Source organism: Lutjanus erythropterus, chromosome 5 (assembly GCF_056507025.1).
Source record: "Lutjanus erythropterus isolate fLutEry1 chromosome 5, fLutEry1.hap2, whole genome shotgun sequence".
Taxonomy (NCBI): domain Eukaryota; kingdom Metazoa; phylum Chordata; class Actinopteri; order Lutjaniformes; family Lutjanidae; genus Lutjanus; species Lutjanus erythropterus.
The window spans coordinates 28,826,324-29,904,457 of NC_139321.1; the positions used below are offsets into that span (position 1 = coordinate 28,826,324).

The window sequence follows — 1,078,134 nt, forward strand, 5'->3', positions numbered from 1 at the left end:
ATAAGTCGCACTTTTTTTCATAGTTTGGCTGGTCTTGCGACTTATAGTCAGGTGCGACTTGTATGAATTAAAATATATAATTTCACATGTTCTTAAATGTTATTTCACACTGACTGACATGACCAAGGAGTAAACATTACCTACAGCAGCGAGAGGGCACTCTAGGCTTGTGAAAACTACTGATATCTGCTACTCCTGTACCACTGAAAATTAATTTAAACATTAACTTAAAGACAACTGAGAAAGACTTAACACAAATGCCCCCCAAAAGAAAATCATATTCTGCAGATTACAAGCTGCAAGTAGTGAAATATGCAGCCGAAAACGGTAATTGAGCAGCAGAAAGAAAGTTTGGACTGAGCGAGAAACCTGTGAGGGACTGGCGAAAGGCGGAGGTTACTCATACTGCAATGAAGAAAACAAAGAAAGCTAATCGTGGGCTAAAAGCAAGATGGCCACAGCTGGAGGAACGAGTTCACAGATGGGTGCTTGAACAACGTGCTGCCGGGAGAGGCTTGTCAACGGTGCAGGTACGTCTCCATGCCCTGGTAGTTGCCAAGGCAACGAATATGAATGACTTTGTGGGAGGACCTTCTTGGTGTTACCGCTTCATGCAACGCAACCGCTTCTCTATCAGAGCACGGACAACGGTTAAAATAAATTTCCGCAAAAAATGCGACTTTGGTCCAGTGCGACTTATATATGTTTTTTTCTTCTTCATGATGCATTTTTTGACTGGTGCGACTTATACTCCGGAGTGACTTATAGTCCGAAAAATATGGTACTTATTCATAGTCATTGTATTAGCTAGAGTAGATTGTGGTCGGCACCCCCTCTACTTTGGAAAGACAGAGGAGCCCCAGCAAGAAAGATAAGCAGTGTACTGCTATGGACAGGGTGAGCAACAAAAGTATTTTAGCCACTTAAAAAAACTATCTACCTAAAAAGAAGGAACATCGGTTTAAGTATACATTATATTTAGAATATTTTCACAGCTTTACTTTGCTGTCAGACAGCTTTTCTTTTTTGATGGGAAACCAACCAGACTCTGTGGGTGAAATGAGTACTTTAACTTGAAAGTTCCTGGCTTACCGCTGCCTACCGCTACCTCAATCTCTAAGTTTGATTGTGTTATCGTTAGGGCTGGGCCGATTCGTCAATGTAACCTATGACATCGATTATGAAAATACGTTGATTGACACCAGGTAAGGATTTACCTGGAGAACGAGGTGCAGAGAGTGAGTTTTGCCATGATCGTCTAAAGTGTAGGAGTATTTTAGACAGAGATGCAACAGTTTGGCTCTCTCCACAAACTGGACATGACTTATCACAGCGGGACAACAGCTCTGCACGAGTGCTGGAAGTGAATCACTGACTGCTCTGTCCTCCCACTGCAGCAGCAAGACAGCAGCATTGTCCTGTTTACTTTCTGTCAGCACCCAAGCACGATACATGAGGATTATCAACACGTGGAACATGTTTTTGTTTGTAGAAGTCACTTAAAGTGATAGTTCACCCAAAAATAAAAATTCACTCAATATCTACTCACCCCTGTGCTGATGTAAGGATGGGTGCACGTGGCTCTGGTCTGAGAGGCTACAGTTGACATTTAGGCTAAAATCATGGTGTAAATGGCGTCTTTTTGGGTCAAATTTTAATGTTGCGGCTTACGGACACTCGGATTACACCACACGAGCAGTATGGAGACATTTTGTGTTTTTTTTGTATTCTGTTTTTACATTTTAAAACTTTTGTGAAGGGTGCATTGTTGTACTGGATTTGGCTGCAACACTGTTTTCCGCCGAAACTCTGGGAGCGTTTTGTGAGCTGGAGATCTTTAAACATCCTTAAATCAGCACAGGGGTGAGTAGACATTGAGTGAATGTTCACTTTTGGGTGACCTATTGCTTCAAGATAGATTTTCTAGATGTTTCTTCATCACTCCTGTGTTAAAGGTGATGTCTGCACCGCTGCTATTAACTTTACATCATGTGTTATCTAACAGTGTTATTCAGCCATTTTTTACTTTCTGTCACAGACTGTCAGGCAATGTATTTTTTCCTCGTTGTGGGGCAAATAAAATAATTGAAACAAATTCTAGTGATTGACTTACCTGCATATGACTCCAGTGATTAAATTAATCCATGTCATTACCAGTTTAAGTTTTAAGTCAAAATACTGATTGTCCAGTGCAGTGAAGGGTTGACAGTGATTAGTTATTAAATTAACATACATCACAGCTCCTTTTGAATTCGAAGTCCAGTATTTTTCTGACATGGCATCTGACATAAAGTCTATTAAATATGGTGGAAATTAGACTAACATTAAAATATTCCCCTGTTATCATTATTCTAATGTTCTTTATGTGTCTATTTTACAGGATTATTAGTGTTTATTTACTTTAGGTAAATTATTTTCTTAATTAATTGAATAATAAAAAAATAATAGTTATAATAGGTGCAGCCCTTGTTATTGTGTAACTGGTGAATCCAAACTATCCCTTTCAAACACAGAAATCACACAATAACACAAGCAATAGAAGAGATTGCGACAGTGGTTGACCACCAACTCCTGTTTTCTGCAAGGTAAAATTGCTGATTTCCCCCATGGAGTTTGGTTGGTTTGGAGAGATAGTGTTGGAAAATGCTGTTAAACTGTAAGGCAAAGCATGTTCTAAATATAGTGTAAGCTGATTTTTCTAGGTGGACCCTTTGTTTGGATAAAATATGTTTTGCTGCTGACCCTGTCCACAGCAGTGCTTAGCTTCCATACTGGTGCCCCTCTCTGCTTCTCCAAACTTGTGACGTGCTGACCGTCATCTGCTGTAGGTAATATGCTGACTATGGATAAGTCCCTATACAACCCCACATCAAAAAAAATCCAAACTATATGATCACAGTTACTGTAAGATACTTTAAATTTCCACCAATAAAAATGATCTGTTTTTTTATATTGACATTCCTGTACTCACCTATCTGCACCGAGCTATATGGAATTTTAAGAAAGAATAGAAATGAGCATGTTTTGAAATTTTTTTTTTTTTTTTTTTTAAATACTCACTTGGCTGCAGGCAGTCGTACCTGGTGAAGACCACAGAAAATCACTTGAACATGAACCCTCACATTCTACAATGTGCTGTGGGACTTGAGCCCAGTAGCCTATCATTCAGTGTGTTAAAACAGTGCAGGTACTGATGATGTGGTTGCTAGGCAACACTAACTACTTGATTATTTATTGAATAAAATGAGGTATGCTTGTGTGTGTATGGGGCATAGTCTATTATTCATGGGAATGACTGTTATTTTTCATATTTTGGCAATTTCTTTCTCTCTGGAGGAGAGAGGCCATGTGATAGCAGCGTTCCTCTGCTTATCAATGTGATGCGCTGCAGAGCTGACAGAGCTCAAGGCCAGATTGAGAACTGGTGAATGAGTTTGTGAGTGTATGTATCTGCATGGATGTGTGTGTGTGTGGTTGTGTACCAATGTATGTACAATTGTCTTTTGGGCAAAGAAGTGGGAATAGTTCAATAAAAAAAAGATAAACATCACTGAAATGGTAAGAAAGTCAATCACTGTAGCTTTACAGTTGTTGCTGCTGTTGACCCAGACAAATTGAAAACAGACTTTAACTGTTTCTCCTCCTGTAGCCCTGGTAAATTAGTGCTGACTGAATCCTCCTCCTGCGCCAGTTCCATTTCTGGAGGGAGCAACATTATTAGACATGTCCTAAGTCCCTGCATTGCAACCGGTTTAGGAGAAATGTAGGTCATCATAGAAAACCCACCTCCAAACCCCCCTCCAGCTCAAATCCAACTGACATCTTTGAGGTAAGAGAAGTCTCGGGCTGCACACTAATCCTTCCGGTCATACTGAGTTTCAAATTCAATCTCAGTTTTCTCATTATAGGTTTTGGAGATACTGAGACCCCATATTGGTCAAGAGATAGTTCAGCTAATCTGATAGGGTTCTGTAGTAAGGCCTGTACAAACCAATGATCCTGGATCCGCGGGTTAGGGATATTAACAACACGGAGCAGGTGGTGGAAACTCAAGAGGGAAGACAGAGGGCTAAGGCCAAGCATGAGTGAACATAACCTAACTCATTGTTATTTGTTTGGATAGCCAAGAAACGTGCCCCAAATATCTGAAAGTTCTGTGTTTTGTTTTTGGAGAAGTTGAACTTAGTAGCTGAAGAACTGTATAGTACAGTATGTAAGGAGGCGGCAAGCAAAAATCACTGATGTACCCCTAAAGCAAAAGTTTACTGATTGTGAAATGAGAAATAATTTTGCTGAAGCTGGCACAGAGATTCACACAGCGAATGTAACCTGTGGCTTGTGCCCCGAGGAAAGAAAAACTGTTTTTAAATGACTAAAAATATACTCTCTACCTACTCTCACACATACAGCTTTTATTATTGCACTGATGTATATACTATTGTCTGCATTTCATGTCACCCTAATGAAATCCTGTTCTTTCTTTGTGCCTTTTCCTGATAATACAAAAAAGCATAGATTTTTTTATTCTATCAGGATAGCCTTGAGTGTTTAGGGAAAGTCACAGTAATTGTATGTCTGTGTGACAAGAATCTAATTCCATCTCATAACAGACTAAAATCCTTCTCATTGGGGTGAGCAGGAAGATCAATACTGTTGACATAGTAGAAAATAGGTCAGAATGTGTCTGAGTCAAAGCAGCACAGGGAATCAACATATCCAGTACACTGCTGTGTTATGAGACTCTACAGCCTTGCAACAAAATGCCTGAAAGTGGTGTGTTTGGACAAAACCCAAGCATAAAACAGTGACTAATAAAATGTTGACAGGCACAAACCTCTAGCTACACAACCCTGGATAATGCAATATGTCTGGCTAGTGTTAGCAATGTTTGGTAACCCACATCGCCTGTATCCGGTTAATATTTTCTCAGGCGTCACCAAAGGCAATTCACCACACAAAAGCGCATGCACTTACAAGTGTCTACACACATGCAGCCACATGTGGATGTCCACACATACACACACAGTGGTGGGAAAATGACCTTGGAAGGCTCGTCTGAAGCTGTTGCACAACAGTACACCATGGAGCAGTTGCTCAATTTCATTTGTTTTTGGACACATTAAAAGTCTCCAAAGTGTTGTCTTTGTATCCTCATCTGTTTTTATACTCTCTGAGACTATCAGGTTGTTAGTTCTATGAATGATTTCTCTTTTCCTTGCCTGGTTCAAGCTGTTCAAAGCTCATCTCCAGCAGGGTTCTGACCCATTTAGGCTGTTTTTATGCAAGGCGGATTCAAGGGGAGGCATGATGCACATCAGTAGGATGTTGAGCCGAGGCTGACGGGCCGAATTTCTCCCAAAATAGGATGACAAGTAAAACATCTAGGATTTCAGCTGGAGCTGATTTAAGTTATGTCCCAGGCTGTAAGAAGCAGAAAGTTGTGTATCACAGTTGGCAATTTGGCACTGTGCTACTGGGTACTAGACCTTGCCGTGGACCTGTGTGGGCAGATGTGCTGCTCTGATTTGGCTGTAGGCTCACAGTGGCAATGCAGTCTGCAGGGTGGAGATTGAACATGGAAACAGATCAGAGCTCTCTCCGCGTAGATCATGCAGATACTTGGGAGGAACATATAAAATATGAGAGCGCAGGGGAATGATAACAGATTCTAAAAAAACTGCTGAGATTAAACTTGCTTTCGAAAATAGAAGTTGTTGATTTCTCACATTGTTCAGCATGTTTATTTAAGCATTTTAATATTCACAACATTTTACTGCTCATAGAAAATGGTTTATAATAATGCTCAACATTTAATTGTTAATAAAATGTATAATTGATGATAGATTAGGAATAATGTGATCATTCAAAATATGTTTCAGTCCTTAACCCTTTTTTAATAACTAGCAAAATATTAAGTATTAGTATTCTATAAGGTTACGTAACTTACTTGAAGGAATTAGGAAATTGCAATTGATTGTAGTTTTGACAAGCGTGTTCCAAATTATTGCTGTGCTTCTATTATTCTTCCTGTATTTATTCTACATTCTTTGGACAGTGAGTGGATCATAGGTTGGGGTTACATGACATGGTGAAAAAAATCATGCGTTTGTGATACGATTCAAGATGAATAGGAATAAACATTTTTGCATGACAATTCTCATTTTAATTGGAAAAAAAAAATAAAAACCTTGAGATTTGTAGGCGAGGGCATGTCTGCAGCACTACAGTGCTTCATTATAATACAGTTCTGTCCCATATTTTTTCATATTTTTCATCAAAAAGTTGCATTTGCATTTATAACAATATTTCAATTATTTTTGCAGCCCTATTATAGGTATCACTTACACAAGAGACAGTGGGGACATGTCCCCCCCAGTTTATGAAATTATTGACTGTTGCGATCAATTTTTAAAGCCTAATTTCTTAAAAATGTTTCGTAAAAAATAGCTTGCCTCAACAAATGTTAACAAACAAATGAGAACAGTTTGAGAACAGTTTTTGTTCAATAAGGTATAATTTGTTGATGTTGACTCATGAACTGAATGAGTTGATTCATTATCTTTAGGTAACATTGTTATCATTATTTTCCTTCTGTTGTTTATATTACATCATATTTTAGGGCAGTGATATTGGATATTTTAATTGCTGGGCTGACTGACTGTGGATGTGATATCGCATTGTTTAAATAATTGACTCTGGATGTGATGGATTACTGTTGTTGACGTTTTGCACTTACTGAGTGTTTTTGTATTGTTGAATCTAGAGATTAAACAGTATGAAAATTTTATATTAGTTTTTGGTGACCAAAATTATCATGGTTATAATTATTATCGCATTATTGTTAAAATGTGCTGAAAATATTCAAAAAGTACTAACGGTAAAAGGTATTGAAATCAATGCACTCATTTTTATATTGAAAATCTCAGTAATTTGAAAGGGCATTATGTCCTTAATGATGTCAGTGTTTTCACTGACGCAAAACAAACCCATGTTACTGCTGTGCCTGCATCTGGGACACAGATGCTAGCTTTGGTTGATGCATGACAGTATTTACTGTGAGGTTTTCCAAGCACAAAGGTAATCAAACACAATTATCAGGACAGTAATACTGGTGAAGTCAATAGGATGTTGGACTGTAATAAGTTGAATCATACACCTCTGGAGTCATATTTCCAAAAACATGGCACAACACATCAGTCAGTCAGTTTTATTTCTGCAAAATCATTTCTGTACTGCATTTAAAGTAGTAATTGAAATACTTGAATTAAGCGGTTTCTTATATATACACCCTTCTAATGTGAAATTTAATTTTGACACCATGAATTTTGAGTTTGGCTTTTGACCCTTTGAGGTTGCTGTAACTGGTCAGAATGCAGTATTGAGGCCGGAGTAACCCCATGTTCCTGAAATTCTGACCACGTTTTGTTTTGTATTAAGCATCTGAAGTAAAATGGATCTGCTTTTAAGGTAATATTGCCACGATCACAATGCTCATTTCTGTTAGCACGTTGATGGGAATTCCTATTACATGTAGCATCAAGCTAACAGACTAAGGGCAAGTTATTTAAGTCATATAAAAATCCATTCAGCAATCCTCCCAAAAAAATCAATTCAGGAATCGTAAAATAAGAATCACAATATCCCAAACACACACACACACACACACACACACACACACACACACACACACACACACACACACTATATTGCCTAAAATTGCTTATGCCTGATAACTTTTAAAAATTGTTTTTTCATCTGAGCCCATATGTTCACACATGTTCAACAATTATTTAATTTTTTTTAACACTTTTTTACTAAGGACTTTCTATTTAACATACAAGACATTGACATAAGTTGTCATTTCAAGTTGCAATTATGAGCAAAGAATAAAGGATACAGGAGACTGACAGCAACCAAAGCAAAGCGCTTGTGCATCATAGCACATTTAAGCCTATATCAGGCAGTCTAGTGTTCATTGTTCCAAGCCAGGTAAACTGTTCACATAGTCTAATAACAGGTCCCAGGTTTTATAGAACCTTTTTAGTTGAGCCTTTAAGGGTGCATCTCATTTTCTCCAGCTTGATGTACTGCATTTCATCTTTAATCCACTGATTGTGTGATGGTCGGGTAACATCCTTCCATTTAAACAAGATTAAACGTCTAGCTAATAGAGAAGAAAAAGCAGTAACCTTATGTAGGTGCACAGGGAGACTAAAATCACATGGAGGTGGGAGTACACCAGAAATACCAATAATAGAGGAAGGCATAATATTACATCTGTGTGCCTTTTGAAATAGCATCAAAAAAGGATGACCAGAAAGAGGCAAGTTTTGGGCCAAGACCAAGACCAAAGCATGTGATAGACTGTTGCTGGGGTCTGTTTGCACCTATCACTTATGTTTGAAAATGTTCTAGCAAGTTTAGCTTTTGAGAAGTGCAGCCAATGTAGCACTTCAAACTGTATTAAGGCATGTCTTGAACATAATGAGGAGGGCTTCCCCTGGAATTTAAGTCATAAATGTCCAAGCCTTCATAGAAAAGGCTTGACCTGTTTGTGATGTGCTGAGCAAAGTTAATATCATTTAAGCCGACTTATCTCCAAGAAGATGGGTTGCTGATTAAAGGTGGCTTTTAAGACAATCCTATGCTGACATTCACCTGTATTGGAGGCTAATACTTTGCTTATAAGCTACTTGACTGACAGCTGGTCTTTCTAGATGGAGGATCATGCTCAAACACATACACTCCCACACACACACACACACTCAGATACACACCCACCCACGCACACAGTGTTAAGACCTAGAGGTCCATGGTTTAGACCCAGACCATGGGCACACATTGAACTGCACTCCATGGCTACAAGCCTGGCACGCTTAAGTGCACAGCTATGGATTAGCGGTTAGCCCAGCAGTACCCCTTGATTATGCACTTTGTGGTGACAACCTAAGCACGACTCCATTATAATTGACCTCCTGTTAAACCAAGCAAGCTCACACTTTCTCATAATGGTGCCTGTGAATAAACCTTTAGGTTCTTTACCTGATGTGTGCCCAAGTCACATGGCATTTCACTCTTCAATTACCCGACAGAGGCAAATCTCTGGCTCCCCAGACTTTATTAACACCACATGCTCTTTGGGTCTCCCAAATGGCAATTATCTCACCATGTTCACAGGTGATTCAGCATGAGTTCCATTAGTCTCTCTGTAGAATGCTGTTGCATTACGTCTTGTCCTCTGGTCTCTTGTTTCCAGGCTGCAGTGATGACAAATTCCTGAATGAAAATTCAGATAAAGAAGAAACAACATATCATTTTAAAGAGATGTTTTATTCAGGGTGGAGTGCTTTATTAGAGGACAAAATTTCTTTATCAGCAAGACCGGTAGCCTGAGTTCCAAATCCCATAAAGTGTACTTTGTGACATAGATGTGTGATGTCATTGTTCAGCCTGACAGACTGTGAAGTCTGCAAATCACAGCACAGGTATAGAAATAAAACTCAAAATTAAATACGAAAGTAAGACATGTTTCTTTAAATGAGACATTAGACTTATTTATGCATTAAACCAATTGTTTATCTCAACTCATATTATTTTTATCTACTTGTTGAATACTGTGGTGGTATCATTAGTAGGGTTTTTGACCATGCAATCATGGACGTTTACAGATGTCATGCATGTACTTCAGGGTTTAACCTGGCTTTCAGACTTAAAGGTGGGCCTACTTTTTATTACCGATTGCCGCCTTTGTTGAAAAGCCTAACAAAAATTCAAAGGCTTTTTTTCTTTTACACCAATACCTTTGTGCCTACTTTCACATATTACTCAAAATTATGACTAAGAAATTGTACCAAATGATGTTTGCTCATGTGCAATTAATTTATTTTACTTAACGATTTGAATAGAAAATAATCACTGTTTTTTCAATAGCTTGTGACCCAGCGAGTCCAAATCACCTCTTTTTTATTGGATTTTATATATTTTAATGAAACTTAAGCGTTTTTGACCCGACTGTTGGTACTTGTTCACTGGTCACGTTGGAGACTTTTCCTTCATTGTTCTTCTCTTTTATCAAAGAAATAGAGCCATACAAGCGAGAAAAGTGTTTTTATATTGATTTCTATGCAAAAATTAACAATCCTCTCCCATAATTTTTGTGTCTATGGACATTTTGTGTCTGTCAAAACATGACTTTGTCACTTGGACTGTGTACACCACGTATACCATGCATGTTCTCCAGCCTCTCCCACTTTTGTCTCAAAAACATCAAAGATAAGCCCTGACTTGTTGAGACAAATCTCATCTGTATTGTTGTTTGTATGTGGTGGATATTTTTGTCATTGACACCACTCAAAAATGATAGTTAGGGTTCTACATCACCTATTACAGTAATGAGGCCTGAAACAACAGTCGGCTGCTTCATAACACCATTGTTATTGCAGGGAGCTGTCTGTCAATTTTACGTGATCCCTTTAATGATGTCCATGTCGTGTCTTCTGTGTTTGACTTCCTGACAGTGTAGCCCATGAATGCAAGGCTGTACAGCAGGCAACTTTAATGTGAGTCAGAGGTGTTATGGATCGGTCTGAGGCTGGGTCCAAGTAGTGTCTTTGTCTTAGCAGGCTTTTAAAATCAGGCTGCAATTACAGCTAAGGTAACTTATCCTGTCATGCATAATAAGGTTGGGCCGATTTGCTCACCAGCTCACATCGCTGCTTCCAACTGTCTTTCTGACGTCTCACTCAGCCATGGAAACTGGCTCTCATCACTAGTGGAGCGAGTGGGCAGATCAACTCTCAGATCTCTGCTGGAGGGGTGGTATGGAAATTTCACATCACAATTATAGTGACCAAAATTATCACAGCTATCATTATTATCATGGTGTTGTTGAGATGTGTTGAAAATGTTCAAAAAGTAGTGGTACTCTCACTGAAGTAATTTCATTTCACTTTTATATTTACAACCTCTCAATGATTAGAATCAACGTCATGTCCTTAGTGATGTCATTAAAACTTTCTTACATACATCACCATCCTGTGTTTAAAAGGGTCTTCATCTCTGCACCACATGTCCATAACGTAGTTCTGTTCAGCCTCTAAAGATTGAAATAAAGTTACTCGGCTAGCAATACTGAGGAAACTAAGCTAAGAAAACAATAGCACAAATAAAAACAGCATGACTAACAGCGGCCCACAGAAAAGAAACATCACTGCCACAAATGTAACCGAACATCTTAGGTTTGCCTGACTAGGTAAGTTTACTAGGAAAATGATAAACAGAACACAGAGACATAATAAACAAGAACTTCTTTTTATTCTCACTCCCAAATGTCAAAAATGGAACAAGTCCTGTGACTCTGAGTAGACGCACTGCCTCAAATACAGACTGCTTTAAATCACAATGTTACAGTGGTAGAGGGCTCAGGGAGCTAATGGATAACCTAACTCAGGGGTCTGCAACCATGCCAAAAAAAAAAAAAAGAAAAGTTGTCTGAAACCACAGCTGTTAAATCTTTTTTGGATTTTGCATCGATAGCTAGCCTAGTGAGACTCAAGATTAGCCACCGGCAAAATTTAGATGAGCAGGCAACGAGCTGTAGATGTAGGCTGTAATGCACATTTTAGTTGAGAATTTAGTTGAAGAATCAGTTCAGGCCCACATCTATGATAAATAAAAATTATGAGCTTCAACAAAAAAATAACTGTTATTCATTTCTATATGATTTTTGTCAAAGCCACAGGTCACTGACCCCTGACCTAACTCAACCTGGGAAGTAAAACCATATATATTCAACACAACATTGTTGTTTTCTTTTTTACGTGTTCATGAATAATAAGTGTGAGTAAGAATAAGTGATTTCTAAAGCTAAAAATACAAACAAAAAATGGTTTGGACTTGCTTGAAGAAAAAGAAGAAAACTGAAGTTTCTTGGACTATGGCTATGTTTTTTTCACTGGCTTCTAAAAAGAATAATGGTGAACAAAAATAGTATTTGGAAACATCCCTTGTTCCCATAAATCAGCACAATAAATCCCATAAGTGGGTGTGACTGCCATTCATGGGAAGTGAATCAGGATACAAGACTGGCAACTGCAATATTATCTCCAGTCATCACACAGGATGATTTTTATGAATTTCATGGCATGGCAGATTACACATGCATGTAGATTTATTATTGTCACTTCAGGTTCTAAATGTATGGGTGAGTATGTTACAAGAAAAGTTTTATCAAAAGCCTTCTCTCAATACAGCAGTCGCCAAAGAGCAATCAAATTGCCTATTTGTGCAGTGATTACAATCACCTCACTATTCCCTGCATAAAAATCCATGTCAAAAGAATTTAGATCTCTGGCCGTCATTGGAGAGAGGTTCCTGTGGTGCGTGTTGCTCATCTGTGTGATTGATGATAGGGCCTTGCTCTCTGTGGTCTATGACAGGGTCTCAGTGGACTAGTCCCACAGCAACTACTCAAATGTGACAAGCAGACCAAGCTGGCAGACACTGGCCAAGGTGAGAGCAGGACAGATGGGATGCCTCTCTCCAGAGTATCTGCCACAAAGCCGAACCAAACAAACTGCTTAAGGATTCACTTTAGATTTCCCCTCCCTCTCCATCTCGCAGGCATGGCCCTCTTCTGGCTCCTCCAACAGGTCTTTTTCATTTACGTTTTGACACTGGTGTTCTTCACGCTCCCTTGCTGCACCGAGCCCCAGGTCTTCAAGGTTAATCAGTCTGGTTGGTTGTATATGCCAGGATGCATCTGTAATCTCATGGAATTGTCCATATATCACACGGAGAATGTTCGGAGCGCAGCCTCTCTCAATAACCCAGACAGTGGACTTATAATGCGATTGGACAGACAACACTCCCCCGTGATTTCCTGTCAGATTTTACAACAATGGAGAGAGGTGCGGGTGAAACTCATGTGAGTCACCTGAGGGGACGGCAGTGCTCACACCGCCAGTCAACCGGCCCAGCTCCTCCTCTTCACGCCTGAACGGCATCCTAAACATGGCTGTGCTGACCTTGCGAGCAGCCATTAAACACCTGGAGGAATTCTCCCCATCTAATTACATTTGCCACTGCCAGCCCTTCAGTGAAAACAGGGACTGTTCCCCACAGTGGTGTTTGAGAAAAAGTGAATGGTGTCAAGTTAAGTTCATTTTTAATTATTCCGTGATAAATTGTAGTCCAAAGCAGCGTTTGGATAATTCATTATTTTTGAGAATGCAGAACAAGCAGTTAGAATCTTTGAGAGACATGATCTGTACAAAATGACATGTCTGTCTGTGAACAACAGCTCCTTTAGTAAATATGTTATAAAATGTAAAGGGGTTTTACTGCTGATTCTACAGAAAGAAAGAAGTAGTACATGAAGATGCTCACAAAGTTTGTGAATTATTTTGAGCAGCCGTGTCATGATTTCTGTAAAGAGATATTGTTGTTGAGTTTTTCAAATGTATTTTTTTTTTATGCTTTGAGCACCACAAGCTGAGTGCCATCCAGTTCCATTATGTTCAAGAGAAGGCAGACATCTCTCCAGTCGATCTCCAAATCAACAACACACAACAAAACGATCTAGAAAAATCTGCGTATGTGATTTAGGGGTGAACTGTTCCCTTGAATATTTAGGGCTGTTAGGGTTAAACTCATAATTATTTCCATTGATAACTAATCATACTCTATAAATGTCAAAAAATCATAAAAGAAAATCAAACCCATCACAGCTAGGGGTGTCACGCTTTCTAAATTCTAAATCGGTAATCAGTCAAGATGAGCTGAATCAAAAATTGTTAAATATCAATAGTGGGATCGCGATTCTTCCAGTATTTTTTTTTTCTCTTCATCCCCAACGTTTTGCACATTTCTAGCACATCTGAACACTTAAAAAAAGAAAACATTATAGCTTACCGGCAGCCTGCAGCTACATTTCTCGCTGTCAGAGTCAGAGATGTATCCAGTTCTTTGACCTTTGCGCTCTACCATCGCTATGGTTTTCTGTTTCTGCTGGTAACATTCATCTGTGGAAATGCAACGATTAATTGATAAATTAATCTTTAATTGACATTAAATTAATTGCCAGCTATTCTGATCATCAATTAGTCATTTTGAGTCTTTTTTGAAATTTAAAAATATCTAAATTCTCTGATTTCTGCCTCTGAATCATGAATATTTTCTTTCTTTACGCCGTATTGACAGTAAATTGAATATCTTTTGGTTGTGGACAAAAGAAGACATTTGAGGATGTCATCTTGGGCTTTGAGAAACACTGATCTGGGAGAAACACTGATGGACCAAACAATTAATCGATTAATTGAGAAAATATTTATATTACTGAATTACTGCTGACTAAAGTAACTTAACTACTTAAAAAAGGCCCGCAAAATCTGTTAAAATGTATTGACTCTATTTAGATTATTTTTTACTGCTTTACCTTGCCATCAGACATCCTTTTCCAATGGGGAAATGACGTTATATAAGCCAAATATTGCTCTCTCCAAACTAACCGCACTTTCACTACAAAAACGTGGAACACAGGAGGTGCTCGTCTTCTGCTTCCTCAGTTGGTTAGTTATTTTGTGATACTGTGTGACTTTGGTCTTTTAAAAGGTTAGTTCAGTTTTACTGAAGACATAGGACACAAAACGGAAACAAATCGTCAAAATTGGGAGTGGAACTAAGGAGATATTATTTATGACTGAACAAAATATTAATTGATTAACAAAATAGCTGCAGATTAATTCTCCTTTAAGTCCCTCGACAATCAATTAATCTAATCCTTAAGCTGTACTTTGTATACATGAATTGACAGGCATGTTTCCTCTACACACATAGTAAGTGAAGGAAGAATATGTGAGATATTTACATTTCTTAGTGAAGCGGCTAATGTATTCATTTACCAGCTATCAATTTTAGATGTGAAAAAGCTGAAATTATCCTAGCTTTTGCAGATGGGGCATGGTATTTATATGCACCAAATCAAACATGAAATAATGTTATTTGGAAATTGATGTGCATCTAACCACACTCAATATGTGCCTGTTTGATTACACAAAACAGAAGACCTTGTTCATCTGGAGCCATGCTGAAAAAACCTGCGGTGGGTCTGACAGTGGTGGAGCAATTTCAAATAGGTCTCATGGTTGAGTGAACGAAAGGCGTCGGTAATAGCACTTCAATGTAGATAGACAGGATGCTGAGTAGAGTGAGGTGGGTGGGGAGGGTGCTGGTATTTTGATATCATTCAAAAGCTCAGCCATGACTTCTCAAAGCAATTACTATACTGTCATTGTTGAAAATGGGGTGTCAAATTCAGATCACTAAAAAGAATGCAATTACACCCAGACCTGACAGAAATGACAATACCGTCTATTGTTAACATATAGTTTGACCCATGCGTTTTGCATCTCTCAACGCAGTCGCATACAATTTGTCCACATGAGCAAAAAACACGAAAAATGCAAAAGTTACGTTTCCTTCACCATCCAAGTCCTGGGTTTAGTAATAAGGAATGTCTTAAACTGTTAAATTATTTTCATAATTTTTCATCTAAAATGCGCACGGATACAGAATCAGAAAATGCTGTTCTCTGCCTCTAAAATATGGAGATTTCTGAAGTGAAAATCTGTGGGTGCTGGACTGATAAAACACGATGTTTAAAGATATCACCATGGACTTGAAAGAACTGGGATGCACATTTTTTGCAATTTTCTGATATTTTGGTGACATTCAGCCCTAGATTAAATGTGGCAGTCAGTTTTAGTCTTTGCTGTTATTTAATAACCGCTAATAAAACAATGTGTACACGGGCCAAGAAAAACTGAATTTAGGCAAGTAGATTTCTGACCCACTTGTGAATCAGAATATATATATGTTCATTAGTATGTCTTTATAACTGTATAATCACCTCAAAATAAGAATTGTTGCAGTTTTGTGAACTGAGAATGAGCTGTTCATATCTACAGAGGATCCTGGTCCTCCTTCATGGAGTCTAATGACTAGACGAGGATTGTTAAATCCCTCTGGTTATGATCTGGTTGAGGCAACTAAAACACTGCTTACAGAGTAACTTAACATTAAATCTACCTCTTTAAGATAATGTAAATTATGCGTACAGCCACTTTATTACACTATCAGTTGACCCTGGCTTCCTTCTGTAATAGTCATTACAACAGAAGTTGTAGTTTTTTGGATTTTAAATACCGTTTTTGATTTTGTACAATAAGGTGTAATTTTGCTCTTTAATGGAACAGTGCATGTAGCAGTGGGCTTGCAGATTGTGAAAACCTCATCTAACCCTCCCTTTCCAAGCATGTAGTAGAACCTACAGTGTAGAACCTGTCAGTGTTTGCTTTTTTGGTTCTGGACTACTGTAGAAACATGGGGGTTCAACATGAAGGCCTCCATTGAAGAAGACCCTCTGTAGGTATAAATGCTTCACTCTAAGGTAAGAAAAACACAACAGATCTTTTTCCCCAGGTGATTATACAGTCATAAAGACATACTTGTGAAGATATTCCATTTCTACTATATTCTACCATTAAATCCTCACATATCTTACACATTTGAACTTTAACAGTTAATAGTCTTTGCATGTGGTGGGAATGAACCTCTCACCAGTTCCGCAGAACACTGGGGGCAGACAAATAAAAGCACACTCAGTGTATTGTGATGTTATCTAATGCCCTGAAATAAGAGCTACGTTTTGGAAAGCTTATAATGTTCAATGTGTGTTAAAACTGAGTCATAGAGATGTTGATTCAACCCCCAATTTTTTTTTCATAGTATTTTTAAGTTGGTGTGGTATTAGATTTCATTACATTGTAATATTTCTCCCTCACCTACATTCACCACCCGTCCACTGCTCTTATCACCATTACTTTTAGCGGCGTTATGTCAAACTGCTGTTTGTGGTTGTCTGCTCATTTTTCATGCATATATTTGCATTTAAGATAGCATGCTGTTAGACTTCACATAATCTGGGAAGACCAGGCTCAAATCACTCAGGGAGGCACTGGTAGGCTTAGATACTGTGTTTCACAACAAGTGATGAGCGAGATTTTATTTCAGAAATCTGTTATTTATAATCACATCAGCTGTTTAAAGCTGAAAGAAAAAGTGGGCAGGGATGTGGACTTTCTCCTCCCAGAGGGACTGAAAGTAAGAACTAGTCAAATCTTAACCTGTTATTTTTGCATTAAACATAGTGTTGTCTATAGTGCACAACTGCTGCCTCATTACTCAATATTTAACTTTAAGTTTCCTCTCACTGCCACTTCAGCCACTGGTGTTCAAAAGTATCTGGTTTCTAATAAATAAAAATTAGACACATATTTTGTGATACATATTTTGGTGTGATTAAAAGCATATAACGTATTTTACTGGGCAAACAAACCTCAAGAAGGGGATTAATCAGCGATTGGTCAAGTAACACACATGAACAAGTCACACTCATAGACCCTCTTAATATAGTTTCCTTCAATACATTTGGCCACAGAACTACTTACTCATCACTTTGCAGTATATGTGCTGTATGTCCTCTGCTACTGATGCTGGTTTTGTTTTTCAACTACAACAAAAAAAACCCACACAGCAAGGTCAAACAAAAGCAATGCAAAAATAAGATAAAATTAAAACACAAAGCAAAACACACAAAAACATAAGGAAGAAGACAGTTAAAAAATAAAATGTCAATAAATAGAGAATAAAATAGAATACAAAGAATAAAAACAAGCGAACATCAACTGTCGAATGTTCAAAGGTCAGAAGTGAATGAATTAAAAAGTCTGTTGTACAGTCTCACTTTCATTATCAATATCAATGGTGCTGTGAACATGAATTCCCTCCACTGTTATTTTTGCATTGTGCACGAACAGTGTCTCTTATCAGATATGCTAACACCCTTCAGCTTCAACCTATAAGACTGGAGACATACTTGCTTTTAACTATGCCTATGAATATTCATCCCTATGCGACCATACGAATCATAGTTGCCTCATGTATCCTGCATCCATTTGAATCAAGGGTTGCATGTGTAGTTCAGGGTAGTTTGTAGTTCAGGGATCACAGAACTGAACCAGGGTAGCATTGGTTCTGCAAAATGTTTGACAGTGTCATGGCTGCACACTGACTAATACAAAAAATAAGAAATTATTCTAGTAATTCTAAAAGCTGTTCAGGCAACCTAATGACTCAAGCAAGCTGAGCTTATCAAGCAACCTGTAGACAGAAAACAATGGCCACAAATAACTTTTACCGGTAAGATACCACCATACACAATGAAAAGTAGACAAACCACAGCAGTACAAAGCAACAATGCAATAATATGACGATGTTAGAAGCACAAAGGGCAAAATTTGAGAAACATGTGATATGTGGCTCATGACAATGAATTTGTCCTATAGTCAGAGTGACTCATGTGAGTTGGAGTTCTTCACCCTCTAAGGAGACTACCAAAGGGGATATGACCAATTCACTTGCAATTTGGAGTTACTGATGCATTGATGTAAAACAGCATTTTCCCTGAAGATAGGCCTTCATCATACCTCCATCTCTACAGAAAAAGAGTATGAGTAATGAGGATGGATGAGGAGCCGTGCCCTGACTTGGTCTTTTCTTGTGACTATTGCTTCTCTTAGTGAATATATAATATTGTACCACAGAATAAATGTCATGTTGTGTCTTTATAGGATTTAAATACAACCCATATTCTAAAAAGCTGGGATGTTGTGTCAAACATAAATAAAAACTGAATGCAATGATCTACAAATCCCTTTTGACCTATATTTAGTTCAGTATAGTACAAAGACAACATATTAAATGTTCAAGCTGATAAACTTGATTGTTTTTTTGTAAATATACGCTCACTCTGAATTTGATGCCTGCAACATGTTTCAAAAAACAGTTTAAGAACGTTTCTTAAGACAAAACTGCAAGAAATTTAGGGATTTCAGCATTTACAGTCCATAATATCATTTAAAGATTCAGAGAAAGCTCTGCACATAAGGAGCAAGGTCAAAAACCAACATTGAGTGCCTATGACCTTCGATCCTTTAGGCAGCACTGCATTAAAAACCGTCATGTTTCCTGAAAAGTTATTTCTATAAGGGCTTTGAAACACTTTGGAAAACCTTTGTCGGTCAACACAGTTCGCCCCTGCATCTACAAATGCAGGGGAAAAGACAAAGCCATACATCAACATTATTCAGAAACGCCACAGACTTCTCTGGGCCCAAGCCCATCAGAGATGGACTGATAAAAGATGGAAAAGTGTGCTGTGGTCTGACGAATTCACATTTCAGCCATCCTCTATCATTGTATGGTTGTGTGCTAGTGGCCATGGCATAGGTAACATTCTTGAAGCCCCGTTAATGTTAAAGGTATATGCAGATTTTGGAGCAACATATGCTGCCATCCAGACAATGTCTTTATCAGAGATGTCCCTGCTTATCTCAGGGAGACAAGAAAGACATTTTGTACGTCTTACAGGAGTCCAGGTATTAGACTGACCTGCCTGCTGTTCTTATCTCATCTTGTCTTACCTTATCTTAACCTAACTTTGTACTGTATTCCATTGAATATAGGTCAAAAAGAATTTGCATTCTGTTTTTATTTACATCCCAACTTTTTTCCAACTGGGGTTGTACAATTATTTTAACAGCAGAACACATCCCTTTACTCTGAGTGGACTAGATGTTAGTGAACACTGCACATTGTTTCCATTGTGTTGGTCGGACTGTTCATGCTTCTGATTACTGTCAAATTGTGGTTTGTTGTGCTATGTCCCTGATAGAGCTAGGAAGACGATACAAGCTTCTCAAGTTTTGTGGATGTAAACAGTTCACTGGTTGACATGAGCCAAGCCCTGTGGGATGTAAGTTCAGCTTACACAGGCTGCTGTTTTGTGCCAGTTCCACCACTTTATAGCAATTTCAGCTGGACAAGCACTCTGATCCTTTAGGTGGTTCCTACAGTAACTTCTACTGTGTTGTCAAGAAAACAGGATTGTTTTGTAATTGTTTTCTAGGTCTTAATCAGTGTGCAGACACTGACAGCTTGTTGCTTCAAATAAAATGTGCTTGGAATTAATTACATGTACAATAAAGGTTAATTCACCTCTGCGGAGGCTCTTAAAGCAGGAATAAATGCTGCACATTTATTGATATCTCGCAAACTGTGTTCAGATTGAAAAATAAAAACCTCCAGGATGCAGAGTTAACTTCCACGCAGCTTGCAGGAGGGAGATAATAGAGGCACTAATTCATTCATTCATTCAAAATCTTGACCTTTATTCGAATTGGCACATTACCATGTGCTGATAGCAACCATCCCAAACATGACCTTATGTTGATAAATATTTGCCATGAAAGCTGAAATTGTTTTGAAAATATCAGGTTTAAGATGAGGGAATATTACAGTTATAATTAAAAATCAAACAACTTGAGGTTGCTCGACTAGCTCGCAGAAAGTCCACAGAAATGATCAGTTCTTTTATGGAGGCTTTTTTCTTGAGTACAGCTTGTGTTTGTGAGTGAAGGCTGATCGCCCTTCCAGGTATCATAAAGGCTGAATGGACCAGTGGCTTTGTGCAATGACATGGTAGCCATTTCATGGCACTCCCCAATGGTCAATGACTCTGCTTCATCATTGTTCCATGCCATTGTGCAGCTCTTAATGGGCCCAGCTGCCACCTGTCCTCCATACAGTGTTATCCAGCATGGGAATGGCATTTTTACACCGTTAGAACTACAAAAGACAAGCTTTTGACAAGCTATTTGAAATACAACACCCACAACACACAAACAACTTTTAAAGTAGACTCAACTTGTGCTGTCGCAGGCAGGTGCTATTATATTTAACTACATAGGAAATCTGAGATTGCAGCAGATTGACTCAGTTTCATACATCTTGAGTGATACCCCTTCAGCCCAGCCATTAGCATGCTGTTAATTTCATGCAGAACAAGCCACAGTCCTCAGCACCCTCCCTGTGTGCGAGCACATAGTGCCTGCATATTAACTGCTGAGTCAAATCAGACATTTACAGAAAAGGGCAAGACATTTGTATTAATGGCTAATTGACATCACATTAGTTTTATGCAGAATACAACACCCACCCAGTCAATAATCACTTATCTATGCTGAAGCTCAGCACTAAAGTATGAAGAGCTTGAATTTTTATTCTTCTCTGAAATGTAGAATCAGTAATGTAGTTAGCCCGAGGGATACTGTCTTTATGAATATGTGTTACTGATTTCTGGATTATTTGCAGTATTAGCACTGGAATAATGATGGGAGAACTACAGTAACTCTACTATGTTACTGAACATGTATAAGGATTTTTTTTCTGTCCTGGTGCCAATGGTGGGGGCTAGATGGCTATATGGGGTGTGAGGAAAATAGTTGATTTTCATGACTCAAAAGTTAACTGCAGAAGGAGGTTCTGATTTTTTCAATGACAGCAGATATGTCACATCACACTTTTAAAAAGTCTTTAACCCTCTGGCATGTCTGTGTCCAATAAAATGAAGGTCTGAAGTGGGTATGGCCATTTGTTTGGATTACGATCGAGCAATCCTTTCTTGAAGCAAAGCCACGTGTGCCATAGCGCCACCAATTGGTAATATAAGTATATTCTTTTAAACATGTTTTAATTTGAATAACTGTATAAAAATATGTGCATGTGCATAATTGTGTAAAGAGCTATATTTGAGCGTTTAAAGACTTATTTTTTGTGTGTTTATATACTAAAAACTGTGTTTTGTTGTTTGTTGCCTCAGGGTAACATTGTGCAGTTAGACCACTTTTGTACAGGTTATATCATGTTGTGCGGAGATGCTCGGATGCATAATTATGACCACAGTTCATATTTTTACTTTATTATCTACTAATACTTGGGAGACAAAGACATGAGAACAAACATTAACCAAAAATGGTTCCAAGCAGTCACAATTAGAATATTTGAAGTCAAAACAGTTTGTGCGTGTCAGTGGATGAACCGCCGTAAATTCGACATCCACTTTCACTTCCAGTTCCTCATTTTGCACGCTCTTTCTGTTGTCTCACATGATGATGGGGAAACCAAACAACACACCTGTTAAATGACTGGCTGTTTGTGTATCACTTGCAGCCCTGAGGGAGCGCACATTAAATCCTCCGTTATCAAGGAGTTTATTAAGCAGGGTGCATTTGTTATGTGCTTTCATGCTGGTTTGCATTAAATGCTTTTAAGTGATCAAGTTTAAGATTAAGTTATCACTAGTATATAGCTATCGTTTTATCACCCAGGCCTGTGCATTATTAGACAACTGTGCATTGGTAACAATATTTCAGATTAGGTGGCTATTACATAGAGCTTAAACGATTAATCGATCATTAAATTAATCACCAACTTATTTGAGAATCAATTAATAGTTTTGAGTTTTTTGTCCAGATTCTCTGATTTCTGTCTCTAAAATGTCAAGATTTTCTGTTTTCTTTACTCTTCTTATGACAGTAAACTGCATATCTTTGGGCTTTGGATATAAGAAGACATTTCAGGATGTCAGCTTGTGTTTTTGAAAAGTTTATCAACCCTTTTCACCGTTTCCTGACATTTTATGAACCAAACAACTAATCAATTAAGAAGACCACTAATCAATTGAGAAAATAATTGACAGATTAATTGATGATGAAAATAATCGTTAGTTCCAGGTCTGAAATTAACACTTTTCAAAGTGTAGCCAGAATGAGAATTGCAATGCTTTTAGCCCATACCTGTTAACTGTACACACAAACTTGTTATCATTAAAATTGTAGCGATTACTTCTTTAGCAAACAAAAAGTACTTGTTTGCCAATGCTGTAAATGTGTCCTGCTATGCGCTGGTTATAATGTTACAGATTAAGTGTCTCTCACAATGTCAGAATTGAAAAGAATACTGTCCTCAGTGGAGTCACAACAAGTGCATTTACCCTGTGCCTGTCAACTGTGTATATATGGTGTAAAGAGCAGGTAAGAGCTGGTTATGGGCACAGTACAAACTAATCATACCTCATGTGAAAACACCATTAATGATTATGTTTCTACCTTCACGCTTCTTTTGATCAGAAAATGGTCCATCACTTTTTTCTGCCTCATGCCTAAACGTGCTAAAAGCAATGCAGAGGCATAGAAATACATTGAAATAGTCCTCAAACTTCCTCAAACTAACTTAATGCAAGACATATATTATATTTGAATGTTTCTGTACTTTATTTCACAATTAGAAACACTATTGAGTAGTTTTTTTCATTGGGAGTCACAGTGAGATTTCACCTTGTTGAGATATTGCTAATTATGTAAGCATATAACACGATAAAACTCATCCGGCGCCAGAAACCATGCTGCTTCAATGGTTCTCCAGCAGTGCAAAATGCCTACCTCTTCATATGCTTCCGATCCTATGAGATTGGAGTTTTTAATACAACCCAACTGCATTTTCACCACTCTTTGCTTATGTCAGCAGGTGATTATATTGCACTCATTATAGAGTTTTTTTCCATTCAGCAGTCAATTAAAACAGCCTCACCTGCTGCCGTGTTTGTCTGAAGTGGAAGCTCCACACCAGCATTTACCTTTACCTTCTCTCTTCGTGTCTTTTGCATTGTTAGCATGTTTAACTGTCTTTGTCCAGTATTTAAAGGTGCAATCAGTATTTTAGTGGCCAAAATACCCATAATATTTTGAAAGGGCTTTTCCTGTAGTGTTGATCAGTGGCATTAACTCCTCTGTTTTTGTGTATTTGTTGTTAATACTTAATAATAAAATTCATTTTGACTGCTGTCTGTAAACCAAATCGTCCTTTAGGGACAATAAAGATCTATCCATCCATTCCATCAATACATTATCTATATCCGCGTATCCTTTCCAAGGTCACAGGGTGCTGGAGCCTGTCTCAGCTAACATTGGACGAGAGGTGGTGTACAACCTGGACAGGACACCGGTTCATCACAGAGCTGCCACATAGAGACAAACAATGATTCATTCTAACATTCACACCTACGGGCAAGAGAGTCACAAACAGTTGACCTAACCTGCACCCATGCAGACATGGGGAGAACATGTAAATCCAGTCCATTAGCATTTGTGGATTAAAACCCAGAACCTTCCTGCTGTGAGGCAAGATCTATTCAACACAAACCCTTAGACCCATTTAACTACCAACTGCACACTGTGTGCTTTGTTTTGCTCATCAGAAGCCTGAATGAACATTTTGTATGTGCAGCATTTCAAAGGTGAAGGGAGCTTTACAATGTGGAAAACTTACTGATGGAGTAGTTACGTTTGTCGGCATTATATTTGTTGAATGGATAAGCAGTTTGTGAAGGAGCATAGCCACATAGCCTAGCTACCATATGTTTGGTGTAGCTAGGACTGGGCAGTAATTCACTCTTATCACTTATTGAATGAAAGGTTCAACTTTAATTATGGCCTTATGCCACGTGGTCACAAAAGTTGCTGGATGGCTATCAAATAGTCCATATAGATGGCCCACCTTGGCCACCAAGCTTTGTCCCAGTACTGGGAGTCTTTGCCAACACAAAGTTACAGTTCCACAAACACCACAATTCTTTCATGCCTATTAGTTCAACATTGTATGAAAACCGTGAACAAAACTTGTCGCCGGCAATGGCTACTAATTGTTGGGGCTATATAAGTTCGGGTTTACTAATTCTACTCCAACAGAAACATACAAGGTGGCTTAATTTAATAATCCAATGGTGATTTATTCATTGTTGGAGCTCTATTGCAACTAACCAAGAAGTCTAGCTCATTTTTCATCAGAAAAGATTGCCCATAACAATTTATGGGAAAAGTGGACAATATAAGTGTCACAGTTAAGGAAGGTTGTGTGAAGTTGTGTTGAATGGTCTTTTGTTTGTTGTTGTATTGTTTTTATGCAGCTTAACATTTGGCCCATGAAAAATGGTCGCAAAATGTAGAGACCTGGTGGCCTGTGGAGCAGTGCTCAAAAATCTTATTTTTCTTATTATACATTATTATACCTGTTAGTGGAGTCACGAAGTAATGATATAATCCTGATGTAATATCGTTTTGCAATTGCTTTAATGAGTAATGATTTACACTTTTACAATGTCTTTCTAGTGTCACATTTGACAGTGGAACACATTGAACTGTGATTGAATAATTTTATGTGAATTTGCTGTCATCACATAAATTTGGTAGATTACCATGTTAATATCCAAAAAAAACATTCATATCGATATCAATATTGCCTGTTTCTACATGTAGTTGAAATCAGCCGCATAAGCTATTTAGCTGATGTTTGTGGTTGATGCAACACATCAATATCCAGCTTGTACTCAGACAGTTTTCCATCAGTATGTGCCAGTGCTGTATTTTCCTGTGGCTGCTGCTACATGATACCAAATCATGCCATGTTTTATTAATTGCGGCTTTGATGCAAATGTTATGATTTGTATTAGTTTTAGAAACTCATTTCCCAACATACCCACACTTCTACATACAAGCTCAGTGTGCAATCAGAAACAAACAGAAGCTGTAACAATAGTGAAGATTGTGAATGAAGAATAGATGGGCCTTTGATATTCAGTGAGAGGAAGGTTTTTACACCATGTGCAACAGTGAAGCTGTTCTGTCCAGACCTCAGTGGGCCTGTTAGCTTGTTTAGATGACTGGTCCAGTGAAATGACCCAAATTAGGTTGTTAGAAGAATAGCTTTTATGTGCCAAAGTGGCCCCGATAGGGATGCATGAACGAATGCATGCACAGCTTTCAATCTGGATAGGAGAAAGTTTTCCAATATTTTATCTGGTGTGTTAGATGTGCCAAGGGTTCTATGAGGGCTTCATTTCACTGCTCTGCAACAACGAAATGTGTGCAGACAAATATCGCATAATGCTATAAACAGCTTTAGCCAAACCACAAAACGTCCTGCATCTGATATTTATTTTGGAAATATCAAAGGATTAACAGTTACTATGACACAAAACAGTTACAGTCTCAAAGTTTTGTTTATTGAAAATATCAACAAAACGTGAATTAATTATTCAGAAGCAAATGTGCTCAATACTGGGCCTAAGTTGTCCCATGAAAACATGACAGAAAAGTCAAACCACAAAAAACATTTTAATCTCTATTGTTTTTTTCTTCTTCTCATAATTACAGTTTTGAAAGTTAATTCCCAGCTGATGTTTTATCTATTCTGACTCAAAATTATTTTTTCTCTAAATTAATTGCTCTACTCAAAGCACAGTTATGGGAATACTCTTAAGCCCTGCCTTTGGAGAGACACTGTCAAGACATGCACAATAAATGATGAAATCCATATACGGACGGACTGAGAAGCCGTCAAAGTGCATAACTATTCCCATTAAATAAGTAGCTCGCCATAACATGTCTAGGTGGCTGTAATTGCATATGTTCTGTGATTGTTTTAATACAGAGTGTAATGAATGTGGCAATTACATTTTCACTATGAAATTATGACTCTGTAATTTGAAGTAACTGGGAGAGTGTACTGTATGGTTTACATGGGTTGGCACAGTAATAAGCCTCAAATGCTGACAGTGCATCATCAGCAAAGCAGCATGGCCCTCAGAGAGCCATCAAGCAGAAAATGATAATTAATTAATCATGGTGTGTGAGGCAAACTCTGTTCTATTAGCCCTTTGGTAATTCTTCCCCCTCGGCCTCCGCACTAACCATAGAGATCATGCCTCTCCAATAAGGCCTGTTTACTCTGCAGCTCTTTGGCCGCTGCAATCAGAGCAGCTGGTTGGAAAATGTCCATGACCTCTAACATTTACATTATTTAGCCACAGAAATAAACAATCTGAGGATTTGCCTGTTGCTTGTGTACATCGCAACTGTTTTTGTTTTACAAGACAACACAGATGAATTGCTTCCTCTATCCCTCCATTTCAAAATAAAGAAAACAATAGGGAGTTTGCTTTAGCAGTGATCCAGAAGTCTTAAAGGGATAGTTCAAATTATTTGAATGGGGCTGTGTGAAGTACTTATTGATAATCATTGTATTACCTATGGTAAATAGCGGTCAGCACACCTCCAGTTTGGAGAAGCAGAGAGGAGTCCCATCATAGGAAGCTTAGCAATGTACAGGCAGCTTTTTCAGATAGAAAATCACTGTTAAATAAGCCAAGTATTGCCCTCTCCAAACCAACCAGGCTCCATTGGTGAAATCAGAATTTTTACCTGGCAGGGCACAAAGTTTCTGGTCTACTGCTGCCTCTAACGGATACTTAGTTCATGTTATTGTGTGACGTCTGTGTTTTAAAGGGATAGTTCAGATTCCCATTAATCACACATAATGCAAACAAAACTAGCTGATCGAGGCAACAGTAGACCAGTAAGACCTGTGTTGATTTCACAGTTAGAACAGTCTGGTAATTTCAGAATATTATGTCACTTTACTGTAATGCGGCCTTTAAAACCGGAAAACCATACGTATGTCATATCATGATATAACAATATCCAAAATCTGCAATGATATCTGGTCTTATATCATAGTATCAATATTATTTCAATATACTGCCCAGCCCTAGTATGATGGTAATGTAAAGTGGTGCATATATTCTAAATATAGTACACACTTTTATAGGCTTTATTTTAGAAATATGAAATATGTTTTGCTGCTAACCCTGTCCACAGAAACTCATTTCCTCTCTTGACACCAGTACTCCTCTCTGCTTATCCAAAGACACACAACCCCACTTAAAATAATCCAAACTGTCCCTTTATAATGTTTTACATTCCATCCTATATCCTGTCTAATGTGCTCACACCACATTACCCATATGTTTCCATATGACGCCTAGTGATATATTGCTCTAGATATTGTTCTGCTTCATGACTTGGTTCAAATGTGGTTCACATACTGCGAGCTGCTGTCATGCTTTTGGTCGACGTCCAACCACTTTCCCAATCGTCAAAACCAGATTCTGCTGAATCATGTATTCTGCGTCTCTGAAGACTCTGCTAATTTCATAAGTGTGAAATTGAGATTCAGCAGATCTTGATTCATGGGCCAACTGGTTGCTCTTTCTCTCCAGAGTTTGAGCTAAGTGTAAAGGAAATATTCAATTTTAGCACAGGCACTGCATACTGTTCTATTAATTATTGTATACAAAATTGCTATTTGCTGTTTTATTATTGCTATTTATTATTTTAGGATTATATAATCACTGAATATAGATGGATTCATGTTAAATACCAGATAAGATCAAAGGTCAGACTGTGTTTGAATCATACAAGTTAAATTTATAAAACAGCCTCTAGCCTATAATCATTGCTCTAACGCACAACACATTAGTGTCTGTCTGACGAGAGATAAGTATTGACTCTCATTTTGTGATGATTAATGCTCACAATTAATGATTAATGATTCCAATTAATCAGTGTAATTAACAACTTCATATAAAGGGTAGCTGTACAGCCCAGCCAGTTAAAATTAAATCTTGCTTTTTAAAAATACATAAATACCAGAATTTGTATTTTGTTCTCATTAGAAAAAGTTGATATACTGAGATTAAAATGATCCTCTAGGCACTGGAGTCATCGCCATACACACAGTCAAGGTAAAGATCCATAAATTGATTTCTAACTATGTAAAATTGACTGTCTGGCACTAGCAGCATGGCAGCGCACACAGGCTATTACTCATTGGTGGATTTCGTATGCGCAAGTGTGCCTGTGCAATTACAAAGCAAGCCCATAAATTAGTCGCTGAATCTGTCTTAAATCATGAGGGAATGCATCAAATACTATCTCTCCCCATCCAGACGGGTGTCTACATTGTAATAGGAACTGGAATACTGTAGTTGTGAGTGTGACAACAGATAATCGGCAGCCCCCTGAGGAGAAAGGAAGATGATTTTTTGGGAGTGGGAGGGAACTGAACTTCAGTGTTTCAGTAAGTGATTTTTCTCTCTGTAGCAGCCTGGAGATATCAGAATTTAAAGCTGTGTTTTGACACCTTAGACCCATAATAATTTAACTGATAGATTTTAGTCATTATTTCCAAGAGCTGCTTAGATTATGTTGTAACAATTTGAAGAGAGTTAGAGTGTTAGGGTCCAGAGTATCATTGAAAAAAATTTTGATCAATCGACTTTGATACTGGTACCTGAATGTTACATTTTGATACTAATTTTATAAATCCATTTTATCAAAAAGAAAATTACATCATATATTATGGTACAGTTTCTCTCTTCAAAGGCAGAAACTGTTCCAAGACCTGGAAGCAGCTGGAGAAAGTGTTTTTACTCTGCACGCTTTACTCAACCTGGATAACAAACCAAACACAAAATGATGAAAATGACAAGACTGGATCAATTAGAAAAAATATAAGCAACTATTGAAAGACATGTGGATAACAAAAAGTAGTCCAATACCAAAGTCCAAAGAAGAAGAAGAGGCAGGAGGGCATGTGACTGTGGGTGACATTTGTGGTACTGGGGAAAAGTGGCAGAGCGAGACCTCTTACTTTCTTTGTATTGAAGAGCAGGTAGCCACTGAGTCAACTCTCATTTCACCTGTCTGAAAACACCATGCTAGCTGTCAGAAATGTTCTCCACCATGGCTCCAGGTTATCAGTCCCTGCGGTGGTGATGAGAGGATGCGCTGGGTATGATGTGGTGACCAGATTCACAGATGAGCTAACAGGTTTTTATCAAAGTTTACTTAACATTAGTTATCTGTGCAGATAAGTAGCTGGTGGTAAAAAAAAAAAAAAAAAAAAAAGATTACATCTCTGGGCATGACGTTAACGTAGCGTTTTCTTGTGTGTTCCTGTGATGTTTGCTGTTAGACAGTGAATCACCGATCACCATTATAAGACCTTGGTACAAACATGCTGCATGTTAATGTTTCACTAACAAGTGACTGCCACATGTCACTCATGGGTATTGAAATCTGGTACAGAAAAACAACTCATTTTTCAATACTGTATAGTAGGTATATGCGCGATTGTCAACTCATTTATTAAACGTTGCCATCCTTGCTAGTCAGAACTAGAAATACTGTTCTGTTAATCCACTTAGCAAGTTTTAGTTAATGTACACTGTCAGTTAATCGTTGCCTCGACTGTGTAAATTAAACTGCGTATAACCACCTGCAAAGAGAGCACGCTGTTGATGCTAACATGCTAACACATTTACAGATGCAGTTATCCTGCTTGGTCTGAAAAGTTTACCAATTTATTGAGTTGTTGTCATGTTTCTTAGAATAATGTCTGATGTTCATAATGCGTGGTGTATTTACATTTCAGCATTTCAGATTTGATTTAGTGATTATAGAATGTGATTAACAGCTTCAAATGGCTTTTAAATATACACAGTATTGTTTTGGACAATGTTTAACAGTAACAATTAATCATTTCTGATTCAATTTCTGATTGTTTTATTACTTTTAGACTAGTCAAATAGTCTAAATTAAAACTGACATTTGATCGACAGAGAAATTAGTCACCAGGGACATCTGTTGAGGCAATTTAGTCAGTGCCGTAAAAGTATTGCAGTTCGGTACCCAGCCCTACTCGAGAGGCCAGGTTGTTATTCATTTTAAGTCTTGTGGAAGCACAGGACGTGCCAAAATCAAGACAGAATCTAAAACAACCCTATAAAAGTGTTAACATTCAGATTAAAATCTTAACTTGGACACAACAGCCCATGGACGCTGCTTTAAACTGCTCTGATCACTCACATGCATATGCTTTATCACATAACTTCTTACATAAATAAATGCCCCCATCAAACTGGAAGTGTTTAGGGCAGGCATGCTATAAGATTTCTGTTCTGGCCTGCCTAAAGTTATTATCACTGTTATAAAGAATAAAAGGTATCTGGAGGTTATGCAACTTCTCTTGCATGTAAATGTGAAACCATTTGTACGTGACACTCATGGAAGTCTTTCAACATCTGAAAGACATTATCTCAATTACTGTGAAAGAAGACAGCAGCATGTGCTTTTATTCTGGCTCGATGTCCCATGAGGGCTATGAACATTTCCATTTTGCTACAAACCATCTCATCCATGCAGGTCTGTATATATGGGTATTTTATAGGCCTGCGGTCTGGCAAGGACAGAGGAATTAGCCTGATCCACATTCATTAACCTCATTCTCATTCTCCAGAGCAACAGTGCTGTAGAACTATCTGTCACCACAGCACAAAAATGATGAATTGGTAATCAGTTGAGAGCTGTCAAGAAAGCCCCAGGAATGCAAAATTTACACACTTGTTTGCCCTTGCATTAACCGTTTGTAATCAAATCACTATTTATTGTTGGTTCAGTCAGACATGTTTTATGACCCGGCGTTGTCACATATAGGCAAGAAGACAACAGTGGCAATCCTTGTTGGAGGCAACATTGAATTCTGGGGAGAGGTGGGAGGTGGCAGTGTCTATTTCACATAACTAGACCTCCCCCTAAAGCTTATGATGTGTGCTGGCTGTGATTCATTTTTAATCATCCTCTTAAATTATTAATAATTTCCTTAATGAAAATGGAGTGTGTGCACAACAAATCAATACGTCTGGCTACTTTGAAAAAAAAAAAAAAAAAATGAAACGAACCTGCAGGTAACAACAGAGATATTTAAAATTCCTATTTCAAAAACCGCCGTAATTTACCGTGCAAGAATCAGCAAACATTTAAGTGAAAAAGTGCTCATGTGCATCCTCAACACCAATTAAAAGGTTGTCAGAGATATCACCGCCGGGCTTTAGTGGCCAACCTGACCACTCCATGAGTAAGAGAATCCCAAGGAGGAATCAATGCGGTGACAGCTGGGCTCCAGAAAATCCAGACTGTATCCTAATTAGAGGGTCAGTGTGTACCAAGAATTTCTCTCACTCACCTAATTGTGCTTTAAAGTTCAGACACAGTGAGTGGTTGGATAGCTGAGTGCTTGGGAGGCCAGCCGATGGGTAGTCTACCAACCTGTTAATGGCTCATGTTTTAAAAGTTAATGAGAGCTGGAGTTAAAAGCAGCATTAGCTAAAGGCTAGGTGGAGTTGAGCTATGTGGATTAACTTTTCATTACCTCCTCATTAGGTGGGCCTGGGGATTAGAGAGACCCCTCTATGAAATGTAGCATGAAAATATCCAAATGGGCCTGCATAAAGCCAGTTTGGAAATGAGAAAAATGAAGGAGTTAAAGTAAATGATTGAGCTTTTAGCCTCTCCCTCTTCCTCACCGCGGAGAATCCCTCCGCAGTTAACTTGACATCGTTTGCTCCCTATTAGCCAATAAGAAGGCTTGTCGGAGCAGGCAAGCCCACCCCGTTCCAGAGGAGGTGACTTTGAAAACTAGATTGGGTCATTAAAAGTAGAATAAGAAGGCCATTATAATTCTAACACTGAAGTTGCCATTTATTTGCATTGTGAAGTCCCTGGTGTTGTAGTTAAATGTCACTTGCCAACTTTAATGAGAGTAAAGTTAGGGAGGGTGGCCAGAGCTTATTGGAGTGTTTTCTACAGCAACTCCTTGCTCCATTGCTGCGTCCAAAAGAGTCATCAACACTTCACATTGAGAGACTGCTGGACGATCCAGGTCCAGACCTCCTCCACTCCAACCACAGCTATCAGTACAACTTAATTACCCTCAATGAGCAAATAGGAGGCCACTGATCTTCAAACTCACTGTAAGTGATTTGTAATGTGGTGGGCCAATGGGATGTGCCATTAAAAGCGGTGCGTGAGCATCTGTCGGTCAGTGTATGTGTGTATGTGGTGTGCATGAGTTTTCCTCCTGAACTTTCATTAAAATGATTTTGCAGAGTTTACATCAACATCTTACTAACCTGCATTCGAGGAAAATGTTACAGGTTGGCCGTAGGTTCTTAAAAAGTCATAAAATGGCTTTAAATTCATGCACATTTACTAATAAAAGACCTTAAAAGTATTAGCTAGAATTGAATTCTTTTTAGTGCATTAAAAGAGTTGAATTTAGATGCCTCTGTTATCCTGTTACAGTCTTCTAGGTTTTTGTTATTTGTGTTTGCAAACTTTGTCCCCTAATGAACACAATATCTGTCTAAATGATATTGAGGCTAACCTGAAAGCACTCCATAATTTTAACCTTTTCCACATTGCTTTCATTAGCCATTAATTCCAATTGGCTTGTTCCAGTGCAGGGTTAGGATTTTCATCTCACTGTCCCTCACACTCTCTCTATTCAGTATTTAAGTACAAGGAACTAAATTAGCTTAAAAATGCGTAACAAACATTGCCAGGTAATACCTGATCAGCCCCACTAATATTTGGGCAAAAGACTGTAAAAAGTGGGCCAGCTGTCAGTCCAATCTACACAAGAATGAAATTTAATTAAACGGCTTATTGTTAGGGAAGTATTATATGGTAGAAATCATTTTATGTCCACATGGTTCCCTTTTTGTTAAAGCCACATGTTTCAGCAGTGTAAACATGTAGAAATATTGTAAAAATATTATGCTTTTAAATCATTACTTTTTAAGTTTGAAGCACATATATTAAAAAGTACAAAAAAAAATTACCCAGTTACAGCTAGTGCAGAAGGTGACAATAGTATTTTTAATTATTTCTATAAACTGTCTCCACAACATGAACACATGTGTTCTGTGGACATCATTATTATTTTGCTGACTTTTTCCATTGTGGCTGTTTGTTGATAACACATCATGCTGCTACCGGTGTTGATGCTCTCTCACTGTCAGCATCTGTTCAGGCTGATCACAGTTTGGGAAGGGGTCTCATTATCCTCAGATCTGCTTGGATAGGGTCTGGCTGAGCACGAGTCTCCTTCAGATAGGGTCTGTGTCTGGAACAGGTAGTTTTTTCCCCATTTCAGATTAGATCAACATTTGGTACCCATGAAGACTTTACCATATAGTCAAAAGTATCACGTTCTGTTTTTAGGAAATGCACAACATGAACATGTTTGATGTTTCATGGTGGTATGAATTTCTCTGTTTCCTCCATAAAAAGCCAGTGAGATTTTTACATCGTCTTTTGGATTAGTGCAGAAAATAGTCTTTTTCAGCTAAATAATCTTCACAAACACCATTTTTATGATTTGAAGCGTATATGCAATCACCAGAAGTAAAAAGTTAAAGTTACCATGGTCACATGACGTCAGCGTCACCACCTCAAAGTGACTAGTGTTTGACATGTTGACATTTAATGTCCCCAGCAGCCTATGTAGTCTTATTTAGCCTGTTATGAGCAACCTTGTTTTGTAAGACACATAAAAGCTTCAAAATTCATGAGTTAGGTATTTACTGACATATTTTATGTCACAGAACACAATGTGAAAATCTCTTAAGCTTGTGTAAGCCACATTCCTGACTTTAGGCAACTAACCAAAAGCCCATTCAAAAAATCCATTGATTTTGAGATGAGAAAACTGGAAGTGCTAATATGCTAATTCATTTCTGTAGTTTCCTACAGCACTCAGTTATATGCTAAGTTAAACCAAATGTGAAGTACATTTGTATTAAAGATGCAGAAGTGTGTTGATATTCATCTAATAATGAGGCTGAATGAAGGTTGAATGAAGTGATGCTGGAATATTTCTTAAAGCCAAAAGCACCAGACAATTATAGCTTTTAATTGGTATCTAAGGTGGCAGTCAGTCATCATATTGATACACATTGACATGTTCAATCACCAGTGTGTAACAAAGATGATCAATTAAAGATACAGGGATTGTGTCTCATGGAAATTACATGGCAATACAGACTCATGAATAATTTGCAAAGAAAAAAAATCTGTTTTCTTCAGAAACAGATGAAACCAGCGAAGAACAATCAACACCTCAAGCAATATATTAAAAGGAACGATGTTTAACGCCTGCACAATTCCACAATCAATCCCTTGGAATTTTCTCCTCCATTTGTGTGACCTGACAGGAAAAAAAAAAGAAAAAAGAAAAATAAAATGTGTGAAAACAACCCTGAGAGGTGTGAATATAATCTGAATTAATGAGGCCATATCATATGAGAGGAACAGTCTGGAGTGACTGCGGGTGAATTCACATCATCTGGATAATTAAAGCAACTTACTTTGACATTTACCACACGTTTGTGAGATTCACATTAATGATAACTGACACCACGGCTGGCCTCTCTGATTGTGTTTATGATCAAATGATTGTCCCAGTTTATTTCTGCTCTGATATTGTATTTATGGTATTGACTGAAAAGTGAAAGAATGCAGTGACTGGAAGAAAATGTGCACCGCCCATCACACCATTACGTTCATTATAGCATTATCCTTGATATTTATCCTGCAATAATTAGATGTTAGTCATAGGAAAGTGTGGGATTCGTTCACCTTCTCTCTCGTTGCCATCCATCTAAGTGCATAGACTTTCCTGTAGCAAATCAGGAGTAGCTTTTTAAAGATGCTGCTGATACTGGCCACTGATAAGTTTCCTTTACCACTCGCTCATTGGGATAGCACACATTCACTGTGACACCATTTCAATGGCTGATTTCCCTTGCTGGCCAATTAAGGAGCAGCACAAAGGAAGTTAGTAACTCCTGTTTTGTTTCCTGTAGTGGAATGAAATGATCACTCACAAGCCCGTGAAGCTAAATTACTGCACAAAACTGTCCATTTCTGTGACATTGTGAACACACCGACAATGAAATTGTATTCTGTACCAAGGCATTTCAGAGTCACAGTAGAGATAATAGAGATACGCAGGTGAGAAAGTCAGATTGATTCATAATGGAAGACTTCCAGAAGAAGAACCAAAGGCATGAATTCTGTGTGCTAGAGAGGGTGACTCATGCAAAAGCTCACAAGGAGGTCTGATAGTTAATATTCCAAACTGTGAATGTCAATTATCGATCTTTATGCATGTGGGTATTTATCATGCATTGTAAACCCCAGGGTAATTAAATGCAAGTGCTATGCTTATGATAGCTATCATCAGTTTCTTTGCCAGAGCGGTCAATCATTCTATTAGAGGCCTTGCAGGAACTCTGTATGCTACGAGGCCAGTGGCAATGCAGCGCCTCAGGCTAGCAGAACTAATTAGAAGGTTGCCCAGTGGAATTCTATCACCACCATGTCCAATCCACCCCAGCCCATTTCTGCCTTTTCGTCCCAATTTTCATCTTAATTTCAACATGCTGTATGTCTCTGTTTCTCTTAATTCCCCCACCTCCCTCTCCAGGGCCATCCATCACATTTACTTGATATGACTGAAAAAATGTGACGCCACCGTACAATTCAACAGGGAGCATTACAAGTGAAGTCTGTGAATTCACGCTATTCTCACATGGCTTGCTGGATATGACAAAAATGTTTCTTATCCACCATTGCAAGAATCCTTCTCACTTTAAAATTCCCCCACTGCCATTACAAATACCTTCTAGGCTGTTTTTCCTGCTTGCAAAAATCACAAGTCAGGTGGAAAATATCTTTGCTTCTGTAAATGCGACCTCGCCTCTCTAGAGGGCACCTCTTGAAAAGGCTAAATTCTGTGCATGTTTTAGCTAGAAATAATTTTATTACAGTTATTCTCACAATAAGTTAATGTGTTAATTAGATTTTTATTGATCAGTGGCTAAAGCAGTCTCTTTAAACACCACGTCTCAGAGCCCAAAGTGGCTCTTCAAATAGCCTGTTATGTTTAACCAACAATCAACCCCTCCAAAATTCAATTTACAGTGATACAAAACAGAGAAAGAACAGAACAGAATTCTCACACTGAAGAAGCTGAGAACAAAGAATGATGAACTCTTTTACTTGATAAATTACTTGTTTTTGACAATTACTTGATTATCAACATATGTGGTGGTTTATTTTACATGGACCGACAAACTGAATCTTTCAGTTCTAGTTTTACTTTTTCATGCCCACACATACCGCACCACATCTCTATTCCACTATCAGGAGGTCTGAACCAACAGGGGCTGTAAGAAATATAATCAAATGCAAATCTTAAGACCAAAGGTTTTGAAAAAAAACCTCATTCTCTAAGTCAATGAAATTCAATAAATGATAAAATTAAGGGCTGGGAGATATGTTAATATATTACCTCAGTCTACACTGCAGTAGAACCTTTAGTCACACTTTCTATGAGGATGATATTATTAATTAGAATATTTATTAAGATTTTTGTCCTGGGGTGAACATATTCTGAGACTGTGGAGACTGTCCATTATTTGAGCAATTAACCATGAGAAGAAATGCTATCAATATTAATATTAGCACTATTATGTCAGTTATATACACCAGGGCTTCTGTAGCTAGTTATCTATTTAAGTGGCAATTAAATTAGGCTACATGGACAGAGTCAGTTGAGAAACTATAATCCTAATACATCATATATCAGTGTTTTTTTATTATTCATTGCACAATACTGTAGTTGAATAGATTTATTGTTGTATGATGTATTAAAGTGAGGCTTGGCAACGTATCATTGAGAAATAATTTCAAAATAACCTTTCAGCATATTGTAAATCAAGTGTTCAGAGACAGAACTAGATGTCTGCACCTCCTCTGTGGCTCTGTTTTCAGCATTTAGAGAATCTCGCCCGTGACGATAGACTGAAACCAATAACAGGTCTTCTCAGACCAGGGGGACTCCTTATTTTTTCTTCTGCCTCTTAGGCCCTTTACAGCAAGATTCACAAAACAATTATAGATGTGCTGACCAGCCAGATGAGAGCTCAGAGTTTGTTTTTTAAATTTTTTGGGATTAAAACGTGGATTTTCTTGTAAACGTGGGTGCAGCAGCACCATGGAGGAGCTGACTGTGCTGTTTACAGTAAGATTGTCTGTCCATGTTGACTGTTAAGGACAAATGTATTTGAAAGTCATGTCATGAAAGTAAAGAGAGGAGGCATGTAAAGGAAGGAATCAACTTCTCCCAGTTAGTAATCACACACAATTACAGACACTGTGCTTTTGTACTGGCATTTTTGTCCGTGCCGAGTCATCCCGTGTTGCCGCAGAGTTGCATTTCCATTAGCACTAATATCGTGGCAAGCTGCACCTGATATAGACCGACTCTGGAGCAGGGACAGACAGAGCCCGACTCACTTCCAAGTGGGCTGCGATCACATTGTGCTGACCACGGCCCAACAGTGGCAAGCCTCCTCTTTGTCCCCCTCCAACAACTGAGTGTTCTGTTGCTGAGCTTGTGTGTGCAGGAGAGCAGAGATAAAAACATTTTTAAAAGTCTCTTTATGTTCAGCTTTCAGTACTTCTATATCTTCACACTGAATCTTTATGTTTTTAAATGTAGTTTATCTCCTGAGTCTGTGTTTTTTAATGTCAGGTGTCTGTTTTATTACACACAGCTGATGTCTGTCAGTCCGTGCTCGCTCATGATTGCCTCAGTGAACTGTTGCTTGCATGCGTGAATCGCATGCTGCTCGTCTGGTAGGAGGGGCTGAGAATGCAGGAAACAAAACCTGACTCAGATGAGACTCAAAAATCAACTGGCATGGGTTACATTTGGATGGATGTACTGGATGGATTGGATTACACTGGCATGGATGTTAAAGAATACATCAGAGTCAAAAGTTGCCCCAAAGATGTGGAAGAATAGTCAAAAGTTTTGGACAAAAAACAGACACTGTGACCCTGGAGGAGGCTGTAATAATTTTACCTGTGGAGAAGGAGGCAATAGCAGAGGCAATGTTGTAGACGGCAGTCTGTGTGGCCATCACAGCATGTGGACAGAGAATTTTTACAAACTAAATGTCAATGAACATCATTTCTAGACAGGTTTCTCATATACAAATATTACAGGGTGTGCACGCATTCAGGGGGCAAAAAGGCTTTGGTAGCTGGTCAAAAGATTATAGTCAACAGATGTAATCAAGGTTCATTTCACATAATTTTTAAATTCTTGTTAACTGAATAATAAAATGCCAGGTGTCTTTGTTTGTCTTTCAGATTACATTAATATATTATGTAAAATGTGTCAGCCATAGACTATAAGTATAGTCATCAGGCTCTGACCGTAACCATAGAAACGCAAGACAACTGAACTCCATTTCCTGCAGCATCCTCCTGGGATTGGACGCTTGATTTGCAAAACTCTTGTTCATCATTTAGGTTAAAATGATCACTCTCACGAGATTTGTCGCTGTTCCCTTCTAGACACGACTGTCCTGACTGACCTGACAGCACAGCACACGGGAAGGAGAGGAAGAGAGAGACCCACGTTTTGCAGAATAAGTTGCTAAATTTGTTGATACTCGCTCTATACTTTTAGAGGCAAAGTTGCTAAGACGGTCTGAAAAGTCACTAAATCTGTTGGCAACATTGGCTGTGCCGCGTAGACGAGTGCTGCTTTCGGCCCCCTTGCTGCATCTCTGTGATGACACTGCACTGAAACTCATCTATACAAGGATTTCTGAGGATTTTTAAAGTGTCTTTGTTGTGTCGTCTGGCTGTGTCTTACTTGAACTATTGGCTACACTGCTACACTGTCCCCCACAAATTGTGATGGTGCTACTCTGTTTTGTCCATATCAGTAAGCTTTCTGCAAATGTGCACAAATATGGATGAAATGAATGCAGAGTACAAACAGAAGGCTCCGTTCATATCCATATATGTATCTAACATTAGCATAACTGAGCCTCAACAAGTTTTCTTATCACCCAACCTTAGCTGGAGTGTTTTGCTAAACTTGAACTACAAAACAAGCTAAAAGAAACTATCGCTGTCCTGCTCCGATCATTGAAGTGACTGATCCAGAGATACTATTCTTAGAATCTTGGATGTTAAATCAAAAGTGTGACATGTTAGAGTTAATAAGTGTAAAGTTTCACTGTTCTCAAATTGAAACATATATGTGACAAAAATAAATAAATAGTTGCCTCTCTAGAGGACATGTCTTCAGGAACAAAAGGCTCATTTCTTTGTATATGTTATAACTAGGAGGATGTTAATTAAAGTTATTTCCACAATCAATGGATCACTGTTTTTAAACACCATTTCGCAGAGCCCAAAGTAACATTTTCAAGTGGCTTGTTTTGTTCAACCAAGAGTCAAAAACCACTGAAATTTAATTTACAGTGATACAAAACAGAAAAGCTGAAGGTTCTCCATTTGAGAAGCTGGAAACAGAGAATGTTTGACCTTTTGCTTGATAATTTTATTTTATTATTTGATTATCAAAATAAGTGGTAGCTAATTTCACATTGACTGACAACTTGAATGACTTTCAGCTCTAGTCTACACAATCTGAAGCAACAGGGGCTGTATGAAATTTAATCAAATGCAAAAAGTCCAGACTAAAACAAATAATTCAGATGACTAAAATCTGAATAAAATTAAATGTTAGTTTATTCAAAAGGCTTTGACTAAAACTAGATCAAAGTTAGCTGCCAATATTAACACTGCTTTATACTAGCCAACACATTGTGAGGAGATGCCTTCCCATTCTTTCTGACACACTTTCTCAGAAACTGGCACACTAACATCCGTACACCTGCATGTGTGTATCTGATCAATGTTTGATCCACCCCCATGCTTAGGGCCCAGCCATCCTTCAACTGTACATGATGAATTACTATCTAAGCTAGTCGCATGTAAAATTAAAAACATTAAACAGAGCGCTAGTAGTGCAATAATTACACCCAAGGGTTCATTCAAGCGCAACTTTTTCTTTCATCTGAATCACTGTATTCCACACCTCAGAAGGTGTATCATGTTATTGTTGTATGGTACTGTGTAACTATTTTTTGATTGTGTTTAGGTTCCAAGTCTCCCACCTACTGTATTAGAGCCAATGCTTGTACACTACTTGTTTGGCTTTGATTTGACAGACGCGCAGATATAAAAACAGACTGACGGATGTAGAAGTAGACAGACATAAAGACACATAGACCAAATCAGACAGAACACCAAAAGTGAGAAGAAAAAGGGAAGGATGAAAAAAAGCTAGATTTAGACTGTGTGACATGAGCTGTTTTATGTCAGTGTCAGGACCACAGGCATCCTCTGGGGCTTGGGGATGGTTCTATATACTGCCAAAGATGGATAATTGGTTATTTTGAGTAATGTTTTTGAACAAAGCTCAGCTGCTGCTGCTCAACCTCAAGTAAACAACACACCTTGGGAATAGCCTCTGCTCAGCCGTCTCGTGTCTGTAGATTTCCTGTCTGGATGCATGTTTTTGTCTGCCAGATGTAAAGAATAGGCCTAACCCTTTTAGCTCAGATGTAGCTATTTTGATTCCCTCTGATGTGCACATCCACACCAGTATCAATGCAGATTAAAACAATTTGCATTTTATTAACAAGCATTTTTTTGTATTAATGCATGCAATTCAGCAACTTAAGATATTAAAAAATGATACTGTAGACATGATTGAAAGTCATTCTTAGTGAATGAAAATGTGCATCAGACATTAAATTCAACATTTGCTTAAAAAGTACTTGACATTTTGCATGTTAAAATAATGCAGGAACAAGTACAGTGCCCCATTTTGGAAGTTATTGCAGTCTGTTGAGAAAGCCGTGTTTCCAAATGTCAGCTTTCCAGATATTTTGTTTTAAAAAAAACAAGCCTACTGTTTGACATGTTCAGCTTATTTTTAGCTTTTTTCCTGCCCAGTTTATTCTCTGGGGTTTGAAAGGCTTTCATATTTACAAGGCTTAAAATTGCCCAAGTCACAGAAAACCACAAAAACATTCAAGAATCTTGTATATACAATATGCCCTTTGTATAAAAAAACACACCTATACAATTAACAGAGCTGATTATTATTAATAATTAATTCATTAATAATTAAGTGGATGGAATTGATTAAAGTGTTAAAGACAACTCTAGAGGAGCAGGCCAGGAGGATACAGCAATTATCCTCCCATACAAACAGACTCCCTCTGGTATCCACATATTGTACCCCCCTTCATGAGAAGCAGGATTCCACATGAACATCTGTTAGCACAGCTGGTTTCATCATCTAGATCTTTGTATGATATTATCCACAGTGGATGCAGGTTTGAAGGGTTGCATTGTTCTCTGGTATTGGCTTTGGCAAAATTTTCTTCCTGTGAAGCTATTATCTCCAGTAATAACTAACTAGCTATGACTGTAGACTTAACAGTGATCTCTTTATTACCTCGATGATTAACTGTGGGCAGTGGTTAAGACACAAATCATTTGTTAATAAAACAGCTCAGCTAACAAAAGACATATGTTTGACCTGGGCCTTACTAAAGATTTTGAAGTTGCATGTGAACTCTTTCATAATTTACTAGATCGGCGTGATGCATTACATTACGCATTTTAGGCACGTTTAGATCCATTAAAGTTCCCATGATGTCAAAATCAATGTTTAGTGTTTTTATCACATATATTTTGCGCTACATGTCATCTGTACACCAGTATCTGGTCAAACAATGAGAAAAAAGTCATTTTGTGGGTATTCATTTTTAATGTTTCCTGGAAACTGATTTAAAAATATGTTGATTATTTCTTCTTCACTCAAAGATGTACATTATTTTCACTTTCTCACTTTTGTTTTTATGTCACTGCTGGAGCGGAGTGTTTCTGGGGACAGAGCTGACTGTACAAAACACCAAAGTTAATTCACCGATTTGAATGAAACTGGATCATATTTTATGGAAAGAAATCTGAAGTCTAGTGAAAAGAGGTGCCGTTGCTGAAATGACAGATTTTTACTGAAATCCCGATGAGGATATCACAGGCCATTGGGAAGCTCAAGCCTCCGTAACTGCGGGGCACTATCCCGAGTGAGCCAAATTGGTTAAACTTCTTTATGGCATGAAGTCGCACACCAACAGTTTCCTGATGGACAAATAGCTGTACTTTTTGCTGAGGTAGTTAACCGCTAAGTGTAACTGTTAGCTGACGTTAGTGGGCAAAAGAACTGGACTCTGCAGCCTCACAGTGATCCCGGTGGGTCTGGGACAGAAGACAGCCTCCAAAACCAAAAGCCTCCATACTTGTTGCTAAAGTAACAACTGCAAACTTTCACCAGTTCGGTTAGCTGTGCAGCTTGCTGACTCAGCCACAAGGCCAAACCTAAAGCCAAACCTAGCAATAAAGCCACATTGGTACTGTATTTCCTGTTGTCAAGCCTCCATTGGTCTTGGAGGCTGTGTTGGATCCCAGTCAAGCTGTGTTTCTTGAGAACTACCAATTTGGGAAGATTTAGCTAAAGGGACCTTTCTGCGTAATACATCCATAGACTGTTGTAGCTGTATGGTGGTTGCTGCACGTAATGCACATTCAATGCTAAACACCAATAAATATCCGCGACAAATACCTCCCCAGCTGCCTGTCTTTACAGGAAGCATGTAAATATGGTTAAGTAATGAGCTCTCTGCTTGCTGTTCCATGGGGACTTGAACTGATAGTATTTTGTTCTACTACATCAATCACGAGTACCTCGAGCTTGGTAAATACATTACGATTTTAGTGGTTTAAAGCTGATAGCATCATCTCTTTAGTTTGTAATGTATTGTATTGTGTGGAATTTAATGAGAATTTCTGTTTTTGATCTTTGTCAGCATTTATTTCTAAAAGGCAGAGGGGAAAATGTAGCATTTCATCAATTCCAGACATTTTAGTCCTGATGTATTTATTTTGATTTTGCTTGCTCTTCTAAAATTAAAACAAATGGCACTTTCTTACCCACTAGCTCTACTGGGTTTATTGCAGTATAAAATTCATCCCGTTGTTACACGGAGTTCAACATAATTCATTGGATAAATGTGACGGGCAAAAGACCAAAATGTCCTCAAAGGGAGTATAACTTGTTAAATGGGAAAACAATCACAGTAGAGATGACAAGTTTGCTGCTGTTCATTCAAAGAAAGTAAGCAATTTTAAAGTCCAGTTGAGACATGCTTTAATTGCATCAGAACATTTACTTCTTGCGTTCAGAGAACTAGAAAAGCAAATAGTTTATTTAAATCAAGTCATGTCTAATATTCCCACATCCTTCCATTCAAATTGTAACTGCTTTTTCTGTGTCTGGGTCACAGTGGCAGAAGTGTGAGCAGAGCAGCCAGACATCCTTTTTCACTGCAAATTCCTCTAACTCTTACTATGAGAACCCCAAGTGTGCTGCGCCTGGAGCGCCTCCAAAGGGAGGCATTCAGGGGAATCTGACCAGGTGCCTGAACCACTTCTCATTCTGGCTCCGGTTTCTGTGGAGGACTAACAGTTCAATACCGAGGCCCTCCTGACTTGTTAAAGTCCTCACCTTATTATGCAGACTCAGGCCAGGCGCCCTGTGGAGGAACATCATGTCCTCAATTTGTAGCCACGGTCTGATTATTTAGGTCTCAAACCAAAAGTCTTGATGGGAAGTGAGGTTCAGAGTTCACAGAAAGACTGACCAGACAATCAAGAGCATTACTGAGCCAAGTGTATCACAGCATCACTGTATCTGGAAGCAAAACTAGTTGTAATCGTAGGTGGAGTAAAACCTTTGAACTGCAGGTTATTGTCTGTGGCTGAGTGGGTTTGGTCTTCTTTCGTTCTAAAATAGCACATGAGCATTGTCAGAAACAAGCAAGGGTTAAGAAGGAGAGCAAGAAATTAATTGTGCAAGCTCTTAGCAGCACTGGAGGAAGCAGGTCAAACACAAAGCCAACAAATGATGCACTGCCTCATCTCACATAAATGTACCATATTTGGAACTAAAGACAAAAAAGAAAGTGGATTCAATTGCACATATTGGACTATACAGTTGTAGCCAGTTAGCAGCTGCATGTGAGGGAAAAAGCACAATATCCGTGCCAGATTCACAGTGTATACACACCCTGATTTACTGCCGCTGACAATGCCAACTGGCAGTCAGCCTCATTTTCTTGTAGAATTATTATATGATAACAAAGGAGACATTTGTTCTAAGAGAGTCCTATGTGATACTGTCAATTATGTTAATTAGATCACTCCAGATGTACTTAGTGTTCTTCAGTATTTGTAGAGAAAAGCTACACAGTGTCTCAGATGAATTCTGTTCGATAGACCTTTGTCAGCTCAGCTATATTGTTGGGTAAACACAGGTGTTACCAATAATACTAATTAAGGTCCTATTCCATTTTGTGTAGCAGAGCCTTTCCAGTGAGTCAAAATAGCAGAACCTGACCCTGAATTGAACCTTAATTTAGTGCCGTTGGTAACAGCTATGTTGCCGCTTTTATTTCATGTCAAAATGGCTGCTGTGAGAAGGGTCTATAATGATCACATATTCATGATAGTATTAGACGTATTAGGGATTCCTCAATCATGTTCCCAATTGCTGATTGTCTATGAGCCATACTGGCAGATACACAGCCAATACCGATCATTTTTTGTTTTATTATAGCAGCTGGTGTAACAGTATAATAGATTAGTTTCCATCACATGTTGCTGCACGTTTCACAATAAGTCTTGTCCAAGATATCTGCAATTACATTTTGATATATCTCTAATCAGAATTAATTTCAAGATATCTACAATTTGATGATAGATATCTGCAATTAAATTAGGACTATCCCTAATTCTAGTTTGAGATGTCTACAACATAATTTTGACTAGTCCTAATTCCACTTCAAGATGTCTACAATGTTATTCTGACTAGGTAAAATTCTATTTAAGGTATCTAAAAAATACAATGTAGATATTTTGAATTAATTCAGAAATTCAGATGTAGATATCCACAATGTGAGTTGTGGATATTTGGAACTTAATTATGACTATCTGTAATGACAAACCCCATACACATGAATGGGGAAAAGTGACGTCATTTGTCCTAGTAAGAATGACGTCGTGGATATCTGAAATGTTATTTTTGAATAGGAAGAATTGAATTCCGGATATTTGCAGTCCATATCCAGCCTAACTATTAAATGTTAAAATGGCTTGCCATATGAAGTGCTCCTTTTGGTCCGTTAGCATGTAACATGACTTCAGCTCATCTGATAATCTGCTCAAGTGTCCTGCATCATTGATCAGTGTTCATGATCTCCTGATTGCATATTTTTACTGATTATTGAATAACAATTGGTGGCTGATCAATCTGTGCATCCAGACTACATATTATTGATTGACTCAGCCTATACCCCATCATGTCAGACAGACATTTGTCTCCACTTTTTAAATTACTGCTCACTAAGTAGAGTTTAACATGTATACTGTAAATTGTGTGTTATGACCTTACATATATTTTAAACACCATGAAAACTTGGTAAAACTGGTGTTAATAAATAGGCTGTAATGTAAAGCTAGAGAAGTCTAGCGTTGACCAACACCTCTCTGACATAACAACAACCAAAATTGAACATGACAAGTTTTACGGCAGTATTTATTACCAGTCCATTACAGAAATGTCAACCCCCAGATTTTATGGCTCTGCGCCGGCAGCTGCATTATGTTTTCCAGTTGGCCATCCTCCCATCCTCTTATGAATACTTTGACAGAATTCCTTCAAACTTGATACAAATGTCCACTTAGACTCAAGGATGAACTGATTAAATTTTGGTGGTCAAAGTTCATCCGTCCCCTTGTCATGAACATATCTCAGGTATGCCTGGAGGGAATTTCATTGCATCTGACACAAATGTCCACTTGGACTCACAAATAAACTGATTAGAAGTAGGGGGTTAAAGGTCACTGAGACCCATTATTTAAAAAAAGTCATACACTAATTTTGGCAAAATTTCAAACTAATGCCTAGAAGGACAAAATGATGAAGTGATGACGCTTATATCCAAAAGGTCACTGTGACATCATAATGTTCAGCTCTCTATCAGTCCTCTGTACTCCTCTGTAAAAATTGTTTCTAAGTGAAGACAGCACATTTCTCACTGGAAATTATTCACTTGAATCACAAATGTCAATATAGTGATTAAAAACTACACTTGATAATTTTCATGACATATATTACATGGATGGATGTAAACTGGGACTTGGCTGGTTGGCGGAGGCATACAGCAAGAGACTTAATTACAACTTATTTTGTGTGAAGTACACTATTATTCAGTACTGTACAATAGTTGTAGCCAGCTCAGAAATATATACAAACTGAATACTCTGACCAGTGAAGCTGAAATTTGGAGTTGGAGAAAGTTATGTTGCTTTGGCATGGGAAGTTGATGTCCTCATTTGTGCAGTGACACAAGTCTTGATATTAAAAAACCTTCAGCTATTTCATATAAGCTGTCACTACTACCTCTTACACCTACCCTATTTCTACTCTGTCAATTTTCGTTAACCAATATATGTGATTTAATATTCCAGTGGGGTTATATCAATCATTCAATAACATTTCCATTTAGACATGTCCTTGCCATATCTATATTCAGTGAATGAAGAAGTATTTTTTTCCAAATTAGGATGACTATATATTCATATGAACATAACAAGGATGTGATTGAATCGACTCCTGCCGACAAGCAAGTGAAGAGTAATTGCACAGTGTACAATTACCTACAGTTCCTTCCATGTGTCACTGGCCAAAATGAGTATGCCGATATGCTACAACACACATTGAGTGGACATCTCAAAAGGATTGTCATCTGATTCGAATGCAACAATGAGGATGTGTCATTTTAATGTTGCTGATATTCTCATATTCACTTCTTTTCACTACTTCATGAGAGGTTGCATAGTGTATACACAAAAACACCATTTATTATATCATCATTCATTATATGAATGATTGAAAAATATACATTTAGTTTGTAGATTTTGTTGGCTTTTTTGGTGTACAGTTTGAGCCATTGCTAAGTTAAATATCCATCACTTCCTCTGCTTTCTTCTCTTACATTAAAGTTAACTTGCACTTTAAATCATTACACATTAAAGATTTAAACTGTACCATTAAAAAATAAAATTCATGCTTAACCAGGCAATCTTCAAGAAGTTCTTCCTCTTGCAAAAGTACAGTATGAGGTGGTAGATAACAGCTACACGTCTCTTCTCAATGCTTTGGTTTTGTACACAGATTAATATTGTGTCAAATTATTGTTCATACACAATGAGCTGTCCATAAGAAGACAAGAGTGCACAGGGGCACAGAAACTACATAGTGTGATGACTTGTGCTGTATACCAGTATGCTGCATGGGACAGTGTGTATGTGAGGGAGACAGTAGAGTCCATCTCCCTGCAAATAATGTGAACAAGCAAATATTTTGAACACACACCTGACTTACTTTGTCCAGGAGTGGCCTCGGTGTGGTACCCACAACACCTCAAGTTACATGAAAGTCTGCTCCAGACCTGTGTAAAAAACGAGTGCATTCTCTTAATAAATAATAAATACCTCGTTGAACCAGAGGCAGACACAGCAAAGCAACGCTGTGAGTGTATTTTCACTGGAAATTCATCAAATCAATGTCTGTATCCATGATCTATGACAGCATTACATTACAGTGATACCTGCTTGAAGGTGTGTCTGTGAACTTAAGATGACCTCCATGAAGCTTGAGTTGAGCGGCTGTAAAGCAGTAGATAAATCGTTCATATATGTCTCTGGGATAAACATGCTGTTTCCTTAAATTCTTCAAAATAAAAGTGCCCCATTGCTTTGTTATTTAAAAGCTTTTATTATGAAGCACAATCAGGATTTTTTTTTTTTTTATTAGTTGGGGTTTCATCAGCAGCAACTTAACATGACTCCAACACAGCTGAAAGTGAATATCTGAAAGTACAAACAGCGACATAGGAGAGAAACTACATTTCAAAGCACACAGGTTCAGTCAGAGGCTGCAGAAACACTGAGAGCTGAACATGAAGAGACTTTTAAAAATGTTTTTCTCTCTGCTCTCCTCCACACATGAGCTCAGTATCACAACACTTGCTTGTTGGTGGGGGAAAAAGGGAGGCTCATCATGGGCTGACCATGGACAGCGAGTCATCACTGCAGCCTGCTTGCAGGTCCTGCTCCAGAGTGGATCCATGGCGGGCGCAACTCGGTGTAGCTCGGTGCAATAAAAGCGGTGAATACAAAAATGTTTGACTCAGTGCAGCCAAACACCAAAGCAAACCTCACAGCTGTTGGATGGTAGGTATGATTAGAGTATAACATATCAGTCATCACTGATGCTGTTTTTTTTTTTCTCACCCACACTCTGGGAGCTCCTGCCTCTGATTGGCTAGTAGTTTGTTGGGTTGGCTATGGAGGCTATTTTTCTTAGATATGAATACAGGTGTGCCTTGACATTATATATACTGTTTGATTTTCCTTGCAAATAGAACATTTGAAAACCACTAGTAGCTGAGACTCAATTAGCAAAACATTGCTGTTGCCAACAGCAGGTCAAGTTACAACATGCAGTATAGTTCATTACATGAATGAGCCAGGATTGAAGGATGGGTCTCACAGACACAAAATAAGATTTGGCAACTGTCATTTTAAGTAGAATTTTATGGAGCAGGTGAGTTATGAGGATTTTTACTACACCTGCTAATGTTTATTGGTCATATTTTCACTGAGAATAACAGGAATACAAAGCGTTTTGAACACCTTTTAAAGAAGTCCAATATATGTAATTTGTAAGTCAAGGTCAGGCTATGTATTTTACTGCTTTTGAATGATACACTAAATGAACTCCTATTCCACTAATCTGTCATGGTATTGACCTTCAAATTCATGACTTTAAATTCACACTGTGCCCTCCCTGTCAATAACATTCCAGATATTAAGAAATATTGTGTTTTTCCATCATATTATGAGTCTTGAGTGCCAATATAGTGCCTCACTAAACAGTATTAACTCATGCCAACCATGTATTGCACTGTTCAGCTCCGATTCAAACGTACATACTAATGGTAATATTAAGCATTGTGAAAAAATGGAGCATCATTTCAAATCAAATTGAAGGTTGATAACAGGGATCATGTTCTCCACAGTCAAAAGCCTCTGCAGTGTGCAGTGATCACAAACACAACTTATAGTATTTACTTTACAGCTGAATGCTAATTGGCAACACAGTGAAAACTGCTTCCATGTCAATCAAAAGCCTAGTTAGCTATTTGCCATTTGCCCAATTAACAATTGCTATAACAAGAAAACTTTTCCCCTAGCTCAGGCGCTAATGAGTAATAAACCTAACATTAGAAGTTTAACTTCAGTTTGAAGTTTGGAAGCTTAATGCTAAAAGCCAATGGTTTCATTACAAAGGAACATCACTGTGCAGCAGTAGCTGTTCTGTTAAGTGTTATGCCTTCTGTCTTAGCAAAATTCTCATCTGCTACAGGTGGGCAATAGCTACTGTATTAAAGATATCTGATGTTCAGGCTGCTAAATCTAGCAGGAAAGGAGTTTCTTGCATAGCGAGAGTGTATACCTGAGTGTGAATGGCTAAAAGGAGCCAAATGCACGGAAAAGAGAGCTTCAGGATTGAATGCACAGAAGTACCCGAATCCACTGGCACATGAAGTACTAGACATCTCATTAGCAACAATTACTGATGAAACAGAAAATTATGCACAGGCTCTCAACACAGAAATATTTTTACACACAGAGACACACACAACACACAAACTATACAAATATCTCAAAAAGTAGAGGAACAGATATTCCTGCTCTGTGCAATAAGAAGGTTAGCCCTGTTACTAATTATGACACTAATTCATTATGAGAGAGAATTAGAGCCTGGCCTCTGCTGCGCCCAAACTCCAATCAGGCTGTAAATGAGGCAGAAAAAAATGGGCTGAACCCGGTAATGGAGAGACTCTTCAGACATGTGAATTTCAACACCTGCACATCAGGAGCTCACAGTCACATCTCTCGGTACAAAAAACAGCTGAGATACAGGGAACATTCCCACATAATTAAAACAAGTATTAAAGTTTGTGATTTAGAGGCTGTTCCAACTTTTAACCAGATGATCTAACACTTAAGATCCTGGTAGAATTCTAGAAAGTTTCTGCAATTCATTGACAATTCCTCACTTTTTGGTTTGGGTTATTGATGACATCTTAAAGTATCTACAACACAAAGCCCAGAACTTCTTTACATATTCTGATACACTGGGAATGAAACAAAAAATGACCTGCGGTCATTGGGCAAAAGTTCCACAATAACCTTTAAGCATAATGTAATCTAAGAGGTCTGAGGGGGAAAAAAAAGACCTCTGCTCTGCCTCTTGGCTCTGTTTCCAGGCTCTAAAAATCTAGATTTGACTAGACTTTGGCCAGTCATAGGTCAGTAAGTTGATTGTTGAGTCTCTTTTGCAAAACTAAGAATTTGACAACCTGATCATCTCTGAAGGCCTTATTGATGCTGAAAAGTACATACAGGTTTTGGAGCACCGAGGTCTGAGCAATATGGCTGAAAAACCTATCATGATAGTGAAGTTTCCTTTTGGTTGATATTGATAATTATTGATCAGGCATGTTGTGGCATGTTGTGTACTGCAGGGGTGGAAGTGGCTGAGGTGATAACATGAGTAAATATCACAATATTTTTGAGTAATGTGGATATAATGACTAAGTGGGTAGAGAAAAATAATAGAACAGCTAGAGCAATCTGGTGAGTTCAGACAATCACTTAATTTTACTGTAATGCAGCCTTTAAAACCAGTAAAACATAACACTAATGCCATAATATGATACAAAGATATCTTAAAATCTCTCATGATATCTAGTCCCTAGGAGCAACATGTGCTGCCATCCAGGCAAGTACATAATACGAAAACAGAGACCCTGTACTGTTGAGCACCCAAAGTCGCATATCAAACAAGAATGAGAAAGAACTGAACTTTGAAAAACTCTGACAGTTTGTGTCCTCAGTTCCCAAACACTTGAGTGTTGTTAAAAGAAAAGGTGATGTAACACAGCAGGCGCGAGGCCAGGATTTCAATTTTGGGCGGGGCACAGTAACTTTGAATGGGCCTTGTTTCCAACTGGTAATCTCACTTTAACAAAAATGACCAGTATCATGCTGTGGATGGTGACTAGCATTTCCAGTTGATTATGACACTTTTAAAATCTTTTTAACAGTTTCAGGGTTGAGAAAAATGCATTTGCAGGTATAACATAAGACAATGATATGCTTTCCTCAGTACACTGGTCATCATTTTTTGCTGAATAACCGCCATAGTATGACATACGTGCATAAGCGTAACATATCTAGGGAGATGAATTATGGCCTATGATTGGTCCAGACCTCACATGTGACATGTGATTTTGTCAAATGGAAACTTTTTTGTCTTAAGAGTGTATTAAAATGCTGATTTTAATCATTCAAAGTTTAGAAAATAAATGTTATAAGGTGGGCCAGTTGTAGAAGTGGGCCCGTTTGGCCCACCCATAATGCCGCGCCTGTAACACAGTGGTAAACATGCCCCTGTCCCAACTTTTTTTGAACAAGTTGCAGGCATCAAATTCACACAATACAATACACAATAAAGTTAATCAGTGTGACGATTAAATATCTTGTCTTTGTACTGTGTTCAACTGAATATAGGCTGAAAAGGTTTAAACTGTTTTGGAATTGTGGTTGTACATTAGGAAAGAAAAACATGGGAGGAAAGAGACATACAACTGACGAAAATGCAAGTTATATCCCATTACAGTAGAGTACAGTATAGTGAACTGAATGTTTTATTAGACACACTTTTTAAACTGTTCAGACCATTTGTCTTCCCATGTAATACCTTGTTGTGTCTTCATCAAAACTGAAATTGTCAACATCAAAAGTCTTACAAATACTGACTGAAGACTAAAATCAGTACCTTTTGTAGCACATAAAATTACTCAAATCATAATATTCGGAACACAGATATTAAGGTCTTGTCCGCTTGACTGCAGGGAGAAGTAATAACTGAAAAAGAGACTGTTGGCATTGGGACATGACCAGACATCTGTGACAAGAAGAATGAATTTTGTGTCCTCACCTTTTCGCCTCTTCCTTTTTTCAGTAAGGATTGATACAGCTAGCACCCAAGAGGACCGTGGCCTTAAAAGAGACTATAAAGGAAAAGCACTGGTGAAATATCCTAGAAACCACCCTTCCCCGTGTTCTCTATTGTTCCGCGTCAAGGGAAGCATCTTTTCTGGAACTCCTCTTGGCCATACTTTGACAGCTAATTAAGAGGATGATGAGTGCTACATTGCTCTGATGTGACGGTGAAAAATTAAAGATGAAAGAGGAGCTTATGTTTCTATTAATATAGTTTTAGTTTGCTCTTTCCACACCTCAGTCTTGTGGAGTTTACTGAAAGGAACAAAGAGGACATTACAAACGTTTGTCACAAACATTTGTCACACAATACATAAAGACATAATTTTACTCAAACCTAGTCTGTATCTCCAACATAATGACACATAATATTATCATATACATAATGGCAAGGGTGACATTGAAATATTAAAACAATATTTACCAAGCCCTCCATTCTGTACAAATGTAAGGTGTGAACATTAGAAGAAAATCATCTGAAAAGCAAATCAAGATATAAATGAAACACCGCTGGTGTTTCTTTTTATGCCAGTTTCAAGCTCTGCTGTGAAATGAAAATATATTCGGCTGTAATTTTATGTAGATGTTTGTGTTTACATGGCATTTTGATGAATTGACTTTCAAAATATATCTGTGAAACTCTCTGTAATTGTGGACATTTTTATTTCAGTTACATAGCATTCAGGGCTGTTGTACTGTTTTGTATTGAGCAAATAGTGCTTCTGTTTTACATTCATTGTTTTGTTCATAACATTAACAACAAGACATGTTTACATAGGTTCATATAATTTATATCCCAAGTTGATTTTAAACAGAGAGTGGAGGCAATAAAAGATTTGAGTTCCTTCTCCTCTTTTAGATCATTCTTGTACTGCTCATTTGACTAACGCTGTCGCACAAATATCAGGCTTATCGACCTCCAAAAGCTCTCAGACTGAAGGAAATGATGAAATTCAATCAAACCTCCAACGAATTGAGGTTGATTGATGACTTGGCTGTGGTTTTCTGGCCATTGCAATTCCAAGTGAAATCAGATAGACTCTCCACACATTCTCTGGGTGAGGCCACAGGGAGAGAAATAAAGACGTCACAAAAGCAGCAATCTGCACATTTGATGAACTGTAGAGGTGGTGTGGGACATCCAGACAGGCATATTGTAGATGGAGAAAGCAATATCACATGCAAATTTGATTTAATACACCATAAAACACCATGCTCATTATAATTCATTCATTTATTCTTGTTTATTTGTTTCTTCTTAGACACGATGGATTCTATTGACTTTGATGATGAGGTTGAGATATGTGTTAATTAGTTAAATATTTAGTATTAGTAGTATTAGATGTATAGCCATGGAATTCTATCGAGATTATTCATAATACCAAGACAATTAATCCTAATTACTTTGGTATTGTATTTTAGCCTCCTAAACAAAAGACCACCTTAACGATATTAGTTTGTGTACTCTATATTTGGAACACGGTGGCCGCTTTACTTTGTTGTCAGGTAGCATTTTCCAATGGAAATAATGATATAATAATAATAAACTTTATTTATATAGCACTTTTCTTAACAAGGTTACAAAGTGCTGTACAGAAAAAAATAAAAAACATGGGCAGCCAAAACAAAGAAACAAGAAAGAGACAGCAAATAAAACAACACACCATTAAAGCAAAAGGAGATAAAAATGCATAGGGTAAAAGTCACCAAATAGAGACATCATAAGTACAGAGATAAAAAATTGGTACAAAAAAAAATGTTAACCAAGCCAGAGCAGTGTGGAAAAACCATGTGACTTCAATTAGCAGGTTGCAAAAGCCTTCCTATAAAGGAAGGTTTTCAGCGAAGATTTAAAAGAAGCTAATGAAGTAGCCTGTCTAATTTCGATAGGGATGCTGTTCCAAAGCCTGGGGGCTCTGACAGCAAATGCCCGGTCACCTCTGGACATGAGCTGGGATCTGGGGACAACCAGGAGAGCTGCATCCATAGACCTCAGTGACCGCTGAGGCACATAAGGGATCAAAAGGTCCTTCAAATAATTCGGAGCAAGGCCGTTTAATGCTTTAAAAGTTAACAGAATAATTTTGTAAAATCAATACGAAATAAAACTGGGAGCCAGTGTAGGTTGGCTAGCACCGGAGTAATGCGTCCAAATTTTTTTGTGCCTGTTAAAATTTGAGCAGCAGCGTTTTGAACTAGCTGGAGACGATGGATGGAGCTCAGGTTGATGCCAGCATAAAGTGCATTGCAGTAATCTAATCGAGCAAAAATAAAAGTGAATAATTTTGTGCAAATCAGCAGAGGACAAGAAAGATCTTATTTTTGAGATTTTTTTTGAGCTGATAAAAGCAAAACTGGACCGCACTTTTAACATTTGCCTCAAAACCAAGGTCAGCATCAAAAATTACACCAAGATTTTTTGCAGTCTGCTAACATTTTGATTAAGAGAGCCAAGTTTACTGAGCGGTAGGCTTGTGGGGTGTATTTGACCTACTATTAAGACTGATTTATCATCATCAAGTTTGTGACATCCAACATTTTATATCATTGAGACAAGCATGAAGATTATCTAAAGCACTGGAGTTAGCGGATTGTAGGGGGACATATAACTGTGTGTCATCTGCATAACAGTGATGGGAGATACCATGGTTTTCAGTGATCTGGCTCAGAGGGAGCATATAGATTGAAAACAGCAGAGGGCCGAGGATGGACCCTTGCGGAACACCACAGTTAATTTTAGTGACAAAGGAACATACATTTGATACCATGACTGAACTGGTTCTATTAGACAGATAAGAGTACAGCAGTTGAAGGGCAGTTCCCTTAATACCAACCCAAGCTTCTGAACGGTGCAAAAGTCTGCCATGATCAATTGTATCAAATGTGGCACTCAAATCTAAAAGCACAAGGACAGAGCAGTCACCTCTGTCTGCTGTTAAAAGTAGATCATTACAGACCTTCACCAAGGCTGTCTCAGTGCTGTGGCGAGCTCTAAAGCCAGACTGAAAACTGCTAAAAATATTGTTGTTATGCATAAATGAGATTAATTGGATTGAGATATCTTTTCCCAGTACTTTCAATAGGAAAGGTAATTTAGAAATGGGTCGATAATTGTCCAGTACTAGCGGGTCCAAGCTTGTTTTTTCAGTAGTGGTTGAATTATTGCATGTTTAAGGCTGTTAGGAAAGTTTCCAGTGGTCAGAGAGCACTTAATAATTTGTACAATAAGAGGAGCAATGGTGGGGATTATAACCACCAGACTTCATGGACAGAAACCGTAGGACACAGGAGTTGTGGGAGTTTGTGTTCATTCAGGGTCCAACGTTAAGATTTTTTCCTACTTGCCGTGTAGGGCAAGTACTTCTCAAATCTACTTGCCCCATCTAAATTCCTACTTGCCCTGCCTAGGAGGTTCTTTTTCTGGCTTTTGCTCACAACTTAATTCTAACTAAAATCCATTGCCTGTTGACTGTATAAAACACACCACAACACTTCTTTCTTCAGAGAGCAGTATTTATTAGCTATATTATAGCCAACAAAGAAGGGATAAAAGAGATAAATAAATTGTAAAGAACAGAGGGGGTAGGACCAGAAATGTTTTTTTTAATCTTCCTCTTATGCCTATTGAACATGAACAATATTATTTATGTTCCTTATTTGTCATTAATGTGCTGTTGATGATCCTGTTTGTCTTTTTTTCTTTTTTATAGCTTAGTACACACCCACTTAGCCGACCATGAGTGCACTGAGCTGGGTGGCGAGTGAGAGTAAAACAGCCTGCAGTCAGACTCTTTACACTGATTTCACGTGGTGAATTGAGGATTTATTTTAACTAGACCAGAGTTGGTGATTGTTGGAAGAGTGGACAGACTAACAAGGACAGTTTTGGTGAGTTCTACATGTTTTTCCATTGACTTTGAAATTAAGGTCATCTTAGTTTGGTAAAAAGAGAGAAACTTGAATTCAGAAGGTGTACAGTTGTATTTCTCAGTTTAAAATGGAAAATAAGAGTGAGAACACGTACTTTCTAGACAGTTTGTGAGTTTATTTTGTCTATTGGACATAGTAAATGCACGTAGCATGCGTAACATACTGAATTCGCCACTTGCGCACATCACCCAGCTGAGACCCAAGAGGATGGGAGGTGGGGGGAGGGGGACAAAGGTATCGCTGAACACCAATGGATGGGCTGACGATGATCATTTGGAAAATTTTAACATATTGCCCAACTCTACTGGTTACACCCTACATGCCCTCTCTGAACAGGTGAGCCACCTGTTTAACGCTTTCGTTGCCGTGGAAAAATGATCCATTTTTGTCGGCTTTTGCTGGGAACTCGGTGCTTGCCCAATTGGGCACGTCTGGGCAGGTTTTGCTTGCACGACGGTTATTTTTAGTTGTCCGTGTCCTGTGGTGGAAAATTTTTCTGTTCTTTTCTTTTGTTTTTTTTTTTTCAGTTGAGTTTTGTGGCTGTAAGGAGACCACAGACAGACTGATTTCAGCCATGTTAAATCACTGTTTGTGTTAAAGGAGTGATATAATGACTTCAGCTCCACCTTGTTGAGTTGACTGAGGCTCAGAGAGCTGCTGCAGCAGCAGGAGCAGAGAAGTTTTGTTGTGTCCACACAAGAACGGACATGGATTTTTTATGATTGGTTTGTGATATTAATTGTGTAATTTTCATAATAAATCTCCAAGTAAAATGTCAGATTGGTGTATTTGTTAAGTATTATTTGAAATTTCTGCTGACGTTTATTTTGACATTTATGTTGCTACTGGTCTGGTTTCTGGTCTGTTTTTCTTGATAACAGTGTCTTGTAAGCCTGTTTGGGTTGGGCACATAGTTTGAGCATGGCACAATAATAAAAATGAAATCAAATCACATCAAACCATTACTAAACATAATTTTCTCTATATTTGTTCATGATGTCATGCTTTAAATGGAGATTGCTTTTAGATGATGTAATGTTTATTCTCTGTACTAAGTTTGGCCAATGAGTCAGTGCCAGTATGTAGGGTTGGGTGCCAAAACACAGCGCCATATGGCACCAGTGCCGACAGGTACCTACCAGACTGAACCACAACGTAGATTATGGTGCCTCATTTCGGTGCCACATGCTTGAGCTGTCAATTGAAATAGTTGCCCTCTGGTGCGTACATTACAGACCCATCACCAAACTGCTAGTTAACAGTATGAAAACACTCACTCTACATGACCCTGGCAGCAGGTACCCATCCATTAGCTAGTAGCTACCATAAACATGGCTAAAATGCTGAGCTAAATGGCTTAAAATGTAGCTGTATTTCACTCAAAAGTACGCCTGCAAAATAATTGAGGCAGAAGTTTGAAGCTTGAGTTTGTACAATAACAAGAATACCAAATCAAAATTTACTTTGCTATTATTGGTACTGTAACAGCTATTTTAGTGTTAAGGTGTAGTTGGGTTTTGATGTATTTAATCATACTTTAAATTGCTGATAGTTAATGTATTGTTAGGTTTAGGCACTGTTTAGGAAAATAAACAGTACCAACCCTACCAATAGAACAGTTTACAAATCAGTAATATTGATTTGTATTGATTTGGTAAAAATCAATTTTTTGCAAATAGAACAGTGTTTCCCATCCCTGGTCCTCAGGACACATTGCCCTGCATGTTTTAGATGTTTCCCTGCTCCAACACACCTGATTCAAATGATCAGTTCATCATCAAGCCTCTGCAGAAGCCTGGGGTGCTTTTCATTCGGTAAATTGGTCTCCTCGTCTCCTCCACTTGCGTCCTTTCCTCACATCTTAGCTCCACCCAGTGAGGAAATGAAAGAGGGATGCAAGGAAAAGTGGAGGAGACGAAAACTCCGAAATGAAAAATCCTCATTCCACAGCGTCAGTCCAAAGCGACATCAGTTACTGATGTTGTACAGCTGTATTAGCTGTCAAAGGGACTGCAGCTAAATGCCCATAGAAGCCTTTACTTATGAACAATTTCTAAAAACTCACAGTAGTCTTTAATTTTGTAATTTGTTGACAAGTTTGTGTGAATTCATGCTGAGTTAAACAAACCTTTGTTTTATAGACATGTCTAATAATTATTCTGTAACTTCGCCTGAACCAGAGCATTCAGGATATTTTAGTAACTTAAGGTTAATCAGTAAGTCATCATGCTCCCTCAGTCCTCTTCCCTTCAAGTGGATCAATGAGCCAACACAGTGGACAGACGCTGATAGTTTTGAAATACCAAGTATCATTAGACTCAATGTTGCCTGTAAATAACTTGTCAATAGACAACTGTTGATCTAAGCTAGGCTGAGCTTTAGTCAGAGACAACAGTCTGACGCTGAACTCCAGCAGCCTCCCACTCAAGCTAATGTTAGCTCTCCATCAGTGGGGACTCTTACTGTTCTCTGGAGGCTCAGACATTCTTACTGCTCTCCTTTGAACGTCCTGTCCTCTCCAGAAGGGATGGAGAACCAGAGATAATGATGGATTTGTGTGTTTATTTGTTTTCTAATCTTATACACAGCAGCTTTTCAGCGTTTTCCTGTCTCTCCCATTACATGAAATCGTTGGTTTTCACCCAGAGGGGGGTGTGGCCTTGCTGACTTGGGCTGGATGACGCCAGTCTGATGTTTAGTGACAGATGGCTATATTTTTATCCGTCATTATTATATGTCAAAACAAATGAAATAAAATAAAAATAATCATATTGAATTCTCCAGTACTTTGATTTATAACCCATGAGGCTATCTGCAAAACCAGTGACAGCCAATCACAACCCATTACCCTCTGGTTGGTGTACTTTGTCTTTAGTGCTTTTTAGCAGGTGTTAACATGCTAACATGCCAAACAAAGATGGTGAACATTGTAAACATTATAATTTAGCTGATAACTATATTGCTTAAAGCACCAGTGTGCTTAAGTACAGCCTCACTGACCTGCAGTGTGACTACAGACTCGTGTTCATTTTTTATACACTCCCATGTTTGAGATGCATGATCTGCTAAATTTCTGCACATTAATACTAATATAAAACATTTCTTAGAATATTCAGCTAGATTTTACAATTCTTTTAGTTGAACGTTGGCTCCATTTCACTTTGGAATCTACACTTGAATAAGATTGAACAGATAAAAGAAGAAACAGCCTAAGAAAAACCTTGAAGTGCTTTTTGTGTACAGTTCATCTGGATCTGGGTTTTTGCAATACTAAGATAAACTTTGAAAGTCACTTTCAGTCAAGGCTACCTCCAAATGTTATTTGAGGCTTGGCAGCAGAGTTCCCTGACAGGTTGTGCCCCCGCTGCCCTAGTTGCCGCTTGGCCCTCCTTTGCTCTGTATGGTGAAAGCACAGCTCTGTACTGGCATGCCTGTGGAGAGGCTGTGTGTGGGGGGTGTGGAGCGGTGGTGCTGGTGCTTATGTGTGTTATGTGTGTGGGCTGGGAGGGCTTGGCCGAAAAAACCTTGTGTCTTGCATTGGCTCAAGCAATTTCCTTTAAATAAATCATAAAGTCTCGGTGGTTAGAAGTCTTGATTGACTGATGACAGGCAAGGAGGGACAGAAATCTTCACACTGCTTCGACTCCATCTGTGGTTCAAAGTCAAATATTGTCATGTTTTTTAAGTGAGTAATTTCTGCCAGATTCATTCGCTCATCTCTATAAAATATAACACTCAAGTGACATTTCAGGTAAAGTATGCCCTTCACTACATAACAAAATAACCATCATTTTTCAGGGGTTGATCAGATTGTTGATCCAAATCAGTGACTAAAAAATATTTTTAAAAGATTTCTGGATTCAAAACATTTGTTTTTTTTTTTTGTTTTTTTTGTTTGACTGTGAAGAACAGTCAACTAAATTTTAAATTGCTCTCAATACGCCCCACCCACTCATATTTTTAGTTTAACAGTGGAGGCAGTGGAGGGACAAAAATGATAACACTGCTTTCACTCCATCTGTATTTTAAGTTAAATAATTTGATGTTTTTAATGTCTTAATTTTCACCAGATTAATTTGCTCATCACTTTAAAGTATATCATGACATTCAAGTGACATTTCAGAGCAAAAATAAGCAAAATATATTCTTCACTACCTGACAAAATACCCATCATTTATCAGGGACTGATGAGGTTGTTGATCCATACTGGTGACTAAAAGATATTTTCAAAAGATTTGTGGATTGAAAAGATATATGCATGTAATATGTCGACTGTTAAGAACAGTAAACTAAATTTTCAGAGGCTCTCAATTTGCCACATCCACTCATGTTTTTGACTCAGCAGTGGAGGGACAGAAATATTTGCACTGCTTTGACAGTATCTGTATTTCAAAGTCAAATATTTTGACGTCCTTAATGTTTTAATTTCCACCAGATTCATTCGCTCATCACTATAAAATAGGTCATGACACTGAAGTGACATGCTGATGACATTTAAAAGGAGAAGTAATTGAAATATGTCCTATACTTCATGACAAAATAACCATCATTTATCATTTATTAGGGGTTGAGGAGGTTGTTGATTCATATCTGCAACTAAAAGATTTCTGGATTCAAAGCATTCTGTTGTGTTTGACTGTTTTGAACAGCCAGCTGAATTTTAAAATGCTCTCAATATGCCACACCCACTCACATTTTTGACTCAACAGTGGAGGACGGCATAATGAGCGCTGCGAGTATTGCTAGACATTTCAGCTATGGGGGCTCTTAAGCCTTGTTCTCAAACTGAAATAGGACGTGACACTGCAGCATTGTTACTGTATGTTACATTGTGATATCTTACCTCTTCACCAGTTGTTTCAAAAACTCTGCTCCAACTCTGTTGTAAAATTGGAACTTTATTGTGTGCTTGAATCATAGGGACACCGTCACTCAAGGGGACGGATCGAGAGTGGGGAAATGGGTGGGGGTGTAGCTTGATATTCTTCTTCTGACACTCTCAACGCGCCCACACAAGATGGTGTGCTTGTCATGTGTGGGCGCTTGTTGACATGTCATCATGGATGTGCGCACTGGTAGCGGGAAGGCGGAGGATATATAAATGTTAGACGATGTCAAATCTTACCCGAGTCTTTTTAGCCACCAGACACACATTGTGTTACATTTGCAGTGTGTTTGAGCTTCATTCAGAAGACAGCCTTGGTGATTGTTTGGCTTGGCAGCTGCTTCAATTAAAGCCAGTAGCCTACACAAGATTATTGTGCAACATTACTTTGTAATCATTGTTCAAATAGTGAGGTTATTTTCAAATAAAAAGACAAGAAAATATAACTATTTCTGAGGCTTGTACAATGAAAATAATGGCTCCGTCAGAGCAAAGCTTTTGCTGGAGAAAAGCCTCAAGTTTTCATTAGAAAAATCTGAGTTTATGGGTTAAAATATTGATTATATCTTGTCTTGAACATAATAAACTGGACGATTTTTAGTCATCAAAGCAACTTCCACCAGGAAAATTAAGGGAGGTTAAAGGGAAATTTTGGATTATTCAGTGTGAGGTTGTGTGAGGTAGTTATCCATAATCGGTGTATTAGCTACACTAGATGTCAGTCGGCAGGCCCCCGGTTTGGAGAAGCAGAGAGGAGTACCTCAAAGGAGTACAAACTCAAAAATACCAGGATAGCAGTATGAGTTTTTTCAACAGTTTATATAGTGTAAACTGGTGAGTGATTGGGTCTTTTTTTTTTAAGTGGCGATAACATGTTTTGCTGCTGCCCCTGTCCACAGCTGTACATTATTCATCTTTTTGGGCTGGTGCTCCTCTCTGCTTCTCCAAACTGGAGGCATGCTAACCTGCATCTACTGCAGGTAACACACTGACTGTTGATAAGTACCTCATACCACAACAAATAATCCAAAGTATCCCTTCATGTTAAGAGCAGAGTGAACTGAAATACGCTGACTGTGAAATGTAATACTGAAGACTAACCGTGGTTAACACATTCATACATATTTAAAGACAGACAAACTGTTCATGCACTCACTCATACACTGCACACACAGTTGCATACAGGCACAGAAGTGAGCACCTGCTGGGAGTGTCTGTGGGTCTGGACATGACCCTGTCAAGAGTCTTCAGGAGATTAATTTCCCAGGCCTGTTTTCTTAGATAAAAACAGAGACGGAATTACAAATGCGAGACGTGGGGAACAAATCTGAAAATGATATACATTTCAAAGGGATTAAATAAATCAGCACATTTCTCAGTCCCTTCGTTTGTCCTTTGTTTTAAGCCAATATTTCTTTAAAGAAAATTAGACTGTTAGCCTTGTCAGAATGAAGTTGCTATAAGAATTTGCAGTGGTAGACGTTGTCAATGCAAAATGAGGCTGGGGACTCCATGCAATGGTAATCAGTCCAAAAAAAAAATGCCCTCCTGAGTAATTTATCCTCCAAAGTAATTTCAGTATTTATGGGATTCACCTTCAAAATGTAATGTGGCATGCAGGTAGAAAAAACATAGGAAATGAGAAATCCAGTGAGAATGAGAGTGAGGGAGAGACAGGGAGGCACAGAAATCCAAAGTGGGAGTCATAAAGTAAGCAATCTCTCCAGTCTGCTGCCATCCAGACAGGTCTCCTGTGACCTCCACCACCGCTGACCTACGTCCTTCACATCTGACAAAGTTGGGAGGACACGCTGGAAATATGAGGCTGTCTCAGGCACCTCCATATTTGAATGTGCTCATTATGTCTCTGTCTGGATAAGAGCATCTGTTAAATGACTGAATAGTAAATTGTGTGCTGAGGACAGCAGACTAGCAGGGCAGATAAAGGAGCTTTGTCTTAGTTACATTTCAGCAGGTAGCAGCATGGCTTAGACTGCCAACAGGTTTTGCTACTGTGCAAGCCTAATGGTGGATGACTGAGGGGAGGAGAGGGAGTCGCTGGAAGGAGATATGCGATTTTCCACTTGTCCAAGCAGTTTTCTGTAAAATCACACGAGTAGCCTGTACTTTGTACAAGGAATGTATTTTTAAATGTGCATTATGTGCGATACATATGCATTATATCTAACTGTGCCGAATATTAATCATATAATGGAGATTGTGTGACGGCTTTTTACAACAATGCCTCTTTTACCCTCTGTGAGATTAAAAATTAACTCTTTTAGGGTTTCTTGTTTGTGTGGACGTTACTTGTAGGCAACATCGTACCATTGTAGAACAGACAAGATAAAACAGTGCTATTAGTTTCTTTGGGGTCCTGGTACTATTGCACCATAATTGAGGATGTACTGTGACAGTGTAAAGGGCAGATAATGGGTGTGTTAGGCAGAGGCAATGTTGTATCATAGAGGGTTAAAATTACTACATGGAATTCTTAAATTGTCGACAAAAGTCACAGCATTTCCACCCTAATAACTGCAAAATATGATGGCAAAATTAAAATTATCTAAAGGAAAAATACCTCCTTTCTTCATTGTAACTGGCTAATTCACTACATATAATGACTTTGCCTGGGAAAATGTAAACACAGGCGCCTTGCATCTGATTTCTAGGGGACCCGGTGGCAGGGATAACTTTTTAGAATAATTAATCTTCTAACAGATGGGTTTGTTTGCTTGTGTAGGTCATATCGAGGCATCAGTGTTAAACTGAGATAGTTTCATAACCTGTTAAAACTTGTTGTAGCTTTCAATGGTTGTGTTTTTCTGCTATCAACTTACAGGTAATGGGTAGGTTGATTTGTTTGTTGTGTCAGTAGAAAGGCAGAAACTGAACATCTGTTAAATCTTTGTTTTGAAAACAAAATGATGCTGCCTGTCATTTGAATAAATGTGTCACCATTCACTTGGAAAAGTAATATTTTCCTCCAAAAATGTGGAAGAGATTTATGATAGTAAGGGTGTTGGGAATGGAGACCATCTGATATTGCCCTGGGGAGTTTTCTTGTAAGCAAATAAAAGTTTTGCATTACATGTTTTATTAACCAAAACAAAGCAAAACATTTGGTGATGCTGGTTTCAGCCAATGTTGATTTTTGTTAAACATAAACTAAAGAACCATTTATTTAGTCTGGCTTTCATTTAGTGTTTTATTTTCTACTGGTTTTATTAATTATACTTGGCCTTGGCAACATGATGATGTTATATCGATTTTGCAATAGGAGATTAGATATTGTAATATTGTAGGTTTTGGAAATTGTTATATTATGATAAGACAGAAGTGTTGTCTTTTTTCCTGGTTGTAAAAGCTGCACTGAAGTGCAGTAAAGTGTACTCACTTAGTCATTACATCCACATGGCTATTTGTCAAAAATCTCATTGTGTCAGTATTTTTTGAAAGCAACGATTGTCAGCCCTACAATATTGTTGCAGTTTCAAGGTTTTTAAACAGGTTAAAAATATCATAATATTTGGTTTTGTCCATACTACCCAGCATCATTTTTTATAAGATCACCATATGTTTGCACTATTTGAGATGTTATTTTAGTGAAAATGCATATATTGAGATATATATCATATATCGCAACATAGACTAAAAATATTGCCCCTAAACCCTAATAGCTTATATATTGTCATCATTATTATTATTATTTATTTTATTTTATCATGTTTAATCAACATTTTATAGCTGATCATTGTTGTTTTTGTTGTTAAATCTATTTTTAACCTAACTGTCTTTATCCCACATTTTGTCAGATATAATTGATTGATTGACTGATCAGTTAATCAAAATTACACTGTGTGCATCCTGGAAGTTTATCAAATGTGCTGAATACATTTCCTTCATTAAATATTGCATGCAGTGCATGATCAGTGCACCTACAGCTTGTCTGTAACGGATTTCAAATAATACCGGAGTAGTCAGCCTAATATTTTTTGTGCAAATTCATGACTCTATGCTGAAGGACCTCTGTGAATCAGAAATTATGAAAAACCTGTTTTATGGCTCCATGCTGGCGACAGCTGTGGTCACAGACATTATGTTTTCAGGTCATCCCCTTCTTGTGAATGCGATATCTCAAGAACACCTTTAAAGATTTTTTTTCAAACTTGACAACTTGGACTTACATAAACATAAACTCTTCCGTCTCTTCAACACAGTATCTCAGGAACACATGTAGTGAATCTTCACATTTAACACGAATATTCACTTTGACTCAAAGATGAATTACTTGAATTTTGGTGGTGAAAGGCAAGGTCGTGGTAACCTTACTAAACATCTTTTTGGCCATAATTCAAAATTTTTTACATACTATGACAAAATTATATGCAAGTATCTAATAGACATTTTATATCCAAAAGGTCAAAAGTCAACTTCACTGTGAGAGCATAATGTTCAGCTTTCTATCAGTCCTCTGTCCCTGAAGACAGCATGTTTCTCATTAAAAATTATTCACTGGAATCATACATGAGTACCGAGAGCATACATTTTGCCAAAAAATCCATTTTAACTACATGCAGTCTGGACAGACATGGATGTTAATTACAACTTGTTCACTGGTTGGTGGAGACATACAACTGTGAGGCAGTGATTCTATTTTTTGACTGCTCTGTTTTATAGGACCGTTGACAGCTGACTTGTCATTCTTAACCAGCTGCAGAACGCTGCAAGTGATCAACAGCTGCTTCACTTCAAAATCTTGTTTCAGCTAGGGAACATATGTAGTATCGGTGAAACTTTGCATATCTCTGCTGGTTGCATCTGGCAGTAGTGGTGGCATTGCAGTAGGTGCTTCACAATCTGTTGCCTCATCAGAATCTGCACTCTACTGTGACCTGTACTGACTGTACTGAGTGACCTGTTTTTCTCAACTGTTTTTTTTTCCACTTAAAAGCAGCCTTCTTCTCTACTTCCTTTAACATATTACTTAATTTTGTTGATGTGTTGCTGTGTTATACCAGCATATGACTCATGCAGCCTATACGTTGTCACATCTTGTGCATCCACAAACAAAAGGTAAAAACATTGTTCCATAGCTACTGCTCAAAAACTTCAGAGTACCTTTAAATCTTACATAATATCACCAACCTTACGAATTAATGTATATACAATGATGTACCTACGTGAAACTTTAAAATGCACAGTAAACACGACCTTCCATTGTTACTAACTTTCATACTCAGCACCAAACTTGTGATTTCTCCCCTGACTGCTTGATCCTGTAGATTTTGCAGAGAAAGAAAATATGCCTGTTTCTTAAAGAAATCTTTTGCTCTCTCTTTTGAATTTTTGACAAAACAGTGTCGGAGAGCTGCCAAATCCAAATACTGTTTGTACATGTCTGCTTTTTTAGGAAACTGGGCCTTTGTAGTTATTATTGTTTTGTAAATGAGCTCTTCTGACATAAACTTGCTTTTTTTTTTTTTATTATTTTTAGTAAAAATAATTTCCCTTTACAACATTTCCTTCTTTTAGTTGTAAAATTATTAATACATATTGATTAGAGTATTGATAAATATCATTAAAAAGTAATGATTCATAAGTGTCTCTAAAGTCCCACCTGTACCCAGACAGAAACTCTGGCCATATAGACATTATTAGGTAAGATACAAGCTTATGTGCAGAAGACGAAGAAGGAAAAAAACAAGTTCTTTTTTTTTTTTTTTTGACTTGTGAGGATTGTGTGTTAGTACTTGAACGCCATCCAGAACAGTTTTCTTGCAGCTGATCAGAATTCTTGGCTTGCCTTGCTCTTCCTTCAAACCTTCTATTTAAGGATCGCACCCCCTCCGAGCTATTGTACCAGTGCCACTGTGCTAATCAATCACAGACCACGCTGTGTGCTGTAGTATACACGTGTGTGTGTGTGTGTGTGTGTGTGTGTGTGTGTGTGTGTGTGTGTGTGTGTGTGTGTGTGTGTGTGTGTGCATGCTTGCACATTCATGAAGGGGTGTTTAGCTGATGCTATTTGAATGATTATGAGTCCTTAAACATCAAGCCTATTGCCAAATTGCCCTTGACAAGGAAATATGTTGTTAGCTAAGATAATGTGCTGCCCATTATTTTAGGCTATAGTGCTTTGCCAGAATGCAGGATTATTTGGAGCTTGCAGGGCGGCGGCAGCTGCACGCTTAGAGATACACAGAGCTGAAACAGGGAGCATCTCTACCATTATGTTGCCAGTTATGGAGACAAGAAAGAAAATTGTAGGTTATACCTACAGGCAAAAAGAAACACCATTTGGCACCTTAGCACATATGGTATTTAGAAATGCAACAGCTTTATAAAAAGCAACAGCATTTGTGTAAATTTCTCATTAAAATATTGCTGCGAAATTAGCCATAATGGCACACTCTAGGGCTTAAAAAAAACAACTTTTACACAAGGTACAGTAGCTACAAAGATTTGCTTTGTGCTTTCATGTGGTCCAATTTGGGAGTTCTCCAGCCCAATTTTCCAGTAAATCTAAGAAAACTCTCACTTTTTCTTCCGTCTTCAGCCTGGTGAATTACATATCAAAAGCCGTGGAAGGAAAATGTATTAAATATATATGCCAATAAAAATCAGATATCATTATTACATTTCATTTGACAGTGATTCAGAGGAATGTCTTCATGACTTAACAGTACTTTTATCTTACTCAGCTAATTATGTGTTTGCGCTCATTGGTGGCTTTCCACATAATCTATCTCATGATATCTGACTGCTAATATATTGAGGAATGGAGTAATATCAAAAAAATCAGTTGTCTCCTCCTGTCTGTGAAGGCTATACATAATTTTCAGCAAGGCTTTTAGATAAAGCAGATCATATGATATAATATCTACTGTCCTCTATATTTTCAACAGGCATCAACATTGCAGTATATGGAAATGTTTGCCTGAGGAGTAGACTGTAGCATAAATCATTCACACATTCCTCCCTGCAACATCTCCATAAACACGCATGCATGTGATAGGCTATCAGGCAATGTCTCAATCTCATGTAGCAAGACATGACAGTAAAAAAACACAACATGATGAATAAAAACACCTGCTGACATACATGCACCTAGACCATAAAAGCAACCTGAGAGGATGCATGTTCCACGGTAAATCAAAAGCCTTCAAACAAAACTGTCAGGGCAGCGTCAGTCTGGGAGAGTTCAAGTGAATCATTAGTGTATGGTAAGACTGGGAAGATGGTACAGGTGAAAATACTGAAGTCAGCCGAGATTTAAGTACTGAAATTAAATTTCATTTTAAACAAGATGGTGAATGTTAAAAAGATGTCATAGCTGCTAATTAAAATTGATATTGTTTGCTATGCTGTTCAGAAGAAATGGTGCAAAGTAAAAATGTCTTTTGAAGAGGCTCAGGAGACACTGATTCTAAATATAAAATCAATACAAGTGAGCTTTCAATTTTTTCACCGGGAGACGTCACTTATTAGGTTTCAAGTTAACCTCTCTAAAGGCGGGCTGGTGGCTTTTTACAGGTGAGAGGATGCTGAAAAATAATTTAAATCAAATTGAATCATGACCTGAAACTCAAAAGTCAACTCAAAATGTTAAATATTTGTTGAGAACAAATGAGTTGTCTAGTGCACTGGTTCCCAGCCTGGGATCCAGGGGCTCAGCTTTCCTTAGATTCATGTATAGGGAGGCTCAAAGGAAAAAAAAAAGTTTGGAAACAACCGGTCTACTGTACGGCAAAGCACTCATTTGTTTGACCATTTAAAGAATCACTGTGAATCCCCAGAAAATAATTAATTAATGAGAAAACTTGAACATTTCTGACTTTGTAAATATAATTTAATAATCTTAATAAGTATAGACAATTATAGATTGGACAATCAGTTCTTCTTAATTTAAATCTTTTTTCAAGTTATCTTTTTGCAGTCATGAATACGTGTAAATTAAAAGTATTTTTGCTTAAAAAATGATTGAAAGAATTAATCGATTGTGAAAGCAGTAACTGATTATTTTTCTTCCAGTTGCCTAAGAGGTTAATCAGCTACTTGTTGCAGCTTTATATTATTGGATAAACATTCCTGACCACTTTTACTGTCATCTCCACATCACACTGTACTATCTTGATACTTTATTAAAAAACATTCGTACATGTTAAAACTTAAGAAATGAAAAAGAAATTAATTTAGGCTAAATTAACAGGTCATCTCATTTTTTTAAATTACCTTTTATCAGGACACAACATAGGGCATTTTAGCCTACTTCATAAATGAGACAAAATAAGTGAATTTAGATGGAATAAACAGGCTCTTGTTTTTTCCTCTCACCTGTAAAACAGGTGTTCTGCAGATATACATCTTCATATATCTGTGACTCATACTTCATATTTGTTGAATTTCCTCCATAGTCTTATTTATTTAGGGACCCAAATAAAATTTCTCGTGACCCACCTGCTGTCCTGAGCCAGTCTTTGGGAATGACTGATCTAGAACAATACATTTTCTTTATAAACTGCTATTACATTTTGTATGAAAAATCTTAATCAAAGCAACTAATATCTATAACTGTCACATCTAGAGGAGTAAAAGTACAACATAACCCTCCAAAAGCATGTACCTAAAAACTGTACTGAGCTGTAGGTGCAGTAGTAAACTGTATATAGCCTACGTTTGGGTGCCACTAATTATAACAAGACCATTTGGTTTTGATTATTGGTTTAGAGGTGCAAAATTACTGCCTTAAAGCAGCTGCAAATATATTTTTTTGACTTTCATGTCTTCATAATAAATGGAAGGTAGCCAATATTAGAAATTAATTAACTCCTGCCCTAGTATGTATGCTGTAGTGTAAAGTCTTTCTTTATAACCAGAGCTGTACAGCAGGATATTACCATGGGTGGGTGTCAAAGAGGGGAGTCTGGGAAGCTGGTGGAGGTTGTAGCAATTAAACCAGTTTATGTTTTGTGGAAAACTGAACAAATAGGTGTCCAATAGATGACAATAAATAAATGGGAACACAGCAGCTGAGGCCACTCCTGCAGCGGAGGCTTGCCATGGGTACGACCGTGTCTGCAAGACTAACACAACAGATCTGCTGTACACCACCTGGCTGCAGCATCCCACAGAATACATCATTTAATCACTGACCCTTTGGCTCTGTGAGAGAAAGACAGAGGGAGGAGGATAGAAAGAGGCAGAGACTGAAATAAATGCCTCAAAATGAATTCTAAATCCATGAGATGTCATATGAAGCTTTAATTTTAGAATCCTCATGAAGCAAAATGACCAAATGTATTACCAGCCAAGACTAATCCTTTTTATATAAATCCTCTACGTTTTCCCACTTTGTCTTGTTAGGAGAGGCCCTGTGTGTCTGCTGGATGCTACGTATTCTCTTTCTTCTTCCCTTAAAGGCATCAGATACGACGGGTGGAGTGGCACACAATCTCATCCATCATGATCAATCTCTTCATGTGACTATCATATCATGGGAAGGCAAAAACCTGCTCACCCTACACTTGTGGTTCCCAGTGAAACAGAAAATAGGGGCAAAACAGTCTGAACATTATTGAATGTAAAAGTGAATTGGAAAGCCAAGTAAAACAATAAACATCAACAAAGTAGACAGCACATGCGATGGATTGTGCACAACAATCTTTTTGGATTATGTCATTCACCCCCTCAGGCAGACAGCATGCTCCATGCGGCATTTCTGGTAAAATCTTATTGGGTGCATTTGTAAATCTCATTATATTTCCTCGTACTACCCCAAGATCGATTATTGAATACAGTATGATTTGAGAGGGGGCTTGACAGATGAGACAAAAGGAAGATAAAGGAAAAGTGCCAAAAAAATTAAGTCAAACAGCCCCATAACTAAATCCTCTAATAGCACTGAGAGTAAAATGCTTTGGCAGGGAGTTTTGGTTGGCTGAGGTCTGGAGAAGATTATTTCTGCTGAGTGGAGTGACAGTTAGCTTGGGAGCAAGTTTAGCTGGTTAAGCTACTTCCAGGAAGAATGATATGTGGCTGTGTGTCAAAGTGGCAAGAGTGACCCCGCCGCACAAACCCTGCCATTCTCAGATCCCAAATTTTAGTAGGCACGAGTCCTTTTTTAGATAATTTTATTTTCTGATTTTCATCTCCTCTAACTCTGCCATTTTCCATAAAACTTATAAATAGAAACAGTCTAAAGGCCTTTGAGATCATTTAATAATATTTTTTGTTGTGTTGAATTGTATTATCTTCTTGGCAGACAGTGCTCTGTCCAGTTAAAATGGAAATTTAACAAGAAGTTGAAACTTGTTGTTGGAAGGAGATAAATAAGAGATTCTTCATTAGTATAATGTGTAAAACTCTTAACCCTAAAAATCTATTTTTTAATCATAAAAAGTGTGACAGAAATATCTATATACTCAGGGGGCCCGGACCCCAGGTTGGGAACCAATGGACTAATTGATTGATCGGGTAATCAGACAGACTTGCATGGGTGCATGTCTGTTTAGAAGTAGCATTGACTGCTAATGCTAGTTTTCACTTGCCTTGTGTCTGCTAATCTTTGTCCACAAAAAACATAAACTACAGGATATTAAGTAAACATAGAAAAGGGCAAAGCTGCTGTAGGATGAAGCTGAATAGAGAACTGAACAGGAAAATGTACATCACATGGATGGGGCATTATTAGAGGCTGCTTGAGCATATCATCACATCTCTAACAAATTACACCACCAACACTGGATACATGTGTGAGGATACATATGAACATAAATGTAAATAAGTGGAAAAATGTATTTTAACACAATGTGCTGATTAGACAAAAAGTTAGCAATAAAATACAATAAATCTCTTTGTTTAGCTGTCAGAGATAGAAACATCTGCTTTGGTAGACACAATATAATCTGTAATAATGATGAATTCATCATATTTGCAACTTGAGATGTCGTCACTGTAGCTGCGTGTACTGAAATGTCAGCACAGCACAAATACTGTATATAATCCACTGCAGGATTAGGACCCTATGGAAAAGTTACTGTACAATCCAGTAAAAGCCCATATGGCTGTGGGAGGCCAAGTCAATTTAATCACACATTTTGGCTCATAATCTCATCATCAACTGGGCATGGTGTCTGAATGTGTGTGTGTGTTTTTTTTTTTTTTCAATGTAGCCGTTAGTCAAATGAGGCCAGTGCAATCAGCTCTGACAGATTTAGAGCATGTTACAAGCCCTGTTTGTCACAAGCTGTACCTGCCACTCAACTAGCAACAGAGACAAAGAGAATAGGAGAAAGAAAAAAGACCATTTTGTCATTTGCCTTTTGAATATCTTTAGGTAACCTGAAAAGAAGTAATTTTAGGCCCCCCTGGGGCTTAAATGGCGTGCCTTGATTTTGTTGAAAAGTACTGCAACCCACACAAAAAGACTGTGCTAATTCGATAGTTTCTGCTAATTGCTTATAATTGCCAGCCCATCTTTATATAGTTCAAGACTGAAATCTTAATGATAGGTTTGTTCTGTTTGAAGGAGCTGCAAAGTCACATTGTCACATAATCAAGATGTATCTGCTCTGTATGATGAGTTTTGTACAGAAGTTTGAAGAAGATGTCATTATTTGTGACATCTTTTCCTTCATGCAGGTGTGAATTTTGGAGAATCGGTACCGGCACCTGCATTTCCCCGTCGTGATGGGTTACTATACCATGCTCTCTCTGGGGTCTGCATTACTGTTTGCTTTGTATAATTGAAGACGAGGCAGAAGCCAGGCTGGAAAATGGAGAGCTTAAATTTATCCATGCATCTGCACACCTGCATTCTACCGTCAAAATAAATCTAAATTAAACACTTTAAAGTGCTCACATTACAATTTTAAGTCCCTTTGACCCAAAGTAGGTCAGTCGTTGCTGACAAAACGGCAAAAATGTGACTCTTTCAGTCCTCTCCTGATTACCTAATTTGAACAGACATGGATTGACACAGCAGGTGATGATTTCAGCGCGTGGGTGCTTAAAAAAATAGCAGGTTTGAAAATGTGTGCGTCTAATGCTCCCAGTCCTATTCAGTTTCAAGGTGAGACATTGGTAAGTTGGTAGTTGTTGCATTAAATTTTTCTTTTGTACAGCATGGGCTGTACAAAAGAAAAATAACATTTGTGTTTGTGCTTTGACACTGACCAGGAAAATCAACTGTATTCATTTAAAAATCATTATTTAAGAATTATAAAAGAATTTTGTACAAAATCTGACAAAATGAAGACCATGACATCATGCAATATAATGATAAAAAAATGCTATGTTGTTTGTGCTCATCTATAACTTTTTAGATATTCATTCAGACAAATGGATTAATTAACCACTTCAGATTTTGTTTGTTTTAACATACATGGTCATGTAAAATGCCTCCACAGCAGTATGCAGAGAGTATAGGGGAAGGGAACAGGGGTGTAGTCCTCCTATTTCTCAAATTCTCTCCACATAATCACCTGCAACAGGATTAGTTCGGGGGCTCAGGGTCTGCCACTAGGTCCTAAATATGTTTGCCAAAAGCCCCAGCTGGCCTTCCTCGTTATTTGGACCAGGTACTGCAAAGTCTCCCCACCCCCCAGGAGCATGCCATGCCTCCATCTTTTTCTGCATCCTCTCATCCATCCACCTGCCCATGCCCATCTACAACACGGACTTCTCACTGTGCCTTTCTTAATGTTGGTCCAAGCCACAGGCACCACACGTATGTTTATCAGTGTTTAATATCACTGCTGTAAAAATGTCATTTTCATTTAGGTAGATACGACAGACAGACGGATACTCTGTTCCACTAGGCGATGTGGCTTCACTCTTTGTGCTCATGTCATGTAACACGGGTGACGAGGTCACAAGTGTCATGCATTTTGCTTCTTGCAGCATCATCATTTGCTGATTGGAGCCTTTAAAAAACTGCATGTTTGTATTTTATAAGTGACTGCGCTTAGTGAGCAAAGCAGTAAGCAAGCTAGCTAATAGTTGCTAACACAGCTAGAGGGTCCATGCAAGCTGCAAATGAAGCACATTTGAGAAAAGCATGCACATAAACAGAGCATTTATGAAAGGATTATACTGTATATTTTATACTGAAATACATGAATTTTAAGGAAGAAATTTACTAACTGTTTTGGGGATTTTTTTTCTTGTGTGTTATTTCTGCTTTTTTATTCTGTGGGAACAATTGCTATGGACACTATTCAGAGACATTTCCTGGCAGGCACCAGACAAGAATCAATTACAAAGAGAACTGCACACTGAAAATATTAAATCTTCAATGTATTAAGCTCATTTATTTATCATTATACAACACAGTGTTGCCCAGCAAAATGAAAATTGCAGTCCCTTTGTATTACAGACATATAATAGATTTACAGAAAATTAAATTCACACTAGAATAGGGTAAAATAAAACAACAGTTGATATACACATTCACATATTCACCCAGCAGTAATTCTACTTTTTTAAAATTTGCATCTGGGAAATGTGAACAGCAACAACAAGGTAGTCATGATAATGAGGTCAGCGTCTTCACATAAAAAGTCCAACATCTGGGAAATATTGTTCATCGGCTTTGATTGCATTTTTGCACGGAGCATCATCCATGTAAACACAGACTCCTCCTCCTCCCCCTCAACTTGTGAGTCACATATTGTCAGCTCAGACAATAGTTCACAGCTGCAATAGTTTAATGCAGGACGTTGTGGTGGAGCAGGTCTCTGTAAGATGTGGGCGCAACAGTCTCCAATTTCCCGTTGCTGGCCAGCCTTGCAGAAAGTTTAGCACAAATGTCAACTTAAACCATGTTCGCTGCTACCATTTCAAGGCGTGCCCAATTAAATTATGGCCACCTAGGAACCTTGAATAAGAGAAATGGTTTCCAATGGTGTGCTGTCAGTCAAGACATACCTGCAAGCTAGTTGCTTTCAAAATTCATCTTTCTGAATAAAAATATGTCACTGTGCCACTGAACAAGTGCCACGTAGGTCTGAAGAGGTTTTTTTTTTTTTTTTTTGTTGGGAGGGGTTGCATAGACAGGAGTGAGACCAGAGACCATTTCAGAAAGCTGTAAAGATCATCTTCACTGTAAATCGTCTTTGGTGTGATGTCACAAGATTTTTGGCCAAATACTATTAAGACAACTGTATTGTTTTCTTTTCCCTCTTAAATACGGATGTGTACAATTGACAAGTAAAAGTCCTACATTTAAAGTCCTCCATTAAGTACTGAAGTAAGTAAATTTTGCTGTAGTACCCTACCTAGTACTTTTGACTTTACTTTTACTTTAGTATCTTGCTTAGTAATTCTCCTTTTCTTTTACTTTAACACCTTACTTAGTCATTTTTACCTAAGTACTAAGGTAAAAGTGAAACAAGTGAAAGAAACAGAAGATGTAGGTCACTCTTTAAACTGAAACAGTGCACCAGAATGTTTGTTTACATGTTAAAATTATATTTTTTTTCTTCTGACAGAGGATGTTCACAGACTCCCTCCAGGGGATTGGTTTACCAACATGTCACCTTTTTCATCTCTAATGAGTTTGCAGGTCTGCTTTAGAAAATATTTAACTGTTTTTGTCTATAACTTACATGATGACATACAGTGTAGGTGTTGAACTGAGCTCCCGACACCCAGCCCACGTGGCGAGTGCAGCTCAGACCGCTTATCATGTGCAGACAGCCTGAGGGGTGGGAGAGTCTGAGGCTGCGTCTGTGTCTGGGGCTTATAGGAGGGAGGAGGAGATGATACAAGTCACTATGACAGGTTAGCCTGTCTTAGTGACAGCTAACTACTGTATGGAGGAAATGCACTGTTCTTTTCATATCAGTAATTTTAAACAGTTAATGCATATTCAGCTCACACTGTGTCGGCTCATTCTGTTGTGTGTGACTGAAAGCTTTGTGTGAGGCGTCGCAACTCCTGTCTTTATAATGTGTGTATGTCCAAATGTGTGAATACTTAGCCACTGCAAAAATTGTTTAAGGAAACATGGCATATGAACCATGTCATTTTTTTGCTGTGGAAATCTAACAGACAGTCAGTGGTTTTGCTTGTTTGAAACATCCAGTCTGTGACACACATGATACCCAAACTTTGACCAGTATTTAGCCATGGAATAAATGGGCAAGATGGATTTTCATGTATTAAAAGTAATAAGGACTGACAAATTATATCTGACATTGTTTTCTGACATTAATTAATGTGGAGAATATGTAGGTTAGGGGTTTTGGGGGCGAAATGACAGGGGGCCAGGGGTCAGTTAGCCAAATAAACAAAATTAATTATGATGTTATTTAACAGAAAAAAACTGAAAAAAAACTACGAGGCCCACAAATCAGCTTCTTTAGAAGTTCTTTCTTGCTCATATTAATACAGTCACTTTTTTCAATTTTAAACCACCACCATTGCTGATGAATGATGAATGATCTGACATGACTTGGGTGGAAATTACATTCACAAGGGTAATATCAAAATTTTATTCACATTACATTAAGCCACATCCGTTCCTCACACACTGACGTATTTGTAGTTTTCCCAGAAGTTGTAGGAATTTGCAAGTAGACAGAAACGACTAGCAGGAAATGCACCATCACCTTGAATAAATCACAGGTTTCTCTATGCTTGAACATAGTTGGAAACATATACACATATATACATGCTAAAGTTTTAACTGGTTAACTAAATTTTCTTGGCACAAAAATTGACAGCATTTAATAGTTGCAACTCCATTTTAGTTGTGAATGATTTGGTTACATTTGAAAGACTTTCTATAACATTAAACATGGCTGGAAACTCTTACATCAATGCAGTAGAAGAGCTGATGTCCACGCATAAACATAAACCTATATTTAAGCTCTTTCAGTGTGTGTAGGTTGATTTACAGCTTCTCAAGCAACAGCCAAGGGACATTGTTGACCATATTTTAATTGGTATAAATCAAAAAATAAACAAATTCCCAGTGTGAATCAATTTATTTTCATTGTGAATTAGAAAATGGTCAGCGGGTCACTAAGCACCCCATTGCCAGTCAGATTTGTCTCTAGGGCGTTGAGTATCACTGACCTAGAATAATTAAAATAATGTATTACTACTCCTTCTTCTATTGACTGGGCTGAGTTCATTTGATTTTTTTTTTTTTAAGAGAAAAACTTAATACAACGTCGCTCACCATTTGATGTTATTGCACTGAGAATGCTAATAATGCATCACACTTTAGACGGGGACTAATATGAATATCTTTTTTGATATACCTCTATTTTCCTAGACAATTTTCTTTAAGTATTAGTAGTATTAGTAGTATTAGAAATAATGCAAAAACAAAGGTTTGACGATGCACAGCCATAGGGGAAATACTAGAGTCAAACAGACATATGTACATCGATCTTAGGTCAAGCATAAAAGATTGAGATTCTAACACCTTACAATCCTGATAATCTCTCATGCTTATCAGTGCGGAAAGACTAGGGAAAGATGAGAGCGTCCTGCTGTTGCTTATCCCTTCCCAGCATGGCCACCGCACTGATCAGAGGAGGAGGACACAGGTGGAGACCTGGAACAGTGTCATCATCAATGCTCAAACAGAAACGAAACAGTCTGGCCCAGGCACCGGGAGCTGGATTTAGCCAAGGTGGGAAATGCCAGCCAAATGCCTTTTTGCTCTTCTTGATTCCATGCTCCCCTCTCATAACAATATCAGGGGCCGTTCTGCGGATGGAGAGAAGGCTAATATTGAACAGGCAGGCCAGACAAATAAGAGCAAAGTGTACTTAGCCACCTGTGGACCAGCTGGAGAGGAGATGGCCATAAGATGGCATGGAGTCCTCAGAGATTCAGTCTGATGAACAAAATAAATGAAAACAACAGAAGCACTGGACCTGCTGCTACACAGAAAATTATACAGACCCTTCATCAGAATCACTAATGAATGGTACTGCAACAGAACTTCAAGGCATCTGCGACATGTTGAATAATTTCTGGTGACTTCCTTCTATTGCATTGGTCAAAATGAAGCAAACCATTATTCTTTGTCACTTGCAGATTGAACCATAACATTGTATCTTAAGAATCTAATGTGCTAAGATGGTTGTTTGAATATTAAGTTATTTGTTGAAACTCATTTATTTATATTTCCCCTCATCTTATGGATGTCTCCATGCAATTTGCAGTGAAAGCATCTATGTATTCCTAACAAATCAATAATAAATCTGGGGCTGAAACGATTACTTAAAGAACTTGAGTAATAAAAATAATCAAATTCAAAATCCTTGCCTTGAGGCTTTGTATTATTATGAAACTATAATAAAACAGAAAAGTGCAGGGTAATAATCGCTGCTGCACCAAGTGAAAGTGACTGGAAGAGAAGGGGTTGCAGTATGACTAGATACTGTTTAAACTGGGGATTATTTTAGTTTTGAAAGTAGTTCTTTTGCTGGAATAGCTGTTCAGCAGTGCTAGTTTCAGAAGAACTGCATCCAGCTAAAGCTAGTCCACCAATTACTGTTTAAAGCCCGATTGGCAACTTGAGATGCAGAAATGGATTTGGGAGGTTACGTCTAACAGATATCTACAGAAGAATGCAGACATGTACAAGAAAAGCTAAGAAAAAGCTAAATCATCGTTGAATGATAGTTGATGGATCCCCAGAATGCATTTCGACCAATGCATTTCACTTCTTTTGCTCTCCACATGGACTGTTTATCTGTATACAGCCAAAGCCTGATGAAACGTGATTGCTCAGTACTACTTGGACTGCAAACAGAAATCAGAATGCTTCAAATTAGTGCTGCAGCTTAATCTGACAATTATAGTCATTAAGTGTAGAAATAGCCAAAAACTTGTTGACAAAATGCTCAGCAAAATTTTACTGAGCCCAAAGTGACATCTTCAGATTGCGTCTTTGTCCAACCAAAAGTCCAAAATCTAAAGACTCTCAATTTAGTATCATAAATGACTGACAAAAATAGCAAAGCCCAACATTAAAGAAGCTGGAATCAGCAAGTATTTATCATTTTCATTTGAAAATGATCAAACTAGAAATTGAAAATATCTGTTGATTGATTAATCAAGTAATTGGTGCGGCTCTACTTCAAGTACTTAAATTGATTATCAGATTAGTAGCATAGTGGGACTGCATAGCTCACAATATCATGACATGATGTTGTTTATTTTGTGATAAAAGCATCAGATTTGGTAGATGTCTTAAAAGGTACATTTGCAGCAAATCTGGATATTGGGCGATCAAAAACTCACCAGGCAATTTATAAAATGTCCACCAGTAGCTGGTCAGACCTTTCTATTTGATTGGACCCCCATTTAATTATGGACATAATTATAAATATTTAACAAAAATATTTTTTTAATTTATTTACATGCAGAAGCTTGTACGTAACAAACCCATAATTATGTTAGTGGAGCAGCATAGCAGCATAAACTATATTGTTCATTTTTGTAATAAAGCACCAAATTTAGCACATATATAGCTTAATATTTATCTATATATGTGCCCAGTTGGATGTTTTATCACAAAATGAATAATACGTTAGCTATGCTGCCTCACTTACATACTAGCTTAGTTGCTACATACATTGGCAATATCACAATATTATATGTAAATCACACTTTGAGGACTCTGTCCATGGCATGTGCTTGTGGCCTCCCTTGCAGACATTTTGAGCTGCTTGTGCACATTGCTGACATAGGGAAATTAAATCTCAAATACTGTTCTTAGAACTATTGGAAGGGAGGATAAGATACCACTGTGTGTGAAAGCATGAAGGTGGCCCTTTCTGATTGTCGAACCAAGCTGATAATCTGGAAGCCACCATCAGCAGTAGTGCTTCCCACACACAGGGCGTCATGTTGCCAGTGAAGAGTGAGCCCATAGAACAAGGGGTGGTTTGCTACCCTGCCCAAAGCTATAGTCTGCCAGGGAAGAAGAACCAGCAGGAGACCTACAAGCTTCAGCCATCTCAGTCCTTCCACTCCAAGTAGAAGAGCTGATGTCCACAGTGCTGCGAGAGATAAAGTCCAAATTCAATGACAATATTAGCTAAAGATGGACAATCATCTCATTTCACTAGACTCAGCTCTTCCTGCCATAGGTGCTAATCACACTCTACTCCTAAATCTGAGAGGAGGAGGCATGAAATTGAACTGTTGCCATACACCTTCTTGCTGTCATTACAGCAAAGCTCACTCTTGAGAGGTTGGTGAAATAACACCCACCAACAAGCATACTTGGGCCAGTGCAAGTCGACTGTGGTAATTAGGCCAGACAAGAAGAAGAGTTTTGACAGTATTCGGTTAAAGCTATACTTGGCTATGTTGTCACTGCTTTAGCTGACAGAAAGCGAACAGGCTCAGTCGCAGTAAGATTGACAAGGTCAAACTTAACAAGGTGAACATGTATGCAAAGTCTGTCAATAAGTCACTCAGTGCACGGAAAGGTAGCAGGTGAAGAGTATAGTGTGATCAGGAACACACTTACGTAATTCATAAATCACATATCTTGGTCTGTCAACAGCATCACCGTGGTTGGCTGTCCAAAAGGTTTTCTCTGTAAGACAACTATGTGGTTCAATGGCACTAACATGCAGTCTCAGGCAATGTTGGTTTTAAAATTAGGGCTGGGTGATATGGCTTATAAATAATATATTTTTTATTTTATTTTATTTTTAGGCTGTGTTGAGATGTATGATTTATATATTGATATATATCACACATTTATTCTAAAATAACATACCATGAATTCTCAAATAGTGCAAACATATACTTAAGGCTGTCATGATGTCCGAATTCCACTATATGATCATGATGGCCAAAACAATACACAATAATACAAAATTAAAAAAACAAACAAAAATAATGTTGTCACACAGATTCATCTTAAACTTTGTTTATTGTGAATTTTGTCTTGTTTTTGGCAAATGAATTATAGTTAGAATACCATTTTAGGGAGGGGTGGAGAAAGTCTGCATACAGTATGTTTTAGAGGCACTGGATTATTTCATACATGTGTTATTATATACTATATTACAGTATCAGTATATCACAACACCCCTGATGACGACCTTATTAAATTACTATTACTGTTCAATTACTTTTTTTTTAGAGAGGCCAAAGTTTAAAAATGTAAAGTACCAAGAAGCCAAACATTTACATTTCCTATATCTGACCTGTAAAGTTTTCACAATTTGAAAAGAAAAGTTATGTACAGAAGTACAAGAAAAAACAATGCAGCTTTGTAATCCTAGATTAGAAGCAGCTTGTTGTTTTACTAAACCCAAAATTTCATTTAACATCTTTTCTTATCCAGTTTGACTCTCCTAATGAAGTTATGATCATTTAAAAAACTATTTAAACACCCATAAACATAGATTGTTAGCAGCTTTAAATTAGTCACAGTGATATACCCATGAATAGGCCTATTATACTATATGTTGTTACATATTAAACTATTAATTATTACACTACTCAATAGTAGGGTTAGATAAAAGGGACAAAATTAAATATCATGATATTTCTGACCAAATACCTTGATGTAAATAATGATCAGTAATGAAGATATAATGACAAAGTAGGTTAAGGCAAATAATAGAACAGCTGGAACAGTCTGGAAAGTTCAGAAAATGGCATCGCTTTACTGCAATGCAACCCTTAAAACCAGGAAAAGACAACAGTCATACCATATCACAATACAATGACATCCAAAATCAAAGACTATATCTAGTCTCATGTTACATTATTTATATACCATAGGCATATTGGCCAGTCCTGCCTTAAATTTAATATTTTTGGGAAATACACATAATTTCTAGTCAGTGTTAAGGTCTGATAAGCAGTATTTTTGTTCAGGTTGTAAACAGAGTGAAATCACAAGTAATAGGCATTATTAAGATGGCATCGTGTGCTTGTTATTTATCTGACAAGGTATTCTTATAATGAGAATAGTGTATATATAATTATCCATCACAATTCCAAAAAATCAAATCAGTGGTTGTTTCCTTCAAAAAATTAGAATGTGAGACTGTTCAATTACTTTAATAACGGTTTTCAAACCATTTAATCACTGATAATGCATTCACGCTAGCTCACTATATCCAATTATCTGCTCTACACTGACATCAGTCCACCCTGTGCTCCATGTTAGCACTGATCAGTATTAATCTAATCAATTATAGAATCATTTGACAAGCCAAAGGCTACGCAAATCTTATACTAACTGAGCTCTGTAAAACATGTCATGCATTGTAATGAGAGCACTTGATAATATCCCCCAGCCAAAGCCATTTGTGTGGCAACAAGGGCAGATGATTTGAAATATTGAGCATTCAATAGGAGAAAACTACCATGGCATTGTTGCCAATTATACATTTCTGAATCTACAGGGGTATGTTCCCCCGAGAGACGACTTTCCTCAGCCCCGATGCACATGCTCCGAAACATCATATCCTTGGTAATACTGGCTGAGCTGTGATTGCATTCTGCCTGATATTCTGCAGTTCATTAACCTATAGCTAAAAAACTCCCCAGACAGTTGATCTAATAGAGAGGACACAGTGCTCTATCCCCTCTGCTCCAATAACTAAAGAGTAAAGATAATTAGGGCCCAGTTAACAAGATGAGATGCAAATTTTCTTTTCCATGGTATAGTTCAATTATAATTTGCTCCCAGTGGGCTTAACTTTCTTGGGAATACTCACCGTGTAAACCCAAGGGTCATCCAAATACATTCCTTCCGCTTATATTGGATGACATTTCCGCAGAAAGACAGGTGTAATCCTTTGGTTATTGCATGTCAATAACCACAACTCAAATGGAATCCTTCATTTAGCTCACACTTAGAGCAGCACCAGGGAAAGTTGGTCCTTCTAATAAGGGGAGAAAGTAAAAAGGAGTATAACAATGCCAATGCATAATGCATTAGCCCAGGTTTTTGCAGGCAGAATATCAAGCAGGTTCTCCAGTACACACAGGCCACCTGAGCTCTGTTACAACAGAGTTGTTAAGGTGGGAATAAGCCACTAGGTAAACGCCCACCCTGACACTCACTTTGACACACATGATATAGATAAATGAAGCATGCTAATGAGCTTTCTAGAGGCTTCCCACCAACAGGAAGGGATAATCTGTGAGGACTTGTCCCTGCTTGGATTAATTTTATAATAAAAAGAGAGTAGGCAGAGAATACCACAGCAGTAAATATGGCTGACGAATGAATAAGAGTATGGTGACAGGTTGAACTGAAATAATCTTTGACAATTCTTAATACAACCCCAATTCCAAAGAAAGTTGGGAAATTCTCTAAGACAAATAAAAAAAAATGCAATGATGTGCAAAACCTTTCCAATCCATATTCAAATGATTATAGTGCAAAGCCAAGATATTTAATGTTCAAACTGATCAACATTATTGAAGTTGAGAAAGGGGCATCAAAAGACTGTCACCACATTGTTAAAAACTGAATGGACTAATGGTCCACCAGTTTATGAACAATGTTTCTCAACACACGACTGTACAGAGTTTAGGGATTTCACCATCTACAACCCAAAATATGATTAAAATATTCAGCGAAACCTCTGCCTATAAGAGGCAAGACCAAAAACATTGAATGTCTGTGACCTTTGACCCCTCAGGCAGCACTGCATTAAAAACTGCATTAAAAACCTGTTTAATTCAGGTCAAGAGGAAAAGGACCATCCAGATTGTTACTATTGCTAACTTCAAAAGCTTTGTGATGGTATGGACATGTGTTAGCACCCATAGCATGATGGACTTTCAAATCTGTGAAGGCCCCATTGATGCTGAAAGGTACATATAAATTTTAAAGAAACATATGCTGCCATCCAGACAATGCCTTTTTCAAGGACGCCCCATCTTATTTCAGCAAGACAATGCCAAGACACATTCTGTGCGTGTTACAACAGCGTGGCGTCTTAGTAAAATAATTCAGGTACTAAACTGAGCTTCCTGCTGTTCAGACTTGCCTCACATTGAAAATAGGTGGTGCATTATGAAGCGCAATATATAACAACAAAGGCCTCGAAATTTGAGCATCTGAAGTCGTATATCAAGCAAGAATTAACAAGAATTTCACTTTGAAAAAGGCAACAATTAGTATTCTCAGTTCCCAAACACTTAACTGAGTGTTGTTAAAAGAAAAGGCAGTGCATCATGGTGGTAAACATGCCCCCATCCCAACTTTTTTGGAACATTTTTCCAGCATCAAATTTAGAATAACTGTATATATGTATAAAAAAAAAACAAGTTGTTCCATTTGATCCCTAAATATTATGTCTATTATATTGAGTTGAATATAGGCTGCAAATTATTGCATTCTGTTTTTATTTACCTTTTATACAATGTTCCCACTTTTATGGAAATTGGGTTGTATTTAATTTCCAGCTCTACTTTTTAAAAGCTCAAGTAATTTGTGAAATGATTTGTATCAGAGATCAGAGAAAACCTGTGCTACAGTGTCGTGGTTAAACTGGAAAAACTGATTAGGTGGTGTCACAACGTTGGTATTCTCAATGACCGCAGCCAAGATGTTCACATAAATACGCAGATGTTGAATGGGTGGAGGATGTCAGAGTGAAAAGTTGCTGCAGCTGGTGCCAAGATACACAGCATTTGGAAATAGACACAGGTACACATACCCGGCACTGCCACGAGGTACTGGCACATGTTGAAGTGGACTTGGCACTCAAGCTTGCGAACAGATGTTAATCCAGGACAGATAATTACATCAGTGAGTGAGCAGACATTTTTCCACTTAATTTCCGTCTCTTAAAAGTGTGACTACTCCCCGGAGGCACTTTGCTAGAGAGATGCCCCTGGATCCGGTACCTGGGAAGAAGCCCAAAGCACCCTGGTGAGAGCCCTGATCACCGGGCTTCATTGTGACCTCGTCCTCAGTGGGAGGCCTGTCAGTGTGTCTGTGTCACTTCAACAGATGTGTTTTGTGGTGTGTGTGTCTGAGAGAGGAGTTAAGTTGTCAGCCCATTGCATTTCTTTTCTGTTATTTATAAACATCTTCAGAATGCTCGAGCTAATTATGTGATACAAAGCCATTTAAATTGTTTTGCAAAAACAAATCTGCTTTTTATTGTCAATTTTATCATTCGGAAAGTATCAATTTCACAAAGTCTAATTTTTAAGAAGTGGTAGACTCAAAAAGCAATCAATTTTAAACTTGATTGCTTTTTACCTCCTTCCTTAAAGGAGAAGTGTGTGATTTCCAGTGGCATCTAACGTTCAAACCTTTGCAACTAAGAGGATTTACCGCGACACCGCCCCTCTCTCACCAAGAATACGGTGGCCATCAGTGGACAAAAAGGCGAGCGAAAGCTATCTCACAACAAACTACAATTATGTGTGTAGGATGAATTACCTGTCCAGCAGAAAACAGGCAAACTCGGCGTCACTGTGAAAACGTTTGTCCTCCATCAGCGATTTCCATCGTGTAAACGCTATGCCGATGTTGATTCGTGTTTTTGCCGTTTCCTGTCATGCTTGCGTTTACTTTCTTCGCGTCTCCGCTTCTTGGATGACGGGGATTCACTGTCCGCTGCTTTTTGTTCTGGTACAGTGTATGTATGATCCTCCATTTGTCAAAACTGTGCCAGTCAAGGTTCACAACGCTAAATGGTCTGCCAGCAATCACCGGCGTCTATCCTCCCTGTCTACCGTATTTACACTGCGGCGTCTACGTAAGGTCGCCATGGGCTTCCCAAGACTCACTGTTAGTGCAGTTTGTCTGCTCTGCGCTGCCGTAGACTGTGCAGGATGATGATCTCCGTAAGTCGCCCTGACAGTATGTAACTATAAATGGCTATTTCTAAAGTAACGGGAACATATAGATTATGAGTTTACGTTGATTGATAATAATAAATAACATACTTATATAAAATATATCTCATTTATGTACAGAAATTCCTGTAATTATTACACACTGGTCCTTTAATGTCCTGTAAAATGTTTCTAGAGCATCCACACCTCTACATGCTACCAATTGACTTCAACTTATAACTTAGCCACTGTGTTTTAACAGTCAGGCGTGATAGCAAATAACTTTAGTGTGCTCCACTTCAGTGTCAAATGATTCTTTATTATTGTCTATCTGGAAACCGGTAAGTAGGTTAGATGAGGACAGGACAATTTATCAGCAGCTCTTAGTTGTAATTTAGCAACCTAGATCCACAATGGCATAGAGTTGAGCTCTGGGACAATGGTTCTCTCCTGCCCAGGCCACAATAAATCTCACTTTAAATTAAGTTAGCATGTTCTGCTACATTGCTTAATGAGCTGAGCTAGTAAACAATATTGTGGTACTCTCCCTGATTGATTGGTGACAGGGGCTTTACTGCTTTCACAAGGGCCTCGAAAGGACACGAGGGGTTTCTTACGGCAGATGCTTTCATCACTTACCCCTTGCAAGCAAATGTGGGCACTTTGATGCCTCAATACTCAATAAAGCTGAGGGAGTAGTCCTACAAAGGGTGACTTCAGGGGTATTATGATTGTGTACGGGTGTGGTTGATTGTGGTGTGTGCTTGTGTGCGCATACGTGTGTATGTTTGTAGGTAAGCGTAGAGGAAGGGCGCAGAACTGCATTAGGGAAATTTACAGTCCATAAGACATTAGATAATTCATGGTGTGGAACCGTGCGATAAATAAAAGCACAAGCGTGGGTAAATAGTCTGCAGCAATGAGTGTCACACTTGAAAAAGACCTTCCAAAGACCTTTTTGCCTTTGACAAAGCAAGTGGGCACCAATAACTTCTCCCCACCTGCCACCTGTCTGAAATATAAGTGCCCATTTCTCACATTCTCCACTTAAGCTAGTCTTTTTCTAATGAAATACGTAACCTATAGAGAAATGTATCTTTGAGTCATTTACCTTTATACAGCCTGGATTATGTTACTTCAGTTCCTGATTTGATTTGTCCACATTTGGGAAATAGACATTTCTTCTTTACAGTCATGTCTTCTTCTCATTGGCACCTGCTTTACGTAACTGTACAAAGTTGGAATTAAAACCATTTTCTGAGGTATAATTAAACGTAGGGGCCTCTATGGTGTGGGAAATGAAGTGTGCAGTATTGAGCGTTGATATCCAAAAAGCCCTTTCCCATCGATCCTGGGGAGAACTTAGTTTAATGTCCTTGGAAAGTGCGGCAGGTAATCTATTGAGTTATTAAACTGTGAAGGGCCAGGGAATGCTGAGGCAAATTGTGATTCCTTTGGGAATTCTCGTTGCACCAAAGCTTTCGTCACCACCGAACTCTCCTCCATCCAAACTCCTGTGCAGGGTTTCAGTACTAATAGACAAGCCATTTCTCTTCTGACCTTAGATATTACAGTGCTTGAACTTTACTGAAGGGGAAAAAGTGAGTGTAAGGGAGAACTGGCATAGGTTCCCGAGGGAATTAATTTGCTATAGCGGTCCGTTGACAGGAGGACATGACAAAGGGACATGTCATACACAGGAAACATGGTTAACACTTCCAATCATCTCTGGTGTGAAAGAGAAATCACCAGGATAACACTTGCGAAGTAATAATAATAAAAAAAAACGTATCATTGCTCGAGGGCTTGTCCTCCTGTCACAAAAAAACAAGCAATTGCACATGGTGAGGCAGTTCACATGCAATTCAAATTGTGCCATTTTTGACACGTCCCTTCTGATAGTGTTCAAACCATTGAGCTCAAATGGAGGTGGCACTCAGCCGCGCAGTTCCCTGGCCTGGGATATGTGACAAATTAATTTTAAAAAAGGTGCAGGTGGCAGGTGAACCACAGCGATTGACAGTGAGCGCATATCCCAGGGCTGGCTGGTGAGGTCTCATTGAGAATGCCAATAATGTTCCGTATGTGTTTAATCACTCATCAGGGAGTGTGGATGATAACAGCCCAGACCTGACTCCTGTAAGGGGTTAATAATGTCTATGGCTGGGTTGCACCAAAAAGGATTAATTTTTAAACCTGATTAAATTATGCCTTAACTTAAAATTATGTTGCACTAAACTTTAAAATTAACCTCAAATTAAGAGAGTACATTTAAACTTAAATCATCTGTTTAGTTTTTACTCTAAATCTAGCTTGAATTCTGTTGCACCAAAACTTTCAGCTCCAATTAAACTGTGATCCAGTGTTAACTTTAAAGGAAAGCTAACTTTCAAAGAAAGCTAAGGGACAGACTCAACCCAGTTGAGTTTTATGATCCATCTCTTCTTTTTTCACTCCAGTCGGTCTGCCAGTTGCTGCCAGGCAGTCTCTTTTTTCCCTCACTGTCCTGTTATCTCGTCTGTAGTCTTCTATTATTTCAACATATTGCTCCATTAATTAGGCCAACATTTTTTTTCCTCAAAGGAGGATAAATTAGAGCTTCTAAGCTGAGCCATCATGAGTAGGCTAACTAGTCTAACATTTTAGCTCACTAACAAACAATGTTATATTGTTTTTAAATTTCCATTTAGCTAACAATGTCATGTTTTTTTTTAAATCTAGCTGGTGAGCAAAGTAATGTATTGCTACATTTTTAACTTTTAACTTAACTTTTTATCTAGCTGCAAAGAATGTATTTTTTGTTAAATTTGTATCTAGCAAACAAACAATAAAATACTTTGTTAAATCTTTAGACAGTGTACGTTTTGCTACGTTTTTATCTAGTTAGCAAACTATGTAAATTATAAATTATAGCAAACTATAAATTGATCTTTATTGTTGCACCTCAGTCTATGAGTATCCCAAAATTAGACTGAGAAAGAAGACAAGTATAGGAAACTGAGAGAATAGAGGGTATGAGTCTGAGGGTATGTACAGCAGATTGTGCCTGTCTGTCTCCAGGGTCAGACTTGTGTTTTCCTCTATCGTCTGCCCATCTCCCACGAGGATCCTAAGCTCAGCAACAATATGGCTCAATTATGGGCAGCCATTGGTCCTGCTATTCTCCAGCGGCATGTAAGGAGGAATTAAAAATGTGTAATATCTCAGGAATCACACACCCAGACGCACTGACCTGATACGTGACATTCGTGATTCTCCTGTCTGGAACTTTTGTTCTGGAAGACTAGTCAGAGGAAAAACCGTGTTCAATAAAATTGCTTACACTGCGAGGAGGGGCTGCGCTGGAGGACAAGAAGTGGGTTTGAACAATATTGTGTTCACAGTACAGGATTTTTCTTTTACAAATATTGGAAGGAGGTGAGTAGTGTGTGAAGGAGTGGGTGTGAAAACAGATACTTGAAGATGTCATTACATGAATGACACCGAACATGCAGACTGCTCTAGGTGGAAAAAAAAAAGAAAATGAGGAAATGGGTCTGACATTTGGAACACAATTTCATCTTTTCAAGGGAAGAGGAAGTACCTCTTCACTTTTATAGTTCATTGTACTCAGATGTAAACATACACTCATAAAAGAAAAACATCTGACTTCATTCAAACTAGGTGTACACAGGTGCACCGTTACTACAATATCCCAACACATCAACAGCCTGTTTTATTGTCACAAGACACGTGTACACTGGCTAGCCATATCACCACCATATCACACAGATAAATGTCACACTCTCCCAGTGTTTGTCCCTTAACAAAGCATTATGGCACCTGAAAAGGACACAATGTAAATTAGGCCTGTGGCTCTACTGTACTATAAGGCACCCTGTCATATCCCAGAATTAAATGCAAATCATGCATTATCGCGGCGCACACTCCCTATCCAGGAGAGTGATGCCTTTGTGTTCTCGTGCAGCGGCAAAAAGTGCACGGCCTTCTGGGAGGAAAAAAAAAAAAGACAGAAAAACAGGCCTTTGACAGAAAACTGAACTCGTGACTGAAAGGGACTTGTCAATCGCGTGAACAATACCCGTCTCTCACCCTGTAATTATGGGTTTCATTACACAACCATGCTCCTCTCTCATGCTGTCACTACACCTCTCTCTATCTCTGTGTATGTACGCAGCCACAGGCAGCCACACACTCACACACCGCCACACACGCACGGAGTGAGACACACGCGGTGAGAGAAAGGGAGACTGGCTGCAAACAGGATATATGACAACACTTGCTTTTTTTGTAATCTTCTTAAGGAAATGTACGCATCAAAACAAAATGTAGTAAATCCTTAGGCTTGGCTTTTTGGGCTGTGGGAGAAAAACAAAACCATATTGAGTCGGAGCAATGCAAAGACACAGCAACAAAGAAATGTCAAAGGAGATTTTAATCACAGATTGTTGGGTGTCTATAGAGAGTTACTTACATCTACACACAGCGACAAGACTCACGTTTTATTCATTTAAAAGCTTCTTGCATATGCAGTCTGCATGAACAGTGTTTGAATTTTCAGTATTCAAGTGATTAAGGAATATCTACTTTTGTGGTTGGGGTAAAAATACAACTTGTTTTCATGGGTTATAATTAGGGGGACAAAATCAATTCTTTCAAAGGAGAAATCTGCAATTTTTATACTGTAATAAATCACAAAATGACTATGATGTCAAAGAAATCAAAGAAACACGTCAAGTTGAAATTCTCGCTTCTCTGACCACAACACTACAGCCACGGTGTCCTGCTTTGACATTTCTATTCTGGGCCAAAATAACTCTTTTCACATTAATTAGACTTCAAATTAATGCAGAATGTTCACCGAATGAGTTAGTGTCTGTTTATGAGTTGCAAGAAATCATTGACAATCTTTTAGAAGGTGTAGCTATTTATTTTGATTAAAATGGACCATATGTTAATGGAGTGTAGCAGGCAGGGAGACAGGGAGTCTTTCAGTGTTCCTGCAGCCTGCTTGAGCTTCCTAGAGTTTGGAGAGGAGGGGGCTGGAAGAAACAACTCGCTTCAACCATAGACTTTATATTAAATAGGATTTCAACCTATTTAATATACAATCTATGGCTCCAACTGGCTAATTTGACTGCTGTACTCATTTTTTAACTACATATTGCTCCTTTAAGTATTGTAATTCTTTTTATTAGGGTTCCTGAATGGATGTTTTGATTGCAGAATCTAATTTAATATATTTTAACAACTAGCACTTAGGCTCTTAGCTCAATGCTAACAAATAATGAGAATTCCCATTAACATGCCAGTGAAAATTACCATTCATTTTCTATTTTATTTGTTGTTCAATGCTTGACTGACTGACATACGATGTTTTTTGCTTTTGGAAATATGAATCATGATATACAGTCTCTAGAACTGTATGATTCTACTTTTCCCCATGGTCTTCTGTCAAATTAGCGAAAACAAATCACAACAAATCCTAATTTTGAATCCCTATACTTGTAGAATTGCAGTTCCTATCTAATTAACATCGTAGTACCAAAATGGGAGATAATCGCTCCAGCCTTGCTTATAATTAGACAAGGACATTTATGACTAAGTCTGTGATGGAGACTTTGCTTACATGTGCCCATGATTACTATGGTATGAAAGGCTGCATTGAATGTGTTGCTTAGCGAAGCCACTCATTGGATGATCCAGTGAGTCATGGAAAAGACACTGGCGGCTTGGTTGTGCACCTTCAAAAGCTCATATTGATTAATGTCTGTGAGGGCACAATGGCTGTGCGGATGTGACGCTTGAGGTTTTAAATAGAAACTTATTATGACTTGACATCCCACACAAATCCGTATTGTTTTGGATGTTGGCCATGTCACATTCATCCCTTTGACATTTGACGAAGGACCCAACATTTTTCATAAACTCCCCCCCGTCTAATAATGGGACCCAGTGGCATTAGGGTAGTCTACTCAATCTTTCATTCACTCCTTTATTCTCGTATGCATGTGCTATAATGCTTTGGTGGAGGCCATTCAGGGCTAATGAATGGATGTAATTGAGAGGCTGGAGTAATACACAATTGAAGTCTTTCACGGGTTTTATGGATCTGAGGCTAATTAATGAAAAATAGAAGCTGCATTGTCTCCCATCAAATCCAATCCTTAATTCACCAGGGTCCCAATCACCCCTTCACTGAAGCCTAACATTTTAATCATCCTACCTCTAGAGCACAAGGCTAGTCCCCTAGTCGATTATTGCAATTCAATTTAGCATATTAATTATAGCCGCAGCCGAAGGGTATGTTCTTTCTCTCCATACACGAGGTGAACCTGTTCCATGTTTTCATCCCTCAACATGTTTGCTTATCTCTGCCCTCATTTAGGGCATGTATGTATTGCATTGTTACTATGGGATACAGTATGGTAATTTACCTCCCAGCGCCCTAAATTGTCGGTGTAAATGAGTGGACAGCTCCACAGAGGAGCTCCCACTGTTAATCCCTCTATAAAGACTAATAAGATCAATGATGCCCCCCGTGGGAGGTCAGGAGCTTCAAGGGTTTCTTGGTGGTGCTGCTCATGACCTTGAACTTTCTAAAAGACCCTTGTGTGATTAATTTAGGGAACTGCACATAGGCCATCTGCGGTCAGCTTTCTTTTTGGCCTGTTATAAACCAAAGTACTCTGGTCAAGAGCCACTGGTTGAATGAAAGGAACTTCTGTGCTTGTGTTCAGGACAGAGAGGTGAAACAGACACTGTGTAACTAAATGCTCACTGTAGCACAGATGCTTACTGTAGTACTTTAAGTACTCTTATAATGATCATCGTGTCTGTCCTCATCAAACCGATCTGTCTAATCTTTGTTTCTCGTGCAGATTACCATCTCATGGATATTTGTATGTTTTTTACATGAATATTAAGTAATGAAACTGACAGCTTTGTTAGTTACTGAATTATATTCATTGTTTCAAAATACAGTAGGGTAGACTTGGAACAGTTACAACTGGGGATGGTTGTGAGAAGTCTTACTCCTTCAATCAGAACATGATACACATGATGTTCTATCATGATTGTCAGGCTGAAGATGGTTGCAGCACATCCCCAAGCTCAGCAGCCATATCGGAGCAGACCGCACACTAATATTTTCAAACAAACACAAGTATCATATCATAGTGTTCCACATAAAAGGATAACATCTGTACACTGACTCAAGGTAGGACTATGTTCCATGCATAAACAAACAATAACTGTTATTTGATAAATATTACTAAATACATAAATAATATGCTTAAAATATTGTAAAACAATTCCTATGGTCAGAATATTATTCTTATTGAGACAAAAAATAAAAGTTAATTACTGAAATTTAATGTTTTTTTAATATGTTACAACTGTCCTGTGATTGTATTGCATCTGTCCCAAGGGCTTCTTTTCAAATACATTTTGCTAACAATATGTCATATGTGATCATCTTTAAATGGAATGGGTATAGTGGAGAAATGTAAGTTCAATATATAAAAAGTTGGTTGGTCTAATTCAAATAATCTATGGGTAACTAAGACAAATGCAAGAAGTGTTGCAACAGTCCCCTGTCTCCCCTACAGCTGTTACAAATGCTCTGCAAACTGTTGTACAAATTAAGTTACTGTACTGTGTATAATTCAGATGCATCTCTGTATAATACAGTACAGTACTGTATATAAAATATAGCTCACTGTAGTTTCACTGCTGGATCTCGTTGCAATTTGCACTAAGCTTCGAGGCTTCAAAGTTTTTTACCAAGAGAAAATGACTGTCCTTTGTCTATTTTCCATCATGATTTTCATCTGCACTTGGCTCCAGTTTGCCAGCCACAAACAGATGAGTTACAGTGAGGCAAAGCTTCATGGGATTAAAGTAAAAAAAAACAAAAACAAAACAAAACAGAGTTTTGAAGGAGAAATCTGTTATATGTTTACTGTAATAAATCATAAAATGACCTTGATATGTCATTAAAGATCAACAAAACATGTTTAGTTGAAATACTTACTCCTCTGAAAAGTGCTACGGCAGCGGCCTCCTTTTGACATTTCTATTCCGGGCCAGAATAACTGTTTTTGTTTCCCGTTAAATAGGGTTCGAATTAATGCCGAATGTTTGCTGAATGAGTAAGTGTCATTGTATGAGTCATAAGAAATCATGAGTAATCTTGTAGAAGGAGTTAACTCTTAAATTGAGCAATATATTAATGGAGTCTGGCGGGCGGCAAGCCAAACATTCACTAAACTCAAACTCAAAGACCAGAGTGTGTATTTTCAGAACAGTGGGCTTTTGTTTTCAGGATAATGGGCTTAGGTTTACGTTGACAGACAATTGATGGTTATAAACAGTGTGTTTCATGAACTCCTGCAGTGTTCCTGCAGCCTGCCTGAGTCTGGGGAGGAGAGGACGGGAGGAAACAACTTGTTTTGCGTTATATTGTCTGGTTTGATCCAGAATTTATTTTTGACTGAATGAAAAGAAAAGGGGGACCAATTTTCAGTCTCTTGCTCCAGTTTTCCAAAAAACGCAAAATGAAACATAATGGCAATTTAATGGTCTGCAGCCTTTTTATTTTTAAAAAGATAACTAATAATGTGTTAATTAATTAATTCATCAATTTTAAAGAATCCCATGGTCCCCTACCTGTATGACAATAAAAGAAATGAGGGGAAAGCGGGGAGTGTTTCAACGTGTGTGGTGTTATTCATGTTATGTCTCCAGCAGTGGACAGCAGCCTCTCTGCTGCTCCGTCAGCTGTGAGGAAAGACCTCGGTGTCCAACATGCAGAGCAGGTACAGAGTTTTCGTGGTGATACAGATAAAGCAGAGAGTTATTTCTTCATCATAGAGTTGGTCGAAGTCGTTAAATGCCGCGGTGTGTCACTCAGCCGCTCTCGTTTGTAGCTGATCGCTGCTCCACTCTGTTAACTACTTAACACCTCTGGGAAATGGTAAAAAGTATTCACAATACATTTCACGTTCGTCTCGCAAATTCAATTATTCAGACACTAAATCAAAACATGATTGCAGCCGCTGCCTTTTGAGAAGATGAAGTATATCTCCCTGTTAACTGCTGATAACTCTAGTGTGTGTGGGTCAGGTGCTGTGCTGGCCTCACAGCTGTGTTCGGCCCTTTTTGCGCTGTCAACTTCATGTTAATTGACATTTAGAAAATCGCTTTTTGACATTTAAGCAATTTAAGAGTCAGACTCTTCCATGTTCCCATCATGATGCATCTAAGAATAAAGTATTTCCCCCACCCCTGGTACATGAAATAGATAATTATATGCAGTACAGTATAATACACTGCATACACTGCACTGAAGTTAAGACAGCAGATATCTCCAAAGTTTCAGTACATATCACAATCTTATGATCTGTTTCTTTGATGACAGCATAGACACACCAGTGAAAATACCCAAAGTCATGGTTGGGACTTGAGGCAGTGTGATGGCTTTTAAATCAGTCGCTCCTCACAGAGATGCACTGCACAGTAAAACACAGTGTGCATCTGTCCTGCCTTTTCACTGCAACTCTGCATTGAGATTTCGGGTATAACAACTTGTATAAACATTAAAAGTGCTGAATCACGGTGGGTGATCCATACTGCGATCCGTTGCACCCCTACAGTCTATGACACCAAGTCACTATTTGGACTGTTGTACTCATTTTTACAAACACGATTACTACATACTGCTCCTTTAATTTTTTTCTCCATATGCTGCCATGTATGAAAAAACCCTAAATGAATACTGTATGCAGATTATTGTGAATTATTTAAACAGAACTTGTATAGGGATGATCCTGTCCCAAACTTTTTGATTCATATAAGCGATTGATCTCTGTAATTGTGATCACTGTAAGTAGTTTCCACCATATAACAATGGAATAGGAGAAAAATATTTTAAATCCGTCCTTGAAGAATGGAAATATTATACATCTGTGTTAAAATATTAATGAGTAGCTTATAAAAGAGATGTATTCCTGTGCATCGATAGCCTCAAACAATTCCCATTACTTTGAAGTTTTATGAGTTAATACAAAACAGTTAGTGCTGTTCTTGCCATTTAATGGTTGATAGCCTGATTTGTATACACTGCACTAAGACTAACACGCCTGAAGGCAAGTTCAAGCTTTGCACATTACAATGCTGCAGAGTCTGCGTGATGTGAGGTGATGATAAAGTGAGTCCCCCTGCTGTGGGCCTCTCCTTGCTTGGCACAGAGGACTCCTGCACCCCCTACCCCCCTCCGAAGCCCAGGCCTCGTCTCTGCTCCGTTGTCCCTCGGCTCCTGGCATTCCTGCCCAGACCCCTGTCAAATCCCAGAGAAGAGGCAGATGGGCCTGGCTTTTTATGTACTAATCAAGGAGGAATTTGCTCCCTCACAGACACGTCACCTCTGACCCATGTGTCTAGTCAAATTCATTATTCATCCTCAGCGAGGTGAGCCGCTGTAAAGGGTCGAGAGCAGAGCGGAGGATGAGCAGGCAAAGGAGGTGAGGATGCGGGGTGGGGTGATGAGTGCTTGTCGTGCTCTGCTCCAGCTGCCAGCTCATGCTAGTAGTCAAGAGTCCCTCAGTCCTTCAGACCAAGACGGAGGCCCTCATATAACATTTAGGTCAAACCCATTGTGATCCATGTTGTGCCTTTTATTGTCTTTAGTCACACACTCCCTGCCGTCTTCTTTTCCTTTCCTTTCCGATGACAACAAGGGACAAACCTTCTGGACAGTATCATCAGCAGAATGGCTGAGTTAGGAGCAAAGCATACAGGTTTTAAGGTCAGATGGAGGATATTTGCGAAATGAAAATTTGTTGTCGTCCTACAGTTATTTTTAACTTAAAGGACCAGTGTGTCAGATTTAGTGCAATCTGGCAGCAGAGGTGTTGACTCAAGTGACATGAATTGGACCAGAGTCACAAATTTGCTAACTTTAGACCTAACAAAATCAAAAAAAGAAATGCAACTCAGCTTGGACTTAAACACCAATGACTTGAGACGTCACTTGGACATGAGCCTTTTGACTTGAAAATCCTTAATACCTTCCCTCCAAGCCCAAAGATTAAAATGCATATTATTCAAAAGTGTGCCACAAATCAATTAATTTCCCTTCGTTTCTTGAACGTTAACACCATTAATTCTCAAGAGGTCGAGACTTAATTCCCCAAATCCATTTTGTTTGAACCATTCTGACAGCATCCAATCAAGATGCAGGAGAGAGAGGAGGGGTGTAAATATAGACAGTACAAGCATTGTGGTTTGGCAATTACAACTGATTCAGATGCCACCTTGGAAAAACACATGCCTGTGTTCAAATAAGAACTTATGTTAGATTTAAAGTGGTGCAATTTACTTTATTATTTATGATTTTGTTTAGATTGCCATTGAAAAAGCAATCTCTCTTATATTCTAAACTGCAAATAAACTCTAAGGAAATATTAAATTAAATGAATCTTTTTTTTTATGATAGGCTATTTTTGTCAAAAACTAGTGTTCCTTCACTGAGCTCCAGTTGGAAAAAATGACACCAAAGGTTATTTTGTTTGCATGCAAAAACTGTGGGGTGCTCAACAAAAATGAATTGCAGTATGCAAAACATGCAGGTCAAAAATTACAGACAGAGCTGCAATAACTTCCAGCTTGATTCAACATTTAAAGATGCACAAAAAACAGCCAAGGCTCTGTTGTTAAAATGGCATCACATTTGCTGAAAAACGCTTTATGCCTTGTTTAGGACTCAAAAGTCAAAGTTTAGGTCCTGAGACTTATTTGTGACTTGGTCTCACCACTGTCTAGTGGTGAGGTTTCTATACTGTGGAAACATGACGGTGCAACTCATGCAACCTCTGTGCGGAGGGTGGGAGAATACTGAATACTAAATGAAGGGAAGGTGTAGAGCTACATGTAAACAGCTTTAACAAGGTATTTGAACATACTTTGCAAAAAAACATATCAGACAATTTATTACTTCTTTCAGAGCCTTTACTACTGTTTAAAACACAACTGGAAGTGGACTTTAAATTATCCTAATGTTTCCTAATTTTGCCATGAAGAGGTCTTGAAAGAGTTCTCTAGTGTTTGTGACATTGCCCTCAGTTTCCATATTGGCTCCTTCCTTGTACAAAATAACAATTGTCATTTATATAACACATTTTATTTACAAATCAAAAATAGTTCCTGTCTGAAAAATGTTCCACTTTTCCATGTGGACACAGTTTACTGAAATTACTTTCTTTTCTCAAAACTTTTATCTTTTCACATGGCAAGTTTGATGGGTTTGAAATGGAAAATCCTGGCATACATAACGCTTCTCTTCAGCTGATTAGAAAAGACAAGTTCTAGAATATGTTCTTCTTCTGTCATTCAAGGTGCCAATTTGTTTTTACCACTACTTCTTCTTCTTCATAGATTTGCTTAAATTACTATGAGAGGGTAGATCATGGAGTTTTGAAGCGTTGCATACCTTCTTCAAAGGTAAATAAGGACCTTGTGGATTAAAGTCTTTGCAGGCCAGGTGGAGGCACATTTATTGCACTGTAAAAGAATGACCACTTTCTGAAATCACAACAGTTTTATGTATTCACACGACTGCCAACATTACTGTCAAACCGTTTTGAGAGTGTCCATGAATGCACCGACATGGGGAGCTGTCAGAAGGGTCTCTACCAACCACAGAGTGATGATGGAATAAAACGCTCACTGTACTAGATTAGCTTAACTAAGAATCATGTCTCTGCAAGTTGATTTTAATTCCATGCTTAGTTGAACTGAGGCCCAATGGCTGCTTGAAAAAAAAACTGTTTTGGTCCTCTGCAGGCCACAAGCTGTCATACTGCACAGATTCTTTTGAGTTCCTCCTAAATTTGCATTGTCCTCATTTTGTTTTCCTGTTTTGACAGGTGGAGTGTTTAAATGTAATGCAGTGTCTGTCACCATAATTTTTAGCACAATAAATATGTGATCTTGAAGCAAATACAATTATTATACCTGGTCATGCCGCTAGCAAAAGTTGGAATAACATCACAGCTTTAACCTAATTTTAGTGGTTTAACTTGTCACAGATACTTGCAGTATTTTTGATGGAGCATATCACATTCAGTCAGGAGAGTGCTGGAAAAAAATGTTTTGATAGCTTGGTACGATTTCTTAACATAAATAAATAACTTAATAAAGAATAAAAAAAATAATGGAAGTAGACTTTCAGTAATAATCACCAATTGTCTGTGCTTATTCAGTGGCTTTATATATTGAGCATCAAATATTGAAGATATTTGAGCCAACAATTGTCCAAATCTTCCCTTATTGGGCAAAATCTTGGAACTGTAGTGAGAAGTATCATGGAAATCACTTTCAGATATTCTAATACAAAGTAAACAAGCCTGTGGCTGCAACTATTATTTACATTATTGCTAGGTCCACAACGTGGAAATGGTGAAATATGTTGATCACTATTTTCTAAAGCCCAAGTTGTTGCCTCAGATGTCTTGTTTGTCCACAATGCGAAGATGTTCAATTTACTGTCAGTCTACATCTATTCAGCATCAGCTTCTTTTTCTACGTCCTCTTTTCTGTTTATTTTCTTGAATGAAGTATCTTGATAAACATTTTGTAAAGTTTCATATTGAATATGCACCATATGTGCCATAAAAGCTGTTTCTATGGTTACTTTCAAATCTTGGAAGTCTGCGCAGCTAGAAAATGATTTACTGGGCTGCATTAGCCACACAAACACTCATGTGCCGTCTAATGTCCTATTCGTAACACTTACAGGTCATTAAGGCCATGACAACATGTATTTATGACGGCATCAATACATTTTCTAATCAGCAGAACGAGAGGGAGAGAAAAAAAGGGCTGGAGTGCATACAGTAGCTATTAGTGAGATGCTAAAATGCAAGAATGTAATAAGGTCAGCAAGTACCAGAAAAAATATGATCACACTTCTCAAAGGCTAATTCCATATTACATTCATGTTAGCACACTAATCAATTTAGATTCACCCATCAAGCTTAGTCAGATCATTAGGAAGCAATTTTCATTTTGCCTGAGAGTCCATTAGTTGCTTGAGTAACATTGGACTCCAAATTGATGCGCTCAAATTGCATCTGGACTGATTTCAGAACAATAACAAGCACAGAGAATTACATGCAAATGCATCATTAGATCTAAAAACACATTGTCAGTTGCAGCCACTGATGGTGCAAACACATCAAGCAGTAACATCTTCACATTACCACCAACTTCGCCAATCGTTCAGATTGCTTCTATTATTGATGTGTTCATGGTGGCTTTGGGCACTCTCGCTCCTTCACATCTTAATAGATGGAAATAGCAGTGTGTACGCTCCACTGAGCAACGTAGGAAGTGACTTTCAGCTACCTTACACAAGGTGGGCAAATCAGTGGGGAGCAAGCCATTATGGCAGTGCTGTGGTTCATTTGAGTGCCATGCACTGTGCAAGAAAACATGATCTTTCCAAGTGGCCAGGGGATTCTGCACAGCGGGGTCGCTGGGGAGGAGTTGCCCCGTAAATTACAACTAATTACAGCTTCTATTGAGCTGAAATCCAGTCTGCTCAGGCCCACAATTCCACTTAGACACAGGAGGGATTTCACTCTTCCCCACTTAAAGCTCACTATCCATAGGCAGCACAGAGAGACTTAACAGCATTTAAATATGCACACTAATTTACACTAAAGTGTAGATGAATGTGGAAAGAGTAGAGTGTGTTCATGTGCAATATTACACATAGGATGTGAAAATATGAAATATTTCCATTAAAGTCAATTTAATCTAATTTTGTTATAAATTGACAATTGCCATAGCATTTACATAATCTATCTCTCTATCTCAAATTGCTAATAAGATAATTAATGTTGGATAGACCATGACATGAAAATTACTGCCTCACACTAATTTTGTTTTCCTACAATACTGCAATTAATAAAAATAAATTATACAACACTGGACACTCTGTTCATAGCTTGAAGTGATGTAAGTGTGATGCAATTCCCTCGGTCCACGACTTCAGGAAAAGGAGAGCTGTTTTCGACTCTGTATCAGTGTGAGCTCTGACAGAAAAAGAGGATAATTTTGAAATAAAAAGAAAAACCTGTGTCTTCGGTTGCTGTGTCATTCCAAAAAAAAAAAAGCAAGCCTTTTATCATCTGCTGCTTCTACACTAGACCACGGCCTTTCACTTTCTGTCAGAATCACACATTATGCACACAAGACGAGCTACAGCCCAGAGGATGCTAACATTGCAAATTGTGTTTACAAGCATCTTCTCACAATGAAGAAAAAGCCCACAAGCAATTTACACTTTGGTAGTGCGAGAGAGCGATAGAAAGGAGATGATGGTGGTACCTGAAAAAGAACCAGTCAAAAGAACCAGTCAAAGCTGCGCAGTTGTTCGAATAATTAATTTCAGAGACCAATAGAAGAGGAATACTAATAATCACAGGCTGTCTCAGGGTTTGTGTGGAGGAGATGTGTTCCATGACCAAAGGAAAGTGAAGATTGTAGTCCACGGTGTTTGGATTCCTTTCAAATCCGCAGTCAGAAAATTCCACAGAACCCAGAGTGACCATAAATCCTCCCAGCCCTTCTCTGCTTTTTTAAAAGATGATCTCCAAGGAATTGTTCATTGTACTGTTACCATGGGCACAAGCACAAATCTCTCCTCTCCTTTCCTCTTCTCTCCTCTCGTCTCCTCACTCGACCTTGTGAAAAAGTTGAATCATACACCTGTAGAGACTGTATATCATGACTGATATTCCCAAAAAACAATGCACATCACATGTCAGCCAGTCTTTCTGAGTTTTATCCCAGCAGCATCATTTCTCTACTGCATGTAAAAATATTGAATAGAATACTATTTGAAGTAAACTTTAGCTGTTTCTTCTCATCAAGACAGTCCTATAAGAAAATAATGAATAAAGTAAGATCTTAGGACAAAATTAATGGAGCCCTACACACAGCACAAAGAGCCTTAAAATTAAAATTTCTTCCCATATGAGACTGAACTTTGAAACTGAATTTTGAGTGTGAGTTTTGCTGCAGCTGGTCAATGGAGGGTTGAAACTACAGAGTAACAGAATGAGTTAGCAATCTGAAGTCAGCAGCTATTTGTTTCCACAGAGCAGAGGGGTAATCCTTTATAACAGCCATTATTAATAAAAAGTAAATGTATAGTTAATTAGACTGTAATCAAGACTGACTTTACTGTTAAAACATTGATTCAGGAACCATCAAACAAACAAATAAGCAAGTTAAAAAAAAAAAAAAAAAAAAAGTATGAATTACTTGCTCACTCATAGCACCAGACTAACTCGTCAGACTCGCTCAGTGTGGCACGAGGATGATTGCCATCGGCCTCTCCTGCCATGTCTGTCATTGAGATGGTTACATCTCTCACATCACCCTAAAAAGGAAAAAAAAAAATGGCCGGATGGGCTGGAGGTGGTAACTTTTGTGCCAGACACTGGGCTGTTGAAAGTGAGTGCGGTGCCCAATCTTCTCAGTGAGGGTGGCAGACAGAGTGCACATTAACACCTGTGAGACTGGTAAGCCACAGCTTTGGCAAAGCCTCTTAGCCCAGGCGTGTATCATCCATTTTATGTGGCACTGGCACAGGGGCATTTGTACACTGTTGCCTTACTGCTGCATTATAGCAGGGGTATATATGCTTGATGACACATCCTCTGGGGAAATTTGCCCCTTATCTTGGCAACAGAGTGGCCTTTACATAAGTGTGACTTTCACAAACAGAGAGGGAAACTTTCTGCAACTGGGAGAAAGGCCAGTGTGCATGTGTGTGCACACATTCCTGTACACAACCACATTAACAATTCATGATAGCATACAGTCAATGATATACATTGATTTGCTAACAGATGTACTGACATTTTAAATCCAAGCTGACACAAAACAAACGTGTTCTTCGATACTTTTTCTTTTTACAAAGAGTCTATCAGGAAGAGGAAGACTTGTGTTGCTAGTTTGTTGATGGTAACCTGGTGCAGTTAGCTGACAAAGCTGCTGTGCTGTGTTTTTACTCAGGCAGTGACAGAATCTGCTGTTATTGCTGCATGTCACTGCTCTGTTGGATGTGGCATTCCTGATGTGGGTGTGTAATATTCAACTGAGAGTGTTTGAGATTGATTAGAGCTTTACCAACTGTGAAAGCCAACTGGCAAGCACAACTCATCCTCACACTTTCAGGACACACACACACACACACACACAACTAGCAAAATAAACACCAGGAGCATACCCTATATGTTGGTAATTGTAATTTTTTTGCCGATTAGGGTTGGACCAAGGGAAGATGCAGCCTACTGCAGCCTTTTTTTTAAATTTTCTTAGGCAGATGCTGTTTGCACCAGTAAATGCCTCTAACGCTGTCTAAAATGCTTGTATCAATAACTGTGAGTACAAGAGTCTATGCACTGATCCGACATTATGTAATTTATTAATGACAAAAAAGGACACTGCTGCGAAGTAGCAGGGTCCCATACAAATTTTTTTTACTCAGAATGGTGATGTCATGCCATGTTCTGTGGCTTTCAGTCTCTGTATGAATTTGTTGATGTTTTGTAAAGGGTTTAACCTGAGCCAGATTATACAATAATGATAGCAATCATACCACACCCATACAGGGTCCTTCATGAGGGTTATCATTTTTCAACTCAAACTGTTTTTGAAAGGTTTTCATGTAATATGAATGTAATAGAATTACAAATAATCAGAACCACAAAATATGGCCTCCAAAATGACCATGAAATTGTATCAGCACCTCTCTAAAATAGTTGGAACAACTTTCAAGAACATTACGTGTTTCACAAGGGCAGGATTTACTTCACGACTGTATCAGACTGAATTTTATCTGTAACTAATAAACTGGCAAATGAGTGTATAAACACAGAAAAACACATGATTTATTCAGTGTGATGCAGCTACAAATGGATGTGTTGTGATATAAACTAAGAAAGTATAAGACTGAGTCACAGCAATATCATTAGTTGCTTATAGGAATATTTTTTGAAAAAAATCTCTGCGCATCAGAATGTGCGACAGGTGCATCACAGGAATATTCAACTCAAAGACAATCAGAGAAACTCTCACACACTGCCTCGCTCTCTGCTGATTTATTAAATATCGATGTTTGGATCTATAAGACCTTCATCAGGTATCCTACCTGATGCAATAAATAGTAGTCAGGTATCCTACTTGATGAAGGTTGACGATTTTTTAAAATATATCAACAGAAAGCGAGACAGTGTGTGGGAGTTTAAATATGTTAGGGTTACTTTAAAGTCACCTTAAAATAATATGTTTTAAGTCCTTTAAAGTGTTTGGAATATTAAATTCATTTAACATAGTACTTTGGGGGAAAAAAGTTGGAAAAGTGTGGAAAAATAAAAGTCACACTTTATGAACTTCTTGTCTTCAAGAGGCTAATGCTGTTACCCACATTTTTTTCATACTGTACATTGTTTTCATACTTTGAACTTCTACATATATTCAGCAGGCAGACATTGTTATTGTTTAGTATTTTTATCGAACCTCTACTTACTCCAGTCTTGTCTGAATTACTTTTTTTTTTTGCTGTGTCGCATCACTATCCGGCAATGCATGAGAACAATATACCCAGTGAGACCATTAAAGTTTCATCTTATTAGCCCAGTAGGGAAAAGTACAGAATGCAGGGAAATGGACATCATTACAGAGTACTACTTCCAGGGAAACATAATACTTCTTTTTTCTTCTGGCTGACATTAATGATTGGCTTCTTTCTCATACCATGGCAGGCTTGTCAGATGCAGCTGCTATGGAGATGAGATCCACCTCAGGCTAAATAATGTTAATGGGATTCCCACACAAACACCTATCAGATATATCTTTAAGATGCTACACACCCACCTTGTTTTTTTCCCGTGCTCCAGCAGCAACTCAGTACAAATTCTTCTAGCATTTTTTTTTCTTGAGAATTTACTTCAACAAAATATACTTGACAAAATATAAACAGAACACTTTTGATTTTCCACTTTTCCCTTTGATGGTCCAGTTTTTCATGAGTTGAAGTAAAAGATCTCATTTTTTTTCTGAGCACACAAAAGGCTTATTTCGTTCTAGTTTTTTTTTCACAGATTTGTTTTTCTTCTTTGCCAAGATAATCCATCCACCTGACAGGTGTGGCATATAGAGATGCTGATTAAACAGCATGATTATTGCACAGGTGTGACTTGGACTGGTCACAATGTGGAGTCTGATCTTGAAAAAAGATGTTCATTGATTATTATTTGTTGCATTCATTGGTTGAGTTGGGTAGGTTTAGGCTTAAGGAGTAATTTAGGTTAGGGTTAGGATAGGAATAAGCTTGTTCAAGATGAGCCAGGCCTGTGCAGAACTGGTCACAGGGGATTGCTGTACAATGTATGCCAGTTAGATTTGTGTCCCACTTGATCCTGACTTGCTGTGATGTCACACATGGACAGGGATAATCTCACAAGATCAGGGCGGTTGCAGTTTTTAGAGCCAGGTGCTGCGGTTGCTCTCCGACCAACTGCAAACACCTGGCTGTAACCTGATTGATTAGCGGACAGGGTCTGATTTGCTCTTAGTTTTGACACCATGTGTTTGTGAAAAGTTTCTGTGTAATTGTAACATTTAACGCTGGGTATATTAGTCTTATGTTGTGCAATGAAGGTTTAATCTGTTAACAAGAATATATTGTGTGGTTGATAATAATAGTTATCAAGATCATTCATATATCAATTATCCAAACAAGCAGTTTCAAAGTGTTTTACAAGGCAGACATTAAATGAACAAAGGACCCTGAAACTTCATCAGGGATCAAAAACATATCTTGGTCATGACTTTGCCCTCCTGGGGCAAAGTCCCATGGTATCTGTAGCCACTCCTGCTGATATTCTTTCCTTTACTCTAACCAGTCACTCCTCATGTATAGACCTAACCAACCCAACCAATGAAGACACCGAGTATAAGCCAATCAGAAGCAAAGGAGGGTGCATCATCACTTCATCCTCCTGGGAAATAAAAAAAAAACTGGTATATGTAGCACTATGTAAAATAGCCAAAGTTTAATGCCTAATAAATGCCCTATTTGATATCAAACTGCACATTTTAGAGTGTTGTTTTATTTTGACCGATGCAAGGCACACCAGCGCAACAATCATGCTGTTTAAATATCTGTATATGCCACATCTGTCAGGTGGACAGAGTATCTTGGTAAAGTGCTCACTAACATGGATTTTAACAAATTTGTAAGCACAATTTGAGAGAAATAAACGTTTAAGGTGCATAGAAGAAGTGTTGGATCTTTAGCTTCAGCTCTAATCAAAAATGGGACCAAAACAAAAGTGTTGCTTTTATATTTTTGTTGAGTATGATAAAAGTACAGAAATAAATGTAAAAGTTCCACATCTGTAAACCTGTGGATTTCAGCGTGGCCTTTCTGTTCCGTGTCATATTTACACACTGTTGCTATCAGTTCTGCAGCGTGACTCAGGGCTAAGTGATGTCACTGCTGTGCTGACAGCTCTCCAAATGTATGGGGTGTGGGAAACAACAGTTGAGAGGAAGTGGGGAGATACTGAGGGGAACAAATAAGGATGATGGGGGAATTTGGTGGACGCATCTGTGTGGAGGACACTGCAGCATGGAGGCACAAATAGTCTGCACTGAGAGACTCCTAGGGGAGGTGAAGTGGGCTGCAGCTTATGCCACATCCCTGTTGCGTGGCTGCAGAAAAGAGTGGAGGCTAAAAATGATCATTAAGATCATTAAATCGAATTGACAGGTGGCTGCAGTCAGGTAAATGCTGAATTCCGTCCAGTATCTGTGGGATTAAGGACTGACGTGAATTCCTTGTCGGTAATTCTTCAAGACAAATAGCAGGGTTCCCTAGACACCGCCCCCTTCAAGGCAGCAGGCAGCCTGCACTAATTAGCAAGGGAGGTGTGAAGGAGAAATCATTACTTTATCCACACACTGTGCCCTACATACCTCTCCCTCTCCCCCACAGACACCATCACTCCACCTTCCATCCATTCTCTCCCCGCAATCTGCAACATGGTGTGGTGCATATGCATGTTCATTTGTCTGTGAGTGTGCGCATGTATTTGTGTGCAAAATCTGCACCCGGCTACGGAGCATACTGCCAGAGAGATCAAAATGGAGGGCAAATGGAGGACCACGGATAATGGCAAGAACCGGAGACAGAGGGGGGGAAAGAAGACAGGAGAGGAGGGAAGATGATGATGGAGGTGCTGGAGGGAATTGAGAAGAGCGCGTCAGACTAACCACTTTACAGAAGGAGGGAGGGATGGAGGGAAGGGGCATGTGCTGCAAGGTGTGGACAGCATAGCGCCACGACTCCCTGGGTGTAATTATGACAGAATGGTCTCTGATTGATTGTTTGAGCCTGCAGGACCTCCAAAGCACCTCTGTGCTGGGGATGAGGCCTTTGTGGAAATGCTTAGCCCCCCTCATGTGGAGCTCGGCTGGGCTTCTATTCCCAGCAGCATGATTCATGAGCGCTGGAGCTCTCTGCTGACCCGGGCAGGCCTGCAGCCCAAACCATCAGGTAGGACTCAAAACAGTTGCCCTCTCCACAATTAATGAGCTAAAGAAGCAAGAGGGCAACTACCACCGCCGACACCTTCCTCTTCCATTCTCTCATTTTAAAGCCTACACTATAAAAAATCATCCAGCAAGTTGAATCAGCTAATATAATACATCATGTCATGGTGATTTGTTCACAATTATGAAAAGATTGGGAACCTTGATGAAGGTAACACTGTATAAAGTGTATTTCAGTCATAGTTGAAGTAATGTAATGTTTTGAATGAGTCCCATTCAGCTTCTTACTTTAGTGAAATACATTTCCTGACACTAAACTATTAGGTTGTCAAAGAGCAGTATTTTACTTTTGGGTAAAGCAAATAATCGAGTTGTAAAATTGGAAAGTTTTTAGTTGACCTGCCTTCAATTTAGGTATCATTAATGCAAACAGTTGATTTGAAAGCAATCGTATAATTACAAGTACAGCTTACTTAAAACCAACCCAAAAAACATCCTAATTAATGTGTGTGTTACCAGTTGTATTATTTTCAAGTGGGTCCTACAATTCTTGTTTTTCAGTGTAGTATTGAGTTCAGTCCATACCCCCTTTAGGGATTTCACAAATTCACTGAGTGCAGTTTTACATTTTGTCTTTTTGCCAGTGCTTGAACAAACAGGAGCAGCTGCAGCTGTAAGTTCTTTGTGTAAAAAGAGGAACTGACTCTTCAAATTTATTTGGTATGTTTTCGTCATTGTGACTGAAAAAACTTGTTGGTTCTTAAGCTTCTCTCACATGTTCTCTCAAGTACAACTGGATTAATATCAATTTTATATGACTAGAAAAAAAAATTACATCATCTTGAGTTTTCACGTTCAGTCAACTTAAAATTTTAGGGTAGCCAAGACAATAGCTTTTTTGTTAAAATAAATACTTTATTTTTACAGTGTGCATTCACAAGTGTTAAGGATAAGATCTTGTTACTGTAGAGCACAGCTCAACTACAAGGAGAAAAACCCTGTGGTAGGTTGATCTCGCTAAAAGCGCCGGTGTTTATATACAGACACAAACCGCCACAGGCTTACCAGTAGGAGTACATAGTCAGACCAATCAGATTTAGGGCTAGATGCCACAAGTAAAGTGGTGCACTTAGTACATCCTGGCCACTATCTCTCCAAGAGCTGAAGAGCATCTTGAATATTTAACAATGGCTCAATTTTACGTACAAGCTTTTAAAATATGTGATATTTATTTCATGGGGACAGAATGCATAAAAGCTGTGAAAACTGAGCCCTGTTGCATCTCCCCCCTTTCAAAAATGCACTTATATTGAGCAGCACTTACCAACACAATGCACTCTCTCTGTTTGTGCCCCGAGTTATACTTACTACCATCTCTAGATAAAAAAAAGTAGGTAGTAAAAGTAGATAAGAAAGGAAGTTATTGCGAAAAAGTATGAGAAGAAAAAACCATTACCTGTGAAGGACAGCAATTTTTAACCAATGCTGCTTCACTTGTACAGAAAGAAAAACATCCACAGAGGCACTACACTTAAACACAAGTGTCACTCAGCACCACCAGCACCTCGAAAAAGGAACAAGAGTGGCACCAAAATAAAATGGTGCTTCTAAAAAGACAAACAGGAATCCAACATTCATAGGTGGTTCACGAGAGCATCTAAGGCAAATGATAACATTGTACATAAATCCCCCCTCAACCACCCACCCACACAGTCCCCACCCCGGAAAAAAAAAAGCGCCCTTTCAGCACATATTCATAAAGGTTCTCTAATGGCTTCCAGAGGGACGAGGGGGCCTACTCCTCAGACAGAGACATTTCACAGGCCCACAGGCAGAGCAGAGAATAGCCAAGAGAAAAATATCAAGTCTGCGAGAGAGAGACAGAGAGAGACGAAAAAAAGAAAAGTGAAAGAAAGAGAGAGAGACACATACACACACAGGGAGGAGGAAAGAAACAGAGAGAGAGAGAGAGAGAATGTCTTCATCATGAGTGGAATAGGAATGACGCCCCACTGGGGTCTATTAGTGAGCCTTTACATACAATGGCAGCTTCACCAACTTCCAAGTGTGGCAACAATACAAAGCCCCCAGCTTACTATGGCACGGAGATTAAGGTTGTTGAGGAAAACATACCTCTTGTAATATCAAGTATAGATGCTCACAGATTGGGCCAGGCCATGTGGCCTTAAAATAATATAATATTGCAAGGTGTTTTTGCAATATCGATACCTGTGGCAATGTGGCACCTCTCAGTATAACGCAATACAGTTCAACAGCAGCACGAATTACAGCCTCCAGAATGACCACACAGTGTAGTTGAATCAGCTCTCTAAAAGAAGAAACACAATACTATAACTTCCATGAAGGTAGCATTTATTGCAGGGCTGTTGATTACATTGCATTACGTTTACACTCCCATCCAATTTTTGAATCATCTTGTTATGTTGACGTTTTTCTATTTTCTTTCAGTAATAGCTATTTTACATTAACAGCAGAATGGTTCAGACACCAAAGAAGAACAATTAAATGATTAAAACTTTTTTTTTAGGTTTGAAGTGTATAAATTATTCATGGCCAGTGTTCAATTGATCAAACTAGCATCATTATAAATTACAGACAATCAAAACGGCCAACACTTAACAAACAAGGAAAGAGTCCCTGTTTGCTTGTCTTCAAAAACAAAAACGAAGTGGTAAAAGTTAAAATATTCCATTCCTCCTTTTTGTTGGGGACCCCCTGCAACCCACTCAAGGACCCTTGCACCTCAGTTTGAAAACCACAGTTGCAGGGCACTGATGTTGGATATTGTTATTGGCTGGGCAGACAGTGGGTGCTATATCAGCACTGTTCAACTGATTGACATGAGGATGTTTTGAATGACTGTTTTTTTACATTTTGTGCTGAGTGTTTTCATACTGTCAGCTCTGTAGGAGCTTAGGTTCTGCACTTTGGATGTGCTTGTTGTGCATAAAACCGCACATTTAAAAATCTTCATTTCATCTGAGCCCTTAAGTCCCCACCCCCTTTTCAACACAAAGTGACGCCCTTGGTCCACACATACATAACTGTAGTTTGTTCTGACATGCTGTGATTTAATTCCAGTAGTGTTAACCTCAGGCCTCTATTTCTGTTTTGAAGCTTTGCTAAAGCAAGACACCTGTTAATTCCAGCTTATTCTAGGCATTATTGTGCACTTGCTGCTGGAACATACCCCTGTTATATTAAATCTGTATATCTGATGGTAAGCTTCCAGTTTCTTCTACCAAGACCTTAGTTTATTTTTTTATTCTCATTTAACTGTTGCTCAGAGGTATCTTTGTCTCTTTCTGCCCTTACAGTTGTCTGCCTGGTTGAACCTCTGTACAGTGTTAAATGCTGTGAATAACTTCTTATTACTGACAGTAAGGCTTTTTTTGCCTTTTACCATGTTTTGCTACTGCTCTGTGTAGTCTTATAAATGTTAACACAATTGTTGTGTTGATAAAATATGAGATGGCACACCTGTATCACACATCTGCAGTGCTTGGACACTCGGATTGCATTCAGTGACAGCGATCAGACAAGGATCCAAAGCATTTGTACTTAAGCGAAGGTTAAATTGGCGACAGACCTGTAAAGGTGTGTAAACCTTACAAATTCACCTCAAAACTTTGACTGACATTGAAGGACCACAAATTACGCTTGGTTCAACCATGGACCAATTATGGCGAGCCTTTAGTTCAAGTGCATTTACCATTTCTCAGTGGTGGGATTCAGAAGCAGCCCATTAACGATTCCTCGTGAACAGAATCCTCTACTCAACATGGTGCTCATTAAAATTGCATTGGGAAGGTGCCATTTTCACTTATTAGCTTAATTGTCAGGTCATGTAGATTGGACAGATGACGGTGAGGGTGTCTATGCCAAAGGACATGTTAGTCTCAGTCAGCCACCGCTGCTAGACAGTATAAGCCATCAATTGCGGAACACGTTCATACGTCATATATATATGGGCCAAATTAAGCCACAGACAAATTAAACGAGCTTGCTCATAAATTATAAGACGGGGACAGGGGCAACCTATACATCACTGCTGTGTAAGTCATCAATCACAGTGAGGTTGGAGCTCTTAACTTCCCATCTCATGGATAACTGTGAGGGTTATTCTCTTCTCTACTCTTTCATTGTCCCTTCACCCTGAGATGAAAATGAGGCGTCACAGTCGAGCTGACTGCTGAGGTAACTGCTAACCTCGCAGTCTTTCTAACCTCAGTCTTGCTTCATTACACTGCTTAATTTCTGATTGAGTATTTGAACACATGGCTCCATCCTAATAAGCTCGTCAGAGTAAGTAATAGGAAACCTTAAAGGGCACACACAAAATACTTTGATCTTACATGCCTGGAAAAGAGCAGAAAAATCCTGTATGTACAAAATATGTATTTATACAGGTATGGTAGTTATTATGTCGTGTTACATTGCAGAGGTCCGTATTCTCCTCTTTCAAGGTTTGTTTGTTCCTCCAGTAGACCTGTGTATCTGTCAACTCAGTCAGTGTCACTTTTCTGTTTCCCTTTGCAAACATACAACAACACGTGTAAATAATATAAGAACTCTGAATCTACAGTATATTCTTTGAGGTTTGAATGTGCCCTTTGTCGCCCAGTTGTTTGCAGTAGATCCATGATGTGCAGTACTGCGCAGCCTATGCAGTTAGTCAATCTAGAAGCATGTCGCCCGTTTTGCCCATTGGGTCCATAATTGCTCTGCTGTAGACATGTATCTGGCATGTGCATTTGCTTTTTCCTCACTTCTTCTGCGCTTTACTTCACAGACAGAGCCAGCAGCACCTTGTTATAACAAAATTTTTACCATGTCCCACAGTCCTGACTCCGTTCATGACTGACATATTAGTGCTTATTGCCCTATAGGCATTTTTGAAGGCACTTGACACAGGCTCTTCAAATATCTTCAAATTCTCCAGCTCTATGTTAAGTGTTTCTCTCCTGTACAGTATATTCATTTTGGAAATACTCTGCTACTTGATAGTATTCAGAATGCAAACTGTTCAGTCCTTAAAACCAGGAACTATTCTTAGGTAAATGTATTAATTAGACTGACCACAATGCTTATCCATTATGTGTGTCATATATTTAAAGCTATTATATGTAACATTTCCACAATAAAATGTCTAATAACTCAAGACATATGTTACATATTTTGTCAGTTTGTGTATTTACATTACCCCAGAGGTAGTGGTGCATTTCTGGCTACTTGTTTCTAGGTAGTTACTATAACTGGGTAGCTAGCTAGTTGTGACAGTGAGTGCTCACTTTTATAAATGTTGTTTATCTTGAACTGCATGCATCCATGGGGCAAAAGTGACAGAGAGGGGAAACAATTAACCCCCCACCCACCCCCCTGCTTTTTAATTATTAATTTATTTTATTATTTGATTTGATTTGATTTGATTTGATTTCCCCCTCTGGTCAGAGTTTTCCTCATTCATTTTTCTCTGGGTGTTATAATCCATCTCTTCCACTCAGTGTTGCAGACATCATTCAGTGTTATAATATAGCTCTTTTTATAAGGGTTAACCTGATGTCAATTCCATCATCTTTGTGGCTTTTCTATTTTATGTTGCTTACTGTAAATATGTAGGTTGTATATATGTAGGTTTATATAAGTATGTATGTATGCATGAGTATATTGTGTTACCCCTTGAAGGGTAGGTTGTGGTAAGCTTTGTGTAGGTGTTTGTATGCACATTAGTCAGTATGTCTACTTGTATGTCTTGACATCTATATTCATTTTCATTTTGACAGTGACTTGCATGCTTTTTATGGACCAGTCATTTTATGTTACGCATCAGTGATAAGTCCTTGTAAGTGTAGAGTTTAATTTTGATATTTTTAATTATTGCTATATTATTGCTTGTGTGTCTGCAACTCTTGAAATGATAATACATATTTGATCACAAAAAACCTTTTGGCAGAACATAAGATATGTTAGAGACGTCAGAGAGGTGGGAAGGAAGTCGGCAAATGTGAACATGATTTCTGCCTGGGTCGTGTCATATAGATTTTACTCAGCAATAGTGGTTGTTTAAAAGTGAAGATAACAACTTCTGTGCCACTTCACAATGCTGTCAAACTTCTTGTTTTTGTTTTAATGTGATTAAACCCCTGAAACACTATTCTCAGCTGACATCCACTGTATACAGGTATGTAATAGTGTTATTGATGGATTCAGGTCCAACTCTTGACACAAGTATTTGAATTCTACATACTTGTATTGAATTATACATATGATTAGTGACTACCCTTTACTGGTTTAAACCCGGTTAAACTGAATGTTGGTGGCTGGTGGTAGATGATACAAATGGTGGAGTTTGGCTGACCTTGACCAGAGTTTGTAAAACTGCTGATTTTCAAATATGTGGTTGTTGAGACACATTCTTCGCAGGAGTTTACACTATTCTTTGCTCTACTTAGTGTTTTTCAATTGTGGCGCAATGGCTTAGACCACAGGACTGCATTGTTTCCCTCAATCAGTGATCCCATGATAAACAACAAGGTTTTTGGCTACATATTGACACTCCCATGAAGACTGACCACAGAGCCTCTCAGCCTCTCTGAGCTGCTAACTGTTAGCCCAGCTACAACACAGGTAACCTACCACACAGAAACTTTTACAAAGGCCCACAACTGTGCTCCCAGTGATTGTCAAACCTCTAGCAGACTCTCTTTGGTTTTCCAGTGCGGTTATAGCTGTTTCTGCTGCACTGTCAGTCTGTCATTCTGGTCAGATTGCATAGCCACAAGGCCGTGGTCCTTTCAGTATTTGTCCTGTGTGCTCCTTCTGCCCCTCTTTTTAACATTTTTTAACATTATGTAGTGGATGGAGGCTCAGATCTGGGGGTGCAGTTGCATTTTAAAGGTGGATATTACACTGCTAAATTCAGCTGTTGTTTTGTTACCTCCTTCACTTACAAGCCAGGCCCTTACTATTATTTTGAATTAAAACCACCCTAACCCGAAAAAAAACCCACATCAATAAACAGCTGTCAATCAACGGTCCATTTAAAATATTTTTCAACTGCTAATATGTCTTATTCATCACATCGATTCACATTATGGGAATTACTGGCATAATTTAAAGCCTTGATGGATTGCTCACGAGACACAGACACATGTCCGCAAATGACCATATCATGCAAATCCCCCGTGGCTGAAAAATAAAAGTCAATCACGAAAACAAGCTCTATCCATTGAATTCAGACACCAACACAAATGTGACTGAAAGACACATTCAGACAATTTCTACAATAACAAGAAGACCTTCAGTAAATGACACTCCTGGAATTCTTGAGTTTTGCTCCAAGTACATAATTTAATGCAGCTCTGAAGTACATCAAAGGTGTAACCTTGCATGCTCTAAAACTGTTGTTAAGTGAACTCACTGACTCTCTCAAAACTCACACAAGCTCATCCATCTGATTAAGAATATAGGAAGCCTTTTAAAAGGTAATGCATTTGTATTTGAATCTCAAAGGAAGTGACATTTAAAAGAGGAACAGATAAAGAGCAGTAAAAAGTGTCCTGAAGACAGTGACAGTGTTTAAACATTCAAATACTAAACTGAGGTCACGCACTACTAAAACAGTAAGAACCCATGAGAAATAAGAAAACATCTACATCTTGCACACTGTATAAAATGTTTTGTCTCAAGTTATGACAAGTTAAGAATTAGCTTTTCCTCTACAAAAAAAGGTCAGTTTCATATACCACTTAAATATAATTAAAATTTAAAGTGCCTCACCAATTATAAATAAACAAATTGGCTAAAGGAGTTGTATTAAGTTACTACAACTTACATTTTGTTTGAAAGTGATTAACATAGAAATTTGGGTTTAAATTACACACAATATTAAGTTGATGTTTTTTACCAACATTATTATGTCTATACAACTCATCAAATTAATGTCTACAAGGTTTATCTAAACCTTTGAATTGAAGTAGGAGTGAATTCAAAGCAATATATTTCTGAAAAACTTAAAATGTGCTGCTTTAAACACAAAGTGAGAGGCCAACTTTGTTTCTTTGGCAGTAACAACAAAGGTATCACAGGTGCTATACTCCATGCTCTCTTAAACCTGCACAATGCCTCTCCAAAAATATAAAAGGAAGGAAGTGAGAGGTCTGTGCTCCATGCTTCTCAGGTGAACAGCTGGACTGTGGAATATTTGGCGGGCATAAAGTATGAGGCACAGCTGGCTTTTAAGAGGAAGAGCTCCCATGGAGCCTCTGGGAGGTCACAGCCTGCTAGGCCGTGAAGCGTTGCTCGGCAGGAGCCGTGTGTAAAGGCAGAAGGCCTGTGCCACTGTGTGCAGATGTTCCCCCCCGCTCTGCTGGCTGCTTCAAAATACACAACGCACACACACACACACACACATAATGCACAGACCTTGGCGCAGAGATGATTTAACACACAGAGCAAACACTTAATGCCGACACCTTTCACGAAACATATACATGAACACACAGACGCCACACACTGACTGCACACATACTCTCGCTGCATATCCTGTCTGCACAAGCACGTCACTTTCTTGTGTCCTCCATAGCAACAAGCACCACTCAGGAGCACTGAGGTGGTGCTGCTGGAAACAATAAAGTAGGGTTTAAATGAGCTCTCCAAGGTCTGAAACACACAACCAAATGTAGGAAGGTGCCCCTCAAATGCAGCAGCAAACTGCTCCTCCTCACTTCATAACAAAGCAGCTTCTATTCATTACCCACAGGTAAAGCTGAGTTATACGACAAAGTAAAGAGGAAAGAAGCCCAAGGCTCCAACCTTCACCCCTCTCAGTGCTATATCTTATTATGTATGTCTCACACACTGCACCACATTTGAATAGCATTCTGCAACAAACACAATCAATAGCACAAAAAACGTCCTTCCTTTAATTCCTGAGTTATATGCGTTTATCGACCTGAGTGCTCCTCTGGGATATATACATATGGGACGAACCGTGCTCTCCGTGGCAAACAGAGCCAATGTTTGCGGTATCATTACAAAATAACTCATTGAAGAATGTCAGTCAAAGGCGCGTGCTTTAGGAGATTCAGGTGGAACATGTGGCATGAGAGATGCCACCATAGGAAAGGTATATTCATCAGACACCGGCATCAGCAGTCTACTGACAGTGATGAATAGAGAAAAAGACAGCGTGAGTGGCAGGCCCTAGTGAGGGGACAGCACGCTGCTCGGCAACCTCCTCCACACCGTCTGTCCAGCCCGACAAAGTCTCGCAAACCCAAGAGACAAATCCTGCTGCTGACACCGATGGACAAGCACATCTGGCGAGCAGGGTCCACTGGGGTCCACTGTGACAGCCCCAATCAGCCACTTGATATTCACTGTGTCGGCTTCCCATCCTCTCACTCTGCAGAAGGGAAAGAGAGCAAAAAAAAAAGAGAGGGGGGGGCAACCTTTCAACAGGAAATCAAATATTAATCAGCCCAATCACAAGCATATCTCCATAATGGTAGTCTGACATTGATATCCAATCAATCAAAAAGCCCAAATATGGAGAGATTACCATGAGATCAACAATAGAACAATAGAAGGTTTAGAGTGAATGATGACAACAAGGCCATGAATATTAATGCCTCAGAGGAGCTCTAATAAATATTTCCAGAATTCTGTCATCTCAAAAGTGTATGTTTTTTTGTTTCTTTTTTTTTAATCTCAACTCATCAGCATGTGTCATACATAAATGCTTGAGTACAGAGTCAGAGTAGCAATGGTTGTTTGCAGTGTTAAAACCTGGACTGATATGACAGCAGCGGTTGGTTTATATGTATTGTTAGTTCTATTGCCCTTTCATTAATTATGTACCAGAAACTGGCCAAAGGCTATATTGTTGTCTACAGTGAAGATTAAATATTGATAAAGCTCCAGCTTTCACCCCAGATTTCATTGTGTTAACAAATATGTTTTGTTTGCAAAACAATTTGAATTTAATAATTCATCAAAACGGAGGAGAGGCCATTATCATTCAGTATGAGCCCTGTGCGGGCTCCAGATGTCAGGGATCATGTCCTTGCACTGACAATACATGCAGAGTCTGTGCCCTCTTTTATACATTATTGAAAGCAAATTCTGCAAGGTGGGTTTAGACATGGGCACAGGGACTGATACATAACATGTATAGAGGTGACCTGAGACCGTCTGTCAGGAAAAAATCGTGACACAACTACAAAGACATATTTACACCTATATTCTGTGTGATCAGTATATCACACTGCCTTTGTCCAAGCAGTTGCTTTTACTGAAGATGGATGGATTTTGCTGAACATGTGTTAAACTAGAAACAGAGCTTTTAAATTAGCACTGACTAAGACTGGACAACATGGCTGATAAATAATATTTTAAGGTTATGCTTTGATATACAATATATTTCTGCATATGTACATTTTCTCTAAAGTAACAGACCATAAATTTGCAAGTATGATGAGTTTATGGAATATGATGCATTGCTGTAGATCAGGGGGTTTCAACATCTGAGACCCTGGATTAAGATAGATAAAGATTGGGAAAATGGTTACATCAGGTTACCTTTTGTAGTTGACTCAAACAACAAGAAATAGTCTGCTGTGATGGAGACAGAAAAGTGATGTAATGCCCACTTTGGAGGGTCCTTGCTGAGGGAAAAATAATGAAGGTGTCTCTACAGTTACTTTATATTTGTGCTATTCTGCATTGAAAATAAAGAAAAAACAAACAAATCCGTTAATGTGACCATATGCTTATAGTGATCAATTAGACCAGGACAGACATGGTCCCTATCACAATCATAGATAGATAGATAGATAGATAGATAGATAGATAGATAGATAGATAGATAGATAGATAGGTAAAAGTTATAGTGTAATGTAAGATATTAATCAAGCCTCAGAAGTGGTTTAATGCACAATAGAGACAAACAGAGAAGTCTTCAGCCTTGATTTAAATCTCATCGCCTTATTTGGCCGTTTTACAGAACTTCGCTTCACACAAAATAGCTAACAAAGATCTGGCCCAGGGCATTTATTAGTTTCTGACTAAAGACTGTATTTCTGAACTATCTCTTTAACCAAATCACACACTTTTAGGCTAATCTATATAGATTCTGTAGATATTTTTTCGACCTGAAAAAGTATTAACAACATGAGATTTTTTATATAAAATCACCAATAATGTGGATATAATGACTAAGTGGGTGAAGGCATATAATAAAACAGGTAGAACTATCTAGTAAGTACAGAAAATTACATGACTTCATTGAGACGCAGGCTTTAAAACCAGGAAAAGACAACACTTTTGTCATATCACAATATAACAAGATCCAGAATCTAAGGTGATATCAACAATAAGCATTCCCCACTTGCCCTGGGCAAGTAAAATGCCATGTTGGGCCAGTAGATCTAGAAGCCCACTTGTCCAACCCAGCAAGCAGTAAAAGAGAATTAAAGTGTTTTGATAATCGATCAATTGTTGAAGTAATTTGTCACGCAAACATGGCAGAAAATGCTGTTTTCAGCCTTTCAGATATGGATAATTCCTGCTTCTCTCCATTTATTATCCATTAACCTGAATATCTCGGTTTCTGCACAGACAAAACAAGACATTTTCTGACATTAAACAATCTAGTCTAGTTTTTCACTTTCATCTTTGTTGTTATTTGATAACTGTTAATGAATAAAACAATTTGTATAGGGACCAGTAAAAATAGACTTCAGGAAAGTAGATTTCTGACCCACTTGCCTGACTGGGCGAGTAAAAAAAATAAAAATATAACTTTGAACACTGTATGACATTAATATATTGCAGAGCTCCAGCCCTAACCAATTTAGTATACATTAAATAATTAAGTATAATCTTTTATTTTATTTTCTTCAGCCTTCAGATTCCAGTTAAACTTACAATGAACACTGGCTGTTTAAAGGTTAAAAACTCACAGGGCCAAAACTCCAAGGTACAGCGAGATTATAGCATCCCAGCGGGCTGAGACATTAGTCACCAGATTCATGTTGGTCATAAATCTACTGCAGCAGCATCTTGACTCCGCCTGGGAACATGAATGCAATCCTTAAAACTAAAATTATTCATTATTTGTCATTACAGGGCTGAAAGGAGGGTGAAAACAGTGGCAATTACAACCTAAACCTGGAACATCCAAACCCTATTGACCGCTCTGTCAGCCCTCGGTAACAAAGCTTGACTTGACATTCTGTTAGCGGCAGCGCGGGGGCTGCAGAATAGAGGGGAAGTGGTGGCTGATAGGCGTGACGGAGAAGAGAAAGAGAGAGAGACAGGAGACGCCTGTTTGGGATTTACAGCAGCGGCATGCTCACCTAGCAGCTGACCGTACTGCTTCACAGGTCAGCCGCTCTAACCGGACTCCATTAATACGCCAGTCCACCTTGTGGCACACTTAATGCTCCAGCGCGTCCACCGCCTTGGGGACAACTTCACTGGCACTTTACTCTAGAACAGAGTAAGAAAGGGAGGAGGCTCGGGGTCCAGGAACAAAGAAACCCTCTGAAAATAGAAGAGGGGTAAGAGAAAAGTCACAGAAAGTTTGAGACCAGTATTTCTTACTGTAGAATTATAGACTTTGCTGCAAAGAACTGTACATGGAGTGAACTTTCACAGCTTCAGCTCGCACAGAGAAAGAACTCTCTCTGGTACAAAGGTCAATCTTTGTTGTCTTTTTGTTTCTTTGGAGTTGATTCAAGTTCATTGGATATACCAGGTTCTACTTTTTCTCCCCCGTAACCTGAAGCACACTTCAGGGACATGCACAGACATCATGGTAGAAGTGTGAACCTCCACAGCTTCAGCTTATACAGGCAAAGATACATGTTTGTCGTTTTGTCTTCTTTTAGAGTTGACTTGAATTTATCCATATTTCTTTTGGCATGTAGCTTGGGCTGGAACAATCCATTTATCTACTAATTTGATACTACCACAATACTTGGGTGCTGATTTAATATGTATTGCAATTCGTAAGTATTGCATTTCGATATCACAATTTGTTACAATTTTTGCTTGCTTTTTTTTTAACTGTAGACCAAAAGTTTAACCATACACTTTGAGAGACTGTATGACTTCCAAAAACAATGTACATCACGTTAGTCAGTCTTTGAGTTTTATTTCAGCAGCGTTATTGCCATACCGCCTGTAAAAGTGTTAAATTAAATACTTTTTGAAGTAAACTTCAAAAAGCTTATCGAGCTGGTGCCATGAGAAAATCATAATGAAATAAGATGCAAGACCAAAATGAAAAAAGCACCTGAAAACTGCACACAGCACAATGTAAACATTTAAATTAACACTCTTCACAAACTCTACACAAAATGTCCTTTCAAAACTCGTGTTACGCGTGCTACATTTATTTCAGTTGATGCTTGTTAGGTTGTGAACTATAAGTAAAATATATGTTTCCCTGTCCTGGCAATGCAATGTTTCTTCTAAGCAGTCGCTGTATTTTGAGTTTGATCAGTGTGGAGTGTTGAAGTCAACACACAGAGTAACAGATGAGTTAGCAAAGTGAAATCAGAAGCTGTTAGTTTGTTTCCACAGACCAGGGGGAAATTATGTTGTTTTATGTTAAACATGAAGTAAAATGGATATGTTTGTTAAAATAATATTAAAGCAATCCCAATGCTAATTTCTGTTAGCACATCAATGAGAATTCCCATTATGTGTTAGCTTCAAGCTAATGGACTAAACAGGTCATTATTGCAAAATAAATCCTGACAAAAATGGTGCAGTAACCCTGAAGAGACTTGTTTTGCAGTAATGACCTGCTTAGTGCACTTTATCACAGCTATTACATGGTTACTTACCAAAAAAAAAAATCAGCAACACTAATTTGATACAAAATATGAATTCAAAAAATCATTTGCTCACCCCCTTACCTGTAGCCTGAATAACACTTTAGGGACATGCGTGAACATCGTGTTATAAATGTGACTTCTTAAAACTTCGGCTCAAACCTCCTGTTACAAAAGTCCAAGTTTGTTGTTTTTCTTCTTTTGGAGTCGACTCGAGTTCATTTGATATACCAGGCTCCACTTCCTTGGCCCCCTAGCCCAAAGCACACTTTACAGACGTCCATGGACATCACGGTATAAATGTGAACTTTCACAGCTTCAGCTCATGCAGGCAAAGAACTTCCCGTTACAAAGGTAAAAGTTTGTTGTTTTTTCTTCTTTAGAGTTGACTCAAGTTCATCTGATGTACCAGGTTCCACTTTTTTGGCCCTGCAGCCCGAAGCACACTTTAGGGACGTGCACGGACATCATGGTATAAATGTGTTTTACGGCCAGGCAGCTGCTGGGGGCAGGCTGTTTTTTATGCTTTCTGGCCGAGTACAACATGGCCACCTGCTTGGCGTAAAACCCTCACTGCTATGCTGGGCTTTATGGGCACGTTCGGCAACTAAACAAAGATATACAAGGACGTGTGCGTGGAGAGCTGCCTGCTGCATATGGTGTGCACTTAAGCAATTCATCGGTGCCATAAGCATCGGCGGGAGCAAATCCTCCGCTCCTTGTGGCTTCCGCAGCAACAATGGGACCTCAGGGATACTGCTTGGTTCATGAACCCACTGATGAATTACTTTTCTCCGCAAGTCCACGTTTCCCCTAGGCGTGACTGTATGTGTCACTCCTCTGACAACTCTGTTTGCCTAAGCTCCAGAAAGCCCGCTGATTATCCCGAGACCCTGGATGGAAGCACTGCAACTGGGAGGAGATTCACAGATGATCACCCCTAGGATTCACAGAGGTGAACGTGTGTTTGGGCTGCGCAGGGAGGTGAGTGGCACTCAACCACCTGCTCTTCTGATAAACACGTTCATGTATGAGGAAGGGAGAAGATGATTATTAGAGGGATTTCAGAGTGTCATCCCTCCCTCTCTCCCGCTATCTCACTTTCACAACTGCGAGCGGCAGAACAAAATTACTCCCCGCCAGTGAATAATAAGGAAGTTTATGAAACGTGACGAATGCGACGGCGCTCTACATGAAATACCAATGAGGGAGGCGCCCCAGCGTAGCAAATGCTACATCCTAATATCAACAGTCACCTTGTGCTACTCCCTCCACTCCCCAGAAGGACACATCATAGAGGCAGTATGAACACACAGCATAATGCAGGGACACTGACAATCCCAGCGTTGGGATGTGGCCACGGGCAGGTGAATGGGCACGTGCAGGTGGCGTGCCCCCACAGCGCGCTGGCACCAGGACGGGCACAGAGCGAGAGGGGGAGAAGTGTTGTCATACACCGTCTCAGTATGTGTGTTAGGAGGGTGTTGGCAGTGTCACCTGTGTGCTGACATGCTGCGTGCATATTTGGTCGCAGTGGGGGTCAGAGGAAGTGTGTTCATGACTCAGATACAGTTGTCACTCAGCGAAAGACCGAGTGAGTCAACTTAGGAACGAATCAGAGCAACTGACTTGGCGTGATACACTCAGAGGAACGTGTGAACATGAAACTGCTGCTGAAACACGTCTGTCTTAGCTGATGAGCAGGAAGTGTATCTGTGTGTATCTGTATTTGATTGATTGCTGTCATTTATCATAGGGTTGTTCTGATACTGGTCAGAAAATGCCTCTGATGGTGTCTAAAATGCTGCTACGCTTTTAGATGCTTTTAGATGCTATGCACTGATCTGACATCATGTAATTTATTAACCCCTAAATTAGGGCTCGGATGATGTAGCTCCCAATTCAACATTATTATGGTTACTATCATGGTGATTCTCCATGGACTGTGATTAAATCTGATATATTGCACATTTTGAATGCTGCTTTTTAACACAAGACCATGTGAAAAGGTTGAATTATACACTTCTAGAGACTGGATATCATGAGTCATATTTCCAAAAACATTGCACATCACATGTCAGTCAGTCTGTCTGAGTTCTGAGTTTGATTTCGGTAGCAACATTACTATACTGCATATAAAAGAAGTAAACAAAATACAAGTAAAGTGTTATATTTAGCTGTTCCTGTTCAGCAGGCTAGTACCATAAGAATAATAAATAAGATGCATGATAAGATAGAACCCCTGAAAACTGCACACAGCATTAATGTGAGTTTTGACCCTTTGAGGTTGCTGTAGCTGGTCAGCATAGAGTGTTGAAGCCAGAGTAGCAGAATCAGCTAGCAGTGTCAGCAGATATTAGCTTGTTTCCACATATTAAAGGAAGTATACCTAAAGGTTTGAGCACATATGTTGTTTTATAAACAGCATGTAAAGGAAAATGAATTTGTTTTTTAAGGTAATATTACTGTGATCACATGTGGCATGAGTTGTTGTGAAGTCTGAATCCATTTATAACAACATTTATAGAAAAATATTTATTAAATAAATAATCTTTCCCTCCAAACCTACAAGAGCAAGTAAAAGAATACATTTCTCGACCTCTGTCTGTCAGCTTGTTTAGATAGCTCAACGCTGACATTGCAGTTTTAATGTTCTACATCATGCTGCAGGTTTGTCTCCTGGTTACAGCAGCTCCTGTTCATCCACTCCCTCCCCTCACACTCCTCCACAGCTGAGTGACAAAAGTCTCTCCTGTGTGAAATCATGCGTTTCCCTCTCGCCTTTATCTCTGATGGCCATTCCAGTAGCTCGCTGGTCATTATTCGCTGCCGGGCGTGACAAAGATGAAAAGTCCACTTTGTTGCTTGCTTGCACACTTTAAACCTTTCAGCGCAAAATGAGTTGTTATGTTTCAACTAGAGCATTATTAATAATCTTGGTTTTTTTACGCAGAGCTGAAAGAAAAAAAAATGTTAGGAGGCCTGAATGGAATGCCCTCTATTTTTTATGAGTGTTTCTGTTAGTGTGTTGTGTGTGTGTGTGTGTATTTGTGTGCTTGCATGTAAGTTTGTATTCGTGGGGTCAACCCTTTTATCCTCGTCTTTCAGGAGAAAGTGCGTGAGTGTTTGTGTGTTTCTGCATTCTCCGCAGGGACTATTTCAGTTGAGGGCAAAGAACACAGAGAAACTTTGAAAGAGCTTTTATGTACTTTTGAGTGAAATGATCCTAAGAGGGCTTTTTATGAAAAAATACTTTTTATTCAGGCTTCCACATCCAGAAGGGCACTTACCCAATTACCAAGCTCCCTTCCTCCTTTTCTACATCCATCAATCTCTCCTCTATTCTTAGGCCTGCATCTGTGTTGTGTGCGGAGGCACTGCCATGGGCTAAGAGCATGAGCTTAGTACTAAAGCAATGTAGGGCATGTCAGTGAGTATACAGTGAGTCAGCCATTTGTAACCACTTTTTGGCCATATTGTAAGCCTTCAAAAGATCAAGATGAAAAAAGCCAACATATTTGATTACTAATCTTGCTAATGTTGACTATTTTTGAGACAAAGGTTTATCAGGCTCATTCTTTTCCTGGATGATTAATTTTTGACTTTTGAAATTGTTCAAAAAAGACCAAAAAAAAAGCTTCCTTTGATATCACAGAATGGCTAAGGTAAAATAGGGCACATACAGATAAGGCTGATACTGTATGACAAGCGAAGTGAATGAGAGGTAAACTCATTCTGTCGCCCTCACTTTCGCATCTCAGCTCACTTTTAACTGCAGCCTTGTCACTCAGTAGCCTGAAAGGCAAGACCTCACGCAGGTTTGACAGATAAAAGTCTCCTCACTTCATTGCTGTTTGACATTTTACCTCCCAGAAAAGTTTCAGCCTCTCTCCTCCTCCTCCTTCCTTTTCTTTCTCTCCTTCCATCTCACAAACACACACACACACATACACACACACACACACACACACACACTACACTCCCCTCTCAATGTGTGAGTCCATCTCCTCCTGTCCATCTGCCAGGCAAAATGGAGCCTCAGACAAAGGAGACGGAGGCTAACTCAGTCATCTGAATCAAATGGCAAGAGGAGGAGGGTAGCCGAGGAAAAGAGGAGTGATGGGTGCCAGGGAGGGAGCACGGGAGACGTGGGAGACAGAGGGATTGGATGGTGAAAGGAGGCATGAGGGGTTAGACGTGAATTTTTTCTGACAGGTTGAAGTCTCCTCTGAGCTGACCCTCTCCCTGCTGGGAGCCATGTCTCCTGGATGTGTGTGTGGGGTGAGGCAGGGTGGAGAAAAGCAGATATAAGAAGGAGCAATGAACTGTGATCATGGAAATGCCACGCTGGATGCAGTAGCACCAGCAGTGATCAATAGCAGGCATGCAGTATTTTAATTTGGCCAGAGCAAAAAATGTTTGCAGGAATCTGTCAGTGTTCAATTTCCCAGGTTAGGTTAACACCAGCATCAATCAGTGTCAAGCAGCGTTATTGGACAAAGTGTGACGAGCCATCACTTTAAGTATCGTGACACAGAAGACACATCTGCTGTCTGGGTCATTTTAAAATTTCATGTAGTGAAAAAAGCGTATTGATTGGTAAGAAGTAACGCTCGGGCAGGGCAGACTGGACAAACATGGTGACAAGTGACTTCCAGGGACTCCAGGGTAGAGAGAAAAAACATGATGAAGAGGGCAGATCATTGGCTTGAATGTCTGGGGACGACGCCTGAGTAAGTAAGCGCACAAGACAGAGGTGAAATAAATGTGTCAGATAGTTGGAGACATTCATAAAGCTGATACTGAAGAGGAGGACAGCATAGATATTGATGAATGGGTGCCAATTCATTTTAGTGCTGAAACAACCAATTAGTTAATCAACAGAAACATAATTCAGGGTTAAACATTAACCTTTTTTTACTTGGCCAGAGTCAGTTTTAACTTCCCCCTGCACAAACTGTTTTATTAATTAGTGGTTATCAAATAACAACAAAGACTAAAGTTGACTGTCATGTTTAATGTAGGGCTGCAACATCCGTAAAATTTCAGAAAATAGTGAAAAATGTCCATCCCATTTTGTCATAGTCAAAGATGATTTTTTTAAATGTCAGTCCAAAACCCCAAAGATAATTAGTTTAATGATATTAATGGAGAAATCTCTGTATTTGAGAGGCTGAAAACAGCCTTTTCTGCTATTTTTGCTTGAATATTACTAATGATTAATTAATTGTGATAATAGGTACTAGTCATTTGCTAATTATTTTTTACCATTTGTGCAGCAGAGTGAGTGAGTTGCCAGATTTACTTGCCTTGTGGCATTTTACTTGCCCCAGGCAAGCAGGCAGTCCTTATTGTTGAGCCCTGTCATTAACATTTTCATTCAAAAGTGACAAACATCTGCCAGTTTTCTCCTTCCTGTCAAATGTGAGGGTTTTTGTGTTTTAACCTTTATATATACTCGAGAGATCATCGAGGTCCGACCCTCATTTACAATGAAATTGAGCCAATTACAAAAACAACAGGAAATAAAACAACAATGAGATACAGTGGCAGTGAAAAGGCAACACCACAGTTGGCAATAAAATGGATTTAAGATCAAATTTTGAAAATATCCAATAAACCATTGTACTGAAACTTCATTAGGATTCATCCTCAACTCATCCTCATCCTCCACTGTCTGTTTGAAACTCATACCAATCCATCTTTTGCTAGTTGCTGATACATTTTACCCAAACCCAATAATCTCATCCTTATGATGGCACTAGAGACAAGATTAGGGGATCTTTAGAGCCAGTCATTTTCATCCTCTGGTGACCGTGAGTATCTGTACAAAATTTCAATAGCCCTTCCATCCTGTAATTGTTAGGAAATTTCAGTCGGGACCAAAGTGCACTAATTTAGTCTGTATTTCAGTGCAAGGACGTAAAAAAATACAGATGAAACTCTCAGTTAGTGACCTCACATTTTTATGTTCTGCTGAATGCTGAAAGCAGGTGATGAAAGTCTGGGGGACACACGGACAGAATATTGTTGTGAAGGGTGCGGCAGGAAGTGTACAGCAGAGATGAAGGCTAGCACAGACAGACAGCAGCAAGTTAAAGTAAACTGCCACAAAAATATATTATAATAGCCTCTACAGTTGTGTAATTATTTTATATTGCATCAGATTTTTTTCTTGCTGGCCCTGTACCATTCTACATCCAACTGGTTGAGGACTACTGGTACTTTTTTTTTTTTTTTTTTTTTTTTGTAGTACCACATTTGGGCACTGGGGAGAAAATGGCAGCACAGCTATTGCTGTGACATTATACGTATCTATCTCTGGTATTTCCTTTACAATATGTATTGTTTTTGTGAAATGACTTTGAAAAGATATACTAAAAGACAGCACTGGAATAAATACCATTGTCTTATCTTGAACACATATAAGCTTTGTTTCCATTGCCCTGTTTGCAATGCACATTTTGAAGAATTCAAAAAAGTTTCCTCAGTTTCACAAAAAAAGTCTTCATACTCACTGGAAGTGGTTTTTGCCTCTTAGAAAAAGAGTTAATGCTCTGAATGGAAGACGGAAACACTTTCTGAATAAGTTCTGATGTATAGAACATTTACCTCGTGTGACTGATCAGCTGTTTCCACTCTGACAGTCTCCTCGTGGCTCCCATGGCTGCACACAGATCTGCTGTAACCTTCCTCACATTCATACGTGAAACTAACACAAATGTCATAGTTTCATTGAGTTCTCTACCTTGTTTTTCACCGTTTGAGGTCCCACTGATGCTCTTTTTATTATATACTCCTCTCTTGCACATTCATCTTGTGCAAGGTATAATGGTTTTCTGACTGGAGCCCCCTACTGCTTATTTCAATAATCCAACTCCTAAGCATTCATTCACATTTTCTTATGCTGATTTACTTGACATTTGGTTAAAAAATTGCAATACATGTGGATGGAAGCCTGCAGTGACTAGGACTGGCCATCATTTTCTGGGACCTCACCTGACTGGCTGAACATAAATCTATACAGTTTTGATATTTTTGTCTAGATCTGGGTACAAATTAAAAAGCAGGCATCATTTGACTGGAAAAGTTTTGATTCTACTTGATACTGGGTTATTTCGGTGGATTTAAAAGGTATCAAGTACGCAGCAATACTAGTGAGTGGTGCAGTGTTGCAGTGGACTGTCAAATTATTAACATCACTGAGTTGTCAATGCCACACACACCTGCTGAACTTAAAACAAGAAAATTCTTTCACACATTTATATATCAAGACACATTTACCTGAACATGCACGTATGTTTATACATACATTTATCACACTCACACGATTAAGTGCAAAGTGCTGCTTGAATAAGATTCCTCCTCAGACAGAATTAGTTCAGGTAAGGAGGGAACCGTTACTGTCTGCTTTGTCTCATCTCCATAATGTTTGCGTACTCTCAAGTAGGTGGAAATGCAAAATGAAACATAATTATGTTGTACTCCCGCTGACAACTGCTCTGTCACCGGGCGCATTAGAAACACCGCTGTGTATAGCGTGAAGAAAGAGGGTGCGGAGAGAAAAGGAGAACTTGTGTGGGCCTGGCTCATCTCTCACACTGTGACAAGGCTACTTACCTGGAGGTTGTGCAAATAAAAAAAATAACTAATACCTGCCACATACACACAACTGCATCCCTAAGCTCATTAGACACTGTCCGTATTTCTACCATCCCAACCAAGACGGATCTCTCACCCTTGCTACAAAGCACAATTAAACCAGACCAGACAAATATAGCGTGGTGGTATAATCTTTCTGAATCACCTGGAAAGTCAAGAAGATTAAAAAAAAAAAGCTGCCTTTCTTTATAACTGCAACGCTGGTGCCTTGTAAGGAACTAGGTTGGCCTCTTTTAGCATGTTTACTGGCAGCCAAGTACAAATTAACCTCCCAAGATCAACAATAAACCTAATTAGAGTTGTGTTCTGCAGCACACATCTCTAAACACAGATCACAGCTTGTTGAGAGATGAATCTCCATCTGTCTGGCTGCACACTGGGAGGAGGAGAGACTCAGAGAAGATCAGTCCCAAGATTCAAGCAGGAGAGCTTTGTGTGTTTCTGTGTGTGTGTTAGTGCGCACACAGGGAGAGAGTGTGTGAGGCCCTTGTGGCCACGGGGTTACTTCCCCATGTCAACCTTTATTTTATGATGTCATGCTGCAGCAGAGAAGTGGGACATGGCACATGCAGGGAGAACACGCGGTTGGATTTGAGCTTGTTTGCGAGGGGGTGGGGTGAGGAGCGTAACGCTAAGGGGCTAGGACAGGAACAGCTCTGCCCTGCCATTTGACACTCACTCCTGGGACGCAGACAGCCAGACGGGGAGGAACACAGGGGTGTGGAAACAGGAGAGTCGATACAGCTCGCAGAGTCAAGTGCACACGCATGCACAGGGTTTAATTTTCCCACATTTGCTACCGTAAAATGAAATATGGTCACATTCATTATTCATTTTAAACTCAGATTGCCTATAACAGAATCAGGCACAGTGTTTGTGTTTTTGACTGTCTACACGAGATGAAACCCACAGAAAATGTTTCCCCGGTTATCGTATTAAATCCTTCAGTATCAAATAATAAACAAATTATTGAATTTTTCCACCGTCTTTCCTTGTCCTCCAACTTCGGCAGGAAAATTTGTAGTCACGGGAGACATTTTAAGGTCTGAAAAATGATTAAAAAGGGCAATTTTTCTGGATATGTATTTTCTGGCTCTGTAGTAATTTCCCTAAGCTGCCGTTGGACATGACAGCATTATCACTTTGCCTTTGACACTGTGGAAGATAAAGCAGTGGGGACACCAAGGTCCAAATATGTTGCTTTTATAGGTAGGAGCTGTCCCATTCATCATGTGCTTAACACCGAGAGCTCTCTGTAATCCCTGTCCATAAGTCAGTGTGGGGCAGGTATCTTCTGCCCTGCCACAAAGTAAACTGAGGATGTAATTTTAGACCTGAGTACTGGGAAAAACAAAGAGTGAAACAGACTTAAAGGGATATTTAAAGTTGGTGTGTATGAGGTATTTACTGATGGTCAGTGTCTTATCTATGGGTAGATGGTGTTCAGCTTGGAAAAGCAGAGAGGAGCACCAGCAGAGTCTAAGCACTGTATGCGTGTGTGCTGGTGACCCCATCCAATATGTATTTTAGCCACCTGAAAAAATCAATATCAGTTTAAGTGTATGCTATATTTAGAATGTTTTCACTTTACCTTGGTGTCAGCCAGCGTTTCCCTCAGGAAACTGTAGTTATATGAGCTAAATATCACTCTTGTCTGCTCAGCTTGGTAAAATCAGAACATGGGAGTTGCTGGTCTACTGCTGCCTTGATTTCTTAGTTTGTTAATGTTATTGTGTGACTTTGGTGAATCCAAACTAACCAAAGTCACACAATAAGAAACAGACTAACAGATCAACAGAACAGCAACTCCTGTGTTCTGTCAGGTAAAATGACTGATTTTGCCAGTGGGGTCTGGTTAACAAATGAAAACAATATTTCTGACACTTTGACACACATTTTTTAAAATTCTCCTTTCACAACAAAAATATTTCCAAATATATTTTCCTTTACAGGGGATTACAATATTCATTAAGTCTTATATGTCCAAAAAATTCACTGAGAAAATGTACATAAACATAAATCGAAACTATCTGGAATAACAACATTGAAAATAACCCATGTATAATACAAATACACCACAATAAAGCTAAACATTGGGTTACATATAAATTCATTTTTCATAGACATAACACAATCCCAGTGTTCCCTGATTACCTCATTTGTGGTCTCCATCTTCCTATCCATCTTCAAAAAGTTGTCTTTGTAATCGTACCATTTATGTAATTTTTTTCCCCAAAATATTTCTCAAAATTGTTAACCAACTCAGCATATGTGGGGGTCTCCCTTTAAGGCAAACTTATTGAAATTGCTTTCTTTGCCACTGTTACTAATATTTGTAATAAATGCCTCTTTTTCTTACCCTGAATTACAACCAGATTCATCCCAAGAATTTCTATGAGAGGGTCTTTTACCAGTTCAACTAGTTCATCATCTAACACTTTATTCACCATAGTGGAGTTATATTTGTCTTATTCAGTGGTAGTTTCCTGTTGTAAAAAGCTGTCTGACAAGAAGCTAAAGTGATAAAAATATTTTAAATATAGTGTACACTTAAACTGATATGGACTGTCTTTTTAGGTGGGTCTTATTTTTAAGTGGCTGAAATATGTTTTGCTGCTGATCCTGTCCAAAACAGTACATTGTATAGCTTTTGTGCTGGTTATCTTCACTACTTCTGCAAACTGGGGACGTGTTGACCACCATCTAATGCAGGCAATACACTGACTACCAAGAAGTACCTCAAACAAGCCAAATAATCCAAACTATCCGTTTTTAAAAAGTAGGTTTGATAAAGAAATATCTGAATACATCTGATGTGTGAAGTAAATGTGTAAAGACACAAATGCAAGACAAAAAAGACGAAGTATCTTTCAGAAATCAGTTTATATAACAAAGTGGTTATTATTTAGTATCATATTCCATTACATATTCTATGGAAGGACAGTGTGCATAACCATTTTGTTTTTTCATGTTCTTAAGGATACAAATAAACTTAAAATGTTACAAATATAAATGTTTCTTAAGACAATAAAACATACTCAATGACAACAAGGAAGGTAGGCAGGGATATGGCAGCTTACACATCATGGTCGGACAGGGTTTGTCAACAGTTGTGAGCGTCGTTTGTTGATTCAGCCGCAATTGGTCTTCCACAAATCAATAGTAAGCACTAACAAAGCAGGAAAGAACTGGATATGTGGCAGCTGGAACTATTTACTGAAAGAAATACTTTGCAAATAGTTCACTCTGTTAGTGGCAAAGTCGTATTCAAACATCTCAAACAACTCTTCCTCTGCCTGAGCAGAATATCTTGTGAGGTAAAGTGCACAGTCAGTGAGTGTAAGTTACAAACTTGTCTTTTAATTAAAGCGCTTGCCACCAGTCACCACCAAAATGGCACCTTTACAGTTTTTGATAAATCTTTCATACCCCTGCCTCCTCATTCTTACAATTACCATGAGCACAAGTCATATCATAGGTTCAGGTTTGTTAGTCACAAGCTAAAAGACGATGGGATGATCGGCCCAAACACGTAGAGGGCTTGTTTTTCACACTAAAATGATGGAATAGTTCAGGCTCTTTGACCTGAGACTCTCCTGCTATTTTCTATAAAAACACGTCATTCTGATTATTCTAAAAGATGGAATGAAGGAGAATTACAACAATCACTTTACAGGGATGATGAGGAATGTTGTCATTGTAGAAGTTTCTCTTATAATTCAAAGTTAGCTCATGATGTAGCTGCTTTTATTAAGAAGAAATATTTTAACTTCATGTTTTCAGCCACTGTTTTCCAGCCATTTGATCTATCGAATGGCAACAAACTTAAACTTTTGTGATGCATTTTTTACTCTTCAGTTTTGTGTTGCATCATTCAGAAAAACAGTAAGTGTTCATAGTGATCAGTGTTGGATGATCTGGAACTTCTACAATGGCTAACACTGCGGCTTTTAGCTTATTACAAACTCTACAATGGCATCATGACATTTTTTCTTCAAAACTCCAAATAAATGGCATCTTACAAAAGATGTTTGACTGTTCTAGATAAGAAATACCACATGACTATCATTTTGTAATCACATCAAAATCTCCTACACTGTAAAAAGGAAGTTGAAAAGTATCGTAATTTCAAGGCAACCATCTCTGCTAAATTTTAGAGTTTTGAATTAAACTCAAACTTTTTTTTATTTCAAAAATTGGTGAGTAAATTCATTAAAGTGAAAGTGAATAATTATTCATAATTTAACATGTTCAATTTCAACCATATAATTTTAAACACCTAGATAATGACAAATCAGGTTTACAGCTCAATGTGAACATTTTTAGGAAATACAGATTTTTGGGGGTTTCTCAAAGATTCAAGTTTAAGTATAAAAAAGAAAAGTGAATTATCTCAACTCAAGGTTATATTTTGCAAAACTTCTTCAAGTTCATTTCAAAACAAGAAACAAGAGTTTGAGTTTGACTTCAAACTCAGAATTTGGTGAAGCCAGTTGCCTTGAAATAATGAGTTTTTCTTTTTTTTTTTTTTTTTTTACAGTGTACTTTAAATGACAGCTCCTAATTGGATCGGTGTTTATTTAAAAAAATCCAGTTTCTATAGCTGTACAATCTTTTTTATATTTTGACAAAAAGAAACCTGTACTCCCTTTGATATACAAAACAAAAATAAAAAACAGGAATTTTCTACCATAGTCTAGTGAGAACTGTTTCCCACCAAAAAAAACGTTGGCACATGTGAAAAAAGAAAAAAAAAAAAAAACACATTTTCAGTCCAATTATTCATAAAGAAATATTATAATTAATTATCAACCACGAACCACTGGTTGTTTGGCATGTACAGCATCCAATCAGAGGGTGAAAAAACACCAAACATCACAGCAGACATTGGTGTTTATGGAAAGCTGATATTAAAACAAAAAAAATAAAAATAAAAACTGTACAGGCGTGGTGGTGTTGAGGACTAAGGGTGAATTACGATTAGAAAAAAGGAAATCACTGCCTCTGATGGCACATCTCTATCTCCACCGTATACAACAACACGTCCTTAAAACTCCTATCTGTGCAGAATCCCTTATGTGGAAACCTCATTCTCTATGCTTTCTCTGTGCGACTGCTCGAACCTTATATTCAGAGTAGAATTATTGTCTTCTTAAATATTCAGACTTCTTGGAGCGTTGTGGATGCACCTTGAGCCGAGATGATGTGTAAAATTGCATTTTTAGAAGCATGCAAGCTGGGAGAGGAGGCATCATGAAACAGACACATCAAAAGCTGCACTGGCAGATTGTTTAAATGAAAAATCTCCATCTATTCAGCCCAGGAGTCAAGCACACTGAATCCTATTTTGCCTGGGTTCCTGTTCCGATTACTGAGCTGGCATGGCACACACACACACACACACACACACACACACACACACACACACACACACACACACATAGCCTAAAGGAGAGTTCTGGTATTACTAAAGTAATCCATGTTTGGGTAAAAGGGTCAGTTATGCTATTAGTGCTGGAATATTGGAGGGCGTTTGGAGACTCACTTGCTAAGACAAGCATCATCTTGTCTTTACTGCCCCGTAGTCGATTACTCTGGCTGTGCCCACTCTCCATGCGGACTTGATGGTTGTTCTTTAGTAGCATCTGCTTGCAGTTTAGGGCAGTGAGGGGACAGGGCTGCCCCAGGCATGAATATATGAATAAATAGTTCACGTGAAGGGACTGTGTGACAAGTGGGTGCTTACAGAGCATCAGAGCTTACTGCAAAGTTTCAACTATTTTGGACACGAGCGCCAAGCGATCAGGTGTTTGTTTCGATGCTGAAGCTTCATCAGGTGGGAGGTGTTACTGAAAACAGATGTGAAGTGTTAAGTTATGACTGCACACAAAACCACCAGGAAATGGGGTCTTTTTAATAGAGTGTTACAGTTTGTAGTCTCAAAACTGTTCAGTGTTTGAGCCATGGATTCCCTCAGCAGATTGCTTTTTTCCCAAAGGGTTTTTTAAATGAGTGAATAAAATGTGTCCTGTGGTTTATATTAGCCCAAAACCATTATACGTTTTGTTCCACAATATAAATTTATCCATTTAAATCTCAGCTGGGATTTTTTTTAAGCTACTTAGCCCTGTTTATATTAATTACACGTCAGTTCAAAATGATGAAATGTTATCTTGTTGAACAAATTATGCTTATCTGACACTGTATGTCTTGATCTTCCTACAAGCCCTGTTTTCTATTTATTTTGGTTGCGTCTAAAAGGGAACCCTTGATTTCTGAAACTCTTGCAACTCTCATAATGAATTGAACAAATTAAGGATTTATTTCAACCTAAGCAGGGCTGACAAATGTTGGAACAGTGGAAAGACTGACCGAGGCAGTTTCAGTGAGTTTTATTTAGTTTTTCTCTCGAGTCTGAAATAAGTATGTTTTAAGATGAGTTAACAAGCAATTAAGCTTGTCCCAATTCGATATAAGAGAGAAACCTGGATTCAGAAGGTGTGTGGTTGTGTTTTTCTGTTTAATAGGAAAATTGGGTGTGAGACTGTTTACCTACTTGACTCTCCGTAAGTCTTATTTTGTTTATTAGAGATGATGAAGTACCACCACACAGATGCACAAATATATCAGCAATCACAGGTTGATAAGCTGATGCTAGCCAGCTGGGAAGTTTTGCTGACCATACCTTGTACGAACTATGTTTTATAATATGACAACAGTGTGGTTAAAATCTGTATAGATTTAGAGACAGGAAACGCTTGTTAGGGTTAGGAAAAGGTCATAGTTTGGGCTAAAATTTCTGACTCTTAAAAGATCTTTTGCCGGTCCGGGGTTTCCTTTTAGACACAACTATTTATTTTTGAAAATGGGGGGAAAAAAATCAATTGAAAATATGCTGTGGGAATTCAAAGTAGACCTGAACGATGTTCTATCTACTTGTGATTATTTTGACTGATATTGCAATATGACTTTCAATATGAGACTGAATGATAATTTTTAAGAATATTATTTGCGAGCATATTGTTATATAATAATATAATATATTATAATACAATATTATTCTGTGATTTTTGCAGGGTTCTGTAGAATATGATGTGTAGGCCAGGACATCTCTGTAGCACATTATTTAATTAAAAATGGTATTTTGACACATTTTGCACCTTCGACAAATATTGCGCCTCCTGTGATTTGAAAAATGCAGTTGGTCATATGTTAAAATTTTAATTGACTAGTCAGCCCTAACTTCAAGTGGAGTAAACTTTTCACCATAGGTCTCCAAACAGATGTGATTTCTGGACTTCTTTTTCTAGCGTTTATGAAGAAAAAAACCCACACAGCCTGATAGAGATTGATATTAAAAACATTCTAATATAATACATTTGTATAACCAAGCTTCCCTCACTGAGAACCTGTGACCGCAGGAGAGGTCAGGGGTCATTAGCTCCTCTGGGCAGTTATGTGCATTTAGAAATGTGTCAGTCTCTCACGTTAACAGCAAAAGCGACCTTGGGACAGAGATCAGCACCCCCAAGGCATTGGTTAGATATTACACAACTAAAAATAAAAATGCATCTTGTCAAAATGGAGATTACAGTTTCGAGATCCATGAGTCACATGCTATGAAATACATCGGTGCAGACAGGGGCCAGCTCTTGCGGCTTTGTGGGATATGGAATGAAATTAAAATGATTCATGCGGACTCCTGATGTTGGTTGAAGGAGGGATTGATGGGGAAGAAAAAAAATTAAGCAACCGCTCCCTGTTTTGTTAAGAGTTCGCTGACTTGTTCAAGCAAACGTCAGCAGGTTGTGGGCTCGCCAACACGGGTGTTGAATCCCTGTCTTCCATGCGAAGGACAGCTGGCCCGCTGCCCCTCTGCTGTATGTAATGTGTGCGGTATGTTTGTCAGGATGACAGCGTACACCATGGTATAGTCCTTGGCAGAATGTCTCTTCTCAACACACTGCATGCTATTTCATGTGGAAATAAAAACTGTATGTGAACTAGTATTTTGATTAGTAGACGGCTTAGAATCAAATCAAGAAAACCTCTCATTTCAAACAGTAGCAGCCTTAAAATGCTTTTTTTTCTTTTTTCAAACCATCTAGAGAGGACATGAACTTTCTGAGTGATGAGGAAGTTTTGAATAAATATGTAAGGCGTCAGATGAACAGCATGAAAATTAAATGTTTGTGTAGCTTCTGCAGTTCTGTGTGGCTTCTTTAGGCGTTTTTGTTCCATACGTGGTGCTGTGTGTGTGTGTGTGTGTGTGTGTGTGTGTGTGTGTGTGTGTGTGTGTGTGTGTGAATACTTGTGTGTGTGTGTGTGTATTAGTGTGTTAGGGGCGGTTTGTCCCTCCTTTAGATGTCATCCAGGTCTCCACCTCGCAAGCCTCTTTGGCACTTATCTAGCGTCTTGTGGTAGGCGCGGGTGATCATCGAGCTTGGTGATTTGCGTTGTGGCGCGAACGGGACCTTTCCAGGACTGCACGGCGGTTGTCTGTTCAGAAAAAAAAAAAAAAAGAAACGACAAAGAATCAAAGAGTGAGACTGAAAAAGAACAACAAAGTGTTGTTACATTGATCCATACTGGCACGCAAGAGCTTGACTAAATGAAAGACTGTATAGAGAAACGAAGTGAGGCGGAGAAAAGAGTCAGAGTGAGGGGGGAAAGAAACAACATGAAGCAAATCCAGGCTGATTGAGAGCAGAGCAGCAGGGGAGGATGGAGAAACAGAAGAAGCTGCTGGAGTTGAGGTGCTTGTGTCTGGTGTCATAGTAACTCCATTCAGTTCCTGAGTCGGGCTTCCACTCAAGAGCCCCTCAACTATTCTCACATCAGATGGAGCATATGCACAGAGGACAAAGTAAACGCACACATGCAGACACACACACACAAGCAAGAAAAACAGGCTGAAGTCAACAAAGACTGCATATACAGTATATATAGAACACATAAAGGCAGTAAACACTTGTTATACACTGTTATACAGACCTTCAGAGAGACTGTGTGAGATAAAAAGGTCAAAGAACCAAAAAATCTAATATGAACCCAAAAAATGCTGATAACATTAAAGATTAAACTTCTGTATTTTTCTACCTGGAACCAATGTTTTTGTGTTTGAATGACTAATGGGGACAACAAATTTTGAAATTGATCCAGTATAAAGGGAGAACACTGCAGCCAGCAGAAGCAAAACTAAATTACAACGTAGTCCCTTCGGGCAACTGCGCACCGTCAAAGTATGACCACTAAAAGTGCTTGTTTTTGCCACTGAGAGGCTCAGACTAATATTGTAAGTGTCTGACAACAAGCAAAATGTTATTCTGTAGCGATCATTTCCATAATGTTATCAGACAATAACAATCTGAGCCTGTAAGTGGAAAAAACAAACACTTTTAGTGGACTTGCTTTGACAGTGCGCAGTTGCCCATAAGGATTAAGTTGTAGCTTAGTTTTGCTTCTGCCAGCTGCAGCGGTCTCCCTTAATGCTGAACCAGTTTCAAAACTTGTTGTCCACATTAGTTACTTAGACACATAAACATGGGAATATAGGGTCGAGGTTGTAAAAAAAAACCCAAATAATCCTTGAAATCAGAAGTAATAAGTAAAACTTTAAAGCGGCTTCTATACACCCAGTGATTGGTGGCACTGACTGTTTCACTGCAGAGTTTGTGGTCAGAAAGCGCGGCCAGTATCACTTTAGGCTTTCTCAGTTGCCAGTTCAACGACGCAGTCATACAAACACTACCTCCCTTGCTATCCAACCATGTCTGCCCAGAAATGCCCATGGCATCCGCCGGGCAGCCAGGTGGCAGGTGGGGCTGGACAGAACCAGGAAGCATAGCCATGGAGATGACTACAGGCACACCCACGCAGGACTCCCCGGTGTTTCCAAGCGTGCCGCCGCCACTATGCCCATTACTCAGTGCCAGCTGTAGGGTGCCAGGCATCCCGGGCTGGGCGTTGTTTAATGGCACTCTCTCCATCCATCATGTCAGGTAATGAGCTGAGAGTGACTGTGATGGCTAGGAACACATACACAAACATGTGCACACATACACACTCAGACACCCGCCATCACAGTGGAGAACAGAGAGCACTCCTTCAGATTGGATACAAAGCACCATGCAGATGGTGCACAGAAGGAGAGAGGGAGAAGGAGGGAGAGAAGGAACAGAAAAGAAGACAGATCGAGATGTTTTTTTAAAGGGGGGATGAAAGGTTCTGTATTCTCTGCTTCTTTCGGTTTAGCGTACCTTCATGTACAGTAGGTGATCATTAAAGTTAACACGTTCAGGCAGCATATCCAAAAACATCATCACTACTTATCCACGCACTCATTTTACATCCACAGGTGTTTCAGTCTGTAAACAGGATTTATATAACCTTCCTCCTTTCAGAACTAACATCCATAGTGCACAAAAAAGAAAGAATGGGGACAGAATAGAAAAAAAAAAAGTAGATTATACACAATCTATCCTTGCCAATCATTTGCAAGCCCAATTGCTGTAACCTCATTTCTGGGCAAGCAGTCCCCTTCACCCCTCAGCCCATCAGAGGAGCATAGAAAACAGAGCTGGGAGAAAACAGATCATTTGTCTCTAATGTGGGGTCATCTTGGGCTATATCTATTATTGTAAATAGGATGGGAAAAAAGGATCAAAGAGAAGACTATACAAAAAAAGAAAAAATACATGAATTGGGAGACAAGTTAAATCATAAAAGACAAACTGGAACAATTGACAAACAGCTCTATAAACATCACGACTGCTGGGGGTTTGTTCTGTGGGTTTCAATAAGGGCTGCAATAACACATTTTCTTTCCAGTCAAGTGTAACAACATACAATCACAGTCACATTATACACTTTATATACAGAATACCCACCATCAAACTAACCTTTAAAACAGGTTTTCATCTTTATCAAAATAAAACTATGTTTGGGGTTTGTATCTAGTGAGTAGATTACAGTAATTGATCAACATTCGCTGTTTGCACTTGACCCTTCGCTAAGCACTGCCCTCCTTAGTTACTGTTGCTAAGCCTGCCAAACTTTCCATTCTTGCACTGCATTTATGCAGTTCACAGTGATAATGTTGGCAGATTTAACATTGAAATTGGGAGTAATTGTTGAAACACAAGGTCTTTGAATGCTTAGAGAAGTAAACAAAAGCAGCTTCTCATTTCTAGCTGATGACGGTGGATTTTTCCAACTAAAATAATGACTCACAAGCAGGTTTCATAAGTGTAGCTGGCTGATGTAAACTACTGCTAACTCCTTGAGTTGGCCGAGAAGTCTGTCTCCAGCTGACATTTTAATGTTTCCATCTGACATGTTTTAAAACAAGAACCCTGTGAAAGTGTAAATGTAAAGTTGCCAGACAGCTGTGTTCATGATGTAACGTTAATGCTAAAAGACAGAGGCTAAAGCTACCTTACATCTCAGCAAACATTGGTTGGATGGTGAAATACAGCAAGCGTATCTACATGATAGATGACAGAAATACACTCATTAATGTGAGACAAGGAAGCACAGGGAATCGATTAGTTTAGCAGACTTTGAGGCGGGTCATCCAGCCAGGCCAGCGGGACCGCGAGTGCATAAGACATCCGGGATAAGAGCTAAGCTAACTTGGCTTAGACTTGAGACATTGAGCCAGAGAGAGATGCATCATCACGACCCACTTTCATTCTGCACCAGCTCACATCCTCCTTCTCAAACCCCAACATAATTAATACAGATGCGGTGGTATCTAACAAGTTTGGCTGGAGGTAAAGTTACTGCAGCTAGTAAGATAGTGTTAGTTAGCCAGACATGCTAACATTTGCAGCTTATGTTAGAGCAGATGAAGACAGAGTTTAATCTATTCACCGCACGTGTGGTCTTGTGTTTCATGTTTTTGAAAGACTAAAAGAGGACGTCAAGGTCCAGACTCATGAAACGCAGAGTATCTCCTCTCCTCTCATACTCAGAGCCTCCTGCACAACTTCAACATGGACAGAAATGCAAAGTTTGACAGTTGTAGTTATGGGTTGCTAAGTTATGATTGGACAGTTGCTGTTTAGGTGGGGCTTAGCGAAAGGGTCACTTACCGTACAATTTTGTTATGATCAAATGGCTAAAACAAAATCACCCATGGCTCCAGACCATACACTAAATCTTGGTTCAGACTACAGGAGCCAAGTGCACCAGCTGGGCATAAAAGAGAAAGTCTTAACTCTTATGCTGGACTTAACTATGTCTAACATTGTGACTGGAATTTACACCAAGTGCACCAAGCCTGACTGACAACGGCTGTAGCTGCGCCTGGTCTGACAATGCGCGTCCACATGAGTACACGCAAATTATTGATTGTTGCTTAGCAACACACTTCTACGCGAAGCATTATCATGCATTTATCATGTCTCCCGTAGTATTTTGAAAAGCTCTGTTGGCATAAAACTGAGTGCCATCAGCACCTGCAGGTGAGGGACAGCGCCACGTTTCTGTCTGACAGATGCTGCAGCTAAGGAAAGGAGTGAAACCTCTCCATTACTTTCTGAACATGTATCGAGCAGATTTGTCACGGTTGACAAATCCGTCATCATTTCTCTTCCGAATGCCCTCTTGTTAATCATCCTGTAAACAAGATGCACTGCTATCCTTGTTTCTCTTCTCTGTCTGTGTGATTCCATTAAAATTACCGTGGATACGGGTCTGAGTTTCCAACTTACGCCTGCTCCACACTAGGCGTAAAAGTTACACCCAGGTGGAACACACACTGGGCTTAAGTCTAACTGGTGCACTCATCTTAACCTTAAACTGGTCGTAACTTTCTATTCTAAGTCGGACGTATCGTTACACCCAGGTGTACGCCCAGGTGGTGCACTCAGGTCAAGGAGTTTTGGGCCATTTTACCTCAGATTCACCTCTATAGACAATTGGAGGAAAAATCTGGTCCGTGACAATGGTTGAATGTATGAGTTGAATGAGGAGTTTACAGATCCAGTAATATTCAAACATTTTTGACAGCTAAAATTTGGATGATTATGTCAGTACTGTCTAAATGGTGTATTGATACTAACTTGAGCACTGTGTATATAACAAGGGCTTAACACGCTTGTTGGCTTTTTTATGTGAGGAGGCAGCCATTTTGTATGTTGTGTGAACTAAAAACAATGCAGGCAATTAGTCTGACCACTTGTTGAATAACGGGATATAGTAGGCTGCTTTTTACGGAATAACAAATAAAAAAGTGCCCTTTTGGGTGTAATTGCATCTTGTCTAGCTGTCTGTTTACATGGGAAAGCTTTCGTCAAAGACTTCGCAAAAAAAAAAAAAAAAAAAGAAAAACTTCCAGCAAAATGTATCTCCCATCAGAGGATCCTTGAGCGGAGAGCTATTGGCTTCTCATAAAGACTTTTCTGTTCCTATCTTCAGGTGCATAAAAGCCCATCCTTTCCCACCCCACATCAATCTATCACAACAATTGAACAAACAGCAGCCATTTCTACTGGGAGAGAAACATTACTACTAGCCTCTACTGAATTGAATTCTTCAGGCACACATACACACACACAGAGATGGAGGGAAACAAAGTGAGACTGGGGCGATAGGAGGACAGATCCACACAAAAGACAAACTCTATGGGGTTTTTTTTGGAGCACTGATTGCAGCTCTTTCTACTTGCATTGGTTTTGATGGCTTCTTTACCTGCTTCTCCCAGAGGCAGCATCTTTCCAAGTTACAGTAGGCGCGACACAGAGGAGCACAAGAACAGGAGAAGAAATTGACAAAAGAAGAGCAGGTATTCCATGTTACAGCAGGGAGATGTTGGCATACCAGAACTTAATTAAACGCTGGCTGGCAACGTTTCTCAAAATGTTACTAAATGCACCGAGGATTTCAATAAGGGTGGGCAGATGGAGGGGGAAGTCACTGACACACACGCACAGACACACAAATGCACACACTATCTCTTTCTCTCTCACACACACACACACACAGAAGGAAATACATTGTTGCTTAAGTGTTCAAGCGGGGTACAGAGAAACGGCACAGTGCATTGCTTTGAGGAAATCACACGCACACACTCACATACTCCCCCTCTGTCTCTAACACACACAAGCGTATCCTTGCGTGTATATCATGATGATCCCTGCCACAAGGGAGAGGCTCTGAATAAGACAAGGGTAATAGGAGGAGGAGAGGACGCCAAGATTACTAAACAGCTAAAGCAGAGGCCTTAAGCCGGCACAGTCGACTCCAACCTTCTCCTGACTGTTTGGAGGGCCTCCAGTGAGATGTCATTTCATGTTATGATAGACGATGGAGCTGCGCTTTCCCCAGTGGATTCCCCAAAAGAGATTAAATATCATAATGACTTTTGTGTTACTGTCATCTTTGGCTAATTACGTGGAATTACATCATGATAAGGCTCTATGATCCGCAAAAAGAAGGAAAAAGCTGCCAGTCATCTATCAAACGCTTTCAGCATGGGATACTTTGAGGAATTACCTCTCAGTGGCCAGTATAAACAGGAAGCCTTTTGGAGGGATTATCGTTTGTTAGTTAAATATCGTCTGGGTAGAATCAGAGTTGGGCGGGGCCAACATCTAAACGTGGTACACACATTCATCAAGACCACCGTAACAAGGTCAGATTCACATAATCACCAATCATATGCATAAATAGCTGCAGAAGGCAAACAGGATACATCATAAGGCAGGACTGGAGATGCATCTAATGTACAACCCCATTCTAAAAAAAAGTTGGGACATATAAAAAGTAAGCAGGCACATTTATGAAAAAGTTGTTGTCTGAATGGCAGTATATGTTGCTCCAAAACCTCCTTTATACCTGTGGAAGTCAAAAGTGATTTGCAAATCATTCCATCCTGTTTTTAGTCATGTTTTGCGCAACATCCCAACTTTTTTTGTTATTAGGGATTGTACAGTATCTTTGCAAATCATGCATTCACTGTCATTTCTGCCAAACAAGTGAGCAAAGGCATGATTTCTCTGACGTGTCACTGCCTTTGTCTAATTCTCTCTGCGAGTTGCTCTGCACTTCATATTTTGATGAGAAAAAACATAATAATGGCGATTAGATCTCTGCTTGCTCCACATCAACATGTTGTGTTTGCTTCTGTGTTGAAGGGGGAAACCGTCTGCAGCACCAGCAACAGCAGCAGCCGCAACCTTCTATCACCCCTTTTCATCTCCTCCACCCCCCTTCCCCCTTCTCCTCTGCCAGCCTCCAAGCTACAGAGTAATGGAACTCCCTACACAGAAACAAGATACGGTGTATAAATGGGATGCAGAGGGAGAGAAGCTATTTCTTCCTACTGAAAGTTATGGGCCGGGTATCGCAAAACTACAGTCGTGGCAAACACAGCCCCTCGTTCACTGGTAAGAGTAATCACCCCAAACAAGGAGCAGGGGAGGGAAAAATAGTGCAGCTGAAGAAAAGATGAGTTCAGTTGAGGAGAGCTGGAGAAAAGAAGGAGGGAAGGACGATGGGGATGGTGGGTCAGAGAAGAAAGCGTGTCAGCGACCCTATTTTATCTGATGGTACAAGTCAGTCATTGATTTATAACAAGCAGCTGAAATGTATACAAAGCAATGCACAGCAGAAGATTAAAGGATTACAAGACTAACATTCTCTCTGTCAGCTACTGCACTATATATATCCTAGGCTCTTTTTTCTTTTGTTTCTCTTTTCCTTTTGCCACAAAAATATCAGATTGATTTGAATCAGTTTCCACTCTAATTTTATTACAACATGCATCCCAAAGTTGTTGTTTTTCCTGCTGCAATAAGACATCGTTCACACAGTAAACAAAGGTCACATTGCTTCTGGTTTCTGCAGAAACTGAAGAGAAAATTTGTGTTGCTTTCTTTCACAAAGAAAGCAAAAAACAAGACAAACAAGAAATTGAGGAGCTATGTAATGGTTGCTTTGCAAATAGTATTTCGTATAAATCATAGAATCAATATTTCAATGAAATTCTATCATCTCTTCCTCAGTAACAGGGAAATCAAGGTTCCTACACATTTTCTACTTCAAAATTCCATACCATTACAGATTAAAAACTTAAGACCATATAAACATTAAAATGTATATACATATTTAACATAAAACCTATATTCCTATTATTTCCAGTTAACATTATTGAATAAATAACAAATTTAAAAAATTATATTCAAGTATGTTATTCAAAACTACCTCTTATGTCCACAGGGGACTATGACAGTTCATTATAGCAGCTTTAAAAAGAAAAGATAGTGTTTTTACTTTTCTGATAGTTACATCACTGCATACCTCATACATTTCAGACAGGCTTAATATTTAGTTTTTTGTCATAACATGAAAAGATATTATGGCACATCACCATGTGCATTCAGTCAGACCATACTGCTAGTCTTGCTTTTAGTGGCATCAAGCTCGCTCTGGCCAGCAATCTCTCACAGAGTGGTAAACATTTTGGCTGTGCTGGCTGTCTGCTCTTAACACCATTAAAACCACTCTTCTAGTATGCTGAATTCATTTTTAGAAATAAAAAAATGTATTTTAAGAGTACTTACTTACGTACTTACATGAAAATTATTCAAAACAAATTCTTTACTTTTCCATACTGCTTAGAATCCCTGGAAAATATTCTTGAATATTGCTGCTTGCAAAAATGTAGTACTGCCATCACTATGATTTCTTAATGTCATGCAATTTCACTCGCAAGAGAAAATAAGGTGTTAAAATTGTGCTTGTATACACTACAATTTTACTTTGTCTCACAAATGTCCATTACACAGTACACAGAGCTTTTCATTGTTTCTGCTGATGTGTTAAAGTTTGGGCAAATTAGTTGACTCTATCATTGAACACCATTTTCTCTCCTTTTAATCATGTTTTATCTAATTTGCTGTATCAATATATCTATATTCTGTCTTTCTGCCTCGCAAACATTTTCATTTATTGATGTCCACTATGTCCCAGAATGACTTTCATAGATCCCCTGGGTAGTAAACATTTTACTTTGAATCAAATTCGACTGTATGTGACTTACAGATAAACTGTCAGTGAACACAATGATGCGTCTGTGATCCTCACTGTCAGAACACAACACACCACATACCTCTATTGTATTACAATCTCACAACAGTAATCCCTGACTTCTCTCTCAAGTGTTACCTGTAACCAGTGTTGTTTTTCAAAAGAAGTATCACCTAAATGAGGGGAGGGTACAAATGTCAGGGGACCTGAGAGCGAGGGGGCTGCAATCCAGTGCTTGATGTGTTTTGGTGTGTTTTCTCAGCATGCCATATAGCAGACGGAGGCGATCAGAATGGCATAAGAGACGGAAATGCCCAAGACAGGCCAGGATAAACATGCTGAGGCAAGATACTGAAATTCTCCCACTCCCTGGATATCTCACTCCTGTATACAGTCGTTCTTTGTCTGGTTTTTTTTTTCTCTTTTTCAATTTCCTTCCCTTGCCCTCTCCTACTTTTCTCATTTTAATCCCCCTTATTACCACCATTACCTCCAATGTTTACTACACCAAGCCGGCCACTTGTGATTTTCTAAACACCCAGGAAGCACAGAAAGCAATCTAAACACTAACAACACATTTTAACTTGAAATGAACACTAAATCTCATAGTGTTCGGATTAGGCCTGCGTGTATACAAGTTCACGTTCCTGCTTGACAGTTTGTATACAGAATTTGGAGGCAAAGTGAGTTTAACTGACAGTTTGTTGAGATAAACGGTAACGAGGAGAGGTTCGCAGAGAGCAGCCTGGTCATAACACATGCAATTGGTTTTGACAGTGCAGGGATGTGGTTAATCTTTCCATGCTTCTATCACCACTCTATCTCAGTGGGTACTGATGTGCATGCCTGGCAATACTGGTGACTGACCCAGATAGTGAATGCAGCCATTCTTCCTCCCAACAGCCTCTCACGACTCCCCGGATTGCATTTATGCTCCAGACTCCCTTTGACAAAAACTAGGGCTGTGCACTGTCACTCAAACAACGGCATTAGGGGCCGATATTCTTTCTCCCGCCATGCTTCCCACTTTTTCTCCCTTATTGCAACTATATATAATCTCTCCTCGTAGTTCTGTAATTGTCAGACGTACTGTGCATAAATGCAGCCTATTTCTCCGACGTTCTTCCACGTGCACATGGCATATAAAGTGCACACATTCACTACCCCTTAACAACTCCACTGAAAGGAGCATGGTCTGAGAGTAATGCCTCCTGACTGCTCGGCACAAAATGTGTTTCAGGAGAGAAGGAAATCACTGCACATGTTCATATACAAATGCTTCTTTTAGCAGGGAAGAGAAGCACTAGTTTATCTCCTCGGTAGGTAAGCACTGACAGGTCTCTACCAGGGACAAAACAGCAGGAGAGAAGAAAACGAGGTTTTGAGTGTGTTTGTGCATGTAAAATCTGTGTGTACCATATGCACTTTAAGCCCTATGTGAATCTGTGTGTGGTAATCTAAAAAAAATCCGTGGTTGCTTTTGAAGCTTGGCTAACATTTCTTAAATTTTTGATTGAAGACAACGAGCCTGACAGACGACTGCTTGGACAGATTCCTCATTGAGCCCCTCAGGGTTAGAAATCTCCTTAAAATATCTCAGCTGGACTTGATTCCTCAGTCACGGAACAATGCCTCTTGGCATTCTGGGATGCAGTGGAGGCACACACAGCCCAAATGAACAGTTATATGAAAACACTTTTGCGATCGATCAGCGCCTGAGGCAAAACTCCCATTCATGATTGTCCTCACAGCAGTCAAGTTTCAGGAGGCAGGCTTCAACCTAAGTATAACCATGAAAGAAAACAAATATCCTCAAGAGTAAATTTCTGAAACTACTAAGCATTGCCCACCTGTTTGCCTGCAGTTTGAGTTTACTTTTGCTTTGACATTATCTCCTCACTTTGGCACAGCACTGAAGTGTACAGTGGAGCTTAGAAGTCTATAGTGATTTGAGGGTGTGCAGTACTTAATGTGCAGTGCAGGGAACAGGAGCATTTCCAATACGTTTAAACACTTAGCCGTGGGTAGCATCTAACATTTACTTTCATAATCAATGAATCTCTCATTTACTTTCTTTATCAATAGATTGAAGGGATAGTTCATATTTTTTTTAAGTTTGGTTAGATGAGGTTTTCATCCATAGTCAGTGTATTACCTACAGTAGATGGCAGTCAAGGAAATGTACTGCTGTGGTCAGGGTCAGCAGCAAAACATTTTTGCCACCTAAAAAAGTGTGCATTATATTCAGAATATTTTCACTAGTTTACCTTGCTGTCAGACAGCCTTTTCCAATGAGGAACCGCTGTTATATACAAGCCAAATATCACTTTCTCCAAAGCAACTGAACTCCATGACAAAATCAGTAATTTTTCTTTGCAGAACATGAGGCTGCTGGTATACCACTGCCTCAATCAGTTAGGTTGTTTATGTTATTGTGTGATTCGATGAATCAAACTAAACTTTTAAAGCCCCAGAGTCACAAAATAACACAAACAAACTAACCAACGAAGAACAGCATCTCTTGTGTTCTGTGGGGTACAATTACTGATTTTGCCAAAGGAGTTTGGTTGGTTTGGAGCGACCAATATTTGACTTATTTACCCTAACCCTGACTATGTCTAAAGCAGTACATTGCTCAGCTTCCTACACCGGTGCTCCTGCTGCTTCTCCAAAATGGGGATATGCCAACCGGCATCTACAGATGGTAACACACTGACTGTGAATAAGTACCTTTTACAACCCCACTTGAAAAAAATCTTAACTATCCCTGTAAGAGTACAAGGCAAAATCATTAAGTGTCTTGTTTTGCACAACTGTAAAAAAAAAAAAAAAACCAAAATATTCAATTTACAGCATTGTGAGACCAAGAAAAAAATTAGCACCTTTGCTGGCTTGCTTGAGCAATGACTTAAACCAGAAATTGGTTATGAAGTTGCAGATAATTTTTCTTTCAATTAACTAATCACTGCTCCAATTAACTCCCTTATTTGTTCAAGTGGTGTGTGCTGAGGGCATCAAGAGGAGGAGTCAGAGTATGTGTACTAGACTGAAGCTTTTGATTTGGGGCTTCACCAGCAGCCTGAGACTATATGACCACAAGGCATACAGGAGCCATGGAGAGCACAGATGGGGCCTTCAGCAGAGGCCCGAGTTTCACAGGCCTGAGCCAGGAGAGAGAGTCATCCATCAGGCCAAGGCGCTCTGCTGCCTAGGGGGGCCAGTCACTGACCCTATAAGACTGATTGGGCCTCTGTGGGAGGCCAGACCCCCTGACTACATGGACATCAGTGCCTGGTTTGCTCCACTGAGGCTGGATCTGAACTGGACCAAGCCAAAGCAGTGACCTGCTTCTGTTTGGATTCTGTGGAAGGAGCTATCTAGATCACAGATAACACGTGTGGAAAATGCAGTCAAAACTTTAATGATTTAGCAAACAAGACTTCATATATCAAAATAGGCCACCCCTCTTCCATAAATAATTCATAACACCTGTCAATATAGCCTCATGTCAACCCTTAAACTGACATAACTGTATTACTATAATTACACTGTGCTGTAGTTAATAAAATCTAAAACTTTAGATGAAGTGATATGAATCTAATTACTTTATCCAACGGTTCTCTGAGCCAACGGGGTCAGAGACAGTATCAGCCAGACAAGCGCTGGTACCTGTGGCAGCCAAGACAAGCCACATGATTGACAGGTGAACGAGTAAACAGAGAGATAGCTAGACAAATGGAAGCTAAGATATAGTTTGACAGACAGATGGGAGCGTAAATGGATGGTTTGGCAGCATGATAAGGTAAATAGGCTGATGGATCACCAAACAAATGTGGGAGGAGGAAGGAAGAAAATAAAAGAGAAGAAAAGAAAAGAACGGCTGCCTGCAGACAACAAAAGATAGGAAGCCAGATAGCCTGATAAACACAGATGGATTGTGTTGATACACGGGGAGGTGGGGCAAGATCGATAGATTGTTTTATTCTATTTGCTTGGCAAACTGGAGATTTGATGTGGCTGGTATCAAGGCGATCTGTTTCTGACGACGCCAGGCGTGACTGTTACAGATGGCGAGATAGCGACACATCTCAATCTTTGGCTAGCTTCAGTGCAGTTTATCTTCGCTGCAGTACTAGCACCACCTTCAGTTCCTGCACTTCTGAGTGGTATCAATAAAGCCTCCGTGTGCAATCTGTCATTTCCTATAAATCTATAAACCCCACCACACACAGGATATCAGACTGGCTTAGGGTCTAAATTAGCGAGATGAACACCATGAGGTGTTAACCCCTGACACTGGCAGGAGCTGCAGCTTGGAGAAAATAGGGACTCAAAATGGAGAAGGAACAGGATTCTTAGCTTCTTCTCAGATTTCAGAAAAACAAAATGGATGCCCTGACAACCCGACGCCTCATTACTGCTGCTTGCGTTTATCATGTCAAAATGGAAGACAAGGGTATGTGAAGTTTAGAGGCAAGGGCTCTCCTAGTTAGAAAGGTGGCTTCTTTCCGTGGCTGCTTGAGGGACATGGGGGTGCACTGCAACAGCCTTGATGAGTGTTGCAGGGCTTATAATAGACAGGAAAGACCCAGAAAGCATGCCCTTTAGAGGTGCAGCATCTCTCACTGTCTGACAGCTTACAGGGCCTAGGCTCCACAATGACACCTTCACAGTGCGCTCAAGATGACACACAAACACACGCTCACAGGTGCATAATGCTCAGACACACACTTGGAAACACAAATAAGTTTGGCACCACGCACGCACAATAACACATGCATAAACACATGCACACTCATGGTCATGCACACACATATATACGCTAATCCATTCACGATGTGGAGATAATATCTGACAAGCTGAATCTCAGCATCATGCTGACAGTATTAATACTTATAAAACAAGCCGGGTTATAAAAACATCCGGCATTCACTCCAGGAAGGGGCTTCTGGAAACAAACATCTGTTTGTGCCATGTTAAGGAAGCAGTACAACTCCCTCACTGTAAACAAAAATATAGCTAAAGCCCCATGTCTAGGAATAGTGTTGGATTTATGTCAAAACCACATAGTAGGAGAAGTAACCAGGGGTGGTTCTTTTTGTCAGGGAGTTTGTGTGTCCATCACCCATTTTTTTGAATTGTTCATACTGATACAATTAGTCTGTGAGACAGTCGTGTTGATCTTAAAGTTAGAAAATATATGATAGCACTGCAGTGGTGGTAGCTTTCTGTAAGCTGTCGTGCATTTTCCAACACTAGTACCCTAAAATGGTCACTTCTGATTAACACCAATTCAACCAATTCTGTACAACCTTTCAATTTTGTCCCATCACAACAACTTCTGACCAATCAGTGTAGGTTCCCGCAAGTTCCACCAATCATAACAGTCTCACACAAACGTCATACATGTACATCTCAATGAAATAACAATTTTTAATATTTACTATGTTATCATTGTTAATGACCATTTATCTATGCTCTGTGCACTTTTATATTATTATTATTATTATTATTATTATATTATGTATTTCAGAATTTTTCTTTCCAGACCAAGTTGACTTTGATTTGTAATAAACTGTACACAACTTTTTTCACTTGTCATTTCAGAGCAAAAAGTGCCTAAAAACATTGCAGCATGCCTCACATTTTTTTAAGAAAGGCACCTGTGTTTACCAAACTATTTCATGTTAAAATGTCTGGTGTGAAAAAGGTCTATTAGGTTGATGAGCTGATCCAAGGAAAATTGTCAACAACTTTCTACAATCAAATCATGTGAGTAACTTGCTACATTTGATGGTTCCACAGCTTCTCGAATGAGCAGATTTATCGATAGATATAAATTTATTAGTCTGTTCAGAAATTCAGCATGTGCCATACAGCAATCAGAACATAAATAAACAGACATCTATAACAGCATCGACAACAACAATAAACATCAGCAACAAAACACTTCAACATTGTTATAGATCTATTTACCATCTATCATCAAAGTGCTCTACATATTTTAGTTCGGATATATAATTAGATTTTAGATAATTAGATTTGCTGCTGCTCTCAGCTTTATGTAATTGAAAACTGTGTTTCTCTGACAAAATGAGCAATTACAAGATGTCGGTTATAAAACAAACATCTCATCAGGTTTTAAATAAAAACAACAAAAACAAATGAATTATTGATAAAATTCAATAATGAAAATGGTTACAGTCGTCTTGTATTATATACTAAAATAATCACCTGACATTGTGCACATTTATTGTGGGTATTGATGAAGTTTTAAAATTACTCAGTTAATTATGTTAATTATGACTGGGGCTCTACAGTTAATCGAAATATTATCAAAATCGCTGAAACACTCAAAAACAGGACAGTGCCTGGAAAATGACATTTTTATTACAGAGAAGTTGACATACGACTAGATACTCACAGAGAATACATCAAAAGAGAAGTGGAAAAAATATGTATATGATTTATGAAATTGGAATTTATATGAGACATGACTTCAGCTACATGAATACTAAACCATACTTGTATGAATTACGTTTCTAGACAACTATACATTGTTTTGTTTTGTTTATGTACCATTATTATATTTGTGTGTGTGTGCGCGCGCACGTGTGTGTTGATGCTGATGTGTTGTTTTCTTTGTATCACAAAGAAAATTCAAAGAAAATAGTTAGAAAAAAATTATTGATATTGCAACATGGCCAGGTGCAATATCCAACTTACAGAAGGTGCAATTTTTTTTGATAAAGTAAATATCTGTGACAAAACAGCCTTATAAAGAATTACTGTAATGCTGTAGAGATGCCCTGGCCTACAAATCTTCTTCTCCAGATGTAAAAACAACTTGTTAGTAAAATCATCATGATTTTAATCGTTTATTTCAGTGAAAATGAAAATAGCGATGCAAAAATGGTCATTACCACTTATGGAGAATCATACTGCCAACACAATATCTGTCAAAATAATTGCAAATATGTTTTTTTTTTTCAACATAATCTTCCAGCCCTAACTGAAATCTTGGCTATATGCATGTAGTAAGAAAGAAAAATATCACAGATACAATAGTACAGCTGGGAGTTAATGTAGTACACAATCCATAAATAAATAACTCTTCTGCATCTGCTTCTCACTAACATGCTGTACTGTGATATACACAGTGATCATTACATAATCTGTTTACAGTAACTGTAATCTGATTTAAAATGAAGAAGTCAGAAATACAGTTTAGATGTTAGCTTATTTTTGTCAGTGATGGCCAAGTTCAATAAAAATGAAAAAAGTAAAAATCTGCAACTGGTTAGAGAGCTGCTACAAGTTTTCCAGCAACAATCTGAGCTGCCATCCAATCTCAGGATTCTCTAGGACCCCTCACCACTGATGCCTTACCCGAGTTAATAAAACATGGTGTTGTGTGTTATTTATTTATTAATTCCCTTTTTGATGTGTCCCAGCGCACAGTGAGAGTGGTGGTGGAGATCATAGACGGCTTCGCGAGCGAGCAGCCGTGCTCTTTCCTCCATGCCATCACCATCAGACCCATTTCGCCATGTGAAGATGCTCCCCTCTGTTCACATGGGGAGGGGTGCGTGGTGGGTGTGCTTCCAGAAAGACTTTTCACTTTCTCTTTTAATATAAATCATTCATAGTGAGAGATGCTCCCTCATGTACACAAAACACCACAACCCTTCCCGCGATGGGCTACACTTTGCTACCTTCATGTTTGTGCTTGTGCATCGCCCGTGTGACTGTCAACGTGAATTTTATTGTACAAGAGTTAAAGTTGAGGTGGTAGGTGCAGAACATATAGAACAGAACATATAGACAGTCTGAAGCAGTGGTTCTCAACCTGGGGGTTGGTACCTTCAAGGGGGTCATGAGATAATTTTAGGGGTCGCCAGATGTTCATGGAAAATAGAATAAAAAATTCTGGCAAGCAGCACAGAATGAGAGCCAGGAAACAGCTCTAAGTTTAGTCAGCCCCTTAATGACATTCAACATAAAAAGACGAGCACTTAAAAATTTGTAAAATACAGCTGGGGTTAAGACATGTAACAACCACATCACTTTTACTTTTAGTAACGTACTTTCAGTACACTTTGCAGCTGCCCTTACAAAGGATGCAGTAGGTAATCCTGGTATTTTTGGTATTTTCATGCTGCATTCAAGAGAGTATGGGACATACTCTACTTTCTGGCATACCAAATAGTATAGTAGTATGGGTATTCGCACACACAGTGTGGTTGAAGGTGGGTCACCTGAAAGTCAGACAGCAGCACTATCAACTAAGAAACATAAGGCACCAGTATTTCCTAGAGAACCCTGAGCTCCCATCAAGCTTTGGAAAGATCACTGCGACTTTCTGGAATATTCTGGGGGGTCTCAAATCAAAAAGGTTGAGAAGCAGCAGAAATGTAACTTAATGTAACTTTTAAATCAGTTACTGGAAAGTACTTTTGGAATTCACCATTATTTACAGAAACAATCCTTGGTTTTTGTTTATTGTTCTTCTCACAGAAAATTAATTTTAGCCTGTAAAAGATGAAACAAGACAGCAATTCATTCACCTTTCTAAACAGTTTATAGATGAGTCTGTGCTTTGACTGATAACCTCACTTGCAGTCATGTGGCAGAGTAAACACTAATTAATCCATCTTTCTTAACAACATCTGACAGTCACTGTCATTCAGAACTCCATGGTGTCCACAACTTCAGCGGAGCATGTGGATTGTGTTCCTGCATGCATGTGTGATTTTGTGAATATACGTTCTGTGTTTGTGCATGTGCGCTAGTGTCTAAGAGAGGCTGTGTTCTTTTTTTTAACTGCCTGCAGGTTGACTACACATACCCACCGACCAGACATCTCAAGTGACAATGGATTCTGTGTGAATGAAAAATGTATCTGTCCCCTTCACTTATTCATCAAGGAGGAAGATTTTTCTGCAGGGATGCCCTCTAGAGATGAGGCGCTCACATGCCAGGCGGCCCGCCGCCACTTTACCCACAAGGTTTTCAATAAAACAAGCAAACAACACAATTCCAACACCTATAAATAAGTGATCGTTCCTGAATAAAGTGCTGTACACAGAACCCCTCACTGAGGCCACTCATCACAATTTAATGGGGCCCTGTACCGGCCAAAGTTATTTCTCTCCTTCTCTCCTTCCTCATATCTTTCTTTATCTTTGAGCGGAGTGAGGGAGCAGTGGAGGGAGCTGAAACAGGAGAAGCAGAGACGCATTCAGATCATCATCATGCCATCACCTGGCTCAACACTGGTTAAGATACAGCACTATCTGTTTCATGATTTATGAGGCTATCAACATGCACTGTCCTCCCCTCCTCTTTCTTTCTTTCATCTCTTTCATGCACACACACACACACAAAAACACAAACACTTACACGCACACACAAACTCCTTAAGTTTCCTTCCCTGTTATTTTCTCTCTTTCTGGAGACAGGTTGTTCACAGCAGTCTGAACATTCAGAGCGGTGGCTCGCCAGATGCTTGGGCGTCTGTCAACGTGGTGCTATTGTTAGCTAGTTTTTGATAAGATTTACATGGCAGAAAAGCCATCAAATAAGATATACTACTGAGAATATGAGAAGGGATCACACCTAATCCACACACCTGCGTCTTGGCAGTGCTTAGTCTCTTTTCCATCCAGACCAATGCACACACTCACAGACACATGCAACCGCCCACCCACACCCACACAATCAAGACTGCAAACTTAGAGCAAAAATCTGGGAGTTACACAGCAGCTTGAGTCTGATTTAGATGTGGGTTTTCCCGTGGCTCAAAGGCTCATGATTACCATACTTGTTGAAAAACTAACACACATATAGTACATGGATCCGACTCGTGCACACACACACAGGCACATTAAATTGTCAGTGCCTCATATCTTGTCTTTTGCCTAAAATTTTCCAGGAACTTGGGAATTTAACTTGCATTTCAGCTGGAGGAACCATCCTGTTATGGTTCCTGTTGTTGTCTCGACATTTTCAAAGTAATGTGTCGGACAAAGTGGTTTGCTTTCGATTCTACTGGTCTAATATCCCATTCTTTAGTGTTCTTAGGATAAAATTTAAATGTGGACATGAACGCAATGAATTGAGGAATTTTCCCATTGGAGAAACTTGTTTCCACTGCAGGGACCAGGGTCTAAATTAAGATCTGGGGACATTATTTTACCTTCCAAGTCTTCCAAGTCCCTGCATGGTGGGTATTACTTTCCAAAAATGTAGGAACTTTCAGGGTGGGGCTTGCAGCACTTAATATTTAAGATGTAGCATTTTATTTCAGCCACCATTTTTAAACCAGTTTATTTTCTGTTCACTGTGCTTTTATCAAATCAACATGTAGCTACATAAAAAAAATACAACAGATGAAGCAATGGCGAAGTTAAGGCCTTTATGCATTATGCACAATGATGCTTTTATGATGCTTTATATGGTGTCCTTGTTGTTATGTGGTTGTGCACAAGACTCGTGTGTAAAAACAGCGCAGCCTTTTTCCTGGTACTGAATATTCCAGGAGGACTTTGCTATAACATTGTTATGTATATGTACAATATGATTTGTAGGTCAAGGCATCTATTTAACACCATGCTGCCTCATTTATAATGGTATGTTTCAACACATTTTATATTCTGTGATTAATTCTAGCTCCTGTGGTTTGGATATTGCACTTGACCATATTGCGGTTTCGATAATATTTCGATTAATTGTGTAGCCCTAAGTTCCAGGCACTATGGTTAGAAATGCAGCTCTTTTAGTTTTAGTTCCGAGGGCCCTTTACTTTCTGGTACTATTTGGCTGAAAAGGCCATTATACACTTGCCTCTGACTGATGTGTGCGTGCACACACACGCATACAGCACACACACACTGTCCACATCAAACCTGTGCTGATTAGAAAAGAACTGGGTCACTTGTGCCCCGGTTAGTGGCACTTTCTGCTCTGGCCCTATAAGCCCCTCGGTTACCCAGAATCCCTTGGCATCCATGTCAGAGCCAGGGCCTGCGGCAACACACCTGTGTCCACACTTCTTCACTGGGATCAATTAGCATTAAAGTTTCAGAGCTGCTCTCCCGCAGTGTGGACATAGTGTACACTGGAGGGGTACAGCCTGAGAACAGCCACAGACAGACACTGACGGAGACGTGGAGAGAGAGATAGATTTGTAGACACGCACCACAGCAGGCAGAAAGACACACACACACACACACACACAAAATCATTCCTCTACCTTTAACCCTTAACTAGCTGCATTTCTGGGTCCAGGTGTAACACCAGCACATCTACAAGGACACAAGCATGAATTGTATATTCTGCTGTGGCTGCTTTTGCTGATCACTCTTCCTCATCCGTTCCACTGAATTGATCTCTTCATGACTCTGCTAATGCTTTCTTCTCACACACTTTAACAAGCTGGTTGAACTCTGACTGTATAATTTACTGCAGGAGATATTCATGACACAGAATTACTTTGTTTTTTGTTTTTTTTAATTAAGGATATGTGGCCAGATCAAACTGAGTAAATGAACTCCGTGCACTGATATGAGAAAACTGTGACTTCATTTTGTGTATCTGTACTTTTCAGTGTTTGGATTCCAATACTATCTACAAACTCTAACATACTTGCCAACCATCCAGATTTTCCTGGGACAACACTCCCAGTTAGGTTCTGGGGGTCACAATTCTTATTTATGTAGAAAAAAAAAAAAGCACTTTTTTTCATTTTCCTTATCACAGCCTGTTTCTGGCACTGCACAGCATGTATAAACCCTCTGACTGTACTTGGTGTAGCTGTACTGTTGTCACCCAGATAACAATATAGCTATACGAAATGTCTTTTATTGTCATGCACGTGACACGGAAGGGAACTGCTTGTGCCCGCTGTATCCAGTTCTCATTAATAGACCCATGCTCCTGTCTTATCAACCTCAGAGATGGAGAAAAAATGGAGAGTAGTAAAAGAAAGAAATATGCAAATTTCAGACATCTTGGGTAGAAGAATTCCCATTTCTTACAGAAAGTTCTACAGGAAAGTTGCATGCATTTTGTAAACGATTTCAATCGGGTCAATTTTGAGTGAATGGCCGCATGGCCGCTGCTGGTCATTTGGATCCCCTAAATGTAACTGCTTTGTATGTAAGTCATTACTTTGGGAAGGTTTCTCATTATTTTGAGATACTAAATTGTTATTTTGTACTACTAACACATTATTTTCAGAAAGTTTATTATTATAATATCTTAGGGTTCATCCCACTGGCAGAAATGGGCTTACAGATGTTTCATTGAGGAGATAAATGTGTAACATGGATCTATCAGTCTGTTTCTCACTTTTAACAAACTCCAGTCTACACTGTAGCTCATACACTCTATTGACAAACAGCAGAATTGCAAAGAATCATTAGGCTTCATGATTAAATAAGTTATGTCACATTGACACCATTTTCAAGTCTTCAGTTGATGTTTTTATAAAACTTCCCATGTCCATAATTAGGCTGTCTGGTGCCTCCTGCAACACTTGGTGCCTTTTGCATTGTGAGCCTGTATGTAGCGGCGGCACTGAGAGAATAATTCACTGAACTGATGAATATTAGTTTATGCCAGAGAGATTATTCTGTATTCTTTCCTGAGAAGTAAAAGTAAAATAAAACACGTTTGACATAAAAAGCTGTTGCACTGTATGAAGGCAGGAAACAAAGTGTCTATAACTCAAAATTTTAGCAGGAAGGACCCCCAGACCCCCTGCTTTGGTTTTAAAATCCTCCCTATTTCTCAAGGTCGGCAAAAAGAAACACAATTGTCATTCAACCAGTAACATTCATCGCCCTTTAATCTATGTGTGAGAAATTCTTATAGACCTTATATTTTGTTATTCCACTCACATACAGGCTGAAGAACTACTTTTATTTTCCGCCTTTTTTCCATACATATACAGCATCTTTTTTTGGCAGCTTTTCAAGTCTTACAAACACAACTGGATTCTTAAGAGGTCATCTGTTCGAACTTGCAGTATACATTCAGTGGATCTTTGCAGTTATATTTCATCCACCCACAGGTTGTTGTTTTTTTTAACCTTTACTCTTAAAAAGTTCTGTATATGGATCTAAATATGATCTGTATGAGCTGCTATCCTTCAAGTTAAGCCACAAAAATGTCAGAGCTCCCATCTTCCCCATTACATGAAGTGTCACATAGACACTCACCACACAACAGACAGTCAACAAGTAGGCGGTAGAGTTTGTTTTGAAGAGACTGCACAATCCTGGGGCTTTCACCCTGGGGGGCTTTCCCACCACCGTGTGTCAGTTTACAGGAAGCATGGGTGTGTTTATCTGTGTGTCCCTGCCTGTGTGTGTGTGTGTGTGTGTGTGTGTGTGTGTGTGTGTGTGTGTGTGTGTGCATGTGTGTGTGTGTGTGGGTGCATGTGTGCCACAGAGGAAAAAGAGCACTGAGGGCAGCTGTACCTGTGCTGCCTCGTGGTTGTCTCTTGACAGTGCCCTTCACATCACAGCATGGGCCTGGATGTTGGATCTGACAGAAGTGACCTCCATGCCACATCACCCTCACAAGACACACAAACACATACCTACGCACAAACAGACGTGCCCCAAACCCAGACAGACAGATCCTCACACACACACACACACACCTGGTAACTCGCTGGCATATGAAGACACAACGCTGATTCAGACAAAACGTGGTGCTGCACACAAGACAAAAAAACTCCCATTAAGATATAAATAAAATGCCATACGTTGTAACGTGTTTATGCTGTGTGCAACCACAAACTGCACACCGCACTACCCCCTCTGAGCTACTTAGCCCCCCTGTCAGACAGATATCAATAGGGATTCCAGAAGAGCGGCAGCTAGACAGCATGGGTAAACAAAGAGGGGTTGAAAAAAGCGCCTGAATCAAAGGCAGAGTGGGGACCCTGTTATTCTCCCTGAGCAGGAAATCATTTGCTGGCAATTTGTGACTCATTTTGAAGCGTTTTGTGTGGGGTGCTTTTGACACATATGTAGTGATGAGGGATGTGGGCTGAAGGGAGTTGGGTTTGGTGGTAAAGTTTGACTTAAATATTTAAAATGTCAAGCTGTTTGTTCTTTACAATGCCGCTATTTCCAGGGAAATTGTTGGCTAATCAGAATTGGCGTTGCATGTGTCAAACAGAAAGCAGTAATTGATGGGATTCAGTGCTGGCACAATTCAGTGTGATTGATAGGGAGTGGAGGAAGCACTGAGTCTTGCATTTTTCTCCCACCGTAAATAATAAACAATATGCGTCACTTATGCTGCTGTGTGGAATTCAGTACAATGATTATTTTATTTGGCATCACTTTCCCAAACTCTTCAATCAATACTGTGCTAACACATCCACCTTCTTCAACTGATTAGCCTTATCTTAATCCCCATAAACACAATGTCATTACAAGTAAATCCATTTCCGCAGCACTCTTTGCACCAGCGACATATTTTCCTGGCCATCCCTAGGCCTAATTGAAATTAAGTTAGGTGACCTTTGGGGTGCCTATAGGGGCCTGCTTGTTCCACTAGACCCTTACTATATTTCATTTGCCAGAGTCTCATAAATCAGCCTGTTGAACTGAGCCGCAATGATGGTCTCGACCTTTCTCATGACATTTCCAAATGGCCACATCCTCTACCTAGGATCATGGCACCATGAAAGGCATCCAACCATAGTATATGAAGATGAGAATGAGTCCACCACACCAAACACATGGGAGCAAACAAACCTGTGGCACTGGGAAATGACACCTAGACTGGCTTCGTAAGAGGAAGTTTCTCACTGAGAACACACTGCATTCCTCAAATATTGTGAGCATATGAAAAATGCTTTTGACTTTGAGAATTCTCAATCAAACAAATTTACAATACGTACTTGAGCGCTGTGAAGAAATGCTTTAGTTTTGCTAAGGACCCCATCTAAAACACTGCTGGCAAAAAGAAAAAAAGGCTTATCATTCAGGCCAGGTGGGTTTACATGTTCTTCACTGTAGCACCCTTTGAACAAGACCCTCATTGTATGCAAATCTACAGTGGCAACAGCAAAGTGGCTTTCCCCTCTGTGTTGTTGGGCATGTACTATGTATAGTCTGCTGAAGAAATCCTGTGTGTGTGTGTGTGTGTGTGTGTGTGTGTGTGTGTGTGTGTGTGTGTGTGTGTACTGCAGGGAGAGAAGTAAAGGTCCACTTGTGACAAGCCTAGTGGGAATAGGAACATCTGGTGGACCGGCTGCTCCTCTGGTTAACATGCTCCTCCTCAGTGGCCCCCGACGACACACACACACCCAGGAACCACATGCACGCATACACAGATGCTCACACACACGTATGGACACCAACAAAGTCAGGTGCATGATCATGTATACATGTGTGCAAAAATACACACTCAAAGTCTCCTTCCCTGGAAATTCTCATCATGTACATTTGAAGGAAGTCCACACATTGTTAATGTAATGTAAATAACAGTCCATCGTGTCAACACACTCGACACCATTACCACAATGGAGAGAGGTATAAATAGAGGGCCTATCAGTCATACAACGATGCTAAAGAGCAACTATGTCCAATTTGCACCAGATGCTCCTCTGAGCCGAATTAAGCCTGAATTATTGCTGGTGGAAAATGTCATGTTATTGGCAAGGTGAACCCTCTCCACTCCAGCGCCTGCTCTTGATGTAGCTTTGCTTGGATTCATGCTGGCTCACTCCCATATCCCCCCTTTAACTGAGTAAATACAGAGCAATGCCTTATTCCATCTTTCTTCTTGTTTCTTGTCTACACAAATGCATGTGCTTAAAGGGATAGTTTGTTTGAGGTACTTATCAGCAGTCAGTGTTACCTACAGTAGATGGTGGTTATAGTGCAGAAGCTAAGCAATGTACTGCTATGGACAGGGTCAATGACAAAGGGTCAAAGTTAAAGACACAAAAAAGGTCCACCTAAAAAAAAAAAACAGTATCACTATATGCTATAGTTAGACTATTTTCATAACTTCACTTTGCTGCCAGAAAGCCTTTTCTGATAGGAAACTGTCATTGTATAAGCAAAATAATGTATTTTCCAAACCAACCAAACAAACAAGGCAAAATCAGTCATTTTACCTTGCAGAACAAAGGAGTTTCTAGCCTAAAACTGCCTAGTTTGGTCGTGTTAATGAGTGACTTTGGTGTTTTAAAAGGACAGTTCGAATTCCCCTAAGTCATACAATAACACAAACAAACTAACCAATCAAGGCAGGTGTAGACTAGCAGCTCCCGTGTTCTGCGAGGTAAAATGACTGATTTTGCCTGTGGAGTTTTGTTGGTTTGGAGAGAGCAATATTTGGTTTATATAAGGCCACTTCCCACCAGAAGAGTCTGTCTGGCAGCAAGGTAAAGTGGTGAAAATTTTATACATATAGCGTACACTTATTTTTGACATTATAGTTTGTGGTTATTACAATGAAAACACTACTGCTTTGGCCCTCCAAAATCAATAAAATAGGAATGTTCCTTGTAGTAGCTTAAACTGATATTGATTTTTTAGGTGGACATTTTATGTCTAAAATCCCTTTTGTTTCTAACCCTGTCCATAGTAATACATTGCTTAGCTTCCATGCTGGTACTCCTCTCAGCTTCCCCAAACTGGGTAAGTGCCGACTGGCATCTACTGCAGCTTCTGTAACACATTGACTATGGATAAGTACCTCAAACAACTTCATTTCACATAATCCAAACTATCCCTTTAATCATCAAGTCATCACTCATGCTCTGCCAAGCTTCAGTGAAATGTCATCCCTGCTACACTGGATGGAACACGGCCTCAATTAACACTTCCTTTACCTCCGTTAACTAAGTAATGTTATAGGCAGAGTTCACATTACCGCTGAGTGTATGGTCGTGTAACAGGAGACGACAGGAAGAGTGGGTCACTGTTCCTCTATGAAATGTTGAGTTACTTGATAGAAGTGGCAGCAGTCTCACTAGAATGATTGCTCACTGCCTCCAGGCCTGGCATTTGGCGCCCTAGGCGAGATTTTGGACTAATAACTCCGACCTCCCTTCACTGCCTTCCCCCTCCCTCTCTCCCCCGCACAAGCCCGTATTTGTTCTATGTCTGTGAGGACCAAAATTGTATTTCGAACTCAAAGCTTCAGTTTCCAGTCCAACAACCTAAAATTCTCATAGCTCTAAACCTAGCCCCTTCCCCAGAAATAACCAAAAGTAACTTGGTAAAAGTTATGGCGAAAAACATGTCCTCATGTTTTCCTCCTCCTACGATCATCAGGAGGGAATTTGGTCCTCACAATGATAGTAAGAGTGCACAGACACAAACACACACCTAATCTCCAGCTTTTCTGCAGGCTGCAGCCAGGTCTCACCGGAGAAATAGTGGGAGGAGTGTGTGTATGTGTGTGTGTGAGTTGCGGAAGCAGACTACACTTCCTGAATGACCCTGCCAGCCTGAGGAACACTCAGCTGGTCTCCTGCCAGAGCCTCAGCACCCTTCCTTCACCAATCTATGTAATGGCCGTGCTAATGATGGTAAAGCAGCCAGTACCTCAGAGAGCAGTAATTTAGACACTGCTAACACTATCGCCAGTGCAGTCATTCCATGGCGATGATATGCTTCTGATATCAGCCACTCCAGCACCCAGTGGTTTCTTTGTGGTGACATGACAAAACTAGATAATTAGAAAAAGAGCACATGCATACACATACACACACATACACACACACACACACACACACACACACATACTTTCACTAACGCAGATGGGGAAAAAAAGAAAACTTGGAATCTGAACAGAAAATACCACTCTACTTATTGTAAGTGTTTACTTTCTCAGCTGTTTCTCACGGCTGAGAAAGGGAGTGAATTGATTTTTCTTTTCAGAAAAATAATACTGAAGAAGAAAGGAGCATAAATAAAAGCAAGAAAACTAGAGAATGTTATGGAGAAGAGGAGGGAGGGAGGAGGGCATCAAGGAAGAGAAGAAATTGCCATACATGAAAAGGCTTTTTAATGTTATTGGGAAACAGTAGTGAATAGAAGTCTGAACAAGGGACTATTTTTACAACCGGCATACATATGAGTGGGTACGTGTGGGGCGATGGGTTGGATATGCATCGATTTCCCCAATATTGAACAACACAAGTAGCATCTTGAGCGCTGGCCTCCTGTAGCTGTCCATCACACACACCCTCAACCCATATTGATGAATCTCACCAGGCTTCCCTGTGCTTATCCATCTGCCATCAATCATTTCCGTCTGGGAATAAAAGTTTGTTTGTGTGCATATGTGCAATTTTGTGTGTAAAGCTGCACTTGAGCAAAATAAAAGACTTTTTTTCTCATTTATTTTTGCTTATGAGTGCCTTAATTTTTACAGTAAGATTTATTGACAATGAGCCACCGTTAAATGTTTACTTTAAAAAAAAAGACCCAAAAAAATTTATGTGTTTTTTTCCCTGCCATATCGAAAATGTAGAGAACTGTGACCCTAAAGCCAGGGTACACACTGAACCATAACCCCCGAACTGAGATATATACCAAACTGTAACGCTAAAACAGAGGTACATACCAATCCATGACTCTAAAACAGAGGTCCATAGCAAACCATGAGCTTAAAACCAAGGTACAAACCGAACTGTCAATCTTTTGTACTGTTACACCTCTCACTCCCTCCGTACCTGTTGTTAAGTCAGCAAATCAAATCAGATCAAAGCAGCATACTACTATGTGGCACTTTCCACATGTTTTGTCGTAAGAAACATCTGCATTACATGTTATTGGTGATGTGGTAACACATTCCAGATGTTAAGTCATCAAAAAGAAAACATGACGATGAAAATATCAAAGTCATGGAACTCGATGTTTAGCAAGAGGTGGCTTCTGACAGATCCAGGAGCCCTGAGATCTTTGCTAAAACATGACACTCAACACACACCATCGTATGTACTGCAGTGTTTGCCACCACACTAAACTATCATTAGTGGTTTTTATTGAAGAAGTTGTAAATCTGATGTTATCCATTCACAACTGTCTCTTTAAAGCTATGCTTAAGATGAGTTTGCAGACTAAAAACTAGAAGAAATAATTTTTAATGAAATAATGCATCATGTTTTATGGTCAGTAAAAATATTTTGGCTGGTAACCTTTTTCAGTTTCATTAGCAGATGAGCCAAAAAGTGATTTTGGATCCTGTATTCAGTGATGATAATGAAAAGAAACGAGGCAAAGGGTCTATATCACATCCCAACCTTTTAAACTTGTCTACAAATTAAAGGTCTGGTGTTGCCCTCGTCAATGGCCTGTTCGGCGGAGTCTTTGTTGTGCTGATGACGTTAACAAGCTGTCTTTGAAGCAGACTGGAATGTTCTTTAATAAATATCGCTTTCTGAAATTTTTATTTGTATTCAGTTAATTAAACACAACCTCCTCTTTTATGGCCCTTGATGAGTGGCAGTGGTGTAACGTAAGTCACAGTAACGACCTCGGAGGTGTCCTGAACCCGAAAATAATGGAGTTGGTGGAGGAAACATTCTGTGCTGTGAAAATCATCACCTCAAACCTCAATCTCATCTTTTACTTTTTTAAATCAAGACATCTCTTAGTGCTTTATCGCTCATTCAACCAGATAATGTTTACTTAAATCAAACTAACTCTTTTCAAGCAAATACACGAACATCTGCACTGATTAAAAATATAACCATGGATGCATCAGAGTGAGCAAGTTAGACACATGCCGAGGTAAACCAAAGTTGCCCAAGTAGCTGCAGCTAATTTGATTGGGATACATTTTGACAGAAAATAAACTTTTAATGAAGAGCCGTGTGGTGGGAGAAATTAGCCATTACCCTACAGAGCTGGCATAAAATGTTTATAAATGACAATGATGTTGGCACTGACTGTGAAGGAAGTGCAGAGCTTGGGGAACGTACTGACGGTTAGGCTGTCAGAGAACAGGGCACAGAGTTTACCTCATTTAGGGAGGTAGAGAGGAAGGAATGAAAGGGAAGGAGAGTGCAACAGAGGAATAAAAAAAGAAAGAACACGAGGGGGGCATGCGAGAGATTGCAGTTATGATGTGCATGAGAGCGGGAGACAGTGAACGACGGCGAAAGAGTTTAAAAGGCATGGCGTCTGTTGGCTGGCAGGATGGACAGAGGGAGAGAGGGAAGTATGCGACAGCAGAGCGTGACAAGTGCGGCAGAACAAACCGGTGGTGACTCATGGGCTCCTTCATTCACTACTGTGATCAGATCCAGCAGGACAGCCCACCATATGGGATGGCACAACTTATTCATCCAATCACTTGGACTGCATACAGGACCAGAAGAGGAGCGGGAATGGTGTGTGTCTGTGTGTGTGTGTGTGTGTGTGTGTGTGTGTGTGTGTGTGTGTGTGTGTGCTGAGGAGAAGGTGCCTGAAGGTTTCTCGAATATGACAGTGAATGAAAGAGGAAGTGAGGAGAACAAGGCAACTTCAAGGAATGTAATTAATCTACTAAAAGCTCAACATTCTTGAACAAATAAAGAAAAGGTGTAAGTGTCACAGAGAACAAGAAACTGCATTACAACACATGCACTGCTGCATGATCTGCTTGTTTGGAATTATAAAAAGTGATCAGTTAATTGAACCCCTTTGTGGCTCCCTTATGATGATCCTGTTAACAGCTTTTCTTAACACAATTATATGCCATTTGCATCAAGCTGTTGTCCTTGAAAACCAACCAATTCTGCCTGGAACTTGACAATAAAAACTAAGAATACAATGCAACTAAAGGAGCAACATGTAACAATTGCATGTCCAGAAATGTGTGCTGCAATCAAAATAGTGAGTTGGACCAATAGACGGTATATTAGGTTGAACCCCTATTAATACATGATCATTGTATAATGATGATGGTGATCACACCCCTCACCCCAGACACAGAGACGCTCAGGCAGGCTACATAAGAGCAGAGCAAGATGAGCACAACATGTTAATTTGACAATAACAAGCTACGAGTCCGCCACTATAAGTGGATCAGCTGTTTATAACTGTCGGTTGTCTGTCGATGTATATTTTCACGTCGTTGTGACAACAAAAGCCCACTGCTCTGAAAATACACACCCTGGAGTTTGAGTTTAGCAGCTGTCCGTCTTACTGCCTGCAAGACTCCATTAGCATATCGCTCAATTTACTCTACTCTTTCAAAAAAGATTATTAAGGAATTCTTATGACTCATAAACAGACAAACACTTACTCATACTGCAATATTGTGCATTAATTTGAACCCTAATTACCATAAAATGGGTAAACTAAAACAGTTATTCTGGCCTGGAATAGAAATTTCAAAAGAGACACTACAGCTGTAGCATTGTTGTCACAGAAGCAAGTATTTCAAGTTAACATGTTTCCTTAATCTTTTATGATTTATTACAGTAAATGGATTTCTCCTTCAACAGTTTCTCCTTTAACAGCTTTTTACTGAATTATATCCCATTTACATCAAGCTGTTGTCCTAGAAAACCAACCAATTCTGCCTGCAACTTGACTATAAAAAACCATGAATGCAACAATTAAATGGGGAATTCTCAGATACTAAAATTAGCTCTTGTCTCCCCATACTCTCAGATTATTTGTTTATCCTCTTAAGAAAAAAAAAAACTAACCTCTGACTCTGTCATGCACATGACATGTTGAAAAGAGTCAAAGACATTAAAGCAAATTATTAAATAAATGCTTGTGAGCCCATAACGTTGTGATAATCACTCCTGTCTTTTCCGGGCCTCCGTTAAATGCAGATTAAGGCTAAGCTCTGAGAGGTGAAGGGCCTGGCGAATTGAGCCCCAACACACCAAGCGCAGGAATAGAAACAGACATAATCTAACCAAAGCCAGATATTTTTGTGAAGAAAAGAATGTTTCTACCCGGCTGGCAAGAGGCATCGTAAACCCTTTTATAAGGTACCGAAACTACACTGTGCTTCAGTGAAAGCAGAACCAATTTGCTTAACTTCACAACATGCAGGGGCCCTCCGATAAAAGTGTCTGTCCTATGCCGCGGCTGGCAAAGATATTGTTATCCACTTTGTTCCTCTGCCACCTTGCCAGCTTACTCAATTTTTGCAAGACAGATAGCAATCGTCGCAGGGTAATTTAGGGATTAGACTGGAGGTGTATTGTAATCATATGCTTATGGAGTAGTCACTCAGGATATGGGAAGGCAAGACTGCCCGAGATCTACCTTTTGTTATTTAAAACAAAGCTTCTTAGAAATCCTCAGACCAAGCCCCAAATTAAGAGTTTGGTTTTTCATAGTAGCAGCATACATTAGTGCCTTCACTGAACCAGCAAAAAATATGTGAAAGGGCAGATAGAGAGCATATTCAGAAAGAGTATGATGCAGAGTGTGAATTTTGAGAGCCTCCCTATTAAACTAGGTTTTTACTTCTGCACTGAATCTATGCTGTAGGTATAATGTAGCTGTGTACCCTGTGCTGTAGCCTGACGCACACCTCCCCATGAATGTAACTACTCATTGTGGTGACACAGATTGCAACAACTGTGATTGGTCCATTTTCTTGCCCATTTCAGTGTATTTCCTTATTTTTTCTCGTTATTTTGCTGTGCGTCGGACGATGTATCAACCCAAAACGTCGGTATTTGTCAAAGATCTTTCTGGTGCATTTATGACAGTGCAGACAAATCCTACTGATTCTGCTACTGATGACAACTTGAGTTTACCCAAAACTTGCAGTTAAGTTGTATTCAGATCAAATCAGGTTTTGTGGCGATTCACACATGGTTGAACAGCACAACATAACCACCGAAACAATCAGAAAATAACAGTTTCTTTCTCTGATTCACCAGCTTTTCACTGCCACTGCTTCTTCTTAACATTCAGTCTCTACCTTGTTTGACCACCACTGTGCATGCTCTCTCTCTCTCTCTCTCTCTCTCTCTCTCTCTCTCTCTCTCAAACAAAGGGACACAAATCAAACTGAGTTCTATTTAGCAGCATAGACTACAAGCCAGACTCAGACGTCTGAGCTGGCTGTATGAAATAAAACAAGCAAGGACACAGGTGGGTAAATATCATAGTTTGGTTCATGACCTCCATCTGAATAGTTGCAGATTTCAGAGATATTTTAGGCTGAGTCTGACTGGCTGTGAGATATCACTTTTGGGTGATTTATCAAAGACACTTGCAAAGCAACACAGTAGACTGCATACAATAAGCACAGCAGGAATGTCAGATATGTCAGACCACTTTAACTCAACTGCATATCTTTAAATATTACAGTTACGGCTGAAAATCACAGCAAAACTAAACATGTTTACCAACTTTATATAACTCTTCAATTCAAATCAACATGACAATGATTCGGTCTATATTCCTAATTACAACATTCCTAAAAACCGGAAAGAAGAAACCAGTTCACCTACATTTTATGATTGTAAAATAGTCTCAAAGTAAAGAATAACAGTACGGGATGAATCTTGTCTCAGTACTATAAAGCTATGTGAAACACAGCTTAAAGTATACCTGAAACACTATAATACACACTTTAACATTCAGTAAACAGCCACACCTAATTTGTTATTATTCACTGTCAAATTATCCAGAAAGAGGACATGATGAAAATATTTGAGAACTCAGTGGGAATGTCAGAGGGCAGCATTAGCTAAGGTAAAGAAACACATTACATATCCCGAGAGGTTAGTTACAGTGTTATCACATTGACAGTGAGTCTTATTCACAGCCAATCCTTCTGCCTTCTTGTTCCCTCTGCCCTCTGCCACAGGCTCTCTTCTATTCTTAGATCCTCCACTCCAAATGATCTACTTTTCACTTTTTTTCATCCCCATATTACAGGCAATTCAGGAGCAATTCAGTTTGGCAGGTACAGCTCGGCACTTAAGAGAGGATATATTTATTGAACAATGCATTTAATGTCATGTTCTATCTTGTCATTGTTGTTCAGCTGTCTAAAAGAATGAAATGTCCTTTGCTGACAAGGAAGCTGAAAAACATTTATTTACTCTGTAGGTATTGTGTACCGGAAAAAGTGTGACCCAACAAAGGGGCTGTGACCATCTGGCTTTTTTTTTTTTTTTATCATAGTGGAAAAGCAACATATTCTTGCAGGTTCGCAGTTTACGGTGCACGCCCCCCCACCCCTTCCCTTCTGCCTTAAAAATAACATCAGTCTTTTACATCGGACTTTCTTCAGGGATACTTTTATAAGCGTAAGTAAATGTAGCTCTGCTCCTCGAGTAAGCAGGGGGAAATTATAGCGGTTAACTGTCAATCTGGCAGTAAATGTACAGGATAGGTTACAGTGTGTCAGTTAATAAATGGGGCAGCTCGAAGAAAAGTTTTGTTTGTTATTTCCCAACTGCTTGAAAGGTGAAGGGGGTTAGCCCTGAAATAAGCGGAGCAGAAAAGCCTAACCATAGCGGTACCTTTGTGCCCACAATGTTGCCTCAGGTGTGGGCTTTGTGATCCAGCCCTAAACTGCAGTGTCTTTTCAGAGACTTCTATAAAATAAATCCATAATAATAAATGAAACACCAAATGTCCTGTGGTTGAAAACAGTGACTGCCAAGTCTGTCAAATACACCGCACTCAACTTCACCACCACCACTACTACAGTATTTATAGCTGTGAGCTGTAGCTGTGGTATTGGGCCAATCACACACTTAAATCGAAAAACACTTGCAACGATTGGCTATGTGTGAAACTATAAAAATTCAGTCAATACTTTAAAGCTATTGAGTACTAATATCCAGCCCTATAACCAACACACTACTAAACACTTGTGCAGCAGTTTTAGTATATTAATGTCCTTCGTATCGCTGCTGCACAATAAGAAGATGCTGAATAGATTTTTTTTTTTTTTTTTTTTTTTAAAGTGCATGTAGTAGTCCTGGCCTTGTTAAAGAATAACACAAACTGAAATTTGAAATAACAAAAAAAAAAAGTTGGAAGCATGAGTTCCAGTCATCGGGGCAGGGCTCCATCTCAAGGCTGAAGAGACATTAACAGTTCCTATATCTGACCACTGCCTGAAGGCTCCCACTCTGCACATTATGCCTGTTGCCCTATCTGGGGCAGCAATATTTGATGAGGTTTGACAGTAGTAAAAGACTGTCTGCATCAAAAAAAAAAAAAAAAGTGGTCACATTCTGACTCTAGATAATAGATGTTGCCATTCTAAGCCAATAATAGTGTCTATAATGAAATCAGTGGGGCAGAAAAGAGGCGCTCTTTCATTTCCTTATGCAGGGCCGTGCGTTTTGTACATCCCATTATTCATCAGGTCCTGGCTGCTGATAACTGTCCCATTTGCATCTGAATCAAGAATGCCTTATAACCTTCCCCCCAGAAGCACCACCCCCCATGCAAATGAAGTGACCTAAAAAGAGCAGGTACTGTATTTAGTTATTTGTGAGCAACTGTGACCTACTCTGGAAGTTGTGTTAAATTGGTAGCAGGATGGAACCAACTTGGCAACACTGCATAGAAAATATCAGTATACTTACATGTATGACACATCTGGATGATGTGGTTTAAGAATATTAAAATATTGTTTGATAAAAGTTATTTAATAGTTCTTTATTCCCAAAGCAGGAAGTTTTTCCGCAGGATGTCTCTATCCGTCCTGTATCCTGTGCTGCCCTTTTTTTCTCCTGACATACCCTACTTCAATGAACAAAAGACAGGCCAAGAGTGCATCGTTGAAAACAGTGAATAATCTTGGCCTTGCTTTTCAGAGGATGCTTGAGTCACTCCAGTACACTCTGTAGTTCAAAAGGCGCAAGGCTTCCCTATTTAAAATCTCTGCTGCAAGTCAGGAACATACTGTGTGATATTTGTGATCAATCATCGCTGCAGAAAAAGATTGCACTGGCTCAAAATAATAAAAAAGATGCTATCCATAAAGTGGCGATCTGTTGAGGAATGAACTCCTCAGAGGCAAGTCTAGCTGTGCCAGACAGACTGTTCAAACCCCCAGTAGACGGACAGATTAATGGAGTGTGCCTTTATATAAGGCCGGCATCTTAAAGCCGAGATGAACTTGGGTGCAATCCTCAGTTGTCTCAACAGCACAGCGTGGCAGCATCTGGTGAGATATGTGTAATGTGTTGAGTCACAGGTGGGTTGCTTCAATGTGTGAAGTGACATATACTTGACTGTCTATAATTCAACAATACTGTGAAAACCTTTTCTATAAACCCCACATACAAAAGTCGTCTGTTTCACGCGCACGTAACCAACACAAACACACTTCCAAATGCCAGAGGGCAAATGGGTAGAGAAAGGAAGTGGGGGTCTTTTGTGCACTCTGAGTTTAGGTCTTGGCCATTAAATAAGCTGGCACTGCAGAGGTGAGCTGCGCTGACAATGATATATGGGAGAAACACAATCCATTGCTGTTATGAATTGGTTGGCTCTGGTGCACAATGCTTGCACACACACATACACACACACACACACACACACACACAATCAAGAGGCAGTCGTAGAGCCAATAGTATCTTCCTCTCTTCCAGACAAATTCAATTTTCATCCAGGACATATGTAAGCTGATTAAAACAGCCAACAAAGACTGGAGAAATATGTCACATCCTTCAGGACTGGACACAATATTGAGTGCTGCTTTGGCAATGGGACGCCTACTCCCCCTTCTTCTTCCCTCTCTTTCTGTCTAAGTCTCTGCTCTTCTCTCTCGTGACATTTCTGTGTCCTTCCTGATGCCATCATGCATCGCCTTTCTTCCTTTTTTTGATCACAACCTTTTACTTTCTTCACTCTGCGGCTCTCTGTCCTACTCTCCTGTCCTTGAAAAGGCAAATACATTTCTTATAATACACCATGAAAAGCACGTTATGAGTTCTCTCTTTACATAAATCCATATCGATTTTCTTTAGCCTTACATGCTGAACCATTTAAACCATGTATTTAGAAGCTACACATGATAATTATCATTGAGCACTGATTTAGTATAGTATGTGCAGTAACTGTTTAAAGGGACAGTTAACCCCAAAATTAAAACTACATGTTTTTCATCTGGCATGTAAAACTGTTTATGTTTGAGCTGTCTGCATTTTCTCTAATATAAAGGGACTAAATGGCACAAATACATTTGAACAATTCAACACCGGTGTCTCGTTCTGGAAATCATAATCCTGTTACTTGAAATAATGCACACACCTTAAAAATCACAAAACAAAACTTTCTTTTAAAACAATTAAAATGCCTTTATTGTCAGAGCATCATCATGTTAGACCTTAAAACAAGAAAATTTTGATGCGTTCAGCATCAAGTCCTTGGAACTGTTTTGATTCCCAGCTGAAGGCTTGATGTTGAATGATTTTGCTTGTTTTATGGTCTAAGATGACCATGGCATGACAATAAAGGCAACTAAAAGAGAGAGCCTTCGAGTTTTTATAGGTTATTTTCAAGAGAAGGCAGACATCTTAACAGCTGATATCTCCAAAACTCAGCAACTCACACAAAAACAACATAGATGGATAAATAGCATCGCAGGCTAGAGGAAAAATAGGTGTTTTTGATTTGGAGATGAACTGTCTCTTTAAGCTCTATAGAAGCGCTTGTCATGTCACACACATACAAAAGAAGAACGAAAAAGTATAAATCTTCTTACTAAAAGGATATGCTGATCTACCTATCCTGCAGGTGTACAGTAACAAAGAAAAAAGTTGCAGCTTTGTTTCTTCCACCTTGCACTTGTGGCTGGGGTGGAGCTTTGACAGTCGAAAGTGTGTCAGGCAGACACACACATATACCCATGCACCAGGGGCATCACAATGTCTGTTTAGCCACTGCAAAATAATGTCATATCACCAGAAGATGTGTGAAGAACACATCTGAATTATGAATGGAGGGAGGTTAATTATGGATGGAGGGAGGGCAGAAGTAATGCCTTAGACATTTCCCTGAAACACATGGTTGGATACATGGCTGCAGACCCACTGCACACTCCTTGGCAAGTAACAAGTCAGAGAGACTCCTTAATTAGCTAGTCGGCACTGATAATGGTTGGTCTTTGTTGCGTGTGGATGTATTCAACCTAATTTCTGTTAAGAACGCTCTTCAAATGAGTGCATAAGATGAATGTGCTTAACTCAAGTTGACAAGGAAAACTGTACTCTTGTCGACAATAAAGCAGCAAAATGATTATATGAAAAGCAATTATAACCACCGCTCTTCCTTATAGGGTGATGTGGAAAGTGATAGTCGAGACAGACATAAAAGGAATCCATGAAAGGAGAGAATAAGGCATTGAAGTCGACTTCTGTCAAAACTTTCTTTTTGGGGAAAATATACCACTTTCATTATTTTTGTTTTTATATGTACCTTTTGGCAGATGACATGCAAATATTTGACAGGTTTAATTATTTGTCCTTCTCATAGATCCGAAGTTAGAAGCGTTATCTGTTTGATGCAATCAACCGTCTGCGTTTCTGTGGACAAATGGTTCCTTTGCGAGTGAGCCGCACCTGGAGCTCTGATGGATCGAATGGGCTGTCAACCACAAACAAAAGCTGTGCGCTCCGAAAAGAGGGTCAAAGATTTGGTTCGATAGTGAAGAACTGGAGGATACAGGCCGGGTTGGTGGGGTGACTTTAAGAGAAGTGAATGGATCAGGGTGGAACTAACAAGGGGCGTGCCTTCGGCTGCATGGGAAAAAAGACGAGCCCCTTGGGGAAGAATGATGTTCCAGACACCCATGGAGCCTCGTCTTGGGAGCTTGTGACCCCTGAAGGTTTTGTGGAGTTGTAGAAGGATTAGTCAAATGGCCCTACTGCTTTTGTGTCATAGTCATGACAACTCAACCTGCACAGCGTGTAGTCATTAATTGAACTTTTACCTCAGTCACCCACCAGCTGAAGGCACAATATATCCAGCAACCCCTTGTCACTGCTACTTCAAAATGGTTGACTGAAAATATCTGAATTGTCACTTACAGGAAAATGAAAGTTTTGTCTTACATCTGCCACACTTCTGTTTGGCAGTGAAACCCAATTTCAAAATAATGTTACACGGCTTTTTGAGATATGAACGGTGCTGTTACACTAAGCTTACTCAATATCTGTCTTTCCAGCCATATCAGGCATATCTTCAACTCTCTCTCACCTCTGCTGTTCTACAGATCAAACCATGAGTCTGGATATATGAGACTGCAGTTTCTTTATACCGAGAGATTTCTACAGACGAGTAGTGGTGACATCAGATCCTAAGTTCATGCTGCTGCATTCAGATGACTCTGATTGTCAGCCTCACTATGAATACAATTCCAGCAGTACAAGTGACTAATCAGAGTGAAGAAGTAAAGCCTTTATGTTTGGTTCAAGGTTGAAGATAAAGGAGAGGAAAGAAAGAGACCTGGCTCTGACATCGTCAGGTCCAAAATGAAGCTGAGTGGTGCTGCACAAGGCACAGGCTGACGTCTGCCTGTTGCAGCCCTCAGCACCGAGGGCCTTGGGACATTCACATGGCCCATTCACCCAGCTCTACTGAAACATTCAAAGCTTTGCTTCCAAAGGGCCAAACTTTTGTTCCTTCACAAAAGGCCTGACCAGAGGTTCTCCCATAGATGGGAGCCCCGTTCAAAATCAGATTATTTCCAGTGAAATCCTCCTTTCTCCACCTGCCAGTTAACTATGTCAGTGCCATTGTGCCTCCCCTGAAAAAGCTCTCCATTTTGGCATAATGGAGGCTGGATGTGTATTATTGCTTTTACTGCCATTTATTCTTGGAGGAAAAAGGCACACCCCACCCCCACACTCCTTCCCTCTCCTTATTTTATTTTTTTATTTTTTGAAGAAAAATCTGGGCCACATGCCCCAGAGGAACGCAAAGTGCTTTAATTCATTCGCACCTTTTCTCTCTGGCTGCCATCTCCAAGGCTTCTCTTTATGCCCAGAAGTGATTTGTTCAGGCTGGACCATCAAAGCAATTATGGTAGCGGCCTGCTTCCCTATTATGAGGAGAGATGACTGACAACAGAGGGATGGTGCGGGGGTGGAAGGGCACTTGGCTTCAATTTATTTGATCTGAAAACATTTTTTCTTTCATTGGCATCCTCTCATGTAACAAAACACAAACAAACTGGTAAGATTATCTCCTTGAGATTTTTTGACTAAGAACATCTTATCCAATTCTCTGTATAACATTTTTCAATTACCTTTCTCGCCTTCATGGGCAAAGCGACTGTGGGCCACAGTTGGTTGATGCAGGGCAGAGGATGCCAGCAATGTAAGAGAATACTGAGGGGCATGGCAGGCAGTGATGTGTAGCAATTAATGTAATGGACATGAGAGAGCGCACGATCCTTAGACTAATGAGAATGTCTTATATTACAGTGCAAATGCACAGGGTCGCCAAGACTCCTATCATTACTGGACTATAGGAAGATGGCTCACCACAAAAGGGGATACTCCATAAATGGATAATGTGGAGAGAGCACAGTACGGCGCCACTGAGCCGATGTTCCATCCAAGAGTAATAATTCTGCCCGGAGTGACACAGGGTCATTGGGATGGATGGAGACAGGAGGATATGAGCAAAAATAAAGCATTTAAAGAAAACAGGGCATTAGGTTGAATGGGGCGATAGTGAGGAATGGGGCAAAGTAAGGTTGATGAGGAAGAAACAGGAGTAATACAAGAGTAAAGAGGCAGAGAGTGAAACAGAGGGAAGAAAATGAAGAGAAGGAGCAAGTGAGGAGAGTAATAGACGAAGAAAGCGGGTGAGTGAGAGGAAGAGGGCAAAAAAGAGATGAGAGAGCATAGTGTACCGACAGCGATGAAGCAATATGACACATTGGCTAATCAGTCTGCTGTCTTTTTCTTTCACAAGCTGTCATCTCAGCCATCAAGCCATCAAGACCTTGTGCCTCTCCCCCTCTCATTGACTGATTTCCCTGTTCAATTATTCAAGGTTTATAAGCAGGAACCATCTATTCAGCTCGCAGCAGATCCAGTAAAATAATGGAGGGGCTGCTTCTTCAGCCATATTGACTGTCATAAAACTTTTACAATTGGCAAAAGAAAAATCAATTTCTCAGACAGACTGTTGCCACCGCCATAAACATATTAATGCTGGTATCAGGGGTGAAGACAGTGCCCTACATGTAAGAGATTCAGTAATGCAGACCATAAATGATTTTACATGCTCTCTCACTAATCATAATGTATTGTGGCTGAATATTTACAATGCTTGAATGCTATATTTAGCCAGCATTAAATATTTGCACACATGCATATTGTACATGAGTGTCTACTGGGGCTGGGTATCGTTTAAAAAAATAATATGATACCTGTACCAATACCATACTCTTAAAAGTGATACAGATGCCAATAGAGTACTTCATTTGTTCACTTTTTTTTTAAGTCATGTGATCGCTTGCATGTGTGTGTGGGTGATCAGCGACCATTTACATATTGCATTATATCGAAGAATGCTTACAATTGGCTGTGAGTATAACCATATAAATAGTCATACCATAAAAAAAAAAACAAAATCAGGGTACAAAAAGGATTGAAAACAGGTATCATTTGACTGGAGAAGTTTCCGTGCTCCTTGGTAGTTGATTATTTTGGTCAAAGGTATTGAGTATTGATATCTAGCCCTAGTGTGCGTGCATTTTCAACTGTGCTGCTGCTTAAGTCTGTATGGAAAAAGATTTAGGCGACATATCTGTGGCTTTAGTCTTCACGCTGACCTCACTGTCTCCTTAAAAAGCTAACCTGTGTGAGTCACGCTGTGACACAGAAATCAGGTCAACCGCTGGCATGCCAAGGAACGCTAAGCTTCAGTAAACATTTTCCAAAAAATAAACAGCACAAAAAACAACATACACACACACACACACACACAGAAAGATCAAACGTATGGACACACAACCAGACACACACTTCCATCCTCACTTGTCGGAAATCTTAAGGAACATCACAGCTTCCATCTGCCATAATCCGCCCCGGGGCAACAGTGACCTGAGCTACTGGAAGAAACTCATCTAGAGTAGAAGGGAAAAAAAAAATAATAGTTGAGGTAATGCAGTGTGCAGCCTCATCCTTTACTTAGCTGGCAATGCCTTCAGGGTGGAGATGTTACAAACTCAGCAACCTCCACTAGCTTCCACTAATGCATGACCCCCATACTGTTCGGCTACTTCTCAGGCCCTCATCCCGCTGCCTTTAACTTCAGGTTACGGACTCTGCAGGGAAACCCAGGTCGGTTTACATACAGCACAACTGCACACAAACACAGAGAACCACACGCACACAGACAAATATATCTGTGAGTCAGACATAATTATGGATGCACGCTCCACACGCACATCACCAAATCACAAATCTCTACCCTTTACCATCTATCTGCTTAATCCTCACTCACTGGAGGCAGAGGGTCTGAACTGTGGCAAACCATCTATTTTTAAACTTGACATATTAGTCATCTGTTAGGGGAGTAACATTGTCGTTTATGGAATTCATGAATACCAAGCTGTTGTGCTCCTTTCGTGTTTATTTCCCCCCATCCGTCTCAGCACAATTTAACAGTTTAAGATGAAGTCAAATAAACTCACAGATGCAGTTGGGTAGGATGCCTGTCTGTATAAGAGCACAGATGCCAATCAGCACCTGCTGGAGAATGGCACCATTTTGGGCATGTGGTAAAAATTTGAAGACATGTGACTGATTTTTTTTTTCTTCAGCCCAGAGTGAGAAATACAATTGCTGTCGGATACAGAGGTGCACTGGCAAAAACTCTGTCTTTTGGAGTCTCTGTCTTTTTCATCCTCTCCCATTAATCCTTCCCAAAGTTAGACTGTTCTCTTAGTCTCAAATCAGACAACTGATCCCCTCTTTAAAGAAGATCCGGCTCTGTTTAGTTCCCCTCAACCCGCTCTTATTAGTCATTATCACTTTTAGATAAGCTGATAAGTCTCTGTTAATATTTTGCCGCAGCTGACCTGAGATTTACCCTTGAAAAAGTTAATCAAAATCCTAGATTACGGCAACTGATTTCTAGAAATTTAATGATGAGGATTACGTGGACAGGAAACTTAAGTTTAGGGTGTTAAAACAGTAATCCTTCAGCAGTTTTCACCTTGGCATTCTTTCTACCACACTACAGTACATGAGTGGACCAAAGGTCCTCTGGCAGACCTCTGGCCAGAGATATTGGCTTCCAAAGCTAATGATCTCAAATTGTACACTTGTGGGTAATTAAGCATTGCTGTTCCCTCAGTAGCTTACAACAGCAAATATGTCATTGTGAAAATAAACAACAATTACACTTACACTCATTACGCTCTAATTGCATCATCCTATGCAACAATCATAAGCAAAGGGACATCTTATTAAAAGCTACAACAAATAAATCTGTAAGGCCCTAACAAAATGGAAGACCACATCCCAAAAACTTTAAAAAATTGATTTACACACAAATAGCAAGCTATGTGAACACTGGGCATTAAATAGAGCATGCATTTAAAACCCTCATGGGTATTTGGTGGTCAACTACAACAGCAACGCGCTGCATGCACTTAATGTGGCTGAGAGTGCTGCTGAAGCTTGGGAAAACTCGTACAGGCAAGGGAGTAATTTGACCCCACTCAAATCCTTCCATCAGACACTAACCAAATAGAAGTCAAAAGAACGAATGAAGAAAGACAAAGAGATAAAAGGGAAGAAAAAATAGAGAAGCGGCTAAACCATTGGGATTAGTGCTAAGTAACTAAATGGGCCATATCACTTTTCCATTACCAGAGAGGAATAGCTATTTCAACTGCAGGAATCTAAATAAAAAAAGGTGAACTCTGTCCTCCCTTCGTCTCTTGTTCATTCACGTGTAAATGTTGTACACCCTTATAGCCTTCTGTTTCTTACCTCCCTATATGAGCAAATGGAGAGCTGCCATCATATCCTCGAGGCCCATCAATAAATAAACTTGACGCAAATAAACAGATAAATAAATAAATGTGAAGAGCCTAGCAAATGGGCATCAGTCAGCATTAGTGATGGAACCATGTCAGGCACAATCATGCTTGACTGGAGGGGGACTGCCTGAGTGGAGGGAGCATTCTTGCTGATTGCACGCCCAGTGTGTGTGTGTGTGTGTGTGTGTGTGTGTGTGTGTGTATGTGTGCCTATGAAAAGAAAGGTATTCTGCTTTTTGCCATCATTTAACCCTCAGTCTTTCCTGCCTACTGTAACTTTTTATCACTATCACTATGGATAAATCCGTCCACCACTGCACAATACAGGCACTCGCTCCATTTCACCGAATGCCATGCCTCTTTCTTCTACCGTCTCCCTGTCACATCTATGAGATGAAAACCAGTGTCGAGGAGTAACTAGTTATATGTAATACAATTTCAAAATAAATCTAATTGCAATCTGATTCAGTTATTGAAAAGATGCATTTAATTACACGTACTGATCAAAATAGTAGTGATTACAAAGGTATTATATCTGAATATATTCTTAGGTTAAAAAGCTTAAATGTATAATATAACATTTATTTGGCTTTGAATCTTTTTGTCGTGCAGGATCTTTTGGGACAGCAGGGGTGAGCAAAGCTGTTGGGACAAATTGCAGCACCAATGTGCATCACCATCAAGGGTAGGAAGGCTTACAAGGAGCTGTGTCTCTGCGTCTAGACAGACAGTATGTGCTTACATTTTGAGTATTGTTTTTGATTGATTCTCTTGTTTGAATTTGCACACAATTGCTCTGGTCTGCCAATCAAATCAGTGTCCATTGCTCTAAGGAAGTCTGCCAAATGGGGGTAGATATTATATTTGTTGAGTAAAATTCTGTTACTGAAAGTGCAATAAAAGCTTTCAGAGTAAAAAGAGAAAAAATACAACTGATAAATAAGGTGTGTGAGTCACAGGGCACAAAGATAATTATTATAACTCCTTGCACCTTATATTTTAAACAGGGTAACTAGTAATCTGTAACCTATTACATTCCAAAAGTAATCTTCCCAACACTGAAACTTCTACTTCTTTCAATCCTTCATTGTATCAACTAGGTTGAAAGTCTCAACCAGCCTCTTTCTTTTACTTTATAAACTGCTTTACCATCTGTCTCTCCTCAATATTATACATTGTTTTCTCTGGTACAGGTCAAATGACTAATCCGATGACTGTATGTGTCCTCAAGCATATATGCTTATGCTTATGCTGTCTTGACTATACAGATTAACTACATGTCTTACGTCTTACAGATGCAACAGTGACCATCAGGAAGAAAGATACTAACTAACTTTTAGGCCTGTTACATTTGTATGTCAGTGCCTGAAACCAGTACATGCTTGTTTATTAAGTGCTTGCTTTTAGTTGTTCAGATACTCAAATATATGGTTTACAGCATAAATTAATGTTAATTAATATAAACCACCTTGGTTGTTAAGGTGTACACATCCTACTAAGGGCATGGAATGTTTTTATCAAAACTGCAAACTAGTGCAGTCAAAGTGTTGTAGCATAGTGTAATAATAATAATTCACCCTTTATCTTGATTCTGTTGCTTACACTCTACAAACAAGACAGAAAAAATCTGTCACACTTTACTTTATAGTACACTAATAAGATGTAACAAGAAATAAAATGTTCTTTATTAGACAGTAGTTATATCCTAATTAGATACCACCTCTATAACTCTGGCTTTTACTTGGTAGAGCTGGTATACATAATTCTGTTGTAATGTGTCCCTAATTACTCGATAGGTGTACTGTAAAATACAGTGCGCCCAAAAAAGCCAATCAGGGTTCAAGGCAAATGAAACCTGAAGACTGAAAGAAACTGTTATTTTTTTACATTATATATATATATATTTTTGGTGATTACCCAAATTAGACGCCATTACAGCTCATGAAACTTCAAAAGTAAGTTGTAATCAATGTTGTTGTTTTCTGCAGTTTTCTGCTTTGACAAATATGTAATTCAGAATTCTTTATATGTTGCTTTTGTGTTTTTCTTTAAGTTTTTCTTTTTCTGAGTTTAATATATGTAGATCCTACACAGCGTCTTATATCACAGGAAATCATGTTAAATGTTAACATCAGTGTTACTTTCATGTGCTGCCAGATCTGTGTCAGAGGCACTTCTAACTAATTATGAATTATTCATTTTAATCTGGAAATCTTTTTTTGTTTTTACTTAATCTTCAGATACTCTCAAAATCAGCATACACAAATTACTATAAAAATGAATCCTCGAATTTCTTGCACTTCAGAACAGAAAGGTATGACTTAATTAACACCTCTGAGAAACATGTGAATATCATGTTTTTTTTTCACCATGTTACACCAATAAGTGTGAACAAAGTCAGGAAAGTAATGTAAGCAATGTCACAAGATCCAGCCAGTCAGGTCAAGCTGAGAGCATCACATGCTGTGCAGTTCCTTTAATATCCTTTTTCCCAGCATCACCTTTACTAACATTTCCTATTGAATGGAACATTTAACATTCCTTGACACATTCTCTCATTATCTGTATTACTGGGTATTACCATTATCACTCATCGCCCAGTGTGTCTTTTCCCTTCTATACCTCCCTATTACAGACATTGAGCCCGCCTAATGGGAAAGTAAAATATTAATTCCACCTCATTGTGGCTGACAGATTGTAGATAGTGCCTGACACTTCAAATGCAAACATCACCCTGGACATAATACCTTATATTTTAATAATAGCCACATCATATTAAGGAGGTTGGAAAAAACACAACGGGTGTGACAGCAGAGGAAGAAGCATTTGATTCTGGCGCTGCCTCTTATTGTCAGTGGAACACATAACCATACAGGATGGCACTCTATTCCACGGCACATTATTTGTTCTCTTGCTGATCATCAGTTGGCCCCGCTGTATGCCTAATGAGCGATAAATAAGGTTTAATTCAACCGACGCAAGTTGCCCATCCTTCAACACTAAGCATGATGGCTTGGGCGAGATTCCATTGGAATTATATGAGGGCAATTTTTCAGCTAGTGGGATGGTCCGACTGCCTCCCCTATATTTGGCTTTCGCAGGCATTCCTTTGGCTTTAAGCTCTGCAAGTTTATAGCTCTATTAGGAATTCATCAAACAATGAGCGATATCAATCTTATTGTGTGAATGTGCCCTGGGTAAAAATAAGATGAAAACTTCCATTATGGGGCCTCCAAAGCATATTTGCCCTCCAAAATTGATCCAGTATTGACAATTTACACTTAGGGTGACCTTTCATAACTGCCCACATACTTGAAAGCCAATATTGTTTGGAGAGTGAGCAAGAAAAAAAATGCATCCCACTGCACACGCTCTAGGATATTATTGAATATGATAAGTTAGTAGTCATTTTTGCTCTGCAGTTGTTCGTTGATGGTCCACTAGGCAGGAGGGCTGAGTACTTTTTACATCAATGAGGCTCTGTGCCAATAAAGTAAGACAATATTGGACATAGGTGTTGAGAGCTCCAAGTCCATTATAGCACCAGGTCATTGACTTTATTTCAAAAAAGGAAAGGAGAGAAAAAGTAAGCATTACCAAAGGGACTAGTGTCCACATGATAAGTTTTATCAGACAGAGGGTTGTAAAAGGGCGTAATGGCAACCAAAGGGAACACAGGCAACCCCCTGTTGATTCCCTGTACTCACGTAGATAACTTCTGTATAATTTAAACAGCAATGGGTTTAGGGGGTACTTAACAGCAGGGGCAGGGGCGAGAGACCCCTGGTGTCCACTCAGAGAGACTGCCTTTTATTAAGATTTGATTTATCCTCTCAAAATGGCTCCATGTCACACTTCACTTACTTTACGTCCTCTCTTGGCACAGTCAAGCAATGGATCAGTTATGCGCCAAGGGTACTCAAATGGTACATAAAATCTTCATCTATATTTCCATGATGGGTTTTCTGCTGAGGATGAAAAATGATCAGGTCCAGAGAAAGGCTCTGTGGGTCAATGGGAGGGACAAAGGCTTTGTCTATGCCCTAAGATGTCACATCTTAAATGGAGTGGCTGTCCATGCCTCAGTTCCTCCCCATCTGCCTTTCCTTTTGGCTGTTGATAAATATCCTTATCTATGAGAAGCAGGTGATAGATTTCAAGCAGCACGTCTCTACAGAGCTCTGCTCTCATCTACTCTATTGATATCTCACATCTACTAAGCCATCCGAGCTATAGCAAGAGGCACCGACACCCTCTGGGTCTCTTCGCCCCAAATCATGTTAGCTCCACTTCCTGTAGGATCGCCTCTAGGGCCGCCCCAATGAATAACATCTATCAAGTGAAGTGGAAGCCAGGAGCTTGTGGAGGCAAAGGGCTTTAGCCCTCAACTCAGAGACACCCTACAGCAACAGTCCCTATCTGATAAGTGACACAAGCTTGCATGTGTGTGTGTGTGTGTGTGTGAAACAGTACAGGAGAACAACTGCCAGAGAGGTTGAGAGACAACAAGGGAGAGATAAAGCGACGGGTACAACATATGTGTGAGCAAATTAATTGCTAAGGGAATTACGATCACTATCGCTTCCTGTGATGTAATTTAAGAAACAAATGGGTGATTTTCCCTCAGATCAGGGGAAAGATGAGAAACTATCTGCCTGGGTGAACGTATTGTGGTTGTCTTCATGAGGGTGACGTGGATAACAAACATAGAAATAATAAGTAATAAAAGATCACAAATGAGGTTGAGGGGCATTAAAGAACAAGTGGAGATTCTTTATCTTTGCCAGCATCTCCTTCTTAAAGACACTCTCCTTTGGTCTTTTCATTTGCCTCTTTGCAGATTCATCCCCTTTCTTCCTTTAAAATTTCATGAGTGAAAATAGGTAATTTAATCTTCATTAAACATACAGGGGGCCCACTCTCTGGCCTGACCACCTGAATTAACTGCTAGGCTTCAGGGGATTAGATAGTTGGGCTGAAATTCCGTAACCCTGACAAGCATTATATCACTGCATCTCTATTTTTTAATGGGCATGAGATGATCCCTCCCTGTTCAATGTCAAATAAGTCCTTAAGAGGCTTTACTATATAGAACACAGGATGGAACTTTTGATGGACTGACCTGTGAAGGTGAAGCGGGGAGAGCGGGGCAGAGAGAGGAAAGGAGAGAGGCTCTGGTTTGGGATTGTAATGACGGTGAAAAGGCAGTAAATAAATAAGATTGGCTTGGTTCTCTTTGAAATCTGATTGATGTGTCTTTTGGGATGCCCCCCAGTCTGAAAGACCTACTGAGTCTGTGGCTTTCATCCCTGACCGAAAATCGATGAGGCAGGATGTATGAGAGGCTCCTGCTCTCTACCCACCAATCTCCTGCCAGATATCCAGGTAACTGTCTCACCAGAAAGGCAATAGGAGTTGGAAAAATGAGTAGGGCTAACACACACACACCTTTTAATAGAATTAAATGTAATTTTTAAAGTGTCATTTTACCCCCCAAATCAAAAATGCATATTTCTGCTCTGGACTGTAGTACTATACATCCAACTAGATTCTTTTGGTGTGTGTTACTGAGTTTTGGAAATAGCAGTTGTACAGATGTGTGCCTTCTCTCCAGTATAATGGAACTAAATAACACAACACATTTGAAAAATTCAGTATCATTCACATAGGAACTACTTTCTTTCTAGTAGAAAGAAAATAATTCTGATGGATTCTACCATAGAAAAAAGTAGTTTGAGGTCATGATTTGTGGAAAGAGACATTGCTATTGAGTTTTTCAATTTTTTTTCTCTTTTTTTGAGCTTTGTGCACCACAAGTCCAGTGCCGTTTAGTCCCATTACTTTGGAGAGAAAGCAGACGTCTCCATTGCCGATATCTTGAAAACTTGCCAGCTCATGCTAAAACAACCTAGATGGATAAATACCATTACAGGCCACAGCAGAAATATCTATTTTGGATTTTGGAGTGAACTGTCCCTTTAAGTACACTGTCTGTGAAAAACAAAACAAACAAACAAACAAAAAAAGTGTGTAATCTAAGGTGTTGCCATACTTTGTAAATTATCATCCTGAAATGCCACAACAGAAATGTGGCTTTTCTGCTCTCCATCAATCCATCCAGTCTCTGTGTGTTGAATTAGGACTGGCTGGTCTAATTGCATAACACATGAGTATGGCCTCCCGGGTTAGGTTTTCCATCTTACACAAAGTGGAGACAAGGAAATAGGAAATGCTTCTGGAATTGGGTGTAATTGTGACTGGCGGCGCCTAGAATTGTGTTCAGCCTGACACTCGAGGTAGTCTGCGGGAGTATAGTTTAGCCTGAAGGACGACAAAAAAACTACATGCTGGGTTTAAATGAACTCCTTTGACGTAAGCGAAGATTCTTGTGCGACTCTGAGAGTCTCTCTCTGGTGCACGCTGCTCGTTTGAGGATGACAGGAGGTTAATCAAGCTTTAAAGCATGAGATTACAACAGACATGACAAGCAGGAGTGAATAGATTTGGCGCACTGTCTGATAAAACTGCTCAGAGAACGCTCTCTTCCAGTAAATTCTGAGACTGAAATGCTGTCAGTCCTTGAGTCAGAGAGAAAACAAATATGTACACAACAAAAGTACACAAACGTTAATGCTGCTCTTCTGACCCAAAAACCATGCCATCATTCTTTTAATACTGACTGAAAATATTGACAGTTCCCACCGTGCACAGATAAGTAACAACCAAAAGACAGCTTTTAGTGACTGAGATGCCTTTTGTCACCAAATCATCCGTCACTGGGGAACTTAATTGTTTTTCTATACAGAGAGAACCTATTTAATTGTTTTTTTTCCCCTCAAACTGTGCGTTCGGATTTCTGTTTGGCCCCTTATATGAGATGAGACAAATTCCCCCTATGCTCTATAGCAGCTGAACTCATTTCCAGAACCCATTTAGAAAAAAATCCATGGAGCCAGCATGTCAAAAGAATTTTCCCCTCTCATCACCTCAGAGTAGAGAATCCATGCAGCTGTTTAACAAACCACAGTCTGAGTTCTATATCAATAAATACAGAGTCGTCAGTGCACAATGTCTTCTGTATAGCAGTGGTATGCACTAGAAAAAAGAAAAAGTGCATACACAACAACAGAGAGCCATCATAAAGGCCACAGTATTGTTGATTATCTCACAAGAATAGGAAAATAGGTCACAGACAGACACAGGATATTACATAAAATATCAAGCATATTCATGAGCAAAAAGAGACATTATTTAGTATTATGAGGTCCCATGAGACATTATAGTAGCAAATCATTCACTGATACGATTCAGGGTCCAGGTTGTATTGAACAGCAGATGCAGTGGTTGAGGTAGCAAGTATAGCAACACAGACATCCATCTAATCAGCCACATCCTCCAGGCAAGGTATAACCCACCAGCACGTTCCTTGTCTGGGTTCTTCTCCAATATTAACACATCAACAGATCAGGAGGCTTACCATGATTTGATGTCCAGACCACCTCAACTGACTTTGCAAATGTCTGCATTACTTCCTCTGCCAGATGCTGCCAGCCTTTGTTTTGGGACTCTGGCGTTGTTTTTCGCCAGAGTTGACTAGCATTTGAAAAAACCCATTTTATCCGCCTTGCTCTCAAACCTGTTACAAACTGTGCAATACATAGTTGGTTTCACTCACATTCTCTACCTCAAACCAATTTCACTCCCATTTCCAGGATAACTGAAGTGCTCACTTGTTAGAGCTCATGAGCTTCATCTTCATCTTCATCTTCATCATCTGTCATTTTCTCATGAGTGCCTCATTGATACTACACATGTGCAACTTTCAACACAGATGAGAGGAAAGTAAGATGGCTCACTCCGTAGCTACTTCTATAATCAGTTTGGGAGAAGTTTTGGATGCTAGATTTACTCGTCTGACGTGGCGTTTTACTTGCCCGGGGAAATCCACACAGTTGAGCCCTGCCATGACCCTATTTTTTCAATCACTACCCAGAGTTCCCGACTATAGTTGAAGATTGGAACTTCACTGGATACATTGGATGCTTTACCTTCAGGTGTAGCCCTGTCTTTAACAACACAGCACAATACAATGCTTGCAACACTGCTAAAGCTAAAACAATAGGTCTGTCAATCTCATGCTCCATCTTACCCTCCATCATAAACAAGACCCTGACAGAAGTCTTTCACTTGGGACAACCACGTGCTCCCAGCCCAAAGGGTCACTATATCATTTTCTGAGTATTATGGCCTCAGGCATCGAGGTGCTGACTCTCATCCCACCAACTGCACGTCAGAGCTGTGGTGTTCTAGGTGGTGCACCTTGACTACCACCTGACACTCCAAACTGCTGCCTGCCACAAAGGCACAACCAGTCAGAGCCTTTCCTGACCCTCATATTAATTGAAATATTGAACTAAGCAATAGTAATCTAGAGATTCACGAGTATCCCCACATCCACCCAGTGACTGTCTTGTGTGTGCGTAGGGGTGAGCCAAACTATATTTAATTGCTACTTTCACACCTCACGTACAAGCAACAGCTTCTTCCCACCAAAGAAGTAAGATTCTACGTCTTTAAAGACAGTTTTCAGAGCCTGTCAAGACCCTCTCCTTGGATTACCCACACATTAAAAAAATTACTAGTGAAGTTTCTTATTTCTTATTTAACTGTACTAAGTGCTTTTTTTGAGGTACAGCAAAATAACTGACCAGTAAAAGACTTTTTGTGAACAAAAAAAAAAGTCTACTCATTGCTTCATAGCATCATCCATGAACATACCAGCATGATGTCAGGTACATGGACATGCAACCAAAACAGATTAAACATATAATAGCAAGACAGACACTGTTGCAACACACAGATAACCAATCTGTCACAGGCAATTCATTTTAAGCCAGAATTGCCTCAAAGGCAGCCTGCACATAGCAAAAAAGGTAAGAATCCTTCAAAAAGAGACACATCTGCAGTGCTGTTGCAAATCAAGTTGACATTTACCACATATATAAGGAAAAAAGAAGGTAATACACAAAACCATTGTGAGTGGCCAAAGCATGGAAGTCTACAGACGTCCACCTTGCCACAAGACAGGAAGTGATGTCATGCTGCAACAGCATAGGCTAACAGGGAGTGTGAAACAGTTAAATGATAACTGGAGCTGCTCTACAAGACAGAGATTATGCTGAGTGAATGAAAAACTGTTTCCTTAAAGTAGCATGATTGTTTTAGTGTTGCATGATTAACAATATAGAATCAAAGGACCAACACAAGGGAAACTTTAGTGCTGGTCTACTTTATTGTATTGGATTTTAAAGGTATTCAAGGTAAGATTTACATCATGTTAATCAGTAATACTGGGTCTCCCCAGTTCAGAGTTTTCTTCTCTACTGCAGCACTTTTGAACATTACAACACAGTACCAGTCAAAGGTTTGGACACATCTTCTCATTCATTGGTTTCTTTATCTCTACTGTTTTTCTACAACGTAGAATAATACTGGAGATATCAAAACTATGAGATATAGAATTATATGAAATTATGTAGTAAGCAAAAACTGTGAAAGCAAAGTAAAATATGCTTTATATTTCAGATTCTTAAACAGCACACCGTATTCTGTAGTTTCAGGAGTCAGTGTACAAGAGTCTCTTTGCTTTCTGTTGTTGACCCATGGTCTTCTCTGACACACCTGTCTACCTACAAGTGTGCAAACATTTTTTGCTCTTTGATATTTTAGATTCTTCAAAGTAGCCACCTTTTGCTTTGATAACATCTTTGTACACTGTCTGTATAATTTGAACCATCTTTGAACCATTGAACTATCATGAAAAAACAGTGAATAAGAGAAGTGTGTCCAAACTTTTGATTGGTACTGTATAGAGTAGAGTTTTTATGGTTCTGTATTTTTAATTTGTATCTTTATTTCATTTTTAATTTTCTTTCTAATTGAGTTAATTGAGTTTTTTTGTCATAGTGTGTTTGTTTTTTTTTTTGTTTTTTTTTTTTTTTATTAGGGCAAAGTTTTAATAAGTTTAGAATAAGTATAAGGTAGGTAGTTTACTCACAGTAGAAATCCTGTTCTCAATAAATCAACACCTCCTCATGCTTATTGTGTTGGCAAATTTCACCAAATTGGCAAACCATGACTAAATAGTTCATGTATAGTTTTATTTTAGTTTAGTTAGGTGTGTAATTACACAACAAAGTTTCAGTTAGTTTTTATTTTTTATGACGTTTTTATTTGATTAATGTTAACTAAAATGTTTTCTTACACTTTTAGTTTTAAGCTAGGTTTATAGTTTAAAACTAAAACTAAACTAAAGCTTTATAGTCTTGTTCCAGATACCTTCAACTGACATAAATTGGTTGTGACCTCCTCTGGTGCTTGACATCTTCTCAGCCTTCCACAATTCTTCACTTGCTCATATTCTAAGAAATGCAGCACATCATTTTGTCGTCACCATTGTCATAATCGTATGCTGCACCCCTGTAATTGCATGTTGTTTTTTATTTGTATTGTGAGCTGTAAATACACACAAGGGAGAAAACACTTACATTAATTGCAAGCTATACTTCTGTACTCATGTACTGAACTTCAAACCTGGTGTTTGCTAAAGCCTTGCTAATGCACCACAGTAATTAGTCAGTTCTTTTGAATCGGCTGTGCAAAAACTAAGCTCAAGTGAAACCGAAATTAGTGTTGATTCATCTTGAAACTGCAGTTGCTTTTCTCAGATGAGCTGTGTATGTTAATAAGAGGTTTTGTCTTTGTTTTAATTTAAATCTGTTGTCTAAAGCTCGAATGATAGCTTTTTTTAAGCTCACAGTAAATCTTACATATTATACCTTTAAACATGTCATTCTTTAGTAAGTCAAATGCAATAACTCAGCGCAGGACTCTGCATGGTGTAGGCCAGCTCAGTTTGAGTGCTCTGACAAGGACGTGTGAGTTATGCAGCCAGCAGAAGTGCAGCAGGAGGCAGGGTGGTGCTGGGTCTGGGTTAAAAAGGTAGTTAAAAACACACACCTAGGGTTCTGTTACCATAGTTAGCACCCGGCCACCGAGAGCCTGGACTGGAAGGACTTTGATCACCTGTAACAATGTTGGTGATAAAACAATAAAGAAAGAAAAAAAAAAGAAAAGAAGGGAAGGGAAGGGTGGAGAGAAAGGAAAGGAGAAAAATGCATCAGAGGTCTCAGATATTTGGCAGGAATGAACCACTCCCAGAGTTTGGAAAAACCCTTCAGATTTCCTAAAACACACATCCATTTGGACACAGACTCACATTAAACCCAAACACAGAAATATGGAATGAACAAGGTGCAGATGAAGAGTAGAGTTGGTTATGTCTATTGATGAGAAGCATTATAGGAACTGAAAGAAGAGTAAAGGATGTGTGCATGTGTGTTTGTTGTTATACACTGTCAGTACTACTACAGAAATTGGTGGGAATCATTTTAATATTTATCATCATATATATTTTGAAAGTAGTTATCTTTGATTGACCAAGAAAATTAAAATACAATTGTTTATAATGATTTTTTAATGTAAAAAAAAGGGAGGGACATATGACATCATGATTTGTACTAACAGTATATAAATTGTGAGTACTGTGAAAGGAAAAAAGTGTGGTAGACCATTAGAATGTATGCGAGGCAGAGTTGGAAAGGAACCGACAAATATGTTCTGGCCGTATCACCAAGCCACACAGGACATGCCTTACTTATCTTCTACTACCAATATTTTCTGTATCAATTAAAATGTACCATATTTTACACACTAACAGCAAATATCTGCTGCTAATAATAATTCTGCTACTAATAACAATAGCTAATACATCTGATGTAACTTAAAACATATAAGTAACTTAAACACTTAAATTTAACCCTAATTATTATAACTCTACAAGATGTCTTAAGTATTGCTAAGCAACAATGTAAAAAGTATGATGGTTTACACATAAATTAACCTCTGTCTTAAAAATGTATGCTTATTTTTACTGCTTGCTTCACAATGTGCAGCCTGTCTATAGCAGAATCATCCAATCCAGCCACTGGTCTGATTTTTTCCCCCTCTTTTTTTTTTCTGTCGTGATTGCCAGTGTGGAGATGGCAGCACCTGTGGCTCTTCTGCAGAACTCTGACTTGCATATCAATTGACCCTGGCACCCCTACTAGGTGGTACTCCCCTGGGCGCAGGCCATTCATCATGGTAGAACAGAATGTGTTAACACCAGGATTACACTAAATCAGCCTCGGCCCAACTGCAGCCAGCATGGTTACATTATAATAAGTGCTTCATGAATGGCTAAAGGACAATAAATCGCTAATGACCTGCACTAAGCCATGCATGTGCTGGTTTCTAAGACACCTGTCTGTACCTGCATGTGTTCCTATGCTTGGGCACAGATCCTAGGGAGGACGGAGGGGAAGAGTTCATCCCTAATTTTTGAAAAACATGAAATTGTCTCCCCCATTTAATTAATATTGGATGAATTATTTAAGTTAAATAGGCGATGTCAACTCTATTTTGAAATATTTCACTTTCCTGTTGTGGGGTGAATACTAGCCGCTGTAAAAGTACCAGGCCAGTCAAACACTTCATCACAGGTAAGTTAATGTTGCTACTGAGTAAATGTATGCTGATTGTGCCTGTGGAGTGAAGCGAATCAGAAAAGAGTCTTAGTTATGGTGTAACTTCAGTTTTTAATGTGAAAAAATATGGCCCTACCATAAAATACCTGCTTTTCAAATGGAGTTTGGTTTAAAATCCTGTCCACAAAAAAGACTGTTGGGAACAGAGGCTATTTTAACGTTAATAATTCACATTCATTGAGCTGACCTACCTTTTAATAATGAACCTTGTAAACAGCATAAAGTAACGTAGGAATTGGAGCTAAAACCAGCCTATTTTCTTCTTCTATCAGCTTGCTTGTTTTGAAATTGCTTTAAAATAGTGCCAACTGTGTGTGTCGAGGACTAAATTTCTTCACTGTCCACTGTCTCCCCCACTGTCATTGAGACCTGTGCCCTTCCTATGTGCTCCTGTGTGTGTAGCATGTGGGACACAAGCACAGGAATACATACAAAATTAAATACAAACTGGAGAGCAAAGCTCCTTTTTATATGATAGACAGGAAAAAGTTGCATGTAAACTACAACCCCAATTCCAAAAAAGTTGGGACGTTGTGTAAAACAAATAAAAACAGAATGCAGTGATTTGTAAATCATTTTAGACCTATATTTAATTGAATACAAAATATTTAATAGTCAAACAGATTTTTTTTTTTTGGTAAATATATGCTCATTCTGAATTTAATGACTGCAACATCTTCTGAAAAAGTTGTGACAGAACGTGTTTACCACTGTGTTACATAACTTTTTCTATTAACAACACGACACACGAAGTGACATTCTTTCCCATTCTTACTTGATACATGACTTCAGGTGCTCAACAGTCCAGAGTTTAAATTGCTGTATTTTGCGCTTCATAATGCACCACACATTGACCAGGCCTGTCCAGTACCCTAGTAGCAAAGTAACTTTTTTATTACAAAGCCTCACGGTTGTCCACACTGTGGACTCTTTAGACCACAACACCCTTTTCCATTTTGCATCAGTCCGTCTCAGATGAGCTCCAGCCCCAGAGAAGTCACACATCAGTGCATTCAGTTTTTATTTACATTTTACACAATGTCCCAACCTTTTTGGAATCTGAGTTGTACTAAACTCAGCCCTAAACTAAAAAGGGCTTGTAGTATTTTTTTTTCTGTGGACAGGTGAGACTGACAGAAATAACAAAAAATATGAATTAGAACATAAAGACCGTGTGTTTTGGTACGTTACCATTGCGCGGTGTCCGTTTTCGTCGATCTCTGAAGGCTGCTCCAGACTGAAGAGCTTCCATTAGGCTATCCATTACACCAGTTTCATCTCCCTCTGTAAGAGACCAGATAATAGATGCAAAGATGATTACAGGACAATATGTGCATTAACACAACAGCGTGAAGTACACACAAACACATGCACACATGTATAATATGTACAAGTAGACATAAAGATATACATACTTGTACATAATGCTTCAAGGTCTAAGTCTAGATATCTGCCATGGAAACAATGCAGGTGCATGAAATCAGCTTACATCACAGCAAGAGAGAGCCATGATTCTGAGTGAGATATAAACAAGTCTTTTATACGTGCGTTAAGACAGAGGCCTGTCACTCATGCCTGTCCTTTTTTTCAGTAAACAGCTGGGGAGGAGGAAAAATACACTTAGAGCTTAGAAACTAATACAGGCAGAGGAGCCTCAGGATGAAAGCATCCACTGATGGTCATTGACAGATATTCTTTCTGTGGCTAACGCAGGGGAGCTAAGTGCTCTTTACAAAGATTTAGTGTGGAGCCGCTCAATACCCGGGCGCTCTATCATTGTTCAGTCAATGACACCGGGACCGGCCTTCGAAAAACATTCCCCCTGCCCACCGTTCCAGCTGTCGCGTGGATCCATGAAACTAGAGAACTGCAGGCAGTCGGCATGGCTGAGGAGACAGGTAGGAGACACTTAAAGTGCTATGAGGCCAACAGCATGACAAGTTGTGCCCACACTGTGCACATGCTACGTACAGCTCAATGGAAGCGGGGGTTCAAAAATAAGCTTAGGTTCTATATCTGGGTCATCTATCTTTACGCCCCAATACTAATGAGTCAGAGGGGCACCCTTTTTATCATTCTGGTCCAGAACAGACATTATTTTAAACTAGGATCATTAGGGTGACTTATTGTAGAGCTGGAGACTTGGCCATCAATTCTTTAGCGTACATGAGTGAACTAGCTTTTCCCCAGTGTTTACCATCAGAGTCCAGGCATCTTGTTTTTCTACTGTGCTTACAGCTTGAGCTGAAGGGAAACATTCAGAAATAAGTGGAGACAACTGCTACTTTCAGCACGCAGCACTTTTCCACACACCAGGGTGATCAATCTTTTGTTACTTGCGCGTGCTCAAAGAGACACGATACGACGAGTCGGGCAAATTGAATTTATGAACGAAACACGTTGACACCGAATGCTACACGATTAATTTAAGGAAATGGCACATCTTTTGCCATTACCAGAGAACGTCAGGCCTGCACATGTTTTTCCCTTCTCCTCCTGCAACAAACTGCCCGACCTGCAATCATTCATGCAAGTAAAAGAAGACAGTACAACCAAGAATAGAAACATGTCTTATGCAAATTTTAAAAAAAGCAACTCTTCACTCGTACTCACACTAATTTCGCTCTCTATCTCATTCCTTCTCTTTCTTCCTCAAGTCCTTCCCAAGGGCTACTTTGAAATCAAAGTATCTGTTCTGGCTGTGTGCTGTGCTTAAAAGCAATCCCGATTAAATCAAGCTTAATTAGACCAGCTTTATCAGAACAAAACCAAAGCCGAGCCAAGTAGTGCTTATCTCAAATTGCAGCACTACACCTCAGATAGCGAGCTCATTGGTTTAAAAGGGGGGAGCATAGGGTTTTGTGTGCCGTGGACCTCAAGAACAATATGGCGAACAACTTGCAGCTGCTGCAACTGTATCAACTCCCAAGATCTTTAGCTACTCCTTCTTCGTATGTAGGCTAGCAAGGACACATTGTGAGTCTGACAGAAGGTAGAAAGTGTTAAGTGGCAGGTAAACATTTATCTACAACCACCTTGGCACAAGAAACTTTTTGACAGCTCCTTCTTCACTGCCTTCTTCATGGAGACCTAGACATCACAGGGGGCACCTGACACTTTGATCAATTTGTCCTACTTCTAGCTTAACTGTAGCACAATTCATCATTTGTAATGGCCAGGACTTGGGAGCCGTAGTAGACTGGGGTTCAGGGGGAGGACTGCAGACACAAAGAACCAAAATGACTAAAATGGGAAACACAATCCCCAGTCACCCCACAGTGCTCAATTAACTATGTCCTATTGGGCCACGGCTTAAACTTGAGCAGGCCTTACTCTCTGCAAGGAATTATCACAAATGAGCCTTCAGACTCTGAATTTATTAACATATATATGTATTTATGTGTATATATCCAACAAAACTGCAAAGACAAGGTAAGCTTTTAACAGAAAAAAGGATATTATTTGACTACACTTGCAGTAATCCTCAGAGCAAACTTTCTTCATTACTTATTATAACATTGCCCACTTTAGCAGACATTTCTGCCTCATTCCTGCAATTCACTCTTGTCTTATTTTGAGCTGTTAAACCTAGGGCAAATATTCATCCGCTTCTCATTAGCAGCAGTGGTAGATTGCATGCTGGGGAATTACAGAAAAGCTAACCTTTTATGCCCAAAGATCTTTCTCAAGAGGAAAGATCCCCTCTGCTCACAGGAAATTGCTTTCTAAATGGGTTAAGATGGGCTAAGACCCAAGACATTGACAAACCCTTCCAGTGATGAAACACCTTGGTGGGCACCTCAACAGACAGCCCCGGGGTCCTTTAATGATCTTATTAAAGCTTGTGGAAGTGTGGAACATGGTTGTGGCTTTTGCACTTTTCGGTACTTTCTTAAACAGTTAAACCTTTAAGAGCAGAAATAAAACTCTACCTCCCAGAGAGAGATGGTGTACTTGTTCCATATCTTTCCCTTTGATCCCTACCTACCTCTCCCCCCTCCTTTACCTGAATATCAGGTGGTAACCGGAGCCAGAGGCTGTGCCAAATGTAACAGTGAGCCCTGGGGATTGGCTCAGTCTGCAATATATTTACAAGCAGCACTATCACATTTTCTAATTAGGAGGGATAACAAGAATAATGTGCTCTCAGCAGGACATGCATAAAAGACTTCACACACCAGATTAGTTTTTTTTCCTCTAAGAAATGTAAAATAAGAAAAAAAAACTACAGTAAGAGTGGGAGACCGTGGCTGTAGAGTACCATTCACCAGTACAAGGAGCAGAATACACACACTTGAGTGTCAGCTGTTGCAGTGGAGGAAAGGAAGGGATAGGAAGAGAATATGCACAGACACTGTAAGTATCACTGTTGGCCAGTGATGGAAGAAGTACTCAAATCCTTTAACTATAAGTGCTGATACCACACTGTGAAAATGCCCTTAGGAACAGTCGTGCATTCTAAACCTTACTTTAGTAAAAGTTTGCAAGTAAAAGCGTAAACTTACATAAAATGGAAATACTCAAGTAAAGCACAAGTACCTCAAATTTGTACTTGTAAATTTGTACAGTACTTTAGTTATATTCCACCACTGCTAGTAGGGGAGGAAGACATAAAGGAAAAAAAAGGGAAGAGGCAGAACACAGGGAGAAAGAGAGGAAAAGGCAGAGCACAGAAGGCAGCTGAGGAGAAAAGTGAAGAGGGTTTGTGTGGTGGAGTGGGTTATTGAGAGGGACCAGTGGAGCGAGGCAAGACACAAGGTCGTAAAACACCTTCCTGGCTACTTGACGGCCTGAGCCCTGTGACATTTAATTATTTCTAAAACATACACTGCAGTATGCAAGCACAGGCTCGCAGACCCTGTCATACACCGAAAAACCTGCCTACACAGTTTTAGTGATATAAATGCATATTGTATGTTGCAAGAGCATCGGCTCCACTTAACTAATCCAAATTTACGGGGAAGATTTCTCAGCTGACAAGTGAGTGTTTGACAGACTAAGACAGCGAGGAGGCAGATAGAGAGCGTACTCCAACTAATGTCAGCGGGATGACCTGTACTCATGGCTGCTCATGGCTACATCAGTTAGAGGAATACAGGAATCCAGCCAAGTGTTTTAAAAAACCAATGCATCATTGAAGCATCCATACAAACTCTTAATGGGGTAGTTCAGATAATTTTGATGAGGTACTTATTGATAGTCAGTGTATTACCTACAGCAGATGGTTGTTGGCATGCCCCCAGTTCAGAGAAGCAGAGCGCGGCAACAGCACAGAAGTTGCGCAATGTTTCACTGTGGACAGGGTCAGCGACAAAACGTATTTCAGCCACTTGAAAAAGGTCCACCTAAAATATCTAAATCTGTGTGTGTACACTATAATTAGAATATTTTTACCACTTTACCTTGCCGCTAAGACAGCCTGTTTGGATGGGAAACCACTGTGATATAAATCAAACATCGCTCTCTCCAAACTTAACAAAATTCCCATGGGTGAAATCGGTAATTTTACCTTGCAGAAGACAGGAGTTGCTGGTCTATCACTGCCTCAATCATGTTTGTTTTACTTTGTGACCTTGGTGTTTTAAAGGGTTAGTCCAAGTCTAAATGAAATCACAGATGGAGGCAGCATCTCCTGTGTTTTGTGAGGTAAAATTACTGATTTCACTTATGCAGTTTGGCTGGTTCAGAGAAAGTGATATTTGGCTTACATAACACTGGCTTCCTTTCAGATAAGGTTTGTGATGAAATGAAATAAAGTCTGCACTTGATTTGTTTCAGGTGGACCTCTTTTAATGGTTAAATGCATTTTGTTGGTGACCCTGTACACAAGATAAAATATGGCATCTCATTTGTTATTTTTGCCAATTAAAATCAGTCACCTACAACATTCAAAATATGTACAGAACTGCAAAGTAAAAGCGCAGCTGTTGCCTCCAAAGCATGACAAAGCTTTTGACTCAATCATCCAAGCAGAAAACCTTATATGTGTTTGAATGAAATGCCTGCCTCTCTTTTTTTAAACACCAAAGGCATGGCATTCCTATAATTATGCGGCAGTTCCAACAAAGCCTGTTCATAAATTCAATTTGCTATCTGTCATCTCCTGCATGTTGTGCTGGGGAGAAAAAACACAGCAGATCGATTGAGAACTCAATTTCTGATGGCTCACATGCAGCCTTCATGATTCATGGGGGAAAAGAGAGACAAATAATTTGAAGAATTTGAAAAAAGCCTCTGTCTGCTACGTGCGGGTTTCTAAAATAACGACAAATTATGACATCCTATATGCCACGAGTGAAACTGCTGGCAACAGTGGCATGTTAATTGAAAAGATAAATAACAGTGTAAGCATACAAAGTAATGACATTTATCATAGTCATATATTTAATAAATCACAGCTACGTATCCTCTGAATTTATATAAGCATAGTGCTCTCCTCCCTAACCAAATTAAAGTGTTCGACATGAGGAACATCAGGCATAGAGAGATGTCTATTACCCACTAGTATCCACTATCCTTCCAGTAGCCAATCCCTGAGCCTAATTTGCACCGTAATGAGATCTAATGAGAGCTTACAGGCCTTGTGCTTGATGAATTGAAATCACTGTGAGAGAGGAACACAGAGCGAGTTTAACCTCACCCGAGTAACCCTCCCTGACTCCAGGAGGGAAGATGAGAAAGAACATGAAGAATGAAAAGGAGAGGAACAAGTCGTTCCTGTTTTTTTTTTGCTTGCTGTGGATTGTTTTTGAACACATTTGAGCCCATCTGTTCCCCCACAGAGAGTCACCTGTGCAATTAACCTGGACCATTAGCCGTGAAACAAAGGCCTCGGTGGAAGGAGGGGGGGTGCTGCTTTATGGCCAGGTGGAGGGGCAACAACCACACGTTCTTTTAATCTCGTCTCCTCTCCACTCTCCCTTGCATGCACCTGGTTTTGTGTTACTTTCGCATCTGAATTCAGGCGCAGCCACCTAGACATACACAACCACCTGCATTACTCAACACCCCCCTTCCTCTTACCACTCTGCTGTTGACTCTCTTACTGTCTGGCTTTGAGTGGAGTCTCCCCCACCCCCACTCCCCCGCCCCTACACCACCTTCCTTTGCAGTCCCAGCAGCTCCTAAGACCCGGTCAGACAGAGACCATTACTGCCATGGAGAGCACAGAGAACACAAGTGCCCGAAGGACAGCAGTCATGCACCTGTTAGATGTCTTTCCTTTGTTTTTCGCTCTCTCCACTCTTTCTGCGTTTCCCTGCAGTCCAACCACCCAACCCTGACAAAAGCTTTGACACAATGACCCAAGAAACTTTTCAGACAGGCTCCGCTCTTTAATTTGTAGGTGTGTGTGTGTGTGTTTACTAGTCTGCTTCAGTGGAAAAAGAGAGAAGGAAAAAGGGGAGTGTAAGGGTAAGATGGCTAATAAAAAAGACAGATTTGCCTGCTGATTAATCTGGATTGTTTTACTGTAACAACTTGATGAGCAAACCCACTCATGTCCTCCGTAACTCAATTAGGAATGCACCCACAACCCTCCATTCCAGCAGGAATGGCAGCACAGCTACTACTTTCCTCTTGCTGTGAGCCCCAGTGTGGCGCCAGGGTCAGGAAGGGAAAATGAGGAGAGAGGGCAGGATGTCTCGGAGATCGGAAAGGCAGGTGGGGAGTTAAAAGGGGTATTTGATATGCATGAAGTACATTCTCAGAAATCAGGGTTCCAAAAGGGTTGTTCCTGAAGGGTTGAGGTTCTAGCCAGAACCATTTACTTCTGAAGAAACATTTTTTGAAGAAAGGGTTTGTCAAGGGTTCTTTGTATGAAAAAAGGTGGATTAAGAACCATTTTCATCCCCCAATACCTTTTTGGAAATATCTGAAGAACTCTTTTATCAAGGGTTCTCTGTACCATAAAAAGGCTCTGGCTATAACCTCTTGGCTGGGTAATAGATAAAACCCTTGGAATATAAAAAGCTTCTAAGTAGAACCCCCCTGGGTGGGTTCTAGAAAAGGGGATATAAAAGGGTTTCCAGCAGAAGTATGTTCCAGATAAAACCTTTGCAATATAAAAGGCTCTAAGCAGAACCCCCTGGGTGGGTTCTAGATAAAACGGTTGGAATATAAAACGGTTCTCAGCAGAACCCCCTGAGTGGGTTCTAGATAAAACCTTTTGGTATATATAACAACCTCTCATAGGGAGTTCTGGGTGAGCCTGTTACAGATGATTCTAGGTATAATCCTAGATTCTAGGCATGACTTATTGAAAGGGTTCCAAGTTGAACCTTGATAAAAGTTCGTACCAGGAACCAAAAATGGTTCTCCTACGATCCCTATCTATCTCTCTGAGTGTAGAGACAAGTGTTGGAACACGGCTGGCCTGGTCACTGCAGGACGGATCCCATACCCTGAAAGAAGGCGAGATGTCCTGACTACGAGAGACCGGGGCGGGGGAGGGAGGCGTGGAGAGAAGTTGGATGTCGACAAGGGAGAGATGAAAGTGGATTAGCCGCCGTGGCGATTTGCATTCTGTGGTGGAACGAAAGCCCCTGCGATGCCCCGAATAGCTGGATGCATGAATAAGTAAACAAACAAAAACAAAAATAAACCCTCCATCTGGATGGATGCTGCCAGGCCCCAAGTGAGAAACAGTAGGGAGGGGAGGTTGGGAGATGGGAAGGGGTGGAAAGAGAGATGCTTGTAACGTAGCAGTCACCACACTCTGCTTCCTCTGCTATAATTTACTTTTACTGCCTGCGGGCCCCCCCGGTTACCATATTGCTATCACCATCTATCCACTGCTCTTGGCTAGTTTGCCCAGTAACACCACCAGCACACAAGGGAGGGCTCAAACCCGGCACTGACAGATGTTAAGTTGACACACTTTCTCTGAGCCACATGGGGTCAACATGTCAGGGTGCCAGCAGGGCCACATGAGCCTGTCCTCGCAGCAAAGCAGTAGAGACCGCGACTGCTGCTTTTCCATAGACTAGGTATGGTTAAATTTAGCTGCAATATGGCAGATGCTGAACCATGTGCATTTTCACTGTGACCTCAGCAGATGATGGTGTCTGCTCTTGATGGAGCTGTCACTGTAAACAGATCAAATGTGTGGTCTTGCAGCGGCTTTTAAAAGGCTCACTACGCTCATCTTTATATAGTGTTGTATCACCTGTGTAATGTACGAGTTGCTCTGGTTTGGAGTTTCAGTCATACATTTCTCTTTTTTTCTCTGATCTAATAAATTCCACAGTCAGTGTTTTCTGATCTGCACTTTGCCATGATATCAGAGCAGTGATTCAGAGATCTGCTACTGTAAAAAGCCCCAATGTGCAATTCTTGTAGCTTTTATACCATCTTTCAAACACCTGTGTTGGCATACAATATGTTTGTGTTTGTAGAAAAAATAAGAACAGAAAAATAATCCCAGAGAAAATTGGTGTAGTCTTTGTTGATGATTTTACTTTCATTCTAGTTTTTTCAGGTTGGATCCTTAGAAAGAAGTGGTGCTTCACTGTGCATTGCTGCCTTTCTGCTATTTTGCAATATATGATACACATATTTTCTCTACAATAACATACCATCGATTCCCAAATAGCTCAAACATATGATGGTCTTAAAAAAATATGAAGCATTGCTGGATGTTAAACTACCGAATAGTATATAAAGTAGTTAAAATTAGACCCTTAAACACATACAGCTGTAAAATACTACATACAAACTAATGCAGCTGGTAATATTAATCCAAAAATATTAGAAAATCATATGGCATTAGTATTAGGCCCTGCTGTGAAAGTACTGGACTTGAATACCTAATACTGAGAACCTTCCCCTTTAACGAAGAGTTTGTAGTAAAATTGTACTTTTGTGTGTGTGTGTGTGTGTGCGCATAGGTACACTATTCAGTCGTAAGCCAAACTAAGTTCAAATGAATACGGAAGTCAATATAAACTTCCTATTCTGGGTGCAAAGTGCATGTCGAAATAATAGAAAACAAAAAATGCTCAGCAGCTACGAGTCAGGATAAAGACAATTAGAGCCGCCAAAAATGAGAGGTCTTCCATGTACGTTTCAGAGCTGGAAGCTGTTCTAGAGTAACAAACTGTGACTGCTCTTTAGCTGAGTTCGCATTTCATGGACCAACTCTGCTGCGAAGTATACAAGAAGACGCCATTGTAATGTTACATAAACAGTGACTTTTTATTCCTTTGGTGTTGCAGCCAACACCTATTGGCGGCAACTATTACTGCCACCTGAGCTTATATCCACACTTTATGACAAACATAATATTAAGTACTCCTCCCTCAACCGAGTGAAAAACTGGAAATCTCAAACACAACAACATGGTCTTCTATTAAATCCCACAGTAATTCATACTTATTTATATAGGATATGTTCAGTATATCAACCAGGCCTACTGTCTACCACAGTGTCATTTTAATACTTTCACTAGGAGTTGCTAAAGTAAAAAAGAAGTACAAATCCTACATAGGTGCTTTAATGCAATCTCAACACTTTTTGCTGCTAATTCGTATTAAAATATTTCTACATGCTCAGCACTGGAAGGCTTCTATTATGGAGAAGCAACATGAGGTGCAGCCTTGAAGATGGTGATGGACTGCTTGTGACCAGTCTTCTTCAAGGACAATTTCTTGGATTGGCTTTAAATATCACAGGGGAGGCGTTCTCAAAGAGGGCGCCGTCACAGTGAGCTGGCTAGATGAAGAGGTGCAGGCGGCAGCCATTTTTATTGCAGCTTGGGTAAACCTCAAACCTCCAGCACATTAACAAGCTAACAACATCTTTTACTGTGCTGCTCTGGCGTACGGACAAAACAGCCCTGATCTATTAGTGCCATGCCAACATCACAGCCTATGATCACGCTTGCTTTTGTATGCAACAAATATAAGACTGTTCATACCAGGGCTGCTTCAATGAATCAGGTTATTAGAATGAAAAGGATGTCAAGGAGGCTTTGGCACATGGGAGAACATTGAGATGCTATAAACATGTTGGGTTTCATCCATCCAGGGCAGTGTAGATTACCCATTTTACACGAGTGGCACATTTGGATAGCGGACGCAGAGTTTTGGAATCCAGATCAAGATAACATCTGAACCAAACCACACATGGGCTGTTTGCATCAGTGAAAGGCGGCGCTGTCTGGGGAAGCTAAATGGATTTGACAATGGGATTTGATGGTCTTTGTAGTGAGGGTAATTAGGTTTGATTGACTGTAAAGTGACTGGTGAGGTCCAGATCTGGGAGGGGAAATGATCAGACACTTGAACCACCCACAAATTAATGAGATTCAACTGTGCCTGAGCTGATTTCACCAAGGAGAAGAAGAACATTTACTAAAGCAATGGGAGAGAGAAAAGAACATGGAGGGATGAGTAGAGTGATTGTGTGTGTGAGAGTGTGTGTGTGTGTGTGAGACAGACTCAGTGGGAATAAGAGAGAGAAAACAGGAAAGACAGAGATATCTGATGCATGTCTCACTTCCTTGATTGTGGCCTTAACTAAATTAAGTTAAAAGATAAAAGTGATTAAAAGCTTTAAGGTGCAATCTAATTAGCGTTCTTTGTCTTTCTCTTGATACAAAAGAGGGTGCCACAAAATAAAGAAATAACAATACATATTCAGCTTGACAATTTAATGCATAAGGCAGACAGACAAAAATGTGGGACAGACTATTCCCCAGTGTTGCCTTTAATTGCTAATGAACTATGGTATTTATCACAGAATATTAAGAGGCCTCCTATGAAGCCAGGCTCATTTTCTTCCTGCTGACATTTATTTATGGAAATGCATTGGAAATGTTATAATCTGTTCGGGTGAGGATTGGAGGAGTATTTTGTTACATCACCTCCACTTACAAAATGTCATTTTGCAGTCAATCAGATGTGTTTAATCCCCACATGTCATTTGTTTATGAATAATTCCCCTTTTCTACAGGTTTCTATTCATGCCGCCTTCTCTTATAGGCCTTAGCTGAGATGCAGTCAGCCATATTCTGTGTGCCATCATCGCCTTGAGGCAGATTCCGATTTCGACGGAAGATATAGCACAATCTAATATGCTGTTATTTATTAGAATGGGGTGTATGACAGCAGATAATCCTGGTGCCCTTGTTCCCGTCTTTCAAGGTAATGATGGAATTCACCAATCCATACTCAGGAGTTTCAGAGCATGCCTCACACTTCCTGCAATCTGGATCGACACAGCTCAAAGGCAAGGACGAAGAAAAAAAAGCAATTTGCTCGGAGTTTGGCATCATGCTGCTGTGACATCCATATGCAGATGTAATGACAGATCCTTCATTTTTATACCTCATCAGAAACTACAAATATATAACCAGACATGGCAGCCATCAGTGGCATGACAAAGAAATGACACTTGAGGGAATAAACAGGCTGCAGATTCAGAAGCATTGTGCCATATATCATCATTACATTCTGGAAAGGTCTGTCCTTGTCCGTTAGATTCTATAGCTCCCTAATACTGGCTTCATTTCCCAAGCCATGCTGAGGAATAGTGAGAATCTCTCTCAGAAACATTTCTTTTATCTACTCAGGTTTCTGACCTTCACGTCTCTACAAGCTATCTCCCCTGGTAATATTGTTTGCCATGTCGGCTGTGCTGCAGAGACACTATGCAAACTTAGAAAGCTAACCTGTCCACCCCGCCGCCGCCTGTCAGCGCTTGTCTATGATCACCTAGCTGGCATGGCTGCGACGCAGGTATGCACTGGCCTACTGGCAGCTGTCAGTGTCACACAAAGCCATCAATCCACATCTCTGACTCTGTCATTCCTGACAGGGCTCTGCCAGCCACAACCAGTCAGCCAGCTGCACAGATATATGTGTCAATTTAGTTTAGCATGCCACACTAATAGACACCTGAATTTGGAAAATGTGCTTTGGTAAACAAAAGAAATACTTTCACGACTTTGTCTTTCAGGAAATAGAAAACAGAGAAATAAGGAAAACAGACACTAAATGGAAATGTTAGCTTTATATAATCAATATAAGTGATTTTAATAAACTCCATCACTTTTAAAGAAAAGCTGAATCTTAATTTAAGTGTATGTGGATAGTTCAGATTATTTGAAGCCTTGTGAGTTGTATACGTCCTCATTTTGGAGAAGCAGAGAGGAGTAGCAGCATGGAAGCTAAGCAATGACCAGCTGTGGATGAAGTCAGCAAGAGAAGGTCGTGTAGTGTAATGTGTCCATTTAAGTACACACCATATTTAGAATGTTTTCACTCCTTAACTTTAATGTAAGACAGCATTTTCTCATGGGAAACTGCTGTTATATAAATGAAATACTTTCCACAGGCGAAATCAGTAATTTTACCTTGCAGAGCGGAGGAGTTGCTGATCTACAGCTGCCTTAATGTATTCATTTGTATGTATAATTTTGTACGTATAATTGTGTGACTAATCCAAACTATCCTTTTAAAACACTGAAGTCACTGAAGTCAAACTGGTAGACATGCAACTCTGGCTGTTATAATGCCCATTTGCCATTGGAAAAGGCTGTCTGATGGCAAAGTAAAGTGGAGAAAATATTCTAAATATAGCGCACACAAATTTATATTTATTTTGTAGGTGGACCTTTATTTAAGTCACTACAATAGCCTTTGCTGCTGACTTCGTCTACAACAGTATATGTTGCTTGATCCATGCCAATACTGTCTTCTGCTTTTTTTAACTGGGGGCATGCAAGCGACATCTACCATAGCTAATACACTCACTATTGATAAATAGTGAGTGTAAATAAATCAGAACTACCCCTTTTAAATGTGTACTCAATTTTCCATGTGGATTACCTTAAATCCACATTTGATAGTTTGTAGAATGAGGAAAAGGCATATAGATAATGCGGTTGTGTACCAAAAATCTGAATGCAGTCAAAACCTACACACACCTACAAACTTCTTTTTGCTTGTATTTAGCAAATTGAATGCTTTTTTTGAGAGGAGCCCACTTTTATTTATGTAAACATACACTAGTTCATCCTCAAAGTGTGAAAGGTTGACAAGGAGGATGCATAAATAGAAGCTGCAGGCCCATCATTGTCAACATGCCAACTGCTCTCTGCAGAGAATCATAGAGACACGAAGACCTCATTCTAGCAGGCCTTGCTGAAAGGGAAAAAATGCCTAGACGACTTTCACCAGCACAAAAAAAATACATGTGGAAAGAAAAGGAGGACACAATATAAAACGTACTGAGGTGGATATAGAAATATCACGTAAGCATGGACTTAAAATGAACAATACACCATATGCTGCAAGCAGATTTTTGTATTATTGCACATTTTATTTAATTGATCTCCCTTTTTCCTTTTAACAAAGACCTATTTTTCTACTAATGGGCTCAGTAATTTTTAAACAGTGAGTATGAGGTAGATGCAACTTGCAGCTGTTGAGTGAACAAAGATAACTACATTTAAGGTGATAATAATGTGTGTTCAATAGTTTTATTAATACAAACACGTTGACAAAACCTATTTTTCTACTATAATATTCCCATGGAGTAACCACGTGTACTGGTCTGGATTCTGCTGGTGTCTGCAAGCTGTTGTGAGAATGAATTGAAGCGGCTGAGTGGGCTCTAATTCATATAGTAAAAAATGATCACTTTGCAGGTAAAACCTAATCATAAAAACAGCATCTGTGGAGCCTCAGCGTGTGTGTTTAGGGTTTTAATAATACATTCTTGGACAATTTTCATAACTGAATTTACAAAAAAAGTTTGTTTTCTAATCAAATAATTTTATTTTGAGACCTAAGATTGGCTAAGATTTTTTTTTCATCTAATAATAAACGAGTCCAGTTGGATTACATTTAATGTGTGCAGTCAAGTAAGATGGCAGACAGTTGGTACACCCATAAAATGTGCTGTAAAACCCACAGGCTACAACCAATATGCTTCTAAACTTGATATTCCTCAGGTTGGCAATAAACATGTTTTTCAGGGGTTCATATGGTGAAGGGGGCTGTTACACAAGCTACTACAACTATTCACACACTACAAACCACGCTGTATAAAGTAGGTCTGAGAAAAGTTGATGGGAAACATGTTAAACACAAAGTTCTTCACCATTTCTCTGTGGTACCTGGGAGAGACGCCTGGACTAAATAAAATGTTCAAATAACTTTTTTTTCGTTTTCCTTGTTGTTTGTTTATTCCTGTGTGCCTCATGCCAAGCTGCATTGTGCTCAAAGCGGCATGTGCGCTTTCCGGCTCCGTTCAAAGCTTAGTGAATTTGACTGGGGTATGTGGTTGACATGTGGGTGCAGACACTTGCCCCAGACGGGGGCACTGACCCCGGTGATGCCAGCCGAGCAGGCGGCCAGAGGGGCCTGCTACTCTTCACAGATGCCTTAGAGAAACAAAGTCCAGATGCTCTACCATGTTCCAGCTCTTGGCGCACTCAGCATGCTGCTTGTGACATTGTTTCATATGAGGCAATAAAAAATATCCCGCTGTGATGAACCATCTTATTCTGATTTAGACAGAGGCATTAGTTTGGGTTTATTCTGCAGTGTTCAACAGTTATTTCCAGGGAAGTAAAGCGATTTAGTAAATGTTGAACATCTGGTCAGTTCAAGAGAATATGGAAATCCACTTAGAGCAAATTAAAACAAATGGGGTGACCGGGTAATGATTTCATAAGCAATTTCCTACATTAGGATTTCTAATACTTCACAAGGAAAACACGTTTAGCTCTGCACTTGTCTCATCTATCAATCACGCTTGTTGAGGAAGTGTACATGTCAGTGCACTTGCAGAGGGTCTAATCTCAAGTTTTATCAACTGGGATATGGGACAAAAAAAAATGATAAAAAAAAAAAATCAGTTTCCTAAAAGCATTTGTCTGTTTCCCCTCCCCCCACCCACTCACCCTGGTGCCATCCTGGCAAAAGCTAAATGAATTAAACACTCATTAAATATGCATTTCATTGTTAATCATTTGCAAGCGGAGAGGATTAGGTCGCAATTTGTGGAATGACATAAAATCTATCCCTTCTCCAAAATAGCATCTTAAAATTGCATTAAACACAATAGTATGATCCATCAAACAGTCTTTAAAGCAATAAAATGAGTAAATAAGTAAATCCATAAAACAGATAAAATATTGACCTGTATAATTCTCATAATACAATAACCATATGTTTATGCCATCTGTTCATGCTAATGGATTTGTAAGCATAAAAATGTGTTATATATTTAGGTCAACAACTCTATCTATCTATCTATCTATCTATCTATCTATCTATCTATCTATCTATCTATCTATCTATCTATCTAGGTCTGACTGATACTTGATTTTTCCAACTCATACTAGGGAGTACTAAAACCTACTTCTAATATCAATATATCAGCTGGTATTCTTTATACAGAATATAGAATATACTGTACTTTTTTTTTTTACTACAATCCCTTTACCTTATACAGAACAGACTATATAGAATATGTATATGAACATATAGTTTTACAATAATCCCTCAAAAGTGGTTAACACTTCTGAAGAAATTAAATGTCTGCAGGATATTCTACAGTTTGACAATAATAACAATTAAACTTTATTGTCCAAAATTATATCAGGGCACAGAAAGTTTCTCTGACATTTTTTAATAATTATAAATACCTATATATAAAAATAAACACAAATATGCTGCCTATAAAGCCGACAAATAGAAACAACTTGTATTCTGTTCTTTTCATAGGGACACCTATCAACCAACGCTGATATAGACGAGTATAACTATGATGAAATCGACATCTATCCATCTATCTATTTAGGCCTGACAAATCTATGGATTGTTGAGACCTATTTTAGGGACTATAAAAAATCTGATATTGATATATTGGCCTATATTTATTATGCAGGATATAATATAGAGAATGTAGACTATGTACATAAATACACTCATCTATATCTATCTATCTATCAATCATCTTTCCATCCCTCCATCCATGATTATGATTAAAATAATAGAGACAAGAACAGGTATATTAAACTGGAGTTCTATTGCAATGTTTCAATTAGCCTCTAACCTTTAAAATGCTACATGACTGTGGACATGATTAATAAATAGTACGAGGAATTAAAAACGTCTCTTTGTGCAGCACACTGCCTTATTTTCATCAACCTTCACAGAAAACACGGCTGATACTCGGCATGAAATATTGATGCGAAAAGTCTCCTCAAATAACTAACTCCTCAAAATATCTGAAGCACACATAGAATTTTAGAACAGAATGGGAGAGAAGAGCCAAGACTCTCAAGCCAAGGCTGTCAACTGGAGGAGAGTGGAGGCAGAGAAAAGAAAGATGTGCAACAAGAAAACACTGAATATCCTGCTATGTGCGTTCCAAGCAAACAGCTTAAAGAGAAACTGAGAGAGAGAGCGAACACAAGGGCGGAACACCAAGCTGCTGTAACCTCCAACCTGCTTCTGGCTCAAATTCATTTCCATTCACAGGATCCATTTAAAGTGCTCGCATTCTGCATGATTGTCCTTTCTCTGATTACATTTCACACAGAGAAAAGTTAGTACACAAAAAGGAACTATTCAAGGTTTAATGAAAATATGTAGTCAATGCAGGTAGGAACCTTGACAGGAGAAAAAGCAGCCTGGGTTTATATTTAAGAGTGTGTATTTCATAACTGCCAAGGTCATTGTGATCGCGACAGTCCAACGAGCTAGGTGTTGGTGTGGAGGACAATCCCCACTATCTCCAAGGCTGCAGGCAATGTTGCCCATGTCATCCTCATGTTTTATTCATGCAAGTCATATTATGGCATTCAGAAACCGAGATCAAAATCTGCTCTGGCAGAAATATTTAATATCATACCTACTTCTCTACCCTTCTCCATCTGGTTAGCCAGAATGAGAGAGAGGGGTAGACAGCCTCCTTCAGCTCAGCCATGTTGGATTATTAAAAGTGAAGCTTTCAAAGAGGTCACTGCTCAGGGAAAAAAAAAAAGGAGAGGGGGGAAAAAATGTAGCATGCATCAATTATCTTGGAGAGTTTGTGGCATACTGAAGACTGTCTTGTCACATTTCCCAATGTGGCTGAGCTACAGAGAGGTCCTTGGCTGGCGCTGACATTTAGAAGCTGGTGAATTGTGGAAATCCCAGTCTGTTTGTCAAAAAAATGGACAAAAGACCACACTGACTGCTTGCAAAGCCCCTTCAGGCTTGAAATTCCTTCACAATGTCATTGGCATAACTAGACACAGGCATCCAGCTCTGTCGCTCTAATTTTTCATGTCTGAACAACTGCAACTTACACTAATCAATACATGGTTTACTGGCATTGCTGCAGGAGAATAGAGAGATTCCAGTGATTCACAACAATAAATATAGCACGCTGCCCGCAAACAGCCTCAGACTGGAGGAATATTTTCTGTCATATTGCTTTCACATGACCATGAGTGATAAACGAATAACAACAGCAGGATCATGTTGGAACAGAACTGCTTCAGAGCAACTTTCAGACGCTGTTACAAGTTGACCTCAGCTTTCTACTGAACGCAGACTATTTTGCTAGTTCTATTAACGGGATAGTTTGGATTATTTATTATTAGTAACTACTGTAGATCGGCACAGCCCAGCTAGGAGAAGCAGAGAGGGGCACCAGCATGGAAGCTAAGCAAACAGCTGCTGTGGGCGGGCTAGCAACAACAAGAGTCACTTAAAAAAAAAGTTGACAAAAGAATCAACATCAGCTTAAAGCTACTACAAGGACTTTTTAACTGCTTATAAAACAATCTCAGTTTAATAATGAGATTTAATACTGATGTACTGATATGAGCTACAAAAGAAAACAAGACCATCAGTGAAAGGACTGGATATTCATTTATCCTTATTCTAAATGTCTGACACTGAGATGGATTCTGTGTTAAATCAGATGAAACAAGCTTGTGTTTACATTTTCACAGGCAAAGTTAAAGTGGGTTGTACGTTTGCCAGTTAAAAACAAGATGAGACTTATTTATGTTATTTAATAATAAAGTTCCTTGTAGTAGCTTTAAGTGTATGCTATATTTAGAATATTTTTATTGCCTTACTTTGACATTGGGTAGCCTGATTCTGATGGGAAATCAGTGTTATACAAGCCAAATATTGGCTCTCCAAACCAACCACTCCACAGGCGAAAATAGTCATTTTACCTCACAGAACATGGGAGTTGCAGGTCTAGTGTTGCCTTGATCTGTTAGTTTGTTTGTGTTATTGTGTGACTTTGGTGAATCAGAGCTATCCATTTAAAAGACAGACGTCACACAAGAACACAATTAACAAATAGAAGCACTGGTAGCCTAGAAAAAAATTACTAATTTTGCTTATGGAGTTTGGTTGGTTTAGTCAAAGCAATATTTGACTTATATAAAGTGGTATAAGGCTGTCTGACAGTAAAAAATATTCTAAATATAAAGTACACCTAAAGTAATACTGAGTTTTTATTTCAGTGGACCTTTTAAGTGGCTAAAATACCTTTCATTAGTTCACTGCTTAGCTTCCATGCTGGTGCTCCTCTCTGCTTCTCTAAACTGTCGACGTGCCAACCAACATCTACCATAGATAATACACTGACTATCAATAAGTACCTCATATGACCCTACATGAAATAATCTGAACTATCCCTTTAAAGCTCAAACAATGTTTTAGTGTTCATTTGTCACTACATTTCAAGGGTATACTGATTAGTGGTCAATACTGGTTCCACTACAGAATTATAACATTACTTCATATGTGCTAAATGTTTATAAATATATGTGCCTGTTACCACAGAAGAAGATGTTTCTGTCTATGTGAGCAAAGTGTATCACAGTAAAAAAAAGCTAAAAGTAGCATAATCTGTCTGTTGTTTGGTAGCAGAGCATCGGCTATGGGAGTAAGTATAAGACTCCTACACATTATCCTCTTCCTTCAGAGTTCAAATCTGTGTGAAGCACAATTCCATGAAACCCCCTTTCCACCCTTCTGTTCTCCTCCTCCTCCTCCTCCTCCTCCTCCTCCTCCTAACTCCCCACCTGCCTCCCCGTCTCTGTCTCTGTGGTGGCGCGGGGAGAAGTGGCATACCTTTGTTCATGTCAATCAGCTGCTTCTTCTTCTGCTGGCGCTCCTGCTTCTCGCGCTCTGCTTTCTCCTTCGCCAGCTTGGCTCTCTTGATCTTCTCCTCCATCTCCCTCTTCTTGTGGTTCTCCTTCACTGCTTCCTGATGAGGCACGCACACACGCGCACACACACACACACACACACACACACACGCACACACACACACACACACAGACATACACACAGATAAAATCAGAATCTGGCTCCTGCCACCACTACTCTTTTAGTGTCTTCACTACTGCATAGTGTTCAGAAGCAGCAGCATGCCATCAGCAAATTCTTATTCAGAGAGGGGTTTGATAGTTAGAGATAAGCTGCTGGAATAAACAATACATCATGCCTGGTGTATGGGCTTTTTAATACAAGCACATTTGTCTGTAAGGCTTCTGCACTGCTTTACATATTTTCAATAACGAACAGAGCTGATTCCTTGTCAATAATACATCAATGTGCCACTTTGTACATACATGAAAAAAAGCTAGATTATCATCACACATATGTACTACAATACACTCTTACACATAAGGGTTCCAAAAAGGTTCCTCCTTTTTTTTTTTGAAGTTCATCAAAGGTTCTTTGTAAGACTAAAGGTTCCATTAACCTTTTCTCCCCAAAAAAACTTTTTGATAGGAAGAGTTCTTCAAGGATTTTTTGGAGGGTTCATCAAGGGTTCTTTGTACCACAAAATAACGGGTTCTCAGAAGAACCCACTGAGTGTGTTCCAGATAAAACCTTTAAAATATACAAGTGTTCTTGGTAAAAAAAAAAAAAAAAAACCCTGGGTGGGTCCTACATAAAATACAAGAAATCTATAGGGTTCTAGGTAGAACTCCCTGGCTGGGTTCCACATAAACTATTGGAATATAAACACCTTTGAGATATTAAAGAGTTCTTGGTAGAACCCCCTGGGTGGGTTCTAAATAATACCTTTAGATTTTAAAAGCTTTCTTAGTATATTTGTTTGGGGGGTTTCTTATTAGTGCACAGAAGGTAGAAAGTTCTTTACAGAACCAAAAGAGGGCTGTGTCATTACATCATAGAAATGTTCTCTGTAGAACCTCTCATAGGGAGTTTTGTGGGAAACCTTTCAGAAATGGTTCTACATATAACCCTTTTATGTAGAGTGGATCATTTATAAAAAACAAAAACAAAACATGGTTCTCCTATGGGAATAATCCGAAGAACCCTTTATGGTTCTAGTTGGCACCTTTATTTCCAGGAGTGCAGTATATTTCTGTAGGCACACTGCTGTGACACTTTTCTCGTGCAATGGCTCCCCCGTATTGTCAGTCTCAGAGGAAGGAGAAAGAGATATCATCCTCATCCTCCTTCGTGACCGGTTGAAATGTCAGGAAGGAGTCAGAGAAAGAGAGATAATCAACAGTACGGATTCAGCCTTTACAAATGTGTCAGTTTGTTCTTGCGCCAGCAGAAAGGAAGATGCAACTGTGTGACCTTTGGAGACAACAAAATGTTCTCTCATCCCAGGCCTGTGGCGCAGCCCTTGACAGGACCCATCATAGGTGTTAGTGTATGTGTGCGAGAGGTCACACTGTATGTGTATACATGCATATGAGCCCATGCAGGAGTCCACGGGCATTCTTCACGCTTCTGCTCAGCTGTGGTGTTCCCCCCTTTATGTATGCATATGTGTGTGTGTTAGCAAGTGAAGGCATGGCCCTCTATGTGCACTGATATAATAAGTGGCGACAGTAATGCCCCTGTGGTCCTGATGTGTGTGTCGTGTTGGCAGCTAAGACAGAGGGATTACAGGGATTGTGGGGAAGGAACAAGGAAAGAGCAGCTCATCATGCCAGTCAATAGTAGAGCTTTGCTCCATGTCCAAGGACACAGGCCCTTATTGTCAGAGTCTCCTTGTTGGATGACAAGGGCAATGAGAGGGACAGAGACAGAGGGGAGGGAGGCAGAGAAGGAAGTAATGGAGGAGTCAAGTTGGGATGCTTTTTCTATTATGTGCACTATGAAACTTAGGAAGAGATGTTTCACTTTGTCAGCTGCTACAAGTCAAACTCTCAAAAATCAACCTACATTTTATCACCACATCAAGGTTGTGTAAACGATACAGCCACACTCTATAAGGGCTATCGACTGTGTGCACTCTGCTGCTGTTCTGAATTACAGTGGATGAGAGTTGTGCTGCACAGAGCCCAACCAATATTGGCTCATCACAGCTATATTGGTGTATATCATTATTGGCATATACGCTGTCCAATGTGCACGGATATGAAAAGTTTGTTTTAACACAACATAATTTGTCAGCTTTATAGGCAGCATTTTATGTAGATTTGATCATTTTTTGATCATTCAGGTTGAAAACAGCCAGATATTTTGCTCTAGCTCAGATTTTTTCGTTTATAGGTATTAGGGGTGTGAGAAAAAAATAAATTCTTTTAAGTATCATGATTCTTTTTTTAATGATTCAATTTTTGGATTACCAAATCAATTTTTTGTACACATATGAGTGACTAACACTTAGTAAAGTAGCTTAACACTTAATGGGAATTCCCATTAACATGCTAATGGAAAAATTAGCATCACATTTGCTGTAATATTATCTTAATAAATCGATCCAATTTACTAAACATACTTAACATAAAAGGATGTGTCCTCATAGTTTCAGGTACATTTCCTATGCTCTCTAAAACTCCACACAGACCAGCTACAGCAACCTCAAAGGGTCAAAACTAAAACTCAGGCATTCATTTAACTACTTTTATATGCAGTGTAGCAATGATGTTCCTGAAATAAAACAATAGACTTACTGACGTGATGTGTGCTGTGCTATGACTCATGATATACAGTCTCTAGAAGTGTATGATTCAACTTTTTCACTTGGCCTAGTGTTAAAAAAAGAAGAAAAAAAAACACAATAAATCATAATATTGAATCACAATAGTTGTAATTATTCATAATTATTAAAAAATACCAGTGAACGTTTACTCTTTTAGTGACATGATGACATTTTGAACAATAAACTTAATTGTTAAATTGTAAAATATCCAGTATCCTCCATTACATATTTTGTAATGGAGTGGTTGATAACCACTTTCAAAGAATCACTGCAAAAAATGTGTGTTTATGTATACATTGTATATTCTGTGTAAAGTATATTAGTCTATAGTTTTTTTTTTACTCTCTAATATCAGCATATGTCCCAAAAATCCAGTGCTGGTCTGGCCATAGTGCTGTGCATTCAGTAATGAAACAGTTAATTTGTCCATTTTGTATAAGTGATGGGCAGCTCTGGCAGCATGAATCAAATTGATTTCTGTCCTCATCCACTGACAGGACTCAATTCATTCTGGAAGCAATATTCCTGCATTGCTCAACATCTACAGCATAAGTTTGGAAGATAAATTATGCAGATTACAAATAAAATCCTGCCGGCAAAACTTATTTTAAACAAACAACTAATTCTGACTGTAAACATGATTATGCAACGTAATTATGTTGCTCTAATCACACAGCACCACTAATTACCATAGCAACAAATATGTTTTCACTGATCTCTTATTTTTCCCTTTACCATTCTCTTTGACGGCCCCTATTTTGCCGATGGCAACAACCGATTGTATCAGGTCTCATTTTCTTGCCAACTCTGTGTATTGTAGGAGGACATACAAGAGATAAACAATCCTCATGAGATGTGTTTTCAAAAATAATCTTCACTGCAGAGAACCAGATTTAAATCTCATCGCAACACTAGACAAAAGATCTGGTTCCTCTCAAATGTTCCGAGTGGAATCTAACAGTGTTGAAAAATATTTTTAGAAAAAAAATCCATGCATCTCTTTTTGTCTCTTGAGTACTCACATCTACTCAAGATCAAACTATAGTATTTACAATATGATTTGAGGTCACCATGGAAACCAGTTATTTTTGGCCTTCACTCTCAACTGCATCCAGTTATCTGTCCCTCAGTGAAGAGCATCACTACAATTATAGTGCCATCACATGAGAGCATAATTATTTATTCACCATAAACATATAGAACCTTTGATCTTCTAATTGAGATAAACAAAGTGTAAATTTATAATATACATTTAATAACACTTAATAATTAATAACAACTAATATTTTTTAGTTACTGAGACTTTTATATGTTTTGTATTTTTTGTATAAGAAACCTTAAGAAGAAGAAAGAAAAAAAGATTTTTACTAATGCCGACTGATTACTTTAATGCAGTAAGGCACAACAGGGAGGATTTTGTCTACAAGCAAAATAATCCAATTAAAACTAGTAGAGTGCACTCAATAGAGTGTAGATCTCTGCCAGGCAACAGATGATGAAGCATCTATAGCAATGCCACCACAACTGCCAGATGCAGTACCATACCAATACCAGCACGGATTTCCAAAGTTTGAACAAAGTTTTTTGTAGTTTAGTGTGAGTTTTCTTATTTAGATGTATGCAGTGTTTTTTAATAAAGTTAGTATAACGTAGTCTCAGTTTTATTTAAGATGCATAGAATAGTGTAACGGTGCTGTGTTCACCAAACTGTATAAACTTAATAAAACAGTAAATGAGTCAAGGGTCAGTAAGTCCAGGCTTCTCAGTTTGTTGTTATTTATTTAGAATATTTTGTTATTTTTGCAAAGCCTGTGACTGGAGTCATGATTATGTTATTTGATCTCATAGACACTCAACAACTGAGAGAAAGATAGGTGTTACACATAACTTCAAACAGCACAGAGGCATTTATTAGTTTCTGACTCTAGGAAAGTGGGAATAACAGTAACATTCCCCAATACCAAACTATCTCTTCAACCAACCTGAGAAGGTCCACCTCCCACTTTGAAAAACTCTGATTTAGAACATTACAAGTAACCAGGTGGCTATAATATAATATATACAGAAATTTCTTGCTTTTATTCCAACACGTCAGTTTGTCAGGTTTATAACAGAATTTAATGAAAATCAGTTCATAATTAAGCAAGTTATAGTGAAGTCTGTATCTCTCATGTGTTTAGTAGAGGACCTTGAATTCTCCAATATGGCAACCACTCAGTGCATCCTACTTTATTGCCTAGTGGAGATTAAAAAAATAAGTTCCTCACCAAAATAAACAAACATAAAAGCACTTCAAACTACCCCGAAAGGTCAAAAGATTTTTCCCCTGTATGATCTCTCATGTTAGACCATCCTTTGTGGCCTTGATTCCACCTAAAAATCCTTAAATAAAACACTGAAACCCTGCAGTCCAGAGGCCATGTTTATGACTGGCTCTGTGCCCTGAACCCCTCTGGTGTAAAGTGGGAACATGTGTTGCAGGTACTGTCTACATATTGCTCAGGGAGGTATGTAAATTTAGAGTTTAGAGTCTCCTCAAAAAGACAACACAGAATGTGTGGTTTTGCATTGCAGCACCTTTATGCCAGGTGGGCTTGTCAACAACACTATCAGTGTGGCACATTGTTGCTTTCAGGTTCTTGGAGGCCGTGAGACGTAGTGAGTGTATGTCACACTCGTGGTCTCCAGTGTGTCTATAAGATGGAGATTATAAATACTCCTCTATCTATACCTGGCTGGTAAAGTGAAGGCTGTGCAACCCACAGGTCCAATCTACCAACAAGGGCCAGGCAGCATTTTCCCTTTCCAGGTCTGTTCTTTCAATAATTCATGAAATGTGTTTGCTGTTCTTCCTTGACCCTGCACAACACAATACATCTCCCACAGCATGGCTCCCCTCCCATGCATACAAGTTTGCCAGTCCGATGAGGGAGCAATGAGTATTTCCAACTGCTCGGTTGCACCAGTGATCTCACACAGAGAGTGTCACTGCTATATCTCATTTGAATTTTACAAACACTACAGCGCCTGGGCTTTAAGCAGCAAATGTGTTTATTAGCCATCTGTTACACTGTGTGCCAGGGTGCGGGGGGAAATGGCTTCAAGAAGTTATAGGTTACAGATTGTGAGACTTCTGCTCTGTGGTATAGATGTATTCCCATATTGATAGGTGACCTCCAAAATCTGCCGCAATGATTTTTATGACTGTGTCATGCTAGTGTGAGTGAAAATACTGAGGAAGCATGACAGTGATTCTTGCAGGAAGGTGGGGAGCTGTTGGAGCATCATCTTCAGCATTATCAGCATGATTATGATAATTATTGTCATATTGTGAAGGAATTAGCAAGCTTTAGAAATATCAAATGGGCTCAAAAGTGGACGGATGCACCCACACAAGCAGAAACACGCGCAAATCGTCGTTCTAATCTCATAGATGCTCTATCTTGCTACTTTGTGAACCCGGTCTGGGTCTTTTGGTCTTATTAGAAAGTCACTCAATTAACAAGGAAGACTGTTAGCTCATCCCAGCCCATCTGCTGCGCTTTGATAACTCATTAATGGAAAAATCCTCATCCCCCCATGCTCCTGGTCAGGATTACACATACAGACCCTGCGATTGCATTTCACTCATACTCTATTTCAGAATATGGCAGCAGCATTAAATTAACAAATTGTTGGACTCTTTGAATACTGACTCCATGTGCTGAAATCAAATAATATTTCATTGGCCGCAGAAGAAAAAAAAGAGAATGGGATGGGACTGAGGGAGAGAAAGAGAATGAAACAGAAGGAAAATAGAGTTAATGGATTCTCTTATCAGTTACATTCAGTTCTGTGAGGACTGTCTGTCAATGCGTTTACTCAAATGCCTCATGTCGGTCGGGTGCATTAAGCCCTTGCTTTTTAGTAAAAGCAATTTAGGGTGACTGTATTGCAATGGAATTCTTTAATACTGCAGATGCTTTGTGCTGTGAATGCATTACACAGGGCGATGCAACAGAAGGAAGTCAGCGAAGATGTTTTTGTCTGAGTCAAACAACTCAATGTCTCAATATTGAAATAAAAAGTCTGAGGCACACGAGGCATATCAAGAAGTTAAATTCAGGGCTCTTCTTTTAAATTATTAGCTGCCAAGACATCATAGCGTTAAACAGATTTGCCATTTGGAACAAATCAGTAATGGTTAATGTGGGTCGACTCTGTCAAAGATAAATAACTAGCAGACATCCCCCCCCCCCCCCCCCCCAAAAAAAAACATCCTTCGCTGACAAGAAAAGCTGAGGCGGAAGCTGCTGCAAAAGGAGCTAACTCAGTTGTTTTCACAGGGTAAGAAAATAAAAACAACATTCAAGTCGAAACAAGCATTGATTCCTTGTGCTCTGCAAGCAGATGGGATTAGCCTTTCTGTCAGCAAACTGCAGAGCCAAAAACTATAAATAATATCTGAAGAATATGGTGATTAAAGGATTGTTTTTATATGAATACATTAACTTATAACCAGCCCCCCCCCCCCCGCCGCCTATTTCAACCACACCACAACACTTTATCCCACTCACTTCCCTCCCCCTTATCCATAGCAGGGAAGTTTAAATCAGTAATAAAATATTCATATGCAGCTATTTGCTTGAGAGAATAATTTATTTTCTTGGGTGGATGCCTCTTTTAGAGATATGCAACTCTGGGATCCTTGAGGGAGCGTTGTGTTGTGTGCTGGTGCACTTTGATCAGCAGGAATGAAAAGTTGGTTTCAGATGGGGATCAGAGGAAAGAGGGGCGAAGGATTCAGACAAGGAGACTTTGTCATTCATGTTAATGGATTGTGAAGACTGAGAGCATGCCTCCTGGACACCATGTCATCATCCTGACACTGGGAATTTTTTGGGGGGCGGTGCCAGGAGGGATGGATAGACTGTAGATGGTGCAAAAGCAAAGACACGTGAGTGAATGAAAAAAAGAAAAAAAGAAAAAAGAACTCTGCTTTGTTCTGAGATGATGTGGTGTTCACCTGCCATTAATATGAACTCTTGTACAACTCATCCGCTTTATTCACTGCTCTCAATATTTCCGTCAACACAAGTAAGAAGCAGAAGGAGCTCCTAGAATTATTTCTAAGGGTTCCACCAACATGGAACCATTTCTCCTCCGGTTGAAGCATCTCATTTTAAACTGCTTTGATCATTTCCACCAAAGATAAACTTGTTCCGAAACTGAAACATTGGTTCCCAGCTGGAGCAAAACAAAAACAGCAGGTTTTCCTTGGGAACCGAAGTGGGCATTTCATATTTTAGAGGTTGCTGTGCATTGTGCAAGACCATTTATTGATGAGATCCTTGACAGAACAATAGTACCGCACAAAACTGGTGGAAATGTGGGCAGGTTCACTAGACAAGATTCAAAAAAACTTGAACAGAATTGGTTCAAAAACCAAAGCTAATTTAGTGGAAAAGGGTCCAGAGAGTTCTGCCAAGACCCCAACATAAAGGGTTACAGGTAGAACCATCTGCATCTGTGAAAAGTTTCACCCAGAACCCCTTATGAGAGGTTCTACAGAGAACCCTTCTATGGTGTATTGTTTCAACCCATCACCCTCCTAGACCCTTTTCAACCAAAATAGCTGAGGTTCTTGAACTGATTCGTGGAACCCTGGTGCTCTCTACTGAACCACCCTTCATTTCAATCAGTTCTGAGTGGAACCAGTGTAATCAAAGATACCATCAACAGAGTGTGTAGACAGTGCACAGCGACCTGAAGAATATGACACGCCCACTTTGGTGGAAAACCTCCTTTTTTTTGGTTTCAGCTGGGAACCAACTTTTTGGGTTCTGAACCAATTTATTTTTGGTGGAAATCCTCAGATGATTCAAAATTACGTGCTTGAACTGAACTGGGCTGGTTCCCAGGGTGTTCTACACAGAAACATCTTATATTCCGAGGGTATTTATCTAGAAGTCATCCAAGCGGTTCTCCTGAAAACCCTTCTATGTTATAATACAAAGAACCCTTGACAAACCCTTGACTTCTTCAATAATTTCAACAATACTTGAGGAACTCTTTCTTCTGAAAGTCTTCTTTGGATGAAAAGGGCCCTTGATGGAACCCTCAGTCTCACACACCCTTAATGGACCCCTACTTCAAAAAAGGGTTCTTCATAAGCCAACGGTTCTAGGCAGAACTTCCGTCCTTCTAAAAGAACCCTTTTAGAACCCTTATTTCTAAGCTTTAGTCCTTTCACTGGTGTATGCTCTTTCTACTTTAATGGTAGAAATTTAGACAAACATTTTGAAGTATTATATAACCGACACAGTAAATTGTGTTAATGTCAATATATATGGAATGAAGTCTTCTGTTTTTGTGGAGTAAACAAATCCCATATAACTAATTTTAGCAGAAGGAGACATTAAACATTTTACAGAAACTCTTTGCCCGGCCATACACAAAATAAACTTAAACTATCAGGTGGAAAGTGAAATGCAATTTCATCTACTTTGAGGACTTAAAAATCTTAAACTCCCCTCCAGACTCATTACCCCCAACAAAATCCAGCAATCTCTGCAATGCCCTGTAGTGACATCACATGCACACACATACACACAGGCAGCAGCAAGCTAATGAAACTACGTTTAACAGGTTAAGAAGCTTGCCCAAGCCTCTTTTATCAGTAAGACACTGACATTATATATTCTCCTATTCTCAGCATTTCTACTTTCAAATAATATATTCTAATCTGTTTTATAACTTTGTCTTTTTCTTACAGCTCCCGAGTCAGTACTTAATCAGTGCTGGTAGGAAGAAAAAGTTCACAAGTATCTACTCTTTTAAAAAAAAAAAAAAAAAGACAAGTTATGTTCAGCAGGTTTAAGCATCGGACAGTCGGTATCATGAGATAAATAACATTAAGCATTTTTGTTTCCTATTTTGATGTACAGCACATTACATGTAGGTGGAAAAGATGTGTCTATACATACTGTCTGTATTATAATGAAGTCTGTCTTTACTACTGTATTTACACTGTATGCTTTAAAAACAAAGTGTGAAATGTTAGTCCCCCTATTTAGCATATATAAGCAGTGTATAAGCATTCAATAAATGTAATAATGTACAGTAACAGGTCATTTTTGCAAAATACTAGACTAGACAGGGGTCTTGAATCATTCTGAAGGGATTAGTTTCATAATAATGACTTACTCACTGTTCATTATCCTGTGTATTACATTACTGCAGTCAAAAAAATATGGAAAATAAATAAATAAATAAATAAAAATGACACAAAATATTAATTTAATGAATGAGTTTAGTTATTTAATAATAAGTCCAACAGATTATATGATCAGAACTGTGTCCATGGAAATGGTCGTTCTTCAAAGCAACAGTATTTTATTCAGAAAGAACAGACCTTAGAGTGCCATAATTGACCAATCAGAATAGAGTGTTTAACAAAACTGTGTAATAAATGGTTTATAACAGACTATAATGTAGTTGTAAGCAGATATGAGGACATCTATTTGTTTATTACATGGCACATGAACATAAATCGCAAAAATAATGTTTAAGTTAATATTTTGGGTCCAATTACTGATTCTTGTAAGTAACCATGCAATAAGCAATAAGGACCCTCCGCTTCACGTCAGGATCCTGCATCACCCTGTCAGGGTTTATTTCACAATAATGACCTGCTCATTGTACATCGTCCCTTATGTATTTGTAATCAGCAATTAGTGCATCTCCTATGAATAGATATTTTTATAACCTTTATTGTGTTTTACAATAAATATTTTTTATGTTTATACATAATAAGTAAGTACTTATACCTGCTTTCAACAGCATTATATTCTGTCATAAACTGTTTATTGCATGTTTATGTACTGGTTATAAATTAGAATTGCCTTAAAGTGTTACCAAGAAGAGACCTATATTCTAAGCTATCCAGACTAACATGGCATTGAAGAAAGTAAAAACTTCAGAGATAGAAAAGGTTATGTCAGTGAAGCTGGGGGAAAAAAAATGTTTGCCAGACACAGTGGCATTATGACCTACTAAAAGATGACATATGGAAGGAAATCACACAGCAGGTGAGAGTGGTTTCTTTCTTGTAGACAACGGTACAGGAACTTAAAAGAAAGATTGAAAAGCATGTCAGGGCCAGACAAGGGAATAATAGAAAGACCAAAATAAGTGGCCAGCAAACATGGTGCACTCTCCTAAACCAAAAACTTTCTGGCTTTTATGTGACGAGGAAAGTGAAGTCAGAACCAGAACTGAAACTAGAAGCTGATTGGCTCAAAAGCACAAATCTCGACCTCGCCAGGTCGTGACTGTGACTATGCTTCTTATCTTGTTGCTCACTTCCAGATCACAGTTGTTTGGCGTCCTCTGTGACTCTGGAGAAGATCAATCAAGTCTGAGAAAATAACCCTGATGATGTCGTAGTGATGTCATTGGATTTTATCAGCTTGAAAGCAAAGTTGAATACAGCCTTTTTGTTGTTTTTTGTATATAGTTTCGTGTTCATTCACTGTTTACAGGCCAGGGATTGGGGTAGTAGCTTAATGACCTTTGTTATGATTAATTATTTTCTGAATGGATTTGTCATAGAAACGGGTAAATAAATTAGGGTTTAAGTTAACATGTCTCTCTCAGTCTCTTTTTTTCAGTTTGTTGTTCAGCCCAACTCTTGATTGTATGATGACTGAACACAAAAACAACAAAAAAAAAGGCACATGAAAGCAAAACACAAATGGAAGATATTAGAGATATTCTGGTGGTATAAAATGCTATAAATGTAGCCCAGCAACTGTTAACAGTAACCAGTTAATAAACAAATATTAACAATAATGTTATTTATTAACTATATAATACATCAAATTTTCTTGTGGTGCTACCAAGTGGCAACAAGGCACTGAAGCTAGCATGTTTTGAATCATGATAGTCCCTGATACTGGTTTTCATTTTCAATCTTTTCACATTTGCTGTTCTCACTCATTTTTCCCAAGCAGCAAATCTGACTGCATCAGCTGTATGCAGAATTCAAGTGTCAACACAGGCAGAAGTAATGGGTGAACGGGAGTGTGGACCCTCCTTGTTGGTAAAATCAATGTGAATCCATTTATATTCATTGGTACAGTGGGCTACAACTTTTTTTCTTATCGGGTTAGGAGAATTCTGTAAAAACATGTTCATCAATCCAAGTATAACAGTGTAATGTTTGCATGTTTTCACCATCAGGCAGCACATACTGAAGGTTTCACACACATACACATTGGCTGGTCCACGCCACCGAATGTGTGTGTGTGAAAAAGAATGTGCATATGTGGGTGGTGGCTTCTGTTAGTCTGTTTGTGTGTGTGTGTGTATCTGTCTACTTTGAAGGATCAGTAAACCTGAGATGTTTCATGTACATGTACACAAAGCAAAAACTCTATACTTACCATGAACAGGATGCGGAAGTTGGCCAGTTCTCCGAAGAAATCCTCCACGCTGACCACATGGGGGTCAAAGGCAAAATAGCTGCCTATGCTCTCGTAGAGCTTTTGCATGTTCTTGTGCATCGTGGACAGTTTTTCATACTGCTCCCGGGCATGCTTGCAGAAGCCGTGAGAAGGACAGAGTCAAGGAAAAAAAGGAGAAGAATATATCTCGCACACAGACAACACATATTTAACAGCTACTGTAGTCAGCACTATAATGACAACACACAAATATGTTCATCAGTGAAAAAACAAGCCATTGTGTGAAATGATCACTTCAGAGGCTTTATAGCATTCAAAAAGCCCACCTATGTCAAGGTCAGCAAAACAAAACACTGGATAAAGAAGGGTCAGAGACAATCTAATGTGCCATTACAATAACCTCTCCAACTCACTCTGGAGTCAATGGCATGGTGAGCTAATAGCTGCAGCCCTGGAGTAATGGAAAGGTGTTTTGTAGTCAGCAGCATGACACAGATGGTTGCTGGAAAAGCTGATTGCAGTCATTGTTCTATTGTTTCTCCCAACAACACTGGGGTCAGGTTGTTTTGAACCTCACAGCTCACGTCGCACTCTGTAATTTACTGAACAGGCGGAGCACTTTTCTCCTGGTGAATGGCTATTGACAGCCGGCATCAGTTAAGCATTATCACAGCAGCCACTGACCTCATGGAGACTGTGCTTGGACACTCCAAGACTCACACACCCTGAGTGGGAAGAGGACGACACAACTTCACACCTCACACACACACACCCTCACACATATTACACAACCTGTATACACATACATGTACAAGCTTGCAAACATGGACAAGAACAGAAAGAAAAAAAAAAAAAACTCCACCAGCACTTGTTTCAATGCATCAGCCATGGTGGTGGTCCAACCCCTGCTGTGTCTTCAATCATTTTCATCTTCTTTTTTAAGAGGCTATAGTTATTATAGCTATAATATCTGCAATAGCTCAAAGCTTATCACTATCATGTGGAATTATATTACAAATTTGGTTTTATTTCTACAGCTCTGGCCATCCGTTCTATTGGTTAGGATAACACTGTACTTACAAGTAATTGCTGAGATCTCGGGACATGGCAACAGTTCTAAAAATAGGTCTAACGGAGCATTAGCTGCTGTTAAAAGCGATGGGGGGGTTATAGTTCCTTTTTTTCTTTTCCTTGCCCCTAAACCTTTTGGACGAGTTACACTGAGAAATAATAAGGAGAGGTAAGGCAAGGTAAGTTATGTGTTAATGAAATAACGTCACTGTGAGGTGTGCATGCATCCACTGGAAGCGTTAATTGGGCTATATGATGAAGCCCAGGTAAGGTGAGTGTGCGGCGGCTGAATAAGTCTTAAAGAGACACCAGCTTTTGGAAGCTCCACTGAGGACAAACCATAGCTTTGTCACCTTCCAGCTCAGGACTTTTTTTTTTAATGAAAACAAACTGTTTTATTTCTGGGACTCATCCAACACCAGCCTAAAATGAACTGAAGATATAAGATGGACCTTGCTACTCACAAGAGCAGGGAGCAACGCTGGTGAGGCCTGGACCAAGGGACCTGCTAACTGCTTTCTCTGTTCTTGAAAATGTGCAATTTCCTTTTCTACATGCTCCAAGTTTGGGCGAGTATCAGATACTTGTAAGTTAGTAACCTAGACTTGACTAGAGTGTAACACTACCACTTTAATTTAGGTAAAACAAAATCCTGTAATGTTGCTAATGATTCTAAATTGTATAGGAAAACTGTGAGTGTGCAGTAGTGATGTGTGGATCCCAGATTTGCTCCAGTTATTTTAGTGCCAACATGAAAACATTTAAAATTACTGCCTCTCTAATCATTAAAGGAAATCATTAAAGAAAACACACATACATCAAGACAACACACAATAAAAACATCACCTGGCAAGCTCGCATTGCTCAACATAATTTAGAAGGCATAGCCTACAGGGACCGGTAGAGGTGTAGTGAAACGGCTCTGAAGGTGCAGGTGTGTAGATCAGAGTAAATAATTGGTTCAGGTGGGTGGCGGGTAGATGATTTATGTGTACATGCAGATTCAAATTAACTCAGAGCTAATGCATGCAACACAAGTGTGCACTACTATGTTATGTTTTCTCTTACAGGGAAGTTTGGCTAACCTTTGGGGCTGATTACACAAACATGTCTGTTCAGCTGACCACCCATGTTTCTTGCCCTGTTAATAAAGCTGCCATGTTTACAGATATCACTAATTACTTTGATTAGTAACACAATCATAACAGGTAGAACCAATCATGAGAACAATAAAATAGAAAGCAAATTGTACTAAAACATATTTTTTCCTTCAGGAATTTAACAGTGTTTTTTGTCAATATAAGATGTGAGGGATATAACAATTTATCATACTATATATACTATACTGAACTGTGATGACATCTACCGTGATATTACATGGTGAATTATTTTATTTTAAGACTTTTTTTTAATTTGTGTTATAAAAAAAAGGGCTGCTACTGACCGCTGTATTGTTTTTGTTTTGCAATTGAACATACATAATTCAAATATTCTATGCCAAAGATAATTAGTGGCAGTTTTTTTTGCTGGTCTGGCTGGTAAAAACAGTAAAACAACTCAATTTATTACTGATGCCTCTGTATGACCTACATCAGCAAACAAGACCATCTACAAGAAGACTGGTTATTTCTATATAGTTGTTCTCAATGCCTTAATGAAATCAGATGAAATGTCTGTGTTTACATTTTTCCAGACAGATAAAAAAGAACCCAGACATTTTATTTAGATAATTATATTTTTGGAGTTATATTTTCTGGCTGTTATGATGGAAACACTACTGCCTCCAAAATCAATAAAATATGAAAGTTGTTTGCTGTAGCTCAAAGTTAAAAGGAAAAACAGATTATATGAACAGAAAATGCTGCACACATCAAATGTATTAATTACTGATGAACATAATACATTTCTTTGAGTTGAAAAAAATCTTTTGTTTTTTTAATATAGCAATAAATATCATCATATCATGGACTTTTTTTTTATCATATCATTATCATACCTTTTTTTATATATATTATTACATCTGTAATGTCCATGTTTCAGACACTTTCACTATTGGGTGCCTTTTCACTTTCAAGTAAATGTCTTTAAATCTTGAATATTTGAATTCTGTGTACATACAACTTAGATTTCAGTAAATTAAGCACATGAACTAGTCAGTGGTTCCATGTGTGTAATTGTAAATATCTGTTGATCAAAGGGCTTTGTACAGTCAGACATGGCAGAATGCTTGAACTGTGGGTTAAAGGTATAAACATAAAATTATATCAGAATGAAGACATGCCCATTTGTTACAGTAAATATGTGTAAATATATCTGTGCAACTAATTCTGATGTATTCTCTGATTTAACTAATAACAAATAAATCAGCACGGCTGTTGTTGAGTGATGAAGAGAAGCATGATCTGGACTGTATTTTGCTTCTGACTTACTGAGGCAGCAGCTTCTTCTTCTCTGCATCATGGGTACAGTTATAAGCAATTAGTGCTCATATGCAGTCGCCTTGGCAACATACAAAGGCTGGCGGTCCAGCATGTGGCCTGTGACTGTCAGGGCTAAAGAGTTATCCAGATATTGTTCTTTGCAAGCAATCTGCCATTATTATGTGAAAGCCACTGTTTTTCTACAATGCTATTTATGTTTTGTTTGTTTGTTTGTTCTGTCATCTTGGTCGACATCCATGTTAAGGTCCAGGGATTGCTCAGTGTCCCTAGGCAGGTTATTAACTCACTTTTTTTTTCATGCGTATATAAATAAAACACTCATGTGCCCATATGTGTGTGATGTATCAGTGCTCTTACTGCACATATGCTCACATGTAAGCTTGTATGTGTGTGGAAGGCCTTTGTGTAGCTGAGAGGAAATGGAAGCACTGACAGGGGTAGGCTGGTTGGATTACCTCCCTGCTGCAAGCTAGTGTTTACCAAAACACAGCAGCAATGGCACAATCCAGGTTAGCAGCAAGCCCACACACGGGCCTGTTGGATGGACTCATCTTTTTGTCTTCCCTCCTCCCCGTCTCTATCTCCTTGTGTGCCTGGACCTGATTTATCCCCCTTGCTTCTGTCAGACTGCCTTTATCTCTTCTTTTGTCCACCTCCCCCTCACTCCACTTGTGTGTGAAAACTCGGGGGCCCGACGGATAGATGTAAAAGTAAAACTTTGCTGAAGAAAGATATGTTTTCAACACCAAAACTCCTGACAGAGTTGTACTGTATTGGAGTTGTATTTGTTGGGTAAAGTCTTAAAACGATCCCTGTTAAGAAAAATCCCTCTCTAGGGACCACAAGCAACGCAAAGGGTAGTGGGGGAAAATTGATTCTTAGATGCATCACAAGGCTCTGTTGAAAGATTATGAAAAGATGCTGTTAAAATCCAATTCTCTAGATTATGATCAGCTGTATCAATTTTGTAAGACCATGTGAATGGCGAAATGTAACAGATGGAGGCAATCCAACCAGCACCCTCATGTATGTAGGCAATTTGGCTTCTGTGAAAGTGGAATGGAAACGGGGGCCTGGAAAAGAGCCACACTGTATGCAAGTTGTTCCTAACTAAACTAATTGTGGATCATTACAAATATACAAAAGCAGGTAGTCGCACAGCAGAGGTGGCAAAAGTATCCACATTCTTTACTCAGATAGAAGTACAGATAGTTGTGTGAAATACTGATTCAACTTAACTCAAGTAAAAATGAAAAAGTACGGGCTCTGACATGTTCTCGAAGTATAAAAGTAAAGCGTAGCCATCTGATGAACATTTCCACCAGCTGTTTCTGTGCACCTCACCTGTTCTCTGCCGACAAGTTTCTTTGTCTTGTTACATCTTTTATCTCATTTGTTTGTCTTTTTACATTGTTTTAATTTTGTCGCATTGTTTGTTATCGCATTTTTTTTTTAGGTTGATTTCCATCCTGTTGCGGCTTTTTCATCCTGTTATGTCTTTCTTATTTTGTTACGTCTTTCTTGTGTGATTGTTGGATACACCAAGGAACTGTCTTTTCTATGTTTTATTGTCCCATTCTTTTAGATTGAAATCCATCTTGACATTGGGAAGGTGCCGCACAATAATGCAAAAAAAAGAAGATAATACTCACCCTCCTCCCACCTCTGTCATACAGTGAGAAAAAATAAATCATGTGAAGAAATCAAAAATTTTGATGCATCAAGGCAGCACAATATGTTAAAAACACTGATATCGCAATCAATTTGACAGATATTGATCTTTGTGTAATGATCATTTTTGCATCATTTTCACTGAAAAAAAAATCTGTATCAAACAAACTGGAGAACAATATTTGTAGGGGAGGGTATCTCGGCAGCGCTACAGTACTTCATTATGATGCTGTTTATTACTGTTTATTCCACTTTTTTTTCTTTATTAAAAAAGTGGAAGCTTCTGCAATTTGGACTTGGCTATACTGCGATTTTGATAATATTTTGATTAACAGTCTAGCCCCAATCAAGTTGCATCAAAAAATGTTTTATATGTGCATCATAGCCCTTTGAATGGGAATCGAATCATGAGGTGCAAAGAAATTCCCAACCCTAAGCAAAACTATACAGTGCAGTGTGATTTACTAATGAAAGTGAAACACAGAGTGCATCCTAAAACACTGCTGCAGTCAGTTTTGAGTGCTAGAATGAGCTCCATCTAAAATGCGCCCTCGCAACAATGCCTAATTGGTCAGAATGGCAAAATGACTCCAAAGAATAAAATGATAATAGTTAAATCATGAAAGGCATACATATTTATGACACTGAAAACAAGGATCAGCAACAGGTTCATGCCAAAAACAGCAAGCCAAATATTTAATGTGTCAATTTAGCAGCCAAAGACATGCTAATATTATTCTGCTTATTAACAGCATTTAGATATAATATTGATTCCACTGTTCAGCACAGTCCACAGTGCCTTCAGCTCAGGAAATGTTCAGGCCACAACTGTTCCCTCCCTTGTTGAATGGTAGTTAAAAAACATTGCAGTGGTTACTTTTGGTGCTTGTTGTGGCTTGTGGCTCTGTGTGTTTCTTTTTCTCCCCCTTCTCTTCTCTCTCAGTCCCTCTTTCTCTCTGTCTCTCAGTCTCTCACACACACTCAAATACACATGTATGCACATGCACAGTGGTAGATGCGTCCCGCTGGGGACTGGACTGAGGCTGGCTGGGCTTTTGCTCCTTGTATTTCCACATCAAAGACATGTCATATTGATGGAGCCTGACACACATTATCCTGCAGCAACACAACCGGTATGGTAGAGCCTTCATCAAACACACATACACACACGGAACGAACAGGAAAACACACACACACATATATATAGTCACACACCCATTTTTTGTCTCCCTGTCAGGTTGTCCATTACTCTTTCCCTTAGTTTCTCACAGCCATTGCAGCCTTTATTGTCTCTCCTTCACCAAAGATAAATCTTTTTCTATTTCTTTCTCCTTTTCTTCCTGTCCACCACTGTCTCTTTCAAACGCAAAACCCTTTATAATTCTCTTTCTACGTTTCCCCTTGATATTCTCTCCATTATATTCTCTAACTCAAACAAGAACTCCCTCCTTTCTCTCCTACTCAGAGTGAACTTTCAGAAGTATGCTGTCTGTGCCGTGTCTGGTATTCACGTCACTTGGGCTTGAAGCGGAGCAGGGAGCAGAGGCGATGGGTCTCAAGGTAAAGCAGCATCATGCAGCCTTTGGTCGCCCCGACTCTGTTTGTCAGTCTCTGCTCTCCTCCTCTAGCTCTCCTCAGAGATGTGCTACCGCCTGCACTTCCTGTGCACTGAACCTCACCAACGCAGAGCAAGACAATTGCTCCGAGGCTGGAGGGCTCAATGTTGCAAATGTGGATGCTACCGAAGATATCTGCGGAGTGCTTACTGGATTTTATGCTAATGATGATATTAGAACAGTTAATTTTGCAAATACTGGCATTTTATAGCTGTGTGCCTTGTGTTTATTCAATTTTAGTAAACTTTTTAAATAGCAGGGCTGGGTGGTATGGCCTAAAATTTATATTATGGTATAACTTGAAGGAAGGACGGTGACAGCCTATATATCAGTATATTCCTTTTTCTTAAAATTTTAATATAAATGCTTCTGAAGGGGCAATGCACTGGTATATCAGCTATTACTATAGTCTAAAATGTATACTAAGACATATTTCAAGACCATTAATATCAACCCAATATTAGTCTATCACAGATATACTGGTCTCTATATGTATATGCATATAGGCTGTCCAATATGCACCCATGTGAAAACTTTTGTAACTGAACACAATTTAGATTGTTTATATTATTGTTTTAGTTTTACACATACATATTCCCCTTCACTGAGCAAAACCAAAGTTGTCGGTATGCAGCAAGGTTCAACATTAATCACTAAGCTATGGCTTGTGGCCACAAAAAAGTTACACTGTGGTCACCTGTTGGGCCACCATGTTTTATCCTCATACTGAGAGCCTTTGTCAACACAACGTTACAGCGCTGCAAACATCCTGATACCTCTGCACCTTTTCCTTCAACATTCTCAATCAAGCAAATGCTACTCTTCTCTAGCCATGGCTACTGATATGTTGGAGCACCTGAGGTATGGGTTTACCAAGCCTACTCAAACTGCTAACACGATCCATACAGCAGAACCAGAAAAACAAAGGGTGGACAATGATAAAATGAAATGGCAACAAAAATTTAGGAGTGAATGGAAGCAGGAGTGTAAGTGGCTAGCATCTGACACATCTAAGGACATAATGTACTGCAGTGTGTGCCACCAGTTCCCTTGACTAGATGAGAAGTCTAGCTCATTTTTCATCAGAAACAAGGCTCTCAGGAAACACCACATCATAGTCGATGGGAAAAGAGGGCAACACAAGTGTCACAGTTAAAGAAGGCTGTGTTAAGTTGAGTTAATATGTTATATTTCTGTATTGTTTTACATAAATTTACATTTGGAGCACAAAAAATGTACTTTGGCCACTAAGTTTGTGACCAGTGCTTCAAGATATTAGCGTCTATCCCTTTGGAGTCTAACTATCTAGCTTAGTTTGAGGTCACGGTGGAGACAAGGGCGTGAACCAAGTGAAGGTAACTGAAAGAAGAAACAAAGCAATATTTTAATCTGCTCTGTCTGCTGTCTGTCATAACCACCACTACGTTTTACACAAGCACAACATGGTAGCTAGACCATGCAGCACTTTCAGCCATTTCTTTGTTAAACAATAAAATAGCATGGGTTCTCACATTGTCTAGAACACTAGCACTTGGTCAAATAAAGGGAGGGCATGCTATAGTTCAAATTCATACAGTGGGGCAAATTCATAGTGTTGTACTTTCCATTTATATCGTCCATTCCTAGTCTTTGAATACTGAAAGCTGGCACAACATTTATAGTTCACTATGTCACTAAACATGTTACACTAAGTCCTGGCTTACACAACTCCAGTTTCTGACAGTCTAATCTCTGACAGTGTTGATTTACAAAAATGATGTCAGATGTGAAATGTGATGTCAGTGGCAATGCTCTGCTAGTTCATGTTTTTCTAATTCTCTCTCTCTCAAATCTCCTGCTGTTGCCAAAACCCACCCTGTCCTTGTAAAAATCTAGAATTAGTTCTTTGTCCTGCCACAGTGTCCTCATTACTGTGTTTAATCAGTCACTTTTTATCTGTGTGTTTGACGTGCCAGAAAGGGTACATTTAACATCAGTAAGCTGCGATTAAGGGCGCTCATTTTTAACACCACAAAGTCACATCAAAATCATATCCAAGTCAGACTTACCCTGGATGTGAAAAAAAAAAACAAGAAGCTCTTTTGGAGCCAGACATCCAATTTCACGATAAAAACCCAGAGAAAGAGGAGAGAAATTCATTTATGAGCCAAAATAAAGTTAAAACAGTCTTCACAATGGCCACCTATGAGGATGGCAATAAATTACCTGGTTTGTTTACCTGTGCGCATGAGAGAGTTATTAAAGTGCTGCATAAAACCCTACAGTGGGGGCCCAAAAAGCCTCCTTAATAAATCTCCTGTAACCTAGTTGCATTAATGTTTATTTAATGCTTTTTCCTGTGCTTGCTGGCCCCTCCATCCAAGGCCCCACACTAAGCCTGCTTTTCTCCAAACCCCGCCATCCCCGCTCCCTTTATCCCCACACCTACAGCCAACAGCCCCTGTGGGCCAAATTACACCAAAGCTGCCCACTGACTGGACACAACCCATCATGTTGAGAGCGAGAGCGGGATGAGAGGGGGATGAAGGAATGGAGTGCAGTGGCAGGGCACAGAGTAAGAGTGAGAGAACACAGAATACTAGATGTAAAAAGTAATTCTAGCTACTCAAATCTATGTATGAATGCAACAGCTTTTATTTTTTAATAATGAATCTAAAATTCTTTGTGTTGGCTGCCAGATTCCTTTATTTAAAAAGTTCACATTTTTGCAAGCATCGCTTTTCTCAACTTTGAGAACGAAAAGGGAGAATAAGTGAGCTTCACTGAGCTTCATTAATGCTGTTGTAGGTTCACAATGATCTTTTTCCCCCAGCAGCCAAGAACTGACATTATAGTATTCCTCTCCACACTGTGAGTCAGGTTTCTAAGTGAAGAGGACAGGACCGTTCTGTTGTGTGTGGTGATACAAGCAGGGGAAGGTCCGCAGGGCGAGAACGAAAGAGGCTGACAGCGTCCTGAGTTTGGGCCACGGCACAGACACCAGGGCTCTCAGAGGGAATTAGCAGAGCAGCCAGTTCTAGGAAATTGGGATGTGACCTGGTGCTGAGGTGGATGAAGGGAGGAGGGAAGTGTGTGAGAGGACAGAGGAGGAGGGAGGGCAGGGAGGAGATGCCAAAATATAAAGGAGGCTGTATGCTGTATGTTTAAAGGTATAAATCAGTCACATTTCTGAATGGAATCTCTGCACTTTGACTCCATAAATACCCTTTAATCACACAGTATGTCCAGATGTGCTGATCTTTTATTTAAAACACTACACCCTCTCAGTCCAAAATGATTGAAGTTATGAGTGAAACAACAAGTTTATAACCATGCTAGCAGTTATAACAAGCAGAGTAGTTAGCAAGAGTGGTGCTTTGAGCTAAATGCTAATGTTGGAAAGCTAATTGGTGATGGTGATGTTTAGCAGCTACCATCTTATTTTGCATGGTAATTTTTACTGATTTGCATGTCAAAAGTATCAAAGTGATCCATCCAGTTGACGTCTCAGTAATCCCCTTCATCCTTTGTTACTGCTGCAGCGTCTGTCAAGCTTTCTATTGTCGCACTGCACATACACAGTTTACAGTGATAACAGTGGAAGTTTTAACATTGAAAGTGGCAGTAATTGTAGAAACACTTGGTCTTTGACTCAAAGAGAAGTAAGCAAAAACTACTTCTCTTTTTTAGCTGACAACTGTGGAGTTTGACGGCTAAAACGATGATTCCCACTAGAAGATTTCATATGAGTAGCAAGCTAATGTAAGCTAGTGCTAATGCTTGAACTTCTTGAGTGAGCTGAGAAGTCTGTCTCCAGCTGACAGTTTGAAATGAGAACTTCTTAAATATGCAAAGTTGCTCGACAGCTGCATATGTAAAGGCTGAAAGACTGAGACTAAAGCTACATCCCAACAAACACTGGTCGGACGATGAAACACGAGATGTACAGAAACATTAACATCGGAAAAGGACGAACAGGGGTTAGATTAAATGCAGTGAAACATGAGTTTGGCAAAGCCAGTAGTATCTACTATCTAACACAAGTTTGGCTGGAGGTAACATTACTACAGGTATTAAGCTAGTTAGCCAGATATGCTAATATTTCCAGCTTACATTAAAGCAGAAGGAGACAAAGTTAAAAATCCACTCGTCACACATTCGCTCTTCTGTTAAAGTTTTGGTTTTTGTGTTTGAGTTTTTGAAAGACTATAACAAAACACCACCTTCCAAACTATGACTGGACAGTTGCTGTTTGGAGGAGGGGCTTAGCAAAGGGTCATGGTCAACCTCATTGTGGCGCTAGATAAAAAGAGAAAGCCATCACTAAATATTATTTTGGGAACCATGAAACATATTCCATTGCCATTCATCCAGTATTTGTTGAGATATTTCACTTTGGATCAAAGTGGTGGACAGACTGACCCAACAGACTGGCCAACATTGTCATTCCAAAAGTTCTGGCACAACAGCGGCTAATAAAACAACAGAATTAGCCTTGACAGCAGAGATAGTTGTCTATCATCTCTGAACAAGACAGCCAACCTGAACAAGACAGCCAACCTGCATTTACTAACTGATTATACACCAATTTGAATAAAAAATGACTTAATACTTAAATATAACAAAAGAACAAAAGAGGAAGTGTTTTAGGCCTCTACAATCTCAGCTCATTTGAAATGGGAGCCTGTTTGTTGTGCACAAGAATAAAGAATTCAAGTCAGGTTCATTTCACATGGTGAAAATAATTAAATCTGTACCAAACTGAATGCCTTAGTGAAACAATACTCTCTGAAAATTGCTGGACTTTGTCCAAAGTAATCAAAACAACACCTTGGATGAAAATCAACGGTGTGCCATCGTGAATCTCTATCCTGTTGATCCATCTTTGTCACTGCACACATGCAGTCACACACACACACACACACACACACACACACACACACACACACACACACACACACACAAACACACACACACGGTATCTCCTTTCCCCCGCCTCTTGCTCTGTCTCTCTGTTGGATTACAGAAGGTGCCAACAGGGTGGTGATTATTCGATGCCATCTCCCTCCCCTTCACAAAATGTAATTAATGTAATACTTCAGTGTGCTGCTACAGTGATCAGACTCTGCCTTCACCTCTTAACCTTCAATCTTAAAAACCTCAGTTGCTTTCTTAAGCCAATTTTCATTCAGAATGTTTGAGAATTTTCGCTTATGTACCTTCTTAATCTACCTTGTTGTGTGTATATTTATATTTACTACAAAAAGTCTGTACAGCAGCATATATGAAATGCACAGACAGCATAAAGATATATGTTTAATAACTGTGAGGGATGTATTTTTCACACATCAGAGGTTTGGTGAATTATATTACCACTTTGACACAGGGTCACAACCTTTCCTCCCTCTGCACTCCTCTCCATCATCTCCCCTACAGCTCCTACATCATTTTTCTCTTGAAATTAAAAGCCAGATTTGATGTCAATTTTACTGTCAATTTATTCTGCCCGTCTGTCCCTGAAATATTCATACGTGTAGAGAGGAAGGTTGCCTCTGCTTAAGCATTCAAAGCTCTTCACTACAGCACCCAGCTGGTGTTGGAACAACCTAAATGGGGGGGGGCGGCTGGTGGGTGTAATGACTACATCTGATAAAGGAAAAGAGACCATATAAATTAGATATGAGGGGATTAGGTCCATGGGAATGACCTGTTGAATCATGGATAGGCTATTAAAAAAGGGGAGAGAGTGCAGGAAAAAAATAATTTGGTGTCCACTATAATGGTGCCGGTGAGTGAGTGTATGTGAACACAACACAGCCCCATTAAGTTTACTGACAAACACACACATTGCACACACACGCTATTTTTTTTTTTATTTTTTTTTTTTTATCTTTGATGACCTTTTATGGTTGCTGTCATCCTTTCATCCTCATCCAAAGCAATCTCATGTCACATCGATGCCTGAGGCCTGTGCTTCTCCTGTGTAATTTTCACAGAGTGGAAACATGACAATGCAAATCCACTGTGTTTACAATGTTCATACTTGTCAAACTGTGAAAGGTCAAGTCGCTCGCTTCCCCTGACGCTGATCTAATCGGTAAAAACATCAATCCCTACCTCTACGTTACAATGGCTCAGGAGATGCCCCTTGAAGAGACGAGTACGTGCAAGAACACAGGCGTCACGCGTGTCATTTAATAGACACAAGTAAGCTTGTAAACAATGGCACACAGCTTAACATCCACTGGAAATCCAATTGGACAGTTTTTATAAAATGTAGAATGTAGAGAAGTGCGTGTTTCAATATTTATTACCAATATAGTATCAATTTTCAATAAGACTACCCTTATAAATGAATGAGAATTAGGTTAGTAATTAGGTTGTAAACACTGTATAAATCATTAATAAGTTGTTAGAACACATTAGATAAAAAGCCAGCAGTGACCTGTTGCTTGTCAAATATTGAGCCAACATTTATCTGTACTGTGATGCCTCATTATTCTCCATCAGCAGCATTTATACCTGTCAGCTAGAGCTGCAACAATTAATCCACAATTTTGGAAAGACTGATCCACATTTTTCACCAGTATATTAATCAAGACAGTAATCAAAACACTGATCGACAATGAAAAAAAAAAATACTGGTTGCAGCCCTATTGTCAGCTTCATCAGATATTTGTTAATAGGTTACTAACATTTAACCACCATATGCATATCTTAGGACTCAAAAAGTTTAATTTGGCATATCGAAATAACACATCAAATTACCAGATTCATACACTTAGGCTACAGTAAGGTTCTTTTTTGCCAGTTATAAATGGTAGTAAGTCATTAATAAATGGCGCTTGCTTTTATACTTTATAGAGATAAATATATTTCCTGAAAATTAGACATTTTCAATCCCAGGAACAAAAGCACACTATCCCAGAAATATCCGGAAATACACTTGTTTTTACGGTATAACTTCAGCTGTAGTGCAAATTCATTGGTCATATCTCAAGTAATGCCAAATGCAAAAATATAGGTTCCCAACCTGACCGCTTTAGTGTGTTATTTGTGAATATTAATAATTATTGAGGCAGAATGACATTTATGTCAACATTAGTTATTGTACTAACTGCATTAATGTTCTGAGCTGTTTGATTTCAAGCCGCTTTGTACTTGTTAATGAATTAATTAAAGCGTTCAGTGTGCTCTCCTGGTGCACACACACACACACACACACACACACACACACACACAGCAGCTGAATATGATTTGGTTGTTGTTTTTTCCTATTTCTCATTATTATAGTTTCCTGAAAACAGGAAATGATCTGGAATGACATTCCCAACAATTCAGTTTCCCAGAATTAAACCCTTATACTTTACAATAAGGCACTCTTTTGCCAGTTATAATATTAGTGACTAATTAGTAAAATCCATCAGTAGTAATCACTAACTCTATCTTGACAACTAGTGGACCTACACTGATGCATAAATTGTTTATTAACAATTTACAAGGAGGTCCCGACCTAATTAATAACCTATTTATAGACCATTTATAAACCATTATTGTAAAGTGGTATGAAATATTGCATCTTGTTTAGATGCATGAACTGCACACCTTTAACAAATGATATAACACAATTTTGCTTTACCAACAAAGGCAGCCATAGTGCCAGACACAATCGCTGCCGTTGAAGCTGCATTGTGTCTCATTTACATTGCCCCACTTTCTGACCTGGCTTGCCTTGTTCCTGGATAATATATTATAATATTAACACACCATGTTCCTCGCCTCCTATAGTGGAGGAAAGTTAGATGTTTCCTTGCAGTATGATCAATTTAAAAGAATTGCCTGGCTTTGCTGCTGGGGGAGTACAAAGAGTGTGTGGGACGCACAGTATAGACTTGTTTCCTCGCACATGCCATGTCTATGTAGTTCTATGGAATGATGACAGTGATGAATCACAATTGCTGGTCTGTACTTTCTGTTTCGTGCTGTGTCTCTGTCTCTCTGCCTCTTTGTTTTAACTCGTCTTTATGTGCTTCTAACAAGCCTTTTGCAAACTCACTCTCACACAGACATGCACACTCATTGTCCAGCCTGTTTTCCACCAGATCATAACCACTGTAGGCGTATGATAGTCATACTTATCTGTGTTATATAAATGCCAGTCAAATAAATGTATTTTATGGACTGTAATTGTAAGATGTCTACTTCTGTTGAGAGGTTAATGTGGATGCTGTTGAACATTATGCACAGTTTTTGTGTTAATGACCAGTCAGGACATTAGTTATCCAGTGTTGCTATATCTATTTGAGATTTTATCAATTATGAGATCAGGCTGCATAGTCTGAGTTGATGGTGTACAGGGTTTGATAAGCATTAAAGGCTCTTCAAAATATAATACATGTATACACACAAGAGCATGGCACCAACCTGCTGCTGTGTTTTTGAATGCATATATCTTTGCCCGTCTCCAGTCACTCACTGATACGTAGCTACTCTTGCTTATTTTCACTTGTCATTAAAATGCAGTAAAGCAGAAACATTACACATGAAATCTTAAAATAATGCTTGCATCTACATTTTTCCCTTTGTCTCTTGGATTGGTTTCAAGAAAAGCAAAGCAATGGAAATGAATGCTTAAAAAAACAGCAAATTGCCGCAGTCAATTCAAAATATGTCTTTGTGAATGACAAATGGCAACTGCCTGAATTATCGTGATGTGGTAAACTCCGTCGATACAGTCTGCTACTCCTGGCAGCTTTAAACAAATGATGGGATGTACGCTGCCTGGCCAAAAAAAAAAAACAGTCATCACCACCTGGATTTAACTAAGCAAATAGATAAGAACCTTCCATTGGATAATTACTGCAGTGATTAATATGTTTCAGCTGATGCAGTGAGTAGCTTCTCATTTCTAAAACATCCATGTCAGAAGACATGGTGGAAAAGATTTTTCAGAAGGGTCAAATAATTGACCTTCATCAAGCAAAGAAAACAACTAAAGATTGATGAAAACACTAAAATTGGGCTAAGAACTGTCTAACGCGTTATTAAAACCTGGAAGGATAGCAGTGAACCATCATCTTTGAGGAAGAAATGTGATCAGAAAAAAAAAAATCTTGAATGATTGTGATCGGAGATCACTTAAACCTTAACCCCAGTGAGAATCTTTGGGATGTGCTGGAGAAGGTTTTATGCAGCGGTCCAAGTCTCCCATCATTGATATGAGATCTTGCTGAAAAATTAATGCAACTCTTTTTTAGCCAGGCAGCATATTTCACAAGTGCTATTTGACCCAGGTTTGCTCGCAGCATGTCAAGATTACATCTTCTTTGTGTGATCACCATGCATAAAGCTGGAAATGGGACCTCTTAGGTGGCCACTTAATGCATACCTTCTGAACAGACCAGTAATCAAGACAGGCAGCATGGTTTGCAAATGGACATCATGTTGGGCTGCCTTTGATATGTGCCTCCAGACTGCTGGGGTATGTTTTAAATGTCAGTGGATTTTCCTGTCTTCATGCTGAACTGTTTCAGTCCTCTGTGCTTCACAATGAACAGAACATGAACTACCGCTGCATTTCTTGATATTATGTAAATTACAATTGACATACTTAAAATAACTAAACGATAAAATCAAGCATTTTTCTAATATGGGTATGTGAGCAAGGGTTAGCTGCTGGATATGAAGAATATGATTTCCACAATCCACAGCAAAGACTGATTTATTCAAATCAATTGGATATGTGAGTGTGAGAAAGAGAGAAGCCAGGTCCACCAGCGTGGTTTTGCACACAAATCATTAAAATGCTCAAATGAAATGAAAATCAATGTGTCAGTTATTTCATTTATTTATTGAAAACATGATAATCAACCTTTTCATCAAGGCAAGACTCTTTAGGGCAACTTACTGATAGTGTTTAATTGCCTACACAGTAAAACAGCAGTAATGAATATGGTTGGGTGTTTAGTGATTTAAAGGAGCGACGTGCAGCAACTGTGTGTTCAAAAATGAGTACTGCAGCTCTGAAAATACACACTTTTGGAGTTGGAGTTCAGTGACTCCCTGCCTTCTCACTGCAAAACTATTAACATATTGCTCAGTTTAACTGTTATAAACATCTACTCTGTCTAAAAGATTATTAATGGATGCTTATGACTCAGACACTTACTAATTAATCTGGGGAACATTCAGCATTAATTTGAACTCTAATAAATGTGAAAAGGACAAAGAAAAACAGTCGATGAATAGAAGTTCCAAAGTAGGACATGCAAGTATTTCTACTTATGTTTTCTTAATTTACGATGACAAATCATGGTCATTTTCTGATTTATTACAGTCAATATATCATAGATTTCCCCTTAAAGTAATAATTTTTCATTGCCAAATGGTTGAGCTGAAGAAAGAATGGTAGCAGGAGGAAAAAAAGACGGATTGGAAAGACAGACAGAGAGAAAGACAGGGAGAGAGACTGTATATTGATCAGATTCCTTCAGTAAGACCAGTGGCCCAGCAGCTAGCGTGACAGAGTACAGCTCCATTCAATAGCCTTATCATTACCACAGCACAAACCCATTCAGCAGGTCAGCCTATTTGGCCCCTGGTCCAGTGTGTGTGTGTGTGTGTTTGTGTGTGTGTATGTGTCTGTGAGTGCATGCAGAGGAAAGGAGGGAAAAAAGAGGGGGGTAAATTTCGATTCTTTAAGCCAATGAATCCCATTATAAGACCACTTACAGCACATTTCTTTGTTCAGAACACTTTCAGCCTAATGAAGTGTCCAAAGAGTGGAGTTAGAAGTGAAAAGAAGATGCTATCCACTAAAGAGTGTTGTAAAGCACAGGTAAAGTTATTGGTGGACAAAATCACTTGCAGAGTCACAAGATAGTGGATGTTACTAAACAAAGTTTGCCTTGTAAATCTAAACTCGTGGCATCTCAAGTTAAAGAGACAGTTCACTCCAAAATCAAAAATACATAACTTTCCTCTTATCTAATAAAATTATTTACTAGTTATGCACCAGTTGCAGTTTTCTTGGACAATTCTGCTTTCCAATTTTGTGTAGGTCTGACCTGCCAATTTTCTCTTTTTCTTTCCAATTTTTATACTTCTTCATGTTTATACTGTTACTTTTTTTAATATTTCATCTTGTTTATTTATGCTGTTTTTTTTTATTTTTTTTTATTTCCTTTATTTGGTAGCGCAAATCTTTTGTCATGGGACTAAGAAAGAACAATCTAATCTGATCATATCTTATCTTACATTTTAGTAGCTTCTTTCTTAGAAAATTAAATTATATGTATGTAATAAGATTGGTTACAAGATTTGAAAATAATAGCACATCACACACTACAGGATATTATTAAGATTATCGTGCCATAGGGGGCACAATCTCATGAGATCTCAGGAAGAACATGATCTTACATGATCTCATGGGGAAGCAGATGTAAACAAACCAAACCATTAAAGCAGACACTGTTGTAGTAATGCTTTGCAGTGAGAAAAAAACAAAACAAAGGCAGAAGTCTCGATGAAAAAATGTTTTGGGGTCAACATGGGTTGCCAATTCTTCAGTGAGAACAGGAGGTCAGATTTTAACTGTCAGTTTTAATATCTGTAAACAGCAGAATGCTAGCGAAAGTTAACCTCAAGGGCTAGAAAGTTAACAATCGTCTGACAATACTGTCAGCTGCTCCATGCTTCATCTCATTATAGACTTATCTCTCTTCCTGTTCTTGGGGTCCATCACTCCTACAACATGCTTGTGTGTGTGAGCCGAGGAGGACACCTTTAATGTTGACATTCAACGCTGTCATGAGTGTGAGTGTGACTGTGAAACCTAGCATTGTTAGTTAAAAGAAGTGATTAACGGAAGTAAATATAACATCCTGGCTGAGATTGCAACTTCTTCTGTTCATTTAACTTGTTATGCAGCACTACAAGCTGTGATCATTATAGTTAAGACACGCTTGAGGTTCATTTATCGCCCCTTAAATACAAAAGGAAATAAGTCAGTTTCAAACAACATAAACATCGCTCCCCACATACGTCCTTTAAGTTTGCATGGATGCCAAGCAATACATCCACAAGAGGATGCTGCTCAGACTTAAACCACAAAGACATGAAGAGTCAAAAGTTTCTGACAGCAACAAACATGACAATGCTTGAGGATGATGTAATAATATACGGCAGCGGCGATCTGTGCGACCGTTAAATTATTTTCACTAGCTAACTGACGACAAACATCATTTCCAATACAATCAGATTTTTAAAACTTTGTGTAAAAAACATCATGTGGTGGTAACTTGCTTGAGCTATTGGCTACACTGCTACACTGCCCCCTGCACCTATCGGTGGTACTGCTCTGTTTTGTTCGTATCCCTAATAGATACATGTATAGACAGACGGCTCCATCCATATCCTTATCTAACATTAAACATAATGAGCCTTTATAATGACCAGGATTATTATATTTGAGAAGAGGCAGCTGATATCTCCAAAATGTAGAGACTCACACCAAAACAATCTACATAGATAAATACCACAGCAGATAAGAGGAAAAATGTGTATTTTTGAATTTGGGGTGAACTGTCACTTTAAACTTTAAGAGAGACTTAACTGTAATCAGAAGTACAGTTTCTCATAGCTATACCATAGCGCTGTGATTGACACACTGTAAATTGCACCCAGCTTTCTCGACTGGCAGAGAAAGGCACGAGAAACACAACGTGTAGCAATTCAAACAATCAGTTCTGAAGCATTAAGCGTAAATTGGGTTGCTTTAACTACAAAAGGACAACCTCTTCCTTTATTAGATTACAGTCAGACATGAGTGGCAGAAGTAGCTGTCAAAGACGGGGAGCTAGAGAAGGAGAGATGCAGACTGCGGAGGAAAGAATAATGGAGCCGTCTCCACTGGCAACACACAGGCACAGAGACTATTTTTAGCAAATTAATTTAAGGCTCTAAATAATTAACTGATAATTATCTGGCAATCAAGAGTAAGATAAAATGATCTCCCCAAGAGTTTTTTTGTCATGTGGCTCAGCAGGCGGACAGAGGAGCTTTGTGTGACTCGCCAGTCAAAAAAACTGCTAGGTGTCATGGTGCAGAAAAAGGGAGAAAAAAGAAATCGACATGGGGAATACCATAAGATATGCTCGCTAGAAGGCAAGTGGATTTGCCAATGATTAGTGCCTAATAAGTGACAGAGAACTGGCACTTATAATCCATTTGTTTGTCCAATAAAAGATGTGCGTAGCAGCCGTCTTCCATGTGTTTGTCATGCATGTTTATGCACACACGTAAATATAAACAGCTTCACAGGGCACAAATGACGATTTTTTGAGACATTACCTTGCAAAAAGCACCATAAACTGCAATGATACCGCAGAGTATTTCTCCTCAGTCTTTTTACAAATGTGTATCCAGTGTGGAAGATTCCCACTGACAGTGTAAGTAAGCTAAAATGGAGAGCACCGACTGAAAGTTCTGCAGTTTTGGTGGTTAGTTCAGTGGAGTGATAGTGGATGTTTTGTGTCCAAGTGAGGTTATCTCCACACCTGACTTTGACAAGATTCCCTCTAAAGAGGGAAGAAGATGGGGTAGAGAGCACTGACAAGCAGTTGATGAACTGCCTCTGGCTATGTGTGTGTGTGTCCTCCAATCTGTAAAAATAAAACTACATTCATTGCCACTTCATCTCCTTCTCACCAAGACTTTCCTCTCCCATCTCGTCTTCATCTCTCTGACCCTCTCATATTTTATTTCTTTTATCTCCATCCCATGACTTCCTCAGTCCTCCCTGTATTGACCAGCGGAGAACTACACAGAACTAGCTCTCAAGCAAAGTTTGTAAATCTGTCAATCAGTCATTCTCAAGGATAGTTCGGATTACTGGATGAAGGGTTGTATGAGTAACTTATCAATAGTCAGTGTATTAGCTACACTGAAGGCCAGTCGACACAGCCCCAGTTTGGAAGCACAGAAGCTAAGCAATGAACAGCTGTGGGCAGGGTCAGCGGTAAAAGGTGTTTTAGCCCTTAAAAAAGCCATGTTCAAAAAATCAAAAAAGTGTAAGCTATATATAGAATATTTTCACCAGTTTACCTTGCCATCAGACATCCTTTTCTGATGGGAAACTGCCATTAAACAAAGAAATATCACTCCTGACAAACCAACCAAACTCCATATGCAAAATCTGTCATTTTACCTCGTGGTTGGTGGTTACCTGGTGTTTTAAACTGAAAGTTCAGATTCACCAAAGTTACACAATAACACAACAAACTATCAGACCCCTGCACTGGTAGATCAGCAACTTCCTTATTCTGCAAGGTAAAATGATTTCATTTATGAAATTTGGTTGGTTTGGAGAGTAAAATATTTGGCTTAGATAACAATGGTTTCTTGTCAGAGGAGGCTGTTGACAGTAAAGTGAAGAAAATCTTCTAAACATAGCATACACTTACTTAAGTGGCTGAAATACCTTTAACTGCTCCCTCATCTACAGCAGTTGATTGCTTAGCTTCTGTGCTGATGTCCATCTCTGCTTCTCCAAATTGGGGGTGTGCAAACCAGCATTTACTGTAGGTAGTACACTGATTATCACTATAAATACCTCATACAACCCCATTTAAAAAAAAAAAAAATCCATATTATCCCTTTAACTCCTCACTCTCCATGGCCTGTATCTACTTGCAAAACACTACACCTTTTGAGTGGTGCATGTATTGCCGACCTGACAGCTGATTTTAATATCAAAAACAAACAAAAAACAAAAAAATCCACAAACAGGAGCAGAATGTTTATGTGCTAATAACAACTGGTTAAAAGAAAATGGTCTCTTTCATGCGAAAAGATAATAGTCATGCATTTAAAAGGGAGGATATGTGGACATATGTTTCCATAATATGTCTTTTTGGGGGGGATTCAGAAGTACAGAGGGGGCACAATTAGCTTGACGGTGTGACGTGCTTTGGTGAGAGCTAAGGTTGACAGGTCTACCTAGCCTCCCCACTGCGCAACCTTTTATAAAATCAATGCCACCACTAAACACAACCCTCCCCTGTGGAGCAGGGCCCTGTTACAGCCTCCTTCCCCTTCTAGTGTGGGGAGGAAAACACAGACAAACAGATAAATTAGAGCCTCTAGCCTGTCTACTATTGTGAAGTGACAACAGTACTGTCAGTAATATAAAAAAAAGCTATTCTTTTTATTGAAACAAGGACCCCTGCATTTAAACTTCACTTTCTTCAGCCAATTATATTTTCTTTTCTCTACAGAAACATAGTGCTATCTGTGAAAATCATTGTTATTGGCTAGATTGGTTGTCGATGGGTGACATAGTAAAAAGGTTTTGGAGGCTTTGTATACTTCCAAGAAAAGGATCTTAACAGTGGACAGCCAAAGAAAACAACTGCTCACATTATATCTGCTCTGGTACATGAATTGTTCTCTTACAAATATACTGTAGCAAATAAATATTACCACAACATGAACAAAAAAAAAGTGTCAGAAAGCAAGGTAGAAAGGGGAAGAAAAAATGTTACTGTATAGTAAATAGACAATAAACTTATTGTTTTGTCTTTTTGTTTTGCACCTCAAGGAAGGAGCTTTCATAGACTGTTCTCTATGTGAACATTTAGAGAGGAACTGGCTTTGGGCACTTGCAAACAGCTGACTGTCTTGACATTTACATGCACACAATATTCTGTGTTTTGCCCTCATTTTTTTAAAAACTGAAATGTTTGTTTTTTCAGTTAGTGGTGGACTTGGTCTGCGTTGCAATATAGGCATACATCCAAAAACCTGTTGATACACGATATCTTTCATATTTAAAAGTAAATATGTGTGATTTTCTTTTGTGCATGTATCTCTAGCCTTGCAATGGTTGGCTAGTTGGTTTGTTTACAAGGCACAGAGCTGGCTGTGAACAGGTAAGAGGCTGTGTGTCATAAACTGAGATAAAATCCCCACATGACCCTTCCTGAGTCCCGCCCTTTTTTGCTCTGTGCTCCAATAACAGTTGAGCAAGCTTGGTACCCAGCAGAACTTTCTCCTTTCCTGTTTCCAGTACTTAGATGTGGTACGTGCTACATACCAGCTTTTCTTAAAAAATAAAACTAAATTTGGGGCGGCTGTTCAGCTCAGTTGGTAGAGTGTCTGCCCTATGTATGGAGGCTGCTGTATTTTTTACTGAACTGGGAAGTCCTGCTTTTTGCTTCTGTGTCCCTACTACCTGACACTCTTTGCAAAACACCCTAAAAATCATTATCCTGGTATCCCTTGGTGATTCAAATCCATGATCAATAAAACCCCGTTGTTTCTGTTTGTTTTCATTTGAATTGTTTTAGTATTTTATATTTTTCTGAACTGTATTTGTTTGTTTTGTCTTCTTTTACCTTGTATCTTTTATTATTCTTATCTTTGTTTTTTAAATTGTATTTTTTAAATTATTATGTACTTAAAATCATTGTAAATGAGTGCCAGCTGTCAATGATTTTTTGAGTTTAAATAAAGGTTATATACTGTATACTGGAGCACAGATCAAAAAGGGGCGGTCAGTTGAGACGCTTATTCTAAATACGTTGCATACATTTCCAAAGAATGCTCCTAAAACCTGAATAACAACAGCATTTCCCACATCTTAAAAGAGAAATACTACATTTGGGATAAGACCGAATTTGAAACATCCAAATGGAAGATTATCATATTCAGAATAATGGCAGAAATTAATGTGCTTGAAAACATAGTCAGTGATTTGTGTTGTGTTGGTGAAAAAGTCAAACACACCAAGACCTGAGCACCTCCTTTGCAAACACAACATCCATTCATTGCTTCAGTTTACAATACTTCTTGGCAAGCAGCATTCACCACCAAGATCAATGTGGGGACTCATCAGTTGTAAGACAAGTATCTGCATATCACACCATCACCAGTACAACAGGTATGTAGCTTGGCTGTGTTACCTGCTACAACCTGCTACCATAACACCAACACTGCACTCGTTTGGCAGTCTGCTGCTCTAATTTGCATCAGATTACATTCCCACCGAGGCAAACTCTCTTAATGGGTAGCATCATCCTCTGCAGGTGGCACAGAAAGAAAACGTGAGTTGGGGACACAAAAATTATCTGCCTGCTCAAATACTCACTTGTCATTGGCTGATTGCTGCCATGATGACATCCATTTGTGACCTGAGATATCATTTTCAACCACTCAATCTCTCTTCATTAACATTAACTGCACCATTCTACAATGTGGACACATTAACCCAGTTATTTTGCTAATTACCATATTTGCACTTTTTTCATTCTTGGCCTGCTGTCACCTGACAGCTTACAGAGTTGATCAGCCACTATGCTGCCTCTTCAAAATAAAGCAGACTTGTATAATCAAACATACTACATCTGCATTTTAATTGTCACTTACATCACTGTGTGTGAGTTATAATGAGTGTTTGGTGGGTGTGTTTAACTAAATGCAGCACACCTTCTGTCTATGCGCGCAGGGGTAGGTTGTGGGTTGATGGTGGTATTGAGCAGGAGAACAATCTATATCAGTCATTAAAATGCAAATGTGTTTACCAAGTCTAGCTTTGATGCTGCACTAATAACAAGCAGTGGGGAACAATCATGAATCAAACTTGTGTAGCGACCTATTGAACGCACACTGACGCCATGTAATGAAACAAGAGCTGAAATAAGAGCAGTTTCGACAGTCAATACAAAATCCTGTCATTATCTGAGAACGTGTAACAGGGAATTAAGCAGCACGAGATGACGCTGGCACAGGTCCAAAGCTGCATTTCAAAGGAAACCTAGATTCCATGTCCTAAATTAAAGACTATTGCAAGTGAGACAGATCGGAAATGCTAGCGTGCTCTGTAAATAAACATGGCTGAAAGCACAGCACCTGTTCATGCATTGTAATCCAATGCAGCTGGATAGACTTTGCAGGTAGCGCCATGAAGGCTCCCCCTCTGACTGTGTCTGCTAAGGCATAGAGTTAGTAACACACCAGGTTTCTAACACGAACACTCATGTTATTCAAGGCCTCCTCCCTAACCCAGTGGGTTCCCAAACATTTTTGGCTTGTGGCCCCTAAAAATGAAATGAAACTCATCACACATTGCATATATATGTATATGAGATGAGAGCAATGATACAATATTGTCACATTACAAAATTATTGGGATTTTAAACAGTTTGCTACTTGCTACGTGGTGTGATAACATCCAGTATATCACAATTTATTACATTTTTCAACGTGTAATAAAATCCTACCAATGCTGCTGACCGTGTTTAATTGTTGAATTGTTGAATGTGTTGAATGCTATAATACAGTACACATACAGCTTTTAAATGAAAATGTATTATGGCTTTTGTCAGTGTTTGGTTTGTCTGACCACTATAGAAACAAGACAGTTCAACATGGTGTCCTCCACAGAGGAGGACCTACAACCTCTGTAGATATAAAGGGCTTATTCTATTCAAAGTATCAAAACACACACTTTTCAGGTGATTATACACATGAATATTATATTCCATTCCTGCAATAATCTCTTCTAAATCTTACACATTGTACCTTTAAAAAAGAGAATGTATTGTATAGTACTTGGTATGCACCTCATCTCTTAGTACTACTGCAAAGCTCTGAAGGATATCTTGTGTCTCTACTGTAATATGCCATTATGACGGACAGAAAAAAAAAAGCCAATCTTAGAGGAAATACCCTAATTCATCTGTGATCTCTCATTAAGCACCTAATTGACCGTGATGTCTCCCTTCCCCTATTGGCTAGTGATCTGTGAACATGTGGATAACTATCGAGCAACACGCCCAGACCTAAATAAATAAACTCCAGATGAGCACAGAACAGCAAAGGAAGGTTTGGTCCCTCCCTCTACACGAGGCCAATTAGAGAAACCGGTGTTTAGATGAGACAGCAGCCACATCGAGAGAACAAAAGGGATTAAAGCCATAACAGATATCATACAGGAGAGAAGGAAACCTTTGGATGGAGCTTTCAGATTGGATAAATGCTTGCAAGAGAGCGTGTAAAACACATTATGATCATTGCATGACTATGAAAGTGTGAACATGTGCCTTAGTATCCTGGTTTTCATTATATTTGGGATATAGCATTTACATGGAACACAAAAAACTTGTTATTCATATCCCTGAATACACGATGATTAACATTGTTCAGGTTTGTGCTCTTCTGCCTGCAGGTTAGAGCTGAAACAATTAAGTAGTTAATCCATTAGCTGTCAAAATGCCAACTATTTTGATAATCAATTAATTGTTCAGAGTGTTTTTTTTAAGAAAAAGATGTTCTGCTTATTTCAACTTCTCAAATGTGATTTTTTTTTCTATACTCCAATAAAAATAAGTTGGGATGTTGGGTAAAATGTAAATTTAAAAAAAATCTGATCTATATTCAATTTCAACCAGTAAGATATTAAATGTTCAAATTTATCAACTTAACTGTTTTTTTTCTAAATACTCATATTGAATTTGATACCTGCAACATGTTCCAAAAACATTGCAACACGGGCATATTTACGATTGTGTTACATCACCTTTTTCACTCAGTAAGTGTTTGGGAACCGAGGATTTGTTGAAGTTCTGAAAGCAAAATTCTCTCTCATTCTTGCTTGATGTACGACTTCAATTGTTCTGGGGTCTTTGTTATCGTACTTTGACAGGTCTGGACTGCAGGCAGGTCAGTCTAGTACCCAAATTCTTTTACAACAAAGCCACACTGTTGTGCATGCAGAATGTCTCTTGGCATTGTCTTCCTGAAATGAGCAAGGATGTCTCTGAAAAAGACATTGTCTGGATGGCAGCATATGTTGCTCCAAAACCTGTACCTCACAGATATGTGAGGTTAACAATCAATCTGTTGAACTTTCCCAGTATTGCAGGCTTAAAATTCAGTATATTTACAAAAAAACTACTAAGTTTGAACATAAAATACCTTGTCTTTATAGCATATTCAATTTAGCATATTCTCTTTAATATAGGTTGAAAAGGATTTGAAGACCATTACATTCTGTTTTTGTTAATGTTTTACAAAATCCCCCAACTTTTTTTGAATCTGGGTTTTAGTCTCTTTATCCTCTGTGACAATAAACTGAATGTCCTCATTTTGAGAAAGTTGGATATTACCTGGAGTAGTCAAAGTAGCTTAGATGGTGAGAAATTAAGACATACCTGCAGTAGGGTTGCAGCTAACAATTATTTTCACTATTGATTAATCTGTGAATCATTTTCTTCCTCAGGCTTAGCAAGGATTACTTTCTTGCAGTATAGAATTTTGTTTAATTTTGGCCTGAAACTAATATTTATTTTATTTTTCTCATGTTTTTTGTCAACAAGCAGGACTGTTAATCAAATCTGTGGTCTCAAGTATGTGAAGAAAAATGAAGTACTCCAAAAATCTAATGGCTGCCCTGGGAATCTGTGTGGCAACGCGAAAACCATTTGGGGCTCTGCTCAGAATATCTTCTCACTCATAAAATCTCTTCTTCTTGGAATCCTGAAAAGAGTTAGCAACCCACTTTGGAGCTTAGTCAATCTGAGAGAAAGGGATTAAGAGAAGAAAGGAGATGGGTGACATGAGAGAGTGAGGATGAGGAAGTAATAGATGGGTGAGGGAGACAGAGGGAGTTACGGAGGAGGGGGGTCCTCATCTTTTGCAAATCGTATCATCTCTGTGAAAGCGGACAGAAAGATAGAGATGAGCATTACTACTAATCTCCAATCCGCACCTTGAAAAGAAGTCTAACTTTCATTTGCCTCCGACAAGCTTCCTCGTGTGATCTCGGTGGATGACAAAAGCACTCAATGAACAGATTACATAGTGTATTTACTGTCCCGCAGTATGTAGTGAACCTCCAGTATGGAATCTACTTCATTAACTATAATGAACCCAATTTTAGTCTTTTCATGAATGTTTTTAAATACTCCAGCTTTGGGGAAAAACATACATTATTTTATATAAAGTCACAGCAATCGGTAGAGTGTGAAATTAAAACTAATCTCAGACAGGATTATTATCTCTGATCAGCCTTGCATCAGGGAAAATACTTGATACTGCTCTGTTTCAGATCAAATCTAATAAGCTTAAAGGTAAGTATAGGGCTTAGTATTCATTTGTGGATAGAAAAGCCCATTCTGTACATAGTTCACTTGTAATATGATAAGGAGATATTGTTGGGGGATTAGGTTATCTCCCAGGAGATCTATTAGTGGATAAGTCCTACTGGCTGTCTTATGAATCATTACCTTACTGGTTACAATCTGATCTGCACATGCTCTCCCTCCAACTACCAACACAATGGCCATACACACATGCATACACACACATGTATACACAGTGTTATTTAAACCCCTCTGCCTGACAGCAGGTAGATTCGTTTTCAAGGCATAACTTAATGAAAAAAACCCAGCATACAGTGCACAAAGTGATGCAGTGAAAGATCACTTAGGGCGTCATTCAGCTTCAGTGAAAAGCACAGAGAGATGGGAATCAGTGGATTGCCAACCTGTGTCCACAGCACAGCAGGGCACATCCACAGCCCTGTGTGGGATGATGACCAGAAAGGTAGGGGAACAGAGACGGCGTCGGCTGTAAATCCTGCAATAATGGCTAAAGTGACATTAAATAACACAGGGACTAATCTTCTTCATGGGGAATACAGTTTCAGTCAAACTGGCTCCAGCAGAGTGCTTTTTGGCTATTAGCACAATAACCAAAATGGAGGGCTTTAACAGGATGGAAATGGAGAAGCAATCGGTGGAATGATTCTGTGAAGAATGCTACAAAGTCTAATGCCATTATTAACACATTGGAGCTATGTATCACCAGCCTGGCCCTATCATTACACATTCAGCTCAGAGAGCATCCCCCACCACAGTCACGACTGTGGTATTTAGCAAGGAAAAAAAAAAAAAAAAGACAACAAACTGAACAGTATTCCTGCACAGCGCCTACGGGTTGGACGGGTGGAATTCAATCCACTTTTTTCAACCCGTTAGAAATCTATTAGAGGCCAATAAGGATGCTGAAGGGAGAGGGTCTGAGATATTTCAGGTCAACCTCGGAGGTTAATTGTCGAGTCGTCTGTCTGGTCAGTGAGGGGATCACTGTGTGAAACCAATCCTAAAGGCAGGGGATGAACGGTGAGTGTGGATGGCATTCAGGAGATTAGAGCGGTTGATGGGAGAGGCAGGGGTGGAGTGAACGAGAGACAGAGAGAGAAAGAGGAGGGAAACATGAACCCATAGACCTCAAATCAACACTTTCACAAGACTGCCAATGCTAAGTGGGTTTAGACATACACTTAATGTGCTTGAGAGTGGTTATGTGTAGCCAACAAGGCCACTGATGCGAGCTCTACTTACATTTGAAGTACAGGGTGTGGTTTAACCTTTGTGTCAAGTAGAGGTAGAACTGAAATGCTAATACTATCAAAAATAGCTACTCCACCTACTAACCATCACCTGCTGCAAGAGGGAAAAAAACACACACGCCACACACAAGACAACCTGCACCACCCACTCTCTCCCCTTGCTGAGGTAATTAAAGAGAATCTGCTGAACAGAGGAGACAAACTGATTAAAGTCCAGTTTAATCACATCCACGGAAACCTCAAGGAACTCCTGCTCGACTATTGCTTCTCCTGTCTTTTGTGTTTCCATTTTAGAATACAGGGTTGGGAGGGATACTCTAAAAATATATTCTGATACAGTTAACTACCTGTTAAAAATGTAATCAATAACCTGATCCAAAGATGACAATATTAAAGCACTGTAATGATTACTTCCCATTACTTTTGGATTACCTCAATACCAAATACAGTCTTTTTTTTGCCTAATATCTTTTATATTTGCTGTTAGGTTTCTGATTGTTTGTCCAGCTATTCCTTCCTTTGTTATGGGTGAATGAACATTTACATTTATTATACACATTTACACATTTTTTACTTAATAATATGATAATTCTCATTTTTTCCAGTCATATTTAGTAGAATTCCTAAAACACTTTCCTTATGAAAAATGTCTGCTTAACCCAGGTGAAGGCACGCCACACATGCACATGCACAAGCACATTATCATGATGGTACCACCTCAGCCTCATTTAGAGCTGGGAAAAACTCTGGATCAGTCGGTGAACCTGACATCAGCGGTTGCTCTGTGTGGCTAATAATAGCAGTACATGTTACCTGTAAATATTTCTTTAAATTAGATGTCAAGTCCTAAGACAATGACATTATTTTCACAGCTGGAATACACAGTCTACCCCTATTATGAACTGTGATGTTGCTCCTCTTTTCTGATTTAAAGGCAAAATTGTGCTGACATTTACACTCAATGAAGCATTTATTCACTAGAGGTCTTGATCTTGAATCGACTGTAAGATTAGCTGGTTTCACTGAGACTCTGAAGTGTTGCAATGTGTGCACACTGTTAACGGCAGTACACTCCTCTTTACAGTGTATTTTAAAATCTTGCTGATAACCCCAATTTTTACTAAACATATCTGTAATCTGATTACATCTTTTTCCTGTAACAGTAACAGAATAGTTACCTTTGTGTATACTAACTACGTACTCTTGTTACATGTAATCTGTTACTCCCCAAGCCTGTTAGAATAAACAAAAACAGATGTTAAAAATAAAACAACAAAACAACAGACGCTGAGGTTGGCAATGAGGATTTTTTTTTTTCTTACTTTGTTCTGATGAAGGTCAAATTAAAATGTAGAATGCAGACTGCGGTGGGTGGTGATAAATATTTGGCTGTCTGCTCAGATGTACAGTGAAAAGACACGGCCCTCCTGTGGGCATCGCTCCACATCTCTCTGGCCGTCCCCACGCCAGTCCCATTTCACAACTTGTTCTACATCTGTGACACATAAGCACACACACACACACACATACAGGCTCTCACATATACGTGAATGCATCGAGGCACTTTTCTCTCAGACACTCACACATACAGAATGTCCCTCATCACCTTGCTCAGAGATGAATGAGTTCACCACTGTCCTCAATCATTTTAATCACTTCAATGGAAAATGCCTCATTCACAGCTATCATTCTGTACTGCCTTGCAGCTACCTCATGTATACACAATCTGACTCTCCCCAAAACAGCACCACACACACACACACACACACACACAGACACACACAAACACAACGACTGTCACTCTCTGATAGTACAAACTTCTCAGCTTAACCCCCACTACTATGTTTTCTGGCTAACATCTAGACCTGATGACAATTATTACTTTACAACTATTATAAACATATAAATTAATAAATTATGCAAACACTTGCGGAATATAGAGTAACCTATTTCAGTGGCTAACTTCAAGATCTGCAGTTTGACTTTGAATTAAAAGAAGCATTTTATTGTATTCAAATCATCATGCTCTCAGTCCCTTAAATATTTTTTTTCTCATAAACAATAAAAAAGAAAAAAGTGTGAAAAAATATATCAGTTTAAGTCTATGGTATATTTAGAATATTTCCAATTTACATGCAATTTACATTGCCTTTGCTAACTGGAAACCAAACATATTATCACTCTGTCCAAACTAACCAAACTCCATGGGCAAAATCTAAATTTTTTACCTTGCAGAACACAGGAGTAGACCAGCATCCCCGATGTTCTGTGAGGTAAAATTACTGACCTCGCCTATGGACTTTGGTTGGTTCGGACAGAGCGATATTTGGCCTGTATAACAACAGTTTCCCATCAGAAAAGCCTGCCTGCCCGCAAAGTAAAGACATGTAGGTACTGTAGGTAATACACTGACTATAGATGAGTACCTCATACAACCCCACTTTCCCTTTATTAACTGAATTTCAATCTACATTATTCCTCTTTAAGATACCTTAGCTGAGTACAGGATGCTCAAATGAAAAAGCAAGACTCTTCTCCGCACTGTCAAAGGTTACACAATAATGATATCCATAAATTAAGTACATAACCCTAAACATGGAGGCACTGGCAACTCCTGTTAACATTTTGTATGTCAGAAAATGTAGTGTAACAAAAAGCAACACTCAATCCTGTAATTAATATTAATGATGTTAATATTGCTGTGAGGCTTAAACTGGAGTTGACCCGAATGTTCCAAAGCACAGAAGCTTCATTTGTAACCATGGCAATCCAACCCATAGGAATGCTAAAATTAGTCTTATAAGTCATTTTTTTTCAACTGTACTATCTCAGTGACATGCAAAAGAGGGAGAATGGTAAAATCCATAATGGACATAAAAAGGTATGGGCTTAAATTTTAATGGCATTTTTAAGTTTTACTCTAAGTACTGCCTTCTGAGAAGGATGCTGAATACACACTCACTTATTTTTTATGTATCATTAAACTGAAATGCCCGGTTTTAGATTTATTTAAGCAACAGACACATAAAATAACAGTAGGTAGTCTAGATGAAATGAAGACTCAACAGCTAAAGAATGTGTTAATTATAATGAAAGTACTGAGTCTCAAACATGCCGATTCTGTGTAGGCTAGAAAAAAAAAAGAAAAAACAAAACATAATTATACTAAAGGCTACAGAGCGATGATGAAGGTTGATCAGGTAGTTCAAAGGTTCAAGTGGGCGATTACGGGCTTTTTTTTTTTCCCCAAGCAGACAGCAGCATCATGATTTTTGTGCATTATGTAGTCAATAATTACATACAACTGTAGGCAGTCTCCCTGAACATATGCAATAATGAGAAGTCTTTGAATAATGAAAATATATAGCCTAGTTGGTAATAACAGGACAAACTGGTCGCTACAGTCTTGTTTATAATTAATAATAATTAATAATAATCTCCAGGTCCATCTCTTTTTGCAAAGGAATAAAAGTTGTGAGCCATGTATAGAAAAAAAGTGTCACACTTTAAAAACTACCATTATTGGCATAAAAGTGATACACAGTGTAATAGAGTCAGACAGTCGCATCATACTGGAAATTTCATTTTAGTCAGTCTTTAAAAATCTGATTTGTACATACAAACTGTAGGAGTAGGGCAATGGAGCACATGCAAATAGAATTATATTTCAGATGGAGCATCATGACCTTGCTCACAGAGGTTTAAGAATACGACCACTGGATCAAACAAGCCTGAGGCATCCTAACCTCTGCTGTGCTATCCATCAAAAACACGCCCCACAAGCGCTTTCAGCCCACAGAGCGCATAACAACTGCAGTCAGTCATTCAAATTGCTCCAGATAGTCTTTATTTTGCAACACCACCTCTAGAAACAATGTGGTTTTCAGTCCCAGTGATTGGGGCCATGATCTGCTCCTCTGTGGTGGAGATCTTATTTGACTACATTTTTACAGACAACATGCACATCTCCAATAGGTCAGTGTTTTGATGATAGCAAACGTAGAGTGTTGCTGTGCAACAACACCTCATCACCACTGAGCTGTGGCAGCACCAAACCGATGTGTCCCTCCAGTTAACGCCTGTTCCTACCTACACCTCTGGATGTGTGTTTTCACACCTGTGCCCGCTCTGTGACTTGTAACAGCGGGACACGGTTGGACAGAAATGTGCTTGAATCTGCATTACAGTTGGCACAGTTGTTAGTGTGTTAAAACATCTCTGCACTGTAGGCTTGTAAGGATGGAGGTGTGCATGTGGTTTAAAAAATCAAAAATAGAAAACAACATATTTTGACAAACAATCTCATTATCACGCAACAGTTCGGGTGTAATGTTGTGAAGTAGGAGGAGCTGCTCGTTCAAAAAGCATTTTTCACCCATTTCTTTGCCCAAAAAGCTCAAAGTTTCTCAATCTAACGTGGTATAGAGAGATGGGAGCCTCCTTTACAATAATATAGTTTTATGTTATGGGCATTTTTCTAACATATTCCAGATTTATTTCAGAAAAGTCACGTTTTCTCCATCAGTTTGGCGAGCTGGTGAGCACCCATCAGCCTCAGTGGCTGTTGCCATGGAGAAGATTCTAGCCAGAGGTGCAAATCAGAGCTGTAGCTTATTCAGATCATTTCTTCATTGTTGCCATTGGGAACAAAACACCACACCATAGTTGCTGAAGTCATCTAATATTGATGTGTGTGAATTGATTTTAACTGCGGGAGAATTGATTCCAAATGAATTATCAGGTTTCTCTAAAGCATTAGCATCATCAGCCTCATTTCTGTGCAACAGAATACAGTATAGACCCTTTTCACAGCAGCCATATTGATATGAAATAGTAAGCGCAGTATTTACCAATAGTGCTAATTAACACTGTATTTTATTCAATGTAGCAGAAGCTTTCCAGTGAGCCAACATGCACAATAGCAGCACCCTGACTCTGTTTGACCTGAACAGAATGAAACCTTAATTAGTATCATTTAACACCTGTGTTTATATTACTATCTCACGTCAAAAGTTGCAGTTAAAAAAGGGTTAGGGTTAGATCAGAATGTTTCTTGGGAGTTGTAGACTTCTTTATGTATGTAAGAGGCTTGAAACATTTTAAAGAAGTATATCATCTAATGGTATCGCTGATCTCAGGTACTCGTGAGTCAACCTGCCAGGCCTCAGATACGCTCCAGAAGAATCCATGAATCAAATTAAAGCTGCTACAAAGAGTTTTTGACTGGTTATGAAACAGTCTCAGTTTCATACTGATCCCTCTATATGACCTACATACGCAAACAAGACCATCCGTGAGAAGACTGGCTATTTCTATATAGTTATGCTTGATGCCTGCCACCGAGTCAGCTTTTCCTTGAAATCAGATCAAACAAGCCTGTTTGTATTTTGCCAGCAAAAGTTACAATGAGTCATATGTTAGCCACTTAAATGAGAAGCAGGAAGAGATGTTCTTTTAGATCATTGTATTCCTGATGTATTTTATTGTTATTACTGTGAAAACACTACCGCTTTTGTCTACAGGGCCTCCAATATGAAGCTCCTTTTAGTAGCTTCAATGCATTTCTATGCAATCAATTAAGCTTCCATAGCCTTGATGACACATGATAAATATTAAAGTATTTTCTATGCAAACTGTGGGGTATTTTCGTTTTGCGCTTATATTATGTTGCAATTTTAGTTATGTGATGGTCTAGAAAAGAGCAAAATACACACTAAAAGACACTTTATTCCACTTCAGAGACTCTGGGTATGTTTCTCAAACAGAAATAAAATAAAATCATTAAATTGCAATTATAACCATTAGTTTTTCCTCAAAACTTCCACTATGAAGAGAGAAATTTAAGCATGAATTTAAGGGTGTGTTCTCCTTGAGAATGCTGTTTACATCCTGTCAATGCACACCGGTGAGAAGGAGTACTGAAAAGCGCACTTTTATTTATAGAAAAGAGAGAATTTATACTTTTTTCTTGCCAGATGGAATAACAAGCCAATGACAAGACAGCCCATGTGAGTAGAGAAGAGTCAATATTTTTGCAAAATGAATTTCAGTTTTTCAAAATGTATGCTTTCATACAGACAGCCTGTATGAAAGCATAAAAGTCACTTTGATTTTCAAGAGTACTCCTGTCTGCCAAGATTTTAGATAAAAAGAAAATACCACTTATGTACTTATATATTATTAAAGTAATTTTTGTGAGCACAAGAGAATGTGCAGAGACTCAAGGGGTTTTCATACATGTTGAGAACAACTGCATAACCATCTGCACGGGCACCCTTGAAAGTCGTGGCACAGGAAAATAAGAAAGCAAGGAGAGCAACAGAGAGATGTGTGGTCTCTATGGTTCTTACCCATGTTCTTAAGTCAGGATGGAAAGCTGCAAGGCATCAAGGCAAAAAGCCCAGGGATCAACCATAAGTCTTCATCACGGAAAGTCAATTCAAGGTCAGCTGCTGGTTCAGGTAGCAGATGTGTCTCACACATCCCTGTTGCTGTTAAATGACAGGGCTTAGACCCACCAGCAACAACAGTCTGTGCATGTGTGTCTGTCTGTGTGTGTGTGTGTGTGTGTGTGTGTGTGTGTGTGTGTGTGACAGTGAGAAAAAGAGAGAAAATAGAGTGAGGAAAAACTGGATTTGAAACACAAATGTTTCTCATCCACCTTCACTTTTATGTCTATGATACTGCAGCTAAAATCAATGTATTAAATGTTTCATCTGTCACCAGCCAGAGGTCTCTTCACAGCAAACTGGCTTATATCATGTAATCATGTTCATGGAGAAGCCATCATCAACACAACCACTAGCACTTCTGGAGGTCACCCTATCTATCCTCGCTTCTAATTGGGGGTTAATTGTCAATAAAAACCCACACAGGCATGACTGCTGTTTTGACTCGTGGTCTATTAGCCCTGCCGGTGACAGCTAGTTGTGAATACTCCATTTGCCACAACACGCCTGACATATTATCAGTTCAATGCATTTGGAAAGAGGTAATGATCAACATACAACAACCACAATGTATGTGTGAATGTGGGAGTGTTTACACATGTCAGTTAACATTACAGTCTTTTTGCCAAGTCCGTTGGTCTGTGCTATTTAGGTACAACAGAACAAAATTAGAAGATGAAACAGAGAAGCAATATAAACCAATGACTATTTCAAGCCTCGCTTTTCTTGTGATTGCTCTAAACACAGGAAGTTACATACACACTAGGCACAATCATTGATTCACTCCATTGACAAAACAGTCAATTATTGCCTGGCTATATTTATTGACCTGTAGGCAGAGGGGGTATGTATGTTACGTGTCCTGGCATTTGTTATCAGAATACTAGTACTAGAATTACCGCCTTGTGGTGTTATGCCTCCACCAACCAGACCAGTGTAGACAAGTATGTATAATGTCAAAAAAATTGAAAATACTTCCCTTTAAATATTTGTTTTCTTTATTTTTATGAAGGAAGAAAAAGTAAAAATTTTGCTTTGTTTCATTTTTTTGCTTACTACATATTCCATATAATTCAACATTTCAAAGTTTGATGTCTCCAGTATTAATCTATAATGTAGAGGGACAAAGGAAGACATTGAAATAATTTCGTAAAAATATTTAGTGTAGTTTTTTTTAGCCCTATAATTACATTTGTGATTCCAGTGAATACTTTCTAGAGAGAAACATACTGTCTTAATTTAGAGACTATTTTTAGAACATCATGATGTTACAGTGAAGTTGACGTTATATAAAACATCATTATCTCATCATTTTATCCTGTTCAACATTTGTGTGGATTCTGTCATGATTAGCTGCTGAATTCTTGAAAAAAACAAAAAAACAAAAATGAGCATGGACACTATAACCTCACAAAAAGAAGTTCTGTGAGGTCACAGTGCCCCTTGACCCCAAAATTGCATCAGTTAATCCTTAAGTTTAAGTGGACGTTTGCATCGCATGTAATGAATTTCCTTCCAGATACCCTCCTGAGATATTGCACTGACGAGAATGGGAAGGATGTGAGGTCACAGTGAACTTGAGCTTTGACCTCTGTCCACCAGAATTGAATCAATTTATCTTTGAGTCCAAGTGGACATGTGTACCAAGCTTAATAAATTCTGTCAACACGTTCATGAGACTGGGATGGATGGACTTCAGATAACAGTGACCTTAAAGTTTGACCTTTAATGATCAAAATCTAATCACTTAATCGTTGAGTCCATGTGGATGTTTGTGCCAGATGTAATGAAATTCCCCCAAGGTATTTCTAAGATATCACTTTCATGAAAATGGAACAGAAGTGGGGTCACAGTGACCTTGAACTTTTAATCAGTTCAAGTGGACATGGTTGCCGAGTTTAAAGAAATTCCATCAAAGTGTTTTTAACCCAAAAACACAACGCCCACAGCCACAGATGTTTCAAGTGCGGAACCATAAGAACAGGCACATCACTATTCTTGTTAGGTTCATACAAAGTTCATACACTGCTGCTATACCGTGCCAGCTTTTGACTGTTCATAGCAGAGAAACAGTCAAACATTCCTGCCAATTAAGACTTCAGAGATGGTTCTCAGTATTGGGAGGAAAAAACACATTTTTTAAAAAGTCCAATAAAAATATCAAGGTCCTGAATAGAGGATCAGCAGCATCACCAGTATTTTCATTGAGTGCTTGAATGAGGAGCGGGAGTGTGGAGTTACAAGCCTCTCAGCACATGTCATCAGCAAAGAATATCCTCTAAAAGCTGAAATTCAACAGTGTGTTTTGACAATTCTGTCTCGGCCTTGACTGGCAGAGAATGCCAGCCAATCCCCATTTGAAATGCGACAAGGAAAAACAAAGCCTGTCAGAATGAGTTGGAGAGATGTCTACTGAGAGCCACATGTGGTGAGAAACAGAGTCGGGGGAGAGGGAGAGAGAGCCTGTTCCTTCTCTACATGACTCTGTCCCTGAGACACACGTCATGCTGCTCCCCCCACAGTGGGTGACTCTGACAGGATACTGTCGGTGCAGCATTCTCCCTCTGTGTGATTGATGAGCCTCATTTTGCCAATTAATGGAGAATCCCCTGTTGACTACCATCAGATTGCCGTTTGTAACTGTTAGTGTTTCTGACTGTCACGGATTCATTTTAATTAGAGATCTCTTTCTCCTCCGACTTTTCTATTGTGCCTCAAATTTGCAGAACCGCGTGCATAGTGACACACCGGGTAAATGGCGCACTGTGTTATTTGCCATCATTAATTTATCTGCAAAGTGCATGGCTTAAACTGTTGAAGGCCAAATCTTTTTTGAAGGAGTCAACCCTAATGTCGACCATATACCGTATCTTATAATCAATTAGCAAACGTGAGGCAATTAGTGCACTTTATTTGCATAATGAAGCACCTAATTGCTCCAAAGCGTGCAATTGCAGTCAATAAGTTCGGCTAATCGCTTGTGGGGCCATGAATATGAGCAGGCTGCAGGAGAGATGGCCTGCAGTCAGGCAGACACAGTGATCTCTGGGACCTGTCAGGGGAGAGGAGGGATAGCCACAGCAGAGCAAAGTTAGAAATCAACAGAGAGTCCGGCAGCAAACAGCAGAACAACACCGTATTCCCTCGACAGCATCAGCAAGAAAGGAATAACATTACAGTGGGGAGGGGAGAGGAAGTGTTTGGGCATTAGTTTGATTTACATTTTAGAGAGGCTTTCAACTGGCACACACAGCAACTTCAGCTAATGATACTCGGGCCTTTTCATCAAGGGCCTTTCCTCAGCCTTTTTGGGCGATGCCCCGTAGCACGTCTTTGCAATAAGGCACAACAAAAAGGGTGCTATGGTCTGCACAGAAATAAATGTCAGCCGCTGTATAAATGTCTGCTCTGTACACTATCTACTAGCTTTAAGTACATTTCACCCAACTCATCTTACAATTAATTTCTGCTTTAGCAGCTGTAGTATTATTATTTGCTATTTACAGAAATTACATGAATGGATAATGCAAGAGGAGGCAGTTGAGAGCATATGAAAAGCATTCTGTGTGCTATTTTGTCTACATGTATTTTCCTGTGAGTCAACCTGCGTCATTTAACTCATCTTCCATTGTGGATTCACACGCTGAAAAACACGGTAAACCCTCGGTGGCTCATATTTACTAGACAAATAACTCCAGTCACGTTCCCCTTCCACTTGCATTTGATAGAATAATTTGCCAACAATGGGCCTGCCATTCAACTGAGTCTCAGGGATTTCATTAAAACATCAAATGAAAGTGAAATCATGAGCCATGACGGTGGAGAGTGGGGATGGCTAAGCAGAGAAGCGTGGCTGGTGTCTACTGCAGGATTAGAGCTCAGCAACAAGTGCTCAAGGGGGGCTTTGCATCAAACCCAGGAGCCCATGACAAATGAGGGCGGCTGGGCCTCTGTCTATTACCCTGCACTAAGCTCAGGCCTTTTGGGGAAGTAATGAGGTGCAGATTGGTGCTGCTGCCACTGGGTCCTTAGCCTGACTTTCTGTAGAGCAGAAATAATCAGCGGAGACCTTGGCCAGTAGGGGCAAAGCTATAGCAGCAGAGCAACACATGGAGACATGAAGATAAAACAGATTAACCAAACAAATAACTCCACTCAGAACACCATAGCCTGTTTCATGGAGGCTTTCCACCTTATTCATATACGTTGCACTGAATATACTGCATATTAGCAGTTGACTCTGTGTCCTGTGTATCAACTTTACACATCAAGCATAAGCATGAACACAGGAGGTGTGTAAGGAGGCATTTTAGATCGCAGAAGAGCAACCCAGAATCCCAACAAGACACAACCTGATCCCAAAGGACCGCCCTCAAGACTGGCAGGGCATGGAGGCTTCATCAGTGGAATATGACAGTTGTTCACTCAGGAGCAAAGGAGGAGATCCAGTTTACATCATGGGTGCACCCCCAGTACTCCAGCGCCACACCCCCACATGCCCCTGGGAGCTGCAGTCCACGCAGCCTGTCAGCAAGCTTACTCTACTGGTTAATGGAGCTGCCACATCAGGCCGTGTGTCACAGCCTAACAAGATACTGATTGGCCAACTTCTGGGGATTTCACTCATATGACTAGAGGGTGCCGAAATGGTCCTCTGTCAGGCAGTGAACGCGATGTCCCAAAGATGAGGCAATTGCGACATATTTTTTTGTTTGAGAGGAAAGCAGTGCATGTGTATTCAGTGAAATCTATCACTTGACTTTTTTGGCTTCATCAGAGTTTGATATATGGCTGATGTGTGTCTCATTTGGTTCAAATTTTGCTCAGAGAGGCAGAGGTGTCTGAGCCAAATTCAAACATCTGTCGTCAAATGGAGAGACATTACGTGCTGAAACTGCAGTATATTTCTTCATGTCCTTGCCTTCAAGTGTCATAAGGTTCAGATCTCTACATAATGTCTGTACTGAGAATCTGTTTACTTTGTCCTAACTTGATTGTTATTTCTAAGGTCACATTTTACACAATGACTTGAACTGATCTAAAAACTATTGCCATGAATTGTCTAGGTCCCAAGTTTTTAATGCATCAATAATTATATGCCAGTAATATAATATTATTCCGAAAAAGGGCCATTCTGCATAGTTTTACTTTTCATACTTTGAGTAAATTTTGATGCTAATACTTTTGTACTAAAATGCAAAAGTCTGTATCTGTTTCTTTGTTTTGTCTGTTCTGAGCTACTATAGAAATATAACGAAAACACAATTGTTCTTAATTCCAGGTGATTATATGCTAATGAAAACATAGTTATGAATATTATCCAAATAGATCTTACACACTGGACCTTTTAAGTAACATATTCAATGCAGGACTTGTACTGTGGTGCTTACAAATGTGCAAGTGAAACGCTTGTGCAGACAATGAAACTTATGAAACTTATTTGTTTCAATAATTGTTGTTTTCTGGTCTCAAAATGCTCCAAAAGGCTTCATTTCCATATTAAAGTCACTCAATTAATTGACTGGTCACCAGTATTGACAAGAACCGTATTAAAGATGGTTATTACTGTGATATTGTAACAATGACATTTATATCATGTCAATAATACAAATATGATCATATCATGTAAATAATCAGCACCTCTCAAAAATACTGTATGCTCTTAAATATTTTCCATTTCTCTGTGTTCTTGCTTTGTCTCCCTCCCCCAATGTCCAACACAAACACCTTTCTAATGTCTATTAGTGTAACTGAACTTTTTGTACGCTTTTGTACCGTTATTAGCATCCTTATTACAGTTAAACCAAACGGGTAGCTGAAGTCTTATATTATAGATAACTCAATATGTGTTTTGGACTGTTGGTCAGATGCAGAAAGCTTCAAGTTTTCAGATGGTTTATAAACCAGATAGTTAATGGATTATTTAAGAAAAAAATCAACAGTTTAATCAAAAATTACAATAATCATCAGTGAAGCCCTAGTGAATTGGTTAACTGATATTACTACAACATTAATTAAAGGAAATAGGAGGTTCTGGACTGTAATGAAACGGAGAGGTTGTTGTACAGTATGAAGCTTGGCAGAGGACAGCACTGTATAACAGCATGACAAGATATACTGTAGGTACAGTGGGTTATGCAAAGGAGTTCTAAAGCTGTAAATACAAATGTTAGTCATAGCGTACTTTTGAAAGTCAATTTAATTGACTCGCTCTGCAACAATGCCAGTTCACGCCTTACTTAAGGTAATTAAAAACAAAAATAAATGTGGTACTGCATTTTATATTTGTCATCGGAGGTAATGAGACAGCACTGAGTAAATAAAAACGAAAATCCTTGGTAAGACAGCAACATAATCACTGCAACCTTCTTTCATTTACATTTTCTGTCTTTTTTCTTTGCAATAATCATAATTAGAATTACAATTTTAATTTTAGCAAGTGGTTTTTAAGACACACACCTATTAGAATGTGTTAATTAAAATCTTAGTATCTCTTCTGACACGCAGGATGCAACATGAAAGATAACTGTTCGAGTGATTGCAATTTTCTGTCGCTCTATCCGAGTCTGGACAGTCACACCGAGGTGAGAGAGACAGACGCAGAACTCACTGGCAGGGAAAGAGTCTGGTTTAAGCACCTCTACTTATTTACACTGGTTTCCACTGAATTTTGGATAATTAAAAGGCTCCACGGTTTATCTGTGCTTCAGTTAATTGGCCACACAGTTTACAGTGAATTTCATTAGCGTAGGAAAACATTCGGGTTGGGGTTGGAAGGGGTAGGAGGGGGTGGGGGGGGGGACTCGAAGCAAGGTAGTGATTAAGAGAGGGAGCTTATGTGTGCATGAGAATGTGTGTCTGGTGGGGGGAGAGGGGTTGGGGGGCTGCATTTCTTTATTGCTTTAAAAATTATAAAGAGCTGCTGAAAGTGCCACCAGCATCTTTTAACCCAGTTTTCTTGTATCCAAACATACAGAAATAAACATGATGATTCTGTGAATAATCTGACTTACTTCTCATTCAAACATATAAAGGTGTGCTAAAGTGGGATAACTCCTTCAAACAACACACTGTGCTTCTGCAGACAAAACAAGCCTTTAACAGGGGGTGTTTCTGCAGTCGAAACTCGGCAGCCTGCTAAATAGAACAGTTGTTTCACTAACAACCATTTATTTAACCTTAAGTGCCTGGTGCCGATACGAGAGAATGCTGTGTCTGGGCCTGTACACACACCTAGCCTAAAGCCAACAGAGGCTCCAGTTTGACAAAAGCCATCCATATACACATTGTAGTGAACCTCTGCCTTTGAAGTGTGAACTAAATCAGTCTGAAGTCTGAGAACAACAAAAAGGTGGTACCTGTATAAATGTATCTGTCGATTTTTAAGCCACAAAGGTGGTATTACAGGCTAGCCCCAGGGCCGTGAAAAAGTGTGTCTGGGCTGACCCTGTGTGGGCAGACTGAGTTGGTGTGAGAAGCTGGCACTATTAGCTGTGTGGGCTTTGTAGGATCCCACGACTCGAAGCTTCCTATTCACCACCAGGTATCAATAACTACTGTGGATCTGTATTGAACACCTGCTTGTGTTGGCAGGTGATGATAGACACGATAGAAATTATCCAAAGGAATTAAGTACATTTGGGTCAGAGGCCGGTTTAACAGATAGATATCAGTTGGATAATACTGCCTAGTCCTTGAGTATCTTAAGAAGGACATGTTTGCCAGGAATGTTTGGGTTCATTAAGACTATTTTCAAACTAAAAACACGGTCAGGAGTGATGGCTTCTAGGCACTTGGCCTTTAATTCAGCCTTGTGGAAGAATTCAAAAGCTATACAAGGACATTTTACAAAACTCAATGATTGTCTAACAAAAAGTAAAATAGTTTGAAAAGAAAAAAAATGGAAAACAGGAGGATTATGTAAATTTAGAAAGAATTTTAGAAGATGGTAACAGGTAAAGGCTGGGCTAGCTAATATTTCAATATATTCCAATATAGATAAATACGTAACAAAACATTAATAAACTTTTAGAAGGAGTAGATGCTTGTAACAATTAAATTGAGCAATCTGTCAATGAAGTCTGGTAGACAGGAGGAACTGAATCACTTAACTTTGACTTCAGAGTGTGTACTTTCAGAGCAGTGGGCTTTTGTTTTCAGGATATGGGGCTTCGCTTTCTGTTGACAGACAACCGACAGTTATAAACAGCTGATCAAGTGACAGTGGAGGACTCGTCGCTGTTTGTTACTATCAAATGACAGTGTTGCCCTCGTCTTGTTCTCCTGCAGTGTTCCTGCAGCCTGCCTGAGCTTTCCTCATGTCTGGGGAGGAGAAGGCAGGGGAAACTTCGCTTCAATCTTTGGTCATACAGTAAATAGGATTTCAGCTGATTTAATATACAATCTATGGCTGCAACTCCCTATTTGGACAGCAGGACTCATTTTTGGATGTGCAGTTGTTATATAGCTTATATAATGTCCCCTCTGTCCCTCTGAGGATCTTTGCCCAAGCCGGCAGACTGGTCCTTTAAGTACTGATATCAACCTCACTATAATAACACTAATTATGAACATTATATTTCTAATCAAGCTTATTTACATAAAGTAGTCATCGTGCAGTAAAATGGTCCCTATCAGTGTTTTACTATTATCTATAGTGTAATTTGGACAAATATTACAGCTCCATTAATGTATATGTTACATTTTACTGCCATACATCATTAAGGTTGTTTTAACTACTTTATATACACTGCTGATTAGTTTAAGCTACTGTGCCTCACATAAGATCATTGTATGTTATGTTACACAGGGCTTCTCATTTACTTTATTACTCTATTTTATTACACTACTATTATCTAATGGTTACTTTATCTATTTTTTTTTATTGTTTTCTCTTTATCTCACCTGATAAATGTACACCTGTCTCTTGTATTTTTGATATTCTTATATGTGTACTCTTATAGTTGATATTTTTCTTCACTTTTTATTTGGGCAAGGGAAACTTATTTTAACCATGCACAGGACAATAAACTTTTTGACTTGACTTTGACTTGATATGTTGGCACTAACTGGTACATTATTTCAGAGAAATGTGTATATTGAGTTTTGTGTTGCATGTTGCAGAGTAGCCTAAACATATTGGCATATTAATTTTAAGTCATGTTGCCCAGCCCTGTAAGAGGTGTAAAGAAACTGTAAAAAGCTAAGCATTCATTTGTGTCAAACAGTCCAACTCACATTAGAGTAGTCTGAGAGAAAAATTAAGACTAGCTAAATTTGTTAGCCCAGTCTACATAGATCTTAATGAAACTGGTCCCAGAGGACAGCTGCTTGTCACTCAATGTGTGAAGATGGAGGAGAATGATGTGCTCTGACTCTGGCCTTCTGGGAAATAAAAGGTTAAGCTAAATATCAGTGGGTGGGGTTAAGGCATTAAGTACAGCGAGGGGAGATGTATTGGACATGTCCAGGCACCCATCAAGGTTCAGTCCGGTCTCTCATCATCCCCATCGAGCCACCTCACGACCATTAATATTCCAGTATGCAGAGTGCCGCGCTAAGCCTCCAGCTCTACTCTATCATATCCAGCAGAAACTGGAAATGTGTGTGTGAGTGTAAGTGTGAGTGTGAGTGTGTGTGTATGACAGTGTGTGTGTGATAGCCATAGCCTCTCTGGTGAAATAAGGCTCTCTGGGGGCTTGTGCCTCAACTCTACAGCCTTTGTGGGCTCCCATTACTTCTGACAGATAGAGATCACTAAACTGCTGAACAAACACCCCATTCAGTCATTTGCATACATTACAGTAATGGAAAGAGAAAAATGTATCAATAAAGCCAAATGAAGTGCTTCCACTAAGCTCTTCTTCTCTTTTCTTTTTTTCTTTCTTTCTTTCCTACTTTCTTTCCTTCTTTCTTTCTTGAGCTTGGAAATCACTTTTACAGATGTGTTGCTTTAATTTTTTTGTTTTTGGTTTCATATGGTATTTTGTCACTGTTTGTTGCAATCTATTGTGAATGTAGAACAATAATAATTTCTTCCTTCCTTCCTTCCTTCCTTCCTCCCTTCCTTCCGTCTTTATTTCATAATTGTTGTTGACCTGTTGGTAGAAATTTCTCCTCATAATATTTCATGGAATGATTTCTTCTAAAAGGTTAGCACATCAGATGGTGTGCGGCAGAATTTATCAGACTTCTTAATGGGTAAAAACCTGAATTTCTGAAGCCTACACAAATTAGAAACACTAATCATGCACGGCGAAAAAAAACAAAACAAAACATAATTCATTGTTGAATGTTTAATTAAAACTATGCTACTTTGGGGCACACATTACATTTAAAACACCTTGCAGTGACCATGGTCCCCTGAAATTAATCTTAGGAAAAAAGCTGACAAGAGTCAGAGTGAAACAGGGGCACAGGTATTCAGCTACACATGCACTGGAAATGACTCTCTCTTTCTTTGTAATACACACACACACACACACAAGCAGACTGACTCATTCATCACAGTGCCCAACAGTCAAGACAACAGAGCTTCACTTAACTTTTTCAGGGTTGCTCGAGCATCAAATGCATGACTTTTAGCTGTTGTTGTTCTTCCATCTGTCACGCTTCAAGGAACCAACATCCTTTTTTTTAATCCCAGGGAAAAGTTTAAAAAGGTATGTTTGCCTTGACTCTGCTATCTTATGTGTACCAAAGGAAATGTCAACCCAGAATATAGCACTGTATTTCACACTGCCATTGTTCCAACACTTAGCTGTGCAACACAGTGTTACCTAAGCCACTAAAGCTACTAAAAACCTCAGCAAATCAAGCACAGTCTGCGCGCACAGAAACAGCCCAACATCTAATATCTTAGGGAGGTTTAAAGTGGTAGAAAATATTGTCCTGGGTGACAGACTTCAGAGAAGTGGGTTAAATGGAGACACACACATACAGAAATGTCCCAATGAAATACACAGATCCACAGCTGATCCAAAGGCACCGACTAAAATGTGGTCCTATTGTTACGTACTATGAGCATCAAGACAAAAACAACTTTGAAGGAGATAACAACTGTTTTCTGCTACACAGGATAAAAGACAGTGAATAAAAAATTCACTACTACACGGGAGAATTCAAATTTCACGAACAACTTGTTATTGTGACTGTTTTCCATTATTATTGATTACGTAACTTTATTATACACAGGAGATGAAATTCAGATCAAACACTCGAGGGAGCTGACTGAGAGAACAAATGAAAACATACTTTTCATTGTTTGACTCTTTCCTGTGCCTCCATGTGTCTTCATCATAGACGTGTATATGTAGACGCCACATTGGCCGTTGGATTGTATGTCAAGGCTGGCCTGTAAACAGACAAAAATAAACAGAGGAGCAACAGTTTTTTCTGGATAAAATGTGCTGTAACTTTTAAATGCCTCAAACGATCTCAATGAGTTGTTTCTTGTGAGTTCATGAGGAGTCAAAATAACTAATTACAAGTCTTCTTTTAGGGTAATTCTATTTTTATGATTATTTTTACGATTCTGTAGTATAATCATACTTAAGTATTCTTTAAACTATGTAATCTACTTAGTTACTTCTCCATAATAAAGTAATGTTTAAGCCTTCAATTTGAATTATTATGTGTAGTTGTTCCTTTAACTCTGTTCAATTTCTCGTTGTTTTACCACATACTACGAGTGTATCTGTAGTGTGTCAGACTTGCAGCTTTCTTTCTATTAATATATCCAAACAATGTTCTGGTACTTAGAACTTATTGCTAAAAAGTAAACAAAATGTGAAAAACAAGATGCAGTTTCTTAGAGAACTTTGGATGTATGTAGATCATAAATCCTTGAATATAACATAATTCACTGAATTTGATTACAGTGCTTTTTATCCAGAAAAACTGCAGCTCCCCTGTCTATATGTATTTGTTTACAGGCCAGCCTCTCCTGGTCGAATATGACAGCTATGTCAAAATATTCATGACCCCCCCTCATGTACTGTATCTTGAACTATTATGAACACACCCCAAAATGGAACGCAACACAGATGGAAAATGAAATATACATGCCTGTCAGGACCCGCCTACTTAAAATAAGTCAACAACAAAAATAGATCTCATTAAATCTCACTAAACCTCCTTCCTGGTACCAAACTGGATCAGGTAGGACTGCGAGAAGGGTGTTAGAGGGGGAAGTTAGGTGTTTCAGGTCATGGCCAGCCAGCGTCTCTGCCACACTCAGGGGAAGAACTCCAGACAGTGAGGGAGAGCCATGCTGCAGTATATCTACACTTCTCCATTTCCTCTCACTCAAGCCTGTAGCTCCCGAAGGGGCGCAGGAATCAATACTGACATCGGGGGGCAGAGTAGCTTTCTTGCCTGCCTGCTCCGCCTGCGAGCCGCTGCCGCCAGGGAGGTCTCTGCTTCAGTTTTTTTAATTACACAAATTTAAGTGCCCTTCTTTGACTGGGAGCAGATTGTTAATGTGTTAGGAGGCTATTACTCTTATACCACCCAATGTGCAAAGTCAGCCTTAATAAATCTCAAACAAAAGGATGCAAAAATCAGGTTAAATGCTGTCTTGCGTGCGAGCATATGGAAACACCTACTCACTCGTTCAGTTACTCTTGAGCAATCCTTTCTTTTCTTAATAATACTGCAGACAAACAAAGAAGACACCGCTGACTGCTTTACTGTTTTTTTTCCCAAGAAAGGCACCCCAGCCTGAAGGTATTGAGTGATTTCCACCATTGATCAAACCTATACAGTGAGGACCTTTCCTCTCAGAAAGGGCATTCAAGAAAGTGCAGAGACATGGCTAATTCAATTTGGGAGCAGAGATGCTTGGCTTTAAGTGAAACACTCTGTTATCGAAACAGGAGAGGTGCCATGAGAGAAGATAGTGCGCGGATGGTTGTGTGGAGAGGCTCGTGGCCGGTCAGGAGATGAAATCAGGGATAGGCGATAAGTTGGTGTGAGGGGCTAGAGCCCCTATTAGAGTCCCCCAGGGGACAGGCAGCGGTGGCAGGGTGCAGTAAAAATAGCCACAGGCATGATTTCACTCTCGGGACCCAGGGAGGAGTGAAGAGGGAGATCTGATCAACATCTCACAGCAAGGCAGCCAGATCCATTCCCCAAGTTCCCCTGGGTGCCACCTATCACACCAAGTGACTTAAACTGCTTACCGCTGCCAGGCGGAACACAAACAGCACACACTGCTCTTAGCGAAATGGAACATACAACGTCCAAATATGCCAGAATTCATATGTTTTTGAGGAGCAACTTGAAGTATAAAAATGCCCACAATGAAAAAAGGATATCGACATCTTTTCCACAAACTTATCTTGTTGGTCGTCCGTTTTGGGGAAGTTCTCGATGTCGTTCTCCAGCCTCTGAATGTGACGTTCCATGGTGGTCAGACTGCTTTTTAAGATCTCAGCAGACACTATTGACAAAGAAGAAACACAAAGATATAAAGAGAACTGATTAGCAACCACAATTAAGCTTTATGTAGCAATATTCTCTGAAATATACCTTATATTTTACTTTATATTATATTTATATTTTGACTTTATATCTTAATTTTCTTTTAAGGGAAAAAAATAAGAGGTGCACCAAACCAACAAACAAATCTGCTTCTACACAGCTGTGCTAAATGATGAATCCCACTTTATCAAGTGGAGGGACGTTGTCATTTGTTTGTTATTAGCATAGGTAACACACCGTAAACACTATATAAAGACATAATATGTCCTGTGTGCAAACGCTCTGGCACATACACAAGAATACTGTGTCAGCAGAGAGACAGAGTGATGAGTGAAGGAGTTAAATGTAAGATTTAAAGCTTTCAGTTTACTTTTTTTATCAAATGGTTCTTAGGAAAGGAAAAGACACTAGAGGCTTTTGTGCTGCTTTTCACTTCTTGATCAGAACGTAAAGAAAAAGCTTCATATTAATTTTTACGATTTAATTTTAAATATTTAACTGACAGAATTATTTATGATGTATTTAGTTATAGTTTTGACTTTTTTGATAGCCTCTTATTACATTATGTCAGTTTATGAGCACGATAGACAACTTCAAATAACTTGTTTTGTCCGGCAACCAACAGTCTAAAACCCCTAAACTATTTAATTTAAGATGATATGAAATAAGTAAAAGCAGAAAATTTGTGTAGCAGGACACATAAAACATTGGCAAATCCCAGAAATCAATGGCTACTAACAAAAAACAAATCATGGATACAACCAAAAATAAGAGAAAATTAGGTCAAGACAGAAAAAAAAGACCCCTATAGACTTTAAGTTTAAATATAAAAAAAAACACCTACAGCTGAGTTAGACTGTATGTTGTGACATACTGACTCCTGCATAATCCATTTGTGTGTGGCCTAGAAAGCAAGCATGTGTAAATGTGTGTGTACAGCGTGCATGTAGCTCATTAATCAGTCTGTAATCACTGTTTGCAGAGTTGCTGTGGAATCCACAGAATTCAGATCAGGCCTTTCAAGTGGAGACTTCAAACAGAAAGCGGCGTCTTAGGGGATCAGACAGGACAGGAGCATGGATGCAGTACTATGTTTAGGCTGATGTTAAGGGTTTAGTCTTATTGACACAGACACACACACACACACACACACACACATATATATGTAGGTTTTTTGAAAACAACTGGTCCCAGAGAAGGAAGAAAAAAACATTAAATTAAAAAGAAAGTCACAGTCAAGAAAGTCAGTCACTAAATGTTCCTTGACCTCTTTCAACATCAGCCTTCATATTATGAATGTCTTAATTGCAGCTACACTCAGCATTTCATTTCATTTCACAGTTTCAGTTAATTGCCATGTTCATTGACTGCACCTGGTAAAAACATTCTATAACATGTTATTTATTTTCACATTAAATGACTTTTTATATTCTTTTCCAACTAAAGTCCTTGGCCTTTAAGACACAAAGCTAGAGACAGAAACATGCTGGAAAAATAGAGGCGTAGTCAATGCCAAACCCAGTTGAGTCTTGTTAAGTCTTATGTTCAACACCAGCATGGTATTGTATTGGGAAGATGACTAGTAATGTAATCCAAAGATCTTATTTACTCTCACATATACAGTTATGCACGATGCACAGTGAGATTCTGCATTTAACCCATCTGTATTAGTAGCAGTAGGCAGCCGCTGTGCAGTGCTGCACCGCATCTGTGCCAGTACCTTGGTCAACTGTGCTGACAGAAGTATTTACCCTTCCCAAGTGCCACGCCTTTTTGATCTGTGCTCCAATTACAGTTGAGAAAACTTGGTACCTCAACTTACTCCTATCCTGTTGAAAAGAAAACTACATTTTGAAGATGGTCAAAAGAAGTTGCTGGGGGGAACTGTACAAGTGACATGTTGTTACATCTTAAGTTAGCTACTGTTAAAATGCTGGCTAACTAGCTAACTAATGTGCATCAGTCATCAGTTAGCTGGAGCTAGAGCTAGTATTTTCTAACATTAGTTAGCTTGTTAGCTTGCATGTGCTAATATTAGCCCAATTCTAATATGGCTTGAGTGTCATTCCAAACCAGTCAGCCTTGAGGGGGACCAGGCTATAAAACCCTTCAACAGCAAGTCTGCGTCGATGCAGGCTCACAAACCTCACTAGTCTGAGGTGTAGCATCTCTTTTGTGTCCGGGATGGAGGAAATGCTAGACATTTTTCACGCACATACGATGGAATCAAATGACAAACTAAAAGGTCAATAAAACAGAGATGTGGCAAAGACATGTGAGAGCGAGTTTGTTTATTCGATTAATCATTTTTCCTTTCACAAGCTTACTATGCCATGGGTGTAAATGAGTATGCCTGTCATTGCCACTTACATCATTGCCAAAGCTGTTTATAAGATTGTCTTTCAATATTTATTTAATTACAATATCCATCATGATGAATGTTCTTGTTTCCCTCAGAGAAAGGCAAGGGCGTCCCAAAGCTTGCCTATGTATTCATACCCTCCCCCTTATTTAAGTGACCCTCCATATTTGCCACAGAGTGGGAGAGCGCGGGGGCCAGATCAAAATCAGGCCATTACATGTTGCTTTTACAGGAAAAGAAGAAAGTTGACTTGTTGCTTGACTGTTATTGGAGCACAGAGAAAAAAAAAAAACTGACCCAAGATACATGGTGGGAAACCGGAGCACCTGCAGGAAACCATGCAAGATCATGCAAGCTCCACATACAACCTTGCCCACCTGCTTGCTGAGAGGTAGCAGTGTTAAACACTGAACCAACCTGCTAGACAAGAATAACCAGAGTTCAGCCTGATGATGATACTAGGTGAAATATCATATACATGAAAAACGCCTGCACTGTCAACAAACCACAAATATACTTACATAAACAACATTTTGAAACTCAGCTGGATGTCTGGAAATGGAAATGAGTAGCTTTATTGTCCTCTGTGAGACAATGTTAGTCACAAGCTATATTCATTTGAAACATGAAGGCTGGGCCTATGCAAAGGTAAAGTTGCAGGGTCGTGTGCACAGCAAATTTCTTTTGAGTTCAGCCTTGGGTTTCAACAAGCTGGTAAACCGCAAACAAGCACAAGCAAACGGATGGGTGGAGGCAATCCCACTTGCAACATCCTTTGTAGTGTTAAAAAAAAACAAAAAACCAACAAACAAAACAAATATACATCCCCTGCTGTGTGAATGATGTAGTCCATTGATCAGTGATAGTTATGACTGATCTTGTACTTGCAATCATCTGTCTACGTAACTGTGAGTGATATATGAGTCAAGTGAAAAAATGATGAATGTCCGACCTTTAGCCAATCATCACCGGACAGAAGTTTGTATAATGCATGCCCAGTTTTTGCACTTTGATTTTTTTCACACACTGATTGATAACCAAGACAGGCAACGATAAGGACAGCCTTCTTCTAGACCTTATATTATTTAACCTACACTCCCTTCACATCTGCAAGGTTAGTCCGTTCACTAGACCGTAATTGAAGTACTGAGGGAGTGAGGAGTGAAGTAATGGACAAGCTGTCAAGAGATATGGCCTCAGAGACACAGGGGTCAACCTTGTCTTGCTTTACATCAATTCCATATCTTGGATTTGCTCTTTTTCTCATTCTCTGACGATAAGATTGGATGGCAGGACTGTGGCTCACATGCAGTCCCAGCACACTGAAACAACCTTCAATTCAAATACAAAAGGTATCTGACGTACACTCCTGCTGGAAAACACACACAAACAGACACACTCATAGATACGCAAAGATTGCCTGCTGTTGCCGAGTTGTCTTGAAGCAATACAATAAGAGTGAAAGGGTTGAGGTCGGTGTAATTATTAGACTTTGCAGTGAGCTGACTGGCTGGACGGATCCAGTCACTGGGAGTTTCACAATCCCTCCTCTTCTATTCTTACAGAGCTGACTCCTGGGGATGGCAGCGAGAAAACCACACTATCACATAGCCTGTTTCTCCACTGATGGGGCCTCTGAGATACACATGCTCCTGTCACTATGATCTCAGCCGCACTAATGGTGAAGAAGGAAAATGAACAGCGTGGTAGGTGGACAGATGGATGCAAGAAAGGAAACAATTACATTCGCATGCATGTATTGAGCCATGGGAAGGTCTTCGTCATTCATTGAGGCTTTTGATAGCTGCTTGTGGCATGAGTGATAGGACTGAGTAATAAATTGGCTGTAACACTGATCATAGTAGCCGTCACAGCCAAGAAACAGTGGCTCAAGCTAACTGAGAGGGTGTTTCAAGGGAGCCATTTACAGGATCAGAGTGAAGCCATGGGACTACGATCTAGACTATTGTTTACATGAGGATCATTGAGTCAAACTGGCTCACATAAATGTGACAGCTGAAGGGTTTACAATACAAAACAAACTTACCATATGTATTTATGCTTTTTAGAAATACATATAGACATAGCATGTTCTTTGGCATGTCCCCATAGGAGAACCCTTTGTGGTTCCTGGTAGAACTTTTTATAATGGTTCCTCTTGGAACCCTTTCAGAGCGTCAATACCCCATACAAAGGGTTATACCTAAAACCATCTGGTAAAGAGCTCACCAGGAAGACTGTGTGAGAGGTTCTCTTGAAAAACCGTTCTATAGCGTAATGGCTCCACCCAGAACTCTTTCTGAATCCTTTTCTTTTCCGAGAGTTTTATGTAGAACCCACCAAGAAGGTTCTACCGAGAAACCTTACATATCCTGAGGGTTTTATCTATGACCCACCCAGAGGCTTGTATTGAGGGTTTCATCTAGAACACTGCCTGGGGATCTACTGAGAATCCTTTACAAAAGCGTTCTTCAACAATTTCAACTAATTTCAAATAATTCTTTCTTCCAAAATTAGTTCTTTGGCTGAAAAGGGTTCTTAATGGACAACCCTTGATAAACCCCTTCTTTAAAAAAAGGGGGGTTCTACAGAAGCAAATGGTTCTGAACCTCAGCCTTTCAGAAAGAGCCCTTTTGGAACCCTTATTTCAAAGAGTTCACTTTAATATCAATATCCCTTCTTCACTCTAATAATCTAGTGTCTACAGGATCTGGCACAGATTCTTTTGGGATATCATTAGTAAAATTACCACAAAAATAATGCTGCTATTTTCAGGGTACAAGACACGGCAACAGTGGTATCTTCTGAATACACATTTCCAGTGGATGGTAGGAAAAACAGAGGGGATAGAGGGGGTTGTATATTCCATCTTTCCAGACAGTGAGGATTTCTGAAACATGTAAAATTATTCTAATGACTGCTGTCAGCAAGGCCTTCCAGTGTCTTTTCAGTGGCACAGAAAAAAAATCTCTCTCTCTCTCTCCAGGTTTTCTGAGCCAGCACATGCACACAGTTTCTTCTCTGGTAACTACTTACACCAGAAAAGAAATTACATGTCATTTCTTTAAGTTGCCTGCTGTATGCTTTATGTTCTCGTCAAGTCAAAGAAATAACCGCAGTTGAGTGATGCATGGGGGACACGAAAGAGCACAAGAAAGACAAGACTCATTTGAAAGACAAGAAGTTAACTCGTGTGAATAACAGACAGCATTCAAAAATCCTCTGTGGTCACCATCCTTCAGTTATTGATATGAGCTCTGTAACACTGGCCCTTGATGCATTACTCATCCCCATGAACAAAAGACAGACAAAAAAGTATTTCATTAAGCGTTGCCCCGTTTCCCTCAAATAAACTGCCAGGGAAAAATACTGTGTGGCTCACGACACCAAATCAACTGCTATAATGTGAAGATGTCAACTTTATATGCAGTCATTTGTAGAAGGGGGCAATTTTCATTTTGATTTATAGACAAATAATACCAATCTTTCATCCAGTGCTCTTGCAACGCCGCCAAAGGTTACAAAGGAAATTGAGATTTATTTTGAACATTGCTGCCAACGTAGAATAAAAGATCAAGTTTTAAATAATCTAAACACTTGTGAAAACAAAGACAAATGCAACATAAAACCAAAGGAGAAGGTCGTTCATAAAGGCATTCATCACCTCAACCAACTAAGTGTATGTTTGCGGGTGTGCAGAAAGGGAGATGAGGAGGAGAGGAAGACAAATAGACACACAGAAGAGATGAATAACAGAGATGGTAGAAATATGCCTACTAGACTATATATGGTTAAATATTTAGGCATCATGTTTCTGGATGGTCTGTTAAATAACAATGCAAAATGTGATAATAGTAATGAATTTAACATACTGTAACTAAACAGGGTTGTGGACCACCTAAAAAGGCTGTGTCCAAAATAGTAATGAATATTGATAGCCAGTGCTAAATAGGTACCGGTTCCTGATTGGTCAGTACTGGAATATTGATTTTCATACCAAAAAACCTGAGTTTCAGAGTCATTCTTTCCTGTATGCTGGTGACTTTTAAAGAATAAAAATAACAAAATAATAAGTACACTGCAACAGCATTTTTATGTTGAATCATTTTAACCTTACTTTTACTTTTAAGAACACAGAATAAGCCGAACCCTTTGGTGTAAACTAGTTTAAATCTTTGGCATAAACTAATATTTATCAGTTTTCTTTCATTCACTTTGTCTCCTGTGCCTAAAAGAAAACTAATGGTGCGTTTTTAAAAAATCTTGCCCCTTTCCTTTCAAACTTTCCTTACGTAACAGGAAATTTTCTTAGGATGTCTGGTTATGTGTAGCCGTATTGTTGTGCGAGTGGAAACAGTAGACTTTTAGAACCATATAGGGCTTATACACATTGTACCGCATCAGAAACAAGTTGTGATAATGAAAAGGAAGAAATGTGTGAAAAGTTGTCCGAAATCTGGAGAAATACAACTAAGAAATGCAGCTGTCTCAACCTCATCACGTCAAGGTAAGACTGGTTTTCATTACAAAAATAATTCTTTAGTCACTAAGTCAAGGCACAGTTACCATTGTTTAAAGCAAGTCTAATTAACGTTTTTCTAAATAATCCCGAAGACAACATCAGTCAAGCAGCAGCGACACCTTTGTCAGCAGACAGTAGAGGTCAGACATCAACCCATTCTCCATTGCTAGACAAGGTAACATGACGGGAAAAAGCAGAATGTCACAGGGCTGTTGCCAAAATTATCGTGGAAGATTGTAGACCCTTCACCACAGTGGAGTCCTTTTGGTTTGTTGGTTTGTTTACTTTTTGTTTTTACTGTTAATATATACTGCAGCTGCCTGCTACAGAACTGCAGCTACCTACTACTTCCTCATACCTGTGCCTTGAACTTTGACCATTTTGCTACACCCAAGATTTATGTGTCAGAGTAGCCAGGAAAACATGCTGTCTTGCATACTGCAAAATACGACTGGATGCAGTAGGACATACTGGTATTTTGTTATACTGCATTTTACAAGTCTGAATTTGGTGTGAGCTGACCTGACAACCAGAGATGACTGATTTTGCATTGATTATGGTTGTTCATACTTTCAACTGTATGACCCCAGTCATCCAAGTTAAAAGACAGAATCTTTTCACATCTCCTAATTTTGCCTCAAATTATGTGAAGTAGTATCAATAACAGTATTGATAAACAGTTATCATGTTGACATATTCCCAACAATACCCATCCTTAGTCCAACATAAATGTTAAATTAGGACATGGAGAAGTGGTAAGCAGAACGTTGGTTAGTTGAAGTATTACGACCAAAATTATTGCTGGAAATTGATGCCATGATGACTGCATAATCAAGACATATACACAGGATTCAAAGAAAATGCTTTTTTAGAAGTTAAGGGAGGAAAGAAAAACAGACTAAGAGAGTATAAAAGTCTGCAAAATTCATCAGGAGATATTTCAGCCTGGACCAAAGTGGACCACCTGACCTACCAACAAACTGCAATTCCCATCCCTAGAAGCACTACAATTCCATAAACAGTAAATTGACTTACCGTTATTATCTGAGTAAGTCTGTGTTTGTTTGTTTGTTTTTCTATTCACTGTTTGTCTGCAGATAAATTAAGTCTGTTTGTCTGCGCCGTGTGTGGCCTTGATAATATCAGTACTTCAATCATATATAAAAGCTCGTTCAAGCTTTAGAGATTATAGATGTTAAAAGCTTTAAGAGCCTCGAAGAAGTAATCTCACCCCGGCTTGTTATCTTCTCCTCAGACCTCCTCTCACAGCCTCTTTGCATATACAACACGGGGTGTAAAGAAAGGATGACCTTGAGGGGTCTCTACACATGACCAGATACACATAATGTCTGCCGGAGGGCATATTCATCACATCAGGGTAAAACTGGTTATTGATCAGCAGGGATGATACCATGACAATGATGAATCGTATGTTTAGGAACATTTACATGTACAAATTAGAGTTATTTCAAAGACTCCACCCCCTTTTAAAAGGAATTATATATTTTTTCCCAATAAAAATGGTGCTTTGTCTTTTTTCATTAAGCTGTTGGTGGCACCTGAAAGTGAATAGGAGATGAAGTGGGAGGCAGGCTAGACTACAGCACAGGGAAGAGACAAAAGGATAAACACAACTCTATGTGTTCCCCTTTCAGTAGGAATCAAAGCAGCTCCAGTTGCAGGAGTGAAAGTAATATTGTTGCTGTGACAAAGCAATCGCATTGTTCTTTCTGATTACCTCCTATCATGTGATGTTAAAAACAGCAGGCAGGAGAAAGTGGCAAATGAGGAAATTTAATGGACAGCATAAACAAAGGCAGAGGAGGAAACCTTATGGCACTGTATTAACTGTAAACATGGTGCGGTTTATCAGCGTATTTTGGTTTTCAGTGCTGGGCTTTGTTGGGAAAAAAAATCACTTATCTATTTGTAAATAATTAAATGCACTACTTATTTTCCCTTATAAATAATTACACACATATGGAAGAATTATATTGTTACATCATACCAGAAAATAGACAAAGTCATTGGCAGACAATGTAATTAATTTCACTCAGAGGACAGAAAATCCACACTGCACACACAAACAATAACAACTCCAATTCCCCATCAATGTTGCACTAATTGTGTGCACATTAAAGGATAAATCCATTTTACTTTTGCTCTATTTCCTCTTTTAATTTGCATTTTCCTTAAACCCTCTCTGTAAAACAACTGTTATCATAATGAAGGATTTGGTTTCTGATTAGAGCTGATGGACCCCCACACCCCCCAAGAGCAGAACCATAAGGTTAAAATACATAATGGTTAATCTGTGAAAGCTTACTGCAGCAGTGATCACACAATCCCAGTCTTTTCAATAAATCAAGATGCAATTAATATCAGGGAGGGAATTAGTATATATAATTTAATGTTGCGCTGATTGAAAATTTGATTGACAGCCAATGAAGTCCCTTATGTTACATTATTTTATACCACAACATCACTTACAGCACATTAGCAGTTCTGTTATATTAATTAATGTTATATCCATTATTACCGCTACAGCACACTGCATTAAAGCATATCCATAATGCAGTATCACCTTCTCAGCCAACAGTGGTATCTATAAGAACTATGCTCAGAAAAAAACAAACTCTATTATATTTACTATCAGGTCATCCAGTATTCTAAAACTGCAACATCTATAATGGAATGGAGAGGAGCACATGGGCATTAACCCAAGAAGAATAAAACATGACATGGGAACTAATAATAACATAATTTTGAAATTACAACATTCGAAAGGAAGTATGGGCTGCAGCCAAAGAGCGAAAGTAAAGCCAGACGCAGAAAAACCACACTGTACCTCACAGCCTGGAAAGAGGCCTTGTTTACAATGGGGGTCATGTCTGTGAGACTTTATTGCTTTCGGCAGCCATCAGAGCTACAGCCCAGTGCCAGATCTCTGGAGGAATTACAAATGGAGTCAATTACAATATATTTTGATGCATGGGAAAGTTTAGACATTGACCTGGGGTGATGACAATTCCCCAGGAAGGGCTGAGGAAATCAGTCAGGGCGGTGTACTGGTGCTATGTGTGAGTCTCTGCCCTCTGCAATATAAAAAGAACGAGGAACTCACAGGGGCGCAATGGTTTACCTCCTCTCTCCCGACAATCAAATGCTTGTCATGCACTTACTTGAAGACGGTCATTTCTCTTTGCCAAGACATATTTTTCTTTGATATCGTTATGATACGTTTCTGGTGTCACACTAACAACAGAAAGGTATGAGTTAGGAGTGGACTAGTGGGTGGCTGGAATATCTATCTTTTTTTTATTTTAAAAGACAAGGCATTCTGTGCACGAAAGATAGCGGTGGGAGATGAGTGACCATAGCCTAAGGTGCCAAGTGTGTGTTGTCTGTTCTCATGCATGTTTGCACTTACTATTGTCGGTGCTGGCTGGGTTGTTGGAATGAGTGAGCTGTCGAGTGAAGTAGAATGAGCAGGAGGATGTGTTGATATGTTAAGTAAAAAAACTCAGCTCTGTCCTCATCAAGGTAATTTAACAGATGCAGAGTCTCTGGTATCTTTGTGAAAGCCACACTTGGTAGTACAACAACTAATTAATTTATGATGTTTAATTAGTCTAAAAGCCACACATATAAAAACCAAGTGCATGCATGTGATACAAGCACACAGAGCAGTATCAGTGAGCAGGAAAGCATCCTCGGGATGGCGCCAGGGCTGAGCGATGTATTGCGATAATATCGATCTAAGATCAAAGATATCATCTTAGATTTTGTATATTGTTATAGAGTGATATGGCAGTATTGTTTTCCTCTGTTTTAAAGGCTATATTACAGCAAATAAACACAATTTTATTAACTTAACAGACTGTTTTAGCTGTTCTGTTATTTGTCTTTACCCCACAGTCATTATATTAACACTGCCGATGATTATCAAAAATATCAACAGTCCGACAGTATTGCCACAATACGAACATCAAGGTATTTGGTCAAAAATATTGTGATATTTGATTTTGACTCTATTGCTAAGCAGTAACTCTACTACAGATAAAAGTTTCATTCTGAAGCTTAATAAAATTCTTAATTATAGCAGAATTGAATTAAAGTAGTCATTCTGCAGTAAAAAGATCCCTGTCAGTGTTTCATATAATATGTGATGTGTTGGACTATTCATGTTTTGGATATTACTACTACATTAATTTGTACTGTATGTTGCATTTTACTGCTGTAGTTGTTTGGCTGAGCTAAATTAAACCTCTTTATATACTGTAAGGTAGTTTAATCAACAGCAATGCTTCATATCCTGTAAGATCACCATATGTATGCACTATTTCAGAATTTAAAATATGTTATTTCAGTAAATGTGTACACCGAGATATATATCATATATTATGGAATAGACTAAATTAATGTCCACAGTCTTGCAGACATCAACTTCAACTGAGCAAATAAATACAAGCAGATATAATTTCAACAAAACGATACAGATAAGTAGACTTCAAACCAGCGCATTCAGAGGAACAGTAGATTCTGGAGGCAGAGAGAGGACGACGTGTTTGAGTGTAGTAGACAGGAGAGATGCTCAGCGATGGGGGTGTGGCGGTCATAATAGCCTGCAGAGGTTGACTCATGCCTCTAACCTCATTCACAACTTCAAAGTTGCACCTTATCACATAGCTGAGGCTATTTCACCTGACACCTCTAAGGGACACACTTCACTTGACATTTCTAGATTCAACAGACCCAAAACCTCACTCGACTTATTGACTTGCCTGCATGGGATCTGCAAAACGCAGAGCCGAGAAATGGAATGATCAACAAGTACGAAATATGTTGATTTCTAACAGTATTTGTGCTGAAGAACATTTGAAACAACTGCCATATAATTTACCATTATGAACACACCTACTGAATAAAACAAAAACAAAATTTCAGCTTTTAAATATTTAAAATTCAGTATAACAACATCAATTAATATGCAGTAGCTGCAAGCAGCCATTACCAGGGTGTAGGGAAGCCCAAGGGCGCGCATGCATGCACACACACACACACACACACACACACACACACACACACACACACACACACACACACACACACACACACACAGACACCTGAGCACTCACACAGATCAGGTCTGCCTCACAAAATTAAATGACCAGTTTAATCTGACACACTTTGGAATCTCAGTCACTGCTCTGAAATTAAAGGTTTAGATCTAAACATCTTGGTCATGCCATCTTCTTTATTTATGTGTCAAAGACTTTTTAAATTCTGTGATAATAGCCGATTGCAAGAGGAGTAAATATGCTGTGTAGTATATATCTTGAGGATCAGCTTTATCAGGCAATGGACACGACAAAGGAAAAAAAATTGTGTAAAACTAAACAAAACAATAATCATGTGGTTAATTCTCACAAATGCCATGACACACGTAGCTACAATATGGTTTGTGTAAAGTGTCACTTTTCCTTGTGCGCGATTATAATTCAGTCCTTGTTTGTAACTTTGATATTTATACATTTCAGAATCAGAAATACTTTATTGAACCCCAAGGGGAAACTGATTGTGTTACAGTTGTACAGATAAGCATACAGAAGTATAAAAATTAGACAAAGTAAAAATATGTGCATTATACAACAATACATAGAAATAAAAGAAAACTTTGTGCCTTAATTCACCTAAGATCCACAATATCTAAATGTGGTGCATTTAAAATTTCATATGAGACTAGATTAACCACAGTTTTTCTTTGTTGGTTTTGCTTAAAACTGCGTTAACTGGTTTGTTTTGCCACTCGAGGACAGCAGAAGAAGCTGTAATCACAGCATCTGACATATTATTGTTTTATACAGATGCTGAGGCTGACGCAGTAGCAAACAATTATCAATTTTGGCCTCTAGCACACACGGAGCAACATTAGCATTCATTTGAAGTTGTGTTTCTGGCCACCTGATGAATGGAAGTCAAATATTCTCCCTTTAGCTCTGTTTTGGCCTTTTAGCTTGTTAGATGCTCGACTACGTTTACCAGCTTGAGGCTAATTCTGTCTGTCTGATGTTGCCACAGCTGCCTGCTGGAAAACAAGGTTGATGAGGCAGTTTGTGGGCCAGAAAACCAAAAAATTGGCTAAAAAGGGGTAAAAAGTTCCATGAAGAGAACTGCAGGGTTGGGTGATTATTCTCTGTGGGTTGACTGACCCCTTTTTGATGCCTTTTTTCACCATGAAAACTTGTCCATCTCAATCCATCACAACTGACCCGAAGTTGACCACAGTGTTTATACAAAGGAAACCAGAAACTAAAGCCACCACTCAAGCATGTTTCTGATTTTTAAGTAAGCAGTAACTGAAAATGGCAGAAACTACATTTATTAATTTACAGATTATAGTTTATTATTATTATTTATCTTCCAGCTAATTTATAAATTGCTATGTGCCTTAGCAGTGGAGGAGATTTAAAACTCATGTCCATGTACATTCACAGTTCTAAATATAATTCATCTAGCATTTGAGACTCTCTAAGTAAATCTGAAAAGTAGGATTTATTTAGTGACAAACTGTAAGGTTTTTTGAGCAGTGCTATGACCTCCAATAATAATAATAATACAGTAATTTATAGTGACCCTGAATCCTTTCAGTTACATGTCTCTACAAAATAAGAACACAAAATAAGACATACTTCAACTCAGTGAGAAAACCTTTAAAGGAGAAATACGTGATATATTTACTGTAATAAATCATGAAAATAACCGTGATATGTCATCAGAGATCAAGTACACATGTTAAGTTGAAATATCCACTTCTCTGACAACAATCCCCCAGCTGCTCTATTCTGGCCTGGAGTAGATCACATATTAAATAGGATTTCAACCTATTCTATGGCTCTTACTCACTATTTGGACTGCATTACTCATTTTTGCATGCACAGTTGCTACATAAAGCTCCTTTAAGACTTGGTTTACAGATGCACTTCTTTGTATAATACAGCCCCCCAATACTGCTATTTTAACATTTAGTATCTTGTTTTAAAGTAAACATTATTTTTCATGAAATTCAGTTCTGAGAGACAAAGCACGTTTTAAGAGAAATCTCAGTGGGACACTGATGGTGGGTTTTCATAACAGCATCAAGGTCAACTGGCTGGGACTAAGTGAGGAACAGTAGATGCTTTGATTGTAAGTATTCATCCTTTTTTTTTCTTTGCTCTGTTACACATTCCCTTCCAAAACATTTTGATTAGTTTTTCCTGTCTCTCCGTCATCCTGTATCTTAGTAACTCTTTGTTCTCTTCTTTCCTCAGACCTCAGTCTCTTTCCCCTCCCGTCATTTGGGTTTCTGTTATGTTCCCATTCGTAGCTCAAGAGCTCCCTCTGTGAGAGATACTGTTGCCAGACAGAGGGAACTCTTTACAAGGGCATATTCACACAGATCTCACTAAAGTTTATGCATTAAAAAAAAGAGAGAGACAAATGAGTTGACTCTTTCTGTATAGTTCATACATAATAGTGCTTACTAAGAACTTGACAGAAAAAAAAATACTTCAATTATACCTGCTAAACAATGGAATGGTTTATTTGGCAATATATGTGCTTGTGGTGATGGAAATTTGCTTACATAAATTATGAATGCAATATGGCAACACGATGTAAAGAAATTAACAAAAATATCTTATTTGAATTAATTCACTTGCTGGTACAACCATTTTATATTACAGTGTTGTCAGTGTGTAATGAGGCAAACTTCTGACCTCGCTTTTAGCAAGGAAAACCGATGCATATATTGGGACTACCTAAAACTGAGAGAGGTAAATTTCACTGACACATTTCTGAATTTATAATTTTTCTTCAGCAAGTTCACTTGCAGAAATGTGAGTCTGTTCAAATTATCACTTGGACGGGTGAGCGTATTTCAGAAATTAGATTTTTAATGCTTAACTGTCTGCACATGTGTGGTGGTGCATGACTCATGAGAGAAGTGTGAGGGTGGGTGATGACTCAAAGACTGTTTGCCTCCCTCTCTTCTTTCTGTTGATGAAGCAATGTAGATGCATTTGTTTCCCCAATCATCACATACGATTATCATAAAGTCCATAAATACATACATGCAGTGTTCTTGCATTTGCCCAGAAAAAAAGCATCACACAGAATACTACTCAGCACGGATGTATCTGTGAAGATTTCCTTTTTCTCCCCCCTTTTTTTAGGATCTATCCACATTTGATAAATACGGCTGTGTTGTGGTGGTCTACATTTGCTTTTTTGTTCTGATGTCAATTTTGAACTGCAGTATGATTTTATTTTGAATCACAGAGAAAAGACATTCTGAGAAATGTGTTTACACACTTCGGGATTTAGATGAGAAGATCGATACCTTATAAACTATCTGTTCATTAAAAACCTGGAGCCAGAAGACCATTAGCTTATCTTAGCATAACAACTAGAAAATGCTATCCCGGCTCTGAATATTTCCACACATAACCTCCCTTAAAAGGTGGCTTTTTGCAACAAATAAAATACAATGTGTTAATGGGTGAGCTTTAGAGGTGCTGCTACTTTTATTTTGTCTTCCTTTACATAGAGCCAGGCTAGCTGTTTTCCGCCACTTTCAGTCTTTAAGCTAACTGTCTCCTGGCTCCAGCTTCATATTGAACGGACAGATATGAAAGTGGTATTGATCTTCTCCTTTAACTCTCTGTAAAAAGTGAATAAATATGTCTCCCTAAATATCAAACTATTGCTTTAAATGTTGTTTTCAGTCACACACAATGAGGCTCTGACAGCAAACTCCCTGCACTGCCAAAACAACATAAGAAGACTTTAAAGAGCTTTTTTGGTTGCTATTTTCCCTGTTATGCTCTCTGTCATATTGGCCTTTAAAATGTAACAATGTCATATGTTCACATTAAATGTGCCCAAAAAATGAGGTAGCCTAATTTTATTTAAAAGTCATTCCTGTAAACAAAAAGCTGAGGCTTCAGACTGCCCTGATTAGTTGGGTTCTGACATTGTATTAATTATTTTTGTGATGAGTTGACATCAACTCATTGCTGATTTCTTTATTGCTCATCTGGTCCAGGCAAAGAACACAGTCTATATATTTGTACCAAGGTGTTTGACAAACAGCTCCAACCAGAACTCTGATGTATTTTATAAAGGAAATATTTTCTGGTTTTCCCTCTGATGTCCTCTGGCTGCTGTTATTGAACTCTCTGTGATTTGCTGAGTTTCTTAATAAAAATATATCTTTATTTTTTACAAAAATAACTGCTAACTGATGCTAACTGTAACTTAGCTGCTGTTAGCTAAGTTAGTTATTATGACATGGTCCTATCAGCTGACTCCCACACGTATACTCCCATAGTGCTCCAACCTCCAAGTCTGAGCAAAGTCAACTGATAAGACCAGTAGCTACACAGCTAACTGAGCTAAATAGCTAACAGTAGCTACAGATAGCAACACGGGTTACTTTAGCAACAAGTAAAATTATTTGTCCTTTGGGAACTTCTTAAATTAGTTACTTTCTATATACATCAATGAATAGATTTACAAAATTGCATTTTTGCACAGTAATCAGTGAGGCTGTTATACTCCATCGAGCAGCATATATATGTAGATATACACTGGCCTGGTTGCAGCAACAAGCTGTACATCTACAAATTTAATGTCTATGATTGACCACAGCAGAAAAAGGATGAGGCAGTGCTCAAAAGCACTGTGCTGCCCCTCAGCAGACTTCTGGAAGCTGGCCAATGAGAAGAAAGTAGACTTTTAGGGAGGAGGACCTTAAAGAGACAGGAGTGGCTAGTTTCAGACAGACGATAAACTGAAGGGATGCAAGTGCAAGATAAATAAGGATTTTCTTGGACAATAAAGCATGCACAACTACTCTGGTAGAGTCTCAGAAAATAAAGCCATATAAAGCTCTATAAAAATATATAGCTGGAAATGAGCATATATGGCCCCCTTTAATCAGATAGTGTTTGATTTACACCACCCATCCATCCATGGAGACAACAATCCTTTACATTTTTCAAGTATTGCTCTGTGAACTCTGGCAATCATGCCAATTGCTGCCATCGCCATCCCTGATTATTGATGAGATTTAGATGGAAATTATGTATTCACTGGGGGAGAAAAGACAGCCAGGCTCTTCTTGATTGGCTTTAAGCTAAGCAGTCATACTGAAGAGGCATCTGTCAGATGGTAGGTCACATCCCCTCAGCATATTGGTTTTATCTCCCAGCGCAGATGACTGGTTATGGTGGTTCCCTAACAACAGAAGCAGAGCAGGGGCTGGGAAGGTAACTGAATGCATTAAATAGGTTCTCTGACTAGAAGATGTAGAACTGGGTAAAACGTATTTGGCAGTAGCAGGAGGAAAACATTTTCAATCATTTTGTTAAGAAGCCCTCAATGTAAATGCAGCAAATGTATTTAGAACCATCATCCTAACCTAACCTAAAAATGTGCATTCAAGATAGCAAACTGAGGCAAGAATGCAATGAAAATGTTTTCAGTTTCAAATATCAAATGTTGAACAACTTCTTTAACACTTAAAGGTCCAAGATTTGTGGAGATTTACTGGCAGAATATGGCAGAAATGGAATCTAAAGGCCTTTTCATCCTGGGGAAGAAATGAAATAGCGCAACGAAAATGCAGACTATTCATCAGCTTTCATTGACTGCATACAGGTTTGAAAAATATTAATATGCAAATCAATACTACTAAGTATGATTTAATATGTGTATTATCCCCTGAAACTAGAAATCAGTGTGTTTTCATTAACTTATATGTGACTTTAATTATAAATAACTTTAAATTGCAGGTCCTCATCCACCCTGTTGCACCACCATGTCTCTACAGTAGCTCACAACTGACAAACCAAACACTGACTCTAGATACGGTCTTTCACATTCTGGATGAGATTTGCAGACACCGTAGGTTCTCAGACATGCTTGGAAAAGGGGGGTGAGACGACGTGTTTGCAATCTGCAAGCTGAATCCTACACACTGGACCTTGAAGAATGAAGTAAATTATTTACAGTTACTATACAAACATGATCCATAAAACTCCAAGCCAATCAACACAAATCAACCTGTGAACCTGTGATGCATGGACAAAAACTTGACAAGATCTGTATACTTGGAGTGTACAATTTCGGTATTAAGTCCTTTAAGTCATCTTTAACAAAACTCTAAAAATCGTCTCTTGTGATTGTTATGTTACTAGCTGTACAAATACTTTAAAGCCCCCTTAAAATTCACTTTACATCTTTCGGGGAGCAGAATATGTATAGTATACAGTATGATTTAACAACTTGCTAACATAGATGCCTAGATAGTTTCTAAAAATACGATAGAGCAGGCACATAGGTTACAGAAACTTGTTCCACTTCTGCTTGTGGCTGGGCTGTGACCTAAATGTATCTGCCTAATTTAGGATTTCCTGTGTCCCTATATAACACTAATATATTAGATGTGAAGAGATTCATAACCCTTACACAGCGAGAAAGGTCAGATCAATTCTCCCACCAGCCATATCTGTCTTCATTTAGCAACCACCATATAAAGGCTCCATATGACATGACATCTCTTTAGAAACATATGTTTAAATAAGTGTACAATCATGGAGTATTTAAGCAGGGATGTGTTCAGTATTAATTTGGCTGAAGTGTCGGCATCTCTTTTGTTTTCCATCCACATGAGACAAGGAGACTCGGTACGCACGATTGCCGAGCCATAAACACAGCCTCTTTCCACCTCGGGCAATCCTTAAACTCATCAGCAGTGTAATGAGACTTTCGAGCTGGGAGATGAATTAACTGCCTGATTTTCTTGTTTTTACCCCCCTCCCCATACAGAGTAGCTGAATATAGCGTTGGGAGCAATCCAGGACTGTGATGTATGTGGCATGACCAACACATAGAAACATAGATGGGCGAAAAACTGAGAAATTGATTGGCTTTTACTGGAGGAGTATAAGACAATCAGGCTCTCGCGTTAATCAATGCATGAAAAAAAATCATGCTGAAAGGCAGTGAGAGCTGTGATGTAAAAGGACGCACACACACACACACACACACATAGAAACAAGCAAATATGAATAAGAGCAAGCATATTTAATTGTAATTTCACATCTTTGTCCTTAAAAGCAGTTATTGTTGGTGCCCAGGTGGCAGCAGAAATATCCCTGCCACACAGGTTGCCACAAGGGAAATATCAAATAATACAAACAATATCAAAACTCAATAAAAACCATCTGTGAGTAGTGCTTCTAGACTGCCAGAATGTGCAAAATGCAACTGGCGGGGTTGTGGATGGGAAGCTGGTGCGGGATCATGTTAATGATCCTGTGCTAGCCAATTCTAGTTGGTCTGAGTGTCTCTGCGGAGACGGGTGGGATCATTGCTCCCTCAAACCTTAGAGCCAGACTAACCTGAGCATGGCAGATCTCATCCGATATCAGACACTAAGCAGGGTTTGATCTCCAGCTCCCCCTGTCCACATGTCAGTGTCCTTGAGCAAGACCCTGAACCCCAAACATGCTACTCCACCGTCATCGGTGTGTGAATGGGAGGAGGAGAGACAAATTGCACTTTGTCTGTTAGGGTAGAATAGTGTAGTCCGTTTCCCACATCTCACTGACAAGTGAAAAGAAGCAGCTGGTGACTCCATGTGAACTGGAAGGGACACATGGCAGTCTACACATTCCTCAGGCCAACAGCAGGGGTTAGTAATGACAAGTGCTGACACACGGGGTGGCCATATGACATTAGAAATTATAAGTTGAACTGCTGGGATCTCATTCAGCTTAAAGGGTTCCCAAACTCACAAAACAGGTTTAGATCAATCCAAAGTAAGTTGAAAGACATACACTGAAATAACAAAGAAAAGTAAATGACACTAAAAACTCTGTGACAATTAGTTATTCATCAAATATTTCACAATTGGTGCATTGTGTATAATTAATGTAAACCAGTTGAAAGAGGCTGGACAGACAGTACAGTATGCGCTTGTATACGATAATTCACATATAGGGGGCCAACTGACAAAATTAGGCTCAAACTGGTTAAAGCTCATCTATAACTAGAATTAAACACATAGTGATGATGTAGTGCCACAAATGAGCCTCCAAGAAGCATGAAAGCAAATACCATCAGTACACAAATTACACAAATCAAGTCAATTTTATCTATATAGTGGCAGGGCACTTTTCATATAGGGCAGGTCTACAACATACACTTAATAGCATTACTTACAGAGAGCCAGTTAGTTTCCACTAAGAGCAAGTACAGAGGGGTAAATGGTGAGGAAAAACATCCTTTTAACAGTCGGAAACCTCGAGTGGAACCAGACTGCAGCATAAACAGGAAAAATCTTTCTGATCAAACAGGCAAGGACAAAAAGGAACAAAAAACTGAAAACTGAATATATTCCAGCCTTTATGTTTTTGCTTTGATTCAAAACTGATCATGTAAGGGGAAACTGCATAGTTGTTTCATATTTGATCTCACCCACAACAGCCATTCAGCTTAAACTGGATGGAAACAATTAGAAAGTAAAAAAAAAGAAAGAAAGAAAAATAATAAAACAACCAATCCAAAGTCTTAAGGACAGTCCTAGGCATGACACAAAAAATGTAAGGGTCTTGTTCTCACTATCGCTAAAGCAACTACTATTGCATTAATAAATGCCCAGATGATCAGTAGCTAGCAAGATGTCAGATTGTCTGGTATCGGAAAACTAGCTTGTGCTTGGCTCAGGTGGAGTTTTTAGAGTCATTAAGTGTAATTTAGGTGAATCTACAAGGCGAGTCAAAAGTACGAAGTAAAAATCGTTCAAGCAGTGAAGGAGGATTATACCCGTGTTCACAAAAAATAAAACACTGGTCCAACTTTACCTCAATCTGCTTCACACTCCAAAGTTGGACTTGAAAGGTTTTAAAAAACATGTTTTTGGGATGTTTTTTGTTTTCTTTATAATCCCAGAAGTTGAAATTACCAGGACTGCTGTTTTTCCACTAAAATAAAAAAACAAAACAAAACGATAAAATGTCAACAAACACAGCACACTGAGGACACAGAGAGAAGGCCTCTGATGCCTTTGGCCAGTTAAGAGTCGGCTGTTTCAGGTGCTAAGTGCCATAGGGCTGCCAAAAACATTAGGGAAGTGGAACTGCAAAAGACATACAGCACTGGGGTGTTTGTGCTGTTATCTTGTAGCCCAAGGCAGCTTCATTGTGTGCTCCCATTTAGCCATTACTTAGGGGGGTTTGTAGCTTGCAGCCAATCAGCCTATTGTAATAACCAACAGCTTTAGGCTTTGCTGAAAGCTGCCATTGCCCTGAATGTACTGTACTACTCCGTGAATATAGGTCACCAAGAAAATGAAATGTTAACCTTCAAAGTACTAGGAATATGTTTGCAAAAACATATCCTGGAGGAGAATCATCATTACAAAATGAATTCAGTCACTGAAGAGACATTTTTTTTCCTGGGGGGTAATTTAAGGGCTTTCCTCTTTTTTACACATCATTTAGACAATGAATCTCAATATTATCTGATTTGAACTGTGCAAAATAGATACAGTATGGTCTGAGTTGAAATAAAACTAAAGATTGAGGCTCTCTGAGAGGATGAATTAAACACATGTAAGAAAGGGCTCCTGGTTAAGATATATTTGTGAAAAGATCCTCTTTCTTCGTGGCGATAAGGCAGCCATTAGATCACCAGGTCATTCAACATAGGCCTGTCTGTGTTCCTCTCTTCACAAAAGGGGCCTGGTGGATTAGGCTCTCTTTTTGCCATACTGTACAAGCTTATTCAATTCAATTTTATTTGTTATCTCAGGGCACTTTTCAGATAAAGCATGTCTACAATGTACTCTTTATATATCCAAGTGTTCGTACCACAAGCAAGAACTGAGGGGATTGTGGCAAAGGAAAACTTCCTTTTAACAGGCAGAAACCTCGAGCCAATCCAGGCTCTTTACTATTAGTGGATGGCCATCCGCCTTATTTTGATTACTACCTGTGGGTTCCTTCCAGGCTGATGATTTTAAGAGTCTCAGGTAAGGACAGTGTGTTGTGTGCCAAAACTGTAACCTAAAATGTTGTTTATTAACTTAATCTTCACCTCAATCCTAAGATTAAACATGCAAGAGACCTCAAGCCTAAGTCTAACTTTAAAAAGAGATGTATTTTAGACTTTCAGTCTTTTTACTGCTGACATATTCTGACTCACCGGATGCACACTGCACATATAAGTCTGCCACTGGTCACTTGTTTCAAGTAGCATCAGTGTCCGCTATCTATGTTTTCAAAGCTTAGATTTTCCTGCAGATATTTCATATGACTTTTACATGACTGTTGATAAATTCTAAAAACTGCAGATCATAACATTATACTGGAAAGATGCCCAACTAAAATATATTGTTATTTAGATGCACTAAAGCATGACCAACAACAAAAATCTACTCAGATGGGGGTCTGTGCTCTGATATAAATGGGAGGGGTGTCACAATTTCAGTAGGATTCCCATTAGCACCAGCATAAGCATTGGCTATTCCACATACAATCATGCTCACTTATACACACTACAACCACACAAACACAACAAACATCTCATCTTGTTAAACAGACAATTACGTAAATAAGATAGAGAAACAAATTTTCATCCTATACAACAGACATTAAATCATAAACAGAATAAAAATTCAATCACAGTTCATCCAGAATTCACAGGAACCTGATCCTTTTATATGGACATACATGCTTAGTCCCTCATAAAAGTAAATCAAAGTGAGCTTTCACTTTCAATAATTGAAATCAAAGGCAGAATTGGTTCTTTGTCCAGTATTATTTTGTTCTCTTCATCCCACCTTGTGCCATGTGTGTACTCGTGCCGTCCGGCACATATCTGAGGAAAAAGAACGCTTCAAAGACCACAACTTAACCAGCTATCATACCACATTTGATAACATCTTTTTAAAGAATGATTTTAAAATGTAAGTTGTGTAGTTGTGAAGGCATAAAACCAATGAACTACTGATCTTTACAATCAAGACTAGATATTCTTAAGTTTAAATGGAAAAATCAAACTGTTATTTTAAAATTCAAACTGAATTGGTGATTTGGAGGATGATGACACCCCTATGAGTTAGTGTCTTGCATTAGTAGTTGCCAAGCTCAAATGAGCTTAAAAGACAGACTGTTGATTTTTACCAAACACATGTACACAAATTATAGGAAAACATGTAGCATATTGGCCCAATGCATGATGTCTTACAGTCATCGGCTACTGAGTCCTCTACCATCATAACATTGTGAAGCCTTCTGTATTTGAGATAGTGTGTCCCCTCAGAGTTGCCACAGAGTTGTTGCCTAAGTGACATGAGGGAGAGAAAATTAAAATTTTATTTTTTATTTTAATTTCTTATTATTAACACAACTAAGTTATGGACATGTGGTCTCTTTTAGACCCATGGCAAACAGTAGTGGTTCCATCTTTTTTAAAAAAAAAAGTATGGAAGAGAAACAGAAGACAAGGTTGTGAAATCACTGGGAACAAACTGATCGGCATAGTCATGAAAAAATAGAATGACAGACCAAAGCACTTGTGAGATATGACAAAAGGTATACTTCTGGGGTCTGAGGGTACCACATTCAGATTAACATTCAAAAGGGTGTGGTGACGTAGGTATACCTGAAGCAGCAGCTTCTGACTGTGACATTATCGTTGAAAGCATTTCATAAAGAAAAATATGGACAGAGGGGAAAATTACAGTGTCATTACGCCTTAAGGGCTCTCTTAGTTGTGGCCCCTCATACCTGTATGTGGCTTTTTCCTGTCATTGTTAACTGCAGGTGGTCAGCACTTAAGGGTAAAGTGGGACAAGAGGAAGCTATAAAACCTGACAGACAACCAGGGGCCTGAGTGGGGACTCGTGGTTAACCTCCATCTAGCTTCATATCCATACAGTTTTATTCAGACTGTCTCTAGATACAGCTTGTAGTTGCAAGTAGCGACTCACAGAAGTGAATAGTCTCCTCTAAGCATTTTGGAAATAACAGAAGGAGGTTTAGGTTGTGAGTCGAGGGACAGTGAGCATCTAAACACATCCCAGAGATCTATGCTTCGTGCTTGAGAAGCACTGGTATGATTCTTTTCTGCACTTGATTAAGTCAGCTTGGAAACATAGCCCAAGGGCGGAAAGAGGGGATTATCATTGTCTTCCTCAAAGAAGAAAGCTTTAAATGTGCTCATAAAATTACTGGACTCATTGTCATTTCCTGCTAATGGCCTGCTTGATTAGCTACAGGGCTATTGCCCACCTTCTCTGGGAACAGGTGGGCAGTATTTAGCTGGTCATCCTAGATAACGAGTTGTGTAACAGAGATAGCACACTCCACTGAGTACATGGTGACTCGCAACATGAGGTCTTGCTAAGACAGGCTATCCTGGAACAGAGATTCTTAAGACCAAACCACAAGCAAGGGTCACGCAAGCTGGGGGAGACTGTGCTGTCAGGGCATATTCAAGTCCAAGGCAGACCAAACAGACTGGATGAGCATCCTCTGCCAAGGTTTTATACTCGCAGGAGCACACTCGCAGTGGCAAATTATCACTGTTGGTGGAGGGAGAAGGCTTGGCAGAGGACATAGTCAGTAGCAATAAAACTAGTTCGCTGCTGTGTCTTCAATACTGCCAGATGACTAAGGCATATCTATGCCTTGCATGTGAAAAAAACTGGTGTATCTATATATGTGTGAAACAAGTCTTTCTATCAGAGTGAACAGCTGCTGGCTCAGTTCATGCTGAAGTCATAAAAATATTATTTGGGTACATGTTAAAGGATAATTTGGACTGTTTGAAGTAGAGATGCACCGATTTCAATTTTCTTGGCTGATTCCGATTTCCGATTTTTTAAAGGGTCTTTCCTGCCATTTTGGCCGATTCTGATTTTCAGTCTTTCTAAGAACTAGATGCAGAAGTTAAACAAGTCTGGATGAGAAAATGTTTTAGGAGACACATCAATACAGGTTGTTTATTCTTCAGCCAGAACAGGAGGTGAGATTTTAACTGTCCCTCTGTGAACAGCAGTCTGCTGCTGGCTAACATTAGCATGAAGAGCTACAAAGTTTACAGCTGTTCTGTGACATTGTCAGTTGCTCTGTCTTGTTGTAGACTGTCTGTCTTCTCTTCATCCTGTTCTTGGAATCTGTCGCTAACACCATCTTCATGCAAGCATGTGTCTGAGTGTGTGTAGCTGTGATCAGAGCTGTGGTGGGTGTGATATCATGGTCAGTTTGTCTGCTGTGTGCTTTAACAGATTTGTGACGCTCGGTCAGGGCCGGTCACGCTGAAAACCGTCCAGTTCCCGTCTCTGGCCGGCTGATCGGTGCATCCCTAGTTTGACAGGGCATGTATGGGGTGTTTCTCCATAGTTTGTGTACTACCTGCACTAGATGGCAGCCGACACGTCCCCACTATGGAGAAGCAAAGGTAGTACCAGCAAAGGAAACAACACAACGTTTTGCTGTGGACAGGGTCAACAGCAAATGTGTTTTAGCCACCTCAAAAACGCCCACCTAATATAATCAAGACCAGTTTCATGTATGCACAAGGATTATGCAAGTGCTTGCACATGCGAGTATGTGAGTGTGTGCACGTGCGTGTGATCACTGGACCTTGAGCTTGTCCGCAACTATACTTGAACACTACTGGACCAATAAGCCTAATTTTTTGTGTGCACATTCATGACTGTAGTCTGAAGAACCTCTGTGATTCACAACTTATGAAAAGCCTTGGAAACGTTTTTTTGGTGCATTTTAAATATCTAGCTAATATAACACTTAAAAACTTTAAAAAATCGTAAGTTTAAATGTAATTCCAGTTTGAGCTGATTAGTTGTATGGTGGTAGTTAAATCTAACCTCAAGTGTTCTCTGAAACACACAGTCACTTTGGTGAAAACAGAAGTTTCATCATACAGCTTGGCATGCAGGGTCCAATGAGGGAATGGATGATTCTGTTTGCAAATAACTCAACCAAGCTCTTTCTCATGTACAGGGAAATGATGTCTCATCTCTTGACCCAGGCATCAAAAGCCGAGGCCAACAGTGAATTAAAATCCAAACCATTTAAAGGTTGTAGCATTGAAAACTTTGCCTCTTGAATCTGAACAAAAAATGGACCAAGGCAAAGCAGGATAGAAAGCAGCAAAATCGAGACAGAGGCCTCTCCAGGTGAAAAAAAAAAGTGTACTGGAAACAATAATGGGCTGACATGAAACATAATCCCCTCTGTCTGCGATTTTATTGGCAGCCCCTCCAAAGAATGGTGGCTCCCCTATTATGACTTAACACATCAAAATCGCAGCATAGCACACACCGAAAAGGCCACCTGATGATAAACACAGCAGACAGCGTCAGAGGCTTTATCTCGTGGCTGCCTGCAGCTCGACACAGGTTCAATTTGGCCCGCAACAATCGATTCTGTCCCTCCTTACCTCTGCTTCAGTTGGTGGAATAAAAACAGACCTTTCTGTAAGGAGCAGGTCTCAGCTGGTATGCCAAGTCAAGGTAAAGAAGAGGAAAACTAGAGACACCAAGACACCTGAATTGCAGCTGACCATCAAACTGGCACATATATTTTTGTTGCCACGACATTTTCACCATGGTCACAGTAGGAGAACAGAACCATTACCAACACTGAAATTTAAAAAATATTTGAAATGTCAATTAATGTAAATGAAAATTAGCATGTTAAGCTGGCTTTACAATGGTCAAACTCAAATTCAGCCAACTTTGATGAATGTTGAAGTTAGTTTATGAAATTAAGACAAAAACATATAAAACAGATCTAGCAAAACTGCAATAAGTCAACTGAGTAAGGAAAAGGGGTCAGTCAGTCCTCAGTTGCACCCATATATTTTAATATGGAAACAACTGGATTTTGAGGCAGCAGTTCATTATTAAAGACATAAGTGACTCTAAGTCCCAAGTCAACTTTTTCCTTCCTGTTTTTTTTTTCTTCTTTGACTTAGATATGCTATTTTCTCAGCTTGTCTATTTGTTGAAATAAAAACCAAATTTTGAAGATGGAGAAGACATTTCTGGGATACCAACCACATATTCACATACATTCCAACACCGGGGCAAACTAATTTCTTCACCGATGCCACCAAAGTGCATGGAGGGGGAAAAAAGCCTATAGAAGTCCACTAAAACTTAGAATATATAAAATATAAATAGCAAATTTATTGTTGAAGATAAACTGGAATGTAAAAAATGTGTTTGCTCAGTTATTTTAGTGCCTATAATCATCACGAACACTTATTTCTAAGAAGGCCATATGGTATTCACTTGTTGATTACACAAGTACAAGTTTTACTTTTGTATTTGTAAAAACAATATGAGCTGCTTCACAGAAAACAGGCTGTATGAAAATAAACATCATTCTGTTGTGCCAATTATTAAAATAGTATAATTAGCTTGGATTTTTCATGAAGAAAAGACTAGCGGTGGTGTAATTAACATTTAACTGTTGTTATTTTAGTAACATTTCTGTCTGAGTGTATCTATCATTTTACTTGTAGAGCACAATTAAGTCATAACCTTCTGTAAAATAGCATTATTAAAATAGTTTTTTTTTGTATTTTTTCCAGGCCACAAATGTAAAGGTGTTTTTGGTGTGTGATTGGACCACCATCTTGTGGGTAATTTTGTCCTAAAAAAGTGACACCATGGCTGAGTCTCTTTATTAGTAGAGAGTATAATCATTTCCTGAGCTGAAAGCAAAAGGGGTCAAGGATATAAGATTCATTACATGAGAGGAAAAACACCTTTATGGCTGTGCGCGATATAGAACACTCCTTTCATGACAATTATTAATACCCTGTCCCATTTATTTGCAATATCAACCCTCACTCCAATGAAGGTTGTCCCTCTGATCAGTATGCAGGCGACCTGGCTTCAAATCCTCAATTTCACATGCAAATGCGGTGCAACTGATTTAAATAATATTTGAATATGGATCACACAGTGTGACTCCATATCACAGAGTGGGGGGAAAAAAAGAAGGCGGAAAATGCAAATCATCAACATGTAAGAGAAAGGTCATAGTCAGGACCTGTTAGATTTATTTTGGAAATAAAGGGCTGGCTGCTAAATTAAACTCATTCCACAGAGCCTGAGGACAAAATTAGCGGAGATCAGCATGATTTACATCATACAGGCAAACAAACACAATATGGTGTGGACTACACAAAGGAAGCAGTTTCTGATGTGAAGTTGGGTTTGGCGGGTGTATACTAAACAGACGTAGCCGTTTTCATCTTACATTCCAAGACACAATGAGATGAGAAAAACAGTCTGACCAACCTCCTCCAGAACACCGAGCTTTTCACTGAAAACACTCGAGGGAGAGACAGCATGACACCACTGTAGAGGCAATGGTTTAGACACTAGTTCACAACGATAGGTGTGATGAATTAGAAATTCACCAGTGCGTAATTTCAGGGATGGCAGGAAAAAGAAACAGCAAGTGTGGCAGGTTAAGACAAATACGTGGAAGATGGTTTCCATGATGGTTACAGATGAGCCTGGTCTTGGCAGCACCTGCAAAAACCTACAAGTGCCATATAAATGTTGCAATACGGGCAGTGAATGCCTATGTACTGCTATGTCTGTGCTCCTCTGGGGGGTATAAATCACAAGCAATAGTGGAATCTTCACACATAGTGGCATGCATTAACCGAAAGGGGCGCAGGGGAGCCTAGTCCCCTGGGCCTAGTAAAACTCCAATGAGCAGCCCTGAAATGCTCGCTTCAGGCCGTGCTTTTAAATTATATATTGATGACAGCCCATGATAAAAATGACCCAATTTGGTATCCAAAATCAATTCCCACCCCCACTGATGCGCAGAGGTTGGCGAAAGCTGCCCAGATGACAGCATTTGAGCCACAGACACGTTTTCTTAAACACTGGTCAATAGAAGCAAAGACTGTGGGAAGGAAAGGAGAGAAAAGCGGAGGCACTTTACCGCAATGACCACCTAGTCAGTAAATGATCTTTTGCCTTTCTGGGTAAACAGTGTGATGTTTATTTTTCTCCATGGCATGGGGTGATTTGTGTGCATGAAATAACATGAATGAACTGAACTAAAGGTCATTAATCTAAATTTTTGCAACCCAATTCCAAAAAGGTTGGAATGCTATGTAAAACATAAAAATACTTCAATAATGTGCAAGAACTTTTCAACCTATATTCAACTGAATACAGTACAAAGACAAGATATTTAGTGTTCAAACTGATTGACCTTTTTTTTGTAAATATACAGTCATTCTAAAATTGATGCCTGCAAAATGTTCCCAAAAAGTTGTTTACCACTGTGATGCATCATCTTTTCTTTGAACAAACACCCAGTAAGCATTTGGTAACTGAGCAATAATTGTTAAGGTTTTGAAAGTAACATTCATTCCAATAATTGGTTTATATCTGAATTCAAGTGCTTACAGTAACTGTCTGGGATCTGTGTTGTTTTCACTGGGAGACAGGTCTTGACTGCAGGAAGCTCAGTCCACACTTTTACACTGTCCCGCTGTTGTAACATGTGCAGAAGGTTTTAGTGAAAAAGACGTCATCTGGATGGCAGCATATGTTGCTCCAAAACCTGTATGTAGATTTCAGCATCACAGATGTCTCAGTTACCCATGTATGGGGCACTAACACAGACACTGGCTTCTGAAGTTAGTGCCTCTAACAATCTGGATGGTCCTTCTCTCCAGCTCAGAGGACATGACGTCCATGATTTCTAAAAGCAATTTGAAATGTGGACTCATCAGACCACATGACACTCTTCCACTCTGCGTCAGTCCATCTCACATGAGTTTGGGCCCAGAGAAGTCAGTGGTAGTGCCGCCTGATGGGTCAAAGGTCACAGGCATTCAAAGTTGGTTTTAATTCATGCCATGTGCGTTCAGAGATTTCTAGTTCTACTATTTGCCAACTGTCTTTCATTAAGCGGCAAACTTCACCCCATCCATGCTTGTGGAGGACTGAGCCTTTGGAGGATGCCCTTTTTATACCCAATCATGATACTATCACCTGTTACACTGAACCTGTTTACCTTTTGAATGTTCCAAACAGGTTTTTCTGAGCACTCCACAACTTTTCCAGTCTTTTGTTGCCCTTGTATCAACTTTTTTGAAACATGTTGCAGGTATCACGTTCAGAATTTGTACATATTTGCGAAAAACAATAATGTCTATCAGTTTGAAAATTAAAAAATCTTGTCTTAGTACTGCAATCAATTGAATTCAACTGCTAAAATGTTGCTCTGTGTCTAAACATAGCAAAGATGTCTATTTCTGCAGCTAGCAATTAGTTGTGCAGGAGGCCTCGCTCTTAAGAGAATAATAACATAAGAGGATAACACCCAACTGTACACCAACACCAACACATAGACACACCATGCCTAATCTTTGAGAGACACTTAAAACACATATCTTCCTACACGATGCTGAGACAAGAGCATTATGTCTTCACTTTCAAGGCAGTGAAAAGGCTCACACAATTTCAGGAGTGATTTAAATATTTTACTTATCTCCTACATAGTCAATACTTGGGCACCAGCCTAGATTTTGGAGTTTTTACCACTCCATGTCAGTATGTCTTAAAAGGAAAACAGCTGCCATTTATAAATTCAGTCATGTTGCGGTGAACTTAGTGGCTCTTTTCCCCTTATAGACACATACTTTGATTTTAGTCAATTAATATTACAGCTCTTATGTCCTTTATGTAATTTTATTAACACATCTAAGTTTGACAGTGCAAAATAATTTGTAATTCTTGTTTTATTTATAACTTATAACCATTAAGTTATGAGATAACATTTGGATCATGGCTGGGATGTGATTTTTAAAAAAGGGTACATCTCATTTTTTTTTTCAGTCTTCCATGAATTTTAATTAAGTCAGACAAAACCAAATCAGTCACCCCTGGATTATAAAATAAAATTTCACATTCCTATAATTGCTGGATTTGAAAAGAAATAATACAAGTGGCCTATGGAGGAGAACTTGGAAGAGCACTTCGAGTTAATGCTAAAATGAATGATTTAACAATAGTATGATACCTATTTGGAAAGCTTAGCCTTTTTAATATAGATCTCACCACTGAGCCATCATACGCGCACACAACATAAATCCTGAACAGGGTGGGCATATTGTACTGCAGATTATGCTCTTTCAGTCAGTCAATATTAAAAATCCCTGCGCTTGTTATTGTAACGCCTCAACAGGGCCTTATCTGGAGGGTGCAGGGATCACCTCAGAGAAAACTCAATTTCCTGCTCATTTGTACAACAATCCTCATCATTATCTTACTTATCAGAATCGCCTGACAGACTTGCTATCGCAGGTTTCTCCATGAAAAACAACTTTAAAGCTCCCTAATGTTTGTAAAATGTCCCGCCAATGACTGCTGCATTTCAAGAATAGAGCATTTTTGTTACTCAACAATTGTTATGACAGGTCAAAAGCATTTTATCTGACCTCATGTTACAAGCTATCAATGCACAATGTACACTGTAAATCAAAGCTTTGTGATAATGTCCAAAGTGAATGCAGATGTCAAGCTTTGTGATAATGTGCTCATAGAGGAGTACAGTACCATGGTACCTTTCTGTCAGACTCCATGCAAGCAGCCACAAGGTTACATTGGGAGCAGGTATCACTCACGCCGTACAAGGTGGTGGTGTAGTACAGGAATATTCTGAATGACAGCATTGCTCAACAACATCATTAACATTTCTGGGTAAAAAATAGATGACTGTATTTTAGTACCACCTGCCTTCTATGAACACAGCATGAGGCAGGTGGTTCACAGAGAAGCACTCATAGTTTCTCCTCAATATAGCCTCTTACACTATTTCTGTGCCATGCTATTGCCTCCTCATAGCTCTGCAGCTCTGCTGGAAGTAGTGCATTTACCAATTTATACTACAAATACGGATCAAAGGCAGAGAAATGGATTATGCTGCATGAGTGGTTTGAGAAGTTTCTGTGAAAGTTTTGATATGTTTTTTTTTTTTTTTTCAGGGGCTCTGGGTTGCCTTTGGAATCCATTGTGAGTGTTGTGAATCCAAGCTGAGTAGCTGTCCTCCTTCATGAATGAGTGAGCTCCAAACTTTTCAGAACCACCAGTCAAACCTACAGGGGGCGGCTTTTTAATACCAAATAGATTTTAAGTTGGGTAATCCGTTTAGTTCCAAAATTATTTTCTAAAAAGTGTCATTAAATTTAAGATTTAAATGAACAACTTGGGAAATATTCCAGGTTACAATAGGCATATATTTTAGAGGAGGTAAGAAAATTAAGATATAATGTTCAACTAGCCTCCGAAAATGGGCAGCGGTTGGTGCACTTGACTAAAATATGATCTTCCTGTTGCTAGAGAACTGTGTCCTTTGTTAAAGCTTTCATACAACAGTGAAACAAAAACTTAACTTCTTCCACTGCTCTGACTAAAAACTTGTTATCAATACTTGCAGGCCAAAATGCCTCGACACGCAACTGATTAGACCAACAATCAATGATGACACGTGACCTACAACCAATCAGAGCAACAAAATGTGTGACATAGCTGTTTGGTCCATGTCATAGCGAGGCACATAATCGCGGCCATCTGATTACAACCTTTCTGATACCACAGTGCTACAATAAAAAATGTTCCTGAAGGCGCCCCTGTAGCTCAGTTGGTGAGACGTGCGCACCATGTGTTGGGGATGTCAGTCCTCTGTAGTGGCTGCCGGTTCGATTCCCGCCTGCAGCACATGTGCATCATCCTCTCTCTCTCTTTCCCCCTTTCCTGTCATATCTTCAGCTGTCCTGTCCTAATAAAAAAAAAATCTTAAAAAAAAGTGTTTCTAAAAACATTTTAGGCAAGGAATAGGCAATGTAGTAACAGAATCTCAATTTAGATTTGATCAGCACTAGTTTGACAGTTTGATCTAACTTCGTGAGAATGAGACTTTATGGACAATGGACCTGCTGACTAGATGCAATTGGTAAGACCTACAACGAATCAGCGCAGCCAAACATGTAACATGACTTTTCAAATCTGGACTGGTGAAATGGTGTAGAAGAGGGCATTCAGTAGGACAATTGCAATTATTATTACATGTAACTGGTCACTTCCCAACTGCTGGTAGGTGATCCTTGTTTTAGCCCAGCAGTTGTTGATGATTTGTGGCCCCTGCCAGCTGGTTAGGGGGAGTGAGAGGTCAGCAGTTGGTATAAGTTACATATAAGTTTTATAAAGGATTTTCGAACAACTATGACAATAAAAACATGAATTGGGAAAACAAAGAATCTTCATTTTCAGAGAGTTCACAAAGCACCAGTTGGTTACATAAAGCTCCTGACAAGAGTTTGATTTTCAGTGCAGTTTTCATTTCAAACATCGTCTGGAGACACACTGGTGAACAACTTTTAAAATACAGTTATTCTGATCAGCCAGATTGTTACAGTTAATTGGCTGGCTCTGTATTATGAGACAATTTGGGCTTTTTTCTCAATAACTGTAACTAATTACAAACACATTTAACTTGTTACATGTCAATGGTTACTCTCCAACACTGGTAATATGTAAGCCTTGTTTAAGCCCAGCAGGTGTTGATGACTTGCTGCACCAACGAGCCTGTTAAGAGGAGAGAGGAATCAGCAGTCGATATAGGTTATATATAGGTTTTATAATATTGGTTTCTAAAGGTTTTACATCATGAATCACCACAACCATAAGAGGTCCTTTAGCATACAGTCATAAATATGCAAAAAAAATAAATAAATAAATGGGCCTATAGGTCTTGTAGTATGTGAAATTAGCTGCAGACAAGCTCCAGGTTACATATGCACACACACACACACACACACACACAGACACACATGCATGCACGGATGCACACAAGGCCAAATGCATGATCTCCCCAAGGTTTATTCCTGGTGGACCGGCCCGAGCAGATCCAAGGCTAGCAGAATTCTGTTTTGAAAACATGAGGTCTGCAGATTCGTCTGGCTTCCAGGATAACTAAACCTCTGAAAAGCAGGGAGTCTCTAAGCAATTCTTCAAGTGACCAAACAACCTGCGCTTTGAAAATGATCAAACCCTGAATGTCTTAATAATAACACGGTTATGTGTATTTCAAAGGAAACAGGACCAGTGATTGGTCGTGACTTTAGAAGAAAACATTTCTGCTCCCCTCTGTGCCTCTGGTGCACCAGGTGACATTGCCTGTAGTGCTGACGCACATTGGCCAGCTTCTCTTGCTCCTGTGGGATTTGCTTCTCCTGGGTCCCGGGCTCAATCACCGCATGTCATTAAACAGATCTGAGTACATTTGTTCAATAATTGTTTGAATTCATGTTACCCATGTGAGCTGTTATAGAAGCCGGCTTATCGATCGGTTATTGATAAATTCTAAAAATGCTGTGATTATTTTAATCTACAGCGGTGGATAGGTTCTAGTTATGAGTTAGTGCAGAAAAACTGAGTTGCATTTGAAATGGAGCTTCCTTGTTCACCTCAGCTCATGGAACACTCCCAGCATGAGAAATGGTCTACTGTGACAGGCTGAATTTCTGGGCTGGCAAACAGCATTATTCTCATTCCTGGTCCCATTGTCAGCTCTCATTGAAATCTGCTGTCACGGACTGGAGCCTGATGCTAAGCAGGGCTGCTGGCCTCCCTGCATGTGTCTATCTCTGTCTACATTCATACTGGCTGGCCAAAGTGGTGATGTAAGAAATCAGAGGTGGAGGGAGAGATGGACAGAGAGAGGAGGAAAAAAAAAAGAAAGGAGAGAGAATAGTTGTTTTGGTCTCACAATGAACTACTCATCCACCATGAAGTGAGTAAAGAAAAAAAAGGAGAAAAAAGAAAAAGAAAACTCTCTAGAGCTCATCACTCATCCTGAGCTGGTGGAGCTAGACAGGTCTGTTTCCTGTTCCTAATATTCTTCATGACAGACTGTCCATTTAAACTGCTGGCCTCGCTGATCCTGCTCTATCACTTTCAGGGTCCAGGGATGAGTATACCTTAAACAACCTGTGAGGAAATTGTTTCCATTTCTAGGCACGGTGACAGCATTAAGTTGACTAATGGTTCTGTGTACTTGATGTTATACCGGTGGGCGGATAAAACATTTTTTATATAAAGATGTGAATTTGGTACTCGTGATGCAGCCAGCTTTGAGAACTTTAAATTCTGCCAGTGTGTCAGCCATCAGCAAGCTTTTTTTTTTCTCTTTTTGCCTTCCACTAAATTATGTGTTGGTGTGATGCTGATTGTTAAAACCGTCAAATAATGAAATTATTCCTGGCTTTGGTTTGTTGTGTTGTAAAAGCCCCCTCATCATGTAAATCTGTATGTGCAGCAGTGCACAAAATGTCCAGTCAAATCAACTGGAAATCTGGGTCTCAGGACTCCAAAGACTGTCATTATTTGTGTATTACTGAAGCCTTCAATAATACAAGTACCCTTTGCCAAATTCCTTTGATGTATAAATGATGAGCTCTCAAACACGAAAAGCTTCCGAGGAGTTTGCTTGGTGCTTAGGCACTGAAACACACCAAATGATAGATGGGAAGATGCCGACCCAGCAGAGGCAGGGCACTCAAATGTCAACAAACCTACAATTGTTAGAGGCATTTCAAACTTTTGTGACTTGACCAACAGTGTGATAGCCAGAAAGCCCAAACATCTATCTGCACTTCAGCAGACTGTACATCTAACATGCCAACTCAATGGTAAAGCAGTGTTCTGATGTCGTCATCCTAAATAAACCATATCCCATCCAGTGGAACTTCTTCTTTTCTGATATCAATCAAAATTTTAGACCTAAGAGCATTGTCTCTGTGAATCCTATCTACTGAAAACATGAAAGAAGGTCCAAACACTGTAGATGTAGCTGAGCATTAGCTCAAAACAATACTTGTGGATGTGCCAATAAATGACACTTAAAGCAGCTACAATGAATGGACCTTCTTTCTTGTGTTCACTGCTGTCTTCTATTGGTCCAGCACCTGCTTTAAAAGGTACAATGCATACCTACTATGCATTGTTTGTTGAATCTTATCTATTCCCACTGATTTAGCATAAGTATGCCACTTTCTTATTGCTGTACTACCTGATGGTGACAGGAAGACTTTGAAGGAATTTAATAAAGGGTACTTAGTGTATTTTTCAGCAAAGTGGAAGTAATATGTGAATCCAGTGGAAGGAAAACTTGAAAACTGACATGTATGATTCCAGTGAATCATTTCCAATGAGAAACGTGCTGCCTCCACTTAGAGACTATTCTTACAGGAGTTCAGAGGAGTGATAGAGAGCTGAACTTATGATGTTGCTGTTAAGGTGACCTCTGACGTTTCGGATATAAAATGTCATCACTTAATTTTATCCTATTAAATATTTGTGTAAAATTTGGTCATAGCTATCATATGATTTATTGAGTTGTGGCCAAAAATGTTTTTTATGAGGTCCCACTGACCTTTGACCACCAAAATCTAATCAGTTCAAACTGTGGTCCAAGTTCACATTTGTGCCAAATTTGAGGAAATTGCCTCCAGGTGTTCCTGAGATATTGTCTTCGCAAGAATGGGACGGACTTGAGGTCACAGTGTAGTCTGACATTTGACCACCACAATCTAATCAGTTCCCCCCAAGTTCAAATAGATGTTTTTACAAGTTTGAAGAAATTAGCTCAAAGAGTTCTGGAGCAGATGTACAGATAGACGGATGGACAACCAGAAAGCATAATCCCTCCGCAGAGGCATGAAAATGTTAGTCAGGGCATCAGGATGTCAAGATGGCGGTGGGCATGTCAGGCCTGTAGGAACCAGACATTCCAGCTGTGGTTTAAATGTATGGATTTATTCTGAAACTCATCTCTTATTCGCATTCTACTGTGGATGGTTGATGTGATGGATCCTGTTTGTTTGTAGCTCCACAATATTTTGGCCACTGAAAACAAGCTCTACTACAAACATTCCTTCACCCTGACTGGAGCAATACAAGGAAGAAGAAAAACAAACAGAAAATTACTGATAAGTTTATGCATTTAACTCTGTAACAGTCACCAATACCCAGGACCACCTACAACTGTTAACTAGTCCCAGCAAGCAATACTCAGGTATAATTCTGGTACAACTTTCAAAGTAATGCTCCATTTCTACATCATTTCTACATCTTCTTAATGATGCTCCCTTCGGAAGTAAGGATTCCCATGATTCCTGTGTTACATTCAACAACAGCCCTTTGGAGAGAGGAAAACACCAATCTGCTTGTTGCTAAAGGAACCTGTTTGGCGATGGCCGAATTCCATCACACTAAGGGTGGCTACCGAAGGCTCGGGCTGGCGAGGTGTGGATCTCACCGAGGAGGCTATGAGGAGAGGGTGCTGGAGGAGAGCAGATTCTGTAGGGAATGAGGAAACCCTGCACAGTAACCGCTGTCACATAAGAGCTCTCTGGACATCATACACACAAACTCTCCCACAGATGCCACCGGGCTGCTTCAAACCCAAACAGAACAATTAAAATGAACGCCATCGCTGAGTGTTGTCCAACAGGTCTCAATGAACGCTCATAAAAATAACCAAACATTGACAGCGATGTCCAGTGACTCACCCCTCAACAAGCCAAGCTGGACAACCAATATTAAAGCCATTTTTTTAACTGGTGATGAAACCATCTCAATTTAATACAGATGCCTCTACATGATTTACATAAACAGAGGGGATTTTTATTTACATAATTTTATTTTTGATGTAACATTTTGCGATTATGGCGGTGGAAATGCTACCATTTTTTTTTCAGAGGGACCTCAAAAGTTAAAAGAATTAAGAAAGTTCCTTGTAGTAGCTTTAAACCCAGCAATTAAAAAGTTACAGAAACACTTAAAAGTGATATTGTACATTAGTGCAACCATCTGACTGATTTGGCTAATCTGTGTTGCTTCTAAGGAAGATTAATACTGTGTTGATTTTGGAAGCCCCTGTGGACAAAAGTAATAGTACTTCTACAACTAGAAAGTCGAAAGAAAAATCTCCGCCTGCTTCTTTTTAACTGGCTAACATACTATTTACTGTAATTTTTCCTGAGAACTAATGTACAGAGAAATAGCCAACCTTCTCACTGATGGTCGTTTGTTTATACAAGTCATATAGAAGCATCCGTATTAAAATTAAGACTGTTTCATAAACCAGTTAAAACCTCCTTGAAGTATGTTTAATGATGCTTTATGTTTCTTCAGTGTTGTGGGCGATTTGAAACTAGTGACTGTAGTTTCAAGTCATCTTGGATTTGTGCTTTTTGTCTCTGTCTTCCTCGCAGACGTTCTTAATCTCAGTCAGGCTGGATGGGAAGCATCAGTGAGCTGCAATCTTCAGGTCTCTCTACAGATTTTCAAAGGGGTTTAAACCCAGGCTTTGACTGGGCCTCTCAAGTACATACGGAGACAAAGCCACTCCACTGTTGTCTTAGATGTGCGATCTGGGTCAATGTACCGCTGGTAAGTGAATCTCCACTAAGTTTTGAAGTTATGTGAACCCTGGAGAAGGTTTTCGTCTTGTTCATAATTCCCACAGACGTGACCAGCTCCTCTGCTGCTGGAAGCATCACAATGGCACGATCCCGTGGACACTTTACACACGCAACAACAGACGAAAACTGCACACCATTAAAACTATCCCAGTTTAAGTTTACCTACATGCTATTCTCTACTTTATAAACTGCAATAAACTTGAAATACTGCACATTCATTGCCTCATACCACACCCTATTAATTCCCACGATTATATGGCAAATGGAATTCCCATTGAGAATATTAATATACACCTAAATCAGATTGTCATTCAATTACATCTACGGGAGAAAGGAAAAGTTTGACTACAAATCTAAGAAGGGAAACTTCACTGACTGTGAAATAGTTTTCTTTTTTTTTTTCCAGAAGGTTGAAATGGTCTGTTGTTGGTGTTATTGGTAGTCATCGTTGTGACACTCCCAATTTTTCATGTGGCTGCAGATCACAGCAGTAATGAAAGCTGCTAATTCAGATTGCCAAACCAAAGAGCCAAATCATTACTGGAATTAAAAAGAAGTGGCTGGATATCAAAATCGATGACAAGAAGCCTGTTGCTGGGAACTGGCAAACCGAAGGCAACGCTGGTGGTGTTCAGGGGGACATGGGTGATACTACGGCTCATTTTCTCAGGAGTGTCACCTCGTATAGTTGGTGTTGTTATCCGCAAGTGAGGAGGAGGTACCGTAAATCATAACCATAACAACCAAACAGGTCACTTCGTACATAGCATGTGATTTCAATAAAAAATAATGTGTATGCCTTGATGCTCAGTATAAGGAGGAACAATTTGTAATTTGATAGGGAGTGAAAACTCACTCCACTTACATCACTATCACAAATACACAGGTACAAACAAACAAATAAAACAATTATTTTTAATAGCACATACATTGAAACTGAATCAAATTAGTCTCTCCTAATTACAGAATCAAATGATGGACGTCATACCGTTGCAATCAGCGCAATTATATTAACACAAAACTTTATGGCTACATCTGTCTGTAGAGAGTAAAACTTTCAGCTGGTCTGCTCTCTGTCTCCTTTATATGGCTTAACGTTGCCATACAGACTACATTTTTAATGTGCACATTAGAAACCCACTGAAAAATAGCACTGACGGTACAGCCTAAATTAGTGTGTGTAGAACTAAAATAGAAACTGAATATGAACATTTTAGAATGTGGTCAACATTTGGGGGAAAATGGGGAAATATGGTGCCATGAAGGAAAGAGTCATGAAAATCAGAAGGTTACCGAGCAAACAGATCATATTCTGTCTGAGAATTTAAGTCAAAGAGGCAGCGCCGCATTTAACTAAACCCTCTGCACAGCCTCTTAAACATTTATGTGCATATCTTTATTTACTGTAGAAAATTTAGGACCGTTTCTTGAATTCAAGAGCAGTTTAATAATTGTAGCTTTTATAGCATTATGACCATAACAAATACAATGAATAATTTGTGTTTCTGCCATTACATTTAGACACAGGCATCTTATAAAGCTACTAAAGCAATAAGAAACAATTTCCATTAAAAGAACATATTCCATACAATACAATCGATAGACAATGGTTCTGAAAAGCACCACCAAAAGAGTATGAAAAATAAAATCCTCCAGCAAACTGGAGTAATAATCTGTTGATTTTAGATGCATGTCATTAAGCAGGCCTTGTCCTCTTACTTTGAGATGATCTACTCTTCTTATCAATGAAACTGTCACTGTTCATACATGTATATGTGATCTGTTCACAGTTATTTTTTGTTGTTGTTTTGTTTTAGCCTGTCTGCTCACTGCCATTTTGAACTGTATTTCTTTTTCTTTTTTCCAGTCCTCTGTTATGTGGTGATTGTGATATATGTTGGAACCCCCAAAAAATATGACACATCTTAAGGCCATTATACTAATAAATACTTGAAAAGTAGGGCAGGTCTTTTTTTAAAATGAACAATTACCTTCTCCTTTAACATAAACAGCATGTAATATTATTTTATCTATTAATATTGCTTTAGAGCTTTTTAGCAGTCCAGCTGATAGCAAGGAAAATTCAAAAAGTTCCCCAAACTTCAATACAACTGTTGATTGGCGAGAAATAAACACATGTGCATCCATTACAGTAGTTTTTTTAAGCGTTTGGCTTGACTTGTGTCGATTCTTCCTTCAGCTTCTGCAGCTGACTTTAGTCAGATACCCTCCCTGAACTGGCATGAGAGAATAAGTTCTCAACCCCATGATTCCCTGCAACTCCATTGAAAACAAAAGACAAATGATCCCTTCTGTGTTACACCCCATCCAGAAAGGCATTTTGTCTACGTAATACAGAGCCAAGTACTGCTAGGAGTTTAAATGGGAAATGGGCACTGCTTTATTATGCTGCAGTGCCTTGAAATGAATGTGGATAATAGATATATTCACAGCGGTATTAATATCCTCAGAGTTCATCTTTTTTTCTCCCCTCATTCTCCATTTTCTCTCTCACAGGCTCCAAAGTACTTTGCCCTTGGCTATGCCTTATACTAAATAGATTTATGAGAACATTTGTGTCATATTTCCTCTTTTCCCGGATTGTCAAGACAGATTGTCAGTGCACCACTGATTGAGTGGAATCACCACACCGACTTAGTTCCCATTGTCAGGCCCCACATATTCATCTCTGGGGGGGATTTAACAAGGAAAATTGGCCAATGACACTTCTCTCAAGGCTTTGCCACTGCTATTAAGATGAGGTCAGGGGTATGAAAATACTGGATTCTATGACTACATTTCAAATGATTATAGTCTCAATCTACAATAGTACATTTATGAAAGAATGCATATTCAGTCTTTAGTCTAGATAATCAATCTTGACTACATGCTTATTCAGTGATGCATCATCCTAGAGGAATAAACTATGATACTGAAATATGAAACTCCTGCATCACGTTCACGTGTCTCAGGAAGGCCAAGGTACAGGAATGTAAAGGTTGTGGAATGGGAACTAAAGACAGGAGACTTTCACTTGTTATGAAAGAAGTTAAGTCTTTAAACTATTTAAATTTAAGCATTTTAAAGGTCCAGTGTGTAAGATTAACTGGGGGTTCTTGGCAGAATATGGCAGAAATAGAATACAATATTCATAAATATGTTTTAGTTTTTTCGTTACCTTAGAATGAGCAGTTTATATCTACAGAGATTTTCATTCATTAAAGTGTAGGTTCAATAAAAAAAACTGACTTATGAAACATACAGTTTTTAAAAATCTACTGTGCATTAATATTAAGAAATGAGAAGCAAGCAGTAAATGGTACATACAATATACTTCATCAGTCAAACACAGCTATAAAAGTGCAGAGAAATTAGCTCTGCATCTAATTTCAAATGTCAGTCTGACATCTCACTGCAGTTCATGCAGCATTGTTAAACATGAGGTTGTTTAAGGATAAATTGAAATAGAAAATTAATAAAGAATACAATATATCAGGGTTGTATGGCACACTGTAATAAGGCAGTGATCCTACACTGCTTATAAAGTCAAATTCAAGAACTTTTCGAGCATTTTCAAGCTGCATTTTCAAGCTCTTCAGCACCTGACAGCTGTGATACATGACATATTTATATGTGCTTTACATATATACTTTAAATGATTAGGTTCAGTATTACCTCTTTATTAAATTAAATCAGATGTAATTGTGCTAAAACCAAGATCATGTTCCGCTACGGAATTCTACAGAGCGGTGACAAATTAAAGGAAAACACAACAAAGTTTAATGTTTCAAATTCACCTGCCAAATTAGGCTGTCTATGACTAATTTTATTTCTTTATCTAATATTCAGTCAGACAGTGATTTATTATTAAACTAATGCAATCAAAATTTCAAGCAGTTTCATGCACTTTTTATTCAAAATGCAAGCACTTTTCAAACCTTGAAAACATTACACTTCAAGTGTTTTCAAGGATTGCCAGCACCCATAAGAAGCCTGATTAGGGCTGCACAATTAATTGAAATATAATTGAAATCGCAATACGGCCAATATCCTGACTGCAGAAGTTGCAATTTTTTTGATAAGGGAAAAATGTGACAAAACAGCTTTATCATTTATTACTTCAGTGCTACAGAGATCCCCTGGTGTCTCAACAAGTAAGAAAACATATTTGTTTGGTACAGACCTCAACAAATGTCACATCATGATTTTAACTGGGCTTTTTCTGTGAAAATTGTGCGGCAAAAATGATCATTTCCACTAGTCATGAATCATATCCCAATCGCAGTATCTTTCAAAATAATCGTGATATCAGTTACTCTTCTGTATACTGTAATGCAGCTTTTTGGAGCCACTGAAATAATTACTGAAGGCAAAGTAAACGATGTACCATATATCTAACTCCAGAAGGCAGAGGTGACGGTGTGCTGCTGGGTGTGACCAGTCATTTTGGATGGGGGAGAAGATGAGGGGGAAAAAAAGAGCATTTTCAAAGAGGCCTGAGCCCCTTTGAGCTATCCAGACCTCCTTCAAATCCTTCATCCCTCAGAGTGATTTATCAGTGGAGATCCAAGATGACATGGTGGCTGGAGAGGCTACCAATCCTGTGCTCAGACAGAGACGGAGCTCACAGTGAAATATGGTGGTTTGGCTACAACGGCAATAATAAAAGCAGAATTGGTCTCTTGGTAGTGGGAGGCAACAGGTTAAATTTGGCAACGGGCAACACTGTGTTTCATAAAGGCCAATCTGTATCATACTTGATGAATTAGTAATGCTAAGAAATAAATGTTTGCACGTATAAGGGTGACAACGTCAAGCCTTTTGCTCCTATGCAACCTGGAGATAACTAATATATTTAGCACTATATTATATATCATTATTAACCAACTGTTTTCATAATTTTGTTAAACTATGTAGTGTCCGTAAAGAGATGAATTTTGATCTGAAAAGTTTTAACAGTAAGATGAACTTGATACTGATACCCTGATCAGTATCAAGGTCAAAGCTTTTATTGTGACAACACAAAAATTCAATAAACTGCGATGATATATTGCTCCAGAAGCTCTATGACTTTAAAAAAAAAAGACTTCCTAAATGACAGTGGTGTCTCTTCAGCAGCTTTTCACTGTCTGAAGAAAAGTGTACATGGTGGTGAAAAACACTGTCAAAATCTTGTCCTTGCCTGTTCTTCAAGTTGTAATGATTTTACCACAATCTTCAATCAATGCTCTTAAAAGAAAAAAATAGAACAACATCTCCTACACTTTCACTGACCTTAGAGAAACTCAATGCACTTTTTTTTTGTGGTGAATAAAACTCGTTGAAGAGAGCACCATTAATTCTGAAGTATGTTCAGTTTCATTTTACATTGTGATTCCATAGCAGTGCTCTATGACCAAGGGTAAATTCTGAAATTCACTTATGAATTAGATGTATGCTAGTATGCTAGATACAGAATATGGACAACACTTTCTGTGGGTTTTAAGGAAATGTATGCTAATGAGTTTTGTAGTTTTTAAATGCATGTGTCTTGAAGGTTAAAAATACTGAAACTGTATGAGAAAGAGCTCAGAAACATTTGATTTGCGTCAAAATATACAAAAAGGTAATTACGTAGCAATATTTTTCCATTGAACCCATGATCAAGTAAAGTGGCAGAGTAAAGTGATCTGTCAGTGGCAACAACAACGGTAGTATGCACACTAAAAATAAGCCTGTACCCAAACTTCTCACCACATTTCATTAAAAAAAATTCTTTTATGATTTTTAGTTTTTGCTGCTATATAACAAGACAACAATTATAACCTATTTGATGGAAGCGATTAGAGTGGCATGGCATCATCATTAACAAAAACACCAGACTGTGACAGTGAAGGCAAAGTGCTATGTGTCATATTCAGCAGGACCACAATACATACATATAAACTCTCAGACACCATCCATAGCAACTTACAATACAGGAGTATTACAGTACAATATATCCAGGATAATTACTAATATGTTTGCCTACATTTATTTTTAGCAGAAAACCTAAAATGCCTCCAATAGCACTTCAACAGTGACTGGTTGATTGCAGGCAAATTATTTCAGTGAAGTAAAGTTCACATCAACTAAACAAATAGTCATTCTCATTTTGTGATTTCCTGACTTCACTGATGCTGGCAGGGTGGTTTTCAAACTTTCTTTCAAGCATTTTCTAGTTCTACCTCAGTGTGGTATGAAAACAAGGTGCTGAAAAGGCTCCTGTCTCTCAAAAAACCCGGTTTTAATTCTAAAATATTTGAGTCCATAATCAAATAGACTAAAATAACCCTGATCAGACATTAATTAGCACCTGAATATTAATTTATGCTCATAACATGTTGCAGTTTGTATGCTATGTAACAGTGTGAGTAAAAAGGCTAGAATTAACACATTCGATAACATGTTTAATTGCTAAACGTGAAGTGAAAGAAAATTATGAGCTGCTAAAAGTTTAATAGAGAAACACTTCTTTTACTAATATTTTTGTTAAAATCATGTCCCTTCCCTTTGTCCAGGTCCTACTGGGAACATATGCGGCTCACTGCCCCTGCCTCCTTACATAATCAAGTGGATTTTAATCAAAATCGACCTTGTTACAGGTGGGCTTTGATAATGTCTGAATCCTCGGAGAGAGGAGGATTCTCCTGAGGGAACATCTCTATGTGCTGGTCTTAGTTAAAGTTAACCTCTAACTTCCTCCCTCACTCTCCTCTGCACTCAGGCCAGTCTATAAGCATACTAATTCCTCATGTATTAGGATGTATTAAGACATGTTTTTGGGTAGTTTCACATAGCCAGACCTCTATCCACAGCACTCAGCACTGGAGAAAGGACTGGCTCCACACAAGCACATTCTGCTATAGGGGAATAAACGTCCTGCCTTGTTTGCATTTCTTTAAACCAATCACAAACGGCTTGGGCGGCACTAAGCCCAGGATGCAGTGAGGGTACTGCTGCAAAACAGTGTTGAGGGGAAACTTGTTTTGATGAAACTCGAGTTCTGGCATTGAAATGACTACATCAGTGTTTCCCGGGGACTTTGAAAACGCAGATAGTGGATGCTGGGATTCTGCAGCCAATGTTGGGACGTATACCTGCAGTGTGCCTTCAGCATGTTAGACTAAAGCTAGAAAAAAAAGATCTCCCTAATGCTTGTACATGTGTATTTATCATCAAAGCAATAAATGAAGAGGTAGCAAGGTAAATACAGAGTAAATAAAATTAAATAGTAATGACACAATGTCTTGATTGCAATGAATTACAGTCCGTCATGCTGTAGAGTTAAGATATGACAATTATCATGGTAAAAATAATATAATCACACCATTTTGGTCAAGTATGAGCTATTCTTAGAACATAGATATCTGTCTCACTTCAGCCTGAAAATACTAAAACAGGTCTCTGTTGACAAAACAATTAAATAATCAATGATGAAATATAATAAACAATAATTAGCAATCACCCTTTCTTTAAATATTTATATGCCTGGTGTAATATTCATCAAAATGTTTAATTACTGTAGTATGAAATATTTGGAAGGTGGTGAAAGCTGTGAAATAGAAACCAGACAATAGCAAGGTGGCAATCTTGTTTCTTAGAGAACATGTTCACTGGAGGAGTTAAAGTCTGCAGAAGCCAATCAAGGCAGGGAAAATTATGATTTCATCGGCAAATTATCCAGGCCTGATTGCACTTATTGATGGCATTAATTGTTGGACTTCCAGGCATTGCAGATGGCCATTTGATTGCATTTGAATCCCCCACATCACTGTCAGTGCCCCTTTAAGTCAACCCCTCCCCGACAAGCCTCTGACAATCAACAATCAGAAATCACACGCTCTGCCTGGGCGACAGGCTTTACACAGGGTTGTTCACTTGAGATTTGTTACTCATGAAAGCACAACAGCATGAGGATTTTTTTATTCATTCACCAACGAGAAGATGACAGTTTTATGTCTTGTATATGATATGTTTGGTTTTAATTGAATTTGATTGTGTTGGTACATCTTTTTCTTTATGTAGCTCAAGTATAAACACTAATTATGATCTATATGTTTAATAGGAAGCCAAGGTTGTTGCCATGGCAACAAGTGGTATGTTTCAAAATAAACAAGGATTTTTTTTAAAAGGTTGCTGGTTATATGAATTAAATTGTTCCATCAGAAACAAACAAACTATTAGCACACTGAAACAGAAATTCAAATACAGATATCGGAGGAGGCCATCATGTCTAGATATTTTTAACCCCCATGTTAGTGTACAGTGTGTTAAAGTGAAACTGCAGTTTTATTTAATTTTCTTTAGCCAGTTAATCTGAAGGGAGACCAGAAGCTCTAGAGAAGGATCTAGAGATAGTTGTAAATAATTCAGTGATGTTCTACAGGCAATAAAAGCTTGGCAAAGACCAGCGCACGGCCTTTGATCACTGTGTTCTATTGTGCCTCAAAGTAAATCTAATAAAATTGATTTTTAGAGGCTCATCAGCAGAGATTTCAACTTTTCTCATCTACCTAGCTCCAACATGCTACAAACACAGTAAAATATATTGAATAAAAGATGAGTGCGGTGAGAATGGTAGGAAAAAGATCACCAGATTATTTAAAATGGTAACCCTTCCTAATTTAGCTCAGCAGTCTCAATTAATGTGTCAAAATGTGACCAGGAAGTTGCCTTTATTGTTATAGTGTCCCAATAAAAACCCTGTTTAATTGTATGTGATGATCAGTGGAAAAAAAGAGAAGCAGTGTTGTGCCCAGAATAAACTGTGTTTTGCATCCCTACCCCTTAAATAGTTCCTGAGGGTTTTGTGGGAGAGACATTTATTTGCTGGTCTCAGTCAATTAACTGGCATCTCCTTCACTTCCATGAAATGACAAAGTTGATGTATTTCAGAATTTTCTGCATATAGACATCTAAATATATACAGCGCATGGAGACTATTCAGTCCACTTACACAATGGCTGGCAGCCTCAGTCAAGTGCATAATTAGTTGAATTAGATTAAATAACCAATTACGAGACTAACAAAGTAAATAAGCCTGCAGGGATTCCACCAAATGCTTGAGAATAGAATTAGAGTGGAATTAGTTTATTGACAGGCTGAATGACAGTGTGGTCAGACAAGCAACTCTATTCCTGTCACAAACAGAGAGCGCTGGCTGTCGTCAAGGGATGAAAAAGATAAGTAAAGGTTGAAAATGTGCTGAAAATGAATTAAAATAAATTTATGAATATAGAGTGGGCTAGAAATTACAATGCATTTGTGGATAAATATTTTGGAAGTTCGCCTTCAACAAAGACCTTAGCCGTCTCCAAGTCATCTTCACTACTTCTCTCAAGACATAAAGAAATGAAGACCTACCTTTGCTGGCACTATCCACGTGCTCCAGCTCATCTGGGAACCTCGAAATCGCTTCATAGTTGTCTTCACACCTTTCAGCCAGGAAATGAAGAAGTGTTGTATTCTGACCAATGGATTTTGTGTCCCGGAGCTAAAAACAAACAGCAAAAAGAAGAATTAATTGATTAACCTTGATTTTTCATCAATTATTTAATTTGCAAATTTACAAATGACTCTAAAATGGGGATCTTTGCTGTATGTTATACCCCTCTCTTTCTTGTCTTTCCTGTCTATTTCCGTAAAAATAAAGGCAAAAACGCCCCCCCCTCCCAAAAAAAAAAAAAAAACAACAGCAACAACAACAATAACAACAAAAAAAAAAAAAAAAAAAAAAAATCTTATAAGGTGCTGTTTTTAGTGTTTTTAGTTAGTATGAAGGATCTGTAACCCTTCATAATAACCATCATTAATTAATGCTAAATTGATAGTTTATTAAACTCTTGTTTTTTACAGTTAACAAACATTCAAATAATGTTTATATATTTTTTATAAACCATTTATTAAGCAACTACAAAATTACATAAAAATCATTTACAACTTTCTAATTGCATCCCAATAATGTTTACAAATGCACTACACGCTGCTTAATTATTAACTGTTTAAAAAAGTATTATAGTCATCAGCTGCAACTTTACAGTAACCATGCAGATAATCTTTATAGTTAATATGTTCTCACTTCCAACGTGTTAAATACAGCAGCTTGGTCAGTGGCTCTATGTTTCAGACTGTAGTACTCCTCCAGCATCAGTTATGCATTTGCAGGACTCTGCTGTCAAATAAACCATGATGTATATGCAAGGTTCAGGTAGACTTTCAAAATAAAGGCACAGAAATTACTTGGAACGTAAAGGAACATTACATATGTAAGGTATTATAATCACCAGTTACAACTTTTTCCAAATAATGTTTATACTGTAGATGGTTTACAAACTAACTACTAACCACTGACAAAATGTTACAAACATCTGGTCCATCTCTCTATGTAATGAGTTTTTTGAAGGTTTATACATCATTAGCAAGTTCAGAATATTGTTTGTTCAGATTAAAATACCTAAATTGAATTAACAATCAATTTAGCATTTCTTACTGATTGTTATAAAGTGTTTAGCTGACTTAACCCATCTGTGTTCACATTATGGAAACAACCACGGTTGCAAACAAATTCAAAAAGCAAGTTCAAAGTCTATTTTTATGGCCTCTTAGGGGTAAGGTACATGACCATCAAGATAATAATAAAGAAAAGCATGTAATACACACTAGTTAAGCTCCATCAAAGGAGGGACTGTGTAGAGGCACCGTACATGAGGAGGACTTGAAATAAAAATGCATTATGATGAGACCTAATATACTTTCCCATCCAATTACAGGCTATAAAGAAACACACACACAAATACAGTATATACAGTGCGTAAACACATTAAATGACACCACACCCATGAGAATAAAACAGTGAAGCAACAAAATTTGAATGAGCGCACTGTACTGTGTATGCCAAATATGTGTGGGTGTGTGTGTCTGTGTGTGTGGAGCTGAAGTCTCCACATCAGTGCATAGGGAACTTGTTCCATATTCATTCCCCACCGTGATTGCCATGCTGTTCGAATGGCATGCTGGGAAAACTAATTAGCACAACCCACCTCTGTGTACTCATACCGATAATATCCGCGCTGTAAACAGCCTGCAGTTGGACATGCCCACACATGTGCGCATGCAAACACATGTGTGTACATGCTCACACACGCACACACATGCATGCACGCACATTTAGGCAAAAGTGAATTGAAACAATTACAGGCAGTCACACACCAACCCCAAAAACACACACATACTTTCATTAGATGAGGATCAATCATTTGCTCACGTTGGGTAATCACAATTTAATTTCATGGATTTTAAATTTTAATTTGTTTATTGTTATACCCCAAACTGTCATTACCGCACAAAAAAGTGCATCTGTGGTATGCTGATTCCACCTGCTAACTAATATTAGTAATATGTAATAAAGAGAGAGTGAACTGGGAGAGGTAAAAAAATCATTTTGGGATTTGTGAATGTTAAACAGTACACTTAGTGAAACAACAGTGGTGCAGTGTATATCTCTAAATTGCACTATTTTGTCCACAGTTTAGTTTTAGTTTATTTGTATGGAAAAACACTGACAAATGCATAAGCACCATCCAGTGTTCATGTGTTTATATCCGGGGCCAATTTCCAACACCACAGTTTCACTTCAATAAGACGTGTTAATGATTTAGAGTGGTATATTTAACCTGAACTAATCTAGTGTCCATACAGGAGAGGAGAATGGGCAGCACGCTGAGTGCAGTGGGTGTAAGTGGAGAAACCATGTGGGTTCAGGTAATAAGGCAGCCATTAAAATTATCTGATGAAATTGGAAGCATATTAGCATTGTGAGGTGAATATCATTGACATAATAAGACTGGACCGCAGAGTCCGCAAAGCATGCATATTCACTAATTCATAAACAGACCACTCTAACTGCTCTGCTCAAACCTCTGCTTTTAATATATTATGTACAACTCTAATGAAATAATTTGTACAGTGTAATTTGTGTCTCATTTTTAATTTTAATTTTAATTTTAAAGAGAGTCAGGGCATTATTGGTCTATTCTGAATTTAAAAAAAAAACGTTGAAAATTAAAAAAGCATTAAAGTACCATGAGAAGCACAAAAACACTGTATAGTTTAATAATTTCTTTGTTTCTTTCTTTTTTTTTACATATGTTTTTGTGGTACTCAGGTGCCTGGTGACTCACTGCATGTTCTCTCCTTTTTACACTGCACCTTGTATTACTGTAATACTTAAAAATTTTAATTAAACTCACTATAAATACTGTCCAGCATCAACCACCGTTAGCAACAGTCTCCCAGATTTAAGTGGAGCGTGCAATTTGGGTTTGTTTTAGATCAAACTGTGTCATCCTGCTGTAGAAAACACAAAACCTTTGGATGTGTCAGGATGAAAAACCTCTGTCAAAACTATTTTAAACTCATCTACTCCTTTTAAAAATGTGGATAATTTAAATTAAAACATTTTTTAAAAAGTGTAACAATTTAATCAGTTGGCAGAAGAATTTCACAGATGACTTCCATGGGCTAAACAAGAGGAGTTTTAATGTTTTGATATGGTTTTAAACACAATCAAAAACAACTGGGCCACTGTCTTAAACTGTGAGACTTGAATTAAGACTAGTGCATTTACCATGAAGATGACAATGGTCTGACTGACAAAGAATGGAAATGTGTAACAAACACATGATAAGCCATGATATGGAATATTTAACACACTGTGAAAACAAAAAAGTTAAGAAAACTAACCAACCAAAGTGTATAAGGTTCTCAGCGCACAGTGAATATTTTTTGCGATACAATTATTTTTCTAAAACTCAAAGATTCAAGTTTATCTAAAGAAGAAAAGTAAATTAAATCAACTAAAGATCAAAGTTTGAGCAAGGCATTTTTTTGTTTAGGCTTAAAACTCAAAAAGCTATTACAGTCAGCTGCCTTGAAATTTTGAATCGTCTCAACAGTATTTTTTTCCAGTGTGTACATATTTGTAACTGAGACATTTATTTATGTAACACATCAGACATTTAGAAGGAGACTAGTTTATATGGCAGAAGTAAATTTCCTGTACTTTGAAACCGAGTGTGTTGAGATAAAAAGAGCTGTTGTTGGTGGTAACACATTCTGCTGAGGGCCTCTTGGTAAGGGCAGGGGGAATCCTACATGAAGCCCAAGGCACTGATGTTATTTTCACACTATTTTACATCAGGAATTTCAGTCAATGCAACTTAAAAGTGTCATGAGAACTGTGCCGGCGGCTGTGTAGTATGTGTGCGCAGGTTGTAGTGAGCTGGTCTATGTCAAGGTCTGGGGCCATTTTTAATCATACCCATCTCTTGTCCTGACCATTACAAATAACTGGAGTTTCACCTTAAAGCTTTTCTTCAACACTACCTATAGAAAATACCTTTTTATAGCAGCCATTTTTTTTTACTCCAGCTGCTTACGATGTGTCTCATCCCATTATGTTTTAATGGTGCAACTGGATGGCGTATGTATAAATGTTTCTCCTTCAAACAAATCTAGTCATTTGAAGCAGATGGAAAAAACACTGCTTCATTACTGTGCTGCTGAAAGCAGATTTTGAAGCATGATACCATTCAATCTTTCATAACATAAATTGCCTTGAGGTACTATTATTTCAAACCCCTCACTAGTTAGTACCATATATTCCAATGCATTTAGCACTTATGTTCAGTGGCAGGGTATATTACAAGCAAACACGCTTTCACTTATATTTCTAGATGGAAAAATAAATAACACAATAATTAAGTAATAACAGAAGAAATGGCGATGGGAATATAGCTTTATACTAACAGAGGAATTGTCTGTTCTTGATTAATTAATTTAACTTCTGCAGATTGCACCGTGCATACAAGTGCATTGCTTAAAAGAAGACGGAAACATGCATAGTAATTAATTAGAAAACCACACAAGGCCACTGCTGAGAATGACTCCTGTGAATACAAGGACCATGGTGAGTGAATTGTAAAATAACTGCTGAAAATTAAAAAAAAAAAAATTGAAAGCTGGGCACAAGGTCACACTGATGTTACATAGATGACTCCCTGTTACTAAGCCAAGTGCCTAATAGATAGCCTGTCCTGTTCAACCTAAATTAGACACAAATCATTGCATCGTGGTCTTTAATTATTACGCAGAGCCTGTGAAACTGTTTTTCCCTGAGTAAGACGGGGATAAGACCCAAGAGAAACAACATTTCTTTGTTTTTGAGTCATACAGCAGATGGTTTTTATCCATTTACCCAATGTGTTTCATTATGGAAAGTGTCTCTTCTACATTCTTAATTATCATGCCTATTTTTTATGCGTTTTAAGCGTTTTCTTACAATGCAGGTATTCTTTGAAAAATAGAGTTAAAAATTTCCCAATCATGCCATTTTTGCCACGTTTTTCCACACTGAACTAAAATGACATGAAATCCACATGTCACCGTTGTCCTTGTTAAGACAGAGCTGATGGTCAGATGTTGAATATTTGTGTCGAGGCTGGCTCCCAGGAGATTTGTGTGTCCTTGGCAGGACAAGGGGCTGTGGTAGAGGGCTGAAGGTGGGTCAGCCGGCGCCCTTCCTCTTGCTGCTCATTCCCATCATCAACCTCCTCCTCCCTGATGAGCCCATTAGGTACCCTAGGCCTGCCACCCAGGGGGCCATTTACTTGATTGACTAAAGTGAGAAAGCAGACTTTTTTTCTTGTCCATCTATAATGGCCCAATCAGCCCCCTGAGGCATTACCAGGCATTACCAGTGACACTCCACTCTGATTCAGCTAGCAGGAACACGAAAGGCACACTGGATTCACCATACTAAAGCCCTTTTCACACCTGCAAGATTGCTGGCTTCGAATATGTGTGTAAGGTGGTGGCTTTTGGCATTCACACTTAGGTCTCCCACATGGAAAAATCCCATGTTGAGTGTTTTCACATGACATGACTGATCAATTTGACATGATTGTTTAGGATAGAGCCGTTTCTTTTTCTTCTCAGAACAGTTGTAGCACTGCTACAGAACAGCAGAGAGTTTCAGAATAATGACACCGAAGAGAAAAGTGTTATAAAAGATAGATTTTGCAACTTATTTGGATTGTTTATCCCCGTAGCTTGACTTCCAACCTTGCCCTGCAGCAACACCTCTCAAAGCACTCTGTAGGCTGCCCACTAAATATTCTCATCAGTTTTACCATCAATTAGATGAGACATTAAATACTGGTGCCTATGCTACACAGCACCATAGTGCCAAGACTACTTTAAAGGGACAAGACAACAAAGTGAATTTTTGGCTCTTACTAAAATCCTAATTCGTTCACATGCTGCTGATTTAGGGGATATTAATGGTTTTCTGGCTGTTTATCTTGGGAGCAGTTGGCGTGAAAGAAAGATTAATATTTAGGGCAATTTTTTTCTTTTTTTTTTTAAAGTTGTGCCAGGTTTTCACAGAGGGTTTTTCCATTTTTGTCCCATAAGATTTAGTAAAAAACAAGCAAACTACAAACACAAAGTTGCTTATTCACTACAGCATTCTTTGTGATTTGGTGGGCTGGACATCATCGATCACTCACAGACAACAGCACTGGTATATTTTTTATCTATAAAGTGACACTGGGTAAACTTCTAGCCTTCCTCTGTGCCATCTTGGGTTGTTACCAGCTACGCTTCCAAGTGGTTGCTTTATAATGTACCCTTTGTTTTGATAAATCTGGGGACTGCATTTTCCTACTAGGCAGGGCATCATAAAAATGTGGTGATACAGACATTAGCTTATTTTTCTTGTTTTTTTGTGTGTGTTTTTGTATAACATGTTGCATGTGTTGCATGTGAATATGTTGAGATTTTGTACGCCAGCTACCTTGCCCAGGTCTCTCTTGTAAAAGAAATGTTCAATCTCAATGGGACTTCTAGTTAAATAAAGGTTAAATAAATAAAAAAAAACATGTGGAAATATTAAATAAGAATAACTTTCCTAATAAATCTTCCTACCATTACAGCCACCTTGCTGTTGTGGTTTCATTTTAAAATCCAAGCTTAAAAACCTGCTTACATTCAGACAAGACCAACCCCAGCTTTGTCTATATGGGAGCTGACAGTCTTCTCTCTTACTTTAGCATCAGGATTGTTCCACTCAGAACAAAATATAGGAAAGCCTCTTGCATCACTGCCTGTCTGTCTAAGTTTGCGTTTGTGTGTATAGCCGAACAGGTCTGCTTCAAGAACCTGTCTGTGCTTAGTATAGTTGTGTGTGCTTGGCTGCTAGTCATCTCTTTCACATCTTTGCATGCTGTGATTTTACCTGGCAGTGGACACAGATGCTTCCTTTTTGCTGGCTCAAGTTCCACTGTGCTCAGCGCCTCATCATAGTTCTGTTATTTGTTGTACAGATACATGTTTCATTTGATTGATGATTAGGCTCTGCAGATCTTAGAGAAGACGTAGTCTCTGCAAAGGCCTTTGAGGTGTGCTTGTGAGAAGCCAAAATAAATGACTTGCCATGACATCTGTTCAACCCCCATGTCTCATACAGCAGAAGAATCTTGTGAGCATGTCTTTATTATCTAAGAGCAACATTTAATGAAAGCAGAGAAGGTATGACTCAGAGTGATATGTCTGAATATCAGGCTATCTAACTATAAAGGAAAGAATCTCTGTATAGTATATGTATGCTATATGAGTCCTTTGATTATTTTTGACAACCCTTTATCCAGTCTACTTCACACTTACAAAACAATACAAGAGAGTGCAGTGGTGCTAGAACAACAAACTTTATGTTTTGGCTGGTATGTCACAAAAACAAAATTATTTCTTTTCCATGGATTCTGTGGGTCCAAACAAATCAATCCATGTGGGCTACGACCATTTGTGTCAAGATCAATTTTCCAGTATTTTGAAATTTGTACAAATCTTTTTTTTTTTTTTTTTTTTTCCCCACTCCTTCAAATTCTGAGCAATCATCACCACATTTGGTACAGAATATCCCAGGACTAGGCTCGAAAAAGTTATTTTTTCAGATTTTTGATATTTCATGCAGTTTTGCTATAGCTGGCTCTCAAAGTTTGCACAAATGCTGTTGCAAGGACTTATATTAAGATACTAAAAATGTGACATCTAGTTTTGTGCTATTGCAAGAGTGACCATGAAAAATTCGGTGCCATTTGGTCAATGTAGCTGTCAGCTCTGTAGCACACTGTGTGTATATACAGTATGTATGACTGTCTTTTGCGAATCTCAAGAAACACTCTTCTGATCAGCCTAATACTTGGTGAAGTCAACTGGATGAGTGGTTATGTAGAAAGCTGCAAGCAGCCATAGTGTAGTTCCCAACAATATTGTAAGGAACACTTCAAGGAGCCACGCAATTGGCCTGTCTGGTGTCTGTCTGGACTAGTACTTTCAAAGCATGATACAATACAGCTGTATGACTGTCAAATAAAACTGTGATGCAAAAATAGCAGAGAAAATTGTAAATAAACTATTAACATATCTCTATCAGGCAGAGGATCTCAATCCAGACTCTTCTGTGTCACCTGTCAACCTATGTCCTCCAGGAGTATCTGCTTACTTATGTGTTGCCTCATGTACCTGTAACCCTGTGTCCGATAGAATATTTAACGTGGAATTTTTTGCTTGAAGTGTACCTTTGGAGGAAAGTGTCTTCATTGTTTCAGACATTTTCACAGCATGGCGTTCATCTGTGTCGTGTGTTACCTTGCAGAGGAAGCTGATGTTGAATCCAAACGTCTGGGCGTTCCTTGAGCCAGCGTTCATGTAATTGCCAACCAGCAACACCAACTCCAGGAGTTTGCTGAAGCCTTCGCTCTTCTTCACCTCCTCACAGGCAAATGTCACATTCATGATGTCCGGCCGGATGTTGTTCACCTGCTCCTCAAACGTAAGCTTGAACAAAATGCCGTTGAGACGTGATCGTAGGAGTTTTACTGAACTCATCTGAGGATTAAAAAAAACACATAAAAAAAAAAACAATTATGTAGTTATTACTGCATATAAACACATAATCAAGGCCTAGTAGCAATTAGTTACACACTATGAATATGCTTAAAGGAAATGAAAGTCCAATATTCTGCCTTCCAATATTCTTGATATTTGTTTTTTAAATATTAAGCTCCCTTGCATTTTCTTGGTGTAATTACTTTATTGATCTCCTGGAAATTTCTATATTAAGAGACATCCAACATGGCTGACTGAAACCATCAGTAGCAATTTTCAAAATAAACACCCAAGTCCCAAGACATTGTCTTCTGTCTAAAGGCATGTCCACTTTTTGTTGTTGTTTTTTGGGGGTTTATATGATATTGTAGCTTCCCTGTGGTTTGCTTTGAGTATACAAATCCTGATTTTGGTCTAAGTATGTATATTTTAGTGCCAAAACGCCATTTTTGCGAGCCCTTTTAAAACATATTCTCATGTGAACTGACATGGTTTTCTTTGTGGTGACACTACTACAATCATCTGGGTTGAGGAAGGGGAGGGGATCAGCGCTCTAACCCGTGTCACTGATTTTTGCAAACGACTGAGTGGGAGTTTCCATTTGTAAAACCCGGAGAAGAACGCAGATCTTCTTTCTGAGAGGCGCCCAGTGTCTCCATGCAAAACATTATGGGGCTTTTCGATTGGCGCTTTTGGCAGCGCAAAGTCTAACCATGCTGCACTGATTTGCATTTCCTTTACTACTTTTAACACGATGATTTGTGCCAAGTCTTACCCATGATGGACCTTCTTTGGGGTCAAAAGCTGCCAAAGCGTGCCTGACCCACCCGTTATCTGCTTTACTTTACTGTTTCATGTTTACGTTCTTCTGCACAGGAGTCGTGTTAAGTTACTGGTGGTGAAAGCACGACATTTCATGATGTGGATAAGGCACAGAAAACTTTGTAAATGTGGGTGTTACAAACATGAATTCGGCTCCTCACAATCTCAGAGATATTGGAATATTATGTTTGTGCATTATTTGAGATCCTACAATAGCTTTTAATAACATGATAAAACAAAGACAGAGAAGAAATCCTATTAAGTTTCAGCACCTTGCCATCACTGTCATGTTGAATCTTCAGTGTAATTACTGCTGCGAATAGTTTTAATGAACTGAAAATCAACTACTCTCTTTAGCAAATGGGACTAACCTCTTTCCTGCCTCCCTGCTGACTCTCATACGGACAAAGGAATCCCCCCCATTAAACAGATTTGTCATAAATAATATAACAGCCTCAATCAATACTTGTGGGCTTGGGAGTGGAATAACTGGAGCCAGACAAAAATGAGAGAAAAAATAGCTATGAAAATGGGAGGGAATTAAAACAAATAGGGTTTTGGCTGTAAGATATGTGGCAAAGCAGCAACCACAGACAATTTCTACAGATTGCTGCATAATCCGGTGCTTGAAGGCAACCTTCAGATCTAGTCCATAATGTTTCATTACTGCTCAAATTTATTCATGTGCATGGGCAAGTTGTCTGTCAACACCCCCCCCCCACCCCCCCACCCACCCCACACACACACCAGTATTCCCACCCACCTCAATTCCTTGCACACACACACAAATAAGCACAAACACTCCTCCCCTTTCCCTCACTTGAATTGATTTGTATAGGAGAAATCACAATGAAGGCGAGCACGTCAGTGACAGCTCTGGCAGAGAAAAGCTTGAACATGGCTTATTTCCCAGGGGGACTAAATAGTTCTGCGTTGAGGAGCTACTTCATCAGTGGGGAGGTATATGATCACAAAATTGGTGAGATCATGAGGGAAAATGTCACCCCCTGCTTCATTACATCTCCTAAAAGACATAAGGCAAAAAAAAAAGCCTCTAACGAATGACGAGAATAGCTAGGGAGTTGGAGCACATTTGCAACCCTTGGGTCTAATTGAACATTTTTTCTGTAAAATTGTGTAATGTAACTCTATGATCTTGTTGTAAAGTTAGGTTAAAATATAACACTTCCTTTTACAGTTGCCTAAAGTGCTGGGTATTCACTTGGTAAATGGATGGCAAGAGCAGTTAATTAAAAAGTAATTACAGCTGTAACTAAGTGGAAAGGTCAGAACAATGTGATGATGTACTGCCTTTCTTCAGCAACTGATTTACAGTAGGACTCTGCCTTTTCAGGCACCCTCAATAGGCTACTACAGGTGGAGGAATGAAAAGATGATAGGTCATGTTGTCAGTGCATAACTGACATACGTCAGGATCAGAATCTCATCCATTAACTTAAAATTTTATGTCAACAGATAGTGAAAAACAGCAGAGTGGGCCTTAAAGGAGCAATATGTAACAACTGAGTGTTTAAAAATAAGTATTCTGGTCCAAATAGCAAGTTGGAGCCATAGACTATATATTAAATAGGTGGAAATCTGATTTAATACAGTCTATAGTTAAAGCAAGAAGTCCCCCCGCCACCCCCCCCCCCCCCCCCCGTGCCCTGAGTCTGGGGAAGAATTACTTGCTAATCTTTACCTAGTGAATACCCAGTTCTTCTTTCTGAAAGCGCTTCACAAAGTTAACAATATATTACTCAGAGTATTACTTACCCTAGTGCTGGAAAAGACAGAACTTTATAATCATTGTGAATCGATTAGGGGATTGGGATACATCACCAAGCTGGCCGACTACAGCGGCGTGCTTTTCAAAGAACTTTATTACAGACAGGATTCATAGCCTGAGGGTATGATTTTATCATGAGACAACATTGACAGTTGATGTCAAAAATATGGCATTCACTGAATTCTTGATGCTGAGTCCTCATCAAAAATGATTGAACTGTTCTTTGCTAGAGTCAAAAAGTTCCTTTTTTCAAAATCATAGCTTCTGTCATTTGGAAGTTGGGTTACTAAATTGTGACTTTTTTATTAAATATGCCCTTTATATTGTTAGATGTTTTAATTAAACATTACTGCAACTCCGTCTAAATTATACATTTCTTAATTTCCTGGTCTCTTGATAAACTGCTGTCCAAACACAGCAGTCCCTTCTGAAAACAAAAATGTATGAAACAATGCTGGAGGAAGACAGACAAAAGGGCAAAAGTGCAGTGTATGTGTGAGTCTGTGCGAGGTATAGAGAGAGACAGCCAGAGTGAGTAATGAATAAAAAATAGAATTTCTCAACTGTGTATGCTTGCAAGTGTTCGACTACAGCAGACTAGGAGTATGATTGTGCGTACTGTGTGTTCTCTTGGGCCGATCCAGTAGTCACCAGGAAATTATACTCACCACAATGCCAAACTGCTCCGACTCCACTAGCTCTTCATATTCACCCTTTAGTTCCGCTAGCGCACTCAGCTCTTTCTGCTCTGGCAGGTTCTTTATCAGGTTCTACAAATGGGAGAGCACACACAAACACACAAACACACACACACACACAAACACACACACACAGAGCTACTGTTAATGCAAATCTCATTTTCTGTCCATGTCAGGATAAAAATCACCTCGCAGACAAGGATGACAGGGTGCCATACACAGTAGGAGGAGAAAAGGGTCCATACAAGCAAAGCTGCTGAGTGTGTTCCTATTCAACTTACCTCGTTAGCTAACAGTTTGAAAACTTTTTATAGGCACACAGTTTATTCATATCAGACAGTCAAGCATTAAACTTATAGGCACCCTTGGATGCACTTTTCTGGAGCCATGGAAGTTAATGTCCTCACATGTCTGGCTTGGCATATATTTGTCAATGAATAAAGATTACATGAAAACCTTCCTTTAAATTCTAATGCTGTCAAAGGAAACATTTTTTATTTATCTTTATTAGATCTTATTGTTGTCATGATGCAAGGGTTGCTCTGATATGGAAACCAGTATCGGAAAAATGTTTAGAAAACTGCTTAAAAATGCTGGTATCGGTATGGCAAGCACTATGAGTCTGTGCACATATCCGATTCCAGTTTATTAGGATGAAAATATTCAACTAAAGGACAGAGCTGCCACTTGCCAAAGTTCAGCAGCTGAGAGCTGGGAAACAGAGCCAGACCTTCTGTAGAAATACATTACACATCCAGAGTCACATCAGACTCTGCTCTGATCCGATGTACCTTAGTTCTTGAACGTGCAGAGAGGAAAAGAAAAGAGAATTGGAGGGAAAGCACCAGAGTGTCTTGAGTGGGCAGTTCAGTCAGACGTTGAACTGAACACAAATACACGTCCTTGGTGCCTTCATTAGGAAAAAATTCACTTTACTTTATATATGAACAGACCAATATTGACCTGCAACAAATACTTAATGTTGTGAAATTCTAAAACCATGTTTAACAAAAAAGTATCAAAAAGTACCGAAATTTTAGTGTAGTGTGCAACAGTGTTAGACTAAGATTTCAGAGAGAATGCATAGAGATTTACTGGTGGTCTGGTAGGAGGATAAGTAGATAAGGTCACGTAATCACTGCTCGTGGTTGGCTTTTTACTGTGACACTGGTGGCCCGTAGCCAATTACCTTCACCAAGGACCTTCAGATAACTGACCTTCTACTGCATAATCCACATCACCTTGCAATTGTCTTAAAAATACATGCAACGGGTTTGCCATTAATTTGCTACTCGTCTGTTGAATCCACCTCGCAGAAGCAGGAAAAAAAAAAACGAGAATGCTGCTGGTGGTGAGGTTGAAGATTAAGATGGAGATGAGGAAGATAATGGGAGGGGCTATGTTTTCTGTAAATGTTAATTGTTTGTGTGAAGGTCAGCCAAGTTAATAAAATTGACCACGGCGACTTTTCCCTTCTTTTTCTCAGAGGAGAAGAAGTGGAAGCAGTGCCCTTTTCCAGGTCTTTGCAAAGCTTCGTTCCTCATTAGCTCCCCAAATTTATTCAGCGGGAGAAGCCTGGCGCAGGGTCACGTGGCCAGATGGGAACCTCGACAGGAAAAACAGAGAGTAGACACTGCTGCTGGGCCACGGGCACGGCTGACCACTCTATAGACCTCAGCAGCCATCGCAGGCAAAGCGGCCAGAGTCGACTGCCCACTAATGATGACATCTCTGTCCTTCCCTTGGGGAATTCAGCAATAGAAATAGTAAGCCATAATGCAGGCCTGGCATTCCTGTTTGGGAGGGAGCCATTATATCAAATGTTGCTTGCTTTTGCTGAAGCTCCAATTAGGGTCGCCGGCAAGCAATGGTGCCATGATAATGAAGGCTTTTGATCATATCAGCAGAGGCAGAAAGGATTGTTGATGATACAAAAAATAAAAAACATATTTGTGTAATTGGATTTGTAAGGATGGATTTATCTTTGAGTTAAATGATGACTGCGCACATGGTTTTCTTTTTTTGTCCCCATTTAGTTCAGAGCCATGGATATCCTGCATTATATTATATACAAAGCTAATGGTGTTAATTATTAACTCACTGGCCTTTCATAAGGAAACTCTGATGCTGTTTAATATACCTGATGACTTTTTCATAATGAAGAGGCAAAAGAAAAATAACATCATTCTGAAACTGAGCAGCACTTTATTATTTTTATTCCTAAATGCAAGTTTTAGTTTAACTATTGACTGAAATGCAAATAAAGCTGTTATAGCAATTAACTATTTGTAGCATTAACAAAAAAATGTTTCCATCAAATATGAAAAAAACATATGCATGATATAATATATATGTAAATACAATGATAAAACTGCAAGTGAACAAAAAAATGAGCTGCCAGTCTACAAGAAAGAACACATTGTGCATAAAATTCTTCTCTTGAACTCTAAAAAACATTAGTGGCTGGATTAGTAATTAAATTCTCCTTCACAATGTATCAGTGTTCTGAATGGAACAGCATTAACACAGCAGCAAACCATTCATCCACAGTGGCAAATCCGATTATTAGGCTGCTCCTCTCTGGCATTTGGGGTTATGTTTGCATCCTTGCCATCCCTACTTTAAGTCTTTTCAAAGTATAGAAATCAAGTGTCCTTGTCATACTCTTTGTTGGTAAAAGCAGTACATTTCTATACTTCCTTCTTCAGTGAAGCTGTAGTTTTAATTCTTGTCAGTGACATACAATAAACATACAGAAATCCATGGCGATATATACAGTAAATACACAAAATGTTTTTCAACTGCACAGAACGGCTCAACTCGACTCGATTTGGTTTTTGCTATTGCTATTGCTATTTGCTATTTGCACTGCAGATAGCAAACTGTTACCTAAACTGGATATTTACTGCCAGACTGACAAATTCACTTTCATCGTTTCCTCTGCTCAGCTTGTGTCTACTGTCACTTTCTATGCTTTTACTTTGACCAATCCAATCCATCGTCTGCAGTTTTTTTTTATGGTACCTTTTAGTACAACGAGTTATATAAGTATTCACTCGTATACAGTTGTTATGGAGGGGAAATTAGCTATAGAGACCAAAATCACTTTTTGTACAAGGTAACATGTTTAATTCTAATGCAAAGTTAGCAGTTTAAATACTGGAGTCTTCAGGGATGGATGCACTTTTAGAGACAGCCTCAAGTGGCCATTCGAGGAATTGCATTTTGTGCCACTTCCGCATTTGCTTCACTTTTCAGCCCCAGATGTTGCTGCTTGGGCTATACATGTAGACAGAACTAGGACCATTTTATTTGCCATTTCCAAAATAGAAGCTTTGCAATTACCTGCAGAGTGGACATAATGTGTTGAAAGTGGTCAAATAATCCTACAACTTTTCTACAGTTGAGCACATCTGACAAACACAGCAGACTAGGTAATTGACAAGGAAAACTGAATCCACCTTGTGCTTGTCATTGCATATGTCTGTCATCTTGTTAATTATTAGAAACCCCATAGAGCACAATTGACACAAAGGCAGCACCATATGTATGGCAATGTGGGAGACTGGGTGATGACGCTGGGCCAGACTCCTCACCGCAGGCCACCAGACACACACAGCAGTCTAGGAGAGATTACTGGAAGTCTGCTAGCAAAACTACACATTCATTTACCGCCTTGGGCGAAGATGAAGGCACTACATATCAGCACACTTGCCAAGTTCCACCAACAAAACAGCAACAGCAAAATTTGGTTGTTCAGGTTGAAACCTCATAATCCTTCTTAGTATCTCCTTGTCAAATATAAAAACAGGTTGTAGACTGAATGTGTGCACAAAAAATGAATATATTCAAAAACTTAAATTTATAAAGGCAATTTAGCAGAAAACAGAAATACACAGGTAAATTTAGTGTAAGCAGGCATTGAACTGTTACTGATACTCAGTATTGGTGGAAAATAGGTCTGTCTCACTGTCCTGCCACTATTTCATGGATCACATTTTGTGATTAATTTACTTTTCTAAACCGATCCGACTGATTGTGTAAGCAACAAAGCAACTACAACACTATGTTTAGTACATACATTATGTTAATCAACACAAATTTTCCCAAAAGATGACTCAATGTCTTCACAGAAACTGTCTGATTCCTCAGAAATGCTATCAGGGTCCATCAATTTAGTTGCCCCAACATTCAAATAACACTTATGGCACTCTTTAAATTTATTATTCCTCTGTTGACTGTCACAAGTTTCAACAGCGTATAGTTTTGTGAATATCTTAATCTGGCTCCCCCAAACTGATGGTGTGATCGTTAAAATATGTCTTTCAGCTGTCAATCAACCATGTGCCTAGTTTGACAAATCGGAATCAATTAATCACTGTCAGGGACAGCCTGTCCAATAACACATGCACTAGCACAATTTACGTGAATGCATGCCTGTCAAAATGTGTTAAATTGCACACAATATCAATGCACACAATAGTCAATCAAATTCTTATAGATTTACAGGTACAACTTAATGCTGGGAGAGGCTCACAACACTGTTACTGGTGTTTGTGTGAGCTTGGAACTGTACATTTGTGGTACATACAACATACAAACATACAATGAATTAATTAATCACAGTAAGTATTGGTAAAATAATTCTACTTCTGCTGTTCAGAGTGTGAAAGGTCTACACTTGAGGACTGGAAGCGGTTGCTGGGGTAAAAGAGAGTGTAAAAGTAATGAGATACAAGTTACGGTTCACTAAACATTTGTAGAGGATGACAGTATCTGTAGGGCTTTCACTTCCATACTTTGATCTCTGCTGCTGTCAACTAGCTCCCAGTGAATCAAGTTCACAGTTTTGCAGCACCAGCCAACCCATGCCAAGTTAATACAGTTTAAAAGGGGGGTATTAGGCACGTATTAGATGTGAACTTAACCACACTGTATGCTGTTAAAACCAGCACGTACTGCTGTGGTGCAAGATAACAATGCTAAAAGTGTTTAAATTCAGAATACAATGAATGACAGCAAAAGTGTGTGCTACGTACAGTAGATACTCTCTGTATTATACTGTGGTAAAAGTGTATGTTAAACCAAGTTAAAGGACCAGTGTGTAGGATCTTGTGGCATCTGACGATGATCAGTTAGGTGATATTTTGGCCTGATCTTGGCCTTATACGGGCTGTTCACAGATACATTGGTATTAGCTTATATGTTTACCAATATGCACCCATATGAAAATGTTTTTTACAGAACATTCAATGCAGAAAAAGATGTTTTGAGGTGAGCATTGTGTAGCCCTATGTGGATCATTTATGAGGGCAAGAGGGGTTCCCTGGCAGGATAAATGCTGAGAAGCCATACATCCTACATCCATCCTCCCTTTTTAATCAATAAATGTGAATGTAAATACATTTAAATATTCTTCAATAAAGATATTTGTTAAAGAAAGTAGCCTCCTAAGTATCTTTACATAGTAATATCTGCAGAAAATCAGTGCAAAATCTGCAAAATTGATAATCGCTTAATTTTTCCCCTCTAAAATATGTCTTGGTCTCACAAATCCTACATCGGTCAGGTTCTAGAAACATGGCAGTGCAACATGAAAGAGGACTCGCAGCCTCCGTAGATAGAAAGGGCTCATTCTACTGTACTAAAAACGTAACAATTCATATTATTAAGTGATTATGCACTAATGAAAAAAATCCTTTGAATGTTATATTGCATTTCTGACACATTCTGGCAATAGATCCCCACAAATCTTACACACAGCACCTTTAAACCAAGTTAAATTTATCTGATCCTTTTTTGAGAGGCCCTTTTCTTTCCTTTACTGAGTTGTAACACCCGCCACACCTACTTTACGACCCCTACCTTGAGAAATATACTTAGAACACAGAGAAGCATATTCCCAGCAGTAATGTCAAAATGATAAAGAAAACCAAGAAACCTAAGATGTAGTCTGAGACACGTCAATCGATAAAGCGTTCCTCAGAGCAATAAAGTCTTTATTAAGCTGGGTTAAATAAAGGAGAAAAGAGGCAGGATCACCTGATGTCTAATAGATGATCTGAGTAAACTGTGTTCCTCTCTACAAGGTCTATGGGAGGTCTACAACAAAGATGGAAGAGGAGCTGTGTCTGCCACGTGCTTGACAGATGTGATTTTCTCCTTTTAATTGATTTTCTCCTCAATTCTGAGAGACAGAGAGACACACGGTATTTTGCCCATGCTTTGTGATGAAGAGCAACATGGGACTGTCGTCTCCCTGCCGTGACACCTCAGCAGGCTCCCTACCTGGCTCATGGCAAATCAGTGAAGACTTCAGTTTGAATCAATAGCAAAATAACAGACAGACAAGAAGACATTCTTCAAGCCTTACTTCTCAAACCAAACGCTTGAGAGTTCCAAAAAAGACATTATGTGGAAAGTTGTTTTCGTCCCCAAGAAAAAAGTAACTTTGCACAATAGTTTGTGGGTGTAGACAGCATCCGTCTCAAACAAAAGGTTACTACCACAGAGCTGGAAACTGAATATGTGGAACAAAGACTATCAAGTTGTGTTTTTGTTTATGAGAATGGGGACAGTTTTGACAGATAATGCTCAGTAGAATAGAGTGCAGTACCTTCCAAATGTAAGATTTCTTGTTTGAATATTTAAAAATCTTCAAAAACAAAAATTAAAAAACACATCTGTTTCATTTGAAATAATACTTTACTACTACAATACAGGTTTCATCTTACAAAATGCCCACTAAAATAAGCACATTTCCCACATATAACCTCGACAATTAGACAAGAGAAAACAAACAACAACAAACTGCAAATCTTGTCTCACAGGTAAATATGTTAAACAATGAAAATCAGTCATACAGGCTGTTGTATTCTTGCACAATCTACACCCTGCCAAACCGCACAAACACCTCAAATCTCCCTGTGAGCAAAGCTACAGTGACAGGCTGACAGGCAACAAACTGAGTGTGACAGATTCTAAAATCGCATTAAACTAAATGAGAAATGCAGTCTGAGAGAAAGACACAAACCCAGTGAGAGGGAGGAAGAAAGGTTGAGAGAGAGATAGAGGGGGAGGGATTAATTTGAGGGCTGGGGCAGGGAAACCTGACAGACTTACTGTGACATTAAATTTGTCTTTTTCAAGGAAATATGGAGGAATTTCTTAAATGTGCACACCTGAGCACTTACATTTACCATGAAAGCGGGATTAAGAGGGAAATTAACAAGGCAAATGGAGGGTTCACATAGAGAAAGAAATTAGATAAACAGAGAGATTTGAAGAGAATCTGGAAAAGACACACAAGAAACAAAAACTAAGAAACAGCCAGAGCTAAATAAAATGTTTCTGAAAGCTTATTCCACCCCCACCTGAGTCTGCTGTGAGCCCTCGGGACTTACAGACAGATCTAATTTTTATATATTAAGTGAAAGAGGAATATGCTTTAAAAAGGTGAATGCACATGATGATTTAATGATATCAACTTTGGTAAAACTCCTTTACCTCATGCATGAGGACAAGCTATATGCAGAACATTTGCTATAAAAAACAAACTTGTCATTGTGGAGAAAAAGGGATGAACTTTTCTGCACTCTATTGAAATGATCTCTCATTTGTGAATATTCTTCTTTAACAATGCCCCACACAGTCACCCTAATACAGTGCTGGTATATGATGAGACTGTCAATCAAATAAGAAGAGAGCGAGCATGCAAAACAGTAATAGAAATTAATTTGTTTGTGGAGTCTGCTGTCTGACAGCGTTCTCTGAGTGATGTGCCATCTGTCACAGAAACAAAGACACTGAATTGGAGAGTGAAAACAGAAAACTAATTTTTACTCGGTTAAAATAATACAGCACCCAGTGTGCCTGAGGAGAAGCTGCATGGACTCTACCTAATCAAAATTTAACTGTTGTGCTGTATTGTGCATGAATTGCCTGTGTGTACGTGTGTGTGTGTGAGAATGTGTGTGCTTTTAATCAATATTCAACCTGAGGACAGAGTACCTGGCCTGGACCCTGTGGCTAGAGATCAGCAGCACGGTGATGATCAGTGAAAAGTACATGTAGTACCTTGGGTCCTGGCCATCAATTTCTGAAGCGCATTTGATATTGCACCAAGCCAAACCTCGCCTCTCTTCCCTCTGCCTTTACTTTGTTTATTCAATAGTTCTCCTTTTCTGTCTTATTTTTCCAGCCCCACCAAATCAGCATAATGTATTTCACATTTCATTGTGAAATTAGCATTTTGATGCAGAAGAGAGTTATGTGCTGTGTGCCAAAATACACCACAATTAAGCCCAAGGGGGACCCCGTTTCTCCTGCTTAAGCTCTAATCCAACAGGCCCAATGCACAGCCATACTTATCGCCTTGCCCCACATGTGCACTTTTACACCATGCAAATGATGCCCAACAATGTGCCAGGCTGCTACAATCACCTGTTGTTACAGCAGAGAACAAAGGCTGGCATGGGCACTGCCAGACCCTGCAGCCAATGGGCTACCACGTGTAATGATGAGGCCATGCATATGGATGAGCATCGCGGTGATCTGGGTGATTGACAAGAGAGATAAACAATAATAACAAGCAAGGCTAGTGCGAAAGACTCCTGTGAGACCTGGCGGAAAGGTTGTTGCCATGGCGAGGTGAAGAGAAGAAGTGCAAAGCCGAAAGCTGACAACGCTGGTGTTAACTGGGAGACAACCTAGTCAGTGTGTATTAAGATTTTATGCGCCACATTATGTAAATTAGCACAATTTAAAAGCAAGGGAACATTACAATTTTTAAATACACATATATAAAAATAATTGGAGAGACAATCCATGTATGCATTACCTGAAGGGCAAACTGTACACAGCTTCTTTAACACACTATTGACAAGCGTGAACATATAAAGTTTATGTTTCTGTGTTCTAGACTTAAAGGTCCAGTATGTAAGATTTACAGGGATTTATAGTTAGAATGTAACAGAAACAGAATATAATATCCGTAAGTGTGTTTTCATCAGTGAAATTAGTGTAATATCAATTCTGAATATTTGTATTGATTGTGATACTCATTATATAGTATAGCTATATCACACTTAAACCATACTAGCTGTCTGTGTGTTCCAGTAATAGCATGTCAGATGCATGCTGGTTAGTCTGACCCACAATCTTTTGTTATGGTTGTATGAGCAAGGGGGTCAGAGTTCAAGGTTCAAGGAGAAAGTAATACAGTATGTCCCTGTTGTGTGCATACTGCATGCAACAGTACATGTATTTGGGGCAGCTTCAGTATGTACTAGAAAAAAAAAAAGTATGAAATTTGGAATGCAGGGAGCATGTTCACAGAAACACAGGGTAAGCTAGCCATTTAGCGTAATTCTAATGAGACTAATGAAATAAGTTTTTACTGACAGTACGGCGGTACAATGAACACACTTAACATCGACTAGACAGTACAACATCATGAGCATCTGAGAAAGAGTGTCACATGAACTGTACAGCTGTAATACAATACAATACATGAGCGACCTCTTGTAGTGAATGCAACAGCTCATAGCTTGTTAATGAGCAGAAACAGAGGGACACTGAAATAAACTCATAATTTCAAAATAATTATGACTGGACGTGAAGAAATCACAACATAATACACATATATAACATACATATAATACATAATATTTTGTGTCTCATAGTTGGGGAAATACTTAATATTTCTCTGAATAAAATATAATCTTTAAATGAATTTTAAGGTTAGGGCATGTCAGAAAATGAGAAAATGGTATTGCTTACCCATATTTTTGAAAGTATTAAAGTTAAAAATTCCGATACTGTGACAAGACTAGTAGGTTTTTCTGCTGGCTTGAAACAGGAAAGGAAGACAATGTGTAAATCCTTCACACCGCCCCTTTAATAGAAAATAATGAAAAGTAGTTATTGCAGAATTTCTTTTTTTCCTGTATTTTCCTGTTTGAGCTCCTTAGTGTTGTCAGTTCATAGTATGAATTGATATTAAATAAAATCCACATGACTATCAAGGGATTCAAATATTATTTGTTAATCTAAATAAAAGAAATGCAATTTATATTAGTGTAAATATTACAACAGCACATTTCAATACCAAGGTAGCAGGGGTACATACAAACCACAACAAGCCAGCAATAACTTATTTATAACTTATTTTGTAAGGAAAGGGAAAAAAACACATTTTTGAGTTATGATATTGTGTTTCTAGGCAATAAAAACTCAGGTAGCTATTGCTAAAATAAATGACGGTATACAGATAAAAACTTACAGATGTAGGTAAGGCTGTTTCTGTTTACATGTACATCACTTATATTGAAATCAGAATCTCAATGGTCAGGAAGATGAAATATATGTTAAAACAGGTGTTGATCTGACAAATCAATATACCCTTACACATGGTATAGTAGGACTACAAAATGTGCGACATGCTGTAGTTTTAATTCCTGTTCAGCTATATTACTTTGTACCTTTTGACACAGATTCATATGAGGAATATGGATGTAGAAAAAATGGTTTGATTTTTGTAACACTGTACTGATCATCCTAAATCATAAAATGGATACAAATGTTTCCAACTGTGTACTTAAAAGCCGTGATATGTCAACCAATGAGTGCTCGCAATTATGTGCACACATTTACTCATTAAGACATGCTGAGTTTAAATACAAGAGATGCTGGACACTTCTTTGATATTCTTACTGGTGCATTTGCACACAACATAGGGCAATACTAATTACAAATGAATAGCGGCGGTGCAGTGTTAGTCATTAGCATTTCCTTTTGAAAAGGAGATGGGGTAATATAAAATACATTGGCAGACATTAAACATTAAGAAGCCACTCTGATATTCCGCAAAACAAGCCCCCAGGGCCATATCATCCGCTGACGAGAGTTAGCTTACCACACACACCAAAAACTGGGCGTGCTTAAACATTTAGTGATGACTCTCTCATTTCAAGCAGCTAGATCACATGGCGTGCTCTGGGTAAGGGTGGGAAAGAGGAGAAGCTCTGCTGCAGCCTACAAAACTGTTCTTACTGGTTGTGTGAAATAAATCCTCAGTCTATGTGTGTGTGTCAATATCTGTCTATGTCAATTCACTACCCTCGTCTCGCTCTCTCTCTCGACATGAAAATGGTTCAGGCTGCTGTGGGCTTGAACTTGTGCAAAACCCTGATCTCAGTGCTGCACTGTGCAACTTTTTCATGTCAGCTGGTTAGCATCATTTACATTTTACATAAAACACACAGATCACTTGTTTTATATCTAAAACATATTATTTTATATCCAGAGTAGGTCAGATTACTTTGAGATGTAGTCAGTTACTAAATACAAATTACATGGAAATCTTTGTAATTAGCAACATACTCTATTGGATTACAAAACAGTGTCATCTAATCTCATAACTTTTTGATTACATTTGGATTATTTCAAATCAAACATTGAAAATATTACACCTTCTACTAAAAAACTGGCCACAGCTACAAAATTTCCACTAATCTTTTCTCCTTTGCAAACATCTCAAAACTTTTTCACTGCAAATTAAATGCATGTTTGCCTAGTGTTCATTTTATATGGATATATATAATTTTTAAATGTAATGATAGATGTTATTAAAATGTAACCAAGTAATCACTGACAATGTAACTAGAATCTAATTACACATTTTTCAGATGTAATCTGAACTGATTATAGTTATTTATTTTGTAATCAAATTAGATAATATGGATTATATGTAATGCATTACCAGCCAACCCTGTTTATATCCACTGAAACACACTGATAAAAAGTGCGAGCTTCAGTTACAATAACTGCCCCTCAAAGTTACAATAAAATATACAGTATGTGATGAGTTAAATATTCCTGCACCACCGCCAACTTACATGACAGTTTTCCTGTCACACTATCTCTTGGGGATCAAGACAAATACTTTTTAAAAATAGATATAGTAGGTTATGTGCACCGGAAAACCTTGTTCCCAAAAAGCTCAACACGAAAAAATCTTGACAAGCCCGAAGGCATGGACTGGATGTGGTAATTCTATCAAGGTATGTACCTGTGCAGCAGATGTCTGGATCTCAATAACTATACTGCGTATATTTTGATCTAAGTTTTGAACTTCAGTGCACAAGTTAAGTTTCCAACACTAAATACAGTCCTCTGTGATTATGCATTAGCTCTGATTCACTGAGGTCAGTGTAGTGATGAGCTTTGATGTGACATGGTTAAATTAAAAATGGGCCATAATTGGAGATCTCAGGGACTCTGCAATGGCTAGTCTAAATATACTGCATGAGGAACCGTGGCCTGCACGATGGAGGTAGAAAAGATGATTAGACCTTAAAAAGCTTATATTTGCCTCAGGGGGACATTAGAAGAGGATATGCACGTATTGTAGGAAATTTAAGAATTTGTAAACTGTAATCACAAAGAATAATTCCCTAAGATGTGCAAATTAAGCAACAAGGGAAACAAGGTAGTCCAGCAGAAGTACTGTACAAGAAGAATATGGGGGAAAAAAGTGTTAAAACAAAAGAAGAGGCTTGGAAGCTTGGAGAGTATACTTGGCAAAGCGTTAATCTAGATTCCTGGAAACCAATACCACTTAATCCCTCCTACTGTAAGTAAAAAATCTTCCTAACGACGCCTTTGGACACAGTCCCTCCCAGAGATTGCAAAGCATGTGTAATACAACAATAACAACATTGTCAGCCACTTGAACTTATCTAACAATTTTCCAGGGACTATTACCACAACAGAAAAGGCTTCCCAGTGCAGTGCTTTATTGTTGCAATAGGCTGGCTTAATACCAGTTTTTGGACATGTTGAAAAGAACATCCCACGAAAATGTGATTTGGTTTAAACTGTCACTACAGCTTCAGAACATACAGTAGTTTACTGTGGCAATTCCCCAACCACAGAGAGAAAATGATTCTGTCATAATTCACATAAATATTTCACTCTTAGTCAACACAATTAAGTAAGCACAGATAGCTCTAATGGTTCTCTCACCCTTTCAGTTGAAACAATATAATGATGACTGACATATCCATATATGATAATACAATAACAATATATTTCATTTTATTTTCCACTTTTACTGTAAAAAAGCCTGGCATCGCCATCTCTCAGTTCATTTCTGATTTCCAATGGGCATTACTGATGCATGTAGATCAAGATGCCTCTGCCAATTGGACAGACCTGCAACCAATCAAATCAACAAATTGTGACCTACAACCAAAAAGTGTTCCGACAGAGTTGTTGAATATTTAAACGTAAATTGAGAGGAAAAAAATAAAACCTAGAAAGAAATAATTGATTTGTATCTTATTAATAATTAATGATTAATCAATTAATTGTTTGTGTTAAAGTTACTACAAGACATTTTTAATTAGTTAACTAGTCTCAATTAAATGCTATGACCTATAAAAGCAAACAAGACCACTGAGAGACCACAAGGAGATCATGTTTCTGTATAGTTGTTCTCAGTGGCTGCAAACAAGTCAGATGCTCTGTGAAATCAGATGAAACGAGTCTGTGTTTAATTTTGACAGTTGAAGTTATAGTGAGTTGTATGTTAGCCAGTTAAAAAGAAGCAGGAGAATATTTTTATTTATATCATTTTATTTTGGATGTTATATTTTGTGGTTATTATAGTTGAAAAGCCTCACAGGGACCTCCAAAATCAACAAAATATGAATGGTCCTTGTTGTAGCTTTAAGGAAAATGCACAAAATGTGCCACCCTAGTGCACAGTGCTCAAAACATCTAACATGTGCGAAATCTGGATCGGTGACACTTCTTTGTCAGTGATTGTATCAAACTCGCCCTCATTAAATAAATGGTTGTGATGAGCCTGCAGAGATTCAGGAAGGGTAGAAATCTGTTTGAACGGGAGGATGGCCAAACGTATCTGCCAGAGGAAATGAGACATGAGCTCACAGATTCATTTGGTTCCTAGGCAAACTGTACATTACTGTCTTAATGAAGTAAAGGCACTGCAATAACAAAATAATTTAAGTAATACGGTAATGAACAAATTTCATTACAGTTATGCTCTCAGCCTGTTACATCATCTTAATCTTGCCACTGAACTACTATGAGCAACACCCAGCATGTGTATCAGTTGATTACACCATAAACTATTCAAGTTTACAAGTGCTTATTAATAATCTGGCCATTGTTTGGTCTCCTTGTGTTCCATTGGCAGGAACTGTAAGGGCATGGGACCAACTACCATCATTATGCCAGTTAAGCCTCCCCCCAGGGGTAAAGAGGCTACAAGGGACTTGGAGAAATTAAAGCTCCAAAGGAGAGCCAACTGAAGTCAATGACAGCAAGGTCATGAGCACAACCGCGTCATGACTCAAACAATGCGAGTGAGGTTGAATATGCACTTAGCAAGGGTGCAGCTAAAAAGACCTGGGGGTGCTAGACGTCCCGCAGTGCCAAACTAAACACAAACACAATGCAACCAGGACCCTGAAGCCCTGATTGCACGTGCCTGACTCTTTTCCACACAAACAAGGTCTACAGACCTTCCCTTGCTGCTTCTGTTGCCAACGATGGCGATGAATAGCTTTGTCAGGCTGTCAGCCCTTTAAAAGCAGACCTTTGCCAAGCTGTCTGAGGCTCAATCTGTTTTCACCGAGCCAACGTTCATGATTGTCTTTCATTGTCCTCTTCATCTCATTGTTAAACAGGGTATGGTAGTGGGGTGGCTCTGATGTCTTTTTGAATTTGATGAAGCTGACCTTGTGTACAAACGTGCCCTCTGTCCACCAGCACCATGAATATTGTAGGCAAATGAGACCGTGAGAGAAAGCATCAGAGAGAGGTTGCATGCAAACATGTATGTGCACAGACCTTACACACATTTATTGGTTGGAAGATAAATGACAAAACTGTGTAGAGGCTAGAAGAAAGAGGGGGTAACTGACACCGCCTATCCATTTGCATGTACTGTACGTATGTTTGTATGCTGGATGCACAGAGATGAAAACAAGTGGGGAATTGCAAAGATTCATATGAAGTCTGGGTGAATAGTGAGAGCCCAGACTGTCTGCCAGCATTCAGGGATGTGTACATCATCTCTGAGGCGTTGATGGGCCCTAATGCAGAATAAGGATAGCCAATCAACTCCTATCTATCCACTCTGCCAGGGTGACACATTGTAGGGGTACTTCAAGGCCAGCGCACTGCCACATTCTGCTGACAAATCATTACATTAGACATGTCGACGGAGGAGGAAGATAATAAGATTGAGTTACAGAGGTTTAGATGCATTATGAACACCTCTTGCTTCCTTGATTCCTTCTATTTTCACTATTCCCTCCATTTATCAATTCCCCGCTTGCTTGTCACTCGTCTTTACAAAATAATGTCAAGGCACAATTTTACAGTGAGCTAAGTTTTATTGTTTTTTATCTTTTTCTTGTATAAGTGCTACCAGTTAAAACTGAGTCATTGTTTATCAGTGCTTTTCATCAGTGTGCATGAATACAAAACAGCTTTGTGGAACTGCCAGGTACAGTTCAGGTGCAGAATATCACTTAGGTTGGAGAATCCACTAATGACAAACAATTTGTTAAAATTGTTGCACACTTGAATAAAGAGTCAGTGTGTTTTTTTTATATTTTCTTTCTTTACTGTCATTCCAGCTCTGTCGGACTCAGCACGAAGTGCCCTTATTTACATTTTGTTATATAAACAAAATTAGTTTCTCACAAATGCAACACAACAAAATACACAAGTAAACAAAATGTCACTGCGGCTCCCTGCTTCAACATTACTGTTTTTTCAAACGGGTACAAGCGATAAAAGCACACACTTGTTTTAATACATGCTGGGGTTGCTACACGTTACAGTCAAAGTTAGCATAGCCGCTACATCTAAACCGAAAAATAGCTTAGCTGCTAACTTAACATACAAACGCTCCAGTTACATTTCAAATACACAGCGGGAATGAACGGCCAACTTTCCCAACTCTCTATAACCCCCTGTGCACCTCTGTCCACTTATTACCCAGTTGCTTACCTGCAAATACACAGATGAAACAATAGATTACATTCTGACACACCTCTGTCGGACTCAGCACGAAGTGCCCTTATTTACATTTAGCAGAGGTGCTCACTTTAGGGGATGCTCCCTCTTGTGTTGAAAAGGAGCAACAACACCTATTCTCAGATGCACTGTTTGTTATGCAGGATTTTGGCAGGCAGGACATTTTATCTTTTTAACATTGTGTTTTATATTGTTATAATGAAATAAAATTACAATTAAATGAAATTAAATGGCAATTACCTTTAATAAAATATGGGGGTGGCTTTTTACAATAAAACTTTGTATTTATGAACTTCTTTTTTTATGAACCATCTTCACACTCTCCCCCCAAAAATAAAATGGCGTCCCGACATTCTGACATTATCAGTTCCCATGTCGTATTTATGCATTGCATGTAGGAAAGTTATGTTAAGTAGGAGTCAGAGTTTTACAAAGTCCATAAAGATGCATTACTAGTTCCAGTACATCATATGACATGTATCTCCCGTTAATGCCATATGTTTGCAGCAGGTGTCATTGTGCACGATAACAGTCCACTGCCACTTCCATCACTCGCATGGGTATCTGCATCTTTTCTGAGTAAGGTATCTTAACATAACAATAACCTCCTATTTGAATAACATTTTATGCAGCAATTATGACGGGTTCACCTATTGTGAATTTCTTCAACATTAAGACAAGAATAAGGTAAGAACTTTTATCATATTAACCCTGTAGAACTGTGGTATAACATTACAAACATCACTCAAGTGACTGAGTTCTTATGAAGAACAGTAACAGAAATCTCAGTCTTAGTGACCTTATGATAACTTTGCTCAAGTATTCAGCTTCTAAATCTTTTAGAACTACCCTATTCATGTGACATGGTGGGCTGACCCAACTGATGGTATGTAAACATTAACTTTGGTTTTCTCAGTCTCAAAGGATATTTTTTCTCTTGGATGGTTGACTGGTCGGCATCCTCTTGGTCACTGCCTGCAGACTCAGGAGACTGATGATCCCTCTCAGCACTTTGTATGTCAACGTCCTCTTGTGTCTTCATGTCCCCTTCCTGTCGGTCCACTTGATGAGCTGTATTGTCCTCACCGTTAAGGTTCTCCACTCCTGTTGCTCCATTTTCTGGGTAGACCTCTGGCACCTCTGCCTGCAGATGTTGTTCCACCTGTCCCCCATCCTCTGCTTGCAATCCAGTGATCCCTCTCCATTCCTCCTCATCCTCTGAACTGTACTGTTGTTCCTGTTGCTTATGAACCAGTTTCTCATTTTTCTTTTTTTTTCTGGGTTCTGCGGGTGAATCCAATTTCTCCAATGGCAGGAAGTCACATGGTAGCAGGAGGTTCCTATGTATGACTCGAACCCGACCCTTCCCATTTTCTGGCTTGAGCTCATATACTGGACTGTCTGGATGTTTTCTTTGTGTAACAACGTACACTTGATCTTCCCAGAACGATCTCAGTTTCCCTGGTCCTCCTTTTTCACTGAGATTTCGGATCAGCACTCTGCATCCAGGGTGCAACTCTGCACCATAGGCTTTCCTGTCATAGAGAGTTTTTCCTCGTCTGCCCTCCTTATAGGCTGTCTCTGAGGCCAGCTTGTAAGCATCTTCCATGCGAGCTTTCCATTTCTCTGCATAGTCTCTGTGGGAGGAGCTTTGGTCTTTTACTGTTAGGCCAAACATCAGGTCAACAGGGAGCCTGGGGTTCCGTCCAAACAAGAGAAAATAAGGTGCATATCCAGTAGCCTCGCTGCGTGTACAGTTATATGCATGGACCACCTTTGCCAGGGAAGCTTTCCAGTCTGCCTTTGCTGTCTCTGGGAGGTTCCTGAGCATTGCCAGCAGTGTTCTATTGAACCTTTCCACCTGGCCATTCCCCTGTGGGTGATATGGCGTTGTCCTGGACCCCTTCACTCCACTGTATTCTTGGAGTTTAGCGAACAATTTGTTTTCAAACTCCCTCCCCTGGTCATGATGGAGTCTTGTGGGGAACCCAAATCTCAATACAAACTCTCCAAATATCTTCTCTGCAGCTGTTTTGGCCGTTTTATCTCTGCACGGGTATGCCTGGGCGAACCGCGTGAAGTGGTCCATCACTACGAGGATATATTCATATCCTCCCTTACATTTCTCCAAATGTAAGTAATCAATGGCCACCAGCTCAAATGGATACGTGGTGGTAATATTGGTGAGGGGAGCTCTGGTCGGCCTGTTGGGACGCTTGTTTTTTAGACAGCTGCACACCCGTGTTATGTAATGTTCAACTTCCTTCTGCATGCGGGGCCAGTAAAAGCGGTCTCGGATAAGGGTCAAAACTCTCTCTACTCCAAGATGACCCATGTCTTCATGCAGTTCCTTATAGACAAGCTCATGGAACTTCTTAGGGAGGAGTAGCTGTGACCGGCCGGCAGTTTTTCTGTATAGTAAACCCTCATCATCAATGTGCAGTTTCTGTTTTTGTCTTACCAGCGCAGCTACTTCCTTGTTGTGAGCTTGTTTTCCACCTGTTGGCCAGTGTTTTGAGGTGACGTACTTCAGCACTTCCCCGATTACAGGATCCTCTTTTTGTGCCTCTCTCAGGGCCGTTTTTGGGATCTCCAGCCCTGACATCCTCACTTTGTTGTTTTCCTCAGCTAACACTGTTGAAATGGTGAATGGACACAGCCAGGGCTCACTTCCTTGCAGCTGAACAGCCAAAGCTTGAGTCACACTGTTCATGACCTCAGGTGCTACTGCTTGTGTGCAGGTTTGCATGTACTGTTCCATATCCAAGGGCATACGTGAGAGACCATCAGCATCTCGGTTAGTCCTGCCTGGTCGGTACTTAATGGAGAACTGAAAGTCAGCGAGTTCAGCTACCCACCTGTGGGTGGTCGCATTCAGCTTCGCTGTGGTGAGCACATATGTGAGTGGGTTGTTGTCAGTGTAGACTACAAATGGTGGAGAATAATACAGGTAGTCCCTGAACCTCTCACATATGGCCCACTTCAGGGCAAGAAACTCCAACTTTCCTGAGTGAAGGTGGTAGTTTTTTTCAGGGGCAGTTAGAGTTCTGGACCCATATGCAATCACCACCAGCTTTCCATGTTGTCTTTGGTACAACACGGCTCCGAGCCCCTCCTGCGATGCATCACAGTGTAAGATGAATGACTGCTCAAAGTCAGGATACCCTAAAACTGGTGGTTGAGAGAGAAAATCAATTAGCTGACAGAGTACCTGTTGGTGTTCAGCTGACCACACGATGGGGTGGGATGATGGCAACTGACCCCCTTTGTTTGGTGTTTTCTTGTCATATTTTCTTGGTTTGTGCTTTCCTTTCACAGTCTTCTCTGTAGAGAGGAGGTCATAAAGAGGTTTGGCTATGCGTGAGAAGTTTGGGATGTAGTTTCGATAATAGGAGATGAATCCCAGCAACTTTCTCACTTCCCCAATTGTGGTGGGGTTTGTTTGCTTTAGAGCCTGGACTGGGGCAATGTCTGCGGGATCCATTGTGTGACCATCCTTGGTAACAAGCCTCCCCAGGAATCTCACCTGGTTCTTGAAGACCTCACATTTTCTTGGCGTCAGTTTCACTCCGTGGCTCCTGTAACGGTGCAGGACCTTCCTCAGATCGTTCAGGTGGTCCTCAAATGTCTGAGAGTGAACCAGGTTGTCGTCCAAGTAGGGCAAGCATATTTCATCTCGTAGCCCCACCAAGCATTCCTCCATTGACCTCTGGAACTCTGCAGGAGCAGATGATAATCCGAAGGGGATTCTCACCCACTCATACAATCCCCATGGTGTAATAAATGCAGTGAGAGAGCGACTTGACTCTTCCAGGAAACCCTGGTGGTAGGCCTTCCCCTGGTCGAGAACCGAAAACCAGGAGCTTCCCTTCAGGGTGTTGAGCATGTCTTGTATGCGTGGTATTGGGTGGCGGTCAGGGATTGACTTCCCATTCAGCTCCCTGTAGTCACAGCAAAGGCGGAGCGTCCCATCCTTTTTCCGCACACAAACAATGGGACTGGAGTAGGGAGATTTGGACTTTGTTATCCATCCTCTGTTTAACAAGTCTTCAAGGTACTCTTTTACCTCTTTATGAAGTGGTTTTGGCACTGATATATATGTTCGTTTTACCGGTGTGGGGTCACTGAGGCGGATCTTGAGCTGGAGTGATGGAATGGTTCCCACATCATGTTCATCCCGAGCAAAGACATTGCTCTCCTCCCTCAGCAGCTGCCTCACCCTCTGCTGCTGTGCTGGGGGAAGATGATCAAGGGGGACTGGGGGGTCCCAAACGCCTTCACTGCCCTTGCTTGTTCTGTGTTCTAGTTCTATTATCTGATTTTCTGTCACTGGGGTGGGTGCTTGTATAGTGGTTGGCATTGTTGTCTCTGTCTGGTTTATTTCCACTGGTCTTGTGTTGGCTGGGTATATAGTTTTGACCCTCTGAGTTTGCCCAAGCACAGTCTTTGGGGACAATAAGATCTCATGAGCTGTGTTGTTTGTGACTGGGAGGGTGATGCGGGACCAGGTACCTCGCTGTAGGCGCACTACACTTTCCTGGACCTCTAATCCATCTGGTAACTGTGGATGTGGGTTTGGTTCAAACAGGACATCCTGTTGCTCAGGGAGTGGGCCTGCCCTCACACTACACCTCACAGCCCTTGTCTGACCAGCTGGAATAGTCATGAGCTCTCTCCCTGTCTTCACGGTGCCCTCACCTAGCCCATCCTCCCCACTCATCATTACTTTCAAAAAAACTTCAGCTTTCTTACAGTCAAAGGAGAATGCTGTGCTGACGGCGTCTGTTACAACACGTGGTGGATCTATGCCCCTCTCTAGCAGAAATTCAATCACATTGAAACCAATGATTGGTTCCTCTGCCACTCCATCTTCATGGGCTACTAAAACTGGCACTAGAAGTTCTAACTGTGTGGCTTTCTCTGTGGGCAACCCAAATGTGATTTCAACCCACCCAGAAAAGGGGATAGGTGTCTGATTCACTGCCCTCCCATCTAGTGTACCAGGTCCTAGGAGCTCAGATATACATCTAACTGTGGTATGTGGAATGTTCTGTTGTCTCCATTTCTCGTTTATGAGGCATACCTGTGATCCACTGTCCCACAAAGCTTTTGTTTTCACTCCATCCAATAGGCAGGTAATCACATATTTCCTCCCAATAAGATTCAAGAGCTGAGCTTTTCGTCTTGGTGAGAGGAGGCTGACACTGATTGCTTCATTTCTCTTATCTTGTGTGCTAGTTGACACTTTTGTTTCCAAATGTTGAATGCTGTCAGTGATGAGCTTATAAACATCGTTTTGTTGCTGACTTTGGTTAGGTGCTGTAGTTGAAGGAGATGGGAGGGATGATACAGTGCTTGCTGACATATCTACCTGCCCTGTCCTGTCTGTGGGTTTCCTCTGGGCACGACAACCCCTGGACAGGTGACCCCTTTGTCCACATTTGAAGCAATGGTCACACTGCTCCCCTCTGTTGCTGTCCTGACAGTCCTTGCAGCCTGGTTTCCTACTTGGACGGCGTTGAGGAGCAGGCCTCTGTGACTCCTGAATAACTCCCTTTATTTCAGCTATTTCATCTTTTAATTGATTGATGATATCAAGGAGCTCAGAGTCTTTACGTGTCACTGTTGGTTGTGCTTTAACAGTCTTAACTTTTGTCGAGGTGGGGGATGACTGTTCTCGGCCACCAACTGTGCCAATTGTTGCCTCCTGGGCCAGTTGTGCCTCTGCTCGTATTTCTCTCACTTTAGGTTCTCTGCTGCTTTTTTTAAATTTTTGTTGTCTCTCCCACTCAAGGCTTGCAGCTTCATTTGTTTTAGCAATCAGAACATCATCAGTGACTGCTGGATCGTCCAAGTAGCTCTTGATCTGATATTTCACATGGTCACTGATCAATCCTGTACCCACAGCTCTTAAGAACTTTCTCTGTATTAATTCAGCGCTGTACTGATCATCTGCGCCTGGCTCTCTAGATGATGCTAGAAGTCTCTCTTTAAGCTCTATCGCCCTGAACAGGAAGTTTTGAGGAGACTCGTTGCTTTCCTGTGTGATATTTATCAGCCGATGATAGAGATCGGTGGAACTATCCTCTTTGTAATGCCCCTTTAAGATGGTACGAAGCTGAGGGAGGGTGAGGTCAGTTTTGATCTCTAGCATGTCACGAAGGCTTAAACCTGGGCTTATCGCTCTGACGACGGCTTCAATAATCTCTGCCTCAGTGTGGTTTCTTTTCAGCCCCATTTCAATTTGATGGACCAGGTTAGAGTATGACAATTTGTCCCTCTGCCCCCTTTCCCCAATTTGGCCATTAATTTTAAATTCTCTGCGTATGGTCACCTCAGGTGGCTGGGTTGCTGGCAAAGTGGTTAGCCTGGGGCACAAACCATGACTGGGTCCCTGATTAGTTCTTTTATTTGTCAATTTGGCCATTTCTTCCTCCAATATTTTTGTAGAGGTCTGAAAGCTTAGCTGTAGTGCCGCATATTGTTCTTGCAGGTCGGCCAATGCTGCAGCATCTTTACTGGCACTATCCTCCACAGTCTGTATTTCATCTCTCTTTTTCAGTTCCTCAGCTTTAGCTATTAAGCGGACCAGGAACTCATGTGTCACTTCCTCTTCTTCATTTTCAATAGCTTTATCAACTGTTTCACTTATTGTTCTGATCAGCGCATGCTTCTTTGTACATCTTTCTGTTGAGATTTTAGCTTGAGAACACACCTCTTGTAGCTGCTCAAACCTTAACTGCACCAAGAGCCCACTCAGCCGGTCTTGCAGTTCCTCCAGCTCCATGTTCTCCATGTTGGGTCTGCAATCTCACACTGTTCCTTAGCAGCACCGCTGATCCCACCGCTGCCACCAAATTTTGTTGCACACTTGAATAAAGAGTCAGTGTGTTTTTTTTATATTTTCTTTCTTTACTGTCATTCCAGCTCTGTCGGACTCAGCACGAAGTGCCCTTATTTACATTTTGTTATATAAACAAAATTAGTTTCTCACAAATGCAACACAACAAAATACACAAGTAAACAAAATGTCACTGCGGCTCCCTGCTTCAACATTACTGTTTTTTCAAACGGGTACAAGCGATAAAAGCACACACTTGTTTTAATACATGCTGGGGTTGCTACACGTTACAGTCAAAGTTAGCATAGCCGCTACATCTAAACCGAAAAATAGCTTAGCTGCTAACTTAACATACAAACGCTCCAGTTACATTTCAAATACACAGCGGGAATGAACGGCCAACTTTCCCAACTCTCTATAACCCCCTGTGCACCTCTGTCCACTTATTACCCAGTTGCTTACCTGCAAATACACAGATGAAACAATAGATTACATTCTGACACACCTCTGTCGGACTCAGCACGAAGTGCCCTTATTTACATTTAGCAGAGGTGCTCACTTTAGGGGATGCTCCCTCTTGTGTTGAAAAGGAGCAACAACACCTATTCTCAGATGCACTGTTTGTTATGCAGGATTTTGGCAGGCAGGACATTTTATCTTTTTAACATTGTGTTTTATATTGTTATAATGAAATAAAATTACAATTAAATGAAATTAAATGGCAATTACCTTTAATAAAATATGGGGGTGGCTTTTTACAATAAAACTTTGTATTTATGAACTTCTTTTTTTATGAACCATCTTCACAAAATGATAAAAAAAAATGCTTAATAAGAGAAAAGCATGGACATCGAATCAACCATATGTTTGCCACCTTTGTTATAAAATATGATTAATATTTAACTAGTGTCAATAAATGTTTTTAATCAGAAGCTACTTAGCATTTTAACATTACCCATCAAATTAGTCATGTTCCAGTAATAAGCCATTTTTGTTTAGCAAAGCCAATTTTATGTTTTAATTGCTTGGTGCAAAAGAAACAGGTGGCCAAGCTATTAAAACTGAAAAGTACAACCCCGAGTCCAAAAAAGCTGGGATGCTGTGTAAAAGATAAATAGACATGTACCATATTCAATATAATACAAGTTCAAAAGATCATTGCATTATGTGTTTGAGATGGAGAGACAGAATGAGGGAAAGTGTGCTGTGGTCTGATGAGTCCACAGTTCAAATTGATGTATGGTACGGTACGGTATGGTATTCGCTGCCATCCAGACAACATCTTTTTTCTGAGATCTCCCTGCTTATTTCAGCAGGACAACGCCAATACACATTCTACATGTGTTACAACAGCGCAGTTTTGTAGTAAGAGTTCAGGTACAAGACAGGAAACAACAACAGAGACCCCGGACTGCTGAGCCATTGAAGCATCCCAACTTTTCTGGAATTGGGGTTGTAACTTACAGTATAACTAAAAGACCACACTGGGGTTATGTCAGTTGGGTAAGTCAGTCAGAAAATTTGCCTGGAGTCTTTTTTTTTACTTACTCCTATGAAAAGAGTTTTAGTTTTTTAGTGACTATCAAATAACAAACTAACTTCTGGAACTGGTAACCAGCGTTTTTTGCAACATGATATGCTATGGTCACTTTGTGATTACCTGACTTGTCTCTGCATTGATATTTAGCAAAAGCGCTGCCAAGGCCATGGACTTGCAAGCGAGATGCTATCGGCTCTTCTTATGGTACTTTACAATACATAGTCGGAGTTTCTGAAATGCCCACTTGCTCTTCTTTTTCTTTACCTGACATCATTTCCAGGCGAGTCCTCTACTGGTACTGTTAATGTGCAACTCTCACTAGAGATGAGAAGGAGGTGATACGGCCCACTCCTTAGGTTCTTATATCATCAGCTGCAGGAAAAAATTATGTCTTTAATTATTTTTTACCACTTGCCTGATCAGGCAAGTGAGTTGCAAGATTTACTAGCCCGACATGGCATTTTATTTGCCCCTGGCAATCGGGCAGTCCTCACTGTTGAGCCCTTACTTCTAGTTAAACAATGACTGATCAAGACAATATAATTTTAAGCTTGCATATAACCTTCATTCAAACTATTTTTGTTCATTCTTTCACAATTTCAACCCCATAACTTTTTTAAATTTTTATTTTAGCTGCACGCAATCACCCACTCCTTCTAACATTAGCAAGATGCTAAATGCATTCCCTCGTAGTATTGCCCGAGCCAAGCAGGCACATCTTCCTACTCTGTATGTGTGTGCAGTTGTCCGTGTGGATAAATGGTGATTGGCGTTTGGCTGAAAGTGGGTGGTGTAGAGTGATTAATCAGCATAATGAGTGTAGATGAGCACTGTGCAGATGGAGCCCACACTCAGGACTGTGTCACCCAGCAGGGAGTCTCTTTGCTCCCCTCCAGTGCCTCTGTATAGCTCTAACTGTGTTTCTAAGGCATGTGTCACTCGCTTCCTTGTTTAATTTGTGAGCTCATTTCTGCATGATTTTGTCCTATAATCATCTGACTCTAATTTCACCAGGAAGGTTGGCTTAGTGTACAATCAATGATGTTCACACAAATAAAAATGAGTTCCATGTTAGTTTTGCTTTTCTTGCCAAATGGTACCTCATAATATTGTGGATAGAGCCAAAGACCAAAAAAAATCGCCCCATTGTAAAAACAAAAGAGCAATCTGTGTTGTCTGTCAAACACAAGAACTGAGTTTTCTGTTTTACTTCGTGCAAATCAAACACCACAATAGAATCTCTGTGGCATAAAAAGTTTGATTAAAAATCCTTTGAAATATTTCATAGGAAGACAGAATAAGGTAAAGTAAGAGCAGAGCTTTGAGTTGCTGGGAAAAGGGCAAACGTGCTTTAAAAAAAGAAGAAGCACCTCCATGATAAAAATGAGAGCAAATTCAGTCAAATTGGACCAGCCGACACATTCTTAAGTACAGATAAACACCACCACACCTCCTTACGAGGCTGGAGTTTGTATGTACGTGTTTTCAGTCTGTGTGTGTGTGTGTGTGTGTGTGTGTGTGTGTGTGTGTGTGTGTGTGTGTGTGTGTGTGTGTATCTCTGCAGCTCTCACAGACAGAGAGCTGAGGAGAGACAGTAATGTAACTTGGTCACCACACATTCATACAGTCCTGACCTCACACCCTGCATGCTGCTATTAGCTGGGGGCAACCCGCCATTTCCCAAAGACTGAAGCACAGAAACATCCCAAACACAGATAAATAATAAGAAAATTTGAAAATACAAGCAGAGGGTTTCTGGAGATCCAGACACCACTATACACTTTTAGTGGTTCATGAGTGATGATGAGAGGACTTATTTTTATATGAGTCTATACATTTTTAGGAAAATCCTGCATAGTATGCTTTTAAGGTCCTCAGATTGAATGACTATTTATTTATTTATTTAAAGGACAAAATAATGTATTCTACCCCAATTGCAAGTATTTAAAAAACATATATGAATGCTAACATGTAAACAATATGACATAAAATAAAATACAGTGTATATTTAAAGATGCAAAATCAGTATGTTATTACTGCGTTGTAAGCAATTCAAAAGAAGAATGCTACAGCCTACTTTGCCACTCAAAAGTTTCTGAGAAGCCTTCATATTAAACTGGCCATGTTTTAAACAACTGTGACTTTTAGAGTTCCATTAGGCTGTACTAATGGGTATTACTGCTGCATATAAAATGCAAACAATGCAGGTTAATTGAAGATAATGACCACAAAAAACAAAGGTGTTAAAAACACTGACATGATAAACTGAAATAAATAAACATATTTCTCAGAGCATTGTCTTAACTGTCCAGTCCGAGCTTTACTTTGTCTTAAGCATTGTTACGTAACCAGCAGTGACACACTTGCCAGATGTGCACTCCTTCTGCACCGATAAGTTAACTCAGTTGGTCCTCCTGCCTCCCCCTGGATTTCGTGACATTAGCTCGGCTCCCAGATGCTTATGCTGACTCACACTTGCTCTCATGAGCCTCGTTGAGCCCTCCTCTTTTTCAGCAGCCACATTGTCTGGCTTCACATTTATCAAACAGGGAAAGGGAACAGGTAAAAGGGGTAACAGAGACACCGAAGAAAAGGTGCTTGCATGTGGAAACAAAAACACTCATATCCTTAACATCAGTATTTCACTCGGATTTTTTGGAAACAATGAACAAAAGGAACCTGAAGGATATGGCTCATACCTGTATTGTAGTACCTGCATTGCTGGGAAAGTCTGAGGATGGATGGTGTTGCTTTTTTCTTTTTCTTTTCCAGGTTTGCTTGTTGGGTTTGACCATTATGTGTTCTTTATCATTATATGGGTTCAGTGCTGTGTCAACGGCCTTGAGATTATCCTGAACAGCCTTGAGAAACCGGACAAAGAGTTTCAACTATTCAAGTGCTGGCTGATGACTACAAGCTTTCCAGCTACCAACACCAACTCAAGGTCAGTTTAATGGTAGCTTTTGGGTGGTAGGTGGAGTGGGCATTTTCCCTGTAACCCAACCAGACTATTACAACCAGTCTGACCATTTGTCTGGTGCTGTGTGTGACCAGGCCCTGTTGGGGACGTGTCGTGGACACAGCTGACCTGCTTCTGGCAGCTACAGAGAGGCTGAAGGTTGGAAAAGGTTAACACCTTAACTTCCTTTCTCCATAACAAAGCAGAAGGGGGTCTGCCATCTCATGACGGACAGTCTGTACTTTCTGCCAGATTGCCTGCCAATTAAAGGTTATCAGAGCTCAAAATAATAGTCCTGCAGGGCAGCTCCCTAGATAGGCCTCATCTAAATATATACTGCCTCACCACCTTTTTATTAGTGTCTGGGATCCAAGTGGTGGGGAGGAAGCTGACTAGCTCCTGTGCAAGTGTTTGTTGATAAGCCATGTGGGGAAGGACATATATATCAGTACAAAGGTAATGTGATTTATTTTTTTTTTGAAGGTAAGCTTGAAAGATGCACTTGAACGATGCCCAGTTCTGGTTGGAAAAAGTAAATAACATTCTTGCATACACTCATGCACACAACACTGTATCACTGCCAAGATTATACTGAAATCAAATCTTCCTGTGCTGTTCACTCCTGATGTCTACACCTCCTACTTGTGAAAAAAAAACCGAGACAAAAGACAACAGCACTGTTTTAGTGCTTAATACAAGGACAGCGCAAGAAATATTAGTGCAATTGAGGCTCATGCTTCCCGGTGATGCATCTTCACCTCAGTTGCACCCGCCCTGCTTTCAATTAATGCTGTTCTGAGACAAGAAAAGCAGAAATAAAAATGGGAGCAAAAACAAGTAGCCTTTAGGAAGCTCATCAATTATGGTTTAAGACAAAGGCAAGAGGAAAGGAGGGTGGAGTTGGGGAGATTTTGCCAAGCCTTGTCCTTCATCATCCATTATAAGAAGATGAATGGGGGGTCTCTATGGTCCACATGAGAAAGAGGAGACAGGCTTGTGCCAAAAACCAGACTGTACCAGGTTTAAAATGGGGTCGTCAAGCTCTCCGCCAGACACTGAAATTTAAAAATTATCTTTTCATGTGAAGAGAAAGTCTCACTAGTCTCACTACCCCCCCCCCCCCCCACCCCCACCCCCCCCCCACACACACAAGTGCACACATTTTTCACAGGGTAAAAATAAGTGTGTGTTTGTGTGTGTGCGTGCGCGTCAGTGAAAGAACTAACACACCACACTGAACATCAGTCTTACCTGGATGAGTGATTCGCTCAGTCTTTCCTCGTCTACCTCCAGCACAATGTCCCGGATCTCTTCATAAGGCAGGCGGAACGAGCCCAAGAAAATTGCTGTTGAGATGGAGAGAGAAGAGAGTCATTTCCTCCCCCTTTTTTTATTAGACTGCGGGGTTCAAAGAGACATTTCAGCACTCATCGCTCCTCAGATAAAATGACCACAGACCTAACTTGACACTTGGAAAAACTAATACACTTGCTGCCCCTCAACAGGATAGTTTGTGTCACGCTGACAAAAATTGGGTGGGAAAACATCAAGATTTACCAGTAACAGTGAAAGCTGCCACAGTAACACCATTGTTCTGCTCAACTGTTAATAAAAAGTAAACCATAATAACAATAATAAAATTGAACATCAGTAAGCAGCAGAAATGGTGTCATCTGGGGAGGCTACATGGTTTTGTTTGGGTGGATACAAAGAAGTACAGTGAATTTGCCTCAGGGGACAGCCTAGTGGGTGTTTCACTCTCCAGGTGGGGTGCCTACAGTGGAAATTGGAGCTGATGGTGTATCCAGGTGGAAGTCACAGGTGGAGGTTTGGTAATGAGTTGGAGGAGAGTCACTCAACAGCTGCTATACTGCTGCAGCAGTGGGACCTGATGTCTGTATTTGACGTGCAACAAACGGAAAGTTGGAGCATCCCTTTTTATCTTCTTTTCACAGTCTATTACTATTTATTACACAGATTATTTACTGCATTTACTTACTACTTAGTCATGACATATCACAACTACAGCTTTATTTACTTAACATTAATCTTTCTGGCTTCACTGTGTCAGGTTTCTGGTGACTCAGAACTGCAGAACTGAGGAGAAAGATGTTCTATTTAGACTAATTTGTTTCCATTTTCTGTTGGCGATCAATATTTATGTCATTTTTCCCGCATTAGTATGACACTTTGCTTATTGGGATGCATTTTTATCAACATGTCATCCTCCTTTGTTGTCGAAATGCTATACTGTCTTTTCAGTATGTCCTATATATATCCTCTTCAATGAAACTAACAGCTGGATACAGTGTTCTCTTGGGGGTGGGTTGTCAAGTAATCCTGGGGTATATTGTTACAAACTTAAGTAGATATAGAGGAGGTTAAAAAAAAAGGCAAGTAAAGAGTGACAGGCTGAAATCCAGCTTTTCTTAAACGTTGCTCAGATGCACAGAGCTATATTTGTGGCTTTCGCTGCTGAAGGTATACAGTAGGGCTACAATCAACAGTCAGTGGAAACAAATTCAAATGGCCTTTATAATGTATTAATGGTTTTCACCTTTAAAGTTTGTCGTACTTTACTCTCATGTATAATTTGTTGCACAAAAAATGTACTGTGCTGTATTTCTTCAATTGTTTCTTCATTTGGTGACGGTGGAGAAAAATACAGTTCACTTTTTAAAACAGCCGATACTCTGCACACACGCTGTGCAACGCAGTGGTTTTCCACAGCTACAGCTCAGAGAGCTGAGGATGAGTGTGATACCTGCTACTTCACTTATGGAAGCTGCTTAAAATAACACAATTAATTAGAGTTAACATTAGTTATAGAAGGCTGCCTTAGGAAGTCACATTGCATTTGATTAGTGAGCGTGTGAGTGTGAGCTTTTACAAAGCACTCTGAAGAAAACTCAATAACTAATAAACAGCATTTTACTCAAAGAGTACACTTATAAGGCTTAACAAGATGTACTTAAAAAAATAGACAAAAAATAGCAATATGTTCTTTATTAGACACAAAACAAACACAACCACACCATAAGTACACGCCATACACTCAACTGTACACTAAGATATAAGAAACTGTACTTTGTATCTGTATCTGTAAAAGTGCATTATTTCTCACTCTTACACCTCTATTAGATTAGATAGATAAAGGTAATCAGGGACACATTACAACAGAACTGTACTGTAAACTAAAAAATCTAATAAGGGTCTAACAATGGGAAACAATACACTTTAGTTTACTGTACAGTTCTGTTGTAATGTGTCCATAATCACCATTTTAATAAAGTAATAAAGCCTGATAAGGGTCTGATAGAAGGTCTGATGCTGTCTAATGAAGAACATATTATTTCTAATTTTTGTCTAATTTGATTCAAAGTACAGCTTGTTGTGTCTTATTGGTGGACTGTAAAATAAAATGCAACCTAAACACCAAGCCTTAGATCAAACATAAACAACAGACCTGCCAAAAGTCGCATAAGTCAGTTTTAAGTTTGGCTTTATATAAATTATTAAATTTAAATTCTTCAGCAATAACATTTTAACAGAAATGAATAGACACCAGAAAATAAAAAAAGTATTTTTTACAGTTCCTATAAACTCAAGGTAACGTATTTGAAGCAAATCTTTGTCAAACTTGAAAGAAAGAAAGAAAACTTTTCTGTATGGTTGATACTGGCTCATTTATCTTTCCGTTTTAAACACTGTGCAACTTCTGGTGAAGTTTGCTTTCACAGAGCAAGCTTTTGGCCTAACTTCTTATGAAATATCCTTGAACTTTTAAACATTTTAAGCCTACAATGCATCAAAGTGGTTTTCTTTTATTAAAGGTTGCAGAAAAGAAATGCTTGTTCCCCATATGATGCAGTAGAAAACTCTGGTCTGGCTTCTGCTTCTGTTGTAGCACCAACATTTCTCAATGCTACAAATGATTTACTGATTGCTGATGACTTAAAAGCATTTTTCTCAATTACAGTTGGCCACTCTGATTTAAGTGTACAATTAAAAAATGGGTTGTTATTAAGAACTGAACTCTGATTGCTGTGCCCAGCTCTATGCTTCTCTATACTTTGAAACAAGTAATTTAACCTGAAACATGTCCCCTCTCAGAGGTTTAAAATACTGCAGAACATTCACATACTTAAAAAGTCCAAATTGCTCGGTGTTATTCAGTCTACTTTCACTCGCAATTTGATGGTTTGTCCACTTATATAAAGAAAACTGCAAAGAAGGATCACAGTCCAGATGGTTTTCTTTTATTCACTGCAAAAAGTAATCTGTGCTCATATCTCATCTCATTTCGAAAACTGTAATTCTCCCCTTTCAAAGCTTAGCCACAAGTCAAGTGCTCACCTGCAGCTTATTGTAAAAGCTGCAAGTTGCTTTTTAGACGGACAGACAGAGAGGGTAGACACAATTTATCAGACAGTGGTATGCATAATCATTATAGTAGAATACATAAAGTGGCACTGACATCACAATCATTCATTTTGCCACGCTACCCATCCCAGTCACTGAACCTTCAATACTAACACACATCAAAATTGAAAAGGGAGCTTAGAGGGTTCTGCAGCAGGCAGTGAATATGATCTATGATGCTGTAGTATGTGTCAAGGCAACTCAGGGGAGCTGTGGAGCTGTGTAGGACCGCGTGCCTCCCACCTATCGCCGTTCTGGAGGTGAGATTTTATACACTTATTTTTGCTTCCTGCCAAATTCAAAGCCCATCTGCCAGTGCTGTAATCAAAGATGGAAGTGACGCCTATCAACATTGTCACAGCCCATAAACAAGTGCAATGACATGCGCATACTGGCACATACTCACATGCGCACAAATGTTCACATGCACACACATACAAACACACACGCAGATGCTTCTATGTGTCATCCTTATGCTCTTGCCACATGCCCCTTCATGACATCAGACCCCAATATTTTGCCTGATGAGCTCATTCATCCGGCCTCCGTTCGCGAGAGATGTAAGAATGTGAGGCCTCACTGCACCGTGGCAAGATATCACCGGAAATTCCAGGAGGGGAATTGGATGGGAGGCACATATAATTGTTAATATTTTTGATGTACACGGATCCCTCAGCTAATTTTGACACTCTAGTTTAAGTGTGCTGCTCACTCGGCTTGGAATCAGTTGCAGAATCTTCAAAGTGTTCAGGAGCTGCTCTCATTGGACACTTTTAAAGTGATTCTAAATTAGTTGGATTTCTTCTTTATTTTCATTTTACATTGTTTTATGTGTGCTTTATGTTTGCAGCCATATCTGGGCTGCTGTCAACCTTCATCAGGATGCCAAGAGATCTTTAATTTCAATGAGCCTTTAAGCCCTGGTTAAAGGAGGAATCTGTAATATATTTACAATAATAAATCATAAAACAACCATGATATCTCATCATAAATTAAGGAAGCACGCTAAGTTTAAATACTTGCTTCTCTGAGAACAGCACTTCAGCCGTGGTGTCCTCTGTTTTTGTTTGCCCATTTCACATTAATTAGAGTTCAAATTAATGCTGAATGTTTGCTGAATAAGTGTCTGTTTATGAGTCATTAGAAATCATTAATAACCTTTTAGAAGGAGTAGATTTTTATAATGGTTAAACTGAGCAATATGTCAGTGGAGTCTGGCAGACAGTGAGACAGACAGTCACTGAACTCAACGTTCAGAGTGTGTATTTTTGGATCAGTGGGCTTTTGTTTTCAGGATAATGGGCTTAGCTTTGCATTGACAAACAATTTAGTTATAAATAGCTGATCACCTTACAGTGTAGGACTCATCACTTGTTATTGTCAAATTATGAAATTGCATTCATCTTGTGCTCCTGCGCAGCTCATGCAGCCTGCCTCAGCCTCCCTGAGTCTGGGGAGGCAGTGGAAACAACTCGCGTCAGCCATATTCATCCTATTTAATAGACCATCTAAGACTCCAACTCACTATTTGGACTGCCATACTCATTTCTGCATGCACAATTGCTACATATTGCTCCTGTAAATAAAGGTTAATGAAACAAAATAAATAAAAAATACTCTGCCTGTGGACCTTATCTGGATGGTACAGGAATTTATCCAACTAAAACATGACCATCTGAGTCCGCAGGATGCCATTTGAATACCTCTGTAGTCATCCTTCAGAGAAAAAAGGTAAGAAAAACACTGATAAAGAAAGAGGGTGGAGTAAAGGTTGCAGTGAGGGTGACATGTAATCTCAGCATGTGACGTACATTTCATGAGGTGTTATCATCTAAACTGTATGTCTGAGGTGGGATATTAAGGCTGCAGAAAAAATCCCAAAGATCTGGGGAAACGCTCGACCAAACAATCAACACAAGACTGCCAACTGTTATGCATTTGGGATCAAGGAGGTCAAGAAGGGGTTGAGCTGTTACTGAAATTGTAAGGCAAAATGTTTTTGTGGATCATTTGCATCTAACCTCAAATGATCCAACAACAAACAAACACCAAAGTAAGTGAAAGTGGGGGTATACACAGTGCTCCAGTATGAACTAAATATTACCTATAGGCTCCTGGGAATTAAAAACACCTCCATATAGCTTCAGTGCTCACTTCTGATAGAAATTTACATCATACATGATGACAGACAGGAAGCTTGGACACATTTTATATGCACTTGTGGTGACCGCTAAACAACCGCCAAGAAACATTTCCCCAACGGGCTCAGTAAAACACTATCACTGTTGAGGGCTTTCTACTGTTTGTGGGAAACAAACAGCTTTGTTGAGCTCAGAGAGAGATGAGCCACTAGGTCCCCTGTCACTCAACCTTCCCTTTTAGTTGTGTAGAGGGACAGCTGTTACTCATTTCTCATAGTTTATTTTTCTATATAATTTTTAGCATCTACTATTCAGTCAGTTGTGTAATGGATAATGATGTTATTTTAAATTGCAGTATAATTCTTTTAACTCCATCCTAACTTTGCTATTTTATTTATTTATTTATTTAATTTGGTCTAAGATCACTGTCATGCTTTTTGATAATATTCAATGTTGAAATACTGGAGAAAATGAAGTGAAACGACAATGTGATAATCATGTGATGTATATGCATGTATCACACCTGTGGGTGCTCAGGTAATTTGCTGAGTGAATGTGAGGAAGCCATGGGCAAAAGGCATTGTTAGCTCAGTCACAGTAAAATCAGCTCAGTGTGTGATGGTTTATTTTTATATTCCAGCTCTGACGACCTGTTCATGGGGTATGAAAATGCCTCAGGTGTTATGGAAAATAACACATTTCTGACACCAAAGGTCATGATTAAACAAATACAGCACTTCCTAAACTAATGGTGTTAATGATGTGATTATTGCCTGTAAAAAAAAAAAAAAAAAAAATACACACACATATATATATATATATATATATATATATATATATATATGTATATATATATATATATATATATATATATATATATATATATATATATATATATATATATATACATATGTATATATAAAATTATATGTACTTACAAAGATTCTGCGCTGTCTTGGCGTCCAAGATGCGAAGCTCTTTTGCCTTTTTCTTGAATTGAGGCATTCTGTCATCAGTCTCGTCTTTCAAGTCTTTTTTCACTGCGGGAACAACAAAAACAACATTTTCAGAACTCTGGAAACTATATGCAATGAATTAAATGATATTCAAAAATATATCTTCAACATTTCCCTCAACAAAGTGAAATAAACAATTTACATACATTAGAATGCAAATACATGTATGCATATTAAAACGTAAGCTGACAGGCCAAGATGGGTAAGACGGCAACAGATGGTATAAATCAATTAAAAACCATAGTTTCCATACCAGAAAACTTCAGCATTTTTTGGTTCCATATCACTATCCATTTATTAAAGGGCAAATCAAACGAGATGCAATGAGAGTTCCTGCACTGCAAAAATATTTAATAGACTATTTAACCAATTATTTTTGTGATGCATCCTACATTGAGGACAATAAACTGAAATAATAAGCTGTATCACAATGTAAAAGGCACAGCCAACCTCAAGGTGTTAATAAACCACAGTTGTTCTCACATCCCACATTACTAAAATAAGCTACACGGCAACACCGCAGCTCAGCCGGTTGAAATGCAATCTTTTATTTGTGGCCAGCCTTGCATGTGCCATACATGTGGTATAACACGGGTCTGTTGAAAAGGCGGATGTGATTGATGACAGCCTTCTTAATCATTACACACTGGAACTACATAATGTACGACATGATCAGCTGTAGCATCAGAGGCAGTCCTGCGGATGACTTCCTGCTCTTCATTTGTTTGAGTGTGCCAACATTTCTGTCATTGTGACAGTGGGTAGATGGTTGATAAGCACAGCTTCTTCCCTTAGGCCCTGTCTGTCAACTTGCTAGAGCCAAGGAGATAATTGTGTTACCCCCCACAACCCCAGAAAATGGCATTAAGTCTCTGTTACATGACTGAGCACAGTAGACAAATTGGTCCAAGAATGAGGCGACCTTTGTTTTCATAATGGAGACATTACGGATTCTCTCTGGGGAAACACCACATGTCAGCCTGTATTACTCTTCACTTACACTTCAATAACATTAAGCTCTAAAAACATAGGTGTCCATGTACAGAACAAAAGGTCAATGTTTTAAGCTGGAATTACAGCACTGAGGAGGGGTGAATGAGAGTTTTTCACAATAAGGAAGCAGCAGGATTCCTCAGACCCTTCCCTCTCCTCCCAATGGCTTGTGGGAGCAGCGGCACACTTTGTTGCTAATCATCACAACTGCTCTGTTTAAGCCCAAGGTGGGAGTCTCCCAGGAAATCTAGAACAAACAATCTGCTCCCCCAGCGCTGGCTTGCATATTTGAAGAAACAATCAAAGAGGCAACATCTCTTGGGCAGCTAGAAGAAGGAATGCTGAAGGCACCTGCCTAACTCCAGTGCTTGCTGTCAACACATGACATCAGGGATGCAGTTGTTTACTGTATTAAGTAGTGCTAAAAAGGGTCTAACTATGTACCAATGCTACATACAGTATTGTAGTTTGATTTTCTGTCAACATCTGAGGATGTTCCTCAGAGGCTGACAAGACTCTGCACTTAAAATCTACTTGGACCACGATACAGAATGAGCTGTATCACCTTCATACTCAGTGGAGCTCAGAGATGCACTTCAGCCCATGGCTTGAACTTTTCTTTTTGTTAACAGAAGCAACATGGTGAGAGGAGGGACTTAAGAATTTATAAATTCATTAGGACGGGGCTGCTAGCCAATTTTTATGAAGTGAAGGCGTTTTAACAGTGTGTCCGATAATGTCCACATGACGAGAGCAAAATCCTGCAAACGTTTTCACGCTGTGACAGCATTTTGCTTCAATCTTTGTCAGGATTAGGACTTCATTACCAGTTACAAGCATTAACGACTCTTCCAAAAATTAATTATCACACTTGCCAACCTTGAGACCTCAAAAATAGGGAGGACTGCCAAACCACAACAGGGGTCTATGGGTCCTCCCCGTTTTAGAGGCTTTTGTTTCCTGCATTCATAAGTAACAGTAACAGATGCCTGTACTTTATTAGCTGGAAAACACAATGGGACCAAAGAACTTAGCCTTACCTAGTCCAATTTCAAATTTGGTTACACAGAAAATTAATAATGTACAAATGTTTTTTTCTGGGAGTATATTAATTAGGGTGCTCTTGGAAAAACAGTGCCCCTTTCCTTTAAAACTTTCCATAAGGCAAAAAAAGGAATGGAAATTTTTTATAAAGCGGGATAAATACGGGAGAATTGTGACCCCTTGAGGAAACTGGGAGACAGCCATGAAAAATAGGAGTCTCCTGGGAAAATAGGAGAATCAGCAAGTATGTTAACTATCAATATTACGTATTAATATGACGCTGTAGGTATCTCTGTAGATTTGGCAACTCAGGTGGGGTGAAGGGGGGTGAAACTAGTGAAAAACCGGCATCAACACAGGTCATCAACTGTAATGACAATGCTTTTATGTGTTTTCAAATAAAAACAGTAAAACCAATTTCCAGGGTTAGGCTTTTTTGATGCCTTAGAGCTGACAAGAGTGGCAAATATGTATTTGTCAGCAATTTTCTATCAGAATTCCTCCAAACCCACCAAATAAGACAGACACAAAATAAATATTAATCACTTCATAAATAAATCCAATGAGCACAACATTACAGCCACAATACCCTCACTCACATACACTGAGTCATCAGTGACCAGTGAGGCCCAAGAAATCATACTGGATTTCTTATGTGGCAGGAGCGTTGGACAAAGAAACTGGAGAGCCAGCAAAAATAAAACATGAGGAAACAATGATCTCCCTTAGAGAATGGCCTGCAGACAGAGGGCAAATTAAACTGAGAGGGGAAATTTGGCTGCTTTTCGCACTAAATTGTTCTGTTAAACCTCCATTCTTTTCTCTGCTGCCACTTGAATCTCTCACCTAGGTACCTTACACTCTCAGCAGGGTGCTCTCGGCCCATTCTTCAGTGCCTCAGCTGTCTTCGCCCTTACCCCCAGGGCCCCATGCTATCTCAAATTAAAGAGAAAAACAGTGCCTTTAATAATGTGAAACAGGTACATTCCTCTCTGATGCTATCCTATACAGCTCAGAGCTCCCCCGCTGGGCACTGAGTAGTGGCATCAGTTGGCTGATTTCTGCTACAGTATTCGCTGGCTGACTCAATTATGCCACATGTCACATGTTTCCTCTGAGCACTGCATGCGAACTGATGGGCCCTGGAGGGCTTGTGCACCTCAGAGCTGCCACACTAGTTGGAGTCCCAGGTGTGTGGGGAGGATGACTATAGGTAGCATATTTCAGCCAGATGGTTGGTCACAATAATAAGTTTTATAAATGTTTCCAAAACACAAATGTTGTCAGGTAGTTACTCAGAATCACACCCTCCACTCTGCATCCTACTTAGGCGGAGTTAAACTGTGAAAAAGTTTTTCTTGTTATTACAGTTTGACTTTGGGAGTGAATGTCCATCTAACTGTTCTTCTGCCAAGACAGCTTAACCTTTCCAACAGTGTTGGTCCATAACAGCTGATTAAAGTCCTCGCCAACATTTAAACGTGTTTTACTCGTTGCCCAGTGGCTAAAATGTAATACTCTGACAACAATGCCATCCTTCTTGCACAGATTTATATTTATTAATGGAATCTCCTAAGCAATCACCCAATAAAGAGCCATTTGTGATGGGTACAATGTGGGAGGAGTTTTTGGCAGCATGCTGCTTTTCTTGAGCCAGTGTATACAACAGTGACACATAGTATCACACATAGGCCTTTTCAACAAACATGGAACCAGCCCTGTTCCGGTTCAAGCACTTAATTTTGAACTGTTCTGAGCACTTCCACCAAAAATAAACTGGTTCGGACTGTGAGAAAAAAACAGCAGATTTTCCTTGGGAACCAAAGTGGTGTTCCATATTTTGCAGGTCACTGTAGGACTGGGCATCTTTCCAAAAAAAATTTAACACTGGTACTAGTAACAATACCTTGGTTCCTGAACAATACTATAATATATACTATATATACTAAATCAGTTTTAACAAAAAAACTACATTACCCAGTATAGTACAATTGTTCATGTTAACGGAAGAAGCTGTTCAAGGACATAGTTGTAAGAAAAACAAAAAAACAATCCCCGTGCAGCGCCTCGTGTTGACGAGAATCCTTGAATTCAATCATTCTGCTCAAAACTGTTGGAAACATGTGCTGGTTCATTCGACAGTGACAAGGTTCCAAGAATTTTGAACACAACCAGCTCAAGAACCAGAACTAATTTGGTAGAAAAGGACCCATAGAGATGTGTTATCTCTGTGTCGGGCTCTCAGATCAATAATACCAGCAGGACAAGGATTTATTAATTAATGTTGTGTGGTACGATGTGATAGGAAAGTGTTTTTATACGGACAAACTGAGTCAAAAGACGAAAGAAAATCTGTTGAAATATGAAGAGTGCTTTGAACCCACTGTATTATGTACGGCTCAACTTCGACATAGATGATTCCTGGGCCAAATGGCCCTCTCAGGGAAATATAAGGGTCAAATGCTTTTGACTTGATATTGGTCATGCAAGCTTGAGATGAAAAATGTACCAATGAATTATAAATACTTAGTACTTCACATTGATTTGTTGCAATATATTAACTTACAAGGGTGAAGAGCTTTGAGAAGCATGTCAAAGAGGAAGTGTTTCAAACTCATGTTTTAACAAAACACATGAAAGATTCACTGGAGCCAACATAAGCACATGAAGAGAAGTCTCTAGTGAGCAAAACTGTTACACATTCCATTAACTGAGGGGGAGTTGAAGCTCGCTCCGTGCCAAAAGGAGTCACCAAATTGATAGAGGTTTCATTGAAAAAATACATGAATGTTTGAGCAAAAACAGATTTGGCTTATTAAAGATGACTTGGCAGCCATGTTAAGCCTACTCTGTGGGCTTTGGACTGAGGTATACCCTTGGGAAGCTCTGTGATAACAAGAGTTCTCCAACACTTGGACATCCAGTCTGTTTTCTGGCCCAGAATCACCATCCTGGTTGCCGTCCATGCGATATCTCCCTCAAGACATCCATAAAACCCAGGGCATTACAAAGCTAAACACTACCACATGTTCACTTCCGGACATAGACCATCCGGCTGAGCCCCACCGCCGCACACCGTAAAATGAGCAGGCCTTGAAAAGGAATAAAAGAAACTGCGAATGACAGGTCTTCAACAAACATATTTACAGTAAAGGCAAAGGAACACAGAGTGGAACAGACAATGTGCAGTCTGGTTCTCTACGAGGCAATTTATTCCCTCAAATGTGCAATCTGCCTGCAAACATGTGCCCTGTCCTCCATCTCAGGGACTCACACTGAGGATTGAGCTGCTGGACAGCTGCCAGCCTGTCTAAAGGAGATGGATTCTGAGGAAGAGTCACTGGTCTCAGCCGCCGTACTACAGATCCACAGGAATACCAAAACCAAGCTATAACGCAACAGATGCGATGGGGGAAGCATGAGTGAATAAATAAAAAAGAATTATGGTATTAGGGGTGGTAATGCATTGAACGTCTACTGGCAAGATAGAGACTTGTAAGAGGGCAAAAAAGTGCCTGGCCCAGTCATAGCTGGAATAATGAGTGAGACCTTTAAAAATAGAGAGCACACTCAAGATCTGAACGTACCAATTGACCAGTGAAATCCAGCTGTGACCAATTTCTCCCATTGACGAAGGCTAAACAGAGGTCTCTTTCTCAACCCCCAAAGCCAATTTGCTGTGTGGATACACACCTCTCTATCCACTCCTCCCGCTATCTTGGATCTCAAAAGCATGCTCCCACTCGCAAAAAGGCAATCCCTCTCCCTTTGACTCAGAGGCTTGAAATAATTTCTTTTACTTTCAGCCTGGCAGACCTGCATTGATTATATATACTAAACCAGAATATAAAAAGTCATCACATTCAGTGTGAATGAGCCATAACGTGGCATTTGGTGACAACAAGATAAGTGCCTGATAATAATGCTTGGAATTTGAGTGGATATACATTTTGTGAGCATTTTTTTCTATAAAATAAATGCTTGTCTGTGAAATGATTACACATCTCTCCTAGCACCAACAACTTTAAATTATTTGCTGAGATGTTTTCATTCTCTTCCCCAGGTTTTAACCTTGACATAGCAAGAATGTTGAAGCATTTTTTTCAGAAATACTCCTCAGCTCAAGGTGAACCATTACAGTAAAGCTGCCATTGGGGTTGGCAGGAGGGTGGAGCTATCAACCATGCAATCATCATCATGCCTAATGATAACAGGGAGTGGGGGAAGTGGCTGATGATGATAATGATGATGGAAACTGTGGATAGTGTGTGTGAGTTTCATGCACACTCATGTGTGTCAGAGCACACTACCAAAATATATGTGTGTGCCCGTCCAAACAGGCGTGACTGTGTGAGTTTTTAAGCTAACTAGTCTTCTGGAGTTATCTGTCCTCCCGTCTCAAACCATCTGGTTCTGGTTATTCAGGATATCTAAATAAAAGGTGTGCATACAGGGAGCAGGAGTCCCACAGAGTGACACTCTGACCTGTGGCCAGTAATGTTTTCAGTATGCAGGGAGAGGCTCAGCCCACGGTGGAAGGTACACAGCTGGGCCTGGAGCAGGGCCCAGTGAGAAAAACGCCTCCTCTTCTAATTGAGACAACACAGATCTCCCTCAGTGACCCTGTTACTTGTTTCTATTCCAAGAAGAGAGGAGAGGACTCCTGCAAACGATTAATGTTTCCTATCCTATTCTAAGTTTCTATCAAAAGTGGAGGATCAAAGCAGTAATGTCAGGGATATCATGACTATACATGATTTGCTTAACTTTTAGTTTATGCTTGTGGTTAGGCATGTCTTTGTAAGTTTAAAATTAAATAAAAGTCTTGAGAAATGAAGTTTTAGTGAGATTTACTTAAAGGGATAGTTCGGATTATTTGAAGTGGGGTTGTATGAGGTTCGTACCAAGAGTCAGTGTATTAATAACAAATGGTCTTCAGCATTGCCCCGGTTTAGAGAAGCAGTGGAGGCTAAGCATTGATCTTATTTTGTTGACCCTGTTGACAACAGGGTCAACAAAATAAGATATTTTAGCCACTTGAAAAAAAGTCCACCAAAAAAAATATTTCACTTGTACAGTGTACATTATATTTAGAATATTTTCGCTGCTTTACTTCGCTGTCAGAAAGCCTTTTCTGAAAGAGAAATCAAGGTTATATAAACCAAATATTTTGTCTCGCAGAACACAGGAGTTGCTGCTCTACTGATGCCTCAATCGGAAAAATTTCTTTGTCTTATTGTGTGTCTTTGCCGTTTCAAAAGGTTATTTACCAAAGTCATACAAAAACACAAACCAGCTTAACAGATCGAGGCAGCAGTAAGCCAGCAACTCTCTTGTTACATGAGGTAAAATTACTGATGTCACCTATGGAGTTTGGTTGATTTTGAAGAGAGCAATATTAAACTTGTGTATTTCCAACAGAAAAGGCTGTCTGAAGGCAAAGTAAAGTTGTGAAAATATTCTAAATATAGCATACACTCAAAAAGATATAGATTTCTTTTAGATGGGCGTTTTTCAAGCAGTTGAAAGATCATTGCTTAACTTCCAGACTGGTACAACTCTTTTCATCTCCACACTGGGGTTGTGCCAACCGCCATGTACTGATGTCACAGAATCCAAGCTATCTCTTTAATGTCTAATTCAAGCTAGAAGTATGAACGGACTTTCGCAAAGCCAATAGATTATCTAATATATTGAGGATTTCTATTTATGAAGGGTGTAGCGATATTGCTGCATTATCTTTCAGATCATAAATTTGCTTTTTCACCAACACAGAACATATTTCTTCAAAAGAGACTGTGAAAATTAACTTAAAAGAGAAAACATAACAATGCTGAGAAAGAAAAAAAAAATCCCACAAATCAATAACTCTGAGCATTGTGAATGACCTGGGGCTTTGTACAGCCTTTTAACAAGTATATATTTAATCTGCCCACATCTACACATGACTGTTGTTCTCTGTCAGAGGCAGGGAGTGTGGGAAGGCTCTGACTCTGCCTCTTAAATTGGTCATGGAGACATGCTCCTGGGGGCAGCGAATGGATTGAGCCTGACAGCCAATCAGTTCTAGGAAACCATTCTCTGGTGGTGCCAAGGCTGCTCGTTGTGACCCAATGCGCTTGAGCGCTGGTGGGAAGGCACTGGGCTGATGGTGCAAACGGCTGCCCCTGGCGTCTGTTAAGACCCCACCATGCCATCCAACCTTAAGCATTCAGTAGACAACACTGTGAAGCCTGGTTCGTGTCACTATGAGGGGATGAAGAACAGAGATTTGAGGCTAAGGCTGTTCCTTGGACAGCTGACAGGATTATTGATGCCCCTGCGGTCTCTATTACCTCTCCCACCACCGTGCTACATAGGACCAAGTCCAGAGAGAGACTCCAGAGTGCACTGAAAGAGGCTGAAACAGTGGAGGTTTTAAGATGTGCACCTGTACTGCTGCTCACTTTTAAAGGAGATATTAGGAAATATGTTTGTGTTCTGCCCTACCGGGAGCTACATGAGAACACTGATGTCAGTTTCTCCCCTGTGATATCTGAGATGGACAGTGCAGGACAAGTTTAGCCAAGTTTCGTGCTGGAATACTGGAAGCAAAATGAAACAGTAGCCAGGCTCTGTCAAAAATATCTTCTAACCACTTGCAAATGGACATATTTTCATGTTGCACTTAGACAGGGTTGCACACCAAATATTAATTTAATCTAAGATTAGTTCTAATTAAAGTTTAGAAAAATTAATAAATCAAGGTGTAAAATAAAGCAAAAATCAATAAATGAATAAAAAGTTACATTATCTGCTAGCTAGCTAAATTGATTGGCCTCGTCTTTACATGATGGCTCATCACAGAATTATTTGGCTTAATCTATCTCAAAAAGGCAGCCATTTCAAAGTCTAACTTAAAAGTAATGCTTGATCACACTTTAACGTAGAATTTAAAGTTTTGGTGCAGCTGAATTAAATTTGATCTCTGATTAGAGCGAAAAGGAAACGGAGGTTTAAATTTAATCTTTCTTAATTTCAAGGTTTTTTTTTTTTAAGTTTAGTGCAACATAATTTAAAGTGACATTTAAACAGGGTTTAAAATAAATCCTTGTTGGTGCAACCCAACCTTAGTGTATTTTACATGTAGATTCAAAAAATTAGATGGTTTAACAAGTTGTGTAACAATCCTTTAAACCATAGTTGTGGCTTTAGTGTGTATCTTAACTGAGGCTAGCTGCTTTCCCCTTCTTAAAAACATAAAAAAAACATAATCTCCCCACTGCAGAAGTGAAATCAGATATTGTTTTTCTTATCCAACCTCTAGTAAAAAAGCAAACAAGCCACATGACAATGACTAACTGTGCTTTTCTTAAATTTCAAGCCTTTTTTTCTTTCAACACGTAGTTAAAATGGGAATGAACATGTTCTGGGTGTCATTTATACTGTCTGCTACAGAGGAACTGCCTGGGTTTTGTCTGTGCAGTTACTGTCCCACTTTGTTGTGTACTCGACAGGGTTGCATTTTGTACATTTGTCAGCTGACAGAACATAATCTGCCCTCTCTCTGTCTTTTCTAAAGCAGTTTTATTCCTTTACCCTTTCTCTCCCTTTCATGATTAGCCCACTTATCCTATTTTTTTTATTGCTTTTCTGATTATTTCCGGATGAAAATAGGGTGCTAAACAAGCAGGGAAAAATTAGTTTTCATTTGTATTCTGTCTCAGGACATTTAGTATCATTATTGTTTGTTCACTTTAATTTTTCACTGTATTTGGCAGCGGTTTTGTTTAGACATTGACATTATGAATGTAATGTAAACATTTATAATACATGAAGGGTTTTTGTTTCAGTGCAGCCTCCTTGGAAGAATCAAACATGCAGGTGTGTCTAAGCCAACAGCTAAGAAGAGTGACGCATGAAAGGTTGTCAAACAAGGAAAAGACGGCCATGCTTATGTTTTATTTTTAAGAAATGTGCTCAAGTATTATCTCTTCTTTTTGTGAAGGTTAACCGATAGGTTGATCCAATTTGTCAACTGAGGCATGAAAGGACTTAAGAAATACTTCACATTTCTGTGCAGGAAAATGTCAAGGTTTGCTGAAAGATGAGGACAAGGGGAGGAGGAAATGACTTTTTCTCATTCTGGCAGCTTGACTCCACGCTTGTTAGCAGCAATAGGTTTATCCTTGGCAATCAACACAGGGATGGATATATACAGTAAAGTCGGAAGTCCCCAATCACGTAAAAGACAGCTGGTGCTATGTCTGTCGCTAAAATGCATGCAAGCCCCCTGCGCGCACGCACACACACATACATAAAATAAAAAGCAGGGATTGGTCCCACAACGTGATTGAGGCTGTAACAGCTTCCATCATGTCACCTCCTGATGACTATTCTTCACACAGCTGCAGAGAAGCATGTTCTGGTGACACGGAGGTGTCAAGGCAGACATGCCCTGATTAAAGATGCACCGTGCGGCACCTGGGGATAGAGTTAAAAGCGAGGCAGGGAGAATATGAGCGTAAAGAGAGGCACTCAGTCGTGAACTGCATTTAAATCCCAAAATCACGGTAGTTGTTGAGCCGCTCACCTGCCTCGATGTTTACAGGGAGTATCTATCCATCTTTCCTTTTTTCTCTCAGTCTATGTTCTTATACTCTATACAGAGTAATAGCAGCCCAACAATTATTATACTGACGTCAACATTAAAAATTGTGCTTTTCTCTGACAGAAACGGAATACTGTTTGACAGATGTTGGGTACAGATTCACAATATCCTATTGAAACACGAAAGCATGTTGATTTTTTTTTTCAGACAGAATAATGGCAGGTATTGAGTACTGATGTGCTCTACAGAATAAAAAAGATACTATGGAGAACTGAAGAGAGGGAGCGAGAAAGAGGGTGTGGGGGAAGAAAGAGCCTGAAAAATAGAAAATAGAATAACAGGAGACTGAGAAAGAAAGAAAAAAAAAACAGCCATTTGGATTAAAAAGTGCTGCTCGTTACCCAGAATACCTGCATCAGAACCTACCCATTCACAGACACTGTGGGATTCTGGTGCCTAGTAACCACTTCCTGTGAAATGACTATTTCAAGTGAAATCACTGTACCCCACTGACCATCATTAGAGACATAATAAGAGTAGTAAAAAACAGAATTGTGGGGAGAAAAACTAAAAATGCTAGAAAATCCTTTGAAACAGTAAATTCAGTACACCCATAAGAATTATTAAACTGGACACCCCTCATATGCCTGTCTTTCACTGTAATTTAGTGACATGAAAAGCAGCTAATTTGCCTTTTTTTTTTCAAGTCTGCATGGGACTGAAAGCTATTTGCTTCTGCATACTGAGATGTTTCCTGTAAAAACAGGCAGATAGGGAGGGACTTGTTGCAGTAGACAATAGCGCTCCTAGACATACAGCTACAGTAGAGTGGTCTGTTAACCTCGCTTACTCTGCTAAAACTGGGAGCTTCCAGTGAACACGGTGAGACTGGGACCAAACACCGCCTCCGAGACGGATGGAGGCCAGTTTAACAACACAGAATACAGAACAACAGCGATTTACTTGTTAAGTTTGGCTCCTGGCACCCTGAGGATGCGTCAGCTAACTTAGCTACATAAGCTAACCAATCTAATGGCAGTTAGTGGTTAGCTACTTTAGCAACAAGTAAAGCTATCAGCTATCAGCTTCAATCTCGGAGACTGTGTTCAGCCCCAGTCTGGTCATATTCTCTGGGAGGCTGCTGAGCCTACCTCTGTCCCTGCTAACGGCAGCGAAGTTAGCACAAACTCTGATCCAGATTCTCTATAAAATATGACGCAGTTACATCCAAAACAGTGAATAGAGTAATTTAGTTGTGTTTTATGTGCAGTAACATCAATCAGTGACGGCCCCCAGAAGCAGCTAACATTCGCTTGCTGCTGAAGCGGTCAAGTCACACATAATCTATATCCAAAGTTTGAGGTGGCGACCATCTTGGAAAACACACGACGTGTCATACTGTTGTTAACCAGCTCACACACAGGTGGATCTCATGATGTTATTGGTTGACATTGGCTCTAAGTGGTTCTATTTTGCCTCACAGGGAAAAATTGATGGATTTAAAATGATTTTGATATATATATAAAAAAATAGAAATAGATTTTCATGGTTTATTTTGCATGATTGTTAAGGAGGTGCACAGTATGACGGCGAATGTGATCTACAAGGGTTGAAAATTCATTTTGTCTTTTCATCTTAACTGAGTTTATTAGAGTCGTCCATGACACTACAAGCTGTACAGTACTGAGTCCAGATCTTGATTACAATTATCCGTTGTTTAGTCAGCAAGAATAAAAACAGGTTAGTGAGGATTAATGAGCGTTAATGATAGACTTGCTTTTGTGCTGTAGGAGATGGTAGGAGGTCAGAACCCTGCATGTAAAGCAGGCTTTTGTCTCTGACACTGATGACTCCAGTGGCAGTACTGTAATTGGATTCTTGACTCGTGCTACAGTGAAATTAGGGGTATCCATGGTGTTTGTGGCACAAACCATTTAAGCGAAAGCCACCTCTTAGTGGGCTGATTATGATGTGTTTATGAGTTCTGCTGCTACCCTGCTGCCTGGATGGCTTGGATGGGATTCTGTATTAACCTGTTGGCAGTAAAAGGGATGCTGAGGCACTGAGTCAGTCACTTAGTGAAGTTTCCCTTGTAAAGTGAGGCCTGGGAGTGAGTGGATGGCTCCAATAAAAGACCATACTGCTGACCTAGACTTTTAGCTTTTACTACCCAAAAACCTACAATACACTATTGCCTGAAATACTGGGAATACAGCTGGCTACCCAAATGACATAAAAAAAAACTGTATTTAACTGCATACAATTGTGACAAAAGGCAATGTATATTAGCATTCTGTAAGGGTTAAAGGGAAAATCCTCTACGTTTTATGTGGATGTCCAGTCAGTGGAAATAAAGCAATACATTTCTCAGTGTGCGCTATATGAACAGAGAACGATGAGTTCCCAAACTGTAAAATCAGTACTTCCGGCACACGCACTGAAACAGTAATGTAATAGGTGTTCAGGAAGAACTGCAGGCTATTTCATCTCGGATTTCTAGTCTCCGCCTCCGGCCTGTTCTCATTCCCAACTCGTCAGATACAGATGTTTCGTCACTGCCCTTTGGTCCTGTGTTTATCAACTCATACAGATAAACACAGGACCTCTCAGCTGCTGAAAAACACGTTGGGCTTTCAACTAACTTGATTAACTTTATTATTCTATATGCAAAAGCTTTCATTCACAAACAGAAGTTATGCACATCACTTCCTACAACTGTACCTTGTGTATGTATTTATCATTTAAAACTGATCGAAAGTTTTATTGAAAGAATCTTTAAAGCTACCATGTAACACAGCAACCATTCTGACACTGTGGGGGGGAAAGAAGGTGCTGTAACACGATGACACACAAGGAAGCAGTGTGAACTCAGTAAGTCATGAACCCCTCCTTTATTATCTCCAGTGAAAGAACATGTCTATCAAATCTAGGGCGACTTTCTGCTGAATTTACTTAAGTTGAAACAAAGGACACTTCGGAAACATTTCTACAGTACAATGATTGTCAAAAATGGCAATCGTATCGATGATCATGCTGAAATGTAGGATGAGACTTGTGCCCAATGGTGTCCAGAAAGTCAGTACAGCACTGAGACTTCAAAATAATTGCATAAAGGCACAAGGGTGAAACATGTACAGTACTGGAGTTGCTGTGGTGTGCTGATCAAAAGCAAGAACACAAGCTCGTACTGCTCCAAGCCTTTTAGAAGGTACTGCTACATGAAGGGAAACTGCATGTGGGCAAATACATGTCCAGTGGCATAAGATGATCTCTGGAATGTGTGTTCTGTCTGTTCTGGTTTATTTGGCCCAGTCAGCCTCTACTTTACTACAGTCTCTCTCTGACACACACACACACACACAAACACACACAGACCTTGATCTTGACACAAGCCTTTAGAATTTCTAACTCTTTGGTACAATTCCTTCTCTAAACAATATCTATAAACAAGAAACCTACACATATACAGTATGTAAGAAAAGCACACACATAAATAGCCACAAATGGAGCACAAAAGAAAAAAGATAAATGCGAAATACCAAGCGTATCCTGAAGTGTTCCCAACTGTCATTTCATGCTGAATAGCCATTAACAACAGATGAAGACGGGCTGTGCTAGCACCAGATGTTTATCTCCAGCCAAGTGTCAGTTTGTCAGGTGAATTTTATGGATGTTCTGATTTGCCTCTGACATATAACGTGTAAGTGCACATGTGTTAAAGAAAAAAAATGCTGAATCCTGCCAAGATGCATTGTAAAGGGGAAAAAACAAATTCATGGCATTTCTCCAGCTGCAAGAAAATACATGGACAGAGACAATACACTGCAATATGCACAATCGGTTTATTCCAGGGTGCGTCTTTTAAATGTTTGATATACTGTACATGGCATAGCAAATGCAGCATTCAGTGTGCTGCTGCAAAGAAACATTTGTTGGTAGCACGTGTGAGCCCAATACCAGACTTTCCCACACAAGCACATCACTGTCTAACAAGGGAAAGCTGCCAGGCAATTCCTACATCTTGCACTGCACTGTACAGTTCTCTACTGTATCCTGCAGTCTGCTAGCTCTAAACAAATGATATTTCTACATTTGATATGCTTTTAAGACACCACTCTTGTGACACCACAATAGCTAAAATACTGCCATTATGGCTTTAAAAGGAAGACTTTGTGGTGCTTTGACATGTAAGTACATCACTTAAGCAATTTGGTGCTCTGAATGGTTATTGCTGCCATTCTCTTAAGCACCAGCCTCTGAACTGATGGGCTCAACCTGAGAAATGTGTCGATGTGAATCAACACGTACTGTAGCAAAATATACACTAACAAGTGCTTCACAGTGCCGGCTGGGATGAATGGCTGATATTCATTCTGTGCGCTCTCTCAGCCATAAAACATTCATTTAAAAGCCAATGTGGAAAAACATGACAGAATTCAGAGACATTTCTGAAGTCAAACAGACAAAAGGATAAATGCTTTCAGAAGTGGAAAATGCCACTGATCCACCATCATGTGAAAAGAAAGTGTACCACGATTACATTTCTGTTCCTTCCTCCCTTTGCTCCTTCCAACCATATCTTCACCTGAGTTACACTGATCCATGCAGCGGTGCTGGGACTGAAGAAGAAGGGAGGTTCACAGATCCTACAGTGCAGGATAAGCCTTCCACTGGAGGGGGTGGGGTGAAAGGGGAAAGGATCATCTTGAAAGAGATATATAGCACTCCCAAGTCGGCCATTTGTAACTAATATAATGCGGAATTGTCTCTCTGTGTGTATATTAGTAGGTTTGTTCACATGCATGTGTACAAAACTAGGTGTGTGTACTGGACACCGGGGGGATTTTTCCTCATTCTGACAGACAGCTTCCCTGTTGCCTCATCTCTCTCAACCCAGGAGCTGTTATCTGGAATAGCAGTTGAGTCTGGTGGGGTCGGGTCACCTGCGAGATGCACAAAGAAACAGTGGGGGCCGCTTCTCCTCTGTGTGTTGTCAAAGGCAATAAACAACGAAAAAAAGGGGCCAAAACCAATCTTGACGTCCACGAGGGAAAATCTGCTACAACTGAATTAAAAAAAAAAAAAAAAAAACGAATCAAAAATTTGAGAGGAGAGGCTGAATCTATGATGATACACATTTTCTTATATCTGACTTCTCATGGACTTTGAATAAACTCCTTTCATTTCAAGAAAAACTATTAGAATATTAACTAACATAAAATGTATCAAGTGTGATATAATGGCCAGTAAGCTACACTGTCTTGTCTTGATGTCCTGCTTTTTTCTTCGGACACATGCTGGATGCTGCAAGTTGGCGGGGGTGGAGAGAAAAACAATGCTTTTTGTATTGATTATTGAAACTAAAAGCTCATTTCGGCTGATTTTTGACTTAATATTAAAGCTGTGACATCCCTAGTGAATAATTCAGTGTCTCTTAACCATACTGTAAGCTCTTAAATCAGTTAAGAATTTGGGTTACAGACTCCCATCTCCCCCCCTACACTTGTATTTTGAGCACCATTCATGTGCTAAAAAAAAGAGACAAACACACAATAAACCAGGGCGCAAACTACAGGGGAGCCATGGGGAGCTTTTCTCCTCTTAATAAGACGTGTTCCCTGAAAACATAATTTGAGAAATTTTGTGGGGTCTCTAAAATACTGACACTATCCTAATTTTGCTGTTTGCATTTCTATTTTTTGTATCTTCTTCATCATGGATCAGGCTATTTTTGATGCATCATTCACACACAAGGGTGATTCATCACTCACTGACTTTAATAAAGATACCACCATGCAGTGTATTCTAATAATATTCAATTCTGAATCACCACTCAGCCTATTTATTTCTCTCTCAGTATGACAATATCATATTTCATATCAGCTACACTATGATTTTTGGTTTTGATACCCATGTTGAGATTTGATGTAGTTAATAACAGATTATTATACTATTAAATTCCTGAAATTCTTTAATCTTGGCTCCACCATGTAAAGGACTTTGTAACTTTGTTTGGAAAACTGCAGTAAAAATTAAGTTAATTATTATCATCATTATTATTTAATATTTCAATATCAACTCTGACATATGCAGGATGGAGTGCCTCCGAAATTGCAAAAATACTTTCACCAAGTTGTGACTAAAATAAGAAATGGATATAAAATATATGTACTGTATAAATATATGACAACCTTCATTTTAAGATGGGTGCAGCAAAAAGTACCAACTTCACCATGAGTTCAGTAAGAAATGTATAAGTCTATCCTCTCTGTCAAGATCTTCAAACAAGAACAGTTAACAAGAAACGCACACTCAGAAAATAAAGCTGCAATGCCTCCACGTTGCAGATGCACTTCAGGACCCAGATAATTGCACGGCAGCCTGTTTCAGACAACCAGGTGGCAGCATGTGTTTTTGAGGCTTATGACTTCCCATACCACCCACAATCAGCAGCGTCCTCCAGGACTTCAAACACTCCCTCTGTTCTCCAAACCCTCCGGTCCCCACTCTCTCGGGGAACCAAGCACCTGGCCCCAAGTTTCATATTCCTCTCAGGTGTGCCTCCGCAGCGTTGCACTAGCCTGATATGCACGCATATTAAGTACTGTATTGGCATTCTATTTTTCCAATAGTTGCTATTTTACTTTCAAAGTAGGCCACCACTGAAGGACAGAGCACCTTTTCTGCATACCAATTTCATCAGATGGAGGATGAGTGGTCTCCATATCCCCCCAGGTTTTAAGTGTTTGTGTGCGTATGAGAGTGTGAACTCGTGGATCATATTAAAAAAAGAAAGCCTGGTTTATGTTCATGTTTATAGCACATGATATCCTTATTTCAAAAAGCTACTCAACCATTCAAAACAAAGCATGCATGTATTCCTAGTCCCTCTCCATCCTGAAATAATCCCCTACATGGCAGTACTTTACACTTTCTTTCCTCCACGCTGTCTCCACACCCAATCTTCTCTGTCCATTCCCACCCTCTGTTGTAGGTAGCTGTCTTCTTATCAGAGCTGGAAGCTCACAGAGTATTCCCAGTGGCCATTCAGGGGTTTCTGCCTTATGGGACTCCACAGATTTAAAAGCAGCACAGGAAGCCCACACTGACTTCATTTCCCGGGAGAACAAAGCACATAGTGGAAGGTACATTACATGTATCCCCCTCCCATCCCTGTCACTTACAAAAGTCAGCCTAGAGTCATGATGTAGCATCTGCACAGCACTCGGCTCAATATTTGTCATTCTTTCTGTCATTTTAGCTCTTCAACAACACCAACTTTTTGTTTCAGCGTATCACTATGGTTGTGCAATATTATGTCTTTCACAATTCTCACAATCTCTACAATATGATAATAATATCATATCAATATCATGATAAGAAAATAGAAATTAGATTTAATGACATTATAACGTTACACACAGCAAGAACAAGCATGATAACGGTGCAACACACAGTCAGTTAAACTGATCCCCTGGATGCTATCTGAGGACTGCAGCTATTAAAGATCCACCAGTCTGTCAGTTGAGGCAGCTGATGATCAGCCTGCCAGACGTTTTTCTTATGTGTGTTTGGTTAATGTTCATCACTGTGTTACTCACTAACACTAGTATTAATGAGGAACTCCTGTCTCTACCTGGGACTGGGCCAGGCGCTACATTTAAACACTGATGAAGTCTTTGTTCATGTAGGAATTATTTGCGTCTAGATATCCTTGGTACAGGGGTGCTACTCCCCTTGTTTTTCGGTTTTAAATGAAGTTAAGTTAAATAGTGATGATTTCATTTCCGTGTTTGATTTAATTTAGAAAATAAATTATTAGCTCTAATTTTTGTGAGTCCTCTTTTGGTTACATTTATTTCTTTGTTTTGAACAGCACCCACCAGCCCCTTTCCTTTGCAGTTTTGCCTCACAATTTCTGTTTATAAAATTTTCCAAACTAGTTCCAAAAAGGGCTGCGTCTTCAGTACTGAGGAAGTGGTTTGGTTACAAAAGATCAGATGTACAATAAACTACGGTAATATGTAAGAAGTGCAAGAAGATGTGGTCAATACTTTTGAACATTTTCTGAGATATTGCAACTTTGTTTTGAAAACTGCAGTAATAATTAATTGTATTATTAGTAACAAATTTATGTGTTATTTTCTGCAACAATTCAGATATGCTGAATATAGTACTTCTTAAATCACAAATATTTTCAGCAAGTTTCTACCAGCCCTTCCTCTTTGTAGTTTTGCCTCACAGTTTTCTGTTTGTAAAATTTTCCAAAGTAGTTCCACAAAGGGCTGCAACTTCAGTGGTGTGGAAGTGGTTTGGTTACCGAAGATCAGATGTACAATAAACCACAGAAATATGTAAGAAGTGCAAGCAGACTGCAACAACAAAAGGGGCAATACAATAAACTAGTTTTCCCATCTCAGGCAGAAGCACCTGGTTGAGTACAATGAGGAGAGCCCAAGATCCCACGAGGAAAGAGGAGGTGTAACAAATTTTATTGATACACTTGAGTGATTGGGAGATCTTTTCCCCTGTTTATTCATATTAATTAATTTGTTTGTTCTTATGTATAAATAATCAAGTTTAACCATTTGAATGGATTTTTAATAAACAAGCTTAGTCATTTTGTAATTGCCTTAGTTGCATCCAGAATATAATGCGTGATAATGCATGAGAGGAATGCATATGTACCCAAATCCAATGAATCAAAATGTATAAATATATACATATATATATGTGTATATATATATATGTGTATATATATATATATATATATATATATATATATATATATAATAATTATATTAATAATTGTATACATAATATAATGTATACAAGTGTAACTGAGACAGTCAGTTGCTCCATGAACCACCTCGGTTTGCAGGTGACTTTTTGAGATTGCAGTAAACATATTGAATATTGATCTCTCTTCGACTTGTTTAGATAATTCGAGTGCAGCATCTGAATTAAAAGTGAAGTAGTTGAGCAGTGTGGTGAAGAACCTGAAGACACCTGGCCCAACTGAAGGTTTTTCAGTCACACTATCCTCACTGTTCTGACAGCATAAAAAAAGCTGACCTTTCTGTCTCACATTATGCGTATGGTGCTGTGCTCTTTATACCTTGACAGCTTTCCTAAAATTAGATTAAAATATAACAATATATCACCTTGCTTACATCATCGCAACATATTGAATTGTAACCCCTGTATCTTGATGTCATATCATATCTCTAAATTTTTGCCAGTACACAGAACTAGAGGAGAGCTCAACAGCTATTGTGGGTTTTAAACCAAAGTGTTTTTCACTATTTTGTCATATTGTCAATACATCATTTTCACAGAGTACCCTGAAATACTGTGATTTTTTTTTTTTTTTTTTTTTACATTATGTTGTTATTTTACACTTTAATTAATGTACAGTGTGTGTAGTTAGTAAGCCAAAACTTATAGGTAGAGTCTGCAACATTTCCCTATACACACAATGTACATATTAATATCACAAAATCCCTTTCAATCATGACGTATGACCCAGTAGAAGGTTGTGGCGGTGCGTGTACCTGCAGAGACGCTGCCCTCTGTCTGTATTTCCTTATTCTTCTCTCATTGTTTTGCTGTGCTTGGGACACTTTACCAACCCGAAACGTTGGTATTTGACGTCCTGATGCCTTTACGAACAGCTCCGACAAATCATACTTTGATAACAATTTATGAATATGAATGGTGGTCCTTCGGAGGGAAGGCCAAAGTGAAAGCAATTTGTAAGGATATCATCTTAAACTGACTTGCGGACTACAACTTTTATTGTCTAAAACTGCATTTTCCTCAACAGAAAAACAAAGACAGCAAATGGCATTTTTAACTCAGAAATTCCGTTTTCTCAGAACAACAGATTAGACAGAAATGTTCTGCATATCTTACTGGCAAGTCAGGCCAGTGGAACTACTGATCTTCAAGAAAAAAAAAACACATTTCCATCATTATTCCACCAAATAAAAAAAGTAATATTGCTTACTCAGAAAAACACAATCACTCACATACCTCATTATGTTTAATGTTGATGAATCCTCTCTCTCTCTCTCTCTCTCTCTCTCTCTCTCTCTCTCTCTCTTTTCCCCCCTGTCTCTCTTGAGAATCTTCATCCAAAACAAACACCCTGATCCCGCTGTGTGCTTTCGGTTGCTTAAAGGGCGGGACAATCATAACATGACAATCAAAAAGGCTCTGTACTTAGAAGCCTGGGCAGGAATTCAACAGGAGTATGTGCTGGCTGTGTTTCTCTGATGCTGGATGAAATAATTGTCAGCAGTCGACTCTATGTTTACTATCCATCTGTTGCTGTACACCGGACTGAAACAGACATGAAAGGAAGGTGTGGGTTTTTTTTTTTTTTTGTTTTGTTTTTTTTGTTTCAGAAACCATCAAAGCAAAACTTTAGGTAGGCTGCTCTCTGGTGCATGTATGTGATGAAGATATAGAACCATGTGATACTGGATTGAAGCAAGTAGAACATGTAAGTCTCTAGTATAAAGTGACAACATGCTCAACCGATGACAAAAATCAGCTGTTTAAAGCTACTACAAGGAGTTTTTACCTGCTTATGAAACTGTCTTAATTTAATACTGACACCTCTGTGTGACCTCCATAAGCAAACAAGACCATCAGCGATATATAATTGTTTTTGCCTGATTGCCACAGGGTCAAATTCTACATGCAATCAGACAAAACAAGCATGTCTTTACATTTTCCCAGGCAAAGTTGCAGTAAGAGGCACATCAGCCAGTTAAAATGAAGTAGGAGGAGATTTTTATTTACATCATTTTATTTTTGACATTATATTTTGTGCTTATTGAGGTGGAAACACTACTGCGTTTGTCCACAGGGGCCTCCAAAATCAACAAAACATGGAAGGTTCTTGTAGCAGCTTCAATGAGAGTTGTAATCCCTCTACGGAGACAAAGGCATGATCCGCAGACAAACTTATAACATCCATTAAGAGCAGTTTTGAGCCAGACTGATTCCACAGAAGAGAGGTTAAGTGAGCTTGCAGGCATGAACAATCACACAGGACTCCTGGCATTAACAGAAGCGCACTAAAATAGCTTGCACCCGTTGTAAACAGTAGGGGGTCCTTCCCTGAGACTATGTTCGGAAATTACTTAACATTTTCCACCTGAGTGTGAAAACTGATTTCGTACACTTAAACCTCGAATGGTCTGTATTTCTCAAGATGAAGTTTGGCCTCATTGACTGGCAGGGCTATGAACATGAAGAGCCCATTCAACTCATGTCTGTAACGCCAAAAGCACTGAACGGATGCAGCGGGGTCTGTATTATATATCTGCTCTGTAGCAGCGCAAAATCCTGCAGGGAGGATGATTGAACTTTTCCATCTAATGCAATGCTATCGCCCTGTCTCCTGAACGCAACTGCTTCCTCAGTCTCCACTTCTTCTGTCCATCACTTAAAACATCTGGATTCATTTTAGAAGGTCAGGGCTGGTGAAGCAGAAACTGTCAGTGGAAGTTGTCTTGATGTGTGTCATGAAATGGCACAAAGAAATGCCACCCTCACATAGACCAGGAAATATGATTTCTGTTGATAATATAATGTCTGAGAAACCTTCTGCTGAGATAAAGGTGTAAATGGGTGCTATAGGCACTCAACGGCATTAAGTAGGTTGCTCTTTATTTTACATTACACTAATAAGACATAAGCCACACTTTGTACCACATTAGACAACATAATATGTTCTTTATTAGATAGTGTTTGACCCATTATTAGATACTTATTATTATGACCCAGTGGGTCATTTGTAATTTTGCATGTTTTTTGCTGCAGTGTCTCCTCTCTTCTCGATGTGTGTGTTCTCTCTCTCTCCTGAATGAGTGAGTGAATTGAAAACAGGTGGTGCCTGATTGCCGCAGCGTGATTGGTCAGGGGGTCCCCGGGCCTATTTGAACCATGAGTAGACTGCTCTCTGTCTCCCCTCCAGCCTTTCCACCAAAGAGGAAGTGCCAGCATGTTGTTATGGTTTGTTCGTCATAGTAAGCTGTGTAAAAGAGTTGTCACAAGATAGATTGTACTCTGTAGAGTTTTGGAAGATCATTGACAATAAAACTTAAACCTTGTAATACCTGTAAATAAAATGGCAGTTTGACAGAAGGGAGAAGCCTTTCTTTTTTTAAAAAAACTTTTAAAACCCTTTTTCTCCTGTTTCTTTATTTTTATGAGGTAGAATAGAAATTTGTTCTTTATTTACATCTTATTTTGTTTAGAGAAGTTGGGATTAATTTAGAGTGTTTTGTTAGTTATGTTGGCCTTTCCTCCCTCTGAATCAAAATAAAAACTGCTCAGTTTGAACTTGGCTTACTTGGTGTTGTTGGCCTTTCTTGGAGTGAGAAGACTCGGGGAGCACCTAGTCATGTTATGTCAAAGGTTCCCCTCGACCGTGGATCTAATTTAATAAGCACTGTTTGTAATGTCCTATTAGTGTGCCATTTAGTATATGGTGTTTAATTATGGTATACTGTATAATGTGTACCGACTAAATGAAGAACATACTTCACGTTTTTGTCTAAATACATAGGAAGCCTACAGCTTGTTACATCTTATTATTGTTAAGTGTGACCAATAAATATATAGGAAATTCACAGTGTTCCATGAGGCCCATGGAAGTTTAAGAAAAACAACTAAAACTTTATTAAGCTCCATAATTTAACCCAAAAATCATGTGACTGATTTACATTATGAAGCTGAATCTGCATCCATCCATCTACATGTTAAAAAATGTAACCCTGCGAGTGTTTTTTTTTTCTTTCTTCTTTTAAACAAAGAGGTCCTGTAGGTGAAGGAGGCTGTGCTTCCAAAGCCCCTTACAAAAATAACCATATTTTTATTACGAGTATCTTTATTAGGTGTGTGCTTTTGGGTCCTTGCTCATTTCTTCAGGGGCAAACAAAAGTAAGCTAAGCGCTGGATCCACAGTCCCTCCCACCCATCTCACCATGCCAATACTTCCCTCTTAAGTCTCTCCCCCTCCCCGCTTCCCTTCCTACCATCCCTCCTCCTGGATTAAAAGCTCTTAATTTTCACTAATTACACAAACTCATTTCTTTTTCTTCATGTCTCGGCATTTCTCCCTGTTTTCTCTCCATGGGGCTCATAAACACGTTTTGAAACTGGGTTTAATAAACCTGCCTTGTGAGGGTTTAGGGCCTTTAATGGACACAGGGCTTGTTTGATAAGTCTCCACTTCATCACACACTTTATTAATTAAAGTTTATATTACATTAGAAACAAAGTTAAAGCTATTTGCTCCCCCATTAATGGTTTCATGTAGCTGCATATCTATGGCCAATTAATTGGAGTCTTGCCTCCTCCGTTTGCATTTTTTCCTTGTTTGACAAAAGTGTGTTGGGGTTAGCTTCAGGCAATATGTTGCAAGCAGCAGCAATACTGCAGCTGTAATCCAGAATTACCAGAACAATGACTGCCCTAGTGATTTAAAGGTGTTGTTTAGGCGCCTGAATATGGCAAAATATCTGCAAACTACAGTTGCCATTGTTACCGCAAGAAAAGTCAAAAGTGTCGATCAAGGTACAAAAACAAAGGGAGGAAATGTAGGGCTAAATAAAAGCCCTCCAAACATTCACACTGTCTACTTACATACTGGGCTTGTGTATATCACGGTTTGGAAAGATGAGATGTGGAGAGATACATGTTTAACAGGATGATTATTCTTTCACAAATGCTGATTGGACACAAACATCAGTCATTAAGCATCATTCTGTATGCTGCACTGAGGATAACCTTTTAACCTGCCATTTATACTCTCGTTTCCTTGTCATCTAACTAAAAAAATGCTAGAGTCCATTAGGACAAGCAACACGAGCCGGGAGACGATCACACATGTTGTAAACAAACCCCTCTTTAAATACAATTCTCCAAACCTTTGTTAGCCATAAAAATATACTGCAGATGCACATGAACATGAACATGGACAAAACATCCACTGCAAAAGCAGTAAGAGATGTAGATCAGCTGGGATTTACAGTAGTGCTGTTTATTGTGATGGATATTGCGAGCTGACACTCTGACTCTATATTTAACTTAGCAATAAACTGTTTAGATAAAATGGTTACATCAAGGACTTACTCACAACTTCTCCTGTATAAAGAACATTAAAATTAAAACCCATGGTGCTATTTATATTCAAATTATATTTGAATTTACCTTCAAAATATAAAAGAAAATGCAGCCCGCCTGACTAAATGTTAACTGTAAAGGGCAGCAATGATGTCTGATCTGCAGTTAATGAATAGTTTATATAAGTAACACTGAAAACAAAAGCTACATGTTCTGCATGAAATACACTGAGATTCTAAAAAGGTTTTAGCATAGTAAGTATGAGGAGCAAAAAGGCAAACTGACACCCTGTGAAGTTTTCTGAGGCCCTGCATGAGTGGACACCCAGACCCCACACAGTGTGTGTATGTGTGTGGGTTGGGATGGGGGGGTGATGTAGGAGGCAATGCACAGGAGACAGCAGGAGAGCAGAAGTGGTGTGGCCTGTCAGACGTAATGAGTAAGCAACGATACACACTGTAATTGTGGCCAACTCCAGGGACCCCCCTCTGTGTGTTGTTGTGAGGATCTGGGTGTTTGTATGTGTGCAAGCGTGGCACAAACGCGCGCATAGACACACACACACACACACACACACACACACACACACAGGCAGAAAGCAATAAGTTAAAAAAGCAGAGGGCACACTGGAGGCCGCCACACAGAGTGAGACTGAAGGGAACAAAGGGGGCTATAAACACATTGTGTTGCATGTTGATTGCATAAAACATTTTAAGGCACATTTGGCAACACAAAGTTACAACATCAGTAATATCTACATTTGGGAACACATTTAAAGACACTGAGAAGCCAAACACATACTTGGAAAAACACCTCCATCTTTATGATGCAGTGATTTACAACAGATAAAGACCTACAAAGAAGAACGTAGCAACATCGCTCGGCTGATTCAAAATTACATGTGCCATTTGACCATCAATGTCATTAGTGCTCCAATTCCCCCAAAGCACTATTTAAAGGTCCAGTGTGTAAAATTTATGAGGATTTATTGTCAGAATATAAAAAATAGAATATCATAATTATAAGTTTGTTATTAGTATCAAGTGAAAGTAAAAATTCTTGTGTTTCTTTACCTTAGAATTAGCCTTTTACATTTACAGAGGGTGCGGGTCCTCTTCCAAAAAATCACTGCTGCATGTTTCTACAGTAGCCCAGCATGGACAAACCAAACAGTGGCTCTAGATATGACCTTTCACATTTTTTTACAGGCATCGTAGATTCACCTACACCCTTGAAAGAGGAGGGTAAGGCGAAGTGTTTGCAAGTTTACCACTAGATTCTGCAAAAGCCCACACGCTCGTCCTTTTAGGTCTAAAATGAAGGGGTGAAATCTGATAGAAAACATACTTTTCAAAGAACAGGAGTTATCAAGGACTACAACATTACGCCAGCTTTAAACTACCCGTCCTTTTGCTTCTTCGTCTTTGAATAATTGACAGTTTTTACAAGTACACCTGTGACTGCCATGTGTGCTGTGAACATTTTCCGAAGTCCAAATTGCTTAGAGAGACTGGGCTGACAAAAAGACCGCACACAGTCTAATCCCTTTAATATCTTAATCAACAGCTTAGTAATATATGTATTTTTGTTCAAAGCATTCATTGTTTTTGAAGTTTAGTTTATATTCTTGTTTTATTTATTGGTGGATTTGGTGCTAGTTTAACATCCACTGACATGCATAACATTACTATAATTAAACAATAGGTTCTCAATCGGTTTCAAGCCACAAAAAATATCAGCTTACATTTAAAAAGAATCAATTTAACTAAAATAAATCAATTGTGTGTTGATTCTCCAAGGCCAAGCAAAATGTTAAAACAAATGAGTTAAATTAATAATATTTCTACAATTCACAAAGGAAAGATAATGAACCATTATGCACTAATAACTACACTGACAACCAAACAAAGGGTGTATGTCTCAATTTACGCTGTTGTGTGGAACATTTTTAAAGCTAGAATAATCATTTATTTCGATATTAATTTGCTTGCAAGTGATTTAGTCCATATCAAAACTAAATTAGCCTATCATCGAAAAAAATGTTTGAAAGTAGTGGGAGTAGTCTAGCAGTGGAGAGCGCGAGGCAAGCATAATTTATGCAGCAGGGAACAATAAATATGGATGAGAAAAGGAATTAAAAGGATTTAAAGTTGATTGAGGGTGAACACAAAACTCTTTGGATAAGGGGACAATGAGATTAGTCCTTCAATCAACATAAACACATACTGCCACCTACCGCACCCCGGACTGTGACACTGGTGTCTTTCATGAACTATAAATACATATGCAGATGAGGGTGGCAGGGTTGGCCAGCAGTGGTCAGCTCCTTGTGAACACCGTGGCCTGTGACTGACCAATCCTTCGGTATGACGCCCGCTACTGCAGATTAAAAGAGAGCAGCACCCTCCCCGGGGGATAGGAGGTCGTATCGCTGTTTACCCCGTGTCAGGACACCAACGCGCGGCCAAGGCAATGCTAAAATGTTCCTCTATTGTATGTCTGTCTCCCTTTGTGTGTTTGACAAATGAAGTGTACGGCAACACAGGGTGGGAAACAGAGGAGGAGGGGGGGAGAATCCCACAGTGGCAGCAGGTGCACCGGGACAGCTAATATTTGCACAGCAGCTTCTGTGGCAAACAAGCAACTCCCCTGAAGAAAAGGGGCAACCGTCTCCTCATAAATGGCTCTGTTACAGACACATAAATCCAGGGCTGACTCCACCAACCTATCTGTATCCCCCCACTCCCATCCCTCTTCTTCTCCCCACAAATCCCTTCAGTGCAGGACAATTGCCAAGATGCATCTTGGCAACATGTGACATTGTAGAGGTCAGGCTGAAACCCCCTTGAGTGAATGCCGTGTGTGTCTGTGCGTATGCTACCCCCCACCTGCAGCGTGCCAGACACACTTCAGTCTCAGTCACACTTTTACTGTGATGAATGTAAAAGAGTACTTTTTGTTGAGTCTGTGGTCCAATCGATTGTCTTAACATACAATGGACAACTCAATGCACAGGTTATGGTCAGGTCACAAAATCCCAAGATGCAATTCCTACAAGAAATCATACTGAACATATAAATAAGATCACTTTATTGGCAAGAACATGCTTGGAAGACTAATATATTAGCATTTTAGAACTCCATCAACTATATCCAATATATGAAAAAAAGCACAAGTTTCTGAAGGGAATCTGGGGAGAATAATGCTGACCATACTCTTTTTTTTTGTACAAACATACAAACCTATTGGTCAAATATGTTACACACGATAAGAAAGCAATGTACCTAAGAAAAACACAATATACTCTTGAGAAGCTGTATCAAAAGCCAAGAAAATATATATATATATATATATACACAGATTTGAGGTGTATGAATGCACTGTTTATGTCAATATATATGAACATACACACTACATTTAGCAACATCTTTGTTGGGCATAACATTGTATTTATTTATTTATTTTTGCATTATGTATTATTTATCTAAGGTCAGTATTTTGTGTATGGGTGAAGGAAAAAGTACAAATCTGAAAAATATTTTGTCAAAATGTATTACTGAATATGTCAATTGAGCCAATTAAGTATAAAAAATAGCATATAAACCTGTGCAATAGAAAAATAGTGATATGGCAATAGACAATAAGAAAATAGTTCAATACAATATTCAATAGCTTCACTTTAATGCAACCTGCTACGAAAGCACATAAAACCAGGAACAGTCTATCATATCCCCTAATAGTGGAGTGTGTTACACACAAACAGACAATCATTTAACAGGTGTGTTGTTCAGCACGTTCAACACGTAACACAACAACAGAAGCAACGTGGAGTGAGAAAATTAGTGCAGAGTGACTGATAAAAAATGATACATCAGCTCACTAGTAGGACTGTTTTGTTTTTATCTTTTGATAAAGTGATTAAATTCAAATACAGTGGTTAAATTCAACCCTTTTTTCCCAAGTCATTAAATGTTACCAATAATCATAAATATCAACTGAAATGAAACATATTATCATGATAAATGTTTCAGCTATATTGCCCAGTTAATATAAAGTTTGTGTTTTCAAAATTATTGCTGCTTTCACAAAGTGACACATGCCTATCAGTGCTGCCTTTGTCAAAAATAAATTATATCTCTAAGCTCAGGCATCAGTTTTAGGCTTTTCCAGCCCAATATAAAAAAGTTCCAGCTGTGTTTCGTCGCTTGTATCAGTAACCATAAAAATGAAATTTATATGACGTATGAGAGATACAAAGACACTAAGCCCTCATATATATGCATGGCCTTGCTCAAAATAAGCTGATCTGTTTATGTTAGGAGCCCCAAAAAAGGTGGGGGTCAATCTGAAGGGGGCTGAGAAGTAACTGAGTAGTAATTGTGTGCAGGCAAAGCCCTTTATCTCATGTTTTCTTCGCTCCTAACCTCTCTTTTTGGTGGTTAGGCATAAGAAATGAAAGCTTAATCCATTTAGATGGAAAATCCATGCCAGCCGCCCTGGCCATGTGGGGTATTAATAAGATGACAATGCAGATTCATCAACAGGACCAGACTGTTGTTCCATCACTGCCTGTCCAGAGGTAATAAATAAACCCCATACCAGCAGTGATGCTGGACCGTCTCAAGACTTTCATGAAAATCTAGTGTGGACAGGTATGAAATATTATATATCATTAGATGAGCTGAAACAGCTCACATTCCAGTGCAGCAAAAAACAAAGAACACAAAGGCAAAATCCACAAATAGAAGAGACAAAAGGCCGCAGTCAATTAAAAAACAAAGCTAAACAAAACATCATCATCAACAAATGTGTTGTTAAATATTGACACTGTCCACAGTATCAAAATTAATATATCAAACAGTGTACAACTATACATATTAGATGTTAATGTTGGCACAACAAACTATTGAAAATTCCAAGAATTTGCACAACATGCCAAAATCTTATTGGGTGCTGAGAAATAATCTGAGCAGGTGTAAAGATCATGACTAAAACTATTATCAGTAACTGTTATTGCTGTAATGACGTCATGTGTGGTGCTGTAGAATTAGCAATCTGCCAGCCTTCTTTTAAAACATGCTGAGGGTTTTGAGAGAGGCCAATATTCATATATTCAGATGTATATAAAAAAAGCAACTCTTTGATTTAGTAAAGCTGGTTGTGGTGTAATATTACTTTTATTCCTCTGACATAATTTATTTATTCTGGTGTAATAATTGCAAAGATCAATGGTCTGAGTCCAACTGGACTGACTGGGGCCTTTCTTTGTGGATTTTATCATAACCTTATTGCAACAGCCACAAGACCAGCGAGCTCAGTGTGAACGTGTGTGAATGTGCCTGCTAATCAGCTCTTGCGCTCTGGTAGACTGGAAACATGTATGCTGTAGTCTAACACTCCTTCTATGAATGGATGAATGCATGGATGAATGCAAGGTTGGGTGCATGGCTGAATGCATGATGGATTGGATGATGGATAAGCATTTAAGCACACTTGATATGTCAATCCCCCTCTTGTGATCTAAGTAATAATGTGTATTGATGACTGGAAGTGTTAGTGGAGTTTACATCCAAACACCAGCATAGAATGTGCTGGAAGTTAAAGTACTTGATGATTTCACACAAAAGCAGTCCATTATGACATCCCCAGATGGCCTGTGAGAGTTGTTGACATATCTGCAGTTAGAAGCTCAATTGGGGGTGACCTTTCCTCCTGGATGGACATGGGATTGATGTGGATTCAGTAGGACTAATTACAGAATGAGGATCCTTGGGACTGGAGGGCCCTCTGGCTTAGGATAAGAAAAGAGATACTAGAAACTGGCAGCTTCAGCTTCAAGAAAGCTTAAACCCACAGCTGAACTCACCACGGTAAATTTGAAAAACAGAATACAGTTGCACGTTGGCTACAAGGGTGAACATTTAAATCAATAACACATGGACATCTCTTAAGACTTGGCTGGGCCCAAGGAAAATCCATGCGAAGCAGGCAGTGATTGGGCAGGTGAGGGGTACCAGCTTGGTCAATAAACTGGGCCCCTGCCCCAAGGCAACAAGCTGACTCCTGCTGTGAGACAAGACCGTAGGCCAGTGTTTAACTTTCATCCTGTCAGCCAATGGCTCTCCCACTGCTCCCCTACCACTTGCCACTCAGCGCGACATTCACCTCTTCCTCACTGCACACCCCCGCCCCCTTGATGAAAAGGCAATCAATGAGCTGGACCGGCCTGCTTGGTAGCCTCAGGCGAGACTAAAAATTCTGCAGTCAAGAGTTTTCTATGTGAGATGGCACTGTGGGTAAGAAATTGCAGAGTTGGCCAAAAAAAAAGGTGTTGCTACTACTACTACAAATACTACTACTACTATTACTATAACACCTGAGAACTGACATGCTGGAATTAACACTGAAAATATCCAAACACCTACAAAAAAAACAACTTACAAATGTGCAATTAACATGTGCAAGCTGACACATACTCTGCACATCACAAACAGTGGGCACTCTAACATTTGCTGTATTATATATGCAACCACAACTTGGAAAAGCCAAATGTTTGTGTAAATAAGCAGGTGTACTTACTGATAAATTTGAAATGTCAAAAAAAATGAGGTCTCATTTCAAATGAAGCAGAAACACATACACAAGCCTAATGACAAAAATGGCCATCTGTTTATCAAAACAACTTCCATCCCTCATCTACATACCAATGTTATAAAATTCAAACAACTGACAGGTAGAAGCTATAAAAGACAATTGGAAGAAAAATGCTGCAAGTTTAAGGCTTATCTTGCACTTACTTACTTAAGGTTTAGGTATCTTACTTAAGCAGGATAAACTAGTAACTACTCATGCAGCTGCTGCAGGGTCACTTTAATCTTAGGAAAATACCACAAAACATAGTCTTAAAATATTTGTTGGATTCATGTCACACATATAAAAACAGAAAACTAAGCATAGTTGTAAGAACTAAATGCAGCGCATGCTATAGTGCAAGTGTAATCATCAGTGGTATATGAAATATAAGGACAAAGAAATAGAGCAAAAAATACTAACTACAACCCTAATTCCCTAATTAAAAAGTTAGGACGCCACATGAAAGGTGAATAAAAACAGAATGCAATGATTTGCAAATCCTTTTTGACCTGTATTCAATTTAACACAGACAAGGTATTTAATGTTAGTTTTCTGCTTATGAGTAACACTGCTTGCAATGTGTGAAAAAGATGTTGAACACCTCAAGTAAAATCACGTGATGAACACGGAGTACCACGCTATCTTCACACAAAACAAGCTGCAGGTGAGAACCCAAAAGCAATGAGATAAAGCTAAACAGTACACAAAGATGTCAACCTAACAGGAACTCGCATGTGAACACTTTCACGAGAGTTTGATTAAAAAAAAAAAAAAAGAAAAGAAACACACATAATGAAAGATTCCTGCTGTTGACTGCAAGAGGATGAGGAGCGAGAGTAATTTCTTAGCCATCCTTTCTTAGCCTCAAAGTGACAAAAGACAAATCTACAGTTGCAAATTAACCCCGGAATAATGAATGAGGAATGGAGCCCTGAGGTCTTAATTGAATATTTGCTGGACTCATTTTGTTGACAATGATGGATGTCTGCAAAAAAAGAAGGCCTCAGCAAACTCATAATTCATATTTCATCATCCCTACATCTGACTTCAGCTGTGCAGATTTATTGATTGGTAAATGATGAGTTTTCATTGTGCAGCTAAACTGAATGAAGTTTGACATGTTCCGGTGAGGTTTGATAAATTGGGGCTATCTGGACTTTGGAGAGACGAACATGAGTGCTTCACAGAAATGACTGTAGCTCAGGATCAAAGAAGTTTGAAACTTCTAGCACACACGTCCCTGCAGCTGAATGCATTTGCTCGGCAGTGTTAAGACTGTGTGACCCCTGCTTGGTCTATCATTGAGCGGCGAATATACTCGGAGTGCACAACCCACGATTCCTACAAGAAGATGCGGTTACAGATGTTGATCAGGTTTTGTGTGAAGTATTTTCTATGCTCACTGTAAGAGAAGCGGTTATACTGTGCTTACTTGTGTATGACCTTCAGCAGAACCAACGTGTGCCATCTCCATCCATCCTACCACTGACACACATAAATAGCTTGACACATGAAAGATGTAAGGTTTCTGTAAGATGAGTGTCAAGATTGTTTATGAGCACAACCATGAAGAGCTTAACCAAACTGTCTTTAAATCTATAAATTATGTTTATGGTACTGGTATTCTGCTTTCTTTGTGACAAATCTGCTACATGACAGTGAATTGACTTTGAAAATGAGAATGTCATTTCAAGCCTCTAAAAAGACTTAAGCATTTGGCAGCGACCTTGTTTCGGATGCTATTTCTGTGGGCAAGCAACACTAAGCATGTTACTAGAGTAAGACGATTTTGATGGGAGAGAAGTCACTCAAGAAAATAAGTCAGATCACAATGCCTGAAGCACTTTAAGGACATGTCGGATATGCACAATGCAGTGCTGATCACAGAGCGCACTGGGGCAGATCTATTTAAAATGCTGCTCTATGAATGTGACAGTGCTGCTCTAGGCATACTTATTCATGGGATTAAAAACAGCACAAGGCAGTGGATTCCACAACTTTTGTCCCAGTTGTAAGAACTGTGCTTCTTTAGAGGGGAAAAAAACCATTCAATACTACAAAGATGATTCAGAGAAAAAGAGGTTGGAGTCGCGGGTCTTGATGATGTTTGCTTTAAGTATCAACCCAGGGACTGATTTACACCTGGGCTGCAAGGTGAAGGCAATTAACTGCCTGACTGCATAGAAAACCAGCAGCAGAGTAGAAAACCACGGAGCAAGAAGATAAAATGAATTCTAAAATACATTTTACAGTTACAGTTTTGATAACACAGTCAGCTAAAGCTAGCTATATTTGATGAATACTGGAACACAACTTGAATTTAGCAAACCTTTTTTGTTTTAGATATGAATTTGAAGTCACGATCAATAAAACTGGCATCGCAGGCTCTTAAGTCATCATCACGAGTCAGTCTTTCTTTTTCCATTATTGTTTCAGCAGTCAGGCTACACAGGCAGGGACACAAAAATAAACACGGTCCATGTTGCAAACACTTGTACAGTAAAATATGAATTTAAAAAAAAATGAAGACATCTGCAAATAATGGACAGAGCTTCCAGGTCTGAAAAATGAAGCAAAGAGCCTTAAACTTACAAAAACTCCAAAGCACTCTCTCTTAAAACCATTTAAAAATCCATTACTGTCATGGCACGATCATGTTTTGACACAGTCTGACTCCATGACAAATGCTTTATTCTGGAATGCATCAAAGTTTGTTTTAAAGCCGGGCCATGCCACGACAATAAAGCCATCTGAAATGCTTTTAAACGAGAGTGCCTTGGAGGTTTTTTTGTTTTTTGTGAACACATGCATCCTTATCCAGAGAGCACCTCAAACACACTCAGAGTCTCATAAGCATACCCAAAACCTTCTTGCATTAAACCTGCATTCTCTCTAACAGCCAGCAGGGGGAAACTCCACTGGTTGCAAAAGGAAGTCTGTTTGCATGAATGCTTATCAGAAAATGACCCTTCTTCTCATTTGATTTATTACCTCAGTAAACATTTTTCTAATGTGTTTATAGTTTCAATGGCTGGATTAAATCTTATTCAATACAACATGGTGTTCATTTTGTAAATCATGGCTCCATTTAGAGTAAGAGAGATGATACAGCAGGTTATGTTTTAGAGAGTGGCTGCAAAGGCCAGAATGCCTAACTTATGCCTTTAAAATATTTAAACCACTGGGTGATGTCACAGTGTTTTTACACTAGCATCTGCAGAGGCTTAGCATGACATGTTCAGACTTTGACTTTGCGGCAGCAGTAGCTCTGTCTTGAAGGACTTCGCTGAGGAACCAAAGGGTCACCAGTGCAAGACCAAAGTATGCAGCGTGGACTGGTAGCCCTGGTGCCCTTGAGTGACTATGAAGTTTATGTGCTGACGTTTACCTTTAATTTGAAGGCATTTGCTTTACATTCACACATGATGAACTGTGTATCAATTGTATTTGTGTAGCACTTTATACATCAGGCCTGAGGGTTAAGCAAGAGCACGAGGCCTGCGCCATTTACCCACTACAGATGTGAACAACCCAAAACACCCTAAAGCTGCAAGTCAGCACTTGAATCTCATAGTCTTGGTTTCATCTGCAATAGAGTATGCTGGAGTAGAGCCAAGACAATGAAAAAACCCTTCATGATCCCAGTACTTATAGGAACGGCGCTGTATGCATTTTGGTTTATAAACTCCAGCTCTAGCAGGAATCTCTCCTTCAGACCGTATGGTTCACCTTGAAGGCAGAGGCCTTAAACTATCAGTGCAGATAAAAAGACAACTTCTCCACACACATCGAAGGGAAGGAATGATGATAGACCATGAATAAATATTTTCCCACATGATTAAGCCGGGAGGACATCATGAAAAAAAGGTGGGAGAAGGTGGCTGTGGGCCCAGGCTGTGAGTGCATGCAGGAAGGTTTGATAGGGAGTGGGGACAGGAATGCAGCTATCTGGGGCATATAATGTAGTGGGAGGCTCTGAGTCAGCAGTGCCCCACCTTCTCACCCCCAACCAGCAGTTGAAGGAAAGGAATGTCTCCCTTGAGTTCAGAGGCCGCCAGAAGCCCCCCTTTATGTCACAAGGCTCAGCTAAGACAACATTCCCTGCCAAATAAACAGCTAAAAGGGAAGAGATAATGCCACAGAACTATTCAAAGAGGGAAGGCAACTAAGAACTAGGTTCTGTCTGTTACAGAGGAACACTACTCATCAAAGCATGCTGAATATATGCAAATGTCTATTTCAAATATAGGGTTTGATCAACAACTTCCTTTTGATGTCAAATGAAAATTGTGGGGATGGGCCGTGGTGGTCTATTTGCATGTGTGCCTGTGTTTGTACTGTATGTACATGAACGCTCATGTGATGGCATGCCTGCAGGTCTATACAAACTACAGTACATCTGGGGAAGTTGCCTTTGATTGATCAAGCAACCATGAAGTAGGGGTGCGGTAATTGAGTTCCACATCAGCTCGAGCAATCTTGCAAATTGGACACTTTTCTTTCATGTGTGAATTGCAAACAAATGAGTTCCCAGGAATTTTTTTTAACTAGCTGGCCCAAATATAAACGCATATTTACAGTAGCTCTGTAAACACAGCACATCTGTGCTTACAGAGCTAAATATGGAGCGCTATTTTTTGATATGTGATATGACTTAACAGCCTTTCAGAGTTTATGAAAGGATGATATTCTTCCCTCCCTCCAAATAATGAATTTCATGGAGTTCTATTGACAACTCACAGCAAGCAAAGATTTTCACATATGTTGCTTCACTGTACGGGAACATACTTAATTGCATGTCTTAGAAATTATGAATATGTACAAGGAGAAGAAATCTGACCATCAATAAAGTCAGTCCCAGATGCTAAAAATTAAGTTCTTCATATAGATTTTCCTCTCCCATTCAATCAGACAAATTAAACCAGCAAATGTTTTGCAAATATTTGTAGCTATAACTATCACATTTATATAGCAATGATATGATATATTTCAATACTATATGATTATCCAAAGTACTTAAAAAAAAATCTTGAAATCCCTTGGAAATTTCCTTAAATTCTTACAAGGACAATAAAGGCAAAAGTTTATTCCAAACAAAATTAACTTTGGTGTTTTCTCAGACTGCTGTTGACTGCAGCTCTGTGAGCAAACACCAATATACTCACTGCGACACTAAGTCTGTTCATTTAATGGCATCCACACCAGATGGAGCTTGCAAGTGACAGTGGGAGCAGACACGACTTTCAAGTTCCTCAAAACAAGAAGTAAACATACTGTAGAAATGAACCAGAATATGCAACCCACAACCAATTACATGACATTGTTGAACAGAAACAGGCAATAGGGGGCAGTGAACGGCATGTCCAAAACATAAATGCTCAGATGGTCATCCTGAGCACACTGCGGGTTATTTAAGTCAAAAGCAAATAGAAAGTCAATGCTCGGCTTACACACTGCATACAGTTATACACAACTTTAATTAGTCAACACAAGGTAATGTTTACATCTATTTGGAGGTAAGACAACACAATTCTTCAGGGGTGATCAAGCAAGAGACTCAAACTGTGTGACCATGACAGATGTTAAATCAGAAGAAACAGCTTCATGCTACTGTTTCCTGCAACAAAGGTGGCACATTTTTGGTCACAATGGGTGAATCAGGTGAAAGTGTATGTATACTAAAGTTGCTTTTGCCCTTCAGACTACCTCATTATAGACTGACTCAAGACAATCCCCGAGGCTGGGATCAGGTTCAATCCAGGCATGATTTGATGAATCACTTTATGCTAAAGCTCAATCCAAAATGGATATTTCTTTGTTTGCTTTGCATACGTAAGCTATCAAAAATGCCAAAATGAAACACAGGAACCATGTAGTTTTATGAGCATGAGAAACACGGAAAACCAGCACAAACAGTGACCAACACTTTACATTAGAGCCAGGATAGGCCATTTATTTTTGGCATCTTTGGGCAAAGATTCCATAATAACCTTTGAGCATTATATAGATTAAGTGGTCGGAAAGAAAACTATTCTTGCTCCTCCTCTTCGCTCTTTTTTAAAGCTTTAGAAAATCTGGCCCTTGACGGGAGACTTTGGCCAATCACAGGTTGGTAATATAGTTTAATGTTGAATCTCATTTCTAAATCATAAGTATTTGGTGACAAAGGACAGAGACCCAACAATCAACATCTTTGAGCCACCAATCCAAAGCGCTGGTAATACAACAACATGGGAATGAGACTCAACAATCAGCTATTTTGGTAACGTGTAGTCTTACCTAGCAAAAAACTTTGTCTGGAAGACACAGTTACTTTACAACCCGCCGCTAAAGTATCATGATCTTTTCATTAGACTCAAGGGGTAAAATGAAAAGTGATTAAATATTAAATTAAAAATGACACAACTGTGCCCACCATGCACACAGTCCCTGTGCTTTAACACAACCAGGCAAAACCTCTCAACTGCTGAACAATCTATAGAAACTTCAAGCTGGATGTCAGTATGTGGACCAGAAGACTCTGGCAGGATGAGGGGAAGGTGGACTGTGTTTACATCAACAATCCTTGGTGTTCAAACACAGTCAAAGTGAATATTTCCCAGATTTCAAACTTTTTATTCAAAGATTTTTATCATATTATCATTAGTATGTTGTTGCTGATCTTTATGTTACATTAGACACAAATTTAAAAAATTCACAAGAGAAATATTTCTTGGGTGAATACCTGTATATGTATATAATTATCTGCAGGGATGTAATGATACATTCAGCTCACGATTTGATAAGATTTCAGAATTAAATTAAAGTAAATTAAAGAGAATCCCTTTTAAGAGCGAACTCTTAACTGTTCAAAACAGCCCTCTTCTTAAAAGTGCAACTGAAATTATATTTTATCTTAAATAACAAAAAATAAATAAAAATTGGATTTTTAAAACAAATTCCACATCAATATAATTAAATGAATAATACAAATAAATGAAATCTCTTCAAATAAACAAACTGAAAATCTGCTTCTCAGTGTGGATTGTCCTTTTAACAGTTTCTTTGCTCCTCCAGTGTTGACTTGAGCTTCTCACTATGTTGCCAGGTGACACGCTGCATCATGTTGGTTGTGCTACTTGTGTAGGTCATCGCCCTCTCACAGTATTTGCATGCAGCCTTAATCTTGTCTGTGATCTTCTCGCCCTCTTCATTTTTGAACACAGGGGGCCCTATCTTACTCTGATCTAAAGCACAAGTAGAAAGCGCAAGGCGCAATGGAATTAATTCATTCAAGGTGTCTCCAAATCTACTTTTACCATCTTGCACCAGGGGTGCAAGAGTATCCTGTCCTGTCCTGCCCCTTGCGCCATGAGCGCACAGTGGGATACACCTATCAGATGTGCCCAAGTGCCCTCATTAATTCACCACCGAGTTTAGGCCGAACATGGAGACATAAGTTGTCCAGAAAGTCGGCTCTGGTCACCTCGCGGATTTACCAGGTGGAAACAAAGAGAAAAGATTTTCAAAGCAAGGAGACAGATCTCCTGGTTCGAGGAGTGAAAGTGTGAGAGCGTGCAATATATCATCTTCATCTCCTCCTCCTGTCTTCACTCCTCCGTCCCGCTAAACACTAGTGTGGGTGAAAGATGTAGGAGGAAACAGAATTTGAAAGTGTTTCTGAAGTTCGAAGTGCGCAAAATTACGCAAGGTATATCCAACCAGCTCTGTCAAAAGCACACATACTCTTTTGTCTCCGGGTCAGGCAGGTCTCGCACAGTCTTGCACTCTGCTCTTTAAAAATGGCATCGCAATTCATTTTTCATCTCAACCGATTCCAGTCATCACACATTTGTATCTCTAATTATCTGTATATATTGTTTTATCTGAATTTATTTTTTTATCCTATTTTAGTATGAATTTAATCACCGTTATATATGTTCTATTTGTGTAGCACAAAGCTTTCTTTTTGTTGTGTAAGTGTAAGCTGTGTATATGATAAATAAATTACCTTGATCTCTTTGATACATCACATAAATATATAGAACTGTCAATCTGGATTGGCTAGACAAATATATTTAACCTTTTTGTCATGTGTATCATTGCTGTGTTTATTTATTTATTTGTATGGAGAAGCGGTTTCCCTGCCGACAGTCATATAATCTATCAAACATACTGTATATCTGGGCACACAGCGTCACCCAAACAGATGGCCTCAGCTGGGGCCTGGCAGGGAGTCGAGAGGAGAGGAGCATACTGTAACTGTCAGGCCAGGTCCCTTGAATCCCACAGCTTTCTGCTACACTGATTCCAATCACCGTACACCTGCTCTCCATCTTCCCCACTTTCAAACTTCGCTTGTAAGACAGACTGAGAGATTTTGAGGAAGATGTGAAAAAGGGAAATTACTGTCCTTGACATTTAAGCCACAACTTTAGACTTGAAGTGAAGACTGATCCAACGCCACTACGTCCAAGAAACTTTGTCAGGCTTCTCCACCGAACACAGAGGCAGTTGATGCATAGCAGATTTGGTGAGGTCACAGACTAACTGCAGGCCATCTGCCTTCTCATGCTGTACTGTGATTATGAGCCTTAGGACTCCCTAAGGTGAGAGGAGAGAACACAAGCGGTTCACTCTAAAGCCTGCTGTCTCCTACAGTGAATTTCACACGTATTTCTGGCCCGTTTGTCCTTTTATTTCTGTCTGCTATATTGCCCTACTTCATGAGCTCTAAACACACTGCATTGTCATCAACTTCACCCGCAATAAAAATCTCAAATTTGCAAAGAACCTGCTTTAACACAAATTAATAAAAGATGGTAGTCGGCAGATAAAAAGCTGTGTTCACACATGTTGTAATACATATGTAATAGTTAGGTTTGGGTCCTGCACTAGGCTGCAAGGATATTATCTTATGTAACACCAGGACAGAACTTTCTTAACTGACTCCTTATGGAAAACAGCTATTTTTTTCTTATCATTAAAAGGACCATGGTACTGATATTTTTTTTTTTTACTTTTTATAATGAATTATTTCTGGATTCATTAATAAAATTCTTTGTGATTCAAATCAACTTTGAAGAGTCCATTACAAATGATCAACACACAGTTTAAAGTAAAACGAATCAAAGCATTTTATTTAAAGTGGCCTCTGTACATGTGTAAATTTACTTACATATATTACATATACAGTATTTACACACTTCCACTCCAACTAACATCCTGCTTACTACCATCCACTTCCTGTTAACCCTAGCCATATTGAAAACAGCCCTTAAGCACCTTATTTACCTCTATCCAATTAAGAAAGACCACGATGTCTTATAGACCAAATGTTTGCATTCAACAAGATAACCACTACACAAGTGTATAAATTACTATATATTTCTCCAAGTTTTACCAAGTTAAAGTTTTTTGGCACGAGAAGTGCCATGAGCCGATGTTCTTTTTTTATGTGCAGGTCCCTGATTTGTTTGGTCTTTTGTATACGAGCACATGTACTTGCATGTGGACAGCGCGATACACATTCCTGCCAATGGTTTTGCACAATTTTACTTGCACAGTCAACAAATTTGGCAGATCTCAAGGAAGCACACAAAACATTTTAGTCAGTGACCCAGAACGTAAACGGAAGCCTAATTTGCACAAAAACTCAAGGCACCTTCAAAGAATGAAACAGCGCATGTAAGGGCTGTGGCTCTACTGTATATCTCCTAATGTATTATAAAGAAAATATTTGAATAAAAACCTACTAAATGTCTTGCAACAGCAAACCCACATTTCAATTTTATTCTTAACCAAGGACACCTTACAAGATAGAAAATATACTGGGGACACTTCATCTATGTCCCTTGGAGTATTTTGATACAGACTTTTTTAATAATATAAGTCATCTCTTAAGACTCATTTTTGTTGTCTGGATTTTTCTTAATTTCTATTTCCCTTTTATTAGTACATCTATTATTTTATCTTTACTTGTTTTGTTATTTTTTGTGGTTTTGTATTTGATTACTCCCCTGGTTGATTTTATTTGTCCTTATTTGTGATACACTTTGGAATTTGGAATACTTTGGTTTTGAAAGGTGCTACATAAATACAGCTATTACTATATTCATCTTCTTTTTCTTCGTCTCCTCATTCTTCTTCTTATCATTATTATTAGTATTGTTATTATTATTATTAGTAGTAGCAATAGATATGTATTGTAAAATATTTTCACCATGTCAATACAGAATAGCCGTAGAATAAACAAAACCAGATTAAAAGAGTGTGTTTCACTCTTAGTGCATACATGAATAAAATACAGATTCTGACTATTTTTAATAATACATAAATGAATAAATCTGAAAACTTTTTATGGACCCCCTGCAGAGTGCCATTTGAGAACCACTGGTGTAGACATGCCTGAACAAACAAAGCAGAAATATTATTAAATGTTGTTAAATTCTTCACCCTTCCATATCTTAAATATTTTGTGACTGAAATATTCTTTCAATTAGGAAAAAAAAAAAAAACACTAAATAGCAAAAATGCATACGAGGATGCATGTTCAAAAACTGCACTATTGTGTGCCTGCAGCCTGGAATAAGTTTCAAGAAGCCCTCATCTCTCTGGGCACATTCAAAGATTTGTTACATGAAGAGTGTATGAAGAGTATATGAAATGTAATGACTGACGTTGAGGTCTTTGAATGTTTTATACAGTTATAACATAACGTCTCTTGATTGGAATTTTTGACTTTGATTGATACGCTTCAATTGACTACTGATGCCTAGTGTTTTTGTATTGTTTCATGATTTAAACACATCATGTACAATAAGCCTAGTGATGGTTGACTTTTTTTTTTTTTTTTTTTTTTTTGGCGTTCTATTCTTTCATTTATTTAAATTCATGGAGACCTCAGTCTCTGGGTTTTCCCTGGCTAAATGAAGGTTAAATAAATAAACAGAATTTAATTATTGAAAGCATCCCTAAAAAGGCCAATAATGAATGAATGTCATTTAACATCACCCTGTAGGACTATTGTTTTCTTGTGTTCTTAACATGTAAGATATTTCTCTTCATTGTGGATGCAGACTGTGTTGTTTATCCCTAAGGTATCCCGACCCTTGTTGCTCACTTCACTGCCTTACAGTCTTGTTTTTATGATAAGTAGCAAAGATCTAAGACCTTTAGTGGCTGCTGTGCAATGTCTGTGTTTGAATTTTACTTTCTTTAATGAACTTATGCTGGCAGTACTGTTTTGCCAACTACAGCAACACTGTTTAATTAATGTGTTTTCTTAATTAACTCATCATTAATAACACATTATACATCAGTCTTAAAGAAGGAGCAGTCCACCACTTTAGTTGAAGGCAACTAACTTGATGAAGTCATGAAAATCTAATTCTTTGTTAATGATGATTACAATATTTGCAGTTCAACTGCTTGCATGTGCTCTGTGCCGTGAAGGGACAGTTATTAGTTAGTCCGTTTAATTGCAGACAACTATAAAGAAAACATGAACACGCTTAATAACTCAGGAACCGTGATGATGGAAATCCGTCAGTTCTTGAACTAATTTATGTATTGTACTTTAGGTATGCATGAGATATTGTTAATTCTTGTACAATCCCGATAATTCGAGAGGCATTACATGCATGAAATCATGCTGTTTCATGCGTGAATTCACAGCAATTAATGTACCTTAACAATGGGTTGCCAAGGATGATATGGGGACCAAGGGGCTTGCAGCAATGGTTCCCACATCCTACATTCTCGCAACATTTACAGGAATCCACAGGGAACATGGTTAAGAATTTTCAAAGTTTACAAGTCTTGATTAAATGTGAGAGGGTAAACAGGTATCAAACTGAATTGTGAGCAGAGAGGAGGAAAGACAAAAAAGAAAAGAGAAAAGGCTATTTTTAATGTAAGCCAGCAATATCACTGTCATTATTAAAAGATATCTACTCAATGCTACGTTCATTGTTTGTTTTTTCCTTCTCAGTCGAGGTCTGTAGGTATACATTTTCCTCCCACACAGGCCCTCATGAAATGATTGGCAGTGCCTCACAGAATTCCCTTGGTTGCAAGGACTAAGGCTATGGCAAAAAACAAAGCTCACTCTGGGTGCAGCATCCCCTGTTGCTGCCATACCTGGAGGCAGCCATAGAATCTGCCCTGTCCACACTAATAAGGAGGGCAGAGGAGGGCTGAGACACTTTTAGCTTGCCTGCTAGCATGACTGATCCATCCTACTGTTGCTAGTATGAGAAAATAAACGCTATCACAGAAACAGTTTTGAAAAAACTAGTGGAGAAGGATCTTTTCTATAGTTCATCCTGTCTAAAAAATTAGCTTCTGACTATCAGTCTGGATCATCAATGGCTCTAAATCATTCAGACCTCTTGCTTCCTGGCCTGTCAACCTGATTGTTGGATTGGCATCTCCCTTTGCCCCTATCTCTCTTCCACTTTATTTCTCCCACTCACAAGTCCAATGCTTAGGGATCAATTTAGAGGCAGTGTAATTGCCTTGAAACTATTGTAGCATCATTAGACCAGAGTTCTAAGATGGCATTTGCAGGGAAAGAAAGGGCATGACTAACAGCTTCTCCATAGCTCTAAAGGTTACTTTTAATCACCCAATGAGGAATCCTCTTCTACCACCCCATTCCTGGTTTAATTTTACTCCCAGTTCCAGTCAGAGGTCCGCATCCGCTATGCAGTGGCGTATCTGGCAGGCAACTCCACTAATTAAGTGGTGGGTTTGTTTGTTACAGGAGGATTCTGACCTTTGACACGCTATGTGATGATAAAAAGAGGTGGCTTTCACTTTGACTCAAAATCAGGGTACACATTTGGTTATCTACAAGGCAGAGGTACTCTTCAAGAAAGTGCGAGGACTGAGTTGAATCCTATATTGAATCCTATAGAAGGTACTAAAGGCAGGAATCATTTAATTAATTTATATATTTCTTTTCATCTTATAGAACAATCTAAATCTGTCATATTCAGGTAAGAGCTGAAGTGTGTTATCAAGAAGCCTCAATTGGTGCTCAAATAGCCTCAATCTTAGGTTTCCAAATCATACTGAGAAAAGGCATGATGGCAGACTTTTTTATGTCATTGGAAGATGATTACACTAGAGTGGGCCATTCATTCTTTCATTCCCGGAAGAGGCTTCACTTTGCTTAAGAGGTGTCTTTGCTCTACTAGCAACAAAACAAAGTGGCTGGGGCAGAACACCAAGCTGCCAAATTGAAACGAAGAAAGCTATAATTCAGTTTTTACCCTGTCAGTGCATACACTAAGCCATGACATGATTGTCAGTGATGAGTCCTCCATTTTTCTGCTTCTGTCTGTCTGACTTTTCAGCCCTTTGCTTCTTCAGACAAAGCAGCTTTTGCAGTAGACCCCAAACCCCACGGGTGATTCTTTCATAAATGCATAAATGAGGAGCAAATTATTATACACAGCACAGCGCTGAAATTTGAAAGTGCAGCCACATGCACGTTCATCAGCAGGGTTTTTTTTTTTTTTTTCTCTGACTTCATTTCCTTTAGGAGTGAATACAGTCTCATGCAGACAAGAAATTCATGTGTCAGAAATTCTTGCTAGCACTACATTTCTGCTCAGCTTCCCCTTCCCCCATCAATGCGTTTCTTCAGCTGGCAGTGGTAAGACTGACATACATCAGACACACGCACACACACACACACACGCATATCAAATCTAGGTCAAAGATACATTAAAATTTCAACAAAGTCGTATGCTCTGCCATGGAGGTGCAATGAAAACAATTCAGATGGATGTGGAATGCCCATAGGGCTGAGCTATACCTTCCATGGTGGCCACTACTACAAAGCCTGTGTAGCCTGTGGATCAGCACACACAGAAGAGACACAAATCTACACACACACACAGATCTCAATGTACTTCTATCCTCATGAGGGGATTTCCAATGACAACATAAATTCTCTGTCCCACAACATCAACGTTACATCATCCTGAATTTAATCCCCAGCCCTAAACCAGAGTTGTGAAGGGCTGCAACTAACAGTTATTTTCATTATCATTCACTAGCCCAACGGGCCACCAAGCCTCTAAAGTTTGTGGCCAAGGTACATTTTAGTGGCCCCAATGTAAACCTATGTAAAAACAATACAGACAAAACAACTAAGTGAGGGATAATAAACAGTGAGTGAGTCATTACAGCAAAATAAACCCCAGCAGGGCGATGGAAGAGCTCAACAGGAAGTGGACAGGTCTTGAATAACCCTGCAGGGGTTTATTTTGCCATAGCAACACACTCACTGTACATTATCCCACTTATTAAACAGCTAGAAAAAGAAAAAAAGAATAATTTGATGCAAAATATTAATTAAAAAAATATGTTATTGTTCCTTCAGAGTCTATGACCAGAACTGTGTCCAAGGCAGCGGCCTGTCCTCCATAGCAACGGTCGGCTATACATAAATAACAGACCTTAGAATGCTGTAATTGTCCATTTAGAATTGAGTATTTAACAATGTTATGTAAAAACACAACTTAACACAGCTTTCCTCAACTGTGACACTTGAATGAATTGTAATGTGTTGTTTCTGAATTAAAAACAAGCTAGACTGACTAGGTTAGTTGAGGAAACACACAACATTAAATACTGAACTAAAGGAATTGTGATATTTGTGGAACTAATGTTGTATTGGTGGCACATATCTGGAATAGTTGGTAGCCACAAAGTCACTGCGCATGGCTACGAGCTATATGAACCCTGCTGTAGAGTACTTTCACAAAAAATGATTCTTAAAAATCAGTGAAAAATGCTCATTACAATTTCCCAAAGCCCAAAGCGATGTCTTCATATAGCTTCTTTTGTCCAATCAACACTTCAAAACCCAAAAACTCCTCATTCACTATGATAAACTACAGAGAAAACCAACAAATCCTTCATTTAAAAAGCTGAAACCAAACATGTTTGACATTGTTGCTTGAAAAATAACCGAAACTACCACTGCAACTATTTCCAAATAATTTTCATTTGATCAATGAATTCATTAATTTACTAGACATTGCAGCTCTAAAGCCCACAATAAAAACTCCAAACATGAGGACAGACCTCAATTTTCACAAATGGCCTTGCTATTAAAGTCTAAAAACTGTTTTTTTTACAAAAGAACCCAGCAAATATACAACCAGGTACATCTTACTGTCTGCCTGAATGTGACACTAGCAACCCACTGTACAAACACCAATGCCAAAAAAATGTCTCAATCCCTGCCCACCCACAGTAACACCACAACACACCAACCTCTGGCTGCGTATAGGTCATGACAGTGTCGCAGAGCTAAGGCTGAGGCTGAGGCCAAGTCACAAGGACAGAAAATTGGATGCCTCACCAGCAGCTACAAGCCAAGTCGGACAAACCTTTGCCATTTTCCACTTCAAATTACAACAAAGAGAGTAAATAACTGAATAGCTAAAGCCCAGTTAAATTTAAAGAGTCAAATATTTGTTGTTGATAACATTGTTCTTCTTCAATTTATGTTAATTAATATTGCATTAAAAGGAGTTTATTACAGGGGCAAAAAAGTAATGTTTCACTGAAAAGAAACTTGGGATTATTATTTTATCAACACAGCAGTCGACTGCCAAAACAAATAAAAATAGAAAGATACTGTAGTTTGTAACTGATGAGTCTGAAAGATAAATAAAAGGCAACACCAGAAAATAAAACAACAGAGATTTCTTTATTATTGTTATTTTCTTTTTTAAAATGAACAAAGCTGACAACAGATCAGATCTTGTAAACAGAGCTGCTGTTGACACGCCTTTTAGTTCCAAGTAATGATAAAAATTTCTTTGTGGAAAGGAGAAAAAATGTCTAACATGGCTATAAAATTATTCTGAAGTATGGGGTTACTTTAATTTAGAAAAATTAATGTCTTGAGTGCATCTTAGAAAAGATATCCTACTTGCAGGAGAAATATGTCATATTTTTACTGTACTGAATATTTCATTGGAAATTAAGGAAACAGGCCAAGTTGAAATACTGCCTTCTCCAACAACAGTGCCACAGCCAGCATATTCTCTTCTGAAATTTCCGTTCCAGGATGGAACAACTCTTTCAATTTGCTCATTTCACATTTATTAGAGTTGGAATTAATGCAGAATGTTTGCCAAATGACTAAGTGTCTGTTTATGAGTGGTACGAAATCATTAATAATCTTTTAGAAGAAGTAGATGTTTATGATGGTTAAATTGAGCAATATGCCAATAGAGTCTGGCAGGCGTTATGGCAGGCAGTCACTGAACTCTAACTCCAGAGTGTGTGTTTTCAAAGCAGTGGGCTTTTGTTTTCAGAGTAACAGGTTTAGCTTTACATTGATAGACAACAGGCAAGCTGATCAACTGACAGTGTAGGACTTGTCATCGCTTGTCAGTATTAAGATATCATGTTGTCCCTGTCTTGCACTCATGTAGGTTCAGTGTCCCTGCAGCCAGCAGCTCTGGGGAGGAGGGGGCGAGGCAAAAAACTCACTTTGACCATAACTTGTACATTAAAAAGGGATCCAACCTACTTAATATACCATTTAGGACTCTAATTAACTATTTTGACAGCAGTTCTCATTTTTGAATGGTAGTGACTTGCATATTTCTCCTTTAATGATTATGCAAAAAGACAGTGCTTTCCAAAAAAGCGCATAGTTTTCTTTCAAGCAAATAACTTTTATAAAGAAAGATTTTGAAAAAAACATTTGACTTGTGAGGGCTAAAAAGAGTCTACATCAGAGGTACACATGATATCACTACTGTATAGGAGTTTTATACACAGGATGCTTCCTTTTGATCCCTCAGTGGGAGGCTCCCCCTAGTAAAGTCCAACCATTTGCAGCACTGCCAGAGGATTATATCTGGTAGAGAGCACCATAAAAGTTGATAAATTATCCTCGGTGGACTCTGCTGATCACAGTGGAGACTTCTGTGTTCAGAGATGAGGGTTGAAGGCACAGACAGATCGCTGCCCAACTGATGTGAGCGTCCAGAATCACAGGACATCAGGGAATTCAAACAGAGACTGAATTGAAGACGTAGGAAGAGCATGAAAACACACAAGCGCACAGGGAGAGAGTAACAGGCTTTGGTGGAATACGTAGTGCCAATATGAAAAAAAAAAAAAAAAAACAGGCTGGTGTCATTTAGCTTGGAGACAGTCAAAGAGCCCATTCAAAGCAGAAGGGGTTAACTACAACCGTGTGCCTTCATGTTGGTACCTAAAAACAATGGTCTCCTGCAGTGTTGTGTGTTAACTATAATGAATAATATGATTTAAACCAACCACCCTTTGAGGATGTTTGACTACCATTTTGAAAAGTAGAGCTACAGCAATTAGTGGATTATGAATTCATTATTAAATTAATTGCAAACTATTTTGATAGGCAGTAGAGTCTATCAATTTCCTTGATTCCAGCTTCTTGATGTAAATATTTCCTGGTTTCTTTACTCCTATATGACATGAAACAGAATATGTTTTACACCAAACAACTAATCGATTAATCAAGAAAAATAATCGTATGTATGGAAATAATCGGTTGCGGTCGTTTTGAATACTTCTTCATTATTTAAAGAAATGATAATATGTGCAGGGAAACAATTCCCCAGTTAGGTACCATTTGAGCTTGGTTAATAGGGCTTTTGTCTTTTTTTTTAATGGCACGCATGAAATGAATATTTATGTGTTTAATAGGTCCAAGGCCAGTGGGACCTGTATTGATATATTTGGTGAAATGTGTTGTGAAGAAAATAGCAAAACACACATAACCACTGATAAGTTGATGGGACTGAATATGTTTTGCTTTAAGAAATAAACTATTTCTTCAATGTATCTTGATGAGTTCTGATAACAATATGACTCTTTTGCACTTGTATCAGAATATTTTCTTGTAAGACTGCACAGCTGCTATTAAAAATGCCAACAGATTGGCAGCTGTATGATACATACACAAAAATAAATCATTCTAGGTATCATTTTGGTTGTCTATCAGTGGCTATCAGCCATGTTGGTTTCATTTATTCACATTTGCTGACTGTGTATCTATAAACTGTTTGGCTGACAGGTCATTCTGAAGAGTTTTGAACATAACATCATGCCGTAGCCATCATGTGGCACATGGTTATTAAATTATCATTAATTACAACGCTATTCCAAGGAAACCAAAGAAGAAAAAATAAAACAGCATGAACATGACACAATCTGAATAATGACTCGCATTTCATTCCAAGTAAAGCACTTTCTGGTGACATTTGAAAAACAGTGTCAAATTCAGGAGCAATTCTCAGTGGGCGCTGGCAGAGCCTAATTAAACTACAGCATCTACTTCAGCCCCTCTCTGCTGCGAAACAAAAAAATCTGGATCCAGACTCCTGCCTGTCTTAGTGTGTGTCTGCATGCATGTGTGCGCACACAGTCACATGCGTGTGGACCCTAATGAGCGTCTTTGTGCATGTTGGATCTGTATCAGAAGGAGAGACAGAAGACATAGTATGGAAGAGACATATTTTCCACCCGGCGCCATTTGCCCCGAGGAGAGGCTTGCCCGTGGTGCTTAATCTCTGTGGGGATGTGTGTATGTGGGCCTATCAACCTTCAACGGAGCCAGAAATTCTCATATGTCCCCCTGCCGAGCCAGCAAGTTCCCCTGGTGAAGGAGAAATCCACACACGCACGCACGAGAACACACACAGGCAAACACAACTGCACATACAGAGGGCAACAACTCAATAAAAACCGCACCTGAATAATAGGGTTAATACATCGCTATAATATAGAAACCATGATGTGGGATTTAGATTTTGAATACCATTAAATGGCTTAATGTTGCCTTTTCCTGCATTTAAAGGCTGAATTACAGTAAAGAGATGCTACTTTCAAAACTAATCAGACTGTTCTATTATTCGCCTTTACACATTTAGACATTATAGCCACATTACTGATGAAAAGTAATTCTGACAACCGAGAGTCATTCCTACATATCACTCACTCTTGCTCAAATAGAAAACCAGTCATTTTACCTCACAGAAGACCTGGCTTAGTGGGTTAGTTTGTGTTCATATTAGTTCAGATCCACAGAAGTCACACAAATAAACGAACAGATTTCACCAGTGGAGTCTGGTTGAGCAAGAGAGACATAATTGGTCGGCAGAAGGTAAAACGGTTTAAATATTCTATAAATAACTTACACTTAAAGTGATATTTTTGTTTGAGATGGCCTTTTTTAAGTGGTCAAACTAGTTTTTACTGCTGGTCCACAGCGGTGCCTTGCTTAGGTCTACTGTGACCCCGACTATGGATAAATACCTCATATAACCCTACTTCAAATAATCCAAACTTTGAACTTGTACAAACAGTGATGCTTTATTTGATACACTAACTGTAAAGATCATGACCTGTCTTCATAAAGTACAATCAAATACAACAACAATTTTCAGACTCAGAAAATATAATAGGGTTGATCAACACCTCTCTGACATAGCCCCCACAAAAATTAAACATTGTAAGTTTCAAAAAGATAATATTTATTGCTAGGCAACTGGACTGCTTCTGCTCACCCACACACACACATACACACACACGCACAACAAATCAAAGCGGCGGCAAAAGTAACACTTAGTTCCAAATACGTGTTTGAAGGTTTTGGTCACATTCAGTCACAAGGCCCGAAAATGCTAAAAAGAAATTTTAAGTGAAAAACAGGAAAGTCCTTGTCCTCCTCTCTTTGCAACTTATTTTCATCTTTGTTTCACTTCTTTTCATGTAGTAATTGGCTTTATTATGAAATGAAGGTTATCAATGCTGTGCTTTCACTGGCAGTCTCTGCATCTGATTGTGCACAGCAGAGTCCTAATTATCACAGAAGAACACATCGGCGCTGACCCACAATACCCTCTCATAGCATGCAGTTGTGTTTGTGCACGCATGTATGAAGGCACACACACATTGATTTCAGATAAAAAAGAAGCCCGCAAACAACATGAAATGCTCTCAGCCCACACAGTTAGCTGGCGTCTACCCATTATATGTCACAATGACAGTAGCCCTAATACATTCCTTATTAACAGGAGAACAACCTGCCTGGGGTTTTAATTGGGAAAGTGAGCAGGTATTGGCAGTGCATCAGATAGGAGGGCTTGATGGTTATTTCAAGTGGTCTGATATGAATTCCAGGGGGTCCCCTCCATGGCTTTGTTGTGCTTATTAGTCGTCTGAACAGATAACAGATTGCATCTTAATTGGAAATCCCACCAGAAGCCTTGGTAACCATATTGTAAAATGATCCACACCTTTGGAGTTTGTCTTTTCCTGGATACTGAACCCTAGTAACAGGTTATGAGAGACAAGGTTTTGGGAAAATGACACAAAAATCACTGTGCCTTTTAGTTTAGAGCTCCAATTTGAGAGACTGTACTGTAATTACACACACTGACTATAACATCAGGGATATACCGTGTCTTGAAGTGGCTCCGTGTAAAGTTCTTACAAGATTGAAAGGTTAATAAGTAGAGATTATAGATTTTTCTCATGAACACTCTCCAGATCACATTTACATCCATTAAAACTTTTACTTGTTACTTTACTTTTAAAAGGAGACACACCATGAAGCTTATTAACCCATCCATTAAACATATTCTATTCAGGGTTGCAGGAGGTGGAGCAGACCATAGCCAGGCCTGGGTATGAAAACCTCTACATTTCTGCTGATTTCTTCCGATTTCCATTGCTAATCTGGTGAGAGGCAAAGTACTCCATAAATAGGTCAGTACACTGGGCACACTGATGTTTGGAGGTGAGGACTATGGGCATTTTTTTGCCTTGAGGGTAACTTCTTTGGTTCAGATTCAGGGGCTATTTTGATGCAATTGTTGCATCTTCCCCTTGGTTTGTTTGTGTTCACAAGCCAGCATTAAAAAAAGGTTGTTAACAATTGTTGTATGCAAGCAAACTGTTCTCTCATTGGTTAGAAATATTATTAGGAAGATTCGCCTCGTTCTTGTTTTTTCCTTATTATGAAGCACAAGTGGCGTGTATTGTTAATTGTTTTAATTGTGTTCATGTGGTTAAAGGTCCAGTGTGTAAGACTTACAGGGATTTATTAGCAGGACATATATGAAATTGAATACAATATTCATAAGTATGTTTTCATTAGTGTATAATCACCTGAAAAAAACAAACAAAAAAAGAATCTCTGTCTTTGTTTCCACTACCTTAGAATGAGCTTTTTGTATCTACAGAGGGTGTGGGTCCTCTTCCACGGAGGCCATCGTGTTGCACCCCCATGTTTCTGCAGTCCAGAACTGACAAACCAAACACTGGCTCTAGGGCCTTTCGTGTTTTTCACAAGTTTCAGGGCCACCGTAGGCTCTCTGTCACATTTGGAAGGGTCAGTGTGTTGCCCAAACAAAATGCCCCAGGTTTCAAAACAACTTGTCCAAATGAGCTAGGTAGACTTTTTAGGTGAGGCCTGAAATTTAGCACCAGACCCCAGCCAAACTCCTTTAAAACATGCAAGTGGCTAGTAGATTTGCTTCATTCACCAACCAAGAAAACAATGGTAATCTACTGAGTGGCCGGTAAAATTTGACATTCACTACACATTTGGCTGGTGGCCAAAAGCTTAATTTTGCACCCTGTTTTAAAGTCATCGGCCAAGAGTCAAAATGCTAAAGAGCTGAAGAGATCGTGAAATACAAACTGTAACTGCAATTCATAAGCATCTGGAAGAAAAAATACATAAGCATCAATTACCAATATGAAATAATAGCACAATTTTAATTAAGAGACTGATGGCAGAGCAGGATGCAGATAAAGATCGCACTGATATCCAAAGGTAACAGCAGTCAATGCCTCTGCTTTCCAAAGACCACACAGTCCAGTAACAACTTAATGAAAATCAAAATTCAAGTCCACATTAAAGTTCAATGTCCGTATGGCCATGATTTTTTTTAATTTTTTTGGCTACTACAAGGAACTTAAATATTTAGTTGATTTTTGAGGCTTCTGTGGACAAAAGCTGTTGCGTTTCCACCGTAATAACCACAAAATATAATGTGAAAAATAAGAATTATATAACTAAAAATGTTTATCCTCTATATAATATACTACTCACTGTAACTTCGACTGAGAAAATGTAAGCACAGGCTCGTTTTATCTGATTTCATGGATGGATTTCATTAGGAATAACTGTATAGAAATAGTCAATCTTCTTGTGGATGGTCTCATTTGCTTATGTAGGTCATACAGAGACATCAGTATTAAACTAAGACTGTTTCATAACCAGCTAAAAACTCTATGTGGTTGCTTTAACCTACAAATACTGGTATTGTCCTCAAAAATCCAGCATCAGCTAGGCTGTAGATTTCACTCATAACCTGCTCTCAATGCTTACTAAATAATACAAGTTTCTATTCCTCATTATAGCTGTCCTTTAATGTACCTGCGCAAATTTTTAAAACTGATTTTTAGATTCCAACAACCTTCCACCTAAAATTATTTGTGGGAACTTCAGCAAATCCAGTGAAACGCACCCACACTCGTCACATCTCCACCTATCATCTGTCTGTTCCTCTCAAATGGATATGCAAAAAGAGGAAAGGTGCACTCCACTGTTTACAAGAAAGGTGTGCCTCAGATAACAGGCACCCTGCGCTTTCTGACTGGTTCGCCTGTTTGATAAATAATAAGCATGTGTCTAGACAAAGAATGCATCAGAAATAGCGTGAAAAGAGCACTGTAAATCTGGCCTTCAGGAATTTGAGGAAGAGATGAAGAAAGAGACAATAGATGAGGAAGAAATACAGTTTTGTGTAGTGTGTACTTCTCTGGAAAGGCAAAGGAAAGACGGAGCAGCGGAAGCACTGAGAATAGATCATGAGGGGAAGTAAAAGTTTCACACATTCAACCAAGGAGCCTCATCAACCAGACACACCCCTTAATTCTGAAATCCCACATTGCCATAAATGACAGTTATCCACTCTTTCCATGGATGTTCAGTTGACCAGTGTCTATGAGAAGACACACTGATGTTCATCCAATTATCCCTCTGAGAAATAAATGCACATGTATATAATCATATAAGAGGTAAATAACATGAAACTGTTCAAACAGCAATGTATCCATGTATGAATTTCACCACACCAGCTGCTCTATCATGCCACACCAGCAACCGTTTCTTTGATACTGATATAGAACGCACCATAATTTATTCAGGCATGAGAATTCTTGGTCTAATAAATGGAAGGCTTGGCACGACAAAATATTGATCAAGATTATCGGGTTTCCCCAAGCACCAAGCACTGATTTATAAGAAGCATGTCTTTGAGATTTTAAGTAGGCTATTTAAAATGCTAGCTGGATCGGTGAACACACATTGCAAAATAGGCTTATAATTTTTCATTTCAAACCCCACACAACAACATTACAGTATGGTTTATCATCACAGACTATGGCAACATCATTAATTGTGGAATTTCACTGGCTTTCCATCTACATACTAGCTATTTAAAGTGAGCATCCATGCTTTCTAATCAGAGTGTACATCATCATTATTATAGCTATTATTATTACTAATTATTACTGAGTGAAAGCCCAACAACATTCAACATGTTGACATGTGCAAATATTGTCTCCATATGTCTCAACCTCATGAGACATTGGTTTTAATTGATTGTGCTAAAACAAGAACTGAAAGTAATAAATAACAACACTGTGCATTACACAATTATTCTATGATCCTATGCATGTTTGATAAATGAGGGCAATTACATGTGTAGATGTGTGCGGACAGTTACATGCCTGCCTAGCTGCAAAGATCATGTCTAAGGACAGACTAAATGAGTGCTAGCCATCAGGTGGGGCGAGAGCATGTGGGAGCAGAGTGAAGAAAAATAGAAAATATGATGCATTTTATGCATAAAATAACAATCAGAGCCAAAACACAGACATTAATTATTATTAGAAGGGCATAGGATGAATTATGGAAAAATATAGAACTAATGCTCTGTCAGCTCAATTTCCAATAGACTTAAAAAATAAGCTGATTGAATATTATTGAAATGACACATTGATATTAACAGGGCATGACCCTGTTGAATTGTTTTGGGTGGTATCAATTGTTAATGCACCTCATGCTATGAATATATTTTCACTTGGCTTGTTATGAAATATTAAAGGACTATATTTCCATGGGGTTCCCTTGCACATGTGCTGTATAGCCAAATATAGTTTAAAATAGCCCATCAATACACAGTTCAGTGCCCAGCGTGTGTATGATAGCTATCTATATGCAATATTAGGCATCAGTAAGACATATCTCCAACAAAAGTCACTCTTGTGGAAATCAATCACGTCTGCTGCATATTACACCAAAAGCTGTTCAAAACTAAGAGCTGTGCAAAAGAAAAGTTCTTTTCCACAAAAATAAATCTTGAGAAGTCTTAAAAGAGCTCTCCTGTGTTCCTGATAACATAGTTTTCTTAACCCCCCTCTATGTATCACATAACCTTTCAACACTTCAAGATACAAACACTACATTTTGAAAGAACAGCTTGGCCTTTCCTTCAGCTAACTGTTTCTCCGAGCTGTCTCCACACATAAAGCAAAGCAGTGAACATTCCTTTGCCAAACACATTTAATCTTCTCAATGACACCCAACACTAAACTCGCGGTCTTGAGGACACGAGCTCCTGAGAGAAAAGGTTCAACTGGTTTTGACACAAACCATTACGGGATAAAAAAAAAACAGATTGACCGTGGCATTGAAATACACTTACTCCTCTGGGAAATGAAACATGTGAAAGTTAATACTTTCATTCATTCCTTCAGAAAATGAGTTCACATCGATTCTGGGTCAGCACAGTTCAAACATCCAGATCGGTCCCTGTCACAACATACAGAAACCCCTCACTGTGTGATCTGATGAAATTTTGATGGTGGCTATGTTGTGTTGGCTTTTATTAGGTATGTCTGTGATTTCCAAAACACCAATGAGGCTGTGATAGGATGTGTTCTTCCCTCCACTACCCACAAATTCAGACCTCAGAGAGGCTGCAGTTGTTGGCCTGTATCACAGTGCCCCCTAATGGCAGCAACACTCTCTGATAACAGTCAGTCTATGATATCATGTGGAATGATGACAGGCAACATATGTGAATAAATTATTCTTACATGCAAAAGCATGAAGATGACTAACATGCTTCACTTAAAGTGGACAGGAGAAAAATGTATGTAATGAGATATATCATTACCAGAGTCAACGATACGCGTTTTCATATTTCTGTTTCACACAATTAGTCAACAACAATGCAGACTTAAGTAACTTGAACTACTGTTAGATATATAAAAAGGTTTGTTGCCGAAGAGGGGAAAATAGTTCAGTTTTATTTGACATTTACTTCATGTTTATGGCTGTCTGAATGTTCACAAAAATAGGTTTTAGGGCATAATACGGAACATTTTCCTAAAAAATGTATAGACTCAATTAAACATAGTGCCTTTGAATCATTACTTACAGCCCTCTAGGCATGTGGTGGTGGCTGTATCTGCAGAGACGCTACCCTCTGTTTGAATTTTCTCATTATTTTGCTGTGTGCTCCTTGACCAACCCAAAATATCAGTATTTGACGTCCTGGGATGTTCTGGTGCATTTCAACTAAGTGACTGCACTGGCAATAATAGGTTCATGGCAGTATACTGAAGTCACATCTCAACAATGACAGTGCATATATTCAGCGAGCAAAACCTGTCAAGTACTTTCATATAAATAAATAGTGCACTGTTAGAGTTATATCACAAACTCAATGTATCCCTATAAATTAGTGTTTGAAAAATTGGTCATTCAATTAATTTGTAGTTGACAGAAAATCGATCAATTCCAATTTTGAAAAGTATAAATAATAGAGAGAGTAGAAATTAATAACTGATTAAATAATATCTACCAAACACTGGCTTGGCTTAATTTGGTCTCTGACACCTGTGAAATTATTTTTTATAATTTAGATTAGAACCCGGCTGATTTGTCAGTACCTTTGCATGGTCATACTGATGCAAAATCGGTGCACGAGTCTATTTTTATTTCAGCTGAAAAACTCACTATATTGGACACTACGCTGGTAAGGTACTGGTCTCCTGAATCCCATATTGTTCGGGCTCTAATTTCGGTGACGACTGCTAACAACATAGCACTTATTCCACTGGGCTAAATAAACATCAACACCTCTCCTTGCATGTTTGTGGTGCTCTTTTCCCAAAGAGCGGTGAAATGACAGGTTCACATGTTGCAGGTGACAGATTGTTTGTGCTGCCTTGGTGTAGCACCAGAGAGCAGGAATATCTTTCCTCCGGTTTTGGCAGCTTGTTCAGTGATGATTGTTGGAAGGCAGCGATATACCCTTGACCTGCCATCTCTGATCAGCGATTAACTGCTTTGGGGACCTTGAATTGTGGGTACTGCTAGCAAAGAGCTATTCATATTTTTTCTGGTGATACTGTGTCACATTAATTGAGGCTTATTTTCTCTGCGCTGGAGGACACTGACATGAAGCCACATTCGGTGGGGAAAAATTCAGACACCACTGAACCAATGTTGATTGTTGGTCTGACACCATGTTTTTCTTAATTACAACGGACAGAACAATAATACTAGTGCACGCAGCATGTCAAGGCCACTGTGTGTAGCTCCAAGTGTGTATTTTTGGCCCTACGTGTGACACAAAATTGTTCATACACTTACTTTTGAACCCATAGGTGTCACCACTGTCAATTAACCATCTAGCCGATGGTTAATTGACACCTTAAACACCTGACGGCTTCCCAAGACACATCTCAATGAAATTAACAAAACAGCAAACTAATAAGAGAGTAATGTCTTGTTGTCAGTGAAGGAAGATAATTTAGAGATCTCACAGCTTACTCCTGATCCAATAAAGTCGACAGAAGTGTGGTGCTGTATGCACAAATCCTCTGCTGAGAAATGTTATCATTTTCCTTAGCAGCAATAACAGCCTCCACCGGTGTACTTATCACATCCTTCTCCCTCTCTATCACTCCCTTCATCTCAAATAATACTACTTCTTAAAACATCTCTTTCGTGTGTGCGCCGTCTACTGTCTGTCTTCTCACCCCCATATCATTTTTTTTTCTTTCCTTGTGCTCACTCTTTCACACAGCCTCCTGTGCTTTCACATATTCTCTCTCAACTCTATTCAGCTAAGCTCTACAAGCATGATGTTTGAATCAACAACATGTACATGCAGAGAGAGAGAAAAAAAAAATACAGTAGTAATTTAATAACTTGAAAAAAATAACTTGAATTTTTGGTGGAAAATGCTCAGCAAAAGAAATAAATTTTTGTGACTGTGCATAATTTAAAAAGAGGAAAGATGCTTTGCTGCTTTATGATAAGCAGTTATGTTTCCTTTTTTAAGTAAATCCTTCGTCCGTCTCAGAATCAGTGTGTCACTCAGGAACAACAGTAACGCTGTAGCATCAGTGTCACACAACAGGGTGTAAACTTTATAAGGTTATCTCTAAACACCACCTCAACGGTTTCCTAGAAACCAAAGCAGACTTGCAGCACCTACTAGAGCTGTGTATAAGTAAGAATCTAGCAATATGATATGTACCACAATACCACAGTTATGATTCAATATAATGTGATATACTGCTATACTGTAGGCAACAATATATTGCTATTTTTTAATCCAATTTTAGGAAAACTGTCATGGTATAAAGAACACATCGCCATATGTATAAAATATCTACAAAAAAGTTTATTGCTTTAAAAAATAAGAGCAGGAAAGATTGATAACAACACTATTATCAAGTGGTTGGGGGTTTAACCACAGTGCAAAATTAACTACTGCTGTGAATCTCTGCAAGTATCATGATATCAGGAGAGTATGACAAAACATAATATAGTGATATTTAAGTGTATCAATGCACAGTCAAGCAGCAAGCATGCATCAAAATATGAGATATTCTTCTGGTAATAAATTGTTATTATGGCAACAGACCAACAGGCAAATGTAAAAGTGTATTTGTGTCTTTTGAGCACTTTGGTTGAAACTTTCTGGAGAAGCTCTTCTAATCGAAATCACAACAAGTCAAATACAATATCCAAATCACAGAAGCTGCAATTTTTTGCTGAAAGACAAATGTGTGACAGAAAAGCATTATAATTAAGTACTGTAAGAAAATAACAATAAAATATTGTCTTATTTTTAATGAAAATGAACATTGTATGTAAGAATGATCATTCCCACTAATCATTAGATCACAACCGCAACATCTGTCAGAAGAGTCAAAATTTGTATTTATTTATGTATTTATTTTTACCATATTGTGCAGCCTTAAATCTAGAGCCAGTGTTTGGTTTTGTCCATTCTGGGCTACTGTAGCAACATCGCAGACACCATGGAAGAGGACCCATGCTCTGTGTAGATTGTAGGGATGATACTGATTAATCAATGTTTAAATAATCAGTCGTTTGGTTAATCAAGTAAAATCTAATCGATCTATTATCAACTAAAGATCTGAAATATATTTCTATTATAAATTCAACTATATATAATTTTCAACATGACATTGGATTTTCAAGTATATATGTTTAGTATGTAAGCCTTTAGGGCTATATAATGCTTTTATATATATTTGTCTTTTGCATTTGGTATCATTTGGTACAATTTTTGTTTTTTTTAATGACAATTAATTGACTAATTCATTGTTAATGTTACCAATAACCAACTCAGTAAAGTGCTGACAATTTGCATAACTATTCTTTTTTCCAGGTGACTATACATGAATAAAAATATATTTATGAATATTAAAATTCAATTTCTGCCAATAAATCAAAGTTAATCTTAGACAATAGACCTTAAAATATTCTCTTGGTAATTAATTGTTACTTTGGCAACAGACTTACAGGTATATGCATAGAAGTGCATTTGTATCTTTTTGGCACTGTGACACTCTTTTTGGCTGAGACTTTCTGTAGAAGGTGTTTGATCCAACAGGGTCAGTGGGGCGTGTAAGATTTCACAAAAGGTGGAGCTTAGTCATCAGTGAAGGTCATTCACACGCTCATAAATACTTCTTCCACTTAGTATATTGTGTACTTGAGGTCTAAAATATGGAACTAAAACTAGTTTACTGATCACCAGAGATATCTCTGAATGTCAGCAGTCCACGGTGTGTTTTGTCGGCAGTAGCCTAAGATAAAAAAAAAAAATGTGTGTATTGTGCATCTTATCCTTATAATACATCTGTAAACTGTCAATTTTCCATTCCTACCTTCGAAGCTGCTCGAGCATCTCAACCAGCAGCAATGCCATTAGTGCAAACAATCCTTTGACAATGAAATGTCATTGGAGTCTGTTGTAGCTCTCATGCTGGTATCAGCGCCCACCTGTGTCTAAGTATGTATCAGAACACCCTGGGAGTGACTGCATCGGATTCTACAAGGTACCACCACGTTCGGAGCACAATGGAGCACTGGCTGCTCTGCTGCAGGGCCCTTGGTACTTCTCTAATAATCTACCCAGCATGTGTTTATCTTTGTTGGACCAGGTTGTGTGGAGGAGGCGGTCGGGAAAGGAAGGCAGACAGAATCCTGCCAGCCTGCATGTGAGGAGCCCGCAAATCCAGAGGGACTGCTGGCTTTGTGCGAGTGTGTGTTCATATGTGTAAGCGCGTGTGTGTGCGTGCATCTGAGAGACAGAAGTGGCAGCAATACAGTTATGCCAACATGAGTTATGGTCTGACTTACACAGACGCAGACACACACACAAAACATTTAATTGCCAAAAAAAAAGTCTCTCCCGGGCTCCATTGTGTCTAATGTGTTCAACGTTAATCTTACCCTTTGGGGACATTTGCTGTTGTGTTAATTACACACCACCAGGAGCCCTCATTAACACACATACAAATACGTGCACGCACCAGCACATACACAAACACAAACAAACTATGTACACAACTTAGGTGGAGTGAGTGGAAGCATAGATTAACTGAGGCAGTCCAGTAAGGGAAAAGCAGAGCTAATGAAGCATTTACAGAGAGTGGGGTCATCTGAGACTCGCCTGAGGTCAAACCGTCTCCCACACCTTTAATGAACAAACCCAGCCTCAGATGTGGAGAGGGATTCACAGGCTCGAGTGGCCCATGTGCCCTGCTTAGTCATCCACTACACCGCTAGCTCATCATATCCTGGCACGGGCCTTTGCTTCCACCACTGTGCTAGCTTTGGCTAATGCCAGTTGAGTAAGGCAAACTGCAGCCGTGACAACGCAAGCAATTAACCCCGGAGTATTTGCACTGGCCCTCTTGTCCGCCTGTTATCGGCGCTCATTACAGTCTGCTGCTTACTGCATCCATTGAAACAAGGGAAAGCTTAGGACACATTAACAAAAACTCAACAACAAACGCTGCCATTGGTTTTCTCACTCATTTCAAAACTACTTTGGGGAGCACAACAGCAGAATGCCGTGAGGCCGCTTGTTTGCTGCCCTCCTGCAGAGTGGACCGCTAAAGTCAGGGGCAGAGTAATGGGCTACAAGGTGACCCTTATGCACCTGTCTTTCACTAGCTTTCACTTCACTGCGGGACCTCTAATTGCATTGCAGGGGGGTTTCACACTACCGATTATAGATAGTCAATTATAGATACAGCTGCAGCAGATTTGTAAAAGATGTATAGCATTTCCTTGGTAGAAACTGCCTAAGGTCAAATAGGACAGGTAACTGGTGAGCGAAGGCATTATCTCCTAAATAAAACACCTGGCCCAATGGACCAATCAGTATGGAAATGAGGGTGAATGCACATAGTAGTAGTAGTCATTTGTTTTCTGTGCCGTGCTTTGTAATATGTAGTGTTTTCTTTAAACACATATGTGAAATGGCAACTTCAAGGCAGGCAACAACTGTATGATTGACCACCACCTTCACTGAAAATTCCAACAAAAATACAAAGTTTTTTTTTTGTTTTTGTTTTTTTCCATTGACACCTTTGTGCTGACATTTCCATATAAGTGAAACTTATTAATTATTAATAAATTATTATTTAAAATTATACTAAACTGGTCTCGTGTACTTATTTTGATTCATAAAGTGCAATTAATTTATTTTACACTAACATTTGAATCGAAAACTACTACAAAGGATAAAAACACACACCTCTTTTTTTTTTTTTTTTTTTTAATTGTATTTTGCTTCAAAAATAGAGCCAGGAAAATAGGAAAGTAAAATCTCCAACTGAGTATTTTTATGTTCCGTCCTGTGCTGAGATAAACAGTGTCATTTGTCACAATCTTGGTATCAAATTTAAATCGTTATGGACAAATTGCGATTTTGTCACTTAAGTCACACAATGTAAATTGTGCCACACCTGTTCTCCAGCCTTTGCAACTTTCGTTTTTAAAAAACATCCAGGGACAACCCTGGTATATCTGCACTCATTAGTGGATTAACTGATTAGGTGCCGACTATTGATAACTGAGTTGAGGCATTTTTTTTTAAACAATGTCAAAATTCTCTGATTTCAGCCTCTCAAATGTGAATATTTTTGTGTTTCTTTAGTTCTCGGTTTCAGCAACATGGATATATTTGGGTTTCAGAAAAAAACCTGACTTTTGAGGACGTCACCTTGGGCTTTGGGAAAAAGTGACGAACATTCATCACCATTTTCTGGCATTTTATGGACCAAACAACTAACTGATTAACAGAGGAAACGATCAATAGGTTATTTGATCATGAAAATAACTGCATCCCTAGTGTAACAACAAATACTGATAACAAGAGAGATAAAAAAGACACCTAAAACAGTCCAATTAAAACAGTCCATTTAAATCAGTTAAATATGAATAAGAAAACAGTAAGAATGCAAGTCAATGCAAGAAGTAATCCCTACAGAAGCATGGATCGACATCATATCCACGAGATAGGAAACATTCACTTTGCTTTTATTCCAGCTGAAGTCTCCATTTCAAGACGGCTGAACTGTAATAAAAAGTGGAATATGTTCTTCACATCCGCATCAGACATAAAATATCCAATGCGTTTCGCTGCTTAGTGTGATTAAAATTAAAATCAAGGCATATCAATCCTTTAAGGTTAATTTGTCTTACACAGTACGTCTGTGGTGTCTTTCCATCCTGGGGATGCCTGTGGCCTCAGAAAGGTTAATAAGCTGCTTTACCTCAGCCAGAGATGGATTGGAAGTGAGTGGAAAAGGTGAAAAGAAAGGCCAAGAGAGCAGAAACACCTTAATGCAAATCCACACAGTCAAAGTAATCTGTCTACTCTTTAAAACCCATCGTCTCCCCTATTTAACAGTCTCCATCCACAGCTGGACCCGTACTTTCCATGCAGCGAAGCATTTATACATAGACTTGACATCCGTCAGCCCTCATCTAGCAATGAGCAACTGGGATCAAAGGTCAGGAGAGAACGTGGAGATGATACCTGGTGGAATACTTCAGTGGTCTGTCTGCCAACTGTTTTTAATGTCAACTGAGTCAATGATTCTGGGAAATGTGCTCAATTCGGTGTAGCATTACAGCTGGCGTCAGTGTAGCTTATGTATACAGTGAAAGCAAATGCAAAATTTGCATGACCCTGCCTCTAACCTGAAGTGTTACTGATCTAGTTTCCATTTACTTGCATGTGTGGGTGGAGCAAAAGTGCAATCACAGTGCAACACCACTGAAAGACCCGGAGCTTAACATGGCTGAGTCTGAGTGTAGCTTCACAGCAGGCCCCAGCTCCTTCAGAGTTTGTGAATTCTCTGTTTGTTTACATGGTAAAAGATTGGACCAAAGGCAAACAACAAGCCAAAAACAACATTAAATTAATGGCTCACACTTACAGCAGACTTTTTCAGTCCTCTGCACATTTATCACAGTAGAGCCTGAGATTTCTTCTGCAGTGTTTCAACAGGATACAGTGTGTTTAATAAAACATGGTGAAAAGGAGAGGACAACAAAGGAAACAATCTGCAAATGCTCTAATTCAGAGAAAGTCTTTGCCCTCAAGGCGTCTGCATCGCAACAATTACAAAGACAAGTAATTTATCTATAATTTCACCAGAATGCCTTGTTCTCTCAATTTAACATGTCAAATTTTAAATGATCATCATTCATTTTGTTTGGAGCCTTAAAGAAGACAGACAAACAGACGTATCACATATGGAAAATAAAAATAGCTGTTCAAAAATAACCATACATGATTGTCAGATTAACATATTCATTACTACAGGAAAAAAAACTGAAATTTCTTTTGCTTTCCAGAGAGAAAGAGATGATACTAAGATGGAAAACAGAAAAAGAGACAAACATTCATAGAGACAGATGTAAAATATGTATGCTGTGGCTACTGTAGCAAGACAATGGTAAAAGAAAAAAAGATTCTGACTTTAAGTTCAAGTGAGATGACAAGGAGGTAAAGTTGGTGAAGAGTGCAGACAGGGATAGGGTGGGAGGATGGGGAAGCAAGCTCAAGAAAGGGGAAATAAATAAAAGGTAAAAAAGCAAAGGCAAACTGTAGCAATATGTGTATCCTGGAGGGGAAGTGTAATGGACAGTTTATGTGCCTGCCATGGAGAGGTGGTGCTCAGTCTTTAAAAAGCTTTCTGTTGCACTGGATATTCAGAAGTTACACATTTTAACTCAACATTAATTTTCTTATACATCTCTGGACTGCATCCTCTCTTTCTCTAGTTCACCTTCATACTAAGTTCACAATCCCAAAAATACTAGCTCACTTTTATTTATTTTTTTTTTCAGTTACAAAAGAAAAAAATCAAACCACCTGCTATCAAAAGATTAATTAAAGCATACAGGCTTCAAAATACAGATGTGGCTGATGTTTTATTTCCAATCCTATTATGAAAAAAAAGCAACTAATCAAAAATCAACATTTACAAAAGCAGACAGGATTTAGTGGCATCTAATCGTAAACTTGCAAATTGCAAATATCTCATCTCACCCTCCCCTTCCAAGCATGTAGGCAAACTGATGGTGGCTGTGAGACTCAGGAAAAATGTGAAAGGCCGTAAGTAAAGCTAAAGTGTTTGGTTGGTCCATTCATGGCGGTGCAATATGAAAGAGGACCTGCACCCACTATAGATATAAACAGTTCATTCTAAAATATAACATCTAAAAAACAACTACTCTTATTTTCAGTTGAAAATTCACTAATGAAAACATACTTAAGAATATTAGATTCCATTTCTGCAATATTCTGCCAATAAATCACTGTAAATCACATTAGGCCTTTAAGTTTGAAATTCTACTGGTCCCAGCTTTAACAATTTCCCTTGTGTCACTCAATTTTTGTTTCATTTTATTTTATTTTTTTTTCCTTTTTAGGTTGACCAAGGATCACAATCTGTAATCAGGCTGCTCTGTCTACCTTACTCTTCCATTCCCTCATCTCAACCTTTTCTGTCTGTGCAGTAATTTACCTGCTGTGGCGTTAGAAGTCATGATTGTTTATATTCAAGGAGGCACCATCTCGAACACGCAGGACTCTGATTGTTTACCCATCCTGCATGTGACATCACGGTTGCTCTCGTCCCCCCAGCGCTCCTCTGTCTCCTCTCTGTCCCTTTCCAGCCAGATTGGCTCTGGAGTGTCACCCCCTGGCCCACTAGTAGTCACAAACCAATTCCAGCAAAGAGGCTCAAAGACAAATTAAACTTAATGCCATGTAACAAACTCAGCGGGCAACTGCGCACTGGCAGGCGTTGTGTTGAGCCAGTGGAGAAACGGGACTTGTGTGCACTTTTTGATCTGTATGGAAATCATGAGTCAACATGGAGCCGGATCCAAAAAGCACATTTGGAAGAGGTCGGAGTTAGACAACAAGTGCGAAATTGAGATACTAGTAAAACATTTGCAATTACAACTGATGAATTCTGTTAACTGCGCGGCCCGACAGAGTTTGTGTTCGATCTCATTTAAGAGGAGATTATGAAATACAGCGGGTGGTTGAGTTGTAACAGCTTGAAAAACAAACGGTGTCTACAGGCCTATCAGAGAAAAAAAAAATACCAACCAGTGCTTAAGTAGAACAAAAGCTATCCGCCCCTGAAATTAATACCTGGCAAGAAGAGAGAAAACAAAGCTGTACAAGTTGTTAAAAGAAAGTTGAGTGTCAATGAATCACTCTGAATAGATTTGTGCAAACACTGCCACTATAGAAAACTAGGGCTGCATCTAATGATTATTCTGGCAAACAGAAATATCTACTAGAAATCCTTTGTCTCAAGTACTGTCAAGGTAATAACTGAAATTAGGATGTGGTAGACTAAGATAAAGGGTGGTGCTCCTGACTTGTATGTGATATGGTGTAAAGGGTGGACTCAAGAATTGTAAGTTGTATTTTTTTTTTTTTATCAGTGTGTATGCTCAGACAATGTACTGTCATATGTATTATGTATTGTATTTTTATGACATGCTTTATGGTAAAACTGAAGGCAAACTGAGTGTACAGGCACACCGAACTGATATGGTGATAACCCTTTATTTAATTTACCTAATTTAGATTTCTTTTTCAGACCATACTCAAAATGCACATACAAACATAATAACTGGACACAGATTTTGGTTTCATATAACATTTTTTGAGTTACTTACATGCAGTGCACACATTTAGTTACCTTTCTTTGTCAATTTTGCGATGTTAGTTTCATAATCTTGAGTCATTCGGTTTTTAAAGAACTGATTTATTTGTCTTTGATTCACCAGCTCCTGGGGGTTGCTGTTACAGTTTGGCTGGCTGGCCAACAAAAGGATTTCCAGCTACTGCAGACCAGCTTAAATAGTGATTATTGCCAATTGGACTGCACCACGTTCCTCCTGTATCATGAGGAGGGGCAGTGTTTTTAGAAAGATTTTTTGCTATTATTTCTTAAAAGACTGTTCTGGCATTTTTGTTTCCCTGAGCCTGTTTTATTTTTTCAGAGCAATAAAAAGAGCAATAGAAAATATATTTCCATTTCCTTGTGAATTTGACAAATCAGCACATTTTGACCATTTTCTATGAGTTACTCTTTGAAAATGACTAAAAACTAATAAAAAAAAAAAAAGGCAACATTCACAGAAACTTTCCATGCATTACTCAAAAAGGGCAAACCCAGTGCAGCAGTACATCCACACAGTGAACAGTGAACCATCACACATCAAGTATTCTCAATAAAATCCAGCGCTCTTGTACTCATACTTCTGAGCTGGATTAGATATGCACTCCATATTCTGCTGTCTGGGATCATGGGGGTGAGTTAATGAAGCTCCACTGGGGCTTTTCCATGTGAAAAGCTCCAGTGACAGTGCTGACATTGTCCTCTTTTTAAACGCAAGTCCCATTGTTAATAAGCATCCTATCACTCAATTAGACAGGAACGCAGACACTGAAGTCTTACTACTAGAGGACACACACACACACACAAATACACACAGCTCACAAACAGAACACATCCTGTTTCAAAACTTAAGATCACTTTTGAATACATTAGACTGGCGTTACGCTGTTACAAGTTAATATTTCCTAGAGTGGTGGGGGGAGGACGCTTGTTATTATGCATGATTTAACAAACACAGTCATATCGGTAAATGCCATGCAATGGAAATGGGCTGTGGAACGCGGACAAGATACTCCAAGGCTCCAAAATAAATGGAAGTTCAACATCTAACTATCAAGAGGAATTGTTTTTGACTGACAAATTCAGGATGAAGCTCAGAAACATCAAACTTTCCTTGGGCACACACTGTGCTTTTGTTTGAGTGTAGTCACTTCAGACTTTTTTGTCTTAGTTTCCTTGTTCCAGACTTATCTGTATTCAGTTTGTGTGCACACTTGGACCTTGGACTATGGGTTGTCTAAGTAATGTTGACAGAACAGTTCTACACGGAACAAACTCACTTTACCATGGAGTTGCACAAAATGCCTATACAACAGTAACAAAATAACAAAGACATGGGATTACCTGCATATGTTGATTAGAGCTGCGATTGATTGATCAAAAGAAAATTAGTTGGCAGCTATTGTGATAATTGATTGTTTCAGTCATTTTTGTGCAGAAATGTTTTGTGTTCCAGCCTCTGAATTGTTAGGACTTCCTGATTTTCTTTGTCATTTATGACAGCAAATGAAGAATCTTTGGGTTTGAAGCAATTTGAAGACATCACTTTGGGTAAGGGCTGCACTAATGATTACTTCTAACCACCAGTTAGTCTGTGGACTATTTTCTAAATTAATTCACTAGTTTCTTGTTCTAACAAATATCAGAAAATCATGAAAAATGTCGGTCAGTGTTTCTCAATGACGTTCTCCAATGTCTTGTTTTGTCCACTACCCGAAAATATTCAATTTCTCTCATAAAGACATAAAGACATTTTAATCAGAGAATGTGAAATTATTATTATTATTTTACATATTTTTTTTTTTTACAAAAAAAAGGTTTGGCTACCAAGGTTTGGTAGTTGGCGATTACAACTAATCAGTTAAGCTATTAATCATTGCAGCTCTAATTTCGGTTCTGCCAAATTGTTTTGAGCATTTTTCACATGCTTTTGATATATTATAGACTAAACAATGAATCAATAATTTGTGGAAATGTGCCAAATTAATTGATAATTAGTTGCAGCCCTCACATTGATTAATCACAAAACAAAGGTGGAGTAAAATCCATTCTTTTAGGGGCCAGTGGAGAGATTGAAATATTGACATGTATTACAACATGCATTATCTAAGATTATCCAAGGCAGTGAGCAAATGAAAGAAAAGAAATAAAATATTTAGATGCATGGGGGATATTTATTTTTGAATAGACAGATTTACAAGTACATTACAGTGTACCTGAAGGCACATAAAAGTTAGCAGGGTGTAGACTTGGGAGGCTGTAAGCGGCAGGTATCAAAGAAAGCTAATATTCACAGGGCTAAAGTTAAAGTGCACTGTGATACTCAGAATGGCTCTCATCTGAGAAGAGAAGATTAAAATCAGTGGGACATCACAGCGAGGCAATATGAAGTAGGAATGAGAGGAAATCTCTCCCGCACGCTCTCCCTCTCCCTCTCACAGACACAGATGCACACGCTCATAATATAGTCTCCTACAATAAACCAATTACTTGTCATTAATATTTAAGGGCCTAATTTCCATTCATATGCGATATATTAAAAATGTGCAGGGATGAGCAAGGAAAAGGGCTGACCCTGAGATATTCACAGTGGGCTGGCCGCCCCAAACAGAGAGAAATGAACATCAGGGTGTTTTGTGTTTTATTGAGACAAATGTCTCCTGCCTTTGCCAGCAATTAATGGCCTTCCATCTAAAATGAGGGAAAATGGTACCATTTGAGGCCTTTCTTTTCCAAAATGGGATAATATCCTCTTTGGTTAGCTTCAAGTAATAATGGACATTTAATCTAGAATGCATGATTTAGTGGTGTGAGGGAAGGTCTCAGGTCATCAAAACAATTCACCAGAGGGAAGCGTCTCTTCACTCGCAGACACTGATGACAGTTTACAAAATGAGTATGTGGTGAAATGCCAATTGTGATCTTGTTTGTGGGAGACTGCAGCTGTTAAACAATGAGCCTGAGAGAGTGAGTGGGTGTATTTTTTTTTTTTTTTACGAGGCAGGCCCCGACGCCAGATGGACACCGTCATGTCCAAAGAGATGATTTCAGAAGCGAGAATAGAAAGGCGAGATAAGAGAGGAGAGAAGGGAGCGATGTCGGGAAAGAAGAAAGATGCAGAGGAAGCTGCCTTGGCTGATGCTCCCTCCTCTCAATTAACAGAATCGGTAATAAACAGCCTCGTTCTCCCGGGAAACACAGCAAACCATCGAGGCTGACTTCCCAACACTTTGACATAGAACATATCAAAAGCTTATCATTGTACACATGCTATTAAGACTATTCCACAGTGGGCTGCAGTGTCTTGAGCTGAGCTTAAACTCATTAGACAAAAGCCTTTATTACATTGTGACTATCGGAGGAGGCAGAGCTCCAACAGCAGTCTTGGGATAGTTTTTTCAAGGACAACAAGCTTTTCAAAGGTTTCTATCAACAGCACATATTGTTAGTGAATGAATACAGCTTAACAGGATTAAAACATTTTGAGTGGCATTTATTGTTTCTACTGTGTTCTGTGGGCCAAAATGTGCTTCCATATATCGGCATAGTAGGGCCCCGAGCTCACAGTGAGCTGGTCAGCAACAGTTTTCTAGTCTGACCGAGAGGTTGCCGAGTGTCATGTGAGGTGGCCGACCATGCGTGAGTGCGTTTGATCTGGTGGCCGGGTCAGCCCCGATGTTAACAGAGTTATTAGGGGACTTATTAGGGAGAGTCAGAGAGCCAGCTAAACCCCCCACTGATTCCATCATTACTGCCGTTGTGGCAGGGTCATTACCGCCCTGCTGCTGGGGCTTTGTAGCAGGGATTGAGAATCTGCTGGTGTGCACACCACACTGGCTCAGTGGGGAGAATGTGTGTGTGGGGTAGAGTTGCATGGACGGTAAAAGGTAAAGGGAAAAAAAAAACGGGTGTCGAAGTGAGGAGCACTCTTGAGGGATTTGATCAAATCCCATGTGATGAGGGAGAGGATGACTGCAGCCATCAGTTGTAGTAAGGTTTTAACCAAGTTAACTTTCCAGGGCTGACCTTTACTGGCACAACACTAGTTTGAGGGTTTTTTTTTTTTTTTGGTTTTTTTCATTTCATTGTTAACAGAGCATGATGGTGGAGCAACAGAATAAAATCAAAAGTGGAAAAGATAAAGAAAAAAACATTAGGGATGTAACATGATAGTAAACAGTTAATTCTTTTATTTTTATTTATTTTATCAAAGGGCTGCTACTGACTACTACATTTCTTTTATTCTATAATTGACATAGAGTATTCATTAACACAGACAATTCATGCCAATTTTTTGCAGATGCTTAGGCCATGTGCTAATTTTATTTTATTTTATTCAAGGTCCAGTGTGTCAGATTCACAGGTTTTTATTGTCAGAATATGGCAGAAATAGAATGTAATATTCACGAATATGTTTTAATTAGTGAAAATAAGAAATGTTGTGTTTTATTTTCCTTAGAATGAGCCCTTTCTATCAACAGAGAGCGTGGGTCCTCTTCAACAGAGGCCGCCATGTTCTACAATAGCTCAAAACGAACAAACCAAAGAATAGACCCTCGATGTGGCCATTCACGTTTTACACGAGAATGGAATAAATCATAACACTAAATCCTAAACACTGGTCATTTAAAGAAGAAATGCAGGACCACTTCAAATTAAAAGGAAAAAAATAATTGTACACAAAAAATTGCTGTAAATATTGCATTTATTATTAATAAAAACATCTTTTCCAGTCCTCATTTTTCATTGTTTTTTTTAACATTGCAATACAAATCAAATCATAGACTTTGTAGCGAGGAAGCTGATTTATTTCCAAAGGTGCTTTTTGTGGGAGAGTAACACTTCTGCCTGTCCCCTTCAGCCTTATTCACCACAAGCACTTCGGCTAAGCATGTTCATCAGCTGCCACAGCATCATTAACAGAGCTGCATGCTGGGAAATAAAGTCCCAATGACCCTGCTCAGAGGGGTGGACTACAGCCACTGATTCCTCCTTTAGGATGTACATACATCTTCATTAGACCTCGCTCTCTGCAGAAGCATGATTGCCATTGACTTTTAAAACCATAAAATGTATTAATTTACTGAGCTTCTCAACACAACAATAGCAAAAAAGGGATATATTGAATAGTCATGTTTACAACATAACTATGACCTGTAAATATACAGTATATATTGACCCTACTCAGCAAAACCATCAGCAGTGGTTTAATACTTACAAAATACTGCCAAAGGTTTTGTTTAGTGTACATATACAGTATATCCAGGGATTTCAGTTGTTGTAGAGTAACCCCACTTCTTTTGCTGTGTTGTTTCTGCTGAGAAGAGCAGACATCACCATTACAAAGTGGCATATGCCCTTTGTCCGTCAGCAATTGGTGTGTGCAATGGAGGAAACATTTTAGAAGAAAGGGGGTGTGAAGTTTGCCAACATCAATCTTGTTTCAAATTGAACTGCAAAGTTCCAGCTGAATGAATTGCCTTTCAAATGCAGCAGGCCATGGCTACACACATTCAATCCCGAAGTGAATCTGATTTGATCCCAAAGAGCCGTACAAAGGCACAACCCACTGATTGATAAAGCGAACTGAGGGGAGATGAGGGTAAAAGAACAAAAAAAGAGAGGCAAGTCAATGGAGAGGAGGCTAAAGAAAGAGGGAAAAGCCGATACAGCCAAGCGGAGGCAGAAAAAGGGGGGAAAGGACAAGAGAAAGAAAGTGAAAGGGGAAAACTGTTTTAATGGGAAATAAAATAACTCTGTGACATGGGTTGTTCTACAGGGCCTATTTAATGTCTCGTACAAAAGTTGAAAAGATGTGAAAAACCGGGGTGGTTAGTGAGAGCAAATAGAGATGTGTGTCGCTGATAAAAGATTGCTCAGCTCTGTGCGTGGGTGGTAACAATTTTTCACAAAGCACTTGATGGTGCCAAAGGTGAAATACCTGCCTTGACATCAGTGACTACGGTGTAGCTTTAAGTGTAACACATTTTCATCTCATAGAAGAAGGTGCTACATTTTCTCACAACAGAGCAGGATACAGCATGTAATATAAAAAATACTAAAAGTGTAAAGTGGATTAATCCTCACTGAATAGATGCTATACAATCAAGGTACCACCATGCTCAAAATCAAGGTTTAACACTAAATTGCTCTTTACATTAACCTACAGTCAAAGTATTCTTCTGACACTGGAAGGATGAATCACTATACCTTTATTTATATATCAGCAAAACTCTTAATGGGAAAATAGTTTATTCTGAATCAAAAATCAAATTACCAGTTTATAAAGGTCATATGTTACCGAAAACAGAAATATTTTCTGACAAAAAAGCAAAACTGCACTTCAGATTTTGAGCAAAATACCAAATGTCAAACAATTTGTGTATATTTGCTCATATAATTTAATTTGATAGACTGATAAATAAAAGCATAAATCAGTTTGAAATCCTTGATTTTCTTCACAACTTTGGAAACCTTTATTTTCACCGTAGCAATCATTCTTGTCTGTTAATGTCTAATTGATGTTTTTATTTATAGTAATTATTATATTGTACATTGTTTTAAATTATAAAACAACATTTAATAAACCCATAATATATTTATATATTTTTTAGTTTGTATTTTAATTAAGATTTTAATTCCTGAGTTATGTGGTTACAAACATATCAAGTGAGAGCACTTAATTATAAATCCATGCTTACTTTTTTACATCCAGTACCAGTAAAACATTTGGACACATATTCTCATCATCTCAATGGGTTTTTCTTAATTTTTACTACTTTTGTAAATTGTAGATTAATATCTGAGAAATCAAACCTTAAATATGAAATGAGGTAGAATATTGTAGTAAGCAAGAAATGTTAAAACAAGGCGAAAGTGTTTTTGCTTTTTAAGAATGTAAAATATGGGTGCCTCTGTAGCTCAGCTGGTAGAGTGTATGCACCATGTACTGAGGTTATCAGTCCTCTGCAGTGGCCAAATGCTCGAATCCTGCCTCTGGCCCTTTGCTGCATGTCATCCCCTCTCTCTCTCTACCACATTTCCTGTCTTCACTTCAACTGCCTCTATCAAAATGAAGAAACCCAAAAGTATTTTTTAAAAATAAAAAAGAATCTAAAATATAAAACCTCTTGCACACTGTCTTCTGCATTTGCAATCAAAGATTCGATAACATTTTTTTTAAATTTTTGATTTCAAGCAGAGAGGGTAGTGTGCAAGAGTCTATCTGCTTTTTAATATCGGCCCTTGTTGTTCTCCTACACACCTGGTGACCTTCAAGTGCACAAACAATTTTTGCTCTTTGATATTTTAGATTCTTCAAAGTGGCCACCTTTTGCTTTGGTGACAGCTTTGCACGCTGTCGGTATTATCTGAACCATTTTTAAGAAAGAGAAAACACTGAATGAGAAGTGTGTCCAAACTTTTGACCGCTAATGTACATGAAAACAAGTAGGTGATAATATTCATGTTAGCAAGTCACGACTGAGAAATAAACCCTCGACTGGGTGGTGCAAGTCTTCAGTCATGCTAAAGTGTGTATCCTTCTTATTACTAGGCTACTTACTTAAAGATTCAATACAAAATAATAATTCAAAAATAAGTTATTGCCTTAAAAATGATTTTATTGCTCTTCCAGAGTCTAAGATCAGAAGCAATGGCCTATCATTCATTGCAACAGTCTGCTATTCAGAAATAACAGATCTTAGAAATGACATAATTGACCAATCAGACTCAACTATTTAACTACTGTGTAACAAAGGTAAAATACTGACTTTGGACCCTGAATCACCAGGTATTTTGCGGAGCCATTTGAACTTTGTTCAGTGCAATCAACACCGTTGGATCCATACAGTGGTTATAATGGACCTTTTCCCATGTCTTTGATTTCTGATTTAGACAGAATGATGGTTAAATTCTTACTTTAACAGTTATTACATGTGGTTGCCTGTGCCGCCCTGAAGTAAGATAGTATGACTTAATCAGTGCAATGTCTTTGGCCTTTTGAGTACCTAATAACTGACATATGTGTTGAATTTTCAATCAGGCCAAAGAACCATCTTATAATAAATGACAGAAGAAAAAAAAACTAAAAAGCCACTTTTAGAAGATTGAAGCCGAGCTTGAAATCCCTCTTGATTATCATTTCCTTTTCTTGGAGAAACTCATTAAACAGTGAGACTCATAAAAGCAGCGGGGGAGATGACAGTCCTGCATTCTCAGTTGTTTTAGAGGCCTCTGAGCGCAATAAGCATCTGAAAATTGGGGGCTGTTAAAGTGATTCTTTTTTTTTTCTTTTACTGCCTAAGTGTTGTTCTTCAACAATGCAAGTAACAAGCAAGAATCCCAAGGAACGTGGAGTTAACAGAAGCCTTTTTGCACCATTTTCTGAGGGCAGCTCTGCAGGGAAGGCATTTACACCTGCTTGCCTCATCTTTCACGATACACTAGTCCCCCGAAGTGTGCTCTACTTATAAATATCCACGTCTAAGATGTGGCAAAGATGGAGGTGCCACAAAGAAGCAAAGCAAAAACCAACAAGTGTATATGTGTGTGTGCGCTACAAAAAAACGGTGGCAATATCCCAGACAAATGAAGTCAGTTTTCACCAGTGACTTGTTTGTCAAATCAGCAGAAAGGATTTATGGTCTGCGGTTACTCTGAGAGGTTACAATGAGAGTACAAGACCTCAGGAATTAATCTTGCAAAGCCACTGTGTGTCCACCTGAACCTGCTTTAAACTGCACCAACACCAGTTAACCAACATGATTTGAGATGGAGGATGACACGCGACTCAAACAGGTCAGATTCAAAGCGGGAATAAGGCGGGAATCTTTTTGACAAAATGTTTAATGTTCAAGCGCACTTATTGTTACACATATCCTCAGATGGCATGTGTTTGAAAGACGATACTGCATGAATCATGAAACAGAGGAAAAGAGAAAAACAAATGAACAACTATCTCATTTTAGTAAGATCCCATCTAGCACCTTTTTTTTTGCAATACCATCTACATCAAAGCTCTTCTCATTGACTTTCAACTTCAGTGACGAGGGGGGGCGGGTAGATATCAAACATTAAACAGCATTTTTCATTCATGAGCAAATCATGTTCTGTTTCAACAATAGAGGGAAAAGAGCTGATTCAGTGAAGTCGCTGCAGGGGTAATTGATAGGGATCCAGCAAAGGTAACTCCCAGGGGAAATGCTGGATCATGAATTCCTACCCTGCCAGCGGGAACGTGGACTATCTATAGAGCTTTTTTTTTTTTTTTTTTAAAACCCCAGTGGGTGAGAAAGTGAATTTAATAAAGAATTTAAAAGGACATTTAAAGCTGAATTAAAACCATGTGTCTGTGGAACACCATATTTCACTAGCTGAAAAAACATTTTATAGTAGCAGCACTCTGCAAACATATACTGCAGATTTACTAACACTAAATGTTAAAGGAGAAATCTGTAATATATTTATTGTAATGAATCATATAAATGAGCATGATATGTCATCAGAGATCAAGTTGAAATACTCCCTTTGCAGACACCAATGCTGCAGCCACGGTGTGCTCTTTTGGAATTTCTATTCTGAGCCTGAGTAACTGTTATTGTCATTTCACATTATTTTGAGTTCAAATTTATGCTGAATGTTCGCCGAATGACTGTCTGTTTATGAGTTGAAAGAAATCACCACTAATCTAATAGAAGGAGTAGATGTTTACAACGGTTAAACTGAGCAATATGATAATGGAGTGAGACACGCAGCCACCAAACTCAAAGTCCAGAGTGTGTTTTCACCGAGCTGCAAGTTTTGTTTTCAGGATAACAAGCTTAGCTTTACATGAGCAGACAAATGACAGTAACTGTACAACTTGTAGGAGTGTAGGACTCTTCCTTGCTTGTTATTGACAATTTTGCAATGTTGAACACGTCTTGTGCTCCTGCAACCTGCCTGAGCTTCCTCATGTCTGAGAAGGAGGGAGCAGAGGAAACAATTGAATAGGATTTCAGCATATTTATTGTACAATCTAAGGCTCCAACTGCAAATTTGGACCGCAGTACTCATTTTTGCAAGCACAGTTGCTAAATATCGCTCCTTTAAATGTATCTCTCTCAATAACAATGAATAAAACAAAAGAACACAAATCAAAATTAAATTACTTCAACAGGTATTGCAAGGTGTCAAATAGCTCTGATTGCCAATTACTTCAGAAATGTCACAAAGCACGTGGCAAAAATGTAGTGCCTGGCAGATATCCTCTGGTGAAAGACAAAAGCCTATCACTGCCACTTCATTAATCCTTGCAACAACTGCTCTTTCCTGCCTGCATTTGCCCTCCATCTATATTATGCCGGCAAATCACCTTGCAGCAGCTGAGGCAAAACTGCTATTTATTTCACAGAACAAAAAAGAGATGAGTCTAGTTTGTTGACCCGGAGGCTGTGAGAGAGATGTAGCAAGAAAAGCTGCTGGCGGGCTAACTGATGTCCAAACAGACGGTGGGTGTACAGTAAAAGTTGGGAGGACTCTGTATAGTTATGTCCACACACCCTGACAGAGCTCAGATTTGACTGTTCTGCACTTGACAGGCCTCTGACTTCTCCCCTCCCACTGCTGCTGGAATAAGAGGGATGTACACACATACACACACTGTCAAAGAACTGGAAAAACACTCAAATTGTCATGGGAGGAATACATCAAGTGCCTTCACACTCCTTTTTCTATAAAAAAAAGCAAACTTGCACTGTACTGCTTGTGTTATTCATCAGCAAGTTAGGTAGCCTGCTTGTGTATCTGAGAAACAAACTGGCCAGGACAAGAAAACTCCCAGAGCTTCCTTCACAAAAGCCTCCACTCTGCCCTGATGGAGGATTGGCCTACTGGACTGGAAAAGGCAAGAAGCAAACCAAGCATAACTGCTCTCACTTCACACACATATGTACAAGTTCAAGTTTGTGCGCACAGAAAAACACTCATCTGAAACTACTCAATGCGTACAAACAACAAATACAATGAGCAGCCACAAAGACACCAACACAAACACTGCAGCAAGGCTTGGTATCCTTAATTGGCACAGAGATTTGACTAGAGAGCATACATAGATGGTGTTCAAATGCAGTGGGGAAAAAAAAGTGCTCGGATTTAAGATAATTAACATTTTAGTGAGAAAAAAAATGGTTTCTTTAAGTGTCACAAGATGAAAGTGGCTTGGCATCTTATTGCCGGAGAGGCTAAATGAAGCATGTGTGTGTAGATTAATTAAAGAGGGGGTGAAGAGAGATGACGCCTCCTTACCTTTGCTCTGCGACGAGAAGCAGAGGGAGAGCTGAGCAAATAGGTCAGGATTCTCAAACTTCTCTTCTTTGACTTTGATCCAGAAGCAATTCTCTGCCATTTCCTGAGGCACTATCTGCAATGACACAAGGATTCCATTATCACCACAATCAGAGACCGCCATTCCAGCAACCTGCCACTCAAAAAGTTCTTCTCACTGGAGATGGGGGTTTGTGTGTGTGTGTGTGTGTGTGACTGTTGTGTTCTCTGCATGGACACACACGTGCCCTTGTGTGTGCATCCTCACCATTCAAGCAGCGAACAAAAAATACACGTGATGACAAATCACATAAATATGAGCGTGATGATGTGTTGACAGACACTGACTAAAGCAGACGCACCAAAGCTCTCGTTGACCTCTCCAGAGATGAATGAAATATGTGAATTCAGTTCACTCAGCAACTGTGTTTATACACCCCTCCTACCTAGACTCGCCTGAAACAGCAAAGCCTCTAAGAAGCAACTGAGCACCTACACACACCGAGGTGATAGCAGGCCACGGGGACGCTTTCTCACCCCTCCTCCTTCATTCGCTCCACAGTGCTCAGTAGACAAGAGAGAGAGTAGGAGTGTTCAGAGAGATTCAGGCATAAACAAACCTAAGTGCTATGGTGAGAGCTCTTGGTGTGACACCGTTGTGGCTTTTTATCGAGGGCCTGGACTAGCTTTTGGCCTATTGCACTGCTGCCGTTAACCTCCTCAAAACCACAGTAATTACATACAGAAAGAGGTTTAAGTGCAACACTTATGCAATACAGACAGAGAGTTCCAGCTGATGCTGGGCAATCATTTCCAAGGCCATATAGAAATGTTGATAACAGTGTTGCAGAGTCCTATAATAGCAACAATAGGTGCTTTAATGGGAGGCTTATGAAACTTTCAACATGAGCTGATGTTGGCGTTGAGTGTTGATAACAAAGTGCCGCTGTACTCTTTATTTGCTCTCATACAATCCACTCAAAGTCCTAGAAAGCAGTCTATGTCATGACTGTATAATAGTCTAATTCATAGAAAGTGGTGAAACAGCAAATTGTGAACAAAACATCAATGATGCAATGATTCATGTGTAACTATCAAAACTACTACTGGATCTACAACGACAACACTACAATTATAACAAAGTGACCACTATTATTCTTGAGTTATGTGACTCCATAACTCAAGAATTCATATAATTACGACAAACTTAACACTAATGTTTCATTGGATACTAGCAGTGCTGCAGAGGGACTACTTACTACATCCAAATATTCTTTTCTGGTTGCTTGATGGAGATTTTCTCTTTACTCAGTGCACTCTTATTTTCATCACAATGCATCTCTATCATTCTCATGTACTATGAGCCCATCATATCTAAACTGGCTATCAAAGGTAGATATAGACTGCTGACGTGAAATACAACACTAGAGAATTTTAAGTTAGGCTGTGTGCTGTTAATTTAGATATGCTTGTTATCTGAATTACAAAATTATGTGCTACAAAATATTTCTGATTCTGGGTCTCTTCTGAATTTGCTTTACTTCCATTTAGGGCTGCAACTAAAGATTACTTTCATTGTTCATTAATCTTCTGATTATTTTCATGTATAATGGATTAATTGTGTAGCCTACAGAATGTCAAAACTGTGAAAAGTACTCATCACTCATCATTGTTACAGTTCTTTTTTTTTTTTTTAATATAATCCTACCTTCTTCTACGTATGAACTATCCCACATATAAAATGTGTTAAGAAAAAAACAATGTTTAAAGGTAATCTCCACATTTAAAATATGTAATAAACATTGTAATATTGTAAAATGAGCTAAAGACAAGTCAGGGAAACCTGTTAGTTGCAGCTTGATCCAGACATACATATTTCTATCTGTGCATCAGCTCTACCCCAGCTGCATGTACTGTCCATACGTTTATTCATTCAGATATGAATCCATCATCTGTGGTTAGACCAGTCATTATCTCTGATTTTCCATCACGATAAACCAATTTACATATTGTAATTTCAATTAAACCTATTACTTTCTCACACCTCTGTTTCACAGGCCTTGAAAATGGCCCTTCACAACATACATGTTCTCTGAGTAATAAGACATTTATGGTCACTAATTTCATAGATGATAACACATCGGAGGTCCTTTTCATCGCTGAGGCATGGTTGGATACAACTAGTTCATTTAGCCTTGTGCTTCACCACCTAATTATTTTTCTTTCATACCGTATTGCAGCTATGTTTTCAAATCTGCTTAATTGTTACTAAGTTCCTTTTAATGATGCACAAAGCTTTGAATACCTTGCGTTAAGAAATGAGGTGATCTCCCAGTTATATTTCTGAAATTGTTCTGACCTCCCAGGCATAACAGTGAATTTGTGAATGAGTTTACACTCAGATCTGCTCTAATTACAATCAGGTAAGTGGTGACTCCAATATCCAAACTGACAGTTTTTCCTTGCATACGGTCCATTTTATCAACCTATTTTACTCTTTTGACCTGATTCAACATGTTACGGAGCTCACACATCACTGTTTCCTTGATCTTTTAATCTCCCTGGTGATGACTGTTGTGTTGACTGTGAAGAAACATTAGCCACAAAATGCACTGATTCAAGTAAAATTGCGTGAATGACAATGACAAAGACTAAAGCATTCCGCTAAAACATCCATCAATCATTCTTCTTCTACGCCACCAGCTTCATCATCATCCTCTGACTAACTGTGATGATCTTGTTGCTACTTTTAACTACAATCTGCTGGAAAGTGTAGACATTGCTGCACCACTGAGAATAAAAACAATTATTGGTCAATTTACGCGACACGAAGAAATGATGGCGATTAAAGCTGAACGGTTATAAAGCTGAGAGGAGATGAAGAACTATACTCAAAGTTGACAGCTATACTACAGTGAAACTATCCACAAAATCCTACCTCTCATATGTTATTAATAGCATAAGTAGTGATGCAAAATTCTTTGTTAAGAAACTGATTAATCCTCCTAAGTTGAATTCTGCTATGATACAATTTCAGGTAAAAAAGAAACAATCCTAAAAACAGTCCAATATGCACTCTGACTTTGATGCTAGTCCACCTCTGCATGCAGTCACATTTAAACATTTCTCCACAGTGAGCTTCAGTGAGCTCGCTGATGTTATGAGCCAAATTAGATCCTCCACATCTCCCCTTGATCTACTCCCTGCAACCTTTTTCAAATTTGTTTTCAGTCATTTAGCAGATGTTTACTCACCACAGTAAACAGCTTTCTCCAGTCTGGCATTTTTCCCCATTCATTAAAGGCAGCTGTTATTAGGTCCCTTTTAAAAAAAGAACAATATTGACCCCACAGAACTAAGTAGTTACCTCAAACCTTATCACTGTCAGTAAAAAAAAACAAGTAAGAAAGTTGTATCTCATCAGTTGCACAGCTATCTTGTAACTACTAACACATAAACACATACCAGCCCAGTTTCAGTCTCATCTTAGTAACACATTCCCTCGTCTTTACATGCTTCCACTAGGTTCAGTCACATGCTCAGCTGTGACAGCTACACAGATGACATAGAACTCTACTTTTCACCATCTCATGATAGCACCAGCACTTTAGATTCACTGCTCAGCTGCCTGAAGGATATAAATCTCTAGATGTTACAAAATAACTTGCAGGTAAACAAAGAAAAAAACTCTGATTCTAGTGCTGGGTGCAGAGGCTCAAAGGCTGCGGGTAGCATTCATATTTGGAGTGTCGATCTGTTGCCACGTCAAGAACTTTGGAGTTATTTCTGATAAAACGCATCAGCAGCATTGCCAAAACCAGGTGACTGAGCTTTCAGTGTTTACGAACCTAAAGTATGAAAGCATGTCTTACCGGCTGGATTGAGGTTTTAAAGAGCACTGTCATGTTTTGCAAATAATAAAAACAATATTTAATTTAGCTTTCACTGAATTTTGTGCTTGAATTTTGTGTCTGGATAAATTATTCATTACTGTTCAATCACACTGTAAAGCGCCTGAATTTAGTTTTGTATGTCATTGTACTATACGAGTTAACCTTGAAAATAAAAGTTGAACTTGAAATAAACTTGAGCTTTAAGTGATTTTCCAAGTCTAAACAAAAATATCTGCCTTCTGTCTGTTCTCAAACGTGTCAAAAGTACAAGCTGATAATTGTGTCTTTTTTTATGCACAGCCAAACACGAGTCTCACAAAAAATCATTAGACATCCACGGCACCTTAAGAACCCCCGACATAACAGTGAATTTAATTAAGAATAGCAGTTTGCTGAAACAAAACAGATGCTGAACAACTTAAAACTTAGGGTTAGTGCACATTTATACAACAAAACAACCCTAGTCAAGGACGTTTTTTAGAAACTGCAACTTTTTTCAACTCCAACTTTATTTGAACAATGTAATATCAAGAATTCTGTCACAAAACAATCTAATCTGCCTATTAGTCACAGTCCATCTTTCTCTTAAAGGAAAATTCACCAATTTTCATGTGGATGTCCAGTCAAATGTTGATAGCAAATTTAATCAGTTTAAGGCATAGCTCCTTTAGTGTGTGCGTTCGTTCTCCTGCTCACAGAGCTGCACCAGGGTGCAATGCACACAACCTGCTGATGCCCACGCCCATGTTGCAGTGTATCATCACTCTAACATGGATCTGTTACTTTGCTGGTGAAAAGATAGCTTTAAGTGACATAAATACTCATCTAGCACACCCCCTGGCTAACCAGAGGTGGAAACCTGAAATCCAAGCTGAAATAGCCTGTAGCTCCTCCCTAACACCAACATCACTGTGACGTCACAGCATGCAGGAAGAACAACAGATTTATATACTATATATACTGGGTACTTTCTGGGTCGATATTGCACACACTGAGAATATAATATAATTATAATAGAATAATATAAGTTACACAAGATAATTTTTCACAGAAATGAGGATGTTTCCAGTCAGCTGTTCTTTTCAGGTAAAATTTTAATTTCCTTCAGAGTTTGTGAGTTAACATTCAGCCTGGTGTATGACTTGTGAGGTTTCTTGCGGGGTCTGACCAGAATAAAGATGTCATTTCTTTGTTTGAGTACAAGCATTTGTTCCAACTTGAGCTCATGTTGAGCTTAAATATGAGCTTGTCTCATGGTGCACTGTACGACAGAAGTTATTTCTTTCATCCCATTGCATCCATGCTGCCTTTTGTTCTACCATTCCCATATGTTTACAGATACCCTTAATTAGCAACCTAACATTATATGAATTAAGAATTTTTTTTCATTCAAAAAGAACAAGTGTGTGTGTGTGTGTGTGTGTGTGTGTGTGTGTGTGTGTTGTTTATTTTTTTTTTCACTAATAATTTTCTGTGGGAATAACTGACACACAACTATGGAAAAACATGCAGCGAAAAAATAACTCAGCCTGATTTAAAATGCATTTAGCACTTAAACAAAGCTGACATTTCCCAGTGTGTGCCTGAGCTGATCTACTCCCATATGAATGCCTTGTACTACTGCCTCCGAGAATACACTGCCACCATATCCCTTACATGACTGAAGGACTTGAAAATGAAAAATTGAAAATGTGGAAAATGTCTATCTTTTCCCACATAAACGTTGTCCATACTGTGACTGTGAATGTGTCATTTTAGGTATAGTATGCAATAGGGATGTTAATGATTAATTCAAAAAACAACTCAAATTTGTAAAGCACTTTGGGCTGCATTCTATGTATAAAAGGGGCTATATAAATAAAATTGATTATTATTATCATTATTATTATCATTATTATTATTATTATTATTATTATTATTATTATTATTATTATTATTATCAAAATTAGTAGTAGTAATAGTAGTAGTAGTAATAATAGTAATATTATTGTTATTGTTACTAATTAATCACCATTAAGAATATAACCAATTAAAATGTATTATTAATAATTAATCAAAAGTCTAGAAATGGCAGTAATTGTGCCTTATTTGACATTGTTTTGTCTTGAAAATTAAAAAAAGAGAGAAAACTATGTGCATTTTGTATCGTATAAACTATTAATGATTCATCATTAATCTATTGTGAGCCTTTAATTTGCAACCTTAGTATGCAAGCGTGTACAGCATACAGTCTGTTAGATGTTTTACTTTATACAGATGATGCAAGAAGTCAGGAACTTTAAGCTGCCCTTCATATGAAACTTCACTGTCTAGTAATAATAATAATCACATATAACCTGTTCCTGTACACTTCACAGACGTTTACTCACTGACTGCATGCACACAAATAATATATGCTAAACTACATAGATACCGCGCAAGAAAACGACTGATATTTTTTTTAAATATCAAGGCATAAACAGCCTCACCTAGGATTAAGAAAAAAAGACTAATTGTTGTTTTTCTCACTGTTTGCACACAGGTTGGATATTTCTTACTGCTCTATGACACTATTAATAACATCCTTACTGCTCTTTGCTGAATCAATCTATTGTGAAAAACAAAATATTCCACGTTTATTCAGAAAACAAAAATGACGAAAATGTGAAGAGATTACAATGGCTCTCGTCACATTGAAAAATCCCATTCAAAATTCCTTTTTTCAGTACATTGCTTGATTTCACTAAAACCATAAAATATAATGTGCAACACTAACACGACGTCAAAAGAAGTCGTCTGATGTTTTGGTTGCTGTCAGTAATTGAGGACTAAAACGCAAGGTCATACAAGCATCGGGAAAGAACCATTAAATTAATGCTAAGAACTCCTGAGGCGATGGATAAATTAGCTATGGTAAAATAGAGCCCACACGCAAGAAAATGTCCTATTGAAACTGTATTCAAATGTGATGGAGTATTACACAACCTGGTCTTCATTCAATTATGCTAAGGACGTGCAAATCCAAGGACATTTGAGCAATGAAAATTGTTTACTGTTGCATCCTTTGAAACGGGTGCTGAGTGTGGAATAGTGTGGCCTGTAGCTGCACGGTTGTTTCACCAGATAAAGAATGCGTTTGAATAGAGCTCCTTTTGATTTGGATCTTTAACTTCTAAGCATCCTCTTATTGTGTAGCGTTACTTCCAAAATCCTCCGAAGCCAGAGCTAAATGTTTACATGACTGTAAAGAGAATGCATAATATTTCATGTAAACAGCACAATAATAGTGCCCTTTCAGTCCCAGATCACCAACATAATCAGTGAAGATGGAATATATGTTACAGTGAGTCAAAGCTCAGGCAGAGATGGGTAGTATTTCAATTAACTTTAAAATAAGTACTTAATTACTTTTAAATATTTTATAATCTGTATTTTGCTGGGCAGAAAAAATAGATATATTTTGTAACAAAATACTTTAAGAATGTTTTTGTTATTTGTATTTGAAACACTTAAAATATGTTACTTAATATGCTATTTTAGTCCAAAATAAGACAGATTTATTACAAGGTGTGAACCATGGAAAAAAACTAAATGTAAAATGCAAGTGAATGAAGTGACATGTCCTGTCAGATCCAGGAACACACTCACTGAGAACTACTGTATTTCATTTGTGTTCCTGTGAAAAGAAGGGGCTTTGGTGTTCAGTGAAAATGTCCCCACAGATAAAGGTCTGTAATAAAAGTATGATCTTAAATTGCATGCTTAGGCAAGCTTTCTGAGTGACACTAAAATACAACAAAAGAAAAAAAAAAAAACAATTAACAAACGCATGTCCTCTAGAACTGCCAAATACCCAGCCTCCCACCTCTGAGATATGTGGATTTGTTTAATGTGTGAAATTAGCAGAGCTCATCTTAGCCAATTTGACATAATGGTCAAACTGTGTAATTATATCTCACATGATGCACACTGGCTCATAAATACTTTTTTTCTTAATTGTTTATTTTGTGAATGAAGCGCCTGTAGAGCAGTAAATATTTTTTTTTAGCGTCATAACCCAAATGGCTTGTTTCACTATGAGAATTTGACCCATTCCTTCCAGCGACATTTGGAAAGTCTAGAAGAGCTGCACAATTTAATCATTTTATTTTATTTTTTTTATTTTAAACCAGAAGTCAGAAGGCTGGGCCAGCAGAAGTCTCCCGTTGCAGCCCATTAAGTATTACTGATGATAGATGCATTCATCCTGGTAATTTCTTTACAGCGGGAAGTGAGCTATGTGTCACTGAGCAACAATCGTAGAATTAAACGAAGCACTGTCTACAGCGCTGCATGCACTTCTCCTTGTACTACCATGATGTTAAGGTAAGACCCATATTCAGGCCAACATAGAAGCAAAAAAGTTGAAAACCAACTGACTTCAATAGATTTTTGAGTTTTGAGCCCAACTCAAGCTCTTAAGTTCTGAAAAACTTTTACCAACTAATTATGTTTTGTCAGGATAATTTACTTTTCTTCTTCGGATAAACTTTGAATCTTTGAGATTGAGGAACCCCAAAAAATTGTATTTTAAAAATATTTTAGTAAACACATTGAAGTGAAAATGAACACGAGTTACTAATGTATTATTTTCTATTAGGGCTGCACAACTAATTGCAATATTACCAATTTGCAATATGGCCAAGTGCAATATCCAAATCACAGTTTTTTGAAAAAGGAAAATGTGTAAGAAAACAGCATTATATTGACGCACTGTAGCGTAGATGCCCTTGCTTAAAAATCTCACTTTCCAGGTGAAAGAAAACATGTTTGTTTGGTAGAGATCCCAAAAGTATATCATCATCAATTTTAATAGTTTATTTTTTCAGTAAAAATGAAAACTGTGAAGCAAAAATGATCATTCCCACTGATCGTATCACATATCGCAATTTAACTCAAAATAATCGCAGTGTGACTTTTTTGCCATATCGTGCAGCAATTTTTTTTCATAACAAGCATTTCAATTTCAAACACCCAATAAAGACAAATCAGCTTCACAGCTCACTGCGAACAATTTTTGAAATACATTTTTTGGGGGTTTCTAAAACTCAACGATGTAAGTTTATCTAAAGAAGAAAAGTAAAATATCTCAACAAAATATTATGGGTCTGCTTTTTTTTCAGTTTATTTCCAAACTTAAGTGTTTGAGTTTGATTAAAAACTGAGTTTTCTCAGTGAATTATTTACAGTATACTAAATGCCAAAAATATATTAGTTTGTACAGAATGCATTGTTGTAATTTTCAAATGACAAATTACTTGGGTTTCAATTAAATATGTTTTTCATAGCAGTATTGTGTATTTTAATTTGATACATTTGATGAGCATGTATGAAAAACTTTCTGATGTATTTGTTTGTGTGTGAGCGAAGGTAAACGTACCTTGGTCCAGTTGACCCTTTTCATCACAATTTCTGGCTTGTAGATCTTCTTGGGCTCCAGTCCATAAGGCAGCTTGACAACAGGCAACGCAGGAGGTGGCGGAGGCCCACCCGGGCCCCCGAAGAAAGGCGGAGGTGGTGGGGGTCCACAACCAGGGGGTGGTGGGGGAGGTGGAGGTCCTCCACCCGGGGGCGGAGGTGGTGGAGGCGGTGGCGGAATGCCAGCATGGCCAGGGGGGGGAGGAGGAGGAGGAGGAGGGGGAGGACAGCCACCAGGTGGGGGTGGCGGAGGAGGTGGTGGAGGCGGCGGTGGGGCTGCTGCGCCCCCTGGTAGGGGCGGCGGAGGTGGTGCTCCAGGTGCAGCTGGACCCGCTGCAATCTGCAAATGCAGGGTAGAAATGTTAATGATGGCCTTAACCAAGCCTCGATCTGATGTCAGGAAAGGCAAAAGCCATGAGGCAGATTTTTGTTTTGTGCCAGTGAGGAAGCATTTTCGCACTGTGGAAAACAATGTTTTACTGCCTGCATGAATGCAGTATCCTAGTGACTCGCCATGAGCTTTGACTGTAGGCAGAGAGCAGGGTGTGTGCGTGTGTCAATAACAGTCAACCAGCTCGCTGCATTGTTTTATGTCAAGGATTACCAGGTTCTGTTTGAGTGATGCTTCTACAAGTTCAGACTGCATGAGGAGGTCACGTCTTCTGCCGTTTTCATGACTTTATGATCCAAACGGATCATAAGTTTGCCAGCATTTTTGTTATTTTTTGCTATGAGTTCTTTAAGTAAGTTTTCATTTTTTTTTCTTTCAACACAGATCTGTAAAACAACTTCTGGCAGCAGAATCTTTGAGATATTTAACCAAACATGGGTGACATATTGTCTCATTTAAAGGTGCAGTAAGGGATCTGAAGAGAGAAAGCTGATTGTTGAATCTCCTAAGTAGTTGATTAAAATAAACAGCTGGCACAGAGCTCTTATTCATTTAGGGGATAGCCAACAGTGTTACTGAATGAGTTGTGTGTCAGTTTTACGCATGGTTGGTATTAGAGGTGCGCAGAGATGTCATTATTTGTATCTGTATTTGTTCAAACAACAAAATTATCTGTATCTGTATCCGGATGGAAATCTAGAAGTACTCATAGTTTCTACCAGAAGTCACATTAAAACAGGCAAATATATCTTCTAACCTAATATTCATAGGTAATGCAATTGTGGTGCCTTCAAAGCATCAAGCTGATTTAACATTGGCATATCATTAATTCAGGAAAATACTTCCACATCTTCTTCTATGTGGAAAAAAGTAAAAATATCCCCAAATAAAAACATGCAAATTCGGATAGATAGAAACATCTATTTCCATTAAATTATTTGTTTGTTTCCAAAATAACACATTCGTATTCAGGTACATCTCTAGATGGATTAAGAAGTACGTATGGTGAAAAAAGGGACGACAAGTTAAGGTTCATTTTCTAGTTTAGTCCTTACAGTAGGTAGCTCACTACATCCACATCTAAGAATATGTGTGTGCCAACATGCCTTGCATGATACTTGAAACAGCCTCTCCCTGAAGCACTTCATGCTACAGGGAGAAAGGCTGGTCTGTTCTGCCGGCTCTCTGTATACACACTTATCTCGTGCACATGGATTAACCAAAACGTGGGAATAAATAGTATCTTGTACCCATGAATTAATCATAAAATGGGCCACCCCGGGGCTTTGTAGATACAGTATGTATTGGGAAAAATATGTTGAACTTAAACTCAGTAACTACTACACTTTAATTATTTGACACTGACTCATGCAATTCAACAGGGGGATGTGCTGTAAATTGTCTGCATTCTTGGGTTTCGTCTTTCTCCGTGTATACTGTACATATTTACAAGGGATCTCCTTTTCACTGGAGAGAGCGACAATTTGTATTTTAGACCAACTGAGACAAAAATAAAGTACACTTGCATAAAACAGTTACCTCTTGATTTTTAAAAAATGCAGTGTGAGGATACTTTCTGGTAATGGGATTTGACATCATTGTAATTGAAACTTGGATTGATGTCTTTTTTTTTCATTTTAACTTTGTTGTCATATCTCATAGTTGGCATCACAGAATGTGCAATTTAGTCAAACAGTTTGCAAAAACTGTCCTGAAATCGTGAATTCGTAACTATCAATCATTTCACATCACAACAAGATCTGTGGCATTTTACAATTTCCCACTAGAATTACAATTCATATTTAGACCACTGATGTTAAACACAACCACTCAATCTGATTTTAGAAGGAGAAGCCAGTTAAAAAGAAGTAGGAAGAGATTTTTATTTGGAAAATTTTATTTTTTCACATCATATTTTGTGGTTATTAGGATGGAAACACAACTGCTTTTGTCCACAGGGGCCTCCAACATTGACAAAATATTAAAGTTTCTCGTAGCGGCTTTAATAATAAAAAGGTTGATTTGTAAAAAACAGATGAGAAGTGGCACAAAGATTGGCTCATTGTGTTCAGGAGTATGAACCCCTGTGGATATGGCTATAAATACTAATGTCAGAGAAAAACCTGTGATCGACTACTGTTTTAATTTACGAAAGATAAGAATGTTGCTTTCCCATCAATTCTTCATCACAAGTCCTCACAATGGCAGGCTATTACACAGTAGACAGGGATGTAATTAGACCTGAGACTGATAAGACCAAGTCTTCTAGTCCTTTGACACATGTGCACTATCACACATACCACATACACAGGTAGTTTGTGATAGTCAGTGATAATGCCAAATGAAAAGGAGAACAAAGTTATGCAAATATAACAATTACAGACACCCGCGCTTCAGCAGGGTTTGATCTTTGAAGCTGATTAGATGCCGCCTCTTACCAAAAAGCATTTCCACTTGCACTTCTCATTTCCAAAACCAATTCTCCACTATGTGCTTTTCCCCCAGTCACTTGATTGTGTGCGTAAATGTGATTGGCTTCATATTTAAAGACATTACGTTGTGTTTCATTACATAATGGCATTGGCGGATTGTTTATTAGGGCCAAAATTAAAAAGGTGTTCTGCAAGGAGCTTCTTACACAGATCGCCCAGAGCCGTTCAGTGAAAATCCACATCCAGTGATTACTTGTCTGTCAATCTCGAGCCCTCTGTGGCCCGTTTTCTCTTTTAAGATTAATATGAGAGAATGGAAGCAAATTAGCTGCTAAATTAGAGCGCAGTTGTTTCCATATTGAAGGTCCCTCCGAGTCTTTCTCAATCTCTCTGCCTCTCTCTCTCTGATCTACCCAATAATAACATGCCCAGTGTTTCACAGAACCCCTGGGATCCAATTCCACTGCCACTAGCTTTGTCTTCCTCTGATACCAAAACAAAGATCTAGAAAAGAAGACATCCATAAGTTGTAGATTGTGCATTTTGACTTAAATGATTATTACTACTGTATTTGCACTGAATTCATAGGGGAAATCAAAATCAGACTTTATGTTTTGCGATGTAATTAAGTAGACTATACATGTTTTGTGTAAGTGGCTGTGTATGTATATGAAACATATGTATACAGATAGAGAAAAACAACAGATTTTTAATTTAATTATGATTTTTAAAATCCCGCAAAGTTCTCCTTGCCAATTATTCTCCTATGTTATGTGCTGATTTCTAATATATATATATTATCCATCAGGTCAACTCTAGAAATCAAAAATTAACTTCTCAGTTATTTCTTTTTTTTTTTCTAATAGCCGTTATCAGCAGGTACAGACCAAAAAGTCTCTGCCAATTAGATAAACCTGCAACCAACCACTGAGTAACACATTCAAGTTGCAGCGGTACTTCACCATTTTTGAGTTGGACAAAAAATGGCAGCCCAGTCACAAGTTTTGGAGGCATTCCACTATTTAGTAGTAAGATCTGGTTGCATTTTGCAGTATGGAAGCTAGCACACTTTTCTGGCTATTTTGACCCACAATTTTCAGCCCAACAGAAGATCACATCGACTGAGGCATCAAGAGAGCACAGACAGATGACAGCTTATTAGCTGCATTCCAAATAGTGTACTTTTTTTCTTTTTTACTTCAAATTTCATGCTACAGATTAAAGACAAAATGTTATGACAAAATTGTATGCATGCTGCATTCAACAGTGAGTAATTTGTCTATATTGACTTTTTGGAAACTCAATTTTGAAGCAGTTTGTAAATCATGCACTGTTGAGATTATATTTTATCGTTATTATTTCTTTTATCTGTAATTCTTATGTTGTTTATTTGTGCCAGGGCTGAGGATAATATATTCATTTTCTTTGTTAAAATGTCAATATTTACATTTATTGTGTTAAATTCAATAAAAAAAAAAGAACAGTAATATTTGATGAGCACTGCCTAGTTTGACAGTTTTATCGTGAGCCTGGAGCACTGAGCTCAAAGCATGTGACGTGACTTTTCAAATCTGAACCGGTGACGCTCCTTTGTCAGTCATAGTATCAAACATGCTTCATAATACATAAATGATTTTGATTGGCCTGAAGAGATCCAGTCTGTTTGAAAAGGAGAGTGGTAAGACTAATACAGCATGTTTTTATATAGTGTTTCTCACCAACTTGTGACGGTGTCTTTGATGCTTTTTGGCTGGTGTTTGTTTAGCAGAGCCCATCTGCAGCTCTGTCTTAAGTAAAAGGCAGGGCTAATATGAAATCTAACCCATCCAATTTGGATTCATAGTCTTCTGGACTCAATGGGGAGGTCAGCATGGCAGGTAATTAACTCTGAATGCTATGTGATTAGATCTATGCCCCAATCTCATCTCTGATAGAGGAATTCAATCACAAAGTGTTTACTTATGAAAATTACATTAAACAAGCAGGAAATGTGTGTTAAAAAAGACTACAGAGTTTACCATAGCTTTCAACTGTTATATTATTTGGCCTGATGGAATTCAAGTCTTAAATATGTAGGATTCTGTTTTTGTCGATCAGTGATTCCGTGAGACAAAACATTCAATCATGTATGGTATTAAATTCTACAAAGTACATACAGCATTTCAATTTGAGATATTTTTCTTGCAAACGAAGATCAGAGACATTACATGTCAGAGGTGCAACAATTAGTCGATTAGTTGTCAACTCTTTTGATAATCAGTTGATCCTTTTCAGGCATTTTTTAAGAAGAAAATATCCAGATGCTCTGCTTTCTTTACTACCATATGACAGTAATCTGAATGTCTCTGGGTTGTGCACAAAATGAGACATTTGAGGACGATATTTTGGGCTTTGGGAAACAGTGATCAACATTTTTCACCATTTTGTGACATTTTATGGACAACTAATCGATTAATTGAAAAAAATGAACAGACAAGTTCAGTTAGTTGCAGCCCCAACATCAGTTCAAATTAAACAAACACTGAATTTATAGGTAATTAAAAACACTGCTTTAAAACTGTATTCATATGAGGGCACACATGCAGAGGGCATAAAAGAGAAGCAAAAGATCACTTCCTTAATTACTTTGAGAATTTTCCCCAACAAGAGATTTGAAGCACCGTAATCCAGTTCATTTCATACATAACTTGGATTTGCAGGTAATTAAATGTGAGATTAATTCAAGGGCTGCACATGCAATGAGGACACCCACCTTGGCTTCAGATTCCCTGATGAGTCTCTGAGCCTCTTTGAGCTTGTCTGTTTCAATAGTTAACTGTGCAGATACAACACACACACACACACACACACACACACACACACACATACAACACAGACACACACCATGGAAATACACAACAGACACAGAGGGCAACAGAGAGGCACAAATGGGTGTGGGTTAGATAGACAGAGAGGAACACTAGTACACAAGAACAGGTACAGTACTCACACCAAACACAAAAGAGCTGAAAAAGAGGCGAGCAGGGGGAAAGAGGACGTCCCTTACACAGTTAATGACAATGGAAGCACAACGTTATATTCCCATTTTGTCTGAATGAGCTATTTGATGTGCAAAAGGCAGAGTGTACTGTACTTTTACACCTAAAACAAGATGTAATCTATCTTCAAAAGAACATCAGTGTTGAGCACTGACTGCAGCATGAAAGGAACAAGGCACAGCATCACTGACAGTTGGTACACCTTCAAAACCCTTCTTCCATTTCCTTTTTTTTTTCTATTTTGGCATTGCAAAATACATTTCAACTTAACACTCTTAGATGTGTGTGATGGGCATTGATTTCACTGTGCAGTCTTTGTTTTAGAAATGTACCCATTTTGCTTTGATATTTCACTCTGTGCGACCTTGCCAAAAGAAAAAGGATGGGAGCGTATTCCAGCAACGGAAATGTAATATTTTTATGGAGTCATTCCTACAGAACACATCTTACTATGGACTGTGGAGAGCTAAATATTTAATGTGTATAATGGAAAAGTAGATGGAAACTTTTAGCGGGGCGGCTTTAAAAGAACTTTCATTTTTGCAAGAATCTGAGAAAATGGTAGCAAAGTGCAATATTTAAAGTAAAGAGAGGTTTTATTTTATCTTTCATCCTTAGAGATTAAAAGTTTGAAGCTTTGAGATATTTTAGTTTGAAGAACAAGCTCGAGTGATTTTTAACAGGTACTCTATGATATCCTTTGCTTTGTAAGAAGTCCAGCTCTTTTGACCACCATTTTCTGTTGAACTATTAAAGGGATAGTTTGGATTATTTGAAGTGGAGTTACTTATCAATCGTTAGTGGATCACCTGCAGTAATTGTCAGTTGACACACCTCAGAGAAGAGCATCAGCACAGAAGTGACGTGCACTGCTGTGGACAGGGAGACCAGCAAAAAATATTCTAGCCACTTAAAAAATAATAATAATATTTTGTCCATATTTTACATTAATGGATTTAAAACGTGAATTTGTTTTGAAGCCATTCATAAGAATTATAGCATCCCTTAAGTTTTATGGATATATTTTCAGTTAAATTCAGATCATCCCTCCTATAAAACCAGACAGTCTAATCATCATCACATTTCACTGTTAAAACACGTCCCAGCCAATTTTCTGTAAAATATATGGGACCCATATTGCGAGTGATGTTAAGCATCTCCCACATCAGGCTCTATCAGTGTTTAAAAACATCTGAAAAACACTGTTTTTTAGATAATACCTGAACTTGCATTAGTTGAGGTTTGTGTTTTTTGAGTTAGTTTATTTTGGTGTGATTATTTGGGTGGATATATTTTTCTTATATGTGTGGGAGTTTTTTTTTTTTTTAGAACACAAGGGTTGGTCATCTACTGCTGCCTCAGTTGTTAGTTTGTTCGAGTTGTTGTGTTCAGTGAATCTGAACCAACCTTTTAAAACATACATTTTACTGCTCACCATGTTTACAGCAGGCTATTACTTAGCTTCCTACACCAGTGCTCCTGCTGCTTCTCCAAACTAGGGGCGTGTCGACCACCATGAATTGTAGCTAATGGATATGATGCTTCTTACAACCCCACTTGAAATAATTCAAACTATCGCTTTAACGTAAGGAAGCAACAACATAAAAGACATTTGACTGAGTGAATTTAACATGGCTTAACAATTGAATTGGATCAAAATCACAACAGCAAAACACACACTATAACAGTGACTACATTGTGAGTCTTGCTGTCATTATCAGTTGAGTCAAATTCAGCCGGGGCGGAGGGCAGCCTGGCAGAAAAAGAGAGAGAAAGAGGTCCACTACACCTCCAGCTCCTCTTGGGGCCAAGCTGGGTCAGCTACAAGACCGCCAGGTTGTTAAAACCTATTAATGGGATGGTGCAGAGTGCTCCAATGTACCACTGCAGTGCTACATTATTCATCACATCCAGAGCCAATTCAATGAATAGCTTCCTTTTTTTTTTTTTACCTTGAATGGTTGCAAGCAAAGGTTTAGGGAAGGGTGGATGTTTTCCACTTGTTGTGATTTCTGTGTCCTTTGTTGATGTTTACAGGCAGAACCTCCATTCAACTCAATTGGGGGATAATCAAACAGACACATCAAACAGGCTGCTTGTTACAATGCCAAAGATCCCGGAGAAAGACTCTCATTAAATGTGTTGGTTCACAAACAAGGTGAAGAGAAGCAACTCAGGCGTGCATGTGTTTTAATATCTGACAGGAACTCTGTTTGGCAGATGAAAGGTTAGGGTTAGCTTCACTCCACTTCATTCATATTCAGCAAAACGGTGGCGATAGCACAGCGGCTTTGATGGACAAACTGAACGTCCTCACAACGATTTAAAGGTTCCGTGCTCTCACAGTTAATGGCTTTCTACAGCACGGTGTCAAACGTGGATTAGGTTGCAAAACACACTCTTTGAGCCCGGTCTTCCTCGAGAAATGGAATCAAAACTGTCTGAGAGGATGACTCTGTTGTTTCGTTCATTGCTTGAGGTACAAATTGAAGGGTCTATGCGAACACCTGCCTCAAATAAAAAGCAGGAGATAAGTCCGAATTGTTATTACAGAACTTGCATATTTTAAGATTTTTCTTTAAAAAATAAATAATAACTTAAGCCCTGACAGCCAGGAATTCAACTCTAATTAAAAGAAACTAATATGTGAGGCCAAAATTAAAACACTTTTCTTCCACCTGAACAGATTAAAGCAAAGTTTATATATGCTCAGTAGTACCTGTAGCCCTATTGTGCACATACTTAATATACTGTATTTATGTTATGTTTAGATGCATAGGGGGATATATACTAAAGTCCTTATGGCCACATTCAGGTTTGTGCCAAACAAATTACATGTTTCCCTGCTGAGGTTAATGTCTGCTGATGTGCAGCTCTCCAGCAGTAACTGGTCTTTGAAGGAGCATTCAGACAAACAGAGGAAGAGAGGGCTCGACTCTCTAGGGCTTCTCTGCTCTACACTACCTGTTAATGCACCACAGTCTTCAAAAGACAGAGGCCTGCTAGGGGAGGGTGAGGGGGGTGGGGGTGTGTTATAGGGAAGAAAACAGTTGGAAACACAACATAAAAAGCTCCAACAAGGGAAAGAGGGCAGGCAAAGGTAACACAGCCTGATGCATTCATTTTTGACAGAGGGTGGAAGAAGGAGAGAGCAGGAGAGGAGAAGGGTGAGCAGGTGGAGAGGAGCTTCAGATTCTGATGGTCTCATTAAAATGGGCGGGCAGTATTCAGGAGAGGAGTGAGGGATGATCCAGTTTGGGTACAAATGCAGGTAACAAGTGGTGACGCAGCAGTCAGAAGAAGTGAAGGAGTGAGACCCACAGAAATACATGTTTTAAAGGGGGAGTCTGGATTATCTGAAGTGGGATTACACAGTATGTGGTACTTATATATACACCCAAACCAAATGTCCACCCTGAAAAACTCATATGCATTGCGGTGTGCTCCTGGTAAGGCGGCGAGTGCTTTGAGCTGTCACACTGTCAAATCAAGTGCACAAGGGCTCTCTCGCAGACTTTTTGAGCCCTTTTTGCACACCTGCCATAAGTCCGAATTTCTACAAACTGCCTGAGGGAATTACCTGCAATTCATGGAGCTCTGAAGTTAAACACTGGGTTACCAAGGGAACCCCAGAAGTATTCAAAAAAAAAAAAGATGAGTAGATCTTGAAAACAGACGTGTTTTTTTTTTTATTTAACAACACTGATGGAACATTTTTGCATGAAACCTCTGACTGAATATATTTAGCAGCAAAACGTGTTACTTCCCGAAAAAAAGAAAGGCCCACTATGCTATATACATGCTATATTTAGAATGTTTTCACCACTTTATCTTGCCATAAGACAGTCTTTTCCCATGGGGAACCCCTGTTATATAAGCCAAATATCGCTCTCACTTGCTCAACAAGAGTCTTGCAAAAACAGCAGGGTTCCTACCCCTTTTCCAAAATCAAATGATTATTTCACTATTTCACTTTAATGTGTCACCTTCTACAGAGGGTGACAAATTAAGGGAAAACACAAAAGTGTTTCATTTATCAAGATGAGTCATCTGTCTTTAAGTAGACTCAGCATCCCATATAATCTGGATGAACCATCATAAACAATCACTCAAACAATTACTAGACAAATAACTCCAATTTCAATAAGATCCTCTTCGAGTCTTTTAACATTTTTGGTTGTCAAGCCAACTCTTAGCAGCAACAGTAGCCTCCTGGCATGTTTTCATCTGTTAACCTCCCACTCACTGTTCCATCAGAGGCCACACATCAAAAAAGACTGACCTATCACACTTATGTGGCAACATGTGCAGTGGCAAGTGAAGCTTGTGTGGAGTCACTTTCATTTTGAGTGAAAGCCAAAAGGAAATTATTCAGTCAGACAGCCATTTAGTTAGTAAGCAATGTTATCGAGTTCCAATTTTCAGCGTTTTCAAGCACTTTATCAAAAATCCTGTGTCCACAGTAGTATATTACTTAGCTTCCAGGCTGGTGCCTTTGTTTCTCCAAAGAGCGTGCTGGCCGGCAACTACTCTAGGTAATACTCTAATTACTGATAAGTACCTTAAACCCACATCAAATAATACAAACTCTTGCTTTAAGGAGAAAAATACTGTGCAACTTTAACCAAGAATACAGCCAAAGCTTTTGTTGTGGACCTAAGAATGAAAACTCCCAGTGATGCTAGGATCACATATACAGGTGCAGTTTATCAGACGGGAAGTGCCTCTGTTCTGTAAGCAACCAGAGATGAATGTTTGAAAGAAAAAGCAATCTTTGATATAAACGTAGCCATACCATCTTTCAATGCTGGTTTATATTAAATTCCCTAAGCAGGAAGGCAAACTGCCCTTTTGTCCCAAGGCAGTACTAAAGTGTTTGAAATTGGGTTAAGGGGGAAATAGCAGTCATATTCTGTGCTCAGAATGGACGGTTTTGCCAGGGAAGAAACGATGTAGAGGCCAGGAGAAGAAATGCAATCCATCTCTGTGATGATAGAATTACATAGGAAAAGCTTCAATAGAGCAATACTCCCATAAAAAGAGTTACAACTTAAAGAGGAGATTGACCCTTTATTAAATCAAATGTTCTTGCATGGACGATAACTCCCACTTACAGCAGCAGCACATCTGTAAGTGGAGTGGAAAGATATCCTTCTGACCAAATCAGCCCTTTTTCTACTGGGCGCCATAACTCCTCGTTGCTAACATTTTTATTCTGTATGAGATTGTATGACACATTTTTCACTTTAAAAACTGATTAAAAGGACTTTTGGACATGGTTTTCACTATCTTCTTTTCATACTTTTTTGGAAGACATACAATATAAAAGATCTCTTGGGGGATGTAACAATATTTTGCAGAGAAGTGGGATTTCTCTTTATAGGTTTACCTGGGACTCTAGGGCCTGGATCTTCCCCTCCAGCTCTTTGATTCTCTCTTCCTTCTTTTGAGACTCGGCCTGGGCCTCCTGCCGTGCACTGAACTCCTCATCAAACTGCAAGAAAAGAGACAGGAGTATGTCTATCTGCACAAAACAAACACTTGTGTAAACACACACACACACACACACACACGCACACAGGTTGGTGAGCGGCACGGTGTCTCCAGAGAACGGCCACGGGGCACATCAACAGACACCAAAACACGCTGTCTTACACTCTGGCCGATTTCTATTCATAGCTCTCATGGCCCTAGAGCCCTGTTGTCCTTTGTCTTTGTTTCAGGCCTGGCTTTCATGTAAGTTGATGGATCTAACCTTTGCAGAAACCAAGCCATGTCGCTACAATGATTTCACTGGCCCAGCAGGGTGCACAGTGGACTGGTGGGACCGGACTCTTAAGAGGAAAACATATCCAGGACCCCCTTAGTGTTGCCAGACAGTGGTAGTGATGCTGCTTAAGATACATTTAAATATCATACATAATAAGTTGGGGGTAAGGTTTTATTACTTTATTTCTCACAAATGAATAAAAAATAAAAATAAAATAGCAGGCAAATATTTAATCAATTTAATTACATTACAGGGAAATGTAAGATATAGAGGGAGACCCTTAAAGGGCCAGCTTAAAATGCACAACTGTATTAAAACAGCCTCCACATAACTTAATTCTGCAGCGGCACTGTTCGCAAATAAGTATACATCAGAACATCGGCATTGATTCTTGTAATGCTGATACGGATCATGTAGCGTCACAGCCAGGTATTGATTAGGGCATGGAAAATCAATAGCTTGTCTGGGAGCTCTGAGGAAGAAAAAACTTTCCTGATGGGAGCCGGCCAACTGGGGGCTGTAGGGTGGGGGTGGGGGGGTTGGAGTGATTAATGTCTCACCTTTTTGGAGTACTCTGCCGCCTTCTGTTCACTCTCTTCAACTTTGGCTTTATCCACACACTGATCTGCAAAACAAGACAGCCACAGTCACAAGATACTTCAAAGGCATCTCCGGGTGCTTCGCTATCAGACCTGGCTCTTGTTTCTTCAAGGATGTTAGAGAAATCTGTCTTGAAAAGTCTGTTAGGTCCATGAAACGTTTACAAATTGAGATGGTCTTAAAAACACTGGTGCATTTCACCGTGCCTAAAAATTCCAAGTGTGTTCTAAAGGAGGAAAACCAGCCCTTCACTGTCTCCCAAGTGAGTTTTTTTAACTTTCATTTCCAGAGTTGTTTGTCTATGATTGCAAACTATTAAAGTATCTTTGTGTAAACCCTAATTTCCAAAAAAGTTGAACTGCGTTCAACTAAAAACAGTATAAAGACAAAGTATTTGATGTTCAAAGTGATAAAATGTGTTTATCGCAACTATAATTATTGCAAATATACACTCATTCTGAATTTGATGCCTGCAACACATTCTAAAAAACGTGGAACAGAAGCATGTTTACTACTGTGACACATCACCTTTTCTTTTAACAACACTCAGTAAGTGTTTGGGAACTGAGGACACTAATTGTTGAAGTTTTGATAGTGAAATTCTTTCCCATAACTTTCCCATCCCATATGATGGCTTTTGAAGTTAGTGCTGGACACTTTGACTGGACTTGCTCCTCTTTAGCCTAGAGGACACGACGTCCATGATTCCTGAAAACAATTTGAAATGTGGACTTGTCAGACCACAGCACATTTTTCCACTTTCTGTCAGTCCATCTGAGACGAGCTCGGGCCCAAAGGAGGCTGCAGTGTTTTGGTTGATGGTGATATATGGCTTTCTCTGTGCATGGTAGAGTCTTAATTTGCATTTGTAGATGCAGTGACAAACTTAACCAAACTTAACAGTTTTCCAAAGTGTTCCTGAGCCCATGTAGTATCCTTTATACAATTATGAGGATTTTAATGCAGTGCAGATGTTTGAGCATTCCACAACTTTCCTTGTCTTCTGTTGGCCTTGTCCCATTTTTTTTTTAAATATGTTGCAGGCATCAAATTCAGAATGAGTGTATATTTACAAAAAAGAAGTTGATAAGTTTGAACATTAAATATCTTGTCTTTGTACTGTATTAAATTGAACATTGAAAAGGATTTGCACTGTGTTTATTTACCTTTTACACAGTATCCCAACATTTTCAGAATTGGGACTTGTATATATTTACAGATGCGGCGTTTAATTTCGCTGTATAAAATAGATGCTTGTGATCTTGTGACAAAATGAAAAATTCATTGAATAATAAACAAGATGAAAATTAAAATAGAATAAAATGTTTGCGGAAAAGGGGACAAAAAGGCCAGCTTTGGATGAAGGGACAAGAAGAGAAAAATGCTTTCGTGATATATAAAATAGCTGCCTCACATATAGTGAAATCCATCATACTGTGCAACTGTTGGCTCATGCAGATGTGCTAATCATTTGACCTCTTGAACCCTCTTGGTCAGGTCAGCTCTTGAAAAAGAGATTTTTAATCTCAATTAGGCTTCTTAAAAAAAAATAAAAAATTTCATTTTCTGTTTCCAAATGGTTTACGTGTTTCAGATTTTTGGTTTTATTCGAGTGTATTTAAACATACCATGTACACTGTAGATGAATGTAGATTAATCATTTGAAGGACAAGATATGAGAGAGTGTAAATTATTGTTGGAAAACACATCACGCAACACTTTTTTTTCCTGAAAAATAATTGTTATTATAGTAGAAAATTACACCCTAAAGTGAAAGTGAAAGAAAAACAAAACCAAGAAAAAACAAAAAAGGTGGAAAAGCACCTTTCAAAAACCAATGTGAGTGTGGCACCAAATTCCCTGTCTTTTGTGTGAATTTAACAAAACACATCCTTGAAAGTTTTTTATCAACTGATTAAATTTCAGTAAAGTGAGTGAGAAAACTTATTTAATATGGCATCAGTCATCTGTGGATAGGTTTAGAAACTTTTAATGACCCTTTGTTGGCAAGTCACAGAACTGTTAGTGACACAACAGAGAGAGACAAAGTGGTGTTATTTATTTATTTTCTCTGTTGGAAAAAGATTCCCTATTAGTAATTCAGTGCAAATAGATGTTTTCTCTACGATGTCAGGAAGATAAATGCAGAAAAAAAAGCCATTTAAAATTATTCAGAATTAAGTGAATTCATTTTGTCATTTTATAATGTGTTATTCATGAATAATTAGATGACCCCATCTTATATGTCAAGCCACTGCATGTGTTCAGGGGGATCTGGGAGGATAATGAGAATGACTGCGAGGTATCAAAACATTTTTCACAACATCAGTGACATACCTCCTGCAGCACACAGTTAAAAAAACAAAACAAAAAACAACTTGAGAATGATTTCAGAACTATGTAATCTTAAAAACTTTTAGGACACATTTTAAACTGTTGCCAACACATGTTGAATTAATGCGTGAGTAGATTCCAACAGTACCAATCAGATGGGTGAAGTCCACATCCAATCGTTTGCTGTAGCCAAAGTCAGGGTCCATCCCATTACGATGCAGGACCACCTGAGACACGCATTCTTCTATCACCTTGTAATACTGCGGCCTGAGGGGTCACAAAACATAAAGCAGAACAATTAGACAAGCCACAGAAAGATATGAGTGACACAAACTCTACAAGGCTAATTAACCACAAATTATTCCCTTATCCAAGCTAGAGGTCACAAAATGCCATGTCAAAAAGGGTGCTGCTGGAGAAAATAGGCACCCTATTAAATTTGATCACTTGCTTCACCCCGATCATGAAATTAGCAGATTAATGGGCACGCAGGAACCAAGTCAGTGGTAGTCTGTCCATTTCAAGGTGACAGACGGTAGCCAAGGCTACGCTCGCCCTCTTGCCTAATTTGCAATCATCTTTGCCAATTAGAGCAACCATAAAAACTGAAATGTAAATCTAATCAGTGTAATGTGTGTAATTGAAAGCACAATGACCGGGAAAACATGTCAGCCAGTTAGGAGTGTGACTGAGTGCTCGGTGTTGTCGAGCAGGGTGTCTGAATCAGCCCAAGAGTCCCATTCTGCCACACAGGTTGGTGCGTGACCTTTTCTCAGTAACATTATCAACTTTAATTGCGAGTGACATTTAGCAAATACAATGCCAGCTTAAGCTGAGCTGCAAACTGAGAAATAATTATTTTCTAAGGATGACATTGACCAGAAAGTTGATGTTTAAATTTGCAACAGAAAGAAAACCTTGTTTTTTATTCCTCTAAAGACTCAAGGTCCATTTGTTGTAAATTGGAAGTTAAGAATTGAATTCAAGTGGCCCTTATAGGGATAGTTGGGTTTTTTAAGTGTGGTTTATGTGGGGTACTTATCAATAGTTAGTGTATAACAGTATTTACAGTATTATGATCTACAGTAGATGGGGGTTGGGTTGGTACAGAAGCAGCAGGATTTCTGGAGGTCAACCTTTGTGAGTGATGAGTAATGAGTAATTTTACCTTGCAGAATATGGGAGTTTCTAGTCTACTGCTGCCTTGATTTGTTTGTTTGTTGTTGTTTGTTTGTTTGTGTTATTGTGAATCTGAACTAAGCCTTTACCACAAAGGTACACAATAACACAAACAAATTAAAAGACTGAGGAGTCGGGGAAAAAGGAGTAAGGTAGCAGTATTTGTCTTGTATACCGGTTGCCTCCCTTTGGAAAGGGCTATCTGACTGCTACGTAAAATGGTAAAACTATTGTCAAAATAGCATACACTGCAGCAGAACAGTACTTAGCTTCCTACACCAGTACTCCTGCTGCTTCTCCAAATTGGGAGTGTGCCAACTGTCATCTACTAATGCACTGACTACCCATAAGTAGCTCAACCTCATGCAACCCGACCTCAAAAAGTCAGAACTATCCCTTTAATGACACAACAACACTCAGAAATAAATATATAAAAAAAAAAAATCTGTAAACCAGGAAACCACAAGTGAAAACTCTATGCACAAGCGAATGTAGGTATGAAGACTCAATTGTTGATGAGCATTGTTGATGTCGATGTTGCTGAATTGTTGTTGTGTGAACAGCTGGAAAAATCTGGTACAGTGCTAAGAAATCTGGACTTGGGGTAAAGCACGATGAATGCATTACTATAAGAAGGAATACAGTATTAGCAGCTGAGACAGGGATAGCCTGCTGATTCAAAAATCACATCAACTCCTTTGATCTTATTTTAAAATGACAAACAATTTTCTAGCAGACACAGAGTAGGGGCTATGTTTTTCAATGAGACCAAAAGCATCAATAGACAGAAACAAAAACACTCCAAATATGCTTCCAATGGCAAGTGATGTTCATTTTGTTTGCACAAATTCTGTTTTTATTTTAGAAAACAATGGTATCTTTCTGTTCAGGAATGTAATCTTACTCCACGAAGATGACACAGTTATTATTGGAAGTTCCACAAATCCCCATATGGCAAATATGCTGTAGTTTAATGCCCTTTTAAGTTCTTGACACTGTCCACTAGATTTATATGATTATAAATGAAATTCAGACAACTTTAATGGGAATAAAGAACTCATATTCTGATCAAAGCCTGCCTGTCTGAAGGCTCTGCATGAGAGCATGAAGGGGAAGGAGCACTAGTGTAATTAAGACGTAATAATGTAATGTGTAATGATGTGATCAGGCAGAGCAGTCTGTTGCCAGGTGGGTTGAGTTTGTTCAATAATATTTTGTATAATAGTATGTGTAGCATGTGTTAAAATAAATATGACTGTGATGAACCTGTTTTTTAGGAAAAAAAAAATATTGTTATTATTAAAAACATTAAATGTTATGAAGTTTATTTCCCAGACTTTAACTGTTGCTCATAAATTCAGAGGCTATGTTCTGTTGGTACTTTGTGGGTGGACAGGCCATATCCTGTTATGAACAGAAATATGAAAGAACACAAAATTCTGAGCCAAAGCAAATAAGAATAAATCAGCATTTAGGTGCACTGTTTTGAAAGCATGAAATGCCATACATTAAGCTTGAGCTGGCGGATTCGCCCACTCATGATTGGAACAAGCTAGTGAAAGCTCACACATCGCCCTGCATGGCTTAAGCACTGTGGCACTCGGCTTACAACTGTCACCAATGTACACCACATTATTATCTCAATAAGCCGCCCTATTTTCCCTTCGTCCTCCATCCTCCGCCACCACCAAGCAGATAGGGGCTGGGTGGAGATAACTAGAGACGGAGAGAGTGACCCAGAACTGTCAGGCCCCTCCACAGTGGGCAGGGCTGGGCTCCAGAAGCTAGCATATGTCCCCTGCATCATTCCCCCACCTCTTCTTTTACTTTGGCACCTTCATTTCTTCCAATGATAGCTTGCAGTTGAGCGCAGCCCCAGCCACTTGATCCAGCTCTGCTCCACATAACCAGTGTAATCCCCATATCACGAGGCTCCAAAAGAGCAGATCTGCTCTATATTTACTGGGTGGGTTTGATGTGCTCCCATTCATTAGGCTTGCAGTGAGAGATTAATTATCAAAAATAAACCAAGCCCCGGAGGGGAGAGCAACAACTAATGTTGTGTTAGGAAGAATGACAGTAGACGGAGTGCTTCAACAGTTTGCCCACTGCAGACCCTCTTAGACTATACTAATACTAATTATATTATTTAATTAATTAGCTATCATTTGATGTAGATTATTATTTGACACACAAATCAAGGTACCAAGTGTGCTTTTAATTCCAGAACAGAAAAAAGATAAAAACAACTTAATCCTTTACTTTAGATAGAACATTATGAGCACACATGCATTCCTTTGATCACAAAGCCAAAGTCTGACACATATTGATACAACAAACCTAACCCGAGACCGCCACCATTAAATGGTGTTAACTAGAGCCACGCAGTGCTGCCACACATTCTCTGACCTGCCTATTTTTGTTTTTGTTCCAAGTTGACAAAGTATTTCATACATGCTATACTATTTCACATTCACCCAGTTTTTGGATGACAACATGATGAAGCCGCGTTAGCTTAGCTCTCATCTGGCCTTCTTCCTGAGGTGATCACAGACTGGCTGGTCGGTTGACCATCTCAAGGTCCACTGTACTTCTAGTCTAATCCATGCACTTCCTGTTCCAACAGTAATGAGTATATTTCTGTCCTCTACCTTATACATATACATATATATGTTGTATTTTAACATCTGACCAGTGTCATGTCATGTGCGCAGCTGTTAAGTCACTTACCATATTTCATACACACTCATAGGGTTTTTGTTTAAAAACGTGTCAGATGAAAACTTTAAAAAGGCAGCTGGAGACAGACTTCTCAGCTGATTCAAGGAGATCAAGTATTAGCCTTAGCTTACATTAGCTAGCTACAGTACTGAAATCTCTTAGCAAGAGTCATCATTCTGGCTCACAAAATCCATGTTGTCCACTAGAAATGAGAAGCTGCTTTTCTTTACTTTTCTGTTGAATCAAAGACCTGGTTTTTGTGTATGTGCAGTGCCACAATGGAAAGCTTGACAGGCCAAGCAACAGTAAGTAAAGGTCGATTAGGGTTGTCATGTTATTTACCTCTCAGTGTTTTTTAATTAGTTTCAGAAAAAAACAACACCTCAAACTCCAGTTTTACAACCAGGAATACAGTCCTGAGGTGATTTACAATGAAGCCAACCAGGACTCTAACTGCTAGGGCAACAAAGACACAGGAGGTTCAGGTGGAGACACGAAGCACAAAGTGGTTGAGGAGCGAGTTTGTAGCGAGTTAATTTGTAAGTACACCCCATCCATCATGTTCATAAGTGGAGTTAAAATTCTCATGTTTTGAACAACAACACTTGTGAGAGATTATTTTGTGTTGAAATACATTAACAAAATGTTCAGTCTCCTTGCTGGTTATTTGACACATTAAGAATCATTACCACTTTTTTGGTTAGCACGTAACAGGCAGCAGGGTTTGTGTGCTGAAAATATAGATTTAAAAAAATATTCAATATCATAAATGTGCAAAAGCTAGTCAACTATAAGCCTGAACTAATCAATACTAGTCACCTAGGAAAATCTTTATCTATTCTAACAATAGCCATGTTCGTTGTTTACGTTCATTATTATAATGTTGTGTGTTTTCTTCCATGTGAATGAAACATGGCATAGTTGGGTACAGTTAGAGACTTCTCCTCCTGCAGTCATCAGGCAGTGTGCGCTCAGATTTTGGGGAGTGGCTTTGGAGGGAGTCCTACAGGAAGGGGGTGGGATTTTTTTCATTTGGACACTTTCAAAATGTGTTTCACTCTTGCTGGTTTCTCCAACATTACAAACATTAGCTGTACAGGCAAAAAAGATAGATAGTATCTATTGGAAATAGCCACATGTACTAAAGTACTGCATCTTCCATCATCCTAGTTCACACAGCTCTGATGTATGGGGAATAAAATGCCTCAGCCAGAATGAATTTCTGGTGGTAATGTTTGTTTGTGCACATGTGTGGGTTTGTCCTTGCATTTGTGAGGGAGGCTGGAGGAAAGAAAATATTTCAAAAACATATCTTTAAAAAGACCATCAGTTTTTTTGAGAGCATTGGTACTGATCCCGTCTTATTAGCTTACAGAGAGGTACATGGACACTGGAGCCGAGGTGGACAGGGCCGTACTAGCTGGTTAATGTGAATTCTATTTCTCACTTCCTACGAATAGATGAGGAATACATTATTCATAACTCCAAGGGAACAGCAACTTGTCTATGTTAAATTCATCTTCCTCCTTCCATCCTCCCTTCGTCTTCCAACTTTCCTTTTTTTTAAAGTCTTATTTCTGCAAAAATGTCTGACACAGCAGTGAATTCATCAGTGTCACTTCATTCAGAGGAGTGGCGGCCTTCCTACAGACATATTTGCTCCTCAAAGGCAAAGCAGAAAGCTAAGGCAACAGTTTAAAATCATCCAATAATTCCAAAATACAGAATATTATCCCTTCTCTAATCATTTGTCACTTCCAGCAGGGTTATAAAAAGAGTAAGTGCAGCAAGGCTAATGCTCCTTTTAGGTGACGACTGCACGCTCTTTTTTCAGCCTGTGCAGTGCAGTACCTCGCTCTGCACCACAACGCTAACATGGGCGTGGTCACAAGTACAACAGACAACAACTGACGAATGTTGGGCGTGGCCAGAGGTTCAACAGGCTTTTAGCTTACGACCCACAGTGGTAGTGAAGCTTTTCCCCCAGCTTTTACAAGATAGACTCTAACACTTTGTAATCATGTTCAGCTCTCACCAAGCTACACATGAAACTCCAGAACAGAGCTCTATCAATTGTTTCACCCTCCATTACCATTACCATTACCATTAATCATCTTCAAACAACCTGATCTTGTTTCTAAATGTATTTTAATCTTTTTCTCTCTCTCTCTATTGCGTAGGTACTTGTACACTTATATTCTGGGTATGTGAACATTTTGTGTATGTATTTTTGAAATGTTTCGGGGGCCCAGAGAGTTTATGTCTGTGTATGTGTGAGTGTATCTGTGCTGTTTTTCTGTAAGTACTGTTTTTTTGTATATTTATGCTCAGGACCCCATTGAAAACAAGATGGTTCACCTCAAGGGCTTTATCTTTCTAATAAAGTTATACAGTTGCATATCAGAGATGACCAAATAATCTCAGTTCAGTGTGTCTCCATAAATCGCATTACCTCCTGCTGGTGACTAATGATGCTGATAGGATAATTTTTATTAGTGAATGGTTTTAGTGAATACAGTTGGTGGGCACGATGGCAATGTTGTCTTAATTATTGATGACTGGGTCAGAGGTACTCTAGGTTTTATATTATGCCGCAGTCTGATCTGGTTTATATGGGTTGCATGCTGGGTTTTACCATTCGTTTTTGCATATTTATATCATGTTTTATGTATTTTATTATATTCTGTGTCGTGTCCATGTGTTTTATGTTTAAGTGTGTGTGTTCTGTGTTTCACCTGACTGCTCAGACACGGGGCCTCATTTAAGGGCCACTTGTACAGACAGATTTGTCATTCAGTAGAACTTGTTGCATTCACCAATTTTCTTGTATTTTGAATTTTCATATTTGACATATTCATGTTGAATCATTTATCGTTCAGTGACGGTGCCAGGTTTAGGTGACATGACATTAACAGCACTCATCAGTAATGAAATTACAATTTCAAGCAGTGTCAAGCACTTTATCCCAAAGTACTTTTAAACCTTGAAACACTACATTGAAATTCATTTCCAGCAAACGTAAAATTATAGACCTTCCTTTTAAATCTCCAAACTTTTCTTCTTACTCTTTGGTGCTACTTTCATGAATGAACCCCTCCTGACATACGAGGCAGAACATGTAGCCTTATAATGAATTATTGGGGCACGAATTATGCTAATTTACAATTCTCAAAAAACAAAGCACAGTTTATCTAAAGTTAGGAGCATTTGCTGAAGAAAAGTAAGAGTAAGTTAAAGCTACAACATAGTTTTAACTGGTTATGAAACAGAATTTATTATTGATGCCTCTACATGACATACATAAGTGAACAAGACCATCCACAAGAAGATGGTCTATTTCTGTATAGTTGTTTATTCCTGCCACCGGGTCAGTCAGACTCTCCTTGAAATCAGATGAAATGAGTCTGTGTTTACATTTTCCCAGGTGAAGTTACACCGACAAGTATGTTTTTTGAAAATGTTCTTGCATGAGGCCAGATCTCAAAAACAGAAGTTGTATTAATAAATAAGAGACAAGTTGATAGATGTTAAAGGTAAATGACAAAAAAGTTACAATAATATGAATGTAGCTCAAGTTTGGCTTTCAAAAATCAATAGGGCTCTTATCCCTCTCTTTTGGGAGATAAATGTACATAACACGTTTCAACCTGACTTCTACTTTTCAAGATCTATTGGTCAAAGACAAACAAACAGATCCACGGAGGCAAAACGTACCTCTTCCTGTAAGTAATGAACAAAGTTCAGAATGATGAACAATGTTCGAGGTGTTTCATATCTACTGTTAAAAACAATCCCAAAGCCAAGATGATCCACGCATTTCGACATGCACTTAAGCATCAAGTGCTCATCAGACAATAAAAATCACATGAAACTTACCTGATGTAGTAGTCATTCCTGATGAGCAGAAGATGCTGAAGGACTGACAGGAAGTAGGTCTCTGAGCTGGTGTCTTTCACCATGTTGGACAGGAGATGGTACACCTCACTCATGTCAGTAAAGCAGCAAAGTTAAGGAAAGCAACTTTATGACTGTCATTTTTTTTTAGGTTTCTAAGTAAATTCAGTTAACAGTTAGATTTAAATTTCACTTGATTATTCAGCTGCACTCAACTTTGTGTAAACATTTAAATTGTATTAGTTCTTTTTTTTTTTTTTTTTTTTTTTTATAAATACGTATTTATTTTCCCCACTTTCTCACCTCAGGTTTTCTGACAGGCGTCATTGTGCAAAAGCAAACAGAGACGTGATTCTTCTTATCCAGTCTCCCTCTCTCGGGGGAGCAAAAACACTGTAAACAGCTAACGTGAGGAGGGGGATCGCCAATAAAAGAATACTCCCTCTGGTTTACCTGTCACTCCAAACCTTTCAGAACAGAGGAAATTAATTACATGAAAAAAAATCACTGGTTTGAATGTTTAAGGAAAGAGGGATAGAGTCGATCATTCGCGGAGTGAAAAAACATGGCTGAGATTCAGTTCTCAGATTGAAACTGACGTGTACTCAGGAGTGAAAATTCATGTTATTAAATTTGCACAAGGTATTGATTATGTGTCTTATGTTTGCTTTCCCCAAGAGAAAGTAGTGATGTCTTTGACATCATAAGCAGATGTTAAATCAGACTGTCTCTCTTTATTTTTCTGTCTAAATGCCATATACTACATATATGTCTTGATTATTTTCTGAATATTTGTCTTTAAAAAGTATTTGTTAACGATGCAGATTATTCCAAGAAGCACAAAAATGAGATAATTGAATTAAAACAATGCAAGACTGATATATCACACACTACAGGAGAGGATAAGCACATTAAAATATATTTCAAATTTTAATTTCTATGTTACTGGTTGATTTGTAGCACGAGTTTAATTTAGAAATAATTAAATTTGTGTCTTCTCAAACTTCTAATAGCTTCCTAAAAGTGCAGCTCTGAGAAGTAAAGAACCCAGGAAAATGAATGATTTGGAGCCTATTTAATTTGTTTGCTTGAGAAAGGAGGATTTCCCCATGGAGGCTCATCTTGTTTGAAAAAGTGAAATAAGCCTCTCAGATATGTGCACACATGCAGAAAAAAAAAGAAGACTAAGGAGACAGTGCCCCGTTAAGCTTTCAGAGATGAAAACCTGATTGCCATCATAACATGAAGTGTGGATCTTGACATGTGCTAAAATATTTACTTAGCACTACATACTAACTGCAAAGCGATGAAGTGACATTTTCAACAGTGTGGCAGCATATGTTCTGATTCTCCTCCCTTCTGCTCTTGGAACAGATAGTATCAGTCAAATTCAAATGCAAAAAGTGCTTTTTAAAGCCAAATTAAGACTAAACAGAGCCACAGTAATATTTCTACTAGAACAAACATGCAATAGTACCTCAAGCTAATGTTATACATCCAAAACAGATGAGACCACACTGTAAAAACTCATATGGGAATTTAGTGGAATCAACTTAAGTTTTCTCATTAACTTACTGTAAATATACAAGTTTTATTCATTCAAATTAATTAAACTTTAAATCTGTAGTATTTATTTTCAGAACACAAAAGAACACTTGAGTTCTTCTAACTTTAAGTCTTGTGACTTGAAATGATGAGTTGAATAAATGTACTGTGCAGAATTCAATCAACACATCCAACATTTTAAAGAAACAAAATATTAACCAGCATGCACTGGAAGTTAAGTCTGAGACTCTTAGTTTTTATTGTTTGAAAAAAAACATATGATGAGAACTTGCTTAAGAATAGGTGCTTGTGTGCTTGTTTTCACAGTAATGAAAACAGTCAGTCAGTTCCTACCTCCTCACACTCAAATTTTAATAAAGTCACAGGGAGAAATTTCACATGTTGTCTTTGTGCCAGTTTTGGAACAAAGTAGTTCCAACAGGAGGAGCTGCAGCTGGAAGTTCTTTGTGTGAAATGGAGAGCTGACTTTTCAAGCTGATAAAATATAAAGGGAAATTATGTTTGTTTGCAATGTTCAGTGTGACTAAAACAGTTGTTCGTTCCAGTTCAACCCAAAATCGAAAATAGATATTTTCCTCTTAGCTGTGGTGCTACTTCTCTATCTAGTTTGTTTTGGTGTTTGGTGATAAAGAAAATAGTTCCTACATGAAACTGCTTCTAACAAGGTCTGTGGATTATCTTTCAGAACCGGAATTGGTATCGAATTTTTCACTTTTTTTTTTTTTTTTTTTTTTTTTTTTTTTTTGCGCTTTGAACACCACAAGCTGAGCACCATCTAGTTCCATTCTATTGGAAAGAGGGCAGCCATCTCTATGGCACTACTACAGCACTACAAATAAGAGGAAAAATACTTATTTTTGATTTAGGGGTTAACTGTTTATTTATTATCTTAAGCTAATTGAACATGTTTTCTCAGGCTGATTTAACTAGAAAAGTTTATTTGTTCTGAATCAATACAAAATTACCTCAACTTCTCTTTACAAAACAGTCAAGTTGAGATTTTAAGGCATGAGTGAAGTAAAAACAAGTAGTCCATTTTACAGTGTAGAGAAGGTCCAACTACTACATTTAATCTGAATATTATGTCAGTGCCTTATTTGTTTCCTAATAAAATTTGTCAGGTTTCATCAACAGCTAATGAATGATGTCTCTGTAAGAGTCTATCAATAATTCAGATCATTTATTTCCTCAATATAAAAACCAGCACTTGACTGCATTCTCCATTTCCCATACTATCATCCACACCAAACAATCTGCAGCCGCTGCAATTGGAGAAGATCAATTCTTTTAAATACTGTTTGACACTTTTCCTATTAATTTCAACAATGTCTGTAATTAAACTCCTATCCCATATCAAATTTTTAGAGAGAGACGGATGGGAATACAGGCTCCTCTACAGTATCATTTCCCTCCCTTGTATTAGCCGAGTATGAAGCCTGGGAGAATTACCAATCCTGTGAGATTCAATTATAGCCTCACCACAGCAGCATTTGAGAGGACATGAGAAGGAGCTCAGACTGGGAAAGTATCCAACTAGCTTCATCTATCACTAAGCTGCAGACATAAACCTAATGTAGAATGCCAATCCATTCGATGACACCCCCCTCTACGCTCTCTTTCTCGCTCTCCCGTCTCCCTCTTTCTTTACACTCCCTCTCCAAATAATGAATAAACATGAGTGGTAGTCAAGTGTGACGTAGCCCAGTCAGTGGTGGGGTCAATCAATCACTATTCCACAGCTCATTAATATTTATTAGCGGCCTGGAGTCACCTCCTCGGCACCTGGACCTGGGCCGGACACAGAGGAGACGAGCCTCTTCAGGTTAATATTCATGAAACTGCTGGGAGAAACAAGACACATATGCACTGCTCAGGTAGTAAGAGTACTACTACCTGCGTGATATCATGCATATATGTCTGTGAGTGTGTGTGAGTGTGTGTGTGTGTGTGTGCTATGCAAGCAAAGGGACAAAGGGTAGCCTAGGCATTCGAAGCATGCTCAGAGCTCATAGATCGATACCACATTGTCCTTGGAAACAAACATTGGGCCTTCTCATTTGTGAACCTGCTCAAGCACATCATTAATCCAGGTGCACTTTTTTTTTTTCTCTCCATCTTCTCTCGTCACACACACACTCACACTCACACATACACAACCTCCTCCACTCACCTACATGTGTCAACAGAAACTGTCACTCACAGCTGCACTTTGTGCCAGCGCTAAAACTGTGGGATTTGGTGGAAGAAAAAGGTGGTGGGAATGAACATCTGCATAACAATGTCAGCGTCTGGTTCGTCTGCTCACAATGTCAGCCATTCAAACATAGCCTGAGAGAAGATATGTGAATTATTAAAAGGTTCTTCTGCAGGATGCTTGACGATGTTCCTAACTCTGGACTAAATTATTTCTCACCTTATCAACTTCCAGGTGTTTGCATGTTTGGAGTTAAATGGACATTGATGAGAGGTGGAGGAGAGTAGGAACTAGGGTGGGGTCGATTTTTGGTTTCAGTGGTCTGGTTCGGTGTTAGGAGATTAAACCGACGGAACATTAGTTGGCATTAGTTGTTATATGTGCTAAAGAGATTAGGTTCACAAATCTGTCTTTCAAGCAGGTTGGCACCAACAAGGATTTCTAAACCTGATTAAATTCTTTCAATTTTAGCATAAACTTCCTTTCCTTTCCTACTTTAAATTATGTTGCAAAAAACTTTTAAACTATCTTAAAATGAAGAAACATTACATTTGACCTCTCTATAAACTTAAGTTTTTACTCTAAATCGAGATTAAATTGAATTATGTGTCATCAAAACTTTAAACTCCAATTCAAAATATGATCCAGTAATAACTTTAAACTTACACTTAAGGAGGAATAACTTTTTAAAATAGCCGCCTTTTTGTCATGGATTGAGAAAAAAAGGTTCCTCAGTTCAGAAATGGACAAACTGATTAGCAAGCAAGCTACAGTATATGACATTTTGTTACCTTTTAGGTAGCCAGCAAAGAATGTAATATATATATTTAAGTTTAATGCTTTGTAATTTTTTTAGCTAGCTAGCAAACAATATAACCTTTTTTTAAAAAAAAGTTTTTAGCTTCCTAGCAAACAATTTAACGCTTTGTTAACTTTTTTGCTGGCTAGCAAACATACAAATGTTTTTTAAGTATTAGCTAGCTAACGAAAAACTTAACATTTTGTTAACTTGGAAGCTAGCTATCAAACAGTGTGATGTTACAGAAAAGCTGAAAGTTAACGTTTTTGTGGGCTGCATGTTCCACTTGGGAGTGGCCGAGTCATGTGCGACACCTAGTGGTTACATTAGATGTTCGGAATTTGGCCTTATATCATTGGCCCAACCCGAAAATTCCCATTTGTTAATAGGAACAGTACAACACGGAGTAACAGAAACCTGGACTATATAATATATGACTCCATATAAAACTGTCTACTGGACATAGTGAACAGGAACAGGAAAGCACGTGTCTGTATAATATCTTCCTCGTCAGTCTTACAACAGTCCTACTTAACCCAGTACTAACAGACAAAGGACAGAAAGTGAAGAGGAGAGGAGAGAGGAGAGAGGAGAGAGGAGAGGAGGAGAAGAGTAAATAAAAAGAAGAATGAGAAGGCGGGAGGTTAAGATGACAGGGTTATTTACCTACTACACCTGGTCAGAGATGGAGCTGGATATTGTGCTCTGGCTCCTCAAATCCTTCTCTAATGAACCAAGCCATGACAGGCTTTAGCCTGCAAAGCTTGACCAAACCCACAATGCACACTCATCTCCAGCTGCTCGCCCTGCAGGCCTATTCATCTGTATATTCACACAGAGGGAGGACAAAAGGATATTCCATCTCGGCACGGATGTCATCCAGGCGATGGGAGAGCTCGATAGAGTCCTCCTCCTTGTTCTCATTGAACACCTTCAGCTGGATGTCGAGCTCCTCTGTCTCTTTTAGCTCCTAGAATGAGTCAGACACAGAGTAATGGCTGAAAATATGAAGTCATACAAAAGGTCATATAGCAATATATAGATAATGATAAACAGTCAGAGGACCTCCAAGAAATTATTCAGGTATAGCTCGCAGCAATTTATTACACTGGTATTTGTATAGTTGAATCTCGTCAAACTCTCATATGTCAGTGTTAAACCCATAATATGTAAGTTCTGCTGTCTCTCTTACATTATAACAATAAAAAAAGATGTAGTTTTATGACATTCTGAAGTTGCATGGGATCATGGGAGTTTCCACCTTAACACAAGACTGTTAGCAATTCCTGTATAGGTGTTCTTAATGTCTGCCACTGGTTCAGATTCCCCTTGAAATCCAATTAAATGAGTTTGCATTTATATTTCCATTTTTTTTATTTTATTTTTGATGTTATATTTTATGGTTATTATGGTGGAAATGCTACCACTATTGTCCACAACAAGACATGACATGACAACATGACATACCATGTCCCTGGGTGAGGTAATATTAAAGATTTATTCACACTACGTTTAATAATGTTTGTTGACTTCCTTCCTCTCTCTCTGACATATCAAACACATCTTGTGTTTTCCCAGAGGTTATAGCAACTTTTAACAAATTAAGGATTTCTTGGGTTTGTTCATTTTTGGAAACATTTGAGATAATAAGTCAACACAACTCACAAACTATGTCTAGACATATGACTAGTGTTTTTAGACATTTCTATATGGAAATGTTAATATTATAGCTTTAATCAAGCTTATTGTAAAACCTGTAATAGTAAGAATGTTAGTTTCTCTGTTCCAGATGTACAGAGAACTGGGACCCGAGACGCCCTGAACCCTCTCACTAGGTATTCCAGACAGAACCTATTCCTGCACACCTGTTCCAGCCACAAGGGGCTACGGCACTGCTCTTTACCACTTCTCTATGAATCACCGGCAGCGGAGTTTACAGACGGAGACAGGGCCAAATGTAACCCAATTTCTGCAGGTATCAATCACCCTGCACTGTTTTTTGGGTGCACCATCTGTCTTAAGCAACACTGGTTCGGAGGGAGGTGCACAATGCCACAAAAAAGAAGGAGGGGGGTAGAAGGAGTAGAGGAGGAGGGACAAATACATGTGTCAAGGACTAAAAGAACAAAACAAATTGTGCTTTCTTTTTCAGCAGAGTTCACTTTTTCTTTGCCAACAGCGGCGCTGACTCCTGAGCATAACTCATAATTAGATGAAAGAGTGTCAGTTTGAATGTCGGCATTAAAAAGCGGTGAACGTGGCATTCATAAATGACTGTACACTGAGACTCTTTCATATCAGGGGGCAGAATTGAAGATAATTAAAGTAATGACAGTAATAATCAACAGGAGCAGCTGGGATGACTTATTAACAACTGGCTCTGTGACACGTTCACCCCACTCGCTACAAATGAGAGCTTGAGTGATGAGTTGGAGCTCATTTGCCTTTGCCTCATGTGAAGACGTGTAGGCTTGCTGATAATGATGCCAGGACGACCCGGGTGATGAGGTGCTAACACTGCAACACACTTGACACAAGATACTGTTATTTATACCACTACTACTACCACTCTAAGTTTTTTACTGGTAATGAAGGCGTCTCAGTTTAATACTATGAGACCTACGTAAGCAAACAAGACCATCTGCAAGAAGTTTTTAAAAGTTATTAACGCCTGCCAGCTGGTTGATTCTCTGTAAAATGAAAAAAAAAAAAAAATGCCTTTTACATTTTCAGAGGCAAAGTCACACCAAATCATGTGCCAGACAGTTAAAATGAAGCAGGAGGAATTACCATGCTACACCTGTCACCCATATTACTGTGCAGAAAGCTACAGCTCAGCTGATGGGGAGCGCATTCATTTATACACCCCAGCTGTCACGAGCACAAGCCTCTCATCCATGAGTGGATGCGCGCTTCCTTCTGCGCAGTGATATGGTTGGCAGTTATAGTTTGATAGAAAAAAAAAAGTTGAACATGAACTGCATGAAACTACTCACAACAAGGTCTATGAATTATCCTGAGTAACCAGGTCATAATTTCTACAAAGAGACGTTACTACTGTATTTTTCCATTATACTGGAGAGAAGTTTAATATCACCAAAACTTGGCGACTCACAGCAAAACAATCTAGATCGATACATAGAACTACAGGTAAAATATATATTTTGATTTGGGGATGAACTGTACCTTTAAACTATTCAAATTTAGCGACTAACACAGAAAAAAGTATATGTTTGGGTCACCGCATCCTTCACAAAATCACAAGCACAACTTGAACATTATTTTTCATGCATGTGAATACTCTAACTGTGTGCCCTTTGAGTTGTTTGGTAACTCACAGGCAGGATCTTCTTGAGGCCACATCTTAAGAACTCATTGCGTAGATGTATCCGGAAGTCCAGGTCATCGGGGGAGGTCACAAGGGCGTTGATCAGCTGCATGCAGGCAACCTGTGGAGGGGACAGACAAAATGACAGAGAGATAAAAACAAATGGGACAGATATTCCTTGCAAAACATATCAAGCAGGAAGATTATGGAATTTAACTGTAATTCATTGTGTTTGGTTTCTGTCATAAAAATATGTGTTTTGGAGAAATGAAGTGCTCGTAATGTCCTTTTTCCAAAACCGAAACAACGGAAAAAAGATTCCAAGGATGAGGAGAAAAGGTATAGCAATAGAGAGGCCAGCAGAGAGATGGTAGAAAGTACAGGTCTGGTGTGTCTATTGACTAGATGTGCATTATTAATGGATTTATTGGTAAAGAAAAAAGCCTCAAAGTGTGTGTACGTGTGGCTCTGTGTGTGTGTCGGGTGGAGGAGGGGGTTAGGAGGAAATCGCTGATGAATTATAATGAGCAGTAAGGTGTTTCAGGGGAGTGAGCAATGGATAAGACAGTTTTCCTTGGACAGACAATCGATAGCAGGCAGAAGGATTCCCATGGACGATGTGAAACATTGTCTTCTGAAACCTTGACCCTGCGCTGTTGGCTCGTATGTGTTATTAATAAGAGCCACAACAATGCTGATTCTGGGTGGTTTCCTAAGTCTGTTCTATTATTTCTCTGGGTTTACAATTTTATTCTTACTCGACAAATGCACATCCTTCCATGTAATGTCATCAGCCTATAGGACATAGTGTCTTTTCACTCAGTGTCTTGCTTTGTCCCTAACCTTTGCTTTGTAATGTCAAATTTAATTAGTTGAATATTTGTGTTGGGATGCATGAAAAAAAATAGGGCCAATATATTTGTGACTGACAATGAGTAATTTATATTATATATTATTTCAATAATAAAATTAGTCAATAAATATCTACTACAATAATATCAGATTTGACAGATTAAATCAAAGAATTTGAATTTTAGACAAAAATTAAGAGCCAAAACATATTTCTGAAGTTTTTTTTTTTTAAATTAAATTCACTCGAAAAATAAATGAACATTTAAAGAGTCAGAAGTGTTTGGTTAGATTTTGCTAGGTGAGAGCTAGAGAATATCAAATCAGCCACCTTTGCTCATTTTCCTATCAAATTAATTACCCAACTATTTTGATAATCGATTAGTCAGTTTCAATCATTTTTTGAGGAAAAAAGTCAAAATTTTCTGATTCCATCTTTTTAAATGTCAATATTTTCTGGTTTCTTTAGCCCTTTATGACAGTAAACTGAATATCTTTGGGTTGTGGGCGAAACAAGACATGTAAGGACGACATTTGGACATTTTATGGACCAAACAACTAATTGATTAATCCAGAAAATAATTGGAAGATTAACTGAATGAAAATTTATTGTTAGTTGCAGTGCTAGTCTTAGCCTGTCATACCCTCAGGTGTGAATGAAGTACAGGTTATATAAACTTTATAAAATAATAAAATGTGAAATGATCAGTTATCTGTATTATCTGTAAGCATCCCTATTTTTGTGTGATGAAGTGCAGAACAAAAGTTATCTGAAATGACCAGTGCTGGCTTGTTTTTCAGTTACCTTAAAGCTTTAGTTGTGGGGAGAGGGTGGGCTGTGTGTTAGCTTACGATACAGATACAAGATACTGTACATCCCTTTGGGAAAAATACAAGCTTGTTGCAGTAAAAGATGTATCGCCATCGAGTATGTGGCACTAGTGCCAGGCACGAGAAACACGGTAGACTTCTGCATGTTGCAGAAGAGCTTGAGGGCCTCTGAGCAAGATCTGTGCATTGAAACCTGACATTTTACTGTATCCACCAGAGGCCAGATACATAAAAGAACCTCCACCAAAATCTTCACAGAATTTATGTGAGTGAAGAAAGCCATGGAGCTCATGAAAAATTCTTTCTCTTCTCCTGCATACAGATTGATACTTACATCAAGCACCTCAAACATACCTCAGCCGTGTTTTGTGGAGTGGGAAGCGACCGTGCTGGGGGACGGGGGCATTATCTGTGTTGGGTTTAGAGAGCTGCAGTGGTGCCATAGGCTGGTTCCGAACATCGTAATTAAAAGTGGCACTGCTGGGACGGTTTTAAAGTTGAAATGCTGAGTTTCTCTTGTGCTCAGCAGACGAGCATAGCCTCAACTACGGCAAAACACATTTTAATCACATTAGCAAAGTCTACTTCTACAGCCCATCACAGGTTTTGGATAAAAAGTCTATTAATTTCCTTGAACCCCCTGCATCAGCAAAGCATTTTAATTTACTTCACAATTAGCAGAGCTTCATTTCATTAATGGCAAAATTTAAAGGAAAAACAACAGCCTCCTAATAAAAGAATATCTACTTTCGCTTCCACCACCCGCCTCATCAGTTTCCTTCATGACTTTTCCTTCATCACTTCACAATCCCTGCAGTTAAAAAGGGTAATTCCTTAAGTAATTCCCTGCTTTTGGTTCCACAAAAACATGTTTTTAAGTGGTGTTTTTATTGCTGTTGTATAGTTTTTTTTCCTGCTGTGGAAGAATAGTAGTGAAAATTAAGAGAGGTATGGTGCTTCGGTTGCCCTTTCACGAGTCCTCTGAGAGGCAACTTGACAGCAGCATGGAAACAAGCGAGGGGAAGTATTTGTAAGATGTGAGAAAAAAATGAGCAAGGCAGCGAGAGGAGGAGAAAATGTGAGAAAGAGAGAGGGAAGACAAAAAGCTAAAAGGAACTCAACATCTCTGCTTTTTGTATTATGGTGTTCCTGTTGTTGGCAAAAAGAACGGGGTAGTTCAGTAGGGGCAGGTGTTTTTGATTAAAGCAGTGGAGATGGAGCTCCGGGTGCATTTCAAGAGCCCAGCCATCACATCCCATCATGCGCAAGAGATGCAGTGAGCTTGACAAGTGAACCCAAGAAAGAAAGAGAAGCAGAAAAAAAACACATGTATGACGACGGCTGAGGCTGAAGCACAATAGGCTCCGCACTCACACAACTGTCAATTTCAGTCCTACCTGACATCAACCATGGTCATGACAGAGTGTGTGTGTGTGTGTGTGAGGGACGCGGGACTGTTTCAGGTTTTTGTCCACTATACATACCAAAACTCAAGTTTCATATGCTTCTTTCTAAAAGGTGCGCAACATTCAGCCTTACCAGATGGCACCAAACAACAATTTGCCATGTAGAGATATAATAGAGTAATGGTCAGAAACTTTCTCATTTTACACCAAAACAGTACACTAAAATATGTTTGTGAAAACATTTTAACCAGAAAATAGGCAATGAAGTAACGTAATACAGATCAGCCCTGCCTAATTTGACAGTTTGATCTGAGTTTTGTGAGCAGTGTTTGTTCAGATGAAGGTTGTATCCAAGAACTGATACTTTTTCAATACCATACATTAAAAAAATTTATGCAATGTTAAAATGTAATGATATTGAAAGTACCAAACCTATTATAAAACTTATCTAAGTGCTTATTTAAAACCTCAGTTCAGTTCAGTTTTTAATGATTTGCCTAAAATTTGTCATTCAGAATAGCAAAACCAGATAAAAACCAGTGTTAATGGACAAAAGACAAAATGTATCATATGCGGTGGTGGTATTGTGGTTTCAAGAGATACTGAGAATTTTTTATTAAAAAACCAGTTTATTGAATCAAAGTTTGGTCTAAAATACAGGTGGTCCACTGGCAGTGAATGTCATATACAGCACCTTTCAGTTTGGGCAGTATGAATCAGTGTGTATGACTATTCAAGGCACCCTTTGCACACTGTATTACAGAATAATACAGTATTCAGAGCAGTGCAATAGCAGTTCTTACATACTGGCCATGATCCATAAAGGTCACTTTTATCCTTCAAAAGATATAATCTAGTAAAAGACGAATATTAGATGGTGATGTTAACTGTTTCTTGGTGTGTGCTTCCTAACCTGCAGCTGCTGGGCTTCATGGTTCTCCAGTCCTTCCACAATTGAAGCAAATCTCTCTTTATTGTTCCTCTCTGCAGCTATTGTCATGGCAGCTAAAATCTTATCCAGGCTGGAAGAAAACAGAGAACAGGGAGCAGGCACAACACAAAAGTCAACAAACAGTTTTATCACCTCACTGACAGGACATTTACTCACAATTTTCAGCTCAAACACCATGTATCTTATCTCCCCTTGTGTGTTGGTGTGGACATTTGCTCGGCCAGTCTTTGGTCACCCTGACAAATGCTACTGCTTTCAATCTCTTTGTATGCAATCTGGCCTATTATTGCTGTGGTATCCAATTTTGACTTGATCGCGCTTGTTACTAAGGTGAGGCGAGACAAAAAACAGGTTTTTACTGCAAATGTGTTCAGTTGTCAAAGCAATTGTGGTGAAGTGTATTTGGCTGGATGAGAAAGGGTGCAAATTATTGCAGGGACTGCCAGACTAATGTGCAAATACACCTATTGAGAAGGTAAGCAAATTAGAGTACTTGCAAGGGCTCAAGGCAGCTCAGCTAAATAGAGCATTGGACATTTTCAGCCTCTAAATTGTGAATGAAAGAGAAATTCTGTGCTGAGCACACAAACACACACATACAGAGGACTACAATAAAAGCAAATCGATGTCTTATGAGCACCTGCGTAAACAGTGATTTACAATATGCATACATAATAATTGGTAACAGGTGGTCTCTCTAGGCCACATTTGCTATTTTGCCTTCATCTATTGAGAAACTGAACAGCTGAACTCCCTCATCCTCAACCTTCTTTCTCCTGTGGGTATAAAAAAGCTCTTAGCCTGATACACAAGTTCACCTCGCTATTCAAATAATTTTTATAAAAGTTAAGAAATAAGTTCTCGCACTTGGCCAAATGTTAAAATGTCAGCCAGTTTATGCATATGTGAATATCTGCACTCACGCGTGCCACATAGGCTTGCTCTTGCCATTTTTATTACCTGATATCAACCCAGAAAATAACACTTTCAGGATGAAAGAATGCAAGCACAGTTGCTCCGTGAGCGAGGGAGATCATGTGTCCGACCAATAGGACTGTATGTGTCAAATAAGCCTGACACAGAGATAAATGGAACGGCCATGCTCTGTGATAGGGGTTACAAAGTCACAGACGAGCATGGGGAGCTGCATACTGAGCAGCTTTAAAGCCAGTTCAGACGACGCTTCAAAACAGGCGAGATAGATCTGCTTAACTTGTCGTGTTTCCTTTTGATGCTGTCAGCTGAAGTGGGTGTTGAACATGAGCCAGCGTCACAACATTGGTTGGCAGAGAAGTTTCTGAGCGAGAAAATGACGCCTCAGCTCCTTTGGCTGTCATTTCTACAGGATGCGTACATTTTAATGCAGGGCTATGATCATGGGAGAGATTTCCGTGTTTACCTCAACCTATTCTTGAATACTTTGAAAATGGAAAAAGAGACATAGCGTGAGAGTAAGAGAAAGGAGGAGAATTTCATAATCTATACACTCAGTATCTGGTTAAATATAGTTGTGTGTGTTTGCATGCAAGCAGCAGAAGTCTGTGTCGGAGTGTTAGAGAGGTGACTCTAACAGACAACATTCATATGGGTCTAATTACTCATTCATCACATCGATACATTGATCATGTACAGAATCAGCTACGTCTATCTGCAAAAGTAATGATTTAATTGAACTGGGCTGCACAATTAACACACTGACATATTATCGAAACTGCAATATGGCCCATTGCAGAAGCTGCAATTTTTTGATAAAGGAAAAGTGTGTGACAAAACAGCATTATTAAAAATCTTGTTCTTGAGATATATGAAAACATGCTTGTTTGGTCCAGACCCCAACAAATGTCTCATCATCATGATTTTTTTTTACAATATTGTGAACCCCTAGAGCTGGTTGAGCAATAATTATTTCGAAAAATGCTTTGAATAAAACTAATCATGGTTGGTTGTCTGAATTGTGACCTCCCAAAGAAGAAGTGACAGTTTGGTAAAAACGTGTCCATTATGTAAACTTGTGCTTCTAGAACACCACTAAAATAATGACCTGTCAAGACAAGACAGCATTTCCATCTGTGCCAACTTCAGAGGCTGCAGAAGGATCTGCTACACATTCTAGTGTCGGCACTATTAACTTGTTTGACCCAAAATAAAAGGACAACACCTCATGCAATTTCACACAACATCGAAAAACGTGTTTGCAAAAATGTATGTTCTTAAATCTACTACAAGGAGTTTTTAAATGATAATGAAACAGTCTCAATTAAATAATAATGCCTCTTTATGACTTACATAAGCAAACAAGACAATCATAGAGAAGATTGTTTAGTACTACATTATTGCTGTATTGTAGTTCTTAATGTCTGCTACTGGGTCAGATTCTCCTTGAAAGCAGATCAAACAAGCTTGTGTTTCCATTTTCCCAGAAAAACTCACAGTGAGTAGTATATTAGCCAGTCGAAATTATTTTTTATTCACATAAGTTTATTTCTGATGTTCTATTTTGCAGTTATGGCATAGGAAACACTACCACTTTTGTCCTCTAAAATCAACAAATTATGAAAGTTCCTTGTAGTAGCTTTAACTAAAAATATTTGACCCCCATATATGTTAAAAGGCCCTGTACTACACTAGGTATTGCCAGTCATACTGCGATATTTAGTAAGATAACTGACAAAAAGTTTGTTTGTTGCTCATACTGTGGATGAAATATTACTTGTACATTTGTATTTGCACTCCTCATTTCTATTTGTACTATAATTATTCATTGTAGTTCGTATTATCTTCATAGTTGTTGCTGTTTCTGTTATCTTTACACTTTTTGTTCTGTTTCTTCTTTATTGCTTAATTTGTAAATATTTAAATTATTAGTACTTTTCTATTATTTTTACTTTTTTATACTTCGTTAGCATTTTGTCTCAGTGTTTTTTGACTACTGTTGTTGTTTTGAGTACTGCATGTTGAGAGAAATGGCAAACACAGGTGTTTCCAATGATACTAATTAAGGTCCTGTTACATTTAGTGTAGCAGAGCCTTTCCAGTGAGCCAACATGCACAATAGCAGCACCCTCACTCTGTTTCACCTGAATGGAATGGAGCCTTTATTAGTATCATTGGTAATACCTGTGTTTACTCTATTATTTCATGTAAAAATGTTTGCTGTGAAAAGGCTTTACTGTGATAAATTAAACAAACTGAAGTAAACCAATTAAAAATGAATGCTCTTGACAGTAATAGAAATGAATACATTGGATTAAATTAATGCTAAGTTTATAAATTCACAATCCTGAACATTGTGCAACTTTATCATAAGAGTCAAAACTATCATTTTGGAAACCCTGCAGAGTCACAGAACTTGAAGCGTAAAGGCCTGTTTGGATGGTCAGAGATGTGAGACACAGTGCTGAACTCAGCTTCTCCAACAGAATTTGTGGGTTTGTTTATTTCCACCACTGCATACAGACTGACTTTGAAGTGCAATTGTTATTCTAGTCTGGCCCTGTGGGAAACAATAAAAAACACTCCCCTAAATCCAATTTATAAGCTGTCAGCCAGGTTGTGTGTCCATGGCAAACTACACTGAGTAGTTCAACACATTAAAGAGACTGAACTGCATCATCTGACCATGTGACCCCATAAGATTTTCTTATACTGTCTGAGGTCATCTGTAAATGCAGTATATGCTCACAGTGGGTAAGCATGCATGCATGTGGTCCAATCACTGTCTGACTACATGCCACCCAGTGGGAGAAGATTGAAGAAATAGTGATATTCCAGTGTTTACAAGAAGCAGCCATCTCCTTCTCTCTCGCTGTTTCAGAAACATTACAGAGCACGTAAACATGGCAGAGATGGACCGTATCTCTTTCATCACTGTTTTTCATCAGTCAGGAATTTCAAAGGGCGTTGTGCTGTTTCTATATCAGCTGTGATTTACTGAGAAAGATATAGGAATGTGTCCCTCACTCAACTTTGACTGCAGAAAACTTTGACTCGAGGTTAGGGAAAAGTACTTAAAGGGCAAGTTCATCCATATTACAACATATTTCTCCATGTATTCTTACATGTGTGGGAAAGGAGAAATGGATACAGCTTTAGCTTTAGTTGCAAAGATTGTGAGATATCTGTCACTGAAGGGTGCGCCAACTGATCAGCCGCTCATCGTTATCAGCTGATATTTAGTCTGAATAGTTAGACTGGTGGGGAATCAGAGGAACGGATCAGATGATGAACTGACAGGGTCAGAAATGAACAACTGCCAAGCATTAAATGTGAGTACACTCTCAGTTTGGCGGGTAAATCTTGGAAGGCTATCGGGCACACTGGCAGGTAAATGTTTGCATCAAAATTGTATTAATTGTATTAAAATACTACACTGAGTCTCTTTTGGCGTCACTAACTTGTGTGCTGTGGCTGTTCTCTGCTGTCTGTGTCGGTGTTCGACACACAGATGCAGCTGATCTTTAGTTGAGATAATTTACTTTTTATTCTGAAGATAAATTTACATCTTTGAGTCTTTCACCTATAAAAAATGTATTTACAGTGAGCAGTGAACCTTATTTGTCATTATTTGTGTGTCAAAAAATTTAATGGCTTTAAATAAAAATCTTAAAAAATAAATCACTTCTACAACTCAAAGTTTCAAGTTTTGTTTTTGAAAAAAAAAGTAAATTACCAAACAAACGATTAGTAGTTGGTAAAACAATTTTTTCGAGTTTTAGTTGGGCTTAAAACCCAAAAATCTGTTATAGTAAGTCGCCTTGAAATTAATTTTTTATTTTTTATTTATTTATTTATTTTTCATTTTTGCAGTGTGGTGCATTCATGTGCACTTCATAAACTCTGAAATCTATGCTCGAACAGCAACAAAGTTTGTTTTCAAAGGGAAAGTTCCTAGTTTTTTGTTATTTTCCTCATCTGTCTTTACTTTCTTGTATTTTTAAAGAACAGCACTGCAGTGAATTCACCAAATTCAATTCTATTCCATCTCTGTGTTAAGTTCATTTATACTTATACTCAATAAATAATTAAGAATAGTTAAATAAGTAATTCTACATGATAAATAAGAGGCTTCAAATAGACCCTGTAATATGTGATCAGTATCAGCCAATACTGCTTCCAGCAATCACTGATCAGGCCCTAAACTCCTGATGGCAGCAGCCTTACTATCACTAAAACCAGAAATAGTTTTAAATCCCAGCAAATAGGACTGAAGCTCTAAAATCATGGACTGGCCATTTAACTGTGACAAAATCTTTATCTGGCTTAGATATAACTGACTTCCAAGTTGAGTGGGTGGGCATGTGACAGGCAATCAACAGTGGAGATGTCTCTTTAATGGCATGCAGGACTTTTCAAGGTCTGCAAGAGCAAGACATGTGAGAACAAATGTGACAAGTACAAATGTGACAAATTATCAGGTAATTAGAAGTCCACTTACATGTTTTCCTCTCCAATAATACAGAAAGCAGAGAGAATTTTAACAATCTCTGTCATCATGTTGGTCTGTTTGGGGTCAATCGCTCGTGCCAACAGCAACAGGCTCCGCTCATCTCCCAGAATCCTTTGCAGTCCATACTGTGAGAGAGAGAAGAAAGTTTGGTACGATGGAGATAAGGTCTATTGGGTATAAATAATGAGAGCATTTGCATTCATGGAGAACTTTCACTTCAAGTAAAAAAATTAATCACACAAAGAAGCGCTAATGTACGTAAATTATAGTTAGCCTTAATTCTCTTTTAAAGGAGGGACAACGAGGCCATGGGAAAAAAAATGGAGAGGATGATGAATTAATTCAATTCAGGACAGGACTATAGGGACAAATACTTATAGTCTTCTGTACCTTTTAGTCTCCCCACAACTGCAGGAATGGGCCGAGATGACCACGTGAGGGGATTAACTCCAAGAGAAGCAATATCAATAGTTCATCTATCCTTGAAATGTGTGCCACTTTTGAGAAATGAGCCAGACCTTCCCAAAAAGGATAATTAAAAGATCTGAGACTGTGGGCTTGAAATGGTAAAATTAGCTTCACTTTACAGTCTCATTATCCCGGGCCTGTCAAAGTCCACATTCAAATCAGGTTTGGAATCATGGCCACCTGAGCTATTAATAGTTTGTCTAAAATTTTTAATTTAAGTAGACAATCAGTGACCTTGTTTGTGCTTTTTCAGTTATTTGTACACAAAACTGGACATGAACTGAACTATGGCCACCTGTCGAGGGTAACTCCAAACAAAGAAGGGGTCACGTATTACCGGAGTAACTGCTAACTGCTGCTCACTATACTTTTGCTGTGACTATCTTTGGCTGTAGCTTGCTTAGTAGTTGCTCAGTTAGCTGTGTAGCTGTGACGCCCTACTATCCACTCAGCCAGACCAAATGCAATCAGGCTCAGCAGCCTCTCAGAGAACACAGCCTTCTAGACTGACGGACACAGACAACAGAGGTGGAAACAGAGCAGCATGAGAGGGAGGTCAGACCTCAGAGAAGCAACTCGCATATTTTCACATCTTGCGTGGTAGATTATCAACCAAGCCTGAGCTAATGATTGTTGAGCAGTAAAAGACAAGTTTTGGTGAGATTTATTTTGTTTCTGTCGAGTTTGATAAACAAATTAATCTCATTTCCATAAAAGAGGTAAGCATGAATTCAAAGGGTGTATTGTTCATTACAGTGTAAGCATATTTTCCTGTCTTGACATTTTGCTTATTTCGTTTATTTACTTGCAAGTCCACGTAGAATCTGTGCTGCAGAATTCTAATGACATTTCCACAGATTTTCTGCAGATTTTCCACAGATTAAACAAATAGCAATGTTGCTTGCAAAACTCAGAATGTTATCCAGCGCATTACCCATTATTTATTTATGCATTTGTTTGTATTTATGTTGGAGTGTTAATTGTTGGGAGATGAATGATTACTGGTTCATGGTTTCAGAAATAAATTTTTGCTCTCTGCTCCACACTGAACCTTGTATTTTAGTGGCCATGTGTCCTGCATTTTATGACTTCGATAGCAGCTGTCTTGGCAACACAATACATGGACATCTTTGACATAACTGTTACTTCCTCAAATTCTGTTGATAATGTCAGTTAAAATTCTGGCCATTTCTAACACATCGCACCTTTGTCTTTTCAAAAGTTCAGGGTAATTTCAGCCATCTCAGATTGTTCAGGTCCAAGTAATATCATTTCATCATGCAGGTGCATCAACGTAGAGTTCATTATCAAATCATCTGAGTGGATTATGACTCATACAAACCTTATTGTTCATGAAAGCTTTCAAGCACTGGATAAGCTTATGTTGGTTCCGTTTATCAATATTCTCTTGCCTGAAAAAAAAAAGGAAAGGGACATTATAATTACATTTAAAGAATCTGGTGTCATAAAAATTACACTGAGGTGGGATGTATTGGGAGGTCACTCACTGTTTCTTGTCCAGCAGCTTCTCCAGAGCATCCAAAAGAAGGCCGAGACCCTCATGACCGAAGTTATTAACCCAACTATAAAGGAAACACAGACAAACAAACAAACAAAAAAAATCAGTTACCCAATATTCAGGCAATATTGCTATTGCCCTGCTGGTTTATTGTGAGCAATTTTGATTCACAGAAGGCAGAAAACACAAACAATATTGTATTAACCTCGGAGGAAATCAGTCATTCAGACTAATATCAAAGCTTTAGCACTCACTTGGATAAATTGACTGTTGTAGTTTTTAATTCCTAACAGGCAGAGCTGCAAAATCAAAAAACACCCTGCCCTCCATGATACTGAAATGAGTCTGAATGAGTTTGAATTTAAACTGTACCCATCTACAAGCAAATGAACACCCATCCATCTTAACTAGTGTTCCCATCGCTAAGCAGTTTGTATCCAGGCCCCCCAGTGAGCCGCTATGTTCCTGTGCCAAAAGATTAAGCAATGCAAGAAAGATAACACTGTAATCGATAATGGATCGCGAGAGATAATTGGCTATAAACCACAGCGTATCAGGAGACGGCAAATGATCCAGTACAGATGAGCCCGTTTGTCTAAGCCAGAGGAAGAGAGAGGCAGAAGGAGGAAGGTGGGAGGGAGGGACAGTGTGGTCGCAGCCAGATTATGTCAGTAGCATTACTTGTTTTCAGTGCCCTAACTGTCAATAACGCAAAATGCATGAAGCAATTTTCTGACATTAACGGGGCACAAGTCAATGATTGATCACGCCTTATTGACAATGATTTGAAATAATAATGGTTTGAGTATTAAAGTCATTCGTATTGACTCGGCGAGTCAGAGGAGACCCTCAATTAGGGATGAGATGCATTAGCCTGAGGCAACTGGCAAAGTTGAGGCGAGGTATTTCTTTGATCTGTGACGAAATTAGCACACGCGGCACCCCCACCACCACCACCATCACTCAAATTTCATTAGCAGACAAGCAAAACCGATTTATAAGTTATTGATATTTAGTGCACTGTATAATAATGATCCGTTTTTTAATAAAAACAAAACACCGTGATGTTATAAATTTATAAATGTCTGTTTACAATGAGGCTTTCTGTTTGAATGTTTCATTCCAGTGTGCGCTTTGCACATATTTAAGGCTATAAAAGAAGAAAAGACCACAGTGGCTCAGTTTACTGCAGAATAACAATGCAGTTATATGTATTTGTGATACAGAGGTGGTAGGAGTAAATGAGAGACTGGGACAACAAAGAGGAGGCGACATGGCTGAGGGAGCACAATTCAGCAAATCCACAGTCTTTGTTTATGCTCCTCAGTAATGATGGTAATGTCAGTCTTCAGAGAGCTGGAAATGGAACCAATATTTGTGAAGACAAATTTTGCTTATTACACAGCATAACTGCAATATGAGATTTTGTGAAGAGATTGGAGTTATCGTGTCATGCTTTGCACCTTAGTCAGTTATCATAGCAAAGAAGGTGCAAAGGTATGTGTACATAACATGTTTCTCCCCATTTTAAAAAGTGTGTATTTATATTTTAATTAAACTTCTCATCATTTTATTGACTAAAGTTATTGCTTTTACACAAATATCTCATTAGCTTTTAATGGTCTAATCATGACTACTTGCTGACATTCTTAAAGGAGAATTTTTTTTGTCTATTTACCTTCACTATTTGCTCTCTTGTGGGGGTTTTACAATTCTGCAACTCCACAATTCAATTCGATTTTCAAGTTAAACTGTTTTTTTTCAGCACTGATGCTGATGGCATTGTTAGACTATTACATCCTGATTTGTGAAGATCAACAGATCATTGGTTTTATGCCTTGACCACTGTCATTTATATTTCCATGTTCTGGGTTTTTCATGGTACCAAGGGTGATATAACTGCCATATTTTTTAAAGGTACCTGAGGCCCTATTATAGTCAAATTAGCATAATTAGGAAAATAATAATCTATTCACCAGTCAATTAGGAACAAAATGTTAAACACAAAAATGAAATGAAGAGTCTCTAGATGTCTTTACTTACAACAACGGCTTGATTTTTCACACCTATAAAAAGCCAGCAGCCTGCCTCTGCTTTGATTATTGAAATTAAAATCTCATTTGCATCCATTTTCAATTTAATATCAAAATTGTGAAACCCCTAATACAGATAGCTTACAATGCAGTCCAATTTAGAATACTGGGCTCCCCATTTCATACCCTGACAGTGCTGTTGGGGTGTATCCTTTCTGTTCTTGGTGTAAAATGTTAATAATAGACTCTTAAATAATAAATAAACCAGGTTTGTTTTACAGGTATATCTTTATCTGCATTAAACTCAATACTTAAAGCTACTACTAGACGTTTTTAACTGGTTATAAAACACTCATAACTGAATTTGCCTCTGTATGACCTACATAAGAAAACAAGATCATTAGCAAGAAGATTCCACGGATTTGTTCTTAACACCTGCCACTGGGTGGGATTCTCCTTGAAATCAGATGAAACAAGCCTGTGTTTACATTTTCCTGATGAAGTTACAACGAGTAGTACATAAGCCAGCTGAAAAGAAGCATAAATAATATACAATTTTATTTTTGTCGTTTTATTTTGTGGTCATGGTGGTGGAATCCCTAGCACTTTTGTTCACAAGACCCTCCGAAATCAACACAAAATGAAAGTTCTTTGAAGCAACTTTAAGAATGAAAAAATAATAATAAAGATAGGAATGTCTTCATGATGATTCTCGTGATGACCCAGACAGAACAGAAAGAGGCTCTGGAGGAAAACAAGAGAAACCGAACATCTGGTACGTTTGGAAATGAGCTTTCACACATACAAACACAGATGCTGTCACACAACAACCAGTCAGGGAAGCCATCCATTGACTGACTTTGGCCAATAAACTGAGAGACTGAAAAAATACTCCAGTGGTTGGAGCAACACATAATTTCACTTTATTATGTATGTGCACTAAATTCCACCTTTGGGGAGAAAAAACAGCCAGAAAACTTCCATTCAACACTTCTCACGCAGCCAACTGGAGTTTTTGTTGATTTTACGATCAATTTTTCAGTTCTACAATGAGTACTGTCACGTTTCTATGTAGTTAACAACATATTGTTCCCCCCTTGGTGCTTTTTGAGTATCTGCAGGACAGAACTGGCATATTTTGACATTCAAATGTTTTATTGAACATCATTACATGAACCGAGAGCTAAAAACTTGGATGGAGATGAATGCAGAACAAACACTCCTACGGGAAGACATCACAAGCACCACCTATTCACAAAACAAGTCAGAAAGCTTTACTAATAAATTCCTTCAACAGAGAAGGTGCACTAATTAAAACAGAATGTAGTGTGGAAATTTTGCAACAGATGTCGGTGGAAAATGTCTGCTGTCGGCTCTGTGTTTACCTTCCGTCTATTATTGTTGGACTGAAACTGAATAGACAGATTGGGATTGCCTGTGCAGAATATCTTTCATCAAAAATGTATGTCTTGCTGCAGGTTGCAACATAATGCGGTCGTCCTCAAGGTTTTTAAGGCACTAAATGTTTTGACTCCTCCCCGCATCCCAGACTGTCGATCATTTTCTGTCCCCTCACGTATACCCTCAGGTCCTCTGCAGCTTTGCCTTCTAAATGTCCCCAAAGTTACCACAAAGAAAACGAGAGATGGTACCTCTACAGCGTTTGTCCTGAGGCTGTGAAATCCCTTATCTCTGTTCATCAGAGAATCTGGCTCTGTGGACAACATACTATTAGCACATATAGCAAAACTAATACTAACAACACAGCTACGGCTCCTACTTGGAGCAATAAAATGTTACAACCCACTGTGACAGGCTGCAGGCCTACCAGTATTAGCATTAATAAAGGTTACAAGCTTACAGTATCACCAGTGGGTATTCTGATCAGATAACCCTCGTTGCTCAGGAAATAGAGCAGCAAAACTTGCACTGAAGAGGTGGCTACAGCTCACGTTTGGTCAAACATAACGTACTTGTTCCCCTGAGCCAATGTGGCAATTCAACATTAAAGAAACAAGAGAACGAATCCGTTCCTTATCAGTCTCTTCTCCTAATGTGGGCATACATCCAAGAATTTCATTAACTTGGGGGAGAACTTGTTCATCTAATATTGATGGCTATAATCCTCTAGTTAAGTGCCACCAAATTGTGTTACTTTCTGCAATCATGTAAATCCCGCAGGCAAAATGAAAAATTCATGGTCGGTCTTAGGGAAGCAATTTCTTATTTTATATTTTCTGTTATTCTTACTGGCTTGACGCAATTATCTTGTAGTTATGCTACAGTAACTGCAGTAAAATGTAGGCAATGAAAATCTCAAATTTAAGATATAAACAAAATGTTAACTAGCAAGATGTTTGTTCACTAAAGGACATTTCAGCCTCATTAAAAGGCCATTATGTTGTAGACTTGCTATTAAATTAATATAACAAAGTCAAAATATCTTGCAGTGAGATGCCAATGTGTCTTTCTGTCAAATGACATTTGTTCCCCAAAAGACGGACAGATGTTATTGACTTTCTGACATGTGCTGACATAACAAATGTAGTTATACATGAGCAAATATCCAGCCATCTATCGCATCTCATTTCTCTGTAGGTTAACGTTTATTCTGTTCAGGGTCACCAGGGACTCAAGCCTATCCCATCATGCAATTTTATGCGAGGCGGGGTATGCTCTGGACTATCTATCACTAGGCAAACATATATCCATACATACAGATAGATGCTGAGGGATGCACACTTCACAGAGAAATGACCACCTCACAGTTAGTACGACATGACCTCACACCAACTGCAACAGAAACCGCTCTAACCTCAAGAATATGTCATTCATTTCATACCAAAAAGTTACAAAAAATCCAAGTGGGGAAAAGTATTCAGTGATTCCACAATTTCCCATAGCTGCCCATGTTAAAAAAAAAAAGATTTATGAATTTCTACTTGTCTGATGTAAACATTAAGTGTCCAGTTTTGTCAACAATCAACAACAACAAGATTACACAGTGGGTTCGTTTTCTTGCTATGTTTGTAATGAAAAGTTTTACTTACAAGTTAAAACATTTAAGTTTATGTTCGTCTGTGCCAATTTATGTTGATTAGTGCTGACTTGGCAGTCACAAATGTCTTATTTTAAGTAATATAAAAGTTCTATTTTAGTGACATTTAAATAATTTCGTTTTAAATTTATATTAATCTATGTTAACATTTACAGTATCAGTCAAGAATCTGGACAACTTTGGACAAAAGTTAATGTTTTCTTGATTTTTATAATTTTTCTACATTGTACATTAATACTGGAGACATCAAAACAATGAAATATAGAATTATATGGAATTATATAGTAAGAAAAAATGTGAAAACGAGTATGGTTTTTGCTCTTTAAGAGCCTAAAATACAAAAGACTCCAGCGTCCTTTTGATTTTTATGGTTGACCCATGTTCTTGTCCACGATCAGGTGTGCAAAAGTTTTTTGCTGCTTGATATTTTAGATTTCTTCAAAGCAGCCACTTTTTGTTTTGTTGGTATAATCTAAACAATTTATTGTACAAAAACAAAGACCTTGAATGTGAAGTGTGTCCAAACTTTAGACTGGTAATATATATAGATTAGCTCTGATTTATGTAGCCTTACAAGTCGACTAATATATTGCTGTTGATTGAAATTATTACTGAAGGAAGTATTAAAATACCTGCACACAAAAAGTTATTTTTGGTAGGACTAGGCTATATGCAGGTGATTTTCAAAGCTTTCCCTTTATACAGTCTCTTAAGACTTTTCTCTCATTTTGTTGTAATTTCTCACATTCAAGACACAAAATCTGTTGAGTTTGTTTATGTTGCAGTTTGTATGAGGCTGACCCACATTTTTCTGTAAAATGCTTTGACCATGTGAGCACTGAGCCATCATAAGAAACACGTGCATGTATGTGCATGTGTACACTATATCTCTGTTTGTATATTATCTTCAAGGGAAACAGCAGTGAGCATTTACTGCTGCTTTAAATAAAAACTACAACGTATAATCAGTCACCCCCTCGCCCCGTCATTCAGACAGCCTTGACACAGCTCATTTCAAGCCGCACTTTAAGATTCTTCACATGAACAAAATAAGCTGTAATAGCTCGTCAGTTGCTATACATATACCCTCATACATCCTCTGCCACACACATAAAGTGCACGTACATTCTGCCGGAGTGGACAGAGCAGCGCTGCTCACGCCACTCCCAGGCTGTGTTCAGTGTCATGATCAAGGGAATACAAGTAGCTACTGTGTATGTAGTACTGAATATTGCTCAAAGTGAGGGCAGAATCTCGTAGCAAAGAGGGTGGAAAACAATGTGTAAAGTGTGTGTAGAGTTCTGCAAATACTTGGCGAGAGAAATGTTAGTACATGATGAAAAGATTACTGCGCATCAGCAGCCACAGTAAGTGACTCAACAGCGACAGAGACAGTGAGAGGCAGACTAACACTCTCTCGCCCTCTCTGTTTGACTGATCACTGGTCTCATGTTTAGATGGCTTGCACGCGCATTGATTTCAGTCTATAGACCAGTTTTATTATTCTATCATGGCTAGGTGGGGAGCTTTGTTATTGAAAGCTTCTGTGCAAGTGCAATATCTTTCATATTGTATTACAGGCAAAGCCATACAACTGTCCCTCTGTGGGACGACTGACCTATTCAGTGCTACAGTACTCCGACTGAGGCCCAAAGCTCTTGTGCAACAAATAGCTCTGAACATTATAGCTTGAAACCAAGCACCAGCAGTGTCTGCTTAGTGATTTACCATGCCAAACATGGAGCTACATTATACTCTGATCAATTTAATAGCCTGCTGAAATAACTATAATGCACAAGGCCGATCAGATGACAGATATTAGATATAAAATATTAACTGTAGTTTTCTGTTCATCGCATCTCAAAAATATGAAATCTACAAAAATAGCATTATTCATTATTTTGATCAATTTGGAAAAATGTCCACTGACAATCTCAGTATTCAAAGTTGTAACTTTTTAAATGTTGTCCGCTACAACTAAAAAACAAAAAAGAAAAAAAAAAAAATCAAAGGACATCACACTTTCTAAAATTTCTAAAGGCTTTTAAAGTACAACATATTGTAAATATATCATTTCTTCACTAAGAGGTCACTGACAAACAACAAAAATATTGATGGTAGTGTCACCAGGGCACAAAAACAGCAATAATATGAGAGTATTCAATTCTAGTTTCACAATAAGATAATTCTTACATGTATGTATGTACTTAATGTCAAAATATCATGAAATTACAGATGATGTGATTTACAGTAAAACTGATAAAATGTGGTACATAATACCCTGATTTATTTTTTCTGCCTAAATTTTAAGAAATGTAGCGTAAAATGAACCAAAACAAGACTAAAGAGTTTGGTCACACTTCATTTTACAGTACAACAATGAGATGCAACAAGCCAGACAAATCAGACAAAAACTAGAAATAATATGGTCTTTATTTGACCATTATTAGACTTTATTAGAGTGCAGCTGGGGACACATTACAACAGTCTAATAAGAGTCTATAAAGGCTCTTACACTGTCTAATAAAGAACATATTATTTCTAGTTTTTGTCTAATTTAAAGTACAGCTTGTTACATCTTATTAGTGCAACCAAGATTTTCCGCCATGTCAGGCTATAATTTCCTGTACACAGTAAACAGCAAAATATTTAGATCAATTTAAAAAATGAATAAAGACCTTTCCCACTGTACTAATAGACTGTACTGTTTGTAATTCTTTGGCTCAGACGTACTTGGGGCTACCCTTAACATGCTGCATGATGAAACAATAAACTTTTAACAATACCACAATAATAGTGATAACAGTGATAATTTTGGTGAATATAATCATGATATGAAATCTTCCTACCATTTCACCTTGAGCATAAATTATTAACAAACACAGGGCATTAGTGAACTTAAGTGTTGGATCCGTGCCGGACGAACAGACCATCAGATAAACGTACGGACTGACAGTACTTCCCCCAGTGCTACACTGCTTTGCCAGTTCAAAAAGTTTTAAAATAGTTTGGAGGACTTGTTCACATTTTCAAAAGCTATAAAGGCTGTTTTAATCAAATTTTTGGTGAATTTAATATGAAACTACATAAACTAACTCCAGGCTGCAAAACAAGATGCACACAAGAAAGTAAAATGATGAGTATAAATGAAAAAACTAAATTTTCAGACAAAATCCTTCACAGAATTCTACCAATCTCAATTCTCAATGCTCTGTTGTTTTTTTGACCTTTATTCGCAGAAACATTCACCCCAGACAAAAGTGAGTTAAATATTTAAGGGGTCATCAATGAGTTTGGTAAAACCAAGGTAAAATGAGGTTGCCAAGAAACTCTGAAAAGGCACTGAGTGTAACGGACGCCTCCAGCATTTACACAAACACAGATCAAAAACCATTGACCTGTGCTGTCCTCAGAAGAGAACAACAAGCAGCTGATATCCTTTGCGTGTAACTTCAGGTAACATGCGCTGTCTTTATCCAAGTGACAGGCGATATGTCACTGCACTTAGCTGTCCTGATAATATCCCAGGTCTCCGTCTGGCACAGTTTAAATATAATGCAGCAGCGACCATGTTATGTTGGCCAACATAAAAACACTCAGAACTAATTTGTCTTTTATTCTTTTGAGTAAATGGGTTCTCTTCAACTGATATTTCATAATATTACTATAAAAAAAAAAAAAAAAACTTCCACACTGTGGCTCTAACAAAAACAGAAGATCAGGTCTACGACATGAATACTTCAATTTTCCAACTGCAGCTGAAGGTATTTGTGTGTCAGAATTATTATAATTTTGTATTCAATTCACTTTATCTTCAGTTATTCTCCAGAGTGGGTTTGCTCATTTCAGTTTAGTTTTCATTGTTACATTTTAGTTTAGTTTCTACTAGTTTCAGTATCAATTTTAGTTTTTTAAAATTATAAAATGGGGGGTATTTGTCAGGGTCAACATTTAAGAAGTTCAGAGTAGTAGTACTATACTACAAATACTTTGAGAAGGCAGCTGACTCACAGTCATGTACACATCCCAGTCTCACTAAACATATGCACCAGTGCCTCCTCGTGCTTGTTGACAAATTTGATCCAACTGAAAAAAAGACTTGTTTTTTCTTTCCTGAAGTCTATTTTAAGTTTTAACTAACTAAAATGTTTTTTCAACACCTAGTTTTAGGTTTAGTTAAGTTTTAGTTAAGCCTAATTATTATTATTATAACCTTAGTGTGTGTGTGTCTGTATATGCAAGGATAAAAAACAAAAATTAACTAGAATGGCAGAGAAGGCAGACCTCTGCCAAGGCCAATAGTCCAGTCGTCTCTGACAGCGGTTCTCAACCGTTTCGAGTCAAGAACCCTCCAGAACATGACAGTTTATGTTTGTAAGTGTCATTTGTGCTGGTTTATAGTTTAAACCATTACCGAAGTGGCTGTATTGTTGTTGCTATTGTATTTTTGAGTACTTGAATATCATTAAAGGGTAACAGCACTGAGAGCTGCCTCACGCCTCTCATTTTATACTGCTCGCCACAATATGGAATTTGAATTTATTCACCGTGACCATCTGGCAACCCCTGGAAATGATCTCACGACCCTTGGGAATCCTGACACCCAGGTTAAGAACCACTCGTCTATAATATGCAAATCAGCAAGCACAACCCATGTACTGTATGTGTCTGATGTGTTTCCAAAACTTTGAGAATAACTGTATTTTGGAATATAGCAGTGCCAATCTAAGGCCTCATCAACTCAGCTGCCCTATCACGCCATTTTAACGAAAGCGAAAAATAATTTGTGTATCCGCCTGTGATTCAGATCTGCTCCAAAATTGAATGTGTTCTTTCTTGGCCCACTATTCGCCTTTCCAGCAAGTTTCATGAAAATCAGGCCAGTAGTTTTTTTTTCCCATAATCCTGCTGACAAACAGGACAAACAAACAAACAAACCAAACGGAAAACATAACCTCCTTGGAGGAGGTAATGAAGGCAGCAATAGCGTGCGCTTGTATGTGCATAAAAGACATTTGAGAGACTGGGGAGTGCCGGTCTCTATCAGAATTGAATCAACTAGTAAGTGCAGACGGCTGACAGCACACCATGCTCCCCAGTCACTTTGAAATGACCCCCCGCAGAGTGCAAAACACTCTTGAAATTTCTAATTATCCCCTGAACACCACCGAGGATTCCTGCACAGCAATCTTCACTGCTCGCTGAAGGTAGACAGAAACCAGCAGCACTACTGGCAGATTGCAGGTTGATTAGACCAATTAATTTAATTGTTCAGTATACTGTAAATCTGTACGTGTTGTGGAAGATCGGCGTAAGGATCGTCAGGTTTGATGTGATGCATCTACACATTCCTTTGGCTTCTGCAGAGATGAGTTTCATCTTTCAGGGAAGGGAAGGAAATGCAGTGGCAAGCATTTCTTTGAAGGAACGGGTTCTATTTTCAAAGCCGTAAAGTTGCCGTTTTGTTCAAGCTTTTGTTGCTGTCACCTTATACAGTAGACGTATAAAACCCTTTGCAAGGTGTCAGTGTACACCTCCCAGAATGGGTGTGTGTGTTTTTGTGCTATTATTTGATATCTGCTGGGAACTACTAAAACATTAGGACAGCTCTGCAGCTCTCACAGATCCTCGAGCGGACAAGATGACTTTCGTAGGTTGAGAAGGTTGATAAATGCTTTTATTCCTAAGTTTAAAAAAGCAGGAACAAATATGCCTCACTCCATCGATTTGGACCAGATTGGACAGCTTGTTTGGCATGGTTGTTAAAGGCACAGTTCACCCTAAAATCAAAAATACATATTTTTCCTGTGGTCTGCAGTACTATTTATCCATCTAGATTGATATCAGCCGTAGAGGTATCTGCCTTCTCTTGAATATGATGGATTTATTTGCTCAAGATCATAGTAGTTTCTCTTCAAACTGCTCACAACATCACAAGCTGAGTGCCATCTAGTTCCATTATATTCAAGCAAAGGCAGACATCTCTACAACCGATGTTAGAGCCAGTTTAGTATATTAACTATTTTGTGTTACATGCTGCTTGGTAAATGCCCACAGGATACTGAACCCATACTAAATGTAACTGAGGCCTTAAAGTAGATAGCATTTAAGATCGGAAGCCTAAGCGAGGACGCCAGCAAATGTTTTTTGATCATGATTTATCTATAAGAGAAATATTAACAACATTATCATATCATATTATAATATCTCCCAAACTTACAACATAACAATCTAGATTAGAGCTTGACTGATATATCAGTTGACACAGTTTTATCTGTCTGTATTGGTATTGGCGTATATGCTGCCTGATATGTACCTATACGAATACTTTGATTTTTAACAGAACATAATGCAGGTTGTTTTTATTTGTGAGCTTGATAGGCATTATTTTATGTATATTTGATCATATTTTGTAAATCAGGTTTAATAAGAACATATACAGTATTTTTTGTCTATTTGTGTGTTTTTTTTGTTGTTGTTGTTTTTTTAAAGTGAAAAGTTTACTATTTCAGTGCCCTTATATCATTTTAGGAAATATCCTTGCTCTAGCGCTGCAAATAATGATTATTTTGATTATCGATTAAAGTGTTGATTATTTTGTCAATTAATTGATTAGTCATGCGGTCCATAAAATGTCAGAAAATGGTGAAAAATGTAGGTCGCTATTTCCTACAGCCTAAAATAACACCCTAAAATATCTTGTTTTGCCCACAACCCAAAGATGTTCAGTTTACTGTCATAGCACAATATAGAAACCAGAAAAAAAATACTTCTGAAAACCTGAAATAAGATAATTTGGATATTTTTACTTAAAATGGCTTATATATCTTTGTCACGAGTGTTAAACACTTTTCATGGCAAAAAAATATGTTTACTCTCTATGTTGTGCATTATATTCTGTATAAAGAATGTAAATCGATATCAGAATACTTTTTACCTCCCTTATATCGGTAACAGCTCCAAAAATCTAGTATTGATCGGGCCCAAATCTAGATGGATATATATAGAGGGAAAATATTAGTTTTGATTTTGTGGTGAACTCTCCTCTGGGCTCAGGTCACATGAGATTCTGTGTTATGTCCTATATAACAGAAAATACACAGTATTTCTTGAAGTTTGCATATATTTATGAGGATATAATAATACGTATACCAGTGATGTTGTTGAGATGTACTGCTCACACATGTTAACACTGAAAAATGCCCTATATTACATATTGTACCGTGTCCAAAGACATCATATCCTTCAAATTTAGAAACAGATATTTCTGAATTATGTATGTATCACTTTGGGGCCGTAACAGATATGGGTATCTCGGAGGTTAACAGATGGTGTCATAAAATGAAATAGGCATCACTCTTAAAATATACCCAGACGCTGAGGACATTTATGTCTCCAAAATCGTTTTCACTGCCTCTGAGGAAGAAGGGCGAACGTCAATTGTGAAGGCGGCCGCAAGGGTAAAAACTAGTTAACTTGCTCATTTCTGACTGCTTGTCACGTCTGGTGAAGACAGTGTCATAACATTCGTGCCAAATTTAACAAGTCAAATAAAACTCTCTGTAGGCTATAAAACAAGACTGATTGTAGCATTGTGACAAAAAAAAGTATGGATTCACTAATTAGTGAATTACTCGTGTAACTTTTTAAAAAAACACAAGAAAACTTTTACTTTCAGACCTCTGCTAAATGATTATGTAATATCCAAATCTTCCCTGTCTTGTTTCTCCTTGAAAAGTGACAAATCAAACTAGTCTGAGGCCTGAAGGGTGACAATGGTTCGTAATAACACTAGGAGTCAAGAGAGTACACTACCACAGCGTAGTGCAAAGAAAATTACCCCACTGAAAAGCTTCCACTCCCACTTTACTTCTCCGGGGTCGTATTTTATGGCCCTGACAGGTTAGGTTCTTGGATATCTTGTGCCTCTCCTCCTTCCGTCCTCATCCCTTCCTGGAGGATGTTAAATCTTGATCGTCATGGTAGAAAAAAAAAAATCAAATTGCTATTTTTCCATTACTCTACAAAGTGATGGGATGGGAAGAGATGGCGCTTGATCCAGAAATTTCAAAGGCATCAGACTGTCATGTGTCCTGAGGTAGCCTGTCCCCCCTGAACTTCGCTAAGGACATCTGGTTTTTTAATGCTATATTTAAAATTTTCAAAATTGACATGGAGTTTGATTGAGCTTACCAAAGCACTGTCCCGGATAACAAAGTGAATACAGAGGATCAATTATGGATGATTCACTGAGATAGGGAGCTATTTCCACATCAAAAATGACAGAGTTGAAACAGTTATTCATCTCTGTGAAGAATCCATGTCAGACAGAGACGGCCCATTGATGTCTACTGTACCTAAGTCCTCACATGAGTATCATTCTTCAGTGCACTGTTAAGTCATTGCAGCTGCACTGAGAGCTACTACTCATACTTTGTGCCAGTGCCAGACAAGATTTCTGGCCTGAGCTGTCGGGGTGGGTATACAGCCTGTGAGATGTTGCTCATATTTGTTCAGACAGTAACGGTACCAGTTGGACAGATGGATATGCTCCTTTGTGCTGCTGTTGTGCACACAGTGGACAGAGGAGGCCAAGGGAGGAAGAATCAAGATATATGAGTAACAGTCAGTACTAATAAAAAACATTTGTGCCAAGGGAGTGGCTTTTGTTGACACCTTTTAATTGTCTGAGTGAGTGCCATACACATTAAATGTAATGATGATAATGGATTTTACAGTACCATCATTACCTCACTAAATGTTTTAGCATATTAAAACTAATGTGCTTTACTGTGGCTGCGATAACATGCAGGTAGAGGGCTGCACGTGTACTCAGAGAACTGAAGTTACGGCCAGTGACTACCTTTTTTTCTTGCTCATGCCGAGTCTGGTACAATGCACAGACTGTGATACAGGAAGAAAGGTAAGGTTACAAGCAAAGCATGCTAATGTCTCTGTTGTTGGCAGCAGTGACCAACACAAAGGATTTCATCTAGTTCCACCATCAGAGGAAGTGAAGACGCAGTGGATGAACTTTATTTATGATGGCGATGTCCCCAAAACATCTGGAAAACTCACATGTGAGCATGTAGTTTAGTTTTTTACTTTGGACAGTTTTCCAGCTGGGCCAGTACAAAGTAAGCTTCAAAAGCGAAGCTCTAGGATTGATTGATCAAATTAATTGATCACACTAGGAAGCTGTGAGTTTCAATATTTTTGTGCTGCTTTACTGTTGCATTAGCATGTTGGGGGGCTATGGCTAGCATCTGTTGTACTCCACAGTCTGGAACGATGCTGAACTAATGTTGCGGGACAGTCAAAAAAACTTGTGTGGATGCCTCATTTTAAGTCTGTTAAATAACAAGATAAGGGTTGGAAATTTATGCAACTATCTTAACTGATAGATAACAATGGATTAATCATAAATGATTAAACAGCTTTTAACTGGCTATGAAGCAGTCTGAATTTATTACTACTGCTTCTATATGACCTACATAAGTTAACGAAAGAATGCAAGAAGATCGTCTATTTCTGTATAATTATTCTTAATGTCTGCTACCGGGTCAGATTCTACTTGAGATCTGATGAAACAACCTCATTTTTTACATTTTCACAGTCAAATTATTAATCATTAATAATTAGTAAGAAACAAATACACATCATTTTCTTAGTTGAGTTTTTTTTAAGCAATTCTAGCAGCACATTAGTTATGTGAAACATCCATTCATGAAGGACGAACAGTTCAAATGAACACACCGCTCTCATCTGCCTGTCTTTATTCAACACATGGCTTTGCCAAACAATGTCAACTGGATCACTTGGTTTTAATGCTGATTAATCATTAATCATTAACATCCCGAAACCAGATTAGTAGTTTGAATGTGGGACGTGACACTGCTTTTTGTAGGACTTCATACTGCAACACATGCTTAAGCTTTGTTGTTACACAAAAGCCCCCTCTGCTGTGTGATTCTGGCTGGTTTGTGTGTGTTGCTGTTCTGATAGATTTGCCCTGTGGTACACTGACTATTGTACTTAGGCTATATTTATATACTTTAAGTTTTCTGCCAAGAGTATATCTGTTGAGATTTCTAATCCTAGCCCTTATCTTACACTGAGAATGAATCACAATGCGTTTACTAATTAACCTACATTATGGGGCAGAGCACTCCTCCCAAAACACATGGAGGCCTATGCCTCATTTTCATTTCTATTTGGAGCCAATAAAGACATCTGTAATCTGATGTTTTTTATCTTTTATAGGTTATGTTCCCTTACATTGCCAGAGAAAGTAGATAGAATCATGCTTTGAGTGGAGTATTCCTAATTATTTTTGTAATACTGAGGTGTAATACTGTCACCATAAAAAACAAATAAAAAAGTGATATTAATTTTTATATCATATTGCCACCCTGTCTTTTCACCTTCTAGAGGGCATTTTACTATTTAAATCAAGAAGTATGACTACAGTGTAGTTTGATGGTGTAGAAATAATATTTCTGGTCATATAAGAGTTTATTTGACTGTTACAATCATAGATTATGAGACGAGGGAATGAGGGAATTTGAGTTCTTTGAAGGTTTTTGCTCATTAAACGGGGAGAAGCACCACTGTACTTGGCAGAAACGTTGGCGTTTCTCAGTGTGTTGTTCAATGCTTTATCAAGCTGGGCATTAGGATAGACAGTCAATAGGACGAGCGGCGTTATGTTAGCAGGCGTAGTAACTTCAAAGCTCGTAAAAAGCCCATTACTAGTGTTCCATGCAGCCCTCAGTACTCAGCTACAAGCATTCAGCTGAGAAAAGCTGGTGAGACTGATTCAGACTCAGAGACACCCTGTGTGGCAGAGCAGCAAGATCATCACAACAACCCACACCTTGAGTACCCAGACACAGAGAGAAACTCTGGTGTCAGCAAATGCTTGCCGCCTCCACAAAAAAAGACCCCACAAGAAAATGCCCCCGAGAAAATGTCTGACTTGTACCGTGAAGATTTCACATAATGAAAAGTTAGGAGCCCAGTTCAATTTTGCTTAAATATGTCTTAGGGATCTGAGCGCTAGCAGATCTAATATGGAAGTCACTGTCGGGATTTGACAGAGTCATAGTGTAATGCTGAGGGCTAAACATAGGGAACTCAAAAGCTGAGGCCATGGATGTGTGCTCTGCTGCCCAAAACCACTAAAACCACTCTCCCAGTTTTATATTAGAAAGTCTGTTGATGGAGCAGCAGCTGAGTTAGATCAGAGGAAGTGAGCTTTAACCTCGCTGCTTCAGAGCTGAAATAAATCTGACTGAAATGATCAAATAAAGTGTTAAAGTGGGTAATGCCCAGTGCCCCCAAAGGAAAAATCTAAACGTACATAACCCAAAATAGACAAGCTTTGCTGTATTGGCTGTAAAGAAAACAAAAGTATGTTTTGCCTCTTGAGATATTTTTACATGGATCTTATGGTGGTGTTCACATGTGTGAGGCAGAGAGGAAATAAATTGTGAAATGAGTGTGAAAAAGAAAGCCGGACTGAAACACAGCAGGATTTCTCTCACACTAAATGAAAAAATAAGAGGGCTGTAATTTTCTGTAAGTTGGCATCTCACTCACGTCAGTGGATTAAGAAATTAATGAAAAGTGGCTAGTCAATCTGACACTTCTAAATTAAGAAGAGAGTATCCAAATGACAAAATTAAAAGGGGGAGAGAATGAAGTAGAGGATAAATAATTGGCTGGGGAAATTTTTGACAGAAAGAGAAGTGGAAAACATGGCAGCTGAGGAGAAGAGAGTGGAAACAGAGTAAGCAGCCGATGCTCCAGGCAATGCCATCTGTGGGTGGATCTGCAAAGGCTGCATGCCACACACCTGTGTGGAACTGCCTGGGAGATAAGGCCCTCAGCACAATGGCCCCGTGGCCACCTGTGCTGCCAAACAGGTGCACAGCCTAGCCAATTAAACTATTAGACAAACACAGGCCTCTGGGAGCAAATTAGTAGGCTGCCCAAACATCACAGGAAAAACAAAAAGCAATGGTAAGCAGTCACTGTGAAGAACAACACTTTGATGGTGAGACTTTCATTTCAGTGTATAGAATTAAGTTTAATGTTTAATGAAACAGAGTGCTGGTTTTGATTTAAGTCAGGACATAAATGTTGGAAAAGTGTTTAAACACACAGACCAAAATTAATTCTTTGATGTAAACAGAATGAAAGAATTAAAAAAAAAGCATGTGTCAAGGATTGGGGATAATTTCATTATTAGAGGTCGGTATTGAATTTCAATACTTTAATGTCACTGACAGAATTGTTTCAATACTATTGAGCACTGAAAAATGTCTTGTCATTAGATACCAAAATTTTGATACAGAAGGAAGTAAACCTCATCAGGATCAGTGAGCCATTAAGCACACAGTCTAATAATGCTTGTGACTGGTTTTCTTATATTCCTCATTGTAGAGGCATGCAAGAAAAACACACTAATAATTGAAAAATTGTTCAAATGCCCCACCCTAGCTATTATAAAACGAATGATACCAATATTTCTTTAGTGATGACATGATACATGTGGACGTGTCTGTAGACAAAGAAGTTTGGCGACACTGGATAAAACTTACAAAGTCCGAGATCCTAGATTTTCAAACTGTTGTACATGTACCACTGGTGGTACGTGAGCTCCCTCTAGTGGTAATAAAATCAATTAATTTAAAAACATATAATACTATCAAAATACTATCATATTTCAAATGAAAATACATAAAATATGAGAGAATTGCAATGTAATTTAAAATGTGTTTTGTCCTGTATTTTTATTTAAATATCAGTGCGCTACATAGTCGCGATCATGCATGTACCGTAACCGATAGCTACGAGTGGAAAGATAGTAAGCTGTTCAGGTAAAATATGGACTACAACAGCATGGTTCACTGCAATCATCTCCAAACTGAAACTATTATGAAGAGAGGTGCAGAGCTGGAGGAGAATATTTCGAGCAGCCTTGTTGAAAACCAAGTGGACGACAGTGAACTGAGCGCAAGTCCTTGTGGGTACTTGAGACACACCAGTGAAGTCTTCACAACACCTGCCAGCAGCAAATGCTGTAAAACAGGAAGGAGATTCGTCTCGAGTTACCTCAAATTAGGATTCAGTTGGAGGTGGACTGAAACGAAGTGGTACATGGTGTAAAAAGTTTGATAAACACTGTTCTAGATCACCTGCCAAACTCAAGGCCCACGCACCGAATCTGGCCCGGCAACTCATTTTATGTGGCCCACTAAAAATTCACAGGCAATTATTTAATATGATAACAAGTAAACACATTTATACAGTCTTACATTAATAATCAGCCCTCTGAACACACTGAAACTTTTGATAAATAATAAAGTGACAATGCACATTGTTAGACAAGGATCAACTTAAAAATATTTAAACATTTCCTGCATAGCAACAGTAACAATGCATGGATCTGTTCTTATCTGTCATATGGAAAAGTCAATCTCTTTAAATGATTTTTTTTCATTGTCTGCCCATTAATGTGGTATATTTTTGGTGACATTATAACTAGTTTTATTAGGGGTATGATAAGAGAATTAATCTTTTCTCAGTGTTCTTTCATTTGAACATGAACAATCATGAACATTTCATTGTTGATATTGTGTATGATAATTCATATGAGTATATATATATATGAAATGTTTAAACTTATATAATAATATAAAGAATAATAGCATTTATGTTCTATTTTTCCTCTACTAACCTCTTTGGCTCTCCGACTTAACTCATATATTAAATTTTTGTAAGTCAAGAATGTAGATTTAACTGACAAAATTGTATTTACTTTTAAACCAAACAGGACCAGATATGCAGTCCTCTCAGAATTTTAGGCCATTTAGGACAGATTCTTCCTACACTAAAAGGGGTGATTAATACAGAACCCAACATTGAAATTCTGCTCTTTACCACCAAATCGTTTGAACACAGGCAAGAAAGTCTTAGACAAAGTTTGTTTAGCCTTTTCAGCTGCAGGAAGCTAGAAAGTAATCAGCTCTCAGCCACATGCGGGCATTTCCATTGGAATGAGAGTTTGTCTCTATAATGAGAAATACTGTTCAATGCTGAGATAGAACAAGGAAAGTTTAAAAAAATGGCATATTATGGACACACTATAAGTATATCTCGATATGTATAGCGGTAAAATACAAATATTAAAAGCAGGACAGCTGGTTAGCATTCTAAGGTGTAATTTAAAACAAGCATGAATGTGATGCCCTTCAATCTAGTTCATGGTTATTTTCAGCATGATAACATACCATACAAAGGTCACATTAACATAGTGAAGTCAGAACAGTAGCAAACTAAAGGTGGGTTTCCTGTGTGTTGTGATCCATGACAATTAAGTGCATTCATATTAATTAGGAGTAACCTTATCCATGCTTCAAGAGAACAATCAGCCCCTTTCCCCAGGTGAGGAACAACGAGAGGCGTAGAAACGACCAAGGGGACGAGTGTTAGCTGACACTCAAACAGTCCTCCTCAGCACACACACCCAAAGGTGGTTTTCTCCCTGGATGGACCTGGTCGTCAGTGGGAGGCGACTCCTACATATAGCACTGGTTCCTTATATGCTGGTCAAAGGGTTAGCCTTTTGAAAACACCCACAGGGCAAGTTTGGCATCACTTACATTCCCTCGGCAACCAGCTGGCCTTTCTCAGCGGATAAGCTGAGGTGACTCCCCACAGCTCGCTACTTCACAAGTCTGCAGTCACTCGAGGGATAATTAGTTAGTTACTATGCTATGCATTATACAGTACTATATAGCATACTTATATACAATTACGTTACGGTTGTATGTGTTTCTGTGCTGTTGTCCTCTTGCTGTTCTATTATAAGGCATGTTTTACAGTCATTTCTGGTGCTTCCTCTCACTGTCTGTTTTCCACCCATTTTATTTGTTTTGGTTGTGTTTTATTGGGTTAATTCCTCTCTGAAAGGGTGCAATTGCATTATTGTACCATTATATTATCAATTATAAATATTTATTTTATAATCAATACAAATCAATAATATGGTATGATTGACATAAAATGGAAATGACAATAATATTGTTTATCACAATTATTTCTAGGGCAAGATATCGTCCAGGCCTAGTTACTATGCATTAAAATGTCCACTGTGTGCATTTCCTTATGTGAACTGGTGTGTTGACCATTTGTTGCTGGACTGACTGAGCAGGATTTTAGTGAGAGCACACAACTCTTTGTCCTTTTTTTCTACAATTGGTTGGAGCAGGGATGCAGTGGTAATGCTGGTAGTAGCACACAAATTAAATAAAAGCACCTCAGGGCCCATGCTGGAGGGGCCTCTCTGTAGCCATGGTGAACATAAAAAAGTATCCCACTTCTCCGATGACCATTTAATATGCACCATCCATTGATTCACATTAAGAAACATCTCCTCAACAGTGGGCTGGTAAATAATTGAAAGGATCCGCTGTCACTAAGGGTTCCGTTGTACTAGTGGGACCAAATTAAAATTGAAGATCCCATTTATAGTAGAGGAGGTAGAGAATTTGGGTAACAAGTACAGACAAGGCTTACAAAATCAGTGAGGTCTCATAATGAATGACTCAGGAACCAATCAAGGCTCAACAGCACAGTGCTGAGAACCACAAAAAATTAAATTATACCTGACTACAGTTTTATATACATGTAGGTTTTAACATATTTAAGAGAGGAGGTGCAGGCACTGGCCATTTTTAGTTTGGTAGATTGGAGGCAGGTTGTACACATGACACAGAGCCATGTGTTTGTTAAAGTCTCAGAATGGCCGGCCTTCTGATGTAGAAAACTAGACTTCCTATATATTAGAGCGTAATGAACAGAGTGGTCTGGAATGACTCCCAGTGACTGTAAGCTTGTGCTGGTTTGGTCAGCTACACCATTCTCTATGCTTGTTTAAAAGTTGATGCTGAGCATCTTTCTTGTCTAACCTAGCTGGTGAATCCACATGGAACAGGCCAATGTGGTTCCTTTACAGACATCCAATTAAAAAACAGATGTTTTCCAGAAGACACCCCCTTGTTCTGATTGATGTGAATAACATCTTATTTCTTCACAATCTAACTATGAAGGAAGGAATCTCTCACTGTCATTTGCATATCTCGATAACTGAAAGGGAACCCAAGGGAGTGCAATGTCAGATTTTGTCTTTGTAGATTTGTCTAGATGGTGGTGTTACAACAACTAACTTTGTTCTTTGGCCAGTAGCTTTTTAAGTCCTAGAAGCAGACAAATCCAGACAAATCTGTCCATATAAACCACACCCACTTGAATATATATACGTGGCCATTATTTAATTTACTCCTACTACAAATTTTGACCAATCATCAGAAAATCTGGTACAAAACATCTCAGGACCAAGCTGGAAAAAGTTACTTAATCTTACTTTTGATATTCCATACAGTTTTGCTATAGGTAGCTTTTAAAGTTTGTTCAAATGCTGTGGGCATTGCTTATATTACAAAAATGTTATATCCATCCCCTGCATGTTTTGTGCTATTGTAACTGTACTGTATTTGGTGGATATAATGGCTAAGTGACTTTGAAGTTGATAACATGAGCAGTTCCTCTTCTTTCTTGTGGATGATTAAGAATGACAGGCTATTTCAGCTTGGATTTCTAGTTTCCACCTTTGGGTAGTCAGAGGACGTGCTACATGAGTATTTTTGTCATCTCACACTATGTTATGGCCAACAAAGTAAATGGCTGGCTACGGTGGTGATAACACGGCAGTATGGGTGTGGGAGTCACAAGCTCACCGATAGTGCACCCTGGTACATGAAGGCACCGCTGCACAGCTCTATGAGCAGGAAAACTTCTTGGTCAATATAGCACGCACTGAGGAATTTATTGGTTCAACTGATGACATGTACCATCAACACTGACTGTATATCCACATGAAATTTTCCCTTTAAGTAAACCTACACAGCCCTGTAGTGAACTGTCCCTTCATGAAGGTTATAATTTTATGTTGAGATGTGGTTTTTCAACTGTTTGATCATTTTAAAAGATGTAGTTTGTGGTGCTGTTGAGTTGTATTGCATTACACAGAGAAGTGTTTCTGTCATTTAGCCTACCCTCACTGATTAAACTGGTTGGACAAAATAATAGAAACACCCATCAACATTACAATTCAACTGCACCGCAATCTGCAGCATCCTAAACAACCCTACAGGTTACATCAACACTTCTCCACAACAGTTTGAGAGATAGAATCAACTTTACACCCTTCATTAATGTAGGATTTATTGAAGGACTGTTGTATCAGACTGAATTAGTGTTAGCTAGGTGTCTAGGGATTTTTTTTTTAATTTAATAACTTCCATATTCTTCCTATTCAGATATCCCCAAATTGTTTTTAGATCCCACTGAGACTTGCAGTACATTTATCTAATACACAAATGCTGCTAAACAGAAATAATTTTTTCATTTGCATTCAAACACACAGCTTGACTGCATGAGTAAAAGCTTGTATGTACACCTTGTGCTCATTCTTGGATTTTTATCACTCAGTCTCAGCTTTGAGTAAATCCACTGTGCTGTGCTGTACCAGAGACACAGCTAAGTGATTCCCAAGTCCAGTCAGGATGATATTTGTGTTCACAACATGCCACTGCATCCTTAAAAGAGTTCCTGGTCCATTCACACACACAGTACATGTGCCTTTACAGAGGCCTATTTCAGTGTGTTTTTGGAAAGTGTAACCAGAACCACAGAAAAAGATGTGGTTTTGCAAAATCACTCATGAGTCCACTTTGAACAATCACTAACAACAGTGCTCATTTTCTGAGGAAACATGAGCATCAAACATCATTCACTTTCATTCTGGTCCTTCCCACTCCCTTTCTGCTTGACAGAATGAGTTGATCCCCTCATTTCTTGCAAAAATTCACAACACTTACAAAACTGCATTAAGCACAACTGGCAAATACCACTGTTTGTGATCACTGGTGAGATTATAGCACAGTATTTCCAGCTGTGCAAATCTGTTGTGTGCTCTAGTAGTTTGTTCAAAAGGATACTTTCACACACCAATGTCCAGAGGAAAACTTTGCTGATAGCCATTCAAACACAGTGATACTGTGATGTGTACTCTAATCATCGCGGGGCTGTGAAATCTAAAACTATGGAAACAGTTGATCTTTCGCAGCAAGCGGCATCAGGACACTTCGTAGTGTTTTTACAGTTGTGAGCGAAAACAGAAGCCATTGCTTTGAGCGGTGGTATTTGTGAATAACATTAAAAACTCCCAGGTACAAGGCACAGTTTGTAGTATGTGTAAAAAGAGTTACTAACCTGACGGGGTTACTGGTGAGAGACACTCTGAGGGACTCCAGGCAATTGAGCAGCTTTTCTTCTGTGATGCCAGAACGCAGCTCATGGACATATTCCTGGGATGAAAGCGTGCACTCGTGCTTGCTGTTTCTTAGTCCACCCTGAAAACAAAATATCAACAGGACAGTTGTTAGATTACCATCATACACCATGACCTGAACATGTACAGTAATGTAATATCAAAAACAAAACAAAAAAACAATGGTTATCAATAAAAAAGGAATTTGTGAACACTGTTGAAGGACATCCATGTATTATTTGCATTATACATTTTCCTAATACATACTGGAGACAGGTTAATGGACAACATAAAAGGAATATATTCCAACAAAAAAAAGAAAAAAAATCTAAAGAAACCTACATTTTCTGTCACATTAAATCAGACCATTAAGAACAGACTTAGCAATCCTATGAAAAGGACTTAATAATGCAGAGTGAGTATCTGACTTGTTTTGACTTAAACTTTGGATTCTCAGATGTTAGCAGAGTTTTCCATAAGCGCAGACTGCTAGCCAACAGCCAACTACGTTTTTTAAGACTGACCAGCTATTCTATTGATTCTAATAAAACAGTTTTGATTAATAACTTGTGATTTGGTATGCATATACATCCCCACATCCTTTATGTGTATGTGCATGTATGCAAACTCAGCTGAGCGGCTGTATACTGCCGAGTACAGAGCAGAGAGTCGTCTGCAGTGTTTAGCAAATATTAGCAAAATAATTGATGACAAAACACATTATTGCATTGATTGCACAGACAGGAGACATTCTCATTAGTCCTCCACTATTTTGGAAAACAAAGGAAAACACTGGCGGCACTTTGAGTGATTACAGAAAAAGCATTGAAAACTCTGAAAGCACTGCATTTTCCATATACGCCACACAGACATTTATGGGCTTAATGAATGATTTATCTTTGTTTACATTGTGCTTTCCATAGCAGAACCATCTAAAACACACTGCAAACACTAAAACAGGTAATGTTGTCAAAGTAACAGGCTTATGTCATGTGGAAAATGTAGGTTGAGCCTCAGCCTCCCACTACAATTTTACAGTTTAAAATGTCCTTGGACATGTTTGTGTTTTTTGCCACCAATTATGCAAACTGATATAAAATGCCCCAAATCATGTCCTTAAAATTTGAATTTGTTGTAATGGAACTTCCTACAGTAATACATATATGATCAAGTATATGTGTTTTTTATGCATGGTTTACATTTTTGGTTGTCGTGTCTGGAGTAATATTGTGTAACAAAGTGAATGTTGATTCTTAAACAATGCCTGCTTACTACCCGTAGGCAAAGTCCTTACAATGTGCACTATTTACAATCAGTGCACAGGGGCCCAGGGCCCCAATGGGGGAGGGCCCTCAAAAGACATAGAATAAAATATTTGTTTTTGTTTGTAATAAGTAATTAGTGTCATAACTATATTAAAACTGGCTGAATAAATCGAGTGAAAGACTTAACATTGTCTAAAAAAGGTCTGAGGCCCTTCTCATACATTGCAAAAGGTGCAAAATGGTTTAGTCCGCCCTGCACTAGGATTTGTCTCTGAAAGCAGCTAATCGAGCTGAGAGACAGCTAATGCCGGAGCACTAATGTGCACTGCGAGTCAAAGAAAAAAGCAAACTAAGGGGAAACAAGCAATTTCTTTCAAAACAAAGTTGACAGCGCGACTAAAAGTTTTAGGGTTTTAGCAAATATCAGCAGTTGTTTTGTTCAGACTGAATGCAGTGAGTCATGAATATAGCTTGGAGCATATTTGCATTATATAACATAAAAAAAAAAAAAAACTTATCAAGAAATAAGTGAGAGACATGAATCAAGAGAGGACAGACCATGCTTATGTGTAGGGCCATGTGCTATATCCCTGACAGTATATATGGTGAAATAGTGGCATCACAATGTCCCACAAGCCACCAAACCTGGGCTCTTCATTGCCGGCTACTTTTGCTCACTGGCTGGCGGCATTATATCCTTGTGGAAAGCCCTGATCTCGTGATGAAAGCTGACAAAAAAACAAACAAAAAAAAACTTCTGTGTTTTAGAAAAAATGATGAGTGAGTGTCTAGGGATGCGTTGGCCAATTTCTCTTTTTCTCAATCAGCCAATACTCTAATGACGGACTCCACTCACAGAGAGCCAAACAAACACAGGCTCCACATGCTATCTGCGGCAGCTCCTCCTTGAAGTAAATGGATTCTTGTGTATAATCTCCACAGAGGGCTCAGGGGACATGTTGCTACACTGATGCTTACACAATGAGACTACCTATTGGCAGCCATACACACACTTACACCACAGCAGGAAAACACACATTTACCCACTCACTCTCCCTGCACAGTTACATCAACACTATGAATTACATTGAGTTACAGCTAAACTGCGATGTGACATACTGATTTAATCTATTGTAGGTCTGAATCATGCCCATGCAGTCCAGTAAACAACTTAAATTTTGAATTTGTATGCTTCTATTTGTATGCAATATGATAAATTTTACTACATTTTCTCTATTCCCAGTGCAGACATGAAGAACAAATCTGAGCTAAATTAGTCATTTTCACGTTCTGTTGCCAGAATGAGCTAGATTGTAGGTGGGTGAGTCAAGGTACTATACAAAACAAAATTAGAAAACAAGCTGCAGAAACAGCATCACATACTGTACGCCTGAACCAGACTGCTAGACGTAATCATCTTCACTGTGTTCATCCCTGGACTGCTGGTTCCCCACAAGTGAGCTGTGCTAATAGGCAGTTTGGGAAGTAATAAGCTAGCTCATTTATCTGGAGAAAAGAGAGGCCTGCTGCTATCCTACAAGGCACAGTCAACATCAAAGAGCCTTTTTTTTATTTTTTTTGTTGGAAAAAGCAGCGGCAGTCTAAAAACAGCAAGCTACCAATAAGCCTGAACTTTAGGTGTAAACTGAGTTCATAGTTTGATGGGCTCAATAATGAAAAGAAGGATTTATTTGATAAGGTCTGGCGTAAAACCACGTTCCTAAACCTGCAGAGGTGATTCCTGCCAAAGCCAAGAACAAGAGGTGTCTCTTCCACAACCTGTCAAAACTGTATTGAAAGATACTGTGAGGAACTTTCATATTTTGTTAAAAAGCAGTAGCATTTCCACTGTAATAACCACAACATATCACATCAAAAATAAAATAATCTCCTGCTTTTTAACTGGCTGTGGTACTACTCACTGTAACTTTGCCCAGGAAAATGTCAACATGGGCTTGTTTCATCTGATTCCAATCCAACCAGTTGGCAGACATTGAGAATAACTATATAGAAATAGCCAATCTTCTTGGTGATGGTCTAATTTGCTTATGTAGGTCATATAGAGGCATCAGCATTAAATTGAGACTGTTTCATAAAATCAGTAATAAATATTAAAATGGCAATGATGTGTCATCAGAGGTCGAAGAAACATCTGAAGCCACGGTGTCGTCCACTGAAATTTCTGTTCCTGGCTGGAATAACTGTTTTTTATGCCTGTTTCACATTAAATAGAGTTCAGTTTAATGCAGAATGTTCACCGAATGAGTGAGTGCTTTGTATCTGTTACAGTGTTGTGCATGTCCTGCAGCCTGAAGAGCTTCCCTGAGTGTGGGGAGGAGAGAGCAAGGAGGAAACAAGTCCCTTCAACCATAGTCTGTACATTAAATAGGATTTCAACCTATATGATATACAGTCTGTCTCCAACTCCCTATTTGGACTGCAGTTCTCATTTCTCCATGTGTAATTTCTACATATTGCTCCTTTAATAACATGTAGTAGCTTTAATTATTCAATTTTTTTCTGACAGGGCTTTAAAGCTACGGCAACTAAGTTTGATGTTTTGTTGATTTTAAAGGCCCCTGCAGACAAAAGCAGTGTTTCCAATGCCATACCTATAAAACATGTAAAAATAAAATTATTTATTAATGTACTATTTACTGTAACTCTGCCTGGGAAAATGTAAATGCAGGCTCATTTCACCTGATTTCAAGAAGAATCCGACCCAATGGCAGACATTAGGAATAACATAGAAACATACGATCTTCTCGCTGATGGTCTCATTTGCTTATCTAGGTCATATAATTGAGACAGTTTCATAACCATTTAAAACTCCTTGTAACAGCTTCAAATATTTCCCTCCAGTTCTGTTTTTGTGGTATCGGCACTTGTAAACTAAAGTAAAATCACAAAGCAAGTTAAACCTGAGAATGATCTTTTATGTAATAGTCTAGATTTCCAAATAGCTTGATTTTGTAATAAATCTATTTTCTAATGCTTCAGTCTTTTCAGTCGTCCTCAGTTTGATCTATACAAACACTTATGTCATTCATCTTTCTCTCAAGCACTGTTGGGTGAATGTGGAGGAGTTGACTGGCTTAGCTTTTATCTGACTGAAAATAGTTATTAGGCCATGGGGAGAGGCAGGAATCCTTCTCGTTACCATCAAGTTTTTTCAACTATTACCTACCACGGGAGTCTTTGTTGCACACTCCTGCCAAGCACAATTTTACATGCGTTTTTGTTACTGACTGTGAATTGTGGCATAAAAATAATAATGAAAATGATAAAACCAGACATCCTATATGTGAAAGCTCAATTAGGCAGGAGTCAAACAGGTACTCCAGACACTTAACAAAACCCCAAGGTGAAATACTGGGTCTTTGAGTTTGCAAGGTTCAACTTAGACATTCAAGTAGAGCTGTCTTTATAGACACTACAACCATAAATATTACATTTCTCTACTTGTTTAAGTACTTTAAAAAAATCAATGAGCTTTTAACTATGAGTAGCACAGCTTATTTTTTCAAACAGACTCTTGAGATCAGCACTTGCAAAAAGTTCATGTCATTTGTATTTGACTCGCCTTTGAAAAATGTACTCAGGAATGTCAGCTAAATAGTAATTGAACTGTGAGTGTTTGTGTGCATTTCCAAATCTGACAGAACACACAGTTTCTTTCTTTAGGCTTTTCTTTACACCCTGAATTCACCACAATCTACTTCTTTAGTCCTAACATGTGCATGTGCACAGCTTAAGTAACTGCCTCTTTTAATCTTTCATTGACTCACTAAAAAGGGCCCTCTGAGGGTTACTCACAAAGATGTATGGAAACATTCTGAATTAATGTTGATACAATATGATAATCAGCCACTGCAATAAGATGAAATTATTGTTCTGTTTTAAGGTTGCCATTTTAACATCTGGCCAAAGACAACAGATTAGCCTTTTGGGCTAACTTTGGCTAATGGTAAAAATAATTTCCTGTTGATCAGTAAACAGTCAGTTACAGAAACTAATCAGAAAAATAAAAGTTATGCTAACTTGGTAAATATAGTTCTTGTCCATAGATTGATTTTGTGGGTGTTTGTGTTGTGGTCATGGTTTCCCTCCCAGCTCCCAACTTTGCTTTTTGGAACACCTGCCTGCAAACAGGTCTTCATCGCTCCTGGTCTGCTTGCCTGCACCCCATCAGTTTGTCAGCCCTGCAGTATCTCAACCTCTGGTCCTCACACATCGGGTGCCAGTTAGTTCAGTCAACTACCATTGTAGTGTAAGAGCTCCAGCCTTCCTTATGTTTTTTTTTAATTCTAACTTTCTTAGTGATTTATTATTCCTCATGTGTTTTTTCGTGTTTTATCTTGTGTTCCAGGACTGTATTCATCTGCCTTTTAGCCCATCTGCTTGGCTGCATTCAACCTGCTATTCCTCAGCCACCTCTATCTAGGCACACTACCTCTGCTCACTCGTCCAACCTGCTCTAGTAGACTCACCCACAAACCTCTGCTTCATTCAGTTGCCTCCCCACTCTTTAGCCTCTGCAATAAATTCCAGGGGTGTCACATCTGTAATTCTCTCAGTATTTTTTTTCTCTGCATCTCCGTCTACTTATGACCAATGGCGTGTGTCTGAAGAGAAAACAAAACAACACGCTAAAGACAACAGCGTAACCTGCAGCTGCACTTCTGTATCTTTTTATAGAAGAATTTGAAAATGTAAATGACCATTGTCATTTGTCATTAAACCAGTTCTCTGTCAATCTTTGCAAATTCCAATACTCAACAGTCCCACATTGGCATAACCTTAAGTGCTGAAAAAAAACGTTTAAATCCAATTTTGACCTTAAAATTGAAAATCAGATTAAATTGTGGATTTGGAGAATTGTGGCTGCCCCTAAATACCCTTTCACATTCACTACTCCTGTGTCTTGCATTTGGGTCAAGACAACAAGCTGATGTTATTCAAAAATGCTTACGATACTATGGCCAACCACTGCATGTGATTGATCCTACCAACAGTATGCTATGCAATAAACACTTACTCAACATACTGTGTCTAAACCAGTGGTTCCCAACCACCATACTGGAGACCGGTCGACAAAAAACTAACCCCTAAAAGTTTCTCTGAAGGAAAAGGTGAAGATTAAAGGCTTACCATGTGTTAATAATTTCCAAATGTTATACAAACCTTGATCCTGACCTTTATTTCAGCTGTGATAATCAATATACAAGTGGTATGCAGGACATATTTTAGAGATGTCTGGTCTAGACTTTGAACTTGTACCTGAACTGGACCATTAGGCAGCTGCACAGATGTCTCTTTCTGCAGACTGCATAAAGGTGCTCATTAAAACACCTTTAGTAGACTGGGCCTATAGATCCTCAAGAGGGGATCCTTCCCTATTGAAAAGCTGAAACTACAGTCTTCATTATCAAATAGCACAAATACTCTGTGGACAGGAAACAACCAAAGACCTGAGACCTGAACATGTGTCTAATGCAATCATACCAGGGATGCAGCATTTTGTCATCCAAAAGACAGGAAGAAAAAAAAATTAACAACAATTGGTATTTATATTCACAGGCTGAGCATTGTTGGGTAACACTGTAATATGCTGCTTGTCCCCTGAAAATATCATTCTTGATTGTTGCACCCACCACAGCAGTCAAATCACTGTTTTGCTGTGGAGAAGGCTCAGGTTTTCAAAACACACTGCTGTCTGCAGCGGATCGGTTTAGATGAATAACGAATGCTAAAACAAGCAAGTTGGGTAGACAGTGGAGAGGCAATCTGTCAGCACTGTGCTGAATAAAGCTGGAAAGATAATGGCAGGTGAGATGTATTAAAGCCACTGTGGTGGTTTCATGAAAGTCTGAAGACCAATCACCTGTCATTTGGCCAAAGCTCAACTTCGGTGGTGTTGGAACTTAATGAAATGTACTCTGTGGCTTTGTCAGGGCCAGCTTGCGAGCATGAGTGAGAACTCAAGTTCAAAATCAGCTAAAACTTTGATAGCACTAATAAAACTTCAACATTTAAGAGTAAAAAATGCAAACAATGTTTGGGAAAGAGAACTTCATAGACTCAAATTGAGTTTGTTTGAAGTTTTGGTTTTGGATAGAGGTGTACTAAAATCACAAAGGCCCTCTTTATTTGCTTTAAACAAATAAATTGTCATGGCCTTAAAATAAACTCCAGCTCATTTCAGCGTCAAGCCTTCATCAGGTAGTCAAGTTCTAAGGTCCAACATGAAGATGCTGAGACAATAAAGGCATTTTAGTTGTTTCAGAGAGGGTGCCTTAGAGTTTATTTGTGATTTTTGAGTAAACAATGCAAAACTTGTTTGGGTAGGAACACTTCCTGGACAGCTGAGTTTGTTTGAGGTGCTCTTTGGATACTCATACATGTGTACACAAAAATCACAAAAACTCCCAAGAAATCTCTTTAAAACAATTAAAATGTCTTTATCATCATGTTGTACCTTAACAACCTTAGACGCATTTTGGCAATAGGCCTTCGTCAGGAAGTCAAATTTTAGTCCAACATGACCATGACGTGATAATAAAGTCATTTTAGTTGTTTGCATGTCTTGGAGGGTTTTTTTTAGCGATTTTTGAGTAAATATATGCACTTTTGGCAAAGAAATCACACCCTAATAAAAGAGAGAATATACTTTGGGAAAAAAGCACTCTGTTTCAAATCTAAATACGTGTCTTACATCAACGTGATTTCAATTTTGGATATGGCTGCATTTTCAGAACATTACTTCCTCAATAATACACAGGGCAGTGAGAGGGGAAGACATCACCCACTTTTTATTTATCTTCTTACCTCGCAGTAGTTCCCAGCAGGCATAGCACTATGTCCAGAAAAGCTAGAGCTCTAGTTTCACCGCATGCCCTGACCTCTGGAAACCAAAGACACTGACCATAAACTGCTTTTTCATGACCCTAGCCTAAATCAATGGAATCCTTTGGGATAATATCAACATTACACCACCGCACTGGCAGCAGAGAAACAATCTGAGGATTAGAGAGAGGGGGGCATTACCTGCTGGCTACTGGGTAATAGAGTTTTCCCCTTCAGGCTCACAAAAAATGGTCAACAGAAGAAAACAGTCAAAAAAGGACCCCAGAGAAAGGGAGCAAGGGAAGATGGAGGGAGATGGTGTGTGGGTTGTGTGTGTGACGAGGTAGTAAGATGTAAAACGTGAAAGATGCAGAGGGAGATGAAAAAGTAAGGGGTTAGATACAAAAAAAAGGGAAAGAAAATGGGGGAGGAAAGGCAGGGCAGAGAGATAGAGCATCAGGAGACACTGCAACCTCGACAGTAGAGGACAGACACAGCCTTTTGACCACAGGCTAGAGCCTCATCTCCTGCCGCTTATTGAATCCCCTATTTGTCGATAACAGTATTTCCTGCCAAAGAAAATAGTGCTGGGAGCAATTACTTCAGCGAGCCTGTCAATTTCATTTTGGGGGGTTAGGGGAGCATTGAGGCTCATTCCCTCCTCCTCTATCACCTCTGACTCCCTTTTTCCATGCCATGGGGAGTGACAGAGTGCTGCACCTTCTATCGAGGGCAGGGCAGGGAGACAATGCCAAGGCGGCTGCACCTCCACATGTCATCTTCACCTGTAATGAGCCTATAACAAGCTGGCAGCTTACTCAGTGCCCAGTGCTCAGCACATTCAGGCAGACTGATAGATACATTATTCAGCTTCTTTGTCAGCTTACTGGAAAACCACATGGCGGCAACGTGTCTGGCCTGGAAGCTAGAGCTGGGAGATAGCTGATTGCCACTGCTTCTTCCATTCAGTCTCCCTCTGTCAGACGCATGCACATAGAACATAATCTTCCAAACAATGCTTTCTCTACTCCCTTATCTCTTATGGTGTTGTGTGATGATGAGGTGGAATTTCTGTGAAAATGAGTCCTGGACCTCGCTGCCTAATCACCTGACATTTGCCGCAAACTTCACTGCTTTTAAGAGTGCTAGGAGGTTAATTAAGCAACATGTACTTAGGTGTATTTTTTAAATGTAATGACTTTAAATGTGTGACTGTATTTTGCTGTACTCAGTGTTTAATTAGCTTTATGATATCTTAATGTATTCACCACCTTTTTATCTCTGTTTTAATTTTTTTTTCATTCCTTCTAGGGGTGATGCATATTAGCATCTATGATACTTGCACTGGATACCCATTTTCAGTTTGTCAGTTACCATTTTTACACCAAAATTTGTGTGTATATGCAGGGTTTTTTTGTTGTTGTTTTTTTTAGGATGGCTAAAACTGCTAAAATAGGCAATTGACCTTTTCCTCTTGCAAGTAGCTCTGTTTGCCTGTTTACCTTTAGTTTCTTTTTTTGTTTTGTTTTGTTTTCGAATGTGCACCGAAACACAGCTCATGTCCATGTAGGAGCGAAGAGAGAACAGTGTTTTTAAAGGTGTGTCTGTTCAGTTCTCTAGATTCTAATTGAATCTTTGTGTTATGAAGTTTCATTTTTCTACTTTTGGTGGTTGTATACTGTATCAGATCATCTGCTTGCTGACAGACGAGGCTGCGCCCAACACAGCATGGATTCAGATATTTGATTTGGCGTAGCCTTTTTACGCAGCTGGGCATAGCCCTCCTCATTCATGTGGGTTTGGGTCCAACAAATTTGGGAATGCACTGATTTGTGCATCTCCGACAGCTGAGGAGTGAACTGGGTTTGAGCGTCTTGCCCAGAGGACACATCGACATGTGAGGCTCACACTGCAGACTGTGTGATCAGTAGATAACCTGTTCTACCACCTGAGCCACAGCCATCCATGTATATTCTTTCTGTCCCTATCAAATAAATTAAAAATATATGAATAAGCATACTTCGTTCATAGTAAATCATGGCACCAATCACGGCACAGAAGTTATATTACCTTATTCTGAAGCTGTGTTTCAAAAAAAGGCAAAAATGTAACAACCAAGGCTGTAACAGAAATGTAAAGAGAGAGAACCCCCTACAACTCCATTTAACCAAGGATTGGTATCATTAGGATTTTATCAGTCCCATATACTGATACTGCTTATCAATTCGATACTTATTGATACTATTATTGATATTTATTGATACTATTACAATTGGTACAACGCTCGCCATTATTTGGTGCAAAAAATTAAGATATGCCAGGAAGAGAAGTGAAAAGTTTTTGAAGAAATAAGTTATTTGAAGAAAGAGTTATTGTATGTAGCTGCATTTTCATCAGATTTATTGAGTCCACACTTTTGAACCTTTTGCCCTGTCAGCTGTTACATTAATACAGATTGCAGTATTGTTTGTCCAAGAGCTTATCAGTATTTCAGTACTGAGCAGCCAGGAATCAGTACCAGGTTCCTGATACCCATCATTATGTCTAACTACTGATTTGATTATTTGAATACAACAGTTTTCTTGTCACAGGGTGATGATATTAAAACACTGCTTGTTTTACTCCTCTGAATGAACTGGTTTTGAACAAGCTCCTTCATCGTTTTCTGATAATTCAAGTTGACTCAGAACACACAACAAAAATGACAATGGCTTGTGGGGGAGGAGTGATATGAAAGAAAACATTCTCAGCACCTGATGGTGTAATTGTGACAGAACAGAGGGCTTGAAGGGCTATTCTTGATGGAAAACTAAATTCAACATTTTCATTTAATGTCTACAACATTGTTCTTGGAGGTAACGAAACAAAACATATTAAGACACACACGCCAGCCACCACACCACACTCCCAAAAAAGTCATAGAAAAAAACTTATGGAGTAATGAAAAATATAATTACTCCTTCTTTGTGTGTAATTAATGAAAATGACTAGAGCACCCTACTGCTCTTCGTAAAAATAATACAGATACAATCTGAGCAATTAGCGCATATCATGCTGTACGATAGCCATGTTATAACTTAATTTCCTGCTCATTAGAGGCTGGTAGATTAGTTGAGAGAATAGATACCACAAGAATGGGTAGAAGATGGTCTAGAGACAGGTAGAACCAAATGTCACACGTCTCACCCTTTCCCTTACGATGCACACATGACCTATGAACAACAGACTGTGCAAGGAAATAAGGTTTCCATGCAACAAACACAAACACACACAGACTTGGGAGATGTTGTATAAATGAGCAATCTCACATTTAACACAATCTTAAGTTTGGCATGTGTCAGTGGCAGCAGTGGTAAAGGTCAAAGGGAATACGGATCAGTTGAGATGCCGGTTGGCTGGACAATGAGTTTTCCCTAGCCCTACTTAAAGGACAGAGTCCTGCCGCCGGCAGATAAGACATTTCATCTAGCCACCAGGGCGCAGGGCTCCCAGCTCAGTGGGGGATTTCCCACCAGACCATGTGGCCAAGCATTTCACCCCTTATTCTCTTTACTCCTCCTTTTTTTCCTCCATTCTTTTTCCTATCTGTCTGTCGCTGTCTCTCACTCTGTCCATAGCGATGTGTTTTTAAACCCTGGGTGACAGCTATGAAAAAAATGTGTGTATCTGTACGCTCCGGGGGCTTTTTCTTCTTTTCGTATTTATTTTCTTCCTCTATCTTCTGCCTGTTGTGGTCAGAAAACAAAATCTGGAGACAGATCCATTATTTCATGTCTGCACACAACTACAACTTGCTGATAACACATACACAATTAGGCCTACATTCTCTCAATGATCAGGCTAGTGGCATTACATCTTGTGTCCAGACCAGACAAGCTCACCACAACAGAGAGGCGGACTGAGAAGAAAACACAAAAAAGAAACAATGAGGTATTAGGCTGGAAACAGCTTGAAAATAACACCACAGGGCTCACTTTGTAAGAAAGAAACACTGGGCAGTGGCCAAGGCATCATGGGGTGTGTGTGTGTTTGTGTGTTGATCCCCAAGGTCTGGAGGAAGAACACCCAGTGACAACAGCAACCACAAAACCAAAGGATATTTAACAATTCAATTCCTTTCTTATTTCGACACAAAAATGCCCACAACAGTTTGTAAATATAATTGTATTACAAGCAGGAGTTGCTGCTTGCTTCTGTAGTTATGTGTGGTGAGAGTGTGTATTGTGTGTATACATAAATACAGTGAAAGGTCAGATATAAAAAATATGGGGCAGCTCAACCATGGGGATTGAATATATATGAGATTTATTTATTCAGAACTAGAATTTATACAGGGATATGTTTTTATTAAAGAAAGGCCATGTTCTTATAAATGTATTTTAAACTTTCGAACAAAACAGAAAGGAACAACACTCCCTGCCTTTGTCATCTAGACTTTATTTGTCACGCAGTAATGAATAAAGGATGCTGCTTCTGTGCTTACAGAGAAAGCCTTACATGACTCTAGACATCAACACATTCAATGACAATAATGAACAAAGAACTACAATGCATTCCATCAGCCCAATCAGCAATAACTACATCTGGACAGCTGAAGAAAAGGCATTTGATTTGATTGCATCACAAATAATAAAAACGTCTTTATGAATTGTGTGATTTTCATGGGGCAAGAGACAATCTTCCAATGTGACGTTCAACAAAGAAATCCCAAACTGCATTGTATTATATGGCAACTCCTTGTTGTGGGAACAAAAAGGATTTAAAAAATATTTCTCTTCATCCTGTAGTGCGTTTGTTGCTACCTTTTGCCACTTTAATCCTGCCAAAGTCAAAGTAGAAGTCAGTTTAAGGTTAACCTGTTTGTGATAATTCCACCTTGACCCTCACTATACGAACAACAAGGGTGACTGTTTTCACCTCTCTGAAATGGCCCACCCCCTCTTTTCTCTTTCACACTTTCAACTTTAGCCTGACCCACGCTGGACAGGTCAGGCTTTGAGGAAAACACACACACAAACATGTCCGTCCTATACTGGCTGTGCCCCAAATGTGGACAAGGGGAGGGCAGGCCAACAGGCATCGTCAGCAACTCCCTTGGCTTTAATCCCACTAGAAGTTGACCTGCAATATACTGTCATCAGTGTTTCAAATTGTAGCTGAAAGATGTCCACAACGATAGAAAATTCAGTCAAGGAGAGCTGGAATTTCTTACAGTATCATCACCCGCATGACCCAACCAGTCACTATCAGTATCTATCAGCAAGGGTAAAATCAAAGCTAAAGTCTGCTCCCAGGTAAAGTGAAACTGAAACTACAAAAGTCTGAACGCAAATAAAGCCAAGAAACTGAACTATTGTAACCCTTTTAAACTGAGGAGGATGTAGGATGGATTTGAATACTTGTGTGTCTAAAGAAAAAAATATCAATAGAACATTCTTGAATATTCAAGGACACCAGAAGCATAGAAGATGAAGAAAAGTCCACCTGTACTACTGTCTGATAATCTCATAAAAAGGAGAGGGATGTGGGGAGTCACAATAAGCATGGCAAATGACTATATGAATAAAATATTGGCACATCAAAGAGTTCCATTTAGAAAGTCATATTTGAGCAGGTCACAATGAGTAGAATAAAGAGGACTTCTTGATAGAGATAAATTATTGCTACGGCAACCCATCACTCATTTTTTATTAAAGAAGTTTTATAAAAATATCATGCTAATAGTTACATGCTTTCTTACATATATTAACAAATATCCCTCAGACATTCACCTATTCATTTTGATGGTCAGTAAGGGCATTGTCCATCAAGATTAAATTAAATTTATTATAATCAAAACACAAGGTGTTCCATGATATTTTCTGTTTGTAGGTCTGTGCCCTGAAGGTCAGGGAGACCCCACAGTCAACTGAGATTCTTCAAATTAAGAGCAGTCATTTGGGGGTGGGCTGTTTTTTTTGTCTGGAGTAATGATTACAGAACATTAATACCACTTCGTCTCTTTTTTTGATACAGTGTTGGTAAAACATTTCGGATCCACTGTAAAGTAGTTAACACTTGAGCTTGGAGGTCTAACTTGGCTTGTTCACAACATTATGTGAACATTGTTGTCACCATTAAGTCGGGTTGGCTCTGCTCCGTTAATGTTCGTCTCTGGGTTATGGTGCATAAAATATTCACAAAGGTAATTATTAAGACATTAAGCAAAACTATAGTGAGTGTGCACTGTAGACTGTCCGGTGCTACGCTGCCCTTGCAGAGTTAAGTCATGCTATGAAGTAACATTTTTAAAATTGATTTTTGATATTTGTGAACCAGTGCAGAATCTTCTACATCCACTTCGTGACGCATCTAAGAATTGATTTTTTCCCTACCCCTAGTTAAAATGGATTAGTTGCTTGAATGTGTTTGTGTGAAACATGGTTTTTGGAGTTTTGGAGCATTCCAACGTGGGCATATATGTCATCAGCAGCATATTATTAAAATATGAGTGAGTTCGGAACAAAATCAAATAGATAGTTTTGCTTTGTTGAAATCGGGTGGGGTAGATGAGGTCTAACACTAAATTGTTGACACTCGGGAAACACTGGGCAGCAAACTACACTTTGTGGAACTAACTTCTACGACAATCTTGTTCATAGTTATAGTTACTAATGGATAGGTTTTAGAGCTTCTACATTATCTGCTGCTTTAAGAGGGAGGAATTTAGGCCGTGGAACCTTAATGCCAGTACCCACTTGGGTCAGAGCTTTGGCCTTGCCCTATTGATTCTTACAGAGCTGCAGCAACTTGGACAGAGCACAAAACACTTTTTTGAATCCCAATGCAAGCAACACACACTCAGAAGAGCACACATACAGTACACAAACAGCCACACGCACTGTGGGTGTCTCGCATTGTTAAAAAAAATGTACCCAGATCTTGCTCAATTAACTTCAATACTTCTTTTTTTTAAGAATGCATTGCATTTTGCTGTCTACATTTAACTAAAGGCCATTAATGCCACAGCTAATTAATGCCTGACAAGAAGGAATGCTGTAAACCTTAAAACACTTTGTGTTGTGTATGTGCACCTTCAACGTATTAATATGGATTTGTTCATGCATCTGTGTGTGCACTCTTGTGTGCCTGTGTTCGTACATGTGCGTTTTTTTGGGTTATGTTTGTGAGTGGTGCAGAATATTCCTCTGAGCAGTTCTCCCTGTGCTTTGCAGGACTCATGTCTGCACTGAATTTCAATGACACCTCTATAAAGATAGGAGCAGATGTCAGCCAGCTTGCTGAAAGTCAGGTAGAAGAGAGTGAGAAAAGTAGAGTGAGTAAAATTGAGTGCACACTAGCTGCAGAAAGAAATCTTAAGTTATGTATCTATCTGCAGCAGCATAGTACAAGAAGTGACTATGATTCACTGTAAAGATATGACATGCAAGAAAATATGTCTTAAGATGAAAAACAAGACAGACTGACAGCCAGCTGATGGACAGGGTTTTACCACAATAAGATCATTATGGAGACTTTTCCTCCACTAACTCAACCTAAAATAAGCCCTTGCATTGACTCACCCACAGCTTTCAAGATAATGCACTACACTCCAACCACTCACCAATCAATTCAAGGTCAGCAGGTGGCTCGATATTGTCCAAAAAGTTCCCAGAAAGCACAAAGACATGAGGTATTTTATATGTAGATGAGGTGACAAAGGACTCAGATTTCCGCTGTTATATGAAGGGGACAAATAATGACAGAAGAAAACTTGAAAAGCATGTCGAGACATCTTGGCACTTATTTCCCCTCATCACACGCTCCCGGTATTGCGGCAGGGGGGGTTATCAAGTGAGCTGTTAAGGAGGTAAAGTCACACAGGATCTAATTTAGGTTTTCACTGAGGTCTCTACTGCATTGATTGCAATGTGAAGGCCTAATGAACTCTGTACTCTGTGCTCTTGTTTCTAGCCCTGGGAGCTCGGGTATGAAGCCAGGAGCTGCAACTGGCTGAAAGTTACAAAGAAGGTTTGAAGACAACACCGAAGCAATGAATAAATGAGCACGAGTACTGATGCTGGTTTCTAATGTGTGTCCTGCTTTATGCTCTTTTGTCCTTCTTCGTCGACCCTCTCCGTAAGGGACTAACCTTGATAAATCATACATAAGGCGAACACGCTATAGGGGGCAAAAGGTCCAGGTAAGTCTGATATTCTTCTTTTCTGCCTGTTCCCCCCGTGATTCAGCTGAATAACAACCCTAGTACCTAGAATAAACAACACCTCAATTACTTTTTGTTGACTTAAAAAGTTGTGAGGGATTATGCGTGTAGACACAACGGGAGGCAACAGATCATGAGTAGAACCCTCAACCGGTGAGAGATGTGGGTTTAAGTTTGTATAGCCACTTTGAGGATGCACGACTAAGCCTGAAAGCTAATAGACCACTATAAAGGGATTGAGAGTGATAAGAACAAGAGATATTACATCGGGGTTTGTAACCTCGCACGCTTCAGATATTTCTGAGTAGTTTATGCACACACACAGCCAAAAAGCTGTGAAACACACAGTCAGTTTTAGGGTTTCTCTGTGGTCCAGTTAGTGGTTTTGTTTCAGGTGTTGGGTGGTGCAGTGTTATTTCTCACAGGCACAGTCCTCTGTTAGGCTCTTTAGCCTTGCCAGCTTACCTCTGTGGAACACCACACTAAACTTCACCCGTCAAATCAGAGCAGACTCAGCAACTCTTGACTACGGCTTTATAAGCAGCTGTGTTTATCCATGTAACTAAATGAGAAGCAGTATGGGGGGGTTAAGGATTAGCTTTGTCTTTCAGTCTCTGTCTGATGCGATGCTGAACCTGTACCACCATGGCGGCAGGTCACACTCTGTCTTCGATATCTATATAGACCACACTGTTGTCACGATTCAGGATGACAAAGCCAAGCTTCTGCTTCCGTCTCTGCCATTCTCACCAAAGTTTACAGCTCTGTCTGGCCCTCATCTGACAACATCAAGCTGGATGTGTCGACTGCTCTGCTGCACCTGCTCAGCAACAACAGTCACTCTCGTCTGAGATTCTTTCAGGCACTCAACAAGATCACCCCCTTATAGAAGTACTGTATATATTCATATACGCCCATCAGCCACCATTTTAAAACCTGCTAAGTATTGTAATATTCTGGCACCACGACATTAGGAGCAGATCCCGTAAGTCCTGTAAGTTGCAAGATAGGACCTCCATGGATCAGACTCGTTGTTCAAGCACATCCCACAGATGCTCGACTGGAGTGTGATCCAGAGAATTTGGAGGCCAAGTCAACAACTCGTTAACAGTTTATAGAATATGATGCATTAATCATCAATCGTAAGAACTGTATATGGGTAAAGGCAATTAACAGAAAAGTGAGAACAGAAAAGACAACATTTATACTATGTCAAAAATCTAAGATGATATCTAGTCTCACATAACAATATTGAGAAATATTATAGTACCTAGCTGTAGGTACTAACCACTGCATAATGGCCACAAAATCTGCCATTTTAAAGATGCTCTGAGCCAACTGTCTCTAGCCATTACATTTTGGCCCACATCAAAGTCTCTCCTTATATTTACATTTGCCCTATTTTTCTGTGTCCAACACATCACTTGCTGGCTAATATATCCCACCCCTTGACAGGTGCCAGCGTAATGAGATGATCAATGCCATTTACTTCACCAGTCTGTGGTTTTAATGTGATGGCTGATCAGTTTATTCAACAGTTGAATTATTATCCACTATATCATTGCAGCAAAAAAGTATGTCCTAGGTCAGTCAGACAGCTGTGACTCATGTGGTTAGCTGATGTGTGTTGCGAGTGGTTCCAGCTTCGTTTCTCTCCTGTCTCTTCTACTGAGTTCAGTTCAGCCTCCTGTTTACCTCTTGCTGTTGGCCTTTTGTTGGGCTGCTTATGGCACTGTGTGAGGTCAAACAGGTTCTGTTGGCTTAGCCTTGGCGCTATGCCCCTACTATGGAAGGGTGCTCAAGTGGTGACCCAAACCCTTGCATGACCAAAGGTCAGAGTCTTGTTGTTTTATTGGTGCCACAGGGGGGAGCATCCAGCTTCACCTATACAGCCTGTTAAAGGAGGAAAGCTGTGTGAAATATAACAAAGGTTATGCACCATAACCCTAATTCTATAAGCGCAGGAAGAAGCCTCTGACCTTCTCTGTCACTTCTTGACTCACTGACCTTGTGGATGCAGAATTAGAGTATACTGGCCATTTGTACAGCGTGTGCCAAGGAAAGGCTGGTGGATCCCTCCTGATTCACTTAACACATGCATGCAAATTTCAATGCACTGCCCCACAGCCAGACAGCCTGTGCTCAAAGATGAAACGGTACAATTTGTAACCTTCCTTACTTAACCTCTGCTCCTGAAATAGTCTGTGTTATCAGTACAAAACACAAAACCCACTACCCATCATTCCTTGGTCATCCTCTCTAACCTGAGAACAAACTGCCAAGAATGTGCAATAAATAACAAAGAGGGAAAAAATAGGCAGGACAAAAACTGGGCTCAGGTAAACATGATTTGGCAGGGACATTAATGATGTCCAGTCCCTACACAGGGTCTGTGGGCAGATTCTGATGGAGGGGACAAGCATGATTTACGACAATGGTAGTGCTGGGAGAATAGTGATGGGCCTTGCCAGGAGCCGAATGGCTGGTATGTGAGTGTGTTTGTATCTGTGTTCATGTTTGTGTTTACAGTGCTGACCCTCAACTTGGACAGGATTGTAAATGGGAGTAGACTGAGCTCAGACCAGGCAAACACACAGAAATGTGCACACAAATACCCACAGATACACACACACAGGCACATGTACAAAACTCAGAAGAAAAGGCTCTGCATTTCCTGAACCTCAAAGCAGTGGGCTGGGTACATTGGATTTAGTTATTATTTCCAGGGCGGTCAGCTTTGATCTCCTTCTCATGTCTGTATTGGGGTCGTCTCATCTCTAATAACCACAGATACATTTCCTCTCCTCTTCCCTGTTAGCTAGATAAATAGGATTTCAAATTGTCTGGTGCTACCCCATCAGAAGAAAAACATGATCTATGAAATATCTTCCCATGAAAACCCCATACTGAGAGATTATCTTCTCATCACAGAGACAGCACAGCTAACAGATAAGGGTGAAAGAGGTGATCTGTAGTGAAAGAGAAAAACATTGCGTATGTGTGAAAGTATGTGTATGTATGTGCACTGTTGTGTCTTTTTATGTGTTTGTGTGCATATACATAGAAGAAAAGCAAAATAGATTTAGAGGGAAAGACAGAGCACCGTGGTACCGATGTGATTTCAGCCGTTTATGTGTTTGTCTCAAACCTAAAGGGGCTCCCCTTCTAATCAAGCATTATTGGATGCATTCACATTGAGGTCTCAGGAAACCAAAAACAGTTTCTTCTAATATCCACACTATTACTTTGTCTCCATCGAGAGGCTGCGGCCCATTCAATAGCAGTAGAAATACCTATTCATCAAGGCGTCTGTGTCCGGGCCCTGCCTAATAACAGATGGAGAGATCTTTAACTGCCTGTAAATGAAGGCTCCAAACTTGAGAGAAAGCACTTGCATCAGCAGAGCAACAGCTAAACGAACTCCCTCCCAGGTTGGGCTTGACTACTCCAACAAAGCAAGATTAATTTGCCTGTTGAATTGAGGCCGATGCCCCAGCCGTGGCATGCTGCCTAGCTGATGTTGAGGTGCAGCGGTGCCTCCCATGCACCAGGAACATTGGTATAATGTCAACAGTGCAGCATTACAGGGAAAAGCAGAAACTGGCCTTCACGGCCTTAATGAGAAGAAGAGAACATACAGTTCCTTATCTGGCTGAGTAGATATTAAGTTCCCACCACAGAGCAGACATACAATTACGTGGAAGATAAATGGATAGTCAATGAGACGGATGGCAATAGAGATATGCAGCTGGAGACACAGATAGCAACACATCAGTGTTTTGGGAAGCGGTATGCAAACAGTATCAAACCAACACAAATATTAAGATTAATAAGAACAAGAACAATTACAGCTCTGTTCAGGTGCTGTGGCACAAGGGACAATTTAGACTGCACTGAGTAAACGAACATTATTATTATTAAGCAGACTATGGTCCATTAGCAAAAGATTAATTAAAAAGATACTGCAAATACAATATCCCTGAACGATATCAATATTAACATTAACAATAACATGGTTGTACCATTCAACATAAAAAAATCAGGAATACAGGGAATACAATATGTGACTTTCCATGAAGTAAATACCTCAAACTGTACAAAATGTGAGATGAGGAAGTAGGGAATTAGAGCTTCACCTATAGAGGATGTTCAGGGCCAATACAGACATTAGGGATAAACTTAAAACTTTACTTTTATTATAACTATATAACTTTGTCCAAAAATATATCAAACCTCTGAAACATTAAGAAAAATAAGTAGTAAATATACACAAAATGCTGCTTATTAATCTACAAACTAAAAGCAATCTAAATTATGTTCTGTAAAATAAAATAAAAAGGTATATCTGGGCTTTTCTCATTAATGAATTTAAATTAAATATCTTTGGGGTTTGAACTGAAAAAACAAGTCATTTTTGAACATCTTCTTGGACTTTGAGAAACTGGGATGGACATTTTTCACTATTTTCTGACATGTTATAGGCCTGGACATTGTAGCCCTACATTACACATGACAAATAACATTAGTCTTTGCTGTTATTTGAGAACCACTGGTAAATAAAACAGTATTTACAGGGGCCAGTAAAAACTGATTAGGGCAATTAGGTTTCTGAAAAAAACATTAACATTGAACCTTGTTTATATCACCACATATCGGTCTACATATATGCAGATACCAATATAGATGTGATGGGCAAATATTGGGCTGCTAATATCGGTTGGTCAATGCATTGGTCAGTCTCTAAAGAGAAGTGGACAGCAAGGATGAAATATGAGCAGAAATGTAAATATTTCATCACTCATCATCCCCCATGCACACACAAACAAACATGGCGTGTTGTTGTGTGTCAATGTGTTTGTCTTCACATGTCTGTGAGCTAAACTATTTGAGACACAATAAAGCTGTACCTTATCAAGCAGAGGCCACTACAGCGCCAGCTTCCTTTCCTGGCCTCTTTTTTCTCCCCACCTCTGACAGGTGTGACCTTTCGGCTGTGCTGGTAGCGGCCACTCGCGCCCCCAGACAGTAGGCCTGGATTAGTCACCATCTCTGAGGATTGTGGCGCCTTGCACGAATGCGCATGTGAGGCCCAAGCTCTCTCCAGCATGGCCGAAGGGCCTGCTATGAAAAATAGAACACCTAATGCCTGGAGATAGAGACATTCATCAAAGACCGGGGCCCCTGCCTGCCTGCTTTGTGTGCTGCCTTCCCTCCTTATTCTCTATTCAGTACTGAGATGCAGAAACAACTCACTTATTGGAGAGTCATAAAAGAGAGATGGAGAGTTTTATTATTATTGCTGTAAGAATGTAATATTATTTCTAGACCTTTTCCCCCAAAAGAGTCCCTGTTTTTCTACACGACCATTCACATGCATCAAAATGATCTTTCATATTTAGAGGGAAATATGGAAATCATAGCCTCGTGAGGGCAGATATCAACAGATGGACATGTCTGGAGCTTCTTCACCGCTCGATTCAGCATGGCAGGGTGCTTCCATTGGCCACCTTTTGAATGACGATTGTAAGAAGACCAGTGAGAGAACCATTAGGGGGCCAAAAATTACCTTGGGAAATGGTAGCCATGCCAACTGGCGCCGAGCAGCCAGACCAGTTAACTTCTGCAGTGAACTGCTAAACCCTGGGGTATGACTTGGTAATGACATTTCTTCCTCTACGTCTTTGCTCCTCCTCTGCATTCCTTATTGTTGATCCTGGCAGGTCACACAGGAATACTACGATGGAAGACACCGCTCAATGTGTGTTCATGCCAAAATATACCAGGACACGACGAGAGACTGCGTTCTCTTGGTTTATTCAAATTCCACTCTATCCAACAAGGGGTTAGCACGATACTGGGAGGAGGAGAGCGGCTATTGAAAATATCTAAAAGCCTAAAGGTTCTGTGCTGTGGGATTTCAACATCGCCTGGAAGACATGGTAATGAGAGCGAACTTGTGGAGCAAGAAATGTAGACAGCTCAGAAACATAGTTCATACATCAGGAAAGAGATCAGGAAAGATAATCTGCATGCAGAAACTCATGCAGCATGCATATCACCCTTCAAAATATCTACCACTCAAAAGTTCCAATTGCCATCGTCAACTTCAATTTGCACTCTTCTTATGGAAAGGAAGTAATGGGTTCAAACAGCTGTGTTGACAAGCATTGGCCCAAAAGATTGGGCTTCTTTCAGCAAGTGAAGGTGATTTTTCACACAGGGCCTGTACACAGCAAACACAGCAGACTATGCCAAAGGCTAGCCGGCAGGATTTCAGATGCGCACACACCATATTTCTCAGTAACACCACAGCTCCAGGTGCCTCATGGGGCCAGTGCCTTCCTTCATCCCTCTATCTATCCACCCATACCCCTGTCTGTCTGATCCGCATCTTTTCTCTCTGAAAACCTCAGGTTTAGATGGGCCTTCAGTGTGAGAGCTCCTGCTGTCATACACAGGTCTTCGAACAGCAACAGGAAAGGGAAAAAAAAATTCAAAATGAGGCAATACTCAAACAATAGTTCAGCAGTGCAACAATCCAAAAGTAAAACCTTCCCCCCTATTGTTGTATATAGTAAACAACCCATGAAGAGGAACTGCAGAAGTGTAAAAGTACTGTTTCACTAATAAGAGTCGACACACTGCACTGCTGTTTCATGTACCCAAATGTGTCTGTTTGCTCAAGTGACTGAACATTGCATCAGGCATGTAGATTGTGTTTGTGTATGCGCCTTTGTGTGTGCGTTCTCTGCCAATGCCAAGGGCCTCTCAGACGTGGGGGGTAAAACGCTCTTTGAGAATGGGATTTAGTAACACACAGGCAGCTCTGGCATGGCTGCTTCAAAGCGGAGGCAGGCAGAGATTCCTTCCGTACATGTTTGCGTTCAATGTGATTGTGTGCACATGTGCGTGTGTGATGAGCGTTTTCTCATGGATAAACCCACTGCCGCTCCAAAGGAAGTTCATTTGAAGAGCTTCCCATGGCAGCACCACCACACGGCATCGTGAGGGTAAAAAAAAAAAAAAAAAAAAAAAAAAAAAACAAGCTTGGATGATTTCTAATAATTCCAAATGTGTGTCAGACAGGGAAACCAGACAACACAGCATGAGAGGGGGGCAAAGAGGGTGAGGTTGGGGGGAGGGGGTGACGAGTTGAGGCATCACCAGAGTGAGAAATGCAGGACTGTATCGAGAACTCTGAAGCATTGAAGCTTCATTTGTGACGTTGAGGTTCAAATTCTAAATCAACATTCAATGCTGCACAGCTATTTTCTGCGTGTATTAAATTTGTTTAAACTTGGTATTTCTACACAGTTACAGATAAAGATTAGGTTTCAGGTATTAGGTATTATACTATTTGTGAGGGGGGTCATGATTCTTAAAATGTATGATTCATTTTGAATTTCGATTTTAAGGTCAAGATTTAATTTTTTGATAGTTTTTTAGCACTGTTGCCTGTCGTTGCAAAACTAGTCTTGATTTGTAAAGATCAACAGATCATTGGTTTTATGATCTGACAATTGTCATTTACATTTTTAAATTCTTTTCTTTGGACACATGCAAGATGCCAAAAGTATGTGAGAGTAGAGAGAAGGGGAAAAATACTGTGAGAATTGCAATTCTGATTTTGATTTGAATTTCACTCATTTTGATTGATTTTCAGTTTATTATTGAAATTGTGGCACCTCTACTCTTTGTGGAAATAGGCTGATGGCCGTGCCAATTTGTCTTCAACTCATGGGATCCAAACCATTACAATAACTCCAGACCAGGGATGTGGTAAGTGTGCACCATTTGACATTATTTTGTTTGGCAAAACCCTGATCAAGAGCATTGATTGCAAGAGTCAAAATTTACTGAAAAAAAAAAAAAAAAATGATGTATTTAATCATTTCCAAAATTCACAACATGTTTTTATCTAAAGAAATATTCTGTTTCAGTCCATATTTGCTGGCATTCATGCTTTCAAAAACAACATTTTCACTGCGGTGAAAAATGTTTGCTCTCCCACTTGTGGCACACAAAGAGAAGTATGCACGTAATTATGCATGTTGACAGGACAGTCTAGCAGCAGTTTTAACAGAACCATAAATGCTAGTAATTTTTAAAAAGCTAACATGTAAGGAAAGTTAAATTAATTAGAAAACACAACTCACTTAATCTAATTAATCACTTTATTTAAATTGAGGATTTTGTTTGAGAACTTTTGTAGGAGTGATGGTAACATAAAATATTATGACAAACATCCAAAGCTTCATTTGAAAACCTCAATAGAAGCCTTGAATGTGAATAAAAAAGACATTCTGTAAAGTCACGTAGCATCTCCAGTTTTAGTGACCTCTACAATGTAGATTCTGTCCCGAGACGACTGCATCAGGAGGAGCTCTCTGAGAAAATGCAACAGCTTTCCCTTAATGCAATAAATATACAACAGATGCAGGAGGATTTCACCAGGTGAGTGCTTTACCCACACAGATACACATGCATATCTATGTGCACTCACACACACAATCATGATGTGTTTAAAGTTCAATGCCATTCATTATTTTGTATGTGGCATAGGCCTGTACTTTATTTTACAAGCTGCTGGTATCTGACTTAGAATCACGCCAGTGTGTAATAGAACATGAACATATTACTTGCCCCAGAATCACTCAGCGTTTCATCTCATTCCATTTGGTTTAGCTGACCGTAACTCTGTCTGGTTCCACTGGTCTTCGCGCCTGCCGCCACCAGACTGATATGCCTCCTCCAAGAGACTGATGAGTAGGCAAAGATTGCTCAAACTTCTGCTCAGTAGGCTCCTCTCTGCCAGACAGCCAGCCACCCAGCCGGCCAAGTTAAAAGATTTATAATTTGATCTGAAAATTAGTTATCTAAATTTGCCTGGTGACAGGGACAGGATTTTATGATTTTTCCATACAGACAGTTTTCTGGGCTGCCTGAAGACTGACAAGGAAAAAAGTGAAATGAAGGAGCCTGCCAAGATGCCAACCATAAAATTCCATCAGCCAGAGGACTTTACTGCTGCGGGCCCTTGCCCAATGGGCAACGGGAGACAGGGAGAGAGGGAGAGCTATGAAGAGGAAACAGATGGGAAAAGGAAGAGGATTTACGATGGGTGACGGTCTCCTTTTAACCCCAATATTTGCTAAGAGGAAAAAGGATGGTGAAATTACATTACGGGGGCCGCGATCAATAACCACAAATATTAAATAGCCCCTGAGTCCTCCTGCCTATACACATGGCTTTATGTGGAGCAACACCACTTAGAGCTAGCATTAGCTGGGTGTAGTGATGACAGACGTGTTCCTGACGCAATCAAGTGCTCCTGAGCATCATGGCCCCTACCTTAACTTCATCTTTCACGGGTCACTAGCGAGATACTATAAAACCAAAGCACAGAGTCAATACTAATGAGAGGAGACATATTCCAAGTGGAGCTGGTGACAGCGAGTGTATCAGCAGCCTTTCCCACCACTATCTGACTATCAGTGGGTGAGCAAGGCCATGCTGGAGATTAGGTTTCAAGAGAAACGCGGTGAGTGAGTATGACTTGCCTGTCACTGCATCTACAAACACCTCAGAGAGTTGTCACAATAATGGAATTTTTGTTTGGAGGGATGGTGGTAGCGGTGGGAACAGAGTACAGAGATAAACAAGAATATAGGCTCAGCTGTCAGGGCAGATGTGAATCGAGACACTAGATTATCAAATCTAATTCTACATCAGTAGGAAAACAGCAGTACTACAATTTGTTCTGGATATCATGATCAGTAGACGATTATGCAGCTTTAATATTCCAGGTCTTTCTTTTAGCTAAATCTCACAGAATACATTTTTGTTTGACCCTGCTCTAAACACGTCTGCCATAAAACCAATACCAGAATCAATTTGTCACCACTCAACATGCACAGGCAGAAACAAGGGCTCCCAGCAGCTGTTCTAACCTCTGGACACTGTGTCTCTTTTCACTGCCTTATCCATACTTAATTTCAACTTATGCAACACTCTATATTGATTGTGTTTGATCACTTCACAAAACAATCCATTGAAATATAGACTGGCTAATTTTTTTGTACCTTGTGCCTCGCTAAAACACTCCAGCTTTGCTTTTAATTTCCAAGTTCCCCACTGAAGTATTTTCTCCTTGTAACGAGTGCAAGCCTTGGATGATTAACATGCAAAAAGGTGCATTCAACTTGCTATGCACCAGTGACAGCAATAATGTCCCGCCGTGGACGCGAAATCCCTGGGGTTTAATCACCTCAATACAAAGACTCTAAAGGAAGAGTGCATCCTCATTCTGAGCAGGAGTAACATTAGCTCAGTCAGGCTAAGACAAGCATCACATTCATGGACTAACAATGGAACCAAGCGCTGTGGTAAATTGGCCTGTATAAGCCCCATAAACCATTTCAGATAATGCGCAACTGGTTAGTGGGCAGACATAATGAGGTTTATCGCATTGTAAATGCACACAATTGGCCCTGTTTGGTAAAATACGACAAATGCACACGAGCAGTGGGGTATGAACTTCTTTAAGCGTCTGTAAGAATTATGGGAGCGGTGATGTCGACGTGTGCTTTCGCTGAGAAGCTATCATCATCCAGCATGCAAGATGATTTGAAAAGCTTAAGTAATTTATCATTGAGTGCACACCTCAATCAAATGTCAAGGACCCTACCATCCTCACGCTGCTCTTTGTGCTTGGTATCGACAACATTTGGCATTTTTAATGAAGACTTCCTTGAATCCCCAGGATCTGAGAGAGCTTTACTCTGTTTCCCCTGGTGAGGGCTCAGTGCCGGCATGAGTGAAGTGAATGCTGCTTCCCAAGTGGCACAGAGAGAACGCACCTGGACTCCTTAATGGAGACGCCCACACTGGAACAAAGAAATAATTGACAACTATCCTATGAAGATTTTCAGCTTTGGCTCTATTTGAATGTGATGACAATAACAACCACAGACAGAAATAAAAAACAACAACAACACAATACAAAGCCAGATGAACAAGTGTGTGAATATTAATGTTGCACTTAGCAAGATCCCTGCCCTGGACAACACTATCAGAAACATCCAGGCCAATTAATTAGAGAAAGGGATTTGACCTTCAAGGTGCATCCACTGCAGTTGTTTGTTGATAGGAAACAAGGACAGATTTGCTCATTTGAGATTAGAGGGGTGGGGGGTAGAATTAATGGCTGTTTAATATTGGATGGCATTAGGATACATTTGTTTAACGCTGGGCAAGAATAACAGAATAAGCCAGGAGACTGGAACAGGGGGACCAGACTAATATTTTAAAAACAGGAAAGCCAAAGTAACATTTTATTGAAGTGACAGTATTTAGAAAACACACCATTAATACACACAAAAACATAGGCCTGATGCCATACGAGTGGTTTGAAAAGGCCATGCGGGTGTCGTGTATAAAGTATACAAAGGCTACTATTCTTAAAAAGCAAATATCAAACCTAAAGAGCTTTCATTTCCCTCCATGACTACAGATACAGTATAATTATGTTCATAATCATGTCTCATATTAACTTGGGGTGGATATTGTTTAAAAAAATAATAATAATAGTGATGCCAATACCAACAGAGTACTTCATTAGATACCTTGAATGTAAGAATTACTGAAATAATTATTCCGTGTTTTATGCATTTGTTTTCGGTAAACAGCACAGGCCTGGAGTATAGCAATACTTTTGAATGATTTGGTGGCATCTCAGCATCTCAGATACACTGTGTTTGACTTCACATCACTGGTTGTAGACATGAGCCAATCAAACATCACAGTGATTGGCTGAGAGAAAAACCATACAAATGGTCTTTCTCTCTAGATATGGACACAAACAGGATCAAAGGTAGGTACCGCCTATGGCTGGGCGAGATGGCTTAGAAATAATATCTAGATATTTTTTTGCCTATTCCACAATATATGATTTATACCTCAATATACACCTTTTAAAAAAATAACATACCAACGATTCAATAATATTGGACAGATGACTATGCATGCTTTCACAAAATATTAATTCAATGAGATATTTGATAAGTAATCACCAGTAAAGTGGATATAAAGTCGAAGTTGATAGAGGCAAATTATAGAGCAGCTTTCACAGTCTGGCAAGTTTGGAAAATTATATCACTTTACTGTAATGCAGCCTTTAAAAACAGGTAAAGATAACATTTCTGCCATATCACAATATAACAAAATCCAAAATCTAGGACAATATCTAGTCTTCAGACTTGAGCAAAGCAACTCTATGAAAAGCATTTCTTAGTACTCCTAAACTACACTTAAGAATGATACTATAAGAGTAAATGAAACATAACACTGAACTATTGGAGAAAACTGGCAAGCAACCTGGTAATTGGGAGACACTTAAGTCATCAACAGACACTTCACTTCAGTTTCAGCAGCAAATGCTTCACACCCAAACAGAAATATCACATGTAAATCCAGATCATGAACACAATATGACATGTGAATAAAAAGCAGGTTCTAGCTCTCTCCTCTGTTTTAAAGAAATGTGTCATGAAAACATTTTCTCTATTATTACAGTAATTCAACAACTGCTGCGAGAGAAGAATCTCAGTTTCATTTTAAATTGTGACACTGGGGGTGAAAAAAATGTTAAAAAATTAATCTTTTCATGCATCTCCATTCACCTTGACAACTCATTTTCGGAAGGCATTGATTTTTATGCCAGTGTAGAGTTAAAATTAAACTTTCAAATGACTGCACATTAATAGGAAGGATCAATCTGTTGCATTGCTCATGTTCAGCTATATATGTTTGAACAAATTCATGGACACTGAGAAGTAAATCAATACTTCCCGACACGTGAAAGGATGTAGAGGATTCAAGCTTTTACTCACTACTGTTTACTATATAGGAACACCATACTGTTCACACACTACGTCATGAAGAAAAAACACTTGTGCCAACATACAACAGCCAGTCTAGAGGCTGTTTTATTCTCCTGCACTCCTACTTGTTTCCATATGTGTGTATTTGTACTTGTGCACATGCAGATTTCTGTTCATGAGCGTGGTTGCGTGTACTGTATGAGTTTGAAAAAGATGACAGGTGGTGGGAGGGTAGTAGATCTTTTGAGACTTGTCACAGTGTTCCGGTTTATGAGCCAATGACAGGAGACACACACCCATCCACATCAAAGTTTATTACAGTTCATCACCTCCCCACCTGCAGTGTAATGACATTTAGCCAATCCTATAAAAATCCCAGGAAACCTGTGGGTATAAATCAATGCCTTTCCACCTTTCCAGCTGCTGCTCACATCCATTATTAAAGCCTCCACATCATATTCGATTGAGTACGGGAGTTCTCCTATGACAAGCATGTGTACAGGTATGTATGCATGCCTGTCTTCCCACAAATCTGGCTCAGGAGACCAAATAAATACACATTAATACACAGACACAGAACACATACACACACACACAAACAGCACACCGTACTGTAGCAACTCCCAAAACCCCCCCAGCCCCGTGGAAAAAAGGATCAGTGTGTATCTCAGCTGACAAGCAGTTTACATAAAATCCCATTCGTTTCATCCAGGCAGCCCTGGTAAGTGTATGGTTTGTTGCAACCTGGCACAAGTCTGCACCAGCTCCACCTGTCTGGGACTGGGGTTTATCTGGCTTTAAAAAAAAAAGTTGTCCACATCTGGCAATTTCCATTCCTCTCTCGCTTACCTTATGCCTAATCAGATACAGATGTAACGCTTAGATTGAGTCCAGAATATGGTGTAATGACAGTGGCAGCTTCATTTCTGTGTTACGGTGCGTGTGCAAGCTCGCTCGTGCACCCGCATGCATGCGCAAATATGTGAGCTTGTGCGTGGCTATTATGTGAAATGAGGGTTCTGGTGTATGGTTCTTAATGCAGTCAGTGAGTACCCTCTGCAGGCGGGCTGAGAGAACATCAGGCAGAGGCAGCGAGACGGGAATATGAAACAAACAGAGTACAGTAGGGATTTTAATGTTGATGTACAATCATTTTCCAAATAATAAAAAAAAAAAACAACTTGGCATATGATTGCTTTCAGTTTATTTTTGATTATTAACAGTCATTTATCAAAAGCATTTACTGCAATGCCTGATGGCTGCTTGTATTATTTTCCAAAGGACACATTTTTAGAGCCATTTACCCAATTGATGATCTTCGTGCTGCTTTTTGACTACTTACTGAAAGTCATTATTTAAAATGAGCCATCAGTGCAGACAAGCACATTATCAAAGGGAAAATATGTTTTCATTGTAGTTGTATTGTACACATTTATGCTGTTAAAAAGGGAAAGATGTTTTCTTGTGGCAATCTGTGTCTCAAGTGCAGCTCATTAAGGGCATTTTTCACATTCAGCACATTCTGATGTAAATGTTAGTGCCTTCCAAACACAATGTAAATCTCTGAAAAATGATCATCATAATCAATTCTGAGCCACTGAATAAAAATTGACATAGGTTCAATTGGGGCTGTGATGGTTTTGATAATAACATAATCAAAATGTCAAGGATCAAATCAAGTGCGATAAAAAAAAAAAGAATGTCTTCAGTCGTCTGGCAACTTGAATCAGGGCTGTCTTGATATCTGATTGCTCAATATGACTATTTCAGAACATGCTGCATGTCTCTCAGCTCACACTATTGAAGGAATAGCTCAATTTCCGACAGAACTATATGAAAAACATGAGCAACACCAAAACTATAAACAAACAAGAAAGCTCACCCATCAATACCATAGATAGGTATGTGCACTAGGTATGTGCACATCCACACCGATTCCATTTCCATCTGTGTGAAGATGGGAGGTACATCAAGCTCTATTCCCCATAGGTTAAACAATAGCAGCTGAAGTACCTCATTGCTGCACATCAAAAACAATGCACCACATGAGTCTTTGAATGAGCTGTTGAAAGAAAACAGCCAGTTTCCTGTCAAGGTGAACATCCTGAAATTATTAGCATTATTTACCACACTGACATGCTGCAGAGAGGAGTGAGGCAAGGAACAATAAGTACTTGAAGATTGCATTTAAAAGGTGAAATATATTGCCTGGCACGGCATGGAGCTGCATCTTGTTTTTTTTTTTCAGTTGGTGCAAACTGTACAAGGAAAATTGTTTTTTTTAGGTGGAGGGGTGAGAAACATCATCATTTCAGGGGGTGTAGTATATCCTACGAGGGCATCTTTTAATTTCTTCTCCCTCCTGCACACACACACACACACACACACACACACACACACACACACACAGACACACACTCACACATGCTGTCTCTCTTTCCCTCCCTTCTCTCAGAGTCTGGCTTTCTACTCCGCTGCCCTGGCTTTTAACACATGTTAAGTACGGAGGTCAGCTAGATGCTAGGGGTCTCTCTGTTCTGTTAAAAAGAAGAATCAGCTTATTAAAAAGTGAGCTCTAGAGGAAGCATCCATGTTCCACCTCCCAGTGCACACAACCACTTTACTAAGCTAATTAGCTACTTGGGCCAGTAGCTGATGTCAATGGGGGAAACAACATATTTCACCCTGTCAGCTTCTACCGGTGACCTCAGCTGAACTTCTGATACGCTATTAAAGGAGATGCCCAGAGATGTCAAGGCTGCCCAGAGAAATCAGCTCATCTTTATAAATAACTACAAGTCGGTGTCATCAATTAGCTTATAGGTCTCAGATCCTCTGAAAGGTGAACTGTTTATCTACTATAGTTATAACAGGGAACAAAGTTGTTTCCTCTGGTCTTTAAAGTGCTTCGCAGCACCATAAATGTGCTACGAATACCTTGATCTAGTCATTTCAGGATCCCACGTTAACACCCATGAATATGATTTAACATGCAAATAGTAATTACTGTAGATTCACTTCAATTGACACTAAACAGCTTTGGCTTTTCATCCACCTAGCTTGCTGTAATCACAGTTGAGGACCGTGCCTTTGCTAGAACCAAAGAAAGACTTCGAAGGTGGCTGGATATTTTCAGAGTGTCTCCTTTAACGATCACTTACTGATTGCTTCCCCACGCTGCCTTCTGGCACGGCAGCCTGGATCTTTGATTAGAAGAGACTCCCCCATAATCACAAGTGTATGATTATGGCATTAGGCCGGATTCTTCGCATCAGAATTTGCAATCAAGAAATTGGCGTCAGGGATCGATACAGTGCAGCACCTCATCTGATGGCAGTGAGAGCAGTGGAGATGTATGTGTGTGTGTGTGTGTGTGTGTGTGTGGGTGTGTGTGTGGGAGGAGGAGGCTTAGGATCAATTAGGAAGCGACTGCCACATCCAGACATTACTTTTAATCTTCTAATGCATCGGCATAAAGGCATGGGGCCCCAGCGTTTGTCGGCTTCTAAGGAGGAGGAATCGATCCTTTCTGCACATCTTGACGCCAGTCCGTCCTGGGCCGTTTCAACAGCATTCAAGACAAATTGAAAGGAGAGAGAGCCTAAATCCGCTTACCCTCCTTTAGTGAAGAAACTGTATTTGATGTCACACTTTAGGCGAGGCTGAAACATTTTAATCCTTTGAAATAGTTTCTAATACATCTGAATACCTGGTTAATCTCTCAGATGTACTACAGTCTACTGTAGTGCTGGAGGCATGCCTACTGTGTTGACATCCTGTTTCATCATACTGATATGTCAAGCATATAAAGCGAGGTAAGAGGTTTTGATTGACCTGCAGAGTAACACAACCGACAATCTCTGAAAAACACAACCACATGTGGGAGTTTCTCTACTATTCTTTTACTATGAACTCAGAATTAATAACCCTATGACAGTGTTTCTCAAATGGCGGCATCACTACCCCTGGGGGTACTTTGGAGTACTGCAGGGGAGATTTCTTTTAAATATCAGTCATGTATAATTCAATGTGTTTAAAGAAGCAACAATTAACAGATTAGCTGTCAACTATTAATCACCAACTATTTTGATAATTGATTAATCAGTATAAGTCATTTTTAAGAAAAGATTCTCTCATTTCAGCTTAAATGTGAACATCTTCTGTTTTGTTTTAACTCCTCTAAGAAAGTAAACTGAACATCTTTGGGTTGAGGACAAATTAAGACATTTAGCACGTCATCTTAGGCTTTGGGAAACAGTGATCAACATTTTTCACATTTTTTTCATATTGTATGCAATTAATCAAGAAAGTAACTGTCAATTTAAAAAAGTAATCATTAGTTGGAGCTCTAAATGTGTTTTATTTTGTAATTTTGTGTTTAAGGTACCTTTGAAAATGAGATGCTATGACTCAAGGACCAATGAAAAAATGTAAATATAATTTTAATTAAACAAGAGCTGCATTAATTATAAATCAATTATTAAATGAATTGCCAACTATTTCAATAATCAATTAATCAGATTGAGCAATTTTTTTTGAGTAAATACTCAAAATTCCAGCTTCATAAGTATGAATATGAATATCTCTGACCATAAACTGAATATCTCTGGATTGTGAGCAAAATCAAGACATTTGAGAACGTCGTCTCGGGCTGTGGGAAACACTGATCAACATTTTTCAACATTTTATGGACCAAACAATTAATCACTTAATCAAGAATACAATCGACATATTAATCAACATTAAAAATAATCATTAGTTGGAGCCCTAAATGTGTTTTAATTTGTATTTGTGTCTATAGGACGCCCTTGTGAATGAGATGCTACAACTCAAGGAGCTATCCTTTCAATAATTTAAATAATTCCTAAAATAATGATACTGTAATGTAAGTTTGATTAAACCACATTTTATATTGAATATTCCTATTTCCAATGCAACTTGCTAAAACTGTCCACTGCTGTGAAACCTCACCGACAACTAAAGCAACAAACGCAATCACGTTCACTGTGAGTGGAAGCCACTTTCTGCACTGAACGACAGAAGAAAATCAAGAAAATTGATTTGTTGTTGAAACATATGAGTACAACAGCCGAAAACATTAAGGAAGTGAAAAAGAAAGTGAAAACAGAGCCAACAAAAATACTGTCAGTATCAAGAAGTATCTGTAATGAGCTGACACTGATAGCGGTGATATATTGTACACCTTTTTTTTCCTACTAAAAATGTTTTAGACAGCTCAGAGGATACTTGGCTGAAAACATTTTTCAAAGAGGGTACATTATTGCAAAAAGTTTGACCTACAATACGCTGACAAACTATTGCACTGTGGGTAATATTGTTCCATTGGATAATCTAACTGTCTTGAACAGATTCATGCTGCAATTGTGAAAATGATACAGGGGACTCATTGTGTTGTATGGAGTCCTTATCAGTGCAGTCAATGCGGAGTGTGTGGCTCATTCAATTAATCAGGCATCATTTAAACCAGCAGGCTTTGTGACAGGGGACCCAATCACTGGTGAAAAAAGCCATTCCCAACATTCCCACTCCATGTCCCCTGCACTAATGCACTGTGGCAACCTTCTAACTATCCAATTCCAGACCCAGACCCCCGCGGTTTACACAGTCCCTCAGCTTCTTCCCAGTCCCCATCGTTTCACTTTCATTAGACCCCACACCTCTATCAAAGGGAGAACGGAGGGAAGCCGCAGCTCCATTTCATGTCAGAAGCTTGCCTCTGAGGTATAGGGAAATGGGGAAGAGAGAGCACAGACTGATGGGGAGAGAGAGAGAGAGTGAGTACGAGTGACGAGGGAGAAGGAAGAACCCGGAGCATCCCCGAGCATTACGATTCTGAGGGAGTTTAGCCAGAGCGGAAAAGCTGAAAATGAGCATTTTGTGAGAGTGCATGTGCCGAAGCGTACATGTGCTGTATGTGCACATCTATGTACATGGGTGTGTGTGTTTACTGTGGAGGGACAAAATAACCACAGCATCAAGAGGAATATTAACACATAGGAAAGAAAAGCACAACTACACTGGCAAACGATAATAATCGTAATGAATGAATGTCTATTACTATCAGAGCCCAGCTGATATCGGTTGGCCGATATATCTGCCTGATAGGAGCATAATGGGCCGATCACAGATATATCAGTATCAGCATATACTGTTGTACCAATATAAAAACTTTATTTTAGCAAACATATTAAGGGCTGCATCAAATATTTCCATTATTGATTAATCTGTCAATTATTTTCAAATTTTTCATTTACTTAAATCCATAAAATGTCAGAAAATGGTAAAAACTGCAAACAAACAAAACTGTTTCCCAAACCCCAAGATGACAGCCTCAAATGTCTTGTTTCGAACACAATCCAAACATATTCAGTTTACTGTCATATAGGACTTAAGGAACCAAAAAATATTCACATTTTATTGATTGATTTGATTAAGCAAAAAAAACAATCAGAAAATGATGCCTGTGGTGATTCAGATTACACACGATGGGGAACATTTATGAGGACAAAAGAAGCTCCCTGGCAGGTGTAAATGCTGAGAATTCACACTTTTTGTTTTACAAATTGACTGGCAGTTAAGATAGTCAGCATTCGACTGACACAGAACCATAGTTATGTTTATATAGCTATTTATTTTATTCTTATTTATTCTTCATTTTCTCAGTATCCATTATTAGAATTGGTTGGCAATTATTCAACACGTTAAAGAATATCTGACTTAAATAATTTGTTTACGTACGTAAATTCAAAATCAGAATCCATGTAGAACATGTCTATTTTCATTCCAGCTCAAAATGTAACCACATCAACCACTATGTTGGTGATGGGTGAATTTTTCCCCTCTAAAATAAGTTTTGGGCTCAAAAATCTCTCAGGCTCTAATTACCATTATATGTCTACAGCTTCAAAAGTTCTGACAATCACAACTTTAATATGTTCTTTTTTGAAGCAACATGAGGCAAAAAAGTCATTACCTGAACCACAGGCTCACACACATCAGTCATACATGCTCACAAAATAAAACCTAAAATGTGACACACACACACACAAAAAATCTGTCTTGAAAGCCATGACAATGTACTGTATTTAGAAAGCTGTCAGCCGCAGTGACATGAAACAGCTCACACAACAACAAAACAACAGCTTCAGAGTTAACCACGCAATAAATTAACACCTTTGTAACAACTTTATCTTTAGGCCTCGCAAACCTAGATGTCTGGGGATTGGAATAAAGTACATACAATCTCATAAATCATCTTTAACCGTTTTTCTACTTGTTGATAGGTTTGCATTTAGAGAAGGCAACTTATGCATTAACATCAGTCGCACATGATGTGTAAACATGCTCTACAGTGAAGGGAAACTCAAGATTATTTTGGGTATCACTTAATCTGTTGATTATTTTTTATATGTCAAGAAATAATGAAAAATGATAATAATAAGCTCCCAGAGCCTGAACAATTTCATCCAGCCAACAGGTCAAAACACAGAGATACACAAATTTTAATAATGTTGAATGATGATGAAGCACGGTATCTTTACTTGATAAATTAAAGATTAAATATTAATCAAAACTGCTGTCAATTAATCCTTCAATCAACTACTCAATTAAGGTTTCTACCTGTTAAAGGAAGTTTTTCGTCGCTACCGTCGCCTTCATGCTTTCTCTTGGTAGGAACCATTGGGTCTCTGTAAATACCATGATAAAGAGTACAGACCTGCTTTATATGAAAAGTGCTCTGAAATAATCTGTTGACTTTACTTTAATGGCCACTGATTGTTCTTTATGTTTGCATCAGAACAGCTTAGAGCTACAACAATTAGTCTAATAATCGATTAGTCTGTCGAAAGAATAGTAGTTGCGAAGTGTTTTGATAATTGATTTATTGCTTTAATCAATTTTCAAGCAAAAATGTCAAACAGTTGCTGGTTCCAGCTTCTTAAATGCGAGGATTCGCTGTTTTTCTTTGTCACTTATGATATTAAATGTCAACAGTTTGGACAAAAGAAGCAATTTGAAGACGTCACTTTGGGTTCTGGGAAATTAGTATTAACATTTTTTTGACATTCTAAAGACTAAGTGATTGCAAAAATAATCTGCAGATGAATCCGTAATTAAAATAATCATTAGTTGCAACCCTAGAATTGTAAAGCCACTTTTAGATGAAAACTGTTTCCTCATAATGCACTTTCCTAGATAATGGTGCGCCCAAAATTCAAGGGTACGTTCCATGAATACCAACGTGAAATCCAGCTACATAGCAGCTCTACACAGTCTACCTAATGAACAGTAAAATCAATAAATGGAAGGTTTTGGTTTGCAGATTTGTAAGTGTTCAATCAACACTAAAAAAAAGTAAGTCTTGTGTATTCCAAAGTTGTCCTGATTTCCATCTACAAACAGTTCAGGAAGTGAATGACAGCACTACAAGAAAAACTTCTCTAAAGGAATAATGTGCCCCTTTGCTTTAATAGCTATAGATATTCTTATACTGTCGGGTGTTTGTTATATTCTCCACAGTCTGTGTATGTGTGTGTGTGTGTGTGTGTGTGTGTGTGTGTGTGTGTGTGCACCCAACAGTGAAAGGAAAACTAGTCCTGCTGACAGATTCTAAACCTGACCTGAACGGTGACCCCAAGCAGCAGCAGCCCATGTAGAGAAAGATGGACAAGCTGGCAGGATGCCTGAGCTTGCCAACATCTTCTCTTTTCTGAGCGCTCTCGGGGACCGACAAAGCTTTAAAGGTGCTGCTGAGATGCTGAGACCAGTAGCACAGAACCACCGCCCCCACACACATCTGAGAAGAAATGATATTCTGTCCTGCAGAGAGAGAAAGTTATAACTCTGCGATCCTCAACGGTGTGAAGATTAAAAAGGTGGAGTGAAACAGAAAATGAGAAAAGGAAAAAGAAATTGGCAAATGTTCAATGAGACTGTGTAATTGTCATTCTGTGTGTGTCCCTGTGTGTGTGTGTGTGTGTGTGTGTGTGTGTGTGTGTGTGTGTGTGTTTAAGTAACAGAGAGACGGTACAAAAGACAAAATTATTGCTACAAAAGCAGGACAGAGCAACTTGAGTGGGCATAAAAGTGAGAAAGGGGCACAATGACAGATGACTCAAGCCTTGTTTTATATCTTATTAGAAAGCAGATGGCAAAATTCAGTCATAAATATATACTCAACAAAATATAAACATAATAATATTGTTTTTGCTCCCATTTTTTCTAAGTTGAAGCAAAAAACCTCTGACTTCTGTGCACACAAAAGGAGTATTTCTCAACAAATTGTTCACAGTTTCCATGTTAGTAAGCAGTTCATCTTTGCCAAGATAATCCATTCACCTGACAGGTGTGGCATATAGAGTTGCCGATTAAACAGCACTGTTACAACCAGAATACTTTATTGATCCCCAGAAACTGTTTATGTTACAGTTGCTACAATTCAAGAGAATTAAAATAATGCATTTGTAAAAAAAAAAAAAAAATGGCATAAAATATGTGCAATATGCTACTATATACAACAATATACACAAAAAATAGAAAATAAGAAATGTATATGTGTAAAAATGTGTATACATACAATATACATACATATATAATATATACAGTGATACAGTTTATATAATATCACTGAGGATGGGAGATATAATTAGCATGTTACGATGCAAGAACATTATAAATAAGAGTAAAGGTTGTCTGAAACACGCAGAATAAACAAATAAATAAATAATTAAATGCTGTAATGATACCAGTGTAATATTGCACTATTGAATTATTATTTATTTTCATTTTAATTCTTTTTATTATAATAATTATTATTATCATTACTGCACAGGTTAACTTTGACTGGCCACAATAAAACACAATTTTAAAATGTACAGCATTATCTTGGAAAATTGTATTTATTAGGTACTGAACTATGGTTATAGATACCTATTTTGTCCCCCAGGAGGGCAAAGTCATGACCTGCCCTACCCTGCCTGTAACTAGCTTGCCCCGATGGTCTTAACCTTATCCAACCACCCCTCATGTCTAAACCTAACAAACCCAAACAACGAAGACAACGAGTACAAGCCAGTCAGAGGCAGCGTCGGACGGGTCATGACTTTGCCCTCCTGAGAATAAAAAAAAGTATTTGTGTCTCTATGTCAGTTACCAATAAATGTGTTTTTTCAGAATAAAAATGCACATATTAGAGTGGCCTTTTATGATTCTTTTTTAAATGACTCCTGAATCCAATTTTTATATATATATATATATATATATATATATATATATATATATATATATATATATATATATATATATAAATAACTAGCACTTAGTCCAGACACTTAACACTAACATGGAAATTCCTATTAATGTGCTAACAGAAATTAACACCACTGTAATATTTTAAACTGATCCAATTTACTTCACATGGTTAAGATAAAACAATGTATTTCACACATTCAGATAGTTGGTGCTCTGTGGAAACAAATTCATAGCTGCTGACGTCACATTTTTGACACCCCTTCAATGATCAACTACAGAAACCTCAAAGGGTCAAAAGTCAAACTCTAAATTCACAGTTTTAAAGTTCATATAATATGTAAAGGAATGTTATTTTATTCATTTTCTCATGTCACTGGCTTGAGGACCAGAGACAGCTAAAGTTTGCTTCAAAAAGTATTTTATGTAACACTTTTATATGCAGTATAGAAATTGTGCTGCTAATGTAAAACTGAGAAAGACTGTCCTACACATGAAAGCACAAAAAGCAAACAAAATCACAGTAAACACAGTAAATCGTAATATCATATCACAGGACTTGCGGCACCCAAGTATCGAGATCATCTCATATCTAGATAAGTGTATCGTCCCAACCTTGGTCATAATCATACTATCTAATCAGCATCTCTATAGTACACACCTATGGTGGATGGATTATCTTGACACAAGAGAAATGCTTACTAACATGGATTTAAAATAAAATTAACCCTGTGTGCGCATAGAAGAAGTCTTAGATCTTTCACTTCAACCCATGAAAAGTATACATTTAAACTAAATTTGTATCTGGAAATACAGTAGTGCCAAAAGAAATGAAAATAAAATAGAAAAGTATTTGTTAGACTTTTTTATACAAACGGAATATGCAATATGCAACCTCCAGGTTTCCTCTAATTTTTAATTTTGAACCTCCCAGAAAACTCAATTTACCTTTCTGAAAGCATAGCCCACTTTCAGAAAGTGAGAGCAGCAGCAGGATATTATTCAGGGGTTCAAAAATGCGCAATAGCACATTGACACACCATGGCAGCACAAATACCATTTAATATGAGCACCAAACCCCAAACCTGCTGTACTCGGGATTTCAATATACAGTCTATATCCACATTTAAAAATGCTGCTAGGTAGGCTATGCAGGTTATTTTAAGGAAAATAGAGGTGAAGGTGTTAAACGAGAGATATGTGGTGCTTGAGTCATGCTGTGCGTCTAAACATAACGGTCTGGCATGTTCGTTAACTTGAAAGTTGAAAGTGTACAGGGTAAGATAGAAATAGGAGTCCCTGTGGGTCTCAGCCACTCCAATTTCAACCGTAGCGTCCCAATTAAAAGAGTCGCAGGGCAGAAGAGGTTTCTCTGCGAGGCTGGAAGAAAGTGGTTCACAGACCCCCATCAGAGAGGGATGACGAGGTAGCAGATTGCACAGATTTAAATGATAATTTCCAGAGTACAGATAAAACCTCATTGCCAATTTACGTCACGGCGTTGCCCAAACTTAACTTTCTGCTGTCAGTATGACTGCACAACGTGTTGACCAATATTTGATTCTAAGTAATGATGTTATTTTCAGTAAATCACGAAAATGTGCTCTTTATTTTAACAGAACAAACACAGCAGAACATGACGTGTTAAGTGTGAATCGTTTCTTCAAATCTTAACATAATAAAGGTTTTTGATGGTGGCAGTAAGACTGTCACAATGAGCATACTTCAAAGTAATAAAAATGTGTTTTACTTTAACTGAGATCACATTTTTTCATTCTTGTGTGTGTTGCCACAAAGCACGCTCACCTCTTTTTCACAAAGAACATGACAAAAAAAAAAAAAAAAAGAACAATCTCTAGAACAGCATCTACTTAGTTTTGCCTCAGTTGCCCTCCATTAGTTCCTCTAAACCTGCCTGGCCAATTACAGTTTTCTTTCATAGCAATTACATTATTTTGGATTTTCTTTCTTATTTGTAGTCATCTGCAAAAGGAGCACTCATTATTTTGTTACTGGCTTTCCGTCCTTAAAACCTAATGAAACAGACAGTCACAAATAGGCTGTATAACCAGTGGGCCTAGGAAATAAGTTGCTTTAAAAAGCCTGTTGTTTTCATTTCTTTTTCATTGATGAACATAAATGAAGACATTAAAAAACTGTAGCCCAGAGTGGTGTTCACTCTTACCGCAGACTTCATGAAACAAAGAACTGCACAAGATTCTGCTGACAAAAGGTCAAATCAAGGAAACATAAATCCCATTCTTTCCACTGTTACAGATATCTGTTTTATGGGAGGAATTTCTGTGATTAAAACTGTGTCATTTTTCATGTTGACTTGTCAACAGACATCAAATAGTTTAGGTTTAAATTGAACGCTGTAACAAAAAACAAGAGAGTAGTAAATATATCATCTTCCATAAATTATTTAACTCCCTCTCTGCACCATTCATGCTATGTCACCATATTATAGTAGCCAAAACAGCAAGAAAACAGGTAGCTGATATCACACTATTAATATTACATAGACATATTATCTCCCACATCTGCATTTTCTTAAGAAAAGGGAAGGGGGGGGGGCACCAATTTACAATAAGGCTACCCTTTTAAACAGAGCTGCTGCTGGTCATTTGGGTGTCCTAAGCCTAATTGTTTTGTGGTACAACTTTAATGCATTTTGAATATTGTTTTGGGACCCCAGTGTGCAAAAATATTCAAACAGAATAGGCAAAAAAACACATTTAGACTGCATGCAAAAAAGTACATGGGATTAGCATAAAGTTAAGAGTCTTCAGTACGCATAGAACTCATTTTCATTCACAAATATTGCGTTGAGAGGTCAAGAGACCCCAGAATGGCCATTGCGCTTTTTTATATCACCAAAATTCAGTTTAAGTTTGGAGCCTTATTTAGCCTCCTTACTGACAAGCTTGCCTGACAAAGTTGGTACAAAGGGGTTCCTAAGGTTCTCTAATTGTGTATGATACCCAGTATCCTCACCCCCTTTAAAACTGAGCCTGTTACAGCCTTCTGTCCCTGCAGAGTTTATTAATGCAGTAGAGCTGTAAGAGGCTGTGTGTAGCGGCAGTGCTGCTTATAAATGATTTATAAATGTTTATAATTAGGTTGTAAACCCTTTAAAAATAATCAGAAACAATATCGGAAACAATAATTAAAAAGTTAAAACAGTTTTCATACACCAATGTGGGCTCAGTATCAAGCAAGATCCATTAAAACCAGGAAAAGACCACATTTCTGCCAGATCATTATATAACCAAATTCTAAAATGATATCCAACATTGATAATAATATCAATACAGTGCCCAGCACTACAAGTAACCTATTAACAAATATCTTATGAAACTGACATGTATAAATGTTGCTGATAGAAAAGACAAAGCAGGCTAAGCAGGCAATGAAGTCTGAGGCTTAACGGTACAGATACATGTGGGTTCACTATTTTGCAAGCAACAGGTCAATTTGGCCCTTTTTATTCAATGTATTGTGACAATTTCATCAAGTTTTACAATGTGTTTACAGCCTAATAACAGAATTATAAACTAATTATAAATCATTTATGAGAGTAGTCTAGTTGAAAAGTGGTACCAAAAAAAAAACAAAACAAAAAACTTTAGGCTGTTATAAAGGTTTTCAAATATGTCCTTTCTATTATCAGACGACTGGGCTTTTCATCAGAGTAAGCCACCAACATTTAGAAGATATGAAGATGTACACTTGATGGACAGGAAATGACTGGGAAGCACAAAGACCATTTTCATTCTGCTGCTATATTAAACTCGTATCAACATAGAGGTGGTAAATGCACACTATTAATCTATTGCCTTCCAACTGATGCAACATAGGGCCAATCAGCCGGCTTTATCTGTAACTTCACCATCTCCTGAGGAAGTCCTGCCTCTGCAATCTGCAGGCAAACCGTGCCAGCACACACATGTGCAGCGAGGATACTTAACTGTCTGTCAACTTATATTAGGGCAAAAGAAAAAGCAGTCTGTCGAGGAAAAAATGGGGCCAAGCAGGAGATATGTGTGCCTGCCTGACTTGATTTTCACCTACTGCCAACAACAGGGGGTGAAGTTAATGAGGTTGTTCCATGGTCCTATCACCACCAACCCCGGTGTCCTCTAACACTCAATATATTCTCATTTCCTACGCCACCGTCATGAAGTCTACTGCTCCTCGCTACATTTTTCTCTGGAAAGACAATGCCTCCTTCTCGTATCTGGGAAACCGAAAGCTGGGACATCCTTTCTTCGTAAACACGGGCACCGAAGACAGAACGGACTGAAGCATGGCCACGTGAAGTCACGGTGACATGACACACATACACAGGCAATGTGTCATAAAGTCACATATCCAGTCGGGCTCAGGGGGAAGGAAATTAGGGGAAAAGATGGAGACGAATGTGGAAATAATACGAACAAGAAGCAGATATGAGATAATGATAATGTGGGTCTGTGAAACACGCCTGTGCAGATTCAACTGCCAGCGAGTGAGGTGACACTGATGAAGCCGAGTAGGTTGAATCATTGAGCCTGACGCTGACAATGAGTGACCCGATGCCCGTTCTCTTCACAAGGTCGAAATGAGGACACGGCAGAGTACATAATGCGTCACTCCACTTTCTGCAGGAAATCGCTCCAAAACAGAGCAGTTGAACAAAACGTAAAATCATCTGCTGAACCGAAGCAACCCCAAAACATTGTGGCTTTCACATAAAATCATGTCATTCTTAAAAAAAAAAAAAACTCTACAGATCTGCCGCTTTACAGCAGACAGAGAAGATGAAACAGACAGTTTTGTCAAGATTTGTCTTTGTGTGACTTTTCAACATACGATAACACACACAGCTCTACCTCTGTCATATATGTGGGAGGACTGGGAGAAAATGCTTACCTTCCCCATGCAATTATTACTGTAGTAATACAATCTGTAAATTATTAAGTTGGTGTTACAATGGCCTAACCTCATCCAATCATGCTGGTGTGATCTATAATTCAACAAGGGCTGCCGAGGTTCCCTTATTATTACCAACACACTGGAATTCTAAATGAGCTCACTGCTCACCCTCGCTCTGTGTCACTCTATCAGTCTGTCGCTCTCACTCTTTCTCTCTGTCTGTCTTGTCTGTCTCTGCGACTCCGTCTCTGTCTGAAGTTGACAACAGACAACACTCCTAAATTCATCACATGCTTATTACTGCTGTGCATGAAAATCGTCATTAGCAGCAAGAAAAAATTTTAACTCCGACTGGAAATCCGGTGACGGTATCAGTGCTGCTCCAAACGGCATGAGGAGAGGGTGAGGGAGCGGACGTCGCAAAAAAGCCTGTTTGATCATCTTCCTAATTACGCCTGTAACAATACCCAAGTTGTTTTGCACAGAATCAGCTAGAGAATATGCAAATAGGCACCGCTGTACCGCACTTGTATGCTGAGCCTGGGCAGGAGAAAAAAGTGCATTGTGGTGCTTTCTTGTTTTGAATTTCAAAAGGAAAGTGGAAAAAAAAACGTTTCCAAGAATTCTCTTTATAACCCTAGGCATTAATTCTGCATATTACAATCAATTATAGAGATCTGAATAGCAGATTTATCTATGGAGAGAACATCTGGAGAGGAGGACTTCAATGAGACTATTGTATCAAAAAGGACTCCTCTGTGGAAATGAAATGCTACGCTGCAACCAAAGGCTGTGAGAGAAGAGAGACGGGGTTAGGGGTGCAATTAGGACAGAGGAGACAGCAGACAACTCCCTGATTGATGGTGTTGCATATTCAGTAACACACTGCTAACACAGGAGGACAGGCAGCCATCGAGGGCCACGCATGCCTCCACATAAACACATAGAAATACCAGAATATACACTCACACACACAACTCATAAGCACACAGAACATCAACAAAGAAAAGTACTAGAGAAACTCAATCTCATTCACTTCCCCATCTTTACTGAACCAATTTCGTCCAAACACTAAACCACAAGCACTTAACACACAGCAAAGAGAAATACACCGGGAGATTAAATAAGGTGGATTCTGGAGAGCATCTCTCGTCTCATACCCCGCAATCCTCAAGGTTACATGTAATATAAATCTCGCAACACAAGCGTTAAGACAAACACTTCTCCCAGTACTTGGCTTCTTCAATAACACATGGAGGGGTATATGATATGATTAGATTCCTGTTCTCTGTTCTTTTTTATCAGTTATCTTGAGTACTTCTGCCCTTTCAATCTTATTTGCATATACCTATACATCAGCACCTCTCTGGGAAATGTAATAGTGTGTGTGATATGTATCTGCCTGAGTGTGTTTGTGTGTATGTTTTGAGTTTACGACAAAGAAGTCACTGACAAAGATGGTTTTGTGCAGTTGTAGGCCCTTGTGCACTTGTGTTCTTCTGTTCAATAATTAAACTGACAGAGTTCGGGCGGTGACCAGGTGGGGCCTGTCTCTTATCTATCCATGAAAGTCCGCTGAGACAAAGACATATGCATTAAGCAAAGCTTTTAACAGGCCCGAGCCCAAGTGAGAGCTGAACCTTTGCCCAAAACAGAATACGAGAGGCCTGAGCAGGCCCCTCTAGAGTTTTCACAGACCTGGCAGGACTGCAGCTACCGCCAGGGGAAAGTGACTCTTTTCCCTTCACATGTCAGCTCCTTGGGGGTGCTGAGGCTAGATAGTACACCAAGTTCACAGAGACGTGATGGACTGCTAGTGAAATCCAGGGAAGCTGGCAAGGGACAGACAGGGACGCTTCAAAAATGCTTCATCTGATGCACAGTGGCATTTCAGAGAGTGTGCACACGACACGCAAACATGTGCCACTGTATCTGCGGCATATGTCAAAGAGCTGCACATCTCTATTGCAAGAGCACAAAAGTGAACAAAATTTAAGTGAGCAATTTTACATGGGCTTATTCTAGATGTCCAGGGAAACATAACGGTGAGGTTTACACAACCATATTACAATGTGGCTGTTGCTACATCCTATGTCTACTAGACAACCAATGGGAATATAGTGTGTGTTGCTGGACCAAGATCATATCAGAAGACACTACAACGCACGAACATACATTTATTTATGCTAATTTAACATACAAAGCATACTATAAAAACCCTTTACCTCAAAACCGTTAGAAAAAAGTCATGAGTCAGAGATGTCTACAGACTTAAAAAAACATCTTTATTTGGCACACATTCCAGCAAAAAATTACACCAGTCATTTTAATCAAAATAAGAATAATGATGTTAAAATTATCAGAACCTCTAATATCAGAAATCATATCACAATTACAATATTAATCAAAATGACCAAAATTACATGTTTTTTCAAAATTGCTCAGCCCTATTGTTTACTCACTAAAGCGGTGCAGATGATGACACCCACTGATGACATCTCCTTGTGTGTTGACTTGTGTCGTAGCCTGCAATTCAGTGGGTTTGAACATTGTGCAGTTGACATACAAACTTGATGTCCTACCCAAGTTAATTAGATCCGCATTGCACAGTGTAGCTTTTGACAAACTTAGAAGATTGCTTAAACCTCATTAACTCTTCAGTTTCAATTATTGTAAAGTTTCCAGAAAGAACATCTTTAGATTTCTCTACAGATGTTACCAACACCTCTGACAGAACTGTCTCTCCAATTTTTGTATGTTTTAATGTACAGTGTGCTTCAGTATGTTTCAATGATAAAAAAAAAAACAACGGTTACAAAGTTCTTTAGCTCAGCAAGATGAGAAAAACAGTGTTGTTTGTTAGGTAACAGACATTAATGTTGACAAGTGATGTTGGATTGGGTCTTAAGGATTTCCTAACCAGAGAAAAGATATGATTCCTGAAGTAAGATCAAATTTGCTTCTATAATATCAAACTGAGAAAAATCCTGTTCTAGACTAGTGATGGACAATTCATTCCCACATACAAATAAATCATTCTAAAAAATGTATTCTACCAGTACCTGAGGGAAACATTGCCTTTTCAATCAGGTGAAAAGAGCAAACTTTCTTGGTGATTTCTGTATTGTGTGTTGTATTGATGTATGAGTGTTTTCTTCTAGAGACACTGCTCTCGCTTTCCTTTCCATGTGCGCAGCAATGTCACTGCAGCCAATATCATGGGACATATAAGTAGTAAGACTAAAAACTGTAGGGATGCCCTGGCCCTCTTCTGTATGTCATTCCTCCACTTTCTCTACCAATTCCCTGTCCTCACTTCAGCTGTTCTACCAGGTTAAAGGCATATGAGCTCCGAAAATACATATTAAAAAAATTATAAACTCGACAGGACAGAGGAGACTGTAGAGGAAACAGAATTAAAGTTGCGCTGCTGTGCCTCGTGCATAAAGGCACACAGAGCGTCTGTCTCACTCTAAAGGGAGATGTACCCTATTTCCCACCCACAGTATCTGCAGGTATCACTATCAAAGACTCTGCCCATCTTAACTTAAGACAGGAAGTTTCTGTAATATCGCCTCGGATTCAACTCACCTTTCAGACTTGGTACATTTTTAGACACTAAGACATTTCTGTTTAACCAATACCTCAAAGGTTGAGTCAAGATTCCACTGGGATCCAACAAAACAGACTGAACTCATAAAAAGTAGAGCCAATTTCAGAGATAGTATATCACGTCGCCTTTCACATGACCTCAATAATGCTTGAAAACTTTTACAGCCACAAAAATATGACAGGCTACTCAAACAGAACATGACATTAGTGACACTGGCTCAATTACCAAGTTGGACGGCACTTTGGCTGGTTTACTGTCCAGCTAGTTGCTAAACACATGGTCTTAGACACGGCTTTTGCTACTTCTACATCAAAAACATAATAGAAGCAAAACCACACACTTTGCGGGTTAAGCGATTTGGGTTTGAACACAAGGAAACACAATCACAAGTGAGACCCAGAGAATAACCAACAAGTATGCACACACATACTCTCACATAGGCATGGAGGCACAAACGAATACACAAATGCCACAGCCAGCTTGCCATCTCTCTGCGGACAGGAGGAACACTCCCGCCACATCATCTCAGAGTGCTTTTCATCACAGTGTGACAACATGTCAGCTCCAGTCCCCGTCACTACGCCACACTGCATTGATATTCACCAACTGTGCAGCAGCCTGGGACACAACACAACCATGCCAAAAATATGACACTGGAAGAATAACTCTCCTGCATTTACTTGCCTACACACACACACCCACATGCACGTACTGTCACATACATGCACGTTTATGTGCGCACATGCCAAGTTTCCTCAACTTGACACAAAGGCATTGATGTAATTAATTGTGTCACCCATATGCTACTGGTCACATGTACATCAACTCATTTACGTCCCCATCGGTTTTAGTTTTGTGCTCGCCCCTTAAAGACACGCTCTGTATGTCTCTGTACATGATATCTGGGATCCTCCCTCGACCACCTGTCAGCTAGAATGACAGACTGATTTATTGACTGACTGACAGTGCCAGTTCTGCATATATTCACTCTAAACCCATCCCAAAAGCTACACTCTAAAATTACTATTCAGCACCCACTCACATTTACACCCCTGAGGCAAAGAAAAGGAGACCTGGGTTGAGGGAAGGTGCAACGGGAGAATGGGGTGCCATGTATATACATACATACATATACATATATATATATATATATATATATATATATATATATATATATATATATATGTGTGTGTGTGTGTGTGTGTGTGTGTGTGTGTGTGTGTGTGTGTGTGCGTCTGTGTTCAGTATGGGTGTTTTGGGGGTTGTGCCGGAGCACCATGTTGCGATTTAATTACTATAATTTTTATCTGTCATTTGCTAAAGAAAAAAGAAAAAGCCGCAATAAAACAATCATGTGAGGTTCCAGACAAAAACACAACAGTGACTGATAAACAGTTTTATTACTTTGCCATAACATGAGGATATTAGGATTTTTATGAATGCATTTACATTGCAGGGAGCTGCAGTATAAAGTATGAATCATTGATGATCTCCCTTGACGTGGAGGGGATATGAAATTGATGAGGAATCAAATAGGCAGCCAAGTCAATCTGCTCAACAAATATTGCCTGCACTGGAACACCAGGTAAGCATGTAATGAAATTTCTAGTGTAGTCTGAAAATCCTGCACAAGAGTGTGATTATGCATCCTCTCTTTTGACTGCTCTGTATCTCTCGCACAAACACAGCCCTGAGTGTGAATACAAACACATTGGCTGGGGAGATGCATTCAGTGGAGCAATTAAACGTCCCTGTGCGTCTGCATACAAACTATCAGCCAAATCAGACTCTACAGGTATCCTCTGTGGAGAGGAGCTAGTGTGGATTAATCCACCCCTGCGTGTCGGAGCTGCATGGCTGCTCCACCAGCCAGGACTACTGGGCTTGTTAAAGTTGATTTATTAGGCCTCTGTTTACACTGGCTTTCCCAGGCAAGGCAAGGTCAACAATAATGGTCCTCTGAATGGGAATAAATCTCGACCTGGCTACATGGCCCACACTGCTTTTCCCCAGCAACCTTTCATGGCATACAAGATCAAATCACATCCCCTTCATCTCACTCTCATGCACACGCCCACACAGTCTCCATCCCTTAGTAACCTCAAGTATCACTTGGGAACACTCCAAATTGGTGCCCCTTCTGCCACCACCTTTTTTTTTTTGTTACTGTATCATCCACACACCCACCCCTCTTCCAGGACTGCTTGATGCTGCATCTGTTCATGCATGTGGGAGTGAACAACCGTTAAATCAATTAAGGCCTTCATTTTTACGTAGCCTGAGGTAGGAGGGGGAACAGGGAGACATAAGAGTCAACATGGCTTCGACAAACCCAGCCTGATAACAAGGTGCATCTGTGCACTTGCTTGCTGATAAAAAAAAACAGTGCATCACTTACACATGAAAGTTGCCAAAACTTCTGCTTCCCTCCTTCTCTTCATCTGATACAAGGCTGACAACACAATGTATTTGTGCAACTCATGAATTGCCTGAACAATTGAAGAAAAGGAAAACAACTTTCTTTCTTCATCTATTATTTATTCCTACCATATCCCTCAATCTGTGTCAGGCAGGACACATAAAGCCATAACTCCTACAAGTGAAGAATTCTGGCGAGGGTCTGTACAGAAATGGAGCACTTTAACTCTCACAATTTGTCCTGCGAAATGAAACGCACACGCTGCTGGACAAAAGAAACAGGCAGTGTCTTGAATGCATGCATGTCAACTTTTGCGTCATCAGAATGTTCCACTCTTATCAACAGACACTTTATGTCTTTCTGTGCATCTGCCTCAGTTCACTTTGCATGAGACAGTCGGAGAAAGGTGGAATGAGACGAGGCGGATGTGCTATTTCCAGGCCTTTTAACGTTAAAAAAGCAAAAGATCTGTGAAGGAAAGATGATGAATATTTCAATGCTCAGTAGACTACTCTGCATGGTCAGTAAAGAAAGAAATAAGGATGTTTTCCCAAAGAGGCTCTATTTACAGATGTAGCCATTATAGAAACCATTTTGGGTCTTTTGGTTGTTGTTTTTTGTTCATTCTTCACTGCTGCAAACTGCTGCCATGGTGCATCACTGTGGGCGACTAAGACCGTCAAAAATCATAATACAGTTGAATGAACCAGCAGTGGGGCCGTAAAGGTTCGTGTATTCATGCCGAACTGTTACAGTACAGAGATCAGGATCCACAGACATGGTATGCACACTGATGCACATAGCGAGGAACTTAAGGTCACAAGCGCAAGTTCCACCCTGAAACTTCAAGCCATACGGCGTTAGCATCATGGGCGACATTAGCAACAGAGCCTGCGTCCTTTAAATCTGCTGTGTGGGAACGGTTCAGCTTACCAGTCAGCTGTAAGAGCAACAGAGACTTGTGGATAAGACAACAACAGTGTGTCAGTGTTGCTTCACCATTGTGCAATACATAAATGTTTGAGAGCTTTGAATGTTTTAAAATATACAAAGATTTTTCATTCCCAGGTCACAGCCTTGTTATGTTTATCTTTAGAAGTGTATTTTTTAATTGAAACTTTTATACCCTGTGGTATTGAAAGTGATATCAAATATCACCATTTTTCAACTTATTGAAAGTCAGTTAGAAATAGAAGTTAGAAGTTCCAGTATTGTGACATTACTAATGAGGACCTAAAAAACCATACAGACAGAGAACAAGTATGGGTGTGACTCTGATTTGCTCATAAAAAGTATCTCACCTTTTAAAAGGTATCTCACCTTGTGCTAAGCCACCTTTCATTCACTGCTGCCAGGGGAGAAATTATAATGGAGGAATAAAGGTCGTCATTTGAGCTCTGCCATTAATTCTCATCTTCAGCTGCCCCTGCACAAAGACTTGGGCCGTGTCATTAGGCCACGCGCCATGTGCCGCTTTCCAAGGTACCGCATCAGGCAAAGACTGTCTCACTTTTAAAGACTTCATAGTTACAAGTGGACTTTTTAAGTTAAAGAATGGCCATTTCACATAGTTCAAACTTAATATGGAGACTTTATGTGCTGTATAAGCACATCAGAAGAATACTGAGCCTTTGAAACGCTGGTGGCTATAAAACAGCACACCACCTCAAGTCCCCACTTCAGTGTCTATTGATAATATATTACAGCAAGAATTGATCTGAGAAAATCTGCTGCATCCAAAAGGTTCTGTGAATTAGGGTGTGAATTACACGTGCACCGTTGTGGGTGTGACAGTAGTTCACAACCTTTATCAAATGTCATCCTCTTTTCCCCTCCCACATTTGTCACTTTTTGTACTGTATCTAATGAAGCAGGAGCACCACAAAGTAGAAAAAAAAAAACTAAAAATGTATCCTAGGTGATTTGTCAAGATTCTGACATGTTGGTGCAGAGCTCAGCTCAAAGCTCTTTGATATAGTCATTACCCTCTCTGTGAGGTTGATAGCAAAAACTTTTAACGTTAGCAGAGCTCCCCCCCAAACCCCTCCAAATCCACCCACTGTTCCTCCATCATACAGCAAAGTAATCCAGTTAATAACAAACAACCAGCTATTTAATATTCCCCCACAAGCGCTGAAAAATTTCTGTAATGCCTCAGAGACATGCTGGTCAGATTACCATAAACCTCTGTACCAATATGCTTAGTTTAATTTTAAGAAATTAACTCTTGCCTGCAGCATTCCTCCAAGCTCAAATGAACTGCATGTCAATGCGTAGCCATCGGTGCTACTTCAGTCAACATCAACACGGTGTGCTGCTATCTAACAGCTTACTTTGTATTTAAATGCTCCTCAGAGGAGATGGCAACAAATGTAGTAATACAATTTTTCCAATTATTTCATTTTCCCTGGCGAAACATTTAGATGTAAAACAGGTAAAGTTTTGAGTGCATATTAATTATCTTAAAAGACAATCAATAACAGGAAGGAAGGAGGCAAATATCAGAGACTGCTGGGATTTCAATACACTAGTGCAGGACCGGTTTAAAACATGCCTGTTCTGGTGTTGCTGCTTGCAGCTTTCTCGAGAACCACTCATTCAAACACTTCACTCTCAACACTGACTGTGTTGAATTATCAAAATGTTTGCTGTTGAGAGAGTGGGACAAGCCGAACCCTCTCTCTACATGGCTCTGGGTATAAAGTCTAGGGCTGCACCTAACTTTTTCAATTAATCTAACAACTCTTTTTGAGTAATCTGCTAGCTAATTTACTGATTATTCTAGGGATTACTTTTATTACTTGGTTAATATAGGCTAACAATTAATAAACCCAAAGTAAAGTAAAGTAAACCCAAGTAAAAAAATTATTCAGTCATCTAATCATTATCACTCCCACATCACTGCTGTGTTATGATGTTGAGCATTTTTGTCAGATCAGAAAAAAAAACTGGATATCAGATTCAAGAGTTGCTGTGATTTTTTACATTATTATATTTTCAGACTTTCTGTGCCTTTATTTGATAGTGCAGCCGAAGATAGGCCAGATGGTGGCTGGCATTATAATGTCCACTCTCTTTATAATGGGTGGCAATTTAAAACCTTAGGCCAATCTCTATTAATACAATCACAGAATTTGACTTGAGTTGTATTCCTCGCACCCGTAACCACATAAAAGAGCAGAGAGTTGAAAAGGGGGTATTTTACTGTGATGCGATTAATAACTAAGTCCTCACAGTGAAGAGGCCATTAACGAGAGTTGCAAGGCTGCTTCCTTTGCTTGTCAGAGTTACGGGCACATCAGCAGCAGCTCTCAAGAGTTTTATTCACAACTCCTGCACAACTATTAAACTTTCACCCTCATGTTTACCTTGCCCAGTAAAATCAAGTACCTCACATATGTGCACTACACATGCACTCCACTCTACCTCATTTAAAGCAGTCTTCCGCATGAATCAACCATTTTTATTCCAGCAACTAATGTGAAGTGTTTTCTCTTTCTTGAGAGGCTATGATGACTTTGAGTGAGCATCATTCCAGTCATTAGATCATGCTAAACCACAGCTCTTGAAGCGCTTGAACACCCCATAAATGCACCACTCAGTCTACGGCTTTGATGAGGCTTTTGATATGCCTTCACTCCATTAGGCAGTCAAAGGGAATATACTAGCATATAAAGAAGAAATAGAGTCGGCTTAATTTCATCCATACAATTTCCTCAAATCAAAGAGAGCCTTTAACAGTGCTTCTAGACATGGTACCTAGCAGTATGTATGCAGTCATTTCACTCTCTCAGGTAGTAAGATGTCTGAAAAATATAAAGGTGAAATTGACTAGACTTGACTGGAATGTTTTGCCACTTACTCGAGAGGCTTTCTCAGTTCAAATGAGCTTGCATGGAAATTGTGAGGCAGTCCCATGAATGGAGGTGTGTAGTGGTGTGAAACTGTTGCCGTAAAATGTTGCGAAATTGGCGTTGTCCTCATGTTGATGCCTTTCGTTCAGACCGCGAAGAGCAAATGACATGTCTGAGTATAGACGGCTCAGGTTACTCAGCCCGCTCAAAACAGATCAGACTACTCTTATCTTGTGTCTGAATGGATGATATGAAGTAAAAAGGAGTTGGGGGGCTTTACTGGGGGAAAGAACAGAACAATATTAGGCCCTGTTTTCATGTAAGGTCACGGTATGTACCACCCCATCCGCTAATTAAATCTATAGGCTGTGTTTTTACCCAAAGTACCCAGATGTTTCAGGGGGCTTTCACACCTGGGACCCAGGCCCAGATCCGAGTACACTTGACCCCAAAGTCCAGTCCATTAGTGTGAACACTGTACTGTACTACATATATTTCAAAGCATGTAATTAGCGACAACACAAGGGCTGCAACTAGAGATTACTTTCATTGTTGATTAATCTGTCAGTTATTTTCTAGATTAAATGAATAGTTGTTTGGTCCAAAAAAAGAAAAAAAAGAAGTGGGAATCAGAGAATTTTGACTTTTCTAAAAAATTACCCAGACTGAAAAATCGATTATAAAAATAGTTGCTGATTAATATAATAATTGATTAATTATTGCAGCTCTAAACAACACTTTATAAACAACATGTAGGCCAATTCAAAGCTTTCTTTCCTTGAATAGAAACTGATTCTGCACATGGTTCACTGATGGCCTGCCACCGATGACACTCCCCTTGGGATTATCTCACAATGAAAAAGTGAGATAAATGTTGATGAACAGGGCCTTTGGTGTTCTACACCACACTGATGGAAGCAAGAAGGACAAAAGCAATAGACAGGAAATGAGGGGAGTGACACAAGACCAGGAGTGGGCTGAGATGAGATAAAGGAAGCAAAAAAGAAAGATTTGAGGGGGAGAAAATTGAGATGAAACAGATTAGGTTTGTGTGAAAGGGCAGGGAAAAATACACAGAAAGAGAATTGTTGTACAGAGAAAGAAAATGACAGGAGTAAAGAGACCCACAGAGATACATTTCAGCGGCAGCAACCAGCATAATGGTGTAATTGAGCCAGACACAACAGCACTGTATCTGTTAATCAGCTTTCCTCAATGGAGTGTTCAGCGCCTCTCGTGGAACATCTCAGTACAGTTCAGCACTAAAGAGAGAGCGCGGTAATTTTCTACCAAGCCTTAATAACTTAGTAATGGGTTTATCTCCAACAACTGCTTGTGATTGATACATGGCTTTTTAAGTCCGCTTAGGTCTGTGTGAGAGAATCTTATAAATACAGGTCAAGCATTTTTCCTATCCCCCCACCTGACCCCAAACTAATTCTCTGACACTTGTCTAATAGGATTGGCTGTGGCTGCTGTTAATTGTATTGCTGCACACATGAGGCACTTTAATTCCTCTGCTTATCGTGCACACCACTCCAACCATGACCCCCTCCTTCTACCCAAAGTCTTTTTCTCATTCTCTCATTCCGTCTCTGTTTGTCAAACCTTTCAGTCAAATTGGACAAGCCTCTGTAGTGAGGCTTCCTGCGATGACGTGGGTGGCAGATGTGCACATGTGCATGACAACTACCCAGCGGGATCTATGTGGTATCAGTGTAGCATGGTGAAAAAAAAAAAGACTGCTGTACATGTGTGTTGCTGTGTCCAAAATAATTCAATTTAAAGCCACTGGAAACCCATATTCTCAATAGTCTTCTAACTATGTATTTTAGGGTCTTACGCACATAACAGTAAGCATCTAAAAAGTACTAGAAATTAGTTTTAATCCAAAGGCATGATTTTGTCATTTAAGTTTGTACACTTTCCTAATGTGGGGTTTGAATTGACTGTGTAGTCGAAAATTTATTGTGAAAATTATGCAGTCAGTTCCGTGAAGCAATCATAAACAAAAATACCACTCCAGTTGTCCCAAAACCTCTCTGCTCCCACTTTATCTGTCTCTTTGAGGCTGAGCCACCTCAAGAAGGTGGAACCAAAGCCATTATATGACTCCAGACTCCTCTAAAAAATTTTCATGTTCTGCAAAGTAAAATGACTGTTTTTCAGTCTGGTTGCTTAGGGAGACAATGGCAACTTCAGTTCACCATCAAAACAGATTGTCTCTTGGTCTACAGTAGTACATTGCTTATCTTTTATACCCGTGTCCTTAAGAGAAATGTCAATCAAAACGTGATCTGTTGTGCCTACAAAGTCTTGGAAAATGGTCTAAAAAGCAAAATAAGCTAATTTATTTGCTAGATTTTCAACTACTAAAGTTTACTTTGAAGCTGATTTTTGTGGATGCTTAAATACTCATTTTAGATATCATATATTCATTTTTACCAAATTTTTAAACCAAATTTTCAGAGGCCTTTTATTATTTTATTGAATTAAGCATAAATAGGTCAGGATTTTCTTATATTATTCATTATATTATATTATATTCTTCAAGAAAATAGTTTTCAAGGTGCAGCATCATATACCACTAGTGAGCTTCAAATGTGCAGGTCATGGTGGAAACAATCTGGTAGCTGAGGTTCCCGACCGTCTGCAGGTAAACAGGTTTTATAGTAACCAGGACATTGCAGTGTGTGTGTGCATATTCTGTAATATAATTAACCAGGTGATTGTGCTGATCAATATCCTAGATTGAGGGCACAACCTCCTTTAGAATGAAAAACCACGTTCAAATATGATTACAACATAAATAAAGCTAGACTTGGCAAATACCAAGGAATCCTTATTAAAAAAGGTTTAATAAATATTCACTTAAAATATGTCACCTATCAGATCACAAATATCAGTGTTGTATCAACCTAAAAAAATAATAATAATCAAAGTTGGGTATAAATCACATGAAGGATAAACATGTTAATTAAACAAAAAGCAAAATGTGAAACCTCTATCTATCTATAACTGAGGAGCTGCTGTACTCCGTGTTTTTATCAAGCTGATTTTGTAATCCTGCTTTATGAGACAAGCAGAAGTTATTGGCTACCAGGAGATCTGACCCTCTGACTGCCAGTGCCAATAACTTTATCAGGCCTTTCTGCAGGAATTGGATAACATCCCAACACTACACACCGTGAGGTTCATTGGTGATAATATGCCCCAAAGAAGTCAAGTCATGGTAGCTGCAAGAGGCAATCACACAAGATACTGAAGAACTGTGGGGGAGCTTTAATTGTTGTAAGTTTTTTTAGACAGTCAAGGTTGAAATTTCAGTGATAAAACTGCATTTCTTTACACTTTCAGCATATATTAAGCTTGTTTGCGGTTCTATAAAATATTACAGAGCCCACAAATTTATGAAACTCATATCTGTATAATTTATGTTAAATATCTCGACCAGATGAAACGGTTCATAAGCTACGTCTCTCTGACATTCAGTAGCTAATTTAAGAATACGACCAGGTGGCCACTACCCAATAGTTTCACACACACAAAAAAAAAACCTAAGCTCTCCTGGTTCTCGGTAAATAATTAGTAGATTTTCTGCCACACTGATTCCCACTCTGATCCGCAGTTAAAACAAAGGCCCATTTCATCCCTGGAACCATCAAGACATAATCTATTTTAAAAAAGATGAAAAGAGATGTGATTCTTATTATCTAATTAATCCTGCCCATGCCCTGAGGTTATTTAATTTGTTGAAAGACCATTAAAAACCCTGCATCCAGCAAATAAAATAATGAGGATCTTAATTTGTTCTAATTCGGGAGAGCAGTGCCATAAACAAGAGCTGGCAATATCAGACCCTACAGACAGGCCAAGCTACTCACAAAATTAGGCAAATGCTACTAACAGAGAACTTTTGGAAATTTAATACCTCTGACAGCAGTGACAATAATTTACTCATTGTGCCCACATGACGCCCCATAAACAGGAAAACAAAGCATTAACTTGTCAGAGGGAAATGATGTCTATTTAACTGACTCAATTGTGGAGCAGGGAAAACTGTTTTTTGTTCGAGAACTTGATGTGTCTATTACGGCGCAGGGAAAAGACAAACTAATTCATCAAAGAGAGATTAAGGGTGTTCAAAAGCGAGGTTTGTCAGTTATAGCACATGAAAGGACCAACGAAAACCCATCAATGACAGATTAAGAGGGAAAAAGAAATGTTTCAAGAAGAGTATAGTTTAATAACAAGTTTAACTGCAGGGGTGAGAATCAAGGGAATGACAATGAGCGACAGAAGCACTCTCTCCTGTCTGATATACAAAATGATGGCTCACAATATGGCTTCATTTTAGGGGGAACCATTATTCAAAGTACTCTGAATCTAATTTGTGAAAGGACCCATTGAATTCATTTCCATGATACAATAGAGTTTAGCCAAGTGACAAGCTAAAGAAAAAAAAGAAAGCGTAAATGGCTCCAGCCAACTTTAAAGAACAAAACTTTTGTCCTAACTTAGCCATCCAAGGCCCAGAATATCCTTAGAACCATCCTTTTAACATCCATCATATCCAAGTAGATGTGGCAGCAGAGAGGCAGCACAAAATGTGTTATCTTAAAAATCGATCTGTAGCTTTAATTAATTCTTTCGTTTTCTGAAACCAGCACCCGATCGATAAGGACTAGGCGCTACTTGAAGAATGTCATAGATACCACTATGATAATTTTGAATATTAAGCTGCACTTTATCTGCAAATGCCATCCAAACTGCAACTACCATCAATATTCCTTAGGCATCCCAGTGACAAGATTCATGTTTTCTAATAAAAGCGTGATTCCCCAGCCCTGGTCTGGCTTGATGCCTAAGAATAATGTCATTCAAGGAAGTGTTTATTGAACCCAGAGAAAGATGGCAATGGGCCATTGGTCACAGAACAAAACAAAAAGCAACAGACAATAATCATAAAATAGAAAAATACCAAACAACACTCTGTCTTCTTCTGAGGATATAACCAGATTCAGAGGGGCAGAAAATCCCAAGCCAAATTTTGAGCTGCTTTGCTTACTCCTCTGTGTCTATTTCCTCCAAAGCTCAAATGGCCAGAAGCAGTGTGTCTGACCAGCATATTAAAAAAGCCTCATTTAATGTTAGCATTACTCCAGGGAATAATAAATTCACTTGATAATGAAGTAAAGCTTTCCAGAATGGAATGTTTTTCAAGTCCCAGCATTACTTTTTTCCCCTCTTTTCCCCGTCTCTATCCTTGCTCTCTTACTCGACCAGCTGAAATCCTATTTTGTCAGTGTGCACTGCGCACATACTGATCTCAGCGTGCCATGAACTGCATTCCTAGGGCTTTCTTTAGCTTTGTGAGAAAAAACTAATAAATCTAAAATGCCTGCCCTTCTCTCCCCATGCTGGGGATTAGGCCTCGATAGGAGCCATGGTTTTACATGGGGAGAGGATAATACCATGGAAATGGAACCCTGTGTCTGATACATCGAGACTGACTACGAAGGAAACGGTGCTGAAAGGCCACTAGAGCCGCTGATGTCTCTTTAGGTGAGGGCTAGACACAAAAACTCAGAGGAAAAGGGTTACGAGGGACTTTTGTTCCTGAAATCATCTGTTATTACAATGAGATGATAACGCAGCGTATCATGGACTTTTCAAGGATTCTGAACATTTTTTTTCTTTCCCTACCTCTGCCACAAGCCCAAGGAGAAGCATTTATTTTTTAAAGGACTGCTGAAACATGCACTTCACACACGTGTTAAGTGTACATGGTTGGAGATTCTTCTATTGCAGTTTTATTAAATAGGAGGCACAGCAGAAAATGGAGAGCACCATTCAGAGAGAGAGGTAAATATATGTGCTCCAATCAATAAATGCTACAGCTTGAAACAGCAAAAAGGACAAAACTAATTAACTAACCATGAACGCCAAATGTCATAAAGCAACAAGTTCAAGAACAGCTATACAAAATGTTAACCTGAGGATATATGGTGCTCACAACCTACTCCAGTTTCTTAAAATCCTACTAATGCTCACACCACATGCAGCTATACATGCACACCAGAGTACATGCATACATAAAATACTTGGAGGTGGGAATCTCTTGGCACCTCATGATTCAATTTCAATTCAGAAGGATAAAATGCAGTTATAAAAGGATTGTTGATGCATCTTGATGCATTAAAACTCTAATGTCCAAGTTTGATTCATTTTTTTCTCAATGCGTGGTATAAGAAAATGCTGATATACGTGAGTACTGCAATAGTATTTTTTATGTAAGTGTATTAAATCTGTGGCGCTGTCATGATATGGTGACTAGATAGCAATGTTTTTATCCATCTCAATTGTTCTGATTGCATAGAAAATTAAATTATTTTAACTCAGAATTTTCTCAGCCGATATCATAATGTGAAGAATTGGATTTTAAATTTCCAATTATTGATTTTGTCTGAATTGAGATATAATCTTTTCAAAGAGAATAGCAATGCATCTCAGAATCGATTTTTCCCTCACCCCAACCAAACACATTCACCACCACTTGTTCCATATGACCACATCACACACACTAATGTCTGTTAAATAAGAAAAGCCCACACACATGCAAGAACATCACATGCATCACACAGCAGCAATATATCAACAAACTAAATACATTTTTCAGTGCCAGAGACCACCTCCAGCCATAACGTAGGTAACATGCTCCCTCTGAGCCACAGCCAAGCTGCTCCAAAGCCGGCATGTGGGAGTCGACACAGCTCAGCCCACACGGCAGCGTGTTTACATAGTGGTACGCTCTGTCTCAGCGGGGAAAACATTATGGTTCAAGCACAGAAATGTGCATTATTAATCAATGTATTTAAGTAAAGCTAACGCAGCACGCTTGGCACAGATCTCCTGATGAGATTTCTTTACTCTGGCTATCATTTGCTCACAATCTGTAAAAGGACAGTTTCAAATGGTTGCATATCTGAAAAAAAAAACATTTGGTGGTGGCTTCATACATAAATGGATAAAGGTGGCTGTAAAAGGAATACATTGAGGCTGCAAGCACAGTAAAAGTGTTTTTTTACACAAAGGAGAAACAGAAGTCCCTAACCTTCCACCTTCTTCACAGGCTGTTATCCAAAGTTGTAAGGAAGTGCAGGCACAGAGGTGAAACAGTTACTTCCCTCCTCCCTCCTCTAGTGTGATGTTTGCCTGCTCGCCATGCCACACTAACACAGAATGTTTCAGAGCTCTTCTCTCTTTAAACACTAAAGATCGGTCTCTCCGCTCAGTACCACTTACCAACTTCAAGGTGATGCAAACGCCAAAGCGTTAACTCTACAAAGTACATAAGTTTCAGACAGAGACGCATGCTCTCGATAGAGAGCTGGGAAGAAAGAGTTGGTGGAGGAGGGGAGAGGTGACAGGCATGTGAGGAACACCTTCTGAAGTGTCAAAAGATGGGCTCAGCTGATGAAAGAGGATAGGAAAGAGGAAGGGAGTAGGGGGAAGGAGGGGGGAGAGCAAGAGACAGAACGAGCTGATGTCACATCTGAGGCAGTGGAGAGGCTTTCAAGTTGCATTGGCTCTGTATTCCACACAGGAGCCTCTCTGGGTGAATTTTAAGGTTTGTGCATGTAGGAGCATTTGTGTGTGTCGCAGTGTGTGTGTGTTTCATAAAGTACATGATGAGTATATGCATGAATGTGTAACAGTTGTTATGCTTGTGTATGCTAAACAGGAAAAAAATGCACAGGGAGGAGGATGGAGAAGTAGTTGCACGTCTGTGCGTGTGAGAAGCAATATAAAACTGGTGACGTGGATACGGCATGGTGGTATTCAAAACATGAAAAGATTTCAACTATCTGCTAGTTTGCATCCAGGTATTAATTGCAAGCAATGCTCCTACTCATCAGAGCCTCAGATAGAACGCCAGGGGAGTAATGATTAACAGTAATATAAACATAAGACCACCACTCCTGAAACCTGCAAAATCGATTCGCTGGCCTAGGCTTGCATAGAAAATTGCTGCAGAACAATCAATCCCTCTTAAGTTTTGTGAATCCAGTCGGGTAGCTTAGCCAGGAGGAGACTAGACAGGGGCATCAATGTGGGCACAGGGGAGACCAGGGGAAGACAAAGCCTTGTCAATAGTGCTTCGTTTTCCATCAACTCTGTTCCTTAATCACCCCGGTCTTAATGCGCCTTTCTGTCCGACGGGCCCACTCCCATTCCAATATATCCACCACGAGCTAGCCCTAAACAAACATCTACCTGCCTCTTGCTCACTCGCTCTCACCGAGCTGCCCTCATCCATCTAAGCCAATAGCAAAGGTCTTCATTACAGAGTGTGTGGCGAGAGGATGGGGGAAAGTTTGTCCTTATTGATGGCGTCTCCATTGTCTTTGCTTCACTGAAAAAAAAGCACTCCTCTCAGTAATTACCTCCTCTGCCTCCCTCCGTCATGGTCAAGTCACAGCTACTTTAAGTCCTTACAAATGCAATTAGCTCAACAGAAAAAAATCTCACTACAAGTTCCCCTAGAGTGAATAATAAGCAGCAATACGGAAAGTAATATATTATCATACAAATGCCTGAAACAAAGTTGTGAGTGGTATTAAGGCAGCTGTGGCTAAATACAAGAAAGATCATTAGCCAACCCTCTGCTTCAGCAGTCAGGAGTTTTCTAATGTCATATAGTTTAAATAGTTATTTCAGCGAACTAAGAATTAATAACAAAGCAAAAGCATAATGCAACACTAAGAATGTAACTATTATTTTCTGTCCATTAATCTGTGGATTAACTGATTAGTTGTTTGGTCCACAAAATGTCTAAAATGATGAAAATGCTTATGTTCCCAAAGTCCAAGGTGAAGTTCTCCAATGTTTTGTTTTGTCCACAACCCAAAGATATTCAGTTCACTGTCATAAAAGAGTAAAGAAACCAGGAAATATTTACATTTAAGAGGCCAGAAGCAGATCATTGCCTTTTTTGTTAAAAAAATTACTCAATAATCGATTAATCGTTGCAGCTCCTCAGCAAACAGCATTCCAAGGAGTAAGACACCATAAAAGACAGAACAATGGGGGAATAGAAAAAAGCTGCACTGGCATTGAGCCAGAGAAGAGTGCAGGCACACCTGAGCACTGTTTAAGACAACTGTGGCAGAAACCTCATCTTCATTGAGTTAATTAGCAATACCCCACAGTCAGCATCTCCGGGTGTGGGTAGGAGGACCTGAGGGAGAGCAGACTGTCTTTGTGTCGATTGGAGTAAATGACTGGCCTCCCTGATGAGCTCCCATCAGCCCTTGGAGCCTCCTGCCGTCACGTCCCACTTGATGGTAATTATTTGGAAGGCAAGCACTTGGCAAATGTCATTATTTAGATTTGGTGGTTGATTTACTGAGCCTACCGCAAATTACCATCAAGGCCACAAAATTCTGCGTCACCGCATGTTTTCAATTTAGCGGGGTATTTAATACTGATGTTGCAAATGAGCATAGCCATAGTGTAGTTAATTTGAATGCACTGTCGCTAATTAAGACCTGATGCTGGGCTGTTTAAGACATTTCTTGCACAAACTGGTAAACATATTTCAGAAATGCAATCACATTCTTGTCTTCAAACAAGACGGAAGAGTACATGTGAGGAAATTCCAATCCATATTTTTTTTTTTTTCAAATACGCAAGTCTCTTTAAGAATTCTTTTCAGGTTTATGTTTAATACAGTTCACCTTGGTACATAAAAGAAAACTAATTTTTCCACTTTTTTTCAAGACCAACATTATAGCAGCACAGAAGAATGTACAACTGTAAAGATGCACATAAATGGGCGAGGTAGAATTATTTATTTATTAACTTAGTTTTTTAAATCTCCATTTAACCAAGTCTCATTGATACACACATGGCCAAGGTAGCCAACATGCAAAATTGCACCATATTAAAGTACAACACGTACAACATCTTACACAAAAATCTACAATAGAACGAGAATAGCCATTCAAACAATGTGGCCTCTAAATTAAAAAAAGCACGTCTCCATCAATACATATTCTTATGATGTCCTTAAATCCATCAGTGGATATCAGCATATCTAGTAATCTGTAAATTAACATAGTCGGAAAATGCGTTTCCCTTGATCTGTTCAAACCCAGGGTACATTAAAAAGCAGCCACTTGGATGGGTGTAGCTGCCGGCCACCCGAGCTGACATAGAGAGGGGTACAGAGGTAGGCTGGAAGTTTACTCAGTACGGCCTTATAGAAAAAAAAGTATCATCATGTCAATAATGTCCAGCCCACCAAATAATAAAGAATGCCATGGTGAATGAGGGACTTTGCATTTGTAATGAAACATGAAGATGCATGGTACACTGAGTCAAGGCTACTTAAAAATGGAGGAGGCTGCATGCATATTCAATATGTCACTGTAATCAACCACTGACAGAAAAGAGCTTCTCCAAGTTTTTTTCTTATCACTGAAAGTAAAAGATTTAGTGAAAGATTTATCTCTAAAATAAAAACCAATCTTCATTTTGAGCTTCCTAACTAGATTAGCGATACATTAAATGGAAACTTGTCATCTATCCATATACCCACGTAACTGTACAATTTAGTGGATTTACCGTCTGATGTGAAAGTGCTAAAATCATCAAGAAACTGTGACAACGACCATGAACTTAATTTTTCTGAGCATTTAAAACCAATTTTAAACTCAGCAGAGCAGTTTGTAATTACTGTAATGACGTCTGAAGCTAAAGATTTTTTCACAAGATTGATGCTCCATATAAATCTAAACACTCTCATATGTAGTAAGCATATGAATGGTTGTTTCAGTTATAATATAATGGACGGCATTCTGCAAGCTGTTAAATGAAAATAAAGTCTAGTGGGAGCCAATAGAAGTGCAACAATCAGGTAAGAAACTGTGGGAAAAGTGCTGTCACATCATGGTCTTTGGGCTTCTGTTGTTGTTGCTTCGAGCGGCTCCAGTAAAAAAAACTCAAACAATATGTGTATCCTTTAATTTGCCTCAATATTGTTTGTTTCTGTCATGTAATTTGTTTTCATTGTCTGAATGTTGGATAAGAGGGGCTAAAGTTCAAAATCTCCCACTGCTCACTCTCATTCACTCTTTCCCACTGTGTGCAGCCAAAAACACAACAGTTCTGCAAATTTTACACCTGCCTCTACCAGATATTAAATCACAGTTGAAAATGCCTCTAATGTGCAGCCGTCAGCGATCCAAAGGTCATTTGTACAAATTTCTACTCCTCCTTTATATATATATATATATATAAATATTGCATTAATCCAAACATAATTTTTAATTATGTCATTTTTTCTGTCTTTAGTATAGCATTGTAGTAAAAAATAGCCTAATGGCAAATCCTTCGTAGTCATCAGTGTAAAAGTAATAATCAAGAACATTTCAAGTAAAACATTACTTAATTAGCAAAACGTGAGCTTGGTGAGACATTAGCACCACACTCTAAATGCTGTTAACCTTTTCATCTGCACACCATATGGAATGTGAAAGTGTCTTCATTAAACACTTATAACACAGACCTTGGTTTCTCCACTGGATTTTTTTACTTAACAAAAAACCCTCATCTACCCTCAAACTGTCACGCTCTGCAGTAACATGATGGTGTGGAAGTGTAATACCTGATGTTGTCTGACTGAGTGACGCTTACAAGTAAAATCTGCCATTCTCTGCTTCTCACTCATGCCTGTACAACATATAAACAAGCAGGGAAAAATGAACAAAAGAGGCAACGCTTTCTGGCTTCTTGAAACGTTCTTGTTGGGTGCCTAATCTTACGCAACTCCAAAATTATCAGTCTGTTTATCAGTTAATCAATAACAGATTAACAACCCAAGAAATGTGTTTCAAACTTTAGGGCTTGCTTGTTCAAATCAAATGACTAATACTTCTTCACTTTTGGTTAAAGAAAATCACTAATTTAATACTTAAAACGTAACTGCTTCAAATTATTGTAAACACTATATGAGTATTGATTAGTCTGAAAAAAAACCACAATAATAATCACTATAATTTTTGTCCTTGTGATTAAATGATAATGAGAAAGGGGAGTTTGATAAAACAACACCACAATTCACTGGAGAGGTGAAGGAAGACAAATGACGTGACATACAGCAAAACAGTTGCACAATATGGTAAAAGAAATATTACAGTTTTCACAGATATTGTGACTGCAGTGTGATTCACGATTAATTGGAATGATGATTTTTGCATTTTCACTTTAAAAAATGATTCAAATCGTGATTTGTTGGAGTCTGTACCAAACAACATCTGATGATATGTAGGCCAGCCATCTCTGCAACACTACAGTGCTTCATTATTTTGCTGTTTTGTCACAAATTTTTCCTTCATCAAAAAATTGCTGCCTCTCTGATTTGGATAGTGCAGTTTCATTATCTTTGTAGCCCGACTACATGACTATTGGTTCATCTAAAAAAAAAAAAAAAACAACACAATAATCATTATACTTTTTATCATCATGATTAATTCCTTAATTTAAATGGTTCAAAACCAAAAAAGATTAAAAAACATTATGCAACACAACACTTCAACGAAGAGGTGAAGAAAGAGGAATGATATACCATGCAGCAATCACCATTTTTGTGTACTGTACATGTGACTGATTTACATCAAAGTGAACTATTCTTAAGTAATGATGCTGCATCCTAATATGGCTGTTTGATAAATGTAAATACAAACAAAAAGAGTCACAGGAGGAAGTAAAGACGAAAAGCAGGAGATGAAGATGAAGAGGGAAAAAAAGGGAGAAGAGTACAAAGCCCCTCAGGAATTGCAGCACACAGAGACTTCTATTTATAGAGGCGGGACTAGAGCAGAAGAATGACAGGCATCTACTCTGTACCTGGAGCGCCACTGCGCTCACACTAACACAAACAAACACACCCAAAATATATGCATATTGATACACTTTTTGAAACCAATTTCAAGATCGTTCATCCCCCCCCCCCCAAAAACTTTTCTTTCTTCCTCTCTACCATGAACGCTTAAACATACATGGTCCAAAAACCCTCCCTAGCCAAGCACCAGAGTGAGAGGAAGAGGCTGAGGCAGTGAGAGAGAGAGAGAGAGAGAGAGAGATAAGGGGGGGCAGAGAGGTGTGGTTGTCTGTCGGGACGGGGTGGGGGGTGGGGGCACAGCCTGGTATATAATTTGACGAGCAAGACTCAATCTATATCTGTTAACAAAAGTCTGGTGCTCGGTGAGAGCTGTTGACAGCAAATAAACAACGTCGGGTAGACACTTTTTTTCTGAGCTGAGAGTGGAAGCATAGCAACGGATGACAACAAACATCTCTGTGCCTGTGCCGTCACTTATGAAAGCACTTATATGGAGCATCAATCTGTCCTATGACATCTGTCACAACATCATACGGAGGTGCAGTGCAATGTGGAGACAACTCGAGCGCTTGTACCTTTGCCTCCTGCTTAATGAATTCCCCAATAACTCGCCAAACTTGAAAGTTAAATCATGATGCTTGCACAACTTAAGCCACTTATTAACTACAAGTTTGAGAGTGCACACTCAGCGATCCCAGGTATCAATTATGCCTGCCAACTGTTTGATATGAGTCCGAGCTGCAGATGCATTAATGAAGAAGTCTTCCAATCTAATCTAGCACCACTCAACTTGTGGCCAAGAAATAAGCGACAGCAGTCTTTGGTCCGAATTATATAATGTTAGTTGAATGATGTTTAATGACTTGTAACACAGCAGTTTTGGTGTTATAGCCACATGCTTTACAAGGACGGCTGCCTCTGCCAGAGTTATCATACTTTTGTATTTTTGTTTTCAATTCAGTTAAATTTCAGTTAGTTTCCAGAGCTGGTTTGCTTGTTTCAGTTTAGTTTTCATTGTTTAAAAATGCTTAGTTTAAGGTAGTTTTAGTTTAGTTTTTATTACTTTCAGAATTAGTTTTAGCTTTTTAGTATAATATGGGATTATTTTTCAGGGACAGATTTAATAAATTCAGAATAGAGACAGGGCCATTCTACTCCGATCTCAGGGTCAAGGCTCATGACACCAATCCACGTTTTGATCTTAATACCAAAACCCTCTGTGTTTGTTATTTATAAATACTATGCTAAACAGTGCAAACTGGTAACTGAATAGTGTTATTCACTTCTACTCTGCTCTACTCTTCTACTATTACTACTACTACTACAATCAAGAAGAAAAGAGCACTGTATCTGTATGTATCTGTCAATAACCAAATCCAAATATTGGATCAGATTAGAGATTTTAAAAAGTGGATTCAGAATATGTATTACAGTGATCACACAACACTTTATCAAAGTAGTTGACTAACAGACATGTAAACATCCCACATTCAATAAACATAATATACCAATGCCCCCTCATTCTTGTTGTGTTAACCAATTTGACTAAATAGACAAAAAGTAAAGACGTCCTGTATATTTTCAGTCTATTTTAGTTTTAGTTACTTTGTGTTTTTCCAGCCTAGTTTTTAATAATAACCTTGGTTCACATATTGTTATACCCATCGATGCTGTCCTTATTTATGTACAGTTTCTCTTCGCCTGCAATCTTCATTCTGCCCATATTGCACATTTTATTTATTTTGAATCACAGGCCAAAGATTCCCCACAACCACAAATCCTTATGTTGAATAACTGTATCATCATTCATTGTGCTGAGGCACTGTTGTTATTGCTGTCATTAACAAGCACAAAATCAAGGTGGTTAGACATGAAGTCAAAAACCACAAGGCAGTTTTTTTTATTGATGAAGTGTACCGTGTGGCCTATTCGACAACAATGAGCCATATCAGAGAAAAACGAGTTAGAACTTGGCAAGGAAAAAGAGGAATATTGTTGGAGAAGAGGCTTGGGCAGAGGATGCTTTCAGTCACAAAGAGTTTTTAAATTGCTCTCCATGGTGCTGAAAAAAATCTGCTACTGAAGACACTATATGCCTAATTTTTTTAAGGCATCTTTGGCTTATATGAAATTCAAATGAGCCCATATCTCATTATTCTGTGGACTCAGGACTACCACCAGTGTTTTGGGTAACATGCAAATGTCCCTTAACGAAACTTGATGAAATATGCTTGATCATCACACAACTCCCTCCAGCTTTAATCCACTCAGAGTCTGATGCTGATTATCACGTGGCCACAGGAATTACAGGTACGTCTGTTGTACGACCTATGCTGCTTTACACACATTGTCAAGAAGGCAATGTGTGGTGTTACACCAGTTTGACGATGCCAGTGAGGATGGAGTGAGTTAAGAGGCTTAGCACTACAGGCGGATCCACCTACCTGGGCCCTGCTGGCTGCCCCTGGGCCCACCCCATGCCCTCATTATCCTCCTGACTCCCTCCACTCATCCTCCTCCAGCAGTGGGACTAATCCAGACTGTGGGGTAGGACCTGAACCTGGCAGAGAAGTCTCGACTAAGGAGACACACCTGTACTGCACACAGACACATTGCGGTGTTGCAGCTGTTGAGACAACAAAACAGAAAACACTCAATCTGTGAAGTGTCAGAATCATCTAATTGTAGAAAAAAAAACCCTAAGATTGTTAATTAACCCACACAAATGCGAGTAAGCTCACAAAAAATTCTAAAAACATGACAGTACCCATTTTTCTAAATTACCACAGGAACCAGGGATGCAATTCTTCCAGACAAGACAGGGATAAGTGTCATGCTGAGATCAGTGCATGGCTCTGTTAATACATCTATAGATCTGTGGATGGATATATGGACACAGCCCATGATTGGTCAACTGAGTCAACCCAAAGCATCCTGCGAATGCTAGTGGGCTGCTAACAACGTGCAAAAATGGATAAATAAACACAAGGGACAATTGGTATTGGATTCAACCTTATGTATATATTTGACCACGTCTCCAATAAACACACTGCAGTTCAAGGATGGATTACAAAGCTTCTGAAAGGGATAAAATCACACCAGAGCTGATGTTGTAAACAATGTTGTACAATGCTAATGCTGTTAGCTTGATGTTAGCCTGTCCTGCTCAGCTTAGTTCAGGGCTAACCTATCTTTTTCCAGCAGTTAGGAAAGAACAAACAAAACTAAAGTAAAATAAAACTTAATTATTAATGTAGTCACAGCAGAAAATACATCTTGTAGGAATGTGTTGCTTTTTCACGTTTGTAAGAAAAATTACATACCATAAGTGAAGGGGCAGCATATACACCTACACGTGTTCTAGTCTGCCAATAGAACAACAACATGTTGAGGATGGCAACATGTGCAGCTGCAGTGACAGCTCAACTTCAACTCATCATAAAGAAAAAACAAAAAAAATCCTTATCTATTATCCTTATCCTTATCCTATTTCCATCATCCAGACTAGTTACCACTCAGTCTGTCATCTGTCATCAAAATATATCGATAGCATTCCAAATAAAGATTTCTGGACTAATGGTCTGTCACCATGTCAGTTCATTTAAACTACTGCTTGCACTCTGAGTTCAGTTTATATTCAAAGTTCAGCAGCACAAATTACTTCAGCACTCAGTCATTAGTTTCCAGACTTGGGCGACATGGTCCCCTGACAGTGTTTCCCATCAGGCTTAGTAAATATTCCCCTCGACCGGCCTTTTGTCCTGGAAGCTCAGAAGACGTTTTATTCCAGGTGACAAAGAAAAATAACAATGGGTGAATTTTATTCTTGTTTTTGTTTTTTGTCGTGGTATCAAATTGGGTATTGAGAATCGTGGAAACTCCCTGGCATCAGTATCAAATACTAAATTTCTGGTATTGTGGCATCCCTACTATTAAGTACAGTTAGACAGGTGCAAAACGTCTCTGTGTATCAAATTTCTATCTTCAAATACAGTCCAATATTCCTATTCAAGCATAATTTATTCTTATGTTTTCCAATATGCAATAGCAGACTGTTTATGCAGCCATTACTAAGTTATAAAATATCCCAAACTAGGCCCAGACATCATCAATAAGTGATGCCTGCCACATGAAATTTAATTTACTTTTGCTCTGATGTTTTATTTTCTCGTTCATTAATGGAAGATAAAAAAAATTGGGTAGGGGTGGCAGTGAGGTTGGGAGCTGCAACAGATTATTATTTTGTGCATAGCTTGTGGTTCTTCAGTCCCGTAATGGCCTGTGAGTCTCCTGCGCTTTTGGGAACTTGTATGGTTTTTCAAGTGAAAATGAACCTCGAGGCTATTCCACAGTGTATCAATCAGTGTGACTGAGGTTTGAAGATGCATGAAACAAACCAGTGGGTTGGGGAGTTGGGGTGGTGGTGGGGTGGTTCGTAGTTTTTTTTTCCCAGAGCAAAGGGGTCAGCAGAAAATGCAGTACAATTCACTTCCCTTGTTGCCATGCATAAAGCTTCTGTCAACAGACCTGGCCCATCTGTCTTGTTATTCACCACATCCTGGTTTCTCCATAACCCAAAATTCCACTTCATGTTTTCAGTGAAGAGCAGCTGCAATTATGAATAAGATAAAGAGACCACCAGTAATTAAAAGGCATGGTCTAAATAACTATGCACAAGAAAACTTTGTGGAGCTTTCTGGACTTTTATACATTTGCATTTTTTTTTTTTTTTTTTTTTTGCGTAAATAAAACTTTTCTACTATTTGGTTAAAAAAAGCTTAACAGAGTAATTGGGGAAGACTTGTTAATTTGACTAACCAGGAGGAAACAGTGAAAAACTTCCAGTCTTTGGTGTCTCTGAGCTAGTTTTGAACATTTTACTGTGTTATGTTAGAAAGAATATCACATTTACATTACACTTCACAACAAACCAATGTAGAGTCGAGCTGTTTTTATTTGAAACTCTATTCACAGAACACATAGTCACTATAGTTTGCTCTCTCTTTTTATTCTCTAATTCAAATGGAAATATTCATGTCCATTTATGAGATGAGAGATCTTTGGCCTTGAGCTGGAACAATTAGTGGATTAACTGATTAGTCAACTATCAAATTAATCACCAACCAGGCACAGTGCTACACCGGGCTAGGGGTTGCTATAGCCACGTCACAAATCTGCTTAATCCCAGTTAAGCCCCCTAAAGCATTTTAGTTTTTTTTTTTATTATTATTAAAATAAAGAAGAAATAAAGAAATATAATTAATGTCCAGCCAGTCTGCTTTGCACCATGTATGCACAGTTGACAGGCATAAGTGTAAATGCAATTCTTGTTCTGGCTGCAGCATCAATATAATATTTAATCCATAATATCAGCTGGCGGGGGGCTGCAATAGAAAAATGCACAGTTGTCACAGTTGTCAACATATGGAAACATAAACAAGTAATAGAAGTGTAATTAAGCATAAGGAATCAATTTTGAGTAATACTGTAAGGAAAAAAGTCCTAATTCTCTGATTTCAGCTTCTAAACTGTGAATATTTTCTGGTTTCTTTAATTCTTTAGATTATGAGCAAAAAACAGACATAATGACAATTATCGTTATTTGCTGGTGTTTTTTAAAAAAAGAAAATGTAACTTTTTCTCTCTTTTTTAAAAGATGACTGTGGAAGTGCATGATCTTTCATTTGCATAAAGTAAATGAATGAAAAAAAGGTGAGGGGGCGAAGGCAAGCTTTCGGTCGCACATAAAACAACACGTTCAACTCAAAAGGAGTCTCAAAACAAAAGCTTTCCAGGATTCAGCATAAAAATATTTGTGCCCTATGTTTGACTGTCAGAGAGTTATGGAGGTGAGGGGAGCTAAAATGAAAGAGGAATTAAAGTGATTAAACTAGTGCACACAGAAAGCCTCATGCTAACCATGCGTAGCGAATGGCTCTCACACCTAAAGTGAGGGCATCGTCTTTAATCAGAGGGTAATTTATTGACTCCCATTTACAAAGCCATAATACTAGTGATCAAGCCCTTCAACCGTAAAATGCAATAAACTAGGGAAGTGTTTTGTGAACAAAGGCAAATAACAAGGCCCCACACATCATTATGTTCCCTTCATATCCCATTAGATTAGTTCCAAATGGGTTTTGGGTTAAGGAAGCCACACCATATACAGCCAGGGTCATGGGTAAAAATGTCAAATTATCATTACATGTCCCAATTCCACCGTATGAATACTCAGCACTCCGCTCTGCACCACTCACACCCACCAGAGGCTAAACTGAATCAATGCGCTCAGTGTTTTAATAGCTCAATTTGAAACAGGCTGGAGAAAGGAGCAATGGTCGAATTTGCGAATGTCACGTTACATACAGCTGACTGAGCAGAGTCCATCCATAACATCGGCAGTGTTGCTTTGATGCTCTTTCTATAGATTAAGCCATTATTGCGGCTGCCAACCATCATCTTTCCACAAAAAAAAACTCCAAGCAATTGATGAGCCAGTTGTTACAAGCAAAGCACAGCTAGCTGGCGTAAGTAGAAAGACCTTACACGAAATGGCACACACACACATTATGCTTTACCTGAAGCAGAAAATTGTCTGGCAGTAGATGGCGGGAAGATGTAGCTATGTTTTTTCCCATAGCATTTTCACGAGTTATTTCTCCCTCAACAGAGGCACAAATACTTGTCCATCAGGGAGAACAAAGCCATGTAATTGGCTGCTTCCCCACTTGAGCCCCTGATAGCACAATGTTAATAACAAACTGATGAGAAATTCATTAGGGCTCCAAATAAAAACAATCTCTCCTCGATAAGAGGCGAGTACATTATAATTAAACTGATGCCTCTCCGTTTTCATTAGGCCACGGAGCCTGAAAACCTGAAGACTGAACCACGGAGATGGATGCAATTAAGCGTGATTGTTTTACTGCACATTTGAGTCCAAAGTATGAAACAAAGGAACCAAGTTAATACAATAGGTATTCACACAGCAGGGAAAAGAGATCTAAGATTGGCCTACATCAAGAAGGATGAATTTTTTATCACATTTAAATCATGGTTTAACTTCAAATTATGTTGTACCAAACTAGCCTGAAATAAGAAAGTTTAGTTAAACTTAGTCTATACTCTAAACATTGATTAAATTTAATTCTGTTGCACCAAAAATTAAAACATTTCCTTGAAAAAAATTATGGAATAGATTCAACCCTATTGAGTTTTAAAATGCATCTGTTCTTTGTTCCAGTTGACAGTTCAGCCAAAAAACTTTTCTCAAAGAAGGAGAAATTAGAGCTTCTCTGCTGAGTCATCATGAGTAGGCTAACAAGGCCAACTAACCTTTTAGCTAGCTAGTAAATCATATAACACTTCATTTATGTCATGGTTTGGGTTTTTCTTAGTCACTTCCTGTTTTACTTTGGTATGTTTTCCCTTTTGTGTCTGTTGCTTTTACTTCCTGTCCGTGTCTTTTCTCTTTCTGATAACTGATTATTTTCACCTGCTCTTGTTTGCCCTCACCTGTGTCTTGTTATCCTCCCCTCCCCGGTATATTTAATCCTTTGTCTTTACCTCTTTAGTTACTAGTTTTTCCTTGTCAGTTTGTGAATATCTTAGTGTTATCTTGTGGATTTTTGCTTTTTGTTGTTCTTGTGTACTTTCAAATTTGGACTCTGTTTTGGTCTGTGGATTTTGAATTCTGGACTTTAATTTTTATATCTTTCCTTTTGGATTTTTTGGTTGCCTTTATTTGCCCTTTTGCTATAGCAACATAAGTTTTGTGTTTTGTATTTTTTCATTAAACTTTTGCACACGTCCACTCCTATTTTAGTCTGCATTTGGATCTTTTTCTCCTGTTTCTGGTCGACGATCTTGACAGTTTATCTATTTTTACTTTTAATAACATTTTGTCAGGTTTTTTTTAGCTAGTTACTAAACAGTGTAATGTTTAGTTAACTTTCTAGCTAGATAGCAACTTAATTTGACCAGTTAAGGAATACAGCTAAAAGTTAACAGTTTCCCCCTCTTTTATACTTACCAGGTCTCAAGAGCTCAACAATTTATTTTTATTAATTAGGTTAGACCATTTCATTTTTGGTTTACCTCGCTAAACTTGGACTTACTAGACTGAGACTTTAGTGTTTAATCTTAAAATCTGGATTTACTCATTTTAAACCTAGATTTGCGTAACAATGATTAGAGCTAATCTTAGATTAAATTAAACTTTGTTTGTGCAACCCAATCTAAGAGTCACAGAGGAGCATTGTGGTGTTGAAGGCAGGCTTATAGAGACGGGAAGGCCATCTGAGGGAATTGGTCAAGTCAGGATTAGTTACACTGCTGACTGGAAAGAGGAAAGGACAAGCTAGAGAGTGTAATAAGACATTTTGTGTCTCTCTTCCCATCACTTTGCCTTGATACTCCTTTCCTGAATACTCTCTATCCTATTCTGCTTGCAACCTTCCACCTTTCTTCCCATCTATGTCTCTGTTTTCCTCTTTACGCCATCCTCACACACTCTCTCAGTATAAATGTGAAATGCCTCAATGGATTCACAGAATTCTGAGATGGCCAGCTTCGAGCCTGGCAGAAAGGGGAAACAAAGGGATGAGACGCACAGATTTCTGTGTACTTCTGTGCTCTGTGCTTGTTGTGGCAGGGGAGGGAACTGCTTGCTTCTTAGCTGTCAGAGATGCCCGGGCAAAGCCTTGTCTGTCCACAAAGCTACAAAGCGACCTAGACCAAAGTGTGAGATCAGGACTCAAATGCCCCCTCTCTTCCTATCAGAGCAACAGCACCACGTTCACACAGAAAAACAAACCAGCAAACTCGCCCATGCATGCACACATACAAAAACCATTCCAAAAACAGTCAGGCACACACACACTCACTAACACACATGCACAAAATGAAAGCCTTGGGTGCAGAATAATATGAATGAGACCACTCAATCCTACCAGTGACTCTGAATACTGAATCGCATTTCTATTAGATGTTTTGAATATAAAAGCACACAATACCAAGTATCCTTGCTTCAGAAAACCTTGCTTTCACAGACAAGGTAACTGGTAGACAAACCGATAGCCTTTACTCTCTCAAACTGGAGCATAATGTGAAGCAAACAAAAACATGGTAGTTTAAGCTCAGGCTTCCCATTTATAAAGAAAGGCTATTTGTGCAATGACACTGAGGCTAATTCACAGATAGGGAACTGTGTACACTGAGCATTAGCCCACTGACAAACACTTAGAATGGGCTTAATGTCCACAAATTACCCTGTTTGCAGCTAGCATGCAGCAGTCCTGTGAGTCATCGCCGCTGCCTGTTCACTTGGCATTCCACATACAAGCAACCATGTCAAGAGGAAATGGCCGCCATACTTAAACCGTCAGCTGAACATATGGATGGGTGAAGCTATTGTGGTTTGACCTCAGGGAAAGAGGGAGCAAGCAGGTCACACTAATGTGGACCAATAATCTCTCCCAGAGTCATTAGGATGATCAATGCCATTCTAATGAGATAACATCTGGAACAAAGGACCCTAATAGCAGACAGCTGCTGGGCAAAGTGAGCTAATTAGGAGAACATTCAGTGATGCTAACTCATGCTGCAGCTATTGGGCCCAGGTTTTGGACCCCACCCCTGTTAACATCCAAAATACAACATGTTGAATATTTCATATCTCCTCTAATAACTAATCATGGCACTGTAATATCAGTGGTAACGCTTGAGCGGGAGACGGCGAGGGAGGGAGACAGAAATACCACAACATCTCAGCTTGACATGAATGCTTATCGAGCGGCACTAAATTGGTCAATTAAGGAGAAAATCTGTTTTGAGGTAACCTTTCAGCTTATTAAATAAGCTATAAATCAATCTTTAGGGCAGAATGAGTGGCTGGCTTTTAATGAGTGAACGTGTCTAATCTCTCTCTTTTACTCTTTCTGTCTCTATCTCAGTGTGTGAGTGCATTTGTCAACATACTATATGATTATGATGGCTGAGTTACTCCAGTTTGGTATAAAAATCTTGCCCAGCTCTGTAGAGTTCACCACAACTTGCAAGTATTCAACTTAAAGTTGTACACAGCTGATTGAAGTGAATGTAAGTGGCTCTATTAGAGGACAGAAATGTGAAAAAAGCGAACAAAAAGGTCCACCTCCAAACACTGGCTAAGCATGGAGGCAGGATCCAATTAGTCCTCTGCTTAGAAAAGAAAATAATGGAGAGCAGTGTCAAAGAGAAACTTCGTAATAGTGTCTGTACAAGTCTTGGTTGATCACGAATAAATATAATTACCATGAACAAAAACCACTGTGTGGTCTAACATGATGTTAAACGACACTCCATTGTTAGGCCATGAAGCATTAATTACATATAATAAGGAAAAGGGGATGGAATGAAAAACCTTTCAGAAATTCCAATCAGCACCGGCCCCGTATCCCATGGTTACCCCATACACAAGACACCGTCTGTCTTTAATGTCAGTCCTGAAACTTTTCAAGTATTCACATAACATTTTGTAGCTTTTTTTCTATGGTCTCACCACTTCTTTTGATGGGAAACTAATAGGATTTCTAAGATATAAGATATTTTAAAAAGTACAGTGTGACAAACCGTATTATAAACACCAATTAAAATATACAAAATTATTTTAAAAAATACATTTTAAAAAAATTATGGATATAAGTATATAAATTAGAGGTCAACCAATTATCAGCTTGGCTGTTTATTGGCCCTGATATTCTGCATTTTACAATTATCAGAATGTTTTTTATCTGATTGCTGATAAAATAAATTGATAGAAAATGTGCTACTTTGGATCTGATGCAGTCACCTCTCTGTCTGTTGCCCTGTATGTTGTCTCATTCAATGTCCCACTCACAGCACTATCTGACTTTTAAATAGTTTACTTTATATAGTAGAGCTGCAACAATTACTCCTTTACATTTAGTCAATTAAAAGAAAATTAGTTGCCAGCTATTTTCTTAATCAATTAATCATTTCAATAATTTTTCAAGAAAAAATGTCAAACATTTGCTGGTTGTGTTGATGTCACTTTAATTTAATTTAAAAATAATTAATTGATTAATCGTGAAAATTGACCTAAAAAAATTTAGTGGGGCAAAAGTATAAAATAGCATAAAATTGTAATTCTACATTTTGACACTAAGATTTTCATTTTTACTGCAAATGCATCAGTGGCAAGTATTTTTCTCCTTGATTACTAAGAATTAGTAACAGCCCCGAAAAACCATACTGGTGGATCCCTAGTGGAGATCATTACTTCTAGCTCTGCAATTTGTCGCAAATGGGCAAGGAAACATCACATTTCTCATGCCTTATTTTGAATTCCTTTTCATTCAAAGACTGCATTGCCTTCTAGAGTATTCAGCCCATTACACAAAATATTATTCAGCTAAATTCATACCAAAGAAATCCTTCATTGCTCTGATTCCTTAAATTCCAGTTCACATGAACACTATGGAGGAGGTGCTGTATGGTAACACCAGAAAACTACATTAGTATGGGTGGTTAGGGAAATAGGAAGAAATATCATCAGGTTTGAGTGCAGTCGACACTGCAACAGCACTATTCCTCAGAGAGCATGACAACAGCGGTGAAAAAGCTCCCAACTAACAGTAATTGGTTTTAAAATAATAGAATTCATTACAGTTATGGCGCTTGTTCAGAAATGCAAACAGGGGAAGAAAAAACATTCACTAGAGACTTGGGCTGAACTGCTTCACTAAAAACCATGGGGAGATGAAAGGCATAATTCAAATGACAATTTTAGAACCCTTAGTTCATTTATATCAGAAGCTCAGAAGATGTTGCCGGCATAATAACATCAAGATTTTTTTTTTCTGTTCTTTTGTTCTACTTACAGGGCTTGGAAGGAACTTTTTTCCCTCTCAATTTCATTCTTTTGTGGAAGCAAATTCCTCCTCCTCACACAGAGACATGCGAGGTGACACACAAACAATCTAGCAAACAACACCCGTCGGCAGCAGAGAGACAGCCAACTGAAAGCTAACATGGGAAATCTTGACAGGAAAGAAGAAAAACACCTCACACATGACACTGAATTTGCTGCTTGTCTTATTAAATGACTGTGTAATTATACACATCAGGGGTCTGCATTGTAAGGTCCTCTGTTTTTTTATCACATCCATTGGCAGGCTGGGTTTGATTCAAGGCTAGCATCTCAGGTGTGAAGAAGACAGTCGCCCAATCAGCATTAAAAAAGATCATCTCCCAAGACCACACAGGACATAAAGAGACAGGTCAGCCATCTCAACATGATTGGATCTCACCTCACACGCTGGGTCTATAGCCAACATCAAGGACAGCACCATTTGGAACACTATACATCTGCCATCAAATCAGCCTCAGGCCAATATCTAGTAATTGGCCCCATCCTAAAGAAGTGCTTGATACATTTTGACCACCAATTGACAGAGCAAAAAGCCTTCACAACATATTTTTTCTTTATTTTACTCATATTTATTTGGCACAGTACCTGAAGAAAAACAAGACCACCATATGGCTGTGCATTAAAAATTGATGTGCTATGTTAGTGAGGCCACCTGAGTCGAATGACAAGGTGGAGGAAGTCGAAACAGTGAGCGCAGCGTGCGTGGGAGAGCAAAGATGGGTCCTTTTCACAATTCTCTGTCACATGTGGCCAAGAATCTGTGTCATGTCAAGAGCTTGGGGTGTCAATAAGCAAATATGACTCGCATAGAGAGGTGGGTTGAGAAAAGAGATAGAGATTTGATGTTATATCTCTGAGGGATGCAGTGTCAATCTGCCGGCATAATACATAAGAGGGATATACAGAGAGAACCAGAGGGGGAAAGACACTGATATCAATGCTGTGGTTCTGTAAGCATAACTGATGTGTTGTTGGTAAGGGACTGCATCTGTTCATCAGTGTGGGGCTGGTCTAATAAATAATTCAAGTATGATTGCATAAAAGAGCAGTCAATACAACAGGTCCTGTCGATATAGCGGGTCAGGTAAGATGTGCTTCCTTACAGGACCTGATTGTGCAAGCGAAGCGTTAAAAGGGGAAAAAAAAAATCGTGTGGACACAGAGTGGACACAGTTGAGGTTGGCTGTCTTCCACTATGTCAGAATCTGAATCTGTACACAGGAAAAGACAATAATGATGAATCTGTTCTTCATCCTTTTTTTCCCCCTCCCTATCTACAGTAGGAGGGTGAGAGTATTGATCAAGAGAAGACAGGCCAATTTGAATGCTCTTGAGCCATTTCACAGTTATTCTCCCCTTTAAAGATCAGACGTCTAACAAATGGCATTAGTGGTACACATATCGGTGTGTTACGTGGGCTGAGAGAAACCCATTAGGTCAATTCCATAGCAACAACGTGGCTTTTCAGCCCCATTGCATTGCACCAACTGGGCAATTCAATGGGCACCCACTGCCACCAAGTGCTGGCCTTCAGTACTACAATACATGCTGAAGTGTTGCAGCTGTTGCTGCCTCTGTCTACATAGAGGCAGACCATGACCATGCATGACCAGCCGCTGTGTTTATGACATTGAGAATGATACGCTGGCAGTAAAAACAAACAGTAGCAAACAAAACTAAGATCCAATGCCATCAGTGTTGTTGTGAAACATCCCTCAAGACCCACTTGATGCTATTTTTTGTCCTTTAATACACAGCTATAAAGTTTGGCCATGTAAAATGGGAAGCAAAAGGGAAGAAGAAAGAAGAGGCCACATAATTTGCAAAGAAGCTGCGACCAGTTTGGCAGTTTCTGACCGTCCTAACCAGCATGCATGAAGAAGAGGTAGTGCCAATTCAGTGAGGATAAAATTATCATTCTCTGGCACAGATGATCTACACTCCACCAACCAAGCTTGAAGTCAGTCATAGCTGTCTGAGCCTTTATCTCTAGCACATGACGAGTGTAATTAAGCAAAAGTTGTCTTGATACCAGAATTTAAAACTTCAGGAAAATACTAGCATTAAAAGAAATGGACATGCCTCTTTCAAAACTAGGGAAAAAACAAAAGTCATTGGAACACTTTTGTTTTTTTGTCATTTTTTTTAATTGGCAACTTTCATATAGTGCTGGAACAGAAAGAAATACAAGACAGTGTCTGGTTTTGCTGCAAGACAAATTTCAGGTAAAACAATAAACATATTATATAATTTTAAACACATGGTATCAAAAAAGTATTTATTGTTATTTAGTATCTAGAGCTGCAACGATCAATTATGATTGATTGATGACTGAATTGATGATGATTGAATTCATTGGCAACTATTCTGATAACAGATTAATTAATTTAAAAAGGAAAAAAAGTACAATTCTCTGATTCTGGTTTCCTAAATGTCAATATTTTTTGGTTGCTTTACTCCTTTATGATGGTAAACTTAATATCTTTGGGTCGAGGGCAAAACAAGACATTTGAGGATGTCATATTGGGCCTTGGGAAACATTGACTGATCTTTCCTACCATTTCATAGACCAAACAACTTATTGATTAGTCAGGAAAATGATCAACAGTTAAATCGACACTGAAAATAACTGTTAGGTGCAGCCTTAGATGTATCAATACTTTAGAAAACCTTAGCCCTGAGCCTTTATACCTGGCTCATGGCTAGCTTAATTATGCTTAGGCATTCATTCATTCACAAAGGGGAAAGGGCCAACCAATGAGCTGCGTGCTGCTGGTAAACAGCTAAAAAGTGATACAGCTTGAAGGCTGACATTTTAAAACTGTGGCCCATCTCTCCTGAGCACCCTTAGAAAAGAAACTGCAAGCCAGACAATAACACAGCAAGTGATCTGGCCTTGATCATGTCACCAATCATTACAGCAGAGAGCTGTCTGGGGAATCGGGGGGGAACCTGGCTGTTGATGAGGCGATTATGTGGCTTTACTCTTGTGCGTCCAAGTATGACAGCACTATGAAAGCACAGTAGCTGATAGGCAGAGACTATACCTTGTTAGCACTCTGTTGTGCTGAGTGGACTAGTTGGCTGAGCAGTAAGGCGCTCCCACAGGGCCTGGTGGGCTTACTGCAAGAGTAGGGGGGATTATAAACAGGCCATCAATGTGACTCTTTCCAAACCAGACAGCTACAACAACTTTGGTTTCCACTCATGTTAACCACAGGTCCCTGTCAACAACTGCCTCTTTTTGTCCTTCTTGTCCTCAAACATCCTTGCATTGCATCAGTTGTGGAACAGAGATATCACAAATCAGCAGGTTACATGCATATGCTGTGGTGGACACTGCCCACATTGGAATGCAAGTGCACATATTGTCAGTGTGAAGCCTGCATTTGGAACGACTACAAATGCACAAGAGGAAAGCGCCTGGTGAGGATGTGAACACAAGTGCATTATCACATCACCCGCTACAAGCATTCTCCATGATCACAACTAGGAAAAGCAGAGAACTCCATCAAGCAAAGCAAAATAAAAACTTACTAAATATACACAGATGTAGAGAGGGATATCAAAAAGCTAAAGAAGCAAATAAAGAAATCGGGAGTGACTGGAGGAGCAGGCAACCATAAAACATGGGGATACACGGAATTTCACAGCTGTGTGAACAGTTAAAGCAGATGCGATAGGATGTGATGGTGGATGCATACAGAGAGGCGGGTTGTAAAAATATGCTATAAAGTTTATGGAGCCTAATGCAGCCCTGCAGGAGCCTCCCGCCGAGCCGAGCATGCCGACAGTGCCGTTGAGTGTGTGACAGAGCTGTGGGGGAGAGAGGTACAACTGAGAGCATAGCCGGTATTCACAAGCTCCATCACTGGTGTGGGGATGTGCATACAGTACATAAAATTCACAAATATGCAATCAACAGAACTAAGAATTCAACTTTTCCTCCCTCTCCCTCCTTAAAATACTTCATCATACTCATCTCCTCTGTGCAATATCTAAATTCTAGCGGTAATGTCCAATCCAATATCCATCTATTAGAACGGCATGGACAAAACGGTGCTACTACGCACAAGCACAGACATACAAGCCTGTGCACACACCAACACAAACACAGAGACTATAAAGCACTGCTGTAGCCACTGTTCAATCCAATATCAGCATACTGTGACCACTTCAGCCTTTCATGTTCTCTTCAAAATAACGAGATCCAGCTCTTCCCTTCTGATTGAAGAGGAATGATTGTTTCTGCCTTTGAAAAGACATATGTTGTATTGAGAGGAGATGTGTGAGGGGTGAAGGAAGGAAGGATAAAAGGGAGCAAAGAAGGAAAGAAAGAAAAAATAAAAATTGGGTGGGATAAAAAAGAAAAAGAAGACAAATGCTGATGGAGAAGTAACCTCTTTTTCTCATCCCCAGTGGGAGCTGGTGTTGACTTAATCCTTCCCACACAGCCCACCCTCTGTCACAGCTAAACCTTTGCTTCTTCCACAGCTCTCAAAGGTCAATCCAACCATGAACGCCTGAAGACAAGCCACTCCGCAGAAACTAGCAACATTAATTGATAAACCGTATGCAGATCGTAAAGTTCAACATCTCATGACAAATGCGACCCAAGCTATGACACTATTACAAAAATAACTAAGTATATTCATATATGTATATCTGTCAAAATCATCGTTGTCATGCCTTAAATTCCCTGTATGTGTAAAAGAGCTTTAAAAATGGGTAAGCCACAGAAACACTCCAGCACAATGCAGGTTAATTCAACTACTATTGAATTACTGTTCCAAATACGAGTTCACTGAAAATTTTGCAAGGGGTCTAACAATAGAAAACTGTCAACAAATGAAAAATCAAAAGGTTGAGACTAAAAACAAACACTGGAAATTTGTGTTTGTGGTCATCTTGGCTGAACTCTGGGCGACCGTGGAATGACTGGTGGTCCTCACAATGAAGTGCTGCTATCATGACCTTGCTCTCATTGATTGGACACTGCTGCTCCCCCAGGGATCAACTTTGGGACCCATTTTATTTTCTATTTACATGCTGGTACAGTTTTTCAATTTTTCTGTTTTGTCCAAGACAAGTTGCAAGTCTTGCTTTTGTAACTCAAGTCTGACTGGAGTCCATACCTCTGGTTCCTGCTGATAAATGGGAGTAAATAATTCTGCCTTCTTTACCCAATGCACCTTCTGCAGATCATATGATCTTTGTGGAGATTTGTTATGTTTTTAAAAGTAAAACATGCAGGCCTTAACATTTTAATCCCCACTTGTTCTGTAGAGATTGGGAAGTGCAGACTCTTGCAAGAACTATATTGGCTGGGGCAAGGAGTGCAATCCCTTTAAAAGTTGTAAGCTTTCCAAAAGACATTGACTAAAGTCACCTCATACCTTTGTACTTGAGTCTGACCAAAAGGTTGTTTCCAAATCTCTCCACCAGAGTTTTTGAATAAAACGTATGGTATGGTTTTGATGAGCAGGTGATGTTTTTCGTATTGAACACTGCACCAGCAAGAGTATGGAGGTATTGTCCTGCATTTGACTATGCTCTCAATCCACCCAGTGAAGACACGAAGCTGGAGACAGTTTCCCTATGATAATCACTAAGAATCTAAAGCATTTGAGAAAATTAAGCAGCAACGATTTGATATCCATAAAAAAAAGACACCTGACTCCAGACTTGTAGATAAGCTATTCAACAGTAGTTTGTCAAATAAATCCTTCCTCATCTCACTCCCGGATAACTTTTTATGTCCAGCAGATGAACTCTAAAAGATGCTTTCAGCCAATCAAAGAAACATCTTATTCAAACAGTCCCCTCCAGAGCATGTTTCCTTGATCTTAATTTAAGATAGAATCTATGGTGAACACTGGCTCAGGGCATGCGAGGCACACGCTATTGATTAATTTTTCATTGCCGTTCTTTTAAAGCACCAAGGACATGTGCCACATCAAACCTGCTCAACCCTCAGCACCCAGTTTAATAGCTTGCTTGAAACAAAACAGTCTTTTGAGGCATGTGGTTTTAAAAGGTAAAGAGGGGAATGAAGGATGGAGGGCGCCTTGATTTCCTTTCAGGCTCACCATATTTCTTTTTCTTTTAAAAAAAAAAAGGTCCTTCGTAAGCACTCCTGGCACAGTGAACGAGCACTTGATTGGAGTTAAAGAGGAGCCAGATGTCTGCATGTCCTCATATTCATGCTACTCTCTTTTTCGGTCTCCCTCGTTTCCCATCTGGTTGTTTTGCAATCCTCTCGCCTTATCTATAACTAATAGTTTACTGGTTATCCTACATTTAGTAAATCCTCAGCAGCTGAAATTAGAGGAGAAAAAAGCACAGGTAATTCACCTTGGATAAATACAAAATCAACCAATCAACAAAAACAACAACAACAAAAAAAAACATATAGGTAATTTATTTCAGTGGGAAAATGTAGCCTGTAGTCACTTGCCACAATTTCATATTTTTATCAATTAAATAATTTTGGCTTATTGACTGCTGGACAGACGAAATAAGCTAAATAAGCAATCACATATTGCCTTTGAATTCTTTGGAAGAAAATTTGTCTTTTTTGGCTAATAATTTATTTATCAAAAAGACTGATTGATGAATTGATCAGAAAGAATTAATTGGTCGCTGTAGAACTAGATGTAGCTGTAGAAATGGTTGCCATGGTGATGGTGGCACGAGCAGATGTGGCAGCCAGTAACTCCCTCAAACGTCACTACATTTTTGTTCTCATTTGTTATTTCTGCCTTCATGACGCAAGCATTGAAAGAAATAAACTCATCGGTATTGGAAAAGGAAGCACAGGGATTGGATGAAGGACCTTGAGACAATCACTGCAGATCCTCCGAGCTCCCAGCCAGACCAGCCAGACTAAATGCCATCAAAGTGGTGTGACCGCCGCAGGAAGAGAGTGCCAAGAGCTGGGATGAGACCTATACTAACCCAGCTTGGAACCAAGGTTTTTCCACAATCCAACATACCCCTGGCTATAGTCTCGTTGCAGGAAAATAACATGTATGAAATAAGACTCGGGCTAACTCAGTAACAGGAAATCAGAGACTGTTGTGCCCACATCGTTACAGAGTCCTGGGGCCTTATTTAAAATTGTTGAAAGACAAACAAAAGAAGTCGTATGCCACTTTCTAAGCAAAAGTTGGGATTTCTAAAAAACAAACTTTGTGTGAAAATGTGTGGTGCTCCACGGTAACTCTGACCCATGTGTACGCACATAAGCTGGAGAAAGGATAAACTGCGACTCCGATGGCAGAAGGATGAATGACAAGGAGTGTGAAACTGATACACTGTGTGAAATCAATGGAAATATTACCTCACACACCATTTATAAGAAGTTAATTTACAAAAACCGATAAACGCAGTTCTTTCAATTAATAAACAAACATGTTTGATTGATATTCTCTGGAGTGAATGCATACAGAAAAAACACAATTTAGGATCATAAATACAAACGGATATATACATATATATATATATGTATATTATAGGATGGGGAAAAAATCTTTGGGAAAAGAAATTTTTCTGTAATCATTAAACAATATGTGCAGGTATTTTAATAAATAATAAGGTGAACAGCAAGACAAATAACATGTATACTGATGCCGTTTTCATTGATCCAGTTAGGAAGATACAAGTGAATAATTTCATATATTGTGTTTTGTATTCCGTTTATTTTTAATGTCTTTCAGTTTGTTTTATCTCTGTGTTTAAATGCGTGGAGTCTATTGTTTCTATAAGGACATGGCCACTGCTGGAGGGTTCAGACGCTCAGCTGAGGCACAGTGGAGGCACAGGGCGCACAGCTGTAGCACCTCTGACCTGCTGGAACAAACAGCAAATAAAAGAAAGAAAAACTCTCTTGTGAGAAAAAGAGCCCTGATTACTTTAAGTACATAAATGTGTTAGAGCATTTGGTTTACTCTCAGCTCAAACAAGGGGATACACATGACGCAGATGGGACTCCTTGACAGTCCGTTTCTCGTCAAAAGAGCGAGCTGTCTTTCCACTCCCCGTGGCACAAATACACACACTCACACGGCCTGTGGCTCTGCGCTTTCTGGTTTATACTTTTCTGTTCGGCGATTGTTGAATTTGTGAGGCGGCAGTATTCTCAGCGTCCACCACACCCTGCCACTCTGACATTTTTTTGCCATCTGTAATGTCCACAGCTTGTCCACCAAATAAAATATTGTCCTTGTCTCAACCTCCACAACAAAAACATTGATTTCACTGTGTGTGACAGTCCTTTTTTAGCCTTTCTAAACAATTTTATAAATAAGCTAGTTGATATTATGACTGACATCTTGTTTTTGATTTCATCATTTTAGTATTGTGTCTTGGATGACCCCTTCATCCATGCAAACCTGTTTCCCAGTTACATTTTGTTTGTAATAAATCACTTTGAACTCTTCCTACTTAGCTCCAGTCTGTCTTTTTGGGCCCATCTTTTGTTTTACCAATTTACTCGACACACATAACACCTTCACCCTGGTGCTCAACAACAAAGCCCTCCAGGGGTGTATGCTCAGACCCCTCCTATTCTCTCTGTACACCCATGACCACAGCTCTCAACATAATGAAAACTCTATCATGAAGATTGCAGATGACACCACTACTATCAGCTGGATTTCAAACAAGACTTTATATTGGGAAGAAATGAACAGTTTTGCAGAGTGGTGCCCCGAACAACAACCTACTGCTCAGCATCAGCAAATCTAAGAAAGTGGTGTTTGATTTCAGAAAAAATGAGGCCAAGACACACAAGCCTGTCTACATCAGTGGAGCTGAGGTGGAGCAGGTGAACAGTTTAAGGTTCCTGGGAATCAACATCACAGAGAACCTGTCGTGGACGTCACTCATCTCCACCCTGGTACAGAAGGCTCAGAAAAGGCTGTATATCTTAAGGAAACTGAAGAAGGCAAAATTCCTGTGTCAAGTTCTTTTTAATTTCTACAGAGGAACAATAGAGGGCACCTTGGCTGGAACATCACAAACTGGCATGGGACATGCACAGCCCAGGTCTGGAGGTGATGAAAGCTGTCCAGAACATCACTGGTGCCTATCTACTGAGCATTAGCGGTGAGGTGCCTGCACAGAACCCAGAGCCAAGCCACAGCCTGTTGACCCTGCTGTCATCTGACAAGAGATACAGAAGTATCCACTGTTGTACTGCCATACTACAGAGCAGCATCTTTCCTCAGGCTGTGAGACTCCTCAATTCATCCTCTGCACTCCACCATAAAAAAAAATATTATTTTTGTGTCGTGAATAGCATAAAGGGACAACAACTTGCATTTCTTCACGTCCCTGTGTTGTAGCATGTAATTACTTGTGAATATACTTGAGCAAAAAGAAAAAACTAATATGAAAGAAAGATACAAATAACTCAAGATCATTGCTGGTGAATTAAATTCTTCATCTGAACTTGAAAATGAGGAAAACATTTCAAGGTTCAATGTTTGTCAAACACTTTGCCTGTAAGACATAAAAAAGCGTTTTAATTTGAAATAAATACCAAATAGCCACTGCTTAAAGTAGATTAAATTAATGAAAATGAATAACCTTGGAGATTTTCTAAACTGCATTCAATGACAGACAAATGCTAGATTTTAGATGTTATTTATTAAATGATGTTTTCTCATTCCACATTTCAAATCTGAACTTCGCATTGTCACACGGCTGTATTAAATTGGTAGGCATCATCATACACACAACAATACACCCAAGAAAAAAGGTCAATGTTAAAAACATGCCCTTAGCCACTTTGAAATTAAAAGACCAGCACCTCATAATTCTGCAGAACTACACTTCCTTCTATAAAACCAGATCAGCTAGAGTACAGACAATACAGCCTCATCTGATTTTGTTCTCTCTGGTCTCAGGTGTTTTAGGCTCTTTGGTCAAATCCACATACTGACAGCTATACACAAATATATACATGTGTGCACAACTGCACTAACCATCACCACCTGACACCTTGGGGCTGACCAGCATGTTACCATGGAAATAAGCAGTCATCTCTCCAGTCACACAGGTATTGATCACCTCCCTATGGAGATTGCTGCTTTTCCACACACAAAGCACACACCCGTTTTCTCGCTTATGTGCGCTCCCGCTCTCGTAGTCTCAGCAGCATTCCATCCGAGCTGCAGAGCCTGTCAATGGCGGTGCAGAGTGAAGTGTACTTCCACAGTAACACTGCAGGAGTCATTGATGGATTGTTACAACGTGGCCCTTGACTCGTGACGTAAATCAGGCCAATCTTTACAGACACTGACGCTATAAAGCCATCGTAGTGGTCAATAGACACCTGCGGCACACCGCGAAAGAAGAGTTGTCTTGTCCGTCTGGACAGTTGGAGTCTACCTGCAGGCATGCTGTTACTCAGGTATGCGTGGTGCTCATATTTCCCTCAATCTTGCTTAAGGAGGTGGAGACAGCATATGAGATTTAGCAGTGTTGCACACTTACACGCTGGTCAGACTGGATTAGAGCCAATTCACACAGTCCTCTATTCCCACCTCATTCTCTACTGGGAGAGGGGAAGTGCCAGAGAGATTTCATGCCTGAGACAGAGGAGTTACAGTTGCGTGTTCCCTATAGACGATCCTAACCAACACTCTACTTCCAGCACATCTGAAAGCACTCTATTCCACCGACGCACGCTGACAGCGTGAAAATGGGAATCTGCCAGCAAAGCTAACTGTAGCCCGCGATGAGCTAACCAGGCTAAATGCTCTCCCTGTTTTCCTTCTCTGTCAGTAGGGCTTTTCTTTCAGTATGTTAGCCATATCTGTAAGCTACTGCTGCAGGACTGATACAGAGGTTACAAAGGTCAAGTCAAATGCTTCAGAATGCTCTTGAATCTGGAGAAAACTTCTTAATAAAAAGACATCTTTTCACGTGGTTTGTAGAGCTTCTAAAAGTAGCCCTCTACATCTCAGAGGAGCAGTCATAACACAAGCTGGGGTAAATCTGTCATATTCCATTTACTGAACACAATGTGCCGTTTGCTGCTGATCGAGAGCTACTCCATCCACGTCCATACAGGCCAAGCCAAAAACCCCCTCTTCCCACAGAAATAACCAAGCACAAAAGAACACTTTGACAAAGAAAAGAGAAAACGCAATCGATACAAAAGGTCTCTGTAAAATGCCTCAAAGAGCAAGAACATGGGCAGAGCAGAGGCCAGATCACGGTGTCCTGCTTTACTTTGCTCATGTTCTTGTTAAGCTTTACAGTCCTCTTAATCCTTACGAAGCTCTCAAAAGGCAATGAAATACCATTTAAAGTGACAATTCAACACTTTCTAAACCAATAATGGAGTATTTCTTCTTTTTTTTTTCTAAAAAAGTCCCAGAAACCATTCTTTAATCAAGGCAACAGGGTGCCACTTTATGCCATTTGAAAAGAGAAAATAAGCAACTGGCATATTACCGTGAGGAGAAAGTTAAAAGAATAACCAATACATTGATAGCATGAATTAAATTTGTCAAGATTATGGCCTTTTGTAAGGAGGTAAAGTGAAATGACACAACAACAAAAACATGGAAATGCATTTGTAAGAAATTATCCTAATTTCTTTCAGATACAGAACTGATGACAGCAAATTTTCACGAGCACTTCCACTTAATAATAAAATAAAATATTTCTGTTTAAGGCAGAGAAATGTACTTGATGTCTTTCCTGATGTTCACTAGGTTCAATATGTATATGTACAGTTTATGCATGAACGTGTATAAACAAGATGTGCGCTCAAGGTCTTATTATGTGATATTACATAAATTCTCAGTTTGTGTTGCATCTCAGACATGCACACAGTTAAAACCATTTAGATGCAACATGTTCTGATAAACACATTAGATTGCAGATGATGAGTATTCGTATGAAAGCTATCGCTTTTTGTTGGTATTATAATATCCAAATGCTAATAGGTGTTACTCTGCAATCTATTTCCAAGGAGAAACGGCTAAAACTAACAAAAGGCCTCCCAGTTCATTTCCAGGCTGTATAATTTCAAAATCCCTCATTTGAAAGTGCTACCATTTACATGCAGGAATTGTGTTGGCAATTTATTGCCTTTCCAAATTACAGCCCATTAGCAATATCAGGGCTGAAAATAAAAATCCAAGCCATAAAAATGACCTCACTTGCACAGTTTGGATTGTGCTTGTCGACATCCTTCCAAAAGAAGATAAATGTGTGTGTGTGTGTGTGTGTGTGTGTGTGTGTGTGTGTGTGTGTGTGTGTGTGTGTGTGTGTGTGTGTGTGTGTGTGTGTGTGTGTGTGTGTTCAGGGGGTGAATGGAGACAGATACATAGAAGGAACAAGATTCAGAAGCCAAATAAATAATGGGCTACTTACCGCAACTTTGCTCCCAGTTATCTGCATGCAGCGATCAGCGGAGAAGGTTAATGTGCAAAAAGACACAAACAGCACAATCATTAGTAGGCCAGAGAATACTCTCCATTACACGTTGAGGCATTAGCGTAACTTGTGTGACATCACAAACATCCTCCACACAATTATAGCACACACTATATAACAAAAAAATTTAAAAGCCAACAAGAGAACCTTTATATTTATGGGCACATACTGAGGATAATGTCTGTGCTTGGCAGCTGTGATTTTCCAATTTTCAAATTGTTATTAAGACAGATACATGAAATCCAAACAAATGAGAACATCAAGACAAAGAATTTCACAGAGGTATTATTAATACACAGCAACAACAACTGTGGAAGTGATAAATAAACACACAGCGAATTTTCCTTGGTCCAACATGAGACCTACCTTTGGAAAAAATATGAATGGTACTCAGCAGCAAGAGACTAATAATTTTTTTGATCACATTTGAATTAGGTCATGAATTACACATACATTTGTCAATTTAAAAGATTTTTTTTAAGTCAAGTCCCTGTTTGACTAAAACTATCAGACTTTGAAGATACGAAATTACAAAAATTGTACATCAGAAAGTTGCATAAGTGACATCATGACTTTCTCCCTACAAAAGCTAAAGTGTTGCTGAAGCTACTATGCCTGAGTGTCTCTGTGTAAGAGTGTAATCACACAAGCAATGGGTCTAGCTTGTTCTTTCACTTCCTAGTTGATAAAAGGACCAGGAGTTAATGGATAAAACATATCAGATAAGATAATGTTAAAAGGGACAGCAATCTTGGTGTGGTTTATGTAGTTGTATGTAGTTCACCAAGTGGTTTTACACTAAACTAAACTACAACAAACCTTTGATAAGCTGCAACTTCCTTAACCTACAAAATTATCTTTAAATTGCCAAACATCACGTGTAATTCATTCATTAAACAGCATCAAAAAATTATTTGTCTCTCACCATTAACCGCCATATGGGGAGGGACTTCGCCTCTAAATAGACGCACAGGTTCATTCCCAAAAAGGAACAGTGGCTAGTAGGGCTGTGACTATATGGATTTTTTCTGACCACGGTGAAAAAAAAAATAATAATAATAATATTTTCGCAGGATGGAGGTTTATTGTGACTGCACAAATAATTAGGTTTTAATGGACTTTATTGAGCAATACTGTTATCGGCATTGTGTAGCTCCTTTAAGGAACAGGGCGGTGCATAATATGTGTAGAGCGCAAAGTGAGGGAGAGCAAGTGAGCAGCAGGCTGAGCGTGATGAGCTGCTAGTGGAGCAGAGCACTAAGCTGTCAATCTAGCAATACATGTACAGTACAGGTTACAGTGTGTCAGTTCATAAATTCTGCTGCTAGAAAAGTGAAGGGGTTTAGCTTTCAGGTAAGCTGAGCAGTAAAGGCTAACGCTACTGTTACCTTTGAGCCTACAACACTCTGGTGATATTTTATCCCCTTCAGACACTTTATACTCCAGCCATGAACTGCAGTGTCTTTTTGGAGACTCGTAAAATAAATCAATAATGACATATCTAACATGTAATGTCTTATGTCTTATTTATCAGCTTTTCCATCTTGAAAACAGTTGTTGGCTTGTTAGCCGTCCACTGAAAACTCCCACGATGCCTTGGGTTGAGTCTGTCGACCAATCAGTGACTAACAGCCTTGATCCTCAGGTGTATTAATAGATCCATGTGGCCACCTGAAACGTATTGTGAGATTGGCCCCTCAAAATAAAATTTGCGGTGATGACTTTAATGAGCTCAACCCTGTGGCAGGCATTACGTGACCGCAGTATTATGGTAATGGTGTTATCGTCGCAGCCTTGTCTAGTCTGTACAAAGAGGCTGCAGACTCCTTATGAATCAGCTGTCATTAACGCTGGGCTTCAGGTGTCAACTTTGTGTGGCAGAGCTACCTTGAGCCCATGCAGTCAGCACCATTTTTGGAGTTTAACCTTGTTATCTGTCAATAGTGGCAGGTAGCAGGAATGTTTTTTATTACTGCAACCGTGGGGCTTGTTTCACAGTAGGAGGGTGTCTGTCAGCCGAGTAAATGTATCCTATACTGTGGCAGAGCTCTTCCTCGTCAGCGACATGTTTCAGAGGAAATGCATTTTGATTGCAGGAAGTTAGAAGACGCACTGCGCTCCACGTCTTTTACCCCCTTCTTTCTCTCCCCCCATTCTCTCCCCCTCCCTTCATCTCTTCTAATCTCCCTTTCCATTTCTTTTATTGTCACTCTCAAACTCTCCAAGTCTGTGGCTATTTGATGCTTGATTTCCCTCCTCCATTCCTCCACCAAGAGTTTATGACAGCCATAAAGTCCGTTTTACACGTGCCACCACCTGATCACGCACATACTACTTTCTAATCGTATTGTGTATCCACATTGCTCTCCAGTGAATGCAGCGTGACAGGGGACATTTTATCTGAATACTGCAGACTAGGCACCTTGAAATAAGTCACACTGAGGTAACTCACAACTCAGATATTTTCCACAGATGTTGATGCTCCAAAACTGGATAAATATTTTTGAGTCTTGTTTTAGAGCAGCTTGACCAAAGTAACAGACACTATCTTGAGTGTGCACAAACAACAGTCAGGGAGGAGCTCGAGGGGGACGAGCAGTTTCACTAACAACAAGTTTGTATTTTCAATACAATGCAACACCTTGTTTTCACTAAAACAAGGCCAAAACTAATTTAAGTTCATACCTCAACTAATAATTTGATTAGTGCTGAGGTAGTTCTACCAAGTAAGATCTGATATTGAGCATCTCTCATGCTTCTGTATAAATAAACGAAGGACTGGTCAGTACACAAGTGTAAAAATGTAGCCCTTAACACCCTTTTTCATGATGAAAAATGAACACTAATTGCATTAATATCATCAGTAGCATCAGAATGATAGCAAATGGCCTGGATGATGTGAGAAATTGCCAGGCTACATTAGAAGAAGGTGGCACATTGGCGGTCACATCAAACAAACCAATATTTGAATAAAACAGCTAAATTAACACTGGACAATCCCCCTAACAAGACCCTGCCATCACACCATTCCTGCATCTGAGACAGCACGTTTGAAATGAAGCAGGAAAATATTCACTGTCAGAAGCCAAGTCAATCTCTGAGAAAGAAGTGATTGTATTAGTGTAAAAGGAATTTGGCAGTTTTAATGATGTTGGCACACATTTAGAGAAAGAAGAAAGAACAAGAAATGAGGTGAGGGAGGGAGGCAACTGTTCATGCAAAGCTGATGGTCAACGATGTCTGCAGACACACTCCTGCAAAATCAGAGCTGGATCCCATTCAAACACAGTTAATATTCAAATGAGCAAGAGTCAATATACAATTATCCCTTTAAAAGACAGGGATGGAAAAAAAGTTTTGACTTTCCTTTGAAAGACATATTTTACAAGAGTAAACCAAGTATCAATCAGCTTTTCTTATATTAGCAATAGAAATAGCCTATGTGGTACATCAACAAGGATGAGTAATGAAGAATATGAACAACAAAGTTGTACATTGCGAAGGAAACCTCAAGAACCTAAAGCTATTGTATTAAAGGTTCTTACATTTTTGCTTCTTTGTTGAAGAAAAAATAGGGTTGTTTGTTGCTGGGCACTAAAGCCCTCACTCAATTGAGGTGGTCTGCAGAGACAGACACGAAAAAGGCCACACAATACTAGGGGATATTTCTTTAGTTCCACCAGTTACTGATTTAACTTTCCAGCGCCAAAGCACTTTAAGTCTCCATACTCTACATTAGCCGTAAGTTAAAGAAGAAAAAGGCCCATACAAATTAGAGTGTTATGTGGTGGAGGGGGAGCTGGGGACATTAATGAATGTGTCGCTTGTAATTCAGTAGCTGCAATAAAATATAAGCTTAAAACAGGATGCTCCTGTAAGAGTAATACCAAAAATTACTATCTTGTCAAATGTTCTATTGGGTCCATATAACACCATCTAGGAAAAAACAAACAAGAAATTAAGATGAATGAGTGTGAAGCCCTTCCAAAGCCCCAAAACTGCAGTCTCACAATGCAGCATACATCTTTGGTAGAAAAAGATTGAGTCACACTAACAGTGAAGGCACCGCAGCAAAAGAAAGACACCCCAACATGTCCACAATGCACCACTCCTACATTAACCACCATTTACATTTTCAATGCAATATATTCTCAGTTGGTCCACACTGCATGCTCATCAGCAACCACAAGCAATGTTAGCCCCAGATAACTGCCTAACCCTGCAAAAGAAATACATTTTAGTAGTGGGATTCACTAATACATATAGGTGCACACATGCATACATGTAGTATGGGTGAAAAACTGGGGAAAAAAACAAAGCAGTTAACTAAAAGATCAAAGCAATCACGAAAAACTAATGTCATACTTGTGATGTTTTTGCTTAGAATCCACACTTTGTGAGTGTATGATCGCCATACGGCAATTTATACAACATTCTCACAATCTGCAGGCTGGTATGCTTCACTGGTTCTCAGATATCTGTAAATACATCTTCTCTCTAAACATCTGTCAGAAGCTAAAAAGACCACAGGATATCAACTTAGTTTGAGACACTAGTCAATTTTCAAAAAAAAAAATATATATATATTTAGGTTTGATGTGAAGTGAAAAATCTTCTGTTGAGTGAACTGCCTGCCCTGACTTGAAGCTGGGGCAGGCAGGTTATTGTTGGTATCAGTGAGGAAAAGTTTAACAATAGCCTTTAAGCATAATCTAATTTGTCTGAAAACTAGACTTATGCTCCTCCTCTTGGGTCTATTTTCAGGCTTTAGAAAATCTAGCCTGTGGTGGGAGACTTGGCCAATCACAGGTTGGCAAGATAGTTGAATGTTGAGTCTCATTCCCAAAATTTCAGTATTGTATGACCTGAGAATGAAACTCAACAATCAACTATCTTTCTCTACCACTGTTTCCTGCACCTTTAAGTAAAACGTGCAAAGAAACCTGTTGTAGTTTGTTTGTTATGTTTGCTGTCACAGCAGAATTAACAAGATAATTAATCTGTTACAATGGACAAATAACATGTGTTATCTTGAGATATCAAAATAATTAATCTGTTTTGAGAAAATAAGATTGTTATCTCGAAATAACCTGTTATGGAAAAATGACATTTCTGATCTCAGGTAACGAAATAATTAACCTGTTATCATGAGGAAACAAGCTTGGTTATTTTGAGATAATGAAATAATTAACTTATGATCTAAAAATAACTGCTTTAAAAAGAATTACAAGTTCAGCCTTTGCTTCTGTACAGTAATGCAATGTCAGAATTTCTGACTATTTTGGTCGTGGGTTTCATGCACTTTCTGTAATAAAACATCTAAAGGCAAAACTCTTATCAGATGGAGGACCCTGGGACAAAACCTTGCTGGGGCCTAATGGTCTAATTTGTATCAGTTTAGGGGTCCTTGACATGAAAAAGTTTGAGTACCACCACTCTAAACTATTACGGTCAAACTAAGCTGTCCTTGGCCACTCACATACAGTATCAGACAGCTCTGCACATGTAAAGGAGTTCTAGTATAACTGTATGCATACATGCGTGAATGTGTATATGCATCACCACTGACATCCAACCGTCCTCCTACTTCAGTCCTATTAAATGTAATAGCGGGGTGCTGACAGACATCACATTTTGTCCTCTGTCCTTTGACTACACAGATTACGTTATTCATTTGAATAAAATATCAGTGCTCACAAAGCATAATGGGCCCTGTGAGGAATTCAATCATCTCGGATAATCATCATTATCAATAATGCCAGTTAATTACCATAACAATGAGGAAGGTAATAAATGATGATGTCAAGAGAGAGCTACCAGGTTCGGGAAGCAACGGGGACAGAAATCTCTTTTTTTTTTTGCCATCAGTGCTGATGTGAAATTCACCTCACAAGCTTGGCCATAATTTTAAAAGAGGATATGAGAATTCATCTTACAATCATGGATTACATTTAGAATCCTTTACTTTTCATCGCTGTTTTGGATTATAGTGATGCTTCTCCTCTAGATTCAGGGTTTCCCTTCTAACTCAAAGACTGGACAACTTTGTGTTTCTGGCAGGAGCCTTTGTTAAAAATTCTGACAAACACGTAGGCCTTTAGGCTTTTTTATGTCAAAACTATTGTGCTTTTTAATCAGCACCTTCTTTGTTGTGCTCATACCAAGTGAGTGTGGAGGCAACGTGTGAATGACACATTCACGATTTCTGCAAGATCAAGGAAATCGTGAGGAACTATGTGTTTGAAATGAAAAACTAGGTGAGTTACAAAAACAAATAGGACTGGATGTGAAACCTCAGTAGCCACTTTTTGAGCACCGGTACTGAGATGATATTTAGAAAACAGGTATGTATATCAGTGCACATATTTTCCCTGACTAACAGGTCAAAAGCTGTTGAAACTGCTGAGATTGTGTACTTCATCACTGGAAGTCCATTCAGAAGTGTTTGATAGCAATCTCACACTAATAAGCCCCAAATCATTAGTGTACATGACACGTCATTTTACATATATTTCTGTCAGTTTACTTAGGGACCCCCAATAAATTACCATTTGAATCACACAAAAACAATGTTCTTTTCAATAACCTTCTGCCAACTTGCCTATATTAGAAAATAGCTGAGGTTGGTCTCATGTAGCACATCTATTTTTATTTCTAACATCTAAGTAATTCAATTTAATTTTTACATAAATATTTGAATATAAGATAAGATAAGCTATAATGTGACTTATTAACTCAGAATCAACACTGAATTAGAATAGGACACCACTATTTTTATTGAATTTCAGTGCTTCTTACTTTTTAAATTAAAATAACACTGGAAAATTCATGCTTTTTTTTTCAATATCAGGCTCTGTGCCCTTTTGTCCTTTTCTCTCCAGTTTCTTTGTCTGCCCTCAAGTTGCTGAACAAAAAGCATACACCCAAACTGTGTGCAGCCACACACGCCATGCGTGTTCTCCAGCTTTTGCCACCTTTGTCTAAAAACATTTCAGAGAAAACACTGAGATTACAAGAATGGGCAACATAATCCTACACCTATTATTAATAATGAACAGTCCTAACAGTTGTTCTGATACGCACTCAGAACAAGGATAAAGTGTATGGTACAGCTGGCTCATAGTTGAGCAGAAAATGTCTGCTTTTCCTCACCTTCGCATCTAGTGTTTGTGATTTTACTGTAACACTGCTGTTGAAAGAAGAGGTTGACTGAACTTTATTCTTCTACTCAATAATCAAATTATGAGGTAAGGCACCACCACCACTGGGCATACAAAAAAACCTCCCATGCAAGTGCACAACTGTACAACCAACAATTCGCATGCAAGCACATGACCGGACAAGCACTGACCATCCACCTATAGCACTGAGTGAGTGAGTGACTACATTTTATATCTGACAGCCTACGACAGCGGATTGCAGCGTAATTGAAAAAAACAATGAGGAAAATAAATCAAAATTGCAATCAAAGATGTGGGACTCAAGCATGAAGAGTGGAGCGAGAGAGATAATGACAGGGGTGAGAGTGTGCAAGAACGGATGACAAAGCAAGCCATAAAGCAGAGGATCAGGTTAAACTCATTCTGGAGTCCTGTGGAGTGTCATGATACTTCATCTACCACAGTTATTCAGCACATTGTCTTCAGTCTACAGAGACACAGCACTTAGATTTGCTCTTTCACTTACAGATTTGGCAGTGGCAGAGATGTACTGGACCACCATCTCGCGTTTGGTGCTTAAGTCCTTTCCACGCAGAGGGGCTTTGCGTTCCTCATTCAGGTTCATGTCCTCCTGGATACACACAGACAGAGAGGAAAAATGAAACATAATCCCTTTCGATCATCACTTATGACACTACAAATGTGTGCTGGTGTCTGTATCTGTAGACACCGTGCCCTCTGCCTGTATTTCTCATTATTTTGCTGTGCTCAGGGCGCTTTACAAATCCAAAACATTGGCATTCGACGTTCCAGAAATGAGACAAAACAATGAACAATTTTTCTGGTGCATTTATGAACAGCTCAGAGAAAACCTACTAATTGTATCTTTAAAGCTACTACAATGAGTTTTTAACTGGTTATGAAATCATCTCAATTTAAGACGGATGTCTCCAAATGAGAAGACTGGCTGTTTCTATGTAGTTTTTCTTAATGCATACCACTGGGTTGGATTCTCCTAGAAATCAGACAACATTAGTCTGTGTTTGCACTTTCCCAGGAAAAGTCACTATGAGTATAAGTTAAAAAGGAAGCTAGAGGATTCTTTTTATTTATTTAGATACATTTATTTTCTTGATGTTATACTTTTATGGTTATGGTGAAGGAAAACTCTACAGCTTTTGTCCACAGGGGCCCCAAAAATCAACAAAATAGAAAAGTTCCTTGTAAGTACCTTTAAGGCAAAGAGTTGTAACAATTATGCTTATTACAAAACTAACGGCTCAGTGTCAGAGAACAAGAATCAGAACCAGCGATGGTACAAGAAACTTTTGGGCATAAGACTAAACAGAATAAATAAATAAATTGTACTATTAAGGTCTAGGAACATATATAAAATAGGAACATTTACAAAAGAAAAATTAAAATAACATTATAAAAAATAATGTGCATATACTTTATACTGGTGACCAAAAATAAATAACTGCATCTCAATAAGAAGAAATATTTCAGACCATCAATTATGTTTTCATTGCCACTATAACCATTTTACATCAGATCCTGTCCTTCTATGGTTGAATACATTCATTTTCCATCTATGTTTCTTTGTCAAAGTCACAAGGTACAGCAAAAGGAAATAATGGCAGTAATAATTAGTCCTTGAAAACAAAAGGTAGCAAGGCCACTGCAATATAAACTGCACAGCCCAACTCCGAACAAGAGAGCAAAATCAAACAACAGTGCTTCTATTGAGGCCATGCAATCACACCCGATAGGCTGGATAGGCAGTATCTGCGTGTTATTGGGAGTATTATCTTCGTGCTACTTTAATTCTGCATCACAAAAGAGGTCTTTCATGTGAGAGACATCAGGGGATGGAGCGAAGGCCGGACAGAGCACTAAAAGCTAGGGAATGACATGATGATTAGAATGGAGGGGGATGTTTATCAGAAGCACTCTCTCACAAAGAGACAGCTAGAATGAAGAGAGAGAAAAAACATCCTCCTCAGGGTTTTAGGATGGTGAACCTAGAGCTGTAGAGCCATGCTGCCCTCTGCTGGGCAAGGTGGAAAATCATATGGCCTTTACTTTGGTTTATCTAATTTGGCACTGGTTCCCCCTGCATCAGATTTAATGCAAAATTCATCTAATAAATTAAGCATGTCACTTCTAAATAAGAACACTGTAATACAATGGTTTGAATATCTTACCACAAGTAATCTGATTCAAATTGTTTGGCTTCATTTGTCAGTGAAGCATCGGCAGGAATCCTATCCAGAGGCACCGTGACCTAAATTCCTCCAACTACATTTCCTCTAGTAAATACCCTCGGAGCTAAAAAACCATTAACATCCTTTTTGTGGAACAGGGAGAGGGAAAAAAACGTGGCTGAAAGTTTTACAATTGGCAGGTTTTTTCACCCAAGGAAACCAGCAGGTTTTTTAATTAATCTTTGAACCCTGCTAATTTATCTGCTTAATTGGCATTCAATAAACGAGGCGAAATGTGGCGGGGTGAGTATGTTGTAGGAGGGGTAGGAGTGGTGGGCCTGCGGGACGCTTGTCAGGGGGCAAACTGGAGGAATGAGCCCTCCCCGTTTAGTCTCCAAAATGATTAATGCTCTTTTATTAATTATACCCTCACAGGCTACATGAAAAAGAGTCCCAGGATATCGGAGACTGTGCTGCTGGTGTAACTGAAATCATGAGATCGGAGCTTGTATCAATGACACTGGAGTTACCAATAATAATACAAACATATTGGATCTTGTTGTCTCATATTGGTCTGGCGAGCTTTTCTCAGAAATTTCCAATAATTATCAGTCACGATTAGTCTTGCTTTTGCCAAAAATAATATCATTTGCAGCACTTGGCAAATTAACACCATGAACATGAGTTTTAGGAACACATATCTTATATCTACACATAGTAGGACAGTGTCACAATGTTTTCAATTCCTCTGGCTCTTTACTCCAGGACACTGGACTTGAAATGAAACAATGGCTGAGGTTAATGAGCTCACATTCAGCTTTAAGCGTGTTTGACATTGTTCATATCCTTGCTTGAGCTGACTTGTAGTCAGGCTCAGATCAATCCAAATGAGCAGGTGTTTCACTCACTAAAGACCAGCCCCAAAACAAGCAATAAGTGAAAATGGCTGCATTACAGGCCTGGCAGTGCATCACCAGGAAAGATACTGAGCATATGCTGAAGTCTGTGGATCACAGATTTCAGGAAGTCATTAACTGTTAACTGGATTTGCAACCAAGAAGAATCAAATGTGTTGGCTTAATTTAAGATTTCAATTTTCCCTATAAATTGTCCTCACACAAGTTTGAGGGACAAAATATAAAAGTGCAACAATTCTGACATGGTTTAATTTAATGTAGAAGTAAGGATCCTCAATCAGGATGTAAAGATATCAAAACCTCTAAGTACAACAATACCACAAAACAACATTTATTGCAACAAAACAAAAAAAAATTACGACTTGAAAAAATATCTTTACCTTTAGTAAATAATAAATCTGATGTGTACAGCATTTTTATTTACATAAAATATTTTTTTCCTTCCACTTAAAGTGCTTCTGCTTTGCTTCTTGAACAAAATAAAATAAAAGTAGTCAGCCATGACCGAAGCATGTGCAAAAAAATTGGCATTAATTGTCTCTAGCAATTAATGTTTGAGTACAACTACAAAACAAAAACAATGCAGCAGTCAGTAGCAGTCATTTTATAGAATATAATAAAAATAATAAGTAAGAACCAAAACAAATCTACGTTATGTCACTACAGGGTAAGGATTTGCCACTTACCCAGGACAAATAAAAATCCCATGTTGGGCAAGTGAATCTGTGTGGTGTGGAAGGTGGTAAAAAATAATTTAAATATTAAACAATTTTGATGATTAATTAATCATTAAAGTAATTTGTCGTGCAAAATTGCAGAAAATCCTGTTTCAGCCCCTCAAATGTGATTATTTCCTGCTTTTTTGTTTATTATCATATTAAACTGAATATCTCTGGGTTTTAAAAGTTTTCATGATTTTTTTTTTAATCTTTTAGCCATTGCAGCCCCAGATTAAACAGGACAACAGACATAACTTAAATTGTTCTCTAATAACTGCTAGTGAATAAAACTATTTGTAGAGGGGCAAGTAAAACTTGACTTCGGGTAAGGAGATTTCTGACCCACTTGCCAGATCAGGCAAGTGAAAAAAAAAAACATTTACATTAAACACTGCACTATACTTCTACTTAGGAACTACCTTGTATATTTAAAAAAAAAGAAAAAAAACTTTAGATGGGCATAAACCCTGCAATACGATGTGACTGCAAACACAGCCTAATCCTGAGTGCCACAGGCATCAAATCACAGAGAAGAGCAATTAATGACTACCATCAAATATATGTCTGAGGCTGAAATGGATATAAAGAGTCCACGCTATGGGGAAAAGTGGATCTAAGAAAAGTAGAAGACATATAAAAACATTTTGATTCAACTGTGATGAATCGATTATTTTGTCCACTACCCTCGCGTCTGATCCATGTGTGCAAGGGCACAGACAGCAACTCTCCTGTGGGCTGGTTTTAATGTCCTGGTGCAGAGTGTAACTGCTGAGGGATCACATAGGAGCTTATTACTAGGAGTGTTCATCCTGACAATGGCACATAGAGAGGCACATATAACCTCAAACTAGCCACAGCAGCACTGCAATGTCACATTCTTCTTTCATTGGTCCTCTGTCTCTGCTAGCAGCCTCAATACCAAACACTACTCTACTGTGAAGACACTCTAAAGAAGAACTGTAACAGAGACAAACTGGAGCTTAAATCAATCAAATCAATCAATCCAAAGTAAGGACGTCATGGTTTTCATGCTGACAGACGAGCATAAGCATCATTTGGGTAATAATGTCATGACTGCTAATGGAGGCACGAGCACAGACGACTTTTAAAGCCAATATGCTGCAACTATTGATGCAGTCATAGTGTCTCAGGGAGATTTTTGTCTGGATGGAGAGGACGAGTTCATGCATCTGAACTCCCCAGATATCCTACCTCTGTTTCCTTTAATGGGGTAGTTCGGATTATTTGATGTGGGCTTTTATGAAGTACTTATTCATAGTCAGTGTACAGTATTACTGTTAGTAGATGTCAGTCAACGCGGCCCAGGTTTGGAGAAGCAGAGAGGAGACCCTGGCGCCCCCCTCTGCTTCTCCAAAATTAATATAGCGTATGGTTGACCAACACTTCAAAACTTTAAAAGCAGATTTTTTTTTTAAACAATACAATACTAATATTTGTTTCTATTGAGAGTACCAAAGCTATTAAAAATATAAGATTTTAGTGCTTGCAGACAGTAATCAGTGACTTTGTCTGTACAAGCACTGAATGCAGGTTGTTAATTTTCAAAAAAGGAATAAAATAAAAAAGGAATAAAATTATTTTCTGGACTTTTTTTTTTCGTTTGTGCTGTGGTGCTGAAAGAGGTATTGAATTTTTCTACACTTGCTTTGTGTCGAAGTTGAAAATTCTGTTATTGTGACAACCCTAATATAGCATACACTTACATTGATATTGATTTTTTTGTTTTTTAGTTGGACCTTTTTAAGTGGTTAAAATAGTAAACTGCTTTGCCTCCATGCTGGTGCCCCTCTGTCCTTGCCCCAAACTGGGGCATGTCGACCACAATCTACTGTAGGTAATAAGTACCTCATACGACACCACTTCAAATAATCCAAACTATCCCTTTAACTGTCGTTTTACAGAAAATAAAGAGCTGATGAAAGGGGTTTACATTACAAAGTGCAACGAAGGTCTCACAGTTTCCTGAATACCGATGAAATTAGTTTGTCTGCTATTGTTTTCCTTGGTTGAACCTCTCGGATTGTCATCCACGACCACAAGCAGCTGCCTCTATAGTGAGATGCAAATGTCGGACTTTTCATCAAAATATTTACTGCTGTGCATTTTGATGAGGGGCGCCGAAATCCAGCTGTGCAGGTCTTGGGAAATCCAACGACAGGACACAGAGTAAAAACATACACAGCACCCTTCTAAAGACAGTGCTGAAAGTAAACGCTTTTTCATGTATTTTAACTTTCCCTTTAGTTTTATAAATATACTTCTGCTCTCAATGGCTAGCTTGAAAAATTATAGAAAGAGTTCATTTGCTTTTCCTCCACACGGACTGAGTGTTGCTTCATATATTTTTTCCAGATCCTTTGATGACCTTTCAGTAATAGGCTATGTGCTATTTGGGCTTTGAGATACACAGAGCAATGTGTAAAACACTTTCCAGAAAAAAATATCTTCACTTTCTCCTCATTAATGCACAGTATGTGGTCTCAATAATATGGCATGGGTCATCCCTTCATTTGAAGCGGGCTACACATCTAAGGCTGCACATGTAGCACCATAAAAATCAATAACAGAAAGGGAGTAAAGACAAAGCAAACAACTAAAATGTATATGTGTATGACAAATGAAAAGAGATGAAAAAGACAGATAGATGCCAAAGAGAAGCCACTAGCCTCAAAAGAAACTACCCACCACTCTCATTTCCGTGTTTTCTACATCAAAGCAGAAAAGTTTACAGTTTATGATAGCAAATAGTGGGGACTTCAAAAGTACATACTAACCCTTTTCTTTTTGATTTCATTACTGTAATTACACTTCCCAACCCCAAGTGTCAAGGCCTGTCAAATGTCAGAGCAGCAAACATGCCTTCTGTGTCGTCTGTCACTGAGCAAATTGAAGCCTGGGTTTAATGTCACGCCACTGTGAGCACAAACATAGTAATTGAGAGGTGAACTGAGTGACAGGGATGAGCACCCAGGCAAAAAAAAACACTGAGCAGTAGCCTGATGAAAACCAGGAGCACTGGTCGCATTTCTCTGGCCCTGGCAATAAAGACCATTGTATGAGAAAAGAGGAAAGGCAGGCAGCGTACCACGCACACACACACACTCAAAGACATTATCCACAATAGTACACACAACCTATGCAATGAAGCTAGAGTAATTCAGCTCCCCACTTCAAAGAGATGGGCTGAAAGCTTTTTGTTAGATTTCAATCCTGCAGTACATAAGACCAAAAATGCATTTCAATAGAGAAAATCACAAGTGTGACAGAGCTTTGACCCCACAGATGAGTGAGAAGTGAATTTCAAAGTTTGGTGTTCTTCTGACAGTGGCCTAGGGAATACGCAGGCAGAGTCGCGCTTCACAAAAGCTTAACATCTGAATGCAAAATGCATTTATCTTTACGCCTACTATAAATACTGCACGTTTCTCAAGTCTATTTTGGATATGTTAAAGGGATAGTTTGGATTATTTGAAGTGGGGCTGTATGAGGCATTTGACACAGCCCCGGTTTGGAGAAGCAACATGAGTCCCGCTTAGGAAGCTAGTGGGAGACCAGTAGGAGTGGAAGACCAAATATTACTTTCTAAACCAGCCTCCTCCAGCAAAATCAGTAATTTTACCTTGCAGAACATGAGGGCTGCTGGTCGACCAATGTCTCAATCGGTTGGTTAGTTTGTGTTATTCTGTGACTTTGGTGTTTTAAAAAGGTTAGTTTGGATTCACCGTCACAAAATAACACAAACAAAGTTACAATCCAAGGAAGTGATATTCTGGCATCCGCCATGTTCTGTAAGGTAAAATGACTGTCCAAAGGAATCTGGATGAGCGAGAGTGTGGCTAAAACACATTTTACTGCTGTCTCTGTCCGCAGCAGTACATTGCATAGCTTCCTAACCAAGACTCCTGGTCCTTGACCAAACTAGAGGTGTGCTGATCACGATCTACTGTGGTAATAGAGTGGTGCAGGAATGACGTACTGTATTTTTGTAGGCCAATCTGGAAGTTAGCATCACTCTGATTCCCTCCACAAAACACCAATGGGATTTTAACACTGGTTTTCAGATTAGTGAATCAGTGTATTAGCAAATAAACTCAGTGGTGAACAAATGTTCATGATACTTACATATTTTGTTCAGCAAGATAATAATAGCAAATTAACACCACTCTTATGATTTTTGATCACAAGAAGTGAAAAGCAAATGTAAGGCTTTAAACAAACTACACCAGAGTCAAGTGACTTCACGATCTCCACCATTAACTGATTAGTGTTTGGCAGGATGATGTTTAATGTCTGTGAAAACTACTGTGGTGTCATTGAGCCACTTGTTAGCAGCCACCTTTTTTTAAGACACATAAAAGCGTTAAAATTCCTGGGTATTACCTGACAAATTTTATTTAGTAGAACAAAACCTACAGTAGCTCATGCAACCCCAGTTCAATTAATCCAAAGTATTCCTTTAAATACTTTATATACAAGATGCTGTATTTATGTAAAATTTTGTAGCTTTGCATCACATATTTGTGAACTTATTTTTACCCATTTTGATCTCCTTTTGAGGGTCAGTCCTCAGAGAAAAGCTCCTACGTAACCCCATGAGAGGGCACTGTTTCGTGTCACTGTGGGAGTTGTGCACACAGCTGTCTGGATGCGCTCTTACGACTGGGCAATCAGTTGTGTGTGTGCCATCTTCCAAGTATTAATTTGTGGGGGCTGTAATCTGCACAATATTTACATCATTTCCACAAAGCTCTGCAGTTGTGTCAGTGGTCTTCAATCCTGGACCTGAATACTAAGTACTGATGATTTTCTAAACTAGGCCATAGATAAAGAGGGGAAAAAAACACCACCATTTTCAACATTATCCCCATACAGCTACGCAAAGAGTTCATCCCCGTCTCTGATCTTCGTGTGTGTGAGACTGCAAACACGGCTGCCGGAGCTTTGTTTGCAAATGTAAATGCTGGCATTCACACAAGTATTACTGAGTCTTAAGTTATTAAAGAGCGTGCAGATGTAAACATCATAACCTGGTTTGAGATCTAAAGGTGTGTTACATGTTGTTAAAACTTCTCTTTTCATTTAGTCACCAGAACTGTAAACTTTGATATCTTAATAGGAGAATTTTATCAGGACAGATTATATAGTAGAGCGACAAACAATTTTAAGATGTTGCGTAAAACTAGGAGAGCTTTGAAGAGCAGTAATGTCATTATCATCACTTTTTACATGTCTAGCAAAGCTTTGTTCACAAAAAATCTAATCAGCAGTAAAACAAGGACCTGTGGGTAGCAATATATTGATATAAAAATGTTTTTCAGACTTAACTCTCGGCCTTCACAAACTCCTCTTCACCGACATTCACAACAGTAGCTCTGTTTTTCTACTTATGTGCCTGTTACACAGATTTATGAATCAATTTAAGCTTTCATAACAGAATGCTCATTATTCATTATTCTGTGTCAGCTGTAATAAAACTGTTGTGGACGTGGACTGCCACTGATGACCCTGTGCATGGGGAAACAATGCAAGAGAAATAAAAAGCTCACCATCATCTTCTCAAAGAGGTCAATGATCTCCTTTTCCGAGAGGTTCATGGAGCGGTCGTCGAAAAGGGGCTGAGGAACAGGCAGCTCAGCCTGGGTAGAGAGGGGGTCTGTTGGGTGCTGGATAAGGGGCTTCTCCTTCTTCATCCCTGTTTTCCTGAAGCTGGTAATGCGATCACGCTGAAAGAAAACAGAGCGTTTGAGATATTAAAATATTGTTTTAGACTAGGTCAAGTACAAAGCACATTGTTTTTTGGTTATTTATGATTTACTCTGAAAGAAGCTTTTTAAGAAAAGGAGTAGATTTGTTTAAACTGCCTGTAACCTGAATTTCATGTTCTCACACATCAAAGAGTTGTTCTGTCTCATGCTTGGCTGTAAACACATTTTTAGTACCGTTAACATTTCTGCTACGAAAAGGGAAAAAAATAGGGAATAAAATGCAGAAGAGCTGCTGATTTTGCTTCAGATCAGACAGAATTTTTGCAAGTCATTAAAAAATTATTCTAGGCCACATTTTGTATGGATGAAATGAATTTCTGCCCTGTCTCTGCTGGTTGAAAGGTTCAATCTGACCACACCTGACATGTGACAAACTACCACACCTGATCACACCCAACTCTGATGAAGCTTTACACAATACTGTATTGTGAGGTCCTGTACAGCAAATTGTGGGGACAGAGTAAGGACCAACCACTAGATGACAAGTGCAAACATCGTATCTTTAGGTAACTGTGATCATTAAAGGGATAATTCAGATTATTTGAAGTGTGGCTTTATGAGGCGCTGAACCAAAGTCAGTGTATTATCTATGGCGGTTGGCATGCCCCCAATTTGTAGAAGCAGCAGAAATAACAGTGTATGACGCTAAGTAATGTACTGCTATAGATGGGATTTTAGCTTCCTAAAAAATCTCTATCAGTATAAGTTTACTCCATATTTACAATATTTTTATGGCTTGACCTTGCTGTCAGACAGCTTTTCTGATGGAAAACTGCCATTATGTAAGCCCAATATTGACTTCTTTGGCAAAACAGTCATTCTACCTTTAAAATACTGCAGTCATACAATAACACAAACAAACTGCAGTGGTAGATCAACAAGTCCCAAGTTCTCCAAGGTAAAAGAACTGTTTTTGCCAAAAGGGGTTTGGTTGCCCTGGGGTGACTCATATTTGTCTGTTTCCTTTTGGAAAACGCTGTCTAATGTCTAACAAGTTAAACTGTGAAAATATTCAAAATATAGTGTACACTTAAACTGGTAAAGATTTTCTTGCTTTTTCTTTTCTGCTGACCCTGTTCATAGTAGAGCATTGTTTAGATTCCTACAGCAGTACACCATCTAGTGTAGGTAACAGACGTGGGAAGCTCTAGGTGCCTTACAATTCAATTTGATTCCGGCTATGATTCAATGATAAAACGATTCCCAATGCATCAAAATTTTAGGGCCAGGCAGATTGTATTTATCTGCAACTGCTCATGTTCAGCCATACATGACGTCCATGTTGCATTCAGGGGTAGGACTATTTTGTCTGATTTGATTCAGAAATCAGAAAAAAGAAATGGGGGCATAATTTTCAGTCTCTTACTCCAGTTTCCTTGGAATATGAAATGTTGAAATCCTGAAATGGTCTGTAACCTTTTTATTTTATAAAGTTAACTGCATTAATTACTTAATTAATTAAACAATTTGAAAGCATCATCCAGTCTTCTGCCTGTCTGAGAATAAAAAACCGAGGAGGAGGTGGAGTGCTCCGCTGTGTTAGCATTATGTCTCCAGCAGTGCGGAGCAGCCTCTCTTCTTAACCATGAACTCAGAGGAAATATATCGTTGTTCAAGGCGCAGACAGGACATAGAGTTTTTGAAGTGAACAGACTGAGCAGTTGGTTGCAGTTGTTTAATGCTGGTGTGTGTGTCACTCAGCCACTATTGTTTGTAACAGGGGATAGCTGCTCCACTCTGTCAACAACTAATCATCTCTGGGTGACGGTAAAAAGTTTTCACAATACACTTTGCGTTCATCTCGCAAATACAATTATTTGGACACCAAATCAAAACATGCTCGCAACCGCTGTTTGCATACTGCGGACTGTCCGGGTGCTGTGCTGCCCTCACAGCTGAGTTTCACTTTTTCCGCTCTATCAGCATCAAGTTAATTAACATTTAGAAAATCTATTTTTTGATTTTAGTTCATCTTTGTCTGAATTTTATTTGGCCAGAAGGTGGTGACTGACATTCACTGTGGTCAGCCACTATTCGGATTTTAGTGTAGGTTGTGGAAATGCAAATGAAATGCAAATTCAAATGACAAGAATGAATTAGCTCATTAAAGGTCATGCAATCCATCCAATAGTATTGGACTGTCTTTGACCGTCTAGAAGCGTGTGAGAAAATGGTATGTATGTTTTTTTTTCAATTAAACAAATACTATACTAATAGTAAAACCCACCTGAATTGAACATTGTATTCTGTCAGAAGCTTATCAAGACAGTACTTACCATCATACCCATAGGATTACCTGGTTTGTGCTTGTGTTATCAGAATAGTTTTGGCACACAAGAACAACTCCAGCTTGTTGTGATAACATCTGTGAGGTTCAGTTGAATTTCTTTGTCATATTCATCAGTGAGGAATGCAGTACAGTCAGGTTTAGTGTGAAAGCGGACAAAGTACATTGACGGCATGCAACTAGTCAATGTTAGTCAAATTTAGTAAAATGGAATGGGAGTAGACATGCTAGATGAATGAACATATATAAATGAAATGAAAGACAAACATGATGTCATTGATATCAGATTGCTGAAATATTACTGGATGGATCAGACATACTGTGTACTGAGACAAAAACAGATCATTCTTGATAGCTGCAGCTGCATTTTGACAGTGCATTGTACATCCTAAAATTAATGCCAAACTGCATGAGCTTGTAAGTGTCAAAGCTAGGTTATTTGTTAACTAAGGGTATTAAAAAAGCCCCAGGCATCTAATTGGAAGTGCTACTGATAATTGCATACTAAATGATCTATGAGCTGCTTACAAAAGTCTAGAATGCTATGGGCTAAAATTTGTTCATAATGAAAAATTTAGGAAGATTGTGGTGCTGAATTATAGCACCATGAAAAATCATCTTTTATTTACACAGCATTATGTAGAGCTACCACAACATGTAAGTGAGACAGTTTAAAGATTAGCCTTTGTGTTACAATGCATAAATAAATACTTACAATGTATAGTACACAAGATGTAAACTAAGCTTCAGTTTCGATTAAAATATTAATTAACTTGCTTCTGGAACATCTGACCCATCCACATATTTCACATCAAAGTCCCATGCAGCTCTGACAAAACATGAGATGATGTAAAACAAAACTAGTCACACCAAAATTAAACCGAGCACCTTACCATATCATCAGCCAATGTTTTTATGTGTATGTTCTGTTGGAGGGAGGGCACAGTGTGAAAAACAAGATCCAACAGAAAATGACAACACTGTAAAGTGCACTGTATGTATCCCATCTGAAGAGCATTTACATGTACAGTGTCCTCTGTGGATAATGTCTCATTTCCGTCTCAGGATCCAAATTAAAAAGACAGTCAGTCAATGCACGTATTATCCATTTGGATTTTTTTGGTGTGAATTACAAAGTTTTGGAGATTTCTGCCTTCTCTCCAATATAGTGGGACTAAATGGTACAAGTCCTGTGCTAAAATAAATAAAAACATAAAAAACAATTCAAAACCAGTGTCTCTTTCCAAAAGTCAGGACAAAGTTACTAAAGCTAATCCACAGACCATGTTCTGATCATTTTCAGGTAGGAGCTATTTTCTTTCTGTTAGAAAAAATAATAATTCTGGTAGATTCTCAAGTAGCAACCTGGTCATGATATTTGGAAAGAGACCCTGGTTTGGAATTTTTTCTAATGTATTTCTTAGTGCTTGGAGCAACACAGAACTTGTGCCATTTAGTCCCACTATATTTGAGAGCAGGTAAACATCTCTACAGCAAATGGCTTTAAAACTAGGAAACTCACACCAAAACCGTAAGCGCACAGATGAAAAAAAAATTGATTTGGGGGTGAACTGTCCCTTTAAGTGTCCAATTGACAAATACACTTGTATACATCAGAGAAGACAAGACAAGTGCATATCCTGGATACTGTACATGTGCAGGATGTGACAATACTTGATGATCCCAAATTATAAGGTTTGAAAGTATGTCAACAAAAGTGTGTGTTCAAGAGTGAACATCCCAAGCTCACACACTTTGAGAAACATAGCAACAAAAAAATAACATAAAATGAGACAAGCACCTATAATCCCAAAGCCACAAATGTAATGAGCACTCTGGTTCAGAAGACCCATTGAAAACATGCAAGTTAGTGCTGCTTGGTTTAGGTTTTGTGTATCTCAAAAAATAATACACTCTCACAAAGCAATATGTTATAGCCTGGCACAGTTATTTTACCTCTTAGGAGCAAAAGAGTTCTTAAGAGCATCTCTTGATTTGACAGTGGACCGATCAAATCATTTATTTACTATTACTATAAACTCTAGTCAAAGAAATTTGCAACTTAAAATTATATGTTTGCTTGCAAATTCAATCCTAGCAGCCTCACAAAATGTTACAAAGAGCTCATATCACAAAATTAAAACCACAACTTGTCTTTACTGCAGATGTTTGTCTTCATCTCAGACACAATGAGACAGGCTACTGCCAAAGGCTGGTGGCTCGGCAAGGGACAGCCATTTGAAACACACCTCAAATGGGAAGCAGTCACAGCACTGCCATATGCTGCGGCGCTAGGCTGTGAAGTACTAATGAGTAGGGAGATGTGGGGTGGTGATGGCCATAAAGCCTGCCTCCAGCCGCAGATTTCTCTACAAGTCTAATCAGGAAAGCACCAATGCTGCAGCGAGGAAACAGACTGGCTCTAACCTGCACCTCCCTCTGTGCATCTTCATCAGCTGTCGCTGTGGGCTACACTGAGCAGACACTCAAACTGCCATATCTATCACTAGATTTCTCTGCAAAGACTGATCAACAGTTGGGAGATAAAGCAATGAAACACAGAAAACAAAAGCTTCACTCTCTATGTGTTGGCTTCATGTGTTGTCCAAGCTGTCACTTCAAGTCAAGATAACAAACATGTCATATTCATGCAGCATTATGCACAGAGAGCTCTGCCTGGGGTGTCCAAGTGTTTGTTTGCACCATCATTTGTGGCCTTTAATGTGGCTACGCAAGTTGTCACAACATCTGTAAAGCTAAGAATTTGACCTGAGCAACAACTTTTCCCATTTCTAACTCAGAGCACATGTGTCATTAAGCCCAGCATTCTCTTGCAGCCTAAAACTGCGTGAAACAATAGCTAATTTTCAAATGGAGTACTTAAACATTTTCTAATCAATTTAACAACAATCAAACCACTGTTTGGTTAATTGCCTTGACTTGAGGGCCTTTCCTTGCCCATTATCTTGGCAACATCGCAACAACGCAATTTAACATCTAACAATTAAGCTTGCATGTCCTCTGGGCTTCTCCCGCTTATTAAAGTAAACTTTTTCATCATAATAAATGTTTATTACCAAATGCATATTCCTCTAAATAACCTAATCAAATTAGCTCTGGGTCCCTCCTTAATCAAATATGATTATGACTCCATGCAGATCCTTAAAAATGAAAACACAGAGCAATATCCCAGAACTTGAGTCAATTTGGGGACACAAAGCCATGCCACTATGCATGTTCTTTCACACAATAACTTCAATTAATGTTAATATTACATTAACTTGTGTAGAGACATATCCTTCCATTACTCTTTTTTTATTACAAAATTCCCCCAGGTTCCACATGAAATAAATTTTTACCCAGGATGGACAAAGGACCAACTTTGTTTTAAACTGGCTACCACTGCACAGCTTTTTAATAGCAACGCCTGTTATTCCCAACCAATTTAACTAGACCATCTGTATGATGTCATTTTAACTCACTCACTGGAACTATCACTATAAAATCAGTAGCCACGATGGCTCTGTAAAACGACTTTAGAAGGAAATTAGGTTTTACTTTAATTAGTTCTAATAATAACAAAGGATTACTGTGAGCCAGCCATGGTTGGCTGTGAAGACTGCAGTGCAATGTGCTCCTGACAGTTCTTTGCAACTTCATGAAACTACCTGTCCCAGTTTAATCAACTGCTAGGTTCAACTACAGGCTAGTAAGTGTTAGCAGTGCACACAACTGATTCAGTGGAGAATTGTGAAAAATAAAAATTGTGCAGTTTTTATTATTAGCCTCATGCTCTGGGAAGTACACTTAAGTAGCTCAGCAGTCAGGAAGGGTTTCCATAGTGGAAAATCTGCAGGTGTTCATTTATTTTATGAACTCCAAAGCTGTTTGTTGCTTATTCACAAAGTAACACTTAACAATGAACTAAACTACCCATACCAATTCAACACATCTGCTTTCCTACCTTGGTTGTATTCAGTGAAATAGAGCACATTTCATTGCTGCAAATATTTAAAATTCAGGCCAAGAGGACTGAAGCTGCATTGAAGCCATCTGACGGACACTGATCAGAACCATCAGCCTATACGCCAACATTACCTCATCAGAATAGTGACTGATTTGTAATAAATGTAAAACTTGCCTACAACAAACAACAACAAAATTAATGTATACAAGCAAAATAAATGGCCAGGGCTCAACTGCAACTGTTTTTGGAGACAGTGCTTCTAATTTTTATAACTAGGGGCACCAACGCAGTTTGTTTTTTAAAATCATCACAATGTATCGTGTCAAACACTGACAAAGCAGGTGACAGTGTTTATAACTAAGGTGGGAGGATAAAAGAGAACAAAAAGAGAAAAGACACCATAAGAATGAATGGCAGGAAAAGTAATCAAGTATGTGTTCTCTTCTCTACAAGTTTGATGTCAGCAAATATATAGTAACATTAAGCTGATGTGCAGACTCTCTTTATTCTGTCTGTCTTGATAAGCTAACCGTAGCTGGGCAGTGCAGCTCTCTGTCCAGGACAAATGCAAGATTTTGATGATTTGATAAACACCAACAGGCAACAGAGGCTATGAACTTGGAAAAGATTACCGCATTGCACGTGAACATGTGTTCTTATGCACATGCATGCAATGAACCTCAGATTTTCCAGCAGCAACCTCTGGTGACAACATCTAGTCTCTATGTCAAGGTTTAGTTGCAGTTTGTTTATATCTCATTCTGTTCTGTATAGGCCTACTCGTTCTCTGACCGACAGATGGAGCAAACTGTTTTAAAGTAGGGAGGACTGTAGTGGGATCACTGGTGTGTAAGATGTGAGTGTGTGTAGCAATGGCGAACACTTTATAGGCTGACAGATCAGGTAGGGTGGCCCTTTAGCAGAATTTTGCAGTCTCAGGGCCTCACGGAGCTGCATGCTGATTTATATTTTGCAGTGGAGCTCTTAAAATTATCAGTAGGGAGCACCAGTGCTACCTGTGGAAAAAGGTAGTCTGAAGCCCTGATGGCAAACATTTCCTTACTATACAGGAAAGTATCAACTTGCTATAGTTAAGTATGGGAGGTTTACATAAGTGTTGCTAATTGAGTCAGGCCCTATAGAAAGCGCTTATGTATAATGTGCAATGTGGACATGAAACTGATTACACAGGAACTTTGTGGCCTCAGTCAGGAGTGATGACCTAAAAAAACAACAAACATCCAGAAAGCCCTACATCAGCATTGTACAGTCGTCTGGATAATCTGAATTGTAATTCTGACAATACCACATTACAGTGTGGACTTCCTCATGCATTACTAATTTCAGTAGCTTATACTGTTTGTGTGCAATTAAAGACAATTTGCCTATTGTGACAAACAAAGTAAAACATGAAGGAGTACTTAGCATGGAGATAAAGCACACAACATGGGAGACTACTGTTTCTGTCCGAACAGTTGAATGGAAAACTTGGTTTGCTATTTCGCCACAGCTTGTAAACATGAAAGCACCCTGAAGCACAGTAACAGTAGAAAACATAAAAGATGCAGAGACACATGCACTGATCGCCACACACCTTCAACTCCAAAAGCCCAATTAGAGCCAGACATCTACCAGTCAGCAGAAAAAACAGCTTACCATGATGCAAAAGGAGAATTGTCATTCACAAAACTCACAGCTTGAATAATGATTACAAGTGAATCTGATACACTGCAATGACACTGTATGTGCATAGTAGGTAGGAGAAATAGCTGATACATTTATGTACCTTTTACCGAACCACAGATCAGAAACTAATTCAAGATAGAAAAAGAAAAAAAACATGTCCTTTTCTGAATGTTGGCATAAAGGGCCTCTAAATTTTGGTTGCTGCTCCTAAAAATTTCAATAGGGTGCACCAGTGCTCTTAGTAGAAAAAGGTGTGGAGCCTTGTCCACACCACTGACAAATATCAGATTACAGATTTCAAAACATACACTTATCTCATTAAATCTTTAGCAAACTACTATTCATAATATATTAAGGAGAAACTCAAGAAGCAGTTTTTACACTAAAGAATAACTGAGCTATACCAAACTTCTCCCGTCCCAGTCAAACTTGTAAGCTGAGAGCCCTTTAGGTCATGGCACTTCCTTGTAGTTACATTTAGAGACTAATGTTTTGTAGTCACGGCCATAAACATTGAAATTACATAATTTGTCCTTGTGTAATCAGATAGGATGTAGAGCTTTGCCAATATCATGCTCAATTTTGGGGGAGTGGCATCAGACAGCACCAAATATCAACCGAGTAACTGAATTAGACATAGTCTAAACAAATCAATTTGTCTAAATTAATCTCATTGCAAAGTCTTCTCAATGGCTGTCTTTGTGAACTCAGAGAGGTAGTGCACAGCACAGCCTACGCTGTGCCAAAAGATTTATGAAAGCATGAAAGTAACATTTATCCTTCTTGTTTAATCTATCAAACTAATCTTTATATTTGCACTGTGAGTGTGCTTTTTGGAAGCAGAGCAAAAGAGAGAACCCTAAAGACACACTCAGAAATTGTTCACACGTGACATTTCATGTGACATAAATCCAAACTGTATCTGGAAAGTATTTATCCATTTAGAATATATTTACTATTAAAACTGACTTCAGCAATCTGAGAGAAATGCAAATGCCCTCTCCCGGTGTTTTCTCACATACTATGCAAATTAATTCTTCCTGAACGTTAAATGACAGTAAACATCTGGTTTTATTTGCACCACAGCCCTGAGTCTCATCTTTATTCAAACTTTCGTTGATGTTTTTATCTCCCCAGTTTGAGGGTCTGTTCCAAAAAGGACCTACTGAGTTGTCTGAAGAACTTTGCAAATTAAAATCCACAACATGTCATTTTATATCAGTCGTTTTTTTTTTTACATTTAAAAAGGAGTTTTATTCAGCAATTCAAGATTAGTCAGTAAACCTGCTTTTTGGAACAGGGCCCTGCTTAGTTGACAGCATGATAAATGAATGACTATTCATCATTTAAACTTAATTAACAAATCAAAACGACCACTTATTACCTCACTCGCTAAAAGAAAATGCATTTATCTAAATTGGTTTCTACTTGCATGGTAGCAACATTCAAAATTATTACAGTCACAATGCAATTAATCTGTCCTCAAGCATCCAAAAGGTTCCCTTGCCACAAATCAGATGCCGGTATCAGAGTTATGTGGGAATATACAAGCGGTCCAAATCAGAATTGGTAACATCAGATTAAAAGTGTTTTTTCTGATTATACTGTGTTTTCAGTCGCTGTGTTGTGTTGAGCCACTTAAACCTGCAGTTAACATGGAGACGTCCACATCCCAACACATCTGTCTGTGAGTGAGTCAACACAAATGGTAGTAAAAGGCCATCCACACAGAGAACAATAATTACTGTAACAACAGCAATAACAATAACGTGTAAACAGTGGCGTCATGCACGCCCTGTGCACTCTAGCTATGTTGACAGCTTAATGGATATTGATGAAGTGTTACAGTCATCAGTTGCACAGAGAAAAAAAATCATGAAAAAATAAATAAATTCATGAAATTCTTAAAATCCAATCCAATTTGACAGTATAATGGTGATCGTCAGTAAGGACCAAACAAACTTCAGAGACCCCATCAAAGACTGATTGGCTTTATGTTCAGGGAAAATTATGAGTTTTTTTGGTGATTTGCAGCCTAATATTAAATTATAGGTATTTAATAAGTAAATCTCTTATCACAATATTTTATAGATTTTGATTAGCTGTCAGTTGGGACTGGGTGACATGGCTTGTAAATAATATCTCAATATTTTTAGACTATATCGTGGTACACAATATATATCTCGATATAAATATTTTCCCTTGCATACCATAACAGAAAATCTCAAACAGTGCAAGGATATGATGATCTTATAGAATATAATGCATTGCTGCATTTTTGTTTTGTTTTGTAATGTGGATAAAGGTAAATAATAGAACAGCTAGAACAGTCTGCTTAATTCAGAAAATGACACCACTTAACTGTAGCGCAGCCTTTAAAACCAGGACAAAGCAACACTTAAATCGCATCACAATCCAAAATTTAAGAGGATATCTAGCCTCATGATTTTAATATAATACTCAAATATCGCCAAGCCCTACTGTCCATATTTCTGTCATTTATTAACTTGTTTTTTAAGTGATCCTAATAACATTGTGGACAGCCCTTAAAAGAGAGAGACTAAAGTACAGAGTGCTAAAACAGCACAAAGGGAACATAGTGTTGTCATTGTAGGCAGTCTCACAAGCATACACATGTGGCAAGCTAACACACAAACGCAGGAGACATAGCACAGGCACATTCACCATAATGGGGCACTTGTCCTCTTGGCAAACTGGATTAGGAACAATGCAATCAAGCACCAAACATCATGTTATTCTGCTCAACAAATAAATGAAGTCTTGACAGAATCAGCGTTGACTCATTTTTTATTCAGTCTTGACTTCGTGATACTTTTACTTGTTTCATTCCAAAAGCATTTCAGATATATCGTTAGAAATAAAAAACAGCGCACTAGATTTCTGCGAGAGCTGAATTGCCTATAAAAGGGCATGAGTCTATGGTAGCCTTATTATTTCAGGAGAGTGCTGGTACTGTTTACAGTTTCCTAAAACAGCAACTATTGAAAAAGGGGAAGCACACAAAAGCCAGTGGAGCTAAGATTTGAATAGCTCCACACTGGATGGTCTGACCATGTGACTGCAGACTAGCACAGTACTGCCCTCAGGTTATCTGCCTCTGTTGAAAGCAAATCTCTAGTACTGTACCCTTGAGGGTTGGCATGATATGCGGCCATTACAAAAGTTGAAGTTAGAAAGACACGCCAGACACGTCTGTGTATAGAGATCTTCTTAAAACGGTTTGTGGCATCACAGAGAAATGTGATTTAATACAGACTATAGTACTATAATTCAAGCAAACACAAAAGAACTGCAGCAACAGCATCATGTCACAATTATTATTGCGGCTTGTTTTTTCTAAAATTTAAAATCCAGCTTTTATTGTGCATTGTTTACAACTGTATTCAACTCTTTTTCTTCTTTCTGCTGCCATGTGCAAAAACAAGTGAACTCTTGACTTTGTGGTTATCTATAAGCTGTTGGTTCATGATATAACTAGAGTGGTAGCCAGCTGAAGGTTTAAAAAAACAAAGTCCAATTCTAGTGCCTGAATAAATTAAGCTGTAATTAGAGTAGAGATTGGACCAATGCAATCCAATATCATATTGAATATTGTCAGTTTGCAGTTATCAGATATTGGACAAACGTTCCTGACACATGCACCAATCAAATTTCAAAGTCCTGCATCATGAGTTATTAAAGCTACGGAGCACAGTATGAGCTGTAAATAAAAGCTTTCAGGGATATTCTACTATATTTATCACAAGGGACACATGTTCTGAAACCCGTAATAAAATACAGCTGGCTTTGTTCTAACACACAGTAACACAAAGTAATATTTGTATTTGGAACATAAAATAGCAAACTAAAACTTTTTGTTATTTTTTGTAAGTGTTTATAATGCATTATGGGAAATGAGGGCTGGCTTTCAGCACCATCTGCCACACATGTGAATGTAAAAAGCCAGCCAGCTGACTGACTGATTTGATGTGAACAAAGTCCATCCAGATCATCTGACACAGACCTTTTCACCAATAAACTGACGTTCAGTCTTAGCCTCATGTTATCATATACATTACAACAATACTACTACTACTAATAATAATAATAATAATAATAATGATAATAATAATAATAAAGGAGGTCTGGTATTAGTATAGTATTAATATTGGCAGATACCCCAAATTCAGGTATCAGAATCAGATCGGAACTGAAAAAAGTGGATCTGTCTATCTCCAATTAAGAGCTGCAACAATTAATTGATTAGCTGTCAAGTATAAAAAATTATTTGCTTTGAGTAAAAAGAAAAAAGTGATTATAGCTTCTTACATGTGAAAATTTCTGATTTCTTTCCATCTCTGACAGTAAACCAAATATCTTCAGGTTGAGAACAAAACCAGACATCTGAGGATGTAATTTGGGGCTTTGGGAAACACTGACCAATATTTAACCCCACTTTCTGACATTTTATACAGCAAACGTTCATCAATTAATGAAGAAAATAATCAACATTATTTTGAAAATAATATTATAGAAAATAATCAACATTATTTTCTGCAACTAAACTATGAGCCTCTTTAGATAAAAAAAAAGATGACTCATGATATTTCTGCATCAAGCCAGGCAGTGCATCAAGTCTACACTGTCGGACAGTCAGTCGTCCTGCATTGACCTCTTTTCACAGTGTCCCACATTATATGAACAGGTTTACTCAACACATCAGTTCTAATCTACGATTAATCTCTTCATATTCTATTAAGAAGATTGCATCCAAGCACATTCTTCTGTGACACTGTATAATCACAACAAATAATGCATTCTGTCTCACATTTGCAACTGATTAAAAAAGTGTGAATACAGCTGTCAAATAAACCAAAATCTGATCCTAGTTACACTGACGAATATTAAATTAAAGCACAGCAGAGGTGATGACAAACACCTCTTCTACGGAAAATTCGCCCTCGCAATCCTTCAATACAAGTAAATGAGCTGGGAAACCCCTTCATCCTGGCCTATATCAGGCTCTGCAATGCTGAGTCAAAACACAGCCTTCCACCCATGAATCATCAAACTACTGCATGCAACCGCAACCCAGTTTCAGGTTGATTCATGTATTGTTACACGGAGAAAACTTGAGTGCCACAATGCACTAGATGCACCATACACAGACGTTTTTAATAACTAAGGCATCCAAATAAATGTCTCATCCTTCAGTTAAGGGCTCATCTCAGAATGGTGACATAAGAGCAGCGAATCTGTCAGTTTCTTCCACTGTGTGACTGAAGCATTCTTCCCCGCTTCCTCTCCCCAAGCTTCCTCTCCCCAACTTCCTGAATGCCTATAATACACACATGTGGTCTGTTTCCTGCCGTTTCTCACATGTCTCCCAAATGCAATCACTCAATACTAATGTAAAGTTCGAGACACAACACAATGCAGCGTATGGAAGCAAAAAAATAGGTAGAACTACTTGGCAAAAACTGGAGATTGACCTTACAGAAGATAACACAGGTCAGCCAGTGTGACACGCTGACAACTTGTACTGACTATGTGCTAACATGGCCTAAAATGATCCCTGAGGCCTCACTGAAGCTCACGTATCAGAGCGTCAAAAGCTTCAAATGCCACAGCTTCCAACAGCAGTGGCACAGTGAGCCATTAAATATGATTTACAGTGTGGTGCTGCCAATTGCAAGAAGGTCAACAACGCTGCTGCCAAGCCATATACTCGATTCCAACACAAAAATGTCCAGCTTTCAAAGTTGGGCTATAGTAGCACTGGGCAATATTCTGTATTATATCAATATCGTGATATGAGTCTAGATATCGTCTTAGATTTTGGATATCGTTAAATTGTGATATAGCATGAGTGTAGTCTTCTCCTGGTTTTAAAAGCTGCATTACAGTAAATTTATGTAATTTTTTCCAAACTAACCAAACTGGCTTAGCTGTTCTATTATCTGACTTTAGTCATTCTATCCACATTACTAATAATTTATTTATCACCAACCTCATTGTGTTAATAGTCTGCGAAAGCACCAGCACTTATCCCCCTTGTTCAGAAATGTTGAGATATTTCATGTTATTTATATTGCCCAGCTCTACTTTACATACTTTTGGGTAGGGCTGCAACGAACAGTTATTGCCACTGTCAAATAATTTGCACATTATTTTCACAAATAACTGATTATTTGTTTAGTCTATAAAATGCTCATCACAATTTCTCAGAGCTTAAAGTGATGTCTTCACATTACTTTTTTTTGCCCGACAAAAAGGTCCAAAACCCAAAGATATTTCATTTCCTGCAACAGACTTCTGAGTGGAGCGCTAAACCCAAAATCCAAAAAACTAATTTTCCTTCGATCAAGTAATACATTACATACACACTGCAGCTCTACTGTTGGGTAGACTGATCCACAGCGATGCACCATATTGTATAAGATCATCACTATTTGAGAATTTACAGTACACTGTTTTAGAGTAATTGTGTGTATCTAGATATGTATTGGATATCTCATCATAGCCTAAAAATATCAAGATATTATTTATAAGCCATATCATCAGCCCTAGGCTGTAGCACAGCTGAGTGATATGAACAAAAATCATAAAAACTAAGGCTTGCTCCTGATGAATACACAATGAATCACAGCCTCTCTTTAGGTGTGGTAAACATTAATTAACTTGTTTAATTGATGTCCATCACAATGTATGGTAATTATAAAGTCAAATGAGAACTGTCATCTTCAGTTGTCACTCAGGTATTTCAGAAATGACTATTAATGTTATTCTAGGCAAAAAAAATAAAAATAAATCACAATATTAGTAAATCTGTGATGTGATTAAACTGAGAAATAGTAAATGAGAAATATATTTACAATACTTAAGCCTAAAAACTGCCTGTCTATATAATTTGTGTGTGGCTTTCTACTAAGCTCTCCCATGTCCAGGGTCTCATATTTAGAGACACCGCTGCTTAAGATGTGTTGAACTGTCCATTCATTACTGAAGCCTTAATTACTTTAATGACCAACTAAATGACAAGCATGATTACAATCATTAAGTCCCACTTTAATTAATAAGGGTTAATTACAAATTGCAAACACTCTCAAATAACACCTGACAGAAAATAATGGACATTGCAAACGTGCCAATGTTGACACTGTGCCAGCTTGTCCTTCTGCTTAGTTTTTAGGCACTTCTTGTATTGATGCCTCAGTTTTTCTGTAGAAACTGCATTAAAAGTTGCTTATTCAATATTTCCTGAAGGCTCTTTGCAACACAATTTCAGAAACCACCGGATTTCAACAACAACACAAAAGCCTGAAAGAACATATGCATTTAATTTCAGCAAGCTCACTAGTTCCTGGAAATGACCATACTGAGGTTACAATAATCAACAGCATAGATGTGAGGGTAAGACATGCTAATGTTAACTAGCTTAGAGGGTGCTTGGCAGATGCCTGCAGATTCAATACACACAGCTGTCAACATCAACAACAGTTTAACAACTGTAGGTGAAACAGCAGCAGTTACTCACCAGGGATAAGGATGAGTCCTTTCACATGGTTGGACAAAGTTGTACTGCACATTTTATTCGTAACAATCCTCTGTAACATCTTGTGCATACGGGCTCACTGCTAAGTTTGTCAGGTGCATTTGCCTCAAAGCTGATGTATTTCCACGCAGTTTTACTATTACCTCTCTAAACTGTAGCAAGCATAGTTAGGAGACAGCTATCCTTAAAAGTAATTAGCTTCACCTGGCTTGTACCTGCAGCTAGCAGGTAACAAGCAGCACAGTGAACTGAGCAGCAGCAGTTTCTTGGCTGATTAACATTAAAAGAGGCACCAACTAAACACTCTGCCACCACTGTAAAAACTCACTATCATGGCCACAACAAAGATACATATTGCTTTTCTGCTGTTATCTTTTCTACTGTATCGCACAACATTTAGCTACTGTAAATTTAATGACAACTCAGGCCAATTCATAATCAGGGTTCCTACACATTTTCCATTTCAAAATTTCATACTTTTCCAGCCTGAAATTTCTACAGAGTTCTCTGTAAATTTTTTTAGACCATATTTGACATCTAGTATATATTATAATGCAAACATCTGCACAAAGAGGAAGTAAACTAAGTCTTATTACCAATACTTTTATCATTTTACCTTAGCATTCTGAACAAATGATATTACATTAATGTTCCCACCATATCTTTTTTTAGTTTCTCTTAAATAAGAGCTGCAAATGCATTGAAAAAGTTATATCAATTTTCACGGCATCTGTGCAGCCTTGTTTATTCATCTTGTCTATGGAAACAAGTATGATGACAGCCATTAAGGTATGATTTCTTTATTGCCTGATATCAGACAGAACTGTCAACTCATTACACAAAGGTCTGGGCCCTGACAACTTACGCAGAAAAGATAGGCTGTTTACTTTTCTGATAACTATATCACCGCATAACTCATAAATGTTCAAACAAGCTTAATATTTGTGTTATTTGCAATTCAAAGATATTGCTGCATTTTCTTTCAAACTAATTTGCAAACTAATTTGGTTGTGGAGTCTGGATTTGGCACAGTTATAACGCACTTGGAGCAGAGCTTTGTTTGTAGGTTGTGATGTACAGGCATAGAGGCAGCTCTGTGTAGGAGCGTCAAATATTTTCCATACTCTCATTTTCATACTTATCCAGACCTGGAAATTACTCAAATCAAATTCCATGCTTTTCTATATTGCATAGGAACCCTGTATAATGTGTATTCAGAAGTGTGTCCTTCCCATTCTTAAACTAGGCATTATTTTCCCTTCACTTTTCCATGTATTTCTTCCCCTCTTCTCACAGTACCACTCTGTACAGCATTTGTATAAAATAAACATTTCTGTCGTGATTTCACTGCTACTCCATTTGTTATTTTTCTTCCATAACATACACTGTCCAGCTGGTTTGGCCAGCTTGTCCACTCTCATTACCCAGAATTCCTATATGAGCAGAGAGCAACATGACTGTGACCTCATAGTCTTGCCTTACCACTGCCAATCCTGATGATGCACCAGACTTATTACTAGCCAGAGCAGACAGTAAGCTGCTACAGCACAATACTTCATATTTTCAATACATTTTAAAGCTATCAAGATGACATATCTACACAGTTTATTCTAATCATTTGTTAAATTATATTTGTCAAACCCAAATTATATCCAAAAAGCAGCTTCACAACAAAAAGAAATAGCAGATTTATTTATTTACAGATTTAGAAATGCAGATTTTGCCACATTTTTTATAGAATACTGTACTTATTCAACATTTCTGATCCTATTTTAAAATCCGACCTTACCTATGCCTACAAACTGACATTAATTAAACAGTCACCCTCAAACAGACAACAAAATTACAAAACCAGCATGAGCCACCAGCCGAATGCGGGAAAAATATGCAAGGGGCTGGTAGATTTACTTCACTCACCAGCCAAAAAAAACAATGGTAATCTACTGAGTGGATGGTAAAGTTTAAATGTTCGCAAGTCATTTAACCAGTGGGCAAGGAAAGTTCTTTTGGCACCCTGCCCATACAGTGAAGTGGGAGATGGTACGTTTCAACTGGAGCCAATATGTACGGCGAGCATTTATTTATACATTTATAACAAAAGGTCATCAGTTCCAAGGTCTTTGATATCTCACACCTCAAACAAGCTGCTAATTTTGACAAGCATGTTCATTGAGACTGGGGATGCTAATGATTAATCATTAATCAATTAATCACTATTAAGCAATTAACCAATTTAAAATGTATTAACAGATCATTTATGTTTTGTGTACTATTTCTCCAGAGCTCACAGGTTTTCTCACCGTTTAATTTTGGTCTGCCTTATTAGTCTAGAAATGGCAGTAATTGCTCCCCATTTGACAATGTTTTGTTTGGCGGAGCCATTTGTTGAATAAAGACAGGCAGACAAGAGCAGCCCTCTGAGCGAAAGCCTTATTGTTTAATTATTCTGCTTGTTTAAATTGTTTGTGCTTCATGTATTAATGTTTCTCATAAATAATGTGCCACTAGAATTGTTTAAATAGAACTGAAACTGAGGAAAAAAGATGTGGATTTGTATCTTACCGCAATTAATGGACTGTTAACATGTTCGACTGTTGTTTAAAGAAAATGCTCAAAATTTGCAACCATAATTCAGTAAGGTGATAACCGACTTTTCCTTCTATTTGCAGTATATGTGTAGTATACTGGTAAAATAGCTTTGGGCTTCAGGCACTCGTCTCAGTTACATTAGAAACAACTGTCCAGTTTCCCTCTCTCTCTCTCTCTCTCTCTCTCTCTCTCTCTCTCTCTCTGTCTCTCTCACTCATACACTGACAAATAACCTCTGAGATACGGATCACCCGTATTTCTTTTGTCATAGATAATGGAACACAAAAGCAGACATCCACAGTCTGTAATAAGCAAACATGAATCAGGCCCTTGATTGACTGATCACATTGCAGGATAAAATTACCTACCAAACACTCTGCAGATGATGAAGATTGGTACTTCAACTTCACGAATTACAAGTTTAATCATCAAACATTTATTACTTTAAACAGAGCTTTATTGATTGCTGAAAAGCAATCACAGTTTTACAAACTTAGTGAAGTGCTGCTTAAGTCTTTGGTAAATCTAATGTGTCATTCAGAATGAAAATCTCTTCCAAGGAAAATTCTTGAGGAAACAACAGATGTATCAAAAATGTCTGCTCTGTGAATCATTCGTTCTTTTATAGCACCACCATTTTACTACAACTGATTCTCTAAAATTACAGGAAAGGTGTTACACAATGTCATTCCTCATCACATCATATAGGTCTGTGCCCCCAGTAGCGTGAGCAGTAGTCGTCAAGTCATCAAACCATCAGCTGACTAGTCATTGCATGTTTATGATATTAATTTAATTATTTAAATATATATGTTTGGGGTGCAAAGTGAGGCACTGGTTAAATGCTAACAGCAAAAAGATGAATGATTCTGAATGTGTCTGAACAATCCACAGGAGACTTAACATTTTGTTATTTTACAGTATTTCAACATAGTACAACCTCATATGGATTATGTTATTTAATAGTAACTTCCAACTTCACAAAAATTAATACTCACAAACTTATCAATACTGTGAACAATGTGTACTTACTAGGGCTGTCAAACTTGACGCAAATCCCTTTTAACACCACTTTTTTTTGCCGTGTGATTAATGCACATTCTGTTATACTGGCCTGACCCATAGTTTGTCATGCTCAGAGGGCAATATTTTATTAAATAAATAAACTATTATTAACAATAATAATAGTAAATAAATAGATAAATGCATATAAATAGCAACCTTTTCCTAAACTACAGCTGGTTCTGTAGTGTTTGAATTTTAAATCTGAGGCCTGCAGTGCACCATAGATTATTCAACTGACTATTCTATTTGAAGTTTTTAGTGCATTTTGGCCTTAATGATAAATTGAGCAGGTCAATATGCTCATCTGTGCCTGATGGCTTGATGGGGTTGTCGTGTTATTATGGGGGCATATTTTTTTATGCCAAATGCAGCACCTTTGAGGGTATGTGGACAATATATGTCATTGTTTTTGGTTAATGCATTTTATTTAATAGTTACATTTGAATTAGATTTTAAACACTTGAAAAATATCCCTTTAAGGTACATTTTGAACAAACAAAAAATGAACGATTAATTTGTGATTAATCACCATTAACTAAAGACGGCCATGCAATTAATCACGATTAAATATTTTAATCGATTGACAGCACTAGTACTTACAAATTAATTTTGCTAAGTTACAAATTTGCTCCTCGACTACTCTGTGCATGCTGTCCCTGCCTGAACCCGGCGTGTCTTCATCGTCCCTGGACTAAGAGTCTGGTCGGTGCCATTTTAACGTTAAATCACCTCAAGTCCTGTATTTCCTGTCAACTGGCCTCCATTGATTGCAAAGTCTGTATCCCAGACCGCTAACAGAACTAACCGGCTAATGGCTATAGCACACTAAAGCACACACTAGTTAGCAGCAGTGTGCAGGAAAAAAGGTCTGTGGTGCAACAATCTGCCAAGCCTAATGGCAAGGTGCAGTTCCTGAAGAGAATTTGACTTGTTTTTATTTCTGCAACTAAGGAATAATTGAAAATCTGGTCAACCAAGACACTTGTCACCGACTTAAGGTTTAGTCAACTATTAGGAGGGTATCCCTACAAGATTGCCAAGTCTTACTAAAAGTACTAAAGATACTTAAGTGGAATCAGAAATGATTGCCATCCACTTTCCAGAAAATACTATTCTTGCACACTTCTATCTGCCAACATATAGTATGCAGTAGGAATGTGCGCGATCAGTCAACTATATGATTAAATGTTGCCACCCTTGCTAGTTGCCACTAAAAATACTAGTCGGTTAAACTATTTATCTGCGTGCGTATGTGCCAATGGCCCACGCAACCCCAGATGTTTTTATCAGCAAAGGTAGGGCAGATGACAGCTTGTAACACCAGCACGGTTTGGCAGTGTTTTTATATAGAAAATGAAAATAAGGTTGATTGCAGGCTGTGACAGAATAAACTCGTATAACCACTAAATTGGAGCAACATGTGACCACATTCAGCACAGACACAGACACTGACCTGCAAGCAGAGCAGCAGCTGCTGCTAGAACTGCTAACATTAGCTACACTGTGTAGCAGGCTGGCAGCTGAAGTCAGCTCCAGTTAACAATGTTGTTTACAGCCCTGTAGCTCAGTTGGTAGAGCATTTGCCCCACGTACTGAGGCTATCAGTCCTCTACAGCGGCCACTGGTTTGACTCCCACCTGTGATCCTTTGCTGCATGTCATACCCTCTCTCTCTCTAAACCCTTTCCTGTCATATTTTCAGCTGTCCCTATAAAATAAAAGCAAAAATGCCAAAATAACAATCTTTAAGAATGTCATTTGCAGACACTGTGATCCTTTCTGGTCTGAAAAGGTGAAGCATTTACTGAATTGTTATCATGTTTTGTAGGTTCATGTGCAATATTCATATTACACATATTTCAGCAGCATTTAAAATTTGATTTGGCAATTGTAGACTGTGATTAACAGCTTCAAATGGCTTAATACACTTTTTTTTTCAGACAGTTTTTAACATGATCAATTGATAAACTGTGCTCAGTTTTAACTGCTTTCTGAGTGCTTCCTAACTGTCAGACTAGTAAACTAGTCTAAAATAAAATTTGCCTTTAATTGAGTAGTAGTCACCAAGAACATCTCGGGTACATAGAGGCACATAATAAATGTCTGTTTCCTACGGTCACATTATAAGTCTTAAATAAGCTGGTAATTTGAAGTCAGAAAGTTATTTTACAGCTGTATTAGTGTGACTTTTCCCTCATGCTGCTCTGTATAAGGTCATCTTTTACTCCGTATGCACAGGGCTAATTTTTCTCCCTTTCTGTCAAACCGGCTCCCCTGAATTCCTTAAAGAAGACCTCATTCTGTCCCGCCTGTTTTAATGGTTGTCATGTTTTTACAACATCAAGAAAAGGACATTATCCCAGAGTATAGTTGTAAACAACAGGAAAGTTTTGAATTATCTTTATCTCTGAACACTGTGGTATTATTTTTATGTCCTTGGCTGTGTTGAGTATCTACAGTCTAGGCCCAAATCCCACATGGTGTTGCTGTGATGTAATCCTGCTAGTGACTGGTAAAGCAAACATACAGCTCTCAGTGTTTCTCCTCTAAAGACTGATTTGACTTTGCAGAGACGTTGCTGATTCGCAATGCAAATAACACTTTACTTTTCAGTGGCTATGAGTGTGAAAAATCAGTGACAACCCCTACTTTAATCCTGTTCATTATAGATATCAGCCCATCCTTGTGTCTGGGGTCACATGCACATGAAACCACGCAGCATGTCAGGAATGTAATTCTATTGCACCATATATGGTGAAAACGGTGAATAGTAAAGTATAAGCAACGCAGTAACAACATTTTTGTCAAAATAACTTGACAGATCTCTGCAAACAATCTTGAATTCCATTTTGTTTCCATTTTCATTGTCAAAGAGATTGTGAATTTCAGTTTAATTGATTAGAATATGCATATATCTTTATGCTTGTACATTTCAGTTCATTCAGCGAAGCTAAAAAGTGGTGATAAACAAAAGAGGACAAGTCATCGCTCCACCCAGGGATGAAAAATTACTTCCTCTCCCAAACTGTGCTAAGACTTTTTGGCTTCCTTTGCATCTGACTGCACTGCTTGGAGGATTGTGCAACAGGCAGGGAACAGCCCTGGCTCTAAGACCACTTTAAGGAACAAAAAAAGTGATCTTATAGAGACTTCCCACCAGTGATTTGCTGAGTGCTTTCATCATCCAGGCACCCATTGCAAACAACATTATACTTGGGAGGCAGGATATTCAAGAGTTGCAGGCTGCTGTTAGGACTTCTCAAGGCAACACCCTCTGGTAGCTCTGGGAGAGTGTGTCATTTCAGTCCTCTCTGGGATTTCCTGTCTGGCAGTAATTATGGTCACACTTTCCCTTACTTTAATTTTGCTGAAATACAAGCAAAGATCACAACTGGTTTGAGATTGTTTCCCTCTAAACTGAAACAAAGCAGTCGTACTGTTCTCCTCCTCATGTGGCAATTGCTGGTATACCCGTTTGGAAAGTCGAGACTCAACTCATGTCCATGTAGGAGCCCAGAGAGAAAGGCATGTTTAACACTGACTCTGTATTATAGCTTCTAACTTAATCTCTGTGATTTGAATATGATTGTGTTACGTTACTGTTGATGAAAACTCAATACTTCCTGATTTAATGCTTCATAATAAAAGCTTTTTGATTAAAAAATAACAGCATTAGCACGTGTATGAAAAAGGAGCAATAGAGGTAACTAGCCTGCCTTGCCCCTCTGCAGAAAAGGGCAAAAAAAGTCATGTTTACATTCATGTCAAGCAGAGCTTGAGTCAATAATTACGTGTGAATACTGCAGTCAACTGACCCAGGAGTGAATGCCAATTGTACCCTTTACCACTGAAGACAAAAGCCAGATGTTAGTGGGTTTTTGTTCAGTGTAAAAGGGGCTTTAGTTTTAGGACAACTGCATACAACAAGAAACACCACTTAAACAAATGACTGAGGTGTTAATGAAGTCATTAACTAACACCCCTTATGTCTGCAGTCAGTCCAACTTGGCTCATTGGTCACTTTCCACAAAAACAGAAACACTAATCAAACTAAACGGTGCCTTTTTCATTTTCTTGTTTGATAGCAGTAGTTGTAACTAAACTTTTGATCAATCCCATTAATCAGCAAATAATCAAAGTTCAATAAAAGGCACAATATAAAGCTACACTACTACTAGCCAATTACTGGCTGTTGAGAAGTGACATCATCCATAAAGTTCAACAGCAGTCAAGCTTTCCTCTCTCACAATTGTGGAAAAGCAGAAACGATGATCAACAGCAGCCGCTGGTTTTTGTGTTTGGTCACGGAAAATTACTTTCAACCACTGGTTTCTACAGCTGCTGACAGAGTGTACACAGTGAAAAGCACTTAACACACTCAGTAATATAGTTTAGATTTATAGTTTTACATTCCACTGAAGGTAGTGAATACAAAACTGTGGCTACAGTTTGCCAAATAAGGCACTTTTGACAATAAAAGATGCTGTTTAGACAAGTAGTTGTTTGTAGAAAAACAGTAAGCCCTCCAGACCCCATAGTGCCCTGGACTGCTCATTCAATATTTCACTATAGTGCCGAAGTCATGCATGTGTGCATGAAAAAGGGGAAAAAGAGGTGACAAGTCTGCATTGCCTCCACCAAAAAGTCCTGTTTACAATTCTGTTGATCAGAGCTGGAGCCCATAAATATCAGTGACTTCTAGGAATCGGTAGGGACAACTTTTCCACACGTAAAAAAAGATTTTCCTCACATAGGTTTCCAGAAATTTTGTCAGTGTGGAAAATGACAGATGTTGTGGGTTTTTGCTCAAAATCACGTCATCACCACCAGTACACAGCAGGACTTAATCAGCTATCACTGCTAGAAATGGATGCTGTTTTCTGGGTCAGAAGTGTGACAAGGAGTTGATAGGGAGGATGGACCAGGTCACGACTTCTCCACATATATATTCAGTGACTTTTCTCATATGAGTTGCCAGAAAAACTACCTACTGCCACATTACTGTTATTGTTATTGTTTGTTCTTATAACATAGCTAAGTCGAGTTAAGTTTGGGACACTTCTCTTTTACTTTGAAAGCCCAGTGTTATCCAGTAAAGGGCCTGTTATTGTCAGACTCAGGAAGTGAGCAGAGAGAAATGTTGTGGATCATGAAGTTACCTTCTCTTCTTTAAGGCAAAGTGAAATAAATTTCATCACAGCTATTTACAGCAGCTGTAGTGCTACTTGTCGTTTTGTCTCGTGATTTTTTAAATATGTTCAACCAAACTTTGTCTAAAAAGCTACACATACCACATGATTCGTATCAAATTAAAGAGTAAGTTGTGTGTTTCTTTTTTAAATGAAAACAACTTGTGATTATTAGTGTTTTTTTCTGCTTTAGAGATAGGGCTAGGGCTGGGTCGTATGACAAAATTTTCATATCATGTTATTCTTAAAAATCATGTCGGTTTCACGGTATTTGACGGTATTTGTTTTTTCATGCAACAGTGTTCTTACCCAAATTTTCTTCTAATGAGAAAATAATTACTGCAGTTGATTGGCTTTAAATAGCCCATTTCACTGTCATAAGGACTGTATCATGTTTTTTTTTTTCCATGTCCACACACAGGTAAAAGCATGACCCCTTTAAAGTATGGTTGCTATCACACGGCGGGAACGACTGTACGATTAAATGTCCCCACCCACGCTAGTCGGCACCAGAAATACTAGTCATTTAAAATATTTAGATTTTATACAGCCGCACGCCACTAGTTGGGGCTGCGGCACTGTCAGACGGCAGCCCCTCTCGCCCAGCGCGTATGAACTGATCGCCCTGGCAACACCAGATGTTTATATCAGCAAAGTCAGACAGATGAATGCAGACAGTGACAGAATAAGCCGTATATATTCACTCGACTGGAGAAATGTGCCCACATTAAACACATACACGGACATAAACCTATAAGTGGAACTGCTGCTGCTGCTATCACTAGCACCGCTAACGTTAGCCACACTGTGTGTCAGGCTGGCAGCTAACATTAGCTCTGGGTCCGTTACCTGCAGACACTGTGACCCTCTTCAGTGTGAAAAGGTGAAGCGTTTAGTGAGTTGTTGTCATGTTTTGTACATTAATGTGTAAGGCTTGTATTGCACAGTGCAATATATGCGGTATATGAAAAATTAACATCATAACAAAAATAAAGACCGGTTTTCGGTACGAACCTGTATACCGCACAGGCCTAGATAGAGCTCTTTCTTTGGACTGAGTAAGGCAATGTGCATGCATTCTAGCATTCTACTGGGGTCTAAATCTGTTAAAACACAGCACGACTTGTCAGAAGTGACTAATCCAGACTTCATACAGAGTCCAAGACTTCTCCACCACCGTCATATCCCCAAATCTTGTGATCTCATTTCCAGGCAATGAACAGCATGCAGGAATAGCTTAATGACACCGGAGCTCCAGTGACGCAGACTCAGGGTTACCCACTTTCTAAATAAGCACACTCCTCACTCTACGTTAATGTTTCCAGTAGGATGAGCCAATAGAGAGGGTACAAATGAAAGGAATGATGATGTAGTTTTCAGTTGTTATCTAACAGACACTGTCCTTCTGTGACTGTCATTTACTGTGCCGATAATGCTATTCAGGCTGACTAAGGATAGGTTTTATCAATCACTCACACTCACACAGGTCATAAAACCGCCCCAAACCACATGGACACCACACTGCTATACAATGAGTCATCCTATAACTGAACGTCTTCTTCTTTGTGTATGCATTAAAAGAGTATATTGAAGTCCAACTGTCACAACAAGAATGCTCTTTACAGAACTTTTAGCAGATGCATTGACGGGTAAAATCACATGATGCACTGAGTGCTCTGAAAAGTAAAGCACTCAGTGAAACACTATCTGTTTTGCTCACCTCTAACAGCTATTAGCCTCTCTGTATTGGGCTGCATTAAATACTAATAACAAACATCAATAACTATTTGAGCCTCATCCTGCACTAAACAGAGATGTGCTGTATTGACAAAATGCTGTTTACTAGCTGAACTAGAGTTACATTGGCTTGGTTTGACTTGACTGGATTAGAAAGACTGCCTAACAACTTGAAAACTACTAGAAAGGTCAAGTCTCTAGTAGGGATGCAACTGCAATATTGAATATCTCGATTTCATTATTTTTAGTTTGCTTTATAAAATCACTGCTACTGACTGCTGCATCATTTCCATTTTGCAACTGTGCAAACATAATTCAAACATTTACGGCTGTATGAAATTATACATACACTTTAGTATCACAATATTATGTTTTGTAATGCTGTGTTGATTTTAACAACTGTATGGCAATTAATGAATAGTTTATTCAAAGACTGGTGGAAGTGTTCTAATTTATCTTCAGCCATTTGACTCTTCCGCTCTAATGTAACCGCATAAACCAGGACAGGAAGTAAGCACATATTTTTTGCTCAGATTACACAAAAAGCAGTGCTATAATGTTATATGCTACAGGAACTGTGATAAATACAAATCCCACTGTTCTGAGTACATTAAAAAATAAACTTCTTTTCACTCAGATTTTATGCATAAGGTGGTGTATTTTTTATGACAGTTTTCCCAAAATTATATTTAAAAAAACCCTGTAAAATATTGTCTTGCTTACAGCATTGCAATATATTTAACTGTAACCCCTGTATCATGATAAGTATTGTATCACCACATTCTTGCATACGCCTACAAAAGTTCATTGCCGAAGACAATTCATGCTTATTTTTTGTGCAGACTGTCATGTCTGGCTGCCTTTATTTTAATAAAGGGACAGTTAACCCCAACAAGCAATCAATTTTGGGGTGAACTGTCCCTTTAAAGAAGGAAAGCAGAAGCACTTTGAGTTAAAAGGAAAAGAATGTTTTACAAGAACAAAGAATGCTATGCACACCAGATTCATTACTTAATAAAGGACTTTTTTTCAACACATCAGTTTTCATTTTTTATATTGCAATGAATATTTTGGTGACTTTTTATTGTGGTACTATCTTGAGATTTTGACAAATTTTATATGGAAAAAGAATACTGTGCACATCAGATGCTTTATTTAATAATGGGCAATTTTTCTAGTCTGAAGTTTTTTGTATTAGTACATCTCTAGTCTCAGCACTATTGGCTTAATAATGCAGTTAAAAGTTAAAAAGCATAGTAGAGAAACTTTCTACAACTGAAGTTGTACAATTTTTTCAGTCTTAATAAAGTTGGGAGTCGTAAGTTCTTTGATGTTGTGATAAATATATCATGCACTGTTTATCATGGTATTATGGGACCTTAAGTTTTTTATATTATTACATCCCTAGTTTTCAGTGCAATGAGCTTGATAAAGCAGTTTTTCATAGAGTTAAAAAAGTGAAAACTGTTAAGTAGAACAACTGTCTGAGTCTCTCTATAGTTGAATTAACCCTTTGCTTGTGGGATTACAGGATGTGACAGTTCACTGCACACTACTCACATGCATCCTGAATACCTACCAGCTTTTTGTTTTTACCCTCATCCTCGCTGGACTTCTTTTTAGAGGGTTTATTCGGGTCCTCTCCGCCGCTGGCTTGATCCATGATGGCTTTGAGTTAGTTCCCCTCCAGAAAGACTTAAAAGCGACCTCCTCAAAAGTTGTCCAACTCCACCGGCAGGCTTTAAATAACACTCGTACAGCAAACCATCCAGGTTACGTCTTCTCAAAATCCATTCCGTTTAAAGGTAAAAGATTAAATTCAAAGTTGAGCGCTTCCAAATTAGTTCCCGGATAGTATCCAACAATACTCGAGGAGGCTACTTGACGGAGAGGTGTGGTAGGATATGGTGTCCGACCTGATGTGTCCTCAGCTCAGCTGCAAGTCAGCTCACAACCCGGGAAAATATTTCTGAAATGATTAGATAAGTATGTAAACAACAATTGATTAGTCTATCACACTGTCTTGGGCGTTAAATGTTTGACTTAACACGTGTTTCCCTGTGCAGTCTTATTAGTATTCGGAGTGCAGACACACTCAGTGAAGCCAATAGGTTATATATAGTGAACGGTAAAACAGATGTAAACAAACATGTCAGACACAGCTTGGTAAAAATGAGACCAGTGTGTTCTCTTTACACTTACAGACAAAGCCCTGTGTTTGGAAACAGGCTAAATTGTGAGACAAAGCAAACTTAAAACCGTGTAACTTAGCAATAACATACTAGTTACCCACAAAAAAAGAATTCCTGGCAGGTAGGCTGCTCTGACAGTTTTTATCTTGCACTGACATGGCCGTTATTAACCTGACAGTACAGTCATTAATCAGTATTTATAAACAGCTGTTGTAATTGTGGAAAATCACCGTTGTTGTCTCTGCTTGGAATACTTTGCAGTGCTGTACACTTAGCTAGGCTAGCATAAATGGAGGTCCGTTACCTCCCGGACATTATTTCATTTAACAGACATAGACATACACACACGCATTCAACACTAGAGTATAAATTACAATGTGAACAATAAATAACATGTCAAAGAAAACTCACAAAATCCCAACCACAGCTTACCTTCGCAACCAAACCTGAATGCCAGGCCCACGGCGATTCCGCCCACCTCCTTTCTGATTGGCTCGTGAGATGCGTAACCAGAGGGGATTCCTGTCCTGATTGTTCGAATGCTCTGTCAGTCGTAAGGTCGGCGTGGCGTCGAAGGGGAGGAGACTGTCGTGACGGAGAGGTCAGAGGGATTTCTCAGGGAGCGGATAGGACTCAGTCAGTTGTAAGAATAGATCTGTGTGTGAATTATGAAAGGCTGACCGCGGATAGGAAGCAGGGCGGGAATCCGCGGCAACAGACAACACCCTGTGTGTGTGTGTGTGTGTGTGTGTGAGAGAGAGAGAGAGAGAGACAGAGACAGAGACAGAGAGAGACAGACAGACACAACATTTCTGTGCCTGTGTGTGATAATAGCAGTTGGTGTCATTGTTATATACAGTGGTTACCTAGTTACATAATAGTGTACATCACGTGTGTTCGCATTAAAGACAAAGATATGTTTTTCTTCTTAATGCAAGAAATATATTTTAGGGGAACAGAGTTGGGGAAAAGAACATAAAATCTACTGCCAAAATGTGGTGCTGAAATGGCTGGTTGATTAATTTATCAATCAATTGCCGGAATACTGATCAACATCAATTTTAACTGTATGTTAACTGTTGATATTTGAAACAGTATTTTGACCAAAAAAATCCTAACTTTTTCAGCTCTATTGAAGAGATATTTCATCAATTGCTGTTTTCACTGCCAGGTGGTGGGAGGCACTGTGATGGATCAGCCAACAAAAAAATGTCACTTAAAGAAGAAGAGAACCACTAGAATTGAGGAGCAAAACAAGATGATGGTGTTGTCTAGCACAAAAACATTGGTGCTCAGCGGCAGATCTGCTGTTTAGAGAGCCCCAAGACCCAGACACAGAGCGGGGGCTGCTCACGCTGTAGTCTCTAGACCCACAGCAGCCAGGACACAGCAAGGCTGCTCAGACCGCAGACCCTGGGATTCGCGCTGCAGCTTCCTCAGTTTTTTGTCTGAAAAGAGGATTTTTTTTGATGCAACCAGCCATTCAAGTGCTTATTAAAAAAGGATGAATGGAGCTAGAACAAAATGTTTTTTGTGTCTGAAACTGGAAGTTTTGTTCTTTCTTTTGATGTGTTTGATGTTAAGCTAGAAAACTTTTTTTGGCATATGGTACACAAGCAGCTGACTTCAGTGGACTGAACAGGCAGTATCTTTGCCTTAGGTATTATTCTTAATAATCCATTCATGCACAAAACCTGTTGTTCAACCCACATCCAGTGATGTCACAGTGATATGTGTATTATAATTAATTAGTGAATGCAAAGATGGCACCCATTCAGTTCAATGACAGTTGCTCACCTAGTGCGTAAGCCAAAAAAGTTTTCTAGCTTTTTGGTTCACTTCCTGACTATGTGCAGTATTGTTTCCCGCCTTCCCCCGCCCGCACATTCCCGCACGGCCCAGAGACTTTACATTGTGGAGATGCCACAGATTTTTTAAATTGTTTTTGTCGGCTTGAGAAAGTTTTACAAATATAAAAACTCCATGGCTCAAACATCAGAATAGAAAGAGTCATAAATGACCTTGTTTGTAGTTCAAGGTATCCCATCAACACTTTAACAGATGTCTCTGTTACAATGGTGGCATGTGGTGTGACGATGTGCAAGAAGCATGTTGGGACTTTAGGAAAATTGGATTACACCAGATGAGCAGTATGGATGCCATTTATTTTTCAGTTCAGTTCCATTAACTTCTCTTTACTTGGTCAAATCTGCCTGAAACTTAACTTGTTCAGCAGAAGTCCAGGCCTGATAATATGATATGAGTTCTATGGATGGGAGTGAAATTTGCACTATTGACTTACTACATATTGTTCAGGAAAAAATGCAAAATTTCTTGTATTTAAAAAAATGCAGTTTAAGTCCAGGATTGCATTTTTTAGAGATAAAAACATTTTTTTTTTCTTATTAACGTCATAGATTTGATAGCGTTACATTTTCCTCCTGTAATAATTTTTTTCAGTGTGTTATATGTTTGTTACTTTCTACTTGTAGCCTACTCCACCACATTTCAGGTGAAAATTGTATTTTTAAGTAGGTCTAAATGTAGGCAATAGTCTTATTAACAAATTAAAAATCTTGTATGCACAATACTGTAAGAACTTTAATTATCATGTTTAATCATAAACTAAACTAAGTGCCGCTAAAATGATCAGTTCACTAATTAATCAGAAAGATTTGGCATCTATGTTTGCCCTTTTATTTCACAGCCTAATAATAGAAAGTGATTGTGCATATCATGACGCTTTTTCTAAGGCATTATAATACCAGTGTTTTACACATGAATGTTCTGTCTTTTTTAGTTTTCTTTGGCTTGTTTTTAAATGTTTTCAGTGGACATATTTTAAGCAAAGAGAACGGTGAAGGATCTGCTTCCTCTGCCACTGTGTGCCACTGCTTTTTTCAACATTCAGACATCACTCCGCCTTTTGGCACATCACCTTACTCTTAAAGACGTCTGGTCACACCCAACTGCGGGTAGATGTCATTTCAACAGCAGTGGCCATTCTTATCAGCATTACTGTGATTCTTGTATTTGCTACACTGATTTGATGAGTAATTGATTTTATGTTGTCTTGTAAAAATTCAGCGCCAGGTTTATGTGCTTGCTGGTTAGGTATAACTTAGCTTATCCATTATATCTCCAACAACATGTGGTCATACCGCTGCAACATGACTAACAAGGACAAAAATGTACAACCCAGGACTTTGAACACTTTACTTGCCATTCTAAGTTCAAAATGAGAAAAAACGGTCAGCAACTACACTGGTGTGGATCTGATGAGAAACTGAGTGGAGGGTTGGGGAGGAAGGGTGTTCAGTTCACAGTATTACCTTACGTAGCAAGTTATCTGGCCAGCACTGCCAATAAAGAGTACAGTGTCTTTATAGATACACAAAGTGTTTATTAGTTTTGCACACTCAAGTAAACAAGTTAAACTAACCTGTTTATTGTGAGTGCACAAAAGTTAGACTAAGTACTGTGGACTCAAAGTAAGCAAGTTAGTCTAAGTATTGTGACTTAAAATACACAAGTTATTTTTATGTTAAAATCTCAACTTTAGTTTTTTGAGGCAATAAGTTTGCATAATCTTTTTGAGTACACCCAATTTATTATATTTAACAGTGTAATGAAAAAAACCCCTCTTTTCTCTGCACTGTTAATTATATCATTGGTATTGTTTTATGTACTTGGTTGGTGACCGTCGGTTGTACACTAGTTTTCATGATGCACTGTGCCGTTGATTCCTCAATTGTGGGATACTGGGAAATTTTTCTTTTAATTAGTAATGGTATTGTATCCCCAGTAAAATAAATATTTTCTCTGTTGTAATGTTAACGCTGAGCAAAAGTGAGTAGGATCCCATATGGGGATGAAGTTACTGGAGCACTAAAAAAGTTTATCACCACAGTCTGCAGTCTTCTCAAGCTGGTTGTTCGATAAATGAGTCTGACTTACTGTTTGGGGTCACTGATTTTCAAGTGTTGATCATATTTACAGGCCTCCTCTTGTCTGAAACTGGAAGTTATCTGGAGCAAATGGTCCAAATTTTAAATTGAGCACAGTCTATTCACAGACTAATAAACTTTATCTTCCTGGACATAAAGTTCTGATATTGACCTGAAGTATGGTCAATGGAGACTGCACCAATGGGACACTTGTGGTAAAATCTTTCATAAGTACCAATGCAGGAGTTATGAACTTAGATTGCAGCACTGAAAACTTATGCTAATTTACAAGTCTCATGCACATGCACTCAAATATGCACAGGTGGGTAATGTACACTGTTGTCTGAAGTTAGGAGTGTTTGTCGAATCCGACGTGGCATGTTCATACGAGCCCTTCGTACAAAAAACGTTAAACAAATTTAAGACAAGAATATGAAAATGCTCTTGCCTGAGGCCCATTGTTTGGCCTGAAGCATCCCTGAGTGAACGATTGTCTAACTCTGTCTGTGATGGCTCACAAAAGCTTTAATGAAGACAGTGACAGAGCTTGTGCCCTTGTCAACCAGGTGATAAACAACCAAAAAATACAATATTGCCCTTTTGTTGGGAAGACAGGGACAGAGAGATTTGTCTTCTGCTCATAGAGTATGTGTCCAGTTGTGTGGTTGCCCCACAGACTTAACTTTCCCCTTGTGTTCAGATCAATGTCGACCAGTTTTCAACTTTACACTGTAGAAAACTAGACATCCAAATTAGTGCCCTGAAAAATATTCCTCTATTCTTCTTGCCTTTCTCCAAATAATTCAACAATTCAGCTACTAAAAGTATATCAAGACTTTTTGTTGGTGTTGTTGTTTTTCTTAGTTTGATTTTTTTTCCCTTCTATTACTTCTATTTTATACTCAAAATCATAATCAGTAGTTGTAAATGCAAATTTTAATTTGCTTCAGTTTATAACTAAAGGAAACCCATGATAAGCTTTGTAGGCTTTTTGTCTCCCTTGCCTATACTTGTTGTTATTTATATTGTCTTGTTTATGCTTTTTAATATGTTACAGCCAAACATTCACACGAGCAACATTTCCCTTTCTCTGAAATATCACTTCTCCAATCAAGAAAACAAAACATGAGAAACCAGAATATTATGTTAGCTATGGGAACAAAAACAATGTTGATCCAACCGCAAAATGACCAAGCACTCTTCGCTGCTGGGAGTTTTGGACTATAAATAATGCTCATAAGTCATTCTGTAGCATGTGACCACCATGTGCTCACAGTTAACTGTAAATGAGGCAGTTGATCTATTTTTTTCTCTAATGAGTGATAGATTCTGGAGACTGAAGATGTGGTTTAAGAAGCCTCAAAATAACTAGGTGTCAACTAATTTTAAAACAAGAGTCTGTGGCCTCTGTGAAAATCTAATTCTCACTGTAAAGAAAAGGTTTTATAGACAAACAAAACTACTGGACAAATTCAAATTTTGACCTGATTATGGCACTAAATGAAAAGTTAGGTGATCATCAATGTTCACAAAGACCATGGACATCAGCACCACTTTGCATAGCTCAACATATCCACTCAACATATCATGACATTTCATTCTGAATCACAAATATCAACTTCATGCTGGTTCTAGAAGAAAACTGAGTCACAAAAGTCGTGAGGATTCATCCTCTGTGGAATAAGACTGTCTCCAAAAATGTGTGGCCAGCCCCCCTCACCTTGGCCCTGGCTGACTGGGATGGTGTTTGGATCACAGTTAAGCAGTCATCCAGAACCCCTCACCATCAACAAGTTCATTTAAATTTCATTCACTGGACATCCATGTAAACTTCACAGTATGGAGCTTAAAATTGTACCGCCTGTACTGATTTTAAATTACCTTCTTCAGTTGAAATGACATAAAGCCCAGAAGCGTGTGTTTTTGGCCACCCTGACGGCTGCTAAGAAGATAGTCACTAGTGGTGGGCGGATCGATCTTAAATATCGACCGTATTGATACCATCAGTGGTATCGGTATTGATCAATACTTGCGTGATGAGATCGATACTTAAGTTTTAGTTTCTCCTTTCTATGTCCAGTACACAATTCACATTACATCATAGTGGTTGTGCAAACACCGCTCCTCTCACTTCGCTCATGCTCACTTTGCCCCTCCCCCTCCTCCCCTGCTATGCTTGTGAGTTGCTGCCGGCGTGCAGTTACACAACTCAAGAGGAGTGCCGTTTGCGAGTTATTTTACAGCTGCAGACAAAAATACTGCAAACTGAAAGAATTTTCTCAAAGGCAGGACAGTTAGTAAGTCAGAGAAGAAGTGCAATAAAAGGGATGTAAACATGTTATTATTTCTGAACAAAAACCTATAAATCTGTAGTTCTCAACATGGGGACAGGGCCCAAAAGGGGACCTCAGGGAATAATTCCTTGGACACAGGAGGGATTTGGGGATTTGGGGGTCATGAATGAGAGCCAATAGTAGTTTTTGCTTTTCTTTAGTTATTTGCACTTTTTTAAAAAAAAATTGCACTATTGATTTTATTTTTGACAATTGTGTGTAGTGAAAGTGATTTTTTTTTTTGTTATATTGTTATATTGTTTATGAACAAAAACTGAACAAAACTTTCTCAGTGCTCGATTCTCCAGTAATAATTTTGTGCAGATTTCATGTTTGCAAATTGAGTTTGTTGATAAAATTGCAAATATTGAGTTAGTTAATACAAAGTATTTTTTATTTGCCTAAAATCTTTGTCCAGTGTTTTATTATGATCATAATCATGATCAACTAATGAAAGGAAAAATCACAAATTCATTCAATGATCATGAAAATTTTCAATTTTCATTCCAATTTGCACATTGATGATGCATTCACTTCATAAACTATGACACATTGCTCTCCCCCACACAAAAGTAGATAAGCCGCTTTTCTAGGTAAAAAGTATCAGTATCAGTATCGGTATCGATATCAGCAATCAAGTCAAGTCAAACACTCAAAATGTTTTTTCATCTGGACTTTAAGTGCATTATAATTGCTGAATGAAAAGATCACCAAAGTCATTAGATGTCAACGTAAAGGCTAAATTAGTTTCAGTTCATTCAATAGTTGTTGAAATGTTTTACTAGAAACCAAAAATGTCAACCTCGTGGTGGTGCTGGAGGAAAAGTCAGGTGATCATAATAAAAGCCAGTCAGATTTATTTTCTGTGGACCATGAAGGCCTGAGCAAAATTTCACGGCAATCCAGCAGGTAGTTGTTGAGATATTTCAGCCTGGACCAAAGTGACCATCCAACAAACACTGGTATCTGTACAACCCGCCACTATCATGGCTAAAAAAAAGATGATGAGGAGGACCCTGTTGCCACATACATAACAAAGGACAGCCTGTTGGCTTGTACTGTTATTCTGTACCATCTTAGGCATGTCAGCCCAGGGCCTCTGTGGTGTGGTGGGAAACCAACCCAGCATGGAACCAGGGGAGGCACAATTACAGCAACCTCCATACACAGCAGCCTTTTCAAGTTTGGTGAGAGTTGCACGGTGGGTTAGGAACAGCTCCACCTGAAAAAAACTAAAGAAGGTAGCACACTGAATCACAAGAGCTATGAAAACCAATGTCATGTGTCACACATGCAAAAAGTTAATTTGCAAAGCATGTGCTATCATATTCCAACTCATGTAAATGAACACCCACAAATACAACCACATAGCAACTCATCTACATCTGCAACTGAAATACAAAACAGGAAGTGGCAGTACACTGAGAAATACATTACTCTACACCTACACTGCAGATTTAACTATTTAAATTGGCACATTCACGGAACTGAAAACCATTTCAAAGGTCTTATTAAAAGTGTTTACAGGATAAATGTTAAAATAAAAATTAAAAAATAATGACTTTTATTGTTGTTACTTTTGTTTGAGTGAAAGCAAAACAGATGTCAATATGATGAAAATTGCTTTCATACCAGTCTTTAAACAATAAATTCCACATACTACTCACTTTGAGATTTGTTATTTCTTGTTACTTTTATTATTTTTATTTACAAGCCCTATTGCAGAAACTTCCTATCTTAAGACTTCAGATAGAAAGAGACAACAAATTATTATTCTAATTTAGGATTACAGAAACAAACTTAAGACAGGAAATCATTCCCTGCTTTTACATACACTGTCAAGTATTGGATGTGACACTAATGCTGAAAGATGGTTCCATAATTATCTCTCAGGTAGACAGCAATGTGTAAAAGCAGGTAATGTCCGATCTGCATTTTTATCATTAACAAAAAGTGTCCCTCAAGGTTCAATTTTAGGGCCTATCCTTTTCACAATCCTAATTAACGATATTGTCCAGCTCCTAAGTACTTGTACAGTTCGTTTATATGCTGATGATGCCATTTTATATTATTGGGCAGATTCAATACAGCTGGTCACTGACAAGCTGCAATTTTCATTTAATATTCTTCAGGAGGGACTGATTGGCCTCAAACTCATGTCAAATGCAGAAAAAACAAAATATATAGTATTCAAAAAATCTAGGAAAATCGATTACAGTATATGTCACATCAGCACTTTATCAGGCACAGCGATCAAAAGAGTCCCACACTACAAATATCTGGGCATCTGGATTGATGACAAACTCACTTACAAAGTTCAGGTTAATAATCTGGCTAAACAATTGATGATGAAACTTGGCTTTCTCTACAGAAACAAATCTTGCTTCCTAGTGTTTAGTAGGAAAATAATTGTTGAATCTGTTTTACTCCCTGTTCTTGATTATGGTGATGTAATTTATAGACATGCTGCAGTTTACCAGTCTGCTCTTAGGTTCATCACTGGCAATACAGTACCCATCACTGTATTCTGTACAATGAAGTTTGCTGGCCATCTCTCTCTGTGAGATGATGCCAACATTGGTTTATATTTATCTACAAAGCGCTCCTTAACAAATTACCAACTTACCTTACATCACTATTACACTTAAGGACGGGAGCTTGTCAGACTCACTCTCAGGACTGGATAACACTTCATGTTCCTCGTGTCAATTCTGAACTAGGAAAGACTGCTTTTAGATTCTGTGCTCCTGACTCATGGAATAACTTGCAATGCACTTTAAATTTAGAGTCCCTGATAACTTTGGGAGATTTTAAAAACAGTCTTAATGTTCTTACATGTACATGTTTTAACTAGGAAATTGTAGATGTCTTATTGGCTATTAATTTTATTATCTCTCTGTCTTTTCTTTTTTTTCTATTGTAATTCTGCTTTTCTGCCTAAAGTAATCTCGGCATCATTGAAAATGAGGGCCACCCCTCAATGTATTCCTGAAAAATAAATAAAGGTGGAATGAATTGAATGAATTGGTCAGTTACAGTATTCTAATGTCTATGTCTGTATAGCAGAATGTTGCTATGTATAACTTACCATTGCTATGAAGAGCAGGCCGTTGCTATGGATGCAGTTCCAGTCAGACTCTGAAGAAGCAATAAAATAATTTTTAAAACCATAAAATCATTTTAAAATCATTATTTTGTGTCAAATAATTTTTTTTTGACAGTAACCATGTAATAAAATTATCCCCTTCATGATGATTCTGGGTCCTGCACCAGACTGCTGGGGTTTATTTTTGCAGTAATAACTTGTTCACTGTATTTCATCTGTTTAGAGATGTTATTAATTGCCATGGTTACCAAACAGCTAAGATAGGATCTTCAAGTTCAGAAGTTTCTGTAATACAGCCCATGATCTGTATCTTATCTATGTCTGTCTTCTGCAGGAGGGACAAACTGATCGTTGACTTTTCATCAGTCTTTACTGGTTTAAATAATGATCTTCAACAATACAACAAGAGTGCATACGTTAAATTACTAACATACTTTCTGGCAATGCAGATTAATTGTTCATGACAAAACAGATGTTACTAAGTTTAAGTACATATGGCAAATTCTGTAGGTGATAACAGCAATTACGCTTGGAAATGAGAGGAAAAAAAATCATCCTTTAGACTGTCAAAGTAAAAACCTACACAGGCTGAGTATTAAATATGAGTGTAAATAGAACTTTTACTTGTATGCTCACAGTTGTTGTTGCAGTGATTCTGCCTAATCACTTTAAAGGTCAATAAACATCCAGTTCCAGTAAACACTCCACTAAAACATGCTAACCACTGCAGTCTCTGTATTTCAGTTTCAGATATTATGTTTGAGTCCAGCTGCTTGAAAGCAGCTCCAAACATTTAATTAGGTCATTCAGCTTTCCATCTGTCCATATTGGGCAAATGGCATCCACTATTGGGTTGTGTCTTTTGGATCTTTAGCAGGAAGCTGCAGCAAAACATTGCATTTGGGAATGAGACCATGACACGGAAGAAGAAACGGAAAGAACTGCAACTTCAAAATAATTTATAAATATTTAGTTTTAGTTAGTGTGGTTTTTATCATAACCACAATCATCACAATTATGTTTGTGTTATAGGCTTTAGTATTTCCACTTTTTTGGAAATAATACAACAAACAAAGCAAAGACACAAAAAAAACACACAGTAGTGAAGCAGCTACTGATTCTGCAGCTCGTAAATAACATCTTGCACTTTTGATAATCCAGTGTTAATCCTGTGCGACCAGTGTTCTAGTAATGACCCTGGTGATTCTGTGTCTGTTTTTTGGGGAAGCTTGCATCCACAGCATCCACTCACAAGCTCTATAATTAAGTACATGCAGCTGCTCTGGATGTGGGACATCTTTTCCCCAAGAGTCATTTGGCCATTCTGAGATGACAGGCCATGGCCCTAAAAAAGCAGATGCACCATGATTAAAAAGAAAAGGTCTGAATGCTAATTCCTTTTCAAGAATGTTGTTGAATGCTTTTTCATTGGCATCAGTAGTGCCTCCCCACTGCACTGGTTTGCTGAGACACCACAAATCCCAAACTATGACCATATTAATTTTAAAATTTTTGGTTGAAGATAGTTTGATTCATGATATATCCTGTTATGATAAAATCACTGTGACTGTGGATGTTTGAGTTCAGCAATTATTTAAATCTTTTTTCTTTTTCATATTTACCATTCACATCCTATTTAGCACTTGAGCCAAAGGGTCCCTACTGAACCTCCCAGCATGCTTTGCCCTTGTTATGCAGAGCATTCCTCTCCCTTTACAGTAGCGCAAGACATTGAAAGATATGAGGCCGTCGTAGGCAGCAACGGCAAAGAGCACTGTGTTTAGACCTGAAAGATGAAAGAGAAATGACTTGTAAATTATTCATTCCCCCCCACTGTACTACAAGGCAGCACCACACTCTTTTCTGGTCTGGCAGAGCTCAGCAACTTAGGGCAAACTCCACTTAGGCTCTTTACCGCTGCTAAACCTAAGTTAGACATAAGTGCTTACAGAAAGGTTGTGTGCAAAAAACAACCAGTGGCTATCATAACTGACACTGCAATAGTAACCATTTTCATCTGTTTGTTTTCAATAACTTTAGATAAATAAATAAATGAAATACATTTCAGATAACCTACAGCTTTTTTCTCATGAGCAGGCTATTGTCCACCAGCCATTGTTGACGACACCAAACCTTGATCCTTCCTTGCTTGAGAACTAGAGACTGATATCTAACTCCCATTCATTTCTAAAATCTTAGAAAAGATTGTTGGTAAAAAAAAGAAAAAAAGTTTGAATAATGGAACTGCACTGGGTGTTTTCAAAAATTGCCATCTGGTTTCTGTAAACTATACTCCACTCAAATGGCTCTTTTCAAATGAAATTTTTAATGGCTGCAGATGCTAGATATTGTTTCATTCTGGTTTTATTAGATCTTAGCACAGCATTTGACACTGTCAAAGACCAAATTTTAATCCCCATGCTACACCACCTGGTGGGCATTTCTGGAGTTGCATTAGACTGGTTCTCATCCTGTCTTTCAAATAGAAATTAGTCAGTCTCTGCAGGTGAATTTGTGTTGGACACTGCTGCTTTGCCATGTGGTGTCCCCCAGGGATCAGTTTTGGGCCCATTTTATTTTCCATTTCCATATTGCCACTAGGATAGATAATTAGTAATTTCCACAACATCCCTTATTATTTGTACGCTGACAACTTGTAAATGATTAATTGACCCCCCACTGTACTACAATGAAGCACCACTCTCTTGTCTAATATGGCAGAGCTTATGGCAGACTTCACTTAGGCTCTTTACCACTGCTAAATCCAAGTTTGACATAGCGCTTACAAAAAGTTGCAGAAGTAAGTGAAAATAGCAAACAGTGATTATCATAACTGCAAAAACAATTCTCTTTTCTTGTCTGAACTGTTTGTTTTCAGTCCTTAAAGTTTCCATGAAATGACCAGCGGTGTGCTTATTGGTTACATGTTTGTCGGCAGGGGCCAACAGAGCTGGAGTAAGTTAGTGGTTAGCTCAGTTATAGCTGGGGTGCCGGGAGCCAAATGCAGCAAGAACACCACCTTGACACGATCTCAGTGCTGTGTTTGTCCCATGACCAGCCGTGATCAGTGGGAGGCTGATGAGCCCATTTCTGTTGCTCGCTGATGGCTGTTACGTTTAGCTTCTTTAGCATCAAGTAAACCAAAGCCACCTTTCCATCACGAAACCCTGTAATTAAATAACTGAGCAGGGATGCTGAACAGTCAGAGTACATCAGACGGGAAAACCAGAAAGAATTGTCTCCATAAAATATGATGCAGTTTCACCCAGATCAATGAAACAAGTTATAAAGGTGCTTTTGTACAATGAGGCCTGCTCCCCAGATACACTCCACCCTGCTCACTCCAGTTGTTTGTCTTCCACACTCTGCTGCATCATAAATGAGAAAGAGTTTCACTGTATGAAACTTTAGTAAACACCTTTGAGAGCAAGATGCATCATCAACCATTTCACGTTGCTTTGAAAGAATAGACAAACTATGAAATATCATTACAAATTGCCAAAAATATCTACAAAACAACCTTTGCTGAAGAAACAAGACCTGGATCCTTCCTTGCCTGACCACATCTGATATCTAAACTCCTATTCTTCTCAGAAATCTCATAAAAGGTTATTGAAAAACGACTTGTTCAAATAATGGAACTGCACAGGATGTTTGAAAAATTTCAAACTGGTTTCCATAAACTATATTCCACTCAAACGTCTCTCCTCACAGCGTCAAATGATATGTGTCATATACTACATATCATTCCATCCTGGATTTATTGGATCTTATCACAGCATTCTACACTGTTGACCATCAAGTGACTGGCTGGCAATTTTGATCCATAAGCTAAACCGCCTGGCTTTTCTGGAACTGCATTAGAGTGGTTCTCCTGGATGGAACCTTGTCAGTCTCTCTGGGCGAATTTGTGTCGGACCCTGCTGCACTGTCATGCGGTGTCCCGCATGGATCGGTTTTGGTCTCATTTTGTTTTCCATTTACGGGTGGCTGCAAGGACTGATGATCAACAATTTCAGCAATTTCATCTGATGACGTCAAACCTGATCAGCTCCATAAATTATCTTTTTTGAGCCACTATTCAAATGATATTAGGAAATGGATGGTGAATGATTTTCTACAGTTTAAATGCTGATAAAATGGAAGTTTTGATTATTTCCCATGATAACTTTCAACCAACAATCAGGCAGAACCTTAGAATCCTTTCCTCATCCTGCCAATCTAGTCTGCCTAATCTTACATTGAGTATCTAAGGAATAAAGCCAGTCTTAGGTTCATTGTATCAAGAAATGAAATGGAGATGCTAATACATGCATTCGTCTTGTCATGATTAGACTTCTGCAATTCTCATTTCACCGGCTTTAATAAATATTCATTACACTGTCTACAAACTGTCTGAAATGCTCTGTCTAGGCTCTTAACACAATCCAACAGATGGTCACATATTCCACCAATTCTAACCTCTTTGCACTGGCTTCACATGTAAATTTTAGAATCCATTTTAAAATCTTGTTTGTCACTTACAGAGACCTACATGGCCAGACTGCATATGCTGGCCTTGACTGCAGCCCTGTCCAGTGCTCTCAAGCGATTCTTGTCACAGGAAGAATATTTCTCCTTTTTCCTGTGACATAGTCTTTTATGCTTTAATCCTGTGCTTTTATCTGCCTCCCTTGTCTATTTTATCTGATGTTTTATTTATTTGATTCTATTTGATTTGATTTCTTTGATTGCTTTGAAGCACGTGGTGACTGCTGCCTGTGCTTGCATATGAACTCCGGACAATGTCCCGGTAATCAGGTTGGGCATTTTCTGGAGTTGCCCTTTCACACATGTAGCACACAACAGAGATCATGATTATTTGTGTCAGACGTGCTCTCACATACTGCAAACCATCCATTTTGGTTTGGGTGACGGGTGGCGGCTGGTTAGATTATGCTGGAGGCAGGACATGACACAAAAAGTATGCTGCAGAAATTGCAGTGTTTTGTTTACAGCACATATAAGACAGCAGACAAGACTAATGACACATCCAGAATTGTGACTGAAAAATCTGTATACTATATGTTCCCCTGAAGGTTGATTTACCTGTAACCATGGAAGCTGGCTACCTGAGTGCAACGAAACATTGCTCATGTGACAACACAGAGAAAAACACAGAGCTGTGTCTGAGAGGAGCATGTCACAGCTCAGCGTTCAATGAAAACTCCTGAGTACTTCCACATCATTTCTATGATTCGCAGCACATCAGATGAAGCAGCAGCACAGTTTGGTTCACATCAGCTGGAGTATGACAGCAAGCATGAAGACCTTTACTTGACCTCTAAATTTATTTTACACAGTCCTTAAAGTTTGCACTTGCACCAGTGACTTTGCACTCATGCTGCATTATAATGACAGCAAATATTTTCTCTATATATATTTTTCATAGATCTAGGATTATGGAACTGATAGATGATACCAATCATTATTACAAGAAACGTTTTCATTGACAACAAATACTATTATGGAAATGCAAGAAATGGCTTGTTAAACATTAAATCAGAAAAGAAATATTATTACTTCAGCATTGATGAGGAACATATTGTATGAAACTGATAATCACTGGAACAATAACATCATTACTGACTAGCTCATTACTGTATATCTGATAGCTAATGTTAGGAAAATGCTAGCTAACAACCTCTACATGAATCATTATCTAGCTATATTGCTAGCATTTTGCTAACATTAGCTAACCATCGCTTTTGCAGGTCCCCCAGCAACATCTCTGAACCATCATCAAAATTAGTTTTTCTTCTCAACATACATGAGCCTAGCACATAGCATATCTAGCTAAGTACAGGAAATGAAAGTTGACCAAGGTTCTGTTGGGTACCAGTCTTACTCAACACTTATAGAGCTGCTGAAGACCTAAAACCCAGACATGAGTTAGGATATTAGCATTTCCAGTTGTCTCATCTTACAGTCAATGGATTTTTCATTATTTTCCTGAGATAATGTCTGTGGTTAACACAAGCTTAAGAGTTTTTTTCATGTTTTGTTTCACCAGAGATCTTATTTCCTGCAATAATCCAACATCCAATGGAAAAATCCCATTGGCTTTGTGTGGAGGAAACCTGAGAGATGTTAACTAACAAAACTATGTCATCCCTTACTCAACATTGTACCTGCACATCACTTATGTTGGGCTTACTACTAACTTATGATTGGTTGGTTGAGGCAACCAACCCACATATATGACAGACATTTTACTGAGCCGTTTTACTGAACCTCTTCAACACGTACCAGTAGGCAGTATCAAAGTGCAGCCTAAAAACAAGAATTCACCAAGTCTTTGCCATCAACTTCATTTTATCTACTTTCTACAGGAATATATATTTTCCAGATGTTTAACATATAGGATCAAGCATGTCTGGAGGTGTCTTTCAAAATGTACCTTAGTCTATTCAGAAAATTCCCCTCAGGCAATCTCATTTGACCCTTGGGAACCAAAAGGAGCAAAAAAGAAAGAAAAAGACAGTTCAAAGCTCCTTGCTGACAGTGTAAACATTTAGTAAAGTCAATAGGTCATAGATCAATCAGAGGAGCTTCCAAATGTGTTTTTGTTTCTCTAATCTACTAACTGTGAGTTATTAAATTCTGAAAATCATGAAATCTTAAGGGCCAGTGGCTAACAAAAATAGTTGTATGTTGCCTATGTGTGACTGACTTTTTTTGATAGAAGCATGCATTCCAGTTGACCCAACCTAAGTCCCGCCCCTTTTTGCTTTGTGCTCCAATAACTGTTGAGCAAATTTTCTTTATCTAGCTGGTTACATCCAATAGCTAATATGAGAAAAATTCAAGTTAACTAGCTAGCAAATCGACATCAATTATTATCTAGTACTTAATATTAGCTACAGTTACTTCAGATGTGACCATAGCCTATATGTCTGTTTTACAGTTTCCCCAGGAGTATCTTTAAACCATTGTCAAAAAATGTTTTCTGTTCTACATAGACTAGCTCATAGCACATCTAAGACCAGGAAGGCAATCTCACTTGACCTGGGGGCCTAAGGGAGCAAACAAACAAGAAACCAACAACTAAAAGCTCCTTGCTTACAGTGTAAATATTTAGAAAAATCAATAGGCCAAAGGTCACAATAATCAGAGTAGCTTCCAAATGTGTTTTTGTTTCTTTATTTGGAAGCCATTTCACCCAGTATTGGACATTTCAGCCCATGCATTGTAAGTGTTCAAGTACACTCCTTTGAGGTTATTAGACCTTAGGTTTTTTTCACTTCACTTCAATTCAAATTACTTTATTTATCTTGAACTGAACTGAAAAACCTACCAACCTGCCTACTAGGTAACTCGATTCCTGGATTTCATTTTGAATTGAGCAGCAAAGTCGATTACAGTAGGAGAACCAAAATCCTATGATGAATAAACAGAAGCACTACTTGATGCTCCTGTTTTTTCCTTTGGGGTCAGGATGTTCGGTGTAAACAGGCATAAGTGGATAGCAACGAATGTGCACAAACCATGCAGTAAACAACTTGACCCTCCATCCGTAATCAGCTCCACCATGAGTAAGACCCATTGTTCAGGCCAGGCAGCAAATGAATACAGTACAGGACATACTGTGCAGTTTCCTTTAAAAGGGTGCAGACAGGTATTACACTATAATTACTTACAGGGGAGCTGCACCAAGGCCTAGCACCCCAAAATACATGTACTTAGTATTTCTTTTTAAGGACTTTAAAAGTGGAAATAACTCATTTCTAACTTGAAGGTGCCTACAGGTGACTGTGACCTTAATCAAGATAACAACAGGCAGATTTGCTAACTGTTCACCACTTTCTGTGGGGTATCCATGTTGATTTTTATTGTCCCTGTAGGGGGCTTATACCTCTTTTAAGAATGTGATTTAAGTTGACATTTTACACAGGACTGACCAAGGCCCCAATTTAAATTCACTGTTAGAGAAAAGTTATATTCCTGGAAATAGCTCCAGTCATACATTTCAGGAATAATTTTCTGAGGTCTCCTTAATTAGAAGTCATTCAATGCTCAGCACTATTGCCAAAATCACCTTGTAATTAAAATGCTAATTCAGTCAGGATGTAATTGTTGCACAGAAACCTGAAATCCCCGAGATGACAGCAAAAATGTATTAGAGGCACCTCCCAATTCAAAAAGTGACTGGGTGCAAAGTACAAGAGGAATTACATTTTTCATATACAAACTGGATCATGCAGAAACTTTCATTAAAAACACAGAACACAGACTTCATTCCCAACACCCAGTAATATTTAGGTGGACTTTATTTATTCAACACTAACAAGCCATACTTTCTCAAGTCAGACACAACTAGAAATAATATGTTCTTTGTCAGACAGTATTAGTCCCTTTATTAGACCTTTATTAGACTTTATTAAAGCGTAATTAGGGACATATTAAAACAGAACTGTTAACTATTGTGAAATCACATATCTGCTACTTGAGACACATCTTCTTTGGCTGGTCCCATACATACACCTACCTTATAATCACATTATCTACCTGCAGTTTAATATTAAGTCTATATAATCATGCACAGACAAAACATTCCTCTGCCTCTATAATTTTGGCCTTGATAGATTTTAAATGGATAGGTAGCAGATATGTGATTTCACTTTAGTTTAGAGAACAGCTCGGTTGCAATGTGTCCCTTATTACCCTCTAATAAATTCTAAAAGCATGTAACAGTGGAAAATATTATAGTTTAATAAACAGTACAGCTCTTTTGCAATGTGTCATTAATTACCCTCTAATGAAGGTTAATAAAGGTCTAACAGTGGGAAATAATTTAACTTGCAGTACAGTTCTGTCGTAATGTATCCCTAACTGCCCTCTAGTATAGTCTGATAAGGGTTAAATACCAACACTGTCCAATAAAGAACATATTATTTCTACTTTTCATCTAATTTGATACAAAATACAGCTTGTCATGTCTTACTGGTGTACGGTTAGATGTATGATGTCTAATTAGGGTATAGTTGTCTTTATTTAATGTCTAATAAAGAACATTACTGCTAGTTTTTGTCTCCTTTTTTTTTTCTTTTAAACATTTGCATGTCCGCACTTAGTATGCACACTGCTCCTCCACACAACTCTTCCCTCATTCAGAAACCTGGTGGCTATGTGCCCCTGACCAAGGCATTTAGCTTTCAAAAGCTCCTCTGGCCAAAAGTAGAAGACACTGATTGTACAGTCTGAGAACTGATGCTTGAATATATAAAACAGTGAGAATGTAAAGCCAGGAGGATTCAGTAAGTGCACTTGAAATTTGTAATAAACTGGACCGTAGTGGCTTTACATTAAATCACTCTCAATGAGACTCTAAGCTTTTCTGTTAAGTTTAAAAATGGAATTTAACTCAAGATGGTAGACTCGGGCACATACCCTCATATGCCACTGTGGTCCAATTAATTCAGTATAAAATATATTTTCCTGGATTTTCCACTAGTATATAAACCCACAATCTAACAGAAAAGATATCACACACAGTATAAGAGGCACTCATAAATATATTCCATATTGAGATAGGAACAAATGTCTCGATGGCAATATCATATCTTTTATAAGTATTAAGTGCTTCCAGCCTCTCTAGTAATGTCAAGAATCCTATGACGATTTCTCAACATACAATATCCACAAAGAAGAGAGACTATTAGTGTCCTCATCTGAAACTGGAAGCTGCAGAGAATACAGTGCTATCAAGAAAGCAGTCACATAATATTATACATACAGGGCAGAGAGTAGCAAGGAATTCAGGAAATGTAGCTGAACCTGAGCCCATAAGGCAGTTCCACAGTGTTTCTCTTCTGGGGGTAGGAGGATTTAGGAAGTAGTAAATTCTTGCATCCATCCAGGACCAGCATGACCCAAGCCTACCAGTGAGTGATACTGAAAATATTTCTCTTCCTTTCATAAATAATATATACACTGTTCCAGACTCTGAGGGCAAGGTTGAATTTTCTGGAATATGAAATATATGTTCAATACTTCCTTCACAGAGTTATTGTTGAAACTGACTCTCAGCATTGCATTAAATCGAGGTTAATTGTCATGAGTTGCAACAAGTGTTGTGGGGCTGAGTGTTTGTTGTAACTATTTCTTTGTTGTCTGTTTTTTTTTTCAGTGTGGGATTTCTCTTTCTTATTATTTGTTTAGGTAACAGAAAATTGGAAACCAGTTTCTGACAGTGTTTTAAATTAAAATACGTGCAGCATTATTGTTCAGTAACCAAAAAATCAATTGTTCCATGAACTTAAGATAAAATCAGAGGAATTGTTTTGCTAAAGGATATTTCTTTAAATAAACACATTTCCATGTCAGGACACTGTAATCACAAAGACAACATCTATGACTTACAGTGACGTAGCATTAAGCCCTGTACTCAGTACAAGACTGAAGTTGGTGCTTTAGCACGATGTGACCAACTAAGTCATATACTATGAGGTAAAAGTTGTTGATACGTCTCTTGCTATAACAGCAGTAACCTGAAGTCTGCTGAAACCTGTAAAAGTGCAAAGTGACGCCTGAGGTAACAGCAGTAGAAACCATGTATTAGAGTGTGATCTCAAAAGCTCAAGCACAAGAAGTTATCTGTATTTAGAAGTATGTACAATCAAATCTACTAGGACGTGCCCCTCCTGTGACCCCCATCCCCCAGGAAAATTAAGAGGCTGTCAGTCACTAAGAAGGTAGCTGTCAACTCCACAAATGATGTGAGTGCCCTAACAGGGCAGGGTGGCCCTGTTGGTTCCTGTGTCTCGCTAGTAGAATTGAATGCTGCCAACTTGTTGGTTGATAACATGAAAAGGAGACTGTTTGGAAAGATCATTTTAGCTAGAGGGTAACTTCTGACTTGAGGCTAGAGACAGCTAGCATCGAGTCTGAGAGACACATTTTTGGATGACTGCGAGGTAGGCAGTGAAAGGTTCAGCCAGGGCCAAATAATACGACTTGTTCACTCCAGCTTCAGGCATTACAGCGAAGCATGGAACATAATGTCCTGTCTGCATCTTTGGATCTCCTAAAGATTTGGCTTTGAAGAAAGTACAGCAAATGTTTGAGGCTTCTACTCATCCCTACAAATACAGTATGCCCCACAGTATGCATCATTGTGATTGTGACGTGTCATTTGTGACCTCGTAACAATGTTACTGCAATATTAGTTACAATGTTACATTGCGTTGACAGTACTGCAACAGCAGTTAAAATGTTTCATTGCTGTAACGTTACTGAAACCCTATGTTTAAAATGTTACAGTGACTTTACTACAACACTAAACTTAAAACAGTATCTTGCAGCGACATTATTGCAACATCACACTTAAAATGTTCAGTTGCAGCAACATTCCAGCAACGACCACAGGCAGTTTTACTACACAGCAAAGGTAGGAAATTGCCTGTGGCCTCAACCGCTAGAGGGGGCTCGTGATTCTTTTGCTACGCACACACAAATCATACGCTGTGTGTATGGCACTGAGCGCCGGAGGAGACACCAAAACAGCCTCATGGACGCAGGAATTAGGAGCAGGAGTATTTCAAAATATTGAATTAGTATCGCAAAATAATGAACGCATTTTCTCAAAATAATGACTTACTGATAGAAGTCACTATTCTGACAGATTAATTCAATATTTTGAAATACCTAATCATTATTTTGAGATATATAACTGGACTATAATTAGTAATGCATGAGCTGATTTTAATTACTTTATAGAGCATATTGCAGGGTAGTTTAATGATACACCACAATTTATTTGGATTGTTAATCTCAATCCACAGAGTAGAGCAGACATGTAAAGTAGAAGAAACTGAAAATAGTCAAGTAAAGTACAAGTACCTCATTGTTCTTTTTCAGTACAGTACTTTAGTAAATGCACTTATATGTGTTACAGCACTGTTAAACACTAATGAGTTTAATAGTTTAGTAGATGAGACACCAGCTCAAAGTTTGGGCCCTTTGATTCCATGGCTTTCTTAAATCAAAAGAGCTGCCTCAAAATAATTTGTGTTCACTAGCTGCGATTGCAGCAATGGAGAAGGGACACTGGCAACAACTTGGCATTAGTAGGGATAGATGAAGTAATGGCGCTTTTTCCCAATTATGAATGTTGTGGTTAAAATATTTTGAATTTCGTCGAAATCACAGTTGATGTTCATAGTTTAGAAGAGGAGCTGAAATCGGCTTGTTTCAGGAACAAGGCAGCTTTGGGTTACAAAGTTGCCAACTACTTGACCCTTAGCAGGTTTTCACAGAAGGGTATTGAGAGCAGTTGGTGGTGGTGATCAATGAATAATGAAGTGGGGCAGAAGAAAATGGCAACCTAATAAAACAACAAGAATCTCTGCATTTCCCGTCTACTGCATATAGAGCTAAAATAATGTTTTTTTTTAAACAACTTTTAATACAAAGTGGCTAACAGCTGGTTGATTTGTTCCCATGCCAGCAGCAATTTCTTTCCTTTTGTTACATTTTTTTAGTGTGTGTCGGTTAAGTAATTGCAGAATGCCACCCCCTGTGCATGTTGTGTCAAATTCGACAGATTAGGCACGATACTGTGGTCTATTTTTGGATCTTCAAACAGAGTTACAGCGAACCCCACCTCTGTTTCTCTGGTGTGGAGGAGCGGCAGACCGTGGGTTTTCACTGAGAGAGGAAGAGGGCAGCTCAGGGACAGGAAACACAACCAGATTTCCCTGGTGGGAAGCCTTATTAGTCTGTCATAGATTTACAGAGGAAAAACACAATGGAGGCTGCTAACACGCAGCTGAACTCCCCACTGGAGATCCCCAAGCCTACAGTAATAATCTCAGTATTTACACCTAACAGCCATGAACATTTACCCTACTGAAATCAGAATTCACTTGGAACTTCTGGTATATTCAGTATTCTGGTATACTGTGTGTTCCACTGTCTTAGTTATTTTGATATGTGAATTAGTGAATGTGCACTTTGCAGTCTGATGTTGTGCCTGCAGCCCCCTGTGTGTATGTATCTAGTTTTCATTTCATTTCATACACAGCAGCAGTGGCAGTTCAAAGTGCTTTGCAAAAAATAAGAGACAACTTAAATACATTAAAACATTCAAATTAGGTGATCATTAAATAGTAAATTGCCAAATCAAAGCAGGGACAAACGTTTACAGGCAGCAGTAAACAGATTTGAACATGCTTAGATTTGTGCTGTGCTCAAGATTTAGGACGTTGTTCAAAGCATATGTAGAATAGTTTGAAAATACAGTGGTTAAATCATTGTACTCGGATGGATTTTTATCTAATAGACATGTTGTCACTAAACCAATGTTGTGAAAATGTCTGTCCACCAAAACATTTTGCAGTTTGGAGCCAACTAACCACTTATTCACACAGATGGACTCATCACATCATCACTGACTAAGACAAGCATTAACCAGACCCAGCCAGGACTGCACAAAAATACAAAATAGAAGAGAGAGAGAGAGAGAGAGAGAGAGAGAGAGAGAGAGAGAGAGAGAGAGAGAGAGAGAGAGAGAGAGAGAGAAACTAACAAGAAGACAAACACAAAAAATAAAAACTTAATTTCACGGATTTAGCTTCACAAATATGAATTTATTCTTTTTCAATTTAATTATTTTAATCATTTTAATTAATTTTTTAATCATTTGAAGGACCTTTTTCATTCTTATGAATTAGGTACCTTTACTTTTTTTTAATATATTCTCCTGATTATACTTACAGTACCAGTGAAAATTTGGACACACTTCTAATTAAATGCTTTTGTCCTTCTTTCTTTTTTTAAATATAAGAAATTGTTCAGATTTTACAAAAAACTGTCATCAAAGCAAAAGGTGGCTACTGTGAAGAATCTAAAATATCAATAGTAGCTTGAAGGTTGACAGGTCTGTAGGAGAAGACCCTGGTTTGACAATACAAAGTAAGAAGATTCTCACACACGATCTTCTGAACTTGCAATCAAAGAGTGCAACAATGTTTTTATTAAATCTTTCATTGCGAGTGCAGAAGACAATGTGAGAGGGGCCTATATTTCAGAGAAAGTGATAACTTATTTTGCCTTGTTTTTACATTTATTGTATTTAAAATACAAAATATGAATAACTGTATTCCATTAGAAATAGTATTCTGAAAACAGTTACTGTCTTCGAGCTTACTAGAAGGGACTAATTTATTTGCTTTTGTCTTATTTAGTCTAAAAACGGAAAGTGCATCAATTTGCAGGCAGATCACCTGCCACATACCACACAAAGAGGAAATGCATAGCCAGGACAATGTCGGCAATGTGTTTTTGTTTTACCTGCACACATTGTCGAGAAAGTCCAAACATTACAGTGCAGTACAAGCTCTGCTTGTCATTGACTAAACTTCTTACCGAATCAAAAAACTCCATGTCTAATTAGAGGGAAAACAGTGAGGTTCTTTTTTGTCATGTCGGTGTGCTCTGTCATGCTAATGAGGGTCTAACATTAAGGACAGAGGGTGTTAAACGTTGTACAGATTATAAAGCTCCCCTAGGCAAATTGTGATTTGTGATTTTGGGCTATAAAATTTGACTTGATTTGCTCATTTGTTTGGTTAAATAGCTGGCTAACTGGCTTAGCCGAATTGAGGATGTGTATCACTAATTAGGCGCAAATGCGTTACATAAATTCAACACATGATTCACGTGATTCTTTGTATGTGTGTTGCGTGTATAAACTGCTTCATGTGACCTGTGAGAACAGTAAAGGGATCTGTGCAGTGAGGTCATTCCTAAAGCAAGTGTTAAGTACATTTAGAGTGACCCAGACAAATGGACTCAGTATTGAAGTATTCAAAAAGTAATCCAAAGTATTTAGAGTACTACATAACCTGATCTACTGGAATATGTTATAATTTACATTGCAGGGCATACATTCAGTAATTTGTAGTGGAATACACTTGAAAAGTAACCCTCTCAACACTTTTTGCCTTTAAATAACTAAGTAATTATATTCACAGTGTGGTACTTGTATTTTAAATTAAGGAACTCAATACTTTCTCCACCACTGATTGTGTCCCCATCAACTCTCAATCCTTCATTTTCATATCATCACTGCCAGTTTCCTCCCACATTCACCATACTTCCTGAGTACATACAGTACAATTCTGTGCTGGCCTATCTGCGAGGTCCAGCGGGACTGCATGTGTGTAGTACAACAGTTGGTTTTCAGCAGATATCATTGCCCTGGCTATCTGATCTAACAGTGGGAGTGGAACTCAGCTCCTATCTGCAGTCATTTACTGCTGCTCCATTTCAATTATACACTGCTGATTGGCTTCGCTAGCATGCTGCGGTCCCAGAGGGTTCTTCCGGGCAAACAAAGCCCTGTTACAGAATCCACTGACCCTGATTTTCTCATAGGGCTAAATCTGACGAGGGAAAAAGTATGAGTCACACTGTCGATATTATCATATACATCACTTATTAATGGTGATACTGCAAAGAATGCTTCCCTATCTCTTTCAGTGTTAGATATGCCATATACTGTGGGAGGAAATCAGTCAACAATGCAGCCAGTATAACGTTTCATTATGTTCAGATGTTTGGTTGCATTTCCAACTAAACTTGGGAGAATAAGAATAACTGAGAAATGCGGGGAGTATTTCAGACAGGCAGAGGGCTGTGATACAGCATGCGCAATTATCAGCGATCACTGTCTCTGAGATCCTTTAATCAGGCAGGAGAACGTGAACACTCTGGGATGGATCAGGGATAACAATCTCCAACAGAGTGTGGACACCAACGAGCATGATTTTCTCATTTCCATGGAATACTGCATTAAGATGAAGTGCTTCCCTGAATTAGTGCCTAATTGTCTTGGTACAAGACGAAGACAAAACAATCTACGTTGCTACGTGAAGAGGCATCTGAAGAAGTGCAACTGAGGGGAACGGACTCTCCTGTCTGTTTGTGGTTTATATCCGTCTCCCTCAAGGGTGAGACATAAGACCACACACCTGAATTGTTTCATCTTAATTGCAGGTTCACACTGTCAGCCAAGTACCCATCTCTTATGTTGTTTAATTAGGAATAATTGCATTGAGCCACCATGTAGCATCAATTGTAATGTTTATCTATCTGGAGGGTGGAATTTTACAAGGAGCAACAAAGAAAAATAAATATGATGCGAGTTGTGATGATCAGCACCATCTGCTGTTATAGAAGGTGTGTGATCCATACAAACAGCCTGGGAGATGGCAACCAGCCAGTGGTTAACCAACAGTGACATCTACAGGTATATTATAAAACTACTGGGCTCATCGTCTCAAAACAATGCAGTGTGCTGTTTGAATGAATGCATTTTATAACCAGATACAGGATTATAAAAGCTAATAGGCACAGTATTAGACATGCACTTTTTAAAAAATACTTCAGACTACAGCTCTGCAACATGGACAATTCAGTTGCATTAATTTTGCTTCTGGCTGCGGCCATCCAATTAGTCATGCACCACTGTAATATGGTCATCAGTGAGAGCTTGGAGGCAAGAAATAACAACATAGATGGCTTCATGAGGCATGGCAGACCAAATGACAGCGATTTAACATCGAATTACATCGCTCTGCAAGGTCAACAGCTCTGTGTGGGGAGCTTTGAAAAGGAACATTTTAAAGCTACTTTGCAATCACACAAAAACAGTGCAGCACACTGCAAAGATAAAAGTATAATTTATCAAGACCTAGACTGTGTAATACAAAATAGTTCTTGATACCAACAATCAATAAATGTAGGTAGAAATATTCTCCTGGGAATAAATGAGGGAGGAAAAAATTAGACCTCAGCCACATTCCTCTTCCAACTATGACGCTGCTTTCTATGAACAATACACTAATGATTTTGATTTGATTTGATTTATTTATGCATGTGTCCTGGAGTTGAAGATGAAAAATGTTGTAATGTTTGACAGGAAAAGAAAATAGGATTCTGAAATAAAAACACTTAAAAGAAAGTATTTTTGGATATATATTTGGCATGTCACGAGAAATAACTGAACAACTAACACAACAACACAGGATTACAACTCAGAGATGTATTTTTAATGTCACAGTGTCTTTAAAATGTAGAATATGCAGCATTGTTTGTTAGCACCCCTGCTCCAACTCAACAAACCAGAGTGGACGAAAGACATAGAGTGATTAAAAGAGCAAGCAGTGTTACCAAGAAAAACGCTGAACCAGAAAAATATTATTCAGAAAATATTAGCATTAAAATATTATTATTAAAATGATTTTCTGATTGTTTCACAGTGAGTATATTCTAAAGCACAACAAATAAACACACCAACACCTTCGCACAATGCAGGATTTTGTGTGAATACAGCAAAAGTGATCCTCAGTCTGCTCTGCCTGTGTGTGTCTTTGTGTGCCAAACTCTTTCTGCAGCTCCCACAGACAGAGTGCAGAGGAATGAGATATAACCATTGGTCACTATGTTTGTACAGAGTCCATATCTTTTTGTTTTAAGGAAAATGCTGCATAGAATACCTTTAAGGGTTATCAAATGACTCAAATTTCAACCCAGCTTTATGAGGTTGCAGTTACTTCACAGGCTGGCTTTACATACGTTTTATTTAACATCAAATCTTTATATTAAAGCAGTTAAAACAAAGACCTTTGGAAATGATGACACAATGACACAGACAACCAGATGCACTTCCTGATTAGTTCATATGTGTGTAAATAATAAGTTTGTTTTGATGTACCAATTTTAAAAGTTTACTACTCCATATTAGCTACTAGCTTTGGTTAGCATGCTCTTAGTTTGGCTCCTATATGTTTGCTGCTAGCTTTGCTAGCTTTGGTTAGCTTGCTGTTAACGCAGCTATGATGTGTTAACTGCCAGTGTTGAGTTAGCTTGTTGCTAGTGTGTTCAGCCACAGACACAAACAGACATTGAAAATCCAATGATGTAAAATACAGACAAAAAACACCATGCCACTGACACTGCAAAGACAAATGCCCACGTGGACAGGGATCGTTTTCATTTTAAAACTCCATTTTAAAACAAAAATGTAGTCCGTAAATGTAGCCTTGACTGCACCTGAGTTTCATCTAACTAAAGTTGCATGAAAGTTTCACCGTGTTATAAGTCTGAAACTTCTTATACTATAAATATAACCATTCATCCACTATTCCCAAAGCCAGGTCAGGGATGGTACTCATCATTAGTTATCATCCATTTGGTGCAGGTTTAGGCAGGGGAAGTGAAATTGGGGAATTGTACTTCTAGCCAGTGGTCCCAGCAGACAGAGTGGTACTGTTTAAGGGGCACACAGAGCCCCCAGCAACCCATTAGGATTAGACTGTTTGTGTCCCACATCACCACTGTGACACCTGAGCTAAAATGTGTCCCAGAGAAAGCAAAGTAGTCGGCCCAGCAGCGGAAGACCTCGCTTTTAAGACTCACACTAGCTCCAGCAGCTCCCATACAGGCCTCCCCACACTCACCATCCCCTTCCTCTTTTATCTCCCACCTCTAACAAAACACTGTGTCTACGTTACTGCCATCCTCACTCCTCAACCCATATAGCATTTTACTGCTTTGGGGGAAGCAAGGGAGAGGTCCTCAGTGTGAAATGGATGTGCAATCACAGCCCTTTCCTTGAAGGTTATTACCCACACTTCTTGGCTTTTCTTCACGGCCACCATGAAGCCGATGGGGGGAAATGACAATGGTCAGGTTTGTTGAGTCGGAGCATTAAGCCACAAGCAGGAGAAATAGCTTTGACACTACAGGCTCTTCAAATCACCACACTGAGCCACCTAAATGCCACAGCAATAAGCAAAGAGACAGGCTGCATTTTTCATCACAGAAGGGGAGCTCGTTTCAGAGCGAAGGAGACCGGCACATCTTGTTTGGCACTTTTCTTGGAACGGGGGACATGAAGTGTTGTCAAGGAACAGCTTCACAGCGGTGGGACAAAGCTTTCATTAAGGCTTAAATTGAAGGACATCACTACAACCCAACACGTCTGGGGAGCTTTTTAGTTCAGGTAAAGTAATGGTGAAAACAAATGGGCCAATTGAAAGCTCATTACAGTGCCAAAACATACAGTATATTAGGCAGTCCATGGTGGCAGAAACTTGAAATTTAAATATAAAGAATGTTTGGTTTATTATCCAATTTCTATGACAGACACATCTGGATGAAGACCATGATTAAATTTAAAAACCCAACTAGACCCAATTTAAGTTTTGACCACTGGGACACTTCATCTGACGTGGTTAAAAGAATAAAACAGGAGACTCAGGCAGAAAGGATCTGTTATTGGCCTTTGCTCTTCTGCAGGAAATTCAGTATTTCAGAACACATCTACAGTTGCCCCTTTTCTAAATCTCATCCATTTTTTGCTCTGTGCTCCAATAACAGTTAAGCTTAGTAACAGACAGAACCTTGGTCCACTTTCTCCTTTCCCATTTCCTATATGCATATATTTTTTTCCAGGATGGCAAAATAATCATTGCAATACTCATTTGGGTTGGGTGGGTTAAGGGTAGGTTTAGGCATAGGGAATGACATTGGGTAAAGAAGATCAGGGTAAGCCAGGAGGCAGAACAGGCTGGGACATGCCTTCGCCATCCTGGGAAAAAAAGGATGGTGCTTCCTGAAGTCTGCACTTGATAAGAAGGCATTGCGCAGTACTTTGGTCATATAAACACCACAGCAACATGATCATAGATAGAACTTGGACTGTGTTGTGTATACAACTGATTTAATGAGACTCAAAAGACAAGTGCTTATTAACAGCTGTCACTGCTGTTGATGTGTAGAGCAGCCATCTTTGAGTTTGAGGTCAGGATTGGTGAGGTTCCTCTGACTTTCTGAGCTGGAAATCCCATTTCAAAGGGCATTCCAGTTAAGCTTTCCCTCAGGGAACTCTGAACTTCCTGTTTCAAATGGAAGGCACCATCAGATATGTTATGTGCTAGGCTTGTCTAGGTTGAAAAGAAAATCATATTCTGAAGATGGTTAAAATGTTGCTGAGGGACTTGTAAAAGCAACATAATCACATCCAAGTGAGCTAATGTTAGGAAAATGCTAGGTAACTGGCAAACTAACTACTGATGTAGATTAGCTGGCTTGTTAGCAAGAATTTTGCTAACATTAGCTTTCAGATGGAACAACCTAGCTAACAATCAATGTAGATTAGTTGAATTAGTGAATTAGTAGTTTGATTTGACAGGTTCCCCTGGCACAACTTTTATCCGTCTTCAGAATTTGGTCTTCTTTTCTATCATATTGTTAGATGATTCTAAACATATCTACATCTATATCGATTTCTCTCTATATATATATGAGCCTAGCACATAGCATATCTAAGTACAGGAAATGGGAGAGGAGAAATTTGACCAAGGTACCTAGTTTGCACAACTTTCAATGGAGCATAGAGTAAAAAGGGGATGGACTTAGGAGTGGTCAATTGACCAAGGTTCTAAAAGGGGGAAGACTGGGGAAGGATCAATTAGAAATGATTTTTTTTATTGATCATATTAACTTTGCCTTTGAAATTAGTCATTTAAAGCCCCCTGACTTATCCACAGTGTGTATTGCATTGTAACTCATATTACAGCTATTGTTATTCTCCACAAAGGCTACAGAAAAAGCAGAGTTCTGACTTCCCAAAATACTGAACCCATTTTTTTTTTACCCTCCCAGGTTTGTCTTGCCATCTCATGAATCATTAAATTCCAGAATCTAAGTGATGGAGGCACCATCCTGAAATGATGAATGTCATCTTGCATCAAATGAAACAGATAGCATAAATTGCAGGGTGGAAAACTGCAGCTCAACATTGATGTTACCTAGCAGGCACACCCTCATTTTTACTCGGAGGAACCTTATAAATACAAGGGAGTATCTGCACACAGCCTCTTTGTTGAATAATTGATAAAGGAGGTGAAGCTATAAACACAGATTTACAGAAGTAACAACACACTGTAAAACTTTCCTGGAATGTAAAAAAAAATAGAGTCTGAACTTATTTACTGCATGATTGCATGTTGTTGGGTGTGTTTTTTCTGTCTGGTCATCTCCTGTCCTGTTGTCATGGAATTGCAGCAAATTGTTCTGCTGTTGCTTTTCCATGCCAACTTTAGAGATGAGCCTGTAGAGAAGGGTTTGCTGTTTTTGACCTTTATGAAGTTTACAGTTGCAAACAAAATAAACAGTGTCTGCTCTGTTGCCTGCTGTTGTTGTACTGTGTACTAACTAACTCAAAGATAAATTATTTTTGGCAGAATAGCAGCACTGATCTTTTTTCCCCAAATGAGTAACCAACTCAGATACATGCAATTATAGTTATTATTAATGGATATAGCATCCTTTTGCTGGATTTCTTTTCTAACATCAATGTTTTCTCAGATTATTGCAAAATATAAAGATAGCTCAGACATACATTTCATAGGGCCAGAATTTTTCGAGGCAAATGCTATAGGGGGATGGACTTTCAAATAAATTGTTGTCATTTAGTGTCATTTGGTTGGTTGTGTCATTTTTAGTGCAAAGTTGACATTGTTTGAGATGTTCTTGTTATGACGATTTGACATTAATACAGCCTATAATGTCTCTGTGATGGCAATTTGATGTAAACCAAAGCTAAATGTCTTTGTTGTGGCAACTTGACATAAATCAAGAAAAACACAATCTTTCAGCCTCCAAGACCGACTGTGGCCAGACAACAGTTTTACAGTACTGCAGTGGTTTTCTTGCTGGGTTCAGCTACTGGCACCCAGGGGCTGAGTCAGCTAATTAGGCAGTTAGCTCCATGGCCAACTAAATTAACTAGCTAACAGCTACAGATAACAGCTGACATCATTTAGCCTACTTTAGTAAAAAGTAAACTAACTAACCGTCATCTCTAATCTCCATTAGCTAACTCTGTGAGCCAGATCAACTGTCCATATAACATTTGATGACATCTTTATGGCAAATCCAAGATGTACCACTTTACTTGAGGTCAAACAAAAAGGTTCATGACACATTCATAATGGTCACATGTGGTTTAATACTACTGGTCACAGAAAACTCGAGTAAGTGAAACAATTTGTTTTAATAAAGAAGCTGGGCAGTAATTGCCTGTTTTCATTATTCTGTGAGAAACGATCTGATTTCATGCTGAACACAGCATGAGTGAAAGGAAGTGAAGGCAGTTAGTTACCTCACTGAGAAGTTGGAGGTGTTCAGTCCGTCACCTGCAGCTCTTCATCTAACAGCTAACTGTGGCTGCTCCTGACTATTCCATTACTCCCTGCAATATTCAACTAATCCACTGTCAACTAATCCACTGTCAAAAATACCAAAAATGACTCGTCTTGTTTTATGGACACATTTTTTATGAATGTTAGTGGTACGTGCTACACTCACTGACAAATGCATAGCATAACATAACATAGCATAGCATAGCATAGCATAGCAAAGCATAGCATAGCATAGCATAGCATAGCAAAGCAAGTTTCACCAGTTACATGCTTTAAATGTCAAACTGCAGCAGAAGGAAATGACTCGGTTTGCATTAGTGGTGACATAGCACAGAATTTTTTTTCTGTGGATTTCACTGCAAATATGTAAAATAATACTTTCATTAGCCATCCTCCTGTAGACCACATGTGAAGCTTTGGCGGGCTGGATGTGGCCTGCAGCCTGCCAGTTGAGAACGCTGGTATAAAGGAATATGCCACTTGAATGGAGATAAGGCACATAAAAAACTGCATGAAAAAATATTATCATATACAGGCTCTAACCTGAAAGCTTTGGCCTCTGAAATACAGAACACAAGCTTTTCTGACTGTGTAATGTAAACTCCATGAAGATAATAGATTATTACTGGCACCAGTGTCAGCTGAATACGTCTCCACACCCTACACTTTTCGACCACTCACTTGGCACTGAGTTATTAAGCCCCAACAGCTCCCTTTGATCAGGAAACTTATTATGAGGCATCATGTTTTCATTATCATGAAGATGACATCTTGATCACACTATGATTTATTCTGCCTCGTTCAATTCGCTTAAGAACTCTGGAGGAATGGGTGAAAACACACACACACACACACACACACACACACACACACACACACACACACACACACTCACAGTACAGAGAGGGAGTGAATGAGGATGTTGTAGATGAGACACACATCCACGTCGGGGACAGAATCCATTATAACCCACCTGTCAGCCCTTCAGTTCACTCCTGATGATTTCATCCACCAACCCATTTACTGAAAAAGATTAAATTTTCTGGAACACAATAACCCTTGCAATTAATTCAATGTTTTAATAGCACACATCTTTCGCATGTGTCCCTGAAACACATTACTTTCCACGCTTGGCCCTGCCCGATAAAGAGCTGTTTGGTGCAACTGTTGAATCTTAAAGGAATAATTCAATATTTTGGGAAGTACTCTTATTTGTTTTCATGCTGAGAGTTAGATGAAAAGATCACTACCACTCCCATGTCTGCACGATAAATATGAAGCTAGTGCTAGCAGCTGGTTTGCTTAACTGGGAACGAGGGAAACAGTTAACCTGGCTCTGTCCAAAGGTAACAAAATCTGCCTACAAGCACCACTAAAGCTCACCAATTAACATTTTATATCTGATTTGTTTACTCCGTAGGAAAACTAAACTTTTAAAATGACAGGTTGTGGTTTTCACAAGAGGGGTTACGTGCCAGACTTTTTCAAATGGACTGACACAAAGTGGAAAAGTGTGCTGTGGCCTGATGAGTCCACATTTCAGATTCACATCCTGCCTGTGCTACAGTAGTGTGTACTAGACTGACCTGTCTGCAGTCCAGATGTCTCCTATTGAAAATGTGTGGTGCAGTATGACGCACAAAATACAACAGAGACCCTGAACTGCGCCTGAAGTCATACATCAAGCAAAACTGAGAAAGAATTTCACTTTCAAAACTCCAGCAATTAGTGTCCTCAGTTCCCAAACGCTTAGTGAGTGCTGAAGAAAAGGTGATGTATCACTGTGAAAGCATGTTCCTCCCCCACTGTTCTGTATTGAATATAAGCCAAAAAGTTTTAGCAGATCACTGCATTCTGTTTTCATTTATATTTCACACAATGTTCCAGCCTCTTTGGAATAGAGGTTAGGGCCTGTATGCACTTTTTTCAGAGATAGAAAATGGCGTAAAACCTCTTGAATACTGTCAGGGGGTTCAGTTACAAGACAATAGGATACTGGCGACACTGAGTAGTCCTCGCATATTACATGGTGCATTGATAAAACATGCCCTGGATAGAAATTATAAAAGGTTATACCAATGTGATTTTTTTAATTTCTTATTTTCCAGGGATAATCAGTCCCTTTGTATACCACGGACAGCATATATGTGGTTGTAAGTCTTAAAATCAGAAGCATGCTACATTTGTAACATATAATTCAGTGTGATTTAAGGTAAAGTTATTCCACTGGGTATGTATAAGCCCACAGAACAAACATCTCAGTGAAGTATGCAAACACTGCCAGCAAGACATCAACAGCTTTGTTGCCAGAATTAAGAAAGTTTCATTTTCTAACATTAAATGCTGTGTACCCTTGAAAACTCTGGCTGAGTTATGTGTAGAGCTGTTAACTTTTGATCCTTTGAAAAGATTGCAACATAAAGGACGTATTTGTTTTGAGCCGCACGGAGTTGTTAAGAGTGGAGTTTGTCAAATTGCTGTTAGGCATAAAGAAGGACACCTGATGTTTGGCATTCACTTGTTCCTGCTAGATGATTTTCTTTCAAACTAACAGCTTTATTTAACTGGCTAGGCACAAATGGACCCTTAAAACAAAATTCTTTAGGGGAGTGAGTCATTGAAGGTCAGAGAATAAGCACTCAAGAGGAGGAGAGGCAATTTCTTGTATCACAATGCCATCCTGTGGTAAATCTGTGTTATGTCTCACCTCTCACTCAACAATTCAACCTATTCTGTGCATTGTTCGGTATGAGGACTCACCTAGAATATAAACCCTTTCAATTCTATATTGCAAACCATACTACAAAGACAGGCTGTGTGAGGCTTTTTGAATTGAGGGGCTCTTCAGTGTCACATTAGTTGCATGTAGGTCAGCTTATTCATGATGAGTGCTACTCAGCCTGAACAAAATGGTGTAATGTCTTCTATGACTCTAGAGCAGCGGTTCTCAAATAAGAGTTGGTGACACTCTCTGTGCAAAGTTTTTTGGATTAACTCTTAAATTATGATGATATAAATCCTTTACAAAAGGCTTCACATTCAAAAAATATAATTTTAATCTTTAAAGCTTGGTTAAACCATGGTTTATGCTACATCGACATTGCTTGACTTTTTCGATTTTATTCAACCCACCCCTTAAAAATTAGTTTAGTTTTTCACTTCAAACTCAATTTTAAGCACCAAAACTTTAAACTCCAATTTAAACTCCAAAAAGTCTCTGCCATGTTATCATGAGTAGACTAGTTGCTACCTAGGCATACTAACTTTTTTTTTCCACATAAGTAGAAGTGTAAAAAATAGGGTATGCCAAATTATTCCAAGGATCATAGCCTACATGAGGGGAGCAAAGGGTCCTTGACTGAGAAAAAACGGAGAACTTCTGCTGTAGAGGAGCTTTGTAAAATCTGAGAAAAATCTCAGTTTGACTATTTTATAACAGGAAGCCAGAGTTAGAAACTGAGGTGTGGACATTTAAAGACATGGACAAACCTGGCGAGGACAGAGTCCAATGAAAGATGCCAAGGAAGTTATGTTTTTGGAGCTTGTCCCCTGTTAAGGAATAACATCTTATTTCCACAGCATGGTTTGGACTATACTTCATACTTTTTTGGTACCACCTCAGTTAAGGTTCCAACCGAGCTCAGCTGATGGTGAAGTGGAAACACTGCAAACACTGACTGATCAGAGAGAGTTATCGCTAGATTCGTCACTTGCACAACATGGACATCATGCACACGGCAACGTTTTCATTCACTTATGCCAGATTTAAAAAATGTCCTTGGTTTGATCTGTCTCCCGTGTGTTCCCAATCTGTGCAAATGTGTGGTCCTAAACTGCTGGACTAGCCCTTTAAAGGTCCAGCATGTTATTATTACCTTCAAATGAGCCCTTTCTATCTATAGAGGTCGCAGGTCCTCTCTCACAGGGTCCGCCATGTTGCACTGACATATTTTTACAGTATCCCAGAATCAACATTGCGTTTGGCATGGAAGGGCAGAGTGACAGGAGGTGCTTGCAGTCTGCAAGCACACCACTAGATCTCACTATATTCAACACGCTGGTCCTTCACAGGTAGAATCAGTAGGATTTGTCCAAGCCGTTCTTATAACACACCCGAAAGAAACCAGGATATTAAATACCAATGTTTTGGGTTGGTAAAACATTCGAATGGTGCATGTTCATTTGTTTCTCAGTACTATTTCCAGTGATAAGCTTTCCTGAAAGAAATGAAAAAATTGTGCAGGGTCCTTCAGCGCAAAAATACGATTTATCTATAGAAATCTGAATGAATGTAATGCTACAGGTTCTATGATGTGTCTGGTATTCTTTGTGAAATTCACATTTTACTTTGCCCTTGATCTGTAAACCTCGTCATTATGACTGTAATGCACTTACCGAACTGCCAACAAAAAAACAAGGAGAATGTTAATGGAACATTTCGCCAGTCCTATGCTGGTAAAATTTAGAGCCTTGTGATTAATGGGTTGGAAAATCATTAGAACGTAAACAATGGCAGTTGGTACACAGTCCTTAGGGGGTTGAGAGTGTGACAAATATGACTAATTAACCCACTGAACTGACCCATGACCCACTCAACTGTGTGACTCAAAAGAGAGTACACCAATCAAAACACAATGAGCCCCTCTGCTGCCTACTTGGTCAAAGTAAAGTCATGCACTAGATTATAAGATGAAGAAAACACAGGGAAAGCACTAAATACAAGGACATATGTTAGCTCTTATAAGTTATTTACCTTATGTAAGTACAAAACTCTCCATTTTATTATGTCATTTTGGTCTATAAGTGAGTCCTAAAAGTATTTTCTTAAAAAAAGACTGAAAAACAGAAATGTGTCTGTCTTGGAAAAAAAAAAAAAAACGAATAAGGAAGGTTGATGCACTAGAAACACTTGATACACACTGAAACATGTTGCATTGAGTACAAGGTAAAATATTTAGAGTTAGATGTGAAAATATTAGGGTGGGAGAGAGAGAAAGAGAGAGAGAGAGAGAGAGAGAGAGAGAGAGAGAGAGGGGTCACTGGACATCAGAGTAGCAGCAGGGGAAAACAGCATCTTGAGCCTGTCAGTGGCAAAAAACAAGCACTTACCTTGATTTTTGCAGCTGACCCCAAGAACTATATTGTAGCCTGGTGCACAGCAGCCTGCCTTCAGGGATCTCACTCAGTAATACATCAGTTTTAAAGATTATTGTCCTCATAGTCACTTAGACACAAAACATAAGGGAAGATAAGTTCCAGGTTGAAAATACAGAAGTTACCCTTTAAATCTACAGAACTGTCGCAGACTTTTCAAATATGTGAAAAAATTCAAGGTGAATACAGGGAAACATGCAGTTTTACATTTGAGTGTCTGACTCAATGCAGTATATGTTGTAGGTCCAGTGTAGTTTTTGACATGCCACACACATGCCATATTGTACTCAGTGTTCAAAAAAGGTGCAAGAGTGAGGCAGAGCTTTCTGTGAAATGACTGTTTTTGAGTTACAGCCGACTAGGACAGAGAATAACTGTGATTCTGTTCTCTAGGCTGTAGTTGGAAGGTCATTTTAGCTCTGGGGGAGAAGAAGCGAGACGGACTAGAGTAGATGGCCATGATGCTGCAGGGTTGGAGGTTGCTAAGTTCCATAAGACGAGCTGTACAAACTAGATTTACCTGACAGAGTAGGTGTGAAGCTCCCACGGTAGCCTTGTGCAGCAGCAAAGGTACTGAATATAATACAATCAGTTGCAGGTAGCCTGTGGAGAGAGTCAAAGAGGAGAAAAATACCTTCATGGATTGCTGAAAACTTGAAAACTTGACTAAAATTACAATTATTTTATCAATGCGCTTAGGGGAACATCACAATTAGCTACTAACAAACTTACAATGACAGATCTATATTAAAACTATTACAAAACGTCATATATGACCGACAGCGAGGAAATGAGACCATCTGATACTGAATCAGGTGAAACGAGCCTGTGTTTGCATTTTCCCAGGCAAAACAGTGAGTAGTAAGTGGTAAGCCAGTTAAAATGAAGCAGAAAGACATTAAGACATTATCTTTTGTGGTCATGACAGATGAAAGACGACCACTTTTGTCCAAAGGGGCCCCCAAAATGAACAAAACATGAAGTGTCCTTGTAGCTTTAATAATGGAAAACACAAAAAATATACAAAAATTCAAAGATGTAAAAACTCAAAAGAAATAACACCTATAAAAAATGAGAAAGAATGTATTTGGTTACTGTTGTATTCTTCAGTTTTCTACAGATTCTCATTCTCATTAGTAATCTGATCAAATTTTTTCTTTACAACGATGCAGCGTGTAACATAATTGGAAGTACAGTGTAAAAAAATTTAAAGGTAACTGCCTTCGCTACACTTTTGAGTTTTGAATCAAACTCAAAGTATCAAGTTTTGAAATAAACTTGTTGTAATAATTTACAAATTAAAGATTCAAGTTTATCTAAAGAAGAGAAGTAAATTATCTTAACCTAACATTATTAGTAGGTACAACTTTTTCAGAAGTTTTTCGTGTGGACCTGTGAAGACAAAAAAGTTGAGACAACTCTTGAATGAAGGCAAATTACTTCAGTGTTTCGGTGGCCATTATATTACTGCAGGTCTGTTTAGCATTATGTGTAATACCCAGGGGTGGAAGTAACTAATTACAAATACTAAAAGTACTGTAATTAAATATTTTTTTTGTACTTGTACTTATGTGAGTAGATCTGCAAGGCTGTACTTTTACTTGTACTTAAGTATTCATTTCATCATGTAATCTACCTTGTTACTTTCAAAGTCATAGTTGAGTATTGAGTACAATTTGAATTAATATCCACAACTAAGTGCACACAGAGTTTTGTTTTGGTGACTTATGAATTAAAGTCATCATCTGTGAAATCTGTGCCGATCGGTTCTGTGTCTCCTGGATGATTTTGGGGTTGGGCTTCTCAGAACATGGACAGATCTGCTTTGATTCCAGGTAGTACATTTCTAGGACTTTTTGGGTTTGGGCATGAATAATTTGCACCCATGAAGACCTCTAAATGGAAGAACTGTCCTTCAGATTATTGGAAGGGAGTTTACTCAAAGAATTATCCTCAAAATACAATGAGAGATTAGCAACATTGTCAAATTATGACAGTGAATACATGCTGCGTGTACAGTGATTTAACTTGTTTGTCTGAAAACTGTATTTTTCATGCTCACCACTTGGAGGCAGGACAAGCCTGCAAAAGCTTGTACTAAGCTTTATTGGCGCAAACACAAGCACAATCTTAATCACAGGCACACAGTGAAAGACACCACGGTGTTTTTGATCATATATTGGAGAAAAGGTGACAGCTGAAGAGACTTATGAGTTCAAAAGGCCTTTCATTGTATTGCTACACACACTGAGGCATATACACACCTTTTCTGTAGCATCTTTCTTATGAAACCAGCAAGAAATCCTTGAAAAAGAAGTCTGCAAGACAATCACAGAAAACCGTTGCTGGTAGGAATAATACAACACCTCCAGTGAATAACTGAGTGATCTTGAGAATAATATTCATAAACTTTCTCTTTTGTGTTTCAGTGCCACCATGAAAGAGAATACAGACTGGAAAATAAACAAAATAAAAGTTAACTGATATCTCTGGCGTTGGAAAATACCAAGCTTTACTGCACACGTTTTTCACCAGCCCTTCAGAATGCAGATGATTCATTCACGATGTAGTCATGACTGCTGTAAAGGACTAGTTTGATGTGTGTGTGTATCATAAAATAAAATGTCCAGCAGAGTTTTAAAAAAACGTGTAGCATCACTTGCACTGACAGGAACCTTGATGTTTTCAGAAAGAGAATAATCAGCTGTTCAATATGGATATAAATATATTTCCAGGGAACTTGACACTATTTGAAGCTGTTGCGATAAGTGGTGTCTAATGAGGAGAAGCTGCATCGCTGGCAGAGAATCCACCCGTGTTTTCCCCCTAAATCGTTAAATGGAGTTTTTGATGTGGGATGTCAGCGTTGACTGTCACACACACTAAGCTGTGTGGCGTCCATCTGTGCCTGCTGTTAATATATTCAGGGGCTGAAAGTGGGGTCCCTCCACCTGTGAAATCATGACTACAAACAGCAGATGAAAAGCCTTTTTATTGCCCTCCTGCTTAGCTCAATCAGTCTGCAGAGACATAAAATGGTGATGGCCTAAAAAACACCTGTGGAGAGGCTGAAAAACGGGCTTGGAGGCATTCAGCGCCATTCAGTCAGACGCACACCCGCAAAAAAGATTCTCCACAGTGTTTGAGCATGATAGTAGATTTATACAGTCCCACTATGACATGCACAACTACTGTAGAAACACACACTCGTATTTGAGCCCTGTGGAAGGAAGCCTGAGAGACTGACACACTGTCGGGCTTGTTGCTGACTTTGCCCACGCTGTGTAGTGAGTGAGAAGAAATGTTAACAGTTATGACCTAGACGTTCAGTTGGACTGCTCTGGGCTGTTTGAATGTATGCATGCATGTGGTTTTTACGTATGTATGCATGTATGTGTGCATGCCCGTAGTAGAGTCTTGTACTCTCTGCTTGTTTCTCTCTTGCTTGTACAGACTTTCCCCTCCTTCTCTTTCTGAGGGTCTGAGAAAAAGTGTTAGAGGAGGCTGTCAAATTAGAATTAGGGCTGCCCTACTTATTCGCTGAAAAACGTCCCATGCGCCTTGCTTCTGGATGGAGAGGCACTCTTTGACATGTCTCTTTCCCTTATCTTCATGGCACATTTCTGCAGAACTGTAACATCTTTATTGTGGATAACCTCGTAAAAAAAAAAAAAAAAAGCAGCTGTGCTGATGACTCAGTCAGACCAGGGTTAAACACACAAAGAAAAACGTTGAATTAATTAGACCTTGGCCTGAATGAGTTAAAAGCCTTACAACTCTGCATTATGAGAAATTCATTATTTTTAAATAGATAACACTTCTCTGGCAACACATTTTGTTAAAGCTGGGTTAGGCAGTTTTTTTTTGGTGCAACTGAACAAAAGTTCTGTAATAACCTTTTAGCATGATGTATTTCAAGTAGTCTGAGAGAAAACTAGACTTCTCTTCCTCCTCTTGGCTCTGTTTTCAGGCTTAGGAAAATCTAGCCTGTGATTGGAGACTTCTGCCACGCACAGGTCAGTAAGATAGTTGATTGTTGAGTCTCATTCCCAAAATGCGACCTGAAAATAAAACTCAACAATCCAACACATCTACTCTTCGTCTCCTACTCCCAAAAACAACATATATTACCAGTGTAGAGTACTGGCAGTGACAGGGTTTTACATTACACATGTGGTTTATGTTGTAAAAAAGGTTGCAGTTTGGTTAGGGTTAATAACAACTTGGGTAGGTTGAGGGACTAAATCACTAAATTCAATAAATCATACCATGGAATCTGTCCATTTGTCAGTTAAGATGCCAGACTTCACAGAATCACATCACGCCATTTCTGGCACTGCAGCCACATTTTCTTTAGTTTGTCATGGCTTTGGTTGTATTTTTCTGTTGTACCCATGTGCAATTAAAAACTCATGAATTATTTCATCAGTGTTTTTGTGTGTAGTGTCCAGTTGTGATTGTATGTTTATGTCTGCCCACATGTTAAAATTCGATTTCTTTGTTAGACCAGAGGAATCCTTTTGCAGCCATGTTTGCTTAAACAGGACAGTAGAATAGTTAAACGTCACATGGCAGTCCACTTCAGTGTTTTGGCCCAGTTGATTTCACAATTGCAATGCTAATTTCTGTTAGCGTATCAATGGGAAATCATAATATATATTAGCATTAAGCTAATGGATTAAGTGCTTGTTATTTATACATAAAACAAGAGTCACAATACTTATGAGAATTGTTTTTTTTCCTTCTGCTCCTAGTCTTTGTTTGAACCATCCATCCAACCCATCTCCTCCATATGTGGATGTCACTCTTCCCACTTGTGGTTGCCGCCTAACAATTTATCATAAATAAAACAGTCAGCATACAGCCTTCAGAATACAACAGTTCACCTAAACAATCATTTTTTTGGTGAGGACAGACTGAATATCTAAGCTATCTTTCTCCAGAATCTGTTGCTGCACCTGTAAATGCACTTAGATTTTTAAAATGCTTCAAATCAAATGCCGTGCCAAATAAATTTTACCTGTATCATATAATGGACATGATCCAGACCATTTTCTAAAGAAAAGAAAATGCTGAGTATGTTTTTTTGTAATTCTCTTTTTATTGGTTTTCTTATTACAGACAAAATCACAAAGGATACAAAACGTATCATACAAATGAGAATGTACCAAAAGACAGAACTGAAACAGACACTACCAAGAAAGAAGAAGAAAAAACAAAACAAAAAAAAAACAAACAGACAAAAAAAAAAAAAAAAAAAAAAAAAAAAAAAAAAGGGGGTCACAGGGTAATCAATATCATCATCAAAAATCAGCATACAATAACATCACAAGTCTCAATGCATAAAGCCTTGCTATTCACATCTCATTCATAAGTTGCATAAATCCGCATGTTCAGACATAAGCATATAAAAGAAATACCACCCAGGCCGTCCAGGAAGGATATAAGGCACCAAAGAAGCAGGGGAGAGCCTTACTGTTTCGCTTTACTGTAAATCAGTCACTCATTCAAAATCAAGTTTAAGTAAGGGCCCCATATTTTCCAAAATATCTCCAGCTTATTATTCAGTTTAAAAATTATTTGTTCATAGTTTGCTATTTTAGTCATTTCTCCACACCATTCATTGAAAGGGATAGTATTTTTCGTTTTCCAGTGCCTAAGCACTATCCTACAGCCAGTAATAAGGGCTATTCTACACCACACAACCTGTTGGTTTGTCAAACGAACCCCTTCTGGTATCATACCTAACATGCAGAGTGCTGGGTTTTGTATCATTTCAGTACCAAGTACCTTATTAAGAGAGAATATGATATTATTCCATAAATTTCTGGTCATTTGACAATCGTATAACATGTGTTTAAATGTACCTTTGTCACTATCACACCTCCAACACAAATCAGATTCCCGTAGTTTGAGTCTTGCCATCTTACATGGAGTCCAGTAGCTCCTATGAATAATCCTGTAAGTGATTAATCTCATCTGTATCTCTCTTGATGTTTTATACCAGGAACCGACAATTTCTCTGAACCTCTCATCAGTTATTTCTCTCCCTACATCCTCTTCCCAGGCTCGTTTGAGACCATTAAGTTTTGGTGTGAGAGACTGTCTCATAGTACTGTAAAATCTCGAAGCCCCACCCTTCGCCTGTTGTCTGGCCTGTAACATTTCTTGTATACTGGTTTGATGTGTTAAGGGAAATTTCCTTTTTATAGACATTACACAACTTCTCAGTTGGAGATATTTCCAAAAATCTTTCTTAGGAATTTTATATTTAATCATTATTTGTCCGAATGACATAAAATTGTCATCCTCAAAAACATCTTCAATAAAAATTATACCTGCCTCGACCCAAGTTCTCCAATAAAACGTCTTCTTGCCCACTTTCAAGAGTTTGTTGTGCCAAAGAGGCGATTTTTTAGTGAAGGAAGGGTTTTCCCCAATAATTTGATGTGATATTTTCCAAGTATCCCTCGCAAACTCAAGCAGTGGGTTCCTAAATGGTATTTCTCCTCTTGTTTGTGATATAAAAGCCTGTACTGGAAGGGGTTCTGTAAGTTCCTTTTCAATTAAAACCCATCTTGGAACTTGGTCCTCTGCCAAATACAGTTTGGACATCTGATTCAAAGAAAAAGCATATTGATACCAATCGACTTTTGGTAGGCTGAGACCCCCATCTACATTAGCTGCGCATAGTTTAATTCTATTAAAAAGAGGTCTTCTGCCTGCCCATAAAAATGAATTTACTGCCCTATCGAATCTTGATAGTAGTGGAGGAGGGAATTTCAAGGGTAAGAGGCATGTGACATAGTTGATTTGTGGAACTATCATCATCTTTAAAATGTTTATTTTGCCTAATAATGACAGTCCCAGCTTCGTCCAATTTTGTAAAGTACTCTCAATTTTCTGAATAAGGGGGAGGAGATTGTCCATCATTATATTATTCAAAGCTGGGGTAATCTTAATGCCTAGATAAACCAGGCCTGAAGGCATCCAGTTAAACTGCCAGTTTTTTCTAATCGCTGGTGGGCAAATCTTTGACAAAGGCATTGCCTCTGATTTCCCCCAATTTATCTTATAGCCTGAGATCAGAGAAAAGGAATCAATCACCGACAGTATATGAGGAACAGCTATTTCTGGATTTGAGGATAACAACAACACATCATCTGCATATAATAGCAGTTTATGTTCTGTTTTTCCAGCATAAATTCCCCTAATATTCGTGTTACCTCTAATGGCAGCCGCTAAAGGCTCTAGTGCTAACGCAAAAATCAGTGGGCTAAGGGGGCACCCTTGCCTCGTGCCTCTATGAAGGTCAAAGTTTTCCGACTTCCTTCTGTTTGTTAGTACTGAGGCTTTAGGATTGCTATACAGCAGTCTTACCCAGTTTATGAATGAAGACCCTAACCCAAACCTATGTAATGTCCTGAATAAATACCTCCACTCCACTCTATCAAACGCTTTCTCAGCGTCAAGCGAGAAAGCAACAGTAGGTTCGATGTTATTCCTTGTGTGCCAAAGTAAATGTAATAACCTTCGAACATTGTCTGCAGAAGACCTCCCCCTTACAAAACCCACCTGATCCGGGTGAACAAGACTGGGCAAGTATTTTTCCAGTCTTATAGCCAGAACTTTAGCCAATATTTTGGCATCTACATTAATAAGTGAAACCGGTCGATAGTTTCCGCATTGCTGAGGGTCCTTGCCTTTCTTATGTATAAGTGTGATTACAGCAGATTGCATACTCTCTGGCATATGGCCTCTTTTAAGTGCATCCTGAAAAACAGTGCGTAACTTTGGTGCCAAGATGTCAGAAAATGCTTTATAAAAATCCGTCGGGAAGCCATCCCCCCCGGGGGACTTTCCGGAATTCAGACTTTTTATAGCTTGGTGGATTTCTTCTACTGTAATATCTCCTCCAATTTCTTTTTGTATTTGTTCTGGTAGGGATGGCAAATGCACCGCTGACAAAAAGTTATCTATATCCTCCTCTGTCTTGGTGAGCTGCGATGTATACAGTGATTGGTAAAATGTCCTAAATGCCTCATTTATCTCCCCATTGTCTGTGGTTAAGACCCCGTCATCCTTTAACACAGATGTTATTAGTGTTTGATTGTATTGTTGTTTTGCTCGCTGAGCCAAAAACCTGCCAGCTGTTTCCCCTTGTTCATAGTACCTCTGTCTACACCTGAACAATGCATATTCTGCTTTCTTCTGCAAGATGGAATTTAATTCGTATTTTAGTTTGTTTAAATGAGACAGAACCCCTGGGTTACGTTGAGATGCATGTGACTTTTCAAGCTCCTTAATTTCCTTCTCTAAATTAAATAAGCGGATAGTAGATTGTTTTTTAAGGTAAGAGGTGTGTTGGATTAATCGGCCCCTTAAACAGGCTTTAAACGCATCCCACTCCAGACCAGGATTAGTAGTTGATCCTTCATTAAATTCCCAGTATTCCAAAATTTCTTTTTTGATGAAATCGTAGGATTTCTCATCATGGATTAGGGAAGTATTAAATCTCCAACTGCTTATAAAATTTTTAGATCCTGAATTAGAACGAACCATCATTTCCACTGGAGCATGGTCTGACATAACAATGTTACCAATTGATGCACTCACAATCATATCTACCAACTGCTTAGATATCAAAAAGTAGTCTATTCTAGAATAGGAAGAGTGTGGATTTGAATAGAAAGAGTACTCCCTTTCTTGAGGATGTAAGACCCTCCAGATGTCAACCAACCCTAATTCTTCTTCCAAAACATCTATCGCTAGTTGAGATTTCTGTGTTGATCTTGTGTTAGGGACATTTGATTTATCAAGTACAGGGTTTCTCACCTGGTTAAAATCCCCCCCAAGTATCACATAGGTATTTCCAATCTTTTTTACAATATTGCAAATGTCAACAAAAAAATCAGAAGAGTCAGTATTTGGGGCATATATATTAATAAGAGAACATCTAATGCCACCAAAACTTGTGTCTAATGCCACCCATCTGCCATCCCCACCAGAAAGTTGCTTATGGATAACAATGTTTAGATTCCTACGGATTAGTATGCACACTCCCCTCTGTTTGGAGGGGTAGGCACTGAAAAATATTTTACCAACCCAGTCTCTCTGGAGTTTTGCGGATTCCTCATTATTTAAATGAGTTTCCTGTAAGAAGCAAAGATCTACCTTTTTTTGTTTCAGGTACAGAAGAAGTTTTTTCCTCTTAATAGCTAAATTTGCCCCTTTAATATTCCAAGAGAGTACTTTAAGTATTTCTGTCATAATTGGCTTTATCTGTTATTTCGATCTGTGTCCTTGACCACCAGCCCAAACATTATTCCAAACTGTATAAACATGTCATTGTAAGCCACATTCTTAATTACCTGCTTCCCTGTGCTAAACATATACACAAAAAGTAAATAAAAACATGCACATATAAGAAAACACTCAACTGGCAACCACTTACAAACAAGATGGTTTGCCATAACCTTAACTCCTAAACAAAACAATGGAGTAATGCGTCCGCGAAACTCAAAGTCCCGTCCCCGCTGGACGCTCTCCCTGAACCCCTCCTTTCTTTTAACATTAATTTTTCTCAATTTTGTTATTTTTGTTATCTATTTTTTCCTATTTTGGCTCCACCCCTGTATATGTGTTTTTAGTGGAGAACTAACAATAGTCCTTCCCCATATTTTACTTTGACATAACCTACTGATATAAGGTGGCTCATAGTCTATCCGGAATCCTACAAGTTATAGCCAGACACATCTGGCAAATAAATTCCAAACCTATGGTTCATTCTCATGCAATGTTAGTACATTCCCTTCTTTAACATAACACCTCCCAGCATTAAGTCCTGTACACAATTTATGCAAATCTTTCATTCTTTCACAGCCCCCGCTATCAAGTTATAAAAAGAAAAGTAGAAGAAAATTCAAATAAAATCAGATGCTGCAGGAAATCACCTTTAATCCCCAAAGTCCTATAAATTAACTTAAAATAAAATAAAATATGACCCATTTTAAATATTCAAAAAACGACACAAGTATAGTTCAGTTCACGAGTTCAAATGGTTTACCATGGGTTTTCAACCTTTATCCTCCTTGCAGCATCCCTCCCAATAAATAAAGCAAATATATACATGAAAGTAAATAAATATTCAATCACCTCGAGTGCAGTGAGGGAACTGTAGTGTCTGTGAACAGTCTTACAACGTACTGGCAGATTCAACGAGAAGAGAAAAAATAAAAATAAAAAACTGCCGAATGTAGAGAAAATATAGGGAAAAAAACCCAAAAAACCAGAAGGGATCTATTTGTAAATGTCAAATGTAAATTCGAATTTTAGCTCACCATATCAGGGTTTGAAGACGGCTTGTCTAGTAGATCATTTTGTACACTTTGTTTTATCAGCCTCTTGATGAGAGAAAAGCTGCAGCATCCTCAGGTGAAGTGAAGGTGTGTCTGATGTTGTCAGCGACCACTCTCAGCATGGCTGGGTATATCATAGTGTACCGCAGCCCCTTTTCCTGCAGCTTCTTTTTCACCCCATCAAACTTTTTGCGCTTCTGGATAACGTCCTGAGACAAATCCTGGAAAAAGGAGACTGGTTTGCCCTTCCACGTCGCTCGACCTTTCTCTCTTGCCGCGCGTAGCACGGCCTCCCTGGCTGTGAATCTCAGGAAGCGGACCAGAATGTGTCGGTCTCTGCCTCCTCGTTGGCCGGTTCTGTGGGAGCGCTCGATTTCAAAATCCCGTGTCAGCTCGACATCCAGTGTTTCTGAAATGAGTTTCTGTACAAACCCCTGTATATCACTTCCTTCGGCACCTTCCTCTATCCCCACGATGCGAACATTATTACGCCGACCGGCATCCTCCAGATAGGTAACTCGCTCCTGCAGCTGTGCGACGGTTCTCATGGCTGTGTTCACGGCTGTTTCTCTCGCCCCATCTTTATCCTCGAGCGCCGAAATCCGTGTTTCGGCTTCAGTCACCCGATGTCCAAGCGTCTCCACTGTAGTTTGGACTGCATCCATGCCTGTTTTCAGCCCGCTCATGTCCGACGCTATGGTTTGAAGCAAAGTTTTAATGCTAGCTAGCTCAGCTGCGGTGTCGATCTGCGGGGGCGCCATGTTGTCGTCTTCTTCTATAGCCGGTCGGTTAATTTGGCTTCTCAGACCGTACTGTGTGATAGATTTTTGGACTCCCTGCATACTTCTTCCTTTCTTATTCTAATATGTAGTTGTTTTATGTATCTTAGATAACTCCAAAGTTGCTATAGGAGGGTGAACAGGATAAAGCCCCGCGGAGAGTCACGCTATGCAGCCATTTCGGGTGCTCGCTTCACCGGAAGTCCGCTGAGTATGTTTTAACTACATGTGCAAAAACTAATGTGAAAACTTCAACCTTTGTCATAGTTTCACATCTTACATTTTCATGCAGCAGTTCTGTAAGAAGCAAACCGAAAGTTGATTTTAATGTTGACAAAATGTATTTGATTCTTGCTGCTCAGTTATACTTAATAGAGCTGATGACCGCTACATGACTCCACTGGAGCAACTGGAGTTCAGATGTCTTGTTCAAGGTCACTGGGTTTTAGAAAAGGGGAAGTCCCAGATTGCCCCAATTATTCTCTTACGATGCAATGGTTCACAAGTGCTACACAAGTTTGCTTTTTCTTTTAGTTACCATTGCCCCATTTTCATAAACAGTTGCGTAATAGAGGCTTTGGGGAGAAAACACCACTGCGATAAAATCTAAAACATTTCCTCCTCTAAAAAAACACCAGAAACTGCATGATAACTGACCTAAATATTCAGACTGGGAACAACAAGCAACCAGCAGAGACTGCATTCATTACAGTGTGAACAAGTCAGCAGCTAGTTATACCACCATTAGCTGCACTAGAGCTATGCTGGCTAATCCTTCCCATAGCATTCCTGATAAATTGCTAGAAGGCAGCTTACTCTGCACAATTTAATTTCCCCACTCGGCCATCCAGAGCTTCATACCAGGCATCTTACAATGACACCCACCAGGTCCCAAGACACAGGAATCTTTCACAGAATCCATCATCATGAGGACTGTAGTTTTAACATATTATGTTAAAGCCTCACAAGAATGTTGAACACAAATCTTTGCAAAGTGTTTATTTTCATGTTTTGAGACCTGCATTGTCTATATCAACTCGCAGTCTTCTGTAGCAATCCATTGTACTTGCAACTTAGAAGTGCAATGGAATGATCATTTAAGTTGAATACTTAAATGATCCATCTAACCTTTGCCAACATAAACATCACAGCCGTCACTAAGCACTATATGTAGCATTTGTGTTGAAAAATGTCTTTTAACAATTTTCTAGTTTCCACCTCCATTTCCATTCAGTGCGTGACAGATGTCCCTGCAAGCATGTGGTAGAAACCAACTCCTCCTGTCTCTTTTAAAGTGTGCTAGAATGTTAAATCAGTCGCTGTATATGGTTGGGGAATTCAGAATACTTGCCATACAAACATCAGTTTTGCTGTGGGCATCCAAGTTTTCCCAAGCAGATGCACTGGGCCACACTGGAAGTCAGGAATACTCACTCAAAACTATCGACTTCAGACTTGCAATGGATTGCAGTAATCTTCTTCATGTTTACTGAAAATTAATTATTACCATCTGCAGTCAAACGAAATGTTTATCAGATAACCTGCTTACTGCATTTGTGTGCATGTTGTCACTGTCAGGAGTTGATAGAGACCAAAAACAGAGCTAAAAGACAGTGACTTGCATTCACAAGGTGGCCAGAAACTTCTGCTGCTGCATAAACTGCTGGATGTGTAAATAAGCAACTCTTTGCTAACAATTTTGCCAACTGCCTATAGTATGTAGCAGGTTCAACATAATCATTATCTTTCCAATCAATATCTTTTTTAGTATGTGACTTTGCTAAACTTAACAGTGGCAGTCACACTAAGCAGTAACATGAAGGGTTTTTTCCCAAATTAGCCAAGAGAGCATTTACATAAAAGGGGTTGTGTTCACAACATGGACAAGTCTACTGGCAACCGACCAGCATATTTTACAAATGATGAATAAGCTATGATACTAGACAAATACAAAGAAGTTAAACACATGATCCAGGCTAAAAACAGAAAGGACAGCTGGTAAAAATATAAATTACTATGTGACCACATAAATTGCTTAGATGTATTTCTTATGGTGTGTATGACAATTATTCTTTCTGTTGCAACCCCAGTGCTGTGAAACAGACATGGGAGTGAATAAAAAATAAATATTAAAAAAATCCCTCAAAGTGGTAAGAGGGCTACTTTAATATCTTATAAGTACAACAAGTACAAGGCTTTAGTACTTGAATCAGTCTCTGTTTTAAGATGATATTGGTGGTACACAAAAGCACAATGAAATAGCTGAGCTGGTCTCTGACCTCTTGCCCTCTAAAGCGACCCTCTCATGACCTGTGCATCGAGCTCTCGGGGATCTTCTATGAATGGTGACACCATTTTCCAAGAGAAATGACTGTGCTCAATCTTACCTGCATTCTGGGTGCTTTCTTACTGTTAGACTTGTCGACTAGTCTAAATTGTAGTTGCCAGGGGACATCCCTAACCTCGAACGTAACCATCTCAGGAACAGGTCAGGTGTGCAGCATAATTTACCGAGATGTTACAGGTTGGTAAGAAGTAAACCACCGTTGCAACCCTGAAAACCCAGGCTTAAACCTTACCTTAAGTTATCGCTAATCTCCGAATCCTGCTTTGCTTTACAGGTCTCTAATCATCGCAGGCATTATTTCCGCTGCCCGCAAGAGACTAAAAAAGTTAATGCATGTGCGAGAATACATATAATTTGGGGTGCCCCTATAGTTCAGCTGGTAGAGCGTGGGCCCCATGTACTGAGGCTCTTAGTCCTCTGAAGTGGCTGCCTGTTCGACTCCTGCCTGCAGCCCATTTGCTGCGTATCATCCCCTCTCTCTCTCTACCTCTTTTCCTGTCATCTCTTCAGCTGTCCCTATCAAAATAAAGGCAGAATCCCAAAAAAGAATATGTATAATTTGGTCATTCCATCTCTTTATCTGAAAAACATCTAAATCACCAAATTTGGAAATGCACTGGTACAGTGATGCTGTACAGTGACGGTGATACCAACAATGCAGGGACCCACTGATCAAAATATTTCTAGTGGTCCAAAACCCCACCTTATACAAAATAACCTTAATATTTGAACTCCAAGGTGAACGCTATATTTAGTTAAGCTCCTATCAGAGGGTGTCAGCATTTGCAGTTGCCAGGAACTGCCAGAGATCCCTTTTGGCAGAGAAGGAAACACGGAAACATGTAAGTCAAATAAGCAAGCAGAAACACAAGCCCCTTGGGATTCTCAGGCAGAAATCCTTGATTGAAGAAAACATGTCAAAACACAACATTTGGAAAAAAAAAGTCACATACCTCTGTATCTTGGTATGTGTAGCGGAAAAAAAAACAAGTTCCACTGAGCCCGTGGGTAAAATTTGTGACGACAGGGGGATAAATGAGGAAGAGATGCGGTGCGCGAATGGAACGGCTCCAGTGGTTCTGAGAGTTGCAGGTGACTTGTTATCTCTGTCTCCCTGTCTTCTGCTCCAAGGATTTCTTGTTGTGTAATAAAGACAGATGCCAACTGTGTGTTTGTGTGTGTGTGTTCATATGTGTGTGCATTCGGAGGGTCATCTTTGGATTTTTTTCTCTCTTTTTCACGCTGCTATCTTATCTCTAAAACCTCTCTGACTGTGTCCTGCTGGATTCCCTGACCAAGCACACACAGAACTTTGCAATATCGCAGTTTGGCCTGAGAAATAGGAAAATATCCAAAGCTAAAGGTAAATAATGTGTGAGGAAAAGCAGGGAGAAGAGGAGGGGGGGGGGGGGATGAAGGCTAAAGAAGAGAGAAGAAAGAAGAGAAGATAAGAGAGGGAAGATAGAGAAGACAAGAAAGAGGAGAGGCGCACACACACAGGGACAGAGAGATAGAGGGAGGAGGAATAAAACACCACAGGGTCTATTCAGTGAATGACCTCAGCCACAAAACCAACGACCTTCAGTGAGTTAAAATAATCTCGCTCTTTCTGCCCTCTCATGCCCCCAGGCTGAAGCGGAGGGACAATTTCATGGGGCTGAAAAGTAGATGTGAAATGGTACAGTGCTGTTTCAAGATTACCAGTGCCCAGAGTTTAATTCCTTTTGGTACCAGTAAGGTTACAGTTCTGCATAATGATTTCTCTTCTGTACTTGCACAATGTAGTGTGACGTACAGGCTTTATGAGCTGCACGTCTGTTTGCTCTCTGTCTGCTATACAGGTTGGAGGTCAAGGTATGTGAGTGATTTTTCATCCTTAAGTTAGATACTTCACTTTTCATGGTTTGTTTGATACATATTGTTAGTATTTATTCTTTCTTTTCATATATTAGTATTTTGATAACATTAATTACCTCAGTGTCTTAGCGTACGGTTGCTGTGACTCTTTTTTTTCCGTAACACTATGACATACACTGTTTTGCAAAAGCAATGAGTAACTGGTCCAACCTTATTGCTAGATAAAGGGTTTAAATTTTATGTGTTCATTTAACATAACCAGCTAATATAATGTAACAGCTAACATTAATTAAACATTCACCACTTTTAATCAGTATTTTTCAACCTGAATCATATTTTCCCAATTTTCTGTGTCTAATACAGAGAATAGTTTTTAAAATTGTTCCAGCAGTAGCAGTAGTTTAGTGAGACCGAAACAGGCTGCGATGTAACATTAGCTAAGATGTGGCCCCTGATGTTGCTCCAACATTACACAAATTTTATCATTGCTATTTTCCTTCAAACTCAACAGAAACAAAATAAAACCCACCAAAAAAGAAAAGTGGCTTCTCTTTCCACTGCTCCAGCTCTGGTTTAGTTGACACGAACCCTTAATTCACTGAATTAGATGTGAAAATATCACCAGCAGAGGAATGAAGGGGGAGTGATCAGATGTTGGAGAAGCGGCAGAGAGAAACGACACATTTAACTAGAATATTTTCACGTTTAACTTGGTTAATTAACGGTTTATTTAAAGTTTGTGTTTGTTGGAACAGTGAACAAACAAGCCAAGATGTTTTGTTTCTATCAAGTTTGAATGACGTGTGTATGACAATGATAAATTTACTGTTTCTGATTAAACAAAACATATCTTGCTCTCTTTAACACAGTAAAAGAGGAGCTAAGATGATTTTGGTGAGTTTTCTTTCGTTTCTTTTGAGTTTGAATGAAGATGTCAATAAATTAATGTCACCTTGGTGTAACTCCAGCAGCCGCATACTAGTTAACATTAAATTGTAGCCTGTTTCATGGAGGCAGGGGCCTGGCTCAATAGGCTACTGGACCTACTTTTTTTTTTTTTATATTCCCATTAGACACATAAAGCTGTGACAGTCAGGCTAAGATTGGTGCTACATGGTTATCAGAGCCACTGAAGTGATTGTTATCATAAACACTATATGGAAAAAACAAATGGTAAATTTTGGCAATATGTACCAAGCTAACAGAGAAAAGTGAATAACTAACTTCAAGATGAAAAATCAGAAGGGTTGGAGGTGAGGGTAATGTTACTATACAGTTGACAGGAAGTAAACAGACGTGCGGCTCGCAGAGAATTAAAATCATTTGTGAATTGTCTGGTTTCCTCCTCATCTTCAATGTTCAAACATCTCTGGACATCTTTTCCTTCAAGTGCCAAAATTTAATCTAATGAAATGAATCATTCTTCTCCATCCTGAGCCAGATCAATAGTTGCAAGCTTCTATTTGTAGCTTCATGAATCCCTTGAGGTTGCTGAAAATTCCCCATCACCTGTCCTTTCTGTTGCACCTTTGTTATGGAAGTTATTTAATGAGAGTATGTTTGCCACGAGGGATGGGCAAAAGAAAGAGCTGAGCTGATGTTTTTCAGGCAGGGTAACGTTGATGAGTCTCTAATGCATTCCAAGGGGAGTGTTGACTTGGCTCTTTTCTGCTCAGGGATACACATCTTTACCTTGAAAGTATTGCTGTTGTCCTCAGAAAATATGGCTAGTATGGTCAAATCAAAGGGCCAGAATACAGCATCCCTTCAGGCGTGAATTCTTCTCTAGACTCAACCCAACAATCAGTCAATAATTTCATAATTAAAGTGTCACATTTGTAGCAGCTTACACAAACAATATGCTATGTGGTTTGCATTTGAGTCCATGTCTTTGTGTATGTTTGCAGTTTTATCTTTAATGTGCCTGTCTGACTGCAGGCCCGTCCCTGTATGGGCAGTACATGACAGCAAATGCATTTCTCATGTTCTCTGTCATGTCTTCGATGTCATGCTTACATGTAGGTGGCTTTAGAAACAGTAGCATGTTGGGGGTTCGGATAAGGGGAAAAAACGTTTGTCACAACCCTTCCCAACACAATAAGACAAGTCCCACCCTGGGGTGTCTGTGTGGAGAATAGTGGCAAAATCCCTCATTCTCTAATTTGTGAGTTTGAATGAAGTGACTCCAGCCTAAGGACCCTCATGAGGAGACAAAGAATCTAAGAGTATCAAGCTCGCTGCTCCACTCCAACTCCCAATGCCTTTTATTTTCCTCCCCCCGTCTTTTACTCCATTTCTTATTCTTTGATTCTCTACCATCATTTCTTTTGATTTCCTCTCTGTCAGTCTTAGCCTGCCCAGTCCCCTCCCTCCTTCCCTCCCCTCCTCTGGCTGTAAATGAATGAACTGTGTGTTCATTAAACATGACACTTGGAAATAGAATAGCCTGCCGTCGATTGAATGGAGTGGAGTATCATAATGAGAGGAAGAAGAAAACAGAATACAGTCATTCTTCATTTTGAAAAGAGGCACACACAAATGGTCACCATTATGGCCCTGTCTGTCTGCACTAATCTCACTCTGCTGCTGTCAGAAAACAAAATATAACAACTTAAGTATGTGTGCAGCTGTTTACATGTGAATGTATGTACAGCATGCAATGCATGGCAGACAACAATGGGGAAAAATTGCATTTTGTGCAATCACATCTCTGGTAATTCACTCACAGGGCTGTGTAATGTGCAAACTTATTTACAGTGTCATCAGAAAGCCACAAATAAAGTGAATGAGTCATTTCCGACGTACAATAGTGGAGCCATTACAGACCACTGACTGCTGTCAGCTACAGCCATTTATTATTGTAGATAAACATTTTCAGCATGTATGTTCATCTAATCCATTTCCTGCTGGAAAGCCAGGGGTGTGAATCCACAGCAATTCACGGGCTATTTCACTCCAAGTGTGTGACTCTATTGATCTTCTAGACAGAAAATTGGATGGAAACCACAAAAAAAAAAAACACTTCTTGTCACGTCGAGCGAGATGAGAAATTGACAGCTGCGTTCATTCAGACGTTGTATATTCAAATGGAAGCTGCTGAGGCAACAAGGTGGAGGAGTCATTTTAAACTCACATAATGCATTTTGCGATATCCTATTGTTTATGGGCCAGGAGCATGAAAACATTTACTGTAAGATTGACCACCATGGATCAACCAATGAGGCAGAAAGCAGACGGTTGTAAAAACCCAGGAAAAATGGATCTGCAGAATTAGTCGCAAGGGGAAATCCCTGTACCAATACAGTGGATGGTCCATTTGTTAAGTCCCTGAGGATGAGGATGGGGGAGGGCAGAGAACATGGGCTATTAGTGCAACATGGGGTGTGCCATTAAAGCAGCATGCACAAGTGATCATCTAGTCACTGCTGACATGCTTAAACCATGAGCGCACATTGAGCCTCGACGTATATTTGACTCTAGAGAGCCAGAGGGGAGCTCCGTGAAAATGCAAATGGTTCTACTTACAAACGTTCCTGCTGCAGTAGATGGCTTGTATTCTCTTACAGCACCAAATCATTTTTTATTTAAATGAATAAATCTTAGGGATTTCATCTTTAAATAATCTTGCATCATAGATTGTCCATTCGCAGGAAAAACAAGCACACATATAAAGCAATAGTTCAACATTTTAGGGAATGTGATTATTTTCTTTCTTGCTGAGAGTTTGTTCCACCCCACACTCATTATTGTGAGCTAAATATAAAGCTACAGCACAGCTTATAGCTGGTAAGTTAGCTTAGCACCAGTGTTGGGAGCAACATGTTACTGTAATTACCCAGCTCCTGGTGGTAATTAGACATGTAACAAATTACATTTTCATATTAATAATACAATTAAAATTTCAGAATTTCAGAATTTTGACTAATTACTAAATTTGAGTAATTTCTCCAACAATACTTAGCACAAGGGCTGGAAACAAGAGGAAACACCTTGCCTGGCTTTGTCCAAAGGTCGGAAGGTGACTTTCGCTAAGAAACAATTATTTCACAAAATGTCAAACAAGTCCTTTAATAATTAAAGGTGCTTTAAGCAATTTTGGACAAAGCGAGTTGATTGTTGAATATCATTCACAGGTCATCAAATACTCTTTTTTTGTTTTTGTGAAAATACCCAGCTGCCAGGCTTATAATGGACTCATCCATGGGTTTAATCCTGAGTTTATCTCTGAACGATTAAAGGTGCACTAAATAATTCTGGAGAAAAATGGTTGATTGTTGAGTCTCATTCCCATGTCTGCAGTAAGATCCTCCTTAGGCCAGTCTTGTTGCAGATCGAAACATTGCTTTTTAAGAGATTGCCCTAAAAAAGAGAATTAAAATGTTTATTTGGAGCCTAACAGTGTGCAGAGCTTTCTCCTTTGTAACCTCCAGTGATTTTTTTTGTCTTGTACCTGAACGTTTTTGCTTGAATGTGAGATCACACGGTCCCTTTTCATTGATGGGTTGTCAAATACAGACCATGTGGGTCAGTAGTTCAGGTTGAAATGGACTAACTCAGTATTGAACCTGTTATTATAAACCTGTCAGCTGGTTACAGTCTATATATAAAAAATGCTGGATTCTGTAAAAAATTGTATACAGAGCCAGTGGCAAGAAAATCAAAACTGCCGTCTTAGAGTTATTTTCCAGAGAAAGAGAGATAATTAGGCCTATAAGGGGAAAAAAGGACTCTAAAGGTATTGGAGGAGATACTGTGCGGTCCCATGTGTCAGATTGGATCAGGTCTCCAGTGTGGTGGGTTAGCAGGCTGACAGCAGGAGGGTAGCAGTGGACTTTATGCTTCTAAGCTCTCCTGATTGTTTTGACACCCGTGGCATTCCCCAGTAATAGAAAAAAACAGCGACCATGGGCACTTTTCTTTACATGCTAGTGAAAATGTGGACTGACTGAAGAAGTATACCTCCAATGAATATGGAGCATGTATGAAGATGCACTTTTGTATCATGGTATTTGTTTTGTACTGCATGTCTAGTGCGATCACAGTAACCATTAGGTAAGTTCCAATGAGCCATTTTGCAAGAGTCAAATCTGGTAGTTTTCTTGGGGAAATGTCTTGAAAGTAAACTTCACCCTAAAATGAACATTTAGTTTTTATCTACTCACCCTCATGCCGATTGAAGGTCAGGTTTAGTTGTTTTTAGTCAACAAAACACTGCTGGGGTTTCACAGGATGTAAAAAAAAAAAAATAAACTAAATAGAATGGCCCCATGCTGCTTGTCTGGTCTACTGAAGCCCCAACATGCCGTTCACTTGCATTGTTTGGGAGATCATGCAACATGGTGTTCCTGCAGTGTTTTGTAGACTAAAAACAACTAAACTTGACCTTCAAATGTCATGAGGAAGAGTAGATAGTGACTGATTTTTCATTTTTGGGTGAACTATCTCTTGAATCCTTCTTCTTATAAAATGCTCATATCCATAATATAATGTTTCCTTTGATGGATAGAATACAGTCCTCCAGGCCACATTAGTTAAATTCAGACACACTGCATTCATCTAGAAACTTCACCTTGACAGGATCTTCAATTACAGTGCTTCATGCAACCATGGACACAACCATATTAGACAAAGCTTGTCATCAAAAATTGGTTTAAAGCCAGTCAGCTCTTTGGTGATTGAGAAATTGGTGCAATGATTTTAAAATGTTTTATTATAAATAATGTATTACATTTTTGTAAAGTGTATGAGTGCCTTGGACATCTTTGGAAGGTGTGTTCTTTAACTTTAACTTCCAGGATACAGCATTTTACCAAGGTCTCTCCACTATTTGCACATCTAGCAGATCAGAGTAATATTGTGAGGATTTGGAATAATTTATGAATATAAGCCCAATATTCATTCTCCTAGCGTCTGCATGCAAGACAATGTTCATCAGCTGGTTGCTAACTGTTTGCTGTTTGGTGTTGATGTTTCCTCCTCCAGCTTGCATACTGGTTTATGCTTGGCTCATAACCTAGCTGGTAACTAGCTTTAGCAGTCCAGACCTCTCTGCAATATTGATTATTAAGGAGATTTATTTTTCGTGTGGTGTAAAATGTTATAAATAAGTAATAAGATGTTCTAAATAAATAACAATATTCTTCTCTCGAGCTAAAGAAAACCAGACAAAGATGAATTAATAAAGGATCTGAAAACAAAAAAATAAATCAGTGATGCCTCACAATCAGCTTCAAAACTGACAATCTCAGCAACCTACACACTGCTACTGTAGTTCCTGAATATTCATTTCTCCATCAGGATTTATAGTGGCAATATACTTTTTTTTTTTTTTTTTTAAATTCTCATCATTCTGCATACTTGGGTAATACCCTCAGCCGTATGTGATGAGTTAACATTTAGAGCACATCTGTTTTACAGCTATTGAATATTATCTGCAGAGTCTTGCTAATGTGACAGACATGAAACAACTGTCAGCGGACTGAATAGTGCTGCGATGCTCAAAGGGGCAGCGAGCGTGCCAGGTGGTCAGAGCTGCTTCACAACCATAAAAAAGTGTTTAAGCCATTGTGGTGAATGCAAAACATGTGGCGTCCAATAAAATAAAATCCAGCCCTGCAGAAAATAGTGTCTATTTTCATTTTTTTGGAGATACAGTATGACTTTTCATGACAAGAAACAATTTGAATACAAATAGTATATCTGCATTTGATAACTACAGGATATTCATCATAAACGGTTGGAAAACTGCATAAACTGGCAGAGAGGGTGACCAAGATAAATACCCTTTTCAATCTATAACAATCAGTTTCTAGTAGGAAATTTAAGGGTGGTGTAACCATAACTATATCATCAAAAGAGCAAAATGGCAAACATGAAAGAGTTTCTTGTCATAATGTCTTGCTTTAAAGAAACAATGTGTAAGACAGCATGCTGCTTCAGTTGGCAGCCTGTGGGTCAAATCCAGCCCACAACCTCAGTCTGGGTTCTTGATCATTTATAAATATGATCACACAAAAATACAAATAAATAATTCCATAAAACGAGAGAGGCTGATTAGCCCATTCATTAGTTATATTGGTTTTTAAAGCACAGCCACTTATGTTATCATTTTTTTTTTTTTTTTTTTCCAATCAGGCTGTTAAAGCCAAAGAAAAATTTAGGAACTGAATGAAAAAAATAACAAGCTATTCTATGACTACAAAAGCGCATTGTGTTTCCTATATCTTATTCCTATTTTTACAAAATGTTTTTTGTCCAAAAATTAAAAGATGTATTAATTTACACATTTAAATTCCTAACTTTACCGGTCAAACATAGGAAATGTAAATGTGCGACCACTTGGCACTTTACTTTTTTAAAATCTGGGCCTAAAATTCTCTCGTAACGCTCAAAGACTTATTTGGAACACTGCAGGATATGAATCTTGGCAAATCCCCTGGAATAGATGGCATTCCACCTGAATTTATCTTCAGTTTTGGTCTGATTTAGGACCAATACTGTTAGAAATGATTAATGCAGCTATTAAAGATGGAAGCTTTCACAAAGATATTAATGCCACTAATGGCTCTTATATTTAAGAAAGGGAAAGACCCTAATTTATGCACAAGTTTCAGGCCCATATCACTTATAAATTCTGAATTTAAATTGTTTGCCAAAGTTAGAGCTCCCCGTTTAGAGAAGGTACTTCCTCTATTAGTTGATTATGGTCTAACAGGTTTTATGAAATACGGATTCTCTTCATATAATTTACATAGATTGCTGCATATTACACACTCTGCACCAGATATTCCATCTGCCTGTGCTATACTTTCAGTTGATGCTGACAAAAGTATTTGATAGTCTGCAAGAGAATTTGGAGCAATATTTTTCTAACGTCACATAACTATAACCACCAGTTGATACATTGTAAAATGATACATCAGTATTATCTGTCAGCTAGGAAGGGGTGTCAGTTGTGGATGATTTCAAGCCCGATATGCTCTTTGTGTAACCAAAAGACTATTGGTACTTGTGTCCACATGTTTTTTGAGTGTACCACAGTCAACCAATTTTGGAGTCAGGCAACTGACATAATATCTGGTATTACTGCGGTGCAAATACAGCGCCTCCAAAATGTTGTACTGTTAAATGATGATTCCTCACTTAATTTATTAAATTGTCAGACACTGGTTGTTTTCGGTGGCTTAACTGCAGCAAAAAAAATACTTGGGGGGGGGGGGTGGGGGTTATGGGGCGGGGGTGGTGGTCAAGGGGATGGCTCATTGGACCCCCTTTTTATGTTTTCTCTTGTCTTCGGTGCTTAACTGTGTATAATTTGTGTAACTGGGTATAAAACCAATAAACAGTTGGTCACAAATCGGGCCCTAAAATAGTAATTGAATAGGCCTGCTGTAAAACATGGCCCCTACTGAAGGTAACACACAAATAAATCACCAGAGTAATCAATAAACGCTCCTCCATACTTTCCTGTAACTATCTTTGGCTTTAACTACTAGCTGCCTTTAGCTCAGTTAGCTGTGTAGCTAGTAGACTTTAGCTGACTATGATCTGGGTGATCGGAATATTTTCACATCTAACACAATGGATTAGGCATTTATTTTCAACCAAACTAGAGTTTGTGATTTTTGAAGAGTGAAAAGACAAACCAAGACTTTTTTGGTGGTTTTTTTTTGTTTCTGTTGAGTTTGATGAAGCGTGTTTAACGACAAGTTAACAAGGCAATTAAAGCTATATGTAACACTTCTGCAGTAAAATGTCTAAAAATACTAGACATATGTTCTATGTTTTGTTGAGTTGTGTACTTACATTATCCCAAATATGTCTAACAATGTTCAAGACATGGAAATCTTTAGTTTATTCAAGTTAAAGGATTGTTTCCTGCTAGCTGTTGCTAGCTAGTTGCTAGTAGCTATAACTTCTGGGGAAACACAATACATAAGAGAGTAAACACACACACACACACACACACACATAATTGTGGCCATATGTTACAAATTGCACCTTTAATCTCCCTCCATAAGCACATATTCAAAAACTTACAACACAGCTGCAGTCACAGACATTGTGTCATTGTGCTTTGTCAGGAATTAATGCATTATTTAACACAACTTTAAGGCAATAAAATTTTCACTGGAGCACAAAAAGATAAACAAAGCGCTTGCCAGATCTGTTAAGAATATTTCATGAGATAATGACAAATAGGCCTAAACATCAGAGAAAGTGAACAAACACAACCCCAAACAGACAATATAGTCTTAATCGCTTCAGCTCATTTTCCCTGTTTCAATTTAGTCGTTTAATATTTTTAATCAGTCTGCTAATCCTGCCCATTTAACCCTATTGCCCTCAGCAATAAAGGCTTAATAAGTAGTTTTACATAGCTAAACATGGTCCATCATTCTCGCTTCAAGGAGGTTAGTCCTTTAATGTGTGATTAGTGACAGGAAATGAGAGCGGCAGATATGGTTTTCAGAGACGACTGCGAGTAACAAAAGGTGACAGGAAGTATAATTTCAAGACCTCATTAATGCTGATAGATGAGATGGTGCATATTATGGTATCAGTCTCACAATCAAGTGTTTATAATATCAGCTTTATTACATCCTGCGGGACAGTGTACACTCCAATCACTGTGCATTTTAATTAGCTACTTGGCAATTAATGCCACAATGAGAATTAGGTTGTATAATCGCCTTACCCCCTGGCAATTTATTAAACAAATATCTGGCAAAGCAGTGACGTGAAACAAACAACTCATTCCCTCTCATAGCTGTGGTTTTATTACTGTTTAGAGCAGACTTTGACTGGGGAGTCAAACAGCCCCTGGCATCTCTGAGTTAAGAGAAAAAAAAAAAAAAACGGCTACTCTGGATAAAGTTTGCTGTGTTTATATTTTAAGTCAAATAAATTAATGTTATTAACAGTAAAGAAAAAACAGATGGTGAAAACTTCCCAAAATGCATACTCACACTGCAGCTGATATTCTGTAGTGCTGCACTACTATTCAGAGGTGGCTAAAGTACACACATTCTTTACTCAAGTAGAAGTACAAGTACTTGTATAAAAAAGACTCAGTTATAACGGCTGTTTCTGCGTCAAGCTAACTGAACCTAACCTTTTCTCCATGGTCAAGTTTCCCTGTCTGTTTTGTCTTATTGCATCTTTTATGTAATTTTTGCCTTGTCACATAATTACGTTGTCCCATCTGTTTAGATTGGAATCAGTTTTGATGTTGGGAAGTTTGTGTGCATTGATGCAAAATAAAAAATAATCAAAGATTTTCCTTAAATGCAATGAAACTAAAGTAAATTCTAAGAGGCAGAAACTATTTGTGTTAAAATGCAAAGAGTAAAGGTTAAGAAAAGTTGTCAGAAAAAACAAATACTCAAGTAAAGTACAGATACCTGAAAAATCTACTTGACTACAGTAGCAAAATATTCCACACCACTGCAGTTATTTTATTTGCCATAAAGAGTGATGGATTTAGAAATTGAGAGGAAAGTCCTTTTAACAACACCTGACATACAGACTTCCCGTTCTCCACCTACCTGTTCCTGCCGGCCTCCTCCAATTTGCTTTGCTCAGCGGAGTGGAAATGAGGAACGATAGGCCTTGTAAGTGTCCAGCCTCAAACCACTCTTTCTAAACCGCCCTCTCCACAAGTGTGCCACTTATTTATAGATGATGGGTATGGTGGATTAACAAGAATCCCCAAGACTACAGTTGGGAGAAATGACTTTGAGGGCTTTTTGGCAGCGTCCAGCAGTCCATTTCCCCGCACAAAGCCCAGCTGAGCCTTTTGGCCGGGGTTACAGACATGGCACCCATAGGTTTTACAGCACATGACAGACTGAGGCTGTTGGAAGGGGATTCAGGTTTGTGTTAAAGCCTGATGGTTACAGTAGAGGTGCTTTATCACACCACTGAGAGGAGAGGTTTGTACAGAGATACACTATCAGCGCTGTCATATTTGAACAGCATTTTATTTAGTTAATTTAATTTGAATCTGGAGCTGCAATGATCCACTGATTAATTGATTAGTTGCCAATTATTATATGAAACACTCTCCATTTTGATAATCAATTAACGATTTTGAGTAAATTTATTGGAGAAAATATGTCCAAAGTCTCTGATTTCAGCTTTTCAACTATGAATGTTTTCTGCTTTTTCTGTTTTTTTTTTCTGGATACAAACACTCACAAAAAGTAACATTTTGTTACATGAAATAGTAAAAACTTTACAAACCACTCAGTCCAGCACTGGTCATGATGGAAAATGAGGGCCTATTTTAGACTGGGGAATGGTTTTAAAAACTCAATGCAAATACTGTCCAGCAGCCAACTAAGTTAGCGGCAGTGTCCCAGTTGTCCCAGTTGGCGTAGCAGCATTGTGAGTTTGTTTTGCTTCAGTTAAAACACTGCCATCACAATGTTTTCAGTATAAGAATTGGTGAAATTCAGCGTGTGCATGTTTTACCAGTACCGTGATAATAATGATAACTGTGATAATTTGGGTGACTTTAGTTGTGAGGCGAAATTTTCACATTGTTTCATCTCTAACTTTCACATTTTATTGCTGGTACAAGTGAATTTGCCTTAGAATAGATTTTATAAAGTGTGTTTGTGAGTGTCAAAGCAGTGGTCTCCATGTTTGAATTGTTTGGACAGACAGGCTGAGGATCATAATCACCAACCTTTTTATTCTGGAGGATCGTCACTAGAATAGACAGAAGGAAAATTATTGCTCTGTGACAGTAAACTGAATATCTTTGGGTTGTGAACAAAACAAGACATTTGAGGACATAATCTTTGGCTTAGGGAAACAGTAACTGACATTATTCACTATTTTCTGGACCAAATAATCAGTTGGTTAATTGACAAAATGATCGATGGATTAATTGATAATGAAAATAATCATTTGTTGCAGCCTTTGGTCCTGACATGTTTTGCTATTGGACCTAATTCTGGGCAAGAACAGGAAATATGGCAATTAAAAACAGTTTTAAGTTGAAATGACATCCTTTGCTTGCTTTTTTTTACATTTAAATGTTAGTTAAATTCACTGTGAGTCAGCAGCAGAAAGCAGCAGTAAGGCATGTGCTGTATGTGAGTAAATTAGTGAAAACTGTGCCCTGTCCATGCCTGTCTGTGCTAGATTAGTTCTGGGTGACAGTATGTCCTGGCAAAGCTCTGGGTCTTGGCACATGTTGGCAAATCTATGTAGAGACTTTGTCTGACAGCATTTGGCACAACTGTACAGCATCAGCACCCTAGATGCAACATTTTCACTTCTCTGAGAGGTTCAAACAGCATTATTGCTGGCCAGAAACATAAATCTTGAATTTGCTTTCTGCTTTTCTCCCATGAAGATAAGCAGGGTTGCTGTTGGTCTTTCTCGATGCAACGCATCCTTTCAGTCATGAGCAGAGATACAAAGTGCAGCCATGCAAAGCAACCCAGGCGCATTCAGGTAGTGGGGCGATATTTTATATTTATCAGCTTTCTAAAGAAAGTGCAAGCCTTGCTATATGCTCACAGAGACTGGCAAAATAAAGCATTCAGTTTTCACATAGTGCACACCTAAAGATGTTTACAGGAACAAAACAGAAAACTGTTCTCCAGTGATTTGTTTAATTATTTTGGGTTAAAGATTTGTCAGCCTTTGATAGGTAGTTTATAGTGCAGAGGGACAGGAAAACTGGAGAGTTGGCATGATGACAGATGACATACATTAGGTGTCAGGCCAGGAGTTGGGGGGGGGGGGGTTGCCCTCATTTAATTTAACCATTATTTAATCAGTTTAACTTCACCAAATTAGCTTAAAAATTCATAATCTCTCATTCGGCCTGGGGAAAAAGACATTTCAGGTGTCACTGAACACTAAACATCCCCATTATCATTTTGCAAAAGAGAGAGACCGCACTGAGCCACACATGATTGCGTTACCAGAAATTGTGCCATTTATTTTTTTTTGCAACATTCTCATTAGATATTGTTTACTACACACTCTTGATTACATAGCTTTGTCTTAATAAAATGAACATAAAACAGGTACCCTCAACACAAAGCAAGACAAACAGAATAATTAAAGCAAAGATGACATCAGAATTGTAGTTAAACTAAAAACACTAGACCTATGTTGTATATTTTTTGAGTCGTGGACTTAAAATTTAAAGCTATAATATGTGTTATGCGTGAATTTTTTTTTGTCTGTGAACACGATTTCTGCCTGAGTCACCTCAGACAGATCCTCCTCATTAACAGTGGTTGTTTAGTACACCTCCCGTTATCACAGGCTACTTCCCAACATCATCACACTAGGTCTTCTGTTGTTGTTTTAATGTGCAAGACACCCTGAGCGGCAGAACTTACATATTGTGTTTCATTCCTATCAGTGAGCTTTCAACTGTAAAGTGACTATAATAAATGTTGTAATATTGACAGTGAGGGCAGCTGTTTTCAGTGAAAAAGCTCTGATAAACCTATTTATCCCTACCTGCCAAGCAAAACTTAAGTGACTAACCCATACATGTCAAGGAGCATTTAGGACCAGAAAAGCCTTCCTCAGTCGGTGGAGACCAAAATAGAGCTAAACGCACAGTTGTTTGCTAACAAGTTAACATACCTAGGGTGAAATATGTCAGTGATGTGCGTACAACTTGTTTTTGCAGCCCTCAATCAACCAAAAAAAATTATTATTACAAGGTTTAAGTTTTCAGACATTCTGCAGCAAGTTAAACCTGAATTAATTACATTTCATTTCTGATTTTAGTTGCACTTGCATAGGTAACTACTGTCGAGTCAAACTCAGAACCCATCGGCTATCGTCTGATAACAATTTAGCCTGTGGGGGCAACTGCGAATGTTTCTGGGCTTCTGGTGTGGCAGCAGAGAACCAGAAAACAGATAATGGATATCCAGGCCAAGACTTCCTCTTCTGTGTACCTCTCAGTGTTTACATCATGAAGAGCAACTTGAGATGCTAGAATGGATTTGGAGGCTTGTCCCTATAAGCAGATATCTGCATGAAAGTGTAATATATGAATATAATATATCTTTATATTTTATATATTTATATGACTTCAAAAAGAAACTAATAAAAAGCTAATAAAAGCAAACAAACAAAAAAATATTCCACCTCTTTTGCTCTCCAAATGAACTGCATGCCACCAAAGCCCAGTCAAACGGGGCATTTCTAGATTTTTTCGACCACTGTGGCACAAGTGGGGCACTGATTTTTGCAGGCGTGGCATGAAGCAGACATGTACAAACGTGCACTTATATGCAAATGTGTCGGATTAGCATTAATTTATGTTTCTCATATTTAATTGAAACACTAAACACCAAACATACTTGATAAAAATGGGGTGGCCTATCAGATTTCAGAGGGCCCCCAGGCCTCCCTTCTAGAAACACATTCCAACACTACACGACAATTGGAAGCCAGAACGCCTCCGATATCAAAATCTTGTGTGCTTGCCTACAGAGTCGGTATTCATATGCAGACATTTGTTTACTATTCGAGTTAGCTAAACTTACCATACCAATTCCTGTACTTTAATATTATTTACACAATCCAATCAAGATGAACTTACTGTCTAAAATTATCAACCCAGTTCTGCAGAATACTACACTGATCCATTCAGCATTTGTTCACAACTCAGTGTCACACACTGACTGTTAAGACAGAATAGAGGAAAGTGCTGCCTCTACTTGATGACTATCATGTTGTGATGATCAGCAGTGTATCACTCAGCCCAAATCTGTGAGCTGAGGGGAACTCGCATCAAGGCTTTCAGATTGTGCTGGTTGGACAGAAGATACGGTTTCTGTTTAAATCCTCTGGTTGTGTGATAACTGTGATAATTATCAGCATTGAGACATACTGTACTCTCTTCTACTCCACACATTGAAAATGTGATTACACTTAGCAGAAAGACAAGTTCAAACTTTCAATTATTTTATCAATAAATTGTTTGTATGATTTTGAATTTTCTGCCTCAGAGTGCTGAATTGTTTTATCTCTCCCTCTGGGGACAAACGGGGAATGATATCACTTTTTTCTTCTCCAAGGGAAATCTCATAGGATCTCTTTAATGGGTTTATCCTCTCAGATTGTAAAATAGGGTGGGAGTGCTCCACCTTCACAGCTGAGGGAATTTTTCAGTAACCCTACAGTTTCTTTAAACTTTGCCCTGCATCATTTCAATTAGGACTCAAAGGGCATCCTTATGCAGCTTCTTGCTACTGCTGCTTCTTCTTTTTATATTTAATGGGGTCACTGTGGAACTGAGGGTGGGGATAAAAGCTGCAGAAATTTCAGACCTAGAATACCAAGAATATTCCCTCGATCACTTTAGTCGCTTTGCCATCTTCTTCACCTCTTTACTCGAGGAGCTGCACTCCTCCCTCTGCCCTCTATAGTGGTTTTACGCTCAGAAAACAGTCAGAGCTGGAGATTAGCAAGCCTTAAGTGAATGTGCTCATGCTGCACATTTTCCTTTGATTACAGCAGAGAGAGTAGCCTCTGCTATGGGATCGTGCGCTAGAGGGGATGGAGAAATGCTTAAACTGCTCCCTCACGAATTAGTCCACTGCATAAATGAAAAGAGCCTACAAAGGGGTGTAATGAGGCTAGGCTACAGTCAAAGTAATATGTTCTACATTAATTATTTAGTGTCATTGACAGCTGTGAGTTGTATTGAGGCACAATTTGGGAATTATGGTAGTGGTAATCATGGAGGTTTACCCGTACAGCTGTGTATGTGACAAGCTAAAAATAAATTATAGTTATAGTCTGTAACAAGTTAAAGCTATAGTAAATTCATGGTCTTTCATGATGTTAAAAGGGGTGATTTTTATGTTAGTTATTAGAAAGTTGTCACTGAGGTAAGACCGCAGTATCACTTTGATTATTTCTCAGCGTTTTTCTGGGACATAACATACTTAAAATGTAATACATTCTAACAAGCTCATAAAACTAGGTGATTCAAGTAAAGGAAAGAAAAAGGCTGTAAAAATTCTTCCACAACTTGCATAAGTAAAGTATCTCAGATCTGATCCTGTCTAGCACATTATTCGCTGACACATATGCCAACTACACAGAGACGTGCAGTACTGGCAAGGATATGGCGTACTTTCTCCAAGCCGATTTGAATAATATCTCCTCTACAAAGTACCCTGAGCTCACCGGGATGGAAAAGCATCGGTGGGTGCATCCTCCTTCAACAGCAATTGATGCAGAGGGATTTTAGCTGGATTACTATGTTATTCGTTCTACATGCAACCACAACCTCATTTGTGCAGCGTATGAAAAGTGAGAGCTTTCCTCCAGCTTGGCTTGTTCCACTCGCCTCTGGTTTCAGGTGAAACTGTAATCTGCGTTCAGCGCTGTATGTGGTGGGGATAAATTACAAAGCTTCGACTCCACAATCCCTGCGTAAAGACATTAATTGGCCTATCAAGCCAGGCAAATAATTACGCTATCAATATGACCATTATCTCCTGCCCCCTTCGTGGGTTGATTGCGCCTTCAGGTCAATCCAATTTGGAGACAGAGTATAGCATAAATTTAACAATTATATCTTGGACAGGGAAAGTTGGACAAGAAGCACAGACAAGTAGAAGTCTCAATGCAGAGAGATCAGAGCACACAACTAACTTGCTGACTGTGCGGACTGCAAGATCATTTGACAAGGACACCAATACACATGAAGTGAACAAACAGACACCGCACACCACAGGGCCCAATTTATCAGCATGCATTTAAATATTCTCTTTAAAGTGCTGCGCAGCTGCAACCTTGTTGTACCTCGGTAGCAGGCAGGAGGCCTTGGCTTGCATTCAGAAGACGGCAGTGCCAGAGAGCAGTCTCACACTGCTACGGTAAGTAAAGGCAAACCAGCCACTTCAGCAGCCATGTTTTTGCCAAGTCCAATTTGATTTTCCCTGCAGTTTCTCTCAGTGTGATGCCTCCTGGTTCCAGGCACTGTGAAATGTTATTCACCAAAGTAGTGCCATTCTGTGGAATATTTATTTATTTAGATTGGGTGAGTGTTTCAAGTAACAGTGTGTGAAATAAAGTTATGATTTATGTTGCTGGTTTGGCTTGATGAAGTGCCAACTAAGTGTTTGAATTTTTTTTGGTCACACTACTTTTTTTTTTCATCTCTGTATTCAAAGCAGGGAGTCAGTCACTTCAAGGAGCCACAGCGAGATGATGATGTTTGAAATATCAAACGCTTGTCCTTGATGTGCAGTAGTAGCCCTGATGCTGCATCTATTCAGAAGCCACTGAGTGCTTCAACACAGCCTGCACATTACTGCTGTTCAGATCTTCTAAATATAACTAGACAGACAGACTGTCATGTGAATTTCTGACCTTCTAAAATAGTTGTCAGATTGTAGAAGCTGGAAAGAGAACAGAACTTGACTTTTCTGAACATTTACTGTCAGATATGGGGCAACAGTGGAGTTGTAATGAAGCTGTCATATATTTATATATATATAATATAATCCCTATACACTATCACTTTTCACACAGTGAATGTGGTGGGGACATAATCACCTTATGATACTTAAACAGAAAATCAGAAAATGATTGTGCAGCAATTTTTACATTTAAAGCAGCTATTAATATTAAGCCTTACGTGACCAGGATATTTTTATAGTCTAACCCTACGACATAAACTTCAATCCCACATCTGTCCAAATAATGGACCATCACTGATGTGACAGTAGTGTAGGCTAGCTGCTAACTTGAGGATGTGAAACTCATTTTAGTTCAAGGACCACATACTGCCCAAATTGATCTCAAGTGGACTAGACCAGTAATGTCACACCAGGCCAAAAGGAGGACTCAGAAGCTGGACTCAATCACTGGTTTCTTTAATGAACAAATGAGAGCAGGTAAAACAGGAACAAAAAAGCAAGAACAGGTCCAAGCGTAGGATATCTCTAGAAAAACTATAGTGCTAGAACACTCTCTCAAACAAAGAGACGAACTGACACAGACAAAGGGTGGCACAAGGACTAAATACACAAGGGAGGAGGGGTAATGAGGGACAGGTGAACCCAATCAGGGTGGGGCAGGCAATCACACAGGAGGGAAACACACAGGGGCAGGAAGTGAAGTGCCTGAAACAAGAGACAAGGGTGAGTACCAAAATAAAACAGGAAAGACTGACAAAAAGAGAAAACAAGGAAAACATAACCTTCAGGATGTGACAAGTAAAACCAACGCATAATTCCCCAAATTTCCCCCCTATTTTAGTATAAAGAATTATACCAATCTGAAAACATTCACAGGGTTAGGGTTTACAAAAGGAATAGCTGTGAATTTTACTGGAAAGTTGGAATTAATGACTTCAGACTTTGAAAAGTTATCCAATGGGCCGGATTGGACCCTTTGGCAGGCTAGTTTGGCACATGAGTTGTATGTTTGACCTAGCTAGCTAGTACATTGAAATGGATGACATACAAGCATGTCAATGTTAAAAGTTTTTCTTTATCTATTGTATGCATATGCATGTTGTATTTCACCATCTGACCATTGTTTGTAGCCTTAGCTTTAGTCTTTTAGCATTAATGTTAGGCCATATCAGTGGCTTGCTACCTGTCCTGATTGACCAGTATTTTAAAATAAAATGCACTACGCCTTGCTGAATTAATGAAATTTGCCCCTTATTCACATCCTACTCTTATGCATAACACTTCACATACTTAGAATGACATGAGAAATAATAAAACCAAAACAGTTTCTTTAGGCATAGTGGAGACTTATTAAATCAGAATGACAGGAGAGTTGTCTGTCACTCAACATCATTGTTGCCCTGGTTACGAAGAACCAGATGTGCATTTATCTTTTTTGTTTGTTTTAATGCTGACAAATACATTTAGCTCAAGTCCTCCTGTAAAAAGAGAGAAGCTGTCCAGATACAGATCTAAATGCAGACAGACCACGAGTGGACCAGTCCTCTCAGTGGGAGTCAGAACAAGGCAAACTGTGCAGTTTGCTATAGAGTATTTTATATCACCTATGGTGGACTATCTGATAGTCCAAGTGAAATTATTTTGACAGAGCAAACATTTGGCCCAATGTCCATGATCTGATGATTCAATCCTTTATATAACTGATGCATCTGTGCTTTACTCTCATTGACCTTCATTTCCTCTACATTTATGTTGAGAGTAGCAAAGGAATCAACACACACTGGGGCATAAAGATTAACCTGAATGCAGGAAATAAATGTTTGACACTCAAAATCTCATGGGGGAGAATGCTGGGACCCCCTCCTTTATTTGTGTCTCCATGCCTGGGGTCAGTGGCAAGGTGTCCCTTGTTTGTTTTAGCATTAGCTTACATTATCTTGCTACACTTATAAAATTTTTGAGAGACAGTCATCAGCTTAGCAAGAAAAACCCACACTTGTCAGCTAGAAATGAGAATCTGCTTTTGTTTACCTCTCTGTGGATTCGAAGACCTACTGTTTCAAAACTGACCGCCAATTTAAATGTTAAATGTACCACTGTTACCACAGTAAACTCCATATGTGCTGTACAGAAAATGTGAGTATGGAAAACTGGACAGATGTAGCAACAGTTACTAAGGAGGGTGGGGCTTAGCAAAGGGTTACTTACTTGCTGAGTGCAAATAAGTAACTGCTTCCCAGCCTGATGATGTCAGAGATCAGCAGAGCACAATCTTTAATCTTAAACTGTTTCTTAAATGTCAGTGGGAGGTAAGAAGATGTATGAATAAAAAATAAACAAACATTTGACCAGGCCTGAATTAGTAAGTAGCTGGATAACTGTGTCAATATTAAGCTGAGGTCTATTAATCATTAATCAAATAGAACCCCAAGGCAAACCGAGATGTACTGCATGCAGTATGACCAGATTGTGTCATATTATATTGGATCGCCTTTTACAGTCAACAAGACTTGATTAGATCTATATCTTTATCTTGATGTGTTCATCTCAGCACCAGGATTTCCATTCTGATTGGATATACACACACATGCCTGATTTAACACATAAGACACCCTGTCCAGTCCAGTGCTCCTCATGTCATTTAGGCTGAAGATGCTGTAAAAACTCTGTATCAATAATCACAGTGTGTGTGACCTGAAAAATTTCACTGAAACATGGGCCGTGGAAGGGGTTAATTATCCGTCCCGAAAACAAAACAATACAATGTCAATGATACCGTGGAGCGGAACAAAAGGGAGAGTGAGATTTCACCTTGTTGTTCGATGAAATCAAATCAATAGGAGCTCAGACAGCGACAGTGGGAGAACATTGAGCTGATTCATTATATCTGATTGACCTGAAGCGTTTTGCATGGACTAATACATCTGAGGAAAAGAAAACTATTGGTCAAATATATACAGAAGCATGCAGCACAGGAAAATGAATAAATGAATCCAGCATCAGAAAACCAACCTGTATTTCTTATGAGTTAGATTAGAATAACATGAGCAGTTTGACGAGCACACACACACATACAGTATGGCTTGTAAGTAGTCCAAGCTATAGGCTGATTAGCGCAGTTACAGTGTTGTTGTGCATGAAGACATGGGTTAATGGAATAATGCAATGTGGCACGCACTCCAGCCTGCAAGCATAATGCAAATATTTACCTTTCCACTTCAGCAGAGCAGGATGAGCCAAATATGCATCTCATTTACATCACAATACAGGAGAGGGCGTACAGGAGAGACAACATTTAGGCTGGGACACAAGTGAAGGAGAAAAATAAGGTCACTTAATTTCTGTCCTGGAGAGCTGGATTAGTTAGTTTGTTTATTTCCTCATATGGTGAGAAACTTTGCCAAGTACACTATATATTGACACCATTTGTTGTGCTGCGTGTAAGCTTTAATCCTTTGCTCCTTTACTGAACATGATAAAAATGAGCATTTCATTCTGTTCAGTCTCCCCACTGGTATACCCAACACTAGTGATTTGCACTGAGTATGAAATTATTTTTTTATCCACTTCTATGGCTTCAGGCAACAACAAATGGCTCCGAGTTTTGCCTGAGGCTGCGTTTATCAAATTACTCGTCTGCCTCTAGGTTTCTATGCAAATGTGCTCTATGGGTATGTAGCAGTTTCATTACCTTCACATATTTGTCATTTGTTTGACAGTGTATACTTGAAACAAATGCACTTTTAATGGCCAAAACCTTAATGAGGAATTGAAAAAAAATCTTGAAAAAGATGACCATTAATGTTACCCCTCCAGTGTGCTGCTTCTCCGGTCGTTTATTAATAGATCCCTTGTATGTTTCTGACACCGGCTGTCAAAGAGACCATTTGCAAACTTAATGAAAGGGGAGCATTACATTCTGCCAATTCTGCAGAAAGATGGTAGAGCACAGCAACGCCACTACATTTCATTTTATTAATCCATCTCAAACTAGTGAGGAGGGTGAGAGCCACATAGAGATTTCAGAGGACTTAAAAAAGTGAATTTCAAAGCTGCAGGCACAAAAATTTACCAAGTGATAAAATCATTGAGAGAGAATCATATCGACTGCAGCTGCGTCATCCAGAGCTTCATTCTGCCTTCATTTCACCCCCCCCCCCGTAATCAAAGTTGAATTTCTGGATGTTTCTGGGTCAGTTTGGGCCGTATAAATTCAATCAATGGATGTAAAAGGACATGTTTTTGCTCAGTAAACAAAGCTGTTCAATCAAGTGAGGGAAATGTTGGCTTGTAGCCATAAATGAGCTCCACAAGACTGGAGCTTCCCTTCAAACAGGCCATCCTCATTGGTATGCTACACAGGTAAGCTGTTTTTGGACACACTCCATTCACTGTCACTTTGGTTCAAATTATAATTGTAATTTAAGGTTATTAAATGACCTACGAACCATGGCAAATGAAAAAAAAAGTGATCCGGCTTTAAGGATGAGAGGAAAACCTTGGAAGAGAATTTTTGCAGGTATGGAAGCCCATATCTGCCAATAAAAGAAAAAAAAAATCCTCATAATAAGACATATGAGATTAAAAAAAATCCTAATTATGAGATTAAAAAGTCAAAATTATGAAAGAAAAAGTAAAAATCAATAAAAAAAAATCAAAATGATGACATTAAAAAATAATAATATAATAAAAATAATTGACCCTTCGCTAAGCTCCGTCCTCCTTAGACTGGACTCTGAGGGGTAAAGTGATGATTCTTGCCAGTGTTAATGTAGCTAGCTAATGTAAGCTAATGCTAATGCTTGAACTGTCTGCAGCTGACTCTTTAATGTTGCTTGCAGCCTTTGTAATGACAAAATTTAATCCATTCCTTATGTGTGTGAAGGGTCATTTATGAGTTAAAACCTCAATTGTGATATAAAAAGTCAGAATTATGAGATAGAAAGCCAAAATTATTAGATGAAAAAAATCATAATTAAGAGAAAAAAAGTCAAAATTATGAGGTTAAAAAGTCAAAAATTTGAAGTAAAAAGTCATAATGAGACCCAAAAAAAGTTATAATTGTGAAATCAAAAGTCAACTTACATGGGGAGTTTTTCTTTTTTGCTGGCGTAAATGAGCTTCCATAGACAGGTGTTATTCCAGCATTAGGATCTTTCCCTTCTTTTGTCCTCTTTCTCCTTTACATCTCCTCATTTTTTCCCAGAACATACTTCCATGGTAGGACCACTGGAATCTGACGTGACAATCCCTGTGGGATTTGAGGCTCAGAAGTCTTTACAGCACGACTCATATTCAGCACAAAGACGTTGGGAATGAAAATGAAACCAGGCCCCCCCTTTGTTCTATTCCCACCTAAAGAGACCTGTCAGAGTCTTTTTCCTTCTGCCTCGCCCTCCACTTCCAAGCATCAGACTCTGAGGAATTCAGCCTGTCAAGCCTACAGTAGAGCAAGCGAACCAGCACAAGGTCTCCTCTCCTAAATTGAACTGGAAGGCAAACAACAGCCCTGCTAACAAGAGCTATCCCTCCCTGTTAATTCCACAGCAACACACACCTCATCCTAAATACCATTTGTGTGGAAAGGTGAAGTGTGTGCATGAGAGGGAGTCAAACATGAGTAAGTATGCACACACACACACACACACACAGATGCATATAAATGCTTAAACATGTATGCATGCACACACAACACAAACATGATCCGGGGATGAGTGGCAGACCGATAAGGCAGAGGTGACACTGTGCTAGTCTCGTTAGTCGCACACACACGCACACACACACACATGCATGCAGCTCCCAAGCGTGACTCGCCATCTCCATCCAAGAACATTAAAAGATTTCACCACACCAAGGCCCTTTCTCTCCGCCATGCACATAATCGCCCCCCTCATCTCCCAGTCACCGTATTTGTCAGCTCTGTTATGCTGGTGAGCCTGAGAGATGGGTCCAAGCTGGGCTCATCTGTTCACATGATTATCTCAGTGAGGAGAAATCTTCTCGCATCTCACCTTTATTTGTCTCTCACGCATGCACTATGGCTTTCTCATCTCTTATCTGGGCCCCAGTGAGGATGTTAATAACTCTACGCCTTCTCTGCAGGATTTTTCTCAGCGATGGCAGCCTGTGTCGAGCCCTTCCTTATGACTGATCAAAATCATCCAGGCTTTCTCTAAGTACAGTAAGTGCCAGAGGGAAGACGATACAGTGTCGCATTGCTCATTCCTTTATTCTGATTGTTCTTTCAGAATATAGTGGTCTATGGTCATCTCAGGACTTTGTAGTGTACATCCATACTGTATGTATACATTTTACATGAGGGGTCAGAGAGGAGGGTCATTGCTTTTTGAGCAGGTAAGAGTTCCATCCTTCAAGGAGACTGCAAGGACACGAGAAGGGTCTGCAGTGGAAACTAGAAGAGTGCCTTCAGTTAAGTGCAGATCCCTGCCAGGTAACAGATGGTGAAGCACCTGCTGCAATGCCACCATAACTGCCAGATGCAACCAGCGGAGATATACAAGGTTCTGCCAACATTAACATGATCTCTACGTTGTAACAAGCTGAAACAAGATTTCATACTGAAGCAGTCGTTGATCACTTGTGGCTGCTAGTGGCTGGTTAAGAAGAGTGAGAAGTCAGCTGTCAATGGTCGTATCAAACAGAGCAGTCAAAAAATAGAATTACTACTTCACAGTTGTATGTCTCCAACAGCCAGTCAAGTTACAGTTTACATCCATGTCTGTCTAGACTCATATGATGTATGCAGTGAAGACTCTGAAGGATTTTCTTTCATATGGAACTAACCACTATATTGAGCTGTAACTTTGCAGGAATTTAATAAAAGGTATGAAGTGTATTTTCTGGCAAAATGGGAGTTATCAGTACACATGTATGATTTTAGTGAATAATTTCCAGTGAGATTATTTTTACAGAGGAGGACAGAGGACTAATAGAGAGCTGAATATTATGATGTTACAGTGAAGTTGACCTTTGACCTTTTAGATATAAAATGTCATCACCTCATTATTTTAATAATGTGTCATTTTGTCATAATTAATGTATGAATTATAATGGCCAAAAATGTGTTTAGTGAAGTCACAGCGACTTTTGTCCTTTGACCACCAAAATCTAATCAGTTCATCCTCGAGTCCAAATGGATGTTAGAGGAAGGAGAAGAAATTCCCTCAAGGTGTTGTTGAGATATATCACTTTCACAAGAATACACACTTCTTTATTTCGCTGTTTGTCAGTGACATTAACTTATGTATACTCTTATTTATTAACTAAGCACATTTTAAACTTTTGCTTGAGGTTTCTCAAATGGTAATTCTCACTTTTACTTGAGTAATGGAAGCTGAGTTTATGGGAGTAACGGACCTTTTTCAGGCAGCTATACGGATAAGAAATAATTGGGTAAACAGGTGTTGCCAATGACACTAATTAAAGTCCCGTTCTATTTAATGTAGCAGAGCCTTTCTGATGAAGCATTATGCACAATAGCAGCATCCTGATTCTGTTTCACATGAATGTAACAGAAACTTAATTAATGTCATTGATGACACCTGTGTTTACCCCGCTATTTCATGTTAAAATGGCCCCACTGATGTTAATTAACAGCATTTCCTCATTATGTTAATGGAAAATTATTTGCATTATGTTTATCTCAAATTTGCTGTTGGAAATGTATAAGTTCAAGGAATCAGGTCTGGTAAAGTAGAATACAGGAAACCGTAATAAACAGAAGCACAGATGACTATTAATGAAACTTTAACAAACACATTTTTATCTCGGGATGTGCTTTGTATTTAGAAGACCCTTTCGTGCGTCTTCTGGCAATCTGGTGTTACTACTGTACGTGCCAGCATCTATTATGAAAGCATGACCCTTTTCTCATTATTTTCTTTCAAGGCTTCAGAGAAACAATGAGCTTTGAAGTGTAAAATATGATCCCTGCACATCTGCCACTGTGGCTCGTCTTCATTTATAAATAAGTTGTCAGAGAGAGGAAATGCATCTTGCTTATTGTGCACCATGACACTCAGCGTGGTGAATGAAAGCAAATGCACTTTTAATGCAACAGTGTCGTATCCCAGAGGCATCTGTGCAGTATAAGTGCACTTGTCAGTATTCTCATTGGTAGAAGCTGGCAGTTACTTACAAATGCAAACCATTCACTGATTTGGTTACCCCCCCCCCCCCCTCCAGTCAATGACAATTAGACCCATTCATCAATGTTCAATGATTAAGTGCTGACATAAGATCTGTGACCAAGGTCTCCTTAGTGACACATTGATTATAATTAAAAAAAAAAACCCTGACCCTAACCAAACATAGAGATTTTTTAAAGCCACTACCATATGGATTCTGTTATATTGTGTCTTTACAGCTTTGTTAATTTGATTTTTCTGCTATCAAAAAAAAAACATTGAAGACTAAATAAAATCAACCCCCTTTAAAGGTCAAAGTTTCCATCTTCTCCAAAACTTTTGTCAATCATTACTTTACTTGGATATTTAACCTTTAATGTGCAGCGTTTGATACTACAAGGCTGTTGACACATCCATCTGCTGAAGGGAAAAGTTTTTTCTGTGCTCAGAGTACTGAAATTCTAAAGTTAAGTAGTACTGTTACATTACTGAAATATTACTTAACTATATGTAAAACTGCCAGTGCTAAAATACTTAAGCAAAAGTACAAAGTATCCTTTCCAAAAAAAAAAAAAAAACTACTTAGAGTATTTGTCACATTTGGTATGCAATCAAAAGGGTTTCTGTTTCTCCAATCTTAAGTCTAAGTTACTTTCAAATCATACTCTGTTCTGCTCAGTGGTCACAGTCACCTCTCCAAACCTGTGCTTTGTGCCTTTGTTTTCTCAATCATATGTCATGGTTTATATTGGCTCATTTGTGAACATATAGCCTTATTGGCTACAAAAAGGCGGGGGACAGGTTTGGATATTGTCAGCCTACTCAGTAGTGGATTATGATTTTTAAGCAGATTACATCATATAATGCATACTTAAGTGAGAGCAAAATTGCAGACTTTTACTCACCAAAAAATATTTAATCGACAGTTTAACTTTATACTCATAATTTGTGTGGGGTTATAATTAAATGACTAATTGAACAAGCAGCTTCAATTTAACAAACTAACTGCAGGTTAGCAACCTGTTGCAGATGTTTCTGGACCTGCAAAATCAGGCAAGACTTTGGGTTTAACAATCCACCATGGCTGATTAATACAGCAGTTAGATAATGGCCATTCAAGACTTCCACATTTCAAATATATCCTGAGCCACAAATGCCCAAAAAACACAATATCTAATGCAATGTCATGTGCAACCTTTGTCTGCTCATCTGCTCTGTTACGTAAGATTTCAGCAGACTGAGGAAGTGACAGAAACTGTCAAAACACAACCTGTCCTGTCAGCCCCAAACAGCCAGCTGAGGAAACAAGATGATCAGGACAGGAGACTTTTCGGGATTGGAACTCAGCCTGACAGCCTCCCGGTGAGATTTGGCTCTGCTGTAGCACAGTCACCTCTATCTCCTCTCTCTTTTAAGGATAGTTATCTACCTGTCAGGAGGAGGACAGGACAGAGAGAGAGACAGAGCTGTAATACCTGTCTCCACCTTCAGGGACTCCTCACTTGATTAATGAAACAATTGACTCAGTGATTAACACCTGTGCATCGAGTTACTAAAAAAAGCCCAGGGAGACCTGAAATGGTGAGATATTGATTTCCTCTCTTCCCTCAGCGCAGCTCGTGTCCCCTACCCTCTGACCACGAAGATGAAACTGAGCACAGTGCTGTCTTTCTAATTAATCAACCCATCTACATATTCACTGGGGTTACTTTGCATTTAATCACACTATGGTTAAGATGAGAAGCGTGCCTCTGTGTTAGCTATTAGCATGCAACTCTTTTGTATGCAAAAAGGGAAACTTGAAACTTGTCCCCAAACAATGTTATATTTGTGTATTTAAATGACAAGAGGGGCTGATAATGAATTATGAGATCAGTTTAATGCAACATTTGAGCAACACTCCCTCTTTGGTTTTGGTGCCTCATCTGCCACCTTAATTGGTTCTTTCCTTTAATAATGATTGATTACAGTTGCTCTCTATTTCTCCTCAATGCAGTGACTCTTTCACTTCAATATCAGCATTAATGAATGATAAATGTATGCTTACTTAAACTTTAGTTAATAGTTATTTCACTGTTAAAAGAAAGAAAGAATTAAATGTTAATACAGCCTATGCTTTATAAACCATCTGGTAAGCAATTGTAAAACTTTATAAGCATCAGTTGCAACTTTACAATAACCATCCAGATAATGTTTATAGACAAGAGCTGTCAAATACAGTAGCTCAGTCAGTGGACCTACGCTTCAAACTATGACACTGTAGGTACCCAGCTAGCATCAGTTTTGCACATGCAAGACTCCACAATCAAGTTAGCAATAATAAACATGCAACATCTGGGTAGACTTTCAAAATAACGGCTAGCTTGGTACCTCAGTCAACTTTCTCTTTTATGTCAGCTAATGTTTAAAAAATGCTGACTTTCTTGGATTCTCAAAAAGCACTTACAGTGAAGACACAAATGAACGACAGGAAATTGTTATATTTGGATAATTAAATGATTTTTGGTAAGGAGCCTGTCAGAAATTCTGTTTGTCTTAATTACTTTAAATATCCTTAGATACCCAGCTTGGATCACTGAGTGATGAAAAAACTACCACAGTAAGTTCAGATCATAATTGGAAAGATAGTTTTCTGAATTTAAATGTTTGGGGTTTAGTATAGCTTTAGGACAAAAAAAAAAAATTCAAATCTATCTCATCTGTTATCTCAAACTGAAAAACGGAGCTCTTGTGCTCTGAAACAAACAATGTTATGACCCAACAACATCATCCAGTTTAACAAGGTCATCTGCTCCTTCCCTTCAGTGATGAGGGCAAACAGAACGAGGAAGAGGGGGGATGGACGGAGGATAAAGGTGCTTACGGTCACCATTTACATTTGTCCGTCCCCGAAGCTAAGGTAGCATTATTCTATCACATGTATAGATCAGAGGGGTCAAAAGTTCCCATCTCGTTACACAGGATGCACAACCCCCCACTCATAAGAGGCACGGTGGAAAGTGTGGGTTCATTAGTTGGAATTCTGGACCTGAGGTGCTGTGAAGGCTTTGAAAGGGAAAGTTAATGACAAACTTTCAATGTGAAAGTTAGTTGTTCCTCTCACCAGGACCTTGGCTGAAATCCACTGTAAGACTCTCTTTGGTGGCAAATAAATGCTCCAGTTATCCACTGTACATACTAAAAAGGAGGATTACGTAACATAAAACAATTCATAGTGTGAAGATGAAATAAGTGTGAAGGATTCATGTTCATATTGCGGATCTTTGTCGAAATGAATCATAAAAAAAAAATGGGAACAATGCAAGAAAAGGCCTGTTTTAATTGGGTGTAAGTCTCACACAGTGGAGATGAATAATGGAATTTATCAGTGGTCTTAGTAGTCCAAATAAAAAAAAACACACATCATCATCTCTGATTTTTTTTCCTCAGATGAAACCTAGATTTTGATTTGTTATTTCAATTTTTTTTTTAAACATCTTTAAATTTCTAAAAGGTGAAAATTTTATTTCAGAAAGGTAAGGTGGTAAATAAAAATAAGAATAAAAGAGAACCTCCACAGCCTGCAGATATGTTTTGTTTTGAAACACACTGCAGCCCTTGAGAGGAAGCAGCAGCGGCAGTATCTCTAATACAACCGCTTCTAAACATTCAGACACAATTAAATTTTATAAATGTCAGCCTGTGTATTCCAACCATTTTCTTTAGGACAATGTCAAGAACGGGAAGAAAATCACTGGAGAGGTGAAATTGTGCTTGTGACTAGAAATAGGATATAAGCAATTTTGTTTTATTTGGGTCTTTGATGAGTCTATTATTTCAAATATGGAGCAATCACGCAAGAAAACGATTGTTTCACAAAAGGATTTTATCACTGGGTTTTACGTTCTCACACTGTTTGCACACATGCAAAAAATAACAGCATCAGTTGTTTCAGCAAAAACAAAAACAATATATACTAATGTGCAACTGACAAAGCCCTCTAGTATCTGTAGTAATAGACATTTTTCAGGCTGATATGAAACAGAGTAAACAGTAATCAATTTAAAGAGTAATCCAGCCAGATCAAATGAAAATGCATTAAAAAGGAATACAATGGCAGTTTTCTTAATGAATTGATATACTGATCTACATGATCCATAGTGAAAACACAGATAAGGAGTTATCCTGTGCCATCTGAAATAAATATAAACTGCAGACTGAAACTCTTAAAAAGATTTTAAAAGTGTCATAATCAACTGGAAGTGCTAGTCGCCATCCACAGTATGACACCAGTGATTTTTGTTAAAGTGAGATTACCAGTTGGAAACAGTGTTAACCTTTGTAATTAAAAGGCCGAACCGAAGTTACTGTGATCTACCCAAAATTAAAATCCTGGCGCTGTGCCTGCCTGCCATCCATCCATCCATCCATCCATCCATCCATCCATCCATCCATCCATCCATCCATCCATCCATCCCAAATAAACTATAGGGGAAACACTGGAAGTAGTTATGGGCCTTTTAATGTTTACTTATTTTTCTGGTAAATAAAGTTATTATTAATGCTTGTTTATTAACTGGCCCCTAAAATATGATACTAAAATATTTACAAGTGAAAAAGAATAATAAAGAATAAACTAATACAACTGAATGATACAGAAATAAAATAAAGAAATAAAGGAGAATAAAACATTACTAAAATTATCAAAAAGAAACTTAGATATGTGATACCTGATGTTTGCTTTATTTAAATTCTTTATGAAGAAATGTACTGACGTTTTATTCATTTTCACTTAATGAGTTCATGAAATTTCTATGAATTATAAACATTTTTTTTCCAGTTTTCTTTTCATTTCTTCATAATGCCTCTGTAAAGTTTCTCATATTGAGTTTGACATGTGAAGCAAAGGCCTTTTTAAGCAGCGTCCACATTTCAAAGTGACCTGTCACAGATGATCAGGCAGATTTCTTTAATTCATTTACTTCTGGCCAATAAAAACTAGCCTTTTGGCTAATTTGGATATATTTATAGTAATGTTTAATAATATGTACTGTCGTTGGAAAAATTCATTAATTTTAATTAATGAAGCCCACACCCCTGTCATTTGTCCATCCTGACAACCAATCACTTACCGTTTTTCGAGTAGTCGGTCCACGTCTCTTCCTTTATAATGAAGGTAAAAGGGAAGTGATGGTGTCTGAAAGATGGCGTGGGAAAAATGCTACGTGAATCCTCCGAAAAGATGAAATATCTCCAGAACCAGCCAATCAATAATCTCCCTTCACAGCAGGTGAGTTGGCAAACGCCAGGTCTTTGCTTCCTCTTTTTTCTGTTTATTTTCTTCTTTCACAGACTTTTGGCGTTGGTTTTCTGTTTGAGCATGGACCAAACAACTTGTTTTGGTGAAGAGGGTTTACTTGGGTCAAATTTTGAGATACTGAACTGAAGAAACTAAATTCTTTTTGCTGTTTATTACTGAAGACCTGAAAAGTTGTGTTTTTATGTTGAACTCTGAAGAGTTGGAGGGAATATTTATTTTGGACTTGGTTGAAAATGACTTTCTCTCTCTTTTCTCTTCTATCTCTCTGGTTAAATGTGTTTTTTTCATTGTCCCATCAATTCACTTATTTATACTGAACTGACTTGTGCTGCATTGTCACCCTGATTATTTGTGTGCTGTTGTTCTGGTGGTTCTTTTTATGAAAAGTGGGTTTATGACCGAGTGTATTCATGCATCCATGTGGGGGAATGACCTTTTAAATTTTCAATCAGGAAATTGTGAGATGAACTCTGGCTGGCACCATTTAAAAACAATGATGAAATATTTTACTGACAATCTCAAACTGCCATGATCTAAACCTCTTTTCAGCAATTGCACTTTCATTGAAGAAGAAGGCAGATATATATATTGAGTTTTAGCTGCTCCCAACAGTGCTGCCATTTTTGTCGGGTGATTTTCAGCTGTGTCAAGTAAATCAGGTATGCAGGCAAACAAAACACTGAGAGAAACCAACTAAAGTGAATTTCACCTCACCTCATCTCAACTGCAGCTTCTCTGTAAAAATGGGGTAAACAAACACGCAAAGGAGAGGACAGAGAGGCTAGTGCGACTGCACGGCAAAACATGGTAGAGGACGATGTACATAATTTTGGTCATTTTATTTTGAAAAGCGCTGCACTTGGGTGTTATAAGTTTAAAGAAAAAGCAGCACCATGAAGAGCCTGTCCATGGACTGGCGGCCGTTAATATTTTTTTCTTGCCGACATTGGAAGCTGCCCGGACCACTGAAAAACACGATTTCTTTTGTTGTGCCGAGTATGACCGTGTATGGCTGAATCTCTGCCTATCTTGATTCTTTCATCTAACACTAAGTTTAGCCATTTTGATGTGCACTTTTCTCTCACCAGTCAATCTAACACAAGCAACAACAGGACATGATACCAGATCTTAAATTTCTCAATGAGGGAGAAAGAGTAGATGTTACCCAGACCCATTTTTAAGAGTTTCTTTTTTTTAACTTTCTTTGTGGGAAAACCATATTAATCAAAATATTAATCAAGCAGAGTACTGAAATAAATCTAGTCCTAAACAAAGCACAAGAATAGGATATATATATTTAATATTTTAAATAACTCAGAAAAGATGAGAAGTTGCTACTGGAGGAAGAGAAACCAGTATTTGTTGCAGCAGAAGTGACAGCTGGACTTTCAGCTGAGTCTGGCTCTTATACCAGTAGATAGAGGACAGCCGGCTGCCCAGATGTACCCTCAACAGAATCCCACATGCCCCCTCTGCCCCTGAGGCCTGTTAGCCTCAGATGGTGCCATTCCTGCTGCCCATCCAGACTCCACATCTCCACTAAGCAATGAGCCGCTCACTGAGGGACAAAGTGGCACTGCAACATTCCCACACAGATGCCAGCGCTCAATCCATCACACTGTGCAGATGCACACCGGCGGACCTGTGGCTCATTGACCAGCTGACACGGGTATCTGTATCTGTATACCATGCATTTTAACTCCAGGACATCATAAACTGAAGCTGTTCTGTGCCATTGCTTATGGCCAAACACACTGTAGTTGGTGAATTCAGTGTTGATGGTAAAGTTAAAAAGTGCAGCAAGGTGTCACTTGTTTTTCTGCTCCACATCTGATGGTGAGGTATCCTGACTGTGTTATAGTGCGTCAAGCAAAATATATGACAGTAGACCCAAATGCAGACTTAGAAGGCAGAGCAATTTCAGTCAGATGGTTTAATGACAAAAGCTCAATATACAGAAGCTTTACATTTGAGTCAGGCAGGAACCCAAAAGCAAACAAGCCAGAAAACAAAAACAAATGTAACACTTGACACACGACGGGCGACAATGAATTGACACAAACAGGAGGTAAAGCAGCTGAAACAAAGAGGAAGAAAAGGAGTACATAATAAATCAAGAAATAACTAACAAAAATGCCAAATCATGACAGTCTGCATTCACGTGCAGACTGCCATACATGTTGGCTTTAACAGCTCAACTCAAGAAAACACATGCATCTGCAAATCAAAAAACAAAACAAAACACCAGCATATTTAGTTTAATTAATGACTAATGCACTCCGTAGTGAAAAATGCAGATGTAAAAATGTATGCTGATGATGCCACTGTGTATTATGCAGCAACCACACACCATGAATAAAAAAAAAATTCTGGTGAATTGAATGTAGTATATGACTGAATTAAAACAAATAAATTAACCTTAAATGTATCTAAAACTAAAGGTGTTGTCTTTGGGTCTTGATACAAATTGGTTTCTAACCCTAATCTGGAACTGCCCATATCTGGTGAACTTATTCAGTAGATGGACAAAGCTGAATTGCAGGGTCTAGTCCTTGACAGTTACCTATCACGAACCAAGCACATTAACACAGTTGTTTGTAAAATAGGCCGAGGCACTGCAGTCACTAAAAAATGTTCTCCCTGTGTACAATCACACGCACTGGGTCAAGTTTCTAAATCTTTATATATGCATCCAAATCAAAACCTGAAAAAAAAAATATATATATAAGTTGCACAAAACAAAGCTGTTAGACTTCTTCTTGGCTGCACTATTAGAACTAGCACAGAAAGATTGTACTCTTGTCTTTCACAGCTCAACATTGAACAAAGCCCAGCCACATTGTTGAGCTGCACAATTCACTAAAAGATGCCAACATTTCTATTCAACCAAATAGTTTACTGCAGTAATGTACATAACTACAACACCCAGTTTGGCAGTAATGGTTATACTGTGTTACTCAGCTCTGTTCAAACTAAGAACTGTAACTATAGTAGTACATATCTTGTTCTAAAAATCATTGTAACATGAATGGATGGCAGAGTCCCCACCACAGCAATGAAGTTTTAGTCCAGACTCCGCCATCAACTTGAGTTAGAATGATTTTTAGATCAATATATGTCATTTATAGAGCCATAACAAATTGTACTAATTCACCCCTTAATATTCACCTATTTTTTAAAAAAAAAAGTTTTTAAAAAGATTATGCAGAAGCTTTTATTGGTATACAGATGGCAGGCTGAATAGTAGGTGCTAGTTTTCAGTATTCATGTTTTGCTCTATTTGAGCTATATGTTTATTCTTTTTTATGATTTTTACTCATCTACAAATTGATTTATACTTTTACCTAAATGTGTGTACATGTTGACAGGCTTTAATGTATTCATGTTTATTGATGTAATTTTATGTATATTAATACAATTCATGTTCAATCATGTAATGTTTTGTGTATTGTATGTTAGGTATGGACTCCAGCAAGATTTGCTGATTGTCATGGCATCAGCTAATATGGATCTTTTAAATAAACAACCACATACACAAATGGCCTGCAAATAAACACAACACAATGTAGCCAAATTCACAAATTTGCTGCAATTACACAAAACACAACACAATCAAATACTGTGAGAGCCCAACACATTTGGTTGTCTCAACAATTTATCATGTTTTTTCAGTAAGAGGTACCAGTTCTCTACCAGGCCAAATTTCAATTTTTTAAGGTACTAAATACATGTTGGGAGACAAGCAGTAATACACAGTATATTTAGTTGTAAATTTCTTAAATTCAAATACACAAAAGCAGCTATTATCAATCTGATTTACGCTCTATGATGTTATGTGCTGTTATTCGGCATCAACGCTCACTAAGAACTCCCCTGAAGAGAAATACAGCACACAGTAATAAAACAGTACTGAAATGAAAAAGAATTTTATTAGCTTTCCAGAAAGCCTTGAGGCGTTGAAAAGATCTATATGTGCTGTCATGATTTCATCATACTCTGCAAGGTGTGCATTGATTTTTTTTCTCTCTCTGGTATGGAAACATGACACTTCAGCAGTGTTTTTTCTTGCAAAAGCAAAGAATGCATTTGAACAAAACGCCCAATATATATATATATATATTTTTAACATTTTATTTTCCTGATTTTTGCGTAGCAAACATCCTCACTATTAGGGGTATATAACAGGTGAATACCAAAGAGGTAAACACTCAGAAATCAAAGCTCAATTACTGCTTGAAACCACTTCTGGCATTGCTCATCAGTCTGAGTAGCAACACTGCTGTTGTCTCTCAAGTTTGGATGAAAACAGAATCAAAGCAGACGAATTTATACTCTCCCAAATTTATGCTTATTTAATGCAGGGCAGCAGCCAAAGAAACAAACATTTTTCAGCCCTTGGCTTTCATCGTCACCAGTATGAGAGCCACAAAATCATGTTTTTTTCCTTCATTATGTCCCTGAGGAGTCCTCCCTCAGTACTGGGGGGATGGTAGAAGCCTCTGTGTGACAACATTATTACTGTGGAACTGGACTGAGGCAACAATGTAAACTGAAATTAAGGCAAAACTCTTTTACCTTTAACTTATTGTTTAAACTTAAATTAAAGCTACAAAAAACTTTTGATTAACCATAGCCTTTAACTAATCTTTGGATTCTTTATTTTTTCTCTGTTTATTCTAGTTGTCTCTTGTTGTTAGCTCAATATATATGAAAAGTGCTATAAAATATTTGCCTTGTACTTTTTTCATATGTATTAATAAGATTCTTCCCTGAGTTTATTAGCTATGTTCATGATCAAGTTTTGTCAGATACAGTGTGGTGGCATCTAGCATTTAGCTTGCAGTTTGCAAACACCTTGTCTCACCCTCCCCTTCCCTCTTTGTTTAGGAAAAATATGAAATGTGGTGAGAGACAAATATTTTTTTGATCACATCGGAATTATACCATGAATTAAAAATATGATGTTTGTACATTTAAAAGCCAATTTTACAAATCAAGAAAGTTGTTACTTGTGGTAAAACTGTTGAAGTATAAGGCTGTGAAGTTCTGTGATTATAAAGACTACACATCCAGAAGTTACGTAAGACACTTCACTCTCACTCCACACCTGCCATTTGCTCAGTCAAGGCTTACATTACCTACTTACTGTTAGTGTGATGGATACTCGTTTACTATATTCATCTTGTTTTTTGCAAATATGTACTCGTCAGAAAAACAATCATATCTGCATTTTAGATGTAACTTTTTAAACTCCCTTACCATATCCACCAACCATAACTCTCTGACTCCTGCAAATGTCTGGGTGTGATTATAATGATGCCATTAAAGTGAAAGTTTCCTTCATGTAGTAATACACCTATCAGCATTATACTTTAAGAATTATTTGTGTCCATTCATTGTCAAAAAAAAGTATTCTGTCATGATTTTCCTATTTGGCCGACTTGTTATTGAAGTTGAAAAGCCCTGCCTTAAATCTTACACACTGGACCGTCAAAGAAGATTCTCCCTGAAATATTTCCAAAGGCTTAAAAATGCTCACATCACAGGCTGACATGCATTTTGTTTTCATTTAAATGACATCTCACTCGCTTGATCGTACATGCACTTTGTGTTGTTTTTCTCTGTATGACAGAGGGGCATGAAGGGGTCTCTGTTTACTGCAGACATGTCACAGTGATTGCAGAAGCCATTAAATGTCGCTACATTGACAGCTGTTCAGGGTCATTCATCAAATGATGGAGTGAGAGAGAAAGTTGGAAAGATGAGGCGAACAGGAGGGGATGCAAATCTGCTGAGGAAGGGAGCGCACAAGTTGATGAAACATTTCTTGGACGATTACCCCCAGGTTCAGCTGGTCCTTGATGGCCATTCAGACATTTCTCAGTTTTTTATTATAGAAGTTGCTTCATGCCTTTGTGCTGTGCTAAACTTCAGAAAAAGTGGGGGTTATTTTCATCTTATGACTTTATAGAAGGGGGCAGATTTAAATGATTTGCATACACAGAAATATCTTGACTTGCCCTCAGCAAAAACATAATAACAGCACTTCTGTTTTTTCTCCAATTTTTCATGAGCTGAAGTAATTAAACAGCAGGATTATAACAAAGGTGTGAGTTAGACTGGTCACAATAAAAGGGCTGCTGTTTTATCTTGAAAAAATAAATTTATTGGTCACTGAAATATGGTTATTTTACATAGGGCAACAGATGATCATGACCTGATCTACTCTGCCTCTGTTTGGTTTACGCTTCTTACCCTAATCCTGACCAACCATGCTTCATGCCTACACCTAACCAACCAAACAAATGAAGGCAACAAGTTTTTTCATGACAGTGTGAACAGCACAAACCACATGGTATTTGATCTTTTCAATTTTGATTTGTGTCAATTTCACATGTGGTCCTAAATCCAATACGGGTTTGATTTTTGCAATGCAGCCTCAGTGTCAGCAGTCATATTGGAACAGCTCCCAAAATTCATGTTGAAATAATGGACATTTTAGTTGTAAAACGAGAAGGATTGTTACCAGGTGGCTCTTGTGCCTTGTGAAAGTGATTATTTTAACCCAAACCATGATCTTTTTCTAACCCTAACCAAATGTTTTCTGTCTCTAAACCTACCTAGATCTTAAACAAAGCATTGTCACATTATAAAAACTAGTTTAGTTTGTACAGTGGGCATAGTGAAGACACAAACAGTAACAATCTTGTGTAAGTTTAAGAAATCTATGGTTTCTCATGTAGACATAAGCATTTCCAAAAGAGACTCCTGGAACTCAAATCAAATTGTCAGACTAAGCAGTGATGATCAGAAATGGCTCAATATTATGTTAATGTATCATCTATTTTCATTTAGCTGTAATATCTTGAGGTTATTCCCCAGGAAACGGAAGCAGGAAAGACTGAGCATGTGCTGCATCTCATGCATGAACGAGCACACACGGCCATCTTTGCCAAACAGAGAGGACTGACAACAACAACAACAACAACAACAACAACAAAGGGGGTGAAAAATGAGTAACTTCATTCTCTGCTCAGGAAGCTATGGATCCACTGTACCTTAAAATTGCAAATAGCTGTTTGCTGACATCTAATGAGGCTGAGCGTTTTATTTAGCACCTTTAAAATATAATGTGAACACCCAAACAAACAAATGAGATGCGAGCAATAAATCAGAATTGAGCACTAAGCCTTACAGCGTGAACATAAGCTATGTGCCTATGTGTCAGGTGGATAAATTATCTTGGCAAAGGAGAAGTGTTCACTTAAACAGATTTTTAAAATGTCCATGAACATTATTTGGGAGAAATAAACCTTTTGTGTGCATAGAAGATGTCCTACATTTGAAAAAAATTGCGCAAAAACAAAAGTGGTGCATTTATGCTTTTGTTGTGTGTACATCTCCGATTAAAGGAAATCTATTAAAAGTTACTAACCATTTGTGTCACGCTGTGTCGATCAAATCTAACATTTCCAGCCCACCCTGATAAGCTCTACCTGGACTACTTTGAGTGACAGCCTGATTAGCCCCAGCTGACACTTTCTCTTCCTGTCACACAGCACAAACACACCCACAGACACGCAGCAGCATGCACAAACGCTCCCATGTCCACATGACAAAGGTGAGGATCATCTCATGCTGTTTACTCTTTATTCACCTCTCAAGGACACAGACCTTTATCAGGGCTGACCAGCGCTGTGTGTCCCACCTTCCTCCCCTCCAACATGCCACTGAGTTATGGAGCGCCTGCTGCTGATGCTCCTTAAAGGGCAGCGGGACGAGAGAGAGATGCAGCGTATGCTTAACACTAAGCCGATGGCTCCAGACACTCCCCATCCATCACTGTCTGCCCCGAGCAACCTCTTTTTGCCTGCCATTCCACCACTGAATTGCAGGCCTCTCCAGGTCGTATGTACATATAGTGGAATTATGCTAAACACTTCTCTGAAAGAGCAGCCATTTAGAGGATTTCAAGTAAAATGGATCACATTACCCCACTGCTCAAAACACGACACTGGCAACCTGTAGCTTTTGGAATTGATTTTACATTTGTTTTACTTGTTTATAAAGCTTTGAATCTCCTCCTCCCTACATTTGAGATCTTTCATTTTATGTTCTAGCCAGATCACTGAGGTCGTCCACCGCTTTTCTTTTAAATGTTCCTTATGTGTATCATAAGTGTACTGGGGAGAGTGCCTTCTGTGTTTATGCCCGTAAAAACTGTGGAACTCACTGCCTCTGGACATTAAATTGGCAAGCTCTCTCTGTATTTTTAAAAGGAAAGTAAAGACCTATCATTTTTAATCCTTTTAATTTTTAATTGGGAGTAATGCTATAACCAGGGTAATGTATTCTGATACTGTTACTAATTACTATTACTAAAACCTATAGTCAGTAAACTAATCCAAGTATCCCAATATTAAGGTATTGTAACTTTCCATTATTTTGCCTCAATATAAAAATATGGTAAAATTGTTCAGCCTGCTATAATGTTTTATGTTCATTGTTAGGTTTATTAGTTTATTTAGCTGTTTCTTCCTTTCTTAGATACATGTTATGATTGATTGATTGATTGATTTAAAGACCAAAAAATGGCAAAACATTTCCACTGAGTGAACCATCTTTTCATAGTCCATGATAATGAAGTGGAAACTGAAAGGTAAACTATGATTTCACAGGAGACCACATGAGTTGTGTTGACACTTGTGAAGTGTTGTAATGTGTGCACACTGCACATGGTGATCCTGCTAAATAATCCCAAAATGATTTTTTTTTTTTTATTCCTATCCTTGGTATTTCCTTTACTTGATTCTACATGCTACTACTGTTGTTGTTAATATTATCCTTACATTAATTTTATTTATTTAATTTCATTTGTTCCCTGTCTGTGTTGTTTTAATTTTGCTATATGAAGCATTTCAGGCTGCATATGTGTATGAAAAGTGACATACAAAAAAAAAGGAAATATGTTGTTATGATGTTTGCAAACAGCAGATTTCAGGTATGTGTAAAAAAGTAAAACGTTCAAATGAGCAAAAACAACATGTTGCCTTAGGCATGAACAGCTGATGCCTGAGGGAAGTGGAAAAATGATGCATTTGTTTTACTTTGGTGTGATATTGAGTTCTTCTGTTCTTTTGAAGATGCACAGCCTTTGTTGTTCATTGTTGTGTGGGTCTGGTTTAATAAAATCCTTTCATCTGAAAATGTAAGGAAGCTTTTTTTTTATACACGTCTAGACATTCTGTAATAAAATTATATAACATCCCTCATTATATTTTTAAAGCTTTAGTGTCTCCACCCCTCTAGTCACTATTGTGCAATTAAAACTATAACACTGTTAGTGCATTATGGTAGAAGGGCAATCGGAGGTGTATATCCATGAGGGCAAAATAAAATTACTTATCAACCGTTCAAGGTTATAGCTCACTTGGTGATAAGGCAAATGTCTGTTCGCGTTGTGAATATATGGGAGAATTAAGGCATCCCAATCTCAATAATGTATGGATCGTGGTGGGAGTGTAGGCGTATGAGATTATGATGCAGTTTAATTGGAGGCCTCTGTCATTCTTACTCTGTGGGTTTGACTCTTCTGGTCAAATATAATTTTTTCATCAACACCGCTGGGTGTCAGCGGGAGACAGTTAGAACCAATGCAATTCCAAATGAGTTGGAATTAAGAAAATGACTCAATTAGCAGATATTTATTCACAGCTGCACACTGCCCAGGGAGGCAATTAACTCGTTCAAAGCCTGAGCATGAGTCAGAGGTGCTTGAAACAAGAAGAAATGACAATGTGTGCAAGAAGCGAATGACAAGGTCAAATCATGCAAGTGTTCCAACAAAGACAGGACCATATCATTTATGATGACGGTGATAAGTGGCCGATGATTTTAAATAACTGTACCGTAGCCTTATTTCAAAATAGCCTACATGTTGACTCTAGACATTTTTTTGTTGTAAGAAACAGCTGAAACAAGCTCAGTATTACCTTCAGGGTTTATGTATGCTGTTTGATGGGGTGACTCATTCAGGTTTTCTATTTATAGTTTAGTCACTTTATTGCTGAGTTACTTGAGATGATCGATTCTACTTTCACACCTGACTGTTAACAGCTGGAGCCAAGAGATGGTTAGATGAGTGTTAGGGGTGGGTGATACCACAAAGGTTGGTTTCAGTCCAACACCAAGTAATACCACGGCTAAGACCAGTAGTGATACTTTTTTCTTTTAAGATTATTTTTTGGGCTTTGCCTTTATTTTGGACAGGGACAGCTGAAGATATGGCAGGGAAGGGGGTAGAGAGAGGGGGAATGACATGCAGCAAATAGGCCACAGGCGGAATTCGAACCAGCGACCACTGCAGAGAACCAACAGCACCCTAGTAGTGATACTTTTTATTGTCAAAAGCAACTGTACTCATGTAAGGCAGCAAACTATGTCATACTTTACTGCTATTCTACTTCTGAATATATTACCATGTGATGGTTAACTTTTGGGTGGAGATTGGCTAACAGTTTCCACCTGCTTCCAGTCTTTATGCTAAGCTAAGGTATCCGGCTGCTGGCTGTAGGAAAAATCTGGCACTTTTCATGTGGATGTCCAGTCTGTAGTGGTGGTAAATGTAGTCAGCTGAAACAATAATTCCTGAGTGTGTGTTATACTTACAAAGAATGCTTAGTTCTCCTGCATGCGAGTGAAGTGCCCTCATGTACCAGGATGCATTGCGTGCAAACTTCTGACAGCCACACACATGTTTCCATGTATCACCACTCTAGCCAATAGCTATTACTTTGTTGGCCAGAACATAACAATAGTTGACAAAAACACTCATCTAGCATGCATCCTGGCTATCCAGCGGTGGACACTAGATGTCCAAACTAAAATAGCCTGTAGGTTTTTATGCATGCAGGAGAGCTCAGATTTTTTGGTCAATATAGCAAGGACTGAGGAATTTATTGCTTCAGTTGTCTACATTTACCATCAGCACTGACTGAACATCCATCTAAAAAAAGAAATTTTTGCTTTAAGCAACACCTATGAGGGTGCCATTGATCCGCTTTCTGCAAGAAAATGTTGAACTGCTACTTTAAAGTTTCAGGATCACTCTGCAAAGTCATGCAAAGTTAACAGCCCACCTCCAGATTTGGCATTCAGCTGAGCACGTATCCAGACTGACACACAGTACAGTCTTACAGTCAACACTGGAGTCAGATACTCCCACAGCACCATGATTATGAACAAATAAAAGTGTGAGGGAATCAAAATCAGCAGCTGCACTAGAGATGAAACAGAAGCATCTTTGTGTCCCTGGAGTGTTTGTACTTGAGTGATAAACAGAGATGTATTATGTATTACTGTACAGTCCCTGATCAAACATGTTTAAAATTTAATATTTGTAGCATTTCAAATTGCTTTTCAATAGTATTTCAGGGAACTTGTTTACTGTAAATGCCACTTTAATTTATTATTTCTAACCACTTTAATTTATTATTTCTATTTTCAAGCATCTGCTTTAGCCTGTAGATATCAACTTTAGGGACTGTGGGAGATTTATAAGGAGGGTAGGGGTGTCAACATAATCCTCAACTACCAGAGCAAATGTATTTTTTCTATGATAGTCTGACTACCACTACTCTGCTATCTTTCTGGTGTGTTTACAAACAGCCTCTGATAAATCTTGCATATTCCATCTCTAAGTAGTTTACAAATTGTACAAATTGCATATTCATAGCATTATCATGAGAACGCAACCCATCTTAGCACTTTGCTCCTGCATCATGTGGGCAACCTGGTCTTTTATGGCAGGGCTATATTTTTTCACAGCAAAAACTTTAGTTCCACTATCACTAAGACTATGTTCTGATTCAATTTGATCTACAGACACAATAGGCACACATGTACTTATTCAGTAACATCATTAACTAACCGTTTGCCACTGACGTGCATACTGACTGGCTGCTTTTACGGAGCTTGTTTTCACCCAGAGAAGGCGTGGTTATGGGATGTGATGTACAGCCGCTCTCATCCATACAGTATGGCACAAAGCCACAGCTCACTGGTCACAGTTATTTAATGACAGTCACCTGCTATTTGATTACGATTACCCGTGGTCTGAGACCAAGATGTGTGCAACTGAAGACTGTGAATTTGACTTGAATGTAGCTTTTTCCTGATTCCCCCTCAACTGTTGCTCCCTAATCTCTGCTTAAAACACATCCTCAGGCTGCCTTAGTGAGGATTGGCCTTCCCTAGTCTCTACATCAAACACACCTACGCTTTACTCATTGTCAGTTCAGTTGTACCTCTGTGTAACAATATGAGACTTCAGACTCAGATTCTGTCATTTCCTTTCATGTGGTTAGGTGATGTAGTTGAACTACTTTCCATCGTGAAGTAGCGAGTCATTTGGTAAACTGCAGTTTCCCCAATAGTGTTATATTATTTTAAGATATTCAAGGGAGGGTGCAGTTTTCATTTAAGACAGAAAATATATGGGTATACAGTGGATGGTCTTTTTTTTTTTTTTTTTAATAAAAAGTTAAAAGAATTTTCAGCCTCACTCTTCAACCCATGCATTCTCCTATTGCCACTTACATGAAACATGTTTGCCTGTAAAAAGTCTGCAGAACATGAAACAGGATCCAGTATTGAAGCTTATATGTTCTAGGATAAAATCATACTAATAACAAAATCTAACGTGATTATCTGAAGATTATGTTATGAAACCCCAAAAGATAAAAACTGAAACTTATAGTGTGTAAAACAACATATTCAGTAGTGAAATAATTAGTTAGTTTTCATTATTCAAAATGTAACTTTTAATCAACTAAACAGATGTGTTTTTTTGTGTGTAAACATGGACTTACTGGTTTTTAACTGATCAGTTCATATTGATGTCTCCCCTATAATAAGTTAGATAAACCTGCCTCTCTCTTAATGGCAGTTCTGTGTATAATATCAGTGTTTTGCAGGGTCTGTATTCCCTGTTCATTTGGCACAGGCAGAGATGGCACCAGTGCAGACTTCGCCTGGAGTCTGCAAGACTGTGTGTTGTTCCTGGTGATAATTAAGGTGACATAAAGTGGATAGCTTGCTGCTCGCTCATCTATGCAAGTAAGTGCTGAGTTAATGGGCAGCAGGAAATGAAAAACTTTATTTTGCCACAGTGTTGTGCTTTAATTGTGTGCACCAGCCGTGGCACATTCTCTGTATGACTCCACGTTAATTTGGACGCCGCACACATCTGACTGGTTTTGTTTCTAATCTATTTAGTCACCAGTGTCACTTTCAGTAGTGTGTGGTGTTGAATCTTGGTTTGGAGACATGCTGGTGGGCTGTAAACATGCAGGAAGTGTAATGTTAGCTTTTGCGTTGTGTTCATGGGTCATTGTGCTGTGTTTTCAGTAAAGTCACTTCTCATTTTGTCTGTTTCTTTTTCACTTTCTGGTAACTTACAACGTTCAGGTGCATTGTGGCAATTCTTCCTTTTTCTGGAGACCACCTGTAAGTGCACACAAAAAAAAATCATACAGGAATTTAGTGGAATCAGTTAATCTTTTCTCATCAACTTAGTGTAAATATACATTTTTTTAAATCAAGTTAAAGATACTAGATGGATCTTTAATACTGTGTTGCTTTTGGAAGTCTCTGTGGACAAAAGCCGTCGTGTTTCCAGAACAATTGCCACATAATGTAACGTCAAAAATAAAATAATCTGAATAAAAATCTCCTCCTGCTTCTTTTTAACTAGCTAATGTAGTACTTACTGTAACATTTCCTGGGAAAATATAAACACAGACTTGTTTCATTTGATTTCAAGGAGAATCCAAACCGTCGTGGATGGTCTCTGTAACTTCTGTAGATCATACAGAAGCATCAGAAATAAACTGAGACCGTTTCATAATCAGTTAAAAACTCCTTGTAGTAGCTTTAATTAAACTTAAAATTTCTGTTAATTGTGTTCAGAACACATCAGAAGTTGTAAACATGAGTTCTTCTATCTTTTGATTTGAAATGATGAGTTGATTGAACACAGTGTTTTCTTTAGGTGCCTATTTAAAATTTAAAAAGTTTAGGGTGTATAAGGGTTTACAACATTATGACTAAGTATATGATCACCATTTCTAACCACTATAAAAATGGTCAAATAACAGTCCAAAATAAGACACCAAGATATCAAGAAATGTTATTTTGTATCAAAAGCTGTTTTTTCTGTAAGAACTGCATTTTTTCCATAAAATCTGAAATGGTCTCACTAAAATGAAATGGCTACTAGGGGACAAACATTATCATGATCCACATTAGTCTCAACTTTCCAGTTATACCCAATATATGCATTTCCAGTGTTGTTTAGGATCCCCAGTGTGCAGTAATATACAAAAAGAAAAGGGGAAAATAAGGCATTTATACAGCACACAAAAAACTGCATGGAATTAGCATAAAGTGGGCATGTAGGTAAAGAAGAGACTCTTGGGTACCCATAGAACAAATTTTCATGAACATATCATGAAGTTAGAGGGCAAGGGACCACTTTGAAAATGGCCATAACAGTTTTTATTTAGCCAAACTTTCCTTCTTAACTTACTATTTCTTACTTATGATTATTTAGCCCCCTCCCAGACAAGCTAGATTGGTACTAATGGATGTTGAGCGCACTACAGCCTCTGAAAGACAGTCATGTCAGCCATAGACCTGGGCATCTGCATGGAATTGATTAATACAAGTCATGTCTGTGTGTTTTCTTAATATTAGAAACACTGAACTATGATGAAGGTTAGTAGTGAATTCTGTACTTAAATTTAATAAATTCACAGGGAGCAGTTTCACATATTGTCTTTGTGCCAATGCTGGAACAAAGTAGCCCCAACAGGAGCAGCTGCAGCTTAAGTTCTTAGTGTGAAAAGCTGACTGTTCAAACTGAGAAACTATGAAAAGAAATCAAGTTTCTTTGAAAATGTTCATTCAACTTAATATCTTAATCTTATTGAGGATGTCTTCTCAAGTGCAACTGAATTTTGAATCTTTACAAAGTTACCCCAGTTTGCCTCTTCAGATTCTGTTGACTTACAAGTTTAAGGCAGCAGCCTGGACACTGACTTTTGTGTGTGTGTGTGTGTGTGTGTGTGTGTGGTTGTTTTTTTATGATTTGTTTGTAATATTGAAACATTATTGGTTCAACTTAATATCTTGAGCTTATTGAACGTGTTTGTTTCAAGTACAGTTGAATCAATATTACGTTTATTTGACTAGAAATGTTTATTTCTTTTGAAACATAAAATTACTTTAAGTTCTCTTTTAAAACAGTAAACTTAAACCTTTAAGGCAGATTTACACTTTTAAAAAAGTTAAGACAAATTGTTTATTTTTACATAATTTAAACTGCAAGTAAAATCTCAGTATATGTGCTTTGCAATGTTTTTCATGATTTGTTTGTAATGTTTGTCAGTTTGAGTGATGAGTTGTTGGTTCGAATTAATATCTTGAGCTTATTGAACATGTTTTCTCAAGTGCAACTGAATTAATATCAAATTTGACTAGTGAAGTTTGTTTGTTTTGAATCATTGTAGATTATCTGAACTGATCTTCTCAAATTCAGTCATTTTTTTTTCAAGAACAGTCAGCAGCATTTGTCCAAGTTGTTTGTTAGGGCATCAGGACATCAAATACCAATATTTTTGGGCTGGTGAAACTTCTAGAGCAGCACAAAAAATGACAAAAGATAAAGAAATACAAGCAAAGGGGAGGGAAGGGTCTCTGCAGATACAAACAATTCTAGTGAGTCGTAAGAGATGATTGAAAGGGATTATCTCTTATGAGTCTGGACATTTTCTTTTTTTTAGGCAAATGTTTCAGATTATACCTTTAAGGCAGCCTGGACACTAACTTTTTTTTAAAATTTAAAACAAATACTTTATTTCAACAGTCTATAAACTCTGAATAAAATCTCTGTATATGTGGCTTTCATGATTGTTTTTCACAATTCCTCCATAAAGACATAATGTTTGCACAGTCAATCGATTGAAGCAGTGAGAGTGAGCCTGAAAGCATCAGTAATATTGATGTTTCTCAAATTCACAAAGTATACGGTAAACACGGGCACACAGACAAACACACACTCGCACATGAGGACCGTGTCTCAAAAGCCCTCACATCAACACATACAAACGCACAAGCACAAACAACCTTGAGAGTCTCCTTCAACACTGTTTACAAGGCCTCCGATAAAAGTCTTTTTTCTCCTCCCTCAAACACATACAGTATACATTTTATTTTATGGCGGACCTGTCTGTGATTTATGAGAAATCTCTTGGACTAAAAGAGCTGTGTGGCTTCACTGTCCCACTAAAACCTGACAGTTTAAACCTTGTATTGGGCTTTACAGAGCACTGAGACGGCTGTTATTAAGGTATTTTAGTGTGAATAAAACACTGATGGGATATGATGCAAAACTAAAGTGCTAATGTTGACAAACTTAACATAAAATCTGCTGTAGTCAAGACTGAATGAACAACAACACCTGAGTGTTCATAGATCTGAAGCTGATCTTGATCACTTGGCTGCTGCTTGGCTTGAGTGTCTTTCAATAATTTTAAACGGCAATGGCAGAAGCACCGATTTATGATGAAGACGCTCATAGTGAAATGATAATGCAATAAAGCTGTCAGCAGGATGATTATTATAATACAGGAGACCATATCCCAAAGGGATTATAAAACATTAGAGAACAGAGAAAAGCTGTTCTCGAACTTATTTTTTTTCTGCTTTATTCTAATTTTCCTTCCCTAAAAATGTGCTCATTAAACAAAACATTAATAACACTTGGCAACTGCGTTTTACAGGCCTCTCCTTTTCACAACAGTCATATTAATATGAAATAATAGGGTAAATACAGGTGTTACCAGTGAAACTAATTAAGATCCCGTTTCATTTAGACTGGCACCAACAAGGATTCATTTTTAACCCCAATTAAATCATATTTAAATTTAATTTATGTTGCACCAGACTTTTAAATTTACTTTAAATTAAGAACAATTTAAGCTAAACCTCTTTTTAAATCTTAATTTAGCTTTTACTCTAGCTTAAAATGTGATCCAGTACCTTTAAAACTGCTGCCTTTTTTGACATGGATTGAATAAAATAATTGTCCCTGGAACGGACGGAAGGCTCCATCTCCATATTGACTGAACTATTTAATTTTGGCTTACATCACTATACTTGGATTTACTGAATGGAGATCAGTTTTGAATTGTGCAGCGGAGCTGTGCTTGATTTAAAATCTGGATTTACTCATTTTAAAACTAGTTTTGGTTAACTTGGATCAAAGAAATCTCTGTCGGTGTAACCCAGTATTAGTGCAGCAGAGCCTCCTCAGTGAGCCAACAGCTCCCCGACTCTGTTTGATCTGAATGCATCAGAACCTTAATTGTTATTATTGGTAACACCTGTGCATACACTACTATTTCATATCAATATGTCTGCAGTGAAAAAGCTTTATTGGTGCAGCATTAAAGCCAAACCATATGAATTACATTTTACTGTACAAGATGATGAAAACCTGAACAAAAACATCACACACATGCGTGCAAGGATCTACATCACCTTTGGGGTGAACTTATCACATAACCTTATTTACTATCCTCCGCTGGGCCTCTGCGGGTCTCATTTCATGACCGTCGAGGGCGAGAGCTTTATTGGGCATCCCTCTTCAGGGTGTTTCCATCATGATTGCTCGAGTGGCACGCGGATGGAGGAAACAGAATTATTGCACGATTACATCTCGCTCCTGCTCCTTTTATTCCTCCCACGTGGCTCTTGATGATATTCTGAGCTGGTGTCCTACATGCCACTCGCACTCCCTCACATATAAATCCAAAGACATTTGAGATTTTATGATGCTCACAATCCCAGTCAACAATACAGCTGTGTGCAAGCTAAAAGCGTGTGTAACATTAGACAAGTGATGTGGAGGAGACTGAACGGCGTGAGGGTTACCTGTGATGTGATATTTCTTTGTTGTCGTTTTGTGGTAGTTTTTTTTTGTAGATAAGACTCTTACACTTTGTTACATACAATATGACTGTAAAACAATCCATCTAAATTATCACAGTATTTTTACAGTATGTAATCTGTTGTCCAATACTATTTCACGCTGCACCGCTCATGTCACTGTGTACTGTACCTGCCTTATCCAACTACCTTGATTTGTTGTATAGATAAAGAATGCTACCTCATAATTATCTTTTTTATTTGTTTTGTTTTAGCCTTTGATTCTGATTCTATCCTTTTATTCTTTTTTATCTGTTTATTCTTGTTTTATCCTTTACCTTCTACTCTTGTTTTTTATTCTTGCTTTCATACCCTAATTTTATCCTTTTATTCTTATTTTTATCCTTTAATTCTTGTTTTCCATGCATTATTTTTGTTTTATATCCTTTTATTCTTGTTTTTATCATTTAGTTGCTGTTTCTTATCCTTTAATTCTTGTTTCCTATCCTTTTAATCTTGTTTTTAGCCTTTCGTGCTACTTTCTATTGCTGCAGGAGAGTTATATCAAATATAATTTTGTTGTATGCCTACAATGACAAATAAAGTGCCTTATGTCTTATGAGACATTTTTTATTAATGAACACAGGATAGGTGATCAGCAATCATGGGAATGAGCTCAGAGTGTTACATCCCCTCACTGTTTATAATTCAGTACAAGAGAAGATATTTTCCACAGGGATTAGGGGCATAATTAATGATGATTGATCACTTGAGTGTGTCATTAAATTAAATAACATGACTTTCTTGACAAACCTGAGGTATCTATTGTTTCCTACAGAAATACAAACCCAGAGAAAGCTTTTTCCTTATTACCTGCAGCATAAATCACCTGTCAGTGAAGAGCACAACATGGGTTTGTTTCCATGAACAGCGTGTGTGTTTGTGTTTGGTCTTTGTGTCTGTGTTAAGGTGGGCTTCAGAAGCCAATGGTTGCCATAGAGACGAACATTGAGAATTAAGAGTGGAACAGGCGCTAAGGGAGACATCACCAGTGTTTGTGTAGTTATTGTTCCAATATGTTCCCTTCCCTCCTTCGCCGTCTTCCTGTTCCAACATGCTCAAGGTCAGAAATGACCTCCGTGTATCTCCAGAACTCTCCAAACTCCTCTCACAGATCTTTTGTTTTATAGTTTTTACACGTAGCTCAGAATTCTGTCGATGTGTAACCCCTACATACGCTCTGACTTGTGCTCCCATTAACCATATTTATTGGTGTAATTCCTCACTCTTAAGACAGGAGGAGCAATATTGCATTCCCTGGTGTCATTTGCTATCATTCCATTAGTGTCTGCTGGTTTCATTGTAATGTAATACCAAGCAAGCAAACACGAAACTCATTATGTGACCCTCCCCCGTCCCCATCCCTGTCCACACGTACCCTCACTCTCAACACAAAGTCTGGAGGAAAGAAGGTGTGATTTAAGGTTAAATATTCTGCGCTGCGGTGAGAGTTTTATTTGTGAAGTTCTGGCTCTGTGTGACGCAAAGAAATGGTCTAATTTTCTTGCTCAAAAAGAGACAGAGACAGAAAGCAAAGAAAAAGCTGGACCTTTCCTTTTGGCAGCAATAACACCATCCAAACAAAACAGACGATACCAGCAAAGCACTAAATCATTGCTTTTATTAATCAGTGAAGGAAAACAACAGAGGCTTCAAAAGAATTCAGTTTTGTGGTTTCTCTTAAGGACCTCAGCTGAATGTCAAATCTAGAGCACCTGTGTCCATCCTACCGTATTCTCTTTTATTTTAAATTTTCCCTTCACTCTATTCTTCTCTTTCTCTTCTAACCATCTATATGGGCATCACAAGAAAAGAAAAAAACACTATGTGGACATTCTGTCTAATTAAGGGATTAGATACACTTCCCCAGTCTTGTAGAAAAGCTCCATTTATTTCCCCTTATTGAATTTTAGTTTGTGTTGTTCTGTTTTATTCAATTTTACGCTGCAGTTTGTATTCATTACGGGACAACAGAGAGAGTCAGTGGGCATCCGAAACAATGCCATGCAGAGTTTAAGTATCTCTACCCAGGCCTTGATCGGAAAGTATTTGCGTGCATTACCATCTAAATATTCTTGACTCTTCCTCCATCAAAGACGGCGTGGCAGGCATCCAGACCGTACAGCATGTAAACATTCAAGTCTTTCGTTTTTGTAATATGCACTGGCTGCAGGGTCAGAAAGCATGAGTTCACTTGTCAATCATAATAATATATTCTGAATACAGCGCACCGTACTTTGCATTCAAATACTTCCCTTCGACAATTACATTTCTTCTGTGCCGACTCTGTTTTTCTGTGTTGCAGAAGCCATTCATGATACATTGCAAACATGAAAGTGACATATGTTTACGTTCAAGTGACAAACACTGGAGCTGCAGAAGGAGTAATGACTCTTGTTCAGTTATGATGAGTAAATTGTTTTCATAATTCCTGTGCTGACAAACATAATTCCTGCCTGGATTATGTTCAGAGACATTGTACATTTATGTAACTGTATATATGGTGTGTATAGCTGTAGACACAAGTAAGTAGTTGGGGTAGATAGTGGGCGCACAATGTTCAGAGACTCAACAATCAACTATCTTTCTCCACAATCACTTACAGCACCTTTTGACCAAATTTTAAGGGGTGCATGTATTTGTTAAAACCAAGCACCAACCTCCAGGGCTGATAAATAAGGACACTGACAGTGAAGTGCCAAGAACTGCATTTCCATGAATGGCCACTTCAGGGTGGCTACAAAAGCAAGTCAGTCCCCACAGACCTTCGTATTAAAATGCCCAACTTTGCAGCAGAGAGCATGTTTACAGACTGGTGCAAAAAAAACTCTACAGTGTCTCTAGAGCTAATTTCCCTCTTCATTGAAACTGTGCAAGGGTTGTATTTTCATAACTCACCTGTTTAAATTATGTTAAGGGTTAAAGTTATGCATAGTTAGGGGAAGGACGAATTTGAGTGACAGGTGGATACCACCACAGATGGCTCGCTGCTTGGAGATCACTTCCTGTGGCTGCCTCACTTCCACCCAAACACCATTTCTTTGACCATTTTTGGATTAGCAAGTGGAGTCAGGCACTGCCAAGATGGCCAGAGACGCCACACTGTGAGCTTCACAACGGCTCTTCAGACACCTGTGGGTGACAACACTGAGACTATGTCCTGTATTAACCATAACCAATACAGGTGGGATAAGATGCCTATTGTGACGTTGAGCTAATTACCATAATATTATTCCATTGTGTAACGTGTTTGAGGTCAGCACATTAATCTATTAATACAACTATGGAGCAGCAATGTCAAGTGACAAGTCAGGAGCACAGCTGCTGATTGGGCGGCACTTAACCCAAGGCATCATGGGATTGCCAGAGGATGGCTAACACCATGTTAACAACAACAACAGCTGTTTTTAACATGGAAAATGCATAAATTATCACACAACACAGTCAGTGTTGGATTTATCAGTATGGATTTATTTTACATTCTCCAAAAGGCACTGCAGTTCAAGGCCGGATTACAAAGTTTCTGAAAGGGATACGATTGCTCTGAAGCTGACGTTGTAAAGACACAACACTAACGTAAGTGTCAGCGTTAGCTTAAAGTTACACTTTTCTGCTAAGCTTACTTTAGGGATAAACCCTGTCACTGTTCCAGTAGTTGGGAAACAAAACACATGACTTTTCTTCATCTTGAGAAGCTCCAGTGTTTATTAACTGACACACTGTAACCTGTGCTGTACATTTACTGCCAGATTGACAGCTGACTACTAAGTTCAAGTTTCTGCTCTGCTAGCAGCACTGTCACTCTCAGCCTGCTGCTTGCTCTACTACCACATTAGTATGCTGCACACACATTATGCACTGCCCTATTCCTTAAAGGAGGTACCCTAGGCTTATGAGAGTATCCTTTAATAAAGTCCAGTAAAGCGTAATTATTTGGGCTGTCGGGGTAAATTGCCATCCCCTGGGAATATGTTGCTTTTTCCTCCCTACCACCAAGGATCAAGGATCAAGGATTTTTATTGTCATTTTCACTGTGCATTTACATGCACACGAGAATGAAATTTTGTTTCTCAATCAGTGACTGCAGTGCAATGATAAAATAGTAAACATAATAAAATATAGCATCATAATAGACAATAAATAGGAATAAAATCAGATAAAAAACAGTCCATTCTCCCAAAAAGTGCATCCAGTCTCTTGACTTGATAGGTGACTAGCTGTCAAGGGTGAGTGTGGGTGTGTATGTGGGGATGGGGGACAGTCAATATGTGAAAACCTGCATTAGATGTGTCAAAGGAATATAGACATTTGTCCTTTACCCTCCTCCCCATCTAAGTACAGGTATAAAATTATCTCCAATTTTGAGACTTATTTCAAACTCTTTATTTTATTTTTCCCTACAGAGAAGCAAAGAAGAAATTTCACTCTTTCCTGGTAAGAAAGAGGAGACTGTCAGTTCGCTCCATGGCCTTATCAGTGTATCTCAGCAGGGAGGCCAGAGCCAATCTACAGCGGCTGGTTTTGTCAGGATCCATGCCACATTGGGCTTTTGTTTCCTCAGCTTCCCCGGAGAGCTAGCCATGAGCCTGAGAGATGCGACTGAATGTCAGCCTGTCTGAAAAGAAGATCCCACAGGTGCCTCAGCAGGACACTGCTTAAAGAAGGCCTCCAAGACAGTTGAGCACAAACCAGCAAAACCCTGCCTGAGAGTCGTATCTATCTAGGCAGGGCATTGTGCATTTCCGTGGCCTGAAAGGAAGGTGCAGAGGAGTTTTTGTGAGCCATAAAATTGAAGCTGACATGAAAGTTCATAGAAGTAAAAAGAGGAGAGAAATTAAAAATAGTAGCGTATTTTTACACCAAATCAGCCTCAGCTCACCGTCCTCATAGCAGGCAGATTTAAAGATGCAACTTCTTCGAACTTGGAAACTGGGAAGTGTTTTGCAAATTTGAAAAAAAAAAAGGCTACAGTGAGACAAGTCCCAGAGGGTGGCTGTCATTTATGTGATATAAAAAAAAACACACAAAGGTTCTTTTGAGGCATGAAAACCACTGTTCATGGGTTTGAAAGGAGGAAGATGATAATTATGATGAAGATGCAGACAAAATGGCAAGCATACAGTCAAGGGAGAGGGTGTGATTTTCATCAACAAAGACATCTATGTCAGGAGGCAAAAGTACAAGAGCGAGCACTTCTGAATTTTAATAGACCTTAAACACAACACAAAAAAGAAGAGTGAGAGAAAAGCTCTCTTTTTTTGTCGTCCCTCTTGAGTGGGTGGTGTATCCCACAATGGAGACAGTTGCTGTAGGGCACCAAAGCCATCTTAACCAGACAAGTGACCTAAATGTTCATGTATAGACTTGATGATTAAAAGGATTCACACGTAAGAGTTATTTTATCTGTGGATACCAAGGAAAAAGTTTCCCCTATCATCAGTATAATGCACATTACACAACAGGGTGAATTATACATCCTAGACACAGCAATCAAAGTCATTCAGAAAAAGAATCTGAAATGTGGAGCTCAGATAATTTGAGACCCAGGAAACCAGTTCTCATTTCAAGTTGCTCTGGATTTGGCTTGCCTCCCCATTAATTTTCAAAATAAGATGTTGTGCCTTTGCATGTCATAAACCTAATTATCCATGATGGATGTTAGACAAGTTTCTGACAAGAACTAATAACTGTGTTGATCATTCCTTGAGACTTTGCCGCTTCCATTTCCTCCCACACCCAAACCCTGCCTTCCATCATGTCTGGGGATGCTTTGACAAAATAAACCCACAACATGCTGATGAATTATTCAAATTTGACTCAGTGATGTATGAAGACAGAGTTGCAAGAGAGAGAGAGAGAGATGTGGTTAGCGCTACTGGAAACCCCTCCCTCCTGACGACTGAACCTCCAGTCAAGCCAATTACCATCCGTACCCCTCAAGCTCAAGCCAGCCCAAGCAAACAGATGCGGCTGCTTACATTATTCTCAAGCTGCTGCAGTCAGAACTGCTGCAGTGCAAAGATGCAGGTGATGGAATTTATCAATTCATAGTGTTTTGCAAAGTGATTCCCACTGTCAATGGCAATCTACTCTGTTGAGAGGAGCAGGAACACTGATGTGATGTTTTTCTACTTTCATGAGAAATTATTCTATCTACCTTTTATTTGAAGAGGATATTGTTTGTGTTTTGTCCCTGTCAGTGCATGTAGATGCTCTAAGAATGGCATTATATACCAGTTGATTGCTTAGTGTATTAGTTCAAACCTCTTTAGCCTCATTGGGTGTAAGATTAAGCAAATCTGGCTGAAAATTAACTGTTCTTTATTCATTTCTCCAGTGGGAGACTCAGGCCCTCTGTAGGGTCAGGGTAAAAAAAAAAAAAACAACAAAAAAAACAACAAAAAACAAAATGTGTGCATCAGAACTTTTGGCCAGTAAACCAAAAGTTCTGATGCACTTTATCACCTTTTGTTCACTGGAAGGTTATTTCACATTTTCTCCACTGGAAAGATTCTCTAAAGTCACTTTTCTCCATTTTCGTCACTGAAAGCCCATCCTAGAGGGAAGCATATCATATTCTTTCTACAAGAAGGACACTCTCAAGTGCACTTTATCATGTTTTGTCCACTGGGACCAAGGGCCTATTGTTGTTTGTGTTTCTATCACTGTCTTAAGACCTGTGACAATTTGGCAAATTTGTCTGCTGACATATGAAAAGGCAACTGCTATTTTAATGTTATTTCTGCACACAACTAAACAATGACAACAGTGCAATATAAAAATGGCAGACAGTGATGGCATCATTATTTTGGGGGAAAAAAGGCTTGCAGCTGCACATTTTTAACAATAATAGCTGAAATAAAATGCTGCAAGTACTCAAGTACTTTTTTGGGGGTAAAATCTTCGTCTTCGTCTTCCTGACTCCCTGACTTTCTCTCAAAGTCTTGGTCTTATCTTGCTCTCAGTACACTCTGGTCTTGGACATGACTTAGTCTAAGTTTAGGTGGTCTTGACTACAACACTGCCTGCATCCTCATTGTGTGGAGAGACACTGTAGACCCCTTTTTTTGTTGGAAAACACTATGATGTTTTTTTTGTGAGTGGAACTTCTTGCTAGCAAGTTTTGTTGGCTTGTTTCTTAAGAATAGCTGAAAAAATAGAAGCTCTTCTGAATGTATGGTCACTCATACTCCTGTGCCATGAGTGTTACTTGAAAAAGTTCACATTAACCATAGAGACCAGACTGGTCGACCCATACACACCCACTCAATGGAGAGGCAATATTTCTACAATTGCTATAGGGTTGGGCAATTGGAAAAATATATCATTGGTTGTTTTGCATTTTTTGAGACAAATTTGATCACTATCGTGCTGATTTAATCGTCACCAGCAGCACAATACACACCCACTGGCCAGAGAATGGAGATCTGAACCTGGAATATGAGTGAGTGGAAAACTCCGGCTGTAGAACCAGACTGGTGTCACATTGACCTCAGATTTATGGATTTATTTTGACCAAACAAGAGTTGGGGATTGTTGTAACAGTAGAAAGAATGACCAATAAGGTTTGTTGAGCTGTAATTTGTTTCTGTTTGTCGGGTTTAAATGAAGACAGAGTTAACAAGGCAATTAAAGCTCATTTAAGTTCAGTAACAGAAAGAAACTTGAATTCAGAGGTTGATTGGTTGTGATTTTCTGTTAAATGAGGGAAATAGATGTGAGACAATTTCCTTCCCTGACATTTGGCAAAATCACTTTGTTTATTTTGTCATGGATTGCACACATCTCCCAGCTTTCATCCCATCCATGTATTATTTTCATCCAGTTATGATTTTTATTCATGGGTTCTTTTGACCGGTATGCGATAAAACTTCAATTTTGAGCCATTACTGCTTCAATTCTGGCACCCAACACACATTTTACGGGGTCTAGTTTTCTGAGGTGATTCATGTTTTTCCCTCATTGTGCCTCCAGCAAACACTTTGACGTAACCATGACGTCATCAAAAGGGGTCTATATGAGGCTGGCAGTTTTGTGTCTTTTGAGATCACGTCACATCTGTCTGCTGCTGCCCATTGTTGGGTTGAGAGTACGACTTACATCCTACCAACCCTCAGATCTCTCACTTTTCACTTTCATATTCCTCATCCCCTCTATTTTAATTCCTCTCCTGCTGTCTCAGACTGTAACTATATGATTCTGTCTATTCTCTCCCTGTCTGTCTGTCTGTCTGTCTGTCTGTCTGTCTGTCTCATGTGCCCCTGGCTGTTGGTCTGATGCTCTCTTAAATATTCATAAACAGGGAGAGGGGGAAACTGATGACGAGAGCAAAGAATCAAACAAGCTCTCAGAAAACTACACCACCACTGCACCTTGTTATTAATGCAGCAAATGATGCTACCCTGTTCTTGCAAGCCATATTTCTTAGTCTTTTAAACAAAATATGTCACAGAAGGAAATATTAAAACCATTAAGTACTTCTCCTTGTGGGTTTCACAACTATATCATGATCCTCATTTCCTAAATCCCTGCCTCCTCTACATCACCAGGAATGACTGTGATGTCTCACTGGCCTCCCAAATGGCCAGTTGTGTTTGGTGGTGGGCTCAGCCAGGCCAGAAACACCACCACTGAACAGATCTATATGAACCATCTCAGCTGACTCTCTCCTTTGATTCTGTTGGGTCGGGAAGTTTCTGTACAATTCTGATTGAATACAGAGTGTTAAAACTGGATCGATGAAAATATGTGCTTTGAAGGCTAACAGACACCTGCAATTGCCAGACAAACATTTGAACTTGACAAAAACCCTCTCAAGCTTTTTGCAATAGATAATAAAAACATGATGTAGCACTAAATAGTTATTTGTAATAGTTGCCTCCAACTATACTTACTGTATTCTGAAAAATGCTACTGTGACTTTTGTTCAAATATGAACATTGAGTGTTAGAAAGGATCTACTTAATCATTGTAATAAAGCTGATATAGCTAATTTATATAGTTTACAACTCTCTTATAGGATGGTAGTGGGGTAATAGTTAGATAAAGAAGAGGAGGTAATCAAGTAATGCAATGCAATTACCAAAGTAATAAGTCAGGTCAAATTTTACTTATATAGCCCAAAAATCAATGCTGGAGACCGGACCCCTGAAACTGCTCTCTGTCACCATATTACCATTTTGTAATCCAGAAATTGTGCTTATATTATTACCATGTAACCATTTTGTTACCAAAACTCTACTATACCTGCTATTACTAAATTGTTTACCTTCTTGCTCTCTTAAAATGTATTTCTCCATTATTACCCTTTGTTTTTGGCCCCTTGTCATCATTTTAAATAAAACCCCTTTCAGTATTATCCAGATATAACCACTGTTAATACCAATCTTTATTATAAAACCATTACCCCACTATTACCATGTTATTACTGAGCTGCAATGTAATGCAATTTTTAAAAGTGACTTAAAAGAATGGGCACCCCTATAGCGCAGTTGGTAGAGCATGCACACCATGTACACCATGTTGAGGCTGTCAGTTCTGTGCAGCGGCTGCCAGTTCAACTCCCACCTGCAGCCCATTGGCTGCTTGTCATCCCCTCCCTCTACCCCCCGTATCTTCAGCTGTCCTATCACAATAAAAGGAAATGCCCAAAAATAATCTTAAGAAAAAAAAAAGACTTAAAAGAAGACTGTAGTCCCTTTTAAAAAAGCCTGTTCAAGGCAGAAATATTGCACCTTCAAGACACCTCGCCGTCTGTGTAAAAGCTGTGGAGGTTGAACGGTGGGGCTCAGTTTGCAGGATCTGTGTGTAAAAAAGGCTAATGTTTTAGCGTCCCTGGTCTCCTCTGGTATGTCATTCTGCAACTGAAATGGCCCGGTCAACTCCGGTTTTAAGATGTGACCAAGGATCTAAGGTTACTTTTAAGCTTGTAGGAGGTGAGGGGGTCAGTTATTCTGGACCTAATGAGCTGTAAAGGAATCATTAAAATTTTGAAATCTATTCTAAGACAGAGTTGCGGTCACTAAAGTCATTTTTAAAACCGAGGAGACATGTTCTCTCCTGTGGTATTTTGAATGAGCTGAAGTTTGTTAAGGTTTTGTTGTGTGTTTAAAAGAAGGTTGCACTGCAGTAGTCTGTCTGGGGTGAAATGAATGCATGTATTACTGTTTCTAAGTTCATGGCAGATAAAAATCTAATTTTTGAGACCCATTATGTGTAAACTTAAACTTCCTGGTGCAAAACTAAATCCCCTTGAAACATTTTTGAGTGTGCAGCAGCAGCGACAGCTCAGCTGAATTGTTAGAAAGTGAGTTGTTCTCCAGGTTTTCTTTCCTTTAGTTAAAATACCACAGGTCACAAGAATAAAAGACTTCAAACTTGTGTTGTTTACAGTGCTGTTGAATCTCCTGCTGTTTTCCAGCTGTGGGCATATTTAGGTGCCAGTGTGAGAACACTGTTATGAAGCAGAGACAGATGAAGGTCACGTTCCCCAAGACCTTCAAGAATATTTAAGACACATTTTGAACAATAGCGGTTGCTTATCAGCTCATCATTGCTGTCTGGACTGATAGAAAAAAAGTTTTTTCTTCAACTTAAGTCACTTCAGTTTCTGTACAGTTTCTTGTTACCCTTTAAAAGTTTTATAAGACACTTATAAAATGACTAACTGTATATCACCTCTCTTTTTGTCTCCTACACTCATACACTAACTTAAGCCAGTTGAGCCTTGGCCTTGTGCATATGAAAGATATGATTTTCTCCACTTAAAAATGTTTAAGCACAAGATTAATGGTAAATCATTTCATTAATCTAGACTAATTTCTGAGTAAGAAGGAATGACTAAGGGAAAAAAGCAGTAAGTGTGGTGGTGGCTGGTGGTTGCAGCAATCGGGTTCTGTATCACAATGAAATATTTGCTGCTGCTCTTGAGAGATCGTTATCTCAAGATACTGTATAGAATATGAAGAGCTGTTTTTTTAAAGGAATAGTTCAGATTTTTTAAAGTGGATTTATTCACAGCCAGTGTATTACCTATAGTATTTGGCATGCTAAGCAGCAGAAATACCAATGTAGGAAGCTAAGCTATGTAGTGTTATCAGTTTAAGTGTACACTATATTTAAAATATTTTCAACACTTTACCTTGCTACCTTTTCCGATAGGAAGCAACCATTATATCAGTCAATTATCACTCTCTTCAAAGCCACCAGGCTGGAAAAAAAACTGTAATTTTCAGCCCGTTCTCATTCACAACTTGTCAGATACCAATGACTCATACAGACACACACAGTACCTGTTAGCAACTGAAAGAGACACAATGAGCTTATAATGTAGTATAAAGAGGGAGAGGTCTGCATATGGAGAAGGTGGGGTGGATGGATGACAAACAGCACTTTCACCCAAGAGACTGGGGTTTGTGTCCCATGTGAAAAGCAAAACATTAAAGGGATAGTTCACCCCAAAATCAAACATACATATTTTTCCTGTGGCCAGTTGTGCTGTTTATCCATCTAGGTAGTTTTGGAGTGAGTTGCAGAGTTTTATAGATATCAGCTGCAGAGATTTCTGCTTTATCATGAATAAAATGGAACTACATGGTAGTAGTCCTGCTTTAAGAATAAAAAAAAAAACATTTGAAAAACTCATCACTAGTTTCTCTTTTCTTTCTTTCTTTGTGCAGTAGAATCTACCTGAACTACTTTACAATCTACAGGATTCAATTACATTGTTTGTAATAACTCTAACACAAACAAACTCCTGTATTCTGTGAAGTCAATTTACTAATTTTTGCAAATGGATTCTGGTGGCTTTTGAGAGAGCTATATTTATACAAATACTGGCACTTTCCTATCAGAAGAGGCTTTCTGACAGCAAGGTAAAGTGATGGAAATTTTCTAAATATAGTGTGCATTTAAACTAGTATTGATATATTTGAAGTGGCAAAGATATATTTTGTTGCTTACTCCATCCACAGCAGTACATTGTTTAGCTTCCTACACCAGTACCCCTGTTGCTTCTCCAAACTGGTGCATGTTGACCACCATCTACTGTAGGTAATACGCTGACGATGGATAAATACCTCACCTTTCAAAAAACCCCAAACCAAACTATCCCTTTAAATTTTCCATCTTTTAAGCCATCAGCAGGCCAGACTTCCTTTTGCTTTAGAGAAAGATAGTGATAAATAAATTCAGTGAGGATTAAAGTAAGAAATGTAATATATACCATATATTATAAAAGGGGATAAAATGGGTTGTTTGACCTCAGCATACATCTAGTGAGAAAAATGTTTGAATTTTCCTCTGCAACAGTCTATCGGAACTGAACTGACCCCCACAGGTGACCAAATAAAAAACAGTGAATCATCTGAATGCTATAAAACACCTTTTCGATATATCCACAACCTTCAGAGGGGGCCTGGTACATCCCGTGCCACCTCACGTAAGCACTTTCCTCATACTGCACCATGAATCATCCTCTCCCCGTTTACTGCACTTGGTTTCTTGTTCTCTTGCAAGCACAATTGGTTATCCCCTCTTGCCTCCGACTATTCTGAAATGAGTAGCATTAGTTAACTGCCTTTTTTTTTTTTTTTACCCTCGAGCAGCTGATATATAATGTGCAAAGCAAAGGATTTCTGGATAAAGTAACCTCTGAGGTGTGTTACCTGCTTAAGTGGAAGACTACAATGTCAACCTTTTCTATTATGAAAGGATAAGATGCAGTTGCTCCTGGTTTCATCATACAGTATGTCAGAGACAGCTCTTGTTGAACTCTGCAGGTTATCGCTTCTTCGTCTGGACACAGTTGGCAGCTGAGAAGAGCTGCTGCCTTGTTTACTTTATGTAATGTAACTCAAATCCCTCTAAGACCCATTAACTCAAAAAAAAAAAACACATTTCCAGATCCCATCGCATGGAGAATTGAGAGCAGACAAATTAACCTGTTAAGATTCGTGGATCCTCCCCACAAAGGGGTCAATCAAGTGTACGTTAATTGGCTCTATTTTCACCTTGACTAATTTTGCACCTAATTTGTATTGCAGCTTAGACTCGCTGATCAATTATGAAAACGCTTTCAGAATGCATGCACTCAAATGCACTTTCAACCATGGCAGAATATGAATAAAAGGAGCATATCCATTGTGAATTCCAATTAATAATTTACATTTAAACAGACGTGTTCATTTCAAATGCTCCTGTTAGTCTGTTATTGTCCTCCGGTCACTGTGAAAGGAAGATATCTCCTCTGAGTAGCACTCATACGTCTTTGTACTTAAGTCTGAGACACTGAGTATATCTATGGAACTAAACCAATTTCAGGTGCATTTACTCAGATGGCGCTCACTGTATCTGTGCATGTTTACATGGACAAGTAGGCTCATTATTCATGTTCAAACATCACAGCCCACTTCCCTGCCAAGACAGCTGCTCAATCAGGCTGTGTCAGATTCTTCAGGTGATATATAACCACATAAAAACTATGTGCATCAAAGGAAATTTTGAGACTGAACCTGAATCAGTCGTTAAAGCCAATGCTCTCCAACAACACATGTTTACATTGAAGTGACAAAGCCCTCCTCTTGGAGGGTAAAGACTATTACTGGGCTAAAGAGTGCTGTCTTTTAAAGGTTATTTTTGGGGGTTTTGCCTTCATTGGACAGTTTTGACAGCTAGGAGAGAGGCAGGATAAGATATAACATGCAAAAAAGGTCCCCACCTGGAACTGAAGGCGCAAGGTTACAGTTATGTGACATGAAATCACATAAGTTTAAACTAAAGTATCGTTTCACTTTTTAAAACATTTCTATTAATATTGGAGTGTCAAGCAGTAAAGCTTAGGTATTGAATAAAGAATAAGAATCTAAATCAAAGTAAAGTGAATTCTGTAGTACCATCACTTCTTACCACAGTACCACCGTGCTATTCTGAAATTATTATATAATTATCTTAAAGTTTTTTGTACTGTGGAGACGACATGAAACATGTGGAGGGAGCTTCAGGTGGTATGACATGCAACAAAGGTATCTGGCCGCAGGTCAAACTGTATTTGTTCTGGTTATGTGGTATGCATTAACCATGCCAGAGCACTTCAGGAATTATTTGTGCTGTCAAGGGTATTTTCACAATTTCAAATGTGCAGCACAGGAGATTTTCCAAGAAAAGTAGAGGTTATAAATGGATATGTATACACAGTCTTTGTTTCATGCAGTTACAAATCATACTTCAGAGACTAAATGGCCCTCACAGCATCATGATTGACAATGAATCCATGATTAATTAAAGATGCAAGGACACAGGTTCAATGACTGTAAAGAATATCTACAGAAAATGATGGTACTGGAGCTCCCATAAGACCAAAAGACTCTTCGCTGTGAAGGAAAACTACAACCAAGAGGCAGATTTCTGAACTCTTCAGTGCTTCTGTTAGCTAATTAAAGTTTAATGCATAACCACATTGCTTTGCATTCTATTCATTTGCATCATATACTCACAACAGCAACATAAAAGAAGCCACAGGGCACAGTATTGTTGTCTCTCACTGTTTCTAGCCCTGCGAGTGTCACAGGCATAACATGGAAAATAGGACAGCCATTGAATGCTCCTTCAAAATCCACTCCAACAAAAATGACTCACACAGACTTTCTTCAAAACAGCAATCTTGAAAAACTTACTTTATGAGCTGTCTCGAATTAAACTGAAAGAAAAAGATCTAAATGTTTCCTCAAGAAAGGGTTCCACAGACAATTAAGTGCATTTTCCCTCAGTAAGAAGAACAAAGACAGTATAGAGCACCTTATTTATGGCTGCTGCGTGTTCCTGCCTCATAAAGCTCCACACACACAGCTGCACATTCAAGTCAACACAGCGGAGTTGTATTTCATGGTTACAACTCTTTGATACAGTGGGGTGTGTGTCGTAAAAGGTGCAGCAATTAAAACCCACTGCATCATAGTCGTAACGTGACTCAAAGCGTACCAATTCCAATCTGCTCAGTGTACAAATCATTGCAATTGATCTGTGGAGATCTGTCGTGGGTGAGTTGTGTTTGTGTGGAACAAACATAAGAGTGGTTACACAAAGACGCAAGCATACTGGTTTTTCTTGATTTCTGCAAACACTCCTGAGTATTATTTACATTAACATGCATCTGCATCATGTGAAATTGCAGAATCAATGGTTCTTATTGACCCTTTCTGGGCTAACGTCATGATTACGTAACAGTAGTAGGCCACATAATCACACAAAAATGTCATCTTTCTGTGTTGTTGGGTGCAAGAATCAGTGTAGCAGTGGCTCGAAATTTAAGTTTTATTGCAAATCAGCTGCTACTGCCAGTCAGAAAACTATGGTTAAAGTGATAAGACGAAAGCTGGGAGAAATGTGATATAAAGGGAATATTCTCAACCCATTTTTCATTATTCAACAGAAAAGTACAAGAGATCAACGTCTGAATTCAAATTTCTCTCTTCTAACAAACTAAGACAGGCTTTGATGGCTTTGTTAACGCTGTAAAACACACTTCATTTAAACTCAACGGACAAAAACAAAACAAGTAACTCAACAAGTAATTTCTAATTTAAGTATAAAGTAATCTCTGTCTGTGTATATGTATTTGGGTATGTCCACCAATTTTCTCAACAACAGGTCATCTGAGTGACATATTGCTGAGATCCCAACACAGTGCTATGTCAACTTTGGTGCAATTTGGACAGATGGCGGCACTACAACAACAAATTTTACATTTTGGGCTGCAATGTTTGAACTATACGTCTCATAAACAAAATTCCAGAAGAATCTATCCTCATGAGCCACACGTATTTGCCTCTAGAACGATTTTCAGCCATTGTGATTTTTTTTAAACAGTTTTTCAGGAATCTTCCTACAAACCTTGAACAATTTTCACCAAATCTGGTACATACCATCTTTGGACTAATGCAAAAACTTTTTTGATTTTTGATACATACAATGATGTATGATCAGTCATAATTTTGCAACAGCTGGGTTGCTTAAATGCTTTTGGTGAGGCTTATATTACAAGAAATGTCATATTTCCTAAACACACTACATTTGGTGACTGTGACAAATTTGGTGCAATTTGGCCAATAGATGGACACACTATATGTTTGTATGACTGTCCTTTAAACATCTCAAAAATCAATCATCTGATCGACTTCACACTCAGTGGGTGTATTACTGAGGATCCAAGGGAATGCAGTGTTCAGTGTGAGATCAATTCAATGAGCAGAGAATGCTCTAAGCAGCCATACTGCAAGCAACACTTCTGGATAGGGAGTCACTTACAATTAGGCCAAAGTTAAGCAATTGCCTTAGGTCCCAAGTTACCACGTGCACCATAAATGTTCCCATAAATTTGTGATTAAGACAGTTTTTTTTCTCTCTCTTTTTAAAAAAAAAAAAGATTTCTAACAATTCTAACAATCCATACACTAAAATAGCATCAGAACTCTTAACTCAAGCAACATGATTCAGAAATACAGTGGCCAACTTGTATATACTAACAGCTCAGCGTGGGGTGCAAACACTTACACAGTGTTGCTGAAAAAAGGAGGAAGCATGAGGATATTAAAAAGGCAATACCCACACCAGTCACAGCATGTTCAGAGTTTTTCATTTACATTTAAAGTGCACATGCATGTGTGTTCAGGTGTGGGCTGTCTTGTTTAAGACAGTAGTTGTGACGTATGGCTGAACAGGGAAAGAAGTACAAAATGAATGACAAGTTCAGGCCACAGTCCTGACTTCAACAAAAAAAAAGGAAATATGTTGAATTGGAGTTGTACAGAATGCAAATGCGGGTGTGAGGGGTTACATGGTGTCTAGTTTGTCATTTAGTCCTGCCCCACATGTGGCTGGGAAAAAAGGGTGTTATCAGCAGCTGAGACAGACTGTCTCCTCCTGCAGCTGGAAATAAGGCTGTGAGAGTGTAAAAAGGTGCAGGGGTGGCCTTTTCTTGTTTGAGAGACGGAACAGAGTTACTCTTAAGGTTTGAAGCTGTTATCTAGAATTGAGCAAAGTGTTCACTTCACAATTGTATGCAGGACCAAAGGCACTAGCGGCTGCCCACTTGGAGGAATGTACCACAGAGAATTTGCTATGTTGTTTGGAGGAAACTGTTCTATCAAACAGCAGGCCATGTCGAACACAAATACAGCAAAGATAAAACAAATCATCACTTGTTGAATGCATTATGTTGCATGCAAGATGGACAGCACAGGAATGCAAAACACTGAAAGGTGAGACAAACTCTTTGATCAGGCCTCCAACGTATTCGCCCGTGACCTTTCCACCACATGTCGCCATATTCTTGTGTGTCATTTAAGTTTGACCTTTTCTTTCCATTTTAGTCTGTTGAGCTATTTGTGCTACTGTTTAACATTACAGGTCCTCAGTCAAGCTTTGGCAGCCTCTGTACAGCTGTTTGGCAATATCAGGAGATGCCGTGCTCTCCTGACAGGGGTCACACACCATCAGATATAGAAGGAGCAAGGAAGCTACAGGACGTAATATATTTTGTTCTTATTCTATCTGGGTTAAAGCAAGTTAGCCTCTAGAGAATGCAGCGGTTTGTGAGTTTTCGTTATAATTACATGTCAATCAAGTGATAAAGGTTGTCTGCCTTAACGGAAGCTTGTGTCAGAGCCAGTGAGGTGAATTACACTGCAATAATTAGTTATTTTTGGAGTGTAGAAAGGCTTCTATCATGAGGTCGTATTTCCATTTATTTGGCTATTTTTCACTCCCCGACCTGATGGTAGTAATCACCAATGCAATGTCCATATACAAGTATTACTAGACCTCATTCTCTTTGATCTGTGTACAAATAACCCAACTTTACACTTTCAAATTGCATGCTGTGCATACGCTTAAGTCCACCTTCTCTCTCTCAGTTGCCTGTTCTGTTTTTTGAATAGGAATGATTGGCCTATCAGATGCACACAAAATTGTAGTTCTGGGTTTGCATGTACAAAATTTCAAAGTCTAAACTCGATTTATTTGTACATAGATTGAATAGAATGAACTGTAGTATCACATGGACATGGTGATACTGCTTTAAAACAGAGTGCACACGATGTCCCCATGTGAAGGATTAGAACTTAAAACTTGGGTAAGTAGGCCAAAGTTGAAAAAGGAGGCAGCCTGGCAAAGCAATGAATTACAGTAGATTATGTGGGTAATATCAATGAAATTGTCCTTTGTTTTTAACTCAGAATAGGTGAGTCAGATAATTTGGTGGGGACTTATTTAAAAGCTTTCTGATTCACTAATGTGGTCATGTCACAGGCACTCTTTGTAAAAGTGGTATTGACATTGTCTTTCTGTATCGATAACATTATGGCATGACCTAGTACAAAGTACAAAGATAAAATGCAGGCTGTAAAACATTTTCTTTGAAAGTAACAGCTGGACATTTGAGAAATATTCTTATTTGTTCTCTTGCAAGAAAGCTTGAAGATGACATGACATGGCATTGTGACCTCTGAGTTCATTTTTGGTTTCTAAGAGGTGCAGAACAAAATTAATCTGGATGCAAATAGATACACCAACAACAAAACAGATCAACAAAACTCGTGACGCATGGAAGATGGGGAAGAGATTTGTTGAGTTTCAAGCAGGAAAAACAGCAGGCAGGTAACAAACATTCTCGAAGTAACACTGAAGAATACACTAAAATGTGTTTCTGAAACTATTCAAAATGTGAAATAAGCAATGGTGTAACAGAATCATTACTCATATTTGATCAGCACTGCCTAATTTAACATTTTGATGTGAGTTTTTTGAGCCAGGTATGTTGTGTTTATAACATGTGATGTAACTGATGTGACTTTTCAAACTGATTGATTGGTGGTGGTCTGCTGTCAGTCGTCATCCACTCCATATTAAATAAATGGCTGTGACTGACTTGAAGAGACAGGTTAAAGTCTCTCTGTAGGGGGAGGTGGCCAGACGTATCTGCCAGAGCAAATGACATATGAACTTACAGATTCGTCTGGTTCCCAGGCTAAGCCCTCCCATGTCTTTACACTGAAAAGGATGTTGGAGTCAGGAGGCAGCTGGCTTAGCTTAACGCACAGACTGGAGCTGGGAGAAAAGGCTAACCAGGCTCAGTTCAAGGGTAAAAACACATTTTTAACACTGTGGTTATAATAAAGATTAGGAGATATAATTTTTTGATTAGTGAGCTTTTAAGTTGCTGGCTAGCTACTTCCCCTTGCTGCCCATCTTTATTCTGAGCTACGCTAAAAATCTGTTGGGACCAGTTTCTTATTTATTCATTATCTCATCTAATCTCAGCGAACCGCTGATAGTGTGGATTCAATCAAGTGTGAAACTATTCCTTTAATATGCAGGTAAATGTATTAACCTTAGGACAGTAATGTCATAACATACAGCTCAAAAGTCTTACATCACAGTGTGACGCTATTTTTCAGGCCGATTTGTATCTTGTTCACAAACCAATTAAACCAAACCTTAAACCTGAAACTAACGCAGGCGGAGGTTCATTTCATACAGTTTTATGTCCCTTCACAAGTTCTTTGAGGGAGATTACTCTGGAATGGACGGCCGTGGTGCTGCAGTGAACTACGTGCTTGGGAATCCTGAAAGAGTCTTTCACCATCACTAATATGAATAACACGTGGAGCCCATATTGTGTTAAACTTACTTTGACATTGTAATCTTTCAATAATTTGGCTGACTGACTCTGACTGGCTCTGTATTGCCTTGTCATTTCCTTCGTAGCGACCATGTCCGTCTGTCAAAGCCTATCAGCTTTCTTTAGGATTGGCTGTCTACTTTGGCTGGCTGTTAAAATTGAACGGTCATGTCTGTCTGGATTATTCCTTCACTTTATACATCTGTGAAAACCTGGGGAGTGTTATCTCCACTCAGGGAGAGAATTCATTCCTGCATGCGTGCTTCATACATGTAATCAAGAGATTTAAAGTAAAATATTTTCCACACATTTTTCTTTTATATAAAGTTTGTCTGAAGTCAAGTTTTTGGAGCTGAAAACGTGACTGAGCAAACAGCAAAGGCCACGAGGATTAGGCTGAAATGGGTTGAATCCCATATTTATGTATGAGGAGGTTAGATATGGCCAAGCACGTTCTTCATTGAAAGGTGGGTAGTTCTTGAATAGGTTTATCTTTGTACCTTTTAGAATACCTTATCAAAAAGTTTTTCATTTACAATATGTTAGCCAATAATTTACAACAATTATCTGACACGGCCTCGCTTGACATACAGTATATTCATACATAGTATATTCATTCAAGGACAATTGCACACAGAACTACAGTCCTGATTTGAAGGTCTGAGCACTGACAAAATGAGACTGCAAAACATGACAGATTGTATCGGACAAAAATAAAGCCTCAATAAATGAATCAAATAAAAAGCTAAAAAGAACTGCAAAGAAAAAAGGAAAGAAAACCAAACAAGACCAAACTGAATTTGTAAAAAGAAAGAAAAGAAAACAGATTTGTATGATCTGGAAGTACTATTCCTGCATTTTTACATGTTTTTTTTTATTGTGCTACATTTATTATGTATTTCTGAAGCTCTTTATAAATGAGATTTTTAAAGTCTACATGAAACAGAAATCACTGCGGTATTTGCTTTACCATATTTGAATGTTTCCTATGAAAAACAGGCAGCTAGGGAGGGACTTAGCTATGTGCTAAATCAGTGTTAATACAATGCCCCTGAGCCATGCAGCTACATAGCAGTCCGTTAACCTCGCTGACTCTTCTTGGACTGAGAGCTCCCAGTGAACACAGCGGGACTAGGACTGAGGTAACGTCACTCAGCAATTAGCTACTTTAGCAACAAATGAAGCTATCAGGATCCGTCAGAACCCGAGATTACACTCCTCCTACAGTAACTATTATTATTAATATATGATTAAATTCAAAGCATCTTTCACATAATGCAACAACACCAAACTAAAAAGTAATCAAAAAAGGAATTAATGAAATGCTTATATAAAAAGATTAGCCCTAAAGAAAAGCTACAAAAAAAAAAAAAACTAATTAAAAGAGGTTTAATAAACAATGCTAGCTTGCTGTCACATGCCTATGAATATCAGAAGAACGAGTTAATAATTTATGTGATTTATTCCTATTGTAGCTGGTATTGTTTTCACTCTGTGAGTCTGTGTCTGTGTGTCATCATGGCCAAATGTGGTCCTGGAAACACCCCGTTTTGAGTACTTTACTAAATGTTTATATGTCTGTGGACAGATTTTTTGGCTTTATTACTGAATCACCTATGACAGACTGTGATGTATAATGATAAATAAATTACTTGATACCTTGATTATTTGTACATACATGATGCAAATGTGATTATTTCTTTGAGCTACATCAACACTAACATGCTAAATTATCTACAGTATATAAGTATATATTGACTAATAAGAAGGAACCTGTGAAAAATAGATTGACGGAAGAGGACAGTTGTTACCAAAGTCCTATCAAACCCAGACAGCTGAGATACGAGGAGAGAGGACGGCACCTTAACCTTGTCTCTGTGTAAGTTTCTCTAAACATGTTGAGGATAATCACCTCTTTAGGCCATAAACAGCATGGACCGCTGCACAAAGCTTTTTGTATTCACCCAGACCAACAGCCATGCAGAACGTTATTTACTCTGCAGCTGAGGATAAGGAAGAAGTTAGGCCACAAACAGGCTACTCCAGCCACAGGTCAATCCCTCAGGGGAGGGCACGACATTGGGATTTTGTGGCAGGCTGAGCAGCCATTTCTCGGGGACAAAGGGAGTGAAAACCCTCTGAGGTACAACTAAGGCAGCTAAAAACCACTTTCACAGCAAATGTACGAATGCTGGACACGATGACAACATAATCGATAGCCGATAGATGTAGAATTACACAGAAATGGTGGAAATTTTCTCTCTGTGGCTCTGTTTCTAGTCTAGTTTCTTTCTTTCTTTCCAGACCAAAAGTAAAGAAACAAGATGCCACCGTCTCCTTCCTCTCATTGGGTTACTGTGTTAAAGGTCAGGTTTTGTATGTGTCCATGAATAAAACAGAAGCATGGCTCCTGGTTATATTAAGGAATGGTTGGTCAAAGAACACTTTCTATTCGGCTGTACGGGTGAAAGGGAAAAAGGACCGGAGTGATTACCACAGCTGGAATCTGACCTTTCATTGGCAAGCCATCCATTAATCTACAAAGCAGAGATCAGGGCAGGGTGAGAGGTTACAGAGTGACAGGAAAAATAAAAGGCTTGACATTTTCAGCATTCCCTTCAAGTATCACTTAGCTGGCTTATCAGTAGATTATGTTCTGTTTGCAGAGTGGTTTATTTTCATGTTGCAATATAAAAAATATAAAAGTAAGTAGTTGGATTTTTCATGAAATAATAATGAACTTATGTCTTGGACTTATTTACTGTCTGGATGTCATCTTAAAGGGTAAGGCTTGTGAAATTCCATATTTTTCTTTTTCTAGTTATTAACAAATGCCATGAACAGACCAAAACATCTAATGAATTGATCGTACTAACCGGTATTGCCTTTGATATAGGCCCCGAATGTCGTCAAAAGACTATGAAACAACACATTAATGAGCTACATGGTTGCACTGGCTGACATGCTCTTTCATTACTGGAAATATGGGCACTGTAGTTTAATATACTCACTAACAGACCAAATGTGTATGAATCTGCTGCTGAAAATAGCCCCCAACAAATTCACTATTTAATCCTGTTTGAGTAGCTTTTGCTAAAAACTACAATGCCCAGCTGTTAAGGGAAATAAAGAAGTTTTTCTTCTCTTTTTGAAAGAAGCTGTAGTTGTTACATCCCACTGGTTTATCTGCACGTAAAATTATGTGTAAAAACAACATTTTGTCACTATGAGCTGGACTAGTTCGTGTCTTTTTGACACCTTTAGACAAAATCAGCAGAGAGTTTTACAACTGTTTCCTTACATTTATTAGACAGAAATGGGAGTGGTGTAGGTCTTCTCATCAAAACTAATCTGACATGTCAATATCAGCAAATCAATGAGCTGATTGTTGATTTTTTCAAAAAGGAGGCAAAGACGCATACCCCCAGTTACATCAGTGGAGGAGAGGTGAAGCAGGTGAACAGTTTTAGGTTCCTGGAAATCAAAATCACAGAGAACCTGTCATGGACATACACATACATCTCCACCCTGGTAAGGAAGCCTCAGAAATGGCTGTATTTCTTAAGGAAACTTTAAAGGGCAAAATTTCAAGTTCTTCTTAATCTCTCCACAGGAAGAACAGAAAGCATCCTGACTGGAAACATCACAAACTGTCATGGGATGTGCACAGTAGGGGTGTGAATCTCACTTAAAGAGTCAGTGCACTCAATACATGTTTAGGGATATGATGCATCTTAGAAACTTTTAAATAGCTAATGATACAGTACAATACAATCCAGTGCTGTCACGATGCAATATGATACTGTGCAATGTGTAAATCTTTATATTTTGATTCTATTAATGGTATAGTATAGTGCTATTAGCTGCCCTTTAAATGGAGGGGGGGCCAGGCAGGATACTTCCAGCGAGGGCGGTGTAGGCAGAGGCAGGGGGAGAGAGAAAACACAGAAAAGTTACAGCGTCATTTCCCTGATGCCAGTATAGAAACATATGCACATCCTGATGCTGATTCACACTCAGCTTTTTACCGATACAGGCTGTCGGAATCAATGTACTCACATCTTACACATTAAAGCCCGATGCCTCAGATGCATGAGTGAATCGTTACACCCCTACGGCCCAGAATAGGAAAACTCTGTAGGGGTCATCAAAACTGCCCAGAACATCATTGGTACCCATCTGTCACACACAAGTGATATCTGTGCAGAGCCCGAAGGATACTCAAAGATCCACCCCAGCCAAAGCTTCTTCACCCTGCTGCCAACTGGCAAGAGATACAGAAGTATCTGCTGCCATACCACCAGACTAGAGAGAAGCTTCTCCCCTCTGACTGTGATACTCCTTCAGTCTTCCTCTGCTCTCCACTCTTAAAAATGGCTTGTTTTGTTTCTATTTCTATGACTTATTATATATTCAATAAATCTTACAGTATGTAATATAATAACACTTGTGTTTGTTTTTATGAGAAGCAAAAAGGGAACACCTTAATCTTGTTATACAACCCTGTGTTGTATCTCTCCCCTTATACTGAAATATTCTTTTTATATTCTATTATTCTTTAGTTGCAATGAAAGCTTGGGGCCACAGACAGGGAAGTCTTGAAATATTGGGATACAGAGTAAGACAAAAATATAGACCCAATTTTATCTCTTAATAATCATGAATACTTGAATTCACAGAGTGAAACAAACAAAACTCAAGCAGCAAATTGGTCTTGTGACATTATTATTCGTCTTAATTAGGTGGGCACTTCTCTCCTTTGTTGCAATCTTGTGGGTGACAGGGGTCTTTTAGTAGGGGACATACTCTCTGGCCCCGGATGTCAGAGCTCCACTGTTGGCCAACTGTCTTGGAGAGCAGCAACAACTCTCTAGCTGGCTGCCAACAACAGAAGCTCTAATCTATTAATTTCCTCTGTTTCTCCACCAACGCCTCCACATCTGCTCCACCTTCCTCATCCGCACATGCCTGCTACACCCCCTGAGTTGGCCTCTCAGGTTTCTGAAGCTGGCAGAAAATAAAAAAGAGAAATGCATGACAGTAGGTGAGAAGCAGAATGTTACACCTGTGTTAGAGGAGACTGTTACTATTTCAGTGGAATTTCTAATTTTCAAACACAAAAGCAGTATTTTAATGTATGAATAAAAACGTGTCTAAATGAATTATCAGACTTAAAAGCCAAAGAGGCTTATGATTTTTCAGTCAGTCGTGAGAACAGAGAAATCCAATGCATCTTTAATACCCATGCTTCAGTGACGGAGGACCAAGGAGACTGAGTAATTGTGTAAGGTATAAAGGTTAATCTGCTGTGTTTTCCCACATAAAGAGAACAGAAAAGACAGACACCTCTGTCTGCTTGGGAAACACCCGATCAGCAGGCTGGAATTCACTCAGGAGGATGAACGACTGCAACAGAAGCAATTTGATGGTCCGACCCTGTGAGTGATGTGTCACATTGTGCTGCTTCCCTGTGATCTCTAACATACAGAGACTTTAATGGGGCCTCAAAGTGCGGATACATTGATCTATAACCTGAGCCACCACATGTCTGACAGACACTACGCGGGTTATCTCATTGAGACAGAGATTTATCCTCTGAGTGGAAAAATAAAACAAACTCAAGTAGAGTGATGATGGGCTAAATTTATGTTTATTCATAAAGTACTAATAAGTATTTGTAGTTACTGGTTAAACAGAGTGGCTTTGCACCAACAGGTTTTTCTCTGATACAAAATACAGATTTTGGGGCGAGTGAAGCATGGATTTACTAAACCTTCTCAAACTGCTAATGTATTCCTTGCAGAAGAACCAGAAACAAAAAAGATGGGTAATTAAAAAAATGAAACAGGAATGACAAGCTGGGAGGGAATGGAAGCATTAGAGGCTAAAATACGACACATCTAAGGACGTAATGAACTGTAGTGTGTGCTGCCAGTTTCCCCAACCCAGCTGATAAATCTAGCCAATTTTTCACCTGAAATGATGCCTTCAGGAAATGCAAAACATCACAAATTCATGGAAAAGTGGGCAACAAAAATATCTCAGTTAATTAATGTTGTGTCAAGTTATGTTAAACTGCTTTTTCTGTATTGTTTTTATAAATATGAATGTTTATAGTAGTACTTAAAAATACTCAGCCTTGCATCCAATTTTGTTCAGTGGCAGCTTGTGTTATTGTAGTGAAAAATTCCTCTGCAGCCCAAAAAGTATTTTCCCCCATAAGCCACAAACATAAAAGAGACATCTATAAAAGTGTTGACAGGACACCTCTGTCTGTCACTGCAAACAAGCTCAATTATGGAAAATTGATTTAAAAATGTGTGACCTCATCACAATGTGGAGTCTACAGGCCAAGCTGGAACTTGTGGGCGGAGCCAGTGGGAGAAACACTACTAGCATATTCAAGAGGCTGCAAACTGCTGAAATAAACCTGGAAGCTGGAAAAAAGTTTTTCTTATGGGCCAGTGATAAGTGCTATCTATCTGCGTCTGGTAATTTATCCTTTGTTATATTATAAAGATTAGCATTTATTTTTAGCTTCTTTTTTTAATGCATGTTTCTGTCCACCTGATTAGTGCAAGTCTATCTGGTTTTACAGCTGCTTAATGTTCCACTATTCTGGTCACTAACTTTGTCTGCCTGCAGTTTGGGGTTGAGCAGGTAGTGAGCAGTGGGTTTGTCTGAGCTTATCTTGCTGAAAGAGGGTTGGTAGGAGGAGCTTGCTGCCACCAGTCTTTGGTGTTGAGGGGAACTGCAAGGACGGGTAATAATTTTCTGTGCGTTCATTACTGAGCAACTGCTTTAACATAATACCCAGTTTTTTGGCGCTGGCAGTAAGGCTGGCAGTCACTAAATTAAGTCCAGAGTGTATATTTTTGGGGTGGTGGGTTTTTGTTTTCCAAATAACATGCTTAGCTTCACATTGACGAGCAATTGACAGCTATAAACAGCTGATCAACTTTAAGTGCAGGACTCATCATCACCTGTTATTGTCAAATTATGACAAAAACTTCCCTGTGGGAACTGGGCCTGGGAAAATTCACTTCAACCACTGACTGTATATTAAAGGATTTTAACCTTTCAATACACCATCTACGGTCCCAACTCACTATTTGGACTGCAGTGTTCATTTTTGTAAGTGCATATGGAACATGTTGCTCCTTTAAACTATTTTAACACTCGCTGTCCCTTAGTGACCTAAGAGGTACACAACATATATATAAACATTCATAAAAGCAAAAAATTCAAGAACCCCCAAACACTAAAAAGTTGGACTCATTCAGAGATACAGACTCAGTATTTCCCCAGTCAACAAAAAAACATTTAGAAACTTTTCAGCACCATTTTCAACCCATTATAAAAACTCTACTCCAGGCTGCACTCCTCCTCACATAAACACCTTCATCATCCTGAAGACCTCCCCCTCCAACAATGTCTCCTCCTACTATAACTGAAATTTTTATTAGTGTTTCACTCCAGCTGGGTCATCACCAGAATGTGTCCAACACTGCAATTTAGCTCATCACCACAGCCATCACTCCCTCCGTCCTAATTGAGCGTAATTACACAAAACAAAAGCGACCGCTCCTTTAAATCTTCACCCCTTTTTTTAAATTTTTTTGAAGCGGGGAGGGGGATACATGAGAAGAAACCACACTGTCACAAACTCACACGCAAACTGACACTCCCCTTTCAAACAGGCACCAGCATACTGACTGAGTGACTGACCAGCCGCCTGAAGCAGAGAGCCCGCTGCCTGCCTGTCTGTGTGGATGTGTGCAGCCCTTTGGACTTGGTGGGAGGGGGAGAAGTTTCCCCAAAGACGAGCTTGGATCACTGAGAGAGACGATGCCTCCTTCCTCCTCTAGCCCAGTCTCACCAGCGGCTCAGTGGATTTGCTGATTTCCCGAAATTTATTTTTCTGCAAGTTATTCAACGGGGCTGAGGAGAGATTTTGAGCCAGAGGATGCTCCCACAGGTCATTCGGATTCTGTATGTCTTGTCTTTCTGCTTTTTCCAAGGAGGCTTTATCAGGTGAGGCGCGCTGATATTTTTTTTGTTCTGTGTGTTTGTGCGACTTATATCTTCTCTCATCAGATTGACATGAACTTTTCGACCAGTAGAATCGACGCTATATTCGCTGTTACCACCACATCTGTCATTTTATAGACTTTTCACTTGATTTTTACGCTGCGCTCTTGATGATTATCCATTGTTTGTTTGTTTTATTGTTGGGGCGAATAAACGGGTTTAAGCTACCTTTAACTAACCACATATTGGCTGTTTAATCAACTGTAACTGAACGAGGTAAAAAGCCTGTTACAAAGCGGTGTGTGCGAGCAGACGTCAGCGTGATTTCACGCACAAAAAAAAAAGAATCTATAATTTTACGCACAGAGCGAACTGGGATCTTTTGTCATCAACTCTGACAATAAGAATTTGGTATTACTGTCAGCTGGTAGCAAATGCAAATTTATTAGTAAGCCGACATGCAAACAATTTTCTATTTTAAAAGGCATCAGATATCAAACCCTGTTGTCTCAGTGCCTAGAGAAATCCTGTCCTGGTCGCAAACTACCTGTGGAATTCTCGCTTGGATTGATTGCTGGGTTTTGGGGGGAGGATAAAGTGTAACGTCAAGACTCCAATGTGCGATATGATATTAATGAGGCGATTATACCAACATGTTAAGAACTGTTAACAGGAGAACATCCTATTCATTGCTGAAAGATTGCTCAAAGGGATGCAAGTAAGGATTATATTCATTATCAGTGAATCTGTCGATTATTTTCTCGATTCATCTGTTATTTTTGGTGCATAAAATGTTGAAAAATGTTGATCACTGTTTGCTAAAGCCCAAGGTGATGTCCACAAATGTCTTGATTTGTCCACAACCTAAATATATTCAGTTTACTGTCATAGAGGAGTAAAGACTCCAGGAATATTCACATTTAATAAGCTGAAACCAGAGAATTCTGACATTTTTTACTGAAAGAAATTACTCAAAATGATTAATAGGTGATTAAAATAGCTGGGAATGAATTAATAGTTGCTAATTAATCAATTAACAGTTTAGCAACATGTGAACAAAGAGCTCACTAAGAGACATCCCATTCATTGCAGAATGATGTCACATATACACAGGGAAGCATCTCCTTTCAGTGAATCTGACTAACATTTACTCATCACATATTCCTTTTGGTCTATAAAATGTTGAAAAATATTGATCACTATTTGCTAAAGCCCAAAATGTCTTCAAATGGCTTTTTGTCCACGACCCCAAGATATCCAGTTTAAAGTCAGAGATGACGGAAGAAACAAGAACATATTAACACTTGAAAAGCTGAAATCAGAGACTATGGGCATTTTTCCTCAAGAAATTACTCAAAACAATTAAAGCTATAATAAATAACATTTACCTATTAAAATGTATAAAACGCTGAACTAGTTATACATTTTGTTGAACTGCTTACTTACATTATCTGAAATGTTTCCAATAATCTTAAAATGATAGACATAGAACTAGACAGCAAACACAAAGATGGCACCCATTCACTCCAATAAGAACTCCTCACCCAGCACATACTGGGTTTACTTCTGGGGTATGCAGCCAATTGAACATGTGAACAAGTCTTTCTCCCGCTGGCCCTGCCCGTGTGTTCCTGCTCCACCCATAGACTTAACATTGTGATGATTTTAAAAGCGCTTATCTCAGCTCAAAGAAAATCATACAAGTATAAAAGCTCCATGAGTCAAAAATGCAAAATTGAAAGCGTCTTAATTGAGTTTGTTTGCAGTACAAGATGTCCTGTCAATAGTTTTACTGATGTCTCTTTTACAATGATGGCTTATGGGGAAAATGTTTTTGAGCCGCAGCAGCAGTTTTTTGGTGCAATATCGCGAGTGGCCACTGGGAAAAACTGGAAGCAAGGCTGTGCCCAGCCTAAGTTTCATTACATGTCTGCTTCAATCACAGAGAAATCCATAATTTATTCAAAGGTAATGGTGCGTTTCATGCTAGGCATTGTTAGCTAGTTGCTAAAGCTTTCAGGAAAACATGGGATGTCTCGGATACATCGGAGAGTGAGGTGAGTCCACAGATGTGAGTAGACAAAATGTGAATAAAACTTGAAAATACTCTATGGTAGTTGTTTAAAAGTGAAGATAATAGCTCCCGTGATCCCACGCTACTTCACGACATCATCAAACTACATCCTTAGTTATTGTCTTAACATGAGAGAGACCCCTAGTGGCAGAATGCAAATATTGTGTGTTAAATCAATTGATTATCAAAATAGTTACCAATTGATTTGTTAGCTAACAACTAATCAATTAATCAATTAATTGTTGCAGCTCTAATGCATAAATAAGTAAGAAATGGGATTTTGAGATGTTTTCAGAAAAAGAAGAAAAAAGTGTTTGGTCGATTAATGAACCCATCCTTCATCCCAGCCCTTTTTGCTCTGTGCTCCAATAACTATTGAGCAAATTTGGTACCTTGGTCAACTTTCTCTTTCTCCTGTAAAAGCAACATATAGGCTCACAGGCTCTGAGGGTACTAAATGTTAGCAAAGCCTTAGCTAACTAACTAGCTAATGCTCACAAAACAAAGTTAATGATTGATGTAGATTAGCTAGCTAGTTAGCTGTTGTTTTGCTAACATTAGCTCACTTAAAATGTGAATATATGGCACAAGTCGTCCAGCAATGTCTTTTAACCATCTTCAAAATTTGGTCTTCTTTTCAACATAGACTAGTCTAACACATAGTGTATTTAAGTACAGGAAACCGGAAAGGAGAAAGTTGACCAGGGTAATAAGTAGGGCTGCAATTAATGATTATTTTCTTTATCAATTAATCTATTAATTATTTTCTCATTTAATATTAGTTGTTTAGTCTATAAATTGAAAGAAAATTGACAAAAATGTCGATCATTGTGTTCCAAACCCCAGTATGACATCCTCAAATGTCTTGTTTTGCCTAAAACCCAAAGATATTAAGTTTGCTGTCATAAAGAAGTAAAGAAACCAGAAAATATTCACACGTAAGAAGCCTGTTTTTCTTTTAAAATTACTCAAACTGATTAATCAATTATCAGCATAGTTGTAGTCTGTTTATGGACAGATGAAATGAAAAACCTCCCTCTGATGTCTGTCCTTCACCTCTTCAGTGTCTCAGCTTGTCCTCATGTCTCCTCCAACACGTCATGTCTCTATTCCCTCCCTTACCCGCTCGCTCAGAACATCTACCGGCAACCAAGCTCCAGTTTTCCTCCTTCCATACCTCTTCCTCCCCCTCTCTGTCCTTCTTGGTGGCAAAAACTTTTATTTGCAGTGAACACTTTCCTTATTTCATGCCCTGCCAACCTCAGGTGTGAGCGGAAGGGAATTAAGATCTGCATAATCCTGGAGCGGAACAGAGCCGTGACTCCGTGAACCCAGGGGCGAGGAGAGCAGCTCTTAGCCTGGAGAGCAGTCGACTGACAGCACATCCTCAGAGAAATTATATGCTCTCCTACCAGCCACTCTGCTCGCCACACACTGTAGGGAAGGGATCGAGGAGGGCAGGTATAAAAGACAGGCAAGAATCTGATGGAGGTGTGGAGAGGTAGTGGGGGATGGAGAGATGGATGGTGAGAATGGGAATGGAGCAAACTGGGATGGAGAGAAATGCGAACAAGAAATTGAGAGGGTGATTCATTTAGCTGGAGGCGGCGGGGAGATTAGTAAAGTGGAGGACGGGGCTGGGAGATGGAGAGAAATGGTTCAGATAGGAAAGAGGAGATGAGATGGAGAGAGAGAGAGGAGGGACGGTCGGTGTGAGAGAGATGGGACGTGTTGGGGGAGATTTGACAAAGAGATTGTCATGTAAAATAGTGCACAAGCTGGATTGGTGGGATAGGTTTCAGACTGGATGGTCGTCAACAGGAGGAAATGAGAAACGGGAGCGAAAGGTGTAATAAATAAAGTTCATATCGCAGTCTGTGAGGATGATGGCAGAGGGGTTAGGAGATCTGCGTGCGTGTATGTGTGTGTGTGTGTGAGAAAGTCAGTGTTGCGTCTTGTATTGTTGCAACACTTCAGGTCTGTCTGAGGTAAGAAGGAAACCGACGATCTGGATTGCTGAACCTTTTCTGCCTCACAGTTTAGTTGCATGTAGATTTTTTCAGTGGGTTTTAAGGGAGATTTTAATGGAGAATTATGGTACAAAATAAATTTAAATTTGAGCATTTTCAGGGAATAATATAAAATACTTGTTTGATATTTAACACTACGAGATCATGTTTTTCCACATTTTTTATTTGACAACAACAGTCAAAACTCTGAAATGTTAAAGAAGCATGTCCAAATATGAATACAGCAGTCCAACTTGGAGCCACAGACAGTATATTTAATAGGTTGAAATCCCAACCCCTCTTTCCCAGACTTGGGTAAGCTCAGGCAGGCTGACAGGAACACTGCAGGAGCACAAGACACGGCCCTTAGCAAGGAGTGTTTGAAAAGTGGGAAGTAGGGCTGAGCAATGTGGAACAAATTAAATATCACAGTAATTTTTACCTCAGTATCAACATTTATCAACATTGTGACAGTATTGTAGTTATGACTACTGGTAATTTCACAAAATGAGACAAATGAGATCTTTGATAAATAATCATCGGTAATGTGCATATAATGACTAAGTGATTAAAGGCAAATAATAGATAAAATAGTCTGTTGAGTCTAGGAAATTACAACACTTTAATGGAGCCATATAATCAGGAAAAGACAACACTTAGCACGATGCATAAGCCAAAGCACAATGTAACGATATCCAAAATCTGAGACAATATCTAGTCTTATATCACAATATCAATGTCTTGCCCAGTCCTGGGCAGGACGGCAACCTTCATACACTGTGCTACAACTCATACATACTATGTCCACTGTACTGCAAACCTGCTGAAACCCAAAGTCATCTGCTTTAAGATGTGTTTGTCAGGTAAAGAACAAATTCTAGTCATTGATTTACAACAGTGCCAAATGGCTTCCATTGCCATTGCCATTCATTGGGGGTAGGGGGGTAGGAATGGGGGTTTGGAATTGCTATGCCTAAAAAGAATCAGCCATACAAGAGACTAAATAAAAGTATAAAACTTACAAATCTGACTGAATATTCAATGCCACCTTTCACTGACTATATGGCACTTTTTGAGTGAATACTACTGCCCCGTTTTTATCAGAACTGAAAATGTATCGAGGCCCCAGTCGAAGTTGTGAGCACTCAGTTGGGGACTATAACGACACTTGACGTATTGTACAGTTAACTCTGATTTGCTGCTCTCCCATCTGGTGTGGATTGTCATTAACAAGCAGAGCTCAAGTTGTGCTACTTGCATTTGTTCACAGTGGGGTCTTAAACACCAGTTTGTCTGACTGTGTCTCTGTACAGCTGCTGCCCTAACAACTGTACAATGAGAGACTTTTGTTCACTCTATTATGAGACGTTGTATCCAGCTCAAAATGAGCGCACACACGCTGACTTCACCAGTATGTGAAGATCACAACAGTGGACACACAAATTGTGCAAATATATCCACGTTCTCTGGTCATTTGATGTATCTGTTCATCAGAAAATTGAGAGTGTAGCGCAGTGAATTGCATTGAAGTGAAGGGCAGAGAATAGCACCAAGGATCCCTGCTGTCCTTGCCTCTGGTCAGTAAGAGATCATGAGTCAGATGTGGAAAAATCAGAATCCTATCATCCGATGGAACTGGGGCCTCATAAGCTTTGTTATTGGTTGTCTGCTTGATAGTGTGTGTGCTTGTGTTTGTGTGCGTGAACGTGCAGATCTTCACATCTTAAGTGTCAGCAGCACAATTATTGACATAAACAATTATGACTCACAATCTTTGAAGATGAACATTAGCAAATATGCTCGATCCAGTTAGGGATATAACAAGGAAAGTTATTTTTGTCTTCACTGCAAGAATCCTCACTTTATTGCTGTGACATATGTGGAACTATTTTAATGTCCTGTCACTGAGCATACAGGAAATATCCATCTTAACAGTATAAACACTGTACTTGATATTTGCATTTCAGGGTCCATTTTGTTGTTTGGTGGCAGTTTTCTTGTATCCCCACGGACGCCCAATTAAGATGATGTATATGCCACTGAAATACTTCTAGTGCGACTGCAATTTTGTTTAATAACAGAAAAAGTGTTCAGCTATCTAAACAATCATTTTTAAAATGTCAGAAATAAAGACCAAAGTCTTTTAGACTTTCCAGTTTGCACCAATCTCCAAAAATCTGTGCTTAAGGCTGAGAGCTCATTATTTTCAGTTTCAGATCTGTATTTACTGTAAACTCTGCTGAGCAGTGTCCTCTTACAGAACGAAGTTGGGTAAATTTTAATGCAATCTTTTCAGTGAAAGTTGGTCAAAATGATGAGCCTTACTGAGAGTCCATTTGTGTCTCAAATCAACTGCCTATAGCTGTCATGTTATTTGTTTTTATATTTATTTTGTTTTTGTTCTATCTTATAACAGATATTTTTCTCACAATTTGAGCTTTTTTCCAGCTACTTCAGTTTTAAAATTGCAAGTCAGAGGGTGTGAAGTGCAGGGAGGGGAAGAGGGTTTGGGATTAGGTCTGGTCAGTGTGAAGAGGAATAGGTGATAACATTTTGTACCAAATGACGTCTCTTAGGACAGCTGTCCTTGAACACAGCTAACTTTTTTCCTGAACACTAACTTAAGAGCAGCAGAACATTTTCCCTCTGAAATATGAAGTGTGTGTGGTAGCTGTACTGTAAAATAACTTGGAACTCTTGTGATAACTACTGTGGAGTTGCTTTTTTTTTAAAGGCACACTATGCAGGAGTTTTCCAACGATGTATTGAGTCATACAAAAATAGTCCCACACAATCATCACCCACACCACAACCCATCAGAAGAGTGTGGCAGCGCCTGCATCGCAAAGATGCCACGCCCTTCGCCCATACCTTGTTATACTTTCTGTATTTTGCTGGGTTCAGGACGCTTCATCAATGCAAAATATCACTATTTACTATCTTTCTGGTACATTTACAAGCAGCAACTAACAGTTCTCACTAATTGTACCTGTAAGGCTTGATCACAGCGGCATATAAGAAAGCTAAGTCTTCACTGAAATACATTTATTCCAGTAATCGGTACAACCAGGGGATTCATTTGCACAGGCAAAGGTCACCCACACATGTTTTTCATGTTAAGATCAACTTCTATGACCTTTGACACACAAAGTTACGTTGCTAATTGAATGCCAAGGATTTCTTTTATCAGATTAATGCAATTTACACAGATCCCACTCTTAGGCTACACATGACTTTCCTCATGCAAAGTTTTCGTCTTTGCTGCCTCTGGTGTAGGCTGAGGTGCAATGCGTAACATGGTTAAGGCAGCACTTTTCATGGATTATCCACAAACGCACCATTCAGCATCTGTTTGAATCGAAACAACACCAAATTATTGCATTGCATGTTCCTGTGGATCAGCTAATCACAATGATTTTGTGGTCAAGTAACTAAACTGCTTAGAATGAGTAGGCCTAGAGAGGCTGGAGAAGTTGGAAACTGATAACAACGCTAATATGTCTTTTGACATGTGTATGACTTGTCCTGTTAGCGACAGAGCTCACTGACAACTGGCAAGCTTGTGAACTCAAGGAACCCCCTTGGCTTGGCATGTCCCTATCAGGCATTTCAGCACTTAGCAGTTTACCCTAGCCCTGACAGTAGGCTCCATGGCCGTGACTGCCAGCACCAAATCTGTTTTTTGGCACATCTAGATTGTATCCAAATTGATTTTAGACAGTCTAGACACCAAAAAATACATGAAATTTGAGTTTTGCTAACTGGATCTATGCCACATCAGAGCAGCTGAGCATTGCAATGTGGCCCCCTCCATCCAACCGGATGAACTCAACGACAGTTCTCAGTTCTGCACCACAACTTGACAGTACAGTTGTTTGGGGGGCTAGATGATGGATCCCCATTTTACATCCTTGCTTTTCATATGGTGTGGAAAGCTGCACCTCCAGCGTACATAGTTGACGCCTGCATCATTACCACAGCAACCCATGCAGATAGGTTGGTGATGTCTAGACACACCAGTCTGATCTGATCACTTGCAAACAAATTTAATTTGCCTGCAGTCTGAACAAAGCTTAAGTCACCAAACTTGTAGAACCACAGATTTTGTGACAGATGAAGTTTGCTATGCCACTTTCTGCTGTGATGAGGCCTAAAAGTTGTTGATCAAGGACTTAAGCTGCTGTTGAACTCATTGTAAATGTGATTAGATGGTGCATCACAAACATCAATTTAAATCTAAAGCGAATAAGGGCTGAAAGGTAAAGGGACTATATATACAAACATATATATATATTTGAGAACTCTGACTAAGCCAATGTGTGCTGAAAATGCCCCTTTCAGATTACTTGTATCAAAATGGTGGCCTTTTCTTTTGAGGTCCCAACTAAGAAACACCTGTTAAACAGCAGGGAAATGGTGTCCCTCTCAGGAAACACTCTGGACAGAAGTAAACACAATTTAGCCAATCCAAACTTCAAAAGCTCACTCGTTGAGCGAGGACGCAATCTTTCTGTGATAGCTTTTAATTAAATTCTGATGGTAGTCCCAGCTGGTATAGAAGTATCTGCAACAGCTAAGTAATATCTGGAGGCAAGTAAACACGAGAGAAGAGAAAAGCAAACATGGTGTGCCTTCTTTTTTAATTTCACAACCCACAAGGAGTTGAAAAATGTGTCTCGTCCCTTAGAAAAGATGTGCATGTGAAAACTTGGCCGAGAAAATTCCATTTATTGAATCGTGTCTGAATTTGATAACAAAAAAAGAAGAAATCATTTGCATAACAGTTGCATTTACTGTAAGTGTCACATGTACCAGCAGATAACCAAGAGAAAAAACATCCCAATATACAGGGTTTAATTTTTTTTGTACACAGCAGAGTGAAAAAGGGATCAACTGAATGTCACTGAGATTTCACCTTGAGTTAGACGGTCACAGACACATTTGGGGCTCTCTCTTATCCGTTCCGAAAACACAGGAAATCCCCACACACTTGGCTGACACACAGACTAGAGCAGCGAGGAGTGCTGACGAAAAGGAAGCGTGAAAGGAGGACAGATGGGATGTTTACGTGAGTTAATGACTAAAAAATGAGAGCCAAGCTGGAAACAAGAGTCGAACAGACGGTTTGCTCTCCACAGCCAGCACCACCATGAACAGTGGTGGTATACTTATCAATGAAATATGAAGACTCAGGATAAAAAGAAATTCATCAAAAGACAAACAAAGACTTATTTTTTTACACTGGGAAGTTTTTAATTCCATCGAGGATATGCAGAAGATTTAATTGTAACTTGTCAAAAAAAAACTTCAAAACAAGTAATTATTTATTCTGCTCATTCTCAGAGGAATGTCTGGTTTTATTTTTTTTTTCCACAGCTTCTTTAATTTTGTCTTTTTTTTTGTGTCTTGGCAGTGAGCAAAACTAACCCTCCTGATATAAATTTTTTGTCAAGAGTTTGTGAGCACACACTGGAAAACAAACAAACACAAAACACGATTTGTTTTAACTTAAAAATGTTAGTGTCTGGGCTACCCTAAAATTTTAAGTTGACTTCATTTGAAAATACTACTGAGATAAATTGATTAATGATGAAACAAAAAATTGATTTTTCAAATAAACTTGACATTAATTCAGTTGTACTGTAGAAAACATGTTCAATAAGCTTAAATGAGCAATATATGTAACAGTTAAGTAATATGTAACAATTACATATCTAAAAATAAGTACTGCAGCCCAAATAATGAGTTGGAATGATCCATCCATATTAAATACTGTAGCTTGAAATTCTATTTAGTGTACAGTCTGTTCTGTTTCCTCCTGCCTCTCCTCCCCAGACTTGAGGAAGCTCAGACAGGCTTCAGGAGCACTGCAGTAGTACAAGACAACACAACACTGTATTTTAACAATAATTAGCGGGGCCTACACTGTAAGTTGATCAGCTGTTTGTAACTGTCAGTTGTCTGTCAGTGTATTGCAAACCCCTTTATTCTGAAAACAAAAGCTGAGTATAGTGACGGCCTGTCTCACTGCCTGCCAGGCTCCATTAACATATTGCTCAGTTTAACCATTTAACACATCTACGACTTCTAAAAGATTGTTAATGATTTCCAACTCAAAAACAGACATTTACTCATTCAGCGAACATTCAGCATCAATTTCAGCTCGATGTCAGAGAAATTAGTATTTCAACTTCAAATGTTTCCTTAGTTGATTCCACTAAATTCCCATCTGATTTTTGGTTCCACTTCATTTTACACTGAATGGTGCACTAATAAGATGTAACAAGCCATACTTTATATTAAATCAGATTAAAACTAGAAATAATGTGCTTGACAGTACTTATGTGTGATATGTGATTTCACTTTAGTTTACACTGCAGTCCTGTTGTAATGTGCCCCTAAATAACCTCTGAGAAAATCCAATAAGGGTCTAATAAAGGATCTAATACTGTCTGATGAAGAACATATTATTTCTAGTTTTGTCTAGTAGTACGGTTTGTTTCACCTTATTAGTGTACCATTCGGTGTATAGTGTTTAACTTTAAGCTTTAAGTGTATAACTATTATCTAAAGTGTAAAGTAAGTATAAAGTGCGACCAGATTTTTTACTTGTACTTGGCCACACAGTCTAATCTAAAACCCCTAACAAGAAAGCAGTGTCTGACACGGATCTGCCCGTTGCCTCAGTGGGCATTAAATTTGTGTTCGGATATACGGTGGAGGTGACAGCTTACTGATGGTCTCTCGCAGTAAGCGAGCGCCTTCAGTGTTCGGCTGACACCTCCGGCTGAGAGATGTGACTGATGGTTTTCTGCCCATTTCAATCAAACCACATATGACCTTTCTCTGTTTCTGTTAGATGAAATGTGCATAACAACTCCCTTTACCACATCTTAAGACATAGTAATTTTCACTGAGAAGATAAAATAAGCAGTTATGTCCTCAAGGTGTATATCCCCTGAAATATGTCAGTCAATCATAAGATGAGCGTAGAAGCTACTGTGTATTCATTTACGTTAGAAAAATGTTGTTTTTCATCCTGGAAGAGAAATGGGTGTCCTTGTCTACACTGAACTATGTGTTTATGACATGCTTCTGCTGCTGGCCAAAATCAAAAACCCCCCAAGCCACTGAATAATAAATGCATCATGAAGTGTAACTGATGAGCATCAGCTCAGGGTAAACTTTTAATCTCTGCAGAAATGTAGCCGGCTAATGCTAAGCTGGAGGAGCATTAAAATGCAACATTGTCCATTGGCCATGCAGGGAACCACCAAAACCTTTCAGGCATGCATTCACAGAGGTTCAACTCAAAATGTGTTTTTGTGCTCCCTGCACACCACTAGCTTCACACACACGCAGGCTAAAAAGTTGTGCCAGAGGTAACAGCAAGCAGGGAGTTAAATTTATCACCTCATGGCCAGAAACTGTTCTTGCCTGCAAACTGTAATGCACGGAGGTTTAAAAGATTAACCAAAGATTTTGGATAAGAAGAGAGACAATGATGTAGGTCTTTGCTGTGACAACAAACCCATCAAATTATCTAGTCAATGTTTTTATATTAATGATGTATTAAATTACTACTTATAATGTGAAAGGAGTCAGTCACAGTGACAACCCCACAGAGAATTATCACCTGACTCTGATGTTCCTCATAGCTCTATGGATGGTTTTGGCATCTTTTAGCTGATCGTTTTGGTCCATAACTGTATTGTTTAGGTTCAGTCTCAGCAGCAGGCAGCTGCTTTCAGTGAAAAAGCTCTTATAAACCCTAGGGGTATAAGAAAATATTGATACACTTGAGTATCATGATATTATGTTTTGTGATACTATATCAGTACAATCATGATATCATGATACATGCTGAGATTCATGGCAGCGTTTCATTTTGTGTTGTGATTAAACCCCCGACCACTACAGAGAAGTGTTGTTATCTATCTTCACTGTTCTAATTCCATAAAAAGTAAACTATTCAAGCTCAGATCACCTATGCTGATTTGTTGTTTGCTATGTTTACAGCTTGTTGTGCAGTAAGTACAAGTTGCAACAAGTGGCCAAAAAAGTTGAAAAAATGTTTTAAACGTCCAATGTATAAGGTTTACAGGGGTTTGTTTGCAGAACATGGCAGAAAAGGAATATAATATCTACAGAAGGTGCATGTCTTCCACAGAGGTCGCCATGTTGCACCACCATGTTTCTACAGCAGCTCAGAATGGAAAGACGAAAGACTTAGCTCTAACTACAGCCTTTTGCATTTTGTGTGTCCACCGTAGGTTTACTTGCATGCTCGGAAGCAAAGATGACACTAAATCCTACACACTGGTCCTTTAAATCTGAGTTCAGTTTTTGAACAAGTTGTAATATAATCAAATGTTTCAGTTGATAGTTCTGTTTCTTACATGGCTTTGTTAAATAATCAGTTCAGTCTTGTGTGCGTAGGCTTTGGCTTTGACAAGCTTACAGATAAATGTATGCAGACACATATTTGCATATATAGTTCCATACCACAGCTGTTATGTTTGCACCGCAAGCTTGTCTGTTATCAATACTGACAATGACCCAACACAGCAGTCAGACTGCCAGTTTGTAAAAACATTTCAGCACTTGTTATAGTCACAGTCATTGTAAGAAATGAATTGCTCTGGCTGCGAAAGGGAAGTCCAGGCAGATAGCTGAGGCGAGGGCACTGTAGATGTGCAGAGTTCAGGAAGCTTTACTGGGGTTATAAAACCGTGGTTGTTCCTAAGAACACATGTGCTTCTTTATTTCAGCATCCCCCAAACCAAGTCAGCATACTATGTGAACATTGTCAATATGAAGGTAACACAATATGTGACACAGTGGCAAGGTAACGCAATTAAGTGGACCTCTCCACTCTTCTTCTCTGGCCCTAGCAGATTAAAATGGCCACTTATTGACTAGAGCAGCACTTTGGCTCTGAGGGTCTCTGCTGGAGGTCATTATGTTCTCTGCAATTAGGAACATGAAGTGGGGGGACATTATGAAATCCTCTATCATGTCATTATGCCCGATCATACAGTCCATACTGATTAAACCTCAGTTTCAGGAGGAAGGAAAAGTCTAGCGTACAAAAACCATATATGGTTGGACAAAAAGAAACAGTGGGCAGTGAAGTCAAACTGAAGCTCGGCTCTGTAATTGAATCAAAATCACATTAACTGAACCATTAAGAATGACGGAGCTGCAATCAATCAGTAATTACAGAGGCTGTAATTTATCAGCCAATACTGCAGGCTAAAGCTAACAGTAGTAAAGCATACTACACTTATTAATCATTAACTCAATACCAAAATCATTTGCTGTAATTTTAGTTATTTTCACAGGCTAGATTGCCTCTGTGCTACAGTTCAGTGAATGAGTCAGTGAATGAACTACAATCATTAGGTATCTACAGTTTACGATACAATTCACAGAGAGACATTGTAATACCAACTCAGGATTCATCCAGTAAAACTAAAAAAACAGAGAAGGAGAGAAAGATATCTGATAAACAAAGTACATGTATGGACTGTTGAAAATAATCAAGATAAAACCAATGTCAGTGTGAGAATTAGTACACAAGTACACAACTCTTTAACGCCCTCCCTGTTTTGGGGTCCACCTAAATTAACAGATTTATTTATCCTTCTTTTGCAATGACTTTGGACATGCACTTATATTTTAACTGCTTTGACGGACCATGTAGAGCGACAACTTAATCTTTCACTTTTGTACTGTGTGAAATTGTACCTGCGGTTTTTTACATCAAACATTCTTTTTAAAAATGATCACAATCACCTTAGTAGACCTCCACACTTCTTTTTCGTGCTGTGCCAGTCTTGGAGACTGGTCTGGCTGAATCCATTATTATTCTGGTATAGGAGAAAAATCCTCTGGCTTGTTTGAATTTCTTCAAACCAACCATAAAACAATGTAGGTTTAATATATTCTCATCTGTGTCTTGATGTTGCCTGACTGTCACAACCGAACTAGGACTGAACCCAAATGCACGACTCTGGAGACGAGGTCAAATATAATATCTTTTAATAACAAAGTATCAAAGGAAAATCACTCAATCGAGGAAGATCTCAAACTAACAAAAAAAACACTCTGATGAGGAAAAATACTATAAACACAGAAGAAATCAAAATCACTCTTTCGAGGAAAATAACAAGGCAAAGTATCAAAATAACATAAGGCAAAACAAAGTATCAAAGAATACAAAACCTGACTTGACAAAGGTTGTGGAGCAAACAGGCATGGGTTCTCTGGCACACAAGACAAGACGAACTGGCACAGGACAAAGGGAAACACAGACTATATACCCACACACATGAGGTAATGGGAAACAGGTGGAAACAATCAGGGCAGGGCAGACAATCAGACCAGTGGGATCACACAAGGGGGAAGGAGCAAGTTACCTGAAACGAGAGGAGAGTTAGGTGTCAAAATAAAACAGGAAGCCACGAGACAACATAGACACAAGACAAAAACTAAACATAACTTATCCTGACTTCTTGGACATGACACTGACATACAGTGACTGCAGGGTTTTCACCTGATCCTCCAATATTGTGACCAAAACCATGACATTTCCACAGCGTGTCACTGTGTTTACCATTACTAGCTCACTGCAGATGATGAATATGAAACTTCTTTCCATAACCAGTGGGCAAACAGGCAAAAGTGACCAATGCTGTGAACATATTCTTTGCATATTCGTACAACTATTCACCGAAAGAACCAAAGAAATCTGCCTTTTTGGATAATCTAAATCTTTACTAAAATTAGGGAAGACAGAAGAAGGTAAGAAGAATGCCGACTGAAATATTTGGCCATTAGCAGGTTTATTGGCAGGTGCCTACTTCCTGCGGGTCAGACTACAGTCACATAAAGAACTCCATAAAAACTTTGCATTTTACCCGGATGGGCATGGTTTTTCAGGACGTCACTGTGCACGAGCTGATGAGCGAGCTCCATGACTGTTCAGCCTGTGCTGAATACAAACATACAGCATGTAAAACCTGTTTGAGCAGGATACAACACTGATATCAGAATACAGACCTCACATCTTAGTATATTTTTGTTGTTGGACATAATTTAGTCCATCTTGTCAATATATTTGGCAATATGGAGTTCAGAGGCATAGTGGAAGGTAAACCCAAGTAAACTCAATTTCTCCACCTCTTTGAAATGAGTTCACTTCCCTATTTTCAACCAACTGTAATCAATGAGGGAAACAAAGTGAAAACCTCTGTATTAACCACCACAGCCCTGAGTTAGTTACATTTCCCAGTATAACACTATGATAGTCAATTTGAGAATTCATCCGCAGTCAAGTAAAAGTCATTTGAAACTTTGCATGGAAGTCTAATTAGTCACTGTTACAGTGTGTGAGCAGCACTTGTGTATCTTTGTAAACTGATGATCACAAAGAATTTAAAAAAATCATCTCTGCATGAAGTTACAGTTAGGTGTGAGGTCAGGTCTCCTTTAGGTTTAAACTCAGGGTTAAGGCAAGATTTGGTTAAAGGTTCGTTAATAAACAGCTTTTCCGGTTACAGTTTTTCTAGTTTATCCAGAAAGTGATGAGACAACCCAGAGCGAGCTGACAAGATGCACATCAGGCACACTCAGTGTGACACAGGACATAAGGCACTGTCCCCAGGGGAAAGTTTTTAGGGAGTCCCAATTACCTAGACTCACAAATCAGTCTCTAAATGCTTTATTCACTGGAGACCAGCTTTGGTGAAAACTGGATGGAAACAATCAGAGTACAAAAAGAACTGCACTGCACATCCAAAGTCTTTATGTTGGCCCTTTAGTCATGTCAAAGTCATGTCATTGAAAAAATGTGTTCTTGCTGTAGGTCAACCAACTATCTTGAATTTAGAATTCCCCAGATGTTTGGTGGACAGCGAGACAATCACCTAAGAACTGTCAGTCTAATCTTTCAGTTCATGTATTGTGTATTCATATTCATGTGACTTTTTTATTGTACCAGCAGTTTGTAAAAGTTCTTCATAGCCAGCCCAACTTTACCAAACTATCTTGTTCACATAATATAACAAAAAAGTTGGAATTAAAACATGTTTATTCATACTATCAACATTTTTTTAAATAGTGCACTGTAGTGTAACAGCTCACTGATTAAAAAGCCTTTGTGTGGCTCATGTACACACTAGGATCCTCTTAGAGAGGGCCCATTGTAACACCTGGGTCACTCGTATAAGGTTGAAAATAAAAGCCAAAACAACAAGCAAATGGTTCCTCTTGCTTGATTTTACCCCAGCCGAGGTCACACATGACCAGCGAAGCAGAATTTGTCGGCTGGTAAAGGGGGCAGAGAGGGTCGATGAGGGGGATTACAGCTGTGTTCGTAAAATAACACATTAGCCGTGAGAGGGTGTCTCCTCTCCAGGAGCATTAAATGAGAGTGGTCCATGTTGGGACACAATGCAGGGGCTTGTGTAATTCCTTCACAATGGATGAATTAGTGGCACACAACTCTGTCACACTATAGAACGAGCCAAATTACAACATGCCCAATCCCTGATCACAGTTTTGCCACCAGAAAGTAAACAGATGCATCGATGTCCATGGTTTGCTTTGTGCGTGAGGCAGAGCAGCAATCAAATGTTCACCTTATTGACATTTAGCTCTCTTCACTGTAACGGCAAGAGATCCAATAAGGTCTCCAATAATCGGTTTCCATAGAAAAAGCTCTGTATTGATGGTAGATGTCCATTATCTGACACTTTTTGATATAAGTGGGCTGTTTGCCAGAAGTGGACTGTAGGTGACTGTCTTTTCTACACAGTGCAAAGCTGCTTCAAGGGTAAAAGGCCACAGATCACACAAATCCCTTGTGCTCTGACCCACAGTATGGATCACTGGCTGACTTTTCTCCCCACATTAGTGAGATGACCAGTTGTCCTTGACAGATGAAGTACATCATTTGTGATATCATAGTGTGCTCGAGTTTAAGTAGCCTTGACAGTAGCAGAAACAAGTTTTTCTTAAGAAGAAAACTCACCAGTTTGAGCTTTGAAAGGTGCTGTTGCTAAGCCCAGGGATATTTTGGGTTGCATTGGTGCACAGATAAGATGATTTTCAAAAGGATGCAGCTTCAACTATAACTCCACTGACGATGTTTTCTCATAATAATTGCTGTCTGCAGTTTACAAGCAGTACCGCTGCTGTAAATTATTTAGGTGTAAAGTTTTAGACTTTCCAGCCTCTCACAGTCTTATTAGTTCACTATCTGTGATTGAAGCAGAAAATTGCTGTCTGTATGGGTTCCTAGAGCTGAAAACAAGATAAGTAAGCCCCATATTGGACTAAGGCCATTTAATATGCTTTTTTTTTTTTGTTGAACACAGGATTGTTAGTAAAGTTAGTGAGCTTATTCACACTAAGAGCCCATGTTTATGATAGGATGTTTGTGGGGTATTTTAGATAAGTAAGATAGTGTTGTAAGAAAAAAGAATGAGTTATTCCTGCTCTGCTTTTCTACAGTAAATACACATAAATGGATAGGATTTGGATCATTTGAAGTGGGGTTGTGTGAGGTACTTACCCATAGTCAGTGTATTACCTACGGTAGATGGTGGTCAATAGTATCAGTTTAAAAGTACGCTGTTTTCAGAATATTTTTAGTGCTTTATTTTGCCATCAGATAGCCTTTTCCAGTGTGAAACTGCTGTTTTATAAGCCAAGTATTGCTTGCTCTCTCTCACCCAACCAAACTCCATAGTAATTTTACTTTACAGACCATGGGAGCTGCTGGTCTACCACTGCCTCAGTCGGTTAGTTTGTTTGTGTTATTGTGTGACTCCGGTGTTTTAAAATGATTTTTAGTGAAGTCACACAGTAACACAAACTAACCAGTTCAGGCAGTGATAGACCAACAATTCCCATGGTCTGCAAAGTAAATTGCAGATTTTGCCAGTGGGGTTTAGTTGAGGGAAAGAGAGCGATATTTGGCTTATGTAATGTGGCTTCCTATCTGAAATGGCTGTCTGACAGGAAGATAAAGCAGTGAAAATATTCTAAATATAGTGTACACTTAAACTGATATAGATTTTTTTAGGTGATAAAATGCATTTTGCTACTGACCCTTAACATAGTAGTACATTACTTACATTACTAGCCAGTAGACTGGTTTCTACTGTAGGTAATACACTGACTATGGATAAGTACCTCATATAACCCCAAATTAAAAAATTTGAACTAATTCTTTAATGGTACTTATAGTGTTAATAGTGTTTGCATGAGCAAATGCCTATGGCAAAGGCATAAACCTATGCTATGCACATCTTTTCATTGTGTGGATGGAACAAGGGCACAACCATCGTGCCAGCATGGCAGGCTTTGCACAAATGTCAAGTTTCAGACTCTGAAAGTAGTCTGAGCCATATTTATCACAGAGTATGTGAGTCTATTAGAGCCTAACCTGAGCCTTTAATTAATTCTTTCCCCCTTTTCTTGATTCAATTAGTGGCCTGACTGACATTTGTCTTACCCTGAAAGGACAGATTCACATTAGTAGCTGAAATCATGTCAGTGGGGCCAGGATGATAATCATCACATGAACTATCATTTTATTAATTAACATAAACGTTTCATGTTTAATAGTAATATTTATATTTTAGACCCAAATCAGACACCACTTTCCCACCTGGTATTAAAATGCAATCTGTATCCAGACTCATTATCCAGTTAAGGAAAAATGCTTGTTAATGCACATTGTAAATGCATCGTGATTGGATCCGCCTGACCACATGTGGAGGTAGTTTAGCTCGCACCATGTTCAGATCTTCAGTAGGTATAAACACAATCCCTACAATGTGCTGGCATCCATTCACTATATAAAATTGAAATAGATATTTGTTTTTAGCCAACAGCGACAAAAGCAATACGCCTGTAATTACTGATTATATGTCTGTACTGTGTCATGAGATGTTTTATTCAACAAAACTGCATGAAAAATGAAAGCTACCAGTAGGAAATAAATGGTATACAGTAATAAATAACTGTGTGTGTCATGGTGTATGCACTCGTATGTGATCTGCTGTTAACAAGGCATTTAATTAATCTAGTCACAGTGTAGTTTACCCTCCAGTACTGCAACACAGTGGGACAAACTGGAACAATATTTTTCATATCAAAAAAGGAATAATATAATTTAATGTTTTACATTTGCCGAATTTACAATAGGGGACAAATAATTAAGAATTTGTTATAGACTGTTTTGGTAGGTTTATAAGGTTTCCACAAACTCAACAACTCACAAAGCTCAGTCATTGTTTGATATACAGCATAGCACTTGGGCATGGTAGTGTCTAATGTTCAACATATCCTCTATACAAAGTTATTCTCTCATAAATGTTTGACATGTTTGACATTACTGTAATTGATAAGAATTCTAAAAGTAGTCAAGTTAAGCTGATATTGGACTTAGTGTTTCTGCCACATACAAAGAAAGAAAGAAAGAAACAGAACCTAATTGCTGTTTGCCAATAAAGGAAGCTTCAGTGGTCGCCCGTGTGTTGAGTTTACAGTAAGATTCAATTAAAGCCTTTGTTTGAGTCAATGTCTGAAACGGTCACTTCAAGGTAATCCAGCTAATATTTTAAAGCCCTGGTCTTTATGACGTCAAAGTTTGAAGTCACATTGACATTGGGTACAAACTGTAGACGCCGCGGTCAGGAAGAATGTGTTCTGACATTTTATCGTGGCTCTTTGGAGGACACAACTTGGATGTCAGGCTTGATGTTCAGAAGATGTGATTTTGTCGTATTTTTGTCGCTGGTGATGCACACACTATCAGTCATGCATGGACATACTTCACGGTTATCTGAGAGCACACGCTAGTCTCAGAGCTTCCTAACCATCCATAATAGGGATGGAGACACATCTCTTTATCATGTTGAACAGACACATTGTGAGTTCTGAATGTATTCTTTCTCTCAATTTGGTGCTTGACCACTGAGACTTCCTCTATATTGTCTGTGTGTCCCCAGAAGACGCCCACATTGTTTCCTGAAATAGTGTGTCAAATCCTGTCATTCTCTGGATGAAAAATGAGTGCTTTTCAATAAATGGGTGGTACGCTCAATAAATGTGTGCAAGAATCTGCAAATGCATACTTATATTTGTGTACACCAATCAAATACTAACACCAACACTACACCTTAGACCTCACTATAAACATACACAAAACCTTACACTGAAAAAAGAGAAATATCAGAACAACTTAAACATACTTCAGTGAGTAGTTGTTTTTTCAAATCTGTTTAACACATTACACAAACACAACTGCTTTAAGTCAGATGTACTTAATCTGCTTTCAAATCAACAGTTTGCATTAACACAACTGAAATTGAGAGAAAGAGAAAGTGTCAGCTCAACTGCATGGGGAAAAATCTGGGGAATGAACTTGGATGTCATGATGTTAGAGGCACAATACTAGGAGAAATCTAATTGATGCACTTTTACTGAAATAAGTGAATGAGATATAATTTCAAGTTGTTAATCCATAAAAGTAGACTGCCATCACTAAAGGAGAAAGCTGAATGAGACTCATACAAAGCTTTGAATGCTAAAGATAACGTTTACATCTTAAGACCCATGTAGAATACATGATAGCAGAAACAAAGCCGATCCCCTCTACATACGTCAGTATTAAAACTGTGGCTCTCTGGCTGTCAAGAAGTTGGTCAACCCATCCTTGAAAGTAAGTCACAGCTGTTTCTTGGAGATGTCAGGGGAACCACTTCAAACTCTGGTTTTGTGTGATGTACTGATGTACCCTGCAGTCGGTGCCACACTCTTCAACGCTTATCTAACAAATGAACATATCAAACAGCATCGCTGCAACTTGTTCAAAAATCAGTAAATGTTTTCTATTTCTGGTGGACTGAGTGTGAGTAGTGACAGCAGAACAAACAGCTCATATTGAAATAGACTTTACAAAGTGTTTCAAACCTCAGGGTGGAATTAAAGAGTATCTAAAACCCAAAACCACCTTTTTTTCAGCTGAAAACTAATGTATTTGGGTATTTAGTAGTGCTGTTGATGGATTCAAGTCCAAACCTTGACATTTTGATGCAAAGCATTTGAAATCGACATATTGTGTTCTACATATGGATAGTGACTGGCTGTCCCCTACTGGTGGAAACTTGGCTATTGCAAGTTAATTTTGCTATTTGATGATCTGATGGCAGGTGTTAAGTCCATCATGGCAGCTTTCATCACCAAACAACCCCCCAGAATATATTTGTGCTCATCTGTGCACCGATGGATATGTTGGTCTTAAAATGAGGTGTGATCAGGCACTTTACTGGTGCATTGCTATCTTGAGGCGGCAGAAAGCAATTGCACCATTGACCAACAAAAACCGAGGATGATTTCAATGGCACAATGCTGTCCTGCTATTTAAAGGACGCATTATTGAAAAAGTGAGATGTGCATACATAGGCAAGTTCACAACATGCATACACACTTCAGGGACACTGCACTTAATCCACGGGACATAAAAATTAACATTCAGATTAAAAACAGATGAGTTGCAGGTAAGTAAAATAGGATGCAGACGTAAAAGAGACACTGCGCATTCACACACAAGGTTCAACAGCTGTAACTGATCATTGATTGTTTGAACACCAACACTGGTGGTCAGGATTTATTGTTAATCTATATTCTGCTTTATTCTACACATCCAAAAGGTTTCCTTTCTCCTGTCAAGTTTGCAATTACATTTGCTAGTTTTGCTGCTGAAATAATATCGATATTGGTTGCAGTGATATTACTGTGTGCATGGAAACCTGTAAAACTGACTAAAAGCAGCCTCTCTATTCATTAAATCATCTTTTACACTCTATCAAGCAGCACAGTCTGTGCAGGTGATGTCTTTATTGTGTGTTGTATTGATTTTCAACAATTTGGTTCAATGACTCAATTCGATTCAGCAATTAACGTAGTAACCTTTTCATAAGTAATGTCACTGCAGTCATGCTGTTGTGCCTGTGTGCGAACATGTGCACAGGGAGACACTTTTGTCCTTTTTCATTTCAGCCTTCCTCCCACTTCTCCATCTTGTCAAATCCATCATTAAATAGCAATGCATGCGGCAGTTGTACCTGGCTCTTTTAAAGGGAATGGGACACTGATTGGTTTCATTAATGCTACGCCCAAAATACACCTATGATTAATTAAGACACTTAAATACAGCCCTTTTGTGTCTTGCACCCTACTTTGCACCTAGATTATGAAGCTGGACACACCCTAAATGCACTTGTGCCATAGACTCTACACCATGTGTTATAGATCATCTAAACAGGGCCAATAGGGTAGAAGATGCATAAGGTTCGTTAGCTCCGGCACTGAACGTGACAACGCTGTCACTTTGTACCTCTGGTCGACATCTTCTTACCTCCCGTGTCACACACTACTTACCCACGAGGCCTCGCCCCCTACAAAGGTCGTCATGTGCACCCTCTTCCCGCCCCTCTTCTCAGCCCCACTTTTTGGCATTTTTCAAAATTATGCAGTGGGTGAAGTTAGACTCAGACCTCGGGTGTAGTTGCACTTTAAAAGAGGTACATGTAAATGAGAAGAATAATAAAATGTAACACTCATATCAAGTTTAAAATTAAGTTTATAAAAGCACCTTTTGTTGATGCTTGAGACAACATGGTGTAGACTGCAAAATAACTCAATCAGTGAATTGTACTGTCAGGGTTCATCTCATTATTTCCACTTTATCACCTGCAGTTCTCTTGAAAACTGTACTCCTGGTCTGAAGTATGCATGAGGTGCTCACATTCTTTTAGAAAAACCTTGAGGTCTTTTCAAGTCTTTTTTTCCCCTCAAATTTGTAACTGAAACTTTAAAAATGTAGAGTTTAACATCTTAAAGAGCTTTGACATCAACTCAATGGATTCAGCTGTGATTTCCAAAGTTTTCTGAATAATAGCTGTGGATTAGGCCTTCCTTATGTCTGATTTACTCTTACTATCATCATCTTTTTGGGCCTGCCATCAAACCATGACACCTTTTTCCATCCTTTTTTTTTGTACCACTGCAGTAAAAATGTTGGGAGACATTTTCCACTGATTAGGATTTTTTCCCCTCACTTAGCAAAAACTTCTTGCTTGTTAAAGCTCATGGACACTTTTCAGCTGACCAACTTAGAAACTAATTACCTGCTAGCCTAGTAATGGTAAGGATACAAGCAACTAATAATATATCTCTCTCTTAAAAAACTGGCTATTGCTTTCAAACATTAAACAAAATGCAGTACTTTTCTGCCCCATACACTGTATAATGCGTATTTGAGAATGAGAATGTTAACTGGTGTTTACTGTTAAATATTTAAAGAACTTCAGTTGTACTTTTTAGGTGCTCAGCAGGGGCAAAGCTGCTTAAAAAAATCACCACCTGTTAACATCAAAGGGCTGTTGGCATGTGTTAGCTAGATAGGATTTGCAGTACATTTACATAAAACATTTATTTGATGAATAGGTTTTTTCCTCTTATTAGTACTGACAGTTAGCAATTAATGCTTCATTTTTCTGAGGCAGGATCATCACAAAAAACAGCATGGGCTTTGCACAACAGGAAACTGAAAACAGTGCAGTAACAAATACCTCCTTGTTAAAGACATTTTTTTTCAATAATGCACTTCACATCAACTTGGGTAGGTTAATACATTTATCTTCTGCTCAACAATGATAAAGGAATTATTATTTTTGCAAAAAGTACAACACAAACAGAATGTAATGATTTGTATATACTTTTTGATATATATTCAATTGACTTTACTGAAGGGTCATTCTCCAAAGGCTCAGTCATTCACAAGCATGGGTGGAGTAAAGTTCACCACTTTGTGAAAAGCTGCCTGTGCAAATACTCCAACACTTTAAGAACAAACTGACAAATTTCTCAACACAGAAAGGCAGGGATGTAGGGATTTCACCATCTACAATCTGTAATATCATTAAAAGATTTAGAGAATCCGGAGAAATCTCTGCATGTAAAGGGAAAGGCCAAAAACCAACACAGAATGCCTGTGACCTTTGACCCCTCACACGGCACCGCATTAAAATCTGCAATAAAAGCCTACATAATTATATAAAGCATACTACATGAGCTTGGGAAAACTTTTGCAAACTACTGTCTGTAAAACTGTCTCTGCATCTACAAATGTAAGTTAAGACTCCACCATGCAAAGAGAAAGTCATGTATTGACATTGTCTGCAAACACTGCTGACTTCTCTGGGCCTGAGCTCATTTAAGATGGACTGACGCAAAGTGGATAAGTCAACTGTCCACATTTCAGATTGTTTTCAGAAATCATGGACTTTGTATTATCAACGCTAAAGAGGAAAAGGACCATCCAGATTTTTTCCAGCATTAACTTCTGCATCTGTGCATCTGTGATGGCATGGAGGTGTGGTCGTGTCCCATGCCAGCATCATGGCCCATTTATGCTGAAAGGTACATACAGGTTTTGGAACAACATAAATGAAATTCTACATTGGCAGTGTGAGTGAAATGAGAAAGTAGCATTTTACAAAGCATTGTCAGGGTGTCTCCTTTGTGGTATGATTCAGAAAATCCCTGGTAGACCCAGCTCCATGGTGGCTTTGTCATGACGCTGTTCCAGCCAGCAGCTTGATCAAGCGAAACAGGCCAGCGGCTATGCCTACAACTTCCTTCGTCCTAACTGTCATGTCCAAAATATGGGTCATGTGGAGTGCAGCGGCTGTCTTTGTGTGCATGTGCGTGTGTTTTTGCGGAAACCATTTCCTGTATGACTATCTGCTTTACTTCTGCTGGGCTGAAAACTCACTTCATTGTACAGATTGACAGCTAAACCCCAGTAGCTTTTATTCCTTGGTTTAAGGCACAGGTGGACCATAACTGAGGCCAAGCACGCACTGACTCACCCGCTGGCCCATGGCTTTCTCATGTCTCTCTGTTAATGCAGTAACTGCTGTGGCACACAATGGTCCCCGGGGCAAAATGAGAAAACCACAAAACCTTGCTTCCTCCATAAGCAGCTACTGTTAGCAGTTAATAAGCACGAGGAAGTAGCCAGAGGAAAGTCAGAGCTGTGGAAGACTAACCAAGGTGTAACACATTCAGTTAAAGAGAAAAAAACACCCTTGCATAAGAGTAACTTATATATTTTTCAACCTGGACCCTATGTTCTCATGTTTTTGTGTCTAAGTGACTGATGAGGACAACAAATTTTGAAATTGGTCAAGTATTGAGGAAGAGTGCTTCAGCTGGTACAAGTGAAACTAAGCTACAATGTAATCCTTATGGACAACTTCATACCGTCAAAGTAAAGTCCACTAAAAGTGCTTCCTTTTTTTGCCACTGACAAACTCATATTATTTTGCTAAGCATCTGGTAACATTATGGAAAAGATCACTATAGAAAAACCCCTTTTTCTGAAAAAGAGTAATAAGTATTGTTTAACCACAAGCAGCTGTTTTATTGGACTCAACAAACTAACCAGCCTCCCTTTGAAAAGCTCTAATTTTAACATTGCATCTTCATGTAAACTCAAAAGCAACAAAATAACACTCACCAAAAATGTCTTGTTCTCCTTTTTCCAATGTTCCACCAATCACAAACTTTGGTTTGGTCAAAACAAGCCGTTTATATACCATGTTGGATGTGAAAATATTGGGAGAGGAGCGAGAGGGAGATTGGACATCAGAGAAACAGCAGGGAGACACATTCGACACAGCCCTAACATTTTAAGATCCACCTCTGTGAATTAACACTTTATTTCACCCAAAGAACCGAGTTGCTTATTGTTGAACCAGTGGAAAGACCAGCCAAGATGTTTTGGTGAGTTTTATTGTCTAAATGACGACGATGATGATGATGTTAAAATTACAATTTTGCAGAGGGAGTCTGGATAGTTTGGTGAGATGGGCCCCCCTCAGCTGGAGTGAGCAGCTAAACATCCTACAACATGGCCGCGTTTAGTAGGAGAAGCCACAAAACTCAGAGTAACTCAATTAATTATCTCTGTAAATTAAAGGTAGCTGGACTCAAGACAGTGGTTCATGGACCAGGAATTGGCTTTCATGAGATTTATATGTGCCTCATTGTGACCTTGGGGAAATACACACAGATATTTTTTTCATGACACTATTGGAGAAACGTGTGCATGCTGGGCTTCCCCTGTAGCTCAGGTGGCAGAGCGTACACAAAGCATGCGACTCTGCAGCAGCCATGGGTTCAATTCCAGCCCGTAGCCCTTTGCTGCGTGTCATTCCCCAGACTCTCTCCCTCTTTCCCATTTTCTTGTTGAATCTTTTTTTACACAGTGGCTCTTTCTTGTTTTAGATGTTTTTCGTGGCATTCAAACTGAAAGCTAACGCCACTACTCAGTAGTGTTTTTGCCACTCACTGGGTGTAACTACAGTGACACCGCCTGCTGGGACATCACATGCAAACCCTACAGGTATTTCTAGTTAAACAAAAAGGATCTTACTCATTAAAAAAAGGATTTACTCTGTAGTAATCCTTTCCATAATGTTGTCTGACATAACAATCTAAGTATGTCTGCAACAAAAACAAACACATTTAGTGGACTTACTATGACGGTGCACAGTTGCCCAGAAAGATTACATTGTTTGTTTTGCTTTTGACGGCTGTAGCGGTCTCCCTCAGTATTGGACCGATTTCAGAAATTACTGTCCCCATTAATCACTTAGACACAAAAATGGGGTAAAATAGGGTCAGAAGCTACCCTTTAAAGCAGTTAGCAAGCAGCTAACAGAAGAAAAATATTATGGTAGCTGGAAATTACCTGCAGCTAACAGGAAAACAAACATATGCCATCAGAGGATGTGATTTATACTGGGACTAATGGGAGCTGACATCTCTATCCATATTCATATAGGTGCATGTAGCAAATGGAAGACATTAATCATCACAGTCAAGCAGACTGTGGCTTCTAATTACATGTTCACTGTACACAGACTGTTGTCTAGCTCTGTAAGAACCCAGCTGGAGAGATTTCCCAATGGCCTTTAAAAGTAAAGAAGGATGGGAGGGGAGGGGATGGGAGGGGTATTGCAGAGCCCAACATGTGGAGGCACACACAGCTGGTGAAACCCTTTTTTATACACTGAAAATACACACACACATACATACACACACTCTGCAGTGCTTCATTATGTCATGCAATTACCATCCCAGTTAAGTTGCATCGAAAAGTCCAATCTCACTTCTCTAATAACTGCATTTCATTACCTTGACTACAGTACATGGCGAGGATGAGAGAGACAAACATCCTTCTTTGATCATGTTTGTACCCCCTGCATGTGAACACCGCCGTTCAGCCTACAGCATGCTTCATAATGACAGCATAAATTGGCATGTAGGCATGCATCAAGTATGATACCCTAAAGAATCCACAAGAAGTGTTGAATGTGCAGATGATAAGAAGAGAGATGTATATCTATAGGCTTCATCTGCATGAATCTAGATGTGCTGTACTTTGTGTTTGATCTAAGAGAACAAAATCGACAATTATTTTAGCACTTTACGGTGCCCAGAAACATGACAAAATAAACCTAAAGCTTATGTGCTGAGGAGCTAACTACTGCATGAGGATAAAGCTGCCACAGTCCATCTCAAGCCCCTAAGCAGACACATCAAAGCAATCTTTTGCAGTCAGTATCGTCCCTTCTCTCTATCAGAAATCCTGCTAGCTGTGTTTCACAGAGACTGACAGGAGGCAATCCGTGCTGATATCAGATCTCAGCCGTGAAAAAGGTGGTCTGAATACAGAGAGGCTTGCTGAGACATCTGGAGAATGGGTAGGTCTGAAGATGTTCTATGCTAGATTCATCTCCCTCGGGGGGGCAAGGTCGGTTCCTCAGGTTTATCAAAGAGATTGCCATTTAAACTGCCACTGTTGGACACCTTGTGTTTGTTTGATTTAGCTTAGGGGAGAACTAACACAGGGGATAAATGCTCCATAAGCAGCTAAATACATATTTTTAAAGGAGATTTTAATGCTACTGGCCAGTTAGAAAGAGGACTCCTGTGTCTGAGTAATCGTTGATTCAAATGTCACAGATGACTGTAGGTTTAGCCAAGAATATACATTTGATACAATGTGTAGTGTAATACTTATACACATATTGCAGGGAAAAAGTAGTCCTTTTGAAGGCTCCATGTAGTAGGACAACCAAGTCCTCATCCACACATACTCATTACCTCTGACAAGGAGGTTATCTTTTTGGTGTCATTTGTTTGTTTGTCTGTTTGTCTGCAGGATTACAGAAAAACTACTGGCCTGATTTTCATGAGACTTAGTGGAAGGGTGTAGTATGGGCCAAGGAAGAACCCATAAAACATGTGGAGTCGATTCAATAATGGGGTGGATACATGAATTATTATTTTTATGGCATTTGCCATACGTCTAAAAATCCAATACATGGCAGTAAAGTTCAACAGTGACACAATATAGCCATTTGCTGCAATATGATGACTCCTTATAAACCCCACAAATGGCTCTGGAGTAGCCTGCATATGTAGTTGCACAGACTTCATCCAGAAAGCTGCTGTTGTGGAGAACTTGGGAGAACCAGTAGCTCACGTAGCTCATTCTCTGAGTGATGTCTTTCCATGCATTGTTTTTCTTGTTCAAATCTTTTTATCTTATTAAAGTTGTATCGTAAAGAATTGGATAGCCATTGACACACAAGTATGTCAAAGCAACTCTCAACTTCCCCATGTCACCCTGTTGGAAGTTCTTTTGGTTTTTGTTTGTGATGTGGGAAGTTGGAGGCACCAGCAATTTTTTTCAAGGTAAAATTGACAGTGAGTGATATCCCAGTCCAAATCCAGAGTCAGTATGTTTGGTGTATAGGAGCAAAATGAGCACTGAAGTACATTACGTTACAGAGTACATCACTGCGATGTTGTGACTGTGACACATCAGTCCAGTCTAATAAGCCCTTTATTTAATCCAAGGATTTAGGTACAAGGAAACCAAAAGCTTGTGTACCCAAAAGCACACAAATATGTGGCAAAGACAGTGACAATTAAAAATATAGGTTAAAGAATAAGATTACACTAAAACAATCTTGATGTCATCGTTGTTTGAGAGTTCCTATTGTGTAAATTGTGTACTTATTGTGTACTTACCACTAAGAAGAACAGGGGAAGAGCGTCATTTCTAGTAACGCATGTCCTTGAAAACATGAAAGAAGCATAGGTTTGTTAGCAGCCATACTATCCGCCATTCAAGCAGCTACCTTGCATTTAGAAATCCCCAGATGATTGGTAGGAGGTGAGGTCTCTCATTGTCTGCTACTGCAAGATTAGACTGTTTGAATGTAAGATACACATGCAGAAATGTCAGTTATGCCACATATTCTCAAGTTTAACTGTAAGAATATTTTCTGAGATGAGCTTAAAAAGAAATATTTGCTAGATAATGTGAGCTGAACAATTCATTGTCATGACATCTTGACAGCAGATGTAGCAATTAGAAGTTGCAGAAAGCTTCAGAACATTTTCTGCAGTTTTAATCACACAGTGTTCTGTAATCCAGCAGATAAAAGAATTAAATCACAAAAAGAAAAATATTATACTTCACACATCAAGTCACTGACAGAGTGCAGAAGATTAGTGAAGGCTGCATGGGAAAAGCCCAGGCTGGATGCTGGAGTTCGGTGTGGTGGAAACAGGCCATCACGAACATAAATCTGTCATCAAGCCGCAGCTCATTGTGCCCTCGTCATTACTGTGGCACAAGCCTGGAAACATCATTTCTGCTGGGTCCTCCAGAGATGTCGAGCCTCACTCCCACAAGATTAAAGATTGCATTACAAATTAGTACGCATGAGCGATGGCACAGAATTGCGATTTACTCTAGGTTAGCGTGGATTAATATAAATCATTAAACCCAGGGCCTGCATTGAGACAGCTAAGTATACTTTAACAAGAAGTAGATTCTAGCATTAGGACTGGCTCATGGCTGAGTTAATTATGCTTTACTACAACACAAAAGATCAAAGATAACAGTGTGGAGAATAGAAATAGTTCAAAGATAAGGATGGAATATAAAGTGAGCACAGTAAACACCAGGAAATCTAATGGGAATAAGTCCTCTGCCACTATTTAAACTGCGCTCAATCTGCCAACTATCTTTATTCCTCTGTTCTTTCAGCTGTGTAACTCTTCTATCCAAATATGTACTGAGGTGAATAAAAATAGTGATAAGGTTGTTGTTGTATTTTTTCTTTTCACTTCACCGACTATAAACAACTGTTGTTTTAAAGGACAACTCTGGTGACATTGTACATTTCTCTTTTTGTCAGAGACATCATTAGAAGATCAAATCCAAGAATGAATTGATCCTACTGACTGCACATATAGCTAAAGCCTGAAATAGAAATTCTCTGTGCTGGAGACTTCTACTGTTGTCAAAAAACTGTTGAAAACACATTAGTAAGCTGCCCTAGCTGACCTGATCATTCATTACATGAACGTGGGTGCTGTAATTTATTGTGAATCAATTCCAAATGCACTGCACTGGTGCCATAAATACTTGCAAGTGCATTTAATCTGCATCTGGAAATAGTCCAGAATAAGTGTACTAATTATTGTTGAGTAACAGTGGTTAAAGACTGCAGTCCCAGCTGTTTTAGAATTTTTTTTTTAGCCTTTAAAAAAAATGTATTTATATATTTGTGGCATATTTTAAACAAAGTCTAAAAGAACTAATGTTATTTAATAAATAAAAGCAGAAATATAGGATGTTAGGACCCCTATCTTTAAAGGGATAGTTTGGATTATTTAATGTGGACTTGTATGAGTTACTTATTAGCCTCAGCGTAAGTGTACCCTACATTTAGAATATTTTTAATGCTTTACTTTGCTGTTTGACACTTTCCAAAACAACCAAATTCCAAGAGTGAAATCAGTAATTTTACCTTGCAGAACATTAAAGATTCTTTGCCTCTGCCTTGATCTCTTACTTTCTCTGTTTTATTATGTCACTTTGGTGAATCCAAACTATCCCTTTAAACACCAAAGTCACACAAAACACAAATTTCCCCTATGGAGTTTCGTTGGTTTGTAGAGAACAATATTTCATTTATATAACTGCAGTTTCCCCTCAGGGAAGGCTATCTGATGGCAAGGTAAAGCAGTGAAAATACTCTAAATGTAGTGTCCACTTAAAACAATAGTGATTTTCTTAGTTAGACCTTTTTTAAGCGGCTAAAAGAAATTGTGTTGCTGATCCCGACTCTCTCCTAACCAGTCAGCATGCTCCTAACCTGGAGCATGCTGACTGGCATCTTCTATATGTACCTAATAAAACTCCACATTAAATGATCTGAACTATCCACTTAACAAAAGTAGCAAAACAGGATGTAGCCCGTTGTCTTTATGAACTGTAGATGGCATATTACTGATCTTCTGCCCATCAACCTCCTCCTGTGTGACAGATATTACTGCACAGATGGAGGTCATATGCAAAAATGAACTGTCTGAAAAATTCAGGAGTAATTTCATATCCATTCATCTTATATTTTATCTGCTGTAGACTGAATATGCATGTATGCCCTGTAGGTTTCTTCTCCCACGACATCATAAATCCAATGGAACCATTTCTAGTAATCTGCCTTGCAAAGGAGACTGAACTGCACTGAACACTTGATCTGCACATAATTTTTCATATCACCTTGGTCTTACTAAACTCAGGCTTACTGTTGACACACAGAAAGTGTATATTACTATGTATTTTGTCAACCAAGCTTAAGGCCTCTATGGGTTGTTTTATATCTTTTCCATCCTCACAAAGTTTAAGTTGTGATTTATATCCCCACTTTTCACTGAACATCCAGATGTGGTTTACTAGTCAATGTTATCAGGGTTCAGAGAGAAGGCTTCTGGAAGCTCTGTCTATATGTTTCCATACGTAAAGGTGTCACCATGCAGGAGTGGCAGTGGTCATGTCACTGAAGATAAATGTGCAAGAGTAAATTGCAGCGTGCTCCAAATCCCATTCCCAATGAGCCTATTGATCAAAATGGGACAGTGGTAGCCATGGGCCATCACATACAGTTGTGTGAAGGCGAGGGCTACACAGGTCATTAAAGACAAAAAAAATGACATGCCATTGTATTACCATGAAGCCTGCTGTGCTTGGACGTATTTTGACCACAGCCTTGTCACTTGGTCATATGGTTTGGTGGGTCTGATAGAAAGTTGTGTTGATCATCTAAGAGCCGTGCACTCAACCTCAAAGTGAGAGCCCTTCTGGTAGAGCGCTACCTAAGGCTCAAGAGGACGTCAAGGGCAATTTGACAAGTAGGAAATTAGAGCAATGTGTTTCAACAGGCAGAGAGAGCAGTTTTGTTCTGTTTCCCATTATGCTAATGGCACTAAAAAGTTAGTATGTTCATGCATGGATGTCTAATGGCCCTGATATCCCCTGGTGCTTCCTTGTAGGAAACCAGAGAACAGCCATACTGCGATATGATGTGCTCTTCTGATCACCAGCTTCTTAATGAAAAAGCAGTTAACAGAATATGTTTGCACTCCATGGGCAGAATGCCATCCCATCTAATTAGAGATCATTTTGATCAGTTCCATCCAAATCTGTGTATCAACGAGCTTTAAGATATACAGAATACAGAAAGAAATGCTTCTCGTTGTTTCTAAGTGACACTGACCAACCAGTCTTATGGACTGAATATACTGTTTATATTAATGTACATCTAAAGGCAAACATTTAATATTTATGTCTGTCCATGTTTGTAGTATATACTGAGGCTTTATGAGGAAGCAGGAATTCTGCAGATGTAAAGACGTTGGTGTCTTGCTGACCTTGCCTCCCTGAAGCCCTCTCCCCAGTCCATTTACTGTATGTCCTCATACATTTGAGTCTTATGTACTGTATGCAGAGTGACAGCTCCTGCTTTTTTTCTTTTGCTGTGTATGGTTATATATTCTTTGTAACTAAATGATGCAGTACACTGGGAAACGGGTACCATTTCTCTAGTTCTGCTGCCTCTCAGTCCTCGTCTGAGCTGTCCAGTCTCTGAAATTCAACAAGATATTGTTATCAGAATTTTGTACTTTTCATGCCTTAAAGGAGCAGTGTGTGGGAATTAGTGGTATCTAGCTGTGAGTTTGCAGATTCAAAACACCTCGTCTCACCGTCCCTCTCTAAGCATGAAGGAGAACTTACAGTGGTGGCTTTGTTTGTCCATTCTGGGCTACGGTAGAAACATGGTGGTGCAACATGGGCAACATGGCAGCCTCTGTGACAGAGGACCTGAGCCCTCTGTAGATATGAATACCTCATTCTAAGGTGAAAAAAACACAATGATTCTTATTTTTTATAAAAGATTACACATTAATGAAAATATACGCAAGAATATTATATTCCGTTTCTGCCATATTCTGCCAATTAATCCTCATAAATCTTCAAAATAGCACTTTTTCTATGTAAAGCTTTTGAATGGTCAGCAGCTAAAATTGGCTGACAGGATCCATTTAGGGATTGTGCCCATTTTTTTCTCTGGCAAGGTGCTGGGATGAAGCTTTTCTGCAATAATAATAATTAAAAAAAAAGTTGCATGTGAGTATTGTTTCGGTGACAACAATATCGTTACAATGTCTAACCTTTGGTAGTAACTAAACGACTGTGCTGTGGTTGTATAAAACAACTGTTGACAGGAAGAGCAGGAAGAAATATTGCTTCTGTTTTTTACCTACTTCTCTGTTGTTTACCTACTTTTTGAGTAAAACCTGGCCTTGCTCAAACACACAGAAGAGAGGTAAGAGATGCTAGCACAACCATAAATGACAATAAAACATGGTGGAGCACATTACGTTTCTATCTGACCAATCATAAAGCTCAGGCTTGTCAGACTCAGCCAAAAAAAAAAGTCTCCATTTTCTTGGCCACCAGGGTGATGAATCTAATCTAGTATACATCAGACAGACAATACGTCAGTCGGCAAGGCCACATCGCCTTCTGAGGGAAAACTCACAGTTTCATTTAATGGGAGAGATACGAAAATGCCAAAAAGCTGCTGTGTAGTACATTGTAAAACAAACAGACGTACAAATTCATCACAAGCATCGTTCCAGGAAAGGAAAGGATCCCAAAAGGAGAGCAGTAAGGATCTCTGACCCTCCAGAGAACAGTAAGTGTTCCTACTGAAGGAGAGCTAACATTAGCTTTAGTTTGAGGCTGCTGGAGTTCAGTCACATCATTACAGTGCAGCAGCGTCAGACTGTTGTCTCTGACTGAATCTCAGCCTAGCTTAGAGCAACAGTTGTCTATTGACAGGTTTTGTTATTAACAGACAATGGTAAATCTAACAATACCTGGTAATTCAGCATTAGCATTGTATGGCCACTGATCCACTTAGAAGAAAGAAGACTGAAGGAGCATGATGGCTGACTGATTAACTTTGATTTATTTTTTAAGATATCGCAAAAACTCGGGTCAGGCAAGGTCAGAGAACAATCCTTAAAAAAAGGTTGTTTGAATTGACACGAATTCATACAAATTTGTCACAATTGTAATGTAAAAAATATGGGATTTTGGCATAAGGTTTGTGGCCCCTGAAGGGGGCCGCAGCCTGACATTTTGGCGAAGTACTAGTATGTGCCAGTCAGTCAACACCACTACCTTTCTGAAAAGTTCAGAGACTTCAACAAAAATTGCTCAAAAACGCTGGAGGGCTGAGTACTGCATGCTGCCCCATATGCTCTCTCCTCATTGGTGCTCAGAAAAAAAGGCTATATGGACCTTACTCACTTTGTGACTAGAACTCAACATGCATCTTAAGCACTAGCTGCAACAGCCCAGTATCCTTATGGGAATTATATCCATATATTGGATGATTTCACATACACTTCATGGTTTGGATCCAGTGCCAACATTCAATGCCAATGCAGGAATTATTGTGTCCTTTATATTGTGAGCCAGAAAGTAAGGCTGACAATGTCAATCGAGTCCTCTGAATTAAAGGACAAAATAGGTTGTCTATGCCCTCTAGAACAACACACATAAGCGTTTTCTGACCTGATGTCCCTATCGTGCCTCACATAACCATTCCACAAGATTTCTGGAAAAATAATTCTGTATTATGATCTGACAGCACTATGGTTAAGATTTGGTTAAATCTAGAAGCCAAAAGAAGCTTGGGAAAGATCATGGTTTGGGTTAAAAGAAGTATGTAGTCAAAAATAGGGAAACATCATAATGTTGGGTTAAAAACACAACTTAGGTAAGGTTCAGGGATCTCTGTCATCATGGTTACAACAATACAGTAGCTTTAAGGTTAGGGAATGATTTATAGCTTCAATGATTCATTAACAGGGTTGGGAGGGTTACTTTAAAAGTGTATACCAATATGTTACTGATATCCTATAAAAGTAAATGTAAAGTAAAGTAAAGTAAATAAAGTAATGGAATTTGATTATTTTCAGTTACTTTTGGATTACGTCAGTATAAAATATGGTGAAATTGTTTGCTTAATATAATGTTTTATGTTTGTCATTAGGTTTATTAGCTTGTCAGCTATTTCTTCCTTTGTTGTGCGCAATTTATTGATTGATCGATTAAAAGACAAATATGGAGAAATTTCCCTCCAGTGAAAGCATTTTTTTCACTAGATGCCATGATAATGCTACTTTAAGGTATGGTTTCACATGAGACAAAAGTGATGTTAAGAGTTGTCATCAACTTCTTGCCATGTGACAGGGTGGGCTTGAACATATGTATAGTGTGTCTGGACAATGACTGGCACTCTTTACATGATGATTTTGGGTTAACACCTGTTATAAACAATGTTGGTCACCATGATTAATGGACAAAGCTGAATATGGTTGTTGCTGAAGGAGTGTTTTTCTGAGAAAATTGGAAAGCAAGGCAACCATGGCCGACACTGGCCCATGCATCCATGTTTGCAGAAAATTACTACATGCTGTTGTCCTGAACCGTTGGTCATGTGTACACACACGCTGATTAAAATTAATGCCTGAGTGGAATTTTTTGCTTAAGGCCAGGTGGGGTGGAACGGTAATCAAATGGGGTGTAGCTCTGCAGATGAGTTGCACACACAGTGGCTTCCCATGGTTGAACTACTGGTTTTCATAACAGTGGTTCCCTCTCTGTGTGTGTACTATGTTTATGTGAGCACAGGATGAGAAACACCTGCCATAAGAACTCCATCCAGACTAGAAACACTGCACTGCATATTTAAGTGTGTGTGATCACTTAGCAGGTCTATATCTGGTAGGTGTGCCAAGATTAAAACCATGTTTATTTTGGCTTCATTTCAGAAAGACAAATGAAAAGTTAATGAACACAAAAAAGATGTACTGTAGTTCTGGCTGGCGTACTGACATTTCAAATAAAGACTCTAAATCATTTCTGAGCAGCTGTTTGAAGTCCACATTTTTATAACCACCTCCGTTTTCTGGTACTTAAAAGTGTGTGCATACAACTGTGTTTCAGCTTTGATTCAGCTCTGCTTTCAAAGCCAAATAAAGTCACTTACTGACAAGAGCGTGACGGCTAAAACTTGCTCTATAATGGAAAGAAAGAAAAGAGTTGTTACGTATTCTCGACAGCAGTCTGGCACAGATGCTCGAATGAAAGGGACAGAAAGGGAAGCAAAAGGTCAGGCTCATTAAATGTCAGCAAAGAGCATCTTAATAATTGAATCATTCAGACAAAGAACCACATCACTTAGCTTTGAAGAGTTCTCAGGAGCCACTTGCAGTTACACTTGTAGTTTAATAGTCACCTAGAAAGTGTAGATATCATTTTTAGAGTGACTGTTGTACAGTACATTAACCTCAAAGGACTTAACATCCAAATAATATTGCATAAAAACAGTTTATTGTTTGCCACTACAGACATCAATTGGTAGCCCTCCTTTTCTTTCTCATTACTGCATTTTAAACCTTCAAACATCAACCCAATCTGGAGTGGAATTTTGAGATGTGTTTGTACAAGAAACTGAAAGATCAAAATCTTTTGAAATGCTCATAAACAGGCTTGAACTGTTTCTTCTTTCACCCTCTCTGTGAAATAATATAACCACATTAAAGCAATGATGAAACTACATATACATACATAAGGAGTTGAGTTAGAAATGAGGGATGATGGAGGGATGATGGAGGGGTGATGGAGGCCCAGAGGGAAGGAAGAGACCCATTACTCCTCCCACAGCTCAGGGTGAGAAGTTCAACCATAGACCTCACCATAAAGGGTTTACTTAAACAATGATTACTCTCTGAACAGTATTATGCAAGAAAAATAGCCCTTATTCACCCAAAAAAAGTGTTTGCTGTTGTTCTTAAAGTTCCTATAATAAGAAATGCTGCTTTGAAAAATAGAAACCTCTGATATATGCTATTCCAAGTTTCTTATCTCTGCCCAATCCTCATCCACATGGGCGTTTTGGTATCATTTCAGGAATAATCTCTGTCCATACTAACACGCCTAAATCACATGACCATGCACATACACAAGACATAGACATTATCCATTAGCTCTGTTAGCTGCATTGTGGTGTCGACACAGCTGCTGTCAGCTGCTCAAAGCAGCCTCAATCAGACTCAGTAATTCCAAGTGTGATGTCAGACGGAAGATTGGTTGTTGGTCAGCTGTTCAACTTCACCACAGAATGGATGAATGTTGTTTTTTTTAGTAAAACACCAGCATCAGTGGCTTCTCTAATTGTGATCTGATCTGATTAAAAGGAAGATGAAGGTTAGTTACAAACTAGACAACAAGAGACATGAGCCTTTAAAAGAGCATTAAAACTAAAGGTAAATAAAAGAGCATTAAAACTGAAGCAATCAAGCAACAGCCAACCTCACAGCATCTGCAAGGGGTATGGTGTGTCACGTTGTGATTGACAAGACCCAATCAGGAAGCACACATGGTTAAAAGCATCAGCGTTTCCAAAAGACCTGCTGTCCAGACTAAAACACAACCCTGAAATGGGGCCAGCAGCATTTCCAAATGTCTCTGTTTGAGTTTAAAACACAAGAGAAGTGTGGACACTTGGTGGAAAGGTATGCACTTTAAAATAAAAATGTAGTAGTGTGGATGTAGCATGAGTCTCTGCATGTGTAATTCTCTTTGTTCATTATGTGGTAGATCGTGTGTAACTTAATTGCAATTTAATTATAATTATAATTATAATTATAATAATTATAATTATAATTATCTTTATAGCATCTGAATGTGCTGTCTTCACCATGGCAAGAGCTATAAACAGGCCACTTTTGTTCAGGTGTAGGGAATTGTAGGATGTGTCAACCTGGTCAGGATGTAGAAAGGATGCATTGCCTACTGGCACTGGGCCACTCCAAGATGTGCCAGATAATAATAATGCCAGTTGTTATTGAACTTCATGAATTTGTGTCAATGATTAGAATTTACTAATGCCAGAGAATTACCAAGTCATCCTCAAACAGCCATCACAAATATGAATGTGCACCCAAATAAAGAATGTAAAGACAAAGGATGTTTCATTTATGATGTGAATGCTATAAACAGAGATTAATGCAAACTTGAGCATCACTAATCTATCTAGAGCCACAAAAAAGGAAATGCTGCAGATGTAGTGATTTTGTTTTTTCACCAGGACTCTGTACACTGCATTTACATGTACACAAGTATCCTGGTTATGATCTGGTGTTTAGATTATCCTGGTTATGTTTTGCACATGCAAACATCATATCCTGGTTTGGCCATATGGCCATGGTTGAGGCCATATCTAGGTTTTGAGAAATTTGGATATACTACTTTGAGTACTCCAGTAGAAAGCAGGATATTGGGACACACCTTGTCCTGGTTCCTGAACATTGTACTGGTACAGAACAGAGTGGTTAAGATGATGAAAGATCAAGATGCAACAATTACCACGTCTCTCATGTTCCATGTAAACACTATATCCCAAATATGATCAAAACCAGGGTAACTGCAGTCATAGAAACAATGAAAATAGCTTAAATGGAAATGTTCTTCAATACATTTTAAGACCCTATCTGATAGGGGTGCAACAATTCTCCAAATCCATGAGTCCATTTGACTTTCAATTTTAGCTTCTTTTTTTTTTTTTTTTTGTTCAGCACTGACAGCTAAGACCTACAAAAAGCATAGATTAGATGTTGTTGAAGTGAATCTCTCCTGATACCAGCACATTGTCGCAGTCACAGAAAAGTGCTTCATGATATAAGGAGCAGTCAAATGTACCACAAGGAGTTTTTCACTGGTTATGAAACAATCTCAGTTTAATACTGATGCCTCTTTATTCAGGATGCATTTCACAAGCATTTGCTGTAGAAGTGTATGAGTTGGTTAGTACTTATGACTTCACATACTGACTTATGTATACACAGTGTAAGGGTGAGAAATTAACCTCGGCTTATGTGTTGTACTTGCTATGTCTTGGTATGACTGAGATCTTTGACAGTAGTGAAAAAATACACTCACAAATCTCTGCTGGAACATACAGTTGTGTGAGACCCATTCTTGAAAACGGTTTATTGTCACAATCATTTGTCTCGGAAAGCTTGTGACCACCTGTCAGAGAAAATCACACTTGAGACCTAACAGGATATTTTATTGTTTTGTTTATATCCGTAAAACAAGAACAACCCAAGACAGACTGTTTTTTATCAATGGCTTACTGCAAGTCAGACCATAAATCCATCTCCCTGTGTACCTGTGTGAGTCTCTAACTGTGTGTTTGTGTGTGAGAGAGAGAGAGAGATGGATGAAAGGGGTACCAATATACTGTAAAATCAGCAACACTACAGGGTGGACTTTAGCCAGAAGCAGTGGAGTGGAGTCAGGAGACTAGCGAGAGTTGAGCTTTATAATGTGAGAAAGACTGAGATATGTGCACAGCTCCAGTGGGAAAATCAACAATGGTGCTGGGTGCTTGTATTCATTTTACAGTACTACTGGTGTGGCTTCAGGGATGGGAACTATTAGATGGTTTGCAATTAAATTTGGTACTTTACAGTGACAAATTCTTCTGTCCTCACTCTGTGTGCATGGCTAAGCAGCAGGCTAAAAATGCTTCCAATAAAAAGGTTCAAACTGTAAAGACAGTAACAGTGGATAAAGATAGAGATTACAAATCAGAAAAATATTCAATGCTAAACAGTTAGACTGAAGGTACTGTAAAAGGGGATCAATACAGTAACAAGAATACTGGATTCACAGAAGTATACTGTAGACAAGCTGTCAACTTACATTGTCCCTCATGCCAATAAAAAAATGTATCACAAGCGAAAGATCAACATCAGGTATCTATTAGAAGTACAACTCAGTCAAATATCTAATAAAAAAAATTTGAGTCCCCAAGAGTGGAGGTGTTCAGTATTTGTATGAACAAATCTATGGCTGTTTTGAAGTCTCAAGTTTGGCATTACAGACTACAAACTGATTATGAATATCTGATATAGATCAAGTGAGAAGTAGGGTAATTTTTGTATTAGTTTAAATAGAGTGCAGCTCTTGCCAAGCGCCCCGAAAAGTATATTTGGATGTAACTCCTTTGTAATTACCAACATTTTGACTGATTTTGTTTTTATTAGTGTGACTGAGTTATGGCCAAAAACATGTTTTCTGGGGTTACAGTGACCTTTGACCACCAATATATAATCAGTTCATCCTTGAGTCCAAGTTATCATCTATGTCAAGTTTGAACAAATAACCTCAAGGCATTCTTCAGATATTGCGTTCAAAAGACCCTAAAAGCATAATGCCTCTGGCCTCTGGAGACATGAAAGAAGAGCTGTTCATACAATAGTGGTGACAATTCAAGAAACAACAAATATTTTTTGCAATCATGATATGCATTTTGGAGGCACTAATGATGTAGACATTGTTTGTTTTGTGCCGTGAAAAACTAAACACATGGAAATGAGTCACTTAAATAAATTAGAGATGCCTTGATGCAATCCGCAGCCTTGCCAACACAATACTTATCTCTTCGGTATCCCTGCATTGACTTATACAGATGGCTACATTCATTCAAATTCAGGCATCGAAGGACAGAGCCTGTCAATTCAGAACACCAAGGTATTGACAACATGCAGCTTCCCATCTGAAAAATGGGAAGTACTGACAAATCATGAGTGAGCAAGGACAATTCAAATGTAGGTGTGTCAGTAAGCAATCTATGTGAGAACAAACAAGGAACAGCTACAATGATCTAAACCCTCTTAAAAGAACTGTTGTTAATGTATTCTGTAGAGAAATACTCAGCCTGACTAAGAGTACAGGGAAGTGGAGGTCTTGGCTCAGATGGTAGAATCAAAACCACTAATTATATCCCATGGCATTGCCCCATTCACACATGGCTAATACTGTGTGATTAGCTGGTTGGCCCTGAGATGCAACAGCACATTTCACCATTTAAGGTTCATAATTATAACACAGTGAAGTTGTCAAAATGATAGCCGTCACTAACTAGCTTAAATTTCAAACAATTCTTGATTGTAGACTAACATTGTTACACGTGGAGGATCTCTGAGGATCATCTCAGCTTTACTCTTGAATTCCTAAAAATACCCTCCGCAAATTCCTCGATCCTGCAGCCCCTGACGATGCACTTTGTGTGACTCTAAATACAGCTAAGAGGCCGTGAGATTGGTGGATCAGTGACTTGCTACACACACTCATGCATCAGCAAAGCTGTGCCTCAGAGGGGATTGAACCCGCCATCTGTACTCCAGACTTTCAGATCATGACAGATCATGAACTGTTAACAATTGTATCAAAAGCATGGGGTGCAATCAGCTGTGCTCCAGCAGAGGCCGGTAAGAAATCAAATCCATTATGAACCAAGGTTAAAGAGTGTCTTCCTTCTTTTCTTATATGTTCCCTCCTGTCTTTCTTTGCTTTTTCTCTCTCTGTTACTCTCTTAACTTTCACTTGGGCCTGTTGGTTATTCCTGTCAGTGGCTGTCTGAGCCTCACTGGAGCTTGTATCAACTCTTCCTCTCCCCGGTGTGACATTCATAGCATTACAATTGAGCCATCAATCTGTCAAGCTTTACCCCTGCTAAACCACGAGCGGTGGGAAGCACAGGAGAGGGACAAGTTTACCTCTGTGTCTGTTTTGCTTCTTTGTAGTTAGGGCCTAACAACCACAAGTCTCAGACATGATGTGAAATAGATAAGCTTTTAGTCGCCAGCTGAGCCAAACTGTTCAGTCATCATTTTTCACCCTCATTTCCCCTTCCACCGCTGGGTATTTTCTGCTGATGACTGACTTGGTGATAGCTGTTGGCTTCTCATTCTGTTGGATTCTCATTATTTTTTCAACCACCCCCACTGCTACCTCTCATACATACACACACCCCTCCTCTGCTGTTTCCCAAATCTTCTCTCTTTTCTTTCTCTTTGTATTTGTTCCCGCTCTCCTTCGCTCCCTGGGTAATGTCAGACTGAGCTCCTGTAAGGAGGAGATAAAGCCCCCCGGCAGGGCAGGACCACAGCTGTCGCCTTCTGACTTCCTGGACAAGCTCATGGGGAAAACGTCAGGATATGATGCCCGCATCAGACCCAACTTCAAAGGTACAATGCATGCCAAGGCAGACCATCATAGCAGCCCTCAAGAAAATCCAGTAGGAAGCACAAGCACTAGAAAACAAACAAAGACCAGTGGATCTGTGCTGTGAAAGCTAAACAGATGACCATTCTCATGTGTATATTTGTATGTTGTTCTGTCAGATTCTCAGGCAAGTTCTGGACTTATAAGGAGCACTTTTTTCTATAATTTCTAAGTGGATTTATGGGCATTTATATCTGATAGGTAACCATAATTATATCCGTAGAAAGTGTGACCGAATCATAATTATCTGTATCATGTCTATGTTTTTATATTTTATGTACCTTAATTGTCTCCATGAGCTGTGTGTTGCAGCCACTGTTGCTCTATTTGCTGACCACGGTTATGAGAGGACAAAATCAATGAGCCAATCTACAAAAACTGACTTCCTGTCATGTGTTGAAAACCAGCATGCCTGTTTCATCTCATGCAGTATCTTCTATCTATCTATCTTTGCCTCAAAACTTTCTGCCTGTGGGTAGGGCTGTGACAAAAACAGCATTACCACAATACCACAGTCATATGATGCCTACCGTGTGGTTCAGCTCTACCATCATCACCACAAATTTTATTTTGAAGGATCTATTAAAATATCAGTGCTCTCAGAAACACAGCCTCTGGTTGGCTGACAAGTCAAAAACTTTTTTCAAGATGAAAAAATGGATAAATAACTAGAGAGGACATGCAGTGTTGCGGTTATCACAATGGATTTATTTACCACATCTCCACAAAAAAGACACTGTAGTTGAAGTTCAAGGTTGGATGGTTTTGGTTAAATAATAATGATACATCCTATGTTGTACTTCATGTCATTATTGACTTTAACAGTATTAAGCCAGGACCAAAATCTTACCTAACCTTAGCCAAGTGCTTTTAGTGCCTAAACACAGCCATTAATAATGTAAGTCATGCTGTAGTTTCTAATGAGCGAATGTTGTAGGAAAATACAAGGTCATTGAAAATTTTGCAAATAAGTTTTGATTGAAACTTAATTCTGATTATGTTTTTCACTGAAGGTATTTTCTATTGCAAAGTAGAAGCACACAGACATAATTTAAAGGGTTGCACATTGACAGTTTTCTCAGACATATCTCTGTGACCTTCCTTGCTCTTAATTTCATCATGCCATGCCAACATTATCTGCCATTTCCTTAGACTTCAAGCTTCAAACATTTTGAAGTTGGTCTCAGTAAATGAGATTTTTTTTTGGACTGTAATTATAGTTGAAGTGACAGGCCTGAAAAAAAACACAAACTCTTTCCTGGTGCTTTGAAAGAGCAGACTCTTCAGCAGCAGAACTGAAGCTGGCATGACTTGCATTGTAGCAAGTCAGTCACAATGATTGTGTGAGGATGAAAAATAAAAGAGACTGCTGTAAATCTCATAAAACCACAGGAGAATGGGGCATCTTGTCACACTATTTACTCACACTTCAATTTTTCAGTCTCAGCACATCTCACTCATTATTAAACAATATTTTCTTGGACACAAATGTATAATATTTATATTTTTACTTCTAACTTGAATTTAGAGTTATAAATGGTTAAGTTCAGAATGTGCTTTTTTGACAAGTTGCCCCTTCACCAGGTAAAAAGTTACACTATGTGGGGTAAATTGTTACATATTTTTGAACAAATAAGAACACGTATAAAAGCAGAGACTTTCCATATTCATTTTTTGCAGTTAAAAGTCTGATTTATTTTGACAAATGTTCTGAATATTATTCATATTTTTTTAGCTTTGCCTGCCTCACTGTTCTTAGCATCATGTTGGATGTCAAAATCAAAATTTTATTAGATAAATAGTGCAGTTTTTCACTTTAATGGTAAAAAAACAAACAAAAAAACAGAATTGTTCCCACCTAAGATTACAGAGACACTGCATATCAAGAGTGAATGCACTTCAGAGCAGTAAGTTGCACATGCAACAGTAAGATTTTTTAGATAGCCCCCTCTGGTGTGAGACATAACCAGTGTGACAAGTTACCCGTGTGACAATATAATTGGTATTTTTAATGTGGACAGCAGTGAGATGTCACGAATCCCATCTGAGTGTAAAAGTGTGTAAATTTGTCCTGTTTTCTCTTCCCTCAGGTCCACCTGTGAATGTCACCTGTAATATTTTCATCAACAGCTTTGGGTCCATCACAGAAACCACAATGGTAAGAAGACCTCAGAGATTTTAATGTTTTGTCTTTATGTTAAAGAGGCAACTGAATATACTTAAAAACACCCACTGTATTCATTCTAGACAGGATTTTGGAGTGTGTTTTAGTTGCATCTCTGCATGAATTATAAAGACATCTTGAAACACTCCATCCTCTTTCTTTCCCACCAACTTCTTGGCTAATCCAGTCCGTGCTGAAGCTGTTCCCTCATTTCTGTGTTTCCTGGAGCATAGCAGTGCAACCTTCAGAGACCAATGGGTCACTGACATGCTGATAATGAACTGTCCACTCTGCAATTAAAATGAAAAATTGAGAAAGTGAATGAAAAGGGGTATGAGAGAAAGAGAGGACGAGGGGGTTCAGGGAGAAATGTCCGTCCTAAACTCCGCATTTACAGTGTCGTAGCTGCTGGGTCAGCACAATACAGCAGTGAACTGTTTAAGAGCATGTGAGGGAGGCCCAGAGGGTCAGGCCTCCAGTCAGGTCAGCCCAGAGAATGACAACACTAATGATGTCATTGTATGCACTAGTGAGGCATGCGTTTCATTCTGATACATGATGTGAACAAGCAAGAAAAGGAACGATCTGCGATGCCCAAAGATGAATTCTGAATTAATTGCGCAGATTAGAATTCTAATTTAATTACTCATGTATGCTGGCTGCAGGCTGCAGTGATTGCGTTCAGAACTTGTCCTTGGCCTGGCTTACATTGCCAACCCTCTGTTCACCAGCAGCACATGGCTGCAGTGGCTGAACAAACAGTACACATCTTGTTCAATTAGTTACTTTGGGAAAACTTGATGAATATGGTGATTCGGAGGCGTTTCATCAAGAGTGAGTGAAAGATCATTAGGACTGTGAGATACACAAACATTACTTTTATTTACAGAAACATTTTTCAAGTACACCAGTTATTAATAAAATGCCTGCCTACACTATAACCCAGCATATCTACGCTGTATGACCTTCGATGAAGGTGCCGCTACCAAATGGAAGAACACTTCAGAGAATAGCACACCGTTCGTTTGTTTGCTCATAGTCTTCAACTCCAAAGATGATATCCAAAGATGATTATCAGCTCATAGTGCATCAAATTGAAAAAAATAAATTAAAAAGTTGCAGGTGAAGTGTTGCTTGGAAATGCTGAGTTTAGGTTAAATAAATATTGTTATCAGAATCTGTGTCAGAATCTTCTTTCTCTCTTCTTTTTTTTTTCAATCTGGCAGCTGCAATGATTAACAGTAGCTAATAGCTCATGTTAGGAGAATATCACATATTCAAATGAGACATTTACAAACCTCTGATTATCATTTGTGTATTTGTAGGCTACAAACTGACTCTTAGCTACAACATGACAAAGACATACATTTCATTGCTGTAATGGTTATAATCTCATTTGTCTGGTGCCTTGCTGTGTTTAATCCACCGAACACCATGCCAAAACTGTAATGGTAGATTATATTACATAATGTTAGCTAACAGGCTCATTTAGATGTGTAATTTCACAGTTTAGCTAACTTATTTATATTAGTCTGTTACTATAAATCATAGCATTGCTGCAGCTTGGATGCAAATAAATTATTGAATTAAAATCAGTGCTGTCAATTAATTGCAATTAATCACACGACTGTCTGTAGTTTGCAAAATAATCACATTTTTTATTGGTTCAAAATGTGCCTTAAAGGAATATTTTTCAAGTGTTTAAAATGTAATTGAAATATACCTTTATCAAATAAAATACATTAACAAAAATCAATTACATTGTCCAGAATCCCTCAAAGAATCTAATCAAATCTAAGAAAGGGGACTTTTAAAAGTTCATCATAGTAGTTTCCTAGAGTACAACAGCTGTGATCAGCTTACATCACTGTCAGAATTGACTCCAGTAGTGACCAGTGACAGAACATTCCCAGAAACTTCTCAAATCACCACAGCAGAATGATCCACTTCTAAGTTTTCCACCTATACTATTAACTTCTCTGATGATATATTTTCCATTAACTACTTCTTCCACAGGACTACAGGCTCAATGTATTTCTACGGCAAAAATGGAATGACCCTCGCCTGGCGTACAGCGAATACCCAGATGATTCCCTTGATCTGGATCCATCCATGTTGGACTCTATCTGGAAACCTGATTTATTCTTTGCAAATGAGAAAGGAGCCAATTTCCACGAGGTCACCACTGATAACAAGCTGCTACGGATTTTCCAAGATGGCAGTGTTCTATACAGCATCAGGTAACTAAAGATAATATTCCCACAACTTAAACATCGGACGCATTAAGTACTATTATGGCCAGCTGGAGAAGGACATCAGGAGATTAATCAAGTTGCAGATTCAGTATAAGGTGCAAAATCCTCTGCATGTCACTCATTCAACTGTTTTGCTGTTTACTCACTCTGAGTAGTTCATTTATGCAAAATGAACATTAAAAATTTGTTTAAATGTTACTTTGAAATTTAGCAGCATTTTTAATAACATACTTAAGTTGGGCATACAAATTGTAATTTCTCTATGCTTTCACATATGTCTTTATATGATAAACATGAAAGAAGTGGCCATGATATATGTAAAAGTGATTTTTGTGATTTTGCAGGTCATTTCTGGTAAATAAAGTCTGGTCCAAGCAGGCAGATGGCAAACACATCCCACTCATGCATGATCTCTTGACCACAATTGCAACAGATTGCCGAATTGCCAATCACACACACCCACTGCACCTTTCCACCCACTTAGGTGCATCACAGGGTACCAAAATCTGTAGATCTGTTTAATGACACTTTACAGTAGAGGACAGATTTGCAGATGGCTTAATTAGCAATAACACAGAAGACTACGCCTTTTTGCGCCTGTTTCTGCTTGCGTGTCACATAAGTTCCCATGCCACAACTTTAAAACTGCTACAAGCAATTCCAGTACATTCTCTTTCCCAGCTCATTGACTACCACATTGCTTTGTCTTGCCTTTTGGCATCTCAAGGTACCCGTTAGCAGAGGGGGGCAGAAAGCCCTTTTAACATGTAGGTAATGCTGTTAAACAGGTGCAGTTTGGGCAGGTTTAGGCACAAAAATTTCTTGGATAGATTTAGGAAAAGATTTCATTTTGGGTTAAGATAAGTACCTCATGTATGGCACGTGACATCAGTTAAGCAAGTCCCAAAAAGAAAGTTACATGACACATGCAATATTATATAGTGTAAAACTTTAAATAACATTTTGGTTTCACTAACCTCAGTCTCCTGGCTAAAAGTCCTGTGTTTGTTTCAGCCGTCCATCAACCCTCCAGTTGTGAACTTAAATCAGAAGCCCAACAAAACATCAGTATTTGATGACTTGGGAATGAGAGTTGGCTTGCCATTCTGGAGAAAAATAGGTTTTTCTATTGGTCGCGCTAAATCATAGTGTGCCACACTGATTTGCATTTCTATTACCACATATAATGCACTGAGTTGTGCCGAGTCACGCCTGAGATAGACCTTCTCTGGAGTGGGGCCAAAGCGAGCCCGACCAGCCTCCAGGCAGGCTGCAGTGATGTTTCGCTGACTGTGCCAACCCCCTTTTCTGCCCCTCAGAACAGCTGTGTTGTGAGACTCAACCAATGTCTAACATCTCATGTCTCTTGAGAGCAGAGAGAAACAAGTTTTTAAAAGTGTCTGTGTGTACAGCTCTCAGCACTTTTGTGGCTTCTAACTGAGTCTCTTTGGTTCAGAGTTTACTTCCTCTCCTGTGTCAGTGTTTGTACTTTCAGGTATCTGCTTTATTTTAGTCATTTTATCACCATATTTGACAATCTGGGAATGAAACTCAAAAATCAGCTGTCTTTCGCCAAAATTGCTTGTAGCAGATTTGAACAGATTAATTTTGAAAATGTAAACAAATTGGCATGTTGTCCACATGAGATTAAAGAAGTGCAACACATTGTTTTGGTTCTAAACTGGTCATTTTGCTCAAGAAAACACCAATCTCACCCCTTCATTGAAGTCTGTTTGCTGCTTCTCTCTAAAATATTCTGTTGTTTAAAAAAGTTTTTTTTTAATTGCAATGATTTCCAGCGAATATTTAGATGCTTTAATACAAGTTAATTATTTTTGTTTGATTGTACAGTGTACTGACAGTGTTTGAATGACAGAGAAACATAACAAAATTCCTCTGTTGTACTCAGACTCACAGTATTGCAAATACAGTCACAATATTCCACTGATTTGCTCTGTCCTCCAGATTTGCTTTTGTAATTATGGATCAAACATCTCTGTGTGCTCTACGCACATGACACAGTGTTTGCAGAGTCAATCACTGGGGTATTTGTAGTGTGTTCTTCAGCTGGTGAAAATGATATTGTGTCATCATAAGACAGTAGCAAATGGGTGCCTGTGTGTATAGTGCTGGTGGCTCTTGTCTTGCCTCTGGGCGATGCATTACAGCAGGTAATTACACAGCTTTCCTCCAGACACACTCCCAAATAGCTCTCTCTCTCATCTTTGAGGATTCTTGAAGGCTTAATGCATCAAAACCACAACAAATAAAAGAAGGGATGCCTACACCAATTACTTTGCCATTACGGTGGTGCGACGAGTAATCAAATGGCAGAGGAACTCAATATGTTTTCCAGTATAATTTTTTCAAAATCTGTTTAATTCTTTCACTTGTCCAGTTTTATTGTATTGTACGCTTTGTAATAATTTGCTAAACAAAGCAGCATGTCGCTGTTCTTTTAATCTGTCAACCTGTCAGCTCTCCTTGTGTTTTGGTGTCTTTCCTTGAGCCCTTTTGTGCTTTTTGACATCCCCTATTGCTCCTCTTCTCTCTTCCGATCTGTTTTTCTATCTCAGGCTGACTCTTACCCTGTCCTGCCCTATGGACTTGAAGAATTTCCCAATGGACATTCAGACCTGTACCATGCAGCTTGAAAGCTGTGAGTCCTCTTCTCTTCTTCCTTTTCCTTTTGTCTCACTTTTCCCCTTTTATATCTCCCCCTCTTCCTGATTCTCTACATTTTGCCTGGCTTGTAGTGTCTAACCTTGCCATATCATAACTATAAATTTGTCTCATTATTGGGGTTATACTTACATAGTCCATGTGCAAAGTGGTTTCTTTATCTCTTCTGATTGCATCTCATGTGTTGGTGGGTATGTCTTAATTATATCTGGAATGTGATTGTTACCATTGAGCTAGTCAGCAATCCATGTACGGTGGAGCCGCAGGAACAGCAATTGTCCAATCAAAGCTCAGCCATGGTAATCAGATACAGTGGGCCTCTCAAGATTTAGATTTCTCTGCATGTTGAATCAGTGTGCATGGTGGAGGATGTAGTAAGTGATACCCTATATAAACTGTAAATAATTTGGATAGTGTTTTTTTTTTTTTTACCCTCTCCAAAACCAAAAATACAGGAGCAAAAGCATAAGGAATAGATTACACAATATGTAAATCTGGAAAGATTAGCATTTCAGGCTAACTAGCTTAGTAGTAGCCCAGAATGACCTCCAGAGTTATGTTCATTGCAGAGCCAGATGGGTAGAGCTTGACTGAGTTCAGCTCCAACTGTCTGGACCAGTGACAGCCCCATGGAAAATAATATAAATTTACGTTTTTGAATTTCAATTTTGACAAGTTTATATGAATTCATGCCAAGTTAAACAAACCTTTTTTTTTCGTTATGTTTAACTTTTTTTTTTTAGGAACTGCACCTGAGTGTTTGCGATACTGTAATAAATTAAGGTTGATCGTCCAGCTGTCATGCTCCTTCAGTCTTTCCTTGTGCAAGTGGATCAATGAGTCAACAGTTGCCAAACATTACTAATATTAAATTACCAGGTATCTTTAGTCTAAATGTTAAATGTTAATAGACAACTGTTAGTCTAAGATAGGCTGAAATGTAGAGATAATGGTCTGATGCTGTTGTATTGTAACGTTATCTTATGACTAGATTCGAGGAGCCTCTCACTCAGGCTGACGTTAACTAACTGTCACCAGCATCATTTAGCTATTTACCACAGTGAAAGTGAATATTCATGTTTCTCATGTGCCTCAAATCTCAGTGTCAAAGCCAAGGTTGTTAAATGGCTGTCTCCATTTTTTATTCAGCATAAATTTGCTAATTGATATTTATTGTCAACAAAAATGAATTAACATTGCTGCCAGAATAAAGAATTACCGTTCTCTAGAGAATCATAAATTCTTACTGCTCTATTTTTGGGATCCTTTCTTTTTCAGGAAGAATGAGATTTCAGAGATTGTGTTGGATTTGTATGTTTATTTGTTTTCCTATTTTTGTTATTATATAAAATCGTGATCCTTGTCCCAGAAATGGGTGTGGCCTTGGCAACTGGGGCTCAATGATATATTGATCCTTTGATAGTTAACGTTATCAAAAAGCTGCATGAGCGTTTTGGCAACAGAACTAGCAGTCTCCCCCAGTCATCCACACAAGTTACGGTTTACAAGCACTAAAATCGCCAAAATGTCTGGTTATTACATGTAAGGTTGTCAGAATATTCATTATTCCACTGGTCAACTCAGGTTATATTATTATGTTTTGGTACTGTCTCAGATGCTCTGGTCCTGGTCAGCCAGGGTTCACTGAGAGGCTGACTCACATTTGTGCTGTGTGCAGTTTTCAGGGGCTTTATTAATTTTGGCCAAACGTCTTATATATATATATATATATATATATTATGTTTTCTACTTTTTCTACTTTTATCTGCTGAAATAAAACTCAGGCAGACCAACAGACATGTGATGGCCATTGTTTTCAAATTTCTGACTCATGATTCAACTCTTCCCATGGCTTAGTGTTCAAAAAGCAAACAAAGATCACAATAAATCATAATATTAAATTGCAATACTTGTAGAAATGCAATGCACAACAAATCAGTACCTAAGTATCGTAATAGTTTTGAAGATAGGCATATTGCTCCAGCCCTCCTCACACACATGCCTCTGTCAGTCTTGAAGTAGGCCTGAGCTTGGGCTGGGGTGCAGTTGGACCTAGGGCTGGAGGTGGACTAGGTGAAGCTCCATCCACTGGCTCTTTAGTGAGCACCATCTCAAAATGTCAGGGGAATTATTATTTTGCTACATTAAGAAATCCCCAGTCACTACAAGCATCCCATCACCACCACAGTGTGGAAGTCAGTCATAGATGCTCCTACATCAGAGTTCAGGTTAACATTAGTGTCTCTCATCAAATACACTGGTTAGTCCTCGCTTTAAAAGTCTTCTTTTGTCTAACGTTATAAGTGAAATATTGAATATTAAGACCCCTCTACAGAAAAAGGGGTTTAGCTAACTGTCCCTTGTTCATCATTTTTTACTTGTTCACATTTACTGTACAATTATTAAAACAGGGAAGTTCAAGGAATGTACAAAAAGCATTTGAAGCCTTTTATAATGTTATTACATTGATAAAAACGCAAGAAGAATAATTTTCTCCCCTTTCAGTCTCCTCTTGCCTTTAGCAAAGATAGTATCTGCCCTCATGAAACCAATTTCCAGGATATAAATAATAAAACTTTAATTTTGTGTCCCTTTTATTATATGTGACCCGCCCCTGTGCCTAGAGGAGACCTAATTTCCCGTTAGAGGGACAAAAGAATTTAAGTCCAGCAAACGCAAGGATACAGAAGGAGCACTCATACCTGGAAGTCACTGGACCTTTTTAGGAGAATTTCTCACAAATAAATATGTCAAGTTGAATGCTGGTATCTCTACCTGCTATATATCCTTATCTGATCCAACAAGAACAAGAGGTATTGGTTTGTATAGAGCTAGTTACTCTCTCTTTGACCAGGAGGCAACATGATTTATTTCTACAAATTAATACAGGGACAAACAGATAAAAATAAATCCAATAAATTCAGTGCAGAACCTACATCAGCCAGCATAAAACCAAAAAAACAAACAAAAAAAGAAATATTTTTACCCTTTAGGAGTGTATGGAAGAGGAGAAACTGATGTATGCTTAAAGGGATAGTTTGGAGTATTTGATGTCAGATGATGTACTTACTGAGAATCAGTGTATTAATTGCAGTAGATATCAACAGACAAGCCGAAGGTAGAGAGAAGCAAGAAGTGTTTTAGCCACCTAAAAAATGTCCATCTAAATAAAATTCATATCAGTTTAAGTGTACTCTATATTTAGAATATTTTCACTACTTTCTGGTGTGGAAACTGCTGTTATATAAGCCAAATATTGCTCTCTCCAAACTCCAAAACCAACGATTTTACCTCCAGTTACCCTGCCTGGATCAGTTAGTTTGTTCGTGTTATTGTGTGACTTTGGCAAAACTGAACTATCCTGTTAAAAGTCATACAGTAACACAAACAAACTAACAAATCAAGGAAGCGGTAGTCTTTCAACTCCCATTTTCTGTGAGGTAAAATGACTGATTTTGCCCATGGAGTTTGGCTGAGCGGAGGGAGTGATATATGGCTTTTGCAGTTTCCCATCAGAAAAGGCTGTTTGACGGCAAAGTAAAGCAGTGAAATATTCTAAACATAGCAGACGCATAAACATATGTTGTTATTTTTTTAGCTGGACCTTTTTCTTTTAAGTGGCTAAAATACTGTTTGCTGCTGACCCTGTCCACAGCAGCACACTGCTTAGCGTTCATGCTGGTGTCCCTCTCTGCTTCTCCAAACTGGGGTGTTCCAACCATGGACACATATATGAAAACACTGCATTGGCCTTATTGGATCGTATGTCAACATTGCTGACATTTTCCTCAGATCAAGACTGACCTGTGAACAAATACATGCAAATGGGATGTTGCACTTTTTCTGGAAACACCAAAAATAAAGGAATGAAAACGCAACTCCCCCATTTACATGTATTTCTTCACAGGTCAGTCTTGATCTGAGGAAAATGGTGGTGATGCTGACATAATGCAGCAACAAGCCAAAGCAGCCAATGCAACATCTATGTATATTCGTCCACCAACTGCCATCTCCAGTAGCTAATACACTGACTATATAAGTGCCTCATACACCCCCACATCAAATAATCCAAACTAAACCATTTAAAGCAGCAGTGAGTGCATTTATGTTTGGGTAAGTGTATCACACTGCTATGAGAGGAGATGTAATCATTTCTGATTAAAGGCCTAGTGAGAATACTTGGCCTTGTGTTGACAAGTGTTAGTACGACACCCAAGAGTGTGATCACCTTGGCTAGAGCTCGATGGTAAGAGGACATCATAGGTTTTACTGCCGCTGCTGGAGCTGTGGAAACACCGTCTGTTCAACATGAGAAAGCCAGAGAGAGGCGAGTGATGGGGGTAAAAAAAAAAAAAAAAAAAAAGGGAGAGAAGAGTTATCTTTGGGGTTTGAGAGAGCCAAGGCCAATCTTCTTTTCTGGCCTTTCATGCCACAGGCTTATATAGATATATAAATAGAACCAACCAGACGATTCTGCCTTCTTCTGACACATCAAAGTCCCATATATGCAGCTTATACCACTTCACTTTGCCTTGAGCCATTAGTGTTCAGTAACCTCAAATCTGCTTTGTAACTTACGCTGTGAGTGTAAAGCAAGACTAAGACAGCGAATCTGAAGCATGACTGTTAGCTGCAGTAAGATAGTGACTTTCATTAGGTGAAGCGCTTGAGATCATGAAAAAGAAGACCACATGCAACTAACGGTCATTACTCTAACTCGCGAAGTTATTCCACACTCTGTGCTTCATGAATTTCATTTATTTTATTGCACCTTGAACACAATGTCAATTATGGTTTGCTGCCTCTTAGGTGCAGCTGGCTGAAGAAAAGAAGAACATTACATTAACTTCGGAAAGCATTGGTATTCCCCTCGCTTGTTACAACAGGATGTGTGAATTCTCCTCATGAACAGGATACGCGTGTTTTAGTGGTGTTGTTTTTCAGGCGTGTGGTACAGGATAGGTTATAACATCTTGAATAATTGATGTCTTTGTAACTCAGGCCCTAAAGGGTCCCAGGAGACATCAGTGTTATTCAGATGTGCAAGGATTCCTGCACTGTTGTTGCATGTGGCATGCATTTTTAATATACCTATGATCAGGCAGCTGTGAGAAGGAGTGCTCTCAAAAGTAGCAAGTAAATCAACCATGTGGAAAAGCAAAATTATTATTGACTTGTCCTGAGGGTCTAAGAGTGTCTTTGCTAAACTGTATATTGACTTGCAAACAGATTAGCAGAATTTAAATTAAATGAATTTAAAATACAATTAATTACTTTTGTATTTTGTTTTTTTGTATTTTTATGGTCAGAAAAAAAATAAGATGTAATTTGTAACAAAATACTTTAAGAGTATGTATTTGTATATTTGAGCTACTTAAAATCCATTATTTAGTGTGTCATTTTATTCTCGAGATTCTCATTTTTCCATCCCCAGGTTTAAACTGTAGGAGAAAAAAATCTTTGGCTAAATGTAAGTGAATCAAGTGACATGTCCTGTCAGCAATGAGCTCATTGTGGACTACCATATTTCATGTTTTCCTCATGACCAGTAGCTTGAGGAAATAAGCTACTCTGGATAAGTTGAGGAGAAGTGGATTGTGGTTTTGGTTAAAATAAGTTTGTTATGTAAGACACATACGTAATATAATCTAAGTAACTTAAAATTTCAGAGTTGACCTTTCTATTGGTTTCACATAGGACATGAACCCCAGTCTACTGGATCAAAGTCCAGTTACTTTCTTTATACTATCTTTTTACTTTCATAATTATGACAACCACTAGTGGTCACAGAACAAAAATATAAATGTGGGTCGTAATAAGCTGTTTGCTCAAACAACATTATATACCTGTTTTATACTTGTGTTTTGTGTTTGTATTTTTTGTGAGGATGGGTTAAAACCCCTAGGGGTGGGAGAAAAAATTGTAATTTTTCACAATTATTGACTCAAGTTTTTGTTTGCTGAATTGATTTTTTTTAGATACATAAATAAATAACGCTTAGTTCTTTACCTCAATGCTAACACATGATAGGAGTTCCTATTAGTATGCTAATAGAAATCAGTACTGCGATTGTAGTAATATTGTTTGAACAAACTGATCCATTTTACTTCATATGCTCTGTATGCTCCACACTGACTAGCGACAGCAACCTCAAAGGGTCAAAAGTCAAATTCTCAATGGGTTTAAAAAATACAGCCAGTGACTCTCTTAATTTTGTCCTAACATCTGAATTTCTGTATTGTTTTCTTATGGCATTAATCTGCTGAGCAGAAACAGCTAGAGGAAGTACTTTACTTCAAGTACTACTTTATTTACTGCTGCTGAAATAAAATTCAGATAGACTGACTGACATGTGATGTGCAGTTTTTTTTAGAGTTATGACTCATGGTAAACAGTCGAACAGTAGAAGTGTATGATTCCTCTTCCACGATGGTCTTGTGTTGGAAAAAACAAAACAAAAAATCCAATAAATCGTAATATTGAATCACAGTTCATGGCATCCCAGCCCTAGAACCCACACTGAATTCACAGTCTCTCACCTCCAAGATATTCTGATTGGCCACTTCAAATCTATGATGTGGGGAATTAGAAGAGCACATATTTTCAGTGTAGGAGGGTTAAGGTCAGATCCACGCGCCTAAAATGGTATTTTTGTATGTCAAATTTCAAATTACTTGTATTTTAATTAAATGCGTTTTCTCATACCAGTATTTTGTATTTGATTTTGTTGCATTTGATGAGCAAGTATTTGTAATCAGTAACAAGATACTTTGTGATGTCTATAAGTGCCCATCTCTGCTTGTAAACATATATATAGGCTGTCTGTATATTCCATCATGTCACAGTTTGTCCTTTACCACTGGTGCACATGGTTTGTAGTGTGCATTGGAAAAATTACACACAAATCAGCTCAGTGTGTGTCTGCAGCTCCTACAGTATCTCCCACTGTCATAGGCAGATATGCTCCTCATGTCCTCCCCTTTTTCTGTAACCTTCAAGCAACTGAGACAACATGACTGTAGCTGCGGTAGGTGACCTTTACTGTGACAAACATGATGGCAGAGGGTAGCTGGTAGCTGGACAGATGGGCAAAAGTGACATTACATCACCACAGTCTTGCAAGTTTCTCCTTCTCTCTCTGAGTCTCATTAGCCAAGGTTTCTGCTGTTTCTCATGCACACATTTTATACTGTGGTAACAAGATCCAGTTGGAGTTGTGGTGTAGGAGAGAAATTAGGTTAAGGAGGAGGAGGAGGGGAATGAGGATCATAACAATAGTCATAACAAGCAAAGAATATTTAACAACTAGTGCAGTAGTGCACTTGATTTCATGCAGTAATTTGAAATATATAATAAACGGTCTTGTCTTTGTAATACTTGAAGCAACAACACATCCCCCCTTCATAATCTATAACAAATACACACCCCTATGTCTACTTGTAGCGTCTTTGCTGAAATACCATGTTGAAAATATTTATATAGGATGCATTTGTGCAAAAAGCTTGACATTTATACAGAACTGTTTCATTTTTTAATAATATTTCACAAATATGGCATAAAATAAGGAGAGAGAAAAGGAAGAGAAAGGAAAAAGGAAACAGAAAAAAGGGGGATTGTCATCTAACCACCTGCCCAAAATCACTTGTAATTCTTGATTTTGCATTCAGTTTAGGGTTGCAAATTTTGAGCATTTTCTTTAATTGGGAGTTGAAATGCACACAATTGATTAATTGATTAATAATTAAATTAAATTTAATTAAATTTTCAAATTAAAAAAATGCACTACAGAATTATTTCCTGGGTGTGTACATGTATATGTAAATAGCTGTACATGTTGTTTTATATTTTATTCTACTCCATTCCGAATTAATTATCTGTATGTTGAATTTTGTGTGGCTTTAAGAAACTACAGTTCTAATTCTGCTGTACAACACTGTGTTGTGCAGTGATCATAAATTATCTTAATTCATTAGTTTCTTGATTCCTAAAGTGGAGACTTAGGATTGATATTTGCTGTAGAGAAATATTGGGAAATATTTTATTGAGTTTAGATTTGGAATAGTTTAACCTGTGCAGCACTTCAAACTGTATCAGTCAATGCCTGGAGTTTGTAGAGTGAGTGTGAACATACTGTAACCTTTCGTCCGATATGTCTTTTGAAATTGTTGACCCAGCTCATTCTCCCATGCAGGCTTGTAGACTTCAGATGAAGGTGCATTAATGTTCTGCACATGTAAATGTTGGACATCAGCTTCTTGGTATCTGCCTGCTTATTCAAACTGTCATCAAGCTTATCTGGACTTACAGCGCTGTAGTCCAATTGCAGTTGGATGAAGTAAAAACATGTCTCTCAGTGTGAGGCTGGGCTTCGACTGTTTCCAGATACAAATGGTACCATGTATTATAGGATTATGGTCATATGTTGATTTACTGTGGTACTGGAGACATGACAATTGTGCCTATGGAGAAAAGAAAGAAATCCTCTCTTTCCATTTTTAGCCAATTGGCTTGTTGATGTGAGTCATCCAACCAGAAGATTATGGTCTTAATATTTGTTGCCCAGTACAAAGCGAGGCTGAAAATTATGGAGGCAGTGCAAGTAAATGCATCACTTTCCAAAAAAAAACCCTAAATGTAAACGTGTATCTTATCACCAAATGCACTGGTTACCAGCTAATTTAATATAATGCTGTGATAAAAAAAAAATAAATCTTTCCAAGGTATGCCACAGTTTGTCTGAAATTGTGTGCAAGATTCAAGGATAGAAGAAAACAAGTTGTAGTCTATTCTGTTCAATATAGTCTGAGCTAAAGTGGCACATTTCTTACCATTTCTCCTTTATTTTAATATCTTCTGTCTCTTCTTCATCTCCTGTGTTCTCTTTTCACAGTTGGTTACACCATGAATGACTTGATCTTTGAGTGGCTGTCTGAGAACCCTGTTCAGGTGGCTGATGATCTCACCCTCCCCCAGTTTGTGCTAAAAGAGGAGAAGGATTTGGGCTACTGCACCAAGTATTACAACACAGGTACAAAATGAAATCCATTTGAGGTGTTGAGAATCCAGGGACCGCTTGCTGAAAATCCAAATTGTAATTGAGTGCTTTGGCTGATTTCATCTCCAGAGGCATGTAAAATTAGTTTGGTGTACCACAGAGACTCAGAAACTAAAACAACGTGAAGACTGTACACTGGTGGTTCTTGTTGTTGACTTGTTATATGGTTAAAAGAAGAGTTGCTTCAAAATGAAATGTACTGTCACTATATCTTTATCCAATATATGTATTTAAACACCAAAGCATAAAAATTGAATATACTATGTAATGTGTCTGCAGGTAAATTCACCTGCATCGAGGTGAAGTTCCATCTCGAACGTCAAATGGGCTACTACTTGATCCAGATGTACATCCCTTCCCTCCTCATTGTCATCCTATCATGGGTGTCTTTCTGGATAAACATGGACGCAGCACCTGCCAGAGTGGGCCTGGGCATAACCACCGTACTGACCATGACCACACAGAGCTCTGGTTCAAGAGCCTCACTGCCCAAGGTGAGTCTGGAGACTAGTGAAAACCTGATGTTGGTCTATTTAAAGGGGGCCTATTGTGTTTTTTCTTACTTTCTGACACACACATATATATAGGTTCTGTAGAAAGTTTCCCTATGAGCAAGACTCTCATTCAGACTGCTCTAAATGCATCATTTTCACTGCTATTGTTTTTGAAATTTTGGTCACAGAAACCAATAAATATATTGTGTAACTGTAATCATATGCTGTTGTTCCGCCAATAAGAAGGTGTGTATGAGAGAAAATAGCATTACATAATGCTATGAGCTCCACAAAAAGGTCAGTACTACATTTTTTAAAAATGTAATAAACGGATAATGGCCCAGGTCTGAAACTTGTAGACTAGTCTGACATTTTACACTGCCATATCCCAAAAAGGTGATACATGATTTACAAGATTACCTTTCATGCCTGATATTTCCAGTCAAGCTAACAAAGCCAGCCCAAATGCTCCATGAAACAAGTGGCAGACACGCAATGGATCTTTCGTCGGTCTACAAAATATAGGCCTGCACCGGTTGTGTCTTCCAGAGTTTGGTAAAAGAGACATTTGTAGGAGGTTTTGGAATGGGACGACCTATTATGGCGTATTTAGTCATGAAACGCTGACTTTGCATGAGGCAGGTCCTGATTTAGAGACTCACCAGGGAGCAGAAAACAAATGTCAGGTGGGGTGAGGACGCTGGCATGTGAAAGACATGCAGGGCAGGGCACATCGTACCTGAGGAGAAGGTTAGACAGACTGTATCGTACCATCATGACGGTAAACACTTTTAAAATGCGTTTGTTGTACAATTAGTTGTACATGTAACAGGATTATGTAAGGATATTTAAAAAAAAAAAAAACTTAACTATATTACATTACAATTACAGAGAAAAAGAAATAATCAAACAACAGATATTGACATTTAGTAAAAGTGGACATTATTAGCAGAAAAAAATACATTTTGCATGTTTTACAGGTCATTAATACATTTTTAAAGTAACCGTCCCAGTCCTGGTTGTAGAACATCATGACAACACATCCAGCCAACACTTTAACCGATGTTCTAAATCAGTGCACAAGGTATATTAGATTGCTGGTTACCATAGCAACAACACCTCTGCCTGGTGCTACGTTACCGGTTTAGACTGACTGGTGGTTTTCGGGTTTGACTGCAGTTTTTGTGCATTTTGATCCTTAGGAAGTGGGATTTTTTACTTCATGTAACTGGGGAATAATCAGAGCCAGGTTCTCTCTTCAGGAACGGCCTGTTCACATTCACACAGCTACACACATTCACACCTGGAAGCTGCCCAGTACAACCACAGTCTTATCTGCCACTGAGCAGCTCCTCGGGAGCAGTTGGGGGTTAAGTGGCTTGCTTAGTAGAACCTAAGTGGTGATAATGAAGGAGAGGAAGCACTGTTCTTTCACCTTCCCCTGCCAGATTTAGTTCTATTTGTGTGTGTGTGTTGTTTTTATTTAGATATTTGTAATAATTAAAAATACCAGTGTAAGTTTACTGTTTCAGTGACCTGATGATATTTTAGGCAATAAGGTTTATTGTTAAACTGCAAAATATCCTGCCCTCGTTACCTGTCTTTGTCAGTGTTTGATCACTGCAAAAAACTTTAGATATATAATCTATATTCTGTACATTGTATCCTGTACATAGAATATCAGCCAGTATATCATTATCATATTTTGTTTTTGCCTCTGCCTTTGCCCCAAATATCGATATTGGCAAAAATCTCATCAACTGGGCTCTAGAAAGTAGCCTATCCAGGATTTCACAAGACAAAAACCTTGTTTTTTTGAGGCAAGTAAGAAAATCTGAGGACAGAATTTGAGCATACACCCCATGTACTGGCTGTTGGTCCAGTTGGTCCTTCAGCTGTCCTGACAATTAAAGGCATAAAGTCCAACTTTAGAAAAATAAAAATAAAATAAAATAGACGATATTGGAAAATATCTTCACTGCTCTAGCAGATTTTTTGTACCCTTTTTTTAAGATCATAATATTTTGAGGACTGATGTTAAAGGCAAGGCTTTCTCTGGGACCCATCTGGCGGTCTACTACTTAAAGCCACTACTGTCCATATACAGTCAATACACATTGACCTCATGCTGAATCATGTAACCAGAATAATAAAGGCTTTTAAACTTTTGTAGTTCAACAAAGCACCATGGTTTGAGCTGAATTACTGTGGATTGCTTGCTATTTATTGATTGATTGTGCATTTCTTAAATCAAATTATAGGACTCTCCTGCTGCAAAGTATGTAAATACTACTAATGTGCACAAACGTTACACAATACTAAAAAGTGAGTAAGCAGAAAATTACGGTAGGAACACTTCTTTAATGTCAAGACATAAAAAACTGTCCTGTTCTGTAGAGGACTGCATGGGGATTGAGATCCTGCAGGACCCAATGCAAATTTTGCAGGGGTGGCTGGTTTAAACTTTGTTACACGTGGGAGCAGATGGTCAAAAAAGTACACTGCAGGATTTAGGGCTAACCAGAAAGATGAAGTCAACAAATGAAGATGAAACAAAAGTCAAAGCAGGTCATTAAAATACAAAAGTAAAGCAAGTCAGAATGTATTTTCACAAGTATGCATCTCTTTATTAATAATACTACACAGAAAAATCACTCTAAACTATCAGACAATTTGTGATGTAAAGCTTTCTGTTTGCTGGCCTCGTTATCACGTTTAACTGTGATTGGCTCCGTTGTTTCAGAGTTATGAGACAAGTGATGGGACTTGCTGAGGGACTATTTAATAATCACAACACCGGCTGATCTATACTGACCTTCACCTAGCCCTTTACACGTTGTGCTGCTGCACGTACATGTACCAAATTTGCATGGAGACTCACAGTCTGCAGGCCCCAAACATGCTACAAAGGGTTGTGTGCACTGACAGCTGTAGGCATCACAGATGTGTGACCCACCACCTTGCACTTGGCGTTCATTATTCAAATTTCAGCTGGGAGTGTAAAATATTAAACTGAGGGAGCCATGCATGCTTATGCATCCTTGTAGAAGCAGGACTGTATACACCTGAGTAGTCCAGCTACCTTCTTGATTATATGTGGCTTTCCACTTGATATATTCCTCTGTTCTTCAACACTGGTGGTTACCAAAAATTAAATAAGTGCCTGAAATATTAAAAAGAACATTTTTAAAATAGTTTTTAAAAAGAGCCATGAAAGGAAGGCTAATAATTAGATGTTTTGTTTAGCTGAAATATTTTTAACACTATAAATCCTAGTCAGTTAAATGTTGAATAGCATATTAACAGTTAAAACAGACAAGATACTGTAGTATGAGGCTGTGATTCAGTGGAAGTGTTGATTAAAACACGCTTGAAGTGCTTCCAGTGTTCACAAGAGGGATGACTGTATCTTACTGACGTGTCATTTCCTGCTTTCCCCCCCACTTTTATGCACATATCTGTAACAGTTAGCAAACTGCTGCTCAATTGAGTGAAGTTTGCACACAATGCGTGCTCAGTGGGCGTTGCTGATTTGCTGTGACATATTTTCTCTCATGAACGACCCAGCCGGCCAGGGCTCTCCTCCAGTCTCAGCCATGACCTGTCTCATGGCTATGTGTCAACTGCCCACGTCCCACTGACTCATTATAAATCTCGGCAATCCCGAAGATATGTGTCATTACGTGCCAGAGGAGGCTGGGGAATGGGTAGACTGCGAACAAGCCACACATTATCCATTAACCTCATTGATTGGCGGTTGATGACTCTGTGACCTTGTCTGTTCCCAGGTGTCCTATGTGAAGGCCATTGACATCTGGATGGCGGTGTGTCTCCTGTTTGTGTTTGCCGCCCTGCTGGAGTATGCAGCAGTCAACTTTGTCTCAAGGCAACACAAGGAGTTCATCAGGCTGAGAAAAAAGCAGCGGCAGCAGAGAATAGTAAGTGTAAATCACACACACACGCAAACACAGGCTAAAGCATGCTAACACACTGTGTCACACATGTAGCACACACACTCACACACACTCCAGTCCTTGTCAGCCTCTGTAACATTGACTTATGCCTCTTGTTATTGTGGGACGCTGTATATTCAGGAACTGACAACATCAACACGCTACAGCTGGCTGTCAGGTTACATGAGGAAGATCTGGTCATTTCAGTTCAGCTTGTTTCCATGGCGAGCACTGACCTGTGAAGAGCCTTTGTGATCCTTTCCCTCTGTCACTACAGTTGACACAGAGCAGCAACCCTGTGGCACTGGGATACCCTGACCCTGCGTTCACACAGCAACACTGATACAGTAGTATTACATACACTTCATGCTCAACAACATGCTCTCATCCCATCAACCAATACTGAGGCTGCTTTGTTATGCCCCTCTGCATCTCATATATACAACACCGCCAGAGAGGCTTTCTAATATGTGGTTAATGTTGTGAAACAGTTGCAGTTTGGGTAGGTTTAGGCACCAAAACTACTTGATTAAAATACATATACGATAACAGGGGCATATGAGGCACTATATACACAATATATAAAATATATATAGAAGGTATTTAAGTATTGAAAGACAAAGACATTGATAATAACTACCACAATAAAAGACATACAACCAATGACATAAGAGCAAGTCAGAATCAAGTAGCAAAGTGGCATAAATAATGTGTGTGTGTGTTTTGAGTGTGCTCTGGGTTGTTTTTTGCAGTCATATGGTTCACACAACAAGGACAGAGATAAAGTAACATTACAATATATCCATACATCTGTCCACAAAACCACATAAGTGGAAGATGTGTCTATAGTGTATATAGCCTGTGTGTATAGTTTTCTCAAATCTATAGCTACAAAGAATATACATATTCTTTTCTATTTGTATTCTGTTTTTTTAATTGATCTTTTCTACCTGCACTCTCTGAACACGTAAATTTCCCCATTGTGGCATCAATAACGTTTTATCTTATCTTATCTTATCTTATCTTATTGTAAAATTGTTTGGCTCATGCCTTTAACATGTCAAATAAAAGTACATTTACAGCATTTAGGATGCGGATTGTACAGACATGTAGAGCAGGACCATGTCACCATACCACAGAACCATCTTAGTTTGTCTTTAGGGTGACATCTAGTTTCTTTATTTCTTTGTAACATTGACTATTCTTTACTAATAAAGCAACAATCAACATTTAAGTTTCAGAAAACATTCAGATATTGTAATTGACAGTTGCCTGGTAACATAAGCAAACAACCCAACAACGGCCATCAGATTTTAATTCCAGTATTACAAAGTCTTGGCGCACAGATGTGCCTCATAAAATCCCCCTTTTTCCAACTGAGCCATGTCCACCTCAAACCAAGGTAGGAGACCAGATTTAGCACAACACAGACAGAAATCTGTCATGGAAAATAACCAAAACTGTTCTAAATTTGGTAGAAAATTATGTGTCGATGTAGGATCCCCTCACTCATAGCAAGAACCCTAAAATCCATCAGTGATGCAGCCTGTGAAAGAGCCCTCTTCTTCAGTGCTATCATAACATTTTAAACTCAACACCCTCTCTCTCTCTGCCCTCTGCTCCCTCTTGCGCATCAGGTGGCAAATATCATGCTGGCACGTAGCTCTGTTCCTAAATGTGCTGTTGCATCTCAGTGAAGGCTTGAGAAACATTAATGTGAAGACAAAAAGCCATTGATTTAGCAGACAGATGAAGCCAGTAATTGCATGTATTCCAAAATGTTTTTATAATCCAAAAGTGGTACTTATTAATATCTTATTACTGATCTACATCTAAGCATTAATATTTGTTTGGCGGCATCTGGAAGTTCCTTGACATCCGCCCTGATTCATATTATGTTTACAGTCTATAGTTTTGTTATCCAGATTGTCCAAGCTGCAATTTAGAAATGTTGATTTATTCTGTAGAAGCAGCATCTATTGCATGTCTGTCCATCCTGGAAGATGGACCCCTCTTCTGTTGCTCTTCTGGAGGTTTCTTCCACTTTATTTCCCCATTAAAAGGTTTTTGAGGGTGTAGATTTTCCATATACATAGATGGTGTCATAAGCTATAGAAACTGTAAAGTCCCTTGAGGCAAATTTGTGATATTACGCTAAATAAAATGGTACCCTTCTTGTGTTATCTTGGCATCATTTCTCATCCACACACATCAACTCACAGCAATTATCAAGGCAAACAGCTTGTAAGTTGACAAATAAAAGAGTTTAGAGAGAGGTGAGAGACCTTTTGTGTCACACACACCTTCTGAGTTTTGTCTCAGGAGAAACAGACGGGACATCTTGAAAATCCCATTAAGCAGCTCACAGGCTGGGCAGCTTCCCAGACTCATGGCAAAGTTCCCTGAAAAAGGAGAAGAGTCCAGCAGCAGTTTTTACGGGCAGCCTGTCCTCCTGCATTGATACAGAGACAGAGAGAATAATGGTCTGTAGGGGAATGGACTTCCCCTGTCCACATCAGTTGCACAATTACTCCCACTGAGGAGTCTGAGGTCGCAAACTATCCATCTGAGAGGTATTGACGCATGAACCGATGTGTTGTGCTGGAGAGAGGTTGGGAATCTGATGGAGTGTACAAATCCCACCCTGACCAGCTTTAATCAATGCAATTTACCAGGTCTGTGTCTGGCATCTGTGGTCTTTTCTAAGCCACACAGCTTCAGCAAGTACTTCCACACGGCCTTCAAAAGTACAAAAAAAGAAAGAAAAAAAATAGAGCTTCCAATTATAGTCTTTACAGAAATAACTTGAACAGGCTCCTTGAGGATTCTTTATTCGTCTTCAAAGCCAGCTCCCTAAACTAACAGCCGCAGATAATGTCCTGTATTATCACACTCACAGTGCCTCTTTAATTAAAAGCTGAGAACGTCTGCTTGAGTTTGTTGTTCGAATTTGAAGTTTGCATCATTAATCACATTATTTTTGGCATAGCACAGGTAGGTTTTTCATTTAAATGAAGCAGAGGGAATTCTTGTTCCCAACGAAATCTTGACTATGTCCAAAACTAATTATAATTCCAACACTAATGAACTTCTCTTACAAGAGAAAGTCTTGTTGTACAACAAAAAAAAGATGAAATACAGAGCAATAACTTGTATTTCAATTTGTCTATCTTCCTTTCCACTGGAGGAGTTTGCTAGTCAGCCTGGGAGTGTTGAGTCGTTGCGGAAAGTGAACGACATCCCCGGAAACAACTCAACCTACAGGAGTATGAATCAGCACTGCAGCACCTGTGCCAGGGTAAAAACTGAACCCTGTGTCCACCCTGACCTCCAAACCCAATTTTTGTCCGTGGTCCCAGTCCTATGAATCGATCGTGCAACCTTGTCTTCAAACCTGAATATGTCCTGGCATCTCTCCCACAGCCAAACCCACTTTGTGCTGATCCCAACCCCCTCTTTCTGACCTTCTGCCCCTGTATACCCTTTTATACCAATATTAATAACTTGGTCTTTGCCCTTTATTCTTTCATAATGTCCAACACGCTGATTTAGAGTCAACATGCATTTTCTCCTCTTTTTCTCTCCTTGTCATCCAACTTTTTATCTTTTTTTTCTAGGATACTCTTCAAGACCACTGACGTTTACTAAAGACAAGAATAATAGTGTTGTTCATTTTTAATTAGATGTCAGATTTAGAGAAATAGTTCAACATTTTTGGAAATAGGTTTTTTCTCTCTTTTAACAGGAGTGAGGTGAGTAAATCGATTGAAGAGCACTCTCATGTCTATGTGATAAATATTAAGATACAGCCAGCAGTGGGTAGCCAGTTAGCTTAGCTTAGCATTAAAGGGATAGTTCACAGAAAAATTAAAATTCAGTCATTATCTTTTCACCCTCATGACAGTTGGGTTTAGTTCACAAAACACTGCTGAAGTTTCAGAGGAAAACAGAATCTCCTTAACAAAAATGAATGGTGACTAGTTTTCAAACAGAAAAAACAATGGAAAAAAACCCAAAATGGTTCCATACTGCTCATCTGGTGTAATCCAAGTCTCCTAAAGCCCCAACATGCTGTTCACTTGCGCACGCACATCGTCACACCATACACACATGGTGTGCACACGCACGTGAATGTGGCTCCAAGCTAAGGATCTACAGTGAAGAATTAGTCCAAAAACATGGTGTAAATGACATACGCATTTCAAATCAACTTGGCATGTTGAGGCTTTAGGAGACTTGGATTACAAAATGAAGGCATGCTAACCGCCATCTACTGTAGATAATATACTGACTATCGATAAGTACCTCATACAGCCCCACTTCAAATAATCTGAACTATCCCTTTTAATTAAAGATCTGACTACTTCTACCACAGCTGCTAAAGAGGAAAACTAATATCGTTGCTGATCACTCCCGGAAAACAACTGTCTCTACAGTAACTTTATTCTCCACATGTGATAATCAGAGCAGCTTCAACTGATCTTATGCCAACAAATCACAAAGTGTGTAGCTGCTGCTGGGAGCACAGACGATGAGCACCCATTATCTTTAGAGAAACGCACCATTAGACTTTAGCACATGATGTACTGTATCGTTTTGGAAGGTGTAGGAGGGATAATTAAGCTGTGCTGGAAGAGCTACAACTCCCCATACCCCAGTTGTATGGTGCAATTTGTCACTGGGGCAACATATATAGTTAGTAACCATAAAGTTACTCACAACCAGGCAAATGAAAGAGCGAGGCGGTTTACAGTAAATGAAGTCAGCGGCTTTGACAGTGATGGTGCAGGCAAAGGGCAGATCAGAGGTAGGTAAAGTTTTTAAAGGACTGAATGAATATACTGTGCAGGAGACATTTAACAGTAAGAGGCAGGTGGAGACAGGTGTGAAATACATTAGTAGTATTGGACCTTTGACAGCGGCTGGGAAGGTCTCACTGCCAAGGCTGTCCAGGACGGAGATGTGAAGTTCGGCAGAGCACCAGAGAGCTGCCAGGGTCAGTGAGAGTGAAGCACGGAGACAGAGAGAAAGTGGGGGGAGGGGGGAGGGGACATAGGGATCAGAGCTTTCAGGGCATTTCACACTGACTACTAATCATCCAATTTAGATCCCACATCTTCACTTCCTCCTGCTAAAGTGAATCTCTCAAAGTGTCAGAGGCCTGTCAGAGTTAAGCTGCATGTCTATTAATATTCTCTTCAGAGGGCGGGAACACTGTCTCATTCACTGTAAGGGAAAAAAAAGTCCCCCATCATTCATCAAAGCATAACGCCAAGTGCAAGTTTTTTTTTTTTTTGGCGGGGTTGGGATCATGACTTTTTATTAATAGGCATTTTGAAAGGTCTATCATTCTGCTACTTTGAAAAGAGCTGGAAAGGAGAGATGGAGGTTAATTTTTTGATTAACTTTCAGAATTATAATTTCCTTTCTTCCTCCTAATGACGATGCCCTCTGATTCCCCTCTTTGTGTCACAGAAACTTCAAAAACCTTGATTGATTAAAGAAAGTTTATCTGAGGCTATATTGCCTGTTTTAGCCCCAGTGTTTGTCTCATGTGTGTCACTATTACATGCAACCAGCAGAGGCAAGCAGCTGATGCTCTAAGAAATATATATACAGCAATGTTTCACTTCACTTATGATATACTGAAGATGTCTCCAAAATGTCCATAGACTCTTTTAACCAAAAAAAAGAGATGACTGCGCGAGGTGACAAGGTGTTGGCTGCTCTTGGAAAACAGGAGAAAAAAAGCAGGATAAACAGGAAGGCAGTGCACGCACTCTAAAAAATAAGTGGTAAAAACAAGGAAGGAAAAATGAAAAGGCTTTATTGTATTGTCTAAATCATTTAAAATGCATGTGTCATGGCTTTGAATGTTTAAAGCATTTTGCTGGCAATTTAAATGATTTAGCAATCAATAAATGTATTTTGTTTTTTCCTCTTCGTTGTTGCCACTTATTTGTTGGAGTGCATGCATTGCCTTCCTGTTCATTCTGCTTAATTTATACAATATGAACCAAAATGTATGCATTTTGTTATCAGCTATTTAGTAATGATTTACTTTGTTATTTTATATTTCTAGACAAATAAGTGTGTTATTTTCTTTTGTTGTGCCAAGAGAGCACAGACATACTGTATGTGATTTTGAGGATTACCTGGATACCTTGATTAGAAAATAGAATATAAAGTATTAGAAAAGACCATGTTTTGGGCTTAAATAAAAGTACATTACATCACATAGATTACATGAAATCAGTGAAGCAAGTCGCAAGGTGACATAACATCATGTACTTTAAAGCTACTACAAGGAGTTTTTAAGTGGTTATGAAACAGTCTCAGTTTAATTCTGATGCCTCTATATGACCTACATAAGTTAACTAGACCATCCACTAGTGTTGTAGTTAGTCTTAATAGCTGCCACTGGGTCAGACCTTCACTGAATTCAGCTTGTACTTAAATGCTCAAAGTTGACATGAGTAATATATAACCTGGTTAAAATGAAGCAGGAGAACATTTTTTTTTTACATAATTTCATTTTTGACATTATATTTTGTGGTTATTATGGTGGAAACACTACCACTTTTGTCAAAAGGGGCCTCAAAAAATTAAACACAATATGCATGTTCCTGTAGTAGCTTTAAAACTTAATGTTTTAGTTTTCACATGGAACACAAACTGATGGAAGTGCTGTGTTTGTTTGACCCATCCATTTACGTCACCTCTTCCAGACATGGACTTTCTTGCTCTTTATACCATGTCAAAACTCTGGTGCTTCTTTTACAGCCACTAACAGGTACTTTGTGTGTCTGTTTGAGTCGCTGAAGGGCGTGACAAAATGTCAGTTTTTGACAACTTGGAAATGAGACTGACCTGGACTGAAATGTACTGCAATGGCAACACAAGAACAACAAGAGGCTTGGTCCTGTTTTTCACATGATCACTGACAAATTATTTACTGTATTTAATAAGCTTCATCCCCGAGTTTCATTTTTCAGTGGTGGCTCATGCTTCTTTATTTTTCTGTGGTTATCCCTCTGTTGCACGCTGCTGCCCTTTTCTGCTGCTACACCCCAAACACATTTGGGAATCAGCCACTGAGAGGAAATGTAAGAAGCTGCAAGCTAATTCTTGTTGACAGCGAGAGGCCAATCTGTTTTCCCTATGTTTGACTCCACAGGAGGAGGAACTGGTGCGGGAGGGTCGTGGTTTTTACTTCCGGGGTTATGGACTGGGTCACTGCCTGCAGACCAAGGATGGAACCGCTGTGGAAGGGGCCACTGTGTTCACCCCGCCGCCTCCGGTCACCATGTTCGATGGAGAGGTGCTCCACAAGCGCTTTGTGGACCGAGCCAAGCGTATTGACACCATATCCAGAGCTGTGTTTCCCTTGAGCTTCCTTATATTCAACATCTTCTACTGGATCACCTATAAAGTGCTGCGACACGAGGACATCCATGCAAATTTGTAAACCGCCGACTCCAGTTGCTACATTTTAGGTTTTTTCTTCTCAGAACCAAAACTGCCTGTCAGATCTACATTACAATGAGGAAATGAGTCAAGAAGCATATCCCGCTTCTCAAAACCATTGCTAAAAACTTTGTGCTCAGGTGCGTCTTCAGGATCTCAGACGATTTAGAGTGATTAAGCTGAGAGACAAGGTTAATCTGTGTGGATTCAGACTGGTGTTGTTAGTGATTGCCCTCTCGTTTCTGTCTTGGTTTGATTCATCCGGATTACAACAAGAGACAAAACACTGCTGGTAGATGTGGGTTCATGACCTTTGTTTGACATGATGAGAGTTCAGAGAAGTTGATGTTGATCCTGGCTGGATGAGACATACTGACTTGAATTTTGACACTACGCATCTTTGAATGAATGTTTTTGAAAATTCAAAAGATAACTGGGTTTTTTACACCTTTAGATTATCAGATAGGTACTTATTGGTGGGGGTGGGGGAGGAATGGGTCTTTGATATTTATTAATATTCAATAGGTGGTGATAATTCAATTTAGATTATATAAATATATATATATATACATAAGTGTATAAAGTGTATATAAATAAGCTGTTCATTAAACTGCACAAAGCACAAATATGTATTTCCTTTTGTCTAAATTTAAATAAATTGTTATTCTGCCAGGAAACAAGAAATGACTTGTTTCTCTTTTAAGATGAAGATTCAGTTGATTGCTTTGAAAAAGGGTCAGGGTTCATCCACAGAAATGCTTTTTTAAAGGGATATTTCAGATTATTTGATGTGGGGTTGTATGAGGCACTCACTGATAGTCAGTGTTTTATCACCATTAGATACGGATCGGCACATCCCCAGTTAGGCAAACCAGAAAGTAAGGTTTCTGGTAAGTAAGTAAGTAAGTAAGTTTCCTGCCTGGAATTTGGCAGAACCAGACAGCGGTCAGTGACCTTTTCTATACAAGTACTGTGTGCAGGTTGTTAATAAAAAAGTGAATAAAATGTGTGCCTAAGACTTTTTTTCTCTTTGCTGTGGTATCGAAAGAGATATTGAGTGTCATTTTTTTATACTAGTATTGTATCCAAGTTTGAAATTCTGGTATCGTGACAGCTCTACCAGAGAGGGGATCCAACACAGAAGCTAAGCAATGAACTGCTGTGGACAGGGTCAGCCACAAAAAGGTTTTTCTAGCCACTTAAAATGGCACAGCTAAAAAAAAACACATTATCGGTTTAAATGTACGCTATATTTAGAATATTTTCATTGCCTTATTTTCTGTCAGGCAGCCTTTTCTGACAAAATACAGACCTTATATGAGCCAAATATCACACTCTCCAAACCAACCAAGCTACAGAGGCAAAATTGGTCATTTTACCTTGTACAATAGGGGAAATGCTGGTCTACCACTATGTGCTAGTTTGTTGGTGTTATTGTGTGACTGAGTCAATCAGAACTATCCTTTAAAACACAGAAGTCACACAATGACACAAATAATCAAATCAATCAAGTTGTTCTGTGTGGTAAAATTGCTTTTTTTTGCCTATGGAGTTTGGTTGGTTTGGAGAGAGTGCTATTTGACTTATATAACTGTGGTTTACCAGCTAAAAAGGCTACCTGATGGAAAAGTAAAGCAGTGAAAATATTCTGGGTATAGTGTACACTTAAAACTGATATAGATTTTTTTAGCTGGACATTTTTAAGTGGCTAAAATTGACCCTGTCCACTGTAGCTCACTGCTTAGCTCGCATGCTGGTGCTCCTTTCTGTTTCTCCTAACTGGGGGCTTGCCGACCACCATCTAATAATACCTCTTACAACCCCACATTATATAATCCAAAGCATCCTTTTAAGTGTGTAAGAAATTCAGGCACAGAACAACTGCATCAAACACAATTACTTTTCTATTTCAGTCCTTTAATAGACCCCATCAGCTCCAAATCCCAAGAGGGAAGGGAAATAACCTTAATACTGAATGTGGAAATCAATAAAGCAAATTGTAAATGCTGCACATGCAAAATAGGTAATCAGTTCACATCAGTGGTTATTTGTGAAGCGTTTTATAAATCAAGACTGTAATTGTTAGCTTTGAAACCATACACTTGCACAGTCAATCTGGAAGGAATCAGACCAAACGTCTTAAGAAAATTACATAAGAGCTGCCATTTTTCTGCCAGTCTCAGGAGTGGCTTTGAAGGTGTGGAAATGTAGGGCTGTGGTGGAGAGGGGGGGGGGGGGGGGGGGGGCATTGCCAGCGAGGGAGGACGAATGGGTTTTTTAATGGGAAATCAGAGGGTTGTTTTATCAACTAATGAGTTTGAAAAGGGCTTGGTGTTCCACTGCTAATGACAATGAATTCAGAGAGGCAGCCGGAGCCTACTGTCCTTTTGTCGGCAGTCCTAATCAACTCCTCTGTATTGTACGGTTCCCCAGGTAATGAAAAAGAGTGTGCGTGCATGTGTGTATGTGCGTTTTCAAGCATGTCTTTGTTTCTATTTTATCCTCTCTCTGTTGTTATATTGATATGGATTTTTAAAATGTATCCAGTATACCATATTATCTTGTTAAATCACAGCCTATTCTACCAGAGGAGAAGCTTAACTAAAGAGGCTCTGTTGGAGCATTTTATAAGGGCACATACATCTTTGGAGCATAAATAAAGACAAACAAGAGGAGCAGACTTATCACCACAGATAGCTGTTGGTTTGCAGAATAAGGAGTGGCTTGACATATTCACTGAAGTCCCTCATGCTGACAGCTTAACTAGATTAGAAAACAGAATGTGAGGGCATGCAAATGTTAAAAAAGACTGGCTGTTGCTTGTCATTGGCACTGCTTTACCCATCAGTTAAAACAAACAACTCCAAAATAGAAAACCTTGGATTGGAGACATCATGTTGTGGACATGCATTAAGCCAATTTAATTTTCTAAGTCAGACTCTTAAAAACAAAAATGATACCCCCTTATAATGAAGACAGAGACATTTTCAGATAGGTCATCCTTTATGAAAGGTTTCTATGTTGTCACTAAAAACTTCAGTAATTGTTAATAAATAATATATTAAGGTTTTATATACCAGTTAACCCATTACTGTGTGTAAAGTCCCAATGGGCGGTATTTATCCTCCTCCTCATCAAACGTTCTTTGTCTTCTTAACTCTATAGGTCATCATGAAGACACCTTCAGTGGATCTTTTGACCTCTTTTTTCCTTTTTTAAAATTTTGCACTTAAAGGACCAGTGTGTAGGATTTAGTGGTATATGGCAATGAGCTTGGAGATTACAAATACTGCATGTCTCTCATAGCTGTATCGCTCTTATCATTTCAAAAAACCAATCCATTTTCTTTCACTGCATCAAAGGCAGTGTTACCTGGCTAAAACTGTCGAAAACACGTTGATGATATTCGGATGTAACTGGTCTCTGAAAGCTGCCTCTGCAGCCCATGAGCTGGTGCTCTGAGGCCCACAACTATCCTGCGGCCACTGGTTGAGAATGGCTGTTCTAAGGTGACGAAAACACATTTCTTATTTTCAGGTGAACACTAATACTCTAATACACTAATGAAAACATACTAATAAATATCATGTTCCATTTCTGCATTATTCTGCCCATTAACCCCTGATCATCTTACAAATTGGACCTTAAAGCATTTCCATATGCAGTTAACAATTAAATATGATACATAAGTCAAATAACAAATTTAAGCATCACATCGACTCATCTCATTCAGGTTCTCTTCATAGAGGCATCACAGACATAGGCACCCAATTAACCAGTGGTGGACAAAGTACTCAACCCCAGTACTTGAGTCAAAGTATAGATACTCCTGGTCAAATATTACTCAACTACAAGTGAAAGTTGCTCAGTCAAAATTTTACTTGAGTTAAAGTACTAGGGTTCTTGCTTTTAAAAATACTTAACTATTCAAAAGTAATTTTTTTAAAAAATACTTAAGTATTCAAAAGTACAAATTACAAAGTAAATTTTCTAATATCAATACACACTGTATTGTTTTCATGATGCATTTACAGAACCTTGTAACTCTCTGAAACCATCTAATGATGCACTGATGCTTGTAGAACCACTCTGCTACACAAAGTCTATAGAAACACCTATAAAAACTTCAGCATAGAAATACAATCAAAATCAAAAAGGACAGTTATTGTCATTTTCTGATGTAACTGTATTAGAATCACATCATAAAATTAGATTGAAGATAACTGTGAGGAGTTCAACAAGTCTGTTAAATGACAGATTTCTTTCTGTCTTCAGAGGCAGTATATATACATGAATTATGCTGTATTTTTCACCCCAATAAAACAATCCAACTTTAAAAGCTACCTGGAATAATTAATAATTATAATAACATCTTGAGATTTAATTTTGTCTTTCTTCTGCCGTCACCATTACCGCTTTTTGTTTGAATGAAAGAGGCAGAGCTTGCTTGTTCTTGTTACAGAGAGCGCCTGGATGATGTATTTCCACTTTTACATCGATCCCATTTGAGAGGAGCAACTGTGATTGGTTTCCTTTTGTGAGGAACACAGCATGTGACGAACTGCATTTTAGAAAAGAAAAAAACCACCAACAGCTGACTTCAAAGCTCAGTCAAAAAGTAACAACAACCTTCCTACAAATGTAATGGAGTCAAAAGTACAATATTTGTCTTTGAAATGTAGTGGAGTGAAAGTCAGAAGTTTCCAAAAAAACAAATACTCAAGTAAAGTACAGATACAAAAAAAATGTACTTACGTACAGTACTCAAGTAAATGTACTCCACTACTGTCCACCACTACAATTAACCTCCTCCTATCCAATATGTAACCACCCGTATGTTTAACCGTACATTATATGCCCATTGGGAAATTCTGAAAATTAAAGAAGATAGCGTCAGGAGAAATCTCAATTACGTTATCACTCTGCCATCACTTTACATGCACTAATACACAGACCCTTCTGTATTAATGGACCCAATTACATGTAGACTGCAACAGTCCAACTCCTGCTCTCCACTGAGATTATGGAGAAGTTGTGTTCTTAATCAGTCTTTGCCTGTTAGGCTCTCCATCAAATAAACAGTTTAAACCTGTCCCTCCATTGTTGAACAGTTGGTGGCTTTATATTTCTCACAGTGTAATCTTTTTTTGTGATCAACAGCAACACTCCAATATGTCTGTAATTATGTTTCAATTGAAAGCTTTAACTGTTCATGACCTCCCCACCCTCCAAAAAAGGATCATCTGTAGTAGCATCGCCTTACCAACTACTCTCCTTTTACTGTGACTAGTTCATGGTATGGTTTCAGCTGTGTTGACAAAAGCAGCAAGTTAGTGTCAATATAAGAAGCTTTTATAAATACACAAACCCTGACTGACACACGCAAGATAGGCCTGAAACGTCTGGCACATTATACCTCTTCCAGAAAATAGCAGGTCTCCTCAGAATGGACATTATTTTGACGACACACGAAGAATGATGGATTCCAGTAATGGAGGATCTCCACTTCATTCATATGCTACCTTTTATTACATTCAGAAATGTGATAAACAAATACACCCACACAACCCTCAACACTGTCACAAGACACCAAAAACGACAACCACTGCTAAGAAACGGTTGAATCTATGAATCAGTCCTCCAGTGAAAGAATGGACCCAAATGAGAACATTAAACACTCATTGTCCTACAGGCTTTAAACACTTCTGATATTGTGTTGTGTGTATACCTGCTCCTGAGGAATCCTCTGTTGGTGAGTTACACACACATTTAAATCACTAGATGTTGTGTAAAAATGAACAAACAATGAGCAGGAGAGACAGGAATGCACATTTAATGCAGCTGGTGGTCATCATGTCCAAAGCGTGCCCTTGCTGTCTCCCTCGGGGGTAATCAACATGCTCCCCCCCTCCTCATTTCAGCTGAATGTCAATGGTGCCAGAGCTAAAACTGATGCGTGAGCTTTGAGAAAGCCGCCTAAGACCCGCAATCAATACTGCTGTCCCTCTGAGCACCAGCTTCTTACCCTTTCACACACATAAAAGCAGAAACACAGAAGTAGACACAAAAATAATACTCCCATATGTTGAGGATTTCCACCCTTAATGAAGTTTTACAACATCGATCAGCACCACATTATATGAACTGTTGTCTGTCAGTGGTTGGCTCTGGCCCCAGGTTGCTTTTTATGATTTTTGGTGATCCATTTATTAGGAAAATTGTTGCATATTATATTATACTAACAAGACGTAACAAGCAGCAGTTTTTATCAAGTTAGACACAAACTAGAAATAATATGTTCTTTATTAGACAGCATTACACTTTATTAGAGGGTAATTAAGGACACATTCCAACAGAACTGAACTGTAAACTAAAATATATTATTTCCAACTGTTAGACCCTTGTTAGACTTTATTTAAGGGTAATTAGGGACACATTACAACAGAACTGTACTGTAAATTAAAGTGTATTGTTTCTGACTCTTATGAGAGTTTATTAGAGGGCATTAACAACATATTCCAAAAGAACTGTACAGTAAACTAAATTAGACCTTGGTCTGGGTGAATACTCTGATTGTCTGATTGCCCGGCAGGTGTACATTAAAACCATTTCATGCAGACGTAGTTCTGCTCAAGTTTAATGACCGTTCATCAACTACCAAGCTTGAAACCATAGAAACAAAGAGCACAGCTGTCAAAGCTCACACCACTTAAAAACGAGTCAATAGCTGATTGCTTCAATTGCCTAAATGAGGATGTCCTAACCTGCTCCGCACGTCAGCGAACAGGCTGAGCAATGTGTCTTTTGCTTGAAAAATCATTCACCCCGGCTCTATTTCTGCTAAGTTTCAGCTAACTTATTTTATTTGCTTAATATCGATGTGACATCATCGACGTTTCAGTTTCACCTCTCAAAGCAGTTGAAAGGGAGGACAAGAGACTAATAAAAGTGGATGAGAAGAAGCAATGATCCACAGCATTTTTTAAAGGAATATCCTCAAAAATGACAGGCTTTGGAAGGGAAAAAAGGGATTTTTGGGAAGTTACAAGTAAGGAAACTGTCCTGACATACAAACAAGACTGATTTAACATTACATTAGTTATAAATAAATAAATCAGACACTTAATTTACTCATCTACAGAGGAGGGAATCTTAAGTGCACCGCTCTCATATCACTCATATTATATATATATATTTAAATCATATATTATATATCATCAACTGTGGCAAGCCAGCTGAGTTTGATTGTAAAAAGGGACTAGAATTATTGCTTGTCATGACAATGGCAAGCTCTTGCGTCATATCTTACGATTTTGAGTGCAAAACTTTCACAAACAAATCTGTGATTTATTTCGTATTGTTTGCAAATGACAATGATATAAGTGGAATAATCAACTTGTAGGTGTATGTTAAACGGTTTGAAGTCATTCAGTAGAGGTTGTTTCTTTGCCTCCACATCACACCTTCAAAACTACCCTACGTGTATTGTTTTCCCACCTTATTAGAGAGTAATTAAGGGCACATATCAAGAGAACTGTTCTATGAACTTAAGTTAAATCACTTATCTGCTACTTCCCCATTTAAAAAGTATGGGTTGTTACATCCTGTTAGTGTACTGTAAAATGAGGTGTGACCAGGAAAACAACTTTTAATTACCAGTTTCTTTCATGGATGATTTAAACCTTTAGTCAGAAGCTTATTATCACAGCATGACTAGTAATTGTTTTGTTTAACTTCTTTTAAAAACAAATTTATTTTCACATGACTATCCTGAACCATTAACAATATTTACACCTGTAAAGTATCAGAATTTCAGTAGCGTGAAATAAAATCTGTACATATCCCTGCATCTCTAGGAAACTGCCTGGTATACGACTGCTGGATGAAGAAATAGCAGCCAAGGGGAAAATATTGGTTTCTTTTGACAGTGATGTATTAATGAGACAACGCTACACGTGTCACCTTTAAATTTATGAGTGTAAACAGAGGAAAGTGCTTGCTACACACAGCATTATGGATGCAAACCTTGTGAATGTCACCCAGCATGTGGAAACGGATATCCTTGCGCTCTAAATACAGCCTTTTTCTACCGCGTGGGTGGTGTAAAGGTTTAATGCAAATGCCCTGTCTATCCTGTGCAAAATTATCTGATTCTAGACACACACGCATGCAGTCGTGTTGGTTTGGTTGATTTATAGTACATTAGGGGCATTTATTTATAAGTTTGCACATTAAAAATACAGTTATGAAATAGATGTACAAAAAGAGACTCACACACATACAAACACATTTTTATCTACTGTATACATGAAAAGTAAACACAAGCTTATGCAGGAAAGGTTGGAAGGTAAAAGCTCACACAACAACTTCTCATGTACAGTAAAACCTCAAAACAAAATAAATAGAATTACATTAATTACACTACTCATTGTACACTAGTCTGTGTGTTCAAGTCAGTAACTTGATAAATAACCTGAGTCTGATCACAAAATTTCACTTGGCAGCATGGTAGTGTTGTTACTGTGTATAGGAGTATTTTTATCAGTCCCAGGTTTTAGAATTATTTGCCATTTTTCAAAAGGTAGTACTGACATTTGCATTTGAACATATGGTTGCAGCTTCAGGTACACATTAGCCTCATGTTCCATGAAATTGCTCCGCACTCAGTCCCGAAAAAGATGAAATGAAACTGTTGTGATGTGAGTTATGAATATTGAGCAGGGCGATGACAAACTGTAAACAGTGTGTGAGAGTGATGCTGAAGTTTGTGGTGTTGTATCTTGTCTAAAATTGCACATCACCGGAATATGAGTTCTCCACTTCCAAACACAGTGCACAGTTACTGGAGGGAAAAACTGAACAAAAGTTAACTCTGACCCAAGAGTCCACCAGAGCCAGAGGGTCCCACTGAACCCGAAAATGCATGCTAGAATTCAATTATACAGATAAATATGAGACAAAATGACACAAATAAGACACGCTTGATAAACTCCTTTCTCATGTACTGTAAGTAGTTGCTGTTTCTGAATGCTTTAAGACGTAAAGCTTGGGTAAGCAATTTATTTTTGGCATCATTGGGCAAAAATTCCTCAATAACCTTTCAGCATGATGCAGTTGCTGAGAGAAAACTAGACTTCTGCACCTCCTTTTAGCTTACTTTTTCATATATACATATATAGAATATAAAGATACATTTAGATAGAGTAACATGTTATTTATATGATTGAGTGACTGACACACAAACACACTCACGTTGATCTATGTATCTGTACACTTGATTTGTTTCTCTCACAATTATAGTCATTAAATTGAGACCGGTATAAACTGATGTAGTAATATCAAGGTGTAATGTAAGAAATGCAGTGAGAACTCTCCACAAACAATGAAGAGCAGAAAGTTTGATCACACATTTGATCATTATAAATAACTAAGACAAAAGAGTTCTGCCACGGTTACTCCAGCTGTATTATGCCTCTTTCATACATAACAGATGAAAAACTGACTGGAAACACTTCTGTAAAGGATGCACCTGTGCATCCTTGCTCGTAGTCCCTCTGACAAGCCTTTTCTCTTTTCACAACCCTCAAGATGCATTTTAGGAATAGAGACATCTTTCAATACAGCATGCTGAGATCAATTTCTGGGTCACAGACTGAAGGATGGAGGAGAAAGGACACCATGAGGCAACTATTTTTCGCTCACTGCACCTTTCATAACAATACCTAATGTAAAGAAAAACAATGCAGAAGTCATTTCATGCCACAGGATTTGTGTAGACTACAGTTTTGCTCCACACAGTATTTCTAAATGGGGAACAAGCATTTCTCATGTCCTCGGTTTCATCTATTTGGCGCACTAATCCCAATGTTGGTGGCTAAAAATCCCAGATAATGGATGGCGCTTTGAGGTAATGAAGAAACAATCTCATAACTACATTCCTGAAGTTGACTGCAGTGTGTTGAGAAAGGTGTAGACAGGATACTGTGGTGATAGTGAGAAATGCAAAAGACAAAGTTCAGCAAACAGTGCTGCTGTTCCGTCTCCTTGCATCAACAGCAGTGGTTTAAAACACTGCACCTGATTTAGTCTCTGAATTTGAGCTCACCAAGAGCAGAACTATACTATACAATTCACTATACAATGGACAAAAGTCATTAATAATGCTATCAGCTAATGTTATTAAGAGTTCATCATACATACTATAGCTGCTTTCGTGTTTCTGTAAAAATGTGGAAGCCCTATGCCCTATTTTTTGCAGCTTGTTCCTCCTCTCAAAGTTGAGGCACCAAACTCATTGTAATCATAAAACTATACTGTAGTGTACCATAACCACCTACTGGCCATTCTTGGCATTGCTGGTTGAACACACAATAAACTCTACAGGCTATTGGACTGATAGAGAACACTGCTATTTTATTATTACTATTAATATAATTATTTAAAACATTTAAACATGCTGGTACAACCCTTATCAATTATCCAGTAAATAGCAATAATCAGGGGTTCCTCTACAATGCAACAGTACTTTGGGAAGCACTTTTGGTGCCCCCTTCAGAAACTGCTCTTGAAAAATGTTTCTGTTCGTCGTACCACCCCCGACAGTAAAATGACATATCCAACCTCGGTTGATGCACATATACAACATACCTCTAACAGACAACCTTTTAACATGAGCCAGATAGCCAATGTAAGGACAAATGTAAGGAAAAATGATGCTGAGGAGAGCTGACAAGTCCCTCCCTGTCCACCCTCTTCATATGAGTCAAGACGGTTGATGCAGTGTTGATGCACCATGGATCATTCATTGAACAAGGTCACATAGGCACCCAGGCTGTTTAATTTATAACATTTTTATAACTTGAATCATATACAGAAGTTGGAGCACCTTCATGTTTTTTTCCTTCTTGTCTCATTTGAATAATGACATCAGAAAACATGCATCTTCACATGACACGCTTTTGACAGCACAGCAGGGAAAACCTACATTTCAAGAGCACTGAAGAAGTCATCCTTGTGTATACTTATACAGAAAATCCTATGTGGATTCATTTCCACTAATCCCTCTCTGCGCTTCTATATTTCTGTAATTCCAACATCTGAGAGAGGCCCTACAGCTGTGAACACTGCAGCTTGGGGGTTTACGTGGATAATGGCTATATGCATACATGCGCACTGCGCTTCCTTTGTGTGCAAACAGGAGAAACCTCTGTTGAGAGAATAAGCACCAATCAGAATTATGTCAAACGTCCCTTGCTTTATAAGATATTCAGAATTTCTTGTGGAGAACTGAAGCTTGAAAATTGAATTAGGTTTGACAGCAATTCTTCATACAAGATGCCATAAAATATGTAAAAGCTTCCCTTGAAAGCAACAGAGTGGATATAAATTATCTTTATGAGGCAGAAAATATTTATTTATCGGACTAGCTTTAGTACAACAGCTTCAGCTAAGCTTTAGGAGGACCATGCAGTAATGAAATGTTAACAAAAGAAGGATACAGCTTCAAAAGTCCAGAGTTCTACAGTACCCATCCTGACATTATGTATAAAAGCAGTGGGAAACAGTAACTGAGTACATGACTTGGTCCACCAGAGAACATGGACAAGTTTCTACATTGTGAAATGTCCCACTCAGTATCAGTATTTTAAATAAATATCAATAACAGTAACAGTAATGGACATCATAAGAAACAGGGATCCCAAATTGTTCAATCCATCAGAATGGTAAGCCTCCAAGCTTACTAGTTCATTCATAAAATATATGTTTTTCTGACTTTTGCACACTGCAAAACAAAGACGTAAAACTCTGCGTCTATGCTGCTGGAGTCTAACAACAAGAAGGTCGAGTGAAAGTGTGGCTTCCTTTCAAAGAAGAGAGAAGACAATAGTGCTTACTGTAAACTGGAAACTCGTTTATGACACATCACCTGCCTGTCAAAAGATGTCGGAGGTTATGCATTCCAACCAGAGAGAAACAAACGGATTAACCATTTACAAGGTTATTGTTTTTCTACTGCAGATTATAAACGGTTTGCACAGTCGGTCTCAATCAGATCCAGCTGGCTTAAATCCATCTCTTACGATTAACGTGTTTACAGTAAGAAAACCTCAATGAAAACAAATGCTGTACAAAACTCACTTCATCCATTTTAGATGATGAGTTACGTTTTTTCTACTCTGTTCAGACTCAGAGATAATAAAACAGTAGCTTTGATGCTGAAAACCTGTGCAGGCCTATTTTTTCCACAAAAAAAAAAATGAAGAACCAGTAAGAGTCTCGATAAAGAATCGCACGAAACAGCTGAATCCATTTCCTGCACTTCCTCCCATTTCACCTTTTCATCCAGTGAAAAAAGGTCCACAGGTAAGTAGCCAAAAGGAGTGACGTGTGGCAATATGCATGGGTGGGCATGTTTGTTGCCTTGCTGACTTCCTCAACACTGTTTCCATCCTTCATCCACCCTGCTTGCAGGCCTCTACTCCTCTGCCGCTGCTCTTTAACAGAAACGGTAAACAGGATTTTCTCTGCCTCCTTTTCTGCCCTGTCCATCAGACACCATCCACACTATGGTTAATGCCCAAGAGAGCAAAAACAGGGAGACAGCTCACAGCCTTTTTCTTCTGCTGCTCTGACACTGATTCAGTGCAGGAGGTTGGCTAGGAGAGGTGAGCCAAGAGAGAAAATAATCATTTCCACGGCTGGGAGGCGATGCATGTATGTGCACAGGCGCGTGCATGTAGGCACGTCTGCATACTTGAGACAACTAAATGTCTCCTTGGCTTCTCACCAAAGGGAGAAAATAAAGAGACAAACATGTTCTTTACTGCTCTCAAAATATGACCATTACTTTCATCACTTTTACCTCTGTGGCTTGCAGTCAGCCCAGAGCCACACACTTTAGTGCTTCGATTGTGGTGGTTTTTATTCATTATTTTTGTAGACAGGCAAAAGCACAGCAAGTGTGCAAAGAAATGCTGGTTTGATGTCTCTTTTCAATTAGTTTTGGGGATTACTTTTTACAGTCATGCTGCCCATTTCTGTTACTAAAAGAAAATATTCATCAGAACAAACGGAGAGAAGAAAACCTTCTCCTCCCGTGGTCGTGTGCAGCCAGGAGGATCTTCTGAGCTCGGCTGATGCAACACTTCTTTAACTCACAAACACTTATCTGTGAGATGAGCTCATTTCTTCTGTAGTGTATCAGAATTTTCAAAAGCAGGAGCCAAAAGGCTGCAGTCACACTTCACCACCATTTCAACATACTTAGGTTCTTAAAGGGATAGTTTGGGTTTTTTGAAGTGACGTACTTATTAACAGTCAGTCCATAACCTACAGTGGTCCATACACTCACAGTTTGAATACTGAGGCCTGTACTACGAAGCAGGCTTAAGAAACCCAGATTATCTTTTAGTTGTCTGGCTTCACTAAAACTAACGAAGGCAATCAAGGACAAGCGGTCACACAAAGGTGGTTACCAGCTTGGTATGTCAACCCAGGGTTTTTCAAACTAGACATGAGTGTGTTCACATAAACAGGGTGGTTGCAGCATCTGACCAATCACAACATGGACAAGTCTACTGACAGTAAAACAGCGTATTTTACACATGAAGAGCAAACTATAATATCAGACAAATATGGAGATGTGGTCATAACCAATATAAAGAAAAGAAATCGCAGACTGTGCGAATATTAACACATTTTTTCTATAGAGTACTTTTCAGGATACTCAAAGACACCTGACATTAGTTAGTCTAAACTGATATTCTTACTGTCTCAGCTGAAATATTGCTGCACCTCCAAAGTACTCTCATGCACTTAAGTTGTTTTCAGCTGGGAAAAAACACTTTGATGGACACGAGCCTTATAGTATCACTGCTCCATCATTAGGGAACGAGATCTGTAATTACATTTGTGTATTCCAATGAATGAATCTGTTGGTGAGATGTATTCTTATGGTGTGTGAGAAAATTTTTCTTTAAACTGCTAACCCAGCAGTGTCAAACTGGTTTAGGAGTAGCAGTACTCCTGCTGCTTCTTCAAACTGTAGGCATGCTTACTGCTGTGGTTAATACACTGACTATGGATAAGTACCTCATACAACCCCACTTCAAATAATCCAAACTATCCCTTTAAGATCACCTCAGAATGGCCCCCATACTTTTTTAAAAGGCTGTATTTATTTGTGTCTGCATCACTTTTCACTTCACTTTGTACGTTTTGGCTATATGGCATCCAGACTACAGTACAAAGTATTTTTATCACAGCTCAAGTCTGACTCAACTGCTTCCATATCTGGCAACCCACAGAGAAACTCTTCGAGGCATTTGGCACGGTGCAAACTTATATTACACAGAATAATTAACTAAGGCAGCCTGATGCTACTCATTTTTGAGTCCTTTTGTAGTTTTCCCACCTTGGTTTCATACTGACTATGTGTGATTATGTGACTTACTCACAGAAAAGATGAGAGGTGCAATGGTCTCTACTTGCCAAGTTCTTTTTCAGTGCCGTTATGATAACTTACCTTATCAGCAGTGAGTTAAGCTCATCTGACCGATGGTAGTCCTGTTCTCAAACACCTGTAGGTGCACCTCTGATACCCCTCCATCATTTTGGAAATAAAGTTGGAGTCCTAGAAAGTCACTGTTTTCTCAAGACGTACTTTTATCTTTGTGAGGTTTGAATCAGATGCATTCTTTCCTTGTATTTCAGACAGTGCAGCACAACATACTCTATTGTTTCTTCTTGTCCACAGTAGTCAGATCTGCCTGTGTTATGTTTGCCTACTATAAAATGTGTACTATTTAGTCCATTGTGTCCAAATCTAAGTCTTGATATAAGTGTCTCATCTCTCCTATTCCTTCCTGCACAATTCATCTCTCCCACTTCCTTTGAACTCTGTAAAATCATTGTCCTTTTCCTTCCTCCTCCAATTGCTTCTGTCACCTTTCCTTCAATCTCTGTTTTGATAATGCTCTTGATTTCTGTCTTGCTGAAAATACTGCCACATCAATATTGTTATTTTTGGTGGCCTCCTTTGCAACCTTATCTGCTGTTTCATTTCTATAAATACCAATATCTGCTGGTACCCATAAAAATATCACTTTAAGACCCATCAGTTGATTTTGTATAATGTTATATTTCTATCAAAATGTCTACTCTGCTGTCTAAATGATTGTTCTGTGAACTGGCTAGTGATAGAAAATGACTGCTCTCAGCAGTCTTATCTCTTCTATCCACTGCACTGTTAACAATTTTGCAAGCATTTCTCCGGTGTACGGATAATTCATCACTGGTTCTTTTCTTTGGGATGAAACTCCTAAACAATAAATGCTACTCCTGTTTTATTTATTGAATTCTTTGATGCATATCTGTAGATCTGGACATAACTCTGGCAAGTACACATATATATTTATGTATGATATTTAAATGAACTCCCTATCCCTGTTCTTCCTTCCTAATAATGTTAATTCTTCTGCTGGCAATGGTACTGTTGGACTAAATTTCGCTACTTCAAGTTCTGTTGCTTTTTGTGTTAGAAAATGTCCACAGCAGTCAAGAATCTCCTGGAAGCATCCACCACCATCTTAATCGTTTCTGATTTCTCCTGTATTTCAACTGCACAATTAGCCATGAAATAAATGCCAAAAATCTTTTCTTGCTCATGCAGATGTTCTGTTCAGCTCCTGTCTGCTCTAGTTCATCTTGTATTGCCGCTTTTTGTTTTTTCTACACTTTCTTTGCACCCTCTGTGTACGACAAACTTTTTTGTTTGTTTGTTTTGCTCTGATCTTATTCACTTTCACTTTCTTTATACTTTCTCAACACTTTGTTGGCCCGGTATGATGATTTCCCTCACAGTGCAGGCCTGTCTCATCAACTGAGCGAGCTGCCTTTTGTATACACCAGGAGCAATCATGGTAATCATCCGGGGGGCAGTATTTCAAAACTTTCAGTCTTGTTCAGAATTATCCAGATAAGATTAAATCTCAAAATTATGTATTTCAAAACTGTCCTGATCCTACAAAACTGGGATATGGATTTCAAAACTCCAAGATACAGATTAGGATCATTTTGATGCTAAAAATCAAGATAATGCTGATCCTACTGGAGGGGTGGATTCAGCATTGATTCAAAATAGATGTAGATGGCACATATTTAATCATTCTTGGAAGAACTAGGAGCACAATTGAACATTTAAATGGCATGTTGAATAGGTGCTTGCATGTCTGAACTTGTAAACCCACAGCGAGCACACAACATAATTCTCACCTGTGTCATGCTACATAATATCACAGAACAACACAAGGCTCTTCATTGCAACAGAAGGGGTGATCAGCCCCAAATTGTTGGTCCTGACCTACCACTGGCAGCAGTGCAACCAGATGGACCAGCTGGACAGCCACTGAGACATGCTTTGGATGAGTCTGATCTAGATTAAAGGCCCCAGATGTGGACAAATGGTCTGCTTTTTAAAGATCCAGAATAGGAGGCGCAACATGCTGGTGAGTAGAGACCATCCGTAACCACCCCCAGCTCAATTCTCCTCTGAATGCATCACAGTGTGACTATATACTAGGTCCTTGTTTCTTTTTCTTTGCTTAGCAGAGCTAAAACTTTGAGCTTGGATGAACAGCATGCACTTGCACCATAGCCAACATGCACAGGGCAGATCATGCAGGGATTATCAACAGGGAAAGATAGATGCCTCCAAGGGCCCTGGAAGCAACAGTTTCACAAGCAGATAAACTTGCGATATCTTTCAGTATCAGTATATCTGCTCATATGTGGGGAAAAATTCCCTAAAGTAAACATTTGGCTGCATAACCTGTTGTGATATTATTAAAACAGTGAGCAGCTTGCATCATTTTTTGCCTAAAACACAGGATAAAATATGCTGGAAGTGGACACAGTACATGGAGTAATATAAAAGTTGATACTGAAGTTAATCTCTGATTCTAAAGTCCAACCTTGCCTTAATACGTATAAACTCACCTATGGATATAAATTTAAGTGCTTTAATCTGAACACGTTATAGCCATAACGCCAATAAAAAGTTTAAAATTCTTCTGTGAAGGTGACACGGGCTGTGACGAATTCAAAAAGGTCATCTTCTTCTGTGCTAATTAAAAGTGGGCCAAAGAAAAGTCCCTTTGTTAAATATCACGTGTCTCAGAAGAGAATGCCAAAGACAGCATGATAATGAATGCTTGTGATGTCTCTTAAGGTTAGCCTTTCCATCTTCATCTCACTTGTTTTCACTCGCAGGTCAAAAGCAAGGCTGTGCCTGCAGGACCCTGTCAGTCTGCTCATTTTTCTACCTCCTTTTTGCTCTCAGATTAATATGCATGCAAAGAGTTTGACCTCTTACATCTAATATGCATAATATATACATAATTACATAAATTCAGGTTTCACTTAAAATAATAGAACCATATGCTGCATACTATTTAAACTTGATTAATTTAATGCCAGTTCTAAAATATAAGCTCTGAAAATTGTTATTGATGGTTTCAGTAGTTTCAAAGAGTTTTGCTGGTATGCTACAATCTATTTACAAAAGATATCATTTTCTGAATGGTAACAATCTTATTTTAAGTTGTAGTTGGAGATTAATATAGTTAGATAACCACAAAGGGATGGTGACAGATGTAGCACCTACTAAAATGTGTGGCATTTAAAAGCCCTAAAATTCAATAGTTTGTCTTACCACACTGACCTGATATTAATTTATCAAACTCTTGCTCCATGCCATCCTCACAGGCCTGGTTTTCCTTTCTGAAATTTCATAAATGACCCTTCACTAAGCCCCTCTGCCGCACAGCAACTGTCCAATCACAGATTAACAAACCATAACTAGGCGCTGTGGGCCTGTCAAGCTTTGGATTTCTCTCCATGTTGAAGCAATGTGCATGAGGTTCTAAGAAGGGCGATACACGCTGTCTCATGAGTTTGGAAGGTGGCATCTTTTTTTTCAAAAACATAAAACACTAGAGCACACATGAGGAATGGATTAAACTTTGTCTTTATATGCTCGTAAGCTGCTAACGTTAGCATGTCTGGATTGCTTAGTATCTGCAGTAATGTTACTTTCACCATAGCACTTCATTTGCCAAATTCATGACGTATACCAAGGGGTTACATTGGGATTTGTTATGTTGGGGTTTGAGGTGGAGGATGACGGCCGATGCATTAACAAAGTGGGCTGACGATGATGTATCTCTCTCTCACTTGCTCTCTTAGGTCTAAGCTTGGTCAGCTTAGCTCATCCCAGCTCTCTTCCTGAGAGCAAAACAGTCCAGCTGGTCTGGATGGGTGACCGTGTCAGGGTCTGTTGCATTTAATCTAAACCTTTTGCCTCTTTTTCCAAGATTATAGACTGTACTTCTGTCAACTATCATACACTGTGCACAGTACGTGTCATTTCACCATATTTGCTGGGAGGTAACTTAAGCCTCAGTCTTTTGGCATTAACACATACTTGCCAGACCATTTTGCGTTGCTCTCTCCTGGTTTCTTCCCGGGGTCACAGTTCTCCTGTATTTCTCTCAGTTTATGAAAAATTTTCAGATCCTATTTTCCTTTTTATTATCACAGCACGTTACAGCGTGTATAAGCCCTACAACTCTAAAAGTCTACTGTTTCCACTCTGACAACAATACAGCTACACCAAATATTGTTTCCTCACACGTAAGAGAGCTGCTTGCAACCACCGTATCCAGTTCTCCTTAACACGTCTATGAAGGTACTTGCAGTGGGTCTGCAGGTTCACACGTTAACTAACCAGTGTCAGTAGAGGCAAGAGGCAACACAACATGAAGGGATGAAAAACAATTATCATGTTATAAATATATTAAAATCAACAGAGCGTGGCAGTAATCTAACTTGACTGTCAAGGTGGGTGAATGGTCAGTCCCTACTTACCAAGGAAAGGGGGAGAAGGGGCCAAGGTCAGCTGTGCCGCTGGTCGGTTGCATCCACAGTTGGCACTTCGGCACATCATCACACTTTTAAAGGCCACTTGATAGTAGACTTCTCTGGGCCGTCACCACAGGGCACTGCATTGGCAGTGGTGGCCTAAAGGTTAGAGAAGCGAGCTTGTGACCGGAAGGTCGCTGCTTGTCAATGGGTGCTGCAAACAGAAGTAGTTTTGAACACATCTTCAGTCCAGTCAAGAAGTTTAATAGCTGGCAGCCACTGATTGCTTTGAAACTGTTGTGATTTGTGAATTCTGTACAACTTAGGTCAACCAGTGGAATTTAATTTTGATGTATCATATATGCAACAACCAGACATTTTGGTGCTGGTAAAACATTTAGTTCAACATTTTCAGATAACTTATCTGGATGACTGGGAGAGACCACTACTTCTGTTGCCAAAATGTGCACACAGCTTTACAATGACGTTGGCTGTGAAGTGTCTGTGAAGTGTTCACACAGAAACACCTCCTAACCAGTGCTAAAAGAATGGAGGGGAGTTAGTGTGAAGGTGACGAAACAGAGGTGATGATACAAGTCTACCCTGTTACACATCCATGTTCGTGTGTCCTTGTTCTCAGGGAGATAAATGGAGAGAAAGAAATACTCAAGCTAATTTCAAATGTCCTGGAAAGAAAAAATCCTGCTTCTTATGGAGAGAAAGAGCAGTCTAACTAATTTACCCTTCAAAATTAATTAGTAAAATATTAATTTCCTGTGTTATTGTAATGAAATTTCAAATTGTACAAGGCGAAATCGAAGACTGAGTGTTTTAACAATTACTTTAAATTTCGATCTGTCTTTGTTTTCACTGTAAAATGTTTGAGGATGGAAAGCTTGACAGACATAGCAACAGTAACTAGTGATGGGTCAGTTGTTTCATTATATTTTTGACTTTTAGCTGGCTGCGACAGAGATACTTTTCTGAGTGTGGAAGTGTGAATTCTTCAGCAACTGCCAGGTACAATACTTATTTTTGTTGTTGTTACTGTGTTTAAGTTTTCATTTATACAGACTTTGTCCTTCAGGGCCTGAATGCTAAAAGACGCATGTAAAGGCCACAGCTTCATCACCCCTCACACACTTTTCTTCAGCAAGAGTGGCATCTTAGCTCAAACCATGCAGACTCTGCATCACTTGCATCTGGACCTTATCCACTGTGAGGTGACAGCAAGAACACTGCAAGCGTTTTCGGTGCTTTCCTGACCTCCTGCAGCGATGTGATTACTGTTAGTGTGGTGGTGGGTCTCCGATGTCCAGACCTGCTGCCCTAATATCTGATCCCCCACTGTTGGTCTTCCCTGTTCCTGCTGAGGCTGCTAAAGGATGATGACCTCTCTCTTTTTTTCTGTCAAAACAGTGCCATGTTGCTCCACCTCCGGCCTCACCTCCCACAGCCACTGAAAGCATCATACGGAGATAGTGAAGTGAACTGTTCACAATGCAGCTATTGTCTACATGTGTTACTGCAAAACGCCACTAGAGTGCACAACAGAGAACTCAGAACATAAACCACCCGTAAAAACAAAAGAAAGAAGAAAAGGAGTTAGGTTTTTCCATCATCTCCCGCTGTGCACATGCATATCAGTCTCAAGCCTGTTTTTATTTATTTCAACATGTTTCAACGTCGACTTCCACAAGTGAACTTATTTGTCGTCAGCTGTTGTGGCAGGCATGTTTGTCGCTGTGTAACAACAATATGTCATAAAGATGAGGGTACTTGCAGACTTGTTCAATGAGCCTGTCCTCAAAACTTTCCACCATTTGTTGTTGCTGGTGACACGTTTCCCGACCCATGACTGTGTCACTGTATTCTGCCCCTACACCACCCCTATTGGTCATGTGTGTATGGCATCTTGTCAGGTTTCACAATATTAAACTAATGTGACATAATTTTTTTCCTGGTACTTTTGTATTGATGCCAAAGAAGGTGAAATTGTGTAGCTTAATATAAAATTTGTTAAGTTTGATCATGCTATTCACATGTACTAAAACTCCCGTTTACCTACAAACCATCTTGGTGACCAGCAACACCACCTTACAGTCCCAAAATACTCTTCCGTACTAGTAGTAGTATTGACAAGTAGCTAGCTAACTGAATTTCTGTGTAGCTAACGTTCGCTACACACTGGTTTCACTGAGACCAGAGTGGTGTTGTGAGACTCTTAAAATGTTGTAATGTGTACATGGTAGGATATAATTTTTACTCAAATGAATTTCAAAATTATTAGCCTGCTAAATAATCCCCATTTTTGATAAATATGACTGTAATCTTAATCCCTTCTTTACCTTTTTGTTACCTTTTTGTATTCTAGTTATGTAATCCCACTACATGTAATCCATTATTCCACAAGCCTGTTAATTCCTCAAAGAGAATAAAAGACATGTTCTGTACTGTACTTTTTCCAGAATCTTGGAAGCAATAAATTTCTGGTCAACTTTTTTCCATCAAGCCATGGAACCTTTAAAATGCTGATTGTCTAGACTACAGCAAACCCGACACATCCACCAAGTCTTGTTGCCTTGGAAACAAAGGGCCTGCTGAGAAGCCAAGAGTGAATAATTCTGTGAGATGTGGAGTTGGTATTGGAGGGGAGGCAACCAGTCTATGGGGGCTGAAGCATGAAGGCGTGTGTGTACGAGCGTGTTTGTGTTTGTTTGAGCATACATGAAGCATGGTGCATATGCTTGTGCTGGAGTGTAGGGACTTTGGTGTTTGAAGAAGATGCACCAGGATCAACACAAGCGAGTAGAGCTTGTGTGCTCTTCTCTCACCTTTTTTTTCTCCCGCCTCTCTGCTCTGAAACTCCCGTCGTCATCGCTATGAGCAGTCTCTGCAGGAGCAAAAATAAACATCACATCTTTCTTTGTTACATCTGAGTTGGGCTTTGCATCACAACACTCAGGGTGGAGTCAAAATGTGAAAGACGAGACTCAGCGGGGGATGCTCAGCAGGTGCTACCACACCCTTTTATTTACTGTCCACTTCCTGCTGAGTAATGGTCTGTCCCATCCAGTTACCCCCCACTACACACACCTCATCCAATGTGTCACTGTGACTGCATGAACATAAAAATTGCTGCACAAACTTGCATTTTTCCATCCCCTGCCATTGCTTGTGATATATAGATATTAAATGTATAGTTGAATGTCATAAAATGTCCTTACCCAAGGCCATTTGTCAGGTGTTCAACCCTGCTGTAAATGCTGAATGCTTTTCCACATTGTCACCAAGATTTCCTCTTTCCAGCTCATCTAAACATAGAAAAAATCATGAACGTGAATGAACATGAAAATGTATTATAATAAGATCTCTCACATAAAAGGCATGAAAGTGATACTCCTAATTAATATACTTAATATAATATATAATTAGCATAATATTATATTAATATACAAGCTTGCAAATCTCTGTATATGAACACAAAGTTAAGGTGAAAAAAATAACACCAGGCGATTACCAGCAGAAGTTCAGTGCGCTTAACTCTGAGCGACAGAGCAAAATCTGTGCACATGGGTGGCCACTCGCCACTCTATGCTATATGACCGGCAAAAAATGGCAGGCAGATGAAGTTTAGGACCCGCTGGTGAACACAGTGGAGCATTTAGCAGTGCCAGATAGATCTTCATCAGGAATTAGAGACCAAAACAAATTAAATTAGAAGTGAATATTGGACTTATATTTACCAGGTGACCAGAAATACAGTTCACAATAAATAGTAATGTTGCTCCTGGGTGTTGAAAAAGTCATCGACGTTATAAGATGGAATGGCTCCTACAGAGAGTGTTGAATTATGGGTTGTAAGAAGGCTTAATGTTGCTTGGCGACTGTCTGTTAGTGTCAGTCAGTCCTAAAAGTGTTTCTTTAGCCCAGTTTAATCTACAGGAGTTACTGAAGGTTCATGTTGCATGATTTGTAGCCATGGAGGAAATAAATTCATGACGAGTAAAAACAAGTCCAAAGTGTCTCCCGAGGTCTTTACTGCAGAAACAGACTGCGTTGGACTGAATCATCTGTCATGCAGCCAAGAATCCGCTATCACAGATGATGAGGAGCTCAAACAGACAGATAGACAGTCTGAAAAATGCTAACTGTCTGTGAAAATAACTCCTGCCTGCTTCAACAGCCTGACAGGAGAGTGTGCGAGTAGCTTTGTGACTGATGGACAAGCTATACAAATGTGGGATTTATGTTCTGCTTTAATGCGGTTATTTCATGTTTCACTTCTACCAGAGAAAAGGCTTCCAGCACGAGGACTCCCTTCTCCTGTGATTAATAGTATCTCAGGGAAAATTCCACATCTGGACTCGTGTTAAAGTGTGTTGTACATTCAAGAAGTAACTTTCTCCAAAACATGCTGTTGGAAAAGAGGAAGCCATCTTATATTCTGACCACTGGAGGATTTAGATCTGCACATGGTAGTACAAATCGGCAGAAGTGACCACTCAGACGCCCTTATGGTAGATAGGACATGACACAGTGCCCTCTGGGGCTGGGATATGTCTATGATTAGAACATCATTGATTTTGATGCATTTTCAGTCTTTGTAGTGTATGAATTCTTGAGTTATGGGGTCACAGCGACCTTTGACCTTTATCTACCATAATCTAATAAGTTCATCCTCAAGTCCAACTGGTCATTTGGGCAAAGTTAGAATCTCCTACAAAGTTCCAATTGTGTTCAGTTTTAGGTTTTTTCTCCCAAAGGGTAAATCACCTTCCCAAGTTAACTAGAGATGGTCAGGGCGTCCTGAAAGCTCAGTTGGTAGAGCCCCATGCACCCCTGTCCTCACTTCGGCTGTCTGGACAATATAAAACCTGCACAGTAAATTCAAAATGGCTGACTTCCTGTTGGGTTTGAGTATGGCTCCAAGAGACTTTTTTGACATTATTGAAATTTTATGGCGCTATCAAGCCATTTTGCTATGCCCATGCACAAAATCCATAAAATATGTCATCTTTCACCACAACTGACACATGTGCTTCACACACTATCAAAAATGTGACTCAGTTAGACATAGAAGTAAAGAAAAAATAATTATTCTTTCAGCTACAGTAGTCCTTGTTAGGGCTAACAAAGGAAAACAAGGGACTGGAACTGTTTCATAAATGCCTCACAACTTTTGTCCCACTGCATACAGCTGGTGTACTTTATTTCTTCACCCTGCTCTTAAACAGCACCAGTGATTCTAACCAACAGGGTACAGTCAGGATGTGTTGACAGCTTGTTCTGCTGGTGTTAAGTGACCAGAAAAGTCAGTTATTGCGGTTTCAATCATGTCAGTATCTGAAAGGTCAGTTCTCATTTCTCATTTTGTTGGTCAAAAGTAACATTACTGGTTTATTTTGACTGCAGATAAAACTTTCAGATCACATTTGAGGTTATTAATAGCTTCCTGTCATGAAAATGAAACTTATTTCTGATTGAAGCGTCTCACAAAAAACCCCGACCTCTTTACAACTTCTCTGTTTCATCAGAGAAAAGAGGTCAGATGCTGTAAAAAAAATGACGGTTTTAGATGTTGCAGTTCTTATGAAGAAAAATAAATCAGGCCGGAGTTATTCAAGCACAAAGAATGCCAAAATGTGTCTGATTTGTTTTGTCTGTTTTAAATAATTTAATCACATTAGATAAATTAGCATGCCCTGTGTGGGAATGGGCTTCTAATCTTCCAAACTCAGCAGGAATAGTCCTTAAATCAACTTTTCCAAAATAAAAACTCACAGATGCAAACACCATTAAAGGGGAAAAAAACACATTTTTCTGAGAGTAATAGCAGTCACAACTGTTAATTTACATGAGAGTTGAGAATAGGCTTTGCTTTGACCTACCAATTACTCATTAGCATTTAATATGAAAAGAACTAAGCATTAAAATTTTAGCATCTTCCAGTGCACAGAAAATTATTCTAATAGGTTAAAATCCCATTTGAATCCAATTATGCCTTTGCCATTTGATTCAAGTGTCGAAAAGCTTACCAGTCAAGTGTAACAGGGGTAATGAGCTGAAGCCTCCATTTTAGCATGTTGGGAGATTTCACAGGTCTGTAAACAATGTGGGGTTGGGGGATGTTTGGAGCATGAGAACATAGACATGAAAGTGCAATCCTGGGATCTCCTGAATGCACCCTGATAGTGATCTTGCCTGGTTACCATGGTGATGCTGTTCATAAAACCCTGCATCCCGCTGACCATGTTTTCTTGTGTAGACCATTAGAAATTCACAGAGAACCGATATATTCTTGCTTACATCTGTGTTTCTGTCCATTAAGGTCACATTTAGCTGTCATAAACGATAATGTTTCCAGCCTAACTAAGAGGGAAATACAACCTTTTCCCTCTGCCTTCTGCATGACCAGGTGGAATAATATGACTTGATGACCTGTTCCCCTCAGGCTATTACTCATTTTCATCACCAAATAGAGCAACATAACAATACATTTCATGTGATAACAAAGAAGTCGAATGGTGTATGTGTGAAATTATTTGGTTTTTTTTTCCCCCTCTCAGAGCAAAGAGAATAAAAAATGTGCTTCAGGCTGCAAACCCACTCGGAGAAATCAATTTGCAGGTTCATGGTAACCTGAGACATATTGAACTTCTATACAGAATAATTTCTTCAGGTAATGCAGAGGCAGTGTCTCAAAGAAAACACTCACTGAATTTTTCAACCTCAAATGAAAAATTAAAGAGAAAGTAGAGCCCCCCCGAAAAATACAAAATTGATTCAGTTCTCTCAAAATCAGTAGAAAGACCTCAGCTACAAAATGGAGCACATTAAAACTTGAAGGTCTTTAGTTCCAGATTACTTCTAAAGCCTATCTATCTGATGTACAAGTGTAAGCTTTCAAACTGCAAACTGCTTGGTAGGCTACAAGGTTGATTTGGTGATTTGGCTTTTCAGAGCTCTGGGGAGGGGAGGCGTTTTTGGCAACACAGTTTATCTCGATGTGAAAAGGTCAGGCCTGCATCCATTACACAGATGAAACATGTGAACCATGAAAGATGAGTCTCAAGTTGTAAAAAGGCTGATTCATCCTCACTTTATGTATGGCAGGCGAGAGGACTTTTGTGTTAATACCCAGCTGCTGTTCTACTCCCTGTAAAAACATGACTTGCAATCATAATAATGTTCTGCAGATATTATTGAGTCTGTAATCGAGAAAAACACCCAAACAAAAAGGTCACTCAGTCTGGAACTTACACAGCGAAACTGGTGAAGTAAAGCAGCACGATGAGTGGCAGTGATGAAGGGGTAAAAACCTGCTCTCAGCTACTCAGCAGTTCAGTCAACAGTCTGCTCAGGAACAGCTTTGATGTGATGGCTATGTTTTCAAGTCTAATTTGGTTTATATGTCGTTTTTCTGTAACATGCACCTACTTATGAATTGCAGTTCAATTAGGAATGGGAATTGATAAGATTTTATTCATACCAACGCTATTATCAGTTCTGTTTATCAGTCCAGTTCGTTATCGATTGTCTTATTGATTCAGGAGCTAGATGTAGCAGTCATAGTCACATTATACGTAGATGCCACACTGATCCCTTCGGCTGTTTGCTGCTAATCTGGAATAATCCAAGACCGATCAGTCTAATTTTTTGTGCACAATCATGACTGTATGCTGAAGGATCTCTGTGATTCACAAATTTGCAAAAAAAAAGACCTGAAAAACCCTTTTTATTACTTTTTTTTTTTTTTTGCATTATGTTTTCAGGTCATCCCATTCTTATGAACGTGATATCCCAAGGATGCCTTGAGGGAACTTGTTCAAACTTGACACAAATGACCAGCTGTTGAAATTTGGTGATTCAAGGTCAAAGGTCAATGTGACACAGTGACTAATTTTCTAACATTTTTGGCCATAACTCAGGAATTCATACAGTAATTATAACAAAATACACACAAATATCAAATAGGATAAAATGATGAGGTGATGACCTTTTATATCCAAAAAGGTCAAAGGTCAACTTCACAGTACGATCATAATGTTCAGCTCTCAATTAGTGAAGACAGAATGTTTCTTAACTGGAAAATATTCACTGGAATCATACTTGTACTATCAGAACTTCCATTTTACTAAAAAAAAAATAAAATAAAATAAAAAATAAAAAAACTTTTAAATTCCTTCAAAGTTACAGGTTAATATAATGGTAAGTTCCATATTAATTTTCTTCACTGTCTTCTTTACATAAATTATATGAGTCTGGACAGACATGGATGTAAACTGTAACTTGACTCACTGGGTGAGACATACAACTGAGAGGCAGTAATTTGATTTTTGACTGACCACTAGGGGCTGCAAGTGACTAACAACGCTTTGAAATCTTGTTTCAGTTAGGCACAGTCAGTTTATGCAGAGGTCATGTTAATGTTGGCTGAACTTTGCAAATTTCTGCTGGTTTCATCTGGCAGTTGTGGTGGCATTGTAATAGGTGTTTCACCATCTGTTACCTGGCGGGGATCTGCACTCTACTGAGTGACCTCTTCTAGTTGTTTTATTTTATGAAAAAAAAAAAAAGATTGTTAAGCTGTGTTTAGTTGACTTGCTCCCTTTAATAACTCAGTATGTAGTCAGGTTAAATAGCAAACAAATAGCAAGAAATCGAGCTTGTTCTAATGAAAAATGTTCCAACTAAAGTTCATTCATTACTTTCTAGACAGCTTGCCAGGTTAAGATTGTTGTGGCTATGTTACATTTAATCAATTCAGAATTAAATCACAACTTAAATGTTGTAAGAAAACATTGGTACGTAACATACTAATTAGAAAAATGTGTGTTCACTCAGTTATGAACAGTGTGTGTGATATGGTGGTTGCACTGGGATTGTTTTGGGACCACCAACAAACAAAATCTTGTTAAGGCCACCAAAGCATTTGGAATTTAAATTTTGACCTCATGATGGTCGTAGATGAAAAAGTAAGGGATCATCAAAGTTTTTAAAATTCACCCTGACAGAGACATTACATTATTATTGGACTAAATGACTTGATAATCACCTGGCTCATCACTGAGTCCTTATTGGAACAGCAAGTCATAGTTGGAAAGACTTAAAGGATCTTCTATTCTGAGACTTTTAGCAAAATTGTATCTGAAGCGTCCTTTATCCATCTGCTTTGACTAAATAGACAAAGACATGACAAATGCCAGAGAAACAGATGGCAAGTAGCCTCAACATATCCTTGAGTAAATCTAGTGAATACTGAGCGGAACAAATCATTGATTTTATTATATATGCTGCTGCTCTTTGCTTGTTATTGATTTTGCAATGCACTTTATTTACCAGGTATAGCACACAATACACAGTTCTATCTAATTATTGTCGAGAACGTGCATCACCGGGACTCCTCAAAGGCTGGATTAGTCCTGGCAGGTCCGTGCTGCTTTTGTAACAGCAGCCAGAGCGAAGGTCAGTCTTTGTGTACTCCCTGACTTTTCTAAGGACTACAAACCAACTCATATATTGATTACACTATTAAAATTGATTTTCTCAAAATATATTCTGAAGTAGCCTCTGCTGAGGTCCTGTACTCTCTGTGCCGCTCCTGTGATCATTAGTAGCAATATTTCAGATGTAATCTCTAGAAGACCATTATTGAACACCATTATCACATCGGCGAGAGAGAAAATCATAATTAGGCACAGAATTTCCAAGACAGGAATCTGACAAATGTTTAGTGTCTGGACATGAGAACAGACGAAATGAAGGTTCTCTTTTTCTCTCAGAAAAATCAGAATGCTTAAATAGTAAATATATTTGAAAAGAACAAACAGGAGTGCCTCATTCGATTAAACCCTTCAGCTATAAGGTGGTGAATAATGCATTTGGTGAATAATTTATTATGAGGGTTTATTGATAAAAAACGACTTGCCCCCACTACGGCACCTAAACATCTGCAGGGGAGTTGCACAGAAGCAGAAACTAAAGTGAAGACAACTTCTACGTTTGAAAGCAAATTAATTTCCTTCCTGTTTATGTGTCAAATGTAATGTCAAATAATTCATCAGAGGCAGACAGAGCATCACTACAGAGAGAAAATTGTTATACTCTGGTGGAATACAGAACAAGCAGCTACTGCAACAAGGAAATTGTTGTTGGTGCAACACACTGTGGTCTCACTCTCTACACCTCATGCTTTTCAGCTGTGCACATTTAGGAAAATAAAATTAAATAAAATTAAATAACCAGTAACACTTTTTCTCTATATTTAATGTATCATAGATAAGATCGAGAGTATTCATATTAAAGCTATGCATGCTGCATTTATGACTTTCTAATTACAATTTGACTGGTAAGAATGAACTACTGTGAATCTAATTAAAAACATCAACATTTCAGTTTTGAATCGCCATATAACTTAATGGTTCATTCTCATTAGTCACAGTGTAATTACAGATATTCTAAATTAAAATTAGTCTAACTATTACATCAAACTTCTCTATGAGGGTGCTTAAGATGCATAACAATATGACTGCAACATCCCTGGTTTGATTCCAGCCCATAGACTAGAATCAGAATTGGCGTTTATTGCCAAATAGGTTATCACATACAAGGAATTTGCTGAGGTATATTGGTGGGTAACAATAAATATAAATTGAGGTGAAAACAAGAACTGGAAGCAAATATGTATAAAAAGGGAACTTGACAAAAAGGGAAAAAAAGGAAAATTGCATTGTGCAAGATAGAGACCAAGAGATGTGTGTTAATGCAATGAATTGATTCAGGTGTGTACTTAGTATGTACACTAACATTAAAGCTGCAATATGTAACATTTCTGCATTAAAATGTTTAAAAATGTCAGACATATGTTTTATTTACATTTTATTGAGTTGTTTATTTACATTATCCAAAAAGTTTTCAACAAGGGTCAAAAGAAAGGTGTAGATTTATTCATGGTAACGGTGCATTTTCTATAGCTGCTAGTTGCGATAACTTCAGGAAAACACAGGATACATCAGGGAATGAGGAAGGAAGTTGGCGAAAGTGACTAAATGTTGGTTGTTTGTTTAACAAAGATAACAACAACTTCCATGATCCCACGACATCATCAAACTACATCTTTTGTTACTGTTTTGATACAGCATGATCAATCAATCATGCTATATTTAGCCAAATATTGTTACCTCTAAACCAAACAAACTCCACAGGTGAAATGACTAATTTACGAATTAAAACAATAACACAAACAAACTAACTGATGGAGGCAGCGGTAGATCAGCAACTCCTGTGCTCTGTGAGGTAAAAGTACTGATTTAACAGAGTCTGTTTGGTTTGGAGAGTGCAATATTTGGATTATATACCAGCAGTTTCCTGTCGGAAAAGGCTTGCTGGAAAGCAAGGTAAAACCATGAAAATATTCTAAATATAGTGTACATTTAAATTGATATCGATTATTTTTTTTTTTTTTTTGCCGAACCCATCCACAACAGTACATTGTACCTGCAACTCTACATCAAATAATCCGAACTATCCCTTTAAACCTCTAAACTAAAATAATATAATCAATTAACAAAGTAATCTACAGGTCATATTGTTTATTGCTTATTACCAAAAGCCATTTCTCAGTTTCTCAGTCCAACAAGGATCTAATTAAAGTAGCAACATCAGCACATGTCGGCTCCTTCCCCTGTGACAGTCACATAAACAACTTAAGCAGCTAATTACAAGACAATAAATGAATTTCCACAGAGGGCCTCCGAGCCATACAGTATAAGTTGTTGCAGTTACGGAGGCACAACTTTTTGATGACATTTGCTCGTGCTGCCACCTGTCCCTATAGATCAATACAATAATGGAACTCCTTGGCACCGTAACAACTCTCCCTTTCATTTTATCCCCGTACACTTCATAACAAAGTTGCCGACATAAGTCAGCCATGACAGTCTCTTCAATTACGTGACACTGGCGAAGAAAGGGACATGATGGATTGGCGTCAAAGCTCTGGGGAGCCATAAGCCAGACAGAAGGCACGGGTTGCCCATCTGTCAACAATCTCAATTAACCACTGTACAAACAGAAGCACGCTGCTCTTTTATGCAGCGCTGTGAGAAAAACAACAAGGGTCTCCTGTCATGACGGTGGGTGAGATCCCATTTTTACAAAGAGAAAACTATGTATTCAAGCGAGCCGGATTGGTCCATCCATCAGCGGGGGGGTGAGTCAAATTGAAATCTGACATTTAGAGCCTCGACGCCTTTGCTCACTGGCACTGATATGAACTATAGCAAGTGACAAATTGTTTGTATCAAGCCTGTCCCTGGGTGAAGCCTCTGATAATGTTTAGGGTTCAAATAGACACCCTTGACATTTCACTGAAAGGTCAGGTTTTGTGTTCATTAATGTTCCCTTTTTACATACAGCCGGCAGTGGGTATGCAGATTATTGTTGTAATCTGGGGTTATGCCAGCCCATGGATGCTGTCTCATTTGTTTGACTCCTCTCAATATCAGGACACAATGAGTCATTCACGGCAACGACAAACTGTCAGGAGCGAGATCACAAGAAGGTTTTCACTCAGGCAGTCACCTCTGTAAAGTTTCCAGTCTTTTGTGCTGCCGTACAAACTCTCGAAGAGCTGAGCGCTTGATTAGCAAATAAACAATTTCCAGCTGTCTCCTTGAATTTCAACAAAATGGCAAAGTATTACAGTGAATATAGAACTCATCACTCTCTCTGCGTGTGTGACAATTTCACAAGGAAAAACGTCCAGGATTAATTTGGTTCTGTAGCAGGGTGTCCATTTACAGCTGAATTAAAGAACCTATCTGTAATTCATTTAAAGTCCGCGCCAGACAAATTAGTGCCTTGGATCCGGAGCTAATAAACAGCTCGAAGCGACGTCGATATGTACATAGTCCTACATTATTGCTGATAGTGTGTGTGGCATTTTTGATTAGCCATGCTCCTCAGGGAACCGTGGGCTAAACTGGGCCATTTTCTCTCATTCTTAGTGGCTGTTGGAAAGCAAATGCAAATAGATATCTGTGGTTTTTCTCTTACAGTTGAGGATCTCATATGAAAATCCGGCTTTAATTTGGACACAAGATGGTGGTTCACTTCCTCGATTGACTCTTAAATCTCCTAATGGAAAAATAGTATATGTAGGAAGACTATTGAGGCTTTTATCTGTGGCTCTCAACAAAGCTGGATGGATGTTTTGTCACTATGCCTCGGTCTCTCATACAGGAACACAAAGTACCCTTCAGTGTCTGTATGAGTCACACTGGACGCTCTATTCTGTTTAATATGAACCCAGCCAGTGTTATAAGACGGTGGTTCTCAACCTGGGGGGTCGCGACCCCAAAGCGAGATCATTTCTTGGGGTTGCCAGGTGGCTGTGGAAAACAAAAATAAAATAACATTTTGTGGCAAGCAACATGAAATGAGAGCCAGGAAGCAGTTCTCAGCAACATCAGCTCCTTAAAGGGATAGTTCACCCAAAACTGAAAATTCAGTCATTATTTCCTCACCCTCATTTCAACTGAAGGTTTAGTCATTTAGTCCACAAAGCATTGCTGCAATAGTGTTGCAGAATCTCACAAACAATGTGAGTGGATGGTGATCAGTTTTCAAAAGGAAAAAAAAAGAAAAAATATAAAATGCCTCCATACTGATCGTCTGGTGTAATCCAAGTCCCCTAAAGCCCCAACGTATCATTCACTTGTGCACGCACACGTCACACCACACACACAGTTCAGATGGTGTGCACGTGCACAAGAATGTGACTCCGAGCAGAGGATCTACATAGATTGAAGATTCAGGCTTAAAACATGGTATAAATGATGTCTTTCAGGTCAACTTGGCATGTCGGGGCTTCCCCTCTACAGAAAAAATGCAAAAGTCCTATTTACACCTTCCCCCACTTGTTTTAACATCCTAAAAACACAAACAATGAATATAGCTCTCACTGTATTTGTATGATTTTTTTTTCGCTATTTTTTCCTTCTTTATTCCATTTTAAGATAGAGGCCTATATCAAAATCACAATTCGTCTGTTTATGTACATTTTTATACTTTCAGAGCAACACTGCTTCAAATAACATGTCAATCAAGTTGATCAAAACAACAGATAATTTATCACATCTATTTTTCCATTTACATAGGCCTTCATTTTAATCACTTTCACTATTAAATGATAAATGACAATATTGTGTTGTGAATGATGAATAATGAATGTAAGGGGGAAAGGATGACACATCCTATCAAAATATCATAACTGTTTTAATCACATTGGCTTGAAAATGATCAAATAATTACTCTGTTTTTAATTTCACGTTCATTTTACCCCTTATATATTATACTACTTTTCAATACCAGGTGCAATATTACTCTCATTATAATCTGCAATGTCATTTAATTTTTTTTCATTACTACTATGTACAATATTACATTTAATATAATGTATTATGGTCATTATCATTGCGATATACTTTTCATTATTATTATCATGTACAATATTACGTTTAATATCATGTAGTATTACCTTTACTGTCATGTACAATACTACTTTTGCATTATTATCTTGTATAATATTAGGTCTGATATCATTTGTAATGTTACCTTCATTATCAGGTGCAATAATACTTACTTTTCCAAGGTAACTGCAAATAGTACTTTCAGTGTCATTGCCAATACCAAATTTTCTATTTTAGTTTATGGTATGTGTATTGTTATTCTGTTAGGCACTGTTGTTTTGCATTCACACCTTTTTACACTTTTTATTTTATACCTCACTTTTTTATTTAATACTCAATGGTATGTTGCAGTAATTTTAGAGTAATCTCTGGCACAAGAATTTCCTTCGTGATTAAGGAAGTTGTATCTTTATTTTTTTCAGGGGCATGTATTTCCATCAGCTGTAGTTCTATCAACACTTCTTGTCGTTTCACTGTTGGGGAAACATCACAAGACATGCTTCATGATTCTAGCGTGTTTTGTCATCTGACTTCTCATATTTTCACCTGAATCTTGGCGCTTCCTAGTTTGTAGTGAGGGAGAACGCCATTGGACAGTTACAGACGCGTTTTGACTTGATTGGTCCAGATTTACGTCCATCGTCCAGGGGGCGGGCTTACGGCGTTTTCACGAGGAAATAGATGCAAATGCAGACAGTCGCTTAGTTTAGTTGTTTTGAGAGAAGTGTTGAGTATAAAAGTACAAAATGAACAGAGCTGTGTTTTACCTCTCGCTTCTCGGTTTCATGTGTCCTGCTGCTGAAGCGCTGGACAACGGTCTGGCGCTGAAACCCACTATGGGCTGGTTACACTGGGAGAGATTCATGTGCAATATCGACTGTGACAGGGACCCAGATAACTGCATCAGGTAAGAGACAACAGAGCTGTCAGACGGCAGCTTTGACATGTTAGTGAGATACAAGACAAGGAAAGCAGTCATATCGATGGTGCTCAAGTCCTATTACTGTGTTACCCATGTCTTCTATGAGAAATACTTCAACCCCTCCTTCAAACTTACAGGCTTATTCATAAAATGTCTGTTCCTAGATCACATAAAAGTGATTAGGTGATAGATAAAAGCTCTTAAATGCGCTGTTTTTAAACGAGTCACGTGGGATCCCACCCGTAACAGGAAGTGACACAGGATAGAAAGTAAAAAATAAAATACATCCATGGTGGTTAATCAACAGAGGCACTTTGGTTTCAAATTAAAACAATCCTAAACTTATTTTGTAATTATGACCACAGACTCATAACATGGCCATGTATAATATTAATATATTATTTATGATGTCCCCTGAAATTATTATTCCTTAAAGGGACAGTTCACCCCAAAATCAGAATTACATGTTTTTCTTCTGGCCTGTAGTGCTGTTTATTACAGCTGAACGACTTTGACAAAATGTCTAACTGCGGTTTCTGCAGTTTCATGTAAGAACTACTTTCATTCTGCAGTGGAATCTACCAATACTACTTTACAGTCCTATGTGAAACTGCTCACAAAAAGGTCTGTGGATTATCTTGAGTAACTGGATCCTTATGTCTGCAAAACATTGGTCTTGGATTTTTTTGTGCTTTTAGTGCCGTAAGCCAAGTGCCCTCTAGTTCCATTATATTGGAGAGAGGGCAGACAATATCTCTGACACTCTGCAACTCACACCAAAAAATCAAGATGGATGAATAGCACGACAGGTCAGGGGAAAAAATGTAATCTTGATTTTGAACTGTCCCTGTAATTATGACACTTACCTTGTAGGATTGTCATGAGACCAGAATTCTACACTTCAATACAGCACTAGAATTTGAAAAAAAAAAACACTCAATATCACATCAACAAGAAAAATAAAATCCTTGGTTCATAAAATAGATTTTTTTTATAAACAGCCTGCACACAGTAGGGGTGTAACAATACACTAATATGGAGCAATATATTGATTCAGTGCTCAATGATCCAATAATATCAATGCAAAGCGAAAATATACATCTATATTGTCATCTTTATGATTTGCCACCATTTTGGAATTTCCCATGGCATGTCTGTCACAAAAGTCTAGAAGAGTTCAGTCATAAAATTCTCAAATCATAATTTAGTTTCTTTTTGTAAATTACTGTAACCAAATGTTTTATTAAATGGACATAGGGTATCATCTGATATCAATTTTAGGCCCCTGAATTAAATAAAATTGAAATTGTATCGTGACAGACTTTGTGATATCAGCAAATATTGTATAATTTTCCAAACAATCAATATAACATTGTATCATGATGACACTTGTGATCTACACCCCAAGCACACGGTGGTGGTGCAGGAAAAGTCAGTGGATGCTGGTGTTGCTATGCTGCAAGCCAAATTTCAGGCAGGAAAATAAAGACTAAACTGAAGTTAGGTCTTGAATTACTGCTTTTGTTTTTTTTATGGCTGTGATACTTTAAATATTATTGTATTTTTTAATCATGTTGTATTGAAAAAGTATTGAAGTATTGATACTTTTGGCAACCTTACTATCTTGTATGTCAGTTTATTGCTGCCACACTAAAACTGGATCAGCATCAAGCTCTAAAATAAAGAGTTTAATGTTATAACAAGCTGTTTTTCATGTTGTAACAATATATTTTCACGTTATTAGAACATACAAACTTTTCACATTAAAAGAAACTTTTAAAGTTTATTTAATTAATACAAGCAAATAATATACATGGGACTCATGACAGTATGAAGACATTACAATGTAACTAGAAAAGCAAATAAATAAAAAAAATACAAGCAATTAGATACAAATAGAGGAAACATAAATAAAGAAAAGGAAAAAAAATCTGGGGAAAAGAAAAAAATTCACCTGGAGGTGGTGACATTATCAACCACCCAACGGCAACGTAAATAAATAAATGGTAAATAAATAAAAGTATAAGTAAAAGTATCAGTAAATAAATAAAAGTAAATAAGTATAAGGTGCAGGTAGGCACTGAAGATCAATGGACCTTGGACACAGTCCAACGGAATCTGGTATGCAAGAGTAGAGTGATACTAATAGCAATAATAATAACAATAATAATAATATAGTTGAATATTATATATCATCTGAGAAGAACCTGATTCAGCTACATTTTGCTAGTAGAAACATAGAGAACTCTGTTTCTATAAGAAAAGTTTCTTCTTATAACATGGTAAGTTTGTATGTAGTAAGAACATGAACATATATTGTTAAAACATGAAAAACAGCTTGTTATAACAATAAACTTTCAGTTTGATAGAGAGCCGGTTTTCTCCTTCTAGTGTGGCAGCAATATGCTACACATGATAGTGATAGGTAGTTAGATGATAGTAAGGTTGCCAAAAGTATCAGTACTTCAGTTCTTTTTCAATTTCAGATGATTAAAAACAATATAATGATATCAAAGTATTGGAGCTATAAAAAAAGATCTAAGTGGTCATTCAAGACAATGATACTGGTCGAATTAGGGCTGAACTATTGATTGAAATTTTACTGAAATCGCAATATGGCCTGCTGCAATTTTCAAATCTCAGGCAAAGGCAAAATGTGTGTCAAAATACCATTTTCAATTAGATATTGTTTTGTTGCAGAAGTGTCCTGGCCTACACAGACTCATTTTACAGTCTTAAGAAATCGTCTTTGTTTGGTACCAATCCCTGCAAAAATCTCACCACAATCCAATGAGAATATTGATGTAAAAATTTTAATTTCCTCATATCGCAATTACAGCATTAGTCAAAATAATCACACTGGGAAATTTTTTCAAAATCATCCATCCCTCCTTCTGATTTATTTTTCTTTTTCTGGCCTGGCAGTAATACACTTCTGTAATCTCATAATTATGGGATGTTTATTTCATAATTGAGAAACTGCCCCAGAAGGAAATAAAATGAGATCAGAAACATGTGATTGTAAAAAAGCAATGGATATTTGATAAGGCGGGACCATAATCACACTGCCTGATTTAATTTGCCTTTATTTGTTATTTGGTTTGAGGCACTGGGAGATATTGATGTGTAATGTAATAATCTAAATTTCCAAATCACTCGTAAACAAGGAACATAAAAGTCTTCACACATTCCAGAGGAGGTAAACAAGAAATCTGTGCGGTGAAATGGTAATGTACAGGAGCGGACCAGATTAACTGATGAAAAAGTATAAAAGAAAAAATATACAGAGCTGAGAAACACATAAACACACAAGACAAATTACATAGGGCTGTTAGAACCTAGCAAGTATCTTCTTAATTGATTGATTCATCATTTGATTGACCTATAAAACATCAGAAAGAAATGAAAAATGCCCTGAAAACCCAAGGTGACGTCTTCAGCGGTTTGTTTGACTAACAGCCAAAACGCAAAAATTATCACAATTAACTATTAATGAGAAGTTGTTGAGAATTTTTTTTTTTTTTTACCATACTACTAGTACTACTACTACTTCTAGTAATAATAATAATAATATTGCTGTTGTTAATAATTAAAGCTTTATTTCTTAAAATCACTGACATGAATCTAGAAAAACTTAAAGTATCTTTTTTAAATAACATTGAAATGGTAGAATTGAATACCATAGAAAAGCAGATGTACCTCCCTGGGTTCAGGTACAACAATCTGATCTACTTGAGGTTGCTCTGACAGTGCAACCAATTATTATTTTCATTATGGATTAATCTTCTGATTATTTTCTCAAGTAACAGATTAATTGTTTAATGTAATGAATGTAGAAAAAGAAGAAAAAGTGTCTATTTTCCAGACCCCAAAGTAACGTCACCAGACACCAGGTAGTTATTCATTTCACAAGATATTATGTTGACAACTATACATGAAGGAAAAAGAAAAGCAGTAAACCATCAAATGTGTGAAGCCGGAGCAAATGTTAGGCATTGCTTTGCTTTTTTAAAAGTTATTAGATTTTCTTATGCAGTTGCAGTTAACCAACTAATGATTGCAGCTATAATCATAAATGCCAGTTTTTACTCTTACCTGTCATACTATTTATTTATCTAAATTGTTTTAGTGTGAGATATTGGTCGTAGAGATGTTTGCCCTCTCTTCAGTATCATTGGACTAAATGTCTCTCATTTTTCAAAGCACCAAGAAAATGCATTTGAAAAATTCAACACTAGTGTCTCTTTCCAGAAATCATGGCCTGGTTTCTCAAGATAATCCACAGATCTTGTTGTGAGCAGTTTCACATAGGACTACTTTCTTTTTGCAGTAGAATCGACCGGAACTACTTTCTTTCGACTAGAAAAAAAAAATAGTTCCAGCAAGAAACTGAACATGCTGGGTCTGTGGAAAGAGACACTGATGTTGAATGTTTAAAATCAATGCTTTTTGGCAGTTTGAACAGCAGAAGTTGAATGCCTTTCAGTCCCATTATATTGGAGAGAAGGCAGACATCTCTACGGACGATGTGTCCAAAACTCTGCAACTGATGCTGACAAAAAATCTATATCAGATGGATAAACTGCACTACAGGTAAGAGGAAAAGTATGAATTTTTGATTTTGAGGTGAATGTCCCTTTAATGTGCACTATTCCTGTTAAATAAATAAACCAACAAATGAATAACTTGAAGCTTGTCAAATCTGCACCGTTTCTATATGTAGAGCGTGTCAGATGTACTGCAAGGTCTTGCTTTCTTTTTTATTTTAGGGACATTTATGCTGATTAGTGACAGAGATAAAATGTCTCAATTCTCATGCACAGAAAAAAACCCCTCAAAAGCCCTGAACAAAACATTTAAAACACCAAATGGTTTTTTTTCTGAAAATAGGATGTATGTGTGTCTGTCATATTGGTCTTGCACATGACATTGAACGCCGGCATCTAACTGATCATATCGGCCCTGCCTGTCTCCTCCTGCTGCCCTGGCAGTGAGCGTCTGTACATGCAGATGGCAGATGTGATGGTGAAGGAGGGCTGGAAAGAGGCCGGTTACGAGTACGTCTGCATTGATGACTGCTGGCCCTCCTATCTGCGTGATGCCCAAGGCCGCCTGCAGGCAGACCCCAAAAGATTCCCGGGGGGCATCAAGAAACTGGCCGACTATGTGAGTAGTAGGTATAAAGGAGGTATTGAGGCTCTGGGTGTGAATTTATGATTAATGATAATCATTCCTCCTCAAACATCAGAGAGATATGGGTTCAGATAGACTGAAGAAAAGAGAGAAGTATTCTCATTTCAGTTATTTCACTTGGAAGGAGCTAAATGAGAGTACACACAAGTTGTATGTTATGAACAGTATACACTGTAGAGCTGTGATATGAGACTAGATATTGTTTTAGATTTTGGATATCATTATATTGTGATATAGTATAAGTGTTGTCTTTTTCTGGTCATACATGCTGCATGACAGTAAACTGATTTAATTTTCTGAACTTACCAGACTGCTGCTCTATTATTTGCCCTTACCCACACAGTGTTAATATTTTGTGAAAGCACCTATAGTCATCTTTACAATATTGTCACAATATTGATGTTTGGTCAAAAATATGGTGATGTTTGATTTTGTTTACATCACTCAGCCCTTGTATAATGGTAAAACTAGGGTTGTGCATTGAGTACCAGTTCAAAATTAGAAGCGGTTTCAAAATTGCAATTCCAAAGAAATCGTTAAAGGCATAACATGCAGCATTTTCCCAAACAGAACTCAGAAACATAATCCCTTTCAATCATCACATATGACCCACTAGAAGTGTGTGGTCGTAGCTGTAACTGTAGAGACCCTGCCCTCTTCCTGTATTTCTTGTTGTTTTGCTGTGTTTGGGATGCTTTATAACCAAAATCGTATGTATTTGATGTCCTTGAAATGAGACACAAGAATAAACTATCTTTCTGGTGCATTTAATCTGCCTGTAAAAATTGCATTTGTCTTATTACATTGACAATAAACTAAAATTCTCAGTTATTATTCTCAGTTATGCTGCTGTTGCTAAATTGCTTGACTAGTGGGTCGATAGCACAATTGTGAATCTTGTAACAGTCACCTCAATTTAGCAAATGTTATGCTACAAAACACCTTACAAGGGATACTCCTCTATCGTCATAGTAAAGCAGACTAAGTAAACCCCAAAATATTCAGGAAAAGAGAAAAGAGACCATTGTCACTACAGTTAAGGGCTGAGGGGATAAAATAAGAAAATATCACCATATTTTTGACCAAATACCTCGATATTACGAGAACATTGTAGGAGTGAATATTGGTGCTTCAAAAAATATTAACCCAAAGACATTTTTTGGTTAATATTCACCTTTAATGTGATTGTAACAAATTAGTGTGCAAAGTCAAATAATAAACAGTTAGAATAGTCTGGTAAGTTCAGAAAATTGCATGGCTTTACTGTAATGCAGCCTTTAAAACCAGGAAAGGACAACACTTAAATCATGATATAAGGATGTCCAAAAGCTATCACAATATCTAGTCTTACATCATGATTCAATGTAATATCGATATATTGTCCAGCCTGAGACTAAAGTAACTTAACTACCCCTTATAGCTAGAGCTGTGAATTGGCAAAAATCTGTCGATGCAATAGGCTACGTATCATGATACAGGGATTAGAATTCAGTATATCGTGATACTGTGGGAAGGATATATATATTATAAGGATATATATTATATTATATTATATATAATATATATCCTTATATCACAATATAATATATATCCTTATATTATATATAAGGATATATATATTTCAGTAAACCTGTCAGAGTTTAAAGAACACACCATCATTTACATGAAAAGGTTACTTTTTTATGTAGTCAGGACAGTGAAAATAGATTACAGCTTTCTAGCAGTAAGGGGTTTAAACACAACACAAAAAGAACCACTGCCACTGATCTTTACATGTTTCACAATATCTCGATATGGTGATTTTGAGAATCAATACAGCATCACAAAAGATAATACTGAGAAATTCAAGTCTATCAGTATTTTCATATACCCCTACATATAGCATGAAGCACTTTTCTGTGAGTGCAGTAACCTGCTGGTACACACCAGAGCTTCAGTGATTCAGTCAAGTGTTTGATAGACCGAGAGGGGCAGCAGAGGAGGAGGTACTCAGATCCTTCATCCTGGCACTGAAACTGATAATTATTTTCCTTTAAGAACAGTTCAACTCAGAATCAAAAACACATATTTTTCTTCAGCCTGTGATACTATTTATCCATCTAAATTGTCTTGATGTGAGTTGCAGAGTTTTGGAGAAACCAGCCATAGAGATGCCTGCTCTCTCTTGAATGTAATGGAACTAGATGACACACGGCTTGTGGTGCTCAAAGCTCCAAAAAACACATCTGAAAAATTCAACACCATTGTCTCCTTCCAGAAAAAAATGACCCTGTTACTCAGGATAATCCACAGACCTTGTTGTGAGCAGTTTCACGTGGGAACTATTTTCTTTCTGGTAGAAACAATGTAGTTCTGGTAGATTCTACCACAGACAGAAAGTAGTTCTCTCAACCAATAGCACAAACCTCAACATTACTAAAGGGGACCCAACCCGGGGCACCCCTATAGCTCAGTTGGTAGGGTGTGCGCACCATGTGTTGAGGCTATTAGTCCTCTGCAGCGGCTGCTGGTTCAATTGTGGCACATTTGCTGCATGTCATCCTCTCTCTCTCTCTCTCTCTCTCTCTCTCTCTCTCTCTCTCTCTCTCTCTCTCTCTCTCTCTCTCTCCCTCTCCCCCTTTCCTGTCATATCTTCAGCTGTCTTATCTAAATAAAGGCAAAAAGCCCAAGAAATAACCCAACCCGACGTAAAACATGTCATATCTAACACATACTCCTACAGATGTAATTACATGGGGTGCAGCGTTAATAAAGAATTTGTGGTGCAATGTGTCTAAGTTTGGAAATCTTTGACAAATAGAAAGTTTGGGAAGCCCTGGTTAAATAACTGTGGAAGTAAAAGTGATTACACAGTCAGATTCCATATTCATTATACATCCATCTGAGCCGACCTGCAATTATTTACATAATGAAGGGGAAAGGACCAGATGTGGAACGTCTCAGATTTCATACTGGTAAAAATTCAGCACCTGGAGCCAGGGGAGCTAAGTAGGCATATATTGTCGTACAGGTAGGAGTGTGCTGTCGTTCATCCTCTTTGCTACAGTCACAATGCAGAGCAGCTCTGCTGAGTTTGAGACCACTCTGACAAGCTGATTCCTACTCAGGCTGCTAAAATTCATGTTCACCAGGAAATAGTTATATTTAGGCCCACTAAGGCAGAGCTGAGTCCTGAAACAGAGGCATCAAGTTATTAGCTGTGCAACATCGCCACCTACTGGTACATATCCACAACATGCCAAAAACAAAACTACAGTCAGCACTTGGAAACTAAATCAATTAGTTCTAATGTTTTTTTCCTGTTTTAAGGTCCATTCAAAGGGGCTGAAGCTAGGGATCTATGCAGATGTGGGGAAAAAGACCTGTGCTGGATTCCCTGGCAGTTTGGGTTACTACGAGACAGATGCTCAGACTTTTGCTGACTGGGATGTGGATCTACTCAAGTTTGATGGCTGCTATATGGACTGGAAACTGCTGGGAGAAGGTGAGCTTTTAATTCTTTTAACTTTTAATTTTTAATTCTTATTACTGCTCCACATGAAGCAAGTGTTGCTTAATAAATCCAATAAATATAAATGTAAATAAACTTGGGAACATGATATGTTCACGTGACTAAACTTTCTTCCAGTTTTTGGTTTTCCTCTCATTCTAAACCTCCATGGACTCATTAGAAAAGGTATTCTGCGGGGTTTAATTTCACATAACTTCATCTGGTTGAAACTACATACAAAGTTGTATTTGAGTTGTGTGGTGTAAAGCCCTCTGCAACACACTTGAAACTTGTCTGAAACTCAGCCACAACAGTTGCAATACTCTCAGCTAGTTTCACGCAACAGCCAATCAGCTAGGAAAATTTTGTTTATACTGCAGTGAGCTGGTAAGTTAACACCACTCCTCGCTTAGTTAACATTACCAAAACAGTGTTTGTTTGACATCTGTTCTGTTAGCTAATTTGAAATCTGCTGCTGTTTTTGCAATCTGTGTAATGTTAGGGTTATTAAATTCTTCCTCTCTTGACAAATTTTATTGATTCCTTTTGGACTTGAAGGATGAAAAAGTGATACAATACATACACATTTACACAATCTAGTGAGAAAACAGTAGAACAAATGGAAAGTTACCAATCTAGCAAACTAACTTATGTGAAATACACATGTTGAATGAGACTTAAATTAACTTTATTTATTTACTTTATTTATAAATTTAATTGCAAGTTGCTTGGAAATTGTGTTTCATGCAATTTGTAACCTTCAACTAGTAGTGTGAAAGTTTCCCTGTATAAAGCCAACCCTAACAGTTTGTGATTTTGTTCTATTTAAGGCTACATAAGAATGTCACAAGCACTGAACAAAACTGGAAGAAGTATCCTGTACTCTTGTGAGTGGCCTTTGTATGAGTGGCCTTTCCAACAGGTGAGTTGTTTGTCCTCACCCGACTTTAAATTACAGCTGCAACAATAAATCAATCGATTAAGTCATTTTTTAAGCAAAAGTACTGATTACTCTTCTTTGTTAATAATCTCTTGGGGACAACCTTTAGTACCTACATGACCCAACAGGGGGCCATGGCCCACACTTTGGAGTCTCTTGACTAAACAATTACTTGATTAATTGAATACATTGCAGCCTTACTAAATCTCAACTAACATGATTGATCTCTTGATTACTTTCCAAGATTCTACCCACACAACAGTAAAAATAAATACAAAGAATACTTATTAATCATTATCAGCCACATGATGACACCATACATCATTTCACAACATTAAAGAGCTCTTTTTTGCCTGCAGCCCAACTACACGGCCATTCGTGAGACGTGTAACCACTGGCGCAACTACGCTGACGTGTACGACTCATGGAGCTCTGTCAAGTCCATCTTGGACTGGACTGCTTCTCATCAAGACATCATTGTCCCCTCGGCTGGACCTGGGGGCTGGAACGACCCCGATATGGTTTTCTGCTCTACTTAGGCTCTTATAAACTCCTTTCTTTGACCTCAGATAAACGTAGAACTAGTGGCCTTCAAGGACCACGCTGAAACTTCACTGCCAGCTGCGACAGTTTGAAGACAGAGGGCAGATTTGTTTCTGAACTGCAGGTCTTCTGGCACTTGAAGGAATAGTTCGACATTTTGGGAAATTAACTTATTTGCTGTCTTCCTGGGATGAAGATGACAAGATTATGAGTCTTCTCATCTAATTCTCAGCAAGACAGCAAATACACACATTTCAAACAATGTCAAACTATTATTTTAAAGTCTCTTGTATTTCCACCCTTTTTCATTAATATAGTTTATAGATTTAAATGACAGACTTGTGAAACACTATGTTAGAGACAATAGGATTATTTGCTCTCTCAAGATGTTTCAGCTGACTTAATGTTAGTTTAAAAACAGCCAAGTATAAAAAATATCTAGCATTTTTGTGTATAAAAAAGGGTCTCATTTCTTAATAGTATGTTGTTGATGTACTGCATACTGTCTGTAAGTCTAACTTGCCCTGTTATTTACATATTTATACCACTGATCCATTCCTCCAGCTCGTGATTGGGAACTTTGGCCTGAGTCATGACCAGCAGGAGTCTCAGATGGCATTATGGGCCATCATGGCAGCCCCTCTACTCATGTCTAATGATCTGAGGGACATTTGTCCTCGCTCCAAGGAGCTGCTACAGAACAGACACATCATAGCCATCAGCCAGGACCCACTGGGCAAGCAAGGATACCGCACTGCCAAGGTGGGTGAGAGGGGACATGAGGCATGATCACCTCCTGGAATGACAGCTGGCAGCATGTTTAGTACATTTGACATTTAGTTTCTACAACCCAAAGTTCAAAAGAGTTGCGATGCTGTGTAAAATATAAATAAAAACAGAATGCAGTGATTTGTAAAAAATGTTTTGATGTATATTCAATTGAAACAGTAAATGTTCAAACTTATTAGTGTTATTGTTTTTTTCTATAGATATACACTCATTAGGAATTTGATGCCTGCAACACACTTTAGAAGATCTAGGAAACAGGTCTGGACTCCAGACAAGCCAGCGTAGTGGCTGCATTGTTATACTCTGCATCCATGGTTTTGTAACACATGTAGAATGTGGCCTGGCATTGTGTTATCGAAATAAATGTCCCTGAAAAAGACGTTGTCGTGGATGGCAGCATGTCTTGCTCCAAAATCTCTATGTACCTTTCAGAACTAATGGGGCCTTCAAAAATGTGAGTTACCCATGGTGCCATGGGCATCAACATACTCCTATACATCCATAATTACCAAAAACAATTTTAAATGTAGACTCGTCTTAACTTGTATTTATAGATGTGGCAATGAAATGTTAACTGACATAGAGGAGTAAAGAAACCAGAAACAATCACGAATCATGAAATCTGAGAATTTTGTCTTTTCCTTAATATTTACTCAAACCAATTGATTAATTAAATGTTGCAGCTCCGATCTTGTCTGTATACTGTGTTCAAGTGGAAAATGATTTTCAAATCATTGCATTCTCTTTCTTCAAGTTTTACACACCATCCCAACTTTTTCAGAATTGCGGTTAAATATAGAATTGCTAAAGGCTCAGGCAGGGGTCTCACACATTTTAGCTTTTCAGCAGTGATCTTCTTGAGGTCTTAAGATACAAATGTGTGACAAAGTAGTAATGGCAATTCAAAGTACTATCTATAGTCAACACAGAATAATGACTTGTTCTCCAGGTGGACAGTTTTGAAGTGTGGGAGAGGCCTCTGTTGAAGAACCGACTGGCTATCGCCGTGCTGAACAAACAGGAGATCGGTGGCCCCAGACGGTTCGTCATCAGAGTGGCTCCTGGCTGGAAGGTCTGTGACCCCCAGTGTAACGTCACACAGATCCTGCCTCAGTACAAGGAAATGGGTGTCCAGACTCCACATAGCAAAATGGTTCTATCAGTGAACCCTTCCGGAACCACTCTACTCACTGTCACTCCCATCAGCAGTGACTTTAAGGACCCTTACAAGCTGCACTGGAAGGACACGTCCATCAAACACTAGCACACTGTTTCCTTCTAGCCCTCTGGAGGTTAAGCATTTTAACTGCCTAAACAATTTCAACTGTTTTAAATAGAAAATTGCTGATCCTCTAAAATTTGAACAGGTGTTGCTTTTTTTAAAGTAAGTTTCTAAATTTAAAAAGGGAACATGTTTTATTCTGTTGATTTTTCTTGGATACTATGCTGCTGCTTCTTATGTAGAATAATCACTGGAAAATATTTTTGCACACAGCTTTGTATAGACTTTTTTTTCATAGCAGTCATATTTGTATTAAACAGTAGGGTAAACACAGGTGTTACCAATGATACCAGTGTTTCCCCTATAGTGTATTTGGGAGGGCGGCCCGCCCCCCCAACAGACGCCCCCACCCTGCCAACAGGACCCCCACACAGAAATTCATTTTTTTTTTTTTTTTTTTTTTTAATTCCATTATTTGATTTTTATTTTAATCAAAAGGGCCTATAACAGGTGTTCTTTTTTATCAAATAAAAAAGCTAACTCTTATTTGTGCAATTTCAGAGTCGGATGCGTTGCTATCGTTTCATTAAATTCATTACAATGCATTTCTCCTCTCCTCTGTGACGGGCAGGTCTCCCCCGATCTGGCTGGATTACTCTTTAAATTGATTGTAAGGAGAGAGAGAAATGAAGTGATCAGAATGATGGGTGAGCTACAATGACTTAAAACAGGCGAGAGAGCACGCTGCGATGCGCTGTTCATTCATAAACTTAACTATCTGTGCTGTGAAGGTAATCTGAAGACAATCAAGTCAGGCAGTAATATTCAGCTCTATCCCCTGTATTGTCTACATTTTATAGACGTTCTAGTTTTGATGAAAAATGCATTTGCAGGTTTAAAATAAAACAATGATAAGCTTTCCTCAGTACACCGGTCATCATTTCTGATGAACAACCGCCATAGTGTGACGTGCATGCGCAAGCGTAACATATCTGGTGCGATGAATTATGGCCCACTGTGATTGGTCCAGACCTCACATGTGATAATAGCCGAATAAATGTTGTCTTTTTGTCAAATGGAAACTTTTTTGTCTTAAGCGTGTATTAAAATGCTGATTTTAATAATTAAAAATAAAAGTTAAGAAAATGTATGTTCTCCCCGTCATTTAAGGTGGGCCAGTTGTATAAGTGGGTGGGCCCAGGCCTGTTAGGCCCACCCATAACACCGTGCCTGATGGATGGATGGATGGATGGATAGATGCATAAATAAATAAATGACTGAATAAATTAGCAAAAACATTGTTCGATTGCTAAAATAAAAAAAAATTGATCACAAATCAGTGTTAACTGTTTATTCAGGTCCAAATGTTCAGTAATCATGGTAATGGGGTCCTTCGAGGAGGGGTCCTGCAAGGACCCCAACGATGGACCACACTCATTCCAGTCCAGGCACCCGCCCCCCCCAAAGCAAAAAAGCTAGGGGAAACATTGGATACTACACATGTAGTGTGTGTCAACTGCATAGTATGTGGATTCTGTGTAAAATGTATACTAGATTTGCAGGAATTCAACATATGCCAAGAGACGCAATACATTGTGGGGCAGCTGACTGCGAGGCAGAGGTGTGAAGCACTAGGCTAGCACTAAGTTTTTTTCCACAATTTTCGCAAGATCATCACTTAAGTCACTTCTGAGAATTTTTTAAATTAGAGATCGTGTAGATTTGGAATATTGTCAGTAAATTTAGTTGAGAAGTTCCACAGATGCCTGCAGATAGCCACAGAGCACTGCAGCTAAGACAGCAGACAACTTCAGCAACATTTCTATCTACTGTATCAGATTTGTTCTCTTTACTTCAGTAATGTTTTGGGTAAAGATAATGAGCCATAAAGTGATTATCTGCCAAAAACTGATCGCATCACCCAGTTCATACAGACTATGTTTATAGGGCAGCTGTTTTATCTAGATCAAAAAATCATAATGTGCATATACAACTTTATGTACATGATATGAAGTCTTGGTGAAAGTTTCCTGTAACTAAATCATCACAACTGTGGGAAAGACATGTTTGCAGTTTATAGCATTCAATCAGGCATGCCCTTTACATCATTAATGGCTATATGATAGCATTTTTTCCAATTTTTGTTTTGTATGTCTAATATCCTTGTTTAGATATTTGAAAACCACACTGTGATTAATATGTTTGGTTGAGTTATAACATAGGCTATAAAATAAAATGCTTTTGTAGTTTGAATAGCTTTAAAGCACACAGGCCACTTCAGCAGCTTCCTCCTCTGCTTTTCAGTGAAGTATTCTTTACACCTCTTTAAAAAAAAAACACATGAACAATCTGCCTTACATACTAGTGGAAAATATGACTGGTAAAGATAATGTTGATTTACATTTGTATAAGTAATTTTCAATAACAGTAGCTCAGACCTGTAGTATTGTGATGTTTATATACTGCAGAGAAGGCAGAATATTAGTACGCGATTCTGAACACAGCCCACGTTCCCAGCTGGAACTGAAGAAATAACAGGTTTTCCTGGGGAACCAAAGTGGGCATGTCATATCTTATAGGCTGTTGAGCATTGTGCAGCACCCTCTGTTGATGAGCATCCTTGATTTCTATGGTCCATCTCAATGGTGGTGGAAACGTGAGCTGCTTCACTAGATCGCACTAAGGTTCAGACAATCGAGAAAAGAACCAGATCAGTGGAAAACAGCCATGATTGACCTGACTGTAATGGAACCATTATTAGCATTGTTGGCAACACTTGTTTACTCAAGGTCAAAATGGCTGCTGTGGAAAAGGGTCTATTGTCCAGACGAGGCTGGCAACAAGTTAAAGTATCTTAAGACAAAACTTGAATTTTGCACATCTGAGAAGTATAGTGAAACAGATGAATGAAGGGCTGAACTCCAAAGTATGTTTTAACACATTTATTGAAAATAGTGACAACTTGTTCCAGAAGACTGAGCCACAGTTTAGAACTGGATGACCTGGCCCTGTAAGAGAACAGATACAAAACATTAGTTAAAATGATGCTGGAGCAGAGTCTAACATTTGATGTGTCAGTGATGCATGGTTCATTCTGAAAGCTGCTGTAAAATGCCAAGAATTTACAATAAATGTTCATTAGGAACTTTTTTACTGTGCTCAAATAAATGTTTGGAACAGGTTTTCACACTAGTTGCTTTAACCCCACATCATTAAGCAAAGTCAAGCAGAATCCTCCAATGCAAAACAACATTTTAGGTGAATGCTGCCTTACAGGGTGGGCTGAAGACAAATTAGTGATGAAAATTAATTGCACAAATATGCTGTTCTGCTAGATTCATTCCATTATAAATCCACCCCACTGTCCAAGAGCAGGATCCACCACACACTCACAAGCTTGTCCTTGCAAAATTACTCATTCAACAAACTAGAAATTACTAATTTTTCTTCAATCCTCAGTGGAACTGCCTGAGTTCATGAGATGAAAGCTTAGCAATGGCTCTTTGTTTTTGGATTTAAGTATCAAGGTACTACAGGAGTCAGTTATACCAACTTAAAGCCCAATTCTTAATTAAATGGTGTCCTTACTTGACTTCTTCCTCTACCATTAATTCACATTTATGAGCTGTTACATTATTGAAGCCAGGTTACAACAGCTGGACATAAATGCAGCATCAGACAGAGGCAGCAAATCAGGCCAATCTTCTTAATGTTAACAGCATTCGTACTAATTATACTATGATACGGCCTCCAAGTAAAAATGCCACATTGTGATCCACACATGGGCTGGGCAACTAGACCAATATACAATTGTTCCTCCATATACAGGAGGTGACAAGACTAGATAACCAAGACTAGACAACTAGGAGTGTTAATCAGAAGTTTAATCACAAAACGATAAATCAATTACGGGAACGATACAGTATCTGCTGCACAAAGTCTACCATAACAATTTCAATTCAATTCAGGGGGCTGATTGACCAACAAAATGATGTCCATTTAAATTGTTACGTTTATGTCAACTCAACAATTTTATGACTGAGCACTTCCAGACATGCCATGGAAATTTCAAAATAAGTGCATCTTAAAGATGACAGATGTTTTCATGTTGCATCAATCATGTTCAATCATTGAATGAACAATGTATTGTAAAATATTCCACACCCTACTACATACAAAATGAGCTTCTGAAATTGTTTTAAGTCAAGGAGGATTCAATTTTATCCTTCACGTTTCTCTTTCACTATATTCAGTCCCATATGAGCAGTATGTCATGTGTAACACTTGTGCAACACTTGTGCAACCAAATTAAAATTTAGGTCATCTTTCTGATCATTATTTTCCATATTTTCTCACCTACATGGACATGACTCCAATAGAATCAATGCATTTCAATGCAAACCCCCCAAACCCCAATGCTACTATTACAAAATGTGCCCTGGTCAAAATGCAAGTCAGTAACATTTGTAAGTGGCATAATCAACAATATTCCACTCTCATGGTCATTTTTCCTCAGATTTAAATTTTCTTAATCCTGTTGCAGCTGCTGAATAAAATTTAATCAAATTTTCTGATTACTGTGATACATAGTGTAATATGAGCAGAATTCCAACATACCAACAGATGACAACATTTAAGTGAATTCAACTATGAACTAGATCTTGTTTTCTATGAACAGTTGTCAGACCCACAACATTAGATACGCAATTACTTCATACTGAATAGAGTTTAACTGAAACAAACTGGCTTCCACCTGTAAAGACAGTTCACTGCAGAAGATTTAGGTTTTTGGGTGCACTGAATAGATTTTTGACCCGAGAATTTTACAGCTGTTGAATGCACATGCAGACATGACAACGTAAAATGCCTTCAGTGATGCCTACCTTTCTCTTCTTGTCACCACCCAACTCGAAGTGCTTGCATCTCTTGATAGCCAGCATTCTCTTGGATCTGCAGTTGGGCTCCACACACTCAAGCCTCAACACAATTTTCTTTGTGGTCTTAGCCTGAGAAGAGTACATCATTAGGTTTGATGTCACATGTGCAATACTTGACATGATAGATCAGACAGCACTTGAAAGCCAAGCATACCTTCTTTCTGAAAATGGGCTTCGTCTGACCACCATACCCGCTCTGCTTTCTGTCGTATCTCCTCTTACCTGCAGAACATGTTTGGTTATTTCACAGTTCATTTAAAACACTTACATGATTGCAACACAAGCGCGTGTGCAATTAAGAGTGCTAAGGGTAAGATGTCACAGGGCTTACACTGCATTCCACACAACGACATAAGTCTTCCTAATAGACAAATTACAACGTAATGTTAACAAAGTCGGAGTTCCTACTTGTGAACTCGAGGCAAATCCATCTACCCCAACTTCCTTCCTTTCATCCGTCTTCATCAAGAAGCAGTGATCATCACAATGGCAGCACCCATAAATGGCTAAACATTACCAAGTATCACAGCAAACCAATTCTGCTGGTAAAATGATGTCAAACTATCCAACTCTGATGTTTAACTCAATCTGTTGACTCATCTGCAATTTTTCCTACTGTGTCTTTATTTTGACAAAGGCTTGACACAGAAATTTAGTTTGTAAGCCATGTTTTGTTTTGTTTTTTTGACATCGACCACCTGGAACACTTTGAGATCAGAAGTTGGATATTTCAACTTCAAAATTCCAACATCTGACATTGTCTTGAATTCAGCATTATTTCCATTGTGGACCTTTTAATTGGGTGTATGAATCTGTATACTAGAGCACTGAAATGGAGTACAGTGTCACCAGCATATAAAAACACCAATATCATTGAAAAAATACTCAGTGGGCATGAACAGGGATTACTCTGACAGGCTTAATTACACTTACTGTACTAATTATACTACAACTGGTCCATTACATGAACTACACTTAACCCTTCTTTATACAGCTTTCTGTACAAAGGTAAAGGTTTTACCACAAGTAAGACAACGTTTGTTGTCTGTATGTTATGAAGAATCCTAGGTACACAAGTTATCCATCGAGCATCTGTTTCTTACCAATGTTAGATTTGCTACACTGGACAAAGTTCAGCTACATCATCATGAAACAGTTAATTTCCCACCCAAAAGCCATTCATAATTAAGGGATTACTTACCCTGGGCATAGAGGGAGTCCTTTCCCTTCTTGTACTGGGTAACTTTGTGAGGTTGGTGCTTCTTGCACTTCTTGCAGTAGGTCCTGCGGGTCTTCGGGACGTTCACCTGCACAACAGAAATAAAACTTTGAAATACTGGCTAAACAGTTTTCAGCACAGATCAGTATTTTATGTCCTATCTATTTGACAATTTGGAAAACAAAGTATTGTCAACAAGAAACCTCATGAATGACGTTACAAAGTCACTGTCATTGAATCTAAATGACGACTAACCACTGGCGCTTAACAGGCACACTAGCTGGTTACACAGGAAACACAATGAATCCGTTTAAACGTGCAAACTGAGTCGATATCGACACATTTCCTAACATCTATATGAGCTCGTCTGTACGATTTAACAGTTGCGCCGCGGTAAAGATACAGGTAGCTAACGTTAGCTAATAAGCTAACATGTTAGCACTGTAGCTAATTTACGTGGATTCGGTTCCAAACTGGTGTGTAAACATGTGAAGCTGCAACTCTGCAAGACGTGAAACAGACTTTTTTTTAAGTATAATAGTTACTTTGACTGACATTTAACGGAAATTCTCCTTAAAATACAAGGCCGGTTGGAGACCAAGTCAACCAAGCAGCGGCATTTCGCCACAGTCACATCAGACATTGCTACAGGACTATTTAACAACGTAAAATGTACACAAGATGGTTAATACTACCATCGTTGTGTGTATCAAAATATTGTTGACATATCAGAGACAAACAGACGCTACGATGATACTTTAATCGGCAAGATTAAGTTTGATTCTGTAAAATGTATCCGCGTAATAACTTCATACCATGGTTGCGACCCGATGCAGAGGAAAAGAGGAAGGACGAGGCCGGAAGGAGTCCCTAATGTAGACCTCAGCGGGGTGGTATCGAGAAGGGAACCCCAGATCCGCGAGTGTTCTCGCGAGAGTGATAAAAATTTAACCCAACAGCGACCTTTCCTCTTATGCTTAACAAGTAATTTGCCCCTAAATCTACCTTTTTTTAATGACAGCCTTGTCACACTATAAAACACAGTTGGTACAACGTGCACAATGAAGAAACAGCGCGTACAAATCTCGCGAGATCATTCGCGGGTCTGGATTTCTCTTCTAAACATGACGGTGAACAGGTGGTACAGTCTGCCCCCTAACGGTGGGAGGCTCCAGGAGAGAAAAAAACTAAAAGCAAAAAAGATAATAAATGGCTGCAATTTTAAGTAAGTTTAGGGAGTTATACTTTTAATCTTTATGAAACACAATGTGAAGATTTTATGTTACAAGCAGAAGTTATTAATTTTAAGTTTGTTTTCCTCTCATCCCTGCAGTAGTAATCAAATTGGCTTTAGAATGAACAAGAAATCTCCTAAAATTCAAGTGATAGGAGTCTATATGTCGTACAAAAGTATGGTCCTGTGTTAATGTTTAGCTTGACTCCACTTATCACCAAAACTGTCCAGAGGGCTGATATGAAAATGAGCAGGAAGAAAAAGGGGAAGTAAGCAGAGTCGATTCCTCTCTGTGGGTGGGTTTAAGTTTCTTGCATCACAGACTAACACACACATTTTATGGAAGGCGAACAAGCAACTGAAGCAAAGGTTCATGCCATTGCTTCAAGCCTCAGCAGCAGCTGTAGTTATCTGTCTGATGCTTGACTTTTTTGGGTGTCTGGGTAAGTGACAAACCTCTTTGAATGTAAACCGAAAGGTCAAGATGTATTTTTAGTCAGTTGTTCACCTAAGGTATGTGAATGCATTTCATTTGAAAGACAAAAGTAGTAATAAGCATTATATACTTAGACATATACTTATACTGTGCAAGTTCTGAGATGAAACCTGCTAATATTCAGTTTGAATGCAAATCCTACATGAAGTGTGTACTCACCACAAAACTGCAAATACAAAAGTTTAATAATGGCGACATTTATCTGCTAAAATGCAAACATGTTACACTTGTTTCTGAATGTTCAGTTGACAGTTGTAGATTCTGCTTTACTTGTTGCATGTTTTTTCACACTTCTTGCAGCACTAGCATCCTTTAGCTGTGTGGTGGGGTTATAATCAGATAGTTTCTTGTGGTTCCCTTTATAATCTTTGCATGAGAAATGCTTTGTATCATGTGAAATTGTGAACACTTTAAACATTACAATTTGAAGATGTTTTTATAAAATTATCTTAACTTATATGCATCACAGAAAGTGCTAATTCCTGCTTGTGTATTCTGAATACTAACCCTGACAGAACACCCCCATGTGTAATTGATGTGGTGTCTTAATATGCATTAGAGAGCAATTCATTGTGGTTAGATTTAAACCCTTCTGCCTTGAACTGAACAACCTCGTCACTTTCTTTTTTTCTCTCACTCTCTGTCACTTATACACACACAAACACACACACACATACACACACTTATCTGTCAGGAAACGTCAGGAAAGAGTGCATCTCAACAGGTTCCTGTTAAAACAAGTCTTTCATGATATGGTCAGCTTTGCTGCATCATACATGGTGAAAAACACAAAAAAAGCAATAAAATTAATACTTGCATTCTATCCAAATACATGTTTATTAGTGTTTATGACTTATTTAATTTGGGCCTTTTCATTATAAAACATGTTGCTCTGTCTTGTTGGTGGCACAGCAGGCACTATTAATGGGTTACAAAGCTTGGTTGTCCATCGCTATGCAGACACCAATGTCAGAAAAAATATATATATGAAAATATATTCAAATATGTTATCTTTTGATTAGATGATTCTGTGAGATTAAAATGGTTACTTTAGGATAAACTTTGGCTACTTAAAAAAAACATGCAGTAATGTAACGTAAATATACAAGTTTTTTTATTAATTCAAATTAAAATTTAAAGTTTTTTTCAAAACACTTAAGAACTTACAAATATGGGTTCTTCTAACTGTCATTTGATTTTAAATGATGAGTTGAATGAATTTCCTTTGCCGAGTTCAATCAACTCATTAAGTTTCTAAAGAGACATGATCAGCATACTAGCAGACTTACCAGCATGCATTCTGTGAAAGTTAAAACTCTCCCGCAATACTCCTTTTTCTTTAGAATCTTAAGAAATCACATGATAAAAAACTTCCTGTGTGTCTCAGATACACCTTAAGATAAGTTACGGTTTTAGTGAAAACACTGAGAATCATGATGAAGATTAGTGTTGAATTCAGTCCTTTGAATTTAATATATTCACTGGGAGAAGTTTCACATACTGTCTTTGTGCCAATGCCGAAACAAAGTTTCTTCAGTAGGAGCAGCGACAGGTTTAAGTTCTTTGTGTGAGAAAATGTAAAAGGAAATTAAATTTGTTTGTAATGTTTGTCAGCGTGGCTGAAGAGTTGTTGGTTCGACTTAATATATTAAGTTTATTAAACGTCTTCTCAAGTACAACTGAATTAATATCAAGTTTATTTGACTTTAAAGAGTTCAGTTACCTCAACTTGTTGTTTTTCAAATTCAGACTGTGAAATCTTGAGTTTATTGAATATGTTTCATTAAGTACAACTGAATTAATATCAAGTTTATTTGACTAAAAAAGAAAGTTAAATTACCTCAACTTCTTTTCCAGATTCAGTAACATTAAATCCTGAGCTTATTGAACATGTTTTCTCATGTACAACTGAGTTAATATCATGTTCATTTGACAAGAAAAGTTAAATTACCTCATCTCATCTTGTCAAATTCAGCATCATGAAATCTTGAGCTTATTGAACATGCTTTCTTATGTACAACTGTATTAATATTAAGTTTATTTGACTAGAAAAGTTTAATTACCTAAATTTGTCTTTTCAAATTCAACCAACTTGAAATCTAACTTAATATCATGTTTATTTGATGAGAGAATTTATTTTGAATCGTTACAAAATTCCTTCAACCTGTTTTTTTTAATTCAGTCAACTTCAGGCAGGCCAAACAGTATATATATATTTTTTTTAATTTCAAACAAATCGTTTATTTTTACAATCTTAGTTTTTGAGAAGCATAAAAGTAGCCTTGTGTTCAGTAATAAATGTATTTTTAGCCCAACTTCATAACAGATAATCAAATGTACAGATATACATAGTATACAGAATTTCACAACAAAGACAAGCAATTAAACTAAGCATTAGAAAGTGAGAAAAAAAACAACTTCTCTCTGCGAAGTGTCAAAGTGCTGTGCAGAATAAGGGGCAAATTCTGAGTATTGTACACAGTTGTCACTGTGTAAGTCATGAAGTGATATGTATACCATACATCACACGTATGTAACATGCATTTTAAATGTGCTAATGAACACTTAAGAGGGAGATAATATCTGGTTGAAGTGCTGCAGGGCCACTGGGTTTCTTCTCCCTTCATATTGCAGTACATCACTGATGCAACTTCCCTATGAGTTTGTCTGTGTCAGCCACCATGAGTCAACTCCCTTCAAATAAGACAAAAACCTTTTGGCAGCCATGATACAGTGAAATATAGACGTGCAGTTTCCAATCCATTAGAGAGCATAAAGAAGGAGGGAACATCAGTCTTTAGATCAGAGTTTGTTGACCTCTACTCGAGTTAGTGATGTGAGAAAACCTGATGGGCGGAGACAAATGAGGAATGAATATACAGTGTTTCACAGAATAGGGAACAATGCAGTTTGTTTGTGACAGTACAAACAAAACTAGTAGGTAGAGTATAGTCAGGGTAGTGTGAAGAAATGTATCACTCCTGGTTAGGAGGCAGTGAGAGAAGCTTCTGGTAGCGTTACAGTTCAGATGATAGAAGGAAGTGCTCGCAGGCTCAAAATAGGCTGAGCTGAAGTGCAAACACGTCTGACAGAGACTAACAGACAGTGAGCACTCAGCTGTGTGACACGGGTGAGTCTGATAATCTGATATTCCAATGTTTCACCTGGAAATATGCCACTATGACCTCCTACCTTTGGTGCATTGTGTACATTTGTTGTATTTTGAAATAATATGTGTTTCTTTAGACATTACAACAGAATTTTCTGGCTAAAAAAACAAAAACAAACTCAACTAAAGCCACCCTTACTCGCCTGTTTCATAATAGATGCTAAGTCTACACACTGGCCCATCACTGGTGTACCTATTGATTTTAAATCAGGATAAATTATTCTTTCAGGGGAAGTCTTACTGTCTCTACTGTCTTGTTAACTGATTGGCTGTTTGATCAATAAAATGCCAGAAAATTGTAAAAAAAAATAAAATAAATAAAAAAATCGATTACTCTTTTCCAAAGCCCAGGGTGACATCTTTAAATGACTTGTTTTGTCATAGATATTCTGTTATTTAAGCTCTGATAACCCGCAATGTTTGAGCCTATGAACTGAAGAAAATATTTAGTTGGAGTGACCATGCCTCAGTCCACGTTCACTTAGCTGTGGTATCAATAGGGGTTTTGTTTTATTTTGGAGGTGTAAGTTTCAGTTCAGCACAGGTGCTTATCAGATGCTGAAAATAAGACATAATAAACTCATAAACTAAAAAGGGCAGCCTTTTACATTTGCCTACTGGTGTTATAATGCAGGTAAATTGAAAAGAGATAGTGTTGTGATGGTGAGATGGTTTTACATTTTATTTGACAAGTTTGCCAGTGGACAAATTTTTTCACAAGGTGTTTCTGTAATGACCAAAGATCTAAGAACATGTTTTTTAATGTGTTACATGAAATAGGTTACTGTATCAATAACTGGGTTGCTGGATCCCAAAAATAGCACTTAAAATCAGTTTAAAAGGTTTCCCTATCAAGCTTGTCAAAGCCATTACAAATTATGTGACATGGGCTACAACTGATGACTATTTTTTTATCAGTTAATCTGATTAATTGATTAATTGTTTAATTTATAAAACGTCAGAAAATTGTGACAATTGCTCATCACGAATTCCCAGAGCCCAAAGTGACATCTTCAAATTGTCTCTTTTTTCAACCAACAGTCCAAAACCTAAAGACTCTTTATATACTATCATAAATGACAAAGAAAGCAAATCCCTACATTTAGGAAGCTGCAACCAGCAAATGTTTGACAATTGGCTTAACTGACATGATAAATCGTTTATTAAAATATTTTGCAAATAATTGTTTTTATCAACTAATCGTTGCATTTATAGTGATATAAAATACAACTGACACTTTTTTTTAATCTGATACAACTATCAAACAATGCAAGAGGTGGATAAGAAGTGGAGGCATTCACCATATTCACACAGAGGCCATTTTCCTCTGACGTAATGCCTGCGGTGAGAAGCTCAAATGTCGTTCTGCTGTGTTCCAGGTTGTAAGTCATATAAACATAAAGTTTCTGACAAATTGTTATTATTTCACCACTTCCCAATTGACTGATAGTGTAAAAACGTAATAATAATTAATAATTCAACTGACAGTGAAATTCCAGAGGAAAATTGAGCAATATTTCAAGCTAAAACTGTCTGACAACTCATTTGCTACACTGAGATGACAGCTCACATTAGAATTTAAACACTTCTTAGCTAACAGTACCAGCATCATTACTGCAACACAAAACACACACCGCTATTGTGCTGATAACACACTTTTGTCTTGGATGTAATCTGCGTGAACATACACAGAAATATGTGTTCCAGTGAGCATTCATCATATCCACACAGCAGCCGTTTTCCTCTGATTTTCCTCTGTTGGAAGTTCAAATGCCGAACTGCTGTACTTATCTTATCATTTCACTGCTTCCTGATTGATCAGCGTCCAAAAAGAGAATTGGATGGTGAAAATGTGTCATGCCGTATTTCAAACACTTGATAATTCATTAGCTACTGTTGCTAACATTAACATTCAGCCACTTCTTCATTCACATTACTGTTCGATAATGTTACATGATAAGACAGGAAAGGTGTAAATTAATTCATAAATATCAGTGCACATCTTGAGCACATGTATTTAAGCCTGAGAGTAAAAGGCAATATATGTAATCAAGCTTGCACTGTAACATTAGCTAGCTGTCTGACTGAGTCTTCACCTGACCACACAACATGACAAATCATAAGCCAACACTGGAATTTTAATTTCATTAAGTGTGTTTTACTTCCAAGCTTGGCTTATGAGATGTGCATTGATATTTCAGAATTAATTTACACTTTTCCTATCGTATCATGCAACATTATCAAACTGTACTGTTAGCTAGGAAGTGGCTCAATGTTAATGTTGGCTGCATGAAACATTTGAGCTTCCCACCCTGAGTGGGATGTCAGAGAAAAATGGCCACTGTGTGAATATGATGAATATAACGCCAACCCATCATCTTAGGAAGTCATCTTCACCATATTCACACAACAGCAGCCATTTTCCTCCCAGCCTGAAGGTCGTGTTGCTCTGTTCCAGGTTACAAGTTGGGTGATTGTGGAGAATCTGACAGACTGTTTTATTAATGTCACTGCTTCCTGATTGATCAGCATCTGACCAGACAATGGATAGTGAATATCCGGAGGGACATCGGACCATAGATAACATTAGCATTCAAACACTTGCTAACACCTAGCTCACTGGAACGCATAATTCTGTATAATGTTCATACAGATTACATGAAACACAAAAATCAAATGTTTGATGAGGCAAAACGTAAAAGTGTTATTTTGTTCAAACTTAAAACTACTTGGACAAGAAACAGCAAGACAATAAACTTTTACATTAGCCTAAATTAGTCTGATTACATCCAATGTGTTTTACCGACAGGCTTAAATAAATGTGTCCAAGATATGTGTTGATATGTCAGAATTAATTTACGCCTTTCTTATTGTATCATGTAACACTATCAAAAGTAACGTTAAATAGGAAGTGGCTGAATGCAGATTTTTACTGTACATTGTCTTTTCAGATGCTGTTCAACAGGAAATGGTGCAATGTTGACAATTTGTAAGATTCTCTGGAACACAGCAGGACACCACTGAGTGTGATGTCAAAGGAAAATGTTTGCCATGTGAATATGGTGAACTACTAGACAAGAGACTGGGTGGACACAGTCTCCTCACACTGTTTCCCAGTACAGAAGCATTTAGGTCACTGAGCTGGTGTGATGATGACGAGGATATCGGAGCTGAGGGAAACAGATGTGCCACAGGGGAATTTTGGAAACAGAGGATGTTGGTGGCAGTAAAAGCAGGGCTTATGCAAACTACAGCTAATCACATGCTGATACGTGCTCACATACTCATACTGCATGTCTCCTCATCTCTTTCCAGATCTATACTCTGACCTGTCATGGTGTAGCTGCTTTGACTGGAGAGAACACATTAAGTGATGTTCTGTGAAAATACACTTTTCATAGGAAGTGAACACACTGAATAATTACGTGTGAAGTGCAACATGACACCAAAGACTGATCAGTTGTTAAGTTAAGCACAGTTGTAATGGATGAGTCAGTCACAGCTCTCAGCACTACATGAGTCGAGGTGCGATTGTACTGCCACAAAGAAAACAGTCAGCTGGTGTTCTGCTTTTATGTTTTATAAAAGTATCCATTATGCAACAATAACAAAAACTCTAGGTACAACAATATGATAAAAAGTCAATGATACAATATTTGTCAAAATATTAAAAAAGGAAAATGGCACAGAAAAAACTCCTTTCATAAAATTATTAATCCTCTTTTTGTAAGTCGCTTTGGATAAAGGCGTCTGCTAAATGCATAAATGTAAATGTAAATAAAATAAAAGGAGACAGCAGTGACTTGAGCAAATTATTGGCAATATTGTCTTATTGTTTTAATTATGTAGGCCTACGTATGCAAAATAAAAATGAGGCAGCAGTCAGTGGCAGTCCTTTTAGAAAATACATAAGGCAAATTGTACAGTGAGCAGGTTATTTTGACAAAATGAACCCCGACAGGCTGATTTACCACCTACACTATCCTGCTGTTGCATCCCACTTATTACAAAAAATAAATACACAAATACAAAGATTAAACATTATTTTATTGCTCTTCTAGATCAGAACTGCGCCCATAGAAACAGTCTGGTCTTCATAGCAGCAGTCTGCTATCAGAATCAAGCCGTGTAATAAAATAAGAATAATAAAATAAATAGCCCATGTGATATCACAGTAGATATTGTCACAGACATTTTTAATTGTGATATTGCAAACGTAAATATATTGTTGTATCCCTAATTATTCCTTGTTTCCATGTAGCTTAATCCTGACTGAATCATGTCAGAGAATTTACTGGAAGAAATCTTCATTAAACGCTCTCAGCAGAAGAAGAAGACCTCCCCTCTGAACTACAAGGAGAGGTGGTTTGTGCTCACCCACGAGAAAATAGCCTACTATGATTTTGATCCTGAAAAAAAGGTGCGTAGATGGACCTGCAGAAATCTTTGGTCTCAGATTAATGCTTGCTGGAAACCTTAAGAGAACTGTGCAGCTACATTTTGTCTGAAGTTTCCTGACTGTTTCCCCATCTGTTATGCAGAAGCGAAAAGGTCTGCGAGGATCAGTTGACCTTGAGAAGATCAAAGGTGTAGAGACTGTGCAGCCAGAGCCCAATGCCCCGCAAGAGCGCATGTACGCGTTCCAGGTAAAGATTTTTTATCAATTTACTCATCTAACAGTCATGAAGGTTACAGACAGGGCTACATCAAATTGAAGAGGCTAGACCCTCTTCACTTTCTCTCTTGTCTAAAATCAGGACCAAAAACATGAGCTCTTACGCTCTTAGACGTAAGGGTTCCAAAAGGGTTCTTCCTGAAGGGCTGAGGTTCTACCCAGAATAATTTGCTTCTGAAGGACCCTTTTTTGAAGAAACAGTTCTTCAAGGGTTCTTTGTAAGATTACTCTCCTCGGTAAAACCCCCTGCCTGGGTTCTAGATAAAACCAGTGAACTATAAAAGGGTTCTCAGTAGAATCTTTTGTCTATAAGAAGCATCTCAGTAGATCCCCCGGAGTGGGTTCTTGGTTAAACCCGTGGTAATATAAAGGGGTTCTCAGTAGAACCCACCCAGGGTCAGCTTTTGTAACACTTATTGTGGGTTCAGGGTGCTGTTAGGCCTGTCTGAAAGGGTTCCAAGTGTAAGATTAAAAAAGGGTTCTACCAGGAACCAAAAAGGCTTCTATGGGGTCAAGCTGAGGAACCCATTATGGTTTTAGTTAAAATGTACCTCTCGATGCTGGTGTTCATTTTGGAGGTGGACAGAAGTTGTCCTGTATCAGTCACTGTATGAAACAAGTGAATAGACAAGAATTTCTTGATTGGCTGTGTTTCAAACATCAGTCAAAAAACACGTACCACGAGACCACATTTTCTCCTTGGCAGACAAAAACTGCCCAATCCTCCAATAGTTAATAATGTGAAAGTCCATTGAAAAGAAGTGAAACTCTCTCTCACACTCAGATGAACTGGGGACTTTCAGTGACTGTGCAGGTGTTGCTTTTGCACACGTTATTTCACACAGTAAGGTAGCAAGAAAAAGTTGTCTGTCTGGCATCTGACATAAAAGAAAACACCGTCAGCCACAGCATATTAGTGTTTCTGTCTTGAACTGCAGTTAATCTGATCAACCCCTTCAGCTTTTGTCACACTTATATATTCTGGTATCACATGTATTTATTGAGCGAGTAACTTAAAAAACAAAATCATTCAGTGGGTGTCATGCATGAATTGTTCACACACACAGATTTGGTCTGAAATTGTGTGCATGAACAATTCAAGAACTTTTGTGGCCTTCATCAGTACTTGTGTCCTTCCTGCTTGTTCTTAGGTAAAATCAAAATTTAGAGACCACACGTAAGTCAATACATACAAAAGCCGATTTACGTTTTTTGCTGTGAAATGTTAATAACAATGAAGAAAAAGCAATTTACTATTTTCTTTCTGTTGCCAGTAAATGACATTACCAGTCCGTTTTCTTTCTTTTCTCTGAGTCTAATGTTTAATGTTATTAATGTTATATGGGTTTATTGGGGTGTTTCTATATGCTAATTGCAACTTCCTTGGCTTGTGCATGAGGTGATATCACACAATTTGGCTTCGATCTGATACCAAGTAATTTAGGGCGAAAATCACAGATATTGATACCGATACAGACACTTTTTATTGTTAAAAGTAGTCAGGGTGCCCACTGTATTGTGCGGGCATGACATATGTGAAGCAAAGAGCACCTGCATTACACAGCTGAACACTGTTTGCACAGACAGTTCTGCTCTTTGTTGAAATACTAATGGTACAACGTGGAAGAGAAAAACTTAAACTGATCCCTTTCTTGTTATCAATGCCAGAACTGATCCTCAAAAATGAGATGTAATGTCAAATTTATATGTAATCCAGTTTAAGGTCAGTCGCAGTTCATCAGCTGATCAGGTGGGTAAAAAGAGACTTGGCTGTCAGTGTACATTTCATGAATCACATGTAGGATTTTCTGATTTTCTTCTAACTGCTCTGTGCGTGAACAAATATAAGAGAAAAATAAGAAAACATTCATGCATGAGGCACAATGTCTTCAAATAACTGACAACTGAAGGGTATTTTCTGCTTCATTTTTGCCACAGATCATTTATGATGAGGGGCCGCTGTACATCTTTGCAAAGACTGAGGATATTCGAGCTCAGTGGATAAAGAAGCTGAAAGAAAGTTAGTATACGCCTACAAATGAAGTTTATGTGTCTTGTCAGTCACAGTATCTCATATAGTACTGTATATGCCTATTAGATCATATCTCAACATCACCCAGTGACTACGCAACAGAAGAGCTGGGTGCATATGCAAATCCAAATGTTGATTAAATGTAAATGTCCTGTGTATGTGTTCGTGTGTGTGTGTGTCGTTTCTCCACACTTGGGCACAGTGGTGCGCTTCAACAAGGATCTCATGCAGAAGTACCATCCTTGTTCCTGGATGGATGGGATGTGGCTGTGCTGCCAGCAGGAAGTTAAACAAGCCATGGGCTGCAAGGTGCTGGATAATAAGAACGGTGAGATCCAGATTCCCTTTTGGTTTGAAATCAAACAAAAGACAGTTTTCACAGCAGTCATTTTGACATGAAACAGTGACTGACTGCAAATGCCTGGCTGTCACCTGATCGATGACATGACCGGCTCCAACTGGCAACACCGTGTTTCATACAACACATTTATACAACACCATGTATTTTTCTGTGAAATTGTAATATTTAATGCAGGATATATTCATCTTATGTTATGCAATGAAGTTTGAATCTGTTAACAAGCATGTATTTTGTGTCTGATAATAATAATTAAGGTTATGTATATGAGTTATCAAATGAACAGTTACAAAATATGTTACACAAGGCAGACAAAACAACAGAGGATGATGTGACAGTAAGGGGGATCTCATCTATTTTAACTTCAATCAGTAATAAGCTATGATGGAACAGTGGTCAAACCTGTGTTTACTGTTTATTTGGCTGACATGAAAAAGGGCTATTGACAACTAAACTTTAGCCTATATGACTGAATTATTTAGTTCATATATTAAATGATGTCGTTAATAGGCTTTTCATGTAAAGGATCTCGGCGAAGGGCATCCAGGAAACCTCTCCCTCCAACCCCAACAGAGGTACATACCCACTCAGACTTTTTAGAGTAATATCCACAGATTACACACAGTCATTTTTAAATAATACTTCCTACTCATGGTGTTTTAGGAGAAGTCTGTTCGGCCTTTACCTCCACAACCCCCCGAGCCACGTGGCCCCTCAGTGGGCATGACTGTCATAGCAGAGTACCCCTACATGCCAATGACAGACCAAGACCTGGAGCTGAGGAAGGATGAAGAGTACATCATCCTGGAGATGTCTGATTCAAACTGGTGGAGAGCCAAAGACAAATATGGGTGAGATGAAAAAAATTACACAAGACCAAACTTATTTTTTTTACCAAAAAAATCTATTCATTTAAAATATGAGTTTAAGAATACAAAGTCTACACTTCAGGGTGCAGTAACTGATTCTAGAGAAAGATAGTTAATGGTCTGTCATTCACAGGTCATGAAATACTGATATTTTGGGAATTAGACTCAATTATCAACCGGCCTGTGATTGGCTGAAGTCTGCTGTCACAGACTAGATTTTCTAAAACCTGGAAACAGCAGAAGTCTAGTTGTCTCTCAGGCATTTTGACATGTATCATACTTATCACAGGGTATTACAGAACTTTTGCCCGTGACACCAAAAATAAACTGCCTATCTTAACTTTAACCTAATAACTCTGTGGTGTGATTATACAGAAGATCCCTTATGCTCGTGTACAGACCTGCATCCAAATGAAAAACAGAAAAGTGCTCTCAAAAGTAAAGTGATGCAAAAGGGGAAATGAAGTGATTGTCTGTGAAGCAAATACATTTAAATAAATCAAAACTGCATGAGGAGCAAGAGACAGCACAAGAGTGGACATGACATCTGTGCCCTTTTGTCCCTACCACATTTCAGCACAAAGCCCTTTCCATTTGACATATGAATAGGAAAATGAGAACATTTTATAGCATGATCAGTTGAAAATTGTTTAAATTAGGGACGCACTGATTTATCGTCCGCACATCTGTATCAGGTAATATTCACCATGCTCATTGCAGTCAGCCTATCTGTATTTTTTTCTTTTTCTGTTGTGTTGCATCAGTTTTGCTAAATGTCATTAAATGTTGTGTTGATTATTTGTGGCTGAACTCAGACAAGAGTTGCTGGCATGCCCAGCTGCTGTTTTTTTATAATGATGATTTCTTTGTTTCCATGGTATAGAAGTGGAAATAAATAACAACAAAAAGAAATTAAGCAGCCATAAAACATCAGTATTCTTAGTTTTAAAAGTAATTATCTACAATTTGAATGAATTAAATTTGCATTTCAAGTTCTAGGAGCAAGAACTTGTTTAAGATGTGCTCCTGGTGAATGCTTCAGTGTCCAACCAAGATGCAAAATTGTTTGTGTATTTTTGTGTTTCCATACAGGGATTATTAATATCTGCTATGTGTTTTGTTTTATTTTGCAGAAAGGAAGGATATATACCTAGTAATTATGTTGTGGAAGCAGAAAATGGGCTAGAAAGATTTGAGTGAGTATGGATACTATTGTATTTTTATGTATGCAGATTAATACTTTGCAAAGTTCCTTGTCTGTACATGAATGCTGAAGCAATGAATGCTGCAAAACAATATTTAAGAAAAAATATACATTTACATTATTTTCACAGCTGGTATTGCAAGAATATGAACCGTAGCCAGGCAGAAAAGCTGTTGAAGACTGAGGTAAACTCAATGACTGACAAATACAATGTTTTACAGGACTGTCTGACATTTTTGTGCACCTTCAAATTAGTCAAACTAATTTTCATCTGAAACCTATTAAAATAATATGAGCTTGTGTGTCATTTCCCAGAACAAAGATGGAGGTTTCTTGGTACGGGATTCAAGCAAGGCCGGGAAATACACAGTGTCTTTGTTCACTAAGGGAGGCGGGTGAGTAAGATCAGTGGTGTTAAACACTGCTGCGCGGCGCACAACTTGTATTCTGTATCCACTGACTCCAGTCTTGTGTGAACAAATCAAAAGAAGAACTGTTTGTAATGAAAGCGGAAACCGTGGGCCACAGAGGGCAGAGATGTAAATTTTTCATGCAAATCCTGGACTAATCTTCCTGTGCAACTCTTTCAGCACAGGGCTCTAAGACTGTATTGTATTAAGGATAACCAAGGAGAAATTGCCTACTTGTGCATTCATGATAGATGAAACCCTGTTGACTAAATGTTGTTAAAATTACTCTCACTCTTCTCTCCACAGCGAAACTGGTGGAAGCTGCAGACATTATAACATCTGCACCTCCCCACAGGCCCAGTTTTACCTGGCAGAGAAACATAACTTCAGCACCATCCCAGAGCTCATCAACTACCACCAGCACAATGCCGCAGGTTAATACAGTGCCGCTGCGAATGTATGGATATCTCATGAAGCAATTTTCAGATGTGAATTCAAACAAAGTTTCATTGTGGCAGGAGGAAACAGGAAATGACTTGAATTGGGGGAAGCCAACAAAATACAGGCATACAGACAGAATATCAAAAAATGGAAACAGACGAAATCTCAAAAGTGACCTTAGGTAATAATGTGGTTTTGTTATCTCCCTCACTAGGTATGGTTAGCAGGCTGAAATACATTGTTTCTAACCGAGCGCGGCCTCCATCAACAGCTGGGCTTGGCTATGGTAAGAGTATGACTAAACACAGCTGCTTTTTGACATTTCTGTGTGTGCAATTTATTGACCACCAATTCTCTGTGATTCATTATTGCTGCCAGTGTGTGTACCAGACTGGACTGAAAAAAAGGAGCCCAAACAGTCACCAGAATGCAGCCTGTCATCATAAAAGTAGCCCAATTTAAATTTTCATTTAATTGATAATACCTGATCATCAGTTGTGATTCGATCTGAGCTAGTCAGTGTTCTATCACTCTCATACTACTGGGATGTGAGGAGAGGCTAGAGAAGTTATTTGAATGTAGTCTAATTTTTTATTGGTGGAAACTGTCTAGATGTTACAAAAAGTAGCCCAAATTATCACAACTGATCCCCACCAATATTAAATAAAAACTGGCCCAACTGGGCAGACAAGCTCCAAATCTGCCAACATTGAAAACAGCATGATCACGAATGATAATGGGTTCAGCCAGACCTGTCCCCACCACTAAAACTAACCATAGAGATAGGTCTGGCAATGCTAAACTACAAAGTATCCCAAAGTATCCCTTTAATGTGACTGCAACAATTATAAAAGTAGTTCTCTATTATTTCTTGTTTGTTCCAGGCGTGTGGGAGATTGACCCCCGTTACCTCACCTTCATCAAGGAGCTGGGCACTGGTCAATTTGGAGTGGTGAAGTATGGAAAATGGCAGGGCCAGCACGACGTCGCCATTAAGATGATTAAAGAGGGCTCCATGTCTGAAGATGACTTCATAGAAGAAGCCAAAATCATGATGTAAGCAAAACTAAATTAGTCTGAATAGACCATCTTGCTGGATTGCACCAAGATGCAAAAAAAATCTGATCAAATCATGGCTTAACGTTGAAAGATGTTGCTCCAAACTTTAAAACTAGTGTGAAATTAAAGTTCAACTTTTAGGTTAATAAAGTTCCTTGGAGAAAGTTAAGGGACAGGCTGAACCCAGTTGATACTGTGCTGTTGTCTGTTTTTTTTTTTTAATCGTCTATAATTGCTCCATTTAGTGGGCCAACAAGTTTTTCTCAAAGGAGGAGAAATTAGAGCTTCTCTACCTAGCCATCAGGAGTAGGCTAACTAGGTTATCTGACGTTTTACCTAGCTAGGAAACAAAGCTTGCTAGCAATCAATGTAATGTTTTGTTGATTTTTTAAAACTGCTACCAAACAATGTATGCTAATGTTTTGTTAAGAAGTACACAGCACCTTACTAGGTGTAATCAGTATTCAGTTTCATTTTCATTTAAGCAGTTTACATTAACTTGGGATTACTAAACAGAGCTGTCCTTAATTTTAAATCTGGATTTTTAAACAAAGTTTTGCAAAACTCTGATTAGAATGAATCTTAGGTTAAATTAATCTTTGTTGGTGCAGCACAGTCGTAGGGTAGCACAACCTTTCCGGTGAGTCAACACGCACAATAGCAGCACCCTGACTCTGTCTAGCCTGAATGGAACGGAACCGTATATCGTATCACTGGTAACACCTGTGTTTATCTTACTATTTCATGTCAAAATGGTTGCAGTAAAAAGGTCAGTTTGACTGAGTTCACTCAGCTGCTACACTTGAATTGACTCAAGGGGAAATGATGATGATAATATTGTGCACAAGACTAAAGAAAACTAATGTGTCACTCAGGGAACCGTAGTTTCTTTAACTTCTGTGAGGAAAACCAACTCATGACTTCCTTCTCCTTTTGGTCAAACCAGGAAGCTCCGCCATGAGAACCTGGTCCAGCTGTACGGCGTGTGCACCAAACAGAGACCCATTTATATAGTGACTGAGTTCCTCTCTAACGGCTGCCTGCTGACGTACCTGAGGGAGGGCCTGAAGCAACACCCAACAACTGTCCAGCTGCTGGAGATGTGTAAAGACGTCTCTGAAGGCATGGCCTATCTTGAGTCGAAGCAGTACATTCACAGAGACCTGGTGAGAGACACAGATCTACTGTATTATCTGCCACACATATAACAGTTATGTCGACATATGCTGGGATTAGCTATTTCAAGATAACAGTACACATTTAATGATTTCACTTCAATAAAGAAAGCTGTTTGTTTTGTCCTCAGGCTGCCAGGAACTGTTTAGTAGATGGAAACGGTACTGTCAAAGTGACTGACTTTGGACTATCAAGGTAAAATACTTAACATGACTTATAGGACACATAAAGGCACACTGGTGCCTAATAAAATACAATAGTAAAATCCACTTGCTCTGTCCTCATGTCAATGCTGGAATGTAACTTAGTACATGTACTGTTAGTACATGTACTAATTAGTTGCTTTACTAGAGTATTTCCAATTTTTTACTTTAAATGCTACTTACAAATTAACGTATGACAGTTGCCCAATAATATAGAGCTTTTCACACTGCTCTTACACCTTGTCCAAACTAAGACAGCTGTTACCCTGTTAGAAAGCTTTCACACTGGCACATTCCAAAGTAGGCTAAGCCTAACTTGAGCCTAGAGCTTGCTGGCTTGGCTTCAGAGCAGGGTTAGCCCAAAGTCTATGTAGATGCCCCCTGAAAATTGACTAAGCACAGCTAAAAGACAACAGTGTGAAAAATAGCTAAATGCGTTAAAAGGTAGTCACGTAATATTCTGGAATATTCACAGTAGTTTCCATACCAACATACATTTAAACCAGAGCCAGTAGAGGTACAGTGTGAATCTTACAGCCCTAGGCTTAGCTTAACCCTGGACTAACTCTGTGTGTGTGTGAAAGGGGGCTAGGTTACCCCAGGGTTAACTCTTAGGCCCAAGGCTGTGGAAAAACCCTGTAGTATGTACAATGTAATGATATATATACATTTTTTGCAATTAGCACTTTTATATTTGACACTTCAGTTCAATAGTTGGCAATACTTCTGTCCTTTTACTTGTTTGGGATACAGACGTTTGACATTTATAGAGTATTTTTACATTGTGGTGTTTATATTAAATATACTGAATAGTTCTTCTACCACTGCCTCAGGTACGTCTTAGATGATGAGTACACAAGCTCAGCTGGTTCCAAGTTTCCCGTTCGCTGGTCACCTCCTGAGGTCCTCCTCTACTGCAAATTCAGCAGCAAGTCGGACATATGGGCATATGGTGAGAACACAAAGAACACCATGTTTTCAGTTTGATTCTCTGCTGCATTTCTGCTCAGTTACAGCTGTAATCTGTGTTCAAATGTCTTCATAAACTGTTTGCACTCATAGAAATAAGGATGCTAACAAAAACCAGCAAAGGATTCTTCAGCTTGTCTCCTCAGGAGAACCCTTTTAGGTTCCTGGGAACCCTTTCAGAGAGTTTTACCTTGAACCCAACATAAAGGGTTATACCTACAACCATCTGTTAAAAGTTTCACCCAAAATCCCCTGTGACAGGTTTACAGAGAACCCTTCTATGGTGTGATGGTTCCACCAAGAACCCTCTGAGGGGATTCTATCCAGAACCTTTCCACTTTGTAAGGGTGCTAACAAGAATCCACCCAGGATGTTCTACTGAGAACACTTTTATATTGCAAAGGTTTTATCTTGAACCCAACCAGGGGGGTCTACTGAGAGCCCTTTTATATTCCAAGGGTTTTCATCTAGAATCCACCTTGGGGGTTCTACCGAGGAGCCCCATCTAGAACCCATCCTGAGGGATCTACCCATAACTCTTATGTTCCAAGGGTTTATTGACAATGCTAATGGATATTTCAGGAATAGACCCCGGGGGTTCCTCTGGGAACCCTTCTGTATTATGGTACAAGAAGCCTCAACAAACAACCTCAACATAATAAAAAAGTCTTACAAAGAACCCTTGAGGAACCCTTTCTTCAAATTAGGGTTCTTCAAGAGGAAAATGGTTCTGGGTAAAACAGGAAGAACTCTTCTGAAACCTGTATAGAGTGTGTTAAAGCATCATAACATTTTTTTCACCACAGTAACTGTTTCTCTGAACACTCAGGGGTTCTCATGTGGGAGGTGTACACTTTGGGACGTCTTCCATATGAGCGCCTCAACAACACGGAAATAGTGGATCAGGTGTCCCGGGGCCTGCGCCTCTACCGCCCTCAGCTGGCCAATGAGAAGGTCTACAGCATCATGACCACATGCTGGCTCGATGTAAGGGGATTTTGTATTGCTCAGTCAAATGTTTTATAATGACCTTGCACAGAATGATGATAGTAAATGTAAATATTTTCTGCACCCTAATCTCACAGCCTCTCTTTGTGTGGTTTGCAGAAAGCAGACGAGAGACCCACCTTTGAGGAGCTGGCACTGACTGTTCAGGATCTGCTGTATGAGCTCCAGTAGATCACAAATTAATCCTCACCAGCAAACACACAGAAACAGTTCAGTCTGATCCCCACAGAGCAGCATCTCCTGGAAAATTAACACAATCATTAACACAGAATGTGGGACTGCGAGGCCACAGTAAAGTCCTCTGTAATGTGAATATGTGCATTGTGAATGTCACTATAACTCATTCATTAGAATAGCTTTCCTATCACATTCCTGGAAGTACAGTCCTACAGACTGGCATTCAAAATATGTATATTTTATTGAAGGTTGTTCGATTAAAAGGATATTGTGTCTGTCTTAATTGTATTCTGTGTATTGTATTATGTTGAATCATTGTGAAATGTAGACACCTTTGCATGTGAAAACAAGCATCTTACAAGAATCTTACTATTGCACAAATTAAAGCCAAGTATGCCAGGCTTTGTAGTGACTGTAACATTGTGTGTTGTATTTAAAAAAATTAGTTATTTGATTTTCGTTTTAAAGCACAAAAATTAAAATTGAAATACCGGATGTTTTTCTTTTTCATTGTCAAACAGGTATGAGATGAATTTGAAAAGGGTTTGATTTTCATTTTATATCACTAGAAAACAGATATGTAAAAACGGCCTGTTTCTTTGTATTCTGAGACTAGATGTGGCCATTAGAATAACTGGATAATCTGTAATTCATTTGTAAATTGGAAAAAATATATAGATAAATAAATAAATAGATTTTTAAAAATCTGTAAAACAGAACCCTTATTTCAGATACCCTTCAAAATAAAAGCTTGTAAATTTAAGTTAATATTTTGAGCATTCTGTATGCTGTAAGTATGCAACTTTTTTTAATCACAAATCTGAACCATTATAATCAGCAATGTACATATCTATCAAGGGTTAGAAGATAAATATGTTGAGTAATGAAAAAGAAAGAAAGAGAAAAAAGAAAAAGGTTTAGCAGTCCAGACAGTTATACAATTTATACATATTAAAAGTGGTCAAGGCCTTGGGGTTTGTGGAGAATAGATATGGTATTAATATAATGCTGTATTGTGTGTATTGTGCATTTAATTTAAAAATATAAATAAAGGTTTTATGTTATCAAATTTACTTTAGTGGACGTGGAATTAAGAGTCCACAGAGTAATCGATTAATATCAGTATCTTTTCTTGTCACACCAACTAGGCAAGTCTTCAGTAACTGGTATCATAAAGATTTAATCTAAAATGGCAATCATAAATTATTTTGGCTGCTGAGCAGTGTTACTATAGTTTTGTATTTTCCCTAAGTTTTTATTTTAAGTTGTTTTCAATTCAGTTTAGTTTTTCTTGTTCAGAAATGTTGAGGTTCTTTTTTATTTTTTTCACTTTTAGTTTTAGTTTTTGCTGTTGTTATAATATTATGGGTGTTTCTCAGAGGCAAGATTTAAGACATTCAAAAAATGAATTATAATACAAACACAATTGATTCACAGTCATGTAGACATAGATTCATATGCACAAATGAATCTACATGCTTGTTGTGTGGAGGTTAAAGATTAAAACAAAGACATTTTCTAAGTACATGTATAAGGTTTTTTTTTTCTAAAGAATCACAATGTGTAGTCCCTTCTCTGTTTAATCACAGATATATATATATTTCACAGAACACTGGTCTAGTTATTTTTGCAGGAAGTATTTTTATCAGACAACGCTGTCTGAGAGCTGATGCTTTTCTTTTGAAAATCTCTGGCAGGAAATATTATTCTTGTTCCGTTGGTGGAAGGTCGTTAGCACGGTCGACATTTTGTTAGCTTCTTAGCAAAACAGACTGTCGAGGGCAGTCCCAGGGCAACCTGTCTGCAAAGTTGCTCTCTGTCGCCTGACAGTTAAAGTTTGTAATCATGTGGTATGAAATCCTGCCCGGCTTCGCCATCATGACCGTGTGTCTGATTATTCCCGGCGTCGCCACCGCACAGATACACAAGTTCACCAACGGAGGGAAGGTGAGCAGGAGCTAATGTGGCTCTCAATCATATACCAAAATGTAGACTGCAGCTATACAACTAAATATGCTGCCTGTCAGTGTTTTATACTGTAAACTATCTGATTTAAGCCCGTTGTGTTCCCTGTAGGAGAAGAGGATCGCTCGGGTACCGTGGCAGTGGTATCTGATGGAGAGAGACAAGAGAGTGTCCGGATCAGGACAGTACCATGACTCCAAGGTGAGTGTCCGTCCGTCAGCAGTATTGAAACCTTTTGGGAGGAAAAACTATGCTTTGAATGGCCACCTTTTGATTTTTATCACCATTCGTCACCTTAGGCTTTACGAAGTTGTGATGCGCATTTTCAGAATTTTCTGACGCTCAATGAACATTAAAGGGATAGTTCACCTAAAAAAAAAAATCGGGATAATGCTTCAATTTCCACGTCCCATAATTTCATAGGAAATAGGTGGTAACCACTAAGTAATACATTTGAAATTTCTTATAAATTTTCCTCAAATTTCACGATTAATTATGTGATAATTAGTAAATACATTTTTCTTGTAGCAGTTGGTAATTTACCATGAAACCTGAGGAAAACTTGAAGCTAATGTCAAAGAAAGTTAAATGATGTGAAATGCTTATTCCCACCTACTTGCATGAAAGTGACACTTGCAAATTATCACATATGTACTATGAAATCTGGGGGTAATTTGGAGGTAATTTGGGAGTAATTAAAAAACAAACAAACATAAAAATGCCTCCATACTGCTCTTCTGGAGTAATCCAAGTCACCTAAAGCCCCAACATGCTGTTCACTTGCACACACACATCGTGACACCACACACACACACACACACACACACACACAGAGTTCAGATGGTGTGCACGTGCATGTCAATGTGGCTCCAAGCTAAGGATCTACAGTGAAGATTCAGGCTAAAAACATGATTCCAGGATTCTGCAACTCCAGTGTGAAACTCCAGCAGTGTTTTGTTGGCTAAAAAACTAAACCCAACCTGAATGACTAGGTAATGTCTTAATTTTCATTTTGGGTTTGAACAACAAACACACTGGATTTGACCAACATCTCGAAGCTCTAGTTAATAATTGACTGAAATGGGATAAAGAATTTCTACTGCTGCTATTAAACTATTAGTGTACTAGACTGAACATTAACCAGCTGAAATGTTACAGTAGCATCAGCAGCAGCATCTTTTGTGGCAGTTTTCTTAAAATAATGGCAGAGTCATGTTTTATGGTGTTCATTCTCTGTTTTTTTAATGCACTGGTACAGAATGGTTACTCGGTATCAGCTGATATGCGAAGTTCAGATGTCAGAATCAGTATCAAGAACAATAAAAATATATTGGAACATCTCTTCTCTACTAAATGAGAGATTATTCGCAAAATAAGTGAGTGGAAAAAAACATTAATATCAGATAAAATTAACTTAATGAATTATTGGAAATGTTTATCTCTTAGGCCACTGGTTCATTACCTGGGATCCAGGCCCCCCTTAGGTGGGTGCTAGAAATCACAGGGGTCCCAAGACTTAATCTGCTCTGAGGCTGACAAAATTGGATTTGCACATATTACTAATTTTTTTTAGGTACAAGTTGGGGATGGGGGGTACCACTGTCTTAGGGCAATCAAAATTGTGACGACAAATGTGAAAAACGTACGATGACCTTAGAGTGAAAAATTAGCTACCATTCTATTCTGGGTTAAAAATGTACAAGAGAAAATTAAGGTTGAAAACTCATATCCTTTGAATTGTGCATATTTTGCAAAGAAAGTGCATTGTTTCATGATTTTTTTAAATCCACATTTTCTACTCTATACCTAACTGGAACTGTCTCCCAGCTCGCCATAGACATTATGTCATTATGAGTGTTTATTCAGAAAACATGTTCATTAATAAAACAGGGTGACCTCGATGGTGCACATTTTTTCAGAAAAGATATACAAGATAAATGTAAAAACAGGGAAAATACAGACGGACAAAAGAGGTTACAATGTACCCAAGTTGCTTTTACCCCAAATTTTTAAGGGACCTTTCACCCCAAAATCAAAACTACTTATTTTTCTGCTGGCATGCAGACATCTAGACAGTTTTAGCAAGAGTTGTAGAGTTCTGGGGATATTGGCCGTAGAGATGTCTGTCTTCTCTCAAATATAATTAAACTAGATGTCACTCTGCTTGTGATGCTCAAAGCATATAAAAATAGTCTAGTTTCATATAGGGTGTATTTTCTACTGAACTACACCTGTTAACCGTAATCACCATACAGAAGGAAGTGTGTGTCATGATTGTGTGAGATGTAAATATTTATGGCATTCTCCTTGACTAGGCTGCAACCTCTTGTGCCTGAATAGATGCATGCTTCTTTCTGTGCAGTGATAGGTTAGCAGATAGTAGAACAGCAAGACAACAAAAATAAGCAACCATTAGAATTTCAATGAATAGAATTTTCTTGCATTATGAAAGGTGATTCAGATATCTTGGGAATGACATTTTGTTTTTCCAAACCATTCAATAGAATTGAAAGAATTTGCACATGAAGCCATGCTTAATTAAAACGAGAATAACATGATTGTAAACAAAGGCCCTGTAGACCCACATACATTTATATAATATTTGCTCTGCTCAGGTTAGAGGTGGTCAGAGCTATGCTAGAAATTACATGAGAACAAAAGCTGTCTGGAAGGCAGAGAAATGCAATAAAATGGAAACTGTTGTCTGGTCAGTTGATATGTAAATCTGTGATTGTTAAAAGACTGAAGCTTGTTTTTCCCCAACAGGGACTTGAGAACATCCACTGATGACAAGAAATACAAAGACCCGGATGAGAAGAAAGTCCTTTGTTGTACATCAAAACATTATATTTAACATTCAGATGTTTGTTTTTTCAGTCTTATAAAGGAAAGTTGTCCCTGTTGTCAATTAAACTGTTCCACAATGGAAATCTTGTGCCGCTTTTTGATTCATATGTTGAATTAAAAAAAACAGATGAGATTGGTGCTCTAATCAAATAAATGTACACCTTTACACCCATTTAGCTGCAGTGGAGCTTCTATTTTAAACATTATGTTGCTTATACAGTTGATAATCCAATGTTGCACTTGAGCAATGTATCAATATCTGTAGGGGGAAAGATCTGCGCCACTAAAATGGTATTTTAATTAGTATTATTGGCAACACCTTTGTTTTATTATTTCATCTCAAAATTGCTGCTTTGAAAAAGGTCCATGACACATCTTAGATGTAAGCCAGCTAAAAAAACTTCTTTAAACTGATTAAATGGCTGTTAGACCTGTAACAACTAGTTGATTAATTAATTACTGGACCTTCATAAATTAATTGCAAACTATTCAAGCTTCCCAAATGTGAGAACTTTCTGTCTCTTTTTTTCTGTTTCTGTTTTTATATCATTGTCATTGGGGTTTTTGGATTGAAGTTGTGATGGGCATCTTTCTGACATCTTAAAGACAATTATTAATAGATTAATTGATAATGAAAGTAAGAATTGCTGGTCATCACATCCACAAGAGCCTCCCTGTTTAATTACTGTCATATCCAAAATATATGACTGTCAGTGGTGTTTGAAAAAGAAACGTGTTTTTTTTACCAGTATCTAGCAGCTCTAGTTGATTGAATGAAACAAGGTAAACTATTACTGTACTATATACTGACCACCAGCTGAAATATTTACAATAGCAGCTTGCACAATCACATGACTTGGTATATTATAATAGACAGCTTTAACTAAAGAATGTCAATTCTCAAATGTGAGTGTTTTCTGATTTGTTTGGTCATATGACAGTAAACAGAATATCCTCTTTTGGTTCTGGATAAATGATGTCAAGTTGAGCTTTGGGAAACAGTGTTTAAGATTGCCATTTTATGGGCCAAACTACTAATCACTTAATCAAGAAAAAAGATCTACAGATTATAAGGAATGAAAATCATTGTTATCTGCAGCCAACAAATATGGGAAGTTACTGACAGAAGAGGGCAGAAAAAAAGACATTTCCTTAATATTTGCTTTGTCATTTGAATGAATGACTGGAAGTGTTTATCTTTTCAGGCAACCGAGATTGTGACAACAAATGTAAAACCACAAGATGACCTTAAAATGAAAATTTATTTACCATTCTGAGCAAAATTAACAACGTACAGGAGAAAATTAAGGGTGAAGAATTGAAACTAAAAGGAAAGACTAGGTCCACTGAGCAAACAGGATGGAGAATATTATAATACAACTGAGTACTTTTCAGACTCTCATTTACGCGCATTTATTTACACTTAAATTCCTCCATCCACACTGAACATTCCTTTAAAACTGAATGACATTTTCCTCCCTAAAATAAAACATTTAACACCTCAAATCACAGGACAAAAGTAAAGGTGTCCAGTAAAGGGTAAATCTGAGTGGAAATGATATAAACGCGATGTTCACTTCTCTTCCTTGCCTTTGGTTTTCCTGTACACCATCTCCCTGAAGCTCGACAGGATCTTGCTCTCCCTCTTCCTCCTCTCCTCCTGGTTGAAGGAGGCCAGAGCTCTCTTTTCGTCTGCACTGTAGATCTGGTTCTCCTTTCTCAGACGCACAGCCTCCATACGGCGATGTCTGCAGGGTTACAGTTGACATTTGTCAGTGTCACAGTAATGATACAATGGGCATCTCTCTGGACCACTTTACAGCTATACTGTCACAGGTTCAAAAAATACTGTGTCAAATAGCAGTAATTATACACCACAAAAGAAAATTTGTTGGTGCAATATATTGGTCACTCATTACTAAGACTTGGACAGAGATCATGCAGGTCATTATTGCAAAATAAACTCCTTCAGGGTGAATCAAAACCCCTTAATTTGCTGTAAATTATCCCTTACATAAATTAATTAGCTGAAAACACAATTAATAGAAACAAATTCATTTTTTTTAAATAATTCACATAAAAACACAACACTCTTTGAGAGTTTTGTTTATGTCCCACTCTGTCTATCCTCAGCGGTCTGAACTGTTGCAGAGCAGACATACATCACTTTTCCTTCTGGGTGAGAACAAGGGCTATATAAGTGTCCTAACTGAAAAAAAAAAACTAGTGGTATCATGTCTAAAACCTGCTTTGTCACATGTTGCAAGTCAAGCAATAAAAGAAAAAAAAAAACAGTTTTCTATTTTACTAAATATGCTCAAGAATTCATGTAAAAAACATAAGTTAAATGACCAGCTCTGTTTGAATATCAACATGCCATCGTCAGGTTAAGACAAAAGTGTTTTGCCACTTTTAGCTGGCTAGATGCTGTGACACAAAATGAATCTATTTTTGAACCCAAAAAACAAAATGAGAGACAGCCCTGCAGCAGTATAAGCTCCAAAATAGTAAGGAAATATGACCCTGAATACATGAAAGACAACCTCGAAACAAAATCATGTTTTTAACCTTGTTAACATATTCCATATGGTGTTTTTCATGTGTTACAGGACATATTAGGAGGGAAATAAGCAGTAAACACCATACAATCAGAAGTGGGCTGAAGTTACAAAAGGTTGAGCTGATCTAGCTTCTAATAATGAAACTGTAAAGAAAAGTATAAAGTAATGTAGGAAAAACCTCTCTTAGCTTGTAGTAAAGGGTTTCCTAATAAGCACAAATGCTATCAAAACAGAAATGGTTTCCGCTTGGCCACGGTGATTGTAATTAGATTATAGTAGCGTCACTAGTTGTGATCAGATCTGCTGATCTCTCGTACTCAGAAAAATAGTACTCACTGCATCATACTGACATGAAACATTGAATTCCTGCAGCATGGAGTTTGTAAACCCACTTGTAAACATCACGTACCTGCTGCCGCTCATCACGTAGCCAGACTTCTCAAAGTTTGCGATCTCGTCGCTGGTGAGACCGATTTCACCTCTTCTTGGGATACGTTTGCCTGCTTTCACGTACTCCGCCATCGCAGCACCTTCACCTGGCAACAGTGCGTGACCAAAACTGGAAGAACAGAAAAGATGCACTTATTGAAAAAGTAAGCAACATTTACTGGAAGAGCCATAAATGTAGAAAAAAAGCCCTGTAAATATACATTCTTGAAATGTACTTGCTTTTTCTTAGCTGAGTAAAGACTTGCTCATACCACTGTTAGCAATGTTATGAAACCAACTTTTACGACTGCAACTAAAGTTTATCTTCATTACTGATTATCCTACATATTATTTAATTGACCAACTGCTTGGCCAACAATCAAAAATTGTGAAAAAATAATGTCTTAAATTCCCAAAGTCCATGCTGACTTTTTCAAATGTCTTACTTAAAAAAAAAAAGCTCTAAAACTCTGAGATATTCAGTTTTCGATCATATGTGAGATGAAAAACATCCAATATTCACATTTCAGAAGCTGGAGCAACAAATTTATGAGCCTTGATAGCATGTCTGTGAAGCTGTAGAGCAGTGCTTTAACAGCGATAAGGCTAACATCACATAAACTCACTCGAGAGGTCTGTCATCCTGGGACATGTGGGTGAGCGGAGCTTCAGGGCCGACCATGTGTTCGTCCATGCAGGTTTTCTCCACCCACATCACACTGCTGGGATCCTCCTCCTCTTCCTCCTCTGACTCCTCACTGCTGGAGTTGCTGGACTCCTTACGGCTCTTCTTTGCCTTCTTCTTCTTGGACTTCTTTGACCTGTTAGGAAACGTGATGTCTGATTAATCAAAATGTGCCTGTCAGTGTGAATGAAGCTGAATTATAGCTGAACATTAGCACTTACTTTTTGCTCTTCTTTTTCTTTTTCTTCTTCTTAATTTCTTCTTCTGAAAGATAAAAAGATTATACTTAAACTGAAAAAACTAATAAACACTTTGTTGAGCTTTATTAAATGTAATAATGACTGTCTTACCATCTGAATCTGACTCTAGCTCGCTGTCCTCTGAGTGCTTCTTCTTCTTTCTCTTCTTGGATTTCTTCTTCTTCTTTTTCTTCTTCCTCTCTTCTGTCAATGTCAGACAAAATTCCTTGTAGATTCAAACGGCATTTACATTATTACTGTAATATATCTGTGATCAAATGCTGTGCTTGCTGTACCTTCTGAGCTCGATTCTGAACTGCTGTTTTTCTCATCTTCTTCAACTGGTGTAAATTCATCAGAGCTGGTGGAGACAAATGAAAGAAATAATGCTTTTTGAACCCGTTGATACACAGAGGTGAGCCATATTATCCTCTTTTGGTGCAGTACTGGAGAAAAAGATGCATTTCAAAAACATCATCAGTGCTCTGGAGGAGAGATTCTTGACTTACTCTGGCTCTTTCACTCTTGGTGAATATCCCCAAACTTCAGGACAGCCTAACTCACCAATCCTCTCCCTCTCCTGCAGACGTCTGTAACACAAAGACAGGCAGATGCAGCAGTCTCAAAGAAACAACTGGGTATCTAAACATCACTATGGCAATGATGAAACACATACAGAGACCAAAAGAAGAAAATTAGTCAATTACTACTGTGACACAAGCCATTTTTGAGTAATAACAACTAAAAACGAAAAAGGACACATGATGGTTACAGTTTCAAAAAGAGTTTATTCATTTTTTTCCCAATTCCAATGTTAAAATATCCTCCTTAGGCTGTGAAATAAATTAATGACTATCCAACATGAAGTTTGGACATTTCACTGATGTTATTCTATTCTAAACCTTTTAGCATTGTAGAAATTAGCATTTCTCAGTAACTGAATGAATTTATTCTTGGAGACCTATGTTCCAAGCAGAGCCAGACAGATATACCCACCAGCCTGATATTGGCATGGCACAGCTGTATCTCTGTATATGTTTTACAATTTTACAGAATGTACTGCAGATTGTGTTTTTTGTTTGCTTGTTTGTTTTATAGGCAGCATTTTATGTATATTAGATACCTTTCTTGATTCAAGTTTTTCTATTTATTTTCTTTTATTTATAACAAAATCAAGTGTAAAAAATACCAATATAGCAATTTTATAGCGTTTTTTTTTTTTTACTGCCTGATATTGGTATCAAATGCTTAAATGTATAAACATGTAAATGACTGCTGGTAGTTTATTTATTTGTGCTTTATGTCCCAGAGCTTGGTGTGGAGGTAACAGAAAAAATAAATATGGTTGTTACTGCTGTCATCAATATTTATTTTCTTTATTATTATTTTCTTTGGGTAGGAGGGAAGCAGGGGCAAAATATGGAGGGACAATTCTTGCCATTTAAGTTGAATTTGTATATTTTTGCATCTAATAATCATTTCAATAAAATATTATTGGGGGAAAAAAAGATCAAATTAGAGACGACGCTTTCACGAAATACTTGTTAGCTGTTTTCGTGTGTTACCTGGCGATAAAGGCCTCTTGTCGCTGTCTCTGAGCGTCGTCTCTCTGCTGCTCGGACCAGTGGTTGTGGTTGTGACTGTGGCTGTTGTTGGTGGTGTTGTGTCGCTCTCTGGATCTGGACCGGGACCTGGACCTGCTCCGGCGGGGGCTTCCAATGCGGATCCGTCGAAGGTTTCTCGCCTCTCTGAATCTGCGCTCCCGTTCCTCCCGTTCCCTCTCCCTGTTCCGCGGCTTCGGCAGTTTGGGCCCGAAGCTGTCCGGAGACAGGCTCCGTTCACGGCTGTCGCTGCGGTGGCGGCTGCGGGAACGAGTCCGGGGTCTCCGGGCCCGAGGACTCCGAGGCTCCGGGCCGCTGTCAGAGCTCGAGCGGTCCGACTGAGGCATACCTACTGACGGCTGAGACTCAAACCGAGACTACGGTACACACTGAAGATAAAGGGTCGATTATTTCAGTGGAGATTAACAGAAAAAAGTTCACGCGCTCATGTTTCTTCTCTTTTCTGTTGTACGCAATCAAAGCGTCTAATAACAGGAAGTGCTGTGTGTTCGTCACCAAACACACACCGGTATGAACATGAAACCTACATAGTTCCGCTTCTATTTAATAAATTGTAGTTCATCAAAATGTAATAAGTAAATAAGTAAATACATAAATAAACTTACAGGAAAAGGCAGGTCTTTGGTAGATCTTCTATTTGTTTCAAAGTCTCCGAAGAGCTTTAACCTTTAAGTACATTTTCCTGTTTTTACTTCCGAGGTGGAGATCAATGAGCTTGAATGCTGCGAAATTCCACAAGTTGTACAAGTCAGTATAAGTGACACTACCGAAATGGCAATGTGTCACAATTTCACTGTTGGCGTTGATTTTTATTATCATTATTTTACGTCACTTTTTATTCATATTTAACCCAGTGATATGGAGCTGATGTCAGATAGTTTAATGTGTAATTGAAGAACGGCTGGAACCAAGAAGAATACACATATAAAAAGCAATGGTCCAGTGGTCATATTTCATTCTCTTGGACAAAACTATCAATAAATCCAACATCAATGAGCTATATGGGTTTTTTGAGAAAAGTTAGACAGAGTTACAGCATATGAAGCAAATAAAGAACAGTTTGATATAAACAGTAAAATAGAAAAATCTTTTATTGTTTGTTTATGTGTAGCTCGTTATTAATGTGTGATTACAGAGGAATTACAGAGTAATCACATGGCAACAACAGAGCCCATCAGTCATCCAAACCTGCCTACACCTATTCCACATGCTGCAGCAAGGGGTTATTGACAAGGCCTGCTCATCCTTTTTCTGCTCCATATTTAATGGTGCATTCCATTTGAATTATCATCCAGAAATTCCAACTTTGCAGCAGGAAATTTCAGCTGAAATTCGGGGTCCCATCCACCCTGACCTCAAAATCCAATATGGCTGCTCCACGGTAAAGGTTCTCATTAAACCAATAGTACACACAGTACTGTCTGTGGACACAATGCTTCAATATGTATGCACGAAATACTGCAGTATCAAGCTCAAAAAAGTTTTTCCAACTTGTACTGGAACATTTGGGTGTGACGTCATTCCCAGCACTGGCTTCCGACCCCAGAGGTAAATGGAACACTCCATTAATTCTGACATTGCATGGGCATTTATATGCCAATAAAATGCACAATGCACTCAATATTTGGACAGTATTTTGAACATTCCCTCACAAAACTGTACAGGTCTTTCCTTTAAATGATGCTCATATTGTAAATAATGTCTGCATAAACTAAAAAGTGGAGAAAACTCATTTACTAACAACTTATTTCAATGGATTTTTGAGGTTTGATACCAAGTTCTTATGTTTTGAAAAAGTTCTACTAACTAGCAATGTTTTGTTGAGAGAATTTATTTTTCTTCTTTAGACGAATTTGAATGAAATTAGAAACAAAGAAAGTATTTTAAAAGTTATTGAGTAAACCCACTGAAGTGAAAGTGAATGATGAAGTGAAAGTTAATAATTTAATATTTTCAACCATTTTATTTTCAAGCACGCAATGACAAATCAGGTTCACAGCTCACTGTGAGCAATTTTTGAAATACAATTTTTTGAGGTTTCTACAACTCAAAGAAGAAAAAGAATTATCTTTACAAATTATTTTCACTGACAGAAACTTTGTTTAATTTATTTCAACACTGAAGAGTTTTAGTGTGACTCAAAACTGTAGTGAATGAAGTTCCCTTGAAACTGAGTTTTCTCAACTTTTTTAAGTGGTGTATTTATGCCTTCTTCTACTTGCAGTAGTTGCTTTCATCTTTATTTATTTATTTTTCTTATCTGTGATAAATTCATTGTATGTGAAAACCTACTTGGAAATAAATCCCAATTCTGATTCTGAAATGAAAAAACATTTTTTTTTCTTTTTTAAATTGTACCAGGTCATGTAATTAACTAAATATCAATCACCTTAAAACAAGGCAACAAACAGAAAAAAACAATCTAGATTTAAAAAAAAAAACAAGACTAGACTATTTACAATTTTCAGTCAATATTTTGTATTTCATAATCACACCGCGCATTTGAAAAATTACGTATGAATGATGACGACAAGAGCGCGCCCTGTGATTGGCTGGACTCCTTCCTGTTTCCTGTCGTCCATTCATACACGTGAAGGTCAGCAATAGAGCCACAAGAGTTTCAGAATTAGAAAAATTCTGCTCTTACGACCTCACCTTAACAAAACATGGACGGCCAGGCAGCGACAGCCGACCCTCAGCTTCAGCATTTCATCGAGATCGAAACTCAAAAACAAAGATTTCAGCAGCTGGTGCATCAGATGACAGAGGTTTGCTGGGTAAGAGGAGCTTTAAGCTAGCACTGCAGCTCTGCGATGTACTTTTTTCAAATTTAACTGATAGGTATCAGCTTGCCTTACTTTGACAAAACCAGTTGCAGATATATTTTGTATTTGTTGTGGTCAAATAATGAGATACACATGACAACATTAGGGCACACGTTATGTGTGGCTCCGGTATACCATATGTATGTATGTCACTCCGGTCACAACGTTAGCGTTCCGACGTGAACAGGTTTGAAACGTTATGTTCTCCTGTTTCTGCTTCATGCTACATCCTTAAGTTTCTTTGTGATCCTCTGAATGTTAACTGTCTGCTCTCTGCTCGAGTAACGTGAAACAAACTTTTAAATCTCATATTTCTCTGGACTGCAATGGTCGTTACTCTGGTCTGGTCTAGAAGGGAACCCTATACCCGCGTCAGATCTCGGGGGTTAGCGGTGGGTAAGTTTAATGAAACAATTATCTTTCTCTAGCCCTAATCAAATGTTACTTTGTCCCTATATTACTTACATTTGACTTTTGACCACCGCCTTGTCACACTGTAAACCATCATTAATTTGTACAAGATGCATAATAAAGAAACAACGCATACAAATCGCGAGAGCTTCGCAAATCAAGGGTTCCCTCCTAGACATGATGGACCGGCCTGTGATACGTTAGTGTAACAGAGCTGCGGACTTCAGAGCCAAACCAAGCGTCAGTTGTGTGGAAATGTTGAATTTAAATGTTGTTTCCTTTATGACAATATTTTATCATATTGGACTGAAAAGAGACATCTGTGAGGTCACGAAAATACCCCCGAGGACGCAGCCTGCTGCTGTTAAACAGTATAAAATAGAGACTTAAACGTAGTCCTCTGTTTTCTCACGGAACTTTACGTGATGTAACTACTAGGTAACTACAGAGTGCTGAGGTCACGGATGGGGCCACGTGCCATTGTAAGTTAGGGATGGGTACCATGGATACCAAACTTTCGATGTTGATATGATACGATCTGTTACAATTTTATCTATACCTATGCTGATTTTTTTTTTCAGTGGGTATGTAATTTTTCTAAATAGTGGAGATTTTTAGATAAAGAGATCGACACATAGTGGCCATTAATAACACATTAAATTAAGTACAATTAAATAAATATGTTTGTGTTAATTAACCGAAATTTTATCGAAATTGCAATATGGTCTACTGCAATTTTCAAGTTTCAGGTCGTGTAATATTTGTTAATGGCGAAATGTGGGCCAAAATACCATTTTAAATTAAATATTGCGGTGCTTCAGATGTCTTGGCCAACACATCACTGTTTAGACTTCAGAAAACATCATTATTTAGTACAGACCACTGAAAAAAATAACACACCATAATTGTTGTTATGTGGTTTTTAGTGGAAATTAGAATTTTTTTTTTAAATGATCCTTCCCTCTAATATCGCAAATCATATTGCAATTGCAGTATCAGTCAAAATAATTGCAATTAGACATTTTTTCTAAGTCGTTCAGCTCTAATGTTAATATTTGTAAAATTCTACAAAATGAAAAAATATCTTGTTTTTGTGTACAGCCTGACTAATAAATCAGTAGACCAATATACCAGCCTATTATTGATCTACCACAGTCTATATCTGTATTGGCATATATTGGCAGCTTTCTGTGTATATTTTTCTTTATTTTGGTTTAATACATACACATATATTAATTTATACTTATTTATAATAGTTAAAAATATTGGTAAAAGTTAACTGTACTGTATTAAACTGTATAACATCCTGCCACCATTATATATCTTTGTCACAAGTGGTAACCACTTTTGAGAGATCACTGCAAAAATGTCCTCATGTGTATATATAATATACTAATATTCTGTACATTATATTTTGTTTAAAGAATGTTGGACAATCTATCGACATTGAAATTATTTTACTCCTTAATATCAGTATTGGCACTAAATATCCAGCATCAGTTGGGCTCAATTTTTGTTTAGCCTCTACAAAAGTTTCATGGTGTGTTTATAATAAAAGGTTGAAGAGGTTACTCATGTTGCTGTTGTGTGACATTTTTCTTGTCACAAACAGCACACCTTGCTGTATTTTAATATACAAGTTGAAAAGTAGCACTAAACCAGGCTTAATTTCCTTTCTGCTATTTCTCACAAATTTTGTGCATAGTCCTGTGACTCTCCATGGCTGCATTCTCAATTTTCATGTCTCCAGAGTCATGTGACACAGTCCATTTAAATTTGTCAGGGCTGTTTATTGGTACAGGCATTATACAGATGTGCTGAAACCGTTTGGAAGTGATGCAGCCACCCATGTTTTGTATTTATATATATTATCAATGTTTTAAAGGAATCGGTACCACATGAGGAGCTTTTAATATATTCTGTAATGTTATTTTATCACACTTTAAACAGACAAGCTCTTGTGCTAAATGTGACGTACCACTTGTAATACCTTGCATCGCCCGTTGCACCTCACCTTAATTGGTCTGTGTCTGTCACCAGGAGAAATGTATGGACAAACCCGGGCCAAAGCTGGACTCAAGGACAGAAATGTGCTTCGTTAACTGTGTGGAGCGATTTATTGACACCAGCCAGTTCATCCTGAACAGACTGGAACAGACTCAGAGGAGCAGGGGCTCATTCTCTGAGACCATGTCAGACTAAAAACTGTCACTGAAAGGACCTGAAGAGACGCACGCACGCAGCCCCCCCGCTCTGCAATGAGGCCGTGTGGTCCTGACAGCTGACTGTTATGTCGCAGAACTGTCCCTCCAACTGGAAAAAGGAACATTTAAGTGTTACTTTTGATGCAAGTGCCTGAGATTAACACCATGTGTGGACTCATACAGAAGTCTAGTCTCTTTTATTTGTTCTCCATATAGCAGGAGATTGTAGTCTCTTGTTAGCAGTGACTTTATGTTGGTTTTGTTTGTAAAGTCATGGAATTCAAGTCAATTCACGGCTCAGACTGTGAAACTGATCTTGAATGTTTTAATTCACGGCTGTAAACTAGTGGGGTCAGTGTGGGAGACTGCGGAAAGATGAATGCATCCATGATGTTCAGTTTGCCAGCTGTTTTTGACAGACATGAGGACTTCACCACACACACTGTTGTAATTTAAGAGAACTAACAATGTCGTGACTGAATGGGTGTGAAGTTCTGGACTGTACATATGCAATAATAAACAAAATGCCAAATAACTCTGTCTATCTTCTGGACAACTGTAGTCAAATCATGTTGCAATTAGGTTTTAATCAGCGTTATCAAACTTAAAAAGTAACAGTCACATCAGAGATATATTACAGGTTGGCACATGTTGGGAATAAATTTAGACAAGAAAAAACATTCTTTGGTGCAGTTTGTATATTATACTGAGGTATTACAGTAAGAGGAATTATTCAAACTTGCTCTTCAACAACAGATGATTGAAATGCATTCAGAGCAAATCATGTTTTCTGTCTTCACACTGGTTGGAAAATCATATTTGTATATGCCAAGGTTAAAAGTGCAAACCTATAAATAAGGTTATGGTTTCCAGAAACAAGGCACAATGTTGCGTATGCAGTCTAATATTCAACATTCAATTATTGTTTAACGTTAAAAAAAATGTAGACAGCAGTGCAACTAACATTATACTACACACTAAAATTCTTTTCTTTTTAACCAAAGTGAAATGATGTGTTTGCAACATGTGCAAGCAAGAATATACATTTAAATGAAATCCAGTGTGCTGATAGTAATGTTATGCTCACTCTAGGCAGCGTTGTTCATCCAGTGCATACTGCTTTCTGTAAGACGGACTCAAAATTCAGATTTAGTAAACTAACTTATTATGATTACATGCACAAAACAATCATTTTTTGCCCTTACTCCAAATAAGACAATATTCCTACTGAACTGTTTACCAACAGTCTCACTTATGAACAGCTTTGCATACTCATACATTATGACAAGGTGGACTGGCTGGAGCTGCTTGAGCCATTTTGCTTCTTTGTGTCAAATAGAGATGAAACACTAAAAATCTCACAGTGACCAAAATCATCCTGACTGTTATCCTCTGGGTGCTCCGGTTTCCCCACCATCAAAAATATGTATGCTATGTCAATTCTCCACTCAATACCCCTGACCAAGGTGATCTCAGAACTGGAGTTAGTCCCCACACACTGCACAGTGGTTTTCAGGATAGGTTATATGCAGAGACTGACACTCACTGTATAATTGTGCTTTATACGGTTGTATATGACAATAAAGTTGACCTTTCCATCGCCATGATTTGACACGTCCTTTGCGATGTCACTGTTTTTACTGATGCAAAACATATCTATGCTGCATGCTGCGTCTGGTTTGGTTCTTGCTGGACAGTATTCACTGTGTTTTTTCAAAGTGCAGTAATCAAACAGTTATCATAATTAAAATCTGAAATGGTAATACTGCTCATTAAGAATTTTATCACGGTTTATCATGAAACCAATTATCGTTTCACGCCTAGTGTCAAAATAGTATTTTTTTTTTAAGTTTTCCATTGGTTGCGACTTGTTCAAATATCCAAACACAGACTACTTCTTTTTATCCATTCAACCACCTTCTTGGAAAGGCATTGCAATATTTGCACATACCCAAAAATCTGTTGTTATCCAATGTTTAAAAGTAGGTGTGTCTCTCCTGACCAGAAATGTGGGACCCTCTTTTATTCATGCATCTCTACCCCTGCCTTGTTGGCTAGTTGGTTTGTTCTGAACACACAGAGCTGATTGTAGACAGGCAGAGGCCATGTAACTAAACTGTAGTAAAAAAAAAAAAAAAAAATTCAAATGGATATTCTGAATGTGATGTACGCATGTCCAAAAAATGCTCCTAAAATCGTAATAATATTGGCGTATTCCACATCTTTATCAAAAGTTGCAACCTTCAGAATAAGGCCTGATTCAGAATATCCAAACAGAACATACAGTTTACACGACCTGTATCAGATTTAGAATACTGTCACATTCTAGATGATAGTGTGCATGTAAACATAGTCATTGTAAAGCTGTGATGTGCATTTTAAAGCTTCAGAATTGCAATAAGCAATTTTTCCAAATACTGACAAGGCTATGGTCCTCCTTATGGAGCTCTCTGGTGCGTACCCCAGCCCCCCTTTGAACTTCCTTCTCTGGGCAGCTTCATCTCATCTTCTGCTTGTGTGTCGTGGCTTGGAACTGCCACATAAGGCTGGTGCCCCCAAGGATACCCCTGAGGCCCCTTCCTCAGGTAGAGTGGAAGGGAATCTACGCTAAATGTAATGTCCTTGAAGGCATGGAGGAGGAAGATTCCCAAAATGATGGTGAGGAACCCACTAATTGTCCCCACGACTCCGTCTGTGGTCATACTCAACCATTCCTTGAAAAGGATGGCTGAGCAGGCCATGACGGAGGTGGTGAAGAAGACGTAATAGATGGGAGTGACTAGGGAGGTGTTAAAGATGTCGAGGGCTTTGTTCAGGTAGCTGATCTGAATGCTGACACAAACTACCAGGCAGATGACTAATGACCAGAACAGGGGTTCCTTCAGCACTGCTGTCCCGGCAAACAGCTCCTTAATGCCAATGCCCAGGCCCTTGACACAAGACACAGAGAGGGAGCCAATCACAGAGCAGATCAGGATGTAGACCAGCACATTCTTCTGTCCAAACCGCGGCGCCACAGCAAAGATAAGAACCAGGCTGCTCCCCACAACGCACACAGCAAACACAATGAAACCTATTGGGAGCATTCAAGAATGAGTTAGTACCCTGAAAATAAAAAAAAATCCATCCAGCCCTTATCTGGGATTCAGTTTCCAGTGTGGTTAATCACATGTTCACACTGATGAAGAGCTGCTCCTACCTGGGTCCATGAGCTTCTCAGCCATGGCAGTGAGAGAAGCAACCTCTTCCTCCTGCGGGGCATGGATCACCATCACTGTGGAGCCCAGGACGCACAGCAGACAGCCAATCTTACCGTGAACATTCAGCCTCTCATTCAGAAAGTAAGAGGAGAGCACGGCACTGGACAGACAAACAAATGATGACAGACAATAACATGACACAGACAGTTAGCACATATACTATACACTAGGGATGTGATGATACCAAAAACTCACTCATGTTATTGAATATTAAATCCATGTGCAACATTTTTTGCTCTTATGAAATTTGTTTTTCCGTTTAACTAGGGAGATGTTAATGATTAATCATTAAACAATTTATTGCTGTTAAGAATAATAATCAATAATCAGTCCATAGTATAGAAATGGCAGTAGTTGTGTCTCATTTGACATTGTTTTGTCTGGCAGCTTAACTTAAAGTTAGAAAAATTAAGAAAAAACGTGAATAAAAATGAAAATGAGGTAAAAAGAGAAAAATGTGTTTTGTATCTTATTAAGGATTAATTGATTAATCAATTGTTAGTTTTCAACCATTGGCCATGGAAAATGTGCAACCCTACTTTTAACTTAAAATGCTTCTGCTTTTCTTCTTCAATCAAATAAAATAAAGTACCCAGCCTTGACCTAAGCATGCAAGAAATAAGCTGTCTTTTGGCTAGTTTTTGTTTGAGTCACTAGCAGGCAAAATAAAACAAAAATGATCAAATAAAAGAATTAACCATGTAATATCACGGTATATGTTTAAAAAATAAATTACACTTCATTATTATGTCAGCCTTGTCCTGTTTGGCTGCATTTCAAATTATACTGCAATTGTAGATTTACATAATAAATCCTATCATCATTAATTTAATGATCTAAATTACCTACTGTCAGGTGTACTGGACATATACCTGCACATGCAGATTTATGTCCATGGAAACAGTTTCACTCATTCTGTCTTTTTTCTCTGTGATTCAAACCTCCCTTTGACACCCTCTTCTTTGGAGACATCCTTCACTTCTTGCTGTAGCAAGGCATTTTTTCTACTTTGAAGCCATTTTCATATTGAGATATCTTCTCTTTATGTCATTGACAGCCCGACCCTCAGGTAACACATCATCACAGCTCTCGGTTAACATGTTTCTTTGCTTTAGCAGGTTTTTTAATTCCACTGCTGACACTGTTAAAATGACAAATTTTCCATTACGGATCTCTGAAAGCAGGACGTCAAACTCCAATCTCGTAAAGTTCTTTTTTTCTCTTTCATGCCATTTTCATGAATGAACACTTTCTGACATATGAGGCAGGAGGCCTAGCCTTATATGGTATTATTGGTGCGTTAATTATGCTAAATTACAAGTCTCATGCACGTGCAGTCAAATATGCACATATGGATCATTTACAGTTATCTGAAGTTATGAGTGTTTGTGGAATCTGACATGACAAGTTTGTACAACAAAAAGTAAGAGAAATTTAAGATAAGAATACAAAAAGTTTTTGTGAGATCAATTCATTGTTGTTTTTTGTCTTTTCTTGGGATAAGAAAAAATATAGAATATCACCATTCTTAAATACATGGCATGGAGTATCTGTATCACGCTAAGCAAACGTCCGATAACTCTTGATAACATAAGTTGTGTGAAAACGGTGAAATAAAACTCTCAATTACCTTACAAGTACACTCAATGCTCCAAGAGGAGTCACCAGTGTGGCCGGTGCAAATGCGTATGCAGCGAAGTTAGCAGCCTCTCCAGCTCCCACTAAAGTATAAACACGAATTGCAATTGATTAAAAAGGCGAAATATTATTCTGTCCCAACCCACATGTGCAAATGTGCTCTTTGGAGGAATGTGCACTTCAAAGATATGGTGTGGGTGCTGCATCTGCTGCAACATCACCAGCAAAAATACCAAACCCACAAGAGCCTCATTTTGCCACAGGAAACAAAGACCACAATGTTTATAGAGCATGACTGGTGAGCAGTGTAACCAAATGGAAAAAAACCACATCTGACCATGTTAATCATCTTGAGAAGAATTAAGTCTGTAAATCTTTCACTTACTTGAAATTAGTCCAGCCCACCACAGCCATTCCTTCAGGTAAGCATACCCCCCCTGACCTGTGAGGTGCAGAAAGGAAAAACTGGAATAGATGTTGTAACGGTTGCAAGTTTCTTACTTAGAATGATTCCTCACTGATTTTAAAGGAGCAATATGTAACAATTGTATGTTCCAAACATGAATACAGTGAGTTGGAGTCATAGACAGTATGTAAATAAGTTGAAAGCCTCTTAAATAAAAGATCTATGGTTGAAGTGAGTTGTTTCCCCTTGCCCCCTTCTCCTCAGACTGGAGGAAGCTCAGGCCGGCTGCAGGAACGCTGCAGGAGCACAAGACAAGTGCAACACTGTAAGCTGATCAGCTGGTTTTAACTGTCAATTGTCTGTCAGTGTAAAGTTAAGCACGTTATACTGAAAACAAAAGCCCACTGCTCTGAAAATACACACTCTGGAGTTGGAGTTCAGTGACTGCCAGGCAGAACCCATTAACATATAGCTGAATTTAACCAATATAAGCATCTCCTCCTTCTAAAAGATTATTCATAATCTCTTATGTTTCATAATATGACCACTATTTGGTGAACATTCGCCATTCCTTTGAACTCTAATTAATGTGAAATGGTAAAATAATAACAAAAGTTACAGGCCAGAATAAAAATGTCAAAGGACACTGTGGCTGTAGTGTTATTGTCAGAGAAGAGAATTTTTCAATTTAACATGTTTCCTTAATCTCTGATTTATCATGGTCATTTTATGATTTATTACAGTAAATATATTGCAGATTTCTCCTTTAAGTTGGAGGGTCATTAGCCTCTTTCACCAAGAAATACACTACATTAATATGACAGTTACTGTATAGTGACATTGCATGTTAACATTTTACATACAAGACATACGACCACCTTATAAAATATGATGTGTTGTTGTAGATTAAAACTATGTAAAGTCAGTGATATTTGTTCCATTTCAACCAGCTGTAAACAAGCTTGAGTAAACTGTTGCTTATGCAGTGAGTAATCGAATAATACAATACATAATGATACAGCTGCATGTATTCATCGGTTAATCAAGTCGATTTATGGACAATTAATCAGCAACTATTTTGATAATCCACCAATAGCTTGAATCATTTTTCAAGCAAAAAAGTCAAACATTATTTAGTTCCAGCTTCTCAAAAGTGAGGATTTTATGCTTGTTTTTTGTACGTGATCGTTAACTCAACAGAAGTAAGTTATATAACAGCTAAATGATCTGAATACTTCTTCCACCACAGTCCATACTGCATACCGTAGATATAATGTACATATATCTACATCTACGCTGCATATAGCCTGAAGGCTGATTATTTACATGTAAAAGAGTACTTAACGTTACGGTACTGTCAGTTGTAGTTCTACGTTACTTAACTAAGTTATGAGTATTTCCTCCAGCACTGACTGCTAAAGTTTGGTTTGTATGTTAATAACGCTTACAGTACCTGCTCGCATGGAGCCCTTGCTGGCCAATCGCAGCAGGCCTTTCTTCTTCAGGATGAAACTTGCACCGATAAAAACACTGGAGCTCACAGCCAGAGACAGACCGATGTAGAAGTCCAAACGGTTCACTTCCATCTGAAATTACGGACAACGCAGATGTCGTTTCTTCGTAGGTTTATGTTCAAATAACTGAACTTTATTGAGAAACGAAGCTTTCAGGAACTCCTCAGGAGTCGAGCGACAGACACCTCATGTTTAAAATCACATGATAGGCTGACTGTGTCTACTGCGACGAGCCTTAAACTAGCTTCTTACACACCTAGAGGAGCCAAGAAATTAAAAACTAACCATTTCCAACTTCGCTTCAATATAGTTAGGTTTTACAACAATATTAAACTGTCGTTTATGTCAATTTGGAAAGTACTTTACCTCCGCTGTCACGTAAGCCCCATTCGTCGTCGTTAAGTGATTCAGGAAGTGAAGCGGCTGATTGGCTGGCCGTCTGCGTTGCCTGGGAAACGGTAGGAGGGCGGAGCTTCTTCCTTCTGTGAGGAAACTTTCTTTCTTTTCATTGCCTGTATGTTTATAGAAGTTGTAACTTGGGCATCGGTTTAGACTTATATATTAAATGTCATATTTTCCAGATAAATTTGTTAAGAAATTGTATCTCTTGAACACCAGATGATATGGGTACAAAATATGTGCTTAACGAATGCATAACTAATATTCATGACGATCTAATTCCATCCGCTACTGGCATTAAATTCCTTGACTTAAACACTGTGAAAATATTTACAAGTGAAGGTACTGCATTCTAAACCTTACTTAAATAAAAGTATAGTATTATCAGTGAAATGTACGCATAGTATCAAAAGTAAAAGTAGTCAGTGTGTAGAAAAATGGTCCCTGTCAGTATTTTACTATCATCTATGATATTTTTGAATGAGATTATAGTAGGGCTGCATGATTTGGTAAAAAAAAAAAAAAAGAAGTCATATTACGATCATTTTGACTGAAATTACGACTGTGATATGAGTTACGATTAGTGGAAATGATCCGTTTTGCATTACTGAAAAAGAAACTATTAAAATCATGATGATGTGGTTGAGGTCTATATAAAATTTATCAATAAAAACATCATACTCAAGTGTCTCATCTGAATCCAGCAACTACAAAACAGTCCACGTCTCTCCCAATAATAAACGATAACTTGACAACAGAACATTGCAAAGAGTCCTCACAATCTGATTGGTGGTTGGTGTTCCACATGGTGCACCATTCAGCGGTTTGATTGGACGGGAAACCGGAAGAAAAGCTAACCTTGACAAGCAAGCTGAAATCATGCGCTGCTGGTGTAGGAAGAAAGCTTGACGTTTACTGATTCTTACCAGTTTCACCGAAAACATTTAGCAGGACTGCCTTATAAGATCTTCAGTAATTTTCCCAATAGTGGTTGAGTTTTTCTGCTTACATGGTTTCCAGCGCAAAAATTAAATAGTTTAACTAGCTTAGCTAAAAGAATGGCTAGCACGTAGAGCTAAACCATTTAGACTTATCAAATCATTGCTCCACTCGCTGGACTACATGTGTGCATCGTTTGCTCTCCAGTCATGAGGACTCTTCTTCTGTTTGTCGCCAGAAGCTGTAAGGCTGTTCCCGGGCTGCAACACAGCCAGTTTTTCTCAACAGTTCCATTTCTATCGAGACCTCAGAGGACATCAGCATTGAGATGCACGAGCACACATTTGTGTAAAAACGACAAAAGTTACTACATCACCACTCCCATTTTCTATGTGAACGCTTCTCCTCATTTAGGACACTTGTATTCAGCTGTGATAGGAGACTGCTTTCACAGATATAAGCTACTGCAGGGCTTCAGCTCAAAGTTTGCAACAGGTAAGTCATTGATGTTCTACACAATATACTGTACATGTGTATGTAAATGTTGTTATTGGTTGCATGTGATGTCTACAGACAATTGAACAGAAGAGAACAGTTGATTTGCCAGTTATCAGAAAATTAATTAGCAACTTCTTTGGGAATCAGTTAATCATGTGATTAACAGGGTTCCTACATCTTTACCAGAGTCAAATTCAAGCACTTTTCAAGAATTTTTAAGGTGCATTTTCAGGCTTTTCCTGCACCTTACAGCTGTGGTAAATTATAGAGCCAGACAGACCAGTATCCAGGTTGGCTGATATGTTATTATTATTTTAGTTTTTAGAAGCATAATGTTTTTATTTTTAATATTCTTTAGTTTTATAAGCAGCATTTTAGGCATATAAGTATTGTATTAGGGGAGATATAGGCATCACTCATCTTAAATAGGTATAATTTTCTACAGTTTTCCAGGATGACAGCTAAGTTGAAATTTATTGAAGAAAGTCAACAAGTCTAACAAGGCATTGGGAAAAATAATATTACTCATAATATTGGTTAAATAACTAACAGTTTATGAAAACAGGTGTTTAGAAAATGTTTTTCTTTTTTTATGTCGCCATCCCACAGGACACATTTATGGTGTTGTTCATTTAAAATGTAAAAAATAAATAAATGTATGTGTTTTTCTTCAAGAATAGTAGTTTTAACAAAAAACATTTTTTTCCTCCAGATTGCTAGTTATCTACATTGGTGCCAAAAATCCAGTATTGGACTGTTGGGCCTTTGTAAATCACATATTTATATACATATACTCAAAGTGATTATTTTCTGGTTATTGTGAACAACCAAAGTTATGTTTCACAAAGGACACAATACAGCAAATGTTTATGTTTCAAAATGTCATCCTGATCAACCTGGCTGAGCCAATATTCAACTTTATTTCTTCATCTAAAAAAAAACGCTACACTAAAATTCAAGTGTTCTCAAGGACTTCCAGCATCCATACAAACAAAAATGCCAAACACTGACTGATTCCAGCCTCTTAGTTTTGAGATTATGCTGCTTTTTCTGTCTAATATCATTGTAAATTCAATATTTTTTGTTTTTGTCAGACAGAAAAGACAGACAATTTGGAGACGTAATCTTAAACCATCAGAAATTTGAATGGGCACTTTTTTTAAAAAATTTTCACCTCAGATTTTATTGTCTAAATGATTTATCAAGCATATAATAATAATAATGATACACGCTATTATCTTGCATTTTAGGCACAGACGAACATGGCTTGAAAATCCAGCAAGCTGCTGATGCTGCAGGAAAAGATCCTCTGACCTTCTGCACTGAGGTGTCTGACAGATTCAAACATCTGTTCAGTAGCTGCAACATTTCGTACACAGACTACATCAGAACCACTGAGCAGAGACACCGTCATGCTGTGGAGCATTTCTGGTCAGTGCTCTGGGACAAAGGGCTCATCTATAAGGGCAGTTATGAAGGCTGGTACTCCACCCAAGATGAAAGCTTCCTCACGCCAGCGCAGGTGGGCGACGCTCTGGACTCATCAGGGAAAGAGATCAAGATATCGCTGGAGAGTGGCCACAAGGTAACAAAGTGAAATTGGGATCATAGCATAAATGTAATTTCAGTGGATATGAATGAGTGTAGACTTTCAAGGGGCATTCCATTTTTAATTTACACATTAAGATCAGTATGTGTGTTATGTATAGTACTACTTAACTGTGAAAACAGTTTTATGTTTTCTTAAGTTGAAGAAAATAACTTTGATGACATCTTCAGGGTTTTTTTCAGCTTGAGCTGGAAGACTACAAATTAATAACATTCTGTGGGAATTTACCAGGAAGGGTGAGTCTAGTCCAAAAAGGGGTGACTTATTTTGATTATAGCAGATGTTAGGGATGCAACAATATATCACAAAAAATATGTGCATACTGTACCGGACTGTGATGATATGACTGGTATATTTTCTATCTTGTGAGGGGTCCCTGGCTGAGAATGAATTGTGAACCTCTGCTTTGAAGGGACAGTTCAGATTATTTGATGTGTTGTTGCATGAGGTACTTAGCAATAGTCAGTGCATTACCCACAGTAGATGCTGGTCAGCATTCACCAGTGTGGAGAAGCAGAGAAAGGCAACAGCAGGGATGCTAAGCAATGTGCTGCTATGGACGGGGTAAGCAGCAAAACAATTATAGCCACCTAAAAAAAGATCCACCTAAAACAAAAAATATTTTATATAAATATTTTCTCAATAAAAAAACACTGTTATAGAAGTCAAATATCGCTCTGTGTTATTGTGTGATTTTGGTGATTTAAAAGTCACACAATAACACAAACAAACACAAGCGATATTTGGGTTATATAACAGCGATTTCTAGTTAGAAATGGCTATCTCACAGCAAGGTAAAGCAGTAAAAATATTCCGAATAATGGGTACACAGAAACTGACAGTGATTTTTTTTCCCAGGTGGCTAAAATATGTTTTGTGCTGCCTGTCCACAGAGGTACACTACTTAGCTTCCATGCTGGTACTCCTCTTTTACTCTGAAATGGGGGTGTGCCAGCCCCCAGTTCCCTTTAAACAGAGATCAAATCACATCTCCACACAGCTTGTGCAGTTTACTCTATCAACAAAACTTCACTCTTCCTTCCACTGTCTTGCAGGTTGAGTGGATGAAAGAGGAGAACTACATGTTCCGTTTGTCTGCATTTCGGTCTCAGCTGCTTGATTGGCTCAGAGGTAACCCCCGCGCCATCCAGCCCGAGCGTTTCTACCAGGCCGTCCTCCAGTGGCTGCAGGAGGACCTTCCTGACCTCTCAGTCTCACGCCAGAGAAGCCGCCTTCAGTGGGGCATCCCCGTCCCAGGCGATGACGAACAGACCATCTACGTGTGGTTGGATGCTCTGGTGAATTACCTCACTGTTGCTGGCTATCCAGATAAACATGACCAATGGTGGAACGTGGCCCACCACATCGTCGGAAAGGACATCTTAAAATTTCATGCCATCTACTGGCCGTCTTTTCTTCTTGGGGCTGGACTGCCACCGCCACAAACGATACATGTGCACTCTCACTGGACCGTAGGAGGAAAGAAGATGTCTAAAAGTTTGGGAAATGTGGTGGATCCTCTTGAACGCTCTCAGATGTTCACAACTGATGGTATGAGGTACTTTCTTCTGCGTCAGGGTGTTCCAGACTCAGACTGCAATTACACTGACGACAAAGTTATTAAGCTGCTCAATGCGGAGCTCGCAGACTCTCTGGGTGGTCTGCTGAACCGCTGCACAGCTCCAGCTCTGAACCCAGCTCAGGTCTACCCCTTGTTCTGCCCTCATTGCTTCCCCAGTGAACATGGTGGCAGGGCTGTGGCTGAAGACTACCACATGTTGGATGCTGTGAAACACCTCCCTGCCGTGGTGGAGCAGCACTATGAGAGCATGCATGTCTACAAAGCTCTGGAGGCCATCAGCGCCTGCGTGAGGCAAACCAACGGGTTTGTGCAGCGCCACGCACCTTGGAAGCTGGACAGGAAGAACAGTGAAGACCAGCGCTGGCTAGACACCATCATCCATGTCTCCCTTGAATGCCTGAGGATTTATGGCACCCTTCTCCAGCCGATAGTGCCAGAGATTTCTAACAAGCTGCTGAACCGACTTGGGGTGCGACCAGGCGAGAGGAGCTGGACAGATGTGAACTTTTTGCTCAGGTATCAGGGAATGGACTGTCCCTTTGAAGGCAGAGCACTAGGATTGGACTCTGGAGTGCTTTTTAGTCGCTTGGAGAGTCAGAATGTAGATCAACAAAAACCAAAGAAAACAAAAAAGACAGCAAAATTGAAATGAGTAATTGTTTTAGATCTTGGTGCACTAATTCTATCAATAAAGAAGTAAAAATCCTGTCTGTTTTTGCTTATCTTTTCAAAACTGGGAGGTATATCAACATCTTCATCACTTTGTTTTGCTGTCAGCTGTCAGGGTTATAGAGCTTAACAGCAAGGTCGTGGAAGTGAAAATCCTCTTCATTTTCTAAATGTATATTTAGTATCAGTCATATAACCATCCAATGTAGACTTACCACAAGCTGTGTGATTGAAACGATTGTATAACCTCTTGTCGGAGCCACAAGTCCATGTGACGTCAACCTTGTTTACTGCTTCTTCAGTAAAAAATGTTACATTTCTGGGGAAATGTATAGTATAGAAATACAGGTGATTTTTACATACATTATTTGGGGCTTTTATGCATTTAATTTATAGGACAGCTGGAGATACAACAGGAATGTGGGAGAGAGAGTGAGAGAATGACATGGAGCAAAGGGCCATAGACGGGTGTGAAACCCACAGCCTCTGCAGAGGACTCAGTCTCATTATGAGGGCCAACTGTGCCACCGGCTATTGATGACTTTAATCAAATAGCAGGTGACTATCAATAAATGATAACTGTTGCCCATGAGCTGCAGCACTGTACCATGTTGTATGGCAGTAAGGTTTGCCCACTTGCCCAGGGGAAGTAAAATGCCATGCGAGACAAGCAAATCTGACAACTTACCTGCCTGATCAGGTACATGGTTAAAAAAAAAATTAAATTATTTAACAATTTTGATCATAATTATAGAATTATGATAACTGTTAAAGCCCTTTTTCATGCAAAATGGCAAAAAATGCTTGTAACTTAACTAAATTTTGTTAACTATACCCAAACATAAAATTTTAATAAGTTGTGGGATCAATTAAACAATGGCTCGACCTCATCTCATCAGGAGGCCTAAGTTACTCTAAATATATACATACATATGACATATATTTGACTGTATATTGTAATCGTACACAGTGTTCCTTGGTTACTTTATTAATGTTCTTTTCTCTGTATCTCTCCTGGTATCTTTATGCCTCTTCTAGTTCTATATTTGATATGTTTCTTTCCTTTTTCTTTTTTCATTGTTTAACAGCATTCACGGTGGAAGGAAAAAGATGAATTTGAATGAAAGGGAAATTTGTTTTAACTGTGTATATGATGAGAAACACTTTGACATTGAAAACACAACCGAATATAATTTAGCAGTACAACCCTTTGACCATGTCAGTTAAACCTGACGTTGGGGATTTCTTTTTTTCATGTCAGCAGCCTCATTTGATAGAACAAATCCTTTGATTCCCACTTTGTCATGAAAGATTTCATTGACACTTTTAAGATACAATTTACAGGCAACCAACACAAATACAAGACATAAAAACTGACATGATTTTTTAATGAGAAATACACGAAACTGAAAAAATTGTACAAATTGAAATAAAATAAAAAAATTGCATTATTCTTATAATTTCTGGTACTTTTTTACATAAACTTTTCCATTATTAACCATTATCTGTTTACTTCAGAGCAGGATCCCTCCTTTGATAATCCATAATTACACGACTGAAGTCAAGACATTTTGCCTGATCGTTGCCTCGGTGGTCGAGGTCTCAACTGTGTGGTGGTCCTTTGTGCCTTCAACAGTCTCCCCTCCCAACAGCCTACACAGGACGGGACACACTCATCTGCAGAGCTGGGCCTCCCCCCACATGATGAGGGCCTGTTCTCCGCACACTACTATGAACAAGCACGATCAATAATATGAGTTGGTGCCCTGTCCTGGTTGTGTATCTGAAAAGAGCGAGAAAGTTTTATTATAGACATGAAATCTGTGGTTTATCATTATACTGATATGGAAACGATGACAACTGTAAGCACACTCATAATTGGGGAAAAATGTGTTCTGACTCACTTGAAAGTTGCTGTTGCAGCTGTCTGACCAGAGCTGCTGTCTGCTGCTGCTGTTGAGTCTGCTGCATTCCCTGTCGTGGGAACTAAAACAGAGATGCACACATCATTATTACAGCAGTTTCAAAGGTTTATACATTGTGCATATGAAGTTTTTAGATTGCTTAGTGACATTTTGCCAGCTAATGATGTCTATTCAGAGTTTTGTTTGGAGTAAGCGTCCAGTAGTGGAAAAATATCAGTTATTTTGACTGATAATGCAGTTGCATATTAGAGGTAAACATTTTTTACATCGATATTCTCATTTCAAGAAAAAACGATTATGGTGGGATTTTTGTGGGGATCTGTACCAAACAAGGACGTTCTTCTTAAGAACATGACTAAAGGTCAGGCATCTCTGCAGCACGACAATATTTAATTTAAAATGGTATTTTGACACAGATTTTGCCTTTAACAAGTAGTGTCAACTGCATTTTGAAAACTGCAGTACATGATTTTGCACATCTGACAAAAATTTTGATTATTTGTTCAGCTCTACCATCCAGCTTATCAATCATGGACCAAAACTTATAGCTAGCACAAGGGACTTTCATACTTGATTTTCAAGGCTTCTGTGGACAAAAGCAGTAACAATTCCTCCACCATAACCACAAAAAAAGCTCCTCCTGCTTCTTTTTAATAAGCAGATGTATGGCTCACTGTGACTTTGCCTGGAAAAATGTAAACATCGGCTCCTTTCATCTGATTTCAAGGTTTGACCTTGTCACAGCCATTAATAGTAACTATATGCAAATAGCCAATCTTCTTGCTGATGGTGTCATTTGCTCGTGTAGGGCATTTCTCTGGGCCCTCAAATCAATCATTCTCAACCGCTGGGCCTCAGAGTGCCATCTACTGGGCCATGGAGGCAGTGGTGCAGCCAAATGGTTAGATTAAAATGAAAAACGACCTTTTTGGTCATTTAAAAATGGCTGTTACATTTACATCTAAATGTGCCCAAGAATTCAGATAGATAAAAAGGTCAAAAGTTTTAACTTTATTTCCCATTAGTTATATGCTGTTTGTAGTGGTGTTGTTATTACTTTGAGCAAAATGAAATGACTTACGAACTATTTTTAGATACGATGGAGGAATATGGTGCTGTTATTGTAGTTATTTAGTGTTGATTGATTGGTTATTATATTTTTTGTGTGTTTTCTCTCCTTAGGCCTTTTTTTTTAAATGGTTTTACATTATGATGTAATGTTAACTTCTGTAGACCCCAGGCAGGTAGTAGCTAATGGATCTAATGAAATGATCCAAATAAATAAATAATTTATTAAGTTCAAAATGCCCAATTTTTACATATCAAAATCACTGAGCAAATCACAACACATTATCAGGTAGAGACAAATGTGTTTGCAACTGATAGCTGGCTAATGTTTCCTCTGATGCAGCGACAGAAAATGGATCAATTTTTGAAATGAAAAAAAGTGACCTGGGAGACACAACTGCACCAGTAAAAGTGCATGGAGAAGAATTATGACCCTGAGTACTTTAAATTTGGATTCATAATGGCAGTGATGCTGAGATGAACGGTTTATTGTCCTGTTTGAAATGTAGCTGGTAGCATAGCAAAACCAGATAGTGTTCAGTAACTTTTTCTGTACTATGAGCAAGTGGGAAATTTAGAGGAAGAAAATATTTTGTGTGCCTAGGACTTCATTTACACAAGGATAGAACTTGGACTAATGTCACCTGGATTGGACCTACCATGGGTTGCTGGGGGGGCAGTGGCTGCATGCCCAGACCCTGGTTCTGTGTCTGGCCTGGTGGAGGCACCGCTGACACCTGCTGCTGCTGTTGCTGCTGTTGAATTTGCTGTTGAGGAGGAACCTGCTGTGGCTGGACCTGCTGCTGCTGTTGTTGTTGTTGTTGTTGCTGCTGCTGCTGCTGTTGTTGTTGAACTTGTTGGGCCTGCTGCTGCTGTGAAGACACAGGAGAGAAATAAATAGTTGGTGCGTCTGGTTAGGGCTTGTGACTTTTGAATCTCAAAGTCATCCTGATTGGGTTAGTTGATAATATTGAATAGTTTCTATAGTGTGCTGTACAACAAGTTGTGTTCTGTGTTCCAGTACAACAAGTTGGGAAAAAACAGTGTAGCAATGTGTCCACAGACATTACTGTATGTACTGTATGTTGATTTTATGAGAGACAAGCGCTAATAAACAGCCTTACTACAGTTCATGCAGAAAGTAGCCATATTGGATTTTGAGGTCAGGATTGGTGACGCTCCTCTGACCTTCCAAGTTGGAATTCTAGTTGAAATTTCATTGCACCTTAAGTACATCTACCAATCTACATCAATCTATTCTCCATTCATACGCTACCTCGAGGTCAAATCTATCAAAGGCACTATATAGGATAACATTTCTAGGCAGATGACTCATACATCTATTTCTCTTTTGATGTGAATGCATACACTACAATGCTACCTTACAGAAGTTGAACACTGACTATCACAAAACTTTCTTCAGTATAACTCAGATAAATCAGAAGCCATTATCACAGGTCCATCGAGATGTTATGTTTGACTACAAATTATTATTAATTATCATCATTATTAATTATCAAGTAGCGTACTCTGAGCACTTGTTGCTGTCTGAGGTACTGCTGCTGTTGCTGTGCTGCCTGTTGCTGCTGCTGTTGCTGCTGCTGTTGTTCTGCCAGCATCTGATTGGGCCTCATGCTCGGATGGACGCCCTGGCTTCCCATGTGACCGAGACCGTGCATGTTGGGATTCTGCTGGATGGGCTGGTGGGAAAACCTGAGGTGTACAGGACAGGAAGAAGAAGTATGAAGGCAGGCAGTAACGTTTAACATGACATCAAGGGCAAAAGCTTTGTAACATAAACTGAAACAAAGGACTTCTAAGTGCTACTAGGCAGTGCACAAAGCAACAACCCTCATTGCAACAAGGCACAGACCTCTGTGTGTTCTGCATATTGTGTACGTAGCCTGGAGCCTGCTGGAGAACATAACCACTGGGCCTTTGCTGCATTTGCCGAAGAGGATCCACCACAGTCGGGTTGGCTCCAGGATGGGTGCCCTGGAAGTTTTGGTTCCCATAGGAGGAAGGAACTATACCACCACCTTGGGATGGATGCTGCTGCATCCCCATGTGTGATGCGTACGTGGTATAGCCCTGAGATATGTTCTGGACGATGAGACAATGTTGATAATTAAACCCAAGACAGAGAAAGAGGCCATTATTGAGTTATTAATAGTGTTTAAGTTAAGAATTCTGTTTAAACATGTCAACACCTTTTTAAATTCTTCAGCTTTAGTGTGCATAAATAAACGTATCAGATGACATATTGTATAGTTCTTAGCAAAACAAAAATAGACTTACCTGGGATGCCTGCATTGAAGTATATGGTTGGTTGGGTGTTATTTGTCTAATCTGCTGCCCAATCATGCTCTGATTCTGCAAAGAGAAGCAACAAGTCAGCAAATAGCAAATATTCCACGCCTTAGTACTGACTTTATAGCAACTTTTTTTCCACATAAAAACAACCATATCAAGACTGGGGTTAAACTGAATTCAAAGGTTTAGTTCAGATTATTTGATGTGGGGTTATATGAGATACTTATCAGTCATTAGTTTATTATCTACAGTTGGTATGCCCCCAGTTTGGAGGTAGCAAAGGTACTGGCACAAAAGCTAAGCAGTATACTGCTATACTGCTATGGAGACTGTCAGACAGCATTTTTCTGACGAGAGACTGCAGTTATATAACCCAAATATCGCAGTTTCTAAAGCAACCAGACTCCTTAAGGAAAAACACTAATTTTACCTCAGAGACCACAGGCATTGTTGGCCTCCTAATGCCTCGATCTGTTATTGTGCGACTTTGGTGTTTTGAAAGGTTAGGTATATATAGTGGTATTCCAATAACTTCCCTGTTCTGCAAGCTAAAATAATTGTTTTTTTGCTTTGAAGAGAAAATATTTAGCTTTTTTATCTGCAGTTTCCTGTCAGAAAAGATTGTCTTACGGCAAAGAAAAGCAGTGAAAATGTTGTGGCTAAAAGATTAAAATACATTTTGCTGCTGACCTTGTCCACAGCAGTACATTGCTTAGCTTCTGTGTTGGTACTCCTTTCTACTTCTCCAAATTGGGGGTGTGCCGACCTTCTAATGTAGCTAATACACTGGCTATGGATAAGTACCTCATACAACCCCACTTCAAATAATCCAAATCATTTCTTTAAGCAGCAGTCAAACACAGAATCATCCATCCTACTTCTGCTCTACTTAACTATAAGAAAAAAACTTGACCTGTCAATGTGGAGTGACTCACCAGTCTGACCTGTAGCTGCTGCCGCAGTATTTGGCCCTGTGGCATGTTAGGCTGGGGCTTATAACCCATAGGGTATTGCTTGTCAAGTCCCATCATGGCAGGCATGTTTCCCTGCATGCCAGGCATCATGCCGGGGTAGCTCGGTCGAGTAGGCATCATTTTGTTCATCTGTGGGGTGCGGGAAGGTCTATATGGAGGTTCTAAACCTGGACCTCCTGTGGAAAAACAATGTAAACCACAATCTCAGATGGTCCTTGATAAATGCTAAACCAGTGTGTAATTCTTCTCCTGATGAAGGTGATAATGATGAGAGAATATGCCATGAACTGACCTGGAGGTAGAGGCTGGTTCTGTGTGTACATGCTCATGGGCTGCTGGCTGTATGGTAGCCTGCCATATGGATGGTTTTGCATCAGCTCAGGTGGCATATTAGAGCCATAGGGCACACCGCCGGGTGTACGGTTCACATAGTCCTGGGAGAAAAATGGGTAAAATATATTACAGGGTTCCTACACTTTTTCCAGAATTGAAATTCAGGCAAGCTTTTCAAAAGTTCATGTTTCAAATGCGTCATCTGTCGAGAGCTAGACTTGGCATCCTGAACAACCAGGCCAATAAGCAATTCATTTATTTCTTCATCTGAAAAGCAAATTATTCAGTCAGATAGCATTTTATTGTAAAAGTAAGGCAATTATTTTTGCTTCTGTTCCTATTCTGTTTACTTATTATTTTTTGGGTTTTTTTATTGGCGCTTCTCTCCATTTTGCTGCTGCAACACTGCAAATTTCCCTGTTATGGGACTAATAAAATATTTTCTCATCAGTTTCAAGCACTTTATCAGGAATCCAAGCACTTTTCAAACCTTGTACATGTTACATTAAAATTTATGCGTTCACTTCCTCCACCTTTAAGGATCCTGGTATTACTTTTTAACACTAACTGTAGCAACTTATGTCGTGGAAACCAACATAAAGAATGTCCATCAGTGGAATCTGACCTCTGTCTTGGTGGATGGGGTTTTCTTCTTCTTGTTGGATTTCTTCTTGTTGGTATCAGACGGCACAGTAGGCACACTCTTCTCCGGCTTCACCGTCTCCATCATCTTCTTCTCTGGTTCCTGGGAGACTGGTGTCAGGGGCTCCTCCTCCTCGGGGGGCAGGGGCAGCGGCTCCAGGTAATAGCTACGAGGTTTGGGCTTCAGGTGGGTGTGGTAGAGCAGAAAACGCTGCTGCTCCTCAAATTTGGTTACCTTGCGGTCAACGCGCACTGTACCGAACCAGCCCCACGACAGAGGGGCGGAGTGTTTGAGACCCTCAAAGACATCCCAAGGGGAAATCTTCTGTTTGGTTGATACTTGAAGGCCCTGATGGCAGAGAGACACAACAGTTATGTTTAGTTCAAGATCAGCATGTGCAGATAATATTGTCCTCCACTTATTCAGACAACAATTTATAAGTTGATGGGAAAAATGAGGAAACAGTCATGGTCCTCCTGTATCTTAATCATTTTTCTTTCCAAGCTGTATTATTTTTCTGCCTCTCAATTACTACATATTACTTGTGTGGATATTGTGATACAATGGTAATTTGTTAAAGGGACAGTTCAGATTATTTGAAGTGGGGTCGTAAGAAGTACTAATCAAGAGTCAGTGTATTATCTACAGTTGATGGCGGTCAACACGCCTCCAGTTTGGAGAAGCAGAGAGGAGTACCAGTACAGAAGCTAAGCAATGAACCGCTGTGGAAAGGATCAGCAACAATATATATATAAAAACATACTTTAGCCACTTAAAAAAAGACACATCTAAAAAAATATCAGCTTAAGTGTTAAGTACATATCTAAATATCTTTACCACTTTACCTTGCTGTCAGGCCTTTTCTGATGGGAAACCAATGTTACATAAACCAAATATCATTCTCTCCAAACCAACCAAACTCCATACACAAAATCAATCATTTTAGCTTGCAGACCACAGAGTAGCTGGTCTAGCATTACCTTGATCTGTTAGTTTCTTTGTGTTATTGTGCAACTTCTGATTCACCAAAGTCACAGAATAACACAAACAAACCAACAGATCGAGGCAGTGGTAGCCCACCAACTACTGTGTTCTGAAAGCTAAAATTACTGAATCTGCGTTTGGAGAATGTGATGTTTTGCTTCCATTAAGGCGGTTTCCTGTCACAAAAGGCTGTCAGATGGCAAGTGAAAATATTCTAAATACAGCATACACTTAAACTGATGCTGCTTGTTCTTCTTTTAAGGTGGGCCTTTTTTAAGTGGCTAAATTATCTTTCCTTGCAGACCATGTCCCACAGCAGAACACTGATACTGATGCTGCCATGCTGGTACCCCTCTTCCTGACCATCATCCACTGTAGTTAATACAACTCCACTTGTTGAAAACTTCTCAACTTTATCTATGAGCAACGTGAAAAGCAACCTATCATACAACTAACTGTAGTTCTTCAGTAACTTCAGTAACGGAGGTTAATGTGAGGTCATATCAGCTTGTGAGCAACCACATACCTCCTTCTCAAATCCAGCGATCTTGTTACCCTTCGTGTCTATTAGCGAGCCCTGAGGTTCACAGGTTATGACATCTCGGGTCTGCTTGGGCAGCGGCAGAAGTTGCCGAACTTTCTCCAAACTTTCTGACTGCCGATCTCCGAGCTCTTTCTGTGGAAATTAATATATTGTTGAGAGGAACGATTATAAATATGTTAATGAAAAGCATCTCTTTACAAGAACCAAATAACGCTTTTGCCTCATTTCTACATGAACACATTAATCAAAATCTTTGCTTGCATGCAGAGTAATCAGCTAATCAAGACAGATTTTATTGTTTTTTGCACTCTTGGTGCTATGACCTTTTCATCTGGCCTTTTTGTTTCCTCACTGTTTTTTTCTTACTCCAAAAGAATAATAAAAAGAAATTAAAAATAGTTTTAAAAACAAATAATAAAAACTAGCCATGCAAGACTTTAAATTACAACAAACACAAGTTGACAAGCATTAAATGAACACAGCAATAATACTACAACTTAAACAAACACGTGCACATATTCAGACTTGGGGAGAAAGGTGTGTTGTTCTTACCCTGAGCTTCTTGACCAGGTTCATATAGGCTCTTTTATTCTCCTCCATGCTGCCCTGAGAGATACTGGACATGTCGGCAGCCAGTGTGCCGTTAATCAGCACGCTCAACATGTCCAACACTGTAGTGAAGAGCTCACTGTTGGGAGAAGCAAAATTTTAGAGCCTGATTGGACTGACAACAGATTTTGCGCTTAGAAATAATAACTGAAGTATCCAATTAGAGGAAAAAAACATGGATTGCATTTCAGAATGTTTTTCTCACTTAACACTCACTTATTGGACTGCATGTCAACTGTGCCGCTGCTGATGATATCGAGGAGTAATACCGCCCATTCAGTGGTTTGCTGGGTGCTGCGCTGCACCGTGTCAAACATGCCACCCACCTTGTTCAGAGAGGAAAAAACATTGTTTAGTCTCCTCATAACATGGTAAACTTTTTCCACTCCAACCCTCCCTCCCATACCTCATCACCTGAAAGCTGGAAACTGTAAAACAGTATTTTCTTTCAGCGCCTATTGATATTTTGAAACTTCTTTAGAGTGTATAAGGACTTATAACTGAAGTATATGATAGCCATTCCCATGCTCCTCTATGATGTCTTATAAGTTGTTGCAGAAGTTTTTGGGTTGATATCATTTATTACACTGATTTGATGCACAAAATACCACATTAAGAGACCATGACCTTGAGGAACATCATATAAAATTCATACTGTGATTTGATCTCAAAAACTTTTGACACTTGGAGATTCCTACAAGAACAGCATCTCTCGGTGACTTGATGTCAATATGTCCAGTAAAGCTATCCTCTGGATGCTCCAGGTCTCTAGTTTGTGGTTGTGGAGTTTTATGAGGCTGTGATTATCCTAGAGGTCACGTTTCAAATTGAATGACTACTATAGGCACTAACATCATCACACATGAGTACAACTAGGCTCACTGAATCAATAAGACTCTCAGCCTTGCAGTAATACCCAACTTATCCAATTCTAATGCTGTTTAAGGACCCCAGTACGCAGGGAAATTCAGAAAAAAATGTAGCCATACTTTGGAGGCTTCCTGACAACCTAGCTAGTTTTCAAACTTTTTGTGCCAAAGGGACACCAAAGGGCAAACCAAAATCACAAGCCACATCTGTATTCATATCCACGCAAAATAGCCTTTATAAGCAACCTAACCAATGGAGGCAACAGGTAGCCCATTGGCTTATCACAGTGCAGGTGGGGGTTGCTTTTGTGGAAGGTTTTTAACAGGTTTTTGTAGGTCCTTAAAAGGTCCTTAAAAGGTCCTAAAAAGTATAAAATCCAATAATCTGAATTTAGTATCTTCAAATGTCTTAAATACAATTTTGATAGGTCTGAAAAATAGATTTATCATGTTAATTACTGTTATAAAGTTGGATTTCAGTCTCACTTTAAACATGTTTAGATATGTTAGCTATTGATCATGCTGCAGTAACTACAAAACAAAACAATGAACCAATAACCACTAATTCAAACTGGGCATGTACTTTTTTGCCAGTATGGACGTGAAATAGGTCTTAAACGTTGTTCATAATGACCTTAAAATGGTCATACACATCTTAAATTTAACTTGTTGAAATCTGCAGAAACTCTGTTAAAAGGAACTTTTTGGGGTACAGAATTTTCCTCTGTATTTCAAGATGAGTGCATACAAAATACTGATATAATAAATTAAAGATTAATTTGGGAACCACTGTTCTAGTTCATATGGTGCCAGTGTCTTCACCAGCTTTAAAACTGAGCCCACAACAGCCTCTGAAAGAGAGTAATGGTGGCCGGGGACATGCACGTCCCTGTGGAGTCAAAGAGGTCAATCAAACTCAGTGTTGGATTTAAAAAGAAACACTGATAAAGACAAGATAAAATCTTATAAGTCAACGTGCACAGCTTATACCCACAAGAGTACAAAACTAATTATAGATGGACGTCATATCGTCAGTGCTATTGTACTCAAAAGGTGGTTGTGGTGATCAAGAGGTTCTTACAAGATTGAGTCGTAGTTTGAGAGCCTCATGCATCATTTGCTTTGCTTTGCAGTCATCCTGGTACTGGTCTTCTCTCCAGTTCGTGACGATCTGCTGCACTTGGCTGTAGAGGGAGGTGAGAAGGCCTTCCCTCTGTTCATCCTGTCCCTTCAAGCAGGTCAGCACCAATGACAGAAACGGCTGCTGGCTCAGCAGAGACATACTGAAGAGGGGGAAAAACATGAATTTAATAAAGAAGAAATCTTGCTCAGACTAATTCTGTTTGTGTAGCTTCCACAGCCTGTGAGGGTGGCACAAAATGAATCTGCTCGCTCTGCTACACAGATTTCACCTTGTAGAATTACCAGATTAAGTCTAATTGAATAAATTCCAGTACTGAAAAAATATATATTTGCCACTTACCTTTTCTGTTTCTGTCTGTCTCTCTCCTTGCGTGAGGAGGAAACCAGGTGCTGTCCTTTCTCCAGCTCCTCTCCTGCTGCCTTCAGTACATGGCCCTGAACTGAGGTGGGCAGCTTGGCTATCAGCGGTGCCACCAGCCACACACCTGACCGTTCAGATGAACTGCAGCACGTTTCAAACAAAAAATGTTAGATTTCAACATCGAGAGGTACAAACCAAAAAACAAAGCATAAAAACATGGCCATTTAAGGCCATAGGGTTCGTGTCTGGCTCTTAAAGATGTATGGGATTATTGTTAAGAGCGATAGCAGGATCATAGTTCTTCTTCTTCTCTTCCTTTTCCCAAACTAGTTTTCAGTGAATAATGAATAATGAAACTGTGTGTTGTGGAAATGACGTCATGGTGAGGTGCGCATGCATCTACTGGAGCATTAAATTGTGTGACAAGCTTCAGGTGTCTGTCAAGCATGTGGCGGCTGAATGACTGAGTACTGAGACGTCAACAGAGTTGCCAGTTTTTAAAAGCTCCACTAGAGCTTCACCATCTTCCAGCTCAAAGATTTGTATTTAAAACCAGTTCTAAACCAACCTAAACTGGACTGAAGTCACAAGACATAGACTGCTGCTCCTATGAGCAGGGAACAGCACTAGTGAGGCATGGACCGAAGGATCTGATAAACGCTTGACTGCTAATCAGTACACTAACCCACCTCCCAAATGTTTCTTTGTCCTTAAAAACCAGTCCAGTTTTCTCTCCTTGACACACTCCAGGTCAGAACTAGTATCAGATATTTGTAGGTAAAAACTTGACTAGTCCATATAAAATGATACATTTAAATAAATAAAAAAAAAGTTTGATGTCTTTATCACCAGAAATAAGTGAATTAACAAACTAAGTTTCAATTCATTCACCTCCTGCAGTAGTAACCAACTGGTATGAGTGCTGAGGCTACCTTGACAGTATTCCTCTGACTGCTGACTGTAAGAATAAACTGTGAGAAAAGGAATTAAAAAGAGAACATTCACACCTTAAAATGGGCTTCATCTTGCTGGTGGTACTGTTGTTGTTGGATGCGGAGCCGCCTTGAGCTGCTGCTCCATTCCCTGAGGGGTTACTGGAGTTCATCTCAGCTGATTTCTGAAACACCTCTATGGTGGCCTTGGCTATGTTCTCTAAGAGTGAGTACAGCTCCTGTTGTGAGGTAAACAAGGAATATTTAGATTAACCTCGCTACACATACATTTTGTTCTTCATGACCAAAATGGTTTAGATGCACTAGACACAGAAACTTACATTGTTTACACTGTTTGTGCTCTGTTTGATCATCAGCTGCAGCTCCAGGGACGACTGTCTCATCGTCCATTGGTCCATGTTCTATGAAAGAGACAAGAATGCTGTCAGTCATACACATCTTTTCTTTTTCTGGTCAAAAGTTGGTTAAGAGTACGCACATTCCACAGGAGAGAAGTTAGCCTTCAATCAGTCTGCCAGAAAGAGCTTTATAACACATGGCTTGGATTATTTCAACACAAACCGTGCTCTTTTCCTAAACCTCCCCAAGTACTTATATTCTCTAAAGCTAACATAACTGCAACAGGAAACTAAAAATGATATTTTTAAAACCCAGAAGACAATAAATCAACTAAGGGCACTGAGATGGGAATTGAATCCTTGTATCTTATGGACGAGTGACAGAAGATTTCCACCATGAAGGCCTGAAGCCTGATTTTTTCCATTTGCACTCATTTCATGGCACTTGTAAGACATTTCTTCAACCAGCCAGGAGAGGGCAGTAACACCTCACAAGATTCAACAAACACCTAACAGCAGATGATAATTAGTTATAATTTTTGAGAGAATAATCAGAGATGTTCAAAGCCTACCACCTGGTTCAAAAACTTACTCATTCTGGTTGTACTATCAGAACTTAAGAATGTTCACTGACTTAAAAACCTGTGAGTCCCTGGCACAAATACAGAGACAGAAGTTAGGCGAGTTTTCAGGACCTGTAGTATGCGTTTGATGCGCTGCCTCTGAGGGTTGTCACCATCGTCACTGTCCAGCTGGCGATGTGGGTAGCAAATCAGCTGCAGCAGCCGTTGGGCCTGAATGTTTACCAGCACCGGGTCCTGCAGGGCACTGCTGTCCTCAGACAGAGACTTCAGGCAGCGCTCTCCAACCCACTCCTGCAAGACAGAACAAGAGGGGAAGCAGGGAAAAGTGTCAGGGAGAGATAAGTCACAGAGGTCATCAACTTCAGTAATCCTCAAGCTTAAAGGATGGTTTGATTTTCAGAATGGGGCTGTATGAGGTATTTATCGATAGGGCACAATCTCAGTTTGGAGAAGCAGAGAGGAGTACCAGCATGGGAGCTTACTGATGTACAGCTGCAGACAGGGTCAACAACAAAACTTATTTTATCCACCTCAAAAAAAAAAGAAAAAAAGACAGACCTAAAAAAAATTGTATCAGTTTAAGAATATGTTATAGTTTTTTCTGTTTTCACCCCTTTATCTTACTGTTAAGACAGCTTTTCCAAATGAAAATCAACATTGAGCCAAATATTACTCACTCAACCAGACTACGTAGGTGAAAACAGTAACTTTACTCACAGAACAGAAGACTTGCTGGTCTACCGATGCCTTGATCTGTTAGTTTGTGCTGTTCTGCAACTATCATTTTAAAGGTTAGTTTGGATTCACAGAGGTCACACAAAACCACAAACAAATGAAAGAGGACACCAGCAACTCCTGTTTGTGAAAGTGGTGAAATATTCTAAATATCATGAACACTTAAAAAAGGTCCAACTAAAGAAAATCTGTATCAATTTAAGTGCTAGTGATAGATTCTGCTGCTGATCCTGTCCACACCAGTACACTGCTTAGCTTCTATGCTGGTGCTCCTCTTTGCTTCTCCTAATTAGGAACGTGCCAGCTGGCAAGTGCAAGTATCATAAAGTCATGAGACATACAAAACAAGCTTGACTGAAGCTCAGTGGATGGTGATGAAAACAGGGCAAAGGGTTATTTCTCAGGAATAGGACTGCACGTGCCAGAGCCTTGCTGAGTAGAAAATGTGTTTGAAGTCTCTCAAGGTCTCAGAGCAACTGCCACGTTCTGGCCTTCATATCTATGTGGCATAAGTGACATCTGGTGCAGAAAATGATCTCATTCATGATTTCTATGCTGTTTTGGCTTACTGCATTTACGTGCAACTCAGATAAGCACGAGAGCTTATATAAGCAAAAAATAGTGTTAATTGATTCTATGTTCACCCACGGAGGCTTTCAGACAGAAAAGACAACAGTGCTGACAGCACTGAACGCATAGAGAAGGCATGCATGAACAGCACCAGGCAGTCAAAAGCTATTTGTTTCATGGATTTCATTGCTTTTATATCATTCTCCCTATTTTAACTCATATCCTCACCTGCTGGCAGATCGTCTTCAGAACATACTTTGCATATACATCCAAGCTGGCTGTTTCTATGGAAACATTGCGCCCCTCAGATATGTCATCAAGGCCAGCAGGGTGTGACAGTCCTGACCCTCTTAACTCAGCATCACCTAAAACAACATGGAGAAACCAGTAAAACCAAACAGTAAAATCTGGCAGTGACATCATAGGTCAGCATTTTTGCAGTATCTTATGTGCATATACAACCACAATTCCCCAAAAAGTTAGGATGTTGTGTAAAAGTTAAATAAAATGGTATTATATAACTGTGACAAAGCAGAGTTTGAGACCAGGCAAAGTAACCTCACTCTGATCATCATCATTTTTTACACCAAATATTAATATGACAACCCGTGACCTGACCTTTAACCTATTTCTACGACAATGCAAAGATTCTTACCCAGCATAAAGACAGCTTTGAGGACAGCAAACACTGCTCCAACAACTATGCTGTTCTGAGAAGCAGCGAGAAGGTGGCGATCACATGACGACCGGATACCAACTGAGGATTTATCTGCAAAGTAATAAGAGTAAAAGTCGAAGATATGCAGTCACAATTCTGCCATTAGGGTAGAAACAAAAAATACACAGAAACAACAGTAAAAGGTTTCTGGTTTTGTTTACTACCTGACTTCACACCATCTTGGGGGACGGGGTTGCGCTGTGGCGTCTTGAAAAGGTGCAACAGAATCCTGCAGGTGAGTCTGGCTCCTGGCTCAGAGTCCTGCTCACTGCAGGCTGAAGGTCAGTTCAGACACACATGCATTGGTTAGGGTTGAGTTTCTTCACATCACATAACTGAGGTATACAGGCTGCACAACATACTGCATCAAAGTCTCATATCCAAATTTACACCTGTCCTAGACATATTTCTCATCAGTCAGGATGAAGAGGAGTTTTCACAGAGCTGTTGTGGTGAAAAGAGGGAGTGAGAACAAAGCAAGCAAGAGCTGCTGGCATTTGGCATGTGTAACAGCATCATACAATGAGCCAAGTCCAACCAAACAGCATGGCTGAATGGGGCTTTGTCTCCAAGCTGGGAGAAAAAAGATTAGCAGAGGGGAGAGGGAGGCACTTCTCTGGCCAGTGCACAAAGTGCAGTGAGGCTTCATGGATGCAGATCAAATACTCTGTGTTTACTCTCCTCTCTGATAGAAGTAATGCATTATAGAATATCCCCTCCAATGAGCCAAGCTGCAATGTACAGCTCACTGGCTAGTAGAAAACCTAACGGCTGAGACTTAAAGATGCTTGAGAAGGGAATGGCACAGAGAACCCTGGTAAAACTGTTACAGACAGAAACAGGATAAGTGCTGGTGTTAGTGGACAAAGTTGTATTAAGGGCCCAGTTTAAAGCAGGGCTTCCAATCCACCCGCACTTTCAGAGTCAGCTTAGTATATTTATTAGTTCTGATATATGCACTGTTGCCCCCCGCTGGTTCAGCTACTCTGTGAACACCCACAGAATACTGAACCCTTATTGAAAGGAAGTGGCAGCAAACAGTTTTTGACCACAATTAATTAATGAGAGAAATGAAGGAGAATATTCTCAGAGAGACGTTTTTATGTAGAAAGGCATGGATGCTTTGAACTCAAATCTTTATTTATTTTCACCCACAGCAGCATCTACTGCAAAAGTGTATTGCTGTTTCTTCAGCTATATTTAGAAGGACAGTAGTTCCTGTTTTTGTTGCAAGCTGTAATTCATTTATTTGTACAAACCTGCTATAACAGTACTTGTTCCCTAGGGCAGTTGTTCTCAAGCAGTGGTCCTGGGATCCCCCAGGGCAATTTTGTGCATGAACGTGTTAAAAGTTCATTAAAGGTGCTCATATTTTTTTGTGAACAGTGAACTGACCGGATCACTTTGCAATTAATGAAGTTGAAGTTGTTCACTCCCAAGAGAGACAACGGCACTCATATCATTGATTAAAAAGGGTGTGATTACAGCAGAAAGAAAGAGAGAGAGTGTGCAAATATGGACAGAAATGTTGGCGTGGTATAAAAACTTTGGCTGATCATGCAGCCTGAAGTGTATGAGCTACACTGAAGACTGGAGATTGTGTTACAGTGAGAAACTGACTGACAGATCCACGTTATATTTACTCTGCTCATCTCCCTCTCCATCTCCCTGCAGTTCTCAAATTATGGAGCGTTCAATTTACACTGGAAAATCAAAAATTCCAGAATTCCCAGTTGGAAATTTTGACAGTATGTTGGTTTGTCAGTTTGCTGTAGCGTAAAATGTTCTCAAATTGTTGTGAATTGTATAGATATGAGAAACTCAAACTCTGGGACTTTAAAATAAAACATTAATATCATGCACCACTTAGTATGAGATTATTGTCAAGACTTCAGTGTCCCAGAAGGAGGAAATTCTATTTAAAATTAGATTAAAAAGAACAAAAACAGATGAAAAAAACTTGAACTAGTTCATATTTGGGACTGAGGACTTGGGTCAAAATTGTGAACTATGTTCATTTTAATCTGTATGAACTGAACTCTGAGCTCTTTTTAAGTGTGAACTTGCACAACACTGCCATAGGGATCCAGGAAAAGTGACTGTAATGATCTGATAACCCTTCTTCATTTTGCACTGATTTCAAATTTAGTGCAGCAGGACAATTTAGATGAAACGATCCTTACCTGCATTGAGGAGGGAAGGAATGGCCACACAGCGCACCAGGTCTTCTAGGAGGAGGCACTGTCGAGCAATGAGAATGGCTACGAAGGTTGCCAGGGAATCATGGAAGGACAAATCGCTAACCTGAAGGACAAGTAGAGAAATCAACTTCATAATTAATGCTGTGAGATGAGAAGAGTAATCAGTAATCAGAGTATTTAATATTAGGGTGGAAATTATATTAGAATTTAATTAAGGCAGTTAGATGGTAAAAGTCAACACATATCCATCTGACATGATTTCTGAAAGTGAGTTACAAAAAAGGCAACAAAACTGATTAAATCAGAATTTACATGTAATTATCACAAAGCATACTTTATAGAGGACAGGTGTAGGACCTACTAATTTAACATGACAGGGGAAGTGTTACAACTGGAAATGAGACCAGTTCAATGGAGTATTGGTATCAGTATCAGTATCAGTGTCACTTATCACAGTGTACTAATATAGATTTGTGTTTGAATAAAGACATTAATATCAAACTTCATATCATCTTCACCTTGGCAAAAAATAAATGACAATTACCAATTTGGGTTGCAAAGTTTGAGCATCTTCCTCAACAGATAGTTGAAAACAACTAATGATTGATTTATCGATTAATCATTAATAATAAATAAGATACAAAACACGTTTGCCTCCGTCAGGCAAAACAGTGTCAACTGAGGTGTAATCAGAGCGGCAACAATTAATCGAATAATTGATTATTAATGAACTATTAAATAAATTACCAACATTTTTGATAAGCAATTAATCCGGAGTCATTTTTAAGGAAAAAAAAGGAAAAACTTAAAAGTTAATATTTGACACATTTGTCATAGAGAAGTAAAGAAACCAAAATATATTTGGTTTCTTTACTCCTTTCTGACAGTTAACTGAATAGCTTTCAGTTGTGGACAAAACAAGATATTTGAGGACGTCATCGTGGACCTTGGGAAACACTGGTTGACATTTTTCACCATTTTCATGATGATTCAATTGATCAACAGACTATGGAAATAATTATGAGTTGCTGCCTTAGATATAATGACTGCCATTTCTAGATCATTTTAAGACATTTTGATCAGGTATATTCATAACATGGATTTATCAATTAATGATTAAACATAACCCACCATGTTCTGAACAAAAACATTATCTATGCACTACAAGCACTAACAAAAAGTAACATTTGTGTTTTGGAACATAAAGTAGCAAACTTTAAGTCTCGCCAAGGCATCATGGGAAATTATGCAAATAAGGGCCGTCTCTCAGTTCCATCTGCAATGTGATTGTCACAAGCCAGAATCCTACAGCGCCAAGTCTAAGGCGCTGGAGCATTGAATTTAAACAAGTTTCCAGATGGTGAAAACTCTGACTGGACATGCATCAACATCAACTGACACAGAACTTTTCACCACTAAACTGAAGTTCAATATCAAACTCATTATTCTTACAGATAATTTCAATAATAACTGAACTGGATAAATTGGATTGGTACAGCTCTAATTAACTCTAAATCATGTCATAGGTACCAAAGACAGGGCTGCAATTAACTACTCAGGTTTAACGTACATGCAGCTCTAGAGTTACGAAACCACAACTCACATCTACGTTACACAGCAAATCATTGAAGCCACAGTTGCCATTGTTAGAAGAGCAGCAGAGAGCCTTGAGGATGCCGAGCCACTCAGCACTCAGGGAGCGACAATATGCTGTCAGCTCTGCACACAGGATCCCAATATCGTTCACCCTGAAAGAAAAATAAATCATATGAAACAAGAGCCAGATGAAGTAAAGATAACTGTAGCGGTCTGACTGATGCATACACATATACATAATAATCGAGAACACACCTTTCTGGGTCTCTGTGGTCCACACACACATCCATGAGCACGTTACAGACAAAGCTGTAGCGGTTGGCCGGGCTGTCATTGAGGATCTTGCCCACCATGGAGTGGTTGAAGTTGTGGGCCGAGGGGTTGGCGATGGCCTCCATCATGAACACGGGATCCCAGAGCATGTTGGAGTCTGATGGATCGATATTGCAGTAGATGGAGTTTTTCACTTTGGAGCAGAACTCACTGAGGAAGAGCACAAGGAGACAGGAGAGAATACAAGGTTAACTTAAAAACAAACAAACTATAAGTTACATGAGGTGAAACATTCAGTGATAACTGATTTAATGTGCAAAACTGTTGGATTTTCCTGATTGACAGAAGCAACTAAAATGATGCTGGAAATTAGAGGTGGGAGAAAAAATGATTCCTGCATTAAAATCTTTGATTGCTGAATCAATAACTAGCACTTGGTTAGCTCGGTGCTAACACATAATGGGAATTACAATTAACGTGCTAACAGAAATTAGCATCACGATCATGACTCACGTCTATCATCTCAACAAAAAATTTAATTAATACGTTTATATGCAGTATAGAAATTATGCTGCTGAAATAAAACACAAAGACTAACTGACATGAGATGTGCATTGTTTTTGGCAACATGAATCATGATATACGCTGTCTAGAAAAGTGTGATTCAACTTTTTCACATGGTCAAAAAAGCAAATAAATCGCAATAAATCATAATATCAAATCACAATACTTATTGTATCAGCCCCCATAAAAATATCATAAATAAGTGTACTTGTGCAGTGTAAATAAATCCAGTTTCAGTAGGATTCACTACTTGACAAATTATCTTTTACAAAAGAGACATCTATCCTCGAGGGATTAGTCAAAAAAGGTTAAGGTTGAGCTAAATATGCATTTTCATTAACACAATATAAGTAAAAAAAATATATATTTCTACCTGAATATCTCTCCAAACTTGTTCTTGAGGTGACTGCAGGAGGTGTAGAGGTCATACAGGTAGGCCAGGATACAGCGCTCAGCAGATGAACAGTCCGCCGGGTTCACACCTGATTTCACCACGATGCGCAACCTAAGAACACATTTACACACAACAACAGCAACTCCTTCAGCAAAATATTTTAAAGGAAAAGTCAGATATTTTGCTTTCTTGTTGAAAGTTTGACAAGAAGATTGGTACTCAGGCTATAACTAGCTGAACGTTTCTGGTCAGATTGGATTTGGCTGGTCAATACAAAGATTCATTCCCTTTTTTTCAGTTCAGTGCCACACTGAACTCCTGTATCAGCCTGCATCAGTCTCACGTTTTACCAGTAAGACTCATGTTTTAACGCTGTTAACAGCGTGTGACATCCCACTTTTGCAGCCGATGCTTTATGGATTTATGACTGAAGGACTAAGAGAATGTAAGTCCATCTTAACGAGGAACATAGCTTTTCTGTTCTTTTGTAGCTTTAAGCCAACCTCTACTTGTTACATTAATTTGCTTGATCAAGGGGGTTTTATGATGTGTGTTGACTATTTATTAAGTCGTATGGTGCATTTCTTACAAGTGTACAAGTTCTTTCTACAGGGTGCTCATTTTATGGTTTGTGATTTAAGCAGTTTTGGTATGAGTCATTTATTGTAATTTGTGATATACGGTGTACTTGTTGTCTGATGAAATTGTTGCTGATATGTGGCCCCTTCCTATAGTTCCAGTCAGTGTTGACTCAGTGCCCAATTAGGGAACAGGAGATTAAGAGGATGCGAGTCTCCAGTGTGTGGGAAATTTAAAAAGGGAAAATTGGGGAAACTTTATGATAAGCAAAGTAAAATTTTGTAAAACCAATTATATTTTTGTTTTGTAATTACACTGAGAAGCTATCGGTTCTCCATATATAATAATGTTGTACATAAAAAAGGATTAAAGGTTTCTTTATTGCCCCACTGCTGTGGTGTTCAATTAAAAAAAGGCATACCTAAAAATGAGACATAATGTGTTAATAATTGGTGCAATTATTATGCCTTTATTACCATTGGAGGCAACAAGACTAGCTGTTTGCCCCTCCTTCTAGTCTTTGTGCTAAGCTAAGTAGGCCAGCTGTTGGCAGTTGCTCCATATTTACCAGGCAAAGATGTGAGTGGTTATCAGTCTTCCTGTTTAAGTCTAGGCAAGAAAGCAACAAAGTGTATTTCTCAAACTGTAGAACTACTTCTTTAACATCCTTTTTTGTAGAAGCGCTACTTTTATATTTAATTACATGTGCTTTAATTAGAGGTTTTATATAAGTTATCTTTATGTTTAACACTTAATTTTAAGTAGCTAATTCTTTAATCCTGAATAGCCTTCAACCAGTGCAACAGCAGAATCAGCTGGAATTCTTTAATTACCAGCATCGCAAACAACTGTTATTAGTACAGTGTTCAGGAACTAAGTGCCCTGTCAGCAATCTTTTAATAAGGATAATAAAAACCCTTATTAAAAGAAAGCAGAATGAGGCTCAGAGAGATCAAACCCCCTGCAATGCTTTAACTTGACCTTAAAACTCCAAGCATCCTTTTTACTACTTCAATTAGAACAACTAATATCTTCACCCCGCAAACATCCCTTTAGGGCTGCAATTTAATCACTGTTTCAGCTAATTTCAAAGTAACTACCACAAAACCGCAACATACCAGTCCGTGGTTTGGGCTGACAATTAAAATCTTTAAAAAAAAACATCAAAGCTTGTTCGTGACATACCCATCGAAAACTTGTGCCGTCTGCTCAGGATTGAGGATGAGGCAGGAGTGGTACCTCCTCAGTACAGCTACAATACACAGACACAGGCTGGTGGTGTAGCTGCCCACCAGGCTGGATGACTTCAGCAGCAGCTCGGCTTCCACCAGGCTCAGCTCATTCAGAAGCTAAAAAACGGACAGAGTCAATTTTACAAACCTTGATGAATTTAAAGAGATTTATTTGGATCAATCCCTTCTAAACGATATTAGTGATGAAGTCGTTCGTACCTGAATCGCAAAGTCTATGAGGCCACTAATGTTGAGGGAGTACTCCATGAGGTCAAAGATGAACTGGATGTGCTGGACGAGAGGCAGGTGATAAGACATCCCTAAGGCAAAGCTGGTGATCTGTTCCAGCACATTTCTGGACACCTGCGCACAAACAAAACATTGCACATCATTAACATGCAAAAACAACATTTTTCACAGCTTCAGTTCTGACACAGAGCTGCAACACAACAATAGACTGCTATTCAACACAGACAGTCCACATTTAAAACAAGCAGAAACATTCAAGGAATGAAATAATATTTTGTCAGACACTGAAAATGTGTTGTTTGAGGGAGACAAACTGGACTAATGCGAGCAAACACAACACAACACAGGGACCTTTAATCATTCAAACTCTTTAGTACAACAAGTACTGAAGATTTTGCTCAGTTCTCCTGTATTTTTGTTCTTGTAAGTACAGATATACATATACTGGTATGTTAAAATAAAACAATCTCCAGGGTGTTACTGTTGTTGGCCAAACAACAATATGGCAGATAACCACCGTGAGGCCAATTTGTTTCATTTTTACATTCTGGTTTTTGTAGAAGAAAAAGGTGAGATATATGGTGTTAATTACTGAGCTTTATTGTTGTTTAGAGGCAGATTTCTTAACCTTTGGACAGAAAGAGGCTAGCTGTTTTCTCTTGTTTCCCACCTTTATGCTAAGCTGCTGTCAACATCTCAATTTAACTTTATACAAAAAAGTGAATAAGCATTTCTCAAAATGAAAATGTTTTCCTTTAATGCAACCATGCCAAAAAAATGAATTGATATTGATGAAAAAACAGGAAAAATCTTTTAAAATCTGCACTGTTTAAATAAAGACTTGTCAATGGGATTTCTGTTGGCTGTGCTTCAATTAAAAGCTTTTCAAAATTCAAATTAAATTGCAGTTGCAAAGTGTTTAATATTTTATAATGTTTGGTTATTACTGACAGTATTGCATTCAGGATCAGCTACATCCTCCGTTACAACCTTGACTACTGAGAAATCTAAATACATTATGTTCTGCTGTGTTTTTAAGTGACAGTCACCTGAGTGCATTATCCATTCAAATTGTATTAAGCCGTCTCACAGGAGAAATCAGAATGCATTCAAATTACATTAACATTCAAATGAGTCACCTTGGGAGGTTCTTTTGTTTTAAGCTGCTGAAGTATTTGCATTAATAAACCCTGTAGTTTGTCCCCAAATAATTAACTGATTCCTACAAACACCGAGACCCACAAGGACATGAATACGGTCTCCTGGTCTCACCTGGGAGGTGACTTGGTGCTGGTCGAAGTGGGAGAGGTGCTGGAATTTGGAGAAGATATCTTCTGCAGTAGGAAAGGCCTCAGGCTTACTCCTCTTCCTCTTTTGTCCTTCCTCCCCTCCTGCATATGTTGGAAAAACAGAAGAAAAAAAAAACAAATAAGAGCGGGAGCAGCAACTCATAACTGGTCAGCGGTATTTTTTCCAGTTTGCTGAACGGGCCAGCTGTGAAATCAAGTTAAGCCGAGGGTCTGTTATCTTATTTCCAGCCTCCTTCGATTTGAAGCTTCGGTGCAGAAGACACTGCTGTAAGGGCTCTTATCAGAAAAGCAAACTTTTCATTTCAGAGAAACACATTTGTGATCTGAAGGTCATCATCAGCTCACAGGAATGTGATAAGGTGACACAAAATACTTCAAAATATGCAATTATAACTTTGAAAACCTTAAATCACCTTAATAAGGTCACATGCATGTGAGATAAAGTGGCTGCGAGCAGATGAGAGCTATTAGCATAGAAATTGGGCGGAAAGAAGATGGAGTGAAGCAACCCCCTCCTCAGGTCGATAAAGAAAGAAGGCTGTTCTCTTAAGAAGAGCAGAAGAAAGGGAATACAAATGAAATGTATCTAAAGAAGAAGAGTTATTAGGAGGATAACGGCTGCTATGGCCTCAGTGAGAAATGGAGCAATCAGCCTGCTTGTGAACAATGTTTTACAAACATCCAGGCATGATAAAGCTCCTGCGTTCCATCTGGTAAAATATTATCTCTTTTCTGTAATAGGCATGGATTTTCTGCAGAGAAAAAAATCCAGTCAATAAATTGAGGAACATATCAAAACTTCAAAGCCATTTTACTGACTCCATTTCCATCTTTAAACATGAAAAGTAGGTGAAATGAAACTGAGACGTAATCTTTAAAGGCAGTTTGCTGCCAGACAAACGGCACCCTTCCAGCTGAGGTAATGTAAAACGTAAGTAAACGGGAAATAGAGGACATTAAGATATCAGTCACAGGTTGATAAAACTGAAGAACAATTACCTGTTTCTGCTGTGCTTTTGCGGTTCAGCACCTTCAAGATGTCTTTGGTAATTTTCTTGATGGTGTGTCGCGCCTCATCCCTTAGTTTGCCCACACCGTAGAGGACCACTAACCGCTGGTTGCACTCGTGGCTGGCGCTCTCCTCCTGAAAATGATGACAAAAAAAGACCCTCATGAAGTAGATGTACCTGATAACTTGAGCACCAAAGCAAGACAGGTAAAACATCAAAAATAATTTAGATCAGACAGATGTGACAAGGTTTGAGTAACAGATTTAACATAACTGCCAATTTATTTTCAACCTTGGTCACACAGACAACACAACTTTCAAAGTCGACAAATCGTTGAAATCTCCAAAAATTTGGGAAGTGGAAAACCAGTGCTAAAATCCTGCTGTGTGAACTTGGCATTGGAATTTGAAGTTCTAGGTTTTCAACAGCAACAATAAAGTCACTTAAAATAAACAAATATTAAGGAAACAAAATTGTTCAATATGGGTATGCTTTGAACCTTTAAGCAAACCGCCAATAATTTAGTTTGATCTCAGAGAAATCCTACAGGCCATTTGTAATAAGGCTGCACCCTTTTTTTTTTTTTAGTATTGATTAATCTTCTGATTATTTTGTTTAATCTATAAAATGTTTAGAAATATATTTTACTACCACATAAGAAAGAAAAGTAGCACACTTGAGAAGCTAAAACTACATAACTGTCTGGCATACTGTTTCTACAAAAGACTGAAATTTTTGACTACAAGTCTGGTAAAGTTTGAGATACACAATGTCTACACATCCTCTGTGGCTAAATCAGCATGTTAGAGAAGAGCAGAGCAGCAGCTGCTTCAGTTCTCCATCTGTGTCTACACAGGACGTGTTCAGCCATAGTATTTAGTGTAGGGCATCCATGTTTTGGCTGCACAAGGGAATGCATGATAAATATCAGGGCAGATTAATTATTGGCCAATAATCTATGTTACTATTTGTAATTCCAATATTGAAATTATAGCCTATAAATATCAACTGTAGTAATATGTGATCTGACAGAATATGTTAAAGCGTTTAGGCAAAATGATCTATTAAAGCCAAACATTTGTCAGTGTTTTTTGTTGCCCTTTACTAGAAAACACATTTCAAAAGTCAGAACTGGAATATTAACTCATCCATTTTTGCTCACTGCATTTTAGTTTTACTTACCTTCAACTGTGCATAAACTACAGGTTATATGAACTTTTTTAAAATACAAAAATGTGAAATTTACCGTCACATGATTAGTGTCTGCCACGAAAAGAGGGTAATTATTAGTTTGTCAGTATTGTCTGAAGAAAATCAATATAATGCATTCCTACGAAATACACAATCACTGTAGTTATGCACGCAGGTTGAAGAAAATACACTAATTACGACCTGAAGTGTAAAAATACGCTTTAGGTAATGGTAAGTCTATTTTGCACATAGTGTGTGTGAGCCATCAAGCTGTCCATGTATTGACTGAAGTGCATTTCTGCCAGAAGCCTGTGACACAGATGAATGGAAAACTTCTCTTACCTGAGGAATAGGGAAGTGAGTGGCATACTGAATGTGGCGAGGCTGCTCATACAGTTGAGGGAAGGCGGGGTCCATGCCCTTGTCCTTACAGCTGGCCTTGCTGTCCTGATCTGGAGCCGCCTTCTCAGGAGAGGGGCTCCCCTTAGACTCGCAGTGCATTGGAGGAGAGAACATCTGCCACACAAAAGGAGACTGAAATGACTGCATGCAAGGATACGTGAGGAACTCCAAATCTTCAAAAGAGTCGCAATTATCACAGTGGTGAGCCTGTACTAAATTTTATTGGAATGTGTTGAAGGCATCTAAATCAAAATGACTGTATATTTACAAAAACCATAAAGTTTGAACATTAAATCTCTTGTCTTTGTATTAAAGTGAATACAGGTCAAAAAGGATTTGCAAATCATTGCACTGTTTGTATTTATATTTTACACAATGTCCCAACGTTTTTGGAACTAGAGTTGTACAAAAAAAATATCACTTGATTCCGAACCATATTTATGCATGCACTATGGAACGAAATATAAAATGTTAAGTGTTGTGTGTACCTCGTCAAAATTAGCACTGGAGTTGTGATCGATTTCCATCGACTCGGATAGACCGGTATCCTGTTGAACAAACAGTAACCTCATGTTACTTTTTACACCATGCTATTACTCTGTACTGCTGCACAAATGACTCATCACACTCCACAACGCCACCACCAGATGCCTCCAACATGCCTCATTCTTGCCACTGCCGCCTGCCTCCTGCTCCTTGCGCTCTGACTCATCGGAGGGCTCGTCGCTGGGGGAGCGCGGGCGCGGCAGGTGGGAGTCAGAAGCCAGGTCACCACGGGAAATCAGCGTGCACATGTAGATGTTGTGGGAAAAGACGTCGTGACGGATGAGCTCGCAGAAGAGCAAGACCAGGTTGGAGAACTCCACTCGTTCGCTTTCGTTCCCTGGCTCCGCTGCAGAAGGGGAAAGAGGAGATTAATAATTTAATAGCAGGGTTCCCTTGACTAATCACTTATAATAAATATGCAGCAGGTAATGAAATAAGAAGCAAAGACAAAAGGATATACAGTTCCTTCAGTATCGGATCAAGTGTGACACGACTGAGAGGAAGATATAGAAAAAACAAAGAGGGGCTCACTCAGTGTGGGGGCCTGAGTGTCGAGGAACTGGAGCAGTACATCCTGAAAGACTGGTAGTGTAGCAGCTGAGAGGGAGCCGGATGACACAGAACCCTTCTCATCCACCACCTCCGACTCACCACACCTCTGTAAACAAATACACACCAGACAGACAACACACAGCAGAACGTCTTTGAGTTCTAAATGCGGAAGACATATTTATAAGCATTCCTCATTTGACACGTTCATTTGGTTTTAGAGTTTGTCTACAGATGACACAAAAAAAGCGGAATATTTTAGATGTTATTGCAATGTTGTGGGACAGCACAGGTCTGTATGACGGACCACATAAAATGTGATAAAATGTTGTGCTGCAGGGATGATACATTTTTGTAGGCAAACCCTGAAGTTAGCATTGCTTTGGTTTCCTCCAAAACAAAAAAAAAAAACAAAAAAAAGACTGGAATTTTTCCACTGGATTTTGGATTAGTGTAGAAAATAAGCTCTGTGGCAAACAAAAGTTTATGGCACTTACAGATTTTATTCAGTAAGATAACTTCCACAACCACTTTCAGGATTTTTGACGATCATTCATTCATCATTTTTCAAAAGCTTCAAAACTCACAATGGGGTGTATTTTATGCTGTAGAACAAAACTAGGGAAGCAAAAGCGTTAATATGCTAATGCTAACTCATTTACAGGTTTTAGAACTCATTCCTCGAGCACTCTATAGTTAAGACTAGTCCCCTTGAGGGGAGAAAAAAATCCTAGGGACAAAAAATATATATATTTTTAATCTATTTTAATTTTAATTAACAATTAACAACCTGCACTGTCTGGTTTTGCTGCAAGCCAATTTTCAGCCAGGAAACTTGAACTGAGGTCTTGAACAAGCACTTAGATCTTTTCTTTTTTTAAATCTTTGGTACTTTCAATACTATCAAATGTTAGCAATGTGTTGTTATAAACAATGTGGCATTGAAAATGTAATAGTAAGTAAGTACAGAAACATGGCTTCCACTTGACAAATTTGGACATCAGTATATATAAAATCCTGGCTACAGCTTTGCATTTATCTATAGTCAGATCATTTGATACATGTGCACACATGATAGATACATGGTCCACAATCCATTGCTAAACAACACAGATAAATAAGCAACACTATACAGTACCATTCAAAGCAGATTCAGTACAATCAAGATCAACAAACCTCAATATTAACTCCATTTTTGTTTCCAGTATGCTTAGTGTGGTACAGCAGCAGCTAAAGGTTGCATTACAACTCAGGCAGCCAGTGTCCATGTGCTTTTGTTAACTGAGCATTAAACAAGGTAGAATCTGACACGTACAAACAGGAACACTAAAAAGAGGGGGGCATTGATGGCTAAAACCAAGACAAGAACAAGATAATAAAAAAAAGAAACTTCTGAACTACACCGTCTGATGATATTGTCAGACATGACAGTGCAGTTGCTGACTTACTGAGCGGACACCAGAGCAAAACAGAAGTAATTAAGCTGATCAGACACAGAAACATGTAGTTATGATTCATGTCTTACCTCTGCTTCTATTTCAGCCTGTCTCTTTTCCAGCAGCTTGGCCACCACCATGGCCCTGTGTCTGCCAGAACGCTTACAGCACACTGCCCATTCACAAAGCAAGGTCACCACCGCATCATCATCTGGTGACATCTGGACAAAAACATGCATTACAAGACAATGCAGCTAAAAATAGAAGCCTTTGTGACATTTTATAATCTGGTGATCCGTAATCACATAAAAATCATCCACTTTTCAGCTGCAAGTGATTAAAAACAATTCTTTCTGATCATTGGAATATTTCCTAAGCCAGACCGAAAAGGGGAATCAGTCCTTACCTCGTGGCCGTCTTTACTCTGGCCTGACCCAAATATTCGGTTGTACAGTGAATCCAGTGAGTTGTTAAAATCAGACTTCTCAAAGCTGTGGTTGTCTAAAACCTCCAGGGTGTGAAGTACCCTCCCAATGGTGAACCCTGGTGACAGATTACAGGAATCATCTCAAACACAAACCTTGTTTTCCTCACAGACCTGTTCTCATGAGCTGTTAACAGGTGTCTGCACATAATAAGGAACGGTTCTCTAACCTGCTGTGGTCTCTTGACACTTGTCAAACGACCACCTGAACTCCACCGCCTGGCCTCGCTCCTTCACTTGCTCTTCGATTTCTCTCAACTTTGTACGGACCTGCGGTGAAGGGAAAAGGTAAGAAAATAACACTTTGTACAGCAAAGCACGTGTGCGGGTAAAGACTTCATGGTGCATTTAAGTGCACCTCATTTAAGTCAGAAATTATGCTTGAGTGGGGTATTTATAAAAGTAAAACATCTATTTTTTCCTTATTTTCTGAAATATGTAGGTCTACACATGTCATTACATTTTTGTTCTTTCACAACATTTTTACTAATTGGATGCCAAAATCATAATATCTCATTCATTTCTACAGATCATTCATTTCTATGCAGATCTAAAAAAAAAATTCTGTTAAAAAATCTTTAAATTGCCACCAAACTCAAACATATTCTTGAACAACAGGTCCCATAGTGCCTTTGCGATCATTTTCAAGTTAATTATACTTAATATTCAATGTTGTAATGAATAGCTAAATAAATAATGCTATAAAATAGACACAACGATCAGTATCAGTCAAATACTGCTTCCAGGGATAAAGGGAAAAGTATATTATAACAATTTAATGATGGCGAAATTAACACCTTAACGCTTGAAGACTCAAACAGGGCAAGTTTGAAAGCTGCTGGGAATCCTGGATTTAACACCATTTAGATGAGATTATAAGTAAACTGACAATAATACATAAATTCTTGCTAAAATATTCTACCCAAGTATTTTTGTATTAACTGTTCTGTAAGTTCTTGCCAAAGCTAAGGTAAAAATAAGCTTTGGGGACATTATTATTCATACCAGTATAAATACATGCCACATGAAAATCTGTTACACTATATTTCTTGAAATATACTGAATATTACAACATTGAAATTAAAAATATATTGCATCAATACCATACTGGACTATGACGGTGTCTACCATACTCTTAATTATTCTATTTCATTATTTTTATTGAATTTTCTTAAAGGACTATTACTGATTGGCTGGCTATTTTTAGTTAACCCTAACCCCTAACCCTAACCCTAACCCAAAAAAGCAGAAGCACTTTAAAAGCATAATATGCAACATTTGTCCTAACATATTTAAGGCACACATCACTTACGACCTACTAGAAGTGTGTATTGGTGTCTGTATCTGCAGACAGCCTGCCTCTGCCTTCATTTTCCTTACTGTCTCATTATCTTGCTGTGGTCGGGACGCTTAACCAACCCAAAATGCTAATATCTGGCATCCCGGGAATGACACTCAACAATCAACTGTCTTTCTGGTGCCTGTAAGAACAGCTCGGACTATTCCTACAGACTCTACCTTTAAGTTTAAAAGAAAAGCTCATTTTTTTAAGAACAAATACTACTGTAAACAGATTATTTATTTGATAAAGGTCATTTTTTCAGGATCTTGTTTTTCTTTGTTTTTTAATAAGGCAAAAAATATTGTATCATGAACCTTTGAAATCACAGAAATTGCATAACTTGAGTTTTTTGTATCTTTACATCCCTTTCTAAGTAAAAATAAAATAGATAACAAAAACTACAGTTCTCAAGGACAAGAATACACTTTCATGCTCAACTAAATCAATATTATTGAGGGTACCTGCTGCGTAAAGGCAGTATTTCCCCCGGGCATCGGTAAGCTGGACGGGGCGATGGGCAGGAGATCCAGAGGAGAACCAGTTTTGTTTCTGCTGTCTGTTAGAGAGTAATGCCACACCAGAGCACTGGGACAGCACAGCACAATGCTCTGATGTGACAATAACAAGACACAAATAACAGAAAAACAGAAGAATTACTAAGGGAAGAATTTTAACTCTTTCCTCACATTAAAAAAAAGATAATCTATTAAAGCATAAAGAATAATATGTCTCATATATCGATCATATGTCTGTCAAAATGAGCACATAATACCTGTAACATGCAGCTGAGGCCAAACACCAGAGGCCTGTGCTGAGGGCAGATGTAGAAGTCTGTGAAAGGCGTCTGTGGCTGATTCCCTCCTGCTGGCTGTGAGGTTGGCGTTGGGGGCAGAGCGTTACCTTGCTGCGCCAAGATGCCATGGGCTGGATGTCCTCCTGTGCCGGGGCCCAGGCTCCCGTCGCTTAGCAACAGGTTGAGGCGACGTGTGCAGAAGTAAGCCAGTCTCCGTGACAAGTAAGCCGACTGTACAAATTCCCCTGAGTACTGAAGGACGAAGGGGAGATTCACAACGTTACCCACAGCACTCAGTGTCCATTAACATCAGTCAGCTTTGGAAATAGAAACAAAATGAGAGGTTGCCAGCCCCAGCGGGGCTCTGTCAGCAAAGGTCAATGCCACCAAAGTGCTTTGGACAGAAGACACATACCCGGTCCATGATAAACTGTTGACAGTATGAATGTTAAGCAGGACTGCGTGTTTTTCTCAGTGAATAGATAGAATGACGTACCTGTAGTAAAAGGGGCAGGAGAAGTCTGAGAAGCTCATCTTCACCAGGTCGGACCTTCTCAAAACACTCCAGTACCCACGTCAAGAACTCATGTCTGTCTAGCATCCCGTCCTGCACACAGAAACCAAACACAGGTCAATATCGAGTGGATGAATACAATAATTTAAGTATTTAATATGAAGACCTAGAATTCATTGATTGAAACATACAACAATCTCCATCTTCACTGCAAGGAACCAAGTATGCAGACACACTGAATGTCCTGACAGACCCAGACACATTTTGATAATCCTGGTGCTATCTAAGGATGTAACCACCAAATGGCAAAAAGCTTACCCTTTTATCTTGGAAAAAAAAAAGTTCAAACATTGAAACTATCGCTCCCAGAACAGATGGACACATTTCACCTCAAGATAATCCGATTTATCATTAAAGACAAGTTAAAAGATTTTGGTAAGGAACCAAATGTTAACTGCAGTCTGGGTGGGGATGGGGTAAATGAGGTGAGAGCTTGATGTCGGTTATGAGTTAGAGTTGTTGTGTTTTTCCTTTCAATCTCATTTATTTACTCATTCATATTTGATATGTAGGATGTATGTTTTTTCCTTTGTTCTTTGACACTCTGTTTGTTTATATTGAAAAAAGCAAGGCAATGCCACTGTTAATTATCTTATCTGATCACAACAGAAAACATCTGAAACAAGTTGACAGACAGTGCTGGGGAGCTCTATCAGAAAAAGTAATCCATTACCAATTCCTTTCCTGAGTGACTTCAGATCTCAGTCTACTTATTAAAAGGTTAAAGTAAGTTGTTTAATAAAGCTTGTAACCTCCTCAGCTGTTTCTACTCAATTGGTTATTCCAGTGATATGGAAAGCAGAATGAACAATGAATTTAGTTTCATCCACTGGATTGAAGATATGTACTATACTGATAACCCCAACACTGTTTAGCACTAGACTTTAGAAAGGAACTGACCTGAAACATGAACATGGCGAGCTTCTCATTGTACTCCCACTGTTTCATGGCCGTCTCCACATCAGCAGGAGTGGCTGGTAGCGGGGAGCTGCAGCCTTGACTGGGAACCTGTCTGTAAAACTCGGCCACCTTCTGAAGCTGTTCCCACAGGTATTTAGTAATAATCTGAGTCCATTCTGCAAACACAAACACACAAAAATGCACCTTAAAGCTACAGAAGCTGAAGAAATGGCAGAACATATTTCACTCAATGAAACTGCTTATAATCCTATAGAGGGAATTTGATTTTGAATTTAGATAAAAGAGCACATGAAACATGACTGCAAATAGATCCATGCACAGCATAAAATAAAAAACAATAACCAAAATCACACTGCTTTACTAAAACATAGCAACATCACTTGCTTACCTATACAAGGATCAATCACATGCCTCTTCTTGACTTTAGTTTCTGTGATGGCTGCGTGATATGCACAGGTCATCTTAATCATCCATGCTGAGCGCATGACAGGAACTGAGTACTTGGCCAAGTAACCAAAAACCTCCTCTTTTTTGCTAAAGATGGGAACCTGCGACAAGGACAATTGAGGTTTGTCAGTAAATGCTGAGTGAAGCAATTCACACATCAAGGAGATTTCTCAAAAAACACAAATGGCAAGAAAAGAAGACTCTACAACAAAAAAGTCAAAGTAATTTATTAAAAATGTTTTGATTAGTAAGTAGACTTTTTTCAAACAGATGACAGTTCAACACACAAATTCAACAAGGATTAAAATATGCTAATACATTCAATTTGTGAAATAAAAACTATGGAATAAATCAAAAAGAGGCATCAGGGTTCCTACACTTTTTCTAAAGTCAAATTCAAGTACCATTTTTAAGCTCTTCCAGCACCTTACAGCTGTGGTAAATATGCATATACATTAGTGAGCAAAAATGGTTAGGCCCTGTTTCATTTTTAGTTATAGAGGTTATTGTCCTGGAAACAACAGAAAAACATTCAGGTAGCAATTTATTGTGAAAGTAATACAATGACAATTTCGAGCACTTTATCCAAAATCCAGGCCCCTTTCAAACCTTGAAAATATGACACTAAAATTCAAGTGTTTTCAAGGATTTACAGCACCCAAAAAACCCTGATGCGTGAAGTCAAACACATCTGCTACATTTTCCTGATGTTACTTCTTCTGTGGTCTGAACAAAGTAGCTGAGCAGAAACCTGGAACTGGTACATCTGGAAAAAAAAAAACCACAGATAACACTGCTCCTTATAGTGAGGAAAACAATGAAATATGTATGACCCAATGCAAGCAGGAATAAAAGAAAATACATAACAATCCACAATGCACTTTAAAAGATAAAAGGCTTTCATACACTTAGAAATACAAAGCTGACCTTTAATTTGGCCTGATGTATTCAAAACACAAGACCCATTTGCTGCCACTTGTAAGAGCACTTACAGAGAAAACTGTGTGCTGTGGGAGGGAAAAAAAACACCTCTCTAAACAATCTATAAATAATAGATTTTCAAGTAAAAAAAAAAATAACTTAACAGCAACAAAACCTGTTCACACTAACAGACAATGACATTCAATGCTTTCTGGGTCAATACACCCAAACAAGACAAACAATAGTCTTGATTTACACAGAAGCATCAATTGAGCTGTTTTAACAAGGAAATAAAAAACGCTGTATTGCTTACCTTTTCTGATTTGTTCTTGTTTTGTGATGTTGAACTGAATCATCCAGGAGAGTTCTGCACTGTTTGGGGACTATTTTATCACCAGAGCCATTCCAACTACTGGCATTTGTTCTCTTCTTGGCTTCCACAGAACTGACACGTAAATTTCTCTAAGCAGTGATAAAAACTTCAGGATCCTCCACACCTAATCTGTTAGCTACATCTGCCCAGGCAGCAGAAGTCTATCGAGCCTCGCAAGACTATAACGATGCTGGAAAACTTTGATATCTTATGGTATGTTAACACAGTCTATATAAACAGGGACTGATGTCTACATTCATGAATATCAAGTAATAGAGACAGCTTTATTATTCTTATATAATTATAACTAAATGGGACAACAAGGTAAAGTCTGGTCATCATGAGAAATAAAGATAGATCTCCATACCAATGGCGGCACATGCAGATGCTGCGGTTGGTAGCTCCCTCAAACTTTGCTACATTTTTCCTTTTACTTAGATTTTTGGGCTTTATTGCTTAGAAATCTTTATTGCTTAATATCACCCCTATGACAGAACTATGGCCAAAGGCACTGAAATAAGGAGGTGCAAGGCTTGGATTAAGAGCAGCGGATGTTAGGGCCAGGCGATACAGCTGATAAATAATATCCTAATATTTTTAGACTATTTCATGATATACGATATTTTATCTTGAAAGACATATTTCTCTAAAATTACATACCATTAGGGCTGGGAGATATGGACAACATCAAAAATCACACTATTTTTGACTGAATACATCAATATCACAACAGCTTTATAGGGATGATTATTTATTGTACTTCCACAAAATACTGATAATGGGATTTTTCATCAGCAATGTCAATATGATGACCATGTGGGTAAAGGTAAATAATAGACCAGCTAAAACCGTCTGATAAGTTCAAATAATTACATCATTTTACCGTTATGCAGCCTCTAAAACCAAGAAAACCATATCATGATAATAATATCCAAAATTTGAAATGATACCTCGTCTCACAGAATGATATAATTGTAATATCAATATATTCCCAGCCCAACTGGAAGTTGAAATGACGCATGCAGCACTTTTTCACCACCCAGGAAGTTCAGTCGGATGCACCAGTGCGGGTTGTGTGATCAGGCTGGATTTAAAGTTGCTCCTGTCTAACATCAGGTCAGAGAAATGAAAATGACGAAATGGGACTCTGGCCGGACAAACAACGAGAAATCAGAGACTACTGTGACCACGTCTTCCTGAAACCTGCTCTATCACATCTCAGATCAGAACGCAACACGCGAGACGAGGTGACGCAGACTGTGTGTTTACACCAATGACTGAAGCTGATGGACAGTGTTTCCCAGATGTCAGGATTTAATGTCAACTATATTATCATTACCATCTTGCTGGAGTTTACATTGCCCCAGACACAAATCCAAAAATTGCACTACAGAATATTTACTTCATATATATGTACATGTATATAAATCACTATGTATATTGTTTTATCTTTTTTATATTGTATTGTCAGCTGTGCTCTTTTTGGCCTAGCAGGATAGCATGTTAGCATTTTATAGTTACAGTAGCAACAGTCAGGAATGGTAACATGCCTACATTTACCTGTCAATTTAACATGCTAATGTTCAAAAAGACTTTAATTACCTCATGATATGACTAAACTGAAAGTATTTTCCTTAGTATTTGTAAGACAAGACAGTATACATACAAAAATGCAAACATTATGAGTACTGATCAGTGTGGGTGGGGAAATGGTTGAGCCCAAAAGCCGACTAGTGAAACCAGTACGGTACATGTCTAATCTTTATACCTGACGTAATAAAAGATAATATTTTAACTTTTGTACATTAACAAAATATAGTACTTTGATTTTTTTTTGTTGAAGGAAGCCAGTCCTTTTTCTATAGGTACAGTTTTCAGGTGACGGCCTAACAAATCCACACCAGCCCTTTCCAAATGTAAATAGTAGAAATCAGCAGAAGAAAACATGAAAACAATCACGTAAATCAAAAACCATACAGAGATGTGCAAATAATTACACTGATTAACCAGCCATCCTAAGTATATTGCAGAGACTGAGGCCCATGTGGCATTTTCAGAGTATAACTTTTGTTTTCTCCAGCAATTACACTCACAGTTAAACCAACATGTAGTAAAGACGGCTTTAGAGACTCACAACGCCTGGGTCTTACCTTTTTAGCCAGCTGTGTTAGAGGTTTAGTCCCAGCTAAATCCGTGAACCAATTATTGATGGAGCTCTGTGACCTCGCCGTGACAAGCCAGAAATTATCCTTCTGGTTGACCTGTGGCTTACGTTTCCCTGTGTCTGGAAACGTGTTGTAACGCAGCTTCTCTGCAATGATGCTGCTGAAGTTTGAACTGATCTGTAAAACACAGGGAAATGTGCGATTGACGACTCAACCAAAACCACTCACATAAAAGTACATCAAGTAGCATGCAGGGATGGGTATTCTTAGGATTTTATTAATACTGATATCGTGGTTGATACTGCTGCTTATCAATACAGATACTTACCAATACTGTTATTAATACTAGGGTTGAATAATTAAAACATATATTGAATTGTAATTACTGAGACTGATATTGCAAATGCGATCTAGATTTTTAAGAATAATTTCTACATCATTATTCTCATTTTCACTGAAACACATATTAAAATGATTGTGGTGTGATTTTTGTGGTGATTTTTACCCAACAAAGTTTTCTGAGATCTGTAGAATATGATGTGTAGGCCACAACATCTCTGCAGCATGACAACATTTAATTAAAATAGTATTTTGACACATATTTTGCTTTTGACAAAAACTGCTCTTCCTGCGATCGGAAAACTGCAGTAGGTCATATTGCAATGTCAATCAAATTTTTATCAATTGTTCAGCTCCAATTGATACAACTCGCCATAATCTGGAGCAAAAAATAAAGATATGACATCAGCATAATGTTGAAAGATTACTACAGTGGCTGTAAAACTCACTAAAGGCTGTATCTTTCTAGAGCCAATGTTTAGTTTGTCCAGTCTGGGCTACTGTAGAAATATGGCAGTGCAACATGGTGGACTCAGATGGAAGAGGACCCACAGTCTATGCAGTAGACCTGCAGCGATTAATCAATTATTAAATCATCCTGCAACTATTTTGATAATTAATCAATCAGTCTGAGTAAATCTTTTTTTAAGTAAAACAGGTAAAATTCAAGAATCCGCTTTTTAAATGTGAATGTGTTTTGGGTTCTTTACTCTTTATGGTAGTAAACTGAATATCTTAAGGTTGTGGGTAAAACAAGACATTTGAGGATGTCATCTTGGGCTTTAGAAAAACACTGATAAACATTTTTCACCATTTTCTGACATTTTAAAACAAACAACTATTAATTGATTACTCTATGAAATAATCAACAGAGTAATAAACTAGGAAAATATTCATTTGTTGCAGCTCTATAATGTAGATAAATACTGCTCATTCGAAGGTCACAACAACACATTGATTCTTATTTTCAGGTGATTTTACACTAATGAAAACACTCGTATGAATATTATATATTATTTCTGACAAAACAGCCACCTAAATGTTACATTTAACCTTTAGGTTGTTTCTTGAGTCACTGCATTTAGCTGCATTTTCATTGCACTTTGTGAATATCAATAGCAATATCCTTTGTTCAGGAGCTAATCTGTATTTTGGTAGTTCTCAATACTGATCCCTAATAGCATGCAGGGTGGAACCTGAGTTAAAGTACAGAGTTCTTACCTTTGACGGGTTGAAGTTGACATTTTTAGCACTGCCATGTTCATCACCAGAAACAGCTGGTTGATTATTGAATCCTTGCTTCACATTCAGTGCAGTCAACTCATCCTGAAACAAACACACATTTCAATGCATATTGATAGAAACTGCAACATCTCATATGCAAGTGACTGGTACATTTGCTTCACTCACCAGCCAAAAAAACTAATCTAATGAGTGGCTGCTACAATTTAAACCTTCACTAGTAATTTGGCTGGTGGACAAAAACGTTAATTTTGCACTCTGCCAACTCCAGCTAGCGGCAGTTTTAGAAAACCAGGGTATGTGCTTGTTTGCTTGCTGACACCAGGAAAACTGACGTAACTATAATGGAATATTAAAGCAATTATTAGAGATAATTTGCAGCAACGTAGACAGAATACCCCAGAGATAAAGCTGTCAGTTTTCCATCTACATCAACAGATTATCTCAGGTTAATAATAGATCAGGAGCACTATCCTGCTAGGCCAAACTCCAGTCTTAAAACTGAGCACAGATAATTTAGCATAATTTCAGCTTGCAGGTCATGAAGGTTAGCTGTGCAGGTTTAGCTTACGTTATCTGGACCAAAACATCCAGCTAACAAACAATTACCAGTCACGCACAATCCAAAAAGCCAACGCATATTGTTTTCCATCACAAAGATAAATACCGGCTGCAGTTTATATCAAACTGGTTAGCATCCGCCAGCCGATGAGCTAGCTTAGCAAACTCTGCTGTGTAACGAAGCGGTTGTTTTTCAAGTAAGCTGGAGAGCTAGCTAACAAACTGACAACTAGGTGCTGTTCATTGTTATTGGTAGGCCCAAATCGTCTAGGGGGCTAGCTAACAGATTAGCTAGTGTTAGCTTGCTCAGCTACTTGGCAGAAAAAATCCTGTCCTAAACATTATTCCTGGTGATTCAGGCTGTATATCGTAAATTCTGACCTCTTTCTGCTTTGGATCTTGAGGATAAACGTCTGGAGGACCGAGTCTGGGCCGCTTTAATGGCCGGTGTTCGTAACTTAGGATCCCGAAAGCAGCCATCATCCAGCGGCATCACAGCCTGGGCTTTCCTCCTCCTCCTCCTCCTCCTCAGAGCCTGCACCGTGAACTACAACAACGAACACACACTTCCGGGGAGGGCTCATTTCCGAATTTCAAAATAAAACACTCTAGTTTGACTTATACTAATTTCTGCAACAAACCAATTAACAGACAATAAATATATTAATAGAGAATAACACATGGAAGCCCATTTCCGCCAATGCAATGAAAAAATATCCCGCGAGTTATTCTAATGAGAAACTTTCTCAAAATAATTATTTAGTATCACAAAATAAGGACTTAGGCTACTATTTCAAAATAATATTTCAGAATAATGAGAACATTTATCAAAATAATTACTTATCTCAAAATAAATTATAGCTTATAGCTGTTATTATCTCAAATTCTGAGATTACTTATCCCATAATAACGAGTATACCAAAATGATGAGACCATGTTTCAGAGTAATTACTTACCTCAAAGTAATAGTTTTCCAAATTAATGAGAATTTATCTTAAAATAACAAGATTTCTCAAAATAGTCTGTTATTATCTCAGAACAGTGACTCAGATGCAAAGTCATTTTGCAAGGTTTTCGCATTATTTTTTTTAAATATTAACTCACTATTTTAAGATACTAAGAGGTTATTTTAAGATCCTTTTTTAAAAACACATTGTCAGGACACATGTTGTAATGTTTACAGAGAGTGTGAATGGGGGAACACAGCAGCCTCAAATAAGGCTCAATAAGATTTTGTAAAATGGTCATCAGGAATAATTTCAAAGCCTGTCGTTGTAGATCAACCCTTCTAAGAAAATCAAAGAGTAGAGCTGAAGAGTGGACATGAAAAAACAAAGAGTCCCGTCCACTGTCCTCTGTGCTTACAAATACAAGATTGATTAACAATGTTTTTTGGTGTGATGACCCTCATCTGGTTTGTTTTACAAAACACAAGGAGTAACCTATGCATGAGAATTTCAAGTTTGTGAATGAAAAAGATTAGCATTACAAATTGTTAATATTCAAATGAGTGTGTGTCACAAATCCATATTCAGGCTGACCCTGACTGCTTGTCACAAAAGCAGGACAAAATGTATTACTTGTAATGTGTGTGTACCTTTGACTTTAAGGTGAATCCTTCTTTATTTGGTTGTTCTTGACGGCCTGTATTGAAAAGGTTCCTTGTGTCAACACTTAGTTTTGGGAGCTTTACTATTTAAGTTTGGTGCACATTCCTAAATAAATGTGTTTAATCAAAATTCCACACAGCAAAAGGCGTTTCAGGAAAGAAAAATGAACACACTGAACAGAGAGTGGAAAGGACAGGAGCATAATCGCGGCCCAGCAGCTAATTTTCCAAGGACAGATATTTATAATTTGTAATGTGTTTATCTTGTAAGAGATAATGTACAATGAGCAGGCAATGATTGCAAAATTACCTAAACATTAATCTGAAAATAATTTTACGGATTTAAAAAATGATCTTACTGCTTCTCCAGTGTCTGTGATCGCAACTGTATCCATAGCAATGGCCTGTTCTTCATATTAACGGGCTTGTTATTCATAGCAACAGTCTGCTAGGCAGAAATAACAGACCTTAGAATGCTGTAATTGCTGTGTTATATTCATTAAATCATCCAACAATAGTCTTCTTAATGCAAGACTTCACAATTCAGACTGACGGGTGGACTGACAGCATGTGAGGTCAGGGAGGTGAACCCAGGACAAAAATTACTCAGGCTCTGAGTTGCTGACAGATATGTCAAGATAATCAGTAGAGGGTTTGAGTAGGATAAGTACTGATATTGCATCCAGTTGGTTGTGGACACAGCTGTTTATTTCTCTCTCTCTCACCTGCAGACATATACACAGATTTCTGCAAAGGACATATAGCAGTGCAAATCTTTATGTCATACAGTTTTTGAAAATAATTGAATAAATGAGAATCCTCTTTCACTCCTATGCAGCTTCAGGAATTCCAGCTATTTTCCCACCTTGTTAAGGTATTTATGTTGTTTGCTAACAGCTGACCAGTGTACATAACGCAGATTGTAGGACATTGTCAGCTGTGGAACAGGTGTGTGTGTGTGCCTTGAGCCACAAAAGGCTTTACACAACTTTTCACACATGCAGTAGTACTCAAGATCTGTAAAAAAGACTTTGATGTATAAAAAGAGTGGAGTTTTCCTTAAACATGTAAAATATCTTAGACAAATGGACATCAGCATGTAGAAAAAATATTTTTATTGAAAAACACAACCTTTAACAACAAAAAAATCAAACATTTACAAAAAATATTGCAACATAATCTCAAGTGTACAAAGGCAATCTTGAAAATGTATCAATGCAATAGAAAGATATTGCACTCTTCATGATTGTTCAGCACATACTTGATTATAAGGCAGAAGTTTACAATCCCCAGCTTGATGAAAACACAACATTTAAAGATACATTCTGATGTTGATCAGTTTCAGCTTTGTTGCACATTACATACTGTCCTATGGTTTATGATGACATCGATTGCAACTAAATAACATAATTTGTTCAACACCAGAATTACCTTTCTGGTAAAAAACAAACAAACATTACCATCTGTGTAAAAAGTGCAGATTTTAAACTCCAGCATTTGGATTTAGAGGAAATATTAGCTCATTCCAAAACACAGTACTTGCATTCCATCTATAAAAAGCATGCTGACATGGCTAACTCCATTATATGACCTGAACATGTTTACAGCTCTAGGCACATATCGCATCTGCAATAATTTACTGAAATTACTGTATTGTTACATTGAGCAAGGTGCATAAAACATAGAAAACTGAACATTTAAGCATGTTTCAGACAGTACCTACTAGGAATGTTAAATAGGTGATTGTTTTTAGATATACTCTATTAAATAATGAATACTAGCTAATAAATTGTTAACAGTAAGTTCCTGCACTGTGAGGTCATAGTTATGGAAATAAAATGAGTAAAACTAATTTCGAGTCCTGCTGATTAGCTGGCCTCTAGAGGAAAAGGAAGCACCGCATGTCCTCCCATGTGTCCATGTGAAATATAAAGTGCTATTGTCAGATCCAATGCTCTGTTTCACTTGTAGTTAATTATTTGGCCTCCAGGAAATATCTCTTGTGACACGACGGCACAGAGCAGGAGGCTGTTACGTCTTCCTTAACACACTGAGATTTGATGTGTCCTTTAAAAATGTGGTCCCTGGGTCTTTGGTTTGGAAATAAACAGACATAGCAGCCATGACAAGAGCCTCTGTATTTTCTCAACACATCACTTTCACACCATGGCAGGATCGAGTTAATTGCGTTTTTTTCTGGGCATTTCAGGTATTCCATTGAATATTTTGTGGTGTCACCGCTCACATCCAGAGTTCAGCCCCAGTGCCTTTTATCTGCTTTGGTTTTCTGATGCTTCAATCATGGCTCTGAATCTTGAGTTTTCATCTGCCAGCAAGGCGGTGGGACTGTCAAACTCCAGAATCTACGAGAGTGAAAAAGATAAAACTGTGATCAGTAGCAGCATTTCAGATCAGACATCCTACTTGCTCATTCCATGAACTTGTGTAGAGAGAACAAAAATCAAGGCATATTATTTTCTCTAAGAATATTGCAACCTTAGTTATTTCCCCCGGGCAGTGTATGAAAAGAATTTGAATGTCTGGAAAATATTGTCCTCAGACAGCCATGTTACACTTTGGTGTGTGCCAGACGTTTCTGTAAGCAACGTCAATTGATAATTAAAAGGCACTTAACTCTCAGATGTTGACACTCAAATGCTGATGCTGCTTTTGTGGCTCAAACTATAAGACTTTCTGCTAATTTCTGCTATATTGGATGTACCATAATACAGATAGACAAGCTCAGAAATGATACATACTTAAAAAGCTTACATTAAAAGCTAAATTGCTAAGACATGGATTGGTTTGACATTTGATCCCTCCAACTCCACCAAGGATAGAGCTGATCACTTTTTAATGCACATGCCAGAAATCTCAGTGTCATCATCCAGCCAGTCATTCACATCTTGCAGCTGGTGCCAAATGAGAGAATCAAAATCAGAGAAGTGAGTATATTAACTTGCATGCTTCCTTGATCTCTGATGACATATGATGGTAATTTTCTGATTTATTACAGTAAATATATTACAGATTTCTCATTTAAAGGTTATTATGGAATTTTTGACCAATGACACCAAAATAAACTGCCTACAACAACTTTAAAGAAGTACTTACATTTAGAAGTACTTAATTAGAGGAATTAGGGCATTTAGGGATATCTAAAAAAATAAAATAATTCATTCATTTATATCTGTCTGTGTACCCACTGCACAAAGGCTAAAGCCTGGCTGCACAGAGTGCAACAGCGTTAACAAATTAGGGGTAAATTCACACCAGGAATTGTCAGTGTTGATCAATCGCATTTCACTTGCCCCTCTAAACTCTGCACACTGATGAACTCTTAGAGAGGTAAACCTCGGCTTATTAACAGGGTTAAGGAGAGACACTGAATCTGGTAATCGTTTGTGAGTGTTTCATGTTCACTACTTGCATCAAATGTCAGCTTGAGCACAAGACCACCTCAGCAAAATGTGCACTGCCTCATCCAATCCATCACTCCAAAGGGACCAATTCACACAGTAAATCAGGGGTGTATCAACTGGGGAATGAGTTTCAACCAAGGAGCCGAATCATGCAGTTAGTTTATACACACCTGGCCGTTGTCCAGGACCATGACCCTGCTACAGCTCATCACTGTGTTGAGACGATGGGCGATGATGAGGGTGGTGCAGCTGCCAAACGCACTGTGAATCGTCTCCTGGATGAGACGATCTGTCTCAGTGTCGATGGCCGCTGTTGCCTCATCCAATATAAGAATCTTAAACAAAAAAAGTCACAAAATAATGAAGACAAGACAATTAACAAAACAGCAGATGTGGAAATGTAAGAAAATAGACTACTATTAACATAATTAGGATTAATCCTCTCATATAGTGTGGCAATATGGTGTGGGCTAGCAAATATACATATTTTAACTATAAATAAAATTGCTAGAATCGTCACAAACACATACTGCCCCTTTATTTGAGCCCTGGAGTTGTTTAACACATTTGACATTAATAAACTTCAGATAAGTACATTTTCATTTCAGTTTGTTAATAAGTGAATTCATTTCCTCTCTTTGTAACAAGGTCTCAGATAAATTGTTATCACACCAGATCTGTTGATCAGAGAGATAGAGATAGACAGAGATAGTTTTTGGCCAGTTTTTAATGACGTACAGAGGTCCTTTTTTATGGAACCGCATATTGATTCACTTTGCAGTTACTCCTCATTTATTATTTTTAAAAAAATCTGAAACACCGTTTTTGAAGGAATATATCACTATATAATTGAGGTATGAAAATGCTGTATGAATGCAGTCCAATTAATTCAGTTTAACCCATATTTCTTCTTTTTTTGCAGGGACATGTGGAAGGGTTAACCTGGAATTACAGGCATTTTCTGTTTCTGTTTCTGTTTTTTCGCAGGTGGAAACAGAAACAAACTTTTTATTTGCAGTTTATATCTGTACTGTCTATAACTTGCTCTGATGTTTGCTTAATAAACATGGAGAAAAATATTAATGTCTTTAACTTTTACACTCCATCTGTGCATTGTTTATGTTATTGTATATTTAATCTCTGGTGTTTTATTATATGCACAAACAAAGAATATAAGATGTATGATGCCAATGTATAATTTATGTTTATAAGATGCAGTTGTAATGCACACCACTAGGTGGCAGTGTTATCCCATGCAGGGACATGCACACTGACTTCTCTGATATGGAGATGTTCTTATTATAAAACTGAAGAGAATATTTTACTCGAGCTGTTATCATCACCATTGCCACACAATGTTCCATGTGTAAATGTAAACGAGCAGAATTATACAATCAGCACCTTGCTGTTACGCAGCAGGGCTCTGGCCACACACAGTAGCTGACGTTCCCCCACTGAGAAGTTCTCTCCGTTCTCCGTTACCTCTGAATGGAGCGAATGAGGCAGCTGGCTGACCTGAGGAAGGTCATACAGAGGTATGAGGATAAATGTCAGGGGCTTATTCCATTCACGTAATGCATAATATGGTGTAATCCCACAGTGTTTAACCAGCTAGTCACTCACCATCTCTTTAATATGAGTCTTTTCAAGAGCCTCCCAGATCTGGGAATCAGAGTATTGATCCCATGGGTCTAAATTGGTCCTATTGGGGACAAAAAGGCATGACTGTGATATTCATGAACTGGATTAAACATGATGACAGTCTAGTACAGTAAATTGCCGACACTACATTCCCACCAGTCAGCTGACCAAGGTCAATCCTCACCTGATCCTGAGGGAGTCAAAATCCATAAAGCAACTGACTGCTAGTTTGTATAAAAGCAATGCTGATGTTTTGTTTTTGAATCAGTCTTGCCTGTCAAATTTAGCGTATCTGTCATTTCATTTTTTACTACCCAGCACCATTTTTGTTTCTGTTATGATTTCCCTCTGGTGTGGCTTTACATTCACGCTTAGTAGACACAGCCCAGCCTGCACAAAACAAATAGTATCTAATATCAATGTAGAATCTTTAGAAAATCATCTCCAGGTATCTATTTAAAGGGACAGTTCATACCAAAATCAAAAATACATATTTTTACTTTGACCTATAATGCCATTTTTCCATCCAGTTTGTATTGATGTGAGTTGCCAAGTTTTTGGAATATCAGCCGCAGAGATGTCTGCCTTCTCTAGAATATAAAAGACCTAGATGGCACTTGGCTTGTAGTGCTCAAAACTCAAAAGCCTGCTTACTCAAGATAATTCACAGACCTCGTTGTGAGCTGTCTTTCTACCAAACTACACCCGCCAACCGTATCACCGTGAAAGCAGGCCTCTTCTCCTGGACGAGAGGCTCGTGACCGCGCTGGATGTAAACATTAATGGTGTCCTCCTCAGCTGAGCTGTAACATCTCGACCATGCTTTCTTGTGTGTAGTTTGGTATAAAGAAAATATTAGAGGTGCACAGAGATGTCATTATCTGTATCTGTATCTGTTCAACCGACAGAACAGAACACCTGAAGTGTGTATATTTTAGATAGAACATCATGTTAAATCAGACAAATGTTGTATTTTCTAACCTAAGATTTTTTTTAACTATTCAAAGAATTAAGTTGATTTAATATTGACAAATAATTAATTATTACATTTATTTCCACATCCTCATACTGTACTTTTCATCTCTGTCTCTCTTTTTTATTTTTCACTAAACAAAGTTTTATGAACTAAACCCGACCACCACCTCTTTAACTAGAGGACACTGAAGAAAAAGAAACTAAGGCTGGGTATCGAATCTCAATATTTTTATGGAACCATCAAAAGTGCCTCAATACTATTGAGTATTGAACAGTGCCCTGCCCTCAGTACCAAATTTTGATGCCCAAGGAGCAAATCTCAAAGTCACTGAGCAAATATTGTACTGTATTGGAAATAGAAACTCTTTACACTGAATATATAAAAAATGACCTTCACCTGAAGGGAATAATCTTAAATGGTGATGTTTCTGGATGTGCTAATCTTACTGAACTTCACAGTACTAGAATGTTATACATATATATTAATATAATATATTAGCCTGAGTCCAGACCTTCAGGTCCACCCACTCCACTGAGCTGGCTGACTCTCTGAATATGGAAATGAAGAATAACGAGTTAACAATTCAGTTTAAGTACATTTTAACACAAGTACTTAAGTTTAATTTTATTACAATATATTATTCACTTGATATCAGATTCCATCATATTATTTGTGTTTTTCTGAGGAAAAGGTTCGGGTGCATCTCTAGAAAATAGTTCCTACATGAAACTGCTCTAAATAAGGACTGTAGATTATCGTGAGTAACCAAGTAATGATTTCTGGAGAGAGACACTGGTGTTTCTGGAGTTTTCAAATGTATTTTTTTTATGCTTTGAGCTTTCTATGGACAATATCTCCAAATCTTGCAACTGACACCAAAACAATCTAGATGAAACAGCACTACAGGCCAGAGGAAAATATGTACTTTTGATTTTGGGGTGAACTGTCCTTTTAAACATCACAGGCACAGATTTACAACATATTTGGTTTAGTTTTGATGTAAAGCCACATCAGCAGGGAACTTTCAACTTCTCATTCATTCTCTCTGCTCTACTTTTTAAATCTGAGCAATGCATAAGTTACAAAACTCAATAATACAAGTAATTATCATTCAGATTACCTGACTGTCCCGATGAAGAGCACCGGCTCCTGAGGAATGATGGCTAGCTTGCTTCGCAGGTCATCCAGACCAATCTGTGCAATATTGATTCCGTCAATGACAATACAGCCTCCGGTCAGCTCCGCCAGTCTGAACAGGGCTACACCCAGAGAGGACTTTCCTGCAAACGCACAAAGAACAGATACCGCATGAAGAAGGAGATTTGAAAAGACACTGAAATCGCTGGCGGCTGGGAAACACTGAAGGGTCACATATACCTGATCCTGTGCGGCCCACAATGCCGATGGTCTCCTCAGGCAGGATGGTGAAGGACAGATTCTTAAGCACAAGTGGCAGATTATCACGATAACGCATCTCTACATCCTGGAAGGTGATCTTTCCCCGCTGAGGCCAGGAGGGGGCAGAAGCAGCCGCCTCAGGACTCTGTCGAGGTGCTTCACTCTCTAGACACTGAGATAAGGAACAGATGATAGTATCTGGTATTAATCTCTAAATCTCTGCGGAGGTGCAAGCCCCCTAACTGATTTGTAGTGATTTTCTCACTATGAGCTTTTCTTTGCACTTGAGACAGAGAAGAAAAAGTTAAGTTGCTATTCGTATCTTCTTTGCAGTTTGATGGCTGTTGTGTGAAACAAGCCCCGTCATGTGCTCTGGAGTGTGTAAAGACCTCACACTGAGCTTGTATCTGCTCCCTGCTGTGCTGCTTATCACACATATACAATCACATGCACACAACTAAAACGTCTGGACATGCCAACTGCCCTAAATTCAAGCTGTCAAGCTGGGTTGGTGGTCTGCTTCTGATGGTGTGATTCTACAGTGTCCCAGTCTATGTGGACACGGACAGTGTGTCTGAGTGCCACATAATCCACCCTCCTCACTGTGCCAATCAATGTTCTTACCTTTATATAATGATTGATCCTCTCAACTGATGTAAACCGAGCTTCAGTCTCTGTGAGCAGCCGCACCGTGAACTGAAACAAGCCGGTTAGCTGGAGGTGAAGAGAGAGAGAGTGAGTTGAAAAGGAGCAGTAAAACAATCAAAACATTTACAAAATAATTTGTTAATTTGTTGATATAGATCCTCTATAATTCTCCACCATGGCTGTTACATTATGTTATGTCAGTTACACTATTACACTAACACTGGGTTGCATCAACAAGATTAGTTCAAGTCAGAGTTGAGCAAAATTAGGATATTAAATTAGTAAATTCAGTTTTAAAATGAACAGAGCTTAAAATGAGAGGGCAATTTAAAATGAATCACTGTTTAATAAATCCAAGTTTATTGATGTAAACTGAAACTCAGTGGAGTTTAATTAATTATTTAATTAAGATAATTTTAGTGCTTTTGGTACCTAGTAAGTATAAAAGAGGAAGGAAAAACTGTTAACTTTTGCTGCTCTGTGTTCCTTAATGTTACACTGTTTGCTAGTTAGCTACAAAGTAAAATTAAAAATGTTATTTTGTTTGCTAGCTAGCTAAGAAGTTAACAAAATGTTACATTGTTTGGAAGCTAGCTAAAAATAAAAAAAATAAAAATATTATATTGTTTGCTTGCCAGCTAAGATGTTTTTTTTGTTTGTTTTTTTAAGTTATATTATTTGCTAACTAGCTAAAAAGTGAGCCATCGAGAAAAAAAGTTTTGATGCAACGTAATTAACTTTAGTCCAGGTTTAGAGTGAAAACCAACTGAGGTTTTAAGAGACACTTAAACTTAATCTTTCTTTCTTTTATTTAGTTTCAAAGTTTGGTGCAACATAATTTAAAGTTAAACCATGATGGGTTTAAAATTGAATCCTTGTTGGTCAACCCAACCTCAAGCAATGAACATCTAAAACAAATAAAACCATATATCAGACAGTTTAACAATAAGAAGAATGTGAACTGTCCAGAGTTCCAAGGTTGTATCTCCTTTAGGCAGAGCTGTGGTGCTTCATTTAAGTAAATTTGCATTCAGAGTATTAGAAAACTGGCTTAACAACTTGGAAAGAGCCTCAGACTCCTACATAGAAACTGTGGAGGGGACAAATGATGGAAATATCATTAAGTGAGAAAATGCTGGCGAGACTGAACTAGGAAAATAATATGAAAAATGCTCGTTTAGTTACCTGCTTTTTTGTTTTTGTTTTGCTTTTCTGTTTTGTTGCTGGATATTGTTGTTGCAAAATTCAATAAATGTTCAAATTATTAAAAAAAAAAAAAGCTATTTGATGCATGCTCCTAAAAAGGAAGAATAAGTGAGACATTTAGCAGCTAAAATGTTAAGCTATGGTAAAGAAAGCAGAAATGGAGGGAAGTCATAAAATCAGCAGACTGAAATAGTACTGTGACTTACACAGCAAAATGAAACAAAAATAACATTAACCAACATAAGCTACTGGACATGAGGCTATAAAGGCATAACCTCTGAGTGAAGAATTGGCCAACCAGACATGACAATGCAAACAAGAAACTCCCAAATCAGAAATACGATTTTTTCCTGTAACCTATATTGCTGTTTATCCACCTAGATAGTTTTGGAGTAAGTTGCACAGATCTGTAAATATGGGCTATAGATGGCTCTCACCTTGTGGTGCTCAAAACACCAAAAAATTCATTTCAACAACTCAACCCTGTCGGGAAAATCATGACCTGGTTGGTCAAAGACCTATCAAAAGGCATCTAATTCCATTATATCCAAGAGAAGGCAGGCATCTCTACGGTTGATATCTCAAAAACTCCGCAACTCACCGACACAATCTAGGTGTATAATCAGCACTACAGATAAGAGGAAAAATAAAAACATATGTATTTTTGATTTAAGGTTGAACTGTCCATTTAAAAAAAAATAAATGTCAAACAGTTAGAAACAGAGGCTTTACTTTGCCACGTTCTTATCCTGTGTCTTTTCATACTTATAGACTCCTATCATTGCCAGTGTCCCCATACATTCTGTTTTACTACATGTGTTTGTGTACAAACCTGCACTGCGTACGATATGGCCAGGCCTGCATAGGCTGGAGGTATCTGATTGTGCATGAAGACTATGAGAAGTGCAACAGCAGTGATAAGAGAGATGCTGATGAGGTCCAGGCGGACAGCCAGCCAACGCATAGCACAACTGAAGAGGTAGTTGGACGCCTGGTTGGTGTCCAGTAATTCCTGATATCTGTGGAATGAGAGATAAAACCATGTCAAGCGGAGCAGAACTCCATCCTCTCCTGCTCGCTGATGGGAAATTTTGTGGTATGAGGTTTGGTATATTACTAACCGAAGAGTAAACTGAAAAATACAGCAAGAGATAAGATGAAATCAAAGTTTAATGATCTCCATCTCTTACAGAGCATTGTACTCACCTTTGGAGGAAATCCTGCCCTCTGCCATAAGCATGGATTGTGGAGAGCCCCTGAAGACTGCTGGTGATGTGAGAGGTGAATGGTGATTGGCTGATATTCTCCAGACGTTTCAGCTCTCGAATCAGAACCCTGGAAACAGAGAATAGATAATCTTTTACACTTAACTTCCTACTGTAGGAACTGAATTCATATTATTAATGTTGATTATATAAATATTTCCTAGATATGTAATTGGAAATTATTAAATGCAGATGTTTGCACAATTTTAAAGGGTAACCGGACCCTATTTTCACAAGTTTTTGAGTATAAGTGACTAACAATGTAACAATATATAAGTGACAATAATTGGTCCAGAATTGAGGGAGAGTGCTGCAGCCATCAGAAGCAAAACTGAACTGTAACGTAGTCCTTACGGGTAATTATGAAACGCTTCGTGGTGGCCCATAAGGATTACGTTGTAGCTCCGTTTCGCTTGTGTTGGCTGCAGCGCTCTCGCTCAATACTGGACCAGTTTTAAAAACTGTTGTCCCCATTAGTCACTTGGAGATAAAATTTTGTCCTTTTCATATTCATTCATATTTTGATGAATGGCTGAAAAATATGTCGTCTTAAAATGTCTATTCTTATTTTCAGGCAGAAATAAACAAACTTCAGAAACGCACTACAACTAAAGTTTGTTTGGATTTGTTACCCTAAACGGTTGTGAAAATCCAAATTAGACATGTTTGCAGCGCTGCAGAATAGAAAAGCTTCCACTCAGGTCTGCCTCATTTGAATAAAAATGGTGGGGTATTGTGTGCAAATAGGCTCTGGCATGTGAGGAGCAAATCTTTCAAATAAATAAGATTAAATTGGAGAACATCATGAGGAACATTTTATTCCTACAATGAGCCACAGTAAATACCTACAAAAGAGACTGAATTTTAAAATCCTGTGAGTGGGTAATTTTCTCTGGTTTTAAAGATCTGAAGCATGCTTGCCACATTTCAGTCAAATTGATGTCGCTGCCATCAACCGCTTATTTATTTTGCATCTTTCATTGATCTTGAAAAGAGACAGACATTACACCTGAATACCAAAACAACACTAAAGAATGAAGGAGGGGAAAATGCATGGGTGGCAGACAGGTAATGATGACACGGTAGACAGAGAGGGATGTGGTCCACAGCCCGACAGCCGTTTTCCTGACAGAGCTCCGGTCGTTTTCCGCTATCTGATGCATGTGCGACATTATGAGCACCGTCGCACACAGAAGGCCACACAATTGGCAGAAAGCAGACTCGCCGTCCACGTGGCAGTGTGAGTGAGAGAGGTTTATTGACAAAGGCGAGGTGTCTTTCTACTTTTAGACACCAGGACAGAATGGATGGTGCATGTGAATTACAAGTCTCCCATGAATCATCTGGTTTTCTCATAAAAGCCCAGAAGAGAGGGGGAAAGAACATGACACTTCTTCGCTTGGAGGCTGTGATCCAGACAAACATGTTTATGCCCTGGGCAGTTTCATTTCAGAATTCAATAAATGCTGCTTCAGAAGTGGGTAATTTCAATGGGAGATCCAGCTGGATGTAACGTCTATACATATCCTCAGATGTCGTGACTGTAAGATACAGTATCTCATTCTTTTTAAGTGTTGCCAGGGATGATCACTCTTGTAAGCTTAAAGGAGAAATCTCTTATATATTTGCTGCAATAAATCATAAAATGACCATAATGTGTCATCAGAGATCACTCACTCACCACTGTGTCAACAGCGCTCCGGCCACAGTATCCCCCAGTGAAATTTAGTTAGTTTCACACTAACGACAGTTCAAATGAATGCTGAATTTTCACAGAATGCCTAAGTGTCTGTTTATGAGTTATGAGAAATCATTAATAATCTTGTAGAAGGAGTAAGTGTCCATTGTGTGTTATTTCAGAACAGCAGGCTTCTGTTGTCAGGATAACAGGCTTAATTTTACATTGACAGACAAATGAAGAGTATGAACAGCTGATCAACTTACAGTGTAGAACTCATCATCGCTTGTCATTGTCAATTCACAATGCTGACACATCCTGCACTCCTGCAGTGCTCCTGCAGCCTGCTCAAGCTTAACTGAGTCTAGGGAGAAGGGTGCCAGGGGAAACAACTCGCTTCAACCATAGATTGTATATTAAATAGAATTTTGATCTATTTAATATACAGTCTATGGCTCCAACTCGCTATTTGGATTGCAGTACTCATGATTGCTCCTTGAAAGTGTTGCCAGGGGTGATCACTACCTTTTGGTAACGTTCTTTCTCTCGGTTCTTGTGTGCTTCAATACTCTATCAAAGTTCAACATTAATTCCTCTTGAATTGCTTGCAAATCAAGTGTCTCTTAAAAGATAAATGAAGATATTTTGTAATTAAATTGATCCCTTTAGAGACAAACTGGTATAAGATCTGATTAAAGAAATCAAGAATTCAGTTTATGTGGGGAAAAGATATCAAATGTTTCATATCCACAGATGGGGAGGGGAAATTGCGTGTGATCTGTGAGCACGGAGACAGCTCAGCTGTGAACAAGCAATCAATGTCATTAAAATTCCCCCCAAAACTCTTTGCCCGACAAATTTGTTTTCAAAATTACCATACATGTCATCTTATATTTGTCATTACTTAATATGATGTGAAGTTACTAATCATATGTAGGGCTACTGTTAAAGAGACAGTTCGCCTTAAAATAAAAAAAACAACATATTTTTCCTCTAATATCTAGTGCTATATATCTGTCTAGATTGTTTTGTCGTGTGTTGCAGAGTTTTGGAGATATCTGCATTCTCCTGAATATGGTGCAACTTGGTTGATCTGTAACAGCAGCACCACTGAGCTCTCTAGCACAGTAAAACAGTTGGCAGGTGTAGCTCAGCATAAAGACAGCAGTTCATACAGAGTGCTTAAAACCATACCATCAAAATCTATTTTTAACTTTCACTTTAATTTTATTCATTAGCATTTCATTTTCAAAAACAACTCAATTACGATAACATTTATTATTCTCAGCAAACTTGATGATGATGTTGACGATGATGCATTTATAAGAGTATACAGAGAAAAGATAAGACCCTGACTGTGTAGTCACTTTTCTTATTAACAGTGGAGGTCTGCTGACAGCACAAAGCTGACCGATACATGTAGTTTTAGTGACTTGCTTGTCCTTCAGTCTCCATCGTATCATTGTTTATTTGATGGAACAGCATGTAGATAGTCAGGAAGTAGGGGAGAGAGAGGGGGACTGCAGGCTACAATCAAACCTAGCTGCTGAGGACTGAGCCTCTGTGCATGAGCTGTGCACTTTACAAGCTGAGCTACCAGGGAGCAAATCCCTCTTTTTTCACCTTGTTTATTAACCACATCATAATTATTAGGCTGAGTGTTGCCAGTGCATCAATTTTCTCACTAGATTTAGTGACTTTTCAGACCCTCTTAGCGCTTTATTTCTAAAAAGCTACTAGTGACACTCCTGCACACAATCAACGGATTAAGGAAGTTCTATAAAATATTAAAGCCGAGTTCCATCTAGACCCATTATATTGGAGAGAATCAGACATGACTACAGTCGATATCTCCAAAGCTCTGCAACTTAAACCAAAACAATCTAGATGGATAAAGAACACATCAGGCCGGAGATAAAATATGTATTTTTGATTTTGGGGTGAACTGTCCCTTTAATATGTATGACACTGGGGACTTCACATATTTTGTTTTTGCACGTTCTGACTTTACACCAGCAGCACAACAATAACACTGAGAGTCATGTTGTTCTTGATCTCTCAGATAGAGGAAATAACAAGATACTGTGGTTATTTCCCATGATACCAGTGTGCTGCTGTTCCCCTCAGTGGATTCACCTTTATTGCACAATTGCTGCAAAACCGTAAATAATGACTAAAGCGGAGTCATCGGATCATTCAGGGCGCTGCTGCAACATTTACCACAGAAACTATTAAATATTAAATCAATGGCCGATAACACCTGCAGGTAAAGATTATCACTGCACTTCTTTCACTGTTATTCACTCTCCTGTTAAATTTTACAGATTACAATAAGTTTGTATCACCTAAGTCATAATCATTATGGGTAGTGCTGTCATGTGTACTGTTGTTTGTTGGAGTCAATGCTCTGCTTTTATAATACAAAGCCAGTCGCATTCACAAAATACAGGGAGCTCATTTAACTGGCAGCATTTTTGTGCAAGAGACTTGTTTGGTTTAACTTTTAATTAAATATCTCCTTATGAAGTAATAAATGGTTACTCATGGTGCTTAAATCAAAGAGAATAATAAAAACTAATGAAAAAGTGGTTTCCAGTCTTGCTACATTGCTCAGAAACCACCTTTTCAAATGTTCAAGTACTGATTCAGCCTTCCAAACTTCAATGACAGCATAGTAGTTAACTGTATGAGGGATTTGTATGAAGCAGAATTTTTTTTCCATCTTTTACTGAGCCTTCATCAAAATGTCTTTTACCCAACTGTGAGAGTTGGGTAAAAGAAGAGAATGAGAGATTTTTATCAAAAACAGTTTCCTCATTTCCCCAATCACCCCCCTCCCCCTTAAACCTTGATTGATGTCCTTCTGAATATGGACCCTAATCAGGGGAAGGGCATCTCAATTATCTGTGGGTCCTTGGACTCGGCCAGTCCAAGTCTCCCTACCCAAATCAAAAATGCCTGGGAACAGGACCTGGAAACCAATCTATCTATAATGAATAATCTGGTCCCTCATTTATAAAAATGTTCTTAGATTTGTACTTGAACTTATTCTTCAGGTAATTTCTGATGGTGTGCTGAAGATACTGAGCATTAAAACCTTGCTCATGCCGGTTCTGAGAAGAAACACTGTAACTTGTAAATTATGCTGTGTAAACAACCTGTTTGATTCTCAGGCTCAACAACAAAGATAAAAGCAGGAGTGATGAGAGTCTGACCTGGAGACACGGTTGACAATGCAGAGACAGGCTCCCAGGGGGAGGATGGAGATCAGGAACCAGGGGAAGACGATGCCCACCATTGCCAAGCAAAACATCACCAGGGTCAGGTTCTGCAGCAGCATTTCAGCTTGCATGGAGAGACGCACGTCAACTGTGGAAAGGAGACATATTATATATCAGACACACTGTGTGGTGTTGGATCTATTACCCATTCTTGAGAACTGGGACAAATAATATCCTACCCAAAAAAATTAAAATTAAACTTTAATTATTCATACCAATAATATAATTCAAATTTTTGGGTGAAACTGTAGTCTTTAATAATTTATATCTATTAAATATGTGTATTTATGAAATGTTTTGGTCTGCTTTAATTTTTTTTAATTTCTAACTTGCTCTGTACCAGAAAACACCACTGTCCCAGACAATAATTCACAACTTCAAACAATTAAAAGTCTTCAAAATCCCAAACCAACAACACCTTCTGATAACATAAATATAATAATGTACTACTATAATCATCTTTGTTTTTAAAAATGATTTTTTATGAAAATATTGACCCATTAAAGTTGTGTCTCATATTTCTATCACCTTTACAAAACCATGATTTAATCAATCATAAAAAGGGGTTTGCTATACCCATAAGAACGCCTGTCTCACTTCCTGGTTTAAACTCCACCTCTAGTCATGTTTTAAACAATACAAAATGCCCTGCAAGAAGTGATAAATTGCCTACACCTTGCCTTCATTTAGTACTCAAGGATTCATTAATATGCAAATAGTCCTCAACCTAAACATGCCATTTACTGCTTATTTCGCTCCTGATATGTCTTGTACCACATGAAAAACACCACATGAACATGTTAACAAGGTTAGAAATATGATTTTCACTGAAGTGGGTTTATATAAAAGGTGGGAATACTTTTTCAACAAATTCATTGAATGATTGTTATCAGATGTGTCTCAACCATAACATGACAACTCCATAGCCCTTCTAAATCAAAGCTAAATAAGAATTATGGTTTTAAAATGTGTATTTTGATTAACATTAAGAGAACTCTGAGCAACTATTAAAAATTAAAATGGCTGCTCACTATGCTGTGAAATGAAAAAATGAAAAAAACATTTAGTCAACTCTGTAACATAAGACGTTACCTCTGTCACATTTTCCATATGATGGAAACTAAAAAAATAAATCACTTGGGGAATGGCCTGTTACAAGATTTAATAGCCGAGAGTTTGATCTTTTAAAATATATTTTCCCAGCATAATTGAAGAGCAAAAATCAAAACCTCCTCAAAATATAGTTCTGTCCCAAACCTCTAGAATGACAGCTATCTCTATTCGTGAACTTTCTCTTTGTGTCTCCCTCAGTGAGACGCAAAGAGGCACAATGGAGTTTACAAAAATATTAGGCTAGGAAATAAAACCAACCATCCAAAAAAACAAAACATAAACAAAAACAAACAGCAACCCACAAATCAACATGTCAAGCAAAGACACCAGTGAAGTGGATAACAGAAAGCCGCTCCCTCAGGCTAAAAAACTCCATCTGACATCACACTGTGCCTCGGCACTACACCTTGTCATCCAGGGCGACTTCGCTGACTGAGAGCCCTGCTGGGGCAAAGGTTTCCAGTCAAGACAAATCAAACCTCACCCTCATCCATGTCTCTGGAGAAGCGGGTCAGGATACGACCCAGAGGTGTTGTATCAAAAAAGTGCATGGGGCTGAGGAGGAGCCTGCGGAACAGCTTGTCGTGGAGTGCGGAGGCAGCCTTCACCGTGCACTGTCAACACAAACAACAGCCGTGTTTGAACATGAGTCCTGACACATGTAAACAAACAACTTTAAGAAGCATACGGAAAGAATCAGGGCCTGGATAAACAGACAGTCAGGAGGAAATCATCTGTCAATGCACTGCTCAGTCTCAAACACAAAAACACACAATGGATAAATACAGTGGCTCACTCATATGTTGCCTGCAGAGTAACAAATGCTACCTCGCCATATGCTAAGCATGTGTGCAGTGCTGGGTGGTTAAATTTTTTTCCCCCTTGCACAAGGCAAGCTGTCAAATCTTCATTTATAATGAGTTTCTGGGAGGCTGACATAAAGGTCATGACCTAATGAGCAAGAGACATTTCACCAATTGGACAGAAATTACATGTGGCGGCAGAGAACAAATTAATTCTATTAATGGAATATTCAACAGTCCCAGAGATCTCATCACAGCTAGGGGTAAAAAAAGATTAGCCATCTTTGAAAAATTAGCAATTTCAAGTGGCACACATTAACGTGGGGACCTAACCTCTGCAATGCAGTGTCAGGATGGGTTAGCTTGAAAAAGAGGACGCACACCCGAAGGGGCACTGACATGCACGCACACACATCCTTCCTTTTCTCTCTGCCTCTTTGTCTCTCTCTGCACTCACACACACACACACACACACACACACACACACACACATACACAAACACACACATGCATTTGTTGTAAAGCCGTGAGACACGGCAGTGGACAGATAAATGGATTTGACCTGCAGGCATTTTCAATTACAGCACTGGAACCATGAGAGCATGAACAAATGACAATAAAGACAATTAAGCAGGAGCTCTACGTAACTGCACACCACTAATATAGCAGATTTTCATATTCCTCTTAAACACCTTTATCATTTTTATAGTTCATCAGTAATTAAAGCAGTGTTGTGGTACTCAAGACCAGTTTCAAGACCACTTTTTGAAGGTCCCGTCTCAGAATTGACCACACTTTTACTCCGCCTTGTCTTGGTCTCAGACGAAGAATTTATTTCAAGACTGGTCAAGAACACAACTGCACAGATATCATTAAGTTGATTTATTTGTTGACATCATTTCTAGAGATGTAAAAATACATCAAATACTGCAATATTGCAATTTAAAAAAGTCTCAATACTGTGCCAGACAGTGACAATATCTATTTTAAAATTACATGATTTATTATTATTTAATTTTTCATTTTTTCATAACATTACTGCTGCTGACTACTGCATTGTCTTGGTACACACTTGGTTGCGTAGCAGATTAGGGATGAGTACCCTTAAAAAATGTTCAGTACTAGTATTGGTACCAATAACTAGGCTTTGATATGGGTTCCTGAATGATAGTCTTGCCAATACCAATTTTATAAAATCTGTTTCAGCAAATAGAAAATAACATTACACACTGCTCACTTTAACGGATGAAGCTGATCAAAGACCTGGGAGAAAAGATTTTACTCTATACACTTTATTCAACCAGTTTAACTGGACTACAATGAAGAAAGGGGTGAAATATCTGTAGAGTACTAGACTTAAATATAAATAAACTCCTTTGGTATTGAATGACAAAGCATTTGTTGCTTAACTGCTACTCAGTTTAACCTGAGTTTCAACAAAGTTGCATGAAGTTTTCCCTGTTCAAAGCCAAGTGATGCTGGCTAGTGATGCACGATACAGATTTTTTCACCTTAAAACTGATGCCAATTATCTACTTTTCATGGCCCATACCAATAAGACAACCAATAGTTTAACATTTTTGTATTTTAAAAAGAAGTTCATATAACCTGTAGTTTATGCACATCTGAGGGTAAGAAAGGCTAAAGTGTAGTGAGTGATGATTTAATATTTCATAGTTCTGATGGAACCAAATTTAACTGTTAAATAACAGTTCTGACTGTTAATTTATTCATTCATCTATTCATTCACTCTTTGTTTCCTGCAGATGATTATGAGAAAGTATATTTGGTACTGTAATGGTGCAGGATGTTTGCAAGGGGAAAAAAAAAGTTACATCAAAATTAGCTGATGCCAGTTCCTTCACTTGGGTGAGTCTGCTAAAGATGTGACAGCACCTTGTTTTTATTCTTGACTTGGTCTCAGCCTTTCAAAGTCTTGGTCGCCATACATCCTGTTTGGTCTAGGTTTAGGTGGTCTTGACTATAACACTGAATTATGGGGACAAAGCATGTGACAACTGTGAGGGAAACCTACCTTCACGAACACCAGCCCTCTCACTGTCTTCAGCAGCAAAGCAGCTCCCATGGATATGATGTAAACAGTTGAATAATACTGAATGTGAGGGTTGAGTCTCATGCTGTTGCCCGCCATCGTTTCATTCACCAAGATTAATGATGTGTTCTGAGGGCAGATGGAGCAACAAATTACAAAAGACTGAGGGAAAAAAATCCAATCTTTCCCCATGTAGGACTCTAATGAAATTGAGAAAAGCACATAAAAAGTACATGAAAATCAGTCAATTCAATGATGTTTACTATTCCAAGCACATTTCTCAATAGCAGCCACCGCCTGCTTTGCTGCACATCTGTTTCTTCACCGCTCGAGCTTGTTTTTAATTAAGTTTACCGTGGTGCTGTTACTTTTTTAATCATGCACATTCAGATTAATTCTCAGTCGGCTCACTGAAGAATAGTAGTTATTTTTCTTTTGGGAGCTGATGTACACACTAAAAGGTGGTGTCTATTATAATAGAGCAGGATTGTCTGCAAACTTACCCCGCTGCCCTGCTTGATCCAGTGACTCAGCCACCAGTTACTGAAGGCTATGCTGCCTGTGGTGGAGAGGAAGAGGAATATGTTGATGATGAAGACTACTGGACCTCCTGCTGCTTTGACGTAGGCACCGTACACAGACCAGTCGACTGCACCAGAGCCCTTCTCTTCAGCTTTCATCAGTTGTTCTACATAAACGATGCAAGCAAGAGGTTACACGTGAACCTTTTAGCATTCGTTCTACACATGGAGCATTAAAAAGTGGCAGGATCTCTCACCTCCTCTCTTGCTTTCCACCTTTGCTCTGACCTTGGCAACATCAACAGCGCTGTCAGCCTTTTCTGCACCTGCCCTCTGCTGCTTGTTTTTTAAATTCTCTTTCACCAGATTCTGAGAGACACAAAGGCAGGGAAAGAAAGTGAGGTTTGAAATGTGCCACCGTGACAAATCACAGCAGCTGCAACAACAACATCCTGCAAGTCATTTAAACAGAGATACCGGTCACAGGGTCTTTAGCAGCTCACCAGTAAATCAATACACGCATAAATAATGAAAGGCCATGTATACATCAAAATTTCCCAGCTATTGGTGCTTGCCTCCCTGGACTCATGCATTATTCAGCTTGTAATGTTCAATGTTATTGTGCAGAAGGGGAAAGGATGCCTACACCCTCCAGTAAAGCTCTGTTGAACAAATCCTGGTGGTATGAGGTCTGTTTACTTGCACTGTGTTGTACTTTATGGACCAGTATGTAGGATTTAGTGGCATAATCTCATCTCACCCTCCTCTTCCAAGCATGTAGGGCAGGCCTATAGACCCATTCTGCTAGCAGGTTTTGTTAGCTTGTTTTTAATAATTGCTGGAGAAAAGCTTTCGAGTTTTCTGAATATGTACAGTCACTTCCTGTCCAGGTTTTACTTGAAAAAGTTCACCTTGACCAATGTGAGCAGACCGTACACCCTCACTCAGTGGATGGACAAGCTTTCTACAACTGCCATAAGGCTGGGGGATCGGAGATTGGCTGAGTCGATCACCAGCTGTTTTTTTTTTGTTTTTTTTGTTAGTTTTTGTCATTTTATTTTGCTTATTTAATGGTCTGCAGCCAGAGGACAAGTGAGAGGAAAACAGCCTCTAAAATGACTAACATGGGAATTTAGGATTTGTTTTGAACTCACCAGAGTTGGTGACTGTTTTACCAGTGGAAGTTTTATTTTGTTTCGTTCGGTCTAAAGAGTTTAAATCAAGTGTTTTATGGAGGTAATGAGGCAATTAAAGCTCATCTCAGTTCGGTTATAGAGAGAAACTTGAACTCAGAAGGTGATTGGTTGTGTTTTTCTGTTTAATAATGAAATAGGTGTGAGAATATTTTCTTTCTTGACATTTTGTGAGTTCAGTTTGTTTATTTTGTTGTGGCTCACTCACACATCTCCCAGCTTTCGCTTTCATGATTGACCACAGTTGTCTTTGTTTTTTATTTTTTTGTTTTTTTGGACTGGCAGTGGCAGCTGGTGTGTGATAATACTTCAATTTTGAGTCATTACTACTTCAATTCTGGTACCCAACAACACACCAAGATGACATTTTAGCTTGATTATGTGACCTGCTACTCTGTGTTTGGCTCCAGTTTTTCCTTTGTTTTGCCTCCAGCGAACACTGTAACGTAATCATGACGCAAGCCCAAAAAGGGTCTATTCAATCACTTTTTCAGAAAGGCCAGATTTGAAAAAAGTAATGTGGCAAAGGGCCGGTTACATTTCCACTGTCAGACCTGTGAAGTTAGGAATGCAAATGTGCTTTAAAAAATGCACCTTTTTTTTTTTTTTTAAATCCATTTAATTTGTTTTCACAACTGGAAAAGAAACCTTATGAACAAAAGTACAGAAAAAATGTTGTGTCATCCTAGATTAGAAGTATAGCTTGTTATTTCAGAAAACACAATGCTGCATTTAATAACAATTTTCTTTTGTTCATTCAGTTTGGCTCTTCTAAATTCTAACTGTGGAGTAAAACTTTTTAACATAAATATCTCTGCGTTTAACAACAGAGACAAATGGGCTCATTAGCCTACTAATAAAACAGTGATCTTAATGATCACACAATGATAACAACCATAAACTTGGAAAGAGCTTGTTGTCTTCATAAACAGAACAAGGCATTTACTGTTTTTTCTATATATTTATGAATGATGAAAGGAACAGGTCCTCTCTAAAGCCAGTGTGGTTTGTCTAGTCTGGGCTACTGTAGAAACATGACACTGGAACATGGAAGAGGACCTATGCCCTCTGTAGATATCAAAAGACTAATTCCAAGGTAACAAAAACATAACGATTCTTATTTTCAGCTGATTGTCTGTCCTTAATTCTTTTCTCTTGTGGTTGTATTTATCTGATAATTTCTGTAAGGCCAATGACCAAAACTAACTAACTTATTCAAAAGAGCTGGTCTGGTGCCTCATGTGCCTCTTACCTCCTGTTGCATGCTGTTGAACAGGGTGGCATAGTCACGCTCTTTACCCATGAGCTGAACATGGGTGCCGCACTCTGCAATCTGCCCATCCTTCATCAGAAAAACGTGGTCACACTCAGGCAGGTACTAAAAAAAAAAAAAAAAAAAAAAAAAAAAAAATTAAAAAAACAAAGGCAAAAAAGGATGTTTCAGAAACTTTGCAAACATTTAGAGCTTTAACTTTAATCTGTCAATTGAAGTTACTTTTTTTAACTACTCCCATCAGCTCAGTTAAGAAGCAAAAACAGATTAAAGGGACAAAAAGGCACAGACTATTTTCACAGTCCTGAAACTACTAAAATATACATCAGTTATTTTGCATACTTTGGGGAAAATTTAACATTCTGAAGAAAAATTAGGTATGATTAGAAATTCATAGACGGCCCCTTACCTGCAGCTGGTGGGTTACAAAGAGCACTGTCTTGCCTTTGCCAATGCCCCTGATGGCTTTATGGAAGACATGTGAACCCACACAGGCGTCAACAGCGCTGAGAGGGTCGTCCAAGAGGAGTATGGGTCGCTCACTGTAGAGGGCTCGAGCCAGGCTCACTCTCTGACGCTGCCCTCCGCTCAGGTTGGCACCTCGCTCTCCAATCTAGTCAGTAAAAAGCAGAGGGAGAAAGTAATTAAGTATGTTAATTCTAGAACTATTTTGAGGTACATGTACTTTACTTGAGGATTTCCATTCTATGCTACTTTATACTTTTATTTCAGTACATTTCAGAAGGAAATGTAGGACTTAATACTTAATAGTTTTTTAAGTTTTTAAAATACATATTGTATCCTAGCATGTATGAGATGATAAAAAACAGTTAACAACACATTACTTTAGCTGGTAGCTTGGTAACTTTAGCTAAAAGGTTAATGAAACGTTACTTTCGCTAAGATTAGGTTAAAAGTTCTCAAAACTGTTTGCAAGCTAACCTCAGCAAAAAGCTGACAAAACATTGCATTGTTTGTAAACTAGCTTTAGCTAAAAAGATAACAAAATGTTACTTTGATTGCTCTTTAACATTAAAAGCTAAAAGTCAATAAAACTTTACATTGTTTGCTAGCTAACATTAAAAACATTACATTATTGTGAAGCTAACTAAAAAGTCAGTTAGCCTATTAATTTAATTATTTTTTATTTACACATACTTTACTCGATCATTTCAATTTTATGCTTCTTTATCCTATTTCACAGAATTTCAGAAGGAAATATTGTACATTTTACTACACTACATTTATACATAATACTTTATAATAACCATTATTCATAAATGGCAAATTGGTAGTTTAAGTATATTTTGATTTCGAGTGCTTCTACTTGTAACTTGTCTGTTCCTACACTTTGATATTGCGACTTTTAAGAAAAAGGTTGTAGTACTTCTATCACTGGTAAAAAGTAAGAAAAAATAAATAAATAAACACTCCATAAAACTCTCCTGTTGTTGGGTTTGCACTGAATTGCTAACAGTTACATAAACTAAAACTGCAGCACATTTCATTTCAGCACTGACAGAGTAAAGAAATATTTCAGTAAAGAAAATGTTATTACTGAGAAGCAGATTTCTACAGATACCTCAGTCATGTCACCATATGGGAGCTCTGCAAGATCTGTGAGAAGACAGCAGGCCTCCAGGACAGCATGATACCTGATGAGCAAACAGTGTAGATGTAGGTGTTAAATTAGGGATAAATCTTACATATTATTGCTTATTGTTGATTATATAAAGCAGATGATCTTACTTGTCTTGCTCATACTCATTTCCAAACAGGATGTTCTCCTTCAGTGAGTCACTGAGGATCCAGGCTTGTTGTGACACGTAAGCGAAGCCACCACTTGCAGCTACGTTTCCCTCTAACAGGGTCATCTGCAGCACAAAAACAGGTTGGAAGTAGAGTAAACACTTGAAACATTCCTTTTCAGATGGGAGGCTGCTGTGTGGCATTGTGTGCGATTAAAAGGTTCAAAAAGACTAAAGCTATCCTTGTTGCTGTTATTCACGTCAATGCTATCTGAAGAGGCAACTTAAACTGAGAAATCTAGTGGAACTTGGAGTAAAGTCTCACCTGCCCCAGTAGAGCAGAGAGCAGAGAGCTCTTTCCACTGCCAACACCTCCACAGATTCCAACCAGTGAACCCTAGAAAGGGAAAGAGACAGTGGCATTATGGGAATTAATGATCATGTGAACAACATGTACTAATTTATTCTAGGCTGAGTTCTAATCAGAGTTTAGAAAAACTAAGTTAAATCTTGATTTCGAATTAAGCAGAACTCTGTTGAACAATTAAAAACTAATCTAAGTTTAGAAAAATTAAATAGTTTAATTTAATTTAAAGCACACACTAAACAAACGTTTAAATAAAGGTTTAAATTGAATCTGTCTTAATTTAAAAAAAAACACAAAAACTTCAACTTAACTTAAACCATTGTTCAATTGCGTGTAAAAAAGAATCCATGTTGGCGCAGCCCATCCTTAATGTTTGTGTTGTTACCTTCTTAATGCGCAGATCAATGCGGTGCAGGGTCTTGTGCAGTGGAGGTCGTATGCTTTGCGTGGAGGAGATGGTGCTTTGTGGACTCTCCTGCTCCATGTTTGTGAGGAGACTTTGTGCATTGGGAGCTTCCTTGTTTCCTTTGCCATCCTCTGTGGAAATGTATAGGCTGAGCTTCTCCCTGCGCAGCACGCGCTTCATGCCTCCTCGCTTCTTGGGAGGCGGGTTAGGTTTCGCAGCCGGAGAGCGCGCCTTTTCCCAAGCCAGGGTGGCGTCCTGAAATTCGACCGCATTGCCAGGATCCTCCATTTTGACCAAAACAACCTCTCTGTCATCCATCATAAAGAGTCTCTGTGGAGAGAGGCACAATGGGCTACTTTATGCTACATTTACTTTTAACACATTGTCTTAATCTCTGGTGACACAGTAAGGGAAAAAGTTACAATGTAGTGACAAAGGACTTGTGCACAGAGAACAAAAACAATTCAGACTTGAATCTTGATCTTTGACTTTTCCACTGTATAAAATAAATTTATTAAAACAAGCTCAAACCTTCTGTCTTTGTTCATCACAAGCAAAAGATTATGGTTTTAAGTGTGGTTTAACATACTTGAGGTTACACTACTGGATGAGATATTGGCAGCAGTGCCTATAGATTACTCAGCCTCGTGGTTAAGGTACAGTCTGACCTGTTCTTGGTACTACATGAAACCACAGCATGTCTTAGGCCCTTTGGTGCATACTTGGCAGAAAAGCTTGCTTACTTCACCCTAGCTGTCTCTGTGAAACATCTCTCACTAACATGTGAATTTTACCATGTGTTTGGAATAATACAGTATGCCACAAATGTCAGTATGTTATGTAGGTGGGTGTGTTTTTAGCATCAGCAGGAGCACCTTCTGACACACAGCATGGTAATACCTGTAGCCCACAGACAAATGCACAAAGACAATGCATAGTCTCTAAGTCTATTTTAGTCTGTTGACTTTTACCATTTTGACAAATTCTATATATTATTATTATATGCTTTAACAATGTTGGGATTGTGTTTTGACACAATCTTAACCTTGATGGGGGTGGTTGACAGACTTTTCTATATTTCTTACCTGAAATCTTTGAACTGCCACAGCTCCCTCTGATAGTGACCTCACTGCCAGTGGCGTGACTTTGAGGGCAAAGGTCATGGAGTTGAAAACTGCAACCACAGTAAACGCCTGAGGTGGGATGTGTAGAGACGGAGAAAGTTAGCAGCACAACTAACTTTAAAAATCTATGACAGCTCATAATAGCTTGAGACTTGTCACATCAACTTTAAAACAAGTTGCAAATTCAAAAGTTATCCATTTGGTTAATATTAAGAAAAACTATTTTGGTAGGGAGAGAGGCATTATAATGTAAATTCTAATGTAATGACAGCTATCATGTACAAATGTCAAGGGATGAGGAAGACAGATGCAACAAAACCCAGAAAATATCAGTTTAATAGAACAGACCTTTTCACAGTATCCATATCGATAGTTTAATGAAACAAGATATCACCTTCGATTTTGGTATTGTTATATTGTAATATGGTATAAGTGTTAACTTTTCCTGGTTTTAAAGGCTGCATTTCAGTAAAATGACATGAATATGCTGATAACGACGATTTTCTGAACTTAGTAGACTGTTCTAGCTGTTCTATTATCAAAAATCTCATTTTGTTAATATTTTATGAAAGCACCAATAGGCATCCCTAAAATACTGTTGCAATATCAATAAATGTTGATCAAGGTATCTGGTCAAAAATATATTGTGATATTTGATTTTGTCTGTATCACCCAGCCCTAATTAGCAGCTTTGACCCAGTGCTGGGATCAACAATGTTGTTGCCATATTGGACCGAGCAAGACATACGCATGAGTATCCTGGATATTATCAGGTTATCCTGGTTAACCAGCTCATAATTTCAGGAAAGAGACATTGCTGTTGAGTTTTTAAAATGTATTTTTTTTTGTGCCATCTAGTTCCATTATATTTGAGAGAAGGCAGACATTTCTATGGCTACTATCTCCAAAACTCTGCTACTCACCCCAAAACTATCTAGATGGATAAATAGTAATACATGTTTTTGATTTGGGAGTGAACTGTCCCTTTAATTACTATCATTGGTGACACCTGTGTTTACTGTTTCATGACAAACTTTTTCACACATAGCTGCTGTGAAAAAGTTTGGCAAAAACACACACCAGGTGTGTTTCCAGTGAAGACAGATGAATCTAAAACAGAAATATGCAGTGAACACGGTGACAACAGGTTCCCATATTTAAATACCTCAGCTGCAGTGAGGTCATAGCCCAAAGCCATATGTAGGGTGAAAGTGCAGACGCATGCTATCACCACGACTATGGGAGCCACACCCACTGTGAGGCTCTGAACAACCCCAGCTCTCTCCAGTATGCCCCTCTCCTCTGATCGCACCTCTGTGAGCGAGATAAGAGAGAGAAAGAGAGATAATAAAAAGGCAAAGATGGGCAGAAAGAGAGAGAAAATAAAGTAAGACTTGAGTGACTCCCAAAGGGTTCTTCAGTGAACATTCAATCATCAGCACCATAAGAGTCCCTAACCAACACACAGTGAGTGGACAGAAATAGATACAAGAGGGAGGACAAGGGGCCCCACATCCATACATGGTATGAAAGGGGCTTCAAAACCTGCTGAACCTTGATAACTGCCCAAGTGTAATGCCCAAATCCTGCCCCCCACCCCCTTTCCTCCATGTTTGTATCTCCCAAATGCACACGCTAGCTGCTTTGTTCACCCAGCTCATTGCGTGCACAACACTGGAACAAAAAGCTTGTGCATCTTTAATTCGGCCCCAGCAGCACTGTGTGTGAAATGAAAGAACTCCCTCCTCCTGGTGCATGTGATTCTCTGTGGGATTCGCTCTGGATGTTATGTGTGTTTCTGCGTGGATTACAAAGCAAAAGTCGCACGCCCCGGGCAAAAAACACTGTGATCATCCATTCAACAACAATAGTAATTGAAGGAAATGACACTGTAACTCTTCAGACTCATCGTCCATTAAATTGAATGCCAATTAATTATGATTATAATAGGTAATCAAAGGACAGCGGTGAAAATGAGCCCCACCTGGCTAATTTGGAGCATGATTAAAAGGGGGAAAATGATCCTTATCCACAACCTACAGCAAGCGCCTCATGAAAAAAGGCCATCGCTAATTCATGGATAAGTAGAGTAGCCTTGACAGTCATTCAAGGTATCATAAGGCCCCAAACACCTTGCAAATTAACCTTGAAGCCGAGGGATTCAAACTGGCCTTGATTATAGAGGATGGTGCAGGCAACGACTTAAATGGAGCAAGCTAATGAAAATGGATTTAGGGTCAGGGTTATCTCGCCAGTTCACTAAGAGGATAAGTCTAATTTCAGGCGATAAACTGACCAATTAGTCACTAATTTGCAACAGTGACAGGTATTCAAATGAGGTGACCCTTTAATCTGCGTGAGGGGGGAATAAAAAGCCTTAAAAAAAAACACTTAATGGCACAAAGTTTGCATCTCTAGAAAACTACTGAAAACATGAAATGAGGTATAGCTGCAAAGATTAGTCCATTAATCAATTAGTCAGTCACAAGAAAATTAGTTTCTAACTATTTTTTTTAAGCAAAAATGTCAAATATTTTCTGGTTCCAGCTCTTTAAATGTAAGGATGTGCTGTTTTTATTTACCATTTATGACAGTAAATGAAAGGTTTTTGGGTTTTGGACTGCTGGCTGGAAAAAAGAAAAAATCTGAAGATTGAAAAAATCTGTCACTTTTGGCTCTGGAGGATTGTGTTGAGCACTTTTCACCATTTCTTTGACATTTTATAGACTGAATGATAAATCAATTAATCTGATGATTATTTTCACAATTAATATATTTATTGTTCAGTCTATAAAATGCAATATATATATATATGTTTATATTTTACATTCTTAAAATAGCAAAAAGACTTCCACTCTGCATTTGCAGTCAAAGATTTCATAAAAACAATGTTATTACATATTTGATTGCAGGTACAGATGACAGTGTGGACAAAGTCTTTTTGCTTTCACTGTTGACCCATGGTCTTCTCCTACACACCTGTCAATGTACAAGTGTGCAAAAGGTTTTTGCTCTTTGATATTTTCGATTCTTCAAAGTAGTCACCTTTTGCTTTTATGACAGCTTTGCACACTGTTGGTGCAATCTGAACGATTTCTTATAAAAAGTTAAGAAAAACAGACAATGAAAAGTGTGTCCAAACTTTAACTGGTACCGTATACATGGAGAAATAATGAAAATAATCATTAGTTGTTTGCAGCCCCAAAATGAGAGTGTTATGATATTGCTGAGTCATTTCAGAACATGACAGCCACTCACTGTGAACATTCTGTGCAAAGGCATCTTCCCAACTATACATCTTGATGAACTTTATGCAGCCCAAGATCTCGTTCATCAGCCTCACGCGTCGGTCAGTCACTGCCACACACTTCTTACGGAAATACGCCGTCAGTCTCGATGCAAGCATCTGTCCAGACGGGAACAGAGGAAATGATGACAAGAGAAATAAGTGGCAGGGGAGGAAATGAAAGCAGACACAATCACATTAGCTGTTCTGCAGGGCTGTCCGGGGGACTGGAGTGATAAATGCCTTTCACATCAATACCAGGGTCTCTGGCTGTCAGACTCCAGCTCAGACTGAGTGTAATTTGAAAATAACAGCTACAAAGTTGACAGGAGATTGATAGCCGGAGAGTTATGATGCTTTTAAAAAGTGCTGGTTGTCGTCTTCAACAGCCTGAATTAACGTAAAGATTCCAAAGTGATGAGCACTTATGTAGTCTACTAACAAAATTTTAAAAAGTTATAGCTCAGAAAATAATGAGTCAACAATAAAGAAACGACTGTGGTCATTGACATTTGGTTAAATGTTTAGATGGTGATTAAATTGTTTGTCACTGCTGTAATGAGTGTGATCATTACTTGGTATAAATTTTATAAACATCTGTAATGTAAGTAAATTCTGCTGTTGACAGCAACTTACAGTAAATTAAAAAACGGAGAGGTGTCTGTATTTGTGTGTGCGTTGTTATATAGTGTGGATTATTTGAAGTGGGGTTGTATGAAGCACTTACTGACACTCATTGTATTTAGCTACAGTAGACAGTGGTCGACACACCTCCAGTTTTATAGCAGCTCCACAACATAGACATCTTAGTCGCCAGACAAAAACTATAATAGCTTTTGCATCTCTTTTAGCTAGATGACTTATACTCCTTAAATGGAAATTACCTTGAACCTTTAAAATGTGGATTAAAGATCTTGTACATCAGTTGGTGTTAGAGATTTGTTATTCCACAAGATGATGCGCTCAGAAATGTAATGTTATATGGAAACTTTTTTTAATCTATATAGAAAAACGCCACTGGACATTGAACACTGCAGATCCCATATTATATATAATTTAAAGCATTAATTCAGTTGTAATTTTGAATTTCATTTTTATATTATGTAAATTTTTATATACTTGCTTATTATTTATTTATTTGTATGTGTTTTGCTGTTTTGTCACCCTTTTTTTGTATCTTGCCTTTGATTTCTCTCGTATTGAATTCATTTATATGCATAACAGTAATTGTTTATGAAATAAACTCTGTTTGATTATTAAATGACATGGAGAGGGGGTATATTGTGTCTATCCAACCATACCTGTGATTTATTGCATTGTGTATGACTTGAAATTCCAATAAAAAGACTTTGAAGAAAAAAAGAAAACCCTATTGTTTGAATTAGTAATTTTACCTCGCAGCATGGGAGCTGCTAGTCTAATGCAGCCTTGATCTGTTAGTTTGTTTCTTGGATTGTGTGATTTCTGTGTTTTAAAAGGTTAGTTTGAATCCATAAAAGTCAACACAAACAAACTAATAGATGGAGGCAGCAGTAGACAAATAACTTCCGTATTCTGCAAAGTGAAATGACTGTTTTTGCAAAAGGAGAGAGAGTGATATTTGGCAGCAGCATTAACAGTTTTCTGATGAAAAGACTGTTTGACAAGATGGTAAAACAATGAAAACGTTCTAAATACAGTATAAATTTAAACTGATGTTGATTTTTTAGTTGGATCTTTTTTTAAGTGGCCCAAATATATATTACAGCAGTAATGCAGAGTAATATAGCGGTCCATTTTAACACAAGCTTTACACACTGAAAAACAATAAGGTATGCAAAACATAAAAACTACTGTTTACTTAACCTTAATACACTTACTATGGAAAAGTATCTCATACAACCCCACTTCACTTCCTTATCTGAACTATCCCCTTAATCTACTCCAACATGTGTGCCTGTAATAACTGCATTCAGTATTTTGGCAATGTCTTTGTTATGCATTGCATAAAATCCTCTAAACTTGAACTGAACAAGCTTTTTATCCTCTTGTTTCACTGTTACAGATGTTCTGGCTGAAGTCATACCATGGTGGGGTAGAAGAGGACGAAAACGGCTGACCCCAGCAGAGCAGTGGGGCCCAGGAAGTAAGCAGTGTAGGACAGACCCAGCAGTCCCACAAGAGGCCCCCCAGCCAGCAGGCAGCCCACTGACACCGCCTCATACAGCCGCTGACCATCACTGGAGCAGATGTTGATCAGCTGTGTAGACAGACAGTGATACTTCATCATGAATTATATTATAAAAATCTACAATAAATTAAGCCTTTTTAAATAAGACATAATGAAACCTCGCCACTAAGACTATGAAAGCAATTTTACAAATATACTTGTACTTATTCCCACGTTTACTTGTTGGACAATGATTCCTCTTAAGCTGAGTAATGACTAATCTTAGACAGCCTCCCCTCCCTCAGGCTGTGGGATTTGCAGAGATCTAAGCAGGAATGGTGTAAGAGCAGAAATGAAATCCATCTCAATCATCTGTATGTGGTGCCCTGCAGCGAGGGATGGTTTAGTTAATTTGGAGATGAGTCCCCTCCAGGGTTTTATCACCTACCTCGCCTGGGCCGATGTCTTTAGTGCTGCGAAGGCGGAGGATCTTGTTGAAGGCAAAAGTGAGAGCTGCCCCACGGAGGCGTGCTGCAGTGCGGTAGTTGACGGCCCACATGAGTGCCAAAGACCAGGAGCGCATTAGCTCCATGAGGAAGATGCCGGCTACCAGAGAGAGGCCGTACGGCACGTAGCTCTCGGGGCTCTGGGAATACTCCAGCAGAGCTCGAACCAGGAGAGCCTGGGGACGGACAGGGAGAAAGTGAGCAGAGTAGAAGAGAAGGTGAAGGAAAGAGCAGAGAAATAGTATCAGAAAGGAGCACAAGACAGATGGAGGAGATAAAGTGGGACAATCCGAGGAGAAAAAAAGGAGATGAATGGTAGAGGGTACAATTTATGTTTCTAATATGTTTTCTTATTTCTAGATTATATTTATAATATACTGTTCAACACTCATTTTCAGTTATAATAGGGTTGCATAATTAATCGCAATATGTGTGCGACATCTAAATCGCAAAACTGCAATTTTTTTGATAAAATGAACATAATGAAGTACTGTAGTGCTGCAGAGATGCTCTGGTCTACAAATCTTGTTCTCCAGATGTCATAAAATCTGCTTTCTTCTTTTCTTTCCTATTTGAAAATTGTTATGCACACATATATTGGGGATGCTTGAAGATTTAAAGCTACTGGAAGACAATCACAGATGGCACGGAAAAAATATAGAAATAAAGACTGACTTTTGCTTTCAGGTCTGGTAGCTGACGATCGCATTTAAAGTACACCCTTTGTTTTGAACGGCAAAACAAGCAGTGAAAGCATCTTGATGCACCTCAAACTGCTTTGACGCTCCCACTCTGTGTTTGAGGAGAGCTAAGTGGAATAAAAAAGGCATGGATGCAAGGACTGGGTGCTGGCAGAGCTGCAGTATCACCTGAAACCAGGTAAAGGATAGGTAAAGCCTATTCTCAGCAGAGAGGGAGAGGGAGAGAAAGTGTGTGAATATGGACAGATCTGTCACCACAACAGAAAATCTTTTTTTGATCATGAATCCTGATGTGACTGTACAGTTCGGTGGTTTATGCAAACTAGAGTAGTGATGGACAGACAATCATCTTCCCCATGAAACATCTGTCACTGCGCTTCATTACTGTAACCCACAATGAACTGTCCAGATGCTGTCACTCCCTCTTCATCTCCTCTGTAAATGTTTATAAGCTTCCTGACTGCTGCAGTCTACAACGTCCTCATCAATGACGTAAATTGTCAAAGTGAAACTGACATAAATTATCCTTGGTGCCTTAACGCAAAACCAGAATATTCTTTGTTGCATTTAGGCCTTTATACTTCAGTAAAATGTTACCACACCTTTTTGGATTTCTTAAAACATAAATCTTTAGAATATTGCTAGTCGTCAGCAAAAAACCCATTATGAAAAAATGCTTACATCAGGGTTCACCCACATTAGGGGACTGGATTAATGTGATGTATAACATTTTTGTAATGGAAAAATTAACATTTGCAAACAGACATATTTGATAAATTATGGAACGGATGGATTGAGTTTTTCTACTTGAGTAAAAGCAGAATTTGAAAATTGATGATCATTCCCACTAATTGTATTACATATCACAATCACAGTTCCAATCAAAACAATTACAATATCACTTTGCTACCGCATTGTGCAGGCCTAATTTATATGAAAGAATTATAAAATTCTACTAATTCAGATTCACAGAAATAGAGCAGACAACATAAAGGTATGAGGAATGTATATGGGATTCTAACAGTTACAAATGTAAGCACATTTAAAAAAAGGAAAGAAGAAATAAATGTATGTCTATACTAAATAAATAAATAAAAGAGAAAAGATAAAAATCTGAATCTAAGAGTAGTAACATAACTCAGATAAGGTAGTGTAGAAGCAGTAGTTGAGAGGGTATGATTTCAGATAGAGACAAGCAGGGCAGGGACCATATGAAAAAGAAAAAAATAAGATCAGAAGAAGATGAAACAGAATATTTTTAATCAATAGATCATAGAGATCATATGAGTTAAATAAGCATGAAAAACCGAAAAGAATGGTTACACAGACAGGCCATCAGTTCGATGACATGAGAAGACCATTTTGTGGTAAGTAAAATATGTAAACTAAGATTTGAAACTGATTAGTTAGAGAGATAATATATACAACAGGGCTTTGTTTAAGTGTACTAAATAAACCAGTCAGGAATGTGACACTCATGCGTCATTGTGTAAGAGCTAAATCCAGTTAATGCTCTTAGTTGCGGGTAGCAGCAAGTACGTAGTGTACACATAACATCACATCAAAACAAACAGATTAGACCTTGAGGAACAATGGGTCAACTCAGTAATATCAGAAACTGGGAATTCCTAACATAAATGGTCTTTAGTTTAAGGTGATCATTTAAAATTTCTGATAAGGAATGTTTTTGGAGGGAAATTTCAAGCCAAAAACGTGGCAGATAAGAAAGAAAAAGCATATTTGTGGACCAAAGCGTGACTGGGTACAAACCAGCTAATCTATGGTATTAATATGGGTTTCACTATCTAAGGCTTTGTAATCTCCCAGTATGGTTTCATCTCAATTTCCAGACCAGCGTGAAACGGGATAAAGCGATTTTCAGAAAATACACCCGGACTTGGGACTCTGAGACCATGCCGAAAGGCGTATTAGCTGAATCAGCAGAATATAAAGGCAGAGGAGGATTTGGATGGTACTCACAGGCCCAACGAAGCCTGCCACCATCGTGAGGAGGAGGGAGAAGATGGCTACCAGCATGCGGGTCTGGCAGAACCTCCAGAAGACTCTTGTCAGGGAAGCTCCCTCTCGCCCTCGTCTTTTCAGCTCGTCGTGCCACAAACTTTCAAGCCTGAAAACCATAAGCACAAATGTGGTTGTAACAATCTAATTTTCCCAGTATTTATCTCTCTTCTCCTGTTGTAGTTGAAGGGTAACCATCATTTTTTCCATTGAATGGATAGAGTTGATTATGTTGAAGAGAAGGGCGATGGTGAGTGTTCCTCTGGAGGCAGCATCTTAAAAATGTTTTTTGACCTGCAGCCATTATAATCTTGAGAAGGTATGTGTCACTCTTACTTAGCCCTTTAGGAATATTTCCAAGGTACAGAAGGGTAAAAGAGGTGTGAGATTTTAGGTCCAGAATTCTTGAGACTAAATGCCCCATTCCTTTCCAAAAAACTTTAACTTACGGGCAGCAACAAAAAAGTGTGTATTATCCAAAAAATGGCTTCTTTAACAGAAGCAGAACCAGCTTCCCAGTGATTTCCAGAAAAGAGAGAGTATGGAGATGTAATTTACAGAAATGCTACTCCTCCCACTCTCCTCACAACTCTGGGATACTGTCATTCTGCTCTCCGAATTATTACTAGTGATGGCAATGGCACGCACCATTGTATACTACACAATAAGGTTGGGTGGCAAAACAAATATTGGTATCTGTAAAGACTTTGTTGAAAGTGTCCGCCATACACCTCAGCTTTGTTTGATTGCAACTCTGAACTCTGTCAAATTTGCTTAAATGACTGGCTTATACTTTGTTTTTTATTTTTTATTTTTTTTTTCCCCTGACCTGCAGCACTGTTTATCCATCTAGATTCTTTTGGTGTGAGTTGTGGGGTTTCAGAATATCAGCCGTCTGCCTTCTCTCCAATGTTATGGGAATAAATGCCACTCAGATTGTGGTTCTTAAAACAAAAACAAAAGCAAAAATTCAAAAGCAGTGTCTTTCGAAAAATTGTCCCAGGTTCACAAGATAATCCACAGACCTTGATGTGAGCAGTTTCATGTGACAACAATTGTCTTTCCGGTAGAAAGAAAGAAAATAGTTCCTTTAGATTCTACTGCAGAAAGAAAGTAGCTCCTACATGCTCACTATAAGGCCAGCGGATTATCTTGAGTAACTGGGTCATGATTTTTAGAAAGAGACACTAGTTTTTTTTTTTTATGTATTTTTGGTGCTCTCAGCTCCACAAACTGACTGCCATCTAGCTCCATTATACTGCAGAGAAGGCAGACATCTCAATTGCTTCTGCAACCCGTACCAAAACAATCCAGATGGATAAAGAACACTACAAGTGAGGGAAAATGTACTTTTGATTGATTGATTGATTTTTTAGGGTGAACTGTCCCTTTAAGGTAGCCCGAGCACACTCTGAATTTGGAAAGTCGGCCTTTTCTTCACAACAGTTGCTCTGTCTGAATGAAACCATGGGGGTTATAAACAGCTGAAAATCACAAAAGAATGAATCAAGGCATTGAGACTGATAATAATGTAAAGGCGACCTACAGTATGCAATCCTGCATAATGCATCACATAATTAGACTGAGAGAGGTACTAGCAAACATGTTAAAGATGTGCTAATGCACTTTTATTGCTGTATAATGCCCCTTGAATAGGGTAAAATATCCTGTTTGCCAAATGCATCATTGCTAATGACTCTATAAAGCAGCAGCAGAGCAGCTGCAGAAAGTAATTTACGCCCTAATGACTTTATTAAAAACGTATCAGAGATAGACAGAACATTAAACCAACTAGACTCTCACTGACTGATAATTACAATTTGATGTCAAATGGCGTTGAATCTAAGAAATTACAATTAATTGTAGCCCAATGAATGCATGGAGCACAGCTTGAATCAGTGGAAATCAGACTTCCATGTGAGTTATATATTATTTGCAGCTAAATTCACTCAACAGATCAAGTATTTTTCATATTAACATGTACCTACATAAAGGTAAACACTATAGGGATAGTTTAGATTATTTAAAGTGGGGTTGTATGACGTTCTTACAGAAGGTCAGTGTATTACCTACAGTAGACGCTATTCAGCATGTGTCCACTTCCTTGACCTGATAGTTTGTTTGTGATATTCTGTGACTTTGGTGTTTTGAAAGGACAGCTCAGATTCAATTAAGTCACACAATAACACACAAATCAAGGCAGCAGTAGACCAGCAACTCCCATGTTCTGCAAAGTAAAAAGAGTGATTTTGCCCCTGAAATCTGGCTGGTGAGGGGAGAGCAATTTTTGTTTTATATAAAGGTTGTTTCCCATCATAAAAGTCTGTCTGACAGCAAAGTAAAGTGGTGAAAATATTCTAAAATTGATTAAATAAAGATTTATTCAGATGGGCCTCTATTTTTTTTGGTGGCTAAAATCTGTTTTTTCTACTGACCCTGTCCATTGCAGTACATTGCTTAGCTTCCTACTTTAGGTAATACACTGACTATGAATAAGTACTTCATATTACCCCACTCAAAAACATCTTAATTATGCCTTTCACATGTTCTTACATAATGTTAAATATTAATATACTGTGCATTAAAAGAATGTGTACCTATAGTTTTCATCATCATAATTGACATGACTTCCAAGATATAAAAAGTGTGTGTGAGTGAGTGTGAGTGTGTGCTTGGTCACACACAAATAGAAATGTGAGCACCAGGGCAACCGTGTGGGATCCAAAAGAGGAATGATTTGCTTTTAAACATGGCTGAAATGTTCCTAACAGCCATCGTCTCAGTTTGCCAGATGGCAAACGAAGCTGATGTTTCAAGAGAGAGTGTTGGCCAGGACACTGCATTCAAGGTTCGCACCTCACTGAGCACCAACAAGTGTCAACTCTCCCAGGGTGCCCCCCCCCACCCCCCCCACCCCCAACCCACTCTGCCGTCATCTCTGCTTTGCATCGGGGGTTGCGTAACTGTTCTTGCTATGTAAACACAAAATAAAGACCTCCCGTCTCCAGGGACTCTGCAGCGCTCAAACACACCATCGCCCAGCCGTGCCAATGTGATAGCTTTGTGCTCCTTTGCTGCTTCCCTTCTAGGTGCTCTTTAACACACAAAGCAGCAGCACTGAACCTCCAGGCCCTGAGCCAGAGCCTTAAAACAGAACAAGTCATTCACAACCCACACAGTTGTCACCAGATACAAGAGTGAACTTCCTCAAATAGTCTTCCTTCTCTGTATTGCCAAGTCATGGCGCCATGACTCGATGACAGCACGTGAGTAATGTGTGGAAAAAGCACTGGTTTTCTTTTCAGCAAACTAAATGCACTCTAATAACCCTACTGTAAGTCCTTATTGTTCATTCATAGAAACAGTGCACACGTACAAGGCACTTCTAAAGCTGTACTTGGCAGACATGACTTCTATCTGACTCCAGTTAATGACAGCTAATGAATGTGGCAGGGTGACACAGCGCATTGCAGGTAGAGAGAGGAGTTAATGACATAACCATCTAAGTCAGGCACTAACTCTCACTGTAATCTCTAATCCCTGCTATTCTTAGCAGTCTCCCATCCCAGCACACTGTTCCTGTGTTGGCAAAGACCGACTGGATGTTCATCAATGAACTCTCAATGCGCAGACTGACCTCAGGCAACACGAACATAAAGGCACCAAAAAGAATTCAATTTTAAACACAATTAATTCATGGTTTAGCTTTAAACTATGTTGCACCAAACTTTAAAATCACTTCAGAATTCAGAAAGATTCCATTTAAATCTCTCTTTGAACCTCAGTTTAGTTTTTACTCTAAATATAAAATAAATTTAATTCTGTTGCACCAAAAGTTTAAACTCTTTAAAAAGTGATCCAACTTACACTTCAAACTTACACTTAAATAGGTTTAACTTTTAAAACGGCTGCCTTGGATTGGACAAAATAATCAAGCTCTTTGAAGAAAGTTAAGGGATAAACTGAACCCAATTGAGTCCCTTCTTTATTTATCTTTGCCAACAAATTTTTCTCAGAGAAGTAAAACTTAGAGCTTCTTTGCCAAGCAATAATGCATAGGCTAAATAGGCTAACTAACCATTGACCACCATTGAACTTTTTAGCTAGCTAGCAGTGCAACATAAAAAAATAGCAACAAACAATATAACATCTAGTTTTCTTTTTTAGCTCTTCTTTTAGCTTTACCTTTTTGTTAACTTTTTAGTAAGCTGGCACACAATATAACTAAAAAAAACTTTTTATCTATTCAGTAAACAGTGTAACATTTTGAGTTTGAGCTACTTAGCAAACAACTTCTTTTTTTACTTTTAAGCTAGCTAGCAAAGAATGCCACATTTTAGAGAGAGATACTTTTTTGTACTTCATAGGTCCCGACAACACTCAAATTTATTTTTATTTATGTAATTATTTTAATTTGGTTATGCAGGCATCTTCATTTTGATTAAACTTGACTGGGTAGCACACAACAGTCAATAGCTCTCTACTTTCCCAGTATTGTTTTTTTCACTGTATCTCATTTTCCCCTGTTGGGTGCAGGGTTGCAAAGATGGTGACAGACTGACCTGCGCTGAAAAGACTTTCATACTTCCTTCACTGTAATTTATAAAAAAAAAAAAAAAAAGTGTTTGTCCTGTAGTGGTTTGACTTTTGAAAATTATATCCAAAGAAATATGTCAATATGTGGGCCAGTGGGACAAGAGATAAAAATGCTGTGTAGTCCCACATGAAGTGGAACACCCGGTCACCCTAAACCCAATCATAAAGTCCTGTACAGTTGTTTACATTACATGAATTACTGAGAATCCAACTTTGAACTTGCACCTGTTTCCTTCTTGCTGTCTGCAGCATATATTTGATAAGGTTTATAGCCACATGCATCCTGCTCACATGTAGGGCAGTGAAAGCAAAGAAGCTTTCTCAATATTTGTTCAAAAAGGAAAAACAAGCTCAGTGACCCTACAGCGTGAGAGTGAAGCAGCGTGATGTAGATCAGTTCACCTGATCATGTCCTGATACAGCAAGTTCCAACCGGGTACATCACCTTAATGATCATTGTTTGCTTCATAACATGTGTCTACATGACAAATCATCACGTTTAAATCTGCAGGATTATAGCAAAACTCTGACTGATTTAGAACTTGATGAAAAATTACTTTCATTACTTTCACTTTCACATTACTTACTCTAATGCAAATTGTTACCTAAAGCAGGTCTTGTAGTGTTAGCTAAACTTGAGATCCAGACTTGTAAACCTAACACCCTGTGTCAAGAGTTATCAAGTTAGCACAAGCTAACTGACACACATCAGACCATCTCTACTCTATATTTGTCTGGCTCTCAGTACTTTTTGTCCCAGCCTGTCTGGTGCTCCAAGCCTCAGGCCTAAAGGTCATAAATCTTTAAAAACATGTCACAAACATATACTGAGTAATTTCCTAAAACAGTGTGCACCTTTTGTTTTTTTTTAGCAAACACTCTATTTTCAGTTGACATGTTGCTGTGCTACTCTGTAGATGAGATCTGAACATGGCTTTTGACACACAGACAAAACTTGTTAGTTGAATCAAGTCATTGTTGGTTTTGGGCATTGTTGACAACACAAAATATATCACCAGTGTATCACCAGACATGTCCCTTTAAGAGGAACTAACAACCCGCTAAATTATTATTTTTTCACTGCACACATAATCACATGGAATCTTGCTGGCTCATGATGATATTGCAGGTCAGGTGTGTGATTGGATTTGAAAGTTTAGTTCAGCAATTTTTTTTTGTTGTTCCATTACCGTAACACAAACAGTCAAGTCTTTGAGGTCATGTTATATATGTTTTTTTAATGTATTATGTATGCTGCTGCACCTTTCACCATTTGTTTCCCAAAAAGAGACAAGTAGCACAATAAACAAAGTTAAAGATGAATTTGACTGATAGCATTACTTTATTTTCAAATTTTCTGTAGATTAGTGTTGGGTGATGTCTATTAAAATGGTAAATGACTATGCGCACAGTGAAAGGTTGCGATGGCCGATGTATCAGTGTTGGGTTGGTTTAAAAGGGTCTTCGTCTCCACAAAGCCCTACTTGTGTCAGCCCTAGTTTGCATGTAAATCATGGCTGCCTTGTATATCTTGCATCCGTTTGAAGCATTGGTTGTGCGCGTTTCAGAAATTAATTCCACGCATATGTGATTAAAAAAGCAAATATATCTCTAGCCTTGTTCCCATACAGGGTCAGTAAAACAGAGACATGGACCAACCAATAACAGTGCTGGATTCAGAGCTTAAAAAATATTTACAACAGTAACATTAACGGCGATAATCAGCGTGGCTACAGGTATGCACCGACACTCCCATACAGAAACACCTGAGAGTCTTTCATAGTAGATCCACAAGCCGAGTTACAACACAGGTACACACACAGTGACTCATTCAAAGGGTCATAAATGTGCTTCTAGTGACTTTCAAAGCTCCACCAGACTATCAGTCTTTCCAGCAGAGATACAGAGTCTGACAGAAGCTTTTCATGGCTTGTTAGCTCTGACTACATGCTACTACACTGTCCAAGCTACACTGAGACGTGGCCAGTTTGTCACCTGCATCCCCATGATCTTCTGCATCGCACACTGCATAGCCACAAGGTCACGTCTCCTACAGTGGGTGCTGCCACAGGCTTTTGCTTCATTTTTTAAGGGACTGTTTGGATTATTTGAAGTGGGGTTGTAGCTACAGTAGACTGTGGTCAGCATGCCCCCAGTCTGGAGAGGAAGCAGGAGTATTGGTGTACAAAGTTAAGCAATATACTGCTGTGGACAGGGTCAGCAGCAAAACTTATATCAGTCACTTAAAAAAGGCCCAAGTAACCTAGACCTATCTAACCTACTAAATTGGCCAATTATCTGTATTATTACACCTGAGTGAAAAGACACTACAGCTACGGGAAAGTGCATGACAGTACTCAAAAATATTTGTAAGTGTAGTAGGGGGATTCTATTCCATTTCTCTATCAGCTAAGAGGTCCATGGCCTGAAAAATGTTGAAGAACCCAGATTTAGAATATTTCCATCGCTTGACCTTGGCGTCAGACAGCCTGTCAATGGGAAACCATGATTATATAAGCCAAATATTGTCTTCTCCACCACACTCCTTTGGCAAAATCGGTCATTCTACCTCGCAGAACACAGGAGTTACTGGTCTAATGCTGATCTATGAGTTAGTTAGTGTTATTACATAGCTTTGTTAAATACTTGATTCTGATTGATCAATGATTCCATTCGAAGGTCTGTTATTTCTTTATAACAGACCATTGCTATGAAGAACATGCCATTGCTGTGGACAAAGTTCCGATCACAGACTCTGCAGGAGCAACAAAATCATGTTTAAATCAAGAAAATCCTTTTTTCAAATCAATATTTTGTGTTAATTTATTGATTTATTTTGGTAAGTAATAAGCAGGAAAATATACAGTGAGCAAGTCATTATTGTGAAATAAACCCCAACAAGTCTTGAATCACCCTGAAGGGGTTTACTTCACAATAATGACTTGCTCATTGTACATTATCCTTTACTTATTGTGTGACTTTGGTGTTTTAAATGGAATAACATGAACAAACCAGCAACTTCTGTGTTCCTGAAGGTAAAATTACTGCTTTTTCTAATGGAGTCTGGTCGACTTACATAAAAGCAGTTTCCAGTCTGAAAAGACTGTCTGAGGGCAAGGTAAAGTGCTGAAAATATTCTACACATAGTGCACACATAAACTAATATTGTTTTTTTAATGGTTCTTTTTTAAGTGGCTAAAATACATTTTGCTGCTGAACATGTCCTCAGCCATATATTGCCTATCTTCCATGCTGATACTCACGATGGATAAATACCTCAAACAACCCCAATTAAAATAATACAAAGTATCTTTTTTTAAATATGCACGGAGAGGGAGTTCTGGCAGAACATGAGAGCGTGGTTACCCTTTAAAGGGGATAAGGTGACAGATTATTGAAAAGTCACAAATTGCCCCTATGTGGTATAATTTCACCTTTGCAAAACCCCTATTCATGTCACATCTCACCCCAACTGCAGATTTCTAGGAATACTGTGTTTCATCATCAAATAGAGTTTTCTGAACACCACTGGTCACTTTCATCAGGCAAACCTCAGCGGTGCCACAGTTACCTCACCTCTGGCAGTTGATTTCAGAGGCTTCATGGCAAGACAGTCCCCACACGTCATCTATAGACAAGCTGGACACCCTGTAGGCCTTCAGTGCCAGCGGGGAGAGCCAGTGCAGAGTCATAAATGAGAAGAGGCCGGCATTATCGACTGGGTGCTGGTGCCTGGAATAGAGAAGAAGACGTGAAAATGAGTGAGATGTCTAAAAGTGCAGGCATACACAGGGGTGCTATGTTGGGCGAGCAGGCCCTCATAGAAGCGGCGCCTTTGCTTGCCAGAGTCAACGAAAGGTGAATCATGCCCGCAGTGTTTGAACAGTAATTTGCACGCTCTTCACAGAAATCTGAGAGAGCAGCGAAAAAAAAAAAAAAGTTCAGGGGCAGTTTATCAGTCGGCATATGTTCAAACACAGTGCTGTCTGTCGCTGGGGGATAAGTTCCCACCCCTTATCATGGCCTCCTGCTACTGCCTCAGCACATCAGGCAGTAAACACAACAAATGTGAAAGTTTGTGTCTATGTGTGTCTTTAAATGGGTCTGTCGATCTGTCAGCGTGCCAGCTGAACACCGCCTGTGCGTCTTTATGTCCGCCTTTATCTGGCTCACTGTCAGGTAGTCGCCACATGAGCTTAAATACAATTTTGTTTACTTGTGAGTTATCCTGAAGGGCTTTAAAAGCTGCAGGCTCTGCCGGTAGCGGCCTCGTCTCTTCGGTCCCTTCTCCACTGATACTTCTGCTTCCTCCTCCTCCAGCTCTGGCAGCGGCTGTGGGGAGGACAGCGGCAAGCCCTCCACCCGCCCAGCTGCTTCCAGGGCATCAGGAAACATGGCTGACCTTCTGGGGGCAAAAATAGCAAAAGTACATTAATCACACATGTGACAACAGATAGATATTAACCCACTGGTACCTGGAGATAAAAAAAACTTAAATTCAACTTCTGATCTTTTTTTTTTTTTTGAAATAATGAAAAACAAGCTTCTTATTAGCCTCTGGACGAGCTCTGAGATCTGATTATGTTTGATTAATAGTCATGGGAAACAAGAGCTACAACTAATAATTATTTTCATTATTGATTAATCTTTTGGCTGTATAGAGTACAACTGCACATATTTTATATTTGAGGAACATTTACTGGGACCAGGTAATTTGAAATAGGGTCGAGACAATCATAAACATTTTAGTTGACAATTAACGGTCATACAAATAACTGCAGTTAACCAATTAATGGATTGGTTGTACAGCAAATATTTTGATTTGTTCCAGTAAGTGTCCCAGTAACAGTGACAGTGAGCCAGCATGCACAATATAAGGAGCTCTCCTGAGTGGAATGTAGCAGTCATTAATGCACCTGTGAGTTTTCCAGTATGACATGTCAAAATGTCTGCTGTGCAACCAGTCCATTGTCTTTTTCTGTTCATTTAATGCCACACAGGTAGGCATCACCTTACTTTGGAAAGCTAGAAATATGGTCTCATATGAGCTGAAACAAAAGAACCTAGTCAATAACCGAAAAGTCTAGAACGCCAAGCTCCTTTTTTTCCCATGTTTTTTCCTTAAAAGGGCAAAATGTTTGCACGCCTGTAAATCGACAGCTGTGAGAGAGGGTACTTTATTTCCCTCAACCCAGATGAAGGAAATGCACCTAAACTGCATTCTCTTTGTAGTGACATTTCTAATGTTAGCCAGGTATCCATTTACATGTAGCACAGATTTTAAGTACAGCTGCAAAGATAAATCAATTATTAATCAATTATTTAATTAATCGCCAAGTATTGTGACAATCGATTCAAGTAATATTTTAAGAAAAAAAGTCAAATTTCTCCAATTTCAGCTTCCAAAATGTGAATATTTTTGTTTCTTTACTCTTCTATGACAGTAAACTGAATGTCTTTAGGTTGTGAGTAAAACATGACATTTGAGGACATCATCTTGGTCTTTGGGAAACACTGATACACATTTTTCACCATTTTCTGACATTTTAAAACAAACAACTATAAATCGATCAATTGAGAAAATAATTAAACCAATTAATCAACTATGAAAGTAATCATTAGTTGCAGCCCTAATTTTAACCAAATTTATAGAAATTAAGCAAAATAAAATGCAAATACTATTATAATAGTATATAGTAACATTAGATGTTGAGCTCATCAAGATAAATAGTTTGGGGGCTAATTCTCCAGTCAAGTTCCACTGCAGAAGAAGAGGGTGCAATGACAGAACAAACTGGTAACGTGATGGAAATACGTTTCATGTCATGGCTTAAATGCACCATATGTAAGTTCTGCCACTTGGGGTCTTTCTCTTGCAGAAATGTTACATATTATAGCTGTAAAATTCCCTTGATTGTGGTATTGTGCAAAATGATCAGCTCAATATCAGGCAATCATGTAAAAATTTCCTGGCCTACTTGAAAAGTGATTTAAATGATGGTTCTATTGACAGAATCTATTGTCAGTTGTCTAATCGATCAATTGTTGATGCACTCTTGAAAAACTTTAACCTTTACCTTTATCTCCACACAGTTGCAACTGTCAGTGGAATGGTGCGATATACAGTTGAGTACAGTTTGTTTTTTTTCAACATTTTTTAATTCCTGAGGAAAAACACTTCCAAGCTGACATTTTAGCTAAATTCCTAGTGGGAGAGGGGAGAATAAAACACAGCAGGCTGCCTGTATCGCCTTCTTTTAACCCAGAAACTATTAGAGAAGAGCTGTGTTTTGCTGAATCACCCTCTGAGATGCAGATAGACTTCAGAAATCACCTTGTTCAGAGGTCATGGCCCCTCTCTGGCATACAACTAAAGTGCTTATCTATTTAAAGACGACCTGCCAGCAGGCCCCGGGAGCTGTAGAGCAGACATCTGAGCTGCCAGTATGTCCGTACACTGTCACTGATCCCTTCTATGGCAAAGCTCCGTGACAAGGTCGGCCAGACTCTGTGTGGGGTGGAGATTGACTGTCCAGAGAGTGTGGTCAATAATGAGATTGAATATAGATGACACAGCGAGAGGCACAAATGGAGTCACAGAACAGAAACTGATACAATGAGTTCTGCTGAGAAATGCACAGCAACACAGAGTCACTGTAAAAGTATGATGGGAACCAAACACAGGGGTTGAAAGAGCATGAAAAGAGGTTTTGTGCTTCCTCTGCAGCCCTCAGTGCCTATATCATGTGAAGTTTGTCATATGGCTGTGAACTCAGAGGTTTCTTTACACTCAAGATCCTTATATATCCCTGCATTCCATGAAGTGCCAACATAAAATGAACCAAATTTAAAACTGACACCTGGGTTCAGGGTTAGTTACTTAACCAGTTGGGCAGGTTTGGACTTATTAAATCAAATGCCAGAAACGAACAGCAGGTTTGACTGTTGTGCAAAGCAAAGCTAAAATTTAGGGCAGAGAAAGTCAACAAGTACAGCCACAGTGCACAAAGACTCATATCAGCAGAGGTAAACTTAAGTAAATGTCACGGATACATGTGCTTTGTTTACATTATACCTACATTTTTTTTCAAACCTTGTCACACGCAGTGTTTTGAAAAAAAACACAGATAAGAGAAAATCAATAATGCCTCTGAAAAAAGGCCACTGAAAATAGGTCTGCACAGTTAATTGAAATATTATCAAAGTCACAATATGGCCAATATCCAAATTGCAGAAGCTGCAGTTTTTTTGACAAAGGGAAACTGTGGAAAAACAGCATTAAATTGAAGTACTCATGTAGGGAAGCAACTATCACTTTCATTATCACTTAATTTGTACATTATTTTCTTGATAAATCAATTAGTTGTTTGGTCCATAAGACGATGAGAAAATGTTTTCCCATAGTCCAATATGATATGTCTTGATTTGCCCACAAACAGTTCAGTTTACCGTCATGAAGGACTAAAGAAACAAGAAAATACTCACATTTGAGAAGTGGAAATCAAATAATTGGACATTTTTTTCTTAAAAGAAAAAAAAAAATACTGTAAACGATTAATCGATGGCCAAAATAGTTGGCACTTAATCATTGCGGTTCCAGACTACAATTCTGCAGAGATGCCCTGGCCTACAAATCTTTTTTCACAGATGTAGAAAACATGTTTGTTTGGTACAGACCCCAACAAATGTCATATCAGCATGATTTTACTTTTTAGTGTAAGTAAAAATTAAAACTGCAATGCAAAAATGATCATTTCCACAAATCATCAACCATATCACAATTGAAATATCTGCCAAAGTTATTACAATATGTTTTTGCAGCCTTATTTTAAAAGATCATGGAATATAAAACATTTACTAATTGTTAATAATAGTTTAAAAAGAACTAATAGTTTTTCTGTCTTTTAGATTGATTTATAACTCAAGGGGCAAGGTAATCATTTTTTAAGTGTACACAAACACAACTTTTTGCCGACAGTCAAACTATTTTAGTTTTAAATGTTGTATAAGTGCCTGGTTAGTTTACTTAATCAATGTAACTACCAATTTGTCTCGTCGCCACAACACTAATTTTACAGCACTACAATTGCTATCGTCAGTAATTGTGTAAAAAGTAAAAAAAAGTGACAAAACAGCATTATAATAAAGTACTATAGTGCTGCAAAGATGCTTTGGCTTGTAGTTAGTTGTTGTTTGGTACAGACTCCAGCAAATGTCACAACATCATGATTTTAATGTTTTGTTTTGGGTTTTTTTTTTGTGAAAATTAAAATTGTGATACAAAAAGATCATTCCTACTAACTGTAAATTATATTGCAGTTGTAATATCTGCCAAAGTAATGACAACATCATTTTTTTCTGCAGCTGTATTTGGTAAGATAATTGAATATATGACATCTTCTGATTGTTTTTCTATCTTTTAGATTGTCTTGTAAGTCAAGGCAATACATGGTCATCACTTTTAAGTGACCAATACATTGTTTTGCAACTAATTTAACTAGAAATATTGCCTAATTGTCTGGTCAGTTTACTAAATCAATGTATCTTTCAATCTGTCTCATCACCATGACAATGATTTCACACTACTGCAATTACTATCATTAACAGTATAAACTGTGTAAGGGAAAAATGTGCGCCAAAATAGCATTATAATGAAGTAGTAGTGCTGCAAAGATGCTCTAACAAATCTCACATCATGATTTTTTTTTTTTTGTGAAAATGAAACCTGTCATGCAAATATGATCACTCTCACTAACTGTGAATTATGGCACAGTTGTAAAATCAGCCAAAACAATCACAATATGATTTTTTAAACCAAATTGTGCAGTCCTACTTGTCATATAGGTATTTAAAAATACATATAGAAGACCAGGTTTGAAAAGATCACTGAACATAAGATATTTACAATATTCTTTCTGTCTTCAGGGTTGTTTTATAAATCAGTGAGCTATGTGGTGATCACTTTTAACTGACATGTACAACTTTTTGCCCATTTTCAAACAATTTTAGACAGAAATGTTGCCGAATTGTATGACTGGTTTACTTGATCAGTATAACTTTAAAGTTGTCTCATCACCATGACACTGATTCTACACTACTACAGTTGCTATCATCAACTGCTGTGTTGCAGAGCTGTATTAGTTTTCATTCACAACACACTTACATTCAGTCGGCCTTGCTCGGGTCACCTTAGTCTCAGATCTTGTGTTTATGAGCAGGAAATGCAGTTGAAGATGCAGTTCACCATGTTATCTCTTTTTTTAAGTTTAGTCATTAAACTTCTCTCCCACGCCCACACAGACACATCTTCTCCGGCGGCGGACCGGGGCTCAGATGAAAACATGGGCAGGGAACACGGTCAATTTGACGGCTCACGTGTAAACAGTGCGTGCTGCGTTGTCCCAGCAGCGTCTGCGGCTCCGGTTCTCGTCACACACACGGAGCCCAGCAGGGAGAGGAATTCCCGATATGACTGTGATGTAAGAGCGGCCTCGCCAACCGGCGACTGTGCTGAACGGTCACCGTGGAAACGGGAACTAAAACGAGGAAGTACACGCTCTGCACAGGGGCGGGGCCATGGCAGGCTTACGTCACGTTGCTGGCCACTCGCGCTGGAAACTTTCCTTGAGATGCACTTCAATGAGGAGAATGAAAACATTAAGTGGAGGACAGCTTTTACCCTATAAGGACTGTGTTTCAAGCAAAGCTAATAAAGCAGGCGAGGCTTGTTACATTTTTAACACATACATATGCATATATATGTATGTGTGTGTATATTTTATATATATTTGATATATACTGTATTCAGAAAAATAACTTACACAGATAGTATAGTGCAAATAACATTTTAAGTTTTACATTCACAAATTGAGCAAGAGAGAAAGAAAAAACAAACAAACAAAGGATTAAAAAAACAAACACAAGAAAGAAGGGGGGTCAAGTTGTATAAAAATTCAATATGAGAAGATTCATTGATGTGGTAGATCAATAAATAAATAAATAAATAATAATAGTAAGAAGAAGAACAATTACAACAATGACTATATGACCAGGAGTTGCATGAGAAACCTATAATCAGTATAGATCCAAAAGGGATGCCACATTTTCTTAAATTTATTAGCAGAGCTGCCAAGTGTTAATCTGAATTTCTCTAGTTTCAAGTGCTGTATGACATCTCTTTACCATAAAATGTAACTGGGAGGCTGTGGATTTTTTTCTTTTCTTTTACAGAGAATCAGTCTATGTGCTAATAATATTATAGAGGCTGCAACTGAGCGGTTAGCACCTGTAAGAGGACAACCCTCTCCCAAAACACAGAATATGACAATCACGGGTTTTGGATTTGGACTTGGATTATGGATCGCATTCTATCACCTGCCTAACAACATCAGATAGGGTCTGGAAAATTCATTTCTAGTAATTAAATATTTTAGGACAGAGTCAGAACATATGCGCCAAAGTAGCAGGAAACTGCATACATTGGTCACAAGTAGCATCTACATTAGGATACATTTTGGCAAGTTTTACTTTGGAATAATGAATATGATGTACTAGCTGTACTAGCCCATGCCTAATGCATATTGATGATGTATGTACTTTCCTCAAGGCATTTCCCCATTGATCCTCTGTTATGATCAAACCCAGATGAACCCAGATAAGAAAGACTAGAGAGATTTTCTGCAAACTAAATAAATAGTTATACACAAAAGATAATGCTGCTTTAGCTGAGGGACCAAAATAGAACAATGCCTGATCAATGTATGTAAACATAGCACCAATCCATGCTTTTGTCATGTTTTCAAGTCAATTCTACCTATAAACAGAGACAGTCCTGACCTTCATGGGGCCCTATAAGCAAAATTCTGCTAAGGGGTTCTCTGAATTAACTGGAGAGCCACGTAAACCATTTGCCACGCAGTCACACCCCAGTGCTTCCACTACAGTCTCTTCTCCTTTCAAACAGTTTGCTCCATCTGTGGGTCAAAGAATAAGTAGATCTATATAGAACTGAATGAGGTACACAAAAACAATATTTATTGAATAAAATATTTTTGTGTAGAATCTTAAGATAAGTAAATACCGACATTAAAATAAATAATAAATGTTAGAATAAATAAAATGTAGAAAATACTTAGACATAATACTGAGCTTTAGGTCTGATGCCTGGTAATTATTCAGTTAACTGATTTTAAATTCCATATTTAATCAATCATCAGTCACTGTCAATCCACTAATTTCCATCTTCAATCAATTCAGCGTTGTAATCAGTGGTGGATTTTAACTAAACACATTTATATCAAATACTGTGCTCTTATTTTAATTAACTTGAGTCCCATTTTATCCAACTTTATGTTTCTACACTACATCCCAGAGGCAAATACTACACTTTTTTTAATCCACAGAGGTGAAAAAAGGCTGTTTCCTGACTTTCTCGAGATACAAGGTTCTCACAGAACAGTGACGCTACAGACATTTGATGGTCCTATAGACCATGATGCATTGCTATAGATTAATCTTAATCAAGGGGGTGGCACTGTACAAATCATTAGCGGTAATGCTCGGCTCACAAGAGAAGCTGGTTGCAGCTAGTTACTGTAATGATCCAGCAAAACAGAGAAGCCAGATGCAGCTACGCAGGGGTAGAGCTGGGGGTGTGGGGTGTGGGGAGAGGGCGGGGACTATTTTCATATTCATGAATCATTGAATGCTAAATGAAGGCAAGGTGTAGAGCTGTACATAAGCCATTTTAATAGGGCATTTGAACTTCTTTTGCAAAAAAAAAAAAAAAAAAAACATATCAGAGACAATTTATTGCATTTCTTACATCTATTTTTTTCTGATAGCTGACATCTAGTCAACCATTACTCCTTAAATAGGCAATATTACACACACTAACAGGAATGACGTACAATTTCTGGCAGCACATACCTGGTAAATTGCTGTAAATACATTTCATAGTATTTTTACTATAAATCTAGTCACTGCATCACAGTACTGTACTTGTTATTACAGTAATAATTACAGTTTTGTAATTGTGCTGATTGTAATAATCAGCATGCTGTGTTGTTTATCCCAACACTAATTCAACTACTGTAAAAGGCATCACTGTATTAATTTTAATACAAATAATTACTGACTGTAGAATAACTACATACTATAAAATGAACACTTTAAATTTAATTTATTTCATCAATTAATTGAACTTCTGAATACTTAAATGCATTTTAAAAAACATTATAAAGTGTTTTAGTTTAGCCATTTCACATTAATCTGAGTTCAAATTATCTGTAGATATTCTTGTTGTAACAGTCACAATTATAAAGGATGACATATTATGAACATAACATAATAATAGTCTGTATATAATCAATATTACATGATAATCTCCAAATTTGCATGTTTATCTCATTTGAAATGCACAGAACCTACACTGCTTACATTTCAATAAAAAGTTTCACAGTGTCTCAGTTTTTGTTTCATTTCTCTCAGTGTTGTTTACCTGCTTATTTGCCTGACTCACTTGACACAGGTGAGTATTCACTTAACAAAAATGGCAGCACTGTTGAGAGCAGCTAAAAACCACTATATATCTATTAATAGAAGTAGAATTGCCATTATGAAGACAATGACATGTGACTTTTGAATTATTTATTTGTGAGAAATGTTAACCTAGCCCCCCAAAGATACATTAACAAGACAGTCCTCATGAACATACACCCAATGATACAAAGCAGTGACAATGATGTAATGATGTGGTAAAAGTCAGCAGGCTCTACTCTCGAACACCTCCACTGTCAAGACAGGAAACAAACACCTTTTGCACGTTCCCCAAAGTCTCATAACCCTGGATGGAACAAACTGACACATCACAAAATGTATTCTATTGAAGTGTATGTAAAAAACTGATTTGATTAATTTACAAAATGTACAGTTTCATTCTGAAAGAGATTAATATGCAGAGTCACAGATGATCATGTGATATTACGTTGATTATTTATAGCCTATTATGTATTTATATCATGTCATCCTTGATAATTGTGACTGGTATGACAATAGTTACAGACAAAATGTTAATTATATTTTTTAAAAAAGTATTTGTAAAGAGGTTAGTGGTAAAAAAAAAAACAAAATTAAAAATGAAACATTAATTTAATAAATAAAATATGAGAGATTTTTGTGAAGAAATTACACATACCTGAGGGAATCTGCTGCATTGTGAATGCCAAATGAACAACTACTAATGACATTTGTTCAATAAAGAAAAAACAGAAACAGAATGTTTGAATATTTTGTCAGTTTGTTCACTTAATAAGCACTTAATAATTCACTTTGATTAAGAGTAACATGAAGAGAGAGAGAGAGAGAGAAAAAAAAAAGTTTATGTACATTAAGAGAAACTTTTTAATTGACCCCCTCTGCTCCAGGACAAATGTTCAGCAGCATCAGGACACACAGCACAGTGAGTTAGAACCAAACATGAAATCAAAGGTGGTTAAGACCAGAAAATAAAATTACATAGGTGAAGCTAAAATTTACAACTATACAAGTAAAATTCAAAAGTCAAGCAATTTACATAAATTGAAGCTAATGGTGCAGTCTAAAAGTTAAATGATTGTGAGTGAAACTGCAGCATATGTATTATTTTTTTTTAAATGATGGCTTTAACAGTTTATTCCTGCCCTCCACATCATTATTTCATCTGTGTCTTCTATAGTTACATGAAATATATCAGCTGATATTCTTTGAACAGCATGTATACATAAACACACAATTTTTGCAATGATCCTTCAAAAGTGGTTAACATTTATGACAAGTAATGGAGACATTATATTTTACTTTGTTATCAAAAATAATATCAGGGCAATGAAACCAAACTTTACCCAGCATTTTCATAATTATAAATAACTATAGATTGAAAAATGCAAATAGAGGAAAACACATGAATATAATAATATATGTATACTGGAAGAAAGAGAGAACAAGAAATAAGGCTTGACTATATACAGAAGGCACATAAGTGTTCAGAAATAATGCCAACCACAATAATAGGCTATTTTTAACACTATGAGACATTTCTGAAAATAATTACTACCTGTGACTGTCGCTGAAAAAGACGAGACCTGAAAGATTCTGGAGTGATGAACTGAGGCCTTTTAACATCCATGTTAGTGACGACAGTCTGCAGCACAGATCAACTGAAAGAACAGAAAATGTAGGTCAGCAGACTGGAATACTATAAGAAGCATGCCTAAAAAGATCGATGTGGGTAACTACATTTCAAATTGTGGTAAAAAAAAAAAAAAAAAACTCTGAATGAGGCCCAGTCTATGAAAAGATATTGAGATCATGATAGTTTGAGTAGCTGTCATTCATTACTTCCAGTCCTGCTCACATGTTGCAAAATCACTATGATGAATTGATTGTCAAAGTTTTATGGTGCCCGAATAAACCCTCTTCACCAAAACAAACAAATTAGGATCTGTGGAAAAGTTTTCGTGGTTCAGTTTAGTTTTTACCCCAAAGAGTTTAAATTTCCACCCCAACAAAGTTAATTAAAAATCTTTGGTCAGGTTTCAGTTGTTGCTAAAACGTCTCCAAAAAATATAATAATAATAATAATAATAATAATAATAATAATAATAATAATAATAATAATAATAATAATAATAATTTATTCTCTGTCAATATAACACACACTAAGAAAGTTGCCCTTCAAACGAAGGAGTGGTTCATCTTCCTGATCTTTTGACTCAATGTGAAAAAAAACAGTACATTGTGGAAAACTGTTACATGAGATGCCTTTTTCACGCTACCATTGACCATTCACACCAGTTGACCATGTTGTGCTCATCCTTCGCTCCTGCAGTGTTTCCCAAGTTTGGGGAGGAGACAGCCCGCTTCAACCATAGGTCGTATATTAAATAGGATTTCAACCTAGACTACCTGTCGCCAACCTGCTATTTGGACTACAGTTCTCATTTTTACATATTGCTCCTTTAAAAGTGAAAATAAATTAAAACCCTGGATTGGAATTTGAACCAAAACTGTAGAACAAGTTTTCTTCCCGAGCTGAAAAATCCTCTTCTTGGACTGGAGTCTTCTTCCCTTCAGTGGAAGAATAAAGAGGAATTAGTTACTAAATAATCAGACATGTATAGTAATACATACAATGTATTGGCAGGTTTCTTATTTAAAAATATTACAGGGTGTGCACACATTCAGGGGGCAAAACAGCTTTGGTGGCTGGTCAAAAGATTATAGCCAACAGATGTAATCAATATACATTTAGCATGGTTTTGTAAATCCTTGTTGACTCATGATAAAATGCCATTTCAGAGTTGGACCTGTTTGTTTGGATTTCATATAATATTAATATATTTTATTAAATGTAAACTAACAGTAGTTGACTGTCAGTATAGTCAAATGATCTCTGAATGAAATCCTCCCACTAAGTTTGTTGCTCAAATAAATGTTTAGCTGAAAGGAGCCGAATCACAAAAACTTTTGAGTTGCTGACATCCTGTTAATTTTGCTCAACTTACTTGGCTTTGCTGGTTATTGAGCCTGTTTATCCTCCTTGTTTGTTCATATCAGGATCATTGTTGCAACATTAGTGTCAATAGGCTCATTACCTCAAAGTAAAAATGGCCACAGTTGAAAGAAATTTGACAGCTACTGTAAACATCTTGTACAAAGCATGAGATACGTGTGACAGGCAGCTCGGTCTGGGACACTGATGAATGCTGCAGCCACTTTGTGCCAAGTTGAGCCCTGAGGTAGCAGAAGTATGTTTGTTAAGTTTTCAGGTGGAAAAAATAAACATTTGAAGAGTGAGAGCTGTGCTTTGTTTTTGTTGTAATAGTGATGTCAGTCAAATTTGGTTTGATCAGAGCTGTGGAGCATTACATTTTAGTTTTTAAATTAAAATAACTACAGGTTATCGCATCATCTGAATCTTGCATCCCTGTGAGTTTCCACAGCGCAAACGCACAGATTCAGCTCTCAGACTGTATGCAGTACTTTTAACATAACGCTACAGCCCAGAACACAATACCACAAATCACAATACACAACATGTGCCTGTGGCTGCATGATTACTTCTGCACAGGTACTCCAGTCCGTTCTGTTTGAACTGAAAATTCAGGCAGAGTTCCTCCTCTTTGTCTGGGCAGCAGTCATCTGAGGACCAGCACACTACTGCATGAAAAGGGGAGAGATGCAATCAGGAAAAACCAGCAGCAGCTCTGCCAATCAAATCACCTGACACTGCTCTCATGAGCCATCCCACCACGCCTCGTTCCCCTGCAGCTGACTGCTGACCACACCCACCTCCATACCCTACATGCAGTATCACCTGTAGTTTACAGACAGCTGAGGGAAATAATGGCCACGATGTAGAGAGAAAAGATCAGAGATTTGACATTCCAAAGTTCTGACCGAACCAAGTTCAGTAAAACAACTGAACAAAACCAAACAGCAGTTCTGACATTTCAAATGTTTATTTCTAGTTAAGTTCATCATAAAACTTCAGGAACATACTTCACCTTAAATAAAACATTTTCCCCAAAAATCAAATGAAATGTTTTGGCTAATATACGCTGATACTAATAGAGACATGCAATGGAAATTTAATCAGTGTATTAATTATCTATCTTTTGGAGAAATTAACTATTTAAATATTTATGAGATCAAACTATTCAGATTTCCACATCTCATGGTTTTACAGAGTCAATTTTTTTTATGGCACTCCAGTGAGTCAGTATCTGAACACACTGAGCCAGAGATCAGGAGAGAGAGTGAGAGAGGAGCTCAAACTGTTTATACACACACACACACACACACACACGCACACACACACACACACACACACACACACACACACATATATATATATATATATATATATATATATATATATATATATATATATATATATATATATATATATATATATATACACATATACTTCTTTTTTCTTTGTTTTTGTAACCCAGCACTGAAGTCTAAAATCAAGAGGGAGTCAGTGAAGACAGGTCAGCACTGTGGTGATGTGCTAGTGCTTTTTAATACTATTCAACCCTAACATTAACCCTAACTGCATGTGAGTTAATGAAGACTATGAAAGGCCTAAATATAGGCCTAAATTGCCATGGTTGAGTTGTGATGTAAGGAAAGCAGAACTATTTGTTTATCAAGACAGAGGTCAGAATCAAAGAGAACACCTAGTTTTTATGCATGTGTATGACTTCACATATGGGGTGAGCTTGCCTAGCCAACTAGAGAGATAGCTTCTGGACTTACAGGGACCAAAGATACTTCACTTTTATTCCTTTTAAGCTGAAGAAATTATTTGCCTTCCACCCAGTGTTTTGGTCTTTTGACAGAATTTCCAAGTTCTCAGTTGAAAAGTTTGTCCCCTGTAATGCCCTCTAAAGTCAAACTTCTGACTCGGTACTTCTGTCTTTTGTGTCTCATCAGTCACACACACAGTGCTATGCGACTTTTATCTGTGGATGTATTGTTATGGTGTTTGTACATGGAAAATATCACACTGTAATGGGCTGTTATCAAATACAACAAAGGTTTTCATGGAAACATTCATCTCCGTTTGATGAACACGATCACCTTGGGTGGGACATCATTCCCATCTCCAGCATCCAAGGTAAATGAAACGCAGCATTTAAAGTCCAAATGTTAACATGTCAATCAAATCCCACTCAGCACATCTTATCCTGCAGAGGACAAGGATTCAAAATCTTAAGGCCAAAAACATAAAGAAACAGAATGACTGAAGCTTTCTGAGGGACTTCAGATGTTGTGATAACCTGGAATTATAAAGCAGTGCTGTCATCAGTTTCGACATCCTAACAATGCTTTGTTTCCTCTGTTGACAGGAACGTGGAGGAGTTGGACAGAGAACTATGTGCCAAATAAATTGTAATCCCTCTCTGCACTGACTTGAATTGTCCTCATGTAATTGATAAAGACCTTAAGCCTAGCTGGCTATACAAATAACAGCTATACTGTGACCTAATGGACCAAAGCAGTCAAGCAATGGCAATTCATAAGCCTCAGCTATGCACACCACAACAGCACTTAACATAAAGCTAATCCAAAACAAAACAGCTGCAATTTAGCAAAAATGCATCCAGCTTTGTACGTGTACACAGGTAAAGAGGGGCTTGTTTACACACTGAGGCATTTTTTCACGATTGTAGAAAGAATTGTGCAGATATGGGCCTCTGAACTGCAGGAATGATTTGGCTGCTACTGCTATAAGAAACATTGTAATTCATGAGAAAGACCAATTATTATACATATTACGGTTCCCAATGGCATCACAGCAACGATAAAGAAAGCCTGAAGAATACATGTGAACTGCAGCCACAATAAAGACACGGAGCACTCGGTTCATCTCCCAGATTGCATCTGGGGTTTGGGTGGGAATTTCTACCCAAGACAACCCGGGCCCAGCTGCTCCGGTGGGTGCTGCTTAGATTTATTATTTCTCTTCACAGTTATTATGAAAAACAAATTGACACCATTATTGCCTTTAATATTAGGATTACATCATGACCCAAAGATCTCTTACAATATGTGCTTGGCTAAATAAATCTATAAAACAGTGGTTACTGGACAATCATCAAACAATGTCATCATTTTCCAATGTTTTTGTCTGTGTTTATGTGCTTTTTTTTATAGTATGTTCTCTTTAATGATTTTGGTTAGATGGTTATGTCATTGTTTCATTAATCCTGCTCATGTGCTTTTTGTACGTGGTTATGTGTTCTTGTATGATTTTTTAAAATGTTTTTTACATGCCATCCCTCTGCTTTTGTCTGTGCTTCTTTGTGTTTGTGTGTTATCTTTTATTTGAGCATCTAGTCCTGGGATAATCAGTCCTGTGCTCTACATGTCACATCAAGAGCAATATGGATCACAAATGCTTTAACTTGTCCAATACAAGTCCAGCATATTGTTGTTTTTTAACTAACGATCCAAACACTTTTCAGAGTGGAACATGGTTTAATATGTTCCACGCTGCAACATCTTTTAAACTTTTAATAAATTTATATCACATGCCTTAAATCCTCTTTAGCTATAGTTTTGAAGCATAAATATCTACTTGAACAAAACACAAGGAAAAGAAATTGCTTGATGAAACACAAGAGGAATACAGGCAAAAACATGAGTGAGGAGTAATGGTGGTGCTCAACATATTGTTTAATTTAAATTGTTTTAACTGGACAAAAGAGTTTGAAGAACTGAAATGGGTCTTCAGTCAACATTGGCCTGATGGTGGCACTAGAGGGTTTTCTTGCAAGTGGGTTTAAAGGATGACTTGTTTATTTCCTGAGCAGTTTTGATCACAAATGGGTGAAACAATGCAGAGAGACAGACTTACTTCTTTCTTTTTTCTTCTCTACTGCCAAATTACTTTCAATTGGATAAGCTGAAATATGCCTCCCAGGATGATGGATTTCACCACTTTGTTGAAAAGTAAAGAAAGGCTTTAAAACTTCACATTCAAAAAATAATCACATCAATTTGCTAAAGTAAAACTGAAAAAAAGGAACCCAGGAAATTGAAAAAGTTACAGGCCAAAGTGTCTGTTGAACTTCGGACTGACGGAGGTGCTTAAAAATGACTCCAGAATAAGTCCCTGCATTTCTTGAAACAAAGAACTAACTGGGAAAAAGCAAAGGCACACTCACACACACTCTCACACGCACACGTACACACAGATTTGATTCAATCTAATCAGGGGATGGAAAAAGATACATCTGACAAATCATATCACGAAGAACCATCACTGAGTTTGGCAGCAGAACAGCAACCAGAGAACTGTCTATGTAGGAAGTGAATGCTGTCCCACCACTGCAGAGGATGAACTCCTTTTCCCCACGTGTATCCACCAGATATAATGTTTTCAGCAGCTGAACCTCTGATTCAAATCAACAGCTTGTTGTTCAGTTGAGATTTCCTGCTATTAACATCACTGTCGTAGAAAATAACACTTCCTAAGGATGTGCAACATCCACTGTGACCAACATAATTAAGTGTCACATCAGTGTGAGCATGTTTGCAGCTCAGGAGCACTTCTAACTGTGTTTAATAACATCTTCTTGGGCATTATAGGTTAACGCCACATGTTGAAAACTTGTTTGCTACGCACAAACCCGCTGAGACCATGCCTCTACAGCAGCCCTAACGAAATAAAAGGAAATAAGATGCATTGATAAGGAAAACTCATATCTATATGATAATTCATGTCACTTGGTACAGGCTTTTTTCACTGAGGTTTACTCCATCATGAATTCTCAGGACTTTAAAGTTTGATAAGAGAGACACAAGACTAATTAAGTTATATCCAGCAGTTACTGCACAGTTGCTGTGCTGTCAGCAAATATAAAGAGGGAATTCAACAGTTTTTAGACTCTCTCTACTTTTCTTGCAGTATCTGTATTCTGTATGACTTAATACAGTGATGCAATCTCGCTGACAGCCTTCCCCGCATCGCTGACAGGCAGAAAAAAGGGACACGTGAAATAGTGAAGAAAATAATCGACAGGGTCTCACTTTACTGAGCTGGGAAATTTGCTGAACTTCTGCAATCGATGCTCCGAATCTGGACTTTGCTATCAACCTCCGGGGACATTTATGATAACTGCCACACCGCAGTTGAGTCTGCAGCACAGTATGATCACACAACTTCTTCTGTTCTGCCAGTGTTACATGGTTTACAAATATAGTGGAGAATAGTGTTCAAAGTGGGACTTAATGTTACAAGTGATCAATTAATAGTATTCGCATAGTATGATAGAGTACTTAAGAAAGATAAGGAATTAAAAGGAGATCAGAGCACATGAGACAATAAATAAATTCAGAAATCATCTTTTAGAGGAGGACTGGAATAGAGTACATGTAGAGGAGGTGAACATTGCATAACACAAATACATATCACTCTATGACAAATATCATGTAATAGTGTGTATGGAAAAAAAATATGATGACAAAGTGGTTGCAAAAAGCCTGCAAGAATAAAATAAAAAAAAGAAAAACTGCTAGCAGGTTTTAATGGGGTCCAAGCAGGTTCTGAAAAATTTTTGCTCTATGCCATTTTTGAGATAATTGCTAAAACTTTATAACATTTTGCACTCCTGCAAACCGTACAGCTGCTTCAGCAATTTAAATAACAGTCACACTAGTACATACTGCATCTAAGGTTTCTGTATTTTGTTTTTCCTGTGTGTTATTGTCTATTCTCTATTTTTCTATTTATGCTTTTTTAACAGACAGTGCTTGCATTTATCTTAATGTTTGTTGTTTTGCGCCTACATGTCACAGTAAATTCCTTGTATATGAAAACTTACTGCACAATAAAACCAATTCTTATTCTGGTTCTCTAGCATGTGTGTTTTTGATGTGTGCATCATGGCACACATATACACAAATGGTTGTTAAAAGCATTGGCAGACATGTGGTAGACATGGACATAATCTATTTTCTTCTCCCGGTTCTTTTTCAATCACAGAATATGTCTTATGTTGCTTCAGATCGTAGTTGCTTGTGTGGAAAAGTATGTGTTGGAAGAGTATACTGAAGAGAAAAACTAAATAATGAAATAAAATGTAATGTAAAAAGGGCTCTGATGTCATTGATGAACATGTTCTGTGCACAGAACATGTTCAGGAGTGGATGTGAGGCGGGAATGATTCCTCATTCTGCAGACTTGAGTGTCTGACATGGTCCTTTCACAGCTACATTTGGAATTTTCCAATTTTTACCTTTACATAGTCCTCACACAATATCTTCATATGGTCCCTCACCATGCTGTGAACTTTGCTGTAGGGTAGACATTTTCACTACTTATGGTCTATTCAGGCTACTGTCCGAGATAAATCGGTTTCTCTCCCTCCTCTGTGATTGTGGTTGTTGAATATGGGTGCAAAATGGTGAGCCTAGGAATAGGCTGCTTTCACTCTAGAAGAACAAAACAATCCTCTACATTTACCATCAATGTTGTAGATGACTGGCTGGTAAAATTTCTTCCTTTAAACTCTCCATATAAATATATATGGAGAGTTTAAAGGAAGAAATTATAAAAAATATAGAGATATAGATACATATATACATATATATATACCTCCATATGCCATTACTTTGCCTACATTTGACCCGCAATACACAAGTAAGAAAAATAGATTGCGAAACAGCACAATATATGCAAGGTGCATTGCAAGTAGCTGTTTTTTTAAACAGTATTTCAGAGGAAAGCTCACTGTTCTTTGCAAATTCATTCTCCCTTGATGACACCTTAAATGTTCCAGCTGATAAATGCAGAGCACAGCTTGTTTGTTTCTTTGTGGAGAGTTGTCAGATTCCATTAATATTCATAAATCAGTCAGTAACATTGCACATTCTAATTACTTGGCATTTATTAGAATGCAGGTTCCTTGTTATTTACATAATGCAACTGAGGAAAGCGGTGCACATGTTGCAGGCTTTGGGTGTGCAAAGCAGACTTCTCACATGCACACACCTGCATTAATCATGTATCTGAACTCCACAGATGTAATCACTGTGATGGGGAGGACTTACGAAAACTGACTGAGGCACCTGGGTGAAAGTCTGAATCAGACTTATACTGCATTACTCTGTTTATCCATGACTCAAGATTTTTTCCCCCCAAATGAATTGTCTTGTTTAATGTGTTAATTTCAAGGTCTTTCCTTCTGTCTCTTCTGCATATGCAAACTGTAGTTCGGTCAATTTCATGTTTTGTTTTCATCTTCACTAAAACTCAAAAGGTAGCTTAGCTTAGAACATGAACATGAAGCACGTTTATATCCATTACGTGTCATCATCCAGCTGGTGCATCTGTAAGGACTATACAGCCCGGTCTTACAGAGTTTTACAGATGAACACAATGCCAAGAATTGGGTTGCAAATTTCCAATTATTGGGTCTTCTGCTTCAATTCCATACATAATCCTTCAAGAGAATCACGACGCATCTAGGATTTTATTATTTCCCCACACTACACAGTAGACATTATATATTCACATTTTGAGATGCTAGTAGCAGTGAATAAAAAAAAAAATACAAGTTATTAAAATGATTGGTGATTCTATCAAGTGCCTAATAAATTAACTTCTTAAGCACTTCCAATGAGCAATTCTGAACTTATTTGGGATTTCATGTCACAGTGACATCCTTCCAGCACTTCACTGCCATTTTGGTGGGATTGTTGAAGACTAAAATGCCTGATTTCATGCCAGATTTTCAAAAAAAAAAAAAAAAAAAAAAAAAAAAAAAAAATTTGTGATGTCTGTTGCAATGTTTTTAGACATTTTTTTGCAATGAAACGTGAGCAACTGAAAATCAAAGGCAACTTGTTCCATGGAGAATAATACCACAATCTGTTTTGAGTGGTCTAAGTAACTTTACCAAGAAGCATCAGGATTACAAAAATTCAGACAAAGAAAAAAAAAATGCTGCTTGCACCTTGGGGGCATTCCACATAGAAGCAAAATCTTTTTTGAGCTTAGAGTCAAAACAGCAAGAAATAAATCAATATATAAAATATAAAAGTGCAGAGAGCATTGATAAATATCAATAGCAATAACAAACCTTGTGTTTTTCTTGAGTACCCGTGGCAAAATAAAAAATAAATAAATAAATAAATTAATTAAAAAACAGCAAATAATAAAACATTGAGTCAGTGTATTGAGACGTACATGTAAGATGTTTGCGCAGTGGACTGCAACTTTCTGGAGTCACCTAATCTGAAAAACTAGAGCTATCCCTGACACTATTTTCGATTAGCTACCTACCTCATGAAGAATGATGAGTAATGCACACAGCTTGTTTCAGCAGTTTTTACACTTCCTTGTTGAGATGCTGCTGCTACTTTGGAGGAACTACAAAAACCCTTGACAGTAACTTAGAGAACAGAGCTCACGAGCTGACAATCAATCAGGTCTAATAAGGGGTCAGTCATGCATTGAGCAAAAGTTCAGGGGCTGTCACTGTTGATTTTGCCAGAATGTATCCCTGGGATCTTGATCAAGCTGTGCAGCAAGAAATCAAAAGACATTAACTTAAGACTGATGCAGTTTTAATGACAATGACACACTCAACTCTATGGTTCATCCGGGGTAAAAGCAGTTAGAAAGCCTCCTCATATTTTATAGGAACTATATTGCTTATTAATTAACGATTACTAGCAATTACAATGAATGGTGATTAATGTGGGCAGTAACCGCCATTACATGATGGTGGTAAGAAGAAGATGTACAGGCAAAGTGTTAAAGAAATTCCCACTAGGCCACAAAATAATTCAGATTCCATTAAAAGACTATTTAAACCTGAACACTGATATTCCTTCACAAACTAAGGTAGTTACTGCAGTGCTAGTTACAACATGGTAAAGCTGCATAAATCGCTAGATATGTTTTTTTCTGACTAGGTGTCAGAATAAATCAAACACAGACACAGACACCACACAGCCCCAAAATGAATCTTTGTTATCTGGTTTTCAAAATGAGTTAATGAGTTTTTTTGCATTTTAATGTCATACTAGGCATAAGGGCAGAATAGACCAGTAATTTGTAGTGGGGGCTTCCAGGGGGATTAGGGGGGTGGAGGCTCAGCCAAATGTTAAAAAACAAAAGATAAAAGTAAAATCAAATTATTATTATGTTTATTATTAAATACAATTTATAATAATAAAAAATACCAAAATCTTATCTGCAGTGTCTTTCTAATTAGAAGGATAAATGCCATCATTCAAAACATCATCAGCTGTCAGTGTTGATCTGCGCTGCCACCTGCTGCCTGCCATGAGGCTGCTGTGCTCAGGAAATTTAGTGCTAACTCACAAAAAAGGAGAATGTTTTTGCAAATGAAAATACCTGGTGAACAGATCAACAGCTCAGCTGACAAAAGAATCCTTGGAATAGCTAAAAAAAAAATGAGCATGTGTTTGGAGCTCAGTGCTAAGATCAGTGTGTTAACATGCTTATAACATGCAAGCATAATGTTTATTATGTTAATGTAGCTTTAGCATGCTAATATTTGCTAATTACTACTGATGTAGTATAGCTTAGCCCATATGGTAATGTTTTCTTTGAAATATTTGGTCATAAGCTAAAATATCGGATAAATATCACAGTGACCATTTTGATATGAATTAGAAGGGTAAACACAAGTGTTATCAGTGATACGAATTAAAGTGATAGTTGATGATAAAATGAAAATTCAATAGTTGTCTACTCAACCTCATGCCGAATGGAGGTTGGGTTAAGTTTTTTAGTCCACAAAATATGGTAGAGTTTCACAGAAAAACAGCTTTGCAGAATCTCCCAAACACTGTGAATGAATGGTGACCAGTTTTCAAATGTAAAAAGAGAAAATGCCTCCATACTGCTCGTCTCCAAGTTTTTTAAAGCCGAGACATGCTGTAACTTGCACACTCACACCATCACACCAAAACACACCGAGTTCAGATGGTGTGGATGCACACGTGATCATGGCTCAAAGCTAAGGTTCTACAGTGAAGATTCAGGTTAAAAACATGGTGTAAATGATGTCTTTCAGGTCAACTTGGCATGTTGGGGCTTTAGGAGACTTCGATTATATCAGACGAGGAGTATGGAGGCATTTTATCTTTTCTTTTTTTCAGTTGTTCTTTTACATTTGAAAACTGGTCACCATTCACTTACATTGTTTGGGGGATTCTGCAAAACTGCAAAACTTTACACAGTACTTATACATTTGTATTTTTTCAAAGTCTTTAATTCTACATGTACTTAAGTACCCACATGCATTAATTATAAAATGTACTTCGTTACTTTTAAAATCATAATTGAGTACAGTTTGATATACATCCAGATCTTAACCTTTTCATATGTTTTGTACGCAAAACTCTTAATCTCCAAAGTAACTGGTAACTAAAGCTGACAAATAGTGAAATAAAACATAATATTTCCCTCTGAAATATAGTGGAGTAGGAGTGGAAATTGGCATGAAAAAAAAAAAAAACTTCAGTGCCTCAAATTTGTGCTCAAGTAGTACTTACATAAAATGCACTTAATTACATGCCACCGGTGGTTTCAGCGTTGCCAAATGTACAATATTTATAATATTGAGAGTAACCAATCTTATTGGCATCATGCTGATCAAGCTGCTGGTAGAGCAGTGATACAGTCTGGGGCTTTTATTTTGACAGATAAGAGTGATTGTGTGATGAGTTGCTATCTTGTTCAGATGATGGAGCCTCTGTAATATGGTGCATATGGCAAAGTTTTGCCATTTGGTGTGGTATCCTGGCTCCCTCTCAGGTTGTTTGTGTACGTACAATAATTCTTGCTAAAATATGATAATTTAAAGTCACAGTACGACATTGCTGGATTTTGCAGCTGGCACAAGTGACTGGTTTATATTTGGCCTTAGAGACCTTTTTCACAGCAGACATTTTGACAGGGAACAGTAAAGTAAACCAGCTGTTATCAGGTTCTGTTCCATTCAAGTCAAACAGAGTCAGGGTGCTGCTATTGTGCATGTTGGATAACTGGAAAGTCTCTGCTATACTAAATGGAATGAAACCTTAATTAGTTAATGATCAGAGAGGCAAGTTTTAGGAGGAATTAGTTTAAACTACAGTAACCACAGTTTGATTGGCCAGAGGGAACTGAAAGCAGCAACACAATGTGGTTATAATGCAGTTTCAAATGTGTGAAATGAAGCTTGAACCAAAGTTCAGTCAAGCTGACTCTTCATGCTCTGCCCTTTACACTTACAGTACATGCATTATGCATATCCCCCATGCTGTCAGCTCAAATCAGCTGATTGTCACTGTACACTTCAACCAATCTGATTCCACCAAGACCTCTGTTAACCAATCATCTTGTTGCTGTCAAAATTTAAAACGGTTCATCCCTGGGCTGCTTTCAGCTGTCACTTCAGTACTGCCTTGATGCAGCTCACCTGTCTCCACCACCAGTGTTCATCAGATCCATCCAGTCCCTCAGTGTGATCCACTATCCTCATCCAATATTCTGCTCCATGACTCCTCCGTCCATCCTGAGTTGAAGATCATCAGCAAGTCAACGCCAAATGTTTTTGTTTTATTTTGCCTGTTTGTTTTATACTCCTGTATTAAATTAATGACCACCAAACTAATAACAATATCTAAATATCTAATATTGACATTGCCAGTATCAATATTTCCAATGTGCAATTGATGTAAATTCAACAGCTGAGTCTGTTTCTTGTTTTTGTTGTACATTCCCAAAAACAAAAAAGAATAGAGTGCAATGATTTGTATTAATTTGATTACAGTCTAAAGACAAGATATTTAATGTTTAAACTGATAAACTTTATTGTTTTTATAAATATACACTCATTCGGAAGTTGATGCCTGCAATCTGTTTTGGAAACCTAAAAAAAAAAACGCTGGTTTGGAACATTCAACAGGTAAACATGTTCACTTACAGGTGACAGCTGACAGTATCATGACTGAGTATTAAACGGGCATCCTGATTACTTTGTGAAAAAACTGCAACTCCAACAATTTCACCATCTACAATCCAGAGTCCAGAGAAATCTCTGCACATCAGGGTCAAGGCCGAAAACCAACACTGAATGTCTGTGACCTTTGACCCATCAGTCAGCATTACATTAAAAACCCACATAATTGTATAAAGGATACTACATGGGCTCAGGAACACTCAGAAAAAAAAATCATTAGTAAACACAGTTTGTCGCTGCATCTACAAATCAAGTTAAGACTCTACCATGCAAAGAGAAAGTCATATATCAATAACATCTGACTGATGACTTCTCTGGGATTGAACTCATCTGAGATGGACTGAGTGGAAAAGTGTTCTGTGGCCTGATGAGTCCACACTTCAGATTGTTTTTGGAAATCATGGATGTCCTCCAGGCTAAAGAGGAAAAGGACCATCCGTCGATATCAGTGCCAACTTCAAAAAACAGCATCAGTGATGTCACGGGGGTTGTGTTAGTGCCAGTGGCATCATGGCTAACTGACACATCTCTGAAGGCCCCATTAATGCTGGAAGGTACATACAGACCATCCAGACGACATCCTTTTTAGAGATGTCCCTGCTTATTTCAGCGAGACAACGCCAAGACACATTCTGCATCTGTTACAACAGTGTTGCTTCACAGTAAAAGAGTTCAGGTAGTAGACTGACCTGCCTGCAGTTCAGACCTGTCTCCCACTGAAAATATGTGGTGCATTATGAAGCGCAAAATACAATTACAGCGACCCCAGACTGTTGAACATCTGTTGAACGTCATAAGTCATATCTCGAGGAAGAATGGGAAAGAATTTCACTTTCAAAACTTCAACAGTCAGTGTCCTCAGTTCCCAAACGCTTACTGAGTGTTGCTAAAAGAAAAGGTGATGTATCACTTTCGTGAACCTGACCCTGTCACAACTTTTTTGGAACATGTTGCAGGTGTGAAATGCAAAATCAGTGTATATTTACAGAACACGAAGTTAACCAGTCTAAATTTTAAATCTCTATCTTTGAACTGTATTTATTTGAATATGAGTTGAAAAGTTTTTGTAAATCATTTATTCTATTTTCATTTATGTCTTCCACAATGTCTCAACTTTTTTTTAATATTTCATCTTGTTTATTTTGCTTTTTGACTTATTTATTGCTTGCAATTGACGTTTTTGCTGTTATCTGTTACTGCTGTAACACTGCAAATTTCCCCATTGTGGCACTCATAAAGGATTATCTAATAGTCTCATCTTAACCTGGTGTTGTAACCATGAATGTGCTGTCCCTCAGGCACACAGTAGTCCCTCCTAACCTCCTGTGGTGCCAGGCATCCCTGCAGGCTTTCAGTTGTTTGCAGTTCAACAAGATCTTCGATGGAAATCTTACATCCACTTAAATGACCTAGGGCCACATGGGGATGCTCTGCCAGCTCTGCTGCCAAACATAATAAATACTTAAAATCAGTGTTTAAGGACAGAACTTATACGCTGGAGAACATGTCAAAGAATTGATGCCAACCAAAGCACTTCACATGTCTAAAAATAAACTTTTCTCAAATAAGTTTCCACTGTGCAGATAATTGCTGTCGGTGCAAGGCAATTCTTCTTTGGTAAAGGTCACTCGATTCATAACAGCATGAAGAGTGGCCATCGCTCATTAGGAGAGACTTTCACTATCCCATCTAACCTGGCATGAGCTTCACTGCGCTGGCATTTAGGATCAAACACACTGATCAGGCCCACTGGTTTCACCAACTAATAGGCTAGAAATATCAATTCTAGACCTAACGGTGGGAGAATCTTTGACTAAGACAGTTTCTTACCAGTGAACAGTGTTAAACGGCAAAGAATTTCAGAAGAATCCCATGAATACATTTCCCAAAGTACAGAGAGAGGCTAATGATTCCCCTCCATACCCCTCCACTCACCTGTAGGGTTAGAGCTTTTGATGTGGCAGAGCCTGCTTAGTGGGTGCAAATACCTTGTGGGCATCCACTGCTGTGCTTTCCTCCATTGTACTTTGTGTGAAGATCTATGTTTACGAGAGAGAAGGAAGGAGACACATAGAGTTTGGGTGGAAACAGTGATGCATTATGTGTCATACTCCGCTGAAATTCACAGCTTAATATCCTGTGCCCAGACACCCCAGAGAGCAGTGTAAAGCAATTATTCCGACACTTGCCATTCATTGAGGCTAAAAGTGCATGCAATTCTCTGTGCATACCGAAATGCAGTAAACAAAAAACATTCTACAAAACACGATTTGCTACCTGCCAAACTAATAATCCTCAAAGAAATAGAAATCTCTTTAGTTCTAGTTTTAATATTCCATAGTTTTGGTTCCTAAGATGTCATTCCAAGAGCCTGCAGGCGTGTGTTTCTGGAGCTGTACTGCATCTCTGTACTGCAGCACTGGCACCATGGAAATAGTACATTTTAGGAGCTTTTATGCATACATAGATTAATGAGGATTGTGGAGCTTTTATTGAGAAAGAAAACAGCATGAACATGTCCCCCAGCACTCTGGCCATACACCGGCTGTCAATGCAAATCACCCACGGTGCTGGACTGGAGCTGAAAAAAAAAAAAAAACCTGTTGTAAGGTGTAGCTGCTGCTGTGCTCAATAGGAGGAGCTGTTGACTCACCACCTCATGTCAATGAGCTTTTTGAACTTGGAAAGATCTGGATATGCAGTGATCTATCGGAGGCCAGCATTTCAAGAGATCTAATCTAGATCAGAATTATCTGGATTTTGTCGGTGTCACACTCCACTATGACCTGAAAGCGACCTGAGAAATGGACGCTCTGTCTGGCAGCTTTATGGGACAAGTCCAGACATGTTTGGACAGTGACACGAGGTTTTTAATTCTTCTTCTGTAATGACTTGTTGGAACTGAAGTGAGCTGAAGTGAACTGCTGTGCTGATTTGGACTCATTGAGGTATGTTCATAGCTGATCATTAGGGAGGTGACATATAGTGCTGGGAGACCGTGGCTCCGGTGCGTCACGAAGCCGTGTTTCAGGTCTGCCCAAAAAATCCTGAGCACAAAAATCACAGTTTAACAGTCTACAATTCAGTGCTGCATAGTTCTCAGTGTTTTCATATGTTTTCAGCAACTACGTTCTAACATGTATAATGTGTTTAGAAGAAAAACTCCTTTTGAAGTTACACAGACTTTAATTAAAAATGGCACTAGATTAAACAAATACAACTGTTTTGTCAGCATTCTACTGTTGATCAAAAGAGCTGCAGTAAAATAATGGTTGACTAGAGCGTCATCAGACTGGTTGCAGTGCTGCCGGTTGTAGGTCAGAAACATATATTTTGGGCTGTTAAAATCATCCCACTGCAGTTAGGAAACTTGCATTCATCCGTGATATTATGAAGCACGATACAGACAAGAGTTATGTTGCACACTGCACTTTCGAAGGAAGAAAAGCACTCACTTAAAGACATACTCCCTCTTGTGGCATAGATGAGCAACAAGTCTGGGTTTCATCTGTACAATGTCTGAGTATATGTATGAATTACTGGTTTTATTTTTCAGAGAGGAAACTGGTTACCGGTGACTGTCTAGTTATCTCTGTTACATCACAATGTAAAAGAATTAGTATTTGGGTAAACAGCTATATCTTCATATGTATATTGACTGATCAAGGTTACTTTAATATTCACGCACTGAATAAGAGAATGGTGTGCCATGTATGTGACATGCTGCTATATACACCTTGAATCCATGCTGAAGCCTCCTTTTATGTGGGATCAGGATTATCCTGATTTTTAGCATCAAAACTATCCTATTTTCCACCTTAGAGTGTTGAAATACCCCCAAACAACAATTGAACTGGATTCTGGGTAGGATTGGATTACCAAATCTGTATCCCAAATTTGTAGTATCAGAATCACATATCCTGTTTTTGAAATACCCCATTTTGGGATTTAATCCTATCCGGATAATTCTAATCCAGGTTTTGAAATACTTGCCACAGGGTGGATTCAGCATGAATCTAAGGTGGATTCAGAGACATGCAGGACACAGGCACATGTTTAATAATTCTTGGAAGAACTAGGAGCACAACTGAACGAATCAATGGGGTGTTGAAAACCCAGTGATCATGCAGTATAATTCTCTCCTGCACCATGCTTCATAATATTAGTGAACAACACAGGCTTCCTTGCTGCAATAGAAAGGGTGATTGTTCACAACCCCAAGGCGGCCTTGACCTGCCAGCACTACAACCAGGGACCACTACTCCAAAAACTTTAATCTAGATCAGAAGTTATCAATATAATCCTCTTTTTTTTCTGCTATTCCAGATAAAACGTATCTTGTAGGTTTTGTCCTGGTTTTTCAAATTATTTTCAGATAGGATCATTCTGATCCAGGTACTGCAAGCTCAGGATTACAGATTCTAGATTTGCAGTCTTTAGAAAGGCCTCGGTCTGTTGATAAAAGTAACACTTCAGAACACAGACACGTGAAAATGTTACGCGCAAATCAGTTGGCATATTATTCATATTTACTTACTTGCATTATCACACAATATATGGACATTATTGTTGAAATGCAGTAGCGAACCGTGCAGGGCCTTCAAAAAAAGGAACTGCACAAACCGGCCCCCAGCCACCACAACAAAAATAACAGAGTAAGAAGTCAATCAACCATCCCCTGTAATCAGTAGAAGCCATAAATATCAGCATGTGGTTTAGTTTCCTCCCACTTCATCAAAGGCGCAAACTCTATTGAAGACAACACCAGTGGCTCGCACTGACACGTCACAGGGCCCTTGAGGGAGTTCTGTCACTATACATCAAAATTTGATTGGCTGATGATACGGTCACTCAAAGTTATAATCAAATGGCAGCCTCGGGCTTTAACGAAAGGCTAGTGATACAACTAGTGCTGATCCACGGAGCTGTGATGACGACATTCAGATATATAGGAAATCCCTCTTTAACCTCACAAGAAAATAACCATATCCGTTGTGGTTATATTATACTAGCTTACTGAAAAAGTAATTGAATTCAGACACATATTAATGTAATTATGAAAAAATATATGTGTTTGCTTTTGACAAGGCCAGCAGAGAAGGACCTGATGGCCCTGACAGCCCACCACTGTTGAAATGTCTTGCTGGACTACAAAAAATGTCAAACACTTAACTGTTTACTGTTTTTATTGCTCAGAAGAGCCTAAGTAAAATAATGGTTCACAAGAGCAAAGCTCACTGACCGTCCATCTGGTTGCAGTACTGCCAGTGGTGTATCAGGGCCATTTATTTGGGGCTTTGAATGATGATCCTTTCCATCACAGTGAGGAACTTTGCATTGTTAAGCAATACTATGAGGTTGTGTCTATCTAGACCTGCAAAAGATCTCACAAGCGTGACCAGTTTAACCGATACACAACACAAACAATTTGTTTGTGCAACAGGCACAATGCAGTTTAAGTACTAACCTTGCCAGAGTTTTGCATATCAAAGCTTCCCATCTCGACACTTTATGAAGCATGATGCAGGTGAGAAATATGTTGCATGCTCATTGTAGTAGTGTGTGTAGTGCCTTTTCAACACCCAAGAATTCAATTGTGCTCCTAGTTCTTCTAAGAATTATTACATATGTGCTATATCTGTATCCACACTTCCGGTGGGATCAGGATTATCCTGATTTTCAGCATCAAAACGATCTTATTTTCTACCATAAAGTTTTAAAATCCCCCCAAACAACATTTGAACTGGATTCTGGGTAGGACTGGATTACCAAATCTGTATCCCAGTTTTGTAGCATCAGAATCACATATCCTGGTTTGGAAATAACCCATTTTGAGATTTAATCTTATGAGGATAATTATGATCTAGACTAAAGGTTTTAAAATACTGCCCCCAGGAGATGTGATCCTGATCCTACAGAACTGGGATCCATATTTTAGGGTATTTCAAAACTCCAAGGTGCAAATTAGGATAGTTTTGATCCTAAAGCGATTCTGATCCTACTGCAAAGGTGGATCTGGCAAGGATTCAAGGTGGATGTAGAGACATGTAGCACACAGCACATATTTAATTATTTTCAAAGTGCAACTGAACTCTTAAATGGGGTGTTGAAAACTTTGCATGCACTTCTGGACTACCTACATGTAAACCCACAGCAAGCATGCAACATAACTGTTGCCTGCACGCTTCGTAATATCACTGAACAACACAAGGTTCAAAGGCCCAAATAGAAGATCCTGCAAGATCCACTGCAACCACATGGACCAACTGGACAGTCAATGAGCTACACTCCAGTGAATGATTATTTTACTTTAAGTCTTCTGATGATTAAAAACAGTAGTGTGCTAACAAGACAATTAAGTCTTTGACATTTGTTTTAATACAGCAGGACATTCCCAACATTTTCACACCTGTAATTGTAATTCTGATCTTGTGGAAAATTGATGAGAATAATCCTCTATGGAAATCAGTTTTATCTGGGATGGCAAAAAAAATGGATTACAAAATCTGGATAATTCTGAACTGGATTAAAGGTTTGAAATACTGGCCCATGGTGTCAACCAAAACACTAAACCTGTTGGTACATGTCCAACGAGGACAAACTCAGAAGTGATGCTGCTGTTCTTCCAATCCACTTTCTGGTGTGATTGTTTATCTCATTTTGGACCAAATGCGCTACCAGCATCCTCTCACCTGCTCGCTCAGGGGAGACCATGATCATAATTAAGTAGATGAGGATGCCTTCAGGAAGCAACATGAGAGGAAAAGGTAATTAAGGGTATCTTTAGCATCATGATATCACCCAAAAGAACCTGCTTATCTCCTCACGTCCAATTATACCTATCTCAAACGTGACATGAGTATGTATAGATGGATTTAGGAAGTCATTTTAAGAAATCCATCCAGAATGACACTAAAGCTCTTAAATTTAAAATTCAGGCTCAGTATTTGCTGAAGCTTAACATCAGCAGATGCCCAAGGACATCTTCAAACATCTCCCTCACAAGGTGGGAGTCATCCTACGGCGTTGTCACTGATGGTGAGCTAAATCACTCCCTTGAAAAGCTTTCTTTTGCACACACCTTGAATTGAATTAATGAGGAGGCTCCTCGCTGTGTCACAGCGACGAGAAGACAACAGTGAACGGAAAACGGCATTCACGAGGGACTGCTGCTGGATTTAATTAGTCTGTGTTTACCTCCTTGTGTGATGCCTGAGAACCTGATGCACAACCACAAGCATGTTTGTGCATGCATGCTGGCTCACTCACACACAAACAGCTGTAAAAGAGATAAATTGCGAGTGCCTCCAGTCAATCAGTGCGTAGGAATGGCAGCTCAGTTGGGAGGGAAACGCTAGACAGAGAGCAGCTTCTGAAAGAGAAGAATGCACCATATTAGTGTTTTGTTTATGTCAAGGAGAGCGAGAGAGAAGCCTAACGAGTGAGAGAGGAGAGGCTGAGGTGAGGTGTGTTTGAGTCTGTCATCAGGGATGTTCTGCACAGATCAAGACTTACAGTGTGGAGGAGAGGAAGTGTAGTGATGCAAAACTCTGCTCGACTCTACATCTCCTGATCCCGAGTGCACCATCAGGCAGGCAGAAGCTGAAACATGTGGATGTGCAGTTCCTCATCTATCAATAACATCATCATCAAAACAAATAACTAGAAAATGTCTCATAAAAAGGGAGAGACAGATCTGATATTTGCTCGTAGACACTGCTGTCACCACAAATAAAACTCCTCACTGTTTTATGTCTCTGTCAACTAGTCAAGTTGCAGTTTACATCCATGTAATATATCCTATAATATATCTTCATAATACAGGGTGTCCATAAAGTCTCTTTACAATTTAACAAATTTATTACAAAAGCAAAGACAAATCTGTGGAAATTATTACAAAATGAAAAGTAGATATTGAAGGGTTTTTTTTGCTTCATTTAATACACCTCTATATGGGCACCATTAGTTGCATGAAGCACATCAAGATGGTGCTCGATTTCTTTTCTTTATCCAACACTCTCCCTGTCTCCATAAATTTCTTGTGCCATGCACGAATTGACGGACATGACGGTGGATGTCTTCCATACTTAATCCTGTAGTTTCGCTGAGTCCGCGTATCCGATTTTGTTTCAATAAACCACGATACACATCGTGCCTTTTCTTGAGGAGTAGCCATTTTTAGGGGTTTATTTAACAGAACCTATTTCCTCAACAGGGTACCTGAAATACACAAATGCAATGTGATTAAAAACTTTGATAACCACTGAGTTCATAGAACAAATCTGATTAACATATCTCATCAATTGCTTTTGTAATACATTTTTTAAATTGTAAAGAGACTTTGTGGACACCCTGTATATGCAGTAAAGACTTTGAAGGAATTAAATAATGGTGTAATTTTGGCAATTGACATGTATGATTCAAGTGTAGAGAAAAGTTTTTTTAGAGACAATTTTTACAGAGGACTGACAGAGAAGTGAACATTATGATGTCATAGTGAAGTTGACCTTTGGCCTTTTTGGATATAAAAAGTCATCATCTCATTATTTTATCCTGTTAGACATTTGTGTACAATTTTGTCATAATTAGCATTTGAATTATTAAAGGTATAATTCATCCCAAAATCAAAAATACACATTTTTCATCTGGGCTGTAGTGCTATTGAGCCATCTACATTGTTTTAGTGAGTTGCAGAATTTTGGAGATATCAGCAGTAGAGATGTCTGCCTTCTCTAAAATATGATGGAACTAGATGGCACTCAGCCTGTGGTGCTCAAAGCACCCATCATTTATTATGGGAAATGGTGTATTTTTGATTTTTGGGGTGACCTGTCCCTTTAAGTTATGACCAAAAACATGTTTTTTGAAGTCACACTGACCTTTGACCACTGAATTCTAATCGATTTATCCTTCAGTCCAAGTGGACATTTGTGCAAAGTTTGAAAAAATTCTCTCGAGGTGTTTTTGAGATATCAGGTTCACAAGAATGGGACACATGTACAGAGGGACATGAGGACAGATGGATGGACAAACAAAAACATAAAGCCTCTGGCCATGGCTGCCACCAGTGTAGAGGCATAAGGAACACATGCACTACATTTCAGCACCAGTATTCATTCTCTTTCCTAATAATGCTTGACAGAAGCCTACAAACTAAGTGGGCTGGAGGTCACAAACTGTATTTAACATGCAAACAACTCCACTCCTACGGCAGATAGTTTACTTTTCACCCATGAAACCTTCTTCCCTTTCAAACCAGCGCTGTTAATAATGGATATGTGCATGAGGAAAGGAAGCCTTGTAGGAGCTTGTAGGCAAAACATACTCATTCCCTATTATTAATTCAGGTACAAGGTACTATAGTACGCTGACAAGTGCATGAACGCTAATTTTTCAAATGCAATGCCTGTAGGAGATGGTGGAGGCCGATGAGAGCAAATCATGTGTAATAATAAACCTTTGTTTCTCAGAACAACAGAGGAAGAGAGCACGCTGCCAAATAGCCCAGTGGAGGAACATTAAGAATGCTTGACTGGGCTTTTGGGAGGAACCTTCAGTCCTGGCGGCAAGAGCTCTCTATCTGGCGAAGATGGAGAAGAAGACTCCTCTCTGTAGAGTGTTGTATAACCACTTAATATATGGATCCAGGCAAGGCGCACGCACGCACGCACGCACGCACGCACGCGCACGCGCACGCGCACACACACACACACACACACACATTTTGTGTACGCACTGTGACGGCAGCAGCACACACACCAACTGCCTCACCAATTAAACATCATTAACACGATCCCCTAGGTGTGTTTCCAAGTTAAGTGTGATGCTGCTTTGCTATGTCTTTAGCCAGGCTGAGAGCCAACCTTAATTGGCTTTTGAAAGAAAATGCCCACAAATGCCCTTGTGTAAGGTTCAAAAGCCGGCCTTGAGTACAGCTATTGTAAGAACAAAAAAAGGTAGAGCACAGAAAAAATAATGCCCTTCAAGCCAGAATGGGCACCAAGTCTTAGAAGCAGACAACTTGTCTTGTGCAGGTGCATGTGTGCGTGTCTCGCAGGACTAACAGTAAAGGTTGGCAGGCTTAAAAATGTTTGTACAAATGCACTAGAATTACGCTCTCACACACATTTATTTCACAAACCTCAATTCCAAAAAAGTTTGCACATTGTGTAAAACATAAATAAAAAGAGGACAATAATTTACAAATATTTTTCGACTTGTATTCATCTGAATACAGTACAGACAAGATATTTAATGTTCAAACTGATAAACTTTATTGTTGTTTGTAAATATACACTCATTCTGAATTTGATGCCTATAACATGTTTCAAAAAAGTTGGGATATGGACAACAAAAGAATGCTTGAAAAACACCTATTTGGAATATTCAACAGATAAACAAGTTAATAGATAATGGTGACAGCAACATTTTTGGGTATTAAAAGGGCTCTGTTGTTCACAAACACGTCCAACAGTTTAAAGAGCAACATTTCTCAATAGACAACTTCAAGGAATTTCAGGACTCAGGGTCTACAACCCATAATATCTTTAAAGATTCACAGAATCCACAGAAATCTCTGCATGTAAGGGGCAAGGCTGAAAACCAGTACTGTGACCTTTGACCCGTCAGTCAGCACCGCATTAAAACTGCATTAAAAACCCAAACAATTGTACACAGGATACCACATGGACTCGGTGCCACTTTGTAAAACCATTGTCAGTATGCACAGCTTGTCGTTGCATCTACAAATGCAAGTTAAGACTATAACATGCAAAGAGAATGCAACATCCAGAAATGGCATCATGGGTAACTGTCACATCTGTGAAGGCCTCATTAATGCTGAAAGATACATGCAGGTTTTGGAGCAACATATGCTGCCATCCAGACGTCTTTTTCAGAGACGAGGCTGCTTGTTTCAGCAAGACAACGCCAAGACACATTGTGCATCTGTTACAAAAGTGAGCCACTCTTAGCAGAAGAGTTCAGGTACCAGACTGACCTGCCTGCAGTCCAGACCTGTCATCCACTGAAAATGTTTGGTGCATTATGAAGCACAAAATACGACAACACAGACCCCAGACTGAAGTCGTATATCA

General features: G+C 38.6%; 12 protein-coding genes across 17 annotated transcripts; 6 read left to right on the forward strand and 6 right to left on the reverse strand.

Moving 5' to 3' along the window:
* Window positions 1-139,344: 139,344 nt before the first annotated feature.
* diaph2 (diaphanous-related formin 2) lies at window positions 139,345-659,864 on the reverse strand. Its single transcript, XM_084719553.1, has 31 exons — window positions 659,582-659,864; window positions 658,537-658,926; window positions 634,064-634,096; window positions 630,665-630,841; window positions 621,781-621,885; window positions 614,032-614,052; window positions 522,475-522,614; window positions 499,031-499,105; window positions 498,865-498,934; window positions 497,043-497,179; window positions 491,570-491,678; window positions 487,581-487,691; window positions 485,100-485,212; window positions 479,666-479,782; window positions 472,038-472,156; window positions 469,516-469,580; window positions 468,575-468,679; window positions 462,900-462,962; window positions 457,287-457,664; window positions 447,978-448,092; window positions 369,563-369,664; window positions 363,313-363,407; window positions 334,615-334,716; window positions 331,096-331,335; window positions 322,753-322,882; window positions 274,705-274,829; window positions 225,730-225,894; window positions 213,457-213,592; window positions 194,549-194,641; window positions 191,730-191,795; window positions 139,345-139,714 (listed from the first exon to the last, which is right to left on the reverse strand). Exons 2-31 carry the CDS (start codon window positions 658,618-658,620, stop codon window positions 139,608-139,610), a joined length of 3,498 nt encoding a protein of 1,165 aa, XP_084575679.1. The 5' UTR covers window positions 658,621-658,926; window positions 659,582-659,864; the 3' UTR covers window positions 139,345-139,607.
* A 127,526-nt stretch (window positions 659,865-787,390) lies between these two features.
* Window positions 787,391-859,616, forward strand: glra4a (glycine receptor, alpha 4a). Its single transcript, XM_084719554.1, has 9 exons — window positions 787,391-787,915; window positions 830,499-830,629; window positions 832,757-832,824; window positions 834,847-835,070; window positions 837,662-837,744; window positions 846,658-846,795; window positions 847,102-847,316; window positions 851,105-851,254; window positions 858,447-859,616. Exons 1-9 carry the CDS (start codon window positions 787,848-787,850, stop codon window positions 858,735-858,737), a joined length of 1,368 nt encoding a protein of 455 aa, XP_084575680.1. The 5' UTR covers window positions 787,391-787,847; the 3' UTR covers window positions 858,738-859,616.
* Window positions 859,617-892,767: 33,151 nt separating this feature from the next.
* gla (galactosidase, alpha) lies at window positions 892,768-905,572 on the forward strand. Its single transcript, XM_084718448.1, has 7 exons — window positions 892,768-893,035; window positions 898,042-898,216; window positions 901,553-901,727; window positions 902,564-902,655; window positions 903,033-903,194; window positions 903,781-903,978; window positions 904,955-905,572. The coding sequence occupies exons 1-7, from the start codon at window positions 892,875-892,877 to the stop codon at window positions 905,267-905,269; spliced, it is 1,278 nt and encodes a 425-aa protein (XP_084574574.1). The 5' UTR covers window positions 892,768-892,874; the 3' UTR covers window positions 905,270-905,572.
* A 2,582-nt stretch (window positions 905,573-908,154) lies between these two features.
* On the reverse strand, window positions 908,155-912,247 carry rpl36a (ribosomal protein L36A). The gene is made up of 5 exons (XM_084719559.1): window positions 912,199-912,247; window positions 911,366-911,471; window positions 910,319-910,386; window positions 910,111-910,233; window positions 908,155-908,235 (listed from the first exon to the last, which is right to left on the reverse strand). Exons 1-5 carry the CDS (start codon window positions 912,199-912,201, stop codon window positions 908,215-908,217), a joined length of 321 nt encoding a protein of 106 aa, XP_084575685.1. The 5' UTR covers window positions 912,202-912,247; the 3' UTR covers window positions 908,155-908,214.
* Window positions 912,248-912,904: 657 nt separating this feature from the next.
* btk (Bruton agammaglobulinemia tyrosine kinase) lies at window positions 912,905-931,943 on the forward strand. 3 transcript variants are annotated; one of them, XM_084719558.1, is made up of 18 exons: window positions 912,905-913,060; window positions 920,544-920,702; window positions 920,824-920,928; window positions 922,896-922,977; window positions 923,192-923,317; window positions 923,873-923,922; window positions 924,011-924,198; window positions 925,350-925,412; window positions 925,551-925,605; window positions 925,736-925,815; window positions 926,137-926,264; window positions 926,486-926,557; window positions 927,156-927,327; window positions 928,277-928,496; window positions 928,637-928,701; window positions 929,543-929,661; window positions 930,508-930,665; window positions 930,786-931,943. In XM_084719558.1, the coding sequence occupies exons 2-18, from the start codon at window positions 920,562-920,564 to the stop codon at window positions 930,855-930,857; spliced, it is 1,896 nt and encodes a 631-aa protein (XP_084575684.1). In that variant the 5' UTR covers window positions 912,905-913,060; window positions 920,544-920,561; the 3' UTR covers window positions 930,858-931,943. The 3 variants fall into 3 exon arrangements, with proteins under 3 accessions (XP_084575684.1, XP_084575681.1, XP_084575683.1); XM_084719555.1 differs by having other exon boundaries at window positions 923,858-923,922; window positions 930,786-931,942; XM_084719557.1 differs by lacking the exon at window positions 912,905-913,060 and adding an exon at window positions 916,006-916,243 and having other exon boundaries at window positions 923,858-923,922; window positions 930,786-931,942.
* Window positions 931,944-932,568: 625 nt separating this feature from the next.
* On the forward strand, window positions 932,569-935,758 carry ndufa1 (NADH:ubiquinone oxidoreductase subunit A1). Its single transcript, XM_084719563.1, has 3 exons — window positions 932,569-932,810; window positions 932,940-933,029; window positions 935,595-935,758. The coding sequence occupies exons 1-3, from the start codon at window positions 932,709-932,711 to the stop codon at window positions 935,613-935,615; spliced, it is 213 nt and encodes a 70-aa protein (XP_084575689.1). The 5' UTR covers window positions 932,569-932,708; the 3' UTR covers window positions 935,616-935,758.
* Window positions 935,759-936,918: 1,160 nt separating this feature from the next.
* On the reverse strand, window positions 936,919-941,709 carry nkap (NFKB activating protein). 2 transcript variants are annotated; one of them, XM_084719562.1, is made up of 8 exons: window positions 941,155-941,709; window positions 940,099-940,179; window positions 939,886-939,950; window positions 939,701-939,793; window positions 939,572-939,611; window positions 939,292-939,486; window positions 938,646-938,795; window positions 936,919-937,423 (listed from the first exon to the last, which is right to left on the reverse strand). In XM_084719562.1, the coding sequence occupies exons 1-8, from the start codon at window positions 941,535-941,537 to the stop codon at window positions 937,249-937,251; spliced, it is 1,182 nt and encodes a 393-aa protein (XP_084575688.1). In that variant the 5' UTR covers window positions 941,538-941,709; the 3' UTR covers window positions 936,919-937,248. The 2 variants fall into 2 exon arrangements, with proteins under 2 accessions (XP_084575688.1, XP_084575686.1); XM_084719560.1 differs by having other exon boundaries at window positions 939,572-939,614.
* A 2,049-nt stretch (window positions 941,710-943,758) lies between these two features.
* timm8a (translocase of inner mitochondrial membrane 8 homolog A (yeast)) lies at window positions 943,759-947,331 on the forward strand. The gene is made up of 2 exons (XM_084719564.1): window positions 943,759-943,988; window positions 946,488-947,331. Exons 1-2 carry the CDS (start codon window positions 943,878-943,880, stop codon window positions 946,647-946,649), a joined length of 273 nt encoding a protein of 90 aa, XP_084575690.1. The 5' UTR covers window positions 943,759-943,877; the 3' UTR covers window positions 946,650-947,331.
* Window positions 947,332-948,795: 1,464 nt separating this feature from the next.
* LOC146327122 (magnesium transporter NIPA2) lies at window positions 948,796-953,943 on the reverse strand. The gene is made up of 6 exons (XM_084719565.1): window positions 953,836-953,943; window positions 953,409-953,541; window positions 951,935-951,991; window positions 951,542-951,632; window positions 949,851-950,011; window positions 948,796-949,724 (listed from the first exon to the last, which is right to left on the reverse strand). The coding sequence occupies exons 2-6, from the start codon at window positions 953,539-953,541 to the stop codon at window positions 949,090-949,092; spliced, it is 1,077 nt and encodes a 358-aa protein (XP_084575691.1). The 5' UTR covers window positions 953,836-953,943; the 3' UTR covers window positions 948,796-949,089.
* A 1,007-nt stretch (window positions 953,944-954,950) lies between these two features.
* Window positions 954,951-959,206, forward strand: mars2 (methionyl-tRNA synthetase 2, mitochondrial). Its single transcript, XM_084718449.1, has 3 exons — window positions 954,951-955,302; window positions 956,556-956,890; window positions 957,970-959,206. The coding sequence occupies exons 1-3, from the start codon at window positions 955,017-955,019 to the stop codon at window positions 959,146-959,148; spliced, it is 1,800 nt and encodes a 599-aa protein (XP_084574575.1). The 5' UTR covers window positions 954,951-955,016; the 3' UTR covers window positions 959,149-959,206.
* Window positions 959,207-960,532: 1,326 nt separating this feature from the next.
* med12 (mediator complex subunit 12) lies at window positions 960,533-999,055 on the reverse strand. Of its 2 annotated transcripts, none has more exons than XM_084719567.1 (43): window positions 998,905-999,055; window positions 997,942-998,046; window positions 996,367-996,558; window positions 992,864-993,023; window positions 992,455-992,630; window positions 991,477-991,587; window positions 990,960-991,232; window positions 990,649-990,795; window positions 989,016-989,115; window positions 988,768-988,904; window positions 988,451-988,582; window positions 986,908-987,034; window positions 986,493-986,722; window positions 986,319-986,378; window positions 985,771-985,944; window positions 984,227-984,371; window positions 983,190-983,308; window positions 981,888-982,031; window positions 981,622-981,785; window positions 979,837-979,968; window positions 978,882-979,109; window positions 978,634-978,778; window positions 977,013-977,133; window positions 974,994-975,104; window positions 974,767-974,880; window positions 974,340-974,476; window positions 972,918-973,097; window positions 972,205-972,285; window positions 971,939-972,102; window positions 970,911-971,072; window positions 970,509-970,710; window positions 968,775-968,884; window positions 968,502-968,637; window positions 967,932-968,081; window positions 966,404-966,769; window positions 965,738-965,879; window positions 965,407-965,621; window positions 964,457-964,531; window positions 964,032-964,261; window positions 963,688-963,871; window positions 962,818-963,027; window positions 961,070-961,151; window positions 960,533-960,948 (listed from the first exon to the last, which is right to left on the reverse strand). In XM_084719567.1, the coding sequence occupies exons 1-43, from the start codon at window positions 999,004-999,006 to the stop codon at window positions 960,911-960,913; spliced, it is 6,513 nt and encodes a 2,170-aa protein (XP_084575693.1). In that variant the 5' UTR covers window positions 999,007-999,055; the 3' UTR covers window positions 960,533-960,910. The 2 variants fall into 2 exon arrangements, with proteins under 2 accessions (XP_084575693.1, XP_084575692.1); XM_084719566.1 differs by having other exon boundaries at window positions 962,818-963,030.
* A 2,177-nt stretch (window positions 999,056-1,001,232) lies between these two features.
* On the reverse strand, window positions 1,001,233-1,049,033 carry LOC146327125 (ATP-binding cassette sub-family C member 5). 2 transcript variants are annotated; one of them, XM_084719568.1, is made up of 29 exons: window positions 1,048,669-1,049,033; window positions 1,043,722-1,043,907; window positions 1,043,082-1,043,237; window positions 1,034,871-1,035,018; window positions 1,032,132-1,032,365; window positions 1,031,600-1,031,773; window positions 1,029,507-1,029,654; window positions 1,027,414-1,027,562; window positions 1,026,210-1,026,317; window positions 1,025,104-1,025,454; window positions 1,024,677-1,024,748; window positions 1,024,353-1,024,477; window positions 1,024,186-1,024,258; window positions 1,023,013-1,023,216; window positions 1,022,583-1,022,708; window positions 1,020,395-1,020,506; window positions 1,020,120-1,020,304; window positions 1,019,599-1,019,745; window positions 1,017,245-1,017,374; window positions 1,015,582-1,015,735; window positions 1,010,630-1,010,758; window positions 1,010,256-1,010,442; window positions 1,008,194-1,008,283; window positions 1,007,549-1,007,741; window positions 1,007,292-1,007,451; window positions 1,005,178-1,005,256; window positions 1,004,956-1,005,069; window positions 1,003,725-1,003,889; window positions 1,001,233-1,002,495 (listed from the first exon to the last, which is right to left on the reverse strand). In XM_084719568.1, coding segments are annotated over exons 1-29 (4,194 nt in total). In that variant the 5' UTR covers window positions 1,048,671-1,049,033; the 3' UTR covers window positions 1,001,233-1,002,402. The 2 variants fall into 2 exon arrangements, with proteins under 2 accessions (XP_084575694.1, XP_084575695.1); XM_084719569.1 differs by having other exon boundaries at window positions 1,043,722-1,043,910.
* Between the last annotated feature and the right edge of the window lie 29,101 nt (window positions 1,049,034-1,078,134).

Excerpts from the sequence above, each read along its gene's own strand:
- timm8a (XM_084719564.1), top strand. The coding sequence starts at position 943,878 with ATGGACGGCCAGGCAGCGACAGCCGACCCTCAGCTTCAGCATTTCATC. Across the intron at positions 943,989-946,487 it reads AGATGACAGAGGTTTGCTGG|GAGAAATGTATGGACAAACC; the intron begins GTAAGAGGAGCT and ends GTCTGTCACCAG.
- LOC146327122 (XM_084719565.1), bottom strand. The coding sequence starts at position 953,541 with ATGGAAGTGAACCGTTTGGACTTCTACATCGGTCTGTCTCTGGCTGTG. Across the intron at positions 951,633-951,934 it reads GTGGGCTGGACTAATTTCAA|TGGGAGCTGGAGAGGCTGCT; the intron begins GTAAGTGAAAGA and ends TTTATACTTTAG. Across the intron at positions 950,012-951,541 it reads GCATTGAGTGTACTTGTAAG|TGCCGTGCTCTCCTCTTACT; the intron begins GTAATTGAGAGT and ends TTGTCTGTCCAG.
- LOC146327125 (XM_084719568.1), bottom strand. Across the intron at positions 1,008,284-1,010,255 it reads CCATATCGTACGCAGTGCAG|CTAACCGGCTTGTTTCAGTT; the intron begins GTTTGTACACAA and ends CTTCACCTCCAG. Across the intron at positions 1,003,890-1,004,955 it reads CCCTGCTGCGTAACAGCAAG|ATTCTTATATTGGATGAGGC; the intron begins GTGCTGATTGTA and ends TTTTTGTTTAAG.
- mars2 (XM_084718449.1), top strand. The coding sequence starts at position 955,017 with ATGAGGACTCTTCTTCTGTTTGTCGCCAGAAGCTGTAAGGCTGTTCCC. Across the intron at positions 955,303-956,555 it reads CAGCTCAAAGTTTGCAACAG|GCACAGACGAACATGGCTTG; the intron begins GTAAGTCATTGA and ends CTTGCATTTTAG. Across the intron at positions 956,891-957,969 it reads CGCTGGAGAGTGGCCACAAG|GTTGAGTGGATGAAAGAGGA; the intron begins GTAACAAAGTGA and ends ACTGTCTTGCAG.
- btk (XM_084719555.1), top strand. The coding sequence starts at position 920,562 with ATGTCAGAGAATTTACTGGAAGAAATCTTCATTAAACGCTCTCAGCAG. Across the intron at positions 920,703-920,823 it reads ATTTTGATCCTGAAAAAAAG|AAGCGAAAAGGTCTGCGAGG; the intron begins GTGCGTAGATGG and ends TCTGTTATGCAG. Across the intron at positions 923,923-924,010 it reads TCCCTCCAACCCCAACAGAG|GAGAAGTCTGTTCGGCCTTT; the intron begins GTACATACCCAC and ends ATGGTGTTTTAG.
- glra4a (XM_084719554.1), top strand. The coding sequence starts at position 787,848 with ATGCTCCCACAGGTCATTCGGATTCTGTATGTCTTGTCTTTCTGCTTT. Across the intron at positions 830,630-832,756 it reads CATCAGACCCAACTTCAAAG|GTCCACCTGTGAATGTCACC; the intron begins GTACAATGCATG and ends CTCTTCCCTCAG. Across the intron at positions 846,796-847,101 it reads CACCAAGTATTACAACACAG|GTAAATTCACCTGCATCGAG; the intron begins GTACAAAATGAA and ends ATGTGTCTGCAG.
- diaph2 (XM_084719553.1), bottom strand. The coding sequence starts at position 658,620 with ATGGATCAAGCCAGCGGCGGAGAGGACCCGAATAAACCCTCTAAAAAG. Across the intron at positions 448,093-457,286 it reads AAAGGGTCAACTGGACCAAG|ATAGTGCCTCAGGAAATGGC; the intron begins GTACGTTTACCT and ends GTGTCATTGCAG. Across the intron at positions 334,717-363,312 it reads TGAGCGAATCACTCATCCAG|AACCTGATAAAGAACCTGCC; the intron begins GTAAGACTGATG and ends TCCCATTTGTAG.
- nkap (XM_084719560.1), bottom strand. The coding sequence starts at position 941,537 with ATGCCTCAGTCGGACCGCTCGAGCTCTGACAGCGGCCCGGAGCCTCGG. Across the intron at positions 940,180-941,154 it reads CAAGAGGCCTTTATCGCCAG|ACGTCTGCAGGAGAGGGAGA; the intron begins GTAACACACGAA and ends TTTGTGTTACAG. Across the intron at positions 938,796-939,291 it reads CAGGATGACAGACCTCTCGA|TTTTGGTCACGCACTGTTGC; the intron begins GTGAGTTTATGT and ends CTGTTCTTCCAG.
- med12 (XM_084719566.1), bottom strand. The coding sequence starts at position 999,006 with ATGATGGCTGCTTTCGGGATCCTAAGTTACGAACACCGGCCATTAAAG. Across the intron at positions 998,047-998,904 it reads AAGATCCAAAGCAGAAAGAG|GATGAGTTGACTGCACTGAA; the intron begins GTCAGAATTTAC and ends TGTTTGTTTCAG. Across the intron at positions 978,779-978,881 it reads GACCACAGAGACCCAGAAAG|GGTGAACGATATTGGGATCC; the intron begins GTGTGTTCTCGA and ends TTTTTCTTTCAG.
- gla (XM_084718448.1), top strand. The coding sequence starts at position 892,875 with ATGAACAGAGCTGTGTTTTACCTCTCGCTTCTCGGTTTCATGTGTCCT. Across the intron at positions 898,217-901,552 it reads TCAAGAAACTGGCCGACTAT|GTCCATTCAAAGGGGCTGAA; the intron begins GTGAGTAGTAGG and ends TCCTGTTTTAAG. Across the intron at positions 901,728-902,563 it reads CTGGAAACTGCTGGGAGAAG|GCTACATAAGAATGTCACAA; the intron begins GTGAGCTTTTAA and ends GTTCTATTTAAG.
- rpl36a (XM_084719559.1), bottom strand. Across the intron at positions 910,234-910,318 it reads AGCCCATTTTCAGAAAGAAG|GCTAAGACCACAAAGAAAAT; the intron begins GTATGCTTGGCT and ends TACTCTTCTCAG. Across the intron at positions 908,236-910,110 it reads GTGGTGACAAGAAGAGAAAG|GGCCAGGTCATCCAGTTCTA; the intron begins GTAGGCATCACT and ends GTTCTCTTACAG.
- ndufa1 (XM_084719563.1), top strand. The coding sequence starts at position 932,709 with ATGTGGTATGAAATCCTGCCCGGCTTCGCCATCATGACCGTGTGTCTG. Across the intron at positions 932,811-932,939 it reads AGTTCACCAACGGAGGGAAG|GAGAAGAGGATCGCTCGGGT; the intron begins GTGAGCAGGAGC and ends TGTTCCCTGTAG. Across the intron at positions 933,030-935,594 it reads GACAGTACCATGACTCCAAG|GGACTTGAGAACATCCACTG; the intron begins GTGAGTGTCCGT and ends TTTCCCCAACAG.